At 45.7% G+C, this 1,101,515-nt stretch overlaps 1 protein-coding gene across 3 annotated transcripts; it reads right to left on the bottom strand.

Moving 5' to 3' along the window:
• Positions 1–299,031: 299,031 nt before the first annotated feature.
• On the bottom strand, positions 299,032–894,468 carry LOC147727192 (tight junction protein 2-like). 3 transcript variants are annotated; one of them, XM_086961242.1, is made up of 24 exons: positions 894,125–894,468; positions 810,492–810,612; positions 570,228–570,281; positions 559,374–559,498; positions 544,706–544,808; positions 541,460–541,991; positions 538,085–538,188; positions 528,883–529,036; positions 525,641–525,752; positions 522,756–522,910; positions 504,152–504,218; positions 475,877–476,027; positions 475,378–475,486; positions 435,282–435,492; positions 431,475–431,662; positions 430,460–430,555; positions 422,226–422,305; positions 420,719–420,929; positions 420,160–420,260; positions 407,808–408,020; positions 406,730–406,840; positions 387,932–388,270; positions 356,933–357,018; positions 299,032–299,911 (listed from the first exon to the last, which is right to left on the bottom strand). In XM_086961242.1, the coding sequence occupies exons 3-24, from the start codon at positions 570,270–570,272 to the stop codon at positions 299,746–299,748; spliced, it is 3,459 nt and encodes a 1,152-aa protein (XP_086817368.1). In that variant the 5' UTR covers positions 570,273–570,281; positions 810,492–810,612; positions 894,125–894,468; the 3' UTR covers positions 299,032–299,745. The 3 variants fall into 3 exon arrangements, with proteins under 3 accessions (XP_086817368.1, XP_086817366.1, XP_086817367.1); XM_086961240.1 differs by lacking the exons at positions 810,492–810,612; positions 894,125–894,468 and adding an exon at positions 777,534–777,843; XM_086961241.1 differs by lacking the exons at positions 810,492–810,612; positions 894,125–894,468 and adding an exon at positions 681,144–681,227.
• Positions 894,469–1,101,515: the final 207,047 nt, after the last annotated feature.

Raw genomic sequence — 1,101,515 nt, 5'->3', positions numbered from 1 at the left:
AAATAAAGACACCTGGGCGAAGGAATTTACCAAGACATGTATCCCTCTGTTCTCTGTAATGGGTCTCTGGATCATCAGAGGAAGTGTCAAGCAGTCTCTGGAAAGTGAAACATGTCTCTGATGTCTGACTGCACCTCCTTCATGGCTCCCAAAAAAGCTGGCAAGAAGCAGTACTCCTTCAATGATACCTACAGCCTGCTTGTGTAACCCACCGTCCAGTCATTGTGTTAATCACTGTTCAGGAAAGGAGGTGCTCTTCTCTGCAGAGGATATGAAAAGCTACATCTAATCTACCAATATCCAGAATAAAGTGCCATGAAGCCTGTGTATGCACTGTGTTTAATACTATTATAATTATTTTCAATTTGTCTATCTATGATGATCCTCGAAGATGCACTGTGTAAAATAAATTGGAAGATTTCAGGCCTTCCATGCCCACCATTTTGATAAGTGGAAAAAGTACCGGAGAACTCTGCCTAGATTGGGATTACAGGCCCAGTCTTGAAATCTAGGGGAATTTTCCGAAGTTCCATAAGTGTTTTACCACTACCTTATGTTGTTTTTTAAGTCATACCAATTCAAAACAGACTTTTGCTGTACTCCATCATATCTCTATCCACCCTCACTATATACCTATATCTGTATTGTCACTTATCCTGACTGTGTCTATGCCAATAGTCTCCTGCGAGTACAACATAACACAGGAAGATCCTTTTGTATATGTCTACACAGAGTGAGTGTTGCCTCTTTTCTGACTGCCTCGAGACCAGAAACAAGACCTCTACCAAGTGCAACGTCTAACACTAGCACCACCTGCTCCTCTTCTGCACAAGGAACTCAGCCGATTTAAAGCCCTCCCTGACTGAAGAGTGAAACTTAAAATCCTTCATCAAGTTAAGGATCTAACATGCTCGCCCTAAACTATGCATTCTGGCATTGAATGTTCTCATTGATACTTTTTGAAGATCCAACCAATCTCTCAAAATTGCACCCTGGATTAGTCGTTGAAGAAGATGTTTGCTAACGAGAAAGTTGTAAAGTTAGTTCTCTTGAGCAGCCTGCACATCTGAAAGCACCAGGCTGCTGCTCAGATTCGACCCAATGTCTCTGAATAGCTCTATAGAGACCTTTTGCCTCTGCATTCAAGTTATAATTACTCCCACTAATCCGAGCTAGAAACTGATGACCAGGAGTGATTTCCAAAATGAAGAATGTTAGAACTCTTCCTGCTCTGTGATCTCCTCACTGAAACCCTCTTCATTCTCTTTCACCAGGAAGGTATGGTAGCTGAGCAGGGAATGAGATGAAAAATCGAAACACTGGCCATATGATGAAATCTCTTACCTGTTTTCTGCTGCCTCTCCTCCTAGAGAAAGGAACATTAATTTCCTACGTAGTGATCTGCCCTCCACCCATGATGCAATTCTTTTCCTGGACAGCCTCTGTTCCAACTTTGAGCCTGTATTCCACTTCTAGGAAGGGGTGCCTGCACTGTGACACGCTATTGACAGCTGCTGGGTGCTTTAAACTGCTTTTCTGTCCCCACTCGAACCACGCCTCGCGGCCCCCGCTCCGCGGGAGCCGCTCGAGGTGCTTCCATTCTTGGATTGCCTGAGCCTGAGAGGCGATCGCCGAGGGAGTGCTAGTGTACCAGGGACTGCGAGGACGAGCGGGCGCTGCGCTCCTAACTCGCCGCAGCTGGTCCTCTTCCCGCCCCCTCCTGCCTGGATTTGAAGCGCGGAGAGCTGGACGCATCTTCTGTGCCTGCACTGTGACACGCTATTGACTGCTGCTGGGTGCTTTAAACTGCTTTTCTGTCCCCACTCGCACCACGGCTCGCGGCCCCCGCTCCGCGGGAGCCGCTCGAGGTGCTTCCATTCTTGGATTGCCTGAGCCTGAGAGGCGACCGCCGAGGGAGTGCTAGTGTACCAGGGACTGCGAGGACCAGCGGGCGCTGCGCTCCTAACTCGCCGCAGCTGGTCCTCTTCCCGCCCCCTCCCGCCTGGATTTGAAGCGCGGAGAGCTGGACGCATCTTCTGTGCCTGCACTGTGACACGCTATTGACTGCTGCTGGGTGCTTTAAACTGCTTTTCTGTCCCCACTCGCACCACGGCTCGCGGCCCCCGCTCCGCAGGAGCCGCTCGAGGTGCTTCCATTCTTGGATTGCCTGAGCCTGAGAGGCGACCGCCGAGGGAGTGCTAGTGTACCAGGGACTGCGAGGACCAGTGGGCGCTGTGCTCCTAACTCGCCGCAGCTGGTCCTCTTCCCGCCACCTCCCGCCTGGATTTGAAGCGCGGAGAGCTGGACGCATCTTCTGTGCCTGCACTGTGACATGTTATTGACTGCTGCTGGGTGCTTTAAACTGCTTTTCTGTCCCCACTCGCACCACGCCTCGCGGCCCCCGCTCCGCGGGAGCCGCTCGAGGTGCTTCCATTCTTGGATTGCCTGAGCCTGAGAGGCGACCACCGAGGGAGTGCTAGTGTACCAGGGACTGCGAGGACCAGCGGGCGCTGCGCTCCTAACTCGCCGCAGCTGGTCCTCTTCCCGCCCACTCCCGCCTGGATTTGAAGCGCGGAGAGCTGGACGCATCCTCTGTGCCTGCACTGTGACACGCTATTGACTGCTGCTGGGTGCTTTAAACTGCTTTTCTGTCCCCACTCGCACCACGCCTCGCGGCCCCCACTCCGCGGGAGCCGCTCGAGGTGCTTCCATTCTTGGATTGCCTGAGCCTGAGAGGCGACCGCCGAAGGAGTGCTAGTGTACCAGGGACTGCGAGGACCAGCGGGCGCTGCGCTCCTAACTCGCCGCAGCTGGTCCTCTTCCCGCCCCCTCCCGCTATATAGAGACAGCCACTGACGTGCTAGCGGGACGCGCGCGGAGCAAAGCGCGGAGCGAAGCCCGGGCAAAGGGTGGGCCCTCTGTGGCCCTCGGTGACTGAGGTAGGCTGGGCTGGGCCAGGTTATTAAAATTTCCTACTAAATAGAGGTGTCGTCTGCAATAGAAAGTGCCGTCACGTGAAGTTAAATAACAGTTTCTTTTGCTCCATTGACATTGACTGGAGGGCAACTGCAGACTTTTCTCCATCATCACATCCATTTTATGGTTTATTTATAATCGCTAACTGCTCTCCTTGTGGAAATTTATTGTTGTATAAACGACATCCTGTGAAAAGGTACTGGAGAGGATGACAAAGAAACTTCGTTCTGGGAGATTAGTAGGGGGAAGGACCTGTGCTAAAACAAAATCCAACCCCCTTAGAAATAAATTAGTTAATAATCCGTTACTAAAGGGACAATGCCAGCTTTTTGAATTGTGGGAAAAACCGGTGGATAAGAATTTACCAGTCGTTGGAAAAGACGGCCCGCCTTTAGTGGCACTTACGGGGCCGACTCAAGTGGTTGATAATTCGGTCCCCCTCTCTGTGATGATAGATCCATTACAGATAGAAACTACGGCGAGGACCTGCCTTATACATTCCGAGGCTGATGGTGATATTAAGCTCCATGATCAAACTATGGAGGGAAAACAAGCTAATAATCCACCAGCTCCACATGCCTCTACTTCTTATGCTCGGTCAGGAGGAGATTCTTTACTATCCTCTATTGACCTAGAACTCTGTGGTCGCTACCTGGAGGCAGGTAGTTTGAAATCTCCAGAAGCCTTGAAGCCATTAACGGGTGCTACTCCATCTGGATTATTGTTATATAGCAGCACTCCCTCAATAAATGTGCAGGATATGTCCGCGTTGTTAAATGTTTCCAAGAGCCCTGAGCTCAATCTATCTGGAATTTGTCCGTCTGCTGCTGCAGGCGAAAAACCTATATCGGAATCTCTGATTGCCCTTGAACATTTGCTAGCCTCCATATTACTTCTTTTGGGCAAATTCGTGGGCAGCTCTGATTGTATTCTGGACTCTGTCACTAAAATATTGAATACATTGTTGCAAAAGGCGCCTGAAATGAGGAGTGCTCCCTCCCCTGAGGACGAAATTAGTTTGACATCAGGGCAAGAAAAAACTCCTGCAGAGAATTCTGGTATAAAGCCTACAGCAGTAGTTCAAGAAAACATTGTCAAGGTTTTGCCTGCTACTGTGGCAACTAACTGTGTAAAGAATTCAGATCTTGAAATAGAGGAAGAAAATCTGTCTGTTTCAGTCTAAAAAATAACACAAGAATTATTTCCAATATTCATCCCTGAGAAAAAAGGGCAACATGATGATGAGAAAGAGATAAAGGAGAAAATTGGCAAACATAGAAATTATAAGGGTAAAAAAAGGAAGCCTGTGCGCAAATCAAATATAAGAAGAAAAGACAAAGACGGATAATCTTCCAAGATCCAATTGTGCTAACTGATAATGAAGATATTGTCATTGTCTCTAACCCGGTGGCTGCAAATTTGGCTAGTGAACTCTGCCTGCCATATTGTGGTCCAGAGGCCATTAGTAAAACTCTTCCTTTGACTGTGGAGGATCTACCTCAGAACGGTGGACATGGACTGATTGCCTCCCCAATGGTAGAGATAAGGAGCTCAAACCCGGTTGAACTTGGAGCCCTTTGGCCTCCTCTTTTTCCCTTACAGATGAGGTTGGTGTACGTCCACACCCTTCTTCCCAGGCAAGAATCTCAATGTCTTATGTGGACACTCTGGTTTTGGACTTCTTACCTTTATTTGATGCTGATTTGCCCTTAAATAGATCATGGTTGCTTAAATGTTTCAGAGATTTGGAAAGTCTCCACCTCATTCAGTCAAGTGACATTGAGTTAGTCTCTTTGTTAGGTGGAGATAGTGCTTCACGTATAAGGGTCAAATTGTATTCCAAAATTATTGTAAACTTGATATTACAGCAAGCGGAGAACTTTCAATGCAGAGGGATTGATGTCTTGCCTATTTTTTGTCTTGGTAAGACCATGCATCCCCATAGGATGACCCAAAAAGGTGATAAGCAAGATGGGGCTCTTTCTCCATTTAAAGATCTAAAGATTTGGGTTTCTAAAGGGCAACGTTCGGTTTCCCAGGTATTGCCGCCCACACCAATTCTGAATTCTCTTCCATCAGAGGATAATCATAGGTGGAATTGGCTGCCTAGTGCCCTTTCAAATAAGAGTACAGAAAATCCCAAATTATTCCATCATCTTTAACAATAAGCTAAAAATTATTTCTTGGAATGCAGCTGGAATACATAGCAGTTCAGAGAAACTAGAGTTTTTATTCTAGCTGGGAGCAAATGTTATCTGCATCCAAGAAACATGGTGTACCAATAACATTTATGCAGGGAAGGATTACTATGTATTGGAAGCGCCGGCTGCCCCCTCCAAGAAAGGTCACGCCCAAGGGGGAATTGCTTGCTTATTGTCTAACAAACTGGACTGGAGATTTTCTTATTATATTGACCCAAGTAACCTGTTTCAAGCTATAACAATTGCTAATCTCCCTAGCTCTCCAAATAAATCGGCAGTTGTAATCATTAATGTGTATATTCCCCCCGAAGAGCGTTTTAACATTTTATTGAAGCAAGTGTTTCAGTATATTGGACAGATTAAAAATGTTAATTCCCCACCTGAAGTTATCCTAGTAGGATATTTGAATTGTAAAATTTCTAATGCTAGTTTAAATCTATTTAGAAACAAATCCAAAGAAGAGACCTATTTTATTCCACAAACCCTCTTTCCAGATAAAATAATAACGAACAAAAGAGGGAAGATTCTTTTAGAAGAATTATCGGCAGTTGAGGGGCTTATTCTAAATGGGAGATTGCCCTCTGATGTGCCTGCGAAATTTACTCACAGGTCCCCCTTTAGTGCCTCAATACTTGACTATGTGATCTCTGATTATGATATTTTCCCATGTATTCAGGATCTTATGGTATTCCCTACATCTTTGAGTGATCATAGCATAATCATTATAACTATTTCTTTAAAACCTCCCCCCACTGTGTCTTGGTCCCTTAACAATAACAATGTCAACTTTCATGGATCTTCGGGTAGATGTTTTTGGAATCCAACTGCCATTATAGGTGTGCAGGATATGCTATGTAAAACTATATTAGAATTACATGATTGGCATGGTTCCGAAATTGTTAACTTTGAAAAGTTTATGAGGATGATCATCCTAGATGTGAAAAGGGTTAGTGGTCCTAGGAAAAAGGTAGTTTATCCTAGTACATTGCGTATCCTGAATAAGGAAATAAATAAATTAGTGCGAGAGCAATTTCTAGGTAGATCTGGTGAACTAGCAAAAGAATTATCGCGGTTAAAAAGAAGGAGAACTAGATTAAAAGTGAAACTGAAAAAGGAGAAGTAAGATTCCGTATGGATAAACTTGCGGGAGGCGGTTGTACATGGCAGGCCTAGTGAATTCTGGTCCATAGTTGGTAGGGGTTGTGGTACTAGAATGAGCCCTCTCCCCATCCCTATATGGGAAGAGGTCTGGTCCTCTTACATTCGAAAGCTGTACGCAGGGAATGCTATATTGGCTGTAGATAGTGCCCCTGATCTAACATCTGAAGGCCCTATTAATTTTCCAACTGAGAAAACAATAGAACAGGCCATAAAGAACATGCGCTCCTCCGGCGCAATGGGACCTGACGAATTACCTATGACGGTCCTGAAGCAGGAACCCTTGCTATGGAGTAAGATCCTCTACCCACTGTTTAAATCCTGTTTTATTACTAAAACGGTCCCCGCTTCTTGGAGAGGAAGTGTTTTGGTCCCTATATTTAAGAAGGGAGTTAGGGACAACCCCATGAACTATCGTTTGATAGCCCTCCTCGATTCAATCGGAAAGGTTTTTGCAAAATGTATTTTAACATTACTTAACAATTGGATTGAGGAGAATAACATCTTGCCGTTAGAACAAACAGGTTTCCGTAGGGGGCACGGTACATTAGATAACCTCACCACCCTGAATGTGATCACTGATAAATACACTCATGTGAGGGGAGGGGTGGTGTTTGCGGCTTTTATTGATTTCTCCACGGCGTTCGATAAAGTAGATCGTCGAACGCTGTGGAGAAAATTGGCAGCCCTTGGTTTACCATCTTACCTACTGGATCTTGTACGTGCTCTCCATACTGATACTTGGTGCTGTGTTCTCCAAGGTGGAGAAAGGGGACTCTCGCACCGAATCCCATCTTTGAACGGCCTTAAACAAGGCTGCCTCCTGGCTCCATTATTGTTTTCCTTGTACACTGTGGACCTTCTTGCTTCCCTGAATGCTTGTGTGGGTATAGCTCCGGTGATAGGGGGGGCCCCTATCTCTTGTTTGATGTATGCCGATGATATTCTTGTCCTAGATCTAACTCCTAAAGGGCTGGCTAATCGGCTACAGGCTTTACATGTTTTTGCTGATGCTCACTTTATGAAGATTAATATATCTAAAAGTAAAATTATGTGTATTGCCGGGAAAAAGAAGTGCCGTTCTGAAAACTTTGGATGGTTTATTGGGGGTCAGAAATTAGAGGTTGTCAAATCCTATACCTTTTTGGGTAAAATAATTTCGTCCAATTTGAGCGAGAAGCTCCATATTGAGCATACCTCACGTAAAGCCCTCGCTCATGGTAAGGGTTTGAATTCCCTCTATCTCGCCACCGGTAAAAGACACTTCTCCAGTTTACTCGAAGTGTATAGGGCAAAGATTCCTGCAACAATACTATATGGCATAGAACTCATAGAGCTGAAGCACTGGGGTTTCTGTCACAAAATTGAAGGGAAACTTTTAAGATCCCTATCTACCTTTAACACCGCATGCTCCTTGGCTGCATGTAGGCTTGACTTCGGTCTGAGGAGCAGCTGGGTGCAGGGTTTATGTGCTCTGGTACGATGGGTGTCTTGTTTGGCCAGAGCTGAACCGGGTTCGATGAGAGCTCTCCTTAAAGGATAACTGTTGGGAAACTTCAAAGAGTTCTCTCGATTAGTAAGGAACTTTAGAAGAGCTGTGTCACTTTTAAAGTTAGACGAAAGTGTTTTGTTCCTTCATTCACCAGCCCAGCTAAAAATCCTGCTAAAACAGGCATCGTGGGAACTGTGCTTCCAAACAGATATGAATGCAATACGAGAAAAAGGGGGTTGTGATCTCCTCCTTAACTCTTATTCTATGAAGTTGGCCCAACCTTATGCCACATGGAATATGCCACATGGTGTCCGTAGATTATGTTTTTTTTTAAGATACGATTTATTGCCCCTAAAATTACTGTTATCTAAATGGTATGGATATTCTCCCACGTGCAATTTCTGTAATTTGAGTATTCAGGACCGAACACATGTCTTGTTGATTTGCCCGGCACTCCGCTCTTTGCGGTTTAAATGGTTAAAACCAATATGCTCCCTACTAGGTATCTCTAATGTAAATATCTTTCTACATTTTCTATACTGTCCCCCAAATGAAATGTTTTGCTTCCACATTTTTAACTTTTTTAAAGGTTTTTTAGCTATTTATTAATGTGCTATGGAGATGTCTGACGTTGCCTATTCTGGATTATTTTGCCAATGAATGTAACTTGTATTGTGTTTGTTTATTGAATTTCTTTTTCTTTGTGTGTAAATTGTATCATGAATTTTATGTGGCCCTCGTTGAGAGCCAAAACATAATAAAATAAATTGAAATTGAATTAGGAAGGGGTGCCCCAGGCTCTTATTTTTCTGATCTCCTATCCCTTCCTATTTCCTTTTCAAACATCACCCATTGTGTGTTTCTTGATTGCATTTACACGTTAGCTGTAGTTTAACCAGATTTCACTTTTATGATTTAAATTAGCTTGTTGATTTATTTTGTTTTCTGTTGCATCTTGAATTTACATCCCTGGCATTGTTGCACACTATAGATAATAAACTAAAGTTAACTCAGCACCCCTACCCCTATTCCATCCATTCCCGTAACCAACAGTCAGTTGTGCCAGAGACCTTCTGGGCCTTTTAAATATTATTGAACCCCCCACTGGTGTGTTTGCCTCCATCCTACAGGAGCAGGCTACCAGACCCATAGTCAACAGGCCAGACACACATTGCCATTATAATGATGGTCCAAGGCTCTGCAAAACAGTCCAGAGTCTGAAACCCAATTAAAATTGAATTAAGAGCTGCCTAACTGATAGCAGGCCACAACACCTTTTCTGAGAGCTGTGGATGCACATGCAAAATCGCGACTTTCGTCAAATGTCATTGTTCCCAGGAATGGTAGGAGGTCAGATACACATTGATGGCTTGAAACTATTAGCAGCTTGGAACTGAGCTGTCAATTCTTAAGGCTGTAGGTCAAAACCCCACTTTTGTTTTTTTGTTTAATCCGTCCTTGGAGCTGGGGAATCAGGTTCGAGTCTCAGGGTCGGCTCAACATCATCCTGTGCTTCTGGAAAACTCACTTAATCTCCCCATGCTTAAAACCAAAAATGAATGCGTCCTTGTGCAATGTGACTGGTGCTCATGTGAAGCTTCCAATGCCTTCGGGTCCAGTTCGAAGTATATAAAATTGCCCCCCAAAAAATAATTGGTTCATACTGTTGGTGGCACGGTTAAATCTCACTGACATTACAAGCACTGGCGTTGCCAATAGGTCTCGCAGTAGGAAAGTTGGAGCTATTGGTTTTGTAAATGACATTTTATATTTATGTTTTGTGATTTACAATGCCAATACTTTTAACTTTAGCATATGTGACACTTTTAGTATTTGTAATGTCACATGTTTTGTATTGCCTTTACTTAGATGTATTGATATTACAATTAACATTGGCTTTTAATTTTTTTAAATAATTAATACTTAAATAAAAGTGATTGTAATTTTTAATGGCAATAGCTTAAACTTTTGTAAATAACTGTTGTGAAGATTATGTTCAGTGACTAAAATCCAAGAACAGACGTGAAATATTAACATTTTTTTGTGACATTTGCAATAAAGCTTCAAACATTGAGAGAACATATTTGAACCAGTGATGCTGTGGTAGTGCTGAGTGATGCTGTGTTGGTGCTGAGTGATGCTGTGGTGCCCCTGAGTGATGCTGTGGTGGAGCGATAGATAGATAGAGGGTGATAGATAGATAGACAGAGTGACGGCGATAGATAGATAGACAGAGTGAGGGCGATAGATAGATAGACAGTGAGGGCGATAGATAGAGTGAGGGCGATAGATAGAGTGAGGGCGATAGATAGAGTGAGGGCGATCGATAGATAGATTGATAGAGAGTGAGGGCGATAGAGTGATAGAGTGAGGGAAATAGATAGATAGAGTGAGGGGAATAGATAGAGTGAGGGCGACAGATGTGTGTGTTTGTGTGTGTGCGGTTGTGTGTGGTTGTGTGTGTAGTTGTTTGAGTGGTTGTATGTGTGAGTGGTTGTATGTGTGGGTGGTTGTATGTGTGAGTGGTTGTATGTGTGGGTGGTTGTATGTGTGGGTGGTTGTATGTGTGAGTGGTTGTATGTGTGAGTGGTTGTATGTGTGAGTGGTTGTAGGTGTGAGTGGTTGTATGTGCGAGAAATTAAGCTATTCGTATTGTAAATGACAATGCCTTTTATTTATGTTTTAAAAACCAACACGTAAATAAAGGCATTGCCATTCACAATGCCAATAGCTCAAAACTCTCACAACTGCGAGACCTATTGCAATGCAAATCCTTGTTATCTTTGCAGTTTTATATAACGCGACCTCGAGCGGTTTACATGAGGACTAGTTACATTACAGGACACAGAATGTTGAGTTGACGCCGAGACTCGAGCCCAGTGAATCCTCAGATCCGAAGTCGGCAGCTCTGGTCGTTAGGCCACATCCTCTCCCCAATAAAAAATGGTGCGGCTATCGAACAGCCTTCCTTTATAAATTTGTTAAAGCATTTGTAATTATATTTTGCCCTTACTATATGACGCTTGCCATTGCGCTTAGTCAAGTATAAAAGTAAATAAGCTGCCTTCAAATCAGAAGGGTATTTTATTCAAAGGATTCAGGGGTTGCGCCTCTCAACTGGAACTTGAAATACCTACTCCATGATGACCTCCGATTAAAGAAGTTACGATAATGTGGTCTCTCTTTTGTTTCCATTTCAGTAAGTGTTCGCTTCAGTCTATATTTTTTTAAACAGTGTTTACTTTGAAGCAGAGCCAATGACATTTCCTGCCCTCTCTGTTTATTTTCGAGGTTCAATCCAATCGCGCCCTGAGCTATCACCTTTTCAGCCAATCAGACGAGGCCCCTGGGTTTGATTTGTCAGGATGATGCAAAGCGGAAACAAGGACGTAATGAAGAGAAGCCTAGCAACGGGCCTCTGGTGCGGCCATGTTACAGCGGGTGGTGTTCAAAATTAGCAACTAGGTATTATGGCAGTATCAGAGCGCCGTCTTGTGTGGCTTCTATGAGTCTTCCGTGGTGCCAAGAACATGGCCAGAGCTCAGCTGCCGATTTAGGAACTGGAAAAACAGGTTCGAATCTCGGCGACGTCTCAACATTCTGTGATCCTGGGCAACTCGCTTAGTTTCCCCGTCCTTAAAAAAAAAAGCACTGGTAAAGCAAACTAGCCAAACGGAAGGAAAAACATACCACACATGGCCTTTGATTATAGCAAGGCAAAACAAGCTTGTATCTTACCTTTACTTATGTTACGCGCTGTAAACAACGGTTCTGTCCAGAAGGATGGCCAGTCTGCTCCTAATGTATGCCATTTTTGGGGATGGGTTGGGGTGTTTAATTTCTGGATTCAGACTCTGAAGCTGCAGGGTGGGAAACATAAATATTCCCTCAGGGTTTATGAGTTAATTAATTTATCTATAACATGCTGCCTCACTGATAAGGTTGTACAATTAACAAGTAGCACCTATGCAGACGTGTAAGTGTCTGGGCACTGGATTTTCGATGCTGTGGATCACAGCCAAGTTCACTCAAAGAAGTTCCCAAATGTGAATGTTGAAAAATGTATTTCTTTTATTGTAGAACATAAATCCATGTAAAGATATCAATAATTCTTGACTCTTTGCTCCATGTACTCAATTTCTGGTACTGTGATATGCATAATCAATAACAATGATGTAAACATTGATTCCCAATGCATTTCGGCATCAGGGGAATATCTATAAGGCAAATCAAATGAAAAGATCTTAACTCTAGGAGAAAATTACTGTAAATGGCCATCACCATGTCTAAAGGACCTCCAACGTATCGTGTGTGTAGAGACTCAGGCGATATGAATAAGCGTGTGGATAAAGTAACAAAAAAATAACAAAAAAATACTGGGTTGTTTAAATGTATAATCAGAGTAGTGCAGAGAGATCCAAAACAACAATGTGCACGAGTTTACGATGTCTGTGCTAAAGACGGAAAAGATAAGCGTTCGTGATAGTGAAATTGACCGCGTCGATAACATGCATATTACAAAAAACTCGACGAGACTCAAACAACAGGGTGACGATGTAATGTGAAAGAGACGCCGTGCACAAAACATGCTATTAATGCTAAAGTGACTGTTAAATATAACGGTCCACGCGATGTGCTGACCGATAAAACGTTCTGAAAGCTCCCAACAGTTGTGGAAAGCAACCGGCGGTCGAACTGCCGTCCATGCAGGCTTGGGTGGCGAGTGACGTATAGTCAGTGGGTGTGGTTTTAACACAGAGCAAGCGTAACGTGTATCCTGGGACTTAAAGGGATACTGATACATAATGTGTGTAAACCGGATAAGTGGAAGCGAACATGCCACGTTGTTATGTGCTTTTGTATAGTCGTGCAATAAAGTTTAAAATCTTAAAGCGGCAAGCAGAACAAGAGCGGCCGGGAAACTGAAAGTACCGCCGGCCACCGGCCAGCCATGAATAATTAGGGGAGGAGAAGCCACAGAGCACACGCTGGGAGAAGCCCTTTGATGTGGTGGCGGCCGTGAACAAAATGCAATTAGGAGGAAGGGAGGGAGGCTGATGCGCGTGCTTGTTTGGTCACGTGATTCACGTGAACTCGAAGAAAACCGCACCAAAAAGCCCTTGGTTTGACGAGTATTTTGAGCACTTGAATTCTCTCCATTTCCCATTCCTTCGGAATGGAAAAGGCGAGACCTAAAAACCAGTAGGAAAGAGGCAAATTGGCTTTGTCAGTCCAGTGCTTCGGGACCTGGGCCTCTGGGGGAGAACTGTGCGAACCTTGTTTTTTAAACCTTTAGTTTATCATTTACTCAATTAACAATATGTTATATCACTTCAAGAAACCCAGTTTAGCCATTTTACCATCGATCAGGCGCGCTCATCACTGAATCAACTTGGTTGAAATCACAACTTTTTTCAGTATGAGGTAATAACCATTGGCCTATAGAAGTGCCCCTTCCCGTTAGTTTCTGTGCAGCCCTTTTAGGACAATTCGTCTTCAAAGGGCTGCACAGAAACTAATCTCTGGAACCCAAGCACTTAGGGCACTAACACACAGCTCATTCCAACTGCAGATGATTTCTTTTTATACTTCGATGCTCAGGGGTTAGTGAGGTCGAGCAGGCACATCGCACTCCTTGAGGCTGATGTAGGCTTAGCACTTAGATATAGGTTACTCGTAATGCATAATCACGTCAGTTTCCAGAATTGGGACTTTTATTTACTCAAAGTTCAATAATTCTTTAAAAAAACACATCACGTTTGCTTGATTTCACTCCAAAATGGAGGCACTCTAATTCTATTTTGCACACACAGCACAGTTACTAATGCTCATGCTTGACAACTTTGTTTTTTTGCAGCAGATGCCCGACCTGCGACAGATATTCCCAGACGGGGGTCTTGTGCTCACTGTGCAACTGAGCACAAGCTATACTTCACTGAAGTGTCCTAAGTAGGCAGAAAGCAGGCGGGAGCTGCTTAGGTTCCCATCGAAAGAGAACCTAACCTGGCAGTTTGAGCTGGAATGTTCCTAATGGAGCAGGGCCGGCTGATTTGAATATGACCGGTCTGTGTCCAGAGTGGCATAGTGAGTGAACACTGATGTGCTGAAATGCAGCTTGAATGATCACCAGTGGCTGAGATGAATTTAAGCATTCTTTGCTTTGCTTCGTTTGTTTTTTGCACATTTGATCAAAACCTGTTTGTAACTCTTCATAAGTAACCCTGGGCGTAGTTCGCATAGTAGCTCTATGCGTAGCTACACAAAGTGCACTTCGCACGCTACACATAGCTACGCGAACTGCGCAGTGCAGTAGGAGAAATGCTGTTCGCACTGATTGCACAGTGCCGGATGCTTGTCCGCACTGTGCAATCATTGCAAATGGCATCTTGCACAGTGCAAGCAGTCGTTTTCTGCCTCTCAAGTAAATTTGTACTCGAGCGGCAGCTTTCTCAGACTGGTAGTTTCTCATCGCGAGCATACGCAACCACTCGCAATGAGCAACCTGACCTCCCCGCGTTGAGAATCTCACCGGGAGGTTTATTTTCCACGCTCGTGATCGGCAACTTGATGTTTGCTGATCGCGAAGGAGGAAAAAGTCTTACCTGGATGTTGATTTTGCTCACTCGCGGTTGCCAACTTGAGGTTGAGGACCGCGAGCAAGCAAAAAATGCCCGCTATGCATTTTTGCACTGTGCTATGTGTAATTCGCGTAGCGTGGAGTAGCGCAAACTACGCACGCTCCGCGAGCGTAGAGTAGTCCTACACCCAGGGTTATTCATAACGCAAGTACTCTGAGTGTCTGGCTGGCACGAGCAGTTCTGAACGATCCTGTGAGTTTATCACGTTCAGTCTGACTAGTTTGCTTGGCTGCTCTCAGGATAGTCTATGGCAGCCCAGGCCCTGATCGGTGCTGGGCGCCTGCGGATTCAGCACCAGACAATTAAAACCATGCTCGTGGGAAGTGCCATGAGATTGTGTAGTAACTGGTGCGAGGGGCACCCAGCACACAGGATGCTTATGGGCACACTCTGTAAGTGGAACTCAGTCTCCACGTGGTGGTGTTGAGACTTAGGAGGATGGGCAACATGCTGACTGACATCTGGCCTGTAAAATATAGGATAGCTTAAGACCAGCTGACAAGGTCACAGAAAAAAACATGGAGATACAGCCACAGCAGAGCAACCTCTGCTTCGGTGCAATGTCTTGAGTGGCCTGACAGGCAGCATGTCCTCATAGGAGTGATGGAAACAGCTGGTGCTCTCTTGTTCTTGAGATGGGGTTTGACTGGCCCATACCACACTTATGAGTCTACCACCTTCACTGCAGGTCATAGCAAAAGCTGTAGTACCTCTTCCTAGGGCCTTTCCCTGAAGTAACACAGAGTTTCTGCAACATATCAATCCCTATCATCTATGCTGCTGCACCCAGTTTTGAAAGTCAAAATGTAAACTTATGTATATACTAACCCCAAAAGCCAGTTTATATCCAAAAGCTGCAGCTGTTGTTAGGAGGCTAACTTGCCCCTCAAATCATACGTTGCTCCTGCTCCAGGTTCATCAAGTGTGTGTCTTTTGCTCCTGGAACCGTGGCAGGAGTCAAACACATTTAAGTTCGAATTATTTTGTGAGTAGTCCAGTCATATGGCGACGAGGCATCCTGTGAAAGTCACAGTGTCTCAAAATCAGTGGTGAAGGGAAACCTCCAATAATACATGAAGGGGGGTTGGGGGGTGAATTCATTTCAAACAGTACTGAGGTGGCAATTTGGGACTGGCGCTTGGCCTGCAGTTCATATTCCTGAGCTAATCCCAGGGTTTGTGGTTGGCCATGATGCAAACCCCTCTTGTCACAGATAAGAGTAAGTGGCCATGCCACTAGCTGCTTCCTTTTCCAAATTGTAGTTTCTTGCAGATTATAGAGTGATCTGATAAATCTTGCTGAAACAGGTGGGAGAGACACTGGCGAGAGAGGAAGAGGAATGCAGCGTGCAGGGGGCAGAGAGAGACTGACATCAGAAAAGTCTACAACTCACTAGCAGCCAAAGTATATACTCACACGCTTACTTCGTACCCATCATGTTCGAAAGGCGATGGGCCCCAGTCATGACAGACGGTGTTTTTTTTGCAAAGAGGTCAGGTTGCAGCCCCCTTATCAGGGAAGCTGGAAAAATGCCTGTTCCCCTAAACTATAATCAACTGCCACTCAACGCCACTGATGTCTTGCCCTGTACATAGGCACAGCGGCCACTCATGTTGAAAGCAGTGTTACTTAGTTTGAAGCCCCATTCCCTGCAGAGTTGACTTCTTTGTTAGGGAGCAACTTACCAAAATCCCCGTGGAGCATCTCCCAGAAGACCCCTGACCAGGGTATCCTAATGAGGAAAATATACCAAGTCTGCCAGGAGAGCTGAAAGCTGGACGTGGTGGCACAAGGTTACTGCCAAAGGGATGTTTCACCCTACAGCCATTACATCACAGGATGCTTCTTTGGATGGGGGATGCCATATGAATGATTGAGCTCCGTCCCTGAGCAGTGAAGAACCGGGATTTAAACCCAGCGGCGCCAAGGGCACGCCCAAAGTCTTCGGATTCTCCTGTCTTGGCAAACAGAGACACAGGATACTTCTTGGTGACGTCAAAGATCAAATGTATTAGCTACAGCCAGTAACAGAGGTCCTAGAAGTACAACACGGTGTATGTTCTCAGGAGACTGCTCAACTTTACAAAGCAGGTCATCCCTTTTTATAGCAAAAATTGTGCTTCAGGCAAACATTCCTTATTTACAGTTTGACCACTCACATGTTTCCATAACAAAAGCATTTGCATGATGACAAACCCATTTTCCAGTTTGTCCAGCCCATAATTAATCATCAAACAAACCCAAGATAAACATTCTTTTCTGGACAAAACCCATAATAAAAGGCCCACAGCCCACGTCATAAATAGACCATAAAGATGGAAACAGAAACAGATGAGAAGCAAGATAAAGGGGTGTGTGCGTGTACAATAAACTCAACAATGTCCTGCTCTTTAATCTGAATCTTGATCAGCTAAAGGGCAAGAACTGGTTTGGCAGGTTTGGCTTCAGGCAACAGGGTCAGTTCACTCAGGTCAAACAGAAGTCAGCACAAACTCAAGCTAAGGTGTATGTGTCCTAAAGTCTGCTTGGCCACAGTCATCAGCCTATGTGAGGGCAATCCACAAAATGGCTGCCATGCACAAAATGGAACCCAAGGGTTCAGGACGAAATCGTCAAATACACAGTGAATCCATCGGTGTAACATGACGAAAACACTCATGCTTGCTGAGCTCACTGTTTACGGTTCGTTGTTACCAAAATCGTAACGGAACCATAACCTTTATGACCCAGGTTCAAAATTCATAGAACCTCAGACCCTCGTTTTGCCCTTACATAGGCAATAACCTAAACTCACGTCAATCTGAATCCAGGTCTATATTCATCAGATCATCAAGATGTTGCTGTAGCATCATCCTAGTACTTAGTAACTCTCTCTCTGGATAGGTCTCCTCGAACACGAAGTAGCACAAAGGCCACATATAGCAGGAGCACACTGTAAGCAAAGACAGAACAGGAAAAGGATAGCTAATACAATCCCAATGATCATCAGCCATCCCATCAACGACCAATCTCCTTCGTCTATATGTACAGACTCGGAGATCTTATGTAGCTTGGAAATGGCTTGGTACACTGTCGGAGCGTTGTCTGGAATGAAAACGCAGCAGCTCGATTGAATCAATTTACAACCCCTCCTCTATCTGCAAGTATGACATCTAACGCAACTCTGTTCTGAAGAGTCATAAGGTGATCCGACTGGAGCTCAGAAGTCAAGTTACTAAGGGCACCGGCAGTTTCGACTATGGTGGACTCAACCACTCTCATCAATTGTCGAATGTTCCTGCTGTTGACCATAGTTCCCCAAAACGGCAGAAAACCCTTCAAGAAATCTCCCAATTCTTGTCCTGCGGTATCTTCTTTACTGAAGACACCTCTAACAACTCTCGTCTTGTGGTAATCTGCCACAGCTGTATACGTAGGAGGCAACAGGAACGCGACAAAACATGTGCCCGAGAAATCAGGGGGCAACCATGTATACGCTCTATCGTAACAGACAAAATAGGTACCCTTAGCTGCTAGAAACGATGGGGAAGTCTGGGACGCAAAAACATACGTCTCAGTGCAAACACTCTTCCCTAACTGAGCTCTCGGATTCTTGCCATTACCTTGTAGACAGTAATGACCCTGATGGGGTACAATCCAAATCGGAGACGATCTTTTCGCTCGCTGGTTCCCACTCAGAATAACTCCATATCCAGTAACGTTCCATCCAATATATGCTAGCGTCTCATCTCTCGGGATAGTATCATAGGAATCTATTCCTATAATCATATCTACTATTCCCTTAACTAGAGCACTATTCTTTGGATTATCTTTCACAGAACGTAGGGGGTGACTTCACGAGCATAGATGAACATCGTTCTGTATGCCCACACAGAACCATTGTAGCTGAATGGCAGGACCAGATAAGGAATACCTTTATCAGTAGTATGGGGCATAAGGGCACACACCCAACAATTAGTCGTGTTCACTACTAGCTGGTGTTGGTGCAGAAGCTGAACGAAGGAGTTATTAACAAATTCTAATCTCCTAATAGATTCATCTTCAGGCAGAGGGTGAAAAGAATGCGAGGAAACAGTAGAAGAAGGTATGGGTTGTGTAGTGGGTGCAAATGTCACTTGAAAAGAGAATATAACGTATCCCATCAAAAACATCATTAAACTAAACAACATCAACAAACATAATATTAAAAAACGTTTTCTGCTCATCACTGTACACATTTTGCTCTTAAAGCTCGTTCTTTCAACGGGTCTCTCCATCTCGAAAAACTCCATCCTCTCTAATTGCTGCTCGCAGCGGTAGGGTGTTCTGTGCTAAGGAACGCGTCTGTCAGTCCAGGGCAACTCCCTTAGACCAACCAGAACCGTCGACCTAACGTCTTCGGCTTGCACTCCAAAGACTTGACACTGCGACCCTACAGCTGAACCCGGATGGCGGTTCAAAAAACAAAAATCAAAATAGTTCCTCGGAGGAGAGCTAACCTTAAAAATCAGAAAAAGAAAGAATATCACTTTATTTGTCCAGCGACTCTCGGCCACAAATAATAACGCTCTTTGCCAGGCAATGTCTGTTCACTGAATAATAACTCAGGTTCAACCGTGTTCAAACGATTCAACGGAGGCACAGCTTCTTGAAGAAGATCGTCGCTTTCTCGTTCAGTTTTTGACCCAATTAAACGTGCATTGCTAAAAGGCAAAAAACGAGGCACGGTTTCAGTCTCAGAGTCAGGAAGTCCGTTCTGGACCCACCGGTCGTACGGCAGAGGCAAAGGAGCCCTCTTACAATGTACGCCGTGGATCCAGTTCTTTTTACCGTGCACTCGTACTGCGGAACGGGTAGCCAAAAGAACTAAATAGGGGCCGATCCAGCGGGGCTGCTCGTTCTTGGTCTGCTGGAAGTTTTTAATTAGGACCCAGGTGCCAGGTTCGATGGCGTGTCCTGGATCTTCAGAAGCTTGTGGCAGTGTATCATGAACCTGTTGGTGCAAAACACGCAATATAGCCGTCAATTCGTACAGGTAATCAAGCAATACAGGATGTTCTATCTCGCTAAATGTTGTCGGCCGCGGCACTCCCCAAATATTTGCCGGGCGACCAAACACATCCTCATACGGACTAAGTCCCATTTGCGAATGCACAGTCATTCTTGTGGACAGAAGGGCTAATCCCAAGGCATCTGGCCATTGCAGACCAGAGCTCGCTTGAATTTTGGCCAATTTTAGCTTAAGGGTGCCATTATAGCATTCAACTAGACCAGCTGATTGGGGATGATTTGCAGTGTGGAATTTATGACGGATTCCTAACCCATCACACACTCTCTTCATCACTTGACCCACAAATTCGCTCCCATTGTCACTCCAGATCATTCTCGGCAAACCATACCTAGGGAAAAATTCCTTAATAAGGGCTTTCGCTGTGGACAAGGCAGTGTTATCTTTCAAAGGGTAGGCTTCCACCCACCTTGAAAAAGAGCAAACAACCACTAACACATATTTCAGGTTGTTGCACCTCTCCATGTGGATGAAATCTAGCTGCAAAGCCTCGAACGGATACGTTGGAGGAGCAAAATGACCAGCTGGAGTCGGAGTTTCCTTATCAGGATTGTACATCAAACACACCATACAATTCTTAACCAGATTCTCTGCACACTTAGGCATTCCAGCATTTTGCCATTCTGGAGCCAACAACTTACAAATCCCTTTCACACTGATATGAGCCATTCCATGAGCCATTGTAACCACTATAAGTACATACGCATCGGGTAACAACCATCGCTGATGCTCTGACAACTCAACCCAACAACCATTCGAATCCAATTTACCCTTACTTTCTCTCCATTCACTCAACTCTTTCTCTGTAGCTTCAGCTTGAATTGACTTCACACTCTCTATCGTATCTTCACACATACTTCTATCCGGAGCCCTTCTCGCCGGACCCGCAACATACATTCGACTCATCACATCTCTCGCAGTTTCTTTCGCAACTTCATCTGCAAACGCATTACCACGACCAACATCATCAGTAACTTTCTTATGCGCACTGCATTTCACAATCGCAACTTGCAACGGCAAAGTAAGTGACTCAAGGAGCTCATTCACCAACTGACCATGCTGAATCTTAGTCCCATGCGAAGTCAGGAACCCACGCTCTTTCCACAATCGTCCAAAACTATGAGCCACACCAAACGCATACTGGCTGTCGGTATACACAGTCACTCGTTTCCCTTTCGACAACACACACGCTCTTGTCAATGCAATCAACTCTGCTGCTTGCGCTGAATTATGTGGGATACGTGCGGCTTCAACAATCGTATGCAAAGTCGTAACAGCATATGCCGCAGTCGTATCACCATTTGGAAGCTTGAAGCACGAACCATCAACCCATAAAGTACCTTCACATTCTGCAAGAGGAGTGTCCCTAAGGTCTATCCTCCCTTTCGTTTTTTCCTCTGTCCTAAGGAACCAATCATGCTGTTCAGAACCATCTGTCTCAACTGAAATCGGCAACAACGTAGCTGGATTCAACGTGTTGCATCTCTTTATATGCACATGACTCGCTAAAAGTGTCAATTCGTAACCTGACAACCGAGCACTAGTTAAGTGCTGTGTCTTTGTTCGATTCAATAAGGTATCCACTGCATGTGGAACCATTACAATCAACGTATTGTCCATTACCAAACCAGCAGACTGTCGAATAGAGACAGCCGCTGCCGCTGTAGCTCTCAAACAACTCGGCAACGCTCTAGCTACCGGATCCAAAGTCGACGAAAAATAAGCACATGGACGTTGCTTATCGCCAAACTGTTGAGTCAAAACTGACAATGCGCATCCCTCTCTCTCGTGGACATAGAGTGTAAAAGGCTTACTGTAGTCGGGAGTACCCAACACAGGAGCCGAACACAACGCATCACGCAATTCTGAAAAACTCTTCTGACATTCGTCAGTCCAAGGAATAGGATTGGGAGTATCCTTAACAGTAAGAGCTATCAAAGGTTTCGCAAGAAGTGAAAAATTCGGAATCCACTGTCTACAATACGACGTAATACCCAGGAAAGCACGCACTTCTCTCTGTGTCGTAGGCACACTCATTTTCGCAATAGCTTGAATTCTTTCTGGTGTCAATGTTCTTCCCTCCTTTGATAAGAGGTGACCTAAGTAAGTTACTTCTTGTCGACAATATTGCAACTTCGAAAGAGACACCGTATGATGGAAATCAGACAAATGACGCAACAACGACAAAGTAGCCTCTTTACAAATCTCTTCATTGTCAGCAGCAACTAACAAATTGTCGACATACTGAATAAGAGCAGCACCATCAGGTAGGACAATCGTATCAAGCTGTGTTTTCAAAGCCTGACTATAGATGGATGGGCTCTCACAATAGCCTTGAGGAGCGCGCTTAAACCGGAAACTTCGGCCTCCTAAAGAGAAGCCAAAGTTATCCCTACTCTCCTCGGCAATCGGAATGCTGAAGAAAGCCAATCACCGAAAACCAAGTAGCAGAACCTGGAATCAAAGTCAGTAAAGCAGTGATATCCGGTACAACAGGGAATTGCGGAACTACAATCTTATTTACCTCGCGAAGATCGATCACAAACCTGTGCACAGGCGGTTGAGAAGAATCAGTATGTTTCAGAACAGGCAAAACCGGACTATTGCACACATTACCTCTCGTTTCTTCAATCACATCTTTCTCAATCAGATCATAAATGATCGCTAAAAGTGCTCTTTCACCATCGCTGGAAATCCGATATTGGGGACTACGAGGCAATCTAACATTCGCTTTCAGCGTCACAACATATGGCGAGATCTCCAAAAGACCCACATCATTAGGACCAGTAGCCCAAAGAGAATCAGGAAGAGAAGACATTTCAGCTGGAAGTCGATCTTTAGACAAATACATCGGAGAGATCACTCTCTTTCCCAATGTAAACTGTACTCCTGAAGGAGAACAATGTAGCGTTGCATACAATCTCTTCAACAAATCCAATCCCAACAAGTTCTCACCACAACCCGTCGTCAGAATGAGGGGTGCTTCAAATTCATACGGTCCAACAGAAAGAGACAAAGGACTAGAAATCGGATTACTAACTGGGGCACCAGAAAAACCTACTGAAATATTCGTTAAGCCAGACAAAGGTGCGCCAGGGAGTTTAGAGTGCATAATAGAACTCTTCGCAGCACCAGTATCCAACAGAAAAGGCTCTGACACACCTGATGTAATCACTTCAACATAAGGTCCACTCTGATCTACTGGAACTGAAACAACTCCCTCTCTTTGTCTATGGCTGTCCTAGCAATCATTACCATCCATATTCTCACCTTCGACTTAATAATCGTCCGCATAGTGCTGACCCGTCCTACCAAACACATCATTCTGCTGATCAAAACTATTCATCGAATTCTGTGGAGGCAAGGGACGCGCATTCTTAGACACACCACGTCCTCTACCTCGCGGAACTTGCTGAACACCTCGACCTCTCACACAAGAAGCACAATTCGTGCGCTGCAACAAAACCGGACAACTATTCTTGAAATGACCCTCTTCTTTGCAATACGCACACTGATTAGGGCCTACGGGAAAACGCTGTTGAAAAGACTCAAACCTTTGCGAGTTTCTCTGATACTGCTGAGGTTGCTGATAATCACGTTGATTATTACGAGGCGGATACGCTTGCTGTAAAAGAACCTTCATCTTTAATTCTTTAGTCTTCTTGTCGGCTCTATTTTTCTCATCCTTATCTCTATTCTCATAGTACTGGTCAGTAGCCAATATCTGCGCTGATGAAGAGACAGCCCAAGAACTCTCAGAATCCTTCAACTCGGTGCACAATTCTGGAAGTAGATTATACACAAACTTATCAACAAACAACCGTTGACCACCTTCCGTACTCATGTCCTGACCACTATGGTCGAAAAATGTCTCTTCAAACCTAGTGAAGAAATCAGACACACTTTCGTCTTTCTTCTGCTTACATGCAGGCAATTTGTCCCAGTTGACACGCATAGCAGGCATCAAAGTTTTCATATAATTAATAATCCTACCAGGAAGTTCTGCAACTAAAGGCTCAGGTTTAGCACCACCAACCTGTCTGCCATCTGCAGCACCAATATTATTCCATGTATCACCTAACTCTTGCGCATGATCCGCATGACGAATCAATCCCCATAAAGGCTGTGGAACTACATTTCCAAATAACATGTCTATATCGGCTAAATTCATAGTACATGAGTCTGCAGTCTGAGATAAATCCTTATAGTACCCTGCAGGATTTTTACGAGCATCAGGCAAAGTCTGCTTAAGGGCCAAAACTTCAGCTCTCTTCCATGGAACATGTCCCCAAACATGCTGAAAATGAGCCGGCGCAGTTACAATACCAGCTTGAGCATTGGCTTGAACTGCTTCTTTCCACACCGGAGGAACCTCTCTCATCGGATATTGTCGCACTTTCCTCCTAACAGAAGGATCAGGCTCGAACAATGGCTGAGAAGGAGACTCGCTCCTAAACGACAACAATGTCGCAACTGCTCTTTCAACATCAAAACCCACTATAGTTCCCTTAGCAAACTCAGACTGCACATGGAACAACTCAGGCAGAGCCTGTCCCAAATCACCATCTTCCCATTCTTCACGAAGGAAAGTACACATTGTCCCGAAAACATATCTCAGTGTCGGTGCTTCCCATTGACGGAAGACATCCATAATAGACTCAACATTATACCTCAAATGATAAGTAACCCATTTACGCGATAAATGATCCAATACTGTCCGCTCATCGGGACCAGGCAATTGGCTACGCAGTTGTTTACGCTCTGCAACAGGGGTCATACCCAATGACCCAAAGAGAGGCGAAAAGAGACCAGTAAAAGTATTGGTCATTCTTTGTCGAACAGAAAGAGAGGGTGACGAAAGAACAGGAGGAAAAACAGGATGAGACAAGGTATGCATAGGAGAAGTAGCAGAAGGAGTAGTCAATACAGGCATAGGAATTGGAGACAAAGCAGGTAGAAAAATCGGTGGCCCTGGAGAAGGCTGCACCAAAGGAGTAGGAGCCAACTGAAGAGGAGCTGGCGTTGGTACAATAACAGGAGGCAAAGCAACCGGAGTTTGCGCAACTAAAGTTTGCGGAGGTGCTGTAGCACTCTGCACATAAGGGGGTGGCGAATTCAATAGATGTGACATCAAAGAATCTTTCTCAAGGTCCTTCGCTGCATCCTGCTGAGGAGGCGGCAAAGCTGGATAACATTTATCAATCGCCAGTTTACGTTGCCTTTGCAACTGCTCACTTGCTTGTTCTTCTTCGTTATCTTTAAACTGTATAGCAGCTTACATTATCGAAATACCCTACTCTCTTTTAATTTTCTTCGCTAATTTAATTTCTTTCTGTTTGGCTTCCTTTCGCCATAGGCGGAAAGAGTCAAACATTGCCGGCCGGGCTTTCTTCTCGAACAGTTTAACTTCTAAGTTATCTAAAATCTCCGCATCATAACTACCATATTGGGACCACTTTAGGACACCATCCTTCCTAGTATACCTAATCCATACATCATTATACGTGATAGGGCCCACGCCATGTTTCAAATAGAGCTCATAGGTCGGAGTTCCAATCGGAGGCACCGGACACGAGTCCTCCAATCGGGAATCCCTATTACAACCACAACAAAATATCTTTCAAAGTCTGCTAAGACCAGGCATCTTCGCTCACTAGCCTAGCTTCAAACTTCAAGGGAATATCGAATACGATAGCCTCGTGAATACACGAGTCCCTCGGCTTTGGAGCTTGCAAGTCCCAAATTAAAGATCCCAAGGGGATACCCAAAACAAAACGAAGGACTGGGAGATGCTCCACTCATACTTAACTGAGGTATCGATGACGTCGCCAGAAGACCCGTCTATCGTCTCGCTCTACAAATCATCAAAGGGCTCCAAGACAGGGCGGCAGTCAGGGCAGCAGTCCTTCGTAGCCGTCGGAAAGCGGGGAACCTCGCAGCAAAGACTTTCGGACCACGACGACATACAGGGGTCGATGAAGTGGTAGGCCTTCCTCCAGAATTTTCACACGAAGCTCCTCACGATCTTCAGGCTTGGACCGGTACCGCTGAAGTTGCCCGACGTTGGGCGCCAACTGAAGAACCGGGATTTAAACCCAGCGGCGCCAGGGGCACGCCCAAAGTCTTCGGATTCTCCTGTCTTGGCAAACAGAGACACGGGATACTTCTTGGTGACGTCAAAGATCAGATTTATTAGCTGCAGCCAGTAACAGAGGTCCTAGAAGTACAACACGGTGTATGTTCTCAGGAGACTGCTCAACTTTACAAAGCAGGCCGTCCCTTTTTATGGCAAAAATTGTGCTTCAGGCAAACATTCCTTATTTACAGTTTGACCACTCACATGTTTCCACGACAAAAGCATTTGCATGATGACAAACCCATTTTCCAGTTTGTCCAGCCCATAATTAATCATCAAACAAACCCAAGATAAACAGTCTTTTCTGGACAAAACCCATAATAAAAGGCCCACAGCCCACGTCATAAATAGACCATAAAGATGGAAACAGAAACAGATGAGAAGCAAGATAAAGGGGTGTGTGCGTGTACAATAAACTCAACAATGTCCTGCTCTTTGATCCGTAATCTTGATCAGCTAAAGGGCAAGAACTGGTTTGGCAGGTTTGGCTTCAGGCAACAGGGTCAGTTCACTCAGGTCAAACAGAAGTCAGCACAAACTCAAGCTAAGGTGTATGTGTCCTAAAGACTGCTTGGCCACAGTCATCAGCCTATGTGAGGGCAATCCACAAAATGGCTGCCATGCACAAAATGGAACCCAAGGGTTCAGGACGAAATCGTCAAATACACAGTGAATTCATCGGTGTAACATGACGAAAACACTCGTGCTTGCTGAGCTCACTGTTTACGGTTTGTTGTTACCAAAATCGTAACGGAACCATAACCTTTATGACCCAGGTTCAGAATTCACGGAACCTCAGCAGATTTTCCTGGGGGATCCACTTCATTTTGTAACATCCCTCCACATAGCAGGCCCAGTTTGTAAAATTGAGGATTTGCCGGTAAGAGGCTGGACCAAATGCACTGAGTTCTGTGTTTTGGCTACACAGCAAGAAACCATCTTTCTCCCTTGGCTGGTATGGTTAAATGAAAGGCTGTCGGTGCTACAGAAGTATCATCTGTTAAGACCCTAATCACAAATTTAAGAGGGAGTCAGGCACCATGGCATTGCAGAGCAAAGGGCACTTTGCACTGTTTTAGTGTGAGTCAATCAATCAAACGAGATTTATAGATTGCTACTTATCTCTCTCGAGGATCTCAAGGCGCTGGGGGAGGGCAGAGGGGGTGTTCTGCTACTCGGAGCTAATTTTCGAAGATCCAGGTTTTCAGTCTCTTTCTGAACTCTAGTAGTGTAGATATTGATCGAAGAGGTAGAGGGAGGTCATTCCAGAGTTTGGGGGCAAGGTGGGAGAAGGATTGGATAAAGCAGTGCTTTTGATCATTTGAGGGGAGTGGGCGAGGTGGACCGAAGCTGTCTTGTGGGCTAGTGGAAGTTCACTCTCTGGATGAGGTAGGCTAGGCCCTCGTTGTGGAGGGCTTTGTAAGTGTGGATGAGGAGTTTGAAATGGCAGCATTTGCTGACGGGGGCCAGTGCAGTGCTGTGAGGTATGGAGTCATGTGGGTCCGTCTTGGGAGTTCTCGGGCAAACTTGGCGGCCGCGTTCTGTGTCGTCTGGAGCCTGTTTTGGAGTTGGGTGTTGATCCCTACATAAAGGACATTGATGTAGTCCAGGCGGCTGGTGATGAGTGCCTGTGTGATGGTGCCTCTGCTATCTGTGGGGAGCCATTTAAAGATTTTCTTCAGCTTGCAGAGGATGTGTTTTTTCATGGATAGATTGCTGTTGAGAATAATGCCTGGATTTTTTTGTGTTCTGTGGGCTCGGAAGAAGGGCTTAGTTTGGTGGCCTGCCAGCTGTGGTCCCAGGTGGAGGCGGTGCTCCAAAGATGAGTACCTTGGTTTTTTCGGTGTTAAGCTTCAGGCATTTTGCGCTGCATCCAACTGGCGGTGCTGGTCATGCACCTGTGGAAGTTGGCTTTTGTGGGGTAGGAAGGGATAGGATGAGTTGGGTATCAGCCACATAGAATATGATGTTCATCTTATGAGATTTGACCAGGGTGGCTAGGGAGGCCATGTAGGTGTTGAAGATGGTGGGGCTAAGAGAGGAGCCTTGGGGGACTCCTTTGGAGATAAGGAGTAGAGTGTAAGATGTATGATTTGGGTTCTGTCTGTGAGAGGGTTTTAATATAGCACACACTGAATTGCATCTATGTGCTTCCATTTTATGGCAGGCAATGGAACCAAAGTATAGGGAATGGTCAAGGATAATGCAATTTACTAAAGTATGGAAGTCAGCCTTAAATCTATATATTCTGGTTTCCAAGTATTTAACTTCAATCCTAGACCAAATCTATTTCCAGGTGACCCTTCTAAGTTATTACCAAGCCAATCTTCCACAATCCTTTTAATGATTATTAATCTTTTAGAAATCCATGGAGCAAAGGCTGAAAAGGGTAAATCGTAAACACAATAGGGCAGCCCTGTATTCCATAAGTGACTCTGGGTATACAGGGGAAGCAAATAATGTTTCCCCAGGAATTATTCTATATGCATAATCACAAGTTCATTTGCAGTTCAAGGTCATATGTACAACATCCAAACCTCTAATTAAACCCACAACCATTAAAACATTTTTGACAAAAGAGAATGTAGGCTGGTTGTAAAGACATTTAATTAATGCAAATAGATTTTCAAAACTTGTTCACCAATGTAGCGTCCTTCCCAGCCCAGGAGCCTGAAAATGAATATGCCATGCATGGAGCTCTGAATTGTACATCTTTATTCCTCAGCATACAATCACACTCTGCTCTCTAATGTCATAACTGTTAAAAAACCACACCGTAACATCGTCCAGCAAGTTACGTAATTCCTCTGTTGAGTCTGCCCAGAACAGCAAGGGTCCTAGGCATATACAGCCTCAGGACACTGCATATCCCACCCTTGTTATCTAAAAAGTACAAAAAAACGTTACATGACATTTCTTCTATAGGTCGAGATGCTTGCACTAGTTGGCCAGGTCGAGTGGCATGAAGTGGTTGAGATGCACTCGGTTTTTGCACCAATGGTACCAGTTCTGATGCTTGATCTGGACTGTCAGTCGGGGTCACTTCATTCATAATTGCAGCAACTGATGATCATAGAGGGAGGTGCTTGAAGTGTGACAAGTTCCGTGTGATGGACTGGCCAGGATGATCGTCCGTCACCATGTCCTTTGTACGTCACAACCCTCAGAGGATCAACAGCAAACGGAGTGTCTGTTTTCTGCTTTCATTTCTGCTTGACCAGGACCAAGTCACCTTTATTGAAGACTGTTTCTTGGATTCATCGATGGCAATCGCCGTATGTCTTCATTTTGCACTTTGCAGAATGTCTGTGGCAAGAACCTTATCAGCATTCAAGGATCGTCTACTGTTCACTTTGGAAGCTTGGTTCCATTGGCTCTTCCAAATAGCAAGGTGGCAGGATATTATCTAGTTGTGGAGTGAGGCATTGAATGAAAAGTATGGAGAACTTGACACAGGGCTTGATGTAACTCAATCCCCTGCATCGATACTTGTTGCAATACCCTTTTAAGGGTACACATGAACTATGACAATGTACCAGTACTCTTGAAAAATATTCAGCAGGGTTCTGGTCTTTTCCATGCTTGTGTACAATTGCATAGTCGTATTTTAGAAGTCGCAAACCCAACCTCTCCAAAAATGGTAAGCAGTGCTTGAAGGTCTGTTATGATAGTGAAACATTTTCCATACAGAAACACATGGAAATGTTTGCAGGCCCAAACTACAGCCAGACCCTTCTCTTCCGGCTAAGAATAGGCACGTTCTGTGTCAGACAGGCTTCAAATGGCATGGGCCACAATGTGTCTCTAAGCATTTGGATGACCATTATGTTGAGCAAGAATTGCTCTCAGGCCCACCGGCTTGCATCTACAGATTTTACTTGATTTGTATATTTATAAAGCGCACAATTGCCCATTGGCGTCTTGGCACTAGGTAGATGCAGAGAGAACTGCGAGCTGCAAAGGCTATGTTTCTAGCTGGCGGTGAACAGCCAGGTTTTCATCTCTTTCTTGAATGAAAGCAGAGATGGGCTAATTTTGATTGCTTTTTTAATTTTTTTTATTTATTTATTGAATTTTTTCCCTTTTATCCGGTGGTGGTGGAAGACAGATTAAAAAATCAAAACATAAATCATACATAATACATACATAAAAAGTTATAGAAACATAACAAAAAGAAAAAAAGAAAAGATAACCATAATTAATTTGCCACCCATTTTTCAAATGGTGCCCAGTTCTTAGAGGCAGTTAAGCGTCTTTTCATTCCTCTGAAAACCTGAACAGAAGTCTCAAGTTTGTACCAGGCCAGCATCCTGGCCTTCCAATGACAAAAGGTAGGAGGTTCCGGATTTATCCAGAGTGATGTAACACACAATCTGACCATAGCCATGGCAATAAAAAGAAAAGCTTGCGAATATCTTGTTTTTTCCGGGGCCGTAGAATATTCATAGCCAGTGATTACCATTTCCGCTGAGATTTTAACTGGGGTTTGAGTAATCTGTGTGAGAAAGGTTTCAATTTGGTTGATGAAGAGAGATAACTCCGGACATTTGTAGAACATATGAACGGAATCCGCGGAAGGAAATTTGCATCTTGCACAGAACGACCCTTTGCCCCCACTAACAACCCCCCATCTGACAAGTTTTGCGAGTGTATAATAAAGATTGAACATAGCCATATAACTTTGTGAACGAAGAGTACCTGAAACCAAGACAGACCTAGCTAATACCAATGAAGATTTTAAATCAATAGAAGGTACTCCAAATTTAATCGCCCACTTATTATTCTGATCATCTAAATCATCAGGAAGTTGGGATAGAAAAGACTGATATAAACTGCCAATTTTTACTTTCTTTCTTATAGATTCAACGATAATTATTTTTTGAAACATTGTTGGGTTTTGAGGAAACTTGTTATCCAAAAAACTTCTCAATTGCAGATATTTAAAAAAATGGTTGGACTGCAGATGAAATTTCTCCTTCAGAAAACCAAAAGATTCCATTTGCCCTAGATCAGCTAAATCACCAATCTCCTTCAAACCGAGAGCTATCGAGATAATTGTCACCCCCTCTTGAAATATCATTGGAAGTAATCCGGAGGCATTTAATGGGGTATAATAGATAAGCTTAGAAATATGAAAGTGGCGACAAACTTTTTGCCAAACCAAGAATAATGCCCACAATACCTTGAATTTAGTTTTTTTTAAATAACTCGGTTCAAGAATACGAGTTAGTACACCTTTTGTGGAATCTCCCAATGATATTGAGTATATTGAGGGTGAGAGATGGACCGGAAGCTCAGCGGCATCACCTAATTGAGGAACGTCAAAATGTTAGACCATAGCTGCCCAATAATAATACATTAAATTTGTGACTGTCCACCCCCCACGATCCTGCGGAAGACAGGTCCACTTAGCTGCCCTCCTTGGTTTACGATATGACCATAGAAATCGTTGACATATCCTTTCTGCTTTTTTTAAAATTAAAGTTGGAATTAATAATGGAATAGATCTGAAAAGATATAAAAATTTAGGGAGGACAAACATTTTAAGAATATTAGATCGGCCGAATAACGAAAGATGTAAGTGATCCAACCGCTCTAATTTATTATGAAGTGAATCAATAGTGGGGTATAATTCAGATCAAGAATCTGATCTACATTAGGTGAAATTTGGATACCAAGGTATGTTGCCTCCGTAGTTGTAGAAACATGAGAAATAGGCATAGCCGTAGATTATAAGATTTGCGTCTTTGCAATATTTAATTTATAGCCCGAAATTAAGCCGAATTGAACAGCAAGAATCTCCAATGCAGGAAAAGATTGAGCGACATTATCAGTTAAGACTATAATATCATCGGCATATGCCAATGCCTTATATTCAATTCCGTGAACAATAACGGAGGTGATAGTCTGAGATTTTTTTATTAAACATAAAAAAGGATCTATGAATAAAGCAAAAATAAGGGGAGAACGGGGCATCCTTGTCTGGTGCCCCTGCTAATGGAAAAATAATGTGATTCACTACCAGAAATACGGATTTTAGCAGTTGGAGATATATACAAAGCTTGTAAAGCTTGAATAAACTCTGGTGTGTTGCCCTTCCAACGTAAAACACCCCATGAATACCCCCAGGAGACCCTGTCGAACCCCTTCTCGGCGTCCAACAGGATCACCCCGAGGGCAGAGCTTGTGGTTTTTGCCCAATCTAGAAGGGCTACTACCCGCCTGATATGGTCCGTCGTATCCCGGCCGGGAATGAACCCATGCTGATGGATAGAGACCAAGGGAACAATTGTTTGGGTTAAATGGGAAGCTAGTATCCTTGAATAGATTTTACTATCTGTATTAATTAGGGCTATCGGCCGGTAAGATGCTGGATTTAATTCGTCCTTGCCTTTCTTTCTAAAAAGAACAATAGTAGATTGTCGCCAAGAATCAGGAACTGACCCAGTCTGGGCAAGGCAAAAAACCTCTAGCATTTGCTGCTTGAATAAGTATGAAAAGGTTTTATAGAATTCCAGATGGATAAGATCCGGCCCTGCGGCTTTACCATTAGAAAGAGATTTCATAGCAATAACAACTTCCTCCCAACTAATGGGTTCAGCCAAAATTTGATTCTGATCGTCTGTAACCTTTTGGGTGTCCATAGATTGAAAAACTGATATAAACTAGTTTGTTGTTGTAAAATTATATTTGTATCTTCTGTATATAAGGTTGAATAAAAATCAACAAAGGTATTTACAACACCGCTAGTTGTGTCCTGAACAGTACCGAACCGATCTTTAACCCTAATGATCTGATTAGCTACAGCCCTTTGTTGTAAGCGTTTTGCTAAAACCTTACCGGAATTTTCACCCAATTCATACATTGAGGATCGAAATTGGGAATATTTGGTTGCAATATCTTTATAAAAAGGCTCTAATAAGTTGGATTTTGCTCTACCAACTAGTTTCAAGCTAGCTGCTAGATCTTCCCCCATACGGATATTAAGAAAGACTTAAATCTAATTCAGCTTGTTGAAGAGCTGCAAGTCTAGTTTTAACAGTTTGCTGCTCGGTCTTCCAGTGATAAGAGGCGAATCTTTTGGTTTCACCGCGCAATGCGGCTTTGAATGTATCTCAGACAATGCCAACCGAAGCGGTACCGGTATTAATTGCAAGGAACTCTGAAATCCAAAGGCTGAGTTGTTCCTGATATAATTTATCTAATAAGAGTTTCCTATCAAATGTCCATGGTCTGATTTGATTAACAGGGCAATCCCAGGGACAGCTAAATATAATAGGATTATGGTCGGATATAGTCCTTGGGATAATTTCAATCTTAACAGACCCAACAATTTTGAGAGAGGAAAAAACATAATCAATGCGAACCATTTTATTATGGGGTATTGAATAAAAAGTATAGCCCTCTTGATTTGAATGGTGATAATGCCATATATCTGACAAACCGTGTTCAATTAAAAGAATCCGAAGCGCCTTATAGACTTGGGGCTTTCGTCCAACATATGTGCTGTGTTTTATTATATCTAGATGACTAGGAATATTAATATTAAAGTACCCGCAAAAAAACATTGGATGGGGCCACGTAGCTAGCTCTAAATTTAGAATCCTCAGAACCTGTGGGTCATCTAAATTAGAAGCATATATCAAGCAAATAGAGAGCAAACGACCATTGACCAATAACTCTGCTATTAACCATCTACCTGAATTGTCTTGCTTTACTCTTTTAATATGCCCTATCCCGGTCTTTAGGATAATAACAACACCGCTAATTGTGGAAGTTTGTCGAGTACAGGCCACTAATTCATAACCTAAAAATTTAAGATAGGCCCGGTTGCCCCAAGGAATATGGGTTTCCTGCAGGCAGATTATATCCTCCTGCATCACATGCAGCATCTTATAAAAAATCCTGCGTTTTTTGGGGTCGTTCAAGCCACAAATATTCCAAGTTGCACATGTCAATCTAGAAGCAGCCATGAGATTTGATCAAAGAAAAACAGCCCTATTTTTGATTGCAATTGGGAGCAGGTTCCACTCCTTAGCTGCATGTGATCTCAGTCTGTAATTTGGGGTCAAAATAGGCCATCTCTGTCGTATTCTCAATTGCATGTTTTATTCTTTTGAAGATTTTATCACATTCAGTAGATCATTGGAACAAGACTTTTTGTTTTGTCAACTCTCTCAATGGAGCACTCACAGTAATAAAGTCACAAATGTACCTTGGGCTGTTGTATAGCATTTTAGGACCCTAGTGTAATTTTCCCGATTCATGCCCTAATATAGGTATAAATCACCATATACTTATATAGGCATAGAAATCATAACCACAATTAGACATAGCTCATGCAGTCCAAATACGGCATGGCTACTTCCACTAGTTCCGAAAATCCACAACGATTTCTTGGAAAACTCTGCTTCAGAAGCTAGGGACTTCCCCTTGCTTGAATATTGATTTGTACAAGAACTCATGGAGTTTTCAAAGAACTGAGATTCTTTGATGACGTTATTATGTCCACCTTTACGTCAAACTCGGTACCTTCAAGGTATAAATATGCCCACACTTGCCCAAGCAAACACACAGTGGTTTTGGAGCAGTTCGACTATCTACTTGGCCGACGCATCCCGCTACAGCAAGTGTCCAAGGATACCGACCGACCAGCAGACACACTGAGAGAGACGCTGTCTTTTCTCTGGCCGAGAAATCCAGCTCCAGTGTTTCCAAGCTACCCTTGCTGGTTGTTGGGAAATCGAGTCCTGAGACAGACCTCCTTCATTCTAAACCAAGGTACGGAGCTGATTAGACCCTTAGAGAAATCTTGGATAGATTCTTGGCAAAGAATACCAAATTTATGCTACACCTCACTTACTTCTTCCCTCATACTAGACTTAGGTTAGGTACATCGGGGTAGGCATATTTTAGAAGCACCAGTTGAGTACTTTTTAGCCTTTTTTATTTATGTATGTATTTATTTATGGTCTAGGAACCATACACTGCTTCTACAGTATTATTTCTCTGCACCTCTGGTGAAACGAAGCATGCATGAATGACTGAGTAAAATATCTATCTATTGTTTCCACGACTCTGAAGATCAGTTTTATCTTGGGAAACAAAGTTGTCATGTTTATGCAGTTCTCAGAAATTAAATCCCTTCTTGTGAACTCGAGAAAGTTTCTAGTGACCTCTGAGCTAGCTGGCACTCACAATTAAGTTTAATATATTCGATAGCGACCTAGAAGACATAAGTCCTACGTCACATCTGTAGGATATATTATTCCAATGCGCAGAGCCTATTGGGAATATAGGAACTACACTACAGGGCAATGATCGCAGCATAGTGACATCTTGTGGGGGGCAAGAAGCTGACAGTGTTTTCACTTTATCGGTGTTAGACGGGACCTGGAGGGTCGGCCGAGGACAGGGGGAGAGGCCTCCGGGGAGAGCCGTCTCCTAGCGATCGTACAGACCAGTAACTTCCCCCCCACAGATGGACACCACACAAAGATAAGGTTAACGCTTTTATATGCAGTTCTTGAAGTACGATAATACGGTACAGTGAGATCAGGATACGAGGATCCTCTCAATTCTAGTCTCTGGCAGGGAAAGGGGGTAGCGGGACAGTCTTGTTACCAATCTGGTATTGAGGTGGAAGGATGATAGCTCACAATCCTCGAGCTCGGCGTTCTGGAGGGTCGGGCCGCGGCAGCGCCAGCAGGTCCAGAGGAGGTCGTAGATAGCAACGGGCCGCGGCAGCGCCAGCAGGTCCCGACGAAGATGGAGGTTGCAAGGGGCCGCGGCAGTGCCAGCAGGTCCCGACGAGGACGTAGGTTGCAAAGGGCCGCGGCAGTGCCAGCAGGTCCCTACGAGGATGAAGGTTGCAGAAGGCCGCGGCACCGCCAGCAGGCAGGACGACAGTTCACAAGGCAGGGCTGCGGCAGCGCCAGCAGTCCGTCAAGGATGAGTTCTTCACGGTGTCTCTCGACTCCAGGATACAACTGACTTCCTGCTCTGGAGCTGCCTCAGTTATAGGTCTGGCGCCCTTTGATGTCCGGACCCTCGCGCTTGGAGGTCGGGAGGTCCGGGATGAGGGAGTCAAGACACCCAGCAGGGGGTGGAGCCAGCGCCCGGGGAGGCTGGGGGCGATCGGCACCTGGCGGGGGAGAGCCATCGACACTCCTCTCTGCCATTGACCTGCCAAGTGGTCCGTTCACCTCCTGGGTGGATGGTGGTGCCGGGATGTCGGGGCCTGGCCAGGCCCAGGGTTGGGGTCGAGCTGAGGCCACGCGGCCTCGTGGTGCAGTGTCCAAGATGGCGGCTGGGCCCGGGCAATGGTGCTGACGGTGGCCCGGGCCAGTGATACAGAGATGTTCGGGGGCAGGCGTCCCGTAGGGGACAGGTTGCGGGTTGCTTCTGTGGGTAGCACCTGGAGAGCCGGTGTCCGGGCTCCGTCATGCGGGGAGGGAGCGAGCCCTTCCTGGGGCCTGTCCAACAATCGGGGTCAGGAACCATTAAGCCATCAGAAAATATGTGTCAGAAAAATTGTGAAACTCACACTCTGCTGCTTTCAGAGACCTGCGTCTGCAAGTAACGGGTACACTTGTGTAAGAGCCTTGTCATGCTCCTTGTGCGTTGCTCCAAATATCAATATGTCATCACTGTAATTAAAATCACTTGTGACAGGCGGAATTATTCGACATATAACATCCTGAAAAATGTTGCCAGCTGACGACCCTCCAAAACGTGAACTTTTGTATCCGAACAAACCAGCATGAGATAAAAAAGTAGTGATGTAACTGCAGTTTTATTCCAACTGATATCCCTTGTTCAGGTCAAGATGGGAGAAGACTTTGGCACCGTTCAGATGCATGACCATGTCTGCTATGTGTGGACCAGAATATCTTTCTCTCTTGATTGCTTTGTTGTGGAGTGCTCAATGATGTCATGCTTCAACAGCGTTTCTCGTTCTTCTTCAACAGCTTCTTGCAAGTGGAAACAACTCTGCGGTGCTGCTAAGCAACACAATGAACATCTTCGTTGATGTGAAGTTGCACTTTCATTGTCGTGAGCCTGCCTAGGCCATGAAATAACGATGGATCTGACTCACAATTTCAGATTGAGTGTGGACGTTGTATTTGAGAGATATCAGTTCCAATATCGGCAAGGGTGGCAAACCTGACTAAACATGCACTGGATGAAGGTCCTTGAAGAACGTGAATTATTGCTTACACTGACTCTGCTTTATGCCTTAATGTCGCTGAGAATGACCTTTGACCCTGCAACACTTTAGAAGCAACCCACGTGTATACTTTTATGTTTGACTGGTTGAGTTGTGGCTCAGGAGATAGGCTGTTAAATATTTTGGCTGGTGTGATATTAATCAACTCACCACCGTCTATGATAAGGGTTATAGGGCAATTGTTGACCTTCAATGTAATCTTTGGGCAATGCTCAAAGGAACTTTGTTGTTTCGTTTGATGATTCATATTTGCCGTTTGTTCCTCCAAGCTAGCGGCCAAACTTACTTGTGCCTGTTGTTACTTGGTCAATGCCATAATCGCACTACCATCTTCCTCACTGGCACTCAACAATGATGTTGACGATCCTTTGTAGGATGAACTAAACAACAACCAACTTCATCTGGTTTCTACTTGTCTTAACTGATTTTGCTTTTTGGCTTTGTGGTTCTGAAACGTTGTCTTCTTGCTGTGCCGTAGTTCATTTCTCTTTTCCTTTGCAAACTGTTATAAAGTGGTTTTCCTTATCACAACCTTTGCACATCTGTCCTATGGCTGGACATTTTCCTTCCAGGGGAAATGAAAACCCACATCAGAAATACAGCTTTTTCTTATTTAGATACATCGACTTGCATGCATCTCCCATGTGCTTGTTTTTCATTATCAACGTAGATTAATTTTTCACTCTTCCAGTTTCAATATCAGATGCTTGTCGTTCTGCTCTTTCTTTGCCCTTGCAACCATTAGTACTTTCTCAAAGCTGAGCATCTCTCTCAACATGCGTCTTCTGAAAGAATCTGACAGACAGCTATCGATGACTCTGAGACGTAGGGCTTCTTCATCAATAAATTCACAAAATTTTCCAAGTTTGGTAAGCACATTCAACAAACTCATCCATCGTTTCACCATCTTGCTGTCATGCTTGATTGAAAATATATAACTTTCATAGTCAACATTTGGCATTGGAATAAACTTGGCTTCCAATGCTTTCTTGATTTGATGATATGATACCCCATCACCTTGTGATATTTTTTCAGCACTTCTTTTACTCCACCACTGGCAGGGTTCTTAAATATGTAGGATTTTCTTATCATCTACTTCTTCTAGGGCATCTAGGACGTCATCTAGTGTATTGATCCATCCAGTTTACCTAGTGCCAATATTCTGCTTCTTCACCATGTTGAATGTTGGGTGTAGTTTTAGAAACACAGCTGCATTGTACTTTGAGCTCTGTTCTACTGCCGTTGAGAGCATATGCTTTTCTGACGATGGCAGCTGTTCTTCTGGGCCGGTACCTTCCGCAACCTGTACCTGGTTGTAACTGCCTTTAGCATTTTGCTTTTAATTGATGATCGCTCTGTGTTATGATGTGGCACCGTATCTCTTCTTTTGCCCTTACCAGTGAGTTTCTGGCTGGCTTTTTAAATGCATCCTCATCAGGGCCTTCAACTTCTTTGAGGGGTGTATATGGGCTGGAGCAGGCCTTCGATTTCACACACACTAACTTCAAACTGCTTCTTATCAAATTGGGCACATGTGGCACCCACTAGGATTTTGCTGTACTATTGCAACTTCCAGGAAGAGCAGTCTCGTTTTTTAGGGGCACAAATCCTGCACTTTTCGCCAGTTGTTGCGTCTTCCCCAGCCCTGGAGCATTCAAATGAATATGCCACACACACAGCTCTGGATTGTATGACTTTATTTCTCAGCATACAATCACACACTGCTCTCTGATTTCGTCATAATCATTACATAACCACACTACCACCACCCAGCAAGTTACGTAATTCCTCTCTTGAGTCTGCCCAGAACTGTGAGGGTCCTGGCACTACAAACAGCAATTCAGTAGGATCAAGGATGGTGGCAGTAACAAGTATTTACAGGTGTAAACAGTGTACTTCTAAATGCAGCAGTGGAATCATAACGTAAAACACTATGGGCCAGATGTAGGTCGCCCAATACCGGTCGTTAATGGCCGAAATTACAGAATTTCGGCCGTTACCGACCGGTATTGGGCTTTATAGATGTAGGTGCCATTTTTTTAGGATTCAGTATTTTACCGAATCGGTAATTTAAGGATTTTGTAAAATACCGAATTCTTAACATACTGAGTCAGCAAATTACTGAATCCAGGATGTAGGGAGCACTCAAGTTGGTGCATTTCTCAGTTAAGGATTCGTTATTTACCACCAACTACCTTTGAAAAAGCATTTTTTTTGCTTTTCCAACAGTGCGATGTGGCAGACATACATGCCCTTAGGGCATGCCTGTGTGCCACATGTGAACCCATACACAATTGAGGGGTGCAACAGGGTGTCAAAGTGACACCCTGCCACCCTTCAATGATTTCCCCCTTTTACCGAATCGGTATTTACCGATTCGGTAATTGCCATTCATTCCTATGGGCCGCCAAATTACCGAAACTTACCGATTCGGTCATTTTTAACGAAAAATTACCTACATCACATTTACCTATTCTTAAATACCGAATCGGTATGATTCGGTATTTAAGAATAGGTAAATTGAGATTACCTACATCTGGCCCCAAGTTACAACCCTTTTGTAGAAATATTATTCAACCGTTGTTGATCAGTTAAAAACATTGATCAAGTAACATTCCTCAGATATGCATTTGTATATTTCTTTTAATCTTTTAAAAACAAAACAATGCAGGCACAAAATGTAGACATTATGAATATCTCAGTGGCTAATAGGGTTGTTCACAATGGATATTTTCAGGTGCATTTAACTACCATTCTAGTAGAAACCATACACAGATTGTTCTACCACTAATAGAGGCATCAATTAATGAAAGGGTAAATTAACACCGAATTGCAAACAGATGTGTACTTATATCTGTAGAATGATTCCAGAGGTAACAATGTTTGCAAAGGATGAATCTGCTTCTTTATTTGTAACAGCTTCCATATTAACAGTCAAGCTCTGCAAAATACTTGGCAATTCTAATGTTGTACGTTTTTAGTACTTCAGCAGCAAATGTTCATCTCACATGAGTTATTTCACTCCCCCCCCCACCCCCCCCCCCCAACAATCAACCAATTCATCTAGGGTACATGGGTGATCACCCACAGGATTTTAATACTCCTCCATTAGTGGCGCTTTAACAGTACATATGCACAGATGTGGCACAGCATCATGCAAAATGTAGCAGCAATGTGGTATGTAAATGTTTGTGATAGTAGTATATGGTGAGGTTCTAAAGTTATACTATTGCTTGGACAAGGAAAAAGTTAAAATGTATAGTTATAACTGTGCATTTGTAATGATTGTGTACTTTGAATTTCTTTTTTATAGTTATAATAAATAACATATTCCTAATTATAACTCAGCTTTAACCTTTGTTATTTCATTTAATTTCAATGTTTTTCAAGGTGTAAAACATGAATGTATGTATGTATTATCAGGTATGTATGTGTATTCAGTAAATTTTGGTGAATTACAAATAAATGTAATAATTTTCCTGCAGTTACCAGAGTGTTTATGGCTTGTGCTGTAATGTAGTACAATTGGGCTGTGATTAGAGCCCTGTGTGTGCTACTTTTTAGCACAATTCATAGTGTCTAGGGTTAGAGGATATTGTTCCTGAATTTTGGGCTACATTTGGGATATGTTTGGAGCCCACACAAAGTTATTGGTTCAAACTAGCTTGTTTTGATTTTTTCATGTATTTATTTGAAAGAAAAATAACCCACAAAGGCCATTGAAACCATGAGCCTAGTACATGTTGATGAATATCTTTGGTGGAATATATATTTTTTGCAGTTCGCCAGTACCGCAGTATTACCTAGATACTCTTGCAGTACATCTGTGGCAGTGCGTGATTTTAATACAACCTCTGATTAGTTTAAAGGTTGTTTAATGACAGGAAACTGGAAGGAGCCACCCATTTTCTTTCATTTAGAGTTTGATCATCTAAAGTGAAGGTGCTGTTTTAGTGCTTATAGAAAACTCGTTATTTTTAGAGGCTCCATTGCTGAACCTGTACATTTAAGTATGGCTAAGAAAGAACTTTGTGGACTGCAGCAGGAGGAGGTAAATGATGAGGAGCAGGCTACCTGCAAGAAGTCAAGTGCCGAATGCGCAGTTGTGTTGCACTTCTTCTCGATTCCAGCAGGAGAAAGTCAATGCCAAGCTGGTAGCATGCATTTTGTGGGGTTCATGCCAGAGGTACTCATTTAGAACAACTGGCATGAGAAAGCATTTGGAGGATATCCACTCCACATGATGTGCCCTTGCGAAGAGGAGGCACGAGGTAGCTTTTCAGGAGGCTGCGGCAACATCAGCTGCAGGCACAGTTACCCTCCCTATAACCCCCTCAACCTCAAAAGCGTCATATGCACCTTCACCTTCATATAATACATCTGCTCCACCCTCCATACCTGCACCTAGTTCCACTGTGTCAGTGCACTTCCTGAGACAGGACCAACATATAGTGGATCCGTACACAACAGACACTTATTGTTTGTTATGCCAAACTGTGTTTGTTGCAAAGGAAAACGACTTAAACATCCACCAGGAATTAGTGATATCTCATAGGTGGCCTCCTCAGTATATTTATGTGTTTTTTCCCCTCCTGTTTGTTGTCCTAGTCCATCCCATTTTTTGGGGGTTATTCCGTCAAAACAGTAAAATAAATTACTGAAAAAATCATTAAAAAAATAATCTTGTTCAAACTAACCCAATATTTCTAATAATAAAGAGCTTGCGTTAATACAAAACAGATGTTTTCCAGGTAAATGAAAAATGCTATTGACTCACATGTAGTGAGAAAAGGTAAGTGAAAGGCAACTTAAGTGTGGTTTACTGAGAAGCTGTGGTGTGCAGTGTGGTACAGTATAATGCAGTAAATGATTGGTAATTAACTTGTATTAAAGATGTCTGAAGTTCAGTGAAGTGTTGTGGAGGTGATTAATTTTAGGTATAGTGTTATTGTTTGTATTGGAGTGAGTAGTCTTATATACTGTGTAACAGTAAATTAGTGTATAGTTGAGTGGAGTACTCAGGAGCTAGATGTTGTGTGGAGTGGCATACACAGAAGTGTCATGTATATTGTAATACCATTGAGGTGACTGAGGTGTGATATAATTCAGTGAAGTTTTCTACAGTAGAGTGAATGGTGATGTTGTAGAGTCACACAAACTGAAGGTGAATGCCTTACAGTATGGAGACACACTAATATGTTTGATAGATTAAAAAAATACTTACATTGTTAGTTTCCCCTTTGTTTGTTTCTCAGACTAAAGTATAATTTCTGTTACACTAGTATGTCATAATTTAGAACATTTGATAGTCAAGATGATCATATGGTGGAAGTCATCACGAAATACCCTATGTATGCTGTGCATGTCAAACTGTTAATACAACTTTCTACGTAACATAGTAATATATACTCAGCTAAAGCACACCTATATTTGCAATAGATAATACAAAATGTTGTGAGAGTAAAACAATTTGCATAAAAATCTATTGTCTTAGTTATCAACATGAAAACATATTTTACAATAACACGTAGTGAAGTTGTGCAAAATGCACCAGGCATTTATTTCTACTTCTAGGCCTCTCTCTAAATAACATAGATGCCTTTAGGAAATGCTGAACCATGCACAAATATATTTGATAGCTTGACCTTAATGTGACTTGCTTAGATTTGTCATAACAGTAGAATGTGCCAAGTTTATAAAATGTATTCTTTTCTTAAGCTATATATTCTTGATGTACTAAGTTTGAACCTCCTAGCTACATGTTCTTAGAATACTGAATTGAGCATCACATTTTCAACAATAAACGTATGCTTATGAGAAATGCAAATGCTATTACTGGACTACAAATCTGCAAGCAAATGTTTCTGTCTTTAGCGAGGTTCATTGTTCCTCAGTGAAACATTAAATAATTTCCAGAATAAACACTGCAATAGACTTCCCTCGCAACCAAGGTCAGATGTTCCCAGTTATACAGATGTTTAGTCATTTTTAAGTGAACTTCATGTGTTTTCCCGTGGGACAGGAAAAAGAAGTGGCTAACCATCAAAAGATGTCTTCCCATTGGATCAGAGTGACCAGATCCACAACAATGTTTATAGCATGAGTTCTCTTCTTTTATATTAAAGCTAGTTTCAAGCTAGAGGCAGTACAATATGACTGGACTGATTGCTGTAAGCTACTGCTGGCTGTGTTTAATGTTACCTTACACTTTGGAGGTGACTTTTTAGGTCTCGCCTATTAATCCCGCAAGGGATAATAGACGAGAGTATAGTGGGCAAACCAAGGTCTTAAACCATCGCGGATTTCCTACAGTTCATGTGGTGCACTCGTGCGGAAAGCGCGTCCACATCAAAGCCATCAGCCTCCCTCCCACAGGTATCTGAAGCTTCCCCCAGCGTGCGCTCGGCCTCAGGCATTTCTCCTCCCCCCCTAATTATTCACCCCTGCTGTTGCTGCCCACGGCCATACTTTCACTTTCACGGCAGCCAGGCCGTGCATCTTTCAACATCCTCCCCCCTCCCAGTGTACTTTTATTTTTATTTTTGATCCTCTTTACTATTCTGAGCATGTGCTCGTAAAGAAGCATTTCTTCAGCTTCTTTACGATTGTTACTTTCTGCTGCTGCTTGTTTTTTTTACGTTTGTTTTACAGTTACAGCCAATTTGCATTTTAGCTTTTTGATCTTACAAGCGCTGGAAGAAAGCGCATGAGCAGCTTTCTGGCACTTCCGGTTTCATGGCAACTGTCACCGCCCTCTTGTGTCTGTTCTTGGCGGTATTGTATAGGCTCTGTGCTGTTCGCGTGTCCGAAGCTAGGAGAAAGGAGCTGTATGTCTATGGACTGCTGTTATCCCCCATGTTCGCTCTACTCCTGTCTGTATCCGCCTCATTTGACATCTATTTGGAAAACCGAGGCAAACGAGCTGGGCATCTTCACAGGTAGGCTAAAATGACTGACCCATTCTAACTGTATTTTAGGTCTGCTCGATACTAGGATGGAATTATGGGTGAATCCAATATAAATTGATATGGGTATGTCTATGCATCGCGCGGAGTTCTACTATCTAAAACTGCTGATATAAGATTTGTGCGTGGATTGCCTCAGCTCGCCTAACTGAGCAAGTAACACACATACGTATTCAGTCTTTTAACCTCAACTGAAATTGCTCCCATTATTAATCGGTGTGGGAATTAACTAAGCGGCAGCAATTATGAAAACAGCAATACTTCATTCCAAAAATTGCCTCAGCAGGAATTGTTGTCCGAAAAGCAACTGGACCCTCAGTTTATTCCTTCTTTGTTTTGTCCACAGCATAAATTGTTACTCCTAGGACGATGATTCATATATTTTGTCAAGTCTTCAACCCACCAGAAATTCTGCCGTTAAACCACCTAATTGCTTCTCTAAGTCCTCAGTCTGCATTTTAAGATATCAATTTTTGAGTCAGACTTTTTCAAACTCTTAGCACCAAGCTGGTGCCCAGTGCATATTTTCGAATGTAGCATGCTCTGTGTAACTGCATTTCGTCTGACGATTCTCTTCCCAAACTTGAATACTTTACGTTTTTAACTTTTAATTGTATATGAAGAATACATTATGATATTTTAAGTATTCAGTAGTATTTGTTTGTGTGAAAACTAGTACATTAAGACTACTGAAATATAATGAATAATCTTTTAAGACTAACAGAATGCTAATCTAATACTCATGCTTTAATCTTGTAGTCTTCAATTGCAACCCAGAAACACAAACCTTTAAATGCTAATTTGATTACTACTAGACTGTGAGAAATACTAAAAGAATACTAAAGAAATATTTATATTTTGTGTCCGTATTGTTTGCTTTGAATGCAAATATATGGAATTATAGATGGGTGACAGTAAGTAATGCTGATGTTTTAAACCAAGCTACATCCGCTATGCTTTGCCTCTAGACAAGTTGATCCCTCGCAGACTGTGCTGACTCTGCCCCTCCTGATTCTGAAACTGACCAACGCAGTCACCACCAGTCTCTTCTCTCTGTCTTATGTCTGCACTGCCACCATTTACTTCGGACCCTCGCCCTCACACCTCCTCACCCGCACACACCCTCACACCCTCTCACCCTCACACCCTCTCACCCATCCTCACATACCCTCACTCACCCTCACACCCTCACCCTCACCCCCTCAACCTCACAACCCTCTCACCCTCACTCACCCTCACACCCTCTCACCCTAACGCCCCCTCACCCTCAAACATAGCATAGCATACAGCACAACTCCACACCACCACAGCATCACTCAGGGGCACCACAACATCACTATGCGCTACCACAGCATCACTGAACGCCACAGCATCACTCGTTCGCCAACACAACATCACTTAGCGCCACCACAGCATCAATCTGTGCAACTATTCAACAACACCTGGTTCAAATATGTTCTCTAAATGTTTCAAGCTTTATTACAAATGTAACAAAAGATGTTAATATTTCACTTCTGTTCTTGGATTATCATCACAATAAAATACACTGAACATAATGTTCACCAAAGTTATTTACAAAACTTTAAGCTATGCCATTATAAATTACAATAACTTTAATTTAAGTATTAATTATTGGAAACAAATTAAAACCCATTGTTATTTGTAATATCAATACATGTAAGTCACTTAAAAACAACACATATTGCATTACAAATGCTATAGGTGTCACAGTTGCAAAAGTTATAAGTATTGGCATTGTAAATGACAAAGCTATTATTTCGCTATTTTCAAAAACAAAACATAAATAAAAAAATTGTCATTTACAATACCAATAGCTCAAACTTTCTTAATGCAAGACCTATTGCATTGCAAATGCTTGTTTATATTTCCTTCCCTAACGTTTATGGGTGTATATACTGCTGCACCTGTCCTCTTTAATTTTCCCTTGTTAGAACCTGGTTTCTTTAGTTGGTAAAGGTAGGTACCTTAGGCCAAATAGGGACCCTTGCCTCTAAGTCATGTAAAGGAAGGACACTTTCTCAGATAGCCCCTGCTCACCACCTCGGTAGCTTGGCACGAGCAGCCAGGCATATCTTCAAGCCAAATGTATAAAGTATTTGCAACCACGCTCTCAGCAACCCAATGATGACACCACAAATGGACCCCACACGAGTTTCATAAAAAACAATTCTACGTTTATATAAAAAGATATACGATGAGACGGCACAATAAAAGTCCAACATATGCGTATTTGTAATATTTCACCTTTCCGGTTGTTAGGCCAGCAAGCCCTTGTAGGTTCTTGCAGTATTAATGAACACTTCTCAATGATCTCTTGCAGTCCTAATGTAATGCTATGCAGTTTGTAATGCCACAATCAGACACTTTGTAATGTCAAAATAATGCAGTTTGTTATGCAACAATCAGGCAGGTCATAATGACAAAATAATGCAATGCGTAATGCAACAATCAGGTAGTTCGTTATGCAAAAATAATGCAATGCGTAATACAACAATCAGGCAGTTAGTTATACAAAAAGAATGCAATGCGTAATGCAACAATCTGGCAGTTCGTAATGCAAAAAGAATGCAATGCGTAATGCAACAATCAGGCAGTTCGTTATGCAACAATAATGAAATGCAAAATACACTCCGGCACCGATCACAGTGCTTTGGACGGTTTCTATGCCACTCGTACTGACTCACGGTCAGCTTCTGCCAACATCTGCCCCCAACATCGGTATGGTGTAAACTAGAGTGCAGCTTCACACTCCAGCCCCGGTACTGCCATTCCTTGCAAGTATGGGCCGCAATATGAGCTTGAGCGGAGGCTCACGCTGTGAAAATGGGAAAGGCCAAGAGCGTCTCTCTCTGAGCCGGCACACGTTACCTGGGAGGGCGCGACCTCGCTCTCCTCTTCGAGGTCCCGCTTTAGCAACAGCAGGGTCAGGCCGGCGGCACTGCTCCTCTGGGGCAGCCGGTCGAGGCCGTTATTGATGACGAAGATCTCAGGCTGTAACAAGGCACACCCACACAGCGTCGCTGGTTCTCATTTGAGTTTCGGGTGTGCACGATCACAGGGCAATCCTCACGAAGGTCTCAGGCTGCACAAAGCGCACAGCATCGTTGAGACTCACTTAGACTCTGGGTGCACCCGATCACAAGGCAATCTTCACGAAAGTCTCAGGCTACACAAAGCACACACACACAGCGTTGCTGAGACTCACTTGGACTTCAGCTGGCCACGATCACAGGGAAATTCTTACAAGGGTCTCAGGCTGCAAAAAGCACATGCACACAGCGTCACTGAGATTCTCCTGGAAATGTTTATGTTCCTGAGTTTCCACAACAGGAAGCCAGCTCTTCTCGGGCCCTTGGGCATAAGTTACTTCAGGACACAGCACACAGCAAAGTCCCTTTAGACTCTCCTTGGTTAAATCAGCAAACTGCAGACTAGCCCCAGAACACACAGCTATGGTCAGTCCTTTCCTTCAGTCTCTTCAGCGGTTTCTTCCTTGGCAGAAGTTCCTCTTGACCACAAAGTAGGTTAAATCTTTTTACAGTTTTGAACATTTCCATTCCATTCAATTCCAACGTTCAGGGGTGTCAGCTCTCATAGTTATACCCCTAAATGTCTTTGAAGTCTTTGTATTCAGGGGGGCACTGACTGACCCCTGTCAAAACCAGCTCTGGGTGTCTCCCTGCCAGTAACACCTTCTTCACTCAGCAGGGGATTGAGCCATTGTTTTATGGTGGCAGCCCAGGCCTCTTCACCTCCAGGGGCTACTCCTCCTACCTACACTCCAGACAGTCAATCCACAACCAGGCAGAGACATACAGAAATGTTAGAACACAACATACAGCCACTTCTAAAAGAGTGGTTTCTAAACACACAATGCAAAAACCACCTTCTCAAAAAGATGTGTTATTAAATTGTGAGTTCAGGCACACTAAACTTTACATTTCCATCTTAAGCCTATGGGAAGATAGGCTGGAAACATATTACACAGCCTCCCCATTCTGTACTCTAGGCAAGATGGCCTTTTCTTTCAACTGTGAAAAACAAAGTGAAGAGTATTTCATTATTAGGACATGGTACACACCTCAGTACATGTCCTACCTTTCACATACACTGCACCCTGCTCAGGGGAGGACCTTGGCCTATCATAGGGATGTCTGATGTGCATAAAAAGGGAAGGGTGAGGCCTGGCAAGTGGGTGCACTTGTCAGGAAAATAAGGCAGTTTAACAAACAGCGCACAGGCACTACAGTGGCAGGCCTGAGTTCCCTCTTTAATGCTACTGCTGTGGGTGGCACAATTAGTGCTATAGGCCCACTAGTAGCATTTGCCTTACTAGCCCTGGCACACATAGTGCACTTCACTAGGGACTTTACTAGTAAGGTAAACACATCAATCATGGACAACCAATATCCATTACACTTTTTACAGGGAGCACTTGCACTTTGACACTGATCAGCACTGGCAAAGTGCACAAAGCATCCAAGTTGGCAGCACCATGTCAGAAAAAAGGTCTGGGGGGAAAGCAAAAAGTTTAGGGAACTTCAGCCAAAAAGGGGCAAGTCCAACATCCCTGTTGAGATCTATTTTGTGCAGTCTGCGGCTGCAGCTGTATGCTAATACCTTGGAGAGTCTGAGACTCAAATGAGTTTCATGAACTACTCTTTTTGGTGAGTTCCCTTTCGGGAAAAACTGATGGACAGTGCTTTTAAGCACTGTCTATCAGCTTTTAAGCACTGTCCATCAGTTTTTTTCCTTAATGGGTAACATTTATATATATTTGAGGCGTTGTCACAATGTTTAGTAGGGTGGGAGCCCTGACAATGACTAAATCATAACCTATTTCTCTTTACATCTGTTTGCTTGTTACAGACAACACCATCGTTTTAAAATTAAGAAGCCCTGAAGAGAGACCCGGTACTTATTGCTTGGGACTCGAAACGCGTTGGCAATCCGTCAAACATTGAGGAGTGTTGAATTGATTTCTTTTCTCCCTGAGTGTGCAACCATAATCAGATACACCCCTTGAGCAGGACCTGTTAGGAATTGCCAATGTTTTTCCTATACACCGCTTATTTGATAGTCTAGGGTGTTGTAGGACCAACAAATGTTTGTGCGTAACATGCAGTATCATGCAAAATTGATATATGTATAAAAAGTGCTATTTTGTTTTGTTGTTACTTGCTTTGAATTGTCTTGTCATATGTTGTATTTTTAGTGTTATGTGTAAGTAATTTGATATGGTTTGAATGACCGTTAATCATTGTTGGAAACAGAATGTGTTGTGACCACATTGTGTCCCTCTCCATGATTTGCTAAAAATGTTTTACCCATTCGGGAAAAAACTGATGGACAGTGCTTCTTTTTTCGTAAAAAAGAAGCACTGTCCATTAGTTTTATCCCGAATGGGTACAATTTATATATATTCGAGGCGTTGTCACAATGTTCAGTAGGGTGGGAGCCCTGACAATGACTAAATCATAACCTATTTCTCTGTACATCTGTTTGCTTGTTACAGACAACACCATTGTTTTAAAATTAAGAAGCCCAGAAGACAGCCCCTGTACTTATTGCCCGGGACTCGAAATGCGTTGGCATTCCGTCAAACATTGAGGAGTGTTGAATTGATTGCTTTTCTCCCTGAGGGTGCTATCTTAATCAGATACACCCCTTGAGCAGGACCCATTAGGAATTCCCAATGTTTTTCCTATACACCTCTTAATTGATAGTCTAGGGTGTTGTAGAACCAACAAATGTTTGTGCATAACATGCAGTATCATGCAGAATTGATATATATAAAAAGTGCTGTTTTGTTTTGTTGTTACTTGCTTTGAATTGTCTTGTCATATGTTGTATTTTTAGTGTTATGTGTAAGTAATTTGACATGGTTTGAATGACCATTAAAAATTGTTGGAAACAGAATGTGTTGTGACTACATTGTGTCTCTTTCCATGATTTGCTAAAAATGTTTTGAGCTTTTATAAAAGAAAAGATAAATAAAAACGATTATACATAAGTAATTTACTGTTTGATCTTAGTGTCAATTTGAGAAGCGCATTTAATTGTCACTAGGGTGGGGCTACCCCATATGTGTACAAATTTCTGGCCCTACCCGACCCTTGTCCCTAGTTGGGCCGAACTCCCCAGTTGCAGTCCTCCCTAATCCAGCATGGTTCAGATGTCCCTACGTGCCTACAGATTTCTATCATATGGTGTGAGCATGCCCGTTCATCGCCAGCTTTGAGGCAAAGTAGCCTAGATGCTCTTGGATGAGCTGGAATAAGGAAGTGGAATAATCATCACAAATAGCTCTATTTGGCATCTTCAAATGGATTGGGGCATGAGAGCGGAACAAGTGCTGATATGATTATCCACTGTGGCTGCAAAACAAGACATTGCCCAACAATGGAAAACACCCACCCAATCCCCTCTGACTTAATGGCACAGAGGCGTGGACTGGTATGCATATCAGAAGAAATGTTATTTGAGGCCCTGGGCTGCCCACAAAAGCACAACAAAATAGAGAGCAAATGTTGGAACCACTTTCGGCTGTGCACCCCACTGTAAATTGATTGCCTTTCCCCATGGGAGGGCTCTGACATTGCTCAGCTCTGGTGTAAAGATCAATCTGAGACTAGATAAGCACTCTTTTTATGGTGACTATGTGTGGCAATTTGTTGTTGCTTTTGTTGTCTTGTGTTAGTAATCAATACATTTAGTTATAAAAAAAACAAAGTAAGACTGTTATCATCACATTCTGTCCAACCTGTGTTGTTCTTTAAGTAGATGGTATAGTGTCCTGATGTAGTGGTTTTTCCATGATGAAAACTAATAGCAGTACAAGTAAAATTCCAGCCTGAAATAGAAGTTTTAGAAGCAGTAAAGTTAGAAATGCATGTATTGATTTTCCTGTTATTTATAGTACATATTTGAATCATCAAAATAATGTAGTTAGTTACTATTATTAAACGAAGGGATGAGACAAGTTCAGATTGACAGTATAGACAAAAGTATGGTTGCACAGTGGCATGTATTACATTTTTAAATGGATTTGATTTGCAGTTTGTTATTGGTACATATACAAATAGTTCAAATTTTGAAACAGCGGTGCTTGACTGTAGACAATGCAAACATTAATATTCCCCACAGTATTTGAGACCAGTGAGGTCAGAACACAAGTTAATTTCTCGTTAAATAAAAATTGCAGGGCAGGAATTACGGTGTCTATAATAAAAAGAAAACTTCCACAGGGAGACCATCCGGTCCAGCTGCCTTTCCCTCAACCATTTTATTACACTGGGCTCTTATCTCTCCCTCCTTAATGTCCCCATCTAGGGCTTTCAGTTGCTCTGTAGATAACCATGGGAGTATTGTTAACCCAAGCCTCTCCTTTATGTCTTCTTGACTAGGTGAAATATCGTCTCTATATAAGTCTTTCATAAAGCTACAAGCCTCCCTACAGATATAGGAATGAACATTATGAAGGTCTCCTGATTTGCTACTAATCAGCTCCATGATTGTGTTTCTTACCCTATCTGCCTTTGCAATCCAGGCTAATTATGATCCACAATTCTCTCCTTAGGCAAAATGCAGAAGTTTACTCGCCTTCTATTTATTGAGTGATCTTCTACCTATCTTTGCCTGAAATGCGGCTTGTAGCCCCTCTAACTCTTTACTTAGGGCCTGTACTCTATTTGAGTCCTTCATAGATGCCTTCTGTAGCTCCCCTTCTTTATTCTTAATCTCTTTAATTCTATTCCCTCTTTCTTGTTTCTTCGCTCAACAATTCCCTACCATGATAGATTTTAGGGTTCCCCTTAAATATGCTTTAAAAGCATCCCACACTATATTCCCTTCTGCTGATCCCTTGTTGACAATGAAAAAACTCTCAGTTTTTTGCCTCAAATCTCCAACTACCTTCTCGTCTAAGAGGATCGCCCTGTCTAGAGTCCACTTTCTATTCTCCTCCCTTTGGTAATACCTTAATGATAATACCACAACCGAATGGTCAGACACTATTGCTGGGATATGGGTCACCTCTATCACCTCTCCACATAACTCCTGGTCTAATAAGAAATAATCTATACGGGAGTGGTGCCTGTACTATTTTCTATAAAAAGTAAATTCTCTCATATCTTTTATCTTAATACGCCATATGTCAACTAAATTAAATTCTTTCATAATGCTTGTCAGTCTGGAAAAAGTTTTCAGGGGGTTAGTGTATTTTGCTTTAGAGGTCCTATCTAATCCTTTGTTTACAACTAAATTAAAATCTCCTCCTAGTATAATAGGGGCTGTTGTCTCCAACAGACAAGACTCCAATTTTTCCAGGGAATCTGGGTTATCATTATTCGGCCCATAGTATATGGCACAAACCAAGGGCCTACCTTGAACTCATAGAGTTGCCACTAGCCATCTACCTGAGAAGTCTGACTCATAGTTAACTAATCTTATTTCATGATTACTCTTAATAATCATAGCGACTCCCATGGTATTCCCTCTCTGATCGGAGCATACAACCTCCTGCAAATACACTGCTTACACTCAATTCTTTCCAGGTGAGTCTCTTGTAGTAATATTATTTGAGCCTCACTATACTTTAAAAATTCAACAACCTGTGACACTTTCTTTCTGGATCTTAACCCGTTTACATTCCATATTAATAGGTTAACTATTTTTACGTTATCTATACTCATTCTATAAGCTGATATAGGTCTTGAGTCACACTTGTAGTATTAGGCCCAACTGGTTCCCCCCAAAAAGTCAAGAGCTACATCAATGGGAACAAAGTCTTTATTTATTTTTTCTCCCACTGCACTCAGTGCCCCTCTTCCCCCTCCCCTCCAGGAAACGCCCCCTTCTACTTCTTGGGCGATGTAATTCGCCCTTTGTGAGTCTCCGTCCCAGGAGGAAAGAGAAGGATGATACAGACAAGAAAAAGAAAAACAGACTATCTACATCTCCTTAAGATTATTACCGAACCCCAGCAGGTTAATAACTCATTTATCCCTTTGCCGTATGAAAACATCCATTTTCTCTGGGTCGCTAATATTATACATTTTATTTCACCACATTATTTTTAACATGGCTGGAAATTGTAGTTGCACCTGAGCTCCCTTCCATCGTAGCTCACTCATCTTTGTACCTAATTCCCACTGCCTCTGGGCCGTCCTCTTGCCTAAGTCTGATCTTATCTGATACAAAAAATCCTCATGCTTTAGGGAGCCCTCTTTTAATGCCCATCCTAATATTAGCTCTTTCATGGTGAAATTCAAGAAGTTGATCAAAATCTTTCTCTGAGTTTTCCTGTCCAAATTTAGCCTAAAGAGATCTCTATGTGCCCTCTGAATCTCTCTCTCCAAATCAATATCTGATCGGTCTGTCACAATTTCTTTCAGAAGGCCGCATATGAAAGTCTTAACTTCTTCCTTCCTGGGCCCCTCTGGAATTTTTAGAAATCTCAAATTGTTACAACAAGATTGTGTTTCCAATCTTTCTATGTCCTCTTGTAGCCCTCTATTCTGTTTCTTTAATAATTCGATGTATTTAGAATTTTCTGAGGCTGTCGCTGACAATGTTTTAAGTTCCTCTTCAAAGATACTGGTACGTTGCGCAATGTCATCGAGATTTTCCTCTAGTACTTCCCATTTATCATGGATCCCCTTTTGATAAGACTCAGATATTTCAAATTTCTCAAAAATGCCTTGCCTTAAATTCAAAAGCAGCTTTTCCATGGAATTTTCACCTCTCTCACCTCGAAAGCCAGTTAGGCCCTCCTCGCTGTTCTCTCCATGCTCCGAATTTTCCCTCTCTTCAATTCTTCTGCTACCTTTCGATGAGTCTAAGCTTACATGTGGAAAGATAGAGGGGCTAATGCTAAGACCCTTGTTAGGGCTAGTACTGAGGCTAAAAATATATATACTGAGGCCAGGGCTGGGACCTGAACTGGAGCTAGTTAGCACCCTATCATTTTCAACCTGTTGCCTGTCGTCATTCAGGGGTAATCCAGCTAATACGGAAAATCTATTCTCCACAGGAAGAGGGACAGGTTGCATCTGCTTTGTAAGCTTTTTCTCCTTTGTTTGTGAATTTCTTTGAAATACGACCTCAGGGAAGGAGAAGGTTTCACAGGGACTCGCACTTCCTTCTGGCCACAATGCCAAGGTTTTCCTCCACCCTGTGAAGCTTTCTTTTTGGGGGAGACTGCAGTGACTTCCATGGGTACCTGCTCCCTAGACTCCCCTCCCTTTCCCCCTTTACCTTTCTTTCTTATGTCTGGGAGTGATCTCAACTGGTTCCAGCTCCTCACTCGTATCTCAAATTCAGTTGATACATTCTCTGTTACGTTCTCCGTTGCCCTCTGCACCAGACACATCTCATCTAAAGTGGGGTTATTTTTTTCTCCTTTACCCCTACATCCGGCCACGCAGACTGCACCATTATTACTCTCACGTCTTAGTTCGAGGCCCGATTCTATAACATTATAGGGAAGCTCTTCTATCAACCTCTGAGATCCCCCCTGCACCTGAATAATCTTCGTCTTCTCCCTCTTACTCCCAACAACCAACCACCTTTGAGAGGTTACTTGCATGCTTTGTAGCAAAGATATGGGCTGAGCTTTGTTGCCACTGCCGCTCTCTGCTGTGCTCCCGGCGTCTTTCTCCTACACAGACTCGCGTCCTGACCGTCCCGATCTTCCTCTGTCGACCTTGAAGCCGACCGCTACAATCACACCTCTGGTTTTCCGTAGGAATCAAGCTGCTCGCTGCCAGACTCCGTATCGCGTTTCCACTGCTGGACCCATGCGTGCTGGAGCTCAGGTGTGTGTCCACTCAAAATTGCATTTTCAAATAATTTCATATGTTTAATTGTAGTAACTGCAGTTCGTTCTATGTCATTCTATATCATCCGTTCCTCGATTCCTCGTCTCTCTTGCCTCCTCTCCTCAGTCCGTCCGGGGAACTCCAGCGACCGGCGTCGGCCCACCACCATGTTACCCCTCCCTTGTGATATATATGGGTGGGAAGAAGGTCCCTGAATCTTGGTCAGAGGCCACAGTCACCATGATCTGAAACCAAATAAGGATCCAAGGAAGATAGATTAATATTGGCCGATATGTTTATTAAATACAGACTACAAAATCTTTTCTGGAATTATTGCATCTCGGGTAGCTAAGGCAATACATGAGGTTATTCACCCTAATCAAAGAGGTTTTATACCAGGAAGGCAACCAAATGAATTCACCTTTCAGTTATTGGGAGCTATAGATATGGCCGAGGCTCAGAAATTACCCTTGACCATAGTAGCAGTGAAAGCAGCTATCTATCAGGTACACTGGCCATACCTGTGGGAGGCTCTGCGAAGCTTTGATTTCCCACAAAACATGGTAAGGGTGGTGCAGATTTTGTATCGCAGTCCTAAAGCTAGAGTACTGATAAATGGGAGGCTGTCAGATTGGTTTGAAATCTTTAGAGGTACAAGGCAAGGCTGCACCCTTTCCCCGTTCCTTTTTCATATATATATCGAGCCACTAGCTAAATTGATTAGGGCAGATACTGCTATTCTTCATTTTCTATCACATAATTTTGAAGTTAAGTTAGAACTTTATGCAGATGACCTGTTGCTGTACACAAGTAACCCGCAATACGCAATCTCTAACCTGATGAGGAAGGCAGAGGTGTTTGGTCTCATTTCTGGATATAAAGTGAACTCATGGAAAACTGAGATTATGGATTGGAAACAGGGTCTGGTAAGCTGTGGGGTGAAGAATCAAATAAGGTACTTGGAGGTGCAAGTAACACTGAAAATGGAAGAAATTATAAAAACTAATTGGAAGAAAGTTAGTCAGGAAGTAATCGGCCTACTCTCAAAACAGGCGTACCTACCGTTGAATATCTATCGAAGGGTAAACCTAATAAAAATGATCATTCTACCAAAAGTGACATTACTTTTTAATACTATCCCGTTAACCTTCCAGAAGAAAGATATAGCAAAACTTCAGGGGAGAATACGAAGGTTTATCTGGGCATCGAAAGGCCCCAGGATCTCCTGGAAAAAATTGCATAGGCGGCTCAAAATCGGAGGATTGGCAATACCAGATATACTTGTGTATTGTTTTTCTGTTTAAGAACGTTCGCAGGCTGGCCAACAAAACCGATAAATCAACAATAGGTGCACTTTTTGAAGCATTGCTGATGGATGTCCCACAAGGTCAAACCAATTTTCTTTTTAAATATGGTGACCCCAAGTTTTTTAAGAAGGTGAGGCTCAAGATTTTGAAGTCAGCACTACATACGTGGATATATGTGCGAAAAACTTTAAGAGTCCCATACTTTTCATCATGGGCACCAATTTGGGACTCTCCAGGTACCCCAGAGTGTTTGAGGTATCAATGAAGTCACCCTCTGAAAAAAGGGGGGTATTTGCTATTGAGCAGACCTTAAGGTTGGTATAAATTTGATGAGTTGGGAAGCATTGAGCAATTGCACTAACGGTCTGTTGACGAGGTTCAAATATTTTCAATTGAGTTCCTGGTGGGCAACACAAGATTGGATTAAGGTAGAGGATTCTAAATTCGATCAAGTGACGAGAACTAGTCAGAGGAAAAAGGAAACATCGTTTTGGTATTGGGCTTTTGTGGAGATGGGTGGGAAGATTGAGAATGAAATTGTAAAGCTGTGGGGTGAAGAGTTTGATGATCGAGAATTGATGCAAATGGGGAGTAACTCATATAGTACACTAGGACAAGTAGTAAAATCGGCACCACTCAAACGGAACCACCTGTTTACTACGCACAGAGTTTATTGGTCCCCTGCAAAACTTTCTAAAGTTACTGGTAACACCTATACTTGTTCCAGGTGCATGCAAGTAGCAGCTGACGATATTCATTTGTTTATGCTATGTTAAAAAATAGTCCCATTCTGGAACTTGATAAGTGATTTTTTGGGAGAAACTATTAGGATACAATTTAAAGTAAGCACATGTATAATCTTCTTTGGGCTAAGTTTGGGTCAAGAAGTGCAAATCACGGCAGTCGAATCTAAATTTCAGTTTTATGTAGTTCTGTGGGCAATGCGTGAGATTTGCAGGTTATAGAAATCTGAGAATCATCCGACCTTTTCTGAGTGCCTTAGGAGTATTATTTATATAAGCGAATCTGATATGGTGTGCGATCTAAAAAGCAGAGAGAAAGTGTGGGCTCCATTGATAAAGTGGAGAGAGAAGGAAACGTGATTCCAATGATTATGCCACCTACTCTGTTGGCCATATTATCTCCTACCCTCCGGAAGGCCCCAGTTAGTAAAGGAGATGGAATTGGAACATCAGTATACTTGTGTGTAGCCACACCTCCGGTCTCACTTTGTGGTCTATGGTCTGGTTTCCCCTGGTAAGACCTAGAGAGACTAGAGTATAACCCAGCAAGATATTTGGCAAAATGAGGACAGCAAAATAATTTTAAAAAAAAGAACACAAGTTCATTTCATCAGCTATTATTTCTAGAAGAGCCATATAGAATTCCTGAGCATCTTGCTGCTCATTGATAGAAAACTGAACAGTACCTCTACACATATCTACAGTATCCCTAATGCCACTAGTTGAGTGGTATATGTGGCTGGCAAAAATATTTGTCGATTAAGATTTGTTAATTTCTAGCACACTGGATGGTCTGCATGTTGTTGTATTACTTCTTTGACTGATGGTACGTATAAAAGTAAATAAACAGTGACATTGTTACAGCAGTTTATGCCATTTAAATTGTTATACTGATGTCTTGTGATTTCCATGAGTTTTGTTTTATTTTGGTTGCTCCAAATCTTCTTCCTAAATGTAGTTTGATGTAATTTTTCTTTTGAAAGACAGCTTACATTTAGCAAAAATTGGATATTTGCGATGATGAGGAGCATATGTGTTTTGCAAACAACTGTATTCCCTTACACAGCAAATGTCTGCAATAATTCTTGTATCATCAAAATCAATAATATATAGCTCATAATATATAGCCCAGATATTTTTTTCAATGGGCAACAGAGCAACATATGCCATTCATTCTTGGAGTACTGTAGAACCAATGTTAATTGTTGCACAATACAACCGTAGTCCTTGGGAATTGAGTATTGTCACTGCATAAGCCAAATATAGAGGAAACTGTTCTCTTCTGATATAGAATTCTTTGCTAAATAATAATCTTGCAGCACACCAAGATATCTTTTTTGCTCTTGAACATTGTCAATTTGTGGCACAATAAATTCAATTTCTTCATTGCTTGCTGACATCAGAAGGTCTACAACAAATCTGATGGCTCCATTTAAGAGCCTTTCCTCTACATGTACATTGCAACGTAAAATAACACAACAATTTTTTTACACAGATGCAAATCGTTCTTTAATTGCGCGTTATGTGACAGAGATTTTTCCATATTTTGTAGCTAAACATTTGCTTATAGGGATGTGTTGGACCTGGCCTTTCTGCAGAGTCACTCCAAATTTTCTGCCTTCCTCCTCTTTTTCTGACCTTGTGTTCATTGGCTGTGGGACTCTGGGAACTTTACCACTTCTACCCAGTGCTAAAGTGCATGTGCTTTCTCCCTAAAATGTGGTAACATTGACTTATCCACAATTGACATATTTAATTTACCTATACGTCCTTGGTAAAGTGCACCACATGTGCCCAGGTTCTGTAAATTAAATGCTATTAGTGAGCTTGCTGCACTGATTGTGCCAGCCACACAGAAAGCCCTTTAAACATGTCTCAGGCTATCACTGCGAGTCTGTGTGTGCAGTTTTACTGCTACTTTGACTTGGCAAAACCCTTTCCCAAGCCTTAAACTTCCCTTTTATTACACCTAAGTCACCCCTAAGGTAGCGCTTAGGTAGGTCATTGGGCAGGGTGATGTGTAAGTAAAAGGTAGGACATGTACTTTTAAGTTTTGCATGTCCTGGAAGTGAAAAACACATACATTTGTTTTTCACTACTGCGATGCCTAGTCCTCTCATAGGCTAACATTGTGATTTCCTTAATTCACTTTTAAGCTGTAATTCTTGACTAGAAATTAGTAGCTGGGTAATGGTTTGTATCTTTGGAATGGTAAAATTCCAAAAGACCAAGGCAGCAGACTAGGTCAAGCACTCCAGATCCTGTAGTTCTAAATTTTGGGTGGTGCAAACTTCTTCCTACACCTGCTACCAATAGGTGTATAGATCAGAAATACACAAACACGAAATGGAAGGTGCACACAATTAGAGTCAAATAGAAAATAATGTATTAAGTATCTTCTTCTTTATTTAATAGTATTCATCAGACATAGGCACAGCCAACGCGTTTCGTTCCATTTGCCTTTAAGGAACTTCGTCAGGGCTGTAAAAAGTAACAAACATATATATACATAAATATACATTTAAATTGACACATAAAAACAGAAAAATAATCACAATAGACTAAAAAAGAAAATGGCCCAAATACACATATTTACAGAACTTATTATTTAGACAGAAAAAAAGACTAAAGACAATGTTAAACCACAGCAAGTCCTGATTTAAAAAAATATACAGCAGCTACACTAAAGTTTTTTTATATATTTAAAAAAGTGTACAAACACTTATATGAAAACACCTTTCTACAAAATTATTTACAAGCATTATCACCAAAGGAGGGCTAAAGTAGATTGCTGCTAACAATAATACAATATCCATTCCTTGAAGACAAGTTCAGTCAGAAAACTCTTAGGATAAGGGAATATTCTTTGGAGAACGGAAAATCACATTGCCAAGTTTACTTGTTTAAGATTCATCTAAAAGTATTAGCGTGAGCAAGAACTCAATGGCTAGTGCATATCAGAAAACCATCGATTTAGATGGCAAGAGGCTCTTAGCTATTCAGTAAGTATTGTGAACTTACCGAATTAGTATAGTTCAGAGCTGTCACCAATTTTGGACAGAAACATGAGGATCAAACAGCAGCTACCAATTGTGGGTCAGAATCATATGACCTAAAGTGAAAAGCAAAAGTAGCTTCAAATTATGAAGTACAGAAAAAGGAAGTACAATAAGATCATCTCTATAAATATTTAAGAGAGGTATAACGTCAGTAGTTGTCAGTAATGAACTAATTTGGATGACCGTTGATGGTTCTATTGTCCCCGGAAATAATCAAGAAAAAAGTACATCTGCTAGCATAACATAATATAACAGGGAAATTGCCTAAATCCCATTTTCTGTCCTAATTTACACAACATACTGCGTCTATAAGTATACCTGCAGATTTGTAGAGATGGTGTCCACACTAGGTGAGATTGAGTTAGTCCAGTTGATATCCTAAAGTTATGTTCGAAGTTCACCAAGACTGACTGGTGTCAAGTTCACGATCAGATGATATGTAAAGTTGAACTTTTGCTCCACGGGAAGTCTATAACATTGAAAGAAGGAGAGCGAAGAATGAGTTGTGAAATATAACAGGGTCCAAGGTATAAGGCAGGACCATTATAAGTCCACTGGATGATTACAAACAAGCCAATAACCCAGTCTATTTGCATTGTAGGAGGCCTAGTAACAGCTGTATATTAACTTCTCAATAGTCATTGTGACAGCCTAAGGAGGCGAAATGGATTCTACAATAATTTTTGTGACAGCCCGAAGGACCGTGAAAGGTACAAAGTAGTTTATTATGATGATTATTGAAAATCTTACAACATTTTAAACTAAAAGAAGAATTTAAAGTTAAATTCCAGTTTAAAATCATATAAAATGACATTACATAGTCTTTACAACCCATTAAGTATTTGTAATAGCTACGTCTCCGAGTTTCTTTTTGGCTAGCAGTAGGAACTTTACAAAGGCGGAGTTTAAAATGATATCATTTGAGATCATACATTTCATCACGGCCTGCCTACATGACCGTATGCCGTGTGAGTTAAAATGAGCTTTTAGCAATGATTTTCTCTCTTGGAGGAGTTCAGGGCAAATACACAAAAGATGTTGAATGTCTTCCTCACCCCTATTGCACAGTCTGCATTTCGTTTGGGTTACTTGAAATTCCCATGGGGGAAGATGGCAAAGCCCTGGCATGGATCCGAATCTCGCATTGAGGAGGACCTGCTTGTTTTTTTGCGTCCACGGAGTTATTAGATATTGTTGTATCTCCTGCTTATTGTAACCATTTAGCACCATCCAAGCGTGTTTCCTCTTTGTAAGGGTAGCTTTATCCTTTACTATGGATAAGTGTGCTGCGGTTTTATTAATGATTTTCTTGAATGATGTCTTTGTTATATTCGTTTCCCATATAGTCGTAACCCCAAACTCGTTAATTGAATCTCTAAGATATAGAGCTGCAGAGGAGGTAGTATCCCTCTTTATTTCCCTCCATAAGAGCAGCGATATCTCATTTTGTTGGTCGCTTTTTATTTGATTCCAAACTTTTATAAAATGGCCTTGCCTTGCGTATTGTTGATTGGTTAAACCAAACTCCAACCTTACTTGCGCCGGGGAAGCATTCACTGGGAGGTGAAATAACACTCGGTATATTTTGGTTATAATTTTGTTCAAAATATCACTGTCTTTACCCATTAGGGCTTCGCTACCATAAGCGATGGTGGGTAGGAGTTTTGCACCGACAATGCTCAGGAGAGGTCCATACGACAAAGAGGGAAGCGATTTCTGCACAGTTCTGGAAACCTTTATTTATCAAATGCACAGTACACAGCGTCTGCCTACAACCCCTTCATGCCGGCCGCTATGACAATAGATCAAAGAGTACATCACATTATACTGCGGAGAAGGCCGCATCGTGCTTCATTATGGTGTAGTGCATAAAACAGCAATTAGAGGATACTGAAGGTTCAATTTTGTAATTTTGTCGAAGTTAAATAAACAACAAAAACAAACACATGGTAAAGCAATGGCAAGTTCACGGAGGGGAGGAAAAGCGGGAAACAATATATAAGAATGGAGGCAAGTCCACTAGGGGAGGGGAACGGTGAAAGGGGATTAAGAATGGAAGCTAATGAAAGGAACGTCAACTATGGGGAGGAGGGAATGGCGTCGGTGTAATCAAGTGGCGGGGTACAAATGTCACCCCGGTATTCATTCCATTGCGCCCAGATTCTACTCCACTTCCTAGGACGACCCCGAGCCTCATACACCGTCTTCTCCCGAAACATGCACCAATCCATGTTATCTTTCCAGGCACTGAGTCCAGGCGGCCTGTGGGAGCCCCAAAGGTGCGCTATGTCCCTTTTGGCAACCATGTTGCCCGGGGTGATCCAGAGGGTCTGAGCGGCCGTACAGTCTGTAGGCTCCCACACATTAAGCAGGCAGCGCCTCGGGAAGGAGGGGGACCCAGTAACACGCCCCATCACATTGTGGATCCTAGACCAGAAAGCAGAAACAACCGGGCATTCCCACAAAATATGAAGAAAAGTACCATTCATACCACAGCCACGCCTACACAATCCATCTGTCGCGAGCCCCATTCGTACCAGACGCATACCAGTCACATAGACGCGATGGAAGATCTTTAGTTGTCCTTAGGGGAAGAAATAGCCATTTGCCAGTCTTCGTCATCCAGTTCGAGCCCATCCGCCACCCAGGAGGCCTGAAGCTTCACCAGAAGGTCAGCCCTATTGTTAATACGTTTTTTATAAATTAAGGAGATCGTACTGTCGGGGACATGGCCGTCAAGAATACGATCTTCCAACGGGGATGACTGGGGGATGTCAGTCCCGGGGGGAAAGGCAGAGAACAGGGCATGCCGCACCTGAAGATAACGAAAATACTCCTTGTCATCCAATTGATATTCTACCTTTAGGGCCTCAAAGGATTTCACTGTTCATCTGGTCCAAAGATCCTCCACCTTGCTAATCCCAATCATATCCCATCTATCAAACCCTTTCGTCCGCCACAGGTTACCCAGCCGTTCAGAATCATACAGCGGGGTCATACGCGTCAATCTACCGCGCCAACCTGTAGCCACATTCGCATCCTTCCAGGCACGCACGGCACATTTCGTGGGACCAGTCAAGAGACGGAGTGGTGACTTCGAGTATAAAGCTCTATTGAAGTTGCCGCCCGGCAACAGGAATTTATCCATAGCAAAAGCGGGAGCGGGTCCCGGGGAATACATCACATGGTTAATTGCACTTAATTGTGAGGCCCAGTAATATCGTCTGATGTCGGGCAGAGCAATACCGCCATCATACCAGGGAAGCGTAAGTTTTGATAGGGTGATACGGGCTCGTCCGTCCCAAATCAATTGCCTCTGTAGGCCTTCAATCTCACGGAAATAGCGAGCGGGGACAGGATCGAAAAAGTTCTGCAAGGCATATAGGAACCGGGGAAGCGACATCATTTTAAAAAGTGCCGCTCGACCCAATGGTGACAAGGGCAATTCACGCCACTGCCGTACATCCTGCTTGAGGCGACTAAGGGGAGCGTAAAGATTACGATCGTATCGCACTGAGGAGTCCATGGGAATAAAAATCCCCAAATATTTAAAACCATCCTCTGCCACCTGGATAGGAAACCTACTAGGCAGCGGAGGCAATAACCCCGCTATAACATAGACACATGACTTGGTCCAGTTGATAACAAGCCTGGAGTTCTTACCAAAGGAGGTGAGAACGTCAAAGAGCACGTTTAAAGACTTCTGGGGTGAGGTGAAATAGAGAAGGATATCGTCCGCGTAAAGCAAGACGCGATCCTCCAGATCCGGTGCCCACCGGATCCCTTTAATCGAGGGCTCCCATCGAAGCCACCCTACAAGGGGTTCTAATGCCAATGCAAAAAGAAGTGGGGAGAGCGGGCACCCCTGACGGGTGCCACGTCCCAATGGAAACGAATCAGAGCCTCTGCCGTTCACCACGACTTGGGCTAACGGTTGTTCATATAGGAGCCGCACCCATGCAATGAAACTAGGGCCAAACCCGAACTTGGAAAGCGCCGCCCACAAATATGGCCACTCTATGGTGTCGAAGGCCATTGTAGCATCCAGGGAGGCCACCACTGCAGGCTCAGTGAGAGTTCCAGCTCTCGCGAGAACGCTGTGGAGTCTACGAAGATTAAGAGCTGTGTTTCGATGGGGAATGAAACCGGACTGATCCGGATGGATCAAGTCGCAGATTACAGACAATAGACGATTAGCCAGGACTTTGGCCAGAATTTTAGGCTCGGCGTTGAGCAATGAGATGGGGCAATAAGAGGTGCAGCGGTCACGAGGCTTGCCATCCTTATAAATGACCACTATGGTAGCCAAGCGCTGTTCAGACGGAAGGACGCCCGCCTCAAATGCATCAAGAAACATAGTGCGCAAATGAGCAGCCATTTTGTCTGGTCGGAGTTTATAGAGCTCGATAGGCAAACCATTGGGTCCCATCGCTTTGCCCGATCGCAAGGACCTAATGGCAAGAGCGATCTCATCCACTGTAATAGGATCCTCCAGAGCCAATCTATCCTCCTCTGAGACATAGGGTAGTGCAATGTCGCGCAGAAGTAAACGGGAGTCGGCCTCATCACGGTCACTCACTGAACTGTACACCGTTCGGAAATGATCCACGAAACATTCAACAATCTCCCCGGGATCAGTCACACATTCACCAGTCTCACAGGTGATAACGGGCACCACGCGGTTCATTCTTTCAGCCTTGTCCAGCCACGCCAGGAGTTTGCTAGCCTTGTCACCCACATCATACAGACGGCCTAGCTGATTCATACGCATCACCTTAGCAGCATCAGTCACAAGGGCTCTATAATCTGCCTGGTTCAGTTCTAAGGAGTGTAGAAGTGCAGGCGTATCATCTCCACCCAACTCACTTTCGAGCGTAGTTATTTCGGTCTCAAGGGCCGACACAGCCTCCCTCCTAGCCTTCCTATCAGCTGCAATAAGGGACAGCGCGGAACCCCGTATAACAGTTTTAAAGGCCTCCCACAAAACCGTAGGGGAAGCAACCGAACCCACATTCTCATCAAAGTAACAATCGATCGCCTTAACCAAATCCGAGCGGAGCTGAGGGTTCCTAAAGTGCCAAGGTGGAACAGGGGGAACTCTGCTTCCGGAAAGACCTCCCACCGAAACCTCGAGTAACAAGGGGGAATGGTCAGAAATACCCCTGGGGAGATGACGGATTTCACGCACCAAGGATAAGTTAGCAGTTAGCATAAAGAAATAATCAATCCTTGAGAGGCTGCCATGAGCACCAGAGTGAAAAGTGTACTGAGTTTGTGAGGGGTGCAGCAGCCGCCAAACATCTACCAACCCGAAGGTTTCCGTCAAGTCAGTCAGCCACATCTGTGACAATGGCAGAACTCTAGGGGGCAGCCGGTCACACTCGCCCGACATTACCGAATTGAAATCCCCACCTATGCTCAGGAGTCCATCTGGAAGCCCTAGAAGAGTCTTACCAAGGTCAGCATAAGTGGTAGCCTGCAGTCCCGGGGGAACATAAACAGCAACAATTACAATCAGCTTCCCCTCCCATCTCCCCGAGACAGCAGCATAGCGACCCCGATCGTCGAGGGTGACATCGTCTATTTCAAGGGCTAAGGAGGATTTCACCATTATACCAACCCCTCGGGAGCCGGATGTAAAATCAGCGTGAGCAACAAGTCGATAACCTCGGCGGTCAAGAGCTTTACAGGCATTGCCAATCAAATGGGTTTCTTGGAGTAAAATAACATCAGGGGAATGACGTCTTAGAAATTGCAACACAATACCACGTTTGATCCTGTCTCCCAAACCATTAACGTTCCAGGATAGAACTTTCACGTCACCCCCCCCCATCCCAGAAAGAGTCCCAAACCACCCCCTCCCGGAACCTCAGAGCAAGGATGCATACAAGCGATACAGTACCATGTGAAAAAGAAAACATAGAACACAAAACATAACCGAGTCCCCACCTCCCACCCCCCAACCAAGAACCCGTTACAACACCCCCCACCCTGCACCCCTGCTGACTAAGAAGCCACCCCAAACTGCAGTGTGCCTGTCGCCCCATCTGAATCTACACAAAGAACCCCTGAGGAGGAAGGGAGAGACTACCCCAACCCGCCCCACCCCGGGCCTAAAGGTGAAAGCATATAGTAAAAGTTACTCTGCAAAAGTTACAATCCAAAATCGGACCTGATGGACCCAAAGTCATTCCTGCGCCGTTGCGCCTCCGTCCACGCCTCCGGGGCCCCCGCTCTCGGCATCATCCTTTGGCAATGAGTCCAACCAGTCACTGGCACTGTCCGGTTGATCAAAGAAGAATGCACGTTCCCTGTATTCGATACGTAGGCGAGCGGGGAACAGCATCGCATATTTAAGTCCCAAATCTCTCAGGCGACGTTTCACTCCCAGGAATCCGGATCGTTGCCGCTGTACTTGAGGAGTAAAGTCAGGGTAGATAGAGATGGAGCAGTTCTCGAACTTCAGCGGGCCGTGCTTGCGAGAGGCCTGAAGAATGGCGTCTCTGTCCCGAAAGTGAAACAGCCTAGCAATAATAGGCCTCGGGGGTCCCCCCGGCTTAACCTGTCCACCCGGGAAGTGGTATGCACGCTCGACCGCAAAAAAATTACTGAGGCCTGTGGGAGCAAGTTTGGCAACAATTAATTCCTCGACCAGCAAATCGATCGAGGCAGCACCACTGTCCTCCGGTACCCCGACCAGGCGGATGTTGTTTCGTCGGGCCCTGTTATCGTACTCCTCCATACGTCTGGTCAGCAGGTCCTGCGACGACCGCAGATTCCCAATCTCAGACTGCGCTTCCGCCATGTCCGTCACCAGACTGGTAGCTTTAAGGTCCAATGCCTTGACCCTCTTGTTAGTCTTAGCCAAGTCGGCTCGAATAAGGGTAACATCGACCGCCACTGTGTCTATCTTGGACACGATGGCCTCGTATTGCTGACCCATATCAGCCTTGAGTCCTGCAATGGCGGCCAGTAGGTCTTGAAGTGACACCTCTGATGAGGCCATCATGTCCGCCCTTGGGTCCTCTAAACTGCGGCTGGCAGCACTGGGGGATCCTCTCGGCTGAGTATAGCGATCTATCACATTAGACTGGACCGATCCCCCACGATTGGTGACTTTCCTGCGCTTCTCCAGCTCGGGTTTTGTCGCCATGTTGGAATCAGCACCCTGTTGGGTCCTCCCGGGTGCGATAGAATGGCAGTGACCTTCCGGACTTCGAAATTCGCAGCTTCACAAAAATCACAGACCACTGAGCCGGCGCTGTGGTGAAGGCATGCAGCTGGTTAGACCACCAAAACCAGGAGTGCAGATTAGGTCATAGGCAGTCAGTTCAAGGATGGAAGAGAAACCGAAAGTGAAAGTGACACACCATCGGTTGAGCAGATGCCAGGCAGCCGTTGTTGTTGCATTACTGCTCGGCCATCCAAAGCAGCAGAGTCCCCGGTCCCGTCCGGAGCTAGGCCAGAAAGCTTAGGACGACGTAAATATGGTTCCCGAAGTCCGATCTCGGCCCCCAAAAGTGCAGCAGCATCAGCAAGAGTAGCACTTCAAAAGCCCATCGAAGTGACCAGGATGTCAGAAGGATAGATCAATAAGGGCGGCGCGGGTCTCGGGAGCTCTCTGCTCACGCGACCATCTTGGATGCCCGCGTAGCTCCTCCCCCCGTTATACCTCTCTTAAATATTTATAGAGAAGATCTTATTGTACTTCCTTTTTCTGTACTTCATAATTTGAAGCTACTTTTGCTTTTCACTTTAGGTCATATGATTCTGACCCACAATTGGTAGCTGCTGTTTGATCCTCATGTTTCTGTCCAAAATTGGTGACAGCTCTGAACTATACTAATTCGGTAAGTTCACAATACTTACTGAATAGCTAAGAGCCTCTTGCCATCTAAATCGATGGTTTTCTGATATGCACTAGCCATTGAGTTCTTGCTCACGCTAATACTTTTAGATGAATCCTAAACAAGTAAACTTGGCAATGTGATTTTCCTTTCTCCAAAGAATATTCCCTTATCCTAAGAGTTTTCTTACTGAACTTGTCTTCAAGGAATGGATATTGTATTATTGTTAGCAGCAATCTACTTTAGCCCTCCTTTGGTGATAATGCTTGTAAATAATTTTGTAGAAAGGTGTTTTCATATAAGTGTCTGTACACTTTTTTAAATATATAAAAAAACTTTATGCAGTTAGTGTAGCTGCTGTATATTTTTTTAAATCAGGACTTGCTGTGGTTTAACATTGTCTTTAGTCTTTTTTTCTGTCTAAATAATAAGTTCTGTAAATATGTGTATTTGGGCCATTTTCTTTTTTAGTCTATTGTGATTATTTTTCTGTTTTTATGTGTCAATTTAAATGTATATTTATGTATATATATGTTTGTTACTTTTTACAGCCCTGACGAAGTTCCTTAAAGGCAAATGGAACGAAACGCGTTGGCTGTGCCTATGTCTGATGAATACTATTAAATAAAGAAGAAGATACTTAATACATTATTTTCTATTTGACTCTAATTGTGTGCACCTTCCATTTCGTGTTTGTGTATCTTTGGAATGGTAATGGCAAATCCTCTTTACTGGTAAAGTTGTATTCAACACCACTATTAGTAAGCAAGCATTTCTCTGCTCTTTCAGCTGCTCTGTGGGCCTGCAGCCTGTCTCCAATACAAGTCTGAGATGACTGACAGCCACACTTTGTGCACTTCTTCTAGACAGCCACAAACTCAGAGGAAGGTTAGGTGTGTCTGAGTACTCATCTGCTTTCTGATGGCTCTTCCTGGGTGGGCGAGAGAGGGGCTGGCACTTACACCATAATAGGTAGGGCCTTGTCCCCACACAAAGGGCTGATTACCTCTTATAGCTAGTCTGGAGTGAGGACTGGGAAGAAAGGGCTTCTGTGCACTTCAAAGACCCTTCTTTGAAGTCACTCCCACTTCAAAGGCACAACTGGGTATAAATACTGGATCTCAGACCCAAACAAATCAGACAGTTGTGGAACTATAACTGAACTCCGTCACAAGGACTGCTGTGCATCAAGGGCTGACTCTCTGCTGGACTGCTGATCTGGAAGGCCTGCTTTTCTGCTGTGCTGTCCTGCTGTCTGCTGAGGGAGAGCTGGCCTTTGCCTTGCAACTGAAGTGATATTCAAGGGCTTGTGGACTTCTCTCCTGTTGCTTGAGACTGCAGGCTATCAAAGTCTCTATCCCTGCTGCTGTGCCTGGTTCACTGGAAGTAGGCCCAGAAACTTGCACCAGAGAAATCGACACATCTCCAGTCTGCATATAGTAGAACTAACGCATCGACCCTGTTGCAGGAGTAGAATTCGTGCATCGCTCTCAGAACCAATGCATTACCTTAATAGCCCAACACATCAGAAACTTGAATCACCGCCGCCGCAGTGTGGAGTGATTGACGCATCCCCTTGACTGCACAGAGAAATCCTGGCACATTGCTTTCGGAAGTAAGGCCTCTCAGTTCATTGTCTGCGCATCGGCACCACTAAGAAAATCGACGCATCATCTCTACTGATTGGATTTTTATCAGTTTGGTCTTGATTTATTTATACAACCATCGTCTGTTTGTCTAAACCTGGTGTGTAGTCTTTTTGTGGTGTTTTCGTTGTGTTACCCGTATCTGTGTGTTGCATAAATACTTTACACATTGCCTATTCAGATAAGCCTGACTGCTCTGTGCCAAGCTATCAGAGGGTGAGCACAGGTTATGTTTTAGTGTGTGTCTAGCTTACCCTGATTAGGATTGTGGTTCCTGCTTGGATAGGTGCATACCTCTGCTAACCAAAGACCTAGTTACTAACAGTATGTTCTGTCTGTGACTTTTATCTTTACATGGTAGAGGTGCAATTCCTTTTGCATAAAGAAGATGGTAGTAGTGTATCCACCTTGAATAAGACCGCACATACACAAATAATAGTCTGATAGAGAATAATGCTGGATAAGTAGAAACAATCTTTAGTACATAAAGACGGAGTGCTGCATAGACCCCTATCCCCCACTACCAAGAGGAATCAGATGTCAATCAGAAGATTTACAAGTATACATCCAAAAAGAAGTGGTCAAGGAGAGCACAATCCTAAAGCACATGTACATATGAAACTAATGAGTCATATGGTAACAACAGTATCTAGACTGTATATGATCTGTAATTTCCAATTTTAGGACAGAACAAAGGAGCAAATAAAGTTCATACTCATGTTGTCATTTTCTTTATTGCAAGATCCATAAGAATTGAAGTTGATAAAAACAGCCGACACGTGTTTCGTCAGTACTAACAATAAGTACTCAGACTTTTTCAAGGCTATGAAAACAGAGTATCTTGGCGCATGAGACCTTTAATCATGGTCATATGACAGTGACATTGAGACTCAGGACTCAAGGTAAAGGCGATGGTCCAAGATGGCCAATAGAATCATCAGCAGTATGGTAGGTATAGGGTATGGTAAATTAGAATCCCATCTCAAACTCAGCTACAGAAGAAAGTCCCCTCCTGTAAATAGTGGTGTGTTCGGTAAGTATATAACAGAACCAACTCCAGCTAGAGAAAATAGTCCCCTCATGTAAATAGTGGTGTGTTCAGTAAGTTTATGACAAGACACACTCCTGTAAGGGGGGCACGGTTAAAGTTTCAAAAGTGTAGTGTTGGCCCAATACTGAGTCGCGATAATATCAATAGGATGAACACAGCGCGAGCGTGCTTAAGTATGGCCTCAAGAGAATAGGAGGCGGAGATATAGTGAAAGGCACCACCTAATAATGACGCACAGTGCTCTCCTTGACCACTTCTTTTTGGAGGTGCAATTTCCTGTTGTTCCAGAAGTAGTATTTCATTATGAATTGGAGCACATTCTTCAAGAGTTGGCAATAAACATACCACGGGCTGTGATTGTGAAAGAAGAGAATGCATAACTTCAGCTGATGAATGAAGGTTAGGAAACAATGTGATTGTATTTCGTTCCTGTAGGATAATGTTTGCTTCTTTTGTGACAATGCGAAGGGCAGACGGGCACTTGTAATATCTTTGCATATGTTTCATTAATAGCTTGTCTCATATTCTGCATTATTTTTCTATATTTAAAATATAACTAGATGTTGATATTTCCTATACTTCCGAAGGCTTTCAGTGTTTCCTTCTGCAAATGTTTTTTGAAAATTGGTTCACCTTTTACAGTTGTTATTTGAAACATGTCTCCAAAACAATTACCCTCCAAAGAGGACTTCCTAAGATGTTCTAAAAACTTCTTGCATCCGCAAATAAAAACATGTCAAAATTAAGTTATTAACCATGCTGACAAACTTTGATAAGAACTTTTTATTTGTTTTTGAACACTTCCAAGTTCTTGACATGTATCAGAATTCAATTGAAAGTATTCCAATTTGCTATGGTGTTCCATAATCAGTAACAGTAGACAAAGTTAAGTAATGCCTTTGATGTTATGTGATGCTAATCCAGTGGGACCAGTAACTACTCAAGATAAATGTGAATGTGTAGCTTTATGCACATAGAGATAATTACTTTAATAAGAAAGCTTTTACAAGTTTCAGCTTGACCACTCGCATAAAGTAATGTAGGTTCAAAACTACTACATAGAGATCATTTCTTGTCATGTAGAAGTCCATTATCTACTGACTGCTTAATGTATTGGTATATCTGCAGTTGTTCTAAATTTAGAACATCCATTTTCACTTTCTTTATTGTGTACGTAACCTCGTACATGACGATAATAGCTTCATTATCAATCATTGATTGTCCAAGTGGGTCAGCAGTCACGGAAGTTGAAGGATCATTAGTTGATGCAGAATTGTGCTGAATTTCTGCATTCATCTTATTTCCTTCTGCTATTTCTTCTTAAAGCCCTTTTAAGTATGTCTGAATTGGAGGGACACAATCTCATGTTTATTGACATTAATGCATCTTCATAGGAATCAAATTAGCATAGAATATCTTCCTCTTTGTGGCATGGTTTAAATAGTTGAAGAAGCGCTAGGTAGTAGAAATCTTTATTTTCTCCTGTGTCATAACTAAGATTGCCATGATTAATACGAGTAGGTTTAGCATGACATATTAAACATCCATTGGTCAAGATACATTTTTTTTTCTTAAAACATCCATTGGTCCCATGAATTGTCCAGTATTGATATCTTCTACTGTATTATTTCAATATGTGTAGAATTGAGCAACGTCATAGAGCAATAGGTTTTCTTAAAAATGACTTCTTTGCAGGTAGTACATGTCCAACATCTTGTTTTTCAAAATGTCTTTGTTTGTGGGCTCAAAATGTGCAAGGTATTCAATTTCAGGTAGGCTCTTCAAAACTTTCCGGTATGATAATGACAAGCCTAAACTAAAGCCAGATTATTGGTAGTGATTTACCGTATAAGCTTGAAGAACTCAAATGGTCACATGCTTCATAGTCAGTGAGCTCACAGTGAGATACCATTTGAAGGCTAAATCGGTATCATCTTTTTGTTAAAGTTCGCTCTGCAGATATTTCATCCCATACTTCCTTCTCCTCAGACTTTTCAGCTTTTGTAATTTATACAGTAACATACCGTGCAACCGCTGTACAATTATCTACAGCAAATTGTATATCCATGTTAGCATCCCACATATGTAGAATTAAAGGACTGTATTTGTTGATCCTTGCGATCTCCTAAGCTTGTAAGTATTCTTTGGTGATTTCCCAATAATGGCATGTCTTACAGATGACATGAACATTTCACTTTTCCTTTCTGTAGAACTGGTCTGGGAAATCTAAAGTGACATTTAGAGTAATATTTGGATTTGCTGTAATACTTTCTTAAGCAGCATTTATCAGACTTATGGGATTGATACTGTAACACTTGGTCAATTAATGTCTTGTTGTGGTCTTTTTTGGGATGTGACATAATGTGCTATAAAATCTAGAACATATTAATCAGAGTTGCATCCACATTTAAGTGCATCTTTAACCCATATTAATATGTGGCACATCTCTTGCTTGATACTCTTTTCTTCAACATAAATCAACCACTTCACCAAAAGGATTTCTGTTTTTGTTGGTTAAGTACGGAAGCATTGCTTGAACTTTGTGGTTGAAATATCTGCAAATATTTTCAGGATCAAAGGAACATAGTTCTGTGTTTTGGTGTCAATCTTTGCAATATTACCATTTGCTACTAGTAGAGATTGATACAAGTTGTCCCATGTGTATTCAGCACAGCTTAAAGTAATAAACTAAGTAGGGGTCCTACATTTCTGAGCATTCATTTGAATTCTCTTTGTCTCACTGACATGCCATAATATTCATTAAGTAATATTCAAAATTGTCATCTTTGTCGTGCACCTTTTACATGAAATCGTACGCTGTTATATTTGTAAACCCATTTCCAGTGCGCATGTGTAATAGCATAAAAAGTGACAGAAAGTTCACTTTCATACAGTAGTGTGAAAATGTAAGGAATGTCTGGAGAAAAGCGTGGATCTTCTGAATATTATCTTATTGCTTGGTACTCTGGTGACACAATATGTTCAGGACAATCATCATATTGTCCACCTTCCCCATTGTGGAATACATGTGTGTATAACATCTGGCTTCTAAAGTGTTTTCCCAGACACTAATTAGCTCTCCTCTAGCTACCTTCATCTGGTAAAGTTATAAAGCATCACCCACCATTTCTCTTGAGTGTAATGGGTGTATACTGTAATGTTCATATATATTTGTTGTTCAGCTTCTTCATGATTAATCTATTGAAATTGTCCATTTTCATTTTTTCCCCAAACGATAAGTATGTGAAAGAGATGAAGTTAGTAATGTCCATATCTTCATAGTATATATTGTTTTCCTGGAGGTAATGTACTGCGTTCTAGAATATGTCAAAGCTTTTTAAATACTACCAATTATTTGGTCTTTGATAGGTACTCCATTGAGTGAAACCAAAAAAAGTTGCTCCATCTTCATTCTGTCCCAAGAGTGTAGATATTTTTAGTAAAATCTAAAGGAAGGAAAATAACTTTTCGTTTGAGTGCACGTACTAATTCATAGGCTTGAAACTTGCCAGATTTTTGCTACATTCTAACAATGGTTTGAAAAGAATGTACAGTTTCAATTTAAATACTTTCATATAAACTAACTTGCAGTCGTTCTGATGGAATTGGATAATAGCACATTATCTGATATTCACAAATCACAACATTTTCTTCCATAAATAGAAAGGGAGCAACATTTCTCCATGCTATTTTTTCCTCATTTTCTGTTTTTCCAAGATCAATCATGGTATCTTACTTCTAATAATGCAAACTTGATTAGGTATTTCTGAAACAGTTTCTTGAAATTTCCGAATATCCATTTGTTTATTGGCTACGTCCATCAAAGCATTTTCTGCTTTAGTTCGAGTGAAGACATCCTTTGGAAAAGTAATTGTCTCAGAAACTGCATCCAAGTATTTAGATTCTATGTAGTCTGTAAAACTGTTAACGTGCTGGAGTAGAGTGTAATAGAGCATAATTGAGTCATTCTAAATGCAATGATGTTTTTTTTTAAAAAGTATAATGTCCATACAAGTTTTCTGATTGTTGAATGATGTGTGCATAGCATCTTGATGTGATTGAATGTGATATCACATATATGATTTCACAGACAAGCTAAATAATGTCCTTATAGGTTAGTAATCATCGAAATGGATATACATCTCTTGTTTGTAGTTGTTTTATTTTGTGGACTATTGATGAATTTTTACATGTATTCAGGAATGTCCTTAGCTTCTGAATGGATGCATATCGAATTTTGCAAATAGAATTGGAATTCCATTCATACACAGGTTTTTGTGGTTTTCACTAATGCAAATCGTCAGTAGGTAAGAATGCATTGTTTGATTTGTTTTTTATTCTGTGCCTACTAGATTCCCTTGAAACACTTAATAGCAACGGCCTTCATTTGTCACTGAAAGGACACAATTATTCTGTTGATGGGAAAGCTCTTCATGAAAGTAGGATTCAGTGCTTGAGGTATGTCCAAGTGCCTTGGAAAATGTTGCAGAAGTTGAGTCTATTGATTTTTTTCACACAATTAATCGATTTTATAGGTTGAAATTAAATGGTCCAAAGTTTCCATGCAATTCATTATGGGAATAAACTTTTTTGTTTTCACAAGAAATGCCTTGTCCACAATATGTTGAACATATAGTTTGTGTATAAATTTGTCAGGTTTTTTTACGAATGGAAGCATTTAACCCCTCCCACGCTCATGTCGAGCACAGCTCATCATGAGCCACGGTTCTCCTCAGTGCAACCCTCAGTGGTGCAGGGCGGGTCCCTGTAGTGACTCAGGGGGGAGAGCTCACGTCTTCAGACTGGGACTGCCAACAACTTTAGAGTTGCCATGGAAACAAGCATTTACAATGCAACGGTTTTGCCTTTGGAAAAGTTAGAGCTATTGGCATTGTAAATGACAATTTTTTTATTTATGTGTTTGTTTTGAAAACCGATAAATAAATGGCATTGTCATTTACAATGCCAATAGCTTAATCTCTCGCAAATGCCACCCACACCCACAGAGAGCTCCCCCACACAGAGCCCCTCCACACAGACCCCCCCCCACACACACAGGGCCCCCCCCACACACACACCTACAGAGCCCCCCCACACACACCCACACAGAGCCCCCCCACACACACTCACACAGAGCCCTCAAACACACTGCAAACCCCCCCACACACCCACACAGAGCCCTCCCCACACACCCACACAGAGCCCTCCAGACACCCACACAGAGCCCCCCACACACCCACACAGAGCCCTTCACACACCCACACAGAGCCCCCCACACACCCGCACAGAGCCCCCCACACACCCACACAGAGCCCTCCACACACCCACACAGAGCCCTCCACACACCCACACAGAGCCCCCCATACACTGCGAGCCCCCCTGTGCAAGTTATACACTGTTGTTAGAGATGAACCGACCGCATAGGTAACCAACAGGTGTAAAAAGGACTTCAAAGGTGACAGACTGGGGAGAGAGATGATGATGTAGGAGTGAGAGAGGGAGGGATTGTGCAGATAAAAGAGGAGTGTGAAAAGGGTTGTACACAGCAAGAAGTCTGAGAGGGAGTGTGTAGATAATGGGTAGGTTTGGGTGGGAGAAGCTCTTTGTGTAACATCAGGTGTACAAGGGATTGTATAGGCAACAAACAAGTGTGAAAGGGGCTGCAATGATGTACACTGGTGAAAGGGAGTGCTGCAGACAATAGCGAGGTGTCACAGAGGAACAGCAGACAGTAGGTAGGTGTGAGATAGCTGGGCTGTGAAACTAACTCAAAGGTAGGAAAGGGTTCTTCACAGGCAAGAGACAGGTGTCAAAGGGTGTAAAATACTTTTGCACAGAGCAGGCTGTGAGAGATGGGGGAAAGCAAGTCACAATGCACTTTATTTCCAACAGGCTTGTGTTATCTGCAGAAAATGGTCAGCACCAAAGGAGCTCAACATGAGGCCAAGTGAAGGCACCCAAGGGGTGCAGCAGTAGATTAACCACCCAAGAGGGGGATTTAGAAAGTACCACATAGTCACAGTACATTAAGAGCACAACAAAAAGCCTTGTCCGTGCCAGAAAGTAAGGGGTATAACTAAATGCATACGTACCACTAACGTCAATTTCTGTGGCTTAATGTGCAGTTTTCATGCCACAAAAACTATAACTGAGCCCTTTTTTTTACTCTTTGTTAAACATTTTCTGGACTTAGGGTGAAAAAAAAACAGTATTATTATGGACAATGCATCGCTTCCAGTTCACACTGGTCATTGTATAATTATGTAAGGCAGGGTGCCTATTTTGGAGGCGAACGTAGCAGACAATCTGTAACAAAACTATTTAAAAAAAAAAGAAATTTCACATGTATTTCTTGCCGCTGAGGTATAAAGATGCTTGAAGAACAAGTATTGACAAAACCAACAGAAATGGCCTTTGGGACTCATTGATTTTGCCACTGGTTTTTAGTAATAATCTACAGCATCTCCGGAGCATCACAAGGTGGGGGAGTGGGGGGGGGCGACAAAGGATGCACATGGATGGAAGCATCACAAAGGGCATTGGGTAGGGTAACACAACATGTAGTGTGCAGGTGGAATGAAGAATCGCAAAGGATGAGGGTGGGGAAACAACACAGAGGGTGCGGGTTGCAGAAAGTAACATGGAGGTCGAGGTTAGGGGGAAGCAACAGGCGAAAAAACGTCATGGAGCGGGTGGGGAGGAGCACATGGATTAGAAAGCAACTCTTGGGGGAGACGTACAGGAGGGCAGCATAACATGGACAGGCAGGGGAGAAGCGCACAGGTGACAGAGAATGGAACACACCACAAAGGGAATTGGGTAGGGTGATACAACATGTAGTGTGCAGGTGGAATGAAGAATCGCAAAGGATGAGGGTGGGGAAACAACACAGAGGGTGCGGGTGGCAGAAAGTAACATGGAGGTCGGGGTTAGGGGGAAGCAACAGGCGAAAGAACGTCATGGAGCGGGTGGGGAGGAGCACATGGATTAGAAAGCAACTCTTGGGAGAGACGTACATGAGGGCAGCATAACATGGACAGGCAGGGGAGAAGTGCACAGGTGATGGGAAACTACGTCCTCCCGGCCCCGCCCACAACCCGGCGGCGGGCCGGACATCTTCTTCCGGTGTTTCCTCCGGGCTGCGGTGGAAATCAAAGTGTGACTCTGAATGTGTGTTACCATCGCCCCCCTCTCTTCAGGTACCTCTTGCATCTCGCACTGCCATACACCCGGTCAGTCCCACGGCCTCCCTTGTCTTAGTCCCGGAACTGGAGACTTAGTGCCTGCACACACTGTAAACAAGCATTTACAAGTGTTACGGGAACGGGCAAACGGAGAGCGGGAGGGGGGGTCGGGAACTGGATAAAAACAAAAGTATTAAAAAATGCTGCTTACCTGATCAGCGGGCTCAGTGCACAGCCCACCCCTGCAAAAGACACGGTGGAAATGAAAAAAACATGGCGAGACCAAAAAAATAAAATTGCACACGCCCACCACCGCAATGACGGAAAGGGGGGAGAGGGAAGAAATCGCGGGAACGCCCACGAATCTGGTCCGGCCATGACGGACAGATCTCGGTTCCAATGGCTAGCCTCCATTTATGGAGCTAGCCAATGGAACAGAGGGTGGATTCCCAAGCCACTCTACTGTAAACATAAGGTTTTTGCCTGCGCGAAAAAGCTGCGCAGTGCGCAGGTTTCGCTTAGGCAAAACCTAATAAAGCACCAACTTCAAAGCAGGATGTGCGCCGTGTTTATTCCAAAACACCTCCCTCCGGCCCCTGACTGGGGGTGAGTTTTGGAAGACATGATCTGGCCTCGCGCCTCTCCTAGAAGCAAGCCACGCCTCTCCTAGAAGCAAGCCACGCCACCTCCCCAGCCTCCACCCAAGCCAACCAATTAACAAAGGGAGCCAGAGCCGACCCTTGGAATACTTTGTTTTATCTCTTTTTCACTAGAACAACTCCAAGCCACACAGGGCAGGGTAATGCAGGTGCAGGCGTCCTGGAATGCTCTCTGGCCTCTCGCCTTCCGGCTGGCAAGTCGTCCCACCTCCAAGTTCAGACCAACTTGCCCTCTCTGCCTCGTTGACATGCAGTGATAACTTTTTTAGGTAACCAGCATATGTTCCGATAGTGCAACCTCATATATGAGAGGTAAACTGCTCCACATCAGAGTCAAACCGCACCATGAGAACCCACCGGGAGTGCAATGATGCATAGTGGCCACCAGGTGATTTGGAGATGGCGGCACAGGGACAGAAACTTCCCACAGCTGACTCTGGTAATCGTGCAGCACCCTCCTTACTTCGGGGAGGAACGGGCAAACTGGAGAGTCCCTGTGGCAACCTCTCAAGCAGGGAGACATTCACTCAGCCAGGGGCGACGCAATTCAACCGCCCCACCGCAGCTAGACACAGCGGCATAAGACTGTGAGCCTTTCCATTTTCCACCTCCTCTGATCTGCATGTACCTTTAATGCAGCTCTGCTGGTTTTGCATGTGTGAATTTTGGCGCATGACCTCTGAGGCAGAGTGTTCCGAATCATGGCTTAGTTGCAACTTTTTATAAAGGTTCCTAAAGAAAAAGGAGCCAAACTCGGATTCTTCATAACCCGAATCCATTCCCAATCAGACCGCTGTGCACTATCCTGTGCTGAATAAGCTACTGGTCTCAGCTCAGTTACCAGCACACCAAAGTTCACATCACTGAAAGCACCATCGCAACTGACATTAATTGGAGCCTCGGCTCGGTTTACTTCATAAAATGCGCCTACCTCGAGACTCAATTGGCCATCGTTTGTGTCAACATATTCACCTACCAACAAATGTCAGTGCACGCTTTTCCACCAGGCACACACACCACTAGCCGGCAGTGCACACTTCCACCAGGCACACACACCACCAGCCATCAGTGCACAATTTCTACAGGCACCCACATCCCCAGCCATCAGTGCACGCTTTTAACATGCACACACACACACACTACCAGCCATCAGTGCACGCTTTCACCGGGCACAAACACCACCAGCCTTCAGTGCACGTTTTCACCAGGCACACACCACCAGCTGTCAGTGCACGCTTTCACCAGGCACACACCACCAGCCATCAGTGCACGCTTTCACCAGGCACACACACCACCAGCCATCAGTGCACGCTTCCACCAGGCACACACATCACCAGCCGGCTGTGCACACTTCCACCAGGCACACACACCACCAGCCATCAGTGCACAATTTCTACAGGCACACACACCACCAGCCATCAGTGCACACATCAATTGTTAACGCATCCACAATTAACTATTGTAGCAATCACAGTATGGCACACTTTACTTTTAAACATATTCATCCAAAGCGCAGCATGCCACCATTGCTACAAAAATAAATACACATTTTTTTGGCCTACAATTTATTGACTTTTGTTGCAATTGGTGTTGCAATATTTCGCAATACCAATAGCTCAAACTTAATTAATGCGAGACCTATTGTATTACAAATCCTTGTTACAATTATATTCAGAATTTTTACTCTTCTAGTAAAAATGCCATTTGTTTTAGAAGGGCCATCTAATCTTTGTTTTGAATGGTTAAATGTGTTTGTAGTGGTTTGTGTGGCAAATGTTTTATGGAGATACTCCCTAAAGTGAAGTCGGGGTCTCCCGCGGACGTCTGCCCAGCACGAGTCCTGCAGCAAATCTACTCCAGCTGCCCTGACCCCCCCATTGCCTTCCTCAACAGCTCCCTGGCACAGGGCGTAGTGCCCACTGCGCTCAAGGCAGCTACTATAGTGCCCATCCTGAAAAAACCTGGCGCTGACTCTTCTATCTCGGCCAACTATCGCCCCATCTCCCTGCTACCCTTTCTGGGCAAGGTGATGGAACGCCATGTTACCGCGGTGCTCAGCGCCCATGTTGAGGCAAATGGGGGACTGGCATCCCGCCAAGCCGGGTTCCGTCCCAGGCATTCGACCGAGTCAGTCGTGGTCTCAGTCTTGGACAAACTCAGAAAGGGTATGGATGAAAACAAACACCAGGCACTGGTCCTCCTTGATCTCTCCGCCGCCTTTGACACGGTGGACCACACCATCTTACTTACCCGTGTCAAGGCGGCTGGCATCGGGGGATCAGCTTTGATCTGGCTCTCCTCCTTTCTGAGGGAACGCACTCAGGCGGTCCGGCTAGGCGACTTCACGGCCACTCCCCTCCCTGTCACCTGCGGTGTCCCCCAGGGATCCTCTCTCTCCCCCTTACTTTTCAACCTTTATATCTTCCCTCTCATCTTTGCACTACAGCAGCTGGAGGTCACCGTCTATAATTACGCGGATGACCTCCAGCTCATCTTTGATCTGTCCTCTTCTCCTCTCTCGGTCTCTAATTTCCAGTCAACTATGACATTCATCAGGGACTGGATGAACCACAACCACCTTAAGCTGAACCCGGATAAAACCGAGTTGGTTCTCACTGGTGGTTCGTCCAGTCCCTGGAACTCTCTCTTCTGGCCCCCCTCCCTTGGCTCTGCACTGACCCCCTCCACCACGGTCAAAACACTTGGTGTCAAAATAAACAGCCAACTCACCCTCCATTCACAAATCAGTTCTGTGGTGTCCTCCTGCTTCCTCTCTCTCCGCACTATCCGCACTGTCTCCCGCTTCTTTTCCCCCCTGGCACTTAAGATCATTATGGCCGCACTTGTGATATCGAAACTGGACTACGCAAACGCTCTTTACCACGGTATCCCCGCATACAGTCTGCGTAGACTCCAGACCGTCCAGAACCAAGCAGCCCGGCTGGTGTACGGTCTCCCTCGGTATCACCACTCCACCCCTCTTCTCAGGGAGCTTCACTGGCTACCTATAAAGGAACGGGCCCTATTCAAGATCGGCTGCATGGTCTTCCAGGCCCGCCAGGGCACTGCCCCCGCCTTCATCTCTTCACTAATCAAGTCTTATGTACCCGTAAGAGAACTTCGGTCTTCCTCCAAGTCCCTCCTCCAGATCCCTCGCTTCATTCGCAAAAAGTGGGGCGGGGCCAATTTCTCCACCCTGGCTCCAACCTTCTGGAATTCACTCCCTGACCACCTCCGCTCTGCCACTCAGTATCTCCCCTTTCGCAGAGATCTGAAAACGTTCCTCTTCAGCCAGGCTTTCCTCACTTAAACTCCCTCAAAATTCCCTTCACCTCTCCCTGGTCTTTCCCCCTCAGTTGCCGATCCCCCCAGCGCCAAGAAACCGCAAGGTGTACGCTGCGCTTTAGAAGTATTTTAAATTAGAAATTAGAAATGTTTTCCAGTAATTGTTTTACTAAGAAGGTAAGATTTTTTTAGAAAGTAGAAATTTTAGCATTAGTCCTACCAGTAGTATTGGTTTTCAGAAGGCATCTTTCTTCTCGCTTTGGCATAGTTTACATTTTTCTCTCTGTGTTGTACAATGTCCATTTGTTTTCTTTTCAGGGATTCTTTTGTAGGCATTTCCTTCAATTTGAGGAGATCAGTCACAAGAACTATATAAAGAAATAGAGATTTAAATAGCTATGGCTTTAAAAGAATAGGCGACTATTTGTATTTTAGTTCCCTTATTATGTTTGGGAAGAATATACAATCAAGCAACATAGCTGTTTTATTTTAAAAATATGCTGATGGAAGAGATCAATCAATCAAGGGATTATAGAACGCAAGCTACTCACCCGGAACAGGTCTCAAGGCACTGAGAGGAAGGGGGCATGGGGGGTTCCACAGATCCTAGAAGTTCACTGAGTTCCATCAAAGAGCCAGGTCTTGAGGTTCCTGAGGAATTTAGGGAGCGATGCAGTTTGTCAGAGGTGGAGTGGGAGGGAGTTTCATGCCTTGGCCGCGAGGAGGAGGAAAGATCGTCTTCCTGTTCTGCTTTTCTTGATCTGAGGTACCGTTGCGAGGGAGAGTTGGACCAAGCGGAATGACCGCTCGGGGGGGCGTAGAACACAAGGTGGTGGTTCAGGTTGGCGGGTCCGGTGTTGTAGAGGGCCTTGTGAGCGTGGGTGAGGAGCTTGAAGGTGATTCTCTTCTCGATGGGCAGCCGGTGTAGGGTCTGCAGGTTTTTAGCTGATGTGGCAGTGGCGCGGTAGGTTGAGGAATAGTCTAGCAGTGGCGTTCTGGAGTTTGCGGGTAAGGTTCTTGTTGGTACTGGCGTAGGGTGCGTTGTCGTAGTCCAGTCTGCTATTGATGAGGATGTGTGCAACAGTTTTCCTGTGTTCGGGGGGAATCCACTTGAAAGTCTTGCGGAATAGGCGGAGGGTGATGGCGTTGACCTGTTGGTCCATTTTGAGTTCGGAGTCCAGGGGGATTCCGAGGTGGCGTGCCTGGTCCGTGGGGGCCCGGAGTCTCCGAGGGCAGGGGGCCACCAGGTGTCATTCCAGGGATCAGAGTGTGGGCCCACGATAAGTATCTCGGTTTTGCCCATGTTGAGTTGGAGGCAGCTCTTCTTCATCCATCTGGCTACTGTTTACATTCTGTCTTGAAAGTTGTGTTTGGTGATGTTGGGTTTGTTGAATAGGGAGAGGATGAGTTGAGTGCTGTCTACTTATGATGTTATGTTGAGTCCGTGTGCTCGGAAGATGGATGTGAACAGGGCCATGTAGATGCTGAACAGGGTTGGGCTGATGGGGGATCCTTGTGGGACTAAGCAGGTGGTTGGAGTCAGTTCTGAGAAAAATGGAGGGAGTCTGACTTGTTGTGTTCTGCGAGAGAGGAAAGAGAGGATCCAGACGTGAGCCTTGTTCCGGATTCCCGCTTTGTGGAGTCTGTGGGCTAGGGTGCGGTGAGAGACAGTGTCAAAGGCCGCAGAGAGATCAAGGAGGTTGAGGGCCGCAGTCTCTCCTCTGTCAAGGAGGGCGCGGATGTCGTCTGTTGCTGGGAGAAGTGTGGTTTTGGTGATGTTATTCTTCCTGAAACCTGAATGGGAGGAGTTGAGGATGTTGTTTCCTTCTATGAAGTCAGCGAGCTGCCTGTTGATGGCTTTTTCCATGACTTTGACTGGATAAGGGAGTAAGGAGATCAGTTTGAAATTCTTGAGATCTGTGGGGTCCGCTGAAGGTTTTTTCAGGAGAGTTTAGATGTCGGCGTCTTTCCAGTTGTCGGGGAAGGAGACTGTCTCGAAGGAGCGGTTGATAATATGTTGGAGGTCAGCGGCAAGGATGTCTGCAGTTTTGCGGCCGTGGTGGTGGGGAGTGGTCCCTGGTGGCCTCAGAGTGGGTAGTCTTCATTATCCTCAGAGTGTCTTCAATGCTGAGGGCGGTCCATCTATCCTCTTGGCCTCCCTGATGAGGTGGTGGTGGTTGCGGATGGCGTCCTTGTGTGCTGCGTGGCTATCCTGAGTTTGTTCACTGTGCCATTCCTTCTCTAGTTTCAGGCAGGCTTGCTTGGAGGCAAGAAGTTCTGGGGTTAACCAGCTGGCCCTCTTGCTGGTGTCTCTGTGGGGGGGTTTCTTCAGCGGGTTGAGGGTGTTGGCGCAGTCCTCGATCCCACATCTGAAGCTGTGGGCAGCGTCGTTGATGTTGGAGGGTTCGGTGGGTGAGCTGAGAGCGAGGTTTGCATTTCGTTGGCCTCGGGTGATTTTGCTCCAGCAGCAGCGGGGGATCTGTTGGGTGTGGTGGTGTGTGGTGGGTTTCTGGAAGGCGAAGTGGATGCAGCGGTAGTCGGTCCAGAAGAGTTCGGTGGTGTGGCTGACAGAGATGTGCGGGCTTGAGGAGAAGATGGGGTCAAGCGTGTGGCCGGCGGAGTGGGTGGGCGTTGTGACGAGTTGCTCCAGTCCGAGGTTGGCGAGGTTATCGATCAGGGTTGTGGAGTTGTTCTCGTTGTTCTCAAGGTGAAAGTTCAGGTCTCCGAGGAGGATGTCGTCTGCGGAAGTCAGGGCGTGCGTGCTGATGAAGTCAACGATGGAGTCGCTGAACTGGGGATGGGGTCCCGGGGGTCGGTAGACGAGGTTGCCTCTGAGGGTGGAGTTAGGGTCTGTGTGGACCTGGAAGTGCATGTGTTCTTTGGTGCTGAGCGCGTTGTCTGTGCTAGTCGAGACCCTGATGCTGTTCTTGTGAACGATTGCGATTCCTCCTCCGACTCCGTTGGTGCGGTCTCTGCGGGAGATCTTGTAGCTGTCTGGGATGGCTATGGTGATGTCCGGTGCGGAGGAGTCGTTCAACCAGGTCTCTGTCAGGAAGGCGACGTCTGGGGATGTTGTGTTGAGCAGGTCCCAGAGCTTGACGGCATGTTTGCGTGCAGAGCGGGTGTTCAGTAGTATGCATCGGAGGTGGTTGAGGTATTTCTTGGTGGGTGGTTCGTCGGGTCTGAGGCTGGTGTAGCTGCATTTCCGGCAGGTGAAGGGACCGGCGTTTAGGGGCGGCCTTGAAGCAGGTGTGGGTCCGTCCGAAGTTGAGAGCGTGTAGAGTGCTGGTGTCGTAGTGGTGGCGGTTATCGTGGCGGGTGTGAGAGCCAGGGGTTCTGGTGCTGGGCGCGGTCCTTGCGCGGACGGGCACAGACGGGCTTGCCTTAGGCACGCCTTCAGCGTGCCAGCGGCTGACATATATGGGGAGGTGGGAGGGAGGAGCAGCTGGGAAGCGGGGGCAGCGAGTGGGCAGTCAGGGCGGCAGGGTGCAGGGGACGCAGCGGCTGGGGCGGTGAGGGACGATGAAGGTAACAGAAGGCAAAAAAGGCACAAAAAATGAGGGAACACGAGTGTCACAGAAGGCATGAGAGCACAGAAATACAGGGGAAAAATGAGTGGCACAGAAACACAGGGAAAAAACGAATTTCACAGTAGACAAGAGGGCACAGAAATACAAGGAAAACATGAGTGGCACAGAAAGCAAAAAGGGCACAAGAATACAGGGGCAGGGGGGAGGAGCCAAGATGGCGGACGGGACGGACGCTTGAGCTCCCGGCTCCGCAAGCCGTCCGGCTCCTTTTCATAATCCTGCTCACCCATCCTGACCTACGCCGTCCTACAGCCAGGCATACTAGCGCTGAAGTTGCTGGCGTTCTTTTGGTACCTTTGCCGGCTGAATCGGCGGTAGACTCGGTGTGTTCGCCGACCTCCGGCGCTGCCCCTGGACCCCGAGCTGATGGCCGCTGCAGTACGCTGAAGGACATGTTCGGGGAGACGAGCTGGGGAAAAGCTGATGATTACGTGGCAGTAAATGGTTGCCCGGGATATCGGAGTTGGACCCTTTTGTCCGGGTTAGACTCCCTCTCGTGCTGACGGTGGAGCGGACGCCGCTGCAGCCCCTCCCGAGTGCTTTACTCTGCCACTCCGACGGGAGACGGGCGGACTCCATTTTGAAGCGCCTTCCCTGCTGCGGACCGCCGGTACTCACGGAAGACGGTAGGGGCTCTCATCCTGTGCTGCCCCCGAGTTACGAACGGCGCTTCCCCGGTGGCTGCATTTGTGCTTACTTTGCTGCCGTGGTCGTTTCCCTTACGCCACTGATTGCTTGCCGGTGGGGTGGAAATGGTACCTGTCCCTCCTGACGAGACGCGGGCTGCTCCCGTGTCTCCTGTGACTGCGGGCCCGTCTGCTCTTGCGTCGAGGGCCGTACTGAGGGAGCAGCGGGGTAGTGCGGACCGACATCTAATGCAGGAAGCCCTGACCTGCGGCGATATCCTGGTCGCCCTCTCTGATTTAAGAGCGTCATGGCGGAGCTCGGCCCGGGCACTGGGACGAAGATTGATGAGGCTGTGTCTGACGCGGGGCGATCCTGGCTGGCTGATCACACACCGCCCTTGTTTCATCCTGGTGGGGATACAATGTTGCGGGCTAAGGAGACGGAGAAGAGGTGTTCTCCTGGCTACAAAGTGATGTGTTTGTACATCGATGATGCTACAGTTGCTGAAACTCCCTCTACTTCGAAAGCCACGACTTTGTCTACACGCTTCTTATCGTGGCCCTGCTGTTCAGTCTCCCTGTCACATATCCCCCTCGCTGCTTCTACCACTGGAGCCCCTGTGTTACATTGCGGTGGTGTGAGTGACCCTGCGGCAAAAGGAGTCGTCGTCGTTTTGGACAATGGACTTGCTACGGCCTGGGAACGTTCATCTTCCCCTCCTCTGTTTCCCCTTCCTCGGAAGCGGCCATCTTGCTTCTTTGTTTTGGCTGACGGTGGCCCGCAGCAGTGGCCAGGCCTGGAGAAATTTCGCCGTTCCGGACAGGGTTGATGGTTTGCCTTACGCTGCTTTTGCTGGATCGGCTGGCGGAGACCCGGACTGACACGCATTCTGCAACGTTGGCTGAGTTGACTTTAATGTCCTGTTTTTATTTCATGTCACTGTCGATTTATCCCGATGCCTATTTCTGCTGCTGGGGGGCGGATTTATGTTGGACTGGGGTTCTGGGTGTCATGGATTCTAGTCTACCGGGTTTACAGTTTTTCAACACAGTGTTGTGCATGGCGTAGGAGATGCTGACGGCGAGGGAGACCGGGAGTTCTGTTGTTGGGTGGGCTCCTCCCCGCTTTTCCCTCTTCCTGGGAGCAGTAGATTAGTGTATTCTTTTCTCTCTCCCTATGTTTCTAACGTGATTTTATGGACCTTTTTCTTTTCTCTCTTTACTTGTCCCTATATTTCGGGTTCTCTTTTTGGGGCGACAGGCACACTGCTAGGGGGGGGTAGGCCATAGCCTCGGCATGCGTGTTGGGTGGGGGGTCTTCCTTGGTTCGTTTTTTGTTTCTTTGGGCCTTATTTTTCTCTTTTTCTGTTCTCGTTCTTATGTGCTTTTTCCTGGGTCAGTGGGTTGGTCTGATGTTGGGAGGGTAGCGGCTGGGTGGGCACAACTCGTTATGCTTCATCATCCTGTGGTTCTAGCTCTGCGCCGCCATTTTAGCTATGTTTATTGTTGGTTGACTCTCCTGATGGACATTGCCCACTTATTATTTAGATGGATGTTCTGTGCACTGATCCGTTCTAGCTTTCGTATCTCCTTATATAAAAAATTATTTTAAAATTAACCTTCATAGCTCCTGACACTTGGTGCTCGTGTAATTCAATGTAATACATGTTGTAAGCTTCTATGTGCTGACGTGCTACCGAGTGGAAGTATACTTTGCTACTAAGCTTCAGAAGTGTCGAGGCCGGCCGGATGGTTGTAGGCCCGTATTTGTCTTCTGCACAGTGCTAAATAAAGGTTTTCAAAAAAAAAAAAAAAAAAAAAAAGAATACAGGGGCAGCTGAGAAACAGAAGGCAAAAACAGGCAGAGAGGCACGGGGCAGTGAGGGGAAAAGAAGGGAATACCGGGCTGAGAGACATGGGGCAGCGAGGGATACAGAAGGAAAAATCGGGCAGAGACACGGGGGCAGCGAGAGGTAGAGAACTAAAAATCAGGCAGAGACACGGGGTCAGCGAGGGGTACATAAGGAAAAACGAGGCTGAGAGACACGTGGACAGCGAGGGGGAACAGAGGGAGGAAAACGGGCATGGACCACAAACAGGCAGTGGGGGAAGACAGAACAACAGCAGTCACAGACACAACAATGAAATACAGGCAATACAATAAAACAATAAAGCCGAAGATGAACAAACCTACGGCCTACCACTGGCCACCAGGGATGAGGCGCAGGTGGTAGCCTGCGGGTGGTGGAGGGCCTCGAGCTTCCTCAGCAGCGTCATCTGGGGCAGGGACACACAGGCGGTGCTGTGCGGAGTGGGAGCGACCAACCTGGTGGGGTCACTGTTCTATTTACATATCCTGTCAGCCCTGAAGAAGTCTAGGAGTACTTCCCCAGTGGAAACACGTGTTGGCTGGGCAATCGTTTGGAATTAAAGAAGAACACACTAATAATCCTGATGGTTCATTGTGATTTCTAATACATGTTTGCACATTGAATGTCCTTTTGTGTTAATGTATTGACATAGAGTGAATACTCAGCAGCTATATGCAGACATGTGCACAGGCCTGTAGCATTTTTGTGAGACCTTTGGTCTGAAAACCAGTGGGTTCAGGGTTGTCCCCCTCCTGTTAGCACCATCCCACGACAACGAAAGTCAAATATATGTACACCCGTGGCAGGCGCCAATTTCCTACCACAGAAATTCAAAAGCCTGTCCTTTGCTCTATATTATACTACTACATTTACAGTCCAGGTCTCCAAGGGGCCATTTTCCTTGCTTATAGCAGGGCCCAAAGCATGCAAGCTATGCTACTGGTTGAGACATTTTGTTCACATAGGGTGGAGGTGCTGTTGCCATCACCAGGCATGCAGTGTTAACTCGTTTATATTAAAGCACATGGTTTAGTGGCTGACCCTCATAAACTCTGCAAGAAAAGGCAACCTTTGTTGGGGTGGGGCTAGAGAAGGGGAGCCACAACAAAGATGAAGAAGCTTGTTTAGATCAGGAGACTTCGAGGTCAAGGAGGACGTTCTCACCTGATCCCCACCTTTATGTGCTCAAGTCTGCAGCCTCTGTGCTGAACACTTTACATTTAAAGTCCAGACTCCTACTTTGCTGCCTTTGATAAAATGCGCTTTTGAACCCCCCAACTGCCGCTCATTTGTATACATTTTCTTGTGGGAGAACTACTTGAACACTAGATCCACTACAAATTTATACCTCAATTCTACCCAATTTTAAGCCATGTTATTCTGCCCATCTAATTTAGAACAAGCAACCAATTTGCCTAAAGTTCCACAACATGCTATCCAGTAGAATCCTAATGCCATTTTTAGGATGAGCCTAGCGCAGCCGCATGCGCTGCTCTAGGAGATGACCATTAGAAATTGGTCTGCACTTTTCCTCACACTTGTGCGTGTGGCGGCATCCACCTTGCGGGAGTCAGCAGCCGCAAGCAGGGTCTATCTGTTTGTAATTATTTTGGCCGCGGTTGCTTACATTTGCCTGTGCACTCCCTCAACCCCTCCCACTTGTTAATTTTGCGGGCGCACGTTGGGAAGCATTCCCAGGGTGTCACTTCTGTTCTGTGCATTCTCCCCCACCCTTCCCACTTGTTTATTTCACGGGCCTGAAAGCACACGGCGCCGTCATGGACAGCGCCTTCCAGATTGCCAACCTGCCTGCCCCAGGCCCTGCTCCCGGCTGCACTCCCCCACGTCCCATTTGTTTATTTCACAGGCCTGCACTTGCCTGCCGCCATCACGGACATCTGGTTTTGTAGGGCACGCATCAGGCGTATGGGGACCTGCGCTGCCTGAAGACTGCTTCCTGCTCCCACTTTCTGCCCTGCCCGTTCAGAGCTCTTCTTCCCCCGCACAGCGCTGCCACCCACGGGTGCCCACAGTCCCTGTCTCATGCTGCTCCAGCGCCTGCCGTTGCACAGTCCCCCCCGCTGCTATGCACATGCTGCAGAAGGATGCCACCAAGACCAAGATCTTTGTTGGCGGCCTCCCCTACCACACTACCAACGCCTTGCTTCAGGAAGTACTTTGAGGTGTTCGGGGACATCGAGAAGGCCGTAGTCATCACCACCAGTTAGACCGGCAGGTCCCGGGGCTATGGCTTTGTAAGTGCTACCCGGATATGGCGCTCTCTGCGTAGAAGCACTGGCCAGTGGTTTTATTTAGGCACTGCTGAGCATGTACTAGTGCGGGGACTTTGTACTGGACTTTACGTTTATGTTCTTATGTGAGGGGGCCTGGATATATAGCGCTCTTTGCACGAAAGTGTTCAACTATATATTGCAGATGGTAAGGTGGCCTGTGGCGGTCCACAGAGAGTTTTTGGGTTATTTCCTTACCCTGGGTCTGGATCAAGCGCTCCGTCACAGTAGCCTTACTGTCTTACATGTAGGGAGTTGTTACAGATTTTCTTTTGGGTTTTGTAAAATGCCGAAACACCCAGGCTGCCAGAGAGCTCTGAGTTAGGAATGCCTAAAGCAGGGGATATTGCCGTGGATACAGAGTGGTGCACGAGCACTCCGAGGCAAGGTGCTGTATTTTCTTACCAAACATTTGAGGCTAATGCTGCGGCAGCTCCCACATGGTGGAGTACAGCTGTTGTGAGGCTGTAATAAGGGATTCTGTACGCCCCCCGTGGTGAACCCACACTATATGGCAGAGCATACGGCTAGTGTTAGAAGGGGGAAAGGGAAGTCATGTGCAATATGTCCTAGTTCTACGGATTCGGGATTTAGGGGCTTTACCTCCCCACCCCCGAGCCTCTTCTCCTGGAGCTCTGTGAGATTCGAACTCTTGTCTCGGTATTTGATGAGGAGCTAAGTACAGAAATGGTAAGCTGGAGAAGGGCTGATCTGAAACTCATTTCATTGACAAGTGGCGCTATATAACAAGCATTGGCATAGCCAGTAGGTCTCGCCTTTGGGGCCTTATAAGTATTAAATTAAGCAGCATAATATCCTTGGTGCAACATCAACTGTTGCATGGCTAAACACTTATAATGTCACAAAGGCGAGACCTATTGGCTATTCCAATACTTGTTTACATTCTGTCCAGCACTCGCCAATTTATCTGCAAAGGTGCTTTAATACCCCTAATTTGCCACACATTTCCCGCAGATCTCTAGGCATGTCGTCTCTCCTCTCGCCCGCCCAAGACACACATACACCATTACTTCATGATGTGCTTGCTGTGAGATGTGCTGTAAGGAGTGTTGCTAGTGCTTCAAGGTGTTGGGAGACACCACAGTCTGCTCTGAGGTGAACTGTTCATGGAGAGTGATGCAAGGTTCTCTGAGAGTGCTGCGAACTGTGTTTCAAGGGGTGCTATGATGCGCTGTTATAAACAGTGTTGCAATGCATACGAGTCCCTTCTAAGCAGTGTGCAAAAAAAGGTGCGGTGCTGCCATAGTAAATGAAGGTCTATTACTTCGGTATATTCAACATGTAGAGCAAAGCTACCACGTTGTATTTAAGACTTCACACAGGAGTGTAATTTTCATTCATATTTTATGTCTCTACTTCCATGCAAGGGGTGCTGATTACTGTAGTCTCTCTTCTCTTTCTCTCATATTTCCGAATCAAGAGCAGAAATCTAATTTTTGGGCAGCAATTTCCATCTGGAATTTTGTCTCTGCTGCTCAAGGGTGCACTGGTTCTGCCATCCTGCCTGGTTTTCTCCCACCAGCAACGCTTTCTGTCCCCATTGCCTTTAACTTCAGGGCTGCCGCCCTCACAGCCAGGGCACCCCGGGTATTAAGAGACCATTTGAATTCATGAAGGCGGAAAGAGGATTGATGGGAGATTACACAGAAAGACATTATTATGTTTTAGATATGCAATTTATCCTGCAGGTATTCTTCTACAGCTATTGCTCAATGTATGCATTTAGAATTGACAACATAAAAGCTGTTCCTCTCCTCAGTCACACCAAACTTGTGGAGGATGAATGTGACAACCCCCACTGCTTGACAAAGCTGCTGATAAAAGTGTTGTTCAAGGGGGCGTGGCTTGACCTCAGAAGCGACATGGCGGACCCTGTGCGAGCTCCGTTTATACACGAAACACGTTGACGTTTTTAGACCTCTTTCATCCGCTCATTATACCCCCCTCGGCGCCTGCAGGCATGCGAAGGCGGGATGAGTTTATCAGAGTGCTTTGAAGGGCACCTCCTTGATTTCACACTGAATTGTTCTTTATGGCATTGTTTCTTCAGCGCAATGCGAGCGGCCGCCATTTCCTATTGCGGCGCTAGTGTTCGCATCTATTTACTCTTGCCGTTTTCTCAGCCATTTATGCCCTGCTGAACCTTCTGCTGCAACTCTATCCTGCTGGCTGTCTTGGAATTCTTTTCTTTTTTAATGGACCTTTGCCTGCATACATCCCCTCCAGACGTCACATTAATGGTATAAAGAAGCTTTGAAGACATACTTGTGGAAAATGTTAATAGTCATTTGCTTGTTTCAACTGGTACATGGGCTGAAAGGAATAGCTGAAGTGTGGAAGATAGTACCTGTATCCTATGTGGTTGGATGGTGTATGCTTTCTTCATGTTTTCTGAGGAGGCAATGTCCACTGACAGAAGGTCTTTTGACTTTTGACTGGCTTCCTATGTTCCACCGGTTGTGAGGTGTTCATACCAGTACTCACTGTGGTCTCTATGAGAGAAAATTTGGTAATACCGGCCCTCAGCTTTTCAGTGAGTATTTAATGTGGGCTCTTTTTCTCCCTTATATGATGTTGTGAACTACTAGTCCTTATATACGCTACTTTTGATTTCACAACCTCTATTCCAGCATTTGCATAGCAATTTCTTGCTGTCTTCTATCAATTGCCTTGCAAGTTCCCTTGTTTATCTCCAGTGTTCATTATGGCTAATGACTTTCACTCTGCGAGATCCTCCTCCACTGGTACTAAACCGAAAAGGCATAAGATGACCCACCCTCTCCTATCCTCTCCTCACAGAATCCTGTTTTGGACTCCATATTGGATGAGGTACGTGGTCTGCAGCCTTTTATGTCTACTACTAATGAAAAACTAAATCAGATTGAGGAAAGATGGATTGTCATGGATGGTAAAGTACTGGATTTGGAGCAAAGAGTTAGCAATAGCCAAGATGTTTCTGTGAAAATTCCACTACTTGAACTAGAGATTCACAAATTAAAACTTCACACTGAGGATCTTGAAAATCGTAATCGAAGAAACAACCTGCGCCTTTTTGGTCTTCCGGAAAATATTGAAGGGACTGACTTGGTTGCATTTCTACAGAAGTTTCTTCCAGAATTGTTGGATCTTCAAGCTGCGTCATCTCCTCTCAACATTCAAAGGGCACACCGCCTCGGCCGTCTCAATCCAATGTCAAACAAGCCGCGTGGCATCATAAGGCTTTTTTGGGAATTTACAGAAGTTATGCATGTCTTGGGGGCAGTGAGACTTAAACGTCATTTAACTTGGTCAGGCCACAACATCTTTATTTCCCAAGACGTTTCTAATGCTAAGAATGTCCGTCGCAAAGAATTTCTTGCCCTACGCCCATAAATGAGGCAACTCAACATCAAGTAAGGAATTCTTCACCCCTGCCTTTGTGTAAAATCAAGCATGATGGTCGGTCACATTCCTTTGATGATCCTGCAAAACTGAAGTTCTTCGTCGATACAATTTTGTCACATGGCATGGAGACTACTAACTAATGTTTCCTTTTCTTTAGGATCATTTTGTTGTCCGCTGACTGTATAATTTACTGTTCCTTTCCAGGATTGTTGCCTTCTCTCCAATATCTTTAAATTGCATAATATTTTTCTAGTTGCTGGTTATCTTTGCTCTTCGTGAGGTTCTTTTTTTTTGTTACTATTCTCTTATGGGTGTCCGTGTTCTTCGCTGTCACCATGCTTCTCTCAACTTGTATTTCTCTCTTTTTTCAGATCTGGATTTTCCTCCTTGATCTGTCTACCTACTACCTCCTTCTATCTTCCTATCCTTCTCCCTCTTTCTTTTCTCCCTTCCTTTATATTTTTCTTTTATTAGCTGTTTTGCTGTTCATTACATTTCTTTTACAATGTTCTTTTTTCATCATTGATTAATTGGTGTTTTTCTTGTCTTTACTATTGGTCCGACAGTTTACTTTTTGTTGAATATGCAGTTTTGTGTTCCTGTCTCCTTCCATATTCCCTAATCCAACTCCATGGTTAATGTCGTCTCGTGGAATATTTGTGGTCTAGGTCATCCTGTCAAACATAAAAACATATTGTCTCACTTAGCTAAACTTAATACTCAAGTTGCTTTTTTTCAGGAAACCCACTGTAATGATGTTGAGTCTTTGAAACTTAAACGCCATTGGGTTAGTCAAGTTGTTTTCTCGCCAGCTATTGATCGTCATGGTGGTGTTGCTATATTATTTCACAAATCCATTCAGGCTCAAATTGTATCATCTGACAGTGATTCTAATGGTCGTTGGGTGATGGTTGAAGCTACCATCAACAAAACACATTACTTTTTTCAATATCTATGGCCCTGTAAAACCAGACCCTGAATTTCGGCATACTATAAGAATGAAATTGATGTCTATCTCTAACGCTAATGTGAACATTAATAATTGGTTGGATCCCTTCTCGGATAGAGTATCAAATTATAAATTTAAACCTGACAAGAGCCATAAAACATTGCAATCAGCCATTGCCTCCCGTTCCTTGTTTGCCTCTTGGAAAACATGTAACCCTGATATCACTGAATTTACCTTTTTTTCTCCAGTTCACCACACACGATCTCATATTGATTATATTTTAATTTCCAAGTCATTGTTGCCTTGTCTCCAATCATCTGAAATTGGTTATATTTTTATTTCTGACTATGCTCCTGTCTCCACTTGCATTGATACATCCCTATCTCCTCTCAAACAAGGCCGCTGGCGTTTTAATAATTACTTTTTATCTGACCATACCTTAATTTCAGAAGCGACCTCTTTTATTAATGAATTTTTTGAACTCAATAACTGTCTTGATACCTCAATACACAACAACTGGGATGCTTTTAAAGCATCATTCAGAGCCTTTACTATTGCTTATTTAGCTAAGAAGAAAAAATTGTTGAGTAAAGATTATAAAGACACGCTTAGTTTATTCAAAACCTTGGAACATAGTTACTTCTAGTCTAAATCTCTGTCTTCACTACAAGAACTAATTAAAGCTAAATCTACATTAAATAAAATTGCCACTGTAGATGCATACAACATCCTTCTTAAAATCAAATAAAAATATCAATGGGGTCAAAATAAAGCTGGGAGAACGTTGGCAGACAATTTAAAAATTAAATCTGAACGCAAAAATATTGGCCCTATTCGTTCAGAAATAAACAATCAACTTCTCTCTTCTGACTCTGACATTATTAGTACCTTTCAATCATATTATAATAACCTATATACAGAAACAACTAACCCAACTGAGGGGGATTTCACATCTTTTTTCCAAAACATTCTCAAACCTGCTACCCCACCTGACACCTTTTCCTCTCTTGAGAAAGATATTTCTCTTCAGGAGATCAATGCTGCTCTTCAGTCCTTGAAAAGGTCCCGATGGTTTTTCAGTAGAATTATTTTCCACTTTTTCTTCCATTTTTGCTCCTAAATTACTGAACCTTTTTAATTCCTTTCTATCCAATTGTAAAGCTTCTGTGTCTTTTTTAGAAGCACTTATTATAGTTATTCCCAAACCAAATAAAGATCCTTCCCTATGTAAGAATTTTCGCCCTATATCTTTAATCAATTATTATTGTAAAATGTTTGCTAACATTTTAGCCACCAGAGTGGACAATGTTATCCCTACTCTTATTAATCCAGATCAGTCTGGTTTTGTCAAAGGTCGTTTAGCCTCTGATAATGCCAGAATGTTTTCTAACATTCTCACTCTCAGCAAAAAATACCCTTCCCCCTTAGCAGCTCTATCATTAGATGCTGAAAAAGCCTTTGACCGGATTAATTGGGATTGTATGATACATACTTTGCAATGGTTTGGTTTTGGTCCTAAGTTTATTTCATATTTTAGATTGTTATATATAAAAGCGAAAGCTTGTGTATTTGTTAATGGTCTCTTTTCCCCATATTTGTGCCTGCAAAGGGTTACAAGCCAAGGTTGTCCCATTTCCCCTTTACTCTTTTTGTTATGTCTGGAACCTTTTCTTCAACGAATCAGGAATAACTCACAGATTTCTGGTTTTAAGCTAAAATCCCATCATATTAAATTATCTGCATATGCAGATGATATCCTCATTTATATGTCTGATCCTGTATATCCTCTCCCACATTTTTTACAAGAAATCTCCTCATTTACTCAAGATCCTGGATACAAATTGAACTTCTCCAAAACAGAAAGTTTGCCATTTAATGACTCCTGTTATCAACATATGTTTGATTCTAATAATTTTACATGGTGTCCCCAAAAAATAAAATATTTAGGAATTTGGTTATCCTCTAATGTCCGTGATACACTGTCCCATAATTTTACTGCCCTGAAACTTAAAATTATCAATTTGCTATCCTCTTGGTCTCCCTTATTTCTATCCTGGTGGGGTAGACTTGATACAATTAAAATGATGATTGTACCTCAGATATTATTTATTTTATCAATATTACCGTTTAAAATTCCTAATTATTAGTTTTCACAGATTAATTTTATTTGTACTAAATTCCTTTGGAACAATAAGCGTGCCCGTATTGCACTATCCAAATTGTCCCGTCCTAAATCTCAGGGAGGTGTCCGATTTCCTGATTTTAGATTGTATCACAATGCATTTTTCATTCACCAACTTTATGCTTTGTCTAATGATTATCAAGACATATCTAAACCTTTATGGGTTTCCGGTGAACTTTCACTGTTAAATGATTTTTCTTTTCAGGGTGTGATTTTTATGTCCAATTGTACTTTTATTTCTCAATATCCAATTTTGAAATACTCTCATCACATATTACAAACACTTTTCTTTACACCTTTTGACGATTATCAATCCTTCCTGGCTTCCTCATTATGGTTTAACAGACACATTAGATTTCGCCACAAATCCTTTTATTACAAACATTGGAAAGAAAAGGGTATTTTTTATGTCTATCAACTGTTTGCCAATGATGTGATTTTGCCTTTTCATAAATTGCAAGAGACTTATGACCTACCTGCTTCATGTATCCAACAATATAATGTTCTCGTTACATCTCTTCAAAATTCTATACAGAAGTTAAATTCTCAACCTTTCCCGCTCTCACTTTCACCTGATACTCTTCTTATGCTGTTTCTTCTAACATTATACCCAGTGCCTCATTTATATATAAAATATTATCTACTGTATCTTGTCCTCGTTGTAAGTCCAAGGTTGAACTTGAATGGAAACACGACTTATCCCAAACTTTGTATATTCCTCTATGGGACAAGCTATGGCAGAAACTATTTAAAACCTCCAAGGCTGCCAACATAACACAATCTCTATAGTTTATCTATATTAGAGTTGTTATTACTCCTTCTCTCCTTCATAAATTCAATCACTCAATTTCAGCCTCTTGTTGGTCATGCCTTACTGCTGAAGGTTTATTAATACATCTACTCTTCCACTGTCCTAAGGTTAATTCTTTTTGGAAAAATATTTGGTCAAAAGGTTTATTGATTTTTTCATATAATATTCCTTTTAATATCCATAATATATTTTAGGTATTATGTCTCCAGATTTTGATCAGGTTTCTCCCAAATCTATTTTATTTGATTTGTTTCTTGCTGTCGCTTTTAAGGTTATGTTAACTCATTGGAAAGACCATTCTAACTAATCTTTTTTGCATTGGTGGATTCTCATTTGTAGTGAACACAGAATTGCTTCAATTTCTTATACCTCAACACACTTAAAGATCAAATCTGATATGTTATGGTTACCGTTTACTACTTATTTATCTTCAAACTTGCCTTTTCCATAATTGCCCTTTTCCTCTTCATTTCTCTTTTCCTTTCCTACTTTTCTTTTCTCTTTCTATCTCTTCTCCTACTTTTCTTCCTCTTCCCCATTGTTCTCTTCCCCTCTTCCCTTTTTATAATAAAAATGTCTTAAGATAGTTATTTTATTCACTAGTTGTTCCACAGATATGCTCTTTTTTACTTCTCTCACTGTTCGCTTTTCCTTTCCATTAGTTGTTTTATTATGTCTGTTTGTCTGTTTTACACACGTTCATGTAAATGTTTATTATTATATCCTTACCTTTAATATTTTTTCATATATAGTTATGATAACTTATTTATTTACTGTATTACTTGAACATACTTGTTGTTTTTGTATTTTCTCTGGATGTTTCCTTAATAAAAAATCATTTAACAAAAAAAAGTGTTGTTCAAGGAAGGAGCGGAATTCTGAGCAATCTTGTGCAGTTTTTAGGTAACTTTGCAGAGTAAGACTCTGCAAGTTCCATCCACCGCAAATATATATATATATATACATACATATATATATATATATATATATACATATATATATATATATATATTTATATATATATATATATATATATATAAATATATATATATAAATATATATATATATATATATATATATAAATATATATATATAAATATATATATATATATATATATATATAAATATATATATATAAATATATATATATATATATATATATATATATATATATATATATATATATATATATATATATATATATATATATATATATATCACAGCTCCAACACTCTCAGGCGGGTACTTTAAATGCGGGGGTGCTCCCGCAAATCAATTGCCGCTTCACTTTCCTTTACTCGGAATTTTCATCCTAAGGAAAAAAGCACTCCCGGGGGCCGTTTGGGTCTTTTATTGACAGCAAACAAACACGACGCGTTTCGGTATAAACCTTCTTCTATGTTTACCGAAGCGCTTCATAGACACGTATATAAACACTCATTTGTTCAACAAAATTAACGAGGGACAACAGCAAATCGCCGCTGCCGAAGCCAAATATATCAGCGCCATCTTGGAATGTAAAAAGATACGACAAACAAGAAAATCATGCAGCGTCTTAAATCAGCGCCCGCATGATACAATTCAGATTAAATAAAGCCCATGGATGGGCAGCATACATATATAATTAATGCTTGAAATAAATATTCAGTACTCAATCCTGCCTTGAATGGGCTTTCAACAAATGGTGATAGATCATCCAAGTCATTACTCTTAATCCTGTGTCTATATTGGACCTCTAACACAATAAAATATATATATACATACATATTTACAACAGGTAAGGAAAAAGGATAGAGTAGAGGAAGTAAGAAAAGAAGATGAAATAGAGCAAGAGAAGAAAATCAATTCAATAGTACATTATATTACACGCAAAAGCTTCTTCAACATTTCTAGATGGATGTGGAAATGCAGGGTGTGGGGTATATACAGAAAGTTTCCCAAAAAATGTTTTGTGAATCGGAGCGCCGGGAGGCGGCCTTGAACATATTTAAAAGCAAGGACGAAAGAGGAACCACGCCGCAGGAGCAAGGAAGGCCGACTAAAACCAGTGTCAACACCAAATGCACCGTGCTCGAATGGCTGTACGAGCGCAAAATTATAAAATGGTGGGTGGGGACCTCACTTCAAAAATATATTGAGGTAAACAGGGTCCCGAGAGGTCTCAGGATCTACACTGTGCCGGCCTACGAATCACCAGACCCATTGTTATTGGATGAATGGGCAGAACACACCGCAGCATCATGTCAAGGAAGTCTGCGTATCCTAGTGAAATTTGCGTGGAGCGACCGTGACAAGGCGCTATATGATATATGCTCTATTTCATCTTCTTTTCTTACTTCCTCTACTCTATCCTTTTTCATTACCTGTTGTAAATATGTATGTATATATATTTGATTGTGTTAGAGGTCCAATATAGACACAGGATTAATAGTAATGACTTGGATGATCTATCACCATTTGTTGAAAGCCCATTCAGGGCAGGATTGAGTACTGAATATTTATTTCGAGCATGAATTATATATGTATGCTGCCCATCCATGGGCTTTATTTAATCTGAATTGTATCATGCGGGCGCTGATTTAAGACGCTGCATGATTTTCTTGTTTGTCGTATTTTTTACATTCCATGATGGCGCTGATATATTTGGGTTCGGCAGCAGTGATTTGCTGTTGTCCCTCATTGATTTTGTTGAACAAATGAGTGTTAATATACGTGTCTATGAAGCGCTTCGGTAAACATAGAAGAAGGTTTATACCGAAACGCGTTGTGTTTGTTTGCTGTCAATATAAGACCCAAACGGCCCCCGGGAGCGCTTTTTTCCTTATGGATGAAAATTCGGAGTAAAGGAAAGTGAAGCGGCAAAATATATATATATATATATATATATATATATATATATATATATATATATATATATATATATATATATATATATATATATATATATATATATATATATATATATATATATATATATATATATATATATATATATATATATATATATATATATATATATATATATATATATATATATATATATATATATATATATATATATATATATATATATATATATATATACACTCTGTCCTCTTCCTCTGTTAGTGGCTACCACTCTCGTTGCGGTGGGTGTACCAGCTCACGAGGACGGACTCATGTGATATGTGTTTCAAAAGAGACGCTGGGCACTCCGTGCTCTTAAATTCCAATAAGTTTATTTAAATTCATATGTGCAACCCTCTGCTGACAAATGCGTTTCAGCGACTTGGCAAAGCTCCGAAACGCGTTTGTCAGCAGAGGATTTCACAAATGAATTAAAATAAACATATAGGAATTTAAGAGCCGGAGTGCCAAATGTCTCTTTTGGTATAGATATATATATATATTCAATTAGCTTGGCAACCGCCAAGCTCCGCTCCCCTCAAGCCTCTTAGCGAAGACGGTTTGTGTGTAGGTTGCGAGCCTTAACATAAATTCAAATTCTGACTTTACCGTTTCGGTCAGAGAACACACGAACAACTTCTTGCTGGAGAAATGCATTTTAATGCAGTTCAGAGCAACAAAACTCTACGCGTTTCAGGAGCTCACCTCCCTTGCTCACCAGCAAGGGAAACGGTAAAGTCAGAATTCGAATATATATATATATATATATTTCCTCCCAAAGTGCCCTGTAGCAGCGGGAGCGCACACTACGGGGCTCTTAACCCTCCGGTCTTTCGCCTCGTGCTGCTTGCCTTCTGACTGCCCTCAAAGTAACAGCAAGCCAACGCGTTTCGAGGCTCTCCGCCTCTTCTTCCAGGGCTATGACAGATTCACACTGAGAGCTCACCTCTTTTCATTCCTTCTTTTATTTCTCATCTCCCAGTGAACATTTCCCAATATATATATATATATATATATATATATATATATATATATAACACGATTTTCCTCCTGACTGTAGAAAGAAAAGCACTGCTCACTGGACTGATAGGCAAACGAAGGTTTATTTCCAGTATGTACAGCAACGTGACAGCAAAGTCTTTTCCGTGAAAACATGACGCGTTTCAGCCGTCTAGCAGCCTTGTTCACAGGTGAGTTCAGGATTGTGGCGTAGTCCGCCTACTGGCACGCCTTATGGAGACTCCCAGAATGCAAAGTAGTCTTCCCACACTGCAATCCCCATAATGCACAGTAACTCTTGTCCAAATTTGCATCTTTTAATCTTGCAATTCGTTTTCCTCCATTTCCTATTCAGGGACACTGCAGATTAGATGAAGCTTTAAAATGTCACTTAATGCCACGCTGACACAGCTGTAAATCTTTTTAAAACTCACGTGAGCCTGTCTGTCCTTTGTGAAACCGACGAACTCAGTTTCATTCCCTTGCCTCATGACGCTTTTTATTTGAAAGGCTGAAATCCTCATACCTTTGTTTTTCATTTTGCTTGATGGAGGCGGGTGGGCTCCCTTTAGACACGACGTCTGAATAACCAACTTCATTTTCTCCGGAAGGAGCCTCAATCCCACAGGGCAGGCAGTGCTGAGGGGGCGGAGAGCCCCTCGAAAACACAAACACGATTTTCCTCCTGACTGTAGAAAGAAAAGCACTGCTCACTGGACTGATAGGCAAACAAAGGTTTATTTCCAGTATGTACAGCAACGTGACAGCAAAGTCTTTTCCGTGAAAACCTGACGCGTTTCAGCCATCTAGCAGCCTTGTTCACAGGTGAGTTCAGGATTGTGGCGTAGTCCGCCTACTGGCACGCCTTATGGAGACTCCCAGAATGCAAAGTAGTCTTCCCACACTGCAATCCCCATAATGCACAGTAACTCTTGTCCAAATTTGCATCTTTTAATCTTGCAATTCGTTTTCCTCCATTTCCTATTCAGGGACACTGCAGATTAGATGAAGCTTTAAAATGTCACTTAATGCCACGCTGACACAGCTGTAAATCTTTTTAAAACTCACGTGAGTTTTAAAAAGATTTACAGCTGTGTCAGCGTGGCATTAAGTGACATTTTAAAGCTTCATCTAATCTGCAGTGTCCCTGAATAGGAAATGGAGGAAAACGAATTGCAAGATTAAAAGATGCAAATTTGGACAAGAGTTACTGTGCATTATGGGGATTGCAGTGTGGGAAGACTACTTTGCATTCTGGGAGTCTCCATAAGGCGTGCCAGTAGGCGGACTACGCCACAATCCTGAACTCACCTGTGAACAAGGCTGCTAGATGGCTGAAACGCGTCAGGTTTTCACGGAAAAGACTTTGCTGTCACGTTGCTGTACATACTGGAAATAAACCTTTGTTTGCCTATCAGTCCAGTGAGCAGTGCTTTTCTTTCTACAGTCAGGAGGAAAATCGTGTTTGTGTTTTCGAGGGGCTCTCCGCCCCCTCAGCACTGCCTGCCCTGTGGGATTGAGGCTCCTTCCGGAGAAAATGAAGTTGGTTATTCAGACGTCGTGTCTAAAGGGAGCCCACCCGCCTCCATCAAGCAAAATGAAAAACAAAGGTATGAGGATTTCAGCCTTTCAAATAAAAAGCGTCATGAGGCAAGGGAATGAAACTGAGTTCGTCGGTTTCACAAAGGACAGACAGGCTCACGTGAGTTTTAAAAAGATTTACAGCTGTGTCAGCGTGGCATTAAGTGACATTTTAAAGCTTCATCTAATCTGCAGTGTCCCTGAATAGGAAATGGAGGAAAACGAATTGCAAGATTAAAAGATGCAAATTTGGACAAGAGTTACTGTGCATTATGGGGATTGCAGTGTGGGAAGACTACTTTGCATTCTGGGAGTCTCCATAAGGCGTGCCAGTAGGCGGACTACGCCACAATCCTGAACTCACCTGTGAACAAGGCTGCTAGACGGCTGAAACGCGTCAGGTTTTCACGGAAAAGACTTTGCTGTCACGTTGCTGTACATACTGGAAATAACCCTTCGTTTGCCTATCAGTCCAGTGAGCAGTGCTTTTCTTTCTACAGTCAGGAGGAAAATCGTGTTTGTGTTTTCGAGGGGCTCTCCGCCCCCTCAGCACTGCCTGCCCTGTGGGATTGAGGCTCCTTCCGGAGAAAATGAAGTTGGTTATTCAGACGTCGTGTCTAAAGGGAGCCCACCCGCCTCCATCAAGCAAAATGAAAAACAAAGGTATGAGGATTTCAGCCTTTCAAATAAAAAGCGTCATGAGGCAAGGGAATGAAACTGAGTTCGTCGGTTTCACAAAGGACAGACAGGCTCACGTGAGTTTTAAAAAGATTTACAGCTGTGTCAGCGTGGCATTAAGTGACATTTTAAAGCTTCATCTAATCTGCAGTGTCCCTGAATAGGAAATGGAGGAAAACGAATTGCAAGATTAAAAGATGCAAATTTGGACAAGAGTTACTGTGCATTATGGGGATTGCAGTGTGGAAGACTACTTTGCATTCTGGGAGTCTCCATAAGGCGTGCCAGTAGGCGGACTACGCCACAATCCTGAACTCACCTGTGAACAAGGCTGCTAGACGGCTGAAACGCGTCAGGTTTTCACGGAAAAGACTTTGCTGTCACGTTGCTGTACATACTGGAAATAAACCTTTGTTTGCCTATCAGTCCAGTGAGCAGTGCTTTTCTTTCTACAGTCAGGAGGAAAATCGTGTTTGTGTTTTCGAGGGGCTCTCCGCCCCCTCAGCACTGCCTGCCCTGTGGGATTGAGGCTCCTTCCGGAGAAAATGAAGTTGGATATATATATATATATATATATATATATATATATATATATATATTTATATATATATATATATATATTCATATGTGTGATATTAAATGATACATGAAAAATAAGGAAATGTGTCCAATTTTAAATGGTTAAGTCATTAAATAAATCACACTAAAGTTTGAGCAATGAATGGGTTAGCTCTGTAAATTAATTTGCATCAAGATAAGGCTGTGAAAATGTGTATCTCATATAGGGGGAATACATATGCCAGAAGTCTGTGGATTGATGTGTCTACTTCGACAGGAAATGACCTAATACACTTTGAACTACTAAAAAACGAGAGAGGTTCACAACATAATCAACCGTGACCAAGGTATTAGGTAATACCGAAACGCTTTGGTTATTTGCCTGTTTCCTGTATCATGAAGTAATGGATTTAGGAATAAAATATTTGTGCTTGAAGAGACTGCAAGAGTACGACCCCTTTTTCTTTTGGAAAGAAAGGATTGTGAGGAAATTATTAACGGTTTGGTTCCACCATGGTGGTTACGCACCTAAGAGAGCGCCAAACAAGCCAGACGTAAGAGAACCGAGCAAGGGTGGATATATATATATATATATATGTGTGTGTGTATATATATCCATAGAAGTTCCGCAGTTATAGATACCTGAGCTAGCTATAACTTACTCCCTGCAATGCACTGCTTATTGCCTCACATATTACATCACTCATGATGTGGTTAGTGACATCACAAATGACATCACTGATGACATCATCCAGGGATTGTGAGGGTTTTTTTCCATACGTTTGTTAATGTTAGAGATGTATACAAAGGTACTATAAAAATTAAATTAGTATACTTTGTGTAATACAAATGAGTTATACTATTTCTAACATATATTGCATGAGTGGTTGTGTGACTGTGTGTATCTGTGTGTGAGTCGGTATCTGAGTGGCTGTGTGAGTAGGTATGTGAGTGGCTGTATAGGTGAGTGAGTGGTTGTTTGAGAAGCTGTATGGGAGAGTGAATGGCTGTGTCAGTGGCTGTGTTGATGAGTGAGTAAGTGCGTGAGTGGCTGTATGAGTGAGTGAGTGGGTGTAGGAGTGGCTGGATGGGGTGTGTGAGTTCCTGTGTGAGTAGCTATATGGTTTTATGAGTGGCTGGATGAATAGGTGAGAGGGTGTGTGAGTGGCTGTATGAGTGAATAAGTGGGTATGTGAGTGGCTGTGAGAGTGGCTTTATGGGTGAGTGAGTGGCTAGGTGAGTAGCTGCTTGGGTGTGTAAGCAGCTATATGAGTGACTGTATGCACAAGTGGGTGTGTGAGAGGCTATATGAGTGAAGGGGTTGGTGTGTGAGTGGCTGTACAGGTGAGTGAGTGGGTGTGTGAGTAGCTCTATGGATGTGGGAGTAGTTGTATGGGTCTGTGAATGGGTATGTGAGTGGTTGTGTGGGTGTATGAGTAGGTATGACAAAGACCATGAAATTCATACACGATGGTCACCACATTAGCCAGGTTGATATGTTTCCTTATTTGGGTGTCCAACTAGACTCTGGTCTCAGCTGACATCCTTTATTAACTCATACCGTGGCAGCTTTCAACAGGGCAATGTTTAGTATTGGAGACTTCTCTCGGCGGCTGGGACGCACCCACAGAAAAACAGTCCTAGACATATTCAAGGCCAAGTGCATCCCCAGAGCTAGCTAACCAGTCAACATCAGACGCTCCCCTACTCTGCACACCTTCAGGTAGAGTCTGAAGAGCTGGCTCTTCGGCTGAACCGGAGCCACTTTAATCATGGTTTCTATAATGATTCTAGGCTGCCCGTGTGTGATTATACTGTTTCCATTAATGATAACTTGCATATAGTCATGGTCTGCCCGAAATACAACTATTTGCGTTTTAAATATATATTTCCACTCTTGAAGACCATGAATTTTAACCAAGTGAGCCCTGCATTATTGTTCCTCCAGTTCTTAACAACCCCAACAGTGTGCTCTTTTTAACCAACTAGTGTTCGGGTGTTTTAAAGTCAATCTAATTGTATTTTATCTGATTCTCATTTTTCATGAAATGTATTGTATTGTGCTTGACTTTTATGATTTTATTTCCTAAAATCAAATAAAGACTATTGATGATGATGAGTGGGCATATGAGAGGTTGTGTGGGGGTGTGAGTGGTTCTGTGGATGATGTCATCAGTGATGTCATTTGAGATGTCATCAGTGATATTACTAATCATGTCATGAGTGAAGTAATATGTAAGTGTAAGTGCATTGCAGGGGCGTAAGTTATAGTTAGCTCAGGTAACTATAACTCCTGACTTTCTATGGATTTTTATGTGTGAAATCTGAGCCTAACTATAACGTCCCTGTAACCTTTGGTTTTTTCAGTAAATTTCCAAGGTTTTTCAAATTGCATTAAAAAAATATTATGTCCTTCTAATGTTTACATTTTTAGTTGATGTGTGCTTTTATTTTAATACTATTTGTATAACAAATATTTTTTTATTAATAATGTTTTTTAAATACTGTAGATATTAATTTTTTTACAAATAAACTTTCAATACGTTTAAAAATATAAAAATCATGTATGTACTTAATGTACAGTAAAAGAAGTTTTTTAATGTAATTAAATACATTTTATTATATTTTAAATATGCTTGAGGTACTATGGTACCTTCAAGGGTCCAGAAATATAGATGTGCTGCTACTCTATGGTTTTTACTCCGCCTCGAATTCACCACAAGTGGATCTATGGAGGGTCCACGCCTCTAGATATACACATTTGGATTTTAGTTAATATCTCTAAAACTACTGAATGGATTAACATCAAATCACAATAAGGCCTCTTTCAGGAGCAAGAGCTAGCTTTCTGCCACATTTCATGTAATTCCGTCATATGGTTCAGGCTGTAGTCATGTTCAAAATCCTTATCAGAATTAACACAGGAAAACACATTTAGGACCCCCCTCCCTTTTCCTCAGCCCCCAATTGATGGATCACCCCAAAACCTTCCAGACAGCAGCTGAAGTGAGCGGCACACTAATTTTGAAACTTTTGTGAAGATTAGTCAAACGGCGTCAAAGTTATTGGCAAAACAAAAATGATTTGTCTAAGGAAAGTAGGTCCTAACTATAACTACCTTCTGGTGATTATCATGTATATATAATGTTTAACTTTCAGTAACTAGTGGGGAATGTGAGAGATGGAAAATAACATTGCATTCTGTTGAATCATTCACACAAGGAAAGTGCAAAACCTTACACAAGGCCAGGTGTGAGTTACAAGTTCTGGCCTTAAGACACCTAAGCATTGCATTCTCATTTCTATATGTGGCAGCCTTATTACTAAGTCTAGATTCGTACAGAACCCATTTTGACTTGTCAAGTCATAGAAAGTTCGGAATTTTCATACTAGTTCAGGGTTAGAGCATATGCTAGAGCATATGTTTTGAGTTCATTTGTGATGACTTAATTTTTCTAGAACTTCAACCAAAGCTTGGAGTTGTACTTGGGGCCATGCTGCTTTCAGAATTTGGTAGTTCAGAGTATGCTAATAGTGTGAGACACACAACTACATCACTATACTGTGTTCTGAAGCGTAAGAAGAGCTAAGCAATGGATACTCGGATGGTGCGTTTGTGAAACAAACACTGTTTTTGTCTGAACAAGTTTCATAAAAAAGCATAGAGGTGCCTCAGAAATATTGATAAGCCATACAATCTTGGCCCAGTGCAGCGTCAACTGGTACCACTGAAGAGGTCATTTCATAATTTTTTTTATACTTATTTTTATTATAGTAATACTGCATCCTTAATCACGTAATCTGCCATAGGCCTACAACAAGGAGTACATTGCAATGTCCGTGATGCATCAGGGTTACACACCCAATCATCTTTTATACTTCCAGACCCTGTGCAGTTATCACAACAATAAGGCTCATACAGTATAAACAAGGAAAAAACAAAACCATTATAACATTCCGCAGCAGTGACCAGTAACGGAATTCTTTCTAAGCATTGAGGTTACCAAAACCATTAACTATCCATTACGCGGGACCAGGCGACCACCCGTCATTTAGGGGTTATGTGACCAGTACGGGGTGGGGGCCTAGCTACTTAGCAATATTTGGCTCTCTCCTGCACTTGGGTGTATAAGTTATCCCTTGTCTCAGTATGTGGCAAAGAGGTGTTAGGCTGCATTCTCTGAGTAGTATCTAGTTCCAACTCCAGTTGCGAGTCCAGCATTTGCAACACTTCCAATATGTGTTTCCAGTACTCCAAATCCTGTTCAGCTTTTTCGTCCTTACGCACAATTTTTAGGCGACTTTCTTCCGCCACCCCCCACTCCCGCGTATCAGACGGCCATGGAGCAAATTTTGGAGGGAGTGTTTCTGTCCAATGTATCGCAATGCACCGTTTTGCCAGTACTAGACCTAGGAGTGCAAATTTGTGTCTGGGACGTGTTCCCTTTTTTTGGTGTCGGGAGTACACCCAGTAGCCAATGTTTAACTGTCTGTTCTATTCGGACTGCGGTGGTCTGGAGTGTCTGAATATTCTGATTCCAGTACCTGATGCATGTCTACGTCATGTGCAGGAAAGTGGCAGGGTCTGCGCCACACCTAGGGCAGTGGGAATGGCGCGCTGCGTTAAAGCCAGCCAGTCTCTGAGGGGTTAAATACATACGATATAAGTTTTGGACCTGGGTGAGTTTAAACCTAGCGCTACTAGCCACCTCCTGGACCTGTACAAAAGCCTTTTTCCATTCCCCGTCCGTAAGGGGGGTTGTGAGGTCAGCGGCCCATCTGTCTTTTATCTGTGACGTCCCGATGACGCTGACGAGGTACAGGAGATTAGGCTTCTAGTTGAGCCTGAGTTTAGCAGGAGGGCCGGTCTGTGTGACTCTGCCGGTTTATCAGGAAAGGAGGGCCACATACCACTAACCGTATGTGCGATCTTAGTGTATTGTAGGAAGTGTCCTGGAGGTATTTGGTATCAATCCATCGCTTCCTCATATGTTAGGAAAGTCCTGTTAGCAAAGAGATCCCCGGCTGTCAAGCACCCTCCTTTATGCCATTGAGAGATGGCCATGACTGATTTTGACAGACCCCCTGCAACCATTGCAAGGGGAGTGAGGCTGTGTAGGGTGCCCTGAGTACAACCCGGGTGACCTCCTGTTCCCAAATTGTCGCTACCTAACAGATTATGAATGGGCACGAGCTGGGGGCCTGAGTGCCCATCATTAGGTATTTGGGCAGCTCAGAACCGTTATTACGGTTTGCTTGTAAAGCTTTCTCAATATTGTGCTCCTCTGTGCACGACTATGCTGCATATTGAAGCAATCCAGCAAAATAATATAATCTTAGGTCCAGGAGACCCAGTCCACCCAGATCAGTATCTAATTTGAGTGTGTCTGATTTCACATTACTGTGACCACCAGCCCAAAACAGCGAGACCAACAGTTTAATCAGAGTGCCAAACGTAGAGTCTGGGATATGGCTAAGTGTATTGTGAAAGCATATAGGCACCTCGGTACCATGACCGTTCTAGCCAGTGCAACCCGCCGCCTCATAATGGAGAGAGGGAGCCTATTATAGAACCGGATTGACTCTGCCAGTTTCGCGATTACTGTCCGCATATTTAGGGCATATTGATCCATGGGCCTGTGAATCACCTGTATGCCCAAGTACCTGAAATGATCAATTTCCCAGCTGAACTCTACCGGCGGGAGATCTTGTAGTGCCACTCATGTTAAGGCGGCTGATGGGAAGATGACCAACTTACAATTATTTATACGGCGGCCAGCTTACTGCCGAAAAGAGCTAAATATGCCCAATATAGCCGGCACTGCCTCCTCTGGCTGCCAGATATGCAGTAATGCACCATCCGCATACAGAGACACAATATGGGTGAAGCCATTTACTGCAATTCCCCATTCACTCTTATCTCTCCTCAACCGGATCGCCAATTGTTCCAATTGTTCCATAGCCAGGGTGAAGAGCAGCGGGGAAAGTGGACACCCTTGCCAGGTGCCACTTTCAATAGTAATGCACTCCAATATGTGATCCCCTGTGTGCATGTGAACCTGCGGTCCTCTATATAACAATTTTACATGAACTTGTGGCCAAGTCCCAATATTCTGAGAACCTCCTACAGGTACTTCCACCACAGAGTATCAAACGGCTTTTCAATGTCAAGAGCAACCACTGCTGCCCTATCCGGTCTGCCCAACAATGAGTGTAGCATATGTGAGAGGTGGCGTATGTTCATATGAGTTCAACGTCCTGGTATAAATCCACAATGGTCCTCATGGAACAGATGTGAAACCACATAGCTGAGGCGGGTGGCTAACACCCTAGCCAGTATTTTTACATCTGCTCCCAGCATGGACCGGGGCCTATACGATCCAGGATCTCGCTCGTCTCTACCAGGTTTCGGGAGCATGACTATGCGGGCATCTCTCATAGATCATGGGAGAATTCCCTTTACTTTAGCTTCTTGTAGGGTCTTCAGCAATCTGGGGAGCAGTAGATCGCTATATGTTTGGTAAAGCTCTATTGGTAGACCATCTGGGCCCGCGGCTTTGCATTGAGCCATTGTCCGCACTGCCTTGTGTAATTCATGCAGTTGAATCGCAGTCTCCCAGGTCGAGTTCAGTTCATAGTTAAGCTCACCTTCTGAAAATGTATAGCTGTCTCCATCTTTGCCATAGACATCAGTTTAATATAGACTACATATGTAAATCTTGGGGCAATTGGTATAGCTACTCAACATACATTAGTACGTGATATATGCAGGATCACTGCAAATTATAAACATATGTGTGGTGCTTTGATTACACAAAATGCAGTATTATTTAAAACACATATTGCCTGTGAAATACAGATGTTATCGTTATAATGAGTTCTCCCACAACTCTCTGCAGAGCTTTACTAGGATACTAGGATTAGTCAGCAAGGGGGACCACATTATCAGACAAGGCTATCTAAATTATGCATTAAAAAATCTAATTTTGCAGCACATTCTCAGTCAGCATTATGTTTATCCAGTTGAGATAGAAAAAATATATATGACAAAATCTTCAAATTTTGTGAATTATGTGGCAAATGGAGTAACTATGCTATGAATAATGCAGCCACAGAATAACATAAACCTGCTGACCTTCACATCACCATTATTTAATTATCATTGTATTAAAAAAGGCCCACAAAGACTAAGGGGTCCATTAGGATGGCGGGCGGAAACAGTCCGCCCGCCACCCTAACGGAGATCGGGACCGCCCGCCTAAAGGGCGGGGGTCCCGACATTGGCATTAGGATGCGCCCGCCACTGTGGCGGGCGCATTCCTCAAAGTAACATTGTGGCGGGCGGTGCTCACTGGACCGCCCGCCACAATGTTAAACACAAATGCACGCATTTGCATACTCGAAGCGGCAGGCACCGCGCGGTGCCTGCCGCTGCGATTATGCAAATGCAGGGGGGTACCACAGGTACCCCCCCCTGTGTGCCACCCCCCTTTGCCCGTCACTCTGGGGGCCCACAGGGGCCCCCCATAGTGAACACCGCATGCCTTTCCGTGGCGGCATTGCCGCCACGGAAAGGCATTGAGAAATGCCTATTCTAATATGGCTGGCGGTGTCTGATAGACACCGCCACCATGTTATCCCTTTTCCGCCCCGGCCGCTATGCGACCGGGGCGGAAAACAGGCGGGCTGTCTTTCCGACCGCTGCGGTCCCCTCCGCCATCGTAATATGGCGGGGGGGAATGCAGGGAAGGATGGCGGGCGGATTGCCTCCGCCAGGGTGGCGGTGGCCACCGCCACCCTGGCGGAGGCAATCCGCCCGCCATCCTAATGGGCCCCTAAGCATTCTAGTTCCAAACAGTGCACATTGTTAGCTATACTTTGCAGAAAACTGTTTTTTCAAACTAACTAGCTGAAAATAAATATGTGATATACAAAATGCATAATAGGTACCATGTATAATATGGTCCTATATTGCCACATTCGAGTTCGGGTGACATTTACAAAGCACTCAGCCCTCAATCTTGTGGTTTATGTCACCAGTACTTCTGGGTGGCAATATTAGACAATACTACACAATTCAATGTAATGAATTCGCTAATATTTATACAATGCCCAATTCTAGCTTCTGTGACTTGCTCTTCCATTTCCCCCACACATACTTAGTTCCCACACTACAACAGTACACATGCTTTTTTACATTAAATTTTTTTTAAAGTGTTATTTTCTGAAATGTAACTGCCCCATAATCAATAAAGCATAACTGTTAATATTGCCTTAGATTACCCACTGTGAAGAATCCATAATAAATGAACACCACAATATTGGAATGCTGTCATGTAACCTAATACTAAACTTTACTCTGACACTAACTTAGCCTCTAATCCTTACAATAGAACACTAGCTCTAACATTTATCCTTGTAGCTCTCAGGAACCCAAAAGCAAAATCCTTAAAGATTACTACCTAAAAACATAACAGGTCAATTATCTCCACTTTAAAATGCTTAACTGCAATAACTAAAAGAGCCACCAGCGATCCCCCACCTACCCTTAGAAGACATCAAGAAATACACATACCTGAATACTTAAGAATAATACATAATGAAAAACCTTTTCTTTTACATGACAACCTAAATAACGAAAAACAAATTCTAATATACTCTACAGCAGATAATGTACTGAAATAATGTGAAAAATGCATGACAGACGGGCCTTCAAAATGTGTCACAAACTATTCACTCAGATATACACCATACATGATGAATATCAAAACAAATATTTTTATATATGCTCTACAACCAAATAAACAAAACAGCACTTACTACAAGTTCCTAAACCATATCAAACACAAAACAAATAATCACTACCCCTAAATTATAATCATAGTCTTTGAGCAAGCCATGATTGAAATCATTCTAAAAATGTACCCTCACACAGCCATACAAAGCTGTTACTATCACCACTGCCGCTACGCAACACCAACTAACACCGCCCCGGGAAAGCCGCCTGATTCACCACCAATCTCCAAGAAGCCAGACACACCTGGAGACACCCGGAGAACTGGAGAAATGCCAAGACACCCGAAAACCACACCACCTACAAGGACGCCATGACGAACTACCATAACCAAATGAGAACTACCAAAAAGACTTTCATCCACCACAAAATCCTCGCAACCTCTACCAACTCCAAGGAACTCTTCATCATCATGTGGGAACCCACTAACCCCCGCATTCAAAGCCACAGACATCACATGTCCAAAGACCTCTGCAACAATCTTGGAACCTTCTTCCACCTCAAGATCAAAAACCTCTACGACAACTTCACCAACCACCCATCAGATGCTACAGCCGGCCCGCCCCCCATACACAGCAGCCAGCCCACCATCACCACCTGGACTCCAATCGCACCCGAAGACACCACCTCAACCATGAAAGGCATCCCCTCAGGAGCCCTATGGACCCCTGACCCCTACCACAGAGTCGCCATCACACCCAAACTACAACACAACATCAACACCTCCTTTGAAACAGGCAGCTTCCCAAATGACTGAAAATGTGCAGAAATCAGGTCCCTTATCAAGAAGCCCACAACCGATCCCACCGACCTCAAGAACTACTGGCCCTTATCGCTCCTCCCCTTCGCAGCCAAAGTTGCAGAAAAACAGTCAACAAGGAACTAGCATGATTCATCGATGACAACGCAGTCCTTGACCCATCCCAATCGGACTCCGGAGCAACCACAGCACCGAGACAGCCTTACTCACCGCCACAGACGATATCCGCACCCTCCTGAACCAAGGACACTTCCCCGCCCTCATCCTACTCGACCTATCAGCAGCTTACGGCACCGTCTCCCACTGTACACTCATCACCAGACTACATGACGCCGGCATACAAGGAACAGCCCTAGACTGGATCCAATCATTCCTCATCGGAAGAAGCCAAAGAATAAGACTGCCACCCTTCCTCTCCGATCCCACGATCATCATATGCGGAGTCCCTCAGGGGCCTCATCCTCCTAGACCTCTCCGCGGCTTTTGACACTGTCTGCCACTGTACCCTAGTGCAGCGCCTCAGCAACGTCGGAATCCAGGGGAAGGCACTGGAGTGGATCATCTCCTTCCTCGCTGGAAGGACACAGAGAGTCCGCCTCCCCCCGTTCAGATCAGAAACCACCGAAGTCATCTGCGGCATTCCTCAAGGCTCCTTACTCAGCTCAACCCTCTTCAACGTCTGCATGAGCCCCCTCGCAGCCATTGAACGCCAACACAACCTCAACATCATCTCCTACGCCGACGACACCCAGCTGATCCTCTCCCTCACCAGCCACCCCGCCACCGCCAGAGCCAACCTACACGAAGGGATGACAGACGTAGCCAAGTGGATGATGAACATCCTGGGATCTTCACCCTCCGCCTGGGACGACTCCTGGTGGCCCCCGCCCTGGGCAGCGCACCCAAACCAACAGACCACGCACGCAACCTGGGCTTCATCCTGGACTCCTCCCTCTCCATGACCAGACAAGTCAACGCCGTCACCTCGTCGTGCTTCAACATCCTGCGCATGCTACGTAAGATCTTCCGGTGGATCCCTACCGAGACCAGGAAGACGGTCACCCAGGCCCTCGTCACCAGCCGTCTGGACTACGGCAACTCCCTCTACGCCGGAACCACCGCCAAACTCCAGAAGAGACTCCAGCGGATCCAGAATCCCTCAGCACGACTCATCCTGGACATCCCCCGTCGCAGCCACATCTCCGGACACCTGAGAGACCTGCACTGGCTCCTGGTCAACAAGAGAATCACCTTCCGGCTCCTCACCCACGCACACAAAGCCCTACATAACCAAGGCCCAGGATACCTCAACAGCCGCCTCAACTTCTACGCTCCCACACGCCTGCTTCGATCGACCGGACACGCCCTTGCCGCCGTCCCCCGCATCTGGAGAGCCACCACAGGGGGTAGGTCCTTCTCCTACCTGGCCACCAAGACTTGGAACTCCCTCCCGACCCACCTTCGCCTGACCCAGGACCACCTCCCATTCAGGAAGCAGCTCAAAACCTGGCTGTTCGAGCAGTAGCGGACCCCCCCTTCCCCCAGCGCCTTGAGACCCTACGGGTGAGTAGTGCGCTATATAAATGCCTTGATTGATTGATTGATTGACTGAGCTCAACCCTCTTTAACATCTACATGGCCCCCCTTGCAGCCATCATCCGGCAACACGTCCTCAAAATCGTATCCTACGCTGATGACACCCAGCTAATCCTGTCCCTCACCAATGACCCTGCCACTGCCAGACTCAACTTCCAGAAAGGGATGCAGGAAGTAGCAATCGGGATGACCAACAGGTGCCTTAAGCTCAACGCAGAGAAGACTGAAGTCCTTGGAACCACCCCCTCTGCATGGGACAACACCTGGCGGCCATCCACCCTCGGAAGCCCACCGACCCCCTCAGACCACGCCAAAAACCTTGGCATCGTACTCGACTCATCCGTTACCATGAACCAACAGGTCCACGCCGTCACCTCCAGCTGCTTCAACACCCTCTGATTCCTCGCAAGACTTTCAAGTGGATCCCCCTGAGTCAAGAAAGACAGTCACTCACGCACTCACCACCAGCAGACTGGACTATGGAAACGCACTCTACACCACAATCAACAAGTCCCTCCTCCACAAACTCCAGATGATACAGAACACCACTGCCAGACTCATCCTCGACATCCCCTGGCACAAGCACATCAGATCACACCTATATAGGCTCCACTGGATCCCCGTGGAGAAAAGTGTCACCTTCAAAATCCTAACCCACGCCTACAAATGCCTGCACAACACTGGACCCGAATATCTCAACGACAGAATCAACTTCCCATACCCAAAAGGAACCTCCTATCTACCAATATCACACTGGCCGAAACTCCACACATCCACAGAGCCAGAGCAGGCTGAAGATCTTTTTCCCACATGGTGGCCAAAACATGGAACGAACTCCCATCAGGCCCTCCCTAAACACCTTCAGAAAGACTCTCAAGACCTGGCTCTTTGGCTGAATGGATCTGCTGCCCCCTCTAAGCACCTTGAGACCATCACGGGTGAGTAGCGTGCTCTACAAATCCGGACTGATTGATTGATTGATTGATATAATTTCAATCAAAGTTTACGGAGGCACCTGCAAAAATCTCCACTAAGGGGCCGATTATGATGACGGAAGGCCCACCATCGCCAGCCATGTGGTGCCTGGCCCTCTGGCATCGGATGACAATTCCTCTCCTACCAAATTAGGATGGTGAGGGCAATCAGACCTCACCCTGTGGCGGGCGCAAAGACTGCCCACCACGGATCCGCCACAAGCAATCATTCTGGCAGATATGTCTGCATCTGTAAAATGGTGGCGGTGCCTTGCAGGCACCGTCTGCCAAATTATAATGCTGGTGTGGATTGGTTTCGAGAGGCCCAATGCGGGCCCCCCTTGTGTCTGGGGGAGGATGTGGTGCACTCGGTTTCCCCTGCCACCTAGTGCAGGGAAACGCACTACATACATTTTTAACATTGCAGCGGGTGTTGCAGCCAGCAGAACCTGCCGCAATGGTAAAGATGCATGATGCGACCACCACGGTGGAGGTCGCATTGTAATGCGACGTGCGGGACCGATGCCCATCCATCGTGATCGGCCCCTAATTGTAGAATATTCTACAAACAGCCAATTTGCCTTTGAAATGGAAAAAAGGATTGCACTAGCCTATATCGCTGTCACAGAGGTAGCCTATCACTACAATTTACTAATGGACAACCCCTTCTACCAACAAAAATGAAGGCAAACTTAGCATCCTAATGGACTATTTTGAAGACACTTGGGTTAGCATACTGCATCGCTCAGGACACAGACACCACTCCAAATTCCAAATACCATGGTGGAATGTCTATGACAGCACCTTGCCAGTAAGCTGAAAACAAACAACAGTATAGGGATTCACAGTGCCTTCCAACCCACATTAGGCAGAACCCAATCTACACTGTACAAATTTATTGAAATATTACAAAAAGAGCAAAGCTACCAAGAAAGGATGGAACAATCTCTTACCCAAATTGACCCTAAGCATAGCAAACAAACAAAAAGAATTAACGATATGCTTCAATTGAAAATACAATTCTTCATAAATAACAAAGGAGTAGATTACTTAGAAAAGATAGACAAAAACATATTATAAATTAATTAGTAAAGTCCTCAAAATCTCTGACAATTTTTTAATCAACATACCAAACCTTGTTTTTTTAAAAATAATAAATATATTTTATCAGCCACAAAATGTATTAAAATTCCAATTTTAATAAAGACTGATATAATAAAACTATATAAATTATTTCAAATAAAATGTTATCACTAACAAAGGCAGTACAAAAACAACTCAATCCATCACATAAATTAATTACAACACATAAACCAAACAATGCCACCTAACAATCACATAATATTTGCACAGCCATTATAAAATGATATTTGCCATCCAAAAAGGAAAATTAAATAAAGAAAAACTACTGTTCTGTAGTTGCAGATATTTCTCTTTATACGTGTAATAAAAAAATAGTAATCCACTAAAAATGGAAAAGTATTGTCCAAACAGCCCAAATTTACATGCAAAAATGGAAATAGGGTTAAAAAAAATAAACGCTCCATGAAAACCAAATAAAAGGAAGCCAAATTAAAAAACAATGGTTTATGAGGAGCCAAAAATTATTTTTCTCAAAAAAAATCTTAAACTCCCAATCCCCATAGGACACGTTCATAGCCAAAAACGTCCAGAGTAAATCAAAAGCCCATCCACAACACAAAGTACACTCCCAAAAATACATACGCATATCAGATAATAATCAATATATAACAAACATAACTTAACATAACATAGCAATAAATTACTAAACTAGTGTAAAGAAATGCAAAACTAAAAACTAGTGTAAAACACCAACACTAACACATCTAAACACACAAAGAACCCACAATCAACCCTATAACTACCTTCTAGATCTCACCCCTAAGCCCCCCTACCCACAAAACCCTTAGAAAAATCCTTAAAAAAGGACTTACCTATTCCGAAGAACAGCAGCACCTTACTGCGACATGGTTCTGGGAAAATGGACTAAAAACGACACACATAGATTACTAAATAGCAGGTAGCAGTAAAATGTGCAATTGGCGAAGTCTTTCTCTCCGTGCTGGTAATCTGGTGCGCACTCCTGCGGAGGTGTTGGCTGATGTGAAAGTGCAGCGTGCACACGCACGTGCAACGTGCAGGAAGCATGGGAAGCTTGTGCTACAGCCGAAATGGCAGGGTCCAAACTGGGGGGGGTGTGGTGAGCAAAAGAATGATGGATTTAACCCATCATTCATTAAGATCCTTGTGACTGGGGGTGAATATGTGCATTGCCCCGCATTCCGTCCATCAATTGTTTCTTTTGCATATGGCACCTTAAGTGGGAAGGGTATGCCCATACATGGGTACAGTGCTAACTACACCACTGGATTCAAGCTAACCTGGCTGATGAAGGGTGATGCCCAGAAACAGGTCCCAGGATGCTTGTTTCCGGTCCATGGAGGACCTGGCTTAGCAGTTCGGGCTAGACTGTTCCCACAAGGAACAGGGTCAAGACTGAATTGCATATGGCTGGGTCCATACTAGGGTGGTGTGGTGAGCAAAAGAATGATGGATTTAACCCAGATCCTTGTGACTGGAAGTGAATGTTTGCATTGTCCAGCATTCCGCCCATTTGTTGCTTTTTTATATATGTCACCCTAAGTGGGAAGGGTGTTCGCCTAGACATGGGTCTCGTGCTCACTACACCACTGGATTAAAGCTAGCCTGGCTGATGAAGGGTGATGCCCAGAAATCGGTCCCAGGATGTTTGTTTATGGTCCAGAAAGGACCTGGCTTGGCAGTTCGGGCTGGACTGTTCCCATAAGGAACAGGGTCAATACTGATTTGCATATGGCTGGGTACAAACTGGGGTGGTGTGGTGAGCAAAAGAATGATAGATTTAACTGAGATCATTTGACTGGGGGTGAATGTTTGCATTGTCCAGCATTCCGTCCATCAATTGTTTCTTTTGCATATACAGCCCGTTTATGGGCATAGCACATAGGGAAATGGGAGTTCGCAACCGCACCATGTGCGGTCTCATTGTAATTAGATATGCAGAACTGCTGACCAATGGTCAAGCTGTTCTCATACCAATATGGTGTCCGACCGACATTGTAATAAGGCACTAAAGAGGTGAAATTTACTATTTCAATTCCTATTTAAATCAATTTGTAGAAGGTGTAGGACACTAAAGGGGTGACATTTACTATTTGCTCCCTAATCTAAACCAATTTAAGGAAGGTGTTGAACACAAAAGGGGTGACATTTACTATTCCCACTCCAATCTAAACCAATTTAGGGAAGGTGTCGGAGACTAAAGAGGTTAATTTTAATGTTCCCACTCTAATTCAACCATATTGCAGGAAGGTGTTGGGCACTAAAAGGGTAGCGTTTATTAACCCAACTCCAATCTGTGCCAAATTGAGGAAGGTGTTGGACACTAAAGTGTGAAAGTTACTATTCTCAATCCAATCAAACAATATTGGAAGAAGGTGTTGGAAAATATAAAGGTAACTTGTATTAATCCCACTCCAAACTAGAGGTATTTGAAAAAGGTGTTGGATGCTAGAAATGTGACATTTGCAATATCCACTTCAATATAAAAATGTTTACAGAAATTGATAGAAGCTAAACAATTAAAAAAAACAATTAATACTCCACAGTAATACACGTTTGTAATATATTAAATATAATTATATATAAAAACAAACTAACTTTAACAACAAACCAATATATATATAAACACATATATTAAAATTGTAAAAAAAAAGCATTTATTAAATTATTTTTCATCCTTTCCAAAACTATGAACCATATCAACCATATAGTTTTTTACATTTAAAATATTTTTTTTCACAATAAAATTATAATTTCGAAATAATTACAATAATGATAAAATTATGCATTTTTAATTGAAAATACTTTCTAAATATTGATATAAATATTTAGCATGTTTAAAAAAATATTTTCCTACACCTTTAATATATCAATGAATTTTTTATTTTACAATATTGATATTTTAAAAATCTCACCACCATTATCCCCTAAAACCAAGTACCCCACTGCTAAAAAAACATTAAAAAATTAATTGTATTTATGAATACAACTAAATATACAAATTTCAAAAATGTCATACCTAAAAATTTTGCTTACTAACACACTAATTTAAAAAATATAAACAGATGCAAAAAACACAATACAATAAATTACATGCTAATTAACACTTACAAACGATATTCCATACAACAATGTTTTCTACATCAATATTTTTAAATTGATATTAAAAACACAAAAAAAAAAATTTCACCTTCTATATTCCAGCCTGGCAATATTTTTGATGTCCCGATATTCTTGACACAATATTTATGTATCACAATATTTTTTCTGATATTCTCTCCGGCCAATTAGCAAGGATCAGCTGTCTGAGAGTGGGCAGGTACAGCTGGGAAGAAAAAGGTCACCCTTAGCACTTCCCCTTTTGTTTTAGAAATACCAGAGAGGGCTTCTCCCATTTAATCCAAGGTCACTGCTAGAACGTCTGTCTCTGGGAACAGCAGGGGACAAAAACTGTTTTGATCTTTTCTGGCGGGCGGGGAGAATAGTTCATCTAAATAAGGGAGTGACTAAGGAGTCAAAGACATGTCTATCTGATAGCAGAAAGGGTCTCCATACTTTACTGAAACAGGGGCTGCTGCATAACTTAATAGAAATGTAAAGAAGAAGTGCTGCAAAAGGAGGCTGCAAGAAAATGAGATATAGTGGCAGAATTTATCTGATCACTGGCTAGTGCACAGGACAAATCTGGCACATCAACCGTAATGTCAATCATCGCCTCCTCAGAACATGCCTGGACTGGAAATGCTCCTCCTGAAGAAGGGAGCACTAGAAGAAGAATCCTGACTCCTTCAGGAAGAAGAGGGCTCACTCAAAGAACCCTGACTCCTGCTGGTACCCAGGGACTAGAACATATCTCCAAGGATCAAGTGGCAGGCCTCCTGTTTGCCTGTTACAGGGACACAAAAGGCAGAAGAACTCCTGTCTCTGAGGCAGCCCAGCTGACCACAGAGGACTAGATTTAACAGAAGACATGGCTGGTGAGAGACCTGGTGCCTAGAAGCCTGCCCTGGGAAATGAAGAGCTGCAGTACTGACCAAATGGATCTTTCCCAGCAGCTGGGGAATAATGAGATTGAGTTATTTTTTCATCTCAAGATGGCCTGGACAAGGTGTGAGGCTTGACCAATAAGGTCACACTGCAGGCAGGCAGGAAAACAAGGTTTTTCCTTCTCAGAACTTTTTGCTATGCTGAAAACAGGTTCATTTGGACCTTGCAATGAAGGTATCTGGCCTCATGGAGCCCTGACTAACTATAGCTTCCAGCCTTGTTCAGTTGGAGGACTTTAACTTCCTAACAAACTACTATGTCCAAAAGTAAAACGTTCGACCTGGGTGAGTAAGAAAATCTACCCCGCTAGCAAAGCATCCACAGTGGCCACAAAAGCTGCCTTCATCTTGCTCTTAGCTTTTGGCACAAAAACTAAGCTTCAGGCACAAAAACTAAGCTGCAGCAGGAGCTCTATGATGTATCTGACTTTGAGGGACCCTTACCTGCTACAGTCTTGGACACTGCGTCGCTGGACAATTTTGACTTATATTTCAAAAACTATTATCAAAAGTTAAAACTTTGATTGTGGCAACCTATCTGGTGTATCTGACCTCCGCTTCATAATGGTCAGCCTGAAATTGTCTCACACAAATTTTGTCTTTTTTCTCAATGTGGCTTTACTTGTTCTAGGCACTTTTCCCCTCAAAACCTTTATAATTCATATCTCCAGTTTACCTAACCTATTTTAATGATCTTGGCTCCTATTTCCAATCAAATTTTTCTTAACTGGGATGGGACTGTTACTGTTTTTTTTTTAATTTAAATGAAATTGTTGGTACTGCTTTAACTTTGGGCATCATTACGATGGCACCGTAGCAGATGAGGGCATGCCTGACAAGGAGTCAGCGGTTCCCTAGCCCTCATTGCAATGTGACCACCATCACGGCGGTCGCAAAGTATATATTTTCTATTGTGGTTTGTGCTGGAAGTAGTAATCAAGACGGAGAGATTGACTCTCACCATTACATACACCATTGCCGTCGTGTGAGATGGAGGTGAGCGTCTGAAGCTCAAGGTGGCAGCTTTTGCACCCCTGATCGGCTCGATTGGTGTTTCATAGAAAATGGAGTTGGGAGTAGTATTACGTCTGTTTTTGCTTGAGGTGGCAGCCTTTGCGCCCCAGGTTGGCGCAACTGTTTTTTCACAACCAAACAGAGTTAGGAGTAGAACCACATCTTTTATGGTAATAAAAGTGCCAGATTGATTTTCTACATTTATTTAAGGATTCACCCAGGATGGTCGTACAGGAAGATATAGAGTGTTGAGGCATAGGCAACCCGAGAGACAGTGATTATTACACTGTTTTATACTGAGACTGATGACCTGATCGTGTCCTGGTTTTGTAAATTGGATTGTTGATACAAATACCAAGAATGTGAATTAAGTTGGATTTCATTTACAGTTACCTGCATTTGATTTATTGATTATTGAAGACGCTACATTGCTTTAATATGTAGTCCTGATGAAGACCCCAGATTGACATATCAAGTTTATGCGACATAAGGAGGGGTCGAAACACCAACGTGTTTATTAAAACGTCCTAATCAATGACAAATAAGTGACTGTACAATTCAATTCTGATGATTTGACATATGATGAAAAATTAAGAATAGGACGCGATCTGAAGAATCTGATTTTGTATATTATCACTTTTATTTGTGTATATTGTAATGTGCATATTTACGTAATGCTCACACTTGCTTATGTTTGTAATGTGATGTGATTTGTATATGTTATCAATGATATGTTGTCTATGTGTGTGGATACACTATCAACTTTATTATAAATAATTATTTTTTCAGAAATATTTGGGAGAATTTTTCTTTGGGATTGATAACTCCTTTTTTTGAATTTGTGTTCTATGTCACATTTAATGGGTAGCCCACAATAGGGGTCTTCATTTGATAAAAAGTTTTTTCCATGAGTGATAGTACCAGAACCATTCTTCGCTTACTGTGCTGTGGGCTAAAGCAGAAGCCGCAATAGAAAATATACACTTTAAAAACATCCCTGCACCATGTGGCAGGCACCATGCTGTGCTTGCCACATGGTGCATGGATGTCTAGGGGGTAGGAGGGTACCATAGCCCCCCCCCCCCCCCCCAGGCTCCATAGAGGAGGGCCAGGGAGGAAGGAAGGCCCCTGGGGCCTCCAAAGTCCCTTTCCTGGCAGGTGAACACCCATGAAAGAGCCAGGGGGACGGAACATTGCAATCCCAATGGTGGTGCCTGAGACGGCACCCCCCCCCCCCCTATTGTAGGGATTACTGACCCTCCGATGGTTCGATGGGCTCCTTGAGCCTGTCAGAAAGCGTTGGACTATCCCTCCCCCTGCTGCCTCCGACCGCACGCGTTGTAATGCATCGTTTGGACAAAAGCAGCAGAGGGCAGTCACACCGCATCCGATGAGCCATCGGATGTGGTCCAACTGCCATCGAAATGACCCCCAAAAGGCTGAAGGTAGAATCCTGCGCCTAATATATAAACTAAACTCTCTGACCTCCCCCTATTCTTTATGTCTTGCATTTTACTTACTCTCCTCATATTCTTTATCACTGGCAGCGGTTTTCAGGTGGTGTAATTCCCTCTTCTGGGAATAAAATACGACAATTTGTGAAATATGTCGTTTACAAGTTCAAGATGTTAATCATTTGTTATTTGTATGTCCGGAGTTACAGAAGGCTAGGCACATTTTTTTACGACCATCATTCATCAAATTTAACATTCATTCTGCCCATGAGGCCCGTTTATTTGTCTTGTCCCCACCAAATGAAATGGCCTTCATAGGCTTTATCAATTGTTTCAAACTTTCTTAGCTTTTTTTTGGGTAACTTTAATTCTATTTCGTATGCTGTAATATTTTGATAGTTGGTTATATGATTGTTTATGTGTCCTAATATTTTTCCTCTTGCTTCATAGGAATGCTTTGTTTTATTTTCTTTCTTATGTGGGGTATTTTGCACGTTGCTGTTTTATATGAATGTCTTATTGTTCTCTGCACTCCAGACATCATGTATGATAATAGATTTTAAGGAGGCAGCGTTGTGCAAAGGAAGAATTGTTTAGTGAATGGAAAGTATTTTTCGTTTAACCTGTAGTGTGTAATTTTGTGGATGTCCGTAGGAGTTCGATATCATAATACATTTGATTTGACTTGACCCCCATTGTTTTGTTTGATATATTTATCTTGCACAAATTGTATCCTTTAAACAATCACCATTTGTCAGAAATTGGGTAACTAATTTGGGGAAGGGTGACACTACTAACTTAATGAACAAAATCTGTTTAGGTCAAAACACATTTCTGAGACATTCTCTACTCAACAAGCGGTAGCTATTGCATAAGCAGCATGCAGTCCCCAAAGAAGAGTTATCACTGAAAGTAAATCTTCCAGCAAAGCTGTTGACCGTTGCTTTTGTTACAGATGACCATGCAACATCTGATGCAACAGTTTATAAACAAAAATCAATCCCAGAGAAACCCATAAGTTTAAGTAATGTTTTAGCAATTGGCTAGTTAACTGGTGTCTGTGATTTGGCAGGTCAACGGCCCCTAGTGTCACTATTTAACAAGTGTACACCTAAACAGTCACATTTCTGCTATTCATAAAACATTCTGTTAAATGGTAACTTTGCTCTACTATGTATCTGCTTTCTGGATTAAGTGACATTTTTATATTTAAAACAATATAATTCCTAAGAAGATACGCACTGCAATGTTTGACTTTGTAGGTGTGATTGCGTACACTTTCATGCTAACACAAACGTATGTTTGCATGTAGAGCCTATTGTTTTGGGTCACTGGTTGAAGAATGGACATGTGATGTGATATGATGTTCTCCTTTTTTCTTTTATCAATATCAAATTTCTCATTAAAATTAGAATATAAATATATATATATATATATATATATATATACAGCTCAGCCTCGGAATTGTACTCTCCAAAGAACCGCACTCGTGGAAACCAAAGGATTGCAGTGCTCACACCAAAAGTTTAATCACACTCGTTTGACAGACGCGTTTCAGCAATACGCCTTCCTCAGTGTCAATTAAAAGAGTGTAATTGACACTGAGGAAGGCGTATTGCTGAAACGCGTCTGTCAAACGAGTGTGATTAAACTTTTGGTGTGAGCACTGCAATCCTTTGGTTTCCACGAGTGCGGTTCTTTGGAGAGTACAATTCCGAGGCTGAGCTGTATACTATTGCGGGTACCCATTACCGCAAACTGCACCCGCTCGCGAGTGCCCTGACTTCACAGTGGGACAGGGAGCATCATATATATATATATATATATATATATATATATATATATATATATATATATATATATATATATATATATATATATATATATATATATATATATATATATATATATATATATATATATATATATATATATATATATATATATATATCACCTACTGGCGGCCGCCAGATGTAGTTATAGTTAGAACATAGTTTCTATAGGAAAAGCATTTTTTGATTTGCTAATAACTTTGGCTTTGTTTAATGAATCTTCGCGAAATTCTCCAAAATAAAGGTCTATCCAAGTCAGCTCCTATCCTGAAAGTTTAGGGTTGATTCATCAAGCGGGGGCTGAGAAAAAAGGGGGTCCCAAAAAGTGTTTTCTTTATGTCAATTTCCATAGGAAACTTTAGCCAAAGTTAAAGCCCGAACTGCTGAACGGAATTACACCAATTTTGGCTTAAAGGTAATGCTTGGTTCAGAAAGCAACCTTTTTTAAAAATGGTGTAAATCCGTTCAGTAGTTGTTGAGAAATTAAAAAAATAAAAGTCTGAAAATCAATTTGCCGTAGGAAACTTTAGCCGAGGCTACAGCCCGAACTGCTGAACGGAATTACACCAAAATTGGCAAAACGGTAGTTCTTGGTTCAGAAAGCGACCTTTTTTTAAAATGGTTTCAAGTTTCTTTATTTTTTGCATAGTTACTTAAAACCATTGCTATATTACTGCATAAAAAAATATATATAAAATTTCCAACAATGTATGTATGATTTCCTCCATTTTCGCTGCCTTTTTGTTTTTGGATTTATGAAAGGCAATCTTCAGATTAAAACCAAATTAAGACCCATTGTTAAATAAATGTTTACAAATATAAAATCAGAATGAATTGTAGACATAGTGTATGTCGTTATATAACTGGATACTGAAAATTGCAGTCTCGTATTCTTTTGGTCCAGCCTTGATTTTTTTTTAATTGGTGTAAATTTGTTTAGTAGTTGCTGAGAAAATAAAAATATAAAAATATGGATATCTATGGCCGCGGTGGGTTTGTGACCCCTCCCGACCACAAGCTTCACTGTGATTGGCTGCCACAACCACAAGCTTCACTGGGCTTGGCTGCCAACATTCCAAACCAGGAAGTGTTGGCAGCCATCTTGTGACTCGGTAGAACAGAGTCCCAAGAAAACAGTAAAGCAAAGTTAAAAGTGAAGAAAATGTGGCAGGGTAGAAACACCCTGACCCTCTAGGCCTGCTCAGAAAATCCCCCAAGGACCCCAAAATTATTATTATTTTTTTTTAAATGTCTGAATGCGCGCTCTTAGGTGCAGGAGGGCACACGACCCTCCCGCAGCCCCGGGGACCACCACCACCCCAGGGCTTTGAAAATGGAGGGAAGGGGGCTGTGCGGCCCCCTGCTGGAGTGCTTAATGGCCCTGGGGACCACCAGCCCCAGGACATTGCTGTTTGCTATGACAGGGCGGGAGCATGGCTTCCACCCTGTGATAGCAAACCCTGGTTTGCTTCGTTGAAGCGAGAGTAGGAAAACCTCCTCTTGCTTCAATACAGGAAAGGAGAATTGCTTTTGGGCAAGGGAAACTGCATGTTAGCAGCTGCCGTTGCCCAAAAGCAATGCCGGCTCCCGCAGGAAGCAGGGAGCCGGCGGGACTGTGGGGGCATTGGGGCTCCCCCCACGGTCCCCAACAGAGAGGCCCGTTTAAGAAAAAAATAATGTAGATGTGGGCATGCCTCGGGGGATGGGGTCCCTGAGTGGAATGTAAGTGAACGTTTGTTTTTTTCAAAAAAGTTTGGAGTCGTGATCCTAGCCTGGCTTTCAGCGCGACCCCCGTAGTGTGAACATGAAGGGTGCGCGGCTCTCAGTGCGACCTCATAGTGTGATCGTGCTGGATGCGGGGCTCTCAACGCAGCACTCGAGTACTTCTCAGTTCTTTAAAACACCGAGGGGCATATTCTCAAGAATACATCGCCGAGTTAAAGGCACTTTTTCACAGCCAAAATGGTGATAAATTTAACGCACCATTCACAAGCTGGTGCAGACAGCCCATATCACCAGTTTACCAGTGATAGCAGCCTCAAAAAACATCGTCACAGATGACCCCGGCAAATATCGCTAATGAGATACAGAGTAGGCGTTCCTGTGCAAAAAGCAGCGAAACCACCACTTCGCAACATTCTCAACGACCAGCAAGATTGGCGAAGAGAACAGGCGATAAGGTGCGTTAGCACCAGGAAGTTTACACCTGCTCTGACCTGGTGTAAAGTCGAACTACAACCTACAAAATGAAAGGGAGCCCAGCCCACAGCCACACCTGAATGACAACAGATGCCACGGAGCCAACAATCATGCAGGTCCGACACCAAAGAGTGCCCCGACATTCCCCACCCCCACACCCTTGTCCGCCATCCCTCCTGACCCCCCCAACAAACAAATGTGACAGCAACCTTCCGAAATCTGGAACGTAACAAATCGCACAGTTATAACAATCAAGATGCATGTGAGGTTGGGCAAATGAGAATCACAGTCATCTATGGATTTACATATAAAACATTTCATTTACAGAAAACAACAAAATAAAAGTATATACAGCCATGGCGTGTCAATCCTCGACAATCTGTGAATAACACCCTGCAAGACAAAAAGCAAGATAAGATTGTGCGTCATGCGCCTATCAAAAGAGAGAGAAAGAGTGAGAGAGAGAGAGAAAGAGTGTGAGAGAGAGGAAGAGAGAGAGAAAGAGTGAGAGAAGGAGTGAGAGAGAGAGGAAGAGAGAGGGAGTATGAGAGAGAGAAAAGAAGAGATGGATAGGGAGTGCTAACACTGCGGACAAAACCCTCACAGCTCACCTTTCCACCACTGGTGTGTCTCCAACCACGTGCTGGGACATACTGCATCCCTCAAGCACACTCATCTGAAACATAGTATAGAATTAGTAATGGCAAAAATACATACAACTGCACAAACCTTCATCACTGTCCCACCCTTGCGCACCCAGGCTGCTGCACCCCATCCACTCCCGCCACCCAGAGGTGTCTGCCAGCCCTTGCGCACCCAGGCTGCTGTACCCCATCCACTCTCACTGCTCAGAAGTGTCTGCCTGCCCCTGCGCACCCAGGCTGCTGGGTGCACACACCACTCCCACCGCCCAGAGGTGTCTGACCGCCCCTGCTTACCCAGGCTATTGGCCACCATCCTCTCCCACTGCCCAGGCTGCTGCACACCATCCACTCCCACTGCCCTGAGGTGTCTGCCCGCCCCTGCGCACCGAGGCCTCACTGCTCACCTTCCACAACCTGCGTGTAGAAAAGAGGGCCCACCACGTGCTGCTGTAAGACCCAAGCCCGGGGACAGGGCACCCTCCATATCATGCAGCCCGCTTTGCAGGCCACCAGGTCCCACATTTGGTGCTGGGTCTTGATTTCGCCATCGCAGAGGACATACCAGGGCACCCTGCTTCATCGGAGGCTGCACACCCGCTCAGCCCTTGCGGTGCCACTGTCTCTGTGACCAGCGAGGCCACGCCACGTGGCTGTATGCCCCCACTGTCCAATGGCCCAGGCCTACACTGCGGTCCAGCAGGGCACACAAAACCTGAGCTGTCTGGAGCACCGGGACGGGGCATCATCGCAGGCTGCACACCCGCTCAGAAGTTACGGTGCCCCAGCCTCAGCGCACCGAAAGTCACCGTCCGGTGGCGGTGTGCCTGTGCCGGCCACAGTGCATCGGGTGTCACCAAGTCTGTGCCCCAAAAGTCATGTACCCTCTATGATTGAGAAACGTGGTGTGGACGCCATCATGTCACCTCCGGGCCGGGACAATGTGATGTCGCAGGCCCCTGGGCCCACATGCCCACATACACACCACACGTATAGACCCAGAGAGAGGTCGGAAATGGCACCGAGCACATGCGCTATGCCCTTTTTATTTGCAGGGTCACGTGCCCTGTGATGCCTGTGCTTGATGGGTGTGGTGTGGGTGGAAACCAGCTGTTACGGAGTAACTGTGGCGTACTGACAACTAGACTTGTGACCAGCAGATCACTACAATGAAAATCTGGGCCATGTAACGTTGTTGTCCCTCCATGTAAGCGTATGCGGAGTTGGCTGGCCTGGCATATGCCAGTCTTGCATGAGGCTGTGAACAATTACTCCAGAGCTCTGGGCGTGGTTTCGTCATGGGCTGTTTGAGGAATCAACTGATGCAGGTGTCCCTGTTGTAGTGCTGCCACCACCCGGGCCGCAAGAGCCAATGTGTCACCCTGTGACCCAAGTCCCACAACATGGCCAACATGGAAGGTAGGGGGAATCAATAACCCTACATTCATCCATACTATCCTGTGTGGATATGAATGTTTATTGCACATTCAGTGAATGTTGTAGCTGTAGCAATCCAGGGCAATGCAAAGCCCAAATTTCAGTTTTATGGCACATGGAGGGCAGCCAATTAGAGCCAAGCTCGTGCTCTGGGGTTAGGCTCCACCAACAAGTGTACTTATCCAATCACTCCGCCAACCCGCGAGCACTTATAAATTCACTATACACTCTCCTTGCAGTACTCTAATGATCCAGTCTTTACCCATGTAGTTATACAGTGACCCAGACAAAGTTACATAACCAAAGTCTTCCCCACTGCCAGAGGTAACATGATTACGTGCGCTGTCCACAGCACAATGTAATGTGGTAGGGCCCAGGGGCATCATGCATACATAATGAACACACAGACACAGTTAGATAGATAATGGAACTGGGTTTGGGCATGCTCAGCCCCTTTTTATTACCAGGGTCACATGACCAGTGACGTCTGTGCTGGAAACGTGTGGGGTGAGTATAAGTCAGCCCTCAGGGAATTGTTGGTGCTGGCAACAAGTACAACAGTAATCATCGGATCACACACAGATTCAATCACAAAGGGTCCAAGACTTGTACTACACTAAGGTAGGGGCCCCAGATGTGAAATAACACACAAAAGATTCTATCGTAATGGGGCCATGACTTGTGGTGCACTGAGGTAGGGGCAGCAGATCTGAAATCATACGCAAAACATTCTATCATAAAGGGTCCATGAGTTGTGGTGCACTGAGGTAGGGGCATCAGAGGCATTCAGCCCGTGCGCAACCAGTGATGATCCATGGGGCGGGCGGGCTGCACTGGGAGCAATGTATGTTGCCTACTGGACTGCGTCATCTGCAATCGCGACTCGATCGGAATTGTGAGCCCTGCTGTCCGTAGTGTAGATGGAAGGCAGTAATCAGCACAGACATTGAGGAATGCTTTTTGTCACAAAATCAGAGGACATAGAGTACAATTCACTCTGCAATTAATAACTCAAGACTCAATTCAAATTGTGAGCTCTGCTGACCGCAGTGTAGGCTTATGGAACAAAAGAGGAAATATGTATGGAATACATTGTTGAAATGTGTAGGTTTCAGGGACATTATAGTTAGTTGCCTACTGGATTCTGAAATGAAGGAATCAACATTAAATTTGAATTGTGAGCCCAGCTGACTGCAGTGTAGACCTGAGGCAGCAGTCAGCAAGGGCCCACAGCCACGTGGCGTTGAGTTGATTTACACAGAGTTAGTGGTACCTAAAGTACTCAGTGTGTGCGCAGCCAGCGATGATACGTGGTTCGGGCGGGCCGCACTGGGAACAATGTCTTTTGCCTAATGAGTTCTGCGTCAATAAGGTCATGTGGCAGTGACTTGCAGTGCACTGAGTTAGTGCCAGTGGCACCTGAAGCATTCAGCGTGTGCGCAGCCGGCGATGATGCGTGGTCTGGGCGGGCCGCACTGGTAGCAATGTCTTTTGTCTAACAAATTCTGGCTTAATAAGGGTCCGTGGCGATGACTTGTGGTGCACTGAGTTAGTGGCACTTGAAGCACTCAGCATGTGCGCAACCTGCGATGATGCGTGGTCCTGACGGGCTGCACTGAGAGCAGTGTCTCTTCCCTACTGGACTGCGTCATCTGCAATCACGAGTCTGTCTGAATTGTCAGCCCTGCTAACCGCAGTGTAGGCCAGAGGCAGCGGTCAACAAAGGCCAACAGCCATGTGGCGTTCACTTGAGCTGCACAGAGTTAGTGGAACCTGAAGCACTCAGCGTGTGGGCAGCCAGCGATGATGCGTGGTCCGGGCGGGCCGCACTGGTAGCGATGTCTTTTGCCTAATGAATTCTGAGTTAATAAGGCTACGTGGCGATGATTTGTGGTGCACTGAGACAGTGGCACCTGAAGCACTCAGCGTGTGCGCAGCCAGCGATGAAGGGGTGGTCCTGGCTGGCCGCACTGGTAACATTGGGGTATATTATCAAGCAGGGTGTTAAAATTATCGCTGTTTTAGCGGCAGAAAACTGCTGCTAAAGCGGCGATAATGGGCTTGATAATATGCCCTGGAGAATTCCAATAAAAGAACATGGTCACACAAGAACATGGGTTTCTATTGGAATTCACAAGGCCATAGTATCAAGTCCATTATCGCCACTTTAGCGGCAGCTTTCTGCAACTAAAACAGCGATAATTATTAAACGCCCTGTTTGATAATATGCCCCTCTCTCTTTTGCCTAATGTATTCTGCCTTAATAAGGCTACATGGCGATGACTTGTGGTGCAATGAGATAGTGGCACCTGAAGCACTCAGCATGTGCGCAGCCTGCAATGATGCGTAGTCTGGGCGGGCGGCACTGGGAGCAATGTCTCTTGCCTACTCGACTGCATGATCTGAATTGTGTCCTGTCCGCAGTGTATATCGAAGGCAGTAGTCTGTACATGACATAACTCTGCTGTGCTGTATTGCTGGGTTCGCAGGGGGCCTGTGTCGAGGAGGCCGGCGGTCATGGCAGCAGCCTCATTGCAGGGTGAGGTCCCCCACTCTGGCAGATGCGTTGGCCTTCCAGAAGTGAACCTCGCCCACAGCCCTGGCCTATTTATTCACACTTCTATGCTAGAGTGGCATACGTTGCACCAGCCCACACCGCTTCCGGTTGCACTTACAAGGGGTGACGACACACATGCATGACTGAGATCTTCCCCACTGCCTGAGGTAACATGGTTGGGTCCACTGTCTACAAGAGTACAAGCACCAGCAGTATATGTACACATAGAGAGGTCTGTGCTCTGCATAGTGAGTGCTGTCTAGCACATTACTGCTACACTTGGCATTGTGTGCGTTGTTATTGATGGGTGACTTGCCTCCTTCACACATACTTGGTTCCCTCGTGTCCAAACATTCAGCTATTGTGTGGCCGAGGGGCCATGCAGTATCCAGAAGGTCCGCTGTTCTGTTCTGCACTACCTCGGTGGAAGTAGGGGGGAGGTCCTGGGGTGGTGGCAGTGGGTGTTATGGCCTTCTTGGGTGTCTGACCTGCATGATCAGTAGCTCTATGACATGTGTTGGTCTTCAGAAGTGGTTCTGGGCTGGACTTCCTTTCATACTGTAGGCAGTTGTCCTGCTTTACACTAGGAGAAGGCAGATGTTAAATTTGTACTACTAACGCGGCTTATCCCATGTTTTTGGATCGCGTCGCAGATTTCGCTGGTTGTTGAAAAAATCAGAAAGTGATGTTTTCATGGTTTTTTTTGCACTGGAACGCCTATTCTGCATATCATTAGCGTTAGTCGTCGCTCTCATTAGTAGCAATGTTTTTTTGAGGAAGCTATCGCTGGAAAACTAGGGATATGGGTAGTTTTCACCAGGTTGAGAATGGGATGTTAATTCTTTTGCTGCTGTAAAGTGCTGATAACTCAGTGATACATTTTTAAGAATACACCCCATTTGTTTTTTAAAATATTTCCTCCGTATTCGTGGACCCAGCCGCTTTAAAAAAATATATATATATTTTTGGGGCCCTGGGGCTTTTTGTGGGATTCCCTAAGCAGGCCTAGGAGGGACAGGGTATTTGTACCCTGCCCACTTTTCTTGATTTTATATCTTTTTTTATTGCGATTCGCATGTAGCTACAACAAAGTCCTAATAAACACAAGGGCTCGTTTTAGAGTCATCCTATAACCCAACAGTTGGGACTTCTCGCCGAGTTATCGGCAGTTTAGCGCAGCAAAAGTGGCGAAAGAATTATCACCCCATTCTCATGTTGGTACACACTGCCACATTGCCCACAGGCTGAAGGTACCAACACAGTGGACAAAAAACATTGTTACGCAGACAAAGTTGCTGGCTGTGCTGCACCTGTTGGCCTCTGGTATCTTCCAACTAACAACTACAAAAGTCGGAGGAGTCTCACAGCCAGCCCTATTGAACTTCCTCACACGTCTTGGATGCTTGTCTACAAAAGCAAGTTAGGGCCCCTGCATCCACACCACCCGCTCATCCCTATACATAGTATTCCTGCACAACCAACCTCAACCCCAGGTGTTGCTTGACGCCTCTGTGCTCCACATCCCCAATTGTAGTCACAGAAATGGGGTTGTGCCAGGTCATGAAGTCTAGTAGTCAACAGTAGTGGAAAAACAGTACTTTTTTAGAAAAACATAAATTAACAACTCAAAAACAGGGGGAGGAGCTATGCCGTGAACCAAGATGGCCGCATAAGCTCCCGGCTCCGCCGACCTCCGCCGGCGACCCGTTTATCCTGTCGTTTATCCTCCACCCACGCCCTGTGCCTGGATGTATGAAGGTTGCCTGATGTCAACGGTGCTTTCCCGGATTTCCTACCTTATTCAGAGACGAAACTATGTTGTGTCCCATTTCTTGGCCTACTCCCGGGCTGCCGCCGGGACCTCGATTTTTGAATCACCCGAGAGGGACCTGATCAACATCGGCTGTGTGACCGCGACTGTGGCCGGTCTTCCAGGTCTGAATACTTCTTTCCGCCCTTGACTCTTGTCCTTGTTGATGGATGGTGCCGGAGAAGAGACACTGTGACGTACTACGATCTTCCTGCACCGCGACTGTGGGTTGTGTGCCCGACCCTCGTTTCCCGGTCCGGGGGCTGAAGGGTTGCACCCACGGCTGGTGTCCGTTCTGAGTGTGCTAGTTCGGGGCACCCTTGTTGTTGCGATCGCCAGATGTGTGCCCGGAGCTCGGCGATGTGGGCTGGAGATTGTGTCCCCCTCCGTCCTTTGGACCCCGGGATTGAGGGGGTGGATGGCGCACATTCTTGAGATCCGTAATGGCGGCGATTGGGGCGCTCCGCTCGCAATTCACCGGCGCATGTGTCTCCCTGGCGGCGAAACTGGATGCTGTCTGCTCGCGACCGGCCACGGATGCTGCAGCGCCTGCACGGAACTCTGCGATCCAGATGAGCAATTTGACCCTCCATCTGCAGGGGCCCGAGTGGCAGCCCGACTTTGCTCCTTTGGAAGTCGGCATCACCTTTCCTTTAACTGCTACAGCACATGGTCTTCCCTCTACGTCTCCTATCTGATGGTGTGTCGTCTCTGGATGTCCTGTTCTTTATTGCCGAGTCTCAGGGTCCCGTCGAAGGGAATCGCCATTTTCCTTTGTTCTGGCCCGTCTGCACAACGGATGCCGCCATTTTGAGACCAGACTTTGCTTCACCTTCATTGCCTTGGTCCGCTATGGACGCTTTGACTGCCTCTGGTCGGATGTGGCTTGGTCGGGATGTGCTCCGGAACGGATTCGCACTGGTCAGGGCTGACTTTGACTTTGAGGTTTTTTTGCTCCTCGCCACTGCTTTGGACCATCTGAGACGCTCCCTTGGTTTGCAATTGCTATGACTTTGGCGATAGATCTCCTCGTGAGGCTTGCAGGGTTGACTTCTATTTCCCTGGGGTTGTTCCGTTTACTTTTGCCGGGACTACACCGAATACCTCACCGGGCCGGGGGTTGGAGGTGGGGGAGTTATTCCTGGTGACTGTCCTCCCCGTGATAATGCTGACTGTTTCTGCTTTATTGATGATGATTGTGCTATGGGGGGGTCACCGCCGGCGGGGGTTATCAGGTGTCCGGGGGCTTGTTTGCTTTTCTCCTCCTCCGCTTCTTCTTATATTTTCCCTTCTGTGGGGCAGTTCCGGGGCGACAGGCACGCTGTTAGTGGGTTAGGCCGTAGCCATTACAGGGGTGCAGGGTGGCAGGTGCGGGGGGGTTTGTTATTTTAGTTTGTTTTGTTCTATGGTCCCTATCGCTCTTTTCCGGCTTTGGGAGGGTTCTTTCCTCTTTCGTAGGGTTGGCTGTCTCTTGGTCTTGCACCTTTCTTTTTTCGGCTTCTCGACAAGCCTCTGTTTTTCTGTTCTTGGAAGTTAGGCTCTCTGGGGTGATTTTAGAAATGTGGATTATTGCAATGTGGTTTACTGTCCAGTATTATCGCTGTGGCTGCCTGGATTGCATAGTTGCTTTAGTTATAGCCTATCTCAGACTGTAATTGGAGTAAGTCCCAATTGTCTCCTTTGTGCTCCTATCCTGTGAGGTGCGATGCCCTTGTTGTTGCAGCCCCTACTCTTTTTCTAAAATTTAAAAATGAAAACCTCACATCCTGTTTGCGAGCCCCGCAACCGCATATGGTAACTTTGATATATCCTGCTTACTGATTGGCTTCAGTCTCTCCTGTTATTATTGATTGTCTTTGCGGCCGGCCATGATGGTTGTGGGCCTGCGCATGTATCTCCTTTTTGTTTTGAACAAAGGTTTTCAAAAAAAAAAAAACAACACAAAAACATCAAACAACGAGTGACATTGTCAACAGGGAACATCAACTTGTGGGTCAAAATAACTGCAGATCGTCCTGAAAATCTCAACACTCCGTATTCAGAAACCTGTTGGATAAATGAAGATAATGGTCAAGTGTTAGTATAGTCACAAACGTGATATAGTATAATGTATTGCACTTGGAGAAACCGGAATGCTTACAGGTATGATCAATCCTGCACAAAATTACTGTAACAGAAGCATGTGTGGTCGTAATCTTCGTAGGAACGTTACAACCACACAAACTTTTTTATGGTCTCATTATGCAGGATTTATCAGACCTGTAAGCATCAGGGATCGTTTCTGCTTTATACACCTGCATGTTCACTTCACCTACACTGCGCAGAAACAACTGGAGACCAAGCAAGGGAGTCACACCATAGCAGCCTTCCTGCACATTTTGGGGGCAACTGACTACACACATGTACTACTTGTGCCCCGTGCCAACACTGTACACAATCACCGCAACAGTAACCACACTCATTCCAACAATGTGCAGGCAAAACTGGACCACCGAGGCCTGTCTACTAATATCATCGCAAACTTCTCAGGCAAGTGTACATGATTCTTACATCTTTCGCAAGTATCCCAGCCCTGGTCCCCAGACCAGTCCGCCGCCCAGCGATGACTGCACGACCCTACTTACCCAGACCTCAATGCTCACCTGCCGCCACTGGCGTGTGTCCAAGAGGGCCCACCACGTGCCAGAGCAACCTCCTCAGCCGTCGCTGTATTCCACAGCACAGGCCCCTATCACATACTGCTGCACCACACCGAGGATTCACGTATGTACAGCCAGCTTCCTTTGGCGTACAAGCCGTCCAGCCGAGCTCATAATTCAAATCAGGACTTGATTGCCAGGATAGTGTATCGAGGCCACGTGGCGGGAGGCCCGTATCGGCCAAAATGCCTCAGCTGTCACTAACTATGTGGACCTTAAATGACTGTCACGTGGCAAGAGGCCAGTGTCCGGCAAAGTGCTTCAGCTGCCACTATCTCTGTGCACCTCAAATCATTGCGACGTTGTGGATGGCCCGTGTCGGTCAAAGTGCCTCGGCTGCCACCAACATAATAGCACGTTTGTTTTTCTGCTTTCTTGTGCCTTGGTTTACCGAGCACAAGATGGCTGCCAACACTTCCTGGTTTGGAGTGTTGAAAGCCAATGAGCATGCAGCTCGTGCTCAGAAAGGTACGCGAACCGTACGCGTACCCCGCGATTTTTGTAAAAAAAAAAATATTTGTTTTGGCCTTGGGGGTCCATGTGGGACCCCCTGAGCAGGCCTAGGGGGTCAGAGTGATTCTACCCTGCCCCCCTTTTGAGTTCTAAACGTTTGTTTTTCTGCTTTCTTGTGCCTCAGTCTACTGAGGCACAAGATGGATGCCAACACTTTCTTGTTTGGAGTGTTGACAGACAGTTGACAGCCAATCAGCATGCAGCTCGTGCTCGGGAAGGTACGTGTACGGTACGCGTACGGTATGCGCGCCTAGATATATATATTTTTTTCTTTTGATTTTCTCAGGAACTACTGGAGGGATTTACACCCTTTGAGCATAAGCGTCATCTTCGAATCAAACGCTACCATTTTGCCAAATTTCATGTAATTCCGTTCAGCAGTTCGTGCTGTAGCCGTGTCTAATCGTCCTATGGAAAATAACATGGGGAAAACACGTTTTGGGACCCCCCTTTTTCTCAGCCCCTACTTGACAAATCCCCCCAGGGAAGGAGCAGAGCGGGACATCTTCTTTGAGAAATTCGCGAAGACTCATCAACCGGCGCCAAATTATTCCAAATAGAATGTTGCGGATTTCCTATGGAAACTAGGTCCTAACTATAACTACCTACTGGCGACCCACTGACTAAACACTGGGATCTCATTAAGAATGACCCGGTGTTAAAAATGGGAACGACTATGGCTCCAACCATTACGTTTAAGAAAGCAGGCTCTATGCAGACTAGCTTGACTAGTAGCAGCCCTGAAATCCTAGTTAAGACAGATTGGTTAAGTAGCAGGAAAGGGTTTGTCAAATGCTCTAATTGCAAAGCCTGTCAGAATGGGGTCAATAAGAAAACCTATACCTCTCCATTTTTCAAGAATGAGATTTGCATTTCAAAATATCTAACCTGTAAAACTGAGTTCGCGATATATGTTCTTGAATGTCCCTGTGGACTCAGATATATTGGTAGCACGAGACTCCCAGTCCACAAGAGAGTACTTCAGCATTTAAGAGCTATCATACATTGTGATGAGAGTTACCCTGTTGCCAGACATTTTAAGGAGTATCATGGACAAAACTCCAGTCTTTTGAAATATTATGCAATAGACGCTGTTATGCCCCTAAGGAGAGGAGGCGACAGGGATGGGGCTCTCCGCAAACTTGAAACTCATTACATTTTGAACTTAGACAGTAAACATCCTAATGGATTGAATGCAGGGGAAGATCTTTATACATGTTTGTAATGGGAAACATTCATGGACATTCAACTCATTGAAATCTAAGGTTCTCTGTATGGTATTGATTTCAGGTTAATGATTAATTCTTTTTGCAAAAATTCTCAATGATAATGAACTTGTAGTAGCTATCTGATATAACATTTTAAGTCTTTTTCATATATATTTTTGAATTTGATTTTAGCATTTAATGTTTTAAATGTTATCAATTCATGTTTAGCACTTTTGCACATACACACAGGTTTTATTTTATATTGTTAATATTGCACAGCTTTGCACATTGGAATATATTCTGACAATTATACAGTATGTAATATTTGTTAATCAGCGTCTTATGTTGGGTCTATATTCTACACTAAAAGACAATTGGGTCTTTGGTTAGAAAGCCTGTATTTTACAGATAGTATCCCTTAAAAGATTTTCCCCAGAGTAGCGTCAGTTTGTAGATAAATTGTCGTAAGTTGCCATATGCTATTATAGCAGCAATACTTTGCACAGTTTTATGATGTTTTTATATATGATATTTTAATATATTTATCGTATATATTTATTTGGGGAATTGTTTTTAACTTTATTTTTAAAACAGTATATTTATTGCTGCTTTTTTGAAAAATAAGTATATGAACTTTGACGCATGTATAGTATTTTGTCTACCTCAATGATGACGTGTATTTTCCATTGTGCACTGCCACTTTAAATTTTGAATCATCACTTCTAAGCGCTGTCATGTGATCAAGGGTCGTGGAAGACCCGAAACGTGTCATGGCTTTGGTGCGGGGGCGCTCTTGCACTAAATAAAATTTGCACCAGAAATTTCCTGGGTCCGCTGTCGTCCTTCTTCATGCTGTAAGGCTGACTTCCTGAGTAATATATATATATATATATATATATATATATATATATATATATATATATATATATATATATATATATATATATATATATATATATATTCACTGAAAAAACCATAGGTTTTACACCAGTTATAGTTACCTGGAAATTTTACTGACATAAAACCATTGAAATTCCCACGTTATAGTTAGTTGGACACACTATAACTTGCGCGTGTAAAGCACTGCTGATGACATCACATATTACATCACTCATGACATGGTCAGTGACATCACTCATGACATCACTGATGACACCATCCAGTGAATGTGTGCCTTTCTGAAAAATAAATATGTTTTATATATGTATATGTAAAGGTCAATGGAAGAATAAATGTTTAAATAAATGTCTAAATGGATGTTTTTTTTTTTTTAAAAATGATTGGTTAACTAGCTTATTAAGTGTATTTTAGTAAATACATATATTAGCGAGTAATGTTTAAATATTTAAATATATGTATCAGTGTTTCACTTTGTGTATAAGTGGCTGCATGGGTTGGTGAGTAGCTACATGTGTGTGTATATGGGTTATTAGATTTTTTTTTAGTATCTTTATAATTGTCTGTTTGATTTGGTGGGGGTGTTACTTAGCACATAGATGCATCAATGACTGACTCACTGTTTGTATGTGTTTTGAAGACAGCATATGTGCCGGACTGTATGGGTGAATGAGTGTGTATATGTATGTATTAGTAAGTGAATGACTGTCTCACTAGTGTCTTTATCAGTAACTACATATGTTTTAATCTAGTATATGTGAGTATTGATGTATATAAGTGAGTATATGTGAGAGTGAGAGATTGAAAGAGTTCTTGTTTTAATAAGTATGTGTTTCTATAAGTGATTGTTTAAGAGAGTAAGTATGTGTAAGTTTCCTTAGAAGTAAGGTGGTAGTGTGTGTATAGCTGTATATGCAAAATAATGGATGTTCAATAGTTTATTTGCATGTGTGAGTATGTGTGTGAGCAACTTTTGGAAGACTGTTGGTGTGTTAACGGATGTAAAGGTGTCTCACTAGATATGATAAGTGAGTATATGTATGAATGACTATATAGAACTGTTGGTGAATGAGTGGATGTGTATATAAATGGTGGAATTACTGAATTGGTTGTTGTAACTGGTATAGGTATCTCCACTTTTTTGTAAATGTTAGTTTCTATTTTTGAATATATGTGTTTCAAGGGTTACTTTACAGTGAAAGGAGGTCAGTCACTCTGTCACAAGGATGGTGTCATCAGTGATGTCATGAGTGATGTTACTGACCATGTCATGAGTGATGTAATATGAGATGTCATCAGCAGTGCATTACACGCGCAAGTTATAGTGAGTCCAACTAACTATAACGTGGGAATTTCAATGGTTTTATGTCAGTAAAATTTCCAGGTAACTATAACTGGTGTGAAACCTATGGTTTTTTCAGTGAATTTAATAGTTTTTTTAAATGCTAATTCCTATCTATAACTGGTACGAAACCTATGGTTTTTTCAGTGAATTTCATAGGTTTTTTAAATGCTAATTCCTAACTATAACTGGTGTGAAACCTATGGTTTTTTCTGTGAATTTCATAGGTTTTTTAACTGCTAATTCCTAACTTTTTATAGGGCCTCATACCTATGTGTTTTTTAGGGAATTTCTAAGGTTATTTTTTCGCAAATATCTATAGCTTAGAAAGGTATGTTTTTCTAAAAATGAATCCTATATTGTATATTAATATAATATTTTTTTTATAAAGTATATTCTTTTTTTTATATTTCACTTTGGAGCGCTCCCGGTGTATGTGTTTTGAAGACAGCATATGTACAGGACTGTATGGATGGATGAGTGTGTATATGTGTGTGTTAGTGAGTAAACGACTGTCTCACTATTGTCTTTTTCAGTAACGACATATGTTTTAATCTAGTATATGTGAGTATTGATGTATATAAGTGAGTATATGTGAGAGTGAGAGATTGTAAGAGTTCCTGTTTAAATAAGTATGTGTTTCTATAAGTGATTGTTTAAGAGAGTAAGTATGTGTAAGTTTCCTTAGAAGTAAAGTGGTAGTGTGTGTATAGCTGTATATGCAAATAAATGGATGTTCAATAGTTTTTTTGCATGTATGAATATGTGTGTGAGTAACTTTTGGATGACTGTCGGTGTGTAACAGGATGTATAGGTCTATCACTACATATGATGAGTGAATATATATATATGAATGACTATATAGAACTGTTGGTGAATGAGTGGATGTGTATGTAGATGTTGGAATTACCTAATAAGTTGTTGTAATTGTTGTTGGTTTCTCCTTTTTTAATAAAATGTTAGTTTCTATTTTTGAATGTGTGTGTCAAAGGTTATTTTATGCTGATAGGAGGTCTGCCACTTTGTCACAAGAATGGTGTCATCAGTGATGTCAGGAGTGATGTCACTGACCATGTCATGAGTGATGCAATATGTGACGTCATCAGCAGTGCATTGCAGGCGCGCAAGTTATAGTGAGTCCAACTAACTATAACGTGGAATTTCATTGGTTTTATATCATTAAAATATCCCGCTAACTATAACTGGTGTGAAACCTATGGTTTTTTCAGTGAATTTCAAATGTTTTTTTAATGCTAATTCCTAACTAAAAGTCTCACTTTTTAAGTAAGACTGTTAGCGTTCTAGTTGTTCTTGAGAACACTCTGGTACATACTATCATTGGGCTATAGTTGCGCTACATCTGGCTGATATTTGGGCTACATTTGTATTTTTTTGTGTCTGGTGGCCATCTTTGGGCTACATTGGGCTACATTGGGCTACATTGGGCTACATTTGGGCTACATTTGGGCTCTAACATATATATAGCCCAATGTAGCCCAATATATATTTTTTTAAAGTTAATTTTCTTAAAAACAACTGGAGCATATATCTTGAGACATAGCAAACGCACATCGGGCTACCAGTCCTTACAATTTTTCAATTTATTTATTTTTGTATTTTTTTTCCTTTTTTTTTGCTCTGGAGCGCTCCCGGTGAGCGCCCCGGAAAGTGTAGTATTTTGAAGCGCCCCGGGGCGCGAACCGGGAAGCGTCCCATTAGCGCCAATGTCGTGATCAAAAACAACATCGTGACGTGACGCGTAAGCGCAACGAATCGCGTAGCCGCGTGACACACGTAAGCGCGACCCGAAGCGCGCCTTGGAGCGCGACCCGGAGCGCGACCTGGAGCGCGTAGCGTAAGCGCGTCGGATCATGTGACCTGAAAATAACACTTTTCATTGGTTCCTAATATTTTTTTTTCCAAATGAGGAAAGCCCCCACCTTTTTTCCTCATTCTTACTTTCTTCTTTGAGAGAGCAAGAGCTATTTCTTTGTGAGAGACCAATAATGGCTACTCTACTTGCTGCTGCTGGTGCTCCAACACCACCACACCACCACCACCAAAAGGACCACCACCACCTCTGCTTTTTGGTGGTGAGCAGGACGAAGAGGAGGAAGAGGAGCAGGAGGAGCAGGAGAGACAGTTCCTACCAGAGGAACCCCACCCATCTCATGTAAAGGAGCACTACATTTGGCAATTCTTTAAGTTTCCTGCAGGACTGAAGAAAGTTAATGCCCCTAAAGTAACATGTCTAATTTGCAGCAACATCCTTTCACGTGGCAATCCTGCTAAAAAATATAGTTTTGGCAACCACACCATGATTCGCCACATGGAGAGGTGGCACCCAAATAATTTGGCCCAAGCACAGGTGAGAGCTATGGCTGAAAACCCACAGACCCCTCTGCCTAGCACCTCAAGTGCGGAATCATCTTTTGCAGCACCTGAAGGGCGTCAAATGGTGCCCAACATCCAAAGCAAATTCTCACAATTCAAAATAGTTTGTATTTATTGTGGGGCTACTATTGCTTATGGTGAAAAAAGTATCACCTTAATTAACAGAGCAGAAGGAAACCACAAGTGCTCTCACAAACGAAAGCAATGATTCTTTATTGTTTTTTTTTGCTCCTGTTGAGCCATTTTCAAATCCTTCTGTTTTTTTCAAAGTACTAAAAAACAAAACAAAATATAACATTGTTTTGAAAAACCAAAAAAAGTAAAAAATGTTCACAAAAAAAAAATATAAAACAACAAAAACAATTAAAAAAAAGTTATTTTCAGAACTACCTCCCATTTATATAAAATGACTTAAATTTTTAAACTCTGCCATTCTCTTTTCTCTTCGGTGCGCTCCCCGGTACGCGTACCGGGGCGCGCACCGAGAGCGCAACCAAAAAAAAAAGGAGTGAGCATAAGGGAAGGACACAGAGAGAGTAATGATAAAAGAAATACAGCTAGAGGGATGTTCTATACAAGTCTCTATCTAGGTTTTGTAAATGCAAATTCTATTAGCGAATAACGTTTTTATATGTTAATATCCTTCTGGTACCACCTGAGCAGCCATCTAATTTCTCAGTAGAACTGAGGCACAAGAGAGCACAAAACAAGAGTGGAAAACGCAAAAAGGGGGCAGGGTAAAGACCCCCTTACCCCCTAGCCCTTCTCAGGTTGTCCCAGAAGGACTCCCAAGGCCCAAAAAAAAAGAAAACATTTTATTTTTTAATGAAATTGCTGGGTGCATGTACGGTACGTACGCGGACCTGTACGCGGACCGTGCGCGCACCCCGTGATTTTTTCGTTTTTTTTTTTTCCACCGGTAAGCGCTCCCCCAAAAAATGTGGGAAATAAAATTACATAAAAACCACTGGACAGACTTTCACCAAATATAGAATAGACCCTACTACATACCAGTCCCTACCATTATCCCACATTTGATGGTATTCCATTGAGCCATTTGGGCTGTAGCCCGGTCTAAATATCCTGAGGTAAATTACATGACAAAAACACATATGAAAGTGTTAAAATTTTCAACCAATTAAAATGTTACTTTCATATCCTACTTTATTTTCATGACATTTGATTTGTTATGTACATGAATATAAATTAAAAATGAGAGGGAAAACACGGCCATTTTGACTACAACTACCTGAGATACATCTTTTAAAACATTTCCTCATTTATCTTCATCACCTTTCTGTAAGGTAAGTTATAAATTTGTGAAGGGGCACTTTAAGTTCATTTGTAAAAACGTTTTCTGACAGTTATTTAATGTCCCTTATAATTACAGATTCAGATAGGCTTCTCTGTTATAGTTATAGATTAAATTAGGCTTCTCTGTTATATTATAATTATATTTGGCTTCTTCACATACACGTTTTTATATTTATACTTCCTACTACATCCAATTTATAAAAAAAGGCAACATTTTTTGAAAAGTCTGTCATTCTTTTTTCCTCATGGTACCCTCCCCGGTGCGCTCTCCAGCGGGACCCTTTTATAGCCCTCACATTAAACCTAGGGGGTCAGGGGGGGTCTACCCTGCCCCTTTATGGTCATTTCCCCCTTTGTTTTGGCCACCTCTTGTGTTTCGATCCTACCGAGACACAAGATGGCGGCCGCTCCGGACTGTTTCAAATGTTTACAGACACCCGAGAACCAATCAGCTTTCCCCACGCAAGTCGCGTAGCGCGCCCGGTACGCGCCCCGGTGGGCATACCAGGGCGCTGCCATAGATATATATTTTTTTTTTAACCTAAATTACTCAAAATCCACTGAAGCACATATCTTGAGACATAGCAAAGGCACACCGGGCTACCAGTCCCTACAATTTTGCCAAGTTTGGTGGAAATCCATTCAGCCGTTCGGGCTAAAAGTGAGGTCGACCGCCCTATGGAAATTAACTTGGGGGAAACACGTTTTGGGACCCCCCTTTTTTCTCAGCCCCCGCTTGACAAATCCCCCCCAAACTTTCAGGGAAGGACCGGGGCGCCGCGAGGCCATTTTCAGGCAGATTCGTCAACCGGCGGCAAAGTTATTCCAAATAGAATTTTGAGATTTAACATTGAGAAAAATCCTAACTATAACGACCTACTGGCGACCGCCAGTAGGTTTTATATATATATATATATATATATATATATATATATATATATATATATATATTACACCACACTCCTCCAAAGAAAGAGCAGAGGCCTCATTAGGGGAAAACATGGAGGCATCTTTATTCAGCAAAATACACTTTCGGCGAATGCATTTCAGCATCAGTATAGCCTTCGTCAGGGCCTGGTGTGTTTCAGGAGGTGTGGACACTCCTAGTTTAAAAACATGTCCTACTGCACACCGATAGGTTGTCCTTATCTCCGCCCCCAAAGTCAATGCCTTGTTTCACCTGCTGGTAAACACCTGATGCGTAGCAACTACAGGTCCCAGAATGCTGTTCGATAACGGTGAGTAATGCGGGTTAAGTTTGTTTTTTGTGTGCTGGCTGATGGACACCAAATTGTTCCCCACACCTGATGTTTAGCATGTCACCCGAACTCCGGTGCCTCCTTGGCTCCACTGACCGCACCAGCCTCTTAGGCACATGAAACCAAATAGGCGGGGCAAGTCCGGTAATCCAGCTCGCCCAACGCGGAGCACGATCACTCCAACACCGCTTCTTCTCTTCCGACCTCTGGGGTGGGCCTGGGAACATCCAGTCCCCTGGAATTGCAAAGATCCACCACAGCAAAGTGCCAGCATTGTGCAGCACTCATAGAAACAGCAAAACACCATGAACGATTGTTTATGTGCAGGAAGGTGTACCAATCATTCCCTCAACACAGGCATCCTTGCATTATGGTGCAAGGGTGCCTGCATTGGCACTAGCTTAATTTAGCGCCTGCCCAGGGAGAAACACAGAGGTGCACTGTATTTTTGTAAATGTTTTGCATCCCTGCGTTTCTAAAGTGATGGAGCGCAGCTATAGCTATTTCACAGCTAACCGGCTCTTTGCCACTTTATTGTAAATATGCCCCTAAGTGAGATTTTCACAAGGTATTTGAGAAAGAGTCCCTTGAAAACATTAGCTTACGTTGGGGGGTATCAGGCTTGAAATGCATTTCTGTATTTTGAGTCTTTCATGGGTGTGATGCCTATGAAAAGGTCATCAGGCCCAGTATATGATCTGCCTAAAATCAGAGAGGGTCGTAATGAAGACCACAGTTCTCCATACAGGAGAGGGAAGGCCTCTATGACCCTTTAAGCTCATTTCTTCGAACTGAGGCTACTTGGAAGTCCTCTCTCTTAGCTTGGGCTAAAGATTGTGTGACAAAGATGAGAAGTGCATACAAGGTTCATAGTGCAATTTGTATCGCAGAAAATCTGCTTTAGAAGCCCTTCCAGGCACAGCTTGGATTGCTGGTAGAGGCAATGGAATATGAAAGGATGCTAGGCAGTTTAAAAAAAAATATTTTAGAAGGTGGGTGGTGGTGGCAGGGAGCAGGGTATCTTTTTTGTGAGGTGGTGGGGCATTAGCTGTGTGGGGATGAGTGGTGGGTGACATCAGCTACTTATAATGTTGCTTACGTGCTCGTGGTTTTTTAGGTCGAGCTGGACTAGCATCCGTAGGATGCTGTCCAAGTTCGACAACTATAGTCATCGACTTCGGGGGGATTAGGACAAGAGGGTGCCACGTGCTTTAAACTGTGGATTTGACCTCGTGCACGCGCACGTCGGCTCCGTCCACATTCGCAGCAATTCCCGCGCCGTGCACATCCCCACACATACACACATGCGTGCGCATACAGACAGACACTCGCTCGCTCACACACACACACTCTCCCCCCCAGCCCCCCCCGCCGCAGTCATCGGGCTCTTTTAAACACACACACACGCATACACACACAGACTCCAAGACACATACACACACGCATGCTCACACACATACAGAGCGCCCCACGCACACACACATGCCCCCCGCCCTCGCAGCTCAGCAAAGGCCCCCACTCACCGGTACTCGTCTCCAGGCGAGGGCTCGTTGCAGGCGGCGGCGGTCTCATCCTTCTGTGCGTGCGAGGCTCTCACCTCACGGAAGCCCGGCCGGGCTTCCGGTGTGTCTTGACGTCCCGCCCCCGGCCTGCCTGACTTCCGCCCGGGATGTCTATGTCTACTATGAAAGAAGTACTATTATTCCAACACATTTCCATTTGTGGCGTGCCTTACTTGAGTATACAATGGTGATTATTTGTAATAATTGTGCTTCTAGTAACCCACTGCAGTAACTGCGTGATTACAATGCGTGCTACAGATCAGGATGTTGCTGCTTCTTTCCCTTTGATGGCGGGCTCATGCACCTGTTGTAACTATCGCTGTGCAACCAGCCTGACACATTTTAGGATCCCCGTTACTAAGCGTTTTTATGTTTCTGCTCCCTCTAGTGACAATTTAGTGCATAAAAGACATTCTGAAAATAAACGCTGTTACGGTAGAAAATAAATATTATTTCGGAACATTCCTAACGAAGAGAATGAACTTAGACTGAGGCAAACTCTGATATCCATTGAGGTACACCCCTCCTTTCTTGACCCATTACAAGGAAACGCAGACCAACAACAGATTCAGGAATATAAGGGAGACAGAGAACTTGAACGGCAAAGCTTCAGTGGTTCTCAAACTGGTGCGCATCTGTTCGCGGGGCCCCTGGCTTGTATTGACAGCACAACGGACTGCCCTGACGCACAGATTGGGAACCGCTGGATTTGTCCCCGCAGAGAGCCAGTTTAGGAAAGCCCTGAAAAGCTGGATCTACAACCTAACGTATACCACTTGTAAAACTTTAGTGTAAGTGAGCAGGTCCTCTGAACTTCAGCAGTCAGCCGGCCCGGTCCATCTGGCTACCGTACTCAGCGCCAAGATGCTCCTTGGAGTGATAGACGCTCTATAAAAATGTGCCTTTACATTACATTACATGAATAACCTTGATATGAAAGTTAATTATTCAAAGTCTTTTATTTTAGTAGCAGGTACTTAGCAGAGAAATCATCGCAAAATATTACTGAAGGGGGGAGACTGGGAGCTGTTGACTGTTTCAATTACCTGGGGATAATGTTTGACCCCCAAGCTAATTGGCAAAAGATGATTACTAACAGAGGATCACAGATGAAAAAGAACATTGGGGCACTAATCAAATGTATTAAAAAACTAGCTTAAAACCTATAGATGTATTAAAAACAGTGTATCTAGCTAAGACCATCTCTGCTGCCACTTATGGAGCAGCTGTCTGGGAAATGAGAGATTGCTCAAAACAACAGATTCTTGAAGATAACTTCTTAAAAAGGCTCCTCTCTTTACAAAAGTCATGTGCCATCTATAAGTGCCACATGGAATTGGGAGCACCCTATATTACAGATAAAATTGCAGTTGCCAAGATCCTCATCTGGCACTTAGCATGGCAAAAGAAGACCCTTGTTTTAACAAGAGAGATTATAAAGGATGTTTTGAAACTAGATGGTGTAGGTAATATCACATGGTTAACTTATGTTGAAACCACATTGAAAGCAGTTGGCCTACATCGTCTTTTTTTGGATCCTATTACTTGTTGTTCCATCTCTAAAAATGATCTAAAAGTGCAATTGCTTTCTAGCAGGCAGATAAGAAGAGAAATTAAAAACACCAATTTCTCGACAGTAAGAACATTCTTGGCTTCTCCGAGTATGTCACTAATCTACAGCACAGGTACATTCTGGGAGATATCGATTAAATTATATTCCGCTTATGTTGGGCTCCCCCCTAATGTTTATACTGTCTCTGATCTCCCATTTTGTCTCTGTGATCAACGATCTGCACAGAATGATTTACATTTTTTTTTTGTAAATTTTATTCCGAAGAAAGGAAACGATTTATGATTCCCATTATGAAAAAAATGAACTTTAAACAGTGTAGTGTAGCCCTTTATTACCTGCAAATATTACCCGACCCTTTTATCTGTTTCTCTTTGGCGTCCTTTTTGTTATCTGCCTTAAAATAGAAAGGTTCAATCTGCTAAAATTATATTTTGAATAATTAATCAATTTATTCTATTGTGTAAATAACTATGAAATTAGTTTTTAATGTAATAATTTTTATATTTTTTATATTTTATCGTAATGCTGTGAAATGTCGGTTGTTTTTTAACTGTAGTATACTTTTTATACCTTCATTGTGTTGGCGAAATAAAGTTGTTCTGACTGACAAGATGTTTTTAAGTTTTCAGTTTGACTTTAGATTTTCGGTTTTTGCTTTTAAGAATTCTGCATATTTGCCTTTAAAAGTCATAAAAGAACCTACTACAATCAATACTTTATGGGAGAGGGGGGGGGGGGTAGAAGAGAAGTCTGTAAAGCAAATCTCATCTTTTAAGATGACTGCAGAGTAACTGATTTGTGGAGATGTTTGTGTGCAATTAGCGGTTTAGCATTGCATTATGGTAGCGCCTTGAGTGCGATTTGAAACGCAAGAAGAAAGAATTGTTTTTTTTTTTCCAGTGCTCCTGTGGCTGTGGGTAAAGTTGCTGAAACTGCAGTGCCTTTTGTTGGTCGAAGAGGCTTTACTAATGTTTGGGTATGACACTTCTTTCCCTTGAAGTACAAGAAACGTTGACTGGGGAAATCGGTAGTGGGTAGCTTATGTGGTGGGGTGTTCATAAAATGCCATGTGGGCACCACACATGCATGATTAGGATGCAGTAGTGTCACAGGGGGTGTAGAAATGTCTATACTGAAGGAGCTGGCCCAGTATGCTCTGGTTTAAGCCAACCAGAGCATACTGGGTAAGGGGGAGATGGTGCTAGAGTGGGGTCTCTAACCCGTTCTGTAATAAGAGCTACTTATGCTTAATGAAAACCCCCACGGGCCACTAATATTTTTAGTGTTGTAATAGTGACCGCATCAGATAGGATCACATTAGTGGTCACCATATGCAGGATTACCACCAATAATCACTGCACTTCATCTGGCACAGTTGCCAGCAGTAATGAGTTCTGAAAATGCTCACAATTTCATCTCAAATACACATTTTTGAAATGTTGGAACACATATATTAATTCAACCAAGAAAAAGCTTCTAATTTAGTAAACTGGGTTGCACCCTGGATAGCTATTTACAGGTAGATGAAGAGCTACCAGTAGCTCTCGAGCCACTCCTTGGAGAAGACTGCAAGTCGATCCTCTTCTAATGTGGACAGTGCCATATCTGCTAAGATATGACTCTCCTCTTCTCTTTCCAAGCACTGGTTCACACTCAGGCTGCCAAGCACCATGCAAACACCTTTGTATCCAAGTGCATACAAAGATGTCTGTGTGTTGTCTCGCATAGGTTTTGTACTGGACGGATACTATGCTTAGACAAACTTTAGAATGTTTACCATTTTGGATGTGTGCTGTACAGTGTGCCAAGTTGGAAATGTTTGGAGAAAAAAGAACACTTCTCGCTTTTTAAAGCCTGTGTCAAAGAGGTGTTATTTTTTGGTGCAAAGCCCTGCGTAATATTGTTCGTAGCTTTTCATTGAAAACCATAGTTTGTTGCATGGGAAGACCCAGGGCCAGCTTTAGCGCTGGTGGCGCCCAATAAGGCAATCTTTTTTGGCTTCCCCCAGTCACCTCCTTCTCTGCTGATTCCCGCATAACCACGCTCCAATAGTGCCTCTTCTCTCTCTAACATACATTTCACTTGTTTTTATAAAGCTTCTCATACCATTGTAGGTTGTCAGAGCACTTTACATCACATACACAGATTATGCAGAGACAATAAATCATACCTGTGTAAATAATTCTATAGGAAATATTTCATTAGACAATGAGGCTTACTAGGTGTAGGAATCACGTCATCCATACTAGTAGGCAGAATATTTTAAAAGTGCTTGGTCTGGAGAAGCACAAACACAGGATTTAAAACTTACTAATAAGAATGTATTTCTACCCAAACAAACCCTTTTTAGCAATCTTACAATAATGACATACTGGGAAAACCTAACTTTAATACACCTTATACGCTAAAAACTTTCATTTATTTTCGCTGTAAAGGTGTCCTTGTGATTGGTTTTATGACACTGCGTATTGTCTATGTATAACAAACCAAAAATCTTTGCCTGAGCCCCTGTTGTTTGTTTTCCCCTGTTGTGTATTCTACTGGCTAAGTAGGACACAGGCTTGTGTCCCATTTTATGTATTACTGTATAACTATTGTCTTTACTACTTACAAGTAAATATTTGACCTCTGTCCGGCTGGACATGTCCATTTAATATAGCAACGATTGAGTCTATATTTATTGCTTGGTTTCCTATTCTGTACCTTTCTAGGGACCACTGTTGTTAAAATAATTCCATACTGATGAAGGCATACCAAACAACCACAGAGGACTGCTCCACCAGATCAACCCTATCATAATGTAGGAACACTTTTGAGAGATTGAAAAATGTCTTCTACACTCTAACAGAAAAATTCTCAAAAGCACAAGTCTTGACTTTTTACTGATCTCAGTCAATCCTCCCAATGTTAATCAATGCCAGCTTTGAAGAATTGGAAGGTGGGTGGAGAAAAAATTGTTGCACTGCTCCAACTAGACTTTCTTGCCATGAAATGGTCTCTCACACAGTACCATAGCAACCAGTTATTTACAGCCAGATTCATGAAGCAAAATTGCGATCGCAATAGCTGCGAATCAGCAATTGCGATTGCAATTTGAAGAAAATGAATTCATGATAGTGAAAAGTTTAAAATTGCGAATTCGCTAAAGAAAAATTGCGAGTTCGCAAAGTAATTCGCAGAATCCTGGAAGAAGCCCTTTAGCGAATCGGAAATTGCGAGAAACCATGGACTCTGCGAATTAATTTGCAATATCGCTAAATAATCACAATCGCTATTCAAGAAAAGTCGCAAAATGCGAAAAACCCGAAAATCGCTATTAGCGACGCGCAATTTAAGTGGAAGCCAAACCAGGTGGTAACAATTAAGGAAAAAAAAACTTTAACAAACTATCCACAGGTGCAGGCCTGACCAAACACACTTAAGGATACGCAACTGGAGCATGAGGACTCTCACAATGCCAGGACTCTACATGGTGGTCAGGCGGCGAAGGCTTCAGCGAGCAGCACGGAACCGACGCAGGATACAGGAGCGAATATTTCACCAGTGGATCACCCTACTGGGCCAAACTCCGGAGCAAATCTACTCCAAGTACCGCCTGAATGGGGCAATGATCACTAAGCTGATCCGGGACCTAGACCCCCTGATGCAGCACCCAACAAGGAGGACCAATGCCGTGCCCACCCATGTACAGGTCTTGGGCAGCCTGCCCCTCCTGGCTTCCGGAAGCTTCCAGGGGGTGGTTGCCGTTGGAGGGGGGATCTCCCAGAGCACAATGTCCCGCTGCCTAAGGAGTTTCCTGGAGGCAATGCTGACCCGGCTAAACCATTACATCACATTCCCAACCACCCAACAGGACTTGAATCAAACCAAGCTGGATTTCTACAACATTGCACAATTCCCCAATGTAATTGGATGCATAGACTGTACCCACATCCACATCTGCCCACCTGCACAAACAGAATACATGTACCGGAACCGCAAGTCCTACCACTCCCTGAATATCCAGATGGTGTGCAACGCTAAGACAATCATCACGGACATGGTGGCACAATACCCGGGGAGCACACATGACTCATTCATATTCCGGCACAGCGGCATGCACACACGAATGGTCAGGGGAGACTTTGGCAAATGACACCTTCTAGGTAAGTACACATGCCACTAAATGGTACATTGTTACCATGTTGCTGCGCATAACAGGCACTCACCCTCTGCTTCTTTCATTCAGGTGACAGCGCCTACAGTCTCCGTGAGTATCTCCTCACCCCATACCTCAACCCTACCACACCACAGCAACGGTGTTACAATGCTGCACACATCCGCACTAGAAATTGCATTGAGAGGACATTTGGTCTTTTGAAGAGCCGCTTCCGCATACTGCACAAGACTGGTGGGGCCCTCAAATACGAGCCTGAGGTCTGCCATCGCATCGTGGCCGTGTGTGCAATACTCCACAACATTGCTACCAAGCGCAGGATACCTGTAGAGAAATCTGGCAGTGAGTCAGAAGGGGACAACCGCCCACCTGCACATGCGTGTCATGCACGTGGGGAAAATCCAGCTGAAGTACACAGACGCCGCAACCAAATCACAATTAACTGTTTCTAGTGCACCCACTCCCCTCACCCAACACTTCACTCATGCATGACAATTGAAATAATGACATGAGTCTGATGTACTGTTATTGAATAAATATTATTGTTGTTTTCACAATCATATTGCATTATTTTCAAAAGATACATTTGAGGTGTATTGACTCATACATCTCCTGATTTGTTAGAGGGCATGCTTTTCTCATCAGCATGTCCCTGCATGATGAGCAAAAATGTCAATAGCACCTCCGGCCCGAAGCTCCGTGTCGCCTCTCCACCTCTTCCTCAGGATTCGCCTGTGATGCCGCAGTCGGCCTGCTGCTGCTGCTGGGAACTCTAACCGGTGGCAAAGAAAGGCTGCTGTGGCTAGATGTTCCCTCACTAGCGTCATCACCTCCTGCCTGGCCGTGGCCAGTTGCCTGCAGAGCCTGAACTGCAGTGGTTGCCTGCTCAAGTGCCTGTGCCACGTCCTGGCAGCATTGGACCATCTGGATTTGCATGGCCAATGATCTTCGGGACAGCTGGGATGTTGCGTTGCCAATTATATAATTGGAGCGCGTATACGCCGAGAGGCGTGTTAGGAACTGGCGGTGGCGGTGGCGGTGCCGGGTGAGGTCCCGCTGGGTCAGCATGGCCTCAGTGTTTGCCTCCACTGCTGTGGTCATTCGCTCCATCCGGTCGGACAGCTGGCCAACATTCCTGGCTGTATTGTGCAGCTACAGATGTATTGCTGCAAGGTGTAGTGCCTGTTGTTACAAGGTGTACCCAATGCACTCAAGGATAAAGCAATGCTCAATGACATTCAAACACACAAATAATACATAAAGCGACAGAAGGATGCGGAATCTCCAAAGGGTGAGTAGTCCGGTGGAGTCCTTTAATATGTAAAACAGCCAGCCGACACGTGTTTCATCACTATTGCAAATCCTCAGGGCTGAAAAACATAATTAAATAACAATGGAGCATCTAATGTGCGAAGATCACCACAGAGATGCTATCATTTTGTAGGATGCTTTTAATCCCAGCTTCCACCATGTGGAACATAAGTAAATTGAAAATCAGGTGGTCATGTGCTACCCACTGCATTCGTGTCTATTGTGCTTCTATGTCGTAAGATTAGAGGGTGTAGGTGACCAAGTGATTGAGTGAGTGTAAGTGAGGCTCTATATACATTTAATGATCAGTGATTAAAAGTATTGATCATAGATACTGAAGCTTCCAGTCATATATAAACCCAGATAGCGGTGCCTGTTTAGTGTGTCCGATTCATTCATATCGCGTGCAAGATGTAACGCCGTTAGTCATTGTGATCCAATTGGACTAACTGCACATACCTATATATGGCTGTGTTGTATCAGTAGGTCTATTAACAGACGAAAATGAAAATGGGAGGAAGGACTGTCAATAAAGTTATCATGGGTAAAAAACTGTGGAAAAAGAGGAAAACAAAGTCATATCAAACAAATAATATTAAGAAGCTCACCGCTCTGCTGGTGATACTTCCGACCCAGCCGGGCCCTTGACCGTTGATCAAAAAGTAAAATATTGTCGATGACGGCCTGTGAAGGGTCAAACGTATGCTTATTGTAATCCAAAATTGTATGAGTCTCCAGCTGTGATGAAGTTCAACAGGTAAATACCTTCTAAGGAATGTAGTTATGGGCCAGAATGAATACAACGAAAGAATACATCAATTTTACGCTCTAGACGCCTTAACAATCTCATACACAGCTGTAGTGCTGTGAGGACTGTCCAAAATACAAGTGGTGCCAAAATATTGTTATAATATATTAGGACTGCCACGAGAGAAGTCAAAATTAGCCGTAATCTTTTGGAAAAACAACCCATCTTGCTCAGAAAACAGTGACACAATAATTGTTACTAAACTCCACCTAAGTGCAGTGTTCATGATCATTAAACAGTGATCTCCAAAAGAAATGCACAAAGGCTCACCCCTATTCTTGTTGATGGTCCTAAGTCACGTCTTTGTAGAGTTAGTTATCCAAGCAATATGATGCTTGTTAGTAATATCGGGCGTTAGAGATATCAGTATCTGTAAGGATCAGAAGCCACGGATCCATTAGAAAGTATACTAAACTTCGTTAAAATAGCTGGTAGCACTCTATGGGCAGAATGTCCGTCAATCTTACCTCTCAGTGAAAATGACAGCGCTAGTTAAGCACGCTTCGGGTCGGGTACGACCCACTTCTGTCTATGACACCCAAATCTGTGAATCAAAGACAGATGAGGGTAGATTAGTACACCCAAGATCTCAAAGCAAGATCTTTAGTGTAGAGTACTAAATAATGCGGTAGTCCTAGTTAAACAGAGCTTACCCGGTGTGTATAGTCTGTGCTGCCGCGTATATCTTCAGAATGGTGATCTATGAGTGGTTATAAGGCTCTCCACTCACCCAGTTGCACCACCCCATCTGTTTAGCTACTATCAGTGTGTTTACTTTAGGTTGTGCACCCAGTGTTCGTTACTGACCAAAAGCCTCCCACTTTCGTTTAGTGCCTGTTGTTGGTGGACGCACAGCATGCGGCACTCTATTGAAAGACCCGGCACACGCACAGTCACCCACCTCCTGCCGGTACGTGGTGTAGTTTGGCGCCGTTCCCTGACCTGTCCGCTGGACTGGGTGAGCACAGTAGGTGTGCGTTGTGTTGGTGGCCTGGCGACTGCTGGTGTTGCCGATGCAACTGGCATGGGTCTCACAGTTGGCGGATGTGGTGCGCCTGTTGTCGCGGGCGTTGCAGGTGGTGGTAAGGCTGCTGGTGTTTGCCCTGATGGACCTGGTTGTGTGGATGGATGTATTCACCCTCAGAATCCTCAGGATTCTCGTCAATTTGCAGCCCCTCACTGTCGCTGCTGGTATCTTCAGCGCCACCTGTGATGTAAAGTGGACGTTGATTAATAACATGTATCTTGCATATGGAAGGTTGCTTCATGCATGCAGGCTAGCATTCCCTGACTGGCTTTGGATTGACTCGATTAGGACATATCTGGCTGTATAGGGCTGAATGTAAATTGTGGTCAGACTACATGTCCCACAATGCAATAGGGATTTTCTGGTGTGCATGGGCTGCATGACTGGGGTTTCTAATGGGTAGCTCTAGGGTCATGGCCATTGTTAGGGGACAGGGTTGCAGTCGCATGGCACTCACCTTGGCTTTCTTGGGTGGGTCGGGAGGAGTCCAGCCGGCTTACCCCCATGCATGCCTCAGGTTGCAAGGTGTCCTCAACGAGGTCCTCCAATGGGGTGTTGGGAGGGACTGTTGGCTCTCCCCCTCCTGTTGGAACACGCTCACCCAGCCTCTCGGCGATCCTCTCCTTGGCACGACCTCGGAGGTCGTACCACCTCTTCTTGAGATCGTCGATTGATCGCTGGGTGACTTCAACTGAATTGACTTTTGCGGGGATGCGCAACCAAATTCGCTGTTTGTCGGCCTCTGGCACCCTCCTGGAGTCCTTACCGAACATCATGTCATGATCTCTACTGACTCCCTCGATCAGATGTTCAAGCTCCTGTTCGGAGAATTACATTTTTCTCTTTCTCCCTGTGGAACTGGTCCCTGCTGCTTCCGGTGACATTGCTGCAGTGGGGTGTATCCTGATTCAAAGCTGGAGGTGGTTTAGAGTGGAGCTCTGGGCAGTGCTGCTTCCAAATCAGCCTCAGTATTCAGAATGAGAGAGGGAACTGCCTGCTTCCTGGTTGTGATGTCATCACTGTGCTCGACATGCGACTTCCAGTTTTTGCGATATCGCAATTAGCGAGATCGCAATTTGCGATTTCGCTGATTGCGAGATCGCAATTTCAACACGGAAATTGTCCGATTTAGCGATTATTCTGCGATTTAGGGAAAATCGCAATTGGCTTTTGCGGCCGAATCGCTCTTATTTTTTTGCAGAATTTCATGAATCCCATTATGCGAATTCTAAATTGCGATTCGGTATTTCTCGCAATTTAGAATTCACAGAAAATGGGTTTCATGAGTCTGGGGGTTAGTTCCTTCCACCAGAGCTATGCCTCATGGAGACCCAATAGGGGACCACATCATTTAACAGATACAGAAAGAGGGGTGTATTTGTATACTTTCGTCCCTAGAGTTAGGTGGTGTTGATAACCCCATTGTGACAATCGAAGGAGAGGGTGGCTGTTTCTGAGAAGTGCACAACATCTAAATATAGAAAAGTTCCTTCCCCCTCAGGGATTGGCTGGAGTGACCTTTCAGTTAACCCAGGAGAGGAGGGTATATTGTTAGGAGGAGACCATCTTTTATGGACTTGATACAGTTGTGCGGGAGGAGGCTGAGGATAACTTAAGTCTGTCTTCCTTCAGCTGGACACCGGTCACAGTCCCCTCTCTGAAGCCTGAGGTGGCACTGTGAGGCCTGCCTCTCCAACCAAGCCTGCATCTACAGTGCCTGCATGTTTAAGATGTGGTCAGCCTTCAGTGACTGTACCCAGATGCTGTTACCCAGACTTTGGGATTGCAGGACAACTCCTAGAGGTTCAGGATTCTTGAGGGGAGGGGCTGAAACACCACTCAGATATCAAGGCCGAGCAGGAGGTCCTTGCCCTAAATAGTCATCAGGTAGGTTGTTTATGACTAGATTTTATTCTTCCAGGGGTCTGTTGCAGAGCACCCGGGCAAGGAATTGTTTTTTCTAGGTACGCTTCAAACTAGTCCTACAGGCAGAGGCGGGATCAGCCTAGCCCTGGCTACCTAGTCACACTTACCAAAGGGTGCTGGGTAGAGTTTTACAACCTCAGCCGTTCTTTCCCAGGACTGAAGTCTCCTTCCCTGTTAGTCAGCTCACTGAGCCCCAAGTATTAGCATATTTTACCCTTGAAGTAAGTACTTATGTCACGCTCCATCACTGGTTACCAAGTGCCCCGATGGTTAAGGATTCTCACAGACCCATCTCCTGTTTGGGTGGATCACTTGCGGCTCTTGTTTTCCAGCACAGCACCAGCAGTGTGCCCAGAAGTCTGATCTTCAGGGGGAAGGTTTACGCCAAGGCCCTTTGAAGGGAGGGGTGGTGCTAATGTCAAGAACAGTGTCAGCGAATAAATAAACAATACTGCTTTTATGACACCACGCGCCAAGGATATTTGCGTATGTAAAAGTCAGCTGTTTAAGACAAATACGGGATCAATTATACAAGTAGCAATTCTAAAAATGCTAAACAAAGGGAGTTCATATTTTTTTATGAGAAATATATGACAGCGCCACTGAAAAGTCCGTCCTAGATTGCCATGTTGTCTGCAGTTCACATTAAAACTGCCTGCACTCTGTGGCACTCAAGCACCAGACATTTGAATCAATTACTGTAGAGCAGATTCCATTTACATAAGATTTGAAATTACGTCTTGTGCAGGTTCGAATGTATCACTGAACAGCAGATTTTGCCTTTCTTTATTCGTGCAGTACCGGGGATTTATCAATAATCTCTCATTTGAATGTGTGGTGAGAGGCGCTGTTATCGCCAGCAAAGACCCTTGAAAAAGTGGAAATGCGTCAGCAAATTTAGCGAGACTGGCTGAAACAAATTAGAAACAAGCATTGGCATAGTCAATAGGCCTCGCATTTTGGACATTATAAATGTGTAGCCATGCAGCACATTCTCCTGGGTGCTGTGCCAACAGGGATTGAAGATATACAATTACAAAAATGAGTGTATGGAGATGGTAGAGAAGAAACAGACTGGGCAGAAGGGTGAGAGGGAAAAGAAGCAACACGAATGGGGGAGATGATCTACAAACACAAGTACTACTATGACCTGCTCGTGGAAAAATAAAAAAATAGCTCCAAAAACGTGAGCCCTGGAAGGAGACAAGTACTTCGTCCGTGCTCTAGGCAAGGCCAAACACAAGAAATATATTAAATTCCAAAAAATGCCCCACCGAATACTCAACCGCAAACCATTCATTCTTAAAATGTAAAGCATAGACATTCCTCATGCAGAAAGTCTTTACAAAGACGTCAAATGTTTCTTTTCCCCAAACAAAGAAATACAGATCACATTAACAATCTGCATACACTAGCAGGTCAAAATACGAAAACCCCTGGAAAGAAAAATAATGCTTGTTTTGTGTTAATCCAAACACTCATTCGATCATCTTGTACCTAGGTTGTGATATTAAAATGTCTTGGAAGTAACCTGTGGGACACATGATCTAATTCAGGAAAAATAACCGGACAAATGGAGCGAAGCTGTAAAGAAGACAAACATTGCACAAAGGAAGCTTGTGAAACAAGGGTGATATTGAAGTCACGCTTTAAAATATTTTATAATGCTTTGTAGAGCTTATCAGTCGCAGACCAACTTCTAGGGCCTGTAAAGGTAAACTGTTTCCATTACGCTAATGCCGAAATCCCCACTGATAAAGCCAAAGCAAACTCTTTTATCTTATGCCTTTGAAAATATTATCTTGGAATGTTAGAGGTTTACATTCACCAATCAAAAGACAGAGAGTATTATCCCACCTGGCCAAGCTCAACGCAGATATAGCTTGTATACAGGAATCACATTTGTCGGCTGATGAATCTGCTAAATTGAAGAGGGGTTGGGTAGGTGACGTTTGTTTTTCTCCAGGTGATGGTAAGCGTAATGGAGTCTTGATTTTGTTTCAAAAATCTCTTCCAATTAAAGTAGTAACGCATTCTGCAGACACTTCAGGTAGATGGGTGCTAGTGAATGTCACTCTGGATAACGTCCCTATTTCTATTTTAAATGTTTACGCTCCTACGAGTGGAGACGCCACTTTTTGGACCTCCCTCGCACAGCTTATCACTCAATACTACGTTGATAATTTCATCCTTGTGGGTGACTGCAATGAAGTTTTTGACACATTTTTGGATAGACACTCAGTTAGTGCATACATTCCTCATAAGTCACAAAAATCTTTTACACAACTCATTACACAATACAAACTTACTGACGCATGGAGACTCTGCAATCCCACTTTGCGTGAATACTCCTTCTTTTCACCCCCTCATCAAACTCAATCACGCTTGGATTCTTTTTTGATCTCTCATCAACTTACCCAATCACTTATTTCTTCTGACATTGGCTCCATCTTAATTTCTGATCATGCCCCAGTCTCTATTGTTTTAGATGTATTACAAAAACCTACTTCTATTAAAAAATGGTGTTTCAATAATGCTCTCCTTCTCGATGCACAGTTTGTTTCTTCTTTCACATCCTTTTTTCATGAATATTTTTTGTTCAATCAGACGGATGAAGTTCCATTCCCTGTAGTTTGGGACGCTTTCAAAGCATCAGCTAGAGATTTCATTATTCACTATGTTTCTCGCAAACGGAAGAAAGCCCAACAAGCCACCAATGACCTCCTTTCTAAAATTAAAAAATTAGAGCACTTATATTACACTTCCAAATCAAAGGATTGTTTAAATGATCTTATCGCCACCAAAATTCAATTTAATATGCCTCCAATTTCCTCTTAAAGTCTAGCGTCAAGTTTTATAGTGGACAGAATAATGCTGGGAAATTGCTGGCCAACTATCTAAAGGTAAAGCAGAACAAGGGCAATATTGAATCTATCTATAGTTGTGATGGGTTACTAAAACACAAAAGTGAATATATCCTACAGGAGTTTTTGCATTTTTATGAAACATTGTATTCGTCTGAATCATCTTCTTCTGAACAAGACATTTCCCAATTTTTGTCCAAAATTTCCTCTCCTTTCGACACTCTTCCGGACCTTTTTTCTTTAGAATCAGACCTTACGCAGAAAGATCTCCTTCAAGCTCCTAACTCTCTCAAACATGGTAAAGCTCCAGGTCCCGACGGTTTTACTGTTGAATTCTTCTCCTGTTTCTCAAAACTACTTATTCCCAAATTACATACTCTTCTTTCCACTTTCCTTTAAACTGGTTCCGCTTCTGTCTCTTTCTCTGATGCCCTTATTTGCATTATCCCGAAACCAGGTAAAGATTCACAACATTGTAAAAACGATCGCCCTATTTCTTTAGTAAATATCGACTATAACATTTTTTCAAAGGCTTTAGCATTGCGTTTAGAATCTTTTTTACCCGAGCTTTTAGGGAAAGAGCAATCCGGTTTCGTTAAAGGTAGACTGCTGACGGACAATACTAGATTGTTTTTTGACATTCTCTCGAAGACCTCGCATAACTCTCATCCCCTTGCAGCTATAGCCCTAGATGCAGAGAAGGCTTTTGATCGAGTTGAATGGCCATATCTGTTTAGTACTCTGAAGTGGTTTGGTTTTGGTCCAAAGATTTCCACCCTGATTTCGTTCCTTTATTCCCGCCCTAGAGCAGCAATTTCGGCAAACGGTACCTTATCTTCTTACTTTTCTCTTAATAGAGGCGTTAGACAGGGATGCCCACTTTCACCATTTTTATTTAATCTTGCTTTAGAACCTTTCCTTTTGAGAATTCGTCAGAATGCTAATATACATGGTTTTAATTTCCACGACTCTGATATTAAGATGGCAGCATACGCTGACGATGTATTATTATTTCTCTCCCAACCAGACGCATCCCTCCCTGCTTTTGTAGATGAAGTTAACTCATTTGCACAAGTATCTGGCTACAAATTAAATAAGGTTAAATGTGAAATTTTGCCACTTACCAAACTCACTCTCAAGGACGATTTCTCTGCTTCGGGCTTTACTTGGAGCCCTAACTCTATTAAATATTTGGGTCTCCATTTTACTTCTTCTCTTTCGGGCACAGTTACTAAGTGTATGGATGACTGTTTACAAAAATTGATTGCTCTCACTAGCAAATGGCATCCTCTATATCTATTGTGGTGGGGGAGATTAGATACAATCAAGATGATGCTCTCTCCCAATGTCCTATTTACAATATCTAACAAACCGTTTTCTATCCCTTTGAAATGTTTCAAGAAAATTAACTCTATTTTATCTTCCTTTTTGTGGGGACATAAAAAGTCTCGTATGTCTTTGTCCAAATTAATGCGTTCTAAAAGAGAGGGTGGGGTAAACTTTCCGAATTTTACCTTATATCATAAATCCTTTTTATTGAATCAAGTGTCGAACTGGATTACGGATTCTGCATCATCCTCTCCTCTCTGGTTGGCCTTAGAGAAGTCTTTTATATCTCCCTTTCTTTCAAACAATATCGTATGTTTTCTTGTAAACCTCAATCTTTATCTACTCCTATTCTTAAGTATACCTCCAAAATCCTTCCTTCCTTTCCTGTTTCATCCTTTTTTGATCAACCTATTTGGCACAATACATCTATATCAATTAACAATAAGACGATTTTTGGGAAATCCTGGAGATCACGTGGCCTTATCTGGGTGCATCAATTGTTTCACCAAAATCAGATCATCCCATTTGCATTAGCTGCTACTTCTTTCAATCTACCTCCCACTTTTCGAGTTAAATATTCGTTATTGTCACACGCATTACAACTTGCCTACAATACTTCCCTGGCTGCACCTCCTCCATCAAATCACGTATCCTCCGATATGTCTTCACTGAGTTCTTTACTTCTTAAACAACCTAAAGCTTCAAAAATCTACGCTTTTCTTCAAACTCAGTCTTCATCTCGCACGAAAACCACAACTGAAGAAACCTGGGAAAAAGACCTAGAAGTCTCTTGGCCTATTGAGCTATGGGACAAATTATGGCTTAAGATTCGTATATCTTCCAGAGCTGCTGATACTACTCAAACGCTATTTTTTATTTATAATTGTTTATTATTTTCACCACTAGTTCTTAGTAAACAATACCCAGATGCTTCTGATAAGTGTTGGTCCTGCTCCTTACCATGTGCAGATCTTTTCCACATGCTTTTCAGTTGTCCCCATGTTCATAATTTTTGGCGGCAAGTTTGGTCTCAAATTAACAAGATTTTTTCCTCTAATGACTCCTTCTCTTTATCTCACATTTTCTTAGGGAGTGTTTCCCCCATCTGGGATCATTGCACTTTCAGGGTTAGAATAATTGACTTATTGTTGGCAGTAGCTTTCCAGCAAATAACTAAAAATTGGAAGGATTTTACCAAAATATCTTATCAGGCTTGGTGGTATGCTGTTTGCTATAATCACAGGTTAGATACGACTTTTGTCTACCGCTTGGCTTTAGCTGCCAAGCGAAAAGAATTGTGGAGTCCAGTTACACTATTATTTGATTTAAGTGCTCAGAGCTCTCTTCCTTTGTCCCCGTTACAACAAGAAGTTCCTAAACCTCCATGAATTCCTGTATTTTGTTAAACATATTAATATTATTTTCGCTTTTCTTGTAATTACAATGTATATTTAGTATATCTTTTATTACCTTATATCACACCAGTTGCCAATTTTGCTTATATTTATTCTCAATGTTTGATGTTTCTTTTTGTAGTTTATATTAATACCTATCTTATCTTGATGTATACTTTTGCTTGTTATTTTCATTGTCTTACTTTGTAAGCTTATGTCATATTCTTTCAATAACATTTTTCTGAACTTAAAAAAAAGCCAAAGCAAACTCTTAATACATACCACATTAACAGCAAATTGACTGTATTCCAAAAATGCAGCCAGTGCATCTTGTTTAAGTATCTAAACGCAGTTTAAAAGATGTAATATCAAGTTTCACACGTCGGTTTAAAAATGGCGCACTCCTCAGGCTTGTGTGAACTCATTTACACATTGTGAGAAACCTACATGTACTTTATAACAACAAGTAAAATAAATCCAAAAATGTATTTCCACATTTCTACATGATTTTGCTAATTGTTTTTTTTTGTTGTTAAATAAGCCACTGCAGTATTTAATGAGGAATATTATAAGGGTTTAACATTAGTAAAAGTGAAAACAACATGTATGTCTCATGATGTCATCTGGCGTCATAGCCCTCAGATACAGGTTTCATAGCCAGTAAATCAACTCCCATCACTGGGTCTATATTGTGTGATGTCATTTCTAGTGATGTCATTATTAAGGCAATTGGCTTTAAAAACGGAAAAAAGCCTGCCTCTTTTGGGTCACGGAATGCTTGGTAAGTATGCACTATGGAGATTAGGGTGATTTAACACTGTCTGGCTGGCTTCCGGTAAGAATATGTGAATAAGGAAAAAGTACCAATGAGGAAGGCAGAGGGTACCCTAGTCCTTTACTTATAACGATCAATTAAAATGAATGTAAAAAAATGATGATAAAAGTTGAAGGCATGGAGCGAACTTGATGGGACACATGTTGGTGGATGTCCATTAACGGGGAGTCTTTATTTTACTGCTTGTGGGAGAGGGGGTGCAACATTGAGGAAAAAGAAATAACACTACCAGCGCTGGCCATGCCATAGCGCTTTCTTTTTCTGTTTATAATGGATGAAGAGCAGGTCGGTAGGCAACACTGAGGAAGGGTGAGGTGGGCAGTGAGAGGGCAAAATGAAGGTAGGAAGATGGATGACCTGGGGCAACACAGACAACAGGGGGTAGGGTGGGAGAAACGAGCCACAGTATGACATGCAATTATGCATATGCAAATAAGCCAAAACCTGAAAAGCGTGTGCACAAAAAATAGCAAGAGAAACTCTTTTTTCATTTTTGGAGATAATTGAACACGGAACGTGACAAAAGAACATAAAATTGTAACTTCTGTGCAATTTCCATTTGGCTACAGGTATACAAAATATGACCATAGTAAGAAATTCTACAGTCCTCTATAGGGAGACCGCATCGGCCCCACCACAATCACATTAGCAACTTTATTCTCTGCAAAATGGTGTCCTAAATAACCAGGAGACGGATTTAGTAGGCAATAAAACACACAATCCCCCCTTGAAATCAAAGCCCTTTCTTTATGCAACAGTAATGTACTGGCATCCTCGCTTCAAGATCTTGTGGGCGACATTATGTGCGTATCTTTTTTGGCAATCACAGTGCCTGTTTGGTAACCTGAAAAAAGTATTGGCAAGCCAATAGGTCATGCCTTTGGGACCTCATAGGTGTTTTGCCAGAGCTATTGGCTTTGTTAATGTGTTTAAGCTATGTTGTAGAGCAATTGCGACTGCCTGTTTAGTAGTAAAATATTGCAATAGTTGGTGGTTAGAGGGGCTCCTAGAGCTTTGGGCCCAAGTGTCGCTGCACCATCTAAATAAAGCATCTTTCAACTGCAAGGTAACTGCAATTTGACTGCCCGTTTAGTAATAAAATATAGCAATATTAGGTGTTTAGAGGAGTTCTGACAACTTTTTGGCCCAGTGCCATTGCACCCGCTGCACCATTCAAATATATATAAAAACAAGTGTGATTATTACCCTGTTTAACAGTACACAATTTATTAACCTGAGAAAGATGAAAGGTGGAGATGGCTCACCAGATTTAGAATTGCTTTCTGAATGAGGAAGAGGAAGAAAGAGGAAGGTACATGCCATTGAAAGTGAGGGAGAGAAAAACTGGAGTATGCTTCAATAGAGAATTCTAGAATTATTAATAATCAGCAGAGGCAAAAGACACCAAAAATAACATTCTGAAGTACGAACCTGATCTTGACAATCACTCAACTTTTCATCACTCAGGATCCCTTTCTGGACCTGTGAATACATGATTGCTGAAAACATATTTTAATCAAGGATGCACCGCATTTCTACACATGTGCAGAATCGCATTACACGCACAATGATTTAGCAGTCACTGTAGGCGCACCTGAGGAATCGCATACCTGGCTCTGAGTGATTGCAGTCCGCACCACACAGTGCTTAACAGTCTATGGCAGAACTCGTCTGATTATGGCAGCGCGTGGTCAATTGCAAAAGATTTGTTATTCTTCTGCACAACAAGAAAGGGCTGTTGTGGAGCTGAAACAAAGAATGCACACACAGCAGGCAAAGATGTCTGGATGACACTACATTGCTCGGTGTAGACAGGACTTTGGACTGCGCTGGCTTGTATTTTATTTTGTCCTTTGTCATCCAAATTCATTTTTTTTAGCATAATACAGGTGGCAGCCAAATGATGTGCCACCGCACCAGTGTCACCTACCGCCTTTACAACTCGGCTGTAAAGAAAAGCATTGCCGAGGCTTGGTAAAGGTTTGCACAACACGCAAAGATAAATAACATACCGCAACAGAGCTCAAAGTGGAGCGACTGAAAGAAACAAGCACGAAAGTGAAAGTGACCGTGAGACAGGCAAATGTAAACAAGCGTGGCCAGGTTAATTAGAAACAGATGGCCACTGCTCACTGCTCCTCGGTCCCTCAAGGTGGATGCAGTGGGAGTCAACATTTTGAGAAAAAGGTGGGACATTTACCAGCTCTAGGCCAATTGCATCCTTTCTTTTCTGAAAGATAAACACAAAGGCCAATACAATTACTGCAACAAAGGAAAGCCACACGCATGAGTTTAAGAAAAGTGCAGACAGATTCCAAGAGGTCATCTCCAAGGGCAGCGCATGCATGCTGCGCTAGGCTTGACCTTAAAAGCCAGAGATTCAGGCGGCAAAGCTCCGCACCCAAATTCTGAGTAGCGTTCACTGAGCACGCCAAAAGAGCAGCTCTGACTCAAGAGACAGTGTTTAAGTTAAACTGCTCTTTGGGGCCCCATCCAATGTCGCCCTGAAAGCCCACCAGTTCCATTCTCAGCACAGCAGGGGCGAGCATCCTGCATTGAGAAGGCTCTGGTACCTGTGAATGCGGAGCTTCTGGAAGAGTGGTTCTCACACCAAGAACTGAGACTGTAACACTCAGTTCTCCTTCATGCTGCTAATGATGCACTAGCTCCGTAAGCGACTGCTTCAAGCACACCCGGTGAAGCATGGACACTAGACCTCACCTTTACACTGGTCTTGCACAACTGTATTTACGCTCCCGCTTTGGCTACTGGAAACACTAATGGTTATTGCACTACCTTGTTGTAGCAGCAGCATGTCTTGCAGAAAAAAAATGATGAACTGAAAACTGCAGGATGCCCATGAGTGCAGGGGACAGTACAAACTATGATATACAAGTATAAATGCCGTGAGGGAGGAGCCAGAGTTGTGTAAAAATGTACATCATGCCTATGGCTCAGCAGCTGCAGATATCTAAATGCCAAGAGGGCGTAGCCCGAGTTGAGACTGAGTGAGTGACTGAAAACAAGAGTTGGTCTGTGGTGCCTAACCAACACAAGCTGGGCCCCCGGGACTCCAACATGAGTTGCAAAGTGTAAGCACCTACATTGGTTAATATAATTCACTTTCGAAAGGATACTTTATTTGTCAAAAGCCTAGCACTGGCTGTTACGTCACATTCTCTTTGGAACCCCCACCGCAAGGGTAAAACCCGCAACAATGGCGAATTGCATAGCAACCTTATACATTTAGAGATGGCTGCCGACCTCACACTATTAACTTGATGTGCAGGTGTGTATACAGTCTTCTGGTAACGCCAGGTGCTGCACGAGGATGGCAGTCATGTTGTACAAGTCAGCGTGGTAGACCGCATCAACACATGGTCAGTGTTGTAATGGTTAATTCCCCTCTTCTTTCTTCACATCAATGCTCCCTCTGTTCAGCCTGCATGGCAGGAGAATAATGTGTGATGTCATGGAATGTTGGTGTGTGGACTGGTGGAGAGCGTCAGTTGGAGGATGAGAGGCTGAGCAGAGGGAGACTGCTCCTGGTGGGGCTGTACATCTTACTTCTATCCTATTTACCATCCTACCTTCATCTTCTACAACTATAACTGAAACTAATAAAGGAACTACTTGGAACTACCACCTGGTTTACACTTTGGATTATTTATTTACAACATTTTGGCGACGTTTGGACTCTTGAACCTACAAACTTAGAATTTTCTTTTACATGGAACATTGAAACTGCAACTAAAGAAAAGGAACATTAAAACTGAAGAAGTATAACTTATGAATTACAAGCTTTGGGTACTTGCTAAAGAGACTGGCAGCTCCAGCCCCACCAGTGGCCTTTTTACACCAGCCAGCCTATAATAAGCCTGCCAGTTTCTTCTTTACTCAAGCCTGAGCTTTTCTACATTATTAGCTCTGTGCTGTGCTGTGCTCTATGCTGCTCTGGGAAAACAGGTGAGCCAACGACAAGTTTCTGGCATTTGCAACAGTCAATTGCTTTCTGAGGACAACCGACACCCCTGGTGAGCATTTATGATGTTATAAGAGATGGTTGTGCCCTTAACCTGCTGGCTGTGGAGGTCTATTAAGTTTGACATTTGCTTTGTCTTTGAATGCCAGCCACACTGTGAACGTTGAGGAGATGACCCGCTGTTCTGTTTGGCTACCTTGATGAACTAGTGCATTTATTTGTACTCGGAGAGCCTCATGTTTATTTTTCTACATTATTTCCATCCTCGATTTGGGTATTGCGCATTTCCTCTGTGTGCCTCTTTACCTAGCCGGTTTAACTGCTGCCATTATTTCAAAGAATGCCTCGAGCACACACAGAGTCTGCGCACACTTACCTCACTTCAGATGCTTTGCGAGGCCTTCATTCAGCTCTTTATGACGGTCGTGGCCTTCGAGTCTTTCGTCATCTACGTTTTGCTGTGTGCAAGCCCGTGGGTGCACGCACACACCGAGAGCCACCCTGCTAGCACGTCTGTTGCGTGCCGTCATTTTGGTTCGGCAAGAAGATCTACACATGAAGAGCGAGTACCACGGACGGTTTGACATGAAGAACTACACATGAACCGCAAGTACTACAGTCAGAGTTTCGTCAAATTAGGTTGCAGTTCATGTCTTCCTGAGAACTGTTCCCTTTCCGTGGATATGTATGAAAAATGCTTTTAGAAATACAAGGAGTTACATCTTCGTTTTGACTGCTGGTTATTTGAACACTCCTTTCTGATTCCTGATTTCCAGTTTGGCACAGATAAGATTTTGTATTATTCGGAAACTTTCATTATTCGGCCTTTATTCTTTAAAATATACACTGTGTGCCATCTTCTGGCATGTTTTGGAATCGCTTATTCCTTGAATTTAACAAGCCGAGTACCGATTCTTGTTCTATTTAAAATGTTATTTCATTGTAATGATTTATCAATGTTTTTGCATATGAGAAGGTGTATTTGTATTAACTTACTACTTTCTTTCTGTGAGAACAATATGTGCTGAGTATTATCAAATGTCTACATTTACGTGACAAAGTTATAATTGCAGTTTGGGTGAGTGTATCTCATTGCTTGAATGTTTGGGTGAGTGCATCTCATTGCTTGAATGATATTATCCACGAGTTAGTGCATATTTATACAGGTGAGGGTAACCCTGTAATTTTACATAGATTAGTGTATCCTGTACATTCTTGATATTTACACAGGTGGGGGTATCCCTGTAATTTACAATTATCACGGGTGAGTGTATCCCGGTATTTTGATTACGGGTGAGTGTATCCCGGTATTTTGTTTACGGGTGAGTGTATCCCGGTATTTTGATTACGGGTGAGTGTATCCCGGTATTTTGATTACGGGTGAGTGTATCCCGGTATTTTGATTACGGGTGAGTGTATCCCATTACTTGTTTTTTATGTGAGGTGTATCCCTTGTTTTTTATTGGTGTCTTCTTTGTTGAGTACTAGTTGTCACGCATGCATTTTTATACATTCTGGTTATGGTCCAGTCAAGTTTCAGCGCTGGTTCGCTGTTTACTCAACGGCTCTTGTTTATCCATCTTTCTTTTTGTTGCCGTTGATTGGATCTTTGATGCTTAGGGGAGCCTGAGACGTCAGGTTCACTTATGTTGTGCGTGCGTTCCTCTTCTTCTTTCTTTTGCTTGTGACGTATTGTCTCTTCGGTGTGGGTATTTTCGTGGCACAGGTCTTGTTTTGCCTTCCTTTGAGAGAATTGGCGTTGGTGTGCGTGCCATTAAGTTGCTTATATTTCATTGTGCATTCATTGCTGTCATGTTATTTCTTTTATTTTCATGTTATAGCATTATTGCATTACATTGCTTTCTAGGTTATCGTATGATTTCATTTCACATTTGCTTTTTCATTATTATTACATTGCATTTCATTGTTTTGCATTATTGCACTATGTTCCATTTTATATCATCGCATTATTGCATTCCATTATTGCAATGACTTTGTATTCCTTCTCTTTCTTTACTTCTTATTCTTCTATTGTCTTTTGTTGTGAAGAGAGAGGATATGTTGTAATGGTTAATTCCCCTCTTCTTTCTTCACATCAATGCTCTCTCTGTTCAGCCTGCATGGCAGGAGAATAATGTGTGATGTCATGGAATGTTGGTGTGTGGACTGGTGGAGAGAGTCAGTTGGAGGATGAGAGGCTGAGCAGAGGGAGACTGCTCCTGGTGGGGCTGTACATCTTACTTCTATCCTATTTACCATCCTACCTTCATCTTCTACAACTATAACTGAAACTAATAAAGGAACTACTTGGAACTACCACCTGGTTTACACTTTGGATTATTTATTTACAACATTCAGCTTATATTGGCTTACCGGCAGAATATAGTTGGGATTGCTGTCGGTCAGCAGGTATCAGGGGCTGTTGCAGCTGGGCTCACATGTCTTGGAATACTCCGTTATTGGATGCGAAGTAACTTGTAGAATTCCCCACCAGAGCGCACGCCAAAATACCTGATAATGCCAGGCAAATATGAGTATATCAGCTGGTGCAGGCACAGCAGAATTACGCCCCCCTCACCTCCTCACATTTAAATGACCCGGCGCTGCCTCTGTTCCTCATGCAATGACTGGAAAAGAGAAAGAGTGCTAGCCAGGTCATAAAAATTCCAGCAATGAAGTGGGGGCATGTTTCAGAGGAAAAGCTACTTAAACAAGGGGCGTGAAAGATCGATTGTGTTTCTGTTGCTGTGAGCGGAGAGGATGTGGCCTTAAGGCCAGGGCAGCAGTTTTCGAGGGGAACCGGGTTCGCGCCTCGGCATCAGCTCACTATCCAGTGATTCTGGGCAAATCTCCTAATCTCCCCAAATAATTAGCGTGTGCTTGGTAACTTATCTAGTGTTATGATATAAAACTTTATAAATAAAGCACTCGAATACCTTTGGTCCGGGTCGCACTATATAGAACTACTAAGAAACACAAGCACTGCAAAGGCAACAATTCTCATGTGACACAAGGACGTCCAATGGGAGATCGAGGAGGAGGATATTTTAGTAAAATCGCCAGCGAGTGAGCTAAGCCCTCAAAGGAGGGACATTTAAGTAAATCCAGGAATAACAAGTCAACATTTGTAAATGACCCATATAACAGCCAATGGCAACTGGTGGGGGTGCCAAACTTCACAGAATAGATATAACAGGTCGATCAAGCTCGACCTAAAAAGGCAGAGAACAGCATGTAAAATTAATAAGCCGTTACATATGTTTTCAAACTTTTCTAGAAATGTACTCTCACCTGTATAACATGTAGTCTCAGATGGAAATTGGTATGCTGCTTTCATCGGTAGAATGAATTCCTGTACACCTGCGGGGAATGAGATTTGGATAACTTTTCTGATCACCTAGATACCTATCTCATTCATCCAATTTTGGATCGATTATTGACTGTTATTGAGTAAAAGGCAAACCCACATAAGATTAAATCAACCCCATAAACTGACGCAACTCTGAAGAACCACTTACGACTGATAAAGTTTAAAAATTTTATATAAAACCAAAGACAATTGTAAATACAATCCTCTCAAGATAAGATTCAACAAGTATACAGGAACTAAAAGGAACATACATTCCCTAAAGAATCTCAGTCTACAAAAGAAAACGATTAAAACCAATTCTAGAATTAGCAAATTGAATAGCATAGACACAAAATGAATCTGTTGCGTCATCTACAAAAAGAATAAACAAGTTAAATCTGTCCCTACTCTATGCTAGATGACATCCCTACTTCGCAAGTTCTTTACCTAAAAAGGTGTCAGCAGTTTGACTTACAAAGAAGTTCAAACTTTCTTAGTCTCTGATGGAAACCTATGTCGAGAAGAAGTACCCTTTCTGCCTACCCATACGCTCTCTAAGGGTCCTCGGCCTACTGCTCCCTTGCGCTCTGCTCTCTGATCTTCTGTTCTGCGTTCTGTCTTCTCCCCGGGGTGCTGTCCCTAAATACAAAATCACAGTATGGGTGGAACGCCCCTTTGAGACGCCCACCACGTACACATTTCACGTAGTCCCGCTTCTGGGTTTTTCCATAGCTTCATCTCTTCGCGTCGTCTGTTAAGTTGACCTTGCTTCTTAGGCGCCATCTTCGTCATCGTGCTGGTAACCTCATGACATTCCAGTTGACACTTTCAGAGCAAAGTCTATCACCTCAACAGAACTCTATTCATTACCGTTGTGATTATAACCTCGTTTGGTCCTGTGAACAGACACTTAGAAACAAGACCCCAAATTCCAAGCGTCCCTTATCTCACTTAAGCCATAAACTTCGTCCAGCATTGTCACTTTAAATTTAACAAGACCTTTGACTCTTGGCTCGCACGTACAGATCAAAGCTATCCCCCTATTCCTGTGAGCCCACTAAATTACATGCAGCGGACTACACTCTTGCGAACCCTTGGTCCGTTAGGTTAAAATCACATATGACCACACTATTCTAAAATTCCTACAACTCTTCTACACAGTATGACTTTTAACACACATATATATATAATCGAATTAGTAACTTATTCATTATAATCGAATCCTTGTTACATAAAATACAATGTTATACTCTCGTTCCTACACAGTGCTATATAGTCTGCACATTTCTTCACTTTACATTTCACCGCTTTCTCCGTCTAATGATTACATACATATATTCAGTTTAGCACGTTTAAGCATTTTCACATCTCTATATTAGCCCAACCTATGTATACGGGCCTTTCTAATTCTAATGCACATTCTAGAATACATACGAATACATTTCTTATTACTTAGGTTACATCGGCTAACTTTACGCTACAAGTGCTACTTCACGTTACAACTTCTAACTTTATGCGATATGCTTGTAAATATGGTACGGATATACTTTTCATTCAAATTGCGCTCTCTCAGTTCCCCCCTTTGATGACCTCTAGGGGTCATCACTAATTTCAATTTGAATGACACTTTACACAGAACTAGTTACAAGGTTCCCTCTTTTTATCGTCTCGAGAGCTCTTAAACTTTTATACTGTTGATCTTGTAAAGCAGCTAATCTCCTTTCTTGCTCTCTCATGGACCTTTGTAACCGGTTTGACCTATACCAATTGTACAGTCTCACTAAACCCAACAATGTGATTATGCAAATCAATATTATTAAGACAGGTTTCAATATGTACCAAACAACGCTTTTACCAAGATTGGCAAACCAATTTCCAACCTTTCCCATTCCATGACCTACTTTCTCCCAAACATTTACTTTTGTTAAATCTTCGATTTCTTGGTGTATCTCTGTAATGTTCTGTATGACTTTTTCAAGTGGTTTTGAATTGTCTGGAATGTAAGTACAACATTCTTGGACTTTCAAAGCCTTGCAGACTCCGCCCTCTTTTGCTAGCAGAACATCTAAAGCAAGACGGTTTTGAAGAACCATTGCCCTAATCGACTGCATCTCTCCTTCTACTAGCATCAATGACCTCGCAGTACTAGCAGACAATCTATCCACAACTGTAGCTAGTCTCCTGATCTTAACATCATTAAGTATTAAACCTAAAAGAGGAAACATTGCTCCAAATATGTCTCCAACTACTTCAGCATCTCCTACTTCCCTTTTCGCTCTTCTCGAAGCCTTTCCTTCTATGATCTCTAAATCCCTTGCATGATATATTTTGGGGAAGACAATTGCCAAATAACACGAACCATACCAATTGTCAGGCAATTTTACATAGGCATTTCTTCCACATACAAAATATACATTAGGAATCGCTTGCATCCCTTTCATGAAATCTTTCGTATAATACTCTAACCGAAAAGCATGTTCGCAATTAACTTCACCTACAAATACACTCTCATAATATGTCTTGCTTCGAGTTAAACATAACTTTCCTTTCTGCGTTCTATCCAAAGCTATTGGACCATTGCTACCCTTCTTCTTGTGTGCTTTTTCTTCTTCGGTCCAATCAGTTTTCCACTGTCCTGACATTTTTAGAATCTTCTGCCTTCTGTACTGGTCATCTACCTGTCCAATGAATTTTTTCTCTACCTCTGACACTTTGCAAGTCAGATTATTTCTGCGTGCATATGAAGTATCTAATGTATCCCAAGGAAGAAAGAATTTTGCTAACCTATCTTCCTTTTTGTGATAGTCCCACTTATTCATTTGTTTATAATTCGGGACTTCAGGCAGTACCGAATCATAATTTGAAAAGTAGTACTCGAACCCTTCTCTACCATAAAATATACGGAGCAATAAACTACATGTTATCCCATAAGTCAGTGGGAGATGATGATATCTGATGCCTTCATCTACAGAAGCCGGCAATTGCATGCAAACATAACAATCTTTGGCCTCCATGGCATCGATATACTCGTATAATAACTTGGCATATGCGTTCGATCTAAAATTTCCCTTTGACTCGTCTACGTGTAACCTACGAGCTTCATCTGCCAGTAACGCCTTTTCACGAATTACATTGCTCTCCTCCTTCTTCTCAACAAGAGCAGGTTTCAAAGTCGTTACAGGCTTTACATCTGTTGTCTCCTTTACGCTTGTATGTCCCACTATGTATGATATGGTAACTACTGTAATAATGAGAAAAATTACTACTGCTATTAGTGTACCTATTATGCATTTGGCTTTTCGGTTTGGGTTGCCATTCTCCATGTTATCAAAACAGCGTAGCTCTTTCTTTTTCGAGGAAAAGTTTTCTTTTTCAGGTCTTTGTTTTGCTTTATTTGATTTCTCAGTCTGTGAAGCGCTCTTAATCAATAAAAGTCTCTTTTTCACAACAATGTCCTTTATCTTTAGCAACATACAACCCTAACCCTTCTCCGTCCTCTAAATGTAATCCCTAATTTGATTCTTCTTTCCACTCGGGGCTAGGATATCTTCTTCTTTATATCTTAATTATAAAAGTCTTTATGCATCTACAACAATTCTCGTAAAGATCAGTAACTCCTCAGACTCGATTCCAGGAGTCAACATCCATATCTCCAATGTCACAATTTGATCGAGATTGGTCACCTGCACTTCTCTCACTCTCCCAGATCTCTGTCTCCAGGATATCTGCTAGATAAGTCCATTCTGGGGTGGCGTATCTTCTGCAGGGCACACGTACCCTTCTTGATCTTCTCGGACTCTCAGAGCCTGAATCCGTAGCTCCTTCGTCTAGATCTGAATCTTCAGAAATCGGGACAAGGGTTCTCTCTGAATTTGCTCTCAAGGTTGACCTTCTCCTTCTTTCCGGCCAACTAGCTTCTCCATTCCTTGTCCTCCTGCTCCTTGTTCTTGGACTCGTCTCTTGATCACTTACAGCTTGTTCGGTGTCTGACTCGAACTCCCAGCTGTTTTCTTCTTCTGAGGCAACTTCGGTCTCACTGGTGTCCTGACCGTCATCAGCCTGTTCCGACACAGGCTCAGCCTCTTCGATCACCTCTACAGCTTGACTTTCCCTCTCTGTGGCTTCTCCGCTTTCCGCTGGATTTTCATCCGAGAGAGGAGCTGTTTCTTCCAGAGGTGCTGGAACTCTTCGGGTGTGTGAGGCGTGTATCCAGTTGGGCAAGCCTCCACACTTTACTGCAGTGTTCGTAACTAGTATGACTTGGAACGGTCCTCGCCAGCGCACGTCTAGACAGTTCTTCCTGACATGCTTCTTCACCAGGACCCAGTCCCCCGGACACAGGTCATGGCACAAGTCTTGTGCTGATGGAACCTCTGCAGCCTGGACCTGGAGGGACACAGAATGAATGGCATCAGATAGTCCCTTGCAGTAGTCCAAGATCAAATCGTCTGTGATGTTCAACAATGCTGCAGTCGGAACCGATGGCAATCTCATAGCTCTTCCCATTAGCACTTCGTGTGGAGAGAGACCTGTCCTTCTATCTGGTGTGCTACGTATGCTCATAAGAACCAATGGAAGTGCATCAGGCCAACTCAGGGATGTCGATGAACAAACTTTGGCGAGTCTGGATTTTATTGTGCTGTTGATTTGTTCTACAATCCCCGAAGCTTCTGGTCGATAAGTACAGTGGAGCTTCTGGTCGATACTTAAGGCTGAACATAGCATCTTCACTATTTCGCTGTTGAAATGAGTTCCTCTGTCCGATTCCAAAGAGGCTGGCACCCCAAACCTCGGTATCAACTCTCTAAGCAACAATTTTGCTACTGTGAGTGTATCGCACCTACGTGTAGGGTAAGCTTCAACCCATCTGGAAAATATACAGACAATCACTAAGACGTATCTGAGTCGATTGCACTTGGGCATTTCAATAAAATCCAGCTGCATTCTATTGAAAGGCCCCCCAGACCTCCCTATGTGACTCAATGTGACTGGTGTTCTCTTTCCTACGTTTAGTTGCTGACAGATCGCACAACGCTGACATACTGCTTCTGCCGCTACTCTAAACTTCGGATTATACCACGTTTGTCTGAATACTCTCACCATAGCATCTCTACCTATGTGTGCTGGTCCATGCAATCTCCTTGCCATTGGACTAACAAGTTCGTTTGGTAAAACTGCTCTCCCATCTGCAGAAATCCAAAAATTCATCTCACTTTTGGTACAACCAGCTGTTTCCCATGCCTTTTTCTCAAAATCTGGTGCATTTTCCTGAACGCACTTCAATTCATCCCACGTATCTACAGTGTCTAACAGCATAGTCAACTCAGTTCTTTCCTGTATTCCCCCCACTTCTACATTGGTGTGAGAATACCCCTGTTCCGCACAGTAACGTGCAACTTCGTCTGCGTACCGATTACCTTGCGACACAAAATCTGTATTTTTTGTGTGCGCAGCACATTTAACAACCGTTATAGCTGCTGGACCTTGTAATGCCTCTAACAATAATCTCACGAATTCTCCATTCCTAATGGGAGAACCCGAGGAGGTCATGTAACCTCTTTGAGACCACAACTGCCCGTAGTCGTGAACTACCCCGAAACCATACTGGCTATCGGTGTATATGGTGACTCGAATTTTGTTGCCTGCCAAACAAGCACGGGTCAAAGCAATGATTTCAGCTACCTGAGCGGAATGTACTCCTTCCAGGCAGGCGGCTTCCACAACTCTGGTAATTGTACAAACTGCATATGCTGCTCTCAGCTGACCGATATCGTCTCTTACGCATGAACCATCAACAAAGAATATTTCATCGGGGTCAGTCAATGGTTCATCTATGATATCTGGTCTTGGTTTGGTGCATAGTTCAGTCACATCAAGGCAGTCATGATCTGTACAGATTTCATCATCAATATCATTTGGAAGTGGCATCAAAGTAGCAGGATTCAAGACAGAGCATCTTTTTAGGGTCACATTCTCAGCAGCCAATATGACTTGCTCATAGCGTGTGAGCCTACTATTCGTCAAATGCTGAGTCTTGGTCCTGGTCATTAACAATTCCACAGAATGCGGTACGTACACCACTAACTGATGTCCCATCACCACATTTTCACACCTTTCAATGCTGACACCCGTTGCAGCAACGGATTTGAGACATCCGGGCAACGCTGCGGCTACTGGATCTAAGGTAACCGAAAAGTATGCGACTGGTCTACGGGCATTTCTGTGTATCTGGGCCAAAACTGCTAAAGCACAACCTTCCCTCTCGCAGCAGTAAAGCAAGAATGGTTTTTCGTAATCAGGCATTCCCAAAGCCGGGGCACGACACAAGTCCTCCCTCAGCTGCAAAAATGCCATCAAACAATCTTTGTCCCATGGTACCGGATCACTCACCCCCTTGTGCGTCAGTTTTTGTAAAGGTTTTGCCTTCAGTGAAAAGTTGGCTATCCACTGCCGACAATAACCGACCATGCCTAGAAACATCCTGACTTCTCTTTGTGTCTTAGGCGCGTTCATTTTCATGATCGCCTCTATTCTGTCTGGAGACACCTTCCGTTTTCCCTTTTCAATCCTATGGCCCAAGTATTGCACTTCGGTCAGACAATACTGCAATTTACTTGGAGACACCTTGTGTCCGTTCTCGGCCAAGTGATTTAGTAAGGTGATGGTGTCTATTTTGCAAGCTTCCTCAGTTTCTGACGCCACAAGTAGGTCGTCTATGTACTGGACCAGAACTGAATTCATGGGCAGTACTAGACTTTCAAGATTTTTCTTCAGCAGCTGGTTAAAAATCGATGGGCTTTCTGTATACCCCTGGGGAATACGACACCATGTTAAAACGCGATTTTCCAGCTTAAAAGCGAACAAATACTGGCTCTCCTCATCTAAAGGGATCGAAAAGAAAGCCTGGCACAAGTCTATCACTGTGAACCATTCAGCTTGGAACGGTATCTGAAACAATATCACTGATGGATTCGGTACCACTGGACAACATGAAACACCGATATTATTAATCTTTCGAAGGTCCTGCACTATTCTGTATTTCCCACTAGGCTTCTGCAAACCCATAATCGGGGAGTTACATGGACTTCCCACGATCTCCTTCAGTATTCCCTGTCTAATCATGAATTCGATCACAGGCTTTATTCCTGCTATTGTCTCCGGTGTCAACTTATATTGTGGTGTTCTTGGATACTCGGCATTGGGTTTTACCATGATCTTTACCGGTTCTACCCCTTTGATCAGTCCTATTTCTTCTCCAGTAAAATCCCACACCTCAGCTGACACTGTCTCCTTCAAGTCCTGTGGAAGCTCCTCCACCGTTAGGGTAGGATATAGTTCCACGCATTCCTGCGAGTTTACAACCTTAAAATCAGCATCATCATCGTTAGTCTGCACTTCTACTCCTTCAGGTGTGCAATATATTGTGCAATTTAATTTACACAACAGATCTCTTCCTAGCAGACACACAGGGCTAGAATCACAAATCACAAACTGATGTTCATCACTGTACTTCCCTATCTTCACTGACACTGGTTCTGTCAGAGGATTCGTCATTCTCCTATTTGCGACTCCTACGACCTGAATCGTCTCTCCCGACATTGGCAGACCTGGGACTACCGCCGATCTCAAAGTGGATCGAGTGGCCCCCGTATCTACCAAAAAGGTCGTAGGACATCCAGCCACCTCAGCCTCTACGTATGGTCCTCTCTGGTCTACCTCCAGGGCTGCCCCTAGGGTACAGTCTTCTTCCCTATTCACTCGTTGTCCCGTAAGGGGATCAACGTAGTAGCATTCTTCTCCTCCTACGAACAGTGGCAGTTGTCTATAGGTTTTTCCTCCATTTGCAATCCGAGGCGGTTGAGGGAACTGAGCTCGAGGAGTCTGAGTCCCCCCTTTGATAAACTTTCCCTTCGGGAGCGCTGTTCCCTTTACCATGCTGTTCTGAACCTCATCCTCCTCCTGTTCTATTTCCCCCGTTTCGACATTATTGGGACACTCGCGTCTCCAATGTCCCACCTCGTTACACTGATGGCACCTCGTTGTCTTTTTCAGTGTCGCGATATCTACCCTATGTCTCGGTTTTTCCTCCTCATCTCTGCTTTGATTGACCTGTTTCTTCCCTAGGGTTCCTGTTCCCTGCTGTCGCTGTCCACCCTTTCCAGCTGACTGCATCTGCACCAACATCAGCTTCTCCTTAAGTTTCTTTGCTTTCGAATCTATTTCATCGCTACAGTACCTCGCATACCTCAGAATCTCATCTAAAGGTTTGTTTTGCCAACAAATCAAATGCTGTTGAATCATTAAGCTTATGTCTGATCTCAATCCCAGGACGAACTTCGACACAAACTGTCCTATGTCTTTAGGATCCATCACGTCCAATCCACTGTACTGTTTGAATGCTTTCAGCAACCTCTCATGGAACTCGTGAACGGTCTCTTTAGGTTCCTGAGTTGTTCGATCTATCTTAACCCAGTCTATGTCCTGCAACGGCACTTTCTCTTTTAACCATGCAATTACCCTCTCGTACTTTTCCATGACTCTCTCTGATGGACCATTCGTCCGGGCATCCCTCGTGGGTTCACAAATGGGCCATTCGACACTAAGTTTGCATGCCGTCCACAAATCTCCAGGTACTACAATGTCAAACAGGGTGTTCAAGTCGACCCACAGCACCTTAGAGATCTTCACAAACCTCTCTACCTGTTTGTACCACTCGACGGGGTTCTCCCTTAACTTTGGGAAAGAATTTGTAAATGCCGCTAGATCCCCCCTACTCCAGGGCACATGCACGTAGCTTCCGTTCGCGATTTCTCGCAAAGGGAAAGCTTCCATTCGCATTAGCTCTCCATCCGGGGACCTCGCAAGTGTACTCCTTCTGACAGATCCCCTCTTGGACCATCTTTCCTCCCATTTATCCAAATTCCTCCACAATCTGATACTCAAGATCAGTTCCTTTATGTGTACTTTCAGCCCAATCGTCCTACGCTCATCTAGATCCTGATCTGTGCAATTTAACCTATGGTTACCCTGTAAAGCTTTAGTTCGTGATAAGTCTATCATATACCTGTCTGCCAACTCAGATAATTTTTCATGAACTGACCTCGCTTTCCGAGTAACATCCTTAGATATAAACAGTATTTCATCCTGATCATACAGCTCTATCCTTTCCATTGGCAATGTGCCGTCTATTATTTCATCCAAATCTGACTTCAAACTGGTTACATCGAGCCGTTTTGCTTTTATCTCAGCTCTCAGTACCTCACTCCTAAGTGGTTCATTTACATCCCTCTCACCCCCACTACGAGTCCTACGTCTGGGCACAGGTGAGTTATGAGGCGTCCTCCTCGCTTCTCTTTGTTCCCACCTCTCTAGATCCCAAGCTTTCCCATCTTCCCTTGGGGTATGGTGGAACAGTGTTCTATTCCCCATCACTGCATCCTGCCTTTTCGGCTCTGTCTCTTTAGAGGCGAGATAGGATCCTCCGTTCTGTTCTATATCACTGCAACTCCCTTGCTGTCTGGTGTCACTCAATAAACGGTAAGATCCCTCACGGTCCTCCATTTTCCCGCGATCCCGTCCGTGATCACCGGATGCATGGCGAGACCCTTCGCGACTCTCCATATTCCCGTGACTCCAATGTCGCACATTTTCGTCCGGGGCATGGTGAGTGCACCTGAAACTATTTCGGTACTCCTGCGTCTTTCGTTCTCCCTCACTAAGGATGGGGCGAGACATCCCCCCACATCCTGTACTCTTGTCTTCACACAATTGTCTATTGCCACCGATGGTATGGCAAGTATCTCCTTTGCTTCCTTGACTCCCTCCCTCCCACTCCGGGCTGCTTTCGCCAGCTCCGCAGTGAGAGAGAATCCTGTTATCCTGATCTCTCCATTCTGCTTCTGTTTCTATTCTTTTATTCTGAGTCTCTTCGGCAGCATCCCATTCTTTCAAATACTCCCTTAATTCCTTAAAGGTTTTTGGTTTCGGTCCCCTCAGATCCATCTGTCCTCTCTGACCCCCTTGTTCTATCCAGGGACCCGTTACTGGATCCAATGGGGTACTCCGACTCCTTGGTCCTAGCAACTGCCTTTGGGAATTGATCGTATTATTCCTACTTTCCATCTCTGCCCTTTCCCTCTCCCACCGTGCCTGTTCCTCCTGCTGGGCTCCCTCCGGGTTGTAGATTGACACTATAGGACCTATGGTAACAGGTACTTGTAGAGCATCCGGCAGTTGATACGACCTTGCACACTGCGTTTCTGGCACCTTCTGGACCACGAATCTTCCTACTACTCTCTGTACGGGACTAGATTGAGGTACTTCCTCACCTTTCTTGGGATCCCACTCTGTTACTGGGAGCGGTTTATATTCCCCCCACCTAGCCCCGTCCCCTTGCTGTAGTTCGGGACTTTCGGCTTCTCTGTTGTACGGAGGTGGTCTGTCCATTAATAGCCTCTCTATCAGACCATCATCCGACTCGCTGTCCTCATCTTCTTCTAGAGGCTTTTTCCCTCCCGTAGCCTCTAGCATTGGGTACAATTTGTCTGCTTCTATTTTTTGCACCCTCCACTTTTTAGCTTCATCATCCCATTTAGCATCCTGCACTGCTTTTACCGATCGTCTCACTCTTTCCTGGCGTCTATTCAAGCTCTTGTCGTGTGCCGCCCTGAACCATGCACTAAGGGCTTCGAACTGTGTTGGCCTCGGTAGAGGTCTCGTTGCTAGCATTACCGCTTTCAGTTGATTCAATACTTCTAACCTAAACGTCCCGTATCTCGGGAACGTCAGTTCCTCATTTCCTTCTGTTAGCTTACTCCACTCAGAGATCCATAGTATTGAGTATAACCCTACATTCACAGCCATATAATAAGCTGGTGTGCCTTCTGGTGGGGCTTCTTCCCCTGCATACGAGCTTCCTCTATCTTTCTTAAAGATCGCCCTTAAACGCTTAAAACACTTCATTTTCAAAAATCTACGATTTTCCTTAATTCTCTTCCTTATTTACTTCCCGATGGCAAACAACCAATCCCAGCGTGGCTCTACGCTGACGTCACTCGTCCCCTCTGCAGCAGTTCCCCTCCTTTCTCAGCTCGTCTCACGGTCTTGCATGCGTTTTCATTCATACGCCGAAAAATGACTACTTCCGAACAAGCGATCACTTTTCTTGACTGTACGTCCACAGTCTAACTGTAATTGTCACCTCAACTGACGAGACGTCTTTCCTCTCACGTTCAGACGCTCGCCTTAACTGATAGGTTACTTACACACAGTAAACGTCCGACCAGCGTCCGTTACTCATACACTCACTCAGACATTCCCCCTATCACGGTCCTGCGGGCGATCAATGGTACCTCATGACCCCCTTTACAATGGTAGACAATTACTCTGGGTGTTCGATACACCCGAACCACTTAAGCCCTTCTCTGGACTTAAGATTTTATCCGGTTGCGCGCGCTCACAACCTTCCCACAATCACACTACAGGCATTCAACTCCGCTTGACATTACAACACAGGTACAACACAAAACACCGCAATCTGGCAACGCATGACCCTTATACTCACTCTCGACCGACTCTGCTGCTTTTCTCTCTCGCACCGTCAGCACCTTCTTCGGCAGGGATTCTTCTTCTGGTCGTCGATGACTAGGGACCTTGGGGTAATCTAGACCTAACCTAGGTTGCCTTCCTCGAGAAGCCAACCATCTTTCTCTGCTACCAACTGCGGGGAATGAGATTTGGATAACTTTTCTGATCACCTAGATACCTATCTCATTCATCCAATTTTGGATCGATTATTGACTGTCATTGAGTAAAAGGCAAACCCACATAAGATTAAATCAACCCCATAAACAGACGCAACTCTGAAGAACCACTTACGACTGATAAAGTTAAAAAATTTAATATAAAACCAAAGACAATTGTAAATACAATCCTCTCAAGATAAGATTCAACAAGTATACAGGAACTAAAAGGAACATAAATTCCCTAAAGAATCTCAGTCTACAAAAGAAAACGATTAAAACCAATTCTAGAATTAGCAAATTGAATAGCATAGACACAAAATGAATCTGTTGCGTCATCTACAAAAAGAATAAACAAGTTAAATCTGTCCCTACTCTATGCTAGATGACATCCCTACTTCGCAAGTTCTTTACCTAAAAAGGTGTCAGCAGTTTGACTTCCAAAGAAGTTCAAACTTTCTTAGTCTCTGATGGAAACCTATGTCGAGAAGCAGTACCCTTTCTGCCTACCCATACGCTCTCTAAGGGTCCTCGGCCTACTGCTCCCTTGCGCTCTGCTCTCTGATCTTCTGTTCTGCGCTCTGTTTTCTCCCCGGGGTGCTGTCCCTAAATACAAAATCACAGTATGGGTGGAACGCCCCTTTGAGACGCCCACCACGTACACATTTCACGTAGTCCCGCTTCTGGGTTTTTCCATAGCTTCATCTCTTCGCGTCGTCTGTTAAGTTGACCTTGCTTCTTAGGCGCCATCTTCGTCATCGTGCTGGTAACCTCATGACATTCCAGTTGACACTTTCAGAGCAAAGTCTATCACCTCAACAGAACTCTATTCATTACCGTTGTGATTATAACCTCGTTTGGTCCTGTGAACAGACACTTAGAAACAAGACCCCAAATTCCAAGCGTCCCTTATCTCACTTAAGCCATAAACTTCGTCCAGCATTGTCACTTTAAATTTAACAAGACCTTTGACTCTTGGCTCGCACGTACAGATCAAAGCTATCCCCCTATTACTGTGAGCCCACTAAATTACATGCAGCGGACTACACTCTTGCGAACCTTTGGTCCGTTAGGTTAAAATCACATATGACCACACTATTCTAAAATTCCTACAACTCTTCTACACAGTATGACTTTTAACACACATATATATATAATCGAATTAGTAACTTATTCATTATAATCGAATCCTTGTTACATAAAATACAATGTTATACTCTCGTTCCTACACAGTGCTATATAGTCTGCACATTTCTTCACTTTACATTTCACCGCTTTCTCCGTCTAATGATTACATACATATATTCAGTTTAGCACGTTTAAGCATTTTCACATCTCTATATTAGCCCAACCTATGTATACGGGCCTTTCTAATTCTAATGCACATTCTAGAATACATACGAATACATTTCTTATTACTTAAGTTACATCGGCTAACTTTACGCTACAAGTGCTACTTCACGTTACAACTTCTAACTTTATGCGATATGCTTGTAAATATGGTACGGATATACTTTTCATTCAAATTGCGCTCTCTCACACCTTATTTTTGGCGATAGGTTGATAATGGTTTCTTTTCTTCTATATTTCTCAGCCCCCAGACTGCCAATGTGCCAGTTGATCGCATTTGGAGCATGTGTTTGTTTTCTATGCCTTTAAGTTATGTTATGTTATTGAAAATTTGTTAAGCGCTCGTTCACTAACAGGTATCTTGGAGCTAATGTTTCCCATTGGAGTACCCGATTAGAGAGGTCCAGGTCTAGCTGTAAGCTTGGGTGAAAAGCCAGGTCTTCAGCATTTTCCTGAAGCGCAATTGGTTTGTTTCTAATCTCATGAGGTGGGCAGAGCGTTCCAAAATGTGGGTTCCTGTGTTGAGAAAAGCGACCCTCTCGTTCTTTTACGTCTGAACCCCGGAACCATCAATAGATTCATGTGCATGGAACTTAAGGAGCGCTGTGGAGAGTACCTATGAATTTTTGAGGATATGTACTTTGGGCCAGTACCATGTAAAGCTTCGAACAGGATGCATCCTGTTTTAAACATGGAGCGCTGCTCCACTGGGACCCAGTGCAGCTCTTTTAGCAGCGGCTTGACGTGACAGCATCTGACTTGTTGATAGATAATTCTAGCTGCCTGATTTTATATCAGCTGCAGACGGTGTTTCTGGTTGCACTGGAGGCCTAGGTAGATTGCATTAGCGTATTCGGTTTTTGATAGCATCAAGGCAATGATAATTTGTATGCTGGCCTCTCGGCTGAAAAACTTTCAGATTTTTCTTAGGTTCCGCAGTTTCAAAAAACAAGCGGAAGTGACTGCCCCAATCTGCGTGTTCATGGTGAGGTCCGAGTCGATATGTATGCCTAGGCTCTTTATCGAATTCTTAGGGACAGGAGGAGGTCCTAACTCAGCAGGCCAATGGGCAGGGGTCCAGTGCTGAAGTTTGTTGTTGGGGATGATGATTTCAGTTTTTTCGGAGATCAGTTTTAATAGATTTTTGTTAATCCAATTTCTGATGAACATCATGGTATTGCTAAGGAACTCCTTGGAGTCTGTGGAGTAATTGATGGAGAAAATCAACTGCATATCGTCAGCATAGTTGTAAATTTGGATGCCCATCTGACGAAGCGTGACAATAAAGAGGCCAATATATACATTAGAGAGGTGTGGGGACAGGGAAGAGCCCTGCAGTACTCCGTATTTCAGGTTGAAAATGCCGGATTAGTAAGGCAAAAGCCACACTGACTGTCTATGGTTGATGGTATTGCACGCCGCAGACAGGTCCAGGAGAATCAAGGCTTGTGTGCAATCTTCATCAGCCTTTCCTTTTAGGGCATCCATGATGGATAGAATGATACAGTCAGTAGAGTGGGATGAGCCGAACACCTGCCTGATGTGAGTCTAAAAAGTTGGTGTCTTCTATAAAGGTGCTGAGAAGTTTGGCTACTTTTGTCTCTAATACTTTGGCCTGGAAGGGAAGGAGGGATATAGGCCTATAGTTGTCCAGCCTCTGGGGGTCAACACCTTGTTTTTCCTGCTGTGGAATGATTGCTGCTTCTTTAAAAACTTGTGGAACTGCCCCTTGGGTTAAGAAAAGATTCAGTTGAGAGAGAGTGGTCTCTGGGAATGCTGCAAATATTGATTTTTGTATGTGAGATGGACATGCATCATTTGGAGAGCCTGATTTTACATTTATTAGAAGTTCCAAGAACTGTTCTCTGCTTAGACATGAGAGGGTGGTCATGGAGGCGGTGTTGTTATTTCCTGACCGATCGTCCACTTACCTCAATCCCACCAGCCGAACTTTTGTTCAGCAATAAACTGTTTTTTTTTAAATATATGCACGTTACATAGTTTCTGTGTGGCAGGGATAGGAGGGGTCACATGATCAGGGTTGGATAGCTCCTGTACTGTGTTAAAAATATCTTTGGTTTTATTTGAGTTTAATATTTTTGGGGAATTTTCGCTCCATAACGACTTTTTTGTAGGCCATTAGGTTTGTCTTGTAATGTTATCTAGATTCAGTCGAGTAGGTGTTTCGCCATTTCCTTTCTGCCTGACGTGTTTTGAGTTTTGCTGATTTTCGGTCAGCAGTAAACCACTTGGATGCTTCATACCACCTGATACGAGAAGTTTGAGTTTGTAGAGGAGTATGAATGGTAATAGCATTCAATTGCCAGTTTGTAAATTCTCTCGCCAGATTATCTATATTGTCCAGGCTGACTCGCAGCTTACGGTTCAGGGTGTCACATAGGGATTCCAAATGTATGTGATTCCAATTCCTAGATGAGCTCTTTTGATAGGGCGCAGTTTTGGGCACAGTTATGTCACATACTGTAAAGCTTATTATGTAATGATCAGACCATAAGCAAGGGTGTAGTTCTAGATTCTGATGAGTGAGATTGACAGACCAGACTTGGTCAAGAAACAATTTACTACTTATTGCAGAATGTACTTTGTAGTGTATGAAAGTCTCTGAATACGACTTCCTTTAGGAAGATCTGTGTCATTTACAGTTTGTTTTTTCCCAAACATTCTTGATGCTCTACTTACAGGTGTGGAGAACATCTTGAGGCCACAACAAGAGTCCATCCTTCCCTTTGGGGGTCCTCCACTTCCTTATGGTTAGCATCTATGAATTCCTGAATTTTCTTAATTTTATCTAGGAAAAAGAGTTTAGATCATTACATAGTTTCTGTGTGGCAGGGATAGGAGGGGTCACATGTGACTAAAAATCGTCTGGGGTGGTAACTTTTGCTTTTTACATATCTAGAGAACATTACAAGACAAACCTAATGGCCTACAAAAAAGTCATTATGGAGCGAAAATTCCCAAAAAATGTTAAACTCAAATAAAACCAAAGATATTTTTAATACAGTACAGGAGCTATCCAACCCTGATCATGTGACATACTTGGAGCAGACGTGGTCTCACTGTAGATCCGCCATGTCTATGTAAAAAGCAAAATAAATAACTGTTATTGTGCCTTCATAAAGTTATTGAAATTGTAACCCATATTTTTCGATATCAGCACCCTGAAGCACTCTGCACGCAACATGTGTCGCTTTGGAGATCAATCACAAATAAACGGTTCCACCCAGAGTAGTGAATAAAAATCGTCTGGGGTGGTAACTTTTGTTCAGCAATAAACTCTTTTTTTTTAAATATATGCACTGGTGAAACATATTTCAGGACTGTTTAAATGGTGTAAGTGGTAATGTAGGTGGAGCTCAATTCCCATTTTAAACAAAAATTGTAAATGCAGCTTTGTGAGAGGTGGTAGCACCAACAACCATGTTAGGCGACAGGCAGAGGCCACGCGCGGCGGACATCAAAGGAAGGGTGGGAGGGGAAAAAAACTGATTAGCGAGCGAGAAAAGCCAGAAACACCAGGGGGGCGGGGAAGCAGATTGCCTTCAAGCAAGCCCCTTTAAAACTCTCGCGTTTGACGTGGCCAGCGAGGGGGGGGGGAAGGGAGTGAGGGGGAGCAGAAGCCTTTGAGCACTGGATAATTAATGCTTCTGCTGACGGAAGGCAAAGTGTTGTCAAAAATATTCAGTTTCTTGTTTGGATTGTTGCTTAAATCTGCAGCTATAAACCGGAAAAGCTTTATGATGAGTCCTGTGTTAACAGAGGAAGAAGTAGAAGTGAGGCCACTGCATCTTTGTTATATTCATAAGATCAGTTCTAAAAAGATTCATTGTTTTTCTCTGTATGTAACAAACCTGCGCATGGATGTCATTTTTCAGGACCTGGTCTTACTCATTGTCTACAGCAATATTCACGCATATGTTTGAAGTAAACTGGAAAATAAAGCGGCCCAATAAACCACTTCATTCGGAGCAAGTACGCAGAAAGGCCTAAATTCGCACCTTTGTTAAAAGTAACAAACGGGCCAGTGAGGCGATGCGAGAGAGAAGGCAGGCGCTGGAGAGGGAGGGGGTGGGCTGCCCATATGGAGAGGGAGGGGGGTGGGCTGCCTGCTGGGCTGGCTGCCTCTGATCATCTAATGCGAGTCACGGAAGGCAGGCGCTGGAGAGGGAGGGGGTGGGCAACTCGACCGACCATATGGCTGGGAGAAGCTGTGTGAGGGAGGCTGGGCTGGCTGGGCTCGTTCACGAGAGGCTTGTGGTCACGTGATTCTCGTGAACTGTTGAGAATCCGCATCATAAAAAAGTGGATGGATAGGAAAAGGTCTCTCTACGAGACCTAAAAAACACAGAAACTTGTAGTACAAGCACTGTAAAAGCACACTTTGATTTAGAAATAGAGTAAACAAGAGTTTGACTAACTTTCCAGCACTTCATTTTCATACAAATATTGAATTTATTAAAACGAATCATTCCTGAAAATGTATTTTCAGCATTTATGAAAGCAAAGAATTAATAACGAGTTAATGCGTTATAAAGCTTCCTTTTGATTGTTGTGTAAAAATATGACAAAATAGTAAAGTGTAAAGCCTTTCACTTTCATTGTACTGCATTATTGACCATTTGAAATAATGGTGCAGATCTGTCAAACGACGAGATAGAAATGTAAAACTTCGCACAAATGTTCTTTACCCTAGTAACATACATTCCTGAAAACAAATTTCTTATCTACATGTTAACATATAGTTGCTAAGTATAGACTTTGAATGTGGCAGTAGAACATAGTCAGTGAATATTTACATGAAACATTTATAACGTGTGACTAATGTATTAATTGAATCAAATTGCTTATTTCTGAAAGTACACATATCTATGCACTTTAAATTCTGATTAAAAAAGCTTTAATTTTAAATGCGAAGGCTTGCATCTTCTATGATTTATGGATACAACGACACTGCAGTTTCTTTCATGTAACTCTTGTTCTGTTCTTAAAGACATTCTTTTGACAAAAAGATACCTTTGTATACTTATGGGGAACACTCGTTCTCAACTTTCACTTTGGACAACAACTTTTACTATTTTCCCATGAGAAGGTTGATGGATCAGTGGACCATTGTGGATTGACCTGTGTGCCATGAACAGACAACTGGTTCCCATGCATTCTTGAACTATATATTTTACCTGCAACTTCTGCTCTTCGTGTGCGAATGATCATCACTGTGAATGTTGCACCATAATGAGGTGATTTCTGACCTCATCTCCGGACCTGTTAAAATATATTATCAATAATTTTGGCAGGATGAGTTGGCTTTTAGCTCTTCTTTGGCTTCCTTCTTGCCCACTTGTCTCTCTGCTTCCTGGGAAGACCAGACATGGACTTATTGCTTGGCGACACTCCTGAATGCAGAATAGGTACGAAGAGCATCTCCTTTTGAACTATGTGGACTTGCTCAGTAGTCTGCCTAGCCACTGCTCATCTTGGCCAGAGCAGTTGCTAACCCTTTGCCCTTGCTGTCCGATGGAGTTGTGCTAGCAAGCTTGACAGTATTTTAATTTTCCCTGGCCACTTAACTAGATCCCATGTTCTCTGAGAGAACCCATAGAACGGTCTTCTGCCATTGCTGGTGGCAGTATTTCTAGCTTAACAAACTTCGTATGGACTCCCTATCCTTTCTTCGAGCTTTCCAAAATCCCATTTTCGATCAAATTTGCTTGAAATTTGTATTTTGAAGTGTAGTTTAATACTACTGCTATATGATGCTAAAGTCTGACTAAAAATGCCTAAACCTATATTAATTGATGTGCCTGAATTTAACACAAAACTACTGGTGCAACTTTGCAGTAATACAGAAACAGAGTGGCATCTGGTGGCAGTGAACAGAAGTAAATTATATAGCACGTACAACATTATAGTATAACATCTCGATTTCTAATCCCACTTGTACCAGCACTCCTCTCACTTTACATTATTAGTTTCTATGTTTTTCCCCCAAAGTTCAAATCTTTTCCCATTTTGTGGGGCACCCTTCACTTTGATAGACCATTTTCTCCACCTGTTGGGCCCAATTTAGGTCACTTTCCGAGTCCCTAAATTTAGGGAGGCCAGTGTTCCCCCACATTCTCACAATATTTCTCTTAGCAACACCCGAAGCCATAATGAGCTAAGTTTTAGTGTATGTGGGCCAGTTTGTACTTAAATTCTAATTAATACCCCCTTGGCCAGACTGCGTGGTGATGTCGCTAGGTGAAAGTATTACCGATCTCCTTGTTGGGCTGCGCGGTCCTCTTCAAGATGTTGGCCCCCACGCTTTTTGTATGCTCTACAGAATTCCTTTGATCCAGTGCCTCCGTTGTATTTTAACGAGATTGAATCTTTGCAGCGCGGCCTACTGTGGGAGGGGAGGCCGCGTATCGCATTGTCAAATTTAATGTTGCCCTGGTATGACGGGGCATTGGTCTGCCTAATATCAGGAAATACTATTGGGCGTCCCAGTTGGCGCCCATCAATCATGCCATTTATGGCTCGCCGGTAGACCCGGGCTTTGCGATGGACCGTGGCCAAGTGCCCGGGGGAGAGTATACCAGAGTGTTGTATGCGAAGTGCGTTCGTTTCCCTTTGGTGGGTCCTCCATCTACGGCGACGAGGGTGTGGCATGAGGCCAACAGGGCCCTCAAATGGTCTGGGCGAATAACACTAGCTACTCCTTTGTGGAGCTCGGAGATGTTGGGCACTCTTTGGAAAACGAAAGGGTTTGACCGTTGGGATTTGATTGGTATTACTCAGCTGCGTGATGTGTGGGGTAAAGATAGAGTGTTGACGTTTGAGGAGTTGCAGGCCAAGTACCAGCTGCATGATACGGAACGGTTCAGATATCTTCAGGTCAGCCATGCTCTACATGCTGTAATCCCCAGTGGAGAGACACCTCCAGTAGCCTTCACGCTGGAAGACAGACTTTTGGATGGTTATCGGCCCACCAAAGCAATATCGTTGACCTATAGAAAACTCATTAATCATACTGAGGATCCCCTAGTGCAGCTCAGGGACCAATGGGTGGTGAATGGCTTAGTCCTGGATGAGGAAGATTGGAGGGAGGCGGTCTCATCCCCTAGAGTAGTGGCAATCCCAATGAGACTTCATTTGGTCCAACTAAGGATCCTGCACCGTTCCTACACCACGGGTCCTAGATTGTTGAGAATGGGGTTGCCCGTATCTGGGGATTGTCAGCAAGAGTGTGGAATGCCTGGAATGTTCCTTCATATCCTGTGGGAGTGTGAAAAGGTCCGTGATTTCTGGACTAGGATACATCGGAAGATGAGTGAAGTGTGGGGGGTGCGGATCGAGCTGGAGGCGCGTCGATGTTTATTGAATGTTTGGGAGCCCTCCGACCTTTCGAGTCATGGCAAACTCTGGGTCACTCTAGCTTGTGCGATTGCCAAACGCAATATTGCACAACTCTGGGATGCTGCTCGGGCGGGGAAGTGGATGGAGGACCTCGACTGGTGCATGTTTTGAGAGAGGTCTGTGTATGTGTCGAGGGGGCGACCCCCCTAGTGGGGCAAGATCTGGGGAGTTTGGAACGCTTACCGGGTTGACATCTGTACACCACCTGATCCAGATCCCGCCAGTGTGGATCCGGAGGACGCCTGAGCCCGTTCTTTATATTCTGTCCATTTGTTTTTGATGGAGGTCTATGTTCTCACTGTATATATTTGCAGTCACTCAATGCGCTCTGGTCAGTTTTGATTTGTGTAATGTCTTCCTTTTTTGTTCAATAAAAAGATGTTTAAAAAAAAAAATCGAATTAAGAGCATCTCAATATCATCAATGTTTTCCCTCTCGGAGAGTGTGTTTTATAGATATTAATTAGGGCTCCTAGTTTTATGGCGTTTCTTTTCTTACCACTATGTGTCTGCATTTATCCATATTTATTTTTGCTCATTTTATCTGTATTTATCCACATTTATTTTTGTTGCAAGCAAAAGAAGACTCTGCAGTTAGTATTTTTTCACATTTATGTAGATAGTCAATGCACACTTGCACTCTCTTGTTATAGGTTTAGATAAACCTATATATACGTCAAACTTAATAAACACAATGCATTCATCTGTGGTTTTTTTCAGTCTTTGATTATCTTAATTTGCCTACAAAAGGTTTGTTTGGGTAGAAATAAATTGTTATTACTAAGGTCAGCTCTAACTACTGTGTTACGTTCTGAATCCCGAGTTTATTTTTTCCAGACCAAGCACTCTTAAAAAATGCCTACCGGTATGGATAACCTGAATCCTACACGAATATAATTTGATTTATGTAATATTTTTATACACTGGGGGGTGGAAGGGGGGGAGAGAGGTAGGGGTGGTGGGTGGGTGGGTGTGGGTGTGGGTGTGTGTGTGTGTGTGTGTGTGTGTGTGTGTGCGTGCGTGCGCGTGTGTGTGTGTGTAGAGATTTTAAAGACTGCAAGCAGTTATAAAGTTACCAAATAAATTGATAACACTGAAAGATGGCACGTTCTATTTTAAACAAAAAGTGTGCATTTATTGTACAGATATCCAGGGCACATTAAGCAGGTAACGCTAAGCAGCATATTCTAAGAGGGGATGGTGGGGGATGCAGCCTCTCTTTTGGCAATGTTTGAAATATTTATTATTGTGATGGCATCGAAAATGCACTGCTTTACAAAATCTCTCATCAAGGTTACCTGCAACCTGTTTTAAGCCTTTGTGATGCAAAGAGCAAGCACAACATTATTGAGGAATGAAGAATGCATGAATGCAAATGGGAAGTTACTTTCACAAAGGCAACAGCAAAAAAAGGAAAGAGACTGAGCTCCACACACCTCCCGGGAGAGGGCTAATTGCACAGAAGCAGCTGGAATTCCACAGGCACACAGTTAAAAGAAAAAAAATGAAAGAATTTCATGTGTTCTTTAAATTGGGTCCCCATCATGTTTGTACACTGCCGGTATGTTTGTTTTTCAATTCCCCAATGCCTGCCATCAGCAGCTGAGCATGCCATTAGCTGCTAAAAGGCCTTGCCACCACTGATTGGTATTCACGGGCTACCTTATTAGCGCTGACCCCACCAGGCCCAGCCAGATGATGCATAAAGCTTTCTATCAGTGAGCCAGACTGCTAATGCACATATTAACACCTGTGCTCGGCTATTAGGCATTCTAGGAGGGACTCAGTGCTGCTTAAAATGTCAAGTACTTACACTTCTTACAGCGTCTCCCATCCCCTTAACATGCAACACCTGCTGACGTGCAAATGAAGCAGCTTGTCTTAAACAAGCCTTAGTGGTGTAGATCAGGAAGAGGGGTGAGGCGAGGTAATTCTGGGCGTGAACGGGGCTGCGCCACACAATTTGTCAGCATTTTCCCATTTCTAATTTATAAATACAGGCAAAGGAAAAATAGTTTTCCGTCTGTATTTATATGTAAAAATCTGTTTAGACAGTGAACCGGGAGCCTTAATCTTAATGCTTTTAAGGAGAATCATAGGTTATTTTCAGAACAGCAGGTTTTACTTTTATTGATTAGTACTGCGGTAGCAGAACTTCTGCTCTGTATGATTTTAGCGCAAATGAACTTCTTCAGGCGGTTCGTATTACCAGCAGTTATTTTATAGACCTACAGTCTTGTTTTGAGGATTGTGTACATAAATTTGATTTCCAATTCACAGATTGGTTACCGATTTCTGGTCCTCATTAGGTAACCAACATTGGGCTTCCAGAGTTCCTTTTCCTTTTAATGCAACAAGCATGATCCATCGGAAAACCAAGCTGATCGCACTTAATTATAAGTACAATAAATGTCTTATTGTGGGCCAAGTACAGATGAAGTGAAAGAGTTGGAAGCAGAGAATAGCGAAATAAGAATAAAATAAAAATGAAAATATTGGCTTTCGCTGTAACAAAACTTGGCAGCATTTGGATTGTTTTGTTAATTAACATAGGGATGTTTTTGGATGCTCTGTCTAAAGTTTGCCCCATAAAAAGTTCAGCCCAGGGTGCATGGCCAGGCAAGATGGCCGGGTGGATGTAAGCCATACCCGCTCAGCCGGAACACAACTATTTTCTGCAGATTTAACAGATACATGTAGTGTTTATGTATACCAACCTGAGCCAGACTCTATTCAAAACTAGCCGGGTCTGTGAAGAGCGATTTGGAAGCTGTGGGAACAATGATTGGAGTGAAGTTGCTAGACACTGGGACTGCCGGAGATGTTAAAGATGGCGCCTTCTAAGGAGGACGAGGAGTAGAGGATGGAAACGGTCCACAAGAACCCGCCACAGCAACAAGCCGCTCTCCCTCCCAGGACCACCAGCACCCGCAGCAGAATGGCAAGAGCCTCGGTGAGCCCGGAGAAGGAGGAATACGTTCGGGGTTCAGAGTCCCAGCCCCAACGACGCAGGAGACGCCGGAGCTCCTGCCTACACAAAAAGGGTGATGACTGCGGAGCAGATATGGCCCGCCACCGCAGGCTAGGTCCGGGGAGAGTCTTAGGCTCAGCACATTGTGAAGGACTTCTTGACCTGTGCACACAGTAATGGAACAGTGTGCCCGACTCCAATTTGAGGACCCCCACGGTGCAAGGAAGAAGCTCTAGTTAAGGGGAGACACATTTGTTTAGATGTGAGGGTGCAAATAACCAAGAAAGCGGGAGAAGCCACTGAAATGTCATTTGCCTGACCTTAAAATGGCCACCAGATGCCTTGTGCTTGACAAAAAAGGTAGAAGTCATAGCAGCTGAAAACTATACGAGGACAAACATTGCCAATGCATGCAACCGCAATAAGAAAACCCAGACCCTGGTGGCCAGAGGGGCATTGCGGCCCATAAGAGAAAAGGGAAGGCAGACCACTTATATGTCACCCAAAAAGTCCACTAGCAAAGTCACCAGCTTCTTTACCCCTACAGAGAAGAGGCCTCCACAGGAGCAGGGAGATCGAGCTGCTGAAATGGCCCTCACCAAAGATGATTTACTTGCCTCCCTTCTGGAATTTAAAAATGAGCTACGCACTGAATTAAAGTTAGATCGAAAGGCCTCTATGGAAGATCTCAAGGCAGATCTCAAGGAACGCATGTTCTCCCTCCAACAGGACGTTGACTCAATTGGCACAAGAATCCTGGAGGAAGAGGCTAAAACTCAGGACCTCGACAAGAGAAATTCGGACATGCACGAAAAAGTTGAAGATCTACAGGCGCAGCTGCAAATAGCATTACTGAAGAACGAAGACCTGGAAAACAGGTCAAGGAGAGACAACATAAGAATCAAAGACCTGACTCCAGATCATAAACAATGGTGGTTCGGGATGTTGAGTATGCAGCTCGGTGATGGGAAGCACGCAAGTTGACACGCCCTTTTTGTTACATATATTCATTGTTTGTATAAGTGGTTGTTTTTGACCACTCTCCTGACCTGGTAGTGGAGGGGGGTACCAGGAGAGCTTAAAGGGAGGGATGTGTGGGAGGGCGACAGGCCTTCTCCTACGGACAGTTCTGTCTTGTGATGGGATGGGACTGGATGGGGAGGTGGGGGGAAAGGGGGTTCTCATGTTCATTCGGGAGGGGGACGGGGAGGGGGGAGTTGGGGGGCGGGGGTAGCAGTCGGGATAAAACAGTTGTACACTTTGAAGCTCTACACCACATTTCCACAACGGAATTTAGCCTCAGTAACATATCACATACACGAATGGCTAGTACATTAGCGACACCGCAAGTGGGAAACAGGAGAGTTAGTATCCTGACATGGAACGTGAACGGGCTGGGCTCCAAAGTCAAGAGAGGCCTAGTGAACTCCTACCTTAAAAGATTAGATCCAGATATTACCTTACTCCAGGAAACACATCTTAAGGGCACGCACTGCGCCTTCATAGCCAGGGGTCGATTTAGAGTATTGGCGCATGTGGGCTACACGTCTGATTCCAGGGGGGTGGCGGTCATTATCAAAAAATCTTCGCCATTCTCCATTTCACGTACCTGGATAGACCCATTGGGGACATACGCTGGAGTTCAAAGGACGTGGACTAGACGTACATATACAATAGTTTTGGTTTATGCACCGCCTAAGCTGCAAGCTCGTACACTCAAGGCTCTTGCTAGCATTCTCCTAGACACGGCGGACACTATCCAAGTCATGGGAGGTGACTTCAATGATGTGATGAATATAGGACTAGACCGTTCAGGGGAGATAGAGAGAATAGGGACACGGACCACCCTGGCTCATCAGATAGACACTTTGGGTCTCACAGACATTTGGAGGTGGCCACATCCTACCCAGTGTGCTTACTCCTACTACTCAGGGGCTCTTAAGGTATTCTCGAGGTTAGACTACGTATTCATGTCCAGACAGTATTTGACGGTGGACGATACGGCGGAATATAAGGCCAGACGGATATCGGACCATTCGCCATTATGAGTGCAGACGGGTCACGTCCGGGGCTCTTCTGGGGCCTCCTGGCGCGTTGCGGCCTGGGACCTTCAAAATGCCGCTATTTTGCGCAGTTTAAGGGCGGACATCAAGGTCTATGTGGCAGAAAATGAGGGCACGGTGGAGTCGAAGGTCACCTTTTGGGAGGCCATGAAACCGGTCCTACGGGACAGACTGCGGAGTAGAAGAGGGAACGAACGCCGTAAGCTCCAAGCCGAGGTCACAGCCATGGAACAGAATATCCTAGCACGGGAAAAGGACTACCAGTGCCGGAAGGACACTGAAACTCTTAGGAGATTACTAGATGCCCAAAGACAATATAGAGAGCTGGTCACTAATGAGGCAAAGACCCAATCCCTTACCACCCTTCATCGTCTATATGATGTGGGGGATAAGTCGGGCAAACTCCTAGCGTGGCTCAGTCGAAAGGAGCAGACGGCCAGATGGGTCGAGGCCATAAGGAACACAGATGGGGTGCTCGTCACCTCTGATGTGGAAATCGCTGACACATTCGCCTCACACTATGAACTATTCTACGCAGCCAGAGACTTAGGAACATGCGAGGAGGCTGGCCATTACATGGCACGGGCGGACCTGCCCACATTGTCCCCTGAGGAACTCCAGGTCCTGGAGGCGTACATTACAGCTGATGACATATCGGAAGCGATAGCCAAACTGAGACCGGGGAAAACTCCGAGGCCAAATGGTTTTCCGGCCGAGTTCTTTAAACGTACGGAGGACCTTTTGGGTCGACATCTTAAGGGGCTCTTCACCGGGGCCTATCAGGCAGGAAGGCTCCCCCAGATCTCTCCGTGGCCACGATTGTCCCGATACACAAAGAGGGTAAACCAAAAGAGGACTGTGCATCCTACTGCCCCATCTCCTTCCTCAATACGGAGGTTAAACTTTTGGCGACTATCCTGGCGTGGCGCCTAAGGTCAGTTATCCTGAACCTTATACACCTAGACCAATCCATTTTTTTTACCGGACAGGGCCACCAAACTGAATCTTCGACGCACCCACAATTGGCTCCAGGAAGTGAGGGGCTGGGACGAGCGCACTGGTTTCTTTCCCTTGACGCCGAAAAGGCATTTGATGCGGTGCATTGGCCGTTTCTTACTGCTGTGCTCCACAAATTTGGGTTTGGTCCTAACTTCCGGAAGTGGATCCAGCTCCTTTACACTGCTCCGAGTACTAGGGTACGGGTCAATGGAAGGCTAGCCCGTGAATTCCCGATCCGGCGAGGGACCCGTCAGGGTTGTCCCCTGTCACCCCTCCTCTTCACACTTACTATTGAGGTCCTGGCATCCAGGATACGCCAGAATGAGGACATCTCAGGTATTAAAAAGACCGACATAGATCTCGTTCAAGAAAAGATATCCCTCTATGCAGACGATGTCCTTCTGTATATCACGAAACCTGAGATTACAATACCAGAACTATTCCGAGAGCTAGGACAATATGGTAGATGGGCAGGACATACCATTAATTGGCACTAATCGATGCTCTATGACCCGGGGGGAGGGGGCAGGTGGGTAGAGCTGCCTGACTAACTATTGACAACTACTGAAGGCTTTCAGTACCTCGGGATATACATCACATTAGATAAAACTCTATCGTTCCGAAAGAATCTGGAACGGATTATCGTGAGCTCGATGGCAGTCATGGAAGGATGGAGGCAGCTCCCACTCACACTCTTGGGTCGAGCAGCAAGTATAAAATGATCATCCTACCAAAATTTCTTTACGCATTACAAAATGAATATTACCCACTTCCAGCCTCGGTACTCACTAAAATTCACTCGGATCTGAGAACCTTCCTGTGGTTGGGTAAACAACCTAGGGTGGCGCTGACTACACTCCAAAGGCACCAATATAGTGGGGGGATTTAACTCCCTAATCTGGAAGCTTAATATTGGGCCGAACACATGGCACCGATTAATAACTGGCTACATGCCCCGGCGGATCACCCGACTTATGCCCTGGAAAGGCAGGAGTTGTCATCCAGAAACCTATTGTATTATATTTACGGAGGCTCTAGACGGGCACCGCTACTGCCTGCCACTACCCTCATGCTCAACGCGTGGACCAGGGCCACGAGGCGCATGGGTTGGGACAAAACGCCTACTCGGCAGACACCGCTGTCCGAATTTCACAAGCTACGTGGCTTCCGGGGTTGGGATGACATCGGCATTTCCACAATAGGGGGTGTGATCGCCAAGGGAGAGCTGAAATCTTTCCAAGCCCTTAGGACAGAATTTGGGCTGCACCATTCCCAACTCTTCAAATACACTCAGCTACGACATGCTTGGCGTGCACAGAAAGTCCCACTCACTGATATACCTGAATATGCATCTCTGGAGGGACAGCTCCTTCAAGAGCCGATCCCGGGGAAGGCGGTTTCCCTTACCTACAAGACCCTAACCAACAATATGCTAGGTGACCTGGTGAAGCTCCGACACACATGGGAGGGGGAGCTGGGAGGCATGGAGGACCTAGACTGGGAGATAGTGCTAATGCATCCCCGGAAAGTGGCAATTAAATCCAGACTATGCCTCATTCAATTCAATGTGCTCCATAGAACCTATTATGACAGAATGAGATTTCACAGAATGGGAAAGGTGGAAGACGCACACTGCCTTAGGGGCTGCCAACAGAATGGAGATTTTATTCACACTATATGGGCATGCGACAAGATCCAGACGTACTGGACACACATCTTTACAGAACTAGGAGAGGTTCTGGGGATCCCGCTTCAGTGTGAACCTAAGTTGGCACTGCTGGGCATGACCAACGAGGTAGATTTGCCCTGCCCACTTCTTATTTTCTTAGTGCTGGCACTGGTGGTGGCTAAAAGGGATATTGCAAAATATTGGGGGTCACCGCAACCACCAGGATTGGGGGAGTGGAGAAGGGGGTTGGACCTGTACATGGCAGCCGAGAGAGTGACGTATAAAGCAAGGGTGTGCCCGAAAAAATTTAGAAAAGTGTGGACCAAATGGCGGCACTACCATAGGTTGGATAGGGGGTTGTGAAAAGGGGGGCTCCTATGGAAATGTGTGACACTATAACAGACTGTGTTTTCTTTGTGGATATGCAATGGGTAGGGAGGGACGTGGGAGTGTTTATGCTGCTGATTCTCGACTGCATTGTTTAGTTTTTGCTGTACTGAAATGTTGGGGGTGGGAAGGGGGAAAAAAAGTAAAAGCAGATTCCCTACTGGATACTTAGATGCATACAATTGTCCTTTGAGTTTGTACTTCCAGCGCACTGATGATATTCGCCGCCCGACCTTCGGGGTGTGGGCCAAATGACAGTGTGAGAACTATTTACTTTTATCAAGTACCACATTGATGACTAGCTGGATTACTGATTAAATGCTGATAATTTTGGTGTTTCTGCAATAAAAATATAAAAAATAAAAAAAAGAATCAAAGACCTGGAAGAGGGAGAGGAAGGGCCAGATCTGGAGGCCTTCATAGGGGGGCTCTTTTTAGAGATTTTGGGACCACACCAACAGAAGATCAAAATAGACAGGGCTCACCGAGTGGGCACTCAATCTGTTGGAAAGAGGCGACGAACCCGCGACGTACAGGTCAAACTTCACTCCTTTAAAGTCAAGGAAGCCATATTGCAGGAGGACAGGAAAAAAGACACAATCTCCTTTCAAGGTCACAAATAAACGCTAAACCAGGGTCTGGCACAATCCACACTACAAAGGCGGCAACTGTTTCGACCCCTAACAGCAACATGTAATATCGGTGGACCTATTAATTCGGGTTGGCCTTTGAACTGCACAATAAACCAAGACATATTACAGGGCTCAAGGAAGGCCTGGAAATCCTAGGAGACACACGTCCAACTATCGTCAAAGGGGGCAGAAATGGAAAGACCGAAGGCCCTTCAATGGCACAGGAATCCAAAGGGGAAACAGTCCTAAGCGTGAGGCAACAGCTGTGACCAGTGAAAAATAGCAACGTTTATGAACGCACTCGACTCGAATCTGTGGAGAAAAAGATTTGTTTGCAGAGCAGTACATGCCGGGTGGGAATCTCTATATTTGGAGGATGAAGTAATGCAAGGTGACTATGAAAATGACTAAGATACAAATTAGCCACTCTGCGAGTACCAAACACAAAGGGACTGTGGCAGTGGGCCTGGCCCATGGCGTCTGCCAACGCATCCTTTATCCTGAGCGAATATGTCGCAAGGGACACGCGGGGTTCCAAGTGAAGGTTCAGTTATGTTTTTAGTTATGTTAGTTCTGGGGCAGTCATTAGACCTAGGTGGCTGTCACAACAGGGAAACAAATATTTATTTTGTGCACTGGGTCGGAGGGGGGAATTTTGTCATGCAATGCCGGAGGAGAAGCGTCATTTCAAGAGACAATGGGTGGGAGGAGGAGGGAGATGGAATAGGCTTCAGGGTGATTAGCATAGCGTCATGGAATGTTAATGGTTTGAACTCCCCTCAAAAGCGCCCAAAAATCTGAAAATATTTGGCAGATCACCAATTTGATACAGTGGTACTCTAAGAAACACACTTAAAGTGATCAGAAGAGCACAGACTTGGGCACAGAAGCTACCCTCTAATCTATAGATCTTCCACTGAGTCAAAACAAAAAGGGGTGGTTCTACTTTTCCACACTTCTACAAAATTCTTAAAGGGAAGACTATGCACACTCATCTCTGCCTATTCACCCAACACAGGCCAACCAGCATTTATGACATCCCTACTATATATGATGGGAGGATTCGCAGAGGGCCCAATAATTCTTATGGGAGACTTCAATTTAGCATGGCACGCTCTAGTCGATAGCACACACCCCCATAGATCAAATACGGGAAACTTCCCCAAGGGGGTGAAACAGAATTTTCAGCCTCTAGGCCTTCATGACACGTGAGATCCATTTTCCCACCCACCAGAGACTATACCTTCTTCTCTCACGTGCACTTAACGTACTAATGATTAGACTATATATTTTCCCAGCCCAAGCCCCTGGGGACCCTACAACCCGCAAAGATCCAACCAATTACAGTGTCAGATCACAGCCTCATTTACATATGCCTGAAGTGGGGCAGCCCGATGCTAGGTCCATTGAGATGGTTGTTCCCTGTCTCTTTGACTAGGATAGAGTGCTCAGAGATGAACTGAGGGCGGAAATTAAGAAATATTTTCAGCTGAACCTCTAAAGAACTGGGATGCATTCAAAGCAGCCCTGACAGGCAAATGCATTGAATTAAATGCCACCCTAAATAAACAAAGGGTAAAGGAACATGTAGCATTAGAAGCAGAACTGGAAGTCATAGAAAGGGAACACAAACAAACCCTTATCCGACCCTGCAGTGCAAATTAACTATGTTGAAAGGGAAAATTAATGCAATGTACACCAGCAGAGCAGAATACACCCTTTTGAGGCTACGCCACATATCGTATGCACAAGGAAATAGGGTGGTATCACACCTAGTCAGACAACTCAGGGGAAAAGAGGGTGAAAGAGTACATAGGAGGGATTAGCAATGAAGTTGGGATCTTAGAACATTCTGACACAGGCAAAGCTAATATATTTAGAGCCTACTACAAAGACCTCTATCAAGCAGCGCCCTTGGACCCGACAGCCCCCAAAAAATGTTTAGACACACTTTCGCTGCCCCAGATCTCCCTAGCTTGGAACGAACAATTAAACGCTGCGATCACCGAGGAGGAGCTGGGGTAGGCAATAGCAGCGTTGAAGCCTAATAAATCCCCGAGACCCAACGATCTGACAGTACTCTTCTACAAAACCTACGCAGCGGAAGTTATCCCCCAGCTAACGCTCATTTTTAATGCCATAGCAGAAGGACCAAAAGTGACAGCCACAATGGCTGAAGCGATGATTACGGTGATCCCTAAACCAGTGGAAAATCCCCAGCATTGCGCCGCATACAGGCTAATCGCTTTGTTAAATCTGGATGCTAAGTTATACTCAGAAATCCTGGCAGCCAGATTAGAAAACTTAATGCCTGATCTAATCCATCCTGACCAATTAGGTTTCATAAAAGGGAGGCAAACACATGACAATATATGCAGGACACTCCACCTGATAGAGAAAGTCTCCAAGCACAACATACCGGCGATCTTCATAGGGCTGGATGCAGAAAAGGCATTCAACAGGGTAAATAGTTCTTTTATGTTTCGCACACTGGAAAGTTTTGGATTTGGGATCCCCTTTCTTTACATGATCAAAGCAAACTATGCGCAGCCTTGCTCATGAGTACAGGTTAACAGGACCAGCTCCTAGCCATTGAAGTTAAGCAGGGGGAGAGACATGTCTGCCAGCTATCCCCACTGCTATTTGCCTTAAGCATAGAACCGCTAGCAGGGCAAATCAGAGCCAACCCGGAGATTCAGGGAGTTAGATTTGGGGGAAAGGAACATAAGTTATCCTTGTTTGCAGATGATCTCCTGATGACGCTTACCGCCCCTCACTCCTTGGTTCAACCCCTGCAGGAAGAGCTGAGGAGGTCGAAAATGTAGCGGGTTTTTGCATAAATCTAAACAAATCATGTATCCTGAACCTCACACTGTCAGATAAAGAGTCCACACTCCTACAAGGGGGGACCCCATTTTGGTGGGCCAAACACTCTCTCAGATATCTGGAGATCCAGTTCACATTAGCTTAGATGGGCTGTTTCGGGCAAAGTACCCCCACTTCTGCTCCAGCACGACCCTAAGCAGTGGAAACCATTATACATTTCTTGACTCGGGCATATTCACGTGCTAAAAATGACAGTCTTAGACAAGTTCCTTTACTTGTTTCAGGCCCTCCCAATTAAACTGGAAAGGGACTAGCTCCCCAGATTATGCTCTTTTATTTTACGTTACAATTGGCAAAACGGAAGGGCACGGCTCCCATTCCACACTCTCAGATGGTCAAAAAGCGAGGGGGGGTGGCCATCCCTGACTGCGGCCTTTACTAGAAAGAGGCGCAGCTAAGGGAAATAGTGGAGTGTCCATGAAAGAGTCAGATAAACAGTGGCTACACATGAATAGGGCAATAGCGGGGAGAACAATTTGGGATGTACTTTCGAAACACCTGAATGTCTATTTGAGCACTCTCACAAGGACCACTCTTAAGGTGTGGGACGACATCACTAAAAGTCAGGGATGGACGACATTTCCCTCCCCATATACTCTGATTCACTTTGAACCAGAATTTCCCACAGCATTGAGAGAAGGTCCTTTTGATGCTGGGAGGGAGGGAGATTGCCTCATGCTATCAACTATTTTTCACAATTACGATATACCTACATTCGAAAACTGTCTGAGAGATTTTCATCTGGCACCTAGCGAACACTTCCACTACCTCCAATTAAAACACTAGGCTATTCACCCACAAGTCAGAGAGGCAGCCACACACAACCTAACACCAGTAGAGATGTTTGTAGGAAAGGCGGGCTTTATGAAGGGAGTAATCTCCTTCTTGTATGGCCTGTTGCTCTCCACTCTACAAGCTCCTAGACCACGCTACAACACCTTTTGGGAGAACAAGATGGGGAGGGAGATATCGGAAGGGGACTAGAAACATCTATGGCCCGATATCATGAAGAATAATCACTCATTAGATTTAAGAGAGGTCCAATACAAAACGCTCTTCGATTGGTATCTATACCCTCCAAACTCCGGAAAATATTTCCAGGGAATTTTGAATTGTGCTGTAGGGGCTACGGCCTGCTCGGAGACTTTCACCACATATGGTCGGACTGTCCCACCATTAAGCCCTTTTGGGAAGAAATCCTGGCACACATGAAAGACACTATAGAGGCAGTTCTCCTGGGCCTTAGGGACCGAAGGTTGGAACACCAAAGCAGATAAGGTGATTATGTGGGCGTGTTGGCAGCGCCAAAAAACGACGATTGCCGAGGATTGGAAGAAGAAAGCTGCCCCGGTGTTAGCACAATGGCATTCCAGACAATGGAAATTACTCTCCTTGGAGAGGCTAGCAGAGATTTTCAGAGAAGAATATAAAAATGTTGAATATAAGTAGGGTCCATTAGTAGCGAAAGGGACTCCCCTTGGCATTGTGTCCCCCTACGTTGAGAGCTATGCACCTGTTTCAATTCTAGCCCAGGTAGGGCTCCGCAATTAGGTCCCTTAGCCAGGTCAAAGTTGCTAAACCAAACACACCACCCAGTCAGGCAATAAGATGATGCTTGATTTCCCATGTCACATCCTACAACCTCATGAGATAGTGTACAAAGGGTGATACCACCTTAGATGTTAGGGGGGAGGGAGGGTGAAAGGGCAGTTGGGGGCAAACATTTTATAGCTCGATAAGTGCATTATACCTACATGGACAGAAGGAAATGTTTCCGAAACAATGCATGAGGGCGGGACCCACACTTGAGGAATCAGTGTCTCCAAGTGATTAATTAATTTCCTGAAAACAAAGATTTCTCCTAAAGAAATCGATTGGCTAAAGATTTACAGAACGACACATGATCTCAAAGAAATGGTTCATGCTTCTTATGAAAGATGGATTCAGGTTTTCAGGCAGTACATTGGAATGGAAAATATGGCATAAAAAGAAATGGGTCACCTTGTTTACTGATTTGTACATGGTTTGAGACCTCAGATTTCTTCAATGATTCAACAGCATTTACTTTATTGGCCGAACATACCACTTGATGAAATCCTATGATCTCAAAATATTATGGTGATGAGATTGAAGTAAAATACAAGAGATTGAAGGGGAAACTGATGGTTGCACAAATGAAAGCTGTACAGAAAGTTCAGATTCAAACAGGCTTTGAAAACATGGTTTACTGGCATGGGAAATATAATCAGACTCCAATGATGCAAGGTGTTAATGGATTTCAGCAGCAGAATTTTCAGTCGCAGGGTAGAGGTCAGGGTTTTCAGTTAAATTGAGATTAGGTGTTGAAATGTCTATGTTGAAAAAGATGAATCCTTGTGAAGTGCTTGGCAACTTTGGGCATTGGAAATGAGAATGTTGATGAAATCCTGCAAATGTTATCATGGGTAATGGAAATCTGGTTCAGAATGGAGGAAATGTACAGTTTCAAGTGAATAACATGGTTCACACTCAAAAGACACGAAGACCAAGAGCTTAAAATCTGAATATTCAAAAAGCTCCAATGTCACAACAAAATGCCCCTGTTCAAAGATACAATATGAGTCAGGCTCAAAATGTAAACACGAATCTTTTTGTAAATCAAGGAAGTCCCAACTGCATTCAATGACTCAGACAGATGACTTCAGCTCAGACCAGTCAGTATGACGGTGCCTGAGGGGGGGGGAGGTGGACTTTTTGCTTCTTGCAGCCTTAGAGGTAGACAAGAATGGTTTCTATGTGGATGGAGAGTTAAATGGGACTCCTGTCTCATTTCGTGTTGATACTGGTGCTACTCGCTCAACTGTAAGTACAGCAGAGGTTCCCAACTTATCCCTCTCAGGAGAAAGAATCCAAGTTACAGGAGTTACAAATAAACACGTATCACCCTTGATTCAGAAGAAATTCCAGTCAAAATAGGGTCTTTCGAAGGTCAACACGGATTTGTGTTGTGCGACTCAAGTCCAGTGAATTTGCTTGGAATAATTTGCTATGTGAGCTAAATTGTTCTACATATTGTACACAAAATGGAATTGAGCTTCACACAAAGGATGAAGACGTCTTTAGGCTTGCCTAACATAGATCCAATGTTGAAATGTAACCGTTCCTAACCAAAAACGACTTACCCATTGAATTACAAGACTCTTTTTTATTAAAGGTTTGGGACTTCACAGAAAAAGACATCAGACTTATCAAAGGTCTAGAACCAATCTGAATTACCTTGAAACCAAATGCTGAGTTTACAGGAAACCCACAATAAAATTTGAAACCGGATACTATTGCTGGGATTTCTCCTGTGATTGACTCAATGATTGAGCAAGGCATACTGAAAGAAATCTTTGAAGTCCATGTAATTCACCTGTCATGGGTTTTCAGAAGCCCAATGGTAAATATTGCACTGTCCTAGATTTGTGACTGGTGAATTCCATTGTTTTTCTTTGTTGTCTTATGGCACTGAATCCAGCTATGATTTTATTTCAGATTCCATGTGAGGCCGAACGGTTCTCTGTTATCCATTTGTGTCAAGCTTCTTTTAAATACCTTTGCATGAGGATAGTCAGTTTCTTTTTGCTTTCCGTTTCGGGAGTCGTGTCTTGGCATGGTGCCGATACTCACAAGGGTAGACAGTAAGTCCTTCGATATTCTATAAGATACTTAAAAAATAACTTAGAGTCTCTGGTGATACCACACCATTCATAAGTGCAGTATATTGATGACCTGTTGGTGGCGTCCAATACAAAAGAGACTTGTGCAACTGATACTATTGCACAATTGAACCACTTAACTGAGAATGGACAAAGTATCCCCGACTAAGTTGCAATTCTGCAAACAAGACTTTCTGTATTTGGGACATCACATTCAGAAAGGAGCAAGGAAAGTGTGGCAAAAAAGAATCTCAGCAATTCTGAATATGAGCCCACCAATCACTCAGAAAGAATCCCGAATATTTTTAGGAATGGTAGGGTGTTGTCGATAATGGATCCCTAACATTTCCTTGACAGCAAAACCTCCAATGGTTGGCCCATAAAGACGTGTCTGATACTCCGCAATGAGATGACAATTGTATGAGTGCCTTCACAGAGGGTTGAGAAAGCCTCTGCAGTGCTCCGGCTCTGGGAAAGGCTTATTAAAGCAAGTCTTTTGTGTTATTTTGCATAGAAAGAGAAGACTGTGCACTGTCAGTATTGTCTCAAATGCATGGCAGTGCCCACAGAGCAGTGGCATAATTTTCAGAAACACTTGATCCTGTTGCAGCGGCATTGCCTGGTTGTCTGAAAGTAGTTGCTTCTACTTGTGTGTGTCTTGAATAGTGTGAAAGCATTGCCATGGGACACCCATTGACTGTGTTTGTGCCCCATTCAGTTGAGGTGTTGCTTACACATACTCGAACACAGTACCTCACCAACAGCAGATTGACAAACTACGAGCAAATTCTTTTGGGCTCAGAGAATGTCACCCTTAAAAGGTATACTGTATTCAATCCTGCTACTCTGTTGCCTTTCCTGGAAATAAAGTTGAAACTCATGAAGTTGAACATGATTGTTTGGATGTGACTGAGTTATGCACTAAGACCCGACTAGATATACAGGACGAACCATTGCCTGAGTCAGATCATGTAGATGGCTTATGTTTGCGAGATCATGAAGGAAGTCTTTGAGCTGCGTATGCGGTTTGTACAGTTGCTGGAGTTGTGGAAGCATCGTGGTTGCAAAGTGTGTAATAAGCTCAAGTAGCTGAGCTGATTGCCTTGACAAGGGTCTGCAAGGTCTCAGACAAACAAAGAGTGAATGTTTACAGAAAGTCAGTACAGAATTGGCGTTGTAGATGTCTTTGGGCAATTGGGTCACAGTGTGAGTTGATGACTTCCTCCGGTTCGCCTATATACAATGGTGTAAGTGTGGAGAACCTTTTCTCACAGGCAATTGCCTATTCAAATTGCTGTAGTAAAGTGCATAGGCCATAGGCAAGGCACTATGTGACAGGTGGTACTCACTACGCTGACTAGATTGCCAAATATTGTGTGTTGAACGCAGATACATTTAATTGAGACTTGGTTAATAAAACGTCAGATGTCACAAATTGCAACCTATTATTAACAGCTAGTTACACTGGGAAAGAGGTGAAAAAATTGCAGGAAGGGGCGCCAGAATCAGAACAATAGAATTGGATTAGAGATGGTTGTACCAAAAGGCATAAGGATGATGTTTGGGATTCAACTGATGGAATATCTGTGTTACCCAATAGTTTGTTACCACCTCTGTATGACATTATCATGGTCCAGCTTGATGCCATTTTATGAACATTCAAGCATACTTAGTTTAATCTCAGATTCAGATTAATAGCTGAGTCACTGCCATAGATTTGTAGTGCGTCAACAACAAAATGTTGTAAAGAAAACACCTGTTACAATGAGTCATTTGGGAAGATCAGGAGGTCCCTTCAACCAAATGCAAAAGGACTTCATTGAGTTGCCTGTTTGTAATGGGTTGAAGTACATTTTGGTATATTTGAATCTTTTTAGGATGGGTGGAAGCGTACCTGACAAGAAGACATGACAGCCTCACAGTAGCTTAACTGTTGTTAACCCCTTCGAAGCTAATGACGAGCTGGGCTCGTCATGGCGCTTACCTGCCGTGCGCGGATGACAAGGCCAGCTCGTCATGATTTATGGGATTTTTGTTTTTTTAGCGCGGGACGGGAAAACGCCTAGCAGCCATGTGGTTAAGAGAGTTGATTCCAAGGTTTGGCTTCCCAACTTCTCTTGAGTCAGATAGAGGACATTGGCAAAGATTTGTGCTTTTACATCTTTGAGAAGGCCTGATGCGTTGCCAGTGGTGTTTATTAGTGAAGTACCCGAGATAGGAGAACAGGATTATCAACTCATGAAATCATCATGGGCGATGGGACAGCCAGCTGTGCCTGCTAATGTCCTTGTGAACACAACCGATTATCTCACACTGGACTACGCGAATGGTTTGGCTGCTGTGGTACATTCTGTGTCTCACCAGGTTGGAGATGATACAGCTGCAAGACAGCAGGAACAGTGCTATGCCCTCAGTCCTGGTGACTTGGTAATGGTGAAGAAGCACATACAAAAGTCGTGCCTGGAACCCCGTTGGTGATTGCCTTATCAGGTAATCCTGTTTACAACAACCATTATGAAGTGTGGACGTCTTCTGAACTTGGTACACGCCGCCCACACTCACAGAGTCCCATGTCCCCTTGATGATATAACAGCACCTGTTCCTGATGTACCAGTGGTTACAGTGAGACAGAATGATCAGGCTAGTCAAGCTGCTGGGGACTAGCAAGTAGATAAGACAGCACTCGTTTGGCAGGAGGGGATCCGAGAGAGTCTACCATGTTGGTACAGAAGGGCCATAGCTAGTAGAGTTGACTGCGAGAGATAAAGACCCTAGCAAAGGGCCTAGTGCATTAAGAAAGCGAGTTGTGCTTGGAGCCCATTGGCCCAGAAGAAACAGTATACTAAGACGCTGTCTGACTGAAGGACTCGTACTGCAAACAATTCCTGAGGACTCGAACCACTCTGAACAAAGTGACAGTGATATCTCAGTCCAGCTATAAGGAGATCAAAAAGAGCCAAAGTACCAAGTTATAGGCATTCCTCTTTTGAATGGACTTACTTGGCAGCCAGTGGCTGGGAATTAGCATTCCATACCTTTTGCTATAACAATTCAGGTCCACCTAAACCTCCTAGAATCGAACTGTGTCCTAGAGCTGCATTTTAATCTTGCTGTCCCACTGAATAGACTGTCCACATTTATCCTGAAAGTATTCATCAACTAAGCTGGTGTGTGCTATTTTGCTTCAAAACTAGAGACACTTGAACTGAAATTTGCCATTTGTGCCAAAAGTTGTTCAACTACTACAAGCCAATTGCTGCTAATTATTCTTGATAAAAGAGTCTGACTTATCGAGAAATCATGGAGCTTGGCATTGCAATCTCTGTTAGACGCAAATGCGTATTCACTAGTATACTTGCTGTTATTTCATTCATTTTAGTGGTTTCACTTAGTTTTTGAATTTACCACATTACATGCCTATATATAATGACAAGTTTAGCAATTCCTTTAGAGTTTCTTCATCAACTAGTATAGGTTACACTGGTTTAAATGATGATACATTACACTTAGATTTAGCAAACATTGATAATTAATTTAATGTATATACCAGATTGTGATATGAATAGATACATACTATGAATACTAGAAATTGTTTTGCACCGGTTCCTGAAGGTGTAACCTACTATCATCATATTCCTTTAACATATGGTATTTCAAGTAGTTTAACAAGTTTATTTTATCGTACTGATCAACTAGAATTATTATTTAAATTATGACTTGATATTTTCAGAGGTTGCTGTAAATAAGGGTTTAAATCCACACACTGAGGCTACTTCAGCTGAGACAATGGGTTATTTCTTCAATCCATTCAATCATTAGATATGGCTTATGCACACAGAAATAATTTAAACTGTAGTATTTGAGATGTAGAGAAGAAATGTATAGAATTAATGGAAGAGAGATATCAAAAGGCTTCTAATAAAATTACAAAGCATTCGACAGAACCATCTTGGATGCTGGGAGAGAAGGAGTATAGAACAGAAGGTAATCTAGCTGCTTTGGCCTTAGACTGGCAACATAAAGGGAAACTATGTATATATAATGCATAATATTTTAATAAAAATATTTATTTAGGCAAAGGTGAGTGTGAACATACCTTTGTGGTTTATAAAAACTGGGGATGCTTTTTAGAAGGTGTAGATCCTGAGTTTCCTGGAATTTATTACATCTGTGGGGAAAATTATTTTTATAAATTACCTAGTAGATGTTATGGAACTTGAAGATTCCACAAGGGAATTGTCTGGGAGAATGAAAAGAAGTACGAGTGCAAGTGAAATAGTGGGGGGTATTTTTGATGCCTTAATACCTCTGTAGAAGTAGTACTAAATTCTAATGCAATTAGAAAACCTTCAACTGTAGTCGATAGATTAGTTATAAACACAGCTGGTGGATTCACAGTAGTAGTGGCAATTTCTCTATGAATATTGCTGTTACTAGTGACTATCACATTTTTTAGGTGTACACAAAGGAAACGAGAAGTGAAAGGATCAAGGACTGAAGTACAATTTGAAGACAGAGCAAATGTGATGAAGAAATTAAATCTTTGGAAGAATCTAGACACAAACTACTAAAAACTACAAAAGTGTGAACTGTGGCATATGAAGTGATACATTAATGTGATGGCTTGATTCTCCATCAGAGGGGGGATTGAAGCAGCGTAAAAGCTGATCTCTCCTTTCATTAAACATATCCTGGATGTGACAATGAATATCTATTCAAGACATGTGCACTTTGCATGACTTTTAAAAACAAAGAACCTTGTGGCTCATGCACCGTAAAAGTGGGCTTTGTTTTAGAAATAGAGTAAACAAGAGAGCTCCCAACATTCTAGCATTTCATATTCATCCAAAATTAGAATGTATTAACACGAATAACTTATCAAAATGTATTTTCTGCATTCATGAAAGCAAAGAATTAATAACAAATTAATGCATAATAAGGCTTCCTTTTGATTATTGTGTGAAAACCTATGACAAAATACTAACGTGTAAAGGCCGAAGCCTATTCTTTCACTCTCGTTGTAATGCACCATTAACTGTTTGAAATAATGGTGCAAATCTTTCAAATTAAAAGATAGAAATGTAAAGCTTCCCACACACGTTCTTTATAACCCTAGTAACAAATTCCTGAAAACAAATTTCTTATCTATATGTTAACCTACAGTTGCCACTTACTTATAGACTTTGAATGTGGCGTTACGTCATAGTTAACAGTGAACATTTACATGAAACATTTATAATGTGTGACTATTTTACAAATGTATTCATTGATTATATTGTTTACTTCTGAAAGTACACATATAGCTATGGACTTCAAATTTAGGTTTAAAAGCTTTAATTGTAAATACAAAGGCTTGAATCTTCTTCTCGGACTCATGGATACAGTGACAATGCAGTTTCTGTCATGGACTTCTTTTGTTCTGTTCTCACGGAGATTCTTATGACAAAAAAGTCATATGGGACCACAACTTTCACTATTTTCCCATGAGAAATTTGATGGATCAATGGACCATTGTGGATTGACCTGTGTGCCATGGACAGGTAATCGGTTCCCATGCATTCTTGAACAATCTACTGTACTTGCTAATGTTGCCCCTCGTGAACGGGTGATCATCACTTGGAATGAGGTACCATAATGAGTTGACTTCCGAACTCATCTCTGGGCCTGTTAAAATATATTAACTACACTTTTGGAAGGAGGAGTTGCCTTTTAGCTCTTCTTCGGCTCTTGGCTGCTTGTCCCTTTGTTTCCTTGGAAGCCTTCACATAGACATATTGTTTGGCAATACTCGAATGGCGAGCAGGTGCATTGAGCATCTTCTTTCAAACAATGTGGGCTTGCTGAACTAATAAGCCTAGCCCCTGCTCATCTTGTGCAGAGTAGTTGCTTATTCTTTACCCTTGCTGTCCTATGGACCTTCACTTTACTTTGCCACTTAGCTTGATCCCATGTCCTCTGAGGGAACCCATAGAACCGTCTTCTGCCCTTGCTGGTGGCAGTATTCTAGCTTAACGAACTTCTTATGGGCTCCTTATCCTTTCCAAAATTCCATTTTCGATAAAATTTGCTTGTCTTTATAATCTAAATCTGTATTTTTAAGTGTAGTTTCATGTTATGTTATGTTATGTTATGTTATGTTAAAGGGGGATTTCTATAGCGCTCAGCTACTCCGAGGAGTGTCCCGGCGCGTAAGATCCTCACAGGCAAGGGAATGGAGGGCGAGAGAGGCACCTACTGATCAAAAAGCAGAGTTTTAAGATTTTTCCTAGAAGCCAGCAAATTGCCATTAGTTCTAAGTGATAGAGGTAGAGCGTCCCATAACTGCGGTGCGAGGCGTTTAAAAGAGCGTTCACCACACCGAGCGTGCCGAATCGCAGGAACAATGGCCAGGGCCTGAGTGGAAGATCTGAGTGATCTGGAAGGAAGATAAAACATCATCCGTTTCCGGAGATACCTGGCGCCTACGCCGTGCAATGCTTTGAAAGCCATTGCTAGCGTTTTGAACACAATACGCTTTCTGATAGAGAGCCAGTGAAGAGTTTTGAGCAGATCACTGGCGCTGGCTCTCCTATTAAGGCCGAAAATGGCACGAGCCGCAGAGTTCTGGACGACTTGTAGGCGAGCCAGGAGGAACTCGGGAAGGCCCAGATACAAAACATTAGAATAATCGAGGCGCGAACCTATCAGGGCCTGAACCGTTACTCTTCTATGGTCCATAGACAGTAGGGGCAGAAATTTCCTAATCATCTTTAGGATGGCAAAACATTTGCCAGCCAGGCCCAGGACCTGGGTTTTGAGCGAGAGGCTGTTGTCAATCTGTATTCCCAGTTTTTAGCGACCACAGAGTCGCTTACAGGGGGAAACATGGCTGCAAGCCACCAGTCTTTCCACCTGGGGTCCGAGGGGCATCCAAAAAAGAGCACTTCCGACTTGATGGAGTTGCACTTAAGGCTGTTCTGACCAAACCAGTTAAAAACCGCTTCAAATGTTCACACCATCAAAGTCGGAGTCTCTATCGCACGTGAACAGGAGTTGGGTGTCGTCAGTGTACGACACGATCTGAGCCCCGTGAGCCTCTGCCAGTGCCGCCAAAGGGGTCATATAGATGTTAAAGAGAGTTGGGCTCAAAATAGAGCCCTGAGGGACTCCCACCTCCAGTGGCGGCATTGTAGCAGAGAAAAGAGGAGCCCAGATCGTTTGTTGTCGATTGGCTAGAAAGGACTTGAACCAGCTGAACACCGGCCCCCTTAGACCTATCTCCCAGAGTCTAGCCAGGAGACGGTCATGGGGGACGGTGTCGAAGGCCGCCGAGAGATCCAGCATTACCAACATGGCTTTCCCTCCCCGGTCCAGTGTTTCCTTGATGGCCTCAGTGACTTCCAGCAGAGCGGTTTCAGTGCTCAAATTGGAGTGGAACCCGGACTGCGACTGCTGGAGAATATCATGCGTCTCGAGAAAGTTAGCGAGAGTGTGATTGAACATGCTTCTTCACAACTTTTGCCAGTGCTGGAAGGAGGGAAATAGGTCTGTAATTTGCATGGACCTTCGGGTCTAAGTTGGCTTTTTTTAGGAGAGGCAAAATCAGGGCCTGTTTCCACGGCTGAGGGACCACCCCTGTACTGAGGGAGAGGTTCAGCAGCGGATTAACTAGAGGGTTAAGCACAGGAGCCACCTGAGCGAGGAGTTTAGCGGGGCAAGGGTCTAACGGGCAGCCTGATTTTAATTTAGAAAGCAGGTCCAGGGAGGCTTGAAAGGAGAACGGTGGAAAGTCCCAGAGAGCGGGACCTTCAGGGTTCGGGAGCAAGAAGGGCAAGGGCGTTTCCTGAGCTCCGACCACATCGGCTGCAGTGAAAGAGGCCTGGATGGTCTTTATTTTATTGGCGAAAAAGTTGGCAAGCTCAGTGATCCAGAGCTCAGAGTGCAGCGTCCTGGTGGTACACCAGGAAGGGGAGATGAAATCCTTTACTACCCTGAAAATTTCTTTGCAGGAGTTGGAGGCTGCATCTATTCTTTTCGGCAGATAAGACTTTTTACCTGCGGTGATGGCATGATGGTATTCTCTAATGAGCTCCTTATAGGCTTCTTTAGAACTAGAGTCATAGTGCCTGCGCCATGCTCTTTCAGCTTTTTTGCATTGTCGTCGCATCTCAGCAAGCGAAGAGGAAAACCAAGGGGCGGAAGCTGTTGTGGAATTGGTCCGATGGACCCGGGGGGGAGCCAATTCATCGAATCGTTGGGTAAGCCAGGTTTGCAAGAGCTCGAGATCCGTCTCCAGCAGCCCTGTCAGCTGGCATGGGTGGATACGAAGGGCCTGAGCCAACATGGCTGGTGAGACCCGATGGAAGGCTCTGACATCATGGTCTGGGCGGACATGCCCAATGAAGGAGCCCGTCACGATGCGAGTGATCTGAAATTCCGCTAAAAAGTGATCGGACCAAAGAACCGGTACGAGGGAGGACAAATTAATAGGGATCGTGGAGAATACTTGGTCTAGAGTATGACCCTTACTATGCGTTGGGGCCAGGAGATAGGGGATGAGCCCTAGTGAGGAGGTGATGTCATTCAGCTTGATGCTGTCTGGGGCATCCACAGTGTCCATATGGATATTAAAATCTCCTAAGAGGAGACAATGTTTTGATCTAAGAGAGAGCGTGGATATAACAGAATGGAGCTCATCGAAGAAGGAGCCCAGCGGGCCCTGAGGCCTGTAGACTTGGAGCCCTATACATGATTGGTGTGGCGACAGGGAGAGAGAGAATCCTAAAGTCTCGCAGCCCTGAATGTTATCCGTGGATATAACTGAGCAGGCCATGCGCCTGTCGACCACCATGGCGACTCCGCCCCCCTTCCCAGTGGGTCTGTCTTTTCTGAGGATTACGTGGCTGGGGGGGATTGCAGTAGCGATATCTGGACCTGAGCTCTCCCCCAGCCAGGTTTCAGTAAAAAAAAGACAAGAGGGATTTTTGTCTATCAGTAGATTGTAAACATCCAGCGCATGCTTCGCCAAGGACCTAGTGTTAAGTAGTAGGGCAATTACTCTTGTTGGACATGGGAAGAGGAGGAGAGATGGTGCACTTACCAGGTAGCCAGCTGCAACCAGGACAATGCCTGTTACTCTTGGGAGGTTTGGGGAAAACCGTGAGACAGTTGTTGCAGTGGTCCCTAAGAGCAAGAAGCTCCTCCTGCGTATATGTAATCATCCTGCCCCGCGCCCGGCCCCCTCCGGGAAGCTGACGGGCGCAGATGGGCTTTCCTTTGGCTCTCCTTAGGCGCGTGTGAGGCACGTCCACTGCTCGCGTCCGCTGCGCGGAGGAGGTGAACTCAATTTTAAGCGCCGCCGGCAATATGCAGCACAACTAGTCTGCCGCCCCACGGGCCTGCCTACTCCCAAGATGGCCACTGAGAAGTGCGCGGCCTGCAGGTCCCAGAACACCCTTCAGCACCTCATCGGCTGAATGGGTGAGGGACAGTGTGAGCAGTGCGACGTAGGGAGAGTGAAGTAGGAGACAGGTGATAGTGGAATGAAGATCGAGAACTCACCCGGCTATCTGCCTCAGGTAACCGGAAAGAGCAGCAAGGTGCAAAGTGCAAAGCAGTAAAAACACAGTAGAACACAGTAAAACGCTAGCAATCCACCAAAAGAATGCCCGCTAGTAGTCAGCAGCAGATAAAATGCACGCTAGTAGTCAGCAAGTTAAATGCAGTAGATAAAATACATCAATGTTTAAAATAGCTCGTAATCAGCGCAAATACATCCGCTCGCTCGCACCCGGCTTCCGCCTCAGTTGTCGTGGGAGGAATGAGGATCATACTACTGCTATATTACACTAAAGTCTGACTAAAATTGCTTGAACGGGTATTAATTGATGTGTCTGAATTTAATACAAAACCTACTTAAATCATAATTGACTGAGATCAGTTGTATTAATGTTTTCTCTCTCAGAGACTGAGTACATATTTCCTAGATCTTAATGCATACTTTTGTTGTTTAATACTGCGGTAGCAGAACTTTTTATGATTTTGACCCAACTGAACTTCTTCAGGAGGTTCAGATTACCTGTAGTTATTTTATATATCTACAGTCTTGTTCTGAGGATTGTGTACAGAAATTTTATTTCCAACTTATAGATTGGTTACTAATTCCTGGTCCTCTCTGGGTAACCAATAGTGGGCATCCAGAGTCCCTTCCCCTTAATGCGATGAGCATGATCCATCTGCAGACCAAGCTGGCCGTATTGAATTATAAGTAGAATAACATTCTTATTGTGGGCCCGATACTAATGAAATGAAAGAGTTGGTAGCAGAGAATAGAGAAATAATAATAAAACAAGAATAATACAAATATTGGTTACAGCTGTAACATAGTCTACCTTTAATCCATTGCCCACCACATTCCTCAGACTGTTCTCGGCTGCAGAATGCAAACCACTGCTTCGGACATGTTTGCAGTTTTCAGTTTCCTGCTTATTTCCAGACCTCTCTCTTCTAATCCAACTTTTGTAAAAGCCTTTGTGGACTTACTAGCTTCCATCACCCTGGAATACTATCTCCTTTGCATACATTTAACACTTGTTTTGATGAACCAGGGATGTCACAGACAGACTCACTCATCTCATACTTAGAAGTTCTCAATCAGCACCAGCCAATGAAAAGACCTCCACACTGCTAGACATACCCAGGATGTCATCCTCACCTAACTTAAACCTACATTGATCACCAACAACAAAATGTCCTCTAGTTCATTGATATTAGACAGAGCAACTCCAAAATCTGCAGTTCCACACAAGATTCACTTCCAGGGTAGACATGAGAGCTTGGAAAACGCTACATGAAAAGTTACTGAATGTCTTAATGAAGAGAATAGCCCACACAGAGGCCAGCACACAGCTTGAAGGCTTTGGTCTGTGGATGAAATGAACAAGTTACTTTTTCTGGTAGATACAATATCTGCCTGTGGATTCCTCACCTTGTGAATATCCCCTTGCATCAGCAACATTCGGAAATTCTTTCGTAGCTTAAGCGGCGACGTGGGCCGCGCGCGACTCCGCTGACGTCACCGACACATATTAGGCCCACGCCGCCGTGATGACATCAGTCCGCCCTTTTTTCCGTGCCTTCGAGTCACACTGGCGGACTGATGACAGAAGATATATATATATATATATACAGTATACACAGTACACAAATGTCATGATAAAACACACACATAGTGTGAAGCCAATGAAGGAAAACAGTTAAAAAAATAAACATTTCCATAGAAAATAATATACATATATAAAATACATTACAATAACTCTGGTATAGAAGAGTGGACAACGGGGAGGCGGGTGGGTCAGTGAGGAATCCACAGGCAGATATTGTATCTACCAGAAAAAGCGTTACCGAAGGTAAGCAACTTGTTCTTCTGATAGATACATCTGCCAGTGGATTCCTCACCTTGTGAATAGATTCCCACAGCAGTCCCCACTCCCGGAGGAGGGTGTCCACTCTGCTATACCAAGAAATCCTGGAGGATAGAGCGTGCAAAGCGGTCGTCCCCCCTCACTTCGGAATCTAAGCAGTAATGCTTCGCGAAAGTGTGGAGGGAGACCCAAGTCGCAGCTCTGCAAATGTCCTCTACAGGCACACCTCTAGCCAAAGCAGATGTTGCAGACTTAGCTCTAGTGGAATGATTCCCTTATACCCTCTGGAGGTTCCTTACCCGCCAGGGAGTAACAGATCTTGATGCATAAAATTATCCATCTTGATAGCGTGCGCTTGTGCACTGCCTTCCCCTTTCTGCAGCCAGCAAATCCGACAAACAGCTGGTCATCTGACCTGAACTCCCTCGTCCTGTCCAGGTAAAAGCTCACCGCCCTCTCAGGGTCCAGACGGTGAAGTCTCTCCTCCTCCTTGGAAGGGTGGGGGGGAGGATAAAAGGTAGGGAGGGTAACGGACTGCCCCAGGTGGAAAGGAGTTACCACCTTTGGCAGAAAAGCAGCCCTGCTCCTGAGAACCATCCAATCAGCATGAATGGATAAAAACGGGGGCTTTGAACTTAGAGCTTGAAGTTCACTTACCCTCCTTGCCGAGGTAATTTTTATCAGAAAAACAGTTTTAAAAGACAAAAGCCTCAAGGGACACTTGTGTAATGGTTCGAAAGGCGAACCCATCAGGAAAGTAAGTACAAGTCCCACTGAGGTACAATAAAATGAGTTGGTGGAAATTTATTGGTAAGGCCCTTGATGAACCGTAAAAAAATAGGTGACTTAAACAAAGAGTGCTGGTCCGGCAAACAAAGGAAAGCCAATAAGGCCGACAAATAACCCTTAATAGTTGCCATCGCAAAACCCTGCTGTGCCAAGGAGAGATTAAATTGAAGAATATTGGACAAACAAGCCCTTAAAGGGTCAATGGACTTCTCCCCACACCAAACAACAAACTTAGACCATCTATAGGAATAAATGGACTTAGTGGAGTCACGCCTGGCTGACAAAATGACATCCACCACATTGTGTGGGAGAGAAATGTAACTCAGGTTGCCCCGTTCAATCTCCAGGCATGAAGGTGTAAGGTCTGGAGGTGGGGGTGTAGAACCTGCCCCTCCATATGGGAAAGGAGATCTGCCCTGTGAGGGAGATGGAGCGGCGAGCACGAGCAGAGGTGGAGAAGATCTGTGTACCTCACCCTTCTTGGCCAATCCGGGGCGATCAATATAACTTGGGCCCGGTCTTGGCGAACCTTCCTCAGAACCCGAGGAATCAAGGGTATGGGGGGAAACGCGTAAAGGAGCTGTGAGTCCCAACTCAACTGAAACGCGTCCCCCAAGGCTCCCTGCATCGGAAACTGGAGGCTGCAGAATGACGGGCAGTGAGCATTCTCGTGAGTGGCAAATAGATCCACCAGAGGAGTTCCCCAAGTCCGAAAGACCCAACGAACTACCTCTGGATGGAGCCTCCACTTGTGGTCGGCCGAGAACTGCAAACTGAGAGTGTCTGCACGTACATTCAGTACTCCGGCCAGATGACTGAGGAAAATTAAATTTTGGCCATGTTGTGTTCCCTAGCGCGTACCCCACCGACTCCATGTACCAGCTTAAAGTGCATGGACTTCCCTCCTGTGCCAGCTATGAAGACGCAAATACATTTGCGTCCACCGTTAACTTGTCCTTTTTCAGATCCACCATGAATGGATTATGTAGTCCGTCCCTAAATATGCTATGCCACCGTCTCTTTGTAGTACACTTCTCATATTCTTCCTGCTCTAGCAAGAGTAGGCCCTGAATTCCTGCCATCTGAACCTCTTTTGTGGCTCCTGACTCTGCCCAGGCTACCTCTGTACCCGTGAACTCTGTCCTACTTTCAGCGCGGCCCCTCGCGCTCAGCTCAGCCTGCTTTCTGCCAAGACTGACTATAACCTTCGAGTTATCTGTTCCGTTCCTCGAGAATGCATTCCTGCCTACTAGATTCTGTAAACATCCTCCCCAGCTGCAGAGCCAAAGGGCCGACCTGTCTCAATGCAAGTAATTCATAGCCTCTGTTACCATGCTTCCATGGAAGGCCCCGTGCCCCACGCTTCACATGTAGACACTCAGGCGCTTATACACACATCCACAGTTAGCATAGAATAGCTTCTGCCCTAGAGACCTTTTCCGCCCAGATAGTATAGTTCCTAAACATCAGATATCAGATATGATAGAAGTACAAGTTGATCTGACATGCCAGACTTCTGTCTCTTTCCGTCAGTGTAAATGTCAAGTCCCTTGCACCTCGTCAATCACACGTCATGCAGCTGCGCGCGCATCCAAGCTTCCGATTTCTGCTGACATTGCAAAATTCTGTTAGCACCACCCCTTGGTGCCACCCACTTGCGTCACTTATCAGTGACGTTTCTAGCACACACCTCTGGTTCACGCCTAGTTTACGCCTCTTGATGATGTACTAGTACCACGTGTATACTGTTATCTTGTTTTCTCTCAGCTGTTACGCCTCTTACATTATTCTTTATGGTATAAATCAAGTATATAAGCTATGTACTGTTATTAAACGGGAGCGCTCTATCCCTTCTGACACCCCTGTGGTGGTCAGAACATGATATCCTGATTCCTTTATGAGGAATAAAACCCTTAGAAACTCTAACACCACGGACTCTGTCTTTTTTCATTCCGATTGAGTTATTATTGATTAAGTACTTACCTGCATAGAAATTAAGAGAGTAAATTAATTATTTACGTCATTTTGGCGCCCGAACAGGGACCCCTCCCCCACCTCACGCGCCGGTTGGTGCGTTGCAAGCTGTGTCCCCTGCCATCAGTTAGATGGAACACACGTGTACTGGCAGGATTTCCTGCATCTCCCTCTGACCCACGGAGGTGACGAAGACTGCGATCCGTGCCCAGACGAGGCGGTGAGGAGTGCGGAGGATCCCGACCAGAGCCTAGCCGAAAGAAGCAAGGTCCGAGGTGTGAAGAGGCCCACCAGTTTTCCGAAGTTTTCCGAAGTTTTCCGAAATTTTCCGAAGTTTTCCGAAGTTCCGAGTCGAGTCCAGTCGAAGTTTTCCGAGGCCTTCTGTTTCCGTGCTTCCCGGTGAGTACCATTGCTGGGTCGTATCTAGACGGGTTTGGGTACGCAAGTCCGGTCTGCACTGTTTTTAGGCAGTGTATCTGTACTGTTTAGCAGTATATCAAGTATTCCGAATTTCTGCACTGTTTTTAGGCAGTGTAACTGTACTGTTTAGCAGTATATCTAGCATTCCGAATTTCTGCACTGTTACACCAGTGTATCCGTACTGTTAAGCAGTACATCCAGTATAGGGGGGTAGTCATCTATGTCTTCAATGTTTTTATGTGATTAATGTTGTGGTATGAATGTGACTGTTTAAACGTGTATTATTGTGCTTCTCGTATAATCTAGCTGTCAAGAGTATTAAGGAATAAGGATCTAGCATTCAGTAATAAGTAAGCAAGATGCCGTTTTTCAACAAGTTAAAACAGATAGGAACTAGGAAGGGGTTACTGGAGGAAGAAATTCCTATTCCCCCTAGGGACACTCCAGGCAATTTTATGTACCAGAAGCATGGCATAAATGCCATATTATATCTAGATTTATGGGCCGATTACACCAAACACCTAGACGAAAGACACAGATGGCCTGTCACCGGAACATGGGATGCCGAGTGCATCATGAGGGTAGAAGAAGCATTATGGAAAAAGAAAGCTAGACAATCTCAGAAGGACGCCATAGAATTTTGGCGTAAGGAATCACGTAAGCGTGCTGACAAAGCACTCCGTAGAGAAGACAGACTTAAAGAATCAGAGAAAGACCAAGAAAACGAATTAGTTACTGAAGGGATCCGAGTAAAAACAGAACAAATAGACCGTGCCCGAAATAATCTTGTAAACGGTATGTATCTTGCAGCAGATGGCACATCTGAAGCCCAATCAGAAACACCGAAAAACTTACCGACATCATTAGTTCCAACTAAAGTAATGCATAAAACTACTAAAGACATATTCCTAAATTCATATCTAGAGGATGTAGTACCAGCTTACACCAATCTGCCTGTTCGTGCCCTGCCTACAGACAGGGATGGGGGTGGCACTGTGCCCCCAGATAATGTTCCGCCAGTATCACGACAGACCTCCCCTGTTCCGCCAGCTCCGCCACTTCCCGCACTCAAAACAGACCTACCGAAACCAGTCCTACCTGATCTCACTAAACGACAAATTCAGACTCAGATCCAGACTCCGCGGAGAGATAATGCTCAAGCATCCGCCTCAGGAGGTGCGACAGCGGGTCTACAGACCCCGCCACCGACACACAGATTGCATTTAAGGGACACGCAGAATCCTTTCCAGTCTCCCCACTTATCCCGGCTTGACGCATTTAAAGAGAAGATGTCAGTTTGCAGATATGATCCAGTACCCGGAAAAGACGATTTAATGATATTAGCATCACTACGATTAAGATCTGCCACCGATAGCTTGCTATGCTATGTAGGAATGCAGGAACGCCTCGACAGACTATATGAGTTTATACAGACAGGGAAAGACCCTGACAGTGTCAAAGATGCCATGCATAAACAGAAAGTTGACATTCAAGCACAGATATTACGATTTTTCATAAATTGTGTAATAAGAGAACGAGACAGGCCCGAGACAGACCAAAGTGAACTAGACGCATTAAACAAGTGGGGTCAAAATATAGCCGAAGGAAAGCATGATAGAGGGAATTGCATAGCCAGTATGTCCCAGAAAATTAGAAAGGCAGTATTGACTGCACACCAGGAAGGGAATGATAAAGCTTCCTCCGAGGAGGAAGAAGACCATGAAGCACCAGGAAGGTCTACAGATACTATAGCGTACGTAGGTAAGGGAAATTACCTTAGGAAAGGCATCCGTCCGGAAAGCAAGAGAGTTCTTTTCTCTGCTTTAACAAATCCGAATTCTTCTGAACATCAGTTCCAGGAAACTGATAAAAGGCTTCGAGACCGAGTGGGGTACCATGTACTCAATTCTATGGATGAACAAGAACTAGCCCGGTCAGCCGTGTTATGGGCCGAAAACGCAGACATGTATAATGATGACACATTAGTACAGACATTCTTGAACCTTTCCCCGGAAGAGCAGAAAATAGCAGGTGTATACATGATTCAGCACCTCCTCATCAAGTTCAGAAACCATCATTCTGATCCAGGTCCCTTACACGAGACATTAGAAGCACTACTCATGGATAGATGGAGAGGTTTTAGTACCAAATTAATACAAATAATTCTAGAACAACGATGTAAGTATAACACCTTCATAAACTCTGAATATGTTCCCGCCCCGCCTCCAGAAAGGAAAACGTACCACATGCAATGCGGTGGTGGCATTGAAAGTCAGAACCCCTTACGAGAAGTACACCCAGTTATGGGTACGGACCAACGCTTGAAGCGTGTGTATGTTCACACACCACTGACTAAGTTAGAACTGTTAGAAATGAAGAAATTAGTTCCGTGCCATGATAAAGACCCTGCCGGTTTTCACAGAGAGCTTAAAGACATGTTACTGATGGGAGATTACACGTATGATGATATAATGAAAATGTTAAAAGTACTGTTGCCCACGGGCATTTACGAGAAATTAAAGGAAAAGGATTGGGAGGTGGGAGAGTCAAAGATAGCATGGGCAGAAATAGAAGACGAAGAAAGCAAACGAGTCCCAGGGGTAGGCCTTGGGGACAAGACTAAAGCATTACCAGGTTTAATAGTACAGGTTTTGCCAAGATTATTGACAACTAGAAAGGAAGATTGGGACGCAATCTCGTCCTGTAAACAGAAACAAGATGAAGATACTAGTGACTTTTATTCAAGATTCGAGAAATGTTTCATCATAAATAGCGGCCTAAAGGTTAGCAGTGAGTCATATCCACACCTTTTTGTAACAAAATTAGTAGAGAATGCCCTACCATTAGTCAAAAATAGAGTGTACAAAGTTGAAAGTACTTGGCAAGCAAATACGCCATCCCAAATGTTACAAATGTTACAATACCACCAGAACAGAATTAGGGAAGAACAAGATCAGGAACAGAAACGTATGAAAGACACGAAAATGAAAATGTTAGTAGCTCAGACGATCCCAGCCGACGGTCATAGGAAAGGTGGGGCCCAGACCAATCATTCTGCCGCTCCCGTTAAAGGGACATGTAATTATTGCAAGCAGCCAGGTCACTACGTACATGAATGTCCAGTCCTGAAACATAACATCGAGACAGGTAAAACTAAAGAAAGACCGCGTCCGCCTAGACATGAACAGGGTCATCAACAGACCTCACAGAACGAACAGCCAGTGCAGAATACACAGCCCATGCATGATCAGTCCCACACAGTACAGACAGTAGCAGTATCGCAGCCACAACATGCCCAGACACAGCCCATTGCCGCAACTCGGCAAGTATCACAACAGATGTACCAGTATGCCCAGTCGGCATATCCAGATTATCCCCGTTATACATGAAACAGCCTAGGGAGGGAAAGTGATTTGCCTCTTATTGAAATTCCTGTAGATCAAGAAGGTCCTTATGTACACAGTCACGTATTGGGAGAAGACAGAAAGTTTTTAATTGACACAGGGGCAAGTCGCACTACTATCAGTCACAATGAAGTCCCAGGGGCACCCCTCTCAGGCTCACAGAATGTTTCCCTTGGTTTTTCAGGACAGCCTATTGTAAATGAAGTATCAGAACCAGTACCATTAGCTGTAGGTCCATTATCTCGAGTTACAGATTTGTTACTTACGAAATCATGTCCAGAAAATCTGTTAGGAATTAAAACACTGAAGGCTCTAGGAGCTATAATATGCTGTTCCCCGGAGGGAGTCAGACTCTTTCTACGGGATTTCAAGAGTCATTATGTTTTACGTGATTTTGATGACAGATTGAAAAATGTACCAGATCACTTATGGGCAAAAGGCCCAGCTGATGTAGGTTGTATGCATATCACTCCATACCGTGTTACACTCAAGACAGGAGTTGTCCTACCCAGAATCAGACAATACAAGTTACCACCCGATGCTGTAGTGGCTTTACTGAAAATCATTGAAGAGCTTATAGCCCAGGGGGTGGTCGTAGAGACCGACTCCAATATCTTTAATTCACCCATCATTCCAATTCTTAAACGTACAGACCGCAATGCACCGCCAGTATATCGGCTGGTGATTGATCTTCGAGAACTGAACAAATGTATTGTACCACAGTATCCTGTGGTCCCCGATATCTCTTCCCTATTGACTGCTATTGATTCAGAAGCAACGTTCTTTACTGTAATTGATCTCAAGAACGCTTTCTTCAGTGTACCTATTGACCCGGAGAGCCAATATCTCTTCGGATTCAGTTTAAATGGACGAAGTTTCAAATTTTCCCGCGCACCTCAAGGATTCACAGAAAGCCCCAGCATCTATAGTCAAGCACTGAAAAGACAACTAGATTGTATCCAAATGCCAGTTAATACAGCTTTACTACAATACGTCGATGATCTACTGATCACCGCACGAAGTGAGCCCGAATGTGAACAAGCATCGTTAACAGTTTTGCATTTCCTGGCCGACAAGGGACACAAGGTGTCACCTTCGAAGCTACAATTCTGTGTTCAGCAAGTTGTGTACTTGGGTCACTTGCTGTCCAAAGTGGGGAGACAGCTCACTCCCGATCGCATCCAGTTAATTGTAAATATGCCACGACCCCAGACACAAAAGGAAGTGCGGGCCTTCATAGGCCTCACCTCGTACTGCAGACAATGGATTCCTCAATATGCATTTCTAGCTAAACCACTCATTCAGTTAACGACGCAGGAGGCAGCAACTTCCATTGCCCTCCCTTGGACTCAGGAACACACACAAGCCTTTGAGGAATTAAAGAAAGCTTTATGCCAAGCACCAGTTTTAGCGACACCATGTTACAGCAAACCGTTTACACTTTTCGTTACAGAACGTGATGGTACAGCGTTGTCTGTCCTCACCCAAGATCAAGCAGGTTCACATAAGCCTTGCGCTTATTTTTCAAGTACATTGGATTCAGTAGCCCAGGCACTCCCTGCATGTTTAAAGTCAGTAGCAGCAACAGCGTTAGCAATCAGACAGAGCGACTCAATTGTTTTAGGTCATCAGTTAACAGTACAAGTTCCACACTCTGTAGAGGTTCTGTTAAACAGAACCCAGACTCAGCACTTGACTATAGCACGACTCACAGGTTACGAATTGACATTATTCCAGCCACACATAGAAATCAGACGCTGCAGTATCCTGAACCCAGCAACACTGTTACCTACAGTTATGACAGATCCAGCTCCACATGATTGTATAGAGATCATTAATGCAGTAACAAAGCCCCGACGAGATTTAACAGATGTTCCATTGACAAATCCAGACCTGACACTTTATGTAGATGGTTCATGCATGAGAACAAGTACAGGAGAGTTAGTGGCCGCGTATGCTGTGACCACTGAAACTGAAGTTAAAGAAACACACCGTATTGATACACTGTCTGCTCAAGCAGCAGAGCTCATCGCTCTGACCCGAGCCTGTATTCTAGCCAAGAACAGAAATGTTAACATATACACAGATTCCCGCTATGCGTTCGGAGTCGTACACGACTTCGGCATGCTGTGGCAAGAACGAGGTTTTCTGACCTCTCATGGTACAAAGATCCAACATGGTCCTCTCATTCAAGCACTATTAGAAGCAATACATCTGCCTTCAGCCATATCCGTCATGAAGTGTAAAGCACATACTAAAGCCACAGATTCTGTTTCCCAGGGTAACGACCTGGCAGATCAGACAGCAAAACATACAGCACTGACCGACACTCAGATAAATGATACGACAAAAATAACAGATCCGACAAACTGTATGACAGTCAGGGATCCCACACTAGATGTTATCGACATTCAGACACATGCTACTCCAGAAGAAATAAAGAAATGGATTGAACTAGGAGGGATCCAGACAGATCAAGGTTGGATGACGAAGGGAAAATCGACATGGTTTCTCCCTGACTCTATGGTTCAAGTCATGATAAATACAGCACATAGTCCTGCACATCTAGGAGAGAAAGCAATGCTAGACAGTTTGCAAAATCTCTGGAACAATAAACACTTACGAGCAGCAGCAAAACAGAAAGTGCGTACTTGCATGATCTGTTGTCAGTTCAATCCAGGTAAAAGCGTCCCTGTAGAGCAAGGTGGATTTCATCCTCCCGATCACCCTTTTGAAGTCCTCCAGATGGATTATATCCAGATGGACCGTTGTCGAGGTTTTAAATATGTTCTCGTAGTTGTCTGTGCTCTGTCCCGCTGGACCGAAGCATACCCAGTCTCAGATTACACTGCTCCGACCACTGCCAAGCAGTTGGTTCGTGAATTCTTCCCACGATACGGCCTGCCTCGTGTCGTGTACTCAGATAACGGTCAGCCATTCTCGTCTGCCTTAATGAAAGAAGTTTCCTTATTACTAGGATACCAGTGGAAGTTCCATTGTGTCCGACACCCAGAAGCCGCAGGCCTTGTTGAGAGGCATAACCAGACACTAAAGATCCGCCTTGCCAAAATATGTCAGGAAAAAGGGGTCGACTGGATAGTCGCCCTGCCAGTGGCACTATTCTATATGAGAATGGTCGCCCATTCGAGATCAGGGCTATCTCCGTACGAGGTGGTCTTTGGAAGACCACCGAATATGTGGGGGACGCCCATTCCCAAAAAGATTACTGATGTTGATTCTAATATGTTGACAGATTACCTTGCCTCCTTGATGTCTGCACTCCAATCATGTCGTTCACAGGTTGCCGCAGCCTTCCCTGACAACACTGATGTAAAGCCACATGACGTCCGTCCCGGTGATACTGTCCTCGTCCGCAACTTCGACAGGAAAAGTCCGTTGGAGCCCCGCTGGAAGTCTCCGAAGACCGTTCTTCTAACAACAAGGACGGCGGTGAAAATCGAGGGAAGAAAGGGGTGGGTACACACGAGCCATATCAAGAAATTCGCTGGACTGAAACCTGATCCAGACTCGTCCACCCCCACCAAAGACTGTGTTACCAAAGACTTTACCGAATCGCAACGAGAAAAGACTCCTCAAGAACAATATCGCATGAAATTACGATCTAGCAAGTCAGACAGTTTAATTGTTTAAGTCCTCCCCTAGGTGAATCGGTTAAATAGTTTCTGACATGTATCCCCTAGATCGAGATAGAGAGAGAGAAGCAAAGAAACGTACATATTGCAAATCACTTCGTAGTCACTGCATAGTGACACTAATAATTATGTTTATTATCAGCATTTTAATTATTATTGCTAGCATCTTGTTACCTATCTATTATCCTATTTTCAAGCGTGAACAATCTGTTTACAATGTTTCTGCTGAACACACTTTTAGTGAGTTACCTCCTCACGAGCTTTCCTACAGACTTGCGCTGCGCAACAACACATTCATTAGTATGTTACATCATTCTCATCAAACTAACAATGCTACAAATTGCTGGATATGTGGCCGACTCCCTCCCTATCAGAATTACAAGGGAGCTCTGCCTCTCTTTCCGTATCCGTTCTCTCACAATGGCTCCTGCGGAGCATGGTTTAAAATAATTAATTCCTTAGATCCTGATATTGCTGTTTTCGATGGGGGCTGGGTTTGGGGAAACTTGAACTTGGTCCTGCTCGACGTCTGTTACCCAGATAAGGAGGGACTCCCCACTAGAATAGGAACTGATCTAGAAAATGAAGTGTATGGATTAGGTAATTATACAATTAGCCTTATGATTCTTACTGTCGAATCCGAAGCCACACCAGTTCTACCTATTATGTCAGTACTGCCAGTCACTGGTGAATTATGTATCAAGAAGAAAGGTTCAGTACACTTAGGTCATAGTAAATGCACTACTGTGGTCGAATTCAGTGATCATGGAAAGTCATCTTTCAAAGCTATCAGTCATTCTTACTTTGTTTGTGGTCATACCGCATACATTCGTCTACCTCCAGATTGGGATGGTACCTGTTACATTGCATTCCTTCTGCCACCTGTTTTTCTAGCTCCTCCTGATTACCATAGAAATAGCAATATAGTAAAGAATAGACCCAGAAGAGATGTCCCACTTGTCGACTACACAGAAACGGCATGGGAACAGTACACCGATTTTAATAAAGGATTCTTTTTCTTTTTAGGACCTGTCCAGAATAGTAAATTAATACGCAGATTAACTAGAACACTTGAAGCAGTAGTAAATGAAACTGCCTCCGCCTTAGGTAACTTAACAGAAGAGCAGTCCGCTATGCGGGTTGTTGTCCTTCAGAATCGTCTTGTAATTGACGTCATCTTGGCAGATAGAGGTGGAGCCTGTAAGGTCATCGGGTCAAGTTGCTGTGTTTTCATTCCACAAAACGCACCATCAGTATATCAAGCTATCACCCGTCTTCATAATATTGCAAATCAGATACATCAGAATCCAGGCACCTGGACTTGGTCCGGTTGGTTCTGGACAACGTTAACAGCTTGGGGATGGAAGATCCTATCCTTCCTAGGCATTGGCCTAGTCCTAGTATTCAGTTGCTGCCTGTGCCTACAAGGTGGGCCAGCGATTTGTGGACTGTGTGCCACTTCTTGTATTGAACATTCCAGTTTTCATTCAAAACGTAACCGAAAGAAAGAAGAACAAATGATGTTACAAGAACAGACTGATCGATTCATGAGGATCGATATTTCATGAAGGGTCCGTAGGGAACAAGGAGGGAATGAGGAAAATTAAATTTTGGCCATGTTGTGTTCCCTAGCGCGTACCCCACCGACTCCATGTACCAGCTTAAAGTGCATGTAACTTCCCTCCTGTGCCAGCTATGAAGACGCAAATACATTTGCGTCCACCGTTAACTTGTCCTTTTTCAGATCCACCATGAATGGATTATGTAGTCCGTCCCTAAATATGCTATGCCACCGTCTCTTTGTAGTACACTTCTCATATTCTTCCTGCTCTAGCAAGAGTAGGCCCTGAATTCCTGCCATCTGAACCTCTTTTGTGGCTCCTGACTCTGCCCAGGCTACCTCTGTACCCGTGAACTCTGTCCTACTTTCAGCGCGGCCCCTCGCGCTCAGCTCAGCCTGCTTTCTGCCAAGACTGACTATAACCTTCGAGTTATCTGTTCCGTTCCTCGAGAATGCATTCCTGCCTACTAGATTCTGTAAACATCCTCCCCAGCTGCAGAGCCAAAGGGCCGACCTGTCTCAATGCAAGTAATTCATAGCCTCTGTTACCATGCTTCCATGGAAGGCCCCGTGCCCCACGCTTCACATGTAGACACTCAGGCGCTTATACACACATCCACAGTTAGCATAGAATAGCTTCTGCCCTAGAGACCTTTTCCGCCCAGATAGTATAGTTCCTAAACATCAGATATCAGATATGATAGAAGTACAAGTTGATCTGACATGCCAGACTTCTGTCTCTTTCCGTCAGTGTAAATGTCAAGTCCCTTGCACCTCGTCAATCACACGTCATGCAGCTGCGCGCGCATCCAAGCTTCCGATTTCTGCTGACATTGCAAAATTCTGTTAGCACCACCCCTTGGTGCCACCCACTTGCGTCACTTATCAGTGACGTTTCTAGCACACACCTCTGGTTCACGCCTAGTTTACGCCTCTTGATGATGTACTAGTACCACGTGTATACTGTTATCTTGTTTTCTCTCAGCTGTTACGCCTCTTACATTATTCTTTATGGTATAAATCAAGTATATAAGCTATGTACTGTTATTAAACGGGAGCGCTCTATCCCTTCTGACACCCCTGTGGTGGTCAGAACATGATATCCTGATTCCTTTATGAGGAATAAAACCCTTAGAAACTCTAACACCACGGACTCTGTCTTTTTTCATTCCGATTGAGTTATTATTGATTAAGTACTTACCTGCATAGAAATTAAGAGAGTAAATTAATTATTTACGTCATGACTTGCCATCAGAAAAAATCTGGTGGTCCTGAACCCAGTACCAGAGACGCAGACCCTCTCTGCAGAGACACTGCGACTCCACTCCTCCATGCTTGTTGACATACCACATCGCGGTCATCTTGTCCGTCAGAACTTGAACTGACTGACCGCGAAGGGAAGGGAGGAAGGCCTTGAGTGCCAAACGTATTGCCCGCAACTCTAGAAGGTTGATGTGAAGCAACCTTTCCTCTGGAGACCAAAGACCCTTGACCTCCAGATCCCCAAGATGAGCACCCCACCCTAGAGTGGATGCATCCGTTATCACCGTGGCCACCGATGGAGGTAGATGAAAAGGCTTTCCTTGTGACAGATTGCCTTCCACACTCCACCAAGTCAGATCCGCTGCAGTTTCTCTGGAGATCCTCACTGACTCCCTGAGATCCCTATTGTGTTGATACCACTGCCTGCGGAGGCACCACTGGAGTGCCCTCATGTGCCAGCGTGCATGGTTGACCAGCAGTATGCAAGAAGCCATCAGACCGAGCAAGCGAAGGACCTTCAGGACTGGAACAACCGCTCCATTGTGAAACAAAGGAATCATTTCCTGTATGTCACTAATCCTTTGGAGGGAATGCACGACATACAGTAGTGTCCAGTACCGCACCTATGAACAGGTTGCGCTGGGAGGGCACCAGGTGAGATTAGGGTACATTTATCGAAAAACCCAACCTGTGCAAGAACTGAGTAGTCTCCTGCAGGTGATGGAGCACCTACTCCGGCGACTCTGCTTTGATCAGCCAGTCATCCAGATACGGGAATACAGGTATACCCGACCTCCTGAGATGTGCTGCCACCACCGCCATCAACTTGGTGAAGACTCGTGGTGCAGTAGTAAGGCCAAACGGAAGGACCGCAAACTGGTAGTGTTGCGACCCAACCGTGAAACGGAGATACTTTCTGTGCGACTTCAAGATGGGAATATGAAAATACGCATCTTGTAGGTCGATTGACACCATCCAGTCTTCTTCCATCAGTGCCTGAATAACCTGAGCAAGGGTGAGCATCTTGAACTTCTCCTGCTTCAGATACAAGTTCAAGATCCTGAGATCCAGGATTGGCTGAAGCCTGCCATCCTTCTTGGGGATCAGAAAATACCGGGAGTAGCACACCTGACCCCTTTCCTTCTCTGGAACCACCTCTATCACACCTTTTCTGAACAGCGCCAGGACTTCTTCCTGCAAGAGAAGCAGGTGGTCCTCCGTATAAGCATGGGCGAATTTGCGTATTTGCGAATTCGCAATCCGCAAACTCTCGCGAATTTGCAGATTTTTTTTTGTGTTTGCAAAGGTTTCTGCCAGTTCGCGAGGGTTTTGTACCAGTTCGCAATTGCGAACGTACTTGTCGGCTCGCAACTTTGTTGTTTCTACGTCTGGTTCATCATCACAGGTTCACAGCACCCTCTGTTTCACCACTGCCATCCTCTGGTTCACCCATGCCACCCTCTGGTACATCACTACCACCCTCTGATTCATCACTGTAGATTATGGGGGGGAAAGCAAGCACACCTGCCCTGCTTCAACTGACATGAATTAATTTCTGGTTCATCACTTTAGATTATGGGGGGGAAAGCAAGCACACCTGCCCTGCTTCAACTGACATGAATTAATTTGGGGTTGATTAATGTGTCACTGAATTTAAACTTTCTGTCTGGCACCTGCTTCCTTATCTGTTATTTGCTTTCTGTTGCAGTGCAATTTTTTTCCCAGGACCTTTGTGGTCTACTTGTAGCTATTCTATGAGCCTGCTGTGAGCGTCAGAGCAGGGTCATAGAATAGTTGCAAGTAGGCAACTGAACTCTGGAGGGCCCCCTCAGGAAGCACTACAGGGAATGGTTACTCATGATGAGTGAACTTTTGCACCTGCTGAGTGCTTTCAGTTTTGCAAAACTTGTTTTTCTGTGGGGCACTTCCTTCCTCCCCCCCACCCCCAAAAATGGACTCCTTGCAAAAAAAGTGCAGGCAAATGTCAACCTGAGGAGTTATTCTGATAAAAATCATAATTTTCAGAAGGTTTATGCTGCTTGCTGGTGGATTTCTTGTGCAGAATTGCAAATTTTGTAATTTCGCGAGTGCGAGATTGTTGCTGCCCGCCGCATCTACATGTTCGCAATTGCGAACTCTCGCGATGCGTCGCCAAACTCCCGCGGGATCCCGCAGCAAGATCCAAAATGGCGCAGCACTCGCAAAATATCGAGAAAAACAACTCGGCAAACGCTGAATGACGGTAAGTGAACGCCGCTCGCCGCAATATTGTATCACCAAGGAAAAAAATCCGCTGCGTGCGAATTTGCGGATTTTCGGTAAATTTGCGAGAGTTCGCGGATTGCGAATTTACCGAAAATCCGCAAAATCCGCGAGCGGAACGGTATTTCCGCCCATGCTTACCTCCATACAATAACCCTGGCAAGGAGAGTAATTTGGGGGAAACTCCTGAAAGGGAAGAGCATACCCATTTCCCACGAGATTGAGAACCCAAAGATCCGATGTAATCAATTCCCAATCTCGTAGGAAATGGGTAAGCCGGCCCCTCACTGGGCCCGCATGATCCGGAATGGCGGAGCTAGGGCTGCTTTGCTGCGTTGGCAGGGGGCTGGGAAGGAGAAGAGGAAGAAGAGGAGGAGGCGACTTGACGACCTCTGGGGCGTGCTCTCTGTCTGCTTCTGTACGCCTTATACAGAGTGTTTTGCTGCTGCTGGGGCTGCTGCTGATTTGACTTGTAGGAACGAAAAGAAGATCTGTCAAACCCTCTAAAGCGTCTTCCAAAAGATCCCCTGGTCTGAAGGCCCAACGACTTAGCTGTCGCCCTGCTGTCTTTAAAACGTTCTAAGGCAGCATCTGCCTTTTCGCCAAACAGACCAGATCCGTCGAATGGTAGATCCATTATTGCAAACTGGACATCCGTGGAAAACTCAGAAGACTTTAGCCATGCAGCTCTCCTCGTAGCCACCGAAGAGCCCATGACCCTAGCCACAGAATCTGCTGTGTCCAAACCACTCTGGATTACCTGCCTTGCTGTAGCCTGAGTGTCCGAGATTACATCCTGGAAGTCCTTTCTATCATCTTCCGGTACCTTTGGCACCAATTGTTTCACAGTATCCATAAGGGCGTGGATATAATGTCCCATCAGGCAGGTCGCGTTTGTGGACTTCAAAGCCATGCTGGCAGAGGAGAAAACCTTTTTAGCAGCCTGATCCTGTTTTCTTGACTCCTTTTCTGCAGGTACCTGTGGGAAAACTCTCGTTGACCTCTTGGAACAGGCAGCCTGCACCACCAAACTCTCAGGCAGGTGAGTGGACAAAAATTCCGGGTCATCAGGAGCAACTCTGTATCTCCTGGCAACAGCCCTAGATACTGCAGGAGCTGACAAAGGTTTCTTCCAAACATCTAAAATTGGCTCTGCCAGTGCATCATTAAACGGCACAAAAGGGGGTGGTGATGGACGGAGCATCTGAATCAATCAAACACTCACACCCAGTCAAAAGATCTGGGTTTAATCCATCACCGTTCTTTAGCCCACTATGCCATCCCAGTTCAGACATGGCTATATGCAAATCAGTCTGACCCTGTGCCTCATGGGAACAGTCCAGCCCGAACTGCCAAGCCAGGTCTTCCCTGGACCGGAAACAAGCTTCCGAGGACCGGTTTCTGGCATTCCAGCCGTCTTCAGCCCGGCTTGCTTGAATCCAGTGGCAAAGTGAGCAAGGGACTCACGTCTGAGCATACCTTGCCACACTTATGGCAGCCAAAAGCAGTACAAAAGCTAGTTTCCGGTCCAGGGAAGACATGGCTTGGCACGTATTACAGACAAGTGCAAGCAACACCATAAATAACACTGCATGTAGAATAAAAACAAACCATATAAGCAAGTACCTAATGACAATCTATACAAACTGTCATTGGTAAAGCAACAGAAAAAGTGCAAATACTTTCAAAGTGCATAATAAAGCAATCACCAGTCCAGCAATATACAAAAATCAAGCATGTTTTTTAAAACAATCGACTTTCTTCTTGCATCAAGGTGAAAATACTTTCAAAGTGCATGGTAAAAATAAGTCCAGCAGTATGCAAAAATGAAGTCAGGTTAGTCGTACAACTCCCTGTTTGGTGTGCGCACAAGGGCACATATATTTCAAAGCAACTGGTAAACAACAACAACTACAGCACCATACAATAATCAAACCAGTTTAAATTAACAATTCCCTTTTTGAAGACCCAAATATTTCAAAGTGGCTAGCAAAGCAGTAACAAGTGCAGCAGGCAGCAGCATACAGACATCAAACAACTTTAGTCAACCAATGCCTCTTGGTTTGTGCATGAAGGCATAAATATTTCAACGTGCCTGGTAAAGTAATAACAATTTAGCAACATAAACAAAGTCTCGGCTGGCCCGTCCAGTCAAACAATGCCCCTTTAATAAAGAGAGAGCCCAAACCTTTAAGGCAGGTAATCTCAGGAACCACAGCACCAATCACAATGCCCAATACAGCGTTGGAAAGGGCAGCAGAAGGACATAGGCTATGCAGACGCCCACCATATACATTTAAAAGGTAAAAGAACCGTGCCAGCAAAGTAGTCCCTTGTGGGCGTGCCTGCGTTGTGCTGTGTGCGTGTGCTGTGGGCGTGTGCTGGCGGCGTGACAAACGCTGGGGGCATGTGGTACGTTCCGCCCTTCATGCCATGATTCATATCGTGTGCTAATCCCACCCTGCTCCCTTTAAATACCCCTGCACCCCATAATCATAACCCACCCTTACTCCTTAAAATACCCCAACACCCTTAAACACTAACCCATCTTAACCCTGTAAATATACCCTCTACCCCAAAACACAAACCTATCCCTAAACCCTAAAAATACCCCTGTACCCCAAAACCCAAACCCTAAAAATACCCCTGTACCCCAAAACCCAAACCTAGCCCTGAACCCTAAAAATACCAATGTACCCCAAACCTAGCCCTGAACCCTAAAAATACCACTGTACCCCCCCAAACCTAGCCCTGAACCCTAAAATACCTCTGTATCCCCCCCCAAACCCAGCCCTGAACCCTAAAATACTTCTGTACCCCAAAACCCAAACCTAGCCCTGAACCCTTAAAATACCCCTGTACCCCAAAACCCAAACCTACCCCTGAACCCTAAAAATACCCCTATACCCCAAAACCCAAACCTAGCCCTGAACCCTAAAAATACCCCTGCACCCCAAAACCCATACCTATCCCTAAACCCTAAAACTACCCCTGTACCCCATAACCCAAAACTATATCTGAACCCTTAAAATACCCAAACACCCCAAAACATATACCTCAGTACCCCAAAACATATACCCCTATACCCATACTTACCTCATCCAAACATAAAAAAACATGCTTTTACCATTCATCCATTTACTACGAATTTCGTTGTAAATGTATGCGTGGTAAAAGCATATAAAATGTAATGCCCTGCGTTATAATGGCATTGCGGAGTCCTGGTACTTTCTTAATGAAAGTATGTGGAGTGATGGTATGCGGAAAGAAAGTTGCGAAATAATAGGTGTTTACCCTCCCCCGGTAAGTACATTGGTGGCACGGCGGCCCACATCTCCAGCAACATACTCATATTTTTTCACCACCCATTTGAAAAATGCACAGGTCTCTCTCATTGATGGCCAGCACCGACATACACTTTTAGACACACCTCCCGCCACAAGTTCTAGAATTGCGAACTTTAGAGCTGGGCAGCTACGTTCGAATCTCGGCATCAGCTCAACATCCTGTGATTTCAGGCAAATCGCTTTGTCTCCCCGTGCCTACCACAAATGAATGTGTTCTTCTGTAATGTAAATTGTGCTCATGCCATGTTGTCGAGTTCGCTCTATATAATACTGCAAGGAAAAATAAAGTAGGGAAACTCGAGTTCACACACTACTGAACGCGCACTCTTAAGTGCATCAGCAGTGCACTGTGAATCGGAGGGTTTCACAGGCCTGTCACAGATAAGAAATGCTATCAAAATGATATACTACTGGCCGACAGCAATTCATACCCGGACAACGTCGGGATGGGCTGCTAGTCTGAAATAAAATCATAGCTGGATTCAGTACCATAAGACAACAAAGAAAAAAAAAAGGGAATTCACCAGTCACAAATCTTGGACAGTGCAATATTTACCATTGGGCTTCTAAAAACCCATTAAAGGTGAATTACATGGACTTCAATGATTTCTTTCAGTATCCCTTGCTCAATCATTGAGTCAATCACAGGAGAAATCCCAGCAATAGTATCCGGTTTCACATTATATTGTGGGATTCCTGTAAACTCAGCATTTGGTTTCAAGGTAATTCAGATTGGTTCTAGACCTTTGATAAGTCTGATGTCTTTTTCTGTAAAGTCCCAAACCTTTAATAAAAAAGCGTCTTGTAATTCAATGGGTAAGTCGTTTTTGGTTAGGAACGGTTACATTTCAACATTGGATCTTTGTTAAACAAGCCTAAAGACGTCTTCATCCTTTGTGTGAAGATCAATTCCATTTTGTGTACAATATGTAGAACAATTTAGCTTACATAGCAAATCATTCCAAGCAAATTCACTGGACTTGAGTCGCACAACACAAATCAGTATTGACCTTTGAAAGACCCTATTTTGACTGGAATTGCTTCTGAAACAGGGGTGATACATGTTTATTTGTAACTCCTGTAACTTGGATTCTTTCTCCTGAGAGGGATTAGTTGGGAATCTCTGCTGTTACTACAGTTGAGCGAGTAGCACCAGTATCAACACGAAATGAGACAGGAGTCCCATTTAACTTTTCATCCACATAGAAACCATTCTTGTCTACCTCTAAGGCTGCAAGAAGCAAAAAGTCCACCTCCCCCCCTCAGGCACCGTCATACTGACTGGTCTGAGCTGAAGTAATCTGTCTGAGTCATTGAATGCAGTTGGGACATTCCTTGATTTACAAAAAGATTAGTGTTTACATTTTGAGCCTGACTCATATTGTATCTTTGAACAGGGGCATTTTGTTGTGACATTGGAGCTTTTTGAATATTCAGATTTTAAGCTCTTGGTCTTCGTGTCTTTTGAGTGTGAACCATGTTATTCACTTGAAACTGTACATTTCCTCCATTCTGAACCAGATTTCCATTACCCATGATAACATTTGCAGGATTTCATCAACATTCTCATTTCCAATGCCCAAAGTTGCCAAGCACTTCACAAGGATTCATCTTTTTCAACATAGACATTTCAACACCTGATCGCATTTTAACTGAAAACCTTGACCTCTACCCTGCGACTGAAAATTCTGCTGCTGAAATCCATTAACACCTTGTATCATTGGAGTCTGATTATATTCCCCAAGCCATTAAACCATGTTTTCAAAGCCTGTTTGAATCTGAACTTTCTGTACAGCTTTCACTTGTGCAACCATCAGTTTCCCCTTCAATCTCTTGTATTTTACTTCAATCTCATCACCATAATATTTTTTCTATCATAGGATTTCATCAAGTGGTTTGTTCGGCCATCAAAGTAAATGCTGTTGAATCATTGAAGAAATCCGAGGTCTCAAACCATGTACAAATGATTAAACAAGGTGACCCATTTCTTTCTATGCGACATTTTCCATTCCAATGTACGGTCTGAAAACCTGAATCAATCTTTCATAAGAAGCATGAACCATTTCTTTGAGATTATGTGTCGTTCTGTCAATCTTTAGCCAATCGATTTCTTTAGGAAAAATCTTTGTTTTCATGAAACTAATTAATCACTTGGAGACACTGATTCCTCAAGTGTGGGTCCCGCCCTCATGCATAGTTTCGGAAACATTTCCTTCTGTCCATGTAGGTATAATGCACTTATCGAGCTATAAAACGTTTGCCCCCAACTGCCCTTCCACTGTCCCTCCCCCCTAACATCTAAGGTGGTGTCACCCTTTATCCACTATCTCATGAGGTTGTAGGATGTGACATGGGAAATCAAGAATCCTCTTATTGCCTGACTGGGTGGTGCGTCGGGTTTAGCAACTTTGACCGGGCTAAGGGACCTAATTGCGGAGCCCTAAAGTAGGGAAACTCGAGTTCACACACTACTGAATGCGCACTCTTAAGTGCATCAGCAGTGCACTGTGAATCGGAGCATTTCACAGGCCTGTCACAGATAAGAAATGCTATCAAAACGAAATCCTACATAACAATATACTACTGGCCGGCAGCAATTCATACCCGGACAACGTCGGGGTGGGCTGCTAGTTCGTGCATAAAGGTGCAAATATTTCAACACGAGTGGTAAAAACAAAAACAAGTTTAGTAGCATGAACATTAAACAAGTAGACAAAGTATGCCCTTTTAGTTCGTGCATAATGGCACTAATAGTTAAGGGACCGGCAAAACAAGAACAAGCTCAGCAGCAAAATAAACAAAGCTGTTTACTCAAATGATGCCCATTTTGTCTGTGCAAAATTAAGAGTCAAGGGGGGTGTATATAGTCAGGTTAAACTGAATAAATTTCTTCTTGCCTCTATAAACGTATGTTCAGAATATCGAAGTAGCCTATTTACAAGCAAACAATATGATATACTGGCAGAATACCATATTACTTGCTGCTTCCTCATGTGATTCAAAGGACAGATACATATAGAAAATCAGACTAGGAGTAGGGACAGTACTTGCAGGAGCCTGGTGAAATTGATTGCAGAGTTTGAAGGCTGGTACAGCAAAAAAAAACAAGTTAAACTATTGTTATTCTGGCATTAATAGGGATCGAGGGTGTAGGACATAATGTGCTGATCCTGCAACAAACTTCCAGTCTTATGATTAGGGTTGCCAGCTCATTTTAATGACCCATACAGGACAAAAATAAGCAGTCACCTAAAGCCGTATTTTCAGCACTTATCTGTGCATACTTCGAACAGGAAATATAAATAGAAAACACTTTTAATTGTGTTTTAGGGCTGCCTGAATGATTCATGACTGATATTTAAAGGGAAAAAAAACTGAAAAGTCACATTACAAATGAATACATAAATTTTTATTTATAACCCTATTTAGTGTCAAGACAAGGTCTTTCAGTGTCTTTAAACACATGGCTGTATTTTTCTTTTGACAACCCTACTTTATATTCATTCTTTTTCATGAAATGCCTTCTCGCTCTACTGCAGTAAATGTAAATTTCAAATGTAAGGAATAGGCCCAGGGGATACTGCCTGGAACCAGAAAAAACTAAGCCTCTAAATTCAGTTTTCAACGGTATGCAGTGGTGCACTACATAATGAGAAGTCGGTGCTGTGCACAAGATAAATATTGCATCCTGTGTATTCTGCGCTTAGCGCTCTCCGTGCATTCTTGTGCACATTGAGATGGGTGCCCTGTGCTGCACATTATAAGCCTTTCACCACTTGACAGTAACACTTACTGTGACGTAGCCAATGGGGAGAGTGACGAGGCAAACACCATATAGGCTGTCCACAGGGTACTGTTGCCACAGACAGCCTATCTGCGCTCACCAGAAGCAAATAGGGTCTGTTGAGTGTCGGCCACAGTGTCTATGAATGTGGGTCAACACTGTGATACCACACTATCAAAGGGTGTCTGATGTGACTTTCACTATCCCTGGCATTTTTGGGCATTGGCGTCCATGCTTTCCGCTTTAAAACATGAACAGCCTCACACAGCTTTCCTCTGATGACGCAGATTTGCCGATTTAGAGTGTGGGGCCTTCCTGCTCTACAGTTGCATCTCTGGAGTGTGCTGGGCCCAGGCAGTGTCACAATCCGAGGAGGTCAGCCACTCAAGCAGAGGGTGCAGCAGGTGCAGTGTAGACGGGGTTGCTGCGGGTTCTGTCTGCTTCGCTTGCCAAATTCTCTGGTGCAAGGCGAAAGGTAGTCAAACCCCATGTCAAATAAATAGTATCAATCCAAATAATAATATGGAAAGTGAAAGTGCTGAGCCTGGGAGCGGGGGCGGGGCGGGAGAGCGAGCGCTCCTGAATCCGAGCAGGTCTTTGTGGGGAGGGAAAGGTCAGAGGCATCGGGCGCTCCTCTGCTGTTGTTCATCTTGGATGGGAGTAAACCATACTGTGTTGTGTGGTTAGGTTTGCTGTAATTTCTGGCTTACAAAATAGCAAATACACGTTCAAAGCACTTAAAAAGTATTTTAACCCCTTCCCTGCGGGGCGTTTTTTCCTGCTGTGTGGGGGGGAGGGGATCTGAGCTCATCACGGCCACACCCCTTTTGGAACGTTCAGCACAGCGGGGAAATTATCCTCGCGTGCGAACGTTCCAACAGCCGAGACGAGCTCAGCTCGTCATGAGTGCAGCTCAACCGTGCCTCATGACGAGCTGAGCCCGTCATTAGCACGCAACGGGTTAAAGATGTGTAAACTAATTACATCGGTGGTACTCATAGTACGGCCCGCGTAGGAAGGGGTGACAAAAACAACAACGCCTCATTAACAAGCAAATGGAAGACCTGTGAAGTACTCGGGTGCGGCTGTGTGCTCGCCCGGGAAGCTGTCTCAGCCCGGGATGCCACACACAACGGGGTAAGTGGGGGAGGGGAGGCTGGGGCTGAAGCCCTTTGAGCCAAATGGGCGTTGCGCGCTTGGATGTAAGCACATTCAGAATTTGGACAATTGCGCCTAGAGACAGATACAGACAGGGACAGATAGGGACAGATACAGACAGTTAGGGACAGAGACAGATAGAGACAGAAACAGAGAGAGAAAGAGGAAGGTAGAGGGAGGGGGAGTGAGGGAGAGGGAGGTAGTGGGAGGGAGAGGGAGGGAGGGAGGGAGGGAGAGGGAGGGAGAGGGAGAAGGAGGGAGAGGGGGTAGGTGGGGACGGAGGGAGGGAGAGGGAGAAGGGGTAGATGGAGAGGGAGGGACAGGGAGGAAGAGGGAGGTAGAGGGAGATGGAGAGGGAGATGGAGAGGGAGGGAGATGGAGAGGGAGGGAGATGGAGAGGGAGGGAGATGGAGAGGGAGGGAGTGGAAGAGGGGGTAGTGGGGGGGGTAGAGGGAGAGGGAGAGGGAGGGACAGAGAGGGAGAGGGAGGGACAGAGAGAGGGGGTGACAGAGAGGGAGAGGGAGGGACAGAGTGGGAGAGGGAAGGACAGAGAGGGAGAGGGAAGGACAGAGAGGGAGAGGAAGATAGAGGGAGAGGGGGTAGAGGAAGAGGGAGGTAGAGGGAGAGGTAGGTAGAGGAAGAGGGAGGGACAGAGGTAGAGGGTGGGAAAGGGAGCTAGATGTAGAGGTAGAGGTAGAGGGAGTTAGAGGGAGAGGGAGCTAGAGGGAGGGAGATGGAGCTAGAGGGAGGGAGAGGGAGCTAGAGGGAGGGAGAGGGAGCTAGAGGAAGAGGGGGCTAGAGGGAGGGACAGAGAGGGAGAGGAAGAGGGGGCTAGAGGGAGGGACAGAGAGGGAGAGGAAGAGGAAGGTAGAGGGAGGGAGAGGGAGAGGGAGGTAGAGAGTGGGACAGAAAGGTAGAGGGAGGTATAGGGAGAGGGAGGGGGAGAGGGAGGGAGAGGAAGGGAGAGACAGAGCGATAGAGGGAGAGGTAGGTAGAGACAGAGCGGGAGAGGGAGGTAGATGGAGAGGGAGGTAGAGGGAGGGAGCTATAGGGAGAGAGAGAGACCGAGAGTTCGAGGGAGGGAGAGGTAGAGGAAGGTAGAAGGAGAGGGAGGGCGTGGGAGGTAGAAGAGGGAAATGGAGTGGGAGGTAGAGGAGGGAAAGGGAAAGGGAGGTAGAGGGAGGGAGAAGAAGGTAGAGGTAGAGGGAGGAAGGTAGAGGTAGACGAGGTAGAGGGAGGTACAAGGAGGTAGAAGGAGAGGGAGGTAGAGGAGGGGGAGGGAGGTAGATGGAGGGAGAGGACGGTAGAGGGAGGGAGGTAGAGGAGGTAGAGGTTGGGAGAGGTAGAGGGAGGTAGAGGAAGGGACAGAGAGGTAGAGGGAGAGGGAGGGAGGTGGTAAAGGGAGGGAGGGAGAGGTAGGGACAGGTAGACGGAAGGAAAGGGAGAGGGAGGTAGAGGTAGAGGGAGGTAGAAGGCGAGGGAGGTAGAGAGAGAGGGAGGTAGAGAGTGAGGGAGGTAGAGGGAGGGACAGAGAGGTAGAGGGAGAGGGAGGTAGAGGGAGGGACAGAGAGGTAGAGGGAGATGGAGAGGGAGGGAGGTAGAGGGAGGTAGAAGGAGAGGGAGGTAGAGAGAGAGGGAGGTAGAGAGAAAGGGATGTAGAGAGAGAGGGAGGTAGAGAGAGAGGGAGGTAGAGGGAGGGACAGAGAGGGAGAGGGAGGGAGAGGGAAGTAGAGGGAGGGACAGAGAGGTAGAGGGAGATGGAGAGGGAGGGAGGGAGGGAGACGGAGGTGGAGGGAGGGAGAGGGAGGTAGAGGGAGAAGGCGGTAGAGGGAGAGAGAGATAGAGATAGAGGGAGGGACAGAGCAGGAAAAGGAGGTAGAGGAAGAGGGAGGGAAAGGGAGAACGAGTTAGAGGGAGGGAGATAGAGGGAGGGAGAAGGAAATAGAGGGAGGGAGAGTATGTGCTACTCCTGTGGACATTGTGGACAGTGTGCAGCCTTTAATTTTAAACATTTGTGTGTTCTAGGAGTGAAGTTTAATGTTTTCAGGTAAGAAACAATGACTTCACCCATTTCTTCTCTACCCCCTCCACTTCCAGTCCCTCACCATCAAATAAATCCAATGGCAATATAAGAGATGCCAGTGTCTAAGTTATTGCTGCGTGCTTGATAGACTGTCTCTCCAATATCTTGCCACTTTTTTTTACATAAATGTCTTGCAGCGTTTTAAATAAACGTTCTTCCAAAGCTATTGCAGCGTTTTAAAATAAAGTTGTTTGCACTTGCCTCTCCCTCTCCTTTCTTTCCTCTATCTTTGTCACTCCTTTCTCTCTTTCTTCTTTCATTCTACTTGTTCACCTATCACCGATCTCACCTCACTCCTCTCAATCTTATTCTCTGTCAGTCTCCAAGTCTCTCATTCCATATTTCCTTTCTTCGGATCTCTCTCACTGGTCTGTCTTTTCCCCTCCCACTTACTTATATCTCAGCTTTTCCTTCTCTTTTTCAGTTGTGTCTCACACTTTCTTCTCTTACTCTTCACTGTTGCTTCATATCGCACCACTCTCTATTCTATCTCTCTTCCTTACGCAACAAACTATTACCCGGTCTCACCTCTGCATCCCCCGGCCCTCAACCCCCAGCTGCACCTCGAGGGCACAAACAATTGGAAGGCTGCTGACAAGTCTCTGCTGCAGCCAGCAATTCTATACCATGAGCTCATCCCCCCCGCCTTCTATGTAGCCCCAATAGTGCGCCCCCCGGCCAGATGCGCCAGGACCCCGGAAGCTGTGGTATCAAAAAAGAGAAAAGACATGCTATGCACTATAATGCGAGTGGAGTGTTTAGGTCTCCACGTTCCGGCGGGACCATCAGCCTATAAATAACACCAGCCCTATGATGTTTACATTCATCCATACTGCATTTCTTATCCAAGCAGCCCACTACCCTGAGCACTCCCTGCCCGCATCTAGCTACGCACATTATGCCACTCCTCCACCCAACAGCACCCTCACTGAGGTTCTGCCCTCTACACTCAGTTCGCCTGCGGACCCCCCCAGATAATCTCATCTCCTACTCACTGCACTCCTACACCTCCCCACCCATCGCACTGTGTTTCCTTAGAACTGTATCTGACTGATACACTATGTTTTCCTTTTATTACCGGCCGGGCCCCACCATAATGGCCTCCCTCTTTCCAAATTAACGTCGCATCCGAATCCCCACCCGCCACCCACTGAGACTCCACCACCCACTGACCACTCCTGCCTAGGCTCGAAGCCTCGGACGCATATTCACCTCCTGACCTGACCGCTGGGGCTGGACTGGCATGGCCCTGGCCTGGCCTGCAGGCAGCAGCTTCACTCTTCAGATGTGGGCGCGAGCGTGCCGGGCACAGCAGCAGAGAAGGCACTAGCAGCAGAGCAATAATTTAAGTTATTATTATGGTCGGTACGGGATGGTACTTCTCAGCGTAGTAGCGTCCGTGGCTGGGTCCTGGGATTGGATGTGCCATACCCAAGTCTGACGCACAGGCCACACCTTTAGAAACGCGCGTCTCGCATTGCGCATGATAAATTCAATCAGGGGCCACTAAGGCAGTTCATTCATTGGCCACCAGCCCGAGACCGCGCACTGTGTAGACTTATCGCAGAGACAACTGCGTGCCGCGTGCATCTGCCCACACCATTTATTTAATATATTATAAATAGGGTTCCCGGTTTTATGGTATTTATTTTCATTTCCGTCTGTATTTATCCATATTTATTTTTTGAGCATTTTCTCTGTATTTATCCACATTTATTTTTGTCACAATCAAAAGACGACTCTACAGCTAGTATTTTTCCACATTTATTTAAATTGACAATGCACACATGCGCTCAGTTGTTATTGGTCAACACTATACATTCATCTGAAAACTTTGCCATTTGCAGAATGTCCCAAATATGCTTAAAAGTGCTATCACAAGCCATTTGTCTCAGAGATTTGCAGTTTTTTTCATCGGCAGAGTGCCACATCCTCTCCCCGACTGAACACCATACTGCCCCACTGAGAGAAACTCACACTGCCTTCAGCTGCAACCCAATTGTGCCCCGTTATAAACACCTGGAATCAATTGAATTTAAATTACGCAATAGACTACAGTAATATGCTGCCTGAAAAAAAGAACATACTGGAATAAAGCAAACACTCATAGGGAATACAACGTAAAGCTTTTACACTCATTCAGAAATCAATGAGTGTTTTTTGCTTGAAAAGCTAACAACATGAAAAGAAAAGTAGGGCTTCACTGGCAAAATCTGTAAGGTGGCGCTAATGTGTTTTAATGTACATAAAACCATTCTGGCAACTTTGCGACTACTTGGTCTTGCTTTATTTAGTTATGTATTTATAGGTTGTATTTTAAAACCCTTTTTACTCTCCTCCTGAGGCTGCATTTTGGAGTAGAAAAATGTCAGACAAAGACATTTGCAGTAAAAGTGTTTCTTCTTTTTTCGGATCCATTTCATTGTGGTGCTTCAACCGACTCGCCTCTTGTCTCCTTTCTCAGCCCACACACAATAAAGCTCTTTGTTTGTTTCTCATTTTTTTAAATTCTTATCTCGAAAACTTCTCTTAATCCCCCACATTCCTGGTTGGACTACACTGAACGTTTGTCTATTCAAGGCTTCCCCTCCAGCACACAGGCAGCCCCTAAGACCCACCTCTCCGAGTGCCGGTGTGGGGATTTAGCCGACCTGGAGATGGAGACCCTTCCAATACCCATCCGTATATAGCACTCGCCAGGCTAGATGAAGATTTGCTTACTGCTATTGCTCTGGCTGTAACTGAAGCAGTCCTTTTTATCCTACAAACTGCATGTGCACGTTTCGCAAGCTGCTCTTGTAAAACCCAGTCTGCGAGGAAAAGATGGGTGCTGGAGCAATCGGCAGAGTGAAGAGGCAGGGTCTGAGGGGTGAAAGAACAACAAAGCCTCATTAACAAGTAAACAATCTTTCAAAGACCTGTGAAGTACTCAGGTGCAGCTGTGTGGGTGCCCGGAAAACTGTCTCAGCCCGGGCTGACACCTCTTAACCCTCTAAGGAGGGGGAGACACCAGATGGTTGGGGGTGTGATTCTATTGATGGCAATGATAAAATATACTAGTATTTCCCATTTTTTATATATAAATACAGATAAAGGAAAACATGTTTTCTGTCTGTATTTATATGTAAAAATCAGTTTAAACGGAAAACCGGGAGCCCTAATTATAAAGTGCAGCAGCAGAGCCTCACTGTTGTATCTGCTGGGTCGCGATGACATGTGACCTCGCCGGGTGATGTGGGTCACTTGGGGGCCTGGGGCTACTTAATAATGCTCAGAGGCTGATCTGCTGATTTCGTGGCTCTCGCGCCCTACTGGCCTTATGCATGCGCGCCACCGTTTATTAACCTTAGGGTCACATGAGCCAACGTAGCGTGCCAGTTACATCACTGGCACGACACAACATTCCTCCACAACAAACATAAAAAAAACAATCCAGTCACCATTGTGGCGTTCAGTGGTCCATGAGAGTCCCTGAGAGACGCGAATGCACAACGATCATCAAGTAAACTGAAACGTTCTACGTGAAATAACCATGCAACTTGTGAGTCGGCTCAGGGTTCTTACGAAGTCAATACTGGGGAATTACCATACCACTCCAGCTCTCTGTCCTCTGCCCCAGACTACAGGTCACTTTGGCCATCAGTGGAACTGTAAAGCCCCTCCACTGACGCAACAGCCGCAGATACTTCTGCTGGCATCGGGACATGGCCAGGAGTGTCGTTAGATCCCTGCACTCTGGAGGTCTCTGCCCCAGAGTCCACATTTACCTCCGTCACTCCAGGGAACTCTGATGGGCCTTCCAGCAGATCAGCCGAATTCGCCATTGAGGCCTGCTGGAACTTCTTGATGAATGACGCATTTCTTATTACTGTTTCTCTTCCTCTTCTCGTGATGATCCGGGTGCCGTTCACGTTGACAACAGTCCACAGGTTCTTCTCGTAGGGCAATCGAAACCTCCCACTGGTCACTCTGTTTTTAAGCAGCACCAGTTCGCCTCTCGCGAATTTCACAGGATGGGCCCGTCGCCTTCGGCTGATTTGGGCATGGGCACTGGTGCGTTGCGCCTCCCCTTGGAACTCATCCGGTGTTGCTGGACATCACTGGGGGTGGTGAGGAATGGAGTCAGTGATTACTCGCCCCATGAGAAGATGTGCCTTGGCCACCAAGTGGTGGTATGTGGCGTCTGGTGATAGCTTCGTAGGAAGGTGAAGATTGCTAGCTCCAATGATTGATGTTTTTCGTGAGCAATGAGTATCACCTTATTCAATGTGTGCATGAATCTTTCTACCTATCCATTAGCCTGTGGCCACCTCGGGGTGATTCTTCGGTGACATATGTCTAGTGTAGCAAGATAGGCGGCTAACTCCTGCCCTTCCTCTACCTCCATCTCCCTCCATTATCAGTCCTCAGCTCTCGAATGAGGCCATGTGTCGCCATGATTTTCTCTAGCTTTGGGATGTCCTCCACGGCGCTTGGGGAGGCTATGATTTCGACCTCCGGGTACTTGGAGTGATCATCGATGGCTACAAACAGGTGTCTCCCATCTGGCACCCTGACGAAATCTAGACTGACACACGACCAGGGCCTCAAGAGTCTCGGCTCGGCAATTATAGGGGCTGGACAGGGAGCTTCTCCGGTGACCTGACGCCACTGACAGGAGCGGACAGTGGCCTCCACAAGTTTGTCCACGAGGCGGAACCACACTTTGGTCCAAAGCTACGACTTGTTCTTGACCCTTGCTTGGTGTCCTATGTGTACTAGCTGAACCACCTGGGCAGTCAGGGCCTACAGTATCACTAGTCGGTGTCCCCGCAGTAGGCATCCAGTGGAGTCCTCGGTGAGTTCCTCTCTGATGCAATATAAACTATCCATGATACGCTGGGCCTCCACGGTAAGTATCTTCCACCCTTCTTTTGCCCAATGCCAGTTGCCTTGACTCAAGGCCATCTTTGCGCGTTGTAGGCATTCATCCTTACCCATTTCCTCTCACAAATCTTCCATGGAAAGTGGGATTGGGCATTACTGTGCTGTGACACACCTGACGTACTCCTAGGTATCAGCAGGACCCTCCTTTTCTTTGTCAGTGGACGCCCCCGGATGAGGCAACAGGTAGTCCGCTGGGTTTTTGAATCCTGGTTGATTCTCCACTCGGCATTTATAGTTCTGTAACTGCAACATCCACTTCTCAATTCGGGGTGGTGGCTTGGTGGATGTCCCGGAGAACAGGGCTACCAGAGGTTTGTGGTCAGTCGCCACAATAAATGGTTTACCATACACATATAGGTGAAAATGACGACACCCCCAGTGTATTGCAATGGCCTCCTTCTCAATCTAGGAACACCGTTGTTCAGTGTCCATGAGGGACCGGCTGGCGAAGGCCACCGGAGCCCAGTCTTCCGTGGTGTGTCGCCGTTGGAGCAAAACGGCTCCTAGTCCGGCCGGGCAGGCATCCACCGCAATCAGTGTCATCTTTCTGGGGTCGAAGAACGCAAGGGTGGTCGCCTGGGAGAGAGCATCCTTGATATCCTGAAATGCTTTGGCTTGATCCACATCCCATTCCCAGGGGACGGAGACCTTCGTAAGTTCCCTCAGTGGTAGGGTGAGCATTGTGAGCTCTCGAATAAATCACCCACAATAGTTCACCATACCAGGGAAACTGCGGACCTCGGTGACGTTGGTGGGGGCAGCTGCTTTCTTGATATCACGGACCTTGTCCGGATCGCGATTGACTCCTTCCTCCGAGAAGGTGTACCCAAAGAATTGTATTTTCCTTTTAAGAAACTCGCACTTCTCTCGGTGGAGCGTGAGTGCGGCGTCCTGCAATCTACGGAGTACCTGAGTCAGTCGGGAGTTATGTTCAGTGATTGTCTTGCCGTGGACTATGATGTCATTGCTCACCTTTATGACCCCCGGAATGTCCGTAATCAGCTCCTGGATCATGTTTTGGAAGACTTCGGCTGCACTGGTGTGCTCAGCGTGTGTATCTTCGGATACCCACGTAAGTGGAAAAGGTGATTATGTTGCGGGAGGCCTCATCTAGTACAATCTGATGGTATCCAGACCTCCGGTCTAATTTCGAGAACAGCACGCTCCCGCCATCTCCCCGATCAGATTGTCTATTGTGGGCGTGATGTGGCATACTCTTTTAAAGGCAACATTCGGCAACCTCATGTCCACACAGATTCTCACTGCTCCTGGTTGTTTAGGCTTCCGGGTGACAACAATTGGGGAGACCCATGGAGTAGGCCCAGTCACCTTTTCGATGATGCCCGCCGCCTCTAGCTTCTTTAACTCCTCTTCCACTTGGGGGCACTGGTGAAAAGTCAAGCGCTGGTGGCACAGGGCTATGGGTTGCACTGTCGGGTCAATGTGGAGATGCACTTCTTTGCATTTGAACTTCCCAATCCCTTCGAAGGTGGTTGCGAACTCCTCCAGGATATGTTGAACAGACTCCTGGGGGATGCCAAAAGCGAAGGTTACTACCCCCAGGTCTTCTGCAGCGCGGCAGCCTAGTAGCATGCCCTCTCCATCCTCTGTGACATACACATTGATGATGATGGAGTGGGCGCCATGGGAGATGGTAGTCTTGAACCGGCATCTTATCTTTAGTGGCGTATCCTGGCCATAGGCAAAAACCCTGATGGTGCTGGGGTGTAGCACTGGAGCAGAGTCCATAGTTTTGTACAGGGCGGCAGCCATGATGTTAATCATGGCGCTTGTATATAACATAGCCGTGACGTCATGCGAGCTCACCTGGACGTGACATTGGGGCAGTCGTCTGGCTTCTCGAATGGTAGTTTTGATCATGTGCACCTTGTGCACAACCCTCTCCTCTTCGTCGTCATCGTTCAGGTCACTGGGCTCGCCACAGCCTTCCGAAATTGTGTTGACAACTTGTCTGGGCTTCGGGTGTTTCTTCGACCTGCAAACCTTCTCGAAGTGATTATACCGTCCACATCCTGAGCAATGCTTGCCTTTGGCTGGGCCCTCTGCTGCCATGTGAGTGGGTCCACCGCAATATCCACAGGTCTTCGCCTGTCCCTGAGACGCAGTTCCTGCTCACTTCTTGTTTCACCTTGGTGTTGGCTTTGTCGTGACGGCATTCACCGGTTCCATCTTGATTGCTGACTGGAGAGCGACCTCCATGTGGGCCGCTCGGGCCTTCGGTAGCTCGTTGGTGCAACCAAGTGTTAGTATGTCCGCAATGGCTTTTCCAGATTCCTCTAGGATCCTCTCACGGAGCTTCGCTGATGCCCAGCCGTGGATTATTTGCCCTCTTATTTCCTCCATTTTGTCTCTGAACCCGCACGTGGGCGCTAGATTCTTGAGCATGGCATGGAGTGTGTCAAGGGACTCTTCATGGAGCTGGCGCACCGGACGAAATATGAACCGTTCGTAATCTTGGTTCGCCACAGTTCAAAATTTCCATTAAGGGCATTGATTAGCGTGTGGTGAGTCTCAGGCGTGGCCTCAGCGAGTGTCTTGGTTATGTAATGAATGTCCTTGCTACCCAGGTGCAGTAGCATGGCCCTCTTTTGGTCCTTGTGGACTTTCGTAGCCTTGAAGAATATAGTAGCCTTTCAACCCAGTCCTTCCATTTTGTCGCCAGTGCCGATGGGGATCCTTCTACCACCAAGGGTTCAATGGGGGGGAATGGTGGACATGGTGATTTCTTGCTGCCCCCTGCCTGTGGGTCTTCCTCACTGCTGTGCCTGACCGCGTGGACCTGCCACCTGATGCTGGGGAGAAATCCACCTCAGTTTCATAGTCGTGCTGCACTGCTTGGGTCTTGTGCAGATGACCCTGCTCTGCTCTGGCCTATTTGGGCCTTGGTCAGAGGCCTATGCAATGTGCTGGACCGCTTGTGCCTTATCTGGGGTTTATGCTCTGCTCCCACGTGGGTCTGCCCTAATTGCTGGTGCACCCCAGATACACACTTCACCCACCAGGGCCAGAACATGATGTGGTCAGCAAATGGGGGGAAGCTGCCATCAGAGATTACAGGAATTGCACCCATGAGGCCGGGCAGCACAGGCGCCGGGAATGCCCAGGGAGCACGCACCACCGCCATTTTGGTCTTTCGCCAACTGAGGCCTGCGCACGTGGCTGAAGACGGGCCACAGCGTCTGGGCTCTCATTCACCGGTGAAGTGCTGGAGAAGAGCACGCGGGCGGAGGCACACCGCCGTGTGAGCTGGAGTTGGTTCTTCCTCGCAGAGCGAGCGGCAGCACACCAGGGACTCAAACGTGCCATGGCACGAGCGCCGCAAGGTAAGGGTGACACCCCCGCGGCCGCCACACAGCGCAGAGATGGGGCACACGGGACACACCCACCCTCGTCGCCAGCTGATATATCGGCGAAGTCGCGATAACATGCGACCTCGCCGGGTGATGTGGGTCACTTGGGGGCCTGGGGCTACTTAATAATGCATGGAAGCTGATCTGCTGATTTCGTACACCCTACTGGCCTTACGCACGCCACTGTTTATTAACCTTAGGGTCACATGACCAAACGTAGCATGCCCGAGTTGTCACAAGCACAACACAACACCTCGCCTGCGCACCTATTCCTGAATGAAGAGGCTCAGCTGTCAGAGCAGGGCAGAGGCCTGGCTGGGACCCGCTCGTGCACTTGCGCACCATTTAATTATAATGAAAGAGAGGCTCAGACGAGCCTCTCTCCTGACCCTTGGGGCCCAGGCGTGCGTGCCGTGTGCAGTGCACCACTTAATTTATTAAGAGGCCGGGCGTGTTTTAATTCTCCTTGATGAAGTGAGGGGGCACCTGGAGCGCGGGGGTGTTGGGGCCTTTGTTACGCCCCTGGCGAGAGGAGTGATTGGGTCCCCACGTTCCGGCAGGAACATCAGCCTATAAAATAACACCAGCCCTATGATGTTTACATTAATCCATACTGCATTTCTTATCCAAGCAGCCCACTACCCTGAGCACTCCCTGCCCACATCTAGCTACGCACATTATGCCACTCCCCCACTCAACAGCACCCTCACTGAGGTTCTGCCCTCTACACTCAGTTCACCTGCGGACCCCCCAGATCATCTCATCTCCTACTCACTGCACTCCTACACCTCCCCACCCATCGCACTGTGTTTCCTTAGAACCATATCTGACTGATACACTATGTTTTCCTTTTATTCCTGGCCAGGCCCCACCATGATGGCCTCCCTCATTCCAAATGAACGTCTCATCCGAATCCCCACCCGCCACCCACTGAGACTCCACCACCCACAGACCACTCCTGCCTAGGCTCACAGCCTCGTACGCAGACTCACCTCCTGACCTGAGGGTTGGGGCTGGGAGGGCCTGGCCTGTAGGCTGTAGCTTCACTCTTCAGAGGTAGGTGTGAGCGGGCCGAGCACAGCAGTAGAGAAGGCACTGGCAGCAGGGCAAGGCTAGCCAGCGGCTAGCAATAATTTAAATTATTATGATCGGGACAGGTTGGTCCTTCTCAGCGTAGTAGCGACCGTGGCTGGGTCCTGGGATTGGATGTGCCACACTCAAGTCTCACACGCACGCCACACTTTTAGTAAGGCGCGCCCGGCATTGCACACAATAAATTCAATCAGGGGCCAGCAAGGCAGTTCATTCGTTGGTCACCAGCCCCGAGACCCCGCACTGCGCAGATGCATCGCAGAGACAACTACGCGCCATGCGCACCTGCCCACACCACTTATTTAATATATTATAAAAAGAAGCAGCAGAGCCTCACCGGGCCCGCGCACCTATTCCTGAATGAAGAGGCTCAGAGGTCAGAGCAGGGCAGAGGCCCAGCCGGGGCCCGCTTGTGCGCACTGCACTGCTGTAACTTGCGCACCATTTAAGTATAATGAGAGAGAGGCTCAGGCAAGCCTCTTTCCTGACCCTTGGGGCCCAGGCGTGCCTGTCGTGTGCAGTGCACCACTTAATTTATTAAGAGGCCGGGCATGTTTTAATTCTCCTTGATGAAGTGAGGAGGCCCCTGGAGCGCAGGGGCACCCCCGCAACCCGGGGGATATGGGGGCCTGTGTTACGCCCCTGGGAACTAGGCAGGGATGCCCCCAGTCACCCTTGCTCTTCGCCTTGGTGGTAGAGCATCTTGGAGTGTGCAATGGGGTGATAGATTGGTACAAGCTTTCCGGACAGAGTGGGATGAGATGGATCATGTGGCCCCATATGCTGATGGCCTATTGCTATTGCTAAGGTACCCCATATGAATCAGTGATCAATAATTACAGATCCTGGATTTGTATGGGAAACCATGGGTACTCAGGAGTAACTGGGGGAAGTCGGCAATTTTCCGGATTTGGGGCTTAGGCGTAACCAAATCCCAGAGAGTTTCAAGTATCTCGATGTCCAGGTAACTTTAGATTCTACATGATGTTGGGAGCTCAGATTGGTTTCTTAGCTGCCAAGCTTAAACAAAATGTTAGCTCTTAGGACACCTCAGCTTTAAGCACCCAGTCAAACAAAATAACTGTAAAAAAATTGGTTTATTAATCACAACCCTTGTAAGGGTTAATCCTTCAAAGTCACTAAATTAGCCTGATCCCAACCCCTTGGTAGCTTAACTTGGGGCAATGTGCAGAGTATTTAGGCAGTGCCAAAACAATAATAAATCAAAAGGGGCTGTGGGAGAACCCACAGTTGGGGGAATGCACAGCTATAAGACAAAATGTCTAAATCACAATTTTACCAATAACAGTGTACTAATCGTAAGAAATGCTCAAAGGCAATAAGTTCATCATTTCATCTGCAGTTTTTACTGATGTGACATTCTGCAAATCACATATGGTAAAGCATTATTGACATCTACAAAAAACAATGAAGTACAATATAGACTGTCCTTGTCTATTTTCAAAATAATATTAAACAAACACTAGATTTTAATCATCTACATTTAACTCCAATCACATGTCATCCTTTGTTTCATAAGTCCCAATGCATTTCGGGTTACGAAAAACCCTTCGTCAGGGGAATGAATTTTCATGAATATGGAGATCTTCACAATCAATGTCACCACTGAAATCTAAAACACAACAACATGCAGTAAGATTACTGCTAAGCTAATAGGATTTGCACCCCAGATTGTGCACTGAAAGGAAAAGTGTAAGCAAGAGTCCAAATAGTAGATGCATGCTATTGCTGAAAGGTATGTGCTCCAGAATATAAAAGGTGAAAAGATAAAGAACCTAAACCAGTAAAGTAAGGCTGTTATGCCTTGCCTGTACCTTCCAATATTCGCTGGCCGCAACAGTCAGTCAGTTGCTGAATCCAGCTGTGTTATAGGCAATATCTAAAGTAAAATCGAAAAATAATGCTAAGAAATAAGCACTAGTTAATGTGCTGGTCCCAAGCGGAAAAAGACTAGTATTATAAAGCTTACCGGAAAAATACCGGGGGGAGATTCTGGTGAATACTGCTAGGGATCGTACTGCAGCTACCCAAAAGGAAAGCGAAAGGCGTTCCTCAGTCGTTTCAGAAGACGGAGCTCAAGGCTGTAAGGGTAAACAAGGACGGACGCGGGATTAGTGTCCTCCGTGTTATAAACAGTAACTGCAGACCGAAGTCTAGAGAAAAATAAACGTACCCGAAAAATGAAGAACCTGTATCCAAGATGTACTCGCTCCGTGAACCGCGAAGTTCCTGGATAATGCCCAGAGTACTTTGCGCGACGGGGTAATGTTCTATCAATATGAAGCGAGGAGGTCTGCATATAGCAGAAAATGACCCTAATGTAGAAAACGATGTGGAAAACGGACTATAAAGTGATTTATTTTGAAAAAAGAGGAAAGAAAAAGAGAAAAGGGTCCCTAATGATTAATAAAATGGGAATATCCAGGGGTGAAGCAGAAATAACCAGAATGAAACAAAAAAATAAAAATTACAGAAGTCTGAAAAATAAACGTGTGTGAGTAAAGATGACCAAGCAAGAAATTCCTGGGAGTAGGTTAAACAGCTGAAGTGGGTGCAAATCCTGTACAATATTGAACTATACAAAATGGGTTATATAAAACATAACATCTCATAATGGTCGTTGAGCCCATTTGGGGCCAACGTTCTCAGTGTTTTTATCCAATGTGTTTCCCTGCGAGCCAGTGTGATATTAATGTCTGTGCCCGAAACCTTTTTGACTCTTTCTAAGATTGTGAACCGTATTTGCGGTATGGTGTGTCCCGCCTTATCCCAGTGTGTTGCCAATGGGGATGTGGTATTTTTATTCCTGATACGACTCTTGTGCTCTATGATGCGTGTCTTAATCTTTCTACTGGTTCTGCCTACATACACAAGGCCACATGGGCATTTGATTGCATATATCACTTCTTCAGTGTTGCAATTTGATGTGTGGTGAAGTTTCAGTTTTTTGCCCGTTTGTGGGTGCATGAAAATATCTCCTTGAATTACATTGCTGCATTGGCCGCAGTTGTAACATTTAGTCATTCCCTTGAAACCTCCTGTGGGTTTGTCTTCTTAACAATAATAAAGTCACAATGCAACACAATACAAATTTCAAACCAAATTAGATAAATAGAGTAAAATGTAAAAGGCAAAATGACACTAAAATGACAAACCATCAATATGATTTTTTTTTAAGTGTTAAGTAGCAATAGCACCAAGAAGAATTAAGTGGAAATGGGAGCCAATGGTTGCAGTAGACTGGGACAAAGGCGCAATTTGAAGCTGACTGCAAAAGAGTGTGGGTCAGATACACCAACCAGGTTTGTCTTGGTCAAAGATTTTACCTTCTGACTTTAGTCTTTTAATTCTGAATCTACCAAGGGAGTACACTACCAATTCAATTCAATTTTATTGATATAGATCTCTTACGAGATCAACAATGGTACATAATTCAATTTATAAACATAAAATTCTTTTATAAAATATTTTAAACTTAATATGCATATCACTCATTTAAAACCAGAACCAAACGCTTTTAAAAAATGTGTACAATTTATAGCACACAAATTCATTTAGTGGATTTTTAAAAAGAGTGAATAGATCAATGGAGGAGGAAAAGTTATGTCTAAAAAAACTATAGGTTTTAAAAAACAGTTTTGAGCCCCTACTACCTCCTTGTTAGACATAACCATAGTATATGTGCTAGGTCCTGGTTTCCGTGATTGCATTTATCACACACCCCACTATTGTTATTGAGGTTATTCCAGTGTCTAGTAAAAACCTTTAGAGGAAGTAGTCCTAATCGCAACATGGTAATGCAGCTCCGAATTTTATGTTCCAAAGTAAAGCTTGTGTATTGTTGAGGGGACTTAAACTCAATTGTAGTAGTGATAGCACTGTAATGAGATAATTTCAGGCAATATGCCTTATCCAAGTCGAAATGTAAACATTTTTCAGAAAATGTTTCAGGTGTGCTGGAGTCCAGGACAGAAGTATGGATTGAATACATTGGAATTATTGTAGAGCAGTCTTGAGATTTGTTTGAAATGTGTCTTCTTTTATCCCTTTACTAAAGCTTTCGTATCTCAATAGGGCCCTTAATGAACCTTCTTCCGCATGCAGAAGTTTGAAAGCCCATCTAATTATATTTGCTAAGGCTACTGAAAATGCACTTTTGATGACAAATTCCAACCGAAGAATCTGTACTGGGACAGCTTGGCTTAACATTAATTTACGTAAAAATGTACCTTCACTGATTTGCAAAACGTTCCATCTGGCTAAAGGGATATACTCTGTGGCGTAGGTTATTGTTGGTGCAATTTTGCCCCGTAAATTTCAAAAAGTGCTTGAAAATGCCTCTTGCCTGAATAATTATAAAATGTCCTTAGGATGTTAATATGTGCTTCAGCTTTTTGGTTCATGTGATGAAGATGAGACTGAACTTCTAAAGTTTGAGAAAAGACACGCCAGAGGATAGGTGTAGGATTTTACCACCTCAATTGTAGTGCCATCTAGTTGCCAATTATAGTGGAGGTGGGATTTCTGGCCCCTAAAGGGGAGTACCTTTTTTTTTAGAAATATTTACCTTTAGGAAATTAGTTTGTGTATATCTAGTGAGTGCATCTATGTTTCTCTGTAAGTCCAGCGGAGTAAGGTCAAGAATAACTATGTCATCGGCGTACATTAATGCATGTATTTTTTCATAGGCTACTTTTGGGGGACAATTACTTACATTTTAGAAGATCTTTGGAAGATCACTTCTATAAAGCAAAAACAGGAGGGGGGCTAGAAGGTATCCCTGTTTTAGGCCGTTATACATAGGTATTGTGTGAGTCAGGCCTTTGTCTTGTCCCATCTGGACTTTTCACCAAGTTGAGGTGTGAATAGCTACTATCAGCCTCAATAGTGTGTCCGGGATCCCTATTTTCTTTAGTTTTCTCCAGAGGCTTGGTCTATCAACCCTATCAAAAACTGTTGGGAAATCAACAAAAAGACTATATAGTATACGCAATTTCGAATGTACATAGTTGTCAATGATCGAGTTTAAAATACCCAAGTTATCAATCATGGATTTATTGGGAAGAAAACCTGCTTGAAACTTACACCTTTAGAGAAAGCCCTGTCCCTTACATGCTTGAGGATACTTGCTGCAAATATTTTCCACGAAGCATCTAAAAGTGCAATTTATCTATAATTCCCAGGGTTTAGTTGAGTGCCCTTTTTTAGTATTGTAATAATGTTACTCCCGGTCAATGAATATGAAATTTGAGCAGTTCGTAGAAATAATGAAAAAGGGGCCCCAAGAACACACTCCACTTTGCGGGGTCACTTTGTAGCACTTTAATTGGTATCAAATCCGGAACCATGGCTGCAGAGGGTCTCGCTTTCCTGATGTAAGACTCAATTTGTTTTTCTGAGGGGAGACATAAAGCTTGTTTAATCCTGCCAGAAGGGCTCAGGTAGGTGATGCGTCCCTGCTGTCCGTATACTCCGAGTTAGACTGATAGAGGTCTAGAAGGTAATTTTCCCACTCTGTCTCGGATATCAGTGTTGCTTTTAAAGATTTAAAATTTCCCAGTCCTTTAGCAATCAAGTGCCAGAATTACTTGGAGTTCTTCTTAGTAGCAGCCATGTGTAGATCTATTCAATGTTGGTCAGATGATGCTTTGTTTTTACCTTGGACAGTCAATGCAATTTTTCCTTCAAGCTAGTTATTTCTACTTTTCTTAAACTATAAAAAGTGACAAATTGGCGCCTGATTAATTGATTTAATCTTTTAGAGACATCCTCTCCTCCTGTGATATTTTTGGGCTGATGAGAGATATTGTACGTAGGAGCCTTCTTATGCAGTTTATTCACGATGACAGTCAAAATTTGCTCACTACCACAGATCCCAGAACCTCAGAAGAGGCGCTCAGGGATTGGAGAAGTGTGGCTCAGGGGTTAGAGGCGGCAGACCCGGAAGCTGAGATCGGCCCTGGACCAGGGTTTAATTCCCCGCCTTGGCGGGTCTTGGGCTAAAAATTCCACGGACTCGATAATTCTCGCTCCGGTGCCTTCTCGACTCACGGGTTCACACTCTGCGACTCTGGGCAATAGCTTGCTTAATCTCCACAACGGCCCCTCGCGGCGGGATGCCAGGCTTTCACCTTGTGGATACCCTGCCTGGGGTTATCTTACAACGGAATACCAGGACGGGTTCCCTAAGCAAGCGCCGGGAAACCCACTGCGGGTAGCTGTGCGCTATATAAGCTCAAATACATTTACATTTACATTTAAAGGTGCCAGACCAAACAGCAGGGGTCAGTCAAGACCCAGCTGTATTATGACCCTTTAGCTTTACCAGAAGGCCAGCCTTATGATCTTATCACCATTGGAGTCTACTTATTTGTACTAGGTGCATGAGGGAGAGCAGGTCGGGTCTTCCAGGCACTTCACTGGTCTCAGACAGCAGGTTCAGTCCTCTTCTGATGTTCAACATGTCTATGAATGTTCTGAATTGGGTGCCCGGAGGGTCTATATTAATTTATGGCATGAGCTAGTGGGTGGAATTGACCCCTGGGGACATCCTAACCAATGGGAAAAAGGTTTCCAGGGCTAACCCTTCTCACTTTTAGCACTTCAAGGTGGCCAAAATCTTCGGCCACACTAAACTTGGACTCTGAGGGGTGGGGGTTTGGGTGGGAGTATACTATGAAGAAATTAATGTCCTCCCACATCCAACACAAAATCCAGTTTAATGCAGTTGTTGCCTCCCCGACCAATCGAGGCTGAAGTTTGATAGACCAAAGCTGGGTGTTCCATCAACTAGACAGTGGATACGCTAGGATTATTTTGGCATCCTGTTCTTGCCCCTTGAAATGCACCACAAGTGCTGTATTTAAAACCCCAGCAGATCAATCAAGCAGAATTTGATACTCCCGCAGTATTTGACATTCTAATGTCAACATTAGGCCCTCTGTAATAGCCTTTTTGGCTGTGGGGACAAAGGAAGGGGCCTGCCAAGATGTCAACTAATATGTTCGGGGAGGGCTCTTTAAAGTACACCTCAAGTATTGTGTATAAAACCCCAGCAGATTGGTCAAGCCAGATTTGACATTTAAGCAGATTGACAACGTAATGTCAAAAAAGATGCTCACAACCCCACCCTGCATATTATATCAGGAGCATAAGGGTAATATCCTGCCCTTTCAGGTCAGCCTATTGTTTGCTCTTGAGACGCATTGCACACTCATTCACACCTATTGAAATGATAATTACTGGCAAGCAGAAGTGGTTGAACAAATGCAAATAGACTTTTCGCAAAGAAAAGGTAAGTTTATAAAAGTACTTTTTACTTGATATTTATCAAACATTTGATTTCACCATTGAATTGGATTTTTAATAACCATTAAAAGTAATTGTTTAATTATTTTTCTAGCTGTTGCCTAACTGAAATTAGAATTATAAAGATTAATAATAATGTAACGCTGTGTTTTCCTATGGAACAACTAGCCTTGCTACAATGAAAATGGCTTTTGAGGCTAAGGACAAGTTAAACATTAACTTCCTTCATGTCCTACTTTTAAATACCAAGCACCCTGCATTATTGAAAATAAGGCCTACATGAAGTGACTTCTAAATATTTAAAAAGGAAGGTTTTGATATGCAAAAAGGATTTTTTAGACAGGTCGAATTTGCAGTTTAAAACTGCAATTTGGAGACAACAAATGATAGGTTATCCTCTGAATCATCTTCCTCTTTGTGCGTATGATCTCTATCCTTCTGCTTGGTGGAACCGTAATCCACTGACATGATACAGATTCACTTCTTGTTTGAGTCTGAGGCAATGATTCAATACTGGGAGAAAGTTGATAATTTCCTTTTCTCCCTTTTTGATGACTTGGTTGGTTATTAATCTCCTGCAGGGATACACATACAGGTATTGGTTCTGTTGCATTACTGATCTTGGATTTCTAGAACTCACTTACTTTGGAGACCTCCATAGAGCAAGTTACTTACACTGTTTTCTCCAGTTTCTTGTGTTGATCCTTGGTTCTCTTTTGGATCGGGGACAGCTATTTGTTGGCAAAAAACGACTTTGTCCAGAAGGATGGTCTTAAGTACCGATGACATCTAAAGACCAAAATATTGACTGGATCGACATTTAAAAGCACTAAAATTACGAACACTTTTTCTATGTGCGGACTGCCACAAATCTATCTTTTGGATCTATATATATTTGTTCAGAATAGGATATGTATCTGAGAGTGCTTTCTGATGATCCATCAATAACCAAACCTCTAGATTTGATAGTGCTGAAAAATATTGGGTGCGAACAAATGAGTTTTTCTGAAGAAACATTGTATGCTGTAATTATTTGTGTTTTGCACTATTCAACTATCATATTTGATATAATTAGTCTATCTTGTTGTAGGTTGAAACCTATAATAACTGATCAAACTACACCAAAAGGGAAATATCCCTCATCGGTATAAACATAAAAACATTTAAAAAAAACACCCTGAGAATCGCAAACTAAAATGGCATTTAAAGAGAGGAAACCGAGATAATGAGTCCTTTTTATTTCATCCAAAAGGGACCAACAACGTACCTTTCTTTTATAAGACAGCAGCAGGAAACACTGGTCTAAGATTATTCTCCCTGAAAATTGTTGTTTATGGATGCCGCTAAAATATTGTTTCATCTTCCTTTGTTTCCTTCACTTTTGTGTGCTTGTATTAAAGGTGCAGGGTTTAGAAGCATGTTTTTAGTTGGATCTAATTATTTTAGTACAACGGAGAATCTGGGAATATTAAAATAATTTTGATCTTTTGGCAGTGTTTAACTATTTTGCAAACAGGTGAAATGGCTGGCTCATATAAATCCTGACCAGTATGCAGTGCCCCTGGGACAATTTTCAGAGTGCGGTGATGCCATCAATGTTACATCATCCAACTCATAGGGCTTGTGTAAAATCCAAGCATCACACAAAGAACAAGTGTAGCAAATGAGCCGCATCCATTCAACAGGAGAACGATAAGGAGTAGTCTGGACTCATTCTGGAAGACGCTGTCAAACATATATTGGGGTAATGCACTGCCATTTACAGACAGCACATTTTTTATTGCACTAAATTTGCACAGACATTCAGTTTTCCTGATATGGAGCACAAACAAGGTGTGGAAATAGGGTTTCAATTAATTATAATTTGCTCATCACCTAATTACAGTGTCTTGATTTGTTTTGTCCTACTACAAATGTTTGTTTCCGTCCCACTTCAGAATTCCAAAAAAAGTGCTGAATTTGTGCTTTCTAAACTACTGATATATTTTCAAACAGTTGTGCGGTCCCTTCACAGGTATTTAACATTTGCTGTGTTTGAAAACAATTATATCCTACAGCCTTTCCATTCACACTCTCTGTACTCTAGCAAGATGTTCACATAGATCTATTTACAAATTCCTCTCACTCAGTAGTCAGAGAATGAAAAGTAAATGCCAATCTCCATATTAGACGAATAAGAAGTGTTTGATAGCCTGACATTTGACCCCTCTCTTAAAATGCACCATAACTGACCAAAAAAAGAAAACATTTAAAGGAATATGTATTAAGCATCCATCTTCTGGACTCCAGCATAGTTATCAGGGTGCTGCAGCAGCCTCCAGACCTCTGCCTCCAGTGCCTAAGCCAGTAAGTATTATCACATTTACCCACAGACACATATTAGGTAATGCCCTTTAATGCATCAGCCTCATTTTCTAACAAGTCAGTTTTATAGCAGGTCAACTGCCAAACACCTAAGTCTTTAAACATTCAATCTAAGGTGTAGTGACAGGTACCTGTGAAAAGACCTTGGTTGTCAGGCACATGTGGTAGTGGTGAAGCAGGTCACACGATTTACCACGTAACCGCAAAATCCTAGCTGAAATGTGTCCCATTGTTTTGTGTGATGCCTTCAGGTAATCCTGGCTTTTTACTCAACTTCATTTTAATGTGATGGTTTTTGAGCCCATAGTTACAATGTTAACAGCCAATTCGGAATTGCGGGAATACAATTTGATTCCTGTTACAAGGTTAGGACTGATTTAAGGGTGAGACATTTGCCGTGAGAACACTTGACAGCTATGAATGTCAGCACAACAGCAGGACAACCTTAATGAAGTCAGGCAAAGAGTGCAGGAAAGCAGAGGAAAGCATGCTTAAAGCATCACAGTTCAGGTGCCTTAGAACACAGGGCTACAAATTAATCTGGTGTAATTCACAAGATTACCAGTTTCATAGGGGTTCTGGGCCAGATGTACAAACATTAGGAATATCTATATCCTAATTGCGATTTTCTCCAAATCACAATTAGGAAATCAGTATTCCTAGCAATTCCTAGTGGATCACAAATAGACGCGCATATTAATCAAGTAGGTCGCAATTTGGAATCGTAGCCATCACTGTAGAGATGAACTGCTGGGTCAGCAGACCACCATGTCTGTGATTGCTTTTTAATAAAGCAATCTTTTTTTTTTAAATGCAGCCCATGTTCCTTAAAAGAAAATGGGATGCATGTAAAAAAATAAAATAAAGCTTTGCACTTTCATTTTTTAAGAGTAGGCAATGGTCCTTGGGATCAATGCCTGCTCATAAGTTCTTTTTTAACATTCTCAAAGGGGTGCCAGGGGGACTCATTCCCCTTTGCGAACGGGTAACCACACTCTTATTAAATATTACAGCTTTTGCAACTGGAATGTGTTCGCAAAACATTAATACATACCATTCCAATTCAGTATTTGGAAGGTAGCAAAAGCAAATTGCGCTTCAATAAGTAGTTACTGAATCGCAATTTGCATTTTGCACATTGTAAAAAGCTTTTTTTGGTAGCATATGTCCCGTTTCTGTGAATTTGGCCATTAGCGATTGCATAAAAGATTTGTTCATCTAGCCCCAGGTTTTTGGCAAGGTTGACCACCGCAACAATGTCAATAAGGAGTCGATGACTAAGGTCCAACTGCATCCAGTAATTTGTTTATTAAAAGATTTGAATATTGCAGTCTTACTTTAATCAGTTAATGGTCCTGTTAACCAGACGGAGCTCCGAGGAGAGAATGGGAGAGGGAATGAAATATGAGAGAGGGTATTGAGATGCCAGTGCGAGTAGAAGCGCACTACATAGGCTTCCTATGCTTAAAACAATTTAAAATCAGTCTACTAGACACACTTCCAATGGGAAGCCACTGAATATAGTGCATTACTTCTCCTTTAAATTAAATATGTGTTTTTTACTAATCACTGCAAAAACAGATATTCTGGAAAAAACAGGCTTTATACATTTTGTGGGGGGTAGGCATCAGAATAAACATAGATAAGCGCTGATTTCAAAATGTTTTGAAAACACCACAACTCCAAAAAAAAGTAAACCTTGAAAACAAAACTGCCCAGAAATCATGCATGGCACCAATCATTTATTTCAGTCAAAAATTTAAAAGAATTTTAGATATTGAGGCAGTTTTGTGCTGCATAATATCTACTGGGCATTTCTAGGGCATGTGAATCTAATTTGAAAAGGCCCTGTATTTGGGCAAATATATGGGTTCTAGGCAGGTGCTGAGACAGGGTTTTGTCTTTTAAACTTGAATGAACCTTATAGCATGACACCTGACCTACTCATGGCTGATTACTGAGGAATTTCATCAGTGAAACAAGGAGTAGTGCTCTAAACCAGTGTTGAGGCGAGAAAAACCAGAAACACCAGCGTGCCAGTCAGTCCTTTTTAGGTCGAGCCTAGCGCAGCTTGCATGCGCTGCTCTAGGGGAAGGGCCTCTTGGAATCCCTCCAGACTTTAATAAAACATGTGCGTGTGGCTTTAGTTTTGCCACACCTTCAATTGGCCAAAGGTGGGTGCATGTCCCGCCTTCTCTCTAAACTTTGACTCCCATGGCCTAGGGGTCTCGGGAGCGAGCATCAGCGCAGCCTGGCTCATGTTACTCATTAACCCAGCGCAGTTGCTTTCACTTTCACAACCACGCTTGATTCAGTTCCATAAACGGCACCCCCACAGACTAAATGTAGGTCCTCGTACATAAGAAATCCTTTTATTGTTCTGAAGTGATAACTAGAAGCTACACACATTTTTCATTGTATAAGGAGGTACCGAAATTAGGCAACGCTAACAAAACTGCACATTGACTCTGCAGCAAGCGGCTTTTGTGTCTAATGCTGCGCTCGCCGTATACGGTCTTCATGAATATTTTTTTTTATTTACTTCTTTATAATGTGCGGTCCTTATTCCTAGATTCGGAACTGCCGTGAGTGTATGTATATTAGTAAGTGTGTGGTATTTTTGTAGCGCTACCCTAACAAAAGGCAGCATAAAATGCGCTATTGCATGTATTTAGATAGTGAAGGTGGATTAGGAAACAGATCACCTCCGCGTAGAACTGAAGCATTAATGGCAAAGCCGAAAGATCTCTCCTTTCGCTTGTTTTTGCAGACCTTCTGGCTATGCCTATGCTTTTCCGCATCAGCAGACAGGATAAATACTTGTTAGCCAATGCAGAGCAGAATTTCAAAAACAAAAAAAGGTTTCCCGTGCGATAACATGTGCATGCAATAGCCACACATGCACACAAGTGTAGTGATGTGGCAGCTATTTTTTCAGCTTTTAAATTTATTGTTGCACTGTTTCAGGATGGTGACAAACTTCAAAACGTAAACTGAAAAAATGTGCGTGCAAACACATTGCAGAGAAATTAGTGGCTCGCAAACAAATTGCAGTTGCTGGGCCCTTCTAAAAATGAAGAAAAAAAACAAATTAAACGATTGTCCTCCGGGCTGCCTCTGACACTGAAGCCCCCTCCCCCTCCTGCAGCCTGTGCCTTACATATCTAATTAGCCCCTGGGGTGAGCAAACACAGCAGGCTTGCATTAGTTACAGGACTTGAATTGTGTAGTGAACAAGTCCACTCAGTTCAGGTGAAGGTGGTACAAGATCACAGGGAGACCATAAGTAGATCAGATGAAGAACAAAGCAAGACCCCACCAGGAGCAGCCAGCAGGCAGCTCAGCCCAGTCAACTGTGACTTGTCTGACAGATCCCCAACATTCTGACAGCATCATCACATTAACATTCTACTCGTGGTAGAATAGGATTGTATTGACATTGGCAGGATATAACATAGCCCCCTTTCTTATACGGGAAAAAAAAGCTAGAAAAGGAGAACAAACATTGAAAGAAGAAGAACAAGAGGGAAATCATGAAACAGAGAAGAAAGGAAACCAAATTTAGAAACCATCCTCCCTTCTATACACAACAGAAAAGAAGAACAAGCATTAGAAATGCAATAGGTCTCGCAGCATTAGAGTTAGTGCTTTTAGAATTGTTAATGGTTTTTTTTGTAAATCTTTAGCATGAGGGTGAGGGTGAGTGAGGGTGGGTGAGGGTGGGTGAGTGAGTGTGAGTGAGGGTGTGTGGGTGAGTGTGGGTGAGTGTGGGTGAGTGTGGGTGAGGGTGAGGGATTGAGGGTGAGGGGTTGAGGGTGAGGGGTTGAGGGTGAGTGAGGGTGAGGGTGAATGAGGGTGAGGGGTTGAGGGGTTGGGGGTGAGTGAGGGTGAGGGGTTGAAGGTGAGTGAGGGTGAAGGTGAGTGAGGGTGAGTGTGGGTGAGTGTGGGTGAGTGTGGGTGAGTGTGGGTGAGGGATTGAGGGTGAGGGGTTGAGGGTGGGTGAGGGGTTGAGGGTGGGTGAGGGTGAGTGAGGGTGAGTGAGGGTGAGGGGTTGAGGGTGAGGGGTTGAGGGTGAGTGGGGGTGAGTGAGGGTGAGGGGTTGAGGGTGAGTGAGGGTGAGGGGTTGAGGGTGAGTGAGGATGAGGGGTTGAGGGTGGGTGAGGGTGAGTGTGAGTGAGGGTGAGTGAGGGTGAGGGTGAGTGAAGGTGGGTGAGGGTGAGGGGTTGAGGGTGATTGAGGGTGAGGCGTTGAGGGTGAGTGAGGGTGAGGGGTTGAGGGTGAGGGTGAATGAGGGTGAGGGGTTGAGGGGTTGGGGGTGAGTGAGGGTGAGGGGTTGAAGGTGAGTGAGGGTGAAGGTGAGTGAGGGTGAGTGTGGGTGAGTGTGGGTGAGTGTGGGTGAGTGTGGGTGAGGGATTGAGGGTGAGGGGTTGAGGGTGGGTGAGGGGTTGAGGGTGGGTGAGGGGTTGAGGGTGAGGGATTGAGGGTGAGGGGTTGTTGGGATAATTATATTTTGTACAGAACAGCGCAAGTGTGTGTTGAGGGTTTTTATCCCTCATCCCTATGAGAGAGGGGTTGGGAGGACGGTTCAAGCAGTGAAGAGGGCGTGGGGGGGTGAGCACGCAAATACAACTGTGTATCGAGATAGCATGTGCTTGCGGTTGCAGAAGGAACAGCTTCAATAACCCAGTGATAGTGCATAGATGGGCAGCCTTCCCAAGTACCACGCACGGCATCTTAATTGCAGCGAATACGCACAGCGAGCACTAACTTTTATTTTCAAGCCGCCTTCAACGCTCACGTCTTTCGGCAGCTTAATTTATGCTAATATCCACTCTTAGCTTTAAGCCGCCTTTGCTCATCATGTTCCCAAAGATATTTAAATGTAACCTAATGAAACAGGTTACCTTTATATATATGGCGAGTCAGCATTAAACTCTAGTTCTAAGCCGCCTTTAACATCTATGTCCTTGAGCACCCTCTCCTAAGCAAGTGTCTCTGCGAGCTCCGCTGTGTTAATGTATTTTAAACAAATGAGTTAGTTTAACTCCACTCGCACCTTAATTGCAGCGAGAACGCACAGTGAGCATTAACCTTTATTTCCAAGCCGCCTTTAAAACTCACGTCCCAGAGCAACGTAACTGATGTTAATATCACTTTTACCTCTAAGCCGCCTTTGCTTATCGTGTTCCCAATGATATTTAAATGTACGGCGGGAAGGGGAGGGGGCGGAACGGGGGCGAGAGGGGAGAGGTGCGAGTAAAATAAACAAAAAAAAAGAAGCCGGAGGGAAGAGAGGGGAGGGGGGAGGAGAAATGCGACACGGCGGGAAGGGGAGGGGGCGGAACGGGGGCGGAGAGCTGAAAAGTGTTGCTGCAACGTGTGGATGCTTGTGAAGGACATCATGTAGTGAAGATGCTCCCTTGGCGTAAGGAGCATAGTAGAGAAGACGTGGTGAGGAGGCTGATAGCTGGTGAGTTCAGGATTTAGCATGCGGCCTGTGCATGTATGTAGGGGACATGCAAAAAGACCAGAGATGTACTTCGATCCTAGGACAACAAGTGAACGGGGTAGCTGGTTAGTATTTTAGAAAGGGTATATGCTGGATCTGTGTCACACGGCGGGTAAAATAAACAAAAAAAAAGAAGCCGGAGGGAAGAGAGGGGAGGGGGGAGGAGAAATGCGACACGGCGGGAAGGGGAGGGGGCGGAACGGGGGCGGAGAGGGGAGAGGTGCGAGTAAAATAAACAAAAAAAAAGAAGCCGGAGGGAAGAGAGGGGAGGGGGGAGGAGAAATGCGACACGGCGGGAAGGGGAGGGGGCGGAACGGGGGCGGAGAGGGGAGGAGCGGGTAAACAAAGACGGACATGCACGCGCCCGTGACTTTTAAGGTCAATGCGCATGCGCATAAGCTTAATGCGCATGCGCATTGACCTTAAAAGTCACGGGCACTGCAAGGAATCGCCACGATTCCTTGCAAGTTAGAAAAGAGTCGATGAGCCCCTATAGTCTCGCTTGCTCGATGCGCATGCGCATCGACAGGCGAGACCTAAAAAGCAACAGCATCAGAGAGAAAAGAAAAGCAAACACAAAAGACTGCACCAAAGCACTTCAACTGGCCAGTACAGGGATGAATGGAGAATGAAAATGGAAAACCAACAAAACACAGGCTACAGGCTGCGATGAACACAGGGGAAGAAAACACGGCAAAAAAGCATAGGAAAGCCCAGAATCCACAAGAGACACGAGAAGAAGACACCAGAAGAAAAACAGAAAAGAAGAAAGAAACAAGTAAGACGAGGAAAAGTAAGGGTGATTTCCCATCTAAACACCATTATCATTACGTAATGACAAAAATGTAATGCATAGATAACAGTGAAAAGATAGCAATAAAAAACACAATATAAACGGAACATACTTAGCAATGAAAGCATGTAATGCACTCAAATAGGGTAAAAAAGTAAACTAAATATGTGAACTAGAATGCATGGGTGAGAACCCATGACTAATCTCTTGGGATAGAGATGCATTGTGCACAAAACAGGAAACACTCCCCATACACATCTAAGTGTAAGGACAAAATTTGTGTGGAAAACCCACACCATGCACTGTAGTAATGTAACTGTGTTAAACAGCACATATGAATAGGTTCTCAAGACATATTCCAAACAATAAACAGAACATTTGGGTAAGAACCCGTGCTAATGCAAAAGGACAGTGGCCTTTGCATGAGAACTGACAGTGTATGGGTGGGAACCCATATACGTAATGCAAAGGGGCTACACCCTTGCATAGCTCCCAGGAGGGAGGTAGAACAGAGTTGTGCACAACAGAAATACACAACCTATGTAGGGTAAACAGATAAAAAGAGAGGTGTCCGCTAATTGACAACTAGTGTGGAGCTTCCACACTGTGCAGTAAAACAACGTGAACGTTAGCCTTTCGGGTAGGAACCGAAAATAAATGGGTAGAAACCCAAGACTTATCGCTTAGGAAAGAGATGCATAAAAGATGCAATAGGACTGGAACCTATGCATAATTGCCCTGAAACAACACAATTAAACATAGAACAAAGGGCAAGAGTACTGAGATAATGCCTCAAAACCAACAAAGCAATATGCACAACTTTTGAAAAAAACAGACATTGTTACATTTTGAAAATACTCCTAGCTTGCGTACGTCAGGTGTATTCAGAGATAACATTGCTGCCAACCTAGATTTGACTGTGTGTGAGAAAATGGTACCAATAAACATGTACAAGTAAACATTTGAATGTCAACCAACTGCACCGTAAAAAAAAATATATAATGTTATAGTGACTGGTGTGCCTGTCATCGGAAAATGTGGCAGGCGAACGCGCTAAAGAAATAATGTTCGCCAGAGGTATCCTGAGTTAAAGGCAGAATCACTGAAGTTGTGCCACGACTGAGCGGAAGACAAAAGCGAGAAGCTGAAGTTGCAGGATAATCATGACCAACAGAAATGAAGAGAAAGGTGACGAAATGTAGAGATCCTGCGCTTTGTGTTGAAAAACGTGGTTGACTAACTGAAGAAATAGTAAAAACTTGAAGTATGCACAACAACCAACCAAAAGATGGCGGAACGTTTTTGATGTTCAGCTGAGTGACTCACATCACGTTTGGGCAGCAGAGCGTCTATCAGCAGCTGAAGAAGATGTCACGAAGGAACCCCAGGAAACAATGACGGAGGTAAGGTGCGGGCGCTGGAGCCAACTTGAAGATAATTTTAATGGGCGGCTCGAGCTAAAGAAAACGTGCATTTCCAACAGTGTAACATTTTTGAAATACACAGTGTAAAAAAACATAATCAGCACTAAGTCAGGAGAATTCTTCATGCCAAACAAACACATAGGCCTAACAATGGTGTTGTTTTCCCTCTGTCGTTCAACAGTTGGTATTCTGGCCACAACTGTAGACTGTATTTGAAAAAGTGGCAATAGATTGTTAATTAACACAGCAGGTTGCTGCAGAAAAAATACATGGAAGCACAAACTCGTCTTCCCGATTGCACGTTTGTACAAGATGTAGACGGGCTCAGGCAAAACACGAAAGAGCACAGTTTGAACCCTTCATAGAACTCTACAAATGCCAGTATAAACATCCCACACAGGTTAAATGGTGCCGGTTGTTGTCAAAATACAACTGCCAGTATTCTCCCCATAGGTGTTTAAAATGTAGTCAAATAAAGCATGCACACAAGCCTTCAATTTACTTCACTTGAGGCTTAAAGTGGTATAGAGTCAATGTGCGCTGAAACGGTAGTCCAAGAGACAGGGAAAGACAGCAGAGACCATGGTAATGGTATCAAGTACACACGCAGGATGTCCAAATAAAAGAACTTTGCAGACAGAAAGCACAGCATACAGCACTCTTCCTCCCTAGAGCATAGGACAGATACGTTGCAAAGCTTGGAGAGCATCAGGCTTACCTCCAGTAACAGCACAGCACAGGACACATGCGCTGAAGAATGACAGGCTTACCCTCTCCACACTGAAGGCAAAGCACAGGATGCGGACAAAGCACAAGATGTAGCCCAAGTCCATTTCACCTTAACTATTGACCACACAAAAACGGTCAGGGTCCAGCGGAGGGGAAACTTTCGTACCAGGAATGGGACAAGATTGATATAGCCGAACTGCATGCACAGCTTGGCGCTACTACATCAGGCTTAGATCAAGACTGTAATGTAGCTACAAAACAAGTAGATAATTGGATCAAATCAGCAGTTCTCTCAGTTGCTCCCATTAAAATTAAAAACCGTAAGAGGAAAAACTTCTCGGAGCCATGGTTCTCAGAGAAATGAAGACTACAAAAACAGACATGCAGGCGGGAAGAAAGGAGATGGAGGGCCAATCATGAGGTTAGGGAGAAAGAATCTTACTGCAAATCATTAGCCACTGATAAGAAACTGTTAGCTGAAGAAAAATCGGCATTTTTCGTTAAAAAAAAATCAATGAGGAAAAAAACTCCAGTAAAGAATGGTTTGCCACTGTAAAAAAACTCACTGAGCCTACTGCCAAACAGACAGAAGGTAGCTTGTTCTGTGTAACGAATTGGGGCTATTTTTCACTGATAAAGTGAGACTCATCTACGAATCCTTCATTCCTCCGCACTGCGACTCATATGCAAGGGGTAATCTCCAAGCTATTATGGGAAAGCCCTTAGTTTCAAGTCACCCAAAATTCAAGTTCTCAGTCCTGTCAGTAGAACAGATTAATCATCTTGTTATGTCAACTAAGTCTGGGGGCCCTGTGGACCCGTGCCCCCCCCCAAGGTCCTGCATATGTTCCATGAGATGCTCAGCACTCAACTCCAGCTGCTCCTTGCCAACATATTACAGCCCAATTGCTTCCAGAAAGCTTAAAAGGCGGACTCCGTTCTTCCTCTCCTTAAGAAGCCTAACCTTGACCCTTCTATCCCAGCCAACTATAGGCCAATTTCGAGAATCCCATTCCCGGCCAAGATCTTAGAAAAGCTGCTGAACTCTCAACTTGCTGGGTTTGTTAGGGACTCCCATGTCTTAGATAATTCCCAATATGGGTTCCGGGAGGAACTTGGGACTGAAACCGCTCTGGTGATGGCAGCGGAGGAAATTAAGATCATACTGGACGCGGGGGGAAGGCTGCCCTCATATTGTTAGATCTGTCGGCAGCCTTCTACACCGTTAACCATGATATTCTCCTAACCCGGCATGAGGAAATAGGCCTACATGCATCAGCAATCGCATTACTGGCCTCCTTTCTTGGTGACAGATCCTTCTCGGTTCAGCTTGGGGAATTTGTATCAAAGTCCTTCAGCTTGCCCTGGGGGGTCTCCCAGTGTTCTTCATTAAGCCCCTCCCTCTTTAATATTTATGTTGCCCCTTTAGCGAACATCATCAGAAACTGCGGCTTCGTCGCAGTCTCCTACGCTGATGACACCCAAATAGTGGTGGCCATTTCAAACAACACTACAGAGACAGCGGATAGATTCAGGCACTGCATGGACCAGGTCAGTCAATGGATGCAGGCTAACTGCTTAAAGCTGAATGGCGATAAGTCAGAGGTCCTACTACTTGGGGCTGAACCTAACATCTGGTCAAGCAACTGGTGGCCCGACAGTCTCGGCAGATGCCCGTCGCCTGTGGACAATGTAAGGGACCTGGGGGTTATATTCGACTCCAAACTTACTTTTAAGGCGCAAATAAATAAACTTGCCTCCTCTGTATGGTACACGCTAAAACTGATTAGGAAACTGCTGCCATTAACCCTGGGCGGAGTTGGTGGAGTGGGGCTTCGCTGAGCTACGCGAAGTGGGCGAGAAACTACGCCCACCTCCGCACTCCGCGTAGCCCCACTCCGCAAACACCACTGGCCGCCAGCCCCGCCACCCGCCTCCCTCCCGCCCTCCCTAAATACTTTAAATAAAAGGAGCCAAATAATTTAAAACGCACTTACCTTGCCCGCCGCTGCCCGCTGCGTCCCCGGGGCTCGCTATCTTCCGTCTTCTTTACTAATGCGCATGCGCGGGCGGCCGCGCATGCGCATTTCTCACGAGAAAATGCGCATGCGCGGCCGCCCGCGCATGCGCATTAGTAAAGAAGACGGAAGATAGCGAGCCCCGGGGACGCGGCGGGCAAGGTAAGTGCGTTTTCAATTATTTGATTCTTTTAATTGAAAGTATTTAGGGAGGGCGGGAGGGAGGCGGGTGGCGGCCAGCTACGCTCCGTCTGCGGAGCGTGCGTAGTGCCGCCTGGCTACGCCCGCTCCGCAAAATGCGGAGTAGGCGGCACTACGCACACTCCGTGCACGGAGCGTAGCTGGCCGCCCACCCCTAGCTGCCATATATTCCTCCTGACACCTGCAAAACCCTAGTAACCTTGCTGGCTCTATCAAAAATAGATTATGGGAATACACTGTACGTAGGGCTGCAAAAACAGCTAGTATTAAAATTACAGAGGCATCAGAACGCAGCCTCTAGGTTGGTACTGGATATTCCAGGGTGGAGAACAGCACTGCCGGTGTTCCTGCTCCCCATGCCACTATCCTTTTTGTTACACTGATGAAACTTTTTAGGCTTTTAAATGCGTATCCACAGTAGAAAACAACCTGATCCTATCATTAGGTCCCTTTAAGAATAGGCGTGCCCAGTCAACTTAGCCAATGAAGACCAGGCTTATATAAACCCATAGGAAACAGAGTAACAAACTGTTTCGATCCGGCACTGACCAGAGAAGAGGAATCACCAGGAGGCCATCATTGCCCCTTGAAGGTATGCTAGCTGTATGCACCTGCTTTTAAACAAATTTAGCTAACAGTAATCCTGTTCATTAGTAAGACCTCATTGTTAATATATTCTGCGCTCCATTTCAAACATATAAGCTTGAAATTGTCAACAGTGAGGCTGACCGCGATTCATCACTGCGCAGTTCCTTGGTATTTCGGCAATATATAAAAGCTCTAAAGGTCTATTTGGCCTATTAGAGGTAGGTTAGAATATAAACTGTAGCTCCCTTGATGTTTATAGCTAACGCGCCTTTAACCATTACTCTAGTTACTTACTGGCGCACTGTTTTCCTTACCAGATTTGTGCCCTTCTTTTAAAACGACAGCCAGAGTGCTGCACAATTGAATGTCCGACCAGCCCCGTTAACAGCGGAATCTCCGTACTAATATTTTTAGGTATGTGCTAATTTAATTCATGCAACCTTAACACAGTTGGTTTGGTTAATTTCTCCTTCTTGTATACACACTGTTGTTTAACCTTAACAGATAATATTCATGGTGCTATAGCGCATCTGTTAATCTGTAACGTCTCTGCTCAACATGAAGTGACCTGCCAGTGCGTAAGATATTTGTCTAAACATAATAGGGGACTCCATTGGCAAACTCTATTTTATTATTTGCTCTCTGCTAGGATAATGTTTGAACTTTATTAACCACATTGTTCCTGTAGTAAGAACAATACAAATGTTTTCCCCCCTCTTGCCTTTTATATAAACTTTATTCATTCATGTCTTTTTGATCTTAGCGTTTTCATAGTGATTAACACGCTCGCCCTATTACCACAAATATCACTAAGACAAATCAGAACCTGACGGTGCAGTGCCATAAGCTCAATTTTTCAGGTGAGATCACTTATAAACTTATAGAATCGCATCCTTGTTCTCTCTACCTCTAGTCAATTGGCAGGCATAATTGAAGCAGGGTTATAAATATAATTTGTGTGAAGGTTTTATAACACTGGCACATGCTCACCTTAATATTTAGTTCTTTTATATCAGAAGACATTTTTGCCTTGAACAAAATGGATATCGAAATGCGTTATTTTTACTGTTAGCTCATACAAAATTTTATCATGTAATAATTGGCAAGATACAGTCTTAGTCACCTTCATCTTGGGTATCTAGTTCTTGGCCTATATGCGCTATCTCTTTACTTACACGCTCTGTCTTGAATTCGGTTTCCTCGAAGCCCACTACAGGGTACTCCCTAACGTAAATTCAAAAACTGTTATGTTTTTTAAAAATTAGAACTATGACGATGTATGTACCGGCAATTAATAATGTACTTAGGTAGAAAAGTCTGTAAAAATCTGTATTAAAGACTGTCTATTTTAATTTTAATTTAGATTAATTATATGATGGTACTTTCCTGACGAAGACACTTGGTGTCGAAACGCGTTGAAGAAACAGTCACTATTTCACCCTTACCATCATTTTGAAATTTTATGTTCATGTCTGTTTTAATTATTATGTAAATGGTTTTTTAGAAAATATATGCATTTTTTGTGTAATTTGTATTAAGAAAATTTTTAAATACTCTGATGATTTTTTTAATAAAAATCGTTTTTTAGTAAAGTGTCATTTTTAATTTTCTGGTTTTCATTGCACTTTGGAATTTTGATTTGCCTGGGGTTGTTACTTGTCATTATATTGCTTGCCCTGACCCAGGAAATTGATCCACAATCAGGGGGTCCTTGTTATTTACCATTGTTTTACCCACGGTTAATCTGTGCGGGACCGTTTGTTTTATCTACAGTTGTTAAAATCATTTTTGAATTGTATTTCATGGGGAGTGTCTCATTTTTATCTGTTCTTTACTTTCTAAAATCTAGCTATATTATTTTCTGATATTATAATTCCTTTCTGTCACATATCATTCCCCCCTCCTTTACATACATTTGGCTCTTCATATAGATCAGTACTATGGCCCAACTTCAAACCTTCGGTTTTTCCGATGAAGATTTTGCGATTCTGGTAGGAACCAGCAGTTTTTTCGGTAATAGTTCGAAATCACACTTTCAGAGTAGTGATGATATACATACACTTCTCAATCTCAGGAAAAATTAGCAAGAGTAGAAGCTCACGGTGAGTTTATGTTAAGTTATCTTAAAGCAGGAGTCATCCCTCAAGGTCTCCGGGTACGCAATGTGTCCGGCTTATTTGTCGATCAGAAAGCATTTTTAACAAAATGGAGTATGATCGCGAGCAGGTGTCCTCGTGACCTAATGATTTTAATAATAGAAACCTCTAAAGATCTTGCCTCTTCCATGAAGAAAGAAATAGAAGAATAAGAAGAAAAAAGAAAAAATCCACCAGTGTAGAAGAGGCTAATAAACACCTTGAAGAAGTCAGAAAGATATAACATCCTTCACAGAATATCTAGCAAAAAGAAAACCAGACAAATTAGTAAAAGACAAAAGATTTCATACCCTTGAAAGAACTTACCCCTACCTTGGTGAGCATTTTTACAAATTAGATCATTATCAGAATTAATATTTCTCTAAATTCCAAAAAATAAATACCTTTTCAGATACGTCTGAATTAGATGGAGAAAGCAGTTCCAATTACGACGAACAGGAAGGCCCCTATAATCCACCTAATAATCATAGAAACACCCGCCAACTTTTTTTAGGACAGCGCAGCATAAAACGGGGACGCCAACGCGTGAGATTTCAACCCCAGTCCAGAGGGAGTTACCAGAACCACCAGTACTCGCCGGACCCTCACCAGTACTTGGAAACACACAGCAAACAGTACTGAAAATAAGGGATGTAATACCCATTTTCAATCTATCTTCTCATAATTTGGATAATGCTAGTATGTCTTTATTGTCAAAAGGACTGTCCTTCGTCCCACATACCAATGTAAATATCTTTGAATTATATCAAGACATTCACTAATTTTTTAGAAAAATTAGATTGAAAAAGTTTTTCTCCAACGAGGCAACTGTAGATGCTGATAATAGAATTGAAAATGTAGTCTCTTTACCCTCTTCCTTCACACCTACTTTGGAACAAGTAGGCCCTGAAGTTGCTATTTTTGAAAAAGTGGTTCTTAAACGCTTAGATCAAACTTTGATATTCATACCTACACCCCGTTACAATATTACCAAAGAAGAATTTCTTTCCCTAGAAACGTTTAAAAATGACCACACCCTCACCATCAAATGTTGTGAAAAGGGTGGTGGGATTGTTCTAATAGACTCGAAGGATTATGAAACTAATATGCGAAATATGTTAAATGACCATACCTTCTATAGTACAATTCGCAGTAATCCCACAGAAAGAATTACTAAGTCAATACAAAAAATAACCACTAAAGCCTTAGATTCAGGAATTATTACTAACAAAGAATATGATTATCTTAATCATTCAGCTAAAAAAAACTGCTTGCTTATATGGGATACCAAAGATCCATAAGAACCAACAAGACCCCATAACGTTCAATAGTGTCAACCATAGGTACACCCACTGAAGCCATATCCAAATCTATTGATAACATTCTTCGGTCCTTCATTCCTCTCACTACCTCATACATTAGAGACACAGGAGACATTATCTCAAAAGTAGAACATTTACCATTTGATTCATCCAGGCACATTTTAGTAACGCTGGATATTGAATCATTGTACAGTAACATACCACAACAGGAAGCATTAGAGGCAGTTATGTGGTTTATAGAAACTTACCAAATACCATGCTCTAAACCTTTTGTGCATGAATGCCTGAATATAGTTCTACGAGAAAATGTCTTTGAATTTGGAGACTCTTTATACCTCCAAACCAAAGGAGTAAGCATGGGGGCCTCTGTTTCGCCATCTATAGCTAAAATCTACATGTCCCAGTTTGAGGCTAAATTTATTTATAATGAAGTAGCCCCCTTTTATGAGTCTGTTTCCCATTGGTATCGTTATATAGATGATATCTTTTTCATCTGGACCGATGGGGAACAGACTCTGAAAGAATTTTTGTTATGGCTCAATCTGACAGATAGCAATCTAAAATTTTCAGCCCACACAAACACCACTCAAGTACAATTTCTAGACATCCTTATCAGACAGTCATGGCAACCTGGAGGTTGATTTATACATCGAACCCACAGCAAGAAACACATTGCTCCATTTCCAGAGCTATCATCCTAGATGCAAAAAAAATAGCATCCCGTTCTCACAATTTCTCTGAGTTCGAAGAAATTGTACCAACCTTAGAGATTTTGATGCCCAAGCCACTGAAATGAAAAAGAAATTCTTAGATAGAGGCTACCCTCATCGGCTGGTGAGGGAGTCTTATAAAAGGGCGCGTTATTTTGACAGAGATTGCCCATTAAATACCACCAAGAGCCATAAAGAACCTAAACTAGTGTGCATCACTAAACATTCCACCCTTGACTCCAACATTAAACAAATAATCAACTCTAATTGGCACCTTTTGAATTTAGATCAGAATCAGAAACGTATGGATAAACCTCTTTTTTCCCACAGTCGCAATAAAAATGTTAGCCTTAATAGTGCACTCTAGATATATCACGACCAACACTAACCGCCCCTTTATTCAGAAGTCAATAGATGGCAATTATCCAATAAAAGATACAGTAAGGTGTTCATCCTGTCAGTCCTGTTCCAATATTTTGACAGGCGAAGAAATGATGTTTAACCGTTTCAAAATTCAAGCTAAGGAACTGTGGAACTGCAATACAAAAAATGTTATTTATCTGATTCTATGCCCCTGTAACATCAGCTATGTCGGGAAACCTCCAGAGCCATTAAAGTTTGTCTAACCGAACATAGATCAGCAATAAATACATGCAAACTGACAGCCCCATTGGTAAAACATTACATTGATTTCCAACATTCCCCAACAGATATTAAATGGCGAGTATTGGAAAAAATAACCATTCCTAACAACAAAGGCGGAGACAAAATCCGCAAAAAAAAGAGAAGTGTTTTGGATTTTTTCTCTCGACACTTTTCACCATGGATTAAATAACGATCTTCCATGGGAAAACGCCATTATTTAAATATACTAAGGTTGGTTCAATTCTGGCCTGCCAATGTCTGGATTCGAACCGGGGTCCTGAGGGTGGAGAACAGCGCTGCCGGTGTTCCTGCTCCCCATGCCACTATCCTTTTTGTTACACTGTTGAAACTTTTTAGGCTTTTAAATGCGTATCCACAGTAGAAAACAACCTGATCCTACCATCAGGTCCCTTTAAGAATAGGCGTGCCCAGTCAACTTAGCCAATCAAGACCAGGCATATATATATGCCCATAGGAAACAGAGTAACAAACTGTTTCGATCCGGCACTGACCAGAGAAGAGGAATCACCAGGAGGCCATCATTGCCCCTGGAAGGTATGCTAGCTGTATGCCCCTGCTTTTAAACAAATTTAGCTAACAGTAACCCTGTTCATTAGTAAGACCTCATTGTTAATATATTTTGCGCTCCATTTCAAACAGATACGCTTTGAAATTGCCAACAGTGAGGCTGACCGCGATTCATCACCATGCAGTTCCTTGTTATTTCGGCAATATATAAAAGCTCCAAAGGTCTATTTGGCCTATTAGAGGTAGGTTATAATATAAACTGTAGCTCCCTTGATGTTTATAGCCAACGCGCCTTTAACCAATACTCTAGTTACTTACTGGCGCACTGTTTTCCTTACCAGATTTGTGCCCTTCTTTTAAAACGACAGCCAGAGTGCTGCACAATTGAATGTCCGACCAGCCCCGTTAACAGCGGAATCTCCGTACTAATATTTTTAGGTATGTGCTAATTTAATTCATGCAACCGTAACACATTTGGTTGGGTTAATTTCTCCTTCTTGTATAAACACTGTTGTGTAACCTTAACAGATAATATTCATGGTGCTATAGTGCATCTGTTAATCTGTAACGTCTCTGCTCAACATGAAGTGACCAGCCAGTGCGCAAGATATTTGTCTAAACATAATAGGGGACTCCATTGGCAAACTCTTTTATTATTTGCTCTCCGCTAGGATAAGGTTTGAATTTTATTAACCACATTGTTCCTGTAGTAAGAACAATACCAACGTTTTTACCCCCTCTTGCCTTTTATATAAACTTTATTCATTCATGTCTTTTTGATCTTAGCGTTTTCATAGGGATTTACACGCTCGCCCTATTACCACAAATATCACTAAGACAAATCAGAACCTGACGGTGCAGTGCCGTAAGCTCAATTTTTCAGGTGAGATCACTTATAAACTTATAGAATCGAATCCTTGTTCTCTCTACCTCTAGTCAATTGGCAGGCATAATTGAAGCGGGGTTGTAAATATAATTTGTGTGAAGGTTTTTTAACACTGGCACATGCGCACCTTAATGTTTAGTTCTTTTATATCAGAAGACACTTTTGCCTTGAACAAAATGGATATCGAAATGCAGCCAGCCCCCATCCTGGGTCTTGCTGCTATAACCACCTTACAGTACCGCCCTATAGAGAAGTGGTTATTTTTATTGTTAGCTCATACAAAATTTTATCATCTAATAATTGGCAAGATTCAGTCTTAGTCACCTTCATCTTGGGTATCTAGTTCTTGGCCTATATGCGCTATCTCTTTACTTACACGCTCTGTCTTGAATTCTGTTTCCTCGAAGCCCACTACAGGGTACTCCCTAATGTTAATTCAAAAACTGTTCTGTTTTTAAAAAATTAGAACTATGACTATGTATGTACCGGCAATTAATAATGTACTTAGGTAGAAAAGTCTGTAAAAATCTGTATTAAAGACTGTCTATTCTGGGGGGCGTGGTTTGAGCGCCGACCGGGATGGCTGTGTGAGCGTGCAGCTCCGCGCCGAGTCCCGATATTTATCCTGCTGTCCCTGCCTGTAGTACCTCTGAAGGCACGGATTCGCCACATGAGGTGATTGCTGAGTGGAGAGGAGAGTTTGGATGCCAGCGGGACCTCGGGGGACGAGCGGAGATCCAGTCCCGGAGCCCGGAGGAGCTGGGCCGAGAACAAAGACAAAGATGGCGGCGTGAAGCTCTGGAGAGACCCGGAGACGGAGAGCGCCTGGACTGAGCTGGTGTTCCGGTGGCTGCCCAGCAGAGCGAGCGGAGCGGGGGCACGACTGAGGGCACCTTCGGCGCCGAACGAGGGGGGCGAAGCTATCGTAACCCCGGGTCGTGGTGAGTGCGGCGCCCCCTCCCCCCCTGCTCCCCGACCTAGCGGCTGGTAAATGGCGGGCTGATCTTGGGCGGCGACGCCTGCAACCGGCAGCGGTCGCGTACACGGAGCGCTGGCCTAGGTCTTCTGGAGGGGGGCGCACGAGAAGGCAGACCCGGCCGCCCGAGGAGTAGACAGTGCAGGCGAGCAACGGACTCCGATACCGTAGCGGAAACGGGATCGGAGCATGCACATCTAAGGACCCACACCACCGGGGGGCAAGGCAACTTCCGAGAGCGGCTGGGAGTGAGAGGCACCCTGCACACCGGTGAGGACCACGGGGAGCTCGCAGTACCAGCGGACACCGCCTGCCAGACCCCTCTAAAAGTGTGGAGGTGGGGTAAACGTGGAGCGAGGGCTGAGGCAGCACCATTAGCCTACCGCAATATACTGGTTCGGGCAGCCAACGCGATCTGCCCTGTGGGGCGCCCGCCTACTTGCTTGGGGAAGTACTGCTGGCTCGGGCAGCTGGATTGGAAGGTGGCCAAGGTCCCTGATGGTGCTCTGGAAACACCACGTGGCATACAGCTCTGAACTATCAGTTGTAACCAGAGCCTGAAAGTGTGTTCTGGGGATACGGACGATAAGAGGAAGGGGCATGGACAATCTTTGATGATGTGTGTGGAGCCCTGGTACTCATAGACACCCCTGGGAAGTGGCAACAGGTGATGTGACTGATAGGAGCACTGTGGATTGCGTGGCCATAGGTGGTGGCCTAGGTGGAGCTTCTAACGCGGTCAAGATGGCCACAGCTGGCGGTGTTTTGAACACACCACAAGGACAAGATGACGCAACCACCTTGGTCCAAGATGGCGGAACCCGAGCCCCACAGGAGGCGTCAACGCCGGAACAGAGGTTGAACCTGCGTCTCGATGCCATCCTGGAGGCGATTACCGCGACGAAGGAATCGCTGCACCACGATATAGCGCAGGTTGCAACGGCGCTGGGCCTACTGAGAGCAGACCATGCAAAGCTCTCGGACAGAGTGAAAGAAAACTAACAATTACTCCAGGAGCTGAAACCTGCGGTGGTGACGGCGGAACACAAACTGACGGATATTCTTGGTCGCTTGGCGACTCTGGAGCGACGGGCGGAGGATGCTGAAAGTCGTAACCAGAGGAATAACGTGAGGGTGGTGGGCCTTCCGGAAAAAATTGAAAGAGATGACGCGGTGGCATACATGGAGAACTGGTTTAAAACTGTCATAGCACCGGAGGGTCTTTCTCCTTTCTTCTCCCTGGAAAGAGCGCATAGGGTCCCGGCTAGACCGCCCCTAGAGGGCCGACCACCTCGACCGATGGTGGTGAAACTACTGCACTATAAGGATCGCGACCTCTTGATACAAAGGGCCCGGTCTCAGGGCCCCTTCCAAGTGGACAATAGCAAAGTCACGATCTTTCCGGACTACACGCAGGAAGTTCAGAAAAACAGAGCGTCCTTTTTATCAGTTAAAAAAGAACTGAGGGAAGAGGGGATTCAGTACTCCTTGCTCTTCCCTGCCAAATTAAGGGTGATCCTCGATGACAGGACGCACTTCTTCCAGACTCCGGACGAGGCATGGTCGTGGCTTGAACTGTACCGTGCTGGAACGGACCGCACGAACAAAAGCGGAAGGGAAAGGCCAAAACCGGTCCGGATTAGGAAGTCGCAGCGCATTCGCACACGGAACAAACTCAAGAGGGCCATGCGAGACGCCCAGATGGCGGATGACAGGAAAGGGGCATTGGCTGCAACGGCGAGCATCACAGGATCACAGCAGGAAAGAACATCGGGGGGGGTCGGACTCGGAGGAGGAAGGAGAGAAATCTGGAGGAGATGAATCGGAAACAGGGAGTGCGAAGGGACCAGCGGTCAACCCGCAGACTTCGGATGGACTGTTTAACGAGTGACGTTTCAGAGACCCAGTAACTCCGGGGTACCTGTTGGGACAGACTCTCCAGACTTTTGGTGACCTATCAGGTATGGGGCTGTGAAGGCAGCATGGGACTGAGGGCGCGGGGTGGGAGCTCGGCCTACCCTGGATCGGCGCTCTATCACCCTCTTGTGGCCCTTAAGGCCGTCTGTGGTGACAACCACAGATTAGTGTATGTGTGTGGTTTTGATGGTTTGGAACGGGGCTGAAGCTGGGTTATTAGGTCCTGTCCTGGGGAGTGGGGTTTGGGGTGTTTTGTGGGGGGTTTTGAAGGGGAGACACAACTGCTGCGATGCGGGGAACAACTGTTTGATGGTGATACTGTACAGAAACGTCTATTATGGGGTCGTTACCTAATGTGAAATGTATTACATGGAAAGTCCGTGGACTTCGAACAATGGTGAAACGCCACAAGGTGCATGCTTATTTGGTGAGGCGGGGAGTGCAGATAGCAATGCTTCAAGAAACTCATTTGACTAAGAAAGAATGCGGAGCCTTACAGAAGAGGTGGCGGGGTCAGGTGATTGGCACAACATACTCAGCATTTGCCAGAGGGGCCCTAATATGGATAAGAGCGGGGACGCCATTCCAAGTCACGAACCAGCGGGTTGATCCCGAGGGTAGATATGTAGCGGTTGAGGGACGACTTTACGGTAGGGAGGTGGTCCTGTGTAGTGTATATCCCCCAATTCCGATCAGGCCCGCTTTTTTGATGGCTTAACAAGTTCGCTGGCCTATTTCCTGGCTGGTCCTGTCTTATTAGGGGGCGACTTTAACTCGATCACTGACGTGGTACTGGATAGGTCGCATCCGCCATTAGCCGACTCCCGAGTGCGCAGGCTGGCAGCTCACAGGAAAGATTGGCAGGAGAACTGGGGACTGATTGATGTGTGGAGGGAGCAGCATCCTTAGATGAGGGATTACTCCTACTTTTCTGCAATACACGAATTGCATGTTAGACTAGACTCGGTGCTGTGTAGTAGCACCTTGGCGACTGTGGTGACTCATACTGAATATCTGACCAGGACCTTATCGGATCATAACCCCTTATTGGTGTCAGTGCAGTGGCAACAGGCGAGGTCAGCGGTCCCATCATGGCGGCTGAGACCTGAAACACTAGAAGATCTGGTGTTCAGTGACACGGTTCAACAGGGCATTGACCGCTACTTTGCGGAGAATGAGGGCTCAGCCACGTCACGATCAGTAGAGTGGGATGCGATGAAAGTGGTGGTGAGAGGCGTGTGCATGGGTAGATTCTTGAATGCGAGGACGGCTGTCCTGAATGATCTGGCGAAAGCGGAAGAGGTGTTGCGGGGTCTGGAACGGCAGAGGCCTGAACGACCGGATCTACAGGAGCGACTGGTGGAAGCTAAGGAGGTAGTGGCGACTGAGACTGAACGGCTGCGGTGCTATGACTAAGTTGTACAATATTAAGGTGCATGAGGAATGAGATAAAGTGGGTACACTCCTGGCCTAGGGGGGGTCCGATCATGAGTATAAGAGCAGAGGGGGGGGAGGTAGTCTACTCGCAATCAGCAGTTCTGGCGTGCTTTCAGTCCTATTATACGGGACTATATGAATGCCACCTGGAGGCGGAGGGGTCTGAGATAGGCGACCACTTGGCCTTGATCCCACTACCGGTGCTGGACAGCGAGGAAGCGAAGGAACTGGGAGGTCCCATAACGCTAGCAGAGGTGAGAGTGGCTATTAAACAGATGGCTCGAAATAAAACCCCAGGGGTGGACGGCTTACCGATAGAATTCTATGCCAAATTTGTTGACACCCTAGCACCAAAACTATTGTTGGTGTATTCGGAGGCAAAGCAACTGGGATACCTACCTGAGTCAATGAGGGAGGCGCTAGTAGTACCACTATTGAAGCCGGGCAAAGATGCGTTGAATGTGACATCCTACCGACCCTTGTCTATGCGGACGGTGGATTATAAGATCTTGAGTCGCATCCTGGCCACCAGGTTACTGCCGCACATGACCACACTAGTGCATAGAGACCAAGCAGGATTTATCCCGACAAGGAATACCTCCATGAATATACGACGTCTGGTCCGAATTTTGGATGGTGCCGGGACCTCGGCTCTTGACTCCGTGGTGTTAGCAGTCAATGTCGAAAAAGCTTTCTATAGCCTTGAGTGGGAGTATCTAGATGAGGTGTTGCTGAAATTCGGAGTCGGGGAAGGATTCCGGAGATGGACAAGGGTGCTTTACACGTCGGCAAGGGTGCGCCTGGGGCCGCTCGTATCTTCGGCTTACCCTGTCTGTAGAGGGACAAGACAGGGCTGCTCACTGTCCCCCCTGCTGTTCGCATTGGCGATGGAGCCGCTGGCGGCACAGGCGAGGTCAGGCACTATGTACAGTGGGATCGCGCAAGGGCCAGAGTCGCATTATATATCATTATACTCTGATGATCTGCTGTTGTACCTAGCAGACGCTGGACGATCCCTAGAGGGAGCAGTGGATATGCTAGCTAGATTCAGTCGGTTGTCAGGCCTTAAGGTGAATTGGACTAAGACCTGTATATTCCCATTGCGGGCGGGTACGCCCTGTCCCCCACTAGCGAGGGAGGTAGTGTGGGAGCCCTCCGGCTTCACCTACCTGGGGGTGCGCATTTACCACGAAGCTGCAGACCTCTTGGAGGGGAATGTAGGGCATTGCATTCGTGCACTGAAGGGCAGCATGGAATTTTGGGCCTCCCTCCCTCTGTCGGTATTGGGCCGGGTGGCATTGTTGAAGATGGTGGCGCTTCCGCGGCTGCTTTATTGTTTCCGAACACTGCCGGTGTGGATCCCACAGCGGGTCTTTCAGGAACTGAAGATGCTGGTGACTGGCTTCCTTTGGGGCCATGGCCGGCGTAGGGTGGCGTTGGATACCCTGACTAGGCCTAAGTTTGAAGGGGGGATGGCAGTCCCCGACTTTGAACTATACTACCTGGCGGCACAACTGCAGATCCTAACGCAGAATGTTGCTAGAGAATTCAGGGGTCCTGAAAGTGACCGTGGTACTGGTATCCAAAAGTGTATCCTATCTTATATAATCATGCAACAGAAATTGGACTTGAGGGATCTTACGGTGGAGGAAAGGACGCTTAAATTGTGCTGGCAAAGGAGTCTGAAAAGAGCGAAAAGAGACCGGCCATATGCACCGGAGATACCGCTGGGGATGCTGACCGCGCTGCCGCATGGGGGCGATTGGTCCCAGCTTCTGGAATGGGAGGAGTTGGGCTTACAGATGGTGGGGGATCTGTACATTGATGGAGTGTTGGTTCCCTATCAGACGTTGCAGGAGCAGTTTGGCTTGCCAGACGGTACCTTTCTATTGCACGCGGCGGTGGTGGCAGCGATGCAAAAGCATTGGAGGGAAGGGCTTGCCGAGCCGGAAGTGACCATGGCATGCCAATACGTGGTGATGGCCGCGGGCACTACTAAAGCGGTAACTTGCCTCCACACGAGAATGTTGAATGAGGGGCTGGTACCGCTGCTGGCTCTGAAGTCGCGATGGGAGGACAGTATAGGCAAGCCCATACCGGACACGGTCTGGGGCCATGTCCTGAGGCGGACGTGGAAGGGTACAAGAAACGCACGATTTCAGCAGGTGCATTTCTCTATAGTACATAGGGCATACCTGACCCCGGAGAGGATAAAGCGATACTTCCAAGTGCTGGACGCAATGTGCCCAAGATGCTTGGCGCCCGAGGTTGATTTGGATCACCTGTTATGGGGGTGTCCGAAACTGGGGACGTACTGGCCGGAAGTGGGGGAACTCTTGAATGCAGTAACAGATAGGGAGGTGGACTTTGATATGGCAGCATGTCTACTGCTCTGGTTCCCTCATACTAAGAAAACGAAAATTACGAGTACATTTATTGATCTGGGACTCATGTTAGCTCAGAGAGAGATAACTTGGAACTGGAAATCTAGAGAAGGCCCATCAGTGAGGAGATGGATGAATGAGCTGTTGAAATGGTTATGCTGTGAAAGAATTATCAGAATGCGGCAGGCTACTAGACTTGGCAAGGAGAGCTGCTTGGAAATGGCGAGAGCTTGGGAGATGGTGGTTCAGGCATTGCATGATTACATGATAGGGGATGAAGTGGAGAAGCAATAATCGATGAGGATTCCATGTACACTTAGTGATTACAAACAACTCCTGATGAGTAGCCAGCCCCAGAGTTAGTACGGATTTAGTGTGCCCGCATTAGCAGCAGTTGAAGGGGGGGGAGGGGCGTTTTAAGGGAGGTAGTTCAGCATAGCGACACGGATTAGAATCGGAGGATAGAACTTAGGACTGACCCAGGATGTGGGGGGCTCCCGAGAAAGTAGGCAGGCACCCTGGCAGTACTACTAGGGGGATCCGGGAGGAGGACTCTGGAGTGATATGGGTGGGACTGCATCGGAAAGGGTAAGAGCTGTTGACGGTGTCCCCATGAGAACTCCGAGTCTGCTGGTTGGTGCATGGAGGGGGGGATTTTAGGGGGGTAAAAGCAGATACTGAACGGTGAAGCTGACCGAATACCTGGGAAAGGAGTACACGGAAGCATCTTCTTGAGAAGGGTAGACCTGGCGCGCCGCCCAGCCTCCGGGATGTGGGCTAAATGGCGATATACCTGTCACTTTCATGTTTGTGATGCTATAAGTGTACTGGTTGGCCTATTCTGAGGTCTTGTCTCTTATTCTGCAATAAAAATAAATTAAAAAAAAAAAAAGACTGTCTATTCTAATTTTAATTTAGATTAATTAAATGATGGTACTTTCCTGACGAAGACACTTGGTGTCGAAACGCGTTGAAGAAACAGCCACTATTTCACCCTTACCATCATTTTTAAATTTTATGTTCATGTCTGTTTTAATTATTATGTATATGTTTTTTTGGAAAATATATGCATTTTTTGTGTTATTTGTATTAAGAAAATTATTAAATACTCAGATTTTTTATAAAAATCGATTTTTAGTAAAGTTTCATTTTTATTTTCTGGTTTTCATTGCACTTTGGAATTTTGGTTTGCCTGGGGTTGTTACTTGTCTATATATTGCTTGCCCTGACCCAGGAAATTGATCCACAATCAGGGGGTCCTTGTTATTTACCTTTATTCCGAGGTTCGAACCAGTGGCCCATAAAATGAGAAGTCTCCACTGGCTCCCCGTAGGAAAAAGAATTCAATTCAAGTCAGCTTGCCTGGCTTACAAAACCTTGCATGGATCAGGCCCTCACTTTCTGAAAAGAAACTTACTACATTATGAACCTCCTAGGACTCTAAGGTCAAGTAGTGCTAAGCTTCTCAAAACTCCCAGATATAAACAACTAAGATGGGGGGGGGGGGGGGGAGAAGTTTCCTATTGAACACAGCAAAAACCTGGAACAAGTTACCTGTAGAATTAAAAAAACAGGCCCTCACTGTTGTCTTTTTGTAAGAATCTGAAGACTTGGCTTTTTTCAGCATAGTCCTGTCTGGCTGTCGCATGGCTCTTTCCACTTCTGCAGCATAGTCATTTAGCGCCAAGACGCCCTCGGGCACTCGAGTGCTCTACAAATCCAATAATCAAATCAAATCAATCAAATCAAGATGCAGGAGTTGGTAGATGCAGACGTTGGCAGGCTTGAAGAGTGCCAGGCTTACCCTCACATGAAGGCACAGCACAGGCTGTACGGAGATAGTGGGGAGTAGAGGCCCAAGTGTGAATGGGCAGCTCTTGTAGGAGCTCTTCCTCAGACTCAATTGGCAGGTTGCAGTGGGCGACCGATGGGAGGTCGCTGGTGGGGTCGAGAATGCAAGTCGAAGGTAGATGTTAAGCTTGAGAGACTGTAGAATCTGTAGATGGAGTTGCTTGAAGTTTGATGAGGGGAAAGATGCAGGCTCTTTTGAAGATCGTCGCCAAAATTCTGTAGTGATCAAGTCCACTCAGTTCAGGTGATTCAAGGAGGTTTTATTGAAGATGGTACAAGTTCACAGGGAGACCATAAGTAGATCAGATTAAGACCAAAGGAAGACCCCACCAGGAGCAGCCAGCAGGCACCTCAGCCCAGTCAACTGTGACTTCTCTGACAGATCCCCAACATTCTGAAAGCATCATCACATGAACATTCCACTAGTGGTAGAATAGCATTGCATTTACGTTAGCAGGATATAACAAATTGTTTGTGTTTTTTTGGCAGTAGATGACACAGTGTCCCTTTAACAATCCTCGTGAAGCCCCCTCCCCCACCGGTGAAAGGCCAGAGAGCACTTCACAGTTAACTCGCCAGCTTTGGCCTCACCTCAAATTTCAAGAACAGGTCTGTTTCTGGCCAGTCCCCAGTGCTTAATTTGAGCCAGTGCTTTCCGGTACTCCGCACCGGCACCCAATTTTCAGCACCATCCTTAAAACAGTCTACCACACGGTGGCGCTGCTCATCAAATTTAGAGATGAGCAGAACAACATTTTTTTGGGAATACAATATACATTACCATAATGCGAATACCTGCCTCCCCGCCATTCCTTTAGCTTTGGGGACCTGGAATAATCTGAGCTGTAGCATTTACATACGAGAGAGATGGTTAGCAGTTGATTTGGCAGTGATGACAAGGGCGATGGGTGGTCCAAGCTGCAGTGGCCTTCAGGTTAGAGCCCTGGCACTTAATATTTTACAAATTAAGCACTGCCAGTCCCAGTCTCTCTTGCCGCTTGGAAACACTCTCTCCTCACTCCCTGCTCAGCACATCCAACTCTTCTAGTCCACGGCACAGAGCAGCTGATTTAAAGGGTGGCGCCACTTTTCCACAGAAATTGCTTGCACTTCTCCACGGCTCCGGAATTGGACTTGGCAGCAAGATTTAAAACAAAAGCAGGCCACAGACAAGCCTCATAGCTGAAAATAAAACAAATGAAAGTCCAGTCTGGTCATTAGATTAAGCTCTCTAACAAGTTTTATTGTTGTAGTCCTTTCCATGGATGTTTTGCGAGAGCCATTTCAATCAAATGCTAGATTTGTACTTTGTTTTCAGTTGCAAGAATTTCCCTGAAACGTGAGCCTAAAGGTGTCTGCTGCATGTGGGCACTGACAGGGCTGATAAGGAAGAGTGATGGTGGCAATAAAGGAGGCCAATGCGCATTCTGTAGCCTTCACTGCTTTGATAATCACTTTATATGCTTGCTCTCCCCATTACTTTTGAACATGTATCCATTTATTAAAGTGTCTGAAATGGCCGCAAAGGAGCTCTATAAAGGAGTGCTCCGGAGTAGCACTCATTTCTGTTATTTGTTAACAAAATAAACAGATATACATTTGCGTAGCACCCAAATCAGATGTCTTAGAAACTGCCCTCTTGAACCCTCTGACTGACACATCTGAAACACCGTCCACAGCACACTGGGACACACACACACACTCACTGCACCCCGGGCAGCTGAATCCTACACACTTAATAAACATCTGCAAGTCATTCATACAGTGGCACACATGAAATCCGTATTGAAAGTAAAGCACAACATATTGTAGCACATAGAGCATACACACATCCACTTGGCTTGCAGACACTACATCTCAACACCTTACTCTAACAAACGGCAAACAAATACACATGCCTATGCCACCTAGAACCCAATGCATACCACACACTCCCCCATATGTCCTAGCTGCACATGAATTCAACATTTAAAGAATACACAATTGGGAAGCTTTTTGACAACTATCCTTGTGCATAACTATTCCACATACACCTGCCTAAGACATCACAAGCACGTTCACGAACTGAATACAGACTACTGCCAGGTGAAGCAACAATATAGTTACTTAAGGACTACATTAATGTTGTAGAAACTGTAGCCAATGTGCTGCAATAAAATTCAGCATTTTTTTAAATACAAGTATATAATGTAAAGAGATTCAAAACGTGGCAATGCAATTTCAATTTAACCTCAATTGTGATTGTTTAAGAAAGGAAACGCAATTTAGAAAAAGAAAACATTACAATTGACTATGAGAAAAGACACACATCACTTAAATACAAATCCAGAAGAATGTAAAGCAGACAAATCCCAGGAATAACAATCACACAAAAATATAAAATGCTAAGTACCAACATGTTATGCAGAATGGAAGGATATTATACCTGGCTGTAAAGGACGATGCGCAAAGTTACTTTTGTTTATTTGTTTTTTTTAGAACAAGTAAAGTGTTACTATATTTCCTTTTAAGCACTTTCAGAAAGAGATCGAACGTGTGAACGGGTTAAAGTTGCTCTAAATTTTGATGTTGGTGATGGGCTTACATTTAGCCAGATCTTGCATTTCACTTGTGTGGGATAGGTAATGAGTCATTATGACAGTGCCTAGTTTTGGTGTGCTAGGCATTTGCAGTCTGTTAGAAGTAAGGGTTCTTCATTTGGTTATGGCATTGTGGATCGTTTGTTTGGGCATTTACTACTGGTCTGCTGGGCCTGGGGTCGCTGGGCTACAATGCTATGGAGTTCCCCATGTCAAGACTTGGCTGCCTAAAAGAGCGGGTTCTTTGGTTTGTCCTGGATAAGCAGGGGCATAGTTAATGCGCTGGGGGAGTTGGGCCCATCACTAAGAAGTCAGTCTCTTCTTTACTTTTAGTGAGTTCTAAAAATGTATACGTGTGTGGTTATACATTGCGCATGATGAGCCAATGCTGATATCCGAGAAGGAAAATACAGCCATTAATGAGTCACTGGCTACTGGTCCCCATGAGGGAGACTTCCTCCTTCACTGAAAAGAGCAGCCCTGCAATCTGTTAAACGATTTCACGACCGGAGTTGTTAAATATTTCCACACAAACGCACACACACTAGTGCCATATGTGTTCATTAGATTGACACACGCTCTCTTTTGATCATTGATATGTTCTCCAGGGTAGCCCAATACTGTGCTGCATGTATGGACTAAGCTGCAAACCAGCTAGGGCTTAGAATGCTGCCTTCTGTAGGGATATGACAGCCTGGACTAGCCTGAGAACCTTAATCTACGGACACTACAATTGCTATTTAACCACCCTTCTAACATCTTTGCCCCTCACTAGCACCAACAGGGCAATTAGTGTCTGTGGTTGTTGACGGTTTTAAAAGACTGCTTAGATTTTAGGTAGACCCATGCCTGATTATGTGCTTCTTCTGGTTCTGTTATTTGTAACCAACAAGAGTAGTCCTGGTCTATTCACTTTTCTTCCTATAAGATTGGCCCTACTGGTCCCAGTGTGCTATGTGTTGGAGTATGTGAGCATGTGAGTGGGAATAATGTGCTGCATGGCTAAACACTTATAAGGTCCCAAAGGCGAGACCTATTGGCTATGCCAATGGTTGTTCAGTCCTGCTGGTGTCACATTTTGGCAGGACAAAGCCGCAACTAAAGCTGAATAATACCACCAGTTGATGCTGGAGAGCTATTGCTGGGCAAAATGTTTTCAGGATATAGTCTGGTGCCTGGAGAATATTCGTACGGTTAGGAATCTGTGGGAAGAAGTATCCATCAGAAAGTGTAGAAAATGTTTCATTAGTTAAGTTGGAAGATTACAACTGCTTGTAATCAGGGCTTATAAGGGAACTGCACGAAGGTAAATGCACTAATGGCAAGATTACTCCTACCAGTTCCATTATTGCAAAGATGTTGTGCCAGTCTGAGGATAGCACTTGACAATGTGGTGAGAAAAGATAATTTAAAGAGTCAATCAAGCACTAGACCTTGAATTCTTTTACAGGGGATCAGGTCACATTTAATAGCGACCACTCCACCTTTCACAGTTTTTGTTCTTTATGTGATGTCAGTATGGAGGAAATTCCTCTTGTTGGGGGTGGACAGATAGGAAAACAACTTCTCTGTAAGGGCCAAAAATGTAGAGGTTTCTGTGTTGTGAATATTAAGAACATTCTTGGCTCTCAATTTAAAAAGAGCGACTTTAAAAGTATTCTTGGCCTAATGTGTATGATTGTGAGAGGTTTGAGAAGACTTAGTAGTGCCAATTGGTGGAACTGGTGAGACTCCAAGGTTTGCAGTATAATCTGGGTGCCAGAATACTATGAGTTCCAAAGTTGTGGGGTCTGAGGGAGTAATACTGGACTGCAAGTGGCCGAAAGAGAAGTTGGATGAAAATAGAGCAATGTGGACTTTGGTTGTCACTGATCACTTGGTAGTGATCTTTGGTACAGTGTGGAAGGGGCACTAGTTACTGCCAATTACAACATAAAAAATGTAGACAGTAAGTCGTCTCATTCCTTGGCTATGCTGAAGTTGTAACTCTCCTCTAAACAAAGAAGGTCCTTCAGACCTCCCACTTGGTTAGCGTTTCTGTGAGATTGACAGAGGGTTTGTTTATTTTATGTGCATCTTTCCTTCAGAGACTCAAATTTGCGGTCAAATGTGGCCACACTGTAAAGATTGTCTTGAACAATATTGTTCCACTGCTGTAGGTTTGTGTTCCATGTGAGGCCAGGGTGACAATAGATGAAGATGTTATTGAGGCAGAAGATACTCCTCAGTATAGTTAAAATTTCCTAATTGTTTATATTAGCAGCCCACAGAATGACGTTGGGAACAGAGAGGAGGTCTGCAGTCTTAGCAGAGCTAAATGTCAACCACTAAGAAGCAGTACAGGTCATGGCCAAAGGGAACAGGTTGTAATGAGGAGAGCATGTATGGTGGCTTGCCAAGCATGGAGGAGAAACATAGTGGACTAGGTTGCTGGGTGACATTAAGGGATTTTGCAGCAGGATTAGGAAGAATATATCCAGAAATAATGTTAGAAAGGATGCTCAGGATGAGGCACCAGGTAAAAGGCAACGAATAGCTTTAGGCACATCATAACCTTTGACTCACTATTAGGAAAAATGTTGTCAGCAATAGTTAGAAAAGCCTCTTTGCATATTTGTCTCCTTACTCTACCCCCTTCTGGCGGTAATGATAAAAGAACTCAAGGGAGAATTCACAAGGATAGGTGATCACACTGCAGCCTCTGGAAATATGGAGTGAAATAGTTAGCATAACGCTGCTTGCAAGGAATTCCATAAAAGAGGCAACAGCAACTGAAGCCAGCAAAAGAAGCTCATAACTCAGTATCATGGTGCAAAGAGGAAAAACGGACTATAAGCTTGCTAAGATCCTGTAAGTGTTGAACAATAGGTTGTTAGGTGAGAGTGTATTCCAAGACAGAGAAAACATGAAAGAGAGAGATAATGGCTTGGTTACCAACCATAGTCAACAAAGCTGCTCACAACATGGTGGATCATATGACAGAAAAATGAAGAACAAAATATAACACCATATCTCAGTGATGACGAAGATGGGCCCAAGAAAGGCCATATATACACAATGTAAAGCACTCCAGGGCATTGTTGGTTCTTCTCCAAGGCTTTGTCTTGATTTCTAGGTAAAAGCCTAACATCGCAAAGACATCTTGGGGACATTCTGAAAGCTTCCCTGGGAAAGCATTCTGCCCATTGCTTACCAATGGCTTTGCGGTTTGTAACTGACATTTCCTTACTTTCTGTTTGTTTTAGGCTGTCCAGCATGTCATTGTACCTCCCGTGAAGTATAGTCCATTGTGCGTTGTATTTTTCCACGAGCGCTCGCTTTGTATAAACAGGCCTCTAAATGTTGTTCTTCTCTGGTCATATTTGCTGTGCGTTCAAAGACAGAGGTCAAATGTCTGACTGTCTCTTCTGAGGGAGCTTGGGGTTTACTCTTCTTTTTCAGACTTCAAAGTAAGGGGATTTATCAAATAATCCAGTTAGGTACCCATATGGGAGGTTATTTTTTGTAGCACACAACCAAATTTGAATGTCTGTAAATAAATTGGGCAAATAAGTCTGAATATATCAGAATTAGGACAGCACAAATTAAGAACATTTTTTTTATTCTGACGCGGAGGAAACATATTTTAATACAATCGAAACAAACCAATACACTTGGTGATGCCATTTCCACACATTGTTTGTGTGCTGTATAGTTTTAGCACTAAAACTATATATCTGTGCAAACGTAATGGTCATATCAATTGAAATTGTGTTTACTGTAAGGGCCGTGCGCTACCACATCATGAGTACTCCACTCTAAAACAACCTACTCTATATCAGGGGCGGCTCCTCCGCAATGGCGGAGGAGCATTGCCTCACTGGCTCAGAGCTATTCCTCCGAGCCAGCTTTTGTAGGGTGGGATGGAGCCGGGGCTATGGGATGGGGGAGGAGGACTGATTTGTGCACTTTTAAGTGAGCATGTGTGTTTGGCTGGCTGTTCAAACACACATGCATACTTCGGTTTCTCCAACCAGGCTGTATTTAACAGCTGGGTTGGAGAAACAGGTTTATGGAAGTGGGTGACCCAATATACCCTTGCGAGCTTGGGCTAAGATAGAGTAAATGCAAATTGCTTGCAAGGGTTTTTTTGTGTGTATTGAATTAAAAATGATTTGGAAACAGGAAATTGATCAAGCTCGACTGGCAGTGATTTTGTGATCAACTTAAGTTAATTAAAGAACCTGTTTTTAATCCGATTCCACATTCATTGCTTTGACAAAGTAGTAACAACTCACTATAGAAAATGCTACACGGGAAGTAGTTTTCTGAAAAAAGTTTTATATATCAAATTTCATTTCATGGGGTACAGTTTTTAAAAAGCAATAAAGAATAATCAGCAATGTACAAGTGGACAAGACCTATTCAAATTGTTCTTTTGAATCCACTTGCGTCGTAGTCCACTCTTTTTTAAGTTGTCACACAACGTAACTATGTTACTGTAACCAAAGATAACGCTGTATAGAACTTACTCAATATGAATATTTTATGATGGTTAAGATTCCCAAGCTGCTGTTAGTACCAACGTCAATGCGATCTGCAAGAGCTGTGCACTTGGAGTTCCATATCTTCTGGTGGTAGCATCTTAGGAATGATATGAAGAGGTCTTCTTTATCTGTGGTGTCTTGCCTCAGTCTCCATTTACGCTCCTATTGCTTGCAGGGATGTTCCCTCTGTGTACCAGCTGGCATATGGTCCGGTTCTTGTAATTGAGTTGCACTTGAGGGGAAGTCAGGATATTGGCACATGCGGTGGATCCACCTGTTGAGGTTCTTGGTGGCTTTCAGCAGGTTGCTGATGTGGAGAACAAGGATTCCTGGCACTAGGTGCCGTCTGGGCGCAGATGGGCTTGTCTTTGGCGTGTCCGTGTTGCAGCTGCCATTAAGTAGGTTCTGGGAGTGGGAGGACTGCAGGGTGCCATGGGCAGGAAACCAGTAATGTCACTTCCGGTGCAGATGGATGATGAGAAATCTAGTGAGGTGCACTTACTGGCCGTGTAAATGGCTCTGTTTCCGACTTTTTTTTTATACCTTGGGGAACTCTGAGATGGCTTCTGTGCTGCTCTCGAATGGCCCTCCATAGGAGCTTTGATTTGGAAATGTACATCTGCTTTATCAGCCTATAATTATAAAGCAAGCACTTAAGGACACACCTTTTGGTACCGGACACCAAAAGTATGGACCACCTTGATTATCTGAACCTAAGGATTGAGAATCAACTTGTTTTTTGGAAAACACAGAGAACTTATGTTGACCTAGTGAAATATGTCTGTGGTATGCGCTTCATAAATAATAAATGAATGAATGGATGGATGGATGGATGAATCAGCAGTTCAAGGAAGGTCAAACTATTCTAATAACTATACAAGGTGAAAGAGTGAAGAAGAAACTGCAGAGTCAGGATTCTATAGCAGGAAAGCAAACTGACGCAGTTAACCCCTGAGCAGGGCTATTGTTTCAAACAAGATGAAAATAGGAACAGAGACAGATGCACATAGGAGAATCCTTGCTTAAAACAAAACAACCACTGACAAATTGTATTGCAGCAGTAGACGCCTGCCCAAGTCGGGGGGAGGGGGGGGGAGGGGGTCAATAGGGCAGGGGGGGGGGCAGATTAGGGAGGTGGGCAGGGTTTGGGGGGCAAAAAAATAAAAACAAAAATTAATTTACCTGGTGGCGTCCGCGTCTCCCGCAAATTGCCTTGCCCTCCTTCTGGTCCCTGACACAGGCTCCCAGCCTGCCCTGCAGCCAATCCTGAAGCTACTCTCACATGAGAGCAGCTTCAGGATTGGCCGGAGCGCTGGCAACTTGCGCTCCCAGGCACACTGGGAGCCTGTGCATGCTCTCTCCAGCCCCAGCAACGCAGCTGGGACTGGAGAGAGCTTCACAGTGCAGGAGGTGTTTGGTCGGCCTGAGACGGCCGGCTAAACATCTCATGCGCAGTGGAGGGAGTGCCCACTACTCCCCCACCAGCAGTCATCCCCTGGACCCGCCCCCGAGACTCATCAGAGTCCTGGGGGGCGGGTCCAGGGGATAAAATAAATGGTTTAATTTTCTACTGGTGGCGGCGTTCCTCCGCCATAATAGATTGCCTGCCCCCCCCCCCCTCCCCTGCCCGGGACTACGCAGTCACAAGTGGGAGAGAGGAAGGCAAGGAATCAAAAGTTCAAGGACAACAGGTTAGTGCGAAATAAATTCAACAAGCTATTTAGAGGCGAAAAATCAAGGAGTGAGTCTGCCTACCATGCGGGCAAACAGACATGCATGTCACAGGCTCTCACAGCCAGCAACAACATTGCAAACCCAATGCCGCATTAGCATTGAAACCCGGCTCCACATAGCATAGACACTGGGTGGCTCACGAACAGAAAGAACAACATTGATAAGCAGTTTACGGTATTCATTCCACCCTTCATCTTCCCATAAGAACCGAAAGTGAAGGTGTGTGATTGTGGGAAAGGGGGTCAACAATTCACATAGACACATGAAGAATAAGTTTCAATTACACACTAGTGCATGTTTACATCATTAATTTATTTTCATTAGCCTTTATAACGTTTCGAAAATATTAAAATAATTTGTACAGCACGATTATATTAATATGAAAGAACTCTTCCTTTGAAACAGCACCATCATATATAAATATGCTAAGTTTAGGGATAAAAGAAGCAACCTATGAATTAGAAAACAAAAAGCCTCTACAGTGAATACACAGGTACATGTTTACATTTAGAAATCTCTGTTACAGAAAACTGTGACCAGTTGCACTGCACATGACAGACAACATTACACCTTATAACTGCTCTAAAGGAAGGCACTTCAGGTTATGTATAAAACACTTTATGAATCTTCCTTGTTTTCAGGTATCTTTTTATCAAGAATCTTAACTTCAAACACAAAGCAGTGTATATCGTACAAAAGAAAGTAAGGTAAAACAGGACATGAGAAAATGCAAAAGTGTACATTTTGTTTTGGTCCATGAAACAAAGGCAACAGTGTTGAGACCCCGCCAGTGAATACATTTTCTTTATACAGTAACAAAAGCCTTCCCCATCCCCTTGTAGTGTGCAACCAACACCTTCGGTGCTGACTAGACAACACAACACAGTACCACGTGCCAGCCGGAGGATATTAAAGATCATCCATTTCAACTGAGCAAGAAGTACACATGGTATACATAGTATAAAATCAGTTTTCATAAAACATCTGTAACAAACACTGTGCAGCCTACAGCTCTGTATCCCGGTATCTTGATGGCTGAGCATAATAACCACGCTTGGACTGGTCTGCTAGCTGACGGCGGTACTCTTCCTCCTCGTCATCACTCCCATAGCTGCCCCTTTTGTCTTGAGGGGTCTTTGAGGGGGGTTTCTGGGGCTCTGGAGGCCTGGAACTATCAGAACAGCACTTCGTTATTAAGAATGCTTTGTCAGATTTTCACACATAAGTACAGAGGAAAAAAAAATAGTTTTCACGCCTACAAATATTTTTTAAAACAGATAAGTAGGTCATTTAAGTGACTATCCGTGCTATCTGTCAGGACTGCCAAAGTACTCAAAACAGACAGACATCCAAGTGTGAGTGTACTTTTAGCATTTAGAGAAATGCTGGAACATACTAAACTGCAGCCTAATTGTTCGAGTAAACATAAATAAAATGCGATACGATGAATGAAAAAACTGCAGACTAACAAGTTAAAACAAGCACTGGAAAAATCAACTTTGCCAACAGCCTTTTAGCTCGACCAATGCTGGTTTAGTCATGCTTTTTCAAAAACTTTGTGGGGGGAGGTGCGGAGCCCTCATGAATCTAGCAATTTGGCAAAAAGCAACAACAAAAACATGTTTTTTTTACATCAAGGACACACATTGCTATCGTGATCCTGGGCACCTAAGGGAACTTCTTTGTGTGTGGCTATCCTTCCTGTGAAATGCCAGATGCCATCACCCACAGCAAATTTAGCCAATGGCTGACGTGGGCAGTCCCCCTGCCCTATGCTGCAGTATGCAGTTGAAAAATGCGAATGAACCAATATCATACCAATGTACGATGAGGGTTTGCTGAAACTTCATTAATGTGAATAGATTATAAAGATAGACTTTATTAAACAAAAGGGTCTTGGCTAAAGCCAGACGTATTTTATTTTTAAATAAGTAATAAGCACTATAACGTTGGGAGGCCTTCATGTAGTTAGTCCAATATAAGCATGGCATGCAGAGTTTGAAAATACTAATGATTTTTTGTCTAAACTAGGTTTCTTTTGGCAAGGCCATCTGTGAAATGGTCTAATCTGTGCTGATCACCTTCACGATTTCTCTTGACAATGTGCACACTCCTCAGAGATAACAAGCATTTACAATGCAACGGTCTCGCCTTCGGAAACGTTAGAGCTATTGGCATTGTAAATGACTTTTTATTTGTGTGTTCGTTTTGAAAACATAAATAAATGGCATTGTCCTTTACAATCCCAATAGCTTAATCTCTCGCAAATACGAGACCTATTGCATTTGCACCCACACCCACACACAGAGAGCCACACACACACAGAGCCACACACAGACACACACACACACACACACACACACACACACACACACACACACACACACAAAGCCACACACAGAGAACCACACACAGAGCCATATACACAGAGAGCCACACACACAGAGCCACACACACACACAGAGCCACACACACACAGAGCCACACACACACAGAGCCACACACACACACAGAGCCCCCCACACACACACAGAGCCCCCCACACACACAGAGCCACACACACACACACACACACAGAGCCCCCCACACACACAGAGCCACACACACACACACACAGAGCTACACACACACACACACACACACACACACACACACACACACACACACACACACACAGATCCACTACTTGCTTCGAATTCCTCCAAAACCTCCATCTTAACCACTCTTATGGGACATTCAACTTGTGTGATACATTTTTGAGGAATGTTAACTGATATTGCAAACTTATCGATGGTTGTCACTTCAGTCCTGAGAGAGAGGCGACCAAGAGACCAAAGACCCCAAACAAAAAGAATCTTCTTTGAGTCACTGTGCTTACAATGGCTCATTGGCAGCTGATCAATTAGAGTTTACACCACCGCCCACTGTGGATAGGTGTTCCATTGTAAATTAACCCTTACTGATCTGTTGTTCAAGCCCTGGCTAGTACTCCACCGTCCACGTGGGCCAGAACAGGCTAGGCTACCTATGAAAATCAGGCCATATGTTCTTTCCATTATTAGCGCTTGGACGCCTTCGGGCAGCAGTCGCGCTCTACAAAACCCCTTCACTTCACATATGTTCCTCTTGCAAGCCTATTGTCTCAATTTAGCAAGGAACCCGTCTCTTGCTACTTCCTATGTTCACAGAGCCATGAGGAACCACAACCCTCCACACACGTGTGATTTCCCAGTCCAGAAACCCACCATCCTGTGCAAACTTCCATCGGTCTTACTTTATACCTACTTGTAAGTCTAAACATTTGTTACTTGACTCCGAGCAGACGTTTTTCTCACACTGCCCATCATACCCATTTCTTTTGCCAGGATATTTTCTGTGCAGGAGATGTAACAATTTTGGCTGTCAAAAGTCTTCTGCTTTATCATTCATTTTAGATCCACTTGTGGTACTTCACTGCTTTTAAAATCTTTGTTTGCTTTTGCCATTAGCCTTACTCCGACATTAATCTGTTTTACGTCCTGCCTGATAAAGTAAACTATCCTTCTTCTATTTCACCGGTACTTGTATTTTATTATTGTTTGCCTGGTTTGGGACAAGTTGCAGTTTATTTATTTGAGAAGTCCCACACAGAGCCTTTCAATTTTAGAGTCTTGACATGGTAATGTTCAGGGGTTAATTCATAGTCAGGCATTTTTCCAGTCATTTAGTCGATATCGATTCCATGCACTTGGTGACGCAGTAGCACCTGATCACTCGTTTGATAGAGTTGAACTGTTTTACTGTCACTCTTTGATACAAGACAAGAGTCTGCTTTGTGTAATGTCCTATGGTGTCTATATTCCCTTGCAAGAGTACAGCATTGACCCGGTTGATAATGACATAAAACTGAGGTATGGGGCAGTCTGTGGGCAGAAGGAACAGGGTCTTCGGCTAGACTTAAGTGGTAAGTTTGCAGCCTTATGCTTCATCATATCTCATCTCATTCATCTCATTTATGTGTGTGCTTTCTTCTAATTCCCTTTCGCTAGTTTTAGTACTGTAACTGCACCAAAATAAACATGATAATTATGTTTGTGTTCATTTATTCTATGCATATCGCTCTATCCCGGGTTACAATTGTAATTCCATCCTACTACAAATATGGCATATATGCAGGGCTTTAAGTGGGCTGGGTCTCATCGGTAAAGAGGATCGGCGGTTTTTTAAAGGAGGCCTCAAAAAGAGTCTCTGTCTGGCTCTGTTTTGTGCCCTGGCGGTCCGTTTTTTTGCAGTGACAGCAGGCACATCGATGTCCGCTGCTCACACTGCTCACTTCTCTAGAAGTCATGCCAGATGAGCGTTGTAGGGGAGGGAAATCCTTTAAAGAGAGTCATTTTCTCTCTGAGGTTCCCTTCTCGTTTTTAAACTCAGGAGCAGCAACATTGTCGTGGTGTCACCAGGGCTGTAAGCAGAAGCTTTTTCAATATTACACACAAGCCATAGTTGCTGCTTATCTATCTTATGCAACTAACAACCATTGACAAAGCAATAGTCCTGACTTGTTATAGGTATGATGTCACTTGTTGTATCATATCTGATGCAATAACAAAAATAGTGAAATACAAGTTGAGCGGCACACTATGCTAAGCACAGATTTTTAGCGTGTTTTTAAGGCGCGCCCTTAATTAAATTGGTCACGCCCCTTTGAGGCCCCCCAGTTTTTTCAGCCCACTTAAAGCCCTACCTAAATGCATGTGTTAAATAAATTTTTTCTAAATTTAAAATATTACTAAAAACAATCCACGGTGTAGCTGCTGTAGAGGCTTCAGCACCTTACATCTTGGGTTACAATTTGAGGGGAGCGAGCCTTTCTTGCAGGAGAACTGTCTCCAGAAGTGGTTTAAAGGCTGGATAAAGCTTCATTTAAGTTGTCGTATCTTTGTGGTGTTCTGACAGGCTGGACGACTGGGTTCGTTTCATAAAGTGCGGGTCCAATCACTCCACAGTGAAAGGTCCAGAAGTCCTATGTTTCCAACTCAGTACCCTTTTCAATTGGATGTGGCTTCACAAATCACGGAAAAACTAGTAAACAAAAAACTATCGCAATATCTGGAAACCAACAACTTGCTCAGATGTTCACAAACTGGATTCCGCCCAGGGCAGGGCACCGACATCGCCCTGCTCGCAGCAGTGGAGGAGGCCAGAGCCCTGCTAGATGCAGGAGGACAGTGGCAGTGATCCTCCTGGACCTCAGTGCGGCCTTTGATACTGTCAACCATCGGGTGCTGATCGAGCGACTTAAGAACATTGGTGTTAAGGGCACGGCTCTGAACTGGTTCAAATCATTTCTCGACCACCGCTCCTTTCAGGTCTGGGAGAATGATGCCCGCTCCCCCGAAACCCTCCTCCAATGTGGTGTACCCCAGGGTTCATCATTAAGCCCGACATTGTTTAATATCTACTTGTCCCCTTTAGAGGAGGTTGTCACCCCGTTCGGAGTGAGAATCATCAGCTATGCCGATGATACACAATTAGTGGTGTCTCTATCTCACCCGAACCAGGAACCATCAGACTTGTACAACTGTCTGGTAGAAATTCAAGGATGGATGAATAGGTCATCTTTGAAACTTAACGGTTCAAAGACAGACATTCTCCTCCTTGGCCAGAAAGGGCTCTCTCTCCCGCAGAACATCTGGCCCCCCAGTTTGGGTGAACCCCCTACCCCCAAGTCTGAGATTAAAAGCTTGGCAATATGGATTGAAAAAGACCTGACCTTCAGGACACAAGCCATAAAGATAGCTGGGACCTGTTTTGGGCTCCTTAAAGCTATCAGGAAGATTCTGCCCTTGCTCCCTTTTATTTCCCAGAAATTACTAATCCAGGGCCTTATTATATCAAGGCTGGATTATAGTAACGCCATATATCTTGGAGCTCCCGAGGCAACTTTAAATAAACTGCAGAGAATCCAGAACGCTGCAGCAAGGATTCTCACTAACACCCCGGCCAGATCCTCCACTAAACCAGCCCTGAGACAGCTCCACTGGCTCCCAGTGAGAGAGAGAGTGGCATTCAAAGCTCTTTGCCTGTCACACAAAATTTTACAGGACAAAGGACCCCCTATTCTAAAAAAATTCATCAAGCCCTACAAAGCCTTGAGAGCCCTCCGTTCGGACCATGAAAATCTGAAAATCTGGTCACTATCCCCAGAGTGAAGAAGGTGTGCACGGGTGGACGACGTTTCTCCGTCAATACGGCCCGTCTTTGGAACTCCCTCCCCCGGGACCTCAGGATGGAACCAGATTATCTCCGTTTTAGGAAACGGCTGAAGACAAACCTGTTCCCCTGATTTCCCCCCCCCCTCCCCTCCCTCCTTAGCTCCCCTCTGGACTGATCGGATCTTAGCGCTGGGATACTTACGGGTGACTATGCGCTTTACAAAACCCAATAATAATAATAATAACAAATCAGTTCAGAGTTTCCGGACGTGAGATAGCAAAGAGGAGTGAAGTACAGTCGAACCTTCTTGGTGTATTTTGGACCTTTTCTCTTGCAGGCTTTGTAGATATTACACTGTAGCTTGAATGCAACCCCTTGTGCCCCATGGGAGCCAGTGGAATGCGTTTAAAGTCCAGGTCATGTGATCTCATTTCATTATTGTCGAACAGATTGGCCCACTTTCTGTAACCTTCAGAGCTTCTGAATGACTTTCTCTGGTGCCTTAGCATAGACAAAGTTGCAGTAAGGGAGCTGGGGCTGGACTGACTATTCTCAGCATCAAGCGCCCATAACTGGTCTTTCCTTGACGGCAGACATTAGAGGGGTGAAAGGGCGATTCGTCTTGAAGAGGTCAGACACGTCCACTCTCTGTCTGGGCAAGACTGATAGTAGGAGCAGCCGAGCGTAAAGCTCTTTCAGAGTTCGGGGGTAGAAAGCGGCGGCATCAGGAAACTTTGTTCTTTTTTTTGCAAATTGAAGTGACTTTGCAATCTAGCTTGAAGAGAGGGAACGTGTGAGTCGTTGTGAAGTATACCCTCTAAACTCAATTGAATCCGGGTCCTTAACAGCTTAAGAGACACTGCCTCTCGCTCTGCCATGGCTCATCCTGTCCACCGCAAACATTTCCATCTCCGAGTCTCCAGCTCTCTCTCTCTTTGTCTCTTTCTCAACTCTCCAACTTAAGTGGAACTGCGAGCTAATCAATTTTATATGAAATCGGACTTTCCATTAATGCGCCGGCCTCTTTCAGCTGCGCAGATAGCAGGTGAGGCCGGGAATCCTATCTCCTGTCTGAATGCAGGCACCGCCTTGGCTGCGGTAATGAATTTGAAAAACATACTTTCCTCTCCAGCCGAAGAGAGCCGAGGAGCAGCGTGCTAATGCGCGCGCCTATCCATTATGAAAGTAAGTGTGCGCCGCATCCAGAATCCATACAGCACGTACTGATGGCTTCTGAAGGATTGTGAGCAACGCTGGAAAAAAATACACAGGTCATCATAACACAGCAAACTTACACATCAGCAGAGTGAAGGGTTTATTAGGACGGAGTGACTGTGGCACTATAGTCACCTTACATTCTCCCGCAAGCCCTTTATGAAAATCCTGCCAGCTTAAAAGGTAGTGCGTGATGCTCAAAGACATTGGGGACGCCATGTTCATATTAATTTCTGTAAGCCCCGTCCTTTTCGGATTGAGGAGCGTGTTTTTCGAGGAGAGAAAGAAATGAAAAAAACACGCCCCTCAATCCGAAAAGGACGGGGCTTACAGCGAGACAATGATGTAACAGAGACCTCTTCTCCAATGGCTGGCCGCTGTTTAGGAGGCCAGCCAATGGAGAAGAGGGGCGGGGTTTACCCTCGCTACTCTGAGACATGAACTCTCGAAGTGAGACTGCGCATGCGCAGCCTATGCTAGTCTCGACCTAAAAAACTGTTGCCTTGCTCTGCTGGTCTCTCTCTCTCTCATGGCGGTGGCACATTGTTTATCCACATGGGGGTCACCTGACAAGATAACACACAATTGCACCACTGAGCACGTTCACTAACAAGCATTTACAATGCAATGGTCTCGCCTTTATTAAAGTTAGAGCTATTGGCATTGCAAAAGTCATTTTTTTCATTTATTGTTTTTTTTTTTAAACCGATAAATATATGGTATTGTCATTTACAATGGTAATAGGTAAGCATTAGGGAGTAGTAGAGGGTAATAGCTTAATCTCTCGCAAATGCGAGACCTATTGCATTTGCACACACACACACACAGAGCCCCACATACAGAGCCCCCCCACACACACAGCCCCCCCACACACAGAGCCCCCCCACACACAGAGCCCCCCCCACACACAGAGCCCCCCCCACACAGCCCCCCACACACACAGCCCCCCCACACACACAGCCCCCCCCACACACACACAGCCCCCCCCCACACACAGAGCCCCCCCCACACACACACACACACACACACACACACACACACACACACACACAGAGTCCCCCACACACACACTCAGAGCCCCCCACACACAGAGCGATTGGCTTTGTTAATGCTTGCTCATTTAGTTGGCGACTGTTGTGTCGCCCATTGCGTGTTGTGAAGGGGTGGTGGGGCGGACCGGATGAATACATTTCGGTTAATACTGTACGTTTTGGTAAGCGATCCCGGAGTCAGACTTCGATTTAAATGGCCTGTCCGTGCACGGTGGCTCGCATGCTGTGGTCACAGAAGAATAAACAGGGACACAATTAAATAAAATAATTAATGGCGCTAATTAAGGGGGCCGAGAAGGCCCAGCCGTGTGCATCTGCCGATCTCTCGCTGTTCTCTCCTGAATGCGGGAGGGGGGCACGGGGACAGCACCCGAGGATAGAGCCTCACTGACAGACTTGCTCACCTCCGCTGTCCTGTGCTGCGAAACCACAACCAACAGCACTACCGCACCACCTGGAGGCGCCGGGCATGTTAGAGCCACTGAGCCACTGAGCCACTGAGCACCCCCTCGCCCCTCATCCCCTCTCGAATGCCGTTACAAGTAGCGCAGAAGACAAAAACGTTGCACCCTCCCCTCACACACACTCCCCACAGTGAGAATCACAAGTAGCAAGCGGGGGGTGCATTAGTATTCTATTCAGTTAACTTATGTTTCACCGACTTGCAATGCGCCAATATCTACTGCGACCTACACTTCAAGAGCTCAAATCCTGGCCTGGCCTAATCAGCATGCCATCCTTCGGAAGTCGGTGTATAGAGTACCATTAAATGTAGGAGTCAGAATTTACTCGGGGTTGTGTACAGCGTTCAGGAATACCTTGCCTCATGGTACAGACATGAGAACGAGGGGGCGTAGGCTTCCTCGCTGATCTGTCCCCCCATCCCCCCTCAAAAAAAGGCGGCAACAGGCAGCGTCTGGCTTGAGTCTCAGTCGTGTTGCGCTGCCAATGGGAAGAGGAGAGCAAGAACCTAAAAAACACCCCCCCGAATCCAAAAAAGACAGGCTTAAATGGACAAACGCCCCTCTTCTCCAAAGGCTGGCCTCCGTTTAGGAAGCCAGCCAATGGAGAAGAGGGGCGGGTTTAAGCCCTATACTCTAAAACATAAAATCTTGCCAGCGAGACTGCGCAAGCGCAGCCTACGCAGGCCGAGACCTAATAAGCACAAAACCAATAGGTCCGGAACGGACTGCCACCCTTTTGGCTGTCAAAGCTTGATTTGACATGGTTTTAAAAATGTATTGTAGGGAGAGCTGTCGAGCACTCACTAATATAACAAAATAACATTTGCAAAAAGCTCAAATATGTGCTGAGTTTTAAAAAGCATATATTGCTTTAGAAGTCCCTGGCACATAATAGAACTAGTTTCTGTGCATAGGTGCTCCTAGTGAAAGGGTAGAAATGGACCGACTCATTGTCCCATGCTGTATACCTTAGTTGGTGGAAGAAAAATGTTAATGACGCTTAGGAGTCCAAAGGATGAAAAGGGCTATCTGAAAGACCCTTTAGGTAAGAATATATGCATTTGTTGCCAAGTCACATCATCCATGGCAACGAAGTGTGCTCCGCTTTAGGTGGCTGTGTGTGTGTGGTGATGAAAAATGCAGTCACACACAATGCAACACGGTTAACTATGAAAAAAGAGGATGTGTCGCCTAATGGTTTTGGCTGGAACTTTTGGAACACAGAGAACAAGGTCAAAATCCCAACCTCAGCTCAACAGCTTGTAATTCTGTGCAAATCACATAATTTACCTATGCCAAAAATATGTAACAGACTTGTTCTGTTGTATGCTTTGGTGGGTGGAAGCAAAATGTCAATGACAGCTTAACCGACCAACGTATAAAGAGAGATGACACAAAGCTGCTGCATGTATGTAGATATAAATTTTTAATACCTTTTTTTTTGTTGAAAACCATTGGAATGGCTAGATCAAGGCCACATCTAAAAAGGCAAAGAAAGGTGTACAACGTACAATGGGAAAAACGGAACTGGCTGCGAATTACCTTGTTGGGCTTCCTAATTCAGGAAGCATTGGTAAATGCTTTTTATGTTAGGAAGCCCAGCACATGCGTCTGGATACATTGAAATGAGCTCAGAAAGTCACTACAGGTTTACAGATTTGCAAAAGTTTACACAAGTGTAAAGCAGGGAATAAAAAGGCATCACAGCACAGTCCAGATGAAGGATCATGTTGGCGGTAGGCATTAACACACAAGAGTGGAAAGCAGTCTCAATTGGGGGATCGGGTGATGTAAACTCTGCAGCGAGGATAGAGGCGGGCAGCTGGGGAACTAAAAAGCATGAGATGACCCATTGCATCTCAGATCACAGAGACAACAGGGTGGTTGCCTATGTTCTAGGGGAAGAAGAAAGACTAACAGCCTGTAAACAAAAGTAGCAGTTCACTGGAAATGTTCTCGAGCTATTCCCTCACATCATACAGATGTATCCATACACAAGTGTCTTTTTTACGGGAAATGCAGAGACAACATCTTTCTGGTTACAAGGTCCTTTTTTTAGGGCCGGCGGCAGCAATCCAATCTTGGATAGCCATCTTGTACTCAGGCAGCAGATCATCAGTGCAGGAGTCACAGTAGTACGGCATTAACAGTTCTGCAAGGAGAGCTCAGACAGGCTCTTGCTGCAAGAAAACACAGCCCCTTCTTTCTCAGTACTGGAGTCTGGTCCACACTCTTACATGAGGGCAGTAAAGATCCCTGTCCTTGTCCTTTTGTCTGTGGTGGTGCTTCGCCAAATTAAAAAGGTTAGGTGTTGTCCTGGCTCACAGCGCCTATGCATATGCAGCAAATGTATATAGAAAAAACAATGTCCCAACAGGTAACAATCAAAAGGCAGTTTAGGTATGTCTGCACAGAGCATTACATTGGAAGGAGACAAGGAGGCTCGAGTGGTTAGTGCATGGTTTGTAATTCACCAGTTTGTTGGAACATTTACACATGGAAATACAGTTAAAGGCAGCACTGTACAAGAAAATTCATGTGACATCCCAAGGACACTTGGTGACAAGGTGATATATACAAGTGAAGGGTGACGACGCAAGTCATAAGGTGAACAGCGTGAACGGCGCAAGGTGACAAAATTATATACAAAGGTGGCTCAATAATCAGAAGGTTTTTTGTCAGTTATAACACATTCAATCACAATTATGAGCCAAACGCTAAAGTGCGCCAAACAGTTGCGCTGTGGTGTCGACGGCGTTTCGATCCCCAATGGTTTGGGATCTTCTTCAGGACCGGGTTGTCGAGTTGGTATGGTGCTGAGGAAACTTGAGGGGGCGGACGCTGGTACAGTTGGCCCCAAGAGCGTCAAGGCGCGATAGATTCACGGATATATTGAAATGTTGTTAAAGGCACGGATCTCAGTCAGTTTGATCCCGTCTCAGGGTCGGTATATCTGTGCTGATGGATGAAGGCGTCTTACTTAGTGTGGACGTCCCAGCAGCGTCTGTATTAATCTGAGCTGCTGCGAGGAACTGAATCTCCCGAAGTTGTATCAATCCGCGGCGAGGTAGACTGTTTTTTATCACTATGCAGCAAATGTGGCAGCTGAACAAGAATAACTAGCTACTGAGGACATGTGGAGTACTTGACATGTGGGTGGTACCAATCACACTCAAGTCCAGTCCAGTGACAAATAGCTTTCCATAATGTTTAAAGTTCTTCTATTTTCATGTGCAAGCAAGGCATTCTATATCACTAGTAGGAATACATACCTCTTAATTTCAGACATTATTTTAGCCAATCAGGTGGTTTCTCGGTTTTAGCAAGCTCTGTGATTGGAGCACATTAAACAGGGGAGAGGCACGAAGCATATCTCTTTTTCAGGTAAGAGGAATGGCCATGTCATTGTCCACTTTGTTTGTAAATATTGCCTCTTGCAGATCAGATTGGACTGGTACAATGGGGGTGAACACTGCTCCACTGAACCTCCTGTTGATCTGTCCAGACATAAAGAAGCCCAGCAGCAATGGCCTATACAGGGCGCGGCAGAGTAAGTGGCAGCACAGGGACGACCAAGAGGGAAATGAAGGGAGAACAAGTTACTTGTCGTTTGGTGATGCTCTTTCTCATGGACACTATCTTTCTCATGGACACTATCGGGCCACCGATTCCTCGCCTTTGAATTTCCCCATGTGCCAGACTGGATCTGGAATTTTATTCTGTCATAAACCCATTGTATTAGAAGGGGGCACCATGGACTTCGCCATAGATTTACCAGCCCCCTCCAGTAATGGTAATGAAGAACCACATACAGACATCCCTACTGCATGTTGACAGAATTTATTTGTAAATAACCACCGCGCTATTAGCAAGGGCAACACACATATTGGTAATCAGACAGGGTGCTGAATCTACATTGGGACCTTATGACAAATTAGAAGTCCACTCCAAAAAACTGCTTTTAGAAATCTAGTTTGATAGACTTTCCACTACAATGAGAATTACTGAAGGTAAGTAACTTGTTATTCTAATGGATACATCTCACTGCAGATTACTCAATTTTTGGACAGATACCCAAGCAATACCACTAAACAGAGATATGTCCTAAGAGTGGACTGAGCATGTATAATGGCCATCTGTTCAGACCTAAGAACCAATACAATATTGTGTGATGAAGAAGTGAACGGACGCTAAAGGAGCAGCCTAGAAAATGTGCAGCACTACTCCTAGCAAAAGCTGTACTGGCGGCTTGGCTTTAGGGGAACGAGCCTCAAGGACCTTAGAATGTTCCTTCTTAGCCAAATTATAACACATCTTGATACAGAGGACGATCCATGTCTATCATTAGCTCGATGCTCATCTATCGGATCAATTTATGAACTAAGAGCACTCTTCTGATCCACCAATGAAACCTCTCCCCCCTCCTCAGAGTGGTGGAGCAAAGAGAAGAAAGTGTAGAAGACAGAATGTTCAGAAGAAAGGACATCACAGTTAGATGCGCAAGATACTACTTGTGCAACGATATACCTGTAAGAGACATTAGTTAGTGATAGATTCCTCACCTTAGAATATCCCCAGGCATCAGACTGGATACGGAAAGCTTTGCTTAGCAGTACCCCTGCGCGTCAGTAGGTGGCGTCCTGCGGCTCCGCATCAGTCAATGGTGTCGTCAGCACCGAGATGACGTTACGGTGAGTACTTGGGCGCCACCCATGCACGCTGACGTCAGTTCTGTAAACGACTTTCCGCGCCAGGAACGCAAAGCAATGCAAGATACTGACCATTGGTGCATAAAACTAGGGCCCTATAAAGGGGGTGACCTTAACGCACAAGTTACTTACCTTTGGTAACGATATATCTGTAAGAAACAGTAGTTAGTGTTAGATTCCTTACCTTAGAATATCCCCTGGCGTCAGACTGGATTCGGAAAGTTTTGCGCAGCAGTACCCTTGCGCGTCGGTAGGCGTAGTTCGCGGCTCCACGTCCATCGTCATGATGACGTCGTCAGAGTACTTAGACGCTGCCCTCGCTCCGTGACGTCAGTTCTTATACATAGCTTTTCCGCGCCAGAAACGCAGAGCCATGATAAAAACCAACACTGGTGCCATGAAACTAGGGCCCTCAAAGGAATAACCTTAACCCTAGATATCGGTTTGCAGAACAGGGAGGATGGGTGGGGCGGTAAGGAATCTAACACTAACTACTGTTTCTTACAGATATATTGTTACCGAAGGTAAGTAACTTGTGCATCTGAAAGAAACAGGTTAGTGTTAGATTCCTTCACTTAGAATAGATACCCCAGCAATACCAACCCCGGTGGTGGGTCTGCAAACCAAGATCACACCAGAAAGTCCTTGAGAACGGAACGCCAAAGAAGCCATCTCTCCGGACTTGGCTGACCAGGCAGTAGTGTCTAGCAAACATGTGCAGCGAGGCCCACGTAGCTGCCTGACAGATGTCCTGCAAGGGGACTCACCGACCCAGGGCAGTAGCAGCCGCCGTGGCACGAGTGGAGTGGGCACGCAGCCCCACTGAAGGCTCCTTCTTAGCCAGAGAATTACAGGCCTTAATGCACAAAACGACCCATCGAGAAATGGTGCGTTTGTGCACTGCCCGTCCATTCTTAGCACCCACGTAACCAACAAAGAGCTGGTCGTCCACCCGGAACTGGCGTGTGCGGTCCAAATAAAATGAGAGCACACGTTTTGGGTTCAGACGGTGGAGCCTCTCTTCCTCTTTTGAGGGATGCGGAGGCAGAAAGAAGGTGGGCAAGGTAATGGACTGCCCGATAAGAAAGGCTGTAACCACCTTGGGCAGGAAAGAAGGACGTGTTTTTAAGACAACTTTGTCGGGATGGACAGAAAGGAAAGGAGGCTTAGAAAAAAGAGCCTGGAGCTCGCTCACTCTCCTGGCAGAGGTGATGGCAACCAGGAATGCAGTCTTAAGAGTAAGAAGATCGAGAGGACAATTGTGAAGTGGCTCAAAGGGAGCGCACATCAAATAAGTTAGAAGAAGGTTCAAGTCCCACTGAGGCATCACAACAGGAACAGGAGGAAACATGTGAGTAATGCCCTTCAAGAACCTATTTACAACAGGGGACTTGAACAGAGAAGGCTGATCAGGAAGCCTTCTCCACGTATGGAGGTGGAGGCTGGACAGGTTCGGGTGGAGGACCGTCCCCTGATGCTGCGACAGAAGGTCCTCCTGAAGAGGCAGACAAATCGGGGGATCCACGGACACGCTAACTAGCTCGGGATACCAGTATCTTCGTGCCCAGTCCTGGGCCACAAGGATGACTTGGGGCCCAGTTGCGCCGGATCTTCTTCAGCACTCTGGGCAGAAGTGGTATAGGCGGAAAGGCGTACAACAGACCGCAACTCCACTCGCAACGAAAAGCGCCGCCCAGCGAGTGCCGCCTTGGAAATTCCAACGCGCAGAACTGATAACATTGCGCATTCTCTTCTGTGGCGAATAGATCTAACCAAGGCTCTCCCCACTGCCGAAAGAGACCTTGTGCCACGTTCGAGTTCAGACGCCATTCATGATCCATCATGCACCGACGCTGAGTTTGTCCGCCCTGGCGTTCAGGGAACCTGCCAGGTGTTGGAACCACCAGAGTGACACCCTGGTGTTCCAGCCATTGCCAGAGGCGCAGAGCCTCCTGGCAAAGGGTCCACGACCCACCCCGCCCGGTTTGTTGCAGTACCACATGGCGGTGGTGTTGTCCGTGAACACCTGCACCACACTTCCCCATCAGAGGGAAGGAATGCCTTCAGTGCAAGCCGGATCGCCCGCAGCTCCAGAAGATTGATGTGGAACCGGGAGTCCGCCGGAGACCAGAGGCCTCTGATCTCCGCCTCTCCCATGTGCCCCCCCCAGTCCAGGAGGAATGCATCCGTCACAACTACATGCTCTGGTTGGGGTAGGGAGAGGGATTTGCCGCTGACCCAATCGAGGTCCGTGAGCCACCACTGCTACTGTCTCACAGTGCCCTCCGAGATCAGGACATGGTCGGACAGGTTGCCCCGATGCTGGGCACACTGAAACTTCAGGTCCCACTGCAGAGCCCGCATCCGCCAACTGGTGTGATGCACCAGAGCGATGCAGGAGGTCATCAGCCCCAGAAGCCGCAGTGTCAACCTGACTGAGACCCGGGATAAAGGCTGAAAGATCAGAATCAGAGCCTGAATTTCCCGAACCCACAGTTCGAGAGGATAAACCCGAAACTAAGCCGAATCTAGTACCGCTCCGATGAAGAGGAGCTTTTGAGAGGGACACATGTGTGACTTTGGCACATTGATGGAAAACCCAAGCAAGGGCAGGAGGTCGGCCGTAGTCTGGAGGTGGCTGACGACTGTCTAGGGCGAGCCCGCCTTCAACAACCAGTCGTCGAGATAGGGAAAGATTGATACCCCTGATCTGCGCAGATGAGCTGCGACCACCGCCATCACTTTCGTGAACACCCGTGGGGCGCTGGTAAGGCCAAAGGGGAGCACAGTGAACTGAAAGTGCTTGTGGCCTACCGTGAACCGCAGGTAACGCCGGTGGGCCCGCAGGACGGGGATGTGGCAATAAGCATCCTGAGAGTCCAAGGCTACCATCCAGTCCCTGGGGTCCAGGGCAGCTAAGACCTGAGCCAAAGTCAGCATCTTGAACTTCTCCTTCCGGAGGAAGCCGTTGACGTTCCGCAGGTCCAAGATAGGGCGTAGGCCCCCTTAGCCCTTCTTAGGAACCAGAAAGTAGTGGGAATAGCAACCACACACTACTTCTGGCCCAGGGAAGTGCTGGATGGCCCCCTTGGCCAAGAGGGGCGATACTTCCTCTTGCAGAAGTTGCAAGTGATCCCTCGACACGCGGTGGTACTGCGGTGGCATGGCTGGAGGGGACACCTCGAAGGGGAGGGAGTAGCCTCTTCGGACGATTTGCAGCACCCACCTGTCCAAAGTGATGCCGCGCCAGTGGAGGAGGTGATGGCGGACCCTGCCCCCCACTGGCATCAAATTGGCCTGAAAGCTCGGACTAGGAGGGCTTTGAGGTAGATGCTGCGGGGATGGATGTGGACTGGCCTCGCCGTTGTCCCCTGGCACCGCCACAGCGGTTACCACGTCTGCCGCCGTGCTGGATGTTAGACTGCGGCCCGTGGCTGGTAGGACGTGAAGGGGCACTCCTTCCTTGGCCACGAAAGGCAGAAGATGGGCTGACACTGGCCCGACAGGCCCAAGGACTTGGCCGTAGCCCAGGAGTCCTTAAAACGTTCAAGCGTATGATCTGCCTTGCCACCAAAGAGGTGGCTGCCATCGAACAGCATGTCCATGAGGGTGTTCTGGACATCAGCCGAGAAGTTGGCGGACCTCAACCAGGCGTGGCGGCGAACCGTCACCGTCATTGACATCGTCCTGCCCAGCGAGTCTGTGGTATCCAGCCCACATTGAATGGAATACCGCGCTGCGTTTAGTCCCTCCGCAAGGGCTTGAGCGAGCTTTGCCCGGGCCCCCTGCGGGTACTCCGGCAGCACGGCCGCAACCGTATCCCACAGAGAGTGGGTGTAACGGCCTAAAAGGCAAGCGGTGTTGACTGACTGCAACCCCAAACTGAGGGAGGAGAACAGTTTCTTGCCAAACTGTTCATACCTTTTGTATTGCCGATCTGGAGGTGCAGTCGGGAATGCGGACTGGGAAGTAGAGGCCTGGATGACCGGGCTCTCGGGGGTGGGGTGGGTGGACAGAAAACTAGGGTCACCTGGAGCCGGGTGGTGGCGCTTGGCGACGTTCCTAGCTACAGGGGAAACTGTAGCGGGCCTGGACCAGGTGCCCAACAGGATGTCCGTGAGAGCCTCATTAAACGGCAGTAGAGGCTCCGGAGAGACTGCCTGTGGTTTAAGGACCTCAGTGAGGATGTTAGACCTCACAGTCGCGACGGGGAGCTCAGGAGCCACGGCCTTGACCGACCTCGTCAGCACCACACTATAAGCAGCCCCCTCCTTCGTAGGCACGGTAGGAGGGGAGACAAAGCCAGTGTCAGGTGAAGTGTCGAGACCACTGGCTTCCCGTAGCTCGTCTGTCCAGACCTGAAATGACTGACACATTCGTGTCAGAGGGTCCTCAGACCCCCTCCCAGTCACCCTCGCCGAAGTTCGAGTCGCTTACGGGACCGCTCCCGTCTAGCCTTAGACGTCAAGGCCCGGCAGTCGGAGCAGGACTTGTCGTCGTGGTCCAGGCTCAAATAGTGCAGGCACTGGCGATGGGGGTCGGTAACTGACATCAGTCGGCGCAGAGTTTGAACCCGGGCATCCCTACCGGCACTGTCGGAGTCGATAGACTTCGAAAAATGGATCAAAAAGGATCTCAAAAGGTTAGTCAAAAAGTGACATGGGAACAACTTTTTCCAGATCTGCGCTAGCTGGCGCATGGGTACTGCTACGCAAAAAATTTCCGGATCCAGTCTGACGCCTGGGGATATTCTAAGGTAAGGAATCTATCACTAACGTGTCTCTTTCAGATTTGCTCTTCTGCCGGCGTGAATGCGGCGTCGAGTGACGCGGGTCCGACGCCAGATCCGGACCGAGGGAAGAATCAGGGACAGCGCCGTCCGGGGATGGCACTGGGGCGACACCCTAGGGGTCGACGCTGGCAGGGTCGACCAGCGGTGACCCGGAACCGGATCAAGCGGGCCCTGTGGTGCCGCGACCGAAGCACCCGACCCGCTTGGGCTCCCAGCCGGGACCGCGGGGCACGAAGGCGCTGTGGAACCAGACGGAGGAGAGAGCGACCTCATGGCCATGAGGAAGGCATCGATCTCCTCGGAGTCACGTTCGGCCCAGGGACCGGCGGGTATCGAGCAGGCCGCGACGCATGCGGCTCCGGCGGAGCAGCGTGGGCGGTGTCGCCCAAACCCCCGGCCGCATCGCGCAATCGTCGGGGGCAGACGGAAGAGCGATGTCACCTCTTCGACTTCTTGTGCCTCTTACCTGAGGACTTGGAGCCCGACCTATGATGACGACTCGCTGAGCTTCGACGACTGTGGCCGCGCGACCGGTCCCTCGACCCCCTCATGGACCGGTACTGTGAGCGGCGTGGGGCTGACTGCCGGATCTCGAGGCGTTTACGGGACCGCTCCCGCCTAGCCTTCGACGTCAGGGCCCGGCAGTCTGGGCACGACTTGTCGTCTTGGTCGGCCCCAGGGCAAAAGAGGCACCGGCGGTGGGGATCGGTAACCGACATCAGTCGGTTGCAGTCGGTACAGGGCTTGAACCCGGGCATCCCTACCGGCACAGAGAGTCGTAAAGACTCGAAAAGTGATCAAAAAGGATCGAAAAAGTTCAGTCAAAAAATGACAGAGTACTGCTTTTTCCGGATCTGCGCTTGCCGGCGCGGAAAAAAAGAATAACTGACTTCAGCGCACGAGGGCGGCGTCCAAGTACTCCGACGACATCATCACGGCGCCAACTACGCTGACGTCGGACGCGGACGACGCCTACCGACGCGCAAGGTTACTGCTGCTCAAAACTTTCCGGATCCAGTCTGACGCCTCGGGATATTCTAAGGTAAGGAATCTAACACTAACCTGTTTCTTTCAGATCCTAGTAACCAGTTCGACAAACGGGGAGGATGGGCGGGGCGGTAAGGAATCTATCACTAACTAATATCTCTTACAAATATATCGTTACACAAGTAGTAACTTGTGCATCTGAAAGAGACACGTTAGTGATAGATTCCTTACCTTAGAATAGATACCCCAGCAATACAAACCCCGGATGTGGGTCTGCGAACAGGATAACATCAGAAAGTCACGGAGCACAGAATGGCCAAAGAAGCCGTCTCTCCGGACCCGACTGTCAAGGCAGTAATGCTTGGTAAACATGAGCAGCGAGGCCCACGTAGCAGCCTGACAAATGTCCTGCAAGGGAACACCACGTCCCAAGGCAGTAGTGGCTGCAGTTGCCCTGGTCGAATGGGTACACAGCCCCACAGGAGAGTCCTTCTTGTCCTTCTTGCTTTGATGCACAGACCAACCCACCAGGAAATGGTCCGTTTGTGCACAGCCCAACCTATTTGGCGCCCACGTAGCCACAAAGAGTTGATTATCCACCCGGAACTGTTGTGTACGTTGCAGATAGAAAGCAAGCGCACGTTTTGGGTCCAGACGGTGGAGCCTCTCCTCTTCCCTGGAAGGATGCGGAGGCGGAAAGAAGGAGAAGGTGGGCAAAATGATGGTCTGCCCGATGTGGCATTGCGTGACAACCTTCGACAAGAAAGAAGGATGGTTCCTTAGAACCACCTTGTCCGGAGGAACTGAAAGGAAAGGAGGTTTGGAAGAAAGGGCCTGGTGCTCACTCACTCTTCTGGCAGAGGTGATAGCAACCAGGAAAGCAGTCTTTAGAGTAAGAAGACGTAAAGGTTAGGAAGAGGCTCAAAGGGAGCGCACATCAGAAAAGTCAAGACAAAATTTAAGTCCCACTGAGGCATCATGAAAGGCACGGGAGGGAACGTGTGTGTAATGTCTGAGAAAACGGTTAACAACTAGGGACTTAAAAAGAGAAAGCTGATCAGGAAGCCTCAGGAAGGCAGAAATGGCACAAAGATATCCTTTAATAGTGCCCAGAGCAGAGCCCTGCTGGGCCAAAGTCAGAAGAAACAGAAGAACCTCAGAAAGAGGGGCCGAAAGGGGATCCACAGCCTTTGCTGTGCACCATGCCACAAATCTGTTCCACCAGCAGGCGTATACCGTTTTACTGGAGGGACGCCTGGCTGCCAGAATGACATTACAGACCTCAGGAGGAAGGTCGAAAGCTGTCAAATGTCACAGCTCAATCTCCACACATGGAGGTGGAGGCTGGACAGGTTTGGGTGGAGGACGGTCCCCTGTTGCTGCGACAGAAGATCCTCCCGAAGAGGCAGTAGGATCAAGGGATCGATGCTCATACTGAGTAGCTTGGGATACCATACTCTTCGAGCCCAGTCTGGAGCCACAAGAATAACTTGGGCCCGGTCGCGCCTGATCTTCTTCAGCACTCTGGGCAGAAGTGGTATAGGAGGAAAAGCGTACAACAGACCACAACTCCACTCGCGATGAAAGGCGACACTGAGCGAGCGCCGCCTTGGAAATTCCAACGCGCAGAACTGATGACATTGCGCGTTCTCTTAGGTGGCGAATAGATCTAACCAAGACTCTCCCCATTGTAGAAAGAGACCTTGCGCCACGTCCGAGTTCAGACACCATTAGTGATCCATCAAGCACCGGTGGCCGAGTTTTTCCGCCCTGGCGTTCAGAGAACCTGCCAGGTGTTGAACCACCAAGTTAATGCCTTGATGTTCCAGCCATGTCCAGAGGCGCAGAGCCTCCTGACATTGGGTCCAGGACCCAACCCTCCCTGATTGTTGCAATACCACATGGTGGTGGTGTTGTCTGTGAACACCTGCACCACACTTCCACGTACAGAGGGAAGGAATACCTTCAGTGCAAATCGGTTCACCCGCAGCTCCAGAAGGTTGATATGGAATCGGGACTCCGCCGGAGACCAGAGGCCTCTGATCTCCGCCTCTCCCAAGTGGCCTCCCCATCCCAGGAGGGACGCATCCGTCACTACTGTGTGCTCCGGTTGGGGAAGGGAGAGGGATCTGCCATTGACCCCATCTCGATTTGTGAGCCACCACTGCAAATGTCGTGTATTGCCCTCCGAGATCTGGACATGATCGGACAGGTTGCCCTGATGCTGCGCCCACTGGAACATCAGGTGCCGCTGCAGAGACCGTATATGCCATCTGGCATGTTGCACTAGCAGAAGCCGGAGGGTCATTCTGACTGAAACCCGGAATAGAGGCTGAAAGATTGGTATCATATCCCGGACTCACTGCTCAGGGGGATAGACCCGAAACTACTTCGAATCCAGAACTGCTCCGATGAAGAGGGAGCTTCTGAAAAGGACTCCGGTGCTACCTAGGCACACTGATGGAGAACCCCAGCAGATGCAGGAGGTCGGCGGGTGCTGACTGCCTGGGGCGAGCCTGCCTTCAACAACCAGTCGTCGAGGTAGGGGAAGACTGACACCCCCAACCTGCACAGATGAATTGCGACCACCGCCATCACCTTCGTGAACACCCAAGGGGCACTGGTAAGGCCGAAGGGGAGCACGGTAAACTGAAAATGCTCCTGGCCCACCATGAACTGTAGGTAACGCCAGTGGGCCGGCAGGACGGGAATGTGAAAATACACGTCTTGCAAGTCCAAAGCTACCAACCAGTCTCCAGGGTTGAGGGCAGCCATGACCTGAGCTAGAGCGAACATCTTGAACTTCTCCTTCCGGAGGAAGCGATTCACGTCCCGGAGGTCCAAGATAGGACGCAGGCCACCTTTGTCCTTCTCGGGGACCAGAAAGTAGTGGAAATAACAACCACTCCCTAGTTTCGGCCCAGGAACGCACTTGATGGCCCCCTTGGCCAAAAGGGCCATAACTTCTCGAACCCTCCTGAGGCACAGCCGGGAGTTAGATTAATTGCGAACTTTGCACATTTGTTAATTTTAAAACTTGTTTGCTGCTTTTAAACTAAAACCATTACCTTACACCCGTCTTTGCCGGAAAGCACTCCTACCAGCGGATCTAGCGCTGAGAGGGAGAGCTCGTGGGCTATCTGCCAGCCGCCATCTCCCACGCTGAAACGAGGGACACGCCCACCTCGAGGCCACGCCCCCTTCAGCTGAGCTAAAAGCGCGCTGATCTGCTAGCGCGTTAGACAACTCGAACCCTCCTGAGGCACAGCCGGGAGTTAGATTAATTGCGAACTTTGCACATTTGTTACTTTTAAAACTTGTTTGCTGCTTTTAAACTAAAACCATTACCTTACACCCGTCTTTGCCTGAAAGCACTCCTACCAGCGGATCTAGCGCTGAAAGGGAGAGCTCGTGGGCTATCTGCCAGCCGCCATCGCCCACACTGAAACAAGGGACACGGCCACCTCGAGGCCACGTCCCCTCCCTGCCCCATAAAAATGTGCATTTACCGGAAGCGCAGCGGATGAGCGCAGCGGGCACGACGATTGCTCGTCCGCGCCGAGTCCGGGCCTAGGGCCAGCCCCCCTGCAACTCGGCCATCAGATCCCGTATATTACAGCGCTGAAACCCTCCATAGCCTCAGGCCATCTGCCAGCATCTGCATTCGACATAGTTATCAAGCTGACACCCTGCCTCAAGCTTGCCCCAAATGTTATCACCCCCTCAAACCCAAAATAACTACTGAACTTCCGCACGAACTTACGCATGACTTCCGCATATTCTTGTTGAACTGCCGTTCCCTACCAAAACGCAGGGCCGAAATCGCGCTCTTAATAGAGGAACACATGCCAGACATACTGTTTTTAACAGAAACCTGGCTCTCCTCTGAAGCCGACCCCGCGGTCGTAGACGCTCTTCCGCCAGCCTTCCAAATTATTCGGCAAGACCGACCTAAAGGGAGAGGAGGAGGCCTGGCAATTATTCATAAAGAACAGCTTCACTGCCGAGCTGTCCCTGAAACCATGCCGGACTGTGAGAGCCTTGCCTTTAACATTGAACTCTCACCTAACAGCTGCTTCTCAGGCACTCTTATCTACCACCTCCCCCGGCCCCCCGAAGCAGTTCCACGTTAGTCTACCCTTAAGTGTGGCCGAACGAGTCAGCACTACATCCAATTTTACCTTGCTAGGCGATCTTAATCTTCACTTCGATTCTTCTTTAGACCACACAGCCTCGACCTTAGCAGACGATCTAGCAGCACTGCAACTTACCCAACGTGTTACTACTCCCACCCACGTGAAGGGCCATTTGCTGGACCCTGTTTTCAGCAACTGCTCTGACCTTCTAACAAGTCCACCTATTCCTCTGCCTTGGACAGACCACTTCCTGGTTCCCATCAGTTGGGCAGAGCTTAAGCCCTCACCGTCTGTACCTACCACGAGATTCATGCGAGCCTGGTCTCGCCTAGCAGTTGATAACTGGTCGATCAAACTTACTAGTAATCAACCCCTCATCAACGATGATCCTGGCCTAGCCAACCAGGCATACGTTAACTGGATTACTCAAACCCTAGATGACACACTTCCTAAAAAGAAAATTACGCTCAAGCGCTCCCACAAAACTGCACCGTGATACACGGAGGCTCTCAGGGACAAGAAACGCCTATGCAGTGAATCGGAAAGACGATGGCGTTCAGATTACTCTGCAGATAATAAAACCCACTACCGAGAATCCATCAGCGAATATAAAACTCAAGTAAAAGCGGCCCAGGCCACATATTTTTCCGAGAGAATTCTGCTTGCAAAGTCAAAACCTAAGGAAATTTTTCAAATCATTAAAAAATTAATGAAACCCTCCCCCAGCCTGCAGGCAGAAAAATCCACCACCCACTGTAATAATGTTGCTGAGTTCTTTCACCAGAAAGTAAACACTATCTACTCAGCCTTCCCCCAAAAAAACCTCACCCCCTTAGCCCTACCCATTGATCCCACAGCTCCCCCCTCGTCAACATCAATCCACTTTGACTCACTTTCCTCCTCTGGATCTCACTACCATTGAATCCTTAGCGCGGAAAGTAAAAACCGGATCCCCTGACGAGCCAGCCCGCCAGATATAATAATGGCAGCCTCTCAGACCACTCTGCCCACAATCAGGGAGGTCTTAAACGCATCCATCTCTTCTGGCACTGTTCCGACCGTCTGGAAGCAGGCTATGGTCAGATCATTATTGAAAAAGCCTAATCTAGACCCGACTGACCTGGGTAACTATCGACCCATCTCCCTGCTCCCATGGGTGAGCAAGATCCTGGAAAAATATATACATCAACAGCTGGTAAACTTCTTAGAAGACCACCACTTACTAGACCCCACCCAGACGGGCTTCAGACCGAAACACGGGACTGAGACCGCCCTCCTCATGGTCACCGAGGAAGCCAGAAAAATCTTGGATCAAGGAGGATCAGTGGCTGTGATCCTCCTTGATCTCAGTGCGGCTTTTGACACGGTCAGCCACGACACCTTGCTGCGCCGTATGTCCCAAGCCGGGATCAAGGACAAAGCCTGGTCATGGTTTAAGTCCTTCCTAGAGGACAGATCCTTCTGAGTGTTCGAGGGTGAGTCTGTCCACAAGCAGACCTCGAAGTGCGGAGTTCCCCAGGGCTCCTCCCTTAGCCCCGCACTTTTTAACCTGTACATGAGGCCACTGGCTGAGGTCGTCCGTCCATTTGGGGTTAAGATCATCTCTTATGCGGATGACACGCAGCTGGTGTTCTCACTGGCGCAGGAAGCCAACCTGCCTGCACCAGGCGGGCTTAGAGAATGCCTAGAAGAGGTGAAGATCTGGATGTCCTTATCGTCCCTCAAATTGAATGGGGACAAAACGGAGCTGATGCTCTTAGGCCCCCCCAGATCTCAGCCTTCCTGCCTCTCTGTGGCTGCCCTCTCTGGGTCCCCCTCCAACTCCTAAAAACAATATTAAGAGTCTCGGAGTCTGGTTGGACAGATCCCTGTCTTTTAACGTGCAGGCCACAAAACTCTCAGCCACCTGTTTTGGCATCATTAGGATGTTAAAGAAAATCCTCCCCTCCTCCCCATGGAAGCCAAACAGGTGGCCATACAGGGTTAATACAGTTACGCCTTGACTTCAATAATGTGCTCTACCTCGGCGCCCCAGAATACACTCTGCGTAGGCTCCAGACAGTGCAGAATTGCGCAGCACGCATATTGCTCGATCTCCCCCGCAGACAATCAGTGAGGGCCAGGCTGGTAAGCCTTCACTGGCTACCGGTGCGCCAGAGAGTTCTGTTCAAGGCAATGTGTATAGCACACCAGGCCTTCTGGAACACTGGTCCTAGGATTACCCGTGACCTAATCACCCACTACACTCCTAGCAGAAGCCTCCGCTCCAGTCAGACCTTCCTAGCAATGGCCACAAGAATAAAAAGGTCCAGATATGGAGGCAGGACGTTTTCCCATAATGCAGCTAGGTCCTTGAACTCCCTCCCACTGCATCTCAGGGCCAACCCCAATCTTTCTGCATTTCGTAAACAGCTGAAAACCTTCCTATTTAACCTGCCCAACTAACTTAACCTAACCTCCCTTATAGGCTCTCTCGCGGGATTCTGGTTCTCTCTTAGCGCTTGGACGCCTCCAGGCAGCAATTCGCGCTGTATAAATTCACATCCTATTCCTATTGGAGAAGAGCCTAATGATCCCCCGACATGCGGTGGCACCGAGGTGGCATGGCTGGGGGTGGGGACTGAAAGGGAAGGAAATAACCTTTGCAGAGTATTTGCAGCACCCATTTGTCTGACGTAATCGTGCACCAGTGGGGAAGGTGGTGGCGGATCCTGCCACCCACAAGCGTGGGGTGCTCCTAAGAGCTCAGATTAGGAGTGTTTTGAGGCGGAAGCAGCGGGGGTGGAGGTGGACAGACCTGCACGCTGGTTCCCTGACCCGCCCCTGCAAAAACCGCTCTTTCGCTACGGCTGGTTCTGGACAGGCCTGGTGGAAGGGCGCCTCGACCCTGGCTAGTAAGGGAACGAAAACCAGGAGCTGTCAGGTTCTTAGTAGGAAGACCCAGGGACTTGGCCGTATTTCGCGAGTTCTTAAAGCGCTCCAGTGCACTGTCAGCCTTGTTGCCAAACAGGCGGGTGCCATCAAAAGGCATGTCCATGAGTGAACTTTGCACATCGAGCAAGAACCTGGTTCGTAAGCAACCCGGCGTGGCGCCACAACGCCGTTGGCGAGTCGGCGATGTCTAACCCACACGGAATGGCGAACTTAGCTACATCTTTGCCCTCAACAATTGCTTGAGAGTATGGTAGTAGGGTAGCCTGCACCTCCTCAGGACACTGAGGCAACACCTGAGCAACGGAGTCTCACACCGCGTGGGAGTAGCGGCCCAACAAGCATGCAGTGTTCACCGACCGCAGCCCGAGGCTGGCCGAAGAGAACAAGGGCTTCCCAAACTGGTCCAGCCTTTTAGAGTCCTTATCCAGCAGGCTGTGGGAAAGGCACTCTGCGACTTCGATGCCTGAATGACCAGGCTCCCAGGCGTAGGGTGAGTAGTCAGGAAAGCAGGGTCACCAGGCGCCGGTCGGTGGCGTTTGGCAATGTATTTATCCATCGGGGCCCCATGGCCGTCCTCGACCAAGTGCCCAAGAGGACCTCTGTAAGGGTGTCATTAAAGGGACGGAGCGGCTCTGCCGAAGTAGACGTGTCTGGAGCACCTCAGTGTGGAGGATGGTTTTGAAGGCCACAGTGGGGAGGTCAAGGTTGAGGGCTTCAGCAGCCCGACGGAGGACCATCATGTAGGAGGCACCCTCCTCCATAGTAGGCGGAGGAGAGGCGAATCCCGGATCAGACAAGACATCGGGGTCGCCTGCATCCTCCAAATCGTCCACCCAATCGAGCTCGGAGTCACATTGCCGAGCAAGCGGGTCCTTGGACCCTTCCCATTCATCTCTGGCGTAGAGGGGGCCTGTTGCTGTGGCAGGGCCGGAGCCGGAGAGGGGACGAACGGCTTCTGGAACAGCGCCGGCCAGGGCTGGGCCGGCTCCCAATGAGGATCCTAGGCCGGAACAAAATGGTCTGGGAACCAGGGAAAGAGCAGGATGAGCAGCACCCAGTGCGGCGCCTGTGGCGGAGCCCGGGCCGGAGCAGAGGGAGGCGCTGGAGCTGAGGCCGAGGGTGGCGCCGGAGCCAGCATCGCAGGAACCTGTGGCTCTGGGGCTGAAGCCAGTGGTGGTACCGCTGGACCAGCAGGACCTTGACACGGGACCGTGGGGCCCATAGGCACACCGGCAGTAGCCCGAGGCCTGTTAAGGCGGTCCAAGGGAGCAAGGACTTCTTGCATCTGTTTGGGAGTCGCCGACGGACCCGGGTATAGGTCCGTAGGCCGCAGAACTCTCCGGCTCCAGAGGAGCCGCAGGGGCGTGTCCCCCTCGTGCGCCTCCAAGGAGCGACGGGGGAACGTCGGAGAGCGAACACGCTTCTTTGACTTCTTTTTATGGTGACGTTTACCGGAATCCGAAGGAGAAGACTTGGAGTCCGAGGAACGACAGCTCCGGTCACGCAAGCGGTCCCGGGAGCAGCAATGCAATGAATGCTGGACCTCCAGCAACTTCCGACGCCGCTCCCGCAAGGCCTTGGGGTCCATGGCATGGCAGTCTCAGGAGTTGCGATCGGCCTCCAGGCAGTAGAGGCTAACAGCGTGGGGGTCCGCTACCAACATGTTGCGGCGACAGGTCCCATAGGGCTTAAAGCTGGGTATCCCTACGTGCACCAAGACAAAAGAGGGGAGACAAAAGTCTCAAAATAGTGGTCAAAAAGAGACCAAGGTACGTGCTCAATCCGGATCTGCACTTACTGGCGCGGAAAAAGAAAACTAACGTCAGCGCGCATGGGTGGCACTTATACTCTCCGTGATGTCATCTTGGCGCTGACGACGCCAGTGATAGACACAGAGCCGCAGGACGCAACCTACTGATGTGCTGGGGTACTGCTAAGAAAAGCTTTCCGGATCCAGTCTGACACCTCCAGTCTGACACCTGGGGATATTCCTAGGTAATGAATCTATCACTAACATGTCTCTTTCAGATGAAAGTGTCAACATGTCTGGGATGAAGATGGTACACAATAGCCGTGCCTGCAGTTTAACGACGATCATTATGAGACCATAGTGTTAAGGGTCGGAAACTACAAAAAAAAATATATGCATGGGTTGAAAGAATGTAAGGACCAAATAAACAGCAGCATTAGAAAATGCACAAGAGGAAACATACATATGCTGTTTCAAAAATGCATTGCAATTGAGGACTTAAAGAGGCTAATCAAGCAAATGCAGGAAAAACAGAAGTACATCAAAAAGTTTAACTTGAGGGGGGATCAACCCGATGGTCCTTGCACCATGTCACAAATGTTTCCAGAAGCCAGAATTGATCGACCTGGTGAGCTATAATAATTGATGACTTTAATCACATTCATCAGTTCTGCAGGCAGGTTAACACCACTCAGCTGGTTCTACTGCATCGCCACACACATAGATATAGGTTTTGAAGGTTCAAACCAAACACAGGAAAAGGCTTTGAAAGCCAAAATGTCAGGATAACGCCTAGAAATGTACCGGTTGAAGATGGGATTTCAGTTTGTTGATAGAAAACATCAATGGACAGCCATCAACAGATGGTCAGAGACTGAATATGGCATGCCTGCCTTCACCAGTCAGTTGGACGATGTACAGGAATACGTAATGTATACCATTATCCCTGTGAACACCTTGGATCGAGATGAACACCCCAAGCTCCACACCCCCCACCCACAAAGTGGAGGGAGTGCCTCTGGGAATGCAGGATGGGCATGTGGAAATCAGCATTCTGCAAGTCGAAGGACACTATTTAATCCCCAGGGTCGAAAGCAGAGAGGAACTGCCCCAGCCTTTTGAATTTGTCCCTCCAAAGGAATAGTTTCCAAAAATGAAGATGTAGGATTGGGTCTCAGCTTCCTGTCTTTCTTGGCCTTTAAAAGAAAACAAGAGTCGTAGCATATCCCTCCTCAGCCTTGGGGACTCTCTGTATTGCCCCTTGGGTAAGCAAAGTCTGCACTTCCTTGGGGAGGATGACCGCATGATTCATTGAAGTACGGGGGGCGTGGCTAAGGCGCCGATGTAGGTGGAAGCGGGACACCGGAGCTCCTCCGTGCCCGCCTCGCACCACCGCATATCCTGAACCCCGACTCGCACCCCGACCCCTCAAAAGTACATAGGAGGGCAACGGGGGCACGCAGGGTGAGTTTGGAGGACTGGGGGCCCCTGTGTACACCCCCGCTGGACTTTGCACCTCGAGCGCGGCTCCCGGAGAGGAGAGCGCCCAAAATGGCGGCCGCCGTCCTGCCCTGATGCGCCTGGTGGCGGACTTCGGGAGGCGAGGAAGAACCCCCTGACGCGGTGGCGGCTGACCGCTGGCCGGCGGAGACCCCCGGAGACCGGGCAAAGGTGAGGGGAACTGGCTGGCGCACTCGCGGGTGACGCTGGAGGACGGGAGTCGGCGGCCCTGCCTGACCCTAAAATGGCGCCGGCGGAGACCGAGTGACCGCATTGGCGGCCGACAGCGGAGCCCTTGGAGCTGCGTGGACCGCTGGATCAGCGCGCAACACACGACCCGCCCTCCTAGTGGTGGCATTGGGGGGTGCGCGAGGACAGTGGACGTCAAGGAGAGCGGGGTTTGAGGGACTGGCTACCCTCCCCCCACCCCACGAGGCGCCTGCCTGGGCTAGGTGGCTGTCCACGGAGCTGTGGGGACCGAGTGGAGGCCTGGGCCTGCGAGGGGCACCTGTCCCGTTATCCCGGTGACGGTCTTGCCAGGGAGCCTGTGCCACTGGGGATTGGCAGCACGCGCACAAGGGGGACGAAGGGGGGAACAGGGGACGAGGTGCTGACTCCCCACCCCCACGAGTCACTGAAGTTCCGGGCGGGAAGAGGTGCCTACCTGGCCGGGGGCGCCCGAGCACAGCGGACCAGGTACTCATTGGTGAATACCCTGCCTGAGCCTTCTAGGTGCCCGGACCAGGGGCACTGGTGTCACACGACGCCGGCGGAGGCTGGCCCTTGAACTAGACCCCACGAGACGCAGGCCCAGAGGTCGGAGGGAACGGCGAACCTGAGGCGGACCAAGGACGAAGAGGGGGAACATCGGCGACCACCGCAGGGGCGCTTGACGATCACTGCCCGCCAGGATGGTACGGGGCAACAACAGGAAGAAAGGCTTCGAGGCCCTGAGACAGGACGACCCGGGGCACCTCGTCGAGGACGTCCCGCCGGGGGAAGGGGCCGGGAGCTCGTCCCGCCCGCGGGATCCCTCCCTGGGGGACATAATGCAGGCGATTGTGGCGTCACGGGAGGCTCTTGAGAAGCGCATGGACACCATTGGGTCGGACCTAACCCTGTTGAAGGACGACCACAGGAAACTGAAGGAGCGGGTGGCGACCTCAGAGGTGGCCCTGAAAAGCTTGCCAGGGGACGTGGCGGAGCTAAAAACGACACTGGCGGAAATGGCGCAGAAGGTGCGGGTCCTGGAGCTCCGAGCAGAGGACAGTGAAGGGCGCTCTCGGCGCAATAACCTCCGCCTGGTGGGGGTCCCTGAGAACGCAGAGGGGCGGGATGCGGTCACCTACCTGGAGGGCTGGCTACGATCCGAGGTGGCCCCGGAGGGACTCTCGCCGTTCTTTGCCATTGAACGCGCACACAGGGTCCCTGCGCGTCCCCCCAAACCGGGGGTGCCCCCGCGCCCGATTATACTGCGGCTTCTGCACTTCAGAGACAGAGACCATATACTGCGGAGGGTGAGGGAAATTCCGGACCTGAGAATAGACAACAGCAGGGTCATGGTCTTTCCGGACTTCACCAGAGATGTGCAGAAGCAGCGGGCCTCCTTCCTGGCGGTCAAGCGGAAATTGAGGTCGCTGCAACTGCCCTACGCTATGCTGTTCCCGGCGCGGCTGCGGGTGGTCGATGGGGAACGCACTCACTTTTTCCTGACGCCGCAGGAAGCTTGGAGCTGGTTGGACGCGAGGGGGGAGCCGGGCACAGGCCCTACGCCGCAGACCCCCCCCAGGAGACACTCCACGGAAGCGACACCGACGCGACGATCTGGCTCCCCAGCGGGCTGGCAGCAGGAGTGAGCCAAGGCGGTGCAGGCGGTCGCGGCCATCAGCCAGGGGGACGCCAGCCCCTCCAGCAGCGCGTCGGAGCAGTCGAAGGACAGCACTCCCAGCCCTGGCTCCAGCAGTGGGCACGAACTTTCAGAGACGGACCTGCCGGTGGTGACTCCCCAGACAGCGGAAGGTATCCTTGGTTGAGACGGTTCGTGAGACCCTGGCCACACAAGTAAGATAATGGGGTATGCAGGTGGGGGGGGGGGGACCGCTTCTGGACGCTATGCGGTGGGATGCGAATGCCCCCCTGGGACTTCGCACTGACACCATGGGGACGGGGAGAGTCGGGGGGTCTCTCCTGATTGTTGTTAGGGGTAGTGGGGCGGGGGCGGGGGGCTTCGGACCTGTCTGGAGCCGGCATCGCTGCCACTCCAGCCCTATTATGTAGTGATACGCTCTTTGATACTTGAGTTTGGATGGGGTTTCCACGTTGGTTGTCTGTCCGGGGGTGTGGGAGTTGGGGTAGTTTGAATATGCAAGTTGAGGGGGGGACGGGGGGGGGGACCTAGGCGTGCTGGGGGGGTTGCCGGGAGAATGAGTGGAATGGATGGGGCTTGGCAGACTTCGCCATGGGATCCGACTTAGGCTATAGATGTCTCACATGGAACGTAAGGGGGATGCACTCGATGCATAGGCGTCATAAGATCCACTCTTATCTGGTCAGGCGGGGCATACACATTGCCTTCCTTCAGGAAACCCATCTGCTGGATAAAGAAGGGAGGGCACTGCAGCGGCGCTGGAGGGGGCAGGTCTTTCACACCGGTTACTCCGCTTATGCTAGGGGGGTGGCCATCTGGGTACGGACGGGGATACCCTACCAATGCACACAACAGGTGATTGACCCAGAGGGGAGATACATAATGGTGCGTGGCAAGCTGGACGGGAGGGACCTTAACCTGGGTTGCATATACGCCCCAAATGTGGACCAACCTGCATTCCTCGCACTACTGTCCAACAAACTAGCTCAGTTTCTGGTGGAGCCCTTGCTCCTGGACTTTAACAGTGTGGCAGACGTTACCCTGGATAGATCCCACCCCCCCCTTCCGAACGCACCAGCTGGTAAACTTGCACTCGCGCGCTCGGCCTGGCAGCGCCAGTGGGGACTGGTCGACTCCTGGAGGGCTAACCACCCGTCGGACAGGGACTACTCCTTCTTCTCCGCTCTCCACGAACTACATGTCCGCATTGACGCCTTCCTATGCTCGCAAGACGTGCACGCGGAGGTGTGCCACAGTGAGTATCTCACGCGCTCGATCTCGGACCACAACCCGCTCCTCGTGCGGCTGCGCTGGTCGCAGTTCCGCCCGAGGATCCCGGCTTGGAAACTCCGCCCTGAGGCACTGGACGATCAGCTCTTCCGTGCCACGATTGCCTCGGGCATCGAGGCATATTTCCAGGAGAACGCGGGCACGGCGGGGTCAGCCGCGACGGAATGGGACGCCTTCAAATCGGTACTTCGGGGCCAGTGCATCGCAACGGCTTCGGGAGTGCGGAGAACGCTACTGGAAGACATTGAGAAAGAGGACGAGACCCTACGGAGGCTAGAGAGGGCGAGACCTGAGCGGCCGGACACTCACGAGGCCCTGCTAGGGGCGCGAGAGGCGGTGGCGGCGACAGTGGAGCGTCTCCGATGCTTTGACTACAAGGCCTACCTCACGCGAGCGCACTCGGAACGCGACAAATCGGGGGCTCTCCTGGCCTGGCTGGCCAACCCGTCCCGCCGAAGCTCGGTCATTCTTGAGCTCAGAGACCAGGCGGGGGCGGCGAGGTTTGATCAACAGGGAATTAACGCATTGTTTTATGACTACTACACAGAGCTCTACCGCAGCAGGGTCCTCCCGTCGGCGGAGGAGTTTCGGGCCTTTCTGGAGGGTCTTGACCTACCGGTGCTGGAGGAGGGGATCGCAAAGCAACTTGGGGACAAGATCGAGGAGAGGGAGGTGCGGGTTGCCATCAAGAGCATGGCAAGAAATAAGACGCCGGGCACCGATGGATTCCCGACGGAATTCTACCTCACCTACGCGGATCTCCTAGCGCCCCGGCTGACGTGGGTATACAACGAGTCGAGGCGTCGGGGCTGCCTCCCTGCGACCACGAGAGAGGCGCTGATAGTCCCCCTACTGAAGCCGGGTAAGCAGCCATGGGACAGATCAGCGTATCGCCCACTGTCCATGCTCAACCTGGACTATAAGATTCTGAGCAAGATCTTGGCGACGCGTTTGCTCCCTCACATGGCCATGCTGGTACATGCGGACCAATTGGGTTTCATCCCGGCCCGCAATACGGCGCTTAACGTGCGGCGACTCCTGCACATACTAGAGGCCGACACTTATGACGGCGACGAGGCAGTGGTGTTTGCTGTCGACATGGAGAAGGCCTTCGACAGCCTGGAATGGCCGTATCTCTTCGATGTTTTGCGAGCGCTGGGCCTTGGCGAAGGCTTCGTAGATTGGACGAGGCTGCTCTATACGAACGCGACGGCGAGGGTCAGGACGGGGAGGGTTATCTCTGAGATGTGCGGAGTGGGCAGGGGCACCCGTCAGGGTTGCCCTCTTTCCCCCCTGCTGTTTGCCTTGGCCGTCGAGCCACTTGCGGCGCGGGCCCGGCTGGGGCAGGCGTATCGGGGCCTGGACGTCTATGGCCAAGAACACCACATCGCACTATACGCAGATGATCTGCTGATGTTCCTGGCGGACTCGGCGGACTCCCTGCGTGGAGCTAAGGCCCTCCTGCAATCGCTGGGTAGAATCTCGGGCCTCTGAGTGAACTGGGAGAAGTCCCACCTATTCCCGGCCCGCCCACGGAGTGCATGCCCGCAAACTACAGAGGGAGTGACCTGGGAAGAGAGGAGCCTGCGATACCTTGGCACCTCGATCTTCCATGACAGAGCCGATATCCTTGAGGGAAATATCGGTACGGCGATAAGGCACACTAGAGGGAATTTCGACTTTTGGGGCACGCTCCCATTGTCACTCATGGTCAGGGTGGCGTTGCTCAAGATGGTAACCCTCCCGCGGCTGCTTTACTTCTTCGGGACCCTCCCGATCTGGATCCCGGCGAGCTACTTTCGGCGGCTGCGATCGATGGTCATCGGCTTCCTGTGGGGGGCGGGCAGGCGCAGGGTGGCCCATGCCACGCTTCTCCGCCCAAGGGCGGACGGAGGTCTAGCGGTGCCGGACTACGAGCTCTACTACTTGGCGGCGCAGCTGCAATGGCTGACACAATGGGTGGCGCGGGCCAGGAGAGGGGAGGACGGAGCGGGAGAACCGGCGGGTCCGGTTCAGGTGTTGTCCCGGATTGTCCTGGGACTTCCGATGGGGGATTTCCACCTCACTCAGGAGTTTGCGACGGCCCGGAAATGCTGGAACAGATATCGCCGGAGATGCGGTGTTACGGTTCCATACGCACCAGAGATCCCACTTAGACTCTGCGGGGCGCTTCCGCACGGAGGCTCGTGGCGCGGGCTGGACGGCTGGGACCAGCAGGGGCTGTCAACCATGGGTGATCTGTACGAAAACGGGGTGATGTTGCCCTTCGACCTCCTGCAGGACCGCTTCGAGCTGGCGGGTGGGGACTTCCTCCTTCATGCGGCTTTAACGGCGGCGATCCGCAAACACTGGGGGGCGGGCATTTCAGAGCCACCATTGTCCCTGGGCTGTCAGTACGTCGTGATGATGGCAGGGACGGTCAAAGCGGTAACGTGCCTGACTCGACGCATGGTCTCGGAATCCACCGCTCCGCTGCTGACCTTGAAGACAAAATGGGAGGCCGACTTGGCGACTGAGATCCCCGAGGAGGCCTGGAATGGTATACTAGAGGGGGCCCGGAACGGCACGCGCAACGCAAGGTTCCAGCTGGTGCACTTTTATGTCCTACATAGGGCGTATCTGACCCCTGATAAATTACATAAGTACTTCCCGGCACACCCAGCGTCCTGTCCGCGCTGCCCGGCGGATCCCGCAGACTTCCGACACATGTTCTGGTCCTGTCCTGAGCTGGGGCCCTTTTGGGAGGAGGTGGTGGAGGTTCTGAGGGAGGTGACGGAGAGGGACCTGCAACTCACCATGGCACATTGCATACTACACTGGTTCCCACACACATCAAAGAATAAAGTCACTAGCAAGTTCCTGGACTTGGGGCTTCTCCTGGCGAAGCGGGCCATTACGTCCCAGTGGAAGGCGTCCCGGGGCCCCGTGGTAGAGCGCTGGAAGGCTGAACTGCTTAAATGGGCTAGATGTGAGGGTGAGCTTCGCCTGCGAGCTGCGCTCAGGATAGACAATGACATGGCACTGGAGAGAGCCAGGGCGTGGGAGGGGCTGGTCCTAGATCTCACGCTCCTGGACGTGGAGGAGGAGGAATCCCCGGTGCATAGCCCGGCTCCAGAGGGACGCCCGCCTGACGGGGGGCGGCATAGACCCGCTCTGCTTTTACACTGCCCTTGCGTTCCATCGAGATGATTTACGGATGATTGCAGATGAATCCTGGTGCCATGCTTCGGATCTGATCTTGGTGGCAAGGTTGAGAGCTCAGTTAGGTGATACTCTGGCACGTCTGGGGGGGTAGGGGGTCTGGGCAGGGGCAGGAAGAGTTGGGGGGGGGGGAATCCTAGACAGGGGAGGCGGGGTAGGAAAAGTTGAGGGGGTTAAGGGGAAGGGGAGGGGGTATGTTCAAGGAGGTTGTACAGAAACTCTTGGCTTAAACTGGACTTGGGACAGGGGAGAGGGAGTGTTAGGTCCGAAAAGCAGCGTTGCCGTTTCCCATCCGCTTGGTGGCTGTAGCCATGCACAGAATGCTCCAGCGCAGTTTCTTATGTACCTGTGACATTGCCGCTCGACCTCCGGGGTGCGAGCTGAATGGCTGTGTGATACAGGGGTGTGGGAGCGGAGCTCACACTGAGCATCAAGGGGAATGGCATAAACTGTACTGTATGCTTATCTGTCTTTGCTGCAATAAAAAGATATTTACAAAAAAAATGATTCATTGAAGTACGAGCAAAAAGAGGAAGAATGTGAGGGGAGTAAGCAAGAGCGGGAGCTTAACCATACTGAACAACCGTTAAGACCATCTGGTCTGAGGAACCTGCATGCCAGCAAGGCACACAAACGGATCTTGCCCCCTACAGTACACAAATGATCACTGGAGGGGAACTAAGAGGTTCGTCAATGGCTGTGGCAGGCAATTAAGAGTAGGGGGTACTGCTGCCATTGCTGATGGTCACAGCCTCTGCTCCCACTTCGTCATCCTCAGCTACAAATGGGCTGCTTTTAATTTTCAATACTCCTGATGAAAGTCTTTAGCAACAACAAGAGCAAGGAGTGCCTAATTGTGTTTCTTTGTGCTTTCTTTTCCCAAAGATAATTTCACTGCGCCTGATGTTATAGGTCTTCAGAATGCTTCAAGATGCAATCCCTCCAACTATACACTACCTTTTGAAAACTTGTGTTAAAATACACCTTACCTGTGGCACATGAACATATTTCTATCCCATATAGCATCTGCCTTGGCGAAAGAATGGCTCTTATTAACCTTAAGAACAATTACCTTATTACATAAAACCTTCAAATAAGGCGGGGCAGGGAAATTTCCATTTAAGACGCTGATAAGTATAATAAACTAGTTACTTACCTGTACACTAACGTTCTCCAGTATTGATATCTTTCATAGATTCACATTCTTGTATCTTTCCCGTCGTCATAGTGGGAGTCTCACGGTAAATGAATAAAGCATTTTTGAATTGAATAACAATAGCAGTAAAAGAAAAAACTGCATAGAAAAAACCTATAGCGAAGTATATTGTTTGGTACCCAATCATCATTATTATGTGGTCTAAAACCCAGCCAATCAGCTGTCGGCCCTGACATCACACTCCCCAGCAGAGCCACCATACTTCAGATTTCCAGCCCTGAGTGAGAGCCAAGGAAGTATCTAGAGATAAAAATGGTCTACCTGAGAAACGGGGAGGTGGGCGGACCTCGTGAATCTATGCAATATATCAATACTGGAGAGCCATAGTGTACAAGTAAGTAACTTGCTTTTTCTCCAGTATTGAATCTTTCATAGATTCACATGCTTTTATCAGAATAGAGAGCAGTACGTACACAAAATGGCGTTTCCAGGATAGAACCCTTTTTACTCATGGCTCTGCTCCTTACCAATAGGATAGGACAAGTACGTATCACTAAGCAAATACACACATATACATATATATATGGACGTAATCGCCCTTTATACGAACATTGACAATAACCTGGGCATGCAAGCCTGCCAATATTACTTGCAAGATCGGAATATCCACTACACGGACCACAACAAAATGTTAATGGACATGATTTCTTTTTGTTTAAAAAACAATGTTTTCTTATTCGGAGACAAAATCTTCAGACAACGAAATGGGGCCGCTATGGGTTTTTCCTTCAGCCCAAGCTATGCTTGCATAGCAATGGGATGGTGGGAGGAAACAGTGGCTTGGAACGAACAAAATCATCACTTCACCCGCAATATAGTGACCTGGAAAAGGTTTATTGATGATCTTTTCATCATCTGGAGTGGAAGTGCAGCAGAGTTCCAACAATATTTTGAATATATGAACACCAGCACACCGTGCCTCAACTTTACCTATCAAATGAGCAACAGCAAAGTAACTTTCTTAGACACGGAGGTTTATGTTAAAAACAATCAGTTGGAATCAACACTTTATCGAAAAACCACTGCAACAAATGCAACCCTAGAAGCAACCAGCTTCCATCACCCTTCCTCGATTTCGAGTATTCCCTATGGGGAATTTCTCCGTCTAAGACGAATATGCAGTGAAGACCTGGAGTGGAAAAAACACAGTGCAGACACAATCAAACGTTTTCAACAGAAAATATGGCACACGGCTAATCAACAAATGTTGGAAACAAGCGGCAGAAAAAACCAGAGAGGATTGCCTCAGAAACAAAGAAAAGAAAAATGTACTGGAAAACGAGCCAATAAGACTGATATTGGATTATAGTCAAGAATCCAAAAAAATCTCACAGATTTTGGAAAAAAACTGGAAGATACTCCAATTGGACCCCATGATGGGGGAAAAGATGGGGACCCACCCAGTAATTACTTACAGGAAAGCCACCAATTTAAAAGACCAATTGGTCCACAGCCATTTTCACAGCAATAAACCGAAAACTTCTTGGCTGAAAACACAAGGATTCGTAAAGTGTTTTAACTGCAAAGTTTGCGAGATTGCCAAACCAATGAAAGAACTAACAATGGCCAACCAAAAAACTTGCAACTCAGCATCGTAGGAAGTGTAGGGAGTCCTGGTATGATGCGTCTTTTATGAGCCAATCGTCGATATACGGATATATCTGATGGCGTTGTTGTCTCAAGTGCTCTGCTACTGGCGCCATGCATTTTGTGAAAACCCTTGGCGCGGATTTGGGACCGAAGGGTAACACATTGAATTGGTAGTGGCGCCCTGCCACCGTGCATCGCAGATACTGCCTGTGTTTGATGTGAATCAGGATATTAAAATAGGCATCTAAGAGATCCAGGGATGCCATGTAATCTCCCTTGCGTAGTTACAGGATAATTTCCTTAAGACACAGCATACAAAATAATATTTTCCTGATTAATTTGTTCAGGTCTCTCAGGTCCATTACCTGCCTCCGTTTGAAAGATTGCTTTTTACTTATCAGAAAGAAATGAGAGTAAAATCTTTCCCTCGCTGTTGAGGTGGAACTTCTTCTATCGCACCTTTCACAATAAGAGACCAAATTCCTGCCTTGAGGGCTGAAAGATGTTGTTGATTCGGGGACTTCTGAATGAATTTCAAGGTATGGCCTTGATGTCCAGCACCCATCTGTCCGTTGTTATTGACAGCCATTGACGATAGAATAGACAGAGGTAATGGTCTTGACTGAGGTATGACTAGGTGGTTGGCGTCTTGGCAGTGTCACTACCTCAGATTGGAGTTCTGTGCTATTCCCCGCCCAGCAGACTACCCCCCGGGCTGTTGCTGGTAGGATATGTTTGCAGAACGAAACTGTTGGTTGTTGGAAAACTGATGGTATTCCCTGTTGATTGTAAGGTTGATACCTATTCGATTTCTAAGGAGATCTCTGATTGTATTGTACTCTAAATCCTCTTCTGCAAAAGGATTGAAACCTATTTTGTTGCAGAGAACCGAACGCTCTTGCTGTGTTCGTGTCTGATTTGATTCCTTGAAGAGCATCGTCTACATGCTTGCTGAAGAGATTCTCCCCGTCAAAAGGCATATCCACAATTTTTGCCGGAACCTCCGTTCTGAATGACGTTGCCTTTAGCCAACCTTGTCTTCGGAACACCACTGCTCCGGCCATCTGTCTAAATATCAATGGATTCGGAGGCTGCCATAACCCCATCCTGCTAAATAGTGATCGCTTCTTCATTTTTGTCATCTGGCAGTTGAGACAATAATGGTTCTATGTCCGACCACATCTGCTTATTGTATCAGCTGAGAATAGCCAGAGCATTTTAGGCTTTAATCGAAGCCGCTGCCATCACTGCAAAACGCTTCCCTGCGCCATCCATCCTTCTTCCTTCCTTGACGGAGGAGCTGAAGTAGCAGAAACCGGGTTTTCTGACTGTCTGTGCGTCGCATGCATTACTACGGATTCCGGGCGTGGATGCCCAATTAGGCATGCTGGAGAAGACTCTGGGGCTCGATATTTCTTCTCTATTCTGGGCACCGAGGCTGCAACCAAGGCTGGATTTTTCATGATCTTTAAACCCTCGTCCCAGATATGACTGATGATTGGAATTGACCTAATAGACTTCCTGGATGATTCTTTGAAGTCGTAGAGGAAACAATCCGTTTCCTGCACTGGGAAAGGAAGATCGAATCTCTTGGAGGCTTTTTCCATGATATCGTGGAATCCCCAAATATCCTCCGGCAGAGAATTTGCCGGAGACGATGAAGGTGTAGTAGGTAAGACATATTGATGCCATTCGTCCCCAGCTGGCTCTTCCTGAAGAAGCTTCAATCTTCAAAAGAGAGAGTTTCCCAGAAAACCAGAAAGGACTGGGTATTTTTTGTCTTTATATTTGTTGTCATAATGTTATGACATTTTAATTTTTTTTGCGTATTGATTATCTGCAATTTGATTTAAATACAAGCATAGGGATTACCATTTGTATTAGATAGTCAATTTGTGTAGGATTGTTTGAAAATGTTATGGAATAAATGAATTCACATGTTTAAACAAAATAAAAACAAAATAAACTTTGAGAGACAAAAAATACCCTAGTCGTGTGCAGATATAATAATCTGTGTCATATTGGAATACTAAAAGTTAAATTAGTATCTAGGCCTTATGGTCAGAACTCTAAAGTCAAATAACACAGAAAGGAACCCCCCTTTTTTTCACTCTTCCTGAAGAAGCTCCCCTTCTTCTGGCTGTTCTTCTCCATCACTCTCTGCGAAATCGTCTCTAATAGTAATTATTGGAGGGGTGCACACTTTCTGCACCGCTGGCGTAGGTTGAACCACCGAAGCTTGTGCTCCAGAATGTGACCCGCTTAAGGTATCCTTAGCAGGGGCGTTAGCATCCGGAAAACAGCCTTAGTAGTCATTGATTGTGTGTCGCAAATCAGACACTAGAGAAAGAGGCATAGATATTGACTCTTCCCTCACACTAGGATTTGCTTAGTCTTCCTCCTCGTACTCATATGACTGTTTGAAAAGACTCATCTTTTGGATCCCGACACTGGACGGTCTTTAAAAGAAAATTCCTCCTGCTCTTCTTGGCATTCTTAGTTTGTATACTGACTTTTAATCCGAAGTTGTGAGGGACTATCGGCCACTCCATACGACCCCTCATCTTCTGACTCCTGCATATCTAGCAGATTTGAGGGAGGAAGCTGTGACATTTTTGTCCATGGGGTGAATTCTGTGTTTTTCTTGTCGGTCGACAAGCCTGTCAACGGCGGAAGCCTCATGATTGAAATCAGCATCATCGATTGTGCCATTGGTGATATGAAGGTCGTCGTCGACGGTGCTCCCGTTGATGAGGTCGTCGATGGAGAAAGCAGAATGGTAGTCAACGAAGTATTCAGCACACTCGTCGTCGATGGTGTCGTCGACTATCTCGTCGTCGACGATCTCTCTGTTGACGGTGTCGTCAACGAGCCTTTGTTCTACAGCGTTGTCTTTGTAGATGCCGTCGTCGACTATGTCGTCATTGATGTCTTCATAGAAACAACTGGTGGAGATGCTCCAGTCGTCGTCAACGGGGATGAAGACACTGCTCTCGTTTCTGAAGACTTTTTTTAGAGGCGTATGAGGCAGAGTATATGAAGATGACCCTTTTTCTTTTATCTTCTGCTTTTTTGCATCTATTACCTCCTCAGAAGTTTCTGTCTCCCGCTTTTTAGAGGAGTGGGCCTTGGAGTCATCCTCTGAACCAGTCTCTGAGTTGGCCTTCTTTTTCTGAAGTCACAACAGTAAACAAGCTTCTCTGTCCTTCAAAGTCTTAGCAGAGAAGGTTCTACTATGCTTGTTGTCCTTAGGCACATGTTTTGAAGACAATACAAGCAATCTTTGTTGGGGTCTTCAGAATATAATCTGGCCTTCCCACAAGATCTGCACAGTCTGAAAAGCCTCTTTTTATAGCCTTCAGACATTTTGAGGCAGAAGGTGAAAAACAGTACCTTCATCCAGAAGAAATAGGCTGTAACCAAAAAGTTCACCAAGGAACAAACTGAGCAAAGGCTCAGGGAGACTCCTTCTCACACGATGGCGGTTGGAAATCTGAGGTATGGTGGCTCTGCTGGGGACTGTGATGTCAAGGCCGGCAGCTGATTGGCTGGGTTTTGGACCACATAATAATCATGATGGGATACCAAACAATACACTTTCGTATGGGTTTTTTCTATGCAGTTTTTTCTTTTACTGCTATTGTTATTCATTTACTTTGAGACTCCCACCATGAAGACGGGGAAGATACAAGCATGTGAATCTAAGAAAGATTCAATACTGGAAAATGAAGAGATATACTGTTAAATGAACAATACCACCGACTACATTCACATTGATCCCAAACCTCTTTCTATTATTCAAAGAAACATTCTATCCATCATTGAATAGGACAAAATCAATGGTTACATTAGCGCTTACTAATTTATTTTCCTCACCAACAAGAATTTGGGAACCACTGTCTTGTACACTTTCCCCAAGGTTCATAAAGTTACATTTAAAAACCTAAGCGTAGGCCAAAATTATGTAGGCTCGGCACTGTTCTCGAACTTCAAAGGAGGTATGTTGATTTCTTCCTAAAGGCATTTGTACCTTTGACGTAGACCTAGGTCAAGGATAGTTCCCATTTTATCAATTTGATTGAAAACCTGAATTTATATCCTATAAATGAAATCCTGGTGATTCTTGGCAGAGTCCTTCTATACAAATTCCCACAGTATTACCGTCTAGCAGTTAAGGATTAGGTTACTTACCCTGAAAGCATCTGTTCTTGGCATGCGTAGTGCTGTAGAAAAAATATGCTTTACATAAGTCCGCCTTCTAGTGTTGGGCTCGGATGATTATAAGTGGTCTTTGTTCCAAGACGTTTTCTACAGTCATAAGGCTATGTGATTCCTCCTCTTGGTAATACTGTGCATGGTCATCAACCCCATCTTCAGACTGTTTTGCCGTAGGTAGGTGAGAATGTAATAGTGATATGTATTAGCAATGTGATGTACCACCAGAAGTATGATGTAAGTATATAACGTAATGAACTGCAACCTACACAGGGTTTTGTTTTGAGAGGAGGGATGGTGCATGTGAATCTACTGCACTACATGACAAGAACAGATGCTGAACTTGCTTCCACCAACTACTCAGAATTACTCCACAAGGCTTTCAGTTCCTTGGTACCACTTAAAAATTCCTCCAAAAATAGGAAACCCGTTCCGCCCCTTGGTTCTTAGAGGCACTAAGACTTGAGAAACAACATTGTAGGGACCTTGAAAGACGCTGGTGTAGAAATTACGAAAACACTGGAAAAATTGTCTACAAGGAAGCACTGACCAAGTACAAACACCTCATTATCTCTGAGAAAAGCAAATTCTACCTCAGACAAAATAGAAACCGTCCAAGACTATGCTAAGCAGTTGTTCCAGGTAGTGACCAAGCTATCGGGGCCGGCGAAGAATTCCCCTAACGACGCCACTCAAACTCTCTGCAACTCACTGGCCAACTTTTTTCAAGAAAAGGTTAACCAAATATATGCCAACTTCTCAGTCCAAACTAAAGTTGACTACCAGACTGACTTACCCAACGAGGTAGAAACTACTTTTACTTTCTCCGAATGTAATCAGGTTTCACCACAACAGATAACTGATTTAATTTTCACTATTAGGTCGGGATCTCCCAACGACCCTTGCCCCCCTTTGATTTTGAAACTGACCCTGACCTAATAGCACCCAAACAAGCAAACATCTGCAACGCGATGTTTCTCACAGGTAATTATCCTTCCATCTGGAAAAAGGCTATCATCAAGCCTCTACTAAAGAAGCAAAACCTTGACTCTGCAGAGACTAAAAACTACAGACCTATCACATGCCTTCCATTTCCAGCAAAATCTTTGAAAAATTATGAACACACAGTTGGCCAAGTTTATTGACGACAACAACCTACTAGAGAGCACACAATTTGGCTTCAGGAAGGGCCACGTACCGAGACAGCCCTCATCAAGGCAATCTGATGAAATTAGGATGGTATTAGACCAAGTCGGGGCTGCGATCCTAGTGCTGCTGGACCTATCAGCAGCTTTTGACACAGTCGATCACCCCACCTTGATCGATAGTGTCTCAACCATCGGCATCAGACATAGGGCCAAAGTCCTCCTATCATTCTTCCTCTCCAATCGCACCCAACTAGTGAGTCTCAGCAATTTCAACTCGCCACCATTTGCCATCCCGTGTGGTGTTCCACAAGGTTCATCAAACCTTATTTAATATCTACGTGTCGGAGCTGGCCAGAGTCATCAAAGCCCACGGGATGGGCCTAACATCTTATGCCGACAACACACAGCTGGTGCTTGCAGTACACAACGACGGAGGAGCAGTTGCTGCCAGATTTCAAGAAGGAATGCTGGCCATCAGTACATGGATGACTAACAACTGTCTAAACTTAAACTCAGACAAGACAGAGGTGATGATTTTCGGCAATCTCTCCCCTAGCTGGTCATCTACATGGTGGCCAGCGAAATTGGGGTCACCTCTGTCCCCCGTCAAAAAGGTCACAAACCTGGGGGTGTTATGTTCGATGACAAACTATCCTTCATAAAACACGCAAACGCAGTTGTCTCCTCATCCTTTTACGTCCTCAGGATTATAAAAACAACTCTTTCCATTCCTTCCACCCAGTGCTTGCAAAACCCTCATCAGCACACTGGTAATGTCAAAAGTTTACTACTGTAATGGTCTCCTAATCAATTCCCAGGAAAAGGTCCTTAGTAAGCTACAACTCGTACAGAACTCGCCCGCCAGGATTCTGTCAGGTACCCCCAAGTACAAGCCTATATTCAAGGTGGTACAACAGCTCCACTGGCTGCCCATAAGAAGCCAAACCAAATTCAAGGCACTATACATTGTATATAAAGCCAACCATTTCTGAAAAAAACTGTGCATAAATACCAAACAAACCCATGCGCTCATCAGCAGCCAACCTTCTGACGGTCCCTCGGACCAAGAAGGCCTTATGGGGCGATAGACGATTCACTGTCGCTACTGCCAAACTGTGGAACCCTCTCCCTCTCCACATTAAGCTCAGTCCCATCCTGTTGGCTTTTAGGAAACAGGTAAAAACCTGGCTTTTCAACCAATAGTCACCCGCTCCATAGCTGTTTCTTCCCACAGTCCGCAGCGCTGAGACACCGAAGGGTATTTGCGCGCTTTATAAGTTGCTTAAAATAAATAAAATAAAATGCTTGCAGGGTAAGTAACATGATCCTTTTGAAGCGGGTTCCGTTCCCTATTAAGTGGTTAACTCGTGGGTGTTGCAGTAGTTTGAAAAGTTCTTAGGACCACTTGACCAACATTGGCTTGTTGGCATGCAAAGACATCCACACAATGTTTTGTGAAAGTGTGTGGTCCATGTTGCTGCTTCGTAAATATCAGCAATAGGAATGTTCCCTAAAAAAGCCATGGAAACTCCTGTTTTACTAATGGAGTGAGCTTTAGGAAGGACAAGTAAAAGTATTTTAGCTTTTGCATAGTAAATCTGGATGTATTTAACTATCCATCTTGAAATGCCTGATTTTGAAATTGCTTTTCAATGCGAGGAGATGAGAAGGCAATAAACAATTGTTTTGTCTTTCTGGAAGTTATAGTTCTGTGAATATAATACATTAGTGCTCTCTTTACGACATCTAAAGTGTGTAATGCCCTTTCAGCAACAGAATCTGGTTGTGGGAAAAAACAGGTGCGTCAATGGATTGATTAATATAAATATTGGAAACTATTTTTGGGAGGAACTTAGGATTTGCTTTAAGTACTACCTTGTCCCTACGTAGTTGGAAGAAAGATTCTTCAAGGGTTAATGCCTGAATTTCACTGACCCTGACAAAAAGTCTCTCCAAATTTCCTACATTCCCTCCTAAGTTGGCCGAACAATACCTCTTGAAAACTCACGCAGGACCACCGTTACAAGCCTGTCCTCCTGCAGTTCTCCATATGGTGGCCAGTAATATAGCTGACCAACTCTGTAAGCTAATAAACAAAGTGATCCTATCTGGATCCAACCCACAGAGCACAAAGCAGGCTATTATTAGGCCCCTCCTACAAAAACAAATTTGGATATCACGGACTGTAAAAACTATTGTCCTATCTCTTTGCTTCCTGTTCCCACAAAGATTTGGGAGGTGCAACTTAATATCCATCTGATGGAGTCTGCAGAACAGCAACACTGGTTCAATGACTCCAAGTTTGGTTTTAGAAAACATCATGGGACAGGGAGTGGTGCTCATACCCCTGGATTTGTCTGCAGCGTTTGACACCATCTCACCTACTCTGCTGCTCCACGACTCCAGGGTCTGGGCATCTCGCATCAAGCCTTAGCCCTCCTTTCCTCCATCCTTGTGGAATGATCCCAAAAGGTGAAGTTATGGCACTTCTACTCAAAGCTTTTCCTTGCCTTATGGAGTGATACATGGCTTATCTCTAAGCCCCACGCCTTTTAATTTGTATGTGGCATCCTTCGAGACTATTATCCACTTTTGCATTTTCTCTGGTTGAAAAGAGATCTATTTGTGGGAACCCCCATCTTTGGAAGTATGGTACGGACTGTGAAGTGGGGTTCCCACTCGTGGACTTGTTGGGCTTCCTGCTTAGAAAGTGCGCAACTTGGTTGCTTTTCCCTGGGACATGTTTTGCTAGGAGATGAATGGTGTGATGTATTGCTATGCACCATATTTTCTGTGCTAACCAAGATAGGTGGAGAGAGTGCATCCTCCGCTTTTATATATAACTCATATTTGTCATATTGGCTGTCCGAATTAGTACGACTGTGTTGTAGGTGAGGTCGGAAGGCTTTCACTGCTAGGTGAACAGCTTGGAGCTCTAGGTGACTGATATGGAAATTCTTGTGTTTGGAGTTCCATACCCCCTGAATTGTAAGTTTTTGGATAGGAGCTTCCCAACCAATTAGGGAAGCATCTGTTGTGAGCATTATTTGTGAAACTGGGTCTTTCAATGGCTGCCCCTTGGATAGGTTCTGCGGATTCCACCATTGCAAAGAGTGATGTGTGCTGCTGTCTACCAACACCAGATGGTGAAGTTGACATAGCGATTGTGTCCACTGATGAGAGACATTCAATCAATCAATCAATCAATCAAGGCATTTATAGAGCGCCCTACTCACCCGGAGGGTCTCAAGGAGCAGGGGGGGGGGGGGGCGCTACTGCTCGAACAGCCAGGTCTTGAGCTTCTTCCTGAAGGAGAGGTGGTCTTGGGTCAGGCGAAGGTCGGGAGGGAGGGTGTTCCAGGTCTTGGCGGCCAGGTAGGAGAAGGACCTTCCTCCTGTTGTCGCTCTTCGGATGCGGGGGACGGCGGCGAGGGCGTGGTTGGTCGATCGGAGGTGGCGTTTGGGAGCGTAGAAGTTGAGGCGGTTGTTGAGGTAGCTCGGGCCTTGGCCGTGTAGGGCTTTGTGTGCGTGGGTGAGGAGACGGAAGGTGATTCTCGTGTTGACGGGGAGCCAGTGCAGGTCTCTCAGATGTCCGGAGATGTGGCTGCGTCTGGGATGTCGAGGATGAGTCTGGCTGAGGCGTTCTGGATCCGCTGGAGTCTCTTCTGGAGCTTGGCGGTGGTTCCAGCGTAGAGGGCGTTGCCGTAGTCCAGTCGGCTGGTGACGAGGGCCTGGGTGACCGTCTTCCTGGTCTCTGTGGGGATCCACCGGAAGATCTTCCGTAGCATGCGCAGGATGTTGAAACAGGACGCGGAGACGGCGTTGACTTGTCTGGTCATGGAGAGGGAGGAGTCCAGGATGAAGCCCAGGTTGCGTGCGCGGTCTGTCGGTTTGGGTGCGGTGCCCAGGGCGGGGGGCCACCAGGAGTCGTCCCAGGCGGAGGGCGAGGAGCCCAGGATGAGGACTTCCGTCTTGGCTGAGTTCAGCTTCAGGCGGCTGGTCGTCATCCACTCGGCTACGTCTTTCATCCCTTCGTGGAGGTTGGTTCTGGCGGCAGCGGGGTCGTTGGTCAGGGAGAGGATCAGCTGGGTGTCGTCGGCGTAGGAGATGATGTTGAGGTTGTGTTGGCGTGCGATGGCCGCAAGGGGGCTCATGTAGATGTTGAAGAGGGTGGGGCTGAGTGAGGAGCCCTGAGGAACGCCGCAGATGACTTCCGTGGCTGCAGATCTGAACGGTGGTAGGCGTACTCTCTGTGTCCTTCCAGCGAGAAAGGAGATGATCCACTCCAGGGCCTTTTCCTGGATTCCGATGTTGCTGAGGCGCTGCACTAGGGTGCGGTGGCAAACAGTGTCGAACGCCGCGGAGAGGTCTAGGAGGATGAGGGCCGCTGTTTCACCGTTGTCCAGCAGGGCTCGGATGTCATCGGTGGCAGCGATGAGGGCGGTCTCGGTGCTGTGGTTGGCTCGGAAGCCAGACTGGGAGGGGTCGAGGGATCCATTCGTCTCGAGGAAGGCGGCCAGCTGCTTGTTGACGGTCTTCTCGATGACTTTAGTAGGAAACGGGAGCAGCGAGATGGGGCGGTAATTCTTGAGTTCGGTGGGGTCCGCAGTTGGTTTCTTTAGTAGAGCGCTGAGTTCGGCGTGCTTCCAGCTCTCAGGGAAGGTGGCGGTGTCGAAGGAGGTGTTGATGATGTCCCGCAGGTGGGGTGCGATGACAGCGTCGGCCTTGTTGAAGATGTGGTGAGGGCAGGGGTCGGTCGGAGATCCGGAGTGGATAGAGTTCATCGTGCAGATGGTGTCTTCTGTGTTGATCTGGGTCCAGGCGCTGAGGGTGGTGGTAGGGGGCGTTGGTGCGGTCGTGGGGAGCGTTGTTTGTGGGCTGAAGCTGTTGTGTATGTCAGCGATCTTGTTGTGGAAGTAGGAGGCGAGGGAGTTGCAGAGGTCTTGCGACGGGGTGATGTCGTTGATTCCGGCGTTGGGGTTGGAGAGCTCTTTCACGATGTTGAAGAGTTCCTTGCAGTTGTGTGCGTTGTTGTCCAGCCGGTCCTTGAATGCTGTTTTCTTGGTGGCGCGGATCAGTTGATGGTGCTTCCGGGTGGCGAGCTTGAGGGTGGTCATGTTGTCCGGTGTTGGCTCCCTTCTCCAGGCTTTCTCAAGGGCTCTGCAGTTCTTCTTGGAGCTCTTGAGTTAGTCGGTGAACCATGGGGCCTTCTTGCTGCCGGGTCTGCTAGGCGGGGTCCTCAGTGGGGCGAGGTCGTCTGCGCAGTTGCTGATCCACTTCGTGAGGTTGTCGGCGGCCTGTCTGGGGTTCGCTGAGCTGGCGGGAGGGTGCTGGCTCAGGGAAGCGGCGAGCTGGTCTGCTGTGATCTTGTTCCAGTTTCTTCGAGCAACCTGTTGCTGGTGGTGGTGGATCGTGGATCTTCTGAAGGTGAAGTGGACGCAGCTGTGGTCCATCCAGTGGAGTCCGGTGGCGTGGCTTAAGACGATGTCCTTGCTGGATGAGAAGACAGCGTCGAGTGTGTGTCCGGCGAGGTGGGTGGGGGTGGTCACCAGCTGCTTGAGTCCGAGGATGGCGAGGTTGTCAAGCAGGGTGGTGATGTTGCGGTCGTTGTTGTTCTCCAGGTGGAAGTTGATGTCCCCCAGGAGGATGAAGTCAGCGGAGGGGAGGGCGTGCGGGCTGATGAAGTCGGCGATGTCTTCGCTGAATTGTGTGCGTGGTCCCGGGGGTCGGTAGATGAAGGTGCCTCTGAGGGTGGTTTTGGGGTCCGTGTGGATCTGGAAGTGCAGGTGTTCGGCGGTTGTCAGGGTGTCGTCGGTGTTGGTCGCGATGCGGATGGTGTCTCTGTAGATGATGGCGATGCCTCCTCCAGTCTGGTTGCCGCGGTCTCTTCGGGTGATCTTGTAGCCCTCTGGGATGTCGATGGCGATGTCGGGCGCTGAGGAGTCGTTCATCCAGGTTTCTGTGAGGAAGGCGACATCAGGAGCTGTGGTGTCGAGGAGGTTCCAGAGTTCGATGGCGTGTCTGTGGACGGAGCGGGTGTTGAGTAGGATGCACTTGAGGAGGTTGCTGCTGGTGTTCGGCTTGGCGGGTGCTGGTGCGGGGCAGGTCCGGATGCAGGTGAACTTGCAGGCGTGGCAGCTGAAGGGTCCGTGGGTTCGTCTCGGGGTGGCTCGGTAGCATCCCGGGATTCGGCCGATGTTGAGTGCGTTGAGGGTGGCGGCGTCGTACGTCCGGCGGGTGGGCTGGGGTCTGCGGGGGCCAGGGGTCCTGGCATGGGCGCGGTCCAGGCGCGGACGGGCGCAGACTGGCTTACCTTTGGGCCCGCCTTCGGCACTCAATCGGCGCTCCCGCTGCGCGCGTCCGCTGCGCGGTCGCTCTGGGGACGTCATAAAAAGGGAGCCGGTCGGGAGGGTCTGCGGGGGAGCGGGAGCCAATCGGCTGGCGGGGGCGGGGCTAGGGCGGCGGGAAAATCTGGCGCGGCCTCGGCGGCCCTCGGGTGGCTGGGGTGGCTGGGGTGGCGGGAGGCTGGTGTGCTCGACGGTCCTCGGGGGCTGAGCAGGAAGGCACAGGAGCGTGGGGGTGACCAGGCCAGGAGGCACAGTGGTCACTCCCTGGCTCTGGTCGGGCTCCCCTTGATAAGGGAGCCGGTCGGGAGGGTCTGCGGGGGGGCAGGAGCGGGAGCCAATCGGCTGGCGGGGGGCGGGGCTAGGGCGGCGGGAAAAGCTGGCGCGGCCTCGGCGGCCCTCGGGTGGCTGGGGTGGCGGGAGGCTGGTGTGCTCGACGGTCCTCGGAGGCTGGGGCTGAGCAGGAAGGCACAGGAGCATGGGGGTGGCCAGGCCAGGAGGCGCAGTGGTCATTCCTGAAGAGGTCTCATGTGTAGCCTGGCATGTGGGACTATTGAAATACAAGAAGCCATTATGCATAGAAGCCACAGAATTGTTTTGGCAGGGATTTGACTCCCTGTTTGTTACTGTTGAATTAATGTTACTATACTGTTGATCCTGTCTAGATGTGGGTATGGCAATGGTATATGGTTTGAGATGTGACTTTTGTCGGTTGATGGTGAACCCTAATCAATGTAGGAGAGTTAGGGTTTGTTGAGTATTTTATCTGCACAGAACAAGGCTGTTTGCTTTTATTAACTAGTTGTCTACAAATGGAACAACATGAATGTTTTGTCTGCGGGGATGCACTGCTAATACCGCAAGACATTTTGAGAATACCCTTGGTGCGGTAGTAATTACAAAGAAAAAAACTTTGATTTGATAATGGTTTCCTTGGAATTAAAAACTTAGATTCTGTGTGTGCGGGACAGATAGTTATATGTAAGTAGGCATCCTTTAAGTACAAGGCAGTCAAGAAACCTCCTTTCAGTAGCAAAGTAATAATTTCCTGAAGAGTGGCCATATGGAAGTGTTCGGATATGATGCAATGATTTAGTGGTCTGAGTTCAAGAATGGGGCATAAAGACCCATCTTTTTGGGGAATAAGGAAGTATAGTGAACATAACCCTGTTCCTTGAAATTGTTTTTGAACTGGTTCTATTGCTCCTTTTTACAATAGAACTACTAATTCATATTATCAGAAATGTAGATGCTGTATTAATAGTGGTTGCTTGCGAGGTGGGATATCTGGAGGAGTGTTACAAGTTAATATTCAACACCCATTGATCTGTTGCGATTGATTTCCAGGTCGGGAGAAAGTTTTGAAGACGACCCCTGACAGGTGTTAAGTGGTCTGGGGATTGGTAAGGAAGTCATTGTTTAGTGTTGTTGTTTGAGGTAAGGGTATTATTTCCACAAACTCTTCCGTTAAAACTGTTTCCTCTGTAGTAACCTCTTTAAAATGTTTTTGGAGTGAAAATTTCCCCCTGGTTTTTGTATGCTGACCCAGTGTTGTCTGAGGAGGCAGATCTTTCACCTTGCTTATAGGTGGGCCTTCAAAAGGAACCACAGTATGTGCTTGTTTGCAGAGCCCCTATTTATTTTGAGACCTCTGTGTTCTTTTATCATTTTTCAAGGGCTGTGTCCACTTGTGGGCCAAAAAGATGTTCTTCATCAAATGGCAGTTGTTCAATTGCCTGTTCGACTCATGCTTGAATCCTGAGACACAGAGCCATGCATGTCTACGCAGTAGGAGGCTAGAGTTTATGCCTCTAACAACAGTGTCAGCTGCATCTAAGGCATATTTTAAACAGCTGTCAGTGATGAGCTTTCCTTCTTTCACAGTTTGCTGCCCCCTTTTCCTGTGTTCCTCTGGCTGGTGTTGGAGGGGCCCCTCCGTTTTGCCCCAATAGGCCCCATCTTATCTAGCGAACCGAGCCTGGCTGTTGGCTATGTGCCAATGGTTAGCTGCTTGCGCAGCTACACATTTTCCGGAAGTATCTATTACTTTAAGTTCTCTCTCTGGAAGAGTTGCATCTCCTGATGTTCGGGAGTTGCCCTCTTTCTTGCATTGGAGATGACCAGTGAGTCTGGAGTGGACTGACCTCTAATATATATAGGATCTGATTGTGCACCCTTATATTTTTTTTCAGTGCGTAGTGCTTTAATTCTTGCTTTGACAAGGTCCTTAAAAATCTCCTCCTTGTGACGTAACATGCCCTTAAAGAGTGGCAGGTATTGTGCCTCCCTCCGAGCATTGGATAGAGTTTAAAAAAGGAAGTTCTCACCCATTGTGTCCTTATGTAAGGGGACCTGATGGAAAGCTGCTGCCCTTGCTATTAAATCCAGATGCGCAGAAGCGTCATCAGGTGGTGATGAGCATGTGAAATATAGATCAGGGTCTGTATCCCCCTGTGGTTCGACATCATATTCATCTCAGGCACCATCTTGTGGTATCTCATCCTCTATTAAGGGTGAGATATGTGAGGAGATATGTCACCTACCTCTGAAAACGCTGTTGAGTGAGGTGGTGAAGTGAATAGTGGTGTTGGTGGGTTAGGTGAAGGAATAGGCACGAAAAGTTAAAAATTTTTTTTTTGGAGAGTGAGATTTTGCAGGCTGAAGCACTATTTTCTCAGTTCAAGGTTGAATCTGGGGCGTTTTCTGCTTTGAATCAAGTCGTTCCTGCATTACTTCAAGGATCCGCTCCGGTGGAGATTTCAATCTGAAAGTTAAATACTTCAGTGAAAGAAGCTTGGACTTAGGTGGAACTGTGGTTGGACTGAAATAACATGTTTTTGTTTCTTTGCCAAAACTGAAGGGTTATATACCCAACTGTGGAGAAGGTGGAGTCCCCTGCTGCATGCTGAACTTTTGGAGCCGAGCCAGAAGGCAGGGCTTCTTAGTCAGTTTTTTGGTGCATGCTGTGACTTCTTTGCAGTGGTGGACTGTGAGAAGTCTTTTCGGCTGGAACCAATGTTTTGGGCTTTGGATCAGGGGTCAAATTGCTCACTGTCTGAGTCCTGTGCTGTCTGAATGGCGGCTGAGTCCTGGTCAGACTGGTACTAGGAGTCATGGACAGATGGTGCTGATGAAGCTTCTTTGTCTTTCTCCTGTTGCCATCCGGTACAGTATCCGTTTGTTTACACTGTATTTCTTGGAATCAAGCACGTTTATCTCAAAGAGTCTTTCTTGATCAAAGGACTTGCAGATCTCACAGCAGTCCTCTTGATGACCAGGCGGGAGGCATAGGTTCCAAACAAGAGTTTTGGTTGGTAAGGGGATACTTAGAGTGACATCCTGGACAGAAGCAGAACGGAGTTCGTTCCATTAGTATGTCATTCTCTGAAGGATGTTGGAAGTGGAGAAAGAGAGGCCTGGCCAGGCGGGGTCTGTGGGCCGAGGAAGACCCACTATGAAGAAGGGTGATTGCTCTGATGCAAAGAAACTACGTGATTGAGACAATACTGTTATGTGGAGATCTACTAGAGGACCGAAGGGAGCCCGAAGGAGTCTTGAACTGAAGCGCAAGAGATTACATTCAAACCCTTCTGAGGAAAAAACTATCTGAAGACTGAGTCGATGAGCATGCACGGTATTACCAAGACGAGGAATCAAACTGGGTTGTGAATTGAAGAAAAATTCTTGGAACAAAATTAACTTGTATTCATACAACATTAGTAATACAAACATTAATTACTTTAACTGGACTATCAAGATAGAGGATAATTCCTTGTACAACGCCCTCTATAGAAAACGGATTGAGAGAAATTCTCAGCTTGAATGTGACAGCCATCAACCTATAGCTCTTAAAGACGCTCTTCCATTTAGACAATTCCTTAAACTTTGCTACAACTCTAAAATAAAGAAGGATTTGTTTAGGGAAGCTAGCCTTCTTTGTAAGAAACTTATAGTGAAGGGATATCTTGAAAGACCAGTGAAATGTTCCATGAAAAGAGCATGGTATTTCCCTAGAGAGGAGAAGAGACCTCATGACAAACTCGCTACTTTGTCCTCCTGTATTGGGTGGTGAAGAAAATTCCAAAAAATTAATATCTTGAAAACATATAATCTCGCACATAACATATTACTGTTCTCTTTTCTTGCTCTTACTGGAGTCCTGGACGGCATTTTCTAGACTTTAAAATTGCATAGTATACATATCCAGATATTTTTCATTCCTCAAGGAAGTGGTAGTGGACTTTTAATGGGCGGAGAATAAAAGTAATTAATAGTGCACACAGTAGCTAGGTTTCTATAAAGATGTTATTGGTGTAAAACAGGGGTCTCCAACCTTTTGTGTAGTGAGAGCTACTTCTGGTCAGTGAAAATCGTCGTGAGCTACCAAACCCCAAGCAACTCGCGCATTTTTCCGAGAGACCTCTCACGCCCAGTTTCATTGACATTAAGGTTAAAAAACCTATTTTCTTCAGAGCCCACCATACTGTGGTATGAACACAAGACTTAAAGTTCCCTAGAAACACTAAAAGGATTGACTTTGGATTTGTGTTTTGTTGTCAAACCACTTTACGACCTTTCACAATAATAGCTTCAAAATCAGGACCTTTTAATACCACGTGGACACCTTTAGAATGTTATATTGCAGACCATTTGTGAGTAGCAGCCATGCTCGTAAATTAAACAGCACAGTTTGAAAGTGAGATAAGTAACCCACCATAGCTATGTGTAATTATGAGCACAGGAGGACTGCTTTTCACAAATGACCTGACATTTCATTAATTTTGACCAAAGCAGACTTCTGGGCTTGTATGGTCTTTAGTCGTCTTCTATAAATAGGAAGAGGGTTTAAAATTGTACCACACACACCAAGCGCCAAATTCACAAAGATGAAGTTTTTGCAAATCAAAATTTGATTGGGTTCTCCTACATTTGTAGCAAACATGGTTGGACTTTTTTCAAATTAAGAAAAGCTTTCAAAACTACTCCACGTAATATTTCATGACAGCAGCAGACTTTTGTGACATAGCCCTGGGACCTCAGGCTTATGGTGACTGATATCACCCACACCACAATATCACCTTCCGACCTAAAAAATATTATTTCTCCAACCAACCATGATTACCCTCTTAAATGCTTGTCTATTCCTGCCCTTTATCTTAGCGCAGCAAGGCGGCTAGCTAGCTATGCTGTGTGAAAGTTGGCTAAATATACCCCCCAGACCCAGAATAAAGTACTAACTATAGCCCTAAAATTTGGCATTTAAAGCATTTTGCATGATTGGACCTATTTTTTCCAAAATTTCACCTAATTGCGTGAATGGAAATTACGTGTTTTGCACACACCTACTAATAACCAGAAGCAGACATTGCAAGATATCAAGTTTAGCCATTTTAAAGATCGGGACAGAATGTGGCCAAACGGCTAGGGCGGTGGAACTCTGTGGTGCGCAACCAGGTTCGGTTCTCGCCAGGGGCGCTCAACGTTCTGTGATTCTGGGGCTGGGCAAATTACTTAATCTCACAGTGCCTAACAAAAAGTAATGTGTCCGTTTGTAACGTAACTGGTGCTCATGTAAAGCGCTATGATACCTTTGGTTCTAGTTTGCGCTATAAAACTGCACACAAAAAGAAAATGACAAAGTTCCCCTTGAAAAGTACATTCCCCAGGGCCCAGCCTGAAGACCATCACTGCTGTTCAAGACAAGCTGGCATACTATAGCAGCCATACAGGAAGATGATGGGTACTGGGCAGCATGTGTAAGCCTTGGCTCCTGGCCAATAGGTGGGAATGTAATAAATAGGTAGGGCCATGACATGCCACATTACTGACATGTGGCCCATATATTAAGAAGACTCACAGACACAACAGTGAGACAACAAAATAAAGCACACGCCACAATAGTGACAACACAAGACGTGAAAGAGGAGGCCACTGCTTGTCGGAATGGGAAAGAAAAGAGGCCCAGGCACACTATTATGGAAACTAAACAATAATATCCATGGAAACAAATAAATATCTCAAATGACCCATAAATGAGACATGAAAAGTTCAGGCGAAGCCCTGAAACTGATGTAAAATCCCGGAAATGGAAGGTCACAAACCACACTGTCTGACCTCAAAACAGAGCAGGCCTCGAAAATGTTTAAAACTATTATCTAGCCTGCAGTTTAAATAACTTCAATTGCATGCTCTCCCTTTAAAGAGGAAAGTCTTTTTTTTTATTTAGTGGCAAAATAAAATACTTTGGTCATATAATTAAATGCATCACCTTGTGTACAATAGTAGAAGGCAGCACTGTTTATTTTCTTTTAAAAATATGGGCTAAATGCAGGTTGAGATGCATACAAAATAACCATTTTGCCAGTCAAAGACGTTTCAAATAAAGGTTCAAATTGGACAAACATTGTCATTACCTCATTCGACAGGTCATTCGTTTTATCAGTGTGCAAAACGGTTCTTAATTGTACAATGTTTTATAGATAGAGATACCGCTCTGTACAGCACAAACTACACAGCGACCTCAGGTTGAGAGTAAATCAAAAATGATTACACATGTAGGCTACACCTCGTGGCCGCGGTATTTCGAACTACTTAATACTTGTTATTAACCAAACATCCGACACCCCGATTTAGTTCACAACAAAGTGCACCCAGATAATTATTTGTGGGCTTACCATAACGTGGTTTTACTGCTGGTGCTTGCTGTGCTGATCCGTTGGTATCGCGCGTACAACAGAGACAGAGGCTCTCTCACATAGGGGCATGCTCTTGTAGGTCGAGTGGTATCAAGGACACTGCTGGCTGCAGACATAATTCGTCCCTAATTGACCTCGGTCAATGCTGATGCTTTGCTTTTGGCGTCACGGTAGGCAGAAGTTGCGCAGGCATCTTTCTTGACTGAGCCTGAGGCTCAGGAGAGTGCACTCACTGCATGCTGCCTGCAATGCTGGTTCATAGTGGCTGCAGAGAAGTATTTTAAACGCCTGTGGAAGTCTTTTAAAAACAGTCCAGTGCTGCTGGGAGCAGCTTGATTACACAACAGATGTATGAAGGAGGCCGTGGCAAGGTTCCGTGAGTCTCCGCTTTGTTGAATCATGCAGCAAGCTCAAAGGCTCTAGTGTAGCATGTGTACAAATTGTAACATGCTGTGTCTCGCGTTTGCATTACCTTCACTTCATATGCTTTGTAAATCCCTGGCGTAGGCAATCTAACACTGCTCAAGCCAAGCCGACATCACTCGCTTCTCCCCGCCCCAGCTAACTAATAGCCAATGGCAGCAGTGCGATCCCGGAAGGAACTCCAGCAAGAACAAACACGAGGCTAAAAAGGCCCAAAAATAAACATAACGACAGTGATAGGGAACAAAAGTGGGCACCGGGCTGCGAGCTACTAGAAGGTTGTTGGCGAGCTACCGGTAGCTCGCGATCGACCGGTTGGAGACACCGGGTGTAAAACAATATAAATATTTTTTAATATGCTAGACTATAATAAATGCTTACAGACACCACTATTTCATAATAGGAATCAGCAAGACTACAAACATACAGTTTTTATAGAAAATCTAGAAAGCATAATCAATCAAACCTACCTGATGGGCTGCTGCCAATTCTGTTCTGGCTTTTGCACTTTAATTGGCACAGCATAGATATCAGGATGCTTCTGTGCCAGCTCCAGCTTTGAAGAAAAGATGCATTAAAATGTTAGAAATAAATTGCACCTTTATTTGAATGTCATCTACTCATTACAAATTGGTAACAAACTTGCAATTTCGTACTTGGGGTAGCTAGGGCAGTCTTTCGAGTACAGAAAAGTGATAGATATCCACAAAATCCACACCACCAGACCTAAAGAACAGAATCCTTCAAACGTATGCACTAATTGAGCCCAAAACATGGAAGACATAGAATGCGAAACTGCATATAGCTTACAATGTTCCAAATTTGCTGTATTTTAGCAGCTGTAGCCCCCCCACCCCCATTTCGATGTTTCATGATTATTAAAGCACTTCAAGAACTCACTACTTACAGTACAGATTGACAGCAGCTGGAGTAGGGTTGGGGGGAATGAGGCTGATCCAGGGCCGATCAATTTTAATTTAGATGAACTAGGAAACTGGTGTTCAGTTTACTGGCTATGTTTGGCATTTTCGACTGTCAAAAGTTCATCAGTTACACATGACGGTCTGATAAAGTAGGTTGAACGTCCCCTCGCATGTTATTGTACAGCTAAAAGTGGCATCTCACAGGTATTCATTAGAATTAGGCAGAAAGGAGGGGCCCACGAAGGGAAACAGAAAGCAATAGGACTTGTAAAACACTTGTAGAATATTTCAAGGCTAGGAGGATGACCTTCAGCTTTAATGTTGAAGCGCAGAGTCAAGAGAAGGTTTTTATATAGGTTCCATCAGCACAAAGCTAACTGGAGATATCATTTCTCAAATCTCAAGGAAGCGAAAAGCTGCCATGCGTGGGATTCTTTATAAAAGTGGTACTCTGTGGCATTATTCTGACATATACCATTTCTAGTCAATTACGGTCATCACAATGTATGTGTGCAATTGTTTACCGTTCTCAATCATTGTGACTACAGATCATCAACCAAACTGCCCTCTATTATCACACAGAAGTTGTTTAATTAGAAACAATTATGCATGGCGCAGTAAAGAAATCTAGATGTCGAAATTGTAATGAATACTCAAAAATGATCTTCGAGTGAAAATGAAAGAAAAGGACGCACACATTGAAAATATGCAGGAGGTAGGGCAGTAATGCTGTAAGAATGCAGCTGCACAACTGACATTAGGGATGTGGTTAGTCAACAGTCCATGTCTATGAGACACAAGAAAACAGGCCTCTTGCCGAGCAATATGTCTTCATTCAATGACATCTACACAGTACATATATCTCAAAGGATCAGTTGGCTCTGCCTCCCCGTGGAACCAATTGACCGGGCTGTAAATCCAGAAACCCCTTTCCCTACAATTCAGATCCAAAATCTTGCTTGAATGGTGATGACTTTTGCACTGCTTGATGAGGATACCAGGATAAACCCAGAAGCTTAACACTTATGCCTTCTCAAGCAATTATACCACCATTTCATCATCAATAGTTGGACAATTGTTTAATGTGATTACTGTTCAAATATTTCAATAGGTCTTCTGCCTTCGGTTCTTGTATACATAAGCATTTTGTAACGTTTCATTTTCAACGTCCAATCAAGTTGAAAGCATCTAGCACCATTTCAGTGTCTATGTTCGCTCAATGTTTGAGTTCAACTATTTTTTGCACTTAATACAATGTCTATGTAGCTTTTTGGATGATTCATCTTTTTGCACACTAATTGACAAGGGTAATTTTCATGAATAAGGAAGGTGCACTCGATGTGAAGTCAATAAATCAGGCCTGATGAAGTTCCTCCGGCAACCGGGAACGAAACGCGTTGGCTGTGTGCCAGTTTTTATGATTAACTTAATGAAAGAAGAAGTTTTAGATAATATTGGCCTGATTTATTGACTTCACAGAGTGCACCTTCCTTATTCATGAATATTTCTCCATTATCTGCATCCTTCGACGGCGGGTGCTGGAAGTGTAAATATATTGTACATGTGGATTTGACGTGCTTAACCTTGGTCAGCCGTTTGTTCTTTTGCTGTTACTCTTTGACAAGGGTAATTTATGGACCACGGAAATTGACATTACCCTAATTGACTATAAATGTGATAGCTCAGAACAGTGCCACAATGAACACACTTGGGTGTTTGCATAATACCCTTAGTTTCTGTTTAGTAAATAGGGTTACTCCTGTTGTGTTAAGTAAGGAATCTTTCAAAGCAGACGGTATTTGTTAGCCAGGATTTACAGCAACAGATATTCTAGTGCAATGAAGCTCCCAGATAGGAAAGCCATATCTGAGAGGTATGTAGAACAGCCATTGTATAATAAATTTGCAAAAAGGGGTTGGATTGATTCATGGCGTGCCCAGGGTAGTATTAACAACTAGATGGAAAAACGTATCTGTAAAAATGAGGATGTACATACATTCAAACATTGTAGGTGAGATGAAACACAGCTAGGGCTCTTAATACATTTGGTTTGCTGTAAGTGACAGGTTCAAAATGGTAATGCTTACCCTTAAGTGGCAAAACTGAAGAATTTGTGAAGTCTCCCCTGTTATATAGAAGGAGATATCCTACTTATTGAATGCACATAGGAATTTGATACGCAGTCGCCACCCTAAACCTCTCCAGTCTGAAAAATAATTAAAGCATAAACTCTTCCGGTCTTTCAAGTATCAATGAAACATGAGAGATTTTCTGGCCTTAGGACTCCTCAGTTGAAAGCTCCACAGAGTGTAGCAGATTCAGGCTTATCACTGCCTGCTCATAGGCAAAAATACAGTTCTTATGCGTGTGGTAAAATAATTAAAAATAAGATGAGGCAGGGGAATCAGTGGTGAGGCCCTCCACTAAATATACAAAAGAGGAGAGCCAGCGGAATAAGGAGGAGAAGTGCTAAAGGGAGGCAAACTACTGTAGCTAAATACTGAAGCCACCCCAGTGTATGCTGATCTTCGAGCAGTGATAGAGATGGTAACGGGGGTAGAGGTGACGGAGGATCCACCAACAGATTTTACATTAAAGCCCAGTGACCGGAATTTCATCATGGTGAAGGCTATTCCATACTTTACAAGTGTAGACAAGCTTTCTATAGCGAGAAAAGATCGAACAAGTCTGTAGGCAGTCATCCAAAAATTCAATTAAGCCCAAGAAGATCAGAGTCTGGTGAAGAGAGAATCTGGCTATCTTCAGTACGTCAGAGTGTCATGAAATTACCACCAGCAGGAGAAATATAATTCTTGAAACCCAGGGCCTGATTCAAGGATGTCTCAATCAGCCGGCAATGATTTTTTTTTACTTGCAAGTACGTCTTTTAAATACAGGTTGTTATTTAGATTTTTAGTATTGTAGAGCGTTTAAAACAGATATAATTAAAAAAACTGGGTACCACCTGGAGGACAAGGGGCTTGTGAGGAAATTGTCTTTGATTAGGCACTTTTCTATGATGGCAGTATATTCAATTTTTAGTAAGGTTTATTACATATTCAAGATAAAGGAGCATTATATGAGGAACATTTACAATTTATAAATAACCAGAGACATTACTTGTGCATTCTTATCTGGAAGGACACCGGAAGTTTCTTTAATGTATGTAAACTGCTTTCCTCAGAAACAAAGACACTCACTTTTACACTCCACGATTGACACACCTGTGAACATTCCAACATTAATGCTGCACTCTTAAAAAGCAACAGTCACGAAGTTAGACTTGCAGAAAACTAACAACTTGAAGAAAACCGCTCTCTCTCAAACCTCAAAGCAGTAAGGACCACAAATCCGTTCACCCGACAGGTGTGTTTAGATAGCATCTTCTCATGTTCAAGGATTCTAAATCTTTTGTCCGAACTCTTGTACCCAAAACAGGGGAGCATCCTCTTTATGAGACTTCACTGACTAAATTAATATCTGCCTTGCAGCAAGGCTAGTCTTAGCTATAGGAGTCTAACAATAGAGAATACCAATTCTTCTAACTGGCACCAGTGAAAATAAACGCTTTGGCAATCATGGATAAATAAATCTAGATGTACTAGATGTTGATCTACTCATTGAGTCTAGGAGAGCTTGTTTAACAGTGCATTCTCAGAATACTGAGCTAGAGTATCCTGAACTACGGCAGAAAGTGCAACAGCGGTTTGTTTAAGCAGGTGGCATCGACCTCTAAGAGAAAGGAAAACGGTTTCACTTTTTGTTCTAACAGGCACAAGAAGGTGTTTCCAGAAAACGAATCTCATGCAAGTACGCAATAACTATGCCATCACCAAGATAAATCAAGTCTCCACATTGTTAGAATCAGCAGGGGGGAGCACATTCTGTAAAGGTGTCAGTGGTGGAAGGGAGAGCAGACCGTTTTGGAATACAGCTACAGCACCAGAGACCTCAGGGAGATGCCCATTATCCGAAAAGCCAGCAGGGAGAAGAATTACAAAATGTTTTTCAAGACTTGGGCCTTAAATGAAGAACATAATATCAATGTATGTTGATGCCCCGGACAGTGATATTAAATGAACGTTAAACGACAAATCCTGATCAGAACGGGTAAGATATGAGCAGTACAATTCAATCTCAGTGCACTGCAGGCCTTTATTTATGGTAAAATAACCTAGTCAGAAATATAGCTTAATGGCCACAAAAGAATAATTAAAAATAGGTGCCCGCCCCTTTACATGAATGTCAATGTCTGCCAGGAAGGTAAGAGACATGTTGGACTACTGGAGAGTAGGAATGTAAACTGGTGCAGCAGAAGTACACTGTAGTAAGTTTATAAACAATGTTAGTAATCTGCGCATACGGAGACACCAATGGCATTGACCCAACTCCCGTGGGGGAAGATGATTTAGACAAATTATCACCTCACACTTTTATTTAGTTGTGTGTCTTCTGAACAGACAGGGATGTGAAATTCCTAAAGCCCGAGCCCATTACATATTATTTGGAGTCAAGGACAACACGTTTTCATGTGTAATTTGTCCTTGGGTCAAGTAGGCACAACCCCCTGCAGCACAAACCAGTACCACATTATGGATCAGGGAAGGGCACTGTCTGCAGTTAAGATAATATTTTTGGCCATATGTTAATGTTGTTCAAACTAGTATTTATGGTTCATTAATTGAAAGACTTTATTATTAGAGTGAGCGCTCTAAGTAAATGGTGTAAGTAAGCTCTGACTGCACTACTGACAGTGGTTCCAGTATAAAAATGTGTACACTTGTTTTCAAAGTTTAGCAATATGACGCTATCTGTATAATGCTCCCAGAATGCTCTCTGATTTGATGCAAATATTTGCATAAGCTTGAAGTAAGAGTTACTTACCTCCAGTAACAATGTATCTGGTAGAGACGATTCTAGCCGCAGATTCTTTCCCGTAGAATTATCCCCAGGCGTGAGACTGGATCCTGAAACTTTTTGCCACAGCATCCCTGCGCGCCGGGGGGATGGCATCACACGACTCCGTCCCTGCGGCGTCCGTGTACATGACATCAGCGAGGTCACATAAGTCCCACCCCGGCGCGACTACATACGTTTTCTTCAGAGAACTTTTCCGCCCCACAACGCGGAGCCAGAAGAGAAACCGTGGAAGCATGGGAACAGTGTGCGAAAAAGAAAAGGAAAAAAAGGAATGGTAGGGAAGAACACCATAAGGAACAGTGCCAACACGGCGGTACCCAAAAGCAGGGAAGGGAGAAGACAGAGCACAGCCCTGAGCAGCCACTCCGCCAGTCATGAAAGCAGCACCCCCCTTAAGACAAAGAACATATGCCAAATGTCATGACACCAGGCAGCGGGACTACAACCCCAACCAAGACCCATGGAGGGAAACCAGTTCCAAGACAAACAGGGAACGACAGACCTCCAAGGCAACCCCAGCACAGAGTGTGACCCTCATACTCGTACTTCTGATAGAGACTACTAGCCGCAGATTCCTTCCCGTAGAATAGATACCCTAGCCATACCCACAGGGAAGGAGGGCCTGCGGAACGACCCCAGCAGCCTGGACATAGCAGGGAGGCCCATAGGGGACTAGGCCAATGGACAGGGCGAAGAGCCCCCTCCTCCCAGGCAAGGAAGGGGGGGGGACCCCACAAGCAGAGCACCACCGACCCCAAGAGGGATGTGAAAGAAAAAGGATTGAAAGAAGCCTGTTCACTCACAACTGAGGAACCAAGGACAAGGAGGCCGAAGTACCCCACGCCCGACAAGGCAACAGAGCTTCCATCCAATGCCAGGGCAAGGAAGAGGAAGAAGAAGAAAAAGAAGCCTAGAGGGCCCAAGGAAACGAGGGAAAAGAAGGCTAGCCCACCATAAACAGGAGGCAACAGCCAGACAGAGCCGCGCCAGCCCTTAAAAACTGTCAGAAGCAGGAAGAACAGCCCAGAGCCCAGGAAGACCGGGCAGCCGACGCCTGACAAAGGAAGAAACACAAAACCGTCCCAGCCTCGAGGACAGGAGCAGGAAGGCGGAGGAGCGCCGGGACAGACCATTACCAGGTGCCCCCGCACACGGCCTAAAGAGCATCTGCAACATACATAATGCTAAGCAGAGCAGAAAAGAATCCTAGCAGAAGGCTCATCAAGCAGCCCAAGAGAAAAAACAGAAGGCCTAATCTCAGGGTCACTCTTCGGGGAGACGGCAGTCCCTGAATGTAGGCGCTGGGCGGGGAGTCGCGGGCGTATAAAGGACGCTGCGTGAATATTTCCCAATCCGTCCTGACCCAGGAAGTCAATGTTTTTCTAATGATCTGTACCTTTTGGCTACTGTACTCTACAGTGTGCCGGCACGGTTATTATCCGTGAGTAAATTCTCTTTTACTACTTAATTTTTGTATTTTTCACATTAAGTGCCTCACGGGAGGGTGTACCTTAGCGCGTACATACCACCGGAGTACCATTTAGGTGTGGTCCTGACGAATGCTGCGCGATCCCGCTTTTTTGACAGCAGAAAAATGTTGACTAGTTATTGCAATTAAGGACACAGGTCTCCTAATATAGAACCATTGGTTGTCCGACCTTCACGTTTTTAACCTTAATACGGGTTGGCCCGCATTAAATATTTTGTTTGGGTTCTAACCTTGTATTTTTTAACCTTGCACTCACTTATTTTGCACATACATTTGAGTTTAATCACTAGTACACTCACCATCAACCCGCTCCGCTGTAACTCAGGCGTCGTAGCACGCTGGGGCGGCATTCGGCCACCCCAGCGGGGAACCAATGATGATGCATGTCACCAACTAGTGGTGAGTGAGGATCCTTCTAAACAAAAGGTTATTTGCCTTGCCTTGCTGGATTCAGTCATTCTTGTCCACAGGGTGGTCGCCTCCTGACTATTAGGACTGGACATGCTAAAACCTAATTCTACCTGATCCAGGTATGGGTCCAGGAATAAACTGTCACTTTATTTTGCTTTAGTATTTGGATGTTAAGTTGCACATAAGCACTCCTTTGTTGTTTCTAATGGCCTAATCTCAGGGCCAAGTCTGTGCAGACAACTCTAGCAAAAACACACAGGCAACAAAGGGCCGTCCAGCAGCCAACAACGCCACAATCCTAGTAGGAGGACTCAAGTGGCCATAACACACACCCCACAGCAAGGGCAACCGGCCCTGGAAAAGAAGGTCCAGAACAAGATCAACTCAGCAGTCACTGAGGAGAAGGAGGAGGGTGGGGGTGGGGGTAAGGAGGAGGAGGAGGAGGAGGAAGACGCAGCCCTGCCAAGAATCTTTGGACGGCGGAGTCTGCCGGGGCATGGAATAACAGGGTGCCATCGAACATTTTCGGGGAATACACTGTCCTGAAGCCAAGCATGGTGGCGGAGGACAACTGAGGAAGCCATAACTCGGCCCAGCACCTCTGAGATGTCTAGAGCAGAGCGGAGAATAAACGCCGCAAGCTCCTGGCCATCTAGGGCATGATGCGGTAAGTCCACCTGAACATTCTCCTATGAAGCGGCGGATCCCAAGGACTCCGCCGAGTCCCACAAACAAGAGGAGGCCCTTTCTAGCACACAGGATTTAAGAGCCCGTAGGGCAGTGCTAGTCGAGGCGAACATGTTGCGACCCCAAGCGTTCAGCCAGCAGGCCTCCCGAGACGGTGGAGACAACAGTGGTGGCCGGGAGGGAAAAGTAGTCCGCAAAAGTGGACTGGAGGCAGAGGGGTGGAGGAAAAGACATGCCGGGTCACGCGGCGCAGGTGCAGAAGGTGTTGAAGCACCGGATCCCCTGAGGCGGGGCACCTTCAGGCACCCATCAGGGAAGAAAGGAGCGAACCTTCAAAGGAAAGCAATAGCTCCCTCCCACTAGAGCCCTGGTGGAGAACCTCCAAATACGGTCCGCCTGAAAATGAGCAACCGAGTCACCATTGCGCAGAATACCCACAGCCATACACATTGTGTGAGCGAAGGCCGCACTTGCTTCTGTAGGACTCCGCGGTGGAAAAAGTAGCTCCTCCGTGGGCGACGGCTGTAAACTGAGGCGGCTGTCCCCGAAGCTGAGCGGGGCTGGCAAAGGCCAGACCTGGAAGGTAGAAAGAACCGAAGAGTGGGGGACTTGTGGCTCCCCCGGCGAACACCTTGGCTTTGGGAATGGCGGGGAGCCTCCCTTTGATGACGCCAATGAAAAAGCCACCACCCGGCGGCCTGTCTCCAGGGAGGATGACACCGGTATGCACCGAACCTCCGGAGAAGGAGCGTATGAAGACTAATCCGTGACTCAGCGCCTGTCTGGTGCTGTAGAGTCCTCCGCCTGAGGCAGGACATGATCACCATCCAGCGCCAAAGAAGACGCCGAACAGGGCTCCTTGAGCTGTAACCGAAGTGGCCAAGGGGCGCTGACTCAATCTCAGACGAGCCAGCCGCCTGCGTGGGGGAACGAGAAGGACCAGGAGAGGGACACGAAGCCCTTCGCCAGCCTTGGCCCACAATGTGACGAAGGTGGACCGTCAACCCATGCCATGCCGCCAGGGCAGATTCAACCTCCAGCTTGCCCTCCGACAAGGCAGCTGCCTGCGTGGAGGGACGGGCTAGGCCCAGAGGAGGACGAGGGGTCCCCATCCAGCCTCGACCCAGAGCGGGACAAGGAGGGTCCACCGAACCCTGTGGCGCCGCCCGGTCCAGCAGGTGCTGGCGCCGTGGCGTCGTCAGCTCAGCCATGGACGAGGCCGCCACCTGTCCAGAGGTCGGAGCGGGCTCTGGGAAGCGCCCCGAGCCCAGGTGAGCACCCGCGTCACCACAGGGACTCCCGCGAGAGTTTGCGGCAAAGCAGAGCCGCCGTGGTCTGTAGGAGGGACCCCCGAAAGGCCGCACCCCAACAGCACCAAATCCTCCAAGCCTGGAGCCGAGCCAGTCGGCGGCGAAGGGCCCCGCACAATGCAAGGGATCTGCTGATGCCCCAGGAGGGGAAGGAGAAGGAGGAGAAGGATGAGACCCCATCAAGGACGTCGAGTATGTCTCGGTCTGGACTATCAACGCCCTTTCACTGGGAAACGGTGGATAGGAGGGCGACACGCGGGGCCGCATCACCTGCAGAGAGTCCACGGCCATGCAGGCCAAACACCAGCCCCAGGTAACAAGCTGCGACACTTACCCACCGGGGAACACCGCTCTCTCGACATCAGAGGACGCCAACGACGACCACTTCTTAAAACATCTGCCGAAGCTGAACCTTGAAAGACGCGCCAAGAGCAGTTTCATCCAGCGCTCCCGCCGCGACTTCGGCTTTAGCTATTGGCACACCTCGCAGTCAGTGGTGCTGTGATCCTCCCCTAAACACCACATGCAACTGAGGTGAGTGTCTGTCGCCGACATAAGACGCCCACAGGACGTGTACATTTTGAAGCCTGAAGGCATTCGCACACTGTTCCACCAAAATATAACACAATGATGAAAGAAAAAGGGGCCCGAAAAAAGACCGTATCCAAAAGGAAAAAACTGACGTAGGCGTGCAGGGGTGGGACTTATGTGACCTCGCTGACGTCACGTACGCGGACGACGCAGGGGCGGAGTCGACTGATGCCGTCCCCGCGAATCCAGTCTCACGCCTAGGGATAATTCTACGGGACGGAATCTGCGGCTAGTAGTCTCTATCAGATAGCAAGATTGATGATTCTTTCCTTTCAAAATAAAAAGTTCATTAAAAAAATTAAAGAAGGAAAAAAAAACATTTTACTAATCTACTGTAGAATTTCAGGTTCCATTTCTTTGCAGCATCATTTAGTAACATTTGTTGATGCATGCTAGAATTTCCCAAAAATATTCACAATGGGCTATCAGTGTAACCGGTTTCAACAAGATTAAGGGAAACACAAATAAACAAACATTGGCAAAGCCTGTAGGCCTGAAATTGGTGGTCAGCTTTTTAGATTTGTCAATGTGACTTGCTTAGGCATGGTTTTTGCAAAGCCTTATTGGTGTGGGAGCCGGTGGGCCCTCACCGTTACAAAAAACATTAGCAAAAGCAATAATAGTTTTATGTCTCAAAAAGCACACACTGCCACAGTAATTACTGGCACTTAACAAAACTACTTTGTGTGCTGCTATGCTCCCTGTGAAAGAGCAGAATGCGGTCACTCACAGTGAAGCCAGCCAATGCAGAGACAGACAGAATTTTGATAAACGCAAAAGGTCATAGTCAACGTCAGACCAAATTAGCGGCCCAATTATTTAAGAAAGTCTCAAAAGTGCACCCATGGTATATGTCCTTGCATTAAGTGCAGCTATAAGTCTTTTTTATGAATTCCCAAGAATTTACAGAAGTAGGACAAGAAATTGTATTCATAGAAAATATTTGTGAACTACATTTTAGCATGAGCAAATATGCATGTGTAGATTTGCTCATGTGAAAATCTGAGTGTTCGGAAGTTCACTTTCCCTCCATCCACTTTTTCCCAACTCTGAAAGAAGGTTTACGTCCACGATTGTAAGGAGTAAATTTCCAACATTTTTCAGTATGGGAAAAGATTACAGAAGAGTTGTTGAAAACCCTTAAAACATGCAAGTTAGTAGGTTTGAACAAACTCAAAAGGGCATTCTAACCCTGTAACTATTGCTTACCACTACCTTCAGCCCTAATGCACAAGTTTCTACGTGTGTAACGATATATCTGTAAGATACATTAGTCAGTGATAGATTCCTTACCTTAGAATATCCGCAGGCGTCAGACTGGATCCGGAAAGCTTTGCTTAGCAGTACCCCTGCGCGTCAGTAGGTCCTGTGGCTCCGCGTCCGTCATTAGCGTCGTCAGCGCTGAGATGACGTCACGGAGAGTACTTAGGCGCCACCCATGCGCGCTGAAGACAGTTCTGTACACGACTTTCCGCACCAGTAACGCAGAGCCATGCAAGATACTGACCATTGGTGCATAAAACTAGGGCGCTATAAAGGGGGTGACCTTAACCCTAGTAACCAGTTTGACGAATGGGGAGGATGGGCAGGGCGGTAAGGAATCTATCATTAACTAATGTCTCTTACAGATATATCGTTACACAAGTAGTAACGTTAGTGATAGATTCTTTACCCTAGAATAGATACCCCAGCAATACCAACCCCAGAGGTGGGTCTGGGAACAGGATTACACCAGAAGGTCACGGAGCACAGAACGGCCAAAGAAGCCGTCTCTCCGGACCTGACAGGTCGCCAAGGCAGTAGTGCTTCGTAAACGTGTGCAGCGAGGCCCACGTAGCTGCCTGACAAATGTCCTGCATGGGAACGCCACGTCCCAAGGCAGTAGTGGCTGCAGTTGCCCTGGTCAATTGGGCATGCAGCACCACAGGAGGCTCCTTCTTGGCCAAGGAGTAACATGCTTTGATGCACAGAACGACTCACTGGGAAATGGTCTGTTTTTGTGCACAGCCTGACCTTTTTTGGCGCCCACGTAGCCAACAAAGAGTTAATCATCCACCCGGAACTGTTGTGTACGCTGTAGATAGAAAGCAAGCGCACGTTTTGGGTCTAGACGGTGGAGCCTCTCCTCTTCCCTGGAAGGATGCGGAGGAGGAAAGAAGGTGGGCAAAGTGATGGTTTGATCTGATGTGGAAGGGCGTGACAACCTTTGGCAAGAAAGAAGAACGGGTCCTTAGAACTACCTTGTCGAGATGAACTGAAAGAAAAGAAGGTTTGGAAGAAAGGGCCTGGAGCTCACGCACTCTTCTGGCAGAGGTGATAGCAACCAGGAAAGCAGTCTTTAGAGAAAGAAGACGCAAAGGACAGTTATGAAGAGGCTCAAAAGGAGTACACATCAGAAAAGTCAAGACAAGATTTAAGTCCCACTGAGGCATTATGAAAGGCACGGGAGGGAACGTGTGTGTAATGCCTTTGAGAAAACTGTAAACAACCGTGGACTTAAGAGAAGGCTGATCAGGAAGCCTCAGGAAGGCGGAAATGGCAGGAAGATAACCTTTCATAGTGCCCAGAGCAGAGCCCTGCTGGGCCAAAGACAAAAGAAACAGAAGAACCTTAGAAAGAGGGGCCAAAAGGGGATCCACAGCCTTTACTATGCACCATGCCACAAATCTGTTCCATCGGCAGGCGTATACCGTTTTAGTGGAGGAATGCCTGGCTGACAGAATGATATTACAGACCTCAGGAGGAAGGTTGAAAGCCGTCAAATGTCGCCGCTCAATCTCCACGCATGGAGGAGGAGGCTGGACAAGTTCGGGTGGAGAACCGTCCCCCTGCTGTTCCGACAGAAGATCCTCCCGAAGAGGCAGTCGGATCGGGGGATCGATGCGCATACTGAGTATATCGGGATACCATATACTTCGAGCCCAGTCCGGAGACACAAGAATAACTTGGGCCTGGTCGCGCCTGATCTACTTCAGCACTCTGGGCAGAAGTGGTATAGGCGCAAAAGCGTACAACAGACAGCAACTCCACTTGCGATGAAAGGCGTCGCCGAGCGACACCGCCTTGGAAATTTCAACGCGCAGAACTGATGACATTGCACGTTCTCTTTAGTGGCGAATAGATCTAACCAAGGCTCTCCCCAAAGCAGAAAGAGACCTTGCGCCACGTCCGAGTTCAGACGCCATTCGTGATCCATCAAGCACCGGCGGCTGAGTTCGTCCGCCCTGGCGTTCAGAGAACCTGCCAGGTGTTGAACCACCAAGGTAATGCCTTGATGTCCCAGCCATGACCAGAGGCGCAGAGCCTCCTGACATAGGGCCCAGGACCCCACCCCGCCCTGTTTGTTACAATACCACGTGGCAGTGGTGTTGTCCATGAACACCTGCACCACACTTCCCCGGACAGAGGGAAGGAATGCCTTCAGTGCAAGTCGGATCGCCCGCAGCTCCAGAAGGTTGATATGGAGCCGAAACTCCGCTGGAGACCAGAGGCCTTTGATCTCCGTCCCTGCCAAGTGGCCTCCCCATTCCAGGATGGACGCATCAGTCACTACTGTGTGCTCCGGTTGGGGAAGGGAGAGGGATCTGCCATTGACCCAATAACGATTTGTGAGCCTCCACTGCAAGTGTCGTGCAGTGCCCTCCGAGGTCTGGACATGATCGGACAGGTTGCCCTGATGCTGCGCCCAGTGGAACTTCAGGTCCCACTGTTGAGCCCGCATAGGCATTCTGGCATGTTGCACTAGCAGGATGCAGGAGCCCATCAGGCCCAGGAGCCGGAGGATCATCCAGACTGAAACCCGGGATAGAGGCTGAAAGATCGGAATTGTAGCCTAAATATCCCGGACTCGCTGCTCAGGAGGATAGAGCCAAAACTGCGTTGAATCCAGAACCGCTCCAATGAAGGGGAGCTTCTGAGAGGGACTCAGGTGCGACTTCGGCACATTGATGGAGAACTCCAGCAAATGCAGGAGGTCGGCCGTAGTCTGAAGGTGCGTGACGACTGCCTGGGACGAGCCCGCCTTCAACAACCAGTCGTCGAAGTAGGGGAAGACTGACACCACCAACCTGCGAAGATGAGCTGCGACCACTGCCATCACCTTCGTTAACACCAGAGAGGGGCACTGGTAAGGCCGAATGGGAGCACGGTAAACTGAAAATGCTCCTTGCCCACCGTGAACAATAGATAACGCCGGTGGGACGGCAGGACGGGAATGTGAAAATACGTGTCCTGCAAGTCCAATGCTACAATCCAGTCTCCGTTGTTTTCTCTTTCTTGTAAAGTTATGAGTGTGAAGTCTCTGCTCTCAGGAGGAATCTCTGCACTGCAGTGCTCAGTATGGAAATTCCGCCCTGAGAGCAGAGACCCCGTACTCGCAACTTTACAAGTCACAAGTCCCTTTGTGAATCGGACCTACATTTGCCAAATTCAAAACACTGCTTTATAGCAAATCCCCAGACCACAGACTTAAAGGCAAAATGTAATTGGATAGAGTAAAAGGGAAGATTAGTGTATTAGTATCAAAACCTGCAATTAAATGCACACCTTTCTAGAGTTTTATCTCGTCTATGTTTAGAGACGGGCCACTAAAGGGGTGTGGGAATCTGCTTTTACCCCCCAAAAAGAAGTTTTGAATTCAAACTAAACTGAGATTTTTTTTTAAGGCTAAGAAGACTATCAGTAACCGTTTTAATAGATCTATTGTAGATTAGATTTCTCCTTCCTGATAGTGAATTAACCATAAGTGGACATTCTGCTGCATCAATGTATCATTAGTGAGTTCATTAGCTTTGATTTAATTATTATGTCAGAAGCCCTGCCACAACTGATTTCCGAATTGAAAGCTACCACTCTCTGGGGGGAAAGAATCATTGACTTGTGGCCTTACAAGTCGTGCCTCTGGATCAGCAAACATATCAATCTCTCAAAACAAAATGAACTCTGTTGTAGGTTACTAAAAATGGCAGGCAGTAATTTAAGTTCCACTAAGTGGTAAAACTTAAATGAAAAAGTCTTACAAAGCCTCATCATAAGATTGCAGTGCTAAGTCTACATGCATCCGATTCAGACAAAGCGTTTACCCTGGCCGGAGATATTTCACAACATGAGAAACCTTCCCCAAAAAGTTTCCTGCCGATTTATCTGTGGGCGGAGGAACTTTTTTTTTCCTGCTCTCCGTTACAAGTATTTCTAGCAATTTTGGCGATTTTGTCTATATGCTTTGTTTTCCAAAAATGTAAACTACATAAAGCACAAGTTACTTACCCATGTAACGATATATCTGTAAGAAACAGTAGTTGGTGTTAGATTCCTTACCTTAGAATATCCCCAGGCGTCAGACTGGATCCGGAAAGTTTTGTGTAGCAGCACCCCTGTGCGTCAGTAGGCGTCGTCTGCGGCTTCGCATCCGTTGTCGGCGTCGTTGGCGCCGGGATGACGTCATCGGAGTACTTAGACTCTGCCCTCGCTCGCTGACGTCATTTCTTGTACATAGCTTTCCGCGCCAGGAACACAGAGCCATGCCAGAGACCGACACTGGTGCCATAAAACTAGGGCCCTCAAGGGGAATACCTTGACCCTAGATGTCGGTCCGCAGAATGGGGAGGATGGGTGGGGCAGTAAGGAATCAAACACCAACTACAGTTTATTACAGATATATAGTTACCGAAAGTAAGTAACTTGTGCATCTGAAAGAAACAGGCTAGTGTTGGATTCCTTACCTTAGAATAGATACCCCAGCAATACCAACCCCGGTGGTGGGTCTGCGAACCAAGATCACACCAGAAAGTCCTGGCGAACGGAACCGCCGAAAAAGCCATCTCTCCGGACTTGGCTGTCCAGGCAGTAGTGTCTAGCAAACATGTGCAGCGAGGCCCACGTAGCTGCCTGACAGATGTCCTGCAAGGGGACTCCTCGGCCCAGGGCAGTAGTAGCCTCTGTGGCCCTTGTGAAATGGGCCCTCAGCACAACAGGGGGCTCCTTTTTAGCCAAAGAGTAACAGACCTTGATGCACAACACAACCCACAGAGAGATGGTATGTTTGTGCACCGCCCATCCTTTCTTCGCGCCCACGTAACCAACAAATAGCTGGTCGTCCACCCGGAACTGGCGTGTGCGATCATGGTGGAAGGAGAGCGCACGTTTTGGGTCCAGACGTTGGAGACTCTCTTCCTCTTTCGAGGGATGTGGAGGCAGAAAGAAGGTGGGCAAGGTGATGGACTGTCCGATGTGAAGAAACAAGTTACTTACCTGTAACTTTAGTTCTCCAGTATTGGTAACTTTCATAGATTCCCATTGCTTGTATCATTCCCCGTCGTCGGAATGGGAGCCTCGGTAATAATATATATATATATATACCTAGGTAAATACACCCTAATAGGTGTAAAAAAGGTAAAAAATTAGGCCTAGGCCTCATTATCTTTTGCAGCCTATTGCTGTCATTATGTAAAAAGACCCAAAGTCCCCTTAGCAACCAATCAGATCAGCCTCACCCTGTAGAACCTTCCTGAGAAAGCTCAGAGCCTCAGATTTTCGTAGCCGTTGCTTTGCCACATAATCACCTAGCCCTAAAGTGAGCTTTCCCAGGGGAGGCGGGTGGGCGCATGGGAATCTATGAAAGTTACCAATACTGGAGAACTAAAGTTACAGGTAAGTAACTTGTTTCTTACTCCAGTATTGGAACTTTCATAGATTCCCATTGCTTGTATCAGAGTAGATAGCAGTTAGCATACCTCAAACATTTCGTGCACAGTATAGAATCATTATCAGCCAATGACCTCACAGATTATAACAACTATAAAGCAGTAACAAAGCATAATCAACGAAATGTTTGAAAAAACAGGAGGAGGGAAGAGAGGAAAGCTCACCTCTTATTGGAAGAGATTTCTCAGGACTGCCTGTCCTACAGCCGAATCCTCCTTCGCAGCCGCCTCCAGGCAGTAATGTCTCGTGAAGGAGTGCGTACTGCTCCAGGTGGCTGCTCTGCAAATGTCCTTTATGGATACTCCAGCAAACAGTGCCGCTGATGCTGAGACCGACCTTGTGGAATGTGCCTTCACCTGTCCTTGTAAAGGTTTGCCTGCCGCCTGGTGGCAGAACCGGATCGCACTAGTTATCCATCTAGATATCCCTTGTTTTGACAAAGGAAATCCTTTCCTTGGGGCTCCGAAAGCCACAAACAGTTGGGGTGTTTTTCGAAATCCAGCTGTGCGTTGTAGATAAAATTTCAAACATCTCTGAACGTCCAGAGAATGAAGTGTCCTCTCAGCCTGGGTTGAAGGCCGAGGAAAAAAAGATTTCAAAACCACTGGCTCGTTAAGATGAAAGTCTGTCGGTACCTTCGGAATGAACTTGGGGTTCATCCGCAGGATAACTGTATCATTCTTGAACTGTAAGAAGGGTTCTTTGATGGTTAAAGCCTGAAGCTCTCCTACTCTCCTTGCAGAGGTGAGTGCCAAAAGAAGCGCCACTTTCCATGATAGGAACTTCAGGTCCGCTTTATGCACTGGCTCAAATGGCGGTCTCATTAGCTGAGCCAGGACCACATTCAAGTGCCACACCGGAGGTGGGGGCCTAACTGGCGGGAAAACTCTAAACAGTCCTTTCAGGAATTGTTTGATTACTCTCGCTGATAATAGAGAGGGACCCGATCTCGTTCTCCTATACCTGGAAATAGCTGCCAAGTGGACCTTGATAGAAGCATGAGCCAGACCTGCTTGTGCCAATGAAAGAATATATGGTAAGAGTTGATGCGGAGCTGACGAGAAAGGATGTACTTTTTCCCTCTGACACCACAAATGGAACCTCTTCCATTTCGCTCTATATGTCTTATTAGTGCTAGGGGCTCGTGCCTGTGCCAAGATGGTCCTGCATTCTTCCGGGATGTTTAAATCCTTAAACTCTCTGTATTCAGGAGCCAAGCCGCCAACTGAAGCGAGCTCGGGTTCGGGTGAAGAACTTGGCCGTTGTACATAGACAGAAGTGTCAGTTTGGGTTGCAGATGAATGGGTGGTGTCTCTGATAGGAGAAGCAACTCCGTGTACCAAAACTGGCGAGCCCAGGCAGGCGCTATTAGTATCATCCTGCACCTGTCCATCTTGAGTTTCTTGAGGACTCGAGGAATTAGGGGAAATGGCGGAAAGGCGTAAACAAACGCGCCTGACCAGGACATCGAAAGGGCATTCCCCAGTGACCCTCGATGGTGTTCCCTGCTTGCGTAACACCGGCATTTCTTGTTCCCCGGTGTTGCAAACAGGTCGATCGCTGGGGTCCCCCAACGGGAGAAGATGTCCTTGATCACTGCGTCCTCCAATTCCCACTCGTGCGAGACTGCTCTCAGGCGGCTTAGCGTATCCGCCTTCGTGTTGCATACTCCTGGAAGGTGTTCTGCTACGAGTGTGATGTTCTGCGCTATCGCCCATTCCCACAGTATTTGGGCTTCCTGTGAAAGCAGTGGCGATCTTGTGCCTCCCTGCTTGTTGACGTAATGCATTGCGGTGGTGTTGTCCGTCCGCACCAGGATTGCTGAATCTGTAATCCTTGGGAGGAAAGCCAACATTGCCAGTCGAATAGCTCTTAACTCCAGAACGTTGATATGTAGATGACGTTCTTCCTGAGTCCAGTGACCACTGACCTGGAGGTCTTGCATGACCGCTCCCCAACCTTGAAGAGAAGCGTCCGTGGTAATGACCTGAGGAGCCCTTGCAGCCTTGAAACTGAGTCCCACAGTGAGGTGAGATCTTTTCATCCACCATGAAACCGACCGTTTCATCCGCTGGGTTATCGCCACCCTGTCGTCGAACGAACCTTCCACTTGTCTCCACTGAAGGTCCAGCTCCTCCTGCAGGGGGCGCATTCGCAGTCTGCAATGCGGAATCAATTGAATACAGGATGAAATCGACCCTAGAAGAGATTTGTACATCCTGACTGTCATCCAACTTCTCTTTTGGCAACGGGTGGCTGACGATATGAGTTTCATCTGTCTCTCTTCCGATGGGAAGGCTTTGCACTCCTGAGTATTGAGTATCGCTCCCAAGAACTTCACCGTACTTGCAGGCTGAAGAACTGACTTTTCCTTGTTGAGTTGTAAACCCAGATGAATAAAGAGGTTCAAGCACGTGTCCACTGCCTTCGATGCCTCTTGCAAGCTTGGGGCCTTCAGCAGCCAGTCGTCTAAGTACGGGAATACTTCCAGCGACTGTCTTCTCAGAAATGCCGCTACCGGTGCCAGCACCTTTGTGAATATCCGAGGAGCGGACTTTAATCCAAATGGGAGCACCATGAACTGGAAGTGACTCTTGCCTACTGTAAAGCGAAGGAAACGTCTGTGAGCTGGATGGATCGGGATATGAAAATAGGCATCTTCCAGGTCCAATGTTGCCATGTAGTCGCCTGGGTTCAAGAGGCGCAATATGTCCTGGAGTGAAATCATCCGAAACGATAGTTTCGTGAGATAGGTGTTGAGCTCCCTCAAGTCCAGGATAGGACGCCACTTTTGTTTTGTCTTTCGGATCAGAAAAAATCTGGAATAGAAACCTTCTCCCCTTTGTGATAGGGGAACACGCTGGATCGCCCCTTTTTGAAGCATTTGTTGAGCTTCCTCTTGAAGAAGGTTCAGATGGCTGGAAGTAGCGGCGTGGGGAGCTCTTGTAGGTGGAAAGTCCTGGAATTCTAGAGTATGCCCATTTCGGATGATATTTAATACCCACTGATCCGATGTAATCTCTTCCCAGCTGCTCAGATGTTGTGATATCCTGCCGCCCACTGGAGATCCCAGAAGCGGAGGAACAGTTGGCAGAGTCGGGAGGCCGCTATTGACGCTTGCCAGCGTCCTTGCCCTGACGCCCCTGTCGTCCACGAGCGTTCTGGCGAGAGAAAGACTGGGATTGCGACTGCCTCTGATAGTATTGATTGCCGTACTGGGGCCTGTAAGACTGCGACTGCTGTGAATATCGCTGTTGCTGATAACCTCCTCTAGGTGAAGAGAAACCTCTTCCTCGTGCTCCACGGAACGGTGTCTTTCTATATTGCAGGTTCCCCAGAGCCCTTGCTGTCTCTGTGTCCTTCTTTATACCCTGTAGGGTATCGTCGACATGTTTCCCAAACAACATGTCCCCGTCGAAGGGCAAATCCAAAATCCTATTCTGGACCTCTGGCCGGAAGTATGTAGCTCTCAGCCATCCTTGTCGCCGAAGAACCGCTGCACTGCCTAGGGCACGGAAAGAGATGGTGGCGATGTCCATCGCGCAGTCAATCATTTCCGAAGAGGAACGTTGTCCCTCTTCCAGAAGTTTCTGTGCTTCTGCCTTCTGGTCATCCGCTAGCAGATTCACATAGTGTGCCACATCACTCCACATCTGGCGGTCGTACCTTGCTAGGATCGCCAAGGCATTCGCCGCTCTGACCAGCAAGCTAGCCATCGACGAAAAACGCTTCCCAGCGTTGTCCAACCTTCTACCCTCCTTATCCGGCGGAGTCGTGAGGGTGGCCGAAGGATTCCGCGATTTCTTCTGTGCCGCCTGCGATATGACCGAGTCAGGTCTAGGTTGTCCAATCAAACAGGCGGGACTGTCATCTGGAGCTTTATATTTCTTCTCCAAGCGCGGAAGAGTTGGAATGACCGTCGCTGGGGTCTGCATCACTTTCTTCCCTTCCTCCCATATGTGCTCCACAATGGGAATCGAGCGCACGGCCTTACGGTATGCCTCTTTGAAATCGTATAAAAAACAATCTGTAGATGTTGTCGGCATCGCTAACTTAAAGCGCGCTGTGGCTCTTTCCATCAGGCTGAAGAAACCTCCTACATCAGCCGGAGGCGAATCGACCGGGTCTGGCACTGGTGAAGCCGGATCCGGAGCAATATATTGGTTCCATTCACTCTCTTGATCTTGGTTTTGCCCCGTTTCCTCTTCATCCGAGGTATCCACTTGGACTTGCGGAGGATATGCCCTCTCATGTTCTTCCTGTGCAGGCCGCACTGACTGTGCTGCCACCACCTGCGGTTGAACCTGTGCTTGACCTTCCACAGGTTGCGACCCCTTCTTGCTCCTATACTCCTCCAGCATAGCCCTCAAGTCTGTCAAAAGACTTATAGGCATCGATACCATGCCCTGCTGTGGTTGGGTATCTTGGTATGCAACCTGTCTCTCTGGCCGCTGTTCCTTTTGATAATAATATTCCTCATCCAAATCTGAATCATGGTATTTCAGATTCAATTGTGATGGACTGTAAGCGTCCCCATACATCTCATTTTCCTCTTCTGAGTAGTCATCTTCATCCAACAAAAGGGGTGGAGGTAATGATGGTACCTTCCTTGGAGAAGTCATATCTGGGGTTATCCTCCTCCTTCTGTTGTTCTCTGGCGCTCCTGTCGCCAACGGCGTTGAAAACAAATCCACCGTTTCTATATTCTGAATCGTCGTCGACGGCATCGTCGACGAGAGTCCCTTCACCGTCGACGGCATCGTCGACGGAACCATCATCGTCGTCGGGTTCACCGTCGACGGGATCGTCGACGGAACTGTCATCGTCGACGGGTCCATCGTCGACGGGCTCGTCGACGGAGCTGTCGTCGTCGACGGGCTCACCGTCCTCGTCGACGGGATCGTCGTCATCGAGATTGCCACCGTCGACGGAATAGTCATCGTCGACGGGATGGTCTTCGTCGACGTGGTGGTCACCGTCGACGTGGTCATCGTCGACGACGCCGTCGTCGATCCAGTCTTCGTCGACGGAATCGACATCGAGGTCCTCGTCGACGCTCTCGTCGTCGTCCTCGTCGTCGCTGGATGGCTCGTCGACGACTGAGGAGACAAAATCACCTCAGATGATTTAGAGTCCTTCTTGACCCCTGTAGAAGCCTCTACAGTCGGTTTTTTGACGGACTTGGCTACTTTAACCTGGTGGGAAGGCCCAGCCGAGCTCTCATCCAGTTTAGCCTTTTGCACCTGCAGTGCCTGCCTTTCCCTCTCCTTTACACTCACGTGAGGAGATTCGATAGGCCCTGGCTTGCCAGACCTATCAGAGGTCACACGCACAGCCTTTAAGGGGGGTTCAGTTGAAGTGTCCACAGACGATCCGCCCCTCTTCAATGAAGTCTTTGAAGATGTTGATCTGGCATCTTCCTCATCACCAGACACTACTTCCTCCCTCCTTTCCAACTTCCTGAGCCACAGAAGCAGCCGTCCTTCACGATCACGGAGGGTTTTAACAGACATTCTCCTGCATATACTACACTTATCGACCTTATGGTCTGGGTATAGACAGTAAATACAGTCTTGATGTTGATCCTCTGTATAAAGTCGTTTTTTGCCACAAGTGGCACAAGACCTGAAAAGGCTCTTCTTTTCCTTATCAGCCATGACAAAGCTGAAAGAAATCCTTAAAGAAAACTGTTAAAACAGTACCTCAAGTTGAAGTTAGAGCAGAGCTCTAAGGAGACTCCCTGTCACCAACGAAGCGGTAGAAAATCTGAGGCTCTGAGCTTTCTCAGGAAGGTTCTACAGGGTGAGGCTGATCTGATTGGTTGCTAAGGGGACTTTGGGTCTTTTTACATAATGACAGCAATAGGCTGCAAAAGATAATGAGGCCTAGGCCTAATTTTTTACCTTTTTTACACCTATTAGGGTGTATTTACCTAGGTATATATATATATATATTATTACCGAGGCTCCCATTCCGACGACGGGGAATGATACAAGCAATGGGAATCTATGAAAGTTCCAATACTGGAGTAAAGGCTGTAACCACCTTGGGCAGGAAAGAAGGACGCGTTCTTAAAACAACTTTGTCTGGATGGACAGAAAGGAATGGAGGCTTAGAAGAGAGCCTGGAGCTCACTCACCCTCCTGGCAGAGGTGATGGCAACCAGGAATGTAGTCTTAAGAGTTAGAAGACAAAGAGGGCAAATGTGAAGTGGCTCGAAAGGAGAACACATCAGATAGGTGAGAACAAGATTCAAGTCCCACTGAGGCATCACGAAGGGAACAGGAGGAAACATGTCCGTGATGCCCTTCAAGAATCTATTTACAACAGGGGACTTGAAAAGAGAAGGCTGATCAGGAAGCCTCAAGGAGGCAGAAATGGCAGAGAGTTAGCCCTTAAGAGTGCCCAGAGCAGAGCCCTGCTGGGCAAGAGAAAGAAGGAAGAGGAGAACCTCTGAAAGAGGGGCAGAGAGGATCCACAGCCTTTGCTGTGCACCATGCACCAAATGTGTTCCACCTGCAGGCGTTTACCGATTTTGTGGAGGGGCGCCTGGCTGCCAGAATCACATCACAAACTTCAGGAGGCAAGACAAAAGGCCTCAACTGCCGCCGCTCAATCTCCACGCATGGAGGTGGAGGCTGGACAGGTTCGGGTAGAGGACCGTCCCCTGCTGCTGCGACAGAAGGTCCTCCTGAAGAGGCAGATGAATCGGGGGATCGACTGACATGCTGAGTAGCTCGGGATAAAAGTACCTTTGTGCCCAGTCTGGAGACACAAGGATGACTAGGGCCCGGTCACGCCTGATCTTCTTCAGCACTCTGGGCAGAAGTGGTAAAGGCGGAAAGGCGTACAACAGACCGCAGCTTCACTCGCGACGAAAAGCGTCTCCGAGCGCGTGCCGCCTTGGAAATGCCAAAGCGCAGAACTGATGACATTGCGCGTTCTCTTAGGTGGCAAATAGATCTAACCAAGGCTCTCCCCACTGCTGAAAGAGACCTTGCGCCACGTCAGAGTTCAGACGCCATTCGTGATCCATCATGCACCGGCGGCTGAGTTCGTCCGCCCTGGCGTTCAGAGAACCTGCCAGGTGTTGAACCACCAGGGTGATACCCTGGCGTTCCAGCCATTGCCAGAGGCGCAGTGTTCCGATGCCGACTGGCCCAACACCGCAGGAGTGAAGAACGTCCCAATCCTCTACCCTCACCGTGACCCCCAACACCCGCAATCAAAACGGATGGTGGAGAACACGACACCGGGAGAAGGTGGGTAACAAAACAAGGGAACCCAATGTCTTGGGGAACACAGCTCGTCTCCTCTGGCTTCTTGGCAGCTGACAGCTTGACACAGACGAGTCCGCTAAAATGAAAAAAGGGGACAAGATTAAACACACCCCTACTACTATTACCAGTGCCAAGTACACACACGAACTACCGACTTCCCTGCTTAGCCCAGTTAACAAACGGGAGTGGCTTGATACGAAACAGGAATCTTCCACTGCAATCGTATTGGTTGTTTCTTGCGTAACCCCAGACCAACCACACCCCCTCTGGAAACACCGAGAATTTCAAAGGGGGTGGAATTCACAATTCTTAAGACAAAAAGGGACAGGGGAAAAAAGGCATCAAGGGAATTCGAAAGACACCCAAAAAAAACCTGGAATCTAAAAAAAGAACACAAAGGTAGCGCAAAAAAACGGCTGTTATTCAGCTCCTTCGTGAAACCACCCAAACACAACGTACAACAAGATGGTTTGGATACCAACGGGACGCCAGAACTTCATAGGAAACGCAGCTGCGAATCCCAGAACGTCACCGAAGATCAAAAACAGGCCCCCACAAAGGTTTCAGTAGGTATGCACCTGTTACAACGCATTTTTTACTCCGCACTACCACTACAACGCAGGCATTACAACGCATACCATTACAACGCATTGCGCTGGGGGGCGCTCTAGGATAAGAGGTAAGTTTAATTTACTATCCAACACCTTCCCTAGGGTCCACGGGGACTGGAGTTAGAATAGTAAATTATACTTACCACTATCCAGCACCCCAAAGCGCTATGCGTTGTAACGGTATGCGTTGTAAATACCGCGTTGTAATGGTATGCGGAGTAAAAGTATGCGTTGTAACATCATATATCCGTTTCAGTAAAGCCTAATGGAATAGGAAAACAGGGTAATAGGGAAAAAAAGGGATCAAAACCCAGCACTGGAAAAGACCACTGGAACAGAGCTCGAAAAAAGGGGAACAAGGTAGAACCACAGGAACAGGAAACACACGGCAAGGGACCAATAAAGAAACCAAGCACCTGTTTCCTGTTGGCAACCCCCTTTTAAAGCGAGCCCTAGGGAGTGTCCATAAATTCACATATGCACTTGGCACTTTAAGAAAACCAGCTGAACGGGGAACTAGACAGAAGGCACCAGGCCCCCTTGAATCCCAACACGAAGAGCCTCCTGACAAAGAGTCCACAACCCCACCCCACCCTGTTTGTTGGAGTACCACATGGCGGTGGTGTTGTCTGTGAACACCTGCACTACACTCCCCCAGACAGAGGGGAGGAATGCCTTCAGTGCAAGTCGGATTGCCTGCAGCTCCAGAAGGTTGATATGGAGCCGGGACTCTGCCGGAGACCAGAGGCCTCTGATCTCCGCCTCTCCCATGTGGCCCCCCACAACCCAGGAGACGCATCAGTCACAACAACATGCTCCGGTTGGGGTAGGGAGAGGGATCTGCCGCTGACCCAAACACGGTTCGTGAGCCACCACTGCAACTGTCTTGCAGTGCCCTCCGAGATCAAGACATGGTCAGACAAGTTGCCCTGATGCTGGGCCCACTGAAACTTCAGGTCCCACTGCAGAGCCTGCATCCGCCACCTGGCGTGATTCACTAGAAGGATGCAGGAGGCCATCAGCCCCAGAAGCCGCAGCGTGAACGTGACCGAGACACGGGATGAAGGCTGAAAGATCGGAATCAGAGCCTGAATCTCCCGAACCCGCTGTTCGGGAGGATAAACCCGAAACTGCGCCGAGTTTAGACCCGCACCGATAAAGAGGAGCTTTTGAGAGGGGCACAGGTGTGACTTCGGCACATTGATGGAGAACCCCAGCAGGTACAGGAGGTCGGCCGTAGTCTGGAGGTGGCCGACGACTGTCTGGGGCGAGCCTGCCTTTAATAGCCAGTCGTCGAGATAGGGGAAGACTGACACCCCCAATCTGTGCAGATGAGCTGCGACCACCGCCATCACTTTCTTGAACACCCGAGGGGCGCTGGTAAGGCCAAAGGGGAGCACGGTGAACTGAAAGTGCTTGTGGCCTACCATGAAAAGCAGGTAACGCTGGTGGGCCAGCAGGACGGGGATATGGAAATAGGCGTCCTGCAAGTCCAACACTACCATCCAGTCTCCAGGGTCTAGGGCAGCTAGGACCTGAGCCAAGGTCAGCATCTTGAACTTCTCCTTCCGGAGGAAGCCGTTGAGGCTCCGGAGGTCCAAGATAGGGCATAGGCCTCCTTTGCCCTTCTTGGGTACCAGAAAATAGTGGGAATAGCAACCACGTCCTACTTCTGGCCCAGGAATGCGCTCAATGGCCCCCTTGGCCAAGAGGGCCGCAACTTCCTCCTGCAGAAGTTTCCAGTGATCCCCCGACATGTGGTGGTACTGCGGTGGCATGGCTGGAGGGGTCGCCTCGAAGGGGGAGGGGGGGGGGGGGGGGGGGAGTAGCCCCACCGGACGATTTGCAGCACCCACCTGTCCAATGTGATGGTGCGCCAGTGGAGCAGGTGATGGCGAACCCTGCCCCCCACTGGCGTCGAGTGGGCCTGAAAGCACGGACTAGGAGGGTTTTGAGGCGGATGCTGTGGGGGTGGATGTGGACTGTCCTTGCCGTTGTCCCCTGGCACCGCCACTGCGGTTCCCAAGTCCGCCACCGTGCTGAGGTTGGTTTTGCGGCCTGTGGCTGGTAGGACTTGAAGGGGCGCCCCTTCCTTGGCCACAAAAGGGGCGAAAAGCAGAAGTTTGCTGGCGCTGGCCCAACAACCCCAAGGACCTTGAGTCCTCGAAACGCTCAAGTGCACTGTCTGCCTTGTCGCCAAAAAGGCGACGGCCATCGAACGGCATTGTCCATGAGTGGCCTGGAGATAAGCCAAAAAGTTGGCGGACCTGAGCCAGGCATGGCGACCAACCGCCACCGTCGTGGAAATCGCTCTACCTAGTGAGTCTGTGGTATCCAATCCACATAGTATGGAGTAACGCGCTGCATCCCGCTCTTCCACAAGGGCTTGAGGGAGCTTTGCCCGGGCCTCCGCCGGACACTGCTGCAGCACGTCCGCAACCGTATCCCACATAGAGTGGGTGTAACGGCCCAAAAGGCCGGGGGTGTTGAAAGACCGCATCCCCAAACTGAGTGAGGAGAACAGCTTCCTACCAAACTGGTCATACCTTTTGGATTCCCGATCTGGCGGGGCAGTCGGGAATGCGGTCTGGGAATTAGAGGCCTGGATAACCAGACTCTCAGGGGTGGGGTGGGTGGACAGAAAGCAAGGGTTGCCCGGGGCCGGGCGGTGGCGTCGGGACACGTTCCGATCTAAGGGAAGACCTGTAGCGGGCTTGGACCAGGTGCCCAGCAGAACGTCCGAGAGGGCTTCGTTAAACGGCAGGAGTGGCTCCGAGGAGCTTGCCTGCGGTTTGAGCACCTCAGTGAGGAGGTTAGTCCTCACGGTCGCGACGGGAAGCTCAAGAGCCAAGGCCTTGGCCGCCCCTGTCAACACCATGCTGTAAGCAGCCCCCTCCTCCATAGCCACGGTAGGAAGGGAGACAAATCCAGTGTCAGGCGAAGTGTCCAGTCCACTGGCCTCCCCTAGTTCAACTGCCTAGTCCTGATCCAACTGGCACTCCTGTGCCAGACGGTCCTCAGACCCCTTCCAATCCTCCCCGACATCCATCTCCTGATAGTCAGGGTAAAATGATGAGCCGGATCGTAGATGCATTGCTCATCCCTCGGCGTCGAAGCCGGCACCGGATGGCGCCGGTCTGACGCCGGTTCCGGACCGGGGACCGGTGACGAGGTTGTCCGGAGACTGCGTCGGGGGCGACACCCTTGGTGACGGCGCCGGAGGAGGGGTTGTGAGGTCGACCGGCGTCGCCACAGATCCAGGCCTGGATCCTGAGGGGCCCTGCGGCGCCGGGGCAGGAGTCGTCGACGGCGCCGGGGCCGAAGCACCCGATGGCGCCGGGGCCAGAGCCCCCGGCCCGCTTGGGCTCCCAGACGGATCCGCAGAGCCCGAAGGCGCCTCAGCGGAGGGAAGCCCGACCTCATGGCCGTGAGGAAGGCAATGATCTCCTCCGGCGTCGCGTGCAGCTCAGGGACCGGTTGGTATGGAGCTGGACGCGGCGCTTGCGGCTCCAGTGGAGCCGTGTGGGCGGTGTCGCCCGAACCCCCAGCCGCGTCGGGCGAGCGTCAGGGGGGAGTCAGAAGAGCGATGTCGCTTCTTCGATTTCTTGTGCCTCGACTTACCTGAGGACTTTAAACCCGCCGAGTGGTGTTGACTCACCGAGCTGTAATGACTGCGGCCCCGCGACCGGTCCCTCGTCCTCCTACTGGACCGGGACCTCGAGCGGCGCGGGCCGACTGCCGGAGCTCGAGTCACTTACAGGACCGCTCCCACCTAGCTTTTGATGTCAAGGCCCGGCAGTCGGGGCACGACTTGTCATCATCGTCGGCCCGAGGCAATAAAGGCACCAACGGTGGGGGTCGGTAACCGACATCAGTCGGCTACAGTCGTCACAGGGCTTAAACCCGGGCATCCCTACCGGTGCCGGAGTCGATAAATGACTCGACAAGATCCAAAATAGATCGAAAAAAGTTGGTCAAAAAGTGACTAAGGAGTACTGTTCTGCACTTGCTGGCTCGGAAAAAAGAAGAACGGACGTCAGCGCGCGAGGGCGGCGTCTAAGTACTCCGACAATGTCATCCCGGCTCCGTCGACAGACACGGAGCCGCAGAGGACACCTACTGACGCGCAGGGGTACTGCTACGCAAAACTTTCCGGATACAGTCTGACACCTGGGGATATTCTAGGGTAATCTCTATTCTACTGACAGCTTATCACTCTGTCCATGGATACATCCGGACCTCTTCTACAGCCAATACTACTCTGTCTCTCTCCCAAATGTGTGTTACCATACTATACACTGTACTTTTGACATTTCCACTGCTCTGATGACATTCAGAACTGACTATTTAACAGAACCTCAAAAATCTAATAACTATAATGGCTATTCACATGAAAAAAGAACTGACTGCGATTCAAAAGGTACAAGATGTTGGGTGGAAGAGAAGAAATGCGTGCCTTCTTTGACAGTGGGTACATAGATCGGGTATAGCTATGTACACCATCATGCATGTTCTGGAAACTTTGCTTGCATCCATTGTAGCAGATATATTTTCTACCAATTCTTGGCTTAATTGGTACAACTGACAAGGAGGAGAAGGGAAAGAGGGCAGAGACTGAAAGCAGGGCTTTGTCATTTGATCATAAGTAAGAGATGGTTGTATCTACTGCCATTTCCACAGAAAACCATACCGGCCGCTCTGGCCTACCACAGATTACTGTTGCTATCCTGGGACTGTAAAGGCGTCTGGTGGGTCCTTGGCCCAGACTGGTAAGTCCTACAATATTAGCAAGTCCTTTAGAATCTACATCCTTAATTGTAGCCAGAAGAGAACCATTACAATGCCCATGGAGCTGTTTTTGGATGCCAGAGTTGCAATGAGAGTAGTGGAAGAATGACATCAGTTCTATATTTAGCGTACATGGTGCTAGTGGGAGGGGTGCATTACTGCAGCGTGACAGGAGAAGAACAGGTTGTAGATTGTGAAGGGATATAGTAGGCACACCAATGTAACATAAGTGAGCAGGAGCCATGGATGCAGAAGTCAACTGACAACCTTTATCTCGAGGATATTCGAAGCACCTCTGTAATTGGTGAAATCAGTTCTATGCAGAAATTTAGAGGTCAAAAACACTGATGCAGAAAACATACTTTTTTATAATTATTATTCTTTTTTTTTAATGGTTTAGGAAACATGGTTTGTCTCAAACCCTTCATTTTGTTTCCTCTAAGTGAGTTTAGACATTGTTTTCTGGGTGGGCAGTGCCATACAATGCAGACTAACTTTTCAAGACTGTCCATGCGTATTTCAATCTGGAGAATGCTAATTTGCATTTGTCCCACCGAAATACAACAAAAACAATGATCAATGTCTTTTACGCAATGTTTTTGATTCAAATGCTTTTTCAGCAGTAACACTGCCACCATAGAAAACAAAAATTGCTAATGACAACCATGTTCAATGCCTTACAAAGGCTGAAACAGCTCCTATCATAAAATATATATTGGAAAGATAGTCCTAGGAAGCCCTTCCAAGAGGTTGTATGATTTGAACCATTATTGGAGCGTGGTAGACTGGAAGGAAGAGATAAGGCTTCCAAATCCTTCCTCAGTGCAAGGAGAGCATGTTTGGCAATCCCTCAAACGCTCATTGAAATAGCTTCATCCTTCACAAATGTTTAACTTTCTTTATAGCAAACAGTTACATTAAATGTTCTGAGTCTAGTCTTTATCGTCTTGTTTAAAAAAAAAAATTTAAAAAAATTGACATCACCAGGAGATTTATCTCGCTATGGAATGCCCCTGGCATACCTTTGGACTCGACTGGAATGTTCAGAAGCGAAGTATAGTTTTTATATATCTTTCCTGCCGAAGTTCGTTGCAGAAAGAATAAAGGACTCTGCTTTTCCAGTCTTTCTACAATTTGACTTTCTCTGGCTGTGCATGTTGAAGGGTCATGGTGTAGTTCAGGAACTGTGTACAGATGGAACTAGGATTCATTGCATAAATCTTGTGCTGACTGGACCCAACGAAACAGCAAATATTTTCAAAATAATACTGCAAATCATAGCAAAAGAATGGTGTGTTATCACGTCGGTCTATTAGCCAAATTTCTAAGATCCTATGTCCAGTACCTAAAAAAATTAACTTTAAGGGTGGTTTGTAGAAGGCAGCACTAATATGGAGAATGATAATATCAGAGTGTGTCTGTGAACCTGTAGTGCTTCAAGATCCTCCACAGTGTAAAGATTTCTGAAGTTCACTAAATCCAACTAGAGGTATTTAAAGGAAATTGGGAATCTTTAGGACAGCATGCATGCATGAAAATGCAGACATCACACCTTTTGTCAATGTTAGTGCTCATGATATTTGAAATGCTTTACAAATACTATGTGCAGTAGTAAATCACACGTGCATGTATGCATCTTGCAGATTAAAACCTAGCTACAAAGTAAAGGAGTAATAAATACAGATAACTGAATAAACATTTAGGATTATGTTTACTGATCACAGCAACTCTGATCGTATTTTGCAAATGCTTCTCACCCTTGCATTCTGTGCTTCTTGCAGCTCCTGAATCCTCAGCGCCTTTGCCTTGTGGTCCATTTTCTCAAATATTTTAACCTTTCCGAGTACAGATTTTGGAGCATTGCTGTTATCCACTGCTTTCTCTGCTGAATCTTCATCCTCCTCTGGTTGGAGGTTAGTTTGAGGTGCAGGCTTTAGTATGGGTCGTCCAGCAACAGACGGCTTCTGAGCAACAGGTGGAGGGCCCACCTTTCCTGATCCTACAGAGGCGTCACTGCTGGCAATACTGGGGCCACTTGGCCTGGATTCAGAACTTCGGACCGATTCAAATGAATCTTCTTTGCTCTGTAGTTTGACCTGTGTACAGAGAGAAATGTGTATTTAAATCAAGACAACACATTTATTACTTTATTAACACTCAGTCTTGCAAAACTGCAACTGCTTGGTGAAAGACAGCATTTTATGACTACGAAATATGGATTAAGCCTACTTTTTCATAATCCCACATCACATTCTAGATAGCCTTTTCAGTATCAAACATACCTGTGCTTTGGTACTATTCAGTGCAGTCCAGTTCTGCAAGGACAACATGCAGTTTTCAACATCAACATTATCACCTCATGCATCTCAACCATTAGCAAAAAGAAATTTATAGTACACATGTTTACATTGTCCCTTTATTTAGCCAAAAGACATGGGGTTAAGTGAGGAGCCTTCTATTCTCCGTGATGATAAAGTATGATGCAGTCCTTGAAATGAGAAAAACAAAAAGAGAGGAACTTAAATCTTACTAGCTCTTTGGCGTATCTTTAAGTAAGGTCATAAATATATCTTTCTTTGAAAGCACTCAGTAAGGGATCAAGTAGGATCTCTGCTAAACTGCAGGTAAATAAGCAATCATGACTTTGTTTCAAGGACTGTGCATAGTACATGAAGTCAAAGTATACTAGGCAGAATAAAGTAAAACCTGAAAACTTATTGACTAGTTCTCAATTTCTGAAATTTCCTGTAGTATGCGGCAAATCATTCTCCAACTCTAATGGAGAGTTAACTCTTACAAGTATGTTTTGGTGCCTCATATCCTTCCAGAAGCTAATTAGCCTCTTCTCTTTCCTTAACACTGCGTCATCTCAGCCTCTGCTCATTCTTCCATTCTCAAATCAGGAAAACTGCTAGTAGACTCCCGGTTTATAACAAAAGTGCATAGATTTTTGTTTTTTATTTTACGAAGTTTTATAAAGCGCAAACCCGAAGGTATTGGGTATAACATCGCTTTACATAGCACCAGTGGCATTACATGAGGTCACATTCATTTTTGTTAGGCACAGGGAGATTACGTGATTTGTCCCGAATCGCAGGGTGTTCAGCATCATTGCCCAGACTTGAACCCGGTTCCCCAGATTCGAGATCGGCCGCCCTAGCCATTAGGCCAACTCCTCTCCACAGAGATGAAGTGTGATTGAGTCGGCCAGCATTGACTTAAGCCGGGCTGAAGCCTTGTGCTGTGTGCACCTTCCTACCAAGAGTCTTTAAGGCAGGAAGCCAAGTGTTTACAGACTGAAGACCTTGTGAGCTAGTGAAGAGGACCACAGCACATCTGTGGATGAGTAATATCTTAGGGAAGAACCATCTTCTTGGTTTGCACTCCAGTTTTACAGGTATTCACCAAGCATGCAGTTACTGCTTTAGACAAAGTTAGTGGTTCTCACCTGGAGTGAACCTTGGTCTGAGAAGTATTTTTGCTTGGGCTCCTGAGAAAATGGCAAAGACATCTAAACATATTAATCTTTATAGTTCTGTGGGCTACATAGTGCAGCCATACACTCTGTATGTAATTTGTAAAATTAAAGAAAAAAGAAAAAAATGAATAAGTGCAGATGCCCCCAAATGTTCTTACAGGGTACAGTTTAAGCCATCACTGGCCCAGGGCCACATATTACCAGCTATTTATTTCTGTTAACTTGCTCTGAGAGCCTCTGTACCTCAACAAATCATTGCCTGCCTCCAGAAACTGCAACTCACACAATGACTTCCTCCACTCATCAATTTTTAACTGCCCTCCAACCAGGTACCAAGCAAAATTCCTCTCCCCTTTTCATTTGCAACTGAACTCTGCAGGGTAAATGGGATATCTGCAGCAGGAGCATCAACTCTGAGCGGTGTCTCCAGAGATCTGCATTTTGTTGCAGGTGACTCAGGTCACAGACTAGATCATTGCTTTGACTAATGCGAGTTTAAAACATATTTCTTTTGGAATGCTTTGCTATCTTCACCAAATTAAGAGAAATGGTTAAAAAACAGAGGTCGCTGAATTAGAACTTGCCTTTGTCGTCTTGCCTCAGTCTGTCTCATGCTCTTTCTCGCCCAACACTCACTCTCCATGGATAAGAGTCTCACTCGATTCCCCTCTCTAGTCCATGTCTCTGCTGCACTTTTAACTTATTGTATAATTACATTATTGTGTAAACCATGGTAAGATTCTGCTTTGTTTACAATTAGCTTTAAATGATGGACTGACCTCACACACTCCTGTTCTGCCACGTTATCTGGGAGGTTCTGTGAAGTCAAGTAGAGGCAGTGCTCTGGTGCAAGGGATAAGGCGATGTGTCTCTGTCAGAGGGGGACTGCTGTGCAGAGAGACTTGTGCCAGGGCTAGATCTGGCCTAGAGCAGCCTAACCCTTGTATGGCACCAGGTAAGAAAAAGCGGATACCGTGCATGTTTTACAACACTGTGATATACATTAAAAATGTTCAACTCCGCGCAGTGAGCCTCTACTGTGCTTGAGCAAGTAAAAGGTATTTTTTAAAACAAAATGCAGGAATCGTCACTGAATAGATGCAGCAACATCATTGAGGGCCAAGCACTGGATCAAGTGCCAGTGATCCAAAGTAAGTTTCGGTGGTGGTGGTGATAAGCACCCATCACCTTAACTACTGCAGACACCAAACTTAAGTTAATGTAGTGAGTTGAATGCTCTTGCAACTGAGATCTCTATGCTGTTTGGTTAAGTGTGAAATGTTTTACTACCTTGAACCAATGGGAACAAGGGCCACAACTCCCGTCCATTGCACAAACATCTCCTACTCTCCCACTACACTTGGTATCAATGGCTAAATTGGCATGTCGCACCGACGTGCACAATCTCAAGCATACCTCCCCTTGTGTAATGCACACAATAATCATTCAGAGAAAATTATGTGTTCTTCTAGCAATCTTAGATTGAAAGTGATGCGAGCAGTATCTAGTCAAATAATTAATTGCTGGATACATCATTAACATTTTGAGCTCACAATCAAATGGCCGGCCTATTGAAATCTTAAGGTGACAGATCAGACCCCAAATCTGTTTGTGTTAATATCTTCATTGTTATTCAAAGACCTTCGTTAAAAGCATAAGCAGCAATATTCCCAATTCCACATGCTTTTTCCAAGGACAACAATTTAATAAATGCTAATGAGAAACTTTGTGTTCTTAAGTAGCAATAACAACAGACCCACTTACCAATATCAGCAAGTACGCAAAATTAACCCACAAATGAAAAATGTATAGGCAATAATAGCCAAATATAATATTAATCTCTTAAATTCCTTTTTATGCCTCAGAGAATGCCTGCCTTTGTATGGTCAGTCAATGCGTAATGCAATGGAGTTAGAACACAGTTTTGGGGAAATATATTGAGCGCTGTCTTGCATTTTAAATGGGAATAGACCATTTTGATTGGTACACAACAGATATATAGACTTGTATTACAGCTCTTACTATATCTATGCGTCACAAAACTCTTTCACAGCCTACAACAGCGATTACATTCAGTACACCTAGACTCAATTTGCTAACTATGGTAAAATACAGTACACAATTTAAAAATTGAGAACCTTGCTCAACTTGAGGTTACATGCAAAGACACTTTAATGCTTATGGTTATCCCAGAAGTAAGTACTCTTAGTGCATTTATGTTATGTTAAAAAGCCAGGTTTTCAGCAGTCTCCTGAATAGAGATAGGGAGGGAGCTGATATGAGATTGAGTGCAAGGAGATTCCAGGCTGTCACAGCTCTAACCACAAAGCTGTTGCCACCCCATTTAGATTTTTTAAATCTGATAGTATTTGCTCTGAAAGAACCTGCTGATTTTAAATTTCTTGAAGGAGTGTACCATGATGAGCTTCCTTGAGAAACCAGGGTCCTGAATCATGGCAATTCTTATATGTCAGGCAACGGCCTTAAAATTTGACCCTGTTTTTGACTCTCAAACAATGGAGATCCTTGAGAGCAGTGGAAAACAAATGATGCCTAGGTACGCCCAGAAGGAGCCTGGCCGCCCAATTCTGAAAGACCTGCAACTTATTTAGATATTGAGCTTGTAGGCTGATAGAGACCGTTACAATAATCAATTTTAGATAAAACAAGAGTAGAAAGGACTTACTTCCTGACTCACAGACAAAAATATTAAGATTTTTTTGAGTATTCTTAGGATGTTATATGGGGAAGACAGCACTGCGTTAATTTGGTTTCCCAAGAGTAAGTGGTCATCAATCATGACACCCAAACTCTTTGCTTTCCTTGTGGGTGCAGGAAGGGGGCCCATCACACTTGGCCAACACTGGGCAAACCAAAGGTTAGGGTTGTTGCAGAGTAGGATCACCTCAGTCTTCCCAGCATTAAGCTTAAGATGGTGTCTGTTCATCCAACCATTGATGCCTTTCAGGCAGTCATGTATGCGGGCACCAGTATTGTTGGCATCCTGGGAGGCTGATAAAATAATGTGCGTATTGTCTGCATATGAGGTATGGGAACACATTGCAAGGCGCCAACCCCCTCGGGGAATGGCGTCGTTAGTGGCAGCCAAAGGGCCGACCCGGAGTAGGTCCACTTCCGGGTTAGGTGACCCGGAAGTGGACGCGGTTCCAGGACCAATAGGAACAAGGGACGGCGGAGCGCCCCGGAAGTAGTGGTAGGGCGCGAGGCATAAAAGCCCGCGACCAGCTTAGAGACCCCCTCTTTGTCCGCTGACCGCTCAGGAGTCGGACCTCTCCTAGAGAAGACATCGCGGGACCATCGCGTAGGAGTATACAGCGAGAGTTAATCCGACTCGTGATCTAGGTTAGCGGGCCTTGCAGTGTGTTATAGATTACGTTAAGCGTTTCATGCGTATTTTCTTGATTTGCACATTTGTTGTTGGGGGGGATCGCGTCCTCAGGTCTAGGGGGCGGGTGAGCGCTGTCGCTTTCAGCTCAATCTGATTCCGGGAGTACAGGCCCAACCGCGGCGCGGTGGGCCTAAAGGCGTGGAGTATCTATGATAAGTTTTAACGTTGTTTTCTTTAAGTGCAGGATGCCGCCGAAGAGGGCACCGAAGGGCAAAGAACCCGCAGCCAAAAATGACGAATACCTCGCCTTTACGGAGCTGCTGGAGTTTACAAGGGAAAAAGGCATGGATTGGGTACTAAAGAATATGAGAGACGGGGCTAGAGCAGATGCGAATTCTCAGGAAGAAAGGGGGAGAGGCAAAAGAGCGAAACGTACCCCAGAAAAACTTAAAAGTGCGGCAAAAGGCAAGCGGCCTAGGCCGGCCGATTCACGACCAGCATCACCAGGTGAGGAGGAGGTGCCAGAGACAATTGACTCGAATTCAGGTACAGATAAAGACGTAGATGATACCGAAGGGCAGCACGAAGCGACTAGGCCCACGCATATAGGAGGGTTCCCCGTCACTTCTGTGGGGGGGTCCGGTCCGCAAGGTATGTTACCGCCTGTGGTGGCCCAACCGGGTAGCGGAGTGTCTCAAGTTTGGGTCCAGCCCGGGGGGGTCGCCCAGTTACCAGGGATGCAATTATATGGGTCGCACGGTCAAGCGATAGGTAACGGTCCCATAAGCTCGATGCTTCCTGCCATGGCCTACCCGACAAACGGGTCCCCCTTAGTGATGAATGCTTACTCTAGTTCGGGGGGCCTAGCACAGGGCTCAATGGCGAACACCGTGGTTGATGTGGCTGGTCCCTCTAATGGCCAGATGCAAGGGGGGGCCGGGGGGCAACAAACAGGTCACCCTTTGCTAGCATTCAGCCCGTTAATGTTCGGTTCGTCCTCAATGACCTTATCGCCGTCCGCGGGGATCACGTGGCACGTGCCAGCGGACATGAAGGAAAGAATACTCAGAGGTGAATATGTAGAAGTGTTTGACCTTATCAATGCAGGGGTGGCGGCGGGAAAGCCCAAAGGCGGGAAAGAAGGGGATTACAACCAAAAGAAATCGTGGGTGGAGTGGTCCATGAAGAATTGGATCACGGGATTTGCGATATATGCCGCTGTTATGTTAGAAAAGTATCCGATGCTAGGTCCACAAATGATGAGCTATATATCCCTGATTCATGGCGCGGCAACAGAGTTTCCGGGCCAGGGGTGGTTGAAGTATGATAAAATGTTTAGACAGATGAAAGCAGTTCACCCGGGCATAGCATGGGACCAGCGGGAGATCAATTTGTGGCACACAGTGTTCTATTCCGCCCCTTCAACGCCTACCCCTGCTCCCTCTACTCAGAATCAGTCCTTTCGGATTGACAAAGGTGTCGGTGAGAAAAAACAGGCCTGCTGGCAGTTTAATAGAAATGAGTGTACCAGGGGGGTCTCATGTAGATTCAAGCACTGCTGTTCCTATTGCGGTGGGACCTCTCATCCCGAGGTTAGGTGTTTTAAGAAAACCGGTAACCCCAAGGAACAGTCCAACAACGTCGCCCCAAAGGGAAAACCAACTAAAACTCCCGACAAAGCTACCAACTCCCATTAAACAGCATGTCCTGACTCACCTCCTCAGTAAATACGATAACCTCGTGGAGGCTCAATTTCTACTCCATGGTTTTACTGTTGGCTTCCGTATCCCGTCTTCAGCCCTCCCTACCAATGTCCCGCCCCGTAACCAAAGCTCAGTGTTACGAAATATGGAGGCAGCGCGAGAAAAAATCATGAAGGAGGTATCATTGGGACGGGTTGGGGGTCCTTTCAAAGAGCCACCTACCCATAATCTGGTTTGCTCCCCGTTGGGTTTAGTTCCGAAAAAAGAGGAAGGTAAATACCGTCTGATTCATAATCTATCAAGTCCTCCAGGGCTATCGGTCAACGATAAGCTAGACCCAGACCTTTGCACGGTGAGGTATACCAAGTTTGATACGGCTATTGAGAAATTGCAGGCATTCGGGGAAGGAGCATTAATGGCGAAAGCGGATATTGAATCGGCTTTTAGGCTATTGCCTGTTCACCCCGAAGATACCAGGTTCTTGGGCTTCACATTTGATGGTAGCTACTTTGTAGATTTATGCATGCCTATGGGGTGTTCTATTGCCTGTGCAGTTTGAGACTTTTGCAAGGTTCCTGGAATGGGCGGTGGAGCAGTTTCTGACATCGGACAAGTCACATTCAGTAGTCCACTACCTGGATGATTTTCTGTTCATGGGTCCCGAAGGTTCCCAGTCGTGCAGGAAGGCCCTTCTGGGCTTCCAGCGCTTGGCTGAGGCTCTTGGGGTACCTCTGGCTGCGGAAAAAACCGAAGGCCCGACCACGTGTTTGACCTTCCTGGGCATAGAAATTGATACAACGGCAGGGGTGTGCAGGTTGCCAGAGGCTAAGGTGGATGCCTTTAAGGCCGCTATTGATAGCTGCCTGGGAGCAAAGAAGGTAACCTTACATCAGCTGCAAGTTCTTTTGGGCCAACTGAACTTTGCTCTGCGGGTCATACCAATGGGCAGGGCCTTCTCCAGGAGTATAGCGAGGGCAATGTCCGGGCTGCGGGCTAAACACCACAGGGTGAGGCTTTCAGCCGAGGTAAGAGGGGATCTTCTGATTTGGAGAAGTTTTTTGCAAGATTTCAATGGCACGGTGTTGTGGCGAGCAGCTTGCTCCTCTAATACGGAGCTTGAACTTTTCACTGATGCTGCAGGGAGTATTGGCTTCGGAGCTATATTCGGCCGAAAATGGTGCATGCAGCCCTGGCCAGACGACTGGTTAGAGCGAGGCCTGACTACTAACATTTCCTTCCTTGAGTTGTTCCCCATAGTGGTAGCCTTGCACTTGTGGGGGGATTTGCTGGCAAACAAGAGTATAGTATTCTGGTCGGACAACATGTCTGTAGTCATGGTAATTAATAACCAGAGGGCGACCTGTACTTGGGTACTCAGGCTGTTGAAAGAGTTAGTTTTGCAGTGCCTGAGCTATAATGTCCAATTCACTGCTAAACATGTCCCAGGCGTAGAAAACAAAGCGGCTGATGCATTGTCTCGTTTTAAGTTAACAGAATTCCGGGAGCATTGGCCCCAAGCGGAGACGTCAATGTCAGCCTTCCCAGCGGAGCTATGGAAGTTTGGTGCCCCACAGCTGCCGAGTTGATATCTGCATCCCTGGCCCCCAAGACTAAGAGTATGTATCAAAAGTCATGGGATTGTTATATGGCATACCTGAGGGGTGTGGGTGTAGCGGACATCTTTGCCCCTCAGAGCGTATTAGGCTTCATTGTACAGCAAAAAGAGAAGGAGAAGTCGGTAGCATTCATGAAAAGACAGTTGTCGGCGTTAGCATTTTATGCAGGGCTACAGGGGGTGTCTGATCCGACCAAGGACCAGAGGGTTAGAAGGGCAATGAGAGGTTGGGAGCGCTTGACACCTGGGGAGAAAGATTCCAGGAGACCGATAGACGTAGGGAAATTGATTAAAATCTTAGAGGCTCTACCGCTCGTTTGTTTTTCCCAGTATGAGACGCAACTATTCCGGGTGGCTTATACCTTAGCCTTTTGCGGGGCGTTACGAATCTCAGAATTACTCCCGGCGTCCAGGACGGGTAGGGAAGGGGGTCTAAGGTGCTCAGATTTAATTGAGTCCAAAGGTGTCCTGAGTCTTAGAGTGCGGAGATCGAAGACGGACCCCTTAGGTAAAGGGACCTGGTTACAACTAGGTAGAGTAGAGGGAGAGCCCTTCTGTCCAGTCAATTTGCTGAGGGTATTCCTCCAAGTCAGGCCCCAGGGTGCGGATGATAGATTGTTGATTCACGAGAGTGGGTTACCCCTTACCAGGTTCCAGTTCACACGAGTAGTAAAAATGACCCTGGCAAGGATCGGGGTTGATCCGGCCGATTTTACATCTCATTCGTTCCGAATTGGAGCAGCGACAACGGCTGCGGGCTTGGGTCTACCCGAACAGGTAATCAAGAGATTGGGTCGCTGGAAATCAGCATGTTATGAACGTTATGTCCGCCCGCAATTAGTCTAACAAATTGGTATCATTCGCTTTCTGTCCCCTTCGTTTGGACTCGGTCTTACTGTATCTCTTCATGTTTACTTTAGGTACCTCCCCTAAGAGAACCCAAATCTGTTGGTGCGGCCACTCCTTCATTCGCAGGGCCGGGGCGCACTTCGAAAAGACACTCAGGGACAGGGTGACCATGATGCGAGGTTGTGACCATCATTGGGTGGGGATAGGCGGGCAGCGCCTAGCGGACGTCCCGAGGGATGTTAAAACGGCTTTGGCTAGAGGCATGCCTTTCCCGGACGTATTCGTGTTGCACTGTGGAGGCAACGATATGATTCCGGGGGGAAGGAGAGAAGTGAAGGAGTCCCTGTTCTCTACTTTAGCAGCAGTCAAAAGCATTTTTCCAGAAGCCATAGTACTATGGTCGGAAGTCATTCCGAGGCTCGTGTGGGCACGGGGCGCACCTATGAAAGCAGTGAACAGATCTATTAAAAGGTTGAACCAGTCGGTGGCGGAAATCCTACAGAAATCTAGTATAAAAGCTATTCGTCACAAGTTGATACAGACAGACAGGCCGGAGTTATACGCGGAGGACGGAGTGCACCTGTCGGAGGCGGGTATTGAGATATTTATAGAAACAGTCCTAGGGGCCATCTCCGAAGCCCTTGAGCGCAGGGGGGGGAGGTCGAGTCCGCCAGTAAGCTCCTCGCCCTGTGGCGGGGTTCCGGACAAGAATACCACGGGAACTTCTTGTCCAGTGACAGTTTTTAACTCTGAACAGGTTTGATAAATCATTATGGACTCTGGGCTGGCGGGAGACTTGGGGCTGACCTGCTGGTGGCCTTGGCTCTTCAGCCCTACCCCGGAGGCCGCTGGTTGCCCAAGTGGGCGCTTTCCTCACCTGCGGCTCTGTTGACCGGAAGGGGGTTTAACGTTAAGGGAGCAGGTGATCTGGATCGTGGCCTGCTGGCGCAACCCTGAAGTCAAATGAAAGGCCCATTGGCGAATGGGCGGTAAATGTGTGTATATTGTATATAAGTGCAAGTTTACTCTTAAATACTGTGAAGGAATATTTTTACGAATAAATAAAGAGAATGTTGGGTCAATGATGTAATTGACCTGTGAACTTAAGAAATGCGTTACTTACCTGTAACAGCAGTTATCCAGTATTGGTGTCTTTCATAGATTCACATGCCTGAATCATTCCCCGTCGCCGAGACGGGAGCCTCCGGTACATAAAAAAGTAATGTCCTGAGGACATACATAGAGAATATAGGCCGAAGGGCCTCCCCTTTGGGGCCTTTCCACGTCCTTATGTAAAAAGGACCGAACTCTCATCGTTAGCCAATCAGCTCCGACCTCCCTCTAGAACCTTCCCGGGAGGAGCCTCAGTCCCTCAGATTTTTGTACGCACCCAGATAGGGTGTCGCAATGTAGACATAGAGGTACGTGAGTCCTTACCGGGGAGGCGGGAGGGGTGCATGTGAATCTATGAAAGACACCAATACTGGATAACTGCTGTTACAGGTAAGTAACGCATTTCTTATCCAGTATTTGGGTGTCTTTCATAGATTCACATGCCTGAATCAGAGTAGTTAGCAGTTATACATGCATAGTGGTAAAGCACATTCCCACAACCAGCAGGCCTGTATAAATCACAGACAATGTGAGAGAAACATGGTAATATACAGTCATGCATATAGCAGAGATAAACAAAGACCATGAAGAATGTGCATACCTGGATGGCGGGACGAGGTAAGGCTCACCTTATTGGAAGAGATGGCGCAGCACCGCTTGTCCCACTGCAGCGTCCTTCTGCAGTTCGATGTCCAGGCAGTAGTGCCTGGAAAAGGTGTGCGGGGACTTCCAGGTCGCCGCTCGGCAGATGTCCAGGATCGTCACTCCAGCGAAGAGCGCCGCTGACGTTGACATCGCTCTGGTAGAGTGGGCAGCCACTCGGTCCGTCAAAGGCCGTCCGGCCTGATCATGGCAGAAAGCAATCGCTGAAGAAATCCAGCGGGAGATGCTCTGTTTCGTCAAGGGCAACCCCATGCGCGGGTTGCTGTAGGCTACAAAGAGTTGAGAAGACTTCCTGACGTCTTTGGTCCTGTCCAAGTAGAATTTGAGACACCTTTTAAGGTCCAAGGAATGCAGCGCCCTTTCCGCTGCTGTGGAAGGGTCCGCAAAGAACGACTTGAGGACAATTGGTTCGTTCAGATGAAAGTCCGACGGCACCTTAGGAATGAATTTAGGGTTGGGCCTGAGTACCACTCGGTCGTGCCTGAATTGGAGATACGGTTCCTGAATAGACAGCGCCTGAAGTTCGCTGACCCGTCTGGCTGACGTCAGGGCTAGCAGGAGTGCCGTTTTCCAGGAAAGATGTTTGAGTGAGGCCCGGTGTATGGGCTCGAATGGGTGTTTCATGAGTTGGTTGAGCACCAAGTTCAACTGCCAGGTTGGAGGGACTTTCCGAGGCCTCGGAAAGGATCTGTAGAGCCCTTTCAGAAATTGCTTTATCAGTCGACTGGACCATAGGGAGGGTCCAGATGGGGTCCTGGTGAATCTAGAAATCGCAGCCAGATGAACCTTAATGGAGGCGTGAGCCAGCCCCGATTGAGCCAGGTGGAGGAGGTACGGTAGCAGCTGTACCGGGGTGACCCGGAGGGGGTGTAAGTCGTGTTCCGAACACCACAGGCAGAACCTCTTCCACTTCAGCGAGTAGGTCTTGTTCGTGCTGCCCGCCCTCGCTTTGGCTAGTACTGCCCTGCAGTCCTGCGGGATCTCTAGGTCTCCGAACTCTCGGTGCTCAGGAGCCAGGCCGATAAGTTGAGCGAACGGAGGTTCGGGTGGTGTACCTGGCCTCCGGACATCGTTAAGAGGTTCGGGTGTTGTCGCAGGTGAATCGGGGGCCTGATGGACAGGCGAAGCAGGTCCGAGAACCAATGTTGTCTCGGCCAGTACGGAGCAATCAGTATCAGGGTGCACGGTTCCGTCTTCATCTTCCGGAGGAGCCTCGGTATCATCGGGAACGGAGGAAAAGCGTACGCAAACACGCTGAACCAGCCGATGGAAAAAGCATTTCCCAGCGACCCCCGTTGGGGATGCCAGCTTGCGTAGCTTTGGCATTTGGCGTTCCCTGCCGTCGCGAAGAGATCGATCCTCGGGGTCCCCCATTGCGAGAAGACGTGGGCTACCGTGTCGCCGTTCAGCTCCCATTCGTGGGAGAGAGAGGTCTGTCTGCTGAGGGCGTCCGCGATAGTGTTGTCCTTCCCGGGAACGTACTCCGCTTTGAGGGAGAGCCCGTGCGCCACCAACCAGTTCCAGATTTTTTGCGATTCTCGTGAGAGAGAGAGAGATCGCGTTCCCCCTTGTTTGTTCAGGTAGTGCATCGTCGTGGTGTTGTCTGTTTTGACGAGCACCGGGGAAGTGCCGATACGTGGCAGGAAGGCCTGCAGAGCCAGATACACTGCTCTCAGTTCCAGTAGGTTGATGTGTAGTTGTTTCTCCTGGGCGTCCCATTTTCCGCTGACTCGAAGGTCCAACAGTACTGCTCCCCAGCCTTCCAGTGAGGCGTCTGTCGTGATGACCAGTGGTGCCGGTGGCAGGAGGAACTGCAAGCCGGCCGTCAGGTGCGTTCGGTTTCTCCACCACAGAAGGGCCTTTGTGATGGCCGGTGTGATCGTGATAATGTCCTCGAAGGAGCCGGAACTCTGTTTCCATTGTCTCGCCAGCGCCTCCTGCAGGGGACGCATGCGGAGCCTGCAGTGTGGTATGAGGAGAATGCATGAAGACATCATCCCTAGCAAGGAGGTGAATGTCCGTACCTTGATGCGAGGCTTCTTGGCCACCGCCGCGGCCAGGGACAGTATTTTGTTGGTCCTGTCCTCTGAGGGGAAAGCCTTCGCGCGCTTCGTGTCCAGGGTAGCCCCTAGGAAGGTGATCCTCGTTGATGGGGTAGTGCAGGATTTTTTGAGGTTGATCGTCAGACCCAGCTGTTGAAAAAGAGCGCTGCAGGCGTTGGATGAAGCCGTCGCGCCTTCCGGGGAAGGCGCCTTCACCAGCCAGTCGTCCAGGTAGGGGAACACCTGGTGACCCCTTTGCCGCAGGAAGGCTGCCACTGGCGCCAAGCACTTCGTGAAGATACGTGGCGCAGATTTGAGGCCGAATGGCAAAACCTTGAACTGGTAATGTCTGCCCGCTATTTCGAACCGTAGGTACTTCCTGTGCCTTACGAGGATGGGGATATGGTAGTAGGCGTCCTGTAAGTCCAGGGAGACCATCGAGTCTCCTCTTTCCAGTGCTCCCAGGATCTCCTGGATTGTGACCATCCTGAAGGATTGACTCCGCAGGAAGGCGTTGAGCGCCCGGAGGTCTAAGATCGGCCTCCACTTGTCCCCTTTCTGTTGGACTAGGAAGAAGTGGGAATAAAAACCCTTCCCCTTCTGGGACTTTGGGACTCTTTCGATGGCTCCTTTGACCAACATGGCGGATACTTCCTGGAGAAGGAGGTGCAGGTGTTTGTGAGCACGCTTCAGCGGAGGAGTGTTGGGAGGGGTGTTGACCAATTCGAGGGAATGTCCAAATTGAATTATTTGTAGTACCCACCGATCCGTAGTGATTTTTTGCCAATTTGAGGAAGTGGGTCAGTTTTCCCCCAATTCGAAAGGATTGAGACGGTGGTGGGACTGGCTGGAGTAAATGGTCACTGGCGGCCGCCAGTGCCCTTCTTGGCGGATTTGCCTCTGAAGGACGACCTCCCATAGGACGACTGTCGGGACTGTTGTTTGTGCTGGGGCTGGTTCCTGTTGCCGTAGGAATAAGACGACCGATTTTGGTAGGAACCTCTGTAGGAGTACTGACCTCTGGAGCGGCCCCCCCGAAAGGATTGGTTCCAGGACTGGAGGGAGCCCAGAGCCCTCGCCGTATCGGTGTCTTTCTTGATGGCCTGGAGTGCTTCGTCTATCTTCTCCCCAAAGAGGAATTGACCATCGAACGGCATGTCCAGCACCTTAGATTGGACCTCCTGCCGAAAGGACGTTGCTTTGAGCCAGCCTTGGCGGCGGAGCACGGCAGCCCCGGCCAACTGGCGGAATCCCGTCATGGCTGCGTCGATGGCGCAGTCGATGATTTCTGCCGCGGAGTTCCGTCCTTCCGCTAGAAGAGCTTTCACCTCGTCCTGGACCGCGGCTGGCAGACCTTGTAGATAGGGGGCTATGTCTTCCCATAGCTGGCGGTTGTAGCGGCCAAGGAGGGCGATGGAATTCGCCACCTTGATGGTCATGGCGGACGTGGTAGAGAACCGTTTGCCTATGGTGTCCAGCTTCCTTCCTTCCTTGTCAGGGGGCGCGGACAGCGGCGAGGAGGGGTTGCGGGATTGTTTTTGGGCCGTCTGACTCACAACCGAGTCCGGTTTGGGGTGGCCGGTCAGGCAGGCAGGTGCGGTGATCGGGGCCCTATATTTCTTGTCTAGGCGCGGAACCACCGCAGGCACCGAAGCAGGCGTAAGCATCAGTTTCTTGCCCTGTTCCCACAGAAAGTCTATAAGTGGAATAGACTTGGTCAATTTCTGGCTGTGTTCCTTGAAATCATGGAGGAAGCATTCCGTTTCCGTGGATTCCACTGCCATGTGAAACCTCCTTGCAGCCCTGTCCACTAGTTTGTGGAAACCTCCCACGTCCGCCGCCTCAGAGTGGCGCGGTCGCGGGGATGCCGGGGTAGACGAATGGTGTGATGACGCAGCATCGGCATCGTCGTCTCTGTGGTCCGAGGCGACGTCTTGCACCTCGCCTTCCTCTAAGTCCGTCTCCTCCTCCTCGCTTTCCGATGAGTCCTCCGCCTGAGTTTGCGGCCGAGTGCGAGGCTGGGGTTGGTTCCGAGGACGGGCCTGGGGAGCGGAAGGTTGCGAGGCCGATGGTTGCGCTTGGGTGACCGGCACCTGGGTACCGCTGTCGGCGTCCGGGAACCGTTGTTTATAGTCCTGCACCAGGGATTTCAAATCGTTGACCAGAGACAGTGGCAAACAGATCATCGGGGTGTTCACCGTGTCGACGTTCAGGGAGCGCCCCTGATACATAACTTCGTCCCGGATTTCGTGGACGTCCTGGTGTTCCTCGTGAACCTCCTGTTCCTCGTCGGACTCCTCACTCTGGAGTGTCTCCTGTTCTAGCTCGGGTGCCAAATCCACCGTTGGGTGAACCGAGGGCGTTGGAATCGAGTGAATAGAGACTTCGACCAATCTCGATTCTTTCCAAGATGGCGCCGGGGTCTCTTCCGACGACGTGCGTGAAGATGGCGCGCCCGCCGTGTGTGTTGGTGACTTGAGCACCTCCGTTAGGGCCGATGGCATCAAATTTTGCGGGGATAAGAGATTCGCCGTCTTACTGGTGGTAGGGCCTTCGACTTGAGATTTCTTGGTTGAAGGCGGACCTTTTGAACTTGACCTCGACCGTTTAGGTGACGATCCTTCGGTATGAGATGTTTTCGGCGAAGGCGTACCTGTAGATTTAGACCTCTTAGGTGACGAAGACGCAGCCAGTTGCGAAGGTCCTGTATTCGTACTGGACGAAGGTTTCAGAGGAATGGTCGAGGAGACCGGTGCGCCTGAGGACGCAGTGGTGGTCGTTGTGGCCGTCGCGGAGGGCGATGAGGCCGTAGTGGTCGACACAGTGGTCGTGACCGAGGTGGTCCGCTTAGTAGATGGAGCGGGCTTCTTGAACCTCTGGCCATCCTTAACAGACACGGAGGAGGTGGTGGAACGTGCCTCCGAAGGTTTCCTGTGCGCCTTCTTAGGAGGAGTGTCTGTCTCTCCAGGGGACTGCACCCTGGGTCTCTTCTTGGAGACTTTGGAGGTCACGGAGACACTACCCTCGGAAGATTCCAGAGTGTCTCGGACCTTAAGCCTGTCGAGCCATTCGAGAAGGCGAGCCTCTCTTTCCTTAACAGTCTTCTTTGGGAAGGCTCTACACACCCTACACTTGTCAGGGACGTGGTCAGGGTACAGGCAATATAAGCACAGATCGTGCTTGTCCTCCGCTTGAATCCGCTGCTTGCCGCAGGAGGAACAGGCCCTTAGAAGGGCTTTCTTCTGCGAGTCCGCCATGGACGAAGCTTTCTTATTTGATTCCGACATGTGAGACTGTAGTCGAAGATAGGATATGTATCCTTCCCGTACAAAGTGTACTTCCAGCGAAGTTTGAGACTTCGAAGCAAGGAAAACCTGAAGAGCTCAGGTTGGAGACTCCCTAGCACAACGTGCGGTAGAAAATCTGAGGGACTGAGGCTCCTCCCGGGAAGGTTCTAGAGGGAGGTCGGAGCTGATTGGCTAACGATGAGAGTTCGGTCCTTTTTACATAAGGACGTGGAAAGGCCCCAAAGGGGAGGCCCTTCGGCCTATATTCTCTATGTATGTCCTTAGGACATTACTTTTTTATGTACCGGAGGCTCCCGTCTAGGCGACGGGGAATGATTCAGGCATGTGAATCTATGAAAGACACCCAAATACTGGATAATTTTAATAAACAAGCACACTGCGAAAAATCAAGCACGACTCCGGAGTTTGATGTTGAATTGGGTCCATGTAAAGCATGCAGTGTGGAGGGGGGGGAGAATGCACTTTGTCTGCCATCTATGCAAGGCGCCAACCCACTCGGGGAATGGCGTCGTTAGTGGCAGCCAAAGGGCCGACCCGGAGTAGGTCCACTTCCGGGTTAGGTGACCCGGAAGTGGACGCGGTTCCAGGACCAATAGGAACAAGGGACGGCGGAGCGCCCCGGAAGTAGTGGTAGGGCGCGAGGCATAAAAGCCCGCGACCAGCTTAGAGACCCCCTCTTTGTCCGCTGACCGCTCAGGAGTCGGACCTCTCCTGGTGGCCTTGGCTCTTCAGCCCTACCCCGGAGGCCGCTGGTTGCCCAAGTGGGCGCTTTCCTCACCTGCGGCTCTGTTGACCGGAAGGGGGTTTAACGTTAAGGGAGCAGGTGATCTGGATTGTGGCCTGCTGGCGCAACCCTGAAGTCAAATGAAAGGCCCATTGGCGAATGGGCGGTAAATGTGTGTATATTGTATATAAGTGCAAGTTTACTCTTAAATACTGTGAAGGAATATTTTTACGAATAAATAAAGAGAATGTTGGGTCAATGATGTAATTGACCTGTGAACTTAATTTTAATAAACAAGCACACTGCGAAAAATCAAGCACGACTCCGGAGTTTGATGTTGAATTGGGTCCATGTAAAGCATGCAGTGTGGAGGGGGGGGAGAATGCACTTTGTCTGCCATCTATAAGGATTCAACCAGAGGGGCTAGGTCTGTGACGTGTAAGTTAAAAAGAATTGGACTGAGCGAGGAGCCCTGTGCACCACAGGGCGGGCGAAACGAGCTTGAAGAGAAGGCATCTAAATTGTGTTTTCCCTGTTTGAAAGGAAGGATGAAAGTAATTTCAGGGCAAGATTTTTTATTCCATTTGCTTCTAGACGGTGTTTGAGGGTGGAATGATCAACCGTGGCAAAAGCCGTTGAGAAGTCCAGCAGGATAAGGGCTGCTGATCCCCCATAGTCTAAAATTAATTTGAGCTCATCGGTTGCCTTAATCAGAGCAGTCTCTGTACTATGTTCGATCTGAATCCAAACTGAGTGGGATCCAAGCAGTTGGAATCCTTGATTAACTGACTTAGTTGCATGTTCATTACCTTCTCTACAATTTTCGCTGGGAAAGGGAGCCTGGAAATGGGTCTGTAATTGGCTGGGTCCTCGGGTTCCAAGTTGGCTTTTTAAAGTAGAAGCAGTATTGAGGCTTGTTTCCATTGAGAAGGAAACAAACCAGTTCTAAACATATTATTAAATACGTCTGAAAGATGCGTAGCAATGATGTCAGGGACTAGCTTTATAATTGAAGGTGGACATGGGTCATCTGTAGAGCCTGACTTGGTAGTTAAGATAAGGCCTTTTGTAAATGCAGAGGATACAGGTGAAAAACACTCAAAGCTTTAACTAGAAAAATCCATGTAGAAAGCAGAGTCCACTTTATCTTGACCAGTGACTGACAAAGAGTTATCATGGGGAGCAAATGAGTAAAAAATGTAGTTGACTTTACCCCTGAGGTGTGAAGCATTGACATTGCAGAAAGACTGATTGACCCAGTCTCTTTTTTGTTCAGGTTGTTTGGTTAATTTATAAATAACTTGATAAAGTTCTCTGGCTGAGTTTTTAGAGGATTCAATTTGCGAGGAGAAATAAGTTGCTTTTTCTGTGACTAATAGAGCTTTATATTTGGTTAAAGAGTGTTTGTAAATTTCTCTCTCGTATATATCATATTTGACTCTCCATTGCCTCTCTGGACGTCTACAACCTTGTTTTTCTCTGCAGAGTGATCAGAGGGAGGACTTCAAGACTTGAGATATCTTTATTGTTTGACAACAGTGCATCCAGAGTATGGCCCCCAAGATGAGTGGGATCCGATCTGAGAAGTTTGAGACCACAATCATCCATAGCTTCTATTAATGATGCATTTAAATGCTACCGTGGTAGAGTTTCTTACAGCAATCAACACGTTCATTTTTTTGTGAACAGACACTTAGTGAACCCCACTCACCTTTGGTGGTTCTGGCTTGAAAGATGGTGGTGGACTGGGATCTCTAAGTACTTCTCTGCTGCCTGCCCTCCTCATCTGAGCTTTTGGTTCTGGGCTGGGTTTCCGTAAGGACTATTTAAAAACATGATGCCGACAATTACATGAAAAGTTCCCAGTCTTTAAAAGGTGTTTTCAATTTATATTCAGATCATAGTTGGCACAGTGTGATGCTGGGCATTTTATACTGAGTTTGTTTTAGTGCCACCACATGAAAGAAGTGACACATTAACATCAAGTTCAGGTCCTTGATTTATTTATTTAATAGAAAGTTGTTTTATATAGCACACCCTTAACCCATTTGGGGTTCAGAGTGAAGTACATTCAGCTCACGGCACATATAGTGAGTGAAAGAACTCAAACTAGCATTTCTCTATTCAATTGTGTTTTGAAAGGCTAGTACAAGTTTAATCGGTCAACAGTGCATCAATTTCAGTTTTAAGTTTGTTCAATTTAAAAATCTTATACGCAGAAAACGCATAGGCAAATACTATATAGTCTGCAAATTGCATTATGTGTGTACATTTTTAAGCAAATTCTGTTCCTCTCAGTCGCATACACAAATATTGTTATTTTGCATTATAACCTATAGGATGTCTCATGGACATCTAGAAGGATAGATGCAGAAACCTAGCTAATAAAATATTAGAAGTTGGTACCTAGGCAATTTTAAATCCTTTATTGTTGCTTTCTTTTATCAACTATTAACTAACAAATTCTGGATGAGTGACAAACACATTCTGGGTACTTTTATAGTACCTATTGCAAAAATCACACTTTTTAAATGCACATTATTCCCTCAGAGAGGAATTAGTTTTCGCATCGTAACCAATAAAACAGAATGACAAAAACAGGTTTATTTGAAGTCATTAGTGATTCTTTTTAAGTAAATTCATGAAAACATCCTAATTCAATCTTTTCACTCTGCCATTAACTAAAATTTCTGATATCTCACCTCCTTAGACAAAATAGTGTTAAAGGCAATTGAAAAAAGTGATCTTTAATTTTTTCTTTCACTTAGATCAAGTTTGAGATTTCTCACCTCCTCAGATCGAACAGGCTCAGATGAGCGGCTAATGGCTGAAAGTGGTAGTGGGTCATCCACTAACTCATCCAGTTCATTGTCTGTGTAGGCGCCCCCTTCACCATCTGTGTCCTCAAAGTCGCTCACTAACCGGCTGTCGCAGCTTAGGTAGTCCGCACCCATCGCTGTCAGGTAAGACATACGATCGTCATCTTCATCCATTCCATCAGCCTATAGAAAAAGGATTTTTGCAAAGCAAAGAGACAAAAATAAAACATAAGCAAATGAGTACTATACTTACATCATTCATAATCCAATCACTATGAAGAATTTTCAAAGCAAAAATATTAAATATCTGAAGGTATTGACATGATGCATGCCCACAGTCTGAAAGTGTGATAACACAATGTAAACGTCAGAACTCCACTTTTCAAATGAACAGAAAATAACAAGTGCTCTAAAAACACGTTAATATCTATGCTGGTGGGAATAGTATTTGTGTGGTCATAAATCCACTTTCACAGCCTCCAATTGCCGCAGCTTCAATCACTCAGTTCATGAGAAACGCTGTTTTTTTCCAATTACATTTTGATAATTTCAGCAACAAAAATTGCTAAACTGACATGAACTTTAGATCATTTGAAATAGTTATGGCTCGCAAAACATAGAAATTTTTCTAATCGAATGTAATCAAATATTTACTCTAATGTTGCAACAGGTGATTCTTATTGGCAAAAGTTGATGACTTCGTAGGCGTTTAATGCCTTATGGCTGCTAGCAGCAATGAGGGAAGCATGTGAAATTAAGTTACAGGTACAGCTATTTGAGCTGTTCTGAAAATACAGGCCAAAGGTTTAAGTTTCCCAAAACTTAAAAAAATAAAAAAAGGATTACTATGACGTGAGCATCTTGATGGTGGTGATTAGAATAGGCTATGCGCTCTACAACGATGAGCCCTCTGCTTTAATAGATAATTATTGTAAGATTAAAGTAGTATCCCTTCTTATGAGACACATATTTAAGGCTTGGATGTATTGCTGACAATGTACAGGGGAAGCAAAATTACTGCATGCAAAGTCTTTCACTTTTAGAAATGCAGGTATTACGAATTAAAATACAGCTCTTGTGTGGAAATGTTGGATTGTAGCAAGGATCTTAAAAGTTGTTCAAATATGGGTGGACGTGTTTTGGTTAACTGAAATTTAAGTTTAGGATTTTACATGACCTCTTAGGCTAGAGACAATCGTCCCAGTGTAAAGTAAATTAACAATAGGTGGCATTCAGATAACAGCAGCAGTCTAGTAAGACTTGTTCTGGCAAACATGCCGTTGAAATGCAAGGGACTTATAAATGTACCATTACCAGGGAACAGGATCAATGCAGCTAGCTTAGGTTTCCATCAGCTATATAATTTATATTGTGTTTTTGAAGTGAAAATGCTATTTTAGTTTTAGACTTAGGCCCTTGTACATAATGCTGATGCTTGATTTGCCTGAATCTGTGCTTTGTTAGCCATGTCGACCGGACTCAAGAATAAGAAGTCCTATCTAATGAGATTGCAGGGAACAGACTCAGTTTAAGGAGCTGTGTTTTAGTCATCCTGCAAGTACAAAAGATCTCAGACTTTTGGGGTTTCTTTGACTTATGGGGTACCTCTGATCCATATTTCTCTCAAATGATGTGGCTATTAAGAGCCTTAATTATTACAAGAAAGCAAATCCTAAAACAATGAAAGGATCCTTCAGCATCAAATGTGAAAGGATGGGTACTGAACTGGATAACATGATATATTTATGAGGTGATGTATCACGGACCCAAATGTAGGACTAGGGTGTTAAGCTTTCAACCTGTTTTATGCATAATGATAGTGGTTTTGATTAGCCTGTGTTCAGGTATGCCCTAACGGTTTAAAAAAAAATCTAAAATAAACAAAAAAAGAGGAATTTTAAAATGTTGCAAATAACATATCAGGGGTGCAGGTATATTTTAAACTCTTGTATTACTATTTGTATCATTTTCGTCAATGCACTGTTACAACAAACCTTAGGCAGCAAACTCTCACCTGAGAACTTAAGGAAATTCAGGGTCGCAAGAGTAGTAGAAGCAATCTCACTAACTAGATCTCCTAAAGAAGTGACCTAATCACTAGCGCATCACTGACAGAATATCGACCTACAAAATATCGACCTACAGAAATATCGATGCAGGAATATCGAAGGCAAGAAAATCGACATCCTATCTACATTGTAAGTACAAAAATATCGAAACAAAAATATAGCAGTTAAATATATATTTTTTTCTGTAAAAAAAGGTGTAAAATAAAGTAAATAATTATAAACAGTTAAAAATATCTAATGTTTCAAATTAATACATAATACACACATAATAAAACATTAATTAAAAATATACATAAAATATATACTTAAGATGTTAAATAATTATTTTAATTATTAAAACATATTTTAAATTACAAATACATCTACAGACATAAAACAATAAAAAAAACTAAATAATTATATTGAATACATTAAAAAAATTAGATATACTTTCAATATTTAAAAAATGAATTATATACTACATTATCTAAAATAATACAACAAATATTAAATAGCTAAATAAATAAAACTACTATTCAAAGTCCCAAAAAAACTACAGTAATGAAAACATTGGATAGCGTAGAACTTAAAATTACTATTCCCACTTCAGAGAGTGCAACAGTAGGGAAAGCATTGGATAGCTTAGGGGTAAAAATTACTATTCCCACTCCAGGGAGTTCAACAGTAGGGAAAGCGTTGGATAGCGTAGGGGTAGAAATTACTATTCCCACTCCAGAGAGTGCAACAGTAGGGAAAGCATTGGACCCAATGAAAAACTTTATAAATAAATAGCTTAGGAGAAAAAATTACTATTCCTACTCCAGAGAGTACAACAGTAGGGAAAGCGTAGAAGTTAAATATAACATACTTATAAATAATTTTTGTATTTAAAATAATTAATAATTTAATTTTTAAATAACTCTACACCATTTACAAACACCCATTAATAATTATTAAAAACATAATTACAATTGAATAATTATTTAACTATGAATTAACAAATACCAAGAAGCACAAGTTACTACTTGTATAACGATATATCTGTAAGAGACATTAGTTAGTGATAGATTCCTTACCTTAGAATATCCCCAGGCGTCAGACTGGATCCGGAAACTTTTGCGTAGCAATACCCCTGCGCGTCGGTAGGCGTCGTCTGCTGCTCCGCGTCCGTCGTCGGCGTCGTTAGCGCCGGAATGACGTCAGAGTACTTAGACGCAGCCCATGCGCGCTGACGTCAGTTCTGATACACAGCTTTTCCGCGCCAGATACGCAGAGCCATGATAGAAGCAACACTGGTGCCATGAAACTAGGGCCCTGAAAGGGGATGACCTTAACCCTAGATATCGGTTCGCAGAACGGGGAGGATGGGTGGGTCGGTAAGGAATCTATCACTAACTAATGTCTCTTACAGTAGTAACTTGTGCATCTGAAAGAGACACGTTAGTGATAGATTCCTTACCTTAGAATAGATACCCCAGCAATACCAACCCCGGTGGTGGGTCTGCGAACCAATAATCACACCAGAAAGTCCTGGAGGACGGAACGGCCAAAGAAGCCATCCCTCCGGACTTGACTGTCCAGGCAGTAGTGTCTTGCGAACGTGTGCAGCGAGGCCCACGTGGCTGCCTGGCAAATGTCCTGTAAGGGGGACTCTACGGCCCAGGGCAGTTGTTGTTGCCGTGGCCCGAGTGGAATGAGCCCGCAAACCAGCAGGGGGCTCCTTTTTCGCCATGGAGTAACATGCCTGAATACACAAGATGATCCACCGCAAGATGGTCCTCTTGTGTACTGCCTTTCCCTTCTTCGCGCCCACGTAACCAACAAAGAGTTGGTCATCCACCCGGAATTGGCGTGTGCGATCTAGATAATAGGAGAGCGCACGTTTTGGATCCAGACGGTGGAGCCTCACTTCCTCTTTCGAGGGATGCGCAGGCGGAAAGAAGGTGGGCAAAGTAATGGACTGCCCGATGTGGAAGGCCGTGACAACCTTGGGCAAGAAGGAAGGTCGTGTACGCAACACCACCTTGTCTGGACGAACAGATAAGAAAGGTGGAGTAGAGGAAAGAGCCTGGAGCTCACTCACTCTCCTGGCAGAGGTGATGGCAACCAGGAAAGCAGTCTTCAGGGTAAGAAGACTGAGAGGACAGTTGTGGAGCGGCTCAAAAGGGAGCACACATTAGATAAGTGAGTACAAGATTCAAGTCCCACTGGGGCATCACAAAGGGAACAGGAGGGAACATATGTGTGATGCCCTTCAGAAATCTATTTACAATGGACTTGAATAAGGAAGGCTGATCAGGTAGCCTTAGGAAGCGGAAAGAGCAGAAAGGTACCCCTTAAGAGTGCCCAGAGCAGAGCCCTACTGGGCAAGGGAATGAAGGAAGAGTAGAACTTCAGAAAGGGGTGCAAAGAGAGGATCCACAGCCTTTGCTGTACACCATGCCACAAATCTGTTCCACCTGCAGGCGTATACCGACTTTGTGGAGGGACGCCTGGCTGCCAGAATGATATCACAGACTTCAGGAGGCAAGTCAAATGGCCTCAACTGTCGCCGCTCAATCTCCAAGCTTGTAGGTGGAGACTGGACAGGTTCGGGTGCAGGACCGTCCCCTGCTGCTGCGACAGAAGGTCCTCCCGAAGAGGCAGACGAATCGGGGGATCGACTGACATGCTGAGTTACTCGGGATACCAGTATCTTCTTGCCCAGTCCGGAGCCACCAGGATGACCTGGGCCCGGTCACGCCTGATCTTCTTCAGCACTCTGGGCAGAAGTGGTATAGGCGGAAAGGGGTACAATAGACCGCAACTCCACTCGCGACGAAAAGCGTCTCGAGCGAGTGCCGCCTTGGAAACTCCAACGCGCAGAATTGATGACATTGCGCGTTCTCTTCTGTGGTGAATAGATCTAACCAAGGCTCTCCCCATTGCTGAAAGAGACCTTGCGCCACGTCCGAGTTCAGACGCCATTCGTGATCCATCATGCACCGGCGACTGAGTTCGTCCGCCCTGGCGTTCAGAGAGCCCGCCAGGTGTTGAACCACCAGGGTCACGCCCTGGCGTTCCAGCCACTGCCAGAGGCGCAAAGCCTCCTGGCATAGGGTCCACGACCCCACCCCGCCCTGTTTGTTGCAGTACCACATGGCGGTGGTGTTGTCGGTGAACACCTGCACTACACTCCCTCGGACAGAGGGGAGGAATGCCTTCAGTGCTAGACGAATCGCCCGCAGCTCCAAAAGGTTGATATGGAGCCGGGACTCCGCCGGAGACCACAGGCCTCTGATCTCCGCCTCTCCCATGTGGCCTCCCCAACCCTGGAGGGACGCGTCCGTCACAACTACGTGCTCCGGGTGGGGCATGGAGAGGGATCTGCCACTGACCCAATCGCGGTCCGTGAGCCACCACTGCAGTTGTCTCGCAGTGCCCTCCGAGATCAAGACATGATCGGACAGGTTGCCCTGATGCTGGGCCCACTGAAACTTCAGGTCCCACTGCAGAGCCCGCATCCGCCACCGGGTGTGATGCACCAGAAGGATGCAGGAGGCCATCAGCCCCAGAAGCCACAGCGTCAACCTGACCGAGACTCGGGATAACGGCTGGAAGATTGGAATCATAGCCCGTATATCCCGAACCCGCTGTTCGGGAGGGTAAGCCCGAAACTGCGCCGAGTTGAGAACCGCTCCGATGAAGAGGAGCTTCTGAGAGGGGCACAGGTGTGACTTTGGCACATTGATGGAGAACCCCAGCAAATGCAGGAGGTCGGCCGTAGTCTGGAGGTGGCTGACGACTGTCTGGGGTGAGCCCGCCTTCAACAACCAGTCGTCGAGGTAGGGGAAGACTGAAACCCCCAACCTGCGCAGATGAGCTGCGACCACCGCCATCACCTTCGTGAACACCCGTGGGGCACTGGTAAGGCCGAAGGGGAGCACGGTAAACTGAAAGTGCTCCTGGCCTACCGTGAACCGCAATTAACGCCGGTGGGCCGGCAGGATGGGGATGAGAAAATAAGCGCCCTCCAAGTCCAACGCTACCATCCAGTCTTCCGGGTCCAGGGCAGCTAGGACCTGAGCCAAAGTCAGCATCTTGAACTTCTCCTTCCGGAGGAAGCCGTTGACGTTCCGCAGGTCCAAGATAGGGCGTAGGCCCCCTTTGCCCTTCTTGGGTACCAGGAAGTAGTGGGAGTAACATCCACACCCTACTTCTGGCCCAGGAACGCGCTCGATGGCCCCCTTGGCCAAGAGGGCCGTGACTTCCTCCTACAGAAGTTGCAAGTGATCCCCCGACATGCGGTGGCATTGTTGGAGGGGTCTCTTCGAAGGGGAGTGAGTAGCCCCTTCGGACGATCTGCAGCACCCACCTGTCCGAAGTGACTGAGCGCCAGTGGGAGAGGTGATGGCAAACCCTGCCTCCCACAGGCGTCACATGGGCCTGAAAACTCGGAAGGTTTGGAGGCGGGTGCTGTTGAGGGAGGTGTGGACTGGCCTCGCCGTTGTCCCCGACCGCCGCGGCGGTTTCCACGTCTGCCACCGCGCTGTTGAACATTTTGCGGCGCGTGGCTGGCAGTACGTGGGGGGGCGCCCCTTCCGTGGCCACAAAAGGAGCGAAAGGCACCCAATTGCTGGCGTGGGGCCGTGAGGCCCAAGGACTTGGCCGTAGCCCTGGAGTCCTTAAAACGTTCCAGCGCATGGTCTGCCTTGTCGCCGAAGAGGCGACGGCCATCAAACGGCATGACCAGGAGTGTGGCCTGGACATCGGCCGAGAAGTTGGCGGACCGCAACCAGGCGTGGTGTCGAACCTCCACGTCGTTGCCATCGCCCTGCCCAGTGAGTCCGTTGTATCCAGTCCACACCGGATAGAAAAGCGTGCTGCATCTCGGCCCTCCGCAAGCGCTTGGGCGAGTTTAGCCTGGACCTCCTCCGGGCATTGTGGCAGCACCTCCGCAACCGTGTCCCACAGAGTGTGGGTGTAGCGGCCCAAGAGACAGGCGGTATTCACAGACCGCAGCCCTAAGCTAACAGACGAGAACACCTTCTTCCCGAACTGTTCGTATCTCTTGGATTCCCTGTTGGTCGGGCCGACGGGAATGCGGTCTGGGAGTTGGAGGCCTGGATGACCAGACTCTCGGGGGTGGGGTGGGGTGGGTGGACAAAAAGCATGGGTCGCCCGGGGCCGGGCGGTAGCGTCTGGCCACGATCCTATCCACAGGCGGACCTGTGGCGGGCTTGGACCAAGTGCCCACAAGAACGTCACACAAGGCCTCATTGAACGGCAGTAGAGGCTCACTGGAGCTTGACTGCGGTTTGAGGACCTCGGTGAGGAGGTTAGTCCTCACGGCCGCGACGGGGAGCTTAAGGTTTAAGGCCTTAGCTGCCTTCGTCAACACTACACTATATGTAGAGCCCCGCCTCCGAAGCCACAGTCGGAGGGGAGCTAAATCCAGTGTCTGGCGAAGTGTCAAGACCACTGGCCTCCCCAAGCTCATATGTCCAGTCCTGTTGAGACTGGCAATCTAGTGCCAGAGGGTCCTCAGACCCCTCCCAATCCTCCTCCTCGTCACCCGTACCCTGCAAAACAGGTTCAGTAGACGGGGCCTCCTCGTGGAAATAAAAATCTCCATAGGCCGTCGGAAGCGGCGCCCAGCGGCGCCGTTCCGGCGCCAGAGTTGGACCGAAGGAGGCGTTGGGGACGGCGTCCACAGCGGGCGTCGGTGGTGACACCCGTTGGGCCGGCGCCGGTGAGGTCGTAAGGTCGACCGGCGACGACCCGGATCCGGAAGCGGATCCGGTGAGGTCCTGCGGCGCCGAGACCGAAGTCACCAGCGGCGTCGGGCCGAAGCACCCGGCGGCGTCGGGGCCGAAGCACCCGGCGGCGTCGGGGCCGAAGCACCCGACCCGCTAGGACCTCCGGTCGGGGCCGCTTGGCCCGAAGGCGCCACGGAATCCGACTGAGGAGGGAGGGACCTCATGGCCATGAGGTACCGCTCGATCTCCTCCGGCGTCGCGCCGTGCCCAGGGACCCGAAGGTGTGGGGCAGGCTGCGACGCTTGCGACTCCCACGGAGCCGCATGGGCGGTGTCGCCCGAACCCCCAGCCGCATCGTGCGAGCGTCGGGGTGGGTCGGAGGAACGATGACGTCTCTCCGACCTCTCATGCCTCTTACCTGAGGACTTGGAACCTGACGACCGGTGTCCACTCCCGGAGCTTCGATGACTCCGACCTTGCGACCTGTCACTCAACCTCCCGTGGGACCGGGACCGGGAGCGGCGCGGGGCCGACTGCCTCAGCTCGAGTCGCTTGCGGGACCGCTCTCGCCTAGCCTTCGACGTCAGGGCCCGGCAGTCGGAGCAGGTTCGATCGTCATGGTCGAGTCCTAAGCACTTCAGGCACCGACGATGGGGGTCCGTGACCGACATCAGTCGGTCGCACTTCGAGCAGGGCTTGAACCCGGGCATCCCTACCGGCACCAATAGAGTCGAAGACTCGAAGAAAAAGAGTGATCAAAAAGATCAAAAGTTCAGTCAAAAATTGACTGGGGGTAGAGCTTCTCCGGATCTGCGCTAGCTGGCGCGGAAAAAAGAAGAACTGACGTCAGCGCGCATGGGCGGCGTCTAAGTACTCCGACGACGTCATTCCGGCGCTAACGACGACGGACGCGGAGCCGCAGACGACGCCTACCGACGCGCAGGGGTATTGCTACGCAAAAGTTTCCGGATCCAGTCTGACGCCTGGGGATATTCTAAGGTAAGGAATCTATCACTAACGTGTCTCTTTCAGATATATTAATGAATAAATATTAGTTACCAAATAATAAATATTGAACACTAAAATATTCTTCATAACAAAAACATTTAAAAATGGATTAACAATTAAAAAATATTAAACCATAAAATTATTTTTTATACCCAAAAATTATTTTTATGAAACAATTACCAATTAATAAAAAAGAAAATCCAATTAATAATAAAATATTTACCAATTGAAAAAATGAATTACCAATTACAAACATTAATTACCAATTTAAAAAAGTTAATTACCAATTAAAATGATTTGTCAATCAATAATTAAAAATAAAATAAAGATCAATACCAATAAATAAAAATAAATCATTACTTAATTACAATTAAATTACTTCCCAACCAATTCCCTTATAAACCCACAACCCGCTACAGAACTTAAACGCAAAAATTAATTAAAATTAATTTACAATTCCTAAATATTAATAATTACTTTACTATAATAAAATTACTTCCCACCCTATTCCCCTATAAACCCACAACCCGCTCGGGTACTAAAACATAAAATTTACTTAGAAATAACATTATTAATATAAAAAATAGTACACATATAATTTAAAACAAGTAAATGCTTAACAAAAAACATACAACACATACATATTAAATACATAACCCAAATATCGATATTAGTAACATCGAGATTAGTAACATCGATATATTTGATATCGATATTACTTACATCGATATAAAAAAATCAATATTACTTACAACGATATTCTTGAACTCGATATTCTGTACTTTCGATATTTCCAACTCAATGTTACTATAGGTCGATATTTAGGAATCGCTATTTAGACTGTTTACCTCACGAGCATGTGTGAACCACCTTACTTTCTCTCTTTCAGGTTCTTGGACTCCTAGCTATCAATGAATGTCCAAGTGTACAAACTAGCAAGATCAAGCTTTGTTACTATAAAAACTGTGCAACGCATCTTCCCCCACCTGGGATTTCCACACAAGGTACAGGCTACTTTCTCTCTTTTTTTTGTCTAAACTCGATTACAGCAGTAGCCTCTACCACGGATCATCTTTAACAACTGCGAAAAGACTACAACGGAGTCAAAACTCTGCTGCCAGACTACTCCTACATATAAAGCCACAAGCTCACATCTCCCCTGCCTTGAAGGCCTTATATTGGTTACTGGCTACTAGAAGTTCACATTCAAGCTGCTCTGTATCACCCACAAAGCCATACATGGAACAGGACCGCTTATCACCAGGAATAAAATCACTAAATACATTCAACAAAGGAACCTCTGCTCTAGGTTGATACCTCGCCTCAAATTCCCTTCTCAGTTCAAGCATTCTATTCTATAGAACTCTTTACCCCCAAACATAAGATCCGCAGATAATTGCCTTATCTTCAGAAGACTACTCAAGAGTTCGATCTCCCCCACAGATCCCCGTGTACATCAGCATTTATTTGGACCATATATGTGTACCTACATATGTGTATTGCTTTGTATAAATGTGTATAATAATCATGTTTACAAATATATAGATATTTGTTAGTTCTGCTTAACAAATGTACATATTACTTATGGTTAAATTATTTTCTGTTTAACATGTGTATAGGTGACTGCATAAAGAAGTAAATCTTTATCATAACTATTTACTATTGAATTACAAAAATAAATCTGTTAAGAACAAATACATTTAAAATACTGCAACACTTGAAAGTCTGAGTTTTTTTAAATACTACTTAAATCTACATATATTATCTTCCTTATACATATACACCTTCCATGTACTTATGTATTTTTATATTTATTATTTCCCTTCCAATTCCGCATCTTCAATCCACTACCCTATATCTCACCAAATACCTCTCAATTTATCATGTACCTCCACTCTCAGACTCATCCCAAACCCCATTCTACTACTATGATCCTCAAAATAACCCTTTGTAGACTCTTCCCTCCTCTACCACTCCTTACATCATCTCATACCAAAGCAGATCTCCCTAACAAGCCATTCTAAACCCTTACCTCGGACTCTTACCCCCTCCACCGCCCCTTTACTCATCCCAAACCTCCTTCTACTGCTTTTAGCATCAACCAAAAAAGAATTTGCTGGACCTTTCCCTCTTCTATACCTTCACTATCCTTTGCAACAGGTCAACCGCTCAAATTAATTTAATATTTCCTCACTAATCCTGTTTGGGTTCCGGAGTAGCGGAAGGAGTCTGTTCCATTCTTACATCAAGAATAGTGTTGGATTTTATGGGATAATGGGTGTTAGACGTCACAGGCCCCTGAATAAAGACAACAAGACCATTCCTCACACTTGGGAGCTGCTGGCTACCTGTGAATAAGTCGACACAAAGGTAGAAGGCTCTTGAGGCCATAATGATAACTGCACTGCACTTGTAGCTGTTATGCTGCAATTTCAAATACCACGTACAACGTTTAAGGGTATCAGTCTTTGGCATTATCTTTTTGCAGTTGCTGAAACTTTCGACACATCAACAAAAGCAGGACGACAGTTTAACAATGCAGCATTCGACAAATGAGCAAACAAAATGTACGGGATGAATTAATTGTGCACTGTACTATAAACCATAAGGAAACTGCTAACAGGAAACCAAGTATAATACCAGTCTGCAGTTAGGCCCATGTATCTACATAGATAACATACCACACAAGAACTAAAAGAACAATCTCGGAGACTTCCTTACAACATGATTCTAACGAAGGCCAGGCATTGATAATAATATAATCAGAAAGAGGAAACATGGCAACACCAGATAAAGGCATGAAGTACAAAGGGATCTAACAGTGCACTGTTGAAATTACAGAAACAAAGTTCACATCAGTAAGAGGCTCACCCTGTTTTACCTCAAATAGCACCTATTACGCCCATTCTTTCCTTCACCCAATTTCACATTTAATTTAGAAACTTTATTATTAAATTCTCCAATTGGAATATTTATGGTAATTTAAGCAGCAATGGGTGACACCGCCGTTATGTAGTAAAAACCTTAGGGGCCAGGCGACATTTCACTCCTTGAATACTAAGGACAGGAGATACGCAGAAACACAATTACGCACAAAAAATGACCTGTAGGATAAGTCCAACCACAAGAGCAGACCTTAGCTTTTCAACATTCTATAAACAGGAACTTAGAAGAGACAAATGACCAAGATATGTCTCACGAGGAGAAGGTTGAGTATCAATGGCTTAAATGAATAAGGATGTTTTTACAGTATAAAGATTCTATTCCTGTGCAGACCAGTTATCTGTTAGTTTGCCCATATTACTGTTCTGCACAATCTTGGCTTCTACATGACAAGTAGAAAACCGGTCATGAAGCATTAACAGTTCACATATCTTCTTCCACACTCACACGGCTATTTCAAAAAGGTAATCTAAATATGAAAATATTCATTAGCAGATATGTAAAGAAGAGATATGTAGACACATTAGTTTAAAAGGCTATTGGTGAATTCGAATATGCTGGATATATGGTAAAATTATAAAATACCTTTCCTTCTGATACCCAGACAGCTTCACTTTGCTGGTCTTTGATTAAATCTTTAAGGCTGCCATACCAAGCTTCATTTGCTGAATTCAAATTTACAGTACCTTTGAAAGTAAAAATGTGTATACATATTATTTTTTTTTCTTCCAACAACAGCCTTGCTAGTCATCTGGCAAAAAGAATTCGGTTCAATCTGAGGTGCATTTTAAGCATCCTTTATCACAATGGAATTATAGTCAGTAAATGCATTAGTAAAGCAAATATCTTCAAACTTTCTCACAGGGTACATCAAACCAGATTATGAAAGCACCCTGAGGTCACCAAAGGATTTCACATAGGCTACCAACAAAATCATCAGGTTGTAATGGACCATAATCACAACTGACTGGGACAGGTTTAGACCCTAGCAGGCACAATCCATTGCAAATCTTGAACCATGCATCAAACTGGAGCACAATTTCACAATGTAACTAGTTGGCCATGTTATCAATCCCAATGTAATCTCAAAATGATAAATTAATGGCACATTAAAAAAATTAATTATGAATGCACGGCATCTAACCTGTGATGAGATGAGGGTATGTCTTCTTAAGCTTATTTGCCTGATCATACAGCTTTCGTGAGCTCTTGTTGGAGGAAGGACACAGTCTCTGCCTCATGACTTTAATACCAGATTTACTGTCTGGGTTTAATAGGATTACAATAGGGAACCATTGAGTATAGTTGAGCAGATCTACAGCTTTTGGCGTGACATCCAACAGTGCATGTTTATCCTATTGGGAGACAGATAAATAAAAACATCCAGATTAGAAGACAAGTAGTGAATGGTGAAGTACATGAGCAGATGAGCTGTATAATGTATCAATGGTGGAATCTGTGACCATCAATAAACACCTGAAACCCTTTCTAGTGACGAATTACATTCAATTCCATTTCAGCACAACAATGCAATATTTTGTAAAGTCGGATTTGAATGAAAAATTGTTGGATGGCCCACAAGCTGTCCCCTGGGATTTCCCGCCTCACTTAGAGTGCTGGGCAATGCGGTATTCACAATGTTGGAATCATTGCCTGTTCAACCATCAGGAACATTCATGTAACACGCTCAAGACCATTGCCACTTGTGTCCTTGCTGCAGATACCACAATGTAAACTGTGGCAATCACAGACCCAAAAAGTGCAGAAAACTCCCTTATAAACTGGATGAAAATTCAAGTTGCATAAAGGAACATTAGTTATCTTCCTTCTAAAGATTACCTACCTCCTCTCCCCCATTGGGTTTCTACCTTCTGGAATAACAATAGAAATAATGACAAGTTTCCCATCGCAGACCTATGGTCAAACCTTTTTATATGTAGGTGGTAGTGGCTAGGGGAAGGAAGGGAATACCCACCAAACCAGCAGACAAATTTTTATTCGACCGTACGTGGAATAAGAAATGTAATCGGTCCCAGGTTCCTGTATTCAAATGAACCTTTCCAGAACTGTGCATGTCTGAAGACACCACTTTTCTTCCTTGGAGAATGCTTACCTGTCAGTTGTAAACTAGGAATAAAGGGGGTGAGATTCATTTCTAAAGTTCTAAGGGACGTCACTTCATGCAAATGACAGAAATCCAGGTGTTAAGAATGGAGCTCATGCTGCCTTATCGACGTGTAATGGATATATTATGGATCAGTGTTACACCTCCTTGCCCAAACTATCATAAAGAAACTATCTGAGCTGATAAAGTCTCACAATGCAATTTACTTTAAAGTATAGGTTTCATTTCTGTGCTTTTTTTTTTTAGATGAAATACCATTAACCAATATCATGGATTGGATGATGGTCTGCTCTTTTTGTGATAAAAAGTTAAACAACTTATCAATGCAGCAACTAAATGTTTAGGCAAATGCAGATTGTTGTGTGGCTACTTATGCTCACTCACATTCAGGGATCATATACTGCTGCTCTTATACCTTCCATCTTTGGGGAAACGTGAAGTGTTTACTCTGAGGCACGTTGTGGGTTGCATCAGCTTAATTACGAAACAATGTTTGAGCACTGGACAAGATAGCAAGTTACTTTACCTGTTCAATTATCCTCCGAACAGTATTCAAACGCACCACACCACTTGACTTGTCTGAGCCAGCATCCTTGGGTTCTGTTTCTGCAAGGAAATAGTAAAATGTTGTACTACAAAAACCAGCAACTGTATTTTGCCATGTACACCTATCTTTATTTACTATTAAGAGCAAACGGCACAGCCTACATAAAAGGGAGTGAAATGTTGTGTGTGACAAACAGTGCAGCATAACATTAGAAAGCCTCAATGCTTCCATGCATCACGAAATAATAGAATTCTAAAGCAGCAAGTCTATAATAATCAGATATGCTTAACAAACTTCCCTGACTAAATGGACTTGTAAGTAAGCTTCTTCAATATACAAGGGGTATGGCTTACTGGTTCTTTGCAAGGAAGTGATAACTACCAGAAATACTACCTTCCCTAATGCAGGAATACATCAGCTAAAAAGGTGCCACCATAAAGTTTAAGTACCACATTTAGGTCACAAATAGGTACATGGAGAATCCTAGGGGAACTATCAAGATCTTCCATTGAAGGCTGAACTGCAATTTTAAAAATAGAGATGTATTGTCTGTTTTGTTAATAGACTGCAAATGCTGTCAAATGTAAAAGTATGGGGTATGTAAGCAAAACCACACTTTTGTGAAGTATGAAAATATTGTATAAAGTTCTATACAGAAGCATGGTGTAGTTTAACAATGTATACGATAGAAGTGTAGCTCAAAGTAGAAATATGGCAGGTCACGGTTCAGTTCAGAGTAACACACATTGATTTGTGAAGCAGTGGAAGGCTCTCTGGAACACAGAATGTACTCTCAACAGTAAGGCCTACCACTGCAGATCTCAGGCAAACGTAATCCACACAGGCAACCCCACCGACTCTCAAAGTTAAGGAAGGAGGACCAAGACAACCTTGAGGCCAAGTTGGAGGCAGCTGGCGACATGCACACCTCACACAGGTTTGGCGTAAGGACTCACTACAGTTTCCTGCAGGGCTTATCTCCACCTAGGCACTGCAGTGTTGATGGCGTACATGATTTCTTGATGAGTTCTCGTCTCTGGGAAGCCTATCCACTAGGTAGCTACTGCTGGGTGATTCCCTTGGCAGTCTTTTCCTACAGGGACACCTACAGTGCCTCTCTCTACACAGCAAAGCAGAATTCTAATACAAAGCAGAATATCCAGCAGAAAAGGATGTGTTACCCTGTAAATATCGGTTCGTGGCATGTAGTGCTGTAGATTCACATGCATTGCATTCTCCTGCTATTTAGTGTTGGGTTTGGAGTTGTGCGACAGATTTTTCTTCTAAGAAGGTTTTCAGGTCACGAGGAAGATTGACTCCTCCTCTCGGGGATGTTGCGCATGGGCATCAACTCCTTTGTTAGACTGCATTCACGCAGGCAGGTAAGGAAGGAGTGTAAGTAAAGTGTCAGTATAAAGATGTCCATGCTAAAAGAATTGTGTAAAGTAACTGCAACGGCCACAAGCGTTCGGGGTAGAGGGAGGGCACATGTGAATCTACAGCACAACATGCTTACAGGGTAAGTAACAATCCAGTAGGTGGCATGTGTGGCTGTAGATACACATGCTCTACACAGAATGTACAGCAGTCCCTCCTAATTAGCAGAGGCTAGCGTGTGGGAGTTACAGTAGTTTGAAAAAGTGTAAGTAGCACTACCTGACCTACATTGGCTTGTTGGTGAGCTAACACATCTACGCAGTAGTGTTTAGTAAATGTATGCAATGTAGGCCATGTAGCTGCTTTACAAATTTCAGCTATGGGGACATTTCCTAAAAATGTCACTGTTGCTCCCTTCTTACAAGTAGAGTACGCTCTGGAAATGAAAGGTAAATGACTTTCAGCTTTAATATAGCAAGTTTGAATGCATTTTTCTATTCATCTGGCTATGCCTGATTTGGATATAGGGTTACCTATATGTGGTGGTGAAAAAGCTACAAATGGTTGTTTTGTTTCCCCGAACGTTTTAGTTCGGTCCAAGTGAAACTTGAGTGCTGTTTTTACATCTAAGGTGTGAACAGGTCTTTCTGCTACAGAAAAAGCGTTAGGGGAAAAAACAGGCACTTCAATGGATTGATTGAGTTGAAATTGAGAAACTACCTTTGATATGAATTTTGGATTAGTCCGAAGTGCTAAGTTTTGTTAATGTATTAGTAAAAATGGTTCTTCTAAGGTTAATGTCTGAAGCTCACTAACACTCCTGTGTGAGGTAATGGAAACTAAAAATACAATTTTCCATGAGAGAAATTAGTGTAATGTTAGAAAAGGAGGACCCATAAGCCTTGTAAGCACAATGTTTAGGTTCCAGGAGGCGCACGAGGTGACTCGTTTGAGTACTTCAATGAATACTTTAATGACAGGAATTCTGAGGAGTGATAGATGCTCTCTACTTTGAAGACAGGCAGCTATTGCAGCAAGATGTCATTGAATGGAAGTGTATGCCAAATTGGACGTTTCCAAATGAAGAAAATAGCAAATAATGTACTGCACAGTGACTTTGATAGGATTAATGTGTTAGACTGGCAATAGCAAACAAAACACTTCCATTTTGCAGCGTAGCAGGCTCTAGTTGTAGGTTAGCGTGCATGCATTCTGATGGGAAGTTTAAATAACCAAACTCTAAGACCTCAGGAGCCAAATCGTTAGGTTGAGCATCTTGGGGTCTGGGTGCCGGATTTGTCCTTGATCCGGAGTGAGAAGGTCCAACATGTTGGGGAGCTTCTCATGTGGGACTACTGAGCGATCCAAGAGCATTGAGAACCCAGGCTGACGTGCCCATGTTGGAGCTTCTAGGATCATGGTGAGACGTTTGCCTGAGTTTCCGCACCAGAAATGGAATGAGAGGGAGGGGTGGAAAAACATAGGTAAATATCCATGACCAACTCATCCATAGTGCGTTGCCCTTGGATAGTGGGTGTGGGAAACTGGATGCTAAGTCTGGGCATTTTGCGTTTTCTTTTGTGGCGAAGAGGTCTATGAGGAGTCGCCACTATTGAAAGTAGGGACAGATGGTTGTCTGTTCCCGGTAGATATTCTGCCAACAAATGAATGTGATGGTGAAGAGCCCAGTTCCATATGGTCGGAGAGAGGCTTCACAACTGGAAAGACGGTCTACCCCCCCACCCCCCACCCCACCCCACCCCACCCCACCCTCCTGTTTCTGTACCTAGTACATGGCTGCTGACATATTGTCTAGTCGGACTAGGACAACCTTGTGAGATAGTTGGGGAAGGAATGCTTTCAGTCAAAGGAATATTGCCGTAAGTTCGATGTAGTTGATGTGTAGGGACTGGTGTTTGGCATACCACAGACCTTGTATTGTGTGGTTGTCGAGATGTGCACCCCAGCCAGTCTCTGAAGCGTCTGCAGTGAAAGTGATTTGAGGAACAGGGTCCAGAAAAGGCAGTCCCTTAAACAAATTGAAGGGGCTCCACCATTGCAGAGAATGGTGAATCTGGCTGTCTATCAACACTAGATCCTGGAGGTGACCCTATGACTCAGACCACTGACAAGAAAGATTGGTGTAGTGGGCGTACGTTTAGTCTTGCGATGGGAACTATGGCAATGCAAGACGCATCATACCTAGTAGAAACAGAACCGTTCGAACTGCGAGTGTACTGTACATCTGAAATTGAGGTAGGAATGCCTGAAAGTTTTGTATCCAAATGGGATTGGGGTAAGCTAATCCTAAATGTGTGTTGAGGACTGCTCTCAAGGATGGCTGAATTTGACGAAGTTGAAGGTGAGACTTGGGGACATTGATGGGGAGACCCAATTTGTGTAGCAGGTCTATTGTAATTTGTATGTGTTACTGACACTGCAGATGTGTTGGGTTTGATTAGCCAATCGTCCAAGTACGGGAATACATTAATGTTTTGTTAACGTAAGTGTGCTGCTACTACTGCTAGGCACTATGTAAAAACTCTTGGTGTGGTAGTGACACCGAAGGGAAGAAATTGGAATTGGTAGTGTTTTCCTGCTATGACAAACCTGAGGTACTTGCGAGAAGCAGGATGAAGGGGTATAATGAAAAAGGCCTCCTTTAGGTCCGAAGTGGCCATAAAGTCGCCCATCTGTAGAAGTGGAATGACATCTTATAGAGTAATCATGTGAAAGTGTTCTGATAGGATGTAGGTGTTTAGAGGTCTGAGATCTAGAATTGGTCTCAGTGACAGGGCTTTCTTTGATATTAGAAATTACAGGGAATACACCCCTGTGCCTTGTTGATGAAGGGAGCTGGTTTAATAGTTTCTTTGGGAAGAAGGGCTTGTAACTCTTGTTTCAGAAGTGTTAAGTGATCCTGCAATAGTCTGTGATTGCGGGGTGGAATGTAAGGTGGTGTGGAAATGAGCTCCAGACAGTTGCCTTCTTGGATAATGGCAAGTACCCATTGGTCTGTTGTGATAGTTTCCCAGACCAGGTAAAAGGACTGTAGTCTTCCCATGACAGATTTTATGTGATCAGGGGAATGAGAGGGCAGTCATTGTTTGGGGGCGGAGGCTGCACCACGTGTTGAAAAACCCATACTTCATCCCCTATTATTATTCACTCTAAAGGAGCCTTTGTAAAATTCTTTAGTTTAAGTGGATTGCCCTTGCTTTTGCTGGTAGGTGAAGGCAGCTGTGGCAAAGGATTTGTATCCACCCGTGCAGCCTGAGCGGCTAAAAGAACTGCGAGGTGTAGGTGTTTGCAGTGCTTCCATTGCTTTTGCAGTGGCTTTTTTCATTTTGTCTAAAATGGAGTCCACTTTAGGGCCAAATAAATCAAAACTGCTTGTTGAACGTCTGGTTTAAAACCTGAGTCAGACACGCATTCTGAGCAATATACTGGTGTTGATGGCCCTAGCGGCTGTGTCTGCTGCATCTAAGGCACATCTGATTGAATTATTGGTGATGGGCTGACCTTCGCTAACTAGTTGTTGACCCCTTTTTTGTGTTCTTCTGGAAGACACTGCCGCAGTTCTTCCCTTTCATCCTAGTAGGCCATATCCTAACGTGCAAGTAGGGCTTGGGAGCTAGCAATATGCCAATGATTGGCTGCTTGAGCTGCGACATGTTTCCCAGCAGCATCAATGCATTTGCTTGCTCTCTCAGGAGGAGGGTATCTCCACTTGCCTCACTTTGCCAGTTTTTACAAGCTGTGGGAGGCACGATGAAGTCTAGTGGGACCTGGATAGATATAAAAAGTGGGTTGGAGGGAGCCGCTTCACATTTTTGTAATCAACCCGTGGGGTTATGGCACGGGCATGGACAGGCTCTTTAAATATGTCATCGGTGTGCCGTAACATGCCTGGAAGCAGGGGAAGAACTTATGAGTGGATGACAGCACGTAGGACACGATGTCCTGTTCTAGAGATTCTCTATGAAGTTAGATTCCATGATAGGTAGCTGCCCTGGCAATTACTTGTTGGTAAGTACTAGCATTCTCTTGTGGTAAAAGGCAAGATGGGTAAAGATCTGGGTCATTGAGAGTTATGGGGTCTGTATCATAAATAGACCAAGGATCTGGTTCACCTACTGGTTCTCCTAAACTCCCACGTTGGCAAACCTGCATGTGTATGGTCTAGAGGGTCCTGATGTGGCGAAGGAGGAGATGGTGGTGAATCTGGAGGAGGTTGTGTTGTTGGAGGATGATATGCAGGGATTGTAGTCTTGTCTTTTGTCTTCTATTTGGAATGTTCAATTCCTCCTGTAATGCCAAATGTCTTTTAGGAGAGGAGGCTATGATTCACCCGTGCCTTCATGAATATGGATCTTTCTCTGTTTAAAGTTCATCTTTTCAAGAATTGGCTCGACCTAAGACAAAGAAACTGAAGAGAGCTTCGAGTGTTTGAGGTCGGTAGATTTTGAAATCAAGCCGTCAGATTATTTCTACTCTGGCACAGACGGAGATGGAGTTGGTTGCCATGTTGGCTAGGTGGAGACTCGATCCAATGCGCTCAGTGCTGAAGCAGAAGGCTTATGTTTAATGGCAGTTTTCGGAGCCAGGCCCGAAGGTGGGGCATCCGAAATCTGGATCCAAACATGGGCGAAGGCATTGACGGTCTGGTGACCTGTAGAAGTAGAAGGGGTGGGTATTTGGAACTCTTTTTCAGTGAAGAAAGGTTGGGGGCAGCAGTACTCATGAGCTGCTCAAGGGGGAAGCAGTACTCATGAGCTGCTCAAGAGGCAGGGTGTATTCAAGCTCTTCCTCCACAAAGGAGCTGGAGATCTCAATGGAGAACGCTGCATCCTCCTCCTCACTTTCTGGCTCTTCCTTGGTGTGCTCTTCACCGAAGATGTTCTGAGTATCATCCTCGGTGCAGCAAGACGTTTCCAGTCAACTTGCCCTTCGTGCTCGAACTGTCTTTTTTGATCAGAAAGATTTGCAAGTGTCGCAGTCAGCTTCACTGGGGTCTGGCAACAGGCAGAGGTTACACACCTGGTGCAGGTCGGTGTGTGGATATTTGGCGCAACATTGTGGACAGAATGGAAAAGGTGTTCGTATCATCAGGAGCACATCTTCCGTAATGAGAGTGCACGCGGAAAGATAGGCCCAAGACAGGTGGCACCCCTAGGATCAATCGATCGAAGTCCGACACAACAAAGATTATCGGCAACGGTTTGGAAAAGAGCAAATGAGATTCCCTACACTGTCAAAGACAGGATAGAACCGAAGACTCGTACAGCATGGAGTTGAAGAGAGGCACACGTCAGAACCCGACGGCAGAGAGAAAACAATCTAACAAAGGAGTCGATGCCCATGCACAGTATCACTGAGAGGAGGAGTCACTTTACCTCATGACTCAAAAGAATTCTTTGAAGAAAAACCTGTTGCACAGCCCCGAACCCAACACTAGATAGCAGGAGTATGCAGAGCATGTGTATCTACGGCCACGCATGGCATCGAACATGTTGATTTTTCAGAAGATGTCCCCTAGCCTGGCTGGGATGCTAGCAGTCAGTGTCACTGCGCTAGGGCGGGTGTCACTGAGAAATCTAGGAAAACTGCAGGCACATTCTTGGTTTACTCACATAAGCAGGAAAATATTGTTACAAATATCCTGCTCAGAGAAATCCAAAACGTAGGCAGAATAGGGAAGGAAGCCTTCACACTTTACACGCATTAGCAGCATGTCTTAGGCCTTTGCAAAAGGCTATCCCTGCAATTCTAAATAAACTGATGTCTCCAGTTCTCCAACAACTTAGTCTGGATCAAAACATAAACATCAGGAATGCTAGCAAAGCACACTGCTCATTTGGCAGGCTAACTCCAACCTCCATTTTGTACATCATCTCCACAGTGGCAATCCCAAATGGATCCCACTGTGTGCCAAAGCAATCCATCGCCTATACAATCCTGCTATGTCCATGCACAAGGGAAACTATGAAGGATCCAGCTGCGGAAAACTGACTAGACAAGTTCCACTGGAAAGGCCAGCATACCATTCGCTCTCCATCGTTAAAAGAAATAAGGCCTGCTGTGCTGTTTATAATTCAGAATTGCCCCAGAGTTTGGTCTAGGGACGGCGTACAGCAAAGTAGGCATTGTGTTTCCTCTGGACCACAGATTTTTGCTTTGCAACACAAACCATAACTATAGCGGGCATCACCGCACATGCATTATCATCTTGCTGACCAAGGCCAAAAATAGGTCAAATATAGTAGAGACTCACTTCAAGGTTAGTTCAGGGTAAGGGTAAACACTTGCAAAATCACGCTGGGGACCTTCGCCACCTCTACGCTATGAAATTCACTGAACCTTAGTTAAACTAAGCAACAGGTGATGATGAAGGTTAGTTAAAAATCAATTCTAAAAAGAAATCTGTTAGTTGTTATGCTTATGATCTAATACCAAAAAACCACTGACATTTGCCAGTTATGGTAAGTTACAGAACGTTAAAAGGAACAAGAACAGATTAACAATGGTACATGCCAGTTGCAATCACAAACAGCTTCATGTAAGATATCCCTGAGAGGTGACAGCATATCGATTTGTCAAAACATTCTGTGGTTAGTGGAAACACAAACTTTATATTCTGCTATAAAAGAAGCAAGTAGACAAAACCTGAAAAGTTTCCACGTTATAAACAACCTTCTTAACTCCCTACTTAGCAGTCAGATACAGCATTCACTTACAATTTCACCTAGTGTACGGCATACATGCTTTCTTACTTTGCAGTCGACATCCAGAACTAAAGATTGAGAATTTCATGATAAAGATTATTGAAGACTTACTGGCAAGTTGATAGAGTTCAGGCAAATCGTGAGCCAATTTTTCCATTGCCACGTCTGCAATAGGGCCAAAGACTACAACAGGTCGTTTAAAACCAGCTGCAAAGTAGAAAAGCACTGTTTAAAGAAACGCTCATTTAGCAGAAAAAGTTCAGCGAAATCACACTGACAAGTGAATTCACTGTAAAATAAAATGATTGGCATAAAACTAACATCATTTCTCTTATCATTAGATTAAACAAGTAAAAGCAGGGTATTTATTCTGACGTACCGCAGAAAGAAATAGGAGATTTGGGCACACTGAAGAAGCTTGCAATACGTGTGTATTGATAGGACCTAGAATAGTTTACTTTTTACACAGTACTTGACGCAGTGAAATGAGGTACATTCAAACTAGCCACAACTTTCCCAACTACTAAGGGTCTTCAGCAATCAGAGTGGGGCTTTTTAGTTTTTAATGTTTTACATGCTGAAATTTAAATCAAAATTATCTAATCACATTTTTAACATGGGTACATGGGTGACATGGCAGATTGGGAAAGGAGCCAGAGAGAATGAACTGAGGGTCACCAACAACAGCAGGGTTTGACATGACACATAAAAAGAAGTTACAGACACTAACATTAAATCAAGATGACAAAGAGTCACAGACCGATGATAGCATGGACACTGTTATGCAAGGGTCACTGGCACAGGGGATTAGGGACATAAAAATGGGAGTCACAGATATGGCGTTTGCCAGTTTGGAATTTGTAGGTGAGGAAGGGGATCTCCACAGAAAACTTGAATCAAGGCGTATTTGCACGTGTTAAACACACACAGGATACTGCAAGATTTTTTTTTTATTAACAGGCACTTAAATCCTGGATAACACAAAGGTCATCTATGAGGTTAAACAGGTGAAGTTTCAGTAATTCTTGGTACAATTAAGATATAGATATTGAACTAAGGCCCAAAGTATGCTCAAGATATAACAAAACTACACTTGAAATACTTTTGTCGGCTTAAGGTTGTTCACCTTCACGTAACGTTATCCTTTCATAGGCTGGGAATTTTGTGCTGACAGCTGTAATAGCAGCCTGGTCGTCTCGACTCTTCTTAGCATTCTTTTTCATGCCAGTCCTTTGGCCACGACTTCTGTAGAAATCTGCTCTGTCCCCAGCGGCTGCTCTCTGAGCGTTTTGAACACTAGCCATCTGCTCTGCCCTGAAAGATACAAACACCATATTTCTAAAGCAGAGAGAAAGCAACATTATGAAACAAAGTACAGCCAGACTAAGTAATGGCGCAATTTCCATAAAGCTAAACATGGGAAAAAGAACATAAAACAGTAAATATGATGTGTGAATTTATGTGCTGAATCAACATTGGCATTCTCCATGAATCTACATTTTTTCCTTTCTGAGTACAACGTTTCGACCAAGAACTCTGCAAATTCTAGCAAGGCAGAACATTAGGCTGTAGGGGAAAGGAAGGTTAGAAAGATCACTGGTGGAGTGGATCAGTGGTTGAGTTGATTAACGGTGGAGGAGATTGGTGATGTATGGGATAGTTCAATGGTAATACATTGCTTAAAAAGTAAATAACATACCCCTCAACCCCCCAAATATTAATTACACAACATTGAGTAATTTTTTCAGAATCACAAAGTTGAAAGGGATGTTGAATTGGTTGCAGAGGAAATGCTATCTGTTACTGAAGGGATCCAAAAGACCATCTCTCCTTAGGGTCCCCTCATTATTGACAAGCTCAGGAGTTTCAATCCCAGCCGCCGTCCAAGCCCTGAGGTGTCTTAGCTGTGAAAACCCACCTCTCAAGGGGAGTAATCCCATTAGGAATATTGCAGGCGCAGAAAGCAGGTCCTCAAGGCACCTACGCATCGCCCATTTAAAAAAAGCGCAAGCCAATGGCCAAGTGGTTAGGGTTCCAGGCCAGGTTGATTTTCACCCCCATCAGGAGCACCACCAAAGCCCCTTTCTCTATACGGTTCCCCAAATTCCTCCAGTTCATGAGCGCTCCATACCACCAGCCATCGGGCAGGGAACTATAATTGTGCAGCTAGGTAATACAGTTCATTGTCTGGCACTCCAAATGATTGCGTTGCATTGGGCTTGGAGCACAGTCCTGTGGTTTCCCCCCATCCCAGATAATTTCCCTGAGCAATATATTAAGAGACTTGAACCACTTCTGCGGGACCCAAACTAGGAGGTTAGCAAAATAGCAAAGCACTCTGGGTAGCACAATCATCTTTGACAGGGTAGTCTTCGCCATTCCTCCCGAAGATGACCCTATCTGAAAGATAGATCTTGACTCTCGCATATTTAAGGACCCATGGCTCCAATCTAATACCCGCTTGCCACACCATCACCCGAGGAGCCTGCTGCTCATGATTTACTGGCAAGGTGAAGGTCTACTGTGCTCTCCAGATCTCCCCCGCCCACTCCTGCCTAGCCGAGCTATAACTGCTCATCATCTGCATACAGGGAGATTACGTGTTTTGCCATCTAGTAATGGAATGCCCCTCCGGGGCTCCTCGGTATGGAGTATAGTAGTGAAGGGTTCCACTGCAAGGGCAAATTGCAGTAGGGAGAGAGGACATCCCTGCCTGGTTACCCGGTGTACCTCAAACATTTCAGACATGCACCGACTCATCAGCACTCAGGCCTTTGTGCCTGAGTAGAGCTGGAACACCGACCGGTCCTATTCCACAAGCTAGGTTAGTTTTGCGCATATTAGCCCTCAGATACCCCCAGTGCAGAGAATGGAAGGCTTTTCGTACATTAGCGGACAACACTATTGCATCCGGAAAAGAGTAGCTAGCAGTCTCATCTGGTACTTAGTACAGTCTATGAATATTTTTTGAGGTGTTACATTATGAGCAAAACAGCTTAAATCCTCACCGTATTAGCTGTTGCATGTGAGGCAACAGGTGGATGGGTAGCACTTTGCTTAGAACCATATAATCCGAGATTCAGCATAGAAAGAAGTCTGTAGGACACCACTCCATGCACATCACCAGGTAGTTTAGGCATCAACACTATAAAATGCTCTCCGGTGGTATCAAGGAGGAACCTTTGGTCTAGTGCCCCCACATACATTTTCACAAGTTTCAAAGCCAGGAGGGTGACATAAGGGAGGTAAAATTCATCTGGTAGGCATTCGTACCTGGTGTTTTCGCCCGGGCTAGCTCATTCACTGACCCCCTCACCCTTCCTGGGTCTCCTCATCAAATGTTGGTAGTTGCAGATTGGTTGCCCGATTGAAAAAGTCTTCAACCATTGCTAAAGCTGGACACAGCTAACTATACAGCTCCTGAAGTGGGAGAACACTCTGTGGATTAACCGTTGTGTATATTCGAGAGCACCTGCCAGTTTTGCAATACGGGAGATGGGACGGCTCTTCCTGGCCAGTTGAACCAACCAGGAGAGTAGTCTGCCAGCCTGTTCCCTGTCTGCATGTGTAGCAGTCAAGAGTTTGTATTTTTTTCTGGCATAGTGGAATACTTTTACTTCTCCTTCAGCAATCTATGTTTGATTCCTGAGTCCACCAAAAGCACCACCTCCAACCATCGGATACTGTCCTCCAAATAGGACAAATCTCCCTCTAGTGATTTTCGGGCCCCCAGGAATGCCCAAAACAATAGCTCCACACCACCACCTTGAACACGCCCCAGTCAATGGTAGTGTGTGGGGCCCTACACTAGTTATGTTCAAAGTAGTTCCTGATTGTGTCGGCCAGGTGGTGACATAACACGGTCTCATGCAGGTGGGACATGCGGAGCCTCCAAGTGTGGATAGGAGGTGTCTGTCTCTTCCAACTGAGACTCATAAGTAGGTGAATATGTTCCAAAAGTGTGTGGCTCAAATATTCCTATATGAGCAATAAATTAATCAAACTCCGGGGATCATTTCAATCTGTCTCGAAGGACATGGAGATCATGCCCCGTCTCCCGTCGAAACTCAGCCTACAGCCGTTGGCCAGTCCCAAGTGGCCCAGCTGCTCCTGAAATCCCCAGCCATCTGGACACTAGGGGAGTCTGCCAGTGGGGGCACCAACCTTCTTAAGTCTGTATCTATAACGCAGCTATAGTCTCTTCGGGCCACCACACCCTGAGCCTGTCCATGCATACTACCCAGTGTCAGATATGTGCCACTGAGTCTCCCCCACACTAACACAGATCTGCCCTCCTTGCCAATATTAACCCTCAGGGGTTCAAATGGTGTCCCAGGGTGGACCCATATGAGCGCACCTCTAGCAACGGAAGAGTAGCCTGTTGAGTGTACCTGCCCCGTCCATCGCCTCCCAAATTTAGGTATTTACCCATCAATCGAGTGTGTTTCTTGCAGAACGGCACATTGCCCCGTGCATTTCAGCAATGCCAGTATATTGTGACATTTGCTGGCCTAGCTCAATAAGCGTACCACCAGATGCACCACTGCTGATACAAAATGCTGGCATGACTTTTCCTTTCCTTATGTGAGAACTGCAGCTGCTGTCAATGTGCTGGTGTCAAGCTTCTGTGCCACTCAAAAAGTTATTAAAAGCCTTATTTCAAACTAGCTTATTGCACACTATGCCGGAGCAATATACAGAAGGTAATATAAAGATGGGATTTCTGAAATTCTTTTCGCAAGACAATGTGTGCACACACACACACACACACACACACACACTGTGCACCATATTCAGTTGACCAACTTTTGCAAGGTCGGTTGAGCGTTCATGCAAGCATATATTAATCAGAAAATATTTTGGTACTTCTTTAATGTTGCCACAACATAAATAGATATTGTTACACCCCAAACAAATTACTTGTATATCCTACCGGCTTTTGCTTGGAATGATGCCTTTTTCCAGTTCATTGGCAATTCTGACAGCCAGCCAGCTTCCAAGTTTTCCATCATACAGTGTGTCCACCACTCTGAAGATTTCCCCTCTGGTGAACCCCAGTGTCTGTGGAGCCTCCTTCTCATATTCAAAATGAGTCCTAATAAAGAATGAGTCACCCCTTCCACAGGCAAGAATATTCTTGTAAACTAAATAAAAACACAATATGTGACTATTATGACAGTCAAAAAGGCAAAAACGCTTGCTAGTAAACAACAGTAGACAAAGTGCATATAAAAGTGGCATGGAAGTAATATATGTATGAAGCGAAGCCTACTTAGGGGGTCCAAGACTTCTTTGAAAATTAAATCATTTAAACAGATTAATAGTGAATATAAATGAACATGCAAAATTTCAGGTAAAACATTAAAAAACATTCTGTAAATGTGAAAATTTGAATTTGAGGCAAACAATTAAGTTGGTGTCGTCAGATTGATTTGTGGGAGCAGTGGAAGTGCATCTAACATACTATATTGCGGATGAGTGGACTAAATTGAATTTACAACAGCTCCAGCCTTCGCATTAAAATTAAAACAGTTTTTTATATTTCTTTGTGAATTAAATATATTTAATCATTTATGTATTTGTTTGATGAATGCTGTTTTTGTATTTGCTGTGGATTATTTTGCACTTCAAATCACCGAAAATGTTTATGCCAGGGACCCTTGCTTCCAGTAATGACTCAGTGGGAGTTCTCGGATTCCAATATTGATTCAGTGGGGTCCCTTTGTCCCGTAATGATTATTGGGTGGTCCACAGTAGTCAAAATGTTAAGAAACACTACTTAAAGTGATATAGCCATAACAGCAATGTGTTCTCTTGCTTCCTTTTAGGATCAAGCTGCAAACCAATCATTAGTCTGAGTTCCTAGGCCCTGCCACCCTCTTCATTGTATTCGGCGAGGATCATCAACTTTGCAGTCTATGTTTCATAACCTTTACTCTTGTATTCCCCTTGTAACACTACTTGGCAATCTTCTGAGGCTGCCAGGGGATTTTGTGTGTGGATGTCTGGTATTTTCATCCTTCAGTGTATCCTCTTTTTGTGTACCTGACACACATCTTAGTATTTTGATTTGGTCACAAGAAAAAATGATTAATGCAGAGGAATGGAAGTGATATACTTAAGACTTTAATACATATTTTAAAAATTGTTCTGCAAAAACACGCTCATAAATTGAACAGCCCTGGGGTGGGACCCCACCTGGATGATAATCTGTGTTAAGGATTCTTTCTGTGAGAGGCAAAAGAAGGTGCTGGTAAGCAGGGTCTAATCATAATAAAAGAGGATTATATGTGGGCTCATTTCTTAGCAGCAGACATTATACAGAACCTGGAGGGTGGCATATACTCTGTAATTACCATGAAGCACTGTCGTAGGGGTGCGAGCCAAGAGGGAGTAGAATACATGTTGCAATTTAAAAAGTGGGCTAGGACAGACTTTTAATTTGGGGTTCAGGACACCTACTCAGGCAGTACAAAACTGCTTAAAAGTTAAATAGTATTAGCAATTAATAAATAATATATACTTAAAAAGCAAAAAACTTTCAAATGATCAGTAAAAGGTGAAGGAATTTGAAATTGGAGGCTGAAAGTTAAGTTGGTATCCTCTTATCTTAATCCATGGGAGCAGCCTAAGTCCAGCAAAGTGAAGCTAGAATGGACGATTGGTGTTCTCGACTGAAACACTCTTAACCACTGATAAAAAGAAAGCATGACTTAAGAGCAAAACGAGGGGGGGCGTGGCCTGGAGCCGTTGATGGTGGACGTGTAGTTCACCAGCTCCGTCCTGAGCCCTGAACACAAGCTGAATATCCTGCACTCCCCTGCCTGCAACCCACCTGATCCCTTCACAGGTTGTCTCCGGGAGCGAGTGGCGTGAGGCGGTGAGACATAACCCCTCTCGGACCACTCCTTTGGCGAGTTCCGGCGACGGAGCCTGTTGCGGCCTACGGGTCGAAGTGAAGCCCCGGCCTAAAGTGATCGGCCTGGCCGGCCTACCCCCAGCCTCCTTCGCGGTCCAGTCGGGACCCGGGAATGGACATCCCCTGAATTGCCGGACAGAACCACGGCGTGAGGTATGGTGCCCCACCCTAACTGAGGCTCCGCTTCCCCCCGCTTGGCCGCTTCATCACCGGCCGGCCGCCCTGCTGCGAGGCCCCGCCGGGGTGCGGGAACACTCCCGGACCATCCCCCCGCCTGCCCACGAAGCTAGCGAGACTCCGGCATTCCGCCGCGGGGACACGGACCGAAGAGCGGGCGGCACGCATAATTCATTGGCGACACTGCGAGACCGGCTTCGCCCTGCACAGGCTACTAGCACCGCAGCGCAGGTCGGCCCGACCCGGATAGTATCCTGGCGCCATCTTGTCATCAAACCGGGGCTTGGTAGAGACGCTCGGGCCCTGGCAGTCTCGCCTCGCATGCCCCCGAACCGATAGACGGAGGACCTGAGACGGTCACGCAGCACAGAGTGGCACACATCTGAGACACGCGGACCTCAGGTACAGGGGTCTGAAGAGGGGTAGTGCGCCACGCGCGTTGGCGCCTTATTACAGCGCTGCAGCCCCGACCCTTGCCTCGCTCCCGACAGCCACGACGAGCTCACTCTGCAGTGGCCTGGACCCTTCCGCCTCTACCGCCCCATCGCCTCTACGGACCTGGGGTCATACCTGCCTATGGAGACGCCGGAGGCGCACCGACCCATTCCACATTAACGCCTCGCCTAAGTAGCCTACGCTGTCCCTGCCAGCCCTGGGGTCCTCGCTACATCCGCCTCTACACAGCAAGTAGTGGTCCTTCAAAAACCACTACCGGACACTCAGAGGGACTGCGGCGGTCTGCTGCATCTGCTACAGCGCCACCCTGCTAACTAGATCTATGGGCAGAAACAGGGGCAAACCTCAGGACCAGGGCGCCCGGACGGACGTGCAGTCCACGGGCTCTGAAGACCCGCTGGCCTCCTCCAGCATGGACATCATCCCGCCGACCGGTAAGGGATCGCAGGACGCCAAGCTAGATCTGATCCTGAATGAAATACGCGCGACGCGCGAAGCGCTAGAATCGCGCATAGACAACATGGCGACTGGCCTGTCCCTACTGAAGGCTGACCATAACAAGTTGGCGGATCGAGTGGCAGAGCAGAAAATAGCGCTAGATGACCTTATCCCGCAGCAGACGGAACACTCCACAAAATTAGAAAACGTAGAGAAGCAACTAAAGCAACTATGGGGTAGAGTGGACGATGCTGAAGGACGCGCCCGCCGCAACTACGTCCGCATCCTGGGCATTCCGGAGAGAAGCGAGGGGAGGGACCCCACGCAGTTTGTGAAGGATTGGCTAAGGAAGCTGGTGGGCCAGAGAGACCTCACCGCCCTCTACAGTGTGGAGCGGGCCCACAGGATGCCATCACAGCCCCCTCAACCAGGGGCACCCCCTCTCCCCCTGATCGCTCGTCTCCTCCACTTCAGAGACCGAGACACGGTCCTGCGAGCGGCCAGAGAGGAAGCGCCAATACGCTTCGAGGATAAGAATATATCAGTCTACCCTGATTTCACGCCCACAGTACAGCGGGCCAGATCCAACTTCATGGGGTTGAAACGCAAATTACGGGACAGGGACATGAAATATGCACTTTTGTTCCCTGCTCGGCTCAAAATCCTACATAACAAAAAGTCCCATTTTTTCGACTCGCCTGAGGAAGCGGCAGAATGGATGGAGGTCACTCTGACCCCGCCGGCATCACAGGACCCGTTCACAGACCACCACAGTGACACCCACCGGGGCTCGCCAGGCCGACGGAACAACACTCACAGCCCCAGCCATCATACATCCCATGGAGCATCGGCGGCGTCGCATCCCACTGGTCGCCAGGCGGCGGACCACTCGTCATCATCCCCGCAACAACGTCTAACAGAGGAGGCACTGGCCGCCCACGACGCGGGAGCAACCGGAGACAGACTCACCGTCACCACCGACACCCACACTGAGGTGTCTGGTTCAGTTGACAGCTTGCAGCTCTTCCCGAAGATCACGGCCCAAATGGCAGAGGAGTTCTGAACCACGACACGATTGATGCTCACCGGGTGGTAACGTATGACTAATCCCCCTCCTTCACATATGGTGGGTTGTATGTTTAGGGGCCCATTGTATTGTGGGCTATCATGCCCACGCTGACCGTTCAGTGTCAATCGACGGAGGCCTACTACCCCCGGTATGCACACGAACTTGACTGACTTGTGCCCACGTTGGGCACCATGGTTTGGCTCCTGGGTACGTTGGCTCAGGGACCTTTTTGTTCAGGGGTTACTTGTTTGCGAGACACTCTCACCTTTTAGCACAACAGGACATGTGGGGTCACCCAGTTGTTTTACATTGCCGCACCACACAGATGGTAATGGGACCTTTTAACAATTACCAATTGTGCACCTGGAACGTGCGTGGCATGGGATCAGTGCACAAACGACATAGAATCCTTGCACAACTCAACCGCAGGGGGACTCAGATTGCTTGCTTGCAGGAGACACATTTAAACACTGCTGAAGCGGTGAAATTGCGCAAGAAATGGAGAGGGCAGCTCTTTGCTACCTCATATTCTGCATTCTCAAGGGGGGCGGCGATTTGGCTCCGTGGCTCTCTTCCCTTTCAGATGCTGGAGCAACGGATTGATCAGGAGGGTCGCTATGTATTTGTACAGGGACTGTTGAATGGGGAGGCGGTTGTCATTGGATGTGTGTACTCACCTAACGCAAACCAATCGGAATTTTTGTAAACTGTCAACGGGGTACTTGCAGATTGGGCCGACCATCGCTGGATCATCGGGGGTGATTTCAATCCTGTACTTGATCTTATGCTAGATAGATCACACCCCCCCTTACAGGCTACCGAGAGCAGGAAACAGGCTGATGCGCTTGCGAGTTGGGCTGAGGGCTGGGATTTGGCAGATGTATGGCGCAGCATACACCCTCTGGAAAGGGAATACACTTTTTTCTCCCCTCCCCACCAGCTTCACACCAGAATTGACCATGTTTTCTGCTCCCGTTCCCTTACAGCAATGATTGTCCAGACCCAGCACATGGGGAAAACTCTATCGGACCATAACCCAGTGGAGATTACATGGCAGTGGGGTAGGAAGCTAGCTCCCATTCCGACTTGGCGACTGTCTCCTGATCTCCTCGAGGATTCGGTCTTCCGGTCCTCCCTGTCCGACACTATAGACACCTACTTCTCCACGAATGCGAACACGGCCAGCTCCCGGCAGATAGAATGGGACACTTTCAAAGTCTGTCTTAGGGCGGCCGCTATGACTACTAGGGTGGGAAGGAAGCGGGAGGTGATCAGCCAACTGAAGGAGGTGGAGGGCTCACTCGCGTCCCTAGAGAATGAGGCAGCGGGCACCAACGCTCCCTTTACACCACTGCAAGAGGCACACATTAGGCACGCTGAGCTACTGGAAGACCTGCGGCTAATAGACTATAGGGAATACACAAACAGACACCATACGCAGGCGGACCGAGCCGGTCCCCTATTAGCCCGCCTCCTACGGGACTCCCCGATCAGCCACCCCATTTTGAGGGTCTTGGACCAATCTGGCCGCTCGGCTACCACCCAAATAGGGATTAATACGGCGTTTAAGGACTATTACACCACGCTATACGGTCCCCCCAGCCCTTATCAGAACCCGCGCTTGCGGCCTTCATGGAGGGTCTGGATCTTCCACAACTTTCTGCCAACCAGAACAAAAACTTGAAACGTACTATTTCAGTGGCGGAAATTAGACAGGCGATACGAGCCCTTCCGAAGGGTAAGGCCCCCGGAACGGATGGCCTACCAGCTGAATTCTACGCAACATATATAGACCTCCTGGCCCCACGGTTACACACTGTGTACCTGGAAGCCCTCCGTACAACCTCTCTACCGCAATCATCCATGCAAGCACTGATCACGTCCCTCTTGAAACCGGCCAAAGATGGCCTGCAGATGGCCGATTACAGACCCCTGTCCCTTCTCAATACTGATTCTAAAATATTGAGCAAGGTGCTGGCGTCGAGGCTCGTGCAGAATGTGCCTCAGCTGGTCCACCCGGATCAATGCGGTTTTGTAACGGGCCGTAATACGGCCATGAACCTTAGGCACTTGGCCCAGCTCATGCTTGGAGGCAATGTGGACACGGGCTCCGAAGGATGCATATCACTGGACTTAAAACAAGCTTTCGATTCCTTAAGATGGGATTATATGTTCGCCACACTGTCAAAATTCGGGATACCGCCCGAATTTCTCGCTTGGGTCAGATTGCTATACACCATCCCCACAGCCAGGGTGCGCACCTCCAATCAAATCTCAGGTCCCATAGCCATTGCAAGAGGCCCCAGGAAGGGCTGCCCGCTCTCCCCTCTCCTCTTCGTCCTTGCCCTCGAGCCATTGCTCTGTAGGCTAAGGTCGATGGCCCCCCGCTATGGCATACAACGGCATGGTACGGACCACATTGTATCTGCGTACGCGGATGATATCATATTATATCTCCGCGACCTGAGGGGTGACCTAAGCCCAGTTTCCCAGGTTTTTGAGGATTTTAGAGAGATCTCTGGACTCACCATCAGCGAGTCTAAGTCCTATGGGTTCACCTTTGCAGCCACAGATGGGTCGGCCCCCCTGCCTTTTGCCCCCCATGAATTCCAGATGGCGGAAACCTCCTTCCGATACCTTGGGATACAGATATACCGAGAGGAGGGCATGATGCTAGACGGCAACCTGGGGAGGGCCATTAGAACGCTGAAGTCACAAATTCAGTTCTGGCTAACATTGCCGCTCTCGATACCCGGTAGAGTGGCAATATCCAAGATGGTGATGCTCCCCCGTCTCATCTACTACTTCAACAATTTGCCATTCCAGATCCCAGCGGCGACATTTAAGACCCTCGACTCCCTACTCACCGAACTTGTGTGGGGACATGGCCGCAGGCGCATAGGTCTGGCCAAGTTGCAGCTCCCCTCCAACTCCGGAGGCATGGGCTTACCGGACTTCAGAGCTTATAATTATGCATGTCAGCTACAGTGGCTAGCTTACTGGGTGGCGGGCCGCAATCTTTATGAGATTAATGTTTCAAAGGACGACCATGCTAAAGGGAGGGTACACATCTTGCTCCTACCTGGCTCGGATCTACCTAGAAATGCCCCGCCACTTCTCAAGCTGGCGGTGACATACTGGCGGAAGGCATTAAAGTACACGTCCCCCGGGACACCTTATGCCCCCACGGTTCCACTATTGGGCATACCACTAGGCTCGGGCACACTCACGGCGACCATGCTGGAGCCCTGGCATGACGCAGGTGTGACACACGTGGGTGACCTGTTTGCGGAAGGGCACCTATTATCTTTCGAAGACTTCAGAACCACGCAGGGCGTCCCCAGCGGCTCCTTTCTTCTGCACGCCGGACTCCGACACTATATCTTACGCAAATGGTCGCCTGACGGGTGGGAACCTGTTACGAACCCTCTCGTCACAATGCTCTACCTCATGGGAACGGGCGGCCATCTGACCAGGTGGCTCACAACTAGCATCAAAACGGGGAGGGCACATACACTGTCACCACTGCGGGCGACGTGGCAGGTAGATATTGGGAGGCCACTGCGAGACAAAGAGTGGGAGCGCATACTTCAGTTCCCCAGGAAAGTAGCTAGGAACCCCAAATACAAGTTCATCCAACTGATGTTACTACATAGAGCCTATTTGACTCCGCACCGCCTCCATGTGATGTTCCCTGCATCCAAGAGCAACTGCCCCCGATGAGATGCAGACGACGCATCACTGGTACATATGCTGTGGCAATGCCCTAAATTAGGATATTTCTGGACCACTGTCCATGACTCACTCGAGAAGGCTGGCACTCTGCCCCGATCACCTACACTGGAACATACACTTCTAGGGCTGGGGCCATCGACACGCACCAGAACCGTGGCGACGCGCTTCTCAGATCTGGCCCTGTTGCTGGCGAAGCGTGCCATCACGATGAGATGGAAATCATCTAAACCGCCCAACCCTGACCTATGGCGGGCGGAAGTGATGCACTGGGGTAAGGCTGAGGGTGAAGCACTACAGAGAGAGGAGAGTAGGGGCCTCCGAAAAACACCGATCTCACTAGAATGGTTTGACACGTTAGGGACCTTTGAGGCTGGCAATGACGAGGATGAAGGAGATACAAGTGAATAGCCACTTGGGGTATCACTATGCACTGACTCACTCTCCCATGCACGGCCACTGCCTACGGTGCACTGCGATGGGATACGGGTGTCCCGACCCATCGATCACGCTACCCCACCCTACCTGTGTGTTCAACTTACGCTATGTATCAATGCATTGGGGGTGACCCACATGTCGATATTTCAATTATGCGCCTGTTGAGAGAGTGTTGGGTGGGATTTCCTAGGGGTGGAGGGTGGGATCGGGTGAGAACGAGGTTTGTTAGTTTGTTCTAGTTCATCGACAAAATGAAAATCGAATTCACTATGTTTCTATATATGCTGTGAGCGTAGACATGCATGTACCACCGGGGTTAATACTGTGCTCGTATATATGAAAATGTATGCATGTTCTGCTGTAAACACTATGCTAATAAACAGATTTAAAAAAAAAAATATAAGAGCAAAACGAGCATTGGCATAGCCAACAGATCTCGCCTTTGGGACCTTATAAGTGTTTAGCCATGCAACACTTGATGATGTTTCACCAAGGATATTGTGCTGGATAACTAAACACTTATAAGGTCCCAAAGGCGAGACCTATTGGCTATGCCAATGCTTGTTAGAAATGTCTGGGTTTAGAACATTTTCCTACTTGGCGGCTGAGACTGGGCCCAAATAGTCTGCTACCCACAGTACCAAAATGGGTTGACTTTAATAATTAACATTTTGTCTCCAAGTTGCATTTTAATGTCTTTCTAGGCCCAACCGGACAGACTTGGTTCATGCTTTTATCAAAAACGTGAGGACACTGACTAGTAGAAACTGAATGTATTAAACTTGATCGCCAATCGAATATTCCTTGGCTGAACCACATACATTATTGGTATAAAACATTGTATGGTCTGGACATTTTTAATGTTTCTATAATGGATCCTATATTATCAAAGCGGGAGTTGAAGGTCTCGTTTCTGAATCATACAGCAGAGACTAGGATGGAAAAATACAATAAACCGAGTACATTCAATCTCTATCAACAATATAACATCAATACAGGTTTCCAATTTTATCTTGTAATAGTTAGTATTCCCTCCCATCGATTTGTGTTAACCCGTCTCCGCCTAGGAATTGTGCATCACCTTGTGGCCTTCCCTGTGCCTAGAAAACCTGGAACTTGCCTGTGCCCATGTGATGGCAAATCAAAACAGAGCACGTGTCACTTTATGTTATCTTGCACTTTTTATACCTCTTTTAGGAAATATTATTTGAAACCCATCTTTTTAAAATATAATACGCATCATTTACAAACAGCAATGAAACTAGTGTTTAATCTAGAGTCCCCAGATGTATGCTTTTATGTGCCCACCTATATCTTAAAATGTATTTTTGCAAGAAAATCAATTATTACATGAATTTTTCCAGCTGCTAAATGTACTATGCACTTTAAAACAAGATGCTGTTGACATCATATATTATTATGCTAAATTTGCACAAACATGTTTGTTGGATCAACTGCTGCTATTGTATAATATCCATTGTTGGAATGACCTAGCACTTGCACTTTGTTACACTTACAATCATTCCGCGTGAATAGCCAGACTAGGCGCTGTTAACTGCATATTGCACTTTAGGAAGGATGCTGTCGAATTTTTCCCTGGAATTGCCAAATTTGCACATATACTAACCGAGACGATACTTAGCACTTTAACTGCTTATTTGAATACAACTAAATGTCGTATAAATGTCAATATTACAGTTAAATGCATTTTTTTGAATGGCCTAGTGATTTTGTACTATTAATGCTGCTAAATGTCGTTACTTTTTGAGGCTATCTTGTTACATTGTTCTTTTGGTAGCCTGCTTTAATATTGTGTAAACTTTTATGTCTGTTGCTATATGGTTGTATTTTCTTTACAAACCGAATAAAGCATCTTTGAATTGAATTGACTAGTAGAATATTTGTTCTTATTAATTGAATTTCTCTTAGTAGTTTTGGCTTCCATTTGCAAGTCAAATTCAGGAAAAAAAAGGACTTTAGGAATAATGTGTGTTTTACCCATTATTCCTGAAGTTATTTTTTTTTACCCATTATTCCTAAAGTAAATTTTTCAGGAACATTTAAAAACGTATAGGTTTACGTCATAAATAGCCATTCATTAGATTTTATCATATGAATTGATAAGCTGAGGCTCAGTTGTTGGGTAAGTATAACTTTTTTTTTTTACATCCATCAAACACTTGTAACCAGAAAAGTCTTACATCTAATTTTTGGGTGCAGACACAGTATTGCCTTCAAGGGTGTGTGCTGTTCCTCCTACATAATTCAAGACCGACTTCAGCCTCTCCTTTGTGTTAGCAGAAGTTTGTGTCTTGTGGGTTTGCTCTTGGGAACCCATAGTTAGCTAAACACTGCTTTAAATTAAAACGCTGTTCATAGCAGTCCTGTTAATTTTGCGTTCGCTGGCATTGTAGCTAATTGCCTTTTAACATCTGTTCGTTGTGAATTGAAAGTGGTGACGTGCCATTAGTTCTAAGGCGCACAAATCACTCAGATTGTGTTTTCTTAATATGTTACCACCTTGCTTCTCATCTTCACTACTAATAGGCATGATATAATCAGTATTCTTGATGTCAGCAAGAAGTAATATTAGTTAAGTAAAATAAACAAACTGGAGCTTTCTGATAAAGTTGCATATCGGAATCTACATGGTGTGATGAATACGACTTGAAAAATGTAAGTAATGAAGTTACCCTGCAATCATTTGCCCGACTCTACGAATTGAAGGTATAGTGAAACCTTCCATCTCGATTCGTGTAGTTGATTAACATTTGGGATTATTTTCTGGCTGCTTTGTTTGACTGTTGACATTCCCTAATTTCCTGTCTGTCGTGCTTTGTTTAAATATCGAGTTATACAGTTTACCTCGATCTCTTACCCGGCTCCTTCCCTCTCTCTGGGCTGAGTAAACTAGGATGCCCCTGGTGGCTGGCTCAGTACAGGTGGGCAGGCTCCATCTGGCAGGCGGAAGCGCTGTTTGTTGGCACTACTACCCCAGTCCTGCCAAGCGTCACGCAACACGTGTGACGCCCACGCATTTCAGTGCGGTGATCCGCATCACCGCACTGAAATGAAATGTCACGCATTTTTGCCCTGCCAGGCGAGCCAACAGCGCCTGTCACTGTGCCCATCACCGTGGCTTTCTCTGCTGCTCGAGGTGCCGCCTGTGCCCCGAAACAGTTAACAGCAGCAGACTGCGCAGCTCTCTGAGAGCCAACGCGCTACAAATGTATCGACTGGGCTGGGGATTGTTAATCAGATGTGACCTCATCACGTCCCGGCTGCCTACAGAGGAAGTGAGGTCCCTGACCCTGGTCCTTAGAAGCGGCGGGGGACTCGAGAGAGTTGAGTCCCTCCTAACGTTTGACTCAAGTCCGTGGAGCCTGCCGCTTCTCGCATCTCTGTTGTGCTACCCTCTTATCAAGGAGCCGCTTGCCTGCTCCGGAACAGAGTTAGAGAACCGCAATCACTGCAGTGCTGAGCAAAAGGGTCAAGTGGTGCCTGCAGCCTCTGTTGATTCTGCGCGAATCCGGACCGGACCACGGATGATGCAGCCAGTCGAGTTTGGGGCCTGCAGACTCTCATGCGCTGGTCGGGTTCCGTGCTTCACTCTGAGAGACTGCCACTTGAATATCCGGCTCCTGAGTAGCGCACAGACTCCCGGCTGAACCACGGTAGGAAGTGCGCTTCGGTGCTCGGTTTCGAAGTCTGCCCTTATTTTGGTCCTGGTATGGGGCATATAGAGGTCACGCTCACTGACACGGAGGTTTAGAAATTCCTGCAGGCCCAGCACCGTCCGCCTGCCTCAGCACCCTTTCCCTCCCAGGCAGATTGCCGTGGCTTGGCACCCTGGCCAGATTGAGTGTTAATATTATGTGAGGGGCCAAGGGGACACGTTTTTTTTTTAACAAACTAGGGGCCAAGGGGACATATAATTGGCCTGGAGAGCAGCACAGCTCCTCTCAGAAACTCGGCAGATTGACAGCCTCCCTTCTCGGACCACAGGTCGACAGATTTACAGCAGTACTGCAGAGCTTAAACAGAGTGTCTTCTGGGCCGTCTACAGCATTCAAACACCGTTAAACACCAGCATGGGGGACACAGGCTGGAGCTAACACTTGTAAGTATGTATAGCAGCAGTTCCTTAATTGCTGTTAGTTTCTCTTGGCATTTCGCCTCTTGGCAAAATATACATGTAAGAGGAGCAGTTTTGATGTACCGATGATTGGGGTTCCTTGTCAGTATGCTATTATGAACAATAGTTACTTACCTGTAATCTGTGGTTCTCCAGTATTGGTGTCTTTCATAGATTCACATGCCTGAATCATTCCCCGTCGTCGGAGTGGGAGTCCCACGGTACATAAAAAAGCAGTAATATGCCATTTGTACATAGCAATTAACAGTTATACCCAACCAGGAAGTAAAGTAGCCCCAGCTACAGTGGAAAAAACTTCCACATTAGTGACTATCCAAGTCATTATGTATAGACCAAACTGCAGCCAATCAGGCCACAGCTCCCACCAGAATGCTCTCCCCAGAGACCCAGGCTCTCAGATTTTGTAGCACCGGAGTGTAACTGAGTATATATATATATATATATATATATATATATATATATATATATATATATATATATATATATATCCATAGTCTGAGTGAGACTCTGAGGGGAGGTGGGTGGGTGCATGTGAATCTATGAAAGACACCAATACTGGAGAACCACAGATTAAGGGTAAGTAACTATTGTTCTTCTCCAGTATTAGGGGTGTCTTTCATAGATTCACATGCCTGAATCAGAGTAGTTAGCAGTAATACAATACATCGCTCTTGGACGCCAAGCTACACAGTTTTCATGCATGAACATAAAGTAATGCAATAACATATTAAAGCGTCAAAAGAGCAAGAGGAGGTGGGATAGATCATCAGAGGCTCACCTTATTGAAAAAGATTACGCAGGACTGCTCTTCCCACCGAGGCATCGGTATCACTTGAAGAATCCAGACAGTAATGCCTTGTGAATGTGTGCCTGCTGGACCATGTTGCAGCTCTGCAGATCTGCAGGAGAGGCACACCAGCAAACAAAGCAGTTGAAGAAGACTGCTCTCGTAGAATGAGCTCTAGGTAAGGTCTGTAAGGGTTTACCTGCTTGTTGATGGCAGAGCCCCATCGTTGATGAGACCCACCTAGCGATAGTCTGTTTTGTCACTGCACAGCCTTGTCTCAGTCTGCCATGCGGTACAAATAGCTGATCCGTCTTCCTGATGGCAGCTGTCCTTGAAAGATAAAACTTAAGACATCTCCTGATATCTAATGAGTGTAAAGTCCGCTTAGCTGGCAACTGCGGATTCGGAAAGAATGTCTTAAGTATCACTGGCTCATTCAAATGAAAATCCGATGGTACCTTGGGCATGTACTTCGGGTTGGTGCGCAGTATCACAGAGTCATTCGTGAATTACAAGAAAGGTGGTTTAGACGTGAACGCCTGCATGTCCCTAACCCTTCTGGCTGATGTTAACGCCAGCAGTAATGCGATCTTCCAAGTGATGAACTTCAGATCAACTTTATGGATCGGCTCAAAGGGATGGCGCATGAGCTGAGCTAGTACTATATTCAAATGCCAGGATGGAGGTGGCCGACGTATTGGTGGAAACATACGAAATAAACCCTTAAAGAATTGCTGGATTATTCTTGAGGAATATAGAGAATTCGTACCATCCTGACGGTATCGGGATATAGCCACTAGAAACACTTTAAGTGTTGAGTGCGCCAAACCTGATTTAGCAAACTGCAAAAAGAAGGGTAAGATCTTTTCCGGTTCAGCATACATGGGATGTAAATTCATAGTTTGGCACCAAGCACAAAAACGCTTCCATTTAAGCTTGTAAGTTTTGTTCGTTGAAGGCGCTCTAGCATTGGCTAGGACTTCTTGACAGTCTTGTGGAATGTTCAAGTGTGCAAACTCATGGTGTTGAGGAGCCAAGCCGATAATTTTAGAGAATGAGGGTCCGGATGATATACTCTGCCTTCTTGAATTGTCAGAAGATTTGGAATTTGAGGCAGTTGGACTGGTTCGCGTTCTGAGAGAAGAAGCTGTGTGAACCAATATTGTCGTGGCCACCGTGGAGCCATCAAAATTATTCGACACGGTTGTCTTCTCATTTTCTTGATGACCTTGGGAATTAATGGAATTGGCGGGAAGGCGTAGGCAAATATCCGCTCCCAATTCATTGACAGAGCATCCCCGCAAGATTCTCTGTGGGGAATCCAGCTCGCAAAGTGTGTACATTTCTTGTTCCGATATGTTGCGAAAAGATCTAGATCGGGGTGACCCCATCTCAGAAAGATCCGATCCAGCGCTGGTTGATGCAGTTCCCACTCGTGAGTGCTGCTCTTGCATCTGCTCAGGGAATCTGCTAGCACATTGGCTACTCCTGGAACATGCACCGCTGACAAGTTGATGTTGTGATCCAGAGCCCAATTCCAGATCTCTTGAGCCTGCTGGGACAACCGGGCTGATCTTGTGCCCCCCTGCTTGTTCAGGTAATGCATGCTTGTTGTGTTGTCTGTTCGAATCAACACTGTTGAGTCTTCCAGTATCGCTTGAAAAGATTTCATGGCGAGGAAAATGGCCCTTAATTCCAATAAATTGATGTGCCATTTCTTTTGCTGTCTGTCCCATTTGCCACTGATCGTCATCCCTTGAAGGTGAGCGCCCCAACCTTCTAGCGAGGCATCCGTGGTTACGATGAATCTGGGGACTTCTGCGAGGAAAGCACAGCCCACCTGCAGGTTGTGTTCCTGACTCCACCACAGGATTGCATTCTTCATTCGAGGCGTTAAGGTGATGATATCCTCGAAGGAACCTGATACCTGCACCCATTGGTGACTGAGTTTCTCTTGCAAGGGTCTCATTCTCAGACGACAGTTTGGAGTGAGAGGGATGCACGATGAGATCATCCCTAGGAAAGATTTGAATTTTCGAACAGAAACGCACTCTTTTCTGATGAGTGCAGTCGCCATCTTTTGAATCTTCTCCTGTCTTTCGCTTGAAATGAAGACCTGAGCGAGCTTGGAATCCAGCGTTGCTCCTAGGAAAGACTTCCTTTGTGATGGTACCAGATCTGATTTCTCGAAGTTCACTGAGAAACCCAGGCTTTGAAGCAGGCAAAGGCATATCTGGACATGTTTGCTTGTTGTGGCGTAGGAATTGGCCTTGATAAGGCAGTCGTCCAAATATGGGTATATCTGAATACCCTGTAATCGTAAGTGGGCCGCTACAGGTGCCAACATCTTTGTCAATACCCTCGGGGCTGAACGTAGTCCAAAAGGAAGCACCTTGAATTGGAAATCCCTGCCAGCCACTCTGAACCTTAGGAACTTCCTGTGCCTGGGGAAAATGGGTACGGGGAAGTAAGCATCCTGAAGGTCGAGTGTTGCCATGTGGTCCCCTTCTGTCAGAAACTGGAGGATCTCTTGGAGTGTCAACATTCTGAACGTTAATTTTTTGATGTATTTGTTGAGGGCACGCAAATCGAGGATGGGGCGCCATTCCCCCGATGTTTTGCGTATCAAGAAAAAACGAGAGTAAAAACCTTTTCCTCTCTGATGTTGAGGTACTCTCTCGATTGCCCCCTTTCGAATCATTGTATTGATTTGGATGAACAGCTCCTTGAGATGTGCTGGGGGTGGTCCTTTTGGGGGTGAATTTGGAGGGTTTTGACAAATTCCAATATGTGGCCCTTGGAAATCACATCCAGGACCCATCTGTCTGTGGTAATTTTTGACCATTTTGAGCAATGTAGGGATATTCTTCCTCCAATTTGTTTCTGGCTGGGACAAAGTGGTGGTAGGATGTGTTTCTCACTTTTTGTTAGTGTTGTCTCTGCCCGATAAGTTGTTTTCCCTCGGGCTGTGAATAATTATTTCTTCTTTGGCCATAAGGTTGTTGCTTATATGGCTGGTACCTCTGGTTATTTTGGTTGTTCGTGTATGATCGTTGTTGGTAATATCCTCCTCTATTTGTGAAGTCACCTCTTCCTCTAGCACCACGTAAGGAAGATTTCCGGTACTGCAGAGTACCCAACGATCGTGCAGTTTCTGTATCCTTCTTGATGGCTTGCAAAGCCTCATCCACATGCGAGCCGAATAGGTACTCGCCATCATAAGCCATATTCAGCACCTTGGCTTGCACCTCCTGCCTAAAGGATGTAGATTTCAACCATCCCTCTCTTCTAAGGACTGCAGCTCCTGCCAACTGCCTGAATCCTGTAGCTGCTACGTCCACCGCAGCATCAATGATCTCCGACGAAGCACACTCCCCTTCCTGCAGAATTTTTGTGGCTTCGGTCCGGTAAGGTTCAGGCAGTTTTTGAATGTATGGCGATATGTCTGACCACATCTGCCTATCATACCTGCCGAGAATTGCCAGCGAATTAGCAGCCCTAACTGTGGTCGCTGCAATAGTCGATACCTTTTTCCCAATGGTATCGAGTCGCCTCCCATCTCTGTCCGTAGGAGTGGAGATCTGAGATGACGGGTTCTTTGCTCTCTTTTGAGCTGGTTGCGCAATGACTGACTCCGTCTTGGCCTGGCCGATCAGGCTAGCAGGTGAAGAAGTTGGTGCCCTGTACTTTTTATCCACTCGCGGTAAAACCGCAGGTAAAGAATTTGGTGTGGCCATGATCTTTAGACCTTCTTTCCAAATAAAGTCTATAATAGGAATAGACCAACTTTGCCTCTGAGACAAACTCTTAAAGTCGTACAGGAAACATTCGTCCTGTTTAGCCTCCATGGTAATGAGAAATCTCTTAGTTGCTTTGTCCATAATCCTATGGAAATTTGCAATATCCACCGGTGGTGATTCAGCTTTTGGTTGTTCATCTGGAGAAGGTGTGTAAGCTTGATAATCTTCGTACTCCGACGAGTCCGTTTTATCTAATTCACCTTCTTCATGAGCTTCCTCATCAGTATTCTCATCCTCCGTTTGGTGGTAGGACACCGGTGTTGATGGCCGGGCATGCTCCGCTTCTTCTGTCATTGTAGCCATTGGAGTCGGGGTTACTCGAGGCCGTGGAGAAGAGAGTTGTGATTCGCCTGACTCTGAAGGCGGAAAACGGCGATAATAATCGCTCAACATATACTGCAAATTTTGGAAAAGTTCCATTGGCATTTGCATCCCTGGTGTTTGTTCAGTCTCCAACCTAGGCGGTTGTATCACTTGCTCCTCTTCCTCCTGATCCTTTATTTGTGTAAGCAAATCAGATGGGCTCTTAGCTGCTTGAAATAACTCATCACCAGATTCATCTTCCTCAGAATCCAAGAGCCTGTCTGGCATTTTTAGTGGCGACATAGATGCAGACTGTGATGAACGCCTTTGTAATAGTGCCGCAGTGGTGGCTGGAGATGGCAGCGGTATCACATTACTCCTTGCAGACCAAACTTGAAGATCTGTGCAAGATGACAGCTTTGGTGTTGTTGGATTCTCTTGTGCCATTGTTAATTCTGTTTCTTGTGGCTTTGTCTTCGTCGTCGACGATGTACTCGTCGACGACTGTGGCTGTTTAGTCTTAGTCGACGAGATGGACTTCGTCGTCGACGAGGGAACTATCGACGGGACTACTTTCTTCGTCGACGGGGCCGTCGACTGGACTATTTTCTTACTCGACTAGGCCGTCGACGATGACTTCGTCTACGGGGCCGTCGACGGGGTCTTCTTCGTCAACGATGGGATAGTCGACGGCAGCTTCGTCGACGATGATGACGTCGACGGCAAGTTCTTCTTCGTCGACGGTAAGGCTGTTGTCGGCGGCAAGCTTTTCGTCGACGCTGGTATTAGCTTCGTCGACGGAGGCTCGTCGACGAGAGGTGTGACTATTTTAGTCGACGAGATGGGACGAACCTGGACATGTACAAAAGTTGGAGAGGACGCTGAGGACATCACCATAGAAGGTTTTGGTGAGGAAAAAGTCATAGTAGAAGTCACTGCAGTGGCTGCCTGACAGGAAAACGGCAGAGTAGTCGCTGCCTTGGTCACAGGCCTCTGAGGTGACAATAAAGACGCAGTCTTTTTTGATTCTGTTGGCCTCACACATTTCTCAGAGGATTTTTTCATTTTTGAGGTAGAAGGCTCACCAGCGTCTTCAGTGAGCTGGGCCTGTCTTGCCACCTTAGCCTTAGGAGTAGTCACCTTACTCTCAGCCATCCTCTTTCTAGATCCCATAGAAGACCCTGAGGCCAAACTTCCTTTCTCAGAGAGTGGGTTATCCTTATCTTTAATCCGCTGTATCCACAGCAGCAGGCCACCCTCTCTGTCCCTGAGGGTCTTTGGAGGAAAGGTGCGACAAATCTTGCACTCCTTAGCCTGATGATCAGGGTACAAGCAGTAGATGCAGAGAGTATGCGGATCCTCCTTAAACAGCCTTGCTTTTCCGCAGGATTCACAGGCCCTGAACAGGGACTTAGATTTAGACCTGTTAGAAAGTGAAATCTTTCAGAAATAGAGAAAAACTGAGCAGAGCTCAGAGAGACTCCCTATCACACGACGTGCGGTGAAAAATCTGAGAGCCTGGGTCTCTGGGGAGAGCATTCTGGTGGGAGCTGTGGCCTGATTGGCTGCAGTTTGGTCTATACATAATGACTTGGATAGTCACTAATGTGGAAGTTATTTCCACTGTAGCTGGGGCTACTTTACTTCCTGGTTGGGTATAACGGTTATTTGCTATGTACAAATGGCATATTACTGCTTTTTTATGTACCGTGGGACTCCCACTCCGACGACGGGGAATGATTCAGGCATGTGAATCTATGAAAGACACCCCTAATACTGGAGAAAGTAGAAGTATGCTGCATCAATATCTAGTGTATTGTAATTTGAGATTACCGTTTCCACATTTTATGGGAGAGGCAGCCAAAATAAAGCAATTTTTGCTTTAAAAAGCGGGAGTCTTTAGTCTGATTCGGATCGATTGAAATGTATGAATCATCTACATTTATTTTAAGCATGGCTTTTTTGTCTTTGTTTACTTTGTCAGTGAAGGATCATTATTGCAGCTCCAACACATTTTTTAAAACTTTCTTATAATTACAGAGGAGTGTAAAAAATACTGACGCCTGGTGATAATGTTACTTTTTGTTGAGTGTTTAAATAGATATCATGAAATGTGCATAACGTTACTGGAGAGTGCTATGCTCAGTGACTCATGAACCCATGTACTACTCATATAAAACGGTTGTTACAGTCATGTACCTAGAGCGTAAAAGAACTATGGTTATATTTAAGATGTTGCTTACTACTGATTTAGCATTTTTTGATTACATAGTATCGTAGGAGTCCTTCTTCCTATGTAAAGAAATCCCGCCCACTCAAATGAATTTCTACATTGAGATGTTCACAGTGCCATGGTCCTTGTGAGATCTTATCCACCTCATCCCTTTTCCCCTACAAGTTAGACATGGACTTACATTTGTTATAATGTGGTTAGTTTAGCTTAACTACGTGTGTTTGAACACAAGGGCCTACAGACCATCTCATTGCTCAAATGGGTGTACTTTCTAATATATGTTTCCCTCGTCATCATTGCTTGATTTTGCTCACGAGAAAGTGTCACTCATAGTCATTGAAATGTCACTCATAATTGCTCTGAAATTATGAAAATGTCACACATTGCAATCTGAAACCTTGGCAGCTATGCTACCCGCTTGTACTGCGCGGGCTGGTTATTCAGTAACTCAAACAATGGCAGCGCTTGTTCATGCACAAACCTCTCCGAAGCGCCAGCTCTTTGTGGTATGGGCGCAGGCTTCCCAGCACCGGCTCAATGCTGAGGGTGTGATATCACCCCCATCTGGTCGCGTGCCTCGACCTCATTGTTAGGTGCCGCCTGTGAGACAGATGGAAGTCCTGCCGGAAGGTGGACTATTCTCCCCTTGTGCGGGGTGAATACACAGCGCAAGGCGCGTTTACCGTAAGCCGTTTTCAGTCTGCCGAGAGGCTTTCCCGCATCTGCCCACAGCGGACTTCGGGTCTCGTGTAACCGGGCGCCCACACCAGTCATCAGCAGTGATCTCACTTTCTTGGCACACTTAATCCCGTTCTGACTTCTTATGGCGGGTCACAAACGCTGATTTTATATGGTTGACTTCCACAGACATGTAATATAAAAATAAATATTTTAGGATTGTGCACATTCCTGATTTGGAGATGATGGTCCCTTAATTTTAGCTTTCGCCTCCATCCACTTAAGTGCAAATCAATATGGTAATTAAATTCAGTATTTTTTATCAAAATCTGTCTGTTCAAAGATTTTGGCATTTGTGAAAATCGTATTTCATCACATGAATAATATAAAGCAGTGTTTTTAAATCCTTAAAGTTTATTTTAACATGCATTGTCTCGCGTTCTACCATCTCTTTACACCTCCGTCAAAGATCTTTCAAGATATGACACCCTGCAATCATTGCACTCCAATGTGAGATTCTCATGTAAAGGATTCTCCAAGACGGCAGTTGAAACACATGCCTGCAGCTCTACCCCTTTTCTCTTCTGACCGAGACCTGGTTGCTAGTGGAATGAGTTATCACGTGCTGCAGGCAGCTTGAAAATACCCGTGTGATTGGTCTTTTGGCCCTGAGGTTCGTCTCTATTAATGGGAACTAAGCTGGCCTTTTTAGAAGGTTAAGTGAACGTTTGGCTAGGTTTATTTGTTGTTGGACTATTTGGTCCGACTGCAGAGTGGGGCGGTAGTATTACTTTTGCGGGTACCACACCTATGTATGAATCTTAATACGCTCAACTAGGCACTTTGCATTCTTTGGCATTTTACTCGTTTGGAGGCTGTCTTCTTTCGTCAGGGCGTGTCTGAAATATGACATTTACAGCAGAGCTCGTGGAGTAGTGGGCGCAGTTGTTTGGGTTTCGCGTTAAAAACGGATGTAGTACGAGCCTGCTTTACTTAGGGACTGCGATTCCACAGCTAGTGCAGCTGCCTGGTTCCATAGGCTGGTCCATAATTCTGACAAAATCAAATACTTTTTTTTAGATGCACAGTTTTACTCGCGGCGTTACTTTAAGCTCCTTTATAGGTGCATGCGAGTGTCGTGGAATCAAAGGAGATGGATTAAAAGAAGAATCCTTTAAGGATTAAAAGAAGAATCCTTTTCTAAATCTCAGTTGGCCTTTGTTACCGTTGGTCACTGGAGCATGTTTCACGTATGGGTTGCTTAGACTTCAAAGTACTTGCCTCTGAGCTGCAGCTAAGACGAGGAGAAGATGCCTTTCTAGCCTATGTTATCAGATTATGGAAGGCAAGTGTTTTGAAATGCTGATGGCACTAAGGCTAAACTGCTGTTCCTCTGTGTCAGTGCTGAAGAAAACAAGTTACTTACCTGTAACTACGGTTATCCAGTATTGGTATCTTTCATAGATTCACATGCCTGAATCATTCCCAGTCGTCGAGGCGGGAGTCCCACGGTAAAAATATATACAATAGCAGTGCCTAAAAACTTTCTTGTAGTAGGCTGGAAAAGCCTAAGGCCTAGCTAGGCCCAAAACTTAGCAGCCTATCTACCTCATTATGTAAAAAGACCTGAAATAGTAGCCTCAGTGTGAGAAGTTGGCCTGATATATGATGTTTCCAATTCTGGAACCACCTTGTATCAGTCCAAACAATCCCTTATGGTGTCTGGTTGTAAGTCAACCTTATTAGACAAGCTATCCTAGTGGTAGCATGGACTAAGCAGCCATAAAGGCTAAACTCAAGAGGTCGTGTTAAGCGAGCTGTTTTACCAATCACAATCCTGTAATACCAAATGAAAGGATACCACACAAGTATATATTATAAAAATATATGTGTTTATTACTAAAATAATCCCCAGTACTCTTTATGAGCAAAGGGGCACACTCGTTAAATCAAAAGCACAGTATAACATATGAAAGTTGCACAATTATGGATGAGGGCGGGTGGCCACTCAAACCATATATTAAGAAAGTAGTATAAGAGATACCAATCGAACAGTGGTTAGGCCTAGGGCATCGCTGGGAGCAGTCGGGACAAGCAATGCTGAAGTCGGGAAAAGCCCGCGGGATTCGGGTGCAGCGCTTAAAGCACACGCATGCACCAATGTAAAGTCAATGGTGCGTAAAAGTTACACAAATAGAGTTCAAGGATACTTCCGCTGAACCTAGAAGGACAAAACTTTAGACACAGACCCTAGCGGTGTGTACCAGTGTGGGAACACCGGCGTTGCTGAGTTACCTCACCCACAGGAAGCGGGTGCATAGGGTCGAAGTGGCGTGGGGTTTCGTCACGCAGGTTGTTGGTGCTTGAAGCTGAAGATGCTGCAGGCGATGTGAAGGAGAAGTGTCCGGTGTGATCCAAGGGTGGATCAGAGTTGAAAAGTACCTGAAAGCAGAGGGGACAGAGTCTGGGTCACTCAGCAGTGACCAGGACGGAACCAGGCAATGTCGGGGTCAATCAGGTGGTTGTCGAGGAGCTTCTCTCCGCTGCCACGTGGGCTCTGGGGCATCTGCGACGTCCAGGAGTGGGTCACCAGCTGTCCCACGCAGGCTCTCACCGTCGGCGCTGTCAGCTTCAAGATCGGAGCAAACAACACTTGGCAAGAGCAATTCTCGCGGGATTGGAAGATTGCTTCTCACTCGGACCAGGAGGGTCAGAGTGGGTGCTCCTTTTCAGAGGAGCGGGTGCAAGTCTGGAGCAACCAGAATCACAAGTCGTATTTAGGTTTTCGTCGGCACAGGGGCCACAAGCCAGCTGGCAAGTGACCGGGCCAACGCGTCGAGCCAAGGAAAGCAGAAGAGCCCCACGCAGCACTCGTCCAGTGTAGAGGGGTGAGCTTCGATGCAAAAGTGGCTCAGGGTTGGGCCTTCTCAAACCCCGGTGTACAGCTTCGAGGGTCAATCGTGGGCTGCACAGTCAGCGTCTCGTGGTCTTTTCAAGATGGCGTGCCCCACGCTTCCGGTCGCCTCCACGGGTCTCAGCTCTGCAGGGACTGTGGATCGGGCTGTAAGAAGGCAGGCAAGCTTGATCTCGTCGATCTCTGTCGCTAGAGTTCCGGCGGGAACTGCAACAAAGCAGACGTCGAGGTGCTGGATGGTGCCTGTTTGCACAGGGTGCTCACTCCTTGACCACAAGGGAGATTCTTCAGTCTTCTACGTTGAGTAGGATGTCGAAGGGTCCAGAGTTTCGTTTCAAATGTTTCATCAGGATAATCTGAGTGCGTTGGCACTGCTCCCATTCTTATACCAATCTAGGGGGCTGGATTACCTGCTAGGTCCCCTCCTATGGGTGGGACCCAGGAAGGGGGTGGATACACCCCTTTCCCTTTGATCCAGGCCGCGCTGGGACTGGGGCTGGTCTGCCCCAGAACTGGTTTGGCCGGATTATGCAAGGGGAAGCCATGTGCTCCCCAGGCAGTGTCTGGTTTCTTTTAAACCTCCCTGCTACAATCCACAATCTCCTGTCTGGGGTGGTGTAACACCTCCCTGCGACAGGAAAGCCTTTGTCCAGGCCTCCTCTGCTGAGTTTCGGTCAGCAGCAGGAGGTCAGACTCGTGTCTGTGGCAGAAGCATCCATTTTGTGGATCTGAGGCGCTTTTAAAAATGAACCGCGTTTCAGTAAAGTAACATGTCTTCTCCCTGTAGAGGGGTGGAATGCTATCCCCATCGACAGACTGTCGAGGGGATAGTATTCCAAATCATATGACACCTTACACGACATGTTTTAATAAAGCCAAACCAAAGTTGCTATATAACCGCGAGGATTATAATGCACCTTAATAGTATATGGTATGGCATTATCCCGGAACAGCTTAGGGAGTTGTTCCCGACAGCTGCAGACAGGCTCAGCTCATGCTCGAGCTCCATCTCACATTAAACCATGCACTCTGCCTCCAGGATTGATAAGGCCTTCCATAGGAGTGGCTCACAGGTTTATATGTGTCCAGATATAGGTTTAGATATAGGTATACTATATCTAAGCAAGGGGTGATTACACCCACTTGCCCCAGCTGAGTGATCAGCCAGTTGTGTCAATTTAAGAACCAGCCAGGGGTGGCAAAAGCTATGCTTCAGCCCCTGGTAGGCCTTGGTGGCACCTATGCCCTGAGCACCTATAGTGCATGGTACAGGGGCTGACAAGGAGTCCATTTTCCAATTGGGTTATGTACCTCTAGTACATGTATGTGAATTTAGAGAGAGAACAGCAGGCTGGGGGTCTGATTAGCAGGCCCACAGCCTCAGTAAGTCGAAACCAGTGAAGCAAAAAGCAAAAATTGTGGTGACCATAGGATAGCAGACCCTACACTCCTACACTCAGCCTATCAGCTGTCCTCACCCTCTAGAACCTTTCCAGCTCAGGCAGTTCTCCTCAGATTTTTCCCAGCACAAGTGAGAATAAGTATCCATAAAACAGAACTGCCCTGCCGGGGAGGAGGGCTGGGTGGCATGTGAATCTATGAAAGATACCATACTGGATAACCGTAGTTACAGGTAAGTAACTTGTTTTCTTATCCAGTATTGGGGTACCTTCATAGATTCACATGCCTGAATCAGAGTAGCAAGCAGTAACATCATGTCTGTCGTTAGAGGAAGGTGGGAGACAAAATAAATCGTATACATCCCCACACAACCTGGAAGGTTATAGAGCACAAATTTTGTTTACATAACATATGCATCAAAAAACCTTCATAAAGAATATTAAAGAATAAGACAAGCGTTCGAAAAGATTAAAACATCATAATAAAATACATATGGGTAAAACAGTTAAAAGAAAGATAAAAGACTATAAAGAGTCTAACCTTAGTGAAGAAGATGCTGCAAACACCGCTTCTCCAACTGCAGTATCATCCAGATTTGCCGACTGCAGACAGTAGTGCTTCGTAAAAGTGTGCACACTTTTCCGCGTAGCAGCTCGGCAAATGTTCTCCAGCGTCACTACCAGCGAAAAGGGCTGTCGACGCTGACACTGTTCTGGTGGAATGCGCTTTAACCTTTCTTGCTAAAGGTTGAGGAATATGGCGGCGGCAGGCTAGCAGCCGCGATACCCCGCTCTGGGCTCTAGCGGGCGTTTTCACCCTAAACCTCTCTACTGAGGGCTCAACTTTAGAGTTTTGACTGAATCAAGTGAAGAAGCGAAGAACACTACTTTGTTGTAATTTTCTCGCGAAATGCTGTTGTCTTTACCTGTTTACGGAGTTCACGGATAGCGTCTGTCAACCTTCCATGTTTGGGATCGCTGGGGGCGTGTTTTGCTCGCAGTCTCGCTCGGCGATTACACACGCGCTGCCGACCCAGTCAGCTCTACACTCGCTGACCATTTCCACGTCGGCTTTCTGGAGGTGGGACCGAGCGCCCTGGAGTAACCGCCGAGAGAGGCGGGCTCGCTCTCTCCGAAGAGACGCTCTATCGACGGTTACAGGAGCGGACACAGAAGAGCAGCAAACAGCGGTGGATGGAGGCGGAGGCGGGGATACCTCCGAATATTCCTCGACATTGGTCTCAGCGCCACACAAGGAGTCTGGTGGACAAAATTAGCCTACGAACGAGGTGTAGGGGTTTCAAAGGGCGGGGGAGGAGAGGAAAAGGTGGTTGTTCAGCAGCTCGAGACTAGTTTGGTAGTACAAGCTAAGAGCCCTGCTGTAGTTCATTCTGATCTTGAGGGTGATCTAAATTCAACGACTACAGAGCAGGCTATTAGTCCTGTAAATAATCTATACTCTCCTCAGGAGTAGAGCCACTACTCATTCTAAGTAGTAACCATTTGACCCCAGTAATATCTAGAAGAGGTCGGAGAGGCAAAAAAGCAGCTAAAGTAGGAAGCGCACTATATAATCAAGGGAGGCCAATTTCAGAAAAGTCTAACTTGTTCTCTCCCTCAGTACTGGAGGCTTCTCAGATATCCGAGCAGGAGGTTCGGGACAATAATGCTGAGGTATCCCCCGGGATTACTGGCACTAGCGGTGGTATAAAAGAATCGCTTTCCAAGCCCTCTTTATACCTCTCAGTAGAAGCTAAACCTAAACGATCCAGAGGTCCAAGGCAAAAAAATCAGTGCTAGACCCTGGTACAAAGATAACACCTCTGCGCTCTTACTTCAAGGCAATTCCCCAGGTCTTGAATCTTGCACAGTCCTGACCATTTCTCTACAGTAACTTCTTCTGAGGCAATTTTTAGTCCAACATTAGCCGGAAATATGGCCACTGTCTCTGTTTCTCCAATCACGGAAAGCATACACATAGCTGCAGAACTTGAAAACCTTACAGTCTTTGAAGGTGACAATGACGCTATAATGCCCTAAAATCCAACACGAGTAACACAAGACAGGCAGACCCTGGCCTCCCTGATAGCAGTAACACGTTTGAAACAAATGAAAACCGGACATCAAAACCAGATAATCTATCTCAGGGAACTTGAAGCTCTTCAACTTCGGATCAGTACGCTCAGGGCACTATACAGCATTAAGTAAATTTTTCTAAATCTCTTAGTTCCGAAGAGCAATTGCTACCAGAAGTTGCCGTCTCTACTCCAGCTTCAGACCTCTCTGCAATATTAACTATGATTACAAATCTGACAGTCGACATTAAACGTGGATTTGAGGAGTCATCTAAATCCAAAGAGAGATAAGGTCCTACTGTGAATCACTAGACAGCAAAATTGACGGGTTATACTCAAGGACGGGAGCCTTGGAAGAGACAACAGCAGTAATGTCCATAGAACTTGACAACGCTAAAGAGGAGATATTGAAGCTTAAAAGAGAAGACACTGCACTGGTGGAAAGAATAGAGCATTTGGAAAATAATGAGAGGCGGTGTAATATACGCATCCTAAATGTACCAGAAGCAAATGAAGGCACTAACATTAAGGCATACATTATCCAACTCCTAATTAAAACCTTAAATCTAAAACACACAGAGGAGGAGCCTAATCTGGACATTCAGCGGATTCACGGGGATCCATTCAGGCGTAATCCGCAACGTACAAAGCCCCGCAAGATACTAGTGAATTTTCACACGTTTCAACTCAAGGATCATATCTTAAACTTAGCTTTAAAACAAAAATCCTTCACAGGTGATGGTTTTTCTTTCCAAGTGCACTCTGACTGGTCGCGAGCGACCCTGGATAGACAATGGGAGCTGGGTCGGAGGATGGAGGCATTCAGAAATCTGGGAGCATCTGTCCAGTTGAACTTCCCTGCAGCTCTTAAGATCATGCTAAACAACAAAATGTTTACCGTCCACACTGTCCAAGCAGCAGATGAACTATTGCTAACTTTAGGTACCTCTAAAAAGTAATTCCAGCTGCTTCTATACAATCAAGCTCATAGAGTTTATAGTGCTTACTCTTGAGTGAGAGCATAAAAATCTTAACTCAACATGATCCTGCCTAATAGAAGGAAAATAGAAGGTAAATTTAATAGTTCAATTCAGAAAAGAAGGAAAAAAGGGAAAGGGGGATCACTTTAATATCACTCTACTATCACGAAAAGCTTTATTAATAAAGAAAAAAGAAAAAAAAAATGGGAGGTAAAAAAGGAAAAAAAAAACAAAAGCAAAAAAAAGAACACATACCACATATTAAAATCTATAAAAATCAGGAGTGTATGAACTCCTTTCTCCTTGCACAAAACCACATATAGACACCACTTTAAGTTATCTATCTAGTCAAAACTCCACACTGAGGCTCATTAGATTTAGGCATATTCGGTCCTCCACTATCCTAATCTAAGAACGTCCCGCCCGAGCCTAGATAGAGTATCAGGGGTATCACAAACCGGATTTCTTCCGGTTGGATAATCAAGGGTTCCTCAGGGGTGGGGGGGAGGTGATCACGAGGGAAGGGGTTAGGGGAATAGAAAAGAAAATGTTTCTCATTTCTAAAATGGCGGTTGATAATTGCATAAATAAAAAATGGGCGAATCTAGCTTATTTTAGCAACATTAAGGGGAATGTATTGGCAGGACTCTTAATCAATATCAGTAGATACGCCAAGTATGAGTACCATTAAGATTCTCTCCTGGAATGTTAATGGCCTGCGCACCAAACCTAGAGCTAGCACAATAGTACAATATATCCGAGATTTTGGTGCCCAGGTCATTATTCTCCAGGAGACACACCTGGTTGAAGCAGAAATATTAGATTTGGTAAAAAAGAATAGATGGATAGACCTATCAGTCTCTACTTCTCAGACAGTTAATACAAGAGGGGTTGTCATTCTATTTAAAAAAAACATCACTACAAAACTCTAGAAACAAAGGGTCGATCCTCACGGTAGATGGGCAATCGCGACTGTTATGATTGGGGGGGTCAAGCATTACACTGGTAGGCTATTATGGGCCTAATTGCGATGACCCATCTGTCCTGGCCACGTTGTTCTCTGAGCTGTTACATTTTCCAGAACCCATGTTAATAGCGGGAGACTTTAATATTGTGCTTGATCCGAAGTTGGACAAGTCTACTTCTAGCAGACAACAGGTACATTCTAAATCTAGAGATCTTTTAATTAAAAATATGCATCAATATAGATTTATTGATATTTGGAGGGTAATGTCAGGTCTGAAATCTGGCTTTTCTTTTAGAAACTATAAGTACCGTCATAGATCAAGGATCGATTTTATATTGGTTAACAAGCGTTTGGAAAAAGTCAGTAAGGGATATAACTTATTTACCATCACACCTGTCCGACCACTCGGCAGTACTTTTGGACCTTGAACTACAGTCCCAAAACGCGACAAGGTCATGGACAATCAACAGATCCTTTCTTACTTCTCCTGAGGATCTGGACTATCTTAAGGGGGAGACGCAAGAATTCTTTAAAATCAACATTGGCTCTCCGTCATCTAGTTTAGTATGGGATGCTTTTAAATGCTCTTTGAGAGGGATCGTCAAGAATAAAACTTTGTATCGTAAGAAACAATACACCCAAGAGGTTACACTGATAGAGGCCAATATACAAAAAGCTCAATCAGATTTAGAAAACTCAAATAATTGTCCAGACCATGTTATACAGACCAAACAGGAGGAGCTTACGAAACTTAAAGGTCAAATGGCTTCTCTATTAAATCAGCGTATTTTGCAGAGGTGGGAAGCTAGTAAACTAGCTAATTTTGAATTCGGTGAAGGGGCAGGCAAATTATTAGCCTGGAAGTCCAGAACAGACCAAACAGGCAATAACATTGGCTCTATAATATCGGATTCTGGTACAGCATCTTCGGATCCTGAAATATGGTAAGCTTTTAAAGATTTTTTCCAGGCTATTTATAGAGAGGACAATAACATTACCTCTATTGATGTAGAAAACTGGCTTAACAAAATTACCCTACCGGTACTCTCTAAAGAACAGGCGAACCTATTAGACCACCCAATTACGGTGGAGGAGGTATCATCTGCAATATTAAACAGTAAATCTGGGAAGGTGGCAGGCCCGGATGGTCTTCCGGTAGAGATCTATAAATATATTGCAGCCGATATCGCCCCTTTTCTTACCAAGCTATTCAGCCTGATACTGGTAGAAGGCAATTTACCTCCTACATCGTGGAGCAAAGCTTCCATTACGTTAATTTTGAAACCAGGCAAAGCAGCTACGGCCTGTGGTTCATATCGCCCAATTTCAGTTCTCAATGCTGACTATAAGATTTTTGCGTCTATATTAGCCAAACGATTGGGACAGGTGGATCCCTTAATCTTACATCCTAACCAAAAGGGTTTCGTTAAGGGCCGCCAACTCTACGAGTTAATATATGACCTAATAGGTGCAATAGGCATGGCAACTAATTCATCACTGCCCTTGGCCATTCTCACCTTAGACGCTGCCAAGGCCTTCGACAGGGTTAATTGGAAATACCTGTCGGGGGCCTTGGAAAAATTTGGGGTGGGCCGAGCTTTTCGTAGAGCGGTGGAACTATTATACCACGAACGTTCAGCCTCGGTCTTGGTTAACGAGGGACTGTCGGAACCTTTTACAATCACAAGAGGCACCCGGCAGGGTTGTCCGCTTTCGCCCCTACTCTTCGATATCTATATGGAGCCATTCGCTTAATTAATTCGTGAAGATATTAATATCACTCCATTTAGTTACAGAGATTGGGAAAAAAAGTATCCCTATACGCTGATCTCATGATCTTAACATCTGATATCAACACAGCGTTTCCGTCAGTCATTAATCTGGCACAAAAATTCGGCAATATTTCTGGCTATGAAATTAACACCACGAAGACTGAGATTATGGCATGGAACACCACTAATACGCCACTTCCAGTACAACCCTGTGATAGTATGAGATATTTAGGTATAAAAATCTTAAAAGATATCAATCAGATCGCCCATACAAATTTTACTCAGGTAGCCAAAGACTGCAGGAACTTAATGAATTCTTGGAGACATCTTCCATTGACGCTCTTAGGTCGATCAAATTTGGTCAAGATGTCCATTTTACTTAAGTTGACCTTTATTTTCAATAGTTTACCACTTTACTTTGAAAAGAAAACAATAGCAAAGATGCAGAGTGACATTACCTCATTTATATGGAGGAACAAGATAGCAAGAATTTCTTGGAATAAGCTAAGGCGTCGCACGGAGAAGGGGGGTTTGGCCGGCCCTGATATTCAAATTTATGCCTGGGCATTTCAGCTGACATATGCCCGAATCTTATTTTAAACTCCAGCTGATCAGGGTATCGGCCTTATGTTTTTAACACTACTAAAATGTGAAGATTTAAATCAGACGGGATTTTTATTCAAGTTTGGAGATCCCAATTTTTTTAAAAAGATTAAGTTGAAGATACTACAGGGCCTAGCAAGAACTTGGTATAATCTGAGAACAATTACCAAAATAGGTTACTATTCTAACGGTTCTCCAATATAGGATCTTCCGGATCTACCTGAGTGGTCTAAAGATGCATTGATAAGCCCGATAAAAGAAGCTGGGATCTTAACTTGGGGAGATCTCTTTTTTGAAGGGGAAATGCTCTCCTGGGAACATCTAGTGAGAAAGGTAGGCCCCAATCGATCAAGACTTAAATTTCTCCAGATCTCTAGTTGGGCGATTGCACAAAAATCTGACTCCACTCGTCGTCCAAAGCGATTACTGGGAGACAACAGTCAACTAGAGTCTTCCTTACTTGACAATGCCCTAAAAACTAAAGAGGTTTCCCATTTTTACAACCTAATCCTAGAGGAAATAGACAGAGTATTCCACCTTCCAGATCAACTTTGGGGTTCTCTTTTGCCGACATTAAATGTGAATGAATTATGGGAGATATCCTTCACTGTGCTATGGGATATTGTTAAACCAGCTTGGCTGTGAAGAAACCACTTTTTTACCCTTCACAGGGCTTATTATTCTCCTCAGAGGTTGTCCAAATTTTCATCCGGTACACCAGTAGCTTGCCCCCAGTGTGGTCAAATTGCTGCCTCTGACGCACATATGTTTCATGATTGCCCACATCTAACATCTTATTGGCAATCAATAAGCAACAAATTAACATCTTCTACAGGCACCACTGTGAATATAGACCTAGGCCTGGTAATTCTTGGAGTAAAGGACAAAAAACGCACTGCAAATAATAACCTTTTGTTCTACTCAATCTTGGTAGCTCGACGTGAGATTTGTAGGCGTTGGAAAGAGGCCTCTCCCCCGACACTACAAGACTGGAGTTCCTCCATGCTCTATATATCAAACCTTGATCTTTCCAGAGGAGGAAAACCAGAAAAAAGAGCTTTCTGGTTGAAACTCGATTGGTCTCAATAACTAGAAACTGTTTTTTTTTTTCCCCCAGTTCCAATGATTACGAAGCCATGTCGTACTCATTTCGCTTATTCATGTCTGTCTTTGATATTTAAGGTCAATTTGTGGTATAAGCAGTGGTGTAATTTGGCTAATGGCAAGTTCCATCTTAAGAGTACATAAGGGTCTGTGACCAAGTGTGAAACTGACCTGGCTGTAGGGTCCTGGCACTCCTCCATAACGATTGACCCCTACCAGTCCTGTACTGAGACAGCATGTCTGTTTTTTCAAGTCACACGTTTTTCGAGCCCACGATACTGATGGGCCAGCCATGGTTGAGATGAGGAACAAAAAAAAAAAAACAAAAAAAAAACTTTCTTGCTAAAGGTTTGTTAACTTTGTCATGACAGAAGAGAATCGTAGCTGACAACCATCTAGCTATAGTTGCCTTTGTTACAGCCTGACCCAAGGTGGCTTGACCATAAGCAACAAAAAGCTGATTAGATTTGCGTATGTCCTTTGTTTTTTGAAGATAAAACTTTAAACACCGTTGCACATCCAGGGAATGCAAAACCCTCTCCGCCGGAGTTTTAGGATCCGGGAAAAAAGTCTTGAGTTTGACAGGCTGATTGATGTGAAATTGGGTCGGCACCTTTGGGATGAATCTTGGGTTGGTTCGAAGCGTCACAAAGTCTCTAGAGAATTGCAAGAAAGCGTGAGCAATCGTGAAGGCCTGTATCTCACTGACTCTGCGAGCTGAGGTGAGAGCCAGTAAAATCGCCACTTTCCAAGTTAGAAACTTCAGTTCTGCTTTATGAATAGGTTCAAAGGGCCTTTTCAGAAGTTGGGACAAAACAATATTGAGATCCCATTCAGGAGGAGGACGAACTGGAGGAAAAGCTCGGAATAGTCCTTTAAGGAATTGTTTGATCAAAGATGATGAACATAAAGATGGTCTGTTCGAACTCTTTCTGAATCTGGATATTGCCGCCAGATGTACCTTAATGGACAAGAGAGCCAGTCCTGCCCTAGCTAAGGACAGCAGATAAGGAAGGATGTCCACAGGTGGAGCTTGGAGTGGATGAACATAATTTTCTCCACACCAGGAACAGAACCGTTTCCACTTAAAACGATATGTCTTGATGGTACTTTGCGCACGGGCCTGTGATAAGATCGCCCTGCAATCTGAGGAGATGTTAAGATCCTTGAACTCTAAGAAGTCAGGAGCCAGGCGTGCAAGTGCAGTGACTGAGCATCTGGATGTTGGATCAGACCCCCTTCTCTTGTTAACATTGACACTGTCGGTTTGAGACGAAGTGGAAGCTGCTGAGAGAGTAGAAGAAGTTCCTGAAACTAATACTGCCTAGGCCAACGGGGAGCAATGAGGTTGAGAGTGCAATGCGCTCTCTTCATTTTTTGAAGTACTTTCGGTATGAGCGGGATCGGAGGATAAGCGTATGCAAATATCCCGGACCATCTCATCAAAAGGGCATTTCCCCTTGACCCCTGTTGAGGACACCTGCTGGCATAAAATAGGCATTTGCTGTTCTGTTGTGTGGCGAACAGATCCAGTGTTGGTGTTCCCCATGTTTGAAAGATCCTCTCCACTTGCTGTTGTTCGAGTTCCCATTCGTGACAGCCTGTAAAAGCCCTGCTGAGGTTGTCGGCTAGAGAGTTCTGAATACCTTGTACATGTTATGCTCTGAGGGATATGCCATGGAGTATGGCCCATTCCCACATTTGAGCTTCCAGCGACAGGGTGAGAGATTTCGTTCCCCCTTGCTTGTTTATATAATACATGCTGGTGGTATTGTCCGTGCGCACCAGCACTGACGAATTTGCAACCGTTGGAAGGAAGGCTTGTAGGGATAGAAAGATGGCTCTCCGCTCCAGGCTGTTGATGTGTTTCTTCCGGTACTGACGAGACCATCGCCCTTGAATCTGAAGGTCCTGGAGGTGACCTCCCCAGCCTTCCATGGAAGCGTCTGTTGTAAGGATGAACTCCGGTATGTCTTGGAGAAATGTGAGGCCGGGCGACAAATTGTGCGCCTTCGACCACCAAAGAAGGGCTTGCTTCATCTTGGATGTTACTTTGATGCGATCATCGAACGATCCGTCGACTTTCCTCCACTGTCGAAGTAATTCCTCCTGCAGTGGCCTCATTCTGAGTCTCGCCATAGGGATGAGGCTGATTGCAGACGAGCACATCCCTAGAAGGGAAGCAAATGCTCGAACCGAAAGTGACCTTCTTGCAAATATTTGGTTTGCCAGCTTTAACAGTTTGTTTTGCCGTTCCTGAGTTAAGAACGCTTTGCACTGGCATGTGTCCAACACCGCTCCCAGAAAGGTCAACTCCTGGCGAGGTTGAAGCTGAGATTTGCTGGAATTGAGGGTCAGTCCCAGATTTGAGAATAGGGAGAGGGAACTGTTGACAGCCTCCATCGTGGATTTTCTTGATGGCCCTGTTAGCAGCCAGTCTTCGAGGTATGGGAAAACTTGTATTCCCTGTGACCTCAGCATGGCTGCCACCGGGGCCAAACATTTGGTAAATATTCTTGGCGCCGATTTCAGGCCGAATGGAAGCACTTTGAATTGAAAGTGGACGCCAGCCACTGCAAATCTCAGGTATTTGCGATGTTTTGGGTGAATAGGAATGTGGAAGTAGGCGTCTTCCAGATCCAGAGAAGCCATAAAGTCCCCTTTGTTGAGACAATGCGAATGTCTGTTAACGTTACCATGCGAAAACTCTGTTTCTTCAGATATTTGTTGAGTTTGCGCAGATCTAATATTGGACGCCACTCTCCTGAATTTTTCTCTACGAGGAAGAAGCGAGAATAAAATCCTTTCCCTTTCTGAGAGGCAGGAACTCGTTCTATCGCATTCTTGTGTAGCATTGTTAAGGCCTCTTTGAATAGTAAGTGAAGACGAGGGGGAGGGGGACCCCTGGGTGGAGCTGTTGGTGGTTTCTGTAAAAACTCCAGAGTGTGTCCATTCCTGACAAGATCTAGGACCCACTGATCCGAAGTTATTTTCCGCCACTGTTGGTAAAAAGCGGAAATTTGGGCGCCCACGGGAAGGGGAGGATAGATGACTGGCGTCCGGCAAAGCTCATTGGCGCTTGTTGGAATCACGCCCTTGATTGTTTGAGCGCCGTTTCCCTCCCTGACGAGAGAAACTACCAGAGGCAGGTTGTCTGTAGGATGACTGATAGTACGGTTGTTTGTACTGGGACTGGTACTGTCGATTTTGCTGGTTGGAATAGTTCCCTCTTGAAGAGTAACCACGGCCTCTTGCTCCTCTAAAGGACCCTCTCTTGTATTGTAGGGTACCTAGAGATTTGGCAGTGTCCGTATCCGTTTTTATAGCCAGCAAAGCGTCATCGATGTGTTTTCCAAAAAGTGAATCCCCATCGTACGCCATGTCCAAGATCTTCGTTTGGACCTCAGGTCTGAAGGTGGTAGCCTTAAGCCAACCTTGGCGCCGAAGGACTGCTGCTCCCGCCAACTGTCTAAAGTTGGTGTTGCAAATATCAAGGGCACAATCAATGATTTCCGATGCCGCCCTTTCTCCCTCAAGTACGATTCTGCGTACCTCCTGTTGACTATCCTCAGGGATCAGATCAAGGAACTCAGACAGATCTGACCACATTTGCCTATCATAACGGGCCAGAATTGCTTATGAATTAGCTGCCTTAATGGAGACTGCTGCATTAGCAGAGAACTTCCTCCCAATTGCATCCAGTCTCCTGCCTTCCCTGTCAGGTGGCGTCGAAATTGGATTTGAAGGGTTCTTGGACCTCTGCTGTGCTGCCTGAGATATGACCGAGTCCGGTCGAGGGTGTCCAAATAAGCAAGATGGAGTATCAGGTGGAGCTCAATACTTTTTCTCAATTCTTGGAAGGACTGTCAGAATGGAAGCAGGTGTTTTCATGATGTTTTGGCCCTTCTTCCATATGTAATCGATAATAGGTATCGCTCTGGTGACTCTGCGATACCCCTCTTTAAAGTCATGCAAAAAGCAGTCAGACTGCTCAACTGTGACAGACAGTTCAAATCTACTAGCAGCACGGTGCATAAGATTGTGAAAGCCGCCAATATCCTCAGGCGAAGAATCCGACGGGCTTGGAACAGGCGGTGAAGGCATGGGAATGACCTAATCATCCCACGGATCCATAGGTGTATGATCCGGCAACTCGCCCTCTTCCCTGCCCTCATCATCATCCTGAGAAGAGGTATCAGTATCAGCTTAGGGTGCAGGGCCAGTGTCCTGCCTTGGTGACAATGAAGCTTGCGGTTATGGAGGCCTTGGCATGTCAACTGGGAGAGGCTGCACCGAAGGTGTAACTGAAGCTGGAGGAAATCTCTGGCGATAGTCTGCCAGCATAGCTTGCAAACCTTGGATCAAAGTAGGTGGGAGATGACTTGTGTCCTCTGAACGAGAGGGTCTGGTATGGGGCGAATGGTATGGCATTGACAACTCTTCATTCGCATAATGCTCTTGGTCATAGTCCTCATCATCCTCATGATATTTGATGTTCAATTGGGAAGGGTGGCGGGCAACCCCAAAAGGTCCCCCATCCTCTCCGTCGTCATCAGATTCTTCTTCCATATAAGTCTCCAAAAGATGTGATGGAACGAGTGGAGAAATGTGAGAGTAGTCTCTTTGATAAGTTTTCATCTGAAAATGAGTATATTGCACCCTCTTTGGAGGTGTGCTGTGCTGCAGATGAGCTGATGTCAATGCTCTCATATAATTAGTCAACGATTAACCTGTCGACATTGGAATTGCAGATGACATTTCCGTAGACGGAGCTGCCGTTGACGGTATAGATGTTGCCGTCGACGAGACCGTCGATGATGTCTTTATCGACGAACACTTCGTCGACGAGGTCGTCGATGGTGTCTTAGTCGACGAGTCCTTCGTCGACGAGGCAGTCGATGGTGTCTTCGTCGACGAGTCCTTCGCCAACGAGGCCGTCGATGGAGTCTTCGTCGACGAGTCCTTCGTCGACGAGGCCGTCTATGGTGTCTTCGTCGACGAGCCCTTTGTCGACGAGGCCGTCGATGGTGTCCTCGTCGACGAGTCCTTTGTCGACGAGGCCGCTGATGACTTCGTCGACGGAACTGCCGTCGACGGGCCTGAAGATTTCGTCGACGGGGCCTTAGTCGACATGGCTGATGGAATCTTCGTCGACGGAGCCGTCGACGACGGGACAGTCGACGATGATTTCGACAGCAAAATTTTTGCAGACACCACAGGAGAAGTGATAGCCGAAGTGGTGACCGTAGCAGAAGAAAAAGAAGAAGTAGAAGTCACAGTAGTAGTACTCACAGTGGACGGTCCTGAAGAAGATGCACTCTTTGAGGGTTCTGAGACTCTGAGAGGATTTAAGTTTTTTCTTCCTCTCAGGAGAAGAGCTCTCTCTGGATCTGGCTCTCTTGCTGGAGGTAGAGGCCTTGTCCTCATCATCTGTGGAAGATGATTTTAACCACAAAAGAACCCTTGCCACTCTATCCCTGATAGTTTTTGAAGGGAAGGTACGGCAAATTCTACAATCCTTCACAACATGTGAGGGGTGCAGACAATAAATGCAGTCAGAGTGCTGGTCGTCCACATGGACCCTCTTCTTATAGCAAGTTCCACAAGCTTTGAAAAGAGCCTTCTTTTCAGACATTTTGAAGAGAAAAAGACAAAAACTGAGTAGGCACTCAGGGAGACTCCCTTACACACGAAGTGCGGTGAAAATCTGAGGAGAACTGCCTGAGCTGGGAAGGTTCTAGAGGGTGAGGACAGCTGATAGGCTGAGGCTACTATTTCAGGTCTTTTTACATAATGAGGTAGATAGGCTGCTAAGTTTTGGGCCTAGCTAGGCCTTAGGCTTTTCCAGCCTACTACAAGAAAGTTTTTAGGCACTGCTATTGTATATATTTTTACCGTGGGACTCCCGCCTCGACGACGGGGAATGATTCAGGCATGTGAATCTATGAAAGATACCCCAATACTGGATAAAGTACAGTGACCCATCAGTAATGCTAAACCACGTTTAGTACAGTGGGCCATCCCCATTCTTTAAACAAGCCACTGCCCAAAGAAACGAGTGGTGCGCGGGCAACAGCGAGCGATCTGTTTTTAATTATCGCGCCCGTGTCTGGGCATGATAATTCAAAACAGATGTCGCCCGTGCGGGTAACCGCAAGCAATAGGCTGTGGGCGGATCAAAGGCGGGACATGCACCAGCCTTTGCCTAATTGCGTGATGTCTTTCTTAGAAAGACGCACGCAAAGCCCCATAGCTTGTGACAAAAACAAAAACACACGCACAAGCGTGTAGTGAGATTTCTAAAGCCCCTTACTAAAAGTCTCGCAAGCAGTGCATGCGCGCTGCTTTAGGCTCGACCAAAAAAGGTAAAGATACTACAATCAGTATGCGGCTTCATCATTTAGAAATAAAACTAAATTAGGAAAAATTCCAACATTAAAAATACAATTTCGATTTTGGGATATTTTTGTATGGGAACAAATTCATATATTTTATAATTTGTGTATTTGTTTGATGTTTACTTGTTGCTATATTTTTGTGCGTTGTTTTGAGGTTCAAATTAAAGACACTGCTCAGACCAGGGTCTCTGGCTTTCAGAATTGATTCAGTGGGTGTCCACAGAGATTATTAGTATAGGAACTGGTGGACTAGGATGTGGCACATAAGCTTAACATTACTGAAATAACATATTTAGGGTGCAGCATATCTATGGGAAAGAACCTGATAGAATGTGCAAATGAGGGCCTATGTGAGCTTTCAAGGACTGGGATGGCAAGCAATAGAAGGGCTGCTGAAAGATTCCACTCTAAAAGGGTATCATGTTGTACCCTAAACAGGGAGAAAAATAAAGACAAACAATGGAATGTTGGAGCAGAAGGTCGAGGTCTACACTTGCCATTATTGCCACTCCACTGCCTCCAGCGGAGTTCCCAACATTCCTATGTACTAGGATTTTCCGAACTAAGGCGGGTCATTATGATGGCTGGCGGACATTAGTGCGCCCACCATCATAACGGTGATGGGACCGCCCGCCAGACGTGCGGCGTCCCACCAGCTCAATTAAGATGGGCGAGCCACACAGTGGCGGGCGCATCGTGGCCTTTTCACATTGCGGACGGTGCTGCTGGCTGCAGCATCGTCCTCAATGTGAAAAGGCCACAATGTGCATTTCCGTGCAAAACGTGGCAGGCACCACGTGATGCCTGCCACCTTGTGCATGGAAATGTAGGGGGGTACCCACAGAGGGGGCCCGCAATGGGCCCCCAAAGCCAGTCTCCGCCTGTCTTTTTGCAGCGGAATATCCGCCGCAAAAAGGCAGGCAGATAGGCTCATCCTAATCACTACGGCGGTGCCTGCACAGCACGGCTGCTATGATGCCCTGGTTCCGAGTTCCGCAAGGCTGGTGGGAAAGGACCCCCTTGCGGTACCATGGCGGACGCCACAGAACCAATGCGATTCCCACCGCCATCCTAATTTGGCAGTGGGTGAATAACATTGTGATGGGAGGAGGATCCTCCCGCCATCATAATGAGCCCCTCAGTGCGAATTATTAATCTGACATCTCTTTGCTGGAAGCCAGAGCAATGTAGATGTGAAACTGAGAGCTACAACCAGCAGAAAGGGAGGTAGTATTAATGTACACATGATTATTAAGGCATACCTTAGAGAAGTGCATTCAATGAAGGGGCCAGATCTCCAGAAACAAGCGAGCAGATCTCAGATGGCACAGAGAAAGGCCACCAAAAGATTAAATAAATAGAAGTACTATGAGCAGAGCTTCAATATTGTAAACAAGCTTGTACAACAGATTTGAAGGCTGGTGGTTCTTTATCTGTGAATACATTTAACATTTCTTTGTAAACACTTAGAAATCAAAATGGATTGCAGTGTGGAAGCAACAAAATAGAATCTTTATAGATTTAAATGTGTTTCGCATGATTAGTTGGGATTGATATGTAACATGAAAATAGGAACACATTAACAATGGAAGGAAAAAAATAGCTTGACTGGTTTTCAAAGCATGCTTACCATCAAATCTACTTTGGGCCAAAATGGTCACATCTTCGCCTTTTGGAATCTCCAAGAGATAAAGCACTGCGTCTTCCCGAACGATGCACCGAAAGTCCTGGTCGTTCACCTGAGTCAGATTTAAAAGAAATCATGTATAATTTGTTCATCATCCTGCATATTTCAGACCAATCTAAGAGGCAAATTTAAGCATTTCACATACACAATGTTTTTTATCTGAAGAATCGCCTGTATGTGTGAATATCACATACTAAATTACTAAATATCTACATTTGTGTCTAAAAGTCTTTCAAACCAAATACCCTACATTAAGAAGCACATTGATTATCAAACATACTGCCCTATGAATTAAAAATTCACAAACTACAAGAAAGGCTGTATGTTTAAGCATTCATTATAAAGTTATAAAACTCTATAAAATCCTTGGAGTAAATACAAATCTTGAGGTCAGTATACATTGAGCTAAATTGAATTCCCTACTCATAAAAGAGACACTTACCTTAAGTAGCTGATCCCCCTCCTGTAGACCCTCCAACTGTGCAGCACTGCCATCTTGGAGTCCGGCAACAAAGATCCCAACATCATTTCCACCGGCCAGTCTCAGACCAACGCTGTCACCTTTTTTGAATTTCATCATTTTCGTGTTGGGACTGCAAGAAAAAAAACTTAATGTATGAACGTACTGGCTTGTTTAAGAGTAATGGTAAGCATTTTACACTACATCAGACTTAATGTAGACTTCAGCCCTTTACTCCAAATATAGTCTAACAGTGACTGCCAGAAACTATTGTTAGTTAGTGGATCTAACCATCTGCCACTTAGGTCGTTTTGTTGCCACTTTACTATGTCTTCTACTATTCAGAGGGAGCATTTAAAGGTCAGTAGACAAGTGAAAACTTGTTTTTTTCCAAGATTATTACATCATTCCATAATGAAGAGCTAGAACCCGGAAAAATAATCACTTCTTTAGGTAAATTCTATAGTCCACAGATATGCAACGGCTCACACACTCTCCTCTTGTTGGCAAATGCTGAGTTTTATATCAGGTAAGTTAAGAAAGGCAGACCTGTACTTGCCTGGTTATGATATAGCAATTTAAATTCCTATATAACCTTCCTGGGCCTCACTAATACTATAACACAGCAGTCATTCAGCCAATTGTAGTTCAAACAAGCTGCATAATTATTAACTTAACTGCATGGACCTTTTAAACTTGCACATGACAGAACCACTACAGGTCATGTTCATCACCCAGTACTGTACCACTCCAGAGTGGTACATCCTTCCTTAGTGACCGCTGCTTTCAGGTTTTCGAGGGGGATGCGGTGTCCTCTAGACTACCTCTGAGCTGTGGGGTTCCACAGGGCTCTGCCTTGAGCCTGACGCTCTTTAATATCTACATGAGGCCTCTGGCAGGGGTAGTTCATCCGTTTGGCATTAAGAACGTCAGCTATGCAGACGACACCCAGCTAGTGGTGTCCTTACACCACGCTGAGGGGTCGTCTAGCTTCCTGGGCCCTTGCCTAGAGGCAGTAGCTGGGTGGATGGAGCTCTCTTACCTCAGAATCAACGGAGATAAAACAGGGATAATGCTGTTGGGTAACTCATCACCCACTGTCTCTGTCCACCTGTGGCCGGCATGCCTGAGCCCCGCAGCCCCGCGAAACCACAGATAAAGAGCCTTTGTATGTGGCTTGACAGCTCTTTTAATTTCGCGCATCAAGCAACCTCACTTTCAGCAATTTGCTGCGGATTGATGAGGATGCTTCGCAAAATTATTCCCCTCCTTCCCTTCCAGGCGAGAAGGATAATGGTTCAAGCACTTCTACTGTCTCGCCTGGACTACGGGAATATTTTATACCTTGGAGCTCCTCAAGCCACAATAAACAAACTGCAAGTAACGCAGAATTGTGCTGCATGGATGCTTCTTCAGATCCCACAATGGCAATCGGCAAGACCAGCATTGAGACAGCTACACTGGCTTCCGATCCTAGCCAGGATACAGTTTAAAGCTATGTGTCTGGCACACAAGGCCATGTGGAAAACGGGTCCACCGATTATGCACTCACTAATAACCCCATATCTCCCTCATAGAACTCTATGTTCTAGCTCTATACATCTGGCTACCACCAAGAAAATAAAGAAGGTGAGATGGGGCGGACGCTCTTTCTCATTCACTGCTGCAAAGTTGCGGAATTCCCATCCCCAGGCTTTGCGGGGGAACAAAACTCTTTTGGTCTTCCGTAAACTTTTAAAAACCCATTTGTTTGGAATGCTTGTATAGCTATGCGGACCGGCCCTATTCTGTTCTTCCTTTCTTCAGCGCTACGAGGCCTCCGGGTAGTTCGGCGCTATAGAAATAAACTTTCATTTATTCATTCATTCAGAGCAATAGATCACACATCATAAATTGAACAGGCCGCCGAATAACGTATGACATCTGCTACATACCTCGGCCTACCATAGGACTCGAGTTAGGTCCAAAACAGCAGGTCTAAGCTACCTGCCTACTATAAACCCTTCTTAACATCTCACAACGACAGTCACATATGGAATAACACTTACAAAGTCCATCATAGCAGATCTCCTGATCATTTCTCCTTCCAACCAATGCCTGCTCAGTACGATAAACAATTTCAGAATAGACAACCGAGTAGAATATCCTGCATGAAAGGAGAAAAGGGGCGATTGTTCCCGGTAGTATCCGCCCTAGTGTAATAGGTGTAAAAAAGTGATATCCAGATGTCCAAAATAGGAAAACCCCATACCCATTGAAAACGATGACTTGATATAGATGCAGAACAGCTATGTCCTGGATCTAATTCCAGTATAATAACCGGTTTAGTGGACTGTAATCATAAGAAATACCATAAAGGGGACCTGCAGAGCTCAGCAAAGCTACTGGCTTACTAAAAACCATATACTGCACGCCTATCTTTCACTTCTTATCCTAACACAATAGTAAGCGATGCGTCCCATAACAAGATAAACGAACCTCGGCGGTCATCATACACAACATGGAAACACTTTCGACATAGAATCAAAACAAAGACAACACACTTCCAATCACACGCCCTACAGAATAGGTTGCTACCCAAGTAGGTAATTGATTCAACATCCCACATAGGGAAAGGAAGCACTACATAAATGTTACAATACAGTCAAATCTCTGCACAAACAGAGCTTTGCACAGGGATCAGAATTGTGAGTTGCGTGACTAATATTGGGTCCTCCTTCCCGCCAAACATTTTTTTGGGGGAAAACCCCCATTAAAAAGGCTGAACATGTATTATTCTTGTACAATAAATACTGGCCCATTATGTTATGCCTTATTTCCAGGGTCTAAAACTCAAAACAATATTGATTTATCTCTGTCAAAAATACCTCATACCAGTGTACTGGTATTTGTTGGATATGGCAAATCCCAATCTCCATTTAGACATACTCTGTGGATGCCCTCTGCATCTCTAGAATCCCAGTATAGTTTTACATGCCAATCCTTTTCATTTACTTTACATTGGATTTAGGGAATGGTTTCAATGGGTGAGGTAACTGACTCCTGTGAGAAGTTAAGAGTAAAACTAATGCAGCTCCATTTCCTAGTAGAATATATTAGACAATAATTGTGTATGCGTATACACATATATATATATCAAGTACAACTTGCCCTTTGCATTAGGAAGGCACACTGCAGTGCTCGGCCATCCAGCTATCACGTGCTTCCTGCTTTCTCCTCTCTGGTAGTTAATAAGTTTTGCCGACGCGTTTCTGGGCACCACGCCCCTTCTTCATGGGCTCGGAAGTAAGCACACCTGATTCCTGCATTTATTAACTTTATTCAGCAGAATGTTTACCAAAGCATTGTGGCGTCGGCAAAACTTATTAACTACCAGAGAGGAGAAAGCAGGAAGCACGTGATAGCTGGATGGCCGAGCACTGCAGTGTGCCTTCCTAATGCAAAGGGCAAGTTGTACTTGACATACATACATACATACATATATATATATATATATATATATATATATATATATATATATATATATTTATATTACCTACTGGCGGTCGCCAGTAGGTAGTTATAGTTAAAACCTAGTTTCCTTAGGAAATCCGCAATATTCTATTTGGAATAACTTTGGCGCTGGTAGACGAATCTTCGCAAATTTCTCCAAGAAAATGGCCTGCTCCGCTCCGCTCCTTCCCTGAAAGTTTAGGGGAGATTCGTCAAGTGGGGGCTGAGAAAAAAGGGGGTCCCAAAACGTGTTTTCCCCATGCAATTTTCTATAGGGACCTTTAGCCAGGGCTACAGCCCGAACAGCTGAACGGAATTACACCAAATTTGGCAGAGAGGTAGAGTTTGGTTCGCAGATTGTGCGTTTTGTTAAATGGTGTAAATCCGTTCAGTAGTTCCTGAGAAAATCAAAAGTAAAATCATAGTGATAACTAGAGACGTACCCTACCGAGCACGGGCTGCATGCTGATTGGCTGTCAACTGTCTGTCAACACTCCAAACCAGGAAGTGTTGGTAGCACTCTTGTGCCTCGGTAGAACCGAGGCACAAGAAAGCAGTGAAACAAACGTGCCAAACCTGCAAAGGGGGCAGGGTAGAAACGCCCTGACCCCCTAGGCATTTTTTTTAAATTGCGGGGTACGAAGTACGGTACTCTGTACTGTACTCTGTACCTTCCCAAGCGCATACTGGAGGTTCCTGGTGGGCTAGTTGGCCCCCAGGGACCTCCAGTATGCAAGGGAAATTAGTTCCCCCTCTGCAAACGCGCCAGGGGGCTGCGTTGCAGAGAGGTGTAAGAAGGGGCATGGCCTCATTGCACCTCTCTGCAATACAGCCCCGTGGCGCATACTGGAGGTTCCTGGTGGGCTAGTTGGCCCCCAGGGACCCCCAGTATTCAAGAGGAATTAGTTCCCCCTCGGCAAACGCGCCAGGGGGCTGCGTTGCAGAGAGGTGTAAAAAGGGGCGTGGCCTCATTACATCTCTCTGCAAGGCAGCCCCCTGGCGCATACTGGAGGTTCCTGGTGGGCTAGTAGGCCCCCAGGGACCTCCAGTATGCAAGGGGAATTAGTTCCCCCTCTGCAAATGAGCCAGGGGGCTGCGTTGCAGAGAGATGTAATGAGGGCACGACCCTTTTTACACCTCTCTGCAACGCAACCCCCTGGCGCATACTGGAGGTTCCTGGTGGGCTAGTTGGCCCCCAGGGACCCCCAGTATGCAAGGCGACTTAATCCCCCAACTTATAACACGCTACAGGGCACGTTTGCACAGTGGTGAAGGTAGGGGGCGGGGCTTGAGGTGATGTGAGTGAAACCATGCATGTGGCGCATTTCAAGTTGAGGAATTAATTCCTCTTCAATCCAGAGGTCCCCTAGGGGGCAACTAGTCCAACAGGTATCTCCAGTAAGAGCCACAGAGCTGTGTTGCAGAGTGTTGTAAAAAGGGGGCGTGCCATCTGAACACCTCTCTGCATCACAGCTGCCTGGCGCATACTGGAGGTACCTGGTGGGCTGGTTGGCTCACAGGGGACCTCAGGATTGAAGAGGAATTAATTCTGCAATCTAAAACGAGCCACAGGGCGTGTTTGCACACATGTTACCTCAGGCCCCGCCCCTTCCTTCACTATTGAGCAAAATATTCCTGTAAAATCAGCCTAACTACGAATTCCGATTTACTCAACTGTTCTCACAAGAAACGTCAGTGCTGCATCTTTGAGCGCACTACTGATCCTGAAAAGTAATTCTAACCATACTTACAGTAACTTGAATTTCCTTCCATAGGCTAACTTTTTTTTTTTTTTTTGAAAATTTTTATTGTGCAAGTAGAAGCATACAAATACGGGCCTACAACCAATCAGGCCGGCCACGACATATTATGAGCGCACGAAGTCAGCATTGAAATTCCTCAGCAGTATGTAAACAAGTAAGCAATAGTAAATGGGCGAGTATAACCGCTAGGAACAGGATTAAAGAAGGTTAATTTTTATAATATAATAGGAAGTATAGCAGGATCAATTGCAACTTTTGACATCTGAATTCCCATGGCGGGCAGTTGGTAAAGCATCAATACACAGGAACAGTAAGAGGCGGAAATAATTGCAGCAATTGGCAAAAGTCAACTTACAGTCGCCCCGTTTCAAAGCAGGTCCCACCGCTGCCCACCATCCACCATTCACCATCTGAGTGTGTGCTGGTACAAATCAAAAGGAATCAGAACAGCAAAGCAAAGATAGCCATCCACTATACTAACCCAAATAAAGGGAAAAAGAGGGGAAGGGTAGAAAAAGGAATATTAAAAGACAGGAAAGAAAGAACGCAGCGCCGATATACGCGTCCCATGGCGAATAAAGCACACAGGACTAGAGACCCACAACCGGGGTCGAAGCAAGTAAGACTTGATACATATGCTGTCATTATCATGGACGTGAGGAAGTCATACCCTACATTGCCGGCTAACACTCCATGGAGGACGCGCGCAGAGACAGCGTCCCGATAAAGGGATACAAGAGAGCCATAGAACTAAGGAAAAACAAACAATATTAAGACCCCATCCCTCCCACACCACCCTGCACCCCTGCAGAAGGCTACGGCCTACCCCCCCAGCAGCGTGCCTGTCGCCCTAAGTAGAACCCGAAATATAGAAGAATCAGAAAGTAATGAAAGAATACAACAGACAAAAAGAGGAGGGAAGGGGGAAAGAAAACGAGTGGGAGAGGAGATATGCAATCGAACATTCAGCTCCTACTCCCCGCCTTAACACAGCTGAAACCCACATCGAGACGAGATCGACAACTTCGAACATCAGGAACATGAAGAGGAATCGGTCATAATGTTACAGCTGCGAGCAGTCCTCATCTCCATACATTAAATTGGCAGTCCACCGAGGCAATTCCGGCTCACCCCTGTCCTCTCCTGATTATAGCTTCAGTACACAGTAAAGTAGAATACAGCAAGCAGTTCGTCATGGAGTGTACACAGGATCGGAACAAGGCAGGCCAACGGTGCAGAACAGGGGATCCCAGTCCCGAGCAGCAAGGCAAACAATGGCGGCAGCAGACCAAACTGTCAAAAAGCAACAGCAGGAGCAGCGAACAGTCTGGGTGCGGACCCGCCGCCCAAAGGGGCGAGGTATCCCCCACGGGGCAGCCGTGGGATCCCATCAAAGCAGTTCGAGTCAAACAGCCACCGAGCTCCCCAGCCAGACTAACCTGGACGGGCCCCGACGTGGTGCCCTCACCCATGTCCGCCACAATCAAGACTTCCTGGAGGTTCGGGGTAGCAGACATACGTTCTCCAAGAGGAACGGCGGCAGCACTCTCTGCAACAGCCGAGAGAGACAAAGCAGCAAACTCCTTCAGTCGGGCCGCATTCATGGGGGACGGCCCAACAGGCATGGCGGCAGAACCGCTATCTTGTACAGCTGCCTCAAAGGCCATGGCCGCACGCCAAGAACACAGGGCGGCGAAGACATCGCCAATCGTGGGCTCACTCCCACAAGCTTCAGCCATCGTGCATTTCGACAGAACAGATTCGCCGCCCCAAACAGGTCCGAGACCCAGGGCGTCGGCCGCCATTTTGTCAGTGCGGCAGGGACCCTCCTTTCCTCAACCCCCGGGCCGGGCCGTCGAATAAGGCCCACCGGAGTCTCGTCGAGCCCCGGTAATGGCAATCTCAGTGCAGAAAGATGGGCCACCAAAAAACCAAGGGGTCGCCGGCGCCACCGTCTCACGGGCGCCACCCGCCGATTCCGGGCGAAGGGCTTCAAGATGGCCGGACAGGACAACAAAGGGGGGACAAGCCTCCTGTACAGTCTACCCCCATCCGAGGCGGGCCGCGCCCCGCAGCAGAGCCCCGGGGCCACCAGAACGGGCCCGGTCAGTCGCCACCGGTACAACCGCACAATGGCCTCTTCAGCCGACCCCTCTCCTCCACCGGGGGCCGGCGTCGACACCCCACTCCGGCCGACCGTCACAGGCGAGTCCCCGGCCTGCACGCTGCGGAGGCTCCGGAACAAACAAGGGCACAACTCAAGATCCGCGGCACCCAGGAGCCCCCGGGACAGACGGTGAGTGCGAGCAGTGTTTCACCTTCCCGTATTTTGTCTAATGTGTCGGGGCAGGATGAGATACAGGATATGCGTTTCAGGCAGGAAGGTTGATGGAGCTGAGCTACAGTGCGGCCATCACGGTCGCGAGCTTGGCTCCTCCCCCCATAGGCTAACATTGACTGGTTTAACTTGAAAAAATTTCCAAGTGTGGAGTTTTGGAACTTTAAAAAATTCCTCTAAAATCAGCCGAACTACAAATTCCGATTTACTCATCTGTTATCAGGAGAGACCTCAGTGCTGCATCTTTCAGCCCACTACTGATCCTGAAAAGTAATTCTAATTGTAGTTACAGTAACTTGAATTTCCTTCCATAGCCTAACACTGACTGGTTTCACTTGGGAAATTTTTCTAAGTGTGGAGTTTTAGAACTTAAAAAAATTCCTCAAATATCAGTCGAACTACGAATTCCAATTTACTCACCTGTTATCAGAAGATACCTCAGTGCTGCATCTTTCAGCTTACTACTATTTTTAACTGTACTTACCAGTTACTTGAATTTCCTTCCATAGGATATCATTGCCTGCTATATAAAATATATATAAATTAAAAAAATATTAAATAAAAAAATATATATTACAATTTCAATATTTTTAAAAACCTTTTTTTTCAATTTATATTAAAAATATGTAATGTAATTTAAAAAAAATATCTAAAAATAAATACTTTAAAACAATGTAGTAAATTAGTATAAAAAATATAAGAATTAATAAATTTAAAAATTATTTACAAAACCTTTGAAATTCACTGAAAAAACCATAGGTTTCAGCCACGTTCTAGTTAGGAATTAGCATTTAAAAAACCTTGGAAATTCACTGAAAAAACCATAGGTTTCACACATGTTCTAGTTAGCTGGACATTTCACTCATACAAAACCATTGAAATTCCCCCGTTATAGTTAGTGCAGCTAACTATAACTCGCACGCCCACACTGCTGATGACGTCTCATATTACATCACTCATGACATGGTCAGTGACATCACTCATGACATCACTGATGACACCTCACTGGAAAAATCAAAGATTAGAGTGATGTTATAGGTGTTGCAATAATATAAAAACCAAGGTTTGAAAAAAATAAAAATGAAATTCGCAGGTATACTTTACTGAATGACTATCACTTGCACACCCACAAGCACTGCTTATGACGCTACATATTACATCACGCATGACATGTCAAATGACATGGCGGACATCGTTGATGACATCATCTACCAAATATGACAGTTTGCTATAAGCTTCTCATACTGGAAAGTATTCAGCAAGATACATGTATATTCAATTTTCATTAACATCTGTAGTACTAATGGGTGTGTTTCGTAACAAACAGAACAAGAAGCATATCTAGGAAATTCAGTGTTTTTATTTTTAGATTTTAGATTAATACAACACTTAACTATAACGTCACTTTAGCCTTTGACTTTTTTCAGTTAATTTATTAGGGTTTTTTAATGTAAAGTAAGATTTTATTACCCTACCTAACTATATCATGACTTTAAACTTTAGTATTTTCAGTGAATTTTATCATATTAACCCAACTTCCTCACTGAGCACAGTGTTTAGACTGCCCTAGCCTGCAGTCAAGCCCTGTACCGACCCTTACCCCCCTCCCCAACCCCATTGGAGGCCAACCACTCACATGAAACTAAAGGATTCATTGAAGAGAACCCCATCCTCGACCTGTCCCAATCCGGATTCCGAAGCAACAACAGCACAGAGACCACCCTACTCGCCGCCATAGACGACATCCGCAGCCTCTTGAACCAAGGCCACTCCGCAGCCCTCATCCTAATCGACCTATCAGCGGCCTTTGATACCGTCTCCCACCGCACACTAGTCACCAGACTACACGACGCAGGCATACAAGGAACAGCCCTGGACTGGATCTGATCATTCCTCACTGAAAAAAGCCAAAGGATCAGACTCCGCTCCCCCCTTCCTCTCCGACCCCACGAAATTCACCTGCGGAGTCCCACAGGGTTCAGCACTGAGACCCACTCATTTCAACATCTACCTGGCCCCCCTCGCAGCCATCGTCCGACAACACAGCCTCAATATCATACCCTACGCCTACGACACCCAACTCATCCTCTCCCTCACCAAAGACCCCACCACTACCAAACTCAACTTCCAGAAAGGAATGCAATATGTCGCAGTCTGGATGACCAACAGTTGCCTGAAGCTCAATGCCGAGAAGACAGAAGTCCTCGTCCTTGGTACCACCCCTTCTGCACGGGACAGCACCTGGTGGGCAACCACCCTCGGAAATCATCCATCCCTACGCCCTCAGACCACACCAAGAACCTCGGCATCGTTCTGGACTCATCTCTCACCATGAACCAACAGGTCAACGCCATCACCTCCAGCTGCTTCAACACCCTCCGCAAGACCTTCAAGTGGATCCCCCCCTGAGTCAAGGAAGACAGTCACCCACGCACTCATCACCAGCAGACTAGACTATGGAAACGCACTCTCCGCCGGCATTAACAAGTCCCTACTCCACAAACTCCAGACATTACAGAACATCGCCGCCAGACTCGTCCTCGCCATCCCCCGACACGAGCACATCTGCCAACACATACAAAGTGTCCGCTGGCTCCCCATGGAGAAAAGAATCACTTTCAAAATCCTCACTCATGCCTACAAATGCCTACACAACAATGGACCCAAATACCTCAACGACAGAATCAACTTCCACGTACCCAAAAGAAACCTCCGATCTTCCAACCTTGCACTGGCCGAAACCCTGCACATCCACAGAGCCAGAGCAGGCGGAAGATCCTTTTCTCACATTGCAGCCAAAACCTGGAACGAGCCACTGGCAGACATCAGACGCGCCCCCTCCCTTAACACCTTCAGGAAGACCCTCAAGACCTGGCTCTTCGGCTAAACAGATCTGCGGACCCCCCCCTCCTCTCCCCTCAGCGCCTTGAGACCACAATACAAAAGGGGGTAGTGATGGACGGAGCATCTGAACCAATCAAACACTCATACCCAGTCAACAGATCTGGGTTTAATCCATCACCGTTCTTTAGCCCACTCTGCCACCCCAGTTCAGACATGGCCATATGCAAATCAGTCTGACCCTGTGCCTCATGGGAACAGTCCAGCCCGAACTGCCAAGCCATGTATTTTCCTCATCCACCTGAGATGTTGAAGTTCACCTTCATATTGGTCAATCAGTTAAAGGGTTGTGTATTGTCAGATTGATGTCTATCACTCCTTAAACTCTTTCAGTTTTTAGACCCTCTGATACTCGTAGTTGTTCGCCATAAGTACCCCTTTTGTACTACTACGCATCATTGACAGTATTTACACACGCTTAAAAACGCTTAAAAAATAACCCAATTTCCATATTCATGCACAGTTTAAAATAAATACAAAGAGGAAAATAAATACTTTTCTCTTTGTATTTATCTGTAAACATCAGTAAAAACATAAATCAAGCAGCCCACATTATAATTTAAGAATATTTTCAACTTAATTAGCAGTAATTAACATATAAGTGTGGTAAAAGTATGACACAGCATCTATAATACCTGACTTTCAACAACACCATTCACAGTTCGATTCAATAGTCCATCAGCATCTTAGCCCACCACTATCCCACTGTAAGTAATACCTTGCTTAATCTTCCCAGCGCCCCAAGCGCCAGCACACCTTTCCGAGGGTAGGTTTACGATTTACAAATGCTAGCATTTTCTAAATTAAGAAGCATAATAATAACAAATATTAATCGTTTTTTTCTTCTTCTAATGTTAACGATTTTTTTTTTACGTCTTCCATTTAGATGTTTTCAATCATGAAAATGCAAAGAACACAGTTTACGGAGTAACACTTTTTAAACTCTCCAACGTATGTATATAATAATACCTTATACGTGTTACTAACGAAATCGAAACCTTTATAGCTTCACAGTTTGTAACTTTTCCCAACACGTGCAAAAGTAAGACAGTTAAAACGTGAGCATGTGTAAACTGCAAAACGTGCCATCTAAATAGGCGGAGCCACATCTTCCTTCCGTAGACTACTAAACAACCAAAAATGATATAAACCACACCTACTGTGCCATTAGTTTAGTTTTCAGAAGTTATTTCTGAGTCGCCAATCTGTGTTGCAGGTTCCGTTTTCTAGCATCGGATTCTCTTTTTGCGTCAACAAACATATTCTGGAGTTGTAAGTTGTTTCAATATGGCTTAGGCATAGTACTTAGGTATAATTTGTGGCTATTTGTCAATATTTAAACATTTAAAGCTAGAAAAAAATGTTATGCATGTTTTTCGCTTTTTCTCTGTAACGTCAGCAGCTTGTTTTTAAAAACAGATAGATTACAACAAACATTGCTCCTTTTAGCTTATATATTGTGACTTTTTATATTATAATATTGACACTGTACTTTGCTTGAGAGGTGTTGGTGTCCCGTCGACGCAACCCCTAAACATTTACAATCAACGTCGCCATCTTCCAGTTGTTATCGTGTTTTCCCCTAGAGATCATATATTGTTAATATGTATATTATAACATTAACAGTTATGGTGATCTCAGTGGAGTTCATGATCCGTCGTCACAAAGAGTAACGATATGTAAGCAACGTTACCGGCTTCCAGTTTTCAGTCTGTTTCCTCCTTGTGATCATGTGCTGTGAGAATATATACATATTATAATTCTCACCGTCATGATCTCAGAGGAGTTTATGACCCGTCGCCACGAAGATCAAACTTTTTCACCACCCGGAGAAAAGAAGTTCAGTAAATAATTACCGCTCGAAAATATTTCATTATGGATGTTCTGTTAAATACATAATTTTATTTTCCTTTTCTTCTTACTGTAACAATGGTATCAATTGTTATATTGTAATAGATTGTCCTATTGCTACAGAAGAGGAATGGGAGATTTTTCAGCGCCATCTGTAATATAACTTTCAAATATTAAAAAGTACATGATCAGATATTTTTTTCAAGAAACATTTTACGAAACTGCAGAACAAAAAAAAAAAGATATCATGCATACTTTGTTACTTTATATATTTAATAAACCCTACATTTCTGAATGTTATTTTCTAATTTCTTTTCTTATTTGCGGTTCCTATTCACCTTCTCCGTAAAGAATAAATAGGACCTGTACTATATATTATAAGAGTACCATCCTATATATTCTTTAATGAGTACGTGATTTGTTAGCGGAACAGTCTGCAACCTCTAAGCACTACGACAGCACGTTCCTGAATTGTACAGAATACAAATTTGAAAAATAATAATGCATACAATTCTATTTAATATGAAGTCACTGGTATTTAACTGTTTTTTTACTTGTTCTCTTGATCTCAGATAATGTAGTGCAGGAGTGTTTGTTGTAGCACTTCTATTCTACTTTATCTAAAAGTAACTGATGCCCTATTACATCATCAAGAATGTGGGGCAACACTTTTACAAACTGTAGCAGAAAAAAAGAATGATAAAGCCACGCTTAAGTGATATTTTATGAAATCCCATTTTTTATTGTCACCCCTTTCATATGTACAGCAACAGTTTCTGAAGAAAGTTTATTTGTATTTGCTTAATAAAAACTGTTTCAAACCTAGACTGAATATTTTGCTGCACAACCACACCTTCCCATCAGGAAAGTAAACACCACATTATAAGTAAATAGTACTCCTAAGAAGTATGTCACCCACAAACTTGATTAAAAAAAAAAACAGCGCAAGACACTGTCATTTTTCCGCCGTGATTTATACATCACACGGCAATTATATAAATGTCCCTTGAAACATAAAAACTATTTTTGCCCTCATAATCCCTCTCCACCACCTTATGGGCACTGTACAGAGTTAGTGTTCCTAACCAGCCCTCTCCTACTTTCTTTTCCCATACTCCTTTGGAAATGCATCACAATATCACTGACAACAGTGAACCGTTCCCACCCAATAAGGAGCAAACTTGTGCTTCGAAGACTTTAGCCAATAAAATGTCCACACAGGAGGAAGGAATGACTGCCAAAACTTCTACTTTTAATAATTCACAGCCAATGAACATTAAGCTTCGTAAAGTCCAGCTTGGAACACGTTACCCTAATACTCCCAGAACAGGAAGAAATCGCTTACAAAACTTTCCCACTTACTTCTTCTATGACTAACGGTTCCTTTGAAAAAATATATATCTCCAGCACAGTAACTATATCAATTAGCAACATATTGTGGTAAACTTCTAACCTCTGTGCTCACGCGAGTGTTCCATGAACTGTTACTATGGTAACAGGCAGAAAGCCGTTTGAGAATAGCGTTGAAAGGTACTGGCTGTACAAAAACCGTTATATTTACCCTGGATCCTCTACAAGACAGAAAGGAAAGCCAACTAAAACAAAACACTGTGTACCACATTTACAACCCCCTTGCGCCACTTGCGCGTTCACACCCCCTCTAACAAAATTAAAAGTGTGTGGACCTCAAACCCCGGGAACAACCACCCCCGGAGATTTCTGTATTGTGTGACAGGGGCTCAGTGACCCTCCACCTGGTGCCCTCGAGAGCCCTGGAGACCACCACGCCCAGAGCCGGTTCCTGCAGAGTCCCGGGGTGCCTACCCCCAGGATACTGCTGTTTACTATGAGAGGGCGGAAGTCTTGCAGCTCCCGCCCTCCCATAGCAAACTTAGTTTGAACTTTGAAAGACATAGCAGTGAATTCTGTTCTCACTTTCAAAATCCAAACAAGATTGCATTTCCACATGCAACTTAGCATCTCCCCATGTGTAAAAGCAATGCCAGCTCCAGAAGGACACGAGGAGTCGGTGGGACCGTGGGGGCATTGTACGCTCCGTCTTTTTTATAGATAGGGTCACGTGTGTAGTGACGGATGCGCTGGTTCTGAAGACGTAGCTTGCGATCGTGTGACAAGAATGCTTTGCACGGGACCGTGTCTAACTGTGCTCCTAGAAAAGGCATGACTTGGAGAAGACAGAACTGTTAATGCTCTCGTTGAGGGTCAGTCCCATAGAAGTGAATAGATGTATACATTCTTCTGTGGCAACCTTGGTTTCGTGCTTTGAAAAGGCTTGAGCAGCCAATCGTCTAAATAAGGGAATACTTTTATTCCTCAGGATCTCAGCGCTGCTGCTACAGGTGCCAAGCACTTCGTGAAGATTCTCGGAGCTGATTTCAGCCCAAAAGGGAGCACCTTGAACTGACAGTGGGCGCCAGCCACTGTAAAGCGAAGATATTTGTGATGTTTGGGGTGGATAGGTTTGTGGAAATATGCTTCTTCCATATCCAGAGAAGCCATAAAATCTCCTTTGTTTAAGCAACTTAAAATCTCGGCAAGTGTGACCATTCGGAAACTTTGTTTCTTGAGGAATTTGTTGAGCTTGCGGAGGTCTAGAATCAGTCGCCATTCCCCTACCTTCTTTTTGTTCAGGAAGAAATGAGAATAGAAACCTGTTCCTTTCTGAGATGATGGAACTTTCTCTATGGCATTCTTGATAAGCATCATTAAGGCTTCCTTGCATGATAAGTGAAGACGAGGGGGAGTGGGACCCCTGGGCGGAGTAGTAGGTGGCTGTTTGACGAATTCGAGGGTGTGCCCATTGGTCATTAGGTCTAGAACCCATCGATCTAAAGTTATTTCCTGCCACTTGTGAACAAAAGCTAAAATCTTCGCGCCCACGGGTAGGGAGGGTAAAATGGCTGGCACCCTGTGGAGATCACTGCTTCCTGCTAGTGTCTCTGCCTTGATTTTGTGATCTCTTTCGATCTCCTTTGCGAGAGAAACTTGCCGTGGACAATTGACGGTATGAGGACTGGTTGTAAGGCTGTCTTGTCTGTATGGAGACTGATACTGTCTATTCTGCTGAGTTTGGTATCCTCCTCTTGATGAAAAACCAGACCCTCTTGCTCCTCTGAAATTTCCGCGTCTGTGATGAAAGGTGCCTAATGATCGTGCGGTATCAGTGTCAGTTTTTATAGCTAAGAGAGCTTCATCAATGTGCTTTCCAAACAAAGACTCTCCGTCATAGGCCATATGTAGAATCTTTGTTTGCACCTCAGGTCTGAAAGTGGTGGCTTTAAGCCATCCCTGGCGTCTGAGCACTGCAGCTCCTGCTAGCTGATGGAAGTTAGTGTTTACAATGTCCAAAGCGCAATCTTATGTTTCCGATGTGGCACGTTCTCTTTCCAGCAGAATCTTTCTTGCTTCCTGCCTACGGTCTTCTGGAATGAGGTCAATGAGACCCGCCATGTCTGACCACATCTGACGGTCATAACAAAATATAATGGCTCGAGAGTTGGCCGCTCTGATAGAGGCCACTGCCATGGTAGAATTTTTTTTGCCTACAAGGTCCAGGCGCAGTCCTTCCTTATCTGGTGGTTTGGTGATAGGTGTTGCCGGATTCTTAGATCGCTGTTGGGCGGCTTGTGAAATCACGGAGTTTGACCGTGGGTAACCAATGAGCAGGATGGGCTGTTGGCAGGGGCAGGTTCTTTTTCCTCTATGCGCGGAAGTACAGCTGGAATAAATGCAGTCGTCCTAACCCCTTCATTTCAAATATAGTCTGTAATAGGGACAGCTCTCGTGATTTTCCTGGACTCTTCCTTGAAATCATGAAGGAAACATTCTGTCTGTTCGACTGTTACTGGCAGCTGAAATCTAGTTGCAGCCCGTTGCATTAATTTATGAAAGCACCCGATATCCTCAGGGGGGGAATCAGAAGGCATAGGAAAAGGCGGAGAAGGCATAGGGATTACGTAGTCATCCCAGGGATCCGGAACATTAGTATTGTCAGGCAATTCACCCTCTTCAATCTCCTCTTCGGAGGAGGTAGTGTCATGTTGCGCCACTTCCGCTTGATCTGAAGGAGGGGCCGGTGTCACAGGGGCTTTAGGTTGAATCAATGGAACAGGAACCGCCGTTGGTATGTGTGGGTTCTCTGGGACTGCCTGTTGCGGGGGAAAACCTCTGTCGATAATCCGCCAGCATGGCCAGTAAGTCCTGAATGAGTGTTGGAGGGAGGTGACTCGTTTCCCTCTGGCGCGCTTTCTTGTGATGGTGTCTATGATGTGGTACAATAATGTCTTCTTGATAATATTGGTCTTGGTAGTCATCTTCGTCGTCATCCTGACACTTGATGTTTAATTCAGACGGATGGTTAGCTGTACCAAAGGGTCTATCATCTTCGTCATCAGTCACCCTCCTCAACATACGTGTCTAGGAAGTGTGAAAGCATAAGCGATGGGCTGTTGCTATAATCCTGCTGCCTTCGAAAAGTTTTAAGATAGTAAAGGCCTGACAAAGGCGCAGGTGCAATATCGAGACAACAGCCAAACGTAATGGCGGGAAGAGGACCCAGACATACTACGGCACAATCAAAGCTGGAGAAGTATGCCTTTGAAAAAAACGCCGTGCAGCACCCGGAGGGCCACCCGTCCACGGGCAAAAGTCCAGAGGGAGATGGCTCCAAAAAAGTGACATTAGAGGATTTAATGACGATGCTATCTTGCGTCCAGGCGACGGTGGGATCTATCTCAATGGACGTTGGCCTACTGAGGGCCGACCTCCACAAAATGACGGAGCGTGTGGCACAGGTGGAAGTGGTCACCAAATCCTTAGTGGAGGACACTTCGGAACTACAGCTCGCTGGGGAGCGCATGGAAGCGGTCACCAGAAAGCTACAGGAACGACTGGATGATCAGGAGGGACGCTCACAGAGGAACAACGTCCGAATTCTATGCATTCCGGAGTCAGAAGGCAAGCAAACTATGGATCTGTATTGTGGAGGACTTAATCAAGACGAAACTGCAACCGAAGGGCCTCTCCCATTTCTTCTCTGTCGAAAGAGCGCATAGAGTCCCCTGGGGGGCGCCTAAACCGGGGGCACCACCGCGACCAGTACTGGCTAGACGCTTTAATTTCCGTGACAGGGATGCCATACTTCAAACAGCCAGGATCTCTGCACCTAATAAAATACTGAATTCCACTATTGCCTTCTTCCCGGACTATACAGCTGAGGTGGCCCAGCGACAGAAGACTTTCACAGATATCAAAAAAGCTTTGCGAGCCAAAGAGTTACCCTACTCTATGATTTTCCCGGCGAGACTGAGAATTGTAGATAATCACAAAGCATGGTTCTTCGACACCCCGGAGGCGGCAAGAGACTGGCTGGATGGTTGCAGGCGTGCGGAGGCTCCGCGGCGGAATGGCAGGGGCCAACGCGACCAAAAGACAGCTACTCAGACGAATCACCAGGCATCACAAGGACATAGCCAGGACCTATTTGCTGAATCAGGTCTGGAGGAAGGAGAACATCCGGAAGAGTGAACACCAGAAGGCATGACCTCTGAGCGAAACTTCTTCAGAAAACCGACTATGAGACCCTTGAAATTCACTCTGTGTTAGGCGGATGGGGTCCCATGGAGCTGCTCGTGAGGTCACAGAGCTACTTACCCCTTGCAAGCAAGTACTATGGGTTGGGTTGGGACTACGCGCTCTGCTAAGTTGGGGAGGCGGGCGGTTTTAGGCCTGTGTAGCAGGGAGGCGGGGAGGGGAATGTTTGGATGTTTTAGTTCTTGTAATATGCGGCAAAACACGACATGTTCTACACCACACGAAGGAGGCAAGTTTCTTGGTAAAGGTGCGCTGCGGGACCCGTCCCCTATCGATCTGTACGAATTCACACACTTGCCTACATGGCAGCACACGTGACGGATACACCTGACAATCATACACCACATCCCTCTCACGCATCGACCTTAACAGTCCTCACATGGAGTGTCAGGGGACTGGGCGACAAGGTGAAGAGGGGCCTAGTGCTACAATACCTGAAACGATGCAACCCAGCGATAGTCCTCTTACAGGAAACTCACCTTGTTGGCTCGGCCTCGAGGGCGATGGTTAGATGGGGGTACAAATTCATTGCACATGCGGCTCCAGAGGGACGGGAATACTTATTCGAAAGAACTTTCAGATGGTGTGTCAACAGACAAAAATAGACAATCAGGGCCGCTTTGCAGCTGTGGCGATACAGTGGGAGGGCCAACTGTTCAACTTTGTATCCGTGTATGTCCCTCCTGGCCTGCATGCCACAGCACACACGGCCCTTGCGACCTTTCTACTGTCATTACCGATGGCAACGCTGGTAATAGGGGGCGACTTTAATGACGTTCTAGATTATGAGATGGATAGACACCCACATACCACAAAAGTAGGGGGAGGCAGGCCACTCGGCGGACTACTGGATGCCCTGGGTCTAACAGACTGCTGGCGACACAAACATCCCTACGACAAGCAATACACTTATTACTCAGCAACACATCACTGTCTCTCACGGATAGATTACATTTTAATGTTCGGAGACGGGCTGCACGGCATTGAGGAGGTAGACATCCGTCCCAGGGGAATCTCAGATCACTCTCCGCTGCGACTCACATACACAAATCACCGTTCCCGTAGAAGCCGTATTTTCCACGTTCATGCGGGCTATTTGCAGAGCGCCCCTTTGAGGAAACCCCTTTCCAACACTGCTAAACACTACTTCCAGGAAAATTCAGGCTCCGTAGGCTACCATAGTACCCTATGGGAAGCATATAAAACGGTCATACGTGGGCAGGCAATTGCATCCATTGTCGCTCAAACGAACTCAGCATCAAGAACTTAGCGCCCTCGAGGACGCTCTTAAAGATGCCATTTCTGACCAAGAGACCCATCCGTCCCCGGGAGCCGCCCAGGCAGTCCGACTGCGACACATTGAATGGTTGACATATCAAAGAGAAATGGTACAAACTACAATTCAGGCCTCCCGTCATAGGATTTACGAGTTGGGCGATAAGGCTGGAAAGATGCTGGCTTGGCTCGACAAAAAAGAAAAAGCAGGCAGGGTCATTGCACAACTGACACTACCTGAGGGACATTCGACCTCGAACCCTGGGGCCATAGTCGAACTGCTGGCTGATCATTTTGAAACAATATATGCCCCCCAGGCGACATACACGACAGACGAAGCTTATGACTATATTAAAGATCTGACAATCCCCTGCCTCTCACCTGAGGCAGCACTTTTGCTTGAGGCGGACATCACCGTGGAGGAGGTACGGGAGGCGACCGACTCCCTGGCGTCCGGCAAGGCTCTGGGACCCAACGGACTCCCAGTAGAACTGTATAAGCACACAGCTCACATAACAGCCCCCCCATCTACTCAAAATGTTCGTGGACAGCCTAGAAGTAGGAGAACTCCCTAAAGATCAACGCCTTGCCACAATCATCCCGATCCATAAACCTGGTAAAGCACCGGAGGCATGTAGTTCTTACCGCCCCATCTCCTTACTAAACACTGAACTAAAGATCCTTGCCAAATTACTATCACAGCGTTTGGCCCCTCCACCTTGCCACTCTGGTGCACCCGGACCAATCTGGTTTTATGCCAAATCGTAGTACCTCGCATAATCTGCGCCGTCTACAGGCGGTGCTGGCTCTCCGGGACTACATTTAGGAACCGGCGGCGGTACTTCTCTCTCTTGACGCCACAATGGCGTTTGACACCGTGGAATGGCCTTATCTATTTGCGGTGCTTCGTCGCATGGGCTTCGGCTCCAAGTTCTGCGCGTGGGTCCGCCTGCTATACACCAGGTCCCTGGCCCAGATAGCAGCTAATGGTCACATCTCCAGAGATTTCCAGCTCGGTCGTGGGACGAGGCAGGGCTGCCCGTTATCCCCCTTACTGTTCACGCTAGTCCTTGAGCCGTTGGCGATTTGGGTTTGGTGGGACCCATCCATCAAAGATATCAGGTGGTCGCCATTGTGGGAGGATCGGATAGCTCTCTATGCGGACGATATCCTGCTTTATCTCACCTCCCCTAAAAAATCAATCCTAGAACTACTTAATGTCTGCGAAAAGTTCGGGAGAGTCTCAGGATATAGAATTAATTGGACTAAATCGGTCTTGTACGTTCTTGCCGCTGTCCGCCCTCGCTCCCGGTGGACTGTCCGTTACGTTACACTAACACCCCTTTTAAATATCTGGGAATCTATGTTTCATTCAACCCGGACGAATTTCAAGCCCTAAATCTGAAACTCCCACTGGAACGGTTCAATCGGGACGTGAAGGTGTGGCGTTCCCTCATTCTCACCCTCCTGGGTAAAAATTATGACATTGCCCCGTTTTCTTTACCTCCTTGAGAACACACCGTTTCCGGTCCCCTCATCCTACTTTAAGGCCATCGCAGCAGCGGTTTCTACTTTGCTGTGGGACGGAAAACCGGCACGGATTGCGCAATGCAAACTGGTAAAGGACTGGTATGATGGGGGTATAGCACTCCCTGACATTGAACTCTATTACTGGGCTGCCCATCTTAAACAAATCAATTACTGGCTACACGCCCCACAGACAGAACCCGCCTTTTTGGCAGACAGGCAGGGCATTGAGTCCAGGGGACTGTTAAGAAACCTCTATAGTCGTGGCGTCCCATCTGATCTCGTAGGTCCGACCCGTCACACGGTTCAACTTTGGTATAAGGCACATATACACCTTTACTGCGCAAACGTTGTTACACAAATAACACCCCTGTGGGACTCGCACAGATTGGGTTTCATGGGTAATACCAAAGGGTTCCAGGCATGGGACACCATAGGTATTTCAGTGGTGGGGGACCTCTGGCGAAAGAACAACATAGTAGGCTTCACTTTTCTGCAGACCAAACACGATATGGCCCAGTCAGAGTATTCTAGGTATATGCAGATACGGCATGAGCTTCTGTCAGCCATCCCGGCGGGAACGAAACTACAGGAGTCCACCCCTCTAAAGGACAGGCTGCTGACAGAACATATGCCCCACAAAGCGACATCCTTCACATATCGGAAACTGGTCAATAACCTCCTTGACATGCTATCCAAATTGCGCTTGACTTGGGTAGGTGATGTTGGTGACCTTGATGATTCGGAATGGCAGGATGCTCTCTCGTCACCCCGAGAAACAGTGATTCCTTCCAGACTTAAACTGGTTCAGTTAAAAGTACTATACCGCACATACTAGACCAGAACGGTCCTTTACAAAATAGAGAGAGCCTCTCACGAATATTGCCTCCGCGGACGCGGAGAAAGGGGAACATTCTACCACACCATTTGAGACTGTAACCGGGTGGCCATGTACTGGGCAGCGGTAATGCGAACCATTTCCCAAACCACGACTGTTTCCCTGATACCCAACCCACGTCGCTGTCTATTAAACATTTGGGATGCAGAGGACTTAACCCATTGTCAGCAGGACAGGGCCATGCTGGGAATGTTGGTGGCAAAACGCAATATTGCTAGACTGTGGGGTTCTAACGTGCTGCCTACACTGAGGGAATGGTGCAGAGACATGGATGAAGCAATGGTGGCCGAGAAGGCGGTATTTGTCCATCGGGGTTGCCCTGAAAAGTGGGGGCAAATCTGGGGGGCTTGGAACAAATTTAGGGGGGACATATGTGAGCCACCGCGAGTTGACTCAGATGAGTGCCTCTCGGATTAAGGGTTGGGCCGGAAATCTATATAAGTCGGTGGTTGAGTCTCCTGCTGTGATGAACTCCGTCCTACTCCTGGACAGAGACCATAATGTGGAGGGTGGGTCGATGGTTGCACTGCCAACGTTAGTAATGCTGTAATGTATGAACATTTGTTTTGTCGCCTTTGAAGAATTGAACGTAGTTAACGTGAATTTACATTAATGAGCAGTTTTGTTACTTGGTTTAAACAAAAATCATAGACCTAAGCCATATCGTATACTTGAAATTTTTTGAATTACGGTGCAACATGTTTCCTTCGCCGCCGGGCCCCTGGGTTATCAGCTACAAGGCTGTGTTATCCTGACAACGATTTTTTAGACTGTATTGCTATTGCGGCCGGCCCAAGAGGTTGTAGGCTTTACGCTGTGTTATACTGAATATGTACAATAAAGGTCTTCAAAAATAAAAATAAAATAAATAAATAAATAAAACACACTGCACGCCTTCTGCTGTGGGCTCAGAGACGAGAATGGACACGGAAGGAAGGCCCGGCAGAAGAGCTGTTATGTCTGATGCTTATGGATGGCTGACGCTTGTGGATGTCTGATGCATGATGTTTGTGGATGTCTGACGCTTGTGGATATCTGACGCTTGTGGTTATCTGACGCTTGTGGATGGCTGACGCTTGTGGATGGCTGACGCTTGTGGATGGCTGACGCTTGTGGATGGCTGACGCTTGTGGATGGCTGACGCTTGTGGATGGCTGACGCTTGTGGATGGCTGACGCTTGTGGATGGCTGACGCTTGTGGATGGCTGACGCTTGTGGATGCCTGATGCTTGTGGATGCCTGACGCTTGTGGATGCCTGACGCTTGTGGATGCCTGACGCTATGCCTGACGCTATGCCCGACGCTTGTGGATGCCTGACGCTTGTGGATGCCTGACGCTTGTGGATGCCTGACGCTTGTGGATGCCTGACGCTTGTGGATGCCTGACGCTTGTGGATGCCTGACGCTTGTGGATGCCTGACGCTTGTGGATGCCTGACGCTTGTGGATGCCTGACGCTTGTGGATGCCTGACGCTTGTGGATGCCTGACGCTTGTGGATGCCTGACGCTTGTGGATGCCTGACGCTTGTGGATGCCTGACGCTTGTGGATGCCTGACGCTTGTGGATGCCTGACGCTTGTGGATGCCTGACGCTTGTGGATGCCCGACGCTTGTGGATGCCCGACGCTTGTGGATGCCCGACGCTTGTGGATGCCCGACGCTTGTGGATGTCTGACGCTTGTGGATGCCTGACGCTTGTGGATGTCTGATGCTTGTGGATGTCTGATGTTTGTGGATGTCTGATGTTTGTGGATGTCTGATGCTTGTCTGTAGGCGAAACATAAAAAGAGACAGAACAGAGGAGGAGCTTAGCGAGCATCCAAGATGGTCGCGTGAGCACAGGGCTCCCCGGACCCTCGCCACTCCTCGCAATTTATCCTGAGGATATCCTGATTTCTTGGACGGATCTTCGAAGATGAACCTCCACTGAGTCCACAACTCTTTTCGGAATTGAAATCGGACTTGGGTAACCGAAATTACGGCACTTTGAACTTTCGAGGCCCACCTGGAGGCTGTGCCGGGGACTTGGCGACTTGCGTTTCCGGGACGGAGTTGAACAACAACGGCAGTGGGGCCTCCTTGGTGGCCGTATCTCCACTTTCGATTTCGTTTCCGAATCCTCGCAGGGTCTGATTGAGAGACCGTTTCGCCCGGCTGGGGACCACTCCAGCCTCCACTTAGTGTCAGCACTGCCTCCTCATTTTATCTCTTTTGTGTCAAACTGTGACTTTTTCTTGCCATACGAGCCAGCCCTTGTGGTTTGTTGACGCCCGGACTGCCGGCGGCCATTTTCACCAGGTCGCGTGGGCCCCTCCGGGGAGCATTTTCCAGTATGGCGGGTAGGGGTGACGCCGAGAAGCGGAAGACCAAGACGTCTCTTCGTGGGGGACCGCCCCTACAATCTCCTGCAGGTTTGTGCCCCCAGATGCCGCCTAGAAAGTTTACTGCCTTAACTTCCGTTTTGTACGTGGAGGTGATGTAAACATGCCCCCGTGTTTGACTGGAGTAATTGTGCAAACCTTATTAGAAATATGCATATTTACTGTAGCGCTGTCCGGCAGTAAATGACTTCGAATGGATATAATTACCGCCGGGCGGCACGGAGGCTGCTGGGTGCGGAGCTGAGGCTCACGCGTTGTGGGGGGGCTCTTTGAAAAGCAGCCATTCACCTTTGAGTGTCACTCTTCCATGCGCCTGGGGGGCAGGGGGCTGGCGAGAGGGTGTAAACCGGGCTGGTCTGTTGGTGCTTGAGCACGTGGTGTCTATGTAGTACATCAGCGTGGGTGTGGAATGCGCGGTCACTTCCAGGCGCTATACACAGAAGTGTGGGGCTCTGACCTTCAAAAGAGGTGCTGTGACACTGCAGAGGGCAGTGCCCCTACAGGGCCTTTGGTGACCATAGGGCAGAGCCTGAAAAGCACGCCTGGGCACCTGTCAATCAGCCATACTTTGAGGCAGACACAACCGGGTTCGTATTGCTCAAATACGTTTCAATTACAATATACACAGACACACACAAGTACATAAAGGCGCATGTGTTTGTAACAGTATGCGATAAAGATGTCCAGTGCTCAAACAATACACACAGATAATGTTTATACATATCAGGTAAACAGCTACACATGCACAATAAACAAATAATACGCAGATAGTATAGAAGCACGGAAAAAGTACACAGGGCGGCACATGTAGTGTGAGTGATGTGCGTACATGCCTGCTCGGACTGCCATGCAAAAAGTGTGTGTGTAAGCAGCAGTGTCTCATTCCTATGTAGTAATGCTTCTAACAAGAAAAGGGCGCTGTGAAAAAACCTGCCACTAGCGGAGGAGTTCGTGAGCCATACACTCTGGGAGCATGCAGCCATGTGACGCAAGCCGGAGTAACTTGGCAGAGCAACAAACAAAACAAGTTGTGAATGAAAGAACATTGCGGACAGAAGCTTTTAGGGGCGGGGGAGCAGATCCCTTTAAAGCACGGCCTCGTGGCCGTGCTAGAAGTGTGTGTTAATTAGGGGGAGGAGAAGTGAGGCCGAGTTGGCTGGGGAAGCAACAGATGGCTTTAATTTAAAGCTCTCGGAGGCAGGCGGCTTGGATAAAAGCGCGGTCACGAGAACTCATGCACTCGTCAAAATCCGCATCGTAAAAAGTCAGTTTTGTGGTTTGGTTGCAATAGGTCTCTCTGCGAGACCTAAGAACACCGAAACAGCAGAGGAATTTAGATTTATTGTACAGTCCAGCCAACAACATAGACCGCTCCAATCAATCAACACATAGAACTGGCCAATGGTACTGAGTGACCCAGTCACTGGGGGGAGGTTGCCAAGTCGTCCCTCCATTACATTCAGCAGGGGTTCCTCATTGCGGGCTGAACTGGTGAAAACCAGCCCAGACGTCGTAGACAATACAAATTGGTTACAGACACACAAGGGTTTTTACAGATGTAGATCTAGTGCCAGGATGCCTTCAAGGTGATAGTGCGCTTTATAAGTTAAATAAATAAATAAATAAATAAGGCATGCCAACAAGGGGAAAGTCGAACAATGTACTCACCACCATTCAGTGCCAGAAGTATTAAAATATCCAAATGTCTGACATGCAAAACTGAATATGCTGTATACATTTTAATTTGCCCGTGTAACCTGCAATATGTAGGTAGCACCAAATTACAGGTGCATAAACGAATTTTACAGCACCTTAGGGCAATATATAATCAGGACAATACTTTCCCGGTGGAACGCCATTTTAAAAGTGCCCATGGATCAAGGAGTCAGGACCTCAAATACTTTATGATTGATTCGGTCCCACCCAGTAGAAGAGGTGGGGACAGGGAACAATGTCTGCGCCAATTAGAGACCAGATATGTTTTGGAGCTAAATTCTAAACATCCTACAGGACTGAATGTTATGGAAGAATTATATGCCTGCTTGTAAAATATTGATTGATAATTCTTAATATTTTATGTCTTTTATTCTAATTTAATTGAATATCAAATTGTTATTTACCTGGAAACTTTAATGCGAGGGTCTTCTGGCTTGTGGTTTTTATATGCATTTTATAAGCTTGATTGACGTTTTTTCTGTGTATAATGAAAATATAATCTAGGTATTTTACTGTGATTTTATGATTTTATCTATATACATTGAGTACTGTCAAAAAAGATCTTATTAACAATGCATTGACATCAATTTGCACATGTTGCGAATGTGATTTAAATAGACAAGTAGCATTTGCACTTTATTTTTTGTGCAATTTGCACATTAATTAAATGACAGCACACGAGAACAGCGATTTGACCCGCTTACACCAGATAGACAAAAGACTGAGTATTTGTATTAATATAAAGAAGTTTGACTTGTATAAATTGAACTAAATCAAATGCCTCATTTGGGTCAGAATTCGTCATTTAGTAGTAAACAATCTTCCACCGATTGAACACATATCACCGGATTTGTACTGGGGCTCCAGTATATAGACAGGAAGAAAACCAAAAGAATGATACAACTAGGACTTGATGTGTCAACCTATATTTTAATTTCACACTCGGGGATTTGGGTGATGCAGCACTAAGCACTTTAAATACACTAAGCACTTTAGTTAAAAATATGTGCAGATATACCATTGGATACAAAGGTATCAATAAAGTTATATGATGGTATTTGAAGCAAGGCTAAAAAGGTATTAACCAAAATTATATCAGATTTTTAGGACTGTGAATTATTGAGGCTTTGCTTTTACCATGCTTTCACCACAAGTTATCAATTTTACCTTTGTGGATATTCAAGCCGATATTTGTGTATTATATAACTTTTAACAGTAACTTATCCATGTCTATTGCACAATTCGCACAGGTGAATGTTGTCACGCTTGCACAAATCACTTCAAATACACCAATGATAACGCTGAACTTTTTCATGTGATCTCGGCTCCAGAGAGAGCTGAAACTCGTTATGACGTCTCTCTATTCATTGTCTCCGAAAGAAATAATTCCATTAATTTCTTCCAGTTGATTTGTGGTAGATGAACATATTACAAGATATATATGGTTATTACTGGTGGGTATATGAGTTCATGGATTGGTGGAATGAATAGACAGACTAGAGAAGATTAGGTACTGTTAAGGAGCAGGGGTGTGGTTTCAAAGACAGAAAGGCTGTTATCAATAAAATGAGATGTGCCGCACAAAGATGTACAGATTCAAGAAGGTCAACTACAATAAAGGTGTCCCATGTTTCACAAAAGTACTCCAACCTGGTACCAGCAAAAGCATGGCAGGTCCTATTTCAGGTAAGACTAGTTCTCCAGCATACTGAAGCCACTCATCACCGGCAGAAAACTGGAGGGAGCCAGATGTTTTAAGTGACCCATCAGCTGTTATCCTGTTTCATTTGAGTGCGAAGATTTCCTTGCGCCTTTCCTCATAATACCTAGGCAAACCTACTCTCTCCTGACAGAACTCATCACCTTCAAATCGCTATACTGAGGCTAGATGCAGAATTTTTACACTGGAGTTCCTCTCTCTTTAATAGTGGATCCCCGAGTTCTTGAAGATAGTCCACCAGCTCCGATTCCGCTTTGAAAGAAGTCAATGTCATATCAATGGGAAGCAGGATTCAGTGTCATCTGCCAGAGAAACATCTATTCTGAACTGCCTCAGTACCCCTAGGATACTGATGGGATACAACATAGTCAGCTGAATCATCTATGTAATTGAGACAATTAAAGCTATGCACATAATCTAGTCCATGAGTCATCACGTGGTCATCATTAAAGCCATTGATTTCATTACTGAACAATGAACACTTCATTTACCTGTAACAGTTCTTCTAGCTTTGTCTCAGGGACGGGAGTAAATCTCAAAATAAATTATCCATTAGATCCAAAGTATTAGGAAGATTTAGCCATAGTTGATTGTGACTGCACCCAAGAAACTATCTTGGATGGCAATAAAGCACACCCTCAAACACAACTTCTGAAAATGTGCAATGTATATAAAAACAAATTTCACCATTTTGTCTTGCATTGTCTATCTCCGCCCTATATAATTGACACAAAGCAATACATCACATTTATCAAACACCAAATTGTATCATGTTAACATACCCATATATTTCTTCGTCTTCAGGACTAGGATGGAGAAAAATTTTGGGGATCGGTTTTGGCTGATAGTCTGTAATAAAAAAGAAGGGTTTGAGGAATAAATATTAAGCAGAAAAAAGTGAAGAGAGATCATTTTGCATGTTTAAAAGTTAGCAACTACAATGTAATGTAAACTAGGTCTGTCCTTTGCTGTTTATTGCCCAATATTTATTCACCAGTTAATTAAATGCACCACAAAAGTGTCACAGAGCAAACAAGCACTGACAAAGCTAAAAAGGTCTATTGTGAGACTGAGTATTTGTTAATCATAGGGCGAGTTTGTATGTACTGCACCTAGATGTTCTAGAAAGAAAAACGTATTTGAAGCAACATTAGAACCCTCAAAAAACTGTGCTAATGTGAGAGTATTTGTTGTCTCATTTGGAAATCCTGTGTCAACAAAAAGCAAAGCTTTACATCCAACATATTATGACAGCAAAGTAGAGCAAATGAACATGAAAGTAGATTTGTGAACAGAGCCCTATAACAGGCTAAGGTAGCGAACATGTACGCACTTCTTGAATAAAACCTAGATATTTAACCATTGTAGAAAAGTGACCATTTTTGACATGCTCACCCCCAATTTTTGCCTGATATATGGTGCAATTTTGAAAGGAAGTACACTGGGTCCCTGCTAACCAGGTCCCTAGTGGCAGATCACTTTCCCTAAACTGTGCAGTTGTTTCCCCAATTGGCAGCACCTTTAGCACCCTCTGTAAGCCCTTAGTAAATGGTACCTGTGGTACCTAAGGCGTGAGGTACTGAAGAGGGTCCCTAGGGGCTTCAGCATGAATTGTGCCACTCTAAGGGAAACCCACGCAGACTGCCTTGCAGGCTGCCAGTCTGGGTGCAGATAAAAGTGAAAACACAACAAGGCACACAGACGTGTGTGCAATGCCTACAGACACTGCATGCAGTATAGGCAAAGTACACCTACCACAGGCCTAACAGCCCTAAGGTAAGGCACACTATACTACATGTGTGGGCATAACTGCTTGAGCAGATATGCCCCTGTGCTGGCCAGTAAAATTAATGACAATACAAGTAAATAGGGAAGTAATTTTATGTACATGTGATGGGCACTGGTAAAAAAAACTAGTTCCCCAGCTACATGATGGCTTCACTGAAACGAAAGATGTTTTGTATCAAACATCTTGCACTAATAAGTCCACACTGATTCCAGTGATAGATTTATTAGTAAATGCACCCAGAGGGCATCTTAGAGGTGCTCCCTGAAAACCTACCAACTACTAATGTGCTGGCTAACTGCTCTCAACCAGCCTGCCACCACCAACTAATGAGTTTCTGACACCATGGGTGAGGGCTGACGTTCTCAGGAGGTCAGGAGCAAAGCCTACTCTGGCAGAGGGGGGGGGGGGGGGGGGGGTTACAACCCCTCCCACAGGATGACTCATAAATTAGTATTCCAAGGCAGGGAGCTTCAAAGATCCCACTGCCTTTGGTACGCAAATCTGAATTCCTTCAGGAGGGAATGCCAACCCCCATCACCAAGGGCATATTTAGAGCCTGGACACATGGGAAAATTAGTAGTCAGAGGCGTGTCCACCTTTAGGCTAGTGACACCCCTAAGGTGGGCTACCTGATGTGCATACAAAATTGGAAAGCCTGCCATCTTGGTGATGGAAGAATTAGGAACTCTGAGACACTCCTGTGGTCACTACGCTCCCTATATGACCACTTCCTAAGTAGCCCATTGGCTATTACTGTACACTTCCCTACAGCCCCTTAATCTAGTTTTTGGGGGAGGCCCTCGGACCACGAAATCAGATCCTGTCGACCTAAAAGAAGAAGACAGACGCTGAAGAGTCACAAAAAGCTAGAACAGAAAAAAAGCAGCTGACTTGGCGCCAATCCTGCCGGCCCGCCTGCCTACGATCAGCATTGGGTACCTGATGCTATATTGCACCCCTGCACCTGGACACCCTGAGGTGACCTGTTGGTGCTGCATTGGACCTTGCCCGCTACTTACCTTAAATCCAGACGATTTGACCTATTGCTGTGAGAAACCTGTATGTAGTGTATGTCTTTCCTTCGTAGGATAACATTACCGCTTCAGAAATGTCACTCAGTTGCTTTTTGAAAACTACAAATATTTCTATTTCGAAACATACTTACCTGATCGTAATGATTTTGGTACATCAATATACATAAAGATATGTGTTATTTCTATAAATTGGTGTGTATCTCATTATTGATCCGTATAGTACCATTTATTGACTGTGTGTGTATTGTAGATGTCTAACACACCTCTCTGAGAAGCCTAAAGCTGCTCAGCCACAATATCCCGTAAAAGAGAGTCTTGGAATTGCTAGAGAAAGCGTCTGTCCACTTGTAAGGGATACCTCGACTCTTTAGATAATTTACTTCTGTTTGGTATACGGTATAAAGAGCCAGCTTCCTATAACCATCAATTAAAATGTTCTTGCATTGGCAAAGTAAATGATTCAAGAATAAACACGGACTCAATTACACTGTATATGTCGTATCACAAGTGCGGTCTATAGGAGCCATTGATGTCTCATTGCCAAAACATATTTGAAACCATGAAAACACATGAAAGCCACGGACTAAAGGAGACTGTCGCATAACTCTGTACTTTCTATTATACCTTTTGAAGAACTGGTAACATGAGGAAACAGTAACCCGACTTAAAAACAAGCACTGGCATTGCCAAGAAGTCTGACTTTCAAATAATGTTGTATGGTAATTTGAAGTATTACAAGTAGAGTGGGAATAGATATGTATTTGTATAGAAGCAAAGAACAGTAGAATAATATTGGTGAAGGTGTAAAGGGCAGGTAACAGTTGTACTGTCAAGCCAGACCTAGGAATGCATTTAGTTTACAGACTGCCCCCACCCACGTGTGCTGCTGTCGCTGAAAAACACCATAAAACATCTAGTTATTAACGACAATTTAAAATAGTGTGTGTCCCTGAAAGTTCAACCTCAGACAGCTGGACAGATAAACACAATGGTCACAGCTCTGTGGAGAACAAGCACTTTTTGTGGAAAACACAAATTCTGCCCAAGCAAAACATGTACTCCCAAATCCCAACATGCCGTTGGAGCCAAAGCACCTTCTCTTGGTGATTCAAGCATGGGAATCTATGAAAGTTTCCAATACTGGAGAACTAAAGTTACAGGTAAGTAACTTGTTTTCTTACTGGCTCTTTCACCATCGTCAACGACAACTTCGCCGTCACTGTTGACCCCGCATCAGTCGTCTTTGGAGTTGACGATGAATGCTGCACCGTGGACGATGAAGGCAAGGAAACTCATTGACGATCCCGTCAGAGAAGACGGAGGAGACTGTACATTTTCGCTGCGCGTCGACGAAGATAGTTTCTTTGCCGACGGTGTCGACAGCATCATTGACAGTGGAATTTTCTTAGCATGTTTTCCTTCAGAAGGTACAGAGGAGGGCTTTTTGAAGTCCTCTTTTCTGTCAGAAGGAGAAGATGGAGGAACAGAACTCTACTTCCTCAAAGTAGACTCTCCTATAGAAGGTCTTTCCCTCTCCTTTACACCTCGGTGAGGAGATTTGCTTGGACTTTGCCTGTCAGACCTATGAGAGGTCTTTTTAGAGGCTTTCCCAGGACTGTCTTCAGAAGAAGAGGGGTCAGATCTCGACCTTTTCAGAGATCTCCTGGAAGACTAAGCTGGTGAGCCCTCATCACTATCATCACTGGATATTGGATCCCTCCTGGACTTTAGCTTTTGGAACCACGTCAGGAGACGTCCCTCATGGCCTCTTAAGGTTTTGGTGAAAAAAGTATGGCCAACCTTGTAATCTTTAGCCTGGTGATCTGGATAGAGGCAATAGAATAGATGCAGTCCTTGTGAGGGTCATCCATGGAAAGCCTTTTTTTAGATAAGGTTGCACAAGCTCTAAAAAGGTCTTTCTTCTCTTTCTCAGTCATGTTGACACAAAGCTGAAGAAAGCAGTTGAAAAAACTCAAGCAGTAAATGTAACAAGGAAACAACTGAGCAGAGCTCAGTGAAGACAACCTAGCACAACGTGCAGTAGAAAATCTGATGGTCTTAAGATCTCTCAGGAGGGTTCTAGAGGGTGAGGCTGATCTGATTGGTTGTTAATTTTATTTGGCCTCTTTTACAAAAGGAGGTGGATATGTTACAAAACTAGATTGGGTCTAGGCCTAGTTTCTATTTGTAATGGTTTGTATTAATATTTTTTATATATACCAGGGACTCCCATCTCGACGGGGAATGATTCAAGCATGGGAATCTATGAAAGTTTCCAATACTGGAGAACTAAAGTTACAAGTCAGCAACTTGTTTTCTTACTGGCTCTTTCACCTTGTTGGTAAAGTAATTTACCACTGGTGTTCCAGGGCCCCAATTCTGGTGGACTCCAAATTGGATAGCCAGGATACTTTCTCTAGGCATTTCACTCTGGGATGATTATGAGGGTAAGCAGGCAAAGCTTATTACTTTAAGAGATAGAGGGTTTTAGAAACTTAGATTTAATATCACACAGTAGATAACACAATAGCGTCTGTGTGTAATCAGTACTTTATATAAAGAAAATGTCTAGCACCAGGTCAGTCAGGTTTGTAAAATAGTAGGCTTAAAATATGATACTGAAAAAAAATAAGTAGGTAGGTCCTAGCCCATCTTGGACTAACTTTAAGTGCAAAATGTTGTTGTAGCTGCCTCATGCTATTCACTATGAATATGGGGTGATTGTCCACATGAGGGCAGGGCTAGTATCTCTAAGAATTTACTTTGAAGTAGATAACTTTAGTGCCAAAGGGCGTTGTTCAGCCCAGTGGAGAAAAAAAAAAGTTACTTTCAAAAAAGAGAGTTTCCCAGAAAACCAGAAAGGACTGGGTATTAAACAGTATCAAAAAGAATTCCTTTCTGTGTTACTGACTTTATATTTGTGACCAATGGGCCTACACACTAATTTCACTTATCTAGTGTTCAATAGTGACACAGGTAATTATTTCTGCACAACACTGGGATTACTTTTGTCTCTCACTTTTTTATTCTTATTAGGTTAAAATCATTTTAAATTCATTTATTACATGACATTTCTTACAAACATATGCTCTACATTCATTTGTCATTATTTTTTATGGTTCATTGTTTAAATTCATATATTTGTATATGATGTACATTGTATTTGATCACGCGTATAATAGTCTTCACGAATCACACCGTTGGTTTATAACTTTAGTCAACACGTCACTCTAATAACACCGTTGGTTTACAACTTTATTTATCACGTCACTCTAATGACACTACCCGTTGTCGGCCTAGTCTTTTGTCGATGTTACTGGAAATACATCGCGCATGCATCATTTAAGCACGCCCCCAACAATCTTGTTCTTTATCCTGAGAGATCGCTCACGGAGAAGATAGCACCACGCTGCGAGGGGCGTTTATATTCTATCATCACGACTTATCGGTAAGCATTATTGTAACACGGTATTCAACCCGTGCACGTAACCATCCGCACGTTTGGCGGTAACTGTTTAACTGCATAGTTTCACTTCGGAACAGACTACACGCTGTACTTTTAAAGTTTTAATTCTGCATTTGCACTTTATATAAGCACAACCTGTCGTGGTTTACATACTAGAGATAATAGTCGTCATCATAGACTGCACGTCTCAAGTTTAAATCTTGCATCTGCATGTTACTAAACACTACCTTCCGTGGTTAACGGATCAGTATTAATAGGCGTCAAGCGAACGTTGACCAGAAATTCACAACTTGCCATTAGGTTTTAGATTTTTTTCACCATTTCATCTATAAGTACTTAACCTTCACAAATGCTGCACCACCAAACCTTTATAACTAGCGTTTCACCACCATTCGTTTCATGAGCACTATCACCAATGGATGTTATAGAACTTATAACCTATGTGACTTCTTCATGTTCACAAACATCTCTTGATTATATAATATTATTGCTTTCAGAAAATCCCCAGATGAAGGCATTGTTTATGTCGAAATGCATTGGGATGTATAAATAATCACAAGGTTATATACAATGCACCCTGGGAAGAAAATGTACTGAGGATATAACTTTGGTTCCCCAGTATTGGTAACTTTCATAGATTCCCATGCTTTGTATCATTCCCCCGTTGTCGGAATGGGAGCCTCAGTAAATAGAAAATACCATAGCAGTAGGTACAAAAGAGAAAACTAGGCCTAGGCCTCATCTCATTTTGTAGCATATCCATCTCTTTTTGTAAAAGAGACCAAAAAAGTTGCAACAACCAATCAGAAGAGCCTTACCCCATAGAACCCTCCTGAGAGAGCCTCAAAGCTTCAGATTTTCATAGTCGTTGTGTAACAGTAACTACATCTGTAAAAGGCTGAGCTTTCCCAGGGTAGGAGGGTGGGCGCATAGGAATCTATGAAAGTTACCAATACTGGGGAACCAAAGTTACAGGTAAGTAACTTGTTTTCTTGCCCCAGTATTGGAACTTTCATAGATTCCCATGCTTTGTATCAGAGTAGCTAGCAGTAAGCCAAAAAAGCACATTTTGTTAACACGAGTATCAATACATTCCTATTATACTTATTCTCATAGGAAACAAAAAGTTAACATGTAACCATAGAAAAGAATATAGTATCTGATACAAAATGTGCAATACAGGAAGGAGGGATTGTAGGGAAAGATCACTTCTCAATGAAAAAGATTTATCAGGACTGCCTGTCCAACATTTCCATTTTGCATGGTAAGTCTTATTTGTACTTGGTGCACGGGCTTGAGATAGTATTTCTTCACACTCCATAGTGAGGTTCAAATTCTGGAATTCTTTGTGCTTAGGAGCCACACTGTCAATTGGAGTGAGCTTGGATTTGGATGCAGCACTTGACCCCAAGACATTGTCAATAGAGACGGAATGGGCCGTAGGTGAATTGGCTGATCTTGAGAGAGTAGGAGAAGTTCAGTGAACCAGAATTGTCGGACCCACGCTGTAGCGATCAAAATCATCCTGCAAGGTTCTGCCTTGAGTTTCCTGATCAGCCTCGGAAGTAGGGGTATCGGAGGAAAGGCGTAAACAAATGCACCGGACCAGGCTATCGAAAGAGCATTCCCCAGTGAACTTCGATGGTGATCCCTGCTTGCGTAGAAACAGTATTTCTTGTTTTCTGGCCTCGCAAACAGGTCTATGGTTGGAGTGCCCCAACCTGAGAAGATGTTCTTCATATTGCCCTGATCCAGTACTCACTCGTGACTGATTAATTTTAGACGACTCAGTGCATCCACTGTTGAATTGAGTGTAACTGGGAGATGTTCCACCGTGAGAGAAATCCTGTGGAGGATTGCCCAGTTCCATATTTCTTGGGCTTCCCTTGAAAGAATCCGGGATCTTGTCCCGCCCTGTTTGTTTATATAGTGTATGGCCATTGTATTGTCTGTACGAACCAGCACCAAGCCATTCTGTATTCTTGGAAGGAAAGCTTGTATAGCTAAATGAATGGCCTTGAGTTCCAGCAGATTGATGTGGAACTTGCGCTGCTCGGGCATCCAATGACCGCTCACCTGTAAATCCTGAAGCACTGCTCTCCAGCCTTCTAGTAAGGCATCTGTGGTGAGAACCATGGGAGCTGGGGAGAGCCTGAAAGTGAGACCCTTTGAAATATTTTCCTTTATCGTACACCAGTTGCTTGCGCTTTTCATTCCTGGTGTTACTGTTATTTTGTTGTCGAATGAGCCTTCTGCTTGGCACCACTGCCTGTCTAGCTGTTCTTGCAGTGGACGCATTCCTAGCCTGCAGTGCGGAATTAATGGTATGCAAGATGAGATCGATCCTAGTAGCGATTTGCACAGGCGGACCAACCGAGATTTCCTCCTTTGAGAGAGACGAGCTGAAAGAATGAGTCTTTTTGGTCTTTCTTCCGAAAGGAAAGCTTTGCAGCGATTTGTATCCAGAATGGACCCTAGAAATCTGGCCGCCCTAGATGGTTGAAGGACCGATTTGGATCTGTTGAGTTGAAGACCTAGTTGTTTGTAAAGTTGAATACATCTGTTGACCGCCTTGGAAGCCGCTTGAAAGGATGGAGCCTTTATCAACCAATCGTCTAGGTAGGGAAGAACCTCCAGAGATTGTCTTCTGAGAAACGCCGCCACTGGGGCCAATACCTATGTAAATATCCGTGGTGCGGACCTGAGACCAATCGGAAGCACCTTGAATTAAAAGTGGCTCTTGGCTACTGTAAAGGGTAGATATCGTCTGTGAGCTGGATGGATTGGCACATGGAAATACGCATCCTCTAAATCAAGAGTTGCCATGTAGTGCCCTGGATTGAGAAGACGTAAAATGTCTTGAAGAGTGACCATTCTGAATGACAGCTTTATGAGACAGGTGTTGAGCTCCCTTAGGTCTAATATTGGACGCCACCTCAGTCTTGCGAACCAGGAAAAACCTGGAATAAAACCCTTCTCCTCTTTGAGAGTGATGTACCGGTTCTATTGCCCCCTTGATGACTAGTTGGTGGGCTTCGAGACGTAGAAGTCGCAGATGTTTTGACTCGGTGGGACGAGGAGCTCTCGAAGGAGGAAGCTGTTGAAATTCTAACATGTGGCCAAATCGAATGATATTCAAGACCCACCGGTCTGATGTAATGATCATCCAGCTACGCAGACAATGCGAAATCTTATTTTGCACCTCAGGGCAAAACCAGGTAGCCTGAAGCCAGCCGTGTCTTCTTAGTACAGCCGAACCTGCCAAGGCACGAAAAGCAGTTGTGGCTATGTCCATGGCGCAGTCAATTATTTCCGAGGAAGAGCGCTCCCCTTCCTCTAAAATCTCCTTTGCATCCGCCTTAGCACTCTTCGGTAACTGATCCACAAACGGAGACATATCGCACCACATTTGGCGATCATATTGTCCCAAAATTGCGAGTGCATTGGAGGCACGAACGAGGAGACTTGACATTGATGAGAATCTTTCGCCCACATTGCCAAGGCGTCTACCCTCCTTATCAGTAGGAGAAGCCAGAGGGGCCGAAGGATTATTTGACTTCCTTTGCGCCGCCTGGGGGATCACAGAGTCCGGCCTCGGTTGGCCAACCAGGCATGCGGGACTACCATCAGGGGCCTTGTACTTTTTCTCCAGCCGTGGTAGAACCGAAACAACGGTTGCTGGAGACTGCATGACCTTCACACCCTCAGACCAAACATGCTCTATGATTCGAATAGAGCGGATAGATTTCTTGTATGGCTCCTTGAAGTCATAGAGGAAGCAGTCTGATTGCACCATAGAAACTTTCCATGAGGTTATTGAAACCTCCTATGTCAGCAGGAGGTGAGTCTACCGGATCCGGTGAAGGAGAAGGTGGATCTGGAATAATGTAATCATCCCACTCTCTATTCGGATTTGGAACCTCCGTTACATTTCCTCCATCATCAGAGGAACCGTCATCATTGTCACCATACACCTGTCCTGAGGTGCCACCACGTCTCTCCTCCGCAGGTTCTTGTTCCCTTGCCTGAACCTCCACAGCTGAAGAGGAAGGTGGCGGTGGTGGAGGGGGTGGCTGAATGGATTTGGAGGCTTGGGAAGGAAATCTCCTGTAATCCATTAACATGATCTGCAGGTCATTTATCAAAGAAGAAGGCATAGAAACCATACCCTGTGGAGATTGATCCTGCATTCTCTCTCTAGGAGGAGGCTGTTGTTCCTTCTCGTAGTAGCCATCAGAGTCAGAGTCCTGGTATTTTACCTGGAGCTGAGATGGGCTATAAGCGTCCCCATATGGACTATCATCATCATCCGAATAGTCCTCCTCTAAAAGTAAGGCTGGAGGCAAGGGCGTCACTCTTCGTGGGGATGTCATGTCCGGTGTGATTTGGCATCTTTTTATGGAGATCCTGACCTTTTGTACCGTAGACGGGTTCGTCGTCGACATCGCTGGCAATGGAGTCGTCATCGACGAGAGCACCGTCGACGGAGAGAGAGTCATTGTCGACGGAGGGGAAATAGTCGACGGCCTCGTCGACGAGCTCGTCGTCAGTATTACAGCAGCCATCGTCTTTGCCGTCGTCGAGGTAGTCTTAGTGGTCGTGGACACCACTGTCGGTGTCATCGTCTTGTCGACGACAGAGAATGAAACTCCAGCCGTCGACGCAGCCGTCGTCGAGGCAGCAATAGCAGTTTTCTGGATTTTCGTCGTCGCCGACTTACCTGAAGACGTCACCTTTGACGAGCGGGTTTTCTTGTCCGATTTTGGTTCTTGAGGTAGGGAAACAGGTTTTTTAAAACGTTTTGCTTTCCCAGGTGGTGAAGAGATAACAGAAGGCACTTGAGACTCCTTCCGAGAAGAAACCACCTCAGACACCAATCCCTCTTTCTCCTTTGCACCTCGGTGAGGAGATTTTCGGGGACTAGACCTACTAGACCTATCGGAGGTCTTTTGAGAGGTCTTAGATGGAGGCTCAGCAGATGTTGAAGGGGAAGGCTTACCTCTCTTTTTAGATCTTCTTGGGGAGGAAGCTGAAGAGGAATCTTCGCTGTCGCTGGAAATTAGCTACTTTCTAGACTTCATCTTTTGCAGCCAGGTCAGAAGTCTTCCTTCTCTGTCCCTTGATGTCTTAGTAGAGAAGGTCCTGCAGATTTTACAATCAGTAGCTTTGTGGTCCGGGTACAAGCAGTATATACAATCCTTATGCTTGTCCTCCACATAAAGTCTTTTCTTTGAACAGGTAGCACAAGCTTTGAACAAGGCTTTCGTCTCTTTATGCGACATCTTGAGAAAAAAAGGTTGATTTTTCAAGTTGTAGAAAGAAACACCGAGCAGAGCTCAGAGGAGACTCCCTTAGCACAACGTGCTGTAGAAACTCAGGCTCTGAGGCTCTCTCAGGAGGGTTCTATGGGGTGAGGCTCTTCTGATTGGTTGTTGCAACTTTTTTGGTCTCTTTTACAAAAAGAGATGGATATGCTACAAAATGAGATGAGGCCTAGTTTTCTCTTTTGTACCTACTGCTATGGTATTTTCTATTTACTGAGGCTCCCATTCCAACAACGTGGGAATGATACAAAGCATGGGAATCTATGAAAGTTCCAATACTGGGGCAAAAAGGATGTTACTCAACATAACTGTGACACAACAGTTTAAATAAAGTGAATTTTGAATACCAAGGAATGTGTTCACATTAAACTTTATTGACAAACCTGAAGAAACCTTTTCAATAAGGACTACTCACCTGTTGCCTGGGGGACATTCCCTATAACCATAGGGATGCACCGTTAATCTTTGAAAGTTTCTAATACTGGAGAACTAAAGTTACAGGTAAGCAACTTGTTTTCTAACTCCAGTATTGGAACTTTCATAGATTCCCATGCTAGAATACGAGTAGCTAGCAGTCATGAGCACGATTCTTTGCCTGTATCACTTTCAATAGAGATCAATAATGCGTCAATAAAATTAAAGATTGGAAAAAACATATAGCACATTTCGCAGATTAGACATCATTCTTTTTCCTTTAAAAAAAACAAGTTTTTAAAAGCAGGGAAATAAAATATTACTAAAACTCAAATTAGCACCAAATACCCATATATGCATTTAGAAATAACAAGAAACAATCAATTGTATCAAGGAATGTGCAAAGAAGGTATGAAGGAAAAGGAAGGCGGGATGAGAGGGAAAGTTCACCACTTATTTAAAGAGGTTCCTCAGGACTGCTTGGCCCACTGCAGTGTCGCTGAGCGACGAAGAATTCAAACAGTAATGTCTTGTGAAGGTATGGGTACTTCAGGTCGCTGCTCTGCAGAGGTCCCGGATTGGTACCCCAGCAAAGAAGGCCGCAGAAGAAGAGATCGCACTTGTTGAGGGAGCACAGACTTTCCCTTCAAGGGGCTTACCAGCTGCTTGATGACAACATGGAATAGAGCTGGAAATCCACTGTGCAATCCCCTGTTTGGAAAGGGGAAATCCTTGACGAGGGGTGCTGTGAGCAACTAAGAGCTGAGGTGACTTTCTAAAATCCTTAAATCTCTGAAGATAGAACTTCAGGCAACACAATGTCCAATGAGTGTAGTGACCGCTCAGCTGGAGTTGTAGGTTGAGGGAAAAAAGTTTTAAGTATCACAGGTTCATTTAAATGAAAGTCTGAAGGTACATTCTGGATGAACTTTGGGGTTGGTACAGAGTACCTCTGTATCATTTTTAAATTGAAGAAAGGGTTCCTGAATGGTGAGTGCCTGCAACTCGCTGACCCTTCTAGCTGATGTCAAGGCCAGAAGAAGTGCCACCTTCCAAGAGAGAAATTTCAAGTTCGCCTTATGCATAGTCTTGAAGGGATGTTTCATGAGCAGGGTCAAGAACAGATTAAGGTGCCACAGTGGTGGAGGAGGCTTCTCTTGAGGGAAGACTCAAAAAAGAGCTTTCATGAACTGTTTATTTATACTTGCTGACCAGAGCGAAGGGCCTGAGGATGTCCTTCTTAAGCGAGAGATGGCCGCAAGATGAAATTTAATAGACAAATGAGCCAGGCCCTCCTTAGCCAAGGAAAGAATGTAAGGAAGAATTTCATGCGCAGTGGAAGAGAAAGGGTGAACTCCCGGTTCCCGGCACCAGTGACAAAACCTCTTCCACTTCATCCGGTAGGTTTTGTTTGTACTTTGAGCAGGAGCCTGAGACAGGATGTCCCTACATTCTGCAGAGAGCTTTAAGTCGAGAAACTCTCTGTGCTCTGGAGCCACCTTGATAATTGCAGGGATCCGGATGCAATACTTGGCCCTGCAACATCGTCAGCAGTGATGGAATCGGTTTCAAAGGGACCGGATGCTCCAAGGATAGGAGAAGAAGCTCTGTGAACCAGTAGCGGCAAGGCCAAGATGGTGCTATTAGGATCATCTTGCAGGGTTCGGTTTTGACCTTTGAGCAGTCTCTGGATCAGGGGAAAGGGGGGGGGAAGCGTAAACAAAGGCGCCTGACCATGCCATCGAAACCGCATTCCAAGAGGATCCCGGATGGTGATGCCAGCTTGCGTAGAACCAGCATGTCTTGTTCTCCGGTGTAGCAAAGAGATCTATGGCCCGTCTGCCCCATAGTTGAAAAATCTCCTTCAGTGTACTCTGGTCCAGTTCCCATTCGTGACTGACTGACTTAGTATGCTTAGTGTGTCTGCTGTCTCGTTGAGATTCCCTTGGAGATGCTCCGCCTTTCGTAAGTCTCCATAAAGGACTGCCCATTCCCAGACAGCTTGAGCTTCTGCCGACAGCAGACGAGGTCTTGTGCCGCCCTGCTTGTTGATAGAATGCATGGCCGTAGTATTGTCTGTTCTTATTAGAACAACAAATCCTTTATTCTTGGAAGACAAGCCTGTAGGGCTAGGCGAATTGCTCTGAGTTCCAGCAGATTGATGTGCAACAGACTAGGGTGATGTAGCCATCGACCACTTATCTGGAATTCCTGCAAGACAGCTCCCCAGCCCTCCAGAGACGCATCTGTTGTAATAATCGGACGAGCATGGGTGACCATGAAGGAGAGATCTTGATAAATGTTCTCCTCGCGAGTCCACCATGAGGCGGCTTCTTTCATTGGCACAGTGATAGTGATCATGTCCTCGAAAGACCCTCCTACTTGTCGCCACTGTAAGTCCAGTTGTTCCTGAAGAGGATGCATTCATAACCTGCAGTGAGGAATTAGCGGAATGCAGGATGAAATGGATTCCAGAAGGGACCTGTAGAGGCGAACTGAAAGTGACCTTTTTTCAAGTAGATGGGCCATCGACATCAGTTTGGTTTGTCTTTCCACTGACTGAAAATCCTTGTTGAGGGATGTGTCCAATATGGCTCCCAGGAATTTGGCATTCTTGGAAGGGCACAAATTAGATTTTTCTCTGCGGAGGGTAAGACCCAGACTTTTGAACCGATTTGTACAAGCTGCCACTGACCTCTCGGCTGCAGTCTTGGTAGGAGCCTTTAGCAACCAGTCATCCAGGTAAGGGACACCTGGTTCTGTTTCCTTAGAAAAGCCGCTACCGAAGCTAGTATCTTTGTAAATATCCTTGGTGCCAATCTGAGGCCGAAGGGGAGGACCCTGAATTGAAAGTGGCTCTTGGCTACTGTAAAGCGTAGAAACTTCCTGTGGGATGGATATATGGGAACATGAAAATATGCGCCCTCTAGGTCCAAACTGGCCATGAAATCTCCTGAATTCAAGGATGAACAAACTCTGTGTGGACAAATTTGATTATATTGAGAACCCAATGATCCGATGTTATCCGTTGCCAATCTTTGAAGTAATGTGAGATCCTGCCCCCCGCAGGTGTTAAATGATGAGGAGGAACAGAAGACGGAGCCAGCAGGCCGCTATGGACACCTAGAGGACTCCTTCCCTTGGCATCCTGCTCTTCCTCGGTTTGTCGATCTTGAATATGACGAGTACTGAGCCTGTCGCTGGTTATACTGCGGGCGGTAAGATTGCGAGGCAGGCATATACGAGGAGTACCGATATTGCTGGTAACCTCCTCTGTATGAGGTAAGACCTCTGCCTCTTGCACCACGAAAAGGGACCTAGTGGTATTGAAGCGTCCCTAATGATCTTGCTGGGTCCATAAATTTCTTAATGTCCTGAAGCGCGTCGTCTATGTGTTTACCAAAGACCGCCTCTCCATCAATAAGAAAGTCCAAAATCTTGTTCTGAACATCAGGTCTAAAAGAGGTCGCTCAAAGCCATCCCTGGTGACGAAGGACTGCCGCTCCAGCCGGGGAACGGAACGCAATTGTTGCAATGTCCATTGCGCAATCAATCACCTCAGAGGAGGCCCTCTCTCCTTCCTGAAGAATCCTTTTCACTTTGGCCCTGCTGTCATCAGGCAGCTGCTCTAGGTAGGGAGAGAGGTCACACCACATTTGGCGGTCGTAGCGCTCCAAGACGGCTACAGCATTAGCCGCTTTGACGAGTAGGCTTGACATCGATGAAAACCTTTTGCCTGCATTGTCCAAGCGTCTGCCTTCTTTATCTGGAGGTGTTGTTAGAGGAGCCGCTGGATTTAATGACTTCCTCTGTCCTGCCTTAGATATCACTGAGTCCGGTTTCAGCTGACTCACCAGGCAGGCCGGGTTATCCTCCTGGGCTTTATATTTTTTCTCTAAACGAGGAGGCACCGGGACAACTGTAGCTGGGGTCTTCATAACTTGAGCTCCTCTTCGCAAACATGACCAATGATCGGAATTGATCTCACAGAGTTCCTAAAGGGCTCTTTGAAATTGTATAAGAAGCACTCAGACTGTACCGATGGTATAGGTAGATCGAATCTTTCAGCTGCCCCCTCCAACAAATTATGGAAACCACCTATGTCCCCAGGTGGAGAATCCACTGGCACCGGTGAAGGTGAAGCAGGAGTAGGAATATTATAAGCATCCCATTACTTGTCTGGATCCAGGAGAACTGCATTTTCCTGGTCGTCATCCGAGGTATCATCCTGGATAAGTGGAGTTGTCAATCAATTACAGTGGTGGTGGTGGCAGCCGAGGGGTTGAAGGCTCTGCAGGCGGAACAGCAGGAGCTGAAACCCGAGATGGAGATGGAAATCTCTTTTTATAGTCTGAGAGCATGAGCTGTAATCCGAAATCAAGGAGGATGGCATACAAACCATCTCCTCCTGGTAACCTACCTGATAGTCCTGGGAAGGATCATATCCCTGCTCTTTCCCATATCCATCTTCCGAATCTAGGTCTTGGCACTTAACGTGCAGTTCAGAAGGGCTATGTGCGTAGCCATATGGACCTTCATCCTCCGAATCCTCCTCTTCTAGGAGGTGAATAGGCAGCAGAGGTGTCACTTTGCTGGGGGAAGGGAGCTCAGGAGTAATGCGACGTTTCCTTTTGATTACCTCAGGAATTTGTTCCGTCGACGAGGTCATCCACGGTGTCGTCGACGATGTAGTTGTTGCCGTCGACGGTACCGTTGCCAATACCGTCGTCATCACTGTCGACGTCCTTGCCGTCATCGTCGCTGTAGTCGCTGTCGTCACCACAACTGTCGTCATTCTCGTTGGAAGTCATCGACGACATCGTCCACGACAACTTCGCCGTCACTGTTGATCCCGCATCCGTCGTCATTGGTGTGGACAATGAATGCTGCACCGTGGGCGACTAAGGCAAGGAAACTCTCATTGGCGATCCCGTCGCCAGAGTAAGAGAAGACTAAGGAGACTGTACTTTTTCGCTGCGCGTCGACTACCAGTTTCTTTGCCGACGGTGTCGACAGCATCATTGACAGTGGAATTTTCTTAGCATGTTTTCCCCCAGAAGGTACAGAGGAGGGCTTTTTGAAGTCCTCTTTTCTCTCAGAAGGAGAAGATGGAGGAACAGAATTCTACTTCCTCACTGTAGATTCTCTGTAGAAAGTCTTTCCCTCTCCTTTACACCTCGTGAGGAGATTTGCTTGGACTTTGCCGATTAGACCTATGAGAGGTCTTGTTAAAGGCTTTCCGAGGACGGTCTTCAGAAGCAGAGGGGTCAGATCTCGACCTTTTCAGAGATCTCCTGGAAGACTAAGCTAGTGAGCCCTCATCACTATCATCACTATCATCACTGGATATTGGATCCTTCCTGGACTTTAGCTTTTGGAGCCACGTCAGGAGACGTCCCTCACGGCCTCTTAAAGGTTTTGGTGAAAAAAGTATGGCCAACCTTGTAATCTTTAGCCTGGTGATCTGGATAGAGGCAATAGATGCAGTCCTTGTGAGGGTCATCCATGGAAAGCCTTTTTTTAGATAAGGTTGCACAAGCTCTAAAAAGGTCTTTTTTCTCTTTCTCAGTCATGCTGACACTAAGCTGTTGAAGAAAGCAGTTGAAAAAACTTTAGGAGTAAAGGTAACAAGGAAACAACTGAGCAGAGCTCAGTGAAGACAACCTAGCACAATGTGCGGTAGAACATCTGATGGTCTGAGGTTCTCAGGAGGGTTCTAGAGGGTGAGGCTGATCGGATTGGTTGTTGATTTTATTTGGTCTCTTTACAAAATGAGGTGGACATGTTACAAAACTAGAATGGGCCTAGGCCTAGTTTCTATTTGTTATGGTTTGCATTACTATTTTTTTATATATACACCGGGGGCTCCCATCTCGACGATGGGGAATGATTCAAGCATGGGAATCTATGAAACTGGAATAAATTCTGATTAACCACACATTAGACGAGTTGATTAGGGACATTATGAGAGAAAGAATAAAAATAGGTATGTAGGTTATCTTCATGTTTTCCAAATGGGATTATTAAAGACATTGAACTCTGTTTTGTGATTCTAGCTGTGTTGAGTATTAATATGATGAAGTTAAAGAAGGAACTGTACTAATAGTAAGATAAAAATAAAACATTTCAGTGAAAGCATACTCTGAAAGTGATTATTTTGACACCCCACTAGATGGCTCTGTAACTGCAATTTTTTGCCTTTGATGCCTACTAAACTTCTTTGTTTTGTTATGTTAACCTGCTCTCAAATACAGTGATGAAACACTTGTGTTGTCTAAGGAAAAGTAATTGTTATATCAAATAATTATGTTTGTTTTTGGCAAATAAGCCATGTTTGCAGGAATTGTAACTGATCATTTATGCAGTTTTGAAACAAGAAGAGTAACAAATAAATATAACTATTTAAATCTTGTTTGTCAAACAAGAAAGGTTTTTTACTGCATTTTGGTCAGAATTAGAGATGAAAACTAAATAGGAGATCTATAATTTCCACAATGTTTGAAACTTTAAAAAACAATTAAATAAACAATTGTTTTTAATGAAACTTTAAGACAAAATGATGCCTATTTGTGGGGTAGAGGGCACTTTGGACTGCATGCATCTAGTAGTTTACCATACAAGATGCATTTAGCCGCAACAAGATTTGAGTGGAATGTGAAACCATACACATACTAGGAGGCACAGTGGGTAGGAATAGCGAAGTTGTAACATTAAGCACATTTTGGTTTCATTCACAGAATTACTTTCATACATTGTAACTAGTGAAAGTATCGCATTGCCCTTTTGTCTATTGCATGTGTAATTTTGCGATAGGATATTCTTTATGGTGCAATAAGAAGGTAAAGGTACATTCCCAGTGGAGCTTACTCTTGTTTAGCCATTAGAGGTGTTTACTCGAAAGGGATTGAAAGTATTAATTAACGATCTATTCAATATTGTGAGCTAATTCAGGTTTATTTTACCCAGCGAGGAATACAGTATTGTCTATTGTTATTTAGGGACAGTCATTTGAACCTTTCACCTAGGGGCTTCCATTATATCCCACTATTTCTCTTGTGAATTCTAGTGACTCCTCTCTCCATGTAGACTTTTAGTGACCTGCACAACATTGAACCCCTGACACCAAGTTGGCTATCAGCATGGGTATCGTTCGGACACAGAAAAGGAATAGACTTCCCTGGGGAACTGTCCAAAAAGATAGAAATGAGTCATGGGCTGAAAGGCTATACACAGAACAGTAGGAATTACTGACATATTTCATACTACCTCTATACAAACTATTATTTTAACATTACACCATAATTTCAATGAACAATAGTTTGGTTTAACAAAAGTAAATAAAAACTGAAAAAGACGGACCTGGTACATCATCTGTGTATTTCTGCTCCTTGCTCATCTCCGTGACTACTGGTGAGGTAGGAACAGATGGGGTGTCATCAGTCATCACGGATTTGAAAGGGGTAGGCAAGGCTCCCATTCTTGCAAGCCTACTTGGTGGTGCCTCCTCTTTGGAGCTGAGATTAAAAAACAAACTCTAAACAGTGCAATCAAAATGTGGTTTAACAAAGTTCACTGCTGCACAAGAGCTAACTTGAGTACTTCGAGCAGCAGTTAAGTTTACAAATAATATCTTTGATTAAACTCTTTACATTATAATACGGTTTAACAACTAAAGATATTATAATGTTCTCATACTGCTAGGGTTTTTTCAGCCATGTGGGTGGACACTACTGGAGATTCTGGAAGATGGCTTTCTTGATTTGTGTTGATCTGCTGCAGATATTCTGAAGCTCTATCTCTGAGCTTCAAGGTGAAGCACACAAGATAATAACATGTTGGCCACTTCTCCCTACATCCCATTAAGCCAGATTCATAACATCATCCTACATAACTGGACACGCTAAGCCTAGAAAATAATGCCCCTTTCAAACCCAGGGGAGGAGCAGGAGTCATTTTGTTTATTGTCCCAGTAACATAAAAAGGTGTACTTTGGAACCCTTTCTTGGGCTCCCTTTCCCTCTCTCCTTCCACCACTCCCTGAATACTCACCAGCTCATTACCTTGGGCAGTTCAACCCACTCTTTCTTGATCTGAAGTCATGTTTTAAACAGTGTTTAAAAGATTGCCCACTTAGACTTTTTGAGAAATCAGACGTTTGACTTCAAAAATGTTCATCAGTAAAGTTTAGAGAGATATGCTGCCTAGGGACAAGAATCAGGCAAACCATTTAAAATGAGGTTAGCCCAAGCATAGCTATGTGTGATCCTGTGCAATTATGAAGCATTAGTGCTACCTGGAATATCGCTTGATTCTCTTCATGGAACATTTAATCTTTATCTGTGAACCTGTTCAATGACTACCAAACCAGATTTGGGACTAGGCGAGCACCTAGGGATCTGAAGGTAGGAGATTGGTGCTAGCATGTGGGGGCACAAGTGGGTTGTCACCGGACTCTCCACAGAAACACCAAGTCATTTTGTGTAGGGGCGAAATAAGATGATACCCAGGATACGGAAATTAGATTTTTACTTCTCTTAATGTTGCTTTATTATTACGGCCACTTGAGTGTTACCCATTAATATGGATTTGCGGCATTTTCTATATAATCCACCCCCAGTCAACTTTAACAAAAAAAGCACAGGTCTAGCTCAACAGCTAGAAAGGACAAACACAGAATAACAATTCTAAAGAAAAAAATGGAAAAACCCAAATTATGAAGTAAAGCAGAAAAAAGCAAAAGCAAAACCAAAAACTGCAGAGCAAAAAAAAAACTGCGATTGACAAATACTAAACATGGAAAAAAGTAGAAATATGCCCATGCATCCGTAATTCTCTTGTTGCTAGCTGATTTGAGCAGTATCAAGTTAATCAAAATAATGGCTGGCATTTTTATGAAACTCTCAGGCCTTTGACAATACCAGTGATTCATTTTTCCAGTGTTCAGCAGCAGTTCAATAGATTTTCAAACCAGTGGTTAAAATGGGGGGAATTGATTGAGCCAGCCTTGAGAAATAGACATGCAGTTACGTGAAACCACAGACCTCATTTGCAGATTTATCATAGCCTGCCAGAATGCTCTTGGAAAAATGTATTCATAAACTATTACAAATGTCCATTACCTTGGCGAAAAATAAGACTGTGGACAGTATTGCAAAGAAGTCATGTCTTTATCCTACCCAGTATGAATATTTAATCTGCAAATTGTCTGCAGGGTCTGCTGCGTAGCATTACACCCTAGTCTCCATGCAAAGCAAAAAACTGCTATTCTGAAATTCACTAGTTAATTCTTAATATCTGTACTCGGCTAGTGCTCTCAAACCAGTACTAGCACACACAGCAGAGCAAGCCAAATGTTATTCCAGCCTGCTGTCAAATCAAAAACAATTGCAGACTGCACAATTTTATTTCGAATTGTTGTTAAGCACTACTAAGCACCCTGCAGTGGCCTCAGAGAGCGTTAGGGTATTGGGTAGTGAGCTACAAAAAGTACAATGCTGGAGTCAAGTGGGGATAAGTGATCATTAAGCAGGTATGGGCTGTGCCTGGCGATAGCCAACTACATAATGGCCAACCTTTGAAATAACAAGAGTACTGGGTAAATAGGCAAAGCTGGATTTAGGTGTCTGATGGAACAGAACTTCGGAAGCAACTAGATAGAGCCACAGTGACGACGATTTGCAAATGTGACTTTGGTTTTTAAGGTTTATCCTGAATTTAGGGTAGGCAGTTTCAACTTAAGAGGCAAGGACTTTCCACAGGGAGAAGCACTGAATGTGAAGAGACTGACTGACATACTGAATGTGAAGAGACTGACTAACATATCTATAAAGTCTGATGGACAATGGTCACAGACTATCAGACCTTAGATTTCTGGTCCTTAGAAAATGAACAAATAGTTTCTCATGATACTTCAGTGATTGGCAGTTGAGGGCATTAGTTTCTTTCTTCTAATGAGGACTAGTGTGATGGGGTTGTTGTCTTACACCAAAGAACTGATAGCTGCATAGTTTTGGGTGGTGCAGAGGTCAGTATATAGACTGCAGCAACAGTACAGGGGTGATGTAGCCAAATGGAGCATTCGGGCAATGTCTTGATAAGAGAGGAGCGCCAGCCAAACTTCTCTATGGATAGAGATTGTAATATCTCCTAAAAACGTAAGGCACACAATTTCAGAAATTGAACAATCAACCAATAGCACAAGGAACAGAAGAATAAACACAGGTATAAGAAAAATAAAATGTTACCTTGATTTTTCTTTCAGCTTCTCATTTGAGGAATGAGAATCAAAATCCGAGTGATGCAATCTTGTGTCTTCATGAGGAGAACTAGATCGGTTGGACTCTATTTCAGATATATCTGTTAAAAAAAAAGAAAAATCAAGGAACTGCAAAGCTAAGCCTGTGTAAGACGTTAAAAAGTAATGCGAGAGAAACCTATAGTGTGACTGGTAAAGGGAGGTAATGAGCTTTTAGAATTACAGTGTTCATACCCTTAGCATTGCAGAAATAGGTTGATCAGGAGAAATGAGGTTCAACAACGTTTTTAGGTTTAGGCTCTTCCTTAATGTCTTTCTAAGTGTTACAAATGTATTATTGACAAATATTTAATATTTATTTATTTTTAACTCTAACCGGTCTCTATGCCAAGGCCTTTCACGCCACTATGTATTAAATGTGTTGCTTCAAAAGGGCAAAAGAGATTTTATATATATATATCTCAATCAAACAATTAAACAAATGCCACATTCAATTAAAATGTGTTTCTCAACATTTACCCTCTTTTTCTTGTGTTATAGTGCATATTGCATTTATCACACTGTTCAGAACCTGATGTTGGGTTCGTAAAGAAATTCTGAAGTAGTAAAGTATATTATTTCATCAGGTGTTTGTGTTTAAAATCTCAATCATAGTACATTACTTATCCATCAGTAGTTCTCCTTGCCTTGCCAAAGATCAGGCTCGAAAGTCCTATTTCTTTAATTAATAGCCAGTTTGACACGTTAGTAAAAGTCCAAGATAAGACTTTATGAATAAAAAATGTCTGAGAATTTTGTATCAGTATTGAATAAAACAAATATCTCTATGTTCAATGTGAAAATGCAACTGGGGAGATACAGATTAATGTAATCACTCACCTACACGAACGGGTAAAATGCCCCACTTCTCATGTTTCGGTCAGCTCATAATTGGAGCCCACATAAAGTGTTACTTATAAAGTGGAAGCTATATTGGGTGATTCAACACATGGTGGTGGTGGTGTCCTCCCTTTCTATTTTTGTCTATACCCTATGGTTACATACAGATAATGAGGGTAGTAATCCAGAATGGTAAAACTGCTAATTGTATCTATTTTTTAGGGGTTAGTTTAGATTAAAACATTTTAAGTTCATGTTCTCTTCACTTTAATTGGTAACTGTGCTCTGGAGAGAAACAAAGATAGGGCAAAAGACAACATTTTCGTTAAAAACCACAACCTAGAATTGAATACCCAAATAGAAAAATTGGGTAAGACTTGTAAAGCAACAAATTTTGAAGACCATTAAATACAATGTACTAGACACTAAGAGGGGCTAAGGGATAATTATTGCTTTCAATCAGGAACAGATAAACATATCAGTTATTTCTACAAAAAGACAAAACAGATTGGCAGCTGAGTAGCTGAGTGGGAGCCATGCCCGGTGTTAATCTGTCTATACAATTTAGGTATTAGAAACATGCAGTTTTACTATTGTGTTCTCTGTAAAAGAAAATGCTGATAGATGCGCTGAAAAATGTAGAAGAGAGGGAGGTGCCTGTGTGGCAGGTTCCGACCAATGAATATGTTTAATATATAAGTAAGACAAGAAATAATCTGAGGAAGGAAAGAATCGAAAGGGACCATATAAACTTGCAACCATCTGGATCTGTTGGACTGAGCCTATTCTTATGAGCTGCTCCAAATCAACTGGAAGACTAGTGTGTATATGAAGACAGACAGGGCATAGAATGAGAAGATGGCTTTCCCATCTCCAATCTCAAGTTAGATGAGGCTGGCTCAACGTAGTATGTGGGCTGGAAGCCCTCACAAGGTTTTAATGTATGACTCATTAGTGAATCAATTAAGAACCACATTTTTGTTTAGACTTGCACTGACATGCACAATGGCCAACTAAAGTTAGGGATGTCTCGCTCTAATGGAGAAAGGGTATACAATTTCAAAAATTGGTTCTCTGCAGGCTGTTCATAGTTCTACACCCCCCCCCCCAGCCCCCACCCGTGCCCCCTGAATAGAGACAGTCTGAGGATTGGACAAGGGAGTGGTGGTTCAGCGCCTCTCCTCAGTTAGCAAGCTCTCCCGCCTATGTGGGAGACTCCCTGTTATCCTAGCCCAGGGACAACATGTTCCTTGCTGTGAAGATTCTCAGTTCAGAGAATCATACACATCTTTGGAAGATAGGCTCAAGGGAGGCCTCATGAATAGGGAGAACTAAATACATGAATAGAAGAGGCACTAATGCCACAATTTCTCCAAGAATCATTAACAACATTAATTTCTGCAAGAGAAGGCATTTTTAACATCTGGGAGTCCAGACGTAAAGGTATTTATTTAGCACACAAAGTGCAGCACATCCGAGGAAGGCTGCACTCTCTAGAAATGTTTGATGCCCCTTCCCCTGCCATAAATGCTTTCTTCCCTCCTTGCCAATGGCTTCTCTTGATCGTACAAGTAAGGGCTGCACCAACAAGCAAAAATGAAAGAAGATTAAACCAATGTAAGGCCCACATGATGAAACAAACCTTTGATGTGCACATGAGTAAAGGTCTAGCATAAACAGGCATTTCTGATGCCATTTACTTTGAGCAAAAAATATAAATGATGGTGTTCCCTGGTGCAAGAATCAACTCTGCTCAGATATTGGTGTGTCATTCCGGCATGGTTTCTTTTATAGAGTAAGGTGGAGAAAGGGGTGAGAAGGAAAGGTGGGTCAGCTAAAGGTGCTGAGAAGACCTGTAATTAATGTATCTACAAATCTGTAAGCCTAGTTGTCTATTTAGCAATCATTTTAACTACTCTTTTTAGTGTTGTTGTTTTTGTAATGAGCTACACATTATTAGGTACTTCAAATGTATGTTGGTACTGTTTATGTATTTCTGCCTTCTACAAGCTTTCAGAAGTGGATTTCAGCAGTAGGTTAGCACTACACAATCAAATCAAATAACCCCAAATTAATAGAAAAATCGAGTACAACTCTTTTTCCAGAAACACTCGGGTGACAACAGATATGATGGTTGGAGGGGAAATAATCTTCTCTGGCTTTCTGCTATCATGCAGACAAACAAAATGCCTCAATCTAAAGATTTAGAATAGCATCTCAACAAGTAACTAGATTTCCGCACTGACACATCATAGAGAAGACCCCGTGCTGGAAAGAAGCTATGACTGTTTTTAGAGCCATACAACACAAATATATCAAGATAATGAGCATATATTCATTGATGCTTCTCACCTTCAATGTCCGAGTCGCTGTCATGCAATGATGGGATATTGATTAGAGTTTGCCTGCTGTCCCTCTGCACGACCAACTGAAGTTTCCCCCTTGACTTCTCAATTAGTTTGCGGGCATCAGTTAATGACATGTTCTCAGTGACAGTGCCATTGATCTATTGATAAACACAAACAGTAAAGTGTTAACCCGGTGGAACATTTATTTTTAGAAAAAGGGACAGAAATTTCATCTTTTTTGCATCAACTTTACCGGTTTTGGTAGATAGAGTGAAAGATGATCATATAAAGGCATTATGTGACTTTACAGATCACTGTTCATGCTTCCACGAATATAACTCACGAACCGAAAATGCACAAGGAACATCCCAATAAATATCAAGAAACAGAATAATAGGGTCGTCTAATACTATGTTATAACATAGAATAACATACCGTGTTATTTCAGAACAAAATTCAATTTCCAGATGAAATTTCTTTAGAGGGCATCCTCGCATACCAGACTTCATCTCTCAAAACATCTGACTGCTTTCCGTACTTTTACAGTTACTATTCTATTTTTTATACTTTGTTTCAAATGGGAAATCCACTTAGGATTCAGCGTGTACATAATAATATTCAGCATTCACATAATGATAAACGACAAAATAATAAATACAGTAACAGAACAAAATTAATCTTCATGGCTTTCTAAACAAATGTAAACTGTTTCCCTCGGCCGGGATGAGCTTTGACTTACATTGTGATTTATTAAGGCTACTTTTTTTTTATTTTTTTAAATCTTTTTATTGCCAAGTTTTTCCCACTTTTACATACATACAAGGCACAACAATGGATTATACAGTACACATAGCGAGGCAGGTTAACAAAGAAAAATACAGTATTTTTAAGTTACATATATATCAAGCAATATTAATGCATTCTATCCAAATCAATCCAAACCATACAAATAATTTAATCACACCTTTCAATCCACCCTCTCTTCTTTTCAACGAGTAATAGGGCCCCAAATCTGTCTACCAATTGTCCTACCCTTTTTCCCCTTCCTTGCATAGATCTCGATCTCCAAATTATAAATTGACAGTAGTTTAGCCAGCCATTAATGGTATGTCGGTGTTTTAGGATCTAGCCATGCCGATGCAATACAGAGTCTTAGTACCGACATAGCTAAGAATAAGAAATATTCCCATCTCTCGTTTGCCCTGGTGTTACTCTGCTGCTGTCCCTCCTCCTCTTCTTTTACCCCCAAAAGAATAGTTGAGGGAGTTAGAAGAGTATCTATTCCTAACCCTCGATTTATAAAGTCCTCAATGCCTTTTATAAGCGACTGCAAGTGAGGGCATGTTGCGAATATATGTATTAAGTCTGCTTCTGAGCCCCCACATCTGTAGCAATTAATTCCAGTTGTGCCGCCCCATTGGGCTATTTTAGCAGGCGTATGATAGAGGTGATACAGTGTTTCATAATGTTGCGCCTGTAGAGGCGCTGAGCATAATAATGTGTACCCCATTTCTAGGGATATATAGAAACTTTCCTCACTAATTTCCAGATTATGTTTCCACTTAGTTGCCCATTTCTCTATATCATCCTCTTTTGAGATCAGTAGCTCTGCATAAAATCTCTTAATGGTGCAATCCTCCCCTGCTTGTATTACTTCCATAATTGCATTTTTATTAAACCCTGATGGACCACCTTTCTTATTATGTAGAAAACTCCTAATTTGTAAATACTTAAAACATTGTCTTTTATCTAATGCAAACTTAATTTGTAGTTCAGAAAACTGGTAGACTCCCTGCTGCCCCAAGATGTCTCCCACCTTTCTAAGCCCTTTTCTTTCCCATTCTGCCAATATAGGCCCAGACACAACTTCCGCGGATAGATTTGGGTTTCCTTTCAATCTCGTGTATGCATTATACTCCCCCAGCCCAAATCTTTTAGTGAAAGCTTTCCAAACGGTATGTGCAGCAGTGAGCATCTTAAATCATGTCCTTTTGTAGTAGCTGGGTTCAGTATATTTTTTAAAAAAAGCCAGTGATCCCAACTCATTCCCCCCTTCGTCTTCTCCCCCACCCACAAAACCAACCATATTTTGTAAAGCTGCTGCCCAGTAATAAAACCTTAAATCTGGCAGTGCCCACCCTCCCCTCTCTCTTGGTAATGTCATGAACCTGAGTGCTCTCCTGGTTTTTCCATTTGCCCCTATAAACCTATTAATCATATTTTCTATCTTCTTAAATAGGTTGTTCTCAAATAATAAAGGGATTGCTCTAAACAAATAAAGAAACTTAGGTAACACCAGCATTTTTACCACGTTAGTCCGCCCCAGAATTGACAAGTGCAGGTTGTCTATTCTATCTAGATCCTTCCGTACTTTGTTTATTAAAGGAGTTATATTTGTTTCCACTAAATTATCCAATTCAGTCGATATAATCACTCCCAAATATGTTCCAGATTTAGTTACTCGGCTATCTGTACAGGGGGTATGCGGATTTTTAATAATCTGTGTCTTAGCAGTGTTAAGTTTATAACCCGAGACTTCTCCAAACTTCAGAGCTTCAATTTCTACTTGAGCAATAGCCTCCGTTGGAGCTGGTGTAATTACTGCAACATCATCAGCATACGGCAATATTTTACAATGCCCAATTCGTGTAGGTAATGATTTTATTAAAACGCTCATCTCTATTCTCCGGATTAGTGGATCCATGTACATTGCAAATAACAATGGGGAACAGGGACACCCCTGCCTTGTACCTCTCCTTATCCCAAATTGCGTAGTAACCCCCGCATTCACCCGCACAGAGGCCACAGGGTTTACATATAGCGCCTGGACTGCTTTGATGAACCCCTGTTTGACTCCTGCTCTTTCCAGTGTATACCACAGGTAGTCCCAGGAGACCCGATCAAATGCCTTTTCTGCATCTAATAACATGATCGCCATCGGGTCCCCTGAGACTGCTGCAGCATCAAACAGTGTTATCACTTTACGCGTATGATGGGTGGTGCCCCTCCCAGGTATGAAGCCATGTTGATTTTTGCTCACCACCCTATCTATTATCTTAGCGTATCTTGTCGCCAATGCCTTAGAAAAGATTTTAGTGTCCGTATTCATCAGCGTGATAGGCCTATATGACCCAGGTTCTTCTGCTGGTTTCCCTTTTTTTAATATTATAACTATTTCAGCACCTCCCCATGTCTTAGGAATTGAATTACCAACTTGCGCCTGCTGCATTGTCCTAAGCATATCTATTTTTAGAACATCCCAGAATATCTTATAAAACTCTATTGGGATCAAGTCCGGACCTGCGGCTTTTCCAGATGGGAGGTTTGATATAGCATTTTTTATTTCTTCCTCCTGAAAAATCTCCTCTAAACTGTCTGCCTCCTCTCCCGTAAATCTAGTCACCGGAATTTCCTGTAGGTATTCTCTAGTTTTCCTAGCATCACCCCTTATCGGCTCCTCATATAACTTTTCGTAAAAAGATCTGAAAACTTCCCTTATTTCCTCAGTCTCTGTGTGTATCCTACCAAAAGAGTCCTTAATCTCCCTTACAGTGCCTAATGCTTCTTGTTGTCTTGTTCGAACTGCTAAAGTTCTTCCCACTGCTTCACTAAACTCATGACATTTTTCTCTTTTAGTAATGTAAAGTTTTGCAGCCCTTCTAGCAATATCTCCCTCAGCTTCACCTTTCGCTTTTAGTAGTTCCAAATACACATTTTCTAAAGGGGACCCGGTCATGATGCATTCCTCTAGTTTCTCCTCAGCTTTAAGTACTGCCTCTGCCAGTTCCGTATTTTTCCTTTGTTCCTGTTTTCTCTTATAAGAGCTAAAACTCAGAGTCTCCCCCCGTACCCCCGACTTGAATGCATCCCATACCACCCCCACAGAGGAGCTATCTCTATTGTTCAAGGAATTCTTTAATCCATAATTTCATGTGCTCCACATATTTTTCTTCCAACAGTAATCCTCTCTCAAAAGTCCATTGCCTTTGCGGTTTAGTATTTATTGATTTTCTTAATGTGAGGATTAGGGGATTATGATCGCTTAGGATTCGGGGGAGTCTATCTATCCTAGATTCTGTTAAGATTTCATTTGAGACAAAAAAGTAATCCAATCTCACGCAGATTTTGTGTGGGGCGGAATAGTATGTAAAGCCCTTTTTCCCTAACATTCTTTTTCCCCAAACATCAGATAGAGCATTATTGGCCACTAATTCTTGTAAGGCATGACACATTCATTTTTTTTCTACCACAATATTTACCAAATGAACCTAAGCCTAACCCATCAGCACCATTAATATTCAAATCTCCTGCCATTATAATTCTGGGAGCCCAGGTGGTTAATTCCACATCTAAGAATTGGAAAATCTCTGGATCATCCTCGGTTGACCCATATACACTTATCAGCGTTGTCCACTCCCCATCAATCATGCATTCAACCATTGCCCATCTCCCCCATTGATCTTGTGCCTTTTTTCTCAAGCGTACCTTTTTATCTCTGGATAGTATAGCTACCCCTCTTTTTTTAACATTTTGCTGTGAAGTTACTAGTACTTGAAAACCCAAATGTTTCAAATAAAAATCTTGTGAGTTCATAACATGTGTTTCCTGAATAAAAATAAAATCTACATTCATTTGCCTTAATAACAATAATACCTTTAGCCTTTTTTGAGCCTCATTTAACCCACACACATTCCATGTCGCATATCTAGTTCCCATGGGTGGTTCCTTATATTACTGTTATGCGCACAGCTATACTTATATTCATACTCATACTTTTTCCCATTATATCTTCTTTTCTCACCCTTATCAAATATATTTCTCCTTCTTTTCAACCTCATATCTCTTATCTTATATCTTATCTCGTTTTCCTCCCACCTCTGCCCTTGCCTCTGTAAATAATTCTGCCTTTTGCTGCCTTGTCGTGCCCTGTCCTCCCCTCCCCCTAGACCCCTTCCCTCCCTCCCACCCTTCCCCTCCCTACTGGCAAAGAGGTCAATGTTGACCTCTGTCTGACAGCCGATCCCCCCCCAGAGAGCCTCTCCATTCCCACCCTCCCGAAGTGTCAATATCTTTTTATACACCCTGTATCACCAGTACTGTTTAACCGTGCTGCTCCCACCCTTGATACTTATTTTCTTTCATTTCATTTTTTCTTTTTTTGTGTCACATACTCGGTTTGTCTTATGGCTACAGCCCTCTCATTTTGTGCTTTCCCATCTCTTTGTGCTTTCGCTTCTTTTAAGTAATTCAAGTATTCCTGTGCTACTACTTCCGAAAAGAAAACCCTGAATTGGCCATTATGGCCAACTTTAAGTCGGCAAGGAAACATTAAGTAGACTTCACATCCCAAATTCTGAAAGGGTGTTATTAGTTGCCTCATGCGCCACCTTCTCTCCACAGTAGTGTGGCAAAAATCTGGGCGGGTAAAAAATGTTATATCCTTATATGAGCGCTTAGCCATAGGTTTTGCCTTTTAAATTATTTCCTCTCTCAGCAAAAAATTCCCCATATACACTAGAATAGCCCTTGCTTTCGGATTTGTGTTTTTTTTCTGCGTTAAGGGAAACCTGTGTGCACGCTGCACCTCCTTGTCCCAATCCCATTTATCAAGCTCTGGAAAAGCCCCCTTCAACAGTTCTACAACAAAGGCGCGTATGTCCGACCCTTCCTGCCCTTCCTCAACACCAAGCAGTCTTATATTATTGCGCCTCTGCCTATTTTCAAAGTCTTCAAGTTTCCACAAGACATCGGATGATGTTTTTTCTTGCTCTTCTCTGTACTCCTGTAACTTTACCATTTCGTCCTCAACTTTGCCTGTCCTCTCCTCGACTTCCGCCAACCGATCGGCCATTTCTGTATACATTTTGTCAACCTTGCGGAGAGACCCTTGTATTTTTTTGTTCGCCTGCTTAGCTCTTTGACTCTCCTGACGGGCCTCTCCCTGGATCTGTTTTAAGGTCGAGAACAAAAGATCAAAGTTTGCTGCATAACTATTTTCTGTGTCTGTGGACGTGCCCGTGTCTGGTTTTGCGATTTGTTTGGTTGCTCAGAGCCACCAACTGCACCCTCCTGATACAGCTGCGAAGTGGCTGCGTAGTCCCAATCCAGTTTTTTAGCCACCCCAGATTGTACTACACTCCCTCTTTTCTTTGTTCTTCTGCAAGTCCTTCCCTTAGCTCCCTTGTTTCTACTTGGCTTAGACTCCAGGTTTCGTTTTAGTATAGTGTTATGTTCTGGATTTGACTCAGTCTCTAATTCTGAGGTATCTGTCTGCGAAGTCTCTGAATCACTTTCCGTATATATTGGTGTATCTTCCATATCAGTGGATAAGTTATGATTTGAAGCCGAGTCTTCAGACTCTTCAGTCTCAACCTCTTCCTTATCATCATCATTTCCAGTGAAGAAACAGTCATCACTGGGTGAACCAGTAGCTGCTGGGAGGCGATCAGTATTTCTGTCAGCATGTTCTTTATCTGCCCCCCCCATTATTTATTTGAGAGCCATCTGGAATGCCCTCTGAAATATTATTGGTGGTATTGCTAGCTTCATCACTTTTACGCGCTAGAGTGATTGAGGGGTTATCTTTTGGCAAAGCTGAGCTGACCGTAGATACAATTCCCTTATTGCTATTAGACTGTGAAGGTAATTCAGAAACGCTCTTAGTTAGCTGGGATTCCCCCTCTTGCTCCTTACCCAATTCAGCTGAAGTCTGTAGTGTGATTACTGCCGGGAGAAATACGGGCTCTGCAAGGGCCTCTCTCATATCTGTTTTTTCGTGTGCATCAGTTTCACCCGTTTCCCACTGATACAGGTCTGCAGTTCTATACTTGTATTCGATTGTACATTCACATTTTCCAATCCTGAGCAGGGATTTCCCGTGTGATCTTCCTTATGCGTTGTTACAAACTCGCAATCCACAGTTAGCTCCTTATTTTCATTCGCCCCTTGCTGTGCGCTGCAAGTATCTCCTGAGGCATCGTCCCGTTCTTCCGCCTGACTCTGGGCGGCTGCTTCTTCAAAGAACTCTGCGCTCCTTCCTTCGATAACGTCATCCACTGGCTTCATTGCGGCCTCTGAATGGTCAGCCTCTGTTATATCCCTCGCGCCAGGTAGCCGCTCTGTAATCCCATCCAAGCCGTCACAGCCATTCAATCCGCTAACATCAGCTATGTCGGGTACGCCCTCGGTTCTCAGTCCCGGGAAGGATTGAAACAATGTCTGCTGTCGGAGGGAGGCTTCTTTTGATGTTTCGGAGCCAGCATCTATACTCTTGGTAAAACCTTTTTTAATTGTCTCTTTCTTCTTCTTTTTTTCCGTATCTTTATCCTGCTTTCTCTTTTCTGCAACAGATATTTTCACTTCCTCACGTGCTTTAGCAGCCTCCCTTCTTAGCTGGGCTCTATGTCGTGTCTTCGCTCTAAGTTTTACCGATGGGTTCTCAGCCTCACTTGTTTGTGGGTCATCATCCTCCGTCCCGACCATATCCTTAGGTGCTCTTATTAATTTTGGGGCCATATGCTGCTTTCCGACTTGCCACGTACTCTGGAGTCGTTGTAGTGCCTCTTCTATCGATGTACCAAATGACTGCCACAAGACACGAGGTTCTTTCTCCAAGCTGATAAATATTTGTAATGTGGGCCACTCTATCGAATTAACCCAGCTCGCTAGGGCCTTAAGCATCCCGCAATATCGCGCCTTGAGCCCCCTTTTCTTACTCCACAGGTCGCTCCCTTCTTCCACAAATCCTTTATTATCCGCAGGTGTTGGGTAGTGCAGCTTATTTTCCCAACTTCATTCCATTCTCAAAATTTCAGCATTCACCTCGGGAGAGTGGACAGGAGCTGCTGCCTCCTACGGTCCGTCGGCGGCCATCTTGCCCCTGTCCATAATTACACTGACAAATTTCCAGTGCGATTTATTAAGGCTACTAATTACTGGGCATCATGTACTTGGCATTTGCTTAGGTAAGGAAGGTGGGGTTTACAGGATGGTGGTTCGGGGACGTGCGGAGTTAAGTTACTATTGTTTTTATCCTAATTTTTCCTCTCAGTTTGCCTTATTTTATAAACTGAACAACACTAGGTGTAATACTATTTGCATATTGTTGCTACTGCATCGCTACCAACAATTAGCAGTTTCCACCGGACGTGTGATGTAGGCGGGTATCTGTATATTGAACTCCAATACAAACAGTCCTAAAAGTAAATTGCTTGAGGTTCCCAATAGTAGAAGTTTTGGATCTAGAAGTGCTGCCTATTAGACAGCCATAACGTAGATAGCACAGGTCACTGCCTTTTAAGCCCCGCCCCCCAAATACTAATGAACTATTTTCCTGCACACAACTGCATTTTAATGTCTTCTAGTTTAAATGTAAAGAAAAAAAACTTTTTTTAAATTAATTGGGCCTGGTGCCAGAATGTGGGAGGCCTATGCATGAAGGAAACACATTTCTCACGTTGAGGAGGTATGTACTTTCTGGAATATGCCAGCAGCCAAAGGCAGGGAGAACAGCAGCATTTTGCACTTGTCAGAAGAAAGTGTGATTCTTGTTGTACAGCAACTGTAATTACTGCTTTTCTCAGGGATCGTTCCTTTAGACAAGGGAACACTGTGCTGCCCTCTTCATCACACTGGTCAGATCCCCAACTGGGATCCAAAATGCTCCTATTACCTCAGCAGAGAGATGGTGTGTGTGTGTGCCAGGCCTATGGCATGCTTGATGTCTTAAAAACTAGGATTTGGCGAGGCGGGGGAAGGGAATGATAGGCATCTACTTTAGATCCGACACATTTCCTTCGCCTTCTACAACAACCGCTTTTCATTTGTTCGGCTATGAGAAATGCAAGCAATGAGCACATCCTTGATAAATAAGGGTAAAAAATTCATGTATTTAAACAAGTAAATTATAAGTGTCTTCTGACATGGGCTTCACACCAGGCATCACTATCTTTACTGAGTCCAAATAAACCCATCACTCATGTCAATGTCTGAATCAGCACTATTCTCAATTATTCTCATCACTTAGATCCATCACTGGAAAAGAGAGGTCAATATGTAATCTTTTATTGTGTTCAGGCTTGAAACAATGCTCAACAATGAAGTCATCAAGTCTCTGAGCTGAATAAGACGTGGCTCCCTAATCCAGAAACTGGAAGGGCCCTCCCCTCGCTATGCACAGCATCTGGAGGAGCCTGCGCAGAACTCACCTTCAGGACGATATCACTCTCGTGCAGGTTGCCATTCTTTGTCGCCAGCCCGGTGTCAGTCATTTCTTTGATAAAGATCTGACTGCCAAGTCTCAGGCCATACTCTGCCAGAAACAGAAAACACAAATTTTCAGGAAAAGGAAACTCTGCCCAACACATTGAGAATAATGACTGCTAGGGGAATACAGCATCACTTTTAAGGGGAGCCCATTGTGGAATAATCTCTTTAAATAGTGCAGTGTACACAGCTCCAGTAACATGCCTCAGTAAGTATGCCTGACCAGTCTAATGAAAAGGAGGGAGGGACAGATTTCGGCTACAATTACACAAATTCAAACAAACTAGTTCTGGTTGTAGCCTTTGGCTCTTGGTAAAGGTTACATTGTGTCAACGAACATATTTCTTATGATCAAATATTACATAAGGTGATGTTTAGTGACTTACAAAAAACTTTAGAGACATGGAGGTCTTTTTTGATTTCAAGGAGAGGGTAACAGAATAAGGCAGCATTAAATGTCAGTAAAGCGTTTGACGTGCCACAGTCAGCTTGTATTCCACACCACATATATTTGCTATGCCGGTATTTACAATCTAGGTGGCAAATGGAAAATTAATCGAGATTACACATTTTTCACTGAAGTGCAAAAAATGGGATTATCCCCAGTGTTCATGCAGAGAAAGTAAACCACAATGCGACACCAAATCTTCTCCCTGATTTTACATTGTGCTTTGCTACACAGGAGTGTAGGATTTCATCTGTGATGCAGACATTTGCTCTGTTTTAGTTATTGTGTCCGTGCAGCAGGTGCATGATCCCCATGGACGACCAAACTATTATTATACATTACCCTACTGATTATGAGTTTTCTTCTGGTCCTACCTATCTTGCTGTCCGACTCAGTCTATTGAGATAGCATCCGCTGACAAAAATGTATTTTAGGTGCCATGAGTTGGTATAGGGAGAATGTGGAATATAGTGCACACCACACACAATACACCGTTAATAGCTACAAACATAAAACAAATATGTACTTCTACTTCATTATGTATAAATGAAATGTATTGATAGTTGTTAAAAATTGGGTTTCTGGCTGGTAGAATATGCACTCAGCCAAGCAGGAACCACAATCCTAGTAAGGGTGAGTGCAGTACACACTAAAAAGTTTATCTGTGCTCACTGTGTGGTAGCTTGAAACAGAGCAGTCTAGCTGTAGGACTCGGGGCACTTTTTCAATGCTGGCCAGTACTAAATTGCAGGTTCTCTCTCCCTTAAAACATGGTAGGATTGGTTTCTCCATGATTGGCATATTTGATTTACTAATAAGCCCTTAGTATAGTGCGCTACAGGTGTCCAGGGCCTGTAAATAAAATGTGATTTTTTCGCAGTTCACCATTACTAATGGAAGTAGAAATGAGGTTCTTGCCTCATAATGTTTCCTGGGGCACAACTGGCCTGTTTCCTTCGCTTTCCTCCCCTTACATGATCCCTCTCTTCCCTCACAGGGGAAGTAGGCCAAAACATATGCGCAGTGTTATTGGTTTATTTGGCCCACCGTTTCCACCCCCCAGAGTTGATGTTAACCCCCCTCCTCCCTCGTCTGAACAAATGTGTGTGTCTCAGTTAACAGAATGTTGTCTGAGATTTGTCGTCATCAGAGCAAATTCAGCAAGCCTGGGTACGTGCCAATTACAGAGTGAATCTCTGAGTGAGGTTGTGGCTCATTAGAAGTAGAGCAAGAGTGTGCTTGGGAAATATTGAGATAAGAGCTGAATGACTGAGAATTTAGGGTAGATCTTCGTGATTCTTGGTATTATCAGGGGCCCAGCTTTAAGGGACTCTGAGGTTTTTAGAGCAAAGTTCTTAGTTTTGCTCAGTAGTAAAATGATTTGCTAACATTTAGGCAAAAAAAACAAGCATTTCATATAATCACTGTAGAGTGTGTGACCATTTTTCCGAACTAAAATAAGCATAACACACAGGCAGAATTTCCAAAATATTTCAACATTCGGTACACTGAATTTCGACTATTATATTTTGTGAGCACTCACCTGGACTTACTGAAGCTAAAGAGGGAGTTCTCCTCAATAGAAATGTGCATACCTATTCTTTTTGTAGCACAATTTTCGAATAAAAGATGAAGGTGCAAGTGAGATCAAGGTACAGCTTGCTATTTTATCTGTTGTTACAAATCGAGGAAGACATGTATTGCAATTTGTGCCTCGTTACAAGTTCTCTGGAGGTAAAGAGGAGATACTGGGGCGAAAACCGAGAGGCAGAACTGGAATATGATTCTGGCCAGTTTCCGCACACCTACAACAAGGGAATGCAAGGTATCTCCCCTTGAGTGAATAGTAACATGCAGACATGAGAATACTGGGTCCAAATTTGCATGTTGACACCCCCCACCCCCGCCCACCTCCCTCACCCCCAAAGCCCTCCGCCCCCCACAGATATGTCTTTTTCTTTTCTGATGGACTAGGTACCTCGTCAGTAAGGTATCCTTCTAGAAAGGATATAGGAGCAGATTGCCCAGTACAGCGTACTGTTGGCACTACAGGCTGTCTCTCTTGGCACTTCCTAGAGGAAGGAAAATTGAAAGGGGGTGCCTAGGTCGCCTGAGGTAGGAGGCAAATGGGTGAATTGGGAGGAAGGAGGCATAGCAAGTTTCTGGGTAAGGTGTAAAGCAGGAGTATTTTAGGGGGCGTGTGAGTAGCAGAAGTGCACAGCACGTTAGGGGCAAGTGGGCAAGCAAAAGTGCATTGAGGGTAGGGGGACACTAGTTGGGCTTCAGTCAGAGGGAGAAGAACTGATGGACTGTGCTTCTCTGGGGGCGAGAGACGCAGAAAACAGGTAGTCACAGGAGCTCTTGGGAAAGGTAGAGGAATAGATCCCACCAACAGGAGAAGATTTTGCTCTGCCAACAGCTGCCCCCACCCAACCCCTCGCAGAGGAATTGCTCTTTTTTTCTCTCCCATTGCTAGAATGGCTAACAGGAGAACGCTCTTCTTTATGTTCTGTTTCTACAGGTAGAAGGCACACAACTTCTACACAGACCACTGTACTTAGTTTTGCGACAGTGTCAGCAGAGGAGTTCCTTTTCAGGAACGTTGGCATAACACTTCACTTAAGTTTGCCTCAACCCTAGAGAACACTTAAAACAGTAGTATGATCACAGAAATTAGCACCTACAGTAATGTATAACAAATAAATCAATAATCACTACTTTATTTGCTGGTATTGCTGTCTTCAGTAATCACATTACCAACTGCTACAAGAATACTATTTTACAGGACTTCTAACCCAATGGAATACAGAGCATAATCATTAAATATTTATGCACTAACCAATTCAGAGATACAGACCCCTTCACCTACCCTCAGATGGCTTGGTTTTTGCTAAAAGAATGCTGATTGGTTTCCGGTCATCGTCCTGTTGGCCACGAGGCACTTGATGTCGATGAGGCGCGGGTGATGGGCTGCGTGACTGAAGTCTGTCTCTGCTGTGACTCCGTTGTACTCCCTTTTCAAATCTAGAATCCACAGGTTTTCGGCCATAACCTCGTTCAGGGCTGCAGTCATAGTTACGATCATAAGTTTCATCTCTGTCAATACTCCGTCCACGATCCCTTCTATACTCCAGGTCCAACCCCTTTTCACTGCTCTGGTCACGAATTCGATCCCTATCTCTGTCAAAGAGGCGACCTCTGTCCTGGTCCCGTCTGTAGCTTCTATCCGGGCTTTGTTCATGGCTGTGGCTTCCATTGCCGCTATGCCAGCTTGTCTCACTGTAGCCACTTCTGCGGTCGAACTGGCCATCATCATTCGCAATATCATAACCTCTGTCATCATAATCAAGAGATGGGGATTTTAAAGCAGCAACTTGAACTTTTCGCGGCCTTTTCACTACCTGTTGATAATAAAAAATACCTTAATATATACCATTTATTTATTTATAAAGTTTTATATAGCGCGAACTTGATCCCTAAGGATATCCGAGCGCTTTACAATTTGAGGTTGCACTGGAGTTTGCATTTGCTTAACACAGCCACAATTTGTTAGAGTGAGGGCGATAGATAGATAGATAGATAGATAGATAGATAGATAGATAGATAGATAGATAGATAGATAGATAGATAGATAGATAGATAGATAGATAGATAGATGCATGTAATGTTACCTAGAACTTTACGAAACACTTTGTAAACGATTAACTATGATTCATTTTTCACCAATATTTGGACAAAGAAATAGAAGACTGATTTTTATTTAATCTTAGAAATCCGAGTGGAATTAAAATGATAAAATCTATATTAGGTCTGGGTGTAATTCAAATTAGGGCTGCTTGGCTGGTGACATGGTTCACTGAGTTGGCACACACATACCTGTCCATTGGCTGGATCAGCCTTGAGAAAGAAGTGTCACTAGTCACGCTTTGGCCAACATGAAGCAGACAAGCAACCTTGTGGACAACTTGAAACCTGATAAACCCTTGCCCTGGTTAGGGAAGGTTGCCCTGCCCTGTGCCTGTGATCATGGTCTGCAGGGAACGGGTCTCCGATGCAAAATTAATGCCTTCACTCACCTGACACAGAGGACTACAGGAGCTGTTCAGCCCTCGGGAGCCCCAGGCGCCTCCTCAGTCCGATGCCACCCTGCCCTCGATAAGGAAGGTGTCCCTGCCCGGTGCCCTGGCCTGGGGTGACTTGGCCACATAGGTAAAATTCATGGTTTCCTCCTCCTCACAAGCGATTAAGGGATATGTACAGCTTACAGGAGGCCCAGACTCTTCCTCAGTCTGATGAAACCCTGCCCTGGATAGGGAAAGTGGCCCTGTCCGGTGCCTGGAGCTCTGCATGTGGGGACTGGACTTCCCAGGCGAAAGCCATGGCATCGCTCTCCTCTCATTGGGAGTTACTGGACCTGTTTAGCCTGAAGTAGCTCCAGACTGCTCTACTGTCTGTCCAACCCCATCTTGCCCTGGTCAGACAGTGGTTGGGCCTTAACGGGGGTCCCAATTCCACTTCACACCCCAGAGGGACTCAAGAGACTTGCCCAGGCTGTATGGGCTGTAAACCCAGTTCATTGGCTAAGGGTGCCTCAGGTCGGTACCTTCATGGTGCCAGAGTATTGAGAACTAAAGATAAGCTCTTAGGCCAACCCCTCTCTCACCTTGGGCCTGCCTGTGAAGCACTTTTTTCCTCAACTAGTACAGAGGGGAAGACAAATGTTAGAGTTAGATGTGCCAGCTAGCCCACTGGCCATCTGGTCAGACAAACATCAACCTGTCATCTGTTTGGTCAGTCTAGCGACCAGATGACCTGGGCCGACCCGACAACCAGTGTGTCCAGGTTGCAGCAAACGACAAGGTCAGTGCTCAGGAAGTTCCTTCCCAGAGTCACCTCATCGGCTTCTTGCCTGTGGTCGTCTCCGATGGTGCCCGCTCTGGCCATCTGGTCAGCCTGCTGACCTACAAGGGAGCATGCCCCAATCATTGCAGCACAGGGGAAGAGGGAGAGGTCCCCCATACCACACACGGCACAGTGGAGGGTGCCACTCATGGGCCTGCACCTCGTGCCTCCCACCATCCTAGGTAGCTACTCTGCTAGTAATGAAACCCTGACCCAGAATCAGGTTGTCCACAAAGAATTAAGCATCATATACCCCACGAACATGCACTGCACTAAGGGCGATGAAGCCAGCCCCTTCCATCCACACTCTGGTCTTTAAGTGAGCAACTCTACACACTGGTCCAGAGGCCTGGTATCCCAGGCTAACCGTGGCTCCACAGCACTACGGTACCGTTACAGTTAAGTGGGGATTCTGACTTAAAGGCATTCAGCCATAATCCCACAGATGACAGCTTTGCCCAATGGCTCAGCATCCAAGCACAAACACCAAATGTCTGAACCGGTTTATATTCGCTCGTAATGAGCAGGTTTACCATTGCAAAAGCACAGCATCAGTAGGGTAAATCTAACCTGTCACAATGATCTAAAAATAGCTCATGCTCCCTATTAGCGGGTGAACAATCAAACACTTGGTAAATTCTGCTTCACAATGATGGGAAGAGGTGACAATGAAGGATCAAAAAGAAACGTCTCTATGAACGATTGGCCGTCACAGGCTTGTTGACCCTGTGGTAACTTTGCTGACACATCCTGCTTGAAACCCAAAAAGTCAAAAGGATCTCGAGGCCCGCTTTCACGGTCTGTATTCATACTGAAAATCAAGATCAAGCGAGCCTTTGCCTTCTGATGTGGGGACACTGGCAGGTGGGGAGATGGACTGGGGAAGTACAACTGTCAAACAATAACGCAGGTGTCCTAAGGCGAGCTCGGGGGAGAGAAACCCAAATAATCGGGAGTAATGAAATGGAAATGCTGCTGTACATTAGTAACATTATATATATATATATATATATATATATATATATATATATATATATATATATACACACACATATATATATATATATATATATATGTTATTTTAAACTAAACTCCACATAAAATACAGCCTGTCAATGAATTATGGAGATCAAAAGTCCAAGGTTATAAAGTTTCACAAAAACGAAGGGGACGTCATGCACAGAAAAGCATAAATATGACTAGCGGTACTCACAATTGTGGCTACTTTCCCACATTTTCTTAACTGCTGCACTGCAAAGGAATGGGGAACATTTTCTAGAAGAGTTCCATTCACCATAACTACTCGATCAAGATCTCTGGAAAATAAAACATTTGACTAGTTAAAAAAAAAAACGAAAAAGATATGCTTATGTCCGGTGAGTAGAATACATTATGAATCCAAAAAAACAAGTGTATAGGACTTCAAGCTGGAAATAAAACAATGCTAAAATAGTTACAGTAATTAGCATCAACGATAAACTAAGATCTCTAGGGTCTGGGCAGGAAAGCCCTCAGTTTCTACTCTAATAAAAATTAGCAGAGAGCACGGAATGGTGCAACTCACCTACAACCTCCAGCAAGCAAGGAAAGATTGGCAAGTAAGTCAGACACAATGTACTGTAAGAGACATAATCAGCCTTAAACATTATTAACTACCTTTCCCCGAACACCATAGCCAAATATGGCCCCATATGAATAATCATGCAGTGAAACACTATTCACCCCTAACAGTGTTGCTTACTACATTTAACTTTTCCATGCTGATATAATTATCAGTGATATACCTACTAGTGTGATCTGTAGTACTGGAAGATATTTAGGTCCGGTATTCTTGCTTAGGTTTGTTGAAAGATATGTTAGGAAGTGTCCGTTCTAGATCGAACCTATATTGAACTCTTTCCCTTTTAGTTCCAGGGAACACCTTGGTTTCCATTATTCCATTCCATTATTCCCAGCAACTACCAAAGTCTGAGGTACTATTCTCCCTCATCCAGCGCTTGAGCTTTTCCTCAGTGAGCAGTAATTGTTTGTGTAGTTCCATCTGATTAGTAGGGTGGATATTGTTGTGCATTAGGGGGCCATATAAGTGTGTAACAGGGAATCCACAGGCATCAGGCATCTTAATTTGTCCATAAGATATGTGCACCCACCCATGGCCTTGCCATTCTTAAGATTCTCCTGTAGCAAAAGCCAGCAACAGATGTATGACGAAACAACGAATGGCATTACAACACAGGTATTACAACGCAAGTGCCATTAACACGCATTGCCATTACAACACAATGTTTTACCATGCATAGGTCTCTACCTCGCATATGTAAGCATTTTACAGGTAGCTCTGGCAACATACGACTACTTCATATTGATGCAAGCTATCCCCTCCTAACTTTTGTTTTACACATAACTCCGACTTGCTCTATACTGAATGGCAAATGACCATGACAAGCAGAGAAGTTATTTTCCTGTTTCTCAACTCCACCCCTTACCACCCCAGCAAATGAAGCATTTCACCACTCTGCTAACTTTTATACAGGTATACTGAAAGAACTGAATGAGAAACTAGCAAGCCTATCTGTGGTAAGTGTAGGAAGGTACATCCTGACTATGGTTGCCCCCAACTTTTTGCCCTGTGTTTTAGCTGGTTTTGGACATAGTCGACCTGGGACCCTGCCAATCAGGACCCCAGGCCTACTGCTCTCTCTTTAAAATGGATTCCATGTACCCTAGGTGCATTTCCAATTGGTACTGGGCCACCTTATCAGACCCTGTAACTCAGGGCGTAGGTGTACCCAGGGCCGTCAGGGGCTGCAGCATGTATTATGCCACCCCTGGCTGGCCTCCTAAATTTGACACAACTGGCTGCATGACAGCTGGGGCGAAGTCGTGTAATCACCCTTTGCTTTAGATATAGTAGCTCTATATCTAACCATACAATGGACACCCGAGTCCCTATCAGTCACTCCTATGGCAGGCCTTGACAATCCTGAAGGCAGAGTGCATGGGCTCGCGTGAACTGTGTTCTGGCCCGAGCCAAGCCGGTTGCAGCTTGCGGAGAAAAGACCCAATGGCTGTTCCATGATAACGCGTGCCACATCGGTAACTTCGGTGTCGCGTTATCAAGACATGTCGAGTAAGGTGTCATACGAATCGGGATGCTGCCCTCTCACCAACTCTGGCGACGAGGTTAGCATTCCGCCCTTCTAGAGGGACACGACATGTACGTAACTGTGAACCCCGGTTAAAGTTAACGAAAGCCTCAGCTCCACAAAATGGATGCTGCCACCACAGACACGAGTCTGACCTCCTGCTGCTGGGAGTCCTTCCAGCGAGGAGCACTTGGACAAAGGGTTTCCTGTCGAGGGCGGTGTTCGCACCGTCCCAGACAGGGTTTGTGTATTCTGGGTAGGTAGGGCTTTTGCGAGAAGGTGACTGCGGAGTGGCACCCCGGTGCTCACTACGCATCTGCCGGTTAGAACCAGTTCCAGGGGCGACAGCCCTGGCCTGGGGAAAGCCCGGCAGGGGAGAGGGGTGTAACTACCCCCCTTCCTGGTCCCACCCTTAGGGCAGGACCTAGTCATGTACCCACCCCTTTCTTTAGGATAAAGGCCGGAGCGGGGACCCTTCCAAATTAGATCATCTTTGAATCAAGAATACTTTCTACGAAAGGACTTCAAGACTCTTCTCAAGATTTCTCCCTTGTGGCTAAGGAGTAGTCACCCTGCATCAGCGGGCACCATCTAAGAACTCTGCGGTTTGCTGTAAGTCCTTCCTCAAGGAATCCGACGGCCCAGCTCGACGAGAACCGGCTTCCCTGGCACCTCTGACCTCTACCCACGTCATCAGCTCAGCTGTGATCTGTGGGTGCGACGAGACCTCGAGGGACCGGCCATCATCAGAACCTGCACGCTCTTAAAAACCAGCACGACCATCGAGGTAACTCTCTGGTGAGTGCTCTGGGGTCCGAGAAGCCCCGACCCTGAGCCGCTCCAGCACCGAAGTGCAGTCTCCCCAGCATCTCCACGATCTGCGTGGGGCCCTTATGCTCGCTGCTCAGCACGTTGTCTGGTCACTAGCCGCTGGCTTGTGTCCTTCTGTGACGACATCCGAGAATCATCACTGCCGGTCTGGTTGCTCCAGACTGGCCCTTGCTTCCATCTTTTCGAGAAGCACCCCGGACCCTCCTGGTCCACTCAAGACGCCGACAGCGACATCCGTCGTGGGACAGCTCGCACCTCCACCGTGGTCGCCGACAACGCCTCCTGGTCCGTGAGACTGCAGAGCCTAGCGTCGCCCACTCACCTGGTCGAGGTGACGGCCAACCGGTGCCTTCCTGGTACCCTCTGACTACTGGCTAGTAGTACGAACTTGGTCCCCTCTGCTTTCAGGTTTCATCAATCTCCGATCCAGGCTTGGATCTCTACGAACTATTCAGCACTGGTCGCCGGCCAGCAACTCCTTTTCTTCCGGCTCCTGGCTCGTCAGCGAAGACCCCGACGCCTGTAAGACTTGTTCAGCCACAGCCCTCGTGGCTAGGTAACTCGGCATTTCAGTGCCTGCATAGCCTCCTTACTCTAGGGTCCCGAGTCCCTCGCTTCCGACTTGCCTTAACCTTTCCGTGTCCTCGGACACTTGTTTTAACTGTGCACTTAAAGTATTTGCTAAAGAGATTTGGTTTGTGCTAAGTACCCTGTCCTCATAAAGAGTACAGGGCTGTTGTGATTCTTAATAAATATACTGTTTATTTTCATAACACTTGCGTGGTGTCCTTTCACTGGGTGTTCAAGGGGTACATGTGTGGTAAACAGCGGGCTTAACGCGCCCTCTCGAGTCTTTAGCCTTAGACTGCTCGTATCCACGCTACTAGGATAGCTGGTCTATAGGTTGACTTACAACCAAACACTATAAGGGTCGTTGGAACGATACATAGCGGTCGCTAGAATAGCGAACGTTGCATATCGGGCCAACTTCTCACAGTAAGGACTCAGATTTTATATTCATAATTTAATTAAGTTAAATGTAATAATTTTCAGTAACTTGTCTATCGGGAGCATAAGAACTCACCCCCCAGTGTTGTTCTCTTACAAGACGCTCCCTTTATAAAGCTACATCTCGAAGATTCAGCAAGTACTGAAAGCAAAGGCAGGCACTGTTCAAGGGGAAAGTGTAGGAGAAACATTATTTCCGGGGTAAGCAACAAGTTCACTCTTTCTTACAACAACTGTAAGACTTTAGATAAACACAACTTTCACATAATCTGTGTACGTTTCGAACCGCTCACAGTTAAAGGTATTACTACAGGAGCACCAGAAAGAATTAGACATCCAATACAAAGCCATATTACATTTCAGGTGAATAAAGTTACATAGTCACCACTAAACAAAGAAAATAATTTCTCAAAGACATATTTGCCTAATTTTGTCCATCAAAAACATTTCAATGCAAGTATGAATCGTCTTGCTTGGCCTTGTAAGCCACCAACTTCTCACTTGATATAGCATAAAGTTGTGCCTAGCCTGAAGTCTGAGATATAATGAAGCATTAGTGTAAAACAAGCACTGACAAAGCCAGTAGGTCTCACCTGTGAAAGATGTAGGGTTTGAAACTGCTTTATTCTTCTTGTAAATGGAAGTTATGAATGAACATGCATCTGTGAAAATGTCTTTGAATGTATTTTCTTATGCTTTAACACATATTAAATAATTATAGTCGCAGAGGGACAAGAATTTGTGACGAGCATCTAAAAGTGGCACAGCTACCCCTGTTAAAATTATATGTAGTGAGCATGATCTTCTTTAGCCACAGTAAGTCTATTAATGAAAAGCGAAATTTAACGATTGCAAATAGTAACTTTTTAAACAATAGGATTGTTGAAGTCAAAATTCCTGAACATAAACTTCTGCAACATTTAAAATAATACTTAAAAATACAAAAAAATAAAGCTGCTGCTAGAAAGAGGATTAGATCCCAGGTCTACAGATTACATTTCCACTGAACGCAGCACCTTAAACCACTCGACTACCAAGACTTGGAAAAAGAATTGCACAAATATTACTGTTATCATTAATTGTTATGAAGTACAAACAAAGTATCTAAATGCCCCATGACCGTAATATGATGCTTTAGGAACATCCCAAAAGAGTTCTTAGAGAATGTAATACAAGTGCAGCTGTTTTCTGGAGCCACTGTAAGTCTGTCAATGGAAAGTGAACGTGAGCTATTGAAAATAGCAAAGTTCTAAACAGAACTCTACCAGTAGATGACCCACAATGATGAATAAATGTAGCTAGCACTAATCGGCTTATGTTACACAGTTTAATAGTTTATAATAAGCAAAATTAGTGAATCAGGTAAATGCCACTGAATATAAAGGCACGCTCAGCACTCAGTGGTTAATAAAGGTGGCTCCTCTGAAAAATCTAGCATGAGCTTAAGCGGTCACCTCAAGTATCGGCCCATCTGCCATAAAATGCATTGACTAGTACCAGCTACATGTATTCATTAATGTTGGTCATCCTGAAACTCCCTTAACTTTTATGGGCCTGAGGATGGTCTCACGTACATGTGACATACGAGACCAACACGTCGATGTTGTTCCACTTTTTATCACATGTTTATGATTGAATCTCTGGATTTATGGATATGCTCAAAGGACTGATTCCAGTTATCAAGAGAGTGGACTTGAAATGCATTAATCTATGAGGTTTTAACAGTTCTCTATTTGGTGTACATGGTTAATGTATGATGGGTTTCGATTTTGAATGTACTCTACAATTCTGATTTATTTACAATCAAACAATATGCTTTTTGTTTGATTTGCTTTGTATATGCCTGTTTCTCCTTGGGCTACCCTATTTATTTGATTAATCAAATTGGTATATCTTTGGATTGAATCCCCTTGACAACCATTAAAACAATGCCCACATAACTTCATAAATGATCCCCTTGCTAGCATTTACCTTATATACAAGCATAGCTCTCACATGCAGTTGGCAAGAACAACGTTGCAATTTCTGCTTAAAGACATTTCTATAGGGCCACACAGCAAAATATTTAGACAAGTAACAAGCACTGACTGAAATATGGAAAGTCAGACAAGAACTGAGCCTCACAGGGAAAGTAACCCTTCAGAATAGTGGTACAATTTCGATTCTCAAAGGCCTCCAGAACCACACAATTACTCTGGCCCATCATGGACATGAGGGTATGCCTAACAGAAAAGCCTAACTACAGGAAACAGTATGGTTTCCACAGAAAGATAAGCTTACAGAAACAATGTTCACGGCTTACTTATCTTTACCAAGCCATAAACACGGAAAATACCTGGCCCCCATCATCACAGAAGGCATATGTAGGGAACTTTGGGTGAAAGTGCAGACATCTGCAGCCAGCCAGATAGATAACTGCTTATCATCCTCATGGACACATGCTCCAAATATCCTCATGTCGACATTCAACTAAATCGAGCATAAAATGCACAAGATCTTTGTCTTAAGGCAGGCAGGGAGGCCATAGCGTGCAAACAATTGTCCACCCTCTAAGGGACTGATCTTTAAGGTATACATGCAGGAACTATATATCCAATATCACGAGATAACACCAAGTTGCAACAATCCAATGGGGAGGTTGAGCATTTAATTCCCATGTTTAACAAGACATTATGCGAAGCTGTAGAAAGTGGCGATAACAATGGTGCTCCACAACTTTCTGTGTGGCAACAGATATACTTCACATTCCATGACCAAATGCTCACCGGAACAGTTTTGCTTGGGAGAGCTCCTATGGACACCAACCAGACAGCCCTAATTTTGCTCTCTCAGTAGACTGATCACAATGGCAAGCATGAATCAACACAGGTTCAACTTCGAGGGCCACAAGCAAACAGAGGGCCATTGACCCTGACATACATATTGGTGATCAAGTGATGGTTAAAGACCAGCATCCTGGTAGCATATTTCAGCTGCCACGCCAGCAAGCACAGTAAATAGCCACTGACAAAAAGTAGACAACCGTCTCTGCTAAAAGAGGGAATAAAAATGTCACTAGCAATGTATCAGTATTTAAGAAAATCCTTACAGATGGGCATTTCTCAACAGGAAAGGATAGCATACAGGGGGGGACAAATACACAAGAGTCTGAAGCGGTCTCAGGTGGAATGGTGACATCGCCACAGAGGTTCACCAGGCTCATGGTAACAGATTCTAGAACATCACCAGCACCCCACAGCCTGAGAACCAGATTTGCCCTCAGAGAAAATCCAAGACCCTCACAGAAACTAAGATTTCATATGTTTCATTATACAGTTGGTTAAAGATGCAGAATAAGGCACACACAGTGATAATAGTGGTTTACATCAGTGCTTAATAAAACAGAACTGGGCACATTCGGACATCAGTACCAGACAGCACTCCCAGTGTCAGACCCTCATTCCAGCACTGCTGCCTGGCGCCTCTAAAGCGGAGGGGAGGAAGGGGGGGAGGGGGGTTTGGGTGGGGGGAGTTGGTAGCAAGGCGGCAAACTGAAATTCCTTCAAACAGACAGGACTTTCTAGGTCCAGCATCGGGAGATGCCACTAAGCAGACTATCACACAGGACACCAGCTATGAGTAATGCACATATAGTAGATCACAAATGATTCCTATCACAGAGTCACTGCAACGGAGAGGGTTGGAAGTGCTCAGTTGCCAGGGTGGCGAAACAAGACCCGACTCGGCTGGCCCACAAAAAGACCTCAATATGAATGGTCTGCTGAGAAGCAACTTTGATTTCATTAAAAATTGCATTTGTCCATACATTTATGACAATAGAATTCTGCAACAAGTAGTACAATCAAACTAAGGACGTTTTAAAAATGATGCAAAAAGAATGTATAACTACTGCACAGTGTACACATAACATTGGTCTTACAAGTATCGTACAACCTAAAAGGATGCAAATTGTTAGCAACGCTTCCTTGTTCTCTTATGCAACTCTAACAATTCATCAGATGCAGCTGCAAGTACCGGAAAGTCAACGCAGATTTAACACACACAGCTGTCTGCAGGGCAGAATTAATGAAGCCAGAATAACTAGACAAGAAAACATAGCTCCTTGTTGCAATATATTTTGAGATTGCTACTTTTTAAAGTTTAGGCAAAAACAATATAACTGCCTACCCCCTGCCCCTCATCGTCAGTCTCATTTGAAAGCATGGACATTTGGCTAGCAAGGTAATAATTGTTGGCAGGGGACAAAAGGAGCGAATTTCTTTTGACACAGACTCCATATTACTAAACCTATAGCATCATTGCACAACCCAACTGTTCCAGCAAGTGTATTCTTCACGGATGCCATTCTGATATAGAAGACACAGATCTACAGAGTTATATGGAATGTTTTCTTTGCCTTGCAAATGCCAATCTGGTTACCTGGGAAAACTACTGGAATGCACACAAATTACTGTTCCAGACCATGCAAATATAAATGCTCTACAGAGTGCATAATAGTATAAAATATTTGATGCTGAAGTCTGGTAAGTAGGAGCACTTATGTTTAATACAAGTCTGATAGGTTTAAAGAACACAAGGTCCTTCAAGCAGAACTTCTCTTGTCAGAATCTAATCTGGAAAAGTCTTGCTATAATCCAAAGGAAACACAAGATGCTAACTAGTTTTGATTCGCAGACAAGAATTTATGACTAGCTCCAAATAGCAAAATGACATTAGAATTATCAATTACCAAGTACTCTTAGGACAACCACACCACATGGTGAAGCCATACTAATCTATGAACATATTCAATTTTGTGTTCCTACCTGCTGTATCATATTAGCATAGGTGACATTTCCAGATAATACACATGTTACAAATAGTTTTTAGTCACTCGGGTCTTACAAAGTACTAGTTCTCAATTAAGCTATTAAAAACAGAGCTCTCCTAAAACAAAAAATAAGATAGTAACCTGAAACTATAGTTTTACTGTGCAGGAGTTTTTCAGATTATAGATTTGTTTAAATTATTCTCTTACATTTGGCTAAAAATCCCATATACATTTGCAAAAACAACCCTAACAATATGCACAAGTTAAGTATTATGAGTGACAATCTAACTGATCTTGTTATCTTAATTTCAGCCAGCAGTGAGGTAAATGTGCTTGCAACTCCACTCTCCTAATAGGGTAAACCACAGATATCTCAATACAGGTTAGGAGGCAGAGCATCAATCTGTATAGAAGATACTAACAGAAGATAGATATGGCTACAGTAGAATAACTTTATCCATTAGCACCGGATTTATCATAGATTCATCAGCTTGAAATCTAGACTAGAAAGCAGTTATCAAGCAGGATGTGGCTCATCTTATTACAACGATTCTTTAGCATGTCTCAACGTGAATTAATTTTTGACAAAATTCGGACATCACTGCTCTGTCAATATCTCCAAAGGGAACTCTGGTGAAAATTGCACCAAGTCTTCTTTAATGTTTCATAAACTTTTTTTGAAAGTCTTTAAGCAGCCTTCTCATGACAAAAGATAATTCAATCTTACGACAAATCGTGTTTATGGATAGTCTGCCACTTGTAAAAGTGCCTTAATAGTAAACAAACAAAAAAAATGCTACTGCTTTGTGGAACCAGAATCAAGGCCCATTTTGATGTCCAAAAAAGCATGAACCTTTATGTTGGAGTTGCCTGGGAAGAAACCGGGATAAACCCTAAACTTATATTAGCATTTTAGGGGCACTTGGGATAAACCTTTGGTATGTGTTCCCATCTATGTCATCCTCAAAGAAGTATAAAAAGGCTCTTCAGAATGGAACACACCTACATTTCTACCACTCCTTTATTAGGTGTGATGGCAAGAAGACCAGGAATTTCCCAAAAATGTATGTGAATTGGTCGGAAAGGGGGACCCATGAGTTTTGAGATTACAATATGAAGGTCTCAGCTGAAGTAGACTTATCCACTGGTGGTAAAGAGTGCACAAACTCCAACTCCTTAATTAACTACTGAGCGTGACAGAACAACGATGGGGATCAAGGCTTTCACCCACATTAAAAAAAGGTGCAAAAGGAATTCCGAATGCCAAATATTTGAACCCTGTTTGAGCTAGAGACAGTGGGTATTTAGTGCATTAGGATGCCTGATGTAGACTTGGCACCAATGATAACATCTGTTCCAATTTAGCAAATATGTTTTAATTGTTGCTGAGGCTCCGAATACTTCTAAAATGACAATAAAATCTTTTGGTATGTCTAGCGCTTCATATTTAGGCATTTTAGGAGGTAGATTAACAAATGCAGGTATGCTGGATAATGATGAAGCAATAGGGGCAAATATCAAGTTTCTTGTATACCCGGTATACGGGCAAAGATGGGGGAATGCATCCATTTTCAATAAAATCCTGCTGTCTCCAGAGTATAGCTTAACTCAGGAACTTCAAGTACTTAGAGTATGAGCTGCAGAGAGCATATCTCAGAAACACTGAACAGCAACCACACCCCTCTGTAATTCCGAGTGGTGCTATCTGCATCTTATACACTAACTCAGCGTCTGAGTTAGTGCATATGCTGTAGGCAGCGCAATTTGTTTACCAACTGGCACATGGCACCATTCTTCACCTATGTGCAGGTGCAGAACAGATTCATGATAAGGCCCATGGACAGTTTCCATTGTTGGAAGGACTGCATGTGTTGTCTAATCAACAGCTTCATGAAAACTGAACTGTCAGGCGCATACTGAGGCCATCAATCATTGTGCAAGATTTTCTCTTCCCCTTGTCAAAGAGTCACTTTGGATAAGGGCAGTAGCTGGAAAGGTGTGTGTAAAGAGAGGAGCTCCTGGCAAAGAAACAGCCTATTTTTGGTCTTTATCCAAATACTTCCAAAAGGGTAGTGTCCCATATCCGGATGGTAACTTCTAGCCGACAGCCTTTTAACCCCCTTTCATGGTAATGTTCTCCTTTTCTGCTATTACGAGAGTCTGGTGTAAGGTCACTGGCCTAGCACAGTAGATTTTGAATACTAATGCATCCTTTATGATCAAGAGCAGGACATTACAGTATCTGAGCCCCTGCAGAAGGAAGCAAAGAGTTGTGCCACACTATTTCAAAGGATAATAGAGTGATGTCATGTCAACATTTTTATATTGACAGTGAAACCTTAAATCTGTGACATGCAAGCTTGAAGTGACAGGCATAGCATGTTGACAGGTACCTATTTTCATGAGTGGATCAGTGCTCTTGAGTCAATAATTCCTCGAGGTCTACACTCCTGCCTTCCATACAAACATCTGTAGCCAGGGTAAAGCGTGGAAAGAAGACTTCATAATGTTTGTGACCATCCACCATGTCATCACTAACATCCACAATGATGTGACCTACATTCTGCCCTTCCAGCATCCCGTTTCCGAAAATGGTCAAGATGATCTTGAATAGTTTCATAGGGAGGGGCCAGTGTGTCACTAGCACCATGCAGGAAGACATCATTACTTGTAGCACCTTGTAATGATAAGGCAAACCTTCAGCCGCTGAATAGATCTGATCATATTAGTATCACATGGGTTGGATTCTAGCTCTTGACTAAGGCTCAAATAAGATGCATCTTTCCTCAGACAGAAACCCAACTGAACCTTTTACACGGACCATTCCTTTAGCAACCAGCTGCCCAAGAATAAGAAAGTGTGGTTATTAAACATGTCAGATCTGCTTGCAACAAATCCATTAATTCTGTACACATTCAGAGGGCAGGTTTTAGGTGACTGATGGAGTAAGATTCCACAACTGGTAAAACTGTTGTGTACAAATAAGCATAGAAAAACCTGTGATGTATCTGGTTCAGCAGAACATGAAAATACAGATCCTGAAACTTGGCATGGCAATTATCCAGTTGCAGGTGCAAGATTTTGTTTTAAAGTGTCACCATCCTAAATGACTGCTTCTAAGTAATTGATAAGCTGGCCTAGATCTAAAATAGGTCTATAACATCCTAACTTCGTTTTGATCAAGTAATAAAATACCTGGAAAAGAAACTCTTCATGTTTTGAGCACCTATCACTCCACATCCACGCTAGTTGAATTCTCCTTCTATGCTGAGATTTCTAAAAGCCCCTTATTCATGACGAGCTGGGCTCGTCATCAGCGTGCGAGGAGGCTACACCATGACGAGCCCAGCTCGTCATGAGCCTGGAAGGGGTTAAGAAGATGAGAAGAATACTCCCTCAAGCAGTCAAATGCTTGTAGTTATCTGTTTTCATTGGGTTTTTGGGGTTTAGGTAACCATTCTATTGTGTCGCCTAGTTAAATAATCTCCTAAACTAATTTGGTCGACATTAGAGACTTGCACAGTTGTAGATGCTAGATGATCCTGTCTAACACTGGCATGTTAAAGCTGGGGTTGACATAAAGCATCTAATGCTGATGGTGAACCAAGTCCAGAATTGCAAAAACCCTTTTCATCTCTCAGCCAGTTGGGTGTTCTGCACCTACTGCTGGCAGCATTGTTGGCTATAACTTTACTAATAAGGAAGCTGACAAGAAATGTTATAGCACTGGACTAAGTATCCTCCGCCATAAATTGACTGCAAACACTGTCTGGTGACCTAAAAAAAACATTCACTTCTAGCCTGAATGGTCATAAAGGACAGGTCTCTCTTGTATTTGCTTTGTAAGTTTGGACTTCACACCCATAATTCCCAAAAGGCATTTGGTAATGAAAGGGCACATCAGTGATTTTGTACTGTACTGCATGAGGAAAGATACCCTCTGCACGCATCCCTGACTCCAGAGGACCACTACATTAATCAACTATTTAATACTAGTTGCTGCGAAGTCCATTAGTGTATATATATTTAGGCCCTCCAGAAGCCAGCTCTCCTAAACAAATATTCTTTGATTATGTAGCTATAAGCTTCTATGGTAACAACCAAGCCAGTGTTGTTTTCAGCTAGTCAGGCAGCATGGAGAAAAGGCTCGGAGCTTATTCAGGCATATCTTTCGGATCCACAGAACTCATTCTGCCCAAAGCATCAGGGTACATTTGAATGATTGAAATATTGTGTCTCTAATAATGTCATTGGACAAGACATTTTTTTCTTCTGGTGAGGAATTCTCGAATAGAAGTACAGCTGGGGAGCACTCCTCAGGCATAACATGATCCTTCCATTTGTCTTCATCGCACAGAAATCTCGAATAGCTTCATTCTGGTCATTGCTGTTATCATGCTTAATAGCATTGTTTAAAAGTTCATCCTTTGAGACTCCCAACAGCATGAAGGGTGGAGGACTAGGGTGGAAAGTGCTGGTTGTGATGTTGCCTCTGGCAGAGGCTGACACATGGATGTTCCTGGGAACCTCTTGGGCACATCATCCATCATAGTTTGAAGTGAGTGTAAACTGCCCACTGGGACTTATACAGAAGGTGGACTCTGGATTCTAAGGGTAAAATGTGGATAATCCTCTTCTTGGTAAGGATGATGAAAGAAAGTTTCCCATTTTCGTCTATCCTGTGGGTAGACACTTTCTTCACCATCATTGTGTTTGCAATAGAAATCAAACTGAGCGGGATCCAAGACATGAATATGCTCTCCTCTAATTTACTTGCCCTCCAAGATCTCTACCTACACCTTGTATCAAAGGCATAATGAACATCATAAGCCAGAGAGCATACGCACATGGTCATCAATGAAAAGATCATTCATAATGTTTGGCTTGAACTTAAGAATTCAGCAGTATTTTCAGATAATTTTAAAAATTCATGTTCTATCGGTTTTTGAGAAACAAGAGTGGCCTATGGCCAGTCCCAAGGCCTATGGTATGTTTGAACAACATAGAAACATTCAATATGAGGGCGATTAGTAAAATTTCACATTTAGACATTAAGATGGCCTCCTAGGTCTCGAATCCCAGCAACAAACAGGTTGGGCCACGGAGCTACAACCAGATATGAAATAAATTGCCAGGAAGGAAAATATGTAATTCTTCTCACAGCTTACAGTAAGAACAACATTATAAGTCAAAGATCAATTTGTAGATTTTTTGCAAAATTATCTCAATTGGATAGGTCTTGTCTGGGATTTCCTTCCACATGATGGGTGGTACAAAAAGCTAACTTTGGGGCATCTGAAGGGCGAAAGATGAGGAATACACTACCACCCCCCAACCCCCGGACTGAAATTACGACAAAAAAAAAACGAACAAGTGGTGTAATGCTACTAACAGTGTTGTATTAAATGAGTGCATACTTATACTGCGTTTTTTTATGTACTTCGTATTCCCTGCCTGTTAATGGGAAATTATTCAATGATGGAGAGTTTTATATGGCTCAACAATGGAACACACAGAATGTGAGTAAGCATTTACTTTTTGTTAAATTTGCAATTGCCTTGATTTGCTGTAGGGATTAATATTTGTATGTTTTTCAATTGGCTGAGACAATTTGACCTACCACAGTGGGTGCATGATAAATCTACAAGGCACAAGGCGTGTCCTGCTGTGTTTAAAACAAATATGGCAATAACTATTTTTGCCAGACAGCATTAACTATAATAGTAACACAATGACCTTTACTGTACAGAGCTTTAAAAGGCATTACAATATGTACAATAAAAAATATGATATAATACTAAAACCAATACAATAACCAGTAAATAGAATGCAATAACTCATAGCTGTGGGGCAGTTAATCTCCAGGCTCCCCAAATATATCCGACTTCATAAACTGATTTGAAGGTCGGATCTATAGTACAAGGCAAGGGCCAGTTTATACAGGGCCTTGTCCGTAAGGATAGAGATTTACGGCAAAATATCATGATGTGAAGTATTGGGGCTCTGCTGCCTGTGCCAGTGTCACAAATGACAGTAGTAGCTGATCACAGAACCAAACAATAAAATGATACTGTGTAGATACTTACAAAAGTAATCCATCTGCTGGGCCTCCAGGTAACACGTCTGAGATGACTATCGATGTTTCGCCATTTTCAAAATGGGGATTGTCTTTTCCACCAGAAACTGCTATCCCAAATCCCTTTTTGGAATCCTTAAAATGTAAAAATCAGTAAAATGTAAACCCTATCTTTGCAATGAAAAAGACAAATAAACAAGGTTAGCAGTGGCATAGCACATACCTGTAGAATGCAGCGGGGCCAAACCGTATCAGGGGCATCTTACTGGCCATGCCCACCTAAGCACTGGCATTAGGCCAAAGTACCAAAGTCATTACAACTGTAGATGTTTTTTGGGTAGGGTTAAGGGAAATAGGATTATAGCCAGGGCTTTAAGTGGGCCAGGTCTTTCCGATGCTGAGCTTTTTTAAGGGGGCCTCGAAACGGTTCTCTATTGGGCTCAGTTTTGTGCCCTGGCACAGGCGGTCCATGTTTTTTCCCCGGACTGCAGTGACAGCAGGCACCTCATGTGGGCATGCTCACACTGCTCACTTCTCACTAGTGGAGACGTTACCGCATGCCGTCATGCCAGGGGAGCGTTGTAGGGGAAGGGAAATCCTTTAAAGAAAGTCATGTTCTCTCTGGATGTCCCTTCTCTTTTTAGGTCTCGCGTGGGTGTGGCAGCGAAGCTGCTCCGCCTCTGCGAGAGATATTGTTAGAAACATTTTTCTAAAGGGGACTCAAAGCCCGCCCCTCCTTTCCATTGGGTAGCGTCAGCGTTTATGGTACACGCTGGCTTCCCAATGGAAAGGAGTGTTTTCGGTGCCACCCTGTCCGTTTTTCGGACAGCCCCTCCGGACAGACACCATGGCCTGGTTTGCCGCTTGTCGTGAAGGCTTTTCTTATCTGCTTGTTTATTAAAACAAGCATTTACAATGCAATGGTCTCGGCATTCTTAAAGTTAGAGCTATTGGCATTGCTCATGACATTATTTTTATTTATGCTTTTGTTTTTAAAACATAAATAAATGGCATTGTCATTTACAATGCCTATAGCAGGTCATAAGCCTCCTTTTGTTGGAGTCTCCTGGCTGTCAGCAGTCAGGAGCCTCACACCTGATGCAAATGGAGCGGAGGGCTCTGTGCGTGTGTTTGGGGAGCTCTTTGCGTGTGTGTGGGGGGCTCTTGTGTGTGGGGGGCTCTTGTGTGTGGGGGGCTCTTGTGTGTGGGGGGCTCTTGTGTGTGGGGGGCTCTTGTGTGTGTGGGGGGCTCTTGCGTGTGTGTGGGGGGCTCTTGCGTGTGGGGGAATCTTGCGTGTGCGTGGGGGGCTCTTGTGTCTGTGGGGGGCTCTTGCGTGTGTGGGGGCTTTTGCGTGTGTGGGGGCTCTTGCGTGTGTGTGGGGGGCTCTTGCGTGTGTGTGTGTGGGGGGGGGGCTCTTGTGTGTGTGTGGGGGGGCTCTTGCGTGTGTGTGTGGGGGGGCTCTTGTGTGGTGTGTGGGGGGGCTCTTGTGTGGTCTGTGTAGGGGGCTCTTGTGTGGTGTGTGTGTGGGCCTCGTGTGTGTGTGGGGGGCTCTTGTGTGTGTGTGGGGCTCTTGTGTGGGTGTGTGTGTGTGCAAATGCAATACGTCTCGCATTTGCGACAGAGTAAGCTATTGGCATTGTAAATGACAATGCCATATATTTATCTGTTTTCAAAACCAACACATAAATAAAAAGTTTGTCATTTACAATGCCAATAGCTCTAACTTTTCCGAAGGCGAAACCGTTGCATTGTAAATGCTTGTTTTCCCTTTGTTGATGAACTTGCCTGCTGGACTATTTGGAGCTGTCTGGTGGGAGACCAGACTTGAACTTTCCTGATTACAGCTCCATTCTCCTTGCCATCAACTTTTCCTTAGTGGTCTCCAACTTGATCCCTTTTCCCATGCTAAGTGAACTCTATGGAACCATCCTCCTGCTTTTGTTGTGGTAGCAAACTCAAACCTGAACCATCCTCTTGGTGGATTCTTTTATTCAGATATAGATTTAATTTGGCTAACTCTGTGGCTTTATACTCCGAGCTGTAAGACTCATGACTGAACTGCTTATAATGTGACTTATATGTACTGATTTTGGATCTTTATTACAATAACCTAATTATCTAAATGTGTCTGAGTCTTTTATTGTGTCTTAATATTTTTTCCATGGAAACTGTGCTAATAATTATCTGATGTCTAGTGCATGTCAGAGAGTGTTATAATCTGAGAATAATGTACTTAAACTTGATCACTAATTTGTGAGTTGGCTACTAATTATTGGTCCTCACTGAGTGGCCAACAGTTAAACACGAAATTCGTTTTATTTATTTAAATGTTACCTACCTCTAACCGGCCGTAATCTTTAGTTTACTGAACCCCCACCCTGCCCCTCCCCCTCCCCACATTAGCGCCCGCAGCACTCCCACCACAGGCTCCTACTGTTGGGTTGATAGGGAGATGTAATGTGATAACGAGGACTATTTTTCCCTGTTATTTATACCTATTTTGGTATACACTGCTTTAGCTCCCCAAACGTTTTTTTGTAAGATCAAGACCAGTTGGCAGAAGTTTATATGGTCTTATAAGAAAACCCAATCCCATTTAAAAATAACCAACTATACTACAAAAAAACTACAGGGTGTTTTCTGTATTTTTTTTTTGGTCTGGTGGGCTAGTTTCTACTGTTGATTTTCCAGATGTTACCACAAATATTGCCTGCTAAAAGCACAAATGCATATAGCCTCCCATACTTTGCAAAACAGAAATGCAACGTGTCCGTAGCGTACAATTCCAAAACTGCCCCAGTTTTCAAATGGGAATCAGTTTTCCAGCTATCTGACTATCTATTTGGGACCACTTTTATTTGCAGCCCTTATCTGTTTTCTGTCCTAGTCACCCTCGCTAATAACAACACCTGAGAGGGAGACCTCGGCCTTCTGCTGCTCTGGTCGCTGTCTGATATGACGAATGGGCGCGCGCAGCAATGAATGTCAGCGCCTGGGGCGCAGCAGGTGACCCTGAGTCTGAGACCGGCCCTGGCCTCTGCTGGCTCTGCCCATTCACTATTTGTTGATGGTTTATGAGAGGGGCGATCTGCTAACATCGCCGCACCTTTCGCCACGGGGGGAGATGAAATAAAAATAGACTTGTCGACTCTCCTAGTTTAAGCTACCGATGATGTCACTCAGCGATTAAGCATGCTAAGCAAAAATATTTCTTGAGTAACATTTGTAGTAAAATGAGGCATTACATCATGCCATTGGGCCTATATGAAAGACTTTCATCCTGCTATAAACATGGACAAAGTACAATAAAATCTCTATTATCGCTGCGCAGGGAAGAAATGACTTGATCTCACTTGCGATTAATGTTGTCCTTCATCGCTTTCAAATATGTTTATAACACATTATTTTTTGTTTATATGTTATTGCCATGTTACTTGTGCATACAATGTTTCGTTACTTCATATTCTTTCATCTCTATTTTCCTCTTAGTCGCCATTATTTTTGTTTTTTATTTGAACTCCTGCTTCCTATGAAGCAAACGGTAAATAATGTCCTATTTGTTATATGTATGCATTCTGATTTGTGCTGAAAGTGGTGGACACATGCTGATAAATGTGTAACTATCCACGTTCTGTAAAGTGTTCTAATGCACTCTTTGCCTAGATAGAAATCTTTTTTAACCTAAACAAGTAACTAAGCTTGCCACGTGGGGCATGGGTCTAACGGTAATTTAACCCCAGTTTGATTAAATAAATAAGTAAATTATAACATAGTATAAGAGAATACCTTTGTAAACCAGTAGGGTCGATAAATATATTTTGTTCAGTATAAAATTGCTGCGTATTGAGCAAAAGGGCAATTGGATGGGAATGGTGAAATGTGCAGCAGACATTCATGCAACTCCTTTCATTTCTGAAATCACCTCGATCTTATTGAGGATCAGACTTCATTCTAGAAAAGAGAGAAAAGATGTTCCTGCATTAGCATCCCCCTGGACAGTCTCACACGCTGTCATTACGGGAACTGCACTTGTGTGTGCCACGGCCTGGCGAGATCTGTATTTTAATAATGGTCAGTTTCATAGTTTGTATCGCTAAGAAGTTGCCTGATTTCTCTTAGACAACCCTAGCCACCAGTATTGGGTGTGTGAGAACTGGTGTGAGGCAAGGTTTCAGCAACCAAAGCACTAAGCCAGCATCATAATAAGTTGATCATCCGCGCCTGGACTGAACAAGCTTTTATACCCAACGAGCTGCAAGCGAAACCTAACGTGGGGCGGGACTGAGAAAACGAAACCTATCGTGGGGCGGGACTTCCGTTTTGTGAAGCCCGCGCCCACGGAGTGCCTGGAGGAGCACCGAGGGAGAGCCCCGCGGTCGGAGGGCCTTTGACCGGTGAGCGGAGCGGAGGGGGGGGGGGGGGGGGAGAGAGAGAATGCCTGTATGTCTGCGTGTCCGGAGGGCCTTTGACCGGTGAGCGGAGCGGGGGGGGGGGGGGGAGAGAATGCCTGTATGTCTGCGTGTGTGTGTGCGCGACGGCGGAGGGGTGGGGGGCGGGGTGCGACGGCGGAGGGGAGGGGTGCGACAACGGAGGGGTGGGGGGGATGCTCGGTGCACGTGTGTGTGTGTGTGTGTATGCATGCGACGCTGGGTTCGCTGTATGTGTGGGTGCGTGCATGAGCGCTCGTGTGTGTCTGTCGCTGTTTCTGCGCATGCGCGTGTGGTGTAGCTGCTTCCCAGGAGACAGCAGCTGAGCGCGTTCGCGAGCGCGTGGCCAGCGGAAATCGCCTCCAGAGAGGCAAAGCGCGCGACAGACCCTGTCTCCTGGGAAGCATCGTCCCTGACATAAGATCTCGGCGGAGACGCGCTTACGCGCGTCTTTTAGCCGAGACCTAAAAAACAGATAAGAAAATTCTTCAGTACAGCCGTGAAGCAGGCACGGAGAGAGGAGGTGCAGGGGGGCACAGGGAATGCAGCTCTCGCCCCACCCACCCTGGCTGGGCTCTCCCTCCCAGCGTCTGCCGGCAGCCATTGTAGCAGGGGATAGTATCTCCCCGCCCTCCCACCTTCAGCCTCTTTCTGGTCTTTCCTCCCTTCCCCCCTACCCAAAAGTAAACTTCCCTGAGTCGCGCTCGTCAGTAGGTGGGTGTCAGAAAGCTCGAGGCGCTTGCTCGCTACCAGTGCCGCCTCCTTCCTCGCTATCTCTGGCTGCCATTATCTCTCCCCCATGCATGGAGTAAAGATAGCGCCACTCCCGCCATACCTCTCCACGCACTGGTACATGGGGTGTAATAGCAGCATGACCCCCTTAACTCCCGCTCTTGCTGGTGCATGCAGTGTAGATAGTGCCACCACTGATGTACCTCCTCGCACCGTGCATGGGGTGTAGACCGCGCCACTCCCGCCATGCCTCCCCTCACACTGGTGCATGGGGAGTAGACAGCAGCATTACCCCATACCTCCCCCCTCTCGCCGGTTTATTGGGTGTAGATAGCACCTCCACCCCCATACCTCCCCTCACACTGTGCATGAGGTGTAGATAATACCAACCCCCCCCCCCCCTTCGTGGTGCTGGTGCATGGGTGGGACAGCACCATTCCCGCCATGCTTCCCCTCGCACTGGTACATAGGTGTAGCAGCATGTACGTGCCAGAGCTCCACATATCACGGTTTGTGTCCATTTCTCGCTTTTGTTGTGTACTTTCTAGCCTCGCTTATCAAGCAGGCGTGCTACAGAGTCGGGGTTGTCGTTTAATTTACACGGGTTATGTTTTACCGGTTCCCAGGTATTAAACTGCTGCACTATTTCTTTATGTGAACCCCCGCTACTGGTTTCAGCTGCTTTTTTTCCTAACAGCTTTTTTAATCCGAGCAGCATTTTTTTACTGTTAAAACGAGTTCTCTTTAAAACGCCCATTTTGATTTTCGTGGTAAATGACGGTGTGTTGAGTGACTGTGCACCAGTTTCACCGGAACGGATGCGGCCCTGCTCCTCCTGCTGAAGCCGTCTCATGGGCCGTGCCCGCTGCCAACTTTCTCCGCAGGGCTAGCACGCACAGCTAGTTAATGTGCCTGCTGCGGAGATGTCTGCCCCAGCAATGAGACATAGTAAATTTTAATGGTGGCGGGGCAAAGCCTTTTATCTTTCGGGTGGAGGATGAAATGAGTGCCCTTGACTTCAGTTCACGCTAATGGATGCTATTTGACAACTAGGCACTAGTAAACCGGGCCAGGACAACTGGTTCTTGACTCTATAGTGAATGTTTGTGTTTTTGCTTTCTGGTGTGGTTTTGAGGTATTGCAGCATTTGCATAGCGCCTCGTACCCCCAGTTCGCTTCCGGGTGGGCGGGTAAGATATTACCCTGTTCCTTGTGCACTGTTGGTGTCGTGGGGGTTTATAGTTTAAGGAATATGTGATGTGTCTTTGTGCGTCACATCCCTGTGGGACGGGTCTTTATGTGTGGGTTTCGGCGGGTGCTCAATATGTGGTGGGAAGCACGTGCTGGTGCCCCAAAGCATGGAGTAAAGCAGCCAGATGTGGGAGATAGTGCTGCGATGCATGCCCTGGACATACTTGGGCAGCTGGGCAGTGGCGCTTGTCAGCTGCAAGAAACACTTCTTTTTTAATAGGGTAAAAAGTATGCTTACACCCCTTTCATGAAAATTTTTTGTATCATTATCCATGCAAATTTATTGTCACACCACAGTCGCTCTTTTCAAAGCAATAAACAACAAAATTAATGGAAGGAATGCTTAAATGTATCTCAGCTGCTGATGATTGGTTGGTGCTGCATTCTTGCTCATAGTTTTTCTGCCTCTGTTCCACTTTGAACAGAGACCAGCCATAAGCAAATCTGTCCTGCACCTACAGGACAGTGCAGCCCAAACTGCCCTGCTAGGACCCCTCCAGATGAGAGCACTAGTAGCTGCGCATCCTTTCATAGCACTTCTTCTAGTGAGGGGGTGCTCCTAGTTTACCAGAGCCCCAAACAAGCCGGAGCTTAGAGTTTGGATGTATTGAATATGAAACTTTCCCCTAGTGAGACTTGTACAGATCAGAAATGTGATGTAATGCAATAAATCTTAACATGTGATAGGTAGAGAACAGCAGCAATAACTGTGGTGCATAATTTGCCCTTCGTCACATAATATGGTGTATAATTGGCATTTCCTTCCCCACATCATTAGTCTTTTTCTTAGCTGCACATTTTGATCTATCCTGATGGCCACGAGAGCAATCACATCCCCTGAACAGTGAGAGGAGTGCAAGAACTGTTAGTGTCCCAGGCAGAATAGCATTTTGTTATTGGAGCACTCCCACCCACTAACTAAAATGCCATTTGGGGTGCCATTTCTTGTAATTCAGCACCACTTAGTCTCCCTCATTTATCCCACTTCTGGAAGTGCAAGCCTCACAGCAGCCAGGCACCCGGGACACGCGTGCATTGCTCATGGATGAGTAATGTTAAGCTTTCACTAGGCTCTCCTTGGCAATGTTCAGAGTTTCTACTTTCTCACCTCAGTGTAGGGGGCATGCAGGGGGTGGGAATGAACATTTGGTACACTCTGCCTTAGTTTCAGGCCTCCAGTTGTGCTCCAACAGGTACCGCCCGTAGAGATGTAGTGAGGGGGAAAAGACAAATAAAACTATCACTGAGCAACAGTTTCTAGGCACGGCTCGGGCACCAAAATAAAAGACCCTGATTAATGAATCAAAGAGCTAAAATAAGGTTGAAAAAGGTCTATAGCCAAGTACTCAAATCTTATAAAAACAGTGTGATATTTCTAATAGTAAGTTTCCAGTGTTATAAGTGAAAAGGTCTCCAACAGAGCCAATTTAGAAACAAATTATTTTATTTATTATAGAAATTAGTTCCAAAAATATATAAATCTTTTTTAGTAATATTTTTGTAGATTTTTTAAAAATTGATTTTTCTTGTTTTTTTTTATACAATTTGTTAAATCATTAATAATACATATACATTCATTCTGCAAATACTTTTGAATACACAGTGAAATAGAAAAAGACAAAAGATGTTAGCAATACGGCAAGGTGGATCACGACGCGCGTTTCGGCCAAGTAGCCTTCTTCAGGTGGCCGTGTATTGCTTTGGAGGCTATTTTAACAGGTCTTGGAATAGCCACACTTTATTGATTGATGCGTTTTCTATTTCTGGTTAAAATTATGTACCTATAGTATCATGATGGTGCCAGAAAATATGGAAATAGTCGTCCCAGCAGTGAGTGTCCAGGTAGAAAACTGATTATATCATTAGCTTGCTTCAGAGATAATCTTTGATCGTTGTTGGCTTCTCTTTATAAGGAATTTACTGGATAGGGTAGCTTTCATGTAGTTTCCACTTAGGGGTTGATTCCTTTAAAAAAATATACTAGACATTCAGGATTTCAGGCAGACAAGAGGCTCAGTTCTATCGTTTTGAGGTCCGTTTCTTGGGCCATCCAGCAAGCTATCCCACATCACGCCAGACCAGCCGAGATGCAGCACTAACACCAAGAGGCTCCTGTCCATCTCCCACGCTGTGAATCGCCCAAGAAACGGACCTCAAAACGATAGAACTGAGCCTCTTGTCTGCCTGAAATCCTGAATGTCTAGTATATTTTTTTAAAGGAATCAACCCCTAAGTGGAAACTACATGAAAGCTACCCTATCCAGTAAATTCCTTATAAAGAGAAGCCAACAACGATCAAAGATTATCTCTGAAGCAAGCTAATGATATAATCAGTTTTCTACCTGGACACTCACTGCTGGGACGACTATTTCCATATTTTCTGGCACCATCATGATACTATAGGTACATAATTTTAACCAGAAATAGAAAACGCATCAATCAATAAAGTGTGGCTATTCCAAGACCTGTTAAAATAGCCTCCAAAGCAATACACGGCCACCTGAAGAAGGCTACTTGGCCGAAACGCGCGTCGTGATCCACCTTGCCGTATTGCTAACATCTTTTGTCTTTTTCTATTTCACTGTGTATTCAAAAGTATTTGCAGAATGAATGTATATGTATTATCAATGATTTAACAAATTGTATAAAAAAAACAAGAAAAATCAATTTTTAAAAAATCTACAAAAATATTACTAAAAAAGATTTATATATTTTTGGAACTAATTTCTATAATAAATAAAATAATTTGTTTCTAAATTGGCTCTGTTGGAGACCTTTTCACTTATAACACTGGAAACTTACTATTAGAAATATCACACTGTTTTTATAAGATTTGAGTACTTGGCTATAGACCTTTTTCAACCTAAGTTTCTTCCCTATGTATAGCAAGTAAAATTTGTCCAATATATAGGGGTCCCCTACTTTCAAAAATAATCAAAGAGCTAAAATAGTCATCTATATTTGCGAACAGGGGCAGTTTTGAACTTGCAATGACACGTTCAATCAACTTGAATGATTTCCGCCTCTTTCTACTCTATCAACTATCGATATATATCTAACTTTCTCTCTCTCTCTTAAGTTCTCTATTTCTCTCGCTCTCTCTAAGTGTGTGTGTTTTAGTTACATAGTGGTGATTGCCATTGTGTCATTAAATTTAGGTCTGAGTTTCTATAGTCATGGCGTTTTTTGTTTCCCTAATAACTTTGCTCTTTGCTGCAGTTTGAGGAATCTGCAAAAAACTTTCCAAAACAAAAGTTCATCCACCTCAGCTCCTTCATGGAAAGTTTTAGGCTGATCCATTAAGTGGGGCAAGAAAAGGTGGGGTGTCTAACGTGTGATTTCCTATGCTATTTCTCATAGAAATCTTTGCCGCCCCCCACCCCAATACAAAACAAGCATTTGCGAGACTTTGAGCTAATGGCATTGTAAATAACAAACCTTTTATCTATGTGTTGATTTTGAAAACCTATAAAATGAAAGGCATTGTCATTTACAATGCCAATAGCTTAAAACTTGGCAAATGCGAGACCTATTGCATTGCAAATGCTTGTTGAAACTCAGGAGCAGCAACATCGTTGTGGTGTCACCAGGGCTTTAAGTGGAAGCGTTTTCAATATTATAAACAAACTATAGTTGCTGCTTATTTATCTTATGCAACTTACAACCACTGGCAAAGCCAATAGTTTTGTCATGTTGTAGGTATAATGTTACTTGCTGTATCATATCTGGGTGTAATAACAAACAGCAAAATACAAGTCGGGCGGCACACTATGCTAAGTAAGCACAGATTTTTAGCTTACGTGTTTTTAAGCCACACCCTTGATTACATTAACCAAGCCCCTTTTAGAACCCCACCCCAGTTTTTTCATCCCACTTAAAGCCCCGATTATAGCTGTAAAGTTGTGAGGGGGCGGTGAAAATCTCAGTGGTCCCTCATTAAAATTTGCAGGGACCCGAGTCACACGACCATCAATCTGTGCAGCACCACAGAGCATTGCATGTTCGCAACGGCAAGAGACTGGAAAGTAGCACAGGAAGTTTTATTTGTTTGATCATTTTGAGTCATCTCTTTGAATACTGAGATGCTGACTCAAACAAGCAATGCTCATCAGCACAACCTTTCTGATGCCTTCCTATGTTTTGCTAAATAAATCAGAACAGCAACTAACAATGCTGAGAAAGTTCCAAAGAGAGAACTGATGAGATTTCACAGTGGCGCTTGTTCTTTGTATGTAGCACAATAGCTCTGTTATGTGGTTATGTGTTTTACGAATTTCTTACTCAGCACTAACTTCATTCCACTATCAAAACCTTGCATTATTTACAAGACGTCCAACCAAACCACAATTCAACCGCAATGTAATGTCTTACACAATTAAATGAATGAGTCAGAACCGTGTACTCCACATGACACAATTACTCTGTATTTCAGCACTAGAGGCAGTGATTCTCACCTTGTGTAAGGTCACAGTGAACTGTTCCCATATCAGTTCTTCCATGACTGGGGCCTGTTAAAGAAAAACACGTTCAATTAGTAAAGACAATGCAGCAGTGCAAACAAATCTCAGACAGTACTTCTTTACTGGGAGGCAGGATGCGTTATAAAGAAACCTTCAATCTAAAGTCTTTCACCTTTATTTGGGGTGTACAAAAATCTAATCACAGACGGGGATGGGTGGAAATGTTTCTCCTCTTTACCACATTGCTGATTTGAATGGTATACATTTACTGTACGTAGCATTAAAATAACGTGCAAGCAAAAAAACAAAAAAAAATATATATATATATATATATATTTCTGCTTTGCTAACCACTATTCCCGTTGTTTTAAAACGCAACGGCAGTTAAGCTTTGAGAAATCTGCTTTTGAGCGGACACAATTAATGACAAGCTGTTGCGCACGGTTAGCTCACTTGAAGGATTAGCCACAGTTTAGAGGGAGCAGAGTTAATCTGGCCTTGGCTTCTCTGACAGAGGGATCATCTCTTCAGGGAGCGAGGCGGTCACGAGAAGTAATTGCTCACACCTGCCAGCGTCAGTAAACTGAAGCACAACAAATGTTTAAAATAAGAAAGGGAAGCCACTTTCCAACAGGGAATAAGGGACTTCGCAAACAAAGCACGACACTATACAACTCCGTTTGCGCCAGTGGACGAAAGCAGCCTATATTAAATGCCAAGTTGCATCGACTCAATGACTGTATGGCCCTGCTTGTCATTTTACAAATACACATATCTGGATGTAGCTCCCTAGCAGCTCTAGCGAGTCACTTCCCTCAACGGAATCTATGTAGAGGGCCATACATAACAACCACCGATTGGCCAGGAGAGGAGAAACAGGCCTGTAGCTTGGGTCTATACCTCGAGGACAAGGCATTTTCAACAACCACTATAGCCAGCGGACCATAATGCTATAATAATGCCTTATCGGCCTTCAATTCCTCCCCATGCCTTAACTGTCCCCTTACAAATCAATCAATCAGTGTTTGGTAAGCAACCACCTAAGAATAAAATACATTTAGGGGTATAAACAAGAACACATTACCCATGATGCATGAAACACATTCAGAGGAGTAGTAAAGGAAAAACACATGATGCCTAAAAACATTCAGTGGTGTAAGCCAAGGGAAATACATGATGCATAAACCTACACATTCAGCGGTGTTCAGAACAAAGCACATGATGCAATAAAATACACTCAGAGGTGCAGCGCAAGAAGACACATGATGCCTAAAACATTCAGAGGTGCAGCGCAGGGAAAAGGAAGACACATGATGCCTAAAAACATTCAGAGGTGCCAGAACAACACAATAGCGCAAAAACACACAGTAGGCATTTACTATTAAAAACATAGAAATCACATTGTGCAGAAATCACATACCAGCCCCCATCTAATAAAGGGACTAAAAGAGCCCTGTGTCCAGAAAGTCAGGGCGCGCTGCCATGCAGCGCCAGTCAGGCGTGCGCCACTGGCGCAAAGCCTAAACGTTGCAGGTGCCCACTGCTTGCTGGGCACCTGGGAAACACACAAGACCTAAACGGTGCAGCTGCCCACTAATTACTGGGCAGCTGGTAGTCCACACTGCGACAGGGTCCTCACTGACCCTTAGGCCAAACTGCGCCAACTGTTGGAGCCACACAGGCTCTGGGCATATCACACATGCCCCATGGTGCAGAACGTTGGAGCCACACAGGCTCTGAAACACTTGTGTCCCCCAAGAGCCTCACTGGGCTCTAAACATCAGGTGGGCGGTGAGCCCCTCTGGACTCAAACAATAATGTGCCCCCCTAGAGCCTCCGTGGCTCTCGAAACAACTGGGGGAAGACACGGGCCACAGGGACCATTGACAGAACGTGGGGGCGGCCCACTGCCATCTGGAGCTGCCCGGAATGTACCCCTGCCGTGGCGGAGCTCTCAAGCTCCTAAAATCATGGCCCAAAGGTTGGAGCGGCCCGCTGCCAAGTGGGACCGCTCTTTGCCGGCACTGTGCCTTCAACAGGCACCCACAGTAGCCCACACGGAGCCCCCCAGCCCTTCAACTCACCGGGCTGTTCTTCTCCTGGCGGGGGCTCCTCCGGGCAACGGCGCTTCCTCTTCGGGGCTTCACTCGAGCAGCGCGGAGGGGCAGGCTCTGGCATTGCGCCTCCCGCCCCCTCGCAGGACGACAGGCTGCCCGTCTTCTCCCGGGGCTCCCTTCAGCACACGGGAGCCCCGACGACCAGCCGCCGAGCCCGCAGCAGCCGCCGCCATAATTCTTCCTCTTTCCCCGGGCCGGCAGCCAATCACAGCGCGGCCCGGGGAAACATCACCAAACAATCCCCGACAGGCTAGCCAATGGCAGCGCGGCCCACCGGGACGAGCCCCCAACAGCGGGCCAATCCTAGTGCGGCCCCTTCGGTGCTTCGTCCCGGGCAGCGGTGGCGATTCAGAATGCAGAAGCAGCAAATGCCGGGTGGGCACCGGCCTTAAAAATAAAGCGCTCCCAGCGCTCGGGAAGTCCTCGGTTTCGCTGGCAATGCCGGGTGGGCACCGGCCTCTGCAAATAAAGCGCTCTTAAGCGTCAACGGGCAATCCACGGCGCTCCCAGCGCTAGCAAACAGACAGAGCGCTCCCAGGCGCTCAGAGGGAAACACAGCGCTTCCAGGCGCTAGAAATACGAATCAAGCGCTCCCACGCACCAGCAGGCAACAAAGAAGGTTCAAGTAAAAATAAAGCGCTCTCTGCAGGGAAATGCAGGTTCTCCATGCTGCCAAAGGTCCTAGAGATTCCAAGGGGCAAAGCAAAGTCCCCCCAATCAGCCCAGGCAGGGCAGAGGGGTCCCCCAGAAGTCCTCCAGGCATCCAGGAAAGTCCATCAGGTGTCCAGGGGCTGGGCAGGGCCCAGGGATTCCCCTGGGCCCAAGCAGCAGCACGCCCCTGGCAAGATTCAAGTCCAAAAAACAAGAACAAATTGGAAGGGTACACAGCCCCTTCTTATACAGAGAAAAGTCTTTGAAGTCTTTGTGCAGGTAGTGTGAGAACCAGCTAGAACTGGTTATAGGGAACTCTCTTTAGTGTCAGGGACAGAGGTGACAGTCGCCCAGCGGGAGGTGGAGCCAGCATTGTGGTCAGGAAGGCACAGCCCTAGTCACTCCCAGGTGCCATCTCCTCCCACTTCCCTGGCAGCAGATGCAGCCTTTCATCCACGGGCTGACTCAGACAACCTCCTGGGGCTCCCCAGCCCCTGCCATCCTCAAACCAGACAGTCAATCCACAAGCAGTCCCAGGCACTCCTGGGCCAGGCTCACCAGCCAATCACACGCCAGACACAAATTACACAAATATGCCAACTTCTAAAAGTGGCACTTTTAGACTAGACACAATCATGCCGCATATACCATTTCACAGCATTCAGTCTCACGATTTCTCTCATACCAAACTCGCCCCTGCACTCCCCACACATCAGGAACTACCATGGGCATACATATTCCCCATTCATTCCTATGGGAGGGCAGGTCACTCACCACACATACACAGAGAGCTCAAGCACTTTACAATGTACCACAGTGAAAAAGTGCGCAGAGGCCTAAAATCACCAACACCAGGTCACAGAAACTGGCTAGGAAAAAGCAAAAAGTCTCGGGGTGAACCTGCCAAAACGGCCGGGTCCAACAACATCTTTTTAATAATTGGCAGCCATCTAGTTGAAATCACTAGCACATTTAAATGGAGGAAAGTCAGCAGGGCTGACATTTAAGTTCCCTTCACTGAGATCCTCTTTACTCCAAGTAGTTTTGGCCTACAAATGTTAAACAAACAAAGCAGGTTACAATATTGGGGACAATCCTGCAAAATGTATTGAAATCCTGTTTGTTCAGACATTGTCCTGCCTATAAGGTGCATGAAAATTGATATCTCCAATCTAGACACAAAGACCAGCAATGTGGGGTCACAATGTGGGCATACCCATTGAGATCTCATTCAAGGACGAAACAAATCAGCTCTCAGATGATCAGTGTTGAATGAAAACTACCTATCGGATTTTTAAGTTCGAAGCATTGATACATATGGTATATTAACGGGTTCCTTGATCAGAGGAGTGTGGAGTATTCTGCAAAAGGAACAGGATATAAATAGGTGATTACACAAGAGTTTAAAAAAATAGGCAAATGAAGTAACTTTAAAAGCAGATATATTTTCTCTTATATAAAAGGAAATTCAATAGGATGATCTCACTAATACATTTTCTCAGACTGATCAGTTCATAAGTTTGTTAAAGAAATGTATCCCTAGACTTGAAAAGTGGCACTCACATAGAAGGACCCATTAATATTAGTACTCAGCAACAACAGTGGTTGCCTCAGGTTTAACAAAGTAAAAAGATGAATCGCTTAAGTAAGAGGCCAAAATGCCCAAACCCCCAAATAACTTGTACAAAAGAATGTTTTATGCATGTGCAACTTGTATTAAATGCAATCCGTTGTGAATTTGATCTTATAAAAACGTCAAAGTAGGTGCTCCAAGTGATGGAGCAGTGTAGGTGACCAGTGAAAGAAAATGTGAATGTGCACTGTAGAACAATAAAGAAAAAGACAATACTGGCTGTATACATCAAATTTTATGAAGCATAGACTACAGTATCAGCCCTGGCTACAAATCGTATCCATTTATTTCAGATAGTGTTTAAAATCATTTAAACTCATGAAGATCATGCAGCTAACTCAATACTTGGATTAGATCACTGGCGGAGCAGGTGAGTTTATAAAAAATAGAATGTGTAAACAGGGAGAAAAAGATCATTATTCTCAAAGGTAACATGCTGGCTGACATGAACGTTTTAGTGCCCGCTTGTATAGTATCCATTTAAAGAGCAAGTAGGGATTAGAGTAGAAAAAAGAATATGGGATGGACCAGAAAAATAAACCCCACTAACCAGAGTCCCTTGTTGCACCTCAATTATTTCCACATGTGCCACTGATTCAGTTAACTGAGCAACAGCATGCACAGTGTCAGATTCACCTCTGCTTCTTAAATAAAACTGGGAACCAACTGAAGTTCACACAGTGTTTGAGCTACTTCTATCTTTGGACGTGAGACAGGTTCCTGTGAACCAGGCACACAATAATGTCAATATAAGCAGAAGGAATCCACCTTTTGGCCTCCAGCCTCATGAGCACCCCAACACAATACACTTTGTAAAAAACCTGGGAAGGCTGGGTGGTAGTAATTATATGGTTCCCCACAGATTTCAGAACCTTCCCTGCACTGAAATATGAGGAAACTATGTGATATTGGCCAAAATGTGAAGTTTGCAGCAAGTCATTCTGCATAAGAAAACCTAGTGGGATACAAGCAAGTCACAATACCTTGGGCAACACAGATTTTTAGTTTTAAGAAATTAATGGGTTTCGTACATTTCCCTGAGTGGCAGCTGATCCCAGGTCCGTCCAAATACCACAGCTAAACACACAAGAGTCTGATAAAAATGCCAACACTCCTTACCGATAGATTCGGGATAACAAATAGATATTTGAAAAGATGAAATCTGCTAGTACTTAAGAAATAATACGGATTCCTATTCATTCCTTTCCAGAACACTATAGTAGAAAACGCTTCCAATAAATGAATTTGCTATCTTAAATTTCACGGACTGCCATGAGAGCACTGCAGTAAAATATCTCAATTGTAGTGGTTCACAAAGGCACAATTCTTAAGCTTTAATGTAATTTTTTTGTAAACCGAAACATGCAGAGATTATTTATGAGATGGAGCACACCTCAATTTAGATAACAATGTTAAGTCCCCCACTTCTTGGATGGTTTAAACATGTTCACCACCTTTGCCTTTTTGTGCACTCTGACAAAATGTTTTGGTTATATCAGAGATATTTATTAACCCAAGACCTCTATGGATCTGGGTACTATAAAAGTGGGTGTAAACATATTTCTACTTTGTGGTAAAGATGTTCAATATTGTGTTGTTTCCTTCCGACAGTCTAAGAAATTCAAAAACGAAAATCAAGGGCGCTTTGTCCTAAGTATTCATAGGTGGCAGTGGTTTTTGTCATGTCTTGTTAAAAATATATATGAGTAAATTGAGTTGAAATCACAGTGTATGGTGTGATGTTGTATGCGAGTGTGTGACACGTGACTAATAGACCATTAAAAAAACTAATTAAAATAATCTTTCACAATTTTCGTCCTTTCAGTAGCACTACCCAATGCTTCCATTTTGAAGTTAGTGAATAACTAATAATCTGCAAATATTTATTGATAACTAAAGTCATTTGGTACAAGACTATTGTTTACAAAATCATCATCTCTTAGGTGTATTGTCTTATCATTGGTGTTATTTGGTACGGAGTAACAACCAGCAGAATGGCACAATGCTTTAGAAGGCTGAGGAGGATCTGCAGGTCAGAGGTTCAAATCCGGGCATGGCTGACTCAACCTTCGGTCCTTTGATTGCCGTGAGGGGAACGGCAGTCCGTGGCAGCATTTTCACCCCTTCCTCCCTTTGAGCGTCGTGAGGGAAACGGCAGGGCGAGTGAGCAAGGACCACACATCCCGGGTGCCCCGGAGGCAAGAGGCGCACCTGGAGCGTCAGCGGCAGCGCCCGGAGGCGCGATATTACAGCGGAGCTCCTCTCGCCAAGCGAGTCGCGCGCGGGAGCGCCCAGGCGAAGCCCGGGCAAAGGGCGGGCCCTCTGTGGCCCTCAGAGGCCTGAGGAGACTGGACTGGGCCAGGGACTCTACACCTTTTAATCTTGACTTCTACTGTGTACTACCTACGTGAGACTTTATTTCTTTTATTTTCGTGTATTTGTGGTAAATATTTTACCGTATACGAGTTTGCCATATAATTTCGGAAAAGTAAAGAAATAGCTCAATCAAATGAGAGGCAGAGTCCGTGGTGTCTGAGTCATAAGGGCTTTAATCATAAATGATGACTCGAGCCATGGAAATCTGTTCCATCAATACAAGGGTTCGAGTATGCAATGATGGCAGGAAAGATGTCAACGATTTATTCACAGTACATTGAATACAGTAGGCGTGACAAGTGAAATGTATATGATAAGAACACATGTGCGTAGCAAAAAGGCGTGAACAGGGGTGTGCACAGAGGCATACACTAGAAACGTCACAGAAAAGTGTCACAAGTGGGTGGATGCTTAGAGAATTCTTGCAGAGTCAGCTGAAACCTGTGGCCTGAATGCGCGTGCAGCTAATATGACGTGTGATTGACGTGCAACTGGAGGAAGCTAAGGGTCTGACATTTAGCACTAGTAGAAGAGACAGAAGTCTGGCATGTCAGATCGACCTGTCCCTATAACATATCTGATATCTAATATTTGGAGGATGTTTAATCTAGAGTAAAAGGTCACTTGGGCAGAGGCTACTCTATACTGAATGTTAGTGCGTGTATAGGTGCCTGCGTGTCTACGTGCGGGGCCATGGGCCTACTCTGGTAACGGGAACTGTAAATTACTTGCACGGAGACAGGGAGACTTGCTCTTTGCTCTGCAGCCGGGGATATGTTTACCTAAATCACTAGACAGGAATGTGTTTCCGAAGAGCTGAGCTGGCTACGCTGATAACTTGAAGGTAAAATACTGTTTTTGGCAGGCAGACCAGGCCGAGCCGGGCACCGCTCGCTTGGCAGGAAGTAAGACAGAGGTCAGGGATGCATCTCCATCTTGCAGTTTTCAGAGGCAGAAACAGAAGTGGCTTGAAGACAGGAATCAGGGCCTAGCTCGGCAGAGCCAGGAAAAACGTGAAAGTGCACCATGTAAAGACGGTGGCACGGCATACTTAGGAACTGAATTATCGATCCATTCATGGTGGATCTGATAGAGGACATGTTAACGTTGGACGCAAATGTATTTGCGTCTTCAGATTCGGTTGTGGAGGGAAATTACATGTACTTGAAACTCGTACATGGAGTCGTTGGGGTACACGTTGGGGACACATTTGACCATAAAAATTTCAATTACCTCATTCCCTCCTTGTCCCCTACGGACCCTTCAAGATATGTCGATGTTCATGAGACCATCAATCTGTTCATATAACATCATTTGCTCTTCTTTCTTTCTTCGGGAATGGGAACGTGAACTTGAATGGGGAACACAAGCTGTGGCGCACAAGCCGCAAATCGCGGGCCCACATTGCAGACATAGACAACAACTGAACACTATGGCCAATATGATTCCTAGGAATGACAGTAGCTTCCATCCCCAGGCTGTGATTACGCTCCAGAGCCAACCGGACCAAGTCCAGGAGCCTGGATTCTGGTGTATCAGATGGGCAATTTCGTGAAGTCTGGTGATAGCTTTAAAGACCGATGGCGCGTTATTTGGAATAAACACGCAGCAACTGGATCCGATGACTCTACAAGCTCCGCCCCTATCGGCCAGGATGACGTCAAGGACAAGGCGGTTCTGAAGAACGACAAGTCTCATAGCAGACTGCTCCTCTGTTAAGTTGCCCAAGGCAGAAGTAGTCTCATTCACTACGGCTTCAAGTATTCTGGTTAATTTGCGTATCAGTTTACTATTGGAGACAGTGCCTAGATAAGGAAAGAATCCTTTATTGAAATCTGTATATTGTTCCCATGTAGTTTCAGTCTGATCAACTATTGGGAGGTCTCTCTTGTGCCTGACAATATTAAGGCGGGAATTCCTGTGATAGTCAGATGGGGCTAGGAATACTGGTGGCAATAAGAATGCAATGAAACAGGTACCATCCCAGTCTGGAGGTAAACGTACATAGGCTGTCTGACCACAAATGAAATAGGAATGTCGGGAAGCTTTGAATGTAGATTTGCCTTTATCACTGAATTCGACCACAGTAGTACAGTCACTGTGACCTAGATGTACTGAACCATTCTTTCTGACACATAATACACCTTTCGCTGGTAAAACTGATATGGATGGCAAGTCTGGACTGGTTTCTGACTGAACATTTAGAATCATGAGGTTAAGTGTAAAATTGCCTAATCCATACACTTCATTTTCTAGATCTGTCCCTGTCATTTGCGGAAAACCCTCCTTGTCTGGGAAACATGTCTTGTTCATGACTGTGTTCAAATTTCCCCATATCCAATTGCTTTGGGAAACTCTAGATTCGGTGTTTATAGAAGATATTAAACTAAACCATGCACCACAAGAACCATTATGTGTAAACGGATAAGGAAAGAGGGGCAGAGCTCCCTTGTAGTTCTGATAGGGAGGGAGTCGGCCACATATCCAACAATTAGTAGCATTGTTGGTCTGGTGAGAATGGTGTAACATACGAATAAATGTATTGTTGCGCAGAGCAAGTCGCTAAGAATTCGTGTGGAGGAAGAGCACTAAACGTGTGCTCGACAGTGTCATTAGCAAAAGAATGTGCAAGAGGAAAATACATGTATAACATCCAACTTATTGCAATAATCGTAAGACTCAGAAAAAACATAATAAGTAGTGTGCAGACGCATCTGCTCCGGAGACTTTTACAATAATGTTGTTTCTTGGTCTCCTGTCTATCTCTCTCTCTATTTGGGTCTAACTTGTACATTGTCAGAAACTGCCTAACCGCTTCACCCGAGGGGGACTTAAACAATTAAACTGTCTGACTTACTAGACCTCAATTTCTGTCTGTACTCCTCTTGGGGAGTTTTCTCTAGAAGGGGGAGTTTGGTATCAGTCACTGGTACGTGGGAGTTCTGTGATTCAGATTTTGGCGGAAGTCCAAAGAATCTCTTAACGTGACTGGAGTGCACCCAACCCTTGCGCCCCTCCAGTTTCACGGCAGTCCTGGTTGTTAACAAAACGATCTTCGGCTCCTTCCAGCGGGGCTCCAAAGGGCTCGATCTGTCAAAATTCCGAACGACCACAACATCGCCCGGGACCAGTTCATGTGGCTTCACCTCGGTGTTGTCTGGGAAGGCTGCTGCGACCTGTGAACGACATGATTGTAGTGCAGACATCAAGGAAGCAAGGTAATCTGTCAACATAGTACTATCAACATCGGTAATTTTTCGAGGCAGAGGCGTCCCCCACATATTAGGAGGTCTACCGAAGACCACCTCATACGGGGATAACCCTGTCCTAGAGTGGGCTACCATTCTCATATAAGAAAGAGCAACTGGCAAAGCTACTATCCAATCTACTCCCTTCTCTTTACACACTTTGGCAAGGCGAGTTTTCAGAGTCTGATTGTGCCGCTCCACGAGACCTGCTGCCTCAGGATGCCGGACACAGTGAAACTTCCACTGGTACCCCAATAGAAGCGAGACCTGCTTCATGAGTTCGGATGAGAATGGCTGACCGTTATCTGAATACACGACATGGGGCAAACCGTATCGCGGGAAGAACTCATGAACCAACTGCTTGGCAGTGGTCGGGGCAGTGTAATCTGGGACGGGATATGCTTCTGTCCATCGGGATAGGGCACATACAACTACGAGGACATACTTGAATCCTCGGCATCTTTCCATCTGAATATAATCCATCTGGAGGACTTCAAAAGGATAGTCGGGAGGATGAAATCCACTTTGCTCTACGGGAACACCTTTTCCTGGGTTGAACTGACAACAGATCATGCAGGTACGCACTTTCTGTTTGGCTGCTGCTCGTAAATGCTTGTTGAACCAAAGATTCTGTAAACTGTCTAACATGGCTTTTTCTCCTAAATGTGCTGGACTATGTGCTGTGTTAATGATAACTTGAACCATAGAGTCGGGGAGAAACCATATGGTCTTTCCCTTTGTCATCCATCCTTGATCTGTCTGGACCCCTCCTTGTTCAGTCCATTTCTTTATTTCATCTGGAGTGGCATGTGTCTGTATGTCGATGACATCTTGTGTGGGGTCCCTAACTGTCATAAAATGTGTCAGTGAGGTTACATCAGTCTTTGTCATGTCCGTTGTTTGAGTATGAGTCAGTGCTGTATGTTTCGCTATTTGATCTGCAAAATCATTGCCCTGAGAAATCTTGTCGGTGACTTTCGTATGTGCTTAGCACTTCATGATAGCTATAGCTGTAGGAAAATGTATTGCTTCTAACAGAGCTTGAATGAGGGGACCATGCTGAATCTTGGCTCCATGAGAGGTCAAGAAACCTCTTTCTTGCCAGAGGACACCGAAATCGTGAACGACTCCGAATGCATAACGGGAATCTGTATATATGTTTACTTTCAAGTCCTTGGCTCGTATACAGGCTTGGGTCAGAGCGATGAGCTCTGCTGCTTGGGCTGACAGGGTGTCAATGGGATGTGTTTCTATGACTTCAGTTTCAGTGGTTACTGCATATGCGGCCACTAACTCTCCTGTACTTGTTCTTAAACATGAACCATCCACATAAAGTGTCAGGTCTGGATCGGATAATGCAACATCTGTCAAGTCTTGTCTGGGTTTCGTAACTGTGTCAACTACATCCACGCAATCATGTGGAGTAGGGTCTGTTGTGCTCGATGGTAAGAGTGTAGCAGGATTCAGTGTATTACAACGTCTGATTTCTATGTGTGGCTGGAATAATGTCAATTCATAACCTGTCAGTCGTGCTACAGTCAAGTGTTGAGTCTGTGTTCTGTTTAGGAGAACCTCTACAGAGTATGGAACTTGTACTGTCAATTGATGTCCTAATACAATGGATTTACAAAAGGGGGTGGTGATGAACAGAGTGTCTGAATTGAGCAGACCACTCTTACCCAGTCCAAAGATCAGGGCTTGATCCATCACCGTTATTTATCTCACTGCCCCATCCCAGCTCAGAACCTGGCTATATGCAAATCAGTCTGTCCCTGGCCCAGTGCATCATGGGAACAGGGCAGACTAAACTACCAAGCCAATTCTTTACCAGAAAGGAGACAAGCTACCGGGGACCGGTTTCTGGCATTATACTCAGATGTGAGTCCCTTGCTCATTGCACCATCAGGATTCAAGCAAGCCGGGCCGAAGAGGCTGAAATGCCAGAAACCGGTCCCCGGTAGCTTGTTTCCTTCCCAGTGTAAGAATTGGCTTTTGTAGTTTGGTTTGCCCTGTTCCCATCATGCACTGGGACAGGAACAGACTAATTTGCATACAGCCAGGTTCTGAAACTGGGATGGTGCAGTGAGCTAAAAAACGGTGTTGGATCTAGCCCTGATCTCTTGACTGGGTGAGAGTATTCTGTTTAATTCAGAGACTCTGTCCCTCACCACCCCTTGTTGTAAATATTTTTGTCCACCCTAAGCGTGGAAGGGTATACTCAGATGTGAGTCCCTTGCTCATTGCACCATCAGGATTCAAGCAAGCCGGGCCGAAGAGGCTGAAATGCCAGAAACCGGTCCCCGGTAGCTTGTTTCCTTCCCAGTGTAAGAATTGGCTTTTGTAGTTTGGTTTGCCCTGTTCCCATCATGCACTGGGACAGGAACAGACTAATTTGCATACAGCCAGGTTCTGAAACTGGGATGGTGCAGTGAGCTAAAAAACGGTGTTGGATCTAGCCCTGATCTCTTGACTGGGTGAGAGTATTCTGTTTAATTCAGAGACTCTGTCCCTCACCACCCCTTGTTGTAAATATTTTTGTCCACCCTAAGCGTGGAAGGGTTTACTCAGATGTGAGTCCCTTGCTCATTGCACCATCAGGATTCAAGCAAGCCGGGCCGAAGAGGCTGAAATGCCAGAAACCGGTCCCCGGTAGCTTGTTTCCTTCCCAGTGTAAGAATTGGCTTTTGTAGTTTGGTTTGCCCTGTTCCCATCATGCACTGGGACAGGAACAGACTAATTTGCATACAGCCAGGTTCTGAAACTGGGATGGTGCAGTGAGCTAAAAAACGGTGTTGGATCTAGCCCTGATCTCTTGACTGGGTGAGAGTATTCTGTTTAATTCAGAGACTCTGTCCCTCACCACCCCTTGTTGTAAATATTTTTGTCCACCCTAAGCGTGGAAGGGTATACTCAGATGTGAGTCCCTTGCTCATTGCACCATCAGGATTCAAGCAAGCCGGGCCGAAGAGGCTGAAATGCCAGAAACCGGTCCCCGGTAGCTTGTTTCCTTCCCAGTGTAAGAATTGGCTTTTGTAGTTTGGTTTGCCCTGTTCCCATCATGCACTGGGACAGGAACAGACTAATTTGCATACAGCCAGGTTCTGAAACTGGGATGGTGCAGTGAGCTAAAAAACGGTGTTGGATCTAGCCCTGATCTCTTGACTGGGTGAGAGTATTCTGTTTAATTCAGAGACTCTGTCCCTCACCACCCCTTGTTGTAAATATTTTTGTCCACCCTAAGCGTGGAAGGGTATACTCAGATGTGAGTCCCTTGCTCATTGCACCATCAGGATTCAAGCAAGCCGGGCCGAAGAGGCTGAAATGCCAGAAACCGGTCCCCGGTAGCTTGTTTCCTTCCCAGTGTAAGAATTGGCTTTTGTAGTTTGGTTTGCCCTGTTCCCATCATGCACTGGGACAGGAACAGACTAATTTGCATACAGCCAGGTTCTGAAACTGGGATGGTGCAGTGAGCTAAAAAACGGTGTTGGATCTAGCCCTGATCTCTTGACTGGGTGAGAGTATTCTGTTTAATTCAGAGACTCTGTCCCTCACCACCCCTTGTTGTAAATATTTTTGTCCACCCTAAGCGTGGAAGGGTATACTCAGATGTGAGTCCCTTGCTCATTGCACCATCAGGATTCAAGCAAGCCGGGCCGAAGAGGCTGAAATGCCAGAAACCGGTCCCCGGTAGCTTGTTTCCTTCCCAGTGTAAGAATTGGCTTTTGTAGTTTGGTTTGCCCTGTTCCCATCATGCACTGGGACAGGAACAGACTAATTTGCATACAGCCAGGTTCTGAAACTGGGATGGTGCAGTGAGCTAAAAAACGGTGTTGGATCTAGCCCTGATCTCTTGACTGGGTGAGAGTATTCTGTTTAATTCAGAGACTCTGTCCCTCACCACCCCTTGTTGTAACTAATACAATGGAATCACTTTGTCGGATTGCTAGAGCTGTCGCTGCAACTGACTTTAAGCACGCAGGCAAGGCCTGGGCTACTGGATCCAATGTACTCGAAAAATAAGCACACGGTTTGTGTTTGTCTGCTTGTACCTGAGTGAGAACCGACAACGCTGTGCCATCGCGCTCTGTGACAAAAAGTGTAAAAGGTTTGCTGTAACATGGTGTCGCTAAAACTGGTGCTTGACATAAAGCTTTCTTTAATTCATCAAAAGCTTGTGTATGTTCCTGAGTCCAAGGGAGGACAGTCGAAGACGCTGCCTCCTGTGTTGTCAACTGTATAAGTGGTTTAGCTAGAAATGCATATTGTGGAATCCATTGTCTGCAATAGGAAGTGAGTCCAATAAAGGCTCGTACTTCTTTCTGTGTCTTGGGTTGTGGAAGATGTGCAATTAACTGAATTCGTTCAGGTGTCAGCTGCCTACCCCACTTGGACAGCAAGTGCCCAAGGTACACCACTTGCTGGGCACAGAATTGTAGCTTCGAAGGAGACACCTTGTGTCCCTTGTCCGCCAAGAAATTCAAAACTGTCAGTGATGCTTGTTCACATTCTGATTCACTACGGGCGGTGATCAATAGATCATCGACGTATTGGAGTAGGGCAGTGTTGGCAGGCATGTGAATACTGTCAAGTTGTCGTTTTAATGCTTGGCTGTAGATGCTGGGGCTTTCTGTAAATCCTTGAGGTGCGCGTGCAAATTTGAAGCTTCGGCCATTTAAACAGAATCCGAAAAGATATTGGCTTTCCGGATCAATGGGGACACTAAAGAAGGCGTTCTTGAGGTCAATTACAGTAAAGAACGTCGCCTCAGAATCAATAGCAGCCAATAGGGATGAAATGTCTGGGACCACGGGATACTGTGGTATAATACATTTATTCAATTCTCGTAAATCGATGACTAAATCGATAAACAGGAGGTGCATTTGGATCTGTACGTTTAAGAATTGGAATGATAGGGGAATTACAAACATTTGAGTCGGTTTCTACAACCACTCCTTGTGCAATGAGTTCGTCAATGATTTTCAGTAAAGCCACTACAGCATCTGGGGGTAACTTGTACTGTCGAATACGGGGTAGTACTACTCCTGGCTTGAGTGTGACACGATATGGAGTAATGTGCATACAACCTACATCAGTGGGGCCTTGTGCCCATAAATGTGCAGGAACATTCTGTAACCTGGGGTCAAAATCTCTTAATACATAATGGCCTTTGAAATCACGAAGAAACAACCTTACTCCTTCCGGAGAACAACAAATTACAGCTCCTAGAGCTTTCAGGGTCTTTATACCAAGCAAGTTTTCTGGACATGATTTCGTGAGCAATAAGTCTGTAGTACGGGATAATGGACCAACTGCTAGGGGAACAGGTTTCGATACTTCATTGACTATAGGCTTTCCTGAAAATTCAAGGGAAACATTCTGTGAGCCTGAGAGGGGTGCCCCTGGAACCTCGTCATGACTGATGGTCGTTCTGCTTGCCCCTGTGTCAATCAAAAGTTTTCTATCCTTCCCTAATACCTGACTGTGTACATAAGGACCTTCTTGATCTACAGGAACCTCAATAAGGGGCAAGCCAACCTCCCTCTCTAGGCTGTTTCATGCTGATAATCGGGATAGTCAGATTGTGCATACTGGTACATCTGCTGTGTAACATGTTGTGTTGCGGCAATGGGTTGAGGCTGTGGTACTGCTACGGTCTGTTGTGGAACCTGCATAGGCTGGACATTCTGTGGAACGTGTTGTTGGACCTGGTCCTGTCTAGGAGGACGCGGTCTCTCTTTAGTTTTACCTGTGGCTATGTTGTGTTTCAGAACTGCACAATCGTTCACATAGTGACCTGGCTGTTTACAATAGTTGCATATCCCTTTAACAGGAGCTGCTGAATTTGAATTATTGGATAGTGTCGTACCCCTTTTATGACCATCAGCTGGAACTGACTGAGCAACTAGTACTTTCATTTTCGTGTCTTTCATACGTCTCTGTTCGTGATCATGTTCTTCTCTGATTCTGTTCTGGTGGTACTGTAACATTTGTAACATTTGGGAAGGCGTATTAGCTTGCCATGTGCTCTCGACTTTCAGTACACAGTTCTTAACCTGGGGCAGGGAGTTCTCGACTAATTTTGACACAAAAAGGTGTGGGTATGACTCGCTACTTGTCTTCAGGCCACTATTAATAAAACATTTCTCGAATCTGGAATAAAAATCACTAGTGTCTTCGTCGTGTTTCTGTTTGCATGCTGAGATTGCATCCCAATCCTCCTTTTTAGTTGCCAACAACCTTGGCAAAACTTGTACTAATAATCCTGGTAATGCTTTAGTTTTCTCTCCAAGACCTAAACCTGGGGTTCGACCAGTTTCTTCGGTTTCTAATTCAGCCCAATTAATCTTTTTGTCTCCCACCTCCCATTCTTTTTCCTTGAGTTTCTCGTAAATAGCGGCAGGCAATAACACTTTCAGTATCTTCATAATGTCTGGATAGGTATAATCTCCCATTAGTAACATGTCTTTTATTTCACGGTGGAAACCTGCAGGGTCTTTATCATGACTGGGCACTATTTTCTTCATTTCTAATAATTCCATTTTAGTTATAGGCGTGTATACAAACACGCGTTCAAGGGTATCGTCGGCTTTCCTGACTGGATGTACTTCTCGTAAAGGATTCTGTTTGTCTAGGTGATATGGTTGCCTGACTGGGGGTGGAACAGAAACAAGATGTGGAGTCAAGAAAGTTCTATATTTATGACGTTGTTCTAAAATAATTTCAATTAGATCGGTACCTAGACCTCTCCATCTTCTCAGGAGTAAGTCTTGCAATAAATTATATAACGGACCTGGATCGGATGCTTGGTTTTCATACTGTATAATAAGGTGTTGGGTCATGTATATACCAGCTAATCGCTGTTCTTCTGGAGTAAGACTTAATAATGTTTGCACTACTGAATTGTCTTTATATATGCTGTCATCCCCGGCCCACTGTACTGCGGACCGAGCTAGTTCCTGATCACGTAAGGTATTGAGTTCGTGATAACCTACTCTTTCTTTCAGTACTTTATCAGTAATTTGGAATATATGTTCAAGGGAACATCGCTCTGGTATCGGACAAAGGTAAAGTTTCTTGTTTTCTAAACGAATGGGTCTGTCGAAGGGCCTATCAAGAGTTTACTGTCTAGGGAGTTTCTCTCTACCTACATATGCCACCAAGTCTCCCCTTGCCTGTTGCGAGGTTTCTGCTGGATTCTCTGGTTCTTCCTCATCTGAGGTTTCTTTATCGTCTGACTCAGAACGCCTTTCAGATTCTCGACGGGCATGTATTGCTATTATTTCTTTACGGATCTTTCTAACCATAGCATGTATACTTCTCTCTCTATCATGTTTGCCCTCGGCAATATTCTGACTCCATCTTGACAATCGCCCCATCTCTTCTTGTGGAAAGCTAGGCTGATCTTGTTCCCTTATCAGACAATTAACCAAAAATCGCATTATTAAACCCTGTGTCTCGACTTTCTGATGTGACATGGCTTCACCAACACACTCGGGTCTTTCTCCTGTTCTAATAAAATGATATATATTGTCTAGATGGTCTGGCATTTCTGGTAATAACACCAAGTAATCTGTAACACGTCTCAAACGTAGGGATGCTAACAACATGGGTCCTGTTTTACCAGGTACTGTGTCATATCTGCAATCTGTAAGCTGTTCTTTAAGCTTTTCGGCTGGGGCTGCTTTAGGCGTACGCTGCATTGCTAATTCTCTCATTGTCATACGTTGTAACTGTGGCGGGGTGCGATAACCTCCTGTAGCACCTCCCGAGGCGGAGGCTTGAGCATAACCTGACTGTAGGGTCGTTATCTGTAAGGGAGTTGGAACCTGAGCAGCGCCAGCCCCAAAGGGATTAAGCGGATGAATACCAGGGAGAACAATAGGGGAAGTGACAACAGGTGCGGGAAGTGGTGCGGGAGGGATCTGCTGTTGCGGACCTGGGGGCAGATGATCAACAGGTACAGGTGGTATGGTTATATTGGTATATGCGGGAGCTACGTCGTCTAAATAGGAAGAGAGGAAAATATCTGCTGCGGTTTTGTGACGTGATTTAGTCGGAACCAATGGAGGGGGCAGATCTTTCGGTATTTCCGGGGTTGCCTTGGGCAGGCCCTCGGCCAGGACTGGATACAGTCCTGTCATAATGGCATTACTCTTTCGTGTTGTTCTATTCTGACTCGCTGTCCTTCTTCTAGTAGTTCTTTCTCTTTGGCTTTTTCAGGAATCTTCTCTACTTTTCTCTACTTTTCTGAGTGCTTTCTCTGTCCGTCTATGTGATTCTTTACGCCATAATTCAATGGCATCTTTCTGTGACTGTCTGGCTTTCTTTTTCCATAACGCTTCCTCTACTCTCATAATGCACTCGGCATCCCATGTCCCTGTAACGGGCCATCTCATAAGTCTAGATATAATATGGCATCTAAGCCGTGCTTGTGGTACATAAAATGTCCAGGAGTGTCCCTGGGTGGGATGGGAACTGCTTCTTCGAGTATCCCTTTCCTAGTTCCTATCTGTCGTAACTTCGAAAATAAAGGCATAGCTACCTCGATCTAGACACAATAAACACAGTAAGAAAATGCAAACAATCACTCATACCACGACATTAAAAACACATTGAAACATTTCGAAACGAACAATAATAACTGGATATCTGGATACTAGATGCACTGCTAAACAGTACAGATACACTGCTAAAACAGTGCAGACCGGACTTGTGTACCCAAACCCGTCTTGACCGGACACAAATTAATGCACCCGTCTTGATGCGTCCCCAGCAACGGTACTCACCGGGAAGCACAGAACGGAAGGCCTCGGAAACTCAACTGGACTGGACCGCTACGACCTCACTGCTGCTGCTGCGCACTACGCATGCGCCTCAACGCTACAGGTGGGCCTCTCGATACCTCGGACACTGCTCTCTCGGCTGGGCTCTGGTCGGGATCCTCCGCACTCCTCACCGCCTCGTCTGGATGTCGACGCAGTCTCTGTCACCTCCGTAGGCCTGAGGGAGATACAGAAAAACCTGCAGATGCGCATGGGGTCCGTCACAGCTGTAGTCGGGGGCAAAGCCTGCGACGCATCACCGGCGCGTGGGGTGGGGGAGGGGTCCCTATTCGGGCGCCAAATTATGTGGTAAATATTTTACCGTATACGAGTTTGCCATATAATTTCGGAAAAGTAAAGAAATAGCTCAATCAAATGAGAGGCAGAGTCCGTGGTGTCTGAGTCATAAGGGCTTTAATCATAAATGATGACTCGAGCCATGGAAATCTGTTCCATCAATACAAGGGTTCGGGTATGCAATGATGGCAGGAAAGATGTCAACGATTTATTCACAGTACATGACATATATAGTAAAATGACACAATAGCATTGAATACAGTAGGCGTGACAAGTGAAATGTATATGATAAGAACACATGTGCGTAGCAAAAAGGCGTGAACAGGGGTGTGCACAGAGGCGTACACTAGAAACGTCACAGAAAAGTGTCACAAGTGGGTGGATGCTTAGAGAATTCTTGCAGAGTCAGCTGAAACCTGTGGCCTGAATGCGCGCGCAGCTAATATGACGTGTGATTGACGTGCAACTGGAGGAAGCTAAGGGTCTGACATTTAGCACTAGTAGAAGAGACAGAAGTCTGGCATGTCAGATCGACCTGCCCCTATAACATATCTGATATCTAATATTTGGAGGATGTTTAATCTAGAGTAAAAGGTCACTTGGTCAGAGGCTACTCTATACTGAATGTTAGTGCGTGTATAGGTGCCTGCGTGTCTACGTGCGGGGCCATGGGCCTACTCTGGTAACGGGAACTGTAAATTACTTGCACGGAGACAGGGAGACTTGCTCTTTGCTCTGCAGCCGGGGATATGTTTACTTAAATCACTAGACAGGAATGTGTTTTCGAAGAGCTGAGCTGGCTACGCTGATAACTTGAAGGTAAAATACTGTTTTTGGCAGGCAGACCAGGCCGAGCCGGGCACCGCTCGCTTGGCAGGAAGTAAGACAGAGGTCAGGGATGCATCTCCATGTTGCAGTTTTCAGAGGCAGAAACAGAAGTGGCTTGAAGACAGGAATCAGGGCCTAGCTCGGCAGAGCCAGGAAAAACGTGAAAGTGCACCATGTAAAGAAGGTGGCACGGCATACTTAGGAACTGAATTATCGATCCATTCATGGTGGATCTGATAGAGGACATGTTAACGTTGGACGCAAATGTATTTGCGTCTTCAGATTCGGTTGTGGAGGGAAATTACATGTACTTGAAACTCGTACATGGAGCCGTTGGGGTACACGTTGGGGACACATTTGACCATAAAAATTTCAATTACCTCATATTTCTTGTGAGTGAGTAGTGGTCCTTAGACGACCTTACATACTGCTTTATAACCAAATAAAAGATGTCTAAAACCAAAAATGATAACCCTGCGAAAGGCCCCGGCACCATTGATAATTATATGGTGAAGAAAGTAAGCCAGATTAATAACGAACGGCGTGCATCTTTAGGAAAGGGGACTCTGATACAGGATTTGCCTGAGTTGTCTTCGCAATGGGTAACCACAGAGGCTGAGGCAAATACGAGTGGAGTAGTTACAGTAGATCTGCCGATGCAGACGCCCACTACCGTGAGTGTTGAGGTACATTTAGGCCAACACGCCCTGTCAAGCGAAGAATCAGGAGAAGCTATGCCTGTCATTAGGCCGATGCGAACCTGTAGGAAAGTACAGCAAAAACGGGAGGGGGGGGGGGGGGGGGAACACAGTACGAAAAGAAGGGATCTGGACGGGAAAGAAACTAATGGCCCTGTCATAAACCCCTTTGTGTTCAACGGTAACAATGATAGTGGTCTTAATATAAATGCTGAGCAGTTTGCATCTCTTATTAAAAATCTAGAGGTAAAATTAGAAGCAAAAATAGAGGAGATGATTAAACCGCTGACTACGCAGATAGACACCCTGGTTACGGAAGTGGGTAGGCTTGGCGGCCTGCTGTCTACACACCTGGCTGCAGCCACCAGTGAAAGGGCTAAGTCTGGGGGAGGAGGGCAGGAGGCGACGAGTGCTAAAGTTCATCAGAACACTCGTAATACTGTTGCAGTAGCTACTACTGTGAATGAGGTACTAAGTACACCAGTCGCTCCAGTAGTACCTGCTTTGTTGACACAACCCAATTCAGCTCCAAGGAGCGGACTAGATCCAAGGCCACCTAGGAGCATTCGATATTTGAACTTACCACCTTGATTGTGCCCCGTTTGTGGCGGTATTAACCAACGACCACCTTGTGGTACCCATCCTGCCTCACCCTATGATGAATCTCACGCCTCACTGAAAAACAAGACAGTCGCCTGGCTTAACAAAAACTGTGGTTTTCCTATTTCTTACTCAGATCAGATAATGGCAGTAAGGAGGGTTAACTGGGTAGGCCCGTCCAAAAAACTGGGAAGCGGGGATTGTATTGTTGTAAATTTTAAACGCCCCCAACATGTGGCAACTGTCCCCTTAAGAGCATCTTCATTAATATATAATAAGAACAGTATATGTGCGCGCCCATTGGGGTACTTTTACGCCCATCTGTGCAAACCCCCCCCCACAAAGGATAATTAGGCGGGTGTTTGAACCTCAGACCCCGGTCTTGGACACACAATTTTATATAATATTGTTAATCCATGCGGGCCCGGAAACACGGCTGAAACTCACAATAGGATTACTAGTGCTGGACGCTACAATCATGGGTACAATGTCAACACACAGAATAGATATGATGCTCTGTCTGGCCTTGACATGTGTGATTGACGTGAGGTACCTGTGGCTCAGGGCACTGCGGCTTCAGCTGAACTTGTACCCGTAGAGAACTCACAGGACATAATACCTGGATGTCTGGTTGTCTCGTGGAATATTGCGGGTTTGGCAGCTAAAATGGCTGATGGAAACTGGGTTAACTATATTAAGCAATTCAAGGTCATCTGTTTACAAGAAACTTGGTCGGTAGAGTGTGATCTCTTCTTGGAAGGGTACAAGGCCTTTTACGTCCCAGCTACACCATCAATAAGAGGCAGACCAAAGGGGGGACTTGTGATTTTTGTTTCTATTTTAGTCCCTTGTAAAATTCGTATAATTGAATCACAGTATTCTGGAGTGATGGGTTTAGTTTTAAATGGAGAAAACTGTCTGGCTGGTTTGGTGAATTTTTATATTGCGATTAATGTTAGTGCAGCGTCTAATCAAATATCTGTACTGAATGCTTTCATTACTACTTCTATGAAGGATTTTAGTCATAACCTCATGATCATGGGTGATTTTAATGCGCATCCGTGTGGTGATCCCTTGAAGAAATGTCTAACAGACTTGCGTTGTGAGCGCTTGGGTGGTCTACATATGGATCATACAGTGGATGGGGAAATTTGTAATGATCTAATGAACAACTTGGACCTCTCACTGGCTATGACTCTCAGGTACCCGTTAAAATGCTTTGATATTCCTACTTTTAAAGGGCATGGAAGGGGCACTTTAATTGATCATATGTTAGTCTCACTGACGATGCAGACTTATTTGGATTCGTTCAGCATAGATCATAGTGAATTCAGCGATCATAACCCTTTAATAATTCGTCTGAAGGGACCTTGGGTTAACAAGGAAAACCAGAACTGTAGCTCTGGCAGGCTGTGTACAACAGATGGGAGGCGGCGACTTAAATGGTCAATGGTTACCCCAGATCTACTATATAAAAAAATTGTGGATAAATGTACTGAGGATATTAAGAATTGTACACATGACGGGGGAGATCCCAGACAGGTCCTTATTGCATATCAAAACCTGTCGGAAAAGGTATCAGAACTGATGACGGTTCCCGCGAGGAACTTAATGAAAGGGGGACCTAGGTGGTTTAATCACGATTGTTCCAAAGCAGCACGTAACCTAAGGTTAGCTCTGTCAGTTAATCCAAGAAATCGGGAGGATGTAAAACTGCGTCGGAAAGAATATAAGTCTGTTATCGCATCCCATAAGGAATTTTTAAGAAAAGGAGGCTTGGGACGAGATACTTGACCCCTCCACCTTAAAATGTAGCTCTAAATTCTGGGCTTTAGTTAAAAGACCGTTTTTGGCTGAAGACCCGGATGATGGTTTAGATTGCTGTATAACTAAGGAGGAGTGGGAATTTCATTTTAAACAACTGTACCACTCTGTGGACCCTGTAACAGTTGATGTATCACCTTATGACAGGGGAGTCACCATTAAATTTGATATAAGTGAGGTAATGGAGGCCATAGAAGGACTCACAGCTAGGAAGGCCCCAGGACCTGACAGAATCCCTCCGGCTCTGTAAAAATCTGATCCAAGTTTTTGGGCACCTATTCTGGTAGCTGTATTTAATGCAGCTGCTATAGCGGGCTGTCCTTTGTACTGGGGTCTATCAACAATTGTCCCCGTGTTTAAGAAAGGAGACAAGGGCAGCCCCCTATGTTATCGTCCAATCTCATTGATCGATTCCATGGTCAAGATTATGGGGAAAATCCTACTGCAGCGAATGTCAAGTTGGACCTCGGACAACAATATTATGTCCATCTCCCAGTATGGCTTCTGTAGAGGCCGTTCCACCATAACCCAGTGCCATAATCTTTTCCTTATACTGAGTAAATATACTGTTGTACAGAAGGGAACTGTCCACCTTGCCTTCATGGATCGGTCATCAGCCTTCGATTGTGTCAACAGGGGAAGGCTGTGGCAGATCATGAGGGAGAAAGGTGTGGACATAGGGATTGTTGATTTTTTGGTGGACATGCACAGTAACACCAGTGCAAATGTAAGGTACTCAGCAAATGGAGACACCACTGGCAATTTTAACATTAAAAAGGGAGTGCGTCAGGGTTGCATTCAGGCCCCATTTCTTTTTAATTTTTACATTAATGATTTAGACGCTGCTTTACAGGAGGTACAATCAGACTGCCCCAGAGTTGGCAGGCGGAGTATTCCAGTTCTTGTATACGCAGATGATGCGGTTTTAATCTCTAGAACGGAAAAGGGTCTCCAGGCGCTTTTGAACGCTTTTAATATTTTTATGACTAACAGAGACCTATTGGTCAACAATTCCAAATCATATATCATACATGTGGGCCGACAACCGAAAAATAATTTTCTTTTTAAACTAGATGATGTTTTGATCCCCATTACTCAAATGTTTTCATATCTTGGTGTCGTATTTGACACAAAGCTCAGCTGGGGTCCTCACCTGGCTAGAAAGAAAGGGGAAATGACAAGGATAAATGCCTCTATCTTTAATTTTGCAACGAAATTGGGGAAGAAGCCAAATACTGCAATGATGAAACTCTAAACTGCTAAATCTATAGCTACCGCTGTATATGGCAGCGAGTTATGGGGCTACGTAAATGGAGAACAGTTACAGGTCACTGAAAACAATTTTCTAAAACACCTTCTCTGTGTTCCAGCCAGTACACCTAATCTGGCGGTATACGAAGAACTGGGGACACAGTACCTATCTGATATATTTGCCATAAGACCGCTGATATGTTGGGTAAAATTATGGTTAAATCAAGATATACTGCTTACCCACCTGATTGTGAAAGACCTTGTGTCTCAGGATAACTCAATGTGCGTGCCCTTGCTAAAATACCTGAAATCTTGCTTTTCAAGGCTTGGATGTTTGAAATTGTTTGAAAACCCTTGCGGGATTGTAAAGGGGGATGTGGCAGCAATCAAGCGGGCCTTTCATATGGACAGGATGGCTAAAAGAGAAGGGGAGGAGCTCAAGAAACCTAATATTAGGAAATATGTTATGCTAAAAACCTGTGACACTATGGAACCATATTTAACATGCACATTCACTTCTCATGAAAAATTTCTGTTGACGAGGTTTAGGTTTAATATTTTTCATCATCTTTTAATTAGACCAAAGTCGCATATTTTTAATAAATCTGTTGCTCGCTGTGGCTGCGACGGGAAGTCTCCACAGGATATGCTGCATTTTATATTTTTATGTAGGTTTTATGAATACCCGCGTAGACGTTACCTTGTTGCTTTTTTTAAAAAACTAAATTTTAATCAAATAAGACCAGCACTTATGTATTTACAGCTTTTGCACAGTGACAGTGTTCTTCATGTAATAGAATTTTTTTAATTAACTGTCAAACTGAGGAATTGCCTGGATCTGTGATTTTATACCTCTCAGGAAGATGAGCTTATCTATTGAATGATCTTATATCATATTGTAAAACCAGTATTATTTTCACTTCACTGTTGATCCGGTCTACTTACTCATTAATGAAATACGTATAATATGTCTTTTTTATGGGATTATGATTTTTAAAGAATGAAATTTTCAATGTATTTATGTGTACTTTTATGGTGTGAAACAAAACCGAAATAAAGTCTCTATTGAATTGAATTGATTGGTAAATAAAGTACCACTGAATTAGGTAATATAACACAGCCCTAAGAAAAGGCAGAACTGTGTTATGAACTGCTACATAATAAATTAAATAGGATTGCTTCGTTTCATTCACTTCACGAACTATCCCAGGCTGATGCCCATCTTCTTGCCCAGAAAGGTTCTGATCGCCAATGTGAGGTACATTCATGCCACAAAATATCACAAGATTGGGGTACCCTGAACAACTCTTCCCTTAAGGAAATTTAATTGGGGGTTTATATCACCAACAGTGTAACAAAAGAGTGCTTTACACTCGATAGAATCATGAACATATTGCACATGACGTTTGAGTATATAAAGGATGACAAATGAGATAGCTGTCTGCAGTAGTCCAAATGAATGCACATTTGCTGTTCTTAGTTAGACAGGTTCAGAATAAATAGCTAAGTTAATTAAAAGACCTTATTCATGGGATAGAAATTCGTTCATAACTCCTTTTAAGTCTAACTAAGGAGGGGGGGGGGGGGGAGCATGCTTAGCTCCTCCAGAAAGTTATTCCAAATTCTCAGCGCTGCCCCAGAGAAAGCTTGGAATAGTGGTTTCTGCTTGTTGTATTTCACGTACTGATCCTTCTTTGCTTCTGGAATTTCCGTTTATCTCCAGGATGTTTGGTTTCTGTGCTAGGTATGATGGTGTGTTACATGTACAGCAACCCGCCTTGAACGTGCATCGCTTCTCTAAGGGAAGCCTGTTAGGGAACGGAGAACATACAAATACTTATATCATTCTCTATGCATTAACAGTTTTGATTTTGTTGGTTACTCCTACTTACAGTGACCTGAAGCCTTACATTTACACACTGTTTAATGCACTATTGTGCTATCTCTTACTGTACACTTAGCTCAACTGTCCTAAGAGAGAACTACCGAAAATAGTTAAGTCGGCCATTTTAGTCCAGAATATTGTAACGTTGTTTTGCTTTCTTCCCATGAGGGGAGCCTGGCACCTACACTTCAGGGCCTTTCTGTAGTTTCCGTTTATCAAGTGTTCCTTTCGCCTGCATGGAGAACAAGCATTGCAAAGCCAATAGGTCTTGCCTAAATGAGGTATTAGCTTTGTCAATATTTTAGTCAAGTTGTACAGCAGCCTGGCTCACAGTAAAAAAAAACAGTGCGATGATGCAGCTACTAGAATGGTAGGGGCAAAGGAGAAGGGCGAGTGGGAGGGAGGGACAACAAGGACAACAGTGGGAGGGTGGGATGGTTGGGAGTGGCAACACTGACAACGTAGGGAGGGAATGGGTGGCAGGGGCAACATGGACTAAATAGGGAGGGATGGGTGGCAGGGGCAACAGGCAATGGAGGGAGGGTGGCAGAGGCAACACGGACAACAGAGGGAGGGAGGGTGCCAGGGGACAACATGGACAACAGAGGGAGGGAGGGTGACTGGGCAACACTGAGAACAGAGGGAGGGTGACAGGAGCAACACGGACAATGGATTAGGGGCAACACGGACAACGGAGGGGGAATGGGTGAGGCAACACGAACGAGGGAGGGTGGGTTGTACAACAAGGGGAGGACGACAAGGACAACGCGGCAGAGAGGGTGGGTAGGACAACGGAGGTGGGGAGGACAACAGAGGCAGGGAGGGTAGGTGGGACAACATGGACATTGGAGGGAGGGAGCGGTGGGTGGATGGGGCAATATGGACAATGGAGGAAGGGTGGGTGGGGCAACACGGACAACAGAGGGAGGGCGGGTGGGGGGCAACACGGACAACAGAGGGCGGGTGGGGGGGCAACACGGACAACAGAGGGAGGGCGGGTGGGGGGCAACACAGACAACAGAGGGAGGGCGGGTGGGGGGCAACACAGACAACAGAGGGAGGGCGGGTGGGGGGCAACACAGACAACAGAGGGAGGGCGGGTGGGGGGCAACACAGACAACAGAGGGAGGGCGGGTGGGGGGCAACACAGACAACAGAGGGAGGGCGGGTGGGGGGCAACACAGACAACAGAGGGAGGGCGGGTGGGGGGCAACACAGACAACAGAGGGAGGGCTGGTGGGGGCAACACAGACAACAGAGGGCGGGTGGGGGGCAACACAGACAACAGAGGGAGGGCGGGTGGGGGGCAACACAGACAACAGAGGGAGGGCGGGTGGGGGGCAACACAGACAACAGAGGGAGGGCGGTTGGGGGGCAACACAGACAACAGAGGGTGGGTGCTCGGGCAACAGACAGAGGGACGGACAACAGAGGGAGGGCAGAGGGAGGGGCAACACAGACAACAGAGGGAGGGCGGGTGGGAGGAAACAGACAACAGAGGGAGGGCGGGTGGGGGGCAACACAGACAGAGGGAGGGCGGGTGGGAGGGGCAACACAGACAGAGGGAGGGCGGGTGGGAGGGGCAACACAGACAGAGGGAGGGCGGGTGGGAGGGGCATCACAGACAGAGGGAGGGCGGGTGGGGGGGGCATCACAGACAGGGAGGGCGGGTGGGAGGGGCATCACAGACAGAGGGAGGGCGGGTGGGAGGGGCATCACAGACAGAGGGAGGGCGGGTGGGAGGGGCATCACAGACAACAGAGGGAGGGCGGGTGGGAGCAACACAGACAACAGAGGGAGGGCGGGTGGGGGCAACAGACAACCGAGGGAGGGCGGGTGGGGGCAACAGACAACCGAGGGAGGGCGGGTGGGAGGGGCAACAGACAACCGAGGGAGGGCGGGTGGGAGGGGCAACAGACAACCGAGGGAGGGCGGGTGGGAGGGGCAACAGACAACCGAGGGAGGGTGGGTGGGAGGGGCAACAGACAACCGAGGGAGGGTGGGTGGGAGGGGCAACAGACAAAAGAGGGAGGGTGGGTGGGAGGGGCAACAGACAACCGAGGGAGGGCGGGTGGGAGGGGCAACAGACAGAGGGAGGGCGGGTGGGGGGCAACACAGACAGAGGGAGGGCGGGTGGGAGGGGCAACACAGACAGAGGGAGGGTTGCACAGACAGAGGGAGGGCGGGTGGGAGGGGCAACACAGACAGAGGGAGGGCGGGTGGGAGGGGCATCACAGACAGAGGGAGGGCGGGTGGGAAGGGCATCACAGACAACAGAGGGAGGGCGGGTGGGAGCAACAGACAACCGAGGGAGGGCGGGTGGGAGGGGCAACAGACAACCGAGGGAGGGCAGGTGGGAGGGGCAACAGACAACCGAGGGAGGGCGGGTGGGAGGGGCAACAGACAACCGAGGGCGGGTGGGAGGGGCAACAGACAACCGAGGGAGGGTGGGTGGGAGGGGCAACAGACAACCGAGGGAGGGTGGGTGGGAGGGGCAACAGACAACCGAGGGAGGGTGGGTGGGAGGGGCAACAGACAACCGAGGGAGGGTGGGTGGGAGGGGCAACAGACAACCGAGGGAGGGTGGGTGGGAGGGGCAACAGACAACAGAAGAAGGGTGGGTGGGAGGGGCAACAGACAAAAGAGGGAGGGTGGGTGGGTGGGAGGGGCAACAGACAAAAGAGGGAGGGTAGGTGGGAGGGGCAACAGACAACAGAGGGAGGGCGGGTGACAGGGGCCACAGACAACCGAGGGAGGGCGGGTGGGAGGGGCAACAGACAACCGAGGGAGGGTGGGTGGGAGGGGCAACAGACAACCGAGGGAGGGCGGGTGGGAGGGGCAACAGACAACCGAGGGAGGTTGGGTGGGAGGGGCAACAGACAACAGAGGGAAGGTGGGTGGGAGGGGCAACAGACAAAAGAGGGAGGGTGGGTGGGAGGGGCAACAGACAAAAGAGGGAGGGTGGGTGGGAGGGGCAACAGACAACCGAGGGCGGGTGGGAGGGGCAACAGACAACCGAGGGAGGGCGGGTGGGAGGGGCAACAGACAACCGAGGGAGGGCGGGTGACAGGGGCAACAGACAACCGAGGGAGGGCGGGTGACAGGGGCAACAGACAACCGAGGGAGGGCGGGTGGGAGGGGCAACAGACAACCGAGGGAGGGCGGGTGGGAGGGGCAACAGACAACCGAGGGAGGGTGGGTGGGAGGGGCAACAGACAACCGAGGGAGGGTGGGTGGGAGGGGCAACAGACAACCGAGGGAGGGTGGGTGGGAGGGGCAACAGACAACCGAGGGAGGGTGGGTGGGAGGGGCAACAGACAACCGAGGGAGGGCGGGTGGGAGGGGCAACAGACAACCGAGGGAGGGCGGGTGGGAGGGGCAACAGACAACCGAGGGAGGACGGGTGGGAGGGGCAACAGACAACCTAGGGAGGGTGGGAGGGGCAACAGACAACCGAGGGAGGGCGGTGGGAGGGGCAACAGACAACCGAGGGAGGGCGGGTGGGAGGGGCAACAGACAGAGGGAGGGCGGGTGGGGGGCAACACAGACAGAGGGAGGGCGGGTGGGAGGGGCAACACAGACAGAGGGAGGGCGGGTTGCACAGACAGAGGGAGGGCGGGTGGGAGGGGCAACACAGACAGAGGGAGGGCGGGTGGGAGGGGCATCACAGACAGAGGGAGGGCGGGTGGGAGGGGCATCACAGACAGAGGGAGGGCGGGTGGGAGGGGCATCACAGACAACAGAGGGAGGGCGGGTGGGAGGGGCATCACAGACAACAGAGGGAGGGCGGGTGGGAGCAACACAGACAACAGAGGGAGGGCGGGTGGGAGGGGCAACAGACAACCGAGGGAGGGCGGGTGGGAGGGGCAACAGACAACCGAGGGAGGGCAGGTGGGAGGGGCAACAGACAACCGCGGGTGGGAGGGGCAACAGACAACCGAGGGTGGGTGGGAGGGGCAACAGACAACCGAGGGAGGGTGGGTGGGAGGGGCAACAGACAACCGAGGGAGGGTGGGTGGGAGGGGCAACAGACAACCGAGGGAGGGTGGGTGGGAGGGGCAACAGACAACCGAGGGAGGGTGGGTGGGAGGGGCAACAGACAACCGAGGGAGGGCGGGTGGGAGGGGCAACAGACAACCGAGGGAGGGCGGGTGGGAGGGGCAACAGAGGGAGGGCGGGTGGGGGGCAACACAGACAGAGGGAGGGCGGGTGGGAGGGGCAACACAGACAGAGGGAGGGCGGGTTGCACAGACAGAGGGAGGGCGGGTGGGAGGGGCAACACAGACAGAGGGAGGGCGGGTGGGAGGGGCAACACAGACAGAGAGGGGCAACACAGACAGAGGGAGGGCGGGTGGGAGGGGCATCACAGACAGAGGGAGGGCGGGTGGGAGGGGCATCACAGACAACAGAGGGAGGGCGGGTGGGAGCAACACAGACAATAGAGGGAGGGCGGGTGGGAGGGGCAACAGACAACCGAGGGAGGGCGGGTGGGAGGGGCAACAGACAACCGAGGGAGGGCAGGTGGGAGGGGCAACAGACAACCGAGGGAGGGCGGGTGGGAGGGGCAACAGACAACCGAGGGCGGGTGGGAGGGGCAACAGACAACCGAGGGAGGGTGGGTGGGAGGGGCAACAGACAACCGAGGGAGGGTGGGTGGGAGGGGCAACAGACAACCGAGGGAGGGTGGGTGGGAGGGGCAACAGACAACCGAGGGAGGGTGGGTGGGAGGGGCAACAGACAACCGAGGGAGGGTGGGTGGGAGGGGCAACAGACAACAGAGGAAGGGTGGGTGGGAGGGGCAACAGACAAAAGAGGGAGGGTGGGTGGGTGGGAGGGGCAACAGACAAAAGAGGGAGGGTGGGTGGGAGGGGCAACAGACAACAGAGGGAGGGCGGGTGGGAGGGGCAACAGACAACCGAGGGAGGGTGGGTGGGAGGGGCAACAGACAACCGAGGGAGGGTGGGTGGGAGGGGCAACAGACAACCGAGGGAGGGTGGGTGGGAGGGGCAACAGACAACCGAGGGAGGGCGGGTGGGAGGGGCAACAGACAACCGAGGGAGGGCGGGTGGGAGGGGCAACAGACAGAGGGAGGGCGGGTGGGGGGCAACACAGACAGAGGGAGGGCGGGTGGGAGGGGCAACACAGACAGAGGGAGGGCGGGTTGCACAGACAGAGGGAGGGCGGGTGGGAGGGGCAACACAGACAGAGGGAGGGCGGGTGGGAGGGGCAACACAGACAGAGAGGGGCAACACAGACAGAGGGAGGGCGGGTGGGAGGGGCATCACAGACAGAGGGAGGGCGGGTGGGAGGGGCATCACAGACAGAGGGAGGGCGGGTGGGAGGGGCATCACAGACAACAGAGGGAGGGCGGGTGGGAGCAACACAGACAACAGAGGGAGGGCGGGTGGGAGGGGCAACAGACAACCGAGGGAGGGCGGGTGGGAGGGGCAACAGACAACCGAGGGAGGGCAGGTGGGAGGGGCAACAGACAACCGAGGGCGGGTGGGAGGGGCAACAGACAACCGAGGGTGGGTGGGAGGGGCAACAGACAACCGAGGGAGGGTGGGTGGGAGGGGCAACAGACAACCGAGGGAGGGTGGGTGGGAGGGGCAACAGACAACCGAGGGTGGGTGGGAGGGGCAACAGACAACCGAGGGAGGGTGGGTGGGAGGGGCAACAGACAACCGAGGGAGGGTGGGTGGGAGGGGCAACAGACAACCGAGGGAGGGCGGGTGGGAGGGGCAACAGACAGAGGGAGGGCGGGTGGGGGGCAACACAGACAGAGGGAGGGCGGGTGGGAGGGGCAACACAGACAGAGGGAGGGCGGGTGGGAGGGGCAACACAGACAGAGGGAGGGCGGGTTGCACAGACAGAGGGAGGGCGGGTGGGAGGGGCAACACAGACAGAGGGAGGGTGGGAGGGGCAACACAGACAGAGAGGGGCAACACAGACAGAGGGAGGGCGGGTGGGAGGGGCATCACAGACAGAGGGAGGGCGGGTGGGAGGGGCATCACAGACAGAGGGAGGGCGGGTGGGAGGGGCATCACAGACAACAGAGGGAGGGCGGGTGGGAGGGGCAACAGACAACCGAGGGAGGGCGGGTGGGAGGGGCAACAGACAACCGAGGGAGGGCAGGTGGGAGGGGCAACAGACAACCGAGGGAGGGCGGGTGGGAGGGGCAACAGACAACCGAGGGAGGGCGGGTGGGAGGGGCAACAGACAACCGAGGGAGGGTGGGTGGGAGGGGCAACAGACAACCGAGGGAGGGTGGGTGGGAGGGGCAACAGACAACCGAGGGAGGGTGGGTGGGAGGGGCAACAGACAACCGAGGGAGGGTGGGTGGGAGGGGCAACAGACAACCGAGGGAGGGTGGGTGGGAAGGGCAACAGACAACCGAGGGAGGGTGGGTGGGAGGGGCAACAGACAACAGAGGAAGGGTGGGTGGGAGGGGCAACAGACAAAAGAGGGAGGGTGGGTGGGTGGGAGGGGCAACAGACAAAAGAGGGAGGGTGGGTGGGAGGGGCAACAGACAACAGAGGGAGGGCGGGTGGGAGGGGCAACAGACAACCGAGGGAGGGCGGGTGGGAGGGGCAACAGACAACCGAGGGAGGGTGGGTGGGAGGGGCAACAGACAACCGAGGGAGGGTGGGTGGGAGGGGCAACAGACAACCGAGGGAGGGTGGGTGGGAGGGGCAACAGACAACCGAGGGAGGGCGGGTGGGAGGGGCAACAGACAACCGAGGGAGGGCGGGTGGGAGGGGCAACAGACAACCGAGGGAGGGCGGGTGGGAGGGGCAACAGACAGAGGGAGGGCGGGTGGGGGGCAACACAGACAGAGGGAGGGCGGGTGGGAGGGGCAACACAGACAGAGGGAGGGCGGGTTGCACAGACAGAGGGAGGGCGGGTGGGAGGGGCAACACAGACAGAGGGAGGGCGGGTGGGAGGGGCAACACAGACAGAGAGGGGCAACACAGACAGAGGGAGGGCGGGTGGGAGGGGCATCACAGACAGAGGGAGGGCGGGTGGGAGGGGCATCACAGACAGAGGGAGGGCGGGTGGGAGGGGCATCACAGACAACAGAGGGAGGGCGGGTGGGAGCAACACAGACAACAGAGGGAGGGCGGGTGGGAGGGGCAACAGACAACCGAGGGAGGGCGGGTGGGAGGGGCAACAGACAACCGAGGGAGGGCAGGTGGGAGGGGCAACAGACAACCGAGGGAGGGCGGGTGGGAGGGGCAACAGACAACCGAGGGTGGGTGGGAGGGGCAACAGACAACCGAGGGAGGGTGGGTGGGAGGGGCAACAGACAACCGAGGGAGGGTGGGTGGGAGGGGCAACAGACAACCGAGGGAGGGTGGGTGGGAGGGGCAACAGACAACCGAGGGAGGGCGGGTGGGAGGGGCAACAGACAGAGGGAGGGCGGGTGGGGGGCAACACAGACAGAGGGAGGGCGGGTGGGAGGGGCAACACAGACAGAGGGAGGGCGGGTTGCACAGACAGAGGGAGGGCGGGTGGGAGGGGCAACACAGACAGAGGGAGGGCGGGTGGGAGGGGCAACACAGACAGAGAGGGGCAACACAGACAGAGGGAGGGCGGGTGGGAGGGGCATCACAGACAGAGGGAGGGCGGGTGGGAGGGGCATCACAGACAGAGGGAGGGCGGGTGGGAGGGGCATCACAGACAACAGAGGGAGGGCGGGTGGGAGCAACACAGACAACAGAGGGAGGGCGGGTGGGAGGGGCAACAGACAACCGAGGGAGGGCGGGTGGGAGGGGCAACAGACAACCGAGGGAGGGCAGGTGGGAGGGGCAACAGACAACCGAGGGAGGGCGGGTGGGAGGGGCAACAGACAACCGAGGGTGGGTGGGAGGGGCAACAGACAACCGAGGGAGGGTGGGTGGGAGGGGCAACAGACAACCGAGGGAGGGTGGGTGGGAGGGGCAACAGACAACAGAGGGAGGGTGGGTGGGAGGGGCAACAGACAACCGAGGGAGGGTGGGTGGGAGGGGCAACAGACAACCGAGGGAGGGTGGGTGGGAGGGGCAACAGACAACAGAGGAAGGGTGGGTGGGAGGGGCAACAGACAAAAGAGGGAGGGTGGGTGGGTGGGAGGGGCAACAGACAAAAGAGGGAGGGTGGGTGGGAGGGGCAACAGACAACAGAGGGAGGGCGGGTGGGAGGGGCAACAGACAACCGAGGGAGGGTGGGTGGGAGGGGCAACAGACAACCGAGGGAGGGTGGGTGGGAGGGGCAACAGACAACCGAGGGAGGGTGGGTGGGAGGGGCAACAGACAACCGAGGGAGGGCGGGTGGGAGGGGCAACAGACAACCGAGGGAGGGCGGTTGGGAGGGGCAACAGACAGAGGGAGGGCGGGTGGGGGGCAACAGACAGAGGGAGGGCGGGTGGGGGGCAACACAGACAGAGGGAGGGCGGGTGGGAGGGGCAACACAGACAGAGGGAGGGCGGGTTGCACAGACAGAGGGAGGGCGGTGGGAGGGGCAACACAGACAGAGGGAGGGCGGGTGGGAGGGGCAACACAGACAGAGAGGGGCAACACAGACAGAGGGAGGGCGGGTGGGAGGGGCATCACAGACAGAGGGAGGGCGGGTGGGAGGGGCATCACAGACAGAGGGAGGGCGGGTGGGAGGGGCATCACAGACAACAGAGGGAGGGCGGGTGGGAGCAACACAGACAACAGAGGGAGGGCGGGTGGGAGGGGCAACAGACAACCGAGGGAGGGCGGGTGGGAGGGGCAACAGACAACCGAGGGAGGGCAGGTGGGAGGGGCAACAGACAACCGAGGGAGGGCGGGTGGGAGGGGCAACAGACAGAGGGAGGGCGGGTGGGGGGCAACACAGACAGAGGGAGGGCGGGTGGGAGGGGCAACAGACAACCGAGGGAGGGTGGGTGGGAGGGGCAACAGACAACAGAGGAAGGGTGGGTGGGAGGGGCAACAGACAAAAGAGGGAGGGTGGGTGGGTGGGAGGGGCAACAGACAAAAGAGGGAGGGTGGGTGGGAGGGGCAACAGACAACAGAGGGAGGGCGGGTGGGAGGGGCAACAGACAACCGAGGGAGGGCAGGTGGGAGGGGCAACAGACAACCGAGGGAGGGTGGGTGGGAGGGGCAACAGACAACCGAGGGAGGGTGGGTGGGAGGGGCAACAGACAACCGAGGGAGGGCGGGTGGGAGGGGCAACAGACAACCGAGGGAGGGCGGGTGGGAGGGGCAACAGACAACCGAGGGAGGGCGGGTGGGAGGGGCAACAGACAGAGGGAGGGCGGGTGGGGGGCAACACAGACAGAGGGAGGGCGGGTGGGAGGGGCAACACAGACAGAGGGAGGGCGGGTTGCACAGACAGAGGGAGGGCGGGTGGGAGGGGCAACACAGACAGAGGGAGGGCGGGTGGGAGGGGCAACACAGACAGAGAGGGGCAACACAGACAGAGGGAGGGCGGGTGGGAGGGGCATCACAGACAGAGGGAGGGCGGGTGGGAGGGGCATCACAGACAGAGGGAGGGCGGGTGGGAGGGGCATCACAGACAACAGAGGGAGGGCGGGTGGGAGCAACACAGACAACAGAGGGAGGGCGGGTGGGAGGGGCAACAGACAACCGAGGGAGGGCGGGTGGGAGGGGCAACAGACAACCGAGGGAGGGCAGGTGGGAGGGGCAACAGACAACCGAGGGAGGGCGGGTGGGAGGGGCAACAGACAACCGAGGGTGGGTGGGAGGGGCAACAGACAACCGAGGGAGGGTGGGTGGGAGGGGCAACAGACAACCGAGGGAGGGTGGGTGGGAGGGGCAACAGACAACCGAGGGAGGGTGGGTGGGAGGGGCAACAGACAACCGAGGGAGGGTGGGTGGGAGGGGCAACAGACAACCGAGGGAGGGTGGGTGGGAGGGGCAACAGACAACCGAGGGAGGGTGGGAGGGAGGGGCAACAGACAACCGAGGGAGGGCGGGTGGGAGGGGCAACAGACAACCGAGGGAGGGCGGGTGGGAGGGGCAACAGAGGGAGGGCGGGTGGGGGGCAACACAGACAGAGGGAGGGCGGGTGGGAGGGGCAACACAGACAGAGGGAGGGCGGGTTGCACTGACAGAGGGAGGGCGGGTGGGAGGGGCAACACAGACAGAGGGAGGGCGGGTGGGAGGGGCAACACAGACAGAGAGGGGCAACACAGACAGAGGGAGGGCGGGTGGGAGGGGCATCACAGACAGAGGGAGGGCGGGTGGGAGGGGCATCACAGACAGAGGGAGGGCGGGTGGGAGGGGCATCACAGACAACAGAGGGAGGGCGGGTGGGAGCAACACAGACAACAGAGGGAGGGCGGGTGGGAGGGGCAACAGACAACCAAGGGAGGGCGGGTGGGAGGGGCAACAGACAACCGAGGGAGGGCGGGTGGGAGGGGCAACAGACAACCGAGGGTGGGTGGGAGGGGCAACAGACAACCGAGGGAGGGTGGGTGGGAGGGGCAACAGACAACCGAGGGAGGGTGGGTGGGAGGGGCAACAGACAACCGAGGGAGGGTGGGTGGGAGGGGCAACAGACAACCGAGGGAGGGTGGGTGGGAGGGGCAACAGACAACCGAGGGAGGGTGGGTGGGAGGGGCAACAGACAACAGAGGAAGGGTGGGTGGGAGGGGCAACAGACAAAAGAGGGAGGGTGGGTGGGTGGGAGGGGCAACAGACAAAAGAGGGAGGGTGGGTGGGAGGGGCAACAGACAACAGAGGGAGGGCGGGTGGGAGGGGCAACAGACAACCGAGGGAGGGTGGGTGGGAGGGGCAACAGACAACCGAGGGAGGGTGGGTGGGAGGGGCAACAGACAACCGAGGGAGGGTGGGTGGGAGGGGCAACAGACAACCGAGGGAGGGTGGGTGGGAGGGGCAACAGACAACCGAGGGAGGGCGGGTGGGAGGGGCAACAGACAGAGGGAGGGCGGGTGGGGGGCAACACAGACAGAGGGAGGGCGGGTGGGAGGGGCAACACAGACAGAGGGAGGGCGGGTTGCACAGACAGAGGGAGGGCGGGTGGGAGGGGCAACACAGACAGAGGGAGGGCGGGTGGGAGGGGCAACACAGACAGAGGGGCAACACAGACAGAGGGAGGGCGGGTGGGAGGGGCATCACAGACAGAGGGAGGGCGGGTGGGAGGGGCATCACAGACAGAGGGAGGGCGGGTGGGAGGGGCATCACAGACAACAGAGGGAGGGCGGGTGGGAGCAACACAGACAACAGAGGGAGGGCGGGTGGGAGGGGCAACAGACAACCGAGGGAGGGCGGGTGGGAGGGGCAACAGACAACCTAGGGAGGGTGGGAGGGGCAACAGACAACCGAGGGAGGGCAGGTGGGAGGGGCAACAGACAACCGAGGGAGGGCGGGTGGGAGGGGCAACAGACAACCGAGGGTGGGTGGGAGGGGCAACAGACAACAGAGGGAGGGCGGGTGGGAGGGGCAACAGAGAGAGGAATGTAGCTGGGCAGGAAGAACACAGTATGGGGAGAAGTACACGAGGGAGACTGCTAAAAAAGGTGCACTGTTGTACAGTGCTTAAACAAAAAGGAAAATGTAATGCCTAAAAAAATGAACGATGGAAGTACAAAAGTAATGCCTCTATGCTCCTGGGGAAAGAAAAACACACAAATAGGGAAAAAAAACTATGGCAGCTGGCCAATAATTGTAATTGTACTTATATTGCACTTGCGACCCCTGACAAGGCGGCAACACGCTTTTCGGAGAGTAGCAAAAAGCAATCAAAGGAGAGTGACAATAAAAACCAACCAATGGTAAGCAATGGACGGCCTCTAAGCCCACTGTTAGAAAACAATATCTTGAACGAGACAGTGAATTGGCAAAACCTAAAAAAAGTGTATAAACTCAGCCGAGACGTGTATGGATTTTAGCATGAAGTGTTACAACTTACAACTGACCATGGGGCAATGTCTTTTAACCTTTGACTACTTTAGATGCCTGCTGGTTATTTTGCATTAACTATTTATATGATTTCTATGTGCTACCACAAATGTCCGTTTTCTCTTAGAGTGCATACAGCAGGTGCAATGTGTTCTGTCTCTCATTGTCTGTGATAAGTCTTGTAAGGTTGTATTTCATATACAGGGCCACAAACCCTCTGTGAGACTAGTAAGCGGGATCTCCAGTTCTCCATCTAATTTCCCCACTAAAGTACCAAGCCCTCATGCATAATGTTTATGAATTACAATTCCATTACTTCGCAAAAATGTATCTGTTTAATTCCCAACATTAGAAAAGTCTTAGACTGCCATAAGCCTTATCTTTTTTAAGTATTTACTATGTTCAACAAACTACATGGAATGAAAAGGCATTCCTACTAAAATGCTGCTAGGTAACCAAGAAAAGCAATCTCTTGACAAGGCCAACAGTGAAAGCAATTCAGAACGCTAGTCACCTGTAAAGGTCGCCGGGCAGAAGAACACTGCTCCCAGGTTATACGTGCACCGAACTGATCTGTTCATCGCTTTTTACGAGGTCCTTGGGTGTCGGACGAAGGAGAGGGTTGTGACGAAGGAGAGGGTTGTGGCGAAGGAGAGGGTTGTGGCGAAGGAGAGGGTTGTGGCGAAGGAGAGGGTTGTGGCGAAGGAGGGGGTTGTGGCGAAGGAGGGGGTTGTGGCGAAGGAGGAGGGAAGGTCGGGTCAAGGTGCTTCGGCTGTTTAAAAAAGGAGAACATTCCTAGAAAACACCAACAGGCAACTCACGTGGTGTCTTGAAAAAATGCTGATTTTTTTCGCTGCACGTGCCCACATTCTGTGCAGAGCCTGCACGGGCTTCATAGCGCCGCGGCATAATCCGTCTGGCGGCCTCCCGCATCGCTGTCCACTTATCCGAAAGCCGTTACGTAATACTAATACAATACTGTCCTACATATGCGCGGCGGCTCGAGCTGTCCTGTGGCACGACCCGGAGCACAATACATTAGGAGCTCAGTAACCATGCTGGACCAATCTCTAAACAAAAGCCAACGTGGGAAAAACGGACTCCCACAAACGCAGCAGAATAAACAATAACTTAAAATTATCATTTATAGCTTTTCATGCATTAACATTTTCCAAATATACAGCAGAATCCTACCGTGGCCCGTTAGACTCTTTTACATCGTATATGTATATTTTTTAATTTCAAATGAAAACGGCTCAAAACAAACCAAAAAAGCCGCTGTTGATTCCCATTGTTCACCCAAAAGTGCCAGTCAGTTAGTTACTGCAGTGACCCTCGTGGCTTTACAAAAGTGTACAAGGACCTCCTATATCCTGTCTGACCACGGGGTGTCGCTGCTGCATGACCATTTCGGTTTTTGAAAAGAGAATATGTCCGTGTTGCAAGCCTAATTTAGTAATAAAAAATGAGCGTGTAATATCCCAACCAATGAATCTACAGAGCTCCAACCCACGTCTACACGTTATTAGTTACAGAACATGTTTGGTAAGAGCTGGTGCACTCCACGCCCAAAGGCATCCCTGGCTAGGAAAAACGTACCTGACAAGGATGCCCTATTGGAATTCTGTGATCATCCAATCCAAGGCTGTTCTCCCTTTCCTTGTTAATTATATGACTTTGGTTACCGACAGGGAATGTACCTGTGTACAGATCCGTTCCCACTAAAATAGAATTAGTTGAGCCGGATGCAGAACATCTTCACAGTACACCTCAATTGAGATTTATATGAATCTTTTTTTCAGATCGATCTATTTCCAAACTATTTATAAAAACCATCTAGGCACAAACATCACCTTCTTAACCATAATCATGATCAAGTTTAACTACATAAACTCCTGGCGTCTGTTTTACCGCTCCGCTCTTCTAAGCCTTAGGCTTAGGGCTCCAAATCCACAAATCGCCATGGACACCACAATTCAGTCAGGTTTAATTCCTATTAACCAATGTAATTAGCACTTGTCAGCTTTGTTCACCTGCGATTAGCTACAACTTCCAGAATGCAGTAGGTTGCTAAAGAATTTCCAGAACTGGAACATTTGAGTACCATACTGATCCTTGTGAAGTAGTGAAGTAGTGTGGCTCACTGGTTAGAGGCGGCAGACCCGAGAGCAGAGGACGGCCCGGGACCAGGGTTCGATTCCTGGCGCGGCAGGTTTCTGGACCAGGGTCAGCGGACTCGATAATTCTCTCGCCACTCTGATCAGCGATCACACTCGGCAACTCTGGGCATTAGCTTGCCTCATCTTCACTAACGGCCCCACCAGACCGCCGGGGATGCCTGGTCTCACCCTGGAGATACCCATTAAGGGACCATCTCTCAGGGAAGCCAGGAAGGGTTTCGCAGCGGTCGAAGCGCCTTGGGACCCTACGGGTAAGTAGTGCGCTATATAAATGCCTATACACATACACATTCTTCGCTAACAACCACCACTAAAAATGCAAAAAACAAAGTCGCTGCCCCAAAGAAGCAGTGTACTTTAATTATAAACAAATAAGGCACATGGAAAAGGGAGGATGTGAAATTTGACAGCATCTGTATCCCAACTCTGAGATCTAACCGGATTGATGGTTTGAAGACCAGATTTGAAATTTTCAATCATACCATTTGCAAAATGTTATCAACAAGAAATGTATTAAGTAGATGATAAGTGTAGGAAATCTGCCCTTTCTACAAGATCTCCATGGATTTTTTTGCCGAACCCCATTTTCCTGGCTATATAACTCTGTGAATTCTCCCCTGCTAACCTGTGGCAAAGTGCATGTGCTCCTCCTTTCATTGTGACGAAATTGTAACACACCTGACTGCCATATTAACTTATGTATTAGTTTCTAGTATATGGTGCAAATTGTACCCAGGGCCTGTAATTTGAAGGTCATTAGAACACTGGAATGGTGAGTAGAAGCCTGGAAAGCAACATTCCAATGTTGTTTTTCTCTCACAGCTGCTGCTGTGAACAAAGGCCGCTTGGAGCCCGAGGGGATTTAAACCCCACTGGGCCCCGAGTGGCCTTTGTTTTTACTAATTAGGGCAAAATGTTCTAATAGCCTTGGAGACCTACTAGATGGCTCAACTGGCCATTTAAGGCCCATTCCCTTGTTAAAGGCCCTTGCCTTCGGCTCGGGCCTTTAACGATGGATGCGGGCCTTTTAATGGCCGGTAGAGCCTGCTAGGTTGGGCTCCAAGGCTATATTAAAACATTGGAATGTTGAGCGCTCGGTGGAAGACAATGGAGTGCTCCGGGCTACTAATGGCTGGCAGACACACACTTGTGAAGAGGGATATAAGGAGGAGGAACTCACCCGTACCAGTACAAATGGGCGATAGAGTAGAGTGCTTTGTGGGACATCAGACTTCGCCAAACTGCGCACTACATCTTCAGCCCACATTAATTCCATGACACACTATAGTCAAAATGCATATAGAATAAGTAGTTCACAAGGCCTATTTGCATATGATATCAAGATATAAACGGCGCTTAAAATTCACTCAATCTGCCTTAGTTCCAACGTAAATAAAGTCTACACTCTCTGTAGGAGCAATACCATCACATAAGTGTGAAACTTTAAAAGTCAAAAATGAAAAGCCTGTTATTTCAACCTGATTTTCAAATATGTATCTCTCTTAGCTGCAGTTTTTGGAAATTGGCACTCAACAGGCAACGCTTCTGAAGTCCCACCACCCTACTAATCACCCCTCCCTTTGTACTGTTTCTAGATTACCCTATGCCTTGCATTGACACATGAATAAATATTTTATTTCATTTTAATTTTTCAATGTCCACGTGAAACTTCCTCTACGTAAGTGTTATCTACCACCTGCTGGATCTTGTACACACTACAAAACAAGCATTTACAATGCAACAGTTTCGCCTTTGGAGAAGTTAGAGCTATTGGCATTGTAAATGACAACATTTTTATTTATGTGTTGGTTTTGAAAACAGATAAATAAATGGCATTGTCATTTACATTGCCAATAGCTTAATCTCTCGCAAATGTGAGAACTATTGTACCCTACCGACGAGCTCAGCAGACAGCAATTACTACCACACACACACACACCCAGAGCCACACACACACACCCAGAGCCAGCCACACCCAGAGCCACACACACACACACACACAGAGCTCCCCCCACACACACAACCAGAGCAGTCAGATACACACACCCACTGGAGCAGTCACACACACACACACACACTGGAGCAGTCACACACACACACACACTGGAGCAGTCACATACACACACACACACACTCTGGAGCAGTCACATACACACACACACACACACACACTCTGGAGCAGTCACATACACACACACACACTCTGGAGCAGTCACATACACACACACTCTGGAGCAGTCACATACACACACACACACACTCTGGAGCAGTCACACACACACACACACACACACACACTCTGGAGCAGTCACACACACACACACACACACACACACACACACACACACACACACACACCCAGGAGCAGTCACACACACACACACACTCTGGAGCAGTCACATGCACGCACACACTGGAGCAGTCACACACGCACACACTGGAGCAGTCACACACGCACACATTCTGGAGCAGTCACATACACACACACATACACACTGGAGCAGTCACACACACACACACACACTGGAGCTGTCACACACACACACACACACTGGAGCAGTCACACACACAGACACACACTCTGGAGCAGTCACACACACAGACACACACTCTGGAGCAGTCACACACACAGACACACACTCTGGAGCAGTCACACACACAAACACACACTCTGGAGCAGTCACACACATACACACACACACTCTGGAGCAGTCACACACACACACACACTCTGGAGCAGTCACACACACACACTCTGGAGCAGTCACACACACACACTGAAGCAGTCACATACACACACTGAAGCAGTCACATACACACACTGGAGCAGTCACATACACACACTGGAGCAGTCACATACACACACTGGGGCAGTCACATACACACACTGGGGCAGTCACACACACACACTGGGGAAGTCACACACACTCGGGATCAGTCACATACACACACACACACACTGGAGCAGTCACACATGCACACATTCTGGAGCAGTCACATACACACACACACACATACACACACTGGAGCAGTCACATACACACACACTCTGGAGCAGTCACACACACACACTGGAGCAGTCACACACACACACTGGAGCAGTCACACACACACACACTCTGGAGCAGTCACATACACACACACACACACACACACTGGAGCAGACAGAAAAAGGGGGCCTGGAGAAGGTTCATGATGGATGGACTGAGGCATCAGGCAGTAGTTGGGGGGAATCTGTTAGCGAAGGTTGAAAGTGATCACTGCCCCATGTCTTGTGCCCGCCAGGTCGTCCACCAGCCTCTGCAGTGTGCATGTTGACGTGCATACATCTAGGAGCCTATATCGCTGCCGGACTGTGCAGTCTCCTCGGCACGCCGGTGGTGATGTTCCATGGTTGGCCTTTTCTGCTCAGTAAACAGGCTCCACGGGAGGGGGCCGGGGAGGTGTGTGGCTCGCTGCCGGCGTGTGCTTGTAACTGCCGAGCCTCCTGCCTGCCTGCTCTGAGAGCCAAGCCAAGAGAGACAATTCGTTGGCTTGCCCGCCTGGTTAATGGTTCAGTGTATCCACCTCAATCGGCACTACATTCAAATCTGGAGACAAGCAAGAGCCAGTCTGTCGTTCCACTTCCATACAACACGGCTCTTCTTTAGCGGATGAGATGGCGAAATGAATGAATAGCTTGCCACTCCTATCTGCGGTGGTCGGTGGCTTCTGTATGCGCTTTGGCAAGGACACCGCAGCATTCGGTCACCTCAGATTGAGTCTGGGTACCACTAAATAAATGGAGTGGTAAAACATAGCTTGCTTAAAATAATGATATATATGTATACTGTTTTGTAAAGTGTAGTACTAAATCTGTGAACACATTTTTTTAAAAATCTGATTAATGTTAAATGTTGGTTGCTAGGGACTGGAAGTATTCCACAAGCAATTAGCAACAGTCTGATTCACACAGAGAAAACAAAGACTCTGCTGGTTCATCGGGTCGCCATTGAAGAACTCAGCAGAAGGGATCATTCACTCAGAGCCAAGACGATGAGCCCACCACGGTGAGGGAACTGGGATTCATCGGACACACAGACTCAGTACAGAATATCTGCTTTTTCAGAACGGATATTTTACGGAACATAAAACTACTCAAACGATTCCAGTCTGCATCAATTCGTTTAGGAAAAAACATGCTGTGCCTGCAGCCACTGTATAGTTGCTTCGCAAGCTGGACATCACAGATGTCAAGTTAGTATTTGCCACCGAGTTAGCTATCGGTTTGTCATGGTGGGTTTTAAACAAGAAATGTGCAACTGACGCAGCATCTCAGCGGCACGTGCATTAATCAATTGATGGTAACTCAGCAGCTTAGACAACAACAAAAAATCCAGTAGGAACTTTACTGGGTAGAGCGCTTATATCTTGCGCACGTAATAGATCGGTCCTTAAAAAACAGACATACTGAACTAGCTGAAGAACTGTGCTTTTTTGTGGCCATTTATATCATTCTCAAATGTAATCAAGGCAACGTGAATTATGGCGTGAAAACCCACCCTGACCTACAAAATGCATTACCATCTTCCACTACGTCTGAGATATAATGTAGGCATGAACTATTATTTATAATTGGTTTCAATGTAATTCCTTACATCTGACCACATCACAAAAAGAATCAATGTGGGCTGTCGTCTGTGTGCTCGTAGTGTTCTCTGTGTGAGCAGAAGCCCGGGATTGATATGCTCTCCGTGTGTGCCTGAAGTGACGCTCGTCTTTCCGTGCCCTATGACAAAGGCCCTGACGCACGGGCCTCGGGGGCAAAGCCTGTTAAAGAGCAGGCAGGGAGGACGTTCTGCTCAGTGACAGTCTCCTTCCTAAATGAAACACATGTCTAAAGCCTGTATTAGATCAGGAACTGAGGAAATGGTTTGTGCTTATATTAGATCAGGAAACAAACGTGATAACGCATGTGAAGGAGGAAAAGCTGAAGATGACTCTACAAACGAAAACAAAGAACACGAGAACACTGAAATCTGCACTTGGACTTATTTGAAGCCCTCTGCGCTTTAAAAATAAAACTTCGAAAATAAGCATCACGGCACACGGACATCGGGAGGCACACGGACAGCGGGAGGGGGCGGGAACGGGGACAAGAAACACATGTCTAAAGCCTTTATTAGATCAGGAACTGAGGAAATGGTTTGTGCTTATATTAGATCAGGAAACAAACGTGATAACGCATGTCAAGGAGGAAAAGCTGAAGATGACCATACGGCCCGACTCTACAAACGAAAACAAAGATAAGCACACGCACAAGATCATTCAAACATTTTGCCATTACCAGGAGAACAGCACCTCAGCGAGTAACATGCATACGCAGATGTCACACAACTATAAAAAGCGTTCAGCACTCAGTGGGACATCTGCAACTCGGAGAAAGGATCTGGTTGTTTCCAGAACCAACAGGTTTTGTGTGAACGTTGCCACGAGAACACTGAAATCTGCACTTGGACTTATTTGAAGCCCTCTGCGCTTTAATCACGTTCCATGCTGATGACGGAACCGCTCCGTCATCAGCTGCGGTTGGGCTGTGCTGATGACGGAGCGGTTCCGTCATGGCCCGGCCGCCGCGCCTGCGTGGCGCGTTCTATTGAGCGGGGCAGGCCATGACGGAACCGCTCCGTCACCAGCATAGCTCAACCGCGGCTGGTGACGGAGAGGTTCAGTCACCAGCAGGCGGCGGCCGCCCCGCCCTGTTAGCGCTGCGGCGGAATAGCCGCCGCAGCGAAAGGGTTAATAATAAAACTTCGAAAATAAGCATCACGGCACACGGACAGCGGGAGGCACACGGACAGCGGAAAGGGGCAGGCAGGCACACTGGCAGCGGGAGGGGGGCGGGAACGGGGACACGAACAGCGGGAGGCGGGGCGGCAGGAACGGGAAGACGGACAGCGGGAGGGGGGTGCGGGAACGAACGGGCACACGGAAAGCACTCACCTGGACCTGGACTTCCTGCGGCGGTAAGCCGCTGAATGACGAAAACAAACCTGGACGCCCACAAAAAATAAACCCCGCCCACGGCCGCGATGACGACGCAAAAAGGGTGGAGAGGGAAGAAATCGCGGGAACGCCCACGAATCTAGTCCGGCCATGACGGACAGATCTCTGTTCCAATGGCTAGCCTCCATTTATGGAGCTGGTCAATGGAACAGAGGGGCGGATTCCCAAGCACATATTATTCTCATTAGGTTTTCACCTGCGCCGAAAAGCTGCGCAGAGCGCAGCCTTCGGCGAGGCAAAACCTAAAAACTATTAAATATGTAAACATCCCAAAATACAGCGAAAAAAAAAAGACAATGGAAATCACAGGGGTCACCTTGCTGAATGATAACATTGACTAAAAGCTGATCTTAAATTCTTGCGAGTTTTGTCAAATTAAAGTACCACTCAACTGTTTCAACAAATGAATGATGATTCTGAAAACACAGGAAACGATCTTATAGTTCACATAAAAATCAGATAAATTCTTATATTGAACTTCAGGAGGATTTTTTGCTATAACACTCCCTCTGTAACAACACAGTAATGCATTTCCAATATAGACAAACTTTCCCCATGTCTTTGCAAACCAGAGTTGAGACACAGGAGCAGTAGCACCCAGATGGCTGAGGACCAACCACAAAAGGAGGTGCTGGTTTGCGTCGATCGCTTCAGGTCGAATTATAGTGCTATCCCAAAGACAGCCTGAGTGTGTAATAAATAAGTATCCATTCACTCCGCCAACATCTGCAGAAGACTTGTGAGAAATGAACTAAGCTTTGCTTATGATTAGATGGCTTGATCTCTCCATGAAAATTGTGCTTGTGTGGAATGCTGCAGTTAATGTTAGCTGGCAAAGCGCTGCTCAATGCCTTTTCTGAATCTCTTTGCATTGTGTAAACATATTTAAATACAAAACAAATAAAATTTTCCATAAACAAAGCACATAATTGTAATGTATATTTAGAACACACGAATACAACTGAAAAATATTTCCTTGAGATGTCCCTATTAGAAATCCCCTAAAGAAGTGTTACTTGCTAACATTTGAAAAGTCCATTCAGAAACATTTTGAAATTGTTAATTCTGCCATACTGTGCATCATAAACAAAACTTGGAAAAATAAATAAGCATAAAAAAACTGGTCATGACGAAAGAGCTATGTATGAAAGAAGGGTATGTCACTGATTGCCCAAAGTCTGTGCTGGCAAGAGAGCTCATTGAATTAATTACATCATCGCAGAAATAGGTGAGACACACGAGACAACTTAGCTCAACTGTCTACCCAGGAAAATTACATGTGCACCTCTAAGTAGTGTAGCAGTAGCATCACTTACAGTGTGCTAAATAGCACTCAATTTGTAGAATGATCAGTATGGGTACCAAGTCTCATCATTGTCACGCATTCTAACATGAAAATAATCATGAGTAAAGTCTTACTAACCAACAGGTCTCCCAAATTTGGATGTTCGCCGTCATTCACCTCAATGGTCCGATATTTGAAGGGAAAAAAAGGAAATATGGCTCAGTGAGTTAAAGACTGGCTAGAACATTCAATGTGACCTTCAAATGGTGAGCCAGAATCCCGGGAAGGCTAACTCAGCCTTTCACCCTTGAAATGTCAGTAAAGTGAATATATATATACTACAGCAGAAGAGCGATCCCCCAGCAAGTGTCCACCCACTAGACACAAGGGATACTTGTACTCCCCAACCCTGTTTAAAATGACCAGTCTTTCTGCCTCTCTGGGGGGCAGAGGTGTGTAATTACCCTGGGGGGGGGGGGCACTAGACACCAGGGACTTATTTTGTTTTATAAAAAATATAGGGATAGGACATGACCTTGCCCCCACCCAAAATGCATAGGGCAACAGTCTTTCGATCCTCCTCTGGGGGGCAAACGGGGTAATTACACTTGATCTACTAGGCATGGGGCAGTAATACCACAAGATGCCAGTGAATGTTTTTGGTTTCTTTTAAATATAGGCACGGAGGCTGCCCAGCATGAGCATGCCCTCACCCCCAAATAAATGGGGCAACAATCAATCTGTTACCCATGGCGGCAAATGAGGTAATTACCTCGATCTGCCCCGGGGTCGGGGCAGAAAGCTCAGTAGATGTCAAGTAAAGTTTTTTATTTATAAAATGTAGGGGTGTTTTTAATGTTTTGAAATATTATGTGGGGGGCTACCCAGCATGGGCATGGGGCAGGGCAATGCCCCTACCCCAAGTAAATGGCCCAACAGTCTTTCTGCTCCTCTTGGGGGGGGGGGGGGGGGGGGCAGATGGAGGTAATTACCGACCATCTGCCTACCGGAGAGGGGGGCAGAAAGCTCAATATTATATTATTTTATATATATACATACATATACATATATATATATATATATATATAGTCATGTGATCAAGGACGGGGCGACCCTGCTGAAACGCGTCATGTTGTGTGAAGGCTACATTAAACTGCACTAATTTCTAAAAACCTTTGTGGTGGTCCGTTCCTGTGGAAGTGAAGGAGTTTGCTTTTCTGCTCAGGATTTGAGATATATATATATATATATATATATATATACCGTAAAGCTCGCACAATTCCTCGGATCAGAAAAGAAACGAGCGTAGACCCAGATTCAGTGTCAGTTTAATTTATTTTAAAACACCACCAGCCGCCATCACTATATATATATGTTTGGGTTAGGCCCACCCACCTTCACCCTGGGGCCAAAATAAACAAACGTTTGGGGAAACTTACTCTGGTATCGAGCCATACCCCTGATCCAATGGAGTCAATGTTATCTTTCCTCCCCCCGAAGGGCAAATATGAGCTTGTCTCAATTGGGGAGGTTGCCCCAAACTTGCCCCCAGGGGGAAAAATCCACCTGCGACCAAGGATTTTGACTGAGGCAAAAGAAATTTGTGCAGGTGTTGCACTATGGCATTGGCCTCACTCCTCCCCAAAAAGGTACAAACCGGTCTTGTCCATCCTAACATTGGGCATCACACTCACCCCTAAAACACAAAAGACTTTCTGCTCTCCTGCAGACTAAAGCATCCCTTTACAATGGCAAGCGAGAGGACACTTGATGTGAAGTACCATTTTTATCAGGAGATTTGGGGGAATGTTGCGAAGAAGGAGCTTTGTTGCTCCCTGCATATCACAGAAATTAGATCAGAATATGTTTATGCTAGTCCAATTTTTTGGTTTGCAATGAATTATGGGTAACAAAACCTGGGGAGAGCCACACAAGTCACTACACCCTGGATTCCCCCGGGTGTCTAGTATTAAAATGTGTACAAGTTTGGTGCTGGTTGAGCTGGTGCCCAAAATCCACAGCTACCTACCTTGCAAAAAGGATCAATTTTGAGAGGAAAATGTGATGTATTCATGTTGCTTTTTAGGCCGTTTCCGGTCATGGGCACTATGCCTACCCACAGAAGTGAGGTACCATTTTTATCAGGAGACTTAGAGAAATGCTGGGCTGAAGGAAATGTGTGGCTCCCTGCAGATTTCAGAATTTTCCAAAACAGAAATGTGAGGAAAACCTGTTTTCTAGTCAAAGTTTATGGTTTGCAGGGGATTCTGGGTAAAAAAAAACAACCTCAAATAACTAAACAGGTGAATGATGAGCACAGGCATCGATAGTTGTAAGTGCTCTGGTGACAGAGGGTACAGCCCCAGCTATGGCCACGGTCTCTTACCTGTGCTCAAGTGAACGAGAAGGAGGTCCGGTCATCTCTTCTTCCAGCAGTCGGCACTGTCCGATTCGGAGTGAAACGCAAACCACAACGTTTAAAAAAAATTTGAAGTCAACCCGAAGGTAGTACAAGCATTGGCCGCAGTGCCGGGCCGTGAAATATAATAATAAAACCAGGTCCCCCTGGGCTCTCCCCGATGCCCAGCGCAAGAAAGCCTGCATGATGGCGCTAGGATGCTTCCCGCGGCTGAAGAGGGCCGTCTTCACATGCTGGCAGCCGGGCAGCCGGGCAGCAGCTGGCAAACTGGCGCACTAAGGGGAAGGGTGGGCTGTAATAGCGCAAAGGGTTCCACGGTTCTTATCTCCCTGTGTAGTTGCGGTCTCACCTTCTGGCTGGCTAAAACCGGAAGTTCTAGAGCGTTCCGTTGCGGGGCGGGACTTCCGCCTTCTGCGGGAAGCCTGCGCTCACCGAGTGGCTGGCCCAGAGGAGCAGCGGTGACGCGGGGTTCCCAGGCCTGAGAGAAGCCCCGCGTGTGGTGATGCGGCGGAGAAAACACCAGGGGAGTGCGGAGTCTGTAGCAGCGCAGCGACGTGGCAAAAGAGCCCGGTGAGTAGAGTGGGGGGGATGTGTGTGTGTGTGTGTGTGTGTGTGTGTGTGTGTGTGTGTGTGTGTGTGTGTGTGTGTGGGGCGGGGGGATGGCTGAGGCTTGCAAGGGAGACAGGAGATGAACAGCGCGTGACTAAGTCACGTGGTGAACGCGCGCGACCCGATCCCGGCCTGCAGCCTACGCGTGCCCATCTCCGGTCTCCCTTTTAGGGCCCTTGAAGCAAACACGACGACTACAGGTTTTGCAGGCAACAGCGCTTTCGCGCTGTGTCACCAGGTCGAGACCTAAAAAGGGCTAGCAATTGGGGAAGGGGGCAGGAGTGAATGACGGGTAGTCCGCAGGTGCCTGATGCTTGCACACCAGGCTTAAGTAAAAGGCATCTATAAAGTGAGGCTAGATGCGGTGGGCCTTGTGGTGAGAAGCTGGTCATAGGAGCACACCAGGGTCATCGGACAGCCCCTATCCCGCCACTGGGTGTACGTACAATCTTGTCCATCACAGAGTAATGCAGCAGACGAAGTGCCTTTTATTAACACTATCCACCCTAATTGTGAAATACAGTTCTTTGTGTAAAACATATGGCATTGCACTTAAAGAGAAAGCAGAGCTTCACATGCACTGTCCACATAACATCTGATATTTATTTTATTATGCACCCTGCAGTTATAATTTAGAAGTGATCTTTAGTTTTGTTTCCACTCTGGAAGTGATTCTTTTTTGGTCTCGTGTGGCGTACTGCGCACATGCGCAGTCGAGCTCGCAAGATTTTATGTTTTGAGTGTACTTCACTAGCAAGGGTTAAGCGCCGCCCCCTCTTCTCCATTGGCTGGCGTCCTAAACGGTGGCCAGCCATTGGAGAAGAGGTCCTAGTGACGTTCTTCTTCCTCACTAAGCCCCGTCCTTTTCAGACTGGGCTCCTTGACTTACTGCTGAAGTAAAAGGTTTCTTATCTTCTTTATGGGTCCAGATGGCCCCATGAAGAAGATAAGAAACCTTTTAGGTCAGCAGGAAGTCCGGGCGCCCAGTCTGAAAAGGACGGGGCTTAAAGACAAAAGAGGCTGTGTCATGGCGAGGGATTGTTGCAAACTGTTTGCAGTATTCTGTGCATTTGATGAGCACCTAGCAGCTTTCTGATAATTTTTGCTGTGCCATTTCCATGTCGTGTACATTGTGAGAAATTCTTTATTACATCCATTCCTCTGTGTGGATTCCATTAGTATAATACGCTTGTGTCTTCGCAATGTAGCGAGCTTTTCTTCGGATTCAACTAAAACAGTGTTGAATTTTTTACGTTAAGTCGCGCAGTAAACTCTGTAATCAGCAGCTCTGGATGTTATTACATCCATGTATGTGCACAGTTGCAGTTTTTGTGCTCCTAAGAGTTTTATTTACAACCAGTATTTAAGTAGAGTTTCCCCACGAGTCGCTACATTGTGAAAGAGATGCTCTTGTGACTCATAGCTACAATTGAATTGACTGTTTCTGGGCAGAAGGTGGAGCCGGGGCCGGGCCGCCAGGGCGAATGCTGATTGGAGCCCTGCATTTTACGCACGAACCTGCTACGTGTTAGCATGCGTACTGCTGCTGAAACAAAGTAGAGCGAGGAGGCAGGAGCGGACGCCGGTAGCAGCAGGTTCACTTAAGCAGGAGCTGCGCGTGCTAGAGGCTGTGGCAAGCTGGTGGGGTCTGCTGGCGCCGACCAGCGTTTCCTGCGGCCCATCTGTGGCTGCCCTCATCAGGTAAGGGTGCTAGAGCGGCGCGTGCTTTTTTGTGAGTGGTGAGGTGGCGCTGGAGCAAGCTCGCAGAACCCATTACCATCATTGGACTTGATGGAAGGAGCAGCACGCGGCTGGATTGCACGAGGACAGTGGCTATAAAGGCCACCTCTCTGGGCGGGACTTGTAAGAGGTCGAACTGGTTGCCCTTTTGTGCGTGAGTCTAGGGTGTATAAAGGCGCCCAGGCCAGTTATATCATGTTATAACTGGGACCTTACGTGCCGTGTTACTGACGTATTTTATTGGGCATGGTCTGTGGTATTACTCGTGCCCGTGAGGGGGTCAGCTCTGGATTTTACGTGGGTTCTACCAAGGAGCCATTTCTGTGCGAGTTCTTATTGGGGACAAAGTGGAAACGCAAATTTTAAGCCTCCATTTTGGGTGTGGTCGGATGATTGTATTATAAATACCCGTTGTGGTCATTTGAGGGTCATTTCGTCGTCTTGAATGAATATACGTGTCATTGTGCTATCTGTTAAATGGGGGTAGACTTTAAATAGGGACGGACCTGTCGGGGCTCTGACAGAGCTGTAATTTTAAAACAAAAAAACGGATCTTGATTCGGGACCGGGCCCTATGTTCCTGTCCTCCACTTGTAGTCAAAAACACTGATCGGTTACTCAACAAAGACTGTAAAGCCCCTTCATGTAATACACGTTAGCAGTCTTGTTTTAATTTTTTACCTGTTTTACTTTATCTTGTATACCTCGAGTATTGGCTGTATCCAGATGCTACTGTAGTCTCTTTCATGCAAATTAACACTAGTGTGCAGTGAACTTAATTGATGCCTGTTTGAGTAAGTTTGTGATGTTGGATGTTTATGATGAGCCACAAAAGAGGGCTCTAGAGCGGAGGGTGAAAGGAGTGAGTTTCATGCACTGCTTGGCCTATCTACAGAATTCACAGTTACATATTCGCATGTGTTAACTATAATTATCATTTTATGTGAAAGTGTGTGTGAATGAAGTATACAGCTTTAAAATAAGGACAACAAATGAGAAGAAAATATGCTTCCAAGTGAGGTAATAGGTTGTCTATGCGGAGAAGGGTGAAATGAAGATGAAAGAAGATACTTGCAGACAGAGTTTAAAAAGGTGGTTTTAAAGAGGAAATATGTGTGAAAGGTGCTGGCAGAGTATTTCGGAAATGTCTGGGTAGAAAAAAAGCAGCGTCTAAAAGAGTGAGAGGTTGTAGAGAAACATGGTGTGAAAGGGAAAATGGGAGTGACTGAGACATTGTTAAGAGTACTACCATTTAAACTCATTTATTCTACTCCTCCTCAGTGCTGTTATCACACCAGGCAAGGCCCTCCCGATTTGGTGAGCATGGTAACTCAAATAAAAAATGTTGTCATTTACAATGTCAATAGCTCTAACTTTTGCAAAGGCGAGACCGTTGCATTGTAAATGCTTGTTTTATTAACAAGCAACCATGTGGAACAGAGTTTAACACAAAGGTAAAGTTAAAGGTGAGCCCCAAGATTTAGGGGCTACTGCAATCACCCCATCTCACTGTTGCTGTGAAAGGGCATCTTTATGTACATCCTATGCCAAATAACGAGCTACCAACTGAAATCTGCCCCACTCTCCTCAACATCACCTACTCAGTTGGTCCTCGTTTAGATGCACTTTTAAACGTGTGCCTTTCTACCTCCCATCATTCAGTTTTTCCTTCTCTTCATTTACATCTTTCTCTTCATTGCTTCCTGCCCTTTCCTATTTACTCTGCTCTTTGCTTAGCACATGCTGGCATTTGCCTCACTTTTCTCCAAAGTATTTTCGGCTTGTCTAACCCCGCCTGTACACTTCTTTTCAGCCCACCATCCTCTTGCTATTGCATTTGCTGAGTAAAATGCAGCTCTTCCCTATCCTCCAATGCCCTCAACCCTTTCCTACTGTACATTCCCAGAGAGGTAACCAGGTGATGTTTCTAGATTTACTTTTAAACATGTTTACAGACGACATATGAAATGCCCAAGAATCTGCCACCTTGGTTTACAGGGTGGTGTCCACGCAGGCAGCAGGTGGCCCCAGCGGTGAAAGTGGGCGCATACATGCCAGCATTTCGGACCAGGAAAAGAATGATCAGGGGAATGTATTTCTTCTTTGACTTCTATTGAAGCAGAGGCAATTTCCGGCGGGAGGCAGCTAAAATTATGCAATTTTTGGCTTAAAAAATCAAGAGTCTGTCCCCTAATTTTTTTATGGTAAAACTAGGACATGAAACATTAAACTAAGTTGTTATTGCACTTTTACAGAGTGCACTTATAATAAACTGTAATAAAAACACAGTATAAAAAATGCTGCACTTTTACGCACAAAGTATTTATATTCACTGTAAGGCAGAGGTCTTCAAACTGTGGGGCGCGACCCCAGGGGGGCCCTGGAGTCCTGGCAAGGGGGTCGCGCATTCCCCAGCTTCACTTGTCTCTGCAATTCAAAACGTGCGCTTTCCTCCATCAGTAAGTACTCGGCATTGTCCGGCTATAAGTTAAACAAGGACAAATCCGAAGTTAAACCCCTTAATGTACATACTACCAAAGAGGTCCTTGGAAATTCAGGTCTAGCCTGGCAACCGGATGTCATTAAGTACCTAGGAATAGAATTCACCGACAACATACTAAGTACACTCAAGCACAATGAATCGACCACACTAGCGAAAATTAAAAGAATCTTGGATGGTTGGTCGCCGCGATTCATTACATGGTGGGGTCGGATAGAGACGATAAAAATGATGATCTCCCCATTGGTCAATTACCTGAGCTCGATGCTTCCCCTAACGCTCTCTAACGATTTCCACTCAAAACTGGATAAGGTAATTACCTCCTTCCTCTGGCAGGGGAAAAAAGCCAGGATCAGCATGAAAAAGCTACGACTAGATAAATCCTTGGGTGGCGTCAATCTGGCCGACTTTAGACTCTACCAGACCGCCTTCCTGGCCAGATAAGGTGCGATCTGGCTCACACCACAGCCTGATTACACACCTGTGTGGTTACACATCGAAAAATCCCTAGTGGAAGGCCTTGACCCCTCCTCCCTCCTTACCATCAAAGTGCGTCCCGATATCGACTCTAATATCATATTTAAAAACACTAAGAACTCCCTCCTCCATATAAGTAAATCTCTACCCCATCAATTTCGCAATTCAAAGTGGGAATCTCTATGGCGGAATAACACTATAACATACAAAGGTAAACCGCTGTATAATCCTTCTTGGATCAGGAAGGGAATACACTTCCCTCACCACCTCTACGAGGGCCAAACACCACTCACATTCAAGGAATTACAGGATAGATTTCAACTCGAGAACATTGACTTCTACTATTTTCTACAAGTTAAGGTGGCCCTAACCAAAGCAAACTTGGGCAACACATCCCCCTCACTCCCTGGCCTTTTATCCACCCTTAATAGACTTGGCCACCAGGTATCCAGAATGTACAAAATGATCAAACCACAGACATCTAACCTGGTCTCTGCATTACAATCCTATTGGGAATCATATTCCTCCACTCCCACATCTGATAACGAGTGGGCCAGAATTTGGGAATCGACCACAAGACACAAAATTAGCCCAACTCTATCTCAAACTAAATTCTGGCTCCTACACAAAGCCTTTTGGACCCCCAGGAGACTTTTTCTGCACAACATCAAAGACAATGACTCCTGCTGGAACTGTTTGGAAGCGGGAGGAGACCTTGAACATCTAATATTTAAATGCCCCCGGGTTGCCACATACTGGGACAGGATATTTGACTTTGTTAACAAAGCCCTGCACGTTTCTCTCCCGAGAGAATTTGCTACTCTAGTTATGGGTTCTTCCAAAGCTGTCACTTTAAATGAAAATGACAAAGCCCTACTTGATCTTTTACTGACGGCGGCGGTTAAAGTCATAACGTCCAACTGGAAAAATACAGCCAAAGCCTCCTTCCCCCATTGGCTCAACTGGGTTTCTAACCTCAGGGGTGCCGATACCATTGCACTTGCCTCTCACCCCTGGCGCCCATAACACAGGAAAATATGGGTCTCACTTGACGCTCACTTTGATCTCTTCAAACCTCCGTGAGACACCTAAAACTTTGTTGTGGCAAGCAATTTCTCAATATGTCATTTGATGGTTGTGATTCACCCTGCTGTGCTATATGACCGATCTATCTGCCTGCTGACATATCCCTTCGTGTTGTACGGACTTGATGCTTAATTGTCATTTTCTTTATTTACCTGTTTACTTTTTTCCCCCCCGCATGTTATGTTTACTCCATATTATGTTACTTCACCGCTTCTCGATTTATTATGTACTTGTACCATGGACTTTATCTGCTATTATTTGTTCTGTTCATATCACTACCAAACTCTCTCAATAAAAATTTTGTGAAATGAAAAAAAAAAAAACGTGCGCTTTCCTTTAGAAAAAAGAAAGCCCTCCTGGGATGGTGATTTAGATCGATATCAGCTGCTCTCTGAATGAAATGAAAATGTAAAAGTGTAAATGATGCTTGGGAGTAGTTCTGGCTTATTTCTCTTGTTGTTAATTTGTTACTTCATTTAAATCTATTTTCATTTATAAGCCCCGGGCTAAAAGAGGAAGCCTTCCTGGCAATTAGGCATAAGGACAGACGGCGAGCCACACTAGATGGTAGGGACTGCCACAAGAATTCATTCAGTAAGATCTGGCTTTAATTAATCAAATCACTCCAAGCTTTGTGATAACAAAGATTTGGTTTTTGTGAGTGGAAGTGCAAAGCGTTACCAACTGGGCCTGAGAAGTGCTTGCTTTAATTTTAACTGCATTTAGACAGCCCTTAGTACCCCTGAGGAGGTGTTGAAGGGACAGCTATGGAAAAAAATGCATTACAAACTTTGGCATTATTAAAGTCTGCGCTTTGAAGGCACCATTTTATCCTAAAACCATTTCCACCTTTTACAGCATTCTATCTGACACTGTGTAATATAAGTATGAAATAATGACTTACATATTCACAGTGCTTTCTGTCACAGGCTGTGACCTTGTAGCACTAATAATGCACATCACTAGTCTCCACTGAACCAACCAATATGTAATTCTGTGGCTCTCTGGTTACATGCAGACCTCTGCAGTGCTTTAACTAATAGAGATTTCATAATGTACTGCAGTGCATTTCCCACTGAGTAACAACTTTTTTATTTATTTTCCATTTACTACACTATTTTTATGTCGATACCTAATGGTAAAATACCTCAAAAACGTAAAGAGGGCCTTATTTATGAAAATTGTTGCATCGCTGTGACAAAACAGCGAAGCAACAGTTGTTGATAGTTGTCAATAATGAAGAGTACAAATTTTTGTCTGAAGGGGGTCCTTATGCCTAAAAAAGTTTAACAAGTGGGTCTCGACATCAAAAAGTTTGAAGACCTCTGCTGTAAGGGCATTTTTATAACTGCTACACTACAATGTTGAACACATCTCTGCGTTTCAAGAATAAAACTCAACATGAATGAACCATGCAGGTACGTATTTTCTGTACCCATTACTGTAACCAAAAAAAAGTTGTCTCTGGGTAGCAATGCTGTTTTGTTCAAACTTACGTTTACTAAAACATCTTCAGGCGAAAGAGGGTGGGGAAAGGGATTATAGCAACTAACTATCCATGGGGACCTGGGAAGCTCCAGCTTGCTTCAGGGCCAATTAATAGTCCATTGTGACATAATGATGCTCAAATGTACGCTCGGAATTTTATTATGTCCCATGTCCATATACAGAGGACTGAACAGCGAACTACTGCAAGCATTTAAGAACATGCACTGGCATAGGTATACGGTCTGGTTTTGGCATGTCTGTGATTCTTTTGCCAATAAGTGCAAGAGGCTTTTCAAGTATACCAGTGATAAACAAATAAAAACGCTGCCATCTAAAGGTGGCATGTATGTGCTTGCAAAAGTAAAACAAAAATGCAGTAACAAAAATAAATAAAAAACAAAACCAAAGCAGATAATAAAGATTTTGACACTAAAGTGGACTATTAGCAGACAGCCAATGGATGAAGCAGGTTGACCCACTGCCGCCTGATGTATGTTGTGTGGGGTGGGTGGAAGTAAAATGTGATTGACACACGAACAGACCAATACCTGAACTGATTTGATTGAGATCTCATTTAGGTAGGTGTGTGTCAGGAATTTTTAGGAAAACCTAAGGGTAGCGAGACAACTAGCACCAAGATGCCCAAGGCTTTAGAAATTAGATCGTTCATTCACTGCAGAGACTTAAAAATTCCTACAGGCCTGTCTCGAATGAAAGATGTAAAGTGCAGCACTTTCATGTATGGTGCAACTCAGTATGCCTGTTGGTATTGAAGTTACCTATTTGTAGGGCGTAGCACTGTTATAAGTAATGCTGTACGTATGCCAGTGCTAAAATGACTGCAGTGGATGATCCCATCAATGTATTGGTGATGGGGATAGGATGCTTGGGAGCTCTTGGCTGAACAGGCAAGCAATGAGACACAAGATGGTGTCCATGAGGTGTCGCTGGACACAGGTCACCTGATGGTAGCGATAGTTCAGGGGAGGTCCTTGGTTCTTTGTGGGGGTCCTCTTGGTCGTGAGGTGTGCTCTGAAAGACTTCTTGGAAACCGAAGAGGAGGAGTGCTTAGTATCCACTGGGAGGAAGCTCTGCTGAGTGGATAAAGTGATACAGGAGCACGGTAAGCATTTCGCAGCATCCTCCACAGAGGTGCTCCCCATAACAAACTGCATTCACAAGCAAAAGCAAGAAATCGATGAAGTCCTACACATCAACAGAAAGATGAAGGCTACTTTATCACAGGAGTTCTCTGATATTTAAAAAGAGCTGACGAGGGGAAAGGTAAACATTGATCTGTTTTAAGGAAGAGGAGCCCTAAAGGAAAGCTGGCATTTTCTGAGTAGCTGAAGAAAGGTGTGCACCTCGCATGTAAAAGCTATTTCAAATGTTTATACTGTTTGCGAGGTACAGAAAGGAGTTACTGATATCGGTTTATATTGTACACCTACCTTCATTTTCTCTTTCCTGTCAGACAAATAGTATGACCTGGTCCGAAGTGAACCAGCGCACTCAAAATTGTGATCAAGCCATCTGGCTTTATAGTTTGAAATCAAAATATAATAAAGGGCAGAGAGGATCATAGAAAGCTTCTTAAAAGATCACTGCCCACACAGGACACTTCTATTCATGTGCCTGCCGCAATTAATTAAGCAACTATTTGCACTGGGGCTTGACTGCACAGCATATTCTGCATGTGAGGAAGGAAGAAACAAACATTCCCATCAACAATCCATAATCTGATTATTAAAATACAGCAAGAGCTGTGCCTTGCCGATGACTGGATCTGAAGTCTGGACTGAGTTGCGTTTAGTTCAGCAAAGTAAGGGGGAATAACCACCTCTTTCTTATACGTAAAGTGTACTAAAAATTATACAATTACTTCAAGTAGGGGTCCAGCGCTTACTAATAATACTTGTGGGCCACAGACAGCAATAATTCTGGAATGCAGAGGAATGTACATCTTTTTGAATAAAACATAGCATATAAGACAAACATTAGAATGCTATTGTTTTAATGAGTTTAAACTGGAGTGACATTTAATGAGAAGAGATAACCTACAAATATGCTGCACACAGAATATCTTACACTTGTGTTCACACCGTCAGAAGCCTTCATATATATACAAATACCACAACCACAGCACTGAGTTGGCACAAACTACAACCACACAGCTGCGGCCGGAATAGCCACCTAGGCCAGACCAAAAAGGAACTTGTGGGATTCCTCAGAGGTAAATCTGGCAACAGTTGATGATACTATTACCTAACTGAAATAAGTGGTGCCGTGAAAGATCACTAAAGCCCAGAGTCAACCATCCAAATTTGGAGCATGGGTCAAACGGGCTCTCAGGATTCCCATCGGGGGACACAGCAGCATCGTAACAAGTGCACCACTAAACAAAAAAATTATTTAGCAACCCAGTCACTTGCTACAGCCCTGGTACCACCTGTGGCAATTAACTGCTACCACCTTAGACACTATACCACCTCCTGCAGAGTGGACCCTTCTGGTGCTGATGAGGATTAAAGAAATGTCTGAGTCACAGATAGCAGGATCCAATATCCCTGGAGTGCACAGCCTCCTTAGGACTGCGCTGGGATGAATTCCCAAGGATTCTCTATGCACAGGCTTGTCAATCTCCCCAGCCATACAATCTTCTTATTGACACTGCCTGTGACAATATTCTAGCACTCAGTTGATAGAAATTAATAAAAATATATTTTTATTTCTCTATTCTTTTTGTTTTTATTAAGCAATTCAATCATCGAAACAATACAAATATAGGCGTTAAAACATTCCAAATTAGTCAAAATGCAGCATGTTTGCCTAAGTAGCCTAAGGATCTTCTGGCCGGATCGATCCACGGCTTGGTGACTCATGTGGATCGGAGGACTGACTATTAGACTATTAACATAACCCTGTACAAGTGCACTGTGCATTATAGAGGCCCAGCCACCTCACATAAGAGACCTGAACATAACTTCTGGTCTTGTGGCAATCACAGTGGCAGTCCTAATAAGATTTAATGTGGCAGTCTGGCACAGAGGCCTACAAAGGCAGGAGTAATCATGGATGTCGGATATTCAGCTGTGAGATTGGCAGGGCGACAGGAGCCAGTCATCATGACCTTTTTAGGTTTTGGCTAGCGTAGGCTGCACACATGCCCATTCTCGCTGGCGGGATTTAATAAGTTAGAGTACGTTTCACTAGCGAGGTTAAGCCCCGCCGCTCTTTTCCATTTGCTGGCGTCACTGTTCATGCTTAACGGTGACCAGCCATTGGAAAAGAGGACCCAGTGACGTACTTTTTTCTCTTTTAGAGCCGTCCCACTTGGACTGGCTTCCTTGACTTACTGCTGTTGTAAAAGGTTGCTTATCTTCTTTATGGGTCCAAACAGATTGCCCCATAAAGAAGATGATAAACCTTTTACGCCAGCAGTCCAAGTGGGACAGCTCTAAAAGAGAAAACTTGGCATTGTGGCAAGCGCACTTTGGGTATAATCCCAGCACCCGCGCTTTACTTTTAACATTAATAGTAAAGAGCGGGTGCCGCGATTATACCAAAAGTAAAGAAATAGATGTTTTTTTCTATTTCTTCACTTTTGGTATAATCGTGGCACCCGCGCTTTACTATTAATGTTAAAAGTAAAGCGCGGGTGCTGGGATTATACCAAAAGTAAAGAAACAGAAAAAACATCTATTTCTTTACTTTTAGTATAATCGCGGCACCTGCTCTTTACTTTTAATGTTAAAAGTAAAGCGCGGGTGCCGGCTGCCTGGCGAGCGCTTGTCTTGTTAAGTTTACGCTCTAGTTGTTTCCTCGAACTAGCTGGATAGAACCATTTTTATTATGGTGTCTATATCAGCTCTCCCTCAGCGGTCTGCCATCGCTTAGGGGAGCTGTGAGACCTTGACCTTCCCAAGATGGCGGCGGCCGGCTGCTTCCGCTTCCGGCGCAGTGTGGCTGTGGCTGCAGGAGCAGGGTCTGAGCTAGCAACAGTGAGAAGCGATGATGGCGGAGGCCTGTAGTTGGAGCCGCGGGTGGATACTGGGGTTCTACGCCTTCCTGATCGCGGCTGTCCCTGGCAAAGCCACCAGGCACAGGATAGTGACGGAGGACGACAAGATCAAACAGTAGGTCAGGTGAGGTAAAAAATGCCCATATGAGAGAAGAGAGCGCTGGGGCACAGGGGACAAGGTCCAGCCGAGCGATGTCACAGCCCATGCCGCAACGTAGAGTGTGCCTGGCTGGGTATACAGGGGGGGTGGCCTGTTCAGTTGTAGCCCGGGGTAAGGGACAGGATGCTGCTGAGGGACAGAGTGGATTCAGGGAGTGGACTGGTTAAAGGAAAGGGGGATTTTGATACAGCATATGTTCAGGCATTGCGTGAGCCCGGTGTGGGGAGGGACACAAATGTGACAGCAAACTGACCCAACGGCTAATGATCTCCTGGAAGAGGAGATGCCAATGGGAAATACAAAGTGATCTATTCAGTGTGTCCCTAGATAGAATGGCATAATGAGGTACTCAATCTCCAGAGACCTAATGGTATCTCACTGCCTTCTAATATAGAAAATAAACTAGGTATGTACTAAAATAAGGTAATGACTTTCTAAATGTTGTTTTGTAAGAAATGACTTTACAAATGTCAGGTTATATTGTAAGGATAAACCTGTTAGAAAAGTACCGCTTGCCCTCCCGACAGTCAACCCGCCATAATTTATAGCTTTCCGATGTTTCCTCCAGTGTTGTCTAGTTTTAGCATTCTATTACATGAAACCAGTGATAGTACTCACTTGGTCCGCATTAGGACCCTTTGCATTCTTGTTTAGGGATGTCAAAGATGGGTGGAAGCCATTACTCTGCAGTAACTGTTCCATGCATGGTTTGGGGCGGCTTTGTATGGCTTCTGCGTGCCGCTTCCAGAGCACTGCCGCCAAAGGAGCCCCTCCGAACTGGGTGTCGTCAGAGTCCCAGGGATGGAGCGGGTTTGGGATATGGGATGGTGGGTGTTGAGTTTGGATGGTGCTTCTTTTATTAAGGGGTACATCCGATTGTGTGCACATGGGTAAAAGGTGTGGCTCTTTAAAGTTAACGGCGCTGCACTCCGCGCAGATGAAGATACAGGCCTGTCCCTTCATGCACACATTGTTTTCATGGAGAGGCGCAGGGGATGGTTAGCGCCAGGGGCCACACGAAACGTAGGAAATCACATTGTGCTAGCTTTTGACAATAGTTTGGAGTAACATTATTGGTCTGGTGCCCTTGCATCGGAATCCGGAAACTCAACAATTCGTTTGCAGGCTAACTGCGATACATAAGCACTATAGTTCATTAATGTGAGCTCCCGGCTGCTTCACATGCAGATGGGAGAGATGACAATGGAGGGGGCGGCTGCATTACCGAGGCCGGTGACTACGTGTAACTAACGGACCTCAATACGTCCAATCGTGCTCTCCATGATTCCGTTCTTAGGAGAAGCTGGCATCACTTAACCATCCGCATATCTTCCACCTTACTGTGCTCTTAGCTCCTTAAAACCACTCTTAGCATATTCACTGCTTACTTAATATCCCCAGGAGATGCACCAACGGACCCCAATACGTCTGATCGCGTTTAACGCGATCATGTTATCAAAGCCCTTCATGAGAGACTCACAGAACTGCAACTTTGCCATTGCGGTTCAATGTGACTTTAAAACAAGCAATTATAAGTACGCCAGCGGCATAGCAGGGCCCCTGAAACTCCTCATGTATGTTTAAAATCCCCAGGAGGCAGACTTATGGATCTAAATGTGTTTGAGCGCATTCTACATGATAACCATTGTGAAAAGTGGACTCTAACAGACTGTCCCCATAGCTCTCTCTTCACCATGATTTAAATCCCTCACTTCTGGGGAGAGGATGTAGCCTTACGGCTACAGCTATTGACCTCGATGCTGAAGAACCGGGTTTGAGTCTCTGCCATGACGCTCAACATCCTGTGATTCTGGGCATACCACTTAATCTCCCTGAGCCTATTATTAAAAATGCAATCGGTCTCGCTTTTTATTAAATTAAAGCCATTTACTTTGCTATACAATACCATTAGCAAAGCAATTGGCTTTAACTTAACAAAAGGCGAGACCTGTTGTACTTTCAATGCTTGTTAGCTCTGGCTACAAAATGCGTAAGCCATCAGTTCTTCAAACAAGTGCTAAAGGAAATGTAGAGAGAGAGAGTGTTTTACGGGTCAGCCACCCTTCCCATCAGCCATTGGCTTTCCAGCTATTTCAACACTAAGCATTGCTTGGTTGGCCTGTAGATCAAGTCTATGGCATTTTCTGGACATTTACACTGTGTCATTGAACTTACATTACAGGTCTGGTGATTTTGCATAAAGCAGTTCCTTTCTGTGGCTGACGCGGTTACAGTGGAACATGCGGATATGAATCACTGGCACTAACTGGGGACAGTGCCCACCTCTGAACTGACAATTACTACCACAGTGTTGCTACAGGAAAATGCGTACAACAAAAGAGGCTGATGAAGTCAATATTCACAATGCTAAGAGACTGGTCTCCTGCATGCAGCATGGACTCAAAGCCATACAAGGTACATAAGCACTGTGCAAAGTAAGAAAAAGCCAATTGGTGTCGTTTCTAACAGAAATCGCATGCCTGATGTATTAGCTTTATCAATGCTTTTTACCAGGGTTCTCCATAGTTGGTCCTGGAGGGCCGGATTCATACCAGATTTTTTGCATATCAACTTTTAGATCAATGTAGTTATCTAAAAAATTCAGCATGGATCTGGCCCTCTAGGACCGACTTTGGAGAACCCTGCTTTTTAGGTCTCGGAACGTAGGCTGGGCTTGCGCAGTCTTGCTCCGAGATTTAATATTTCTTAGTATGGGGGCTTTAACCCGCCCCTCTTCTCCATTGGCTGGCTTCCTAAATGGAGGCCAGACATTGGAAGCGAGGGGCGCCACTCCGTTCAAGCCCCGTCTTTCGGATTCAGGCGTGTTTTTTGCAGTTTTTAACTCTGTGACGTCATCCGTCACTCAACAGAAAAAACTACGCCCTCGAATGCGAAAATGTCGGTGCTTTTCTGACGCCATTTCTGCCCGACCGCCGCAAGAAATCGAGAAGCTGCCGAGTCCTCCGGTGAGTGCTTGCTGTCCAGCCCCCTCGTTGCTTGTGCTTGCTGTCCTGCCCCATCACGTTGCTCGTGCTTGCTGCCCTGCCCCCTCGTTGCTTGCGCTTGCTCTCCTGCCCCCCCTCGTTGCTCTTGCTTGCTGTCCTGCCCCCTCGTTGCTTGCGCTTGCTGTCCTGCCCCCCTCGTGATCATTGTTCGTGCTTGCTGTCCAGCCCCCTCGTTGCTCGTGCTTGCTCTCCTGCCCAACCCTCGTATGTGCTTGCTCTGCTCTCTTGCCCCCCTCGTTGCTTGTGCTTGCTCTCCTGCCTCCCCATTGCTTGTGCTTGCTGTCCTGCCCCCTCGTTGCTCGTGATTGCTGTCCTGCCCCCTCGTTGCTTGTGCTTGCTCCCCTGCCCCCTCGTTGCTTCTGCTTGCTCTCCTGCCCCCCCCCCTCGCTGGTTGTGCTTGCTCTCCTGCCCCCCATTGCTGGTTGTGCTTGCTCTCCTGACCCCCCCTCGTTGCTTGTGCTTGCTCTCCTGCCCCCCCTCGTTGCTCGCGCTTGCTGTCCTGCCCCCACGTTGCTCGTGCTTGCTGTCTTGCCCCCTCGTTGCTTGTGCTTGCTGTCCTGCCCTCTTGTTGCTTGTGCTTGGTGTCCTGCACACCCCTCGCTGCTTGTGCTTGCTCTCCTGCCCCCCCTCGTTGCTCGTGCTTGCTGTCCTGTCACCTCGTTGCTTGTGCTTGCTGTCCTGCCCCCTCGTTGCTTGTGCTTGCTGTCCTGCCCCCTCGTTGCTTGTGCTTGCTGTCCTGCCCCCTCGTTGCTTGTGCTTGCTGTCCTGCCCCCTTGTTGCTTGTGCTTGCTGTCCTGCCACCTCGTGCTTGCTGTCCTGCTCCCCTCGTTGGCTGTGATTGCTCTCCTGCCCCCCCCCCTCGTTGGTTGTGCTTGCTCTCCTGCCCCCCCCTCATTGGTTGTGCTTGCTCTCCTGCCCCCTCCATGTTGGCTGTGCTTGCTCTTCTGCCCACCCTTGTTGGTTGCGCTTGCTCTTTTGCCCCCCCTTGTTGGTTGTGCTTGCTCTTCTGCCTCTCCCTCGTTGGTTGTGATAGCTCTCCTCCCCCCCCCTCGTTGGTTGTGCTTGTACTCCGGCTCCACCCCTTCGTTGGTTGTGCTTGCTCTCCTGCCCCCCCCCCTCGCTGGTTGTGCTTGCTCTCCTGCCCCCCTTGCTGGCTGTGCTTGCTCTCCTGCCCCCCCCTTGCGTGTTGTGCTTGCTCTCCTGCCCCCCCTCGTTACTTGTGCTTGCTCTCCTGCCACCTCGGGCTTGCTGTCCTGCCCCCTCGTTGTTTGTGCTTGCTGTCCTGCCCCCTCGTTGCTTGTGCTTGCTCTCCTGCCCCCCCTCGCTGGTTGTGCTTGCTCTCCTGCCCCCCCTTGCTGATTGTGCTTGCTCTCCTGCCACCTCGGGCTTGCTGTCCTGCCCCTCGTTGCTTGGGCTTGCTGTCCTGCCCCCTTGCTGCTTGTGCTTGCTCTTCTGCCCCCCCCTCGCTGATTGTGCTTGCTCTCCTGCCGCCCCTCGCTTTTTGTGCTTGCTCTCCTTTCCCCCCTCGTTGCTTGTGCTTGCTCTCCTGCCACCACATGCTTGCTGTCCTGCCCCCTCGCTGCTTGTGCTTGCTGTCCTGCCCACTCGTTGCTTGTGCTTGCTGTCCTGCCCCCCCTCGTTGCTTGTGCTTGCTCTCCTTCCCCCCTCATTGCTTGCTCTCCTGCCCCCTCGTTGCTCGTGCTTGCTGTCCTGCCCCCTCTTTGCTTGTACTTGATCTCCTGCCCCAACCCTCGTTGCTTGTGCTTGCTGTCCTGCCCCCTTGTTGCTTGCTCTCCTGCCCCCCCTCCTTGCTTGTGCTTGCTGTCCTGTCCCCTCGTTGCTTGTGCTTGCTGTCCTGCCCCCTCGTTGCTCGTGCTTGCTGTCCTGCCCCCTCGTTGCTCGTGCTTGCTGTCCTGCCCCCTCGTTGCTTGTGCTTGCTGTCCTGCCCCCTCGTTGCTTGCTGTCCTGCCACCTCGTGCTTGCTGTCCTGCCCCTCGTTGCTTGGGCTTGCTGACCTGCCCCCTTGTTGCTTGTGCTTGCTCTCCTGCCCCCCCTCGCTGGTTGTGCTTACTCTCCTGCCCCCCCTCGCTGGTTGTGCTTGCTCTCCTGCCCTCCACTCGCTGATTGTGCTTGCTCTCCTGCCCCCCCTCGCTTTTTGTACTTGCTCTCCTTTCCCCCCCCTCGTTGCTTGTGCTTGCTCTCCTGCCACCACGTGCTTGCTGTACTGCCCCCTCGCTGCTTGTGCTTGCTGTCCTGCCCACTCGTTGCTTGTGCTTGCTGTCCTGCCCTCCCTTGTTGCTTGTGCTTGCTCTCCTGCCCCACCTCTCGTTGCTTGTGCTTGCTGTCCTGCCCCCTTGTTGATTGCTCTCCTGCCCCCCCTCCTTGCTTGTGCTTGCTGTCCTGCCCCCTCGTTGCTTGTGCTTGCTGTCCTGCCCCCTCGTTGCTCGTGCTTGCTGTCCTGCCCCCTCGTTGCTCGTGCTTGCTGTCCTGCCCCCTCTTTGCTTGTACTTGATCTCCTGCCCCACCTCTCGTTGCTTGTGCTTGCTGTCCTGCCCCCTTGTTGATTGCTCTCCTGCCCCCCCTCCTTGCTTGTGCTTGCTGTCCTGCCCCCTCGTTGCTCGTGCTTGCTGTCCTGCCCCCTCGTTGCTCGTGCTTGCTCTCCTGCCCCCCTCGTTGCTCGTGCTTGCTCTCCTGCCCCCCTCGTTGCTTGCGTTTGCTGTTTTGCCCCCTTGTTGCTTGTGTTTGCTGTCCTGCCCCCTCGTTGCTTGTGCTTGCTCTCCTGCCCCCCCTCCTTGCTTGTGCTTGCTGTCCTGCCCCCTCGTTGCTTGTGCTTGCTGTCCTGCCCCCTCGTTGCTCGTGCTTGCTCTCCTGCCCCCCCTCGCTGGTTGTGCTTGCTCTCCTGCCCCCCCTTGTTTTCGTGCTTGCTGTCCTGCCCCCTCGTTGCTTGTGCTTGTTGCTTGTGCTTGCTGTCCTGCCCCCTCGTTGCTTGTGCTTGTTGCTTGTGCTTGCTGTCCTGCCCCCTCGTTGCTTGTGCTTGCTGCTTGTGCTTGCTGTCCTGCCCCCTCGTTGCTTGTGCTTGTTGCTTGTGCTTGCTGTCCTGCCCCCTCGTTGCTTGCTGTCCTGCCACCTCGTGCTTACTGTCCTGCCCCTCGTTGCTTGGGCTTGCTGACCTGCCCCCTTGTTGCTTGTGCTTGCTCTCCTGCCCCCCCTCGCTGGTTGTGCTTACTCTCCTGCCCCCCCCTCGCTGGTTGTGCTTGCTCTCCTGCCCTCCACTCGCTGATTGTGCTTGCTCTCCTGCCCCCCCTCGCTTTTTGTACTTGCTCTCATTTCCCCCCCTCGTTGCTTGTGCTTGCTCTCCTGCCACCACGTGCTTGCTGTCCTGCCCCCTCGCTGCTTGTGCTTGCTGTCCTGCCCACTTGTTGCTTGTGCTTGCTGTCCTGCCCCCCCTTGTTGCTTGTGCTTGCTCTCCTTCCCCCCTCATTGCTTGCTCTCCTGCCCCCCCTCGCTGGTTGTGCTTGCTCTCCTGCCACCCCTTGTTGCTCGTGCTTGCTGTCCTGCCCCCTCGTTGCTTGTGCTTGTTGCTTGTGCTTGCTGTCCTGCCCCCTCGTTGCTTGTGCTTGTTGCTTGTGCTTGCTGTCCTGCCCCCTCGTTGCTTGTGCTTGCTGTCCTGCCCCCTCGTTGCTTGTGCTTGCTGTCCTGCCCCCTCGTTGCTTGCTGTCCTGCCACCTCGTGCTTGCTGTCCTGCCCCTCGTTGCTTGGGCTTGCTGACCTGCCCCCTTTTTGCTTGTGCGTGCTCTCCTGCCCCCCCTCGCTGGTTGTGCTTACTCTCCTGCCCCCCCTCGCTGGTTGTGCTTGCTCTCCTGCCCTCCACTCGCTGATTGTGCTTGCTCTCCTGCCCCCCCTCGCTTTTTGTACTTGCTCTCCTTTCCCCCCCTCGTTGCTTGTGCTTGCTCTCCTGCCACCACGTGCTTGCTGTCCTGCCCCCTCGCTGCTTGTGCTTGCTGTCCTGCCCACTTGTTGCTTGTGCTTGCTGTCCTGCCCCCCCTTGTTGCTTGTGCTTGCTCTCCTTCCCCCCTAATTGCTTGCTCTCCTGCCCCCTCGTTGCTGGTGCTTGCTGTACTGCCCCCTCTTTGCTTGCTCTCCTGCCCCACCCCTCGTTGCGTTGCTGGTTGTGCTTGCTCTCCTGCCCCCCTTGCTGGTTGTGCTTGCTCTCCTGCCCCCCCTCGTTACTTGTGCTTGCTCTCCTGCCACCTCGGGCTTGCTGTCCTGCCCCCTCGTTGTTTGTGCTTGCTGTCCTGCCCCCTCGTTGCTTGTGCTTGCTCTCCTGCCCCCCCTCGCTGGTTGTGCTTGCTCTCCTGCCCCCCCTCGCTGGTTGTGCTTGCTCTCCTGCCCCCCCTTGCTGATTGTGCTTGCTCTCCTGCCACCTCGGGCTTGCTGTCCTGCCCCTCGTTGCTTGGGCTTGCTGTCCTGCCCCCTTGCTGCTTGTGCTTGCTGTCCTGCCCCCCCTCGTTGCTTGTGCTTGCTCTCCTTCCCCCCTCATTGCTTGCTCTCCTGCCCCCTCGTTGCTCGTGCTTGCTGTCCTGCCCCCTCGTTGCTCGTGCTTGCTGTCCTGCCCCCTCGTTGCTTGTGCTTGCTGTCCTGCCCCCTCGTTGCTTGCTGTCCTGCCACCTCGTGCTTGCTGTCCTGCCCCTCGTTGCTTGGGCTTGCTGACCTGCCCCCTTTTTGCTTGTGCTTGCTCTCCTGCCCCCCCTCGCTGGTTGTGCTTACTCTCCTGCCCCCCCTCGCTGGTTGTGCTTGCTCTCCTGCCCTCCACTCGCTGATTGTGCTTGCTCTCCTGCCCCCCCTCGCTTTTTGTACTTGCTCTCCTTTCCCCCCCCTCGTTGCTTGTGCTTGCTCTCCTGCCACCACGTGCTTGCTGTACTGCCCCCTCGCTGCTTGTGCTTGCTGTCCTGCCCACTCGTTGCTTGTGCTTGCTGTCCTGCCCTCCCTTGTTGCTTGTGCTTGCTCTCCTTCCCCCCTCATTGCTTGCTCTCCTGCCCCCTCGTTGCTCGTGCTTGCTGTCCTGCCCCCTCTTTGCTTGTACTTGATCTCCTGCCCCACCTCTCGTTGCTTGTGCTTGCTGTCCTGCCCCCTTGTTGATTGCTCTCCTGCCCCCCCTCCTTGCTTGTGCTTGCTGTCCTGCCCCCTCGTTGCTCGTGCTTGCTCTCCTGCCCCCTCGTTGCTCGTGCTTGCTCTCCTGCCCCCCTCGTTGCTCGTGCTTGCTCTCCTGCCCCCCTCGTTGCTTGTGCTTGCACTCTTGCCCCCCTCGTTGCTTGCGTTTGCTGTTTTGCCCCCTCGTTGCTTGTGTTTGCTGTCCTGCCCCCTCGTTGCTTGTGCTTGCTGTCCTGCCTCCCCCAGTTGCTTGCGCTTGCTCTCCTGCCCCCCCTCGCTGGTTGTGCTTGCTCTCCTGCCCCCCCTTGCTGCTCGTGCTTGCTGTCCTGCCCCCTCGTTGCTTGTGCTTGTTGCTTGTGCTTGCTGTCCTGCCCCCTCGTTGCTTGTGCTTGTTGCTTGTGCTTGCTGTCCTGCCCCCTCGTTGCTTGTGCTTGCTGTCCTGCCCCCTCGTTGCTTGCTGTCCTGCCACCTCGTGCTTACTGTCCTGCCCCTCGTTGCTTGGGCTTGCTGACCTGCCCCCTTGTTGCTTGTGCTTGCTCTCCTGCCCCCCCTCGCTGGTTGTGCTTACTCTCCTGCCCCCCCCTCGCTGGTTGTGCTTGCTCTCCTGCCCTCCACTCGCTGATTGTGCTTGCTCTCCTGCCCCCCCTCGCTTTTTGTACTTGCTCTCCTTTCCCCCCCTCGTTGCTTGTGCTTGCTCTCCTGCCACCACGTGCTTGCTGTCCTGCCCCCTCGCTGCTTGTGCTTGCTGTCCTGCCCACTTGTTGCTTGTGCTTGCTGTCCTGCCCCCCCTTGTTGCTTGCGCTTGCTCTCCTTCCCCCCTCATTGCTTGCTCTCCTGCCCCCCCTCGCTGGTTGTGCTTGCTCTCCTGCCACCCCTTGTTGCTCGTGCTTGCTGTCCTGCCCCCTCGTTGCTTGTGCTTGTTGCTTGTGCTTGCTGTCCTGCCCCCTCGTTGCTTGTGCTTGTTGCTTGTGCTTGCTGTCCTGCCCCCTCGTTGCTTGTGCTTGCTGTCCTGCCCCCTCGTTGCTTGCTGTCCTGCCACCTCGTGCTTGCTGTCCTGCCCCTCGTTGCTTGGGCTTGCTGACCTGCCCCCTTGTTGCTTGTGCTTGCTCTCCTGCCCCCCCTCGCTGGTTGTGCTTAGTCTCCTGCCCCCCCTCGCTGGTTGTGCTTGCTCTCCTGCCCTCCACTCGCTGATTGTGCTTGCTCTCCTGCCCCCCCTCGCTTTTTGTACTTGCTCTCCTTTCCCCCCCTCGTTGCTTGTGCTTTGTTAGACGGACCGGGAGGGTCGGCCGAGATTACGGGGAGAGGTCTCCAGGGAGAGCCGTCTCCAACGACTGTACAGATAAGTAACTTCCCCCCCACAGACGGACACCACACAAGATTGAAGGTTAACGAGATTTTATATGCACTTCTTAGGTTACGTTGATATAATACAAGGAGGTCTGGACTCGGGGGTCCCCTCGGTTCTGATCTCTGGTTGAGGAAAAGGGTAGCGGGACAGTCTTAGTTACCAATGAGTTCAATAGCTCTCAATCCTCGAGCTCGGCGTGGTTGCTGATCGGGCCGTGGAGGAGCCAAGCAGGTCCCGAGATGGATGAAGGGTGGTCGGCGGGCTGTGGAGAAGCCAAGCAGGTCCCGATATGGATGAAGGATGGTCGACGGGCCGTGGAGAAGCCAAGCAGGTCCCGATGCAGATGACAGTTACAACGGTCCGCGGCCTCGCCAGCAGATCCGGACGACGGTGAAGGATGAAGGTTACGACGGCTGTGGCAGCGCCAACAGGCAGGATGATGGTGCACAGGACAGAGCTACGGCAGCGCCAGTAGTCCGTCCAGGATGAGTTCTTCTTTCGTCTCTCGACTCCAAGATACAACTGCCTTCCTGTTCTGGAGCTGCCCCAGTTATAGGGCTGGCGTGCTTTGATGTCCGGACCCTCGCACTTGGAGGTCGGGAGGTCCGGGATGAGGGAGTCCAGACACCCAGCAGGGGGGTGGAGCCAGCGCCCGGGGAGGCGATGGGCGAGCGGCACTGGCCGGGGGAGAACCATCGACACCTCTTTCTCCCATTGACTGGCCAAGTAGCTCGCTCGCCTCCTGGGTGGAGGGTGGTGCCGGAATGTCTGAGGCCGGGCTAGGCCCAGGGTTGAGGTCGATCGGGGGCCAGGCGGCCTCGTGGCGAAGTGTCCAAGATGGCGGCCCGGGCTGGGCGCGTGGGTCGGCCGTGGATCGGACCCACGAGGTTATCATGCTCGAGGGCAGGTGTCCCTGAGGGGACGTAGGACGTGCAATGGTGGTGTGTGGTGCTTGTATGACTGGCTCGGGCTTGGTCGAGCCGGGGGAGAGCGGCCCGTCATGTGGCCTGTCCAACATGCGTCCCCCCCAGCTGAAGGCGGGGAGAGTTACCCATCCTCTTGGGGACTCTCTTCGTCGAGGCGGAAAAACCGGGACAGGCCATCCGCGTTGGCGTGGTCAGACCCAGGCCGGTGTTCAACGGTAAAGTCCATACCTTGCAAGGAGATGGACCAGCGTAGCAGTTTTGGGTTTTCCCCCCGCATATGCATCAGCCACTGCAGGGGTCGGTGGTCAGTCTGCACCCGGAAGTGGGTGCCAAAAAGGTAGGGTCGGAGCTTCTTGAGGGCCCATACCACAGCGAAGGCTTCCCTCTCTATGGTGCTCCAGCGTTGCTCCCGTGGTAGGAGTCTCCGGCTGATGAAGGCCACCGGTTGATCAAGGCCTTCGGTGTTCACCTGGGACAGGACCGCCCCAATGCCCTGGTCGGAGGCATCCGTCTGGACGACGAACTCCCGGCTGTAGTCTGGGGCCTGGAGTACAGGAGCGGAACACATGGCGGCCTTTAGCTGTTCGAAGGCCGCTTGACACTCTGGGGTCCAGTTCACCTTCTTGGGCTGATTTTTCGACGTGAGTTCGGTGAGAGGCCCCACGATGGTACCATAGTCTTTCACGAACCTTCGGTAGTAGCCCGTGAGGCCCAGGAAGGCTCGCACCTCAGTTTGAGTGTTAGGGGGTTGCCAGTTCTGGATGGCGGCAATTTTCAGTTGAAGAGGGGCCACTAGACCGCTTCCCACTTGGTGTCCGAGGTAGGTCACTGACCCTTGTCCAATTTGACATTTGCTGGCCTTGATCGTGAGGCCAGCTCGCTGAAGGGCTTGCAACACTGCTTGGAGGTGGTGGAGGTGCTCGGTCCAGTGGTGGCTGTACACAGCGATGTCGTCCAGGTAGGCGGCGCTGAACTCTTCGAGCCCCGCCAGGACCTGATTGACGAGCCGTTGGAACGTCGCTGGGGCATTTTTCATGCCGAAGGGCATGACCGTGAAGTGATAGTGGCCATCGGGGGTGGAGAAGGCAGAACGTTCTTGTGCTCGGGGTGTGAGGCCGATCTGCCAATATCCTGCCGTTAGATCGAAGATGCTGAGGTAGCGGGCAGCGCCCATTCGGTCGACCAGTTCATCTGCCCGGGGGATGGGGTGTGCGTCCGTTCTGGTGACTTCATTCAGGCCCCGGTAGTCGACACAGAACCGGAGTTCGGGTGTGGTTCCGGGGGCGGCTGCTTTGGGGACCAGTACGACCGGGCTGGCCCATGGACTGTCGGAGGGCTCGATGACCCCGAGCGTGAGCATCTTAGTTACTTCCGCCTGGATGCAGGCCCGTACCCGATCAGGTACGCGGTAGGCCCGGTGGCGGATAGGAGGGCTGTCTCCGGTGTCCACATCGTGCACACACCAGGAAGTGACACCTGGGGTGAGGGAGAACAGGCTGGCAAACCGTGATAGGAGGGCTTGGCACTCTTGGCGTTGTTCTTGGGAGAGGGTCTCCGAGAGTCGGACCCCCTCCACGGAGCCGTCTTGCTCCTGGGTCCGCAAGAGGTCAGGGAGAGGCTCGGAGTCGTCCTCAACCCCGTTGTCTGTGGCCATCAAGAGGCTGAGTTCTGTTCGTGCAAAGTGGGGTTTCAGTCTGTTGGTGTGGAGGACTCGGAGCGGATTCCGGGCGGACTCCATATCGATCAGATAGGTGGCGGGTCCCTTGCGCTCGATTACTTTGAAGGGTCCCGTCCATTTGTCTTGGAGAGCGCACGGTTCTGTGGGGGACATTACCCAGACCTGTTGCCCCGGCTCGAATTCAATAGATGAGGCGTTCTGGTCACACCATCTCTTCATGTCCTCTTGACTGGCCTCTAGGTTGGCTTTCGCTAGGTCTCTGAACCGCTGGGACTGGTTGCGGAGGGTGAGGAGGTACCGGAAGACATCTGGAGGACTCTTGGCCGGAGGCAACTCCCAGCCTTCTTTGATCAGGCTGAGTGGCCCCCGTACTGGGTGCCCATAGAGCAGCTCGAATGGGCTGAAGCCTAGGGACTTCTGTGGGACCTCCCGGTAGGCGAAGAGGAGGCACGGCAGCAGCACGTCCCACTGGCGACGGAGGGGTTCTTCCAATCCCCCGATCATCCCTTTTAGAGTGCGATTGAACCGCTCAACAAGTCCGTTTCCTTGGGGGTGATAGGGGGTCGTGAAGCGGTAGGTGACCCCACACTGTTGCCAGAGGGACTTCATGTATTTGGAAATAAAGTTCGTGCCTCTGTCACTGACGACTTCTCGGGGGAACCCCACACGGGAGAAGATCCCCATCAGGGCCCTGCCGACCACTGGGGCTGTGACGGTCCGGAGAGGAATAGCCTCAGGGTAGCGGGTGGCGTGGTCCACTAGTACTAGGATGAAGCGATGGCCTTGTCTTGTACGTGGGTCTAGGGGTCCCACAATGTCTATTCCGACCCTCTCAAATGGGGTCGTGACTACGGGAAAGGGTTGCAGGGGGGCCTTTAATTTGCGGCCGCTCTTCCCACTGGCTTGGCACGTGGGGCAAGATCGGCAATGCTGGTGCACATCGTTTCTCATTTTTGGCCAGAAGAAGTGGGTCACTAGGCGGCTGTAGGTTTTATCTTGTCCCAGGTGCCCTGCCAGGGGGACATCGTGGGCCAGATTTAGCAGGAAGTCTCTAAAGCGGAGTGGCACCACTAGTACTCGGTTGGCCCCCAGCTCGGCGATTCGTTGCTCGCTGTACAGTAGGTCATTGTCCCAGTAGACCCAATGAGTTCCGGAGGTATCCCCTGCGCTTTGGGCGAGCGCTTGTTGTCGGAGTCCCTCAAGGGAGGGACAGGTCTTCTGCTCCTGACGAAATTGTTCTTGTGTGGGCCCCCCTTCTTGAGCCCACTGGTCGAGATTAGCAAGGTCGGAAGGTTGAGCAGGTTCGAGGGGGATGCCCTGGTCGGGGGTCTCGGCGGGGGCGACCGGAGGCGGAGGCGCCGGCCATTCTGGTTCTTCCGGGTGATGGTTGGCACGGGCGGCCATAGACCGGGTGGTGACGCACGCCCAGTCTGGGACGCCCAACATCCCCAAGTGTTCTTTTCGCTCCACGGCTGCCCACGGGGAGCTTTCCAGGTCATTTCCGAGGAGGCAGTCCACGGGGGCGTCGTCTCGGACCGTTACTTTCAACATGCCGGAGACCCCTCCCCACTCAAAGGGGACGCAGGCCATCCGACACAGACTCTCCGAGTTGTCGGCTGATCGTACAGGGCAGAGAATGTTCGGTAGATATTGTTCTGGGGTCACCAGATGACAGCGGACGGCTGTCACACTGGCCCCGGTGTCTCGAAGGGCTTCGGCCCGTTGTCCATTGATGCTCACCCATTGGCTGTACTTCTGGGTGTTAGCGGGTAGGGGGACCCGCGGGACCATGTCTCTTCCCCCTAAGCACGCGAGAGTCATGGCGGCTGGCTCCCACCCTTGATACTCTTGCTCGTCTGTTTCTGGTTCCTCGGAGATCTGTTCTTCCCCTAGTGCCGCGGCGGCCACCTGGCGGGGTCTTGGGCTCGGATACTGCGGGCAGCTTGGGTCATTTGCATAGTGGCCTACTCGTTGGCATCGGTGACATGTAACATTGGCTCTGTATCCCGGTCGCGCCGGGGTGCTGCCCCGGTTGGCCGGGGGGGTGGTGCTGGTAGTGGGGGCGGCCGGAGTGTTGTCTCTTCCTCGTCCTTGGCCCCCTCCTCCTCCTCTGGATCGGTGGTGACCATTGTTGTTCCTGTTCTGCTCGTAGGACCCATTCCGGCCCACTCGGGTGATCTCCCACCGGTCAGCTTCGGCTGCGAGCTGCCGGGGATCGGTTAACTTGCTGTCGAGGAGGTGTTGGCGTAGTTCAATGAAGCAGTTGTTGGACAGATGCTCCCATACCATCAGATTGAACAACTGCTCGTAGGTCGTGACGTTGTTCCCTCTGATCCAGCCTTCGAAGGCTCGGCTGAAGTACGTTACATAGTCCACCCAAGTTGTACCTGGAATGCGTGTGCAGTCTCGGAACCTCTGACGGTACATCTCGGGCGTGAGGCCATAGCGAGTGAGGAGGGCCGCTTTCATATGGTCGTAGGAGGTCATCTGGTGGTCTGGGAGCTGTAACAGAGTATCGCGGCCCTCATTGAGGAATTTGCCCCATAGGCCGGCTCCCCAGTCGGCTCTATCGATCCGGTGCGCAGTCATCGCGATTTCATATGCCTTAAACCATTGCTGGATGTCGTCTTCTCGAAAATATTCTCGGACCACATCCTTGGGGATGTGCACTTTTTTGTCCGTGGTCCCGGGGGTGGACGGTCTGTCGGGCACCCCTAATTCTTTATTCTGTTTGCGCAGGTTGATCTCGGCTAGGTTCCGCTCGTGCTCGTACGTTAGTCTTTTTTCCTCGAGCTCCCTTTGCCTCTGTTTCTCCTCTCTTTCTTCTCGGAGGCGAAGGTGCTCTAAGTTTATTTTTTGCTCGGCCAATTTGAGTTCTATGTCCATCTTGAGTCGGGCCATTTCAAGTTCGTGTAGTCGGGCTTTTTCTCTTTCTTGGATCTCGTCTTGCGAGAGACCCGTTCTTTGCTCTTCAGGGGCCGTGTTGGTCTTTTTCGCGGTGCTTTGCTCCGGGGCTTCGACATCCCCGGTCTCTGCCCAAGATTCTAGGGCATGCTTAAAATCGTCCTTGGTACTTAGTCCGGTGGTAGCGATACCTAGTTCGATGCAGAACTGCTTTAGTTCACGATGGCTGTATTCCTCTAGCTTTTCCATTTGGAACTTCTCAGTTGATCCGCTCTCTTTAGTCGACATTGTTGTTCGTTGTGGGGTGAGCTACTCTCTGTACGTTATGCGGTGATTCGGATCGCGCCGCTGGCCACCAATGTTAGACGGACCGGGAGGGTCGGCCGAGATTACGGGGAGAGGTCTCCAGGGAGAGCCGTCTCCAACGACTGTACAGATAAGTAACTTCCCCCCCACAGACGGACACCACACAAGATTGAAGGTTAACGAGATTTTATATGCACTTCTTAGGTTACGTTGATATAATACAAGGAGGTCTGGACTCGGGGGTCCCCTCGGTTCTGATCTCTGGTTGAGGAAAAGGGTAGCGGGACAGTCTTAGTTACCAATGAGTTCAATAGCTCTCAATCCTCGAGCTCGGCGTGGTTGCTGATCGGGCCGTGGAGGAGCCAAGCAGGTCCCGAGATGGATGAAGGGTGGTCGGCGGGCTGTGGAGAAGCCAAGCAGGTCCCGATATGGATGAAGGATGGTCGACGGGCCGTGGAGAAGCCAAGCAGGTCCCGATGCAGATGACAGTTACAACGGTCCGCGGCCTCGCCAGCAGATCCGGACGACGGTGAAGGATGAAGGTTACGACGGCTGTGGCAGCGCCAACAGGCAGGATGATGGTGCACAGGACAGAGCTACGGCAGCGCCAGTAGTCCGTCCAGGATGAGTTCTTCTTTCGTCTCTCGACTCCAAGATACAACTGCCTTCCTGTTCTGGAGCTGCCCCAGTTATAGGGCTGGCGTGCTTTGATGTCCGGACCCTCGCACTTGGAGGTCGGGAGGTCCGGGATGAGGGAGTCCAGACACCCAGCAGGGGGGTGGAGCCAGCGCCCGGGGAGGCGATGGGCGAGCGGCACTGGCCGGGGGAGAACCATCGACACCTCTTTCTCCCATTGACTGGCCAAGTAGCTCGCTCGCCTCCTGGGTGGAGGGTGGTGCCGGAATGTCTGAGGCCGGGCTAGGCCCAGGGTTGAGGTCGATCGGGGGCCAGGCGGCCTCGTGGCGAAGTGTCCAAGATGGCGGCCCGGGCTGGGCGCGTGGGTCGGCCGTGGATCGGACCCACGAGGTTATCATGCTCGAGGGCAGGTGTCCCTGAGGGGACGTAGGACGTGCAATGGTGGTGTGTGGTGCTTGTATGACTGGCTCGGGCTTGGTCGAGCCGGGGGAGAGCGGCCCGTCATGTGGCCTGTCCAACATGCTTGCTCTCCTGCCACCACGTGCTTGCTGTCCTGCCCCCTCGCTGCTTGTGCTTGCTGTCCTGCCCACTTGTTGCTTGCTGTCCTGCCCCCCCTTGTTGCTTGTGCTTGCTCTCCTTCCCCCCTCATTGCTTGCTCTCCTGCCCCCTCGTTGCTCGTGCTTGCTGTCCTGCCCCCTCTTTGCTTGCTCTCCTGCCCCACCCCTCGTTGCTTGTGCTTGCTGTCCTGCCTCCTCGTTGCTTGCTCTCCTGCCCCCCCCTCGTTGCTTGTGCTTGCTGTCCTGCCCCCTCGTTGCTCGTGCTTGCTGTCCTGCCCCCTCGTTGCTTGTGCTTGCTGTCCTGCCCCCCCTCGGTGCTCGTGCTTGCTCTCCTGCCCCCCCTCGTTGCTTGTGCTTGCTCTCCTGCCCTCCCTCGCTGCTTGTGTTTGCTGTTTTGCCCCCTCGTTGCTTGTGTTTGCTGTCCTGCCCCCTCGTTGCTTGTGCTTGCTGTCCTGCCCCCCTCGTTGCTTGTGCTTGCTCTCCTGCCCCCTTGAGGCTTGTGTTTGCTGTTTTGCCCCCTCGTTGCTTCTGCTTGCTGTCCTGCCCCCTCGTTGCTTGTGCTTGCTGTCCTGCCCCCCCCTCGTTGCTTGTGCTTCCTGTCCTGCCCCCTCGTTGCTTGCTGTCTTGCCCCCTCGTTGCTTGTGCGTGCTGTCCTGCCCCCTCATTGCTCGTGCTTGCTGTCCTGCCCCCTCGTTGCTTGTGCTTGCTGTCTTGCCCCCCCGTTGCTTGTGCGTGCTGTCCTGCCCCCTCGTTGCTCGTGCTTGCTGTCCTGCCCCCTCGTTGCTCGTGCTTGCTGTCCTGCCCCCTCGTTGCTTGTGCGTGCTGTCCTGCCCCCTCATTGCTTGTGCGTGCTGTCCTGCCCCCTCATTGCTTGTGCGTGCTGTCCTGCCCCCTCATTGCTTGTGCGTGCTGTCCGGCCCCCTCATTGCTGGTGCTTGCTGTCCTGCCCCCTCGTTGCTCGTGCTTGCTGTCCTGCCCCCTCATTGCTCGTGCTTGCTGTCCTGCCCCCTCGTTGCTTGCTGTCCTGCCCCCTCGTTGCTTGCTGTCCTTCCCCCTCGTTGCTTGTGCTTGCTGTCCCCTCGTTGCTTGTGCTTGCTGTCTTGCCCCCCCCTCGTTGCTTGTGCTTGCTCTCCTGTCCCCCCTCAGTGCTCGTGCTTGCCGTCCTGCCCCCTCGTTGCTCGTGCTTGCTGTCCTGCCCCCTCGTTGCTTGTGCTTGCTGTCCTGCCCCCTCGTGCTTGCTGTCCTGCCCCCTCGTTGCTTGTGCTTGCTGTCCCGACCCCTCGTTGCTTGTGCTTGCTGTCCTGCCCCCTCGTGCTTGCTGCCCTGCCCCCTCGTGCTTGCTGTCCTGCCCCCTCGTGCTTGCTGTCCTGCCCCCTCGTGCTTTCTGTCCTGCCCCCTCGTGCTTGCTGTCCTGCCCCCTCGTTGCTTGTGCTTGCTGTCCTGTCACCTCGTGCTTGCTGTCCTGCCCTCTCGTTGCTTGTGCTTGCTGTCCTGCCCCCTCGTTGGTTGTGATTGCTCTCCTGCCCCCCCCTCGTTGGTTGTGCTTGCTCTCCTGCCCCCCCCCCCCTCGTTGGTTGTGCTTGCTCTCCTGCCCCCCCTCGTTGCTTGTGCTTGCTGTCCTGCCCCCCTCGTTGCTTGTGCTTGCTGTCCTGCCCCCCTCCTCGTTGCTTGTGCTGGCTGTTCTGCCCCCTCGTTCGTTGTGCTTGCTCTCCTGCCCTGCTATTTGTTTATATTTTAAAAACATAAATAAAAATGTCATGAGCAATGCCAATAGCTCTAACTTTAAGAATGCAGAGACCATTGCATTGTAAATGCATGTTTTTGTTTTTTTTCTATTATCTGGAATTTTTTACATGGATTTTGTATTCCCTACTTTTCCATTAATCTGTGGATGGCACGGCTGCAAGGTTGTTACCCAGTTCGCATGACATGTAGTACTTTGTGTGGGATCTTAGCTCCAGTCTCGAACTCGCTGTACCACTGTGGACCTTGTACGGCTCTTGGCAAGGCACACAGTAGGTCAGGTACAGGGGTCTCGAGGGAAGAGCAGTGGAATCATCCTACAGTTGTATGTGGTGGGTGAGAACTGTGGGATATCTGCAGGACTACTAAAACAAGCATTTGCAATGCAATAGGTCTCGCAGCATTAAAGTTTGAGTTACTGGCATTGTAAATGACAATGCTTTGCATTAATTTTTTTACATTTGCAATTGGTATATAAACATTGTTTGTGAGTAGTTAGCTGTTGCTTATGCTAAGCTAAGTTGGCAGTAATATAGAGTGCTAGTCTTGCTTGTTATAAGCATGCTGATTTAAAGCGCTCGGATACCTGCGGGTAAAGTTTGCGCTATATAAAAGTGAAAACTAATAAATAAATAAAAAACAGCCTACCTGTACCACGTCCGTTCTTATGACAGAAGCATGCACAAAGAGAGAAGGGATAGAGGTGTGCACACACAAGGAAGCAGGGACGTGCACACATGAAACAATGAAAGCGCAGAGGTAAGCATAAACGCAGGGCACGGGGAGGCAGAGGGATGCACACAAGAGAAGCCGAGAGGTGCAAGCGGGGATGGGGAGGGACATGGATGTGCACAGCACAAAAGAGACAGGGAGTGTACAGGTGCACAGAGAAATGCATAGGAACCCTCCCTTCTCAGGGGTGCAGCCGCATCCATTATGGGTTAGTGACTTTGATATTTTTTATTCTATTTATCTCTGGTCTATTGTAAAGCGCTCTGATACCCGCAAGGGTTATGTTGGCGCTATAAAAAACTCTAAATAAATAAGTTGCCAAGTTTTTTAGAACCCTGAAAATGGCAAGGGCATCAGAGTTACAAACTTATAAAAGTCGTCCTCTCTTCAAAATGGCTTCTGTTGTGCAAAGTTTAGAGCACACAGCAAGCACTGTGAGGTAATGGAAACAGAGGATACTGTGCAGCCACCAAAAATGCACACAAAACAGAACTACTAAACACCAGCTCAACTTGGTCCATGTTTCATCCAAGTTGGAAGGATAAAACACCAGGTCCAGGACATGAACCTATGATCGTGAAATGACACTGAAATGCCTGCAGCAGACTTCTTATTAGTAAGCTATCTCAAACACCAATGAGTGACTTTACTTACAAAAAAAAAAACAGATCCCAAACATTTATTTCCAGCCAAAAACGTGCAGATCCAAGAGAGTGTGGCTGGGAAGTAATTGCAACCGGTTGTGGCCGAGCCCTGCCTCAGAAATGCCCACTTAGGGCCAAAAACAGAGTGTCCAGCTCTTCAAAACTGCAGCTGGCAGAGAGCCTTCAGCGCAGCCCAGTGACATTATCGCCTGCTCTGCCAAATACTGGCGCTTCGCACACATTTAAACCCCAAGAGTCGGAGGCGGAACAGCTCTTCCTTTAACCCTTCCACAGGCGGCAAAATGAAGGGGTAGAAATGGTAAAGTCATCCCGTCATTTGCAGCGCCAAGAAGACAACGACCTCAAATGCTATACCGAAACACATCTTTTAAATGTATTTAGAATTTATATTTAAACATGTTTGGCAGTCGAGATGGGAGGTCATCTTACGCTCCTATTCAAACCCTGATCTCCTCGCTGAGAAGCATTTTGTGCTGGTTTAGTGGGGGCTTTTGGTGAAGGAGGGAATCCATAGGAGAGAAATCAGCAGCTTTGCTTTATTTTCGGTCCCGGGTCTTATTGGCGCTTAAAATCTCAGCAAACAAATTTAAACAAAAGCAAATGAGTGTGGAATATTTGTTTAAATGTTTAAACCGAGCTGACACCGGCCCAGCAGACAGACGAGCTGCATGCGAAACCCATCGTGGGGCGGGACTGACAAAACGAAACCTATCGTGGGGCGGGACTTCCGTTTTGTGAAGCCCGCGCCCACAGAGTGCCTGGAGGAGCACCGAGGGAGAGCCCCGCGGTCGGAGGCTGCACAAGTCCGGAGGGCCGTTGACCGGGGGAGGGGGGGGGGATGCGTGTGTGTGTGTGTGTGTGTGTGTGTGTGTGTGTGTGTGTGTGTGTGTGTGTGTGTGTGTGTGTGTGTGTGTGTGCGACGGCGGAGGGGTGGGGGGGGCGACGGCGGAGGGGTGGGGGGGTGCGACGGCGGAGGGGTGGGGGGGGTGCGACGGCGGAGGGGTGGGGGGGATGCTTGGTGCATGTGTGTGTGTGTATGAACCCTGGGCGACATTGTGATCCAGAGTACTATAATAAGTGTAGAAGGCACGGTTAATGTCTGATTGGGTGCAAGCTGCCTCTCCCGAAGCCAAATAAATGCAGGAGAAAGTGGCACCAGTGAGATGAAGATAAACCAGGTGTACAAGCACATCATCCAACTTGATTTATCCCCCTCATTGTGAACTCTAGCTTGATATGGTTATGGTAATTATAGGGACACAAGCAGCGTCAGGGCTGAAGCAGTCCTCTCAGAATCATCCGTCAGTGAGCGGATTCCGGTACTCGGCGAAGGGAGGGAGGTGGGTGATTTAGAAGAGTTCGCAAGGCCCGTACAAGTCTGAGTATCCCCCTTGGGGCACCCCAACATACTTTAGTGGTGTTCTGTTGAGACTATTAGCCACCATCGATATGAGTGAGGCAATGGGGATCAGGCCTCAGTGTCGAAGTCCCAGGGTGGCCTGAGGTTTAAGGCTCCAGATGAAAGGGGCCAGTCCAGAAGCCAATTGTCTTAGGGCCCCAATGCATACTCGGCAGGGGGGTTGGTACCAGCCTTTTATCGCTGCATAGCAATGGTTGTTGCGGGCCAGCAGAGTTTAGCCGAGTAAAGTTCCCAGCGGTATGGAGGCCACATGAAAAGTCACTCACAGATAAGGTTGCCGGCACCCAGTGACCACTGCGGTTGTCTTTGGGGTCCTACAGGGTCTCTGTATGTGTGGGTGCGTGCATGCATGAGCGCTCGTGTGTGTGTCTGTCGCTGTTTCTGCGCATGCGAGTGTGGTGTTGCTGCTTCCCAGGAGACAGCAGCTGAGCGCGTTCGCGAGCGCATGGCCAGCGGAAATCGCCTCCTTGAAGAGGCAATGCGCGTGGCCGAGGCTGTCTCCTGGGAAGCACAGTCCGTGACAAAAGATCTCGGCGAGTACAGCGCTGACGGGCTGTATCGCTACGAGACCTAAAAATGTTGCTTTATTAAGTGTAAACATCTTATAGGCTATTAATAAAGATTATTTCAAGTCATGGGCATTTCTATATGTCCAAACATAGTTCACCTCTTTTTTGGCATGCAGCGCACTATGGCTAGTACAGATGTGGTCAGACGTCAGGTTGCTTGATAGGTGACTGAATCTGCATCAGCCCTAGCGATCTTTCAACATTCAAATCCGACGTGTGGTGGCTGGCTGTTTCTCAGCCCAGTCAGTCTCTCAGATATATTAGGGATGTGTGATCAGCCGTGCCCTAACCCTACCGGACTTTTAAAGGAGCACTGGACTTTTTAAATCCAACTCCCGATTTCCTTTTCAATATGCAACAGAAAACTACTTTATCAGCACAGCAAGTGAAACCACTAATGTCAAAGCCTGCATTTTCCTTGAAGGTGGCTGGACTGGAGGCATAGAGAGAAAATGTCACAAGTCTGGGAAAGTTTGGCAGTAAGATGTAAAAATACATATGCACCTACTTTGATGCTCCCCATGGGATTCCGTGTAAAGGTGGAACTTGTGTAGTGCTTGGCACATTATACATCTTCGCCTGCACAGAGGGATTGTCTAAAGATCACAGCAGAGACTGGTCAGCAGCTCACAACCACAAAAGCTATGTCCGCAGACCGATCCCGCAGAGGCATCTGTCAATAAGAAACCTGTGAGCTCAAGGCCACCGTAGCTCTAAACTCTGCTAGCACTCAAATTGTCTCAAATATCAAAACAACGTGCTTGCCAATAATATCCTACGCAGGAGTTATTTGGGTAAAATGTCAGTGAATCACACTGCACAGAAACAGCCAGCTAGTGATACTTGGGCAGAAATCTTTCGACACTTCCTGTTCCCGCCATCCCTTCCACAACCTCCCACTCCACATTCCCAGCAGCACACAACAAACTAGCTGGAATCTAACAGCTACTAAGAAGCAAAAATATTACGAGGTCTTACTGGCATGTTATCAGCTTTCCTCGAGTTAAATCTTCCCTCCTTAATGCGACCCTTTTCCTCTAAATCGGACAGTAATCTGGAAGATGTCCTTGACAGAAATTAAGAACGTCTCAGAGCAGTTTAGCGACAAAAGTATATTTGTTTGACAACACTAAGCTGAACTTCCCCCTTTATTCGCATCTTCATCCTATCACAACGCCCTTTAATTTGTCTCTCAGTTGCCCAGCGAGATCGCCTACAACAGGTCCAAATGCTGTCTGTGGACAACGTATGGTGTTAAAAACAAGAGATCACAATTTCTACTTCCTCCATAGTTTCGATTGCTTCCACGTAGAGCACTAGAACATCAAACCCCTGTGCCTGAATCGTGGAAGCCTCTTACCTACTAGGCAAAACTGTGCTCTATTCGCCCCTCACGAGCCATCTCTAGATTCGTGGGCCAAGGCAATACATCTCTCTCCATCACTGTCCCAAAGCTTTAGAACCGGTGCACTTTAATAAAAAAGTTATTCAATTTTAGTGATGAACTTCAACATCCCTTTCGACGTAAAATACAGCATAACGTTTTTAGGAGAGTGACTTTTATTCAATGTTTGCTGTATTGTGACATGTCAATCGTGTAAATGTCTATACGAACTTAAATGTAGCAAACCGAATATTTTAAAATGATTTGAATCATTACATAAATACCTAGGAATGGTTGCCTAAAGTGGGAATCTCCATTTTCTCCTCCAATTGGCGAGGCACCATCTCTCAAAGAGGGGTGCTACACATTTGGATTGTATGTGCAAAACTCCTAAGTTTTGACCTCGGACAGGCAAGATTTCATGCTTCAGACACAACAAAACTGCCCAAATTAATTTCCCCTTCCGAATCGAAAGTATCCTCCAGAAAAATCAGCTGCAAATGCAAATACATAGTGTGATCTGCAACCATCTATGATGTCTCCAGTCGTTGCAAATAAGGGAGGTTCCGTGCCACCAAGTCAGTTAGTACATCAAAGCTGTTTTGAACGCCAATGATACTGGGCTTCAGTCTTCCCACAGGACCCAGGTCAAACAAGCAACAAGGCCTCACTCCCAGGCAAGCAAATACATGTTGGTGGATTCAGCGAGCCCCCCGATTAATGCTTTTATAAATCCAGGTTTTTCTACAGACCTAACTACGTCCACCAGAAGTCAAGACAGACACTTCCTCTTAGTGATTCGAATAAGAGCGGCATAAGCATATAAAGCTGCAAATGGTTCCATCTCGGAGGTCATTGCTGTTTTGGTTGACTATGGACTGGACCTTTATAACAGTCATCTTGTAGGACTTATATCAACAAGTCACGATTATGCAGAGTCCCTTAAATTCTACTCGGAGGCTTATGGAACACTGAGATCCAATGGCTTTCAGTCAGGTAAGTGAAAAACTAAACATACCTTTATTGCATAGTTTTATTTATTTATAAAGTTGTATATATCGCGAACTTGAACCCCCAAGGATATCAGAGTAAAACAAAACAAGCAATTGCAATGCAATAGGTCTCGCATTAGGAAAGTGTGAGCTATTGGTATTGTAAATGACAAATTTTTAAAATATGTTTTGGCTTAGAAAATATATAAATAGCATTGTTTTTCACAAAGCCAATAGCTTACACTTTCCTAATGCGAGGTCCTATTGGCTATGGCAATGCTTGTTGGTAGCAAGCAAGGACAGTGCTGTTGTGGTGCTCAGTGATGATGTGGTTGGACTGAGTGATGTGGTTTTGTATTAGAGTGATGTGGTAGAGTCCCAGAGTGATGTGGAGGTGTCCCCGAGTGATGTGGTAGAGTCCCAGAGTGAAGTGGAGGTGTCCCCGAGTGATGTGGAGGTGTCCCCGAGTGATGTGGAGGTGTCCCCGAGTGATGTGGAGGTGTCCCCGAGTGATGTGGAGGTGTCCCCGAGTGATGTGGAGGTGTCCCCGAGTGATGTGGAGGTGTCCCCGAGTGATGTGGAGGTGCCCCCGAGTGATGTGGAGGTGTCCCCGAGTGATGTGGAGGTGTCCCCGAGTGATGTGGAGGTGTCCCCGAGTGATGTGGAGGTGTCCCCGAGTGATGTGGTGGTGTCCCCGAGTGATGTGGTGGTGTCCCCGAGTGATGTGGTGGTGTCCCCGAGTGATGTGGTGGAGTCCCCGAGTGATGTGGTGGTGTCCCCAAGTGATGTGGTGGTGTCCCCGAGTGATGTGGTGGTGTCCCCGAGTGATGTGGTGGTGTCCCCGAGTGATGTGGTGGTGTCCCCGAGTGATGTGGTGGTGTCCCCGAGTGATGTGGTGGTGTCCCCGAGTGATGTGGTGGTGTCCCCGAGTGATGTGGAGGTGTCCCCGAGTGATGTGGAGGTGTCCCCGAGTGATGTGGAGGTGTCCCCGAGTGATGTGGAGGTGTCCCCGAGTGATGTGGAGGTGTCCCCGAGTGATGTGGAGGTGTCCCCGAGTGATGTGGAGGTGTCCCCGAGTGATGTGGTGGTGCCCCCGAGTGATGTGGTGGTGCCCCCGAGTGATGTGGTGGTGCCCCCGAGTGATGTGGTGGTGCCCCCGAGTGATGTGGTGGTGCCCCCGAGTGATGTGGTGGTGCCCCCGAGTGATGTGGTGGTGCCCCCGAGTGATGTGGTGGTGCCCCCGAGTGATGTGGTGGTGCCCCCGAGTGATGTGGTGGTGCCCCCGAGTGATGTGGTGGTGCCCCCGAGTGATGTGGTGGTGCCCCCGAGTGATGTGGTGGTGCCCCCGAGTGATGTGGTGGTGCCCCTGAGTGATGTGGTGGTGCCCCTGAGTGATGTGGTGGTGCCCCTGAGTGGTGCCCCTGAGTCATGTGGTGGTGTTCCTGAGTGATGTGGTGTGTGAGGGGGAGGGTGTGTGGGGTGTGAGGGGATGAGGGTGAGTGAGGGTGAGAGGGTGGTGAGGGGTGTGAGGGTGTGTGAGGGGGTGTGAGGGTGAGTGAGGGGGTGTGAGGGGGTGTGAGGGGGTGTGAGGGGGTGTGAGGGGGTGTGAGGGGGTGTGAGGGGGTGTGAGGGTGTGAGGGAGGGTAAGGGCAACGGGGTGAGGGTGATGGGGTGAGGGTGTGTGAGTGTGTGAGAGTGTGTGAGAGTGTGTGAGAGTGTGTGAGAGTGTGTGAGAGTGTGTGAGAGTGTGTGAGAGTGTGTGAGAGTGTGTGAGAGTGTGTGAGAGTGTGTGAGAGTGTGTGAGAGGGGGTGTGAGGGGGTGTGAGGGGGTGTGAGGGGTATGTGAGGGGGTGTGAGGGGTATGTGAGGGGTATGTGAGGGTGTGTGTGAGGGGGGTGAGAGGGGGTGTGAGTGTGTGTGAGGGAGTGAGAGGGTGTGTGAGGGGGTGAGGGGTGTGAGGGGGGTGTGTGAGGGGGTGTGAGGGTGAGGGGGTGTGAGGGTGAGGAGGTGTGAGGGTGAGGAGGTGTGAGGGTCTGAACTAAATGGTGGCAGGGCAGACATCATAAGACAGAGAGAAGAGACTGCATGATGACTGCGTTGGTCAGAATCAGGAGGGGCAGAGTCAGCACAATCTGCGAGGGATCAACGTGTCTAGAGGTAAAGCATAGCGGATGTAGCATTGCAGCTAGCAAGTCGAGTGTTTTCAAGCTGAGTGTCCCTAGAGAGATGGCAACACAGCAACAGCATCTTAGGAGCAAGGCTACTGTAAACAAGCATGGTTGGCTTTCAGTTTCGTCCAGAAACAAGCTCTCGGCATTGCTGTGGCGGGGGAGCGGGAGCGCATTCATTTGAAGTCTGATGCGGGGGTGGGGGCGGGGGAGCGTCAGCCTTTGAAGTCTGATGCCGAGGCACAGACAAATGGTGGTGTGTTATGTGGCTGGCGATGGTGTGCACGCGCATAGATCACATGAACTGTATGCGATCGGCAGCCGTTTTAGTAGACTTTTTTTTTCCGCATACTATAATCTCGCCAGAGCAATGCAGGCGAGACCTAAAAATATATAGTGCATTTCTGTCTACGAGTAGCCCAAAATTTTGACAAACTGCAACAGCAAGTACCAGTGGTTGAATTGCACACTCTTGCTTTATCCACACAACATTTTATAAGAAAGATGCCAATAGGAAATAGATCTACTGAAGAGACTTAATTTGACTAAAGCAATTTTTATACCCTTCACAAAGTCACTTGCTAGATGACATGTTTTTAGGGCTCAAACATTCTTGATCGCCGGAACGCAGATCAAATCCCCAATCATCAAGGAGAGGAACTAATAAATTAGCATGGTCGTTTATCAAACTTTTACAGCAATTAATGACACGAGCAAAGGATTCTGCTTTACAATGATGGTGTGTACAATGTTCTGTGTAAAGGGTACCTGAATTGTACCCTGTTATGTTTGAATGAGGCATGACCCATATCGTGCACTCGAACCAAGACCCCCTGCTGATGGAGTTCGCCCTGGCCACCCGTGATGTTTCCGTTGTACAGCTTAAATATGTACCATATATTTCTTGCATAATTATATATCCGTTTGCCTGGGATTTGGCTCTTGATACATTTAAATGCCATACTACACTCCCTTGAGTGACGTGTGTACTCTCAATTAATGTGCATGTCATAGCACACTTGTGCATACTTGCGTCCCTCAGCTCTACTTTAATTTATCTTATTTTTATCTCTCCCAATACAAATGATCAGTCTTTTTGTTCAATGATTAATGTTTATTCTCTGTAAAGAACTCTGTCACCCTCTAGGTCTTGTCCGTTCTATATAAGACTACATACATACATGCAAAAATGAGTACATCATATTCCATGGCCACTAAGTACTTCAGGTGCTGGGTAACTTGACATATAGGGAGCGGAGTTTGCGAAGCCAATAGTCTTGTAAGAGACAGCAGAATTGAGTGTAATGCTCGCTGATTGGATGGGAGAAGAGGCTGTCACATCATCATCCACCTCACGGGCGTTCTGCTTCAGCAAGTACTGATGCGAGGTTGGGGAGGCTGAGGCTGTGACGCCACGATGCAATTGAATGCTGCTGTCAGAGGAGCAGCTGGGGCACCCCACAGAGTTTCAAAGTCAAGGAAGCTGGCGAGGCTGCATTTTTGGGGCACCAAGGCCCTTATGTAGGTACGGTAGCAAAAGGTCCAAGGATTTCAAGGCTTGAACAACGCTTAAATAAGCTGTGTTGGTAGGTGAATGGAGACACACTCGAAGCTCTGGACCTCTTGGGCTTCAAGTAAAAAGACAGGTTTGAGGAATGGTAAGTGTGTACTCCATAGAAATTCACATCAGTTTTTCAGGATTAGTATCCGTTCTTTCAAAATTGTAGTAAAAAGGACAGAACTATTTTTGATTGCAGTGAAGTGTCTTTATTATTTTTTATTATTTTTCATAGAACAAGGACAGCTGTCCTTGCTCTATGAAAAATAATAAAGACACTTCACTGCAATCAAAAATAGTTCTGTCCTTTTTACTACAATTTTGAAAGAACGGATACTAATCCTGAAAAACTGATGTGAATTTCTATGGAGTACACACTTACCATTCCTCGCATCAAGGCCCTTACACTTGGATTAGCAAGGATCATGGCTCTCTAGTGAACAACTGCCTCAGAAAAGTAAGGAAGAAAAAAAATAATTTATGATTCATATCTTCCCCTTTTCCCATGGATGCACAAATTGATTCTTAAATTATCCCTGCCCAAAAGTAAGATCTTCCACTTATAAGGTAAGTTTCTGGAAACAGAGGTGATGACTGGGATCTGGAACAGGACATCAGCACTAAGGGCCCGATGTAGATATCGAAATACCGGTCGGAAACGGCCGAAAATACCGATTTTCGTCCGTTTCCGACCGGTATTTGGATATTGATATGTAGGAGCATTTCAAAATACAGAATCGGTAATTTTACCGATTCTGTAAAATACCGAATCGGTAAAAATACCGAATCTGTATTTTGGAATGTAGGTAGCACTGAAATCAGTGCTACAGGGGTGTAAGAATCCATAATTTACCACCAACTAGAAGTTGGTGGTAAATAATGAGAACCCTCTAAAAAGCATTTTTTTTGCTTTTTAAACGGTGCCATGTTGCAGACATACATGCCCTTAGGGCATGTATGTCTGCAACATGTGCAACTATACATAATTGAGGGGTGCAACAGGGTGTCAAAGTGACACCCTGCCACCCTTCAATGTTTCCTTCAATTACCGAATCGGTAAATACCGATTCGGTAATTGGCATTCATTCCTATGGGCCTCCATGCCCATAGGAATGAATGGCAATTACTGAATCGGTATTTACCGATTCGGTAAATAATTCAGTAAATATACCTACATCCCAATTGCCAGTTCTTAAATACCGAATCGGTATGATTTGGTATTTAAGAATCGGTAATCTGGGATTACATACATCGGGCCCTAAGTGTCTACATCATATGTACTTTTGAGTTAATAAAAATTACCTTTGCTTAAACAATGCCAATAGAGAGTTAATGGTACGAGGCAGTGTGTCATGGATGGAGACCTCACATCCTAATGGCCTACAATGTAGGGAATTCACTTCAATCATAGTCCAGAATGCAAAAAATGTGGGTAGCCTCTTTGAACAAGATCCCTCTTTAGCAATATAAGTTACCAAAACAGTCAAGAACACCAATTTAAATCTCTTCGTGCTGAAGACGACCTGTACTTTCTGGAACCAGCAGAGACAACTATTAGTAGCCCTCCTAATGGCTCGGTGAGGCAATTATAAGTAACATAGTACAACCTGAAATCCCACAAAATACTCGGACTATAGTAGGCACAAAAACCAGGCAGACAGACCGAGAGTCGAACTTACTCTTAATCATCAAACCAAAATTAAGGAGGTAAAAACTCTGGCTCCAAGGACCAAAACTTTATTACACCAAGTGCATTGCTGACCCATCCCCAGTTTCGGAAGGCCCTGAAAAAGTATTGAAGGTTGCTTTGGCTTACCCTCAACAACAATGGAGGGAAACCAGAACAAGCACTGGCAAGGCCAATAGGTTTTGCCTTTGTGAACTATTAGCTTTGCCAATGTTTTTTTAACAACACTGCATAGCATTCCCAGTGCTACGGAGCCTGCTAAAGTTTAAAAAAACAAAAATAAACTGATGCAAGCACCGGATCATTTTGTAAGTACGTGCTCTATGCATGTGCATGTCTACAAAAGGACACAAGCACTTTTGTTACCGATCCAATTAAAAAGAAAAGAAAATGTGTAATGTGGGGAAAGCCAAGACAACACAGGAAAGGGAGGGAAAGACAAAACAACATCGGATGAGGGCAAGAGTGAAAGCCATAGCTGGCAACTTTCCCAGGCCCATGTGTGATGTGCTGCTCCAGTCCAGATATTTTCCTTTGAAATAGGGGATTTGTAGTCCTGCTTTATAATGGATTAAACACGACTACGCAGAGCCACACACGCAGAGCCACACACACAGAGCCACACACACACAGAGCCACACACACACACAGAGCCACACACACACACAGAGCCACACACACACACAGAGCCACACACACACACAGAGCCACACACACACACAGAGCCACACACACACAGAGCCACACACACACACAGAGCCACACACACACACAGAGCCACACACACACACAGAGCCACACACACACACACAGAGAGCCACACACAGAGCCACACACAGAGCCACACACACACACACACACACAGAGCCACACACACAGAGCCACACACACACACACACACACAGAGCCACACACACACACAGAGCCACACACACACACACAGAGCCACACACACACACACAGAGCCACACACACACACACACAGAGCCACACACACACACACAGAGCCACACACACAAGGCATGAAAAGCGGCAAACTTAGCGGGCAGAAGGCAAGAAAAACGGCACAGTCAGGGGGGCAGAAGGCAAGAAAAACTGCACAATCAGGGGGGCAGAAGGCAAGAAAACAGTGGTCCATGCATTGGTCACATCTCACTTAAACTATGCAAACAGCCTATGCTGCATACTTATTGCGCAGACTACAAATTGGCCAAAACTCTGCGGCAAGGCTAATCAGGCAGGTACCTTTGCGCTACCACATCTCTCCGCATCTGAAACAACTTTTGGCTCCCTATAATCAGGAGAATAGAATTCAAGTCACTGACCCTAGCATTTAGGACCACCAGAAGCTTAGGACCTAGGTACCTCAAAAGAGGCTGCTGCTGTACCATGAAAAGCGAGTATTGAGATCCAACTATCTGCGACCCCTGAAAGTTTCACGTTACCATAAAGCATGACTGGGCGGTAGATCCTTTGCGGAGCAGTCATCTAAACTATGGAACTCTCTCCCACTTCACCTGCGCGTGCTGGAATCAGAAACAGAATTCCAGAAAGCTTTAAAAAACTTGCTCTTCAGGCAGGAATAGTTGGCCCACAAGAGCGCTCTCCGCTAGTACCGGGACAACTCTGCTAAGGTGGCTGTGTACTCTTGAAATCCTCATTCATTCAGACTAAGATCACGCTCACCCCTGCTATTAGCAAATACTCCCCAAGATCACTTACATCACAAGCCACTTTACAAACTGGCCCCGCTCTGCCACCCAGAGAAAAACAATAGCAAATCCCCATGCATTTTTGGTTTGAAAAGACTGCAGACATTTGCGTTAAGACCTGCATTTACGATCTAACGTGGCTGTTTTTGCAGACTGTTGCACAACAGCTGGATACTTTCTCAGACATTTGTATACACAGCCATGCTACATGCTATTGTGCCCTTAGGTCTTATCCTAAATACTGTCTGGTTCAGCCATGAAGTCTTCTATGCCTCTTTTTGCATGAGGTCAGTACAGCTGGGTATTTAGTTATATAACTATTTACATTTAACATATACACCCCCCTCCTCCCTCCCCAACCAGGCGTAAATCCTTTTAGGAATTGTGCCACCAATGGGGTGTTTATGCCTTTTTAGTCATTGTATTAATTTTAATTACAGTTGCACTACACTGTTCTCGCATTGATTAAATGGATTGTTTAGATAAAGTATGATTGAAACTAGAAGCCAAATTCAATACATTTATGTGCTGTGGGAAACAGGCAAAACATAAGTACACCAAAATGTGTAAACGAATAGGTAGACAGGAAACCTGGTACCCCAGTTGAAAGACACAATGCCACTGCCCTTAGGTGATATCAGTCTTCACTTGCCGAACAACAATTGTGAGCAAAGACGTGACCCCAGTGCTCTCATCAACGGCTACTCCGTCCCTGGCACTTGGAAAGTTTCTATTATCCTCCGAGGATCGGTGTTGCAAAGAAGGTTGGAATGGGTCGTGCCTCTGCAGTATCCCAGGAGGAGGCCGCAAACTGTTAGTACATGCCTCAATGCAGCAGCGTTAGCTGTATAGATAAGGCGCAGGTAAGCTGCCCACTTACTCTCTCCCATGCCCACGACACCGGCTGCAGCCTCACTGTGCGTACCTGAAAGTGGTCAGAGAGAAGCTGTAACTGCGCTCCGCTGTCATCTTCTCAGCAGTAGTGAATGTGAAACACCCGTTAGCTGTATAGATAAGGCGCAGGTAAGCTGTCCACTTACTCTCCCCCAAGCCCACGACACCGGCTGCAGCCTCACTGTGCGTACCTGAAAGTGGTCAGAGAGAAGCTGTGTTTCACCAAATTACGCTATATTTCACCAAATTTACTCCTCCTCCACGGTCCATACCTGAAACGTAAACCGGTTGCTCCATATACTGAACGCGATCTGTGCCTCGCTGAAACGCCGATTTGCCACTTGCTGCGATTCAAGATTTAAAACTAAACGACGGACTCCGAAATAAACCCTCATTGCTCTAATTCAATAACGGTGGCCATCTTGGAAAAGTAATGTATTACTAAAGTCGCAATGCTGCATCACCTTAGTATTAACGAGGCCTCCTGTTATTACAATTATGCTATATTATAAGCAGGAACTGGAGGACAGTGAATATGATTACCATATCTACTGCTAGAGGTGAGCGAGCCCCTGAAAGCTCAAGCCAGGCTCGAGCCTGAAGCCTAGCTCAGGTTTTGTTGGACCCTTGAGCCCATAAAGCGCGGAGGCTTACGCCTCTTTTAATCCAACAGGATGCGGTGTTGGCGCCAGAGCTGCTACATTGGAACTCGGGAACCAAATCCGAGTCCCACTTTAGGCTGAACATCCTGTGAATCTGCGCAAATCACTTAATCTCCCCTTCCCTTAAACAATGCACGTGACCATGTGTAATGTAACTAACTGGTATTGATATAGAGTGCTCCAGGTCGAGTTTGTGTTTTATATTAAATAACTGCAGAAGAATGCCGTCGAGTTGGTTGGTATGAAGAGATCAAAAATGTCTATATTATATTTTACTAAGGATCGGGAGCTGAGATACACCACCTTAAGAGAACCTTGGTGTTTCCTGGTATGTGTATTTGTTTTAAAGCATTCAGCTCCGATTATTTTACCTGGTTCAAAGCTTGAAATTTTGCGGTGGAGTAACAATATGAACCATCATAGTGGCTGTCCCCGGCCTGGTGCAAATGAGCTTGCCTTTGGCATACCAGTGGCATACCCGCTGTGTGATCGCACAGTCAGCATGCTTATATATCCCCCCAGCACATTGATAGAACTAACCATTCAAGATGGCGCTCCACTTCCTGTTTCCGATAACAGGGTGAGTAATATCAACCTTTACCACCACCTAAGAGAATATACTAGGTTTGATGAGAACCCCTCAAAGGACCACGCAATCCGCCCTACAGTTAAAATACTTAAAACAATTCTAATAGCACTGAATAGTATCGTAATAAACTAAACATTTTACAAAAATCACACTATTTACTGGAAAACTAAAGTGCAGGTGCAGCAAAGAACAAGTCAGCAATTGAGTCGGTAATGCAAATATTCAAGGAAACTGTGCTCTGCATCCATCCATAATGCACCACAGATCACTAACATATGAGGCTGCCGCACAGCCTACATGCTTCAATATCCCCCGTGACACATCTAGAGCACTAACCGTTCAAGATGGCGCTCAACTTCATGTGTCCAAACAACCAGCTCGAGGTGATAAATTTGAGTTTTTCCCCAAATACAAACTCCACAGGGAATATGGCACAGCCCCGGGAACAATCCACCTCAACAGCGCCTGTGTCCAAAGTGCTGTACATGACACAGAAAAGTGAGTCAATTGACTGAGTAGATCCAGAGTGGGGGAGGGGGTATAGTTAACACAAAGGTAAACCCTAGGATGGAAGGGAGTGACATGAGAGGCCACTAACCACTAATGTGGATGTTACTGTAAGGACCGTCGTCATTAGCGAGAGGAAATACTGTACCATTGCTGACTTATTGCAACAGTTGTCGTTAGTGTGTATGTTTTCTGCCATGCCACACGTGTTGCTGTGTGTGCATATACGTGTGCGCACACCCTGCTGCGGTCTATGTTTCCCTGCTGTATGTAAGGGAAACGCGTGCTGCTACTGCCATAATATACCAGCCTTTGTGCAAGGGAAGCTTGTCCTCGTTCTATCCATGTTGTTCCTGTTTTGTGTGTCATTTTGAAAGAATAAGACCATATTTGATACCAAAAACCCGAAACCCATGGGTTAGTCAATGCTTAAGTTTATTATACACAGCAATGCAACTGATATCTAGAAGCGGAAAATCTTGCTATTATCTGGGACTAATATTCCCAATATGACCAATCCACAAACATCAGAGACATACAAGTGCTGAGAAGTGCAGAGACTCTCCTTTTAGAATTAAAGAAGTGCAGGACTCAGTACTGGACAGCATCTGCCCCTTTAAAGCACCGCTTATAGGAGAAATAACAGGCACCACAGTGAGGGGTAGAATCCTTGGGCGGGGCCCGGGGTACTTACAGCAGGGCGGGCCTGGCGCTGGGGGTTTCCTCGGACAGACTGCCAGGCTCCAGCAGGTGTTCTTCAGACCGGGACCCCTCGGGTCCCGGCCGCGGCTCCTGGACGATCTCAGGCGTGTATTCCGGTCCCTCAGGGCCTCCTTTCTGCCCCACAGTCCGAGGGTGAGATATGTTGAGGCTCGTCTGTTCCCTTCGCAGCTCCGCGCTGCTCTGGCGAGAGGAGGGAGAAACTCACAGAGTAACCTGAACACGTCACAGCCATGAAAGTGAAACTCCGCGGCGCAGGAGGGCGTCACCCAGGTGAGTAAAAGTTTAACCCGAAGAACTAAACAAAAAAAGTCAATGTATGCATTTCAAGCTAATTGATCGGCGGGGAGAAGCTACCGAAGTCTTTTATCTTGTGGGAGCCCCCTCTTGTCACTGCAACAAACTGACAGTGTGAAAAAACAAGCACATGCAAAGCTATGGAGGGGGGTGGTAACGGAGACACGGACAGCGCGAGGGGGGGCGGGGGAGGGCAGGACAGCAAGCACGAACAAGGGGGGTAGGACAGCAAGCACCTATCTCCCCTACCAGCGTACCGATCTCCCCTTTCAAATCCTATCCCTACCTACCATTGCCACCACTGAATTTTTAGTGATCCGCACAGTCTCCACTTCTCCCCCCCTAACCTGCTTCCTCACTTACCGTCCCCCCCAGTCCCCCCTACAGTTCCTCCCCGACTTTCTGGATGTCCTGGCCACTATTACTGTCAACAATTCTTCTATCTTACTCCTTGGCGACTTTAATTTCTGGCCTTCTGATCCCGCCGAATGTCCTTCTTCAAAGGAATTCTCCGAAACCCTCCACTCCCTCAACTTTACATCCCATGTCCACTCCCCCACCCACACCAAAGGTCATCGGCTTGACCAGATCTGGTCCTTGAACTGCCCTGTGGAATCACTCTCTATCTCCCCTTGCCCTTGGTCTGACCATCACCTGATCTCCTTTCTCCTGCCTATTCTTCCCCCAGCTAAGCCCCTCCGACCCAAAAACACCTGGGTCCGATCATGGAGCCGTGTCAATCTTGAAAATTTCTCCTCCCTCCTAACTAATTCTCTTCCCTCTCTTCAGGGCCTCACCACTGCTTCCCAGGTTGATTCCATAAATCAATGGCTCACTCACAGCTGCGACTCTGTTGCCCCGCTCAAACGCATCACCTCTAAACGCGACAAAGACACCAATCGGTGGTTTAATAATGAGCTTAAAACCACCAAATTAACAGTCTGTCGCGCGGAGCGGGCTTGGAGAAGAAACTATTGCCCCACTTTGAAACTGGAATACACCAACATCCTGAGCCAGTACAAAAAAGCCATCTTGGATGCTAAAACATCTTACTTCTCTTCCAAAATCCTAGCAGCAGAGAACCAGTCCAAAGAGATTTTTTCCATCGTCCACAACCTGGCGTTCTCGGACAGAACTACTCTCAAACCAGCCCCATCCGAAGATCTTTGACTCTCTCTTAATGACTATTTTATTCACAAAATTACCACCATTAAGGCCAACATCCCCCCTCCCTCCCCATCTTTTGTTGATCCTCAATGCCCTCCCCCAAAAGGCGCACTGACCTCCTTTCCCCCTATCACCCGGGAAAGTCTGACCTCTGTGGTGCCACTGATCAAATCTGGCTCGCCGCTCGATCCCTGTCCTGCCCACATCCTCCGTCACGTCTTTGTCTCTTGTCCAGACCCTCCCCTCCACCTTCTCAACAGTTCCCTTTCTCAAGGCATAGTTCCCAACTCCATGAAATCCGCGGTCATAGTGCCCATTCTGAAGAAACCGGGGGCAGATCCTTCTGTCCCAGCCAATTTCCGCCCCATTTCCCTCCTACCATTCCTGGCCAAGGTGCTCGAGCGCCATGTCACCTGCGCTCTGAGTTCCTTTGTAGAGAAGCACGGTGCCCTTGCCCCCCGTCAAGCCGGCTTCCGCCCCGCACACTCTACGGAGTCCGTTGTTATGTCGGTCCTTGACACCCTCAGGGAGGGTATGGACACCAATCAGCACCAGGCGCTTGTGCTCCTAGATCTCTCAGCCGCTTTCGATACGGTGGACCAAAACACCTTACTTTCCCGTATCGCAGCGGCGGGGATCGGGGGGGAGTGCCCTGGTCTGGTTGTCCTCCTTCCTGAGAGACCGCACCCAGGCTGTCCGCCTGGGTGACTACACAGCGGACACCCGAAGAGTTCAGTGCGGGGTTCCCCAGGGTTCCTCTCTCTCTCCCCTCCTGTTTAATCTGTATATTGCCCCTCTTATTTTCTCTCTTCAACAGATGGAGGTCACCGTATTTAATTATGCGGATGACCTCCAGCTGGTCTTCAATCTCTCTTCTCCCTCTGCTGCACTTAACTTTCAAACTGTCATGCTTCATATCAGGGACTGGATGAACCACAACCATCTCAAACTCAACCCTGATAAAACCGAACTGGTGTTGACGGGTGGTTCATCCAGCCCCTGGTCCCCTCTTTTCTGGCCCCGCTCTCTTGGTCCTTCTCCTGTTCCCTCTCCCTCAGTCAAAACTTTAGGCATAAAACTTAACTCTCAACTCACCCTTCACTCCCAGGTTAGCTCTGTGGTATCTTCTTCCTTTCTCTCACTGTGTACTATTCGCAGGGTGTCCCGCTTCTTCACTTTCTCTGCACTTAAACTCATCATTTTGGCCATGGTGGTGTCCCGCCTGGACTACGGGAACGCCCTGTATGCCGGCATTCCTGCATACAGCCTGCGCCGCCTTCAGCAAATACAGAACCAGGCGGCCCGCCTGGCCTTCAATCTCCCTAAATTCCACCACTCTACCCCTTTTTTGAAATCTCTGCACTGGCTCCCCGTGCGAGCTAGAATTCAATTCAAGCTCGCATGCATTACTTTCCTGGCCCGATCCAGTTCGGCGCCAGCCTTCATCTCCTCTGAGATTGTCCCTTATGTCCCCACTAGGGCTCTACGATCCTCCACTCAGTCCCTCCTTACCATCCCACGCTTCCGGAGAAAGAAGTGGGGTGGATCTAAATTTGCTTGTCTTGCCCCTACCCTCTGGAATTCCCTTCCCCTTGAACTCCGCTCCATCCCCCTCTATTCACAATTCCGTAAGAGCCTTAAAACCCATCTTTTTACAAAATCCTTTGACTAAATGTCCTGTCTGACCTCCCCACCTCCACCCTCAGTCCCCGTTAGCAATAGCGCCAAGAAGCCGCTGGTAAACGTGCGCTCTACAAGAACTTTCAAACTCAAACTCAAACAAACAACGAGGGGGGGGGCAAGACAGCAAGCACTCACCTGAGGACGACTTCTTCCGGCGGCGGTCAGGGGAAATTGCAAAAGAAAAGCGCCGCAAAATTAAAAAAAAGTAAACGCCCACCTCCGAATGATGAAAAAAAGGGGCGGGGCTTAAAAAAAAGCAAGAAACGCCCACGAATCTGCCCAAGCCCAGAGTGACACACATCTCTTCCAATGGCTAGCCTCCATTTGCGAAGCTAGCCAATGGAAGAGAGAGGCGGGTTAAAGTCCCACTGTAGAAGTCATAAAAACTTCGGCTCCCCCCACTGCCTCTCAGTGCGACGGTAGCCTCGACCTAAAAATGCGGAAGAACAGGAGAACAGAAAAACCAAAGCAACATTGAGGGGGGACCAGAAAACAAAGCAACACAGGGGAAAGCAAGAAGGGCGAGAAATCCAATGCAACACAGTGGAGGGCACGTGGGATGGGAAAACCAAAAGCAACAAGTGGGAGGTACAAGAAAGCCAAAGCAACAAAGGAGAGGACAGGAAAGACAAAGCAACAAAGAAGAGGACGGGAAAGCCAAAGCAACAAGGGAGAGGACAGGAAAGAAGTAGCAACAAGAGAGGGAATGGGAAAGCCAAAGCAGCAGGGAGAGGGCTGGGAGAGACTGAAAAGCCAAAGCAACAAGGGGGAAAGCGGAGGGATGGGAAAGCAACATGGAGGAGCAGGTGGTGAGAGAGAAAGGGGAGAAGCATACAGGTGAGTGCAACAGGCAAGGGTATGGGGAGAAGCAATCGGTTGACAGAAAGCAACACTGAGTTCAGGGGAAAGAAATACACTAGGTCGACAGTTTGAAAACATATGTGCTCTCATGGAGTGCTTAATAGAAAAACAAAGTACTTGAAAAGTAAGAAGTGGAAGCAGAGATGCCAGCCAATCAAAGTGATGGAAAAGAGGCAATGCTCCATGGGAGGGACAATCACAAGATTGGCAAGCTGAGACCAGAATAAGAAGCAGGCGTATGAGAGTGACAGAAAAGCGAGCAAATGGTAAGCAATGGGGGGGGGGCTCCAAACCCCTCTAGGTTTTTGGTAAGTCACAATAAGCCTTACAGCAATGTCTAAAAAGTTCAACATAAAAGGAAGGCATCACTAATTCCAGGAATACTAAAAACCAAGCAATAAGAACCCTATTCAACTATTCAAACTGAAAGGCCATCCAGATTGGACAAAGTGAGCCCGACTCAAGAGGATTGGGTGGACAGAGGATTTTAAGGCCGTTGGCCTAAACCAGCTAGTCACTACAGCCACGCACAAAGCAGGTCATGTTCTTGATGGCCTATTTACAAATAACCAGGCCATTACCTCCCCCACTGTTTTCCCTATTGTATGGTCAGACCATGCAGTGGTGGTCTTTCACGTCCGTGTTAAAAATTATAAAAATCAATATTCAGCCAAAAAGCAACTTAGAACGTGCAGGGACTGGAAAATATGTTATGTTATGTTAGTAGCATTTCTAAGGCGCGCAGCTGCCCCAGCCAAGGGGCGTCCCGGCGCCTGATCGGGTACCACAACACAACAGATCGATGCTGGGAAGGAGAATAGGAATCATACAGCAATAGGGAACAGATAAGTTTTTATGGCATGCCTAAAAGAAGTGAGGCTGTTCAAGGCTTGAATATGGACAGGGAGAGAGTTCCATAGTCCTGCCGCTAGCACTTGAAAGGAGCGACCTCCCATCCTACTCAGTCTAAACCGTGTACTGTCCGCCAGATGGAGAGATTCCGATCTAAGAGACCGCGTAGGAACATAGGAGGTAACAAGCTTAGCAAGGGCAGGGGGAGAAGAGAGCTTCACGATTTTAAATGTCAGGCAGAGAGCCTTAAATTTAATTCTCTGTCTGACCGGCAGCCAGTGGAGCGAGGTCAAAACTGTAGAGACAGAGCACTGTCTAGGAAGGCCGACGATAGCACGCGCCGCAGCATTCTGCACCCTTTGCAGTCTAGTAGCCTCCGCCTGATTCACTCAGAGCAGCAGCGCACTCCCATAGTCCAGCCGAGAGAGAATGGAGGCTTGGACCACCAGTTGCCGAGTAGGGGGGGGTCGAAGAATATAGATATAAAGACACTATCTGAGAAATTGGAAAATAACAAACCATCTAGAACGCCATACTCTCAACTGGCAGCAAATAACTATAACCAATGGCTTACAGATACATTTAATCAAGTAACGCCTTTTAAGAAATTGCGCCCAAATCGCGCAACACCATCAGCCCCTTGGTTCTCCGAAACTTTAAGATTAGAAAGACAGAAATGCCGCAATCTAGAAAGGTGCTGGCGAATTAACTACGACAACAATGATAAAGAGAAATACAAACAAGCATTATCAGTCTACAGGAAGCTGTTAAGACTGGAAAAGAGCAAATATTTTACCGAACAGATAGAAAAAGCCCAGAATTCCAGTAAGCAATTATACCAGGTAGTGGCAACATTAACAAATATACCAACAACGAATACTACAGATGTTACCCAAGAGTTCTGTAATCAGATGGCTGATTTTTTCAGGACCAAGGTCACAGAAATCTTCAATAAATTCAACAATAATATAATGGGGGAACCATCAGAGAGCTACAAGAACACACAGTTCATATCCTCTTCTCTGAATGAATTCATCCCTCCATCACTTTCAGAAATAAAAGATCTTATCAAAACAACTATGTCGGGCTCCCCTTTGGATCCCTGCCCACCGACCATCATTAAATCAACAACCGAGGTAGTAGCTCCAATTTTAGAGAATATCTGCAGTACTGTTTGCGAATCAGGTATTTATCCTCAAAAATGGAAAACTGCCATAATAAAGCCACTGCTAAAGAAACCCACTCTTAACACCTTGGAATTAAAAAGTTATCGCCCTATAGCAGCCCTCCCTTTTCCATCCAAAATACTTGAAAAAGTTATAAATAAACAGCTTGCCAGTTACATTGATCACAACAACCTGCTAGATAACACCCAGTTCGGGTTTAGGAGAGGCCATGGAACGGAGACGGCGCTTATAAAGGCTTCCGAAGAGATCAGACAGATCATGGACCAGGGTGGCACGGCAGTCCTGATCTTGCTGGATCTCTCGGCGGCCTTTGACACGGTCGATCATAACATCTTGATCGACCGTGTCACAGCTATGGGCATACAGGGCAAAGCTGTGGAGCTCCTGGTCTCTTTTCTGTCTAACAGAGAACAGTCGGTAAAGAAGGGGAATTTTTATTCACCTACATTTGTGCTGCCTTGTGGAGTCCCCCAGGGATCCTCGCTAAGTCCGACACTTTTTAACATCTATGTGTCGGACTTGGCGAGGGTCATTAAAATCCATGGAATGGGAGTGACTTCATATGCCGACGACACTTGGTGTTAGCAGTGCATAAAAACGGGAGTGAGGTAGCGGCCAACTTTCAGATAGGCATGAGAGCCATTAGTCACTGGATGGACAGTAATTGTCTAAAACTAAACACCGATAAGACCGAGGTAATGGTGTTTGGAGACCTAAAACCAGCTTGGTCCCCGGTCTGGTGGCCACCAGAAATGGGTAATCCACCTACTCCAGTTTCGAAGGTGAGAAACTTAGGAGTGCTGTTTGACAGCAAACTAAGTTTCACCAATCATGCTAATGCAGTGGTCTCCTCCTCCTTCTACACGCTACGAAAAGTGAAAAAGTTATTACCTTTCCTTCCCCTGTCTGCCGGGAAAACACTTATGTCCTCCTTGGTGTTATCCAAGGTGGACTACTGCAATGGGCTTCTGTTGAATGCCCAGGAGCAGGTCTTTAAGAAATTACAAATGGTGCAGAACGCTGCTGCACGAATCCTGACCAAAACTCCTAAGTTTGCGCCCATTTCCCACATTGTCTACCAACTTCATTGGCTTCCAGTGAAAAAAAGAACCAAATTTAAGGCATTGTGCATTATTTACAAAGCGTTGAACAGCCAAGGACCTGACTTTTTTAGGGAATCACTGCTGGTTTATGTCCCTAAGAGAGCTTTAAGATCTGCCTCATCTGCATCCCTTTGTATTCAACGGGTTAGAACAGTCACATGGGGAGACAGACGCTTCTTGGTAGCTGCCTCGAGGCTCTGGAATACCTTGCCCCATCAAATAAAATGCAGCCCGTCACTGATGATCTTTAGAAAGCAAGTGAAGACCTGGCTATTCAGTCAATAAATGTAAAGGAGTGGCCTCTTTGTCTGCCTCTCTGTCAGCCTAGCGCCGAGACACCATTCGTGGTATTTGTTTGCACTCTATAAGTTTAAAAAATAAATAAATAAATAAATAAAACCGAAAGGGGAAAGGTATTTGACAAAAAAACGAACCCCCAGGCTGAATGTATACACAAATGCCAGGGGACAAAAAATGGCATACAGCATGAAGAAACTCATAAAAAAATATACCACTTTATCAGAGTTTAACTTGACCCGAAATGCTATAGACAGATTATACTGGCCTACCCGTTCTATCCCCTTTCGAAGATCTTGTTCTCACCCACTGTTTTTGCACTAAAAGCAATGATGCCAAAGAAGTAACCCAGTTCCAGGGATCCCCTGAACTATATTATTGATGTAAATGTACTAATGCTTTTTTCCAAAGGGGGTGCTTATACCAGATGCAACCAAACTCACTAAAGAGGCCAGACATTAACATGTCTGCACAGAACAAAACTCCTGTAGTCAATGAATAAATATGCTTTAGTCAAACTTAATAATGTACAATCCTTCTGACAGATCCCCTCACTGATCTTACAGATCTTTTTCTCTGATACTCTCTGCCTAATAAGGGGCAGAATTATCAACCAAAGACAAGTTATAAGGGTATAAGACTTCAGCTCTGGTGCCTGAGGAGAGGCCCTCTGTTACCTATCACAGCTGGTATATAAGAATAGTGAGAAAACTGATGACAAACTAGAGCCAGACAAGTTGTGTGCTAGTGCATGGCCAAGGGGAGTCTATATTTTTATTGTTGCCTTCTAAAATGAAACGAACTTCACATGAAGGCCATTCATTACTGCCTCCAAGCAAAGCATGTCTAACTCGAAATAATACTGCATGGTATTGTTTGTGGATTAACTTAATTTAATTCCTTTTTTTGACAATGGACTCCAACAACATGTTGACAAAGAACAATAAACATTGAATGCTGACCAATCTAAGGATGGACAAGATATTGCGTCACTGGTACCAACTGCACAATAATTCTCACAACGAATTATGTACTGGATCTTCCAGTAAATTGTTTATATGTATTAAAAATGTGCTTATTCATTAACAAGGATACGTTTTAGGTCCAGTAATGTACTATTCAAAACTATAGGAGGGGAAATCCCATCCAGTTTGGTCCAATGGAGAACAATATACTTTTCAGTGAATGATACTGATCTGAGGTTCTCACCGACCAATAAGTTACTCAAAGAAAAACAAGACCTTCACCTTTCAACAATCGCAAATTTGTCACTCACTGTCTAGAAAAACCTGATGGGATAGATGTAAAGTGATATTTCAGAATCTGACTGTACAACACTTACACTCATAAGCACAAGTGCACATACAGTAAGAACAAAAAAAGTTCTACAATTAACGATCCATTCTCTAGCATTTTCAATTAACGTCTTGAGGAAACAGAGGACTTTAACCTGTAGCTCTTGAATTCAGCCTGAAGATGTCCACTGTGCTGACATCAGGGACCACTTTGCCAACAGAGAGCACAAATCTTCACTCAGTGCACCTGATAATAGTTTTGGCACTTACCATCAATAGATCCATATACCCTTCTTCATGTCCTTCCTAGATCCAATAAATATACAAGACCGTGATGGATGGAATGCTTGAATTAATCTCAGCCACTGGTAGTCGGGCCACATCCCAAACCATCGTTTTATAGCACATCATGCCACCCATCTATAGCAAATCAGTCTTGACTCTGCTCCAATAGGAAAAGTCCAGCCCAAACTGCCAGATCAAGTCCACCCTTCCTTGATTCAAGGCATCGGAAGAACATACTAAGCAGTCTTAAAAGCTAAGTCCTTTGCAAGATCCAACGAAGATAGGATAATTTTGATATGAAAGAATACAAAATATTAATTTAAGCCATCTCCCTTGATTTACCATTGCAGTCGATTTATCAATTACTAGGTCCTCCCAGACATTATGCATTCATTTGCTTGTATTGGCTCGGCAATTAGACAAAAAAAAGCTTGCTATGCACATCTGGCCTTCCAGCTAGAAATTAGATTTATTCTGCAGCTTTTTAAATTCCAAATATAAGTTGATCACTAAGCATATACAGTAGCAAGCAAATTCACAGTTCAGCTTGTACAATTTTCTTAATTCACCCTATAACTTCCTTCGAACCCCACAAACCTCTTCTCTGCACCTTTTTCAAAATGTATTAGTTGCAGTCCTCAAAATTTTGAGTATCGTCTATGGAGTGTTTACATAGCAGTTATTTATATGTGTAGTTTATGTATAGTGTTAAATAGTTTGCATGAATAAACTGGAACAAAACTTCCTAGAATTTAATATACGTTGTAGTATGTACACACAGGTGGCCTTTGTGGGTCTGCATGCATTTATATCACATCTACAAAGGGGTAATGTGCACGAGAGCTTTTTAGGTTTCGCCTGGCGTTTACTGCGCAAGCAGTATCGCGCAGGCGAAAACTTTTGTTTACAAGTATGGAGCTTTCACCCGCCTCTGTCTTCCATTGGCTAGCTCCATAAATGGAGGCTAGCCATTGGAAGACAGATCTGTCCGTCATTGCCGGAGCAGATTCGTGGGCGTTCCCGTGATTTTTACTCATCCCACCCCTTTTTGTACGTCATGCGGCGGTGGGTTATTTATTTTTTTTGGTCTGGTTTGTTTTGGTCAGTTCTCTGAAGATGGCGGCCGGGCAGTAGCCTTCATGGCGTGGTCCGCCTAGAGCTGTCCGCACCGAATCCGACATCGCAAGAAAAGGTATTGTGCGCTTAAAACTAACTCTCAACGTACGCCGGGGTAGCGGAGGCTGGTACGCCTCATTGTGCGCTTTCAACTGAGTGGGAACGTTCGCCTTTGCACCCGAGGCTGGTACGCCTCCCTGTGTCCTCCGAGCTAGTTCGCCATGTTCGCCTGTGCACCCGAGGCTGGTACGCCTCCCTGTGTCCTTCGAGCTAGTTCGCCACGTTCGCCTGTGCACCCGAGGCTGGTACGCCTCCCTGTGTCCTCCGAGCTAGTTCGCCACGTTCGCCTGTGCACCCGAGGCTGGTACGCCTCCCTGTGTCCTCCGAGCTAGTTCGCCACGTTCGCCTGTGCACCCGAGGCTGGTACGCCTCGCGCTTCACTGGGCACCTGTTGGTAGCGTACGCTGGCTCTCCTGAGGCTGGTATGCCTCGTACTGCTGAGTTCAGTGTTCGCGTCGTATGCCGTCTCACGCGTGAGGTTTAGCAGGGCACCTACCGCGAAGCAGCACAAAGCGTACTAGAGCGCTACGAAGCGCATAGAGGGACTAAGGAGCACCAAACCGTCAGGGAAGTGGGCAGAAGGCCCTAAATATTGCCATAAAGAACTGTGGCACCCCTTTATAAAGAACGGTGACATTCTAAGCTGTGCTTGCTTCCCTGCCCCTTGGCTGTGCTTGCTTCCCTGCCCGTGCTTGCTTCCCTGCCCCCTGGCTGTGCTTGCTTCCCTGCCCCCTGGCTGTGATTGCTTCCAATGCCCGTGCTTGCTTCCCTGCCCCCTGGCTGTGCTTGCTTCCCTGCCCCCTGGCTGTGCTTGCTTCCCTGCCCCCTGGCTGTGCTTGCTTCCCTGCCCCCTGGCTGTGCTTGCTTCCCTGCCCCCTGGCTGTGCTTGCTTCCCCGCCCCCTGGCTGTGCTTGCCCCCCCCGCCCCCTGGTTCCCCTTCCCCTGGCTGTGCTTGCTCCCTGCAACCTGGCTGTGCTTGCTTCCCTGCCCCCTCGCTGTGCTCGCTTCCCTGCCCCCTCGCTGTGCTCGCTTCCCTGCCCCCTCGCTGTGCTTGCTTCCCTGCCCCCTCGCTGTGCTTGCTTCCCTGCCCCCTCGCTGTGCTTGCTTCCCTGCCCCCTCGCTGTGCTTGCTTCCCTGCCCCTTGGCTGTGCTTGCTTCCCTGCCCCTTGGCTGTGCTTGCTTCCCTGCCCCCTGGCTGTGCTTAATTCCCTGCCCCCATGGCTGTGCTTGCTTCCCTGCCCCCTGGCTGTGCTTGCTTCCCCGCCCCCTGGCTGTGCTTGCTCCCCCGCCCCCTGGTTCCCCTTCCCCTGGCTGTGCTTGCTCCCTGGCTGTGCTTGCTTCCCTGCCACCTGGCTGTGCTCGCTTCCCTGCCGCCTCGCTGTGCTCGCTTCCCTGACCCCTCGCTGTGCTTGCTTCCCTGACCCCACGCTGTACTTGCTTCCCTGACCCCTTGCTGTGCTTGCTTCCCTGTCCCCTCGCTGTGCTTGCTCTCCTGAGTGTGTGTGTGGCTCTGGGTGGGTGTGTGTGGCTCTGGGAGGGTGTGTGTGGCTCTGGGTGGGTGTGTGTGGCTCTGGGTGGGTGTGTGTGGCTCTGGGTGGGTGTGTGTGGCTCTGGGTGTGTGTGTGTGGCTCTGGGTGGGTGTGTGTGGCTCTGGGTGGGTGTGTGTGGCACTGGGTGGGTGTGTGGCTCTGTGTGTGTGTGTGTGTGTGTCTGTGGCTCTGGGTGTGGGTGTGTGTGTGTGTGTGTGGCTCTGGGTGTGGGTGTGTGTGTGTGTGTGGCTCTGGGTGTGTGTGTGTGGCTCTGGGTGTGTGTGTGTGTGTGTGTGTGGCTCTGGGTGTGTGTGTGTGGCTCTGGGTGTGTGTGTGTGTGTGTGTGGCTCTGGGTGTGTGTGTGTGGTTCTGGGTGTGTGTGTGGGGCTCTAGGTGTGTGTGGCTCTGGGTGTGTGTGTGTGTGGCTCTGGGTGTGTGTGTGTGGCTCTGGGTGTGTGTGTGTGGCTCTGGGTGTGTGTGTGTGTGGCTCTGGGGGGGTGTGTGGCTCTGGGGGTGTGTGTGTGGCTCTGGGGGTGTGTGTGTGGCTCTGGGGGGGTGTGTGTGGCTCTGGGGGTGTGTGTGTGGCTCTGGGGGTGTGTGTGTGGCTCTGGGGGTCGGGGTGTGGCTCTGGGGGTGTGTGTGTGGCTCTGGGGGTGTGTGTGTGGCTCTGGGTGTGTGGGGGGGTGTGTGGCTCTGGGGGTGTGTGTGTGGCTCTGGGTGTGTGGGGGGGTGTGTGGCTCTGGGGGGGTGTGTGTGGCTCTGGGGGGGTGTGTGTGGCTCTGGGGGTGTGTGTGTGTGTGGGTGTGGCTCTGGGTGTGTGTGTGTGTGTGGCTCTGGGTGTGTGTGTGTGTGTGGCTCTGGGTGTGTGTGGTGTGTGTGTGGCTCTGGGTGTGTGTGTGTGGTGTGTGTGTGGCTCTGGGTGTGTGTGTGTGTGGTGTGTGTGTGGCTCTGGGTGTGTGTGTGTGTGTGGTGTGTGTGTGGCTCTGGGTGTGTGTGTGTGTGGTGTGTGTGTGGCTCTGGGTGTGTGTCTGTGTGTCTGTGTGTCTGTGTGTCTGTGTGTCTGTGTGTGTGTGTGTGTGTGTGTGTGTGTGTGTGTGTGTGTGTGTGTGTGTGTGTGTGTGTGTGTGTGTGTGTGTGTGTGTGTGTGTGTGTGTGTGTGTGTGTGTGTGTGTGTGTGTGTGTGTGTGTGTGTGTGTGTGTGTGTGTGTGTGTGTGTGTGTGTGTGTGTGTGTGTGTGTGGCTGTGTGTGTGTGGCTGGCTCTGGGTATGTGTGGCTGGCTCTGGGTGTGGGTGTGTGTGGTAGTAATTGCTGTCTGCTGAGCTCGTCCGTAGGGTACAATAGGTCTCACATTTGTGAGAGATTAAGCTAATGGCAATGTAAATGACAATGCCATTTATCTGTTTTCAAAACCAACACATAAATACAAGTTTTGTCATTTACAATGCCAATAGCTCTAACTTTTTCAAAGGCGAAACCATTGCATTGTAAATGCTTGTTTAAAGGTGTTGTCACGTGGAAATTATGGGTACTGGGATGTGCTTAAATGTTGCCTGCTTGATGGTCGCTTGTGAAGGGTCTCAACAAGCACTGAGGTTGTTTTATGCAGTGAGGCAAGTATCTGCTGTCTCTTTGAAAGTTAAAGTGTCTCTAAAAAGACAGTTAAAATCTGCATTCCTTTAGAGTACAATTTAAAAAAAGTTTTTTACAGGTTTACATCCACAGATTGCATGCTATCTCAAAAAATGTCCATGTGCTATATTCCTAAAATCCTGCATGAAAAATGGACCCCGTCTAAAACTTTCCAGCTTTCCCTTGCTCATTTTTTTTTTTAAGCCTCTCTTCTACATGCCTCTTGTGGATGTAGCATACTCTAAACAACATGCCTTTTCTTAATCTGTCCTTCATGAAAACCACAGCACTGCAACCTAATATTATCTGTTCATTCCATCAACCATTTGCTTCTCACACCCCCTCTAATGATCACACCCAAGGCATTAATGTTCTACAAAGAAACCAGAGAAAATGCAGGATGTGGTTTCTTTGAGAGCACGAGACTAATCGCAATAACCAATGGATTGATTATGTTAAGGCTTCCAGCTAGTGTTACTCGCTGTAAATCACTTCCACCCCTAGTCTGGGCAGGGTCATACGCCCTATTAATGCAACTTCAATTCAAATCATTGAAGCTATCAAACACGATGTGGTGCCCTAACTTTACGAACCCGTGACCACTTACGAGAGTACACTTAGCTACTCCTGCACAGTCTGCCAACAACATAATGTTCAGAGATCGGCTTTTATAAACCAGACAAGTGCTTCTCAAAGTTTACTGTTTGCACCACGCTGGGAGACTCAGAAGAATTCACATATTATTCTCAGCAGCTTGCCTAAATGAAAAGTAAAAACAAAAAAAACGTCAGCTCTTCAAAACCACAAAGCAGGCGATGTGGTTGACCTCTGTCCGGTAGTATGTTTACTTTGGATAGCGAACGTAAAAACACACACACATTCCTACCTGGTCTAGAAATCTGACCGCCATCTTGAAAGTCCTGCAACCAGGTAAAAGCTCGGATTTCTCCCACAGAACCAAGGGGTTTTATTTACAGATACGATCCGGCACTTCACGCCTGTCATCTCCTCCACAGGCACTGGACTTTCATCCGGAAAACCTTTCCAGGAGATTTCCGTTCAAATATGTCATTGTTGAAGAACGCTGTCTGTGCGTTAAACGCACTTTGCAACAGAAAGTGCAGCTGTGCCAGTGCAGTAGAGCAAAATACGAGCCTCACGCCGCGCTCTCCAGTCCGATGAAAGCTGTGAGAGGCGAGGCCAGCCCAGCCCACCTCACCTGCACACAAGAGGACGCCCCACTCCCAACAACTCAGTAACCTGATCAGCAAGACTCCAGAGATAACTAAAGCAACTACGATAGCTGTTTGCAGTTAACAATAGATGGACGGAGCCAACTTGTAAAGCGCTTGAAAAACAGGTGAAATTGCAAAATCACTACTCCTGAATTTTCTTTCGGAATCATTGCAATGAATTTCTGCAGTCCAAGCAAATATGATAAAAAATGCTAAAAGAACAGACTAATAAAACGCCACTTTACAGGAGTAATTAATGAGGAGAAGGCTTGCTTGTGCACCAGCGCCAGCTCCTAAATTGAGTGATATGCAGGCGCGTGGGACAGACGGGCAACCAGGGCCACATTTCGGGGGGGGGCTAAAAAAATGTTTCAGGGGGGCTAATTCTTTAAAACAAAGACAGAGGGGCTGTAAAAAGGGGTGAACACAAAACAAAAGCCTCATTTACACGTAAATGGTCTTTAAAGACCGGTTAACTACTCGGGTGCGGCTGCAATTTAGATGCTCGCCAGCCCGCGAAGCTGTGTCAGCTCGGGCTGACACACACGAGGGAGGGGAGGGGGGAGGGGAGGGGGGGGGGGGGGCTGAAGCCCCGTGAGCCCAATGGGTGTTGCGCGGGTGTTGCGCGCCTGGCGTGGGATATGGGGTGCGTGCAATGGAACACTCCTACAGGATATGTATGTATTTTTACAGTGTTGGTCCTTTTTTCCCCCCCTCTTGTTTCAATTCAAATAGATTGTTTAAGATAAAACAGCTTTCTGTAAAAAATATTCGTTTCATGTATTTGAGAAAAAGATGTTTTTCTTAATTTTATTTTTATTATATTTTATGTTAGATACACTGATTGATACTGAATAAGGAAGGAATATCTTGGTTAGTCCTGAAGAAGGTGGTCTTATCTATTTAGTTCCACCGAAACGCGTCGCCACAGAAAGTTGTGTTAAATTTTGAATTGGGACAAGAAGCATAGAGATCAGAAATAATTGATCTTTGCCTTGTTTACATTCGCTTCAAATTAACTCTGTAAAGGTATACTTTGACTCCCTATACATGCTCCTTCCATGTGGTATTGTTTTTCAATTATGAGATTTTTATTGTAGAAATCATGTATTTTCAATGTGTTTTTCAATCTCTGTGGGGCACTTTGTTACCCTTTGAAATGTTTTTATTCTGTATTTTTATGTGATCTTTCAACATTGTGATTCATATTATGAATATATAATAAATCCCTTTTTTTAGTACAAGGACAGCTGTATTCTGAATGGAGTTGTTCCAAGTGTGACAGTGCTGATTGAGTGTTATAGCAGTTGCTGTTTTGAGTTAAACGAAGCATACTAGTTCAAAGGGAATCTTTACAACTAAATTGTGTATTTTGGTGCTCTCTCCCTTTGGACTTTAAGAGCCCCTCTCCTTGTTTACAAGATCTGAGGAAGAGACCTACAAAAATGGTTAAGTCACACAACATCAATGTAAGTAGTCTTACAGCACAACAAGGCTTGTGAAGGTGAGGGCAGCATCAAGAAAGAACACCACAAACGTCGGAGGGTGATTAGAAGTTGCTAGACACTAGCCAAAATCTTGGGAAGCTGTGCCAAGGTGCAGGTAAGCCAATTCATGAAAGGAAACTATCTGGTCAACAATTCCCATCCCAGATTCAGGGCTGGTCAGAGAACAGAAATAGCCATTCTGCAAATAACCAATGATGCACTCTGAATCTTGGCCAATAGGGACTCATGCCTTTTTATTCACTGTGATCTCTCAACGGCTTTCGATACAGTCAACCATGAAATCCAAATCCACACCCTAAAATATAGCCCAGGTTTTGGAGCAAAAGTACAAACTGGTTCACATCTTACCTAGAGAATTGCTTATGCTTGGTGAAGGTGAGGCGTGCTCTGCCATACACTGTAGATGTCTCCTGTGGTGTCCCACAGGACCTGTGCTAGGCTCCACTCTGTTTAATTTCTACCATGACCTGCTAGGCACTCTCTTTATGGACTTTTATGTATCTTTTCACCAATAAGCCAATGACACCCAACTTTACCCGAAAGTTGCAGCCTCTGCCGACACAATTCTTGGTAACAACGCTTGATAAATTCAGTTCTGGATGAATTCCCACTATCTCAAGCTTAAGCCACATAAACAGAGTCCCTTCTCTTTTCACCACAGAAATCCTCTTTGCCTATTCTAGTGTGGCTATGTTCCTCTAATATCCTTGATCTGGTCTTTGACTGCAAAGTATACCAAATCTATTGGTTTCACTCTGAATAGCAGTCAGAATCTCACTCATCACATCAATCTTGTCAGTAAAAATGCTAACTACAGACTTAAACTCGTTTGTGGGCTCAAACCTTTCCTTCCCGAGCAAGAACTTAAAAGGAGTTATAAAAGCCTTGGTCCTGTCTAGACCCAACTACTGGAGCACTACTCTTCCTGGCATTTCTAAAACTCATCTAGCCCTCATCAAAGCCCAATTGAATACTGCTGCTCGCCTGTCCACAGAAACAGGTTGTAGAAGTGAGATATCTTATCTGTCTCACTGGTGCAGGGACACCCTTTGTCTACAGGTTCAGTACATGAGGATCAACACTGGAGTGGAGCAAAACACAGGTTTATTACATTTCATGAGATGAGTCATCACGCAGACGCTGCAAGTGCCGGAGGGAGGGGGCTAACATGTACAAGTTCAAACATGGCATTTATACTCTTTGGTGCCTCATGAACCACATTGAAACCACTTCCTCATTGTTACATAATGCTTACCCAACCCCTTGCATAACCCCTTTGTATAATGCTTGCATGCTGAACTGTGGAATCCTGTTAAACCCCTACCCACATCATCTTTAAAGACAGGCAAGGGAGGTTACAAGCGTTGGTGGGAAAACAGATTAGACATCTGTGCACGTAGGCCCTTCGGCAGGGCAGGGCTGCTTACTCTGACATGCAAGCATTATCAGTATGACCAGCTTTCAGTGACCACGTAACTTCTGACTTTATGAAAGTCCCTGCAGAAACACAAAAATGGGGGCTGGTAGACAAAATGGAAGAGGAGGAGAGGCTAACTAACAAAATATTTTTTGTACAGTTCAACAAGGTTACTGCAACAATAACTCTCCCCAGTCGTCTCTAGGCTGAGATCTTACGGAAGGTACACCCATGTACAAAAAGACCTTGATTGTTCACCAGACAATCTACATACTTGGGCAAAAATCTGAAGCTTTGCGGCAGGTTCATCAGTTTCGGAGCACTGACTCTTCTTTAAGTCCCTGCATTCAAGAAAATGTGCATCTTAAGTCATTCATTCTAAGGCTCTGTGCCTAAAATTTGGATATCACTTCCCTCTGACATCTGCAACATATCCTCACATCCACAGTTAAAAAACCCAAATACTTTTAGGATTAAACTCCCAAAAAACCCTGATGCCTAGTTCGGAGCGTAGTTTCAGTTGTTTCAACATTGCACAGCATTGTTTGACCATTGCTAGATATCTCCAGTACATGCGTATGCTCTCCTTTTATAGATATATTGCAACTTATGAAGTTTCCAGCTCTTCAGGGTCTTTTTCCTCACTGCTGATCTTTTTCCTGTATGGACTGATTTTCTTTGTATACGTCTGCACTTATTTGTGAAGTGCTCCGACGCTTAGTGCCTTTAAACACGCTTTATATAAATCGGTATAAATAAATATATAAAAGATCACTAGGAAATCAGGAAGCTAAAGTACAATTTAGTTTTTGTGCAGCCTGTCCCTTTTGCATTATATCTCCAAGAATACCAGCTGTCATTACATCAAATTTTAATGGGACTTGTTTTTCAGTCAGTCATAAGCTTTTATTCGATATGCAAGATATCTTATAAGCACATATACAATACACACAATGACATTGTACAAAAAATACACTTTAAGAAGTCAGTAAGAAACTCATGTTAAAAAAGATAAAAGGACATGAGATGCCCGTAATAATTTATCTAAAAAAGGATTAAACCGCTACTGACAGTCTCTTGCAACGAATGAGCCAAAACTGTTTTAAAAATGTAGCTATTCCACATACAACTGGGGGGGATGTGTCCGTCATTAGGATGCGTAAAGCTACTAAGTAGCTGCGAGTGCCCATGTTTCGACAAAGAGGTTTCAACCAAAAACTCCTGGGCTTTGCATAGTCCGGGCATTCAAACAGGACATGCGAGATGGACTCTATCCTACTCGGACAACAAGCACAGTTGGGGGACAATTGAGCCGCTGATTTCCAGTTTGATACCACAGCTCCAAGTGGTAGAGAACCAACTCTGAATTTAAAATATAAAGCTCGGTCAAAAGGGAGGGTAATAAGGTCCAGGTAGGGCTCAAATACCACAATGTCTTTAACTAGTAGAAAGGCGGCAGTAGACTTACAATGGTTCGGGTTTGTAATTAAGTGCTCCGCCGTCCATTTCCAAAAAAGGCTCTTGACAACCTCCTTCGGAGGGGCTGAGCGTGATGTCCAACAATCCCCCAAACCGATTTTCTCCAGTAGTTTTTTGGTGTCTCTCAGCCATCTTATTTTGGCCCAACCACCCATGCTCATTATTTCCCCCAGGCCATCCGCGTAGGATTTTAGGTCTTCACCTCTCCAAATTCGTGTCCATAAGAGGAGAGGACGAAGTTGGGCTTGATCTGTGATGCTTTTGCAGCCTGTGTCCAGCAAAACTGGTATGGACGGTGTGCTCAGGGGAATGGCAATGATGGATTTTAATAACTTGCTCTCCGCTGTTGCCAGGGTGTCCGTACGACAGTGTCCCCACAGTTCTGCCCCATACAAGGCTGATGTAACTACCTTGGCCTTGTAAATGTCGATTACTGGGGTAAGCGATCTCCTGGGTGAAGCCCGAAACTCCCTCAAGAGAGCTCCTCCTGCTCTCTTATGGTTAAGGACCATCTTATCGATATGAGGTGCCCACGTCATTCTGTCCGTTATCCGAATTCCGAGGTAGTCGAATTCGGATACTTTCTCTAGGGCAACAGAGTTAAGCATAGGTGGGCGGCCCAGTTTCTTTGGGGGGTTTAGAACCAGATATTTTGTTTTGTCCACATTAATTAGTATAAGTATAAACCGTTTTGTAACGCGCTCTGTTACTGGAGAGTATCCTGGCGCGGGGAAAAAGACAGATCGGCAGAGAACAAGACATCGGGGGATCCTCCTAGACTGCACTCTTGAATAGGTGAGTTTTCAGGTGTTTTTTGAAAGCAGCCACTGTCGGCGTGGAGCGTAGATGGAGAGGGAGGGCATTCCAGGCCCGAGCCACCACAACAGACAGCGACTGGCCGCCCAGTCTGACACGTTTAAAACGGGGAAGGGACAGTTTAAACAGAGAGGCGGATCTCAGGGTGCGTGCCGGGATGTACCTTGTGAATCTCTTTCTCAAGTACGAGGGGCCCTGGTCATGAATTGCACGAAACGCCAACACCAAAGATTTAAACAGAATGCGTTGCGCTACGGGAAGCCAGTGAAGCGAGCGCAGCTCAGTGCGAACGCTCTTCCACCTGGGAATGTTAAATAGTAGGCGTACAGCCGCATTCTGAATAATTTGGAGGCGTTTCACCAGGTATGCCGGAATGCCACTAAACAGTGCATTCGCGTAATCGAGGCGAGCCAGTATGAGCGCTCTGGCAACCGACTCTCTGGCCTCCCTAGGGAGCAAGGGGAAAAATTTGCAGAGCATTTTCAGAGTGGCAAAACAGGTGCCTGTAAGTTTTTTGATGTGATGCTCAAATCTGAGATCCTCCGTAAACCAAATACCGAGATTTTTTGCTGGTCTCCCCATCTCTATTGGGCAAGGAATGTTAGAAGGCCAAAGTGTGCTCTTAAATGAGGGGGGGAAGGAGCCATAAAAGAGCACTTCGGACTTGTCCTCATTGCACTTCAGCTGGGCCTGTGTTAGCCAGCGAAATACCGAGGACAGACACTGATGGACTGTAGACGTGTCCAGATTGTCGTCTGGCCAGGTAAACAACAATTGGGTGTCATCAGCATACCCTAAGATTTTAGCCCCAAACTGTTCAGCTAGGTATACCAAAGGTGTAATGTACACATTGAACAGTAAGGGGCTAAGTGTGGACCCCTGCGGGACCCCTGTAAGCAAAGGCTTTTGCTCAGAGGCATGCGGAGGCATCCAGACCTGCTGGGTCCTATCAGATAAAAAAGAGGACAGCCATTCCAGCACCACTCCCCCAATACCTATGGCAGACAGCCGACCGAGAAGGAGATCATAGGGGACAGTATCGAAAGCGGCAGAGAGGTCCAATAAAATTAGGACCGCTCTGCCACCTCCGTCTAGACATTCCCGAATTGCCTCGGTCATCTCCACCAGGGCCGTCTCGGTGCTATAAGCAGCCCTAAAGCCCGATTGGGCAGGGTGGAGGGCATTAGATGTTTCGACGAAGCTCTCCACTTGTTGAAGAACTACCTTCTCACAGATTTTTGTGAGAGCAGGTAGAAGGGAGATGGGTCGGTAGTTTCCCGGAACCGACACGTCCAGTCCTGGTTTCTTCAATAGTGGAAGGAGTTTGGCGTGTTTCCAAACCTGGGGAACTGCGCCTGCGGCCAGGGAGAGGTTCACCATCTGCGTGATCTCACTGCAGACTGTAACCGCCACCTCCGAGAGCACTCGGGCAGGGCACGGGTCGGCAGGAGAGCCCGATTTTAGGGATTGGAGAAGATGGAGAACATCACCCTCCGCAACTTGTACGAAGGTGGTAAGTTGGTGCCCAGAGGATGAGGGAGAGGGCGAACAGGGGCCAGCTACAGAGCAGTCGGCAGGAAGTGCCTCTAAAAGGCCCTGCTGAATCTTCGCTATTTTAGTTATAAAAAAAAGTGGATAACTCCTCGCACCATTGCGCAGAGGACGGGAGGGGCATAGCTTCCGCAACAGGGGACACAAAGTTTTTAACAATCGCAAAGATCTCTCTGCTGTTGTTATTGGCCTTGTTAATGCGCCCAGCATAATAGTTACCTTTTGCATCCCTAATGGCTGCATAGTAGTCTTTTTGAGCAAGCCGTAGGGCGGACTTAGCCTCGGGGCTGTACTCTCTCCTCCATAAACGTTCTAATTTTTTGCAGCCCTGTTTCATCTCTCTTAGTTCAGGGGAAAACCAGGGTTGGGAGGGCAAGCGTCTGGCTCTAGTCAGCATAGTTTGCTTAGTAGAGGCAGTCGCCGCCTGCCGTATCCATTCATTAAACTCCCCAACTACTTCGTCCAAACATCCCTTAGGTTGTGGACGAGTGTTAGACAGGGCAAGTCTAAACGCGGGAAGGTTAATTTTTTGAAGATGGCAAGTGGGGGGCGGGGGGCTGGGCTCTGCCATCTCCCAGCTGAACCTGACCAAGTCATGGTCAGACCAGGATGTTTTTTCCACAAACACTGACTGGATGGGGAAGTTCGTGCACACCAAGTCAAGTAGATGGCCACCCGCGTGCGTAGGACCAGAAATTACTAAACCCTTTGCGGCACAAAAATCCTGGAAACGGGTTAGCAATTTCTGGAGGCCTTGTGGGGACTTCGAGATCAAAAGCGTGTCGTCCGCAAAAAGCAGGGTGGGGATCCACACTCCTCCAAGACAGGGGGTATCAGCTGGTTCTAATTGGAGATATTCTACCACCCCATTCACATATAGTGAGAATAGGGTGGGCGCCAGAACACAACCCTGTCTTACACCCCTGGACACCGGTATTTTTTCAGTGAGCTCTCCGTTTTTTCCCCAGCGAACCTGTGCGAAGGTATGGGCATGGAGGTTAATGAGGAGGGACAGGATGTAAGGGGGTAAACCCAACTCGTAAAGTACCCTCCATAGTTCTTCCCGGGGGACTAGGTCAAAGGCAGTCTTCAGGTCTATAAAGGCCAGGTAAAGACTGCCCTTGCCTAGTTCCACCACCTTCCACCCCAGAAGTGCCAACCTAAACACCTGCTCTATTGTCCCCATTCCTGCCCGAAAACCTGCCTGAAAGTCCGATAGTATTTTATTTTCCTCCACCCACTGGAGAATCCTCCCAAGAATAGCTTTACCTGCTATCTTTTGGGTGGAGTCTATCAGGCTTATGGGGCGGTAGTTCCCCGGGGATTCTCTACACCCTTTTTTGTAAATCGGAACCACCACCGCCCCTTTCCAGGATTCGGGTACAGGCCCTCCCATCATGATGTCATTTAGCAGAGCAGCGATAACCCTTCCCCACTCCACTGGGTAAGCCCTCATAAGGTCCCCCGGGAGACCGACTGGGCCAGCTGCCTTGCGTGGGGCCACCCACCCTATTACTTTTTCAATCTCTAAGGGAGTAAAGAGGTAATAGGTGTGAGGTTCAGTTACTAGTTGGAAGTTCATCCTGGCATTCAGTTCCCCTTCTGGCGGAAGGTATAGAGCCCCAAAGTGTTTTACCCAACTTTGGGCCGGGATGTTACAGGGTCTAATAGCTCCCTCGGGCCTATCCCGCTTAGCTATAGCGTTCCAAAAAGCTCTTGGGTCCCTACTTTTACTAGCTTGGAGCAGGTCATCCCAGAATTTGTCTTCCCACTCCTTCCTGGCAGTTTTGAGGGATCTATTATAAACCTTTCTAGCTTCCCGTATGTCACTGCGGGATTTATGTTTCACTGCCTCTACTAGCTTTGCCTTATGCAACCTACATGTTTGGGTATACCAGCCAACCTCTAGATTTTTAGATTTCTTATTGCCCGATTTACTAGAGTGAGTGGTAAACACGTTTGTCAGGGCCTCCACTAAGGAAACAAAAAGTCTGCTCACTCCACCCACCCCTACAAGGGGGGACCCCAGGGTTGACATCGCATAATTTAAGAGGAGTACAATTTCCCCCACCCTCGCCTCAGAGAGGACCAATTTGGCCCATTTTAAACGTCTACCGCAGGGCGAGACTTCAGACTCGTCTGGAAGTACAGCTACCAAGTTGTTATCACCCTTTCTTACTGGCCGCCACCAATGGTCCATGGTTAGTGAAAGTGAGTTGTGGTCACTTTCTGTCGTGGTGACCACCAGCATATCCCTCACGTGTTTCCATAGATGTACATCTATTAATAGGTAATCTATCCTGGAGGTATGTCCTGGTCTATTGTATGTATGGGCCCCCCCCCTGTCAGAGATTGTCCTCCCATTTGCTGCCCTTAGATTAAATTCGAGGGTCAGGGAGTATAGCTGAAGCGCCACTTCTGACCACCTCCTGACAGGAGGGATGTCCAGTACGGGGACCCCAGCCTAATATCCTCCTCATCTTGGTCGATGGCAACGTCCGAGCCCAAAGGCTCGAACGTGCAATTCATATCACCCGCTACCAGTGTACACTTCTTGTGTGGGGATTTATTTAAGAGGGTTTCAAGGAGAGATATTATGGGTGACTTTCTCCCACCCTTGGTCCCACGGGCATAGACGTTATAAACATTTAAAATCAGTCTTCCCCTTTGATCTGTTAAGGTGATGTTTTAGATGTCCGGGCAGCCTGTGTAAAGCTCCTCTACACTGCAGTCAAGGGAGGCTGCAACCCAAATGAGCAGGCCGCCCGAAGGTCGCCCTCTCCCTGTTTCCGAGGCTCGTGCAGGGACGGAATGAGAAGAGAATCCCACCCTGTGTACCGGCACCAAGCTCCATGTCTCTTGGAAAATGCACAAGGAGTGCTCATCCACCCAAGCGGTAAAATCGGGTAGAGCCAACTTTCTTGCAATCCCTGCGACATTCCAGCTGAAAACCTTAAAGACTAGGTCCGTCACAGCTGGAGTGTCGGTGGACGCAAGAGAATCCCTGTCTATGGCTCTCGTCAAGGGTGCCTGAATCGGGCAAAGCTCTTGGGGAATACCTTTAAAGATTGTTATCTCACTAAGGTCTTCAGTTGAGAGAGAGACAGTTTGGGGCGATGGTACTCCAATTGGATCTACTCCACTCATAGATTTTTTATTCCTACATATCCTGGGATCAACCTCCTCCAGTCAGTGGGACCCTGGCACCCACAGGGGATTCGCCTCTGGGCCCCCAACAGCTCCTGCCCAACATGTCTCCCAATTTTGGCCGAAACTGGAGGGGGTCAAACTTCCTCCAGTTAAGCTAACAATATGTCTAGGGTAAAAGTAAGATAAATCTACTACTTTGACCCCCGGTGTCCCCATATTTCTAATTGGAGTACAGATGGAAGGCACTACTCTAGGGTCTTGGAAATTTATTATTATACAGTCCCCTAGGGGGCTTCACACAGGCCGTATGAGCGCACTAAGGTTGGATAGGAAAGGGACGTGGCCCAGCCCAGCCTTGACAGCCCCTGACTGCCACAGACTGCCCGCCCTTTGCTCGGGCTTCGCTCGGCGTCCCGCTAAGCGTCGAGCAGTTCGTGAAGTAGTGGGCGTTGCAGGCGAGGGCGTGTCTGAAGGTGGGCGCATCAGCTTGCAGACCTGGGGAAGCAGGGACTCCTGGTCTTCTGAGTCCCTGCTTAGCGCCTGTGAGTTGGTCCTTCCTGGCGCCTCCCAGTGTCAGCGCACAGCCTTCACCTCTCCCTCCTCCAAGCCGCGAAGCGGCACCCGCGGAGCGGGTGCGGCGAGAGGCAGCGGCAGCAACACAAACCAGCACGGCTCAGTCCCGAGGACGTGGGGCCAAGCAGCAACCTTCCAACACATTCAGGTGGGTCCCAGTGGTTAATGCAAACACGCGCCTTTTCTCCTGGTCAGGCGGGGGCGTGTCTGAAGGTGGGCGCGTCCGCTTGCAGACCTGGGGAAGCAGGGACTCCTGGTCTTCTGAGTCCCTGCTTAGCGCCTGTGAGTTGGTCCTTCCTGGCGCCTCCCAGTGTCAGCGCACAGCCTTCACCTCTCCCTCCTCCAAGCCGCGAAGCGGCACCCGCGGAGCGGGTGCGGCGAGAGGCAGCGGCAGCAACACAAACCAGCATGGCTCAGTCCCGAGGACGTGGGGCCAAGCAGCAACCTTTCAACACTTTCAGGTGGGTCCCGTTTTTGTGCAGCCTGTCCCTTTTGCATTATATCTCAAAGACTACCAGCTGACATTACATCAAATTTTAATGGGACTTGTTTTTATCAACCTCAGAATACCAACAGCCTAGGAGGATCCACCTAGTTTAGAATCTATGATATACAGATCTCTGCAGTGGATGCATTAAGATTAAGAGTCCAAAAATCTTCCTTACCACCTACTGGAGTGGAGAAACACGGAAACATCAGATGGCCTTCAAAGTTTTTGGGCGGTGTTGAGAATATACACTGAAATAGCAAACACTACAAAACTAACCAATGCTTGCCGCAGGTAACTGTATGGCTCCCCAAACACAACTTGGTAAATTATGAAGTCCTTTAAAGGACCTTCTGGATTTGAAATGATTGGCCTCGCTGCACATATCCTTGTGTCAGGAAGTAATGCAGGGTAGGGGCCCCCTGCAGAGAGATGAGCCCTTGTAGAGGCGCATTTCACATAACCTTATGAGCAAGAAAGTGGAGTAGGTTTTTCTAGAGGGTCTTGTGAATGAGGACCAGGACTTTAAACCAACCACTGTAGTGATAGATAACCATGCTGCCGAATGCATGGTGCATTTTGAAATACATTTACTAAATAATGGACCAGTCAAACAGCCATTTTCTAGATCCTTTAAGTTAACTGAGAAGACAGCCAAGTAGGCCAGCCTATTGAGAGCTTGCATTGTCAAGCCATGCAATTCACCCAGGCTCCCACCACTGTGAGGGTACAGCCAGGCCCTTGGGCTTCATGAGGAGGGAACGAGAAAGACGAACGCAACACACCTTTGCAGTTTGAAAATGTCAAGAAAAGCTGAAGTAAAAAGACATATTATAGCCTTATAGCCCGCCGTAGCGGGCTTTACCGGCTATTAAAGGCCCGCTGAATCGTTAAAGGCTCGAGACGAAGGCGAGGGACTTTAACGAGACAGCAGGACTTTAATAGCCGGTATAGCCCTACTACGAAAGGCTACAAGGTTATTAGAACATTCTGCCACTAGAGGGCAGAATGTTCTAACAAATTAAACAAAGGGTTCTCGAAGCTCGAGGGGATATAAATCCCCTCGAGCTTCGAGAAGCCTTTGAAGAACATTAGAATGTTGCTCTGCGGGCCTGTACTGGCCCGTAGAAGCAGGGAGCACTCCATTGTCTGCAATGGAGCTCCCAACATTCCAATGTTCTAATAAATAATAAAATCTACTTGGGAAGTAATTTACGAGAGACTAGGTCTGTGATGAATACATTTCTATAGAAGATGCTCATCAAAAATGTTCTCCTCAACTACAGATGCCCGTCTGTCCGCTTTTGCCAGTGATGAGGCGCAATCTAGGGGCAATGTATCTGTGATGAAGTGTGATGCAGACGAATCAAGCAGTCCAGCGAAAAACACTGACTGCCTTATGTGCAAGGCTGCATTTCCCATGATTCCATTCTACAAGTTACGACGACTTCATGAAACTAACAGAAGCACACAGTGCTTTAAATGTGTCCCATTAATAAGACACAATGCTACAAATGCTCCATAGTGACTCAAGCGCCTAGGACGCCTTTGAAACTCCAGCTATCAAAGATCAGCATAACATCAACTCGGACATCAACATTTACATTTTAATTTAATGACAATTTTTGTTCCATTCACATATTGTTTAACTTTGATCTCCTTTCTTCCACTGGTAAAACTATGCATTTAGGGTAAATCATAAATGTGCACCAGTTATTCTGGTGCACAGCCTGATTGACAACCTCTTCTTCCATTTCGACTCAGGAGATACGCATACCCTCAAACTCACACTGGTGCATGCTCGGCTGTGAACTTTAGCAGCCGCTAGTAACTATGGCTCTGCCCCACAACACAAATTGTTAACATGATTGGCTGTCTCTGCAGCAAGGCCAAGGACTGGATGATATGATATGATATGATAAAAGTTATTTATAGAGCGCACGTTCACCAGCGGTTTCTTCGTGCTTGGGTGGAGGGGCTGAAGACCGCAGCAGTATGACGGAATTAGTTGTATGATTGGGAGAAAAGCCAGGTTAAACGAATTCCTGAATTGAGAATAGGAGGGTATTAAGCAGAGTTCTGGAGGGAAAGAATTCCAGAGGAGAGGTGCTTGGGTGGAAAATCTCAGACCACCGTGTTTCTTACGTTTGAAAGTGAAAGGGGACAAGAGGTTCGAAAAGGAGGAGCGTAGGACGCAGGAGGGACATATCGATGGATTCGGGAAGCAATGAAAAAGGGTCCATGGGATGAAAGGGCTCTATGGATCAGGCAGCCAAGTTTGAAGAGACTGCGCTGAGTCACTGGGAGCCAATAAAGGCTCCTGAGGAGGGGCTTGGTGTGGCTGAACTTTGGCTGGCCATGGATTAGCCTGGCTGCTTGATTCGGGACTAGTTGAAGTCGGTGGGATTGGTAGGCGAGAATTCTGGCATACAGAGAGTTGGCATAGTCGATTTGGGACATGACTAGTGCCAGGGTGACTTGGACGAGAGCTTCATGTGAGAGAAATCTACTGATTTTCCTGATTCTGCATAGGTGGAAAAAGCAGACCGAGATCATCAAGTTGATTTGGGCCCTCATGGAGAGGTCGCTACTGATGGGGACACCTAGGCTCTTGACAGAGTTGACTGGGGAAGACAGGCAGCCCAGGGAGAGGGGCCAGAAGTTGGAGTTCCAAGGGTTGCCTGGGGGCCCTGTGAGAATCAGCTCTGTCTTGTCAGGATTAAGCTTAAGCTGGTTAGCGTTCATCCAGCTGCTGATGAAGGTCATAGTATATTGAACGTGCTCTATAGAAGAGGGAGAGGGATCGATGTTGAAGATGAGCTTAAGGTCATCGGCATAGCTAAAAACGACTACAGCTCTTTTATGGAGTTCGGAGATCAGGGGGAGGATGTACAGGTTAAACAAAAGCGGTGAAAGGGAGGAACCCTGAGGGACTCCGCAGGTAAGTCTTTTTTCCTCTGAGGAGAAAATGGAGAGGCGGACCGCTTGATATCGGTCTTTGACAAATAAGGTGAGTCATCTCATCGGTGGACCCCGGATGCCGGTGCTCTCGACCCGTTCGAGTAGAAAAGCGTGGTTGCCGGTGTCAAAAGCCGCCGACAGATCCAGGAGCACCAATGCCTGCGCGGTGTTCTGATCGGCCCCCTTTCTAAGTCCATCATGGACGGCCAGGGCGATGGACTCAGTGGAGTGTTGGGGCCTAAAGCCAGCTCGATGGGGGTCTAAATAGTGGGAGTTTTCAACAAAGGTGCTTAGGCAATTTGCTACAAAGGCCTCCAGAATTTTGCCCAAGAAGGGAAGTAACGAGATAGGGCGTAAATTGCATAACGTAATCAGCCCCTGCTTTTTAGAGAAGAGGTGAGACTACCGCAGTTTTTAAAGAGTTGGGGAGAGGGAATTATTGAGGAGAGAGGGGGGGTGGTGGTCAGGGATATTTAGAAAGATCTCTCGGGCAATGTGAGGGGGAAAGCTGTCCCGTGGGGAGCCGGAGCGAACTTTTCTGAGGAGGAAGAAAAAAACCTCCTGAGTGATCAGAGGGAAGTGGGAAAAGAGAAAGGAGTTACGGGGAGTGTCACTGGGATCAGGGGGTGAGGTGGGCTTGGGGATACTGGTTTTGATGTTGGTAATTTTCTCAATAAAGTAAGTGTTAAGGGAATCACAGAGAGATTGTGATGGCAGGGGTTTGACAGTGACGCGGTCGGGTTTCACAAGTTCGTCCACAATGGCTAAGAGGTCTTTGGTTTTACTGGTCGACTCCAAGATCTTTGAATTAGTAGGGAGAAGAGTGCTGAAGCTTGCACTACCGTGAAGAACTTCAATGTCTAGTGCTTCACAATCCTGCACCAGTTTTGGTCAGATCAAGAGCTGGCTAGATTTCGACAGGTAATATTACACTGCAGCATCCAGATTGTGCCGAAGCCCTGTACTCCAACGCCGGCAAGCAGTGCCCCAACATTTTCTGTGGCTGCTGTGCTGAGCTGCAGCCTCAGTTGGGGGAGGGATCCAGGGGAGTTTGATACTCTAGTGCAGCACTAGAAAGGTGCAATATCATGAAGCTCTGCACTCAAGATTCTCCGTGCACAAGCCATAAAATGAAGTGTATGCACACTGGGGGACTGGGTGCAGGGCACGCTCTTTTTTTAGTCCTGGCTGAGTATGGTCAAAGGTTGGGTCCTGCAGGTCTACGGCGAAGGAGATCAGACCTATCGCATGACTAGAGGCCATTCCCACTGTGGTGAACTCAGTCAAAGGCTTTAACCCGTTTACTTGGGTTGAGGTGGACCGGCCACAGGTAATGCCAAGTAGACACTTTGGGCAAAGCCAATGTATTCCATAACAAAAACTCAAAAATAACAGACACAGCTTTGCTAATGGACAGTCATGGTGATTTAGCAAAATCATAAAATCACTTTAAAAAGCCATGCAGATTTCCCTAAATGTTCTTCACTAAAGGATACAGAACCTGAGAAATAACATAAGTAGTCCACATATGGCAATATATGCAGCTAGAACGCCGAATGGACTACTCACAATTTCACATCGCAGATTACATCATTGGCATCATTAGTGTGAACACAAGACACTGTGGACATAACTGAAGACTTCACTGAATCCCCAAACAATTTCTCTTTCAAACATTTGCTAAGCAACAGTGGAAATAAAGGATTATTTCTAGATCTATGCTTTGTACAAGGATGGCAATGCAAACGTCAACTATAATAATGTGTTGAAGGGAATTATAGCTCTTAAGTAGATTTACATTTTGCATGTACAGATTTGCTGAAATGACGATCAAAGAGATCGCTGGAAACAAAGTATTTCATCATCACGGACATCAATGACACCAGAGATGCTACCAGTGAGTACCACTGTCCACATCACAGCCTTTTTAGGTCTCGTGGTGTTGCAGTGCGAAGCCGCCACGAGTCTTATAGCTGCTGTCTGTGCCTCCAAGGGAGGCAGAGCTAGCTACAGACCTGTGCACGAGCCGATTCTACTAGGGGCACGAGCCGATTCAGGTCTGTGAAAGCGCTTCACAGTGGATCAGCTCGCGCTCCACAGTAGATCGGCTTGTGCGCGTTAATGCTCACTTTCAATGTTGTGATCGGGAGCAGGGTATTACTGGCGCCACTGCCACGCCTTCATGGGTCATAAAAGCTGCATAATTAGGGCGGCATGTTTACTTAGTGCTATTAGTGATATCTATTTAAAGGTGCAGCACTGAACATTTACAAAGAAGGCGAATCAGCGACATTCATTGGAGACACGACCTATTTGAAGACGACCTATTTGAAGACGCTTGTTTTACTGGGGTAAGTTCTGTGAACTGTTTATTTTCTTTTTATAGTATAACTGGCAGGGTTGGCTAAATTATACGAGAAAAAGAAAAATATGCAGGAGATGATGGTATGAGGCAAGTGTGGCAAATGTATAATTATGTGTGATATATAAAAGCAAGTTGCAAAATGTCCTGTGTTGGAGGTTTGTTTTTTTCATTCCAATCAGCTCAGAGTAATGCCTTTAAAAAGAATAGTGTTAAGTGGCCATAACAGAGTTCCTTCGTGTTAACAATTTATTTGCCGCCGAGTAAAAAAAGAAAAAAGTGTAAACCAACTGTCAAACTTTGCTTTTCAGATTTCCCTTGTGACACAACCCCCTTTAGGCTTTCTCCGCTTACCACCATTTTATGGGGGTCCAGATGAATTTTTTTCACTTCTAGCACTGCTTCTGGAGCACCATAATTATCATGCAGAAAAACTCTAGTCGTGCTTGCCACTTTCGTAAGACAACGAGGCGTGGCACTAAGAGAACTCCTTCTCTAGTAAGCCTAGTAACCTTACTAAATAAAGACACGGGCTCCAAAACCAGGCGGCGTTTTCGTTAGCAGCACCACGTTCTGATCTTCTGCTTCCGTGGCAGGCCCCACGAGATTAAGACACTGGAGGTGCGGTAAAAAGGCAGAGAAGATAGCCGCAGATGTCCTATATCAAGTGACATAACTGCCAGTTGTGCTGTGCACGTTAAAGGCCAAACCGTCGTGCTGGGTGAAATGTACACAACGGATAAGCTAATGCGTCTGATAGTTTCACAACAGCCTCCCCACAAACACCCTGAGAAGCCCCAGTTCTTACCTCAACGCAGAGAAAATACCAACACCAACAATTACAATCACCGCCTTTCTATTCCCCGGGTTTCCCAGTGTCACTAATTTAAAAAGCCCTCTGTCATTGGTTAGACGGTTCTGAGAGAACTGTTAACGCTGATTGGTTAATGCGTCACATCCAACTCTCCAGTGGATGCGTTTTCTTTGGGCAAGTAATTTGTTCCTACTGGAGTCTCTAGTTTGAAGTTTGCGATTGGACACTGCCGGCCGTATGCAAGCAGGTCACAGTGCACGAGCCACCCGACCGGAAGCAAAATAATCTTCTCGTCAGAGTTCTTCCTTTGATATGTGTAGAGTGCGCATTTTGTTCATCTTGAACGTATAGAAGTGAATAGAGCTAAAAAAAATAACAATTATTAGGTCTCGTGGCGTTGCACTTGTGGCTAAGAGCTGCCAGAACTCAACAGTAACAAGCATTAAAAATGAAATAGGTCTCACCTTTCATTAAGTTAAAGCCATTGGTTTTGCTATACAATACCATTAGCAAAGCAAATGGCTTTAACTTAATTAAAGGCGAGACCTGTTGCATTTTCAATGCTTTTTTTTCTACATGTAACCATTGAGGTTTAAAGGGTTAATTTAGTCTTCCTTCTACAATTCATGTCTACGATAATGACTTTCTCCATACTTTTGTTCAAATGTCATCTAATTGCTAACAAATGCATTAGTTATTTAGTCCTGGACAGTGCTTAATTTGTGAAAGAGCACCAGCACCTGAAGCTCTGCTCAGATGCCCGCAGTCAGTGCACTTAAACATCAACGTGCAAAATGGCAAAGCTTGTAGTCTTAAATCCACATAAGGCTTTTATAATACACTACCTGACACCCACTGACCCTATATAACTCTTGTAGGTGCCAGCATTCTCCCTATGTGACTTTTTTTCGTCTTTCTCAGTCTCTGTATTTCAGATGTGTGTGTTTTTCCTGCTCTTACGCACAGTATGTATGTGATGCAGGAAAATCAGTGCTGGTCCCCACAAATAAGAGCTCTTGCCCCCACCGCAAACACCAGCTCAAATTAAGCATTGGTCCCAGACCTTCAGGTCTTCTGGGCACAGTCAAAGATTCTGCACTGTGGACTTTGGATAACGGTGCAGGGGGCCCGTATGAAGACTGGAACCTGTGCCCACAGCTCGTTGTACACGGCTAACAGCCACATCCAGTGCTTGTGATATAAGGTGCATTTTGCACTTTCAGCATAGTCATGAACCGAATCAAAGAGGACACATACATTCATATTATCTGTGGTGCCATTTGTGAGAAGAAAAGTAGTGAATTAGGGAGATTTATGGCTTCACAACTGTCCATACTGGACAATTTTAGTATTTTTTAGGTTTTGGATTGTAAGCATAATGTTGCTTCTACTGAAGTGATACAGTTTTCTAAAACACGATATTTTAATATGGGTAGAAACATTCAACTTCATTTTAACACAGTTTTTCAGTAAAGTAAAGATGTAAAGTGCTCTGACACCCTATATTGGTAGGAGAACTCTACCAATTTAGAGTATAATAATAGCGCTCTAAAAGAAATTAAATATTTGTGAGACGTCTAAGGAGTGATTAGAGGTACCGTTGAAGGTAGTGGTGAGGGAATCCGGGGAGAAGGAGGTCACTGGAGGGTGCCAACAACGATTGTCACAAATGGCACCACCAGCACTAAAGGTGGCCCTGTGTTGGAGATTACGGTTTTGTAAAGTCTCGAAAATGCATTCTTTCTTATGCCATCTATGATTAATATTGCCTCCAAAAGGGCTATATTCCAGGTGTTAGGTGTTTGCTTAATTATGGAAGATAACTTTATCAAAGACAATACCAGCTTCACCAAAACAGTTCCCAAATAGGGATTCGGAAGCTTAAAGCTCTATATAAGCACAGAGAAGGTTGTATTTCTCAATATAGATACTCTAAAAAGCCATGGCATCGCCTGTAGATGACGGAGGATTTTCCAGTTCGAAGCTCTTAGGACGGGCCCGGTTCCTCAAAATTGTATTCAATGTCTACGGTATATTCTCAACCTCTGGTATTTTCAATGGGTAACTATCTTTTAGGAAATCTGCGGAAACATTACCTCCCAAAGTGTGGCTGTGCGACTTACAGGTATCATTCTGCAATGTGACCCCTCTTTCTCTGGGACATGTTTGGCTAAGAGCAACGATTTCCCACCCTTCGAGGGAATGAACAGAGCAGAAAACATTGTTTAGGTAATATCTCAGGGTATGCATCATGAAATGAAAAGTAGTTTTATTAAGCGAGACTGCTGCCCTGGGGCGTCTAAGCGCTAAGAACCAGATTAGTGCCTCTCATTGTGGTCAGCGCAGGGGTTAGTCTGCTTTGTTGAATAGAAATGTTTTGAGCTGTCTGCGGTAGGTCATCAAGTTAGGATTGGATCTTAAATAGAGAGGGAGTGAGTTCCATAACTTGGCTGCATTGTAGGAAAATGACTGACCTCCCGCTCTAGATCTTCTGATGCGGGGGACTGTCGCCAGAAAAGCGTGAGTGGAGCGAAGCTGCTTGGTAGGGTGGTAGGGAGTAATCAGGGAGTGACTGATTTCTGGGCCGGCTTTCCAATATGCTTGATGGGAAATGCACATGGACTTAAATTTAATTCTCTCCCTGACAGGGAGCCAATGTAGGGTTCTCAAGCCAGGCTCCGCCGGGACTCTACGTGGAAGGCCAAGCAAAGTCCGTGCTGCGCAGTTCGGGACCCGTTGAAGTTTTTGCAGACAGTATTCAGGTGCCCCTAGATAAAGGGAGTTACTGAAATCGAGGCGGGATTGGATTAGTCCCTGCGTAACAACCTGCTTAGCTTCAAAAGGTAGAAGTGGAAAGATTTTCTTCATCATTCTGATGAGTCCAAAGCAGGTCGCTGAAAATTTAGTTGCTTGGGTATTAAAAGGTCAGAGTTTTATCCAACCACACCCCGAGACTTTTGATATTGTCTCTGGGCATAGGAGGTGCACCCATGCTGATGGGCCATGAAAGGACCATAGTGGGCGAAGCTAATGAACCGAGGAGCATAAGCTCGGTTTTATCCCCATTAAGCTGGAGGTGCGACGCAGTCATCCAGCTCTTGACCTGTTCCAGACAGGCCATTAGACTGGTTTGTGGCAGCTGGCAATTCTTTTGCGTGAGAGAGACCACTAGCTGAGTATCGTCCGCGTATGTAACGATCTTAATGCCATATGGGCGGACGATCTCAGCCAGCGGTCTCATATACGCATTGAAAAGCGTAGGGCTCAGTAATTAACCCTGCGGCACCCCACAGCCCAGGGGCTTGCTTGAGGAGACAGAGGCTCCCTCAAAGACCTGAAAGGGCCTACCACTCAAGACGGACTTGAACAAAGCCAGAGCTTCACCTGACACTTCTAAGCTATGGAGACGGCGCAATAAGGTTTCATGATTTACCGTGTCAAACGCGGCGCTTAGATCAAGGAGGATAACTGCCACGGATCCTCCCCGATCCAAGATCCGCCTGGCCTCCTCTGTGACCGCCAGCAGGGCGGTCTCCGTCCCATGCTTGGGTCGGAAGCCTGTTTGAGTGGCATCCAGTAGATGGTTGACCTCGAGAAATGTAGTAAGAAAGATGTTTATGTGTTTCTCGAGGATTTTGCTCATCCAAGGAAGCAAAGAGATTGGACGGTAGTTGTTAAGATTGCCAGGGTCGAGGGTAGGCTTCTTCAGGAGTGCTCGCACCATAGCATGTTTCCATGTAGACGGTACGGTACAGGTCAGTATGGAGGAGTTCAGTAGCTCCATAATCAAAGGATGAATGGTCTGACTGGCTGAAACTGGCGTGGATGGGGGCGCAGGGTCACATGGGGAGCCTGATTTCACTTGGCGTATCAAAGGGTCAAGAGTTTCTAAATCTAGTAGGGGAAAGTGCTCCAAGGTGTTTTGACGGGGATACCCAACGTCTGTGAGAGGGTATGGTCCTTGAGTAGGAGAGTCTAATTCCAAATCTGGGAATGATAGATAGATCTTATTTATTTTTTGATAAAAAAATTCCGCTAGGTCGTTGCATCGGGAGAGTGAGTTGTGGTTAGTGGCCTGGGATGATGGCAGCCTAGTCAGGTCTTTTACTATTTGATACATCTCTTTAGATTGAGATCTAGCGAACATAATTCTCACTGTAGTAGGTCGACTGTGTTGTTTTTATTTCTGATTTATAGGCTCTGATAGCCTCCCTATATGTAGCTTTGTCTGTAGCGGCATATCCCAGGTGCCACCTCCTCTCGAGCTTCTTGCATAGGCGTTTTTCTCTCTAAGCTCTTCCGAATACCAGGGAGCTGTTTTTCACTGTCTTTTTAAGCTGGTATTACGAAGGCGAAGTATGGAATCAAGTGATTCCAAGATCCAACTGTCATACTCCTTGTTGTCTAAGGAGGGATCCCCAACAAGTGGGGGTCTGGAGGCAGCAAGAGTGCTAGTCCACTGGTTCAAAGGAAGTCTGGACCAGTTCCTCATTCTCCGCAGGGTAGGGGTGCAGAATAAGCGTTTATGTAGCGCCTACTTTGAGAAACGTACAATTGCTAAACACAGGGTCCAGGAGGTGACCTTTAACATGGGTAGGAGATGTAACAAGTTGCACCAGCTGGACTGCAGCCAAACTCGCCGTCTGCTCGACAGCGGCATTATCTGAAGGGTTGTCAAAATGTGTATTGAGGTCGCCAAGCAGAGTGAAATTAGCTCGGGACGTAACCAGGTCCGCCACTAAGGAGGGTAGGGATATATGGAACTGTTTAAGTGGACCAGGGAGGCGATAGTTAAGAATGCCCGAGAAGCTGTCATTGGGGGAAAATTCAATAGTAAAGGCCACATTTTCACAATCATTAACGATCTCAGAAGAGCAACGACACGTGTCTTGGTCCTTGTAAATGATAGCGAGCCCACCGCCTTTCCCCTGAATGCGATCTTTGCGGGCAATCTGGTAACCTGATGAGAGGGCTTGCACTACTCTGCTCGCTGCTGCATTTGTTTGGCCGTGAACTCTGTTTGTGGAGAGGACGCTACCCTGTAGGCGCTATCTGGCAGCGCTGGTGCCTATCTCTGTTCGAGGTGTAAACGCTGCCCTGAAGGCGCTATCTCGCAGCGCTGGTGAATAACTTCGCGCGTTTCCCGCTTCGCGGGAAACACTCGCAATTGTGGGGCTGTAGGCGGTCTTTGGCTGGAAGAAACATCATTGCCCACAAGCCAGTTGGGCCTGGAGCACCTCACCGCCACGCCCCCCTCACCTGCCTTTAATTCAGCTGGAAGTCCACGCATCGCGGGATGCGCGCGGGCGCCGCCGGGCAAAGGGCGGGCAAAGGGCGGGCCCTCTGTGGCCCTCAGTGGCTGAGGTAGGCAGGGCTGGGCCCCGTTATTTTGATCTTCCGCTTCACCCCCCGCGCTCTTTGTCATTACAAAGAGCGCGCTTCACCCCCCGCGAAACTCTTTTGCAAGTACGTCCCAAACCTACACTTGAAAGACTGGTCTGTGTCACCACTTTTGGGCCAGATACCCACAAACTCAGAAAAGCTGTACTGAGCAATTGGCACCTAATGGCGAACTTGGAATGCCCACTTCCAAAACCCCTGTTCGCGTATAAGAGAAACCAAAATGTAGGACAGCACATCATGAGAGCGGATGTATCTCTACCAAAAAAGAAAAGTGATCTTTTGAGTCAGTGGAACCTCAAACCGATCACGGGACACCACAAATGTGGGACCTGTGTCGTGTGCCCAAACACTATTGAGGGCGACGAATTCCAACATGGGTCCACCAGATGGAAACATTCGGATTTTTCGAATTGCAAAACCAAAAATGTGGTGTATCTGGTCCAATGCCCCTGCGACCTTATTTATGTTGGAAAAACCACACAACAAGTTAACAAACGAATTTGCCAACATCTATCTAGGATCAAAAATAAAATCATGACCGCCCCCATGGTGGAACATTTTGTTAATGTCAACCATGATGCCAATGATTTGAAGTGGACGGTCCTGCATACAATACGTTCATCCCAGAGGACTGTGGATTTTGACAAAATGCTCCTTAAAATGGAAGCATATTTAATTCTGAAATTTAATAGCGTCCAGAGGGGCTTGAATAGCCTATCTGAAATCGCCAGACTTTGACCTAACAGTGCCTTGGCGCCTGATGACCGGACGGGTCGCGCCTCAGTGATGTTCATTTCTCTCTATAATGGATCATTTCCATTTAAACAACCACCTAGCACAGTGCGAACCACAAATCCCACAAGGCCTAGCGCCTTCCCAAAAAGCTTATTGCCATGGTTACACTCACAGTACCAGCCTTGGCGATTTGACAGAGCACAGGGAGCCCAGAGCAAGAGACACGAAGGTAAGCGGCGCCTCAGCGGGACCTGCCGCCGGCTTCTGCTTCACTCGCGGTTGAACGCGGTAATTATGTTAACATCCCGCTCCGTTTTTCCTTAGCGGAAACGGACCCCGGTGGAATTCTCACACGCCGGGTTTTTACAAACAACGCTTGTCCAGCAACTAGGACGGCTTCGCATCAACCTTTAAGGTATGTTGCATGCAAACTATCACACCACCCGTGTAATTTTTTTTAAAAATTCCCGCTCCCGGCTTTAACAACACCATTGTTTGTTCCTAGAGTGCCACAGGCCGCTTGAGGTTTAATAAATGTGCCAATGAGCCTGCAATCATCGTAGAAAGAAAACAACCGTCTACACTAACTTGAAAACGTTGACGGTATGTGCATTTTCGAACAAAGTATTTCGCACTCCCCAGCCATTAGCTTTTTAATCGGTCTAATGCCAATTCATTTTGTCATAGGTAGTTCCAATTCCTGGATTCCCTCTTCAATCTGCACTGCCACACCTTCAATGAATTAGTTTCCTTCAAAAGCGGTAGGTCCCCTCTGAGTGTCACAATATAGGGAGACTGTCGCTCTGGTTTCATGAAGTTTACATAATCTTTCCTTCTCTTTGGCAAACTTACAGACAGAATAACCATGCCCTGATGAGAATCTGGAAAGTAATTCTCTGGATTCGAAACGCGTCGGCTTATTAGAAAAGGATAATTCATTCACCAGCAACCACTGGTTATACAAGATTCACGAATTCATTTTCGCGTCTCTTTTTTCCAATTTCTTTTTGCTTTATTTCTCTTTTGCTTCAATCAAATGCCTAATTGTATTTACCATTGATTGCAATGTATGTTGTAATGTTATTGTCTGTATTTCATATATTGTTTGTTTAACCAATGACTACATTGAGTTTTTGCTTATATTTAGTTTTGACACTGTGGTGTATTTCAAAGTTTCACTTTGGTTTGATTTCATGTTACGCATAGGTCTTGTCTGCTCATAATACGTTTTGTTTGACAATTGAAGTATAAATGTCCAATTAAGTGGTATAAATAAAAGTACCTGCTTGGAAACGACAGCTTGCGTTTTCAATGTTCCATAAATATGGTTGTAATTGAGTTGTGGAGAGGCACTCTTTTTTCTAATCACAAGTTTACTCATAGGTCATTTAGGGGTGAATCTATCTTGGATTATGTGATTACGGACTATGATTCGTTTTCCTTTATTCAGGATATAATGATTTCTCAGTCCTCCTTAAGTGACCATAATATGATTGAATTAACTGTTTCTTTGCAACCCCCAAATACAGATTCCTGGTCTATAACTAACAAAGGATTCTCTATTCATATTAAAACTGGTAGGTGTTTTTGGGACCCCATTAGCATGAGGGATGCCCAAAATATACTACCTCAAACCATTTTGGAATTAGAAGACTGGCAGGGTAGAGAATTTGTTAAATTTGAAGAGTTTAAAAATAAGATTATCACCTTAGCCAAGAAAACAAAATTTTCCAAAAAGTCGCATTCCCTCCCTAGTATACTAGTACCCTTAAATAGGGAGATAAATAGACTTGTGAGGTCGCAGTATCTGAATAGATCTAAGGAAACTGCACAGCAATTAGCCCTGCTCCGTAGAAGGAGGACTAGACTGAAATTAAAATTAAAAAGAGAAAAGGAAGATTCTCTCTGGATCAGGTTAAGAGAAGCCTCGGCCTCTCATAACTCCAGAGAATTCTGGTCAATAATAGGGAAGGGATGTGGAGTAAGAACTACCGCTACTCCCATTTCTATTGCTGAAGATATCTGGATAAAATTTATAACTGGCTTATATGGCTCCAATGGTATAGTAGGTGATAATGGGGATGTAGTTCAGAATTGTACAAATAGTATAGAGCTTCCAACTGAGGAAACCATAGCCTCCGTGTTAAAGAGTATGCGCTCTTCAGGAGATATGGGTCCTGATGAACTACCCATGTCTTTATTGAAACAAGACGTCACCTCTTGGAGTAAAATTCTTATCCCATTATTTCATGCATGTCTCCTTTCTAGATCCGTTCCAGATTCATGGAGAGGAAGTATATTAATCCCCCTATTCAAAAAGGGAGAACGGGAGAATCCAGCTAACTACCGTCTAATAGCTTTATTGGATGCAATAGGAAAAGTGTTCGCTAAATATCTTTTAACTTTGATTAACGATTGGATAGAATCCAATTATATTTTACCTTTGGAACAAACAGGATTTCGTAAAGACCATGGAACTTTAGATAATTTAACTGCCCTGCAGGTGCTTAATGATAAATATGTCAGTGTTCGAGGGAGTGGAATATATGCGGCATTCATAGACTTCTCCACAGCGTTTGACAAAGTGGATCGTCCAACGCTGTGGAGAAAACTTGCAGTTTTAGGTATGCCAACACAACTCCTTGAACTTGTGAAAGCCCTTCACTCGAACACTTGGTGCAGGGTGTTATATGGTGGAGAGAGAGGTCTCTCTCAATCTATTCCCTCCCCAAATGGTTTGAAACAAGGGTGTATACTGGCCCCAACATTATTTTCTTTATATACGGCAGACCTTCCAAAGGTTATCTCTGTATGCGAGGGGCAAGCCCCGAAACTAGGAGAGTTAGAGATATCTGTCTTAATGTACGCGGACGATATCCTTGTCCTAGATTTAACACCAAAGGGCTTGTCCAACCGTCTGCAGGCACTAAATCAATTTGCAGAAACACATTATATGAAGATTAACGTCTCGAAAAGCAAAATAATGTGTATTTTTGGAAAGAAAAAATGTAGGTCTGTAAATTATGGTTGGGCCATAGGAAGACAAAAACTTGAAGTGGTTAAAACTTATACTTTTTTGGGTAAGATCATTTCATCAAACTTAAGTGAGAAACCCCATATTGAGCACATTACTCATAAAGCTTTGGCTCATGGTATGGGGCTAAGATCTATGTATAATGCCACAGGAAAGAGACACTTCCCTCTATTTTTAGAGGTTTTCAGAGCAAAGATCCCTTCCACGTTACTTTATGGATTAGAACTAGTGGAATTAAATCATTGGGGATTCCTGCATAAAGTAGAAGGAAGGGTGTTAAGAAGTATTTCTTCCCTAAATACAGCCTGCTCAGTTTCTGTATGCAGGCTGGAATTCGGACTTCGTAGCAGTTGGGTCCAGGGGTTAATTGCCCTCGTAAGATGGGTAGCCTGCTTAGCAAGAAGTAACCCGGTTACCTTACGGGATGCTATTAAAAAAGAACTTTTGGGCCACTTTAATGAGTTCTCAAAGTTGGTTAAGAACTTTAGGAAAGCTGTAAATTTATTGGAGTTGGATGAGAGCTCTCTGTTTCTGCTTACTCCTGCCGAACTAAAGTCAAAATTAAAATGTGCCTTTTGGGAACTTAGTTTTAAGATGGATATGCTTGCTAAACAAGGGAATAAAGATCGGCAGCTACTGCTAAATACATACACACTAAAACTGACCCAACAATACCTTACGTGGAATATTCCCCATAGTGTCCCAAGATTGTGGTACCTTCTAAGACATGACTTGCTCCCCCTTAATGTCCTTATTGCGAAATGGTATGGTGTATCCCCTATTTGTAATCTTTGTAGTAATGCCATACAGGATCGTAATCATGTCTTGTTTTCGTGCCCTGCACTGCGCCCTTTGCGTTCTAAGTGGTTAAAACCTATCTGTTTACAACTGGGAATTTTAAATGTTGAATCTTTTTTCCATGCACTTTACTGTCCACCTAATGAAATGTTCTGTTTTAGGATTTTTAACTTTTTCCGGGGGTTTTTAGATATTTATTAATAATTCTCAGGAGAAGTGCTTTACTACTTTCCCAGTGATAAAACTATGGTTCTTTAATTTTGTAACCTATGTTTTCCTTTTGTAATTATTTTTTGTATAATTGTATGTGTTTTATGTGGCCCTCAATTGAGAGCCGAAACATAATAAAAATAAACTTGAAACTACGTCAGGATCAGAATCCAAGGTTAGCCATGTTTCGGTCAGAAAAACTGCATCAGGCATATATTCGTCCAGCAGCAGTGAGATTTCCAAACTGTGTTTGGACAGGGACCTACAATTTAGCAAGTACATTTTAAAGTCCCGCATGTCGTCCTTGCTTAGCGGAGTCGTAAGTCATGTATTGCAGTGAGGACGGACCTGGGGTAGCTCCAGAGAGTGGAAGGAATGACAGCAAATAGTTGCTAACGGGGTCCGCAGTTTGTGAAGAGATCCTGTGCTGTAATACATCCTATGTCCCAGAGGAGAGACAGGGGTCATTGCCCCTAGCCCCGGTCTGCCGCGGACGGGCACAGACGGGCTTGCCTTTGGCGCGCCCGCTGCGCAGATGGAAACCGGAGTACATTTTGTAGGAGTAGACTAGGGCGGGAGGCAGCCCAACAACTGGTGCGCTCGCCTGGTCAACCCCCCCCCAAGATGGCGGCCAGCCCGGTCTCTGACCGCGTCCGAACCTGATCGTTCTGAGCGGGGAGCAGGGTTCGAATACTGCGAGGGACCGGTGTAGGTTCCTGATTAAAATAAAGAATAAGTATTCCAACAAAACTTAAGTCTTAAAAGGTTTTTAACATTTACACGCAGCCTAACCCCCAGCTTTCCGCCTCAGGGGAGATAAACACACACACACACTAATCATGCATTTACACAACACCACAGATGCATCTCAAGGCCCCAGGAAAAAACGATTTCGTTATCTCAAGCTTGCACATTTATTTATTTTTAGTTTCTCTATTAAAAAAACGCTGCACAATTAAGGAAAAGGGTTTGTTATCTGCACTGCACACAGTGTAGAGCCCATTGTTTTAGTGAAACGGAAAATTAAGTCGGTGCCTTATGAATCAGTCTATATTAATGCCACACATTGATGTGTCATTTTATAAAATAAACAGCAACGTACGACTCAAAGAAATAAGTTGCCCTGTATCAACTTGATAACTGAAAAAACTACTGTTTCTCTGCAACTGATCCTTCATCTATAGAAATCCAGAGTCACTAGAATGCACCCCTCTGTAAGAGCTTTGCATCACACTATAAACACTTTATCTGGAACCTACAATGTACAATAAATATAAAAGAATACCACACAATACATTCATCTTCCAGCCCCCGTCCTAGCTTCCTACACAGAGTGAGAGAGAGAGAGTTCAGCTTTTGCCCATTTACTGGCAACAGAAAACACTGTGCATAACTACCGAGCTAGGAGCAGCTACTGTGTGCGCTTCTGACTGCGTTTTATCTGTCCTCAAAAGGCCAAAAATCCTGACGATTCAAAAAAGAAAAACAGTAATGCATCCGAGGAACTGCTACATTGAAACACAAAGTATAAATAAACACTGTCAGCTTCCAGGAGACACAACTAAATAGAGGCTGCAGAACAATAACACGCATTCACAAAGCCAATCGTCTGACAGCTTTTGGGTTTTGTCAATGCTTTTTTTGTCATAATTTTTAAAACCTTATTGTTGCAGAAGCCGTTGGGACCTTTTCGATATAAAAATTAAAAAAAGACATGACTAAAATCACGTATATATTTTGGGTCGCAAACCGCACGCATTGTAGCCCCAAGCACTTAGGAGTAAATACTTTGTGTGGCTGTGCTCCTAGTGAATGCCATCACTCATAGTGAAGTACGCCTCTGGCTGGCTGAAGCGGGTGAACCCTTTGCTCCATGTTGTATGCAGCTTCGGGCAAAGAATAATCACTGGCAAAGCCAACAGTTCTCGCCTATGTCTAGGTCTTTTAACCATGCTGTAGGGCAGGGCTGCTGCTTTGCAGCAGGGCTAAAAGTCAGAAAAATGTACAATGACGTGATCAGTGTTGATCACATCATAGCACTTTTTTATCTCCATACAGCGGGTGGTGGTGGGCAACATTGACAATGGGAGAAAGGATGGGAGAGTAGGACAATGGCGACAACCGGAGAGAGGGAACCTGCAACATGGACAAAGAGAGGGTAAAAAAATAAGGGAGGGAAGAAGTAACCCGGCAAAAGGGAGGGTGGGAGGGAAGAAGTAACCCGGCAAAAGGGAGGGTGGGAGGGAAGAAGTAACCCGGCAAAAGGGAGGGTGGGAGGGAAGAAGCAACCCGGCAAAAGGGAGGGTGGGAGGGAAGAAGCAACCCGGCAAAAGGGAGGGTGGGAGGGAAGAAGCAACCCGGCAAAAGGGAGGGTGGGAGGGAAGAAGCAACACGGCCAAAGGGAGGGTGGGAGGGAAGAAGCAACACGGCCAAAGGGAGGGTGGGAGGGAAGAAGCAACACGGCCAAAGGGAGGGTGGGTGGGAAGAAGCAACATGGCCAAAGGGAGGGTGGGTGGGAAGAAGCAACATGGATAAAGGGAGGGTGGGTGGGAAGAAGCAACACGGCCAAAGGGAGGGAGGAAAGAAGCAACACGGCCAACGGGAGGGAAGAAGCAACGCGGCCAACTGGAGAGTGGGAGGGAAGAAGTAACACAGCCAGCGGGAGGGTGGGAGGGAAGAAGCAAAACGGCGAGCAGGAGGATGTGAGGGAAGAAGCAACACAACTAGGGGGAGGGTGGGAGGAAAGAAGCAACACGACCAATGGGAGGGTAGGAGGAAAGAAGAAACACGGCCAACGGGAGGGTAGAGGGAAGAAGCAACACAGACGAAAGAAGAAATGATGGCAAGCAACATGGAGAATGACAAATGGGCGAAGAAGAAAGAAAAATAGCACCTCAATTTCAGCGCAAGCAGCGGAAGGACACTAATCAAAATGAAGCAATTAGTACTTGGTCCATGCTCCACACTAAGAAGAGGAAGTGAAACTGGCACACACTGGCCAAATAGGAGGCAGCAAATAAGATGGATAATGAAGCCAACAAATGGTAGGTAATGGGCAGGGTCAAAACCCCCTTTAGTAAACAAAATCTCTTGTGACAGTGCTTGTGTGCTGTCTTAGGTGAGACCGAAGGATATAAATGACCATTACAGACCCATGTATCAAGAAGACTTGATGAAAGCCCCAGCAAATAAGCATATGTTACATATATATTCAGTAGAATCAAAAAGTCTTGGCTCAGATCTGACCTAACAATGGAAAAAAATTCATAACACACAAGATATTCGCTATTGAGAAAAAAAGTGGCAGGACAGAAGTTAATGAGAAGCCAGTTCCAGTGTGCAAAACTAAAGCACGCCGACTGGGGAAAATAATTAAGGGTTAGGTCATAAACATGTGTGTGACAATTCTGAATTGAAAATGAAAATTACTTAATTTAGTTAATGCAGCCACTGGATGCTTTGCAACTTTGATTAAACAGTCACATACGCATTACTTCTCACAAACCTTCTTAAACCACTGTGTTTCGGAGAAACTACATCCAAACCTTAAATACAGGATAAATAATAAACAGGGCTTAATAGAAATGGGACTTCCCTTCTGCCCCTTCCCAACATGAATGGAGAAACCGGTCTTTCCAGCTAAGGAAGGTTGCACAGGTGTGTTCTATCTTTCTTTCCAGGATAAGCTTGTTTGTTGTTAGTGTATGGCTGTTCATACAATGGCAATTTGGACATCCCTTGCTATTCTTTCCAGGCAATTGCCCTACAATAGCTAAATGCGAGACAGGCCTTTCTCTTTAGCTGCAACAAAACGGCCATTTCTGTTTCACACACTGTAAAATGCAATTAAAGTAAGTAAAACAAGTAAATGCATATTAATGAATTACTTGCTTTTATCAAACTTACATTTCCCTCTCTAACAAGTACTGGCAATGCCAATAGGCCTGGCTTATAACTAAAGTTGCCTCTTCAGAGACTGATAAGTATAGGAAATAAAACTCTAAGTCATTGTACAAGCCCTCTATCACTCATCATTGCGCTTAAACATACATTCACCCACCAATTGACTAATTCTAGCATTCAACCACTAACCAATCCACAGTAAAACAGACAAACTCAACAAGGATTAGCAAGATAAATTAAAATATTAAAGATAAACAAGCATAGGTAAAGCCAATAAGTATTGCCTAAATATGTTTTAGCAATGTTGTACACCAGAGTGGTTGCTGTTCTGCATGGCTAAAGCTTAGTAGGCTAAAGGGGAGTGGCGTGGAGAGGAGTTTCAAAGTGGAGTAGAGTGGAGTGATATGGAGGTGCGTAGAGACGCGTAGAGTTGAATGGCATAGAGAGGAGTTGAGTGGCGTAGAGAGGAGTGAAATTGAGTGTCATGGAGTAGCGTACAGTGTTGTGGGGTGTTGGGCAGGGAGTAGAGTGGCATAGAATGAAAGGGCATAGACTTGAGTGGCGCAGAGGGGAGCACAGTGTCAGACTTGAGTACACTGTTGTAGAGTCGAGTGGCATAGAGTGTCTTGAAGTGGTGTAGAGCAGAGTGGAGTGGTGTAGTAGAATAGTGTACAGCAAAGTAGATTGGCAAAGTGGCATGGTAGAGTGGAGTAGTGTAGTGTCCATAGAACAGAATGGAGAAAAGTTCATGGAGCAGCAAAGAGGGAGTTGGGTAGAGCTCTAAAGTGGAGTAGTGTCGAAGAATGGCATAGAGTGGAGTAGAGTGTGGTAGAATGGAGTGACAGAGTGCAATAAAGGGTCAGTGGAGCAGAGTTTAATAGAAAGAAGTATCGTGGAGCAACGTGCAGTGGAGCATCGTAGAGTGTTGTATCGTGGAGCATTGTAGAGTGCCGTAGCGCGGAGTGTCGTAGGGCGGAGTGCAGTGGTTTAGAGTAGATTGTTTCAGAGTAGAGTGCAGTGTTGCAGAGTGGTGTGGAATGGCCAGCTGGAGTTTTGTAGAGTGCAGTTGGGCATAGTAGATTAGAGTGCCGTGAAGTGCACTGGTGCAGGGTGGCGCAGGGTAGAAAGGCATAGAGTGCATTGGTGTAGAGTGCAGTGGTGCAGAGTAAAGTGTCAGAGTGCAATGGTGTAGAGTGGCCTAGAGTGCAGGGTCGTAGAGTATAGTGGCATACAGTGGTGCAGAGAGTATTGTAGTGTGCAGTGGCATAGAGTGCAACGGTATAAAATTGAGGGGCGTAGTGTGGAGTGGCGTAGTGTGGATTGGCACAGAGTGGAATAGAGTGACGTAGACTGCAGTGGCATAGAGTAGATTGTTTCAGAGTATAGTGAAGTGGCGTAGAGCGGGGGCGCTGAGTGAAGGGGCGCAGAGTGGAATAGAGTGGTGTAGACTGCAGTGGCATAGAGTAGATTGTTTCAGAAAAGTGTGAAGTGGCGTAAGGTGCAGTGGTATAGAGTACATTGTAGTAGAATGCAGTGGTGCACAGTAAATTAGAGTGTCTTAAAGTGGATTGGCGTAGAGTACAGTGGCAGAGTGGAGCGATGGAGAGTTCAGTGGCGTAGAATTCAGTGGCAGAGAAAGCAGAGTTGCACAGTAGAGTGACGTAGAGTGAACTGGAGTGGAGTGTGCATAGTAAAGAGGAGTGGTGCATGATTGAGGCTGCTACCATGGAGCATTTAACAACAAGGGGTGGTGATGGACAGAGTTTCTGAATTAAGCAGAATACTCTCACCCAGTCAAGAGGTCAGGACTAGATCCAACACCATTTTTTAGCTCACTGCACCATCCCAGTTCAGAACCTGGATATATGCAAATTAGTCTGTTCCTGTCCCAGTGCATGATGGGAACAGGGCAAACCAAACTACCAAGCCAATTCTTACACTGGGAAGGAAACAAGCTTCCGGGGACCGGTTTCTGGCATTTCAGCTGTAGTCGGCCCGGCTTGCTTGAATCCTGATGGTCATTTTGGAACACAAGGAAACCCGAAAGGGGCCTTCGGACCATGGGTTCAATTACTTATTATAGGGAACAAGGGTCCTAAGGAGTTACAATTTAACAAGAGATAACAATATAGACCACAATTAGTACTATATTTTTCGACGCCCAGCCGGGCGAGGAGTAGTTTATTCAGGAATAACACAGAATTTCAATGACCTGGAGAGGGTCAAATATGAACATCAAGATAGGGTACAATCCTGTACCTATCCCAAGAAGGTAGAAAAACCAAAAGAATCAAGAAAGGTAGAAGGAAGGAAAGAGGTTTTGCAGGCAAGAAAAAGTTCTTTGGAGCCAAAGAGTGGCTTGCGATTTCAATAGACCATTCCGCAAAACACACTCAACAGTGTCAACAATTGAATATATACACTAAGTTACATGTTACACTGTTTTAAACAGTGTAACATGTACCTTAGCTAAACTACCAAGCCAATTCTTCACCAGAAAGGAGACAAGCTACCGGGGACCGGTTTCTGGCATTTCAGCCGTCGTCGGCCCGGCTTCCTTGAATCCTGATGGTGCAATGAGCAAGGGACTCACATCTGAGTATACCCTTCCACGCTTAGGGTGGGATGGTACAGTGAGCTAAATAACTGATGGATCAAGCCCTGATCTTTGGACTGGGTAAGGGTGGTCTGCTTAATTCAGACACTCTGTTCATCACCACCCCCTTTTCTGAATCGTTTTGGCCACTACAGGTGTGGCAGGGTATACTCAGACATGAGTCCCTTGCTCACTGCACCATCAGGATTCAAGCAAGCCGGGCCGACGACGGCTGAAATGCCAGAAACCGGTCCCCGGTAGCTTGTCTCCTTTCTGGTGAAGAATTGGCTTGGTAGTTTAGCCTGCCCTGTTCCCATGATGCACTGGGCCAGGGACAGACTGATTTGCATATAGCCAGGTTCTGAGCTGGGATGGTGCAGTGAGCTAAATAACGGTGATGGATCAAGCCCTGATCTTTGGACTGGGTAAGAGTGGTCTGCTTAATTCAGACACTCTGTTCATCACCACCCCCTTTTCTGAATCGCTACCATGGAGCAAGCATGGCACACGCTTGTGAGTGTGCCATTCCTAGGTCAATATCTGAAACCCCATTTTTACGCTACAAAATTACTTGCGCTCTGCGAGCAGTGCTGCGCACTGTAACGCTAGGCGTGTGATTTAAAAAAAGGCTAATTCATTGCCTTACTCAGTATGCAGTAATGCAGAGAAGCAAACCTGCAGAATGGGCTAAATGGGGCCCCCGCCCTCAACGGTTGCCTTCCCCCCTACACTGCAGGGGCCTCTTGGTAAAGCAGAATGTTTTACCAAGTGATTAAATGTTTCCTATTCCAGGCTACTTCATGCCATGCACACATTCTGCAAGACATGCAATGGCATGGCTTAGAAGGCGATCCCCCCCCCCCCCTCCAAACCAGGAAACCCTGGAGGAGGGGGGGGGGGGGGTCACACCACGGGAAATGCAGGGGCCTCCATTACGCCTCCTGCATCTATGGAGGAGGCAACCGTCAAGCTTAGCTCTATAGACCCCTGTGACTGGTCTGACCAGCACGCCATTGCCTTCCTTATACCTGGCACCCACAAGAGAAGGACACCACAAACGGTGCTTCCCAAACGCTGGGTCAGAGACACCAAGAACCTGGACCGCAAGGAACTTGAGGTCTGCTGCAAATCCCCCTCCCTCCACATATCACATCGGTCAGTGACCTCAATCATCACTACTCTGCAACTATGTCAAAAATTCTGGATGACCTAGCCCCTCTTAAACTAAAAAGAACTCAAGTCAAAGATAGAAACCCATGGTTCACTGGTTCCCTCAACAATGAGAGAAGATCCCTCCGACAAGCCGAAAGAATCTGGCGACAGCACCCCTCGGCCGCTCACCTAAAACTTCTCCGCCAGGCCAGAAATACATACAACAAGAACATCCTCAACTCAAAAAAAGAGTTCTTCAGAGCGGAACTAGGAAATGCCCAGAACAGACCACGCAAACTCTGAGTTGGTCAAACACCAATCGAACAAATTGGCCAAAACATCGAGAAAAAAAAAACAAGTTTCTCATCCCATCCGAGGAATTCTCCTTGTTTTTCGAAAATAAAATCAAAACCTTAGGTAACGAACTTAGTTCTGCCTCACTCTCTCTACTGAACCCTGACCTTCCGTCTCCTCCTCCCTGCCTCTACAGTCCGCACCTAAGAATCAAGCACACTGGACCGACTTCTCACTACGACGATGACTGTCGCCAAAATCCTTTCCACCTTAAACCTGAACAACCATTTCAACGACCCGCTCCCCCCAAACTGTCTTGCGACCGCCGTCCAATCCATTATTCCTAGCTGGACTGCGATAATTAACGCCTCTCTCCGGGAGGGATCAATCCCTGACTCTCTGAAAATGGGCCACGTCCTTCCCATTCTGAAAAAGTTGTCGCTGGATCCAGCCTCCCCAGAAATTTCAGACCAATTTCCAACATTCCTGTCTTAGCTAAAGTACTGGAGAAGTGTGTGTAACTGCAGCTAAATCACCACATCAACAACTTCGACCTACTCGATGACTGCCAATCTTGTTTCCTAACTGGACACAGCACTGAAACCACCATGCTCCACATCATCGATGATGCCCTAGAAGCTCTTGGCCAAGACAAAACCAGTCTCCTAATCCTCCTAGATCTATCCTCGGCCTTCGACACGGTCAACCACAGGAAGCTACTTGAACGCCTAAAACTTGGATGGGATTAGATGGCCCTGTTCTTGACTGGTTTAGATCCTTCCTCCAAAACCGATCTCAAAGATTCCTAATCAACCGTAACCTGTCTGCTCCCTCCTTGGTCACGGTTGGAGTCCCTCAAGGATCAACGTTGTCCCACACCCTTTTGAACCTTTATATAGAACCTCTTACCGAAGTCCTTCGCACCGCAAATATCTCCTACCATATGTACGCCGACGACACTCAGATCTACATAAAAATCTCATCTCTCAAGGAGATTCTCTCCCTGAATGAGGCCCTGAGGCTGACCGTCCAATGGCTCTTCTCTAACCAACTCAAACTCAATGCAAAGAAAACTGAGTTCCTTCTAATTTCCCTGCCAAACAGCAACTCTGAGATCCAGACATGGATCAAAGCCATCACAGCCTTAAACTGTCCCCCGACCATTGTGGACGCGGCCAAATCTCTGGGAATAACCTTGGATTACAACCTAAACATGCGAGACCACATCAACTCAATGGCCAAATCTGCCAGATTCCACCTGAGCTACCTATGGAAACGGAGACCCTTTTTTGACGCTCCCGAACTAAAACTTGCAGTCCAAGCACTAGTCATCTCTAGGCTGGAATATATCTGCTACACCCTCTCTGGTTTACCCAAGATCTCCCTAGCACCCTTAAAAGCCAGCCTCAAGGCAGCCGCCAGGCTACTCACCAGCACTAGGAAATTTGATCACATCACTCCTCATCTAAAAGCATTTAACTGGCTTCTACTCGAGGCCAGAATTCAACTCAACTGGCATGCATCATGCACAAGGCCCTACACTACTTCCCCGTGTATCTTACACAGAAACTTGTGATATCTGGAGGTAGAAGAAACTCACGATCGGCCAGTGCCCTCCTACTCCAGCCTGCACACTTTCGGGAAAAAAAACTATAATTGGGCGTTCACTTGGGCTGCACCAAGAATATGGAACTCCTTCCCACCCGCCATCAGAAGAATCCCCTCTCTGGCCCGCTTCAAAAAGGAGGCTAAATCCTTCCTCATGGGCTCATGGGTAAATTCCTCAACTAACCCCGTCCCACAACCACCTCAGAGACTATTGCCATCCTCCTTCGACCCCGCCCCACCAAGAAACCGGGGGCCTATCTTCAGCAACTGTAATATTGACTACCCTCGTTTACTCCCATTCCTCTAATATTCAGCACCCCCCTCCCTAATGTACAGTATACTCTTGTGTTATCATGCCTCCTGTATGACTCTTTGACTCTGTAAAGCGCTCCGATACCCAAACGGGTTAAGTTCGCGCTCTATAAAAAACTAAAATAAAATAAGCTCTAAAACTGAGAGTTTGTCAATGGAAGCACCGACACCCTTAACTACTACAGTACTCCATGAAATTCATTTAACAAAATGCCAGTCTACAGACTTTAACACAATGTAGCAACAAACAACACTTAAAGGCATGTTGGCATATGATTCTCACAATCACAATAGCTTATTGAATTTGCTGTAATTTTTCATTAAAAAAAACAAATTGGATCTATGGCATGTGACTTAACTTTCCCTAAAGAAACAATTTGGCCCATTAATCACTGGCTTCTCATCATAACCAATTCAGGCCTACTATATCGAGCACCTGCTTTCTGACAAGGCAGCCATCAGGCAAACATTTACGAAAATTCAAAGTATGTGTATAATTACAGTAGGCAAAACAATACACAACCCCTTTTAAGACAGTGTAACAAGGATTATCAAAATGGACATCATTTGCGTCATCGGTTTATCTGAGATGGTAACCTACAGTAATCCCTTGCTTTATAAATTAATCTGTGAAAGTCCAAGAAACGCAATGCCAGCCCACAGCCTTCATCACAGTGTAATAATAATTCCTTCTTAAAGGCCTACTGACTTTAATAAGGGAATTTCATTAACTAAGACAGGCCTAACACGTTTGTCATACATTTTCATAATAAAAAGATTAGACCAAAGACCTCTCATATAACTTTTTCCAATGAACCAATTAGGCCTATAGCCTTCATCAATTGTTACTATAACCATCTCAAGCCTATTGTATTCCAAACAGGTTTTCCCACAAGACAACTAAAAACCCTTGGTAACAATGCAGATATCCGAGATTCTATGTAGCAAAATATTGGTCTACAGATTTTAAGGTTGGATTGTCTTTACAGTGTCTTAAACAACTATTGGCTTTTATATAGGCTTTTCACATTAAATAAGCCAGGCCTACGGCGTTCATTATAATTTTTCATAATAATCAGATCAGACCTATCGCTATGATCATTTCCTTGTCAGCATAATCAATTCAATCTGCTGTACTGAGTACAAGGTTTACCACACGACAAAACTTGCAATATAGCCCTCTTTTTTTAGTGGCAGTACACAACTTCTGCCCAATCAAAACCTGTGCTGAAGGGTTTGGACATTTGGGTGGAGCTAAAGGACCGCTCTCAGTAGTACTTCTCAAAGCTTTTTTCTGATGACAACATAAGGTAAGGAGACAAATGCATTGTCAGACCTTAAAGAGGGGGGGGGTGGGGGGATGGGGGGCGGGGGAGGTGCTTATCACTGTATTCTTATTTCAGCTGAGAGATGACACGGCCAATGTGACCCTAAATACAGCCACCACCAACCAGGAGTTATCAATAAAGCATCATCCCAACAAGCTAGCAAGGTGCACAGTTTACTTTTGGTGTTACAAATATGTAGAAACAGAAAGTTGCACGTTAACCTCATAGATGCTATTAAACATTCCTCCCCAGTGCTGCGCTGTCCATTGGAACTAGTGCTGAATGGACGTCCAATGGTCGTGCGCAGCACTGGGGAGGTAGTGCTGCCGTCAGCCAATGCACCGAGGCAGCACTTAAGGGGTTAATCTCGTGTGTTCTCTCCTCTCTGAACAAACTGCACGCTTTCATCTTATGTTTGAATGATCATAAAAGGTCAGCTGGGTTTACAATACTACTAATGTATTGCACACAATAAACAGTATTAAGAAATATGGAGCAGGTGGTTTCTTAAATTATGGTAAACTAATGGACAAAGAAATGGTTTAAAAATGTACGTCATACGGGGGCGTGGCTTGGACGGCAGGAGGAATGGCCGCCTAGACCGAGTGCTCCGCGGAAAGGGAGAGCGAGATCCGTGATTCTAGTGTTTCCGACGGCGCGATCCGGCTACAATCGTAGGTACCTGCACCGGGTCCTTCACTGCGCCTATCGATGTCCTGAGAGCTGACTGTGAGTGCTGTTTGGGGGATTTACTGCCCTTAGGACTTTCGCGCGTCCCTCACTCCGGGCTCAGCCCAAAATGGCGGCGCCTAGTCACGGCCGGGGTGCCTGACCCACGCGAGCACCATCAGTGCGCTGTATGCCATCGATCTGACACAGCCGGCGGTAAGGACCCATCTGCCCTGAAAACCCGCCCTAAATGCCCATTTGCCGTCAGGAGAAAGTAGCAGGAAGGCAATGCGGACTCAAACCGGCTCATAATGCCTGACCCTAAAATGGCGGCGACATTGCTCTCGATCTCCACGCAATCCCTACACTCCAGCTCTCAGAGAGCTTCTTGAGTCGCCTCGAGGTTATCCACTGCCATCCTGAGCCCTGACCTCCCTCCAAGCGAAGGGATGTGCAACCCCAGTCTGCCTCATCACCAACATCTGTGTACAGCCTGCACCTGAGCCACTGTGACCACGCGGTGTGCCTAAACCGACCTCACTACCGCATGGCTGCATCCTACCACCCATAGTGGCTTTTCTCACTCTGGAGAGAGAACATCACACCTCACCAACTACGCAGAGATCATCCCTTGCGTCTACACGCTATTCTATGTACTTCCTGCCTGTCTGCAAGCAACAACTGGTGCCACTCACGCCTTGGACCCTGGCCCCACCACCCCATCGCCTCAGGCGCTCCCAGTCGCATAAGCAGCCCTGCAGCCGACTCTCTTGTCAAGTGAGAGCTCACCCTTATCAGCCAGCGGTGTCCTTCTACAACACCTACGATCTGACTGCTTCAGGACAAACGCGAGCACAATCCTGACGGGGCCGGCAATCCTGCAACCCTCTCATATCGCAAAGGTGCTCATCCGTGCCATCCAGGAGAGTTCTCCACCAACACTATATAGGGTCAGACAGACTCACTGCGAGCGAGCACACTCACCAGGCAATAATGGCGAACAGAGAAGACAGGAACAATCCTAAAAAGGTGAAACCAGACTCTCTCTTGGACTCACCCATCAAAGGAAAAGCCGATATGGCAGCTAACATGGAAATGATCCTCAGGAAACTGGCAGATCTACATGAACTCTCAAAATCCACCAAATCCAACACCGACTCAATGCAACTTGAGCTTACCGCGATCAGAGCTGATATAAATGTAATTAACACAGGCCTGGGCGCGGCGGGACAGCGAATAAGCGACATGGAGGACATCTCAAAACAGTCAGTCTCCAAAATCAAATGCCTAGAAAAGACAACGGATGAGCTGAAGCGCCATAACGCGGAAATGGAGGACAGGAATAGAAGAGGTAACATCAAAATCTTTGGTGTTCCGGAGAATTCAGAAAAAGATGCGGATTCCTGCGTGGCATTCCTCGAAGCATGGATCCCAATGGTCACCAAACTGGACTTCCCACACGGCCTTGAATTGGATAGGGCACACAGGATCCCCACTTTCGCTACTAAGAGCTCAAATGGTCCCAGACCACTTATCTGCAAACCACTCAGATTCCAACACGTCGAGTTGATCCTCCAATTCGCAAGAAGAAACCACCCCATCTCGTGGGACGGCCATAGAATCATCTTTACTCAAGATTACTCAAGGGACACAGTGGCAATACGAAAAGGTTTCCTGGAACTCAGAGAAAAGCTAAGGTCCAAAAGCATTCCTTTCTCCTTTGCTGGTCCAGCGAAATTCAGGATTGTAATCAACGACCACCCGAGATTCTTCACGGACCCCAAAATCCTTGCTGATCTTCTGGAAGACCGTCAGGAACAGGAAATGGAACTGGCGTCCGGCCTCTCGAACAAGAGGAAGACTTGACCCCACTTAAAGTCCATGAGCAATCTGTCAGTCTAATCTCGATTCCATCCTCACTGTTATACTTCCACAAATGATGCCGTGTTGTCATCCTCCAGCGCAATATGCCGAACTATGCTTAACAGCGGACATTTTGTTCCCTTTGCAGGTCTCTTCCACGTGGTATCGGCACTGTGAGTAGGCCTTAAGCCCTGTTATTCTGTTGATCCTTCATGTATAACGTTGTATGATTGTCGTAATAGTGCCGATTATACTTAGTCAGCAATGTTCTTTATAGCTCACCGTTACAGATAGTTATAGGTGTAATAGTTATATCCTGTTCGCACTACTGCCTTCCATTCATCGCCCATGTCATTGTTATTGTTATGGTTAATAAGTCGCTCTTTCCACCACCTAGGCAGTTTGAATTAGTTAGATGTTTGTAAAATTGCAGGTACTAATGCCAACATTATCTTACATTAGCCTAAGGAAGCTTACAGCTACCACATATGTATCCCTAATTTCCGCCTTGCACGGGACTGCCGTCGCACTCCCGATGTACGTATAGGGGGGGAGGGGAGGGAGGGACTGTGGGAGGGGGTGGGGAGGGGAGGGGTGCAGGGGGGGGGGGAGAAAATGGAGCTACAAGAGTTCAAAGTGCCTTATATTTTTTTGTCTATGTTTTGTTTTGTTCATATGTTTTCCTTTTCCACACTTGTCAGTTGCATTTCATTGCAGTCTACTGTACCTTCACGCAGGGGCCCTCACGTTGTCTGTAAGGAGCATTTGGGGGAGTCGCTGATGATATCCCTTGAATCAGAGCGCTTTCTCTCAACGCTGCTTCTCAACCCAAATGGCTAAGACAAACTCTCTAGCTGACGATCTTACGATTGTCTCCCTTAATGTTAAGGGCCTCAACCACCCGGTAAAAAGGAGGAAAGTTCTTGAGTATATATCCAAATCCAAGGGGGACATAATTTTACTCCAAGAAACCAAACTGTCAGAGGACGATCTCCGCTTCTTGAACATCCACTGGGCATCACATATCCTATCCTCACCTGCTTCTCATAAGAAGGGAGGGGTTATCACCATCCTAGCGAAAAAAGCTAACCTTACTCTAGTCTCACACTCCCATGACGATGCTGGCAGGCTATCTATCACTAACCTCCTCGGGGAAGACGACCCTTTACATATACTAAATATTTACGGCCCAAATGCAGACGACCCAGAATTCTGGAATTCAATCGGCCGCTCATTAGAACCTATCCCTTCAGATGACTTGTTGATAATGGGAGGCGACTTTAATCTCCCCCTTGACCCAATTCTCGATAGGCAATCCAGATGTGCCTTCCACCCCTCCCGCTCACACGAGGCCCTCCTTCGTCTATGCGACAGATATCACCTGAAAGACTCATGGCGCCTACAACACCCGGACGGTAGGGATTACACATTTTATTCTGCTCCACATAACTCCTATTCCCGTATCGACTTCATATTGATCTCAAGCCCCTTCACGCATCTTATAGAAGAGGCCGTTATAGCCCCAAAATTAGTCTCGGATCACGCCTGTATCCACACCAAACTAGCTGGTTCTAGATCGATCCTCCCCCCGAAGAGATGGCGCTTTAATGAGGAGACACTCTCAGACCCCGCAAACAAATTAATAATATCAAACGCAATTGAGGAATACCTTTCCCTAAACGACAACCCCGACACCTCACCTAGCACCTTGTGGGATCCGCTGAAAGCCACAATACGCGGGGTCATCATCGCCATTAGGACCAAATCTAACAAGGCACTTAATAAGGAACTTGAGTCTCTGGAACACCAGATCGGTATTCTAGAAGCTCAGCACAAATCCGACCCGCTTGACTCAGGTGTTCTAGACACGCTAACCAAAAAAAAATACGAATACAATACCATCACCAGTAAACGGGCGGGGGTTTGGATTAACCGCTTTAAGGCCCTGAAGCTATGCGAAGGCAACAAAGCCGGGAAACTGTTGGCTTCATACCTGAAACACAAACAGAAATTGTCCACCATATCGTCCATTAAAACCTCATGCAATGTCATTCACACTAAACAGTCAAACATCCTCGATACCTTCAAGGCATTTTATGAAGATCTGTACAAAAATGACAAGGTATTAGACGAATCCGCCTGCAAGGACTACCTCAATTCACTCCGCCTTCCAAAACTTTCCGAAGCAGACAGCGCACAGCTGGGCTCAAAAATCTCTAGTTCAGAATTCAAGGCAGCAATCAAATCCCTGAAGAATAATAAGGCCCCAGGCCCAGACGGCTTCACTGCACCCTTCTTTAAGGCCTTTGCAGACCAGATTGACCCTCCGCTTCTTAAACTTTATAACTCTACTGCGGCCTGTGGCGGTGTTTCCCCTTCAATGAGTGAGGCCACAATCATAGTATTACCCAAAGAAGGGAAGGACCCACTACTCACTAAAAATTACCGTCCAATATCCCTGATAAATATAGATTGCAAGATATATGCTAAAATATTGGCGACCAGACTAAATACCATCCTTCACAAATTAATTAGCCCCTCGCAGGTAGGTTTCCTGAAAAACCGGATGTCTAACGACAACACTAGATTACTGTGTCATATTATAGAAAAGGCAAAATCCACTTCTGTACCAATGGTGGCGATAACCTTAGATGCAGAAAAGGCATTTGACAAGGTCTCGTGGTCTTTTCTACGCCAATGCATGCTCTCTTTCAACCTTGGCGACCCATTTATCAAGATGGTGATGGCCCTCTACTCTGCCCCTTCTGCCAGGATAGCTATTAACGGCTCCCTCTCGGATCCCTTCCGTCTGTACCAGGGGACCAGACAGGGCTGCCCCCTATCACCAGCTCTCTTTCTTTTAGCCCTTGAACCACTCCTTACAGATATCAAAAATAACAGGGACATTGAGGGTATCTCCTTTGGAAACTCACGCATCAAATTAGCAGCATACGCAGACGACATCCTGATAGCGACCGAGAACCCTGCCAACTCCATTGCCGCACTAATGTCCTCAATAGATAAATATTCCTCCCTCTCCGGGTACAAATTAAACAGGGATAAGTCCGAAGTAAAACCTCTTAATATCCACACTTCGAGAGAAGTGCTGGGCAATTCGGGCCTGTTCTGGCAAACGGGAGTGATTAAATACTTGGGGATCGAATTCACTGATGAGCTTTTGAGTACCCTTAAACACAACGAGAACAAAACCCTAGACAAAATCAAAAGTCAGTTGGACGGATGGTCACCCCGCTTCCTCACCTGGTGGGGCCGGGTTGAAACTATAAAAATGATGATATCCCCCCTGGTTAACTACCTGGTCACGATGCTCCCACTTCTCCTTTCTAATGTATTCCACTCCAAACTGGACAAAGTCATCTCGGCATTCCTCTGGCAGGGCAAAAAAGCCAGAATCAGTTTAAAAAAACTTCGACTAGACAAGAAATTAGGTGGGGTCAATCTGGCAGACTACAAAACTTACCAGATCGCCTTCTTAGCAAAACAAGGGTCGCATTGGATTTCCTCCCAATCTGACTACACCCCAGTGTGGCTCTTTGTGGAAAAATCTATTCTTGAGGGTCTTAACCCCTGCGCCCTACTCACCGCCAAACTCCGTCCCAGCCTAGGTCCGGGGCCCATCTTCAAAAATACTAAATTGGCTCTGCTAAAGATCAGTAAATGCCTCCCACATCAATTCCGTCTCTCCTCTTGGGAATCTCTATGGCATAACCCCAAAATTGTATACAAAGGGAAGCCTCTCAACTACCCCACCTGGATAGACAAGGGTATCTTATTCCCACACCAACTGATCGAGAACTCGCATCCACTAACCTTCAAAGAAATTCAGGATAAGTTCCAACTCCATAACGTTGAATTCTATAACTTCTTACACATTAAAGTAGCACTAGCGAAGGCTAACCTGACAGTTGTCCCCCCCTCCCTCCCGGGTCTATTTACCTCACTTAACAAATTGGGGCACCAAGTCTCTAGACTGTACAAACTAATGCGGCCGCAATCGTCCACCCTAAATGCACCTCTCCAAAAGTACTGGGACTCATTCTCCTCCACACCTAACTCAGACACTATCTGGGCCAGCACTTGGGAATCAACCACCCGCCACAAAATTAGCCCTACACTCTCACAGACCAAGTTCTGGCTGCTTCATAAGGCCTTCTGGACTCCCAGGAGGTTGTTCCTTCACAAAATCAAACCCGACGACACATGTTGGAATTGTGCGAATATGGGAGGAGATCTGGAACATCTAATCTTCAAATGCCCCTGTGTTACCTCATATTGGGACAGGATCTTTGATTTCATACACACAGTACTCCATATCACCTTACCAAGGGAATTTGCAACGCTTGTTCTAGGTTTTGCCAAAGCCGTCACACTCAATGATGATGACAAAGCCCTACTGGACCTGCTGCTGACGGCTGGGGTCAAAATCATCCTTAATAACTGGAAAAGCACGCACAAAGCTTCCTTTCCCCACTGGCTAAATTGGGTCTCCCACTTAAGAGGTGCAGATAACATATCTTTAACTTCCACCCCATGGAGGCCGCCGCTCAGGAAACTCTGGTCCGCACTAGATGACCACTTTGACGCATTCAAACCCCCATGAATCTGAACACTTGGTACTCAGTGCACTTTTCTACATAAGCTGTCATGTGCATCCTCCCATTGTATACAGTGTAGATCTACACAAATGCTTAGCTCATGTTGCCTCTGCTACCCATTGTTGGTGTTCTTTTCTCCACAGGTCGTGTCATGTGATAATGGTCATGCTAAACAAGTCACCGTGTTACTTTGGACGCAACTCGTCTACATCTGCTTATTAGACATTGAGTGTGGACATTTTGTTTTTTGTTTCTGGTCTTATGTTTTTTTCTGGACTTATTTATGATTTCATTATAGCAATGTATGTATATCCACGAACTGTTCTTATGTACTGTCGTATTTCTTGCAGCTCCAAATAAAAAAGCTTTGAACACAAAAAAAATGTACGTCATACAAAATGGCTGCAGATCCCATGTTATCTCGATCCCTTGAATGTCTCTTTGAAGGCTGAAGCTGTTGGGATTTAAAAAGTCTTTCCTAAATCCTGCCGCTCTGCTTAATCTGGAAAAAGCAAGATTTTCAATTTCACATAGAAGGATTCCCACGTAATGAACCGGATAACAGCAATGTGAAAACTCACTTTTTTCCTATTATCCGCCTCTCCTGGACCCAGCTCTTGCTCTTGCTCTTTTACTGGAAGTGGAAAGCCAGGAGCAAGAGGGGCTGTTTGTTATTCTGCACGGCAGGTCTGCATATTATTTACATTTCAATTCCATTTACATACATCGGAGGGGAGCTACCTGCATGCCCTTAAGTACTGACAGATCTCTTTGGCAGCATTAAAAAAAACAAGAACAAACAGCAAGAGCAGGGTGCAGCTTGCAATGTTTTCCCAAGGATTCCTAGACCGCACTACCCTGCAGGGGGCTGGATATTTCAATGTGTGTTGCTTATGCTGAAGTTGAATTCATCTCTAAACGTATAGGGCACAACGTATGGACAGGACTCGTTATTGGACAGGGCTTTACTGACACTTTTGGAACCACCGAATACAATAAAGCATGGTTCATACACGCCGTCCCTCACCAAAATCCCGGCAACCCAAAACACTGCTGTTCAGCCAAGAGCAAGTAGAAATTGGAACAAATGTATCCTGCAGCCCTCGCGGCTGTGGGCCAGCCCCTTAAGAACGGTACATTGAATCTGGCTTTATAAGAGGGAAACAGCAAAATTCAACCACAAACACCTGTATAATCTGGACGATGGCCTTAAAACAAGCTCACAGCCTGAATACAGAGAGAAATCAAATGTTTAGGAGTGGGTGTGTTGTACACGGACATGCATGTTTATTTACACTTAACACCACAGTGTATTGCACTGCAGACTTTATATGGATAGTGCTTACTACCCCTACGTGGGGGCCATGTTTCCACAAACAGGTAGCAGCATGCTACACTGTGCAAGTTGTGTGATTTTAGAGTGTTGTCTTTGGTTTGATGAATTCTCCCCACTGTCAATTGGCGTAAAATGAATATTGCTTTTTTAGTGTCCTTTTTTAGGTTGAGGACTGAAGGCTGGCTTGCCAGCTTCCGGGAGGAGAATTAATGTTTTTTAGACGGGGCTTGAACCCGCCTCTCTCCTCCATCTCTCTTCCATTGGCTGGCTTCCTAAACGGAGGCCAGCCATTGGAGGAGAGAGACATCACTCCAAACAAGCCCCGTCTCTTTCGGATTTGGGGGCGTGTTTTTTTTGCGTTGTTTCCACCTGTGACGTCATCTTTCACTCAACGCCAAAACACGCCCCCGAATCCGACATTTTTGGACGTTTGCGGCTGCCATTGTTGCCCGGAACAGCCTCGCTGCCAGAGGTAAGTTTTCTTCTTCCCCCTGATTGCACTTGTGTTTTTCTTGCCTTCTGCCCCGCTGTCCGCCCCCCCTTCCCTGTGCCCGCAGCTTTCCTTCGTCTCTCCTCGCCCCCCGTTCCCTGTGCCCGCAGCGCTCCTTCGTCTCTCCTCGCTCCCCCTTCCCTGTGCCCGCAGCTCTCCTTTGTCTCTCCTCGCCCCCCCCTTCCCTGTGCCCGCAGCTCTCCTTCGTCTCTCCTCGCACCCCTTCCCTGTGCCCGCAGCCCTCCTCCGTTCGTGTAGGAGCATTACAACCAGAGCCCGCACTAATGTTTGTTCTGTACCACAGGTTAATTTTATAGAATGGTGTCTTTTCCTTTGCCTCGATCACCACACGATCCACAGGCTATTCACCTTTTACTCGGGATAAAAGCCATAGAAACGAGCCATTTCAGCTGCCCGTTTGTTCGCCCAGCACGGTACAGCATCGAAAGTATTTAGTACATAAAGAGTGTAAAGAATGAACTGCCGGAATACCTGCTCTGACCTGGCGAGGTTATTTACATAATTGCTTGATTGCAGCCCGGTAGCGTTGTGTCGCGCTGGCCTGTAATCAGTAAATTATGTAGAATGCAGCAAATTATATGATTAGCGTCCGATTAAGACAGTATCTTCGGTAGCCAGTTGCTGGGCAGGGCCTGCAACCTAGAAGTGGGGATGGCCTTGGAGCAGCTTCTCCTCTTTCACTTCTCCGCAGGTTTTAATCATTTGCAGAACTCTTTGGTGTGTGTTTGCTGTCTCTTTGTGTGCAGTACCCTGGAGGGGTTAATGATGGCCTGCTATACAAGCCTTCAGTTTCACTCTTTGAAATTCCATGAAATCGAAGTTGCTTGTTAAGTCATTTAATGTGTTCATTTGGCGGGCATGTTGTACTGTTATACACAGGGTCACTGTAATTGGCTTTTTTCCACGTAAATTTGGATCTACTGCAATTGAAACATAATCTGCCTTCTGGTTACTGTTATACACAGGGTCACTGTAATTGGCTTTTTTCCACGTAATTTTGGATCTACTGCAATTGAAACATAATCTGCCTTTTGGTGTGTAATTTGCAGATCATAACCATAAACTTTGTTTCTTACTCACAGATTTAAAGTTACTACAAAAAAAGAAAAGTGCCACACATGATGCTGCCAGTGGCATGCCACATAATTTAGTTCATCCTGCCACACAAGGTGGTCAGTCCTCTGTTGCCATACATTTCTTGTGGACTAAATTTCTGCTATGATTCATCCATTTTTTTTCTCGAACGGTTTCCCTCACATTCCTCTCACCCTCATTATTCGAACAGCAATCATGAAAAAAACAGCCACACACACACACACCAAAACTCAGAGAGAGAGAGAGAGCTAAAGAGACTCAATTCAATTCAATTCAAAAACTTTATTCGATCATTGATTAATAATCATAAAAGTACATACATACATAAGTAATAAAACATGAGGGTACAGCAGGTTTTAAGTTAATCACATATCAAAAAAGGGTGCTTTTCCTCAAGCTTATCGATTTTAAAATATATACAGCAGTAAAAAAACAGATGTCCTGTGAATTAAGTCCAAATAAAAGCCCCATGGCCGATACAATAGTGGATACATTATATTTTTTGAAAAGCGGTTTCAGATATACTTTTCGAAGGTGGAGATAAAGAGGGCATAACAATAAAAAATGCTCCGTACTTTGCTTTGTGGTCCCATCACACGGACAGGGGGCAGTAGTATAGGTCTTCATTACAGGATACGCAACAAGCAAATGAACAATCCCCATCCGTAATCTTGTCAATACACATTGGTGGGATCGGATAGTAACCAATTTAAGGTATCCTGAAAGCCCCATTTCTTCCTTAGTGTATCTGTCGTAAAAAACATGTGAGGAGAACTGAGCAGTAGCTGCGTTACGCTTCACCATGCTAACCCTCAGAAATTCATGTTTAATCTCACTCTTCGGGATATCTAAAACACAAGAAGGGTTATCACGCACCGTGAGATTAAAAACATCATTAAATGTTCGGATAATATAGTTAAGCCAGGGGATGCGGGAACATTTGTCCATGTGAAGACAATCTAAAATAATCTTTCTTGTAAAACCCGTCTGTTCCTTAGCCCATATAGATCTCCATACTAACAGGGGTCTTAATCTGATCAAGTCAGATAGATGTTCTAGACCAACCTCCTGATGGATCAGCTTTGTTGAGGCAGAAGATGGTAAACACAGGAGTTTTTTGACAAATTTGTTTTCCTCAACCTGGAGCATGTTGTTATTACAATGGCCCCACACTCCTGAGCCATATAGGGCCAGAGCAACACATTTATGGCGATATAGGTACAACATGTCTGGTATCCGTCTTGAGCCTAACTTGGATGCAAACCTAAATATGCCAAAAGAACACTTGGCCATTTTGGCTCTTACATTAATCATTTCAGGTGTCCACATCCCCCCACTGTTAAAAGTGATACCCAGATAACAGAATTTGTCCACCACTTTTATAGTTTGGTCCATAACTGTGAAGGGCCTTAAGTTTTTAATTTTCTTCCCACAGGGCATTATAAAAGTTTTCGAATTATTAATTTTTTGTTTTCTCCCATTAATAAAATCTGCAAATTTATTCATAAGTTTTTGCAGCCCTAGAGGGGTTTGTGAGAGCAGAACCGCGTCATCCGCGTAAAGCAATATTGGGATGGAAAAGCCGCCAGCAGTCGGTGCATCTGCACTGATGGTCCGTAGTTCAGACTCGATTGCATTAATAAAAAGGGAGAAAAGAAGAGGTGCAAGGACGCATCCCTGCCTAATTCCAGAACCTACTTTAATACTGGATGTACACTCCCCCGATTGCCCGTATCGTATCTTAGCCGTCAGATTCCTATAAAGTTGGGCCAAGAAATAGATAATATCCTGTGGAGCACCCATGTCCAACAAGGTTGACCACAGAAGGCCATGGTCAACCAAGTCAAAGGTACTGGTCAGGTCGGCAAAGCAAAGGAACAACGAGCCTTGTTTAGCCCGTGTATATTTGCATATAATAAGGTCTAAATTAATGCACTGTTCTATGGTGCCTAACCCCTTGCGGAATCCGTACTGAGAATCCGCAAGGATCCCTTTATCTTCTACCCATTCCTCCAGGCGACTCAGTAATACCCTACTCATAATTTTTAGGGAAGCAGTGAGGAGAGAAATCGGGCGGTAGTTTTTTGCCTCACCCCTCTCCCCTTTTTTATACACCGGGATAATGATTGATTCCCCCCAAGTCTGTGGGGCCGCAATCATTGCAGCAGCATTAAAAACCTTTGTTAACAATGGGCTCCATATGGAAACCTCGGCTTTATAAAGGTCAACGGGTACCCCATCAGGGCCCGGCGCCTTTCCCCCCTTACTGACCCGGATGGCAGCATCCACCTCAGAGACTGTGATATTAAGAGGTATGGGGATAAAAGCCAGGGTTTCCCTATCACCCCCTACAGCTAGTCCTTCGGGGTTAAAAATACTAGTAAAATGAGCCACCCATTGTTCCTCAGATACCTGGGCAGACATTACCGGGACTTCTTCATTTTGGAGGAAGGGACTATTGACAGTGGACCAGAAGAGCTTGGTATCCTTAAGATCCACTGCCTTAGTCAGGTTGTTCCAGGCCTCTTCCCTTAGTTCCTGTTTCCTATCCCTCAGATGAATTGAGTATTCCCTTCTGAGGGTTTTAACTGCTTCCTTATCTCTGGGTTTACCCTTAAGAGCAACTTTGAGTCTTTGTAAGGATTTAGTACATTCCCTGTTAAACCATCCCCCGTTAATCCTAGGGCCCTTTGGTTTTCTTCCAGTTAAGATTTCTGCAATGTTTTTATTAATGATGTCGAAACTAGCTAGAATATCAGCATTATCCTTTTCGGGTTCGAGACAGCATTCCACCTCATCTATACAAGCAGACACAATGGTACATAGTAAATGTTCCTCATTTTGCCTACCCCATTTAATTCTAGGGCCATTGGGTCTATGTGGAACTACATCTGTCACTGCACCATGTAACGCCTTTACTTTATCCCCCCACAAGGAGAGATACATTGTTAGACAGTTATGATCGCTTAGGGCTGGGTCTACTATTACGGGTAAGGAACACAAAGCTGTAATACTGGAGGAGACAATGAGGTAGTCGATAACCGTGGCACAATTCCTACCAATAAAGGTCGGTACCGAATTGCCCTCACTGTCTACGCCAGGTAACATAATGCATAAATCCATTTTAAGAATAAGAGTGTTTAGGGATTCCCCATAAACCGAGTGTAAAAAATGGGTCTGATCTTCCCCCACCTCATCCCCATACCCACACACCCTTTTGCCAACAAATGGGCACATGTGAATGTTGAAATCTCCGCCCCACAAAATATCAAAAGACACATCACTGCGCCCATATAACCTTTCCACCTCCGCTTCAAGTTCATCAACCATATCTGTTTTTGAGTGGTTAAAGACATTGTTGTAGTGGTTTATAACTAAAACATTTCGCCCATTCCTGTGTTGTAACCACAACAACTGAGAGTGCAGACCGACGGTCCGGTGGTTTTTTACTCGAACCGGTAACCTCACAGAGAGCAATATCACCATTCCACCACTGGCTCTCCCCATGTTGGATGGCTGAGCATGGCAATTATAGGCAACATACCTATCAAGATAGACATCTTCGGCCGCCCAAGTCTCCTGGAGACACAAGATGTCAAATTGGGTTATAAATTCTAACCATCCTAGACGATCTATCTTGTTATTCCACCCAGCAATATTCCAACTCGCCATCTTATATCCCCGTTCTGTTAGACTAACAGCCTCAATAGATGGTGGGGGTAAGGTGTGGACGTGGGTTACTTCCCCTGGCACGGGGTCTTCAGATAGTCGGGTCGGACTTGTACTTCCACTGGCCGGGGTAGGAGTATCTGAGTTACAGTGAAGCTGCCCAGAATTACGTGTATTACCCCCAGAGCTACAAGTAGCATTGTACCCATTGGGTGGGTTAATATCAGTTGAGCCTTTTTCCCCCGTGCCTACACCCGTGTCTCCCCCTGTGTCTCCACAGAATTCCTTATCCCCCTCCCCTGTGGCCCGATGGCATCAGTCACAGTCTTCCAGGCCACTAAACACGTCAAACCTGTTGGTGGTATCTAGGGGTGTAAAAGGTTTGAGATGATCCATTCTCCTGTGTGTTAGGGAGTTGTACCTTGGGCCTATAGTATTCCACCCATACAGATCTACAGCTATAGGTGGTTGCTTGTCGTTAAATATAGGGCCATTATTGTAGACAGGTGGACGATATGGGTTTAAGAGCATTTGCCTCAATAACGGGGGCGGGGGGGCTCGCTGTGATTGATGATTAGGTGGGAACACCACTGAGCGAGGATAAAAATATGTTAGGGGACGGGGGGTAATAGATTTACTTCCGTGGTCAGACGGCCAGTTAAGTATAAAATGGACGGCATTCTGATCTCTAAAATTAATGACCACTATGTCTCCCTTAATATCTTTAGGTCTTCCTCCCAGCCAAGGAAGGCGGCGGACATGGACAATTTCTCCATTGATATTATTTGCAATAGGTCTGTGTAGACTTAACCAATGCGATATTTTATTTTTCAACTGGGCAAAACCCTCCCGTTTGTTCTTCTCCAGCTCTGGTACCCCAGTAAGGACTACTACAAAGGGTACAGCTTCTGGTGGAAGTTCTGGAAGGGGGCCCTTGTTATAATTACCTCGAGCCGGCCGCTCGTTTCCTCTCTCTCTATTTTTATTCCCTGGGGCTTGACCAAGATTATTCCGCTGTCCATTAGACGTTACAGCCAGGGACAATGTGGGTTTACTGTTAGGTCCAACAGGGTTACTCCCTGATGTACTTCCACTCATATTATTTGAGGATTGAGGCAGAATGGTAGTCTGAACAGGGGTAGGTATAGTAGTTATAGCAAGAATACCTGATGAAAGGTAAAATTGGGGTTTGTATAGGGGGATTAGGCAACACTTTATTAGTCACTATCTTGGTTCCCAGTTCATGTTCTATCTTCCCAAGTCTGTCTTCTAATTTACTAAGTCTATCTACGATAGCCAGAGTATAGGTCCTCATTATAGACTCTATGCTATCGATCAAGGCCCTGTTAGAAGGTTCCTGTAACGTCACCACCGCGGGGGGCTGTCGGCGGTGGAGATGACAGGGTCGGTAAGGGGAGTTACACATGGATGCGTAGGTGATATAACTATCCTTCCTTTGTCTGTTACTTTAACCCGTCCTCCCCTAGTACTGTCGTCCTTTTTAATGCCAAAGTCTGCATGATTAATTTTCCTCTTTGGAAGGTCAGATTTTTTACGCCTTTTTGTCGGAGGAGGGCCATAGATTTTAACTGGCGTGACTTTTTTTGCCCTACTTTTAACTACTTTTGTTTGTTTAGGGATAGGGGTAATTTGTGCTTTGGTTATAACAATAGATTTGGTTGTACTGGGAGTGGTAGCAATGGTTGACAATTTACTAGTAGTGCCTAAGGGTTCAAATTCGCTCGTAGGTGTTTCCTCTCTAAATATTAGAGGGATGCTGTCCTGCGAGGGGGTGCAGATATTTTCACTAAGAGTTCCGTCCCCCGTAGAGCTAATTAACACTGGTGACACCGGGAATGGTCTATTCTTTAGGCTTTCAACCGACCGCCGTCGCTCAGCCCGAAGTTCTTCAAGGGTGGGGGTACTTGGAGAATCCAAGAGAGTTTTCTTAAAGTAATTATCTAAATTTCCCATTTATCAAACTCACCGGCTTCTCAGGGCCAGGCAACTCCGGGGTTAGTATTTCGATTGACATAATGATTGGTAATATAATGTACCCCCCAAGCACTTACACAATAGTCCTAGGCTGTTCAGTAATCGACCAGGGATTCTGGCCCAGTCCAGTCTCTGTGGGCCTCTGAGGGTCTCAGAGGGTCCGCCCTTAGTCCGGGCTTTGTCCCGGGTGATGTCCCGCACACGCGTCCCGCTGACGCGTAATAACTTCAGGTCTTATGCTGACTGTGGATAGAGGGGGTGGAGTCACGGGAAGAGGCGGCAGGTGTGCTCGATGGGACACGCACAGCCTGCTGGGCCTCGCAGTCCCGTCCTCCTGCACAGCAGCTCCCCACTCGATTTCCAATGCCCAACGGGGCTCCTTGCACACAGGTTCACAGGTTCCAATGCCCAACGGGGCTCCAGGAGACAGCAGGCAAAACGGATCCAAGACTCCTCTGCGAGCGAGGGGTTATCAGCAGTCAGCAGGTCAGCAGGGGGCGGGGTCACGGGTCAGCAGGGGGCGGAGTCACGGGTCAGCAGGGGGCGGAGTCACGGGAAGAGGCGGCAGGTGTGCTCGATGGGACACGCACAGCCTGCTGTGCCTCGCAGTCCCGTCCTCCTGCACAGCAGCTCCCCACTCGATTTCCAATGCCCAACGGGGCTCCTTGCACACAGGTTCACAGGTTCCAATGCCCAACGGGGCTCCAGGAGACAGCAGGCAAAACGGATCCAAGACTCCTCTGCGAGCGAGGGGTTATCAGCAGTCAGCAGGTCAGCAGGGGGCGGGGTCACGGGTCAGCAGGGGGCGGAGTCACGGGTCAGCAGGGGGCGGAGTCACGGGAAGAGGCGGCAGGTGTGCTCGATGGGACACGCACAGCCTGCTGGGCCTCGCAGTCCCGTCCTCCTGCACAGCAGCTCCCCACTCGATTTCCAATGCCCAACGGGGCTCCTTGCACACAGGTTCACAGGTTCCAATGCCCAACGGGGCTCGAGGAGACAGCAGGCAAAACGGATAAAGAGACTCTCTCTCTCATAACTCCACAAATCTTGATCTGTTTGATACTGTGCACCTTCCCTGACAAGCCAATAACAAGATCGGCTAGCAGAAGTGTCAATCAGGAACACAATTATAACACTGTTATTCTTCTGTTTGAGTAATACTGTCTACTACGGGACATGTGCTTCTGTCCTAATAGCTTGGCAACTCCAGTTTACATTAATTACGGACAGTGTTGTGCACACAAGCTTTTGTGATTTTCCATGTATGCTGTTTCAAGGCTTGTGGTTTTGGCATGAAGATGGGGATGGTTTATTGTTGAACACAGTGACCAGGTTGTTGGCAGCTGGCGCTTGTGTGTCGAAAAGTGATCATTCTGAGATAGCTAGTGTGTGATTTGTCGTTTATCCACTTGTGTGCTCGGATTGATGATCTAAAGCAGGGGTCTCCAAACCGGTTCTGGAGGGCCGGATCCATGCCAGATTTTTTGGATATCCCCATTGAGATACATGTAGTAATTGTAAATATCTGGCATGGATCCGGCCCTCCAGGACTGGTTTGGAGACCCCTGACCTAAAGCAAGAACACTTTGGACCGCTTTTATGAATCTTGAGGTTCTGGGCAGATGAGGTAGCCTTAGTTGTAGTACTTAGCATTGGTGCAGTTGGATGTCTGGGTAGGTTCGCTGTCGGGAATGCAGGCTTGTTGAGTTCCATGAGATCAAGAAGTAGATCTTCGGCCAGATATTAGGCCTTTCACAGAGCCAGAGCGGGAGATCTCCGGCCAAGCAAACCTCTGCTGGCAGCTGCCCCCTGCCTGTGCTTGCTCCCCTGCCCCCTGGCTGTGCTTGCTTGCCTGCCCCCTGGCTGCGCTTGCTCCCCTGCCCCCTGGCTGCGCTTGCTCCCCTGCCCCCTGGCTGCGCTTGCTCCCCTGCCCCCTGGCTGCGCTTGCTCCCCTGCCCCCTGGCTGCGCTTGCTCCCCTGCCCCCTGGCTGTGCTTGCTCCCCTGCCCCCTGCTTCCCCTGCCCCCTCACTGTGCTTGCTCCCCTACCCCCTCGCTGTGCTTGCTTCCCTGCCCCCTGGCTGTGCTTGCTTCCCTGCCCCCTCGCTGTGCTTGCTGCCCTGCCCCCTCGCTGTGCTTGCTCTCCTGTGTGTGTGTGTGTGTGTGTGTGGCTCTGTGTGTGTGTGTGTGTGTGTGTGTGTGTGTGTGTGGCTCTGGGTGTGTGTGTGTGGCTCTGGGGGGGTGTGTGTGTGTGGCTCTGGGTGTGTGTGTGTGTGTGTGTGTGTGTGTGTGTGTGTGGCTCTGGGGGTGTGTGTGTGTGGCTCTGGGGGTGTGTGTGTGTGGCTCTGGGGGTGTGTGTGTGTGGCGCTCTGGGGGTGTGTGTGTGGCTCTGGGGGTGTGTGTGTGGCTCTGGGGGTGCGTGTGGCTCTGGGGGTGTGTGTGTGTGGCTCTGGGGGTGTGTGTGTGGCTCTGGGTGTGTGTGTGTGTGTAGCTCTGTGTGTTTGTGTGTAGCTCTGTGTGTGTGTAGCTCTGTGTGTGTGTGTAGCTCTGTGTGTGTGTGTAGCTCTGTGTGTGTGTGTAGCTCTGTGTGTGTGTGTAGCTCTGTGTGTGTGTGTAGCTCTGTGTGTGTGTGTAGCTCTGTGTGTGTGGCTCTGTGTGTGTGTGTAGCTGTGTGTGTAGCTCTGTGTGTGTGGCTCTGGGTGTGTGTGTGTGTGTGTGTGTGTGGCTCTGGGTGTGTGTGTGGCTCTGGGTGTGTGTGTGGCTCTGGGTATGTGTGTGTGGCTCTGGGTGTGTGTGGCTCTGGGTGTGTGTGTGTGGCTCTGGGTGTGTGTGTGTGTGTGTGTGGCTCTGGGTGTGTGTGTGTGTGTGTGTAGCTCTGTGTGTGTAGCTCTGTGTGTGTGTGGCTCTGTGTGTAAGTGTGGCTCTGTGTGTAAGTGTGGCTGTGTGTGTGTGGCTCTGTGTGTGTGTGTGTGTGTGTGTGTGTGTGGCTCTGTGTGTGTGTGTGTGTGGCTATGTGTGTTGGTGTCTGTGGCTATGTGTGTTGGTGTCTGTGGCTCTGTGCGTGGGTGTCTGTGGCTCTGTGCGTGGGTGTCTGTGGCTCTGTGCGTGGGTGTCTGTGGCTCTGTGTGTGCGTGTCTGTGGCTCTGTGTGTGGGTGTCTCTGGCTCTGTGTGTGGGTGTCTCTGGCTCTGTGTGTGGGTGTCTGTGGCTCTGTGTGTGGGTGTCTGTGGCTCTGTGTGGGTGTCTGTGGCTCTGTGTGGGTGTCTGTGGCTCTGTGTGGGTGTAAATGCAATAGGTCATGCATTTGCGAGCTATTAAGCTATTGGCATTGTAAATGACAATGCCATGTATTTAACGATTAAGCTATTGGCAATGTAAACGACAATGCCATTTATTTAGGATAAAAAAAATGTCATGAGCAATGCCAATAGCTCTACCATTAATAATGCCGAGACCATTGCATTGTAAATGCTTGTTTTAATATAGCGATGACTGCACTCAAAGGTATTTGAGAGCTTTACATTAGCATGAGTGATGTTACACAGGGACATCATTCATTTTTGGTAGGCATGGGGAGATTAAGTGTTTTCCCCGAATTACAGGATGTTGAGGTGACGCAGAGACTCAAACTCGGTTTTCCCAGTTCCAAAGTCGGCACCTCTGGCCCTCAGGTCACATTTTGTATGGAATGAAAAATGTTAACTCTGGAGTAATGGGATTTTTTCAGAATCACAGCTCAGAAACTGGTCCAATTTTGGTGCCTGCTCTGCCACCACCTTGTACCCAGCAGTATACTGCAGCTTTGTACTGACAGTAAACAGACTTTGAAGTAACCCCTTTAATGGACACCAAAGCAGCGTAAATATGGTCACTAGCAATATGCACCCATTTTATTATTTTACACGGATACAGCTGACTGGGGGGGGAAATACCAGATAATCACTGGATTTATACTTTTAAAGGGCAGTTCATGTCTCTTTAGCGCAGTCCAGAAGTCCAGCAAATATGTTCTCAATGATCCAATTAAGCAGCACCACAGTCTCATGCTGGTCCCAGCTGGTCACACACAGAGCAGTTCCAGGAAGTGGAAGAAAAAGCTTCCCCTGCTGAAACTTACATTCCCACTGACCTTTCTTCCGCTCAATCCTAACTCTGCATGGCCTCAGGCGAGAGAGCCTGGGATTTATTTACATTGGAGCATATGAAGTTCACATGGAAGTGCTACTGGACAATATCAGGGACAAGATAGCTAAGCAGGCCTATTCATTAAAACACTGGTGTGCAGGGGAAAAAACTAGGTCAACGTGGACAAAACACCCTGCTCTATTCTGTATCAAGACACTAATCCCATTGTCCATTGTGTAGCTGCCTGTGAGCCCCAATGTCAGCCGCCCAACTGCTGGCCACTGTAGCAGGTCTCGGAGCCGCACAAGGGGCTAGCAGAATGCCGAGCGCAACTGGAGCATCCGCTTTCAGCAGAGCCATTCAGCTACTTCAACACAATCACTAACCAGCACAGCAGGCTTGCTTACCATTTAACTTGTAATTAAGCAATTATTATTATCCATAAAGTTGTATTAAAAAGTATTTAAACCACTAGGCCACTGCCACCTCACAGAAATGTAATTGTTTTAGCAGTATATTATGTAATAGTTTATTATGTACATTACAAGAGTAAACAAATAAAGGGAATAAAAACGGAAAACTATTTTGTCTGAAAGAGTATTATTATTGGCACCAAGAAATATATTGTCTGATTTTGGATCAAGTGCAAACTAACCGCACAATTGGTTGAAAAACGAGGATGGTCTGGCAACAGAGACCGTAGCGGGGTACAAGGAGAGCTAAGAATGACTCCGCTCAAGAGGTGTAGTTGGGAATGCAGGTCCTGTGGCAGCAGCTATACAAGAGCCAAGCAGCACTAGGAGGTGGGCATGAGCAGGCCGGACTGGCAATTCATGCACTTTGGCATTTACCCAACGGGCTGCAAAATAGGGGGCTGCTTTTGCTTCCAGGGCAGAATGGATGGTCATGAAAAAGCACCTAAAACCCTTTTATTTTGTAAAGCTAAGGAATCAGGCCCTAGGACATGGAGTGGGCTGGACCTTATTAATCAGGAAAATACCAAAAAAATGCCCACACCAAATGTGGGCATTTTTGGGGTATTTTCCTAAAACCCTTTTATGACATTTTTAAAACTGCGATTTCGTTTTCATATTTTGAACCTATTTTTCTAATTAATTCTTGGGGGGGGGGGGGGGGCTGACACGGTCAAAAACAAGTCAGAGAGAAATGCAATTCACTCCACTTACAGAAAGGAATGGAGGGCTGATTTGAACATTTTTCCAGATCTCCCCCCGTTCCTGAAAATTGACCTGTTTGGCCTGCCAGAAGCTACAGACAAACCTGTGAGAGCCACAGCACTAAGCGAGAGTATCCACATGAAAGAGGTGCTTCCTAAACAGCTTCATTTCAAGGCACAAAATTCAACACACTTTTCCCAAAACTCCATTCAGCTTTTATAGCAAACTGAAAAATCGGTATCATCACCACATGGTCAATATTCCTGACCCATCACTCAATCATTCAAGACAGATTTAGCAGCTTTGCCAATCTCATGTAATAAAAAAAATTACAACTACAGTGTAGGAAATTTTATACATATACATACATACACATATACATGCATACATACCCATGCATCCACCACTTACGCTTACTACTTGTGCTGCACTAACAACCACAGAACAGTAGGAATACATCTTAAAATTAGTAGGTCGTTTTGACTGGGGTCCCTTAAGAATGAGAATACTAGCTAGTAAACAGGTGTGCACAATGTGCTACTTCACACATTAAGATCTTTGCAAGTATTAAATAAACTGAGGAAAGAACAAACGTGGAGGCAAATATGAATGCAACAAATATATTTCTGACAGCTGCCCCCACAAAGTGCGCCATCTATCCAGGAGCTCCTGCGGCAGCTCTGCAGATTATACTGATCAGTAAACGGCCAAGGAAAATGCCTGAAGCACCCTGAGCTCTGACAGACTGTGTTGACGTCTGAAAGAGAGGCCACCTCAATGCCTGAATATCAGATTTCATGAACACGCTATTAAGAAAAATATACCTTTCAGGAAAGAGTGCTAAGGCTTTTCCATTCTTATCAGAGCAAGATGAATTAATAGTGTCCTATGCATAGTTTTGAAGAAATCTTTTAAGGTAAAGTTAAGGGACTCTTTTCACCTAATGGTGCGAGGTCTATAGGAGAAGAGAGTTTCCCACACAGTGAAACAACTCTAACTTCCACTGCATTAAAGCTATTAACTAGGGAAATCTAGAATAAGGAAGAATACTTTAAGTATTATATGAACTTTGTGAAAGACTATATAAATGATGCTGAAAGCGACTGCCAACTACTTGCTGACATGTTTCGGTAATCGACTGCTATTAAGTTTATGTTTTTTGCCAACCTATTGAATGTCACGGGCTTCTAGTAATTCAAATGGCAGATTTACCAACATGTTCTAAAGGAAGTTCAGATGCATCTGAGCTTGGAGTTCCCTCACTGGGACAAAACATCAATAAGCTATATTGCGGTTGAAATTGCAAAAACTGAAACTGCTTTAATCACACCAGAAGTAATTTGCTGCTGAATAACAGTATCACGGTCTGTAGCCCCAACCACTTTTAAAATAATAAATCCCTACACCTGTCTCCAAGCAATAGCTCAAGTAGATATCGATTAACAAGGCCTTTGGGAGACCGGAAATAAAATGTAAGACTTTTGTAATAAGAAAAGATGGGGTTTCATCCGACTGCCGGAGAGTCAACAATTTCAGAAAATGAATAAAGTTATACAAGGAAACAGTCCCTTCAGTTCGGCATCGGAGGATATGGGTGAGGAATAAGACTAGAGATCACCACCCCGAGGAAGTTACAAGGAAAACAAGACACTGCCCAATGACAAGTGGTCTGGTAGCCCAGTAGGTTTGTGCCGCTTGGAGACATTCCAAATTATGAAAGATACTATTGTGGGAAGGGGTTTGGCCTTTTAAGGAAGGCGCAGGTGAGTAAGGAAGGCTAAATAATGAAATCCTTAAGTAACCTCCATTCAGCCATAGATCAAAATACTTGTTTTAAAAAATTGGAGTCAACTACACGGACTTAATTCAAGTGATGACTGATACTTTTTTGTTTTTTCTCAGGAAATCACGTAACTTAAAACGTATGAGCTGGTGCACAAACCCCACTACGGCTTCCACTAATGAGCACATATATTTTCTTTTCTGCTATTGTGACAAGTGTAAATCTAGGAAATACTGCCGAAATTCTCATACATACAAATCTAGGCAATATTGCAGATTGTCACACTTACTTTACTTTAATTGTCTGTATGTCTCATACAAAAGATTCAAGGTGCAGGGAAAACAAAATAGGTACAAAAGATCCAAGAAGTGAATTAAGAACATACATTTCTTAATGTTCTTAGTTAGAATAACTTGGTTACAAATATATTTTTTTATTGACCTTTCAATTTTGAGCATACTGGTGAAGACTTGTATCAAACAAAGATAAGAGGCAGGCTTCATATTGGCTCTGTAGAGCCCACATTGCACAACTCAAGAGGTTCCCACTTCATTTAGTAAAAATGTATTTCCGTTCTCTACACAGTCAATGTGAACTCCCCCCCCCCCCCCTGCATGAGTGAAGAATGGTGTCTTATACTGTTGTCAGCACCTAGTTGTTATGTGGCCTGCTGTGGGCCCCTGCACCCCCAGGGAAATACTACCTCTAGTGAACTACTGTAGGGGTGAGGCCAGCTTGTGAGATCTGAAAGCTAGCCCTGGTGTGCTCGGTGGCCTGTTACCTGCTGTCAGTCCCTGCACCAGACCATCACCCAGTGACTGACCTTCAATCACCTACGGAGAAGCCGGATAAGAAGTTTTGGCCCCCTAGAGCCACAGCAATCAGCACAGAGTCCAGGGCTGCAGAAGTGAGTTATGTTCTCCACCTGTGGATCTTGAGTGACTGTTCAACGAGCAGGAAGAAGTGCTTGAATTACCCATGAGCACCACCAGACATCCACATGTGGGAGCAAAACAGCATCTCAAAACCATGGACGCCCCAAAATGTAACTTATTTGGTTTTCCCACAGTTTACTGAATTGGAGACAGTGTTGAACCTCAGTTTCATAAGGCACAGTGTCCCTGCAGTAAAGCACCACCCCAAACATCAATTAGTAGAGTAAAACAGTTCATTACGCAATGAGGTCCACTTAAAAAGTTCTAAATTAATGAAAAGTAAAAAAGATTACTAAAAATCAAAATAGGCAGTACAGAGTCAATGCCAGGAAGGCTCTGAGATGCAAGGTTGTACTGAGTATGCAAAATCAGAAATTATTCTAAGTCTCAAGGGGCAGAAAATCATAAGAAAATCAGGCAGCAACCACAGTAGAATAGGAAAGACGTCTGTCTCACCCCCAAATAGGGTTTTTTATACACAATTCTTGCACAGAATTATTAAAATTTTGCAAATTCACCATGGTCAGAGTAAAGGTATTTCTTTAGCAAATCAGAACATAAAAATAATACACATCACTACCTTAACACAAGCGCCATTCCCATACTAAAAACAATATTTCAACACCCTCTACGCTGTCATACTGAGATATTCAAACAAATATGAAGCATTAACAATAAGCCTTTTTCACAATGTATGGTCCCAGTAAAAAAAAACAAGTGAGTTAGATACCAGTTACAATCTTACAACTGTACCATGTTTACTTGCAAGTTAAACACTAGTGGAGTACTGTAATTCTGGATCCACCCTTACATGAAATAAATACGCAATACATACATGCACTTAGCACTCAAACTTGTGTGTCCAAACCTTATTAATGTACGGTGTTGCACTGAAATGCAGTACTTAAGTGCATTCGGTGTAGAACTAGAAAACCATATACACTGTGTACCTTAACCTTATTAAAATGAAATATAGTCTTCAGAGTTATATAAAATCACCTTAACACTATTAAAATGTATTTACTTCAGAAACTAGAGAGAGTTATGTAAATGCATATTAGTATTCATAATGTAGTTCTTAGTCATACCTTTATTTGTGCATTCAAAGTTAAGCATTTGCTTAAAAGTGCAATTTGAATTTAATGCTGAATTTATGTAGAAGTGTCACTTATTTATAGTTGTATGTGCACAAATAACACTTAGTAATGAGCACCATTGAAAATGTAAATTGACACAAGTAGGCCTGTATTTCTTTCAGCATAACATAGTTTTCCATTTCTGCTTGCAGGTCTTATTCCTTACAGGTACGTTCACATGGTTTGTTAGTTTGAGAATAGATGTAACTCTACACTAGCGGCAGAAAGCCTTAGAAGAGGACCTTGACAAAGAACACGGAGAGCCAGAGTGTTAATTGTAGTAATGTATTGAGGTGTCGCAGGTGCCCAAGGACGATGTTCTCAGGACTTACCTGGACTGGGAGAATCTGCTTATGTTGCAGCTCACAACGTGAGAATGGAAAGGACAATGGAGCCCCTGATGGTGTGAACAAGGGAGGAAACCCAGAAGATTTGTGTGTTATTAACTAGTGATCTCACAGGTTAATGTTGGCCACGTTTCCTTTGGGACTTTGAGAGGTGCAGAATTCTATGCTTGCCTCTTTGATACTTTGCAGAGTGTGGCTCAGGCCAAATAAACACTTAATTCCCTATCCTTAGAAGACGCTTGACCGAGCTTCTGAAATGCCAATACCTTAGTGCATACTTCCCACAATTCACTCTTTTCCGCACTTCCAACTTTTTATGACTCCTTTAGATTAATCACCTTTAATAATTTTAGATTCTAAACTAGATGACATTAGCTATTGGGAAACATCATTTACCACGAAGGCATTACCACTAATGACGTTTTCCACGTGACACTTACCACGCAAACGTCTTTACAACGAGGGTGCCTTCCACGACCGTCTTTACCATGGGCTGGGGGGGGAGACGTGGTATTCCGTCAAGTCGTTCTGCGTGGGCTTGGGGGGGCACAGGGGGGCTGGGGGGGGCTCGGAGGGGGCTGGGGGGTCTCCCCCCCCAAAAAAAAAACCAAAGGAGCGGATTACTCAAATTAAAAAAAACGCACTTCAGTACCACTGAAGTAAAAGGAAAGTGCCTCCCCCAAAGACGTGCCGTGTACGTCAAAAAAGCAGTCCTTTTTTAATTTTGGTTGCCGTGTTTTGACGCTTGTTTCGATGGTGGATGGAAGTACGGGATGCTGGTGAAAGACAGGAAGGTGTCAGGTAAGAAAATAATTGTTATCATTTGTGCTTAAAGGACGTTAAAATGCGTGGTATAATCCTTGTTTGCAAATTCCAGCGTGGTAAAGCCACTTGCGAACTAAAATTCGCGTGGTAATGCCATGCGTGGAACTTGTAATCGTGGTAAAATCATATATTCTTAGCTATTACTCATGTTTAAGAGAGAAAATTGAAGACTATTCCCTGAGCAACAGATTCTACTGTTCATTCTTTGTACTGATGTGACTGAACTGCTTGTTTGTCTCATACTGATGTGCCTGAACTTCTTTAGGAGGTTTGGCTATCCAGCTGTTATTCTGCATCTTTAAAGCATGGTATAGAGATTAATTTACATTAACCTAACTGCTAACTTGCAATAACACTTCTTGACTTTATTTACTGATTCCTGGTCCTCATTGTGTAGCCAAATGTGTTACATTGTTAATTATATGTGGTTGATCAAGTGCTAACTCCCTTAACCTCTGTTGTCAAAGAAAGTCACCCTTCAGATAACCAAAGGCAACTACTGTAGTGAAAATAAACCATGTCATCAGTTTAACTGTGTGCTCTACAAAGCCTGTGGAGCGAGGATGTGTGCAGGGGAGGAAACAGGCGTGAGTGACAGTGATGGCATCCACCTTGTTCAACATGAAGATTTATGCAGGCATGTGGCCTTAGTAAGACATATTAATAACTTCACTTCTATACATCACAAGAAATGTGTTGCAATTGCAATTATATTAATGCAGCATATCATATAGTTGAGATTAATAAGGCACTGAGCCAAAATAACCAACATCAAGAAGAATTTAATACACAGTGGATAATTGGAAGCAACAATGTTTCCTACCCTCAAAGGTAAAAGTAACTAAACCGTGGAGTCACTGAGACTGTCACGCAAAGGAAAGATAGAAAAACAAGATCATATCAATATTTTTGCACTATACTAAATATGTGAAAGAACTGGTTGTGTTAAAAAATCCCAAACAAATATGAATATGTGGCATCATGATTCAAATAAAAACATACTTGTTTTTAATGCATGAATTTATATAAAAAAAAGTGACTTTGGCACAGATGAAAAATCACATTAGCACAATTGGGGTGTGATATAAGTTCTGTAAACTACCATTCCCACAATGCATCTTAAATTGCTAAGTGGTGGATAGGTATAAAACACTGAAACAGAAAAAGGACTGATGATATTTTACAACGTGATCAAGCCCGGAAGGGTAAAACGCGTTGGTGAAGGGGGATAATGGCACTGCTAAAAACTAAATAAATCGTTATTTTGAGATCTGTAAGAGTGTGCGTGTTATTTTGGGCGTTTTTGGTGAAAGAAAGATTTACGAGGCTTGTCCTGCCTCGACACGCGCACCAGCTGTGCAAAGAGCGCATTTCAAATTCAGGACAGTTTGGTGGAATATATATATATATATATATATATATATATATATATATATATATTCCTTCAACCTTCGCTCCTTGCAAATCCCCTTAATCAGGAAGAACGAGCGCAGACTCCAATTCACAGGTGCTTAGTATTTTATTAAACCATTACACCGCCATGAATTGTTCATCCTGGGAAAAGGTTCACAGGAATCAGCAAGGCAATTTGTGTCGGCACTAAATGATAACTAATTCTTTTAATTTACACTTCACCGCACCATCAGCGAATCTGAAGTTTGCTTCTTGGACCTTGAGGGGTTTGTAAAAAACAACAAATTACATATAAGAACCCTAGGAAACATACAGCAGGGAATTTGATCTTCGGCTCTCGTAGTTTTCACCCACAGAAACGTAAGCAAAGTACTCCATACGCGGAACATCTACGGATGAAAAGAAACTGCAGTGAGCCAACCTCTTGAGGGAAGCACAGACTAAATTCACAGAGATTTACAGAGAGGGGATATAGTACCCAGGTTCTAAAACAAGCCCGAAACATGGTGGAGAGAATTACTAGAGATTTGTTATTGTTCTCAAGTAAGACAGGAGGAATTGAAAAAAGAAAAGTCACGGATGCACTATGTATGATCACTGGGTACAATGCTTATCATGCTAAAGTGAGAGAATCCATGATTAGACTTTGGCACTTAGTGAAGAGTGACGCTATATTAGGCGGTATTACATCTAGTAGACCTCTTTTAACATTCATAAGAGCAAAATCCATGAGACAGGATCAGGTAGTGAGTAGCCCAGAGAGGATCGATATGGAAGGTTGGTTGAGGGCCAGTCATGTCTTTGTAAAGTGTCATTAGTGCAAAGCCTGTAAACACCGTCTTAATAAGAAAGAGCTCCAATCAACCTTACTAACCCCTTGCGTGCTGCCGTTGGCAGACGGGAGCACTACCTCCCTAGTGCTGCTGTCAGCCGACGGAGCCCCGCGCACCCCTTTAGAACGCCCGCACCGCGGCGGAAAAACCGCCGTAGTTAAGGCGTTAAAGAGTCCATGGAAATGTCACCACTTTTACAACTGCAGAAGCGAATTTGTAGTTTACATCCTTCAATGCTCTGGTCCAAAACTGTATGTAGGGAGCACTATCCACATGGCACACGTGAGAATTCTCCAACACCCGAGGGCGGTAAAGATTAGTGACAAAAGCTATCCTGTGACCACACATATTAATGAGGTACATGGAGGAAATGTAAAGGAGCTATTCTACTATGTGATTGATTCAGTTCGATAAAATAGAAGGTGTCTACCGAGAACTAAAATTCAGACAGTTAGAATCAAGATATATCATAATTAGGCCTCCCAGTTTTATGGTATTTATTTTTTTGCCATTTCCGTCTGTATTTATCCATATTTATTTTTTGCGCATTTTATCTGTATTTATCCACATTTCTTTTTGCCAGAAGCAGATGACAACGCAACAGCTAGTATTTATCCACATTTATTTAAATGGACAATGCACACATGCATTCGGTTGTTATTGGTCAACACAATATATTCATCTGAAAACGTTGCCATTCGCCAAATGTCCAAAATATGCTTAAAAGTTCTATCACAAGCCATTTGTCTCACAGCCTTGCAGTTTCTGTCACCAGCACAGAGTGCTACATCCTCTCCCCCACTGAACACCATACTGCCCCACTGAGAGAAACTCACTGCCTTCCGTTACAACCCAATTGTGCTCCGCTATAAACACCCGGACGCAACTCAATTCAAACTATGCACTAGACAAGAGTAATGTTCTGCCTGAAAAAAATATCAACATTCTGGAAAAAACAAACACTCATAGGGAATACAACTTACAGCTTTTACACTCATTATTTAGAAAGCTAAGGAAATGAAAAGAAAAGTAGCGCTTCACTGACAAACTCTGTAAGGTGGCGCTAATGTGTTTGGGTGTGAATAAAACCAATCTGGCCACTTTGCGACTACTCTGTCTTGTTTTATTTATTTGAGTATTTATTGTCCATATTTTAAAACCTTTTTCTCTTCTCCGGAGGAAGAGTTTTAGAAGAGAAAATTTTCAAAAAGACATTTGCAAGAAAAGGGTTTCCTTTTTTTTGGATCCATTTCACTGAGGAACAAATGATGGATAGGAGAGGACAGAACAGTCACTGTTTTCTGCAAGTGAGCAGGAGCGCATCAGAAAGAGAGCGAATAAGAAGAAGAAAGAGGGGGCAGCAGAAGTGGACCCTGTCCTTGTCTTGTTCGGGCAAGAAGGAAGAGACAGCAACGGTTATGGGCTATACACTACGGTCACAAACTCTGCAAATACTCCAGTCAGTGGCGTAGCAAGGCTTTGCAGAGTTTGTGGTCGGACTGTTCTTGCAGCACACATACCTAGTGTACTGCTCTGCAGTCCGGCCACAAACTCGACAATCACTACACTGACATAGCTAGGCTGTGCCACCCCAGGGGAGGTGTGGGGGGGGAGGAAGTTGGCATCCAATTCCTGCTTTTGCCGCCCCCAAAACTGCATACGCCACTGACTCCAGCCCCCTCCCCCTCCCCCGCACTCACCTTTGTTTTGAAATGGCTGGCCAGAGCTCACTCGAGGGGCTGAGCGGAGCCCCGGACATGGCTGGGGCAGCTAACAAAAGGCCGACAGGAGCTCAAAAAGACCCATCATTGGAAGAAATTTCCAGCAAAACTGAAGCTGCTGTTTCGTGTTAATAGGGGCAGCCACTGCCCTAGAATCAGGAAGAGGGTGTGCCAACTCTGCTGGAGCACGGCAGCGCGGCAAAATGTGCTAGGATTTTCCCATTTTTACATATAAATTCAGAGAAAGGAAAACTTGTTTTCCGTCTGTATTTATATGGAAAAATCTGTTTAAACTGAAAACTAGGAGCCCTAATCATATTACTCAATACTAGAATTCCGCATGGCCTCAATTCTGATGAAGATCTGCATGTTCACATTTAAGGATGAGTTGTCTCCATCTCTCTTGAATAGCCAAATGAGATCACATGGGAGTGGAAAATAATAAACACATTTTTAAGGAAAATATAATCTAAGAGCACAAAAATGTAATGTGAAAAGAAAAGGAATTTTAGAAACAAGCACTTGCACTTTTTGAATTAGATGTTCATGCAAAGTTAAGATGTGTTTGCAATAAATTAGGAAGATCGCACTACAGAAAGTTTCAGTATATGAGGAGGTGTTATGAGCAGCAAGGTATAAGCAGAACAGCACAGGGCATGTCAAATACATAATAATAAGGCACTTGCCAAGAAGTACTTTTACATATATGAATATTTGCACTAACAACTTGCCTAATTTGACCACATGAATTTTGGCACTTGCACTTTGAGAGTCAGATTATGTTTAACTAATGCACATGCACTTCACTACAATGAATTTAAAACACCATAATAGTATACATACAATGAACTTTGCAGGCACAGAATTTATGCATGAGCACTTTATTTTAATGTTAACACTCGATGTAGGCAAAATGATTGTGTTAAATATCTGAGATGTGGTTGAGTATGACTAATTTCAATATAAAAGTCAAACGGTGATAGTAATTTGACATTGGTAACAAACATAAAAGTAACAAAAAAATAAAATAAAAAGTACAAAACGGATAAAGAAAATTAAAACAGACAATAATTTGTTGAAAGGAAAAGGCAAAAGCAAGAAGAAGCAATGGAGACAAATTGTGAGTAACACAAGTGTTTTTTTTAAATCTTTTTATTTGCAAAAATCAAATTCAAGTTAAAGCAAACATACGGGTCACGTCCAAGGTATGCAGAGAATTTACAGATATGTCAGAGAACCATCTGGGTTACAGCATCGTCAAGGGTACATTCAAAAGGTAGGATAAACAGCAATTACAATGTTTACATATCAGCCAGCTCTACGTCACGTGCAATACAGGGAAGCTCACAAATATTCAACACAAGTGTTTTAACTTATTTGCCTTTTGGTATGTTTTCTATGTCAATTGTTAGTGAAACCATGTGGCCTATTGTTTAAAACATGGGAAGTAATGGGGTCTAGTGTGTGATCAAGGAAGTAGGTACTGCCGAAACGGGTTACAGCCAGAAATAAAAGCCTGCTGTGTTGGTGTCCGGTAATTGATCACGAACTTCAAATTGGTGGTGTATACATATATAAATACACATATATATAAATAAAACAATAGCCAAAAATAAACGCTCATTCAGGACACAGTTGAATAGTCGTGAATATTTACTGCACACAAAAGTGAGTTTTCGTGCAGTAAATCATCACAACTATTTGACTGTGTCCTGGGTGCGCGTTTATTTTGAGCTATTGTTGATGTGTCTGTCAGCATCACGCTTCACCCCTAACGGTCCTGGAGGAGCTGCTTCTATTCTTAGAAAATTATATATATATATATATATATATATATATATATATATCCATCAAAATCGGCGAAGAAGAGACCAGCGCCTGCTTAGTCAAGGCGGGCCACAGCGGGGTTCACCAACCCCCATAAATCCACAAACAGTTGTCCTTTCCAATGATAAACAACACGCTTAGGCACAAAAATAGCTCCTTAGTGAGGTTTTATTTGGCACAATCCACCCGACGCGTTTCGCAGCGTCCGCTGCTTGTTCACGAGTGATAAAGATAACCATGCCCCCCACCTCTGCATGCCGAGCCACATTACCTGCTATGTGAGAAGTGAAACAATTTCACCTAGCAGAAATACTGCAATGTCCAGTACATTTGTTATTTTTCATTCTTGATACCACTAAGAGGACATCAAAGGAAGAAATTCTCTCCTGACCTGTACTGCAAAATAAACACCTACATTAATCGGTAAATCGATCCCACTTTAGTATATCAGGCTTGACGGGATAAGAGAGCTATGAAAATAGAGTCTTGTGTCTTACGGGGCCTGAACACTTTGCAGCTGGGCATAGCTGTCAAAGGAGTTCAAGTTTTACATATTGTCGCTTATTCAAGGCTTTTTAGCCTAGAGGATTCTGCATTCTAAGACATGGAGCTTTGCTTTTTCCATTGTAATTATGGGACTACTCATCTCAGCAAGAGAGGAGTTGTGGGCTGAAAACCCAGGACTAGGCGAAGATGCCATGTTGGATATGGGGTTTATGGAATCTTCGCGGTTCTTCATTTTACAGCTGTTCACTGACATTTTCTTTTATCGCAGCCCGACCCTCTGGGGTATTTTTTCCCCTATTTGGCTTTTCCTCCGATGGGAAGGTTGCTTGTGTTTCTTTTCCTACCCTGTATCGTTCCACTGAGATGTAAAGCTAAGGAGGGTGTTAATCCCACAAGAAGATGGCAGCCCCAGCTACTTTGGAACCCTTCCTTGATAAATTGCAACACTAATTCTCACAAGAAAAAACAAGTGTCATACCCACTATGTACAGACTACAGATAATACCCTGACTCAAGAAATGCTAGCTTTGACCACTGAAAATGCTCCTTTACATCAGTACCAGTTCGGCAGACCTCCAACAAACTGTGACTGCTCTCCCCTTAACTACCATAACTAAACAGAAATTTGATGGCAGACCTTGAAACCTAAAATTCTTGAATGAATGCCGTTTCATTTCATTGTTAAGCCATACATAATTTACCAGCGATGGCGATAGGGCAGGAGAAAGTAGCAGCAGATGGACATGCTCCTTATCCCCACCCTCCCTCAGTTTGCAGGCTTGGTTGCACAAGGTACAGTCGAATAAGCAAGCAGGGGCAGACAGGCACTGCTCTGCTCCCCCATGCAACCTCTCCCAGATCACTAGGTTCATGCTACCAAAGTGAGAGGGCCCTGTGTGGCGGGTGGAGATACAGGGGGTTAGTAACAAGTGTCATATGCTGGTGGGGAGATGGCAAACAAGATACTGGTAAGGGGGTGCGAGATGGAGCCACAAGTACTGTTTAGGTAAGAGAGCAGAATGCAATGAGGGAGAGCTGAATAGCACACAGGTGTAGCTACGGGTCAGTCCGGAGTATCAAGGCAAAAGAATGAGGCATAACCAAACGTTGCGGGTTTAGCACTGATATCAACTCAAATAGTCATATTTTTAGGAGTTTGAAAAAGTCTCCAACGCTACTTTCATAACATATATGCTAAACGATTGTATGAACTAACAGTTGTTTTATATCTCGACTTATATTGTGATCTCTTTTAAAACCATTTTTTATTATGTAATATCTGTATGTGTTTATCTGCTTTTATGATTGTTTGAATTATCAATCAAATAAAGCTGTGATTGAATTGAGATTGAGATATGCTAAATGTTTATTTGGTTTTAATTAAAATATTTTCTGGCCCACGAAATAACCAAACTTTTCACTGCCCACTACAGACCACGCCTGTACTAGCCTGCTGCAAAGCTGGCCTTTCATTACGACGTAAATACTGCGATTCACTCACCAGTCCTCCCTAGGCTGGACACTCTTGCAACTCACCTCTAGCTGGCATACTCAGAGTACAGCTTACCACATAAAAATGTAGCCCTTAATGCTGTGGCCTTGCTGGTTTCCCGAATTCAGGCGACATTACCGCAATGCCGGTCACTCTAAACTTGCTTCATATAGAGGATAGAAGCTTTTTGAGGTATGCATGCATAGTTAACAGAGTTAACCATGGAGAGTCTACAAATTACATAACACTCAAACTGGTCCCATGAAATATCCAGCTCCAATGGTGGGTCTCGCTCGTGCTTATGCAACACGGAAATAATTAAAAACCTGTAAAAATTATGCATAATATCCGTTTATCTGAGTAATACTTTGCAAAGCTACAGGTAAAACAAGATGCGACGCCTCGTCAAGGGTAGTAAGCCCTAAATAAAACAAGCATTTACAATGCAACGGTTTCGCCTTCGGAAAAGTTAGAGCTATTGGGATTGTAAATGACAAACTTTTTATTTATGTGTTGGTTTTGAAAACAGATAAATAAATGGCATTGTCATTTACAATGCCAATAGCTTACTCTGTCGCAAATGCGAGACGTATTGCATTTGCACACACACACACACACACCACACAAGAGCCCCCCACACACACCACACAAGAGCCCCCACACACACCACACAAGAGCCCCCCACACACACCACACAAGAGCCCCCCACACACACCACACAAGAGCCTCCCCACACACACCACACAAGAGCCCCACACACACACCACACAAGAGCCCCACACACACACACGCAAGAGCCCCACACACACTTGCAACTGCAATTATAATCACATTAGATGCACGATCGTGTGTAACTTTTATGTGTTCATCGTGCAAAACCCTGCTGGCAAGCATTGTGTTGTGCATTAGAGCATGTCATGCAACAGGGTCAGATGCGCCAAAGGTACTCGAAACATTTGGAGAAACAACAGAACGAGTATGGTTTTCCGATAGACAGCAAGATATCTTCAATTCGCTCGAAGTGTATTTGTAATGAAACATCGTGTCAGAGTACAGAAAAACACATTTTATTGCATGTTATTATTCACATTCTATTGCATGTTGTTATTCACAGCGGATCCAATGCAACAGTCAGCCAATCGTGTATTTAAAAAAAAAATAAACTTGCACAACATCACAATGTAAAAAAAAGCTACACATCTTAAAGGACGGATTCGTTATGCCCTGGATTACAAAAAATCTTCTATTAGTAGAGGTCTTGGCGTCTCGTCATTCTGATTTTCTGAAAAGGATATTTGAATTGGGGTATTTGAAGTGCTTTCTTGAGTCTACTGTTAAAAACGGACACCATAAGAAATTCAGACTAGGCCTGTAGTAAAGCTCCGACTCAAAAATTGCCCGCAAATGGAAAGAAAGAATGTTAATCAAGGTTACCACCGGATCATTTACTGAGTTGACATTCACTCCAGTGGTGCATATGGGTGGCCAAGAATATGACCAGGAAAAGAAACAAGTGGTAGTCAAGAGCAAGAGAGATCCACAGATTTACTGTGATGTTCGACTGTCTGTGGGAGGTGAAGGGTTACTTATGTCATGAAGCATTTCCGGCAAAGTCTGCTGACATTATTGTGACTGGAACTAAAGAAGAGAGACGGAGAGAGGTCTGACCATTATTAAGTCTTTTTTTACAGCTTCTTTTTTAATTTTCTTTTTTAATATTATAGTGGGGTTGGTTGTCCTGATTGCTGCAGTGTTAGGACGTACAGTACAGCCTAGTATCTGTGGACACCAGCCGGTGGTAGGGGAGCCAGGTATTCTGCATACAGTGGTATTCTGCCTACAGTTAGCGTCAGCAACTACCACTGTAGTAGTCAGATAACCTGATTCAGAGGAGCGAGACCAATCTTCACCCCCAGAGCAGCCAAGTGTGTGTTCAGGAGTGGATGGGGTGGAGCTGGTTCAATCTTAGAAGGCATCCAGGTATTTTCTATTTGTTATGGTTAGAAGGCTAAAACACAGTTAAGCAAAAAGCTCCACAGCTCTTAATGAAATATCAACAAACATGAGAAGCTGCCAAACATATGGAGTCCACCTAGAAACACTGCCTTATGCCCACTCTATTGTTCACATGCGCAACCAGATTACCTGAACATGACAAAGCGGGGGCAGAAATGCTTCTGAACAACCAAAGCACTCATCAGGCAATTGCGACATGTTGTTAGTGACTACATAATACCAGCATTGCTCTAGACAGACAAACTAACATGCAAACAAAAAAAATAAGGAACTATATAGCAGGCAAGAGGATACTGGTATAAAGATGTTGAAAGCAAAATAATGCAGTGTTTTGCTCTGCACTGTCTGCAAGCCAGAGGCGGTCGCTCATGTCCTACCTAACATGGCAATATTTTCAGAGCTGCAAGAAAGCTGGCCAGTCTCGATCTAGGTGCTTATCAGGTGATGTCACCTACCACAACAACGATGACAGCCTATACCAGTGTCACTCATGACGTCTTCAAAAACTAAATGCTTTGCTTGGGTTTCATTAGCACTCAGCTGCTTTGCTGGTGCTATTGCCGAGAGAAACAGCAACACTTTACTCACATTTAATTCAATATGAGGTTTACAAAGGGTTCCTAAGCTTTTGATAAAAAGGCAGGGCTACTCTTGGTTTATGGATAGGCGAGTTCGCCTCTCATGACAGTAAGGTTAGAATCTGGAATTATGGAGAATTACTGTTTTTCGTGCAAGGCTTGATCTTATCTCACTCCTGTAGATCACTGAAACCTACGACATGTGGTAACGAACACTCTGTAACGTCTTTAACCCGCTGAATATCCCTTTAGACGCAACTATGCAAAAACTAGAGGTTTTGGTAATCAGCAAATCCACGGCGTCCCGCTGAATAGATATGCTTAAAAAGTGATTACCTGCATTACATGCTAAATTTTCGGATTTATTAATTCTAGACTGCAGCGCTCTACACTTTGCACAATCCCTGCGACTCCTCTAACCCATTGAACACTAGGCGTATGGTCTGCAGAGTGCGAATAAGGGCTGGGGGAGGCTGGCTGCACAAGTTCACCATGAAACTAATTGTACAGAATAACCACAATGGGCCATGTGTGGACTTTATACACAGGTTGCTTTCTGACCTCCAGGTTGGGAAGGATTCCAAGGGGCACCGCACTGACCCCCACCCAACCTCGACAGGGACTTTACCTGCAGCTGCTGGAACTCGTCCTCCAACTCCCCCCAGTCCGCCCGACATCTCTCCAGAGACATGGCGGGGCTGCAGGAGGACATCCTGCACCGCTAGAACCCGGCCTCCGCAACAGCTGCTTCAGCGCGCGCGAGGCGCGTCACCATCGCTCGCGTGCACACCCCGTCTCATCGACAGACGATACACCACATGGCGGTGCCTCAGCAGAGCATAGCGCCGCCATGTTAGAAACACCGCACGGCCATTGGTTGGGAAAAGGCTTGTCACTTGAATCCATATTTTAGTCGAATTTGTATGTTATTGATCGACTGAAATCTATAATAATTTTTATTTTAAACATTAAATTAAAGGGAAATTTAAAAAACACTTCATAAAAGAATGCCGAGTGTATTACACATTTTTTCGCCATGAATATATGTGCAATATTAAAAAGTAAAACATTTTCTATTATACCAATGATACATCTTTGAGGGTATCACAATAAAAATGATTGAACAGTGTCGCCTTTCAAGCATGGCTGAAAGTTTCGTGACATCAAATGAGGCTTTTCAGGAAGGTTGCGTGCTAATCTTTTTGGCAAGTTTTCAATGATCCAATGAGAATCTTGCACGAAGGATCAGGTCACTCTATGCATGCAACCACAATTGTAGATTCTTCTAACCTCTTTATATGGAAATTAATGCTTTTATGTATTCAATTTATTTGTGGCCCTCAAGGTCCACTCTGTAATGGGCCTATTTTTTGCTGCTCCCTTCCTGAAAGGAACGGACAGCGGGAGGGGGCGGGAAAGACACAGAAGCGGGAGGGGGGCGGGAAAGACACAGACGGGGGGGGGGGAAGACACGGACAGCAGGAGGGGGGGGGGGAAGGAACGCACTCTCCTGGACTTCTTCCGGCGGCCGTGGTCGGCATGAAATGAGGAAAACAAACACCAAAAAAGAAAAAAAACGAAACTCCGCCCACCGCCCAATGACGATGCAAAAAGGGTGGAGAGGGAAAAAAATGCAGGAACGCCTACGAATCTGGTCCGGCCATGATGGACAGATCTCTGTTCCAATGGCTAGCCTCCATTTATGGAGCTAGCCAATGGAACAGAGGGCGTATTCAAGTCCCCCATATTGAAAACTAAAGATTTCTCCTGGGGGCGGAGCTAGGAGCTCCGTGCCCCAGGCAAAACCTAAAAATACTATTTAATTTCCACAGTTAAATGTGCCTCTGTTTCCCTGTTCTCATCCGTAACATCTCAACCACCCTTCAACAAGTCCTAGAACTATCTTTTTTAGGTCGAGCTGGAGTTGCATCCGAAGGACGCTCCAGCTTGACAACTTTAGTCGTCCGTATCGGGGGAATTAGGGACAGGAGGGTGCCACGCGCTTCTCCTGCTGGATTTGCCTGCGTGAACGCGCACGTCGGCTCCGTCCACATTCCCAGCAAGTCAGCCTAACGCGCGTGCATGCAACAGACGCACACACATGCGTGCACACGCACTTACACTTACACACACACACACACGCACACACACGCGCGCACGCACTTCCTGGGAACTCATTGCCCAACACACCCGGAACCCATGGTCACCCTTCACCGAGGCAGAGAGGCGCTGCCACTTACAATCCCTACCGGTGAACAGACCCGTCACGACAGCCTTGCCTGCTCCGGGCCTACCCACGAGCACCCCGAAGGGGCTGACAGGAGGACCCTCCACCCCCCACACCCTGGAAACTACCAGAGAGCCCCATGCCTCCCCCCGAGCCCAGCTCCAGGACCTGACCGATTATCCCCACTGCCGTCCCGGCCCCCACACTCACCTCGGTGCCCTCGGCGGACCCTCAGCTCCGTCCTCCCCGAAGGCTGCTCCGCCCGGACACGGGTGAAAAGAACGAGAGGGCTGCGAGCTCCGGCACAGGCTCACCGCGCCTGCGCACACTAACAGCTCAGCGCGCTCGCTGCGCCTGCGCACAGCAACAGTGCCTCTGCCCGGCATGAGCTAAAGAAGGGACTGAGGAAGCAGTAGACCTGACAATAGTAGTGTTGTTATGCAGATGACGAAAGCCATATTTCACAGAGAACTATGGCATATTTTCAGTATTTGCGCTTTTCCTGTGAAATATATATATGTTTTTAATACCAAAGCATTATGTCCAATAAAAGCACCCAAAGAGAGTGTGTGCTCGTTTTTTTTACTGTTTCATTTTCGTTTTCTCACTCCCTCTCGCTCCAGCGGGCAGTCACTTCCAGGCACAAGGAGACCGCCAGTAGTCAAGAATGAGGGGTGTGTCTCTCCTACTGAGAGGGCCCTGCCTCTGGTGCAGTGAAACTGAGGCCAGCAGCGGTCTGTATTTGGTCATATTATTGCCAGGGCGAGGAACAGTCATTTCCCACAATTAATCACCCCTTCGGTGGCTTTGAAGGACATCTCGGTATTGACAGGGGGTGATGTCGGGTGAACTCTTAATAAAACAGAAAATGAGTCATGCCGTTAAAAGCTTGCCATTATGCAAATGGTTCGGGCATTTTTCTAAAGAATATAAAATTCACTTGCGGAAAAAACAAACGATTTTACATGATTTACAGCCAGGTGCACCCACCTTTACTATAGACAGAGAAGAGTTCCGAAGGACGTGATTAAGAAACAATTCACAATAGGCGGCTGTGTTACACTCACCCAGCTCAATGCTGCTGCTTGTTTTATCGACCCCAGAAGGATGGAGGGTCCAGTCAACCCCCCCCCCAGTAATGTCTTCATTTACACCCAAGTGTCAGCAGCACATGCTTTTAACATATCTATCTAGTGACCTAATTTTTTGGACGGAGACTGTCAGGACAGAGTTTACAACCCATGCTCACGGCTGTAAAAGAAGGAATGCCTGAAAATAACCATTGAAGAGATGGGGGTCAGTGGCACCGGATGATTTGTTCACAGATTGAAAACTTTATTGTACCATGTTGGGTATTCTCGCTCATTTTGGATTGACACACTGGAACTTCTTTCTCTCACATTCGGTTTAAAGTGCCTATTGCACTCGGTAGTCAACTTCCGGTTTTGATCACTATTTACTTCCAGAGTATTATTTTTTCAATCTTTTCACACCGCGAAGACTGAGCACGCTCAATTCTGAGTTTTTAACATGTACGGATTCACTCTCGTTACTGCATGGAACTGTGGTCACTTCAGAACGCTGCACGTGTGCGCGTTTGTTTTACGTGGGCTTTCTATTGTTTTAATCACCATTGAACTCGTGCACTAGTTCGTCTAATTCCTGTTCGTTGATTTGATCACAGGCACAAATTTAAACTTTCATTGCATGGAACTGCGGTCACTTTGGTGGGATGCACGTCTGCTCGCCAGTTTTACTTGTTCAATGATCACCGAACATGTGAATCATTTCCTTCTTTGCCTTATATTTGTTCATTTTTTAACGTGTCTACAGCATCGCTTAATTATTCGGCACTGCTGGTTAAAACACCTAACGAGCAACTTTCAGTTGTTCCAAGCATGTTTAAACCATACTGCACATTTATATTCTTTTTGACCTTATTTACTCTGTTTTTATTTTTGAGCACTGAGCACACCGCTTTCATTTCGTTCATTTTTTTGTGCCTTTCTGCTCCCTGTTAGACTCGTTTTTTGTGCCCTTCTGCCCTCTGTTAGACTCGTTTTTTGTGCCTTGTTTGACCACTGCATCACCACATCACTCAGCGCTACCCCAGCATCACTCAGCACCACCCCATTATCACTCAGCGCCACCCCATTATCACTCAGCGCCACCCCATTATCACTCAGCGCCCCCCCAGCATCACTCAGCGCCACCCCATCATCACTCAGCGCCACCCCATCATCACTCAGCGCCACCCCATCATCACTCAGCGCCACCCCATCATCACTCAGCGCCACCCCATCATCACTCAGCGCCCCCCCAGCATCACTCAGCGCCCCCCCAGCATCACTCAGCGCCCCCCCAGCATCACTCAGCGCCCCCCCAGCATCACTCAGCGCCCCCCCAGCATCACTCAGAGCCCCCCAGCATCACCCAGCGCCACCCCAGCATCACCCAGCGCCACCCCAGCATCACCCAGCGCCACCCCAGCATCACCCAGCGCCACCCCAGCATCACCCAGCGCCACCCCAGCATCACCCAGCGCCACCCCAGCATCACCCAGCGCCACCCCAGCATCACCCAGCGCCACCCCAGCATCACTCAGCGCCACCCCAGCATCACTCAGCGCCACCCCAGCATCACTCAGCGCCACCCCAGCATCACTCAGCGCCACCCCAGCATCACTCAGCGCCACCCCAGCATCACTCAGCGCCACCCCAGCATCACTCAGCGCCACCCCAGCATCACTCAGCGCCACCCCAGCATCACTCAGCACCACCCCAGCATCACTCAGCGCCACCCCAGCATCACTCAGCGCTACTCCAGCATCACTCAGCGCCACCACAGCATCACAGCATCACTCAGCGCCACCACAGCATCACTCAGCACCACCACAGCATCACTCAGCACCACCACAGCATCACTCAGCACCACCACAGCATCACTCAGCACCACCACAGCATCACTCAGCACCACCACAGCATCACTCAGCACCACCACAGCATCACTCAGCACCACCACAGCATCACTCAGCACCACCACAGCATCACTCAGCACCACCACAGCATCACTCAGCACCACCACAGCATCACTCAGCACCACCACAGCATCACTCAGCACCACCACAGCATCACTCAGCACCACCACAGCATCACTCAGCACCACCACAGCATCACTCAGCACCACCACAGCATCACTCAGCACCACCACAGCATCACTCAGCATCACCACAGCATCACTCAGCGCCACCACAGCATCACTCAGCGCCACCCCAGCATCACTCAGCGCCACCCCAGCATCACTCAGCGCCACCCCAGCATCACTCAGCGCCACCCCAGCATCACTCAGCGCCACCCCAGCATCACTCAGCGCCACCCCAGCATCACTCAGCGCCACCCCAGCATCACTCAGCGCCACCCCAGCATCACTCAGCGCCACCCCAGCATCACTCAGCGCCACTCCAGCATCACTCAGCGCCACCCCATTATCACTCAGCGCCACCACATTATCACTCAGCGCCACCACATTATCACTCAGCGCCACCACATTATCACTCAGCACCACCACATTATCACTCAGCACCACCACATTATCACTCAGCACCACCACATTATCACTCAGCACCACCACATTATCACTCCACACCATCACAGCACCACTAAGCACCAACACAGCACCACTCCGCACCAACACAGCACCAACACAGCACCACTCAGCACCAACACAGCACCACTCAGCACCAACACAGCACCACTCAGCACCACTCAGCACCAACACAGCACCAACACAGCACCAACACAGCACCAACACAGTACCAACACAGCACCACTCAGCACCAACACAGCACCACTCAGCACCAACACAGCACCACTCAGTACCACCACAGCACCACTCAGCACCACCACAGCACCACTCAGCACCACCCCATTATCACCCAGCACCAACACAGCACCACTCAGCACCAACACAGCACCACTCAGCACCAACACAGCACTACTCAGCACCAACACAGCACCACTCAGCCCCACTCAGCACCACCACAGCACCACTCAGCACCACCACAGCACCACTCAGCACCACCACAGCACCACTCAGCACCACCACAGCACCACCACAGCACCACTCAGCACCACCACAGCACCACTCAGCACCACCACAGCACCACTCAGCACCACCACAGCACCACTCAGCACCACCACAGCACCACTCAGCAGCACCACAGCACCACTCAGCACCACCCCAGCATCACTCAGCACCACCACAGCATCACTCAGCACCACCACAGCACCCCTCAGCACCACCACAGCACCACCACAGCACCACCACAGCACCACCACAGCACCACCACAGCACCACTCAGCACCACCCAGCACAACCACAGCATCACTCAGCGCAACCCCAGGTTATGGGTGTCACATTTGCAAAAGTTAAAACTATTGGCATTGTAAATGACAAAGCTATTAATTTAGCTATTTTCAAAACCAACACAAATAAAAAAATTGTCATTTACAAGACCAATGGCTCAAACTTTCCTAATGCGAGACCTATTACATTGCAAATGCTTGATTAAAGAGTGAGGAATTCGAAATGAGAACACTTCTGGCCAAATCAAAACGTTGACGTCCTTCCAACAAAAAATGGGCCTTGTGGGCACAGGCCTAGAGCAACTTTTTTTTCTTTTTTCCAGCCAGACTTGACAAGCTATGAAGCAGGTTTATTATTAAACAAGCTCTTCTAAAGCATGCTTCTAACGAATAAACAGAAAAGTTGGCTTCAGGAGCGGAGTGGGAGCAATGTTTTGTTTGTGAGTCAGCTGGACTGCACAGGCACCGCGACGGCTCTCTCCACAGGAACTCGGCCGTAATCCGAGGCCTGAGCACCGAACATGGGAACGCGCAGGCCCGATGCACGCAGAATGGCAACAATTCGCTTCCCATGGCTTGCTTTCAACAAGTCCCTCTGACACCGCAGCTGAGTGACGGTGAAAGGCTAAAACGGCACAGCCTCGCCATGGCGGGCTCTGGAGCACTAAAATAGATGCTCTACGGAGGCTTGGTGTTTAACTGGAAGAGACGGGGGAGCAGAGCGACAGGGCGCCGCGGCACAAACTTCTATATTATTTACAACCTTCCTGAATAATGAATTAACTCTGCACTTTCCACAATCAAAATATCTGGATAATTTATCATAAGAGGAAGCCCGAGCCGCGGAGGGTCCGAAATCTTTACCCCCTCCCCCACCGCAAGCACTTCACTTAGAAAGGCTTTGCACTTCAGAACCAGAAACACGCGACATTCCCGACACATCTGAATTAGCCTCTCCGCAGAGTCATTGAAATTCCCAAATAGCAACGCTTCGAGCCGTAACGAAAAGAGTTTGTTCAACCAGTGCTGCCAAAATTGCACCTGAAAAGAGGCTTTCTACAGCAGGTGTAAAACTGCCCCCCTTTCCCCCCCAAAAAACAAACAAGTTTCTTGCCCTCCTGCCGTTAACAAGTGAAGAGCAGCTAATACCGATAGATTTCATAAGTCTAACATGCATTCGTTTCCTAACGCATAAAAGATAACTTCAACAAATAAACACAGACTGAAAACGGCCGTGGCAGTGCATATCTGGACCACTGCCAACGACCTAGCAAGTTATTTTTGTCGCAATCAATAAAACACACTGCTTTTGCCAGCTGGGCCACTTGGAACTAAAAGGATCTTTAGTTTGCATACACAGCATTGAGACTTTAGGCCCCAATAAACAAAAAAATCGAAAATGTATTCACATAAATTTCCTCCTGCGCTTGAGGGTAAATTTACATATTTTATACAATTAACAAAGGAGTATGGTTGTTGCAGGGTTCCGAGAGCATTTTTGGAATTCTGTTTTATAGCCATGCAAAAGTAATTTAACATACTGAACACAGCGTATAGCTGCAGTTCAATTCCCCATACAACGATTTTATTTTATTGTGCTCCCCAAACCATTCGCTATCACCCACTATTTCAGTGGTTGTTTTCCTACAAATTCCAATCCTGGACACACATTTACACATGCACTTAATAGGGCGGGATTGCTTTGCTGAAACATTTGTGAAAAACCCCATGAGCATTTCCAGCCCGAGACATCATCTTCCTGCCTCAGGGGAAAAAATATACTCTCCCGGAAAAAAAAGACAGTGTATGTAGCTTTTGATTATATAAAGTGTGGATTTACACTCCTATATCAAAAAATCTGCACACCTAATTTCAGCTTATGCATTCAAATAGCTTTGTGAATCAGGGCCTAAGATTCCACAGTCCAAGGGGACCCACAAAGTTATCACACTGATTGTTGGGAATGAAAAGCCATAACTACATAAACAGATTTTAGGTGTAGTAAGCTCTGATCGTAAATGTAGAAACCTCACACACGGCTTAACTAAAATACCGGGCCGGCTATAGGGCGGAGTGACTGGTGCAGCTGCACTGGGCGCTAACTTGGAGAGTGTAGGGTCTTGAGTCCTAGGCCCGCATGGAGCATCAAGGCCCACGCAGACACATAACTTACAACGTATAAGCACCTGCTGCAGAGTTCCTTGTGCATGCAGCTTTCAGGCAACAATTAAAATGTCAAGATAACTCTTGCGATTATGGTCCTGCTAGAGAGAGAGAGATCAGAGTTTTGTCTAGTGGCATTTTTTACTCGCCATAAAGTAGTACAGAAGGGTAATGTGCCTCTTCCAAAGAACAGATCTGTATTATATGTGGAACGCTGTGTGGATTAGAAAAGCCAGCCGTTTCCAGGGCTTTAAATCCAATGAAGTGCATGTGAGAGAGGGGTTAAGGAGAGAAAAGAGGGCCTTTTGCCGAGTAATAGTGAGGGAGTCTAGAGGAGATGGGGAACTGAAAAAATTGTCACCCCAAACCCCCTCCCTCCCACTCAGGAGCAATTAGCGCTAAAGCCGGCCCTGACTGTAAAACACCACTATGCCATCTGGAGAAAATATCAGAGCTACATATGCAGGATTATGCCGAACTTTGTCAAACGTTGAATTTATTTAAAGTCCATAGTCTCCAAGTGGAGTGTCAAGCCCTGAAGGGCCACAGGGAAAAAAGAAACCCATGATTCGGTTTGGCATGAGCAAGAACTTGCAGCAAATTAAATAGAAATAGTTAATACTGACTTCAACAGGTCAGATCCAGACTCGGAGACGTGTGTATGTCTGGACTATGGAGGCAGTGACCGAAAGGAAGAGACTGACAGAAGGACTGGGAAGGGTGGGAGTGACCAGAGGAATGAAGGGTGGAGAGAGGAAAGGAATGAAGGGTGTCGACAGGAAAGAGAGTGACAAAGGAATACATGACGGAATAGTGGAAAAAAGGAAAGTTCTAAAATGAAATAAAAGAAAGTATAGGAGAGCAGAAGAGAAAATGAGACTGTGGGAAAAAAGAAGGTAAACAGTAGGAGACATGAAGGCAAAGGTTGGGAGGGAAAGAGGCAACAAAGGAAAGTAGTAGTTTACCTCTTCACCTGTTTCAACGATTGTGATGCTTTGGAAGTGATCCACTGTTGGCTCTGAAAAAGGCCAACTCCCTTTCCATGGAATGTGTCAGATGGGATGGAGGAGGCGGGAAGTCAGTTCAAGCCAGGAGGCGTACTCTTTACGGCATTCCACAGAGGTGTATGAATCATCTTTGGATGCTTTTCCGAGGCCATCACTGACAACCGCACCAGTCTGCCTCATGGATGTTACCATCTCCTTGCCAAATTCAAGTCATGTGACTTCTACTGACGCTACTCTGCTTGTATGTGTGCACAATCAGTGACTGTCCAAACAGGCAGCAGGTGAGGAGTACATAGTTTTTGACTGTAGGCGTAAGAAGGATCAGAGATGACTGTATGTAGGAGCATGGGGTCAGCATCCTAGACCAAGGGGGATGAATTGGACCAGGGATGGAAGGAACCCGTCCCCCAGCACCAGGATGACCACTCACTAAAGCTGCAGGGCCAAAACTTCAGTAGCTCAAGCTTACTCCAACATCCCAAAATGCTTCCCCGTTTCACATCGTCCAAACCCAGCCTCACAGCATTCACTGCAACCCAACAGACCCATGGAGTCCGCAAAGTAGACTGGCTGATGAAGGCAGCCGGCTCCCCCTGGCAGTCGTTTTTGGGGAGTCTCCTAAGATGGATCAACATCCAAGGCACCGTCTCTAGTAGATCATGGTGGACCACCCCCTTCATCCCGCTCTTCTGACCTCTCAGCCTGCAGGACCTTGGAGGCTGATATTCAGGATCAGGGGGTTAGAGTCACTGGAAGGACCTCCACCACAACCTGAGGTACCAAAGGGGATGGATAGCTGACAAAAGGCATGCAATGCCGTCCTGGCAGCTGCTTATGCAGCACTCTCCCTTTGCAAACAAGGAAGCTTGACAAGATGCTGCAATCTGACTCGGATTTATAAAAGAGTGGTCCCAGACAAAATCTTCAACTAGATCAGGATGAAATAGTAAAGGTGTACTATGCTTTGCCAGTTACAACTGGAAAGTTAACTCAGGAATAGGATACTGATGAACATCTAAGCTACAATGAATAACTGACGGGAAGGGATCTCACATATGTGAACAGGAGGAGAAGGATGGAAGCAACAGTCACGTTGACGACTGCAGAACGAGGCATGAACCTATTTATCGTTTTGAATTACGATACTTAACCCCTTGGGCGCGGCCGCGATTCTGCGCAGCGTTTTTTGAAGTGGGCGGGTTTATGACGGCCCCCAGCCGTCATCAGCACATGCCCACCGTAGTGCATGACGGCTGGGGGCCGTCATCAGCATCGAAGGTGTTAAAGAGAACAAGCCTATTAACAGGGCAATGGGGGACTTCACACAATTCATTTACAATAGAACATCGTGCAACATTAGCTAACTTTCAACAGTATTCTAGAGGAGCCAGAGCAGCTGCTGACAATCAAGTAGGTGGAAGTGAATTACGATAGGAAACAGTATGAAAAACAGACTTTTTCAGGAAGTAAGATGTTTTGATAGAGTTCTTTTGGATTTTAATATCTGGTTCCAAAGTTTGGTGTCCAGGCAGGAAACGTGTCTACCATAGTATTCCACTTAAGTTTTCTGTCTCAGTGTACGATAATATTAAGATGGAACTCGAGGGAAGCAAGGAAGGTTAAAGGTCTGGTTGATCAGCAGTAGATGAATCCTATTGGACTGTGTTCGCATTAGAAGGTGCAGAACAGTTCCCTATCCAACCACCGCAAGGCAAGTGGTGGGGATTTTGTGAGGTGAGATGGCTTTGACAATCTACTTGGGTAGCTTGGATAACGCCATTGGTCGTCCTGGGATCAAAGAGGTAAAATATCACAAATTGAGAGATTTTGTTATGAGACTCATGGATGCCCAAAGGCAGAGGGGGGCCCAATAGATAAGGGAACGTAAATGCACTCAGAATGATGGACTGGCCAAGTAAGAAGTAACCCGGAAGAACTCAGCGCATGGGAGGCCCAGAGCAGACTCGGCAGACCATATAAAACCATCTGCATTATAGGAGGCAGGAGTCAAGGGAAAAAGTGAGGAAGACAAGTGTTTGTGGTGGGGATGTGGTGAAGACGTCTGAGATGTGACTGAGTACCGTCTTGGGGAGGTGTAATCTGTGAAGGACTGACTGCAGCGGTTCATATCCAATACTGTTGGAGGGAGGTGACGATAAGACTGTTGAGTGCTAGTCATTCGAGGATTTCGGAGTCATGAGAAAGATTAGAAAGTTTAAGGGCAAAGACATCTACTAAGCAGTTAGTGGGGACACAAGCCATCGTGAAGCAGGGAGGGTAGTTGCTAGCAAGAAGCAAACTTATGTAGGGAAAATGTAGTTGCAGGGAGAGTGATTTAATAGTGTAGGGTTAAAATATTTAGTTGGACAGAGGAAGCCCGAGCTAAAAAGGGGGTGAGTAGGACTCGTGACGTGATGGTGGTTAGAGGTTAGGGTAAGGAAGAGGGATAGAAGGATAGGAGATGGCAAGCAGCAAGAATGGACAAGAATGCTCATGGTTGACTTTAAGAGAATGAGGTTACAGAGTGACTGGGGGAAGCGAAGATTGTGTACATGACTGCATAAGGAGCATGTAGAGGATCAAATAGCACAAATTGGTAGGTAGCGAGATTAGCTCGGAGTTTGGATAGCGGATGTGGTTGCTATTCCATTAAAGTTGTAGTGAAGGTGTTTAGTTCTGTAGGAGCGTGTTGCAAAAAAAAGGTACAAAGTTTAGCGAGTATGAAATCAGCATACTCCAGTATGCTAAATACATAGACTGAAGCTACAGACTTTTAGCTTAGGTGGTAAATTGATGCAAGCTCCTGAAAAAAGCACGTCGATTAAAATCAAAGTACCACCGCGTTTTTGGGTCTTCGATTTAGTTTGGGTTCTGGTGCCTCAGTTGAATAGCATACAAATAGCAAATGCAGCAAAGATTATGCATGCATTCACTAAAGGGGCAGCTCAGAGGCATAATGCAGGCCCTTGCGGAGTAGGGGGACCGCAACCCCTCGGGGGACTCGCATTGAATATTTGAGATATGGCTGACTCGAGGGCCTTCATGACATCTTGCAGGCGGCGTGGGGGGACTTCATTTCGTATTAATTTATTGGGGCTGACGAATTATGTTCTTTTTTTAATCTGTTTTTAGGACAAGACATGAAAGTTCCTCATGTGGTTTTCAAAATACACGAGGCGAAACACTTTAGTTCTTTACACCCAGTCACAGGGCCTGTGACGCAACTGGGTCCACATGTGCAGTTCCAGCTCCCACTGTCTGACTTTGCGTTGCCCTTTTCACAGGGATATCATCACAGTACGTATTATCTCTGACGCAACTGTTCCCACAGAGAAGCACTGCATTCAGTGAAATCTTGCTTTTAACTGGGAGTAAATGGAAACTGACTAATGTCACACTGATTAATGCTTCATAATAAAAGAAAATCAATTAATAGCGCTCGTTGTTTCCGCTTTTTTGAGGTACATATACGATCGTTAAGTGGTCAGCCCTGGATTGTCACGTTTAAACTGCAGTTTTACTAATATGCTGGTTTCGCTGGATGCATGTGCGGGCCACTTTGAGAGTGAATTAATAGCCATAACCAAAATTTGGTGAAATGGGTTTGAGAATTCAGTTCAACAATATACCAAGTTAAGCCAAATCTGTATCTAGAAACGGAGAAAATACACATACTCCCCCCTTCCCCCCAATAAATGAGCACAGCAACAGAAGTAAGAAGAGTTCGCATATACAGTTCTGGTACAGCAGTCCTGCTTAGAAGGGCCGATACTGAAAAAAATGTAACACCGGCACTGCATGCTCAGTGGAGCACAGTAGAGAAGAGCCGGTACTTTGATGGTAAATAAAAGGGGCTACCGTATGACAGACAGCACAATTCAAGTCAAAATGCATTCCCATCGCGGACTTCCCCAGTGACAGGTATTTCTTTTAACATTTAGGAACAAGCGTGAATGTGCTTCAAAAGCGAGATCACGCACTACATGTCAAAGCGACGGCAAATGCGACCTAAGTCCCGACCTGTGCGCCCCACCCGGTTGTATGCGCTATAAAAGTGCGCCCAGCGCGAGCCGCTCCTCAGCCGGTGCCTCGTTCACTGACTCCCAACTAATCTGGGTCTCAGAAACCGAGCAGATGGCACCCTCCGTGAGTTTGAAAGACAAACTGAGGGGAAAAGGCCAGACAATAAACACTTTGACAACTGTAAATAAATATGGAAGCGAGACGCTCTTTTTTTTCTATCAGAAATACAGGTGATGGGCAGGAAATAAAGAGGCGCACGTTCGGCGAGCACCTGTGTAATTACTCAGCACTCACCATAAAATGACAGGTCCGAAGGCGTTATTCAACACCTAAATCGAGCTCTAGATCGACATGGTAAAGATTAAGGGCGCAGTCCAATTCAATTCAATTCAAAGAAAACTTTATTCGGATTGTAACAAATCCATAAAAGTCACATAAGCATAAAAATACATCTTTGAAAATAGTTATACACAATTAACATAAAATAATTAAAAGAAAGCAGCAATGGTCATGTAAACAGTTAAAATAATGTTAATAAAGTGCATTCCAGTGTACATGATAGGTAACCAAAGTGCTGTTGCATAGGAGACAATCTTTTGGGTGGGAGCATTTCAGGGAGATTCCATAGATTTCCGTGCATGGAATACGATTTTCAAAAATGAAGTGGCACGAAAAATTAGATCTACATTATCTAGGTTTAAGAACATAAGATATGATTGATTTAGGGAGACTGGCCTTTGTTTTTTAAAATATGGAGCTAAAAACCATTTGATGTACTTCATAAAAAATTTACAATGAAAAAAGAAATGCAGTTCATTTTGTCTGCTGTAACCATCACAGGGGCAGGGGTTTAGCTCGTGTCCAGAGTTCAATGTGCTGTAGCCCATGGGGAAGCAGAGTGAATATTTTGCAGATCCAGCTCTTAGGCGAAATAACAGCGACCTCTCCCAGTTGGTCAGAGGGAGTCTGAGGTATAAAGGTAGACGTTGAGGAGATAGATCATTATTTATATTGGTCACATAAGTTTTTACAGTTTGTTTTTGTAGTTCTATCTCCAACCTCTTTTCCCTAAAGAGGGCATAAAGTTCGATTTGTGTTTCCTTCTTATCCGATTTTTTAATCTGGGCAGGGTCGTTGAAAAGATTGATTTTCCCAATACTGTCCAGGCTTTCCTTTGTGGCCCTAAGCCACGGAATGTTCATGCCTTTGTCACAGTTTAGGCATTCAGACACAATGTCCTGTGTTAAAGTGGCACATTCATTAGCCCAGATCGATAGCCAAAATATTGCAGGTCGCGTAGCAATGAAGTCGGTTATGTAGGGCAGATTGAGCTCGGCGTGACAAATATACCCAGAAGAGGCAATCGGGGCTCCTAAAACTTTTCTACACAACCGATTTTCCTCTATCTGCAGGCTAGATGGATTCACTATCCCCCAAATTTCTGCTCCATAGGTTGCAACCGGGACACATTGCAATTTATAAATTTTCATAATTGCCCCGGTTGTTTCAGACCTTGTTGGTCGTGGCAAGGCTAAGATGGAATTTATGGCCTTTGAGAACTTGCCTGTGGCGTGGGCAAGATGCCCACTCCACAGGCCGTTCGCAGGAAAGACCATGCCTAAATATGGGAATGATTTGGTGGAGTATAGCTTCTCTGATCCAATTGAGATGGAGTTCAATTGTTTAGCCCCTGGCCCACAGGTCATAACAAATGATTTATTAAAATTCACCTTTAGGTCCAGTTTCTCCATAAAAAGGGAAAAGCTCTTGACCAGGGCACGGAGAGCATTCGGTGTTAAGCCCATGATCACCGCATCATCGGCGTAGAGGAGTGCAGGTAGCGATTTCCCTTGGATTTTCGGGACATCCGTTGTCGTCTCTTTCAGGGAGTCGCTCAGGCCATTTATGTAGATAATAAATAACAGGGGTGCTAAAACGCACCCCTGTCTGACGCCTCTTTCTACCTTTATTGCCCCCGAAATTTCACCCTCCATTCCGATCCGTACCCGGGCTTTAGTGTCCGCATGTAGATAGGCTAAAAAATGTACCAGAGGTTCATCAAGCCCATAGGAAAGAAGTGTCGCCCACAATTTCGACCTATTCACAAGGTCGAATGCGGACGACAGGTCCATAAAGGCTAGGTAAATGGGAGCAGCCTTGGCTATGGTGTATTTGCCTATTATAAGATTGAGATTCAGGCATTGTTCTGTTGTCCCGACCCTGCTTCTGAAGCCCATCTGACATCTATCTAACACCCCTGTCTCTTCTGCCCAGTCATTCACTCTATTGTACAACACCCGGCCCAAGATTTTCAGGGTGTTGTCTAGGAGTGAGATGGGCCTGTAATTAGCAGGGTCAGATCTTTCACCCTTTTTATAAATAGGCACTATTGTGCTTGTAGACCAGGTAGCAGGGATGGTACCCAACGGTACGTTGTTGAAAACATTAGTCAGAATTGGCCCCCAAAATTCTGGTCTGTGTTTAATTAAGTCAGTTGGGAAGCCATCTGGGCCAGGTGCCTTGTTCCCCAGGCTTTGATTTATGGCCAGTAGGACCTCCCCCAGAGTTATGTCAAGTGGGCTCAGCTTATCAAAGTTTAAGTTTTCTACTGGAGCAGCGGGATTGGCATATATTTTGGAGAAATGCTGCTCCCAGTTCTGACTTGAGATGGTGCAGCTTAGTGGTGACAGTTGTTTCCCCATGTCCCGCATCTTCCTTACAGCGGGCCAAAAGGTTGCGCTGTTTCCCATGGTAGCAGAGACTGATAGTTCTTTCCACTGGTCCTCTACCATTGCAGCCTTCCTTATCCCTATGGCTGTTTTGTAGGCCTGCCTGGCGGTCCGTACATCAACAAGGTCTCTCGGTTTGGAATTTAGTGCCTTGCGAAGTGCCTTGTTTGCAGCTGAGCAGCGACTATCGAACCATCTGGGTTCGTCATCATTTTTCCTGTAGGGGACTGTTAGGAGGGTTTTAATGACATTGCACAAGTTTTCAAAATCTTCAATTATCCTGTGATGATTCCCATCCATAAGTAGGCAGGAAGCGACTGTTAGTTGGTGGTTGTTTATGATTATGTCCATAATGGTTTCACAGTTCACCCCTTTCCATTTTAGCCTAAGGTTATCTGTTGATGTCGTGATATCTCTTGCTCCCAGAATACGGGGAGGTTTTTGGGTCGGGCCCATTTTTAGGCTGAATTCAAGTGCGTTGTGGTCGCCAAAAGCTGTTTCTACTACTCCAGCGTGGATGACTTTGTCTAGTAATTCCACAGAGGTAAAGATATAGTCTACTGTGCTGGAGAAATCTCTCCCTCTGAAAGTTGGAATATAAGCAGTATCACTGTGTATGAATGAATCCATTATATTTGATAGGGTATGGGTGTTTATGAAATTTTCCAATTCATTCCCACGTTCAGTGGCCCTATCTTGTTGGTTTGTGCCTGCTTTAGTTCTTGATAATTTAGCATTAAAGTCTCCAGCTAGGATAATCCCGTTGTTTGCACAGTTCTTAGTTGATTCAGTTATCCTTGTTATGGTCTCGAATAGCTCTATATAATTTTTATTGGGGGTCGAGTGAAAGTCATTATTATAAAAGTTGATCAGATGTACCGATGATCTGCAGGTAAACTCGATGATTTGAATATTTAGGCTCTTAGTTGGTATTGGCCTGATGGTCCCCCCTAGAGTTATTCTGAACCCGATCAGCAAGCCTCCCATGGGACGGCCAAAGGCTGGCTTTTGAGCACAGATACTATGACATTCAAAGCCCTCTATGGTTATTTCCGAAGTAGCCCATGTCTCTTGGAACATTATAATATCTTTATTAGATATGGATTTTAACCATTCCTGGTCCATTACCCGTTGTTGGAGTCCGGCTACATTCCAGCTAACAATCGTTAGTACACTATCAGGGTTTTTATGAATATGTGGGACTGGTGGGATAGTTGTTTTGCATCCTATAGTGTTTTCCATTGGTTTGTCTTCCCTTACTAGAGGCAGTGGCTGGTAGTTTAGGCCCAGTTGGGTGCCTAGTGTTTCCTTATCAGACTTCTCTGTGTTATTATCCAACTCAGCCGGACAGCCCTGTTTTATTCCCTCCTGTTCAGTGGTCAGCAGTCCCGGTGAAGATGGGGGGAGTCAATCGACCATATCGAGACTGCTGAATCTATTAAAAACTGGTATACCCCAATAGGCATCTCTGCTTGGCATGTTCCTGTGGGGATGTCTATGGTTATTGTCTGATCCCCACTCACCCCAGTTATTTCCCTCAACTTCTTGCCCCGTGTGGCACCAGTTTCTCTCAAAGGCATTATGATGGTGAATGGGTCTCCTAGATGGATAGAAGAACGAGAGATGTCTTGTTTCTATGCCTTCGCTATACCCCTCATTTCTCCAAGAACAAATATGTTCTACGGTGCGTGGATCGTCAAAGTTAATAATCACACAGTCACCGTGTGTTTTCTGTATTTCTCGGCCCACCCATGGTACTCTTCTGACTGTTAGGATTTTACTCCTACAGTATACAGGTAGGGGTCTGTTGTTATTCAACCAGAAGCTAACTTTATTTAATAGAGACCAGGGCGGCTCTTCGGTGTTATCCGGTATCTCAGGGACACCCGTCATCACCACTACGTATGGGCTAGATCCGGGTGGCAAATTAGCATGGAATCTTCTTGGATTGCCTTTATTCCTGTCCTTAGAGTTGCTAGTGGTATCCCCCTTTGATTGTGTTGGGTTGGGTTGTTTCCCCTGTGTGATTGTGTTTGGGGTGGGTATAGATGTGCTTGGCTTATTCGTGCCTCCCTTTGGGGGTGAGTTATGCTTATGTGTGGTACTGGGGGCTGGGGCTGGTTTTTTCACGGCTTGCCCCGAAGGAGGTTGATTGTGTGGTTTTGCTACCACTAAAGTCGGAGTAACTTTGGGTAACGGGCTTTTGACTAGGGCACTTAATTCATTAAGTTGATTTTCCATATTCCCTAGTCTCTTTTCGATGGTGGCAAGATGGGCAGATATAATTTCCCCCACTTTTGTAATAAGTTGATTTGTTGAAGAGCAGTCTTTACATGACCCCTCCTTAAAGGATGGGTCTCCTTTGTTACTTAATCCTACGTTAGATTTTTTACAAGCCTTTTTTTGGTTATTATTAGGTGGGTTTTTCCCCTGCTTTCTTTGGGGAAGAGGGCTTCTGTTGGGTGTGAGTATGTTTGGGCCTTGCGGGGGTTTCTGCTTCTGTATCGCTCCCTCCCTTAACCCTCGCATTGCTCTTAAGTTGGGGGTTGAATCCACAAGTATGTGTGTAGTAGCTGATGCTCGTGGAGGGGAAGAGGTTGTAGCCATAGGGCCGGGGTCTGTAGACAGAATTGGGTCAGTAACATGATCGTGTATGGTCTCAGTTGGTGAGGTAAGAAGTACTTGAGACTCTGCAATAGATATTATGTCCAAGTTCTCAGGAGGACTCATTGCGGGAATGGAATTTGTAACACGATCCAATTCTGTGTTGAAATTATCAGTAACATCTAAGTTAGGTGATTTCTCCAGACTCCGTAAAGAATCAGAGAGGAGTTGTGTGACTGATAGGTCCACGGTGTTAGGCATGGTGTGGATCTCTGCACTAGCACTAACTACAGAGACGCCATTGGCAAGGTTATTCCTGTTAGGTGTGTTTGCTGTGGCGAGGAGACCCAAGGAGGAACGTTTGGCTTGGGCCAGTTCCAAGGATACTCTGCGCTCCAGTAATGAAATGCCATGGTCGATTGCTTCATTGGCTTTAAAGATGAAATTGTCAATTGGCCCGCTAACTTTTCCAGCTCCTGCGGCAGTCTTGCTGCGGCTGCCCCTTGTGGACATTGTGGGGGAGTGACGATACACTCTCCGATAGAGACAGCGCGTGTAGAGGACTTACTTGGGGAATGTTCTGCGTTGGTGGATGTCAGCGGGGTGGCCCGTCCCGTCCTCAGAGGTCCTCGGAGGGCCACAGAGGGCCCGCCCTTTGCCCGGGCTTAGCCCCGGGCGTCCCGCTCGCGTCCCGCGACGCTGAGGGCTCTTGCTCTTGTACTGCCCCTCCCGGCGCTTCAACTGCGTCGGGGAACGCGCCGCCGCTGAGCCTGCTGGGAAACGTAGTCCCTAGGCGGCGGCGCGACTGGTGGCGGGATTCTGGGTCTGCTGTTCGTTGTCCGGTCTGCGTGGCTCTCCTAGCTCTCTCCCCACACTGGGACGCTCTGGTAAGGCTCCAAGGTGCTCTCGTTAAGGTTGTCTCCCACCCGCTCCACCGAGGGCTCTTGCTCTTGTACTGCCCCTCCCGGCGCTTCAACTGCGTCGGGGAACGCGCCGCCGCTGAGCCTGCTGGGAAACGTAGTCCCTAGGCGGCGGCGCGACTGGTGGCGGGATTCTGGGTCTGCTGTTCGTTGTCCGGTCTGCGTGGCTCTCCTAGCTCTCTCCCCACACTGGGACGCTCTGGTAAGGCTCCAAGGTGCTCTCGTTAAGGTTGTCTCCCACCCGCTCCACCGAGGGCTCTTGCTCTTGTACTGCCCCTCCCGGCGCTTCAACTGCGTCGGGGAACGCGCCGCCGCTGAGCCTGCTGGGAAACGTAGTCCCTAGGCGGCGGCGCGACTGGTGGCGGGATTCTGGGTCTGCTGTTCGTTGTCCGGTCTGCGTGGCTCTCCTAGCTCTCTCCCCACACTGGGACGCTCTGGTAAGGCTCCAAGGTGCTCTCGTTAAGGTTGTCTCCCACCCGCTCCACCGAGGGCTCTTGCTCTTGTACTGCCCCTCCCGGCGCTTCAACTGCGTCGGGGAACGCGCCGCCGCTGAGCCTGCTGGGAAACGTAGTCCCTAGGCGGCGGCGCGACTGGTGGCGGGATTCTGGGTCTGCTGTTCGTTGTCCGGTCTGCGTGGCTCTCCTAGCTCTCTCCCCACACTGGGACGCTCTGGTAAGGCTCCAAGGTGCTCTCGTTAAGGTTGTCTTAGTCAGTTCTGCAGGTACACAACGGGTCAGTGCAAGGTTCCCAAAGTAATTCTTTAAAAACACATGCACGTGAACGTCACCTCCATAGACTTCTACATAAGGCAGCTGGGTGCTTCAAATAAGTTTAGCTGGAGCCGTCTCTTTCTGAATACTAGTTTTTCATCCCAGCTGAGAGAACTGCACAGACCACTTGCCGTCTCACGAGCCGCAGCCCTGCGCAGTGGCTGTCTGTCCTGCGCTGCAAGTTTCATGGCAGCGTGGGAACACTTGTTCGGATCACGCCGACCAACAGAGCTCCCTTAACCCCACCCCCCTTCCCAAACACAGGGCGACACCTACCTTGAGCGGGGGCCGGGGCCCTCCACTTCTTCGGACCGGCATGTTGGTGGCTCCCGGCGCGCTGTACACAAACGAGAGGCCCGGGGCGGCGAGAGCTACCCGCGGTGACAGGCAGCGGTCCGCCGGCTCCCTTCGCTGCTCCCTCGGTCTGTCCGCATCGCCCCCCGGCGGCCCCTGACAGCTCCTGCCGGACAGCAACGAAGTTTCTCCTCAGCGGCCGCCTCCATCCACCATGGAAGGGGGGAGCAGCGCTAACATCGGAGCGCCCTGAAGGCAGTATCACCTGCTACCCCTAACGGCACATGTAAAGAAACATATCGCACCATGGTTAAAAGCCAAGAAATTCTAAGTGTTAACAGAATGCTCGCGATGGTCGTTTTCATGCAACGTTTTTCACCGGAACCCCCATTTGGAATAGTTGGTTCGTGCCAACCGTAGCTTCAATCACAGAGGAGTTTAGTATGTTCCTAGGCTCGTGTGACTTGGACAGCAGGACTTTACTACTCTTTGTACAAAAATAAACCCTGCAAGGGACAGATCATTAGGGGCAAAACTCCCGACCGTGGGAATATTAGCGCTTCCGTATTTAAAAAAAAAAGTTTACATAATAGCTCAGAGATTCAAATCTCACTCCTCAGGCCAAGAAGCAGGCGATTAAAGTATTTTTTTGCCTCTCAAGCCATACCTGCCAGTTAATGATGACCTCGGATAGATATTTGCCAACTCTTAAGAGCTTTCAGTCGGGACACGTAATTATGGGCTGAGTGATATTTAGACAGTTTCAGAGGACAACAAAAGGAAACAAAAAAATACGACATCGTTGAACGAGAATACAAATATAATAACCTGCATTGGCAAAGCCAGTAGGTCTAGCTTGTATTTTGAGTCCTAACCAAATCATTAAAAAGCCCACTACAATGAAAGCACAAAACCCAATACATTTTTACTTGCTGTATACAATGCATCAATGAGGCAGAAGCCTTATTGTCTTATTCATTCAATGCTCTGTTAGGATGGAAACTAGTCCCTCATATGTTGCAATGTACGCATTCCATACGAGGCGGAATGATGCATAAAACCGTCAATGGCATGACATGAAAGAATTGTAGCATCACCTCTGGGTAGAGTTAACGCCCACTACATTTTAAATTATTGCAGCAACAAGTCCATATTTAAAAGCAAATGGCAACATGGTGTTTATATGCAGAATGAATTGCAAATGCTACCCCATATGCTGAAATATCCTTGTAGGTAGTGTATTTATACAAGGAAAATAGTCGTTGAGGACACTAACATCATAGATCAAACAATGTAACGAGAAGGGGTAGGCGTCCTAGCTCATAAATGGGCCTCACCTCCATTCTGCATCATTGAATCTGCAAATTAAAGGCACAGCTCACTATTGTATCACAGCAGTATGCGTTTTCAAATTCTGCTAAATACACGTAGGCGAATCAGAGGCCATTTTCCAAACGATGTATTATTCAAAAAAATGAACTACGCTATCTTACAAGAACAGAATCACTCCCGACAGCGCACCCCGCAGCATTTGCTCACTGGACAATTTTCTGTTACAAAATCCCTCACTGAAGTTAAGTAGTTTGTAACGTAAACTGATTTCAATGTACATTTAATTCTCAAAAACAAGATTGTCAAATTATAAAAACATTCATAATTGACAAATATAAAAGATCTTTGGCAAAATATATTTCCAAAAACTTAAACAAGTGAATGAATGAATGAATGAATTATTTATTTATATTGCACAGTTACTTAAAACCATTTGCAATACATCTTGAATGCCGGTTGAAGGGAAGTTAAAAACAACAATTATAAAAGAACGACATTTGTATGCAACACTCTCAAAGAAATATATTAAAAAGGACTATATATGGGAGTATATATATATCTATACATTGGTAAAACAGCAAGAAACTACCAGTGCGTCCTTTTGCTAAGTTTCTTGTGTAATCTAAAACATTTTTAATTACTAAAATAATGTTTTCACCGACTGGTTAGTGGGGGCACGTTTACTTATTGAACCAAATTAACTTTCATCTTGCCTGACCCCTCTTCTTCCATAAGCCTATTTCGAAGCTCGGCCATGTATTTCCCAAACCTGGCCAGGTCCGATGGAAGAGTACAGGAAAAAAGTACCGAAACTGCTTCTTTTACTGTTCGAACCCCGTGTCGCAACCAAATTTGTTTAAAAAAAACGTCTGACAGGGCAAAAGCTTAACAGGACAGCAACAAATCATGTGTAGCAGAGATTCGTGTTTATATTTGCAGAGTCTGCATCTTGTTTTATGTTCAAGGGACTTCCACTGGGGGTTTAATTCTTTGATTTGGAGTCTGGCCCATATAATGTTTTTAAGTGCTTTCCTTCCCAGTGCTTGACTAAGATAGGGCTGGTTTTTATGCCCAGTATATGATGTTGCCAACCCGGGTGACCCTCTTCCTATTTCGTATTCTGCTAGGTCATTTATGCGTGACCGGTAAAAACATTGTTTTTTGTTTATTGCATTTTTAATCGCCAGGTAGTTTATTGATCCTTCCTGCCAGTTTTCGATTGCCAACCCCAAGGTTTCCACTGCTTTTTCCTTGTAACCTTGCCACAGGTTGGTGGTTTCTCCGTAAATTGTCTTAAGCATACTTTTTAAATTTCCGGCTGGGGCTGTGAAGACTTGATAGAAGTATTTTGCATGTGTTCCCCAGCATTCCTTACTTTGTTGCCTTAGGCCAAACTCCAAACGAATTAGGCTGTTACGAGTATATTTGGGAAGTTTAAAAATGTGTTTGTAGGCCAGGCATTGCACTTTATCCAACATTGCCTCCATTTTGCCTGGAAATGCCTGTTGTGCATAACCTGCCGTTGCCCTAATTTTGGCTTGTAATACTTTTCTAATAGGTGCTGACGTTGGACTGTGCATTAGCTCATTAAATTTGCATTGCGAAAAGATTGTTGCCTGTGCTCTGGCCTACATTTTGTGCATGTGTGATGTTGCTTTGCCAGTTTCACTTAGCCAGCACCCGAGATAATTGTACGAACGCGTGCTATTGATAATTTCCTTACCCACGTGCCATTTCAGTAAGGCTTTTTAGGTCTCGACCTCTGCCAATGCGCTTGCGCATTGCAGATGTCGAGACATATAGAGGTGGAAACAGGAAAGCTGAACCAGGCGGATTACGCCGAGTGCATGTGCCCATGCACGCGCTTGCCGTTTGCTCCCCGAGCCGCCTCCATTATCGCATCAGACCCGCCACAGCAATGCAGAGAGCTTCACACTTCAAAGGAATGCTCCCCCCACCCCCTCTGTGCAATGCCTCTTCTCTCACCCTTTCGTTATCTCCCCCGCCCTCCCACCTTCAGCCTCTTCCTCTACAGCGCACTCTCTCCCCCCTCCCTCCTCCTCACCCCAACATTTGTCTCTCACACCACAGGCTGCATTCCGGCAATGAAAACATCTAGCTCGGTAGCCATCTGATTTTGCGCTCACAGTGCAAAACTTGTAGATCAAACTTTGAAACCCCGGTCATCTTGTTTTAAAGGTCTGCTCCGATGCCCTTTATTTAATCGCATTCCAGAAACTGGCAGTAGAGGAGCCGCGCTGTCCCCACGCTGCTGCTTCCCAAAGCTGCCCTCTGACCCGAAAGCACAGCCCCAGACACCCTGAGCCGGCAACACCGTCATCTGACTCAGCTCGATCAAAGCAATGCAGCAATGGAGTGCACCGCGACACCCAGACACACCGCCCACTAAGGCCCCACTCCCGCCACTATAAACTGCAATGTAGGCAGGGCTCACAGTACCACAGCAGATCACTCCGTGCAACCCGCTTCCCCTTCAGTTTGAACACTTGCTCCCCAAGAAATGTCCAACAATGAAACGTCCAAGACCTCACCCTACCTTCCTAACACTGAAGCCTGACTTCCCACCACAACTTTCCCAAAGCCCTCCGCCACCCATCATACACATGCCTTTTCCCCAAGTAATTTAACAGTAATCCATTCCTAATCTTACTGCGTCACTGATTGTACCAGACCCCTTCCCAGGCTCACGCTTCTCCAGCGCGCGCTTGACCCATTCCCTCCCACTCGCGCGCATCCCGCCCCCCCACCAGGCTCACGCTTTTCCAGCGCGCGCTTGTTTGTTCTTGTTTTTCATTGCCTGAATTTCTTTGTACCTATACTTGATTGGCTCCACTTCCTTTGCTTTTTAAATGCGGTACGTTTAAGCGGTGTCTCTGTTTTTTAAATTTTAATATGTTTTGTGCCTCATGCTCCTTGCATTATCTGCAGTCATTGTGGAGGTTTCTCCTAATATCAGTGCTGCATACAAGACAGAAGGTATTTTTCGATTTCTTTTTTTGTGTCTTTTCTTTCCTTCTCGGAGTATTTATGTATATGTTTTACTGTAAGAGGATAAAAAGAGAGCTAAAGCGGTCTCTAGGCCAGATCTTAAAAACAGTGTCAATTGTTCTGCTTGTCAAGTAACTGGCTAATGGGCAACAATAAATCAGATTCAAGACAATCTCTCCCACTAAGTAACTTCGGGTAAATTACAGTACATTATGAGAAGCAAAGTCAGTTGTAGAGCAGTCTTTACGGAAACCAGTCTGATAGTAGGGGAGGATTTTGTTCTCTTTAATCCATTCATTTAGTTCCTTCAGTAAGGTACTAGCATAGGCTTTCCCTTCAACGCCCAGAAGGGCAATTAGTCTATAATTTTTTGGATCTGTATTGTCCCCTTTCTTAAAGATTGGATGAAAGAAAGACCCTCGCCATGAGTCTGGTACTTTTGCTTTTAGTCTACATTCAGTGAACAGTTTAGAGAGAATTCTACCCTAGTAGATTGGATCTTCTCAAAATATGGCCCATGGGAGGCCATTAGGCCCAGGAGCCCCGTCTCTTCTTATCCTTTTTATCACTTGTTTAACTGCGATACCGTCTTGATCTTTGCCCAGTGATTCCACGGAAGCCTCCGTGTCTGTATCTTCACTAAATGCACGAATGACATAGTTGTTTTCATGGTCTGTAAAAGCTGCTTTCTCAGTATAGATTAAAGCAACGTGCCTCATCCAGGCATCTGCGTGTACTGAATTGCGCCTGTCCACCCTGCCTTTCTCCAGGTTTGCAATGTAGTTGTCGTTTGTGGGGTTTTGCGAGCTCTTACTCTAGTTTTTCCTGTTTGACCGACCATAATAAATGTCTCTTCATCTTAGATAAGTCTTTACATCTCTCCCTTGTTTCCTGTGTTCCTCTGATTTTGTGTAATCTTTTTTCCCTTTTTAATTTACGTGTTATTTTTGTTAGTTTTATGTTGTTGTATGTATCTAAACCGTGGGGTATGCGTTTTGTTACCCGGTGCACTGACATTGAGTTTGTTAACCAATTTGGCTTTTAGGTTTCCAATCCACTTTGTCCAGTTTTCCATGGTGGGTTGATTTCCCGGACCCTTCTCTTGTTTTTTTTCCAAACATTGAACCGCTTTGCTTGGTTCTTGTTCCATTTTATCCTTTTAACTAGAGAGTATTCTTCAGTCCCTGTTGACTGCGATACTGCAACTGCTTGTGTCCTCTGTAATAAGCCGATGTTTAGGTCCACCTGCAATAATTTGTGGTCACTAGTTTCGTGTGCTTTTACTTCAAAGTTGACAATTTTCTGGGCTAGCAGATTGCTTAGAAATATGTAGTCTATTGTGGAACAATTCTTAAATGTGGCCGTACCCAAGAGCTTGGAATCTGGAGTTTTCCGGATATCCTTCGCGGATTTTAGGTCGTAGTTTTTTAGGAAGGAGTTAAAAACCCTTTCCAAGCTCGTTAGCCCAAACCTGTCATTCTGATTTGTTCCCAGGTGATGCAGGTTAAAATCTCCTACAATTACTTTGGCCAAAAGCGCATTAGAGTATAAGATTTCCTTTATTAGTGTAATGATATGTTTAGTAGCATCTAATTTATTCTTACCCTGTACATTTAGATATAGGGTTATAACTAGAATAGGAACACTGTAATTTCTGACCCTGTCGCCCTCTATTATGAGTGCCTGTAATGCGTCGGAATCTATTTTTACCCTCTTTACTGTCATCTGTTTTTGATGTTTTACATAGATCGAAATGCCCCCAGATGGTCAACCATTGTTTTTGGTTGCTAGTTTGTGGAAACCAGCGTAGCCTTCGAGGTGTACATGGTCTGTGGCCCAGGTTTTTTGTAGACATACAATGTCTCCTTCCTGCAGAATTTGTGTGACAGTTTCATGCTTCAGTGCTTTATGTATTCCTGCCACATTCCACAAGATGATTTTGAGATTGGAGAACAATTTGTGATTAATGTGGAATATACTGAACGATTCAGGTGTTACAGGTTTTACAATTGGAGACCCTTGTCGACACCCTATAGATTCTGGTGTGCCCCCTTGGACATCAGGAATATTGAGTGCTTCTTTGTGGCTCTCTGCTTATTCTATTAAGTTGGTCATTCGTTTGCATACTGGGTGAACCTTCATCTTTTACACTCCTACTTGTAGTCGTGTCCACCTGTCTCCTGACTGATATAGTCAATTTGTTGTAGTTTTTGTCTACATGTATTTTTGATGTTCCTCGGAGTATCCTTGGGAGCACTCTTTCCTGTTCTTTGTTATTGTATTTACTGGCTCCTGAAGAATTGATGGGTACTTTTCTTGTTCTGGTTGACTCACCCCGATACCCCAGTTTTTGGAAATATCTTTTTCTCTGAGCACAGCTTCCATCGTCAGTTGATTTAACCAGGTAACTATGGTATCTTCTTTGTTGGTATCCTCCTTCTTTGATTCAAATTGGATGCAGACTATGTCCTCACGTTTTATGTGCGACAGTGCGGGTATGTGTTGAAGGAGCCGTAGGAGATTCCCCCGGTTTAGAATGTCGTGTCTCCCCTTTGATTTATACATCGGTTGTAGAATTGTTTTAAAACTATTTCTAACATCTAGGGGAATTGATGTTATTCTAGACGAAGGTTCAGTGCATGTTGTATCTTTGAACTGTGTCACCTCTATTGCATGGTCCGAAGTATTTTGCCCGATTCTTTGGTTTTTGGTTCCCAGACCTATTGTTTCCTTGGCTGACCCATGGTCAGATTTGTCTTTGACCCGTTTGTTTATTATTTGTGCGATTTCCTTTGTTGTACTACCATTTTCAGTGCGTGATGTGACCTGCAACATGGGTGGTCTTGGTGTTACCGTGTATATGTGCTCGTCTTTACTCAAGGAATTATTTTGTTTTTGGGTTTTAGTAAATATCGGATACAATTTGCTCGATGTTGGCCTTTCCTGTATTTGGGGTGAGTTGTTTGTAGCCTTTGTAGGGACATACGTGAACTGACCCAATTAGTGCCTGCTACTGCTCACTACTGCTGTCCATTGCTCGCATTGTAATTGTGCTAGTCTGACCATTGCTCGCATTTAAATCTGTGCATATTTAGCGCTCGCATTGCTTGATTTTAAATTTATAATTAGCGCCTGTTTGTGCCGGTGCCACTGCCCTTTGTGCCCCAATCTCGTCCTGTTTCGGTTCTGCTTTCACTGCCATTTGTTGTTGTGCCTCGTAGCCAGCCTCTCCACCCCGCTCCCACCTCTCAGCTTCTCCTCCATCGCCCCACCCCCTCCACTATCCGCATATGACAGATGCTTTTGCGCGCAGCGTTCACGCGCAGCGGAAGCGCCCCATGCGCGCCAAAGGTAAGCCCGTCTACGCCCGTCCGCGCCTGGACCGCGCCCAGCGCCATACCCCCTGGCCGCCGCAATATCCACTCCGCCTGCATAACGTACGACGCCGCAACCTTCTCAGCCCTTAACCCCGGCCGCCCACCAAACTGCTACTAAGCCGCCCCAGGACACACCCATGGACCCTTCACCTGCCACTCCTGCAAGTTCGACTGCATCAGGACCCACACCAAATCCACAAACTCCAAACAGAGCTCCGATACTAACCACCTAAAATGCATCCTACTCAACACCCGCTCGGTCCACAGACACGCCATTGAACTCTGGAACCTACTCGACACTACATCGCTGGATGTCGCCTTCCTTACAGAAACCTGGATGAACACCTCATCAGCACCCGACATCGCCATAGCCATCCCGGGCGGCTACAAGATCATCCGAAAGGACCGCACCAACCAAACAGGAGGAGGCATCGCCATCGTCCATAAGAACACCATCCGCATCACGACCAGTTCCGACGATTACCTCGCAACCGTCGAACACCTTCACTTCCAGGTCCACACCGACCCCAAGACCACACTCAGAGGCACCCTCATCTACAGACCACCAGGACCCCGCACACAATTCAGCGAAGACATCACTGACTTCATCAGCCCACACGCCCTCCCCTCCGAGGACTACATTCTACTGGGAGACCTAAACTTCCACCTGGAAAAGAAAAACAGCAACACTACCACCCTTCTGGACAACCTGGCCAACCTCGGACTCGAACAACTTGTCAATACCCCCACCCACTATGCCGGACACACGCTCGACCCAATCTTCACCTCCAGCAAGCACATCTCCTTCAATCACACAACAGCTCTCCACTGGACTGACCACAGCTGCGTTCACTTCAACTACAAAAAGACCACGACCCACAACCCCCCACAACCTATTTCCTGAAGAAACTGGAACAAAATTACCACCGACCAGCTCTTCACATCGCTTCACCAAAACCCTCCCGCCAAATCATCGGACCCAAACCAAGCAGCCACCAACCTCACACAATGGATCACCCACAGCGCCGACGAACTAGCACCCTTGAAAACCATCAAATCAAGCAAGGTAGCAAAAAAGCCCCCTGGTTCAACAATGACCTTAAGAAATCCAAGAAGTTCTGTTGTACCCTCGAGAAAGCCTGGAGAAAAAACCCAACCTCTGACAACGTGACCACCTTCAAGAACGCCACCCGCAAACACCACCAACTGATCCGATCCACCAAGAAATCAGCATTCAAGGATCATCTTGACAACAACGCCCAAAACAGCAAGGAACTATTCAACATCGTCAAAGAATTTACCAACCCCACCGCCGGCACCAACGACATCACTCCCTCCCAAGACCTCTGCGACTCCCTAGCCTCATTCTTCCATACAAAAATCGCCGACATACATAACAGTTTTGGAAACCAGTCCGAAGACCAGTCCACTCCACCCACCTCCGAACCAAAACCACCCTCTAACGTCCTTTGCGACTGGAACCCAATCACCACTGATGACACCATCCGCCTGATGAACTCCATCCACTCGGGATCGCCAACCGACCCATGCCCCCACCACATTTTCAACAAAGCAGACTCCATTATCGCACCCCATCTCCGTGACGTCATCAACTGCTCCTTCAACTCCGCTACTTTCCCGGAAAGCTGGAAACATGGCGAACTCAGCGCCCTTCTAAAGAAACCCACAGCAGACCCCACTGAACTTAAGAACTACCGCCCCATCTCGCTCCTCCCATTCCCTGCCAAAGTCATTGAGAAAGCCGTCAGTCAGCTTGCCGCCTTCCTCGAATCCAACAAATCCCTCGACCCCTCACAGTCCGGCTTCCGAGCCAAACACAGCACCGAAACCGCCCTCATCGCAGCAACAGACGACATTCGAACTCTACTGGACAACGGAGAAACAGCTGCCCTCATCCTACTTGACCTCTCCGCAGCCTTCGACACAGTCTGTCATAGCACCCTCATACAACGCCTTAGCAACATCGGAATACAAGGAAAAGCATTGGACTGGATCATCTTGTTCCTCGCCGGAAGAACCCAGAGAGTCTGCCTCCCCCGTTTTAGATCAGAGGCCACCGAAGTCATCTGCGGCGTACCACAAGGATCATCACTCAGACCCACCCTCTTCAACATATACATGAGTGCCCTCGCATCCATCGCACGCCAACACAACCTCAACATCATCTCCTACGCAGACGACACCCAGCTTATCCTCTCCCTCACCAAAGACCCAAACACCGCCAAAACCAACTTACATGAAGGAATGAAAGAAGTAGCTGAGTGGATGAAGAACAGCCGTTTAAAACTCAACTCGGACAAAACGGAAGTCCTCATCTTAGGTGCATCCCCCAGTGCCTGGGACGACTCATGGTGGCCACCGGCCCTGGGAACCGCACCCATACCTACGGACCACGCACGTAACCTGGGCTTCATCCTGGACTCCTCCCTCTCGATGACCAGACAAGTCAACGCCGTCTCATCATCATGCTTCAACATCCTACGCATGCTCAAAAAAATCTCCCGCTGGATCCCCACCGAAACAAGAAAGACGGTCACCCACGCACTGGTCACAAGCCGACTGGATTACGGAAACACCCTTTACGCCGGAACCACAGCCAAACTACAGAAAAAACTCCAACGCATCCAAAACGCCTCAGCCAGACTCATCCTAGACATCCCCCGCCAAGCTCACATTTCCGGTCACCTGAAAGACCTCCACTGGCTCCCCGTCAACAAGAGAATAACGTTCCGTCTCCTCACCCACGCACACAAAGCCCTCTACGACCTAGGACCCGAATGACTCAACACGCGACTGTCCTTCTACACCCCCACCCGCCAACTACGATCGTCCAATCAAGCCCTCGCCGCAATTCCGCTCATCCATAGATCCACCATGGGGGGGGGGGGGGGGGGAGATCCTTCTCCTGCTTAGCGGCCAAGACCTGGAATTCTCTCCCCACCCACCTCCGCCTTACACAGAACCACCTCTCCTTCAGAAAGCAACTAAAAGCTTGGATATTCGAAAAGTAAAGTACCCCACCCTCCCCCAAGCGCCTTGAGACCCTCTGGGTGAGTAGTGCGCTATACAAATTTTCGAACTTGAACTTGTAGTATTTTCTTGGAGGTGTTGTTTATAGGCCCCCATTTTTGTATTGCTTAGTGTTTGAGCTGTTTGAATCTTCAATTAAAGTGTAGAGCATTTCTGGGATGGATACTAGTTTATCAATTGTTGGCCCACAAGCGCAGTCTGTATTTAAGGCATTTTCTTGGGCTCGTGTTATCAGCTTGTTCAAGTTAGCTAATTTTAGATCGACCCCCGATATAGTTGTTGCCATAATGATTAGCAGGTCCACTTGGACATTCATCTTATTTGACTGATAATTCAATGCTTCAAGTGTGAGTTGAGATGTTTTAAAGAATATGTCCCATATTGATCCTGCGTCTGTAATTGCTTTGGGGTGTGTGCTCTCAGTATTATGGCCGTGGTTAACCCTAGCCAGAGAGTTATTACAAAGGGTTACACTTTAAGCTGTTAGCTGCGTCGGGTGACTTAGTATGTTTTCTTTGCTGTTTGGTACTGTAGATTCTGGCATCTGAATCAGCCTATCGTTGGCTTCCGCTCCATCTCCGTCATAATTTGACTCTCTTGGTCCCTCGTTTCTTACAATGTTTTGTGGGCTCTGAGACGATCCTGTGTCAGTTGTTATTTGTGTGTTAAGGGCTACTGCAATTGGGGCCTCGTGTTGATTCTCGTATTATAAGACATTTGTGGCGGGCTTGATGATTTTTACCTGTACCTCAATTGGTTGTTGGCCCGTGTTGGTGTAAAACTGACTTTGCAGATTTTGTGGCATTTCTTTGGCGGGGCTTTCAGGCGGGTCCCATTGAGACAAGGGATCTTCATTTATTACTAGGTCCTGATCCTTAATTGATCCCCAGGATTGGTTGATTTGTTCCATGTGGACGTGAACCCACTGAGGTCCAGCTATTGTTATGAGCTCTGGGTTGATTTGGTTTTTCTTCAAGTTGAAAGCCCCTACATGCGTAGAGGGTAAAATCAGGTCTGGTAAGCGCTGCTCTCCTTTTAAATACTCGAAGGCGGATAACATTACGTCTGCTGGATCTTTTAAGAAGTTGAATTTGTTTGGTATACTGGTTGATTTGGCAAACATTCTGTACACAGGTGCAATTAGAGGTTGCACCCCACCTTCTGCTTTAGCTTTGTTGTTATTTTTTACCGTTGATCCTTGAGTTTTCTTTTTCCTCTTTGTTAGTGGGAGAGTCGCTCGCTCTCTTTCTGATCTCATAGCGGTTGTGGAGAGCACCTTTAGTTTACTTTGCGGTCGATGTTCTGATCTGTTGCTTAGGACCGCCGCAGAATTGTATGGATTTTATATGTCCACAATCCACCATCCGGAAAAGACACCCTCACGACGTCCTCACTCTGCTACTACTCTGCTATTACTGCTGTTACTGCTCCTCTGCTAATGCCTGAAAATTAATAGTGGCTGCCTCCTCGTGAGAGGATCACTCACTGTTTTCTGCTGCACTCAGTTATGCTTTTGCAGCCCCCTGCCGCATTTGGAATCCCACACAAACCTGTACTCAATCCACGGCACCCTTTGCGCAGGAGTGCAGGCGAGCAGTTCACAGCTGCACCGGAAGGCTGCTCGCGGCTCCAGCCACACGGGAGAGAGAAACAGGGGGAGCACTCGTGGCTCCTACTGCCCTACCCTGCACTGGATAACTGCTGGATAACCACTCGAGGTTAGACAAGCCCCCTGCGGCTCCTGCCGCGATGAAGGGCACTTTGCAGCTGCTTGAGAGGCAGCTCCTGCAGGGACCAACAGCACGCGGAAGAGAGCACTCGGCCGCTCCTGCCGAGAAAGCTCCCGCCGCACTAGGGGGCCTGCCGCTGCTCACCGCTGCACACGTCCGCTGCACCGGAGGAAAAATGGCGGCTCACTTGCTGCGATGCCATGATGCCCTGATGCCGTGTGAAGAACACACTCGGCACAGTCGGCACGCTCTACTTTCTCCGCTGCCTCTGTTCTGCTGTGACTGCTGTGACTGTTCGTGTTCGTTCACGAAACAACTCACTATTACCGGTTCTCACTGCGGCAGCGGCTGCGGCTGCTCTCCTCCGCCCGGCCTCTCAGTCTGCTCGGCACTCCACACTGCGTGACTACGTGGTGATGTTTGATATAAGTCCAAAAACGAAGTGGTAAAATAAAAGTTTGTTACCAACTCAATGTAAAAAAAAAAAAAAAACACCTCTTTGAGGACTGACGTTCTAATATTCATTCACAACCAATATCAGCAAATTGCTCAACGACTGCTTTGTAAGTGTGGATATACAATTTGCGATAGGACCACATTGCAAATTTTAAAATCAACAATAATGATTAGATGGTCGCAATTTGTGATTCCCCTTTGTTGGCTGCAAATGCACAGATGGTGGTCTACAACAGGCAAATTGACGTCTGTTCCTGCATTTTAATTCCCAATTGCAATAAAAACCATTGATATATCACTGTGATCGAAATCAAAAGTGGGTGTTTCTGTCATAACCCCTTCTAATTACCATTCGGAATAAGGCGTAGAACCCATTTTGCGAGGGGAAAAGGCCTTTGAGACTCACAAATGGAGTTTCATACATTCTAAAAAGGCATTTTTGAAGTTACCCCACCCAGTGACTTTGCAAACTGCAAAGTACAACACCTGTGAGATGGGGAGGAAATGTGACATCTTGTGAATGTATCTGGGAGGTTGGCATTAAGGTATTCTGGCAGCTCCCCGGGAAACAGCTGCATTACTAGAAATGTCTGAGGCATCCAAAGCACACCCCAAAAATAACAAGCATTTGCAATGCAATAGGTCTCGCATTAGTTAAAGTTAGTTAGAGCTGTTGGCGTTGAAAATAAAAACATTTTTACTTTCGTTTTTTTTAAATTGTAGTGGAGTTATTATATGTGCACAGCACTATTGCTAATGGTATAAAAGGCAAAAGTAAACAAGGGGGCATATTAAGCATCTGAAACGGGCTCAAAGTAACTAAATATTTTTGAACAAAGTTTATTAACTCAATATAAACAAGTCTATTGGTGAGAGGTCTGCCCTCATTAGGATTTATGGGCTGTAAAGTGATGGCATGAACCCAAGTCAGCCCTCCTGGACCAGGACTACCACAAATGGGTTGTTACAACAACCTGTATAGATGAAGCAAGTCATAGCCACTTTCAGAGCACATTAATGACATAGAGAGCTCCGCCTTTTACCAACTCAAGCACAGCTTTGTTTGTTGCGTTATGAAGCAGAGATTCCCCAATCTCAGAACAGGTCCACAAAGATCTATTTGTTTGGAGTTTATAATCATTAAAAATGCTTAAGCCAGGGTCCCCAGCTTCCTGCAATGACTCGGCGTGGGCCCCTGGATTTCACTAATAAATAATCGAGGCTCCATGAAAGTCATGTTAAGAACCTCTGCTGTAATCTACTGCAGCGGACCAAATGCCAAGCCCTGTGTAAAATAATCATGCCTTGGCAAGTGTTTTCCTTATAACTGAAAATAATTATTTAAATCCTGCCAGTTTGCAGATTGAAACTATCTGGAAACTTAAGCCATGTAATTTATAAAGCTAGAAAATAAAGAATTCCATGTTCTATTTTGAAATACATTTAGATATACTCTTCCTCCAGTATCTTGAAAGATTTCTACTTTTAAAAAAAAACAAACGGGCGAATGCAATAGCGTGACACTTTTTTATAAAGGCAAGGCCTATTGGTTTTGGCTGTACTAGTTTTTTAAATCAAAGTCTGACCCAATTTGAATGTAAAAAATACAGAAGCAGCTTTAGTGGGTGCACTACAGGCTGATTTGGGAGGACCCTGCAAGGCTGCTATTGGTTTACAGACCCTAGTCAGAAGGTGCAGGCCAGATAACCTGGATCAAAGTCCTAAAATGCTCTCTCCTCTGAGGCTTCTGACTAGGAGGAGGAACAGTCTTCAAGGGCACCAGATATACTTGCACCTCAGACACAGGCGTCTTGCATGCCATACGATGACTGACTCAGGTTTTTGCCCTTAATACCAGTCTTGCATATAGAGCAGGCATTCTCTTGATGGGGCCAAGCTTCAGTCCAAAGATTTCATGAAGAGGGGTTGACTGTCTACTGCTGTCGCTGTGCCTGAGCCTGTTTGGTTTCAGGAGCCCATTTAGGTCTTGAAGAAGCACCACTATAGCCTATACGCCTCACGGCCGAACAACCCCTTCCCAAGGCAGTAAATCAAAACTTTCTGTGCCAAAGTCCACCCTGAACTGGGCTTCCACATCAGGAGACTGACCCAACAGCTCAAATAAGAGGAAGTAGACCTTTGAAGATTTCTTTCTGAAGAATTCGGTATGTTCCCCATACCACAGAGACTTAAACAGAAACACGCCCACCCAGTTACTCAGCCTCCACCCAACCCCACGCGCACGCCATCACCACAGCAATCACCTTGGTCTCAGGGCTCACTTAATTTTAATCTTGAATCTGGTCAGGATATTCACTTTGACCCACAAGACAACCACTTGGAGCCTGTTTCACCAAATGATAGGGGAGGATCCCCGACAGGACTATAACCTACATCATCAAGGAAGATGCCAACATTGAGCCATACCTAGAGAAGGATTCAACAACAAACAACACCACAGCATACCAAGCTGTTATGTGAAGAGGTAATAGCATAAAGGGCATCCCATTACCATCCTGGACTGTGGACAGTCAAAATGAATAGGCATACAGTGGTTTCTTACGTTGTGTATTCTATATATTTGAAAAACAAATGTTGCAGGGAGTCAAGCGTTATCAAGCAAGGCCATATGTTGAGATAAACAACAATTTAAGGCAATATATATATTAAAGGGGAGAGGAGTTGGCCTGACGGCTAGGGCAGCTGACCTCGAATCTTGGGAACTAGGTTTGAGTCTCGGCAATGCCGCTGAACATCCTGTGATTCTAGGCAATCACTTAATCTACCCGTGCCTAACAAAAACGAGACAGAGAGGCAGAGCGAGGCGCGCGTTAGTACTTCTGCTGTACACTACTTTTAGAGTGCCAATTAAATGCCTGTGCGCGGAAAAGCCCAGTACTGTAGCCGCTCACATTAGCATTTGGAAGGTAAGCTTGCCCTGCATATTTAAAACTTTAAGGAAGATCACATCTTTCTTTCTGCGGATGTCGCCCTCCCAGCCTTGGGAAGCACCAGCTGGCATTTCAACCACCGTCCAGTTGCAATACAACCAGCACAGAGCTCGGCTCGAGGGCGGTTAACTTCCCTAAAAACAAACTAAACACATGATCGAGATGCCCTTTTTAAAGGGAGAACAAATGGAGTCTGGCCACGAAGCCTTGGGACAAGGTGGCAGGAGAGGTTCGTGGTGGAAACTGACTAATCTCTGGAACTCTATGCAACTTCTGAATGAATGAATGAATGAATGAATACAAGGGAGCACACACCAACAGCCAAGGCTTCACCTGCAGACGTGTCAACCATGGCCTCCACCTGCTCTCAGCCATTCTGCATAGATAGTGCCCAAGAACTCGGCTTTAGCTTAGGGAAAGGCGGGGAGGGGACGATAGGTAGCACGATGCATTTACACATTCCCCTGAGACCACCACTGCCGCAACCCTACAAGTTAACAATTGAAGGAGACGTGCGTTAGGACAAAGCATGTGAGTTTCACCCGAAAGCACTGAAGGCTCTGTCCCCCCATAACTTTCCCGAGGACGACCTAACATTTCCCCTTTGCTGAAATACGAAATATCATTTTCTTCTTAGAAATTGCCTAGGATCATAGTTAAAAACGCAAACAGGCCTGTTTGCCCGACACAAACACAATGCCTCCACTGGTGAGTAAGGGTGGGGGAGGATAGAAACTACGAAGGTGAACCAACAAGTAGGAACAATTTTGCTAAAGAAAACCATTCACAAAATGTGTACCGCAAACGTGAAAACAAGGCCCTCGGAAAAACTCTGCTCTCACAAAGAATGCATTAACGAAAACTCAGAAAAGAAACGCGGGCCTACGCATTTGTGAAGGGAATGTTTGTAGTACAGAATTAAAGTTACTCGTAGTAGTGATTACCGAAATCACAGTAAACTCCTGTATTATTGTGCTGCGTGTCGTTTCTTGACTTCCGGCAAACAGAAACCCTGGAGGAGATTTGGCTATGCCCGAAACAGCTTGTTACCTTCCAATATTCCTGTCGGCTCAACCGGACGCAAGCATTTTACTTTGAGGAAACGAAAAAACTAGTGGTGCGCGCACACCACAGAGGAGCAGGGCCGGGAATCGAAAGTAGTAGTGCGTGCGCACCACAGAGGAGCGGGGTAAGGGAGCGCGGTAGCGAGGCGAACGCACACTGCTGCGCGTGCTAGCCACCATCGGGAATGGATGTTGCAAAGGTGGGACATGCGCCTGCCTTTGCCCAATCGTGTGCCGTTTTTTTTTTTTTTTAAGGGATGCGAAAGCCAATAGAGGACGGCAGGGCCGGACTGGCCGTTGCGGGCACTGGGCAATCCCCCGGTGGGCCAGAAGGGTGGGGGCCGGTTTTGGGCCCCTGAGGGCCGTTTTTGTACAGGGGTGTTTTTGCAGCAAATCGGCCCTGTAACAAAATCCCGGGGGATGGGGGGCGGAGGGGGGGAGAGAGGAGGGGTTTGCCGAGCACTTTGCCAGGGCTGGTTTTGGTTCCCAGTCCGGCCCTGAAGACAGGGAAAGCAAACCCACACGCACAAGCTTGTGTGGTAGCTTTCTGAAGCCCGTACAAGAGGTTTCGCGCTGCGCGAGCATTGCTGCGCACTGCAACGCTCAGCGCAAGACCTAAAAATGGTTTCAAACTGCCTTTTTTGGGGTTTGGGAGAGGACCTGCCATTTGACCAATCACTAAAAGCACGCTAGAAACTTAAGTCTTCCTCTGGATCAGTGGAGTCCCCATGGTTCAGGGTCTACTGCAATGCAGCCTAGCTGATCTCAGTCTTAACTCCTGCTTGGAAGTCTCTCAGCATCTTTAGCTTCTCTTTCCCAACTATTTGGAGGGATGGAAACAAAGCACTTAAAAAGTTTGCAGCAGTCATTTTCGCTTTGAAAAAATGCTTGCGCCCATTTAGATTTTCACAAGGTGCATATCGTTCAGTTATCACAGGCATAATTGTAAGGCTCTTACACAAATTTTGCCAAAAGAAGGAACCCATTCATGAATGTACCAAAAAGAGACAAATATTAACTAACCTAAGAAGTATCATAAAAAATAAAAGTAGTATCTGTTGGGCAGCCATGACTCCTAAGATTCCTCATTTGTGTAGTGATGTCCATTGCTGAATAGTTCTGTGAGACTGGTTTGTTGAAAGACCGCCACAGAGAGTTGTGCTCGAAGGGTAAATAAGATGGCGTCTCGTTATGAATGTGGAAATGATTGTGCATAAAAAAAGAAAAACAACAACAATCTGGTACTAGGCACAAACCATAGTCTCCCATCTCAGATGGAGGGGTCCAGCTGCACCTTCTTATGAATAAGTGGGTTGTTCAATTAAAGGGGGTGGTGGGGAGGCAGTATTTCTTCCAAGTAAATGGTAGCCATGTTTAATAGACAAGCTAAGGTTTTGTAGGAATCTGTCTAACCAATCAGGGGGTTTCATTGGGGGGTGCATCTGAAAACCTGTTTGCTTTCATTCTCCGGCCAGCCCTGAAATGGTTGGAGGAGACTGCTTTCATACACATTAAAACATTTCCTTAAGGGTCTTGTAAAGCACTCGCCCACCTGAGGGCACATTGACACTGAAGGTTCAGGATCTAATTGAAAAGGTACTTTTTGTAAGGGTATAGCAGGGCCCTTAATACTTTTCAGAATTCCATGGGGTAGGGCTCGCTACGAGGAGCTGGTGGAAGAAGGTTCTGATGGGAGGCCACAGCCACCTAGAAGGCACAGCCACATAGCATGGCTCTCCCTCTTTTGGAAGCTGAAGTAGACCCGGATACTTCGACCTAAGCACACCTTGAAGGCCAAGATTAGTGGAAACATGAATAGGTTTGTTCATCTTAGTATACAGGATTTTATGCACTAAACAAAGTAATGTAAACATTATGCTTTGTTTGACTGGTAACCAGTGTGATTAGGCTAGGGCTGGGGTCACATGTTCCAGTCTTGAAAAGCCTGTAATCAAGCCGGTTGCAGTGTTTTTGACCAGTTGCAAGGAGCAGAGATGGCAGTCCGGTAAGAGGAGACAGAGAGCATTGCAAATTGTCCAGGTGAGAGGAAATGAAAGTATTCATAATTTGCACCATATGAGATAAGGAACAATGGTACACAATTCTTTTCAGATCACTAGCATTTCTAGGTCTGGATTTTGACAGTATAGCCGTCTAATAGACCTATTGCTAACATACATAGAGTGCGTTTTGGGGCTGCCCCTTTCATTGACTTTCCTCGACCTGCTTCTTTCAGCTACTGGCTTGCGACTTCGTCAGTCCTGTCTTTGCTAGCTCAGCAGAGTATTCATTGCTTACCTAATGCTGTTGGCTGTTTGAGTATATCCTTTCATGTTCATTCGACGGCTTGCACTAAATTGCGTGAGTGTCTACTTCACAACTATCACCCTCTCTGTCTGCTGGTTCCCTGCTGCGTGTCTTGCTCTAAAGTGCGATGTTATGAGGTGAGATGTTATGAGGTGAGATGTTATGAGGTGAGGTGCGAAGAGGTGAGGTGCGAAGAGGTGAGGTGCGAAGAGGTGAGGTGCGAAGAGGTGAGGTGCGAAGAGGTGAGGTGCGAAGAGGTGAGGTGCGAAGAGGTGAGGTGCGAAGAGGTGAGGTGCGAAGAGGTGAGGTGCGAAGAGGTGAGGTGCGAAGAGGTGAGGTGCGAAGAGGTGAGGTGCGAAGAGGTGAGGTGCGAAGAGGTGAGGTGCGAAGAGGTGAGGTGCGAAGAGGTGAGGTGCGAAGAGGTGAGGTGCGAAGAGGTGAGGTGCGAAGAGGTGAGGTGCGAAGAGGTGAGGTGCGAAGAGGTGAGGTGCGAAGAGGTGAGGTGCGAAGAGGTGAGGTGCGAAGAGGTGAGGTGCGAAGAGGTGAGGTGCGAAGAGGTGAGGTGCGAAGAGGTGAGGTGCGAAGAGGTGAGGTGCGAAGAGGTGAGGTGCGAAGAGGTGAGGTGCGAAGAGGTGAGGTGCGATGAGGTGAGGTGCGAAGAGGTGAGGTGCGATGAGGTGAGGTGCGATGAGGTGAGGTGCGATGAGGTGAGGTGCGATGAGGTGAGGTGCGATGAGGTGAGGTGCGATGAGGTGAGGTGCGATGAGGTGAGGTGCGATGAGGTGAGGTGCGATGAGGTGAGGTGCGATGAGGTGAGGTGCGATGAGGTGAGGTGAGGTGCGATGAGGTGAGGTGCGATGAGGTGAGGTGAGGTGCGATGAGGTGAGGTGCGATGAGGTGAGGTGCGATGAGGTGAGGTGCGATGAGGTGAGGTGCGAAGAGGTGAGGTACGAAGAGGTGAGGTGCGAAGAGGTGAGGTGCGAAGAGGTGAGGTGCGATGAGGTGAGGTGCGATGAGGTGAGGTGCGATGAGGTGAGGTGCGATGAGGTGAGGTGCGATGAGGTGAGGTGCGATGAGGTGAGGTGCGATGAGGTGAGGTGCGATGAGGTGAGGTGCGATGAGGTGAGGTGCGATGAGGTGAGGTGCAATAAGGTGAGGTGCAATAAGGTGAGGTGCGATGAGGTGAGGTGAGGTGCGATGAGGTGAGGTGAGGTGCGATGAGGTGAGGTGAGGTGCGATGAGGTGAGGTGAGGTGAGGTGCAATGAGGTGAGGTGAGGTGCAATGAGGTGAGGTGAGGTAAAATGAGGTGAGGTGCAATGAGGTGAGGTGCAATGAGGTGAGGTGAGGTGCAATGAGGGGAGGTGAGGTGCAATGAGGTGAGGTGAGGTGCGGTGCGGTGAGGTGCAATGAGGTGAGGTGAGGTGCAATGAGGTGAGGTGAGGTGCAATGAGGTGAGGTGAGGTGCAATGAGGTGAGGTGAGGTGCAATGAGGTGAGGTGAGGTGCAATAAGGTGAGGTGAGGTGCAATAAGGTGAGGTGCGATGAGGTGAGGTGAGGTGCGATGAGGTGAGGTGCAATGAGGTGAGGTGAGGTGCGGTGAGGTGAGGTGCAATGAGGTGAGGTGAGGTGCGGTGAGGTGAGGTGCAATGAGGTGAGGTGAGGTGCAATGAGGTGAGGTGAGGTGCAATGAGGTGAGGTGAGGTGCAATGAGGTGAGGTGAGGTGCAATGAGGTGAGGTGAGGTGCAATGAGGTGAGGTGAGGTGCAATGAGGTGAGGTGAGGTGCAATAAGGTGAGGTGAGGTGAGGTGCAATAAGGTGAGGTGCGATGAGGTGAGGTGAGGTGCGATGAGGTGAGGTGCGTTGAGGTGAGGTGAGGTGCGATGAGGTGAGGTGAGGTGCGATGAGGTGAGGTGAGGTGCGATGAGGTGAGGTGAGGTGCGATGAGGTGAGGTGCGATGAGGTGAGGTGCGATGAGGTGAGGTGCGATGAGGTGAGGTGCGATGAGGTGAGGTGCGGTGAGGTGAGGTGAGGTGCGATGCGATGAGGTGAGGTGCAATGAGGTGAGGTGAGGTGCAATGAGGTGAGGTGAGGTGCAATGAGGTGAGGTGCAATGAGGTGAGGTGAGGTGCAATGAGGTGAGGTGAGGTGCAATGAGGTGAGGTGCAATGAGGTGAGGTGAGGTAAAATGAGGTGAGGTGAGGTGCAGTGAGGTGAGGTGAGGTGCAGTGAGGTGAGGTGCAATGAGGTGAGGTGAGGTGCAATGAGGTGAGGTGAGGTGCAATGAGGTGAGGTGCAATGAGGTGAGGTGCAATGAGGTGAGGTGCAATGAGGTGAGGTGCAATGAGGTGAGGTGAGGTGCAATGAGGTGAGGTGAGGTGCAATGAGGTGAGGTGCAATGAGGTGAGGTGCAATAAGGTGAGGTGAGGTGCAATAAGGTGAGGTGCGATGAGGTGAGGTGAGGTGCGATGAGGTGAGGTGCGTTGAGGTGAGGTGCGATGAGGTGAGGTGCGATGAGGTGAGGTGAGGTGCGATGCGATGAGGTGAGGTGCGATGAGGTGAGGTGAGGTGAGGTGCGATGAGGTGAGGTGCGATGAGGTGAGGTGAGGTGCGATGCGATGAGGTGAGGTGCGATGAGGTGAGGTGAGGTGCGATGAGGTGAGGTGCGATGAGGTGAGGTGAGGTGCGATGAGGTGAGGTGAGGTGAGGTGCGATGAGGTGAGGTGCGATGAGGTGAGGTGCGATGAGGTGAGGTGAGGTGAGGTGCGATGAGGTGAGGTGAGGTGCGATGAGGTGAGGTGAGGTGCGATGAGGTGAGGTGAGGTGCGATGAGGTGAGGTGCGATGAGGTGAGGTGCGATGAGGTGAGGTGCGATGAGGTGAGGTGCGATGAGGTGAGGTGCGATGAGGTGCGATGAGGTGAGGTGCGATGAGGTGAGGTGCGATGAGGTGAGGTGCGATGAGGTGAGGTGCGATGAGGTGAGGTGCGATGAGGTGAGGTGCGATGAGGTGAGGTGCGATGAGGTGAGGTGAGGTGCGATGAGGTGAGGTGCGATGAGGTGAGGTGCGATGAGGTGAGGTGCGATGAGGTGAGGTGCGGTGAGGTGCGGTGAGGTGAGGTGAGGTGAGGTGAGGTGAGGTGCGATGAGGTGAGGTGCGATGAGGTGAGGTGCGATGAGGTGAGGTGCGATGAGGTGAGGTGCGATGAGGTGAGGTGCGATGAGGTGAGGTGCGATGAGGTGAGGTGCGATGAGGTGAGGTGCGATGAGGTGAGGTGCGGTGAGATGAGGTGAGGTGCGGTGAGGTGCGGTGCGGTGAGGTGAGGTGAGGTGAGGTGAGGTGAGGTGAGGTGCGATGAGGTGAGGTGCGATGAGGTGAGGTGCGATGAGGTGAGGTGCGATGAGGTGAGGTGCGATGAGGTGAGGTGCGATGAGGTGAGGTGCGATGAGGTGAGGTGCGATGAGGTGAGGTGCGATGAGGTGAGGTGCGGTGAGATGAGGTGAGGTGCGGTGAGATGAGGTGAGGTGCGGTGAGGTGCGGTGAGGTGAGGTGCGGTGAGGTGCGGTGCGGTGAGGTGCGGTGAGGTGCGGTGAGGTGAGGTGCGATGAGATGAGGTGCGATGAAATGAGATGAGGTGCGATGAAATGAGATGAGGTGCGATGAGATGAAATGAGGTGTGATGAGATGAGGTGCGATGAGATGAGGTGCACATTTCAATTCCAAGCAAGCATGAAGCTTTACTCCTGGGGTGCTGCTCCAGCATGTCATTCTGCACTGGTAGCGACTGGAGTTGCAACAGGAACCATCGTGTAGTGGGTAGATGACATTTTCCTTGTTGGAATTCACAGATAAGTCAGGTACTGCCTGTCACATATCTCTACCTCGCAGACAAGAAAAAATGTATTCATTCTTGCAATCTTACACAGTGGTGGAACACTGCACTGGAAAGTAGAGACCGCAAACGGAGGGGAGGAGAAAAGTACAGAAATCATTTTCTTGACGTTAGAGTGAATAACATGCAGCATTCTTCCTACTCTCCTTATGACACATGGGAACCCTAGCCTCAAACCCCTTTACACTAATGGGAACCAGACAATGGTACGTTCTGTCAGACTTGAACAACCATCACACCACACCCCATGATAGAAGTGGGAGATACCAAAATTAAAACTGGGAGTACCTGAATTTGGGTGGCTCAGAGTAGTCGCTTTGTGGTATACTATTCAGAAAAACCTGGATTACAGGTATACATGGCCTTCAGACCACAGATTGTTTCTCTTTTATGGAACGGAGCAGGATTTTAATTCAGGAATACTCCGAGTCCTACATAATGAAGTTAATAGTGTAATTTATTTTAGTGGCAAAAACATAAATATCAGGCATTTCACATATTTGTGTCAGTAGCAATGAAGCAAATGTGTGTTATTTCTAGATATTGTTTCTAGGGAGTAGTACGTCACATTATTGTGTTTATAATCTCGACCTTGAAAAATATCAGCTCAACATAATCAGCTACCTCTATAGTGTTAAATTAGTTTTACATATGAAAGTATAGATTCACTATTCTTTAGTCGGCATAAATCTATTTACCTCAAGATATAGTGGTAGCTGATAATTTGGAGTAGATATTTTCACAGGTAGATATTAGAAACCATGACATCATGGAGTAACACCTAGTTTCATATTTGTGTTGAATGTAACCTATGCTATCAGGCACTTAATATTTAGGACAAAGTTGCACAATGCACAAGCCTACTCCATGGTTTTCCCACCATACTAGTTACCAATTAAGTTTGAAACAAGGTAAACATTTACATTTTTGTTGGACAAAAATGTACATGATTGAAAACAATGCACATATTCATGAATTCAAGTAGCCTACATTAGAGTCATAAACCTGCTGGTACTGGATTTCCAATGAATGTGAGCATGTTTCCTAAACTTTGGAATCTCTTGTAGCATTCTGAGCTCATATTTGTAAGATATTGAACCCCTAAAATTTACTTTATTTGCCACCCAGAGCAGTGCCCCCAAATGTATAGACTGAAAAGCAAGGCAAAGATGGTACTTAATTTACCTAGACTGGCCTCAGCCTCAGCAGCTCGGAGAAGCCTTCATTGGCTCCCCATTGAGTCCAGGATTTCCTTTAAGATTCTTTGCCTTGCCCATGGGGCCCTCCACGGTACAGGTGCTGAGGGTCTTAGGTCACTTATCCATCTCTACTCTCCTAGTCGATCCCTTCGTTCTGCAAACAAAAATCTTCTTGAGGTCCCTAGGTTTGTAAGGGCCAAATGGGGAGGCAGAGCTTTTTTCACGGTTGTACCCAGGCTATGGAACTCCCTCCCCCCTGAACTCAGAGGGCAACCCTCTCCTGCTTTGTTCCGCAAAGCATTGAAAACATGGCTTTTCATTGAAGTGTATCCGTAAAGGACCTCATCGGTGCATACACATTACATGACCAGCTTAGGCGCCTTGATTCCCTTGGGCTAAGTTGTGCGATAAAAGATTAGCTTCATTCATTCATTCATTCATGCCACATCAAAACGAGGCTGTGCAGCAAAGACAAGCCAGCAAAGCTTTCAGAGGACCACGCTGATCGATAGAGCTTTATGCTCATGAGATTAAGAAAACTATTGCATCGAAAACTTCAATCAAGGCGCCAGAGAATCTAGGAATGTCTGGAGCATGGACCGCTGTGTAGATTTCAGACGACTTCTACAAATTCCACTTACTATTGGCTAACTGTGCCAATGTATCAATATGGTTCAGCATGGACTGAATTTAGTTATATCCTGTCCGCAGTTTGCACATTATGCAGTAGAAGTCAGATTTTGTAACACATCGAACTTAAATCATATATTCATCGATCAGTATTTTGCTTTTGAAATATTCCATTTGCTGTATAAATAAGCGCATTTTCTTTCCTCGTCCACACAAAATGCACGAGTTCAGTTCTGTTCTTTTCATTCCTTTATTGGTTTTCTTTCACCAAACAAAGCTCACGCAGCTTTACCTTGACACCTTATAAAATAAATTATCAAAATGAAATCTGCTTCATGGACACGTTTCATATAAAATAGCACGATTCATGCTTAACAATCCAATACGTTAGAAATACTATTAGAATAAAACAATCATTGCTATAATCTAACATGCCTTCAAAGGGCTGAGCATAATGTCAGATGAGTGGGATTTCAGGGCTCTAAACCATTGAAGTGAACATCTTGAACCCAGCTCCTAGAAGCCGAGCATAATTCCCTCCCAAAAATCTAGAAATGATCCAGGGGTCATAGAAATACATAATATTTTTTTTTTAGGTTGAATGTCTTTTTAAATGGAAACAAAAAAGGTACAGTTCATGAAGCAAAAGTTTCTAATCCTGGCTGAGTGACGACACACTGCCCTAGTTTCACTGGCCTGAGCTTCACATCTCCCGGATACGAATGCATTTTTTATTCACCAAGACTCGGCAGTATAAAACCTGTGTGTGTCATTTACAAACACAGCTGGAGACCTTAGCCCTGCACTGACTTTAATGACTGAAGATTCTATTGCAGACATCACTTCCCAGAACAGGAAGTAGGTCCTTGGGGCGTCAGAGAGATGGGAGGCTGTGAGCCCAAGGCATGTACACAGTTGGTTCACACGATAGAGAAAGAATAAAGTGGAGATAAGAACTACAGTCGGATGGGAACATTCTCACAAGTCACAACTCCGCAAATGCCGTCATGTTGAAACAATCAAAACTGCAAGACTCTGCCAAAATTCAGATTAAAATAAATCTATCAGGCAGATTAAACTTTATTTATTCTAAAATGAATTGGATGCTGATCTTGTTCCCCAACTCCACAATTAGATCTCCAGGATTACCTTGCATGTCACCCTTGACAAAGACGTAAATTAAAAACGGAGGCTGTGGTAGGACCACCTGGAACCGGGAGAAATCAAGAGAATAAAAAACAATGGTTCCGAGACGAATAATTAAACTAGGCAATGAAAAAATGTACTTATGAATCACTGATATAAATTATTAACAACAATTGAAGCAGAAAAAATAGGGACATTAGCCATAAAACCACTTATGTTTGTAATATTTAATTCATTGTGACAATGCAGTGCCAAATTGATCACGCAGTGCAAAAGAACTTATAAGGATAAAGGTGTGTATAATACAAAAGAGGTAAGGGTCATACAAATAATTGTTTTGTTGTTTATATAGAGTAGATCATAGATATCCAAAGACAATGTTATGAAGTTCATTTAAGTAAAATCCAGTTGTGCAAAGCATTGAGGGTCTTACAATCCATGGTAGTTTAAGTGATCATCATCGGGAAAAGGAATGATTGAGCATAAACAACTGTTGATGCCAGCTGTCAAAAGGATCATAAAGGCAAGGACTGAAGAGAACCTGAGAATGCAACTGAAATAGAGCGTCAGGGTTCACCTGAGAGGAGGATCGCCAAAGCAGGTTTCAACCAGTATTGAAGGTGTGTATAGTGCACAAGGGGGAATGGGCCAAATAAATATTTTGTTTTTGTTTGGGCTGAGTAAAATAAAGATATCCAAACACAAGGTTATGAAGTTCATTCAAGTAAAGTCCAATTGCCCAGAGCCTCAACTGCATCTCGACCCATAGTAGTTTAAGTGGTCTTCTCCAGGACAAGGTATTATTCAACATATACAATAGTCTCTGGATTTTAAAAATGGTGGTGGAATTTAGCCAGAGAATTGGTACAAAATATTTTGAAAAATATTAAGTATATTGAGAAGACTTTCACCAACAACCAACAGAAATATGGGTTCCTTACAAAAATTAAAGTGAACTAGAGGATGCAATTGAAATACAGCATTAGGAGAACGGCTACAAGAAAATGACTATTCAAACAAGCATTGGCAAAGCCAATAGGTCTCGCCTCTGCAAGAGATATTGACTTTAGCAATATGTTTTAGCCATGTTGTACACTAGTGTAGCTTCTATTTGGCATGGCTAAAAGTGGGAGTGGTGGGGTAGATTGGAGTGTGGGGAGGTAGATTGTAGCAGATTGTGATAAGGGTTGGTTCGGGTGAGGAAATACTGGGGTGAGAAAGATTAGAGTAGATTGGGTGGGTAGATTACTATGGGGAGGTTGGGGCTGATTGGGTTAGATTGAGGCAGGGTACAATGGGGTAGGTAGATTGTGGTGGGTGGGGTAGCTAGGGGTGGGGTAGTTTTGAGGGGGGTAAATGGACTATACTGGAGTAGTTGGTGGGATACACTGGGGAAGATAGAAGTCGATTGAAGTGAGGTAGTTCAGGGTCAATACGGGCAAGAGCCTGGTGTAGAGTGGGGTAGACTGTAATGGAGTAGACTGGAGTGGGGTGGATTGGAGTCGAATGGGGTTGATTGTGGTGGGGTAGATTGAGGTGGGGTGGGTTAAGTTGGGTGTAGTAGATTGGTGTAAATGAGGGTGTGGCAGATTGGTGTAAATTAGGGTGTGGTAGATTGGGGTAAAATAGGGTGGGGTAGATTGGGTTGGGCAAATTGGGGTGGGATAGATTGGGGCAAACCGGTGCAGACTGGGTTGGGGCAGGATGGAACCCCAACATTGGTTGGTAGATGGAGGTAGATTGAGATGCTGTACTTTGGAGGGGGTACATTGGAGTGGGGTAGACTATGGTAGATTGGAGTTGGGTGCATTGGGTTAAATTGGAATCTGGTTGTTTGAGTTATATTGGAGTGGGGAAGATTGGAGTGTGGTAGATTGGAGTGGGGTAGATTGGAGTGGGGTAGATTGGAGTGGGGTAGATTGGAGTGGGGTAGATTGGAGTGGGGTAGATTGGAGTGGGGTAGATTGGAGTGGGGTAGATTGGAGTGGGGTAGATTGGAGTGGGGTAGATTGGAGTGGGGTAGATTGGAGTGGGGTAGATTAGAGCGGGGTAGATTAGAGCGGGGTAAGTTGGAGTGGGGTAGAGTGGGGCAGATTGGGGTAGAATGGAGTAGGTTAGATTAGGTTAAATTGGAGTAAGGTTGTTTGGGGTGGATTGGAGTGGGGTAGACTGGAGTGTGGTACAGTGGGGTAGATGGGGTGGACTGGAGTGGGTTAGATTGGGTGGTGTAGATTGGGTGGTGTAGATTAGAGTGGGGTAGATAAGGATAGAGTGGGGCAAACCGGATTGGGGTTGTCTGGGGAACACTGGAGTGAGGTAGATTGGGGTGGGGAAGAATGTAGTAGGGTAGATTGTAGTGGGGTAAATTGGGTTAAATTGTAGTGGGGTAGTTTGGGTAAAACTGGAGTAGGGAGACTGAATGGATTGGAGTGGATAGATTGGGGTAGATTGATGTGGGGTAGATTCTGGTGGGCAGATTGAGGTATATTGGGGTATGGTAGATTACTGTCGGTTATATTGGGGCAGGATGGGTGAGTTACATTGGGGTGAGGTACATTGGTGTGAGGTACACTGGGGTGAGTTAGATTGGGGTAGACTGTCGGAGTAGAGTAGAGTGCAGCAGTTAGTGTTGCAGATTGGGGTAGGTTAGATTGTGGTGGGTTTGACTGGAGTAGAGTGGGGTAGATTGGAGTGGGATACATTGGGGTGGGCAGATTGGTGTGGGGTAGATTGGGTGGGTAGATTGGGGTGGGGTAGAATGAGACATATTGGTGTTGACTGGAGTGGGTAGATTGGGGTACAATGGGTGGGATACATTGGAGCGGTGTAGATTGGAGTGGGGTAGATCGGAGCGAGGTATATTGGGGTACTCTAGAGTGGGGGTAGGTTGTCGTTCAGTAGATTGGATTGGGGTAGAGTGCAGCAGATTGGAGTGTGGTTGATTATGATGGATTGGAGTGGGGTAGATTGGGGTTGACTGTAGTGGCGTAAATTGGGGTTGGGTGGATTAGAGTGGGGTAGGTTGGGTGGGCCAGATTGGAAGCGCTAGGTTCAGGTAAATTGGAGTGAGAGTGAGTGGGGCAGATTGTCATGGAGAAGGCTGGAGTGGGGTCCGTGTGGTAGACTGGGGTAGATTGGAATGTAGTGGATTGGTGTGGACTAGAGTGGGGTAGGTTGGGGTGGATTGGAGTGGGGTAGATTGGGTGCGGTAGATTTGAGTGGGGTAGAGAGGGGGATACTGTAGTAGGATAAAGTGGAGTAGATTAAGGGGGGGTGGACTGAAGTGAAGTAGATTGGGTTAAATTGGAGTAGGTTAGCTTTGGATAGATTGGAGGGGGGACAGTGTGGTAGATTGGTGTGTGGTAGATTGAGTGGGGTAGAGCGGGGCAAACTGGAGTGGGGTAAATTAGAGTTGGGTAGACTGGGGTGGGCTAACTGAGTGAGTTTGGGCAAACTGAGGCAGGCTAGGGTAGATTGGTGTGGGGTATATTGGGGAAGGATGGGTGGGTACATTGGAGTGGGGTACGATGGAGTGGGGTACGATGGAGTAGGGTCAATTGTGCTAGATTGGAGTGAAGTAGATTGGGGTACATTGGAGTGAGGGTAGATTGTAGTGGAGTAGATTGTAGTGGGGTAGAATGTGGTAGATCGGGTAAATTGGAGTGTTGTGGATTGTATTAGGGTAGACAGTAGTAGGGCAAAGTGGGGTAAATTGCAGTGGGGTAGATTGGAGTGAGGTAGATGGAGTAAACTGGAATGGGTTAGGTTCAGTGGAGTAGACTGGAGTGGCGTAGGTTGGGTTAGGTAGATTGGACTGGGATAGATTGTAGGGGGTAGGTTGGGGTAAATTGTAGAAGGGTAGATTGGAGTAGATTGTGACAGGTTGGGTGGGGTAGATGGAGGTATATTGTAGTGGGTTGAATGGGGAAGATTGTACTGGAGTAGAGTGAAGTAGACTGAGGTAGGGTAGATTGGAGTGGAGTAGATTGGGTTAAACTGGAGTGGGGTAGATTTGGATACACTGGAGTGGAGTAGTTTGGCATAGATGGGGTAGATTGGAGTGGGCAGATTGGGGTAGGATAGATTGGGGTGAGGTAGAGTGGGGTTTTATGCATCAGGGTAGGGTAGATTGGAGTGGGATAGAATGTGGTAAATTGGAGTTGATTGAAGTGTGGTGGATTTGGTTAATTTGGAGTGGGGGGTACGTTGCAGTGGAGTAGATTTAGATAGACCAGAGTGTGGTAGATTGGGGTGGGGCAGATTGGGGTGTGATAGATTGGGGTGCAGTAGATTGGAGTGCTGTGAATTGGAGTGCTGTAAATTGGAGTGTGGTAGATTGGATTTGGATAGATTGGGGTAGATTGTCGTGGAGTAGATTAGAGAGGGGTAGACTGTCGTAGGTTGGGTGGGGTAGGTTGGAGTGGAGTAGAGTAGATTGAAGAGGGGTAGATTGAGGTAGGTTGGGTGGGGTAGAATGTGGTGGAGTAGATTGGGGTGGGGTAGATTGGAGTGGGGGAGAGTGGGATACATTTGAGTGTGGTACACTGGAGTGTGATAGGTTGAGGTACATTGGAGTAAATTGGAGTGGTGTAGATTGGTGTAGTTTGAAGTTTTGTAGATTTTGGTGGGGTAGATTAGAGTGAGATAGATTGTAATGGGGTAGATTGGAGAGGGGTAGACTGGGATAGATTGGAGAGGATAGATTGTTGTGGAGTATATTGGAGAGGGGTACAGTGTGGCAGAGTGTGGTAGATTGAGGTTGATTGGATTGTGGTGGATTGGGGTGGGGTAGATTGGAATGGGATAGTCTGAAGTGGGATAGATTGGGGTGAGTTAAAGTGGGGTAGTATGGGGTAGGTTGGGTGGGGTAAATTAAATTTGTTGGAGTAGTGTAGATTAGAGTGGGGTGGACTGTGATGCGATGAGGGAGAGCAGTAGTACATGGAGCAAAGGGGAGAAGCGGTGCCATGAAGATGGAGGAGCAGTAGTGCGATGAAGAGGGAGAGGCAGCGGGCCATGAGGAAGTGGGAGCTTTTTTATGATGAAGTGCAGGCTCCTCTCTATTATCAATAGCTGTGTAGGCAATTTCTTTTGAAAAGTAAAAAAATACTTTTCCGCCCCAGGACACTTTTAGCCCATTGTAGGTACAGGAAAGTCTAACTATCAGTTTCAAATGCTTGGAAGCTGTTTTAAGTGTAGACATTTTGGTACTAAAAGTATTAATTTTGTGTAATTGTTTGTCTTTTTGCATAAAATGTTTGTTGCTTCAGTCGAAAAACAGCAATATTGACAACTTCAGTTTCACTGCATATTAGCAGTAATTCCTTACTAGTCTGTAACTGCAATGTGGAGAAAGCAGTTGCAGGGTTCATTTGCATGCTAATAACAATAGACCTATTTATTGGAAAAGCTGGAAGACGAAAGCATTACAATGGGTTAACCAATAATCGATTGCTTATTCAAGATTCTCTTATCTCCTTTGAGTAGGCCCAGACATTTTTCGGACTCTCACCATCATTTCACAATAAATTCTGACTGCTCCCAAGACATTGTCTTCAGCACATATACCGACTTAAAATCAGACATCCCAACCATCACACCACCCAACGCTCATCTTGTGGATCTCCTCTAAACAAATTCAAAGGCTTCTACCATTTACTCACACTTACATAGTGTTACTAACAATAGAGTTAAAACAGTTGCAGAATTATCCGGGGAGCACGATTTGGATACAACTTGGCCCATCTTCATATAGAAGCAGATTTGGTCACAACTGAGGAAATCTTCCAGAGATGCATGCATGCATACATACATACATACATACATACATACGACTCCTACACACCCTGCATCTTTACACAAAATCAACCCAGATCTCCCTGATACTTGTTGGACATGTTCATCACCGCATTTCGATTTAATATATTTACTTTTCAGATGCCCTCCCATTTCTCATTATTGGTCACAAATTTCGAAGCACATGAATTCCATCTTTCGTTGGAATGTTCCCTATTATATTTCTAATATTTTCCTAAGAAGCATAGCCGATGGTTGCATAAACACTACTTCGAACAGAAGAATATTAAATCTACTATTATAAGTTGCTTTCCAGAAAATAACGAGAAACTGGAAAGATCTCTCTCAATTCTCATTCAAAAACTGGTGGTATATGGTATGCCATAATCATAGCTGAGATACTGCTTATAAGCACCCCATATCATTGGTTTAAACATGAAAGAACTGTGGACCCCAATTACAGATTTTTTGGACAAACATGCACAAACATCCTTTTCCTGCCCCCTCATGAACAATAAGTTCTTCAACCTCCTTGACTTCTGTCTCTGATATTATGAACCATGCGTATAGCCCTCCTTTTTTCCCCTCGCCTCTTTCCACAATTGTATTTTTACATTTTATTTTCATTTCAGATGTACAGCATTGCTTGATTGCATTTTATTCTAACATAATAAACTTATATTTTCAAACTTTTTTTTTTTTATAATTTAAAGAGCCTAATACTGTGTGTGAAAGCTGTAACAAATATAAATACATTTAGAAGACTAACAATTAATGCGTAAAAGTAACTTCACTTAAACATATCAAAACTATGATTTGAACATTCAAATTATTTTCAGATTTTTTTACAATGGCAAGAGATGAATCTTGCTTTCTTTATATGTACACAAGGAAGTTGCCTTTGCTTGGTTCACGCTCAATATGGTGCATATTCTACAGACTGGCTCCATGTGAATTAACTAACATCTCATGACTTAAGTAGAGAGTGTGGAAGTGTCTTACCTGGTAAGATGACGTGCCCCTTGATACCCTCCTTCTGCGCCTTGAGTCGGGATGCGAGTAGGAGTTCCAGCTCGTCCGCCTGTCCCACTCGTAAGTGGATGACAAGGTCTGTGTTCGCTCCCTGTAAAACAAATTGCTGGCTTAAAATAAATAGTACCCTCTCGTGAGAAATCTAGCCTACCATAGTCCATTAACACAACTGAAAGGCCACATGCCCCATATTAGACTATTTTGGAGTAACTGGAATCACCATTTCAAACTGTTGGCATCCACAGTTCACCTCTACCAGTTTATTACAGAGGTAATGGCCTCATGTGATTAAAAGTAGAGTTCATGGGAAACAGCACAGCTCATCAGCAATGTAAGGAAAGGGGCTATTAGTTGTGAGTCCTGCACCAAGAACAGGTCCACAATTTCCCCGTCACTGGTAACCACACATCCCATTGTAGCACTTGACTACTCAGGATAGCGGAGCAGAGCAGTCCAAGGAGTACTCAAGGGAGGTGGTGTAGGCTAGTAACCACCATTCGCTGGCATGTTAGAACACTCAATAAATGAATATCCAGTCTGTGGTTTTTCTTTAGTTAAGGAAAAGTACATTTATTACACACACAATACAACTTAGTAAAGTACAAATATACATAACTGGTGGAAATATATTTCATATTAGAACATTGGAAAGTCGAGCACTCCATTGAAAGCAATGGAGTGCTCCATGCTTTGCTCTCTGAGCCAAAGGGGATTTAAACCCCCTCGGGCTCCGAGAGGCCTTTTTTTTATTTGTTAGAACATTCTGCCCTCTAGTGGCAGACAGTTCTAATTGCCTTATAGCCCTTCGTAGTTGGGCTATACCGACCAATAAAGTCCCGCTCACTTGTTAAAGGCCCGAACGGAAAGCTGGAGCAGGCCTTTAATGGCAGTTGTAGCCTGCTATGGTGGGCTACAGGGCTATAACATTACATTTAACCCCTAAAGAGTAATTACCTCAAAAATCACACTTTTAACTCACTTCACATACACTTGCACAAAATCAACCAGCTCCGCAGTAATTCTGGTGTCGAAGCACACCGGGGAAGTACTTGACCTTCCTGGTGGGGCCCGATGGTGAAGCATGTCACCAACTAGGTTGGAGAGTGAGAGCTTTCTAAAGAATCAAATTTGATTCTTCAGGTTTGCTCTGCTCTTCTCCTAAGAAGGCACACTCTGAGGTTATTATGGCTCCATAGTCCCTCCTCCACACTACTACATAGTGCTTTACTGTCAAAAACTTGCTAGAATACCTGGCGTGGAAATATCTTCCCTTCTTCAGATCACTAATTATTTGTTGCTGACCTGCCAACATCGAAACACTTATCAATATTAGAAAATGTGATCAAAAGCTGAGCACATAGCTTTCGTTAAGGTCAAATTCGTACCTGCAGAGATACTATGTATCCCCTGCTTGAATACGACACCGCAAATAGTCACTACACTGTCAGGTATCTGAAAAATAAAATGACCCATGTTGTTCTCCCGGAATTCCAGCTTAAAATGTAATGGTAATCTACTGCGCAAAATTCTCATAAAAAACGCGTACCTGAAAAGCGTGCTGCTGCTCTCAGCACATTCATTATTTCTCGATTTCTTCCTATCACTTGTAACTGTAAACAATAATTCACAATAAGGATCTCTATTCTGTTTTGTTCCGTTTTTTCTTGGAACAAAACAAACAGTATGCGCACCCTTACCTTTGACTAGGAGTAGACTCCCACTAAAGTGTCTCATTTGTTTACTGCATCCGGCCGATCCTGTCGTGTCACATATTACTGCAAGCAGGTACGAATTTGATGTTAACGCAAGCTATGTGCTCAGCTTTTGATCATAATCTCTGATATTGATAAGTGTTTCCTTGTCATACCTGCCTTGCCTGCCGTCTGGATTTCTTGCTGCCTGCACACAAGTCCGAGCTCACCTTTCACGACACCCGCTTCGCGGGTGCCGTTCACCTCTTTGCACCGACCCCGTTGTCCCTGGTGTGAGCGTCCACAGTCGGTGGATAGGAAACCTCGCTCCCAGGTCGAGTACAGCGGGGGTTAACAGCGGGGCGAGCCTACCGGGGGACTGCGAGGACCAGCAGCCTCTGCTCCTCACAGCTGGTGCCTCTTCCCCCGGCGGCCACGCCCCCAGCCTTCGGTGTTATCTGTGCAGTGACTCCAGTTCAGAGTGGGCGTCCTTGTCATACCTGCCTTGCCTGCCGTCTGGATTTCTTGCTGCCTGCACACAAGTCCGAGCTCACCTTTCACGACACCCGCTTCGCGGGTGCCGTTCACCTCTTTGCACCGACCCCGTTCTCCCTGGTGTGAGCGTCCACAGTCGGTGGATAGGAAACCTCACTCCCAGGTCGAGTACAGCGGGGGTTAACAGCGCAGCGAGCCTACCGGGGGACTGCGAGGACCAGCAGCCTCTGCTCCTCACAGCTGGTGCCTCTTCCCCCGGCGGCCACGCCCCAACCTTCTAATACAAACTGAAGAGTCTCATACCGCACCGCGGGACGCAGGCTGGGGCGAAGACTGGGCAAAGACAGGGCCGTTTGAGGCCGTTAGAGTACGTGAGAGTCCGGTCCGGGCCCCCTCTCTTTGCCTGTCACTCCGAGACCACTGAAACACTTGTGAAATGTGTACACGGGAAACTAGGAGTAAAACATCTTCCCTTGCCGCGGCCAGAGCGGTTAAAGGCCCAATTGACACTTACTTTGCCAAAGCTGGCTCCCTCCTGATTGAGGAAATCCAGGTCTTGGAACGCAGAATATCCCAAGAAATAGACTGGGTAAGGAGATCTTCTATGGGCCCTATGGCCCAAGCTAGAACCCCAGAAAACAGTTCGGCCAGACCAAATACTTCTAGCACAGACCAGGTATTATGCCCTCCCCCAGATACTATAACTGCTACTCCAGAACTCACTATTGATCTACAGAGTGATTTAGATGACATGAGCCTCATGGTTCTACCTACCATCCAACCCGTCCAGCCCACACTATCAGAGAACACAGAGATAGCTCTAATCACAGATGCCAATATAGTTAGCAACAAGGGATCCAGAGAGGGGGCTATCCCAAAAAAGAAGCATGGGCTGCAAAACCTAGAAGAGCTTAGGTCCAAAACTCCGAAATCTAAACAAGTCAGAGGCAAAGGGGGGAAAACAGCCACATTTGCCCCCGTGGTGGAGAGGCCGGGAACGTTAATTACTTCTAGACCACCCAAACTAACCTCACCTTCACAATGCATTAATAACACGCAAGCAGACACCTCCTCGGATGGCATCACATTAGAGGATATAGGCACACTGCTTAGGTCCCTATTAAGTCCCCTTGAGGCGAGACTGATTAAGATAGAAGCAAGATTAGTCACTATTGAAAAGGCAACTGTGCAACTTGCCGATGCAAGGAAATCCGACATTAGTGGGACCAAAACAATAAAGGAGGGTCTAGGTTCTAAACCTAGTAAAGGTAATAGTCTTCTGGCACTACCAAATAACAAGCCCTTAGACTTAAAACCCAAACCTCCACAACCCCCAAAAAATAATGCATTACAACTTACAGCTGTAAATAAGGCTCCGATGCCCACGCAGCAACCAAATACTGCTTCCCCAAAACCAGCTCCCCCTCCTAAAGAAAATTCTATGCCTTTGGCAAAAACCAAGAACGACCCTCCCCTGGATGGAAAGAAACCATACACTAAACGTAAATTACAGTTTGTAAACCTCCCCCCAGAAGCCTCTCCTTACACCGTAGTCATGGCAGGGGTGCCGGAACTCAATCCCCCCATATTCGAATCAATCACCTCACTTAGGAATAAAGTGATAAACTGGCTCTCGGTTAATAGACCACTTCCGAGAGGAACAGCGAGTGACATAGCCACGACCAAGAGAGTAGCATGGGTGGGGCACACTAGGAAATCTATAAGAGGAGATTGTATCCTGGTTTCCTTTAGAGACCCCAACACAGCTGCATACATTTGCTCTTGTGTTTCTGATGAGGACTTTGGCAGTACTATACAAACACTTCCCCTCGCCTTCTTTTACCCCTCCAATGTATACAACTCAGAGGATCATAGATGGGGGTATCATTAAGAGCTATTGGAGGGTTGGGAAAACTGCCCCAGGGAGACCAATAACTACCCGCTACATAGGGAAAGAACTAGAGAGTACTTCCCTAGTCATGGGGATGAGGCTGGCTGGGAAACTATCACTAGGAGGAGGAGGGGGGGGGGTGGTGGACATAAGAGGGGAATTCCCGGGCCATATAGAACACACTATCCTGCTTACTTATCCACACAGAATCGATATAGTAGCCTAGAAATGGTAGATTGACAGGCGGCTGAACTGGGGAATGTTGCTTGTGCAACTTCCCCAACTGACATCATTACATCTACAGACCATTCACCTGACACCATTACATCTACAGCTCCCGATTTATACCTTAGGGCAGTTAGCACAGTCGAACCTAGCCTGACTCCAAGCTTGTCGCACCCCTCTCCACCACCGGATATTAGACCATTGGGTAAGAACCACCCCACTTCAAACCAAAGGGCATACCATGAGTCTACTGACATCAACTTGGTTCCTATGAGTCCACCACACAACCAATCGATAGTCATAACAGTAATCTCCTGGAATGTGGCAGGGCTCTCCAATAAATTAGACTGTTTAGAGTGGGGTTCCTATATTAGATCCAAAAACTTATTACTACTACAAGAAACTTGGGCGCGAGAAGAGATAGAATTACCGGGTTTTGCTTCCTTCTTCAAAGCAGCCAAATGGGGGGGAAGGGGTAGGCCATCAGGGGGATTAATGATAGCGGTAGCAACGGACTTAGGTTGCCAAGCTACCTACTTGGAGACTGCTTCCGACGATTTGCTGGCTGTCCTACTTGAATGGCCAGACTCTACGAAGCTACTAGTGATCAGTATCTATTCAAGGCCGACACAGATGCACAAAGAGTCGAGCACTGTAGATGAGTTAGCTAGGTTCCTAGAGGGCATTCCATGTGAACTCGCCTGTCTGGTTGGGGGCGACTTCAACTCTCACTATGAACCACTGCCTGGACTACGCGATGGTCCTTCCCTAGATGAAGATTCCTGTTGGTTTATACCGGAGACGGCGGCACCACCCCCAAGGGCTTGGACTCCCCTAGCCCTGCAGATAAACGCCCTCACTCTTAATCTTGGTCTCAGGGCGTGTAATGGCCGTTGCAAATCGGATATACCTAGTAATCCCACCTACAATAACGCTGGTAGTGAATCCAGACTGGATTACATTATGGTCAAAACGTTTATGTGGCCAGCAATAGTCGACTTTAAAGTTTGCCCAAGAACGGATAGTGACCACAATTCCTTGGAATTGACTTACTCCCTTCCCGGGAGTGAGGACACATCGCAGGGACTGGGCAAAGACAAGACAGGCCTCCTACTTGAAAACAACCGTAGGAAAGTCAAGTGGGAGAAGTTGGCTAATAGTATGGATAGAATACCCCGCCTATATGAAAGGTTAATCCCCTTGTTGGAGAATGCCTTTCATCTAGGAACCAAAGACCAAGATGAAGACACTAGAGGAGAGTTAGCACAAATACATAAAAGCGTCATCGCCTCTCTAGAACAGGATCTGTTCATAACCTCAGGGAAAAGGAATGCCCACAAGCCGAAAACCTCTTGGTACAATGCCACGTGTAGGGAGGCAAAGGCCCATTTGTTATCTGCCATCAAGGGACACCTTAGCAAGGAAGAAATCCGCGCTAGGAGAAAAAAGTATAAATCCCTTCTGGTGAACGCGAGGGCGGAATGGGACTATGATTATTGGGAGAACCTCGTCAAAGCACTGGCAATTAGAGACTCCCGAAAATTTTGGCGCATAGTGGCGAATGTCACGGAGGACTTATCCTCCGCAATAGAGCCCAATATAGCCCCCTCAGTATGGCAGGCCCATTTTGAAGCGTTATACGCGGAGGGAGGTTGGGAATCAAACAGTGATGGACCCTCAAATATATCCAGCCTCCCAGATGTCCCCTTCACTGAAAAGGAGGTGAGGGAGGCCATTAAAGGCCTAGCTGCCGGAAAAGCACCGGGGTTGATCGGGGTCCCGGGGGACCTGTTTAAACAGGAACCAGGGATATGGGCACCGTACCTCACACTAATATTCAATGCCATTTTGGGGGGAATGACGGTGCCTGATACTTGGAGGGGAGCAGAGGTAGTCCCAATTTATAAAAAGGGATCCCCCCTGCTCCCTTCCAACTATCGACCCATCAGTCTGATTGACATATCCCAAAAACTCTTTGGCAGACTGATCTTGAATCGTTTGCAAGTGTGGATTGAAGAAATGGACATCCTGTCTCAGTATCAGGCAGGATTTAGGGAGGGAGTATCCACCACAGATCAAATCTTTAGGCTACACCTTCTCTACTGGAGAACAGCGGTAATCGAGGGCGGCAGTCTATATACCATCTTTGTAGACCTACGTGCCGCCTTCGATTTGGTCCCCAGAGCAAGGCTGTGGAAAGTCATGGAAGAGCTGAAAGTCCCCGCGGATATTTTGGCAATCCTGATGAGACTTCACTCCAACAACTACGCCCGCGTAAGGTGTGGCAAAGGTGGCAAATTAACCGAAAGGTTCCCCGTTCGCAGAGGTGTGAGACAGGGGTGCGTGCTCGCACCCACCCTGTTTTGCATCTTTGTGAACGGGGTTGTTGCTCACCTAAACAGGATTGCCAACTCCGACGCCCCAAAGTTGACTGGCAACAGGGTGCCTGCAATTATGTTTGCAGACGACACCCTGTTGCTTTCTAAATCCCCGATGGGGAGCCAACGCATCTTGGATGGCTTTTTAGACTTCTGCTCTGACCGGGGATTGGAAATTAATCCCCAAAACACAAAATTTATGATTTTAAATCCCAAATCTCGAAATCGAGCCCCTCCCATGCTAGGCACCGTCCAACTAGAATGAGTGCATAACATCGAATACCTGGGGATCACCTTAAACGAACATTTAACCTGGACGTCGCACCAGGCTAAAGTGACCATCAAACTGGCTCAGTTGGCGGGTGGCACTTTGCGCCTGGCAAATAAATCACGTCACCGACCACTTACCCCAATTATTCATATATATATAAAACACAAGCCCGGGCGGGGGTTACATACGGGGGTGAGTTGTGGGGCCACATCCAACATTCAAAGCTACAGTCCACTGAAAACAAATTTTTGAGACAAGTAGCTGCCCTCCCCCAGAGCACTCCATTACTACCCCTTAGATTAGATCTGGGAATTAAACCCATAACAGAGGAGCTTGGACTTAAACCCTTAACATTCTGGAGGCGTTTGTGGTGTAGCCCAGATCTCGTAACTTATAGAGAGGAATTACAGGAATTCCTGGAACTACGGAACATAAAGAAGATTCCGTGGCTAATGTATGTAAAGGGGAGGTTCGAGGAATTGGGCTACCCGGAATTATGGACGGACCCTCCTAACTCATGTACCAAGATTCCAAAAAAGGTACTTGTGAGTGCTTACTACGCTTTGATGCTCACAAGAGCCACTAATGACACTCGAGAGGGGTCCTTGACAAACTTATTCCTGAAAGTGAAAGACTCCTATTCCCTCGAAAAAACTCTAGATGAGATCGCCCCTCCATTAACGAGGAAATTGTTTTTACAGTGGCGATACGGATGCCTTCCACTAGCTTCATTCACAGCGTCCTGGACATCCTGCTCCACCGTATCATCTTGCCCAATGTGTGCACACCCGAAGGAGGATGACGTGCACGCGGTCTTCTTCTGCAAGGGCTACGAGCGGAGCAGGAAATACTGGTTAGTCCCGCTACTTAGGAACCTGGGATTCAGATCTTACCAAACTGCCTACAGAGTTTTAAAATCAGACCTTTCTCCCACTGTAGTTTTCGCAATCTCAAAATTTTTAACTTCATTGTGGTTCATCCGCAGCCGAGCTATGAAAAGACTGGTATAACGGACCCCACTGAATTGATTTGCATTTACTGTTTTACCTGTACTTAAACTAAATATCTTAACTACTGGATCACATTAGGTTTAATAAGTTTTTAATTGTATATATTGTTATGTATCTTTTATGATCTGTGATCGAAATAAAGATTTTTGAAATAAAAAAAAGTTTCAATTTTAGCAGGTCAGCAATTAATAATTAGCGATCTGAAGACGGGAAGATATTTCCATGCCAGGTATTCTAGCAAGTTATTGGCAGTAAAGTACTATGTAGTAGTGTGGAGGAGGGACTATGGAGCAGTAATAACCTTAACACTGTTTTTAATATCGTTTTAGAGAAAATACCATTGCACGTAGGATTGAAACAGTGCAAAGCTAGAAATTCAGAAGCCCTGATAAGCAGGGGCGGCCTTAGGCATGTGCAAGCTGTGCACCTGCACAGGGCCACCAAACCCCAGGGGCCACCACACCAATATATATCCTTAATATAATAATCCTCTGTGGATAAATACATATTTGCGTGGCAGAGATTTGGCGGCCTCCAGCTGTGTTCCCCTTCCAAACACCCTGACCCCCCTCTTCACTGGCCTCTGCGCTCCGCCCCGCCCGGACCCCCTCTTCCAGGGCCCCCTACCTAGGCTCCCTGCCCAGGGCCGCCATGAGCCTAGAGCCGCCCCTGTGAGAAGTCTTTTTATTATGAGGATTAGGACTCGAAACGCGTTGGCATTTTCTTCATTGAGGAACTTCAAATTGAGTATTTGCAGATGAGAAGGGTGTTGGATTGTTTCCCCCATCTGCTAGATATTGTTCCCTTGGATTATAAAAGATTACTCTGAAATGTTGATAAGTTATACACTGAAAAGATCACTTGTGTAATTCCATAAGAAATGTTGTTTAATGTGAATATTGCTATGTCCGTTTGCATTTGTGTTTCATTTTGCGCATTGTCATATGTGTATTGTTTACCACGTGAATTAATTTGCGGATTGTTTTTGATTATTGTATGTTATCTTCCAGAGAGGATAGTGTGCCTTTTTTCAATGACTTTTCTGAAAATGAATGAATTTTTCACAAAACAATAAGGGTTAATTAAAACTTGATCTAACAAAAATAAAGGTTGCTGATCATTTCAGCCAATAAATCACATGCTGAAACTAGTTTAAAGGTTCAGGTCACCTTTTGTTCCTTCAAATTTAGGGCCCTACCTGACCCTTGTCCTACTGGGATTAACTCCACTTTTTTCAATAATATTATAAGGTCAATATCTAATCCTGCAGAGTCCCCTCTGGGTCAGACTACCATTGCGCAGTTACTGAACTGCGCATGACTATAGTCTCATGCGTGTAACCAGCCAAATGCCAACCCATACCCTCGCTGCGCCACAGCCGACTAATCTAAACCCTAGGACACTAGCGGTAAACATGTGCACTCCGTTTACGATGTGATTACCGTGAGCGAGACACCAGTTGGGAGGCTCACCGACAAAAGAAGTCCAAAACCAGGTGATCCAAAAACCAAAAAATCTGGGCAGAACCCATTTTGCTACAAACAACAAATTTTAATTCATGAAAAAATGGGCAAACCTCAAATGAAACTATCATCACCTTGACTTATTGCTAGCTGTGGCCCGATGGATAAGAGCATAAGGATTCAGGATCCTCTCACAGCACCCAGCTGCTATGGGCAGAAGGGTTAGGGGCAACTTATTGTAGTGCTGTATCTGTTTCAGCCTTTTGGGACCTGGAACTACCTTAAACAGAACGCCTGTTTCTTCTCCTTTCTCACACACCGATAATTCCATAACATCCCTTTATTTCTCTTTTTCTCATCAACTATTTCTATTCCTTTGACAGCAGAAACCCTCCTATTAACAAAATTACTTCTTTGTGCCACAAAGGGGAGCTGTGCTGGGACCATCTCTTGTATGCGGTATACACCCGTTACAACGCATCTGTTACTCCGCACTACCATTACAACGCGACTTTCACAACGCATACCATTACAACGCATTGCGCTGGGGGGCGCTCTAGGATAGTGAATAAGTATAATTTACTATCCAACACCTTCCCTAGGGTCCACGGGGACTGGAGTTAGAATAGTAAATTATACTTACCACTATCCAGCACCTCAAAGCGCTATGCGTTGTAATGGTATGCGTTGTAATGGTCGCGTTGTAATGGTAGGTAGTTGTAACGGTATGCGTTGTAACATGGTACATCCCTTGTATGCATGTATGTATATGTAAAGACTTCCAGTGAGCTGCTCCACTGACACTCCTGGTTAGACTTTCTAGAACATATTCAGTCAATGCCTGCAACCAATGTATTCATGGTTTTGCTCCTCAGTCACCCACACCTACCTACTTATGTAGGTGAAATTACTACCTCTCAAGTATGTTAGGTAAAACGCATGAGCTTATGCGCCATGAGACCTCTCATTAAGATGTGCGCTTTCCAAGAATATTTGACATTGACATTGACATGCCTCTTGCTTTTTATTATTCCACATAAAGCATAAGTGATGCTACAAGGTCGCAGACACAAGAAGGGCATTCCACTGGTCATCATGTACAGCACCAAAACTCTTTTAGAAACAGGCTGCACTTACAACAGACACCATATCAGCAAGACACAATAATAAACTAATAAAAAGCCCACCCTTCTCTTCGCCGCACTACCCACTTAAGCACAGTGACCGACATCACAATAGGAGCACCATTATGGTGATACAAACATGCAAAGGCATCCCTCATAGGTCACACTATAATTCAACAATATATTAACCATAGAGATCCGTCAGTTATAAGAATATTGGTGTATTGTGATTAACGGTTTAGCAGAAAAATTCAGAGGCTCCACTTAGAGAGTGAAGATGATGGGGGAAATATTGAATTCTGGAGGTACTGGCTGATTAAATCTGGAGGTTTTCACCTGCACTGCCTAGTGTCAGACAGAGAGATAGTTGGAAACCCAGCAAGCAAGGTGCTTCGAACTCTAGGAATGCTGCTGGAAATTGATACAGGTTTGATGGTTGACAGTGTCAAAGGCGGTCATGCAGTGAAGTATAAATAAACAAGCATTAGTAATGCAATAGGTCTCGCATTTATTTGAGTTGGAGCTATTGGCATGGCTCAACAGCTACCGGACAGAAATTGCAACTTTTTAGGTGCCGAACAGAGCATTGCTCCATGAATTGGCCTGAAAGCCTGAAACGATGTTGATAGCCTATGAAAGAAAAGGCAGATCAGGATGACCAGGGAGAACCGCAGACGTTTAGGGATGGCCAACGCAAGCAAACAATGAGTGAAATCGCCTATGCGTGACACAAGCACGCAAAGGCAGGGGAATCAGACCCAATAAAAACCCAGTATTTTTAAGTGGCACAACAAGAAACAAATGGCAATTCATCAGCACGCCAAAAGCTGATAGAGAAGATAACAGCTCTTGCAGACAGCGCATAGGCACTGCCTAGGGTCGACCTAAAAATAGGGGTCCCTGTTTCCACTGATGAGTATGGTGCCATCCTAATCTTGGTAACAGGTCTTAGACGCAAAGCGGCAGCCAGTTGAGGGCTGGCATAAAGATACTATATATTTTTTTATAGTCTGCACTATTTCACCAAATCTATTAGGGCAGTGCCCATAAAAAGGCTACCATGAGAATTAACCTCCTGGCTGAATTTCACTTGACACTTGGGAAACACAGTACATGGGAAAGCCTTCTAAAACCAATCGGTCTGCATCATTCCACCCCCCCTCCCCCCCCCAAACTCTGTTGCTCCCCATTTGCCTTCTCCAAATCACCACTTCTGTTATTGGCAAAAGAGCTGTTCAATCTTTGACACCACAGTGCAAGCCATAAACACGATCACTAATCGTGTTAATGGTAGTTCAGGGGCATCTAACATCGATGCCTACTTCTCGATTCCTCAACACGTGAGGTGGTATCTTCAGCCCCCAATTTTGTCCCTATCCTATGAAATAGCAAAGGACAACCATAGCACAGGGAGTGTGAATGCAGTGGCAAGAAACACGTGCTTGTGGAAAGGTTTTTCAGCTAAAGAGACCATAGTTATTAGAATAGATACAAAGTAAAATAATTTGACTGTGAGTTAAAGAAGAAACCCATATCACCCTCGGCAAACGTTCAGGAGCAACAAATGTAGGCAAGACCACCGCATTTTAGGATCACGCCGTCAGCATTGGGTGCCAACCCACTGCTTTTAGGTGCCTGCCAGCATTTCTTAGTTCCCAGAATGATAATCATATGTGCCCTTTAAAAGTAGAATTATGAGAGAGGTGACCTCTTTTCAACACCCCACTGCCCAAGAGGAAGCACCAGTTACAGTATGAGCAAGTATCTGCAATGTAATCTTCTCACAGTGTGTCTAGGTGTGAGCTTGTTGAGTGTTTCATTGAATGCATCAGACTATATTCATGCTACAATATGAAAACACAAAGGTGGATTTAGGTCTGTCCGCGACACCTTTTCACACAAAAAAACAGCCTTATGTTATAGCTTGCCACACCTTAGCTTCACAAGCCTTAAAAATATTCTAATTTGTGTATGCACAGCTGAACCACTATTACACAAATGCAAAAGTACAGACAACACCCCCTCACACCCACCTGCCCTCTAATCTTCTTACAAGGTACACAGGCATTTTTTTAGACCTTGATCATGTAGGCGCTGTGAGGATCTCCATGGGTCACATTTTCGGGTCCTTGCTCGTGCCCTGACCTCTTAAACACTGTGATTATTTTCAGGAAGTCCCTCCCAGCGGCAAGGGTAGGCATGAGTAGATTTCGTGTAATGCATGCATTGTCTTTGCCGAATAGCTTTTAACTTCCCAAGCTAGTCAGTGAACTATGACGAAATAGCAGTGTCTAATGGGGTTGCTTCAATCTATACTACCATTAAAACTAGTTGCGCATTCATGTTCACCACCTACAAATAATTTTTCAATTAATAATGAAACGCACTGCTTGGCTTGGTGTGCACTGTATATGTATAGTGTCTAAATATATTCTGTAGACAGAAAGAACAAAAATCACAATTCTACAGTTAGGAATAAATAATGGAAAGTGAGGAGCTGGGAATGATACCTTTGAGAACAGGTTCTCATAACTACAGTTGTCAAGTAGCACGAGAGCCCCTATGAAATAAATTACTTAAAAGGGGAGAGAAAACGTTCGCGAAAAATGATTTTTCACAACCAAATGAGTATAAAATCACCTAACATCATAAAAACGTTCAAAAGTGACTACTGGGGCTGTTATTTACCAATAATATCAATTAAAGTGGTCCTTTCCTAAGATTATTTGATATTTGTACACGAGTTTAAGCAAAAGCAGGATTTAATCTACCTATTTTACTCATTTTCGATCTGTTTTGCAAATTTCAAATATTGTCAAACAGAACGTCTCCTCTCTTCATTAATCTAACCTGTATTTCGGTTTCTGCTGCCTTACTTGCTATTCATTTCCTCCCTCTTATGTTTTCATGACGCATTTAAGCATGCTGTCATCCATTATTTAGAATAAATATATATATAATCTATATCACTCAACCCATATATGCCATATAAGTATCACCCAACTCATTTGTTCTTCCTTTCTTCTCCATCCTCCTCGAGTTGATCTTTCAAATTCAACTTTGTTTGATTAGACGCCAATGATCTTATTTATTTCCTTCAATCTGGTTTGAGACAACCTAACTTTAAAATAACCACCAAAGTGTAGATTACAAATCCTAACCCCCACTTTCTCCATTTCTAATCCTCTTAGGTGGGTATCAACAGGTTCACAACAGTACACATCCTCATCCAAACCTAGCAGCATAAGATGCCACAGCACTCATTAAACAGAACACTAAATACACACCCAATAAAGCACAGATAAATCCCATAATCGAACACTACCCACACAATTTTACACACCACCCACCTCCACTACAACAAAACACATATGTAGACTCTCCTCACACATCCACCAATGCCTGAATATCCAACTAACTGGATACTAGATCACTCAACAGCCAATTTTCACTAGCTGCTTAACACCCAAACATTTGATAAGTGAATAAGATTATATATAACGGATACTGGTAGAGCCCTTGGCCTCGCCTTTAACCCCTTCACTGTGGCGGCTATTCTGCCGCAGTGCTAAGGGGGCGGGGCGGCCGCGTGGCGGCCGCATGCTGGTGATGGAACCGCTCCGTCACCAGCGTCGGTGGAGCTGTGATTATGACGGAGCGGTTCCGTCATGGCCCGCCCCGCTCAATAGAACGCTCAGCGCAGGCGCGGAATTAGCGCCGCGCATGAGCAGCGAGCGGGCCATGACGGAACCGCTCCGTCATCAGCACAGCGCACCCGCAGCTGATGACGGAGCGTTCCGTCATCAGCACTTAAAAGGTTAAAATCCATAATCTACAAAATCTCACACAATTACTTAAGGACACATTCCTTACCCTATTGACAGTCCACCAACCCAGGATTCTTAATCCTTTTGACTTCTGTGGATCCCACTGAATCTGGGGAACCCCAAGTCTTTCTAAGATTTGAATCTCAAAAAGAATACACAAAATATACATTAAGTACAAACTATATATACTCAGCACTCCTACGTTCTTCTGCAACTGCTTAAAATCAGACTCGGGTCGTATTCACAAATCAATAGGCAATATCATGTGAATTCAGAGGTCTCAGTAGAAGTGGTGGGGGAGAAGAAGTAACTGGATTGACATTGGTCTTGGATAAATAAATAAAGGACAGCAATCAAGCATGGTATGAACAAAGCTGGCGAGCATCCAGAGTCTTTATGTCTAAAATTGACAAAAACAGCTTCTGCATAAAAACTAAAGGAACAGGTATTCATTATGCCAGAGTACATTCTACCTACTCGAAAGTGGCCAAGTGACAGAGCAGCTAGAATACCGGACAAGTTTGTAGATGTGTACAATTCACTAGAAAAACATCAGCGAATCAAGCGTGTTTAAGTCAGAAGCTGATTGACAGTGCAGGTCTGAGTAGGTTTAAATGTGAATAGTGAGTGTGCACATTCACGCATGCTCTCTCCTCTGCCAGCAATATTTTTCTGACTAAGGATATTTTTTAAATTGTTTTTCTAAACATATCTTTATTGATTTTATTCATACATATATCAAATAGATTGGAAAGGCAATACTGTAGACCCCGAATAGGAATAATTTTTACTTTTTACTTAGTACAACTATAATCCTCGTACGAGGAACCACATTTATACCGTTATTGAGCTCGAAATTCCTAAAATTAACATAAACTAATGGTTAGAGGTCATATGGGTCCAGAATAGATGCCATGGACCCCTAGGGGTCTGCAGACCACAGGTGAAGAACCAATGCACAGAGACATTGGAACCCTTTAGGAAGTTATCTTCAGACTATCAAGTATACGGTAATACGATATAAAAAACCAATTGTGTGCTATATTTATGCCAAAAAACAATAACATGGTCACTTTTTATGTGCTCCTTATCACTATCTTTGACCATATCTTTTTGACGCTTTCCTGGGTAATGCATTATGTTGCTGAACATTCTTATTTTAGATCAAGGGCTGGAAAACTCTTACCTAGTTATCCTTAAGGTTCAGCCTTGGATCTTTACCCCTTCTCTAGATTTACACTGACACTCTTCTAGCATTAGTACTCGAGTACTTTAGTGGCACTACCAGAGACATGAAATAACATGCAAAAGTACATGGCAGTGATCATGTACATTATTTTCCGGGACAATACTAATTTTCCACCAATTTCCCATCCCGAATGCAAGAAATTAGCACGTTAGCCATGAACATTTGCCCAAGTCATTGTTACTGCACATATAGATTATAACAGCGCTGCCTAAGTATGACCGAGTTAGTTATCCAAGAAGGACAATGAGTCAAGTGAGGAGTCAACAGCTGAAGTTAAAGCAATCAGTGTGCAGCTATTAAAGAGAGATCGGGATGAATAACAGTCAGCGACCCAGAAGAGTCTGAGATGTTGCATCTGGCAGCAATGTGGCCAGACTAGACTGGCCCAGATCCATCCATCCATCCAAATCAGCTTTTTCTAGATGAGTGCCCTAGTCATCCTTTTGGGCAACATGAGAGTCACGGGTATCAATACATCCAAGCACAGAATGTATTTGTGTAACTGGAGAATTATTTTATATGTAGACATACAACAGGCTGAATTTGTAAATCAATTAAATGATGTTAATTGCAGCAGCACAACACACACAGGCGCAGCTATTTGTCCATCCTTGGAGAAGGGAGACATTGAATGCACTTCCAGGTTGAATAGGGCCACCACAAATAAGGGAGAACAAAGATAAAGTTTCCCTGCATAGAAAGAGTTATCAATGTTGTGTTGTGTTCACATTGCTCATGCACCAAGCTAGCAAATGAATTTGTGACCAACAACAACATTTTTCATACAGTCAGTCGCCCAACTGGAGTGAAGGCCAAGTGTGAATATTCAGAAATATTCACTTACAACTTCATTTATAGAACGGATGCACAGCAAACTATGGAACAAACTTGCCCAAAGTGGGGTTTCAACCGGAAACAGAGCCTCTGCCTCTTCTGACAGAAATGTCTACATTCCAAAAAAGTAAAACTGAAAAAAATACAGGTCAGGCTAGGGTAGAACTGGATGATTGCAGCATACTCTTATAAAGTTAATAACTTTACAAGTCGGACATGTTTTGTCCTTGGTACTAAGGTTCCTGATTGTACCTGGACAAGTAACCAAACAGGCTATGAAGCTCCCAGAAAATGTCCATATTAACCAAACAATTCTATGCTTAGTAAAATCAAGTGTCTACAAATATATGTGCTCAATTTCTGAAATGGGATGCAATCATAGGAGAACTTGATCTGTTCGGGAATGAGTGACCGCGACAATTGTTCAGACATGGGTTAACACAGGCAATATTGTTTCCTGTAGAGCATACACAGATAAGACCTTTAACCTCCCCGACACAGACTGTAAACAGACATGGACTCACCGGGAGAATGTCCATAGGTTGGCATGTCTACCCCCGGGGAGGAGTTCCCGCTTGTTCAGTGGGGTGATGCCAATGGCCGCCTCCAGGAGGGTGATATACTTCTTGTAACGCATCCTCCCGCTTTCTCCATCAGACTGCACCGATTTCAAGTGGGGCATCAGTAGTAATTCCTCTTTTCCCAATTACTAGCCTCTAACCACTTGTATTGGATTCCCTTTAAAATAGTTCATCTGTGGTCTACTTAAATAAGTGTGCTTTTTATTTAAAAAGCACTCTGCGGCGCCCTGCTTACATAACCCTCAATGCGATTTGACTGAAACACTGATTAAAATGCAACTGGGCCCAATCCTGGTCCTAAGCCTGTCCAGATAATGTAAAACTGCTATTTGTTAATCCTCCAATAAGTCTTCAGGGCTTCTAATCTACCCTGTATGAACAGACATAGGGCGGAGAGAGCCCCGGGTCTGTAGGCACCAGCTGTCAACGCTGTCAAAACCAGCAGCAAGTCCGCATCCATTTAAGGTCCACAAGTGAGGACCACAAAGAAAAGGCTCGCAGAGAATTTGTAAAATGATGCTGGTACCTTTGACCTGGAACTAAATCTTTGACTGCACAACTTTGTGCTTGTAACGTCCCAGGAAAGCTAGGCACTACACAGACGTCATTTCGTTTTTATTCATTGAAAGAACAATCTTTCATACTAGCATTCAAACAGAATCTAATCCACAGGTTAGTAGCAAGGATTAGGCGGAACAACAACATTGGTTTAACGAGATCAACCGCTAAAAGGAGCACGTGCTGGGTTGCTTTCTTGCGTCTGGGCAGTTTCCCTGTAGGTAACATGTATTTGAGCTCACGTACGTCATTACGCGACGCAAGTCTATTTTATATTGAAATGCACGTTGCTGCCAGGTTCAAGAACACCAATTAATGCACAGACTGTGATCAATGTCGTGCCTGTGTTGGCCTTTGCGCCACCGCGGGTGGCCTACCACCTGATTAATGAGCCCTAAATATCACGCCACAAAAAGAATGTATCAAGAATACACACAACAAAAATATCACGAAGGTAAGGATATGTAGGTAAACAGTTTACTGAACTGGACTTCACATACATGTACCATGACAATATATATCGTCAACATATGTAGATGTTGAGCGAGGAGCAGTAAATCTATACCTACTTGAATATACTTACTTGTTTTAATGACACGATATTCCTGTTGAGATATTCTTGTATCAATATATTTTTGTGGTCGATATCCTGAGCAGAACCGGGGTCAAACGTAAGACATGCACAGTGTAATATTGCTTTAGATGCATCAGGGTGCAAAAGATGCACTATCTGCAAAGGACACCGCCCGAAAGGCTCATGAGGTATGTACCGCCACACTACTGCGGGGAAAAAGTCAAACAAGTACATTTTATATATAAAAATGTCTCGCTCTTCTTAGCAATAAAGTCAAATTCGGTTTTGGAAAAACGACACCTGCTATTCTAAGTGGCCCTCAGTAAATCACAAAGCTTTAACGTTTCAATATATCAATCAATCTGACCATCTATATATATTAATCACTCTGACGGACTGACCATCTGTAAGGGCAGCAAAGGGACCTGTGGTATTTTGTAGGGTCGGACTAGCCTATAGGCTAATCAGCAAGTGTCCACGAGGGGCTGGTCTGATAGATCAGTGTATGGGCAGGTTTTTGGTTGTTTGTGGGCATGTTTCAAGGTGTGCTAGACGATTTTTTTTACAGTTTATTTCCCTTATATTTAAATAAAAATTGTGTGCACAAAGCTCAAACCCCTGCAGTCTTCCATGCCTTGCAAAACATTTATACTGCTCATCTTTACACGTTCAAAAGCGACTCCAATTTGCAAAAATGGGTCACGTTTTTTTTGCTTTCGAAATCACGGACATGGGCCATTTAATTTGGTGCCTGGGCCTATTGTCTATCCCAATTCAATACTGATATTCGGACAGTGGTGTTCAATTTGTAAGGGAAACGTGAAGTAAGTCACGATCAGAAGCAAGTAGTAAAAAAGCAAAAAATGTAGTACAATTAGAGTCGGGCGGCAGTGCTTAATTTGTAAATGAAATGGTGCCGGTGCTCAAAGCTCTGCTCTGAAACTAGAGTATGTGCAATTAAATGTGCACACACGGCATTCCAAGGCTGTGTATTCTTAACTAATATGCAGACACCGGTCACAGCAGTTGGATGGCAGCTGCGAGGTGCTCTTTAGCAGCAGTGGCGATGTCCAGTGCGGGACAGTTCCTGGTTTTCGGTATGGACATCCAAAATGTCACAGCTCTGGGATTCAGTGGGGATGTCCACCATTGGCACATTCTTTTTCTGTGGCATGTTCAATCCTGGATTGGTCTGCTTGCACAGCAGTGAGGGCTGCCGTAAATCTGTGATTCCCGCTTGGAACCACACTTCTGGAAAGACAGCAGCAAACTCCTTTGACTTCCAGATTGCTCTCCTCTGTCTTTCGTGGTCCACCAGACACAGCATCAGGGTCTGGCTGATCTGGCATTCCCTAGACAGACATATCTCCTGGAGGGTTCGCAGGCTTCTTCTCTCTCTCTGCAAGAAGTTTGGCATCCAGGCGCTTTAGGAGAAGGGGCCAGCTCTTCAGCAAGGTAAGACTCCAGGTGATGTCCATTCACCTCTGGGAAGCTTGCTGTCAGGCAGACACCAGCCCTCGGTGTACAGCAGTCCTCGGAGTACTCTCCTGAGCTCTCCCCTCCTTGGTCAAAGAGCTAGGAGCTGGAAACATAAGTAGGTCATTAGAGCCTTCTTTTAAAAAGAGAGCCACACAGGTGTGTGGAAGGGGAGAGAGAAAAGATTCCGTGATGGGACAGTAGGATGCCAATAGGTCACTCCATCCTCAGGTTAAAACGTTATGATCTGGTCCTGTTACTCTAATGGGAATATTCATTGTTTTTATTATAGACCTTCCCATACCCTATTGGTGTCATGCTTCATCACTGGGTCGCACCCTGGTTCCTATAAACCAGGATGGTCTCAACCATCTTCCAAGGAGCACTCTCGATAATGATCTAATCTGGACGAAGAGAGTATACATTAAAAATACCTTGGGGTGGCCCCGGTATCACTTTAGTTTGGGTACCCCTGGTATGGTTAAACATTACTTAAAATTCGGGTTAGTTAGGGTAAGGGTTACTAACCCTATACCCTTAAGCTAAGTCGACATGTTTCAGCCCTTTTTCACGGCTCCTTTTATACAGTTAAAACAGACAGGGGATATGGATTCACCATCTGCATTTTCAGAACTGGCTTGGGGGGTTCTTTCTTCAATTGTCCTTTCCTTGATGTTCTCCCGAAACAGAATTGCTAAGTGATGCCTCTCACAGCCGGATAGTCTCCAGCCTAGAGTACAAACATAGCCACAAAACGGTGTGAGCTTTCAGCACCCAGCTTCTCAATAGCCACACTATGCAGTAATCAAGGAGGAGACAAAAGACAGGTGTCATCGAAAATATCACTCTTCCTCCAAACAAGAGAGACTGCAGCCCCACACTTCACCCCCACATTCGTCGAATGGCAGTGCTAGAGAAAGACTAATCAGCAGCCCCTCTGAGCAAAAGGACCTCATGGAAAGTCTAAAGGAACCTTTCATCTGTCTCCGCTTCAGTTTCCAAGTCTCCCACCAACTTCAGGAATACCAGCAAAAAACTTTCACTGTATTTATAGACATCCTTGCCTCCATCTTGTGTACAGGAACAGGCCAGTGGCTTCCAAAATGGCACCTAAGGCCTCCATACACATAATGGATGTACTAAACAAGCAACACATGTCAACACACAGAACAAGCACGTGGGATGCTAGTGCTTGAATCTTGGTTTGCATGTAGAAGCAACATTTTACATGAGTGGGCCAGCAGGCTACAGTACAGAAAAACAAGACAAGTCCATGACCTCACCCCTGGCAAGGGACAGGCCAAGGGCCCTGCGCGCGCGCACACACACACACAGTAGATTTGAGCAAGGTTAGGGCCTTAAAAAAAAAAAAAGATACTCTCAGTTGGCACTCAGGGTAGGGGAACAACTGTATACCATGCAGGGGGCATTCACCTCCCAACAGGTAGCACGAAAAGCGAAAGGCATTTCCTAACTGAAATGCCTATCGAAAAGTAATTGGCTGCATAAAAACAGGAGGATGAGGTTAATCTTGTTTGAGCTTTTTGTGCGCAGTATGCAAACAGCCTATGCTTAGTTTATAAAACATTTTGGTATAACTTGCAATTATGTACACAAATGGACTGTTTTAAGAGTGTGTATTCAGCGTATGTGTTAACACAATGTAAATTAAACTAGTAAAGGGGTACACTCATGTAACTATACTTCAATATGTTGCAAAAGTACATGCAAGCAAGTTTGATTATTGAAGCAGGACTGTGCATTCAAGGACAGGGCGGCCTTGAAAAGTTCGTGAAAACCAAAAATCATGCAATTTTGTGAGTACTCAGAATTTTGCAGTTGGAGGGAGACAGTTACAGGGGTAAAGGTGAAGAATGACTCCTGTCAAGATTAGGAATACATATAATTTCAGGATGGGAAAAGGGAGAAAACAACCCCACAATAGATGGATGTGGAGGAAGAGGTCTTTACATAGAGTAAACATGCATTCCCTATGGAGAAAAAAAGAAAAGAGTCACCAAGTACAAATAGACTTTTCCTAGGAATTTGCACAGACATAAATGTAGAGTTAAGTGTGAGTACTCCTGAAAAGCAGCAACAGTTTCTAGGTATAATTGTAGTATATTTTAATCTGGCCATCCTAGAGGAATGACACAAAGATTGGCAGCTGTGCTCCTGAAAAGAAAATCTGCTCTTGAGAATTGATTAAAAAGGAGGTGGACCTCCGACACTTCTGTACTTTTTCTGCATTGCGTGGGGTCATGAGTGGGTCCGCCAATGGCCGATCCATCAACATTGACTAGACAAAGAGAACGTTTGGTCTAGTGACCTCTCAATCAATAAAAGTACTTTTTGAATTGCATGTAATGCAGTCATCAAAGTTAAACTGGAGAGTGTTGCATTAAATCAACCAGTAGATTAAAGCGGGATAAAATAGTCCCTTTGGATTTGTACATATTCAGTCAATTGGTAATTGTCGCATTTTGGGTTTTTTTGGAGACAGTTGCACAACATATACAACTATTATAAATAAACATGTAGACCAAAGACAAATTCACACAATCCTATCCTCTGAAGTATACATACAGAATGGTGGAATACAGACAGCCACCTTTGGAGATAAGAAAGAATTCTGCTACAACAAAACGTGGTCAATTGTATTGAGATCCAAGATTCATAGTATGTGTTAACCTATCCAGATGTTCAACATACTATATGTTTCAGTATAACATTTTCAACATTTCTACTACCGATCATTTAGCCTTTCACTAGTGCAATAATGCAAAAGTGCTAAGATTAAAAAAAATCACTAACTAGCTCATTAAGACGAATGGATTGTTAATGCATTTATCTTGAGTTTAACCTTGAAGGAATAGGCTTTGTCATCTGGAGTGAAACCCGAAGGTTCCCAGCCACGATTCATGGTGTGACAGCAGATGCTAAGGTCTACTGACCTCTAGTAGGCGTGGCCTACTTTACATCATTTATGCATGTTTCGAAAGTGGAACCCTGATTTCGCAGAGCAGTTTGAGGGAATTTAGAAGCTTTAGCTATGTTCAGAGCAGGTTGTACTCTTTCCCTTGTTAGTTATTCGGGTAAATAGGCTACATGAAGTAGGCTATTACTCTGAAGTACAGACTTGGACTGTTCTCGTCACTAGCAATAGCAGTAGCCAAACATCTTCTTAAAAATGTGCTCTGGAGAACTTCACACTACTGCTTAATTCAGTGACTTTGCTAAATCTTTGATGACTAATAATGCAATGTTAATTCATGTCTTAGTTAATTAAAACTATACATGCATGAAGAAATAAATACAAACATGTGAGAAGCTGGCCTGGTATATGATGTCCACTAATGTAAGTGGGCACCTTGCCCCAGTCCAGACAACCCTTATGGTGATTTCAGAGGTCTTAGACAACCTTAGAAAGCTCTCTAAGTGGGAGCTGTGGAGAGCAGTCTCCAGGCTTAGTCCAGAAGGAGTGTAAAGCAGCTTGTTTCACCAGAATGCAATCTTATAGAATGGTTTAAGTGAAAAAGAACCACACAAGGTATTTATAAAAATATGTATTCATTATATAATACTCTCGAACCGCTTAGATAGCAAAGAATTCTCACTGGGCCGGGGAGGGGGGGGGGGGGCATATACTAAGAAAGTGGTATAAGAACCATGACTTGGTCAAGACAATGTCAAGGGGACGTAGAAGGGTTGGGGACCCAAGGAACCACCCATGGTGAGTGACTAGGAACACCACGGAGAGAGTGTGCAGTGTGGGAACACGACTGCATGCTCCGTGCAAATCAAAGTGTAAGTCGCAGTGGGAATTTCAAAGAAAAAGGACCCTTCCCAGTGGACCCTGAAGAAACTCTATGTAAGACAGAAGGTTGGAGAGCCGCCCCACGTGTGGATATCCTAGTACCCACGTTACCTACACCAGGGAAGCAAGGCCGAAGGTCACGGGGCCGACAACAAACATCTCAACAAGGCCAGGTTCGCTGGAACTTGCCCCCCCAAACCATGGATCTGAGGAGTGGGAAGAAAATCAATCTAGACCAAGCAGGGACATCGACAGGGCCAGCCTTGTAATTAATCTCAGCTCTCACCCACTCACTACCACGGAGGAACAAGTTCTTAACAAAGGCTTGGGCTTTGTATCTACTAACAAAGAAGATCCCTTCATTGCCCAGACAGAAATGGGCAAGTTCTTTAGAAAAATCCGGCTTCATTATCTATTTGCCAATAAGAACTCAACCGTTGCGGAGAGCCAGAGTGCTGACCATAATACTGGTCTGAAGAAACCATCGACATTTAACCCCACGACGGTAGGTCTGCCAGCGAAAATGCTCACCTTTGAAGAAGCCGTTGACCATGACTTGAGAGAACTGTTCCGCCAGGACAGAAGACCTTTTAATAATTCATCTAGAAAGGAACAAGAAGCAATAAGAGACTTGGCTAATAATCAGTCCGTGGTTATTAAACCTGCAGACAAGGGCGGGGCGATAGTGTTACTTGACTCTGAGACTTATCGTAACAAATGTCTGCGCCAACTGAATGACAACAGGGCCTATCGTAAACTAACCATAGACCCCACTGAAAGACTTACGAGAGAGATCGGCCAGATAGTGGAGGAAGCCCTCAGTGAAGGGTGGATTACAGCCAAGGAAGGACAATACTTATGTACGGTGAACCCCAGGACACCTTACTTTTACCAATTACCAAAGGTACATAAGACAATACGTCCACCCCCTGGTCGCCCGATAATCTCTGGGATAGGCTCCCTTCTGGAACCTTTATCGACGTTTGTCGATTTCTTTTTGAAACCTATGGTGAGGGAAATGCCCACCTATCTAAAGGACACTAAGGATGTTATCAGACTCCTACCAGAGATAGATTACGACAAAGATCAAGACATCCTGGTATCATTCGATGTAGAGAGCTTGTACACTTCAATACCTCAGCTTGAGACCCTAGAGGTTGTGGAGGCTCTCTTGGCTGAGAGAGATCTTAATACCATCACTCCAGTTAGAGTGATCATGACCTTGGCTAATCTGGCCATGACTGAAAACTTTTTTCGGTATGAGGACTCTCTCTACTTGCAGATTAGCGGGACTAGCATGGGCAGTATTTTTGCCCCTAGTTTCGCTAATCTGTACGTTCACAGATTTGAGCAGGATCACATCTTTGCAGACACTAATCCTTTCACAGGCAGTCTACGCCTGTGGAAGCGCTACATCAATGATGTTTTAGTAATCTGGCGAGGCACTGAGGAAGAACTCCAAAACTTCCACGTATGGCTTAATGAAAGAAACCGTTACCTCAAATTCACGATGGAACACAGTAGATCACACCTGGCGTTCCTCATCCTCCTGATTACTTCTACCTCTATGGGTTTAGAACCAGAACTGTACCGTAAACCATTGGCAAAAAAACTCTCTACTTAGCTACCAGAGTTGCCATCCCAAAGCACTCCGGGATAACTTGCCCTATGGGCAATTCCTACGGATTCAACAGAATTGCTCAACTAAACAGGCATTTGAACACCATGCCAAGAGTCTAGAAATAGATCTGTCATTGAAACATTACCCAAAACAACTGATTCGCAAGTCCAAAAAAAAAAAAAAAAGCGCATCAAATAATAACAGACAGAGCCTTTTAGAGATTCTACCACCTAAGCCCAAACAGGACCGAATCACTTGTGTACAGACATTCTGTACCGAGTCAAATCAGATTCAGAAAATAGTGAGGAAACATTGGAACATCCTAAACACAGGCACTGACACTTTACCTGCCCCACTATTTGCGTTCAAAAGAGGTCAGAATCTTAAGGATAAATTGGTCCACACACGACCCAAATGTGAGATCCCTCGAGCAATAAGGACTCTGTGGGACATGCCATCATCCTTGTGGCAATTGCGCGGCTTGTCCGCAGACAGTGAAATCTCTGACCATCGATATCGGCACAGACTGACCATGGGAGCAAAGGAGATTCACGAATTGCAATAGTAGCAATCTCATGCATCTAAACAGCTGCCCCTGCAAGAAACTATATGTAGGGATGACTACACGGAGGGTCAAAACACGGATTTCAGAGCACAAAAGCTCAATAAGATGCTCGAAACAGTCAACCAGGATGACAAATCACTTTAAAGAGGCTAAACATACTCCCACAGATCTACATTAGACTGTACTTGAACAGCCACTAATACCAACACATGTTACTGATGTAAGTAGCTTCCTTTTCAAACGTGAGCAGAGATGGGTATATAAGCTTCAGACAGATAAATATGGGCTGGACGAGGATATCCCCTGGATGTCACTATAACTAGTTCTCATACACTGCTTGATGATTAGAAATCCCCCTGTTTTTTTCATAAGAATATTCTTCATAATACTTCAGTGGATTTGAGAGAAAGTTCAGGACTAGGCTTAGTCCATTACCATATGACACGTTGGCCATCACAACTCAAGGGAACCCATATGACATTCAATTACACCAGAAGGTTGAAACCCTCTTATAAGCTGTTTACGAAAATCATTAGTGGCTATTCACGTTCTGGTCGATTCGTGATTTTACCCATGACCAGGCTTTAGAGGTAATACATATTTTCTTTATCCCCAAACGCGCCATATAGACGAAGGGCGGACAGTGCTGCTTCTCACACGTCTGGTTTACACTCTGAGAACAGGGGGTATTAAACCGCATTTCCCTATGTTCCAAAGGGCGCTGTAGTCAATTAAGTAGTTTTGCACTCCGTGCTTTTCCGACGAAGGACAGACTGTGTTAATGTTCTCCCGTCTAATTCGTACTTTGAGGGATTTGGGGCATAAAACTACACTTTCCTAAGCTCAATGGGGCACTGGTAGATTATGTCACTTTACACACTCCTTAACCAATCACAAAGACTCGGAACTACATTGACACTGTACTACATTTCCCTACAGCCCTAGAGGCGCGCCCACATGATGTCATAGCCGCAGCCAACTACATGATTCTTCAAATAGACCTCCTCCTGTCCGATCGGTACCTCCCACAGACAGCCCAGAAGGACGTCTGGAGTACCGAAGGACAGGTAGGCAGGATGATGTGTTATTATTGCGAGCGAGTAGATGGCAAATTTAGTGAGCATACGGTATCGATTGAGGTTCAGATTCAGGTACCATTCACACAGTTATAGAAAAACCCTAATGAGCGCCGAACCTGAAACGATCATCGGCGACACGCATTATAACAAGCGGTACTTGTGTGCTCGCTTTGCGTGTTTGGTTTGTCATCGATACACACGGCGATCTGTATCTGTGTATCTATGTGCCCTACTTACTTGCTCACCTCGCCACGTTTAATGAGGGGAGGCGTAGACACCCAGTAGAACTCCAGAGCACTTACGACATGTTTGCAGTCTTAAAACTTTAAATGATCGCCACACAATCTGTTCTTTAACCAACATGGCGGTCTGCATTTTCGTGCAATAAGACTCGTGTGGATAACATTCTACGGTTACAATTTCAGAAATAGACATCTACCGTTGAGTGTATTTGTGACATGATTTATTCCGCCTGTTTAGATTACCAAATCAAACCTATTCATAACATCACAGGTGTTTAGAAAAAGCGGGCGTAGAATATAGAACCTGCGTTAGGAAATGAATTGCTTATTTAAACATAATCTGTCTAGTTAAGGCGAGGAGTGTTTTAATTCGCAGCATCGAGGTGCTTCCTCTGATTTTTTCTTTTGTTTGGCTTAAATAGAGCGGTACTCCGTTTTACCTGCGCTGTGGCCAGGTGAGGGGGGTGCAACATTCTCCTACAAATTGGGTGAGTGAAAATACATATGTTTATAAAGTTCATATGATCAACAGATACTATAGAGATCTCGCTCTCATGGGATACCAATGCAGGGTAACATGATATTTTGCAGTACATATTTCTGACTGGATAAATTAAATCAGCAGACGCTTGATGATATGATACTTTCACTAATGATATGTACATTTCTTTCCTCTTTGTGTGTGTGTGTGTCTGTCCACTCGGTGCACTCCGACAATTTGAACACAGGAGATTTTCAGGTGACATTTACTTTGTTCTTCACATTGTTTTTCACCTTGATTTATATCACTATACTTAGCAGTAGCAGAATAGGTCCTGATGAAGCAGTAAGGTGACCCATGGGCCCGAGGTAAAACTGCAGAAACATGTCGACCACTCTTTTCATCTGGGTAGTTATTGTTTAACACTACCATTTGCACTGTTTTTATTGTTGAGAAAAGGGAGGTGTCCATTGAAAATATTTTCCTCCATCTTACTCAATTTTAGATATTTTCACTTCACAGACTTTTTAGTTTACACAATTTAGCACTGCTATTCAGCTACCTCCTGATACCTAATACATATTACATCACAGACAATTTGGGATTGACGTGTAAGATTCGGCTGAGTTTGGCCAAATCTCGCACTGGGTACTTTGTTCCCCACGTGCTAAATGAAGGTTCCCAAATGATGTAGGGCGGTACAGGTTGGGAGTCTGATGGGATCTCTTTGAGCACCGAGAAGGGACCCAGTGACAGATTTCGCTATTTATTAGTTATAGTTAAGATCATCAGTAGACAAGACACAGACCACTCACTACTTTCTGACCCCTTGCTACTCATTAGTTAGTACTCACGTAGTTGTTAGGGCTGTAGCATTGGTTGGCCGTAAAATATTCCCCTGGACCCCCTTTCTATGTTATATAAAGAGTGACTAGGAACACCACGGAGAGCGTGTGCAGTGTGGGAACACGACTGCATGCTCCGTGCAAATCAAAGTGTAAGTCGCAGTGGAAATTTTAAAGAAAAAGAACCCTTCCCAGTGGACCCTGAAGAAACTCTATGGAAGACAGAAGGTTGGAGAGCCGCCCCACGCGTGGATATCCTAGTACCCACGTTACCTACACCAGGGAAGCCAGGTGCATAGGTGTGAAATGCTGCTGGAAACCGCTGTTGAACCCAATGAAGGACTTGAGGAAAGTGCTGCTGCTAACGGATGTGTGGGGGTATGATTCCAACATGTTTGATACCAAACATGATATGATTTGTTGCAGCCAATATCGAGATGGTCATCACTTAATTACGCGGTGCCCCTCTATATGGTATATGGCTGCTTCACTTACAACCCAGGAGAATGGACTCTGTAGGCTGTAGGGGTGTCCTGCTCATGCAGAGGCACCCACACACTCACACTTAGAACCAAGCACCCTGCCTTCAGGATTGCAATGGCCTGCTATAGGGGGTGACTTAAAGGTTTTAAGTGCAGTGACCCTAGATATAGGAAACCTATATCTTTAGTATGTGGTGCTAGCACCACCTTACATAGGCTGCAATGGCAAGCCTGTAGTTCCATTTTGAATGGTCTCCCATGGGTGGCAAAAAGCATGCTTCAGCCCATGGGGGACCTCTGGTGTACCGATGCCCTGGGTACCTTAGAACCATATACTAGGGACTGATACGAGTACCCCAGTATCCCATCTGGGATATACCCAAGAACTGAACACAATGAGTTAAGGGAGAAAGCAGATGGACTGGGGTCCAGATTAGCCGGGTTCAAGTCAGACTAGTCAATAACAGCTTAGCACCAGGCAAAAAGTGGGAGTATCCATAAAAGCAGCTGCTACTTTCCTACAAAACATTGCTAGCATCAGCATAATTTTTTTTAATCAATAAAACTACATACATTCATAATTATTCATAAATAAGAATATAAAAGACAATCCAGTCTCTTCAAAATTTCATCAAGGGCTATTTCTAAACTACATTTCATCATTTATGTAATGAGGGATATGAGGGATACCTTGATGGCAACTTCTTGATGATAGGGACGCTAAGTTTAACAATGGTCAGCAATGAGTTTCACCCAAAAGCTATGATTGGACGTAGTATCTAGGGCCATGGGTACTCGCAAATAATTTCCAAGGAGTCAAAAGGTTGTGGTCTGTGATGTGACCGAGGGCTGCATTGATGGCAGTGGGGTGCAGTTGGGCCAATGGTAGGGACGGGGAGGGCATTGGAAGTAAGGTGGGTGTAGGGGAAAAGCATATACATCTAGTTGCTGAATTGCACAATGTGAAACCAGAAAACCTGGGATTAATTCCGGCTTTACCAGATTGTGTGATCTCAGGCAATAGTTTTATTTAACCTTCCCTCCTTTTTTAGGTCTCGCGATCTATTGATGTGCGCAAGCGCATCGAGCGGAGCGAGAATTCAAGTGGCAAAAACATCGTCAAACCAAAGGGCTTTCAGCCCCGCGGTTTTCATGCAGTTCACGTGAACCACGTGATTAAACATGCACGCGCATTCAGGGCTAGCCCAGCACATCAAAGGGCTTCTCCTCCCCTAATTATTCATGGCCGGCCGCAGGCCGGCCGTACTTTCAGTTTCCCGAAACGGCTTCTCCTCACCTAATTAGGGGAGGAGAAGCCTTTTGATGTGCTTCACACCAATGCGCCTCACAGTCATTCCTAAGTCAGTACTCTGCCTCTGCCCAAGACCTGCCTTCTAACACTTTGAGGCTCGCAGGCAGGCCGTGGCCAATTGCTGCTTGTTTGTATTTGCTTCGGCTGCCTTTCTTTATTTCACTTTGTCTCCGTGCGTGCATTTATTTTTACTTGCAGACCCTTTTTCCAATACTCATTTTTTTTCACTTTGTCTCCGTGCGTGCATTTATTTTTACTTGCAGACCCTTTTTCCAATACTTGAACTCGTGTGATCATTTTGGAGGTGGGAGGATCACACATTGTTTGAGGCGACGGGATGTGGGTCTCCGCAGTTCCTCGAGTACTGCTACTTGTTTTCCTTGTGTTCGTTGCCAGTAAACACAGCTGACTTACAAGCCGAGAGCACCGAGGAACAGTAGAAAAACACATTTGAAAGCGTTTGTACAGCCCGTTTGGCAATCCTTCTGCAGGTCGGCTTTGATCAAGGGAAGTACTCTGCCTCTGCCCAAGACCTGCCTTCTAACACTTTGAGCCTCGCAGGCAGGCCGTGGCCAATTGCTGCTTGTTTGTATTTGCTTTGGCTGCCATTCTATATTTCACTTTGTCTCCGTGCGTGCATTTATTTTTACTTGCAGAGCCTTTTTCCAATACTTGAACTCGTGTGATCATTTTGGAGGTGGGAGGATCACACATTGTTTGTGGCGACGGGATGTGGGTCTCAGCAGTTCCTAGAGTACTGCTACTTGTTTTCCTTGTGTTCGTTGCCAGTAAACACAGCTGACTTACAAGCCGAGAGCACCGAGGAACAGTAGAAAAACACATTTGAAAGCGTTTGTACAGCCCGTTTGGCAATCCTTCTGCAGGTCGGCTTTGATCAAGGGATTCTTGAGAGAAGGCAACAATCTTTTCTTCTTGTCCTGGGACATTAAACTCCGAGGTCAGACTCATCAGTCAAAAATGAGAAAAAGGAAAGGTCAACAAGCTTACTAGCAACGCCACTCACACATGCAACGCCACTCACCCACGCAACCCCACTCACACACGCAACGCCACTCATCAACGCAACGCCACTCACACACGCAACGCCACTCACACACGCAACGCCACTCACACACGCAACGCCACTCACGCAACGTCACTCACACATGCAACGCCACTCACCCACGCAACGCCACTCACCCACCCACGCAACGCCACTCACACATGCAACGCCACTCACACATGCAACGCCAGTCACACATGCAACGCCAGTCACTCAAAGCAACGCAACTCACACACACAACACCACTCATCCATGCAACGCAACTCATCCACACACCCCACTCATCCACACACCCCACTCATCCACACACCCCACTCATCCACGCAACGCCACTCACACATGCAATGCCACTCACACATGCAATGCCACTCACACATGCAACGCCACTCACACATGCAACGCCACTCACACATGCAACGCCACTCACACACGCAACGCCACTCACACACGCAACGCCACTCACACACGCAACGCCACTCACACACGCAACGCCACTCACACACGCAACGCCACTCACACATGCAACGCCACTCACCCACGCAACCTCACTCACCCACGCAACGCCACTCACACCCACACAGTGCCACTTTTACCTACGCAAGCCCACTCACACACGCAACGCCACACTCACCCATGCAATGCCACTCACACACGCAACGCAACTCACCCACGCAACGCCACGCAACGCCACTCACCCACGCAACGCCACTCACCCACGCAACGCCACTCACCCACACTCACCCACGCAACGCCACTCACCCAAAGGCACTCACACCCACGCAGTGCCACTTTAACCCACACTGTGCAGTGCACAATAGGTCTCGCAGTAGGAAAGTTGGAGCTATTGGTTTTGTAAATGACAAAGCCCTTTATGTTTTTAAAATGAAAACAAAAATAAAAGGCATTGCTATTTGCAATTGTAATAGCTCCAACTTTCCTACTGCGAGACCTATTGGCAACGCCAGTGCTTGTCTTTATTATTACATATATTGAGAACCTTTAAATACATGACTTCAGGATGCGCTCTGTACAAAACCTTGTACTGGGTTTGATTTAATACACTATAATGATTTACTAGTATAATCGGAACCTAGGTCCCCCAGAGACTGCACATAACTAACCTGTCTCTTAAATTCACTATTGGCATTGTCAGGTTGGGAAGAAGAATTACTGTTTCTAAATTTATGTTTGAAAACTATCACTTAAAATATTACTTCCAACTGCACAGATATAATCTGATGTACTAAAGTAAAAATGTTCTGCATGTTAATTAAAAACACTTTTTGAATTTTATAAGAGACTTTGTCATACGTTTCCACTTTTGCTGCAAGATGGCTTTAAAAATTAAGTTGCTCCTAAAGTTAAGTGGTGCAGGAGTCAGTAGTTGCTTCCTTTCCTTAACATAAATTAACCTTTAAATAAATGCTTGCCTAGTTGATATATATTTTTTTATCATTAGCATATCTCTACTAAACAGCAACCAAGTGCTGCTAGACACCAGGGGGGGCACGTGTAAAGGTCGAGAGTGCCACATGCGGCCCTCGGGCCATACATGGAGTTTCATTGATCTTGGCAATGGTCTTCCGGGTCGGCCCTAGTGATATTGGTAGGGCCTAAAGTGCATAGTGCTGGTTTGTCAGTTCAAGGAATGATGAGGCCACCCTTATTGTATCCAGGGGTAAGTTAGAGCAAAGAGCAAAAAAGTATTAAGGGAGCTCATAAATATAAAAAAAAAGCAGCCATTTGCAAGGCGCTACGTAGCTTAATAGTTTTTAAGCTGCCTACATAAATTTCACATGTCTCTCCGACATTCTTGGATACTCTGCTTTAAGGCAGGCCATGACAGCGGATCTGCAAGAGCGTATGCCCAGTAGATGGAATTGTGATTTTACGACTTTCGGGCAACAGGCCCATGCAGATGCAGACAGTATGCACAATAGATTCACTGTAAGATTGACAGAGCCTGGAAAGAAGGTTAGGGATTTTCCTTAGCCTTACAGGTTTACAGTCCAGGGTTGGCAAACCACCCAACCTATATATTAGATGGGCTTTTGTTCGACTTGTTTCGCGAGACCTCTTGTACGGGCTTCAGAAAGCTGGCCACACACACGTGCATGTGGTTTTGCTTTTGCTGGCTGCCAATGGCTTTAGCGTGCTTTAAAAAAAAAAAATACAGCACGCAATTGGGCTAAGGCGGGCATATGTCCCGCCTTTGCTTCGCCCATTCCTACCGGTGTCTAGGATACGCATCAGCGCGGCACAGATGACAGGCCCCCTCTCCTCTGTGGTGCGCGGGCACCACTGGTTTCGATTCCTGCGTCGGCTCCTCTGTGGGGCGCGCGCACCACTGGTTCTGAGTTATTGCCTACGTTCCAGATCCACGTTTAAGTAGAAAAGCAGCACTGGGAAGCATTTCAGGCAAATTAGAGTAAACCTGCATAATGATCGTGTTCAAGAGACTTGCGCAGTAGAACGGGTTGGAGTCCGTCTCTAAAGCGTTTACCCGGAAGTAGGTGACAGGCGTAAAATAATAGTGGGGTCCTTTTCTGTGATATTCTTTTCTGTTTGGTCCGTACGGTACCGGGTACAGGAAGCCTCTCGTCCAACCTCTTCCTCCGGGTTTCAAGAGTAGGTCCAGGAGAGCCAGATACATATTAGATTTCCCACAACCCCTTGTCGCTATCCCTGGTGGAGAACTACAAGCAGCGCTGCGCCAAGATGGGGCATCTAGCACGACAATCCCATCTCTCGCTACTACGACAGGCTAGCGATGGTGCAGGTTTGAGGGACGCAGGCCAGCCACCAGGTACGTCATGCGGGGCTGGGAGTAATGAGAATCTGCTGCTTGCCTTCCGTTCATGCAAGTACAGCAGGCGTCACTCAACTAACAACCCCCCCACCCAGCAAGTACCCCGGATGCCACTAAACCTACAACCTTCCCACTCCTCCCCCACCCCGCAAGTACTGCTGGCATCACTCAACCTCCACACCCCACACACACACACCAAGTGCCGCTGGCGTCACTCACCCTCCAACAACCCCCCCCCCACACAACACACACCAAGTACCGCTGGCGTCACTCAACCTCCAACAAACCCCCCCCCCACACACACACCAGTAACCAGAGGTGCCATTCAAACTCCAACCCCCCCTCCCAGCAAGTATCGATGGCATCACTCAACATCCAACACCCCCCCCCCCTCTCTCCCCTCCCCCCCAACACCCCCCCCCTCTCTCCCCTCCCCCCAACCCCCCAAGTACTGCTGGTGTCACCCAACCTACCCCCGCAAGTAACATTGGCACAAAGCAATGGCAATGCAGATTTCCGACTACATACAAACTCCTCTTAAGTCAAGGCTTAACAGTATGTTTCCCCTTTTTACTGCAACCTCTTCCTCTTGCCTCCACACGCCCCAATTTCTCCTCTTCCCTCCCCTCCGCCCCAGTTAAAACACTATGCTGTTATGTGTGTGCTTTTTCTTCATTGCTCCTGGCCAAGCGACATATGTTCTGTGCATTATTATACCTGTATATGCATCATTGTTCTCTGTAAACCGCCTTAATGCTTAAATTGCGGCAAGAGTGATGTATAAAATACTGATTCTTCTCTCAGCTTTCACATGGGACACAGTATTGAGCCGTTTTCACATGCTTTTTTCTCTTCATCCTTAAAGCCTCTAACAATCCTAACAAGCATTTACAATGCAATAGGTCTCGCATTTGTGAGAATTTGAGCCATTGATATTGTAAATGACAATGCCTTTTATTTACGTATTGGTTTTGAAAACATAAATAAAAGGCATTGTCATTTACAATGCCCATAGCTTAAACTTGTTCTTAATTTGTAAGCACTCCACGAGCGTGCATCTGTGTCCCTGCTGTCTACCTAGTGTACTTCTCTTACTCTCTCTGTGCTGCTCTCCAGCCTGTGTAGTTACCCCTGCCGACCTTTGTCATGCTCTCACTTTCTGATGCCCTCCCACCTGCCTTTCTTTGTCACTTTTCTGCTTCTCCTTCTCCCAGCTGTACATTGATCCTTTTCTGTCAATACCTTGTATTTCTCACCCGCCATCTGCGTTCTACATTGCTCTCCTTCTATCCTGCTTGGTTCCCTCTCCCCACCTGCACCCTCGGTGTTGTCTCTGGCCCCCTATGTTGCTGACACCCCCCCCCCCACCCTCCACCCTCCACCTAAAAAGGTACCAGTGAAGCAAATAGGTCTCAAAGACGAGAACAGTTGGGTTTTCAAATGCTTGTTTAATGAAGGTTCTGAACAGTGTGTCTGCAAAGAATTCTCTTAACACATTGCTGGCGGAAGCTCTGTGCATTCCACACTGACGTCTGTACACAGACCATATGATGTAGAGTTGCTTCATTTTTCCTTACCTTGTTGCCTTTTTTCTTTCCATTGCCCAAGAAGTATCAAATCACCATGTCAAATTGTATTCCTCTCCACTATCAGCCACTACTTGTGATTTGGATTACTATGCCCCTGTGTTCTTCTTTTTTGTAGGAGGTAGGGCCCTAGCAAAGAAGTTCAAAAGACCAGGGCAGTGGCTTTGCACATTTTTATTTCACCACTCTTATGGGCATAGGGGTAGAAGTGGGGAGTGTGGAGATTGCACTGCAAGAGGCATCTTAGTGAGCTTCCCTTGTAGTGCATGTGCAGTCTGCTTTCTCGTACAGTTGGACTGAATTTTTTTTGTACATTTACTTTCTTGTAAAGAAGTGCAAAGAAAATGCTCATGCTCAATGAGAGGAGTTAAACAACACTAAAATAAAAAATAAATGTTGACATAAGTCACCCTTTAAATCCATGCCGCTCTTTCAGCTCTCATGTTGTGAGGGAAGAAAATATGGGCACTGTTTAGCCATGGGGTTTTATGATATTAGCAAGCAACTGATGTGAGCACTTAAACACTTTGCATCAATGCAGAACTTCTTTCACAAGTTAGAACAAGTCTTGTCTCGTCAAAAGCTGCTGCTGCCTTGTTTCAAATAGCTCTGTCCTGCCTGCTGCTGCAGGCAAGACTCTCCCTCTCCGCTTTTTAAAGTTCTTTATAGAATAAACATATTTGCAATGCAATAGATCTCGTATTTGCGAGAGTTTAAGCTATTGGCATTGTAAATGACAATGCCTTTTGTTTATCCGTTTTAAAAACGCAAAAATAAAAAGGCAATAAATAAAGGCGGCAGGAGCTGCCCACAGTGCAGCTAACTGTATATTCTGCAATGACTGGGGTGCAGACTTGCTGCTTGTTTATTGTAGCCATAATTGGCTTTCCAATGTATCAAGCCTTGCAGGGCGGAGTCTGAAGCCGCTCTTCAGACAGGCACGTGTCTTTCCAGAATTTGATTGGATAGGCTAAATTCCACACGCATTTGTGTTGGGAAAGCACATTTTGGAAGATGAAAAAACTTTCTATAGGAGCGAACTAAGATTCTCCAGTTGGTTGGAACCACTTCCAAACAGGACCGCTAAACCATATGCTGTTGTAGGCAGGACTTTGGCGCGCATCACATTCATTAAGGGTTCACTGAAAGGCCCAAACCATTTTTTGAGAGCTTTTGAAACGTGTGAAGTAAGGAAGCAGTTTTTAATTTGATGTAGAGAAGTATGGCTCAATGGTTAGAGCGGCAGACCCTGATGCAGAGGTCTGGCCCGGGATCAGGGTTTAATTCCCACCTCGGCAGCTCTTGGACTCAATCTGCCCGGACCTGATAATTCTCGCCTCAATGCCTAGTCTAATCATGGGTCCCACTCTGACTCTGGGCAAAAGCTTGCTTAATCTCCAGAACTGCACCAGCAGCGCTTGGATGCCTGGCTTCACCTTGGGGGTGCCCAGGAGTGGACATCTCAAAGAAAAGCCAGGAAGGGTTCCACAGCGGTATGAATACAGCGCTACGAGACCTCTGGGTAGAAGGCGCTATATAAATACAAACACATTTACATTTACATTACATGTACTCCTTGTGGGGTAGATAGGTTCCGCGGTTGTCCATAATCACTCCGGGTACTTGTATTCCACTGCAGTTTTAATTTGGAGATCGTACAGGTGCCACAGACTTGGTTACTTTATCGTTCTGCCCATTATCATTATTCTGGTTTTCTCAAGGTTAATGGAGAGCCCGTTGTGTTTCATATAGTCGTACAATTTATCCAGGAGCCGTTGTAGCGCCATTCTAGTTTTGGATATTAACCCCTTCGCCGTGGGCCTAATTTCCCCGCGGTAAAAGGGGCGGGGGGAATTAGGGGGACAGCGCGCAACGCCGCGGTGCTTGTGCAGCGTGACGAGCTGAGCTCGTTCCAGTGGCGCTGTGCTCAGGACGAGTTGAGCTCGTCATGACCACGCCCATTTCCATGGAACGCTCAGCACAGCAGGGGAATTATACCCGCATGGGCATTCCGTGGCGGTCATGCCGAGCTCAGCTCGTCATGAGCACAGCGCCACTGTGCCTCATGACGAGCTGAGCTCGTCATGAGCACCCAAGGTGTGAAAAGGACATCTGCGTACAGGAGGCAGCGGATCATTATGTCACCGAGCTTTGGGGCTTGTGCTTTCACTTCTTTTAGATCTAAAAAAGAGGAGCTGACAAAAAGATCTTAAAGAGCAAGGGGACTAGTACGCAACCTTGTTTTAAATCTGTCCAGGTTTGCATTTTACATGTTATGCCACTAACTCATCAAAAGAATCTTACCTTATAGTTAAAGAACTACTTAATATTCCTATGGCACCCGCTGCGTACCCCCCTCCCCCGGACAGAAGTAAGGACCTGGCCACCTATTTCGACTCCAAAATTTCGCAGATACTGGACTCCCTCCCTACCATCAGCCCTCATAATCACACGGATATAGAGGCCTGCATTAACAGCCCGCGGCTGTCCTCTTTAAGAGCAGTTTCCCTTACTGAGGTCACCTCCACGCTGGCCAAAATGAAAAGCGGATCCCCCCTTGACCCGGCCCCGACTAGATTCTTAAAAACCGTGTCTCCCAGCATAGCCCCCATCATCAGGGATCTCATTAACACCTCGCTCTCCCAAGGCACAGTGCCTCCCAACTGGAAGAATGCTGTTGTCAAGGCTCTGTTGAAAAAGCCCCAACTGAACCCGGACGACATGGCCAACTACAGACCCATATCGCTCCTTCCTTGTATCAGCAAGATGGCTGAGAAATTAGTGAATATGCAATTGTCCCAATTCCTTGAGACAAACAAACTCCTTCGTCAATCCCAAACAGGATTCCGGCCCGGCCATGGCACGGACACTGCTCTCCTCTCCGTCATCGAGGAGGCAAGGTGCATCCTGGATTCAGGAGGATCAGTGGCAGTGATCCTCCTGGACCTCAGTGCCGCCTTTGATACGGTGGACCACCGTGTCCTTCTCCATCGCCTGGCCAGGGCAGGAATTGTGGGAACCGCACATGCTTGGATTGACTCCTTCTTATCCGGTCGCTCATTTCAGGTGTGGGACGGCAACTCACGTTCAGACCCTCTCCCACTCACAAGTGGTGTTCCCCAGGGGTCCTCGCTTAGTCCCACCCTGTTTAAGGTCTACATGGCCCCCCTTGAAGATGTTGTGACCCCTTACGGGATAAAAATAGTAAACTATGCAGACGACACCCAACTTGTCGTCTCTCTTTCCCACCTGGATAAACACCCAGACAGCCTGCTGAACTGTCTCCAGGATATTCACACCTGGATGTGCGAATCTTCCCTGAAGCTGAACGATGCAAAAACCGAAATCATGCTCTTGGGCAATAAATGGACCTCCATCCCACCATCAGTTTGGCCGGACGCCTTTGGTGAAATCCCTACACCAAAAAAAGAAATTAAAACACTAGGAGTATGGCTGGAACCTGACCTCACCATGAAGACCCAGGCAGCCAAAACTGCTGGAACATGCTTTGGCCTCTTGCGGTCAATTCGCAAGATTCTCCCTCTCCTTCCCCCCCTATCCAGGAAACTATTGGTTCAGGGGCTCATCTTAGCCCGGCTTGACTATAGTAACGCCGTTTACCTCGGCGCACCTGAATTTACCTTGGCCAGACTCCAACGGACCCAAAACGCGGCGGCGAGGCTCATTATGAACCTTCCTCCTAGAGCCTCCGCCAAGCCTGCTCTTAAGGCTCTGCACTGGCTTCCTGTTCGCCAGCGAGTAGAGTTTAAAGTCATGTGCACCACCCATAAACTCATCAACGGTGGTGGTCCAGCCGCCCTTAAAGACATGGTCATCCCCTACAAAGCCCCCAGACTCCTTCGTTCTGATGGCGAACATCTGGCCACAGTTCCTAAGTTCAAGAAGGCTCGCACCGGTGGCCGACGCTTTTCTGTCAAAGCCTCCGCAGGATGGAACTCTCTTCCTCGCAATTTGCGTCTGGAACCTTGTCACGCCCTCTTCCGAAAAAAACTAAAAACCTTCCTGTTCCCCAAATAGTCTCCCCGGTCTCCCTCTCTTGGTTGCTCACAAATTTTACAGCGCGGGGATGCCTACGGGTCACCAGGCGCTCTATAAATCGCAAAATAAATAAATAAATAAATGCTGCTACCATCCCCAGGTTGAACTGGGAGCCAGGTGTTTGATTACAAATTAACAATACTTTTCAATAAGAGCGGAAAGATGTCTCTTGCTGCTAATTTCTGCCATAAGATGTTGCGTGTGACTGAAGCAAAGGCAGCTCTGAAATTTACAAAACATAAGTATACCATAGATTTTGTTTTGACTGTTTTGTCAGTCACCATAGCCAGTGCCAGGAGTTGTGCAGTAGTGCCCATCCCTTCTCTGAACCCTCATTGATAAGGAAGTACAATGTTCATTTGCCCAGGATTCAAGCTCTCTGAGCAGGAGGCTTGCATAGTATTTTGCCTCATTATTTAGGAAGGGGATTTGTCGATAATTTCCTGGATCTAGACGATTACTCCTTTATGTACAGGGTGGATTATTGCCCCTCTCCAGGAGTACGGAATCTGGTCGACGACTTTGACGTTTTACAAAGTACTTCCACAGATACCTTTATGTATAGAAGGTCTAGAGCTATTATTAGCAGTGAGCCACCAGAACTTTGTATCAATAACTATTTGCAAAATTAGATTCTATACATATCCATGCCACCTAAGACTCCTTGATTGCAGCACATTATAAAAAAAGGAAATTTACACCAAAGTCACAGGAAAAGTTCCTAACAACCAGGGCTTTAAGTGGGCCGGGTCTCACCAGTGCTGAGCACTGGCAGTTTTTTAAAGGAGGCCTCAAAACTGGTCTCTATCGGGCTCCGTTTTGAGCCTGCCACAGGAGGTCCGTTTTTTCCCGGGACTGCATTGACAGCAGGCACATCGATGTGCGCATGCTCACACTGCTCACTTCTCGCTATTTGAGAAGTCATGGCGTGACGTCATGCCAGGTGAGTGTTGTAGGGGAAGTGAAATCCTTTAAAGAGAGTCATTTTCTCTATGGATTTCCCTCCTCTTTTTAAAACTCAGCAGCAGCAACATTATCGTGGTGTCACCAGGGCTTTAAGTGGAAGCTTATTCAATATTATATACTAGCCATAGTTGCTCCTTATTTATCTTATGCAACCAACAACCATTGACAGTCAATAGTCCTGACTTGTTGTAGGTATGATGTTACTTGTTGTATCATATATCTGGATGCAATGACAGAAACAGCAAAATACAAGACGGGCGGCACACTATGCTAAGCACAGATTTTTAGCATACGCGTTTTTAAACCACGCCCTTAATTACATTGGTCACGACCCTTCGAGAGACCCCCCCATTTTTTCATTCCACTTAAAGCCCTGCTAACAACTACTACTTCCCTTGATTTGCAAGCACCCTGGATCTGGGTGGGTACTAGCCACTGGGCTGCAGACCGTTTGCTATTAGAAAACCTTTTAGGTGCCGGAGCCATCACTTTCACCTTTTCATTGAATTAAATGACTTAAATTTAATTATCTTAATTGAATTGTGTTATCTTTGTTTGTTCCAGTTGAAATTCCAAAGCAAGCCTTTCCCTGGGTCACATCTACTGGAGCGTTGCTCGGTTGCAGAAGAAAATGATTTTCTCCAGGGAAGCTAAATGTAAACTGTTCTATAAGCACTAATTGCCATACTGGACTTTAGAATCATGGAGCCTTACAAAAAAAAAAAACGCGCCATGAGTATCATCAAAAAGTGAAATCTCAAATTGGTTTCTTAGTTGGAGATAGAGGCACTCTAGAACAAGGAGACATTGAATAAAACATTCCCCATACTTTACAAATCTCATCTGTTTAAGGGGAGCAAAATCTTTCCTGTCAAAATAAAAAGGGCTGGTCATATGTTCGACTATCAATTAATTGGAACATATATGTTAAATGTCTGTGGTGGTCTCAGGCCAGATCTTGGTGTGCTGATTTATCTGTTGTATATAGAATGTCCCCCATTCACGCACATGAACACAAAAATAATTCAGTGCACAGTGAGAAACTGGCTGGTGCCCAAATAAAGAGGACAAGAAATGTTGGACTCGATTGGTAAATCCATGCATTCATGACTCTTCAGAATTAAAAAAAAATAAGATAACCAAAATCTGTAACATAAAATAGTTCGAACCGCATTGCAAGAAAGAAGTTTTTGAGTATTCTTATCGACCTTAAATCAGAACTTACCACGAGCTGCTAGACAATACGGGATGCCACCCTAAATCCATTTTCAATCATTCAAAACTAAGGAACAAAGGCGTGAGAACCCATATTGTGCTTTAGAAGGAAGACCTTTGCTCAGACCACAGACGAGCTTCCTCCTTCTTGGCGTTCATTGCAACAGTGTGGAACCTGCATTCTTTGGCTCACAAAGCCCAGTTTACAGTGGCAGGGCCTTGGGTTACGGCTCTGCCCAAAGAATTAGCTTGCGCTGTATGAAGGGAAAGTGCGGTGTACCAGAGTTAGTATTTGCAGAGCACACACTGTTTGAGAGCAGAGCATGATGTATTAAAATATCACGGGGGAGTTTTACTTCTATTACATGGTACAGTGGATGCCATTATATCACTATTGTTTGATAAAGGAAGCACAAGGGGTTCCTCCTATTGTGTGCAAACAGCTCAATTGTTTGCTTAGAAAATAGCCCGGACATGCCAGGCTTGGTAGCTCAGTTAACTAAAGCAGCCAGTGCGAGAATCTGTGTTTGAACTCATGGCCAGAGGTTCAACTCGCAGCAGTGGTGTCTGGCTCGTACCGAGGGTGGTTGGCGAGGGGGCACAAAAAAGAAATAAATAAACGGACTTTCACACTTGCCACGCGACGTCGTCCTCCCTCGGGTGTCTTCTCCCCTCCTGGAAGCTCCAGACCAGGAGAATGCACTACCCAATCCTGGCACTGTTCTCACAGCATTCGAGCAGCGCCTGGATTGGATAGGGCAGGCTCTATCAACGCTCCTAAGAGCGCTGGAGGCCTGCGCTTTCTCAAATCCAGCTGTGTAGGAAAGCTGGGGTTGGAGTAATTTAAAATGTGCATGTCTGACTGCCCCAAGACAGCCGGCCAAAGAGACATTTTAAAGTGCCCAGCTCCCCCATCCTGACACTTTGTTCAGGATGGGTTGCTGAAAAATAAAATGACAATAAATAAACCTAATTCCCATCTTATTTTTCAGCTCTGGGGCTTATGGGGCGACGCTACTCTGCTCAAATGGAGTGATATACCAGTGGGTCCATTAAAGGTTTTCATTCTTCCAAGGTCGATAATAAGATTACCATCGAACTGGGTAACAATAAACATCTGTTATCTTTGGATAGCGTGGCGCCTAGGACTCCCCTGGGGAGAATGCTCGCTTTACAATCGTGGCTGTTATGATAACACATAAGTAGGTGACAATATTCTTGGAGGTGCATGGGTCGTGCACCCAAAACCATTTTATAATTCTTTTCCATCTCTATGCCACAGGCACCTCTAGCATAACTAAACTGGTTCCTCATGACTTAAAAAAACTCAATTATTTTCACTACCTTGTCAATACTTTTACACTCCATAAAAAGTAGTCATGCGCCTTTCCTGGAAAGACCAGCTAAACATACCAGGGAGGAACATTTATCCGTGGTACAAGCCTGAATGTGACACAGTAAAAAAATGCAAAAGTGTTATCATCTACATCACGGGAGAATAAAATGATTTCGAAATTAAATGAGCTAAATACAGCATGTGGCATACTCTGTTCAAAAATAAATATAACCTGCTAAAGTAAGAATAACTAACATTAATTTAATGAGGCATATCTTTTTCCAAATCTGCTGATTTTTTTTTTTTAACAGATGCACTAGTTTGCCCTGTTGACGACCCCAAAGGCAGTCTATATGCCGCCCCTGCAGATGTTGGTGTGTACATCGAGGGCATGTGGGTCCTATTTGCACAGATTTTTGTACGAGTTACTTGCTTCTGGTGTACTCCAGACTCATGAATTTCATGGAGGAAGTAAAACTCATGGGAGAAAGATCTGTATGTAGTATTTGTACAGCACAAACCTGGCTGGAAGGCAGCAGAGCATTGTAGACTGTGAAAAGCAAAGATATAATCAAGGGTAATTGGAGCAGAAGCTGGGCTCTGGAGGCGCAGTGTTTGTGAACAGAGGCCATTGTTTTTAGACATCCTACTTACCGAAAACCCTACCCTGTTCAATACAAAAACACACCCTTTGTCCTTCCTGCTGAAACCAAAATTCTTTAGTCACGGCTAAAAATTCTAAGAAAAAAACCAATCTACTTAACATCAATATTTTTACATTTGCAGTGGGCTTCTTCTTATCACACCAGGTAGCAGAGAGAATCCTTTACAAACTCTTAATACCCTTGTTTCATGTCTCGAAACCGGCAAGTTTTAGATTTCTGTATGCAAAAGGCCTCTTGTGGCACAAACCAAACACTTGCAGTGGGCTTGGAACCCAGCCGATGCTGTACATTGGTTGGATTTATGTCAGTCACTTGTTTGCCTTTTTGTGTTAGTGCCTCCCATTGAGCATATCCTCTTGATCAGCCTTTTGATTGGCTGACTTATATCCTTCCACTGCTCACATTTAGGCATTTTTTTCTTTTTCATTAAGCATTCCATGAGAGTGCATTTATTTATTTGAAGAGTTTATAAAAGCACACAGCTACCTCATAGGGGTTTCCCGGCGCTAGCACCGGATAGTGTTCGACAAAAGAAGTCAGGTTTTCGTCTCTCTTTGAAAAAGTGTGATTGAGGGGCATTGTGTCAGCTGTTCTGGGAGGAAGTTCCACAACTTGGGGCCCTGATATGCAAATGGGTCCCCTCCCATACCGACCGTTTTACTTTTGGAACCACACATGAGGACCGGTCACTGGAACAAAGAGGGCGGACCGGCTGATACGCTTTCACAAAGTCCTGTAGGTATTAAATGGACACATAGCACAAGGTTTTAAACCCAATATACTTTTCTATTGGGAGCCGGTGCTTAATTTGAGAGGGTGGTTTCCGGTGCTCGGCATGGGCACCTAATTGCTAGCGCCACGGCTTATGACAGTCTGCCACATGGTGGTGCTATCGAGCTAATTTAAGTAGGAGTACAATATTAGCCGTTTATTAGTTCTATTTAGATTTACATTGTCTAATACCTGCCTCCCAAGCCATTCTCACAACTTTGGGGGCCCGGAATAGCATGAATTGCCACTCTTGTAAGAATGTGATGGTTAGTAGCAGTGTTTGTACTGTCATTGGCAGCTGGCAGGAGCAATATGTGGTGCAAGCTGCAGTGACATCCCGAAAAGAGCCCCAGCAATTATTTGTTTACAAATTAAGCACAGGCCAGTACAACTCTGTGGTAAATAAAATTACCGTACTATTTTTCCATGCATTAATTATCAATAAGGATAGCTCAATCAAATGAGAGGCAGAGTCCGTGGTATCTGAGTCATACGGGCTTTAATTATGCTCTTCGAAGAACAGGACATCATGTTCCATCACCACTAAGGTTCAGGAAGGGATATTCAACGTTTTATTAACATTACACATTATATATAGTAAAACAGTATAATTGAAACGAATGCAGTAGGCGTAACAGGTGAAAAGAGGGAGATAAGAACACATGTGCGTAACAGGAGGCGTGTAAAAAGGCGTACACGTGGGCGTGCACTGGACATGTCAGAGAAACGTCACAAGAAACGTCACAAGTGGGTGGATGCATAGAGAAAGTTTGCAGAATCAGCAGAAACATTTGACCTAGATGCGCGCGCAACTGAGCATGACGTGTAACTGGGGAGAACTGGGGGCTTTGACTTTAGCACTAGTAGAGGAGACTGGTGTCTGGGATGTCAGAACGACCTGTACCTATAGCATATCTGGTATCTCATGTTTGGAGGATGTAGTGTCTGAAGCAAAAGGTCTCTCGGACAGAGGCCGTTCAGTACTGAATGCTAGTGCGTGCATAAGTGTCTTGGTGCAATGCGTGGGGCCATGGGCCTACCATGGTAACGGGTTCTGTAAATCACTTGCAAGGAGGACAGGAAGGCCGGGCCCTTTGCTCTGCAGCCGGAAATATGTTTACCTATTTCACTAGACTGGAATGTGTTTGAGGAGGCTGAGCAGATAACTGTAGGCAAAATACTGTTTTTGGCAGGCAGGCCAGGCTGAGCCGGGCACCGCTTCGCTGGGCAGGAAGTAAGGCAGAGGTCAGGGATGCATACCTAAACTACAGCTTTCAGAGACAGAAAAGACTTGGAGCCTCGATTAAGGGCCTAGCTCGACGGAGCCAGGAAACATGGAGAAAACGTGTGTGAGATTCAAAAGTGTACCATGTAAAGACGTTGGCACCATAGGCCTAAAAGCCTAATTAACAGGATTTTCTTGGGGAACTGGATAACTAACATGTTAACGTTGGACGCAAATGCATATGCGTCCTTCTAGCATGTACAGGAAGGAAGTTACATGACATACAAGGAACATGGGTGCATGGATAGGGTGCGAGTGGGGGACACATTAGCTACCTGAAAATTTCTATTACCTCAACTCCCTCAGCAGACCCACCACTGAGGTCCACTTCGGAAGCCTGTAGTGCATGCCTTTTCTTGCACTGTCGTGTGTGGAGTTTACCCCCACCAACTCTCAAAACTTGGGCACTGTTGCTTCCACTTTACCCGCCCGCATACCCTTCACTGTGCTTTCCCTACTCCTCGTATTCCTTGAAATATATGTATTATTTTACTTTCTGCTGTCAGGCTGCTCTGTATTCCATATAGTGCCTTGGTGCGCTTCAATTTCCATCCCACCCACTCCCGCTTGAGGTTCCCAAAATCCATCCTTTCTGAACAAAGCACTTAAACATTTTATGTTTTTAAGTTTTTCTAATTTTACTAGAGAACGCTTTTTAAAAAAGTTTGTATTAAACTGCTCCTTTATACATACAAACTCTGCAAACTAACCATTTGCTCTGCTGCTTTAAGTTCTGTAAATAGTGCAGTGAGGATATAAAAAAACCCTGCCTGATTTCACGTGGAGTGCATCTGATCTAATGATTTTTTACCTTGTACTTCATATTTTACTATGTTTTAGTACTTATTGTTTTATTTGATCTTTTATGGTTGTAAAATATTTACCAAATAAATATTATTTGACTTGAATTCCTGGCTATGTCAATGCTTATTTAAAATGAATTAAGAACGGTGTTCTAACTTGCACTACTTGTGATTTTTTTCTCTCGCACTTTTGACACATTGATGTGCCTTCGGTACATCTGTATTTTTGGCATCCATTTCGAATGTTTAAGTGACAATCCAATCACACGTCACCATGGCAGCTACTAAATCAGTGCAAATAAGTCTAAACCTTCCTATGGAGCATCATAGCCACACCATCTAATCCAATTTGCAAACCGCGACAGCATTAACGGTAAAGAGCAGTTTACGTTGTCCCCGTCGATGAGACTTTTCTCCCAACGGTCTGTGTTCACCAGCTGTTTTGGTGAGAACCCACTCCATATGTGGACAGGTCGGTGTATGTGCGCGTACGTTACACAGTACACAACTGAATAATTACTCAAATGAAACCCCAGAACGTGTTCTGCCTTACTAGATCGCGTAATTGAATAACAATGTGTTATTACTCGTATGTCAACGTAACGCATCATTGTGCATATTTAGCACGCTGATGCGTGACAGATATCCGGAACTGATCACGGCTTCCCTCGTTTGACGGTAGCATGTTTTCCACCGGTGTTGGTCTTTAAAACTTAAAGCGCTCCGAAGCCCCATTGCTGGCAAGTAGGAGCAATGTTTAATGTATTACCAAACAAAGCCCATAGTTTGTTTGCATGAACATGCACAAATAATTAGATTTTCACACATTGTCTTGTACGGTAACAGTTAGTAGGCACATAGAAAATGAATGCAGTCAGTAGCAAGCATTGGCAACGCCAATAAGTCTCACCTATGCAAGAGCATTGGCTTTGCCAATACGTCTTAGAAATGTTGTACAACAGACTGGCTGCTTTTCAGCATGGTTAAAAGCCACTGGAGAGTGGGGCGTCGTGGAGTTGGGTGGAGTGTTACGGCGTGGCCTATAGTAGAGTTGAGTGGCAAACAGAGGAGTTAAGTGGAGTGTCATGGAGTAGCGTACAGTGTTGTGGAGTGTCATGGAGAGGATCAGAGTGGAAGGGCGTAAAGAGGAGAGGCGCAGAGTGGAGTACAGTGTCAGAGTTGAGGAGAGAGTCTTAGAGTGGAGTGGCATAGAGTGTTGTGAAGTGGTGTAGAGGGTGTTGCATAAAGTGGAGTAGAGTGTTGTAGAGTACAGTGGCATAGAGCAGGGTAGATGGTCAGTGGAGTGGTATAAAGTTTCACATAGAGGAGTGGCATAGAGTGGAGTAGTGTGTCAGAACAGAATGAGTTGCGTGAAGAGTTGTGGAGTGGGGTAGTGTATTAGAATGGCATGGATTGGAGTAGAGTGCTGTAGAGTGGAGTGGCATAGGGTGAAGTAGAGAATCAGAGTGGAACATTCTAGAGGGCAGCATTGTAGAATGAAGTATAGTACTGTGAAGCATAGTAGAGTGGAACAGAGCAGAGTGGCCTAGAGTGAAGTAGTGCAGCGTACATTGGCATAGAGTACACTGGCTTTAGATAAAGTGGCATAGAGTGCATTTGTGTAGAGTGCAGTGCATTGGGTTTGAGTAATGTGGTGTACTGTACACTGGCATAGAGTGGTGTGAAGTGGTGCAGGGCAGAGGGGAGCAGTGCAAGGTAGAGTGGTGTGAAGTGGATTAGACTGGAGTCATGTAGAGTGTAGTGGCAAATAGTGCAGTGATGCATGAGTAGAGTGGATTAGAGTGCGCTGGCAGAGTGATAATTAGAGAGTAGAGAGGTGTACATTGCATTGGCTTAGAGTGCAGTAGAGTTATATAGAGTAAAGTGACATAGAGTAGAGTGACAGAGTGCAGTGGCGCAGAGCAGATTGGCAGATTGGCACAGAGCAGATTGGTGTAGTGTACATTGGAATAGATTGCAGTGACTTAGAGTGGTGTAGACTAGAATGCTGCTGAGTGCAGTGGTGCCAGGTGCAGTGGCATAGAGTAGATTGTTTCAGAGTAGATTGCAGTGGTGCAGAATATGTTAGCGTAGCATAGAGGGGATTGGCATAGAGTGCACTGGCGTACAGTGGAGCGGTACACAGTTCATTTGTGTAGAGAGCAGTGGCATAGAGTGCAGTGTTGCAGAGTAGGATGGCTTGGAGAGGAGAGGTGTAGAGTAGAGAGATAGAGTGGAGCGGTACAGATAAGAGTGTAGTGGCGCAGTGTGGAGGGAAGTGGCGTAGTGTGTAGTGGTGAAGAGTAGAATGCAGTGGCATGAAGTGGTGTAGATTGGGGTAACGTGGACTATGCACGGTGTGGTAGCACACTGCCATTACAGTCAACACATCTTCAATTGAAATGACTATCACATTTGCACTCACATCACATACAGTTTTACTGATCAAAGTATACAGTACACAAATGATAATGTGTAAAAGTGTCATCACCCAATGCATCGATTTGATCTTCAGCATAGTTCATTTATAGACATGTGCATTTTAATGTGTGCTAGGAAAAAAAATTAACACTGTACAGCCTTCCCCAAGCAGCCCCTAGTAGCCAGAATGATTGTCACATAAATCATCTCACTTTGAAGTCAGAGAAAGAAAACAAAAACACCAAGGTCCCTGGAAGAGACAGCCTGGAGTCTGACCTCTGACTTTAAACCCACAACAAATGTTACAAGATAAGAACAAGATTTAAAGGCATATTTACAGGTAGTGAGTTTGTGAAAGAATACAGTAAACCAGGTTGGGGAAACGGGAAGGACAAATTCGAGCTGGACAGCCTAAAGCAAATAAAGCCAGCCAAGAGAAAGCCAGAAAATATGAGTGACAAACCACAAAGCCAATGGTAAGCAAAGGGTGGAATGCATTCCTAGATCCTATGTCAACTTTCTGAATGCCTCAAGATGTCTCTAGCTAACCAGACAGCTGTGCTGTCTGGTAGTCTGCGACCTAATTAGCAAACCAGACAGCTGAGCGGTCTGGTAGGCTGCGACCTAAAAACAGTTCAGGAACGGTCCAAAAAGCGGTTTCACAAGCTCGCACTTAAGCACAGCATTGCGGTTGATTAATTAGAGCAATACAGCATTTTGCAATAAACAGTCACTTTAAAAAAGCTGCTGTCATAATGAGATTTTTTCAAATAAAAACATTTTTATTCAGTGCAAGACTTCTCATTGCTAGCAGAGTGATAGCTCCAGACTAGACTACTGAAAACCATTGCTAAGGGAGCCCCAAAAAGCAAAGAAACTGACTTGACTAGACGGGTGGACGTTAAAGCCCAAACTTGGTTTTGCTGTTAAGAAATACTTTGGCTACATGTGCCCGGGAAATGCACCCCCTCCTGTAAAGTCTCAACGAAATCGTGAATACAGAAACTTCAAGAAAGTCTTGAAAGGCCTCCTCTTCGATTGCCAGGATGACTTCAAGGGCCTCTCCTTCCAGCTACACCATCTGCAATGTTGTTTTCCCTGGGTTTGAGTGATGGAGGAATATATAAAGAAAACACACACACACACACACATATACACACACACACACACACACACACACACATATATATATATATATACACAAACACACATATGCGCACACATACACAAAACAAGATATATCAAGGAGATTTTCATAAAATGTTTGAAGACAAAAGCAACAGTCAAACACCTTGTGGGGTAAACTATACCTGAAAGTGCTTACGATTTCGCTTCACCAGAATCATAACATAAAAAACAGATCTGCACTAAAATTCACACCACAAAATCAGAACTTTACGGTGGATTACAGTAAGTGCTTGAGAAGGAAGAGTCAGGCACTAGGGTAGGACTGCACAATATTTGTAGGGCATATTAGACATTTTGGGTAGCGTACCAAAGAGCAAATTTATGCGGAAAACCATTGTTCTGCAGGGCTGGGTGGTCCTGTGGAATTTCCTAGATTGGTACTTTGGTTAAGCAGTAACCAAGGTCCTTCTCATTCTATTTTAGAAGAGCGTCCCAACACTTCCAAGTAATGGACTTAACTGATTATTGTTTAGATTTAAACGATTTGTATAGATTTACAACAATATTTGGCCAATGCAGCTGGTACACCCCATGCATTTGAAGACTGTGCCTTATCTTCTCAACATTACCAATGTCCTGACTAAGTATATTATAACCTTGCATCTTCATTACATACAGTGCAGCACATTTCTCAGAACAACGAACAACCAAACCAAAACTTGGGTCGCTGGAGTTACCCTAAATATCAACAATACACATTCATACCTGCACCTCTATTGTATCTGCTTGCGGTTCGTAGTTTGGGACAGCAATATATATTTAATATTTGACTCATTCTGCTTATAACCCTCGGTGGTCCCCCCCCTCAAGGACCTCTATACCACTCATTCCCATCCAAACATTATGACTTGGAAGCTGAGCTTGCCATCTCCCGCACCTCTCATAGAAGCAGTCATTGCTATGTCGCATTGTTGGGTAAAATCAGGTTTTCTTTTCCTTATGGCCTAAACTGGTTGAACCAAACCACTCGACAGTTGCAAACCGGAGACATCAAGCCAAGAGAAGAGTAGACGGACAGGGGAATAACAACAGGGTGAATGAGGTGATGAGATCTGTCAAGTGGACACGTCCTCATCCAATGTGTATTTCTGTGTTCCGGGTAGGCTCTTCTCCTTTCTCTTGTTGAAATAGCAGCATGCTCTAGTTTAAACACACAGCCAGCGAAATGGAAGGGAACAGGTGTAGTGCCTATGCTCCAAAACCATGCGCTACCCAACCATTCACATACTTGTTGCCTGCTGCTGAAGGCTTGACATTCCTGCCAGTAAGCACCGCAGTTAGAGCATTTAACATAAATACATAGTCCTGAAGAGAATTCCTACCTGATCAGACAACTGGTGGCTCTAGGTCCTTCACGAGGACCAGACCTTCTCCGTAAGGAAGTGAGCTTTAATAATATTAGTTAGCAACATGGTAAAGAGCCATTCTGATCCCTAACTACCAAATGCACCTAATTTGGGAGAAAGACCACATTCAGTGACATAAACAAATTCAACATGAAATCGAAAAAAGAACTGCATTGAGTGAGTACAAGCACACTCAACAAAACACAATATAAAACAATAGAACTGATATTCTGAAAAAAATCTACACACCTTTACCAATTTCAAAAATATTAATGGCACACATTTGTAGTCAGAATATAATTTAGCAGTAGCTAGAGTACGTAGACTTCAGTCTATCTAAAACAATCTGGGTTTAATCATTACATAAACTTTTTTTCATATTTGTTGTGTAGCTGCGTTTTCTGGCAAGACCTTCATTTGCCAGTAATCTTCAGACTGCAGCAGGTCTGGTTTGGCACATAGTTTAAGGTGTGATGTTATTTCTCTTGTTCGTTCGTGTGAGATGAGAAACTGGCAGTTTTGGCAAGAAGCTCTCTCAGGAATGCAAGTTGTTTAGAAATAGGTTAAATAGATTTTACGACCCAACCGATGTCCTCAAAGTTTTTATCCCAGTTTGCTGGTTTGCCAAATAAGTTAATATTCTGTCAAGTGTAGTGACTACATAATGTTAATCGTGTTAAATAACGTGCACCTTTGCTATACGAATGACCTCCCAGCACTTTAAAATGTGTATGTGTGATTTAGACACCAGAGCATATTAAGGGGAGCGCTCAGTCTCTCCTGCTACGCTGCCTGCGTCTCAGGCCATGCGTCTCACCGCCGTGACAGAGTAGGGGTACTTCCCTGCACTCTTCCCTTTGGCCACCAGTCTTTCGTGGATCATTGCTGTAGTGAATGGTGCTATTCAGAGACAAACATCTGGTTTCCTATGGAATAACAAAACAGCTAGAATGTCCCTTTGTAAACTTAAAAAACCTAAATATATGGGAGGAGTTAATTTTTCAGATTTGTATTTGTATAATTCTGCATTCTTTCTTAAACAATCTGCTTTTCTTTTATCTGACAATCAGTCTGACATTATACTTTACCCCTTATGGGTAGAAGTTGAAAAATCTCTTTTTCATCTGTTTTCGTTTGAAGAATTTATTTAAAATTTACCCACACTCCCTCCTCTTGAACTTTTCCCATTCTTAAAAATGCTCGAAAGGTTTTCCACCTATTCTTTTCCACTTCACAAGAGGTCTGTTCACAATTTTTAAACTCACCACTTTGGTGACCTAAATATATCAAATTTAATAATAAATGTATCTTTTGGAAGGATTGGTTTGGTTGTGGCCTTAAATGGTCTCATCAGCTTTTATTAGATGGAGTATGAATTCCATTGCCAATAATGCAATCTCGTTTTTCTCTTCCCTCATCATATCAACCCAGATATGTATCTTTGTTTGTAACAACTCAATCTTCTTATAATAACTTATCCTCCAAACTTCCACATGTCCCACCATCTTCTAACATAACTTCAATTGTATGCAATACACCCTCTGCCTCTCAAATCTATAACGTTTTAACTAACATTCCTCTTCTGCAAACTAAGTTAGAAGTTGAGCATAGTTGGGAATCTGATTTAGGTGAGTCGTTCACCATTTCACTCTGGAACAAAATGTGGGCTAAAATACAGACGTTCTCTAGAGCTAACACAACGCAGACCTTATTTTTTGTTTATAATAGACTTCTCAACACTCCTGTTAAACTTCACAAGATTGACTCAAGCATTCCCTCTACTTGTTGGTCTTGTACTAATCCATCTGCGGACCTCAAGCATATGTTATTTGATTGTCCACTCATTCAATCTTTTTGGATTACAATCTGGCAACACATTAACAATATTTTCCGCACTCCTATTCCATTTTCCTTTACTCATATTTTTCTGGGGAGCATTTCTGAAGTTTGGTCATCACAAACCACCGAGATATAGATTATTGATGTACTCCTTGCTGTTGCTTTTCAACAAATTACAAAATCATGGAAGAATACAGCTGCAGTTTCTTTCCAGACATGGTGGTACGGAGTCCGCTATAATCATAGGTTGGATAGAGCCTATGTATCCTATCTCGCTTGCAATTAAGAGAGACCTACTTTGGTTACCTGTCACAAACTTTTTAAATGTATCTGCTAAAAATATGTCCTTACATGAACCCTCCGTTGAAGAAGTCCCTAAACCACCTTGACTTTTGTAACCTTTTGTTGTTTAATTATTACCACTTTATTGTTGTATGCTTGTATAATGCATTAGGAACATGTTTACTGTAATATTGTTTGCTTATACAGTTTTATTATATACGTTCCTTTTTTCATTCTTTTCCCCCTTCTTTCCTTTCCTTTTTTTCCCCATTCTCTTCCTTTTTCTAATAAGATGTATTCCTCTTTTTCTAGTTTAAATATTAATCTTGTATTATCTGTATTATGTTTATATTTCTTTTCATTCATCAAATAAAACTCATTTAAAACTTTAAAAAAGAGACACATCTGGACTAAACGTTAGTGCGGTTTTAAATAATTTGAAGTTACCAGTCACATACTTAGGGCTGCTTGCTGCTACACCCTGATGGAATTTTAAAAAGAGAAAAGCAACAACACACACAAACTAATCTCCATTGATCGTATTTGACTTAGATGCCCATATTTCACTTATGGCTGATTACAGTTAAAATTTTCAGGCAGCAGCCATAGTGAGTGTACAGTTTTCTGATGAAATTGAGAATTTGAGAATAAAGCTTAGGCTCCAATCAAGTCTATAAACATAGATGCAGCCATAACCATAAATACTGGAAGACTCAAAGTGTTCAGGAATCAAGACAACCATCCATAGCAAAAAATATACATATATACCGACATCCCACACATCTGCAGAGCCAGAAAGGGAGGAAGCTCCTTCTCCTACATCGCGGCCAAGACATGGAACAAACTCCCCCTCAGTATCAGACAAACCCCTCCCTGCAAGCATTCAGGAAGAGCCTCAATACCTGGCTCTTCGGATGAGCCAGAGCTGTCCGATTTCCCCCCTCCCCACAGCGTCACAAGGCCCTCACGGGTGGGTAGTGCGCTTCACAAATCCCGATTGGTTGATTGAGAACATATAATTATAAAATTATGTAAAATCAAAAGGCCAAGGCTAACACTCAAAAATGTATATTATTCAAAATCGAAAACCAGATCACTCTCTCATACCAATATGTTACTGCATATTAATTTGGGGCTAATTCACTAAGCTTTTTTCCAACAAACAAAATGAGGAAGCCAATAACTCATTTATTTAGATTCAATGATTCTTCCTTGTTTCTGACTCAGACAGTTTTTAGTTATTCATTGTCAAAGTCAGCCCCTTGCTCACTACTGATTGCCTTTCTTGCCAATCCCTTTTACTTGCTTCTTGTTTGAGGTCTTTCCTTTCTCTTCTTTTAGTTTGTTCCTAGTCTGAAGAACAGCTTCCTTACCATCTTTTTGATTGAAAGACCTGTATCCCTCCACTGTCTATCATAAGAGAACTACTGGTTTCGTTTTCTATTTGAGCACATTATGATAGTGCATGTGTTCTCTTGCTCATCCTTGTGTGCTGCTTCCCGAGTCAAATTCCCCCTGCGCTCTCCATGTTGTTGCCCCCACCCAATCGATAGCTCCTCCTCAGTCCTGCTTAGTTTAGTTTTCTGATTTTAATTTATACCCCCAACCCAGCTTCTTCCCTGCCCTCCCTATCCCATTGCTGCTCCCACCACTCGTCAGTGGACACTGGGTAGTTCTCAAATCAAATTTCAAAGCTTTATTTTACATCAGTCATAAAAGCAATTGCACCCTATCACTATACAATAAATACTAATCTACATACAAAAGAATTAAAACAAGAATTAAACATTTATAAGTCGAATACAATATGCTTTTGAACATTATTAAGGTCAACATTGATCTTTGCTCACAAATAAGAACTCTATTAAAAATATAGTCATCATTACAATACATCACGGCATTTTTCCTAGTAAAGTGCGTGTTCGGATCACCCAAGCCCAGGACAAGAACTTTGCAACAGCAATTACGAACAATAGAGAACAATCAGTCTCCAGAATTCTAAGTGCCGTCGCTTGGTTACGTGTCCCCATATTGAGGCAGACAGGTCTTATCCATTTATGCCGTGGGTTTGCATATAAAGGACAACAAAACAATATATGGGAGACATGCTCAACTTTATCTCTGCAGTGGTAACAATGCTCATCCCAAGATGTAGACCATTTCTTTTTAAACACGTTAACTGGGAGCGATCCAACTCTAAACTGAAAGTACAGTTTTCTGTCATGGGGCTTCTCAATCAAGTCCCAATATGCTTCACACAGAGGAGACATTTTTAAGTCCAAAAAACGTCTCGACATCGAACAGCTAGTACCTTTGGTAAAAGTTCTAAAATTCACCATCTCCCAATAGATCTGTTTTAGCTCGGTCTTTGAGGGAAAACAAGACACATTTTGGTTACCCCACAGGTGGTCTAGTTTTAGCTCTGTCAATAACCCTCGTAGTTCTTTCAACCAGGCTATTTTATGAAACTGGTCAAATGAATCCACATCAGTCAACGCTGTGGCATAGTGGGCTAGCTCCGGGGTCACCATTAACCGCCTCCAATATAACAGTGGACGCAACCTTGCTAGGTCCGCAATATTTTTCCTACCAAGATCCAGTTTTAGGGGAATAGTAGGCGTACTTTGGGCACCCCTACCAAACCCCTAAGAAACTTATTTTCTGCTGTAGTCAGGTTTACTAGGTTACTAAATCCCCATAACTCTGAACCGTATAAACTGGCGCTTATTGCTTTCATTTGCTAGATCTCAAGCACACAATTTACCGGTTTAGTTAGAGAAGCTCTATGTTTTAATAGTAATGCTCCTGCTATTTGACTAAACTTTAGTACTGCAGTATCAGTGTGAGTCTTCCGTTTCATGTTCCCCTGAATAGTTATTCCAAGGTAGGTAAAAGCATCTACTTGCTCAAGGGGTGTGCCTTTATAGGTAATTGTACCCTTAAATAGTGTCCGGCAGTTCATGCACATAAACTTGGTCTTGCTAGTGTTTAATTCTAAACCTCGCAAGTCACAGAACTCCCCGAATGCATTTACCGCCTTTTGAAGACCGCTTGGTGTGCGTGATAAAATAAGCGTGTCGTCCGCAAACATAAGGACGGGAACATGCGAGCCAGCTATTATTGGGGCATCAGAGGGGGACATTCTCAGAAAGTCTACTATGCCATTTATGTATATCGAGAACAGTGTGGGCGCTAGTACGCAACCTTGCCTCACCCCGCGCTCTACCGGGAAGGGCTCAGTTACTTCTCCCTGCGACCCCCATCTAATTTTGGCATAGTTATTTTCATGCAATCGAATAATGAGTGTGAGGAGTTCCTGGGTAATCCCTGCGTCGGCTAAGACTTTCCAAAGCTTGTCCCTAGGGACCAAGTCAAAAGCTGACTTTAGGTCCACAAAGACAGCATACAAAGGAACATTTTTTAGGGTGACATTCCTCCAATACAAAGCAATAAAATAAAAAACCTGGTCTATAGAGCTTGTCAAAGGACGGAACCCTGCTTGGTATGGAGACAGAATATTATTTTCATCAATCCATACTTGAAGCTTGTTCTGAACCATACGACCCATCAGTTTCTGGGCAGAATCTATTAGACTGATTGGTCTATAGTTACAGGGAAGGGATTTATCCCCTTTTTTAAAAACAGGTATAATTTCCGCTCCTTTCCAGGACAGGGGAACTTCACCACCCATTGCCAAAGCATTGGCAAGCCAAAAAAAGTATTTACACCATGCATTTCTATCATTTAAGTAAACATCTGCCTGTATACCATCCATGCCAGGCGCTCTTCCCCCCGTTACACAGTCAAGGGCAAGACTTACATCCTCTTCATTAAATACATTGCACTTGAAATAAACAGTTGGTGGCAGGGCTACACAAGCTAGCGATTGGTTACGAGCATATTGTGGTTTAAAAAATTCTAACCAATCATCAACGGCAACATGGTTTTGGGGAGAGGCAGCCGACCCTCCCCTACCCCACTTTACCTTAGACCAAAATACCTTTGAGTCTTTGGCCGCACATGCAAGTTTAAGCTCGCACCATAATTCCTAGTCCCACCGCTTCTTTGCTTGCTTTTGTGTACATCTGTAGACGTCCCTAGCTTCTCTTACAGCAGCAGCATTCCCCAATTTGAGTGCTCTATTAAGTTTGTGCCGTGCCTGCCTACAGCTTTTGTCATACCACCCCTGACATCTTTGGTGTTTTTTACACTTGTTACTACTTGCTGGTTTTAAAAAGAATGTTTGAAGTGTAAGAAAAAGTTTGTTGCGGGCCTCCATCACAATGTCTCGGAAGTTGGTGTTACGTGAAAGAGAGTTTAGGCGGTTTACTCCCTCTCCTACTACTTTCTTAAGTTCGTCTAGCTTCCCCTCATCCTCTACTAGCTTTCCCCCTTTTAGATGGCGCTGATTATTTGAACTTACTAAATCCAGGGTCACCCTTTCATCTTCTGGACTTCCCTCCCTTTCCTCTATGTAGGGCTTGAAGACCATGCACAGCGGATTATGATCGCTTTCCATTCTTTTCTCTACGGACAGGTCTATCAGTTTATTCCAGGCCCTGATATCTATCAGGAAATAATCAATTCTACTACATGCCCGCCCATTATCAAACGTGTTGTTTCCAGCACGATCAGAGAGTGTGCAACCATTTGCGGCTCTAAGCCCTCTGGATAGACAGAGGCTCTTCACTTGAATAGCCACCGTACTCCAACTTTTGACTGCAGCAATCTCAAGCTGGGGGATGCCCCATTTACTGTCCTCTTCCTCAGCGAGGAATTTATCTTCCTGTCCCAGGGGTTCGAAAGTAGTGTTTAGATCCCCCCCAATGATAATACACTGTTCTATGGGCAGGGATTCCAGCTCCTGTTCAAGGACCTTTATTACTTCTGAGGACTATCCCCCTTTAACCCCCCTAGCGTATATATTAAAAAGGGCTAGGCGTTCACCATTGTTCCATCTAATGATGACTGACAGGATATCCCCAGTAGGTAGCATTTTTTGTTTAATCGTACAATTCAATGATTGACGAATCCAGATCAGCATACCATCTGAAGGTCTACCTTTACCAGTTGCCACTGCAGGGATGAAAAAATTGAGGTACCCCACCCGGTGCACAGGACTTAGTGACCATGTTTCTTGGAGCAATATAATATCATACAGGTCAATGAAGGCACACCAATCAGGTGATGTGACTTTGCTCGCTATCCCTGCAATGTTCCAGGAAATGAAGGACAGTGATTGATTATCTCCTGTAGACCCTGTTTTGACTGATCTTGGGAGATCGCTAACAGTTGGATTCTGTGATGAGATATTTGTGGCTAGCGATTTTAAGGAGCCAACCCGTGCTTCATCCAGGTGCGATACAATTGTTGGATCACTGTCGTTACCCCGGGCTGATTTACTATGCCCCTCCAAATTTAATAATCTCCCCACACTTTTCCTACTATCAGATGTGAGCTTACTATTGTCTAACTGTATCAGAGCTAAAGGACCCTCCTTACTAATGTTACCATTATCTATTTTCACAGGGTTCGGGTGTCCTAACATATTATGTTGATGAGTGAGTCAGTCGCACTCACTTAAGTTTGATAGGGCGGTGAATCTGTTTTCGAGGTTTATACCCCAGTCACATCTTTGGGCACCTCCAACCCCGCCCCCGCTCTCACCCCCACCCCTTCTATGTGACACTGTGGTCCATTTGGTCCTCACTGGGTAGTTCTAATTAGGACCACTTTTCTGTAGGAAATGCATTTTTTGGTTTGCTTATAACGTTGGCGGAGATAGACGTATCTTCATGACACTTTCCCCCCAAAAATTTCTATCACCCCCAGCTCTTCCCTGAAACGGTTCAGAGTGATCTGCTAAACAGGGGCAATAAAAAGAGGAGCCCCAACACATATTTTCCCCACTCATTTAGCTATAGGAAAGTTAAACACAGCTACAGCCAAAATGGCTGAATGGAATTACATCACATTTGGCAGAAAGCTGGATCTCGATTCAGCAAGCGTGGTTTTAGTGATTTGGCATCAATACGTTCAGTAGTTTTTGAGACATTAAGGCTCAAAAGCTTTGTGTATTTCACAATACGTAGGATCCGCGGAGCAGACAAATCCAATATAAGATCCGACTGGCTGGTATCACATCAATAAGATGTGGCAGCAATCGTTTTCGGACTCTGGACTTAGTCCCCTGTCCTGAAAATAAGGGAAACAAGCATTTACAATGCAATGGTCTCGGCATTATTAAAGGTAGAGCTATAGGCATTGCTTATGACATTTTTTTTTTACAATCATAAATAAATGGCATTGTCATTTACAATGCCAATAGCAAGCCAGCCAGGGTGCAGGGAAGCAAGCACAGCCACGGTGCAGGGAAGCAAGTACAGCCAGGGTGCAGGGAAGCAAGCACAGCCAGGGGGCAGGGAAGAAAGCACAGCCAGGGTGCAGGGGAGCAAGCACTGCCAGGGTGCAGAGAAGCAAGCACAGCCAGGGTGCAGAGAAGCAAGCACAGCCAGGGTGCAGAGAAGCAAGCACAGCCAGGGTGCAGAGAAGCAAGCACAGCCAGGGTGCAGAGAAGCAAGCACAGCCAGGGTGCAGAGAAGCAAGCACAGCCAGGGAGCAGGGAAGCAAGCACAGCCAGGGTGCAGGGAAGCAAGCACAGCCAGGGTGCAGGGAAGCAAGCACAGCCAGGGTGCAGGGAAGCAAGCACAGCCAGGGTGCAGGGAAGCAAGCACAGCCAGGGTGCAGGGAAGCAAGGACAGCCAGGGTGCAGGGAAGCAAGGACAGCCAGGGTGCAGGGGAGCAAGCACAGCCAGGGTGCAGGGGAGCAAGCACAGCCAGGGTGCAGGGGAGCAAGCACAGCCAGGGTGCAGGGGAGCAAGCACAGCCAGGGTGCAGAGAGGCAAGCACAGTCAGGGTGCAGGGAAGCAAGCACAGCCAGGGTGCAGGGAAGCAAGCACAGCCAGGGTGCAGGGAAGCAAGCACAGCCACGGTGCAGGGGAGCAAGCACAGCCAGGGTGCAGGGGAGCAAAGCCGACTATTACAGGTGCCTCCAATTTATGTCCAGATCTTGGGGCTATCCATACGAGAAACTGCCATGCAGTTAGTATATTAATAAAAATGACAAATTTTCACATTTTGTTTTTAGCCTCACAGCTGCCCTCCCGGACCTAGATTGAACACCGATGCTCTGTACAGCCAGGCCAGAAGGATTGCTCAGCGAGTTAAACATTCACCACCGAGATAAGGAGGTCCTTGTGTTTGAATTGAGGCAACGCCTGACTCAGCCTTCCATGCTCTGTACAGCCAGAAGGATTGCTCAGCGAGTTAAACATTCACCACCGAGATAAGGAGGTCCTTGTGTTTGAATTGAGGCAACGCCCGACTCAGCCTTCCATGCTCTGTACAGCCAGAAGGATTGCTCAGCGAGTTAAACATTGACCACCGAGATAAGGAGGTCCTTGTGTTTGAATTGAGGCAACGCCTGACTCAGCCTTCCATGTTTCTAAAATTGGCCAATAATATACCATTACAAGAGATCTCTTGTTTACAGAGCTAAATGAACTCGTCTTTAGATCGGCATGACACCCTTTAGAAACAGAAGGTATTATAACAGAGCCTATGTGAGGAGGCCGGTTGCACCTTATATATACACATATATATCTACATTGCCTTGTGAATGTGTAAAAAAAGAATGCATGATGTCGGAGTGAACCGTGCCAATACTAAATCATTCATTCAGGACCATTATAACCCTTTATTGGTTTGTAATGCTCAGCAGGGCGCTGCCACAGACCCCTTCCGAACAAAATGCAAATCCTGGTTCAGAAATAGAAGTGTGGGCAGGGTCTTTTGTAGAAAAGTCACGAGTAGAGGGAACGTGGGGGTGGTGGGGGGCGACAAGTGTTAGTAAGTCTGTGACAGCGCAGGCGGCTGGACATCTGCGGCAGGTCAAGGCGGGGGCATTCCGTAGCAGCCAGGGCTCTGGGAAGTTTTATGGGACAAAGGCTGTCAGCAGCAGTTGACCACCTACCCCTCGAGCGGCCGGTGGTGCGGGCGGGTCTCTCGTGCCATATGGCCCTTGGAACCATTGGGGTAGCCTGAAACGTGATCATCTGCATAATGACGCGTGAGGGGACTGTTTATGAGGGATGGGGAGAAGGGGGGGGGGGGTCAAGTGCAGGAGGGTCGGTGGTCTAGACAGAGGCTAGCGGTAGATGGGACTCGGTATTCATTTCCGTTTCTATGCTTTGCCTTAAATCAGGGGTGTCCAACGCCAGCCTGGGTGGGCGGATCCATGCCAGATTTAGCCACCGGAGCCCTTCACCTTTCACCCTTGATGATTAAATTAGAATTCGCGAATAACGTCAGGCGAAATTCTTAATTCTATGGATATCTAACTACCAGGCACGCTGGCTTCTCGCTGGGGTAAGGACTAAAGAGTGTGGAAGCACGTGGGATGGCAGTGCCACCAACCGCACACTGCATTCTGGTATATGTAGTTACTTGTGCCATTTAAAATGGCGCAGCATTTAAAACGCATCGCCCAAAAAAATAAAGGGCACTGGATTAGTTGTGTGCCCCACAAGACTAGGGTTCAGTGTGGTTCTCGAGTGTAGCGCGATGTGGCTTAAATGTATTAAGATTTTCGCAGGTAAACAATTGTTAAAAGTTTGCAAGATGTTTAGTAAAGGACGATTTTCTATTTGTCAAGACGTCCACCTGTACACAAACTCTCAACCCCCTACCCTCAAAAGAGGCAAGGTGTGTGTACAGCATGATGTGGCCTCTCCTTCAGGCTGAGCTTTCCTAAAATGTTACCGATTAATGTAGGTGTGGATGCACAAGAAAGTGCAAGGTCGTTTTATGGACACAACGCATCTTTACACGGCTGTGGCTGTAAAACCAGAAGGATTTAAGTAAAATCATGTGAATTTATAATTTTACCCTGCATCCTTCGAAACGAACCCACTGTATCCGGGCCCGCATTTGTATCTATTAAGGGAGCTAAGGTAGAAGGAGAGAGCGTGATCAGCCAAAGATCACACGGTTTTGTCACATGGAGTAAGCTGGGGTTCAACCCAGGTTTCCCGGTCCAAAGTGGCATCTGAACAACTAGACCAGATCTACTCTTGTTAAAGCCTCACACATTCAGAAGCTGAATGAGCCTGCGTTCATGAGGTCTGAAAATAATATACAAGAAAATGACGGAGTCCCGAGTACTAATCCTATTATTATGAAGTGAACAGAGCCAGTTCTAAGTGCTAAAGAAATTGTTCAGCCCTGCCCCGAGCCTCCACGCTAAAGCTGCATGCCACATACCTGCACCATGTCCTCCGGCAGCAGCCAGTCGCCTCCGGAGGGGGTCTTTAGAGAGTCCTCTCCATAGAGACCCGGGCCGCCCCGCGGGCCCCAGGCTGCAGTGGTTTGAGCTGGGCGAAAACGGGAGGTTCCTGCTAGTGCATTCCCGGGTAGAGACGCTGCGGGAGGACATGCTCCAGGGTGTACTCCCCGGCCCCACACACCGCAGCCCCCCTCGCACCCCTCTGAAGCGCCTCGCTGCCTTGTGTAGCAGTGGGTAGGCGCCAGCAGAGGCTCAGAAGTGTAATCACACCGGTGCCGGCGGCTGCTCTGGGCCGAGATCCCTCGTCATGGGGGTGTGTGCAGCGCTGGGATGATGTCTGGCCGGTGCTGGGAGCGCCCGCACCAGCGGAGCCCAGAAAAGCCGGTTCCACCCGTTTTGGGGCAAAAAGCAGAAGTCCGTCCATGGGGGGGGGGGGGGGGTGCGCTGGGCACGAGTTTCCGTCCAGATCGTATAGCGCCGAGGGAGGGCTGGAGGTGAGGCGCGGACCATGGGCAGAGGCAACGGGCAAATTATGAGGTCTCTTCTGTCACAGACGAGGACGCCACCCCGCCCCATACCAGACACCGGACCAGGGCGGCGAATCAAAGCACGGACGCACATTCACCCCTGCCCCAGAACAGAGCACATGGTATCGGTCAGCGTGGACTCCTCAGCCCTGCAGAACAGGACCGGGACTGTAGCAGTCAGAGCGGAGCCTTAGAGAACAGAGGAGAGGGTGAGAGGAGGGGCAGAGCAGGCGGAACGGAAGAGAGGCAGAGAGACTCCGAGCAGAGAGCAGGCACGGAGTGTGGAGAGGACAGCGAGGAACGGCTCACCTTCACTGCGAAGGAACCAAAATGGCGGCAGTCAGCTTCAGTGTTTTTCAGATTCGGGGGCGTGGTTTTGCTGTTTTGAGTGACAGACAACGTCACTGTCTAAAGAACAGCAAAATTTACGCCCCCGAATCCGAAAAAGACGGGGCTACATCGGAGTGACACATCTCTCCTCCAATGGCTGGCCTCTGTTTAGGAAGCCAGCCAATGAAGGAGAGACGGAGCAGGCAGGCGGGACCTACAGCGCTACTAAGACTCATTAAATCTCCGGCCTAAGACTGCGCAAGCGCAGCCTTTTAGGCCTCCGACCTAAAAACATATTGGAGGGGAGGTGGGGGCTGGGGAGGCATACCCTGCCCCCTTAGGACTGTTTTTTTAAATTCAATGTTACCGCAAATTCACGGTGGATCCATAAATCAGTGTTAATTTAAAAATGACCTGGTTCATGCAGATTAAAAAAACAAAAACGGCCCGATGGGGAGGGCATGGACCCGGGCAGCAGTACATTCTATTTTATAGAGGTGGGAGTCATGCCGGTCTTTCCCTGAGCCTCCATGAGACCCCAGGGGCCCCATCCCTGGGGCTGATATGTAAATAAAGGAGAGGGGTGCATGGCCCTCCTCTCAGAGCCTAATTGAGTCCCAACAGGGAGTATTTACTGCACAAGTTGTATGGAGTGCTCTGGATAAGGACTACAGTTTATTTTATTAGAGCACCTGTGCAGGCATCTCCCAACAAAGCAGAGACATATGGGAGATGTCCGGACCAGGCACTAAGCACAAGTCCCTCACTCCTGGGTGACTTCTCCCCCTCCTCACTTTACCCTCCTGAGAAGAACTACTTGTTTTTATGTAGCGCTTCATACCGCATGTCTACTGCCTCTAAGCACTGTAAATAACAGGTGTTATTTTACTAACCTCAGACCAATGGAAGCCTGAGCCAGCTGGGATTTCATCTCATGAAGTGCAGGTCATTGCAGAACCAAGCTTGTGGGGCGGTGCTTAATTTGAGCCGTTGGTTTCGGCACAGACACTTAATTGTCAACAGCAGCCGTTATGACAGGTGCCACATGGGGGCACTGTTTGTGTAATATAGAGATGAGCACCACAACAGTTGTTTATTAACACCTTAGCTGCTTTGGAACGTCCAGCTCCAGTGCTGAACGTTCCATTGCGCAGGTGCAGCTGGAACGTCCAACGGCCGACGGCAGCACTCCCGAGGTAGTGGTGCCGTCGGCCGTCGGTATAGGCGCAGCACTTAAGAGGTTAATCAATTAGACATTACAACTACTAATACGTACCTCTCAAACCATTGTTATAGCCTCAAACAGTCTGAAATGTCACACTTGTAGCTGTGTGATGGTTAGTAGTTTTGTTGATACTTTCATTGGCAGCGCTGGCAGGGGCAATGAGTGGTGCAAGCTGTGGTGGCCTCTTGACGAGGGTCCTGCCACTGTTTTTTTAATACAAATTAAGCACTATCTGTACCACCCCCTCCCCCCATAAAGAATCACAAAAAAAACGTAGTCAATACTTACTAGAATACCTTTTCTAGACATTCCAAATATGTTGGATTGAACTGGCTTCTAGGAGTGGTTCTGCAGAGGAAGAGGGTTTGCCATTGGGAAATTACTTCTATTTGTATGGTTCTGGGGATATGCAGGAGCACGACCAAACAACTGAATAATGCAGTGCTGGTCAAAAAGGTGGAACACCTTCGGAAGGAATTCCAATAAAAACACTCTTCAGTGGTTGGCTGAGCAGCAAGCGCATAAGTATCACTTTCGTACAACTGTATCACCATGCATCCTAAATACTTTACCTTCCAAAAAGGAATTCCATTCCTTCCATCTTCGCTTCTAAATACTGGCACACAATACAAGCTGCAAAGAGGTTAGTGTGACAAACGGGATTGTACAAGACCTCCTGCTTCAACCCCCATCACAACCTAACCAACTCTTGACATGCAACAGTGCTTGCTGCAACTCAGACAAGACGTTGCCATAGGTTTAAAGAAATTGCAACCATATTCTAACAACTTGCCAAGCCATGATGCATACTACGATGGGAGGGATATTAAGAAATAGCTTTAGAACACTACAACACATTTGTTACATAAACACTAAATACAATACCATTTAGAATGTTCCAGTGTAATGCACAGTGAAGTTACAGAATCTCAAGACTCTTTAAACTGAGGCTTCGCTTATGTGTTTGTGTTTTTTTAAAACCCAGAAGCTATAAATCTAAGTTTTTTCTTTGAACATAGAAACTTACAAGTTTCAGCTTGGTTGGTATTTCTACTTTTTAACCCTAAGTGGTCTCTTCAATGTGCTAAAAGTGTCCGCAGGCAGTTCAACTTCCGAAGGCTGTCAAGAGTGCTAAGAGATCAATGTGTGAAATGTTAAAATGTAATAGAAACTGTTTGACGCTTTCCATTAGAAATATACGCCTAAAAAGATAAATTCGCCAGTGTTGCCCTCAAAAGTAAATTCTGCATAAACTCTTTCTGCAACAAAAAAAACCCAACAAAAAATAATTGCTCTCTGCTTTGGAGAGCTACTTGTAGCTCACTGCGATTGTTTATTGTGCACTCAGCTTGGAAGGTTTGCTTCTGGCACTTGCTGTGCAGAACATATAATAAAATAAGGCACTTATTTTCATGGTCCATCAATAACATCCAAGAAAAAATGACATCACAAAAGTGACATGCCTCATAAATTTGCACCAAACATAAGATCAAAGAAACCGGATGGTCTGTCTACTACTTGCAGTGCAGGACATCACCCTATTATGCCATGATTCAGAACTATGCTTCACTTCCTCCATAGTGCACAATCATTAACACCTGAGGCGAGGCCCAAGGTGCCTGCATAACAAGAATCCCAAGGAAGTCGAAGGTCAACATCGTGCAACATGAGACTACGCCTCACCACTCTCTTGCGGGGGTTGCAAGAATAAGCCAATGTCGACCAGAGGAAGCCAAACACATCACGCACAGACCACCACCGTGGGGTAGAGAACCATATACAATGCAGGTAAAGCCTAACCAGACTCAAAAGGTTTAACGAATATAGAAGGGTGACCAGGAGGAGGAATTGTAAAATCAAAACCCATTCATCCTAAAAAGCATGAATGAGTGGCCACCAGTGAAGAACAGATGTATGTGGAATACCAAGTGACCATGGGTTCATGCTGGTAGCATGGAAAATGGGCCGTCCTGATTGGGCAGGAAACGCCGCCATATTGGAGTGCAGTGAGCTTCTCACGCCTCTAGGCCCTGGCTCCTCCAAACCCGCTGCACTAATACATTCTCTCCCCTGAGATTCTAAGCGACCAATCAAACTGATTCTAAGGATAGTAAGTGGCACTGTACCAACATAATTAATTAGAAAATGTTACACATACAAAGGTGTTAAGAGTGCATATCCCCAGCTTCCCCAAATGCAAGATTTAAGTGCCGATGTCGTGCACCTCTGCACCACAAACTCTTCTTTGTCTCTAGGATCTTACCACTTCATAACCTTGCCTATCCTTTAGTGTAACATTCTGCTGTTAAGGTGCAGATATATAGCGCACCAAAAATCTTCTGAGCAATCTCATTCACAAACTTCATTTCCGTTCTTGTTTTAATAGTTGATTTGAAATAATTGGGTTTCTCAATTTGCAGCAAAAATATTGTGAGAAAAAACCTGTCAAAAATGCATACTGACAAAAATAAAATGAAAAAAGTTGTGGCTATAAAAAAATGAAATGGGTCGTGCTTTAAAGAGCAAAGATAAATGTATTAGGAGCAGAAGTAAGGATGTCGTCCTACTAAAATAGAGCAGAGCAGTTAGAGTGATGTAGGTGTAAAGGATATAAGTAGGGTTTTTAGGATTCAGGGAATGGTAGCATTGAGGTGTAGTTTAGGTTTTTAGGGTTCAGGGATGGAAAAGAGTAGTAAGGACTTTTAAGGTTCAGGGAAGGTTAACGTTAAGGGGTGGTAAAGGCTATTTTGGATTCAGGGAAGAGTATAAATAAAAGGGAGGTAATTGGTTTTTAAGATTCAAGGAAGTAAGGTTAAGGTTAGTAAGGATTTTTTTAGGCTTCAGGGAAGAGTAGCATTAAGGGATATGACAGTTTCAGGCTTCCTGGAAGGATTGTGCTATGGGTAGACAAATATTCAATGTGTTCTTCCTGGTTTCTTTTGTGCATGGTAATAACCAATATGTCCACTGAAAATGTATGTTAAAAATTGTAAAACTCCTTATGATGAACTCCTTGTTGATCAAATGAATAGTTCCCTTTGGTTTTCTGGAATATACTTACTTAAAAAACACACCTGGGAGGTATTACACCCCACCACCAGCCTCCCCCAGTCTACTTGCAAGTTCACCTCTAATCTTCCTCAACTTCCTATAGGTTTTTGAGGAACACGAAGTCTAGTATTGGTGCTCTAATTAAGTTATTTATTCCCAGAGCTGTGTCCTTCTTGGTTTCGCTTTGCTCAGGCCCGGACTGGCCGTTGCGGGCACCGGGCAATCCCCCGGTGGGCCGCATGGTTGGGGGACGGTTTTGGGCCCCTGGGGGCCGTTTTATGTTACAGGGCCTTTTTTGCAGCTATGCTGCAAAAACGGCCGAAAATCGGCCCTGGCACAGAGCGCGGACGCACCCCCCCCCCCTCCACCTCCCTAACCCCAAGAGGGGGGGGGGGCGGCCGAGCACTTTGCCAGGGCCGGTTCTGGTTCCCAGTCCGGCCCTGGCTTTGCTAACAAGATTAGCATTGTGTGCAAATAGCGCCTCGCCAACGGGGATTTCCACATAATATTCCAAGTCATCCTTCCAGGATATTCTCAATCAAATAGTCATACAGGGCTTCTCCAACGCCCCTAAATGCCATTTCATTGACCTTCTATTGCATTGCATGGATGAAGTGATAAGGTGAAATCTCTAGGACTACCAGCACTGTGCCATGATCGGAAATGTCATGGCATCTTATGGTTGATAAGATTGCTGTGCAGCTATGCCGAGAAACAGCCCAGACTGAACTGTGAAACAATTACGCTACTGTATGGGAGGTGGGGGTGGGGGGGTTAACGGAGCCAGACATTGAGTTATAGTATTTATGCAAGCGCAGTTTGCGCACTGCTGATATTTCTCGAACAGTTATAGCCGCCATGTTGGAAAAGAACGTGCGAATAATAGCTTGTGTCCACTGTCTGCGATCATCACTCATACCCGAACAGTTCTGATGAACGAAAGAGACAATCAGCACCACGCATGGCAACAGCGGCATAAAAAACAGACCTACCCGGTAATGTAATCTCCAAAACTACTGTTACTATACCATCACCAAATCTCTGTTACTGCAGAGGTAACCTAAAAAGGTTAGGCGACCTATACCCCCAATGGCAAATTCCTTTCTCTGACTGACTTGCCAGAAGAGGCTCCACGGTCCAGGTTATGGTCTCGATTACATGAAATCTTAGGGACTATCCAATGTAGAGAAGGAATCTGTTCTCTTTGCCATGTCCTGCCTCTAACAATTAGCAACAACAGCTGTCCTAGAGTGTTCATTTGTTGATTACCTCGGATAGTGTCTGCAGATCTATTGTAACATCATTTACTGCAGATCTATTGTAACATCATTTACTTGATGGCCTGTTTCAAGTAAGTGTAAGCCTTGCCCAATCTTAGCTAAATCATCACTGATGCCAGTGGGAGAGGGCGGGGGGTTCACAAGCTGGGATGCAGAACACTAGATACGGCTTTCAGAGCACTCACTAAAGTACCCGTATTTGGGGGCCAACATATGAGGACATTGATATTACTCTACAACACTATATAGTGTGATCATTTGAAAAAGGGTATAAGGGTCCTTTTGGAAGATTAGCACAGTGATTTTTTATATTATTTGGAAACACTCTACACCATAGGACCAGCCAGGTTGGAAGTACAACCGGCGGAGAGGAGTTTGGCACAGAAAATTTGAAGCCTGACAGCTCTGAAGAAGTCGGACGGTACCCCTAACGACGAAACACGTGTTGGCTGGGCATTGCGGATTAAAGAACAAAAGAACAAAAATACACGGATCACTCGTTATTGTGTTATGTTCACTGTTTGTTCACAAAAGTCTGAATAGATTGGAGCGTGTGCATAGGCTTGTCATAGGTGTCTTACAGTGTTCATTTGTTGATTACCTCGGATAGTGTTTGCAGATCTATTGTGACATCATTTACCGGATGGCCAGTTTCAAGTAAGTGTAAGCCTCGCCCAATCTTAGCTAAATCATCACTAAGCCAATTCACTTTCTCATTGACAATGGTAAAATGTCCTTCAAATGTTTATTAAGTTACAACCAGAAGCTTGACTCATAGCACCTAGAATATCGATACTCACAAACATTTTTCCAGGGGCCGCGAAGATTGGTCTTTTATGTGACCGAGGGCCACACGGATGCCAGCAAAGGGGGGGGGGGGTGGTAAGGTGAATGTAAGGGAAGCAAAGTATGAATATCTACTGGCTGAACTCAAGAAACCAGAAAACCTGGAATATATCCCGGCTTCTCCACTTAAAACAATTTCCCAGGGTCACACAATTTGGTTATTTCAATTTGCCTCCATTTTATTCATGGTCACATATATGAGGGCCTCGAAATACATGATTCCAGGATGCGTGCTGTGCAAAACCATCTCCTGTGCTTGGATGTAAGCACTAGTGGCATTGTTGTCACAGTGGGAGGGGTGCGGGCGGGGGGGGGGCATCAATGTTTCTAAATTCATGTTTGAAAACCAGCACTTTAAAAAAAATACTTCTGAACGCACTGCTTTAATTTGATTTACTTAGGTGAAATGGTTCTACAGGTCAATGAAATACACTTTTTGAATTTTTGGTATTTTTACATGTTTGCGGTCTTCAAAAATGAAGATGTTCTTAAAAGTTAAGTGCCTAGTTACTTTCTTTTGTTTAACTGCAGTGAACCTTTAAATAAGTGCTTGCTGTATATTTGACATTTTTTCAATGTTAGTGTCGAGTCGAGTACACAACAGCCCAGTGCTGCTGCCGCTACTCAGGGGGCCTCATGTAAAGGTCAGGAGGGCCGTATTTTGAATATCACTGCACTAGAACATGGATTGGTGCTTAAAGGGGACACCACCAGTAGCCCTGGGAAACAGACATGAAAACCAAGATATCTGCAACTGAAGAGCGGGTTGCTCCTCAGCTGCTGCACAGCTGAAGTGCTGCAATAAATCCATTTTGCACTGTGTGAATGTACATGAAAACTAGAGGGAACTCTAGAAGAGCACAAAGTTCTTTACACAGGAATTGCAATTTACAAATAATATAATAAAACAGCAGGCAGTGAACTGTTTCTGCATCACAGAGTTGAAGCTGCTCATTCACAGTATCCTGCGACAGAGTAAATTTATTTTCCATGTCCTCGCCAAAATTAAGAACAGAAAAATTTGGCATTGAGACTGTTAAGGACCCCACCCCCTGAGTATCTCAGAGAGTGGACATGAATAAGACTAAGCAGCTTAGAATGGTGAGAACATGTGTAGAAATGAGGTGTACCCAACAAGAGTACAAAGCACCAGCCGCGCAATACCAACCATTGGTGACATCATGGCCTACCTCCATAAAGCTTATGGGCTGTCTAAGGTCTTTCTCAATGCCGGATTGCACCAGATAGAGCACAACCTAAACTCAGGAACCTATAACACGTTCTCTGGGTGCTAATTTTGCAGAAACAAAACAGTGGGCTTTTGATGAGGCCCTTGCTGAGTTACCAAATATTAAACGCCTCTTTGATGGCATGCTGATATAAACCATGTGAGAAATGCAAAATCATGAACGTAAGACAGTAGTGATAAGAAGACTCGAGGAAGCAGAATTGATGCAACACTGTAATAAGTGTGAATGAATTTCAAGGTGTTAGGCCCAATATCCTAACAGTGGTCTTCCTCCCTACTTTTTGCTTTCCTTCTCCACTTTTTCTGACCTCATTCTTGCTTGTACTCTCTCCTCTAAATATGGCACTATTGGTTGGTTATTATACACAGTCCTACCAAGTATCAGGCATCAGGCATGACTGTAGCGCATTTCAGTGTGGTGCTCCGCATCACCTCACTGAAATGCTTTGTCACGCATATCTGCATAGGTGTCAGCTGTCAATGTAGCATTGGCACTGAGTTTGGGGCACAGCAGTAGGCAGAGCGCTTCCTGTGGCTGCCTGCCCTGCTCCCGCTGCAGGCTAAGTTCGGGTCTGCCCTCCAGCTGGCCTGAAGCACTGGCTGGCAGGTTTAGCGTTTTACAATGTATCTTTATTGATAATCATCACATTGGGCCCCAGAGGCGGTAGTATTGCAAATATTTTGAATATCCGAGAATCAAAATGGATGTTCTTCTTTGACTCCGTGAGATTTGGGTTCAATGAAAATGATAGTACATTTGTACAAATTGCTAATCTGAACTAATTGCTTTGTTTTGATTTGTACACTCTATCATGAATGGACATTTAATACTTTCCATACTGTAATGAACATGTTTGCCATGTATTTCTAATCAGGAATGTTCTTTATGTATTGATATTGTAACCAACCCCCTAGGTATTCGGCCTTTACCATCCTGTGTGAGTGGTACGCCGATTTATACTATAGGACTGCTAGTGGATGTACATTAACTCTCCCTATCATCAACCGTTGCCCTCTATCCTTCCCTATGCTGAAGCCATACCTATACCCCTTGAGTCATGCCACACCATCTATTTATATGTCCACTCCTTTTTGGGCTAAGCGCATATTTGATTTGGCGCGTCGTCTAGTAACCTTATGGGCATTTATGACTAACCCGCTCTGCGGTAGATGGGGTCAGCTTTTGACAATATATCGCAGCCTTCGCGCCATGATTTTTGAATGTAGGGTTATGTGATATGTCTGAGTGTACAATTGACACCGCCGACATATTAATATAATTTTCCATTTTACGGCGTTATAATATGTATTTTTACAACCACGGTCTTTTGGTATGCCACCAGAGCTGATTTATTAATTTTCGGTGTCTACGTGGACGCAGCACATAAAAATCTTTCTTTCAATAGGAACTCCTATACTACCTATGCTGAGTCTTTTTTCGTTGTCGGTCATGTGACCTATCGAGCCTTAACATCGGAACTGAACCGCCACGCCTCGTTACCCTTTTGGACCGCGCGGGCGACCCGCTCTGACCCCCCTTTTGTGACTTTAAGAAGCCACCAATTGAGTTATGTGCAGCCCGGGTACCGCATATTGATCGTCAACATGCAGCTATATGCCTCTTAAAGGACCTCACTTTTGATCCCACTACACAGATATTGATTGGACTCGATGTGGAGAGCCTTTATACGAGCTTGCCCCACAGAGAAACATTACAAATCCTGGAGGAAATCCTGTTTGAGAACGAGTGGCAATACAAGACACCAAGACATGTGGTGCTAGAATGCTGCCGCCTCGCACTGACCGAGAACTTTTTCCTTTTTCAGAAAACCATGTATAGACAGGCCCACGGAACTAGTATGGGAAGCACATTCGCGCCGAGCGTGGCTGGACTGTACGTCCACCAGCTGGAGAACAAAAAAATTCTAACTCCAACCAACCCCTTCTCAACAAAAATCCAGATGTGGAGACGTTATATTGATGATGTCTTCCTCATCTGGAATGGCAGTGAGATTGATGCAAACTCTTTTCTGGATTGGCTGAATTTGCAAGACCCTTTTCTAAAATTTACCTCTACAATGAGTAGAGACAAGTTGGTCTTTCTTGACTTGAATATCAGAGCGGATAAAGGTAAACTAACAACCACAACACACTTCAAACCCACGTCAAGGAACTGCTTATTAAGCTTTGAAAGCTTTCATCCTCGACAACTCCGGGAAAATCTACCTTTCGGACAGTTTTTACGCCTAAGGCGAAATTGTTCTGAGAAACGTGATTATGAGATGCAGGCTGAAGAACTATGCACAAAACTACGCCAGAGGCAATATCCACAGAAAATTGTCTCAAAGGCAAAAAAGAGAGCAACAAACAACAACAGAGATGCACTCTTAGAGTCAAAACCCAGAGAACAATCTACAAATGACTCTGATAGAAGACCCATCTGTATCACTACCTATACTGTAGCATCACAGCAAGTAACCAAGATTGTCAAAAAACATTGGAAAACTTTGAATAGTGGTGGCCTCAACCTCACCCAACCGATGCTTAGCCACCGAAAAGGAAAAAACCTGAAGGATCTGGTAGTCCACACACGGCCAAAAAATGTGGAGGGCCCAATCCAACATTTACACCCACTGCCTTTGGGACACTATCCGTGTTCCAATTGCAGTGTATGTCATCTGACTAATGCAACTAAACAGGTGACGTGTAACACCGGCCTGATATGGAATTTGAATTCCTTTTCTAATTGCAACACGTCAGGGGTTGTGTATATGATCACATGTAGTTGTAATTTACACTACATCGGTATGACCACCAGGAAGGTAAACACAAGGATGGTGGAACACCGCAGCAATTTCAGGTGCAAACATTCAAACACCAAAATGACTGCACATTTCCTGGAAAAAGGGCATACCCCCAATGACATGCGGTGGGTGGTCCTAGAAACGCAACAACCACATGCGGAAATGGAAAAGAAACTACTGGAAAAAGAACAACGCTGGGTGTTCAGGCTTCGCTCTCACTTAGTGGGACTAAATGATGACATTCCATGGGGGCAATTCACTTGACCTGAACGAACCCCTCCCAGGGTAACTGAAATGTATCGGTGATAAAAATCTTTTCAGAAATTTGGGCTTTATGTCTAACAATACAGAACAAGTAATTATATATACTACAAATTAATTTCGGGACCAATTTACAGCCTATCTAAATTTTTTGTCCCTTTTGAAAACATAAGAAAGCGTTTTTCACTCCTAAGATGGCCGCCACCCGAGATCGCTGAGGACGATCCATACGCACTAGCTCTTCATCGAGCGTAGGCACGTGTGCGGAAGTGACCGGGATCGGGCACTTCTTTATAAACAAACTGAACCCACGGTCGAGCAACATTCGGACCGGAGGGACACAAGTAGGTGCCTATAAGAGGGAGGTATCCACTATACAAGTAAGTGAAAATCGGACAAACGAAGGGTGTCAACCCTTACATTTAACAGGTCTATTTGCCATCGTTAAAAACGACCCTGTTTTTCCATTTTACGATATCCCATTTTTCCTATCTCTATTAGATCGTCTAGGATACTGAACCCCTCCGAATCCATGGGGCCCAGTTAGGTCTCATGACATGTATGTAAAACAAGTATGAGTGTGTGTGATAGATGAATGTTTGGGTGTGTCACAGCTAGGTGTTTTTATCACGTTTTGATGCATGAGAACAAACACGTTTTGTGCATGAAAACAACCACGGTCATAATGCCCGTTAAGGACCACGGGAAATTTAATTACGTTTTCCGCAACAATCCTATGATGTAAATCTATGTGTGATAACAATTGGGGTAACTCACCCCTTGATTTCTCAAGTTGTCTTTTATCTTACAGGATCCACGTGTTTGGATAAATACGTAGGTATTATTTGCATGCACTTATTATAGTTTGCTGCATTCTCACCTTATTTTATTAAACCAAAATAACTCATTGGAGAGTTAAGGAGTGGCGAACACAGGGCTGGTCCCTGTGTAGTCCCGAAGAAGTGCTTGGGGTATGCACGAAACATGTCGACGATAGGAGTTGATAGGTACACCTTGACACATTACGTTTAGAGCACCCTATCTATCCACCCCGTTTTTAATATTACCACCTAGAGGCAAAAATAAAGTTTATTGTTAACCTACTGGGCAGGTATTTTTAGATACATCACATAGTCCACTCCCCAAATACACATGCACCACACATAGTCTTTTGAAAAGTGCTCCTACGTAACTCGCAAGTCGTAGCACGCCCAGCCCGTAGAGGACTGGGATGGCCCCAATGATGAAGCATGTCACCATGGGGCAACCCTGGTGAGTGAGGGGACACCTAAAAAAGGAGCAATTTCTCCTTTTTTATTACATAATATGATTTCTTCACGACCGACCCCATCGTGTGTTGATTGTGGTTTATAAATACTAGCAAGGCTCTTAGGAATCTGGTAACAGAGACCATTTGTTTAACCAATCATCAAATGGTCAGAAGACAAAATCATATTGAATTTGCCATATTGTTACCTCTGTACATCTTCTCCAATACAACAACCCCCAATCTGATTTTCATAACAGAAACCTGATGAGAGTGTTAACTGATGTCTATAAAAACTTTCAGGATGTGTTTGGTGTAAAGGGGAGGAGAAATTCTTACACCCCCCAAGGGAATACAATTGCATTATTCCATTAATTCCTGGGTCAAAAAGAACAAAATGTTCAAATGTATAATTCATAAAGAAGATGAAGTCCTGAGAGAATATCTGAAGGAGAATTGAGCCTTTTTTTAAATCAACACTCCATGACTCTTAGTGGGATTACTAACTTCATTATACCCAAACCTGGAAGAGATTATAAGCCATGCATAGGATACCAAGAATCAAATGCCAGTAACATTCACAACCGTAATCCTCTACCATTAATAAATGCACTTAATTAAATTAAAATGGCTAAAGTGTTCACCAAATTGGATCTCAGAGGTGCTTAAAATGTCATACACTTCAAAGGAGAAGATGAATGGAAGACCACATTTAACCCCCTGGTGTTGAATAGTACCTGCTCATGCTCTTTGAGTTATGCAATCTCCATGCAGCCTTCACACATTTAGTCAACAACATCTTTAGAAACATATTTGGCCCTTTTGTCATTATCTAGAGTATGCCCAAGTTTCCCAGAAAAAAAGGATAATATCACATAAATCTCTGCAAATTGTTACAGCATCTCAGGAAACTACATCTCTACACTAAATTTGAGAAATGTGTTTTTGAAACAACCTTTCGGTGTTTTATGATCCCCTACTAGAATCCATTCTGATGCCTCTTTCAAAGTCACGGCAGTACAAAGTGACCTCAACTTAAGAAGGTTAAACAAATAAAAAGATTCTCAGGAATTGCAAATTTCATAACAAGCTTCCTTGATATTGTCAAACATGTCATGAAACTCACAAAGCCACAAATTCCTTTCATATGGGGGCCAGAAGAAGAGGCTGCTTTCCATACCCTAGGCCCCCTTTCACAATAGAACCAATCTTAAGGTATCTAAATGCAGACCTGCAGTTTAGAATGGAAGACGCATCTGCAGGTGCAATTGTTTTTCGAAGACATCCGCAGACAGAAAACCTACACCTACACCTAGTAGTTTTTTAAACCAGAACACTCAAATGCTGAGAAGAATTACGCTATAATAATTATTATGATCGAGAGATTCTCGCTACAAAAAAAGCCTTTGTGCATTAGATGAATTACGAAGAAAGAGCACTACATTGTGTTCTAGTGTGGACCAATCATAAGAATTGGCTGGTTTTTTTTTTTCAACTTCGAAGTGTGCCATCTCTAGTCATGCTATGTGGTCATTATTTTTCTTTCACTTTCAGTACAATATCACCCACCTTCCTGGAGTTTGACTAGTAAAGCAGATGACCTCTCTTGACAAACAGAAGAGTTGGATGGGAAGCACCATGCCACTTAGATTTTGCCAATACCAACTCCGGATCCACCGTAAGATGAAAAGCTCTTAGATCAAGTTAATAGGTGTATATAAACCATAAACATGCAACACTGGCTAATATTTCATTCCTATGCCAAAATATATCAGGATGAGCTGTTATTTTAGGAGAACAAGTTATTCCCTACAGAAGAACTTCCACTTAAACCCATCAGTAGTGTCAGGATTCCACAGCGGCAAGACATCCCGGGGAAAGAAATGCTACTGAGTTGCAATTCACATTTTTGGTTGCCATTCATGGCCCAAACAATCAAGGCCAAGCTATAAATGGCTCCACATTTGCTCAGGAGAAAAAGTCTCAAAGGCCTGTAGGATTTTTGCAACTCTTTTTAAATGGCTCAATCTTCATAGCCCCTCATTACTATGGACTTTACTGCGTAACTCCCCAGTACAGTACCATTTTAGTGGTAATGGGCTACTTAACTAAGGCAGGACATTTTATTCGCTTAAACAACTGCCAACCAATACTGCTCAGAGGAGGGACTTCATTCGAGAAATCTTTCATCTCCGTAGTTTGGCAGACTGAATTGTGACTGATTAGGGGCTTAATTTATATAAAAATCCATTCAAATAACGTCAGAAAGATGTGGGAGAGTTTATCATCTGTCTACAAGCTATCATCCACAAACAGATGGACAGGCAGACGTTGAACCAGTCACTTAAACAATATTGGAGTTTCTTCTACAGTCATGCCAGCAGGACGCTGTGCAGTGGCTGCTGCTGGGGGAGTTTACCTACAAGAATTCATTACATAGTGCTTTGGGCAGGTCTACATTTTTCTGTTTGTTTGGTGTACATATAAAGATGTTTCCGCCATCTAGTCAGGCTGTTCAGGTTCCTTCAGTATCAACAGTTCCCTATTTCATCCATAAAGTTTGACATTAGCCAATCATCCATGTTCAATAAGGATTATAACAAAGCAAAGACTGTCCCCTGGTATTTCACAGCGTTGATCACAGACCCAGAATCATCAATGCTGATTATCATGTGGGTTTTAAGATATAGGTTATTATCCAGTATGAACTTACTTCAGAACACAATCCATCATAAGCAAAGACTCCAGCTATTCAATATGCACTTCCCCATGAACACCACCCACCAGGATTACCATCCACAATACCATTACCATGCATTGCCTTTACAACGCAAATGCCTTTACCCAGAAGGTAAGTACAAGTGTATGTGTGTGTATATATAATTTAGGATTTAAGGGTGGGGAAGGGTATTGGGTGGTAATGGTGTTTTTAGGGTCTATGGGTGGGCAGAGGTATAGGCCCATATGGGTGCTTTTAGGGTTTGGGGTTAGTAGGTGTATAGGATGGTAAAGGTGTTTTAGGGTTTAAGATGGGTAGTGGTGGTAAGAGTAATTAAAAAGGAGGGGGGTTGCAGGGTTCCCTCGCATTTAGACAATATTTAAGTTATAATTATTTTTAGAAAAAAGTGCAGGGGAAATAAAATTACACATTATATTTCTGCTGCAATGAAGACGCTCCTTCCGGGGACACAGACCAGAGAGAGGTGGTGCGTATGCTGACCGAGAACTCTGGTACTCACACTATAAACACCTCCAAACGCACACGGTCAGCAATGCAATACATGTAGATGAATTCACATTGTGGATTAAACTACATGCAATGCATTGCTGACCTTGTCCTGAGTGCGCATTTCTACATTTGGACACGGACACGGACACACACATATATATATATATATATATATATATATATATATACACACACAGATATACACACACACACAATATATATATATTTTTTTTTATTAAATACACTTAGCATGGTAAAGGCACACTTGCGGTAAATGCACTGTGTGGTAAAGTTTCACTCTAAAGGCATGCGTTTTAAATTCATACAACTGGAGGAACACTCTGTACATGTGAAAATATGTGCATGGAATACTGCAAGGTAGAAAAGATTTTTGGCTTTAGGAGTTGTCTTTTCAGGGCAGGTAAAGCTATTCTCTTTTGTTATTGAACATCATTAAATGATAGTCCCTCAATGGGACTCTCTAATGTCTTGTTGCTTGGATAAGAATTTACCTTAAATAAATGATAAGACAATAAGCATTTAACAAAACAGGGTCAAATTGGTGTGATCAAGCACTGCAGCCAGGAGATCCTGGACAGAATGAGTATGCCCAAAATCTCTTGATGTATGTTTTGGCGTCAATTTATGCAGTTCATGAGATACAATAAAATATTCTCTACATTCCAAAAGAGTATCTCAGTCATAAATCAATCAAATGTGCGCATCTGATAAGGACACAGATGGCTCTTCACCTCAGGGAGAGTTAGTGTGGGCCAGTGTGTATGTGTCCAGATGTCGGGTGTGAGGAACCCATAAATCGCTACATGTCGTGTCCTGATTGGTTGATTGTACTTAATTACATGTGGCATCTAGCTTTGTGGTATTTCTGGGGAACGTGAACCTTTGGAAAAATGGGTTTTACTTCTGTCTTGGTTGTGGTGCAATTATCTATCTGTGGAATCGATCAGGGTTCTATGTGGGTGCATGTTTGCCTATTATTTATGGTGGATCCCACCTGTGACTTGTTACACAATAAGCGTGAGCATTGGTCGCAGGACCTGCCTTACCACATCTCTCTGACTCAGATTGATGGGGATGTCACCTTGGGTGAATCAGACAGCACTGATGCGAGTTCATTGGAACTCACAAAAATAATATGGCAGCCGCTGGTATCATTCTGAATCAACATTACCAACATGGTGCATACAGTAGTAGTTTTTCACATGGACACTGTTCGCACTGGTGCTGTCAAAGGTATGTTTGCTTTGGTCTGAACGTACGTTGGCGTTGTTCTTATTAACAATAATAATATTATCGTACAAGTGTGAATCATGACATACATTGATATCATTATTGCTGATGTTGGCGCTGCTGTGCGGGCAAAACTTACAGTATAGATTGACATTGCATTGACGGCCATTGTCGAGGCAACGTGGGCACAGCCTGTGGCATACATTGAAAATGCATTTACCGATACTGTCGTCAGGTCTGCACATATCATGACATTCATTGACATCGTAGTCACCCATCCCAACATTCTTGCCCATGTTCCATAGAGTTTACAAGGCATCCTTCATTACGTATGTGAAACCAGGGAATTACATATCATGGAAGGCTGATCCCAAACCTAGCAACTCATTTAGACATAACGAGATAAGACAGAATGGAACTGGATCACAAAACAAAGAAAACTTCCAGGCAATCACAAGTGAATTTCTGTCAAACTTCACATTTGTTTAGTACACCGCCCAAAGTGAATTTAAATTTGCGGAAATTCCTTGTCCCCCACAAACTAGGAAAAATGCTAGTGAAGGAGAACGAACAGGGACAGTGTGCAAAAATTACATATGCCAGACACAAAACATCTACAGGGCAGAATTACTGGCAGATAAAAAAGAAACAATCACACCTGCCTCGGTACCAGCACTGGTTGAAATTGGGAATCAATGCACAATTGTTATAGAGCACAATCAAATTCTACCACTATTTCAGGCATCTTTACATCACCCTTCCATAATGATTGAAAAGTGGAAGCTCAACTTACACGTTTAAGTGTTGAGGAGGAATACTGGCATTGAGCTGACAACTATAGTATCTGTCATTACACCAGATACTGGCAAAGATAGCGGAATGTACTGAGGCAGAAGAAAAAAAAAAAAGAAAAAAAAATTGAGATCACTCAGTTAAGATGCCAAGCCAAAGGTACTGGAGACTCAAGACTGTCAGAAAAGAATAAAAATAGATAGTAGATCATTATTTGGAGAAAGAAAGTTCCATAAGAACCTGGTCATGTTTAAAATTGTACATTAGCAGGTCATGCCTTGGTCTTCACAGGACAACAGGCTTAACAGCTTCAAGCAAGATGTGCACTATCGAACATGCTAACTCAAGGGGAGAACCCGCTTGTCATGAAATGTAGGTTCCTCTGCTTCCCAGACAAGTAGAAGATGAAAGGACAAGAACAGAAGTACGACAAGGACAGTAAGAGAAGGGTATTGCTAATACTTAATGTCCAACCTGGAGGACTTGCGTGCACCAGACCCTAAGGAGACAAACTCTGCATATTACTTGAACCTTGCCTATAGCAAAAGGCCAGAACAACACTGATGTCTTAAGCCAAGTGTGCAAACATATCCATATCAAGTATAAAAGGAGGTCCACAAGAATTTACTGACAATAAAGAGAAGTACTAGGTCTAGCTTGTGATACGCGGAGGGGTGTGCTCCTTTTAGGAGCAAGGGCCCTCACACACCCCGAGAGGTGTCATGCTTCACCATCGGGCAGCTCCTCATTGGGCTGGCGCTACAATGCCCAATTACCCCCTCGAGAGGGCTCTTGACCAGAGATCTTCTCTTTTTTGCTGATGTATGTAGTTTGCCGGCAGGGCCCAGGGTATATCGACAGCCGCACTGCTCTTCGACGAGCATTGACGGTACGCTCTCAAGTGTACAACTTGTCCGGTCCGGTCCTATCCACCCCCAGAAGATGCTCCACATGTCTATGTAGAGTGTACGGGGCATATTTTGAATGTCTATTTCAAACACACATACCCTGAAGAGTAGACTATGGTCTTCCTGGTCCTGACGAAATGCCATGATCCGCTAGGGACTGTAACAGCCATGAAACGTTGACATTTTTTACTCATGTATATTGCAGCTAAATAGACCATTATATCTATTCTACGCTCAACCCACGTTTTTATCCTTGACAAAGGGACCCCAGTATTAAAAAAAAATCCGGTTTGGATCCCTTTAGATAATTTTAACACACGTCACCTATTCTACTCACGCTTTATTATTCACTCATGCTACACACATCGGCAAAAAGAGAAGATCTCCTGTAAAGAGCGTTGGGCCTTGCAGCGCCGACCCAACAAGGAGCTGCCCCATGATGAAGCAGGACACCTCTCGGGTGTGTGAGGGCCTTTGCTCCTAAAAGGAGCAACTCGCTGTGCTTAGCACCTGCTAAATCGAGCAACGCCACCTTTTTGCCCACACATTATAAAGGATTGAAAAAACATTGAGTGGTTAACACCAGGCCACCAACACGCACCATGCAATGGTTTGTAAATTTAAAGTCCAGACTTAAACATGGTGCCCCGGGTAATTTGGAAAAACGTGTTGCTGTGAATCCGAGCCCCCTCGCCTCGCTGTAGGCATAGGTAGCCTCTTAAAATGCATTTCATCCAAAACAATCTTCTTTCTCCATCTTCAACATCGTTATACTAATGTAACACTTCTGACACCCCCACCAGAGAAAGGGTTAATGCCGGCACAGATAAATGTCCTGTCAGAGAGACCTGTAAAGATTTCACGGGCAAGCTGTATCAGGTGTGACTCCTATCAGACCGAGCACAAAATACGAGTTTCCATTGCAGCCCAACCTGTCAGGAAGAGCAGTGGGCGTTTCTGCAGCTGCCTTTGGAAATCTGCGAGCTCGGGCTTGTACTCAGCAAGCAGACGAGCAACACACTCCTAGTTTGAAACAGAGGGAAACAAAATCCTTGCTGGTAAGCACGCAAAGTAAACTTGTCTAATGGAACCTCGGAAAGGTGCATTGTTTACACAGATGCTAAGTGACTCCATTCCATGTGTGACAATCAGACAATTCAGAATTTTTCTCGAGAGCATCTGCGTTTTGGCATGTGCAGTTTTCTTTTAAATATTTTAAGTAAGGGCTCTAAAGTTCCATTGTGCGGAATGATGTTAACTAAAAAGCGACAGGCTCGTGGTGTCAGTTTCAGAAGGCACGAGCCCCCGAAATTAAGACAGGTAAGGGAAATAAATACACAGTCCAAAACACAAGTCTTAAGAACAACAGCTGCTGCGCATGTTAGATTTCTTAGCTACGAGGACAATTTAGCTTGCAGATTCTTAACTTTAGTACAAAGAAACAAGGAACAATAAAACCAGGAAGCGAACGCGAGCTATCAACACACCTTCCTGATGAAAGAACGCTCCACTCACCTCCAGCGGCGGTGACCGACTGGGGCCGCCTCCTGACCCCGGCGGAGGTGTCCGGGCTGCAGAAGTCAGAGTGTTCTCTAAACGGCCCAAGAAATCAGACTTTCCAAAACATTTCTTTTCTTGTCCGCGGGAGGGAACAGAGGATGGGTTGGGCCGTGGCAGGGTGTGTAAGCTCCAACAGCGTGAACCGTGAGTCAGGCTATACTTCCTGTTTGGAAGGACCCAGAGAAAAGGGCGGGGTTATCAGGGCCAGGCTCATCCCACCAGCCAGGTAAGTTACAAACTCGGCAATGTGGAAGAAACGGCGCATTCGGGTGTTGGAAATGGTTCTCGCGCGATATCTTGTATCTCTTTCATTACAGCATCACCAAGGCTTTTGAAAACAATAAACGCCGTGCATGCTTTTCTCTAGGAATGGCTTTTCTTTATACTTCACAGGGTCAAGGCTGAGGGAATTGTGGACCTTTGCGCCTGTCTCTGATGTTCATTTGGCAGCTAGGTTATTTCTCTGTAAATTCTTTGGTATGAATTTGAAAAAAAAAAACTCAGTATCCAAGAGAATATTTTTATGTTGTGGTGGCTGTCCTGTAGTTGATGGAGAAGACCTCCATTCCAGCATCCGGGCTCCGAGCGGTTCTGATTCTAGCCACATTGCCTGAAGGGGACATAAAGTACATCCTAACATTGCACTCTCTTACTTCTAGGTGGATTGCCTTTGTCCCTGAAGGACCACCATAGGTTTGAGAGGTCCCCTTCTCATATTATAGACCCCATGTCATCCGGAGGCGAGAGGACCTTAAAAGGGTTTAGCAGAGGGGGTTAAGCTTCTTTGTGGTTGGCATTCCCCACCCACCCTAACAAGGTACATACAAAGCAAAAAGGAAGTTATTGGTGTAAGTTACTTTCAGCGTCACAAGGTGGGGTTACAGTGTGATCCTAAACAGTGGTGTAACAAAACTAGAGGGGCCCACCCTACAAAGTTCAGTGAGGGTGGCCCCCATGCTTCGGACCCAGTCAGGGGCTTTCAGGCCGGAGCCCGCTGCCGGTGCACAGTGCTGGAGGGTGCTCCCTGGAGCTCGGCATTCCCATGCAACCACCAGAGAGATTTGACGCAAATTCCTATCTACAAACATTGGTAGAGAGTAATTTGCATCAAAATCTTACAACTGCTCGCAGCTGTCTTAACGAGGAGAACATTTTAATTTCTCCTTGTTTTATCAACTTTGCATGTGTGATGCATTGTACAGCACACATCGCGTGGGAAAAGCCGTAAAGCATAGTTTTTGTACTGAAATGTACCCCTCCCAGTACTAACCCTATGCTTCAGAGAGAACACACGACCCTGCACTATGGCACAAGGGTGTGTGCATTGGCGCTTGGCTGTCAAAAGTGCACCAGCGCACAGGGAGAGAAACAGTGCAGCGTAGGCAGCACAGCATCTTTGGTGCACTGTCAAAGAATAGTAAATTTGGGTCTCAATTTCACACAATCACACTCACTCACTCACTACCTGTCAGTGACTCTCACTCATTGCACCCACACACACGCTTACACATACAGACACATGCTCCTATCTCACACAAACATACTCTCACCTGCAAGCACACACACAACATACATTTAACATGTTTTACTTGCTCCAGCTGCCACCAAAGGGTCCATGCCAGCTAAGTGTGCTCCATGTTTTATTACACTAATAGTGAATAATATAATATTATTCATTATTAGTATAAAGTAAAATGTGCTGAAAATATGGAATGCAGAGCTACGGGCCCACCAGGCCTATGCAGTGTCATACCTGGATGATATAATTGTATACAGTCCTGAGTGGAAAACACATCTGCAACGCACAGTTCAGGTCTTACATACTCTGAACCATGCAGGACTCACCATGAATCCGAAAAAGACCACTATTGCCACAATACACATCGAATATTTGGGATATTCCATCCATGCTGCACAGCTGAACATACTCTAGGGCATTCAAAGAATTTAACGACCCACAATAAAGAAGGAGATATGTTCCTTTTTGGGACTCGTGGCTTATTATCAAAGATTTGTCCCAGAGTTTTTTGAAATTGCAAGCCCCCTTACGGACCTGTTATCCCATAAGTTTATGGTGAAACTGGTGGAATAGATTGGTGTAGAGGAGCATACCTTCCAGTGATTGAAAACAGTTATGCCAAGCCCCTGTTCCCATGTGTCCTGATTTTGACAATACCTTTGTGCTACAGCCCCTTTTCTTGAGTGAAGGTGACTGAAGGTGACTTTAGCCTGCTATCCTTCTAATAGGAGGACTAGAACCCCAGACCGGGCCTATTTACAAGGCGTTTGATGCAATTCCCTACCCTTTTCTTTATTTTAGGGCTTATAAACCTATGTTAAGGGATAGATTCTTTAGTATTAGTATTAATCCGTCCTTTTGTAAGAGTGCTAGTATACTTCTAATGGAGTTATGCTTATTTCGGGCCTTGTAGGCCTCGAACGGGAGAGACTCCATCTTTCTTTCTGACTCAGCAGCTAGAGATGCTTTTAGGTCAAATGTAATGTTTTAGTTATGAGGTGTTGTTCGCTTGGAGAGAACCGGCTCAGGCTGGCCCTTATCGAAGAACTGTATTTTTCTTTGTATCGAAGACATAATATCAGGCTGGCCGGCTGAGAACTTATCCTTGGCACGGGGAGGTACAAGAATTTGGTGGGCGGCAGGTTACTGGCCGTAACTTTCCATGCATGAACAAGGTTCCATATTAGGGAAAGTACGAAGAGTTCAGCAGTTAGTTCGTAGGCAGCAGTTAGCCGTTAGCATCATTGCAGTTAATCATCTTAAGGCAGACAGTCGCCATTTTGAAGTCCGAGAAAGACCAAAAAGCTAATACTCTCTTAGAAAGATTGAAGTTATTTTAGCTGGAGCAGCTGGCGAGCTTTGACATCAAGATCAGAGCATGCAGAGTGAAGCAGTTAGTGGAGCGAACGAATACTAGAGTGGCAGAAACTGATTTATAAGATCGAAGCTTGAAGGTGAAGACAGTTCGCGATTGAGAGGAGAGAGGAGTAGTGCAGAACAGCGAGAGTGCAGCTGATGAGATAGAGAATACGAGGAAGGTTCCAGTGACTTGGAGGGAAACGGAGGAGACAGAGCATAGCGGTGCAGATGTGTATCCGTGACTGCAGGGGTGATCCTAAAACGAGCCAAGGCACAGACGAGAAGGGAACCCAGGTGACTACCGAGTCCAGACTTCATACTCATAAGGTGACGTCGACCCTTTCTTATTAGTGTGCGCACACACATTCTAACCTTTCCTTTTGCTTTTCAGGCTATGTGTGATATTGCAGTGTTATATTGTTGATGTTATTAATGAATAAAGATACCCCAGTTCTTAGTGAACTAGTGTGTGATCGTTGCTTCCTTATGATAAAGTTAACCTTTCTTCTAGTCAGATGCTGTTATGTGAACGGATGCGACTCCCGTCCAGGTAAATGGTAACTGAGCAAGGGAGTAGAGGAGCACTCGAAATAGGGAATAACCTTTACACAGTGTAATTTGGCCATTCTTGTGTGGGAGAGGATTGACCTGTCTATCTGTCCCTTCATCTATAATATTGTATTATCCTAGTAGATAGAGAGAGAGAGTTCCCAATATGGAGAAGGTATTCATAGAAAAGTGATCGTCGTTGTGCAGCGGCGTTATAGAGAGCATTGACCGTGGTCAATGTGTATACCCACAGGATTGTGGCTTTCGAGAGCACCGGGAGGACACGGTGTGTAACGAGAGCACTGATTGTGGTCAGTTGTATACCCACAGGATTGTGGCTTGTGTATGTAGGAAATAACGAGAGCACTGATTGTGGTCAGTGTGTATACCCACAGGATTGTGGCTTGCGCGAGCACTGATGGTTGTCAGTGTGTAATGGTGAATAATCGGAACTGCCTCAGGGTAGTCTAGTCTGGGCCAATGTTGCCGCGAGACTATTAGATGAGAGTGTGGTGTTGTAAAGGATCTAAGCTTGTATATTGCTAATTCCCCATCCTTAAGTAGGTACACAGGTGCCTTTTGTAAGTAGGTCCTGAGGAGGGAGATGGTTAAGTTTTGGCTGGGTTAGTAGTGTTCTAGTCTGATTCTATCTGGTCCGAAAATCCGGTCGTTACATCTGGCGCCACGAACTGTTTACGAAAGCCTGTTAGCGCGGTGTTGTTTCTATTTTGTTGGTTTGCGCTCGGCACGTACGGTGTTCATTTTGTATATTATTTGTTTATAGTTGTATATATCCTTTTCTTTTGTCCCAATGTTTTTGAGACGGTCAAAATCTACTTTTAAGTTGCCTATTGAAATTCCCGGCTGGGAATCAACGCCTTACGAGGCTTTGGCCCGTGAGTGGGCCGATTCTACTGGTTTGAGTGAGAATTGGAGTTCTTGTTTGGAACTGGCGGACCCGACTAATGTAATTGCTTGTTTACAGAAAGCGCCAGTTGTGAAGGGTGAGGAGCTTCCTATTTTGGGACGTAGAGGTTGGATTGTTTTATCTGCGTACAGGATTGTACATGAGAAATTTTTGAAATTACAGAGACAGTTTGTGGACATGCAAGAAAAGTTTGTTGAAGTGCAGAATGCTCACACTCTTTTGCGATGTCAAAATAAATTGCTTGCCGACAAACTTGAGACTTATCAGACAATAGACGAAAGAGCTGCTGTTCGTATTGCTAAATATAAATATAAGAATCGTCGGGGTCGAGTTTGTAAACGGAAAGTGCGTCTGGTCGTGGCAAAAGCCGGACTGGATTGGAATCCTGATGAATGGGATGGTAATATCTGGGACTCGAATGATTCTGGCTCCTCGGCTGAGGAGTCTGACAAACGCGAGTCTTCTCGCACCGGACGTGACTGTAAATCTAATACTTTTGACAAATTTGATGGTTTCGACAATCATTGTCGGTATTCTACCTCTGATGACGTTTCTCAATCTAAATGTCCTTCTAAGTTTGTGGATCGGGCTTCTTCTGATGCTCGTCCTGAGGTTTCTGCGCATCCGGTTTTTCGACGTAAATTACAACAGGCTCCTGGTAACCCGAACGGCATTCCTTTAGATAGTTTGGAAGATTTTACGCAACAGGAGATAAGTGACATTTTGCAACGATTTCGGCAACGGCCCGGTGAGGCCTTGCTTCCATGGATGGTGCGCCTTTACGAACTTGGTGCTGCGGGTATCATGTTAGATGCAGGAGATGCATGAAATGTTGTTCTTTGAGTTCTGATTCTACTGTTCAAGATCATTTCCGTAACTAAAATGTTCCTGGTCAAATTAGCCTGCTTCAGTTAGCGACTGAGGGTTGTAATAACAAATACCCTACTGAATCTGATTGGCCTCCGAATGACAATCCATGGTACACATTGCGCGATGCGGCACAAAGGCTGAAGGAGGAAGTGATGAAAACTGCGATTTTTCTGGGTACATCTGACAGATTGTTGGATGGTTTATTGACATCTTCTGTGCGGAATCGCATTATCCGTTCTTCCCCTGTTGCTTATAAACAGGTTATGATGACTTTGTTGATCAATCAGACTGGCAATGCATTGTCTATGGTGCTTGAATCTGTACGTCAGCTTGGTGAGCTGGGCGAATGGCTTTAACCTGAAAGACAGTCCAGACCGGAGGATCGTACTGCTGGGAATCATCGGTTCACTAGACGTGATATGTTTCTTGCTTTGTTGGATGATGGTGTGAAAAGGGAGGACATTGATGGTGAACCTAATAATCGCTTGTGGGATATGTTTCGCAAACGTGGTTTGGATCGGAAGGAGGGTGCCCGACGTGTGCGAAAGAATGAATGTGATCGTGAATATTCTGATGACAGTGGGGATGATAGACGTCGTGATGATTCAGATCGGCGTGATGGACGCCGGTATGAGCGAGATGGGTCCCCTCGGCGTGAAAGAGAGAGGGGGCGTGAGGGGGAAAGAGAAAGGGGGAGAGATGACCGTGTTGAAAACAGATATAGAGATGAAAGGGATCAGTCCCCTGAGATGAGGAGAAGGGAGGATCGACACAGATTTTCCGAACGAAACTCACAATACCATGCAGATGACAGGAATCCATTTCGTAAAGGGGATGGATATGAACATGACATAATATCGTCCAAAAAATTTGAGAGCATTTATCCTGATTTGTCTTAGTTGTCAGAACGCAATAAAAATGACTAGGAAATAGGTCAAGCTCCAGTACGCAGGTGGGCTCATAAAGACAATAGACCCTATGTAGATATTGAAATTTTTTGGAAACATCGTAATATCCAAAGGGCCCGAGCATCGGTAGATACAGGAGCGGAGGCCACTCTAATTCATGGAAAATCGAAGAAATTTAAAGGACAATTTTTCACAATTACTGGTTTAGGTGGAAAGGAAACCCCCGCAGTGCAAACAAAAATCGAAATGAAAATAGGTAGAATTCCTCGAAAAGAATATTCTGTTTTAGTTGTGCCACTTTTGGAATACATAATTGGAATTGATATTTTAAAAGGTATGACATTGCACCTAGATGACGGTTGTTATCAGTTTGGGAGTAAAAATTATATATCATCTAGACCTGTACGAGTTGGTCGTTTAAGAATGCCCCCTATAAAAATTCCTCAGGCTACAAAAGTTGTTTCCCAAAAACAGTATCGTATCCCAGGTGGTCATGAAGAGATTGGCTCTACAATTCAGGATTTGGTGGATGCAGGAGTTATAACCCCGGTTACTTCTGCTTGGAATAATCCCGTTTGGCCTGTGCGTAAAAGTGATAATTCTTGGCGTATGACCGTTGATTACTGCGAGTTGAATAAACATACACCCCCTCTGACTGTTGCAGTACCAGAAATGATTACTTTAATTGAAAGAATTCAGAAGCATCCAGGAATATGGTATGCATCTATTGATATTGCTAATGCTTTCTTTTCAATCCCAATTGCCCCTGAGTGTCAGGAACAGTTCAGTTTTATGTGGAATGGACATCAAATGACGTTTAGAAGTCTTCCCCAAGGCTATGTACACAGTCCTACGATCTGTCACCGGCTGGTGGCGGAACATTTATCTGAAATACCTATAAACCCACAAATTCAGATGTGTCATAATATTGACGACATTTTGATTCAAGGTGCGACACAAGATCAAGTTCAAACTCAGTTGGATCAGGTTATTGATCATTTACGTGAAAAAGGTTGGGAAAACAATCCCGACAAGTTGCAAGGTCCGTCACAAAGTGTGAAATTTTTAGGCATCAATTGGCATAAAGGTAACAGAGAAGTGATTCCACAAGTGAAGCAGAAAATTCTTGATTTTGGGGTTCCTCGGAACCGAAGAGAAGCCCAAAGCTTTATTAGTTTATTTGGTTTTTGGCGTCAACACATCCCACATTTGAGTCAGATATTGGCCCCTCTATACAAAGTTACTCGTAAAAAGAATGCGTTTGAATGGAGTAAACCGCAGCAGGATGCGTTTGATTTGGCGAAAGAAGCAATTCAGTATGCTTTGGATTTGTGGCCCGTGCGTGATGGTGATGTGGATCTGAACGTGTCTGTGCAAGGTCTTTATGCTAATTGGAGTTTGTGGCAAAAACAAGGCAGAAATAAAGTATCATTAGGTTTTTGGACTAAAAAGTTACCCGATGCTGGTGAGCGTTATACACCTTTTGAGAAACAGTTACTTGCATGTTATTGGGCTCTGGTGGATACCGAGCAATTGACTTTGGGACATGATGTGGTATTGAGACCTGAAATTCCGATTATGCAATGGGTTTTGAGTTCGGCGAAAACGCATCGAATTGGACATGCTCAAGAGGCGAGTGTGATTAAGTGGAAATGGTACATACAAGACAGGGCACGCGTGGGACCGAAAGGTGTTGCGTCGTTACATGAGCAAGTGGCGCAGGCGCCATCGAATGAGACTGGGAGTGAATGCTCCGTACCTATAGTACAGGAATCTCCTGTTAAGTGGGGTAAGCCATTTGATGATCTGTCCGCGGAGGATAGAAACCATGTGTGGTTTACGGATGGTTCAGCGAGGTACATAGGAGAGAAGAGGCATTGGAAGGCAGTGTCCTATAATCCCGTCACACAAAAATTGCTAAGTACAACTGGTGAAGGAAAAAGTAGTCAATTTGCTGAATTGTATGCTGTTTACCAAGTTTTAAAACAGGAGTTACCCGGTACATGTCATCTTTTTACTGATTCCTGGTCCACTGCTAATGGACTGGCGGTTTGGTTACCAACTTGGCATTCTCATAATTGGGAATTGCATTCTAAAGAACTTTGGGGTAAAGAGTTATGGCAAGAAATTTGGGAGCTACTCCCACAAAGTACTGTTACAATCTTTCATGTGGATGCTCATACATCAATAGACTCCCTTGACAAATTTTTTCACAACATTGCAGATGAGAAATCTAAAATTGCTGAGGCAGTGGTGGACATGCAGGATTCTGATTTGGCGGGATTGGCGAAATGGGCCCACCAGAAGGCAGGACATTTTGGAGAGAGAGCCACTAGCAGGTGGGCTGCTGACCGAGGAATTTATATTAAGCATGGGCGGAAAATCCGTTACGCTCGCGGATTTTGCGGATTTTTGGGAAATTCGCAATCCGCGAGATTTGCGAATTTCCCGCAAAATCCGCAAATTCGCACGCAGCGGATTTTTTTTGCGGCGCGCGGCGTTGGTGATGCAATTTTTGCGGCGCGCGGCGTTTATCATCGTTTGCCGAGTAGTTTTTTTCGATAGTTTGCGAGTGCTGCGCCATTTTGGATCTTGCTGTGTGATCCCGCGGGAATTGGCGAGCGCGATTACGTCATCGCGGCTTGCCAGCGATAGTTTGTCAACGCGAGTACGGCGAGATCACGTCTCGCGGTACTTCACAATTGCGAGATTTGAGATGCCGCGAGCGAAAATATAAATTTGCAATTCTGCACAAGAAATCCACCAGCAAGCAGCATAAACCTTCTAGAAATGATGATTTTTATCTGAATAACTCCTTAGTTTGACATTTGCCTGCACTTTTTTAGCGAGGAGTCCATTTTGGGGAGGGGGGCAGGGGGGTGGGAGGAAGGAAGTGCCCCACAGTCTTCAACTTCCTGTTCCTGTTCAGCAGGCTCCTCCCAGTGCTTTGTCCATCTCCTGGTCACTTTTCATTTGGGTCTGGAGCTGGAAGGATTACTTTTTGTGGATGCTGCTGGATATTTGGATTTGAGGCCTTTTTGACTTTCTTTGGATCACTGTTGGATTAGAAATTTTACAAGTAAGTTTGTTTGGGGCATTACAGTTGCTGCAATTAAAATTTTGGAATTTTCGATTTTTGGGCTGTTTTGGGGCCTTTTGCCCAGGGGTACTCAGTGGTGGGTGGACTGAGTCTTTCTGTGGGTTGTCTTGAACTTAAACATCATGGAGGCCATGGATAAATTGGGATTGTGCTGATTTTTCTGTGTTTTTCGATTTTTGACCTGTTGTTGGGGCCTTGACCAGGGGTAGTGAGTGGTGCATGGGCCTAGTCTTTCTGTGGGCTGTCTTGAACTTTAACATCATGGAGGGCATGGATGGAATGGGATTGTGCTGATTTTTCTGTGTTTTTCGATTTTTGACCTGTTGTTGGGGCCTTGACCAGGGGTAGTGAGTGGTGCATGGGCCTAGTCTTTCTGTGGGGTGTCTTGAATTTAAACATCATGGAGGGCATGGATGGAATGGGATTGTGCTGATTTTGCAGTGTTTTTCGATTTTTGGGGGTGTTCATGGGGACAGGCCATGTGGGTGGGGGCCATTTTGAGTGCTGGTACAGGCAGGCCCTGGCCATGTGCTAGGAGGCAAGTGGCCATTTTGAATGCAGGCTTTGTTGTTAGGCCTCCAACCATTTTGCCTACTTTTCAACCTTTATTTATGCCCAGGGGTAGTGAGTCTTGCATGGGCCTAGTCTTTCTGTGGGTTGTCTTGAATTTAAACATCATGGAGGCCATGGATGGAATGGGATTGTGCTGATTTTGCAGTGTTTTTCGATTTTTGGGGGTGTTCATGGGGAGGGACATGCCATGTGGCTGGTGGCCATTTTGAGTGCAGCTACAGGCACTGGCCATGTGCTGGCACTGGCAGGCAAGTGGCCATTTTGAATGCAGGCTTTGTTGTTAGGCCTCCAACCATTTTGCCTACTTTTCAACCTTTATTTATGCCCAGGGGTAGTGAGTCTTGCATGGGCCTAGTCTTTCTGTGGGTTGTCTTGAATTTAAACATTATGGAGGGCATGGATGGATTGGGATTGTGCTGATTTTGCAGTGTTTTTCGATTTTTTTGTGCTCTATAACTGAACTGATGTTCCTCTGTCTTCCATTTTTTTAGGTGCACAAGACTCAAGAGAACCACCAGTGCCAGGAAGAAGTCCTGCAGCGGTGTGTGTGTACAGCATAACGTCACGCGACGTCACGTCTGGCCTCAGACAACTCTACAATTCGTGCAACTGCGGCCTGCTGTCTGACCTGCTCTGAAGAAGATGGCCCCGCCCCCAAAGAAAGTTCTCCGTAGCTCCTCTAGCAAGAAAGTTGCTAGTAAGGAGCAGAAGAAGCAAGTTACCAAGGAGGCTGGTGTGCCACCCGCCACGTTTTTGGGAGCAAAAAAAAAAGTACGCCTGCAGCAGCAGGATCTGCTGGGGACCAAGCTGGGAGCAGCACCCCTGCTCCATTGGGTTCAGTGCCTCCACCACCACGCCAACTTAAGTCAAAGCCCTTGAGTACTTCAGAGGCAGTCAGTGTACTTCTCCAATCACCATCGACCAGTGATGTTGGCTCATCGCAAGAAAGTAGCAGCAATGTCCCTGAATCAACACAGGTTGTTGTAACTCATCTGACAAGTGTTGAACAACCACAGCCGCAACAACAACACCATGTGCAAGTACACGCCCAAGTACATGTGGAAGGAGAGGCAGCAAAAGGAGATGCGCAAGCAAAGGTGCATGGAGGTTCACAAGTGCCCACAATAGTTGTTCCTCCCGAAGTAGGGGCACATCAGGAAATCGACAATGAAGCTGAGGTATCATTGGAAGCCACTCCTCCTGATGATCATTCATTGTCTTCCACATCCCTATCAAGGAAAAGATCAAGGGGGGTGTCTACATCTTCTTCAAGCCCACCTCGTTCTGATGCAAGTGATCTGTCTTGGGAACCACAACTGCGGTCTGACAGTGAGGCACACCATGATCTGACACCGGTACCTAAGCGTAAAAGGAAGGTCGTCCAAAAACTCAAACCTATGGAGTGTGATGAGGCTCAACAAGAAGTGACAGATACTGCTGGTGATGAAGCCTCTCACGATGACGACGAGCCAGTCATCACAAAGGTCACTGCAGCCCCACCGGGCATGCAGCAAAGAGACATTTTGACCCTATCCCGAGAAGCTGCTGAGCGTGATGATGATGTCGGCGAGGAGGCAATGGAAATGGAATCATTAGATTTGGAGTTAAGTAGTACACCAAAACCTACCGCTTCCATATTTCTTCCTCGCAAGAAGGTACCCACCTCGTCCTCGACCTCAATTCGTGGTGGTGAAAGTGCAAAACGTACTGAAGTTCGGCAATCCACATCCTCCGCTTCATCTGGCATTAGCAGCAGGACCACCACCACCAGTATCGCCGCCTCCTCCGGACCCCGAAGACATTTCAAGTCTCCAGTTTGGGACTTCTTTAGTGTTTGCCCAAAAAAGGAAAACGTAGCCATTTGTAGCCTTTGTAAGCTTCGATTTAGTCGTGGTAAGCTTGGTTCTAACTATGGTACCGGAGGCCAGAGAGGTCATCTTGAGACAGCGCACCCTGTCCAATGGTTTCCGCACCTAGAGGCGGTCAAGAAAGCCGCAATTGCACGTAATGAAAACATTGATTTTTCATCTGGTGATGACGAGGAGGTAGAAGACGATTCAAACACTTCACTTACACCCAGTTCCCCTGTCAGCAGCACACCCCATGGGAGCCACACTAAGAGTGTGGGAGAGAGTGAGACATCAATGCGGAAAAGTTCATCAGCGAGCGTAACTGGGTCGAAGAGATCATCATCATCCCGTAAATCCTTGGTACAGGGCAACATTAAAAAGATGTTGTTTACAGAAGCGCAATATGAACGCAACCACCCAATGACCCGTCTGTATAACACTAAGCTGGCTAAAATGCTAGCTCTGGACCTTCTCCCTTTTTCTTTTGTAGAAGGGGTTGGTTTTCTAGAATTAGTGACAGCGCTCTGCCCTAAATGGAAGGTTCCTAGCCGGTTCTATTTTGCCCGAGTTGCGGTTCCAGCACTACATGAAGATGTTCTGAAGGTGATTGGGGCAGCTTTGCAGAAGAGTGCTGTTCACACTATACATCTGACAACAGACATGTGGACCAGTGGCGCAGGCGCTGATTACATGTGCATCACTGCACACTGGGTCTCTTTTTCAGGGGCTAAAGCAAAGCTAAACGCAGGTGTTGACACTAACATTGTTTTTAAAGGTGCTCGGAAACATGCAACACTAGCCATGTTTGGTTTGGAGAAACGTCACACAGCAGAAAACATTTTGGATGTTTTTAACACAAAGGTCCTTAACTGGCTGTCCCCACTAAAACGCAAGGTTGGTTATGTTTCCACGGACAATGGCGCCAATATAGTTAAGGCCATGAGGGACGGTTACTATTTCAGAGTGCCGTGTTTGGCGCACTGTATAAACCTGGTTGTCCAAAAATTCTTGGGTAATAAAGGCAGTGCAGCGTACAGTGTATTGGAGACCTGCCGAAAAATGTGCAAGCATTTCAGGCATTCTTTTAAGGCCCGGAAGCAGCTGAGGAGCCTGCTATATCAACGTCAAATGCCAGTGAAAGCACTCATCCAGGAGGTGGTAACACGTTGGAACTCAACCTTCTACATGCTTGAGCGTCTGTATGAGCAGTATACGGAACTCGATCAATATTTCTTTAAAGAGGGTACAGAGGAGCTGAGGATGGGTGGGCCGCAATGGAACATAGTTGAAAGCCTGACACGCATGCTTCGTCCTTTTGAGTTCTTCACGCGTGCAGTCAGCAAGGAGGACTCTAATTTGGGAAAAGCTATCCCATTGTTGTACATGCTGGAGGACCAACTGAAGGAGGTGTGTTCTGTGTTTGGAAAAGATGACAAAAACCAAGACTCTTTGCTTCTGGCTGAGCAATTATTAGAGCTCCTACAAGGTGATAAACGTCTTAAAAAGATCCACTCAGAACAGCATTACATTTGTGCTACTATTCTGGATCCACGCTACAAAAAGGCGCTGGCAGGCCAAGCATTCTTTCCTTTTGATGATGAACATGTTCCAAAGTACAAACGTTGGCTAGCCTTGTCAGCCAAGAAGTTTGAAACAGAACGGCTGGAAATTGAAGGAAATGGCAGTACATCAGCAGGCCATCCCCAGTCAAAACAATCCACTTCTGCACCTGTGGCTGTGGCACAAGTGACCTCTCAGCCGTTAAAGACACCGGCAACCGGATCATCTGCACGAAAGACAACAGAAACATTGGAGGCTGAAGAGGATTGGCTAGCTCTGCGTGGGTTTGGTTCTCAAAAGGTCAGAGGCACAGGAAGAGCTAAGCAAAGTGGAGGAACCTTGGATGAGGACCTTGAGTCGATGGTGAAGGACTATCTGAATGACTCAACAGAGGTCTATGTTAATTCTGACCCATTGGCGTATTGGCATGGGAAAAAAGAATTGTGGCCACAGCTCACCAACCTGGCTTTAAACTACTTGTCTTGCCCACTCGCAAGCGTGTCTTCTGAACGGGTTTTCAGTGCGGCTGGTGGGATTGTAACTCCCAAACGGAGCCGCCTCTCGCCCAAAAATGTGGAGAGGTTAACAATGATCAAGATGAATCAGCACCTCATACCACCAGATTTCAGAGTACGAGAGAGCGTGCCGGATGAAGAGGAGGTGGCCAGCAACATAGATGAGGGAATTTCTACTCTGTCAGGTGACACTGAGCTCACCCTGCCTGAATTCGCAGAGTATGATGACGAAGCCTTATTCTTATTCCTGGACCGTGATACCGAGCCCTGAAAATGAGACAACGAATCAATAACTTTCTTTTTCATCCTTATTCACTTTTATTCCTGTGTGTCTGTCTTTCTTTGTTGTGCACAGTTAATATAATTCAAACTTTAATCAGATAATCACAAAAACAAGCCCATCACCAGAACTGTCTTCACTTGTTTGCTAATTGATTTGAAGGTGCCGCAGTCTGCATTCCTCAGGTTCACAAGTTCAGAAGAACATGCTCCTCTATCCTCCTCCTCCAGACTCCTATTTCCATCAAAGCAGAGGGCTGGTTTACGCCCAATGAAGAAAGACTCAGCACTTGTGGGGGTGTTGTTCTACCTCTCTGCAGATGAGTTGACGGGTCTGGGGCCATTGCTGGGAAGCACTAAAAGTGGTTCGGACCAAATCCGAGGCGGAAAATTTTTTGTGTTTTTGATGACTTGCTTGCCTTTGAGGTGCTCTTAGGGGGGGTTCCGTCTGTTTGTGGGTGAGTTTCGTGGTCTGGGAGCACTGCTGGGACACTCTAATCTTGATTGCATTTGCTTTTCAGGAAATCCGTCGTGGCAACCCCGACTTATGGCCTAGCTACGCAGTGCGTTTGGACCGAAGGCCCAGAAATATTGCAAGTATGAGATTTTGCTTTTGGCCTGTTTGGGGGTGTTATGCTTCTTGGCGGGTGGGTTGGCGCCGCGGGTCTTGGGGCATTCCTGGGAAAGGTCTAATACCGGGTAGAAGTGGTTGGGACAAAATCCAGGCCGATTTTTCTTTGGCTATTTCTGACATTTTGCTCTATGTAGCGTTTTCGGGGGCCTGTTTGGGGGGCTTCCTGGTGTTTGTGGGTGAGTTTCGTGGTCTGGGAGCACTGCTGGGACACTCTAATCTTGATTGCATTTGCTTTTCAGGAAATCCGTCGTGGCAACCCCGACTTATGGCCTAGCTACGCAGTGCGTTTGGACCGAAGGCCCAGAAATATTGCAAGTATGAGATTTTGCTTTTGGCCTGTTTGGGGGTGTTATGCTTCTTGGCGGGTGGGTTGCCGGGTCTTGGGGCATTCCTGGGAAGGTCTAATACCGGGTAGAAGTGGTTGGGACAAAATCCAGGCCGATTTTTTTTTGGGCTGTTTCTGACATTTTGCTCTATGTAGCGTTTTCGGGGGCCTGTTTGGGGGGCTTCCTGGTGTTTGTGGGTGAGTTTTGTGGTCTGGGAGCACTGCTGGGACACTCTAATCTTGATTGCATTTGCTTTTCAGGAAATCCGTCGTGCCAACCCCGACTTATGGCCTAGCTACGCAGCGCGTGTGGACCGAAGGCCCAGAAATATTGCAAGTATGAGATTTTGCTTTTGGCCTGTTTGGGGGTGTTATGCTTCTTGGCGGGTGGGTTGCCGGGTCTTGGGGCATTCCTGGGAAGGTCTAATACCGGGTAGAAGTGGTTGGGACAAAATCCAGGCCGATTTTTTTTTTGTGGCTATTTCTGACATTTTGCTCTATGTAGCGTTTTCGGGGGCCTGTTTGGGGGGCTTCCTGGTGTTTGTGGGTGAGTTTTGTGGTCTGGGAGCACTGCTGGCTATATATACTTTACTTTGCAAGAGGTTTGAAGCAAATCCATGGTGGCAGAGGGGACTTAGGGCCTAGCTGCAGAGCGCGCGCGGAGTGATTTGGGAAATTTGTGAAAAATTGACCAAGTCCCCATTTTTGTACTTTTGCTCTTTGGCTGTTTGGGGGTCTTCTACTCGTTTTCTCCTGGGTTGACGGCTCTGGGGCCATTGCTGGGAAGCTCTAATACCGGATAAAAGTGTTTTGGACCAAATCCCAGGCGGAACATTTTTTGTGTTTTTGATGACTTGCTTGCCTTTGAGGTGCTCTTAGGGGGGGTTCCGTCTGTTTGTGGGTGAGTTTCGTGGTCTGGGAGCATTGCTGGGACACTCTAATCTTGATTGCATTTGCTTTTCAGGAAATCCGTCGTGCCAACCCCGACTTATGGCCTAGCTACGCAGCGCGTTTGGACCGAAGGCCCAGAAATATTGCAAGTATGAGATTTTGCTTTTGGCCTGTTTGGGGGTGTTATGCTTCTTGGCGGGTGGGTTGCCGGGTCTTGGGGCATTCCTGGGAAGGTCTAATACCGGGTAGAAGTGGTTGGGACAAAATCCTCGCGAAAAAGCCTTTAGTTTTGGCACTTTTTGTAACTTAGGGTTCGTTAGGGTTAGCCCTAGCAGCAGGATTGCATGTGTTTCGGGGTGTTCTAGATTTTTCCAACTGAGTTCTGGGGTCTTAGAGCACTCGTGAGAATGTGTAATTTTGGTTGCAAGTCATTTGAAGAAAATTCTGTGTGGGAAAGGGGGGATTTGGCATAGTTAAAGAAAGCCTTTGCCACTATTCTTAACTTAGGGTTCGTTAGGGTTAGCAGTATTTCTATTGCATGTGTTTGAGTGGGGGGGATTTCGAGTCTTGGAGCGATGCTGGCTATGGCTACTTTTGCTTGGTTGCTTGCAAGTGGTTTGAATGCAATCCACGGTGGGTAATGGGTAATTAGGAAGGGGGTACTTCGGCCTACTTTTACTTTCAAAGTAAGTTTTGTCACCAGTTTTCTGCTAGGCCTCGTTTTTTGAGATTTGATTGGGGATCTTCTACATTTTTGCGACTGGCTTTAGTAAGGGTCTGGGTGGGAGCACTGCTAGGAAGATCTAATTTTGTTCTAAAACACAGTTTACAGTACACCTAGCTTGAGGGGCAAGATCCGCTACATTAATTTGCCCATACTTATTTATCCTTCAAAAGGTGACTCAGAGTACGCACTTTCAAAAATATTGTACTGTCTACTAGGAAAATCAAATTGTGACTTTTTGCACTCCACAGCCTACATACCTTATATTTATTTATCAGTGGTGTTGTAATATTATATCACTTCCTGTTTTTCGTTGAATAACTACAGGCCGGGTTTCAGTCTCTGCAATGGGGAAAAAAGGATGGAGTCAGGCTTCACAGTAGCGAGCCACAATTCAGCATCAGGCAGGCAGTGGACAGGGTGTCTTCTGGTGACCAACATCGATGGACGAAGCGTCGGCTGCAATGGAGGAGTGCCGCTAATAGGAGGATTTTTTTTCTGCAGGCAACTTACTTACCACTTCCAACAGGACCACTACAACCACATAGATACAGTATCCCTTGCCTTTTTCTCTGACTGTGACTGCATTTCTTGGATCTCTCTCTGCTTCTAAATTGATCCCTTAACACATCACTTAGTCCACTCCACTATCACATCTGCACCACACATAGTCATTTGTAAGTGCTCCTACGTAATTCGCAAGTCGCAGCACGCCCCAGGCCGTTGAGGACTGGGATGGCCCCAATGATGAAGCATGTCACCAAGGGGCAACCCTGGTGAGTGAGGGGACACCTAGAAAACAAGCAATTTCTCCTTTTCTATCTACTATACCTTCCAGACCAACCCCACTGAGTGTTGTTGTGAATGGATTTATAGTGACCAGCAAGGCTCTCGGGTATCTGGCTAAGTACAGAGACCTTATGTTGAATATCGTTATCAATAATTCCACACAGGCCCTGTACTGTCGCATTCTTTCTTCCACAGTTGTCGAATGTACTACTTACTTTTCACTGACATGCATGCAGTAGTGCATGCACTTTCAAAGATTGATGGATAGGTTTGTACCCAAAGAATTGTTTATGTTCTATTCTTTGTCTATGCTGTGCTTTTTTTTACAGGGTGTCTTCTGGTGACCAACATCGATGGACGAAGCGTCGGCTGCAAAGGAGGAGTGCCGCTAAAAGGAGGTTTTTTTTTCTGCAGGCAACTTACTTACCACTTCCAACAGGACCACTACAACCACATAGATACAGTATCCCTTGCCTTTTTCTCTGACTGTGACTGCATTTCTTGGATCTCTCTCTGCTTCTAAATTGATCCCTTAACACATCACTTAGTCCACTCCACTATCACATCTGCACCACACATAGTCATTTGTAAGTGCTCCTACGTAATTCGCAAGTCGCAGCACGCCCCAGGCCGTAGAGGACTGGGATGGCCCCAATGATGAAGCATGTCACCAAGGGGCAACCCTGGTGAGTGAGGGGACACCTAGAAAACAAGCAATTTCTCCTTTTCTATCTACTATACCTTCCAGACCAACCCCACTGAGTGTTGTTGTGAATGGATTTATAGTGACCAGCAAGGCTCTCGGGTATCTGGCTAAGTACAGAGACCTTATGTTGAATATCGTTATCAATAATTCCACACAGGCCCTGTATTGTCGCATTCTTTCTTCCACAGTTGTCGAATGTACTACTTACTTTTCACTGACATGCATGCAGTAGTGCATGCACTTTCAAAGATTGATGGATAGGTTTGTACCCAAAGAATTGTTTATGTTCCATTCTTTGTCTATGCTGTGCTTTTTTTTACAGGGTGTCTTCTGGTGACCAACATCGATGGACGAAGCGTCGGCTGCAAAGGAGGAGTGCCGCTAAAAGGAGTTTTTTTTTCTGCAGGCAACTTACTTACCACTTCCAACAGGACCACTACAACCACATAGATACAGTATCCCTTGCCTTTTTCTCTGACTGTGACTGCATTTCTTGGATCTCTCTCTGCTTCTAAATTGATCCCTTAACACATCACTTAGTCCACTCCACTATCACATCTGCACCACACATAGTCATTTGTAAGTGCTCCTACGTAATTCGCAAGTCGCAGCACGCCCCAGGCCGTAGAGGACTGGGATGGCCCCAATGATGAAGCATGTCACCAAGGGGCAACCCTGGTGAGTGAGGGGACACCTAGAAAAAAAGCAATTTCTCCTTTTCTATCTACTATACCTTCCAGACCAACCCCACTGAGTGTTGTTGTGAATGGATTTATAGTGACCAGCAAGGCTCTCGGGTATCTGGCTAAGTACAGAGACCTTATGTTGAATATCGTTATCAATAATTCCACACAGGCCCTGTATTGTCGCATTCTTTCTTCCACAGTTGTCGAATGTACTACTTACTTTTCACTGACATGCATGCAGTAGTGCATGCACTTTCAAAGATTGATGGATAGGTTTGTACCCAAAGAATTGTTTATGTTCCATTCTTTGTCTATGCTGTGCTTTTTTTTACAGGGTGTCTTCTGGTGACCAACATCGATGGACGAAGCGTCGGCTGCAAAGGAGGAGTGCCGCTAAAAGGAGTTTTTTTTTCTGCAGGCAACTTACTTACCACTTCCAACAGGACCACTACAACCACATAGATACAGTATCCCTTGCCTTTTTCTCTGACTGTGACTGCATTTCTTGGATCTCTCTCTGCTTCTAAATTGATCCCTTAACACATCACTTAGTCCACTCCACTATCACATCTGCACCACACATAGTCATTTGTAAGTGCTCCTACGTAATTCGCAAGTCGCAGCACGCCCCAGGCCGTAGAGGACTGGGATGGCCCCAATGATGAAGCATGTCACCAAGGGGCAACCCTGGTGAGTGAGGGGACACCTAGAAAACAAGCAATTTCTCCTTTTCTATCTACTATACCTTCCAGACCAACCCCACTGAGTGTTGTTGTGAATGGATTTATAGTGACCAGCAAGGCTCTCGGGTATCTGGCTAAGTACAGAGACCTTATGTTGAATATCGTTATCAATAATTCCACACAGGCCCTGTACTGTCGCATTCTTTCTTCCACAGTTGTCGAATGTACTACTTACTTTTCACTGACATGCATGCAGTAGTGCATGCACTTTCAAAGATTGATGGATAGGTTTGTACCCAAAGATTTGTTTATGTTCACAATTGTTTGTCTATGCTGTGCTATTTTTTCTTGTCTCCCAAAACCTTTCCCAAAAACCCCCGTACCCATCCATTTTTCAAACCCTAACCCTCTTCCCCCGGGCTGTGTGGTTTTGATTGATGTGTGACTAAATGACAGCAATAAATCCACACACTTGCTGGGGAGGATAAGGTGATAGCAACAGGCTGGTGAAGAAATCCGAGGATATATTCTTACTCTGCTTGACAAAGAACCATTGCTAATGTGAAAGAACTTCAACCGAATTAGTAGTTATACTTTACCATTTGTTAGGCTACAATGTGGCACTGTTCTACTGTACTTCTGTCACCTGCTATATTCTCAGTTGTACCGTTGAATTGCTCAGGAGGACAAACCAGATTTCATTTTCTTTTTTTTCATAGGCATGCAACTGCCACTGTGTCACACCACTAGTACCACCGCTATGAGGAAATTTTATCCGACCAAGATTGCCAACCATATTCGCTGTCTCCCGTGGAGCCAGCCCTGGGTCTAGCCCTACTTTCAAACACAAATTACAGGTAAGATAAGCGTTTGGTGGTTTGGGGGTATAATGGAGTATTAGTACGAGAGACGAGAGACTGAAGGTAGTACTACTAAAGTCCTAGGACTCTTGGATTCACTTCGTCTGTGAGAGGCACTTAGTGTTGAAAACATTTGGGCATTTACACTTAAAGGAAGAAAATGGAACTAAACTTTCAGGAAAACAAAGTCAACGTTAAACCCCCACCCACCAGGCAAGCAGTAAGAAACGGGTATGCTCAGATAAAGTTTGAAAAAGTATATTTATATCCCTAACAAAATAATCTCCCGCAAGACCCTCCCTAACCCCAACGATTGTCCTTCAAAAGTCCCCAAAAACCCAACTCCCAATTCCCACCCCCCAAAAGTCTCTAAAAAAGGGGCAAGGGACACTTTGGGCGGATGCTGTCAACTTTTTGGGCCAGGGCATCATGCTCCTGGCGGAGCAAGGTGTGCTCTACGCGGAGCCCCTCCAACTGGTTGGAAAAGTGGTGGAGCTCCTGCTGGAGGCGGGACACCATCAGGGTACTGCGGCGCAGGCGTGCCTTCAATGCCTTGTAGGTGCAACGGCTGTGAGAGGAAGCTGTAGCTGTTGTCCTTGCTACTCGGCGGTGGCGTTTGGCTTTGGCAGCCCGGCTCAGTCTGGGTGGACCACTTTGCTGGGTGGCACTGGCAGCCCGTGGGGGAACGGAGGCCGATGCAGACGACGTAGTTGTTGTGGTCGACTGCACACTTTCTTCGTCCTCCAGGGCCACCAGCCGCTGATATTCGGCCACAGTGGCATCGATCCTCCGTTGCCGGGCCGCTCTAGCCAGCTCCTTCCTCCTTGTTCGTTTGGAAGGAGAACCTATATGAAGAAAGAAAGACATAGTCTGTAACCAATGCTCCTTAAGATTAACTCAATCATTCAGCAGAAATTTGTGTTGCACTACAACTAGCAACTTGCAAACGCATTACATAACTATTGAGGCCAGTATCTATCTAACCTCACACTTCTTCATCCTTGCTCTAACATTAGTGGGAGTTTAAGGAACAAATTCAATGAGCACTATGGACTTCCATTAGAGTCGACTATGAAAGTACACCAGTCTTATTCTTCTTCTTGTCTCTTGTTTTGGAAAATTGGTACGTTATCTTCTGCAAGCCGGCATAATGCCAGCGCAGTAAACTTGCACCCGAGAAAAAGAGACGCACGCCATGAGGAGTGACCTAGACTTGCGTTGCGTTACTGTACCCGTCCAGTACATGCAGGTGGTGAAGCTCTTACTTTTCTATTACGGGTGGCACTGAGAATACTCTGTTACAACTCAAGGGCTACTCCTTAATTAATTTAACTTTCACCCTACAGTGGAAATGAGTACTAGAAATGGAAAATTGAAGAAGATAAATAATCTGATTATCTATCACTTCAAATGGGATTTTTTTGCTTATATATGTGATGACTTTTGGTGCTTTGCTTTTTATTGAGTGACCAGTGATACATCCACACATGAATGACTGAGTACTACTAAACTTATTAAGAGAGGTAGGGAGTGGCCACCGTAATAACCGGATCTATGCAGTGCTTGCAATACAAACTACTGCTACTATTGATGGTAGTATTTGGACAAAATTAAAAGTTATTTTCCTTGCCTTTCCTACACTGGAACGGACGTGCGGGTGCAGTGTTACATGCTCTTCAAAGTTACACTTAGTTCATCCACTGACCGTCTACTCTCTCTAGATCATGGGTACTCACAAACTTTCTCTCAGGGGCTACATTTACAGTGTAGTTTGGGGCCGAGGGCCGCACTGGTGGGGGCGGAGTCAGAGGGGGCGGGGCTAAAGCAAAACGATAACTTGTGACCATGAGGTTGCACACAGGTCCCTGCAGCAGATGCCCTCACCCACTGAGCCACCAGACCCAGCATTTACATACATCTCTCTCCCTCCTGCTCTCCCTCCTGCCCTCCCTCTCCATCTCTCTCTCCCTCCTGCCCTCCCTCTACCTCCCCCTCTGTCATCTCACTGTGTGTGTGTCTATCTGTGTCAGCCTTCAGCCCGGGTTGAGACCGCTTCCTCAACGCGCACACACAGACAACAACACCAAAGTACTTAACAGGTCTTTAAAAGACCATTAACATATTATTGAGGCTTTGTTTGTTGTAGCGCCCCTGCTTCTCCACCCTGACAATCACTGCTTGCCCGGCCCAACAGAGGCTTTGTTCTATTTCACCTCTTTGTGGCCTTGCATCTCCACTCTGCTCTGTGGGGGCCGGGGGAGCAGTGATTGTCTGCAAGGTCTGCGCACCGCCAAGGAAGGCTTGCCGGGCCACCACCGGCCCGCGGGCCGTACTATGAGTACCCCTGCTCTAGATACACATATGCTATCTAAGAGTCAGATAGTAGCATGATCCAGGTATATGGACACATACAGTTTCTGTGTCACCCACCCAGGCTGTTGTCCTTCCACCCATCATTGCTTCATCATTCACCCAGCCATGCATCTCATATTCTTGCCTTCCCAGCTAGTCTTCAATCTCAATAAGTAAGGAATATATAAGAGCTTACCTCTGGCCGCCACCACCACCGTCTCAACTCTCACAGCCGCCGCCTCCTCCCCTGAAGAATCGCCCTCCGCCTCCGTGTCGAGCACCACCACCTCCACACTGGCCCCGCCACCAGATGTTCCACCTACAAAGTACATTTAAGAATGTTAGAATAAAGCACTCACTAGTCTTTGGTCTAGGAATGAAGACATGTGAAAACAATGTAATTTGTGACTGTCTACGTTAAAGTTAAAAAAAATGTCCCTTTTTCCAGGGAAGGTTGTCTTGCTGCACTTTTTGGCACAACTGATGAAGGCTGTTTTTTTAACACGCACCATTTTTCTCCACACAGACAGAAGATGGACTTCTAACAACAAGATCAAGTTGAAACCAGGTGAGAGCTCGGCTCGACCACAAGAAATGTCTTCAATTAATCGTCAGCACTAACCACTTTTCCATTATCAGTTAAACGTTTAGTTTTATTATGACTTCATTTTAATAAATGTGTTTACTTTTAATAAAGCTTTTAAACTTAAATACAATCTGTGTATTTTGGTCCAGACTAGAGTGACTGAGCGAAAGGTTTTGCAATTTTTGCAAGCATGAGTCCAGATAGAACACTTCAAAAGACATTATGGACAATCCCAGAGGACTGCACTAAGTTGATAGAGCTATTGTTGACTAGAATCATGGGAGTTTCGCCAACCGTGCAATCTTAGTTAGCTACACAGACAGACTAATAAGAATAATCTAGTAATACCACAGGGAGTCATAGTAGAGGCAGGATAAGAATTTAGATACAGTCTACAAGAAGAGCAAAGACAATTTTGAAAAAAGTCAAATGAGGAACGCTAGGAAAAATAGGTACTTGTCTAAAATGAAAACTTACTGGGGCCAGCAGAGGAGCCCTCGCCTGCCCGATCCTGGCCCTGTTGAACAGCATCCGCCGCCTGCTGCTCCTGTGTCCTCCTCTCGCCCCTGGGGGGAGCTGACGTACAACATGAAAGAAAGAACAGAAAACATGGATGATTGTTGCTTGTCAATGTCAACCAAATCAAACATTTCAAAAGAACAATAACAAAATATTTCCGCGAATTTATATTGATTAAGGTTAGTTTTCATTTATTTGCGGACCTGTGACTTCGAAAGTCACGTAACTCACTAAACAAAGTACTGAAACGTTCACCTAGGACTGGCAGGCAGCAGTCCGCAGGCAAGACGCAAAGTGACAGACAAACTCCATTGTGATTTCAGTCAGATCAGTGACAACACTAACAGTTGCCTGCTACATTACCAGTCATTGAAATAGTCAAACTATCAATCCACCGCCACTATTTTTCTTATTGTCAGGGGTACAAAGGAAGGGGCAGATTTAAGCCCCTTGCGGCTCTTTTGCGCCGTTCTTGCGTGACTTTTGTGACGCAGCAGCTAAACAAAAAAGGGCGCCATGGTGCGGCGTATAATATTATAACAACGTGACGCATTTGGGAGATGCATCCCGTTATAAAGCCCTGCGCCATCAGGGGGCGTTCCGGCGCAAGGGAGGGCATTCCTGCGCTGGAACACATCCTAATAGTGGCTGAGGGAAATCTACAAAATTTCAATCAGTCACCTTTAGGACAATGATGCGTCACACAAACCCTGCACCTGCTTGAAGCAGACGTACGGCTTGACCCAGCATTGGGGAGATAGGGTACCCCAGAGCATTGCTGGAGCTGCGCCATCGTTGTGACGCAACTCCAGCAGTAAAGCTTCGGTGACGTTTTGGGCCCATGGTGCGCCGCATTGCAAATACGGCGCACCATGTTTGGTGGTGGTAGCGGGCCGCACAATTAATGGCGCATCCCTGCTACTTTGCAGGGATGCGACGGTAATTGCAATTCTGCCCCTTAGGGGCATACTTACTTACGCGTTCTGGCGCATCTCCAGAGATGCGCCAGATCAAATGCGTCACGCAAAACTACCCTTGCGACACGGCAGATGCGCCTCATTTACAATGCGGCGCGCCCTGGCGCAAGGGTAGGCACTTGCGTGACGCATCTCGTCACGTAAGAGCGGCGCATCGCTGGAGTCACGTCGCCAACGCAATGCAACTCCAGTAATGCTCAGGGCCACCCAATACTTAACATGCTGTGTCAGTCCTTTAGCCTGCTTCGAGCAGACATAAGGAATTGAATTGACGTAGCAGCGTCGCAGAAGTGCCTGCGTTAAATCTTGTAGATTTCACGCAGGCAATTTTGCGAGGCGCACAGCCGCCGGACCGCCCACCCTGCGTACTAGGAACGCACCCATTGTGGTGCAGGCCCATGGCTTTATAACGTGACGCATCTCCCTAGATGCGTCATGCTGTAAATGACTCGCAGGGATGCGGCACGTTTACGCCGCTGTTGCGTCACGCAAGGCAACGTAAACGTGGCAACGTAAACGTGGCGCAAGGGGCTTGTAAATGTAATCTGCCCCCTAGTGTCTAGCATTACGCAGTTCTGTAAAGTACACTCATACATAATAGTTACTCAGGCCAATGAGACCACGAAATAGAAAACAAATAAGCATAGTAGCAACGCCACTGAGAAGGAGAGCAGTGCACCTGAAATGCACAGAAGATTTTGAAATATAATTTAACTACAATGTAATCGTCATCAGCGGCATTATTTGCTTGCTCCATGTAAAAAACAAATATTTGCAATACAACAACACAGAGCAGGAGAAAACATCATAGTAGTGAGTGATTAAATGGCTACTACTACTCACCAAGCCCGGGGATCTCCAAGCCGAGCTGGTCCAGCAGGTCGCGCTCGCGGTCCAGGAGGTCCGTCCAGCGATGGGTGACCTGGCTGTAGGTGCGCTGGACCCCGTAGAGGTGGGATATGGCCCAGCACACCTTCTCCCACCGCTTCCGACGCTCCCGCATGTTGTAGCCGCCGGCCGCGATCCTGCCGCCTCCCGCGATGGTCCTGGGCAGGCGGCGCTGGACGAAGTAGACCAGCGCGCCCACTTCCTCCGGGCTGAATATCTCCCGTCGAGTCACCTGCTCCCCCCTCAATCTCCCGCATGCTGTCCTGGCACTGGGTCCAGCACTACTCCCCGCCGCCGCTGCGGCCCTCAAGTGCCTGGGCAGCTTCACGGCGCCTGGCTTGACCATGGTCTGGGCAGGTAAGGTAGGAAGAAGTAGAAAATTAAGAAAGAATAGGATAGGGAAGAAGAAAAGAAAAGAGTTTAAAAAAGTAGTTTAAAAGTAAAGAAAAATAGCAGAAAAGACAAAAATATACAGCTAGGAAAAGAGAGGGATAGATAAGAAGCAAAATCGTAAAAAAAAAACTGAAAATAAACAAAGGATGGCAAAGATACCAAGAGGATTAAACACCATGCCCAGACACAGGAAATGAATGAAAAACAAGATGGCCGGCGCCCGTTCACGAGCGCGAAAGTAAGTTCGCGCAAGATTTTCCTCGCGATCTCGTGCGAACCTCTAGATTTCCCGCGCGATCTTGTGCGAACCTCTACTCGCAATGCGCTTACTGCGCGAGATTATACATAGCGGGCGGAAACGGAAATACGTCACGCAAACAAAATGGCCGCGCCCGTACTCGACCTTGGGGTAAATTCGCGTGTTGCGCTGCAAGCGGCTCGCGAATACTGCAAAAAAACTCGCGAAACAACAAGCCGCAAAAAAATAAAATGCTCATTCGCACGAATTGGCGGCTTCCGCGGTCGGTTTCGCACGACGCCGCGCCCCGCGAATAGCGCGAAAAAAAACGAAAAACGATTTCAGCAAAAGCAAAAGCAATGAGCAGGTGCAAAAGGTCAACCTCATGATTTGTAACGATTCTTTGTAGTGCTTCCTGAGGGGGCCCTCCAGAATTCGGTTGCCTGCTTGCAACTATTGTGTGACCCTGCTCTGACCTTAACTGTATGCCACAAAGGTCCTGATTTACAGCTAAAGGAGCAGACAAGCAGGTGCCAGGCTGGAACTTGAAATTCTTTCAGTGACACATTAATTAGCCCCTAATTCATTATTGTCAGTTGGGGCAGGGCAGGTGTTGTTAATAAACTAACCCCAAATTAATTCATGTCAGTTCAAGCAGGGCAGGTGGGCTTGCTTTTCCCCCCCATCTTCTACAGTGATGATGAACCAGAGGGTGGCATTGATGTAACAGAGGGTGGCATGGGTCAAAGAGAGGGTGCCAGTGGTGAAACAGAGGGTGCAGGGAGGCGGTGATGATGAACCAGACGTAGAAACAACATAGTCGCGACCGTTGCGAGCCGACAAGTAAGTTCGCAATTGCGAACTAGTACCAAATCCTCGCGAACTGGCAGAAACAATTGCGAACACACAAAAAAAAAAATCCGCAAATTCGCGGGAATTCGCGGATTTTGCGGATTGCGAGTTCGCAAATCCGCAAAATTCGCGAACGCGAGATCCGCAAAATTCGCCCATGGTTAATTTATATTCCTTTAAATTTGATTAAAGATACTATACTGCATTGTCCTATCTGTCAACATTCGAGACAACGAAAAGTGCCCCAAATTGTTAAAGGACATTTACACCGAGGAAAATTACCCGCTCAAATTTGGCAGATTGATTATATTGGTCCACTCCCTATGAGTAAATATTGCCAATATATTTGCACCATCATTGATACATACAGTGGTCTTTTAGTGGCCTTTCCTTGTAAACGAGCTACCCAAGTAAACACCATTAAAACATTGGAATTAATTATGCTGTATTATGGTGTTCCATTTCAAATTCAATCTGATAATGCATCCCATTTTAAGGGAAGATTGGTGCAGGAATTTTGTGTGGAGAACAACATTGAATGGGTGTTTCATATACCATACTATCCACAGGCAGCAGGCCTTATTGAAAGAATGAATGGTTTGTTAAAAGATCAATTACGTAAATTAACTGACAATAAATATAAGAATTGGAGAGAATATTTGTTTCAGGCACTGTTGATTTTGAATAATCGTCCCTTTTTAAATGCTGAATCACCATTAATGCGTTTATTTCCTCCAGCTGTTGAAGCCAAACCGAATACAGTTAGTAATACTGTAATGTATTGGGAGATTTCCCCTGGAGCCCTGGCTCCATGCAGAGCAACCCCAGGTTCTGCAGGCTTGGACCTGCATGCCATGAATGACATTACTGTAAAAAGCAGAGATCGAGTTATCATTGAAACTGGCATTGGTGTCTGTATACCAACTGGAAATTTTGGATTGATTGCCCCTAGATCGGGCCTGGCCTTAAAAGGCATTCAAGTGCTTGGAGGAGTCATTGACAGTGATTATCAGGGAGAGATTAAGGTACTCCTGCTGAATAGCAGTGAAGTTGATTTACCGATTCATAAGACTGACCGAATTGCTCAGTTGCTAATCATGCCTGTTTTCACTGGTGAAATTCAGAAAGGCACTGCCCCGACTTTGTTAACTGTTCGAGGAAAAAAAAGGTTTCGGCTCCACTGATAATCCAGGAGCGAGAGTGTGGGTGCAATCGCCTAAAAATCCCCCTGAACAAGCTGAAATTATTGCAACCGGTCATGATAACACAGTACTCGTCATGAGACCAGGGAAAGATAGCTGGGAAGCTGTCCCGGCTGACAAATGTTACTTACGAGAATGAATAATGCCTGTATTTGATTTTCTTTCAGATCATTCTCTGGACTGCTGTTGCAGGATGTGCCGGCGTTGGACTCCTTTTGGCCTGCTACGTCGGGAAAGGAGGGAACCCACAGACTTTGGTTGATTCGATAACTCGAGTACCGCGTTCCTTTGCTGCGTGGGATTCATCATCTAACTTTTGGACTACCTTGGCACGAAGGGTGACAAATTCCCCACATTTCTGTTTAACACCGATGCGTTCGGTGACTGACATATTAGCAACCTGTTTGGTTGCCGTCCCTGCTTCGTTGGAGACCCTGGTCCATATTTTCAATATATCAAATGCCCGTCCTAATATTATTCTTGGTGATTTCGCAACACATGAGTATTGCCCTTTATGTACTGTACTTTCAGACCCAGTACCCCCAATTCATTCCCAAATAATTACATATAATATCACGCAGGGTGTTTTATGTTTTTTCCTTACCTGTGATCCAAATGCTATAACGGAATGTGTGCGTTTGAAATTGAAAGGTGCTACTTCATTCACAGTTCATGAAAAGACTTTATGTTCCCGGAGATCACCGAAGTCGTGTATTTCAGTCAAGAATAACATGACCTGTAAAAGTCTTGTTGTTACCCCTAGTCACTATCGTACAATGCTATTACCTTCTGGATGGCTTTTCTCTTGTGGCAATACATCTTGGCCTTATATTGCTGCAAATATTTCTGGAGGACCTTGTGCCATTACCAGACTGAGTTTATTAATGTTTTCTTCACATCCTAATATGCATTCCCGTGTTGTTCATGATGCAGTAATGTTAAAAGACAATTGTGACTCTACACTACATTTATTTTCTGAATCTGAATATCTTAGTTTGGCTTTTTCGATTCTGGGTGTCCCTGCCTTAGCGGTCTATAATGCTAAATCCATCTGGAAAATGGCCTGTTGGATGGTTAAATCTATTAATCACACTTCTACAATTCTATCTGACATGCTACTGGACGCCCAGGGTGAACGCAGAGCTATTTTGCAGAACAGGGCTGCGATTGACTATCTTTTGCTTAAACATGGACATGACTGTTCTGCCTTTGGGGCCTTTGTTGTTTCAATTTATCAGATCATACTAGACCCATTCAGGCTCATATCGACAAACTTCATGACTTGACCAAAGAAGTTAGAGAACACATTGATCAGGGCTGGTTTGACTGGCTCTTTAATTGGTTACCAGATTTACATTCTTTACGTCTGATATTAGGGGGTATCCTGATTACTATTTGCATTTTAGTCGCTATTTGCTATTTTATTCAATGTATTCCTTCTTTACTCCATACCTGTAGATGTGGCACTAGAAATAGGTCAGTTAGTTTTGTTTCATATTATTCCTCAACAGATGTTAGTTCCATTTAGCGAATGATTAGTAGTCTAAAGTCAAGGGTGAAGTGTTCTGACCGAGTTTTCTGCCCCTTTTCTTGAGTGAAGGTGACTGAAGGTGACGTTAGCCTGCTATCATTCTAATAGGAGGACTAGAACCCCAGACCGGGCCTATTTACAAGGTGTTTGATGCAATTCCCTACCCTTTTCTTTATTTTAGGGCTTATAAACCTATGTTAAGGGATAGATTCCTTAGTATTAGTATTAATCCGTCCTTTTGTAAGAGTGCTAATATACTTCTAATGGAGTTATGCTTATTTCGGGCCTTGTAGGCCTCGAACGGGAGAGACTCCATCTTTCTTTCTGCCTCGCCAGCTTGAGATGCTTTTAGATCAAATGTTATGTTTTAGTTATGAGGTGTTGTTCGCTTGGAGAGAACCGGCTCAGGCTGGCCCTTATCGAAGAACTGTATTTTTCTTCGTATCGAAGACATAACATCAGGCCGGCCGGCTGAGAACGTGTCCTTGGTACGGGGAGGTACAAGAATTTGGTGGGCGGCAGGTTACTGGCCGTAACTTTCCATGCATGAACAAGGTTCCATATTAGCGAAAGTACGAAGAGTTCAGCAGTTAGTTGGTAGGCAGCAGTTAGCCGTTAGCATCATTGCAGTTAATCATCTTAAGGCAGACAGTTGCCATTTTGAAGTCCGAGAAAGACCGAAAAGCTAATACTCTCTTAGAAAGATTGAAGTTATTTTAGCTGGAGCAGCTGGCGAGCTTTGACATCAAGCATGCAGAGTGAAGCAGTTAGTGGAGCGAACGAATACTAGAGTGGCAGAAACTGATTTATAAGATCGAAGCTTGAAGGTGAAGACAGTTCGCGATTGAGAGGAGAGAGGAAACGGAGGAGACAGAGCATAGCGGTGCAGATGTGTATCCGTGACTGCAGGGGTGATCCTAAAACGAGCCAAGGCACAGACGAGAAGGGAACCCAGGTGACTACCGAGTCCAGACTTCATACTCATAAGGTGACGTCGACCTTTTCTTATTAGTGTGCACACACACATTCTAACCTTTCCTTTTGCTTTTCAGGCTATGTGTGATATTGCAGTGTTATATTGTTGATGTTATTAATGAATAAAGATACCCCAGTTCTTTCTATTTCTATTTTATATTTCTAGGTTTGGTGAAGCGCAGCAGCTACCCCAGCAATGGGGCGTCCCGGCGCTATGAGACAAGCACGCACCAGAAGACAGAAAAAGAAGGAGGGGAGGGGGGCTTAAGGAGCAGGGAAGAGGTAGGTCTTGATAGCTTTACGGAAGGCTGAGAGGCAATCTAAGGAACGAATGCTGAGGGGGAGATCGTTCCATAGTTTGGGACCAAGGACGCTAAAGGAGCGGCCTCCAGTTCGGCAAAGCCTAATCCTGGGGACGGTCAGAAGGAGTTGATTGGAAGAACGGAGTGCACGACCTGGGACATACGGTCGGGCCAGATTCCGCAACAGAGGGGGATTTCCTTGTTTAACGATCTTAAAGATTGTGGTAAGAGCCTTAAATTTGACTCGGTGTTCCACGGGCAGCCAGTGGAGCTTACGGATGGTGGCTCTAGCAGAGCATCTACGTGGTAGGCCAACCAACGTTCTGGCCGCCGCATTCTGGATACGTTGGAACCTAGCTGTTTCCGCTTTGTTTGCTCCCAGAAGGAGGACGTTAGCGTAATCCAGGCGTGATAAGATGGTAGCCTGGATAATTAGCTGGCGAGCTTTAGAGTCGAAGAGCCCAAGTATAGGCCTGAGGTTCCTTAGGAGACCTATGCAGGTGGCTGCCACCTTTTTAGTGTGGGACTGGAAGCTGAGGTTGGCATCCATCCAGACTCCCAGATTTTTAACACAATTTTTAGGGAGTGGAGTGGCACCCAGGGATGACGGCCACCAGTGCTCGTTCCATAGGCTGGTGTTTCGGCCAAGGAGGAGTACCTCGGTTTTCCCGGCGTTAAGTTGGAGGTAGTTGTCCGTCATCCATTGTGCCACTGCTGCCATACCCTCTTTAAACTTGGATGCCGCGATGGACGGGCTTTCCGAGAGGGTGACAACCAGCTGGGTGTCGTCGGCGTATGAGACCAGCGTGAGCCCCCACTCTTTTGCCACGTCAGTAAGTGGCTGGACGTAGAGATTAAAGAGGGATGGGCTCAACGCTGAACCCTGGGGGACACCTTGAGCTATGGGATGGGATTTGGAGAGAAATGGAGGGGCCGACACCTTGAAGGATCTATCCTTGAGAAAGGATTGAAACCATGCAAGAGCGAGGCCAGTCACACCGGCCATCTCCAGACGTTTCAGAAGGATGTCATGGGATACTGTGTCAAAGGCTGCGCTGAGATCTAGGAGAATCAGCGCAGCACTTTGACCGGAGTCTAAAATCGTCTGGAGATGTTCTGTGGTGGCCAGTAGGGCAGACTCAGTGCTATGGCCTGCGCGAAAGCCATTTTGGGAAGGGTCTAGAATTCCGTGATAATCCACATGTTTCGAGAGGATACCATTGACATGGGCCTCAGCTATCTTGGAAATCCAGGGGAGGAGGGATATTGGCCGGAAGTTTTCCGGTTTAGAAGGGTCGAGGGTGGGTTTTTTAATTAGCGAACTAGTGTGTGATTGTTGCTTCCTTATGATAAAGGTAACCTTTCTTCTAGTCAGATGCTGTTATGTGAACGGATGCGACTCCCGTCCAGGTAAATGGTAACTGAGCAAGGGAGTAGAGGAGCACTCGAAATAGGGAATAACCTTTACACAGTGTAATTTGGCCATTCTTGTGTGGGAGAGGATTGACCTGTCTATCTGTCCCATAATCTATAATATTGTATTATCCTAGTAGATAGAGAGAGAGAGTTCCCAATATAGAGAAGGTATTCATAGGAAAGTGATCGTCGTTGTGCAGCGGCGTTATAGAGAGCATTGACCGTGGTCAATGTGTATACCCACAGGATTGTGGCTTGCGGGAGCACCGGGAGGACACAGTGTGTAACGAGAGCACTGATTGTGGTCAGTGTGTATACCCACAGGATTGTGGCATGTGTATGTAGGAAATATTGAGAGCACTGATTGTGGTCAGTGTGTATACCCACAGGATTGTGGCTTGCGCGAGCACTGATGGTTGTCAGTGTGTAATGGTGAATAATCGGAACTGCCTCAGGGTTGTCTAGTCTGGGCCCATGTTGCCGCGAGACTATAAGGTAAGAGTGTGGTGTTGTAAAGGATCTAAGCTTGTATATTGCTAATTCCCCATCCTTAGGTAGGTACACAGGTGCCTTTTGTAAGTAGGTCCTGAGGAGGGAGATGGTTCCGCTTCGGCTGGGTTAGTAGTGTTCTAGTCTGATTCTATCTGGTCCAAAAATCCGGTCGTTACACCATAGTACTGTGTTTTGCACATGAGTCAAAAAATGTAAGTTGTTCTGTATTGCACTGTAATGTGTTGCATGAAATTCAGATATGCAAAACTTTTTAAGGTTATGCATTTTCATAAAGAGACATTGTGATTTTAATGTAAAGGTTTAGGTGTTCGATTTTATGTGTAAAGGTTACAGATTTATGGAGAATCGAAAACTTGAGTTGTATGGAAAGCTGTCTGTTGAATAAAGTTGTGGCACCAGGGTTTAAATTAAAGTTTTTGAGATTCTTAATAGTCTAGTTGTGAATGAGAACTAATCCTAAGTAGTGGTGTTTATTGGTAAGCTTTGTTGTGATTACAATGGGTGCACTCCTGGATAAGTTAAAGATTTCCGCTAAAGGAGAAGAGGCGCAGCTTCCAGTTGAAAAACCCACCCTTGAAATGCTGGTAAACTAAGGCTTGCATGCCTGGCTTAAAGAATGTCATAAAAGTACCGGGAATGATTCAAATCTGCAATTTCCTGTAGAGACTGAACATTTTAGGCGTGTCATGTTTGAGAACAAACTGCAGCCTAAACCTGCACAGTTCAAACCACTGAATGAGGGTGATGATATGGCGAAAGGAAACGCCCATATGAAAATGCTGAGGGTCAGATCGGAAAGCGTGTTAATTATTGACTGGATGTGAGAGTGTGTTGACAGAAGAAGGCATGGAGAGAGAATGTGCTGGAGAGACTGGCTGCGTTTCCTGTGTTTGCTGATGATGTAGACAAAAAGAAAGCAAAAGATGACAAAACAAAATTGAAAATGAGAAAATAAGTGAAAATGAAGAGAATGAGAGTGATTCTGGGAGAGAGGAGGAGCTCATAGATCATTTGTTGATTGATACAAGACCACCCCAGTATAAGGAGGGTCTTGCACAAGGACGAGAAGTAGGAGAGCCGAATGTAAACAGGGAAGAACAAGCCTCTAGATCACTTTCACGAACAGAGATGAAAGTGGTGGCGATGACTGTTTTCCAACTACTTAATGGGGATTTGGAAATCATGGTAGAAACAGCTATTTTAAATGACAACATTTCAAAATATAATAAAGATGAATTTGCATTTTCGGATGCCGTAGCAAGAAAGCGTGCTCATCGTGCATTTGAAAGGCTCGAAAAACTGTCTGAAGAATTGAAAGCGGATTTGAATAAAAAAAGATTTCAGAGAGTGTTAGAATGAACCTAACATAAACTGAGTTGCAGAAACAAAACATTGAACTTTTATGAGAGAATCTGAAAGGTGTACTTAATATAAGTAGAGGATGGGAGAATGTTACGATTTATAGAGATGAATGGACAAAAAATTCTGACAAGTCTGAAAAATCATAAATGAGTAAATCAAATAGAGTTAAGACTGTGGGTGTTTCTGAAAGTGAAGTGACTGTTGAAAAATAATATCCGTTAGAGGACCGGAGGAGCATATTTGCATGTACCTTGGTGAAGGAATGACTTGTGGCTGTTTACAAAGAATTTTCCGAAGTGTAGAAAGGAGCCAGAAAAGTGGTATCTGGAAGTGGAAAAGATTGTGACTTTTTCAAAGGTGTTTTGGGAGGATCTAGATTTGTTGTTTTCAAATGTAGTACCTAAAGATTTGTGGAATGAATGTAAGATATAGTTCATTAGCCTAAGGAAGAACCACAGATAGTTGGCCCGAGTAATAAGCTTTCTCCAATTGTCATGGAAAACTATAAACAGGTTATTGAGCATTTGAAAGGAATTATTCCTTAGAAACGAGTCAATTGGTTCAGAGATCATGAGAGGGGCACCTTCCTGCACAAAAACAATCAGTTGGGTCGTTTGTCTCTTTCAGTGTCTGCTGCAGAAAGAAGCACCTATAGAAAGAGGAAATAAAGATATATCTCCATGTTACGCCACCCCAGGAGAGGCGTACATTTTTGGCGTATTCCAATGTTTACAACGTCTTGTATGCGTCAAAAACCAGGAGTTGAGTGGAAACACCCACACAATGCCCATGGAACGGCTACCCAGGGCAGAGTAACACAACACAGCGATTTGCGCTGTGTAGCATTACTCCATATTTTTGGTACCACTCAAAGTGGTTTTGCGTGGCTTAAAAAATAGGACTGAAGGTTTGCGTCCCTCTTGAACCACGTTGTGTGGTGGAATAAAGATGCACACTGGGTCATAAATATGGCTCCTAATGTATGAAAACCCGGTGCAACATCCAGGAGTTAAAAAGGGGAGGGACACAAGGAAAAAACACAAAGCACCCGTACCGGCTGCTAGAGCGTGCAGATTAATAGTGACAACAATGTGAATGTGGTGTGTCCTTGGAATGCATGTATGTGCTACATAAAGTACCCATTACAGGTGAAGAAACACTAAGTGCACAGAATCTTGGCGATAAATAAATCAAAATGATGCACATGTGAAAGGCACATTAGGAAACACAAAATGGTCGTTTGGAAAAAAACGCAGGAATGGAAATTAATTGGTGGAAAAAGGAGACTGCTTGATGAATAGTAAATCATTTCTCATACAAAAACAAAAATAACAATAATATCAAATTAGAAGTATAAATAAAAATGGAAATTGGTGAATAGCCACAGCAAAAGGTGGTATGAAGTATAAACAGAATATTAAATTTGTTATTTTGCACTAAAAATATAAATGCATATAATGGCATCAAGGAAACAAACACTGGAATGTACACGGTAGTCGTATTCATACAACCGCCACAAAAAAACCAAAGCGCGCTGATTGGTGGCGCTAGAGAAAGTGGGGACTGGGATGGAACCATGGTCGGAGGGGCTTACAATCTGAAACAAAAATACAACGAAGAGATAGTTGTATTAGTGTAAAAACCAGAACATAAAGAACATCTCAGTTGTATAACAGATGTGCAAAGAAGAAATTGATGAAAGACTCAATAAATCGAGGAAACTATCTCATATGATAGGGCTTACATTTTAATGAAGAATCAAAAAAATTATATTGTGATAATTTTCCATTCATACAAAGTATTTAGTCCAATGTTAACAGAGTTGCATCAGGAGATCCTCCGGCTTTTACAACGTGTAAGTATTTGTAGTAAGTCACCAACCTATAATAGGGACGCAGGGTTGTTCAATGATTTTCCATACAAGATGACTCTGTGTGATTTTTTGCAAAGAAATGAGATACGAAGGGGGCATTGTCAGTTTTACATGCAACGTTTGTGTTGTATAGTACACGTTTAATCATTTCGGTAGCTTGGCCAATGCATAAAAGGCCACGGGGACACCAAATGGCATATACCACTTTAGTGGACCTACAATTTCTAAATTGTTGTAGTTGGTGAAAAAGGTTACCATGTTTAAATTCTTTTGTGTTAAAAGTTTAGGGGCATACTGAAAAGTTTTAGCGTTTGTAATGTCCCTGTAACCTGAGGTAAACCCCAACTGGAAGTGATTATGTGGTTATGTGATCTATTCTTCTGGGTCCAAGTCATGATATGGACAAAATGGTCTCTCAAATTGTGTTCCCTTTTATAAGAAAAAAGTGGCAGTTCAGAAAATAAAAGGTGAAATCTGAGAATAGTCCAGTTCTTTTTAATAATCTTGCTGATTTTGTTACTAGATAGACAAAAAGTTGTTACAAAAGGAAGGAGAGTATTGGTCTCTTTCTATTTAGTGATTACTACTGACTCCCCAGGGCAATACCAAGCCCTTTTAAGGATCGAGATATCAAACATTTAAGGTGGCTGCTATAAAGTAATTTATCTGGAAGGACCTCTGCCTCCCTGAAATAGTCCCTGCGCCACGTACAGTTTTTATGGAGCCATAGAAAGTGTCCGAACAGCAACCCATCACAAAAACAGTATAGAAGAATTCTATATCTATTCCCACCAAGAGATACGTGTTAGGATCAAAATCCATGTTTTCAATTATATAAATAAGGTCCATAGTACTTCTGATATATATATTCCCCAGACCTTGATAAAGGTGTCAATATATTTTTCTAAGGGTTCCAAAATTGACCCATAACTGAAAACAATTAGGCAGCCCGGTGGGCCAGTGCTATTTTTGTGCATTTTAGGCAATGTGTAGAGTCCTAGTGTTTTAGGACTGTTGTTATTAAGAAACAGGTTCTTTCTTTAAAATATTGCCTAAATCTAGGGCTGTTTTGGAAGTCTTTTGGATGTGATCATGAATATGTTTTGGTGGATCACCAGGAAGAGGACAATAGTAGTCAGTAATGGAAAATTGACACATTATTTCGTAATGATATTTGGTTTGGTCTATGATGACAATGCCCCCACCCTTATATGCTGGCTTGCTCATCAGTTCATGATTTTTTGTAAAACGAAGTATGGCATGTTTTGTTTTGTAAAGAAAGATTGTAAGGTCCATATTCGTGTTAAGTTGTGTTATCTCTTGCACTACCAATTTTTCAAAAGTTAAGATTTCAGAAGGCAGTTTTTCAAGCACCATTGCCAGATGGTGGGCAATTTGCACAAGGTGGAAGTAGTGGTCCTCCTAGTGGAGGTAGAAGTCTTATCAAGTATTTTAACCCAAGCAATGTAAATAACAATGCACAAGTGAGAATGGGCCATCTCATATTTGTGGTAAGGAAGGTTACTGGAAACAAATTTGCAGATTTAATCCAAATAGATTTTAAAATGATCAACACCTTGGGTGCTAAGCTGATCCCCCTCCTGTGCTGATATTTACTGAATCCCCTTTTTCATGACGACCTCAGCTCGTCATGAGCACACGAGAGGTGTACCTCATGACGAGCTGAGCTCGTCATGAGCATCGAAGGGGTTAATACATGGTTCCTCAAATGCAGCGGAATACGAATCCGTTGGCGAAGAATGGGGTAATGCAGTCAATGATTTGAGCCCTATTGGCCACTGTACAGAACATGAAGAATGCAAGGCAGTTAAAGGGTACATACCTTCAGCCCCAATCATACCACAAGCTAGGAAGAATAATACTGCAGGGTGCCAGTTAAATTTGAAGTTGTAGCAAAAGAAAGTCAATAATTGCCAATTTTCCACAATTTGTTAATACACTTTGCGTTCTTACAGGTCCAAGTTCGGCACAACGACTGTACCTAAGAGAGGAAGAGGAGTGTATGCTTGGTGCAGCCCTAGAGGTTTACCAGGATGATGTTGTCGTGGAGGTGGAAATAAATGGCCAAGCAGTATTATTTTTAATTGAACGGCTACTACATGATCCACGGTATCTGACCTGCTCCTTTCAGGAGAAAAAGCCCAAGTTGTAGGTATTTCAAATAAACAAGTGGCAAATGAGTTTAAAAATTTTTTAATGAAAAAAAGAAAGACTTTGCATAGTTACATGGGCTTAAAACATTATACATGTACAGAAGTATACATGACATACCAACAATGTGATGCCAGAGCATTGCTATTTCGTATGCTATTTCTTACAGGTGGTTCAAGTGTTAATAATTATGAGCTCATAACTAATGAGGCAAGTCCAGTGAGTTTGTTGGGTCATGATCTTTTGTGCACGTTAAATTGCATAATTTACTAATTATAAGATGATGTTAGTATTGAAAAAAAAGCATTAAGGCATGGACATGAAAATAAAATCACAAGAGAAAAAGGTTCAACATCTTTTTGAACCTAGTTTCCTCAGTGGTAGCTCTGAGATGACCAGGCATCTGATTCCACATACTGGCTTCTCTGACCGTGAAAGAGGATCCCCCTCTCTTTATTGTTTTTTAAAACGGGGTACTGTTAGCAAGACAGTGTTACTGGAACACAGCAACCTACTTGGTCTATACTTCTTGATCCTCTCATTCAAGTAAGCGGACCATTGTTATGGGGGACTTGGTGGGTCAGTGTCAGTGTTTTGAACATGATGTGCTTGCAGACTGGTAACCAATGCCGTTTTTCTCAAAACAGAGAGTGCAATTTTGGAATAGGTTACCGAATCACAAATAGGGATTTGAACAGCTCAAAAACCCTGTTTGCATCCGCAAATGTGCAGATTCGCCGTTTGTGAATGTAAAAACGCTTTTGCATGTGTAGCCTTAAAATCGCATTCCAGGATGCCAAAAGACTGAGACGGAGCAATGTTAATACAAGTGTAGGCCTCTTCTGTCTTTGCCCTATTCTACAGAAAATGAGATTAACTTTGGCAAAGGTTGAAGACAGATCGAGTAATACATGGGGTGCAGGAATACCCATATCTGACATCAATCGTAATTCAGCCAGTGTTGACACTATCGCCATTTATCAATATTGGGATCTGAGGGCCAGATGTACAAAGCTTTTTTATGTTCACAAATGGCACGATCTGTAGAATTGGACCGTTTGCCAATAGAAAAAGGCTTTTTGAAATGTACAAATCCACATTTGCAATTTGGTAACCTATAACCGAATCGCAAACTGGATTTGCAATTCGGTATGTGGAAGGGGCGTGTTTAGGCCGTCCTTTTCTAATACTGAATCGAAGTGATATGTGTGAATGTTTGCAACCAAAACGTGTCTGCTAAATATTCACATTTTACTGCCTACTTCAAGTAGGGGGTAACCCATTTGCAAAGAGCAAGGGGTCCCACGGACCACTGCTTACTCTTTAAAAAAAATGAAAAACGGTTGCATTTAAAAAAAAAGAATTGCTTTATTGAAAAGCAATTACATACACTTTAACCCAGCCTTCCCCCCGGCGGCCGTTGAGGGGCCCTTTGACAAATGGAGGGAGGGAGGGTGTCGTGCCCTGAAACACCTGTTCCACGGCCTTGCACCTCTCACATTCGATAATTGCATGCAGGACTATGGTGTCCAAACGATCCGAGCAGTAGCACCACACCCAGCTACTGCACTGGGCCCTGTCCCCAGCGGTGAGGGAGGCAGCCACACGACCACCGACCCCACTTGAGTCCTTTCTCTTGAGGACATCCACGATGCGAGGGACGATTTCCTTCCTCTATAACCTTCTATTGTCCACTGCCATGTCCCCCAGACCTCGATACATGTCCATGTGGGAGGGAGTGATTGGCCGCGACATCTCAGAGGTGGAGTGGTCCCGTCTGTGGTCGGATATCTCAAAACACAACCATTCGATAGAGCTACGAGAGGCCCATCTCAAAACGTTAATGGATTGGTACCTCTACCCTGCCAAGCTGAGACGGATCTTCCCGAACTCCTCAGACAGATGCTGGAGAGGCTGTGTACTGCTGGGGGACTTCCGCCATATTTGGTGGGACTGCCCCATCATCCTGCCTTACTGGGCGGAGATCTTATCCCACATTAAAGAGATACTGGGCTACCCCATTGAGGACTCTATAGCCCATATACTGCTAGACCTTCGAGACCCGGAGCTAGAACATCAAATAAAAGCTGATAAGAGGATTCTATGGTTATGTGTGGGGGCGGCTAAACTCACCCTTGCGGCGGCCTGGAAGCAGAAAGAGGCCCGCGCGACACCGCTTTGGCACGCAAGGTTATGGAAGTTGCTGAGTGTGGAGAGAATGGCTGATATTTTCCGTGACGACTTCAAAAACTTCATATTTCGTTGGGGCCCCCTGGTTCAGTTCCTTTCCAAGGGTCTTCCCTCCGCGGTCTGTCCACCTAGTGTACAAGCTCTTCACTTGTTCCAAATGTGATTACCATTATGCTTCTCTTTTCTCCCTTTTTTATCTCACTAACTGCTACCACCACTGGGGAGGGGGGTGGGGGGGGGGGGGGCTTTCTGTTTATATTTTCATGCAGTCCCAGTTTAAAGGGCCTTGCGGAGCTTTTCCCACAAGCTGTAGCCACACCAAGATAATTGCTTAATCAATCTTTATGGTTACCCAACCCGTTACATAGCTTATCTCATTCCTTCCTTAGCAGGCGGCCTGGACGTGCCACTACTGCTACTAGCTTGAGGTATTTTTGCTGAGGATGATACTAGCAGCTCCGCTCCGATGCAGGGGTCCTCCTGTTAACTTGCTTTCAGTTAAGCCCCCTGTGCGGGAAGTTGTGCGTGACTGCCGCATGTATTGCTTTTTCTTTTGCTCTAATTTCTTAATAAAAATAACTTTGAAAAGCAATTACAGACATGGTATTCTACTGATCCCAGCAGGCCACCATCCTTGATTTTTGCAATTCACAATGGGCCACAAACCGAGACTTACCTCATTAATATTCATGAGGTAGGCCTATTTGCCACACACTTGGAATTGCAAAAAGTGTAAAATACATATCTCTACATGGGGGTTTGCGATTACCAAATAGCAAATTGCAAAACTTTGCTAGTTGGTATGCACACTTGTCTTTGCAGAGGATGTCTTCAAGCACCACATTATCTTATTAGCTTGATCTTTTGAGCTTGTGAGTTCCAGGTTACACCTCACTCTGAGCAACAAACACATCGACCCACTGAGAAATCTTCTTGGATTTAAATCTGTGACCAGAAAAATGAACCACCTGAGCTATTTTATCAGTATTGTCAGCTGATACCTACTACATATGCTCACATCTCTACTGTGTATGCCTTAGCTCACTAAATTATTTTACCATCTTAAACAAATGGCTAGCTGTTATTTTTTATTGTTGTCCCTAAACACTGTAAATGCCATGTAAATGCCATGTGTAATTACCCAGTGTAATGATACTCGATTTACTGAACTTTGAAGGAAGGAAGTCTGAGTTGGATTGGATAGGCTAGGGGTTGAGCTCATGACCTACAAGCTCGTGGTCAGGATATACAGTCAAAGGTCGCTGTTGGATTTTGACACTCTACTCGTAATTTCATCACTTTGTTACCTACTTGCTATGTTTCTTATATGCTGCAATCTTGTACCCCGAATCCCTTGGTAGATATTGCACATGAATTTGTTAGTAAGTTGCTTCTTTCTGGAGATGGGAACCACCCAACGTGGTCCTTTTCTAACATGGGTAACTACATCCCACTCTCCGGCCCATGACAATATTGACTTTCAGTGGCAATTGAGGATACAACCATGGGTGCAGGCCTTATTATCTGCAACCCAAAGTAAGGCGGATGCGCCTCCCGGGTAAACGTGTGAAGTGTGCCTTGACTGGCACATATCACTTTCCACGAGCGTTAGATGTGTTTATGTTTAGCATGTGTGAGGTGTACATGAGAGGTTGGGATACTGCAAACTGGAGAGCTAGGCTCCCATGATAGCATAGGTGTTGGTAAAGCTATCCCCCCTGTGAAGCGGATTGTTTCTGCGCTGATCGCCCTCTGCTATGCCCAAGCAGCGCAGTCCAGTCCTAGTGACCACTGCTCTGATTCACAAAGCCCTATGTAACAGGCAGGGATCTGTGTCCTCCCTTTCCTCAGACCAGTTTGCTACCTAGGAGATATTTTAGGATACTGTATGTGATCAAAATACCAAAAAGAAGTGCCCAGACCCCTTCTGCCCCACAACAGCACAGAAAATGGCAACATAATACAGCTATGATGGGCTCTGCTGCCTGTCTTTTTATGAACCTACAGTGGGTAAAGACAATTCACTTAACCTGATATCTATACGCTTAGAGTTTCATGTTCAGACTTTACAGCTTGCAAAAAGTGATCAAGATATGCCTGTTTCGGTTCTGTATGGAGTCGAGCTAGATTCGTTTGTGAGTTTTGTGTCAACATAAACAAGCTGGGGGTGGCTCTTCCAGGTTTTGCAACATATTACAGGGCTGCACATCTATGAACCTTCTCAGATTGATCACTCAGCGAGACCGATAACCTATGGCAACACATGGAATCAAAAAACAACAGGTGATGGATAGAATGCAGAACAATGTCATACATTCACCCCAGTACAGAGATCTGGGCCTAAATCCATCGTTTTTTTGCTCACCATGCCATTCCAGTTTGAACCCAGCCATATGCAAATCAGTCTTGACCCTGTGCCCCATGGGAACAGTCCAGCCCAAACTGCCAAGCCAGGTCCTCCCTGGACTGGAAACAAGCATCCAAGGACCGGTTTCGGCTTTCAGCCCTCATCAGCCTGGATAGCTTGATTCCAGTGGCATGGAGAGCACGGGACTCACGTCTGAGCATACCCGTCTCACTCGGGGTGACAAATGCAAAAAACAACAGGTGATGGACAGAATACAGAACAATGTCATACATTCACCCCAGTACAGAGATCTGGGCCTAAATCCATCGTTTTTTTGCTCACCATGCCATTCCAGTTTGAACCCAGCCATATGCAAATCAGTCTTGACCCTGTGCCCCATGGGAACAGTCCAGCCCGAACTGCCAAGCCAGGTCCTCCCTGGACTGGAAACAAGCATCCAAGGCCCGTATATCAGCCTCTCCACAAACACTAACAGCCTTGGACAACTTAAAAAAATGCCTACATCTTCAATTCCCTCACCACAAACCCATTACAACCTGCCTGCATTGAAACCAGGCTCGTTTGATAAATGGAAAGAAGGGAATTGTCTCATAATATCAGACATATTCATCTAGGCTAGGGTAACATTCAGTTTTCAGACATGTAAACGAGTCTTTAAATCGAATGAAGCAGAATGATTCCATTAATACCAGGTAAGATACGAGGTCTGATTCACAATGGAAAGCATACACTTTTGTGTAAGTTTACTCTTTTTTTGCTAATCACAAACTACGAGTTAATATTAAGTTTACAATTGTGGAGACTCTGCCGCGCGGGCAGAGAACCCCGTAAATAAAAAGAGAGGCCTGTACTTTGTTTTTATGTGTAGCGTTCTCTGCCCCGACTGCGCAGTCCCAGCATTGCAAACGTACTATTAATTTGTATTTTGTGAATAGCAAAAACATTGTAAACTTACATAAAAGTTTAAGTTTACCTTTGTGAATCAGGCCCACGGTAATGAACCCTATATTGGCCCAGGCAGAACAATTTGTAAAATGAGAAAGTGGCTCAAGGGTATAATTTCCACCTTATTTAACCTTTTGCTTGAGGCTTTTTCCCCTATCCCACTCTTACAGAACAGGATGGAGCAGGATATTACCTAGGAAGTTGTAGGAGATCCAGAGGAAGCTACTATAGCAATATATAATCGTTCTGGTAGCATCCTGGGCAGAGAAGCTCATTGTAAGATATTATTTGAAAGGTACCTTAGTCCAACGGAGATGAACACATTCTATCCAATTACGAGCGCCTTCTGCTAGAGGGTATGTGACCTCTTAAGTAATTTCAAACATATTTGATGGTATTTGGTGATAATTGGTGGGATTGCCCCTGCCAGGTGGGGCCCGTACAGGTAAGAGCGGTGGGGCCGGGTTTGGGGGGGGGGGTGGGGGGGGGGGGAGGGAATTGGACTCGACAAACAACCATGAATGAAAATTAAATAAATAATACATTTTCCCTTGTGGTTGTCTGTCGAAATACCCCTCCTCCTGCCCCCCTCCCCCAACCTGGCCCCACCACATAGGCCACTGCTGCTCCCTACATTTAACCCTCTGGGCAGGGATTCTGACATACAACAACAATTAATACCTGGGGGTCTGAAATCATATAAGTAAGTCAGACAGATTGGATCGCAAAACCAAGACTACGCAAATTAACACCAGTGAGATATAGTTAGTAACTGCAGGCCTAGTCAAGGCTCAAGAGCACATGGAGAAAAATGATTCCCATCAGAAGCCACACTGTACCGCCCTCTTTGTCATCATTTGGGTTCTCCTTACCCAGGAGACGAAACGGCTGTTCAGTTGTTACCGTGACCGAAAAATGTGATAAGTGGGAAGTACAGAAAAAATGCAAGTGGCTAATGAAAAGCAGTGTATAGTGATTAGGGTGAAAAGTGAGGGGTAATGATAAAATTAGGTGAACTGGGTAGAAAAAGAAATTTATTAATATCTCCCAATCCCTAAGATTAAAAGGCAGGTGTGAGTGCGGGTTTGAAATAATAACCACACTTTTTATTGGTCAACATGTTTCTGCATTACATAGAACAGAGTTTCTAATGCATTCTTCAGGACCTTGTTGGAAGTACACTACTGCTTTGTGAATAATAATGAAAAAATATCACCTGAGGGTCCCAGGCGTGCTCAACCGTATACTGTTAATGCATAGTAGCATTGGATCCAAACGAAAGACAAACAAACACATAAATAAAGAAACAAATGAGCATGAATGAATCCTACTCAAATAGTTCCTGCTTCAAATCATACTGTGATTGCAACATATTTACTCATACTAGGACGCAAGCTCTAGTATACACACTCACCCATGTATGTTGGTTGAGAGGCTTCACCCCACCTGGCTGCAGCGCAGGTAAAAGGAGCACCGCTCTAAAGATAATTATAAATCATTTTCAGCGCGGTTTCATCAAGAGAAAGGAAATAGAGTTTACATGGAGACAGGAGGTGATAGAATCCCCCAGTGCATCGCAAGAGGGTTTTATTGTAGTGACCCCGCCGTAACACAGCTATCCTAGAGAAGGCCAGTATCAGAGGTTAGCGCATATGTAGGTCCGCAAATTATGTGGTGACCAATGCGTTAGATTAAACAAGAGATGCGTGGCTTAGCGGTAAATCTAGGGACCGAGTTAGCACTGTGATAGAATATGATGCTAGTTGGTGAGTATACTGCAGGATAACATGCAAGAGCTTATTATCAGTAAACCGGAGCGAGCCCTTTCAAAGCGGCAAACTTCTCCGTGTGAGTTTTAAAAGGCTGTCAGCATGCGCGGATGGTGAGTATTGTCTCTGCTACTGCGGAGTAACATGCAAGAGCTTATTATCAGTAAACCGGAGAGAGCCCTTTCAAAGCGGCAGACGTCTCCGTGTGAGTTTTAAAAGGCTGTCAGCATGCGCGCCCAGGAGCGCCGTGTCCCGCTTACCTTTCCGTCGGTGTCTCCGGGCAGTCTTCAGTACTGCTTGGGGGGGCACCGGCGGTAGGCATGGGCGGAAAATCCGTTCCGCTCGCGGATTTTGCGGATTTTCGGGAAATCCGCAATCCGCGAGATTTGCGAATTTCCTGCAAAATCCGCAAATCCGCGAGATGCGGATTTTGCTCGCACTGCTCGCACTGTTCGCGTGAGTTCGCGCCCCGCGAATAAGTGCGAAATTGCAGAAATACGATCTAAGCAAAACTGAAAGTAACTACTTACCAGGTTCAAAAGTTCAGGCACATCATTAGTAGCCATTTCCTGTAGTGCTTCCTGAGGGGCCCCTCCAGAGTTCAGTTGCCAGTTGAAACTATTATGTGACCCTGCTCTGAACCTCAGAATAGTTACACATATGCCACAAAGGTCATGAATTACAGCTAAGGGAGACAAGCAGGAGCCAGGCTGGAAGTTAAAATCCATTAATCAGCCCCTAATTCATTATTGTCAGTTGGGGCAGGGCAGGTGTTGTAACTAATTTTGCAACAATGAAAGCACTTAGCAAGTGCAAAAGATCACTAATCAGGGCGCACTAAGGAAGCAGGTGCCAGCTAAAAAAATATTCTGTGACACATTAATCAGCCCCAAATTAATTCAGGTCACTTGAGGCAGGGAAGGTGTGCTTTGCTTTGCCGAAAATAATGTACACTGGACAACCAGAGGGTGTGGTGATGAAACAGAGGGTGGCATGGGTGGGCCAGAGGGTGGCATGAGTAGTCAGAGAGTGGCAGTGGTGACAGAGAGTGGCAGTGATGAAGAAGAGTGTCCCAAACAGGTTGGACACGTAGAAACAACAAGTTCGCAAAACTTGCGACCCGACAGGTAAGTTCGCAAATTGCGAAATTGTAAAAACCCTCGCGAACTGGCAGAAACACGGGCGAACACAAAAAAAAAAAAAAATCCGCAAATTCGCGGGAATTCGCGGATTTTGCGGATTGCGAGTTCGCAAATCCGCAAATTCGCGGATTGCCAATCCGCAAAATCCGCTCATGCCTAAGGTGGCGGTAGATCACGAAGCCTCTTTGTAAGCTCGTATTTTTCTCCTAAGGCATCACGTGACTGGGTGCGGTCACGTGGTACCGGGAGTTGTGGGACTTGTAGTTCAAGGCGCAATAGCGCCAGATGATAAATTGAAAAAATACGTAGCGCATGAGGGTGACGCTACCGTACTCAGTCAATAGATGTTAATGAGACTAGAAACAAGCCCCAACCATAGGTGTTGATAATACACATTGGTGTTTCAAGGCGCAATAGCGCCAGATGTTAAATTGAAAAACTACGTTGCGCATAAGGGTGACGCTACCGTACTGAGTCAAGAAGGTGTTAATGAGACTAGAGACAAGCCTAAGTGTTGTTAATACACATTAGTGTTAAGGCGGTGGCTAAGAAATAGACTGTCTTTTAAAGCAGAGACAGTGAATCATTAAGCAGCTAGTTTCTAACCCAACTCGGTAAGGTATTTTTGAGTAATAAGAAGATAGAGATGTGACACTATTCAGAGCACAAATCAAAGGGACATCCAGGGTATAGGCTCGTTGAGGCCCTCCTTGTCGCTATTCAGGCGATACACCCATTTCTGTTCAATTTTAAACAGGAAGCGGCTGATATCAGCGCATGAGTCAGGAATGTGCGGTTGTTCTAAGACAGTCCAGCAGAAGTCCTCAGGGCCATGTCCCTTCTCCAAGAAGTGTGCAGTCAGGCGAGTGGCCTGTTTCCGACATCGCACTGTACTTTTGTGTTCCTGGATTCACGTCTGTATTCTCCTGGTCGTCATGCCCACGGGCATGGACACGTTATCAAGTAAATTAGATTACTGCTGTTGCAGTTCGTGAATTTGTTTTGTGTCCATGGGCGATTGGTGCCTATGTCGACCTCGGTGGACTTGCAAGTCTGGGGACAGACAGTGCATGCCCCACAAGGATGGTGTCCGACCACAGGTGGTAGGTCCCATAGGGTGCCCACTTGTCTCACTTCCTTGTTGCGTGGGCGTGTGTGGACTAGCTGGTCTTTTAGATTTGGTCCTCTCTTGTAGGCGAAAATGGGCAAGGCGATGTCATCACTTCCGGTTTTCAGGATGGACCAATGTTTTTTTATTATCTTTTGCACCTGGTTTGATCGACTGTTGAAAGTATTTACAAAAGCAATGCGATCGGTCTTTTCTTTCGGTGGGAGGATTTCCAGTAGGGACTCTCTGTTGTTATTAGACGCCCTCTTCTTGGACTGGCGGATAATTTTCTTGGGATAGTTCTTCTCTTTTAGTTGGACCTCCAGATTTTTCGAGTGGGTCTCGAAAGACTCTTTGTTAGAGCAGTTTCTTTGAACCCTGAGGAACTGACCAAAAGGTAAGTTGTCCCTCAGGGCTCGCGGATGGCAACTATCATACCGCAGTAGTGCATTCTTAGCCATTGGCTTGCGATATAACTCCGATTCAATACCAGTCGGAGTGGCATGTAGCCTAAGATCCAGAAAGGCCAAAGATGTTCTGCTGTATTCAATGGTGAACTTGAGGTAAGTAAACCCGCCCTTAGACCCTTAGACCCTTCTCAATTGTTTGTTGGATGTGTGATTAGTACAGCCAAGGCTGTGGGTCTTTTTAACACTGGTTGACCATTCAGGTCACCAGCACAATAGAGTTTACTGAGAGATTATTTTCTTTGTAGTGTGCCCCGTGCTGTGATTAGCATTTAGGCGATGGCTACTAACTGGGGCTTAGCTTTTGAGAGTGCGGAGGTACAAAATATTCTGGATGAGAACCCTAGTCTGCTAGATAACATTTCGGCTCCACCTCAGGTAACAAATAACGATGATGGTTGGAGCAAAGTTCTAATCCTAAAAAAATCCCACTCTAGAACATCAGTCCATGGCATGATCATGGCACAATACCTTCGAGGCAATTGTGCACCCTCGGGCCTCATTGTCAACAACGCACCACGCCTATTTCTTGATGATAAAGAATTTCTCAAGGATTGGTCAATGATAGCCTGGAGGTGCACAAGGGACTGGTTAGTCTTGATTATCAAAACCGCAAAAAGGGTGGCGGATACAATATTAATTGAGATTCAGGTACTTGAGGGCCAGATAAAAACCACTTTAAAAAGTGGATTATTCAAAAAAGGACAAGATGACACCGATAAGAGTAATAAAGACTTTAAGGAATCTATTTTGTTCACGAAATTAGAGAAGTTTAAGAAAGACCTAGCGAAATTTTCCATGGAGAGAGTATATCCATATACGAGTGACACGTATACAGCGCCTACATTCAATCAAGGTGGCAAAAAGGGTGGCTCTACCTATGGCACATCAAGTTCAGATGGAGCCTCCAGTGATTCAGACACTTCACAAACTGGATCTTCTAACCAAACCCCCAGGGGCCGAGGAAATAGAAGAAATTGGAGAAATGGACATCAACCGCAGAACTTTAACAACTTTCAACCGTGGTGGCCAGTCAACCCTTGGATGATGGGACCAAACTGCCCTCCCCAAATGGGCCCTCCCTTCTGTCCACCCCAAATGCAACAAGGCCCGGGTGCCTTTCCTTTTTTAGGATTTGGCCAGAGACGAGGCAGGGGCAGAAGGAGACAAGGAACCACGCCACAACAGGTCCATTGGAATACGGACACAAATACCCCGCCACAATCGAGGATGGATCTACGCAGCGGGAAGAAAGTCCCACAAGACACTGCAGGGACAAGCAACCAGATAGCCTCGTGATGAACCTCAGTTCATATGCACTCTCTACTAACGAAGAGCGCCTTTTGAACAAAGGCTTAGGTTTTGTAGCAACCCAGAAAGGAGATTCCTTCTTGGCTCAAATCGAACTAGCCAAGTTCTTTAGAAAAATAAGACTGCACTACTTTTTCTCTAAACCAACAAACTTGGGAATTGTTACTGAAGACAAAAACACTGGACTGAAGAAATCCTCTTCATTCAACCCACCCAGCGCTGTCTTACCTCCCAAGGTTTTGACTTTTGAAACAGCCGTGGAGAATGATATCACACACCTCTACAGAACAGAGATTAAACCCTTCATGAACCTCTCAAGAGATGAACAAATGGCCTTACGTTCACTATCATCCAATGATAGGATTACTATCAAGCCGGCCGATAAAGGCGGTGCTACTGTTATCTTAGACACTGAGACATATAGAAACGAATGCCTCCGGCAACTAAGTGACCGGAAATCCTATCTACCTTTGAGAGTAGATCCCACAGAAGGATTACAATCCAAAATAAGCACTTTAGTAGAGGAAGCAACAACTGAGGGCTGGATAACATCACAGGAAGGACAATACCTGGTTACCAAACACCCCACGATTCCGTATTTTTATTGCCTTCCCAAAGTGCACAAACCGCAGAGGCCGCCCCCTGGTAGGCCCATAATTTCAGGGATTGGATCGGTCTTGGAACCACTCTCGACCTTTGTCGATTACTTTCTGAATCCCATGGTTAAGGCAATGCCCACATTTTTACAGGACACGAAAGATGTTTTAAGACTCCTTCCAACAATACAGTATAACATCGATACTGACATCTTAGTATCATTTGACGTTGAGTCTTTATACACGTCAATCCCGCAAACTGAGACTCTTGAGGTAGTAGGCATGCTGTTGGAGCAAAACAACCACCAATCCATTACTCCAACACACTTCATCATGCATTTAGCGGAGATCGCCATGAAAGAGAACTACTTTCGTTTCGAGGATACCATTTACTTACAAACATCTGGGACCAGTATGGGCAGTGTTTTCGCGTCGAGCCTGGCGAACCTGTACGTCCACAACTTCGAGCAACAAGATGTCCTAATACCAGCCAATCCATACTTACCATCACTACACGTATGGAAACGTTACATTGACGACATCCTGGTGGTGTGGCGAGGCACGGAAGAAGATCTAGTGTCATTTCACAGATGGTTAAATAGCAAGAACACTTACCTCAAGTTCACCATTGAATACAGCAGAACATCTTTGGCCTTTCTGGATCTTAGGCTACATGCCACTCCGACTGGTATTGAATCGGAGTTATATCGCAAGCCAATGGCTAAGAATGCACTACTGCGGTATGATAGTTGCCATCCGCGAGCCCTGAGGGACAACTTACCTTTTGGTCAGTTCCTCAGGGTTCAAAGAAACTGCTCTAACAAAGAGTCTTTCGAGACCCACTCGAAAAATCTGGAGGTCCAACTAAAAGAGAAGAACTATCCCAAGAAAATTATCCGCCAGTCCAAGAAGAGGGCGTCTAATAACAACAGAGAGTCCCTACCGGAAATCCTCCCACCGAAAGAAAAGACCGATCGCATTGCTTTTGTAAATACTTTCAACAGTCGATCAAACCAGGTGCAAAAGATAATAAAAAAACATTGGTCCATCCTGAAAACTGGAGGTGATGACATCGCCTTGCCCATTTTCGCCTACAAGAGAGGACCAAATCTAAAAGACCAGCTAGTCCACACACGCCCACGCAACAAGGAAGTGAGACAAGTGGGCACCCTATGGGACCTACCACCTGTGGTCGGACACCATCCTTGTGGGGCATGCACTGTCTGTCCCCAGACTTGCAAGTCCACCGAGGTCGACATAGGCACCAATCGCCCATGGACACAAAACAAATTCACGAACTGCAACAGCAGTAATCTAATTTACTTGATAACGTGTCCATGCCCATTACGATATGTGGGCATGACGACCAGGAGAATACGGACGCGAATCCAGGAAAACAAAAGTACAGTGCGATGTCGGAAACAGGCCACTCGCCTGACTGCACACTTCTTGGAGAAGGGACATGGCCCTGAGGACTTCTGCTGGACTGTCTTAGAACAACCGCACATTCCTGACTCATGCGCTGATATCAGCCGCTTCCTGTTTAAAATTGAACAGAAATGGGTGTATCGCCTGAATAGCGACAAGGAGGGCCTCAACGAGCCTATACCCTGGATGTCCCTTTGATTTGTGCTCTGAATAGTGTCACATCTCTATCTTCTTATTACTCAAAAATACCTTACCGAGTTGAGTTAGAAACTAGCTGCTTAATGATTCACTGTCTCTGCTTTAAAAGACAGTCTATTTCTTAGCCACCGCCTTAACACTAATGTGTATTAACAACACTTAGGCTTGTCTCTAGTCTCATTAACACCTTCTTGACTCAGTACGGTAGCGTCACCCTTATGCGCAACGTAGTTTTTCAATTTAACATCTGGCGCTATTGCGCCTTGAAACACCAATGTGTATTATCAACACCTATGGTTGGGGCTTGTTTCTAGTCTCATTAACATCTATTGACTGAGTACGGTAGCGTCACCCTCATGCGCTACGTATTTTTTCAATTTATCATCTGGCGCTATTGCGCCTTGAACTACAAGTCCCACAACTCCCGGTACCACGTGACCGCACCCAGTCACGTGATGCCTTGGGAGAAAAATACGAGCTTACAAAGAGGCTTCGTGATCTACCGCCGGTGCCCCCCCAAGCAGTACTGAAGACTGCCCGGAGACACCGACGGAAAGGTAAGCGGGACACGGCGCTCCTGGGCGCGCATGCTGACAGCCTTTTAAAACTCACACGGAGACGTCTGCCGCTTTGAAGGGCTCTCTCCGGTTTACTGATAATAAGCTCTTGCATGTTACTCCGCAGTAGCAGAGACAATACTCACCATCCGCGCATGCTGACAGCCTTTTAAAACTCACACGGAGAAGTTTGCCGCTTTGAAAGGGCTCTCTCCGGTTTACTGATAATAAGCTCTTGCATGTTATCCTGCAGTATACTCACCAACTAGCATCATATTCTATCACAGTGCTAACTCGATCCCTAGATTTACCGCTAAGCCACGCATCTCTTGTTTAATCTAACGCATTGGTCACCACATAATTTGCGGACCTACATATGCGCTAACCTCTGATACTGGCCTTCTCTAGGATTGCTGTGTTACGGCGGGGTCACTACAATAAAACCCTCTTGCGATGCACTGGGGGATTCTATCACCTCCTGTCTCCATGTAAACTCTATTTCCTTTCTCTTGATGAAACCGCGCTGAAAATGATTTATAATTATCTTTAGAGCGGTGCTCCTTTTACCTGCGCTGCAGCCAGGTGGGGTGAAGCCTCTCAACCAACATACATGGGTGAGTGTGTATACTAGAGCTTGCGTCCTAGTATGAGTAAATATGTTGCAATCACAGTATGATTTGAAGCAGGAACTATTTGAGTAGGATTCATTCATGCTCATTTGTTTCTTTATTTATGTGTTTGTTTGTCTTTCGTTTGGATCCAATGCTACTATGCATTAACAGTATACGGTTGAGCACGCCTGGGACCCTCAGGTGATATTTTTTCATTATTATTCACAAAGCAGTAGTGTACTTCCAACAAGGTCCTGAAGAATGCATTAGAAACTCTGTTCTATGTAATGCAGAAACATGTTGACCAATAAAAAGTGTGGTTATTATTTCAAACCCGCACTCACACCTGCCTTTTAATCTTAGGGATTGGGAGATATTAATAAATTTCTTTTTCTACCCAGTTCACCTAATTTTATCATTACCCCTCACTTTTCACCCTAATCACTATACACTGCTTTTCATTAGCCACTTGCATTTTTTCTGTACTTCCCACTTATCACATTTTTCGGTCACGGTAACAACTGACCGGCCGTTTCGTCTCCTGGGTAAGGAGAACCCAAATGATGACAAAGAGGGCGGTACAGTGTGGCTTCTGATGGGAATCATTTTTCTCCATGTGCTCTTGAGCCTTGACTAGGCCTGCAGTTACTAACTATATCTCACTGGTGTTAATTTGCGTAGTCTTGGTTTTGCGATCCAATCTGTCTGACTTACTTATATGATTTCAGACCCCCAGGTATTAATTGTTGTTGTATATTGTGTTTGGGGCACATACCTGGTTGGTCGGTAAACCCGCCCCTAGACCCTTCTCAATTGTTTGTTGGATGCAGGGATTCTGACAGCCATGAAAACTATATTGGGATAAACCTCTTAGATATCACCTTCATTCTACTTGGCCTCATTTGCTTCTCTTGAAAAATCACACTAGAGCAGAAACCCTTCTCCCGTGGAGTTGCAGAAATCACCTGAGCCTTGTACTGGAAGAAGAGAGGACTCCCATACCCTTCACATTGGTACCAAAGGCTTTGGAATATAATGGCAATGCAGAGACTCTCCAGGGTAAAGGCCGCTCGATATGAAGACATTGAGGCGACATGAGGCCGCTATTATCTTACCTATCCAAGGGTCTCCTGACTCTCTCATCCCCTCCACAGTTAGGATCTTAAAATTGTTGACAGGCCCCGCTGCAGAGCTGAGCACCTGTTGTTACAAACCTGTAAATTATTTTAACATATTTTTGACTTGATCTTTAGAAGTACAACTCATAAACAGGGAGCAGGTTTTGCCTCTTTCTGTTTCTGAGCTGTGCTGTCTAAAATAATGCATTAAGTTCATTAACTGAGAGATATATTGGGTTAAATGAATGCACTTTGCACAGTGCAAGCTCACAGTAGTAGGTGCTCTGGTCTGCGGCAAGCTAATGCGGCCCATGATGAAGCCCCTGGTCCTTTTTGACTGATTAGTGTGGTACGTTGTGAATCGTGGGTGCTTGAAACTATCCAAGGGACTACATATTGCAGCGACAGGTGACAGCTTGGTGGTTTATGAGTGGCCATGGCATGCACTGATCACAATGTAGACTGAGCACTGCATCACTGGCAATCAATCATGTTTTCATTCGCCTGGGCTGCAGACAGCAGAGAACATGCACCAATTTGGAGACTTTCTGAGTTAATGTATGCACTGAGGATGGACAACATCAAGGGACAGACCACTTCTGCGTCAGTGCAGCGCAAACAATTGATCATGATGATGTCCTCTGTTTAACAGCACATCCGAGAACACACAGAGGGGCTGGTTTAACAGCACATCCGAGAACACACAGAGGGGCTGGTTTACAAGTCCCTTGCTGCGCAGTGCTTAATTTGTAAAATATGAAGTGCCAGGGCTCTGATCAGGAGGCCACTGCAGCTTGCACCACCCATCACCCTTGTCATCACTGCCAAAATAACTACTAACCATCTCTCTAGCATGTAATTGCGCCAGTTCAGATTATTCAAGATCCCCAAAGCTAAAAGAACGGTTGGGGAGGAAGTATTAGCACTATTTTAATGTATATTGTATTCCTAAACAACCGTTGTTCTGCTCATCTCTAAATTAGATGAGCAGCGCTACAATGTAGTAGACTGTTCTAAGTATGGTGTTGACAATGAGGTGCGGGAGCCAAGCACTCGAAACCAATTAAGTGTTGGTGCTTAGCATGGGAAAGCACCGGCTCATATTAAGCACTGCCCTTGCGTCACCGGTGCGTCACTTTTAACATGGGAAAAAGTGACGTACTGGCGGCACAAGGGGCTTGTAAATAAACCCCCAAGTACTTGATGCTCTGTGGGATCGATGATCTGCACCACGGGCTGGGTGCGCTTTACAAAATACAATCTGGGGCTGTATCATGATCCAATTATGTGTGCTGCGCTGACAACGAAGAGGTCTGTTAATTTGTTTTTCCTGTCTACAGTGCGAATATAAACTCGAAAAATCTCAGAGGTCTCTATGTGTTGCGGAACTCTGCTATAAGAAGCGCATGCACTAACTCACAGTTATTGTGAGTTAATATGTGCACTGAAGACGTGAAAAAGAAATGGACAGACCCCTTCTGCTGCCATTGCTCAGGAGGGTATGAGGAAGGCAAGCACACTGGTAAATTATTGACCTAGCTGCTAAAGCAAAATCTAATAAGAATAAAATCATGCAGATTATAAATCCAGAAAATAATGTGGCAATATCGTACAAGGTCAGAATACAATATATGGTCTTTTAGTAAGATCCAAAGTAGGAAACCATGACAGGAAACGGCAACTGTCCTCGGCCGGAATGGTGTCGGGTGACACCGTGCCGAGGTCTATCCAGTCCAGTGGAGTGAGGCTCGGCTACCCTGGGTCCCACTTAGGACCAGCGCCCAATATAATGCGTTACCCTATTCCATGGTGTGACGCCACAATTGGCTTTTTTTTATCTTTTCGCCAGAACGGGTTACCCATATTAGCAGGTCCAGGAGCCTTCTGCCAGAAGCCCGCTGTGGAGGATCCCTGCATCAATCTTCTCCCTAACGATATGTAGATGACTGTGTCGCAGTTCTGTTGGGTGCTTTACCGGCTATAAAGCAGGACCCACATTGTTCACACCCAGTTCTTGAGCCATTGCCTGGATGTAGACTCTTTAAACTATATATTTTAATCGAGCCCTGTGTACCATATATCCAGTGGACCATATTAGCTGTCAAAAATGGCTGTTGCTACTGAACATATATTGATCTCTACGCCCTGAAGAAGGAAATGTGCATTTACTTCAGTGTTCCGAAACGCGCGTCAGCGTTTTCATTCTGTTAGCCAAATATTATTCTCAAAACCATTGTATAATATCGTATTGTCTTGGAGTATACATGTGATTGTTGTTGTTTATTATTGTGCAGTGTATGAATTTGTTTCGTCTTGTTGGTAGGTGTGTATGGATTTTATTATGTAGTGTGTTGTACTATTGTGTTCAGCGGGCTCGTCTTTTATGTGTATCTATCAATTATTAATGTAATTGTATACATGAAAGATGGAATCATTAATTTAGATATATGTTGCAGTAAGAATAAAAACATTTTTGATAAGAATGTTATAAATTCATTGTTTTGGGGGACACCTATTGATACATTTTAGTTGTCTTACCATATTTTGAAATAAGAAGGGGAAGGTTTTGGTTGTTTCTTGGTGATATCAACAGGTTGTCCCAGACTCGGGCATGTGCACGGTGGCAGTCAACAGGACTGTTTCATGTTGCCCTCACACATCTCAAAGGGATGTCATGCCTCATCATAGGCCTGTTGCTCCTTATTGGGCCGGCGCTGCAATGCCCAAAGGGTCCTCCGAAGAGTCACTTTGGTGGAGATCTTGTATTGGTATGCCGCATGATGAATGCAAGGTAGAGTCTAAGTAGGGTGGTATCTCATGGGTGATGAGGTCAGTTAAAACTGGTCAGGGAGGCCCCCAACTACTTCTAATAACTGGATCGCCCTGTCAGATTAAAACCTTTATAGGTAAATGCTACTAATGGGGTCATAAAGTACCCTGGTAGTCTGATGTGAGTTCCCTTTTTAGGGTCCAACTCTAGTCAGTCAACATGTTTTGCGCCCCTATTGGTCAGGAGGATCCGTGGTGCTTCATGAGGACAGGAATAGGGAGTGAATCTTCCTGCCCCATATATGTGTCAAAAGTGGTGACTATTGAGTGGTACCTACTTTTTGATGTTGGCTTTCCAACCTCTCAGGAGAGAAAAAGGAGACAGAATGATCATGCTCTTGGCATAAGAGCCTCTTATTGACCAGGATGCCCATTACTGTGGACCAAAATGATTGTCTCGTACAGGAGTGTCGCCGAGACACGTAAAGACATATACAAGACACACAAAACATAAAAATAGATAGGGTGAAGAGCCAATCTATGAGAGTCAGCCTTAGCTTCTAAACCACCCTGAAGCAACCTCCCTTCCAAGGGGGGGTATTCTAGGATGTCTGTGATGTTCAATGTTTCAGCCCTTCATGCATGTTTAAGTTGTAAGTAATTAAAATATTATGTCTTGTGCAGCTGGTATTCTCTTTGTAGTGAGTTGAACGAGATCATGGACCCTTCTACCAGGATTTCCAACCAGCTTGGATAGCCCTATCACGCCTTTGCCCTTCCCCCTTCCCCTCTACACTTCACTTATCTCGTTTTGTTTGCTCTTGTAATTGTTTGTCTAGCAACTGATGTAAATTGGAACTGATGTACTCTTGTGGAACCTCATGTAAAGCGCTCTGATACCTCCGGGTCTAGCCAGCACTATATAAAACTCTTAAAATAAATAAATAAATAAATAAATGTCCCAGGTGTTATATCCCTCTGTTTCCCTATTTCTTTTAAGAATGTCCCCTTCCAGAGCAGGGTTTCTCAAGTGACCTTTTTGTCCCAATCTATATATTTCCCTGTTTTTATCCAGGCCACTACGGCTGTGTGGCCGGTAAAAGTTTCTGCATTCCGCCCCACCATAGAGATAGTGTAAGTAGGAGTTGGACTGGAATTGCAATCTCTCCAGTGCATAGGTAGGGGGATCTCCAGGTGCATGGCACCGAATATTGACTACGACTAAGTGTGCTGCCCAATAGTAGGCCCTTACATCTGGCAGGGCAATACCCTCATTGTATTAGTTCCTCTGAAGTGTTTTCCGTGCCACTCTTGGGAGCTCTCCGTTCCACAATAGTGACCGGACTTCCCTGTTGATTTTAACGAATACCTCATCAGGTGCTTTATGACAGGTATTATGTAAAATGTATAGGTGTCAGGGCAGAGTGATCCATTTGTACATGGCTGCCCTTCCCAGTAGAATGAGGGGAAAGACCTTCCATCTTTCCACATCCTTTTGGAACTCCGTCAATAACCTTCGGATGTTTCGTTTTCAGACTGTTTTCTCTGTCCAAAGTCACGCAGGTATTGGAAACCATTTCTATCCAGTTGGATGCAGCACGGGAGAACAAGGTCCTCTGAGTCACCTTCTGTCAGGTTTGGCAGGATTTGTCCCAGTTTATCGTGTACCCTGCATGTAGCCCGTATTGTTCAAATTTATTTATTTATTTATTTATGATATTTGTAGAGCGCATACAATGGCCCAAGGGCGTCTCGGCGCTAAGTGTCTGAGTGTTTACCCTAAAGAATGAATAATTTATTGACTAAAGAGCCAGGTCTTCAGTTGTTTCCGAAAGGACCATAAAGATGAACTGGCTTTGATCGTTGGTGGCAGAGTGTTCCATAACTTGGGGGCTGAAACCAGGAATCTTCTGTCGCCCCATGAGACCGTTTTTGTCCGGGGTATAACAAGATCTCCTGAACAAGATGACCGTAGTGTTCTGAGCGGACGATAGGGGGTCAGATTACGGACAAGATGTGCTGGTCCTTGGTTGTGCAACGCCTTGTACACAATACACAGGGTCTTGAACTTTATCCTATTTCTGATGGATAACCAATGCAGCTCTTTGATGGTCTTCGAGGCAGAGTGATGTTTAGGGATATTTCCCAAAAGCCTCGCTGCAGAGTTTTGTATGGATTGTAGTTTATTCAAGACTCCTTCCTGTGCACTGAGAAACAAAGCGTTGCAGTAGTCCAAGGTGGACAGCACAAGGGATGTAACAAGAGTTTTTCCGGCTTTATCAGGGAGGAAAGGAAGGATTTTTTTAATTAGCTTCAGCTTGTAAAAAGCTGAGGAGGTAATCTGGTTGGCATGTGGATGGAACGTGAGTCGGTCATCAAAGATGACTCCCAGATTCCTTACTTTGCTAACAGGCTCAGGAGGGGGGCCTAAAGAGGAAGGCCACCAATTAGATGACCATTCTGGTGTTAATTGTCCAAAGATAACTACCTCTGTTTTATCTGAATTTAACTTTAAACAATTAGAGGCCATCCAATTTCCTATTGCCGTCATACCAGCCCTAAGGTCACCTGCCACTTTATGGCCATTGTTCTTAATGGCTAGAACCAGCTGGGTATCATCAGCATAGGACGTGAGGCTCATCCCATAAGCCCGAATGACATTGGCTAAGCCCGACACATAGATGTTAAAAAGTGTCGGGCTTAGGGATGAGCCTTGAGGTACTCCACATGGCAGTGACATAGTGGACGATTGAAATGGTCCTGTTGTGACCACCTGAGTTCTGTCAGCTAGAAAGGAGGCCAAAAGTTTACTGGCCATCCCTTGTACCCCCAGGCCCTCGACACGGTCAATCAAGGTGGTATGGTCGACCGTGTCGAAGGCTGCAGACAGATCAAGTAATATCAGAACTGCTGTACCCCCAGTGTCACGGATGAGTCTGATATCATCAGCTGCTTTAATTAGAGCTGTCTCAGTCCCATGACATTGGCGGAACCCAAACTGAGTTTCGTCAAGTAGCTGGTGTTGTTCTAGAAACGCTGATAGTTGTTTATTCATAGCTTTTTCAGCTATTTTGGCCAGGACTGGTAGGTTGGCTATAGGTCGGTAGCTTTTGGGTTCAGCTTTGTCCAAATTTGATTTCTTTAGCAGAGGTTTTATGATGGTTCTTTTTAAACTGTTGGGGTAGACACCTGTTTTAAACATAGCGTTGCATATGGAGGTTATGGCCGGAGTGATTTCCTCTAAGACTGGCATTAGAACTTTAACAGGACAGGGATCAAGTGCTGAACCTGATCTAATTGTGTTAATTATGTCCCTTGCCTGAGCTTCTGAAATTTCGACAAATTGAGTGAGCATTGGACCGGCCTGTGTTTTGAAAGTACTTTCGGAAAAGTTTTTAGTTTTGGTGGCAAATGCAACATATATATCATTAACTTTACTAAAGAAAAATTTGGCCAATGTGTCACAAAGAAGTTGCGAAGGAGGTGGAGTCAGGTTAGGAGATTGACCGGCTAGTTGTTTTGCAGTCTCATACAAGATTTTATGTGAATTTTTTGCGGTTTCAATTTTTTGACTAAAAAAAGATTTCTTGGCTTCGTCAATCATTTGTTTGTATTTAGCCACCGTTATCTTGTATTTGGTTTTGGCATCTTCGGCATAATCTTTCCGCCAGAGCCTTTCGTTTTGTCTACATCGTTGTTTCTGCTGTCTTAAGGCAGCTGAGTACCAGGGAGCTGAGGGAGTAGATCTGTTCCGGGATATTTGCTTAGTGGGAACCAGCGAGGATGCAGCTGTATCAACCCAATCATAAAATTGAGAGGTAGCTGTATTAGGGTCCTGTGACAGGGAGGGCCTGGAGGCTACTAAAGATGTTTTAAAATTAAGGCTATCTATATCGTTCCATGCCTTAAAAGTTTGATCAGTTTTGATGGGTTTCACGGGGACAGCTGATTGATACGGGTTGAGTGATGCCATGATGACATAATGATCTGACCAAGTAACCGGAGAGGTTTGGGTTATAGAGAGGTCATTGGAGTTGGAAAATATGCCATCCAAAGTATGGCCCCTATCATGCGTGGGAGATTTAACCATTAGGGATAGACCAAACATAGTCATATCCCCAAGGAACATGGCAGTATCCTTGTCATCTAGGTTATCAAAATGAAAATTAAAATCTCCAAGGACAGTAAAGGAGCTGTCAAGGGCATATGATTCCAGAATGGATCTTAGCTCCGTAATAAATCCTGTTCTTAATCCCGGAGGACGATACAAAAGGATCCCTTTGAAATTGTCAGATGGAGTCAATTTGACAGAAAATTGCAACGCTTCGCATGATTGCAAGGGGATGGCGTTGGTTGCAACCGTGAAAGAGTCACGCACAACAAACGCTATTCCCCCACCTCTCCCTCAAAGACCCTAAACACTTCTGGCAATATTTCAGTGGAGTGTGTGAGATATAGGAGAATGTTATTAGCGTAGAGTAAAATTCGCTCATTATCTATTTCCCCCAGACTTCTTAGAAATCCATTATACCAGGGTGTGTCCAAATTCGAAAAGCCAATGGCTCCAGCATCAGAGCAAACAGTAAGGGGGAATAGGGGACAACCCTGTATCGGCCTTCCTCTCTATGCGGAAGTCTGGGGATGTCTCTCCATTCACCCTTATGCTTGCCACTGGATCCTGGTAGAGTAACTTTACCCAGGCTAGGAATCTGGGTCCCAATCCAAATTACTCCAAGGCCTTTATCATATAATGGCAATGTATAGCATCAAATGCTTTCTTACCATCCAATGATAGGAATATGCGTGAGCCTTCTCTCGCCTAACTGTTTTTAGCCAGCTATAAAGTCTATGGAGGTCATATCTAGATGACCTTTTAGGCATGAAGCCTGACCGATCCCTGTGTATCAAGGGAGTTATAACTTTTACTAGTCGCATAGCTAGTATCATCGCCAATATTTCTGTTTCGATATTTAGGAGCAAGATCGGCCAGTAGGAGCTACACTTGTTTGCAGGTTTCTCTGGCTTGTGGATCACCACGATCATGGTGCATTTATGATCCGCCGGCAGGGATCCCTCTTCTTTTGCTGCCTTGTACATTTTAAGCAGATGGGGACCTAGGATCCGGCATTTTTCTTAAACAACTCGGCCAGTACAAGACAATAGATTTGATATATTTACTGATTTCCTTATTGCCTCTGACTGGAAGCCACAACAATGGTTTGTGAAACAATGGTTAGCCTGCAGTTGTTTTTCGCTCTTGTATGCTCAATCGACCTACATCGCTGATAGGTCCATGATTAGCAGATTCTTTAATGCGGAACCAATTTTCCAAACATGAGCTAACCAAACACTACACTATAGGAGTTTGGTATTAAAATTTACAGCAGACAATGCCTGTAGATAAAATAATTTAAAACAAATAGCCAAATAGAGATGAATAGCAGTGACAGAGTATATATAAGATACACCAATGTTTAAAAAATGTTGACACTCAAATGTTTGCCATATGCACTGCTACAGTAAATGGTTATTATATTTAACACCCACTTTCCTTCACAGATTTTGGGCAAGAAAAAGACCCGATTGTCTAAGATGTGCTAAAGATGTACCTGGTGACTGATATGATCTGGCTTTTCCCTGAACTGAATGAATAATCGAGCAAGAATTTTAGTTGAGCTATCTTACAAGTGAGACCGCTTATTAACTGTGCACCAGTGATAGCTCTGCTATGATGGCCCGACTCCAAAGCGGCTCTTACCAATATACAACTTAAGCAATTGTTTATGGCTATGGTGGCTGCCAGATCCATGATTTCTAATAACTGCAAGTCTTCCACACCCCCATGGTGTGAAAACTGTGGAGAAAAATGTCTGAAGAGCGCATCTATGCTAAGCACACAGGAGGGCTAGTTTAGTTTAAAACACATTGTGATTCTTTCCTAGAATGATTGTTTGATTCAATATAGCAAGAAACAAACTATTGTTAATTATTTATGAACTTACATTTTTAAATCTAGGTGTAACAAAGTGCCTCTTTTTGTATAGGCAGGTCTTCCCCACCTCCCAAACGTTTGGACTGAACCTGCTGCTTTTTAGGTTTTGACTGGCGATGCGCACGTAGTGCGCATGCGCCAAAAAACCTTATGAGTTGTGTGTGGGGTCGGGTATACGCCCCCTCCATTCCCTCCTCCCATTGGCTAGCTCCATAAATGGAGGCTAGCCATTGGGAGAGGGCTCTGTCCGTCAATCTCGGACCAGATTCGGGGGCGTTCCCGAGAATTTTTGGCTTTTGGCGACGTCACGCTACGTCAGCCAAAAGCCGAGAACGCCCCCGAATCTGGTCCGCCATTGACGGCACTCTAAATGTTGCCATGAATGCCCAGCTAAAGCACTGCCCGCAGGGCGAGGAAATGCACGTGTGAGCTGAGGTCACACAGAGAAGACACCCTCCCACCTAGAGTGCAGTACGCCTGCGCGGTCCGGAGGATTACCCTCGCCTGAAATGTTGCTGCTCGAAACGTGCACTGGAGCCCCAATCGCCTGAAGAGTTTCTGCTGTGCGAGAATACGCTGCAGGTCACGCCGCTGCGTGCTTTAGTGCTGCGGTCGGGAGAGTCACACACCTGAGGTGCTCTTGCCACGCAGGACTAGAATAAATACCTCTCTATTGGCTCTTTACTCTGTCTCCCACAGACATGGTCTGTCGCTTGATCTCCCACCCATATCTCTGTAGTTTCGTCCTCCTCTTCCTTTCGTTACTTCACAATTTGCTTTAAACTTTTTTTGGCCGCGCTGGGATTGGCCCAGCCGGCCGAGCCTCTGCCGTGTCATCGGTAGGAGGAGGAGTGGAGAGCAGGAAGCAGCCCGCGTCGGCCGCGCTGGGATTGGTCCAGCCGGCCGAGCCTCCACCGCGTCATCACTAGAGCTGCTTCCTCTGCCCTGACGCGGACACGGGCAGTCAGGTAAGTTTTCTTATTTTTAAAAAATTTACTTTTTAACCCCCCGCGCGAGTCCCCCCACCCCCAAGTCCCGTCGTCCCCCCCCAAGTCCCGTCCCGTCCCCCCCCACCCCCAAGTCCCGTTCCCCCCCCCTCACCCCGCGCGAGTCCCGTTCCCCCCCCCCCCACGAGTCGTAAGGATCAGAATGACTGAGCCCAACTCGATGATTCAATCTCAATTTTAAACACAGATTTCGCTGGTACAATGATCACCAAGAGAAGCGTCCGACACACGCCCTCCTCTCTCACCACCTCCTCTTGATTATTTGTGCAGTTTTATAGCGCGCGAGCGGGGCCCGGAGGTATCGGAGCGCTTTACACGAGCACGGGTTGCAAAGCTCATTTTTAGCAGGCGAGGGGGCTGAATGATTTGCCCAGAATCACAGATGCTGAACCGAAGCCCAGACCCCCCTCTCCCCTATAATGCAGACACTCTTCATTTGCCTTCAGCTGATGCCGCTGGAGCTCGGACGATGCTCGAGGTGTGGTTCAGGGCCCGCTGCCTCCGGTCTCTCGTTTCCATGCGTGTGTTCAGTGTGTTGTTTCCTCTCTTGCTAAGTGTTGCCGCACGCGAGGCGCCTCCTGATAAAGACAGTGGGCCTGGCCTGGCTGGGATGAAGATGGGTCACTTGCAGGAGGGGTGCCAGGCCACCCGCAGGCAGCGGAGCCAGCCTCATTGCCAGATCTCTCAGCCTCACATGCCAACAGATGTGGCTGAACTGGCAGCTTCCAAGTGTCAGCAGGAACTTCAGATTCCAGCTGCTTCCCTCGTGCCGGCCCCCCCACACCCATGATGCTGCACAGACCCCTTACATTAGATGTCAAACCCATTAGGATATGTCCCATTGACTTTTTGGCATCTCACGTGCAACTGAATCCCTTGAAGGTCCAGCTTGCGCGTATGGACAGGGTGTGTGGACATCCACTCATCACACGCACACACACGCATACACTCATCACACGCACACACACGCATCCCCTCATCACACGCACACACACGCATCCCCTCATCACACGCAGTGTATTGTGTGGAATGAATGTCGACAAAGGTCATATTCATTCCCCAGTGGTGCACCTGGAAACATGCGCCTGGTGGAGTGAAGTACTGATTTCTGAAAAGTCGTGCACATACAGCTGTGCGCGCGAGCCTGTGTATGTGGGTAGAGGGATGACTTTTTGGTGCCTGGGGACGCTGCTGCTGCACGTGAAACGTTAGGCAGCAGATTAGTCCTAATCACTAGGAAAGAGGAAGCTTCGAGAAGGACCTGCTTTTCAGTCAACATGAAGTTTCCTACGTGTGGAAGCAGGTGCCCTGCTGAGGCAAGAGAGCAGAGGCTGCTTGTTACTGTGAACTCAGGTCTTAGGCAGGGCCACTGGAATTGTGTGATTGTGCGTCTGCAGATGTTTTCGCATAATTATAGGTTTGCGGCATTTGCCACACAATCCATCATCTGCTGCATAATCTGCAGATTGTAACCCCCAAACATGTGTTTCTAGCTCAGACGGGTCAAAAGTTGCTAAAAGTGCATCAACACGTGTTGCCGCATAGTGGCACGCCCTATGCAAAGGTGGACTTATCCCCTTTCTGTTGCTTAGCGCTCTATTTGGGTGTTAAACTGATACTTATGAGGTGCAACCAATGCCCATACACTGTTAACAAGTTTTAAAATGATGAAATGATGAACTAACATCATTATGAAATGTGCCGCATTGTACCGCATATTTTAGCTTTTCATGCTGCATAATTTACCCAACCCTACAACATAATTTGGCCCTTTCATTTCGGAGTGAGACACGGTGGGTGGATGGATGCATGATGAATGGATGTATGCATGATGCATGGATGTATGGGCGGATGCATGGATGGGTTGTTGGTTGGATGGGTTGGTGGATTGCATAAATTGTTGAGGGATTGGCTGTATATATGCATCTATCGATCCACCCATCCATGCATCTATCCATACACCCATCCATACCCCCATTCATGCATGCACCCATGCATGCATCCACCAACTCATCCATGCAAGCATTACAACAAGAGCCCGCAGCTCTCCTTCGTCTCTTCTCGCCCCCCTTCCCTGTGCCCTGCCCTGCTATTGTAAATGACAATGCCATTTATTTATGTTAAAAAAAACATAAATAAAAAAAATGGCAAGAGCAATGCCAATAGCTCTAACTTTAACAAAGGCAAAACCATTGCATTGTAAATGCTTGTTTTACTCTGAAGTGCACTGGGTCCTGCTGACCAGGCCCCAATGCATGTGTCCTGACCCACAAAAGTGCATGTAAAGTCAGCCAATCCCTGAGTGGCATATTTAACCTACCTATAAGTGCCAAGTATTTGATACAAGATGTACCCAAGAAATGTAAATGTCACTAGTGGCTTGCAGCACTTATTGTGTCACCACTGCAGTGACAAAGTGAAAACATGGTTCTAGGTCTGCCATCTCAACCTTGACAGGCTGCTTTTAAACTGGCAACTCAACAGGGCAAAATAACTCATTTGTCATGTCCAACCCTTTCTTTCAAATATTTATAGGTCACCCCTAGGGAAGGCTTTAGTAGCCCACAAGGAAAGGTGCAAAATATTAAACAGGACACATTTATTTTATACTGGGCCTGTCCTAATAGTGAAAACTCAAAATTGCCATTCTTCACTATAGCAAGGCAGTGGTCCTATTGGCTAACATGGAGTTTTTATTGCCTAAATTCAATTTGGGAACACCAAACCTAGTGATCTAGGGTATCAAATTAATTTTTACATTAAACCTAATGCTGAACTTGGATATAAAGTAACTTTTAATACAAAGGTGACTTTAGAAAGCCACCACTTTCATGCCCCAAATGTCTAGTACACACCTCTGAGTTCCTGCAGTAGTTGTCACCTGAGGCAGCCTTCTGCCCTCCTGCTAATAGGTTAGAAGGACTCCCAGGAAGGGGAACACAGATTTTGCTAGAGGTTGGAGATGTGATGTCCTCCTGCCAGGATGGCACAAGGGCACAGATGGCCCAGCTTCAAAGGGGCTACTGCCTCTGACAGGCAAATGTGAGTCACACCTTAGCTTGCCTGCTTGTTTGTGTAGATGGACAGGCTGGCATCTCCTCCAGATGGGGAAACCCAGTGCAGAACCAGTTTTCCAGGAAGGGTGGCTCGTAATGCTGGACACACCTCTTATGTGTGCCCACGGCTCTGTCCCAGGGAAGAAGTGTCCTGACATCATGGATTTGGGAAGTGAGAAGGTTTGTGGAATTGTTTAGTACCAACCCCACAGGAAACAATGTAAAAGTAAGTAGGGTTGCCTTGTGGGAATTGTAGCCCCATTGGCTAATGACTCCTCCCCACCCACAAATTCAAAATTGGCATAAAAGTGGGACTCCTGGCAGCCAGACTCAATACACTGCTGAACTCGGAAAGGACAGAAGGACTTCACCTGCTGAATCTCAGAAAGAAAGGCTGCACCCTGTAAGACTGCACCTGCTGAAACAAGACCGGAATTGGGAAAGAGAAGTGCTCCTAATAATGCCGACTTTGTCGTGAGAAACCCCAAGGGCTGGACGTGCTCCTACTCGTGCCAAGGGCCAGTGAGTGGACGCCATGGTTAGTAGTTTAGCCTCCTGTTGAGCTTCAGGGACACAAAAGCTAAAGAGATCTGCACTTGCAAAGTGCCCAACTGACCAGTAGTCACTGGACCGGGAAACGGCCACTACAACGCGGCCATTTCCACGAAAACCTTTACCACGCATGCATTACAACGCATGCGTGGTAACGAGAGGCTTTACCACGCATACTTTTACTACGAAATACGTAGTAAAGTTATGTGTGGTAAATGAAAAAAAAAGGGGAGGGTTTGGGGGAGTCTCCCCCCCCCCAAAAAAAGCGTGGATTAATAAAGGGGGGTTGGGGGGCTCCCCCCCAAAAAAAGAACTAACCTGAAGTGCCGAAGATCAAGCAATCAGCGTCGTTAAAGAGGAAACGGAATTAAACTTCCACTTCCTCTTTACGACGTACGGCCGACATAACCAAGAAGATGGAGAGGAGGGGAGTGAAAAAGGTAAGGGGAAATGTAATTAAAAAAATAAATAAATAACGGGTTAAGGGTGGGGGTAATTATAAGGAGTGGAGGCTGGGGACGTGTAAGGGGAGAGGTGTAACCTTTAACAAGAATATGCCCTCACCATGTATAAATTAACAATGAAAAACGTTGTTAATCTATGCGTGGTAAAGGAATATTATTGGTAAAGGTTATGAGTAATAAACAAATTCCGTTGTAACGACATCTTACCCACTGGACCTGCCCTGGACTCTGCTAGTGTAGACCATGAGATTGAGCCTTAGCCCCCAAGAGGTGCTTCCTAGGTCCTTGACACTTTGCTGGTGCCAGAGTGTACTCTTTCCTCCCCAGAACTGTAATTTGAAAGCCAATGGCAAAATATAACGGTTTTGGGGCACAGAGATCAAGGCTAAAAGACTACGCTATTTACCGGTTCGTGGTTAGCCTCAAACGTCATTGAGAACCAGGACTCAATGTCTGTTGACATTGAGCCCAATGCCAGCTTCAAGCTGCAGGGGACCCCGTGAATCTTACCATCAATGATAACAAGCATTAGAAATGCAATCGGGCTCGGATTTATTTGAGTTTGAGCTAATGGCATTGTAAATGCCAATGTATTGTTGCTATGTGTTATGGAGTGTGTTCATGTGGTGTGTACTGCCAGTGATCTCCTTGTGAGTGTGAGAATATTGCAACACTTGCCTGTGATGTCCTTCTTGTGAGTGTGAGAAGCTTGCACCTCTGCTGCCTGTGGTCTCCTTGTGAGTGTAAGAAGCTTGCACTGCTGCTGCCTGTGATGTCGTTCTTGTGAGTGGGAGAAGATTGCACCTCAGCTGGCTGTGGTCTCCTTGTGAGTGTATGCACTGTCATCGCTAGCCTGTAGATATGCACTGTCATCGCTAGACTGTAGATATGCATTGGCTTCACTAGCCTGTAGATATGCACCGTCATCGCTAGCCTGTAGATATGCACTGTCATCGCTAGCCTGTAGATATGCGCTGTCATTGCTATCCTGTAGATATGCGCTGTCGTCGCTAGCCTGTAGATATGCATTATCATTGCTAGCCTCTAGATATGCACTGTCATCGCTAGCCTGTAGATATGCTCTGTCATTGCTAGCCTGTAGATATGCACTGTCATCGCTAGCCTGTAGATATGCATTGGCTTCACTAGCCTGTAGATATGCGCTGTCATTGCTATCCTGTAGATATGCACTGTCATTGCTAGCCTGTAGATATGCTCTGTCATCGCTAGCCTGTAGATATGCACTGTCATCGCTAGCCTGTAGATATGCATTGGCTTCACTAGCCTGTAGATATGCACTGTCATAGCTAGCCTGTAGATATGCTTTGTCATCGCTAGCCTGTAGATATGCGCTGTCATTGCTATCCTGTAGATATGCGCAGTCGTCGCTAGCCTGTAGATATGCATTATCATTGCTAGCCTGTAGATATGCACTGTCATTGCTAGCCTGTAGATATGCACTGTCATCGCTAGCCTGTAGATATGCTCTGTCATCGCTAGCCTGTATATATGCACTGTCATCGCTAGCCTGTAGATATGCATTGTCATCGCAAGCCTGTAGATATGCACTGTCATCGCTAGCCTGTAGATATGCACTGTCATCGCTAGCCTGTAGATATGCTCTGTCATCACTAGCCTGTAGATATGCACTGTCATCGCTAGCCTGTAGATATGCATTGGCTTCACTAGCCTGTAGATATGCACTGTCATCGCTAGCCTGTAGATATGCTCTGTCATCGCTAGCCTGTAGATATGCGCTGTCATTGCTATCCTGTAGATATGCACTGTCGTCGCTAGCCTGTAGATATGCATTATCATCGCTAGCCTTTAGATCTGCACTGTCATCGCTAGCCTGTAGATATGCACTGTCATCGCTAGCCTGTAGATATGCATTGGCTTCACTAGCCTGTAGATATGCATTGGCTTAACTAGCCTGTAGATATGCACTGTCATCGCTAGCCTGTAGATATGTTCTGTCATCGCTAGCCTGTAGATATGCGCTGTCATTGCTATCCTGTAGATATGCGCTGTCGTCGCTAGCCTGTAGATATGCATTATCATCGCTAGCCTCTAGATATGCACTGTCATCGCTAGCCTGTAGATATGCTCTGTCATTGCTAGCCTGTAGATATGCATTGGCTTCACTAGCCTGTAGATATGCACTTTCATCGCTAGCCTGTAGATATGCATTGGCTTCACTAGCCTGTAGATATGCGCTGTCATTGCTATCCTGTAGATATGCACTGTCATCGCTAGCCTGTAGATATGCTCTGTCATCGCTAGCCTGTAGATATGCACTGTCATCGCTAGCCTGTAGATATGCATTGGCTTCACTAGCCTGTAGATATGCACTGTCATCGCTAGCCTGTAGATATGCTTTGTCATCGCTAGCCTGTACATATGCGCTGTCATTGCTATCCTGTAGATATGCGCAGTCGTCGCTAGCCTGTAGATATGCATTATCATTGCTAGCCTGTAGATATGCACTGTCATTGCTAGCCTGTAGATATGCACTGTCATCGCTAGCCTGTAGATATGCTCTGTCATCGCTAGCCTGTAGATATGCACTGTCATCGCTAGCCTGTAGATATGCATTGTCATCGCAAGCCTGTAGATATGCACTGTCATCGCTAGCCTGTAGATATGCACTGTCATCGCTAGCCTGTAGATATGCTCTGTCATCACTAGCCTGTAGATATGCACTGTCATCGCTAGCCTGTAGATATGCATTGGCTTCACTAGCCTGTAGATATGCACTGTCATCGCTAGCCTGTAGATATGCTCTGTCATCGCTAGCCTGTAGATATGCGCTGTCATTGCTATCCTGTAGATATGCACTGTCGTCGCTAGCCTGTAGATATGCATTATCATCGCTAGCCTTTAGATCTGCACTGTCATCGCTAGCCTGTAGATATGCACTGTCATCGCTAGCCTGTAGATATGCATTGGCTTCACTAGCCTGTAGATATGCATTGGCTTAACTAGCCTGTAGATATGCACTGTCATCGCTAGCCTGTAGATATGCTCTGTCATCGCTAGCCTGTAGATATGCGCTGTCATTGCTATCCTGTAGATATGCGCTGTCGTCGCTAGCCTGTAGATATGCATTATCATCGCTAGCCTGTAGATATGAACTGTAATCGCTAGCCTGTAGATATGCACTGTCATCGCTAGCCTGTAGATATGCTCTGTCATCGCTAGCCTGTAGATATGCACTGTCATCGCTAGCCTGTAGATATGCATTGGCTTCACTAGCCTGTAGATATGCACTGTCATCGCTAGCCTGTAGATATGCATTGTCATCACAAGCCAGTAGATATGCACTGTCATCGCTAGCCTGTAGATATGCACTGTCATCGCTAGCCTGTAGATATGCTCTGTCATCACTAGCCTGTAGATATGCAGTCATCGCTAGCCTGTAGATATGCATTGGCTTCACTAGCCTGTAGATATGCACTGTCATCGCTAGCCTGTAGATATGCTCTGTCATCGCTAGCCTGTAGATATGCGCTGTCATTGCTATCCTGTAGATATGCGCCGTCGTCGCTAGCCTGTAGATATGCATTATCATCGCTAGCCTGTAGATATGCACTGTCATCGCTAGCCTGTAGATATGCACTGTCATCGCTAGCCTGTAGATATGCATTGGCTTCACTAGCCTGCAGATATGCACCATCATCGCTAGCCTGTAGATATGCACTGTCATCGCTAGCCTGTAGATATGCACTGTCATTGCTATGGCTTCACTAGCCTGTAGATATGCATTGGCTTCACTAGCCTGTAGATATGCACTGTCATCGCTAGCCTGTAGATATGCTCTGTCATCGCTAGCCTGTAGATATGCACTGTCATCGCTAGCCTGTAGATATGCATTGGCTTCACTAGCCTGTAGATATGCACTGTCATAGCTAGCCTGTAGATATGCATTGGCTTCACTAGCCTGTAGATATGCGCTGTCATTGCTATCCTGTAGATATGCACTGTCATCGCTAGCCTGTAGATATGCTCTGTCATCGCTAGTCTGTAGATATGCACTGTCATCGCTAGCCTGTAGATATGCTCTGTCATCGCTAGCCTGTAGATATGCACTGTCATCGCTAGCCTGTAGATATGCATTGGCTTCACTAGCCTGTAGATATGCACTGTCATCGCTAGCCTGTAGATATGCATTGTCATCACAAGCCAGTAGATATGCACTGTCATCGCTAGCCTGTAGATATGCACTGTCATCGCTAGCCTGTAGATATGCTCTGTCATCACTAGCCTGTAGATATGCAGTCATCGCTAGCCTGTAGATATGCATTGGCTTCACTAGCCTGTAGATATGCACTGTCATTGCTAGCCTGTAGATATGCTCTGTCATCGCTAGCCTGTAGATATGCGCTGTCATTGCTATCCTGTAGATATGCGCTGTCGTCGCTAGCCTGTAGATATGCATTATCATCGCTAGCCTGTAGATATGCACTGTCATCGCTAGCCTGTAGATATGCACTGTCATCGCTAGCCTGTAGATATGCATTGGCTTCACTAGCCTGCAGATATGCACCATCATCGCTAGCCTGTAGATATGCACTGTCATTGCTATGGCTTCACTAGCCTGTAGATATGCATTGGCTTCACTAGCCTGTAGATATGCACTGTCATCGCTAGCCTGTAGATATGCTCTGTCATCGCTAGCCTGTAGATATGCACTGTCATCGCTAGCCTGTAGATATGCATTGGCTTCACTAGCCTGTAGATATGCACTGTCATAGCTAGCCTGTAGATATGCATTGGCTTCACTAGCCTGTAGATATGCGCTGTCATTGCTATCCTGTAGATATGCACTGTCATCGCTAGCCTGTAGATATGCTCTGTCATCGCTAGTCTGTAGATATGCACTGTCATCGCTAGCCTGTAGATATGCATTGGCTTCAATAGCCTGTAGATATGCACTGTCATCGCTAGCCTGTAGATATGCATTGGCTTCACTAGCCTGTAGATATGCACTGTCATCGCTAGCCTTTAGATATGCTCTGTCATCGCTAGCCTGTAGATATGCGCTGTCATTGCTATCCTGTAGATATGCGCAGTCGTCGCTAGCCTGTAGATATGCATTATCATTGCTAGCCTGTAGATATGCACTGTCATTGCTAGCCTGTAGATATGCACTGTCATCGCTAGCCTGTAGATATGCTCTGTCATTGCTAGCCTGTAGATATGCACTGTCATCGCTAGCCTGTAGATATGCATTGGCTTCACTAGCCTTTAGATATGCACTGTCATCGCTAGCCTGTAGATATGCATTGTCATCGCAAGCCTGTAGATATGCACTGTCATCGCTAGCCTGTAGATATGCACTGTCATCGCTAGCCTGTAGATATGCTCTGTCATCACTAGCCTGTAGATATGCACTGTCATCGCTAGCCTGTAGATATGCATTGGCTTCACTAGCCTGTAGATATGCACTGTCATCGCTAGCCTGTAGATATGCTCTGTCATCGCTAGCCTGTAGATATGCGCTGTCATTGCTATCCTGTAGATATGCACTGTCGTCGCTAGCCTGTAGATATGCATTATCATCGCTAGCCTTTAGATCTGCACTGTCATCGCTAGTCTGTAGATATGCACTGTCATCGCTAGCCTGTAGATATGCATTGGCTTCACTAGCCTGTAGATATGCATTGGCTTAACTAGCCTGTAGATATGCACTGTCATCGCTAGCCTGTAGATATGCTCTGTCATCGCTAGCCTGTAGATATGCGCTGTCATTGCTATCCTGTAGATATGCGCTGTCGTCGCTAGCCTGTAGATATGCATTATCATCGCTAGCCTGTAGATATGCACTGTCATCGCTAGCCTGTAGATATGCTCTGTCATCGCTAGCCTGTAGATATGCACTGTCATCGCTAGCCTGTAGATATGCATTGGCTTCACTAGCCTGTAGATATGCACTATCATCGCTAGCCTGTAGATATGCATTGTCATCACAAGCCGGTAGATATGCACTGTCATCGCTAGCCTGTAGATATGCACTGTCATCGCTAGCCTGTAGATATGCTCTGTCATCACTAGCCTGTAGATATGCAGTCATCGCTAGCCTGTAGATATGCATTGGCTTCACTAGCCTGTAGATATGCACTGTCATCGCTAGCCTGTAGATATGCTCTGTCATCGCTAGCCTGTAGATATGCGCTGTCATTGCTATCCTGTAGATATGCGCTGTCGTCGCTAGCCTGTAGATATGCATTATCATCGCTAGCCTGTAGATATGCACTGTCATCGCTAGCCTGTAGACATGCACTGTCATCGCTTGCCTGTAGATATGCATTGGCTTCACTAGCCTGTAGATATGCATTGGCTTCACTAGCCTGTAGATATGCACCGTCATCGCTAGCCTGTAGATATGCACTGTCATCGCTAGCCTGTAGATATGCACTGTCATTGCTATGGCTTCACTAGCCTGTAGATATGCATTGGCTTCACTAGCCTGTAGATATGCACTGTCATCGCTAGCCTGTAGATATGCTCTGTCATCGCTAGCCTGTAGATATGCACTGTCATCGCTAGCCTGTAGATATGCATTGGCTTCACTAGCCTGTAGATATGCACTGTCATCCCTAGCCTGTAGATATGCATTGGCTTCACTAGCCTGTAGATATGCGCTGTCATTGCTATCCTGTAGATATGCACTGTCATTGCTAGCCTGTAGATATGCTCTGTCATCGCTAGTCTGTAGATATGCACTGTCATCGCTAGCCTGTAGATATGCATTGGCTTCAATAGCCTGTAGATATGCACTGTCATCGCTAGCCTGTAGATATGCTCTGTCATCGCTAGCCTGTAGATATGCGCTGTCATTGCTATCCTGTAGATATGCGCTGTCGTCGCTAGCCTGTAGATATGCATTATCATCGCTAGCCTGTAGATATGCACTGTCATCGCTAGCCTGTAGATATGCACTGTCATCGCTAGCCTGTAGATATGCTCTGTCATCGCTAGCCTGTAGATATGCACTGTCATCGCTAGCCTGTAGATATGCACTGTCATCGCAAGCCTGTAGATATGCATTGGCTTCACTATCCTGTAGATATGCACTGTCATCGCTAGCCTGTAGATATGCATTGGCTTCACTAGCCTGTAGATATGCATTGGCTTCACTAGCCTGTAGATATGCATTGGCTTCACTAGCCTGTAGATATGCACTGTCATCGCTAGCCTGTAGATATGCATTGGCTTCACTAGCCTGTAGATATGCGCTGTCATTGCTATCCTGTAGATATGCGCTGTCATCGCTAGCCTGTAGATATGCATTATCATCGCTAGCCTGTAGATATGCACTGTCATCACTAGCCTGTAAATATGCACTGTCATCGCTATCCTGTAGCTATGCGCTGTCATCGCTAGCCTGTAGATGTGCTCTGTCATCACTAGCCTGTAGATATGCATTGGCTTCACAAGCCTGTAGATATGCACTATCATCGCTAGCCTGTAGATATGCTCTGTCATCACTAGCCTGTAGATATGCACTGTCAACGCAAGCCTGTAGATATGCATTGGCTTCACTAGCCTGTAGATATGCACTGTCATCGCTAGCCTGTAGATATGCATTGGCTTCACTAGCCTGTAGATATGCACTGTCATTGCTATCCTGTAGATATGCACTGTCATCGCTAGCCTGTAGATATGCATTATCATCGCTAGCCTGTAGATATGCACTGTCATCGCTAGCCTGTAGATATGCACTGTCATCGCTAGCCTGTAGATATGCTCTTTCATCGCTAGCCTGTAGATATGTACTGTCATCGCTAGCCTGTAGATATGCATTGGCTTCACTAGCCTGTAGATATGCACTGTCATCGCTGTCATAGCTAGCCTGTAGATATGCATTGGCTTCACAAGCCTGTAGATATGCACTGTCATCGCTAGCCTGTAGATATGCTCTGTCATCGCTAGCCTGTAGATATGCACTGTCATCGCTAGCCTGTAGTTATGCATTGTCATCGCAAGCCTGTAGATATGCACTGTCATCGCTAGCCTGTAGATATGCATTGGCTTCACTAGCCTGGAGATATGCACTGTCATCGCTAGCCTGTAGATATGCTCTGTCATCACTAGCCTGCAGATATGCACTGTCATCGCTAGCCTGTAGATATGCATTGGCTTCACTAGCCTGTAGATATGCTCTGTCATTGCTAGCCTGTAGATATGCGCTGTCATTGCTATCCTGTAGATATGCCCTGTCGTCGCTAGCCTGTAGATATGCATTATCATCGCTAGCCTGTAGATAGGCACTGTCATCGCTAGCCTGTAGATATGCACTGTCATCGCTAGCCTGTAGATATGCATTGGCTTCACTAGCCTGTAGATATGGATTGGCTTCACTAGCCTGTAGATATGCACCGTAATCGCTAGCCTGTAGATATGCACTGTCATCGCTAGCCTGTAGATATGCACTGTCATTGCTATGGCTTCACTAGCCTGTAGATATGCATTGGCTTCACTAGCCTGTAGATATGCACCGTCATCGCTAGCCTGTAGATGTGCACTGTCATCGCTAGCCTGTAGATATGCACTGTCATTGCTATCCTGTAGATATGCGCTGTCATCGCTAGCCTGTAGATATGCATTATCATCGGCTTTAGTGGGTCAATTTCTGCAAAGTCATATGTAGTGGGCGGGAAGAAACGTGAATGACACAATAACGGGGTAATGCATGAAGAGGGCTCTTTAAAATACTGCCTAAAATCTCTGTCCAGCCAGGAATAGTGATCACAGACATACCGTCGGTCTGCGAGGAGTCCCAGGCTGGGAGACAGCAGCCCATTACACTTGCTGGAATGCCAAGAGATTTCATCAAACTCAGCTGGGGCAGGAAGCAGCGCCTGGGGCTGCAAACAGGGAATACGGCGTCTGCCTCTACAGCACTAGGGGATCCCTTAGAACTCAGAGCACAAAAGTGCTGGACATGTGTCCCTAAAGTGCCGGACTGGCCCTCCGTGCTGCCTACGACCATGTGCTGACGTCACGCATAGCTTGACACGCGCCCGACAAACGCACTGCTAGATGGTGAACGCGCGCACAACATCTGGATTGCATTACACGGGCACTCTGACAGCTCCTAATTAAGATTAATCACTCTCCGTGCTCGTTCGCGCACAGAATATGCCAAATCGGGCACGCGTACATTACATACAGCCTATCACGTCAACGCTACTAAATACACAGCACAGCGAAGACGAATCACTAGGCAGATGCCATAAAAAACTAAGGAATGTGCTAGCCGGAGCCCTTTCTGAACTTTTTTTTTTCTAAATACTAAAGAGCTCGCAAGCTCCGCCTCCACTTCGTGGAAGGCGAGGCCCGAGCCCTAAAAAGGGCCAGAAAAGTTTCAAAGGGTGAAGGTAAAATGTTGATCGGGATTAACCTGGCACCAGCACCCGACCCATTCTTCCATTGCGCTCAACCTGAAACTTTGACCTTGTTATAGACCATCACATTTGAGGCCTATAGACTGCCGCTCAGAGTTGAAAACAGTGATTTACAAAACGTTTTGAAACGTAAAAAAATGTTGGGAGTGAAAAGCAGACTGGTAGAGCGAGGCCACCATACTATTCTGGCAATCTTACAAGAATCATTCCCTTCATCTGATTTTGTTGTTTTAGCACCTAATTAAAGTACAAAATATATTCAATTTTTATAAATTGGAGTTGGATTTTTATCTTGTTGTGTTTTGTATTGACTGTTTTGGTACAGATAAATGCCTTACACTTGTTTTCCTTTGAATTGAGCTATGGTTTGATTTAAAGAAACCTAACTGGACCTGATACGGATCACTGACATTATTACTTGGTGAGGTCTCACAACCACCCCAACTAATAAGCCACATTCTCATACTATGGTCATACCTTTCTTTTATATAATTGAATCAGAACTTATTTTTCTTCTGCTGGATAACGAAATGGGTTCATTCATTTGTACGATTCATCAAAATGAAAATTTAGAAAACGGTCTAGCTTTCATATGCTAAAGCATGCATACCCATGCATGCAGAAAGGCTCAAGGCCATGTTTAGCCTATTGAAGCCAGACCTGTTAGTGTTGCTAATGTTTGTTTCAAATCAGATATTGCCAGCGTGAATGCGCTTGGGCGGGTAACAATAAAATGCCACCACTGCCCTTTGGGCAGATGTACAAATAACTGGTCCTAAAATACTGGTCGCAAACTGTGACGAGGTAAGATTTTTAATAACTGACCTATGTACAAATGGATTGGTTCTTAAAAATCCAAATCGGAGTGGATCGGAATCCGACCTAATTTATTAATATCGCCTTTTCGCAGGCTGCATTCAAAAAGAAAAGTTTACTTTTATTCAGCTTATTTGAGAGTTTGCAGTAGTCCAGTAAACCACTTTTTTAACATTTGCAAAGGTGAAAGAGTCCACAAGGGACTCCATCTGCTTTGTGAATGGGTTACCACCCCAACTTGGGGGTCAGTAACTTTTCAAAGGTGTATGTATGGCTGTTATTTCGACCATGAACCATTCATACATATGGATAGGAATCAGTATTTGGAAGGGAAGCCTACAACTTGCCTCTTCCAAGTAGCGAATCCTTATCCCAAACATATTTTAGGAGTCTGTGATAAGTTAAATGTGTTAAGTACATTGCTAAAAGTCGTTTTTCGGTCACAATCTCTGAAATAGAGAGTTTGTGACTAAGAAGGTACTTTGTACATCTGGCCCTTAGTGACCAAGGGAAAAAGTCTAGAACTTCTACAAATGTATCAAGAGTGAATGTAATAATAGCACAAGATTATTGCGAATGGACTTTAAAATGGATAATAAAGGCACTCTCTCCTGAATCCAATCATGCACAACACCTTTATATCTCAGGTTACGTGCATTTACAAGCAAAGCCCAAATATATATTTTTTTAATGCAGGTATGTGCCTTTGCCTTTTGGTGTGAACAGCAGGTAGTGGTCTGAGTGGCACTGCTGGCCCAGATACAAATTATGAAAGAAGGACAAAAGGCTAAACAGAAAAAGTGTCAGTGTGTGGAATAAACACATGAATCAGAATACAGTGTCACAAATCCCACTTTTGAACCCACGTGTATCAGAGCCCCAGAATGTTGTCAAACCACTTAGGAGCTCAGACAATCTACCACACAGTGGAGGGTAGGTGACCAAACCTTCTGCATGTTAGAATGTTAACAAGGAGACACTATACTTTGTGCAGGTGAGCTTGATAGCGCCTAGAAGCTATATTAAAGTACAATGAGGGAAAAAGCTGTAGTAAATAAAAATACTAAAAGTATGGGCAATAAACCTTAGCTTTCGTAAATCAAACATTTGAAGTTTCTTTATATTTTCTGAAATGATTGGTTCGTAATCATGCAGATTTGCACTATTCAAAAGCTTTTCTTTTGTTCCCCTAAATATCTATATGGAGCGGCTTTCAAGACACTTCTAATGTGAAAACATTACATTATCCCATTTTAGGTAAACAGATGCCCATGCACTAGGAAAGGGAATATCTAATTTGTAACTGGCTCTGAGGCGAAGGAGCCCGTCATCAAAAGTGATGTTGAGCAAATAGCACAGAGGGGACAGACAGGGGTCATTAGGTCACAGCGGTTACCACCTACTACCACAGAAGCCACATCTCAAGAAGCACATGGGTCGATTGAGGCAGCTGTTCAGTACCACGCAATCTCTTTACCATACATTGCCTTTACCATGCAAGCCTTTACCACGCATATGCCTTTTCCACGCATGCCTTTACAATGAAATGGTAAGTATATATAAAGTAAATGTGTGTATGATGTCATTTGAGATGCCATCAGTTATGTCAACTGACCATGTCATGAGTGATAGAATTTATGAGGTCATCAGTAGTGTATTGCTCGGGTATAAGCTATAGTTAGCTCAACTAACTATAATTACTGAATTTCTATAATTTTGTACGAGTGAAATCTGAGGCTAACTATAACATCCCTGTAACCTTTGTTTTTTCAATGAATTTCTGAGGTTTTTTAATTTTATTTCCTAAATTTAACATCCCTGTGACTTTTGTTTTTTTCCAGTGAATTTCTAAGTTTTTTAAATTCTATTTCCTAACTCTAACTTCCCTGTAATCTTTGTTTTTTTAGTGAATCTTTAAGGTTTTTAAATGTTATTTCCTACCTGTAGCTTTTGAGAGCGAGCGTGTGAGTGAGTGCATGAATGTCTCAATGGGTGTGGGAGTGCCTGAGTGGGCCTGGGAGTGGCTGCATAAGTGTCTCACTGGGTGTGTGAGAGAGTGCATGAGTGTCTGCATGAGTCTGTGAGTGGGTGTGAGCGTGTCTGAGTGGTTTTTCGAGTGCCTCCATGTGTGTGTGAGTCAGTCTATTAGTGAGTGCAGGAATGTCTGAGTGGGTCTGTGAGTGGGTGTGTAAGTCTCTGAATGGGTCTGTGAGTGTGTGTGAAAGAGTTTGAGTGGGCCTGTAAGTCGGTGCATGAGTCTCTGAGTGGATCTTTAAGTGCAGTTTGTATTCTGCACTACAGCTGCATAATGGAGCATGAGGAAATGTCACCAATGACCTTGTGTGCATTTTGGCAATGTGTTTGTTCCTCGTGGGTCTTTATCCAGAAATTTGTGATAACATGAATCTTCCCATAGAGAAGACAACAGGAGTGCAAAGAGGTACATCTCCATCAAACAAGGGTCCTTCCTGTTAACTATATGAAGTAAGTGTTTCTTTGTTGGTAGAGATGTCCTCATATTCCTCGGCATTAAGAACTCCTCATCAAAATCCACGGGAAATACGCTGGGGGCCACTTGTGAAGCTGTCCATCATCCTTGCAAAAGGCAGGAAACCTTTGCATATTACTAAGGTGGGCAGGGCCAAATGGGTGAAGCGTCCAAGTGATTTGCGGATTTCCATACCCTTAATCATTTAAAGGGAGAATCATGGACTGTGCTCTCACCAGGACAGGACAAGAAAGAACCCACTCATCACAGTCACTTACAGATTGCTCTCCAATAAATCACCTCCAAGAAGCATTTAAGATCGATTTTCAATATAGAATTGCAGAGAAAGCACACTTGCTTTGCCTTCACCAAGCCCAGGAGTTAGAATCATATGTTCTTTACACAAGCAGAGCTTCACCGGGGACACCTGTTATATTGATATGTGTAAGTGCTTAGTGTTGTTTAATTTTTGTGAAATGAGCATCAGGGCCAAAATGGCCATGGGGATCCTATCCCCCAGGGCCTGGCCATGATTTAATGGGGGGAGGGGTTGTGCGGCCCCCCTTCCCAGGCCGATTTTGGCCCTGAGGACCCCATCCCCGGGTCCAGCCTTAATAAATAAATAAATATTTTTTTTAAAGGGGGAGGGGGCCTGCTTGGCCTGGCTCCCCGGGCCAATTTCAACCCGGGGACCCCATCCCCCAGGGCCTGGCCAAAATGGAATGGGAAGGGGACTGCGCGGCACCCCTCCCGGGACAATTTTGGCCCCAGGGACCCCCCGCCCTGGGCCAAGCCATGTGCCCCTGGATTCACTGGTCCCACCCAGGGCACCCATTGTGCAGGATGGGGACTGCGGGGGAGCCTCAAGGCCCCCCTAGTCCCAACTGGCTCTGCACCTTCTGTGGAAGGTGGTATTGCTCTTGCACGCAGGTAGCTGCTGGAAATGCAGCTCCCTGCATGCAAGAGCAATAGTTTCATCTCTTTCCCTACCCGCATGTCTGCAGGCAGAGAAAGAAATGAAACCTCAACTTCCAACAAGCAGGAGCACTTTGACAGCTCCCACTTGCTGTAAATGGAGTGTTTGCTTTTGCCTGGCGGAAGCTGTCAACTCCCACCAAGCAAAAGCAAACAGCTATGTCCCAGGGGTGGGCACCCCAGGACATAGCTGAAGCCTGTCGGGGGGGTGGCCCCCAGGGCCGTTAATGGCTCCAGGAGGGGGGACCTCCTCCTTTGTTGTGCATGGAACTGCCCCAGGAAGGTGGTGGTCCCAGGGGCCTTGTATGGCCTGGGAGGGGGGAAGCTCTGCCCCCTCCCTTTTTTTAAAAAGGAATTGGCCTCGGAGAGGTTGTGTTCCTCAGGACTGGGGGTCCAGGCGACTCCCCCCTCATTTCTTTTTAAAAAAAATTGCTCTAATCCCAAGATGGATGCCAACAATTCCTAGTTGAAGTATTAGCAACGGAGCTCTGCAGATCTCTTCATGACCTTCTATTCGCCAAGCCTAGAGGCCACATATATACACATTGGGATTTCCTTTCATTTCTTGACAACTACTGAATGATTGACATGACACTAAATAACTGAAAGAGTAATCTGCATAACCAAATCTACCTTTCTGCAAAATTTGGTGTAATTCCGTTCAGCGGTTCGGGCTGTAGTTGTGTTCAAAACTTCTATGGGAATTAACTTGGGAAACTGACTTTTTTGACCCATCACCTTTTTCTCAGCCCCAGCTTGGCGGGTCACCCTGAAACTTTGTATGTGCAACAAGAATCACGGATGCACTTTTTGGGGAAAATGTTGTGAAGATTCATCACAAACAGCGCCAAAGGTATAGGCAAATTTAAAAAAACGCTTTTCCTATGCAAACATGGTCCTAACTGCAACCACCTACTGGTGACCACCAGTGTTAATGAATATAAATATAGGGAGGAGAGGAACAGCCTAAAGGCTTCTGTCACCTGGATTAAATCATCACTGTTTGAGAACTTTGATGTCTAGTTCTCCTTAGATCTAGACTCCATTGGTATTTGCGCTTCTTGAAAGTGGTGGGAGGGATTGCTGGACATTGCTAGACGAGAGGACAAGGTCAGATGCAGAGATGTGAATGTGACCCAGTGAGAATTCTTTAGTATATAAATAGAAGGAGCTCTCTGTAGACATGTTGTGATAGGAACATTACGATCAAAATGGCATATAGTTCTAAACAGTACCTGAGAAAAAGGTATTTCTCTTTACCAAGTTAATTTGAAAGGGTCTGTGAGTTCACCGTAGCACCATAAGCAGAACCTTGGGAATGGAACACTTATGACATCACAGGCCCTGCAACGTGGACCTCGAGGTGTCGGGCACGTGCAGAGGATAGGCATTTACTGCAGGAGTCAGAAAAGGAGAGAACACAGTTGGGAACGTTATGTCTGGTATCAGGGGGACTTCTTTTCAGATTCATGGCTGGATCATTTTTTGTGACAATGGATCGATCTCATCAAGAATTCGGATCGTGGTCTTGACTTGCCCTGACCCCTGGAAACATGGAAACGTGGTATCACCCACAGTGGTGATGTATGATAACGTGTTAAAATGGCCCTTTATGACATGCCCTTGGTATAAAAGGCTGGTAACAAGGGAGCTGCATCATTGCAAACAGAACACGGGGTTGGGAGGACTACTGCTGCTGACTAGGTTTACTGAGAAGCCGTAAGTGGCAGGGGATGAGCAGACTTTCAAAAAGAATGGATTCAGAGGGTGGGTGCAAGGGAACAAGGTGAGTAAATGAACCAAATAAAAAATAATCTGAAAACCAACTGAAAGCAAACTGAAACTGACTTGAACTGGACTTTACGTCCCCATTTATCTTAATCCTTAATTTATTCACTCCATTATTCCATATTGTTGCCACCCCATTCATCCTTTTTCCTCCTAATCCTTTTTCCAATCGAGTCCCTTCCTTTCACTCCCATTCATTTTCTTCCCTCCCCTCCATGTCCTTCTCTTCTGCTTCTCTTCTCTTTCCAACCCTAAGCCACTCCTAGTCTAATTTTCCAGTTGATGCTTTTCTTTTACTTCCCTACCCCACACATTTGTCTAATTCCACCGACGCCTTTCTGTTTCTTTCTTTTCCATCCTTTTCTTTCATATCACATTCATTTCCTTCCTTTTACTTTCCATTCTTTACCATCAATTGTATTTCAGATTTCCTCAGTCCCTTCCTCGCCCTATTTCCTCCCTTCCCCTGCCTTCACCACATCTTACTTTTCTCATCCTACTCTCCTGTTCTCTTTCCTTCCACTTTTCATTCAACTTTAAGACCCTTTACTGTCCCTTCACTTCCATATCTTTCCTAACTCACTTTCAATTCACTTCTGCCCTCCCTATCCATTCTACTATCCCTTTCCTAACCTCACCCTACTTCATCCGTTTCTTTACTAAGCCTGGGTGGAATTTAAATCAGGTCAGTGTCATTTGTCTAGTTTCGAGAATTTCATATTACGTTTATGATGCTAAATGACTGAAATTACACCACTTCACGTAATTAAGCGCCATTCATGCAAAAATATTTTAATGAACGCATAGGAACAAGAGAACGCATGTGCCTGTTCGCGTTGCTTTAAAAAAAAAAAAAAAAATCCTTGCGCCAAATATTGACACAAGGACACAATTCATGCTAAATTATAGCATGCAATTATGGATTTCTTTTCGCATAATGCATAGTTTTGCACAATTGTGCTGTTATTTCGTCCCTAGTAATTACACGACAGCAAATTACATTCATTTTGCACACCCCTTCCATCTTCTCTCCTCTGGTCCCATTTCTCTTTGTTTGTTTTCCCTTCCATACCAATCCACTGTCTCTACTCTTCCAACCCTCCTTTCCTTTCCTCTCCTTTCCTACCGCGTTCTCTTTCACTTTCCCCTCCTTCTCTTTCTCCCCATCCCACCTTCACTCCTCCACACCCCTCCCATTCCCTTCACTTCCCTTCCTTTTTGTTTCCATTACCATTCTAACCTACTTTATCTTCCCTTTATCTGCTTTCACTTTGTAACCTACTTCACTACCCTTACCCTACTTGATCCATTCTTAATCTTCTATCTGCTCTCCCCTCCCCTTTCCGTCCCAACACAGTTTTCCGTCACTTCCAGTCCCTTCCTTTCCTGAAATGCCCTTCTTCTCCTTTTCTAACCCATCCCATGCTCTCTTGCCCTGTCCTTTCGCTGTGGCCTACAATTTAACAGTGATGCAGCCTGGTGTGCTTCACCAATAACTGAATCCTCAACAGGGCCCCTGTTCAAAGAAGACTGGTGAAAAATACTTCAGAAGGAGAATTTAACAATACAATAGGATGGGGAAAAGTAAATTTAACAGCAGCTACAAATTCTACAAGTAAGCAACATCAAAAAACCCAGAATTGAACCAGAGCGCATGCAAATAGGTTCAAGTCAGAGATTAATCTTGACCAAGGAAGAATGAGAACGAAGATTAACTGAATACTTGTGCTTGCACTGCAATAAACAAAACCATAATAACCCAATCTGTCCAATAAGACCTATCAGGAAAACAGAAGGCTCAATCTTAAAAGGTTGTTATAGGTCGAGTTGTCTTCTGACAGGAAATACTCTCATTCCTTTTCTTTATCTAGCAGATAAATCCTTGTCTATGTGGAGGGTCTTGATTACCACAGTGTTTACTGATTTTGGAGCCATTTGGCATTATAGTGACCAGTGGCCAGATGTAGGTAATCTCAATTTACCTATTCTTAAATACCAAATTTTACCGATTCGGAATTTAGAATAGGTAAATGGGATGTAGATAATTTTTCGGTAAAAATTACCGAATCGGTAAGATTCGGTAATTAAGAATCGGTATTTACAGATTCTGTATTTATTTAAACAAAAAAAAGTTAGGAGTGCTGAATCATGAGTATCTGTACTACAAAATATGGTTTATCAAAAGGTCTGATTATCACATATATGTATCTTAGTATACATGACATGCATCAAAATAAGAATTCTTCAGATGAATCTTGAATTGTAGAAATCCTTTAATTGTATTTTCTTGAAAAATTGATCATGACAGTACCAACAGCCGACGCGCTTCGGCACTCGGGATTTATCGGACCTGGGGATGCGCACTTACGGAAAAAACAAGATATTTTTTGAATGATCATACAAGGAGATATTGAAGTGAAGGACGCGACGTCGCTACATGGCGAAGTAATGAGACGATAGAGCATGTAAGGTGGACCTGACTCTAAGCCCTGATGACGTCCTATTGTCAGGACGGAACGCGTCGGCTGTTGGTACTGTCATGATAAATTTTTCAAGAAAAAACAATTAAAGGATTTCTACAATGCAAGATTCATCTGAAGAATTTTTATTTTGATGCATGTCTTGTATACTAAGATACATATATGTGATAATCAGACCTTTTGATAAACCGTATTTTGTAGTACAGATACTCATGATTCAGCGCTCCTAGCTTTCTTTAGTTTAAATTGTTGTATGTTTAGAGGTAGGACGATGCCTCTTTAGTTGGTAGAGCGCAGGTAGGCTTTCTCACTACTATTATAATTGCTCCTGAAGGTGCACCAATTTGTTTACCCCATCGCCCAACTAGTGTATTGATTCGGTATTTACCGAATCGGTAAATACCGATTCAGTAATTCCCATTCACTCCTATGGGCCTGGAGGCCCATAGGAATGAATGGGAATTACCGATTCGGTAAATACTGATTCGGTAAATACCGAATCGGTAATAGGGGGAACCCTTTCAAGGGTGGCAGGGTGTCACATTGACACCATGTTGCACCCCTGAATAGTGCATGGGTGCACATGTGGCACACATACATGCCCTAAGGGCATGTATGTCTGCCACAAGGCACTAAATAAAAAGCAAAAAATTGCTTTTTAAAACGAATTTGTTATTTACCACCAACTAATATTTGGTGGTAAATAACGAATCCTTAAATGTAAGAAGCACTCACTTGAGTGCTCCCTACATTACAGATTCGGTAATTTACCGAATCGGTATTTTAAGAATTCGGTAGTTTACCGATTTCTTAAATTACAGATTCGGTAATCCTAAAATGTGGCCTCCTACAACTGAAAAGCCTAATACCAGTCGGTATCGGCCGTTACCGACCAGTATTAGGCTTCCTACATCTGGGCCCAGATGTTTTACCAGTCTCTGGAGATACTGCAGCTCCTGAAATATTGACCAGGAGAACCGAGTGCCATTGGTGGTTGATGGGACCTCTAACACATAACTGTACCTGTGTTGTTTACCTATTATACACATCAAGAGAGCATATCTTATCATATCATCTTCACCCTTCACCATAATATTAGAAATTCGTCAGTTTTAAAAGCACAATCCAGATGTTAATTGGCATTTATTAATAACTTTGATTTCCACCTTAGTTACTTCTGAGAAATTGTTTCATTTTTGAAACAACTCCAATCAATACATTTACAGTGACTCAAATACCATCTGAATATCAAGATTATGTTGATGAGTTAAAAAAAATCATCCTTATTGGTGACCAATAGATTTACAGATTGATGCACTAATACCTCATAAAAAGGTTTATCCTTTATCAGGACTTCAGAATGTGGTTTAAAGAAATAGCTTGAAGATAACCTCTGTAAGGGTTTTATCATTGGACGTCAGTTTACTGTTAGACCACAACCTTTTTGTGAAGAGATGTGACAGAGACTTTAAATGGAATCATGGAATTGGTACACTCTGCCACTGATTCAAACTTGACTTGAAAATTTGAGAGAGTCAAGATAGTATACTAAACTCTAGCTCAGATGTGCTTATAGTCTACAACATATTAGGACTGTTGATGAATAGAAGACTGCATTTCATGCTCAGTGAAGGCATTTTGAATATTTAGTAATCCTCATTGTGCCTTCCAGTGCTGTATCTACATTCTATATGTTTCATTAATGAGCTTTTTCAAGACGTTATTGAAGACTTTCTTGTGGTTTTCTTTAATGATATTATCATCGATTCTAAGACCCTGCTGGGTCATCAAATACATGTTAGAGACGTTTTTCAAAGGTTACAAACTGACAATCAATGAACCTAACTTGTAGTCATAATCTTTTAACAAGCAAGTTGTTAAGTAGTTGGAATATCAAATGAACCTAAATGGCATTTCAATGAAAAAGAGGTTTTTAGGATTCATCTACTTCTTTTGAAAATATTTATGTAAATATGAAATTATTCCAATCTTGGACAACTTTATCATGTTTAAAAAAAATGTTACAATATATATTAGTCATGGACAGTAGCAGCTCAGAAGACTTTTGAAACACAGCAAAAACGTTTGTTAAACTTTTGTTAAAGTTGCCAATTTGGCAAATCTAAATAAAAAGATCCTTTCTAAAACACCACCTTAGGGGCCATTATTTTTTAGAAACCATTGATATTCTATCAGGTCAGGTTTTAATGTCTTTATTTCGATAATGAAATCATAAAAGACAATTTTAAAAAACATTTAAAACAATTTCATTATCCCTACATAATACAAAAATCTTATAAAATAGTTATATCTATATATAATCAACAGTCTAAACTCTATTTAGAATCCACAGTTAAAAAGTTATTAAACCATTATTGGAAGGAAACAAGACATTAAATTTAACAAATCTTAAAAATGTATTTAGCATTTGCTTAAAAGTACTATACAATTTACACACTTTATTTAATCATGTGGCGATTGAATTCCTTCTTGCTCTAATTGCCCATGCCCAGCCTAAATATTTAGCCAAACATGTCACAGTGAAATCAGTTGTATTTGTTTTTAAGGCCCATATTGCATCCGAGGATTTTTTACATTTCATGCGTTTAAAAATGGGTTTTAGCCATTTTGAACGGGGTTCTCTATATTGGGGGCAGGCGAACAAAAAATGGCCCTCTGTTTCCTTACACCCGGGGCAGCAACTACAAAGATTAGTAGTGTTGTTGCACCAGGATGAAGTGAAGGAATTAAGGGGTAATGAGCCCACCCGAAATTGGTGGAACAGTTTTCTGTCCAATGGCCTGGAGATAAGATCCCAATATATCTCACGAGCCGGATCCAATTTGAATCTTAAAAAACGCCCCGTCAGATCTTCAGAGCTGGATGCATGTGCCAAAGAATGGCGAGTTGAGGCCCAAAATAAACTCTTAAATTCCTTTTTCGGGGGGAAATTGTTAGTGCTTGGCGAAACCCACAGATGACTAAGACCCATATCACATAGGCTCTTTTTCACCGAGTGAAGCCAGGGGATTCGCTCGGAGCCCCCAATTGCCTTCACCTCGGTTAACTCCTTTGCAAAGAGTGCCAACTCCTCCGTAGTCCACAAACGCCTCCAGGTAGACACTACTCTATACCTTGCCATGTCTGTTATTGGAAGGCAACCCATGTCGTGGCAAAGAGGGATTAATGGAGTTGATTGGGGGAGCCCCACTAGGTTGCGAAGAAACCTACACTGGATTTTGTACAAGCTTGAGAGATCCATAAAGCCCCATAACTCTGCCCCATAGAGTGTTGCAGCATTAATTTTGACATCATAAATTTGTAATGCGGGGGCAACCCTTTTGGTGATAGATTTCTTTTGCTCTCGCAGGAGGCAGCCAGTCAATTGGGCCAGTTTTAACTGCTGGGTCTCTATTTGTGGTTTCCAAGACAAACGGCAATCCAGAGTGACCCCCAGATACGTCATCGTGTCAACTTGTTCCAGGTTAACCCCGTTAAGTTGTACACTACTACGTATAGGTTTTTTCCTGGAGAAAACCATAAATTTAGTTTTCCCCACATTTATCTGGAGGTCATTTTGGTGGCAGTATTCCTCAAAGTGATTTAGAGCCCTCTGCAGACCCCCCCCTCGTCTTTGATAAGAGGAGGGTGTCGTCCGCAAAGATCAACATTGGGAATTTAGTCCCCGCCAGGGATGGTGCATCCGTGTTAATAGACCCGAAGAATTTCACTACCTGATCTATGAAGAGTAAGAATAGGGTGGGTGCGAGGACGCACCCCTGACGGACTCCTCGTGACACTGGGAATGAGTCCGTAACTTGCCCTTGTGCCCCCCATCTGACCCTGGCGAAATTATCTTCGTGTAGTCTAATAATAATTTCCACTAATTCCCCCGGCATTCCTAGGTCCCTTAATACCCGCCATAGTTTTTCCCTCGGCACCAAATCAAAAGCCGATTTCAAGTCTATGAAAGCAGCGAAGATGGTACCACCGCCAAGTATGACAGTCTTCCAGAAGATCATACAGAACCTCAAGACCTGGTCAATGGTACTTGTACCAGATCTGAAGCCCGCCTGTAATGGGGACAGTATTCCTTCAAGCTCCATCCACCCAAGAACCCTCACCAGAATCATGCGAGCAAACACTTTCTGAAAGCAGTCAATTAGGCTAATCGGGCGGTAGTTCCCTGGGTTTGATCTATCTCCCTTTTTGTGTATGGGAAGAATCTCCGCCCCTTTCCATGTCTTAGGGATACGGGCACCTCTTGCTATGGTGTTAGCTATACTTGTTAAGTAAGGTACCCATAGGCCTATATTTGCTTTGAATAGGTCTGCCGGAATTTGATCCAACCCAGGTGCCTTCCCCCTCTTTGTTAACCCTAATGCATACTCCGCTTCTGCTTCAGTAAAAGACAGGGTCGTAATGCTGGGAATTGTTACCGTCAACATAGTTGATCTGGACAGGGAGTCTACGGCTACTGGGCAAAATTGGGTAGAGTAATGTTTAATCCAATCTTCCGGGCATACATGGTTAGACGGAGTACGAAACTCACCATCCTTTCCACATTTAACAATATCCCAGAATTTGGTCTGGTCGTTAGATTTACTGGCGTCCAGAAGGTCCGCCCAAAAATCGTCTTCCCATTCCTTCTTTGCCACCCATTGCACTTTTTTATACCTTTTCCTGGCCTCTTTAACTGCAACAGGATCTCTAGATTTAACTTGCTCAATGAGATAGCTATGGGCCTCTCTACATTCTCTATTGTACCATTTTGCTCTTGGTGGATTCAGGTGCCCAGTGTTAGACTTACATGGCTTTGATAAAATAATTTTAAGTTCAGAGAAACATTTGTCATGTAAGCCCATCATCTTATGTAGTTCGCCCTGGCCCCGCTCAACAGCAACGGTCCTCATATTGTTTAAAGCGTTTGTCACCACATTTTCAATGTTGGCCTGTATCGTTACATCATTTGAAATTAGTGACCACTTCACTCTCCTCCGATCATTTGATAAGGTTACAACCCCTTGCCCCCTTGGATCAGGTTCCCCTAATCTTATCTGATCAAACATTTTAAATTTCAGGGACAGGGGGTTATGGTCACTTTCTGGGCGTATTATGATTTCCATGTCATCAATTACACTCCAATATTCCATTTTTATAAAGATGTAATCAATCCGACTTTTCCTCACACCATTGTCAAAAGTGGGTTTAGCTTCAATGTCCGATTTGGTGCGACCATTCACAGCCCTTAGACCCCATGTAAGGCAAAAAGCTGTCCAGTTCAGAGCGGCCTCCGTTGCTTTAACTGGGATTTTATTGGAAAGTTCGGGGATTTTCCACGTGGCATCTTCTTCAAACCCCCAGTTGTCCTCCGGCAGATACAAAGGCTCAATCGTACAGTTGATATCCCCTGCTAAAATGATAAGTGAGGTTTTATTCCAGCCCGTTAATAGTGTGTCTAAGGCACCTATCAACTTGGGGCATCGGCCGCCAGGGAGGCCTCTGGAGTATATGTTGATAATAAGCATGTCCTGCCCCCCTGCTTTGCTCAACCTTATAGCCAGTATATCAGGATTATCTATATACAATTCAGCAGCTGAAAAACACCAGGCCTGTTTTACCCATGTGGTTAATCCCCCAGACGCCCGCCCCTTTATACCTTTTATTGCAGGTTTAGAAAAGTTTATGTATCCAGCCATATAAAACGGAGCTGTAGCCCACGTTTCCTGCAACAATACGACCTCGTAATTGCCTATGAACCCCAACCAATCCTCAGATACCAGGCGTGACTTGGCTCCAGCAACATTCCAAGACACCATATATGAAGTTAGTGAGTCTATCTCTGCATGATTGTTGCTGACAGAGAGAGGGGAATGGGGGCTCAGTAGGCAGGTATCTGTTGGTCCAATTTCTTCTATATTAGAAGAGGTAGCATTGATCCCCACAGGCCCCCTCTGCATCCTGGTATTGTGGGGCGTGAACAGTTGCTCCTTTGCTAGTTTTGGGGTGAGGGTGGATGGGGTATACACTCCTTCAACTTCCACTGATACTAGGTTAGGTAACTGGATCGATGCACATAGTCAGTCAACCCATTCTAGGTCTGACAGTGCCTCAAAATGGTTGTAAAGGGGAGGATAATATTGGGGTTAGTGTATTGCAGGCTCTCGAGGTCTTCCCCCTTTAACTTTCCATGGATTGTGGCCCATATGGTTAGTTTGGTGTGTATGGGGGTAGAAGTAGCCAAGGTGTAAGGTCTGGACATCACCCAAACGGGCGAATCTGGCTTTCCTCTGGATTCTATCCACTACCCAGGGGTCTCTGAATGAAACTAAAATACAGTCCCCTTCCAGGGCTTTTTCACCCTTTCCTACCCATTCTACTCTCCTTACGTAGAGGATTTCGGTAGGGGACGACGGGGAAAGTGGGCGATGTTTATTCAACCAGAATGTGACCTTGTTCCGCAAATCCGCTTGAGATTCTTTGATACCCTCTCTAAGGGGGGCCACTCCTGTTAGTACAATAGTGTATTGTGACGCTTCTGGAGGTAGGTTAACCCTCAGTGGATTTCGTGTAGTTCTATTATTTGTCCTCTTGTTCCTATCTGGATATGGGGTTTTATTATCCCTTCCCAATGCAGGTGTATGTACCGGGGTATTTTTTTGTTGATTTGATACACCATTCGCTTGATGTTTTTTCCCCTGGGCGTTGTTGGCTGCCAATGGATGTTTGGCCTTAGGTGTTTCTTTGATCGGGACTCTGCTAGCAGATGGTGTTTTTGCCCCCGTTTGTAGTTTCTTATTTATATTAATAGTTGATGTCACTGCCGGATTGGTTTTAGTTATCCCCGTATTTAGAGTTGTTCCCCCAGTTGGATTTGGGCCCCTCAACTTTGTACCAGTAGCTGTTAAATTTTGTAAGAGGTCCATATTAATATTAATAGCTGCTTCTAAAACATCTATTTTAGCGGACATTATCCTGGTATTCTCTAAGACCGGAAGCAATAAAGTTTTAACCATTGCTTCCATTTTTGCCAACAGGACGTCATCACTACTAAGACAGGTTGGACAGGGGTTTGAAGACCCAGAATGGGCCAATGATGGACAATACACTATTGGGGGTACTTGAGTGGTCTGGGAGTGGGAAGAGCTATTTGCGTGATCTAATTTGGGTTGTTTCTGTGTCATGACTCCCTGTGGGCTTGAAACATGTTTTCTTTTTCGTGATACCTGATTGGTAATTACTGGTAGCGGGACGGGGGTACTGGGTAGGGTAGGGACATGTAATTGCGGGGTTCCTGGCGAACTACGCTTATCGTTCTCAATAAGTAGGCTATCCCCGTCTGTACTAGTCAAATTATTGTCAGGGTTCAGATCCGTATTTTCTTGTGGCCTAGGTGTTATAGCTTCGACCCCATCCTCATGGACTATTATGTCAGCGTCTGATGTAGGAATACAGTTAAACGCTGCGTTGGTTAGTGGGCTTTTAGCGCGAGCCAGAGCACCTATTGAGGAGCGTTTCCCAGTAACTAAGTCCAGGGACAATCTGTGCTCAACCAGTTCAATTTCTTTTTCTAGAATTCCTGTAGCTCTGGTAATAAAAGCATCTAGGGGGCCTGAAACAACACCCTTTGAAGTTTGAATATGCACTAGTCGTTTACCAGATCTCAGGGCCATATTTAGGAGCAGGTGTTAGAGCCTCTGGGTACAGTTTGTCAAAGTATCTAAATGTAAGAAACCAGGACTCTAGGCCCAACCCAACCTCGTCCGACCCCGGACGGCCACAGACGGTCCCGCCCTTGTCCCGGGCTTCTCCCGGCGCGCTCCCGCGCTGCGGGACTGGCCCTTCCCTTTTATTACAGTGGGATTGGACGTGAGGGGCGGAGCCGGCAGGGAGAGCAGCCCAGGTGGCCACGGGCGCGCGGGGACTCCTGGAACTTGGAGTCCACCGCTTCTTGCTCGCAGCCCTGCCGGTCAAAAAGCAAACCAAACCTCAGTGCCCTGGAGTCCGCTTCTAGCCGCGAAGCGGGACCTGCGAAGCGGGTCCGGCGAGGGACAGCGGCGGAAGCAGGCAGACAGGCAACAGGAGGCTCCCTCTGCTCCCTCCTCAGTCTCTGGAGCTGTAGGTCCGTCGATGTCCAGCAAAATTAGGCAAAGGAATCCACTTGGTGCAGTGCAGGACGCCGCTTTGTCCTTCCAGGTGGGGGCGGAGCCGGCAGGGAGAGCAGCCCAGGTGGCCACGGGCGCGCGGGGACTCCTGGAACTTGGAGTCCACCGCTTCTTGCTCGCAGCCCTGCCGGTCAAAAAGCAAACCAAACCTCAGTGCCCTGGAGTCCGCTTCTAGCCGCGAAGCGGGACCCGCGAAGCGGGTCCGGCGAGGGACATCGGCGGAAGCAGGCAGACAGGCAACAGGAGGCTCCCTCTGCTCCCTCCTCAGTCTCTGGAGCTGTAGGTCCGTCGATGTCCAGCAAAATTAGGCAAAGGAATCCACTTGGTGCAGTGCAGGACGCCGCTTTGTCCTTCCAGGTGGGGGCGGAGCCGGCAGGGAGAGCAGCCCAGGTGGCCACGGGCGCGCGGGGACTCCTGGAACTTGGAGTCCACCGCTTCTTGCTCGCAGCCCTGCCGGTCAAAAAGCAAACCAAACCTCAGTGCCCTGGAGTCCGCTTCTAGCCGCGAAGCGGGACCCGCGAAGCGGGTCCGGCGAGGGACAGCGGCGGAAGCAGGCAGACAGGCAACAGGAGGCTCCCTCTGCTCCCTCCTCAGTCTCTGGAGCTGTAGGTCCGTCGATGTCCAGCAAAATTAGGCAAAGGAATATTCTATCATATCTTGTACTTTATTATTCTCATCAACTTACATCTGCTGAGATAAACTACACTATCCAAAAAAAGGAATTACTGGCGATCAGAGCAGTTTTTCCAAATGGTGGCAATTCCCCTAATAAGATGTTTAAACTCCGAACATATTTACTCCTCGTCAAATAATTGGATCCCTCCAGAATCAAAATCTACAAGATTTAGCTAAAACTGAGATCAGAGAACAAATTAAATGCTGGTATCATGATCAGTGCAGGTCGTTTGGCTCAGAAGCAAACAATAGAATTACTGGACAGACATAAATACTGAGATATAGGAGTACGTAAACACTTGTCCTGTCCTGTGCAATTTCTAAAATAGTGCCTGAACTTCTAGCTAAATCACTTCCGCCCCAGCACCGATCCAACCTTAGACACAGATCTCTTTATTTAATTACTAACGTACCTATCTCAGAAAAAATCACAATTATAACCATAATTGTGTTTTTTACAATGTTGCATTTTAAATCATCCATCCAAATTATACCATAAAGGAAGTAGCCTTCATGTTCCTGCATCAGGTGTGCAGAGTACACAAATTACCATAAAAAATCATTACTGATCGAGGGGCACCATTTGCAGCAGTTTTTGGAGGAATTAATGGCCTATTTAGAGTTTGGTGGATGGATTACTCCTTCAAAAAAATAGTGGATATCTCATTTACCATATTATAAATCCATTACATCATATGACACTTGCAAAATGGCAGGCACATACATGGTGGAGTAACCTGGTCACCATTCTCTAAATCAGACCCTAGTTAATTTACTGCAGATTGAATATTCTACTGCATACCATGCGTAGGCTGATGGGGAAATCAAGTGGTGGAATCTCATATTAGAATTAGAGCAATGGCTTTGTCAATATGTTCAAATTCAACATGAAAGAAGGAACACATTTCTTTCTCTTGTGGAATTTGCATATACAAATTCCATACATGCTACACTGGGCAACATGCAATTCTTTATCTATTTTACCTATTATCTACAATTTTACCACTATAGTTTCCAAGTAGCTTAACTCTACTTCTTAAATTCATACAGCAGATACAAAGAGCATAATAGATATATGAACATCTTCAGCGAGATTTAATCTCGATATATTCTATGTGGCAATTCACATTGTCGAAAAGAAAAGTTACAAGCCAATGGCATTGCCTAGTTATCTAATTGTAATCTAATTTCTCTCACACAATAAGAAAAGTCACATCCAGTTTACATCGGTTCTTTAACCATATGTATATTTATTAATTCATCGGCTATGAACTTAGATCTAATAGTACATTAGAAGATTCATCCGATATTTTAAGTTTCAATTAAAACTGTATCTAATGATGAGGATAGACACAGAGAGGAATGGGGGAGGATTATTAGGGTATGGTAAGAAAGGGGTAGGAGAAGGGAAGGAAACTGGGAGGCTGTGGAGGGGACAGGATGAACAGACTATAGGCAGGAAGGTATGGGACAGAAAGAGAACTGGAGGTAAGGGAGTAGGATGGGTTAAAAAAGGAATGGAAATGGAAGGAAAAGAGAAGAGAGATGTAGAAAAATAAATGGGGTAGGGTCAGGGAAGGGGAGACAATGTGGTTTGGGAAGGGACAGGAGGGAATGGGTTTAGATAAATATGGAATGAAGCTGGGAGGACAAGAGTAAGGAAGAGAGGAGAGTAGAGGATGGATAACGTATAGAAAGGAATAGAGGGAGGGTAAAATGAAGGAAACTGGAAGGGAGGAGAGGACAGGAGGGAAAAAGAAGGAGAGTGAGAGAATATGGCATAGGAAGGTAGGGAAACTGAAGGGGAGGGGAGAGGTATCATGGGTCCAGAAGAGTGCAGGAGAGGAGGAGGAGGAATAGGAAGGTAGCTAGAGGACAGAAACTGAACAGGTGGGGATAGATTGCATAGGGTACAAGAGGGGAGTGGAGGGGAGATGAGGAGAGGGCAGGGGAAGAGAGGAGAGTAGAGGGGAGGAATAAAAGGAGTTGGGTAGTGTAAGGTAGGAGAACAAGAGGGAGGGGATGGGTTTGGATAGATAAAGAATTCAGTTGGGTTGGGAGGTGTGAAGTGTGAAGAGAGGAGATTACAGGAGATGATGGATTGGGTATAGAAAGGGAGGCAGGGGCAAGGGAACTGGAGTGGTCATGAGAGGAGAGGAAAAGTAAAGGAAGATTGTGAATATTAATGAAGGGAGGGACGGAAAGAGAAGGGAAGATGAGGAGAGGAGAGGAGAGGGAAGGGGAAGGACGAGGAGTGGAAGGGATGGCTTTGGATAGATATGGGAGAGGAAATGTGAGGAAGAGATGAGGGTAGAAGATAGGATGGATAGGGTATAGAAAAGAACGGAGGTAGAGGGAAGTGAACTGGAAGGGTGGGTAAAGGAGAGGTATGATAAGGTAATGGACGGAAGGTGGAAGAGGCAGACAAGAAGGGAGGAGAGGAGAAAGAGAGGGGTGGAGTGAAGGGGAAAAGAAAAGGGGGACAAAAGGAAGGTGGAGGAGAGGAGAGGGGAGGAGGGAGGGGTGAGTATAAGAGAAGAGAGGAGGATTTAAAGGGAATAGAAGAGAAGATGGGGAGAGGAGTATAGAAAAAAAAGGAGAGGAGAGGAGTAGAGCGAGAAAGGGAGAGTAAGGGAGAGGAGTAGATAAAGAAAGGGAGAGGAGAGGAGGGGAGGGGAGGGGTGAGGAGAAGAGGCAGGGGAAGGAAATTAAAGTGGAGGAGTGATGCGGGTTAGGAGAAGAGGGTAGGTGTGAGGAGGTAAGGTGAAGAGTATTGAGGAAGTGTGGATGAGGAGAGATAAACAGAAGTAAATGGGATTTGAATAGATATAAGAGTTGGGAGGGGAAATGTGAGGAAGAAAGCAGGAGAGGGTAGGATGGATTGGGTTTAGAATGGAAGGGACGGGGAAATGAACTAAAAGGGTGGGTAGAGGAAAGGTATGATATGGCATAGGATGAAAGGATTTAGAGAAGGGAACCGAATTGGAGGGCAGGGATCGGATGGATTAGGAGAAGAGGAGAGGGAAGGGGAGGAGAAGAGGAGGAGGGAAGGGGAGGAGGGGTGAAGGGGGAGAGGAGAGGGAAAGGGAGGTTTTGGGTATGTAAATGGGGGAGGGGAAGAGAATGGGAGGATAGGGAAGGAAGGGGAAGAAGGAGAGTAGAGAGGAGGGTACATAAAAGATGGGAAGGTGGGTGGGAGAAGTGGGGTGGAGGAATGGAGAAGAGAGAGGAGGGGAGGCTTTTGGAGGGGAGAGGAGGAAGGAGGAGAGGTGAGGGCGTGGGAGAGAGAAAGAGAAGAAAAGAAGGGGACAAAAGGAAGGAGGAGAAGGGAAAGAGAGGAGGACAACAAAAGGAAGAAGAAGTAGAGGAGAGAGGAGTGTGTGAAGGAAAGTTTAGGGAATAGAAGAGAAGAGAAAGTGGGGGAGGGGTAGACAAAGAAAGGGGAGGGTGGTGCGGGTTAAGACAAGAGGGGAGGTGTGCGGAGAGAGGAGGGGAGGTGTTTGGAGAGGAGAGATAAATGAGTAGGGTAAGGGAATGGAAGACAATGTGGTTTGGGAAGGGACAGGGAGGGCATGAGTTTGGTTAGATATTGGAGTTGAAAGGGGATATGTGAGGAAGAGAGGAAAGTAGAGAAAGGGTATAGAAAGGGTGGGAGAGGGAATTGAACTGGAAAGGATATATAAAGCAGGGGGTGGAATGGGGAGGGGGAAGCGGAGTGGAGGAATGGAAGAGGGAGAAGAGGGGAAGCTGGTGGAGAGGAGGGCAATGGATGAGAGGTGAGGTGAGGGGAGGTGAGAAGAAGAGGAGAGGGCAGAGGAGAGGAGTAGGAGGAAGAGAGGAAGGGAGATAAGATGGGAAGGGGGCGGGCGGGGTGGGATGGGATAGAATGAGAAGAGGGAAGGTGGAATAAAGGGGAGAAGGGGAAAGAGAGAAGGAGGACAAAAGGAAGGAGGACGAGAGGAGGAGAGAAAGAGGAGACAGGAGGAAGGGAAAAGAAGGACAGGGAAGAAAAGGTGGGGAGAGGGGTAGTGGAAGAAATGGGGTGGAGAGGAGAAAGGACAGCTGAGGGGAGAAGAGACAAGATGAGATAGTAGAGGAGAGTAGGATAAAGAAAGTAAAGGGAAGGGGTGTTGTGGGTTAGGAGAAGAGGTGAGGTGAATGGAGTGTAGGGGAGGGGTGGGAAAGGAGAGGAGAAAAAGAGGGAAAGGGAGAGGGAAGGAGAGAGGAGAGGAATACTTGGAGTAGGGTACAGTAAGGGAAGACAATGAGGTAGGGGAGGGGTTAGGTTTGGACATACATGAAATGAGTTGGGTGAGGAAGAGAGGATAGGATGGACTGGGTATAGACAGGGAGGTAGGAGGAAGGGACCTGGAATGGTGGAGAGGATTGATGTGGTATGGGATGGAAGGAATAGGAAGGACGGGGAGGGAAGGGAAGAGGAGTATAGGGCAGAGGAGAGGATGGGATAGGATGAGGGAGGGGAGCAGAGGAGCAGAAACTAAAGGGAGAGGAAAATGAAGGGAACTGGGGGGTAGGGGTGTGGTGGGAGCCGAATGGAAATGAAAGGAAGGGAATGAGAGAAGAGGAACGGAATGGGGAGGGGAGTGGATGGGAGGAGAGGGAGGGATTTGGTGGGTGTAGAGGAGAGAAGAGGGTATATAAAGAAAGGGATACAAAGGGAATGGGAGAAGAGGAGGAGTGGAGGAGGGAAGGTGAGGGTAAGGTCAGGGAGGTGAGAGGAGAGTATGGAAGGGCCGTATGGGAGGTGAGGTAAGGAGGAGAGTAGAGGAAGTGGAGGTTGGGGGAAGAGGAAGAGGGGAAAGGAGTCTGAGGAAGAAGAGAGGAGGTAGAGAGTAGGAGGAGAGAGGAGATGACAGACGGTGGGAGGAAAGGTGGGGAGAAGGTAGAGAGGTGAGGACTGGCAGGTCAATGAAATGAAGGGAGGGGAAGGAAGAGGAGAGGATGGATATGGATTAAGGGTAGGGAACCATACTGATGAGGAGATGGGTTACAAGTGGAGTGCAGTGGAAGGAGGAGGAGCAGAGGGAGAGAACGAGGAGAAAGAAATCAAGTGGGAGTTGAAGGAGGAAGAGGAAACGTGAGTTAAGAGGAGGAGGAGAGGGAAGGAGCAGAGAGAGTGGAGGGGAGTTGAGATAAGAGAAGAGGAGTGGGGAGAAGAGAGGAGTGGGATGGGGAGAAGAGAGGAGTCGGGTGGGGAGGAGAGGCTGGACCGGGTAGAGAGAGGTTGAGAGGCAGGGAGGATAAGGGAATTGGAGGGTTGGGGAATGGGATGCTTTGGGTTTGGAGAGGAGAGAAGTGGAGAGTGAGGGGAGTGGAGAGGGAGTGGAGAGTAGGTGGAGAGTGAGGAGAGAGTGAGTGTAGAGTAAGGGAAGAGTGAGGAGAAGTGAGGGGAGAGTGAGTGGAGAGTAAGGTGAAGGGAGGGGAGAAAAGGTGAGAGAAAATGGGAGGGGAGGGGAAAGGAGGGGGAGAAGAGAGGAGAGGGTAGGGTTTGGGTTAGGCAGTGGCGGTGCATCCATTAGGGTGCTGGGGCGTTGCCTCACAAGCTGCCCACGCCCGCAGTTTACTTAAGTTTAGAGACACCGAGGGAGAACTGACAATCATGTCAGTCAGACCCCCCACCCCCTTCAGAGTCTGACATTGTCAGGGGCAAACAGGCAGCAGCACAAGTGCACATGAGTGGGGAAGGTCAGCTGATTTTTCCGCTGTGCCCAGTCATGCGCACGGGTGTCTGCTCAGGCAGGCGCATGCTCATTAGGAGAGCGAGGGTTGAGCAAAGGCTCAAACCTCGGTTTCCTAATGGGCTGGCGGGCGGAGAGTAACCGTGTCCTAAGTCAATCCTGGTGCTGCTCCAGAGCCAGAATTGGCTGAGAGGGGTTGCCACTTGCCAACACTGAAGGCGCCGACAGACCCGAGGCGGCCCGGACCAGGTAAGATTTTTATTTTATTTTAAACCCACCCCAGCGCGACAAACCCCCTTGCGAGTATTACTGGTCACGACTGTATTTTTGCCTCATGGTCCTTCCCTCCCCCTCCAAGAGTCGGTATCTGTGTTTTCTGGCGAGCAGGTCACATCGCACACAATTGATGGAATAGAATGTTCGGTGTGACCTACCCAGCATAAGGAGGGTGCGCAACTACTCCATACTGCCTTGTAGATGTCAACAAAGTGGTCCTTGGCACAACTCCACAATATCATTTAATGTAAATCTTATTTTTTGGGGTAAACAGATGGAATCTGTAAAAGGAGAAGTATTATTTGCAGAAAACAGTATTAATGCAACAAACCCAACACAAATAATACAATTAATACAAAAGGCCAATTATACTTGATCTCTCTTTGTATAATAACAAATGTATTTACATGTTCATAAAATAATAGATCAAGAAGGGAAAACTGCAAGATGCAGTAAGAGAAAAGGGGTGCTCAAGTGAATTGAAAAGAGAAATAGCTCAAAAGACAAAGTTAAGATAATTATATACAACTAAAAGTACAAATTTTTCAGTTGAACAACCAAAAAGCCTCCCCATACATTTTTATTTATATAATTTGATCATACAAAAAGGGGGGGGGACAAGGACAATGAAAATTAAGGGTGTAGGCCTCAGAATGATAGGGGCGTGATCGTCGACGTTTCGACCCTGGCACAAAAAGGGGAAATTCACGACCTCTGCTGCGGGTCTTCTTCAGGACTGGGATCAGAAGGGGGGCGGGTGGGGGGGGGGGCAGGGAACCACTGGTAACGTGTAGGGGTCACGTCATTGCGACTGGACGGGCCACCTATAGATGATGTGTAAGTGAAATTCCAAGGATGAATGGATCATAGGATGCACAATTATATGGGAATTCTGGATGTCCGGGTGAGTCGTTCCGCGTCTTGACCCAAGGGTGACTTAACAAAAGGTCACTCGCTCATGGGCAGTCATAAGGGGTGCCGCTCGCAGCCGTGTGGTGATACACTGTGGTGATACACTGTTTCCTGAGGGCAATAAGAGGACCAAGCACTAAGGAGCCCTAAAGGATTTGAAAGCGGACTTCTGCCTGACTCTCCAGAGGGCGCGGGACTGCCTCCTCTCCCGCAGTAGCTGATAACGGCTCCCGGCCCCCGCTTCACGGGCGCCACTCGCAGCCGTGTGGTGATACACTGTTTCCTGAGGGCAATAAGAGGACCAAGCACTGAGGAGCCCTAAAGGATTTGAAAGCGGACTTCTGCCTGACTCTCCAGAGGGCGCAGGACTGCGAGTCCCAGCAGGATCAGCGCGGAAACCAGCAGGCGCACCTGCGACACTTCCCGCCCCCTCCTCCCCTCTATATAGGAGTGTTAAAAACCGCTCACGCGGGACGCGCGCGGGACGGAGCACGGGGCAAAGCCCGGGCAAAGGGCAGGCCGTTTGAGGCCGTTAGAGGACGGGAGAGACCGGACCGGGCTACCCCCCTAAGTTTTTGCTCAGCTGGACACCTCATTTCTATAATTCTGCCTGGTTACCCTGAAGTACGGCGTGATCGATATGACAACTAGGGAAACAAGAAGCAAGGTGGCCACCATGGTAACAGGTACTCTGGACAGTTTTCTTGCTAAGGCTAATACTGTGGTAAACAAGGGTCTTACAGTCCTAGAAAAACAAATAGCAGAAGGGATGGAAAGCTTGCACGTAGTTTCCCCAGGGTCATCTGCGTGGAGAAGTGTGGCTCAGGGGTTAGAGGCAGCAGACCCGGAAGCTGAGATCGGCCCTGGGCCAGGGTTCAATTCCCCGCCTCGGCGGGTCTTGGGCTAAAAATTCCACGGTCTCGATAATTCTCGCTCCGGTGCCTTCTCGACTCACGGGTTCACGCTCTGCGACTCTGGGCAATAGCTTGCTTAATCTCCACAACGGCCCCTCGCGGCGGGATGCCTGGCTTTCACCTTGTGGATACCCTGCCGGGGCCTCTCACAGGGGAATACCAGGACGGGTTCCCTAAGCAAGCGCCAGGATGCCCTTTGGGTGACAGGTTGTGCTATATAAGTACACCTACATTTACATTTACATTTAGATCGTCACAATTGCTGGATGCTACCAACTTATCACTTATGGATAGCATCGATCAAACTATAGAGTCAGTACTGCAGCAGTTGAGGACACCATCTAACTCACATAGGGATCGAGACTCAGTTCATACCATCGATGAGGTGACGTCTTCCCCGATTCCACAGATAGTTCTAACTAGGGACATGGGGAATGTTTCTACTGCAACAGATCACATGGGTCTTCGAGAGGGTGCTGTCTCGAAAATGAAAAGATCGAGGAAGTCTAAAGGCGCTAGAAGGGCTAAAGTAGATTTTATTCCAGACACCGTTGATGACAGCACGGATGCCCCAGGAGCATCTTCCGCCGTGAGCGTCATCGAAACGGCGAGCCCTTTACACCCTGACCCCAATCATATACCTCCGCTTACTGGCCTATTCATTTTTGGAGGGGGACTCTCAAACACCACGGAGCACATTATTTGCTCCATCACTGACATTATCAAAAATCTCTTGGATCCCCTCTCGATTAAACTGGATTGTATGGAGGCTAGACTTCTAGCAATAGAAAAATTAAGTGGGGGTAGGGCGGACCAGCAAGTGTTGCGATTAAGTACTAATGGAGCAAATGGGACTAATAGTGGGATTTCTTTCCCGCCTAGTGCTTCTACCACTGTGGTGTCAACCCTGCCCACTACCCTTTCCATGCAGAACGTCCCTATAATCACCCCATCCCAACCTGTCCCAGTACCTCTCCCTAGGCAACTCCCTCCGGTTCCGCCGGTTAGGAAGTCAAGGTTACCTACTGCGGCTACCACAACGGGACAGGAGAGACCGCCTAACGTAATGGCTGAATGCCCCAACCGGATTAGTAATAGCCTCAATCGGCGAAAAGCAGTTAAGCTGCCTCCAGAGGCGGCGACATATACTGTAATTCTGATGGGGGTTCCTGAGCTCTCTAGCAACGTGGTGGAATCTTTTGACTCTCTACGTAACAAAGTCATTAGCTGGTTAAATGTTCACAGGCCCCTACCACCTAATCTGAGAGGAGAAGTATTGATGGTTAGAAAGGTCCAATGGGTTGGGTACACTGTTAAGAAAAAAGGGGGAGATTGCATAATTGTAAGTTTTAGGAATTCACAGGTTGTGACCCACATCTGCAATTGGCTTGGGAATTCAGGGAACACATCCATAGAACTGGTCCCCCTGTAGTTTTTTTATCCTAATGTTGGAGACGCGACCAAGGGGAAGGACGACGGTTGGACCAGGGTGGGATTTGCTATTGATGGGTCAAGGTATAGGCCCCCTCGCTATGATACCTTTTGTCTATAGTAATTATGTTCATCCCAATAGATACAGTTGCCTCGACCAGGTTGACTGACTCCCGATGGGCGCATCTGATGGGGATACTCAAGGAACAGTTTTTGAAACTGCTTGGTTGTGAACAGGAATAGATGCAATTGATAACACCAACCGAGACTCTGTTGCATCTCCTTTGGAGAGCACAACTATCACCAGTTCCCGGGGCTATCCCGCCAATCTATCCCCGAGACCATTCTGTTCTAATTTAACATCTGAAGCTCAAACTGACTTGGGAGCGCTACCGGATAGGTCTGCAGTACCATCTATAGGTAACGCTGCCGAGAGGACTAGGGGGACGGTATGTAAGACTCCCGTAGGACCCATGAAGGTCCTCTCCTGGAATGTGGCAGGTATCGCCAACAAATTAGATTTAAATGATTGGGTTTCTCTAGTAAGCAGAAATTATATCTGTCTCTTCCAGGAGACTTGGGCTAGGGAACCCTTTCTCAGGACAGGTTACGCAACCTTTTACATCAATGCTAAGTGGAATGGTAAAGGGAGGCCTTCCGGTGGACTCGCTGTCTGGGTGGCCAGTCATATTGGTTGTAGTGCAGAGATAATACCAACCTTCTCGGAGGACATACAATGTGTTCTTCTTAAATGGCCTTACGCCTTTAATATGGCGATTGTCAATGTGTACTCGCGCCCAGTCAGTGCGTCCATGGAGTCACCCATTTTGGATGATTTATCTTCATTTTTGGGCCAACTTCCCACCGATTGCAAGATATTTATGGGTGGAGACTTCAACTGCCACTTCGAACCCCTGGAAGGTTTGAAGGAGGGTGCCCTAACTGCTGAAGATGATTATTGGGGGATTCCTCCATGCCAATCCCCCCATCCAAAATCATGGTCCCCTCTAGCGGTGCAGATTATGTCCTTGACTCTGAACTTCGCCCTGAGGGCTTGTAATGGGCGTACTCCATCTGATACCCCTTCAGCGTGTACCTTTAATAGGAAGGACCACGAATCGCGCCTGGACTACATTTTTGTAGAAACAGGCTTGTGGTCCAAGATCCAGGATTTTAGGGTAATAGAAAGATCAGACAGCGACCATAATGCCCTTTGTTTAGAGATGGCTCACCCTGCTCCAGAAGTAGGGTTGTCACCTACTGACCCCAGTAAAGACATAGGGAATTTGGTCCTATGCAACAATAGACGCAGGGTAAGATGGGGGAAATTAGTAAGTTTAAAAGAGTGCATAACTAAAATTTACGAATTTGCACTCCCAAAGTTAGATGACATAGACTGACTAATTAGCCAACCTAGAGCCATTGATTTTAATGAGAAATTAGCCCAAATCCACACAGATTTAGTGGGAACTTTGGGAGAAATTTTTTACCTGGTGGTGGTGACCAGGAAGAAGAGGACTCGAACCTCAGCTTGGTATAATTCTACTTGTAAAAAGATCAAGACCGAGCTGATTTCTATGATTAAGTCCGGCACTAATAAGGATAAGGTAGTTGAGTTCAGACGTAAATATAGGGAAGCCATGGCACAGGCAAAGGCAGAATGGGACTGGAATAGATTGGCAGGACCTAGCCCTGGCACTGGAAACCAGGGATTCTAGAAAATTCTGGTCTCTGGTCAACACTGGCACAGGCGAACCAAAAACAGCAGTGGAGCCAAATATCGCTGCCTCGGTATGGGAATCCCATTTTAGAAAATTGTACCAATATACTCCTGAATTTGCTAATGAGGTGGCCCTTGATATTACATCTGATTCCGCAGATAAATTAGAATTTACATTGGGTGAGGTAGTAGACGCCATAGAGAGACTGGCTCTGGGGAAGGCCCCAGGACTTGACAGACTGCCCGGCGATTTGTTTAGATATCATCCAGAGATCTGGGGCCCATACTTTCTAATCCTTTTTAATTCTATCTTGGGAGGGATGGAGATCCTCAGTACTTGGCTGGGGGCAGAGATTGTACCAATTTTTAAAAAGGGCTCTCCTCTGCTCCCAGCCAACTACAGGCCGATCAGCCTCATAGATGTACCCCAAAAACTCTTTTCCCGCCTTCTCCTGGACCATCTCCTCGACTGGATGGAGGATAATGCGATTCTTAGTCCTCTCCAGGCGGGCTTCAGAAAAAACACGTCCACCATGGACCAGATTTTCCGCCTCGTCCTTCTCTACTGGAAAACAGTGAGGATTGAGGGGGGAGTCTGTACATGGTGTTCGTGGACCTAAGGTCCGCATTTGACTTGGTTCCCCGTAAGAAATTATGGGAGGTTCTTAAGGAGTTGGGCGTTCCACCACAACTGCTAAAGGCTATAATTAGGCTCCACGAAGGCAATTTTGCCCAGGTTAGGTGTGGGAGGGATGGAGCGTTGTCCTCTAGGTTTCCAGTTCTCAGAGGTGAAGCCAGGGTTGCGTTCTTGCGCCGACCCTGTTCTCCCTCTTTGTTAACAGTGTCATACTCCATCTTGACAATGTCAGGGACAACGACACACCCTTGTTGGCAGGCAGGAGGGTTCCGGCTATTATGTTTGCTGATGACACCCTCCTGCTTTCCAAATCCCCGATGGAGATTCAAGGGATATTAGATGGGTTTGGGGATTTCTGTAGGACACATGGTCTGGGGATTAATACAGAGAAAACCAAAATCATGATATTCAATCCCTCCTTTACAGCTAGGCCTAACCCAACACTGGGTTCTGCAAGGCTGGAAAGGGTTAGAACGTTCAAGTATTTGGGGTAACTTTACACGAGAACTTATCATGGGGTCCTCAGATAGCTAGATCCCGTTTAAAGTTGGCCCAAATGTCGGGGGCAATTCTGAAGGTTGCGAATACATCAACCTTTAAACCCATCAGTCCAGCCTTGGAGATGTACAAAACTCAAGCCAAAGCAGCCGCATCTTATGGTGGTGAGTTGTGGGGTCATAAAGCCAGGACAGATCTTGTCAGGGTAGAAAATAACTTCCTCAGACGCCTTTTGGTTCTCCCCCAAGGTACACCCTTGCTACCTCTAAGATTAGATCTGGGGCTCCCTTCAATAGGGGATGAATTGGCATTAAAACCGTTGAGGTTTTGGCACAGGCTCTGGTCCACTGGTGAACTTGCCCACTATAGGGAAGACCTCAAGCATGTTATGAACCTTAACCAGCGTGACAGAATCCCGTGGTTGGCTTACACCAAAAGAGAATTCTATCGCCTGGGACTTCATGAGTTGTGGGAGGTTCCTGAAAGCGGTTGCCAAAGGGTGCCACGCAAAAGGCTCGTTGAAATATTCAAGGAGAAAAGTCTAGGCTCTCTAGTGTGTGCATCCAAAGTCGGCACCCTAACCGAACAATTTCTGGACACCAAAAATTCTTACTACTTTGAAGGTTTTATGGACATTAGATTTCCTATTTTGGCAAGGAAACTGTTCATTCAATGAAGGCTAGACACCCTGCCTCTTAAAACTTTCACTTGTAAATGGACAGTGCGGGACGATAAAATCTGCCCTGGGTGTACTAAGAATGCAGAGGACGAAACACACGTGTTGTTTTTTTGCCCTGCCTACACTAGACCAAGGAAATACTGGCTAGTGCCATTGTGCAGGAATTTGGGCATTAGAAACTATTTACACTCATACAGAATTCTGAAGACAAGTACCCTGCCCCACATAGTTTTTGCAGTTGCCAAGTTTTTAACGGCCATGTGGCAGATAAGGGGAAAAATACTAAAAGATTGATTTTCTGTAAAAAAGTGTTATGGACTATAATGACATAGAGTTAATTGCCTCCTCATGCCCAGATCTTGCAGGGAAATGAACTAGTTGTGAAATGCACCCTGCCATGTGTTTATTGTGTGTTTAATGTGTTTTAAATGTTTTAATGAATCTTTTATGGTCTCAAATGGCCGAAATATAGAATTTTTGGATTGGATTGGAAATTCCAAGGATGAATGGATGATAGGAAGCACAATTATATGGGAATTCCGGATGTCCGGGTGAGTCGTTCCGCGTCTTGACCCAAAGGTGACTTAACGAAAGGTCACTCGCTCACGGGCAGTCATAAGGAGCCCAGTATCAAGCCAAAAGGGGCCCAATGCCTGAAAGGATCCTGAATTGTATTAGTCCGTTAGATGATCTTTCAAACGGCCACCAAGAGAAAAGGGGGTTCAAAAGACGGCGGACTCAAACAGCGTTTTGCCGAGGTTTCCAAAACTCGGGGGTGTGTCCAGAGGTACACGCAACAAGATCGAGTTCGTGCTATATAAAGACTGAAAACATGAATACATTTATAAATCGGCGGGTAAGCAGCAAAATATATCTATATGTTAAATATATGTTGTTGGTGCTCTAAACATAGGCGAGATTAAATGGTCTACTGGTAATTAAAGAGTTTGCTACTGTGCCATAATTTAGATTACCACTGCACGGATCACACTTAATGTGTGTTCTTTTCATGTCATCCGGTTTTCTGGTACTTGATGCTGTTTATCACCGAAGCACATTTTGCACAGCTGGGCTGATTTTGAGCCTATTTTAGGACTCCCCCGGGAGTTCCGCAGACTTGAGAAATGCATTTCTGGCTGGGTCGGCTCAGCAGAGGGTCCTGTAAAGAGCATTGTTGGTGTGTTGTCTTAATCGCCGGCATTCCAAGAGTGAAATTCTCTCTTTTTGCAGTTGCAAACAGTGTTCTGTTTGTAGCACGTTATGCACCCCAATAGGATATTGGGGGGCATAACGTGCTACAAGGCCATCTGAAAAGTAATGCACTGAAGAAATACCCCAGAGAAGGCATATGTTTTGCATCCCGTCATTGCTAGAGTTCTTATGAAAGTGGAGAAATCACCTGTTTTTAACGGAGTGGTAACTTGTGTGTGGCTGTGTGTGTGTGTATTGTGTCTGTTCTTTGAGTTTGAAGGTTTGTGGCCATTAATATACGGTGCTGTGTGTGGTCATTATTTTGTCATGTGCTAATAGGTCGTTTAATTATGGTTTTGTGATAAAGTCACCAGCATACCAGAGGTGGATAGAAAACTGAGCCTGGGTTTAATATCATCTGTGTGAGCTTTCACAGTGCCTTAAATGCAACCAGAGTTCTCGACAGGCAAGGGGTGGAAATCCTAGAATCATCAATGAAAATGTAAAGCTGCCCCATTGTGCTACTTTTGTGTAGAGCAGCAGAAGGTGGTGCCAATGTTACTAGAGTGTGCAACCGTCTCAATTGTATGGACGAGTACTGCCTGATTTAACCTTTCCTACTGCAGAAACAGTCGTGTTCGGTGGCAGGAGATGCACCAAAACACAATCCCTTTTAGAGAAACTTGAACTGGTTACTGCCCAGAATGTTCCTCCTGGCCTCTCGATGCTTGTGTTTTTTCAGTTGTATATTTGATTTCTCAGAATTACAATAACTTTATTTAAAGTTTGAAACTCTTAAAATGAAATTTTCATTCTCCCTGTGTGCAATAAGGAATCTGCTCTGATTAATAAGAAATGCCGATTTTTACAGATATTTACTTGCGTTTGCTCTTTGTATCACTTTGAATGCGAATGCACTGTGAACGCATCCTTTTCAGTATCTCCAGCTGCTTCCCTTTCCACCCCCTTATAGAGAAATATGACCATTTACGTTCTCGAAATGATATTGATTGGAAATCAATAAGCACTTCCTTATTATTTGCCGGCCATCTATTAAACCCCATGATTCTGCTGATCACTTTTTGTAAAAAATGCTCATGGAATTGTGCAATTAAATACATTCGACTTGTGCCGTGCTGCACGTGTTGAACTGGTGTTTGCATTATGTAGGTTACAATTATAACAGTAAGCACAGCTGTGCTTCACCATAGAACACTTGTGCAGCGAGACACCAGGTAGCTGTTGGTACATGTATACACAAATTCCCGTACTGCTTGCACCATTATTGCTTATAGGAAGATATTTGTATGTTCATGCAGGGTGCATCTATTTTGGCCTGGGGTTTCCAAGAGGCGCCGTTAGCCCTGGATGGGAGAGGTTGGATGGAAAACATGTCCTGTGCACTTTGTGCATTAGTGTCAGCCTCCCTCTTTTTATTGTGCAGTGCTTGGTGATTAGCGGTGCAATTTGAACAGTGTGTATGTACAAAAATTCAAAATGTTCTTGTGCTGAGAAACAGTATATTGGGTCGCAGTATTAGATTGTTGCAGTAATCTAGTTTACTATTAGCAAGCAGTGTGTTAATCAGAACATTAGCAGTGTGGACGGGTAATTCGCTTGGGGTTATTTCTTCTGTTAAGTAGGTGTAATCAACTCATGGTATCTGTGAATGCTCTGAAGAACTGTTGTCATAAACTAGGATTAAATAGGGTCCTTGAGTTCCAGGCAGAGGAGGAAGAAAGAAGAACATGATTGGGATCACCATCATGTATGGGGTAAAAAAAAGAAAAAAAAAGACAGGCCCAGGACAGATCCATGGGGCTCACTAACAGGTATGAGGGCAGGTGGCAAGTGGAGGAGCAGCAGAAGGCCAAGAAATATCAATCGGTGAGATAGGAGATCCATTCTTTGGCTTTACCATCAAACAAGGCTTAAGTGATATCTTCAAGTGAGGTTGGGTGGCCAGCCTATCAGTGTCTAAGATGTGCTGAGATGAGGAACTTGAAGATAAGCCTGTGAGGGCAGTTTAGGCCCTGCACTAATTACTTTATTAACCTTCCTGCTTCCTCAAATGTGCTTAAAAATGCAGCTCTTTTTTTCAAAATTTTCTTGGGGGGAGAAGCCCCCCAAATCCCCCTGTAGGTTGTTCGAACTCGCTCGCTACGCTTGCTCGCCGCAGTGCAGTACGACAATAATGTTATGCCTCACCACTTTCAAATGTCACCAGCCACCCCTGTGGTTAGGTGTGGAATAGAGATGGGGAAGAGGAGAAGAGAGATTGATAAAGGTAGGATGTAGAAGTGAACGGGGAGGACAGGAAGGAGTGGAAACAAAAGGAAGAGAATGATAGCTAAGGAGAGTATAAGCAGTGAGGGTAAAGAATGGATAGGTAAGGGTATGTACAGGAATTGTTCTATATGGAAAGGAAATTGGCCTGGTTGGGCTTGGAAGAGATTGGGGAGAAAAGGAATTGCAGGGTGTATTGCAAAGGGAAGTGAACGGACGAAGGAGTGGAGGGAAAGGAAGGTGGAATAGGGAAAGAAAAGAATGAAGGGAAAAGCCAAAAGGATAGAAAGGTTGAAGGGGTAGGTGAAAGTAAGTGATGCGCAGGAAAGAAAAAGTGGATGAAGTAATGGAGGTGAAGGGAAGGGACGGGAAAGAAGGTTAGAATGGAGGAGTGAATAGGCTGGGAATTGAAAGGTTCTAGAAGAAAATTGGAGGGGCGCAAACAGAAGGTTAGGGGAAGACAGAGGAAATCAAAGTAAAATGAAAGGATGGAACTGGAAAGAAAGTAATAGGAGAGTAGGGAGAGAAAGTGGTGAGGGAAGGGGAGAAGCAGTGAAGGGAAAGGAAAATTTGAAGGAATGGGGAAGACTGGAGGGAGGGGAGTTGACAACTGCAAGATATGGAAAAATGGAAAGGGAGGGAAAGGAAAGGGGTGTTAAATGGGAGAAAGCCGTAGGTAGGATTTAGAGGAATGTATATGGTTTGGAGGTAAGAAGGGAAGGCACTGGAAGAAGAGGAGGTTAGGAAAATGGTAGGTTTGGAGAGAGAGAAGAGAAGCAAATGTAGAAGACGTGGATGGGAGGGAAGAAAAAGGAAAGAAGTGATAGGAAGGAAATGGATTGAAGCAGGATTAGGTTCAGAGAATATATATTGGGTTGGGTTGGGGATTGCAATTTGGAAGATTGTGGGTGAAGAAATCAAGGATTAAGGAAAATGGGGATTTAAAGTATGTTTCTGTTTCAAGCTCATTTCAGTTTGATTTTGAGCTCAGTTTTCAATTTGGTTTCAGTTTGGTTTTCATTTCAGTTTTTGTTTGGTTCAGTGGTCGAAGTGGGTGGGCTCGGCAGGGTACGGCGTGCCCCAACTTCTATAATTCAATAGATTCAATTTCCCTACTTTTTTATTTTAAGCATGCATCCTAGGATGGCAGAAGTAGCCACGGCCTACAGATAAGGCTTGGCGTTCTAGGCCGTTGGGGACGGGCTTGTGAACAGAGAAGGAAAAGAACTCTGTCTCTTCCTTCTTGCCCAGAGAAAACTAGGACAGTGACAAATTCTGCTCTGCCACTGGCAGCTGACCCCCCCTTTCTTCCTTTTATTCCCTCTTTCTGTCTCGCTCCGTCTCACTTGCTGAAAACCCTGACTTCAAGAAACGGTTCTCACCCTCTCTTTCCTCCTTAAGTATATTTGTTCCCCTGTGAAATAGATCCAAAAAAGAAAAATACTTTTGCTGGAAATTTCATCTTTTTCTGACATTTTTCTATCCAAAGAGCAGCCTCAGGAATAAAAGGTTCAAAATGTGAAAAATAAATAAATAATTAAATAAAGCAAGACAGAGTGTTCGCACAGTGGCCAGATTGATTTTATTCACTCCCAAACACATTAGTGTCACTGTAAAGGGTTAGCCAGTAAAGTGCTACTTTTGTTTTATCTTGTCTTTGAACAGCAGCTTTTCCTCGATGGGGAAGGGCACCAATCCTGGAGGTACTGCAGTGACTGATTGATTGGTGATTTGGGGAACAAAATGTGTACCCCAGCTCTGTATTTATGGATGTGGTCTTTTTACCATACTGCTTACGTTTTGCAAGAATATAAGCACTGGACATTGAAATGGGTCCTTTCCGGGTCCTGTAGTCATGTGCTTAACTTTCAGGCACAAGCACTCAATGATTTCTGAATAGGGAGTGTAAAAGCGTTAGGGTAACCATTGTTCCTTCTTACATTTCAAAGTCTTTACTTAAACTTGCATTGCCTTGAGTGTTTTCTTTTTCCAGGATGTTGTTACTTTTTTGTTTTTTTAGGCAGAGTATTACTCTTGACTAGTGCATAATTTGAATTGATTTGCATCCAGGTGTTTATCACGGGGCACAATTGGGTTGTAGTTGAAGGCAGTGCAAGTTTCTCTCAGTGGTGCAGTATGGTGTTCAGTGTGGAAGAGGATGTGGCACTATGGCCAGAGCTGCTGAATTTGGAACTGGGGAACCAGGTTCTGCCTTCATGATCAGTACACCAGACCTCTCTCCTAAGGGAGCACATTCCCATTCTAGACCTTAGAAGGGCTTGCAAGACTTCAGAAAGCCCTGGTGTCTTAGCACAAGCAGGTGTACCCTAGTGGGGACAAGTGTCGGTTAACTTTGAAGGTCTGTCCACCACAATCCACACTGAAGTTCACCTCCAGTGTTGCGGGCAGGCTTTTGAAGCAGCACAGCCTAGAACAGTGACTCTGTCACTGACATCACAGGACCCTTGAGAAGTGCCGGCTCTAGGGCGGTGTGACCGCACCATGTGTTAACTTTGGGTGCCAAGTATATTATGCTTTTAAAAGTGCTTGCTGCCTCCTTCCTGGCCTTCAGCAATTTTTGGCAACAATAAAAAATGTCATGATAACTCCGTTGATTAATGTTCGTCCTAGAGAGAGATCGGAGTTTAGTCTACTGGAAGTTTTGATTCATGGAAAGGTTGGGCAGAGGGTTAACTGCTGCAAAGAACATGTACCATGTAGATCCCAAAGTGTGCATAATGTAAATAGCTCAGTGTTTTACTGCTTTTGTCAGAGAGATCTTTGGTTACTTGCAGTTTATAAGTTAACATCCTAACACAGAACAATGAGCTGTTAACTGTCATCAAAGAGCTGCATGCAAACTCCAAGGTATAAATTAGAGCGTTATAGTTCCCCCCCCCCCCCACCCCCAATCTTTGATTATCCTAATGTTGCAAAAAGTGTTCATTTGGATAGAAATCAATTTTGATTATTAAAGAGAACCCCCAACCATGGTATTAAGTTTTAAATTCTGAGTTTGTGTTTCTCCAGACCAATCACTATTAAACTATACTTCCCACTAGTATGGCTGTCATGTGAATTCTACACCTTGCAGTCCTTTGTCTTATGTAACATTTCCTAAACACTGATTTACACATGTATAATTGATTGTCTCTGTGTGTGATGTAAAGTGCTCCAACACCATACACTGGCATGAGTGTCACTGTAAATCAAATTAAATGCATCAGAAAGTGTGGTTACGGAGACATTGTTGCACAGGGCGCCACCAGTGCTAAAGCTGGCCTTGCCCTGGAGGCCAGTCCGCCTCATCCATTGGTACCTCCATTGGCCTTGTTTCAGCAGTAGTGCCTACAACTCACCAGGGATTCCCAATGCAGGATTTTCACGCACACCAAACTAAGTTTGCAAATTTCACAGTCTCTCTGCTTCATGCGCAACACTTTCAACATGTGCTGCCTGCTTTGGGGCCACTGGAATTATGCAGCAAAGGACAGAAGACAAATTGATGCAGCAGTGTTGACTAAATTATGCAGCAAAATAATGCCTGCAACTTAATGCAGATTGTTTTCCGATACTTTATTATTTTGACATTTGTACACATGCTAACAGTCTCTGGAAAGATTTTCCCTTATTAGTACCAGTGTAACATACAAATGTGGCAGTGAGAAAGGTGATCAGTCAACCTTTGCAAAGGGCTGTTCACTCCGCAGCAATCTAAGTCAATTTTTTTTAAACTTTGAATCCGTTTGAGCTACAAACAATTTATTAGTTACAATTGTCTGATTATGTAGCAGATGTATTATGTGGCAAATATGACAGAGCCATAATTGTATAGAAAACATTTGCAAACTAGGATATTTTGCCATTCATGTTTGAACTTCTCTTGTGGAAAAAGGGAGAAGTGCTGATGACAGAAACTCCATGGCTCAGAGACAAATGGCTTGTTTAAGCGTATTTGGGACATTCTGTGATTAAAATACATTCACAAAGTGGGATATGTTTCCAATGTCAATAACTCATATTAAACCTTAAATAAATATGTGCATCTATTGATTGAATGAAATAACATAAAAAGCTTTAACCGGTCAGTGAAATGCCAAATAAATATTAAACATTGTGATGTTTTGCGTTTTTGGCCACACCTCGGACTCCACACACTGATCTAATGCTCGGGTTATTCCCTCCCTCTGATTCTCCACCCACAGTTCCCCTACTTTTTTTTCCCACTTCGAGACCAGGTGTGCTCGATTAACTCACCTTGTTTTCTTTCACCCACCCCCTGCCTCCTTTCTTTTGGAGCCTGTTGAGCCCCTGCATTTTCCTGCTTCTCAGGGTACCCGGCACCATTCAGCAACAGTGATCCTCCCGGCCCGGTGCTCTTGTCTGCAATGCTGCAGCTCCCTAGTTACCAGCCTTTTATACCTGAGGTACGTCACAATGGGGCCATTTCAACATGTCATCATACATCACCACTGTGGGTGATACCACGTTTTCCATGTTTACAGGGGGTCAGGGCAAGTCAAAGCCATGATCCTATTTCTTGACCAGATCGATCTATTGTCACTAAAAATTATCCAGCCATGAATCTTAAAATAAGGTCCCATGACATCAGGCATAACGTCCCCGACTGTGTTGTCTCCTTTTCTGCCTCCTGCAGTTATGCCCCCCCGCCCCTGCACGTGCCCGACACCTCGAGCCCCCATTGCAGGGCCTGTGATGTCATAAGCGCTCTCAGGGTTCTGCTTCTGGTGCTGCTGTCGAGGCAGGGGCGCTTCAAAAGAAGTTGGAAAAGAGGAAGACCTTTCTCAGATACTGTTTAAAAATAAATTATATTTTGGTAATAATTTTCATCTCAGAACAAGTCCTGTCGATTCATTTATTAAATTATTCTCATCGGGCCACATCCACATCTCTGTAACAAGAAGTGCAAATATCGATGGAGTCTCGAGCTAAGAAAAACTAAATATATAGGTCCTCAAGCTGTGATCATTTCATTTAGTTGACAGAAGCAGTGAGTGTTTGCTAATATCGATTCAATCTCTAGTCTCTTTAACCCCCAACTACCCCCCTCCCCCACCCCCATCCCCTTTATCTATTTCGTGCAGGTTTCTGCGTTCTCTCTTTGACCCGGTGTTTGGTCGCAAAAGCTCTGATTCATAATCGCAACTGAACAACTGATTTAAGAATGTACTAAACCCATTAACTTTTTTTTAACTCCTAAAATGGGTTAAAAAATAAGAAAGGCTGTGTTAAGGCGTCCTTTGCAAATGGGAATTTCTATCCATATGTATCAATGGTTTAATATTGAAGTAGCAGTCGTACCCATTGAAAAGATATTGACTCCCACGTTCTAATTTTTGAATTACGAAGTTTTAAATTTTTAAATATTAAATTAATTAATAAGTATGTAAATGGATTGTTGTATGACTTTTGCTGATTCCAATTTATGCAACATATGGTTTTAATTGCACTTTTATGGTTTTTCTAAAAATTATGGAAACCGAATAAAGATAATTTTGATTTGATTTGTCTCCCAAGTTGAGGTGGTAAGCCGTTCACAAAACTTCCCCTTCGTGAATGTTAAAAAGTTTGTTTGGAAGTAAGCAGTGGTCCAAACAAATTAAAACCGTAACTTTTTTTTTATAAACGCAAGTTTCCTTTAACGAAAACCGCTGCATTAAGGCGGAAAACGAGAATTTAATTTATTGATATGTGATCACAGATGTAGCAGTCTTCTGACCCGCAGGCCACCACCCCTGTGGTGGATTCTAATCATAGTGAGTCACAATTTGGGACATACCTCAGGAAGATTCATGCGAGAGGTCGGATTCCAACATACTACGATTCAGATTTTGAAGAACCGTCCTAATAATACATAGGTCCGTTCTTAAAAATATTTACTGGTTGCAGTTTGCCACCAGTATTTCCGGATAAGATATTCGTACATCGGGCCCCATCTGCAGTGCAAGCAGATTTTTCTTACCCACCGCAGGCAATTCCCAATTTTAAGCAAACATTGGCTAAGCTAATAGGTCTGGCTTCAAAAGGCTAACAGATGGAAACACAGGCATGGGCCTTTGTGCACAAAAGTGTGCATATGCTTTACTCAGATATATATATATGGACCACTGTAGATCTTATTGTGTATATATATCATATGTCTCTGTATAATTGTGTGGGTGAGGTTAATAAGATGATTTGACAAGCTGCCTCTCCAGTACACATACAACCAACATACGCAGAGAACTAGACTTATCTTTTATATGTACATTGTCCGTAATAAGTGGTACGTTAATAGGTTCAAAGGGCTCTTTGTTTCCTATGTTACATGTTAAACTAACAGTAACTAGATTAGAATACACCACCGGCATACCTTCACGTTTTCTTTGGTACCCCTCACCCTTTGCACCTTTTTTGATATGTTCACGTTTAATTCATTAGTGTATATAATTTGGTACAACAGGTTGCATATAGAGTCACCTCTCTTTGTTTTAGAGGACCATTGCCGATCCACGGCTATATCAAACAGTGTACAAAAACTCACTAGTATGGTTAAAAATACCTCCCATCTACGCACACTTACCTATCTGTAGGTATGATTACGTTCAGTACATTCATTGTGTATTAATGTATATATACTTTGCCGTTACAAGATGGCGCCCGTGATAGCTGGGAGAGTTGTGGTCCTCTGTTGATGTCAACTGAGAGGTGTAACCTGTGTACTTTGTAATCTATATTAATGTACCGGTTGTTTGTGTGTAAACACACACACTGACGAAGGCCAAGAGCCGAAACGCGTCTGTGGCGAGCTTGTAGGAAATAAACTACTGTGTGAAAGGTACCCCCCCAAGTGCTGTCATCTCTTCCTTGGAATTGCAGGGTTGTGACGAGCGCAATATATATATATATATATATATATATATATATATATATATATATATATATATATATATATATGTATATGTATATATAATTATGCTGAATTGTACAAACAAATGGCATGTTCAATGATGCAGTAGAAGGGAAAGAAGAAATGTTAATGATATAAAGACAAAATAGAACCCTATGATCAGCAACATTGAATCAAACATTCATTCTAGAAAAACATCACATTTTTAAAACTAAATTAGCCCCATGTGTGCTCTGTGTAGATGCTGTCTTAAAACTTAATGTTATACATGTGTCTTTCCAGTCTCATACCCCGGAAGACTTCAAATTATTAGCAATGAGGGCTTTGGCAACCACCATAGCAATTCAATATTGCTTAAGTGTGATATTGGTAATAACCCCTTTGGAGAAGGGGCATCTTAGATGAGTTATCACTAGCTCCGGGTTAATACCCACTCTCTGTGAAAAGCTAATGAAACTAAAACCACTATGTATTGAAAAATAAGAGTTATTGGTGTATACCATAAATGCTCTGTCACAGGTATTCCCATCTTTTTAGCCCATTTCCTTATTATTTTACCTGTTATACTAGCACAAGTTGTTTGCTGAGAAATGTAATAACATATGCTTAGCTGGTGTTTTTGGTGGGTTAGTGTTTGGATGAATTGTTTTTGCATCAAATAATCTGCTATACATGGACCCATAGAAAGTGCAGGACAATTGAGAATACAAGAATCAAAACCAACTATTACTAGCAATCCCTTGTTTCACCAACCATTGCTGTGGCTTCCAGGCAGAGGCAACTAGGAAATCAGTTACTAGGACAAACCCATTGTCTTGCCAGTGTCTAATAATGAATGAGGACAAGAAATTAAAACTTGCAGAACAGTCCATCAGTGTGGTCGGTGAATTAATATAATCTTCTAGAGTTTATAAAACTGCTCTTTTCTGATAAAAACCCAATGTTAACAATGTGCTATATATGACTCTTTTGGGGTTCATAGGTGTTAGAAGTATACAAGGTATGTTATGTTAAAATGGATTTGTAATGTGCTGGTATACCCAGAGGTGTCTTGGCGCTGCTTCGAAATTACTGAGATCTGACAGCTCAAACTTAAAGGTTCTTAACTTACTGGTCGAAAAGCCATGTTTTCAGAGCTTTTCTGAAAGGCAAGAGGTCTGAGATCGATTTAATGTTTGAAAGAAGGGCATTCCACAGTTTAGTTGCATTCCGTGTAAAGCTTCTTCTGCCCAAAGAAGCAAGCCTAAAATTGGGAACCAGGACATTATTGGCTGTAAGTGAACGCAGTTGTATGGTTGGGCAATACCAGGTGAACCACTGTTGCAGGTGTTTCGTGCCTGTACCATGGAGTGCCTTATGGCGATACATAGTGCCTTGAAAGTAATTCTGTGCTTCACCGGCAACCAGTGGAGCTTGTGAAACACTTGTCTGGCTGATTGAAATTTAGGGATGCCGAGTAGCAGACGTGAGTCTGTATTCTGGAGGACTTCAAGTTTAGAGAGGAATTGCTGTTGGATGTTTAGATATAGGACATTACAGTAGTCTAGCTTGGACATGATTATAGCTGTCATTACTGTTTTCAGTAAGGTCTCGGAAAGATATGGGAGCATTTAATTTATTATTTTGATAGTGTAATAAGCAGAGGAGGCAACGGCCTTAACCTGGTTGCCATATACCAATGTGTTATCCACTTGATATCCCATATTTTTTACTTTCTTTACTGGTTTTGGCAGATTGCCCAGTTCTTGAGGCCACAAGCGGGGGGTCCAAAACGAGGTCATTGCCAAAGAGGATAACCTCTGTATTTCCTGAGTTTAGTTTAAGGCAATTTGAACTCCTCCATTCACCAATGGCCACATGTAGTTGCTGAATTTAATGTTGTTGCAAATAAAACAGCGATAATGTTAAGCATTAGCTAAAGACATGATAGTGTAACATATGAATTACGTTTTCCCGTTTTATATCGAGTATTGTTCGGACTCCATTTTGTTTCTATGTCCGCCATTTTCTACGCTACATATTGCCATGTGTCCGCCATGATACGAGTCCTACCTCTTCGCTAGTCGCCCTTAAGATCTGCTCAGCAACAGTCTATAATTAGCCCTTTGTGCGTCTAGCGCATGCTCAGTAAGAGTCACATCTGTCTTTGATCAGCGTAGTTAGGAATGTGCTTTTCGCAGGTCTCAAGAACCGTTAACTCCACCCATGTATTGATCATGTTCAAAAATATCCATATATGGTCGTAAATCATGCTCCGAGTTGTACCCGCCTACTTATGAACGCCTTCTTTGTGTATAAAAGGGGGCCATGTGCTTGAGTTCAGTGTGCTACTCTGTACAATGCTGTAGAGTGTTGTGTAGATTGTAGGACCACCTTTAAAGGTTTATTAAACCATTGTAGGAATTTGCGATTCCTAAATTGCGAAAATTAAGGAATCGCAATTTAGGAATCGCAAATTCCTATGCATCAGGAATTCGCAAAAGTTTTTGCGATTACTTAATTTTCCTTATTTGCGATTCCTTAATTGCGAATCGCAAATAAGGAATCGCTTTACATTGATTCCTACGGGCCTAGAGGCCCATAGGAATCAATGGGAAGGCATTCTCATTTTGCGAATTCGCAATTAAGGAATCGCAATATGGGAATGCAATTTCAAGGGTGCAGGGGGGTCCAAAGGACCCCCCCCTGCACCCCTGAAATGTCACGTAAGTATATTTTACTCACACACATGTTCCAAGGGCATGTGTGTGTGTAAAATGTAAGTTTCAAAAATGCATTTATTTGCATTTTTGAAATTTTCGCAAATTACCACGAATGTGTACTTCATGGTAATTTTTCCCTTTAAAATTGCGAATTCGCAAAAAAAAAATCATGCATAGCATTTAAGGAATCGCAAAATTTGCGATTTCTTAAATGCTATCACAATTTGAGAAATCGCAAAAAATTGCGATTTCTTAAATTACTATACATGAGAAATGAATGATGCATCCCAAAAAGTGATTTTAGAATCGCAAACGGCTGAATTTTGCGATTCGCACCGTTTGCGATTCCAAAATCGCTTGATGCATGTGCCTGTATGTTTTTGTATTTACAGTTTCCGTGCCAATTTCTTCCTATAGTCTAAGGACTTTGTGCACAGAAGGGCGAACCCTTTTCACTAACGGGCCTTGCTGAGGGCTGTACTTATCTATTGGCGCCCAACGTGGAGCTCATCGGCGACTCGGATGCTCGAAGGACTGGTTGTGACGAAAGGATTAGAACCTTGCCGGGGACGTGATCACTACCAGCGGCGTCTTTATTCCTGGTATCCCGAGGCTTTCTTCCTTCCCTTCCGATCTGACCATCTGGGTGGCGCCGCTCCTCGACTGAGACCTCTTCCGGCGGTTTGCCGTGCAGTGGCCGTTTGGGCGAATTCGGAACTTGGCAGTTGGAATCTGGACGCTCTGGATTGGTAAGAACCGTTGTACGGTACTTGCTGCGAGCTTTTGGAAGCCTGGATTGCTGCGGCTATTTGGTTTGATGGGACTAGTCATATTTGGTTTTGGATTTGGGTTATATGCGTTGCAACACATATAGGCAGGTAATGTGGAGATATTTCTCCTGAACTTTGGATTTAAGCGGCGCAACGTTTTAAGTGCCATTTTGATTAAAATATTGCATATTTTGCACTATTTTTGACATGCCTGCTTTTAGCGCACTCCGTAAGTGGAATGGAATGGAATGGAATGAGGATTTGTAGAGCGCGTTGGCTACCCAGGGGCGTCCCAGCGCTGTAGGGAACTTGAGCTAATCCGGAGGGGTAGGAAGAGGGAGGCTAGGTTTTGGTTTTAAACAGAGGTTTTGCTGAATAACCAGGTTTTGAGAGTTTTTCGGAAGGTGAGGAGGTTGGGTTCGGATCTGAGATTGAGAGGGAGGGAGTTACAGATCTTGGCCAGGTTGTAGGAGAGCGAACGACCACCACATCTGGCCTTCCTGATGCGTGGTACTGAGGCGAGGTAGGAGGTCGCAGATCTGAGAGAACGAGTGGGCTTGTAGGTTTTCACAAGGGGAGAGTTAATGGGAGGTCCTGTTCCCCAGTAAGAGCGGTGTGCAATGCACATGCTCTTAAACTCGATTCTAGATCTCACCGGGAGCCAGTGAAGATCTCTCAGTCTGGCTTTTACTGACGTTCGGCGGGGGATATCCAGAAGAATTCTTGCTGCGCAGTTTTGAATAACCTGGAGTCTGTTGATTGTGGATTGGGGTGCTCCAAGATATAAGGCATTTCCACAGTCGAGGCGGGAGAGGATCAGTCCTTGAACCACGATTCGTCTCGAGTGGAATGGAAGCAAAGGGAGAATTTTGCGGAGCAGTCTCATCAGGCCAAAACAGGTCGCAGCTAGCTTAGTGGTCTGATGGTTGAAGGACAGAGTGTGGTCAAGCCAGATGCCCAGGCTCTTGATTTGCTCCTTGGGTTGCCTAAGCAAGAAGGCCAGATGGGGTCGATGGTTTTGGCGATGTTATTACCCAGGAGCATTATCTCAGTTTTTTCCCCGTTAAGCCTAAGACAAGAGCTGGACATCCAGGTGGCGACTGCTTCCAGACATTTGTGTAGGCTGTGTTGAGAGTTTAGGGGGGTCCAGAGATACCACTAGCTGCGTGTCGTCCGCATAGGAGACGATCTTTACGCCAAATGGGCGGACGACATCAGCTAGGGGGCGCAGGTAGACATTAAAAAGGGTGGGACTCAGGGACGAGTCCTGAGGCACTCCACAATTAAGTGGTCTACTGGCAGAGGTGAAGTCTCTCTCAAAAACCTTGAAGGATCTGTCAGTCAGAAAGGAACTCATCCAACTGAGGGCGGTCCCGGTCACTCCTATTTCTCCAAGATGATGGAGTAGGATGTTATGATTGACAGTGTCGAAGGCGACGCTTAGGTCGAGTAGGACGATGGCCGTAGAACCGCCATCGTCCAGGATCCTTCGTGCCTCCTCCGTCACTGCAATCAATCACGTCTCCGTTCCGTGACAGGGCCTAAAGCCGGTCTGAGAGGAGTCGAGGATGTTATTGACTTCTAAGAAGTTGGTGAGAACGAAGTTGACATGCTTCTCGAGGAGTTTACTGAGCCATGGCAGGAGGGAGATGGGACGGTAGTTGGCGGGGTTAGATGGGTCGAGATTGTTTTTTTTAGAAGGGCTTTGACCATTGCTCTTTTCCATAGGGAAGGGACGATCCCAGTACGGAGTGAGGAATTGAGCAGGTCTAGAATAATAGGCGAGATCAAAGGTGTGATCTGTGTGAGGGTACTGGGGGGAGCAGGGTCGGCGGGAGATCCAGATTTGACCTGTCCCATAAGTCTCTCCAAATTAGTAAGTTCTAAAGGAGGAAAGCTGTTCAGATCATGGAGAGGGACTGGTGGGCTACCTGTGTTGACGAAATCTGTGGGTGGAGTGACGAGGAGGGGGAAAGAGGAGTTGATCGTTTCAATTTTCTGGTGAAAAAACTCAGCTATTTCCTCACAATGGGCCTGAGTATTGTTGTGGTCCTTCGGTGGTTCCGGAAGTTGTAGAAGGGTTTTGGCTATTCGATAGATTTCTTTGGGTTTGGACGCTGCGTTTTCAATCTTGAGTTCGAAGTATTTAGCCTGGGCCTGGTGAATTTCCGTTTTGTAGTTTTTGATTGCTGTTCTATAGCATGATTTATCTGAAGGGAGGTAGCTGAGGCGCCATTTCCTCTCCAGTCGCTTACATACACGTTTTGCCTCTCGTAGCTCGTTTGAGTACCACGGGGCTGTAGGATTGCCCCGTTTAGGGTGGGAATTTTTTAGTGGCAAAACTGTATCCAGGGAACTGGTGATCCACAGGTTGAAGTTGTCATTGTCTTGAGTGGGGATAGATGTATTAGTGGGTTTAGTACCTAGTAGGAGTTCCTTCCACTCAGATAGGTGGAGTTTAGACCAGTTACGTGAGCTTTGTCGGGATCTAGCCCAGTGCGCCTGCCCAATGAACTACGTTTCCCAACACTCAAGGGCTTAGAACTACATTACCCAGAATTCTCGGCGGGAATCACAGGATATCTCAGGGCTAAGCCGGAAGACCGGCGCTAGTGATTCCTGATGTTTCGGAGGTGACGGCTGCTCGTTTTTGACCTGTGGAACCGAGAGACTTCAAGGGTTCCTGGTACCGGTAACGGAAGCCGTATTTTCTGATGAACTGTAGCGCGCTGGCTAGCGCGTTCAATTGTGCTGACTTTAAGTTTGCGTTTAGCAAAATATTACGAACTACGTTTGGTGTGGGGTTTGGCCTCGCAGCGGCGAGGGAACATTGCTGTGGTTTGGAGGGCGCTTAGCACTCGTTCCTGGAGAATTCCTGGGCGTGAGAGCATGTTCAGCGTCACGGATATTCAAGTGGCGGAGTGCAGGGGGGGAATATAGGACCTCCGCACTGCCGTCACAAATCCTTGGTTTGGGATTCTTTATACCTAAAAACTTGTGGATTTACAAATACCAAAGCGGAGTGTGGTAGTGAAGGAACTACACACTGCCGTGTTTGGTTATTCTTGAGTGTACAGTAAAGGAAGGAAAAACATTATCCTTTAAGAATGTGACTGAGTGAACTATTGACATTTCACTTAAGCACAGGGGTGCTCTTTATTATTCACGTTTACGTTGGAATCAATTCAATTCCTTTGTTATCACAATGGGGTATGTGTGCAACTACGTTTAAGGCTTTTAGTCATTTGCAGTCTTGGCATGTTGGTAATGCTTTTTCTCTTGTGTTGACCAGGAAGGAAGGAAGACAGGAGATACAGCGATAGGGTGGTGTAGAGTCATTCATTTACAGGTGAAGTCATGGGTGTATGGAATTAGTGAGAATTGATGAGAATAGGGTTAAGAAATGTATTAACCTATGTACTTTTGTCTTACAGTTTCTTTATCCCTGCTGCCCCTTCCTTCTTCTCTTTATTCTTTCTGGTTTTTTTCCCCTTTTGGGGTTTTTCCCTCGCCGTATCGTCTGAACACCCTGTGTTTCTACTTCAGGGTGTTCGGTCGGTCCGGAGGTGGAGCATTGTTGCTGCCTTGCCTCGTGTCTCTAGGAAGACACAGTGCAAAACCTTACAGAATCACATTTGGTGGTTGTGATGACACTAGAATACGATTTAGAAAGATGTCCGGTAATGGTGATGTTGCATTCCGAAGCGACTGGTAATTTTGTAGACGAAGGTTTGGTGAAACGTCTAGCCTTGCCTCGTGTCTCTAGGAAGACACCGTGCAAAACCTTACAGAATCACTAGTCTAAGAAATACACTCTGCCTGATTCATGTGTAGCAACAATGGCGTCTATGGAGGATGTGTTACAAGCTTTGGTCCTGGTACAGCAGGAGCTGGCCTCCTCTAAAGCAGAGACCGCAGCGTTGCGGGAGAAAGTGGAGCGGTTGAGTGGTAATCCGTTCAACGCTTCCACTTCGTCTTCTAATGGTCAGGTTACGGTACCCCCACGCATTCCTCTGGCTACTCCTGAAAGGTTTTCAGGGGATCCCCGTAAGGTACATGTGTTTATGACACAGGTTCTCATGCATTTCTCTTGTAAACCGTCATCGTTCCCCACAAACCATTCAAGGGTGGCTTTTTTGATTTCTTATTTGATAGGGGATGCAGCCGATTAGGTGGTACCTTTGGTAAAGCGAGACGATGCCATCCTGTCCAATTGGGCAGAGTTTAAGGAGGAATTTGAGAGGGTTTTTGACAGACGAGCAACTACTTTTAGTGCTGATCGAGAGCTGCTGACACTAAGACAAGGCAGGGGCGAATTGATTACATATCTTACTGCTTTCAATAGGCTTGTGGCCGAAGCGGCATGGCCGGAGGAGAAAAGATTGTCCTTGTTTTATCAGGGGTTACACGATGATTTGAAGGATGTGGTAGCACAAGTGGATCCACAGCCTACTTCCTTTGTGGACATGGTAAACCTGGTGCTAAGGTTGGATAGTCGCCTTACGGATAGGGGTAGTAACAGAAGAAGGTGGGAAAAAGGAGCGTATTTTGGAGAAAGAAACCTGCGGAAAGTATCAGTGGGTACGGACAATACGCCTGAACCTATGGAGATAGGGGCACTTAGAGCACCGTTGTCTAGAGAAGAGAGGGACGCCAGAAGGGTTCAGGGCTTGTGCATGTACTGCGGAAAGAAGGGGCATTACGTTCGGGAATGTCCTTCTAAACCCAAGTCATCAGGGACTTTCAATAGGTTTAAAAAAGTTGCTGTATCTAATACAGTACAGGAAAGTGAGCAGAAGGAAGACAGCACATCTGGAGTAGAAGGGGAACAGGCATGGAAACTTACTTCCTTGTCCTCTTTGGGTGATGAGGAAACAGAACCATATTTGGTGGTTGTGATGACACTAGAATACGATTTAGAAAGATGTCCGGTAATGGTGATGTTGGATTCCGGAGCGACTGGTAATTTTGTAGACGAAGGTTTGGTGAAACGTCTAGCCTTGCCTCGTGTCTCTAGGAAGACATCGAAGGACGTGTTGGCAGTTGATGGGCAGCCATTAACCTCAGGTCAGATAACGGAGAGAACTGGTGATTTGGGGTTGTCAGTGGTGACACAAGGTTATGTGCATTCTGAGGTGTTGTCATTAAACATCATTGATGCTCCTCAGTACGAAATCATTTTGGGCATGCCTTGGTTACATAAACATAACCCTGTTGTGGATTGGCAGTCAACGACTTTTCAGTTCGTACCAGAGACATGTAAGGACCATTTAACTCCATGTGTGTCTGCTAATGTCACAGTATTAGCCACCCCGTTTCTGGCAGCTACGGCTGCGGAAAAGGATGTCAAGCTACCTGTGGTATACTCGGCTTATAGTGACGTGTTCAGTGAGGCAAAGGCGGAAGCTCTACCCCCTCACAGGGAATACGACTGCCGTATCGACTTAGTGGAGGGGGCTACATTACCAACTTGTAGAATATACGCTTTGTCTGTGCCAGAGACCTCCCATTTGAAGGAGTACATAGAACACTATTCTCGTTTGGGGTTCATCCGACCCTCTCGCTCTCCAGCAGCTTCCCCTCTTTTTTTTATAGCGAAGGCCAATGGGGACTTAAGAGCCTGTGTGGATTATCGAGTATTGAATAAAAATACCATCCGTAATCGATACCCTCTTCCACTCATCTCGGTTTTGCTCGACCAGGTGAGAGAGACCCGGATTTACACCCGTTTGGACCTACGTGGGGCATATCACCTGGTCAGAGTAAGAGAAGGGGATGAGTGGAAGACGGCGTTCAAGACGCGTTTTGGTCTATATGAATACTTAGTGATGCCCTTTGGGCTTTGTAATGCCCCTGAAGCATTTCAGTTTTTTATAAACGATGTACTGAAGGAATACGTGGATCAATTTGTGGTGATGTACATAGATGACATCTTGATCTACTCACAGGATGTTTCATGCCATACAAATCATGTCTGCAAGGTTTTGGATAAATTAAGGGAACATCGGTTATATGTGAAGGTGAGTAAATGTGAGTTTGGGGTGCGAGAGGTGGAATTTTTGGGTGTGAATCTTAGTCCTAATGGATTACAGATGTCCGAGAGGAAGGTACAGGCGGTGAGGGATCGGCCAGCCCCAAAACATGTGAAGGAGGTACAGAGCTTCTTGGGGTTCGCCAATTACTATCGCCGGTTTATCTTGCATTTTTCCCAAACCGCTGTCCCTATCACTAGGCTATTAAGGAAAGGGAAGTCATTTGAGTGGACAGCGGAGGCTGAGGAGGCGTTCCAAGCTCTGAAAAGAGCCTTCACTACAGCACCAGTGTTGGTGCATCCTGTTTTGGAACACCCTTTCATAGTCGAGGCAGACGCCTCGGATGAAGCCATAGGGGCAGTACTGTCTCAGAGAGATGTACACACTGGTCAACTCCATCCTGTTGCCTACCTCTCGAAAAAGCTGAGCTCGGCTGAGGTCAACTATTCAATCGCGGAAAAAGAACTCTTGGCGATAAAAAAGGCTTTCCAAGAGTGGAGGCCTTATTTGTGGGGGGCATGTCAGGCAGTGACGGTTTATACCGATCACCGGAATCTCCAGTACATGTCCTCTGCTAGACACCTTACACAAAGGCAAATGCGGTGGATGCTGTTCTTTTCCGAGTACAACTTTGTGGTAACCTTTCGTCCTGGCTCGGAGAACAGGAAAGCGGATGCTCTTTCTAGACAGGGAATCCCCATAAAACAGAGCGAGGAGGAACATTCCATCATCCCTTCCACGAAAGTGGTGTGTGTGATCAGGGCCGAGAAGTTTCTGGAGGACGTCAAGGGCTCCAGGTCTACGGAGTCTTGGGTCCGTTGGGCTACGGCCAAACCAGGCAGGAAGGTTAGACAAGGTTTACCTTTTTATGGGGAGTGCTTGTTTCTGCCTAATGAGGAAATTAGAAAGAAGGCATTCAGTTGGTGTCATGAAGCTCCTGCGGCTGGACATCCAGGGATTACAAAGACTGTGGATTTACTTAGGAGACACTTCTGGTGGGAATCTTTGGTAAAAGACACTACTCAATGGGTGGGTAGATGTGAAGTCTGCGCTAGAGCAAAGGGGGAAACAACAAAAAAGAAAGGCTTGTTGATGCCTATGCCCACGCCTGACCGCCCATGGTCAAACATAAGTCTGGACTTCATTACGGGTCTCCCGCATGATCATGGAAACACCGCAGTATTGGTGGTAGTGGACAACCTGACGAAAATGGGTCATTTTCTACCGTGTGTGAACCTTCCCACAGCTAGTCAAACAGCGCAGATACTGGCATCGCAAGTCTTTCGTTTGCATGGCATTCCGAGAGTTATTGTGTCCAATAGGGGGCCACAATTTATCGCCCGTTTTTGGAGAGTGTGGTGCCGTGCATTGAGCATAGAGTCCGCATTATCTACTAGCTTCCATCCACAAACGGATGGCCAGACGGAACGTCTGAATCAGACTCTAAAAAAATATTTGCGTTGTTACGCGAAGGAGGCTCATGAGTCTTGGGTGGAATTGTTGTGGATGGCGGAGATGGCATACAACAATGCTTGGCACAGTTCCATAGGTATGTCCCCGTTCAAAGCCAACTACGGTTATGAAGTACAGACTCTGCCAATACACATTCCTTAAGAACTAGGTGACCAACCCGCGGTGAAGGAGCGGGTACTGACAATAAGGAGGGTACACAGAACAGTGCAAGGACACCTGTTGAAGGCCAAGGAAACGTACAAACGATGGGAGGACAGACATCGGGTACCTGGTCCTCAGTTCGAGGTGGGGGATAAGGTGTGGCTTTCAACCAAATATATCCATTTCAAACTACGAAGCATATTCCATCCGCATTTCATAGGGCCCTATCCTGTGGTGCGACGTATCAATCGTTGCATACAAGCTGAAGTTGCCTAACACGTTGAGAATCCACCGGGTGTTTCATGTACAGTTGCTAAAAAGAGCCCTTACAACGCGCAGAACTGCGCCTCCTGTGCTTGCTAAAGACGGGAACCTGGAGTATGAGGTGGGGTCTATCCGGGACTCCAAAATCCGCAGAGGAGTGCTGTGGTACTTGGTCTCATGGAAGGGCTATGGTGCGGAGGAGGATTCATGGGAACCGGTGCATAACATCCATGCTCCTAGGGCTGTGCGCTCTTTTCATGTCAGGTTTCCTGCAAAGCCTGGACCTAGGAGGCACTTGGGGGGAGGGCGTACTGTCGGGATCTAGCCCAGCGCGCCTGCCCAATGAACTACGTTTCCCAACACTCAAGGGCTTAGAACTACATTACCCAGAATTCTCGGCGGGAATCACGGGATATCTCAGGGCTAAGCCGGAAGACCGGCGCTAGTGATTCCTGATGTTTCGGAGGGGACGGCTGCTCGTTTTTGACCTGTGGAACCGAGAGACTTCAAGGGTTCCCGGTACCGGTAACGGAAGCCGTATTTTCTGATGAACTGTAGCGCGCTGGCTAGCGCGTTCAATTGTGCTGACTTTAAGTTTGCGTTTAGCAAAATATTACGAACTACGTTTGGTGTGGGGTTTGGCCTCGCGGCGGCGAGGGAACATTGCTGTGGTTTGGAGGGCGCTTAGCACTCGTTCCTGGAGAATTCCTGGGCGTGAGTGCACGTTCAGCGTCACGGATATTCAAGTGGCGGAGTGCAGGGGGGAATATAGGACCTCCGCACTGCCGTCACGAATCCTTGGTCTGGGATTCTTTATACCTAAAAACTTGTGGATTTACAAATACCAAAGCGGAGTGTGGTAGTGAAGGAACTACACACTGCCGTGTTTGGTTATTCTTGAGTGTACAGTAAAGGAAGGAAAAACATTATCCTTTAAGAATGTGACTGAGTGAACTATTGACATTTCACTGAAGCACAGGGGTGCTCTTTATTATTCACGTTTACGTTGGAATCAATTCAATTCCTTTGTTATCACAATGGGGTATGTGTGCAACTACGTTTAAGGCTTTTAGTCATTTGCAGTCTTGGCTTGTTGGTAATGCTTTTTCTCTTGTGTTGACCAGGAAGGAAGGAAGACGGGAGATACAGCGATAGGGTGGTGTAGAGTCATTCATTTACAGGTGAAGTCATGGGGGTATGGAATTAGTGAGAATTGATGAGAATAGGGTTAAGAAATGTATTAACCTATGTACTTTTGTCTTACAGTTTCTTTATCCCTGCTGCCCCTTCCTTCTTCTCTTTATTCTTTCTGGGTTTTTTCCCCTTTTGGGGTTTTTCCCTCGCCGTATCGTCTGAACACCCTGTGTTTCTACTTCAGGGTGTTCGGTCGGTCCGGAGGTGGAGCATTGCTGCATGTGGATCCTGCGGAGTGCAAAACCTTACAAGCGTTGCGCCAACGGGGGTTGGGGGAGGGGGGGAGTGATCGGGCAGGGTCCAGGTGAACGGGATAAGGAAGTGGTCTGACCAGGGGAGGGGAGAGGAATTTCCAATTTGGAGGTTATTACAGTTGCTGAAAACGGGGTCCAGGAGATGACCCTTTTGATGAGTAGGCCCGGTGACACGTTGGTGCAATTCAAGGGCACTTAGGCCCAAAGACAGATCCCTTGCTATAGAGTCGTTTGGGTCATCCAGGTGGATGTTAAGGTCACCCAGAATTGTGAAATTAGCAGTGCTGACTGCAAGACTTGCCGCTATCGAGGTGAGGTCTGAAAGAAATTGCCTTTGTGGTCCAAGGGGACGATATATAAGCATGCCCGAAAAGGTATGTGTGGCACTTAATTTTATGAAGAATGGGAGGCATTCGCAGTCTGGGAAGTCTACGGGGGTGCTGGTGACAGTGTAATTTGATTTGTGAATTATAGCCAGACTACCGCCGATGCCTTTTTTCCGGTCGAGGCGGAATATTTGATAGCCAGGGGGAAGTGCTTGTACTAGGTCAGGTTCAGAATGTTCCTGTAACCAGGTCTCAGTAGCGAAAAAGTGGTGCTGCTGTTTTGGAAGTAACAGGTTAAGACTTGAGGAATCGCAGCCGGCTTCCCCAGAGGGGACACCTAATAGGAACATGTATGTGAAGTTTGGTCTTTCCCCTATAATGTACAGCACATTGTGGAGGAAATACATGAAAAAGGATCCTGAGTTACGTTGGCCTTTGTATGGATCGTTTGATTTGAGTAAAATTGAGTATGTGGAACAGTGTATGTGTAAGCGACGAGTGAGCAAGACATGTTTGAATGTGTGCATATGTGGGTGAAAGAAATGCGTGAGCGCGAGAAACATGAGAAAGCGCTGATTGAGAAGGAACAACGAAAGAGTGAGCATGAGAAAGCGCAAGAGTCGAGAAAGCGTGAAGCAAAGGAATTGGAAGAAAAAAAACAGGAAAAGGAACGCAGATTGCAGATATCTGGCCAGTATTCTGTTCGACATCCTCTTTATCCTGTCCTTAATAAAACTGATGATGATTTTTCGTTATTAGATCGCTCTCCGCCTCCGTACGCTGGTCCGTCCGCTCCGAGAGGGGGAGGTGAGGATTCTGGATCGCCCGCAGAGAAGGTAGACACACGGTCTAAGTTATTGAACGATCGTATGGCTGAACTTCGGAAGATCGCTTTTCGTGCACTTAAAGCTACTGTTTCTCTTCCTGAAATATTAGTCTCTTGAAGGATGGCATGATAGGGAGAAAATATATTTTACTGAATATTTGTCTGATGAAGTGATTGCTTCTTTTCGGAAATATTCCGATGTTCTTAACCCTGATGATGTGGTATCAGATTCTAAAGGATTGCATAAAGGTCTGATTTTAGTGGCCAGTCGCTTACAGACGACACGGGCCGACATCTTTTTGTTGATAAGTTTGTTTCGAATTTATTACCAGGAGTGACAGCTCGGTTAAAAGAGAGTGAAAGCTCTTGGACGACTTCGTCTCCGGCATCCCTCCTGACGATGGCTCAGTATTATGAGCGTCAGGAATTAGAAGCGAAGGGTAATGAAGAGAAGAAGTCTAAAGATTTGAAAACGAAGGTTATGTTAGCACAAGTGTACGGACCGCCTCATAAGGGTACCGATAGGGGTGGTCGAGGATCTTATGGTTCTTCCTTTGTTCGTCCGAATTTGGCTAGGGATCAATGTGCGTATTGTAAGCAGATGTGCCATTGGGCTAAGGAGTGTCCATTGTTGCGTTCACAGCGACAAGGACGTGGTCAAGGACCGATGAGAAATTGTGGCGCCTTTTCAGGCCCCAGGGGAAACACGAATGATCGTGCTAGGTTTGATTCAAATATGCGACCGCAAGATGGGTCTAATGTTTTTGATCGAAGAAATCAGTATCAAATGTCTGATTACGAACGCCCTGAATATTATGATTCACAGTATGCATAAGATTGCGTAGGATGGGGTAAGGAATCAGTTGAAGTGCCAGTAGATCAGAGGGGTCCTTATGTTACAGCACATGTTTTGGGTTCTACTGATTGGTTTCTGGTTGACACAGGAGCTACTCGTAGCGCTTTGTCTAAACAATTGGTTCCAAGGGCTCCCCTGTCTGGCTTAACGATTACATCGATAGGGTTCGATGGAACACCTTCCCTTAGCCCGTTGTCACAACCCCTTGCATTTCACGTAGATAAGTTTGTTGCACCATGTCCATTTTTGCTTTCCCCAAACAAGCCTGATTACATTGTGGGTTTGGATATGCTCAAGCATTTCAGAGCCACAATACGTTGCTCCCCTGAAGGAGTACGTGTTATTTTAAACGAAATCTATGAGACAATGGAGAGGGTGTGTATGGTTAAAGAGGATACTGCATTGGCCTCTTAACCTCGTACTTTGTGGGCTACTTCAGATACTGATGTGGGACAGATGGTCATTCCCCCGGTGCACATTAGTGTAAAGGAGGGAGCTGTGTTGCCACGCCTACCTCAATATCGTATTTCACAGGAGGGGTAGGAGGCGCTTATACAGATTGTGCAGGATCTCATTAAAGTGGGGGTAGTAGAAGAGGTTCCATACAATGTTTGTAACAGTCCTATCCTACCGATTCTGAAGAAAGACACTGACACTAGGATTTATTATTATTAATTATTATTAAAGGGGTTTGTAAAGCGCCTGGTGACGCCTCCCGGCGTGTCCCCGCGCTGTGGAGAGAGAATCTTAGGAGGGTGGAAAACAGAGAGACAGGCAACTAGAGAGTAAATAGATAAGTCTTCAGCAGTTTTCTGAAGGATGCCTCATTTTTTTCTTGTCTGATGTTCATGGGGAGGGTATTCCACTTCTTAGCGATTTATTATCGATCTGAAGGTGGTGAATAAGATAGTAATACCTCAGTACCCAGTGGTTTCTGACATTGCGACACTTCTTACTCTGGTTACGCCAACAGCAACCACGTTCTCCGTTATAGACTTGAAGAATGCTTTCTTTTCGATCCCTATTCATCCTGATAGCCGATATCTCTTCGGCTTCACTCTGAATAATTGATCGCATAGATTTTGTAGACTTCCTCAGGGCTATACTGAGAGTCCTAGTATCTACAGTCAAGCATTGAAACGACAATTGGATTAGTTTATTCTGCCTGAAGGTGTGGCGCTTATACAATATGCCGATGACATCTTATTGGCGGCCAATACCCCTGAGCAATGTGAGAAGTGTACATTGTCTTTGCTTTCTTTTCTGGCATCACACAATCACAAAGTATCGAAGAAGAAACTGCAATATTGTAGACCAAAGGTAACCTACTTAGGTCACCTTTTGTCTAAGGAGGGGCGTGCACTCAAATCGGATCGTATTCAAGCAACTTTGGACACACCAGCACCTTCTACACAGAAGGATGTTCGAGCAATTTTGGGTCTTACTTCTTTTTGTAGGCAGTGGATACTGGGTTTTTCACACATAGTCAAACCATTGTTGGCACTTTTGACGAAAGACACTCCAATTCCCCTTCCCTGGACAGATGAGTGTGAGAATGCTTTCCAGCAATTACGACAGGCCCTTTGTTCAGCACCAGCGTTAGGCACCCCTGATTACACGAAGCCTTTTACATTGTATGTACATGAAAGTGATGGATGCGCATTATCAGTTTTAGTGCAGATGCATGGTGTTAAGCAGCGCCCTTGCGCATACTTCTCGGCAGTACTTGATCCTGTTGCTCGAGCGTTGCCTGGTTGTTTTCGCTCGGTTGCAGCGACAGCTGTGTCAATACGTCAGAGTGAGGGGATAGTGTTATCTCATAAGTTGTTGGTGTTGGTCCCCCATGCTGTTGATGCTCTTTTAAATCAGACAAAGATGCACCATTTAACTAGCGCTCGTTTAACAGGATATGAACTGACGCTGTTGGCTCCTCATATTACATTGAAGAGATGTGCAACACTAAACCCAGCCACGTTGTTGCCATTTCCGGCGACTCAGCCTGAGGCGCAAGAAGCACATGATTGCGTTTTCGTGACTGAGGAACAGACAAAGGGTCGTATTGATTTGCAGGATACGCCCTTTTTAGATGTAGATGGAGAACTGTGGGTAGATGGGTCTTGCCTAAAGCTGCCAGATGGTATGACTTCAGCAGCATATGCAATTACCACGCTACATACAATAGTGGAGACAGCACGCATACCGCAGATATCAGCTCAGGCAGCGGAACTGATAGCATTGACACGAGCATGTGAGCTTAGTGCAGGGTTATGCGTGAATGTTTACACGGATAGCCGCTATGCTTTTAGAGTAGCGCACGGTTTCGGCCTGCTCTGGAAGGAAAGAGGGTTTCTGACATCACATGGAGCACAGATAATGTACGGAGAATTAGTACATAATCTTTTGACTGCATTGACGTATCCAAAGAAGATAGCTATAGTGAAATGCAATGCACAGAAGAAAGTAACAGATAAAGTGGGAGAAGGAAATGCTTTTGTAGATCGAGTAGCATGAGAAACTGCGATGCAGCCTGACTCCACTTCAATGTACGTCGTGAAGTCACAAGCTGAGCGATGGCACGATTCTAGGAAGGAGGTATTAGAGATATAGAGGATCGCTTCTGATAAAGAACAGGAGCAATGGTCTAAAGATGGAGAGTTGGATGAAGAAGGTTGTTGGAGAAATAAGTAGATGGATAAGTGGAAGTTACCCATAGCTTGTGTACAACCTATGGTTCAGATGGCACATGGGCTAGCACATGTTGGAGCTTCAGCAATTGTAAAATTGCTTACGCAAGTTTGGGAGCATCCAGAGATTGCTAGCACGGCTAAGAGAGTAGTACAGACCTGCATGATTTGTCTTAAGTACAATCCAGGAAAAGGGACACGAACTCCAGCAGGAGGATTTGCAACACTTACTGCACCTTTTGAAGTTTTGCAAATGGATTATTTTCAACTTGAACACTGCAATAATCTGAAATATGTCTTAGTTGTGGTTTGTGCATTCAGCAAATGGATTGAAGCATACCCTACGAAAGACAATACTGCAATTACTACGGCAAAGGTGCTATTGAAGGAATTCTTCCCTCGATATGGTGTTTGTAGATTGTTGTGGAGTGACAACGGGCCTCATTTTATAGCGGACGTTGTCAAATATGTCCTGAAAGGATTGGGAAAAAAACAAAAATCCCATGCAGTGTTCCACCTGATAGATTGTAATTTTCCTGCTAATGATGTTGTACATATGTTAGCCTAATGTGTCATAAATTAATATGCAGTTACAGCCTATTATTCATGTGCTGCAACCCACTGAGCTATTTTTCTTTATATGCAAGCTTCATTTGGATAGAACTGTTTCTGTAATGGTTAAGCTTTTGTCTTATTTTTGCCTTCTAAGTTAGAAGACTTGCTGTAGTACATTGCCTTCTATCTGTTAGGTTCCCAATATTTATATTTTTGTATACTTTCTTATAATAACAAGAAGCTTGCCTATGACAGGCAGATTTCTAATGCTAACATTTGCTCTGCAGCCCCAATGTCTCATGGTACAGTTTTCCCCCCTCCCTTATGAGCAGAAAGTCCCTGTTTCAGCATTTCTTTCCTCAGAGCTTCGGCTCTGTGTCCTTGAAGGGAAGATAACAGGGTAGCCTTCGCAGGTGCAGATGCCCAATGCATGAGCTCATTGTTCTCCCTCTGCTGAGCCCAGTACTTTTCTAGTCTGGGTGTGGTTTCACGCTGCCATGCTATGTTATATTGTATTGCAGTGAGGAGAGTCCTCAGTCCTCTCATCGCACTCTTAGGAGTGAGATCAGACAGGGCCCTCTCATATGGGAGTTTGTGTCCTAATAAAATATTTAGTTTATTCTTCTCCACTGTCCGGCTGACTTCTTACAGAGTTACTATAGGTGAGTGCGGTAAGTCACTCAGGTGGATTTGAGCCACGCTTATCACACCCACAGTCAGCAGGCTTGGTACTTTAAAGCTTAAAATAGCAAAGATACAAGCTTCTACTTCTCTGACTTGGACAGATGCTTTGCCTTTGGCATTATTGTCTATTAGATCAGTACCACACTCTCGAACAGGTCTTACTCCTTATGAGATTGTATTTGGGCGTCCCATGAATATATGGGGAGTGCCCAAGCCAAGCTCAGTGTATGATGTACCTTGTGTTTTAATGAATGACTATTTGGCACAATTAACTGACAGTCTGGTTTTATTCATCAACAGGTTCGAGAAGCACTCCCTGACCGGTCCAAAGGTGAAGGCCATAATCTCCGACCCGGAGATTTCGTCCCTATAAAATCATTCAAAAGGTCGAGCAGTCTAGAGCCAAGGTGGTGTGGTCCCGAGCAGGTTCTGCTGGCGACGAGAACAGCTGTCCGAGTCACCAACCGGAAGAGTTGGATCCATTCTGTATACTGTCGGAAGGTGCAACCCGGATTGGTGGAGCCTGCTGTATTGACCGACCATCGAGAAATCCTGACTGCGGAGAGAGGCCGTGCTGTGGTACCTGACGAATCTGAGGAGTTCTTCCCGGACCGACAGTTCCTTGAGCGAGGAGATACAATCTACAACCGAGGAAAGAGCCTGCAGTTGTGTGATAAGTTGTCAGAACAGCCCCTAGGTTAGTGAAACGGAGAGCCGATGAGGCAAGGGGGGGTATCAGCCCTGCATTAGTGTAGTGACACCCGTCTTGGCCCGCTGGTAAAGAAAACAACAGCTGCCTAGGAGGAAGAGTTCTGACAACCTTTTTAGTTTCAGGAAGATATTGCTTGTACATTTGTTCGAATGGAGAAGAAGAAAGTTTTCTGTGCTGTAGGGTTCATTGCTGCTGTAGCAGTTGTTGCTACAATCACGTGGTTTGTCGAGGATGCAATTCCTGCCCGTGAGTTGTATGTTGTTTCCACTCCAGTGCCAGATGAGCATTTCTTCTAAACGCTTCCATATCAAGAGTTGATCGACAGTCATATTTGAATAACACTTTCATCCAGTTGCTGCACCATACCCATGTTGCTACTAATGCCACAAACTGTTGGATATGTGGTATGATGCCAGCACACCAGAAGAAGCGGGGGAACACCGTTCATACCTCTCCCTTTTTCTCATAATGGCTCTTGTCGAGCATGGTACACTTTGCTTTTTGCCACGAGGAAGCCTACAGTGGGCAGAATACCTTTTAGACTGAATAAAGAATGCCATCAGGACAAAGAAGGCTATCCACAAGCCAACGGAACTATATAGGAGTGGGAAGAGTATCGACCGGACAATGATTCAACGCCCTACATTTTCACGAACACTAGAGACATTGTTGGAAATGAGAAATTTGTGATTTCAGTGGCCCAAGCACAAGCAGATATATGTGTTCAGAGTGTAGGTTAGATCCCTGTAGGTGTTAGCGACTTTATTATCGTACTGAATATTGATGGTTTAAACAGCACATTTTTGGCTTCTCGCAATAGCTATTTCGTATGTGGTAATAGAGGTTATTACCGATTACCAGCCGGATGGTTTTGAGTGTGTTATGTAGCATTTTTACTGCCGCCTGTGTTCCTCGCATCATATCATAAAGACTTGAAATTATTGAATAATGTAATTGTGAACAGATATAAGCGAACTCTGTCTATTGATGATGTAGACCAAACAGACACTAGTTTGCAACAATATATAGATTTTAATTTAGGTTTATTTTTCTTCGTTGGAGCTGCTCTGAATAGTAGAAAGATACAGCGATTAACTAGAGTTGTAGAAGCTGTAACGAATCAAAATGCTGGAGCCCTTGGAAATCTCACTGAAGAACTGCAAATCACTAGGATTGTTGCTTTTCAAAATCGTATGGTTTTAGATGTTATGTTAGCAGATAGAGGTGGTGCTTGTAGAATTATCGGAAGTAGCTGCTGCGTATTTATTCCTGATCATACTCCTTCTGTATACAAAGCAATCAATAAATTACATAAGATTGCTGCTGATATACACGTTGAAAATGGAACTTGGACCTTTTCAAGGTGGTTTTAGACTCTGATCTCTACATGGGGCTGGAAAGTTCTTACTGGCCTATGTATAATTGTCGCAATTATTTTTACATGTTGTATATTGTTGGACCGGCCTCGTGGCGTGGCCCTCGCTGACCTCCGCAGCTCCAGATCTATGGGTGGAACTGATTCCCGTCCACCCTGAACTGTACATGACACTCTTACCCCGGACCTGAGACGATCCCCAGACCGCGTGCCTGCACCCGTGCACGTGACCATCAGACTCCATGTTTGGCCACCCCGGCCAGCCGGCCGCCTTCTTTCCTTTCGGCAGCCCTGGCCTCTCCTGGCTGTAGCTGAGCCTGCACGTCAGGCGCGCCCAGATCTGCCCGGGGGCAAACGACTCACCAATTACCCGAAACCAAGACTTCCATCACACCTCCGGCCCCCTTCCAAGGAACTGGTTTCCCTCACACCTCTGAACTATCCCTGGGGGCTGGTTTCGATTGCACCTCGGGTCTCCTAGTGAGCTGGCTCCAGGCCCTGATGGACGTCTGGGATTCCTTGGGCGCATGGTCCAAAGCATCCAAGAACCAACCGCCCAGACGATCAGGCGCCTGGCCCTCGGACCTCCGGCCTCCTGCCTATGAGGGTCCGGACATCAAAGAGCTCGACAACTATAAGACAGCCTGCCTTCCATCTAATCGGCAGTTGTATCTTGGACAAGAAAGCCCTGCTGATCTGATCGTGGCTGACTTTGAGGAGAACAGACTCTGACCCACTGAGCCCTGCTGACGTCGTCGCGGCTCATCCTAGAACCTACGGAACGGAACCACCGGAGCCCTGCTGTCGCGGCTCTCTCTCTCTCGACGAATAAAGACCTGAACCACCGGAGCCCTGCTGACGCTGTCGCGGCTCCCTCTCAAAGCGCAAGACCTGATCCATCGGAGCCCTGCAGACGCTGTCGCGGCTCCCCCTTGCAGCCCAAGACCTGAACATCGGAGCCCTGCTGACGCTGTCGCGGCTCCACCTGCTTACGAGTACAACGGAGTACTCCTGCTGACCTCGTCGCGGCTTGACGAACTCTCTGGTCCGGCTGGACCATCGACGCTACCCTCACGATCATCTTGAACCACAAGTGAGTAGCACAGCAAGTCCCATCGCCAGCCCCCTTACCCCCCCCAGTTCGAGGATTGAGAACTGTGCGCAGGGTGCGTGGCGTGTCAGCTGGCCTCCTAAGACTGTCCCGCTTCCCCGATCCCTCGTTACGAGACTTTCGCGATCCCTCGATCGCTGTGTATTGCTCCATACTTTTAGTCTTGATAAAGTCTTTCTTGATAAAGAATCACGGTGTGGTGTCCGTTCATAAGTGTGGTGTGTCAACAGTGTGTACGATCAGTCCTCCCCGGTGGGGACTCCCCCCTCGATAAGACTCGGCAGTAATAGTGGGAGAGGAGGTCCCGGGTGGTTAGGAGAGTCATCTTGACCCCTGGGGTCACCGCCTTCCAACATATATGTATCCAATGTAGTCCAATGATATGTTCCCTATGTGTTTCATTCTTTGTACCTAATAAAAGAGCTGTTGCTGAGGCTGTCCACCAGAAAAGCATGACTAGAGAGATAGCTGAAATGATGAGCATCGATATTAACGATGAGTATTTAGATTATCCTAGGAAACCGAATGTCTTCAGCTAATGCTGAAAGGGTCATCAGTTGTAAATAAAGCATCGATAATGTTAAGCATTAGCTAAAGACACGATATTGTAACATATGAATTATGTTTTCCCGTTTTATATCTAGTATTGTTCGGACTCCATTTTGTTTCTATGTCCGCCATTTTCTATGCTACATATTGCCATGTGCCCGCCATGAGACGAGTCCTACCTCTTCGCTACTCGCCCTAAAGATCTGCCCAGCAACAGTCTATAATTAGCCATTTGTGCGTCTAGCGCATGCTCAGTAAGAGTCACATCTGTCTTTGATCAGCATAGATAGGAATGTGCTTTTCGCGGGTCTCAAGAACCGTTAACTCCACCCATGTATTGATCATGTTCAGAAATATCCATATATGGTCGTAAATCATGCTCTGAGTTGTACCCGCCTACTTATGAACCCCTTCTTTGTGTATAAAAGGGGGCCATGTGCTTGAGTTCAGTGTGCTACTCTGTACAATGCTGTAGAGTGTTGTGTAGATTGTAGGACCACCTTTAAAGGTTTATTAAACTATGTTTTTGTATTTACAGTTTCCGTGCCAATTTCTTCCTATAGTCTAAGGACTTCGTGCACAGAAGGGCGAACCCTTTGCACTAACGGGCCTTGCTGAGATCTGTACTTATCAATGTTGTTGTTCTCTGCGTTACTACCTAGGGAAATGACAATCTGGGTGTCATCTGTGTATGATGTGAGAGAGAAATTGAAGGATTTGATTAGGGCCACCACCGATGTAATGTACACAATAAATAACATAGGGCTCAATGAAGACACTTGTGGGGCTCCACAACATGGAGAAAAGGGGGAAGATTGGAAATCTTCTACAGATACGGATTACTCTCCCTTACTCAGGTAAGAACTTAAGAGTTTTAGTGTTTTTCCTTTGACTCCTATCTTAGCAAGATGGTCAATAAATATTTTATGATTGCCCGTATCAAAGGCTGCCAAGTTATCCTGCAAAATCAGTGCTGCTTTCCCCCTTTTATCGAGGTTGGTTCTGATCTCTTCAGTGGTCACAATCAGTGTGGTTTCTGTAACTGTGACTACTTCTGAACCTGAATTGAGTTGGGTCAAGGAGTTGGCTATGTATAAAAGTGGAGAATTGTTGATTCATAAGGTTTTCCACTATTTTAGCAGGAAGCCGAATCCTGGAAACAGGGTGGGAACTGTTGAGATCTTGTGGATCCGGATTAGGTTTTTTATTAAAGGGAGTATAGACGCTTTTTTCCATAGTTTGGGGGAAGAGACCGGCAATTAACATAGTATTGAAGACTGTTGTCAATTGGTCTTCAATGATCGCCGTAGCCTTTATTAACAATGGCTGGCAGACAGGGGTCTGTAGGGGAACCTGATTTTGCTAAATGTATTAGCTTGGCTACCTGTTCAATTTTAAAAGGAGAGTATTCAGAATATATTTTAGTCCCCGATGAAGTTTGGCCTGCAATATTGTCATTAGACTCAGACTTAGCATGAGAGGAGATATTATTGAAGATCCCTTCTACTTTGTTGAGAAAAAAGTTAGCTAACATATTGAAGTAGAATGTCGATTCTCAGAGGTGTACTGGATAGAGAATTGTGATTTTATTCAAGACAAGGAGGCTAGCAGTATGCATAACCTTTTATTAATCACTTCTGAGCAGCATCTTAAAAGCTTTCAAGAACAACATGAAGTCACAATAAACCAGAACTCCAAACACTACATAACCCTTCAACATTCCAGGCTCATCCTCTTTTGTTTCGGTTTCCTCTTTGATGTCTTCTTTCTTTTTTATCTACTCCTACTGTTCTTCTTTTAGATTCACTGTCCATTTAAATAAAAAAAATATATGATCAGAGAATACTGTACAATTAATTTTCATACTTTTAAATAATAACCATCCATTTATATCAAACTAAAAATATTAGAATAAATGTTAACCCTTCCTCCACTTAAAGAGTGGGAGGGAGGGATAATGCTAGCCTAATTGTCTTTAATGAAATCACGATTCTCTATACAGTATACCTCTGAGAATCGACATTTTATGGCAAGGCAGGAGACTAGCATTATGCATGTTTAAAATTCTTCAAAATTCCTTCTGAAACATGCTCTACTGGTCTGAAATATAAATCTCGAAACACTATCATTCGACCAATCTGCTGTCTTTAAAATCTCACTCAAACTACTTCCTGCTCTATACACTTTTGATGCCATTGCACCATGAATGGAAGGTGCTGTAAATCTCTCAAAATTCACACTAGCCTCAGGAATAGTTCCTTTCACCCATCTTGCAATTGTTGCTGCAGACACTGCTTTATGAGGTTTGACATATGAAATTAACCAATTCCAATTCCAAAAATTCTTTATTTCGGCCACATAGGCCATAAAAGATGCAATAAAATACAATACATACATATATTACACAATAAAATACAGTATAAAAAATGCACGATATTATATGTAAAAAGTCTGGGGGACTGCATGGGGTAAGGACTGCACAGCTGTACCAGTTCAGGGGGACATTTTGTTCCTTATTACCCAAGCTGCCATTAAGAATTTTGAGACAGCAAAGACAATATGTCCCAGGGTATTGGTTTTCATGACCCTATAGGCTTGTTGATACTCCCGAAAGCCCAGGTTTCGACACATCGGTGCTATCCATCGCTTCCTGGGACTCTGGTACGCGTGGCAAACAAACATTATGTGCAAATCATCTTCATCCTTGGTTTTACAGCAAGGACAGAGTTTGTCACCCCCTGTGGACCATTTGTGGGTGAATACTTTAGTGGGGAGTGTGCCAAACCTCCATTGCAGGAACAGTTTCCTCGCCAAAATGAAATTAACAACTGGTCTATTCCAGGACACCTATATTCACTTACTCTAGCTTCATATTCTCTAAAAAAAAACTTTTCCACACACAACATTGGGTATTCATCAAATCTTGGATAAAAAATTCTGTCAGTCATAGTTTTTGTTCGTTTTTTTTTGTTCGTTTTTTTATTATTTTTAAAAACACACCCTCCGGATGGTAAAATCTACCTGAACTATCTAATGCTTTAACATCTGACACTCTCTTGACAGATATCAAACATAATAATGTAGCCAATTTCCATGACAAATATCTTACTAATATCTGTTGCCTTGTCAATTCTCAAACAATTTGAAAAGCAAACTAACATTCCACAAAGTATTATACCTTGTACCTGGAGGTTTCTTTAAATGCACACCCTTCATAATCCTGCAAATCAATTCTCCTTTGTCTATTCACACCCTCTCAACTAGGGAATGACCTGCAGCACTTGCTGACCTATAACAGTTGATGGTCCTATAACTCAAACCTCTCTTGAACAAATCTGCCAAGAAATGAGCAATTATACCCTCATCTGCCTCAACAGGATCCAAACCATTTTCCATGCAGCAGCGTAACCAAACCTTCCACGCACTTGCATATCTATTTTTTGTTCCTTTTGCCCAAGACTCACATAATAATTCCGAAGCCTCTCCTGATAAATTTGCGAATCTTTCAGATCTCCTGAATGCCCCAAACTAGAAGGTTGAGTACCCGTGACTCTACAGGAGGATGCTCCAACCCGTCCAAATTTCCTGAAGGTCCTTCTCTGCTAACAGTAAAAAAAGGATCCTCTATGGTCAATTCCAATACCAAAGGGTAACAAGCATGAGCTAACCAAAACTGAGTCACTAGCACTATCCTGCATTTCTATTTTCTCACCTGCATTAATACGCTCTGAATCATTATAAATGGAGGGAATGCATACCCTCTCATTCCCTTCCAATTCAGAGTAAAAGCACCCACTACTACTGCACCTGGATCTGGTCTCCAATTCAAATACATGTCCAACTAATTCATCAATCGAGATGCAAATAAATCTACCTCCAATGGACCCAATTCATTTTCTATCACACAAAAGACCCTTGGGTCCAGCTTCCAATCGCTGAAATTTTTTAAGTACCTTGAATTCCAGGCTGCTATAAAATTATCCTTCCCTGGTAAATATTGTGCTGTCACATTTAGCTTCAATTTCATGCAAAACCTCCAGAAATCCTTAGCCAACTTTGACAACGTCTTCGATCTGCTCCCTCCTAGTTTGTTTATGTATGTTACCACAGTCATATTGTCCATTTTCAGCAATATCAAACTTCCCTTTATTTGATCTCTGAAACTTCAAACCGCAAACTCTCCTGCTTTCAACTCCAAGCAATTTATGTGCTCCTCCCTCTCGCATAACTTCCATCTTCCCCCTGTCTGCTGTTTCTCTAGTCTTGCTCCCCAACCTTAGTCGCTCGCATCTGTTTCCAACACAAAATCTTCACAAGTTCCAAATATTGCCCGACCATTCCATGCCTCTAAATGTTCCAGCCACCACACCAATTTTTCCTTCACTTTTGCATACACCCCCACCATGTCTCCATACCAAAGCCCTTTGTTCAGAGCCAACTTCTTCACTCTCTGTAAGTCTCTGTAATGTGACGGACCCGGAAGCACTGCCTAAATTGATGAGGATAAAAGTCCAATCACTCTCGCTAACTGTCACAAAGTCACCAATTCTTTCCTCATTAACAACTTAATTTCCCTCTTTATCAAAGTAATCATCCTCTCCAGTAACTCTAATTGCTTTTATATGGTGTCCACTATAAATTCCAAGAACTCCATTCTCGGTTCCGCTTTCAACTTCGACTTCTCCAAGTTCACCACAAATCCTAACCTTCTCAAGGGGTCTTGTACCACCTTCACATTCTCCTCCAACCTCGTAATATCCTGATCCATCAACAAAATGTCGTCTAGATAGACTATTAGTCGAACTCCTCTCTCTCTTAAATAACCTACCACTGGTCTCAAAACCTTTGAAAAACACCATGGTGCAGACAATAGACCAAATTGAAGACATTTGAACTGATACAACTGACCTCCCCGTTTGAATTGAAGATAATGCTGACTCTCCTTTGCCATAGGTATTGAAAAATAAACATCTTTCAAGTCTATCTTTGACAACCAATCTCCATCCACCAAAATGTCTCTTAAAAGATGGATTCCTTCCATCTTGAAATGTCTGTAAATCACAAAATAATTAAACTCCCTTAAGTTTATTACCGACCACCATCCTTTGTCTTTCTTTTCCACTACAAACAGGGTACTTACAAACCCTTTCTAATCTTTGGATACCTTTATTAAACCTCTTTCTGTAACATCTACTCTATTTCTTGTTCTACAACCTTTTTCGTTATCTCTTTGAATATTATCTCCCTTGGTTCTTTTCTGAATGGGTTCCAAACCAAATTCTATCACATATCATTTGATTGTTTCTATCACCTACATATCATTTGTTAAACTCTCCCACTCTTTTACAGAGAACCTTAGTCTTCCTCCTGTATTTTTCTGGATAGAACAAGTTACATTCTTCATACTCATCTTGCTGTCCTACTTGAGTCCCTGTAGGCGACCCAATCCTTCCTCGCCCTCCTCTGCTCCTTTCTGCTCTACCCCGTTGTGGGTAGAAGTTCCCTGAGTTTGCTGTTCCATTATCTCTGAATACCCCTCTTTCTTGGGAATATCGTCCCTGATAATATTAGCCCTTGATGTAAGGTGGGCCGAAAGATTGGCCTCGTCTTCTGGGCCTGCCATATAAATTCCAGTCTCCAAACACTTTTTTCATTGACATATGTGCTTGGTCTAATGCAGGGAATGTCTGAACATGTTTACCTAGTGACTTCACTAACCCTTCCCCAAACAAGAGTCCTTTTGACTCTTCACTAGATTCTTTTTCCGCAAAATCTCCTAATTTTGGGCTCATTCTAAAAAATACTCCCTTCCTCTTTTCTGCGATTAAACCCGAATTAGAGTTCCCAATAAAAAATATTGCCCTTTGGCTCCAGCCTCTCAAAAAGTTGATATTTATTTCTATTCCATTCAAATATGATTCTTCAACCATATCAAAAATTCTGGCTACAGGCCCCTAGATGCCTAACCAGTTATCTTCACATTGTTTTAATGATCTCTCTAATCCTTTTCTCGGATCATGCCCTAGCTTAATGAGATAAGTAATGAGGTCAGGATTCAACTTTGTGGTCATAGTTTCTTTCAAGCCACTTACCGGCTGTGAACACTCTGCCCACATGAGATTCCTCTCAGCTCTCTCTAATGGGTGTCTAATCCAATGTTTGATATACTCTGCTACGTGACCCAAAGGCCACCATTCAGAGCTTCTTGGATGACGTATTTGGGTAGTCCCCACCGAGACCAGGAAGACCGTCACCCAGGCCCTCGTCACCAGCCGACTGGACTACGGCAACGCCCTCTACGCCGGTACCACCGCCAAACTCCAGAAGAGACTCCAACGGATCCAGAACGCCTCAGCCAGACTCATCCTCGACATCCCACGAACCAGCCACATCTCTGGACATCTGAGAGACCTGCACTGGCTCCCCGTCAACAAAAGAATCACCTTCCGTCTCCTCACCCATGCACACAAAGCCCTACACGATCAAGGCCCGAGCTACCTCATCAACCGAGTCAACTTCTACGCTCCCAAACGCCACCTCCGATCAGCCAACCACGCCCTCGCCGCCGTCCCCCGCATCCGAAGAGCGACTACAGGAGGAAGGTCCTTCTCCTACCTGGCCGCCAAGACCTGGAACTCCCTCCCTCCCGACCTGCGCTTGACCCAAGACCACCTCTCCTTCAGGAAGAAGCTCAAGACCTGGCTGTTTGAGCAGTAACGGCACCTCCCCCCCCCCCCCCCCCCCCAAGCGCCTTGAGACCCTACGGGTAAGTAGTGCGCTCTATAAATGTCTTTGATTGATTGATTGATTGATAGGATTAAACACTTTTTCACCCACAGGGTCCTTAATGTCCCCAAGTTCTGATTTACTTGAATTATTCAAATCTGAGAATTCATATTCATAGTCATCATAACACAAATACAAAACATATTCATCTACATAATTCTGTGTTTGATCTGACCAGGTTGGAAAATCGCCCTTCTCTCTTGCAGGGTTTACCTGCCTCTCTTTCGTGCCGCTTAGGACACCTGAACCTGAAGCTCCTGCTTTACTTTTAATTTCATTGTCTCTCACAGCAATTTTCTTGCTATGTTTTGTTTAAACATTTTCCTCCTGGTCCCCTAATCTGAACCCCCCCTCTTTAATTAATTAATTGTGTGCTTATATAGCGCTGGAATCACTCCCGAAGGGGTACCTCCGCGCTTCGACCGCTGCAAAACCCTTCCTGGCTTTCCTGAGAGATGGTCCCTTAATGGGTATCTCCAGGGTGAGACCAGGCATCCCCGGCGGTCTGGTGGGGCCGATAGTGAAGATGAGGCAAGCTAGTGCCCAGAGTTGCCAAGTGTGATCGCTGATCAGAGAGGGCACCGAGGCGAGAGAATTATCGAGTCCGCTGACCCTGGTCCAGAAACCTGCCGCGTCGGGAATCGAACCCTGGTCCCGGGCCGTCCTCTGCTCTCGGGTCTGCCGCCTCTAACCAGTGAGCCACACTACTTCACTTCACTACTCTTCTGCAGATAATGTCCAGTATTATTCTTCCTCTACCTGTTCTAATACTCTTTTCTTTTTCTTCATTATTTTCTCTACTGTTTCATTAAACCTGTCTCCCAACTCTTACTCTATTATTCTTCTAATTTCCTCCTCTTGTTTGTCCTTTTGTAATTTCCACTTTCACTCATTTTTCTTTTTTAAAATCATTCTTTCTTCAAATTAATTTTATTAATCTCCTCTCGGCATCGGCCAATAATCAACTGACACCTTCTGCCGCTTCGACCGTTGCTAGGCAATCGACTATGCCAGCAACGTGCTTCATCATACTATCATGCTACAAACTCAATTTTCTTCCAAGAGAAACGCGACTGAATCATGTTCCCTCGAGGAAACTGCGCTTTCTTTAATAAGACCAGTGGTCTGCGAGATGATTGCGCCTCCTCTAATCTTCACAAGGCGCGCTTCTACTGCCCGTGACTGAGCAGACACTGCAAGCAGGATTCAAACGATCCCTGTTCGCGCGCCAACTGCCTGTACAAGAAATACTTATTTACTATATAAAAGCTGACAAACAAAAACGTTTACCCTAATAAACCCAAGTTTTAAAACTTACTTTTAACTGCTAATCTCTTAAAATCACATCACTTCCACACAACATTACAGACATACTATAACACCCGTAAATTGGGTTATTCTAGCCAACACAAAAAACTATTGTGACAACACTTTCAAAATATAAATACAAAGTATTTCCCAATATTTACAATATAAAAATAACTAAGTTGAAGACCATTAAAATCAATAATAAATCAACGGTATACTTATCTGCTAAGAAGCAGCAAACAAAAGAGAATGAGCTTGGAATGTTGAAGGGTTATATAGTGTTTGGAGTTCTGGTTTATTGTGACTCCAAGTTGTTCTTGGAAGCTTTTAAGATGCTGTCAGAAGTGGTTAATAAAAGGTAAGCATAATGCTAGCCTCCTGTCTTGCCATAAAATTGGCTGTTTTCCACTGAGTTAGTACAATGTGGATTGCAGAGTTTATTAAGCATCAGGGATAGCTCCTTGATGGAGTTTTTAGCCCATTCAATTTTTTTGTATGCACTAGTGTGACTTTTCTTACACTAATACTGCATTGTGTTCGGCAAGGTAGTGGTTATATTTTTCCTTTTCCGTGTTATTATAGTGCACTCTCCATTTACGTTTTTGCCTCTTACATTTTATATTTAAATATCTTAAATCTACCTGAGAACCAGGGTGCAGACTGTTTCTCTCTATGGTGCTTAATCTGCTTTGCTGGAAGTAGGGCTGAGACAGTTGTACTAAGCCAATTTGAATAACCAAGCACTAGTTCTAGGTGGTTGATGCTCCATTAGATGCAAAAATAACAGTTGATGGACAGAATGCAGAACAATGTCATACATTCATCCCAGTACAAAGATCTGGGCCTAAATCAATCGTTTATTTGCACTCCACGCCACCCCAGTTCAGACATGGCCATATACAAATCAGTCTTGACCCTGTGCCTCATGGGAACAGTCCAGCCCGAACTGCCAAGCCATGTCTTTCCTGGACCGAAATCAAGCATCCTAGGACCAGTTTCTGGCTATCAGCCGTCTTCAGCCAGGATAGCTTGACTTCAGTGGTGTGGATGGGTATACTCAGACGTGAGTCCCATTGTTCTGCATTCTGTCCATCAATTTTTGTTTTTGCATTTGTCAACCCGAGTGGGATGGGTATGCTCAGATGTGAGTCCCATGCTCTCCACACCACTGGAGTCAAGCTATCCTGGCTGAAGACGGCTGATAGCCAGAAACCGGTCCTAGGATGCTTGATTCCGGTCCAGGAAAGACATGGCTTGGCAGTTCGGGCTGGACTGTTCCCATGAGGCACAGGGTCAAGGCTGATTTGCATATGGCCATGTCTGAACTGGGGTGGTGTGGAGTGCAAAACAAACAATGGATTTAGGCCCAGATCTCTGTACTGTGGTGAATCTATGACGTTGTTCTGCATTCTGTCCATCAATTGTTGTTTTTGCATTTGATGCTCCGTTAGAAGCAGGTTAGGTTGATCGATCTGAACATTTTACCAATCCCAGAGATCTTGACGATTGTGGTGCTGCCAAAGATTAGTGCAATTTTGAGCCAGACTCAAAACAAAGAGAATCACACTGTGGTTTTACCACGTTAATAGTTAAATATTTAAAATGTGTAACGAAGGGTTATTTCTAAAAATGCCATCCAGCGTGTGCCCTGCAAAATGGGTGGGGGCGTTGACCGTTTGGGTGAAACCCGAGCAGGCCATCATCTCTATTAAGGACTCTGTGTTTTTTCTGTAAAAATCTCCAGATGAACATTAAAATCGCCCAGAATTGTATATTCTGGGTGTAGGAACGGGTCTAGGAGGGCGGCAGCTTCCTGCATGAATTTATTTTCTAGGGCTGGGAGTGCAATAAACGAACAACCCTCTGCTGGTCTGGGTGCTAGATAATTCAATGTTAAATTAGAGTGCCTAGCATTCTAACAAAGAAGTTGGTTGAGAGGAGGCTTGCATATGGTTACTGTAAGACCCATCTCCTTTTTGCTGTATATACAATCTATAGAGAACACATCCAGCGGGCATAGCTAGAACTAAGTCAGGTCCTGAGGCCTGATGTGCCCATGTTTCCATCACAAAGATTATGTCTAAATTCTGGGCATCCAGGAAATCAGCAAATTCTAATTGATGTTTGACAAGAGATCTCGCATTAATTAGAGCAAATGTGATGGAGCTAGACTTACTCCAAGGAAGACTATGTGCAACATTAGATGTATGTTGAAAACTACTTGTAGAGGGAATATACAACTGGGAATTACAGTAGTGACAAGTTAAGCTAGTGCTATTAGTGAGTGCGAGATGGTTAAACTTAATACAGTTATTGTTCTAACCTGATGAATTCAGTCTTATGAAAGCCTCGCAGGAGTACTGCATCTTTTAGGGCTGTTGAGGGCTGAAACCACCAGGGGGTCAGGTGCTAGGCGTGGTCCTGGCACAGACAGGCTTGCCTTTGGAACGCCTTAAGCGCACCTTAGAGGTTCCCACTGCACACGTCCGCTTTGTGGGTGTGCTGCCATAGAAGTTTAAATAGCCCACCAAGTGAGGGGCGGCAAAAGCAAAAAGAACAAATGATGGATGAACTGCTGAGAAATGCAAACATTCACCACCAGTCACAAAGATCCGGGTTTAATCAATTGTTCTTTTGCTCACCACGCCACCCCAGTTTGGACCCAGCCATATGCAAATTAGTTTTGACCCTGATCTCATGGGAACAGTCCAGCCCAAACTGCCAAGCCAGGTCTTCCCTGGGACAGAAACAAGCATCCTGGGACTGTTTTCGGGGAATCACCCCTTCAGTCCTTTGGTAGACTCCCATGCTGAGGGCTGATACTGGTAAAATAAACTTAACTAAGTAAAGCGTGAGAAAGATAAAAACCAATCTCTCAATCAAACGGCAGGGGCGGCTCTAGGCTCATGGTGGCCCTGGGCAGGGAGCGTAGGTAGGGGGCCCCGGAAAGGGGGTCCGGTCCGGGCGGAGCGCGGAGGCCAGTGAAGAGGGGGGGTCAGGGTGTTTGGAAGGGATACAGAGCCGGAGGCTGCCAAATCCCTGCCAGGGGCCGCCAAATCCCTGCCAGGGGCCGCCACGCAAATATGTATCCATCCTCAGAGGATTATTATATTAAGGATATATATTGGTGTGGTGGCCCCTGGGGTTTGGTGGCCCTGTGCGGGTGCACAGCTTGCACATGCCTAAAGCCGCTCCTGCAAACGGAGAACAAACCCTCTTTAAGATGGCTCCCGTCTTAATCAGAGCCAGGCAACTCCAAAATGGCACGTTTGTGCCTACAAGGAAAGCAAAGGGCGAGGACAGGTCAGATCTCCAATTCGAAGCTGCCCAGACACACTGCCATAGAAGTTTAAATAGCCTGCCGAGTGCAAGGGCCGTGGCTGCAGTTGCCATCTATTACAGGCGGAAGGTGAACAGATAGGTAACTGAAAACACAAAACTGGGGTCCAGCAACCCGTTCAGTCCTTCGGTAGGTTCCCTTGCCGAGGGCTGATACTGGTAAAATAAGTCAACTAAATAAAGAGTGAGAAAGTAAAAAAAAACATTAAATGATCAAATGGGGAATAAACCTTCTTTAAGATGGCATCTGGCCTAACGGGAACTAAGCAACTCCAAAATGGCACGGAAAGTAAAAGGCAAAGACCGATCAGATCTCCAATTGTCAGGAACAACTTTATTTTTCCATACGGTATAAAATGGAATCACCGTGTTTATGAGAGCCTTGAGCGTGCATTAAATGACTAGTAGCATAGTAGAGCCTAATGTCTGATAGACTCTGGCTGCCATACTCTTCTTGGATGGAGATATCTTTTAATGCTAGCCAAGGGTGCTTGTTATCCCTATAAAACTATTAAAGGCGGATTTAACTTGAATGAAAAGTTTTGCATAAAGAGTAATTGAAATACTAGGGATTTTTTTTTTAAATGAAACCCACCCCATTATTGATAGTGTGAGGTAGTTCTGTCTGCAAAACAGTAAATGAACCTTTTCAAGAAGTGGATTATAATTAAAAATAATAGAGATTTGCTAATTTTTCATTGATGAATAGGTCTATGTAACTTTTAGATAAGTGATGTCTCTGTTGCTTATTTGATCAGGTCACATTTTACTGATTCAGTTAAATAACAGGATTTCAGCTTTTAAATGGTTAATTTGATACCTCCCTAATTCAGAAATGTTTTCCCTTAATTCAAAAATGGATTGGATATTCAATAGCTCAGCTTTAAGATACAATGCAATATCGTCAATATACAATTTGATCTTAGTGAAGTTAGGAGGAGGGGGTTGAATCCTGCAATCACGGTACAACGTGATGGCCAGGGGTTTGATAAATAAGGTGAAACATATCAAGGACATTAGACAGCCCTGTTATGACTTGAGTTGTTGCTATGCACTCTTTCCTTAGTAACACCTTCCCTGCTGCTCAGCCAGGATGAGTGCTGAAGTGCTTGGTGATGTAGTGGAATACTTGAGGGTCTGGTGCAAGGTAGAGTATCAGTTGGAGTGTGTGGGCTGAGCAGCAAGGAGGGTGCTCCTGGTGGGGCTAACATCTATGTACTTATCAATTACTTAACTGAAACTTACCATCTTAATAACCTGTTAACAAGTCTTAATAACCCGTATTTTACAATCTACCATATGGCTACCTGGACTTCCTTCCATTAGAACACTGCCAGCAAACTGAAGCTTGAAAGAAGAGAAATGCCCTGGTTAGCCCCACCAGTGTTCCTTATCATCTGGACAGCCGGCAGTCTGGTGCCTTTGACCTTCTTTACATCAATGGTGTTGATGAACTGATGCCAACAAGTCTGCTTGCCTGCCTGTTTGCCCCCATGTGCTAAAACAGACATCAGTAAGTATGGGGGCACAAGGAGTTACTGCATGGGTGCATGGAGCTTTCGGACTTGCTGCTTTGAAATTGGGTGGATCAGCAAGAGCAAACAGCAGTGTTTATTTCTAAAGGAACAGGCAGAGTTTCTTTGGTATTATCTGACAGCCTGTGAGTTTATCTGTTGTTGCATGAACTGATGCCATTTACGTGTATTGGCAGTTGTAAGTGCAATGAACATTGAGTGTCTAGGAGTTTTTACCCCTTGTCATGAGGCCAGTACCAAGGTATGCTTTGCCTGAGACGTATGTTCCTGTCAGGTGTGCAAAAAAAGTTGGGTGCGTGGTAGGGTTGTGTACCCTGGTACTGAGTTGTAGGGTCATGTACCCTAGTACTGTGTTTTAGGGTGGTGTACCCTAGTGCTGTGTGGTAGGGTCAGGTACCCTGAAGTGCATTGCCTGAGACATTTGGTCCCGTCAAAGTACAGTATGTGTGCACATTGTAGAGTTGTGTACCCTGGTATGCGTTGCCTGAGCCATGTCCAATCAGGCGTACAGTAGGTGTGTGCAAATATATAATTCATGTCATTAGTTTCCCCTAAGGGAAGGGTAATTTTAATGTATTTTATGTCTTAAGACTATTATTTTTCCACCTCCAGTCCTTTGAATTAGCAATTTGATAGTTCATCCTTGTTGGACCTGGGGGTTCCAGATTACATAGGGTAGCCTGGCACAGAGTAGGAAGGTCTAATCCAAAAGCATCAAGGTTAAGCTTGCGTCACACCATTCAGTAATACAGTGTTCATCCACTTGAAAATAAGGACACTACACCAGATTTAGAAAAATACGGGCTGTTTTATAAAAGAATCACTTTGCTGTTTTTCTTTCTGTTACTTAGCAGACTCTAGTTTCAGTCCATAAAATTGCTCTACATTTGGCTGTTACCATTTACACATTTACATTTAACATTTTCTTTACAGAGTTCTCACACCAATAGAAGGAGCTACGCAATGTTTCCCGTATTTAGGCAGTGTTGAGTATTCAGCTAAAGTTGGAGAATACAGCAATATTCAAACCCCCTCTTTAATAAGGCAAGGCTATACATTACCCTTAGGGTCTCAATGTTACTATTGGCATGTAGTTACAGGTTCCAACAACAGTTTCATTCTTATCACATTAGTTCCATTGTTCAAGCAGCTGTTTATCCAAATAAAGACAGGCAGGTTATTTCTGTTATGCTGTTTACGCTACATAGACTGCTCCAGATTCATATAATTATGTCAGTTTTCCACTGACTGCCCTGTCCCTAGTAAACTTCTATTGACCAGTGGAGAATGCCTCAACCCTAGCACCACACACTGATGTTGCGCTGTTCCAGGCGCAGTTTATTCAAAGGGGCAATCTCCCAAGGTCTGCGGGCAACTTCTTAGTCCCCTCACGGGAAGCAACAGTTAATTACTCTCTGGCTGTTCTTCCGGAGAAGTAGTCAAAACTCTCTCCCCTCAGGGACACCCTTAAGGACAGTCACGAGGCCCACTTAGCCCCTGGGGCCACGCACTTCCCACCACGTCCTTACCGGATGGTACCAGAATACAGTCCAGGTCTGCTCACCACCTCCGATCTTGGTTCAGCTGTCGTGGGGGTGATTCCGGCCCCAGCGCGGCAGCCTTGAGGCAGCTGACTGGGCTGAACTTGAGCGGCGGCTCCTTCGGCGCTCCACTCTGTCAGCGTCGGTGGGGCGGCTCCAACACGCAGGCGCAGGGGATTAGTGGCTCCTCTTCCGACCCTGCTCGAATGCGGCAGGTCTCGGGTTGCCACTCCGCCCCCTCACAAAGATTAGCTTCCGCCTCCCGGGCCTGCGCAGTACAGCGGCTGCCCAATTCTCCCTCAGGGATCAGCGTCTGCCCCACAGGCTTGTGCAGTATCGCGTCTACCCAGGCCGGGGGAATTCACGCTCCACTTCTACACAGCGCCGTCCCACCTCCTGGGATCACCGCCATCAATTTCCTCCACCAAGTCTGAATTGTGAGGAAGCACTCCCGCGTTGGCGCTACTGACCCCAGGTGAGAGGGAGTCAACGAGGGAGACGGGGAATAAGACGAAAGGAGAAGGGGGAGGTGGTATCAAATCGGCTTTTCTGTCCACTCTCCGTCCGTGGCCGTTCCCTCACAGTTACTAGTAGGAGTTCACCCTCAGGACAACAGGAGCAGAACTACCACCCAGATCGGTCTCCAAAGATCGATCTTCTGGAACTGGGTGGATCTTTTGTCCAGGGTCAACAGGAACACAACTTGGCAGGGTGAGGTCTGCAGAAGGGGGGAAAGGTGGTGAAAGCAGTAAGGAAGCAATCCCTTGGAAGGAAGACAACCCTCTGAATATCCTACCCCCCTCCCCCCTGCCTAGCGCCACAGCCTGTACTCCAGCGACTCTCTCACTGAATGACAAAATGGTGGCCCTACAGTTGGGCTTTTATATCCCTAGCCTCAAGTGCCCAGAATAGGCTAGAAGGTTCTAGATTCCCTATGTTAACCTATTGGTCCTTTTCCTGAAGTAACCGTTATGGCAGTTACTGGCCACCATTTTGAGTAACTAAGCTTGTCCTCAGAAGAGGAGGGATTCCTAGAACTATGAGGAACCATAGGGTCAGGGAGCACCTAACCCCCAGGTCAACACCTTAAAAATTCCAGTGGACAACAAAAATAAAGGGAATTGGGGGCCAAAGGGGACAAAAATAAATAAATAAATAGGAGGGACCACCCAAAGGGCTGACAGGTCTAACAATCCTGTATTTTCATTTCTTATAATTCTGATTTGTGATATTATGTATTTCTTTTGTACGCTGTATTATTTGTGTCATAAGCTTCCCTAAGGAAAGGAGATTTGCTGTGACTTGGGTTGTTGCTATGCACCCTTTCCTTAGTAACACCTTTCCTGCGGTTCAGACAGATTGAGTGCTGCAGTGGTTGGTGATGTAATGGAATGCTCGATTGTCTGGTGAGAGGTAGAGTGTCAGTTGGAATGTGTGGGCTGAGCAGCAAGAGGGCTTCTCTTGGTGGGTCTATCTTCTATGTACTTATCAACTACTTACCTGAAACTTACCATTTGAATAATCTGTAACTAAATCTTCATAAACCTTATTCTATAGTCCACCCTATGGCTACCTGGACTTCCTTCCTTTACAACATCTGTCTGGTAGGTCTAGAAACTGAGATTGATCCTACCTCCGGAGAGTTAACCAAAATTGTGGCTTTAGATTTATAGGAAAATTTGCAGTTGAGGTGGGACTCCAAATGCCTCCCATGTGGTGAATAGTGTATGCCAATTCAAAGATCAAAAACGTTCCCCATGTCAAGCAATAATATTGTGCTTGGAAAGTACTTACTCCTAGAGAACAAGGGCCAGATGTATCAAAGGGTTTTACCCATTCTGTGTCTATGGAAAAATGTGTTCATACATCTGGCCCCAAGTCAATGGCTTTAATAAAAAAAAAAAAGTGTAAATCTAAAGTTGGCTACCACCTATTTAGCCACATTGATCGGGATCAAGAAATAAGGGCTCCCCTTGGGCCTTAGCAATTAGTTTAAAGTTGGTGTTAAAAAAGTAATGGGCCTATAAGAAAATGATGCCTTCAGCTTTCTTTCCTGGTTTCACAAACCTAACTATTTACACATTATAAAACGATGATGAAGAATGTTCCCCAGCTATCAATCTATTTGCCAATTACATGCCCAAGGGACTCAACAAGTTTGTAAACATTCTATAAATCTATAGAGATTCCATTCAGAGCACAAGGTATTTCATTTGATAGCCTGGCAATGACTTCAGCTATTTTCTTAGCTTGAAAAGGGACTAAAATGTCCTCTTCATCAGAATCAGATAGCCGCAAGAACATGTTTTGCAATAAATACTCTAAACCATCCTTCTTTTCATTTTTACGATTTTCTGTGTATATCTGCTTATAGCGATTCAGGTCAAATTATATTCCAGCTTGGTCGAGTATTGCTACATTATTTGCGCGCGCGATTTATAACCTGTGTGATTTTATTCTTATTAGATTTTGTCCTAGCAATCAAGCTGAGCCAATAATTTTCCAGTGTCATCTCCGTCCTCATATCCCTGCTAAGCAATGGCAGCAGGAGGGGTCTGTGGATTTCTTGTTCATATTTTCAGCGCATACATTAACTCGCAGTATCTCTGAGCTGGTGCATGTGCAGCTCACAGCAGGGCTGGTAATCTCGAACAGGTAACTACTGCCTTATGTTTTCAAGCACTGCTTTCTGCAGTCCATGTACTAACCCACAGAGATAAACCTTGCATTGTGAATGGGAAAACTAAATGAAAAGATAGATCCCTTTTGAGTCATCGCAGTGCTCGAAAATAGAATCCTTATATTTATACAGATTGTATTCTTTAAAGTGTCTATTAGTGCACAGCCAGGGGGTGCAGATGATGTGCACTCGGTACTACAGAGCACTATACCATGTAGCACAAAGCTCTTAGAGCCAGATGCACGACTGTGCACTTTTGTGACTCGCAATTTGTGATTCACAAAAGTGAATGTACAACAGTGTCTCAGACACGGTTTGCGATTCCAATGGGGTCACAAATGGCATGTCACATTAATATTCCTGAGGCAAGCGCAATTTGAGATCCAATTGGGAATGGCTAGCACTCCCAGGGATGGTGGCCTGCTGGGGTCAGCGGACCACCATGTCTGTAACTGCTTTTTTTTAATGAAGGTTTTTTTTAAAAATGCAGCCCGTTTTCCTTTAACCCCTTGCGTGCGGGGTGTATTCCCCGCCTGTGCTGACTCCGCCTTGCGCGGGCGGAGTCATGACGGAACGGTTCCGTCATCAGCACAGCTCAACCGACGCTGATGACGGAACCGTTCCGTCATCAGCATGGAAGGGGTTAAGAAAAACAGGATGCATTTAAAAAAGTAAAATCAAACTTTTCAGTTTCATTTTTTAAGGGCAGGCAGTGGTCCCTGGGACCACTGGCTGGTCTTAAAAAATATTTTCTCGCACACTCACAAAGGAGAAGTGGTCCCCTGGGTACCCCTTCCCGTTTGCGAGTGGTTGCGGCCGCAAATGCGGTTGCAAAACAATAGTACATTGAACTGAGACTCGCTACTAGGAAGGGACGCCCCTTCCTAATAGCGAAAGTTGCAAACACTATTTTGCGAGTCACTGACTTGCAAAATTGCGTTTGTACATGCCAGGACCCTTTTTTGCAGTCGCAAACGTGCCGAACTCCCGTTTGTGGCCACACAAAACTGTCGTACATCTGTGCAGTACCATTCATGATCCCATTGTTTGCACTGTGCAAATGCGGAAGGGACCTCTGCCGTTCTGTTTTCCATCTTCAGCTCATACATTAACTCAAAAAATCTCCAGGTAAGTGCATGTTCTATGCTGTCGGAAGCCCATGTGAAAATAGAGGAGTTTGATTACCAGTGATACAGTGGCCAGCCTACACTTTGTGCTGCTCAGTAAATGGCACGGCCAGTCATGAAGCGCTAGGCCGGCACTCGCTGCTGCAGAATTGAATGCCTTAAATTGTTTTAAGTACACGCAAGGTACAACTCACTAATCAGCCACTAAGCACCAGTGGCTGTATAATGGGCGCATTGGCTCACTACAGATCAGAGTGCCCGTTTGTATATGCTTGCACTGTGCAAAGAGTAGATCTTTAGCACAATACTTCTCAATGAGTGAATTATTTCAGATAGCACAGCTTAGAAGCAGAGAGAGGCAAAGCCTGCTCAGTGTTTCTCAGTTATTCTGCCTGAAGCTTACATTCCAACTCAGGGAAAGACCATGTTAAATGAAGTCATTTTGAACACTGCAGGCGCAAAAACAGTCGCTCAGCTTGGCACTGAGAGCAGCCTTTCAGGGTACGGCCCCAGGGTCCTGTAAATAAACAGTTTAAATATCACTGTTGTGGAGGGGATCAGAAGATGAAGAGATTCGTGGATGTGTGCAATAGCAGCAGGCCCCATGTCACTTCAGGTTTTAAATCGAGAGGATCTCAGTTGCCATCATGTTCCGAAGTCTTAGATCCCAATTCAAGATGGGTGGGGATCTCTCTTCCTTCCTTCGTCCAGTACAAGGCTAGAGTGGTGTCTGTTGCCCTCAGCAATTCCGAATGGAGAGTGGGTGTGCTTTAGTCTGATGCACCAAGAGAGAAGAACTGAGATCCATTGGAACGAAGGCGATTTCAGACGAAATGGTTTACCCCAATATACATTGAATAGCTGCCAGGATCTCCGCCCAGAATGGTTCAATGCAGGTGACAATTCAGCCAAATCCCATCAAACCAGTTTGAAATTACCTAAAGTGCCACAGCCCCTCCAACACAAGGTATGCGTGATGAGATAATTTATTCAGCTTCGGTGGACTAAGACACCCAGCAAATATTATCGGTATCAGTATCATTAATCTTTATTTCGGCCCGTAGGGCCATAAAAGCACAGGAAGAATAAATACAGTACATTGCATACAACTTGCAGATAATATCCCTTGATAAAAAATATAGATTTCCAGTTTAAAGTTTTAGGTTGGCGAGATCGACTCCTCTACTCGACCACCTGGGGATAGTTGTACAGTATACACACAACAACAGCCTTTACATTTACCGCAAAATAGAGATCGACAAAGTGCACGTGCAAATACAAAGGGGTAAGTTTAGGAAAGGATCTTCACTCAAATATGGTCTCCTTGGCGGGTACAAAAGCAATGCCTTGAGCAGCATAGGGTCAATTTATGATGTTTAAAAAACATATGTTAGCAGTGTCAAGATAAAAGTGTAAACATTACAAAATTCAGAGGAGCCACCGACTTGGCTTCCAGTTCCTGGGATCTAAATAGCGCATAAACAAAGCTTCAGCTACAGTGGGGTTGTTGCTTGGAAGTGGGACCATACGGGCTAATGTGCCTAGACAGGGCACAAGTAATACAGGGGTTGATGCTATTTACACACAACAAGTTTAAAATAAGACAATACAAAAAGGCAACATTTTGTGGAACACTTGAGGATTAAAATAGTACTAAACATAAGAATCGATCATTGGTTTCATTCATTTTTAAAAGAAAGAGAGAGCTAAGCCCTGTTAACATAGTAAGAAGTAGTAGACTGGGCAGAGCTATGAGCTCTTCTTTAAAATAGCTCTGCGAGTAGACCACACAGAGAATAGAAAGTGCAAAATAGAATACACAATGCGTCCATTGGGGCGTAGGGGTGTAGCCCCACTAAGCCCCATGGACCCACCGCGTCGCCACTAAACCACATACAATTTTTTTTTAAAAATCGCGCTACCTGCCGGCCGGGAATCCGAGAGACACCCGACTTTCCCGGAGTGCGCGGGGGGGGGGGGGGCCTGATGGGCCTGCTAAAGCTGCGCATGTCGACTTTTGGGCACAAACATGCCCGCGCATGAGCAGATTGTTTCCCCCCTGATTTTTCCTTTAGAGAGAGGACATGGGGGCGGGCGGCAGCCCCCGGAGTTGTACAGGGCGACTGGGCGAGCAGTTATGGTGCCCCCCCCAGCCAATCCTGGCTGGGGGGCACCATACAGCGCCAGGATTGGCTGGTCAATACCTAGCTCGGGTACATAACCCCCTGTCTGGGGGGCCAGAGCTCTCTCCCTCCCTCGTACTGCGGCCTCTGTTTGTTTATGGGGTTCGTTTGATGGAAGACTTGACCTCAGACCTGACCTGACCGGACCCAGGAAGGAATACTTGAGGGCGACACTGCAACAGTCAAGTCCCGAAGGAACTGCTCAGCCAGGGAGACCCGGCGTTCACACCAGCTCAGGTATGATCAGAGTGCTATGAAGGAACATTGTTTACTAAACGGGTTCACTGTAGTAGTGTAGTGTACACGGAAAGTGAAACCCGACCTTGAGAAATATAGATGCCGAGTGATTTTTATTTATTAAATTATGCCGCAGTAGCAATCGTCAGTTAGGCAGCACAGGTTTGCTTATGAAATGTGGTGATAGAAAAGTAAATACCTGATTAACTCATTAAAGAAACACTATAGGAAGTAACGTCGTTATGCACGCGCTTGGAATGGCGGTTTTTGGCGCGCTGCTACAAATGAGTGTAGCTTTGTCGGCCATCTAACTGCTAATGAATCGTTTTGCTGCCCTTATTTAGACTCGTTTTGCTGGCCCTTCTGCCCTCATTTACACTCGTTTTGCTGCCCTTCTGCAACTCGTTTTGCTGCCCTTCTGCCCTCATTTACACTCGTTTTGCTGCCCTTCTGCAACATTTGTGTTTGTCAGTGTTACATGCAATGTTTATTCCCCACGATCCCCACTACTTTATGAATGATGGATGCAGGATGGATGAGTGGATGGATGGATGGGTGGGTGGGTGCATGAATGAATGATGGATGCAGGATGGATGAGGGATGGATGGGTGCATGAATGAATGATGGATGCAGGGTGGGTGGGTGGATGGATGGGTGGGTGGATGGATGGATGGGTGGATGGGTGGGTGGGTGGGTGGGTGGGTGGGTGGGTGGGTGGATGGATGGATGCATGAATGAACGATGGATGCAGGATGGATGCAGGATGGATGGGTGGATGCATGAATTATTATTATATTTCTTATATAGCGCCAGAATCGACGGATGCAGGATGGATGCAGAATTGGTGGATGGATGGGTGTATGCATGAATGAATGATGGATGCAGGATGGATGGGTGGGTGGATGCATGAATAAATGATGGATGCAGGATGGATGCAGGTGGATGGGTGGGTGGATGGATGCAGGATGGGTGGATGGATGGGTGGATGCATGAATGATGGATGCAGGATGGATGGGTGGATGGATGGGTGAATGCATGAATGAATGATGGATGCAAGATGGATGGGTGGATGCATGAATGAAAGATGGATGCAGGATGGATGGGTGGGTGGATGCATGAATGAATGATGAATGCAGGATGGATAGGTGGGTTGGTGGGTGGGTGGGTGGATGGATGGATGGGTGGATGCATGAATGAATGAATGATGGATGATGGATGGATGGGTGGGTGGATGGATGGATGGGTGGATGCATGAATGGATGCAGGATGGATGATGGGTGGATGGATGGGTGGATGCATGAATGAATGATGTATGGATGCAGGATGGGTGGGTGGGTGGATGGATGGGTGGATGCATGAATGGATGCAAGGTGGTTCCGGCTCGCTTGCTGCGCTCGCTCGCTGCGGTGCAATATGCAAATTAGTTTACGCCCCACCACTTTCAAATGTCACTAGCCGCCCCTGTTTAAGTAACCTAAAAACCTTGCAACAATGCCTGGATTCCAGGTTCCTACATAGCTGTAGCAGCCAACGAGTCCTTCCCTCCTATAGCCTTAGCAGAAAAATAACATATGTACTTCAGTCTCATCTGCGTTTTCGCACACTGGGCAGACTGGACTGGGGGCACCCACCCACTTATTAGTAAATGAACATAGCGGGAGCACCCCCATTGAATTGAAGGAATAACTTCTTTGCAAGGAGCAGCTAAATATCGTCCGGAACCGATTCTAGGCTATATTCGGCATTAACTTCCAGAAACATGAGGGTAAAACGACCATGAATGGGCCCCCTCCATAGCTGGGTCAGTTTGTATTCTCTATAGCTCGCTAGAAGAACCTTTCTAGGGGTGACAAGGCAGGCTTCTTCTGGAGTGTTCCACAGATTGCCCCTCCCCATGGCCTCGCAGGTGTTCCCAATATATACCAGCCATGGGAGTTTTCCAGCACCATGGAGGCCCATAATTTATCTCAGCTCGTCCCTGTACGGGATCAGTTCGGGAGTGCTCCAAAGACATCGCCAAAATAAGAATGGTCTGAGAGCTACTTCATCTGCAATAGGCCTGATCCCAAGGTCCATTCTAAGGGGGGTTAGTGGGGAGCTAGAAGGGAGGCCCAGAAATTGCCTAGCGAAGGCATTCTCTGTGACTGATAGAGAACCTAATGAACAGTGGCCCCAAATTTCAGCTGCATAAAGCGCGGCACTCCTAGCCGGCACCTTATAGAGTTCTACTGCAGGGCCAACCAGTTTATGAGTGCAGCTCTTGTATGCCTTAGAGATACCCCGCTGTCTGGGCCAACTTCAAACTTGCTTTCTTTTTGTTTGTGCCACCCAGTCCATTTTCTCAGAGGGCATAATCCCCAGGTACTCAAAGATAGATACCCTCTCTAGCACCCTTCCTTTTAAACAGGTATTTGGGCGTGTGCTATTATCTTAAAGTGTACCTCCCTGCTGAGGAGACTACCACAATCGTGGACGATAACCTGCTTTAGTATCTTCCACTGTGTCTCCATTACCTCCCTAGCTAATATCCTGTTCCTTCTGTTTCTTTAAGAGTGGGTTGGGGAGAGAAAACTCAAGAAAAAGGTTAATTAAGGCAGAAATTATATCCTTTGAGCCAGTTGCTAATTTTTTTGCCTCGGTGAGGTTACAGATGGCCACCTCTTTAACAATAGGGTTCATCACCCAGTATCTTGCATGGGTATAATGGAATCTTTCTGCCTCACCCAATTTAAAGACTCATTTACACGTACCAAAGGACTGAGACTGTTGTGTGTTTATCTGGGAACCATAATCAATATTACCTTTTTATGCCCGTACACGACTATACTTGATAATATCCATATAATGGCATAAGAACCAGATCCATATTTTAGTAAATCGCCCTTGCAATCCAAAGCACGGCAAAAGCTACTTCCTTAGATTCCTAGAAAGCACAACCAGTTCTTTCAACATACCAAACCTCTAGCAACCTGGGAAATCCCTGTTAGCTTTGTTTTGATTTCGTCCTAGAACTCCTGCGAAGCACTGTAAGAACGGCCAGTTCTTAGTGACATCTTTATTGACGTCTTATGTCCAACCTTACGTCAAACCCGGCACCTTTCAGGTATAAATATGCCAACGTTGCCTTAAGCAAACACACAGTGGTGAATTCTGGAGCAGTGCAGCTGTCTACTTGCAGAGAGCTCAGCAGATGCGAGAAGCCCACGGACGCTGCCCCTCCTCTTTTGACGCGCTGAGAAAGACACTGTCTTTTCTCCTGCCGAGAACATCCAGCTACGGCGTTTCCAGCCTACCCTTGCGGGTGACTGGGATATCGAGTCCTGAGAGGGAGATACCAGACCTCCTACATTCTATTCCCAAGGTACAGTGCTGACTAAACCATTAGAGAGAATTCTTGAACAGATTCTTGGCAAAAACCTACTTAACTTAAACTGCTCCTTACTTACTCCTTCCCAGTATTAGGCTTAGGTCAGGTACACCGGGGTAGGCATAGTTTAGGAGCACATTAGCCAATGTATATATGTATGTATATATTTTATCAATTTTAAAGTATCTTATGGCTAAGAAACCGTATCAATGCTTTTACAGTATTATTTCATAATACTCCTTTTACCATACGTACTTTACTTTATATTAAGTATTGCAATTGTGGCAATTCATTTTTCTTGCATGAGAAGAAAGACTGCTCAATAAATAATATATTTTATTGAAAACGCCGGTCTCTCTCTTCTCTGCACTCTGGTGAAACTAAGAACGCATGTCTGACTGAGTGAAATAACGGTCTATTGTTTCACACGACTCTAGAGATTGACTCTTATTCTGAGGGAGCAAAGTTGTCATGTTTATGCGGTTGTCGGAAGCTGAATCCCTTCTTGTCTGAGCCAGGGAAGCTGATCCCTTCCTATTCATTCAAGAAAGTTACCAGTGACCTCTGAGCTAGCTGGCGCAAACCTAAATTAAGTCTAACATAGTCAGTAGAGACCTAGAAGACCTCAGTCCTACGTCTACACTGCTGTTTATGTTATTCCAATGCGCAGGGCCTATAGGGAAAATAGGAACTACACTACATGGCGCCCAAAGTCTGGTAAGGCGATAAAACTAACGCAAGACGTTAGAGTAACTCCGTCGTGCGTTTTCGCACAGACCCTTTTTCCCGTAAATACTCCAATAGACGTCTGGAGTGGGTGAAAGGTTAAAATCTGCCGGAACTTAGTAGGAAGAGATTCCTATGTAGAGTTTCTGGTATAGTCAACGTTGAAGGATACAGTGTTCCAAAATATTGTGCACCTAATCTTTTGTTTCCTTGAAATCTGATCTGCAAACAAAAAACCTTTCTGACAGTAAAATGTCAGACAACGAAGACGACAGGGAGGCATTGAGATTAGCAAATCAACTCCTAGAGGATGACACAAGTCTCCTACAGAATGACCGGAATGCTATCCTTATTCCGGTCAACATAAGAAGAACTATAACTATAAAACTTATAGAAAACGGACTGACAGCATGAGGTGGTACAGTCATTTTCGTGATAGAGGCACACGAATATCGGCAGACAGAGGTATTCTATTCATGGATAAACTTTCCAGCGGCAAACGCTACAACACACGAATTCCACTATTACAAAATAGAGGAACCTCCGGAAGAATACACTCCTTTCGAGGAGATTGAAATCCCATTAAAATACCAAGAGCACCTGCTCTGGTTTAAAGGCGCCCTAAAACATAATGATCACATCACCAGGCTCGGTCCACTAGGTAGACCAGGAGCAACGTGGCCGGTCCTAGCCAGCTACACACCACATCCTGACATTGAAAAAATGTCAGACAAGGAACTTTTAGCACAGCTAAAATTACTAATTAAAATTCACAGACAGTTAGTCCAATATGTAATGCGGACTGCAACAGTCCAACCAGCTGTTAATATTCCACAGCTGACCCCTCATCAGGGGAACACGAATAAAATTACACCACAGAACATACAATCATGTCTAGGAAAAACACCCGCAAAACGGGAACAAATTCCATTCTGGCTGGCACAGAAAATAACTCAAATAGAGGCAGTATTCCCGAATACTACCCCTATTGAGAAACACAGGATTCTGACCATCTGCCTTCCAATGGGGGTCGCACCACATGTGGAGGACTGTGACACTTGGGGCACAGTCTTTGCTTCCATTTACACTAAAACACATGGTGTTCCGTCTCTGGCGGTAATACCAGATGTGCTAAAACAAATTCAGAATCAATACGGTCCAGAACCTGCTTTAACTCTTGGTATGAAATTACTGAAAGACTTCAAGCAGGTCTCGGCTATAATATTAGCCAACATAAAAGGAGAAGCAGCATCTGTGGCGATCCGCCAAAAATTGAAAGAAAGAGATATAACAGATCAACCAATTGAACTTGCCAGAATCATAGAAAAATCCTATGAAGAACTAGGTAGAGATAGTTTGGGTGGGAAACCGGTAAAACCCCAACTACTTGAAAATCCAGAAAAGATATTTATTAAAAATAATCAAAACACTCCAAAAAAGAGCTGGGATGGAAATAAACAATCCAGTCCCAAAGAAAAAAGATTCCAGTCCAGAGGAAGGTCTCCTCGGCGGAGGGAAAGAACTCCGAACCGAGAACACCAGTCTCCCCAGAGGGAGCCCTCTGAGAAAAGATATAACCTTAGAAATAGGGATAACTTGAAAAAGCCTGATAGATATCAAAGTAATGATACACGTCCCTCTTGATCTTTTTCGCAGAAATCGGAAAGAAGAGGACGGTCAGAACAAAGGGAAGAGCACACCAAGTCCAAAGACAAGGAACCTGCTCAAAGTAAAAAATTACAATTTCCAAGAAAGAAGGTAGCCAGTATTAAGGTAGCCAGTATTAAAGTAATCGAACATGCCGAGAATACTGAGGACACCGCTGAAAAACGGAGAGTGGGCACAGACAATGCTAGACAGCGCAGCAGAAATCAGCATAGCTCGCAAGATCCTGATGAATCATCTGGAGACAGTGGACACGAATGAATACATTCAAGTGGAAACTGCAGATACCAGAGTTAGCAAACCTCACAAAATATACGAAATAACACTGCGTATAGAGGGAGATAAGACTAGGAAAATAAGGGGTCTGTTTTGGGATAACCTCTCAAAAGGCTATGACATCCTATTAGCTGAAAAGGACTGGCCACCAGAGTTTGGCAGGGAGTGCCCTCATGGCGAAGAAATGATTATGCCTGCCTTCTCAAATCATATTCCAATTCATAGAAAATATATATATGCTAGAAAATGGGCAGTAGCCCAAGCACCTGCATTATATAAGAATCATGTAGGATGGGATGAGGACTCTCCTCCTCACAAAATCCAGTTAAAATGTCAACCAACTGCACAAAGGCAGTACCCAATTAAACAAGAAGCTAAAAAACAGGTCAGGGAGATTTTAGATCAACTTGAATACCAAGGGGTGATTGAAACATGCACCTCTCAAATGAACAATCCTTTTTTTTTCTGTCTCCAAACCAGACGATTCATATCGTCTAGTCTTGGACTACAGACACCTTAACTCATGTTGCAAAACATTTGCAGTACAAAATTCGCACAGTGCGGCACTGATGAATAACCTAGTTCGCAAAAAATACAAAACAACATTACACATTTCTAATGGATTCTTTTGTCAAAACATTGCACCCGAAAGCAGGTATTTAACCACTTTCTCAATAATGGGGTAACAGAAAAATTTCTGTCGACTCCCACAGGGATTCGAGAATAGCCCAGGATTATTCTCAGCTAGAGTAACAGAGTTACTACAAATGTATGATGATGAGGCATTATCTTATGTCGATGACATCTATCTCACAGACGACGACTTGGATACTCACTTGAAAAGAGTGAACACCATAATACTTGGGTTCGCGGCAGAGGGTTATATATTCAACTTTAAAAAGTCACGAATTGTTCCGCTACCTCCAGCTGCGGCATGCCCTCACCCCGAGCATCGCCGGCCTCGACTCCTTGCCGGAGTTTAGCCCGGTTGAGGCTAAAGTGTTCATGGGGGACCTGGGGGACAGGAAGGTCTCTAGGATTTATCAGACACTTGTTATCCATTGCTTCTCCACCCTACACTCCCTTCGGGAGACGTGGGAAGTGGACGTGGGCCCCCTTGATGAGGACGATTGGAGGGAGGCGCTGGAGTCCCCACGCGGAACCGCCATTGCAGTCCGGCTCCGGCTAATTCAATTTAAATACTTGCACCGCGCTTATTATACGCGTGAACGATTGTGGAAGGCTGGTTTGATTGCATGCCCGGAATGCCTGCGCTGTGGGGTGGTGCCTGGCTCCTTAATGCACACGGTGTGGTCGTGTGGCCGGCTGACTGGGTTCTGGAGGGGTGTGTGGAGTTGCCTGGCTGAGGTCCTGGGCTGGGACCTTCCTCGTACCCACCGGTTGGGCCTACTGCACATAATGGAAGGGATTGGGGGCAACATATATAAGCGCCATTTGTTGCTATTGGGGCTGGTCGTGGCTAAGCGGGACCTGGCCCGGAAGTCAGTGAGGGCCCCCCCCCTGTCTGCATGGAAGGCTGGGCTGGATTATTTTATGGGGCTGGAGAGGCCGATCTTTGAGGCGAGGGGCTGCCCGCGCAAACACTACAAAATCTGGAAGCGTTGGGCCGACTACCGTGGTCTGTCCTTGGACCCCCCGGCGGAGCAGGAGGAGGACATTTGATCACAGTGACAATTTTGGCCTGAAGCGGCAACGCCCTGGGGGCATTACACCTGCTTATTATTTTTTCTTTCTCTATTGCTTTCTATGCACGTGTGGTGGGGGGATTGTGGGGGTGTTCAGAGTGGGGGGGGGGGGGGGGGGTAGAGTTGTGGGTTAGGGTAGGTTGCCGGGGAGTTTCTATACTGAGCCTATTCTGAGTCTGCTCTATCATTTGCGGCCTATGTAATTGCTATATTGATATTGTGGTGGTGATCTCGGTGTGTGGAGATGCCACATTCTTGATGCTCATTTGCTCAATAAAATCGGTTGTGAAAAAAAAAGTCACAAATTGCCCATCTGACGATCCTGTTTTTAGGATACGAGTTATCAAGTGAAGGAAAAAGCCTAGCAGACAACTTTTTAGAGAAGTGCGCTGTACTCCAAGCACCAAAAACGCTGAAGAACTTACAATCAATACTAGGCTTCCCGAATTTCGGAAGAACTTATATTCAAAATTATTCGGATAGGGTTAAACCTCTCTACGAATTAATAAAACCTGATTTCAAACCAGTAAATTGGACTCAGAAACACAGAAATTTTGAGATCATTGCAAACAGACATGTTAGCTAAAACAAAATTGTAAACACGTGACAATACACGCAACCTTGTAATCCGAGTCATCCCAGGAAGATGCGGATTCACATACCTGACCTCTAATGAGGGAGAAACGGTACCAATAGCATACAAATCACATTTGTACACACAAACAGAAAAAACATTCAGTCTTCAAGAAAATACTGTGAAGGCGGTACAGACTGCCATAGCAAAAGAAAGAGCCCTAGCCCAAGGCAAAAGGATAACTGTTTTTACAGCAGAATCAGCCTTTGAGGCGTTATTCAGCCCAGTTAATCTAAAAACGGTGGCACTAGATCCTAAATGAATACAGTGGAAAATTCTCTTGCGGCAGAAGACGTGACATACTATTTTGTCCGGGACATGAAAAAACGGAATGATTTGAAATATGAAGAAGAATATCCTCTGCCAATCGAAATTCTGCCTCTCCAACAGTACTCTTGCATAATCTATACAGACAGATTTGTACAACATTATTATTATGATTTAAGAAGCTTATAAAGCGCAAGCTACCCCCGGAGGGGGTGTCCCGGCGCTACAGATTACACGCTAGAAGAAAAGAGATAGCTGCTTTATGAAGTGGTGAACAGCCAAGTTTTGAGTTTGCGTCGGAACACAAGCTCCGACTCAATGAACCTAAGATCCAGTGGAAGGCTGTTCCAAAGTTTAGCAGTAACTACTCCGAACGCTCTACCCCCGCTCCTGACACGGCAAAATCTGGGTACCACCAGGAGACGTAGGCTGTTCGATCTCAACGATCTGACAGATAGAGATAGTTTGAGTCTCTTACTCATGTAAACCGGGCCTAACCCGTTGAGAGCACGGAAGGCGAGGATCAAAGCTTTGAACTGGATGCGGCGGGAGATGGGGAGCCAGTACAGTTTTTTCCGGTAGAATGCTACCGAGTGGCGGAAAGGAATATTTCTGATCAGTCTTGCAGCTGCGTTTTGCACAACTTGTAACCGTTCAATAAGGTAAAGGGGAGCGCCGGCATAAAGACTGTTGGCATAATCTAAATGCGACGTGATCAGGGCATGGACAATGGTCTTACGGGAGTCCAAAGGGAGGTAAGGAAAGATCTTCCTGATCATGCGTAGTTTGCCGAAGCAGGCTGATGTGACCTTGTTGATCTGGGCTTTACAAGACAGGGCATTATCAAATTGGAAGCCCAGGTTACGAGCTGTCTGGACTGGGATCGGAGGGGGATTCAATACTGTTGGCCACCACAGAGTAGCGGGAAGTGCCGTTTTTTGGTTAAAAAATAAAACCTCAGTTTTGTCAGTGTTCAATACTAGGTGGATAGAGGCCATCCAGGAGCAAATGTTACTAAGGCAGTTGCGAAAATTGGTAAAATTGGTGTCAGAGTGATCTCTAAATGAAAACACAAGCTGCGTATCATCAGCGTAAGAGATCACTCTGACCCCCCAAGACTCAACCACCCTAGCCAGCGGGACTAGGTAGACGTTAAAAAAAAAAAAAAAGAGGGCTCAGGGCAGAGCCCTGGGGCATTCCACACAAAAGAGGTTTACCCACTGATTCAAAGGGCCGAAGAAATACCTTCTGCGTCCGCCCTGTAAGGAACGATCTGATCCAAGTCAGTACAGTGCCTCCAATTCCCAACTGCCGTAAGCGGTCCAGTAGTATTTCGTGGGACACTGTGTCGAAAGCGGCGGACAGGTCGAGGAGGACCAACATGGCCTCCTCGCCCCTGTCCACACACTCACGAATAGTCTCTGATACCTCCAGAAGCGCGGTCTCAGTGCTATAGCTGGTTCTAAATCCCGATTGGGAATCATGTAGCAACTGGTTGGCTTCTAAATAGTGAGCCAGTTGCCTCTGAGCCGCCTTTTCCAGGATCTTAGCTGGCTTTGGAAGAAGGGAAATCTTGCGGTAATTACAGAATTGTGAAGGATCCGCATCCGATTTTTTCAGGATAGGGACCAGCATAGCCTGTTTCCAAGCCAAGGGAAATTGACCCGAGCTTAGCGAAGAGTTCCAGATGGAGAGAAGAGGGCTGATTAAAACCGGGGCAAGATTGCCCATCACCTTAGCGGGAGCTGGATCCAGCGGTGACCCTGATTTACCTTGAATAAGTAATTTAGTGGCAGTCTCAGGAGTAAGCACTTTAAAGGAATTCAGCAAACATTTCTGAGAGTCAATATCAGCGGTCAGAGAGGGGGCAAAAACTGGTTCAAATGAGGAGGTTAACTTAATAATTTTATCCTGAAAAAAGTCAGAAAGCCTGTTACAAAGGGCCTGGCTAGGGGAACTCAGCCATCATGGCAGGAGGGTTAACAAAATCTTTCACTATCTTAAAAAGGATTTTGGTAGAATTCTCAGCATTCTTGATTAGCTGTGAAAAGTAGCCTCTCATCGTGGACCGTTTTAAGATTTGAAATTTGTTCAGGGCAGACTTATATATTGTTTTTTGACTCGGGATCATTTGAGTTCCCGCTGTTTACATTGACTCTTTTCCTCCCGCAGAGCGGGGGGAAACCAAGGAGCAGAGGGCCTAGATCTAGTGGAGATAATAGGGTTTAATGGGGAGATGACATCAATTGCAGCTGAAAGAGCGGAGTTGTATTTTGCCACTTCCTCGTTGAGGTCCATAGAAGGATCAAACTGATAGGAAAAGCAGGGATCAATGGCGTCACAAGTGACTTTATGCCATTTTCTCCCTATCTCTCCATTCAGACTAGAAGGAGGGGGGAGAGGGATGGTAAGTTCGAAAGGAAGAAGGAAATGGTCCGACCAGGTAAGGGGAAGTGAAGGGAGGGAGAGAATACCCGGATGGTTGGTGAATATCAGGTCGAGAGTATGACCTGCTGTGTGAGTCGGGCCCTTAACTAATTGGGACAAAGTTAGTCCTTGCAAGGTTTCAATTAAAAGAGACGCTTGTGTGCAGGAGGGATTGCCAACATGTAGGTTAAAATCTCCTAACACCGTGAAATAAGCGTGTCTAAGGGAAAGATCGGCTATCGTGTGCAACAGGGTGGCAAGTGATGAAGTTGAAGCAGTGGGGGGGGTTATATACCAGAATAATGGTGGCCGAGTCCAAGATCGTATAATACATGGCTTCGATATGTCCTAAATTAGTGAGTTTCTTGACAGTCAAATTAAGATGAGACTTTAATATAACGGCAAGGCCCCCTCCCGTTTTATCGTTGTCACGATTGATACCCACCAGTCGATAGCCGGAGGGAGTGGCCAAGTGTATATCGGGTTTGGACGTATCTTTAATCCAAGTTTCCGTGAGAAATAGAATGTCCCAGGCCTGAGTGTCAAGTGATAACCATATCTCACTGGGGTGACGAGGCAGGGAGCGACAGTTGACTAGAGCCGCCTTTATCAACCTAGGGGGACTCTGGGATTTACATTACATTACAATGTAGATGATAACTCCTACAATGCAGCCTGCGCGATTGTTAAAGGTCGCTGGCTCTGCGGTAAATTCACACCAAAAATAACAAAAACTGAATCACTGAGAAACTATTCGGCTCAGCGAGCTGAAATCAGATCTTTAAAGATGGCGCTTGAGAATGCTGATCGTGAATTCCGGACACTAATAGTGTGTGATTCGCATTCCTGCGTCAAATCTTACAATAATGATTTGCAGAAATGGGTTCAAAACGGTTACAAAGATGACACAGGTGCCACAATCAAGCATAAATTGCTTTGGGAACAGGTAGTTCTTTTACAGAAAGAACTACAAATGACTCACGTGATACACACATTGAGTCATCAACGTGATGGTGTTCACGTTGCAGGGAATTCAGTGGCTAATGCAGCCACATCTGAAGCAACTCAACCGGCTTCCGTAGCCACAAAAAAGCATTCAGAAAAATACATAGACGGGGAAACCATGCTGGAGGTAAAAACGTCTTCAAAAGGCAACTGTGCAGCACTACCCGTGAACTATCCACTCAATTATACATACATAATTGATGCAAACTCCGTTCCTTTTGCTCGAATCCCTGGACTGGGGAAAAGGAGAATCTTCTTACTAGAAGACGCACATATGGGGTTGGGCTTAAGGCACCAAGAAATCCTGAAATCTCTGATGGAACTACAGGCGGAGTACTGGTGGCCGAGAATGCATGTAGATATCTACTATTTTGCAAAGAATTGCAAGGACTGAAACAGAGATCACAGTTTCGAACCAGTACAACCTGTAGATCACATACCACTGTTAGAAAGCATGAGGCTATCTATAGCACAGAAATCCAGTCAGAGAAATGCTGCCCCATAAAAATTTAAGACTAGATACACTAAAAATGTAGAACACCAGCACTTGGCTGACGCCAGAACTGTTATAAAAGATTTGCGAGTCTTTATCGGCACATACGCAATTGCCATGCTTCATTCTGACCAGGGTCCTGCTTTTAGCTCTCGAGCTTGAAATGAAATGAAATGAAATGAAAACAATATTTAATAAAGCGCACTGCTGCCAAGCGGCTTCCTGGCGCTGGGGGACCTGGGTCAGAACTCACAGAGGGGGACACAAGGGAACCTAAGAAGGGAAAGCCAAAGAAAAAAGAAAAGTTTTTAAGGCTTTACGGAAATGGCTAAGAATAGGAATGGAGCGAAGATGAAGTGGGAGACTATTCCAGAACTGGGGAGCCAAGACGGAAAGACGAGTGCCCCCGGATCTGGATTTGCGGAAGCGGGGAATGTGAAGAAGGGAGAGAGAGGAAGACCGGAGGGTGCGACTGGGAACATAGGAAGAAATGAGGGAAGTGATGTAAGCAGGGGCAGAGCGAGAGTGGGCACGAAAGGCAAAGCAAGCTAGTTTGAAAAGGGATCTGAAGCGGATGGGGAGCCAGTGAAGGGATTTCAAAGCCGGGGTGATGTGAGAGGATTTGGGGAGGGAGAGAATGAGACGGGCAGCTTGGTTTTGAATGGCCTGTAAACGTCGGGATTCGTGGGAGGGGATGCCCACGTACAGGCCATTGCCATAGTCGAGGCGAGAGATGACTAAAGCCAAGACTATGGTTTTAAGTGCGTCGATGGTGAAAAAACGAGAAATTTTCCAAATAAGACGGAGAGAAAGAAAACATGAAGACACAACAGAGCTGATCTGGCTGTGCATGGTTAAGTCAGAGCTGACTTTAATACCAAGGGTACGAACAGAGGAAGAGGGCGTGGGGGGGGCCAATGTGCAGGGGACCAAGGGTTAGAAGGGCCACCCCGTGAGGACAAGTTCCGTCTTATCGGGGTTGAGCTTAAGATGGTTGGCGCTCATCCACTCAGAGATAAAAATAAGGGTGGAACTGAACTTGGGAATAGAATCGGGAGAAGAAGACAGATCAAAGACAAGCTGGAGGTCATCTGCGTAATTATATACAGAGCGCCCCGCTTGAGAAGAGAAGACACAAGGGGACAGATGTACAGATTAAAGAGGAGAGGGGAAAGAGAGGAGCCCTGAGGAACACCACAGGTGACCGGACAGGAGGGGGCAGAGAAACCAGAGAGATGAACGACCTGATGCCTATCCTGAAGAAAGGATGCTAGCCAGGAGAAGGCTGCGCCCCGAATGCCCGCTGCGCAGACACGGTCGAGAAGAATGGAATGGTCCACCGTGTCAAACGCAGCGGACAAGTCGAGAAGCACCAAGGCTTGGGGAGGTTAACATCTGCCTTGCCCTTGAGTTCATCCAAGACCGCGAGAACCACCGCTTCTGTAGAATGGCCAGGGCGGAAGCCCGCCTGGTGGGAAGCTAAAAGGCCATTGTCCTCGATGTATGAGGAGAGGCAGGAGGTGACGTGGGTCTCTAGGATCTTACCCAAGTAGGGGAGAAGGGAAATGGGACGGAAATTAGCGGGGAGGGAAGGATCTAGACCAGGTTTTTTTAGAATAGGGAAAACAACAGCTGATTTAAAGGAAGAGGGGACAGCACCGGAGGCCAATGAGGAGTTGAGAAGAGTGAGGGGAGGACCAGGACAACTAGTGAAAAGGGTTTTGAGGATACGCGCAGGAGCGCCGTCCAAAGGAGAACCAGATTTAACTTTAGACAGGTAGTTGTGAAACAAGTCAGGGGAGATAGGGGGGAAGGTGTCGAGGGAAGAGGAAGGGGGAGTGGCAGGGCTGGTGAGGATAGGCTGAGGCACAGTAGGAATGTTAGCTTTAATTTTCGCAATCTTGTCGATAAAAAAGTTATTGAGTGAAAGACAGAAAGGTTGGGAGGGAACCAAGCCGGGGGAGGAGCGATCAGAAGTGGCAAGATTGCGGACCAAAGAGAAGATTTCGCGGGGTTTATTCACGGAGAGCGATACTCTCTCTGTGAAATAAGAGGTTTTGGCATTAAGGACTGCTTTTTTGTAGTTGGTAAGGAGTTGTCTGTACTGAACGCGCAGAGGAGGGGAATACTGACGTCTCCAGAGGCGTTCCGCCCGCCTGAGATCAAGTTTTAGTGCTTTGAGCTCATAAGCTTAGCTTATAAGGAGGCCATGACCAGCATGGGCATTGGGTTGCGGTACTCTTGTCCTTTCCATCCTGAGGGAAACGGGGTTGTGGAAAGAAAAAACCGAGACATAAAGCAATCTATAACGGCAAAGGTATTAGGTTCGGGTGATGGGTGGGTCCAGCATTTAACAAGTGTCCAACGTAGTCTTAATAATCTGCCAAGAAATTCTTTAAACGGTTTCAGCCCGTACGAACTTTTGTTCGGAACAAGAATGTATGTTCAGGACTTAGATAGTCATGCTTCAGTGGTAGAAGATAAGAAAAAATGCTTTGACATCAAAGATCGTTTGGCTGTTTTACAGGACTTAAATGAGACAAGAAAAGCCCTGAGCAACGTAAAATTAAAACCGCAGCAAACAACCACTGAAGATACACCACCTGTCCCAGCAAGACCTCCTGTCTGGATTCCAAAGATTGGGGATCTGGTCAGAGAAAAGATCGCGGTGAAGAAAGAATTTGGGCCTTCTTACAGAAAAGCAGTACCTGTCTTAGCTGTCAACGGAACAAGATCAGTTGTACTACCGCCCCTTGCTGGTAAAAAGGAGAACCGAGTTGTATCCATCGACCTGGTAAAACCACAATCATGTGGCCAATAATAAGTAGCAGGCCCAGTGGACTCCCAAGAAATAGCAGAATACCCAAATTTGCTACAATCCAAGAGGTTCAAACTGAAAGACTAATCACATTTGATAAACCTGCAGTGAATAAAAAAAGGACTATGCAACAATGCCATGGAACTTGTACCTCTTGAAACTCAAATTGAAACAGTTCGTCAAGAAACACCAGTCTACAATGAGGTAGCCTCAGAATGTGCTGATGAAAGACAAATTGGAAAAACAATCCCGACAATTGACAGAATTGCATCTGGCTACTTCATCAATTTCGATAACTTCTCTGAAGACCCAAGCGAACCAGAAGTAACGCCAGCAACAACATTTTTTAAAGACAAAGCCAAAGAACTCTGTCATCAACTCAAAGAAACATATCTGGTTTCCCCATGGATTGAATTCTGGATTGTGCTAGGGGTATTTTTCCTCCTGCTTTGGCTCATCATGGTCCTTTGTTTGGGAAAATTCATTGAGGGAAAATACAGTACAATGGACACAGCAAGTCAGAACATCAACTTAGTTCTAAAGCCACACAGGTCATCTCACATCGAGAAAAGAGAACTGTCATCAGTGAATGTCACAGCCATTCCAATACCCGGCGGGGTAGTTTGGGACAAAACAGATTACGAAATATATGGACCGGTCGAACTGTTGAAATATCCACATCAGTTTAAGGTTTCATTAAGTGACTTTGTAAAACCAAGTACATTCTCTGATGATTGGGACTTTGAAAGCATTAATAATATGATGTCAGATCTAGTATTATCAGCAAAATTTACAGAACATGATTATTTACAGGGGTCATCGAACTATGACCAGATGTATTGCTATAACCATTATCCACACCACTATTTGCATAAATCTGCACAATCTAGAAATGTTTTTAAATATAATCAATTGGAAACATTGTGCAAAACCACCCAAAAGCAGCTCAAAAACATTTTATGAGAAATTTCCATACTTCTCAGGGTTTAACACAAGTGATGCAGAAACATTTTATTATATACTGTTAGATAAAACAGGGACAAAAAACATGCTGACAAATACTAAACTGATTTATTCGGAAATGTTTTATGAAAAAATTATTACTTTTGGTTTTGATATCTGGAAAAATAACATTGAAACAAAAACTATCTGGGGTACAAAGGAATGGCAGGTACAAGGCCTAGAAGCTTTCTTTCGAGCCTGCATGATCCCAGAACAAATAATGTTCCTGAATGACACAATTCAACAGACTACCTGCCTTGGCCTAGCCAAGATAAGACTTAAACCAACCGTCTATTCCAAAGCCAATACCTGATAATACAAGCACAGATATTGAGATAGATATATCCAAAATTTTACATCAAAATAGAACGCATCCTGATTGGAAAAAGTGGTTAATCTGGCCAACAGACACAAATAAATGTCCAGATAGATTCCTGAACAAAATACAGGGGTTAAAAATGACCAGACCAGACCCTAGATACTCCCAGAGACAACATCCAGGGATAGTAACAACATACAGTGTAGGGAAACTATGCCTTGAATGGCTACAAACATCCACACTGGCAGAAATTAAGCAACACTTATCTTTACTTAAAGATGGTGCTTACTTGCGCGATTTTATAATGGGACCACGCAAACAGCGTCAAAAACGTTTCATAGCGGCCAGTATATACGCTACTTACAACGAGGCATGGAAAGTGACTCAAATTGAGACAGCAGAGAAAATACGAGAAATTGATCGTATTAATTTGGAAAAAATCACTTTCTGTTGTGGATAACGGGTTAATGACTCTGTCCTCCAGAATATATTCACTGGACTGTATTGTATCATCTGCAATCGATATAATAGATCAGGACTTACTAATGTTACAACATGGCCAGTCCCAGTTACGTTCTATTGTACATCTAGGCTGGACGTTGCAAAACCTGCATTCAGGCTATGTGCCATGGCGTTTAATCAACACAACGTCATTGTTTTCTATCTTTAACCTTACTGATAAACAAATCAGTTTGGCACCGAAAGGAGAAGACTATACAATCCTGAGCATTGAAAAACTTGAGAGATTCCCTTTGACAATGTCAGAAAGACCTGTCATTGAATGGATAATACACGGAATAATCACAATTCCGATAACAACTTTCCAATTTAAAAATTGCCAAGAGTATATACCAGCAGGCCAGTATGAAAGGTTGGGTAAAGGATACATTAAGTCATCATGGAAATTACCTTATACACACACATGTTATAGTGACAATAACAAAAATGTATTTCTTAGTGGTAATGTGTAAACAATCACTAAGCGGTATACTTTTCTTGCCAAGGTATTAACTTGCATGGGGCCTGTGAGGGGACTTCAAATAACCTTTCATGCCACCAGCATGGCACACCTGCAACACAGCAAGAGCCATTCTTTAGACAACTTTCTAACGGGAGTTACGTTCTAATAACGGACCACAGCTGTTGTGGCATGGTGCCAGGGAAAGCATATCTCGTAAGCGTTACTTCCATGGTCACTTGCTGTATGCAAGCATTGTATCCAAATGGCCCTGGAGACTCAGAGGCTCCGATTTGGCCTCCGTTAAATATCTCTTCTATGCGAATTGATACTTTAAGCAGAATGAAGTCTGTGCTTTTACAGACAACAGTGCCCATCACGTCATCAAAAGAGACGTATGATCTCCAAGTTGCAAGGACAACTGCAGAGATACATACACTTTTATCAACAAATTGCCCCGTGCATTTCGTAGAAATGTTAAGCCAAATCCTAAATATGTCAGATGCCAGTGATATCTCAAATGTATTTAAGACAATTTTTTCGGGACTGTTAACACCCTTCGAAGCAGTGCTGGGCATCTTTCCCAATTTTGTCCATTCAGTCTTTGGCGGCCTACCACTACTTTTGGGACTCGTAGCAGGAATATTATTCTTGACCCTTCTGCTCCGATATGGCAAGCCAAAACGCAGACATGACTCCAGCAACAATGGAAGAAACGATCCTAGCAATACGCTACCGGGACCGCATAACTAAAGTCCTTGGATTAGCCCGGCTATGAGATCTGAATATGACCTGGTTTCTTTCATTCAGACCTATATGGCAGAACTGCATCTTACCTGTGCTTCGATGTATGCTATGCGGAGAAGAATGCGTGTTAGACACCTGTCTTACACTACAATCAGCAGTACCAATGGATATCGATACTTTGCTAAGTCCTGTAACGGCTCATGCATCGTGTTGTCCCCAGCTTTTACCAATCCTGATGACGGCATTCGTTGAAACTTCTGCACTACGATTAGGTGGTGGCAGTGAAGCAAGAAATGAGAGCAACATCACCCAGGTACGACCTTCTGTGAGCATTGCTGATCCAGACACCGATGAATCATTCTCACGACTGCCAGGTTACAGCATTATCAAACTTGGTTGAACTCTCACCTAAATATGTAGACCAATTTTTTGCAAGTCTGTCTGAAACGATGTTCTCCCCTGAACAGAAACTATAACTTTCTAACTAAAAAGGAAACCAATCCGGCACGCAGCGTTCCCCAGAACTCTGAATTTGGCCTTCGGCTTTGATAAACAAAAGCTACTGAAAAACATTTAGATCTATTTTTTCCCCTGAAAAGAAATTATTTTTTCCACAAATTCCAATATATTTACTTTTTTTGACACTTGTACTCTGCTTACAGTAGAACTATTCAAAAAGAACAGAGCTTCTATTTTTAGTAGATCTAGAGACAATACATTACCTCAGCCTCTAGCACATTTAAAGCAACTGCATTTATATGTGATGAAATGGTCTTGACCTTTTTATTTTCTGTATTAAGAGCCATTTCATGTGTAATTTTCGCAAATCGTTCAGTTGATATATAAAAGCAATTTTTTCTGAATGATCATACTGCTTGAAAGCGTACAGTACCTATTATCATTTTCATATACACCATTTCGAATGCAAAATGTATTTTGGGGTGGGTTGAAATACACATGCACCTTTATTGCTTAGTTTTAGTAAACGATGGACATAAAATCGTGGAGTGGGTGTTGTGTGTTTATCTAGGAACCATAATCAATATTACCTTTTTATGCCCGTACATGACTATACTTGATAATATCCATATAATGACATAAGAACCAGATCCATATTTTAGTAAATCGCCCTTGCAGTCCAAAGCACGGCAAAAGCTACTTCCTTAGATTCCTAGAAAGCACAACAAGTTCTTTCAACATACCAAACCTCTAGCAACCTGGGAAATCCCGGTTAGCTTTGTTTTGATTTCGTCCTAGAACTCCTGTGAAGCACTGTAAGAACGGCCAGTTCTTAGTGACATCTTTGTTGACGTCTTATGTCCAACCTTACGTCAAACCCGGCACCTTTCAGGTATAAATATGCCAACGTTGCCTTAAGCAAACACACGGTGGTGAATTCTGGAGCAGAGCAGCTGTCTACTTGCAGAGAGCCCAGCAAATACAAGAAGCCCACGGACGCTGCCCCTCCTCTTTTTACGCGCTGAGAAAGACGCTGTCTTTTCTCCTGCCGAGAAAATCCAGCTCCGGCGTTTCCAGCCCACCCTTGCGGGTGACTGGGATATTGAGTCCTGAGAGGGATATACCAGACCTCCTACATTCTATTCCTAAGGTACAGTGCTGACTAAACCCTTAGAGAGAATTCTTGAACAGATTCTTGGCAAAAACCTACTTAACTTAAACTGCTACTTACTTACTCCTTCCCAGTATTAGGCTTAGGTCAGGTACACCGGGGTAGGCGTAGTTTAGAAGCACCAGTTGAGCACATTAGCCAATGTATATATGTATGTATATATTTTATCCATTTTAAAGTATCTTATGGCTAAGAAACCATATCAATGCTTTTACAGTATTATTTCATAATACTCCTTTTACTGTACGTACTTTACTTTATATTAAGTATTGCAATTGTGGCAATTCATTTCTCTTGCATGAGAAGAAAGACTGCTCAATAAATAATATCTTTTATTGAAAACGCCCGTCTCTCTCTTCTCTACACTCTGGTGAAACTAAGAACGCACGTCTGACTGATTGAAATAACGGTCTATTGTTTCACACGACTCTAGTGATTGACTCTTATTCTGAGGGAGCAAAGTTGTCATGTTTATGCGGTTGTCGGAAGCGGAATCCCTTCTTGTCTGAGCCAGGGAAGCTGATCCCTTCCTATTCATTCAAGAAAGTTTCCAGTGACCTCTGAGCTAGCTGGCGCAAACCTAAATTAAGTCTAACATAGTCAGTAGAGACCTAGAAGACCTCAGTCCTACGTCTACACTCCTGTGTTTGTTATTCCAATGCGCAGGGCACATAGGGAAAATAGGAACTACACTACAACTCTTAGCCCAGTGGAACATGTCTGGTATCATGAGGCGAACCCCCGGTTTCCATTTATCAAAACGGCCTGGTTTTATTTATATAAAGGCAGTGTTGTAATGGATAAGGTTTGTGATGAGGGGAGTGTACTTGTTGGATTTAAGGGTTTTGTTAAGGTGACCCAGACTGTTAGTGCTTTTAACAAATCAGCAGTAGCGGCCGCTCCATTAGGGTGACTAGTCTTGGCGGCGAGTCCAGGGGATGACACTGCTGGTGTGGGAGTGGTGGCCACTCCCTTTATTGCGCATGATGTGTTTGGCCGGCCAAACGCCTCATGCGCAGTAAAGCTCTCTACAGCCTCAGGTGCGAGGCTGGAGAGAGCAAGCACAGGCTCCCAGTCTGCCAGGGAGCGCAAGTTGCAGACGCTCAGGTCAATCCTGAAGCTGCTGTCATGCCAGAGCAGCTTCAGGATTGGCCTCAGGGCAGGCTGCGAGCCTGTGCCCAGCCTCAGAGCCAGAAGCAAGAAGATCCGATGCGCAGAAGGTGGCGGCAGCGTTATGGTAAGTTTATTTTAATTTTTGTATTTGTTTTTGTACCAAAACCCTCCCCATCTCCGTCCTCCAGTCCAGTCCAGTCCAGCCCAGCCCAGCCCAGCCCCCACTTTGGAAAGGGGATGGCCGCTACTGTAGATCAGTATCTCCTTAATTTGTTGTGCAATGTAGACAAGCCGGTTAGCGCTCCCCCTCCCTGCCCCTCCGATTAGTTTAGGTTGACACAGAACTCTAAACAAATCTTACTCCACTGCTTTGCCAGATGTATTAAAAAAAATATCTTTTTTAATCTCCATGCAGAATGCTCTAGGAAATAAAAACAGGGTTTGGAAATGGATAAGACTCAAGGAATTACATTCATTTTGATGATATTTATCCTGCCTAATCATGATAGAAAGAGAGGTGACCATCTCCTAAAGTTGTTGCAAAGGAACTAGAAGACATGTAGATAGTTGACCTTGTAGAGGTCCGATATTTGATGGGGGGTGGGGGGGAGGGGAATAAGCCAGTCTAAGATTTCAACGTGTTCACCCAGTCCAGTGATAACAAAATCAGAAAGTGTGGATTTGACTATGTTAATCTTAAAACGAGTGACTCCCTCAAAGTCCAAAAGCTGGAATTGACGTTGTGGGATAGATGTGTCTGACACAACTATAGTTAAAAGGACATTTCCTGTAAATAAGATGATTCTATGCATATCTTGTCCAAACTTGGTGCTGTTACTCCTGACAGTTTTCCCTTGATGGAGAACTTCAAAGTGGGTGTAAGATAACCCACCCATCACCATGGATATAAAGAAATCTCACCACTTCTCCTGGTGGAATGACTTTTATAAATCCAACAAACCTAATACAGCAGGTTTAATTTTTCTTCTGGATTTTTCTGCCAGGGGGACTATAGGTGTGAATATTATCATGCATTTCCTATTCCGTAATAAACTTTGATTGGTTGTGGTGTATTAGGCCAGGAAGAAGGGAGTCAAATCAGACACCATAGTTTATGTATACAGTCGAAAGTGCCAACATTAAGCAATGTTAGGGGTCTTTAAGAGGCATGTAGTTAGGGATTTTAACCCGGGTTTGGGGTTAAGGAAATTTTGACTTCACTCAATGGGGTCACTATTCCTTCTGGTGAAACTGTATAACAAAGGTTGTTTAAACGTGGGGATTATGGAGTTGCCAAAAGTTTTTATAAAGGCCTTCATTGATGTAATTTTGTCACGGGGCATTGTGTATCTTGACGAATTTTATGTACTGTAAACTGCTTTTGTCAGAGGTTAAGAGCAGGCAAGTGAGACATACGATAGGTAAGTGAATTGATCCTCCTCAGAGTGAGACACAAACGTGTTAGGTAGTTCGGAGGTCTCAAAAACCACCCGACTTTTTCCAGGCTGAGGACTGATACCATAAGGAATTGTTATGTCGCCTATGTAACCATTCTCTCATTTTTAGGTCTCGCCTAGCGTCGCAATGCATGCGCTGCTCGCTCTGGCGAGATCTATTGTTGTCAAGTCAACTTCAGAAGTGAGCTACATGCTCCGCCTATGCTTCCCATTGGCGCGCGTCACAGTTTATGCTAAAACTTCGCTTTCTATTGAAAGCAAGGCTTTTTGGTGACCTTTTGGTGACCGCCATGTCTCACTTCTGGCTCGCCCCAACAGACTGGATTTTGCACTCAGGGGCTCACACAAATGGATGTGTATCTGTTAACAGTACTATTTTATGCACACAGGTTCCGGGGCAACAGCATGCGCATTTTCGCGGGCGCTTTCCCTTCATTAAGCCATAGTGTGCGCTTTATCCCTTGCAATTTTCAAGTGGTAAGCTAACAGGGTTCCCAAGGGGCTAGAACAGCTCTGTTCTAAGCCAAAAGCAGAGAGGAACTTTTCAGAGACTCGTTCTAAACCAGAGGGTAAGCATCACAGAAATTCCCAAGGACAGTCCAGACGAGCCCAAGTTGAGGTAGAAACCAAAGGCAAAAAAATCTTGGGCAAAGTATGGGTAAGCGAGAAGCAAGGACTGTCTCTTACCAAGACCAGAAGCATTTATGACCTGTAACATAGTCAGCTGTGTTTACCAGATCACTGATTTGAAAGGACCTGTACTAGGTAAATTGCGGTAAATTGCAGCTAAGAGGCTCCTGAAACAGACCATGTGCTGGGGTCTGGGTCACCTTCAGAGCTGCAGAGCTTGCTAGCTTCTGGGGGAAGGGAGCTCATTATGACTTCAGCAATGCACAGGAGTGCCCTATGTTTGTGGGACTTTACATGGAAGCCCAGGAAAAGGTCACTGAATGAGTGGTCATCAAACGCTATGTTCACTGGAATAATGGTCTTCTCTATAGTGAGCCAGTGAATTCTGAACCATGATCCAGCAAAACGATAGTGGTCCGTTGGTGTACAGGAAATTCCTGTTGTCACGGGCCCACAAAGAGGCCTTGCATGAACATTTTGCAGTAGAAAAACTCAGAATAGGTTGAACCCTCAATTCGAATGGCCAGGGATGCTCAGTCAGAGGTTCTGTAGAACCTTTTCAATTTGCCAAGTAAGGGGTAAGTCTATGTGGAGGACTTAAGGCACTGTTAGTGCCTCTACCAGTGGAATAAGATACTTACCTTTGGTATCGCCTTTTCTGGTAGAGACTATCTAGCCGCAAATTCTTTTGAATTTCCCCAGGCATCAGACTGGATCTGGAAGATTTTTCGTGGGCCGTACCCCTGCGTTCCGGAAGGTGGTATCGATCAGCTCCACATCCATCGTCGGCGCCGGAAGTGACGTTAAGGTACCTTTATAGGCGCCACCTAGGTGCGCTGATGTATGTTACTTTTCACTACTTCCCACGCCACAAACACAGCGCAGTGAAGAACACGGACCAGAGGTGTGTCAAAACCAGGGTCCTGAAATGGGTCATCCCTGTCCCTATAAATCATTGTGCAGAGCGGAGAAAATGGGCGGGTCGGTAAGGAATCTGCAGCTAGATATAGACTACCAGATAAGGCATTACAGAAGGTAAGAAACTTGTTCACCTGATAGAGACTTCAAGCTGCAGATTCCTTAACATTTGAATAAATACCCAATCAATACCATCCCCGAAGGACGGTCTGCAAACTAAATCTTGCAAGACCAAAAGGGTAAAATGTCTATCCCCGAGGGCCTGACTGTCCAGGCAGTAATGTTTGATGGACGTGTGCAGGGAAGCCACATTGACAACTGGCAAATATTCAGGACTGGAAGTCCACATACTAAAGCAGCAATCAAGGTGGAATAAGCACACAAGCCCTCAGGGGGTTGCTTCTCTGGCAGTGCATAGCAGATTTTGATGCAGAGAATGACCCATCTCGAGAACCAAGATACAGAATGTGTGCAGTCAAGGTAGAACAAAAACGCTCTTTTTGGGTCCAGATGTTGGAGAGACTCATCTTCTTTAGAGTGATGTGGAGGAGCATAAAAGGTAGACAAGGTGATAGATTGGCCTACATGAAAAGGGGTGACCACTTTTGTTAGAAAGGAGGCCCTTGTGTGAATTACCACTTTGTCAGGATAGACCGAGAGTTAAGGCGGCTAAGATGATAAGGCCTGCAGCTCACTTACTCTGCGGCCAGATGTAATTGCCACAAAGAACACTATTTTCAAGGTGAGCGGGGACAATTGTGTAGAGGCTCGAAAGGCACACACATCAAAAAAGTAAAAACCAAACTAAAGTCCCATTGAGGCATAATTAATGGGAAGGAGGGAAGAGAGGAGTAAGACCCTTGGGGAACCTATGTATGAGGGTTGATCAGGAAACCACAAGAAGGCAGAAATGGCAGATAGATAGCCCTTAATAGTTCCCAGAGCAGAGCCCTGCTGGGCAAGAGAAAGAACAAAATGAAGAACTTCAGAAAGAGCGGCAGAAAGGAGATCAATGAATTTTTATGCACACCATCCCACAATTCTTTTTCCCACGGCAGACATATACAGTCTTGGTGGAGGGACACTTAGCGGGCAAGATGGCATTACAGACTTCGGGAGAAAGGTCAAAAGCTGTCAATTGTCGCTGCTCAATCTCCACACAAGAAGGCAGAGAGTGAACAGTTTCTGGTGCAGAACCCTTCCCTACTGTTGCAACAGAAGATCTTCCCGAACAGGCAGCCTGATCAGAGGATTGATGGTTATGGTCAGTAGCTCAGGATATCAGACTCTCCATGCCCGGTCCAGAGCCACAAGGATGATTTGGGCCCAGTCATTCTTGATCTTCTTGAGAACTCTAGGAATAAGTAGTTTGGGCGGAAAGGCATACAGTTCCGACTCCAATCAAAACTAAAAGTGTCTCTAGGTAAGTTCCACCTTGGCGAACTCCTGTTCGCAACATTGCGGACGTTGCATGTTCTCAGCGGAAGCAAACAGATTTAACCAAGGATCTCCCCACTGCCCAAAGAGACCTAGCGCAACCTCCAGGTGAAGATGCCATTTGTGATCTGTTAGGCATCTTCGGTGCAATTTACCGCCTCTGGTTTTCAGAGAACCCGCCAGGTGTTGAACCACCAGGTATATGCTCTGCTGTTCCAGCAATGTCCAGAGACGCAGGGCCTCTTGACAGAGGGTTCATGACTCAACCCGGCCCGGTTTGTTGCAGTACCACATGGCAGTAGTTTTGTCCATGAACACTTGTACCAGCCTTTTCCTGATTGAGGGTAGAAGGACTTTCCATGCAAGTCGGATCACACAGAGCTCAAGCAGATTGACGTGGAGTCTGGATTCCGCCGTAGACCAGAAGCCTCTGATCTTCACCTCTCCCAGATCGCTGCCCCATCCCAGGAGTGACGCATCTGTCACTACTGTGAGGTCTGATTGCGGAAGGTAGAGGGTTCTGCCTCTGACCCAATCACAGTTCGTTAGCCACCACGGCAGATCATCTGGACCAAGTCGGAGAGATTTCCCTGACTCTGCACCCACTGGAACTTCAGGTCCCACTTCAGAGCCTGCATATGCCATGTGGCAAGTGTCACCAGCATGATGCAGGAGGCCATTAGGACAAGCAGCCTCAGAATCAGTATTACCGAAACCCAGGATAAAGGCTGAAACATGGGGGACGTGGCCAACTGCCAAGCATGGGGGACGTGTACTGAAAGAGCCGGGGCCATCCGGACCAAAAAACAATGCTTTATGTAGCAGAACACCTGAGGCACCAGCGACCCTAAAACGGAAGGTCTGGTTACCGTTTCCCAACACATCCGGGCCGCCGCTCCTGAGAGCAGTGGGACAGCACAGAGAGAGAGGGCGGAGTGCTGGATGGCACCAGAGAGCACGTCGCAGTGCGAAAACAGAGTGACAAGAGACCTGCTCTCGAGACTGTTGACTGGACTGAACAACCCACATGGACTGTGAGTACGCTGTCCGAAATGCAGCATGTGTTCGACTGGTCGCTGTGAATGTAGGAACAGCGAGTGAGCGACAAAAAGGCGAAGGGTGGTGATTCAGGCAGAGGATCACTGTCGGACTCTCTTAAGTCGTTAGTGAAGCACACAGATATCACTCTCGCTGGTAGGGATTGCAAAGGAAACCTGGCGTGGTCTACTACCATATTGATGAACACCGATGAGCGGGGGAGACGCAAGGCAGTGAAGTTTCCTACTGCGTCATAGACCAGAGTCCCTAGCATGGATAAATGGGACAGGAAGGATCGCGGAGTGATTCTGTTGATCTAATAACTAGGAGCCAAATCAACGTTCTATGCCGAGATCGCCTAACAACCCAGCTGACTAACTGCGCAACAGGGGTGGTTTGGCAGTTCGGGCTGTACTGTTCCCATGAGGCACAGGGTCAGACTGATTTGCAAATAGCCATGTCTGAACTGGGGTGGCAGAGTGGGCTAAAGAACGGTGATGGATTAAACCCAGATCTTTTGACTGGGTGTGAGTGTTTGATTGATTCGGATGCTCCGTTCATCACCACCCCCTTTTGGCAGCCATAAGTGTGGCAGGGTATACTCAGACGTGAGTCCCTTGCTCACTTTGCCACTGGATTCAAGCAAGCCGGGCTGAAGACGGCTGGAATGCCAGAAACCGGTCCTCGGAAGCTTGTTTCCGGTCCAGGGAAGACCTGGTTTGGCAGTTCGGGCTGTACTGTTCCCATGAGGCACAGGGTCAGACTGATTTGCATATAGCCATGTCTGAACTGGGGTGGCAGAGTGGGCTAAAGAACGGTGATGGATTAAACCCAGATCTTTTGACTGGGTGTGAGTGTTTGATTGATTCGGATGCTCCGTCCATCACCACCCCCTTTTGTACCGCTTTTGGCCGCCATAAGTGTGGCAGGGTATACTCAGACGTGAGTCCCTTGCTCACTTTGCCACTGGATTCAAGCAAGCCGGGCTGAAGACAGCTGGAATGCCAGAAACCGGTCCTCGGAAGCTTGTTTCCGGTCCAGGGAAGACATGTTTGGCAGTTCGGACTGTACTGTTCCCATGAGGCACAGGGTCAGACTGATTTGCATATAGCCATGTCTGAACTGGGGTGGCAGAGTGGGCTAAAGAACGGTGATGGATTAAACCCAGATCTTTTGACTGGGTGTGAGTGTTTGATTGATTCGGATGCTCCGTCCATCACCACCCCCTTTTGTACCACAGAGGTGGGAGTGAGCAGTGCCGACGCAATAGCGCACGGAGTGGAAATAGGCTGCTTGAATGGAGACGGCTTTATGGTGCGCGAATATATGAATGGTGGGAATGAGTCGCAGTGACGGGGCTGGAATGAGAGTACCCGCTGGGGACCCCCCTGAGATGATATAAGGGACATCTCTCACCGCGGCTCTACCACGTCATGACTATCTCTGTATTCACTTTAAATCAAGCTGAGGGGCCTCGGGACTTGAGGCAACTTTCTTGTGAAGAGAACGGCCTGGTCACACTGCAGTTCTGTGGATGCGTGCCGGCGCGCTGTCACCAATGTGCAGCAACGCCATTTCGCATACTGAGTGTATGCCCAAGGACCTGGTGCAATTACTGCACGCACCACCATCAGAACTCTGATGCCTCCCGGGTGTGCTGACCCAGAACGTACCTGATGCAGCGACCTCTCTAGCTGCACGAGCACTTGTGAGGGTGAAATTGAACTGTCTGTGGTACAACCCTGCCATAAACTAAGTGACAGACGTGCAGGCGAGTCTCTCCGCTTGTGCTTTCGGAACGGATTGTTGTGTGGTGTTGCCGCTCTTCTCCAACATGGGTCGCACCAAGGCCAGACAACCCAACCCCCCCTATCTCTCATGACACACACTCGGAGTCATGTAGTGATATGACGCATAGACCTAAAGATGATATAGTGCCACCCACCGGGACTGAACAGCACACTGATAAACTGGACTTGATACTACAAGAAATCAGGGATTCACATGTGGCAATTAAAACCCAAATAGAGACACTTTCTACTAGCCTTAACTTATTACAGGCGGATCATACAAAACTGGTGGACAAAGTAAAGTCAAATAAACTTGCCCTGGATGACTTGATACCACAGCAGACTATACACTCTTCCCACATGGAACTACAGCGTCAGCTACATGGATTGCAAGATAGAGTGGACGATGCCGAAGTAAGGTCCCGCCACAATGACGTCCGAATACTTGGAATACCAGAGAAGAGCGAGGGGCCTAGCCCCACCCAGTTTGTGGAAAAATGGCTACGGGAGCATGTAGCGAGAGAGGGCCTCACGGAACTCTATAGTGTGGAGAGCACATATGGTGCCACCCAGGCCTCCCCTTCCCGGACCACCGCCCAGACCACTGATAGCACGCATCCTGAATTATAAAGATAGAGACACTATCCTGTGTGCTGCGAGGGAAAATGCTCCCATACACTTTGAAAATAAAACGATCTCCCTCTACCCAGATTTCAAGCTGGCGGTGCAGAAAGCGAGAGCCACTTTCCAAGATGTTAAAAAGAAGCTGCGAACACACAACCTGAAACATGCTTTGCTCTTTCCGGCCGCTTGAAAGTCATTTTTGGCCAAAAATATTTTTTGATAATCCAGAGGAAGTGGCAGACTGGTTGGAAGTTACTTTCACGCCCTCGGTGTCCCAGAACTTGCTCCCGCTGAGTCGGCCCGCTCGATCCTTGTCACAATGTGAAGGTACAACTAGCACAGGGGAACATCCGCGCACTGTAGAGGGTCCTAGCGTGAGCCCATCGCTGGAACAGATCACTAATAGCCAGAGGGATGCTATCCTGCTATCTGACTCTGAAACCAGTCTTGCACTGTTCCCTTTGGTAACTCCACAGACTGCAAATGACTACTAGACTCATGTACTAGGCCCTTCAGAAGTTGGCATAGTATGAAGTATTGATAGGTGTGTTTCGCTATCAACAATGATACTTGACAGGCCAGTTCTCTGTTATTTCGTGATGGGGCTTGTGCTGGAGCAATATGGACAATGTAACTACATACGGGGTAATGTATGTTAAGAATGTGGTGGTTGCCGCCCTCTCATTGGCGACTGCACTATGGTATTGTTTGTTTGTAGTTCTTGTTGAATTTTTCTTAATGGTTTGGTCCTCCAATGTTCTTAGGGGAACCTAGTATTGGGGAGCTCTTATAGTTGTACGGGCTCAGCTACAGATTACACTACACCAGATTGGCCTAGTATCCTATATGTTCAGGGCAGCTCATCTTCGGATCTGATGACGCATTCTAGCAGATATACATACAGCTGGAATGTAAGGGGTTTGGGCTCCATTCATAAAAGGCATAGGTTGTTGGCGCAGCTAAACAGAAGGAAAATCAATACTTTGTTTCTTCAGGAAACCCACTTGAGCCATGATGAAGCAGTTAAACTGATGAAGAAATGGAGAGGACAACTGTTGTTTACATCCAACTCGGCATTTGCGTGTGGGGCTGCCATACGGATTACGAATAGTACCCCTTTCAAGTTATTAGAACAGAAGATTGATTCCATATGTCTTAATACATGGCTTACTAGATGGGGAGCACATTGTGATGGGAAGCATATACGCTCCAAACACGAATCAAGATACATTTCTAGAGGTCCTTAGCACGGTGCTAGTGGGTTGGAACGCATACCCCTGGGTACTGGGTGGAGATTTCAATGCGGTGCTTGACATTGATCTAGACAGATCGCACCACCATTACACAATACGGGATGTAGGAAGCTAGCGGAAGCGTTAAAAGGATGGTCAAATGGGTCGGGGATAGGAGACGCATGGTGTATGGCGCACCCAACTATCAGGGAATACTCCTTCTACTCACCACCTCCTAGGCTACATACCCGCATTGACAAAATATTTTGCTCCTTGACTTTACTTGGCCTAGTCAGCGACTCCACGCACTTAGGAAAAATGTTAACAGATCATAACCCCATAGAACTTACACTCCAGTGGGGCAGGATTTCTACCCCTGTACCGACGTGGAAACTGCAACCCCTGCTATTAGAAGACCTGGACTTTCGTAGTACACTCGCCACAGCCAGAGACACATTTTCTTGAAGATGCGGATACAGCGAGCACACGTCAAATCGAATGGAATGCCTTTAAGACCGTAATAAGGGGGGCAGCGATCAGCATGAAAGCGAGAGCAAGGCTTGCTCTCATAGAACAACTTACAGAGGTCGAAAACCGTCTGGGTAGGTTAGAACAGGAGGCTGTACTAAATGAAGCACGACAGACACAGTTACAGGAAGCACACATAAAACACGCGGAACTCTTAGAAGACTTGAGCATTTTGGAATATCATCTTTACACTCAGAAGAAACATGCCACATCAGATAGAGCGGGTCCACTTCTAGCTAAAATCAATAAATAGAAATAAACGCTGCTTTTAAAAGCTACTATGAGAAGTTATATGAGAAACCAGCGGACTTCACGGATGTAGACTTTGAGCCCTTTCTTGACGGTCTGCAGTTCCCACATTTATTGCAAAACCACAAGGAGGAACTGGAACAGCTGGCGACTAGCATGGAAATCAGACAGGCGATTAAAGCTTTGCCTCGTAATAAAGCACCAGGGAGTGATGGTCTACCCATCGACTTTTATGCAACTTATTCTGACCTGTTGGTCCCTCACCTACATTGGTTATTTCAGATATTGTTGGATACGGGTTCACTTCCCCTTACCACATTGCAAGCGACTATGGTCTTGCTACTGAAGCCGGGCCGTGATAGTGTTGACATGGCAGGATATAGGTCCCTCTCGCTTCCCAATACGGACTATAAAATATTGAGTAAGTTATTAGCGAATCGACTTTGCCAGTCTATACTGTGGTTAATACACACTGACCAGTGCGGATTTGTCCAGGGAAGAAGCACAGCGCTCAATATTAAGAGGTTACACCAAATAATGACACACGTGTCAACAACAGTCGATAAAGAGGGATGTATCTCACTTAAATCTACATCAAGCCTTTGATTCACTACACTGGCACTATATGTTCTATACTCTTACTTTATTTGGCTTCCCAGAGGACTATATAAGATGGGTGAGACTGCTGTAGCTGAACCCCACGGCACGTGCACGTCCAGGTCGGCATATTTCACAGCTGTACAGTGTTGCCAGTGTACCAGGCCGAGTTGCCCGCTTTCACCCTTATTATTCATTTTGGCTTTGGAGCCTCTTTTGCATAAACTACGAAACATGACAGGACACAAGGGGCTAGTAATGGGACTCAGTACATATATCGTCTCTGCATATGCAGATGATTTAATTTTATATTTCAGAAACTTGGACTAGGATTATGAACCCATACCCTCTATCTTTGATACGTTCCAGCGGCTCATCTGTCTCTCGATCAACGAGAACAAGACCTATGTCAATTTTTTCACTGACACAGCACGTAGTGATCCCCTATGCTTTGGGAATTGGACGTTTCGGGTAGCACCTCATACTTTCAAATATCTAGGAATCCATGTATACAGGGACACGACAGATCTTCTAGATGGTAAATTAAATCATACCATACCTGCGCTGAAACCTCAAATAAAATGATGGACTTTCCTGCCCATATCGGTGGCGGGTAGGGTGGCCATCATTTAAATGGTGATGCTCTCGAGGTTGTTGTACTATTTCACAAACTTGCCCATTATTGTCCCAGCACAGTTATTTAAATTATTGAACTCCCTTTAATTGATTTGATCTGAGGCACAGGTCGCAGGCGTATTGGACTAGCCAAGATGCAATTAGACACGAAGCAGGGAGGAATGGGGGCCCCGGACCTGAAAGCTTATTGCTACGTGAGCCAGCTGCAGTAGCTAAAACAAAACATTGAAAAAAAGCCTGTTAAAAAGCAACAGAGGGGTTGCTCTTCTATGGATCAGCTTTGGCTGGTGCAGAAAGAAAAGAACTGACTTCAGCGCACCTGGGTGACACCTATAGAGGTACTTCGACGTCACTTCTGGCATGATAATGGAGCCAATCTGCACCACCTACTGGTGCACAGGCATATTGCTCACAAAATATCTTCCTGATCCAGTCTGACACCTGGGGACATAAAAAAGATAAGGAATCTGCGGCTAGACGTCTCTATCAGATGTTGGTGTTCCATTTCAGTGAGTTGGAATAGAGCTTGAAAGTCCATTTAAGCCCTCATCTCACAGTCAGGAACCAAGTACAACTTGTTTATGGTGGACCATTCCACCAATCATCTCTCACTAGGGAACCAACTTTATCTAGCCATATATGAGAGACATGGGGGGAAACGGGTGTGATCTACTATTTCTCCATGGTATACCACCCATAAACCAAGGATTTGGTGGAGTTTTTCAACAAGTCACCCAAGAGCTTGATGGGAACTATGCCAGAAAACCAAAGGAGGAAGTGGGATATTCTCCTGTTCGCCAAAAGAGAGATTACGCAGAAAGTGGTAGGGTACAGTCCCTATGAATTTCTATATGGACACGCGGAGCGCACAAAAGTTTTTCAGAGAAGGGTGGGAAAGAACCTCTGATTCTCCACAGAACAATGTGGTGGTCTAGGTGATTGGCCTCAGAAAGCGGATGGCTCAATATATGAATCAAGCAAACGAAACCTTAAGGAAAGTCTAGTGCTTATGAAGGACTTCTATGCCCATAAAGTTGTACTGACTAGCTATTAGGAGCATCAGCAGTTATTTGCGCTCAACCCTATTTGTCCCAGGACTTCGAATAACAAATGGTATGGGCCATACAAGGTAGCTGAGAAGATTTATGAGGCTACTACTTGGTGGACACAGATGCCACAAGGGAACCAAGGAAGGTGTTCCATATGAACCAGCTGACGCCTTACATCCAGAAAGATTACATAGTGAATATCAAGGCCATGGCAGAGATGGCTTATAACAGTTCAAGGTAATACCCTTAGGGTGGAAGAATGCTCCTGTCACTTTTCAGGGTCTGGTTAAGCATGCTATCGCAGGAATGGAGTAGTTCTGTGTGGCCTACCAGGATGGCAGGACATGCAGGTGTTGGCTAGGATACAGGAGGAAAAACTGACCGTCAAGGTGACCAGGTTTCACATGGGGCAGTCCACTAGTCTACCTGGGGATGAGGTGGATAGCTGGCAGGCTCACCTACTTGATACCAAGATAAAGTCAATCATACAACATGCCCACACTACTATCTTGTGTGACTTCAACTTCCCAGACAATAAAAGATGAGGGCGAGTGGTCTGCAGTGAGATGTGCATGGCGTCTCCCTGGTGAGCGCTCCGCCCTCTTCGCCATGTCTAATAGGTGGAGAAAGAGGACCCCCCCTCAATCTCATCGTGGAGGCCGCTGAAAGCCTCAAGCCCCTGCAGTGGTAGAGCTCTGCCAGAATGCCAGGCAACAACAAGCCACTGCTTGTGCAGTGATTAAAGGAGGCAGGGTTGCTTGTGGTGGTGATGCCATCTTTCAGCCTCCAAGGAGATCAAAGACATGGAAAGGAGGCTACAATAGATTTTGAAGAGGACAAGCATATACTACCAGGAAGCACCCCTTTACTATCAAGGAGGAAGCAGTCGGGAATGGGACTCATCTAATGCAGTGGCAGCAAAAGACCTAATTACATGTACACCCACTCTATAAGCATCACATACATATCCTGAAACACCTGAACCCCAAAACTGATGCAAGCCAACATAGATGAATAAATAGACCCATCGAGGGGAACATCCCTTCCATAAAGAATCCCTCCGAAGAAGGGGGGGGGGGAGGGGATGATCCTTCTATAAACTTCGCATGGATGGACTTTCAAGACCTTGGGCATGGTAAGCTACCTCCTTTTTGCTCCAGATATGGTGCTGAATCTTGTTAAACTGGCAATTTATTCCTAGTCCGGGTAAAATCTGTGGGATATGACATAGCTTCACTGCATGGGTGCTGATCGCCCTAAGAAAGGACATAGAAAGGAACCTAGGAGTGCAGAACAGTGCCCTTTGGGTTACCCCAGTCAGTGCCTACTCGTTGCACCTTTTTGATAAATTAGCCCATAATTGATGTTAACCCATAAAAAGGTGTGCACAAAGGGTAATTAAGGACTGTCGGGGAAACATGAAGAGCTGTAAGACCTTCATTTCAACTACTGAGTTGAATAATCAGTCCCCTAATATGGAGTCCAAGAAGGGCGACCCTATCCATCTGCTGACAGAGGAGGCCTGTCTGGGTGAACTACATGACAACATTTTTAATATGGTGAACAACCAGAAGCAAGCACTGAAATCAGATATGGCCTTAGATTTGGGGAAATAGCAAAAGGGCGGCCAGTTTTTGGGAGAATGAGTAGCTACAAATCAAGAGGACATTGTGCCAAGAACTTGAGAAATCACAGGACATTCAAGTCAAAATAGGAGAATATATTAAAGCGCTCTGCGATAAATACGAGTCTCAAAGAGATTGCGAAGGGACAATATTAAAACTCACATTTGTGAGAGCAAGGAGAAACAATTTTTTATTGAGCAATACTCTACATCAGTGGTTCTTAACCTTTTATACTAATGTGGACCCCTACTTATTCATTACTGGAAGCCAAGGGCCCCGCCCTAAGCACTTTCAATGATTTGAACCCCAAAACAATACACAACAAAATACAGAAACCAGCATTCATCAAACAAATACACAAATCATGAAATATTTTATTTAATTCCCAAAGAAATATTAAACAGAGAACTTTTTTTAATTTAATGGGGGCAGGTTGGAGATTTTCTAAATACAATTTAGGTCACTTTTCGTCAATAATATTTTCTGTTTGATGCACCTGTCCTGCTCCCATAAATCAATCTGATGATACTTACATTTTGCTTTTTTATTTATATACACTTTTTCTCTTAACAGTCAAGGGCCCCCCTTCGTAGGCGTTGTGGACCCTAGGGGTCCCTGGACCACAGATTAAGAACCACTGGTCTATAGGATGGGACATCTACGCCTTTAATGAAAATGGTAAATGTTAAACAAGACCCTGAATCCAAGTGCTGTTTTTAAAAAGCCAAGATTGGATGATGGTTACCACCATGGAGTGGGGCGTGCACTGTAAGGTATCAGATGTTACTAAATGTAATGGTACTTACCTTAATGTGCTTTAGAGGAAGGAAGGTGGATTCTGTCCAGCTGGGATATGAAATCATTACCTTCTTATCACTGCAATCATTAGATAAAAGCATTAACCCATTGAGCAGCTTATAGGTGGAAGCTAAGTGGCTTGAATAACTAACTGCCCTCTACCACCAACAACCAGACTACCTGTATTCCTCCCTAAAAATCTCAAGCAAAAACAAATCTAAGAAGCATAAATATTCTATGATTTAAAACAAAAAAATCAAATAGCATAAGGCTGCAACTCACTTATTCCCTGGGACAGCAGCCACCCTTAGGGATTTCCTACTAGTTGATGGGTTTAAACTATCAAGGCATTTCATTTCGGCCAGGTCTCCAAATTCCTTCTGACTACACCTCCTCCCTGTTAATCCTACTTATCCATTCTCTTTATATTCCCTCTGTCCTACTCTTTCTTCTTTCACCTGCATACTCCCCATCTGTCCCCATCTTCGAACTAAAAACGTTGTTTGCCATCTCTATCGTACCAGTGTCCAATCCCTTTCCCATGTCCTCTTTGCATCGGCTGAATTTCTCTTCATTCCCCCATGCTTTTTTTTAGTGCTAGGTTTTTAAGTCTTCACCTTTGTCTATGCCTCCATGTCTTTCTAATTATTATGGAGTTTGATGGGCTCTTTCTAAAGTCTCATCCAAACTGTTCTGTGTAAGGAGCTCGGGGACCTATCCTGGTTATAACTGTGTTATATAAAACAAATGCAAAATACATGAAGTAAACGGAGGTAGAAGTCCTAAAAAATCGTAATTAAGAGCCCCTCTTCCTACACTAGTTTGCTCCTTGAAAAAACTTATGGTTTGCCACCAGATTCTTTGCCCTGGTTTCTAAAAATCCTAGGAGCAACCACGTATACCAGTTTCACTCTGGAGCTCTCACCTGCATCAGAAGCACTAAAATCTATACCCATTATGGATGTCTAGAAAGGCCTGCTGGCACATGTATTTTCAGGTAAGGAGGCTGCTATCCGGGTCAGAGGAGCTGCCATGGTGCATCCCTAAAATGGACTATAGGCCGCTTCCCGCCAAAATCCTCAGCCAATACTTACACTGGCTGAGTCATTGGCTAGCTACCACGATTCATAGAGGCTACCTTTTACAAGCAGCTTATTCTTTTGGGCTACAAAAATAAACTGCCTGCAAGGTGGTGTGATAGTACAAGTGCGTGCAAAGATGAGATTTCCTTAGGGAGCGACCGCTCTAGAAGTCTCAGCAGTAACCCCACCCTACGTGTGGTGGACAGTCCTGCAGTTGTAAGCCTATGCAGCCCGGGTACATGTCCAAACTTAGGCGTTTGTGAGTAGTAGGTGATCAGGGAGACATGATCGAGGAGAGGATGGGAGATGTGGATTGTGTTGATCAGAGGATGTGATGAGAATAGCATGAAAAATGTGGCTGGGGACCAGCAACAGTTTCACCACTACAAAACACAATATTTATTGCAGCGGTCCATTAGCAAAGGAACCCAGCAGCACCCTTCTTAGAGAGGCACAGCCTCCATATATCAGAGAGTTTGAGATCAGAGAAGAATCAGACCTACAAAAGTTGGTTGCAAGCAGGCAAGCTCCCGCCGCCGTGATCTGAAACCATCAATCACTGCACATGGACGGCGCTCCAACAACAATATATTGAGAATCCACTTCAGCTCCAGAACCTCACCAAGAGAGAAGCAACTGAAGGAAGACCCCAATATCCAGATTCCTCTTATTCTGCATAATTTTTTGTTTGAACCGGTTTGTTTTTTAATCATATCAGAGCACAGGTATAACAATACACCTCATATTATCTTATCAGTTACATCCAACAGAGCCAGTCAACAAATTAATAGGGCAGTTTATATCAAACAGTTTAAGGCGGGTATCTGGTGCACAGTTCAGAGTACGTCTCGAAATCGGTTATCTAGGTTATAAGTGAATATTGCAGAGCTGAGATATGGATCAAGGTTATATAGAAAAGGGATGATTCAACATTACTCTGCAACCCCTCAACCAAAAGCATATGGAATTATTCAGCGACATCACAATTGAAGGTGGGCCAACATTCTTTTATTGGGTTGGTTGGTGTGGAGAGTGGCGTAATGTCTCATGGAAATATTGTGAGACTGGGTGCCTCGTGTATGCCTGTTGGCACCACACTGGTCTCTGGTGAGTGGTCCAGAGTGTTGTTAGCATGTTGTGAGGCAGTTTGAAAATCAATCAACATCGTGTCCTAGTTGGCCTCGAAGGGATATTTACGCAAGTCCTTGGTGTCTTCTCTGTGCAGTGCCACACGCTCCGCTTGGGCCCCTGTAATAATAGAATGTGTCCCGGCCGTGAGCGCCCGGAGTGTGATTTAACGTTTAACCAGTATTAAACCCAGGTCAAGGAAGTGGGAAGTAGCCTTGTGTTTTTAGTCCCTGGTGTGTAAGCATATAACGCACTCATTCTGCATCATCCTGGTGTTTACTTTCAGGTTTCTTACCATTGTTGAAGACTCCCATATACTGCATCGGAAGTGCTGCATCTACACCTTTTTTGGGACACTCACATCTCATAGCGAAAGAAAGTGATGGGAATGCTCTGCATGTCCGTTGATCCCAAAGGGATTTATTCTTGTGCTTTGCCTTTCTATAGATAGTTGTAAGCAGCACTTTGCCCTCTATAATGAATATCAAGACGGGAGCTGTTGACATGCAGGTTGAATTTGGATCTCTGAATGATGCTGGAGTCTACTGTATTATAATATTTATTTACAGCATGGGACAAGCTCCGTGCTGCGTCACTGGTATACTGACCTTTAGGACGTTACTTTCTATGAGTTTGGGGCATTTGGTCACGGCATGTGTATTTCACTCTTGAGCAGTCTGATCAGGTTGTTCGCGGAGAATTGCTAGATACACAAGAATGTCTGCAGTCAGGATCGAGTCCCCACCCAGTGATCCTATAGCAGATAGGCATGCCGAGCACATGCAGGAGTGAGATGGGCTAGTAGTTGGCCTTTTTACTGTGGGAAACTGCAGCCATTCAGACTGATGTGCCTGGGTCTTGTGATGACTGAGACTGTCTCATTATCCTGGGACAAGAAGAACAGGCCCTACTAAACTGGGTAATGAAAATCAGGATTAAAACTGCATTTCACTTCAAATTGTAGTAACAAGTGACAAGTACATTAAAAGTAAAGGTGTATGGTTCGTACCAACATATGAAGCAAGCACTGGCAACGCCAATAATTATTGCCTATACAAGAGATATTGGCTTTGGCAATGTCTTTTTGCCATGTTGTACACCAGTGTGGCTGCTGTTCTGCATGGCTGATCGTTTGTTGGTGTGGAGTGTTCTAGAGATGAGTGAGGGGGTAGAGTTTAGTGGTAGAGTGTGTCGTAGAATGAGTGGCAGAGTGGAGTTGGGTGGAATAGGGTGGAGTGGGTCAGAGTGATTGAGGTAGTGGGGTGGATTGGATTGGGGTAGAGTTGGTTGGATTGGATTGGGGTGGGGTGAGGTGGATTGGATTGGGATGGATTAAAGCGGAGCAGACTGTTTTGGATTGGAGTGGGGCAGATTGTTTTGGATTGGAGTTGGGCATAGTTGCATGGGGAAGATTGGAGTGGGGCAAATTGTGTTGGATTGGAGTGGTGCAGACTGTTTTGGATTGAGTGGGGCAGACTGGAGTGGGGCTGACAGTGGTGCAGATTGTTTTTGATTGGAGTTGTGCAGATTTGGGGTGGGGTGGGAGGATTGGAGTGTGGCGATTTGGATTTGTCTGAGGTGTATTGGATTCAGTGGGAAAGACTGGTGTGTGGTGGGGTGGATTGGCGTGGTGTGGATTGAGGTGTACTGCATGATTATGTGTTAAAGCATAGTTTCAGAAATTACACATAAGAGAGAAAGAATGTCGCTTTGCAATAACATAATCCTCATCTTTTGGGAACAGTGCCCAAAAGCCATGAGTGCAAAGTGAGAAAAGAAGACTTGGCAAAACAAAGAAAGTTAACTATAGAAAGTTTTAGCAGTTTTGTTTGTCCTGCTAGGCACGTTTTTGCCAGTCACTCACCTTCAGTTTGCAGGGCACTAAAAGTTAAACAGAACAAAATAGTACCTCAATCACGTTGGGAGCAGCGGACAGTCACTGATCAAGTTGAATCAATCAGCGCTTGGTCCCTGCTCCACAGAGAGAAAAGAAAATGATGTCAGGCCTACCTTGACAAATTATGAGGTTGTAAAGAAGAGTGCCATGCAAGCCAACAAATGGTAAGCAATGGGCGGGCTCCTAGCCCATTTTTGTTAACAGTGTATTGCAAGCAAGATACTAGGTCACTCTCACAGGCTCACTCCTAAGAAGTGATGCACTATCACTGTGGCCTCTCTTGGTCCCACACGCCAGGAACTAGACAGATGTGGCATTAGCAGGATGGTGTACTATAAAGCTCTCGGCTTTTGGGCTTTATGACAACAGATGCATGGTCAGGTATGGATACATGTTGTTTAGAGTCTGTCTAATAAGGTTTTTACTCTGTATTTCAAATTCACTGCAGTGGAATAGGTTTCTCACCAAGCAAGTTCTAATTTTTTGTAATTGTGACTGGCGGCTGTAAGGTCAGGAGTGTACCTTGTTTTCGCTGGAATGCGTTTTTGGTAAGGAGTGTATTTTACAGAAATAGTGGAAGTGCATAAATAATGCAATCATCATCTGCTGTCACATCATTCTCAATATTGCTAGAGAGACCCGATGAAAATACTTCCAGTAAGGATCGCATTTGCTTTTTCCTAAGCTTCAACCATGGGCTGTTCAAGTGCGTAGATTTACAGGTGCCATGTGAGCACTTAGATAAAAAAAAATATTGCTTTATGGTCTGTCCACAGCAGGTCCAAGGAATAAAGCGAGTGACATGGACTAGAAATTGCAAAAAATAAATCAGTAGTATGATTGCCTTTTAGGGTTGCTCCCAAGACCGCACACATAGAGTGGGCTTTAAATTTTTATAACCGGCCCTAGTGCTGGAAATCCAAGGCAGGGCAGGCGGTGGTAACTTGGATGAAAGACGTTACTCAGTGGGCCAGGGCAGAGAAGAAGGCTATGCTTAGAGAAGACACCCAATATCAGTACCTTGGATAGAGGTATTGGATACATGGGAGCACACAGATCACTGACTAAATAGTGACATAAAAATATAGAATGGACAGAATATCGAAGACCAGAATATCGACTCCCTATCTACAAACAAGTACAAAAAAATGTTGTTTAAAATATACTTTGTAAGAAATATCGATTTTTTTTAAATATGTTAAAAGTAATATTAACTTAATTAAATAATCAATATAATTAAATAAAACCTACTTAAAATTAATTTAAAAATATTAAAATTAATCAATAATATATGTAATCTCTAAAAAATAAATTTACAATAGCATTGGATAGCGGGAGGGTAAAATGTACTATTCCCACTCCAGTGAGTGCAACAGTAGGGAAAGTGTTGGATAGCGGGAGGGTAAAAATTACTATTCCCACTCCAGTGAGTGAAACAGTAGGGAAAGCGTTGGATAGCGTAGGGGTAAAAATTACAATTCCCACCCCAGGGAGTGCAACAGTAAGGAAAGCGTTGGATAGCGTAGGGGAAAAAATTACTATTCCCTCTGCAGTGAGTGCAACAGTAGGGAAAGCGTTGGAAAGCGTAAGGGTACAAATTACTATTCCCACTCCAGAGAGTGCAACAGTAGGGGAACGTTGGATAGCTTAGGGGTAAACATTACTATTCCCACTCCAGTGATTGCAACAGTAGGGAAAGTGTTGGATAGCGGGAGGGTAAAAATTACTATTCCCACTCCAGTGAGTGCAACAGTAGGGAAATCATTGGATAGCGTAGGGGTAAAATTACTATTCCCACTCCAGTGAGTGCAACAGTAGAGAAAATAATGATTTAATTTGTCTAATAAAAATAAATCAATACCAATAAAAAAATAAAATTAATTACCAATTACAAAGTATGTAATTCATTATAAATACCAAATAATTATTTATTAAAAAGTAATTACCTAATAATAAAACAATTATAAAAACGAAAATAATTTCAGTAATTACTTAATTACAATTAAATTACTTCCCACCCTATAAACCCACAACCCGCTAAAGAACTAAAACCCAAGATTTAATTAAAAAAAAAATCCTAAAAATGTATATTTAATTTACTATAATAAAATTACATCCCACCCTATTCCTCTATAAACCCACAACCCACTACGGAATTAAAATACGCAAAAATTAAATAACAAAATTCATTACTTTAAAAAAAATAATAAACATACGTAAAAATAATATACACTTTTACACATACTAAAATACAAAACACTTTAAAAAATTAGATATTATTAAAAATTAGATATATTTTAATGCCTAGATTATGTACTTCGATATTTTGACAGTCGATATTACTTACCTGCATTTCGAAATTATTAACCACTATATTATGTCCATTCGATATTATGTCCATTCTATATTTTGAAGTCTATATTCTGTCCATTCTATATTTTTTTTTTATATTGTGTCTAGTTACCGGAGCACACAGAGGGAGACTTCGAGGAGGATGCTGAGGGACAAGAAGGACCAACAGAGGTTGACAATTATAATGCTCACATTGTTTTCGGTCTATACAGTTCCCGGCAGGACTTTCCAACTCTAACATAATATAATAGACAGATCACACACATAGCGATATTCTTATATGCCTTTGCAAACAAAATCCAGTACATTCCTGCTGCATTCAATGTGAAATCCCAGGCTCTGCATATCTCAAACAGATATGCATTCTTAAATCTTTTTAAATTGTTAAAACAGTACAAGAAACAAACCAGACATCTTTGTGTACAGCATGGCACCAACATATGATTAGTCAAGCACTACCATCTTAACCCTAAGTTATCAAAATATCTGTAAACTTTAGTCTTATCCAAAAGAATACTTGAGGTATAGTCGGGACCACTACAAGGACAATATGTCAACAAAGCCATATAATAAGTTGTCACAGTCACATAAGCACATCCGTAATCTCTCACTCACAAGCACATTCAAACATTTATAAGTTAACTTCAATATATCACTCCTATTTTCATACAATGCTGCATCAAGACCATGCAATTAGCGGATTTTGCACCCCTAACCGAGCAGCTACCAAAGCCCTTTATACATGTGGATGCATAAAGCAATCTATTGCACTGCCCAGTGCTGCGATTAATTCAAGCATTCCATCCATCATATACTTTAGTTTGTTGCCCTAAGTGGGACGGGTATGCCAGACATGGGTCCCAAGCACACTGTCACTGCAACGAAGCTGTATCCTGCGGATGAGCCCATCACTAGGGCAAAACCAGTCCTGGGTTGCTTGAGTTCTGGCTCAGGGAGGAATTGGCTTGGAAGTTCATGATGGACTGTTCTGATTGGAGCAGGGTCAAGACGGGTTTGGATATTGCTGGTTCCAAACTGAGGTCAAATGAAGTGCAAAATAATGATGGATTAGGATGCGGCTCGAATAATTACCAGTGGCTGAGATTAATTCATATTTCATCCATCACTTTTTTGTATACTTTAGTGTCTCGCCCCAAGCAGGGCGTGTATGCCCAGACGTGCATCCCGTACACAGTGTGTCACTGGAACCATGCTGTACCCTGCTGATGAGCCCTTAACTAGAGCAGAACTGGATCTGGGTTGCTTATGTTTGTTTCAGGGATGAGCTTGATTGGCAGTTTGGGCTGGGCTGTTTGGAGCAGATTTGCAAATAGCTGGGTCCAAACTGAGGTGACATGGTGTGCAAAATAACGATTGAACTGATTGCTTAGAATGCAGTGCAGAATAATTACCAATGACTGAGATGAATTCAAGCATTCCAGCCATCACTTTTTGTATACTTTAGTATTTCTGAATCATGCCTTCCACAGTGCAATCTGAACAATGTAATAGTCTGGTGTAAATCGGCCAGCTACCCTCTAATGACTTATTACAAAATTACACTAAATACAATGTCCACACTATGAGAACTGATGAGTCAGAGGCAGTGTACAAGCTACAGGAGCACTGTGGAGCAACTCAAATGATGGGCAAGAGCTGCTAAAATGCCTGTTCCTTAAAATACAATTTAAGCAATAAAACATTGCACGTTATTATTCTGTATCACATACTCAGTGTCTTATCAGACTAAATGAACGTATTCTGAACTATGCAATGATGATGCTATGGTCTGCATGCTTTGGAACGTTTTGTATTATTTGACAACTCATCTCTTGAAAGTACTTACCTGATAACTATGTCACATGTGTGTGAGCAGCCATGCTCTAAAAGTCACCCTAATCTGTGACTTACCGCAATCATCCAAGGAACACATAGTATATGCCGTACTACACATGCACTTATACACACAGGCAAAGCTCATCTGATATGCTTTAATTAGTTATAATTAGACATTCAGTATCAATTTCCACTAAAAAAATAATTTACACAACACTTTCAATTACAACTACTGGCCCACCAATCACCTAGCTTTCATCTGAAAGATCATTGAGAATATATGGTCAACTCCAAGATCACATCAATGCTAACTATTTCCTGCATGACACCAATCTGATTTTAAATCAGGCTCCAGCACTGAGACTGCTAAGTTACCCATCTTAAACAACACCCACCTGACCAAAGATGAAGATGATCCCTGCCTAGCTGCCGTAGACACAATCCATCACACTCCCCTCATCCACACCCTGGAGACTTGAATGAGATTTTGGCAATGCTTCAATGGTTCTCCTCCTACCTTGCCAATCAACATCAGTTTGTTCACATAAGCACGTACATGTCCCAAAAGATTCAGATTGCATATGACTGCTGCATGCTGTCTCCCATCATCTTCAACCTCTACATGGAGCCCCTTGAGTTCAACTCAAGGTAACCGCATCCATATTCACCAATATGCCGACAATACACAAATCTACATGATTGTCGTTTATGCGCTAGACATCCAATGCCGCAAACACTGCCAGCACATCATTCTGACCAAGAAGACCAGCGCCTACCTGAAGCTCAACTCAACAAAGACAAAAACCCTGTCCCACTTAAAGCTGAATGGGGAAAAACTGAGCTAATGTTCCTAGGAAAATCTGTTGTACCAAGAACCACCATTGATTGGCCGACTTTCATAGGTGCTCCCCCAGAACCAAAAGATCAGATTAAAAGTCTGGGAGTATGGCTAGATAACAACTTAAGCTCCAATCAGCAAGCCACCAAACTCTCTGCCACATGCTTTGGTCTGATGAGAATGTTGAGGAAAATCTTGCCTCTCCTCCCCTTTCAAGCTCGAAGGATAATGGTACAGGGCAATATCCTGTCCCGCCTTTACTACGGGAACGCCCTTTACGTGGGCGCTCCTGTCAGCACTATTAAAAAACTCCAAGTCATCCAGAATGCGGCGGCACGTCTCCTTCTCGGACTTTCTCCGAGACACTCGGGCGTTGCCGCCCTGAGGAAATTACACTGGCTGCCCATACAGGCCAGGGTAAAATTCAAGGCGATGTGCTTAACACACAAAGCTATGTGGCAAAAAGGTCCCACAATGATCTGTTCCTTAGCCACTCCTTACCATCCACGGCGATCGTTGCGTTCCAGTACAACCTTTTTGGCTACAACCAAGAAAATCAAACGAGCCAGATGGGTAGGCTGCTCTTTTTCGTGGAATGCGGCTTCTGACAGGAACTCCCTGCTGCTCACTTTGCGCAGAGAACCTGATCTCCTAAAATTCCGCAAAAACTTGAACACTGCTCTTCCACTAACCCTTAGCTGGTGGTAATCGTTGCCCACCCGTCCTTAGCGCTACGAGGCCTCCGGGTAGTAATGCGCTTTATAAAACTCTATTATTAATAATAATAATAATAATAATAATTAATAATAATAATAATAAGCAGAGAAACAATGAAGAAATACAATTACATTAAACTTGAAGGCTTTAAACCCCAACTTTGACTGAATGTTTTCACCGAAAGCCAAGTACTTGGAATTACAATGGACACAAACCTAACCCTCAAGAAACAGACTGCCAACAAACAAACAGCCTACTACCAACGCCCTATTCTAAAGAAACTGAAAACATTTCTTCCAGGAAGTGACTTCCGAACAGCTGTTCGGATCTTCATACTCTTGCATCAAGATGGTGGTAATGCCCTTCTCCATGGCCTCCCAGACTTCGCACTGCATCCCTTAGGGTATCCTAAATGCTGCAGCATATCTCATTTA

This window comes from Lissotriton vulgaris, chromosome 3_1 (assembly GCF_964263255.1).
Source record: "Lissotriton vulgaris chromosome 3_1, aLisVul1.2, whole genome shotgun sequence".
NCBI lineage: Eukaryota > Metazoa > Chordata > Amphibia > Caudata > Salamandridae > Lissotriton > Lissotriton vulgaris.
Note: the sequence above shows the minus strand (reverse complement) of the source record. Positions and strands in the feature narration are given on the sequence as shown.

Coding starts and splice junctions, on each gene's coding strand:
- LOC147727192 (XM_086961240.1), bottom strand. CDS start 777,575: ATGCCGGTCCGAAGAAGTGGAGGGCCCCGGCCCCCGCTCAAG. Junction 525,753..528,882: donor CAGCGACTCGGACATTGAAG/GTGAGAAGCATC, acceptor TTTTTTTAACAG/ATATATCTGAAATAGAGTCC. Junction 431,663..435,281: donor ATCATTCCAAGCAAAAGCCG/GTAGGATATACA, acceptor TGTATCTTTCAG/GGCAGAGCAGATGGCTAGTG.